Consider the following 1117729-nt stretch of genomic DNA (forward strand, 5'->3'; position numbering starts at 1 on the left):
GTTGTCCCCTGCACCTTTTCGGTGTTGTGTTTATGGACAATAAAAGCTGTTGCCCTCTCATTCGGTGATTCATTGGCTTTTCAACTCCGCTTCTGCTGAAGATACGGTTCATCGACATAGAAAGTATGACAGAACAACTGTAAAACCTATCTGACCAATAATAGGAATACACCAGCTTGAATTGGGAATTGTAACACTAGGTTGAATTGGGAGCTACATCCAAGGACCCCCCGTACAGCGAGTGTGAGGTGGGAGCCAGGCTAGTGAGCTCAGTGCAAAGCGTTTATGTGTGTTTTATTTTATTGGTACGAATACAGAAGTAAATGTGCCTCTTTGCTTACTCCTCTGTAATCCGTCCTGTTATAAAAGAACGCAGGTGCCATTTTTCGGACATATCTGTAAGAAATCGCATTATCTGTACTCCACAAAAAAAGAGAGGAACAGAAGGAACAGTCGCAATGCGCTCAATACAACCGGTACAGGGAATGTAATCGCTTTCCCGCCAAATCCACACGAAGTGGACGGGAGAAGAAGATGGGTGTGGGCCGTCAAACGTACGTGTCGCAAAATAAGCTACTCCGTCAATTCAACCTGTCTTTTTTAGGCCAATGATCCTAATTGATTGCCCTAATCAGACCGTATATCGTTCGTGATGTGTGTTCTCAATTCAGACATGAACTTCCAACTAGCTTGGACCTTGTCGCTTTGTCCCACTCAGGTAATGAGACTTCTGCATCCTTTTTGGTGTGGTTGCAACCTTGCAAAGTTATGTAAAAGGTATAAAAGAAAACACACACAAGTGCGGTGCGCAGGAAGAAAAGCTAAAAAAATTGTAATAACGCTGACAAACCTGCTTCTGCATATAGTCTCATGCCTTTTTGGCTGCTGAGGACAGAAATTAGTCGTTCGCAGTTTAAAGCGATTGAAACCGGCAAAATTACACAACCGATTCACACATTTTTGATTTGCATGACGCCCGCCACATACACTTTTGACTGGTTCCGATATCGGACGACTAGCACAAAAAGTTCGCTTTCCCACCGTTACGTGGCCACGCAAAGCGCCACCTTTAGTCTGTGCACGAGGCATCTTAGATGGGTCGTTGAGCAAGGCCTGCCTTCTGCAGAAAGAGAATGAGGTTTCTTGCGAAGCTGATTACTGGTGTGAGACGCGAAATGTGTGAATACAAGATCCAGCGGCCATCAGAAATTCAGAATCCATCCAGGAGGTCAGGGAATGGGCCCAGGATAAGCTTGGTGTCAGCCTTGCCAAGTCAACCGTTGCTGTTGTAGCAGCCGACAGGCTGTATTAGTTCTCGAAAACCGACTTCCTTCGTGGCCCTCGCTTCTTCACAGACACACGCCGTGCCAGACCGATCACGTGAACCCGCGACGCTGTAAATTTCTTCGAACTCGCGGGGTCGCCTGGCATGCGTGGTCTGCCTCTCGGACGCGGTGTAACCTGACACCCGGCTTGCGCGTCCCGAGGGGGGCAGTCTGGACTGGGGTTCCGAAGGAAGCGGACGCTAAAATAAACACGGCTCATAATGTAAAAGAAGTTGTCTTTCTTCTGTGACTCCCAATTCAATCTTACAACTGGTGACTCTCTGCACTTCGCAACAAATTGGTGACTCCGGACTTGGAACTTTTGTGCACCTTCTCTACACGCTTCTCTGCTCATCATCGTCCGCCCTGAGATTCTGGATTACGCTCCACTTCGCTTGGCTACTTCCGATTTCTACTTCGTCGTCGTCGCTCCTTCATCCGCCACACATCGCCATGCCAGGTGACACCGAACCCGCCAATGGTACCGCAGCCCAGACTCCAGCTCACGAACATCATATTCAAGCCGTGAGTTTGAAACTTCCCCAGTATTGGCCGTCTGATCCCGAACTTTGGTTCTGCCAAGTCGAAGCACAAATCCGCGCACGTGGAATTTGCCTGCAGACCACCAAATACGGACATGTAATTAGTGCTGTGCCTCCGGAGATTGCTGTAGAACCTAACCCTGACACCCGGTTTGCGCGTCCCGAGGGGGGCAGTCTGGACTGGGGTTCCGAAGGAAGCGGACGCTAAAATAAACACGGCTCATAATGTAAAAGAAGTTGTCTTTCTTCTGTGACTCCAAATTCAATCTTACAACTGGTGACCCTCTACACTTCGCAACGCTGTCATCCTATAAAGGACGCCGAGAAGTGGGTGAATTCGCGGAACTGACAGCCGTTCGCCGTCGTCCACTGCAGTTTGAAGAACTGGAAGCAGCGCTCATGCTGTGGTTTGGGAATGTACGTGCAAAGGGAGCTGTCGTCAGCGATGGTATACTCCAAGAGAAAGCCCGCTTGCTTGGTGCCATGTTAGGTAACTCGGTGGCATCGTATTGTCCAGAACTTTGCCTGTCTATTTGCGGATTAGGCTTTACAAAATCTGGTAGAGCATACCAAAATAGGCTGTAGCACGATTCCCCCGATTTCATCTCTCCCGTCCCGATTTCCCCACACGAAACAATGCGCACATTTCTCCCGCCTCCAATTCACCGGACCCTTTCCCCCTCGCCTGGGTAGAGTGACCCATAAAGGATATGATTAAAGGATGGGTTCTCACTGATGAACACTTTTTCATCTTTTATTACAGAACAGTGAACGTAAAACTGGGTCAAGTGTATGTCCCAAAAAACTGTTGAATTGCGTTGTGAAACTTAAGGTTAAACTCCCCACGGCTCAGGCATTGCTCCTGCAGCTTCCGGATCTCCTCGTCCTTCGGCTCCCATGTCTTCATCCGCTTCCGTGCTCTGCCATCCGCTGGACAGCTGTAGCTGGATAGCACCGCGATTGTAGCTTCCTCGCGGACCTACCAGGGTTCCTGACGATGTTGCTGCTCCACTGCAGTTGGCATATAGTACTATAGTGACCATCATATAGTACATATAGTGACCATCGCCATCGTTCCGTTCTTGTTGTGACGCTGAAGATTGAACCTGTACCCATGAAGTATGGCAGCGTCCTTCCTAGAGATGCGAAGCCCCGGAAAAAACGAAAAATTTGAAAAAACAAAACAAAACAGTTTTTAGTTTTTTTTTTCCTCGTCTCCGGAAAAATAGCCCAACATTTCCAGGCGACAAAATTCAAAAATGTAAATTTTCGTGCCTTTGATGCGTTCCAACCCGCCAACAGTGCCTTGGGTGCCTCTAATCCGCCAACCACCACCAACTTAGAGCTCCGTCTGGCTGCTCCAAGCGATCGCCATCGCGTTCACATAATGTCGGGAGTTCTGGTCGGAGTGGACGGGTTGTTCTAAGTACCTATGTACCTATCGCTGAGTAGACAGCAGTCTCATGCTCTGCATTTATGCCTAGAGGATGAACACTACTAAAGCTTCTAGCTCATTGTATGCTGTGGTTTGGCCGGCAATGCTTCGACTCAGCAGAAACCACATTTGTTTCGATTTTGTCAAATTTTTCGGAAAAAACCCGAAAGAAACCGTTTTTTTTTTTCGAGGGATTCAAAATTTCCGGAAATTTTGCATCTTTCCCTCTCTGGCCCTTGAAGACTTCCATGGCGAACTAAAGTGGTGGTCTTCCCGTAACCCTTTTAAACCCAAGGTTTAACCTTCCTTCATAGGATTAGACAAAAATTCTTCAGAAAAGTGCTCATGGAATTCCCAAGAAAGACAGGGTCATGGGGCCCTTGATGTGAGGTCATCAAGGGCCACCTGACCCTGTCTTTCTTGGGAATTCCATGAGCACCTTTCCGATGAATTTTTGGAGGAATCACTCACGGCTCAAGGTAGACCTCATAGAACGCAGAGTAGAGCTCAAAGGTAGAGCGCGCGAGGGAGTCGATATGGGGAAGTTGGCACGGGGGGTCTTGACACGCAGGAGAAACGGCACGGGGGAAGCGTGGGGGGGGGGGGGGAGGTGACATGCGAGCGAGGGAATCGTTCACCCCCCTCCCCCCCCAAAAAAAACAACTCTTTGTATCTTTAATCGATTGCTTTACTTGGCTTTAATAAATCATTGTTTACTGTTATGTATTTCCTTAATACTCGGTAATATGGACGATTCGCTTTATGCACGATTTTTCACGGAGACGAAGGTGTCCATAATAACGAGGCACGGCTGTATATGCTAAGAACTCTCAAGCACCGAGAAAGAAAGTCCGCCCACAATGCGTAGCGACACAGCTGTCGCTGTAGAGCTATATAGCGTTGTAGCGATTTAGATTTAGCGATAGATTTTTTTTTTTTTACAGCACGCTGCTTTCTTCTTGGAGCGCACGTCAGTACAGTGTTGAAGGAGCAAGAAGTAAGACCAGTAATGCTATTCAGCGGCATCGAAAGAAGGCAATACTTCAAAATTGTCAAGCGCAGGCAGCTGACTTCTTTTTTCAACAGAAAGAAGTAATCTTCGCACAGTAATGGCCCTGCCGAGGACAGAGGTCTCTACGTTCCCTGTGCTTGCTGTATTAACGACCCGTGCATGAGGGAATCGGTATTTTTGTGCTAGGAACGTTTTAACGACGTGAGATATTCGTTTTCGTTACAACAGCCGACGTACGCTTTTTTGTTTGTTGTTGGTGCTGTTTTTGATGCCCTACTTTTACTTTTACTCGGAGGGTATAGCATGAATCACAATCGCTATTGAAGTTCCTTACACTATTAGCTCCTTTAAGCTGATCACTTGCTTACGTACGCGCACACGTCTATACATACATATCTTCAAATCTGTGAGCTTTTATTACTATTATTGCGCGTTAGCACCGCGTTGCAACTGTGGCTATGAGCGGCGTACAGACATGGACAGATGGTGAGAGGACAGTGGGGTCAGTATGCGTCCGGTAGGATTCGAACCCACCACCTGCCAGTCTTCTGCACGACCATGGCTACCACCAACAAGCGGGCGCCTTAGCCCACTCTGCCGTGCCACTTTTTTTTTGTGCCATTTTTATTACAATAAAATCACACGAAACATGTCAACGTATACACTACTTTTGAACACAACACTTTTTTAAAACCCAGCTCGTCGTCTGGCGACTTCCGGAGTCCTCTAAGCCGTCTATGCAGTTTTCTTGGTACTTTTCTTTTTTTTTTTCGAAGTGTGTCTTCTTCTACAACCAAAGGTTTTCGGGGACAGCTGTTGTATGGTATCCGCTAGGTCCTTCCATTTCTCCTCCTCTCTGTCTGCTGATGCCTATATCTGTGAAAGCGTCCACAACAGTTTCATCTTCAGGTAATGGATGGGTGATCTGGGTTTTGCGTCACATTCGACTCGGGATGTTCGCGCTTTCCATAGAGCTTGGAGCCCTGTTACCACAGCAACGCTTTTCACTTCGGTGAATCACTCGGCCTTGCAGCAGGTAATGCTGCGAGCTAGGTAGTATGTGCTGTTAGGTGACACTTATATTACTCTCGGAACAATTATTCGAAGTGCACCGCGACATCGTGACAGTTACCGCTGAAATATATAATTATATTGCACACGAACTACGTCAGTTTAAGAAGCTCGAGCTATGAATGATAATAGTCATATTTCTTTCGACTTAGGCCTAAATAAAGTATTCACTGCCATGTTGTGAGAAAGTCATTGAGCAGCACAAGGGATTAATGTAGCAGTCTGCTCTTCCCCGTGTGCCATTCCCCGTGAAGTTGGCCCGGAACGTGCACTAACATTCCTGTCTCCCACTCCTTCCTAGTGTCCTCTCTCCATGTGTCCACGTCTGCACGCCGCTCTAGCAATAGTTGCTTCGCGGTGCTACACGCCCCCCTCCCCCCAACACACAAAAACACACACACGCAAATCCAAAAGACCAAGAGGGGGTACACAACTTTGCTGGAAGCCCCGGATGGGGTTGAGGGAGAAAAGATAAACGAAATCAGATAGTAACCCCTGGGAGAAGTCTCTTGGTAGAGAAAGTTACTATTCGCACAGCCCCAGTTTAGTGTTTATTTATTTGTCATCTCTATTGGAAAATACATACATATTTACATGCAGGTGGAGGACCCAGTAGGAAACAAAATCCCTGAAAAAAAAAAAAAAAGTATAACGTACAGTGTCCAACTAATGGTGAGCTAGAAAGCTGGAACTCAGGTCGGAAGAAACTGGAACACATTATTGTGCACCATAGTCCTACGAAACGCAAATGAATAAATAAATAAAATGGCTACTGCGCCATCTGGTAAAGACGGCGCAACTGTACGCCCAAGCGTGCAGAGTTCCTGCCAGAGGCGCGGGCAAACCACGCAACGCACTCTGACGCAACGCACAGTAGGGGGGCTAGTGTACGGCGTGACGCGATTGAACGCCAGCGAGTCACAGCTACATGAAACGGTAACGACAACAACTTTATTTGAATAATGATAAGCGATAAGTAGGGTTCCGCGTTTTCGGTTTGAAAATGAATTGAAAATGAATTGAAATTGAATCGAAAAACATCGAATACAGAGGAACATTCCACGAACCATGACAGATAAATTGCTACACAAGCCCAGCTTAAGATTCCAACATGTCAAGCAGGCTTTCCTTTATTACTCTTCTTTTCTTCGTATTTGCTATGGTTGAATAATCTGCGTGCATTGAGTGTTCCAGGGTCAATTCTGTTGTCCCGGATTGGGTGTGCTCGTCGGACTTCTGCCATTGTAGGTGCCCCACCGCGCTTGTGAACCGTTTAGGGACGTGACGTCAAGTAGAATCTCGGTCACTGGCGTTTAGTTGTTTAGTGGAGAGATTACGACAGTACATACACCTCCACTTTCCACGTACGGCGGTCGGTACAGGACCGTTCGGTACGGACATTCCGGTACACGGACCTCTCGGTACACGGACCTTTCGGTACACGGACCTCTCGGTACACGGCCATACCGCTGGAATATGGTCTTCGGCTTATTGGTTATAACAACGTGTTCTGTTCTGAATACAGATTTTTTATTCAAAATGTATGAGAGCTACAGACGTCCTGTTTTCACCTCTAACATCTCTGGGCCGGCAGACATTCTTTGCCAGCTATTGTCACCCAAATGGCATATCTGGGGCTCTTATAAACTTGTAATAAAAAATCTGTATAAAAAAAGACACCCTGTATACGGAAGCGCATTACAAGGTTTTGCACGTACGAAAACATCAGTTCGTTGTCCGTTGCGTTGTTCACTGTAAATGCAAATTACCATGACCTTTCTTTCTTTTTCTTTTTTTAACGGCTTTCAACGAAAATACGTTTGTTGAAAAGTCCGGCAACTTTTTCATTAATTTTTTTACGAACATAACATTTTTGACGACCTACATTAACAACGGTCATCTGGGATGCCTTCTGTGAAAGAGAGTAGGACAAAATAAGTCAGATAAAGATGCCCGCCTGCTACCGGGGGCACTTTTTTCCGTGAACGTTTTCTCCGGGGTCATTCTTTCCTACGCCCTTCTGGTTGCCATCTGTAAGGCACTGCGGAAAGGCTACTTTGCGATAATTGCAGCATGCAGATACAGGCTAGTTTAGGGGAACATCTATACTCCCGTCACCACATTTACTACCCTTCTTGAGCCCTTATGTGTCCTGCAGAGGGAAACCCATCAAAAGGTCAAAACACGAAAGGCCAAAAAATTAAAACGTCCAACAAACGAAGGCCCGAAAAATCAAAACACCGACCTATCTCAAGGCCGAAGAGACATTGTTCAATTTGTTCGCACAAGATTGCAACAAAATGTCCGTCCAAGCGCGTGTAAACTGTAAACACTCTTTTTGAACTCACCATATAAGGAAACTCAACCTAACCTTAGCCTTGAATTTTGACTTTCGGTTTGTTCGGGGATTCGATTTTTCGGCCTTATGGCCATCTTTCGACCATCTAAAGACATGTATCGTGCATGGGATGCTTCGAGTATTTCCCTTGGATGACATACTGAAACAACGCATTGCATGATTAATGCATAGTCTAGGTACTCGCAATTTTAGGTAATCGAAAAAAAAAAAAAAGAAACAGTCACCGTTTTATGACTAAGAAGCCGAAGACCACCTTTCAGCGGTGTGGCCGTGTACCGAAATGTTCGTGTACCGAAAGGTCCGCGTACCGAAATGTCCATGTACCGAAATGTCCTGTACCGAAAGGCCCTAGACCCACAGCGGTCTTGTCTTTCCGCGTTACCCGAGATGGGAAGAAAAAGGAAAAGGGCCTCGGACTACGTTTGCGAAAATCAAGATTTTGAGAGCGCGCAGCAATGTCTGACAATATCATCGGGAGGTATGCTTGCATTTATTACAATAAGCTTAAATGAGTTGTGCTTTCGTTGGTTTCGTGAATGCGCCATCACCTCGCTGTGGTGCAATACAGTTTCTTTTGTGTCACAAAACTGGTAATTCGCATTGGTTGTTGTTAAGGCTGCGTTAGACGCGCACAGGGGGGGGGGGGGGATATGTTTAATGTAAATTAAAAAAAAGAGAAGGGAAAGGTTAGCCACGATGTGGGCTTGCTGTTCCCTAAAGCTTTCAAGCAAACAAAATAAGATACAAGCAGCTGGGATACAGAAAATTATGAAAAAATACAGAAGAAACAGCTCCTTCACAAATCGTTACGCATAGGACGTATCAGAGAATGCCCTGGAGTTTAGATTCCCGAAGGAATCGTGTCAGCGCAGACGTGACTTCAGCGTGCTGGGTAGGGCCAAGTAGCACCGCGAGGGAAAGCTCTCGGTAGCCTAGATGAGCAAGGCTGCGGCGGATACTCGATCGGGGATCTTCGTACCGCTGGCAGGCAATGAGGATGTGTGGCACATCGGCTTCTACGTTGCACGTTGGGCAAAGAGGCGATGGGTGCTGATTCATCTTAAATAGGAGGAGAGGAGTTCGTGCCACATTCAGCCGCAGCCGATGAAGCAACGATTCCACGATGCGCGGGATGCGGCCAGGCACAGCATATGTCATTAAAGGGTCAATGGATTTAAGGAAGGCATTGGTTCGTATAGCTTCTTGCTGAAAGAGCTGTGTGCGGTTGGTTGGCAGTGAAGCGGCGGATTTTTAGCTGGCACATAGAGTGCGCAAGGGGAAATACAGTTGGTTGCTCAGTGTCATGGGCTTGCCGAGCAAGAGCGTCAGCACGATCATTGCCTGAAATTCCGACATGGCTCGGAATCCATTGGAACACCACTTCGTGTCCCAGCGATACAAGTTCAGAGTGCAGGGCGATGATCGTGGTGTAGGTGCCGCTGATGACTGCGGCAGAGTAAGAGGCCAGCGCCTCCAGAGCCACTTTACTGTCGGTGAGGATCGACCAGGCCCTGGGCGCACACGAGGAGATATGTCTCAAAGCGGCCAGTAGTGCGAATGCCTCGGCCTCAGTAGATGACATAAGAGGGAGCTTGAAGCCGTGCTCAGCTCCATCCTCTGGGATGCAGAAGGCAGCAGACGACCCAACTAGAGAAAGTGAAGCATCGGTGTATATTTGGGTTCGATGCCGGTGGTGACTGTAGATGTGGTACAAGGTCAGTTGGCAGGCCACAACTGTTGGCACAACCTTCTTTTTCCTAAGGCCTGGAATTGACGTTTGTACAGTGGGGTAGTGAAGTGTCCACATGGGTGGCGCAAAGGAGGTCCGGGCGGAGGTTGAGGTTGAGGGGATGTTGCTTCGTAAACGGCAAATAGCTTGACCGAATGCAGATGCGGGATCACGTTGCGCAATGTCACAGAGGTAATGGGCTGGATGGCGGGCAAGATAACGTGTGTACGCATGCAAGGCGACACTATCGCGAATAATAAGCAGCGATGGCTCGCGTGCCTCCGCCAAAACAGAGAAGGTTTCCGTTGTCTTTGGCACTCCCAAACAGAGACGGAGGCTTCTGGCTTGAATACTGAGCAGCTTCCGCTCGTGAGTGTTGGAGATCCCATAAAGGACACATGGCTGAAATTACATTGTAATTGCTATTCGCCGATAACTGTCGCGTAAACCATGCACACGCAAGGAAAAAAAAAACATCGAAAAACTCAGATTTCACGAAAATAAACAAACATCGAAAAACATACGCCGAATTCACCCAAAAATAAACATCGAAAACGCGGAACCCTAGCGATAAGGAAGCAGTTAATTCTTGGGTCGTTTATTCTTAGGTAAGGAAGCAATGGATAAGAATACCAATATGAACGTATACCGTAAGTTAAGGCATTGTGTTATTAGTGAGTTTTAGTATACCGTTGATAAAGTTATCGTGCCTATCGGAACCAATCGCAGTGGTGCGTGACTCAGAATCTTATCCACTGATTGGTTCCGGTTGATACGGTTCCACGCAAGTCACGCTATCAACGGTCTGCTAAAACTCTCTGTTAACGGAAAGGCACGAAGAAATACTATCCCACGCGCACCATTCTTTCGTGACAAAACTGGGGATCATAGTAATTAGGAAAACGCATACTGTATACGTGATGGAGGAAGAGAGCGTGTCCTGTGGGACCGATATTGCCGTAGCCGGGACGAATTGGTCACAACTAATTGGCGCGTGCCTCGAACGGAGCTAATGAATTCGGCCAGGGAACAAAGACTGCTTAATGTCTTCGCATGGTCGGGTTTCCGGCGTGTTTTTGCTCACGGGACCTTTCTTTCTCTGCGAGAGAGGAACCGCTGTTAAGCTGCCCTAGATGGTTGAGACACTTCGTGGACGCTGTTTTCCTTCCGCTGTAGTCCCCTAATGATGCCATTTGTGACGAAGCTCCCGTTTCATTGTGCGTTCGAAGTACAAACGACGCACAATCAAGCGAACGCAGAGGATCCTGAAACTCGAAACGCGAAGCACGATGTCCTTCCTGCCCCACCGCACTCGATCTGGCTGACCTTTCCCTCGTTCCTCTTCTTTGTTATCATTAAAAATATCCCCCCCCCCCCCCTGCACTCGATATTTATTGCAGTTCCGTGTAGCGCTTCACTGCCAATTTCTCTGGTGTTCCTATTCAGGCTAGCCGTTCTAACTGCGGTCAGAATTTTCTAAAATTAAGAATATGCCTTTTTCCAATTGCAATAATTGGCGAAATATTCTCGGTTAAGCGGGTCATTTTATGGTCGGACTACCTCCTGGAGCATTGCCTTCATTCATTTTCACTAATAAACTTTTTAATTACGAAAGATGGAAGTTCCGTCCAATGACAATAGGGTGTTTTAGGAGAACGCAAAAGTTTCACGATAACCTTCGGAAAGCGTCGTAAGCCAATCGCTTGATTCCTTTTGGAGTGGCTGACATCTAGTTGCTGATATCTGATTGGCTGACAGTGATGCGGAGTCGGAGGGCGCCTAAACGATTTCCTAAAATTCCCTCATATCTGTTCCCTTTGGTGTGCTGATGCCGTTGCCGTTTTTTCACAGAAAAGGGCCGAGCCAATATAACGCGAGGAAATGGTCCCGAAAAAACGGCAGATTTGGAAGCCATTTTTGTCGCTCCCCCAGAAAAACGCTCTTCCCTTGGCCATAAATGCCAGGAAGATTGAGTTATTGGGTTTTCTCCCTCCCACTTAAGGGCAAGGGAAGAGCGCATTTCTACCCCTATGCACTTGCACTTTCAGTACATTGAGCTGCCTGGGCTGATTTCTCACACTTGTGTGTAGCCAACGACGTAGACCTGCGATCAAAACATCAAGTACTAAGAAACTGAGCATTATCTTTCAATAACATCGAGTTTACCTTTCGACCGCATATCTGTCGCTGCCGGAGCTTTGATATTTGTTCCGGTTTTCTTCGCATTCCTACCGTGTCCTATCATCGTCTGGTGTTGTTCGCCCACTCCCACACGCGCTCCCAAGCAGCACAATGCACTGAAAGTCGAGTGCAATAGGGGTGGCCGGTATGTGTCTTATCGATGTTCCTTAGTTTCACGAGTCTGTTCAAGGCCTTCCACCTACCCGTCCACCCCTATTGCACCCGACTTTCAGTGCATTTTGCTGCTGGGGCTGTCGCTTTCTCTTCGAATGAAATTAATTCGCCGACTTCCAGGGATTAGTTGCATTCTCATCCGATGGATTGTCACCCTGCACTTCTGTGTTTGTCTTCTACTCGACAGTTGGTAAGTCATGTGTCGTAACGTTTCCTTTGTTCAGTTGCGCCATTTACTGCCTTCCACTCGGCTGCTACGAAAGCTGAACAATAACAACACTCCAATGCACGGAAGCAATCAAGCAACCGAGTTAACACCGTAAGCCAGGCTTCTGCGGGATTTCGCGCTTAAGTAACTTCGCACTTTTCGGCGTGACGTTCTTGAAACTGTTGGTGCGCCAGCTTTATTGTGTTCTGGTTAAGCCTCAGGTACTCTATAGGTGGACCTGTCGGAGTATTTATATTTGTTGGCCGTGAGACCGGCGCCACTAGCACAGTGATGAGAGCAGAGCTAGCGCCACTCAGATACAAAATGCCTGCTCGGCAACTCTTCTTCCCGCAGAACGTTACCACATTCCGACGTCGTCTACTACTGTGATATTGCGCACCGCTAATGAGAAGACGGTGGAGAGCAAAATGCAACTTTGAACCTGTTCAATAAAAAAAAAAAAAGAAATGCAATTAAGAACATCGCTTTCCTGGAAAAGCAAGGCACGGACATCTCGCATTGCTATCCCTGACTGCACACCTAGCAATCCTGATCGAGGAGCCTTGTTTAACCCAAGTGGTTTTGGCTTAGTTTCCACACTCCATTTCCCTTCTTCTCTTGCTGAGCCTCATGACGGGGACGTTGTCATGATGCCAGAAACTAGTCGCGACACCCGCACTGTTAAAACCAGTGTCGTACCCGTTACCGAAATATAGTATGGCGATACCGATGCTCGTTACGTGAGTAAAAAGTATTGCAATACCGATATCGATACTTCTTTTTTAAAGTAACGGAGCACCGCTACCGTTACTAAAAAAAGTATCGCGATACTTTGCACGGTACTTTTGTCGGAAATAGGAAGATGATGCAACATAGAAATCTCGCTTACGTGAACACCTCTTTTGTATAATAGCAAATTGGGAGAAAATGTTTTGCAGTAAAAAGACAGCATATTTATTATGTAGCTCGGACACTTTGCTTGACTCTTATCAATAGCTGGTTCTCAAAGTTTCCAATGACCAAAGAAACATATTCGAAGTTAACAATACCACAGTATACCAATCATATCAAGGGCAAAGCCGACGCACGAGTCAACATTATACGTCGTATAACGGGCTCCCGTTAGGGAATGTCGACGAGAGCCCTGCTCTCTGTATACAGGGTGTCCCACCGAAAAAGGACCAGGGGCTAAAAAAAAAAAGAAAAGAAAAAAAACTGAGTGCTGGACACAAACGGAAATAACTGTACGTGTTTGGCAGTTGTGTGGTTTTTCCAAAGATATTTTATTCATCGCCCCTTTTTAATTAATTAGCGGTAATGATTTTTCTAACTTTTTAATTAGATAAGCTACGAAGTTGTTCCAATCAGAACATCTGATCTCTTCGATCGCCTGATGCCAAAACTGTTTGCAGAACAAAAATCCGTTCGATAGATCGTTCGCAAAAAATTCGTGAAGGAACACAATTTTTTCTTTATTTTGTTCATTGCGCATCTCTAGAGACGCGTCTTTCCTTCACCGCCAATACGACAGGATGAAAGAGCACACTATCGCCTCTTACGTCCAGGAAAAATATTAAAAGAAAACAGAGAATGCAACCCAAGATAAGGGCAGTTGCGATAGTCACCCGATACATTTGTTGTTGTTTCGTTTCCGCAAGTTAAATCTCATCTACATTCGAAGATGCGCAATGAACAAAATAAAGAAAAAAAAAGGTGTTCCTTCACGATTTTTTTGCGGACGATCCATCGAACGAATTTTTGTTCTGAAAACGGGGGGGGGGGGGGGGGATATGTTTATTAAGAAAAAAAGAAAGGAAAGGTTAGCCAGGCAAAGAGCCGGCTTGCTATTCCGAAAAAAAAGGGGGAAGGGGCAAACGAAAAAGAAAAGGAAGGAAAAAGAAAAAAGGGGGATCGAAACAGAGGAAAGAAAGAAAAACAAAAAGCAACAGAAAGAAAGGAAAGAGAAAGAAAACAAGAAACAGAACGAAAGGGAAGGAAAAGAAAAGAGAAACAAAAAGAAAAGAAAGGGAAAGAAAACAAGAAACAAAAAGAAAGGAAAACGGCTTTGGTATCAGGCGACCGAAGAGATCAGATGTTCTCATTGGAACAACTTCGTAGCTTTTATAATTAAAAAAGTTAGAAAATTAATTACCGCTAATTAATTATTTTATATTTTTGGATAGACCACACAACTGCCAAACACGTACAGTTGGTTCCATTTGCGTCCAGCACTCCGTTTTTTTTATCCCCTTGTCCTTTTTCGGTGGGACACCCTGTATAGTGCACTGATACGGCAGATGCTGGCCTACCATCTACCAGTCTTACATGGGATATGCGACTCATCTGAGAAGATGCTGCAAAGCATCTTAGCCAAAAGCTTCAAGGTATGCCTAGGTGTGCCTCGTGCCGCCGCTAATGTACTAGTTATTGCAAAGGCCAGAGAACTTCCTATAGGCATTTTGCGAGCGCAAGAAACAGTGCGACACTACATCCGTCTCTGCACGTGGCATCACAGACATCCACTAGCACGCAAAGTTATGCGTCGAAACTCTCGTTTCCTCACGGCTATTGCTCCACATCATAGAGCTTTGCCAAAAGTAATCCCTCCACAATCGACCCAGCATCTCCCTTGGGCACTTATGGCACAGTCTAAAACCTGTGTAACTGTGCCCTTTGTGCACCGAAGGTCAGTTCTGCCATCCGTTGCGCTGAGACAGTACTGTCTATCCATGATGGAAAATAACCACAACAGGACAGCTATTTTCACCGATGGATCGACGACTGCAGCTGGGTCTGCGTCTGGCTTTGTTGTCCCCGAGCACAACAGGGAAGGAATGACACGTCTATCCCACAGATCATCCTCAACAACGGCAGAACTAGTCGCCATATTACTCGCCCTTCAATATGTGGTTGCATACCCGTCTGCAGCGCAATGGATCTTATATAGCGATTCAAAGGCTGGACTACAAGCAATAATATAATTCCTGCGTAATGGGTGTATGGTACCCGTAGTCCACGACATTCTGACAGTGTACATGCAATCCAGGGATGCTGGCCGTGACATCATACTTCAATGGATTCCTGGACACGGAGGCATACAGGGGAATCCAGCGGCTGATGATGTAGCGGATCTAGCACATCTGTCCTCATCAAATCATCTGGTACCGTACTCCAAAGCCGACGTGCAAGACATATTGAGGTCTCTTACACAGACTATGACAGGCAGCAATGGCTACAAGGCGACGCGAATTCCTCGTTGCTCCATCAAGTTGACCCGGATCTGAAATTTAGAGTTCCGTCCACGTCACCTCGGTCTGGATTGGATTGGATTGGAAAAAGAACGAAAAATATGGAGAGGTTAGTTCCGACCCAGTCAGAACTGGCTACTCCAAAACGCGTTTGTGGGTGAAAAAGAAAGAAAAGAAGGTTAGCTACGAAAAATAGAAGAACAAACAAACAAACAACCATAAACAGGAACCAAGAAAGGAGTAGAGTGGGTGTAGCAGGATAAAGCATAAAGGAAAACGGGAGAAAGGAAAGGGGGATACGTTGGGGGGGGGGGGGGACGCCGAGAAACACTCACTGCACCTCGGTCTATCCAGACGCTCTTGCACAGGTTCCGTCTGAACGTGTCATACGGGCGCCACTTCCTCCATAAAATTGGTAAGGCAGATTCAGCGAACTGTATACACTTTGTGCAATCGTGGAGCACACTGCGCACGTCCTCGTGCACTGTTCTAGATATGCATCTCAAAGGGCTACCATGAAATCTGCTCTCGCCCGACTGGACAACCGCATCTTCGACCTCGTAAACGAACTGGGTCCTTGGCCACCTGACAAGAGGGATGCTGTCTTGTCAGCGCTTGTGACATTTATTCAGAGGTGTGTCTATTAGGATCGTGTAATTCACTGTGCGCTACGTTAACCCTGTGATTTTGGCTTTTGGCCGATAGTTATCGCGAAAGTGGGGGTTCTCTTTTATATACTTTTTTCACCTTTGGGGGCGGGGGTCTGTTTATGGGGGTAGCCGAATTTGTCGTGCGACGAATTCAACTTCTCCCTAGTATTTTTTTTTTCCATCAACATCAACCACAGAATATGTGAGCCTGACTCTGTGCGACACGGCCTCTTAGCATTGGAATCCAGACCGCATTGTCAAGGACTTGACCTCTGTTCGTTGACCTCAACTCTTTTCTTGAGCTCAGGGTGGTCATTTCCTCCAGTGCGAGACCGTGGTATATAATTCTCGTTGCGGAGCACGTTGGCGTGTCCACAGTCTTCCCGTCGAGCTCTAGGCGGACCAGTGACAATGAATGAGAGTGAGAAATATGGTCGGTGAAGAAAGGGTGGGGCACTAAAAAAGTATCTGTATCCTCACTTCGATACCGAAAAAAGTATCGATTACTGTATCGGCGTTACGTACAACACTGGTTAAAACAGAACTTCACCACATCTGTTTTAACCGTGCAGTGTTCACGCCCCCTGCATGCACCTTTTACTAATTTAGGCTGCCAATGGGACGAATTTCGTCCCTTTGGCAGCCTAAATTAGTAATGTTGCACCAACTACCCCAACTTTGCACTTTGGTACGTTATACTTCCGGTTCGTTCCCTTGGCAGCCTAAATTAGTAATGTTGCACCAACTACCCCAACTTTGCACTTTGGTACGTTATACTTCCGGTTCGTTCCCTTGGCAGCCTAAATTAGTAATGTTACACCAGCTACCCTAACATTGCGCTTTGGTACGTTATACTTCCGGTTCGTCCCCTTGGCAGCCTAAATTAGTAATGTTACACCAGCTACCCTAACATTGCGCTTTGGTACGTTATACTTCCGGTTCGTCCCCTTGGCTGCCTAAATTAGTAATGATACACCAGCTACCCCAACATTGCGCTTTGGTACGTTATACTTCCGGTTCGTCCCCTTGGCTGCCTAAATTAGTAATGTTACACCAGCTGCCCCAACTTTGCACTTTGCATGCACCCTCATGTAGAGTCATCACATGCAGCATCGTCTGCTATCAGGGTCGTCTGCTAGAGGAACGCCATAAGCACTTCTGTTATGGCTGAAATACAACTACAATACCTTTATTAGGAGGTGATGAATGGGGAGTTTCATCGCCAGGGGGGATACTCTACGTGGCTGAAATAATAACATATATATAAATATATTTTTCGTACTCTTGGTACTAAGAGGCGCGGGTTCATTCAAAATTCATTCAGCTTTCAGAAGCTGCCAAGAACATTTCCGAGCCTCATTTAATCGATTTGGGGCATTTGGTTCCGCTGATTTACCGCAGAAACCCTACTGACTGTGGTGGGCGTGATGCTAATAGGACGTGTGGTGATTAACGATTGTGAATAGCATTGGCATAGCAAAAAAAAAAAAAAAAAGCGTTCAGTTAATTTTTTTTTCTCTGAAAAGTTTTTATTCACAACGTTCACTTAGGTGTCACAGATGAGAGAGAATCGCCAGTTACCAATTACCAGTTTGAATTACAATCACCAGTTTTAAATTTGAGCTTTATTAGCAGCTCCAATTACTCCTCACGACTCGAATTTAGCACGCGTAGCACCACGTGCATCGTCGTGCACTCGATTCCGACTGTTTTGAATCGCAATATTCTATTTCTCCCGCGCTCACTCGAAGATGAACTTCATTCAGGTATGATGATTGATTGATTAAAAGAAAGATTAAAAGAAAGAAAAGAAAATTCAGAAAATTCATTCAGGTATAGTTTACATCCTCGGGTTAATCGCAGGGAAAGCGTCTATGAACTTCCAGCGGCGTTCCTCGAAGCTGTTCACTCCCAAGAACTCAACAGTTGACGGGAAACTATGTGGTGTATATTGTTTTGTCGGTAGCGTGAAGGAGAGACGTAACTCGAGCTGTTCATTTTCAAAAGAATTTTTTCATTACGGGAAAGCAGGTTCCGCAACGACAACCGGATGGACGAGGGAAGTGGCGTCAGTGTCAGCCTAGCTCGTCTGGTGCTACGAAAACTCTCATTTGCTAGGGCATGTAAACAAATCACGCTCCTTTTATTACGTTCTCTCTCTCACTTTCTTTTTTTGTCACCGTACCCCTGGTGCCACGCTCAATTACCACCTGCATAGTACGTGCCAATTACGCGCCATGTGAGAAAGGATTTACTTTCCCGGAAGCTGTCGCTCCCATTCGCTTTCACGGGTCCTACATTACCCGCTCTGCAAGTGCGAGTCTTCCTGCCCATGCCTGCCGTTACCGCAATTTCCGGTCAATAATGAGCACGAAGCAAAAGTTGGGTTCTCTCCCAACGAGTGTGGCCAAGCCTCATCAACCTCGGATGCGCTGCACTTCTCACGAGTTGTTGATATAGCCTGTCCCCGTCGTGAGTTCCGAAAGGAGAACGCTACTATCGACTTTTATTGACGCCTAGAAGCTTCGGCGCAAAAATTCGTTGCAGTGAGTGGCCGAACAGCTTATAAACGCACATGACATAGTAAAAAGCACATAATACACAGTCCAGCTTGTTGAAACGTCGTGGAGCAAAATAAAAACGAGAGAATGAAGCACGAAGTCTGAGTAACTATTGAATACGTAAGCTTTGGGGCAGAGCCTGTCCTTCTCAGATGTCTGAAGAGTTAATTCGTTCATTATTATTTTTCTTAAAAGCACACACAACGTAAAATACAAAATCTGCAAAATGATCACTGCGCTAGCTGGAAAGCGATAGTTACACATCTTTCTTTGTCTAATCTATATTCTAATACGACGACGGAAAAAATTGGCCACGTTTATATCAGTTAATATAATTAAATGATATAAATTAATAATATTAATGTAAATTAATATAATAATAAATTAATAAGTTTTTCGAGTAACTTCCTTTTTGGGTGCGCGAACTTTCTATAGTTTATTCCGCAGGCAGTATATCTGACCTTTATCAGATATGTGCAAGGTTTCAGGTTTGAGACCTGGACAGGCCTGGATTTGTCGTGACGAGATCGCGACGTGACACGGATACAAGGGTCGTGCCGGGTATGCGAGACTAGCTGACCGCTCTGGAGCATGCAGTGCTCGTACAACGAATTATTACTACGAATTATTATGATATAATAGGGTGTACGGTGCCACGACGATGCACTTATGCGATTAAAACCAACAAACAACAACAAAAAAAATTGTCGTACCCAAACTCTGTGTAACAAAATAATAGGCACGGAAACATTGCCCATAGTGCATAGGCTATACCCCGGAGGGTTATGTGCAGGTACCGACAAGGCTGCGAACAGTGCAGAAACAACAGAAATGAGCAGTACGAAAAAAACAGAAGTGAACACCCATGTGGGAGCTTCATTTCACTTCATTTCGACCGATGGCACACCTAGCGGTAGCTGGGTGCAACTGTGAGGAGACCACATTGGAGAGACACCATTGGAAATGCAAGGAGAGCAAAGTTCTTGTAGCTATATTTTTCTTACACAGTTTCGTTACCACTTTTTTAAAAACCTGGTTTTGATAGCAAAAATGTGTCGCCACCGGTAGTTGGTCCGGTAAGCAGGCGACGTGTTACACTCGCAAGTGTAGGTATCCTTTATTTGCACCCACCCTGTACTACCAGTCTAGCTTTATTGTAGTACTATCAAGACTTAAGGCCTGTTCCGACATATAACAGCGCGGTAATGTAGCGCTACAAATCGGCGTGCGGCGCTATAATTTAGCGGAAGTTGGGTGCTCGTTTCCGGTTTCTCCCATCATGGCGCCTCCGGGGTTCGACAGCATGCGGACGAACAAGTTCGATCAACTGACTGAACGAAAAATTACCACACATTTTGGATGACATGCTCGCCGGTTCCTATGGGGGCGCCGTGTCGTGAAACGCGGGAGCAAAACAACTCCACGACTTCCGCGAGGTCATCGTTGAAGAGCCTCCTCATTGGCCAACACGAATGTAGTGCTAATATTAGCGCTGTACAAATTGACATGAGCTCAACTCCGGCAAGCGCTAATTTTTAGCGCTTTTGGAGCACTGCGAGGAGGAAAATATCGCGCTATTTTCTAGCGCTATATAGCAAATCGCTATATGTCGGAACAGACCTTTAAAGGGGCACTAAAATTTAAAAAAAATTCTCATCGGGGAATGAAAGGTTCCTGTACTTTGACACCAAGACAAAAGGAACGGAATTCATGTATTGTGTCGTTCGAAATTTATGAGCGAAAGAAACCGCAATGTACGCGTTTCCTCTTCTTCCCAAGGAGGCCGACAATGAGGAGAGGGCTCTCATTGGTTTCATCGAACACTTTGTCCAATCACCGCGAAAGATGGTTTGAGGAGATCCAGTCCGAGGCCTCTCAGCATTGCCACGCTTCTTGAGAAGGAGAGGGATAGCGTAAGTTGCACTTTGTTTCGCTCGTAAATCGCGAATGACGCTCGTTCCTTTTGGTGATTGGCGTCAGGGTAACAGCATCCTTCACCCTGCGAAGAGAAATTTCTGCACTTCAGAGCCCCTTTTTGAGTGACGCATGAGGTCCTTAGACGCTCTCGTTCCCGTCGCGTCGGCGACGCCTTACCTGGGAGTATACGATATAGGTATACTATGTATACCTTAACGCGCCAAGCTTATCATAATTTATACCTTCTAGGCGAGGTAAACTTGAAACTTTGCCGGTAATAAAATTCCAGGCAATGATCGCTCTGGTCTCCCTTCAGATCCGCGTATTGATCTTTCGCCTTTTGGGGCCAGGATCTTTCGCGGTGGAGGGAGGCGAAAGGGAGCCGGTCCTTCATATATGGAGAAGGGCCCCTAGATAACGCGGTCCGCCCCTGGGTGGGCCGTGTCTTTGAACGCGCGGCCGATGACAATATCGTCGGGGCAGTACTGCTTGCGGTGCTGTTCCGGGAAGGTCTTTTCTTAGAATGAACGCGAGATTGCTCTACGTCTGGATATCTGACGATCACTGGAGGTCTGCGCTCACTATAGCAAGCAATTACCATATGGAACTCACTATACGGCAACCACGAAGTCCTCACAAACAATAATTCAATTCAAACGGAGTTGCCAATCGAAGTCATTTCTGGAATAGTTGTCCCAACATCCATACCATCATCATTTCCTGTATTATTCTCTAACATTCATGCCACGCATCAGCTAACAGAAAGAAATAGAAAACAAAGAGTGCGTAGCCAGCGTAGGGAACGTACTATAAGGAGCGACACAATCTTTCGTAACGCCACGAACCAGACTGTCTATAACGTCCACGTACTATACTTTGTTTAACCAGGCCAAGCGATAAAAGAGCGCGACTCATGAGCTGGAATCGCGGTATTCATTTTCGGCGTGTAAACTAAAAGCGCGAAATATGCCCTGGGGGCTACGTAATTAGAAACGCATAATTTACTCACAGTCCAGGTGCTCCCTTGTTCTTGCGTAACGGTCTCGCCTGCAGCCTCCACCGCTTTCTCCCCTATCTTTGTCTGTCTAGTGCAAAGTAACAGCAGCATACTAAGAAAGAAAACCGAACCGCCGGGAGTGTTTAAAGAGGATGCATTAACCGAGACTATAGAGAGATTAAAAAGGAAAGAAGGCGTAACGGCCTAGACAAATGAAAATCACGAAGAACAAGCATGCTCTTGTCGTTCTAAACTAAACTAAACTAAACTAAACTAAACGAAGAGAAAGCACTTGGGGGTTTTTGAGGGTAGGTAGCAAAATAATGGGAAAAGAAAAGTCACCATACTTCTGAAGGCCAGACGATGCTGCTGCAGCGAAGGTCAGCTGTTACGTTTGTGCTGCCCGCTATCAAGCGGAACGCTGTCTTGTATGATCGAAACTGGGTTGCAGTTGGCACCATGTCCGCCTTACTGATCCCAAGGTTGCGGGTTCAAACACGGCCGAGGACGCCAGCAACTTGGTGGCAGGGTTGAACTTGATTGGGCAATGCCTTCCGCGAGGGACAGCGGTGGGCAAAAGTGATCCAGGGACCGACCACTGTATCCTCGCTCAGGGTCATAGGTGTCTAGCGACATAAAGCCACGAATTATTAATACTGTGCTGTTCTTATGGTGTGAACACCTTTGTTCACGCGGTCTGCATTGGTAGACCGTGTTTTGAAATGCGGCCGAAAGGTCGCGGGGGCAGTATTTCTTGCGATACTGCTTCTAGAAAGATTTTTTCCTAATATTAACATTGTGAGGAAGATCCATTGCCATCTTGAGGTGCATCACGTTCGAACTGACTTTTCTACCCTCGGTCGGGGTTGTGACACTTTCATAGATGTGGTTCATTACATTGTGGACGCGTTGTACTGCACGCCAGAATACTGAAGAAAAAATAATTCTTCTTCTTCTTCTTCTTCTATGTCTTCGTTAGCGAGATACACGCCCTCCAACACACCGCCAAACAAGGCGCCAACGTCAGAGAGTTCAGAGTTCCGTCCATAGACCTTGTATCGCCAACTGTAAGATGGGACAAGCGTTGGCTTGCCCATATCGCGCTTCAAAAATAGACCACAAAACAGCAACCGCCAGAAGCCTTCATTGTGATCGCAAGCGAGACCTGTGGTACGCAAGGGCTCATGGGAACTTCTAGTGCCTTCGAGCATTAAGAGACGGCCAGAGGCGGAGGTAGAAGAAGAATAACAACATTCCCGGTGTGCGCAGCCGCAGCGTCAGCCGAGATAAACCATAACCGAAGCAGACGACAGAGCAGTGTCCCTCAAAGTTCCCATGCTGCTTTGCGCCGCATGCTTGGTGGCGCGCGCATCTTTGTAAAATCGTCTATTCCTATTGGCGGGCGTAAGCACGTGACTCCTCGTGCGCTGCCTCACTGGCAGCGGCGTGCGCTGTGATGTCAGAGCCGCATAAGTTTCGGTATTCGCGGTGCTCGTTTTCTCCGCTTCTATTACTCTTTTCACTTTGAAACTTTCAATGCAGTTTCACATTGGTGCAAAGAACCATCTTCTACGTTTATCTGGGATAACGTAGGACGACCTGTCTCAGCCCCTTTTAAATCTATCGATCCTATAGCATAGCCTATAGCCTCTTAACAATATATTACAAAACTGGGTTGCGTTTGTTGCAGCTATCCTTTCTCGAGTTTTTACATTTTTCGAACGCCTATCTTTATTTTTAAAAAAAACGAGAGGGAGAGAGAGAAAAGTAACACCTTTTTTTGCGTAGCAGTTCAGCTCCGTTATGATGAGGAACACCGAAGTGGAGCACTGTCTACAAAGAAACATGAAATGTCGCCGCGATTGACGGACTATAAGTGCTACCTGTTTTTACCAACATAAGATATACGTTCTCCTTTCTGTTGAACTACGCCAGATATTAAGCGTAGATACAAACGCTTACGTACGTAGGACTCTTTTGCATACTACAAAGGCGTTTACTTATTAATTACTCTTTCTTATATACGTACATCTGGAGAACAACGATTAAAGCGCACGGACGTGCGACAACGGTGTTCGCGACAGCCCGTTTCACTAATAGTCCCACCAACGTCTGTTCTACGCTCGAGAAATGACGCTCGAGAAATGGGGCTGTAGGCATCCAGGATGCGCTTGCCTCAACTCCGCACTGCTTGTCTTGTGACGCTTTGCAAAATTACTTTCAGGGTACCACGGTAACCGGGGGAAAGTTTGTCACATCTGTGACGCTGGTAGTTACGTTAGTCTGTGTTTGTTCTTCGCAGGTTTGGTAATCATGTTTACCCTCTAGCGTTTACTCGAACTGTTAACGCCCGATGACGACGATGCAGTCAGAAACACGCGAGTCACCTTGTGTTTGCTCTAGAGTGAATGAAAAGGCTTTCGTAGACCGTTCTTGTCATGCGATGGGCTCTGTAGTTACCAGTTCCTTTCTGGGGCGGCCCGTGACGACAGGTCTTAGTCAAAAACCACACGGAACATGAAAAAAGGATTAAAACGTGAGCTGGTTGGTAACTCATAGTTAAAAAGATTCGGAACTGTCAGCTTTCTTTTATTCTGTGTTCGCACCGCGAAGCGACTGTGGCTATGGGCGGAGAGGGTCACTACGGCGTCCGACTTCAGCACGAACTGTGCCGACATTTGTCTGACGGAAAAGTCGGGCAATGCATCAGAGAGCAGAGCCGTTGGTAGAATTGGAACCCACCACCTTTCATTCTGGAGCGTGACCCGGGAGGTACCAGCAAAGAGCAAATGCTGGGCGAGCTCACGCCCCTGCGGAACCTGCGAGGAGGTTTTGCGATGAGCGTATACATACATTTGAAAGGACCCGCAGGATGAACCATAATCAACAGCAGTTCTAAACGTGAAAGCATAAACACTGCTTATGTATGTTCCGGCTCTCCTCCACGAGCCCGCGAAGGAGGCACTGCGGTCTACACGGAATGCATGTTACATGACTGCAGCCCCGATGATGCTGCCTCGCTAATTTTGTTCCTCGCGAGATGCAGCTGAGAATGTCCAAGACGTCCGGATGTGCCGCTGAAACTCTGGAGCGCAGCGTGGAAGATGCTGCAATACGAAAAAATAAAAATAAAATAAAAATACAAATAAATAAAAAAGCAACAGGCCTGCGCGCCGCAATTGCAGCTCGCGCTGTCACGTGACATTTTTATTTATTTATACATATACCCTCAAGGCTCAGAGGGCATTAAAGAGGGGAGTGAGCAGGACACGATGCAAGGTCAAAGCACAGTAACAATCGATAAACATGCGGACGCAACAAAATAACAATAAACGAGCAACTTTGACAAGAACATATTAGTGAGATAAACGCGACAACATTCTTTGTACCTCGTGGGCTTAAAAAAACAAACAACCAAACAAATACAAAAAAAAAAGTATCTTGCTGGAATAACTTCGGTCGGATGTTTCCCAAGGCCCTCTACAACTCTCTAATTGACACCGCGGTACTCCAACTAATATTAGAAAAGTTAGCTAACTAGACGAATCTTTTTTTTTTTTTTATAATCTTGGTGCATGTCAGCACACCCTGTAGAACAGAGCAAGTGCTGTTATGTAAAATAAAAGGAGCTAATCTCAGAGAAACAATGTCTTCTACTCATGTTTTTTCATGCAGGTGTAACTGATTGATTGATTGATTTGTAAAAGAAAAAAAATGGAGATGTTAGTCTCGAGCCACTCGGGACTGGCTACTCCAGGACGCGTTATTCAGAAAAGAAAGGGAAGCTACACAAATGTATACACTTTGAAACGGAATGGAAACGGAATGGATGAAAACATCACAAAACTTGGCACCAAAAGCCAACAGTGTAGGAGAGTCCACGTGCGAAATCTCAATGCACAAAAAACAAAGAGCGTCACAATGTGTCAAAGAGGTCCGTCGAGACGAGAGATTGCACAAGGGCGCGCATGGCATGTATGAGCTGATTTACGGGCCAGCACCCAAGAACCTTTTCGGTGCAGTATGGCACCGTATTATTATGGCACCGTTAAGTATTATCCAGGCGGGTCAGCGATGACACAAGGGTACAACGGTATGCACTGTACCTCGGGCAGTCTTGGAGTATATGATCCACGTCCTCAACTACATCACACAGACCGCAGTTGGGGGACGGGACCATGCCGAGCTTAAACAAAAGTCGTCCACTGCATGGCACGTTGAGGCGAAGCCTGTAGATGAGCGACGTGGTGGGCCGAGGAAGCGCTGACGGCATATAAAAACGGAGATCTGGGTCTACCTTGCGCAGGAACGACGTAGAAGGGACACTTCTTCGCTTGTGTTCACTGCACAGACGTCTCATAAGGGTACCAATTGCTTGCTTCGCGTCCGCTTGGGTGAAATACGTAAGGTGCGTCAGTACGCCACGTGCCACATGAGCCCGTTTCGCAAGTAGGTCGGCAACCTAATTCCCAGGGACGCCACAATGACCTGGGATCCACTGCAAGGTGATGTTATGTGTCTATGTGACAGCACACGAATACTCCCTGAGGACGTCACACACCGTTTAGCGAGGGAGCTCGAGCGCATGGTGCACTGCAGAGCTTGGAGGGCGGTTTTGGAGTCACTGTATATATGGTCCAGTGTATCGGTGGTTGACGGGACACAACGGAGGAAAGCGCCATAAGAATGGAATGCAGCTCGGCCACAGCAGCTGACGTCGGGTGCGACAGCCTTGCGCTTCTTTCAATCCACAGCTCAGGGATTACGAATGCACCGGTAGAGCCGGTCTGTGTCGATGAGCCATCAGTAAAGATTTTAATTCTGCCTTCATCGCGATGAAGCACGCTCAGACTGAGTTGGCGAAGAACAATTGTTGTAGCTTTCTGGAAGCCAAGCCAGGGACATTGACATGCACAAGTGGTGCCTGAAGGGCCCATGGTAGGACCGCGGGTAGAGTCAGTTTTTTATGCTTGGGAATGAGGCTGCGGTGAGCTAAAACAGCTTGGCAGTAGCCAGATGCTGGTTGCCGAAGAATGTCGCACTAATGAACGCCGCACTAATGTTTGACGGTAATGGCGAGCGGAGTGCCTCATGTAGTGCCCAAGTGATTGCGCCGTCCGCATGAAGACCAGCGAAGGCTCCTTGGCTTCAGCCATGACAGAGGCAGTTGGCGTTGATTTGTGGACACCAAGGCACTGTTTCATGCTCTTTGCAAGGACGATTTCCAACACTTGTTCGGACGAGGGATAAAGGTTATGCAACACTGGAAGATGGTACATCAACATCTGTCGTATGAGGGACCGGTGTAGACCAAGCAATGCCCTTGTAGAAAGTCCCCAGCGGGCACCATAGAGGTATCGCAGGACATTCAGCCGAAACTCAGCTCTACCTCTCAGACAACGAACCTCCGCTCTCCAGGACACACAGCGGTCAAGAACCACACCAAGAAACTTATGGTGTGTAACACGCCGCACGACATGCCCACTTACATGAAGCTGAAAGTTCTTCAAATGACGGCGAGTGAACGACAAAAATACAGTCTTGTCATGAGAGAGGTTCATGCCTCTGTTTTCCAGGAAAGCTGCAACAACATGAAGGGCACACTGTAAGCGGCGCTGTAGCGCTGGCCACTGCTTGCCGGATGTCCATATGCATATATCGTCAGCATAGAAGCTGATGTTGACGCCCCGTGGCAAGAGAGCTGGTAGAGCAGCCTTCACGACATTGAAGAGGAGTGGGCTGAGGAGCCCGCCCTGTGGGACACCTGCTGTTGTGCTGTGTTGAAACGTTTCACCATCCAAAGTCATCACAAAGACAGTTCTGCCACGGAGGTATTTGGCTATCCACCTGAGAGGCGTAACTGAACTCTTCAACGATAAAATCTGTAACTTCACTCAAATTTATCAACAAACTTATTTATTTATTAATTCATAATACCCTCAGGGCCGTGAGGCATTGAGAGGCAAAAATATACAGCGTAAATGCAAGCTTAACACACTGAGAGAAAGAACATGAAAACAAAACAAACTGAAATTTGCATAATACAAGACAGAATACAAGAAATACGTACAGCAATACTGAAAACATTCGGAGTACGTATTTGCAAGTCACTGTGATGGTGAAGCGAGCGGGGCATCCTTGAATGTGGACGGATCGGTAAGAACGATAATGTCGCGAGGAAGATGACTCCAATCACTTAGCGGTGCGTGGGAAGGAGGAGTCAAAAAACGAGTTTGTTTTGCAAGGATGTATATATGTAAACTTTTCGAAGATGATCGATGCGGCGAGAAATGTAGTTAGGTGACGACATGATGCGAGAACTGGGTCGTCGTGGTGATATGTTTTATGGAGAAGGAGAAGCCGAGCGATTTTCCGGCGATATGAAAGTGGAGATAAGTCGAAATACTTTTTCATATGGGTAACACTGGATGGACGACTTTATTTTGTGAGAATGAAACGGGCGGCTCGGTTTTGAACTGATTCCATCATTTTCACGAGGCAATCTGCAGCAGGATACCAGACTGACGTAGCGTCTTCAAGCTTCGGTCGAACGAGTGATCTGTAGGGATGAAGTTTTACATTAGAAGGGGCCCCATGAAAAGTGCGTCCGATGAAGCCGAGGGATGAGATGGCTAAATTACGTATGTGTGTAATGTGTGCTGTCCATCTAAGGTCGGACGATATGTATACACCAAGGGTACTTGACGTGATAGTCTCAAGGGACGCACCGCTAATCTTGTATCCAACATGGTGTGATGCTACGCGGGATCGCGTAAATCTCATATGCTTGCACTTGTTGACGTTTAATTTCATGCGTAACGTAATATACGTAATGTAATGAAACAGGGGTTACATTTACCTGGACGCTGCCCAGTGATAGGACGTAATGACATTTGTGGATGCAGGCATTTTGAGAGTGGAGCCCAATTCACAATTCCTGTTCCCGGCTTGCACCCTTTGGGCCATGGTGGGATACTGGTGGGATATTGCATGCAGTTTTCGTTTTCCTTATTGTTTCGTTTTCGTGTTCCTGCTTGCATTAAATTTATGAAACGTGAAAATTAGTGGCTTGTTTGGAGATGCCATGTTGGCTCCCGTATATCTTACCACGCCACGGATCCTTTCAAATAGGCGATTTCAGATATTGCCCTTGTCCTCCGCACGGGGCCCTTCCGTCGCCCAAGTCACGCGCAACGCGCAATGCGTCGTGGGAAATGGTTTACATTCGTGCTCGCTGCTTGTTGCTCGAAGTTGCGGGAGGTGAAGGAGATAGAAAACCGAAACCGTTTGCGCTCTTCTTCTTCTTCTCTCTGACTCATGAAAACTAAATCCCAAGGTGCAACGGGGCTTTCGCGACGCGGCGCTCTCTGGTGGGCCATCCATGCAATTTCTGAAATCGTCTGTAGGGAAGCTATATATCACAACACCACAGAACTGGGGTCACAATCGCAGCTTTTTTCTTCAATGCGTTTAACCCAACCCAAGCACAGAAGTTTGAACGAAGCATTCCGAGCTATATTATTGTTATCGGTTTTCCGTTACTTACATCGATTACCTTAATCCAAGTTTTCATGCTTATATTTTTCATTACAATACATTCATCGCGATGCTTTCTTTCACCTTTTGCAGATGTGGTCCTTACCTCTACCAGAACTTGACTCTGAGGCTACTCTGCATTGAGAAATTCGTCCACGTTACGTGAAAGAAGGTAAGACAATCGACATGCTGAATGCTAAGAATCTGAAAGACCACTTGAACAAAAGTAATTACTAGGGCATGTTTAAACAGCCACTCCAAGCAGGAACAAACATCTAGGCTCGCATGTTTTTCCAGAGTTCGCAAAAGCGCAATCAAGTGGACCAAGCCTGTAAATAAGTACGGGCATTTATAGTACCCGTTTCAAAAGATTAGTGATCCTTCGTGCAGTTTGTGTTTTCACAAAAAGAATGAGTGAAACAGCTAAAAACGAAATACGCGAGGCAAAAAGTCAAAGGGCCCTGCACGACAGAATTGAAAGAACCGTCGCCAGCTATATTTGCCGGAAAAACAATACGGACCTAGTTCATAGTCGTGGTTCATGACGCGCACGGAGAACTCTGGAGAATTAGACATGATGTCGCAGAAAGGCAGACGCTACCCTATCCATTTGTGTATCGCATTGGCTCCGTGACCAATTCCCTGTGGACACATTCCGTTTGGGTTATACGTGAAAGCGGATTGAATCGTAGCGAGAACCTATAGGAAGGGCTCTCGGATGACAAAATATAATAGTAAAACGTACAATGGTTTATGTTCCGGAAAATCGATGGAACAACCAGGGAATTACTAAAGAAGTGGAATGCTTCAAAATTTCGAGGACCGTAACGGATGCCTGCGTACGAGCAAAGGGGAATTGGAAATACGAACGGAGTAGAGGAAAAACACTAAAAAGAATGGGAGTCACGCAAGCCCAGAGAGCACTAGCACACACGGGGACGTGCGTTGCACATTGAAAGCAGAAAGTCAGCAGAGAGGTTGGGCTGGCACATGCCGATGTGTCAATGCTCTAAATACCAGTGGTGGCCAGTAGTTAACTACATGTAGTTAAACTACTTGTTAAACTACCAGATTGTAGTTAAAAAGTAGTTATCAACTACTTGCAGAAATGTAGTGGCAACTACTAGTTAAACTACTATTTTAAGTAGTTAACTACAGTAGTTAGGTTACTGAAGGCGCAAACTACTTCCGATTTTGCCGCAAGCTTTACGGCACGATTGTGCTTCCGACTTTTACCTTGAGCTACTTGTTTGATGAGAAGGGAGGTGCAGAGCAATTGTGTCGTGCATGTGTACTAAATCTTCACTTTTAATGCTTGTCTCGTGAAGCCTCATTTGCTGTGAAATAATTCTGCAACTTAGGCACAGAAAGAATCCCGTTGCAAGCTTTGTATTTGACTGTCGTAGCAGTGGCTTGAACCAAAGTTTATCATTCCGTGTGATTCATATTTAGGTGTCCAAGAACACTACAAGGGATTGGTGTTGATGGACAACGTTAAGTAGTTATAGGTGTAGTTAAACTACATTGCAGTAGCTACTCCCCTGAAAAGTAGTTGAAAAGTTGAGTTGAGTAGTTGAAACTACATTGCAGTGCAGTTTTAACTACTCCCCTGAAAAGTAGTTGAACTACTAGTTAAACTACTCCATCGCGAAGTAGTCAGTAGTTATAGTTAAACTACTGTAGAAGTAGTTAGTGGCCATCACTGCTAAATACCATCCGGGTACCTCGACGGTTGGAAATAGGGACGATGGTGTTTGTCTGGGACGTCGAGTGTACTCCATATGCGATCTTCATCTTGTTGACAGCATTGCATCCACAATAGTTCCGGTGGAATCCAGTATAGGACGCGAGACGGGTATAGTTTAAGACGTAACCCGTATGGAGAGTGTTCTGAAGCAATGAGAATAAAGCAGCTGCAACTTTGTGCATTGTGCCAGACATGTTTCCGTGCGAGAGCTTTATAGCGCCACCGTGGCGGTAAATGTTTCATCACGTGGTCCTATAAAGCTACGGACTGACCTGAAACGATGGTTGGTCCTAGAAAGTTATCGCTTTAGAAGGACGAGGTTGTAACCGGTTTTAACCTCTTTTTCGCGCGTCATTTTTACGTCGGGTAGCAACCAACTTTCCAAAAACCGCTTATCATTAAAGGTCATTTCGTTTCACAAACTGCAGAGACTTCACGCAGATTTTTACCCACGTATACGTTATGCAATGAATGTGTTAAACGTTCAGAATAATAGTAATAACTAGGACTAGGCTCAATCGAAGACGTCGAACATATTATAGTTACGTGCCCAAGATACTCTGAGTGTCGTGACAGACTTGTAGCCGCGTTAGGCCGGGTTGACAATCGACCCTTCGGAGTGCAGAAGGTGCTGGGCCCATGGCCAATGAGCACTCAACTGCCAGCTTTGCGAGCCGTTACACAGTTTTTAAGGGACACAAAGCTGTTAGATGGGCTATGACTTGTCTGTGGCGTTCGTCGCCGCTTCGCGACATCTCCAGTGGGTGATGGTGGACGTGTCTGGAATTCCTTTCCTTAGGTGATCTGGGGTAGCCGGCCCTCGTGATGAGGGCTACAATCCCCATTTTTTTCTTTCTTTCAATCAATCAATCACTAGGACTAGTGCGGTTACATGCTGCACGTGCCGCAGGGTAGGACTACGGATAATTTCGACCATCTGGGGTTCTTTAACGTTCGGAATACATGCACATTTCTAATTGCTTGACTCTATATAGCACTCTATAACTGGACACAAATTGCCAGGTTTTCTAGCTTTCCCAGAATAATAGTATGGTCCATGCTAGCGCAGCTACTGCAGTTGTAAAGCAGAAGCTAGGCTGCGCCTTTCACATTTGCTTCTTACATTGTTTCGATGATGCAACCGTTACTGTACCGCATGAGTTCATCTCCGCTCTTTCTTGCATTACCGGTCCCGGCTTCCGCCTTACAGTTCTTCTGAGCAGAAATATCAGCCTCTCGGACGACTGACGAAAGCCCAAAGCGGGCTCTCAATGTCGCGTAGTGAGTCCGAAATAGAACTTGAGCGAAAGCTATGGTGCTCATTTTTCTGAAGGTAGGAAACTGGACATCAGATCGAGAGGGATAGGGAGAACAACGGGTACTGAAATTATTTTGTTTCATGCAACAACAACACAATACAGTTCTAAACGAAGTCACCGCGTCATTCACGCGCAACAGGAAACTACACGACACAGGTTTTGACAAAGAACTCTGTTGCTAGATTCAGCTGAACACTTTTTTTTTTTTTTTCTGGTGGAAGGTTTCCAAAACGAGGTACTACAAGCACGCTGCATTTAGCATAACAAATATTTTTTGCATCCATTTCCGCCCAAAAGAAGGCACTAGTAACAACGGACGCAGCAAAAAATTGTACTCCATGGAAGAAAATATTTTCATGGTATGGGGTTTGATAAAAGTACTAGAAGTAAACATTGCATTGCATTCTTCATCGCTTAAAACATGGACTTCTTCGCTCCATAGTGATTCTAAAAGTATATTCGCCATCGGCGAAAACGAGACATATTTCTACACTGAGTCAAAGAAGGCGGGATGGCCGAATGGACCCTCTGTCAGGACTGTCCTGGCCAAAACAGGTCGTCTGGTCACCCTAGCTAAACTGCAATCATTTGGCGCCGCCGAAGCGCTTTTGAAAGTTTTGAGACAACACAGGGCCGGGTGCTCCGAGCAAAGGGACAGTTTCTGTCAAGAATTCTACTATGTATATGACATATAGGGACCATATATGTGTATCTATTTCGTTATTTTGAACAGGTAGGAAACATACATGGATTTTTGTGGATAAACTTTATGAGAAAAAACGTAAAATATTTGGAGGTTTGAGGCGTTACGTAAACGATGATTTTTACTGGGATCATCAAATGACATCACGCACGCTGTATTGCTTGCTGCCAAATTTATTAGGTATAATGGAGACAAAAGGAGTTTGATAGGCCTGCTTTTCCTTATTTAGCTACATCATCGTCAAAAGTTATCACAATATAGCGAATTTTTTAAACGTAATTTTGACGATTAAGGGACCGGTAAGTTGTCTCTTGCCTTCACTCTGCTTTATATTGAGCGTTAACAACTCAGTTGTCTTCGATCGTGACAAGTATCTTTGCTTGCACAATGGGTTTAGTGACGGCATCATACTATATGTGGCAGCTCTGTGATGCCTGCGGGTCAGAGGTAATGCCTTCACCCCAGAACGAATGCGCCAGGTTGCCTTTTAAAGCTACCAGCCTCAGATATTGGTGGTGGACACGTTCACCCGCTATTTTCGAGGCTCCAGTTTGAAACACTACTGTGGACGTCAAGAACTTATGGAACGATACCAAGTGGCTCAGCATTTGGCGTCTTTACTTGGGACGTAAAATAAATGGTATGCGCCACGATTTCAGCGCACATTAAAGAACCTTGGGGTTGGTAAAGTTATCTTTTAAAATGGATAAAATACCCCAGTGCGAAGGTAAAACAATGGGACGAGACGAACACAGGTAAAGTTAAACACAGGTTATTGGTAAAGTTAATTCGCATGCCATCTACAATGACGTCGCTCGAGATCTATAGTTGTCCGAAAATACGAAATTACCATCGTGATGAGCTCTGAGCAACCTATGCCGTTGTCCCTACCTGCTTAATAATTTAAGCACCTGCTACGGGAGAGCCTGAAAGGATACGGGACGACAAAGAGGAATCCTCGCGTCTCCTGTGCAGTGTTCCTAACCCTGGCTTGATTTGAAAGTCTTCTAACGCATTTTGATGGAAAGACTTTGGGCTTCTTCGGTAGCTACCAACTTTGTGGTGAAAGTGTGGCAGGTCTGGCCTCTTTAAGCTTCGCTTCAATAATGGTGTACAGGGGGGAACAATTAAAATTTGTTTCGTCCGCTTTCGTTTTTCTCGAGTGATTCGGATTCATCTCAGTTTTAATTGCGATACACAAATGCGTTTGTCAATCAGTTCTGCGTTCGCATTATGCTTACCTTTAGATGCTGCTGGGCTTCATCCGATGTTAGAGCAATATGCTCGCAATGACAGCGGGCCGCGCGTCATTGAATAACTGACCGTAAGGATGTACAAAAAAAAAAAGGAAGAATAACTCCGACCTGACATAACCGAGGAAAAACAATTGAATACAGACGTTTCGTATCCCATTCGGGACACATCATCGGTGCAAGGCAGAATGAGGGCCCTCATTCTAATTAAGAACTCTGTTTTATTTCTAGGGACCTGACTTACCGTTGTGCTTGTGACGGAGAATGACCCACCACATCATCATCTCATTTATATGTGTGTGTGTGAGAGTTGCTATATACAATTCATTCCCGCTTTTTTTATGCCGAAGAGCACTGGCAATAATGAACCGTCACCGCGGACGAAAAAAAACAAAACAAAACAAAACAAAAACAAACAAACCAAAACAGAAAAGAAGATGGAAGACAGAAGCGTTAAACAAAATTTATTTGTTTGTTTTTGTCTTTGTTTTTTTCGCGTGCTCTCTCGCACACTTCGCACACACCGCACTGCATCGCTGTTGACACAGATTCATCATCCTCATCAATCATAGCGGAGAATCACCCCAGGCCACAGTCATGATTTAGTAGTAGTAGTAGTAGTAGTAGTAGCTAACAACAACATAGATGAATGGATGATGATGATGATGTGGGATGTTTCCCTGCGTTGAGTGCAGGACCCTACCCCATTCCAAAAAGGTTCACATGAAAGGATGACGAGGGAAGGAAATCCCTACAGTTCGTGAAGGAGGTCGGTGGCCCTCAGAAAGGAAAGAAATGCGCCAAGTGCACGGCACTGATGTCCAGGGTTACTCCATGGGCCGAGAACTTTGCAGATGTTGAATGGCCTCTGATCCAGCATTTCAAGTTGATAGCTAGGTAACATACACTATAGACAAACTACAGCAACAACACTACGACACTAAAACAACCCAACTAATAGTTTAGCCCTGGCCAATCTTCCTTGGTGGATGACGTCCAGTGTCTGAGGTGGAAGAAGACGGAGACGTAGAAAATTTTTGCATGAATTGTCGGCAAACGGAGATTTGCCGTGTGTGGCAAAGAGTCCTTTTAAGAGGTATACTCACACGTAGGTTGCTGCTGCCGTAGAATTTTCGGTTTCAATAGCAATGGCCTCACAGAGACCTGGCAAACATCTGACGGTAGTAAATACAGGCCCGGTTTCGCTCACTCGTATCAAATGCCTTGGGAGTAGTTGGGGTCCCCAAAGGCGTAGAATAGACACTTTCGAACATGTAGCTCGCCACATATGGTAATCTGAAGCATCAACATCTTTCATTGTGACAAGTGACAGTTCAGTGAAAATAAGTTTTTGAATGAAATAGCATACCGTCTGGAATATTTATAGCCTGTGAATATGTTCTTGATTGCAGCAACTATAAAGGATGTTAAAAAAGGGTTTGCCCAAGACCTTCCCATTCCTGTGACCTGTGCGAGCACTCAAGGTTTGAGTAATACTGATCGGCTGTAAGGGACAATTATTTGTGATCATTAATGCAATCTTAAAAGAAAAAAAAAAAGAGAAAACACGACACGGGGTGAAGACATGGGGTATGCGCACTGCATCTTTCTTTCTAGCCATTGAAGCAGCGCTTGTTGAAGATTCTACATACCCACCTATTTTAGAATTTCAGAAGACAATTTCAGACTCCTCTTTTTTTTTTTTTCTCTCTCTCAGTGGCGTATGATAATGTAACACGCGAAGGAATCGCTCCCGTAAAGCGTGCTTTCGCTGCATAACTTGGTCGTACTGCAGCAAAACATAGCTTACCGTTGGCCATTTTTCGGACGATAACTTCTCGATAAACAAAGGCGATGTTGAAGAGTAAGTAAGTTGAAGTAAAATGGTACCGGTGGCCTCCACACGCATTAAAAGAACTGAAGCTCTTGGTGTCAAAGAGTCGTAAGCTACAAAAGGACGAAAATTTAGGTATTGAACTTACAACATTACGCCATTAAAAGAGATTCTTGTAAGTCGAAAATAAAGATACAAATCTCGGTTTAGTAGTGCTATCAACACGGGTTTCTAATGGCATCTCAAAAAATAAAGCGAGGGTTTGTCGAACCGTTCTGTAGCGGGTTAGTATTTTATGACCTTCGAGCCCTCAAATTTTGTTGAAAGAAAAATACCACTCGGGGGCGTTACTTTTAATCCAGGGACTTCATTTTAGCCGTACGAGGCAACTGCGCTATCGAGGACAAGATTCGTCGCTGCTGTTGCTCAAATCAAAGTTGCTGACTTACACTTCTCCATGACAACCGTTTCGAAGCAAAAATACTCAACGTAGGACGGTGAGAGGCTTACAAAAACTGCAAGTAATTGCCCGATATCGTCTTAAGCCAACATAAATCCCTCTGCTCGCCTTCTCCCTGATTCTTTCCGTTACCAGGGAGCGTCAGCCGAGCTCTAGGTGCCACGTGTTTCTACCGTGACCTTTCTCTTATGTTGAAGGCGGCATGTTTTTTTTTTTCTTACCTTCCGGCGACGTGAAATGAATGATATATACCACGGTGGCTTTGCTCCCAATGCCTCTACTTAAGGGCTCAGACTATGTTCTGCTTTTCGAAACAAATCGAATCTGCATATATTTTCTCGTGCAGAATTTGTGAGTGATTGAATGTCTCGACACATTTGATCCGCTTCTTCAAGACTTAAGACACGGCGCCGTTATAAATGTTCAGCTTTCTTTTGGAATGTCATTTTTTTTTTCTAGATTCGAAAGCTGGGAGCCTATGATGAGTGGATAGACGACTATTGGCGCGCGTGTTCTTTTACAAGTCTCGTAGCTTTAAATGCTTTGGAACTCAAAGTAAAAAAAGTAAGCAAGAGAGAGAGAGAGATCTGGCGCTTAGGGTTCTGTGAACGGCGGTCGAAGTTATGTCGGCGGGCTTCGCAGTACGTACTTGCAAATGAGTACTTGGTACGTTCTGTTTTTCATTACACGATATCAAGAAAACAGCAAAAGACACCAGAAAAACGGGCATGAACTTCGATGCGGGATGTTCTTGCCACGTTTCTCCCTTGGAGCCTGTGATGGTTAGGTAAATGCTAGCCGCTTGAAAACGTGTTCAGTTAAATTTGCTGCGACTTTCAGTCATTTTTGTCGCTCGGCTTCATCCCGCTTCGCCATCGGGTTCCGACGTTTGATTTGACGACCAACGTTTCAGTTCACATACATTTTTTTTTTCATGTCGCGCTCAGAGTCTGACCTCAAATTGCTTCACTTTGCAGGCATTGAATTGACCACGCCGTTGATTGTAAACCCGTATTTGAGCGTAATATAACTCTACAGTGTTATAGTATTCGTGGCCGTGCAATTGATGCCAGTATGAAATGAAGAAAAGCAGGAACTTTTATCGAAAACGACGGTTTTGAAAGATAAGCTTAGCGGGTCGAGGAAACGAAACTAAATATAGCTTATGCTTTAGCGATGCGCTCCGACAATTGACCACGTTGCGAACCTGAGAACTACTTGGAAAATTTCGACGGTGGGCTGAACGCTGCTGGCCGGAAGATTCATGCCAATCCAATTGCGAAACCCACGAGGAAACTATGATCCACTCCAAGCAAGGCCCCTGCATTTCCATGCAGCCTTCCCTCCTTAGCTCTTGCTATTGCCTGTTTCGCCATACTCGCCTTTTCAACTTCCTTGGCTCCCTCTACCGCTATGACGGTTAAGCTCATCTTCAAATCATCTTCCTCAAACATGTAACATGTCCGTAACAGTTGTGGAGGGAGAAGTACAGAAGAAGGAATAAGAAATAAAAGGGGGAAGAAAACGAAGGAAGAAACTTCACAATGGTACCGCGTGCAAACGCGTGGAGAGAGCAGGATCCAAATATGAATAATAATAATAAAAAACACTTCTTGTACACTCATTTCTACGTTGCATAGCTTACGGGATTGCAGATACTTCATCATATGAGAATGATGGGTACCAAGGTTGAAACCTCGTGCCATGTTAGAATCGCCTAAAGTTCCACAGCCTCCTTGGCACATACTTGTGTGCGACTTCGACTGAGCCCAAGGTTTTGGTAACGCGGTTTTGTCATCTCCAGGCCCCGGGACGACCCAACCCTCCAGTATTAGAAGTCCCCATTTGCGAGTAGTATGTACAAATTCGCTCAAAAGGAGAAGTACCTAGCACTGAACAAAAATATGTGGCATATTAATGTGCTGTGCGAAGAATTTCTAACCATAACCTTCTTCGGTTCAATTAATGTTTCTGAATTTAACCTCGAAATTTACCAACAATAGGGGTCTTCTTCCTACAAGGAGCGAGTTGCGCATGCGTAGCTTACTTGGTTCCACTAAAAACAGTTCAAATGCCGGGGTTGCACGTTCTTTAATATCAGTAGGTAACGCACCGGAAGTACAACAAAGGTTAAAAACAGATTAAAATTTGTTCCACTAGCGAGAATTTTCATTTTCAAAACTTTTATTAACGAAAATAATTTGTTGAAAACCCCCTTTTACCACTGCATCTAAAACAGCGATAAATATATTGCCTTCCTGTTTTATAGTGCGACGCAGGGAATATAAGGAGTCCTTCCCAGTGAAACTGGGAAAGGTGTGATATGGTCAGTGGGAAAGAGGGTCGGGAAGAGGGTACGAACTCATCATATGCAAGCTGATTGAAATTCGCTGCGGCTTTTCTGGTTTGTTTCTTTCTCATTCACTTTAGAGGAGTATTCGCACTAGAGTCAACCATCCGAGAGACTCCTTTTTGTGCTGCCCTGTCTTCTTCAACATAGGCGACGTTACGTTTGCCCTAAGGAACGGGAAACGAATGGACCGATATTGCTTTTGTTTCAGTAGCCGTGGTGGGGCTGTCGGCCTTATGTCATCAGCAGCCTGCTGGTTGACTAATGACTTGGTCCGTTATGTTGCAAGGACACCGGTCGCATCTGCACTCATTTTGAGCGGAGACTTGGCTCCTTATAGCATTCAATTCCAACTCTTCTCCCGCCACGGTTGTGATGTACGAGGCCAATCTGCATTACGTTCCCTTCGTACATTCATCGCGAGGCCAACGGCCGTTTTGGGCCCCAAGTCGAATATATTCACGGGGAATGTGTTTCAACTTGATCCGCAGGGGATCGTATCTGCTGTGTGTGCACTTCCAAAAATTCGGAACTTGTGTTGGGGTTAACAGTTTTACTTTTTTCTTGGGAATTGTATCTTATATATTCAGTAGCCGTCCATAAAGTACTTCGTCCATAGTTCGGAGAGCGCGTGCTTCCGTCCTCGATTTCCTCTGCATCGTGAGCTCCACTCTTTTTCTCTTCTTTGCTTAGGAACTAGACTTAAAATAATAAATTATTAAATATATAGTTAGAATATAGCTACACCTATAGTTTTAACCACAGGGCATCTCTATGTATATCTTTTGTAACTGTAATACTTGTGAAGTATAAATCATAAATGCAAAAAAAAAGAAATAAGAATATCGTCGCGGTATTGCAACACTATCACTGAAAAAAAAAAAAAAAAAGAATGCTTGCAAGTAAACAACTGGAATAAAATCGAATAATCAGCAGTGACTAACCAGTTAATTACACACACGTACGCACGCATGCGCGCGCATATGAGTGGTATACAAGGTGTTTAACGGAGAGTAAAAAGCAAAAGGGATAGTAAAGAAAAATTTTTTTAAAGATTTTTACGATGTGTCATAGCGAGCTAATCATCCAGATCGCTTTGTTCCCGATCTAGACATATTTTTAGATCCGGGGCAACAACCCTCTTAATTTTTGTTTCAGAGACGCGTGAGCACTGCTATAGCTGTAATGAGAGACCGCCTGGATGTGTTCGAGGTCGACGAAGCCAGTATGCATCCTGCGTGGTGTCTGAAACTATATCAATATTTGTATTCGAAAAGTATATATAGAGTCCGTAGGAATACTGGAGGCCATTTTTTTTCTTTTAAAAATCAATCAATCAATCAATACTGGAGGCGACAGAGCCAATGGTGCGATTCGATTCAGGAAAGGCAACGCAGTCTTTCATTCATATTCCTGGTATGTCGAGGAGGAAGTTCAATAATTATCCGTGACTTTATCGGCGTTTATTTATTTAACAATACCGCAGTCTGCTCATGAAGGCCATGTAGGAGAGGGACACAATTAGACAACAAATACGTCACTTCACGCACGGTACACAACATTCAGGTAGTGTTACGACGACGGGCATCATACATACCCTTTAAACGATTAGAAAATACAACAATTGAAGGTGCAGTGACAACGCCATCTGGCAGTGAGTTCCATTCAGATATAGAGCGTGCAAAAAGAGAAAACTTTAAAAGCATATATTCTGGCATTGGACTCCCTTAGATGTCTTGAATTGGCATTACGGAGAAGCCGTCGTTGGAATGATTAAATATATCAGTCGACGTTACTTTTTACACAATGACTTATGTATGAGTATAGCAATATTAATTGATGCATCCACCTCCTTATTTGCAAGGTATTAATCTCTGCCCGTGAGCACAGGTCACTTACATGTGTGTTTGGCCCATATCTATTAAATATAAACCTGAGTGCACGTGCTTGAACAGCTTCGATTTTCTTAATGTTCTGAGATGTGAAAAGGTCCCACACTACGTCTGCATATTCAAGCACGGACCGTACACGTGGCTTGTAGTCTTGAACATTAGTAGCCGGCGTAGCATGCTTTATACTTCTTTTTAAGTAGCACAACTTACCGAAAGCGGTGCGTGTGATATGGTCAGTGTGCAGATTCCAACGCGAGTCATTTGAAATAATAACACCAAGATACTTAAATGCCGTAACTGCAGAAAGTTCACGGTTGCCTATGTAATAATTATGACTTCGGGCTGTTTTCTTCGGACTTGTTTCGGACGTGTTATATGCATGCACGCACATTTCTGTGTATTCAGCTGAATTTGCCACGACTCGGCATTACGACACGCTGAAGCGAATGATTCAGCTTTTCCTGCTCATGCTGAATCTTAGTATCGGAATACAATATGCAGTCGCCTGCAAGCAAATCGACACTCAACAGAAAGGTCCTTACAGATATGAGTGATGAATATTAGAAGCAAAAGTGGCCCTAGTACAAAGCCTGGTGGTAGCCAAGGTGGTGCTGAAGACTGAAATCTGGTGGGTTCGGATCTTGCGTCTGTGGTTTTCCCTGGGTTTTTCGAAGACTTTACAGACGAATGTCGGCGCAGTTCCTCGTGAAGTCGGCCCAGGACGCATACTAACCCCCCAGTACCCCACTCCTTCCTGCTGTCCTCTCTCCACCGGTCCACATCTGTACGCCGCTCATATAGCCACCGTTGCTTCGCGGCGCTAACACGGAACAAAAACATAAAAATGAAAATAAAAATACAGAGCCCCGCGGCACACCAGATAGGACATCTTCGTATATAGTGAATTGTGACCACTGACTTGTACAAAAGCGTTTTCTGTTTGTGAAGTGGGCAAGAAGCCAATTAAGTAACTCTACCTATGTGGAATTACAGCTTCCAATTTATGTGTTAGCTTCACATGAGACACTTTGTCGAACGGCCTGGATAAATCGAGAAAGATTAGATCCGTGTGCCCCTGGGCGTTTATACAGATACAGAAAAATCGTGGAGAACTTCAAACAAGTTGAGTGACTGTGGATACACCTTTTCTAATCCCGTGCTGGAAAGAACTCTGAAAATTATGAGACTCGAGCCGTATCATTATACGGTTGGCAACTATGTGCTCCAACAATTTATTGCATGTGCAAAGTGTACTCTCCGGTCGATAATTTGCTATTTCAGTTGGCCCTTTTTTATGAATCGATACTACATTGGCTATTTTACACCGCTCTGGTAATTAACCTGAGGCAAGCGACATCACTTTTTTTTTTGCAATAAACCTATATTCCCCCCCCCCTCCCCTAAGGTACTGGCTACACCATTCAGGAAAACGCTTGAAGAAAGCGGAGGGGATTTATCGACACCAATAACTTTCTTATCGTCCATATTAAGAAGTAAGTTTAGAACTCCTCCTTGTATAACGACTATGCTTGGTAGAGTACCTGGTAATCGATATTCTATTACCGGGAGCGCGCCATTATCCCTAGTGAAAACAGATGCAAAATAACGATTCATTTCAGTCTCAATTTTTACAGGGTTGTGAATGATAGTACTATTACTTCGAATTCTTTCCACACTCTTCGCCTTAGGAGACAGATATCTCCGGACACGAGATGGATTATACTTTAAAAAGTATCATTTTTCTACAAATCAAATCAAATCAAATAATTTTCATCATATCAGAGTCTCATTTAAAAAACGATATTTAGTCGTCCGTACAACCCTCCTTAGCTGAGACGATAGATTTGTGGTCATCGACACCAAGCTCTTATCTTGTTTACATTTCTTGCGGAGTCTTTTTATCTTCCTTTTGGTGTGTATAATGTGTCTCTTCACACATGGACCTCACCATCGTAACACGTAACGTAATAAATTCAAACATTCATGCGCAATCTTCACAAATACTACCCGTCATGGACACGAGAAAAATCGAATACTTTAACGCGCTCTGCAGCGTTCACAGACCTGCACGACACTGTCAGCTCTAGCGTTACCAACATGTGATCAGAAATGCCTTGCGTGACTTGACAATTAACATCGTTTCTGAGCATATCGATCGATACAAGGATTACATCGAGTGATGAATATCCACCGTCGTAGAAGCGAGTATTGCCCTGCAGCACTTCCTAAATTTTTATTCGTAGATAAAAAGTAAACGACAAGCCCGCGAAATAAGGTACAGATTTATGACGATTAACCGGTTAGAAGCATGAATAATTTAATTACGAAACTTTCGTGCAGTAGACTGCACTTCTTCAGGTAACAAAATACATGGTACGCCAAGAGTTTATACATGTTCAACTCATGAAAAAAAGAGAGAGGAAGAAAGTGGGCAAGGGTTACACAAAAACCTCAGATGGCAGACGGCTTAAAATGTTTTTGTGCCCATTTTAAAATGTCTGCCATCTGAGGTTTTTGTATAACCCTTGCCCACTTTCTCCCTATCCCTTTTTTTTTTCATTAGTTGAACATGTATAAACTCTGGCTTAGACTACTGCGCGATAGTCTCGTAATTAAATTATTCATGCTTCTAACCGGTCAATCGTCAGAAATTTGTATTGCTAAAGTTTGTTATTCCATCAGTCAGTCATTATTCAGTTATGTATCTCATTCACAACTCAGTAGCCACATACGAAGTTCCACCTGGCTGCGTGATAAGAAAACTGTATTCAAACCGGCTGTGTATTCCAAACAATATTTAATTTCTTATTCCCTTAAAAGAAGGTGTTTACGAATACGTCTCGACGTGGATACGGATGCATTTTAAGCATTTTGAGCGAGGGATAACTTTCCTTCGGAAGGCTGCGACCGCAAGATGGTGCCTATGAGGAGACCTTTTCTGCGTTGCCGGTCACGTACAGCAAATTCTGCATGCCACCCAATTTTGTATTCCCAGCCACGTCTCCTTTGCTGGCCTGTAACCGACACGTACTCATTTATCATGCCTGTTTGTGATAAAAGCGTTACACACGCTTCAATTCTCAAGGCAGGACTTTGTGTCGCATGATAGTTTTTTTTTTTACTCAACTTGGTGTCGCTTCCACGTTTCACGCAACTGTTTTCTGACTATTGCGGATTGTAGTGAAGTTCGGAGCCTTTCACCGAGCGACAGAAAAAAATAAACAAAAAATAAACAAACAGAATGAAGAAGAGCGAGAAGGTTCTGGGATGTTGATGAAGTGATCAAAATCGACCGGGTTATGAGAGACATCACAATCATTCTACGTGACAAGTTTTCGTACACACCCGCGATCGGGAACCACAATGTGCAAGATGAGAAAATGACGAAAATTGAGCTATTTATTGCTTCATGATTCCCTTATGAGGTCACCACATGTTAGCAACGAAGCTATTCCCAAGTCATTATCACACTAAAATGGGCCGCGAATTCTAGCGGTAAGTGGCGTGTGTAATGCTCTGCACGACAGCTAGCAAATAAATGATTGCGTCGGTGTTATCTAAAGGCAGCAGAGACTATTGCATTGTGCGCGCTGAACCTTACTATACGGTTACATGAGAGCTGGCAAACTTCAGATTTCGCAACTACAGACTCGATGCTCTATAGTGGTGAACGGGTTCGCCCTCTGACACCAAGGCTGCAGAGTTCAAATTGGAGGCAGCTTGGTAACATGGGGCAACTCTTACTCTGGTATATCGGCGCAAGAGACGCGTGTAACCCAGCACAGGACCTTTTTTTTTTTAATGTTTAATGCTAATCCTTTTGCAAACCAGGTTAGCATTAAGGTCACAGGCGAACAACGTAGATAAGAGACTCATCCATTTGCCTCAGTTCGTATATGCCATTTTGTCTTGGCGTAACCGACAACATGTGCGGGGTGAAAGACGGGAGCACAGGACAGGTGCAACTACCAACACTTTATTTACAGAATACAAGCAACAAACCACTTCCAGACTCTCCACCTTTTTGTTTCTCGGCGTCTGAACTATAATATGGGAATTATCTCGCAGAGCAGGATGATGCCAGTCGAAAAGATCTAATTGATTTTGCTGGAGCCGCATAAGAAATGCTGGCATAATTTAAAACACCGAAAGCAAAGAAATTCGCTTGCCCGACTGTCTGGCGCATCATGGCTATAGTCGGTTGTGCGCCATAAATCATCATCATCACATTACTGGCATCATCATTTGTGCGGAAGCGACGTCGCCTTCCACATCGGTACTAGGAGATATGGATGTATTCCCGGGTTTTCCTCACACGCTGTAAGACAAATGTCTGCCCAGCACGCACATCGACCCTCCGAGCAACATGCCTTCTGCCACACCGGCAGGCAGACCGCTTGTCGATAACGCGCCACCAACGAACCATGGAAGCGACTTGTCTATGTGTGTGAACGACGGAACAGCAAGCGCTCGGACGCCCTTTGAGATGCTTGCCTGATTGTAGTCTCGCGCTCTACAGTATGCGGGTTTACATGAAGGTGGTACAAGTCGACTGGACGAGAGAAGTCGATTTCTCCTCTGCATGTAAACTGCGTATAGCGACTGAAAAGAGAAGTCGACACAGCGAAAGCAAGTGGCTAGGATGAGGTAGTTCAGATGACAGCTGCCGACTGAAACCAGTCAGGCAACTTATCCTGCAGCTTCCCCTAAGCTTCAGTCGGGTGTTCTGCTACCTTGGGAGTCTCAAACGATTGTCATGCAAACACTCGCGACCTAGATGCCTGTTTCACACGGCCGTTTTTCTCATCCGTGTTTATGACGGAGCCAAAACGGACCCATTCAAACCGGGCTCGAAGATGCCTAAAGCCTGGTTCACACTGCTGCGTTTACGGTTGCGCTTGCGTGTTACGTCTGATGACAGCGAATCATTGCAACGGAACGTCCTTCTGGAGGGAACGAAGGTACACGTAAAGCATGGTTCACACTAGTGCGTTCTGCTGCGTGCGGATGCGTGCGGGCGCCGGTTACCGTGGCAACAGATACGTGCGCGACCTCCCGCAGCAGAACGCAAGGAGTTCGCCCGAGCGACTTTTTCCGACGCACGCAGCAGCCCGCAAGCGGAGAACGGATCGCGAGGCCGCCTTCCGAGCGTGCGCTGTAGGTTTCTCTCTGCGAGACTGTTTTCAACATGGCGGCCACCGGAGTGGAAATCCCGCTCGGCACTCATTGGCTTACGGTTTGGTGGCGCACGCATTCGGACGCAGGTATGTCAACAGCGGAACGGATTGCTTACAAGGCACGCAGGCGCCCGCACGCAGCAGAACGCACTAGTGTGAACCGTGCTTTAGACTCTGTACGCAGCCGTATGCGCTGTAATGTGAACCAGCGTTTAGGCTTTCAGTTGACAAATCGGCCCCATGCAGTTACTGGCGCAAGGAAAATGAATAACAGCTAAAAGAGTTAGTTTGGAGCTAGGATATTTGATCTCGTTTTCTATCTTTTCGAATTGGATGTGCCTGTGCGAATATATCTCCACACTGAGAAATGCCGAGACGAAGCACACGAAAAAAAAAAAGGAAAAAAAAGGGGACAAACACAACGTTTATTTATTTTGTGCCCTCTTTTTTTTCCGTGTCCCTCGTCTCGGGGTTCTTGACTATGGATCAATATCACCAGCTCGCTTGCTTCCTAACTATTCCATCAGTATCGAATATATCTGTCGGAATGCGGCGCATGACGTGATGGAAGATGTCCAGAAAAATGTCATAATCAAGTATCTCGTCCGTAACACATGTGGGCTGTAGACACTTCCTATTTCGTTGCAAAAGCATTGCTGTATTTGCCCTGATCATGCGTTGAGCCTAGCGTGCGTATTCAAAGGCATTGTATCGGGTTCGCCTGATAACCTTGGTATGTAGCCCCGGCCACTTGTGCTTAAAAGAGCACCCAAGGTATATCTAAACTGGTAGCGAAAACAAGCGAAAATACCAAATCAGACTCATCGGCAAGGCCACCAGCAAGAGGCGCGAGCGATCCTGGGTGTTGACAGTAGAGGTAGGGTTGTGAACAGAAAAACTTTACAACACGGGCGTGGCTTGTGTGTGTACTAATAGGTTATTCATAATTTCAATGTAGAAAAAGCTTTCTGTTGCCCCGCTCGTGCACATATACGAGATCATCTACCACTCCAGTACATTTCCGTATCCTGCTCCTTTGCGCATGTGTCACAGTTGGGTCTGTTTATCCGTGCGTCTCTGTATCCGTACCGTGTGTCCGTGCATTCTAATACGGAGTTCGTACACTCTTTGGGTTAAATAGGAAGCGACGTTCACACCTCCGTGCTGTAAACCAAGATTAACACGAGTGAACGGATGAATACAATGATCCCATGTTGCTGGGCCCGCGAAAAAAAGATTTCTTCATGGGACGAGCGGCCATGATGGTGTGAGTGTTAGCAGGAACCAACTGTGTACCAACGATGTCGTGTTTTGTTGCAATGGACCTATAACGGCCACTTATTGAATAAATGCAAACGTCTAATCACCAGGTGTACGTATAGCTCTAGGTGAGAAATGGGCCTTATGTGAGCCTTCCTAATTTCTCTATGGTCATCACGATGCGTTCCTGTTTGGAGTTGTCAAAATCTGTGATAACTGTATGTATTTGGAATTGATATGATTCATTAAATCTGATATGCTTTATTTTTCTGTGTTCTCGTCTGGTATTGTTGACTGGGCGCGGAAAAGGGAATACAAGGCAAGCGAAGTGGGCCGGGCCAATGTAAACGTGCATGGATAATTATGCACTACTTATTATTCATACTAGTGACGTCGTCTCTGACGTCATTTATTTACAATCGTAGTAGTCCGCGCAACGGATGGATGGCGCTGACCGTCTCTATCATGGCGTCATTCTGAAGACACAGGGGCCTATGGGAGTTACGCTACCTGTTTAAATATACCTTGGAGCACCGCTCTTTCCAGTGCTGATACGCTGTCTGTGCAGTCTATCGCGATACATGGTGTCAGGAGAGCAGCGACCCGCTCCGCCGCGACATGGAAGCACTCCGGCCTCCTGATGGATTATTGCTTTCCGGGCGATAAAACCCCCGTGCCGGGGAACAAGTCAAAAGACGACACAACGCTTTTAAAGTTTTAAAGTATGCTACACCGAACAGCCCAATTTTTAACAATTTTGCTTTCCGGGAACGTCGCTGACAACTGGCGCAAGTTCAAACAAAGGCTGGAGCTGTACCTCGAGGCTACAGAAACGGATAAGCCTAGGACAGAGAAGCGGAAAGCAGCGATACTTCTGCACGTCGCAGGACCGGAGGCGGTCGAGGTGTACAACACTTTCAACCTTTCGAACGAGGAGAGGACACATTACGCGGTCCTGGTGAAGAAATTTGAACAGTACTGAACGCCAAAGTGCAACGAGACGTATGAGCGTTACATCTTCAGGTCACGGATGCAACAAGAAGGCGAGTCGTTTGAGTCGTTTTTTCGTGACATTCAGCTTAAAGCGCAGTCCTGCAACTTTTCGACGTTGGGACATTCATTCATACGTGACCAAATTGTTTACGGCGTTGCTGACAAAAATCTACGTGAAAGACTTTTGCGCGAAGAAAACTTGACGCTTGAAATCGCAGTACAATTGTGCAAAGCCTCAGAGCTGACAGAAGAGCACAGGAGAGCGTGGGACAGGCCGTTGAAGGGGGTAGAGCCAGTACTTCAACAAGAGTCGCGGAAATTTGGCCGAAGGTGCAACAAATGTAACAGACGACACGAGCAAAAAAAAGTGTCCCGCGTTCGGCAAGATATGTCGGAAATGTCAGAAAAAGAATCACTTCGCTGCGTGTTGCAATACGAAAATGTCGGACGGTGTCTGCATTGAAAAAGCCGAAGATAACGTTGATGACTACTTCGAAATTTTGGAAGTAAACGGCAGCGCTGCGCACGGCAGCGGTATGGAAGACTGGATGATAACAGCATCCGTTGCCGGCAAGGAGATAAGAATGAAGGTCTATACGGGTTCGCAGGCTCATCTTTTGCTCTTGTCACTGTTCCGGAAGATAGCAGGTAGCGCTGATACAGAACCCGCTGCAACGATTCCCCGTAACTACAGCGGAGGGACTATCGCTCACGTAGGCACGGCAAAACTACGTACCAAGATAAACGAGAAAGAAGCCGTTCTGCAATACTTCATTGTGAAGAAAACTCGTCGCGTTATCTTGGGGCTCAAAACATCCAGACAGTTTGGCCTCGTAAATGACGTGGAAATGGTGACAAGAAAATATGCGATCACCCAGTCGCGGCTGAATTCTCGAGGGTATCGGCTGCATAAAGAAAAAGTACAGAATGGACTTGAAGGAAGACTCAAACCCCGTTGTTCAAGCAGCTAGGCGAGTGCCATACATGCTGACAGATTCTCTGAACAACAACAACAACAATAAATGAAGAGGTGATGATGACATGGGATGTTTCCCCGTGGTAGCCACAGGACACTACCCCACTTCACAGTGGTTAATATGAGAGGATGAATTATGGTGAGATTGAAGCGACGACAGGTCGGAGTTCTGTTTAGAGCTCTTCGAGGAGTCCAGTGGCCTGCAGGAAAGCAAAAAGGGAGCGAAGAGCCCGGCACTGATGCGCAGGGGAGCTCCATGGGCCAAGTACTTTGGACAGGCTGAATGGTCTATGGTCGAGGAGTTCAAGTTGGCGTCGAAGTACCCGGCGTTCACACGTGTACCGCTCACAGTCCTCGATGATATGGGGGATCGTAGCTGGGGTGCGGCAAGCTAGGCACAGCGCCGTGTTACTGTAACCCAGCTTAACACGGAACACAGGGGTGAAGGCGACGTTGAGTCGTAGACGCCGCAGGAGTGTCGTAAAGCTGCGAGGGAAGCCACCTGGCATCCTAAATGATAAAGACGGGTCCACTGCATGGAGGAGCGACCATTGAGTGATGTCATGCAGCCATTGCTGGCGGGCCAAGGGTGACACCAACGCAGACAAGTAGGAGCGCCTATCCCCGTTGGAGAGGATAATGGGCACGGCTCTGGAGATACGGTGGGCCGCAGCAGCCGCCAAATCTGCCTCTTCGTTGCCCTGAATGCCGGTGTGGCCGGGGATCCACTGTAGGGTCACCCGGTGTCCCTGTTCGCCGAGAACCTTGAGTGCCGTCAGGATACCAACAACCACCGGGGCCAACGAGCCGCGGATGGCCATAGTTCCTACACATTGCAGGGCTGATTTTGAGTCAGTGTATATCACCCAGGAACGGGGAGGGTATTTGGAGACAGACTTTAGAGATAACAAGATCGATTCTCTGAAGCAAGAGCTGGAACGGATGGAATCCGCGGGGATTATAACAAAAGTGGACGAACCGTCTGACTGGGTAAGTTCGCTAGTACTTGTCAGGAAAAAGAACGGGAAATTACGTGTCTGCATGGATCCAAGGCATGTCAACGAAAGCCTCAAAAGGGAACATTTTACATTGCCACGAAGGGAATAAATTGCAGCGGAGTTAGCTGATGCAACTTTTTTCTCCAGACTGGACGCCCAGTCGGGCTTCCATGAGATTCCGCCCGATGAGAACACCTCCCGCATCTGTACATTTTGAACACCGTTCGGACGCTACCGCTATAAAAGACGGATTCGGCATCGCTTCGGCGCCCGAAGTATTTCAAAAAGCAATGGCTCAAATCTTCGATGGACTTCCCGGAGTGAGAGTTTACATTGATGACGTCCTTATCTGGGGTGCGACACGAGAAGAACACGATGTACGCTTACGGAACGCGCTAGAGGCTGCACAACACGAAGGACTGACACTGAACGCAGAAAAGTGCGTCTGTGGAGTGCAAGAAATTACGTTTTTAGGGGATAAGATCTCAAAGCATGGGTGCAAAGCAAACCTAATCCAGAAATGGTCGATGGACTCTTGCAGATGCCTCAGCCGACGACAAAAGAAGCGGTTCAACGTTTTCTCGGACTTGCCACGTACTATAGCAAATACATCCCCGGTTTGTCTACGAAAACAACTGCTCTTCGGGATCTTCTCAAGGGTGAAAGTGCGTTCGAGTGGATGCCCATTCATGACAAGGAGCGGCATTGTCTCAAGGAAACCTTGGCAGCAGCACTGGTCCTGGCATTTTATGACTCAGGGTTGGAAGCAAAGCTCTGCACAGATGCGTCGCAGTGTGGTCTGGGGCAGCACTACTCCAGATCCAGAAACACGGTAGAGAATGGCGCCCTGTGGCGTACGCTTCGCGGGTTTTGACTGATCCGGAGACTCGATATTCCCAAATCGAAAAGGAATCTTTGGGAACAGTCTATGGCTGTGAGAGGTTCCACGATTTCATGTACGGACGAAAGATAATTATTGAAACCAACCATAAGCCATTATTGGCCATCGCAAAGAAAAACATAGGAGAGATTCCACCAAGATTACAACGCTTTTTTATAAGACTCATGAGATATGACTATGAACTGAAGTATGTCCCGGGAAAAGAGTTTAGTTCCTGCAGACACATTGTCCAGGGCACCGCAGGAGAACGAACCTTCTATTTGTAACGAAGATGACATAGAAGTTCACGCAGTATCTATGTTATCGGAATTCGTGAGCAAGGACACATACCGCCGTTTAGCAGAGGAAACAGCAAAAGATTGTGTTTTATCTGAACTTTCTGATCTTTTTATCTGAACTTTCTGTTTCCAACAGATTCACAGGAGGTCATTTCAATTTTTAAAAACCTCAAGAATAGTAGTAGTTGTGATAAAGACGGGTTTCAGATCCGCCCAATTAAATTCGTTCTCGATATATTTGCTCCTGTATTAGCTTTTATTTTTATCGAAATAATTTATTCCGGAGTGTTTCCGAAGGACATGCAAATTGCAAAAGTGGTCGTGTTACATAAAGGTGGGGACCCTAATGTTCTCAATAACTATAGGCCCATATCAATCCTACCAGTATTTTCAAAGGGTTTAGAGAAATTAATCCATAGCCGTTTTTTATCATTTTGAACTAAGCTTTCCGATTCTCAGTTTGGATTTAGAAAGCAACGCTCGGCAGAACTAGCTCTTCTGTCTCAGAAAGACTATATCCTTTCCGGGTTCGAAGAAAAACTCATTACTCTCGGTCAGTTCATCGATTTCACCAAGGCTTTCGATTTACTGAATCACGGTGTTCTCTTCTTAAATCTTGAGCACTACGGTATCCGCGGTGTTCCATTAAATTTAATACGCACTTATCTTCAGCATCGCAAACAGTTTGTTGATATTCAGGGGCAGTGTTCGGGAATACACCACATCACAACCGGTGTACCACAAGGGAGCATTCTTGGGCCACTGCTTTTCATTATCTATGTGAATGACATGTTTGCCTTATCGAACCACATTAAGATAGTAGCTTATGCTGATGACACCGCCCTATTCCTGCAAGAAAAGTGTCTCACAGATTTAACAACAAAAATGAATAACTTCTTATCACCCTTCTACACGTGGTCTACAAAAAATTATTTGATAATTAACCCCCTTAAAACCAAGGCTGTTGTTTTCCACCCACTGCATAAGGCTATTTCCTGCTCCGAATCTATTGTTATCGGTACAAGCACGATATCTTTTGTCAAGGAGGTGAAGTCACTGGGCGTCTGGTTCACTGATACGATGTCGTGGGATGAACACGTCGGTTATATCACTAACAAAATATCGCGCGTGATCGGCATTTTACGCTACAATGAGCCCTACTTCACACCGTGCGCACGAACTAACTATGGATCACAGTTGGTTTCATATAATCTTCCACGACATATTAATTCCCATATCCAAAACAACATTAACATCAGCTGTCTTTCAATTCGCTCTATAAAGGCCATGTATGTTCACTAGGATAGTCATATTATTTCGTGTGTTCGCGTAGCTTTTTTTGTTTGATGCATCTTAATGCATTGTGTTCATTACCATTGTCTCACTCCGTAATTGATCCGGTTTGCTATTTGTCATTGCTTTGTTGCATCTGTCGAGTGTACAAAGGGGGGTCAGACCTCGTCAAGCTGCAGTTTTTGCAGCTTTTTGTCTGTATTCCCTCACTAAGTGTCATTGGTGAAATAAATTATTATTATTATTATAACTTAAGCAGACTCTGACAAGTAACGGAGAGGTGACAGGCCCGTACAGGCCCCATGAACTTTCTGTTGTAAACGGGATTCTCCTGAAGGGATCCCGAGTTATTATCCCGAAAGCACTTCGCAAGGAAATGCTGTTAAGCCTACATGACGGTTACCTCGGAATTAACAAGTCTTCAGCGAACGCTCGCACTCTAATGTTCTGCCCAGGCATATCGAGTGAAGTGAAAGATATGATTAGCAAGTCTGAAGTGTGTAGACGTTTTGAATGTCGACATCCAGAGGAACCACTATGTATGCGAACAACGCCAAGTCAACCGTGGTATCGTTGTATGTCTTTGTGGTCTTGTGGTCTTTGTATGTATTTGTCCCTTCTATGTTGTTCCAGCCTCAGAACCTCAGTTCTTTCATTGTGGTATCGTGTGGGTGTAGATCTTTGCCACTATGCGAGGAAGGACTATCTGGTTGCGTTGGACGCGTGTTCCAACTACCCAGAGATGGAACAATTGTGATATCAGTGCGCGTGCTGTGATCAGTGCGCTCAGTGCTAATTTTGCCCGACATGGCATACCAGTAGAAGTATATTCAGACAACGGACCGCAATTTTCTTGCCGTGAATTTAAGCGTTTCGCGAGAAACTGACTTTTATCATATTACTTCTAGTCCCATGTTTCCTAGGTTGAATGGTCTAGCAGAGAAGGGCGTACAGATCTAGTGAAGAGAATCCTAAAGAAGGCTGCCGGTGCTAATGAAAGCTTTTTCTTAGGGCTCTTGAACTATAGGTCTTCTCCCTTAGAGAATGGACGCTCCCCGAGTGAACTTTTGATGGGACGTAGGATCCGATCACGCCTTCCGGACTTCACCGCTGACGATGCAGTGCACGTGTGGAAGCGTAAGCAGAATATCCACAGGGGCACTCTGTTGCCTCCACTCTCGCAGGGGGACACTCTGCGGTTGCAGCGGTCTGGTTCCTGGGACGTAAAAGCAAGAGTACAGGACCAGTTGGCGCCAAGGTCCTACCGGGTTCTCACCGAAGACGGGAGAGAGGTACGACGGAATCGCCAGCACCTTCTTCGAACTCCAGAGGTATTCACCATTTCTACGGTAGCTCCGGACTACAGCACCGCAAACAAGACCACGGAAGCAGCAACACCTCAAGCCGAGCCAGGCCCAACATCAGAAGGTCCAGCCGAGGACAACAGCCAGGTACCACCAGTGATGGAGCCTCAATTGAGAAGATCATCGAGGCAGCGAAGGCCGCCAGATCGACTAATGTATAGTTAAAGCGTGCCGCTTAATTTTTTCTCCTTGAAGAGAGTAGTGCTTTATTGTTTATGGAATTTGAGTTTGTATTTTGATACTGTTTGACTCGTGACTGTTCTTAATACTGTTTAAATGTTGCTATGACAAAAAAAAAAAAAAAAAAAAGATGTATCGGGTTCGCCTGATAACCTTGGTATGCAGCCCCGCCCACTCGTGCTTAAAAGAGCCGAATAAAGATAAGAGCAGCGCTCTTTTCTAGTGCTGACACGCTGTCTGTGAAGTCTATCGCGATACAGGCATGTAGTGGGAAAAGCAATCGGGTGAGTAGTTTTTGTATGCATGAACGCGTAGTTCGATTATCACTAAACTTGACAAAGAAAAGAACAAACACATCGACATTCATGGCGTTACCACATAGGTTATGGGGTGGTGGTGTACATAGCAAATACACTGATGAAGATGAATGGGGAATTTTTCTTCTTTTTACTTTTTCTTTTCTTTTAAAAATCAAATCAAATCAATGGGGAAATTCGACACGTGAGTTGTGGCCCACTACCCCAATGCCAACGGGACTGCATGTGATGTAAAATCACAATGAGGTGGCGATGGGGGAGAGACGGTAGGAAGGCTGTGCAACAGCATCTGCGGAGTAAGGCCCCCCATAGATGAAGGAAGACACAGAATGTGGAGAGGCAAAGCACACAAAGGAGACCGGTGTCGTGCACAAGATACAGGAAAACCTGCAGGGCGCGGCGGTGTTGCAGGATGTCGGTCCGGGGTCCAAGGACTGTCGCCGAAGTGGACGGAGCGGCAGTGATTTGTTTAATGCGGTTTCGTGACTTTTCTCGTTGACCCCTCAAGAGGACACGGTTCGCGATCCCGCGCTTGATATCTGCTAGCACGGCACATCTGGAGCATAACATTGTATGAGAGCGACCAAGCCTGTGTTTTGAACGGTGGGGGTGAAGGCCACACCGAGACGGAGCCTCTGTATAACGGACGAAAAGCTGCGAGGCGGCCGATTGGGCAAGTGGAGATCCAATCGGGAGGGTAATCGGGATCCACTTCTCTCATGTCATGATGGGACATCTTGACACCATTGGTGGATGGGACAGGGGCTTTACCATATTGGCAAGGTAGCTTCTTGTATCCCCTTTGGAGAGGATAAATGATATTCTCGATCGGGACCCATACGCGGCTGCCGCAGCCCTGTCCTCTTCTTCAGTCCCGTGGATGCCACAATGTCCAGGAATCGACCGTAGGGATACTGGCCACTACTCGTCCGTAGACGGCTCATTTCCTGGAGGATGGCTATAACTATACCGGAGCCAGGGGTCCACGAAGACCCAATACATTGCGGGGCAGCTTTGGAGTCGCAGTATACCATCGAGCTACGGCTATGAGGGGATGGGTCATTTCTGAGGAATAGTAAGATGGCATGTAGCTCTGCAGACGTTGAGGATGTGCGATGCGATAATCGGTATTCATGCGTCACCGAGTGATCCGGAATGGTAAAAGCAGCGGATCGAGCATTGAGAACTAGCAGATACACCCGGTGAACACTGCCGTGTGCTCATGACATCTGCTCCTCATCATGTACATTATTAATTGTACCAAAACCGGGGTTGTTGTCTGATATATATATATATAGGTATATTAGTTGACTTTCCCGACCAACTCAACCCATTGTGTGCAGATATATTACTGAGATGTACTCAGTTTCACTAACATTGGGCAGAGAACAAAAACTTTAAATATTACGTTGCCTTGCGTAAATGGGCTTTCTTCTATTGTGCCGCAATGCATCAAATAACTGATAAATATACTTTACCGAACAGCTAGGAAATTGTATATAAAACACGTGGCGAGTACTTCTTAAGAACGGTGAGGGTTTCTGTGCAGATTTCCGAGACTAATTGCAATATGCACAGGATAAAGCGTTGCTTATTTAGCGAATATGGAGTTAAACTTTACTCCTCCACGACGAAGGAAACGTATTTTATTAGTAGTGTTATTATTATTTATTAGTATCTTTCGGAGGTAGACGAGAGAGAACAGGAAGACGTTATATAGGCGCTTAGCTGCGGAAGTGGTGTGTGAAAAGATCGGTATCTTGGAGGCTTGAAGCCGAATCTTTCAGACTCTTAGCACGCCCTGTTGACGAAACCTCAATAATCAAGGTTGAAGCATTATATCAATGGACAAGGCTTCGGCGTCACACTGTAAGCCACTGCGTCGCAAGCGGATTCGGATCGTGTGATCCGAATTATTAGCTGGTCCGGTCCAATAATAATAATTATCCAATAATCAAATGACCGGTCCAATAATTATTATTACTGTTCTGTTTATTAAATATGCGCATTTGTATAGCTCCTTCATGCCCATGTTGAAGTATATGCACAGAAAATGCAAGAAATTAGTATTATCGTCATCGTATATATCGTCACAGCAAATATTATGTTCGCTAGATGTGATTGAAGTTCTCAGGCTGTATGCTTGCGGATCCTCTCTTATCCTTGCTTGCGGATCCTCTCTTATCCTTGCTTGCGGATCCTTGCTTATCATCCTCGTTTTTTCTTGTCAACATCATTATCATTTCATCGCCATCTTCATCATCTGAGCTCATCGCAGTAAAATGGTATAATCACCCTTTGTTCGTAAAGCCTGACATTTGACATAGTACTGTAAACGAACTATCTGTCGCACGTGGCAAGCTATCTCGCGTAACATCATGCAATTTAGTCGAAACTTCTGGAATATACGGAAGAGTGAGTCGCGGTTAAAAAAGGCGACGACTTAGGTACTAAGTTGACGGTCCCCAGCAATTAAGGTTTTTCTAAAAGTATTTTATTCAAGCTGGCTTAAACGAACCGGGCGTCTTTTGTGTAACGTCTATTCTTCGTAAAAAAATAAATAAAAACCAACAGCACAAAAGCCATTTTTGTAGTTCAAACATTCCATGCCTCTCTGCTTACCCCCTCCCCTGCTTTAGCATAAAGTTTTAATTGCGTCTTGCGAAGTTGCTGGCGTTGAGAGCAGCTCCCTCACATGGCAATGGAGGCTTCGAACGTCCCCGACGTCCTTCCACGGCCACTATCACATATCTTCTACCTACTAATTTACTCACGGGGATCGGCGTACATTATCTCTATCGCGCAGGGAGAGCACGGGGTGACCTCTAACCGGGCTCATTAGCATGCAGACTGGAAAGTCTTGACTCGATAACCATTGCGTGCTTTCGCGATAATACAGCGTGTTAGTACGCCGTTGATAACATCACGGTGAAGTTATCGTGGGTAGCGTGCATGACTCAGCATCTTCTTTGATTGGGTGCAGTAGATACGCTACTTAACAAGCCAAGTTATCAACAGTCTACTAACACTCACTATTGAGCATGTAACCACTGCGGGGTGTTTTGGGGGGTTATAGGATAGTAAAAGCTTTCGCGGTTGCAACGCCTAAATTTAAAGTGCGTCGCGCTCTTTAAAGCAGGCGGTGTATGGCGAACGTTATCTGCATCGCTGTTAACTTCCGTAGCCTTTATCTAAGTATGCGTGTCTCGCTTAAACTGTGCCGCGTAATTATAGCACGTAACGAAAGTATGGATGCAATTAGAGGACAAAGTCTGCGCGTGTATGGTGACCACAAGGTGGAATGGTTGGAAGTCTGGTATGTGCGCGAAGTTATGGGAAGTTTATGATGCACAGTAGATTTGAGGGAGCACGACGCGGGATTGTGTACGCCGCGTATGTGTGTCGTTCGCGTTAGTAATGCTAGCGGGTTAACTCTAAACTTTAACTTGCATATCCCCCTTCTAATTGGTTAACTGAAAACGGATCAAAGAAGGTGAAGAGTCCCGTCAATGTCCAGTGCAGGCACATACAGTTGAAACATCCAACGCTAAAGCTTTCAACTTATTTAATGACACAAGCTTTCTTGTAGCAGACTTAGACTCAGAAGTATAAATACTTGGGAGTGACAATCAATAGTAGACTAACGTGGTCTGATCACATTTCTGACATCTGTGCATTAGCCCTGAAGAAATTAGGATTTATACAAAGGAAACTTAAATATGCACCGGCACAAACAAAGCTACTCGCATATAACACATTTGTTAGATCAAAACTTGTATATGCAGCAGTAGTTTGGGACCCGTATCAAAAAAGGGATATTACACTACTGGAGAGGGTACAGAGAAGAGCGATAAGATTCATTTTTGGGAAACAGAAGAACTGACTCACCTAGTAAGCTGATGCAGGTAAACAACATTCAAACACTTGAACTGCGCCGAAAAATTAGTCTGATATTATTTCTTCGTAAGGGTCTGATGGGAAATGTCGCATTAAATTTACCAAATTCTGTGAAACCGTCCTTGTTGAGAAGAACACGACACAGTCAGCGGGAACAAATGCTAGCACCAATTTTTGCAAGAACTAATGCATTTAAATATAGTTTCTTTCCTCGAACGATAGAAGATTGGAATTCATTGCCCGGAAGTGTTTTCGAGTCAGGTAATTTTATAAGTAACGTGGAGCAATTTTATTTTTGTTCTCAATAGAATGCCTTGCGGTGTGATAAAAAGTTGATTTAATAGATATAGTGTATGATCGTGTTTTGATGGGTCAATTTACTGAGCTCTGTTTAGTTGTCCATTGTTGAGTATGGTGTCAAACATATATGCCACTCCTGTTTAGGCCACATATTGGCTTACAGTATTAATAAATAAATAATAATAAATAGATAATTTCTTCAGGTGAAAGACAGCATGTATTGCATGAAACATTGCATTGCAGATGAGAGTCAGTGTTGGTGTTCTGGGCGTTGTATTGCCAACTGTAGGATGGGGCAAGCGCAATGCTTGCCCACACGACAATTCAAAAATTGTGCTGCTACCCTAACGTCGGTGTTGGAGTTCTGGGCGTTTATACACATTTCACCCGAAGTGAACGTTTCAGAGCGGTTTGACTAGCTTTATTTTTTGAACGCTCGTGGTAATATTTCTGTGCGCGGTTAAGGGCGGTGAAGTAGTCTTGCGTTTGGAAGGGGTGCTGGTGAGGCAGAGAATGTACTATGCACAATTCATGATGCAAACAAACTGGGGACTCGGCTTCATCGTTTACTCGCTGCCGTCTTACTCGCTGTGCTTCGGTGCGCTTCCCAAGGTGCGCATCTAGGAAATCCGAAAGACCTTCGTCACAACCAATCACGGTGCAGCAACATTAGCAGCAACGACGACTGCTCGCTAAAGGGCGAAACGCATTGGACGTTTTCTCAGCGTCAAAACGTCGCGCGTACGCCATGGCCTTGCACACGCGGCGAAGAAGCGACAGCGAGGCGACCACCCGAAACGCGTGGGACGCGTACGGAGCGAGTGACGCGCGCCACTGTTGCTATATTCGTCGACCACAAATATCTGTTAGAACGTGCAGATGCTCTTCTTTCCTGTGGTTCCTGCGTTCCTTCCTTCCAGATACCATTAAAATGTTCACGTAAATTTAGTGTGATGGATAATGTCCCAAACATTTATGCGAGCTGTTCATACGCCACCTTGTCTGCCGCACGACGGCCATGGTTCTGTCTACTTCTCGGAAAACGCGCCCAGACGCGCGCGAATATCTGTAGTCCACAGATTCCGGCGTACGCCCTCCGCGCGCGTTGAAAAACTGGTTTTTACGGGGTCACACGCACGCCGAGCGCCCGCGCGCCCTGAAAACGTCGGAAAAACGCTCCATGCGTTTAGCCCTTAAGAGAGCCGGGGAGATATACACAGCTTGGTTCTTCCCCTGCGTACGCCGTGCCACTGCACAGAAAGCACGCTTTACAGGAGACTGCAGCGGACGGGTAGACGGACGCTTGTTGTGTCCGATTCCACTCTTTATTTGTAGAATACCACAACATCATTTGGCGGTGTCTCTGTGTTGTCGCGTGAGATAGTAAGAGGCCGAACTCACACGAACGTTTTTGTCGGTCATGTGCTACACGATCTATTAACGGCCAGCATGCGGACCCAGTAAATCCTACGGGAATGTTCGCACATTTGTTTTCACTTCTTTTGCGGGTCGTACGTCCGTCCGGAGAAACTCAGCGCGTGACTTTTTTTTAGGAAAAAACATGCTGATGGGCTGGTTCAGACGGAGTGTAAAAAGACGCTCGTTCACACAAATGTGACAGTTCTCGCGTCCGCTTTTCACAAACGCAAAAAAAGAAGGAAAAAAAAAAGAAATAGAAACGCCACGTCCGTGTGAGTCCAGCCTTCAGCCGGATAGGAAATCACAATATGCCATACCCGCGACCTATTCTTTGGTCTCATGGTTCGTGCGCACTCCTTTCAAGAAGCGGTCCTTTTGGGAAGCCGAGATCGGCGATCTCCTTTTCATCTGTAAAGGCATATGGCGTAGCCTCGTACGAAGTGCGATACGACGACAATGCTCTCGAACGAAGGCAAGACAGTGTTCTCATTTTTCAAGTACACGAAGTCTGCGTGCAGATATTGCAGTTGCAGTACGTACTTTGAATTCATTGGTCGTATTGTTATACTGATACTGTTACTATGCCGTACGTGTAGGCTGGTTCTAATGGAAATATCTAGCGCGACATCTTTGGGTATATTTTGCGAACGAAACGCCAAAAGGAGTTCGCTCTTGTTGTGTGTCACCGAAACGAACTCCTTCCGCGAAGGTGTCCTTTTCAGCTGTAGAGAACCCCTAATGGAAAGGGGTTTAAACGTGCCCGTGTGTCGGGGGTATAAGATGCGTTGATAGCGCAACGCTGGAGGAAGGAAGTTTACAATGAATGAATCAATCAATGCGCCATTATCCGTTGATAATCAGTACTCATTTGCCCGTCTCTGAAGCTGGTGCGAAACGCTGGCGGGAGCGTGGCGCGAAGGGCGCACAGAATTCAATACGAAACGAGCCACAAAAGTCGAGAGCTGATCGAAACCACGACACACTTGGTGTTACTCCAAGTCAGCGTTTCTCAAGCCATCACTCGCTACCACGATATCTTGGCGTTACTTCCGCAATCACCCAATGCAAACGTCTCCTCTATGCCGGCAACCTTTCAAAACGAGAGGGCAGCAGGAACGAAAGAATTTCTCTGTATGGCTATCAGATAATCCTCTTTAGGCAGGTAAGTTAAGATAATGGAATTGGAGTAGATTCGAGGCAAGTCATAATGAGGGTAGGCACTTGTTCCGCCTATTAAATGTCTTCACTGATAGCAAAACCAAAATATTCGTCTCTCAAAAGCAGGCCACGTCTCTATAAAATCTAATGAGTGTCATTAGCGAAGTGCGTTCGTTTCCTTAAGATCAGCAACAAGATAAATCCATCGGCGATGAATAAAACTGTGGCCCTAATGCGTGCAGATGTCAACGAAGATTCTAAACGACGAACGAGAATGTCCCGAGACGAAGAAAAAGCGCTCTTTTATGCGAAAAGGACAAAGTTATTCCGCCTCGGCTCAATTTTCCTCGTTACCCTTGCATCGGTTGATTAAGTATCAGGTTGAAATATGCGCGAAAAGAGACACCAAATTCAAAGTAAAAAAAAAAAACACCTTTCTAAAGCCTCCAGTGTTCGCGAGGATGAAACTAAAAAACATTTTGGGCGAAATTTCATTGTCACTAATGGCTCCGAAGTGTAAACCTAAGTGTGATGCATATCGAATTGCTCGGGAATCTTAGATGCGGCAAAGGAAGCGTCGTACTTCGACTCGAATTGGCTGTGATCTTTTTTTTATTGTTTCTTTTTTAGTTGATTTCGAACGACTGGACGGTAAATTCGAGTGTGCTGTAACGATCTGCGCTTCTTTCGCGCGCTGACATTATCGGTTATTTTTAGGTCTTTGCGCGATAGTGTCTTTCATGACCTCAACGACGTAAATGACCGTTAATGATCTCTGAAGACTGTTCATTCTGTTGCAGCACTCGTGTTCCGTTGTGTTTTCCGAGTGTTCGCACAGCGAGCTTTTATTGTACGCGTAACAAATGTTTGTTCCAAAAAGGAAAGCGTAACGAACAATTTTCCGCCGTTGTGCGAGGAATGTGATGTCAGGTATACTTCGGGGAAACAGCGCGATGGGCTTACTGCGATTTCGGAACCGTTATCGCGACCGTTCTTCCCATCTACTAAGACTATTCACCTCTCGCTATTTGCTCTTCGGCTCTCCGTTTCAGTTTTACTTCCGGTTGGTCATAATCTACGTGATACCGAAACTACGGAGCTACCAGGTGGGCGGCAGAATACGTAGAACAATGGTGTGTTATAGGGCTGTTGCAGCAAAGTTTGCACAGCGTCATTTCGAGCCCAAGCGGCCACGGATCCAAACAGTGAGGAATTTCATCAGCGGGTTCTGCGTGGTGTTTCAAGCTCTATGCATCAAGGTCCAAGGAGAGCTACAAAACCCGTAGGAAATCACACAGAAAAGCGACGCACCTTGCCAAGTGCGAACAACTCGGGGACCATGTATCTGAACGTGCCACGTCGTCTGCCAAACCAGCCAGGGCTAATGGCTAAACTACCGCGCGTTGCATATTTTTTATTATATATTATATATTATACATATTATTATATATATACATATTATACATATTATTATATTGACCCTAGTGGTTGTTTTTGGGTACCATAACAAAAATAAAGTTATTATTATTATTATATTTTGGGGCGCTGACGTTGCTGTTCACTCGCCGTTACCTGGCCCACAGAAACAGGTCTATCCATCTCTATCTGTGCTTTATTGCGGTTGTAAACTGTGCGGTGATCGTAATAATTCATTGAATGTAGCCCCCCCTCTTCCTTTCCGAGGCCGTTATCTGCCATTATTTCCTTCTCACCTCATGCTGCCTTTCTGTATTTCGAATCATCCTCTTTTGTCAGGAATTACGATTTCTGTAGCGCTTAGCTCAACTTACTGCTTAGCTGTTACGAGCACAGTCACGGAGTCTGTGGTCGCCTGCTGTGTCTGTTTGGTCTCGCTGAGCACGTTTGTTCCCGGCAGCCCCTCGGTAGCGCATACTAAATGCTCACTCAGAAACTCTGTGTTCCGCTCGGGAACACACGCGTCCAGTGCAATATTGATAATTTTGCGAAGAGTGTGCGCCAAGCTTGCATACGCAGCTTTTTGCACAGAGCCGACCCACATTGTAATATGCTCAATGTGAATAAAAAAAAAACGAAAAAGAAAAAGGAAAAACCCGGACTGATTGCCTAAGCTGCTTCACATGCGCGACTACGCGGTCGAAGGCCGAACCATTGAAATCATTATCATAAACAGATGACTAGATGCTAGTATGACTTCAAAAAGTATCAGTAGCGTGCACTTGCTTTACACGTGTGGTGCTAGTAAAATACGAAACAAACACACACACACATGTTTTGCAATTTATATTTGTCGGTACTTGCCTATAGCATTTATACGCGATTCACAATTAGCTAATTTCTTGTTCTTGCTTTTGTGCAATCAAACAACAGGGTGGAGGCGAACACTCTCCTCTTATTTCGTCTCAGTCATTTGTGTGATTCTGTATACTGGAAAAAGCATTTTGGAGGCCCCTTTTGTTCGAGTGGTGTAAAACCATCTCAAACAGGGCAGAGAAGTCTGAGTAAAATGTTAGAGCAAAACATCTCAGAGGAGGAATGTACGTAAGCCGGATATACTGAAGAAGTTCTTTTTTTTTTTTTCGCGCTGAATTATTTTTCGCGTTTTTCGCGCATTCCTTCAAAGTCGCGACTTTAAGTTCCCGCGAATAACTCTGGCCATATGAGAGCGAAAATCGTGCGGCGTTCGACGCTACCGTGACCATCTTGACCCTTTTTACTCCGTCCAGCGTAGGTAGTTTAAGCAAGTCGCGGGAGGCTGTCTTATCCCATCAGGCAAGATGTAAAGAAACGAGAATTGATCACGTTTTGTTACTCCTACAAACGCATTCCACTGTATGTCTTTCCCCGCCTTCTCAAAAGCAGCTTGTATGATAGTACGACATCTCAACCGAATTCTTCGCTGCCCTGAGTGATACTAAATGGGAACTGCTAAAATGAATTAGCTGACCTGCACACGGCCAATATGGCCTCCTGCAGGGTCCCTAAAGGCCATTGTACGGGGATTTTCCTCCCGTGTCTGTGAGGAGAGGAAAGGGATCGACCTAGAATGCCGCCATCCTCGTGAACAACAGATGTCTTGGTACGTGCCAAAATATGCCCGAGTGTTGACCGCGGCACGACAGACCAGAGGAAAGCATTGCCGGAAACCTGTGTCGCGAATTTAAGTTCTCGCGAATCACTCCTCGAATCAGCTTTGTTCAAAAACGCGAAAATATTTTCCACGCGAAAAAAACAAAAAAAAAAACACTTATACAGTACCTCTCTTCAACTGTTCGCTTGTTTCAGATATACGATGTTCTCAAAAACAATGTTGTTCGAAGCAGCGAGACAGGTCCTGTGTTGCATCAAGACAATGGTGCTCTTTTCATTCCTCTTTAGTCTGAAGTGTTTTGCAGATTGCGCTGGTGTAAACACGACAAGTGAAAGCGAAATAGAGGGTTGGAGGGTTCAACAATGACGGCACTTCTATTTGCATTGCGAAGTATACCGGGTGTTTAACGAAGGTCCCCCGGCTGAATAATTCGTAAACAGGCGGCGCTACCGAAAAGCTTTCTTTTCAGTGTGCATCACTGAGACATCGGCCAAGAACTGAGTAGTGAACGACTCGTTTGCATAGGCTCATTAATTAAATAAAACTCCTAACTTGTAAATTTTACTTTGGACGCTTTCGAAACCTCTTTTAGGTATCGGGACCTTCAGCGCAAAATACCTAAAAAGGAAAAGAAAGAAAGAAGAAGGACCACCGCGTCGACACTTAGTGGTTTAGTGATGAAACCGCTACCTCTGTGTGGAACCAGGCAGATGCACGTAATTTGCAGCCAGATAGATGATTGATTGCTTGATTGATTATGTGTTTAATGGCACAAAGGCAACAAAGGCCATAGAGCGCCAAAACTATGGTGAGATAGATGAGCGCAATGGCGCATTGGTACGCTGCTCCGCGCAACGGACGTTTTCAGCATTTCTGCATGGTCGTACCATCAGTGGAGACAAGTGTCCGTAGTTTATGGGATTGGAATTTTGATCCCGTACCCGCCACAGGGCCAGCGTCGTGTCGCGCGACCCAGTGACAAAAAGCTCGTCATCAATCCAAGGCTGTTCGTCTGAGAGGCCACTTGGGGAGAACCCTCAGTGTCCCTCTCTTTGTGTTGGGGAGTGTGGAGGGGAGCCCCAGAGGTCTGGGTCTCCACCGATACTCTGAGTGGTGCCACTCCCCTGCGCACCACATCAGAGAAGGTTCCTTTCTTCTTAATTACTCGAAAATTCACTATAGCGTCGACGTGGTTTTTTGCTGGAATATTTTTCGCTCGAGGTTCCGATCGGTGAAACAGAGGTTCCGAAAAGCGTCCGAAGTGAAATTTAAATGTTAGGAATTCTATTAAATTAATGAGCGTATGCAAATGAGCCGCTCACTGCTCAGTTGTTGGCCGATGTCTCGGGGATGCTCACTGAACAAAGTTTTTGGATAGCGCCACCTGTTCACGAATTATTCAGCCGGGAGACCTTCGTGAAACACCCGGTAAAACACTACCCAATGTTAAAAGGGTTGGGACACTTTTATAGATGTGGTTCATTGCATTACGGACTCATTGTACTGCACGCCAGAATACGGAAGAACAAAGAATGATTCTTCTACGTGTGGTACTTAGCAAGATACCAGCCCTCGAACACACTCCCGAACGAAGCGTCGACGTCAGAGAGCTCAGAGTTGAGTCCATTCCTATTGGCAGCCGTTAGCACGTGACTTCTCGTGCACTGCCTCACTGGCAGCGGCGTGCGCTGTGATGTCAGAGCTGCATGAGTTTCGGTATTCGCGGTGCCCATTCTCTCCGCTTCTATTACACTTTTCGCTGTGAAACTTTCAATGCAAGTTCACATTTGTGCAAAGAGAACCGTCTTTTACGCTTATCTGGGATAACGTGGGATGACCTGTCTCATCCCCTTTAACACACCGAATAAAATTATCCTGCTTGTTGTACTGTTCTACTTTCATTTCTTATTTGGTTTGTTTTCGTTTTTGCTCACCATTATCTTCTCTCCTAATATTTCGTCCTTTTCACTCGGCTACCTCTGCCAACTTTACGGGCGTTTTAGAGCTAGTCTATTTCATTCACGTTTCGTTCCACATATATATACTTATTCCGCAAACCGCTGGAGGATATAGCGAGTGCAACAGTGAGCCCATCAGGGGAGGAAAGTAAAAGAGGCTGGCTGTTGTGGGACTAATGAAACAGTTAGAAGAGGGAAGAAAAGAAAGGTGATGAATGCTTGTAACTGTGTGACAGAATGCAACGCTTTTTATACAACATCACTTATGCATTCTGAGTTATGCTTTGCGCATAGCAGACCATCGGGAGAAGCGCGTCTGTTTTCAACTAGCAATCCCCCTGTACTTGCGACTGTGTAATATAGCACCGCACGCGAGCGTAATGAATGATTAATTGATGGAAAGTAACTGTGCCGAGGCTGAAATAAATGAAGCACTAATGACTGAGCAAGTATTTTTTCGTATATTGTGACATACTAAAAGCCTCGGTCTCTTGCCTGGACGGGACTGTTCTCTTTTAACAACAAACAACGTTGGGCTAGTTGGTAAGGATACAGCATGGTGGAAAAGCGCACAGAAGACACGGACAAAAAGGGAGACGACACCACTTGCGCTACTCACAACTCTATATTTAATCAAAAGACACAAAAACACAAAAAACACAAAAACACGCACATCGCAACGCCCCTTACGGCAGCAACAGCTTCAGTCAGGGTCATCCCAAACAGCGATAAGAGGCCTCCACCCGCTGCTATCAAGGAAGAAAATCTCCCTCTCCGATAATGTTACCGATGCCTGACTCACACACTTAACGCCCATCTTACTGATAGCATAGGCCTCTACTAATTCTCTAGTCAAGGCATTAGAGGACACCGCAACAACTACAGTGTCTTGAAACATCGGGTTGCACACACATCTACTGCAATGCAACGCAAGATGACCAGAGGGTGTGCCTCCCAAGGATGAAGCATGCTCTCTGAGCCTTATATTGACGCACCGACCCGTCTGGCCTATATAACATCGACCACATGAGAGGGGGATACTGTAGATCACACCCAGCCGACAGGACACAAAAGGCTTAACATGCTTGACATCACATATAGGCTTCCGTGCCGGAGACTTGACAATCGCCGATAACTTGCTCAGCTTAAAGGGGGCTGAAAACAGCACATTAACACCAAAACGCTCCCCAACCTTCTTTAGGTTATGAGACAGAGAGTGAACATACGGGACGACAAGGAACTTCTTGCGCCTAGACTCTCCCTCCTGGTCAGTAACAGTTTGACACTTAAACCCCCTCAGTAACTTGTCACAGACACTCTGGAGCAAAGACACTGGGTATCCGTTCTGAAGAATGCGGTCACACTGCTGAGTGTACGCCTCAGCAACCTTGTGCAAACATGACTTATTAAGAGCTGCAACCATACAAGACCTAACAATTCCTCTTTTTACGATCTTAGAGTGCCCTGATTCAAAAGGCAGCAACGCCTTTTTCGACCTTGGGGAAAAACCCCAGCACAGGTGATCCTTACTAGACCACAACCTAAGATCTAAAAACCTGAGGACCCCTTCTACAGCAACTTCGCTCGTGAACTTCAGGCCAACACCGAAGCGATGAAACACATCTGTCACCTGCCGAGCCCTATCCTCACAGACGTGCACCTCCCCCAAAGCATCAAGCGGCAAAAGCACTAAATAGTCATCCACATACCTGAAAGCCCGTTTTACCCCCACCACTGTGGGCAACACACCCGACACTTGAGAGTCAACCTCAGTTAGAAAAACGTCACTCAGTACAGGCGCAACTGAAGAGCCGATGCAAATTCCCTTCTTTTGCACATAGAAGCCTGCCCCATCCGTAACAATCGTAGACGAAAGATAGCACTTCAACAGCTCCAAGAAACCGTCAACGGTAGTGCCACAGCTGTTTTGGAACTTCACACTCCCATGTGCCTCAATGCGATCCCTGGTGATCCTGAAGAGCGGTTCATGAGGTATTGAATAATAAAGATCTTCGATGTCAATAGACATTAGGCTCACTCCTCCTTTCTCAAAGGCCCGTATACCTTCAATGACCTCACTTGAGCCACGAACCAAGAACGGGTCCGGGAGGTCGACCTCTGAGAGATGACGCTGTAAGTACCGAGATACCACCTCCTGCCAGGTGCTCCTCTCCGACACGATAGACCTCAAAGGACACCCTGGTTTATGCGTCTTGGCCGAGAAGAAAATCTCCAGAGACAACTTGGGCCGTTTTTTGATACCATTAACAAGCGCCTTAAGCTCCATTCCATCACAAAGGCCGAGCATCCTGGTGCGCATCTTTTTGATCGTCGAGGCCTGTACATCTTTAAAATTCTTCTCAAGCGCCAGAACCTTCCGGTCTTGAAAAGAGGACTCAGACATAACCACGACATAACCACGGGCGTGCTCCTTTGCGCTGCGAACCGGGGTTTCCCTGCCTGAGGTGACTGCTCTATTTGGTGGTGTGTCTCCGTCAATAGGTCATCGTAGACGGATGCTCAAGATCCTTCGCTGTGAGTTATGGCATCAATCTCGGGTGTATTCCGAATGCCTCAGGGTTATCTGTGCTGCGGAAGTGGCTCGTTCAGATAGGTCACATACAAGGTTTGCGCGGTACCGGCAGGAGGCAGTGGTTTTGACTGAGGTCTTCTGGAAGCCGACCCTTCGGTATCTTCGTTCAGCTAAGGACTCTGTTGTGAACAAGTGTCGTCAGGGCAATCGTTTGGTTGTCTTAGGAGATGTGGATGTCCCGTCCTCTGTCAGAGGTGTCCTTGAGAGGGGTCCGAAGTTCTGTGTTCCTCCGAGGGTTCAGGCTCCGGAGGCTCTCACGTGGGTGCGCTCTATTGCCAGACGGACTGAGGAGAACATTTCCGATCGGTGTGTACAGGAGGGAGTACACGCGTTGGAAAGGTCATCAACCAGTAACAGAAAAAGTGTCGACATTCAGGGAGTGACTCACTTTGTTAGAACTTCGAACTTGGCCTTACTCACATCCGACAAAGAAGGAGGATTCGTGGTTATGTCTGAGTCCTCTTTTCAAGACCGGAAGGTTCTGGCGCTTGAGAAGAATTTTAAAGATGTACAGGCCTCGACGATCAAAAAGATGCGCACCAGGATGCTCGGCCTTTGTGATGGAATGGAGCTTAAGGCGCTTGTTAATGGTATCAAAAAACGGCCCAAGTTGTCTCTGGAGATTTTCTTCTCGGCCAAGACGCATAAACCAGGGTGTCCTTTGAGGTCTATCGTGTCGGAGAGGAGCACCTGGCAGGAGGTGGTATCTCGGTACTTACAGCGTCATCTCTCAGAGGTCGACCTCCCGGACCCGTTCTTGGTTCGTGGCTCAAGTGAGGTCATTGAAGGTATACGGGCCTTTGAGAAAGGAGGAGTGAGCCTAATGTCTATTGACATCGAAGATCTTTATTATTCAATACCTCATGAACCGCTCTTCAGGATCACCAGGGATCGCATTGAGGCACATGGGAGTGTGAAGTTCCAAAACAGCTGTGGCACTACCGTTGACGGTTTCTTGGAGCTGTTGAAGTGCTATCTTTCGTCTACGATTGTTACGGATGGGGCAGGCTTCTATGTGCAAAAGAAGGGAATTTGCATCGGCTCTTCAGTTGCGCCTGTACTGAGTGACGTTTTTCTAACTGAGGTTGACTCTCAAGTGTCGGGTGTGTTGCCCACAGTGGTGGGGGTAAAACGGGCTTTCAGGTATGTGGATGACTATTTAGTGCTTTTGCCGCTTGATGCTTTGGGGGAGGTGCACGTCTGTGAGGATAGGGCTCGGCAGGTGACAGATGTGTTTCATCGCTTCGGTGTTGGCCTGAAGTTCACGAGCGAAGTTGCTGTAGAAGGGGTCCTCAGGTTTTTAGATCTTAGGTTGTGGTCTAGTAAGGATCACCTGTGCTGGGGTTTTTCCCCAAGGTCGAAAAAGGCGTTGCTGCCTTTTGAATCAGGGCACTCTAAGATCGTATAAAAAGAGGAATTGTTAGGTCTTGTATTGTTGCAGCTCTTAATAAGTCATGTTTGCACAAGGTTGCTGAGGCGTACACTCAGCAGTGTGACCGCATTCTTCAGAACGGATACCCAGTGTCTTTGCTCCAGAGTGTCTGTGACAAGTTACTGAGGGGGTTTAAGTGTCAAACTGTTACTGACCAGGAGGGAGAGTCTAGGCGCAAGAAGTTCCTTGTCGTCCCGTATGTTCACTCTCTGTCTCATAACCTAAAGAAGGTTGGGGAGCGTTTTGGTGTTAATGTGCTGTTTTCAGCCCCCTTTAAGCTGAGCAAGTTATCGGCGATTGTCAAGTCTCCGGCACGGAAGCCTATATGTGATGTCAAGCATGTTAAGCCTTTTGTGTCCTGTCGGCTGGGTGTGATCTACAGTATCCCCCTCTCATGTGGTCGATGTTATATAGGCCAGACGGGTCGGTGCGTCAATATAAGGCTCAGAGAGCATGCTTCATCCTTGGGAGGCACACCCTCTGGTCATCTTGCGTTGCATTGCAGTAGATGTGTGTGCAACCCGATGTTTCAAGACACTGTAGTTGTTGCGGTGTCCTCTAATGCCTTGACTAGAGAATTAGTAGAGGCCTATGCTATCAGTAAGATGGGCGTTAAGTGTGTGAGTCAGGCATCGGTAACATTATCGGAGAGGGAGATTTTCTTCCTTGATAGCAGCGGGTGGAGGCCTCTTATCGCTGTTTGGGATGACCCTGACTGAAGCTGTTGCTGCCGTAAGGGGCGTTGCGATGTGCGTGTTTTTGTGTTTTTTGTGTTTTTGTGTCTTTTGATTAAATATAGAGTTGTGAGTAGCGCAAGTGGTGTCGTCTCCCTTTTTGTCCGTGTCTTCTGTGCGCTTTTCCACCATGCTGTTCTCTTTTCGCATATCCTGCACCTCTCCATGTAATGTTCTCTGCTTACACTCTGACATTATATGTATAAGAAATTGGGCCTATCGAAACACACTGCATGGCACACACACACACGAGCACACCGCTAGGGAGACAACTATAAGGTTCTCGGTGAGATTCACCAGCACGTGCTATGGATTGGTTCTTTTCGTTGTTGTCGATTTCAGGCTGGGTACGCCATTACTCCCTCCCAATCAGGGTGAGGCGTTTGCAATCTACTGCCGTCGCGTCTGAAGTACTCCTCATAATAAGCGACCGCGGAGTGAATTTTTCTAGCGACGCACTTGATCCACGCTCATCTCGTCAGAAGTGAACTTTTCCTTGGGGGCCGATAATAGCTTTCAGCTTTATCAATTGCTCGTGTGATGCGCGACGGAGTGACAGATAATGAATAGGCAATTAGGGTGTTTCATCGAATTCCAATATCACATGAAAGGGGTCGAGCAATCAACTCTAACAATAGCCGGTATCTCTCTTTGGCGTGGCTTTGAGAGTTACGTTGCCTCTTCGTGAGAGAAACGATGGGAATTTTGCTGACGTTATGAATGAAAAAAGAAAAAAAAAGAAGACAAAGGAATGTCTTGGGCATCGCGCATTTTCATTACGTTAGCACTTAGAAGGGGAATAGCGCGAAAAGATGACATCAAAGGCGGAATTGCTGGAGTATGCACGAGTGCCTGGTCTTGGAACATTGGACGTTATTGCTGCGTTCGTCTTTCAGGACAGGTACAAAGCTTGCTGGGGTCTTGTACCATGGTTTCCTGCTAGGGGCTTATTTTTAGCACGAAGCCTTTTGCATGGAACAGTTACCGCTCATTACCCCTGCGAAAATCGGATCGTGAGAACATGAAAGTCCTCAACGGAAGTATGAAAGTCGAAGAACGTGGAGAGTTGAGTCAAGATCCACTCGGGTTTGTTGTTACGGAAGTATAAAACGAAGAAGAAAGCTCAAGGGGGCGTCTCATAAATGTTGGGGGTGGTGGTGGCGGTGGCGATGAAACTGCTTGTCGTAGTCGGCCGCGCTCAGGCAGGCAACTGGGAACTTCACAGGGAACTGTGCCGACATTTGTCTCATAGGGTATGAGGAAAACCCACGGAAAACACCCAGACAGCACAGCCGCCGCCCGGATTCGAACCCGTTCCTAAATGTTAATTTTAGTGAAGTACAGAATGTGCAAATGAGCTTAGCGTTCCGTCTGGAATAACTGTATTCTCTTTCTCTACATCGCGCGCTTCGGGCTTACCTCCTCGAGCCTCGTCTTCATCTAACAGCCCCCCAAAATATTTTTACGACTTACTTATATTATTGTTAGTTGATTCGTCGTTTATGATTTTTTTTCTGATGTGTCGCCACTCCCCAACCCATGTCGTAGCTGACAAACGTTATTATGAGCTCCTTTACAGTTTGTTAAGTCCAAATCACATAGCAACACCCATTGATTTCGGTCTGGGTTACTCACTTCCACGCTTGCCGCTGTTTGTCTGCCAACTTTCAAGTTTTACAAGGGAACGCACTGATGCTAGCCTAAAGCAAAGTGTGTTTGTCTTACGTTGCGACAAAAAGTAGGAAAGCGGGAAAGTGCAAAAAGTAATGAATGTTTCAAGGCGCCTTTTATATATATAGTCTGACTTATCATGTATACACGAGTCATTAGTCGCTCCGAACATGAATCGAGCAGTCTCCGCATAGTCAGCACTGCGGGTCAGACATGCTCGAGTACCTTCTTGGTACCCGAGCCTTACACGACAAGTACACCTTCGAGCACCTTCGAGTACCATTGGATGCGAATCGCAATTTTAGCGAAAATCCCACTCGCGAGTTATAGCGCGATTGAACGAAATGAGAGTTCTGTCCTGTTCCCGCAGAGTTTCGCCGCAAGGATGAAATTTGTGTTGGAGTAGAAATGCAAAAACAATGTGTTGCAGAATACACGTAAGGATTTGCTGCCACAGGCTTTGCATCGATTCGGCTGCGTCTTGGCATTCCCGCGGGAGCTTCTGGACGGTGCACAATGGAAAATTCGCTGCTGATGCACGAGCGCCGCTTTCTCGGCGAAGTTTTCCAAGTGTAGCTGGAGATGCAGCTGAGTTTGAAACGGAAATTCAGTATTCCTGAGAATTGAGACTCGAATTATTGCGTTAGGTTCCGCTGTTGTTTCTTGGGATAACAATCACGTGTACGACCTTGGAAGCTATAGTGACCTTTTGAAAGGCGCGTTACCGTAAATGAACAGAGTTTATTCGTGTTTCAGGCAGGAAGCTGTGAGTATGGCTTCTTGGGTAGGCCTAGTGACTACTGGCATGAGGATATAACAGTGGCGACGAGGGACGGGCATTGGCTTCGTGGGGCCCCGAATACATCTTGCAGCGAATTGCACAAGGTATGACATTGCATTTGCCTCCATTTGAAGTGGTCCTCGCATTTGATAACGATAAACTATGCTTTATTGCAACTTCCACGAGGCTGCTTGACAAGTGCATTGCCCCTTGATTACCCAAGGGCATTTGATTCGAGTTGAAGCGTACTTCGATGCCAATGGTTCCACGGAAGATGCGCAAAAGCGAGCGCTCTTACTGGCGGCATCGTACTCGACGACATTTGAAGTATTGTTGGGCAAATGTTCAACCTTGTGCAGTGAAAACGTTAACGTACGAAGAAGTGCTACTTCTATACTGGGACGAATATTACAGCCCCAAGCCAAATGAAACTACAAAAAGTTGGAAATCTTTTAGTAGACGGCATCAAGAGGGAGAATCTGTGAAATATGGTACAAGTGGCGCAACACTGCGGAAAACTTCAATTTCGGAGTCATGCTGGGCCGCAAGCCAAGCGGCTAAATCGTTTTCAGCATTCCGCAAAAAAAAAAAAGAAAGAAAGAAGTAGTACAGCGGTGTCTCCTTAAAAAGAGGGAGTTAAGTTTGAAAGATGCAGCCAGTCTTGGCCCCAAAATCTGCTTTCCAGAACGCGAAGGAAATTTCAAAAGATGGCAAATCGACTCAGTATACAGTCGATAACAGCGACTGTTCGTGGACCGCTACCGCACTTTATCAGCAGATAAGATTGTGAGTCACGCTCTCTGTCATTGGTTCCGGTAGACGCACGGTAAGTTAACCGCGACCTTAGAGAGTTTTGGCAAACCGGATTTTGCAGCTCCCGATCGGCAACAAATACGGTGAATGCGAACCGATCGTATCCGGGGCAACGCCGGCGCGAACACTTTTAGCAAGCTGGAGTGAAGGGATGACGCGTCTCTGAGATGCGCAATGAACAAAATAAAGAATATAATGGTTTTCCTTCCCAAATTTTTTGTGGACGACCTATCGAACGGATTTTTGTTCTGGAAACGGCATTGGTATCAGGGAACCGGAGGGACCAGATGTTCTCATTGGGACAACCTCGTAGGTTTTATAATTCAAAAGTTAATTGTCGAAAGTTAATGAAGACATTGCTTTAGGAGTTTGCTGGTGCCCTCCTAAGGAGCGCCCTTCAGCATATACTATATTGCAATTGATTTCATCACGGAAAAAGTGATATATCTATTTTTAAAAATCCTTTATACATTGTGCCGGGACACCTTGTATATTCTTCGGAAGTACACCACTGGGAGATCAGAAAGAAAGGTCTCAAACCCATATCGAGACGAAGAAGAAAAAAGTCGGGCTCCGGTCGTTCTTTCGCTTTTGAATGCCGTGTCGTCGGCGATTGTAAATCGCTTTCTAGCAGGTGCCACCGTAGCAGACGACACAGCCATAATGAAATTTACTGCCGTAAATGTCTCCGATAATGGCGGCTAGCGAGCGGAGCTCCGGCGACGGCCGGAGAGATACGGTGAGGGTGACGTCATCTGAGCATGCGCAGTTGCGTGGCCGCGCCGACGGTAATCTACCGTGCGGGAGGACGCAGTCTCTCTTATCAGCGGCTTACTAACACTCGCTAATATCACCATGATACCTACTGGAACCGATGGCAGCATGCATGACTCAGAACCTTATCCGTTGATTGGGTGCCGTAGATACGGTATCCATGATTGGGGAAGCCTGAGCTTGGGAATATGAAAGAACAACACGACGTGCCCCCCCCCCCCAAGCAGCACAATGTACTGAAAGTCGAGTGCAATAGGGGTGGACGGGTAGGTGGAAGGCCTTGAACACGCTCATGCAACTAAAGAACATTGATAAGGCACATACCGTTCACACCTATTGCACTCGACTTTCAGTACATTGTGCTCCTTGGACCAACTCAGACTTCCACAATCACCAATATGGTTCACGAGCTTCCCTGATTTTGTGCCATTTTGTGTGTAGATACGGTACTTCGGAAGTCACGTTATCAACGCTGTCTATTAGTTCCGATTCTTTTCCGTGTCAGTGGAAGGCTGTTTACCGTGATAAGATAATTTTGGGTGGTTTTGGTTATTGGTTTTGCACGCAGTTCACTTCGATATTATACGGAATTAAGAGAGAATTTTAGTGTTTCGTACGCCATCGTCTTTGCGTATAAGGGGTAGCGTTGGTGGTTCTGCGCACGCTCAAAACAAAAAAGAGAGCTTCGCACAATGCGCTGCACCATCGCGCTATCCCATACGCACGCAAAGGCGATAGCGTACGATGCACTAAAACTCACTAAAGATTGAAACAATGGGGAGCAATGTAAATGCTCCGCATGTGCTATATGGGATAATCAATCAATCAGTCGATCGGTCGGATCATTATTTATCAAGATGCGAATTTTGTGCAGTATTCAAATTTATAAAATACAAGTATTACACAGAATGCAAATATTTATACAATATCCAGCAGAATACTAATTATGCTCCAAATTTTAAAAATAATTTGGCCATAGCCAATTGATAAATTGATCAATTCGTTACCTGCAAGAGGATTCCAGGCAGCGACTTACAAGAGGGCGCGCAACGGGGCCATCTCTCCCAGCTCTCTCTGGCGTGTTGTGACGTCATATCATCTGAACAGTTTTATTGGCTGCCGAGAATCGTCTGCTACGTTGCGAGAGTAAGGGCGGCGTGCTCTGCTTCATAGACGGGACGGGCGGCGCCCAATACAACTGCAAAAAGCAAAAGGAACAGGCGTCACTATTGGGTGGATGACGTGACGTCCTGGACTGGCAGTCGAGGGAAGGAGCTTTTCTGACCCGCAAGATTGAAAGCTCTCTTGCGCACCAGGATTGCGCACTGTGTTGTCCCTGGGTTCGTAATCCTAATTTCTCCTCCTCCTGACATAGGCAAGCGAAGCCCTACAGGTTTTCCTTCTTTTTATTATTTTTATTTTTTGGAATAGCAAGCCGACCTGTGGCTGACCTTTCCTTTTTTTCTTTAATAAAACTTTATATCTCCCCTACAGGTTGCCTAGGTAGTTTTTGAGCAAAGAACGGACATTGATAACGTGTTCACGATTGATGGTGCTATTGTCCATCTAGCAAAATTAATTACTGAAGATTGTTCGAAGCAGACATTGTTAACAGATTTTTCGAAAAATAAATACACAGACAATAAATCCTACTTACGTAGGCTTTTGTTGTGCGTAGCGGTCTGTCCGGTCCGCGAACGGAGCGTTTCTCGTTAATATGACAATTCGCTTTATGACCAAACTCCGCGGGAACGGGAGTGGTCATAATAACCAGGGTTCACTGTAATGCTTTTCGAGCCCTTCCATGATCCTGTGAGACCCAATGTAACCGTGAGGCGGTTTTACATGACAAACGAGCAAACAAAATTTGTGAATTTCATATGCATCATTGCATTTTCTATAACCCAGTTCTTTGACCTAAGCGGCAGTACTTTTCTATAGATGTGAAAGACGTAACCGTCGTAACGAAGAGGAAGGAATTTCAAGGAAGGCTATCAGCGTGATCAGAAATCGCGCAGGCCACACAATTGTGCAATGATGTTTTACGAACCAAACAACGCTCATAAACTGACCCTAAGAACCCCTGCGCTTCTCTCATTTGTACGTGGAGGTCCATCTGGGATTAATAGCCCTGGATTGCCTGGGCTGAACTTTTTGAGGCAATGAATACAATTGTAGGAAATGTGCCCATGGGACAAATTTATATGTTCGTAACAGCTTTGCGACGAGGGCGTATTTGGATTTACGCTCGTTTTACTCCCAAAGTACGAATCCCGAAAAAAAATCGACCACTAAGCTAATATTATAGGCTGTCTAACTCTCGAAAGTAATTAGTTCTGCTGCATACGAAACGACTGTCCTGGTCGATGACCCAGTATTGGATTATTCTTGCGTTAATGCGGAGGTCCCACGGGCAGAGGCATTCCCCGGCGATGAAGAAAGAATTGGTTGGTGCATCTATACTCCTGCCATCCTGAGTTTTAAGGATGGCCTTAGACACCAACTGCCACTTAAAGCGCTCCGTCACAGTTAGCAAAATCTACAGGATGGAGATAGCATGCGCAGGTAACCTTCGAGGGAAAAATGGCACCCGTGAAGTAAAAGCGACGACAAATTGAAACCCCGCAGAAGCGTGACGTGGCGGTATAAGAGCAGCAGCAGTGGGAGACAAGGACGGGAAGAACTACGTCAGAACACCGACTGCCTCAACTTTCTGCGTTAGTCCACGGAAGCGCTGCTTCATCTGTCAGATCTAAGACGTACAAATATTGTGGCCAGATTCTTACGTACGACCATCGAGCGATATATACGTTACAAAGCGATTCTGCTACTTACCGTACGGCTAAAAACGAAGCAAATCGCGCACGCACGCACGCACATCATAGACTCGGCCGTTTAAGAGCCATTTCGAAAGCTTGATCGCAGTCAGCTATACAGCATCAGGGAGTGTTTTTCCAGCCAAAATAAATAGCCCCCCTCCCACTACAGTATCAGACACTGACACTAGCATTGTTCTGTAAATGTAATGCAGTCATCTATGGTGATTCTACTTGCTTCTGCGCACTACCAGGAGTAGAGTGAGTTATTTAGTTTTGGCCGCTTTATCGGGGGGGGGGGGGGTGCTTAATGATCAGGATATATTTAATAAACATTCGGATACACCAAGGTACATCGTTCACAGGGCGCTTAATGCGCCCCAGAATACGAACACCACCGTGCTTCCGAGAGCCATCCTCTCTTCGAGGTTAATAAACGTACTTGGCCCTCGGATGGGCCCTAGAACTTTATCGCTCCAGGCGCCTGGCCAGAACAGCTTAATTGACGAAGTGGCTCGATTGAAATATGTGGACACGACCTCGCGAGAGATTCTAGGACAAGTAAAAGCAGCGGATCTTTGCCTGAGCTTAGGTAATGCCGTCATAAGATAGGTCAATGTCAGACATTCGATCAATGCCGGTCGATAACCTTGGGAGTCCTCATCGGGGACAATCCGACCTTCCATCACCCGCAGGCGGCAGCACAGAAGAAGGAACGAAGGGAGAGAATGAGAATTTCATCCCAAGTTGTAAGCGGTTAAAAAGATTATGTGACAAGAAGCCAACTTGGATGACGGGCGATATAAAAAAGTTGGGAGGCATAGCGGCGGAGTTCCCATTGGCGGCTTTGTTTCGCCTTTTCACATCACGCTACTCAGAAGTGATCGAGGAGGGCGTTCGGCTTCTTGCGGTAGTTGCTGCCCTAGTCTGTAATTTAGCAAATTAGGCAACCACGCGTACTGTGGCGTCGCTAACGATGGTTGTGGAAGCGCGTGTGATAATAGCTTGGGAAATAGTGAAGAGATGAGTATAGGAGGAGGAGGCCCTTGTAAGAACGCAGTGGCCATCGTTTGATGAAAATGAAGTGCGCTTGGCGTGAAACGGGAAGGCGCAGCTATAGTAGTACGCATCAGTTCATTACGGCTTGTCTGGGCAGCAGACAGTATCCTTCAGTAGTCGAGGGTCTTGCTTCGCCTGTTATAAAATGACTCACATGCATGTGGGAATTAAAGGAGAAAAAAAAAACAGCTCGTTGCAACGTTGGAAATAAAACACTCGCTTCGATGCCGCGCTATTTCAGCTTTTGTTTAACGACTAAGGGCATGGTACCGGGGAAAGAAATTAGCAGAGATGTGCTGTAACTACTTTTTTAGTAGTTAAACTACAGTTTGACGCAGTAGTTATAGTTAAACTACTAGTGTAACTACATCAGAGCCGCACTAGTTCAAACTACTGCGCAACTACAAGGATGTAGTTGTTTAACTAGATATGTAACTACTATGATATTTTGTACGCGTTGTTATAACTACGATCGCTTAGGCGTAGAAATAGCCCGTGTGTGTGGGGGGGGAGGGATATGTTTATTAAGAAAAAAGAAAGGAAAGGTCAGCCAGACGAAGGTCGGCTTGCTATTCAAAAAATAAGGAAAATGGGGGAAGAAAAGAAAAGAGAAAGATGAAAAGGAAAAGACAACGAAGAAAAGAAAAGAAAAGGAAAGGAAGAACACAAAACTGAAACTGAAAAATCACGCACACGGTCACACAATCACAAGGCGTTGACAAGGCTCGAAGCGTGACCAGCTCCGGTGGCGCAGCGGTAACGCGTGCGCTTGGAGACTGGGAGGTCCGCGGTTCGAATCCGCGGGCCGGCTGTGCCGTCTGGGGTTTTTCCTGGGTTTCCCTCAGATGTGTAATAGGCGTATGCCGGCACAGTTCCCCTGAAGTCGGCCCATGGACGCAGCTATCGTCCCCCCGAGCGGATTCCGCTCGGTCTTCCACTTCACCCTTTCCTCTCCTCCTCTCCACCACCTTTCCCTTCCCGAGAAACATGCCGCCTAATCAGGCAGGCAGACCTCTCGGGTTCCTCCCAACGACACTCCTCCTCCTCCTCCCCCTCGAAGCGTGGAGAAAGCGTGGTGACTGTCCACTGGGTTGACTGACGAACGGGACCCAGTAAGGTAGCCAGTGTCATAGTGCCGTAGCCAAGTTTGGGTAGACGGCGACAGAGGGTGCAGAAGGTGTTGCCGGCAGTGTAGGATGCAGCGGGGAATATCACCCGCCACGCCACAGCTAGGGCAGAGGGGAGTGCTAGATTGACCTATTTTGAACAGTTGCAGCGGTGTGCGCGCGACGTTTAGACGGAGACGGTGCGAGGAGAGGAGCGATTCCTCGTGACGAGTGCAGAGACACGTATAATAAAGAAGTCCACTGTGGAGTCGATTGATTGCAGGTGACTGTTGTATGAAGCAGCCTCAGCTCCGAACGCTTGGGCCCGAGCAGCACACCGGCGGCGTATAGACATACAACAAGCAGAAACAGTAAGGGGCAGATGTACCGTAGCGTGAGTCACAACTTGTGCGGCAAGTCGTGCACTGCGCGTGAGTTACCGAATAGGCCCACATGACTGGGAATCCACTACAGAGAAAGAACGTGACCATTTGCACAGAGCCGATTGTATGCCTGGATGATCATGCTGGGCAGGTCACGTATGATGGTGGGGTAGGAAGACAGCAAAAGGAGGAGGGACGCCCTGCTGTCAGTGAGGACAACCCAGGACTTCTCAGGTGGCAGCCCAGTAATGTAAACTAGGGCTGCGAAGATGGCATACAGTTCCGTCTCAGTGGAGGACACAGGATAGGGCAACGTGTAGGCTTGTTCGTGGTCCGTATCTGTGACGTAAAAGGCTGCCCCTGATGTGTCACGTGTCACAGATGCATCTGTGAAGATTTGTCGACAGCAAGGGTAGGTGGAGTTGATATGTGCCAAGGAGAGCTGATGGGCTACTACTCGAGGAGCTTCGCGTGTTTTCGAGGAAGGTCCGGGATATGCAGGTTGAATGACGGGACGTTCAAGGGTCCACATAGCTGGCGCAAAGGACGGAGTAGATGTCGTGAGCGGGAGATAATCCCTTAGGCGGGCAATGGCAGTACCGAAGGCGGAAGCAGGGCAGCTTTCTGCAATCTGAAAAAGGGGATGGGAAGGGTGGGTCAGACAGCGGGCGTATACGTGCAGGGTGGTTGAGTCCCGTAGAGTAGGAATAGGGTGTTCTGTAGCTTCTGCGAGGACGGAGTAGGTCTCCGTTGTCCGAGGGACCCCTAGGCAGACACGGAGGCTGCGGGCTTGAAGGTTGAGAAGCTCTCGGTCTTGGGTGGGGTTGATTCCATGGAGGATAGGGAGGCTATACCGTAGCGTGCCCAAGAGAAGAGCCGTATGGACTCGGTATAGGTCACGGCAGGAGGGGCCCCAGGACGCAGGCTGGAAGCTTTGGCAACAAGTGTCGTCACGTGAGGAGACCATGTCAAGCCTCTGTCAACGGTAAAACCCAAGTAACGGCAGGTTGAGACAAATGTGATGGGCGATCCAGCGAGGGATAATGGGTACTTGTGAAATGTGAAAAGGCCATGGCTACAGTCTTGGCAGGTGAGAACGTTAGGCCTCGGTCTTCGAGATACTGACATATTGTGTCCAGAGAGCCTTGCAGACGACGTTGGATCGCATCACGACGAAGGGCAGATGTCCAAATACAAATATCGTCCGCATATACACTCTAAATCTTTTCACACCTTTAAAGGTGTAACAACTTGCATGGCGCACGCCCTTTTAGGTGTAATTTTGGTAACATCATAATGGAGCACGGTTTCGCACAAATTTTCTTTACTCGAGTGTTGTCTGTCCTCAAAAAATTCAGTCTTGTAACATCTCAACATTGTTCAACAGTATTGTAGACACTTGCGCGTGCTCGATTATCGATAGCCATGCACATATGCATTAGCTCGTACCTACGATATCCAACACATAATGAAAGCAAGATTTGCACTGACACTTGATCTTTAGTAATGTTTTCCAAATGTTGTAAAATATCATCCTGGAGATGCAGTGTTAATCATCCTGGAGATGCAAGGTTGAATGTTTATAGCGCACACGTTTAAAGGTGTGAAAAAGTTTACAGTGTAGTGTAACGTGAGTGTGGTCTGGCAGCTGTGCTGGAAGGGAGGCCATGACGATATTAAACAATAGGGGGCTGAGTACGCTACCCTGTGGGACACCTCGTTGGACGTTATGCGAAGCAGTATCCCCCTCCGTAGTGCGTACAAAAAGAGTACTGTCTGTGAGAAAGTCTCGGAGCCATGGCGGGAAGAGAACTCCTCGTTGACATCTTGGAGTGTTCGCAAAATTGCATTATGTTGCACACTGTCATACGCCCGTCAATGGCCCGTGGGTTCGTGGGGAGCGAGAAGACAGTGAGCCCCCCCACTCGGAACAATCATGGCACAGCACGCGCGTGCTGTGCTATGATTATGATATATATTTTCCGAGAGCTCCGGGTTCAGCTCTTGAGCCAAATAAAGATTATAATTATAATTATTATTATTATATATGTCATGCAATGGTACAGTCATGGCCTCCAATCTGACGACGGAGGGGGCGTAAGTTTTTTTAATGTGCTGTATGTGTCCATCGCTATGTACCCTGGTTAACACAAAAGACGTACTTTCTGCTCATGTGCCGTAGCATTTCGTACACCAACTTGACACCGAATGTCTCCATTCCGCGTCTAACCAGTGTAACTCAACCTGTTTCCCCACTACTTCGCGCTCTTGCGCCAGGCAAAGCATGCGTCTCTGTGTACCTGCGTTGAGCACTGCAGTGCATTATGCAATTCTCTCATTGAATGGCACTGTTGAGTGAGCTTTTGCTGCCTGCGTCAGATGCAGTGCTCATGTTTTGTGTATGCGTGTGATGCGCAAGATAAATATTCTCGTCGCTAATAAGCACAAAGAAAGAAGGCCGTCAAGCACACGGTAGTTTAACTAGTTAGTTTAACTACAAGTAGCTAACTACTGCACATCGCTGGAAATTAGAATACTAAATCACACCGCTTTGCACGATTGTCGACGAAAACCACGTGGTGAAGTAATTCAAGATTCATGGAAAGAAAAAAGTAAAAGAAATAAAAAAAAAGGAAGGGAGAAACTCAAAAGGAACGCGCAAAGGCTCGGAAAGTGTCTGAAGAGTCCGCCACGCGGAAAATTGTATTGCGAAAATCTGAGGGTCCCGAAATCAGGTTGAGGGCCCATGAAAAGCGGCTCAAAGTAAATACCCGAGGCAGGTAGTTTTTCTAGCGGATAACAGGGTTACAGCGATGGTAAAGGGTTATCCAGGGCTTGGCTTATCAACATGCACAGAAAGTTCCAAGTATTTTGTGTTAATCCGATGGGGCGCATTATTTGAGACTTAATTAAATGCGCGCATTCCTGCATGTCGTGAGAGGGCTAGTTTGGGATACGGTTGGGTCAAATGATGGGATATGGTTAGGATTTGGACAGGGAACCTAACACTGTATGAGACCATAATCCTATATGTTAAGTTGTATTAATTTATTAACCATGGATATATGAGCTGGGCTAGTAGTCATCGAGGTTCAGTACTAGTAAGAAGATATGTTGACGATATTCTCGTTGTACCAAACATTTCCATTGCAAAACCAGCTTAGACAGTGTCCCAGGCGTCTGTGCCAGAGTTGACCGTTACGATAGAGTATCCAGAAGACGGGCACTTGAGGTTTTTAGACGTCACGCTTGAAACGTCTGCTGGGTTATGTCGGTGGTATGCAAGGGTTGATCCGAAACCATTACTTTCTGCAGGAAGTTGCCGTCCGATAGCTGTGAAGAGAGGTTAGTAGAATCTGTGCTTTCTTTTTCTTTCAATAAATCATGTGAACATCAAGTGTCAAACTCTGTGAAACATCACTGTAACCGGTCGCACAACGCAGTGTACGATGAAGGCCTCATGATCAATAAACTGGGAAATTGTGTGAGAAGGTCTCTCTACCAAATTGGGGGCGCTGTCGAGCACTATGACGTCATTTGTTTACAAACAGCAAGTGTATATCGTGTACCAGATACCGCTATCGTGTGGAAGATCGTGTGTCGGACAAACTGCTGGGTGTGTTGTGGACTGGATGAGAGATCATTCCTGAGCTGGTGATGAATTGCGATACAACCTCGAAAATCGCCAAACACGTACTTGGGTGCCCAAATTGTGTCCCGTTATTCAGCAAAACTAAGTGTGTATATCATTTAAAGGTACTCGGGCACGTGTCATCCAGGGATGTCCTTGCGCCAGAACACTCCAAACGTGACATCAAGGAAGCGGCACACATGACTCGCATACCGGAAAGCATTAGTAACCCCTTTATTGATCTAAAACCCTCTCTTCTTAACATCCTCTCCTCTTGATGTTTCGAAAATGTGAAAAATAATAAAACTTCGTTGCTGGTTCTGAGTTAGCGTAGTTGTGTTGCGCTTCCTCCTCAAACTCAAGATATGAACCTTCTGTCTACGTCACTCCAGCTGGCTTGCCTTATTCTTCTTTGCACCATAAGCTCCCGCGTATCATCCATGTTTATTGGGTATCCACTATGCATGTTTCATTTTAACGTATTTGACGCCACACGAGTAGCGAGTTACGCAACATCACTTGTTAAGGCACTTCATAGTGACGTGTTTGAAGGCTGTTCATGTTTTAGGTGCTCGTAATAAATAGTGCGATTAATCGAAAGCATCGTAAACTACACGTGACACAGTTCGGTTTCGGTTGCCTTGTAGAAGAATAAAGAGTCAGAGGCATATTTTCGTGTGTTTTAGAAAGTGAAATTCTAGCTTCTAAAATAGGGGAGGAAAATATAGTTTGCTAAGGCATCACGAGACTTCATTTTTGGAAAGCTCAAATTAGATTTCTTTCACCGCACCTTTGGAAACAAATGGATTGCATGAGCGAGGGATTACACGCTGTATCTGCGTATTGGAGAAAGTTCGTAGCTCAAAGCAGAAGGACCTCAATTGCGCCTTTGATACACAGTCATCCACATAATTTGCAGTAGAAGTCTCCGTTCGAAATATCGGCGACCCGAAGCTTTTGCTTCAATAATAGCAGCTAGAGAAGCTAGCCTTCGCCTTTCAAAACTTGTTTTCTTTGTAATGCGGTAATGACACTTAAAAATGCAGAAGGTATCCTATAGACATTGAAATTGGAGAAGAACACGCCTATCTGTCTTTCTAATGTTCAGGCTTTCTGAGCGGTTGCATATGCGAAACGTGACACGAACTTCATAACATATACTTTTACGCAGGGGCCTCAGAAGATTTGTGTCGTTCAAATAGTAACATTCATTTCATTCAATGAGTAAAATTGTTTCGAGGAATTTTATTTGCGGGATATATCGAAAATGCAAATACGATGGCATGAACACGTTGTGTCGAACCAACAGGGCTCGGCCGCTTTGAGAATCTTTTTCACGTTACGACGCTCCGTCAACCTCCGACAACCAGGAAATGACAGCAGTTTACGGAACACGGAGTAGCCCCACTTAAAGACCCTTAGATTACTCTCATCCCTTTAAATCGAGCCTCCGGCGCCGCCTTGCTCATCTAGGCTACCGAGAGCTTTCCCTCGCGGTGCTACTTGGCCCTACCCAGCACGCTGAAGTCACGTCTGCGCTGACACGATTCCTTCGGGAATCTAAACTCCTGGGCACTCTCTGATGCGTCCTATGCGCAACGATTAGTGAAGGAGCTGTTTCTTCTGTATTTTTTTATAATTTTCTGTATCCCAGCTGTTTGTGTCTTCTTCTTTTTGCTTGAAAGCATTAGGGAATATCAAGCCCACACCGTGGCTAACCTTTCTCTTCTCTTTTTTCTTACTTTGCATTAAACATATCCCCCCCCCCCACTTTAAATTATTCGTTAAAGCTTCCAAGGACCTTAATTGGTCTGAACGGGTGAACGTGCCCGTCCGCCGCGACAGGGAGAGCATGATGACTCTCCCGTATGTCGTCAACTTTTTCTCCAGCACGTACCATACGCTACCATTGTACTTCACCGTTAAAAGCGAGAGAGGCGAGAAAGTCCTAGAGATGAAAATTGTTACCTCTCATCCTCCGTTTCTGTATTCGAATGCGAGTTCAGAAAACGGAGCAGAATCAAAAACTTCCCGAAGTAAGACAAAACGTCTCCAATCCTGCACCACACGACCCCTGCCACGGGTTGTGGCCCGGTGCTGCCCAACCAGACGGATGGCGGAGGTGGTCGGCTGACTGACCTGAGGGGAGTATCACAAGTATAGATGAGACGGGAGGTCTCGTAACTGCCTCGACAGGCAGCCTGGACCTGACTTTCTTTCGAGCCAGCAGCTCGCTTTTGTTCCAGTTTTTATATACGTGATAGTTTTGAATTCCGTTAAATGGTTATAATTATAGTTTGTTTGGTTTGTGAAGTCTGAGAGTAGCGTCAGTTATTCGTCAACAATTTATGCGATCACAGTTCTCAACAAGGGCGATGGGATTTGGAATCCAATAATGTGCGATGAGCGGCCAGGATACGTTGGTCAGGAAGGATGCTGAGGCATACATATTCTAAGTTCTAAAATGTTTCTGAACTCGTTCAGTGGAGCTGCGCATTCGTGCGTGCCTTGGAAGTAGCTTTCAATTGTTCTCTCCTTTTGCGTGCCCCTGGAAAATGGTGAAAATCGGCGAGAATATGACTAAGGGAAAGCCGGGGGAACTTCTAGAAAATTGGCTCTTCGCAGTGTCATTTGTGTGAAATTGTCGAAGGAAAGCTTTTAGCCCTCAGTTGGCGCTACCGTGTTCAAATCGAATGAGCTGATTTCATTCCATCAACAAGAAGCGTACGTTGAAGGGGTCGCAAATTGCTATGCCACAAAGTGATGGAAATTGAGGTAATTCATTAACAAATGCTCCGCACAACATATGCATTTTTGTACAAAATGGGTGGCAGAAATGGACTTTTAACAGAGAGCTTAACATGGATTTCTATGAGATTTCTGACATGTTCTTCTCGAAATTGTCTGTGTTGTAGAAGGCAACATTTCCTTGAGCTTGAGGAAGGACGAGGACAGAGACTATTTACTACTTCTACTACAGAGATTACTTACATTACTATGTTGTTGTTTGGCCTCTGCACGTTACACCTCATGCTTGCTTCATGCAGTCCCGTTCGGGTTTGTCTTCGTGTATAATGGCCTTTACAAATCGCTCGCTGGCAACGGCCTTTACAGCTCATAAACCTAAGAAGAAAAAAAAAAAGAAAAAAAAAGAAAGAAAGGCAGCAAAAGAGCAAACGCTGTGATCGGAAGGCATAAACTTTGTTCCGCTTCGCCGTTCGCCGGAGAGTGTCCATCTCCATTAATCTTAACAGCATCCTGTGTTTCAGCCATTCTCACACAGCACAATGTGAGAATAAAATGGTGTCGTCACAACTTCTTTAGGGGAGCAAATGGCTTGTCCCTTAGAACATCCCCTGAGTAAAGCTTAGAGCCTCCAGGAGGGAGTTGCACTTTACTCCATTTCCAGGGAGTAACCATGACACCAGTTACAGGTATCATGCTGACACCATGAAACAGATTTATGCCAGTGCCTGTGCAGCTGCTTTGCAACCACCTGTGAAATTTCTGACTTTGGAATATCTGTGTATCCGCTTATAAGCAACTTGTCCTCGTACATACTCGATGGGGATGGGAAAAGTTGCGCGTGAAAGAGGAAGGGAAGTGTTATGATAGTGTACAAGAGGTAGGGGGTGTGATACCGCCATCTAAGAAATTCCAGTAGTCCCACGGAACTGCTCACTAGAACGAAACATCCGAGCTTCCCTCAGTAACCTTCATTGGGATTTTAGGAAAAACCTTCCCGGAAACAGCACCTTCATTGGGAAGCACTCTCGAAGCCGTTAAACTCCGGGATAAGTATTCGACGTAATTATCGTGTCAGGATGTCACATTTCACGATGTGCTCTCTCGTAACGGTGAGAACTTCACCAACTGAGAGTCTTAATGCAAAACCATGGAATATATAACAAAAATGACGCAATATATGGACGGCTGCACTGTAGTGCACAAGTTTATAACTCGAAAGTCACCGTACGCGAAGGAGGATGATGTCACACATCACTTATGCATTAACATTTGGCCGGCAAGAGGGAGTACCGAGTGGAAATTGAGTAAATGTGGGAAGTTACTTCCCCGTTACTCCTTTTTTTTTTCTGAGAAATATGTACTTACTTAATCAGTGAATCAATGGCGTAGCCAGAAAAATAGTTCTCGAGGGGTTCTACGGGAACTTTACATGAAGGAGGAGGATTTCACCCTCGATTCCCGCTCCCAAATGCTGCAATGCACTACCAAAGGTACGACTTTTTTTTTTTTTGGGGGGGGGGGGGTTGAACCCCCTCCCCCGCTCTGGCTACGCCGCTGACGTTAATTAAATCCCAATAGACGCATTATCAGCACCCATCCAGGCGTCGGCGACATGATTGTTAATATGGTACCACGTAAAGTAACTGGAGTACATTTACATTTAAGGTGTTGTGTTGGGCACATGATGTTCTGATACAGCGCGCTAGAATGCTATTGCACGTGGGATTCATCACCATTTGGAGAGCGATTCGCGAGTCCGTGCGGATGCCAGGCCTGGGTGATTCTCTTGACCTGAACCAACCGCAACCGCAGCTGCTGCATGTAGCATTGGCAGAAGCTCAGCAGTTGTATAGCTTATTGGGAATCGCCCTGATTTTTTCCTGCCAGGCAACATTCAAGGATGGTAGATAATAGGGACCGGCCTCGGTGGCTCAGTTGGTAGCGTGTTGGCCTTCTGATCCCGAGATCGCGGGTTCGAACCCGGCCGAGGACGCCAGCAACTTGGTGGCAGGGTACAAGTTGCTTAGACACGCCGTCTTCCGCGAGGGACGTTAAATACGGGGTGCCGTGTGATGAGCTTTCATCGCACGTTAAAGAACCCTCAGGTGGGCAAAAGCAATCCACAGACCGACCGCTGTGGCGTCGCTCATGATCTCAGTTGTCTCGCGACGTAAACACCCAATTATTATTATTATTATTATAGATAATAGGAGGAGGTAGCGCTCCTGCACTCTCGGCGTCAACGGAGCCGTCGGTGAACACCAGCGTGCGTGTGTGAAAAGTGTCACTGATTAGGTTCTCAGCAGCTGCTTTGGCTTCCAGTGAGCTGGATTCTCCCTTCTTTCGTAGCCCTGGAATGTGCAAGGATACATTGGGCATTATCTCACGCCATGGAGGAGTAGCAGGTCGTGGGATACATTCGTCAGTTGGCATGCAACCTATACAGGCGACCTTAGGGACGTAGTGCGGTTGCCTTGTAGACCAGTGACAAGTTGCTTTTGTCCAGAAGTGTTGCGTTGTCTATAAGCCGGAGCCCTCTGAGCACTGCATGGATGCTGATGACGGGCTTTTCCTTCGACCCCAGTTAAGTATAGGTAACACTGGAGGAGCTGGGTAGACCAAGCGCTGTTCGTATACCAGCACGATGGAGGCGGACGGGATTCAGCCGCTGTGTTGGCGACAGGTCAACGTACGGCGTCGCATACAAAATCCGAGATAGAATAAAAAGTCTGTGTAGAGTGAGTATGGACCATGCATTACTGCCCCATGCTTTGCCACTGATTTTTCTGAGCAGATTTAGCGATTTCATCTTCCTACAATGGATCCCCTCCCACGTCGGCATTACTGGCAACGAAAAAACGGACCAACTGGCATCTGCTGCGCACCATAGCAGCAGCCCCAGTTTGCACACGCCAGGAGACAGCGACAGAAAATTTATTCTCAATGAGATAGTGCCCTGGGACCCGGAAAATCATCGACAAGATCTCTCAGTGAAATGACTTTCCCACAATACACAGACCCTGCTCCTTATGCTGTGAACAGGAAGGGCGTTCACTAAATTACAATAATACAAGATTGACTCTCTGGATAATGCAAATTGCAGACAGTGTCCGTAAACCAAAACTATCGAACACATGCGTCCTATGTTGTGGTGCGGGAAAACTTTCTTGAGCACTGCAGGAGTTGTACGCTGGGTGATGTCCTACGCCCCCACAGGCTCTTTCATTGAAAGACATTCCAAAACTTGCAGCCTACTCCGCTTTCTCCAGGAATCTGGAGAAAGCGGAATCTCCAGGAATCTGGTGGTGGTGGTGATAGGGCTTGCCGTTGTCGGCCTCACGTATGTGGGCAACGTCACGACTCACGCCCTGGGGGAATGTGCGTCCTGGGCCGACTTCTAAGGGAACTGTGCCGACATATGTCTGATTCGCCCATAAAGTTCGCCCATGGATTCGCCCATAAAGTATGAGACAGAGTTTCTTTGCTCAGACTTCTCACCAATCCTGGCAGTGACTGGCCTACATCTGAACTTCCAATCGTCATCATTCCGATCGTCATCATTCCGATCGTCATCATTTCAACATCTGTTATCATATCACATCATATCATCCTGGATACAGTCGTGAAGAGTGAAGCCAACAACGGCAAGCTGCTCTCGTCACCACCACCACCACCACCACCACCACCACCACCACGCGTAAGGTCTGTCAGCCTATTTGTATGGCGACATGCTGCCGGAGGTCGAAATGATTCGCAGCCGTACCTAGCGGCACATGCAGTGTGTCGTTGTTAGAAATAGGTCCCCATATTATCAGTCTTGAGCCTGTACCTCAGCATAAGTGACACTAAATAGCGTCAGCATTAAAATTCGTTATTTATACCCTAATACTGCCATTGAGTGAAAAACACGTGCAGCATATGGTCTTTCTTTAAATAGAATATTGGAACAACGTTTCCCAGGGCAACGAAGGAAATATGGGCTGCAGAACTACTGACAGGCGATTCCGTACAACCGTGTCGCAAGCAGTACGTGGCGAAACAGGGGTTCCTATGAAGGGCAGTAGTGCGGGACGTTCATTCGTTTGTCTTCTCCGTATCTACCCGCCCGTATGTACCTTTTCTGACCTCACAACCGCCCTAAAAACTTCAGCTGTGCGTGACACTTACTTGACATATGCCACCAAACAGAAGCAAAAAGAGGGATGTCAGCTTCCTTAAAGTTAACTCTGACGCTTGCGACACGCTCCAAAATATATACAGATACTCTCAGAAAGAGAAAGTCGATGGAACAAAACTCGGAGACATGTCTCAAGACCTATAACAGTAGAAAGCCGCAAAGCTGTTCCTCTTCCAGGGATTGCTTTCCTGTCGAAAACTCTGGATGAAAAGACACGAAGCACTGTATTCAAATAGGCTGTATCTTTCTTTCACTTTGGTAGAAGATAGACTATTGCACTTAGTTTTTTTTTAATGTAGTGTTTGCGCCGCGAAGCAACTGTGGCTATGACCGGCGTACAGACGTGGACAGAGGGAGAGAGAGGGGACAGGGGGTTAATATGCGTCCTGGGCCGACTTCAGGGGGAACTGTACCGACATTCGTGTGGAAAGTCTTCGGAAGACCTAGGGAAAACCTCAGGCAGCACAGCCGCCGGTAGGATTCGAACCCACCACCTCCCAGTCTTCAGCACGACCTTGGCTACCTACCAGCAATGAGGGCCATGCCGTTGGCGGGACATCTTACTGGAGGGCTTCAACTGTGTGGACCGTCTTTCCTCCAAGGCACTCTTTAAGGGGCCCAAACAAATGGTAATGGCTTGGAGCTAAATGTGGGCTGTGAGGGGCATTGGGCAAAACCTCCCAGTACATTTCGGCCAGGGTTGCTACCGTCAAATTGACCGTGTGAGGTCGCGCATTGTCATAAAGAAGAATGACCCTTCCGGACAACATCCCAGGCCTTTTCTTGCGGCGAATTCCGTTTCGTACGGTACCCTTTATCAACGTGGAGTAGTATACTGGACATTAGTCGTGACCCCTTGCTCCAAGAAGTCCGTATGGATGACACTCCGCATGTTTCAGAAGACAGTTCCCATGGACTTCCCGGCAGATGACTGCATCTTGCTTTTCTTCGGCAGCAGGGAAGCCTTATGTCGCCATTCCATGCTGCTTATTTTTGCCTCAGGGGTGAAATGATGCATCCAGGTTTCATCACATGCGATGACTGATTGAAAAAAATTCGTCCCCCTCGGATTGAAACCGGTTCAGCAGCTGCTCAGAGACTGCAATGCGCGCTCCCCTTCTGATCACAAGTGAGGTGTTGAGCTGAGGCGTCGTGAGGTAAGGTGTCGGGGAACCCATCTTACACAGACTTCGCGGAACAAAGTGCTCGTGAATGACTGGCTCCACACTGCTGACACTAATGTTACGCTAGGCTGCAAGGTCCTGAACTGTTACTCGCCGGTTCTCGAGGATGGCTTGCTCAAAGCCTGCGATGTCCACTGGCGTGACTGGAGTCGGACGTCAACGTGCCCATGTATGTGGTTCATTCGTCACCATATCCCGTCCTTCGCCAAAATCTGTACCGTTCGTACACTCTTTCCCTTGACATCGTTTGTTCCCCATACTGTGCCTGTTCTCCTTCTCTGTTCTCCTTCACAAGGAACTTGATTATGCATCGCTGTTCCACAGCTATACAGGCACACTGCTCGCCGCTTTGATAGCTGCCGCTGCTGCACGTGCTACGCGTGCCGCTGACCCGAGAAGGATTGCACTTCGTCCTCCGAAAGTTTTATTCAATTACTCGTACATTTGTTCACAAATTTTTCTCTAGCAAAAGTCTCGCTCAACCTTGAACGACCCCTGTAGTGGATCTTGTGGGGAATCGCTTTACCTCAACCGCAAACTACAGATCGTTTATTGTTTATTTTTACTTTTATTTAACCGTACTACGAGCCAAATCTTTGACCCAAGCAGGAGGGGCTTCACACAATAGAAAAAAAAAAGAGAGAGAGAGAGAGAGAGAGAGAGCAAAAAAGAAATTTACTGTACCACCATAGAAACGACACGCTATGCTCACAACACTAACCCACACAATAAATTATTACAGCCGCGCTAACACCTCCGACAAGACATCAGTAAGAAGTAGGAATATACCTGGATTAAAGCAATGACAACAAAATACGTTTTCCATAGGGCAATGAAATTGAATCTGTAATTGTACTTCTTGTTGCAAGAGCTTCCACATAACCTGGAATGTTTATTTTGACTTTTCCAGTAATAATGTTGTAAAGGAATGATAGCCTTGCTATTTTACGGCTTGCTTGCAAAATTGGGATATTGTCTTGTTGCATCAACTGGAACTAAGAATAGTGCCTACTATACTTTCCAAATACAAACCTATTAGCTTTCCTTTGTCCATCTTCCAGTTGAACTACTTCCAGTTCCCGACCTTGTTGCGCCAATATTCTGATAGGCATGATGTCCTATGCGTTGTTCAGTATTAGTATCAGTGTGTTGCCGCTTGTACCGGGTATTTTTTCGTTTGTTCTGCCTTCGTTGTTAATCCCAAATAAGTTCGCAAGTCTTCTATATGCTTTGTTCTGTGTGCTCTTTGTTGATCTTATCGGGAGACGTTGAATTGAGCCCTGGCCCAATGGATTCTGAAAAGTTGGACAGGCTACAAACAATGGTTGAAACCTTGTCAACTAATGTGAACAAATTCCAGCGTGAGAATTCTCTCAAATTACGAGGCAGATCTAAGGGTGTCACAAATCTTGCTACTCGCATCGAAAAGCTTGAAAATACTGTTACGGCAATTACCGAATTGAAAGCGGATATAACAAAAATTTGTGGAGAAATGAGTGGCATACAAGAAGCGTTGCCCGCCATCAGGACTGACGTTAAGAGGTGTTTCTCCAACATAGATAATTTTGAGAATGGGATGCGTCGTAATAATCTGATATTTAAGGGAATACCCGAACAACCCTTGGAAAGCTGGCAGGAGACTGAGAATATCCTCTCTAAGTTTATCAGTGAGCACCTGGGGATGCAGTTGGGCGAGGTTGAGAGAGTGCATAGATTAGGGAAAACAACACGTGATGGGAATCCTCGACCCATTATTATAACTACAAGCAAAGGGAAGCAGTTCTTAAATCCGCCCCTAAGTTCAAAACGCAGCGTCTCCAAAAGTTTGGATTAACGAAGACTTCTAAGCACACACTAGGGAGATTAGAAAAGAACTTAGAGACTTTGGCAAAAGCTTTCGTGATGTTAATAAAAAAAAGTGCGCTTAGTTTTCGACAAACTTTATGTTGATGACTCGGTATACATTTTTGATGAAGCTTTGATGAAGGTTGTGCAAGTCTGCAATAATCCGCGTATTACTAGTTAGCCTGCGATTTCTAATGATGTTTGACCGTTAAGAAACACTGTCACAGAGTTAGAAAGGGAGTTGCCTCAGGCAACTCCCTGAGGCAACTCCCTTCCTACATCTCTACCGGTTCGCTGGATTTCTACTCATCTACTGTCACAGAGTTGTCTTTCTTTGTATTGAATTTTCGAAGTTTGTTACCAGTTGAAGATGTTGTGTTGTCACTGGTAGAGTCATGTTCTGCGAATGTAATAATTGGAACAGAGACCTGGTTAAATAAACAGGTTATGAGTGATAATTTATTACTTAGTAAGGAATTTAGAGTGTACAGAAAAGATAGATCGGACAGACAGGGGGGGCGGGGGGGGGGGAGGTGTTATTGTAGCAATTCGAAATAACCTTATGTCCGAATCTGTCCTTGTTGATAGCGACCTTGAAGTAGTTTTTGCTAAGGTCAGGTTGCAACACATGTATCTTATTATCGGATCATGCTATCGCCCTCTTAACGCGGGAATAGAATTGTTTGATAAACTGGATGAGTGTTTTCACAAATTATACGGACTTTTCCGAATAACCGTGTTGTGCTCGGTAATGATTTTAATTTGCCTGATATTGATTGGCAGAATAATAGGCCTCACCCCGGATGCCGTAACTGCACGGAGTGTACATCGATGTTACATATTTGTGAGGAATTTAGCTTAACACAGGTTGTCAGTAAGTACACTCGGGGAACTGCAATTTTGAATATTTTCCTTAGAGAAAACCCGGAATTTGTTGTGTACAGCGATGTCCTTGAAGAGGTTAGTGATCACAGGGCTGTTTCCATTATCATGTCTTATACTGCCCCAAAGAAAGAGGTAGAGGTTAAATACATTTATGATTATAACAGGACAGATGTGGACGGTATGAAGAGATACATGGAACAATTTTATTTGACTTTCTTAGAGGAATGGTCTTTCCACAATGTAAACGAGAACTGGGTAAATTTTAGGGACGCTCAACTTTGCTGCTCTAATCAGTTTATACCAAAGGTCAGGATTAGGTCCTCTAATTCATGTTCATGATACACGAAGGAACTGCGAAAAATGTTGAATAAAAAGAAGAGATTGTATAGACAAGCTAAGAAAGTTGGTAGTCAACACAGGTGGACCGTCTATCGGAATGTTGCACTACAGTATAGGAATGAGCTTAAAAATGCTAGAACAAAGTAGTGTAGACCTTGGTGGTATGTTGGCCGCTAATCCTAAAACGTTTTGGTCAGTTGTGAAAAGCCTAGCGGGTGCGAGTAAGCCTGTGATCGTTGATGGCACCAATCAAGCCCTTGCAGACACAGCTGCTGCTAAGAAATTCAACAAATACTTTTCGTCGGTTTTTACTTGTGAAAATGAACCATATCTAGTTGTTGTTGCTGACACTTTGCACGAGTAGTACACTGTTGGTCCAGTCATAATTTCGATGTCGGGTGTTCTTGAGATTATTAATAATTTGCCATTATCATCATCCCCAGGTTGTGACAATATCTCTTCAAAGATTTTAAAACGTACAAGATACTTTTCAAGCAAGACTCTTGCTTTCTTGTTTCAGCAGTCTTTGGACACTTCTGTAGTTCCCAATGACTGGAAACATGCAATTGTCGTACCAGTCCCTAAGTCAGCTCATGCTTCAGCCGTTGAAAACTATAGGCCCATATCTCTTACACGTGTGTCTTGCAAAGTTCTCGAACACATTTTGTACTCTATTGTCATGAAACACTTGGTTCGATGTAATTATCTTTATAGCAATCAACATGGCTTTAGGAGTGGCTTTTCCTGCGAGACATAGCTTTTTGAATTTGTAACTGACATATATACGTCTCTTAATAATGGTAACGAAGTGGATGCGATATTTATCTACTTTAAAAAGGCATTTGATCGCGTACCTCACTGTCGTCTGATTCAAAAGCTTTATACTCTTAATCTTCACACTAGTATAATTAATTGTATAATTGCATATTTACAGAACAGGCCTCAGTGTGTTAAGTGAGGAAATTCTTTTTCGGACTCTTCTGTGGTAATATCAGGTGTACTCCAGGGGTCGGTTTTAGGGCCGTTACTATTTTTAATTTACGTAAACGACTTACCCTCTTCAATTCAGACGTGGATTAGGCTTTATGCTGATGATGTTGTTCTTTATTGGTCAGTCAGGTCTGAAGATGACCGTACGACATTGCAGTTAGATCTCATGAGAATCCAAAACTGGTGCGGTGAATGGTTAATGGAGGCGAATGTGTCAAAAACAAAGTGTATGGTCTTTCCGAGGGCAAAGAAACGAATTTTGTATGACTACCACTTAAATAGTAAAGTAACTGAAAATGTAGCTAGTTTTAAATACCTAGGTGTGCATCTTACGAACGGACCTCACTTGGAACAATCACATTACAGAAATATGTCATAAAGGTAATCAGGTATTCGGTTTCCTACGGAGATCGTTGTATTTAGCTTCACCCACAGTTAAATTGCTAGCCTATCAGACACTCGTACGCTCTAAATTAGAGTACGCGTCGCTGATATGGAGTCCCTATCAGAAGTACCTCATTGATGAGCTCGAGTCCATACAGGACAAAGCTGTGCCGTTTTATATAAAAAAATATGACAGGCAGAGTATCACAGATTTAAAAAAAAAATGCAACTCATCCCTCTCTTAGTAAATCGAAGTAAATCGAAGAAAATACGGAGACTCTGATTCATGAAACTTTTCCATCATGGGTCTCATTATTTGCAAATGGCACATCACTCCTCAAGCCGAGTTGATCATTTATGTAAACTGCAAGCAGCTTTTGGTTACACTAATTACTTTTATTACTCCCCAATGCAAACATCCATTCGTGAGTGGAATGCCCTCCCTGCGAATGTTGTAGCTTCAGCATCTCATGAACATTTTGTGAAGCAGTGCGAAATGTTGTATTTGTTATGATTTGTTTCTTAACTGTTTGCGTGCTATTTGTCTCATGTTCGTTTCTGTTACTATTTGTTCCCTCTTTTGTCTGTTAACCCCCCTCATGTAATGCCTCTTGGCATTTGAGGTATATAAATAAATAAAATAAATAAATAAATAAACAATACACCTCTTAACATATGGGTCCCATACAATGTCTGCATACTCGCGTTTAGACCTGGCGCATTTCATGCTGCAAGGTTCGTTCGTATTGGTGCATTTTTTAGCTTCCTTTTAATAAACCATACAGATATCAGAAATATATGTCGACTATGTGAGGTTGCTAGTGAGTGTCACACCTCAGTAATTATATCGTTGCACTCCATGCCCCAACATTTGCACCACCACCACCAACAACCAGACTTGTACGTATTTGGAGTATTGTATTTAAAATACTGTATTTTAAATACAATTTGCGGTATTTTGGTACTCTACTCAGTACTTTTTGTTTTGTGTATTTGTACTCTATTTAAACTACATTTTATGGTATTTTCTACTCAATACTCTAATTACATATTTTGGATCTCCCTCTCAAACTTTCTGTGTCTCGTCTTTCCATTATCTTGCTTGTTCAGTGGAAATTTCCTGAGTCCCCGTTTAGTCCCCATTTAGACATATTGCCCCGTGTGTACTAATCCCTGGCCAGTGAGGGTTCTATAACTTCTATTATGTGTGCCCTGACGCGGTGACGCCGCATTCTGACCTCGCCGAGCAGTGACCTGCTAGAAGTTTGCTTTGTTCTGGGTCACATATACTTAGTGGAGTTATGTGGTATCTCTATGTCATCTTTTTGGGACTTGTGTTTAGATGACTCCTATCACACAGCGGCGGCTGGCGTAGTCACCGGTCACTGGTCAATGCGGCAAGTCGCCGCTATGTGACATGAATCACCTAAACCCCGCGCACTACGCTAGCCGATGCCTTACTGGTTAGCGTAGTGCGCGGGGTTTAGGTGATTCATGTCACATAGCGGCGACTTGCCGCATTGACCAGTGACCGGTGACCTTTTTCCTTTAAGGATAAATAGTATCTTAATTGTGTTTCAAATACTTTTTCAAGTATTTTGTACTCTATCTTAATTACTTTAATTTTCATGTATTTATACTCTATCTTAATTACATTCTAACGTTAGTATTTATTATCTTATCTTAAATACATTTTTGAGTATCTTGTACATGTCTGCCACCAACAACAACTAGATAATCATGATGACACGCACCGCGGTGGCGTGGTGCCCTATACCATGGTGCCGTTTGCACCGCTCTACAATAGCTAAACTCGAATTCTGCAACAAGGAATGATCCGCCGGGCTCGACATTTCTCTAAAAACAATACAGTGATGAACAAAAAGCCTCACATTTTTCAAAAAAAAAGTTCAAATTGTCCTATATACCTGTTGTGAATGAAAGCAAGTCTTTATTCGTCACTCTGCATTGTTTACCCCATACCTCACTTTGGTATTGTCTTACATTAGTTATTGTTACATTCTCAGAAAAAAAAGGAGTAAAATGGGGAGTAATTGCAGCTTCTAGTCCCCTAGACTGCAATTACTCCCCATTTTCGTTCCCTAACACCAACCTTTACTCCCCAGGACTGCAAATAGCCACTGAACTTCGCAAATGGTCTTCCGAATGCAACAGTCTACCAAAATATGTGCTCTTTGTTGATTGATTGATTTACAAAAAAAAAAAAAAGGATGATGGCATAAGGCTGTATAACTCAGCCAACTTCGCAATTTTTCACCCACACAAAGTAAGACACAGTTAACGCTTCTTTCTTCGCAAATTGTGCCCTATGTATGTCGCAAGATGTTATATCACTCGATATATCACGGTTGACGGTTTGCTTCAAAGTATTTTCATGCATGCACACTAATTATGTAACTGGGACTCTTAGAACAGAGCGTGAAATGTAGTCTCCACTCTGTGACATTCATTTAATCCCGTGCATTTACTCCCGAAGGAGACTATTTTTTTGTAGCAATGCATTCAGTTCCCCAAAAGGAGTAAAACTACTCTTCTTTTTTTTTTTTCTTAGAGTGTACCTGATCAGGCGAGCGCCGGCAGTAGAAGCAAGATGCTCGCCGCGGCAATTTTCGTTGCGCGAAAACATGTGTTGTTACCCGACCGTTCTACAGCAACGAAAGTTTCAAAGTTATGGGGGACATTTTGACAGCGTTTTAAACGTGTGCCATCCAGAAAAGAATGAAGCCAGAAGTGACATTTCATGTTGTACTCAGACAATTACAACTGCAGATTCTGTCCAGCAGCTTGCTTGCCTATAAGTCATCTTATCTGCCGACTTCAGACTCGGAATTTTGAGAGCTACATCCAGTAGCGACACACGATAGAGGCATGGACGCACATCGCTCCCGTTCATATTATTTTCTTCTAACGTAAAGAAAGAAAGAACACTTTTGTCTGAAGGTACTTTTGTAACTACATCGAATATATAGCGTCCTTTTGGTGTGTAGTGCTATGAACGTGACTCGAACATGGCAGCGTCGCAAGACGGTCCTTAGTGCTCCGCGAATGGCATTTTTTATAAGGCGGAAGCCATTTTATCACATCACCATCAGAACAAGCAGGCCATTGAGGCTGAACGTCCCCTACATTTGAAATGCGAGCCACCGTAAGCTCTCCAACACATGGGAGCAGTTTGTGACATTCGGGAAGCCCTTTCCTTATCGCCCTTCTAATGAATGCACGGTGAAACGGTGTCTCGGCTGAATGCGTTGTACGTACTCTACCACGACATAAAAATGCTTTCACTAATTGAATTAAGTGCTCAAAACGCTACTAAAGCTAGCCCTTGACAATCTAGTCGTGAGCACGAAGCGGGAAAGAAGTAGCCAGAAGTAGTCAGCTTTGAGGCATTAGGGAGTTTTAGGAAAACGTAGAAGTTCCACGACAATGTTGCCGAAAACATGATAAGCCAATCGCCTGATTCCCTTGGAGTGACTGACATCACGTTGCTGATATCTGATTGACTGACAACGATACGGAGTCGGAATCGAGGAGGTCGAGGGGGGGGGGGGCGCTTACGATTTCCTAAATATCCCTATTAAAACGCAAAAACAAAAAGAAAGAATAAAATAAGACTAGAAAACATGGTTTTAAACGTCTCGCTGTTTGAACCTGCAGTGAAAGAACAGAACGCACGCAAGCTGGTGTAAATTGAGTTGGCAAACTTTCCCGGAGTGCGAGGCGATCTAGACGCAGGACAATGTTTTCAAATGACTCAGTTACAGTGTCATTGAAACGTTCCACCGTCAAAGAACGAACAACACTCTTTGCACAAATTGTGTACTCCAATATATGTGGTCTTTCTAGATCCTCTTTCTCGTTTGGATTTTTTTCCCTTTGGATCTTTTTCCTTCCATCACGTGACCCCGTTGGATGTTCTTTCCCGATGGATCTATCTTCTACAAGCAGTATTTCTACAACCAAATTAGAAGTCTATTCTTGCCGTACCTTGTTGTGTACTGGGACATCAATGGATGACACCAAGGTTAATCCACCAACAAGTGTTTCATACTTTGTAGACATTTTTCGTAATATATTTCCGCGAATCGCGCAATTTCAGAATTAAAAGCCTTGTAACTAAAAAAAAAATCTAATAATTTTTGTGCACATAAGTGTGTTGACAACTTATTGAGGGAGAGAGTCGAAGTTGTTTTTCAGAATATATTTATTACACATTCGGATGCCTCCTCAATGTCGGCCTGCGTTGAACACGCAGGTGCAATGCAGGATTGTACTGCTAGGCATTGTTTCAAACAGTGCTTGCTACCGGAAACGCAAACGAGAAATGTTAAATGCTCAAATTCCGCAGGAAATCGGAATAGAAACGGAAACAAATATTTTCGTTACCTTTGCCGAACGTAACGTAATTCCTCTTAATATGCATATAACAATATATTTCATCCCATCATGCCTATAGAACAAGCGTGGAGCGGAACCACCTTCCATCGTCATTGTTTTGTATGAATGCTGACACGTTCCATCGAATTATAGCTAACCACCACCACACCCCTCTGTAATGCTTTGCCTTGAGGGTATTGATAAATACACAAATATGCATATATTAGTGCTCTCTCATTTACATATCATCAGTCATCAGATTTATTTAATTGCGAAATACATGTAGACAATGCGAATGATTCATGCAGAGAGGTTCTAGCGGGGAGTTCACAAACTTCCCGAGATACCAAAATAATCCGATCCAATCCAATCCGGACGAAACCGCTACGCCGTAAGCGCGCACTGTTGGCTATGCTCGAGTTTGTACAGAAGTTGTGTCAAGTTGGTGCCTAAGTCTGTGCCGAGTATGAGTGGTCGGGGAAGACCACATACGCTTCTGGGTTTTCCTACTTCAAGTATGACACAGAAAGCAGGATTTGTTGCCGGAAACGGAAACGTTAAATACCCCCATTCTGCAGGAAACGAAAATATTTGCGTTACTTTTACCCGAAACCGAAACGGAAACGAAAATCCGCTGAGGTGACGGAAACGGAAACCGCTACCAAAATCGTCTGGAAACGATAACGGAAATGAAAAAATAGGGAGTTTTAGGGAATCGTGAGCGCCCTCCGATTCCGACTCCGTATCGCTATCAGTCAATCAGACATCAGCAACGTGATGTCAGCCACTCCAAAGGAATCAGGCGATTGGCTTATCATGTTTTCGGATACGTTATCGTGAAACTTCTACGTTTTCCTAACACTCCCTAATAGGGAGTTTCAGGACACCGTGATCGCCCTCCGATTCCTTCTCGGTATCGCTATCAGCCAATCGGCTGGTGCTACGCTGATAGCTTATTGGCTGATAGCGATACGGAAAAGGAATCTGAGGGCGATCACGGTTTCCTAAAACTCCCTATTTTCGATAACCAACCCTTGTTTGAAGTCGTAATAGTTCGTTTCCCTGTTCGAAAGAAAAATCCTAATGGTAGTGTTAGATAAAGACAAAGCTTGATATTATCGCCATGATCACGTGGAAAGAACGTGACAGGGCACTCCAGCAAGCGCTACAAAAATGACACACTTATTTTTTTCTATGGCAGTTGTAACGTTCCTAGCGAAATACGAAAAGCAGCTCCAAATGAGTATTCGCTGATAAATGATCCGACGCTTTTCGAAGAATGCAATTGGAGCCTCGAGCTGGCAGGTGAGAGCAATCAATCCTTGTAGAAAGAGGTCACTCTACACCAAATAACAGTAAAGAGGTTGGGCAGCACAAAAGTGATCCTCTGCTGTTAAGTTCTTTTTTTGCTCTTTCGCGCAGGCGTGGTAGTATGTCACGCGATTAATTCGTTGGCCCCGTAGGTGGCGGCATTTGTGACGTCAAGCTCGTCTTTTCATACCATTCTATTACTGTTTCGCGATATACCAGGCCATTGTATGGGCTGCCTTTAATGAGCTATGGCCGTGAACAAACGTGACGAGGGGCTTTTATTTTTAGGCTATAGACGCGCTCCATGTGTTTGTACATGACGCGTGGAGCTGGTTGCCAAGGGATAGGCTTTCATTAAAAAAAGAAAAAAACTCCACTAACGTAAAGGACGATGTACAAATAAAGATATACGCTTTCTTGCTGGATCACTTTGAAACCCAAAAAGCACGCGGGTTCTCAATTCAAATGAATACCCTAAGAACGTGAGAGAACGAATGAAGATGGGGAGGCATGTTTATTACAATAAAAGAAAGGGAACATGGGAATATGGTACTGTGTTTAGGATGAAGGCAGGCGAAGCTAAAGCACTTGTTGTTTTTCGTGTTTGTCATGCGCTGTGTGCAAAAATGGCCGCATGTTGCATTGCAGGCACAGCTGCACACGTGACGCCCTGTATCCTCGTGTCATTCCGTTTTAAGGTTGCATTTCCAATTGCCACAAGACCTGTGACCCAAAGCTGAGCCGGTTGGAGCTAACGTATTCTGAAATACTCCTCCTAGAGGTTTGGACGATATCACTGTTTATGTGTGATCGAGTCTCGGAGGGCAGAGCAACCACGAATATCCAGTATCGCGAATGCTTATATCGTCAATGTACAAGAGTATGTTTCGACCAGCTCCCGTGGCATAGTGGTTAGGATGATCGCTTTCCACGCCGAGACTGGGAGGTGACGCGGGTTCGAATCCTGTCAGCGGCTGTGCTGTCTGAGGTTTTCCCTGTGTTTTCCGAAGACTTTCCAGACGAATGTCGGCACAGTTCTCCCTGAAGTCCGTCCCAGGACGCATACTAACCCCCCCCCTGTCTCCCACTCCTTCCTGCTGTCCTCTCTGCTGTCTCCTCCTGTCCACATCTGTACGTCGCTCATAGCCACAGTTGCTTCGCGGCGCTAACACGGACCGTTTCGAACCATCACAGTTGTACATAGCTCGGTACTAGTAATAGATTATATCTGCTTTGGTAACGAATTACATAGTTGGAAACATAAGTAGCTGCTAAAATCCAATCCCGCGTGAAGAGCTATAGTCTAAGAGCTAGTCGCTTCAATCTCACCGTAATTCATCCTCTCATGTTAACCACTGTGAAGTGGGGTAGGGTCCTTTGGCTCCCACGGGGAAACATCCCATGTCATCATCACTTCCTCATTTATTGTTGTTGTTGTTGTTGTATAGTCTAGAATTAAGGTCACTTGTATTGTACGCTTTTGACCCGTGGAATGTGATTGAAATGTAAAAGTAGTTCGGTACCTCCAGCAGAGCTCGTTATCTTCTTTCCTGTCATTTTCACTAAAGAGTAGCACAGATTACTGCTTTTGTTAAGTAGCCAGTTACGGTATTTAGTCCGATTTTTTCTTTCTTTCTTTTTTGTTTGTTTTTGTAATACGTGTAAGCCTATATGAATTCAACTACAGCACACACGCAGCAGTTGGGTGGAACCGGGGGAGGGGGGGGGGGGGTTATCCGCTGCAGGAACATTCAGACGGAGGCGCTAAAGCACCGCCTCCAAGTATCTTGAATGAGAGGAAGCTCCGCTGAAAGCAGGATCTGTTCCGTAAGCCAAATAACAATAGCTCCCTTTTTATCACGTGCTTTTTTTTTGTTACACGGCTCTTTTCTTCTTCGCAGCCTCCCTGTCGATGTTACCAAAGTGAAATCGATGCTGTTAGTAGTATGTAAATATGTTTTGATTGAGCTGCCTCTTGGGCAACAGGAACTCTGAATAATTGCGGGGGAATGCACTCTGGGCTTGATACCAATGGAAGTACTATCCCAGAGAAGGAGCTAAATAAAGTGCTCCCAAGAGACAGAAGAGAAGAAGTGTCCCCCATTATAGATTGCAGTTGCACGCCTACCTCCGGCCGTGACAGCCTCATTTGATCTGCTTATATTCATACACAAAGGCATTGTCCCAGTTTTCTACCCTTACTTTTTGTATGTGTTTCGGTATCTCATTCTATTTGTGTCGCTCAAACGCGGAATATTATTTATATCCAGTTGCATTCACCGGGTTTTCGTACCATCTTCGTATATTGTGTTACTCTTCTGGAAATAAATTCTTCCCTTCTTTACAGGCTGATGATCCATGGCTCTAAAATGATAGCTGCTTTATAAGCAGATAGCATGCTGCTTTATAAACTACAAAAGCAGTATAACTTGCACAAAACGAATTGATGCAAGTAAAGTGAGGAAGAACACGTCACAATATTAATACAAAGACCGCTCGAGTTGCCGGCGCACAATTGACTTTGCCGCTATTTGTTTCCTGTCCCTTTATTTCCTCGGGAACATCTATCACTTGTCTTGCAGCATCCGAGGTCAAGAAAACCATGTTTCGTAAGAGAAAATGCCCATGATGCAGATAAATATATGCAGATTGGGTTTGGCTGCTATATTATGCAACCGATTTCGCGGTTTCTCGATTGGATATATAGCCTTGAAATATTTACGGGGTGCAGGAATCCCCCAGGGCATGGCGTGTATTAGTTCGGCATAGTCTTCGAATGAGTGGGTGCTACCCTGGTCTTTTTATATCGTGAATGCTTCTTCCTATGAATGGAATGTTTACTAACCGACGTTGCATTGGTGTATTATCTGTCAGTCAGGTGTGTTTTCTATAGAATAGTTAACCCGCATTAACGTTGACTGTGCCAATGTAATGTCACGCACCTTCTTAGGGACCGGTCTAGCGCCTAACGCAGGTTCCTGTTATTTTGTCGCATGTTCCATTCATTTAAATGATATAGCGGTCACCAGGGGATGTCACGATTGGCACTATGCGTGTCGATACCTATTTTCACTTTCGCAGGGATGCCTAACTAATTGTTATATTCCGCTTTGAGGCAAGAATACGAATCGTGGCAAGGTATCCCAAGAATAGCGAATCGCACGAGAGTGGTTCCATAAGTTTCCGGCCCGACCAACATTTAATAGTCATAGAGACGAAACAAGTGTATCACTTTTCGACATAGTCACTCTTAACTTCGATGCAGTTTTGACACCTTTCAACCAGCATCCTTATACCCTTGAAAAAATAGTCCGAAGTTTTGTCCGCAAAATGCTGAAAAACTGCCTCTTGCACCTCACTATCGTTTTGAAATCTCCGTCCTCTGAGATCCCTCTTCAAGTTTGAGAACAGGAAGTAGTCACTCGGTGCCAAGTCTAGACTGTAGGGTGGGTGGTGGATTTCTTCGAAGCCGCACTCCTTCAGTGCAGCCTAATGTATACCTTGGCAACAGAAGCCGTGTGGCTCATGCGCCAGAAAAACCTCAATCACTCATCACTCACTCAGAAGCCGTGTGGACAGGGGTATTGTCCTGGAGCAACCGGACACCTCGACTTAACCTGCCGCGCCTCTTTTCCTTGATGGCGTCTCGCAGTCGGTGCAGGAGTGAAGCATAATAAGTCGCATTCACTGTGGTGTTCCTCTCTTTGAAGTCGATGAGGAGGATTCCGTGACAATCCCAAAATATTGTTGCCATGATCTTCTTTGTGAATTGTGTGACGTTGGCTTTTTTTTGGGGTGCTTCTCCTGGTTTGCGCCATTCCATCGACTCCTTTTTCGAAAGGGGATCATAGTAGAGCACCATAGTCTCATCCCCTGTGACAATTGACTTCAATATTTCTTCTTCGTTCTCTTGACAGAGCTCCAAAAACTCTTTGGCACAGACGACGCACTGTTGCTTTTGAACTGACAAGAGAAGTCGTGGCGCCCATCTCGCACTGGCTTTTTTCATGTAAAGGCTCTCGCCGATGATGCGAAAAACGGTTGTTTTGGAAAGCCCCAGCCTTGCTGAGATTTCCCTCGCCTTCAGACGCATGTCGCTCAGCACTTCCTCCTCGACAAGAGACAAATTTTCTTGTGTCACCACTTCCACTGGACGACCATCGCGTGGATCATCTTCAATGGACTCTCGCCCCAGTCGAAACTGCTTAGCCCAGTCTTTTACCGTTGTGTACGACGGAGAGGCTTCCCTGTACACGTTGTCCAGTCGCGCTTTAATTTCTTTAGGCGAAAGTCCCTCTTTTGTCAAGAATTTTATCACAGCGCGGTACTCGTTTTTTTTTTTCATTTTAACTGAAGAGTGCACCCTGGCTGTTTGAAATGCCGCTCTCCAACCGACAAAAGCATGGAGAGGGTTGAGGGTGGTGCTCCGGCCCTCCAACAGATGGCGCCACGCGTCCTTAATCGCATTTTCAAATACGCGCGCATTTTCTACCTCGGGCCGGAAACTTATGGAACCACCCTCGTATATCGAATAGCTCATATCGAATGTCGCATATCGAATATATTGTACAGCTTTTATGGGCTGCGAAACCATTTCCGAAATCGCATCCAAATGTCACTGCGACGCCGCGTTATAAAGGTATTGCACTCCGAAGGTCACGCGCCATGCTGCGCGGGCTCGTCCGTCACTCATAACCAACACCACCTACAGACAAAGCCTGGGGCTCTATTCCGAGCTGTCGAGCACCACCGACCGTAGAGGAGTAGTGGAGTATTGGTAGGGGAGCGATTACAACAACCGGGAGCGATACCTAGTTTTGGTGTTCCCATGTCGCCTTTAATGGTAGTCCGTTTGGTTTGTTGATTGTTGTTAGACTTAGCTGCAGACTTAAGACGTCTGGGAGGCGCCGCGCTCTCAGCCAATTGCGCAGCAGGACGAGAATCATGTGGAATGCCGCTTGTTTTGGAAGCAGACGACGACGCGTTGACGATGGAGAAGAAGCAATGTATACCTAAACAGGTAGCGCAACTCCCATAGGCCCCTGTGTCTTCAGAATGACGCCATGATAGAGACGGTCAGCGCCATCCATCCGTTGCGCGGACTACTACGATTGTAAATAAATGACGTCAGAGATGACGTCAGCAGTATGAATAATAAGTAGTGCATAATTATAGCCATGGTATGTTTACATTCGCGCACTTCGTCCCTTTTTGCTCGCCCAGGCAATAATACCAGACGAGAACACAGAAAAATAAGTCATATCAGGTTTAAATAAATAAATAAATAAATAAATAAATAATTAAACATCAATTCGAAATACATACAGTCCGCAGATTTTGACAACTTCAAACAGAAGGGCATCGTGATGACCACACAGAAATTGGGAAGGTTCACTTAAGGTCCATTTGCCACCTAGAGCTATACGTACACGTAGTGATTAGACGTTTGCATTTATTCAATGAGTGGCCATTATAGGTACATTACAACAAACCATGACATCATTGGTGCATAACTGATTCCTGCTAACACTCACGCTATCATGGCCGCTCGTCCCATGATGAATTTTTTTTTCGCGGGGCCAGCAACGGGGGATGCATTGTATTCATCTGTTCACGCACGTGTTAATCTTGGTCTACAGCTCCGGGATGTGAACGTCGCTTCCTGTTTAACCCAAAGAGTGTACGAACTCCGTATTACAATGCACGGACACACGGCACGGGTAAACACGCCCACTCTGACACATGCGCAAAGGAGCAGGATACGGAAATGTACTCGGGTGGTAGATGATTTCGTATATGTGCACGAGTGGGGCAACAAAGTTTTTTTCTACATTGAAATTATGAATAACCTATTAGTACACACACAAGCCATGCCCATGTTGTAAAGTTTTTTGTTTACGATCGTATCATTATATCCCATTCAGGCCTTCCTTCCAAAACGCGCGCGTGACACCCATTACCCCATATGAACTGAAAAGCAATACGGGTCACAGTAAGAAAGATCTGACGTGGCGGAAGCGATATGGTACCATGGTACCAGCACTTCCTTAAGAACCACGACGCCGCTAGCCGGGCCTTACAAGTAAGTGAAATCATCAGACCCTTCAATGCTACGCTGGTGAATGCGCATCCACGATGATACTGCGATTCCCCGACTATTGAAATAGTATCCCAGTATGCGTAATTCAGTTTTAACAGGTATCCCGAATGGAGACGCACAGGTTAAGAAAAGATCTTCCCGGAACAGCACCGCGAGCGGTACTGCCCCGACGACCTTGTTATCGGCCGCGTGTTCAAAGACACGGCCCACCCAGGGGTGGACCGCGTTATCAAAGGGCCCTTCTCCAAATGTGAAGGACCGGCTCCCTTTCGCCTCCCTCCACCGCGAAAGATCAATAGGCGGATTTGAAGGGAGACCTGAGCACAGGAGGGAGAGAGAGTGTATTGGCATCAAATGGAAGGGAATGGAGGATCAAGAAAAGATCTTCCCGGAACAGCACCGCAAGCGGTACTGCCCCGACGACCTTGTTATCGGCCGCGCGTTCAAAGATGTATTGTCATTTGTATTGTTGACTCTATGAGATGAGCCACAGAAGATTGTGTACTCATCTTCCTAAGCTTTCCCTAACCATTTATCCCGCTTGTTACCCCATTATTCTATCTCGCCTATTTCTATCCTTGAGTCAACAACTGAGACAAGTTCTAAAACATTGCCACATTGCTATCGCACTGAAGTGCAGCATCCCATCGTATACTCTCGAGGAGTGCCAACACCACTGTGCTTCACATTTAAACCGCCCCGCATATCTTACCAATTCCCTCCCCTGGAAAGCTTTCAAATGCTCGGGAAACATAATTTCATTCATACTTACTCGCTCAAGTGGAACTTGATGATCCCGTCCACCACTCTGAAGCCTTTGCACTGCCACTGTTTGAAGAAATTTCGCTGCCCCAAACGTAACCTTTCCCTCCCAAGCCACATGCGGACATAATAGCTCACAATATTTCAAAATTTCGCCTTGCTCCAACAATCACCTCCATGAACAACCCTACACCTATTAAGCCACACTTGATAGACAATTTCGGCGGCGACCAATAGATAGAAGCTCTGCTGCTTCTTAACTACTTGCCCGATATGGATCCCCACAGCTTGTTCAAACGTAAGACTACTTAATCCAAAATATTTTTGAAGCATAACCACAGGTATGCAGGCACTTTACACTCAAAAATTGCATGTTTTACTGTTTCTGTGCGACTACAAAGCGCGCAGTTCCGTCTACTGGTCTTACCCCATAAATAGAATCTGTCTTTCACAGGTAGTACTCCATGCCCTATTCTCCACAACAGCGATTTCCTTTTACTATCCAACCAGAAGCTATTCAGTCTTTTCCATCCCTCTCGTGTTATCTGGGAAGAGGAGTTCTCAACACATTCTTTCCTCAAGTCTGTGTAGATTTCCACGACCTTGCATTGTATTGTCATCAAGCAGGAGAGCTACCTATGGAGGTATAGGCTCCTTCCGCGCGTTCAAAGGAACTGAGTAGCAAGACATAGTGTTATGATTCTTTCGATGAAGGCGTCTGTGCGTCGAGATAGTCTGTGGCAGCTAGACATACAGCGTCGATGGTGTTCGTTGTTATGCCGCAAACAAATCAGCAAAATCGACCACGGACTTGTACCGACCAACTTCGGAACCAAACGGATTTCAAGAATGGCCTGAATGGGATATGGACTTCAGGACTTTGGCCTTTCCATTTTCGGCCTTCTGATTTTCGGCCTTATGATTTTTCGGCCTTTTGCCTTTCGGCCTTCTGACAGTTCGGCGTTATGATTTTTCGGCATTTTGGCTTTCGGCCTTATGATAGTTCGGCGTTATGATTTTCGGTCTTCTGATAGGCTTCCAAAGCACCCTTCTAGGAAGACATTGCACGTGTGATGACTGACATGAGGGGATGTTGTCATTGACCCGAAGAAACACCCGGAAACGAGTGTTCTCAACTCTGAACTTATTGATCCAGTCCCGTGTAATCTGGGATAGGGGTCTTACTGTGAACTTAGGGTCAGCGTGGCCGCATACCAGGCGCTTTTGTTTGTCACCAATGGGAGATGGGCTTTCTGGAAGGAAGATTACCGATCATCAATAGGGTAGCATTCTGCTCAATGAGCGGAAGTCATCTCCATATCATCGTCATCGTGTATTTCTCTCTCTCTCTCTACGGATCATCCGCGCGTGTCGCGCTCTTGTTAGGACCAAAAGCTCCACAAAAAGTATTACGACTTCACAAGTAATATAATACATGTAATACTTCAATTTTGTGTAATATAGTACAGTTACAAATACATTTTTAGAATCAGTATTATATTACACGATACAGATACTCAAAGTATTACAGTAATAGTATTATAATACAAAGTATTACTACTGCCCAGCCCTGCTGTCCAATACATCACATTATGCCTACTGAAAGCCCCTCTGTCCCCCACTCCTTCCTGCTGTCCTCTCTCCATCTGTCTACCTCTGTACGCCACACATAGCCGCAGTCGCTTCGCGGCGCTAACAAGGACCACCACAACCACCACCAACAACAATGCCTACGGAAAGTCTCTGCTCACTATTTCGGATTTTGAGAGTTTAATTGTGATAAACGGAACGTACACCATGACCGCCATGATTTTTTTTTCTCATTCGCGTTCAGTCGTGATATCGAGTATTTTTGGATTCTAAACTCAACTGGGATTCGAAGCACGACCCGTCCAGTCCAGCAGCATAAGGAAGCCCAACTATAGGTTGCAGTGTTGTGCACAGCGGCGCTATAGTATAGTAGCGCCACCACCGTATTTGCTACTTTTTTCACTACCATTGGGAGTGGGCTAAGGCGTCCACTCGTTGGTGGTAACCAAGGTCGTGCTGTAGACTGGGAGGTGGTGGGTTCGAATCCTACCTGTGCTGTCTGAGGTTTTCAAAACCCTGGGTTTTCCGAAGACTTTCCAGACGAATGTCGGCACAGTTCCCCCGAAGTCGGCCCAGGACGCATACTAATCGCCCTGTCCGCCACTCCTTCCTGCTGTCCTCTCTCCGTCTGTCCACATCTGTACGCCGCTCATAGCCACAGTTGCTTCGCGGCGCTAACACGCAATCAAAAAAAAAAAAAATCACTACCATTGGTCGGAGCAGACATACAAAGCGTCGTGTCTTTTGGAACACAGATACAAAAGTGGCAACGAGATATCGCCGTAGTCATTGCACTCCAAACGTTTTTTTTTCTTTTCTGAATTCCGTGTGTCAGCGCGGCGAAGCAACTGTGGTTATACGAGCAGCGTACAGATGGAGAGAGGAGCAGGAAGGATTGGGGGACAGGGGGCGAGGGGGGGGTTTGTATGCGCCCTGGACTGACTTCAGGGGTGCGTACATTCGCCTGGAAAGTCTGTCGGAAAACCCAGGGAAAACCTCAGACAGCATAGCCGGTGCGGGGATTTAAACCCGCATCACCTCCCAGTCTCGATGACGTGGAAAGCGATCATCCTAGCCACTATGCCAAGGGAGTTGGTACTAGAGATGCAAAATTTCCGGAAATTTTGAATCGCTCGAAAAAAAAAAAAACGTTTATTTTCGGGGGGGTTTTTTTCCGAAAAATTTGATAAAATCGAAACAAATGTGGTTTCTGCTGAGTCGAAGCATTGCCGGCCAAACCACAGCATACAATGAGCTAGAAGCTTTCGTAGTGTTCATCCTCTAGGCATAAATGCAGAGCATGAGACTGCTGTCTACTCAGCGATAGGTAATTAGAACAACCCGTCCACTCCGACCAGAACTCCGATATTATGTGAACGCGATGGCGATCGCTTGGAGCGGCCAGACGGAGCTCTAAGTTGGTGGTTGTTGGCGGATGAGAGGCCCCTAAGGCACTGTTGGCGGGTTGGAACGCATAAAAAGCACGAAATTTACATTTTTGAATTTTGTCGCCTGGAAATTTTGGGCTATTTTTCCGGAGACGAGGAAAAAAAACGAAAAAAACTTTTTTTTCCCCCCTAGAATGTCCGTTTTTTTTTCGGGGCTTCGCATCTCTAGCTCGTACACGCAAAACGTGCCCCTTCGTGCCACAGGTGAAGCATTTCTGGCAAGGTAGGATTACGTTAGCTTACACAGGCTGACGAACGCAATCTAGTTATTTTCTCTCATCAAATACGTTGCACGGCAGATATATGAGCCACACAAAATGAAGAAATAATAATTTTATTCGGGTGTCAGTATATGCGAGTATGCTTATGAATGCACTTTGCACATCTAGCTTGGTGGCGGTACGCAAGCCATTAACGTTAATGACACTGATAGTTCACAGCCTTTCACATGCTTAGGGAAGAGTTACACGATAGTTTTTTTTTTTTTTTCTTCTTCTTCTGTAAATGCCTCACAGGGATAGACTCTTCTTGATGAACTCGTACTCCCGGAAGAACCGTAAACGTAGTTTAATCGTAGTAGTTAAACGTAATTGAGCGTACTATAATCAAACGCTTTGTAAGAGAAGCCGTCGTGTGACTGGAAGCAGGAGGCAGGCAACAACCGTACCTCCTAATTCCTGTGAGACCTAACATTTGATGCGGTATGACAACAGCATTCAAAAGGATGTATATTCTTTTTGGAGGCGTTGGCCCTGGCGAAAGCATGAGCAAACATTACCCCATTCGTTTGATCGTTTTAGCGCATGGCAGCTAGTTACTGATGACTCGATGAGTGGTCGCTTATGATGGCAGTTGTTCCACTTGACAACACGAAAAACTGCTCAATTCCTCGAGAGTAAGCAGACGGGAAAGTTGGATGTTGGGATTCGCGGATATCTCGAATAAAACACTGTTATTGTAGAAAAACATTCTGACGGAAAAATTATTAAAGGCACATATGCGATATGTGCATTAAATTGTCTTAAATGCGCATCGTCTCAAGGTCAAGCTCAATGTGAATATACCCTGGCTGTAAGGGCATACTTTACGCTGCATAAATACTGCACAGTCTTCGGACACATTCGCCAACGAGATGCCTGCGGTACTGTGTTGCCTAGAGAAGAGCATGGTAGCGGCATAGTATTTACGTTACTTTTATTTAGTAGCGGTAGCGCTTTCGCGTTACTTTTTCAGATTTGTAGTGACGCTAGCATTGCGCTGGTTTCTTTCTTTCTTTCTTTTCTTTTTTTTTGTGGAGTAGCGGTATTCCGTTACTTCGTTTTGGTAGCGGGTACAACACTGCTGGGTAGTTGCTACACACAAAACACTTAAGCACTGGTAGACACAAACATGGGTGTCAGTCAACACCCCCTGGCGTAGAAGCTTCCACAGCGTCACAGGAAACACTAGCGTGCTTAAGAAAAATTGAGGGCAAAATGGCTTCTAATTTGGCATACTTACGCAAAAAAATAAATAAATAAATAAATAATAATAATAATAATAATAATAATGGAATGGAATTTTTATTCAAAACACACACATCAAGGAAAGTCATGAAGGCCCGCCTAAGCCCGAGGGCTTGTGTAATAATAATAATAATAATAATAATAAAGACAGAAGAAAACGTGAAGGGTGGATTCCTTTGTTTTTGGATTTATTGGATCGTGATGCCATATATATGGCGTCACGATCCCTTCAGGGCATACCGCGGCAGCTCCAAAAGTCAGGACCCCCTAACAAACTGAATAAGGAAGTATCCACTCGACTCTGTTTTCTCCAGACGTGGCAGTATGATGCCCAAAGAAAAGACCAATCAGTGTTGCGCCTCCTTCTATGATGAGCGACGGGGAAAATGGAATCCGGAGCTCCCTCGTGTCAGCGGCGACGAGATGGAATAGCGACTCCACGAGAATTAGATTTTCGGGCTCACTTTGTGTGGGGCTCAAGTATCGCTGCTTCTCGTAGGACTTCTGGAACTTCCTTAAAAAATCAAATCGCAATCGTTCTAAGATGGAGCGGTGCGTATTTCCCAACGGTGTTGGCAAATTACTGAAGAACCAGAAATGAGAAAAAAATTGAATTAAGGTAGCAGACAATCAATGTTCCTTCATTCACATTTAGCCAGAGCATACAGGGTGTCCCAGAAAACGTGTCATTGAATTCTAATAAATAGACTACGCCACCTAGAATCATGCAGTCAACGGCATTTGTTCTTACTAGGTTTTTGCCACCTCCTGATGTGCTTGTCATGTAACCTAAGTTTAATTATGTAAATTTTTTGCGAAGTGAACTCGGAAATTTGCCAAGTATAAGGTCAATTTTTTACCCCACCAACATGGAGAGCGTGCCGAATTTACTCCAATTCATGATAATTGACAGGGGTATTCAGGATCTATCCCATCGGGAGAAATAGCCGAACATCATGCTTCTCGGGGCACTTGAGTATCACACGCGAGGTCTTTTTGAGCGCATTCGCTTTCAGTCCGACGAAAGGAGGTTGGAAACCCAGCCCACAGAGTGATAGTAGAAAACGTGACAGTTCCTGAAATTGGGAGAGGGAAGGTATGGTCCCAGTCGAAGCCGGACGCGTGGGCTGGGTTTCCAACCTCCTTTCGCTATTCTCCGTTTGCGGGGCAACATCATCCCATCCGCATCGGCCCGGACCTCCTATGCGCCACCCATGTGGACACTGCACTACCCCACTGTACAAACGTACATTCCGGGTCTTAGGAAAAAGAATGCTATGCCAACAGTTGTGGCCTGCCATCAGACCTTGCACCACATCCACAGTCACCACCGGCATCGAACCCATGCATGCATTGATGTTTCACACCCATATTTATAATAACACTTTTCTTAACTTATTAAAGCTCACAGCCCCCTCCTCCAGTGCTAACACACGTCACAAAGACACCTGGAAAATTCCGTTCTCAAGAACGAACTATGGTAATCAAAAACTGTCCTTTCAAGCGCCTGTAATTTTAAATAAATTCCAAATCTATGCAAAAACTTCCAACAAACAGATCCGTCAAATGTTACTTGTCTAAGTGTGTCTGATTATGTTCCACTTGCGTTGGTCATTAGTATTGATAGAATGATTTGATATGTGACACAGTGAACATTGCCTTGTGTGTGTTTATCGTTGACAACTGTCACGGTCAGAGTGGGAACCCAGAGCCTTGTCAAGCTGCTTCTTGCAGCTTTTTTCACTGGGCCTCCCACATTGTACTTGCTACAATGTAAAGTAAAGTTTCAATTCAATTCAATTCAATTCGATTTGCAGCTCTTCTGTCTTTTTCTTTTTTTGCCTTTCGGGCAGACAATTTGGAGGGGTGTTGCAAGATTTTTTGGTGTGTCTTACGGGGTGCTGGGCAAATCCCTGCGCAGACCGCCCGCACGCAACAGTCCCCGTCGTGACGATGTACGGAAATAGAGGACGCGTTGTGGGTGCCGGCGAGGACCCTTCCAAAGGGTGGCGCAACCCTTCCCGAAGGGGAGTGGAGTGGAGAGGAGGATACAGGAACCCTAGCCCCCTAGCTAAGGTTGCCTATAGGCACGCCATCTTCCGCAATGGACGTGAAGTACGCTGTGCCGTGTGCAGTGCTTTCTGCGCACCTCACAGAACGCTCAAGTGGGCAAAACTAATCCACAGACCACCGTGGTGCAAAACCACGGTCCGGTGTATTCGTAAAGCCACGGATTATCACGTATGCCTATCACGCACGTAACCCTGACCCTGTGCACATGACCCTGATGTCGCACTATTATTATTCAAAAGCCTGAAGACAGTGGCACAAGCTTGCGATTAATGCCGCGCAAAGCCGCTTCTGCTTGATGCATATTTTATGATATGATGCGCACTCCTTGGTGTGGCTCGCTGTGTGCGCGTTGCATATGTATAGCAGCGCGTGCCCTTTTCCCGCATATCCGCCCTCCTATCTGCTTGTCCATGAAAGTGCGCGGAAGAGAAAATACGACATTGACGGAAGGAACGAAAACTATACGCATTCGGGGAACATTCGTATCAGCTTGCTCGGAGTTGCTGTTCAATGTTGTTGACTATTTTGCGAAGAGCTGTTTGATGCTCATCATCTTCTCCCTTTTTTTTGTTAGTGTTAGCGCCGAATACAGACTTAGACAGATGGAGAGAGGACAGCGGGAAAGAGTGGAGGGCAGAGGGTTAGTATTTGTCTTGGGCCGACTTCAGGGGGAACTGCGCCGACACTCGCCTGGAAAGTCTGCCGGAAAACCCAGGGAAAACCCCGGACAGCACAGCCGGTGCGGGGACTCGAACCCGCGTCACCTCCCAGTCTCGATGTGGAAAGCGGTCGTGCTAACCGCGCTATGCCACAGTAGCTGGTGCTCATGTTCTGAATACGTTAATACGCAGAGGAAGTCTGAGACAGCTAGGCGCTGTTCTATAAAGACAGCTGGAGAACCGGGGGGCAGAGGGAATTAATAGTAGAGTTTTTTAATTTAGCGGGAATTAATAGTAGCGACTTTTACGTTTTGGGTTAACCTTTGAATTGTACTGTGTTACCACGTTGCTTTTCACAACGGACGTGTATGCGACTAACGGGCCTCATCTACACATAGTATAGTTCTCTTAGTTAGGCAACCACAAGTTAATGCACTTATAGTACGTACCTTTCATTTTTTGTATACTGGAACTGGAGAAGGTAAATGACATCGTTTTGTTTCTAAAGGACGGCGACCGTGCGGCATACTAGTCTGAGATTTTTCAGCAGTCATTTCGTAGACAAGTGAAATAAATATTCTATTCAGTACAAGAGATAATTACAGAAATTAGGAGTGCCCGTTACGACTGGCCTGAGGATTTGAAGGCAATTATTGAATCCCTGCGTATTTCAGACGTGATTCAATTCATTGATTCAGAGCGGGTACAAGTTTCGTATTGTTTACATCAAGGCTCTATGGAACGGCCTTTGGGTGCTCAATCAAAATCGTGTCGATGGATGGATATACCAATGGTAGAAGTGCAAGGGTGCAGGCGAGCAGGTTCATTGTAAAACATTACAGCTGGTACATTGGTACATTGTTGAGAACGTGTCGTGTTGTCTTTTTTCTGTTCCGTGTCTCAGGTTTTATCTCGTTTTAGGATGAATATACAGTCGCCCCTGATTTATTTTTCTGTCAACTGGTTCCTGGGAAATCGTTCGTAAATCGGAGGATCGACTGTATTGATAGTGGACTTTGTTTAAACTTATTCACGTGAAACCAATTGATTCCTGTACAATACTTATTGATACAATGCGGTAATTGTTCGTACGAAGTCTATGTAGCAGGGCAGTAGCAACTAAGAACTGGTGCAAGTAACTAGTTGCTTTTTAGTAACCATCAGCTGCATTGTTCGTGCCGCAACAGTCACGGTAGCTGGCGGTTACTTTTCGGGCCATGGCACTGCGTGACGCTGACGGCAATAGAGAGTTTTAGGGCGCCGTGTATGCGCTTCACGAATGTGTGAGCGAGCCGTTGGAAGCGCGATTTCGTTCGAAAGACCCACTCGCTCGGAGTCATTTCGTTATATTCGGTGAGCACGACCGATTGACAGCGGCAAACAAGACGGCGGCGGTCAGCAGTGGTGGGAGTGCATTCGCTACGAAGAAAAGGGTTACTGTCGTGGATGGTTTGGACCTCTTGCAGGAAGTTGTCGGCTGGAGCCCCTACCGCGATCTCGCCAAATGGTAAAACGTTGCGAACTCTGTAGACAAGCTGATAGGCAGCGGTTAAAGTGCGTCCTCACTGTGCCGATCCACGCACCTTAACGGCGTCCATGCGGTGTGTGAACGTACCAGTCGCCTATCTCCTAAAGCTCTTCCGAACGCGGGACATGAAAAATGGGGCTGTCAGTCAGCCAGTGGAATACACTTCGTCAATACCCAAAGCTGTTATGATTTTCGGTTTGTATTCTTTTTTTTTTCTCTCTCTTGTGTTTTTTTCCTGTGAACTTGAGCTTCAGTTTCGTTACTATCGTCAGCGTGGTGATGATTGATAATTAGGGCCAGTTCTCACTTGGCGACGCCCGACGCGGCGTCGTGAGCGGGCGGCGGAAATAGACGCGCATTTCCGGAGTCGGGAGAGGAGAGACGTCGAGCCAAAAAAAAAGTGCCATGCCGAACTTCTTTCACGACGTCGGCGAGAGCTGCCGAGAACGACAGCTGGCGACCAATTAGGTGACACAGAAAGGCCACGCCCCCTGATTTTTCGTCTACTTTGGACGACGGAAGGTCACTGTGGTGGTGGGAACATGAAAATTGTGCGCGGCTGACGGGGCGGCGGAAATGCCCTCTACTTCCGCCGCAACGCTCACGACGCCGCGTCGGGCGTCGCCAAGTGAGAACTCGCCATTAGCCTATATCGAGACCGTGCTCCCGCCGAGGCAGCTTCATGAACAAAGCGTGCGCAGGTCATCTTTGCTTTCCACGGAGTACTGTGAAAAGAATGGCGTGTTGGCCAACAGATTTTGTTGATGATTGTTGATGATGATTTGGTGATTTGTTGATGACTGTTCAAACGAAAAGCGGGACAAAACACCGTCCCCAGGCAGGCTCGTGCGACGGGACCACGACCGCAGAAGCGGGACCTGTCCCCCCTCCCTCCCCTATATCGGGACGTCTGGTCACATTACAAGTCCCCATCGCACCTATATGTACTCCCTGTCGCCCGAGATGTGTCTTAGTTCCCTACGTTTCATCTCTCAGCAATTTCTCTGGGGTGGCTCAGGGTGGCGGCGTCCTCTTGTGCCCCATCTCGCCCGAATACGTACTTAGCCGATTGAGTTATATGAATGTTCTAACCAACCCCTCTACTTGGTTGTGATTAATAGCGGCATATTTGATGTATCATTGTATCCTATTGCGGAAGAGCAATTGTGAGTATGCGGTCAGTTTGATTTATGTGCTGTGGTCAACTTCCTCCTCAATGGGCAAAAAGAAGGGGAAAAAAAAGAGGGGGAAAGAGATTCACGGCATCGACCTTTCGGGTGATCAATTCATCGCCTTCTTTATGCCATGACGACTAGTGTATCTGTCCTCTACTTTGTATTCTGTAACTTATCTCCACATTCTTGTATTTATGTCTGCCCTCTTTTCTCGCCTATCTAATTATAAACTCATAATTACGTCATCTATGTTTGGGCACTGACTGTTTGTTGCGTCCCTTTCGGCTGATTGTTTTTTTGCTTTTGTTTTTTTAACGACAGCATGAATCAGAAGGAACCAATGGCGACGTCAGAAACAAATGAGGTCATTAGCAGCCAGTTTTGGGCAGAAATGCATTAGGAAGTGCCGGCTAAAAATAAAGACGCCAGATAGTCTCGTTCGCCCGATGCGCTTGAGTGATGCTGCATTAAATACGAACACTTGTCTTCTATTTTCTACTTACTTGAACAATGCTTCAGACTCGAGGGCACCAAGCAGGAGCGAGTACGACGCAGATATTCTACAAAGTGAGCGACACTAACTCATATAACAGATGAAAGACGCTGCGCAGATCGGCTACCAACTATATAACTTTCAACTACTGTTAATTCAGAAGGCATCGTTCGGGTCAAATGCTTCGACTGCTAACTCGTTCCATTCTTTAGTGCGCTGAGGAAAGAAGTAGCACTTAAATAAGCGAGTACGAGTTTGTAAACTCAATTTGGAAGTGACTAGTGGAGCTCTCTTGACGCACTGGGGGCTTTCGGGGGAATAAGCCCCAGTTCGAGATATTAATGACATTTCTGTAATGCTCCTCCGGGCTCTTCTGAGTCGGATGGAATGTCCAGCGTAAGTGAAAATGATTTATTTGTTGAATGTTTCAGGAGAGTTTCTTTCGTCACGACGTCTGAGTAAAGGCCTGTGGCTTGTAGATAGCTCGAATGAGCGGACCGAGTCTTAGCACGTCTCCTTCTGGTCCTGAAGGGTCTAAATTATGGACTTACATGACGAAAGAGCCTAGGGGTATTATATGAGTCAGAATTAAGAAATAATGATGACGAGAATGCGGTAGTCTGCATTTGGAGAGATGAGCCCATTTGATGCGATAACCGTGCGATAATAACTCGTGCGTGTTGGCAACGCGTACGAATGACGCTGTTATCGTCATGTCTTCGATTCAAGCAATAAACCCCTCGAATACCGCTGATTTTATATTGTTATTGCAAGACTGTTTGTTACGCTCTCTGTGCGCGATGCTTGCGTTTGTTCGTTTATTTCGAAATACTTCTACTAGAGCAGTTGTGGCAGTAACATAAGGTGCACAAAAAACAAATAAATGTTGGTCTGCACAACTCCGCACAGAGCGCGTACGTCCAAATACGTGCTGCGCAAACCTAACTTATAGTGCAGTATAATAATATGGAGTAGTTATACAGGTAAAGAGAGTCAACTTGTATCTGTGGCTGCACGTATCACTGCTGCTGCAAATGCCAGATAGTCCCGGTGATCCTCGATACATAATGAGCATAAGCTGTTTTAATCCCCTCAGTGCAGTAAATATAACTTGTGCTAGTCTCTTGCGTAGATAGGATCGCCTGAAATCGCAGAATGTATATGACCAGGCCTTCCTATAGGGTGATTACCTTTATCCCAGCAAGCCATCCAGCCAAGCCAGCTAAACAAAGAAGTCTATGCATTAATAGGTTCACCCATCAATATACCACGTGTGTGCAGATAAACCTAAGCGGCACTTGCAAACATAACCCGTTGCCTGCTTATCGGACGAAATTACGACGGCGCACAGTGACGCATTTACGAGAGTTAAACCTACAGAAAAATCGTGGCAATTAAACTCACTGTAACAAAATATATCTAGCGACGAGCACTCGGGCTTCAGTACATTGGAATGGGCTACACCTATGTCAACATAGCTGTCTCAAGAAAGTCGTGTGGGAACTACTACCGATAACATCCCTAGCGATATTTGCGAACAACTATCCTGAGACGGTCGTGTTGACATCGGTACAGGCTACTGTAATGCACATAAGCCCAAGTTTTCGTCGCTAGATTTATTTTGTGACACTGAGTTTATCTACCAGGATTATTCTCTAGGTTTAGCTCGCATAAATACAGCCGTCAGAACCGGAAGTTTGTCCGATAAGTATACCCTCTAAAAACAGAACTCCACCGCATAGCACGCTATGCGCCAACCATTACCAAAAATGATAGGGTTATCGCTTCTGATTCGAAGAGATACGGGGCGTACACTACACCTTTTTGTGGCAATTTTCATATATCCAAATTGCCACAAAAAGGCGTACGCGCACCTCTCTCTTCGAATAACCCTATCATTCGTGACAATGGTTGGCGCGCAGCGTGCTACGCAGTGAAGTTCTGTTTTTAGAGTGTACTGTATAGGCAACGAGTTATGTTTGCAAATGTCACTCAGGTTTGTCTGCTCTGCGCACACCCTGTACTTGTTCAAGTATTTCGGGGCAAGTTGATGTCCAAGGAGATGGGTGGCAATTAGACTACTGCGATGAATCTCCGGACGTTACTCCGTTACTCCGGAACCTCCGTCTTGGGCAGTTTCATGCATTCGCTAAAATTGACATTGACAATCGCAAGCCGTCCTGAGGGACCTTTCCCTTTCTTTCTTTGTGTAAACATGTACCCCCTCCCCACCATCGGTATGGCGTAATGATACAGCAAGCTGTTATGAGTCCATGCCCAATAGTGATTTCTGTGCCCTAAACGTTAAGTTTGTTACGTAAAGCTCCAATAAAACAAATTTTCTTATACATCATCTATACAGGGTGTCCCAGAAAACGTGTCATTGAATTATAATAAAAACTACACCGCCTAGAATCATGCGGTCAACGGCATTTGTTCTTACTAGGTTTTTGCCCCATCCTGATTGGAATGTCGTGTAACGAAGTTTAATTATGTAAATTTTTTCCAACTGAAGTCAGAAATTTGACAAGTAAAGGACACTTGTTTTACCCCACTAATGTGAAGAGCGTGTCTAGTTTGCTCACATTAATGATCATTGACAGGGACATTCAGGGCTATCCCGTCAGGAAAAATAGCGGAACTTCATGCTCTACGGAGCTAGCGCACAACAATTTTTTCAGCGCAATCGTTTTCAGTTCGACGAAACGAGGTTGGAAACCCAGCCCACACCGGCACCGCAGAAGGAGATAACACAGGCATGGTTTATCGCGTCCGAGTTTGGCAGGGATCATGCTTTCCCTCTCCCAATTTCAGTAACTTTGAATTTTTCTGCTATCACTCTGTGGGCTGGGTTTTGAACCTCCTTTCGTCGGATTGACAGCGATTGCGCTCCAAAAATCGTAGCGCGTTATGTCCGGTGCTCTGAACATCATGCATGATGTTCGACGATTTTTTTTTCTGATGTGATAGCTCGTGAATATCACTGCCAATTATCATGAATTTGGGTGAATTCGGCACGGTCTGCATATCGGTGGGGTAAAAAAGTGACCTTTACTTGGCAAATTTTCGAGTTCAGTTCGCAAATATTTGCATAATTAAACTTACACTACAATGCATTCACATTAGGAGGTGGCAAAAATCTAGTAAGAACAAATGCCGTTCACCGCATGATCCTAGGTGGTGTAGTTTTTTTATTATAATTCAATGACACGTTTTCTGGGACACCCTGTAGACAGTAGTTGTTAATTCAGCATATGTGTTGAAGCGAAAGGATTCGAGAGGAGGGGGGGGATACGTGGGGGAAAATAGCGAAATGAGTTTTGAAAAATGATTGCCTCTGTCGTTTATCTCACAAACTGCGGTGCATGGTAAACGTGGAAGCCTACACTTGTGCAATGTAGGGTCACTTTCTGTAACTGCGATAGTTATTTTCTGTACTTCGTCTTCTCCAGGGAGGAGCGCCATCCTTGAAAGAAAAAAGAACACGAGTGCCACTTCAGTTCCACATCTTCTACTTCGTATTCCGTCTTTCAAGAGCCGCGCCTGATTTTGAAGGCCGAAAGAAGTGCTGAAGTACCTTCATTCGTTCAAACGATAACAACAGCATTCAACGTAACTTTATCTCGCCACTAACAATGCTTTTAGAAGTACGCTTCTTTTCGGGAGAAGGCGCGTGGATGCCGGCAGAAATTTGTTATAGGATCTCAAGCACGTAGAAAGAAAATGTAGAGGTTCTCTAACTTCTTATCAATAAAAAAATTCAGTTGTAGTTTAGACGTCCGCATGGTGTAGTTAGTGCGAAGTAGGCGTTTGTGGTGGCATAGGTCGAATAAGATTGTCTCGTATTATAGTGAAAGGTGAATGGACGGATACATATATGTTTGAAAAGAAAAAGAAAGAAAGAAAGAAAAAAACGAGGGATTACAAGCCTGTGGCATCTACATAGTGGTGGAGGTGGTGACTATTCCGGCTTGCCATTGTTTGCCTCACTCATGTGTGCATCGTCACGACTGTAGCCATGATATGATATCAGATGTTGATATGATGACCGGCGAAAGCTGAGATGTCGACCGGTCACTGCTATAGGATTGGTGAGACGTCTCGCGAGCCAGTATGGAAGCAAGGATGTACGTCTTCATCCAGCGTACAATTCGTGCAGTATACAAGGCATTTTCTCCCGCACCTGAGCATATGCACGGCAGTAAATCAGGACAGAGGGGCAAGGGCTAGATGGTACATAGGTGGTTCCCGGTTTCCCTCGCTCAAGTAAATCAGGATGTATGCGATAGTTTGTTTCCTGGCAGTGTCTACAGTTATCGTTATCCAGAGAAGCAATCTTGCAGTGTAACTTAATTAGTGAAAGCGCATCCTGTTCGCAGCTCCTGTACATAAAATTGTTCGCACTTACTTGCAGTCAGTTAAATGTTGATGCTTCAGTGAGTCTACAGAAAACGAGGAACATAGAGCCAAAATTTTGAGACAGTTCCACTATACTATAGCAGTTTTCAGCAAGAAAGAAAAGAAACTGTGATACCGCAAATGGTAAAAAAAAAAGAAAAAAGAAGAAGAAGAAGAGGAAAAAAAGAAGCACATTGAAACACATATGACTATACTCACCAGGACTAATTCCAGGAGGTCGCTATAGTGCGGCCATAAGGAGGTCTGCTTAACCAAGGATATATTAACAATTATTGTAATTGGAAAAATTCTCAACACCGTTAGTGTGCCACACCACGAGAGACGAGATCGTTTGCCTCATTTTTAACACATATTAGACTGCATCGCATGCCATCAAAGCTCCAGAATTGCTGTTACGTCAAACGGGTTGGGCTTGTGAAGATTGAGGATGCGATACATTTGAAAGCAACATAGCAAACATATACACGCGTTTATTACAGATTTATATACGCATTTAAAACAACATCGAAACATCCGCTTCGTTTTGTTACTGTTGTTATGTTTAGCCTGCACAATTTATCAATACAGTCACCTATCTTACTGTTGCTCTAGTGATTCGCGGTTGCAAGAGATTATCATTACTGCGGTGTGCATGGACCACGTGTGGACTAGAGACGGCCGTCACAGTGACCTCTGCGTCATTGCTTCAGCCGAACTCGTGGTGGAACAGAACAGATTGGCTAGCTGAAAAGGGTTGCCATTGTTGACAGAAGGTTAAAAAAGTAATCGATTACTCAGTAATTAATTACCAAAAATTATAATCAGATTACTTGGAAAATTACTTGCTCACAAAATTAATTGATTACGTTAAAAAATTACTGAAAAAAGTAATTGATTACTAGTAACGCGTTACGTACAACTCTGGAATTCCCATTACAGTACAAATGGGGTGCTGTAGGTAGATCGGAGATGGCCTGCCCTAATAACTTGGCCCCCACAGAGAGCAGCGTGCGCTTAATATTCATAATGACTCTTTTTTTGCCTAATGTACTTTGGGATCGCAAGAGAATCTATTGATTACTACCATGCAGTCAATTATGTGCTGTGAGAAACAAATCCATATGCATAAACTGGAACTGAATGTACATTAGTTATTCCAGAGCACACAATTAAAGTTCTGTTTAACATACGAACGAGCCATACTTATTTTGGATAATCAGTAGGTGCATTGCTTAATATTTTTATTTGAGGTAGTATGGCGCTATGACCAGAGGCTGAAAAAAGGCATTCTGGGCTTCTTTTTTCTTCTTCTTCTTTGTTTCCAACTACAAGTCTGGCTATTCACGTCTTTGTACTTCTTCGTACCGTGCGTATTCTCTCGTCTTTCATTTTATTTTCTGAATAATTTCGAGTGTACACACCCGCATGAACGAATTGGTAGAGTCAATATCTTGAAGGCATTTACTGGCTAACAGAGCGTAACGGGAACCTGGTAATGAATTTGCGCGACGCGATGAATGCTGACTGATACTTCAAAGTTCAAAGGTCATATACTTGACTTCAAAAAACTGTCTTCCTCCTTGTCGGAGAGAAGCAGCGAAACGAAATGTGTAAGAGACAAACGAGCGAACAGAACAACACGAATGCGTCTGTCAATATATGTTCTTGCAGCCTTATGCAGTAAAGCGTTTTAGCATTAAAGCATTGTTGCAAGTCGACTCGTTGTGCGTCATCCTTGTTTTTATTGTCTCGTTTTTTGTTGTAAAGTTTACATTCGAATGGGTGAGTGCTTCAAGCGAAGCGAAATGGTACGAATCGACTCTTCTTACATGAACATCATGTTCCTTCCGAGTAATAGATTAATGGCGACAACTGGAAAACCCAGCGATCGGGTGAAGGGGAGATTAAAGCAAGAACTGAGGATGGGAGCCGGCGATATTGCAAACAAGGGTTGGTCTTCTATTGGGCCAGAAGTAGTCTCTGGTTGCTTCGACATGTAAATGAATGGAGTATGTCGAGGGCTGGCGCATTGGCGGCGGTGTCTTCCTTGTATGAAGTTTATCGATCGCGATCACTTAGTAGGGAAAAATATGTTCTACAGCCTGCAGACACAAACCGGACATTTGTGCCCTAAAAATTATGAGTCATGCGCACCTGATAGCATGATAGATTGCCCGATAGCTTGAATGCATTATAGCTGAAATCAATGGACATTGAACGATGGAATGGAAATTGACTCTAATTGAAAGATCCGACTACTTTAGAAAACAGGACAAACGCCTGCACGGCGTGCGACTAACGGACTGTATAGGCGAGTGTCCCAGGATCCGCGTCACGCCAACATGTCTATAGCTGCTTTTTCGGTACAGCCAAAGCGACTGCGAAACGTGTTGGGTTAATAACACCAGCCCCACTTCACAACATATCTCGCTAACGGAGGTTTGGGCGATGTGCAAGAGGCTGCTGGACAGATACTGCTTCATTGCAGAAAATATGAACACCAAAGAAGAAAATTACGAAGCTGGTCAACCGGGTACCCTTGGTAGAATCCATAATTTATATCAATGATCCAGTGTCCACACGGCGAAAACGCAAGGGGATTCTACTAGACTTTATGAGGAAAAGTGGCCTACGAGTTCGTTTAACGACATAGAGGGAAATTTGGTACCACGGAAAGGGGGGGGGGAGGTTTGGAGGAAGCTTTAAGTAGTGCCTTCCCGTGTTCTTGAGGAAGAACAATGCTGATTTACTTCTCTCCACTAATTGTTCCCAATTTGGACATCCCTCATGCGAAAGCAAGAACGATGAAGAAGAGTCAACTGGATTACAGAGCGGGAGTAATCAGAAACCCTCCTCATTAGAGGACGGAGGCCACACGCCTTCGCAATGCCATCTATTATTTTCCTAGGCGTCCCATCGAATTCGCTCTCTCATTGATTTGGCGATCTGATTAGCGGTTGCTCTTAGTAGCCCGGTTCTATTCGTTTCGGCGGGGGAGCTATATCTCTTCCATTTAAGCTTTGTGAGAGTAAGTACATCTGACCATCGACCTTGCACTGTAGGCATGTGAAATCAAACGAAACCTGCTTTTATTGCAGTGGGTATTAGGTTGACATTGGCTGGGAGGTCCAGCAGCGACCTATACTCCGGGACAGGCCATTTCCTGCAGGTCAGCTCCGCCCACAAATCTTAAGATGTCTGCGATTGGCTTAGGCGGAGGCATAACGCCATAAGAGTTACAACGTAGCGCGCCCGCTTGCTTCGAACTGTTGCTTGTACACTGATCATGTTGCGAAAACACCCGTTAGAGACGACGTTCTTAGCGAGAGGATAGAGAGGTATAGCAAGCGAGCTGGTGGTATAGATCCATAGCTTAAAAATCCGAGACTAGGGGACAAAAAAAACGAACTGTACACGTGGCAACGAACTGTGCAACTCTCAATTGAGACCTTGTCTGTGTTGTCGTTTTTTTTTTTGTCCCCTAGACTCGGGCTTTTAAGCTATGGACGTTCTTAGACCACACTCGTGTGCGTTTAAAGCAAACGCGTTAAATATTCGCGCTAACAAAACGTGTGGATCAGCTTCCCCGTCTGCCACTTTCTCGTATGCACCACCCTCAACGCGGGGACTACATTCTGCGCTGGCGGAGATACACTTTCGTAGCTGTAGCTTTTGAGTTGTCTCTGAATACAGACGTAGGGTCTCCTATTGGATGCCTAGTCTTACAGCGATAGCGATGTCAAAGAGGATTGGCGGCGTGGGCGGTGACGATGGCAAGCGTACCAGAAACGAAATGACGTCACCGTGCCATGACGTCACAACATCACGTGGTGGTGGTGGTGGTGGTGGCGAAGATGAAAACTGCTCGCCGTGGTTGGCCACGCTGGAAGCAGGCAGCGTCACGACTAAGACGCAGAAAAAGAAAAAAAAAAGAAACCTACACTACACTATACGCGCGATATAAGCCGCGTTTCCTTTAGGAAGGCTACCAGAGCAGCAGTCCGGCGTCGTCGCTCGCCAGGCGAGTTGCCACCAAAGATGATGTCACATGTAGACATGCTGGGGTCAGTGTTGAGCTTCGTCAGTGTTGAGCCGTCTGCGTGCTTCGTTGTAGGTGGAACATTCGAGCAGGATGTGACTTATGGTTTCCGAATTTGAAGAGCACTGTCGACATAGTGGTGTCGGTGTAAGTCCGAACCGATGAAGCCAGCTGTGCGTGAAGGCGGCTCCTGTGCGGATTCAGTGAAGGACAGTGGCATTGGCTCTGCTGCAGGTGCATGACAACACAGGGGGGCGGGCGTGGGATATTGCACCATATCTCTGATGGCTGAACTGGATGACTGTACAAGGGACCTGGCGGTTTTCCGGCGGCATTCTTGCGGGATAGGAAAGGGCTTTGAGGGTAGAGAGTGAGCTGCCCTGGCAAGTTTATCATCATGTTCATTGCCTGGGAGGCCAACGTGTGCAGGAATCCATTGTAGGGTAGTGTTTATTCCTTGCTTCTGGGCAAACTCTAACGCACGTCGGGTGCTCTTCACCAGTACTGATTGATTATCAACATCCGATAACTTATGAAGTGCAGCTGAGGAATCGGTGAGTATGACCACTTGATTAAGTTTATGAAGAGACGAAGCGATGGAGGCGTGTAGGATGGCACATAGTGCAGCAGAAGTAGATGAGATGGTGTGGGAGTGAAGTCTTGGAAGTCCACTGCAGGTTGCTAGAAGGAACAAAGTAGGCGCTGGAGGCAGAGTCTTGAGATACCGAGCCGTCGGTGTAGATGAGACTGTGACAGCTGCAGTGATTAGAAATGTGGTCAAGGGCCTTGTGACGTGAGACGACTGCTGGCGCATGCTTTTTTCCTTGAATGCCCCGTATGGTGGTAACTGTGGCAGGGAAGAAATCCCTCCAGGGCGGTGAAGGCGAGTCTTCAGAGTCTTGGGGAGGTTGCAGTTTGAAATTTTTTCTGAGGTAGAACTTGCACAGTTTTCCGATGTTCGTGTTGAAGCAGCTTTTGATGTGATTTATGACAGAAGTGGCTGACTGAGTGAGCCGAAGCCTGTCGAGAACTTCATAGAGGCATCTCTCGGCGTGAATGCGTACTGGCCATTCTTCTGCTTCTAGTAAGGTTTCCTCAATGTCAGACGTCCGCGGAAGACCCAGAGCGATGCGTAGACCAGTTCGATGAAGTCGTTCTACACTCTTAGAAAAAAGGGAGTATGGGAAACTCTCTTGGGGGTGTTCACGCTCGTCACACATATAACTCCCTTTGGGGTGTTTAGGCTACTCCACTTGTAAGGGTGTTCTCTTGACTCCCTTGCTAAAGGTGTTCCCCCGACACCCTTCCTGCAGGTGTTCTCTTGACTGCCTTAACCAAGCACATTGCAGAGAACATTAGGCACTCCGTTTCCCGCTCTGTTATTAAGTGATGTTACTCCATTGGTTACTCCATTGATATTACTCCATTTTTCTTTTTATGCAGTTTTTCGTTTTATGCATCTGTGTTGTAAAGCGTTACAAAAACAAAACTGCCATCGCTCAAAAACAGGAACAGGTGCAGCGCCTCTCCGTCTTGCTCAAGAATCTAGGTAGTCCCATAGAACTACACAAGCGGGAACATCCCTCAAAAGCCGTCATTGGGATTGCAATAGTGTACGAATCAAAATTTTACAACCGGCTCCTAGAGTACCAAGGAGCGAAACTTTTTCGTAACGGTGACGGACATACGATTTATCAACTCGCAGTGCATCTGCACTTCAAGGCACTTAGCGTTACAGAACAGATATCTCTTTCTATCGGACATTGTGTTTCTTACTCGATCTGCCGCTTCCCTTGTCAATAGAGAGCATTTTCACGGACATTTTCCCTCGAATGAAACGACCGATCCGGGTGTCATTTACAATTATAACAAAAAAGACAGCATTGTCGAAGTGGCGTCTTTATGAGCACAAGGAAACAAGATGTAGGCACCAGCTTGCTTATAAAATTGCAGTACCTGTTCCCCAGTATGTAATGTTGGGTACTTTACAATTATATGAGCCACCAACGGCTTTTCTTGGTACCGCCAGGGCTTGCGAAAAGTAAATGTGCTCTGTTGGGATACAACTACTTTGGCCATGTCAGACACAGGCTTGTTTTCATTATTTGCAGGTGTCTCTCGATAATCGTAACAAATGAATAAATGTACGAGGCTGCACTGCTGTATAGTCTCGTCATAGACATTGGGGAGTGAGGCTAACACCCCTCCATGTAGGGAGTCTACGCAACACCCCGCATTAAATACGGTCACGGAAGGGTGTCGCTGCAACTCCCTCTCTGTTGGCGAGGGTGTCCGGGCATCGTCTGACTCCCTTATGACTCCCTGTTTTCTGAGAGTGTAGGCGCTGCAAGTTGATGGGAGAGGGATAAATGAAGGAAAGAGTGTAGTTCATGCGGCTTAGTATGAGCGCTTTGTATAGTGAAAGCATAGACCGAGGATGATTGCCCCAAGACTTGCCACAGAGAAGTTTTAGAACATTAAGGATCGGCTGACAGCTGCGTACCATGTGGACTACTTGGTGGGTCCATGACAGGTGAGAATCAAAGATGATGCCGAGGTAGCGTGCGTTGTTCACACGTGGAATGAAGATTCCTTCGAGGGAGAGTGCAGGAAAGCTATTTGGGATATGTTTTCCCTTGGGGGCGCAGACGAGGGCTACTGATTTTTCCGGGGAGAGACTGAGGCCTTTAGTGGCGAGGGAGCTTGAAATGTGATTTAGTGTAGCTTGAGCAGAAACCTGAACAGAGGGCTTGAGCTTGCCATGAAACAGGAGGCAGATGTCGTCTGCATAGATTAGATATTTTGCGATGTAAAGAGTGTCGGGAGCGTTGAGATGAAGGTCGGATAGTGCAATATTGAAAAGGATGGGGGAGAGAACTCCGCCTTGTGGAACTCCTAGGGTGAGAACACGTGATGAACTTACTTGCCCTTCGATTGCAACACCTATTGTACGGCTTTCGAGATATCCTTGTATGAAGGCACCGAGCCTGCCTGTGATGCCAGGTTGTTGTAGAGGGGTAGTGATTGCTTCATGTTTAACGGTGTCAATCGCTTGTTTGACGTCGAGGAACGGGACAAGAGAGATACGGTCCTTAGAAAGTGCCTGCTGTATTGCTGCGGTGAGTTGGATGAGAGCATCAGTCGCTCCCCGATGTCGGCGGTAGGTGCACATGTGGTCAGGAATCATGTGGCGTTGTTCAAGAGCCCATATAAGCCGTCGTTTTACCATACGCTCCATCACTTTACATACGCAGGAAGTGAGTGCAATGGGGCGGAAGTTCTCTAATTTTGAGGTTGGTTTACCACGTTTGGGGATGGGAATGACAGTGCCATGTTTCCATGAGTCAGGTAGGTCACCGGAAATTCAGATCGAATTGCAGAAATCCAGTAGCTGGAGAAGAGCAGGTGAGTCAAGATTCTTGAGCTTTTGGTATGTAGTGTGGTCGTTCCCGCAGGAGCGCCTGCGCTTGAGTGCATTTCCGAGTTCAGCTAAGCTGAAAAGGTCATCTTTTGGCCCACAGTGGGCAGGTGTAGCGGTCTTACTTGAAGGAGAGAATGAAACTGGCACCGAGATCGTAGAAATATAGTCGGCGAAAGTGTCAGCAAGGCCGGATAGAGTGCAGTTAGAAGCGAGAGCTAGGGCAGCCAGTGGTCGCTTGGGCGCTGGAGAACCCTCAAGTGATCGGATGATGTTCCAGATAGCAGAGGAGGATTAATGAGCAGTAAGGGAAGCAGTGAAATTATGCCATTGAGTGCGTCGGAGACGGTGGGCATGTCTTCGGAAGGCAGCAGATACTTTTTTATAGGAGTTCCAGTCATCGGAGGGGCCTGTCCGTTGCGCTCGTCTCAGAGCTCTTCTGCGAGAAGCACGTAGGGAGAGGAACTTGAGGTCCGGACGTGGTTGGGTGGAAGAGATGCTGACAGTTTTGGTTGAACGTGCAGCATCCTGAAGGATTGCTTCAATGATGTTGAGAGAGTTGCAGGCAGAGTTAGTGGCTTTTCGGAACGCGTCCCAGTTAGTGATGGAGTATGTACGTCCGGTGGTTGTGGCTGATGAAGTAGGCGAGATGAAGATGGGAAAGTGATCAGAAGACCAGGGGTCCAGATTAGTCTTCCATAGGACAGAAATGTCAGGGGACACGATTGTTACATCGATGGCGCTTCTGTAACTGGGAGCTCGGAAGAAAGTGGGGCTGCCGTCATTAAGGAGTACCAGATTGGTGGAGTTTAGCCAGTGAACAAAGCTGTTGCCATTGTGACAATCGTTGTCATTGCCCCAGAGGCTGTGTTTAGCATTAAGATCTCCGCCTATGATGATGGGACCAGGGCAGGACTGAAGAAGATTTGAGAATGTGCTGGCTGAAAAGCAGCGGTTTCCATAGCGGTAGAAAGCTATGAGAGTGACTTGTTTGCGAGAGACTTGTTTGCGAGAGACTTGTAGCTTGCAGGAAACAAATTCGGCAGCAGAGGAGCAAAGGTGGGAGAGGTCGATATGTGAATGAGTGATGTTACGGTGCACGAAGATTGAGGCGCGTGGACGCCCGTCGTGCTGATGAGTGGTGGAATGATAGGCAACGTACGGGGAAAGACGGAACTTTGCATCCACGAGACTTTCAGAGATAAGTAAGGCATCAAAGTTGTGTTTCGAAACTTCAGCACGAATATCATAGAGCTTGTAGGCCAGGCTTCGGGCGTTCCATTGAAGGAGAAGAGGTGAGTAGGCCGCACCGCTCGTTATAAGGTGAGAAGAATTAAAACTTGGCAATGAGACGATAAGGAGCAGAGGGATGAAGGCAAACGCTTGGTGTTTACTGATCATGGTTGGTAGATGGGAGGAGACTCAGTATAACTTGCTCGAAAGCCAGGACCTTCTGTACTTCGGGGATGTTTTCAGAGTTTGGCAGAGCCTTCACGACAGCTCGCAGAGCAGCGAACAGGAAGGGGATGATGTGCAGGTGTAGGGTCGGCATCCTCTTCGCGCGTCTGTGATGGGAGAGGTTTGGGTTGCGTGGATATGACTGGATGTATCCGGCTGGTTCGACTTGGGAGTGTTGAGGGCTAGTGCATACGAAGGCTTCGTATCGGCCTGAGCGGTGGAACGAGGCTTGGATGAACGTGGCGTTGGCTTTGGAGGGAGTAGAGGGGGAAAGTGCGCCCTTGTTGGTGATGTCATGCTAGGAGCCCTACTAAGGCTGCCTAATTTGACCTGCTTCTGAGAACGAGGGGGATGCTTTTCGCTGTTTATTAGTTTGGGGTTTGGAAGCGCCGAAGGCTGAACCCTGAGAGTGCCAGATATGGTAGTGGTTTTGACTGTAGCACTGGCGAGTCGGCGTGGGCAACCGGAGTAAGCGGCAGAGTGAGCGCCAGTACAGTTGGCGCATTTCGGTTCGCGGCTTGTAGTACAGTCAGCGTGGGCGTGCGGACCAGAGCACGTTCTGCAGCGAATGGGGCCACGACAGTGTTTAGATACATGTCCAAAACGCCGACAGCGAAAGCATTGCGTTACTTCGGAGTGTTCGGTAACCTTATGCGTGTAAAATCCAATGTCGACGGTATCCGGGAGCTCCACCTCTGTGGAGAAGGTCAGAATGACCCTGTCTGTGGCAGTCTTCATTGTTGTGCCATCGTCAAGACGGCGAGTCAAGTATTGACGGCGGACAGCGGTAACGCCAGCAGCGGCGAGGCAAGCGTGGATCTGGTCCTCAGAATAATGCTTGTGAACACACCCGCGATTCTGCCGACGTTCCGGGAGTACGAGGAAGGGACCGTGGCAGTGACTTGAATGCCACATATGTTAGTGACCTGAAGGAGCGATGTGCCAGCTGCATGGGATCCGACGATTACAGTCAAGCTGCCATCCCTCCCGAGGCGATGGCTTTTGATACGCTCTTGAGCTGAGACGAGAATAGCGGTGGCGAGGTCATTTGGATTGACACGGGAGAGTGACTCGTCCGGGTTGTTGGCGCAGAAGTTGATGGGAATGCCCATTATCCTGTTTTTCTTGTAGGACCCTGTCGTGAATGGGGTGTCGTCGTCGATGTTGTCATTGTTGTCATCATTATAGACAATTGTGTTGCGGTCAGGGCTGCTGTCTCGGGACGGGCAGCTTGAAGCAACAGATTGGTTGTCGTCATCATCTGTTTTCCGCTTTTTGGCACGGAGTTGCAGGGACTCACCCTTCCCGTCCAGCGAAGGATGGTTGGCGGTAGCGGCTGCCTGTTGAACGTTAACAGCGGTGAAGTCCATTGCTGGCGACCGGCGAAGCAGTGCGAGAAGGCGTCGCGGCTCCTGATCCGGGAGTAGCACTACTTGGCCTATCCAAAGGAAGGCACTAGTATCGTAAGAAACCCAGTGGCGTATCTAGAGCTACCTGCGCCCATGGCAACATGGTTAAAAGATGAAAGTCACTGAAAAGGTTAGCCAACTGTAGGGCTCTTGTGCAACATGGTTAACATGATGTCCTTGGGAATGCGTTTTCGTGTGGTCCGCACTAGGTTTCACACTACAATCTCTCTAATAGCGGGTGCTTTAGATGATTTATGAATGTGCCAGGTTGAGTGCCCGACCTGGCACATTCACACCCGACCACATAATGGCGCCCCTATTCACCTGGCGCCCATGGCACCTACCCACACCTGCCACACCCTAGATACGCCACTGAAGAAACCCCAAAAAAGAATAGGTAGGCTCAGAATAGAAGACAGGTGAAATTCTGCGACTGAACAGCAGAATCGTTGTCGTCGCCTGTGTGAACATCACGTGGCACAGTGGATGCGACCAATGATATCACACCACCTGCAGCACAGCCATATTGACCGGCGCGGTAGTCAATCGCAGAGCAAAGAGATGAAAATAAACCGTACCTGTGTGCATGGGCGTCGAGAGGTGGGGGCAGGGGGGGGGGGGGGGGTCGGCCGCTCCCTGACCAAAAACTAGGGGGTCAACGCCCCCTTCCCCCACCACTTTTCGTAAGTGCCGCGAGGCCCGCGTGCCTCTTACGATACTGGGCGATAACCCGGAAATGAGCCGACAGCTTACGTAATTCAGAGCTGCGGTTACCGCATTACCTACAACCTCTCTGGGTTATGTAGCAGTCAAATTGCACTTTTACAAGTGCAGAAAAGAAACTTATTTGTTATATGACGCCTCTGCTGCAGTGGTATTTTTTTTCTGCAACTTTCATCGAGATTACCACTACCGACTGATATTGAGAGTACGCTGTCTTAAAGAAGATGGGGCTGCAAAAGTCGTCAGAGCCAGATCTTGAAAACAAATACACGTGTGTGATTTGGATCGTGCATCCCTGGGGAACGACAAACAGAATAAGACTAATCGAGGTCCATATAGCAGCACATTGCTTTCTTCGAACGGCACCTGCCTTTTTTGTGGAAACAGTGATTCCACAATCCCTTCTGATATATGTTGATGCCATTCCATTCCTCCGATCGCTACCAGGTGTCTTTCGGCGGACGTTAAAGAACCCTCAGGTGGGCAAAGACAATCCACAGACCGACCACTGTGGCGTCGCTCATGATCAGAGTTGTCTCGCGACGTATAAAGCCACGAATTATTACTGCCATGTGTCATTCCTATTCCATTCCTAAACCGTTCCCACCACTCTATTCCAATTTGCGATGCAGACGGGGTGAGTCCGGGATAATTTCACTACAGCAATACCTATCCTGCAACCCTAGTTTCGATTCCATCTGACAGACGCGGCACCCAGCGATCGTTACGTGAGGGAGAGAATGGAGAGTTTTGGCGCCCGAAAACTGACATCATCAAGAAGACCTGGATGTGAAGAAGTCACGCCTTCGACAGATTCTTGCCTGTTTTATTCCAACTATTCATGTAGATAACTTAAAAAACCTCCAGACGAGTCGTCGGTACGATGTTTTAGCTTATGCAGCAATAATGACCATTTGCAGACGAAATCATTGCACTTTTGACGTGAACAAAAATGAAAAGTAAAGAAACACTCCACCGTTTGCTTATACTTTTATAAATTTGTCTTACCGGAATTAGTGAAACCATCATCAACAAGTATTTCAGTTTCTGCTGCGCTAATGCCAATTTGTTTTTCGCATCAAAGTAATCAAGAATGCGAGATTGTCTTCCCTATCAGCATTACAACCTGATTGCTTGGACGAGTCATTTGTAATGAGCACGTTAATGGCTCCCATTTTTGTATTTGCCACACTTCTCAATCTATGTAGAAATACATACACCGTAGTGCTCTCCTCTAAGTAGTTAGGTAGGTACCTCCGTAGGTTAGGTTAGGTTGGGTTGGGTTGGGTTGGGTTATGGCTCGCCCCCCCCGCCCCCTCCCTGCCGTGAAGGACCTCCGACGCCTCTGACTGTGTGCTTGTACCATTGTACCACCAATGTGGCAGCTACAGGTCACGCAAAGTGCGCACGCCAACTGAAGAGCAAGAGTGCTAAACACTGCCATCACTCGCAACGGTACGTGCATTGACCTAGTCCTCGGAGTTGCAGTGCCTCGACTTCCCGACATCCTTTAGTGATCATAAAGGTCTGTTCTCGCTCTTCTAATAAAGTGAGTTTGAACACAGTTATCTATATATGTGCACAACGAACAACATAACATTGCGCCCCTTTGCGCGAAGGTGATACAGCTATCGGTGTCACTTCTTCGTACATTGGGAGCGAAAAGGCGAGTTTTTAGTTCAGTCAATGGATGTAGCATGTAGGCCGTAAGTAACGTGTAGTACTGCAATAGAACAAGGGGTAAAAAGTTAACAGCGACATAGAATAGATGTTGCGGTCTATAATTTCATTATAGATCACCCTACAAAGTGTTTGTGGATATACCCACTGACCACACCAAAGAATGTCAAATGCATACCCGGCGACGCTTCTTCTTCTTATCATTATTATTACATAGATAGCATTATGCTTTTTTGAAGATTATTTCCGAGAAAAACGAAACCTTTGTTACTATTTTTTTTTTTTTTTTTGTATTGCATCGAATAAACGCAACTCTGTCGTTCCAATCGTGCTTTTTTCCAATATTCAAAAGCTTCTGTATTGATTCGCGCAAACCATCCAACGACGGTTTTAGAGCAAGCGCTCGAGTACTGCGTGTCTTTTATCGCCTAAGCCGAGAAAATGTCAACACTGTAAGAAAAAGTTCCGTAATTTTACTGCACAAGTGATTGCTAATCTGTTTGCCGGCATCTGTGCCGTAACCTATATACTGCACAGTTGCGGACTGGGTTTTCGCAGTTTAATATCCCTTTAGTGGAAGTGTCATTCTTTTCGCTTTTGGGAGCTGTGCGGTGTGCAACCCAAAGGAATTTTTTGCAATAAATAGGTTACGGCACATATGCCGGCAACAGCGTTAGCAGTCACTTGTGAGTAAAATTACGGAAGTTTTTTTTTTTTACAGTGAAGCTACTCCAGGGCAGGCAATATAAATTCAACGTGTGATGGCAGGGAGAAGAGTGGGTTCCAACTATAGGGTAACCAGAGAAAATACACACGATTTCTGGTTTAAGATTATATTGCTCTCGCACATGGAGGCTGAAGCCACATGAGTCTTCATAGCTTCAGCCGTTTTCCTTACGTGGTATACAGGGTGTCCCAGAAAACGTGTCATTGAATTATAATAAAAAAACTACGCCACCTAGAATCATGCGGTCAACAGCATTTGTTCTTATTAGGTTTTTGCCACCTCCTAATGTGAATGTCATGTACTCTAAGTTTAATTATGTAAATATTTGCGAATTGAACTCGGAAATTTGCCAAGTAAAGGTCACTTTTTTACCCCACCAATATGAAGAGCGTGCCGAATTCACTCAAATTCGTGACAATTCACAGTGATATTCACGAGCTATCCCATCGGAAAAAATAGCCCAATATCATGCTTTTCGGAGCACCGGACCATAGCGCGCGATGACTTTTTGAGCGCAATCGCTCTCAGTACGACGAAAGTAGGTTCCGAAGCCAGCCCACAGAGTGACAGTAGAAAAAGTAACAGTTCCTAAATTGGGAGAGGGAAAGCATTATCCCAGCGAAAGTCGGACGGGATAAGCCGTGCCTGTTTTATCTCACTCTGCGACGTCGGGGAGGGCTGGGTTTCCAACCTCCTTTCGTCGGACTGACAAAGATTGCGCTGAAAAATTCATCGTGCGCTATTCTGTGCGACCTCCGTAACGCATGATGTTCGGCTATTTTTTCCAATGAGATAGCTTCTGAATATCCCTGTCAATTGTCATTAATTTGACTAAATTAAACACGCTCTTCACATTGGTGGGGTAAAAAAGTGACCTTTACTAGGCAAATTTCCGACTTAAGCTCGCAAAAATTTACATAATTAAACTTACGTTACACGACATTCACACGAGGAGGTGGCGAAAACCCAGTAAGAACAAATGCCATTGACCGCATAACTCTAGGTGGTGTAGTTTTTTTTTTATTATAATTCAATGACACGTTTTCTGGGACACCCTGTAGACCATTTCACTGTCTGCAAAGAAATGGCGCGAACCGGAAGACCTACGGCGAACAAAACAGGTTAACGTGCGCTGGCGCTACCTGGCGGCGTGGAGCTGTCAAAAGTGTATTTGCAAACAATAGCTTTGTAACCGGAAGACCAACGGGACGCATATCCAGCTGTCGCGCGTCGGCGCACCCTGGCGTCGTGAAAGGGTCTATAGCAATAGACCTCTACCTGTTTGTAAGCAAATGACGTCATAATGTTCGACAGCGCCACGAGTTTGGTAGAGTTGAACTACGTTCAAAGCTATTGGCGAACAAGGTCGCGCCCGAAAGCCACGGTCTTGAGGGGATTAAGATGGTCTCTGAAAACGACGCGACCTTCGGTCCTACTTTTCTTTCAATAGGAGGCAGCGAACAATTGCCCATTCGTGGAACCCTGCCCTCCCCTTCCGATCTGTTTTGGTTTCGGTGTGTCTACCAACGTCATGATGACGTTTCTCAGGTAGAGGTTTATTGGCAAAGCTAAATTATGGAACTGGGAACTGGGCACTGGCACTGGGGCAGCGCCCACTCCGCCCAGCCTGCTGGCTGACATCAGCCCCATCTCATCATCGTCTCTCTATGTGTATGTGTGTGGGTATAACTTTCATTCTGCAGTGTCAGTGTGCTTTTAAGGGCCTCTCGAGTATTATGTGCATTTAGCAATTTTTTGGCTTCCAGCATTTTCTTAGTAGTTTCACACGCCCGATGCTCAATAGGATATTTATTTCGCTTGTCTAGGAAATGTTCACAGTATGACAATACCTGATCGATGCTACACAGTTGTTCATGTACACTTGCAAACAAAAGTTACAACATTGTACGATTCTTTCTGGCTTGATGCACTTCGTATATTCGGCAAGCACTTCTGGAGTCGCCAGCTAGGTACAGTCTCACGATTCCACAGTCGTGTGTTCCAACGGGGGCGGTCACGGTGCATGTATCCCTCTCAGGCGTCGGAAATACGTTGACGCTCAAAGAGTTTTAGGGAAGAGCCCCTCTCGTGTGGACTCCCGAGACTTCGACATCGCGAAACTGTTAGGTCCTTAATCGTCCGACATGGCGCTGAGGGCTCTTGAAGATTTTCTACATACAACTGCTACTAATGGACATTCTATGACTCGCTGAAAGCGTGCTGTGTGTGCCCCCAGCGCTGGCTTTTGAACTACATGTTGAACTCCATCATTTTAACTCTGCCATCTGTTTGTACTTTCTGTGTGTAAGCGTACTGGGGTAGCCAGTTCGGCTTCGTCGTAACGCGCGTCCCTCCCTTTGTTTTCTTTATCACGTCACCATCGCGATGCATCAAGTGGTGGCGTGGCACGAGATGCTGAGACAAGTCGTCCGTCGCTGTTATGAAAAGCTCGCCGTGATGTTCGTGGTGGTGGTGGTGGTGAAACTGCTCGCCGTGTTTGGCCACGCTTGTAGCGGGCAACGTCACGACTAACGCAGAAGGATGAGGTAGATGATTAGATGAGCAGGAGGTTAGATGAGGTTCCGGGCGGTAGTTCCCCAAGCAGCCCAATGTACTGAAAGTCGAGTGCAATAGGGGTGGACGGTACGTGTCTTATCAATGTTCTTCAGTTTCACGAGTCTGTTCAAGGCCTTCCACCTACCCGTCCACCCCTATTGCACCCGACTTTCAGTACATTGTGCTGCTTGGGTCATTACGCCGTGAAGATCTTGAGGCGGCCAAGGATGACGCAGAGCACAACACCACACACAGAGTTTCGATCAGATTAGGTAGACCGGGTGCCAACCAAAAAATCACTCCGCGGTGACGATTTTATCGCGGTGACTGCTGCCCATAGTCTGCTTCTTAAAAGACGCAAATCTTATCTTACGTCTTTGACAGGCGTAGTTCCTTGGCATCTAAGCAGCTCCTATGTTACTGGCTATGAACCGAGCCTTTTTGTCCCACACGCCGTGATGTTTTGAGTCAAGTTCAGAGGGATTTCATAAGTCCAGCTCATACCCATTTGAGACGTCGACGAACAGGGCAAGTGGCTGCATCGCATTAAAACCGGGCAGTGAAGTCGGTATGAAGCCAACTGGGAACCAGCTTTGTGCAAACTGCTGAATGTATGTCTCAAGTTGTTTGCGATGTAATTAAGTAAGCGAGCTGTTCTTGCAGGGTTTCAGCTACGGACTCTTGCGAGAACCAGCTCTACGCGTTCCTCGCCGTTCTTCATGCATTCTTCATGATGCGCTCTTCGTTGGAATTTTGTGAAAAATGCATTGTCGCTCTGTGAGGAGGTCGTTCTAGCAATTTGCTACCAGACTAAAACCTTGGAGTTGGAGTTGGACGGACTAAAAATAATACGGAGAGGTCGAACTTGTCACCTGACAAGTTCTAAACCCTAAACCTGACTAAAACCTTAGATTGTGCTGACTTTAATATATATCATAAAAGGCGATGACGAACATGTAGAGATGCAAAATTTCCGGAAATTTTGAATCGCTCGAAAATTTACATTTTTGAATTTTGTCGCCTGGAAATTTTGGGCAATTTCTCCGGAGACGAGGAAAAAAAACCCAAAAAACTTTTTTTTTTCCCCGAAATTTCCGTTTTTTTTTTCGCGGCTTCGCATCTCTACGAACATGTAGCGTGCTAAATTATCGATGCAACTAATCATTCACTGTATCCGTTTCGTATTGATAAAATTTCGTTAACGTTCCTGCAGTCGCCAGGTGTTGTCATTCATGAACACGTAAAACTTTGCCAACCTTCAGCACGTACTCTCTCTCTCTCTCTCTCTTTGTTCTTTTCTTGTTCAGATCAGAGACACCGTGCGACACGGGAGCTTGGATACTCCATGGAATTATGCATCCAATACTTCTGTACTATACTTTCGGGAACATATCGTCAGCATACGGCAGATGTTGCTTTCAGGAACAGGTAAAGTGCCAACGGTAAACATGCACGTGTATTCCATCGCGTGTGCGAGAAAGCGCAAGCTGTTGCAATCTCAGCATTCTGACGCTTTCCTGGCGTGAATTGGTGATATGCATTTCTATGCAGAACTGTCAATAGATCTAATAAGAGACAACGTGAGTCACACCTGCGGTGGCTCGTTCATTAAAGCGGCTCCTCACTGGGAGATTTTTTTCTCCAATGCTTTGTTTCCGTGCGACCGGTATGGAGATGAGAGGTTTCAAAGTCTTCCTTTCGGCATTCTTTGAGCGGTCCTCAAATCAGGAAGGAGAAGTTCGGCTCATAGGGAACGCCTACGCGGGTGGAATGCTGCGAAGAGTTGCGAGGCTAGAAAATGATAATTAGGGCCCAGGTCTTTAAGCGTTGCCCATAAATGCCATTAAGGCGACATTTTCCAGTTTGCGTGCTTTTTTTCTCGATCTCATTCCATAACTGCCTTTTTTGTAACCTAGCAAGGCCCTCTTTGTCCACCTCTTCATATAGAAATCATAAGGAGAGACTAGAAGCAAAGGCCTGAGGAGGAAAATGGGAGAGAGCAAAGGAGTTGAACGGCGGAGGGACTTTCCTCCTCAACGGCAAAGCGCGGGCTTCGCCATATTGTAGTAGCCGAAGCCGACCGGAAGTGCATGAGCGCCAGATAACTAAGCCAATCCACAAAAAACAAAAACAAAAATGGCAGCTGGCGCAGGTACGTATTCGTTTTTCTGCTTCCCGAATGTGCCTCTCCAAATATTGTACGCTGCAACGTCATGCTAGCCTTTTATGTCAGGTCTCGTATACCTGTTTCAACCGCAGGTTGTGCTAGCATGACAAATAATGTCTGTAAACACGTACGCTGCTTAATTTCTTACGGGGATGGAACGTCAATACTCAAATTTTCAGTGCGTGTTACCGATATAACTTGGTCTGTGCGAGTAGTTTAGATATTTTAAGCTACTCTGTCATATTGAAAAATGCATGAACGGTGATCTGGGTTGATATTTGACCTCCATTGAGCTCGGCGTTCTTCACTAAGCAGACACACAGACACAGGAAAATGGGAGACCTTAAAGGTGGTAGGTGCTGTCATAATTGTAGCATATTTTGAGTAAACGTAGGACGCTTGGCGCCTAAATATTAAAGGAGAATTTGCACATGTAACGAACATGACTGGTTGAACTCGTTTATTGGTCTTGTAGTGACCTCCGCCTTACTGGTTCATGAAGAGCACTTGTTTTGTCAGCTTGCTCATGATGTAGGCCTTCTGGGATTTCTGTTATCTTGCGGGACAGTTCGTGCAGCCTCAACAGCAGGAACCGCTTCATGATCACTTTCACCAGTGAGATGATATGTTCGGGCTCAGAGCTGTAATGGTCCAATAGATGTTCTTGATCTATGTAGTGGACTTTATGGTAGAGTTATGCTACATTGTTCATGACAATGTGATTTACCAAAACAGACTTCTGCTCAATTCATTTTAACTTGAAGGAATTTCACCGATGCATGTAGAGACTGTGTTTTCAAATCTGTTGCTTGCGCTTTCTCATTTTCACAATTTTTTAAATCCTAATTTCACAGGCTGTGGAATCTGCAGTCATATGCTCTGGAATGACATGAATGTGGCACCGTGCCTCGCGAACAGGTGAAAGCGCTTCATCACCTTCAGAAGAAGGTATCGCCAGTGTGTGGAGCCAAGCATTAATAGTAAAGCTTTGTACCACAGTACAACTAAACAGTTTTCAGTATTTGCTTATTCATTGTAATACCTATTTCTTTGGTGCACTTTACTGTGTGCTACAGTAAACACTTAGTAACTGCAACAGCCAGTATCCTGCACTTCTTGTTTGAGCAAAGCAGTAATTCGACTAGTGGACTGCACTCTACAACAGAGTGAATATCCCTGTGGACCATGGTGTGTTTGAGTTGACCATAAGTTTCAGCTTCCTTGCACTGGCTTTAAAACTGTAATCCACATCTCCAAGAAGCAGGCCATTACATTAAAAAGAAAGTAAGTCAGAGCCCCAAAGAATTCTTGGCGAGCTTGTGCTGTGAGGTACCATCTCTTCCCCGGGGGTGCCGAGCCCGTAAATAATTCCAATTCACATTATGCAATCTTTCTGCTGTCTTCGCTATTCCAGTGACACTCCCCTTTTCATATGTTGTCTTTTCAATGTGTATCAATTGTGTAAAAAGAAAAGAAAAAACAAGTCGTCGCACCCAAAAGTTGAACGTAAGAGTGTCGGGCATAGAAATCACAAGGAGAAATCATCCTTATGATTTCTATGGTGTCAGGGCCCCGTGTCTTTAGAGACAACAGAATGCACCTGAGGCGGTATGTTTGTTTGTGCGCTTACGAGGTTCTTCCGGGAGAGTCGAATATTTTTCGGCTGTGGCGGCAGTCCCACAAAGGAGGGACCGCCAGAATTACCATCCCCAGTGTCAAACCAGTCTTTCAATCGTTTCATTACTCCGTCGGAGTTTCCCCTAATTCCACATGTTCTAACGTTCTAGTCAAGGATGTCTGGTCAGTTGTTTCGACCGCATTGTTCCTTGTGATTCAGCGAGCCTCAAAGTCGCACTCCGCGTAATTAGCTTTAGCCGATCACCGCGGCCGGCTGTCGGCAACTCCGGAACCGTAACTCTGCTAGCTTCCCCTTGCACTGAAGGCCGCGTTTTCTTTCTAGAACAGGTGATTACAGCACGGGAAGGGCGCAGTATTACTTACCTCATGTTTAGTGCACATTTGTTTCCTCGTAAATTGATTACAGTGACAATATTCACCATTGAAACCGAGCTGCCAAGGACAGCGTGCAGAGAGCTCTGGCACATGGCAACACTGGCCGCCACAATATGGCGCATCCCTCGTTTTGACGCAGAGCCAGCGCCACCTTTGCTTCTAGCCTCACCTTATGATTTCTATGCCTCTTCACGCTTGTAATGTGTGTGTACGCACAGGAACTAAGAACGAGTGTAGTAACTATGCTCTATTTTTCCTGTGACCAGGGGCCGATCCAGACCCTCACTTGGGGGGGGGGGGGGGGGGTTCTTTGTCTACGCGCGTAGCGGGGAAGGGGGAGAGGGAAATTCAATCTATAAACTGACGTTTTGGAGGGGATCCCCCCCGGATCCACCACTGCGAGCGATGCGCTCTGCGCTGCTCGTGCAAAACGGCCTAATTTTGGCCTCTGACGAATACGGTAGAAGCGTCGTGAACCAGCTCCCATGGCATAGTGGTTAGGATGATCGCTTTCCACGCCGAGACTGGGAGGTGGCACGGGTTCGAATCCTGTCACCGGCTGTGCTGTCTGAGGTTTTCCCTGGGTTTTCCGAAGACTTTCCAGACGAATGTCGGCACAGCTCCCCCTCAAGTCGGCCCAGGACGCATACTACCCCACTCCCTGTCCCCCACTCATTCCTACTGTCCTCTCTCCATCTGTCCACGTCTGTACGGTGCTCATAGGCGCTAACACGGAATTAAAAAAAGAAGAGGCGTCGTGCAACTGTGCCATATTAGGTCCGTGCGCAATGATATTGTGGCGGTCCGTGGACGCGGACGAAGCCACAGTGCTACGGATACGCTATTATTAATTAATTTTAATATTTAATTAATTATTAATTAAATTAATTATTAATATTAATATTATTAATTAATTAATTACAAAGATATTTTCCCTTTGTATATGTACGTGCTGGCTTGCAAGGTAAGGGGGAAGTCAACGTTGCGGCGGGAGCTCCGCCTTCGTCAGGACTCAAAAATGACAAATGACACTTGGAGTCCGTCAGCAGGTCAAGTACAAGGAAGTGGTTGAGTCATATACGGTGGAGAGGTCATCGTCCGGCAGGCGGGATGGAATTCAAGGGCTGTGAACTGTTGTTCTGCAAAGAAAAGGGGAACAAACAGCAGTACACTATCTAAGCAGATAAGTTTCTTATTGTTGACAGTACACCAGGGTCCTGGCTTATGATAAATTGGAATTTGTAGATAAGGTAAGATTCGCGCTGTTCTCGGCACCGGTCGGAACTGAAGTTTGTTTGAAGAATGAAAATTGAAACATCGCTAATATTCAATTAACGATGTTTCAATTTTCCTTAAATGGGAGGTACTAGAAATATATTTATCTGTATCTATCTATATCTTTTCCCCGTCCACCTGTACCAAGTTACCCATATATATATAGGGAGAGAGACGCACTGTTAGTGCCGACCCAAGATCGTGTCACTTCCCTACGCCGGGCTGACGAGTCACAAGTAGGACGAAAGAGCTGTACTCGACTGGGAGTGCACGAGCAAATTGTAAACATATGCTCGACGTGCAGCCATAGAGCATTAGCTATTTTTCCTTTGTATATGTACTTGCTGGCTTGCACTGCGGCCTCCACAGGTGGCGCTGTCACCGTGGAACATTGACGTCTCGCCGAGACGCACTGTTAGTGCCGACCCAAGATCGTGTCACTTCCCTACGCCGGGCTGACCAGTCCCAGGTAGGACGAAACAGCTGTACTCGGCTGGGAGTGCACGATCAAATTGGAAACATATACAATAAGAATATATACGCGGTTTGTCCAAAAAGTTCGTGCAGTACATTTACAAAACTTTTATTGTACAAATTTAAGATACGTCACTGCGGTCCCCTTCAAAATATTCTCCGCTGTAGAGATGCTGCACCTTTCCCACCTCCCTTGCCATTGCTTTGAAACCTATCTTCTGTGAAGCCCTTCAGCAGAGATGTCGTTTCTTTTTTGATTGTCGTCACACCTCCCAGGTGGCGACCTCGCAGCACCATTTTGCATTTTGGGAATAGGAAAAAGTCGGTTGACGCTAATCAGGGCAGTGAGGTGGGTGCTCAAGCACGATAATGGAGTTGCGAGTCAAAAACTCACGCACAATTAGTGCACTGTGGGCGGGGGCGTTGTCGTGGTGCAGAATCCATCGCCTCCACTCCCACAATTCCGGTCGCACGCGCCGCACACGGTCTCTCAAGCGCCTCAAAACGTCCACATAGAAACTGCGTTCACAGTCTGGTCCTCAGGCGCGAATTCGTGGTGCGCAATTCCATGGCAGTCAAAGAAAACTAGAAACATGACCTTGATTTTTGATTTGCTTTTTCGTGATTTTTTGAGCCTCGGCTTATCTTCCTGTTTCCACTCACTGCTCTGGGACTTCAACTCGATGTCGTACTCGTTGATCCATGACTCGTCGCCCGTAACCACCGTATCCATGAAATCGATATTGTCCTGTGACGATCTCCAGTCCAGGCAACATTCCTTCAGTCGATACTTCGGCACAGTCTTGGCGCAAACCTTCTTCATTGCCAAATAATTCGTCAAAATCGTGTGTTAGCCGCATCCGATCCGCATCCGCAGCATACACAACAGTTTACACCCGCATCCGACCGCTGAGCAAAACGCACCATCCGCATCCGATCCGCCAAATCCGCACGTTTCGAAAGACGCGTAAAGACCGCTGGAAATATGTTCGTATGATTTCGGATGCCTCCATGCTGTCACGGAAGGACTCACAACGACAAGCAAAGCTAAACCTTTCAGTACACGCGATATGGAGAGACTTGTGGAACGCGTGGAACATTACTTCGGTGGTGCTCGCGCTTTCTTTCTTTCTTTTTTTTTTCAAACTTATTTCCTGTTGTGAAGCAAGCCATAATCGGTGACATCGTGATTTGTGCTACCGCACGAACATGCACGCGATTGAGCAAGTCTTTGATTGTAACGATAATTGAGATCAGACTGTTCTCCAATCGCATTCTTCTCTTTTTGGAGCTGCTGTTCCGTTTTGTTTTCGGTTTTGCTTATTCCGATAACAGAGTTAACTTGGCATTTATTCTGCAAGAGAAAAGAAAACGTGCATGAAGCAGCGATGCATGATTAATGATTCACAGCCCTCGCTGACCCGCGGAGCGTTCTCCTCAGTTTATGCCGCTTTATTATTATTTTTTCTTCACAAAAATAATCCTCGATGCTGCACAGATTGTAAATTTGTTTTGCGAACTTTTCACTGTTCGTGACGGGTACGCGTGTCTGGATGTCCTTACATGGCGAAGAGGGCGTCTGCTGGGTTCATCAGCGAGGCCGATTACATTAGCGTCACTTGCAGTTGACAAGCATTGGCCCTCGTTAGTTCATTTCTCTTGGCTGGAGGGGCGTGCGTTCTTTGCAGTACCTTCACTAATCTATTGATCTGCCCGAAATTTTACTTTTGTTCATCGTCGCAAACGAGCCTCATTGATTGGAAGACGCGTGGAAGGAATATATTATTTTTGTCGATGAGGGAAGATACGAGACATTGAATCAACATGTTCGAAACACAGAAACTTAAATGATGTCGAAGGGCACGGCGCCCAGAATGTGGCAAACTCGTGGCTTGCAATACGAACTGAGGAGGCTTAAGACACTATAGGCGTGTTGCGCCCAAGTTTACCCGGCGACGCTGGCGCCGACCGGGACCCAAGCGGGAGCGGAAGCAGTCTGCACAACCAGGCAACCAAGCAAGCAGCCGTCTTTCAGATTGCCAACGCACGGCAAACCACAACACAAGTCGGTAACACAGAACTGTTGCGTCGTTGGCTACCATAACAGATACCAAAACATCAAAGCTAGCGTTCAAAAAATCAAGTTTTATCGCGTCCTCCGAAAACCTTGGGGGACAGAAAGGCGGAAAGCGTTAATAGACGACTTCAGAAAATCCCAGAGTGCTTAGCGCCGCTTTGAACTGTGGGAGCTTACTAATACGAAAGAAACGGGTGACCTCCAAACTGTTTCGATTCCGCCTCTACCGGTCCGTTGTCCACGACGTGTCAAGGTGAACGAAAGCGAAACGCGAAGGATTATTCTTGTTCTCCCACTTAGTAAGCTCCCAGGATGCAATGCGTGCGCAAGGAGCACTGGGATTTTCTGCAATCGTCTATTGCGTCTGTGCACCGTAAAAACGCTGCGAAGTTTCCGCTCTGCATTCCACCTGGACACAACATAGAGTTATACACAAACAACGTGCCGTACAAATTTACTTGGATATGATAACGAAAGGAAAGTTAGGTAGCAAGCGAGCTAGTGGGGCGATCCATTACTCGAAAACTCGAGACAAGGAGGAGGACGAAAACAGACAAACAGAACACGGTCTTAAGGCGACCGTGAGACCGTGTTGTGTTTGTCTGTTATGGGCCTCTACCTTGTCTCGGGTTTTCAAGTAATGAATACTTGGATATATCACAAATTCTACTAAACAATTATTACTTGCCAATATAACGCATGCAGATTAAAGGGAAATATGAAATATGGGGTTGTTCTTACTGCTATGTTCGAGGGTCTTCGTGCAGTGTGATGTTTACTTCGAATAAAGCGATGACCTTACTTACATGTTACTTACTTACTTATGTTCTCCAGGAGACATGCCGACATGCCGCTATCAAGCTACCCCCTGGCATTTTTGTTGGAATGCCATAATAGAACACAGTGCGTGTCTCTCTCATGACCTTTGATATCAAATAGCTTCTCCGTTTGCTCTCCCGTTACTACATTGTCGAAAATGCCTTCAGAACCTCTTCACAGTCCCACTGTAGGCCCCCTCTGTTCAGACTCAAGGGCCTCAGCGAGTGGACAAACTATGCCTGGGTACGTGTGAAGGATATCACCAGTAGGTTTTCGTTTTGCAGCGGGGAGACATGTGGTTGATATACATGTACAGGCAAACATTACACAAGCAAGGAGAAATATATCAGATGCAAGCTGCTTATTACCAAGAGCAATAAAGCATTGTTTTTGAGGCACCGTACTAGGTACACGGTACAATACTGCTTGATGAAACACATAAAACAGAACAGCCAACGATCAACGATGCAGCAGAGTACAGCAGCAGCATTCAGTAGAGAAAGATCATTGGCAAATGATCAACGATGCAGCAGAGCTGACTAGCCTCATCAGCTCTAAAAATACAGTATAAAAGGTCTCCACCCGAGCTCCTGTCTAAAGGAAAGCACAATGCCCACATTATACAAGTTGGCGATACCCTTTGTCATGTCGCGCTGCGGCTTTGAGCTTGACTTGCCCCACTTGTGTGTGTGTGTTTTCGTTTTCTTTCCTTTTTTTTCGTTTACTTTCCTTTTCTTTCCTTTTTTTCGTTTTCTTCCTTTTTTTGTTTTCTTTCTTTTCGTTCCCTTTCCTTTTCTTCGTTCCTTTTTATGAAAGAAATAGCAAGTCGGTCTTTGCCTGACTAACCTTTCCTTGCTTTCTTTTTTTCTCAAGAAACATATCCCCCCCCCCCCACACACACACACTTTTGTGGCTGCCCCGTACATGTCCCCTCTTCTTCCTTGTTCAGGTAGCAGCAGACTGCTGCCACGTGCTTACATTTTCCCGCAATTCCCGCTTTACAGGTACACGACGCAACATCAACTGTTCACGGGCACTTGGACACCCGTGATGGAGAGGTACCGAAATAGAGTGAAATCAATTTTCAGTGCGGATAAAATGTGCACCCAATGTTTTTCTAATCAGGTATATCATTTTGATGTGCAGTTTACATATATTACGTAAGATCCCGTCCATCTCCTCCAACCGCCTCTCACCTCCACGCCGACTCGCCTCCAACCGGACGTTGCAAACCACGCTGTCCTTCACTTATTCCGAAATGCGCTACGCTTTAACGACGATTTGGTTACCGTCCGATGCTTCGTCGACGCCGAAAACATGTTTGACTAGTAACTGGCGCTTCGAAAGTTGTAATTCTCTCTAAAAAAAATCCTCAAGGGCCTCCAGCATTTCAAACCCACAAAGGATCCGATACATTGCTTGCTTGCGCCAGAGCGAAACCCGCGAAACCGAAACACTCTTGAGCGCGGACCAATGTTTCGATTTGCTTCCACATGCGGCGCTGTCGTCCGCTGATCGCAACGCCGCCTGGCCGAGAGCTGCAGGCCTATGCCACTATGTGGACAGATGGAGGGAGTGCCGACATTCGTCTATAAAGTCTTCGGAAAACCAGGGAAAACCTCGGACAGCACAGCTGGTGGTAGGATTTCGAACCCACCACCTCCCAGTCTTCAGCACGGTCTTGGCTACCAGCCTACCACAAACGAGCGGGACCGCCTTAACCCGCTCGGTCGTACCGCTGGTCGTTGGGATCAGTAGTCACAGCAGTTGCTTTTGCGCGATAAAAACTCCAATCATCATAATCATCATCAATAGTCACAGCATTTGTAAACGTGCGCGTCACCAGGGATTTCCCTACACCCCCCTCAGGGGGGGTGTACACCCTCCCTGCATTTTTGCAACCCCCCCCCCCCCTGAAATTTCTCCACCCAGCTCGGCCACCAACACGTTCTGGTAGTGAGTCCGGCGCAGCGAATTACATCCTGTGCTGTCAAATTTGGGCTATAGGACCACAGTCATGCAGATGATCGTACCATGCATTTGTCCAAAATCATTTGAAAGTGACTGTGCAATGCGCGTATGTACGAGCACGCAAACTCAATGTGGATCATCAAGAGCCATTTGCGCCCAACTCAACCAAGCGAAGTATTTTAAGGTTTTTCACCGTTGATTGCTAGGTGTTCGTTGACAAGATGGTAGTCTCTTATCTTCGTCGGTCGTGTGATTATGCATCTTAATGTTGAAATGCCGTTCACAATGAATCTCTGTTCTAATGTACTGTGTTCTAAAGTAATAACGTGTACTAATAAACCGGGAAAGCTGTGCAGATAGGTCACCGTTGTGCCACGATTCTTTCCGTGTCGAAGAAAAATTCCGTAAGTGGAACCTTCACCAAGCATGACCCCCCCCCCCCCCCTTGAAAGCTCGGCACCCCCCCCCCCCCCCCCCAGTAGTGAATTTCTGGGGAAATCACTGCGCGTCACCTGGGTGAAACAAACAAGATGAAGTGGGGAGGTTTTCCACTCTAGGAGTGGAACGCTACCCCATAGCTAGGGGGTCTAATATGAGTGATGACGATGATGAGAGAAACAAAGAAACGAACGCAACAACCCTAATATTCGAAACAGATGTAATAGTGTTACTTTCGGTCGCCTTCTGCATTATTCGGACACATTGAAAATACAGCGTTTTCCCATTCATTGATTGTGGTGGTTCCTGGAATGACGACGACCCCACTTTGGGCGGCAGTTCGTATAGGTATTCACTTTCGTGCATGTAGGGACGGCTTAACATCTATGTCGACTCATCCACCATGCTTATCTTTATGTCTCAACAAAATAAGTTGTCCTTTGAGTTCACACAGCAAAGTTCCTGCTTCCTCTCCTAAACCACGCCAAAGTGTTACGTTCTTCATGCCTCCCTGAAATTACGCCTCATGAAATTACGGCGAGTACGGTGTCTCTGTTTGAACTACCGCCTTGTCTTCCACAAGCGCACGGTTAATCTTGTTTTCGCCTCGATCCTCCTGATGATTTTGTCTGCCACCTAGTCCGGCAATATTACACAACCCCTTTATTCCTTGCGGACTTGCGTGTTGTGTTATCAGGTCTTAACCTTCAAATCCTGGCGTTCGTTTTTGTCTCCTAATGCTGCTGTCTGAACGAACAACAGCGTCGCGTAGCAGAACAATTTTGCTCTCCGCGTTGTATTGTCAGCACGCAATAACGCGGAAAGCAGCTAAACCAAATCTTTGGGTTTGTCCGCCGCAATATTAAGGCTTTCCAACGGGCAAGTTCCGGATCTTGAGGCTTCGTGGGATCCTGCCAAGAGAGCTTAATTTAGGTGTGTAGACCCACCAGCTACAATCATGTAATAACGTAGTAGTGTTGACGTTCAATAAATTTCCTCAACGGCATCATGTTTCATCCCATATTTCATTAGAAAATCGCCTTTCCTCCCGCAAAAGCAAGTGACTTCCTTGGCAGTCCCTTCTGCTTCGCTGCTCCCCACCAGAGCTGTGGCCTGTGCAAGTTACTCAGAAAATGCAATTAAGTTAGTTTCATGACCCTGAAAGTAACCAAGTTACAGGAAAAGTTACTTTCAGTGACATGTCATTGAGTTATACTCCTCAATTACTTCAGGTTACTCCCGTCTACAAGTGATCAGACCACACGCAAGACTTGTTCACAGGCTACTGAACGTACAATATTTATTCACAAACGTGACAATTCAGTTGCTCACACCTTGTCAGCCGAGTTGATAACGTCCGTTTGTTTTTAAGAGCAACATATTTTCAAAATTCTCATCGGAAAGACCCCCCTCCTGTGCCCTATTATTAACCCACCAACGCTAAACAGCCGTTCGACAGGTGCAGTACGATGTAAAGACGTGTTTAACCGTCGTTATCATTGGAAGGTCGTTGAGGCAACCGAAGCAGAAAAAAAGCGACAGACAGAAAATCACTGATATTTCCGAAATCTCCTGGCGTCTTTATGGTGCTCCTACTTCGTCAGAGACGCTGCTGCCAGCTGTACACATCGGAGAGACTCAGAATTCTGCGCTCCAACTCCCAGCAGAGGGCACAGGCACACAGCTTAAGAAATAGCCTCATTGCTAATGACCTACCATGACGTGTTCTCGCAGACCTGATGTGCTCTGCATGGACGTTCTCAAAAGTTTCGTCTTTGGTAAACAGAGCTTACACTTCACCTCGATGTTCTTTCCATCAAGCTTTGAACTGACGTAAAAAGAAAAAAAAAAAAGAAAAAAAAAAAGAAAAAGAAAGAAAAAAAGAGAGAAAAACTGTGCATAATACGGCCACGACAACGATGTAGCTGAGTTACCACATTCTGGTGACGATGTAGATTCCTCCATGGCATTAGACCACACCTTCGTAAACGCGTTCCTGAAATTGCGTTTGCAAACGCCTTCGGACGCGCGCGGTTACCTCCATGCACGGCTCCATGCGATCTGAGAGCCACTTGGCTTGGCATGGCAAATGAACTTCATCTCTGCAACTTCTTAGTGATGGGCGATCCTATCGAAACATTTGGTACTATCGATACTATACTATAGTTTTTCGATACTATAGCTTTTGTCTGTCGATTGTCCAACTATCGAGTGAACCGGAATTTCGATTGTATCTCCATAGTTTTTCGGACTATCGATAGTACCGTGATTGGTCCACTATTTGCGTTGGTGGTGCACTTCACGGAACTTCACCACCTCTGTGAGGGCGACAACGGCGAGCCCGCTCGCCATCACCACAACCATCAAGGAGCTTCACGTCGCTTAAGCCAAGCCAATCCAGCACACCTTCAGAATTCACGTTTCGCTCCTGCCTACAATACAAACTGTCAATACTTTATTCACTCCGAACTTAAAATTTTAACTTGCTTCTTTTGAAAACGAAACTTTCTGCGAGATTCGCGTTTCGCTCCTGTAAACTACCAATAGTTTGTTCAGTCCGAAGTTAAATTTTAGTCTTGCTCCTGCAAACTATCACGAGTTTCTTCACTCCAAATTTAAAATTTGAGCAGGTTTCCTTTGAAAACGAAACTTTCTGAATTCGCTTTCCGCCCCTGTAAATTATCCGTAGTTGATTTACTCCTGTTTCAGCGTGTTGCTTTTGAGAACGAAACCTTCTGAATTCGCGTTTCGCTCCAGCAAACTATCTATAGTTCGCTCACTACGAATTTAAAATTTTAGCTCCTTCTTTTGAGAACGAAACCTTCTGAATTCACTTTTGCCCCTGCAAACTCTCAATAGCTTGTTCACTCCCAATTTAAAATTTGAGCAGGTTTCTATTGAAAACTAAACTTTCTGATTTCGCGTTTTACTCCCGCAAGCTCTCAGCAGTTTGTTGACAACGAATTTAAAAAAAAGTTTCATTTCATTCATTCATTTCCATTTATTTTCCTTTTGCGCTACAGCACAATCGGAGGAGGTACGCCCAAAAGCAGCAAACGCTGCTTGACTAGGGCAGCACTCCCTTACATTTGGCGTTCGCAGCAGCAAGTCAAAGAATTGCATTAAAAAAGAAGACCTGATGCTAAGAGAGATATATACAGTGGTTACAACACGTTGGGGTATAGTACCCATCAACGCAACATATGACGGAAATACAGAACGAAAACCTCTTTGTAGAACTCAGAACATATCGCAAAGGCTCGCGGTAGAAGCAGAGTAAATGTTAATGTATTCGCAAGCAAGAAACGGTTGAGAACTCTCGCAATTCTGTAACTCAAAGACTGTGTTCCATAATTCGTCCTATGAAACGGAACTATAAATTGCTCTGCCTGGTAGGTCGCACAGCGGATCTGTGTAAATTACACAATAACCATGTACTGTTATTTTCGCGTACAGATCTTAGATACGATCTAACTAATACGTAATCTGATAACGAATTTATTCTTTTGATATGTAATTCCTTAAATATTGATGTAGTATGGGCAGAGAATGACACTCCCTCTATGATCCTAACAGCTCTCTGTTTATTTTACTCAGTTTATTAAAAAAAAAAAAACGTATGAGATCAAGTTTCGCTCATGCAAACTATCGTTTACTCACTCGCAATTTAGAAGTTCAAGATATTTCCATCGGACACAAAACCTTCTGAATTCTCGGTTTTCACATGCAGTTCGACGATCGTGTTTCACTCGTAATTCATCATTACCTCTCGGGGGAAAAAAGATACATGATCATTGGAAATGAAATATCGGAGTATAGACCTATACACACTGCTATAAAGTTGGCATTTCTAAGGAGGAATTAGTGGCCCGTAATTGTCACGAACTCGTATTACTATGACAGTAACAAACTAGTTCATAAAAACAAAAAGAAAAAACGACGAAACCTTATGAGCTCCAGTTTCATTCGTGCGAACTATCGTTTAGTCACTCGCAATTTAAAAGTTGAACATCTTGCCATCGGAAACGAAACCTTCTGAGTTCTCGGTTTCCGCATGCAGTCCGACGATCGTGTTTCGCTCGTAATTGATCATTTCCTCTCGGGGAAAAAAAAACATATATATGGGAACTAAAATATGAGGTTCATGAAATATGAAATATTGGAGTATACAGCTACACACGACTATAAAGTTAGCATTCCTAAGGAGGAATTAGTGGCCCTTAGTTGTCACGAACCCGTATTACTGTGACAGTAACAAACTAGTTATAATTGAATAGAATAGTTATAGTTTGACAGCGTATGCGGCTGCTCTGAATAATATTAACCATACGCATAGTGCAGAACAATTCACCGAATTTCAGCTTTGTTCAGACGTTTTTTACACCGGTGTCGGTTGAATGTGCCTTATGGCCGTCATTTTCTCCATAAAGTTGGAAGGGCCGACTCATCGAATTTGAACATGAAAGAACTGGTGTTCTGAGGCTGGAACAACATAGAAGGGACAAATACATACAAAGCCTCAATTTGCCTAAGAATTAACGATCATTAATTAATCATTAACGATCCTTGATCATCGAATTGTTCGGCTTGTGCAACGGTGGAGGATAGTGAGCATATTATAATTAGGGCCTGACTTTTTCGGGTTTTATTTTTGGCCAAATTCGGGGGGTAAATATCGGGTGATATTTTTCATTTGAAAATTCGGGTGTATTCGGGTTAAATCCCGTTACGGCATATTCTGTCGTCAGGAATTCGGGTGTATTCGGGTGATTTTTTTTTAAATAAAAATTTGTCTTAACATGGAACTAATGTTTAGCAATGTTATCAAACTGTATTTTAATGCACGCTTATGAGTGTGCCACGCGACCGGGATGTTTTCGGGTAGATTCGGGTTAAACCTGAATTTTACAGATTTCGTTCGGGGGGTAAATATCGGGCGGATACGGGTTTAACCCTAAAAAGTCAGGCCCTAATTATAATGCACTGCACTAGGTATGCATCTCAAAGAGCTACACTGAAAGCTACACTTGCTCGACTAGACAGCAGGGTCTTCGATATACTGAAGGTGTTGGGACTTTGGGCACCGAACACGAGGGATGCTGCCTTGGCGGCACTTGTGAAATTTGTTCAGAGCTGTGGGATGGATACAACCTTCAAGGATCCTCTGTGCATGATCTTGGGATAATTGTGGACTTCTAGTGAACATGTGGGTAGTGGACTTCTGTATAGAGAACATATGTAAATAGTGAATAGCGAACTTGCGAGTAGAGCACATGAGTAGTAGTTTTTGGGGGTGGGGGTGGGGTGAGAATTAATGTTAGGAGTAGCAGAACAAGTCGGCAGACGAGTTCAATTTCTCCCCTCTTTTTTTCCTTACAAACAAACAAACAATCTACCAAATCGCTTTTTCTGCGTTGTTGGTTTAAGCAGAACAATAGTTCCAGTCCGTTATTATTATTATTTTTTTTTTGAACAGCTCCTCTGTTTTATGTAATCGTTTTTTTTTTCATGCTAAAGGTGCGAAACTATTTGAAAGATACGTATCTACTGTGCAACTATATGAATAAAGGTACTTGATTAGATTGATAAATAACTGGGAGGAGTGACTTCTACATTTTTGCAGCACGCGTGTTTGGACTGTGTCCAGCTTACTATCGATAGGTGATAAAATGCTTAGAAAACAGCGAATTGGTATCATACATCCAGAAAGAAAACTCCGAGACTGGGAGAGAGAAAGAACTGACAAGATGGCGATATGTAAAAAGAAAAAATGAGTCGTGTGTTCGTGTGGTCCACTGTGTGCCCAGACTCTTGCCTTTACGTTATGGAGAGAGAAAGAAGCACGAACATACCTCTTGTTTGTGCGCGGCGTTCTTGTGTTGATGTTCGCATTGATCTATGCAGATCCCGCTAACACCCCCCCCCCCCCTAAATGTTCAGTGACATCCCCCTAACTTTTTCAGCTGTGTAACCCCTACAGGGGGTGCGGTGCCCCTGGGATTTCAGCTTTAGGCACATGTCGGTGATCATATGTTAAGCTGTAATGCCGTAACTATGATAATGACCCCCCCCCCATTTTTTCTAACACCCCTCCGTGCTTGGGATTCTGGATAAACTAGTGGATGTGCGTTCTCGCGATAGGAGGTACGCTACTTCAACGTAAATACCGTCGAGACTGAACCGGTCCGTTTCAAAACACTCACTCACTCACTCACTCACAAAGAGACGATGATGAGATGGGGCTCATGCCGGCCAGCAGGCTGGGCGCTGCCCCAGTGCTATTTGGAGATAGTGAGATATGATGATGTAGATAAGGGCTCAGGTGGATTCCTCTTGATGGCAGGAAATCCCAAATGTGACGGAGACCTTGGTGCATATGGTGGTTGATTGCATGCATTCCGTGCTGCAAGATCTCGCGCTCCCGCTGGTAGTCAGGGCAGTCCATAAGTAGGTGGTGCAGGTCAGCGCGCACATGGCATGATGCACAAAGGCCAAGGCACTGTCTCATAACTGGTGTAAATGCAACATTCAGCCGCATGCGGTGAAGAAGCGATGCGCAGTGTCACGGAAGGTGATGATGAAGTGACAGTCAAAGAGGCGGATCCGCTGCGTGGAGCACACTGTAAATTTCAGAACACCTTTTTTGGTGTGTTTGAGGTGTAATTAGGGTGTAACATTGCATATACTCCCCTATTACACCTTCTATGAAAAAAACAGTCACCAGAAGTGGTGTTAATGGGGTGTTAGTGTTTCGAAACACCCTCTTTCCAACGTGTTATCACATTTTGGTGTAAATATGGTGTAAATGAACAACATATATACTAATGAGACTTTTATTTGCGGGATATCCACAGTGGGTGAAACATGTGTTCCAGTTTGACATTTTCTTAAGAAAAGGCAATGGATGGATATGTGGCGAATAACGAGTTACCTTCTTGTGCTGTCAGTACCTAATATTTACGACATGACTTCATCATTAACTAATACCATAAAGTAAAAAATACTTGTCCTGACCAATGTTTTTGTGGACATTATGTCAGATGTCAGCCCAATACAGTGTGGTAAGGAAGTGCAGTGCATATTCGGCGAAAAAGAATTACGATAAAGGATTGGCAGAGCAAAAAGTTGTGTATTCACAGAACAGAGGAAGAGAGCATTTGCATAACGAATGCACTAACAAACACGAAACCATGAAGAACTGTATGTTAAGTGAACAAAATCTGTACTAATATCTGTATTTATTTATTCTATTTTTATTATATTTTATTTTATTTTATTTATTTATATGTATTCATCTGTATCATCCGTATCATTTATGTATCTGTATCAGTTTGGCTTACAGTGGTTGCTGGAATTAGATTGCTGGGATTCCAAAGCTCAGCCATGGCATCTTCAGACATACCTCAGACGCGTTCGCGGACTTCATTTCGCCGTGTCTCATATACGACACATGGTGCACTCCATTTACACCCTTTCCAGAAGGGTGTACAGATTCCACTGGGTGTAGAATTACACCAAAAAGGGAGTCAGTTATGATACCGTTGAAATACACCAATTTGGGTGTAAGGAATACACCTTTTCTGAGGGGTGTAACTTTTCCAAAGGGTGTTGATATACACCAAAAAGGGAGTCAGTTATGATACCGCCGAATTACACCAAAAAGGGTGTTTTGAAATTTAGTGTGCAGAGCGTAGGGTGTAATGTTACGCAGCCACTGCGATCTTGTCTTGTCTGCAGAGAGAGCACGGACGAGGGCCTGATGATCATATTTGGGCAAGATGATAGAGTGGGCTGAAAATATCTGATGCCGACCGGGCTGCCCTACGGGGTCCTCTTCATTACCGGGTACGCCGACATGACCAGATATCCAGTGTAATACGATATAGTGGCCCAGGTCCAGCAGCCCCTTCTAAGTTTCAAGCACCTCAGCAACAATGGACATGAGAGGACCGCGAATGCACATTGTTGCGAGGCATTGGAGAGCAGCCTTCGAGTCTGTGTAAAAGACCCATGGCCGAGCTGAACACCGCAGGATTTTGCGCATGGCAAAGAGCAAAGCATGCAGCTCAGCACATGTTAACAACGTCGGATGCGAGAGACGGGAGATACCAGTTATGTCTTGGGATGGAATAATATAGGCGCATGCGGAGCTGATTTTCGTGGACAAGCCTCCGTAAAAACAGGAGTAAAGCCTGCATACAGCTCGCTCATCATATCCAGTGTGAGCGCCTTGGACACACTTGCAGCGACATAATTCTTTCTCTCCAGCCCGGGAACGAATAGCGAAGCAGATGGTAGAGGGAATGTCCAAGGTGGAGTTGAACGCGCCTGGGGCCGAACTTGAAAACGTGGCAGGTCAGGCTTCAGCAGTTGAATGCAGGACCGGAACTTGTTATTCCTACGACGGGAAAGCTTCAGCAGTGAAGGGTGCCGCCGGTGATGGGCCAACTAACGAAGGTAGTGACGGCTCGTCTCATTAAAGCGCTGGATAGCAAGCGGAGTCTCTCTCGCTTCTGCCATGACCAAACAAGTATCCGCTGTTCTTGGCACGCCCAGACACACACGAAGGCGACGTGCCGGAAGACACTGAAGCTTAGACTCGGAGGATGGAGAGATCCCGTGTAATACTGGAAGGCTGTATAGGAGCGGACCACGCACCAAGGCTCGATGAATGGCCAAGAGAGATCGCGCGTCGCAGCCCCACCTAAGACCAGCAATGTGTCGCATTAGAGTGATCCCCTTGGAGAGTTTCGCCTCTAGCCCCGCTATATGTCTTCTCCACGAGAGTCGGGAGTCCAGCGTTACACCCAAGAACTTGCGTGAGGTGGAGTACTGGAGCTGCTGTCCAGACACAGAAAGACGATATGGAAGCATGTTCTTTCGCGTGAAGGCGATGACGTCTGTCTTCTCCCACGAGATATCTAAGCCTGCCGTCAACAGGTATTGGTGTATGTAGTTAAGGGTTGACTGCAGGCGTCGCTGAATGGCGGGGCGAGATTTTCCGGTAGTCCAAATGCAGATGTCGTTAGCATAAAGAGAGAAATATGCTTTCCTCCCTATGCAGTCCTTAAGGTCGGCTATAACTACGTTGAAGAGAAGCGGGCTAAACACACTTCCCTGTGCTACCCCGTAGTCTGATGGAACGGGCGCGGTGTCTCCCTCTGCTGTGTGGATAAAAAGTGTCCTACCGCGAAGGAAATCTGTGATCCAACGCATGGCCCTTAATGGCAAAGAAGCACAAGTAAGCATATAGAGCTTGAAAATGCGACTGACGGTATCATACGCTCGTTTCACATCGAGGAATACAGCCACCATTATCCTTTTGCGGGCCATTGCTTCCTGTGCTGCGGACACTAAGTCCATGATGGAATCCAGCGCTGAGCGATGCCGACGGCAACCAGACATTTCTTGAGGAAAGAAGGATTTCTTCTCGAGCCACCATTCGAGTCTGTGAAGTATCATGCGCTCCAACAGCTTCCCGACACAACTGGTTAGGCTTACCGGCCTAAATGGAATCATGATTAAAAGCGTTAAAAACCCCAGTGCCGGGGAGCTAAAACGACACACACACACACACACACATTGTTCCGTGAAGCTATGGAGATTAAGAAATCTGGTTTTAAATGAGTAAGCTCGCCGTCAGTTCATTTGTCAGACCGGGTTCAGGGGTTTCTTGGTGGTGATAAAGATCTTTCAGCTAGTGGTAGGAAGAAACAACAAGGCCTTGTTAGAACACGTGATCAGGCAGACCAGTTGGAGGAGGGACAACCTTGAGAAGAATGCGGAACTGAATCCGAGAAGATCAGGTTTAAGCGGGTTTTGAAAGTCAGTGCAATGTGTATGTCTTTTTAGCTCCTCGGCACTGGGGTTTTTAACGCTTTTAATCATGATTCCAGAAAACCGAACAGCCCAATTTTTAACCCTGTTTGGCCTAAATGGTCCCTTAAAGGTCCCTTCACAATTGTCCTCATTTAGGCGCGTTTCAAAAACTTTGGATTCTGCTATCCAAATTAAGGCTTTGCTATGCAAGCACGGCAGTTGGCTGCAGCTGATGAACATTTCTCAACAAAGGGGGTGGTATAAAAGGCAATTTATAGGATGTTTTAATGATCATGTCCAAAAAAGAAGGAACACTGCGGTAAATATGCAGGCAAAAATATTCATTGTAGGTACCTTCGCCACATAGAATTCGTTTTATCCATTTTATCCAACTAATTCAATCGCGTCAGTTAAACTCAGAAGTATGTAAAGTGAATGTAACGTTTTTCTCATAGACAGGAAGCGCTTCTCACATGTACCTCATTCTATTAGAAGATACATTCCCGACTACACCTTGATACAACGGTAATCCCCGCACAAAATCGCCAGGCAGAGAGCGAGACTAGCAGGTTCGGTAAGGAGACAGGCAAATTATCATTGCGTTACCAACTTCAATACCATTGTAGCAGGAATAGGGAATCTGGAATGAAGGGGGGGGGGGGGGAGAATGGTGGAATGGGGTAAATCTGACATGAAAAATTTACGTCAACAACGCAAACAACATTACGTTGCCTTTGCGAATTTCGTGGTTCCAGTCAAGAAATTAGATTTCTTTCAAGTAAAATTTGATATAATTACTTATAGTACATGGCAAAAGCTCTCTACGAATAAATCTCGTTGATCGCATAGCAGAGATAAAACGAAAAGGGCGTGTTGGTTGAGACATACTGGCTGTACTGAACATACCTGCTCCTCACAAAAACGCAGAAAAACGTAGTATAAAAGGTAATATATAGTGTTTTGTCTTTGTTTGTGTTTTGTATAGTGTTTTGTTTTGTCATATTATTGAACTGTTTTTCTTTACGTAACAGTAGGTCACCCATTGTAACTTTTCCACACTTATTGTCACAGGCAGCCGCAGTATTTTTTACAGGGAGACATTCTTCCTGGCCAAGGCACCTGATTTAAGCCTATCAACCCGATTTCTCGCCCGCGTTCTCTGTTTTTACAGGGATTTTGCCGAATCCACTATAGAGCATGGGTTAGTAAGAACGGATATGCTCAACTATTAGGGCGTTTTCAGTGCGAGCAGTACCATTTTGAGGGGTACACGAATCGGCGCAGCGAAACCGAAACCTTCCGCCTCTGTCCGCCTTTTCGAGTCATTTCGATAAGAGTTGCTATAAATAGCTTGACTTCAGAACTATTTAATGACTCTTACATCTACCCTAGCCTACGAAGTGCTCATTTAGACGTAATTAATCTTAAAGGTTACCGAGCCACAGGGTTCGTTTCACATCAGCGATGTCTTCCATTATTCAGCTCAATTAAAACACGCCATTTTTCCAAAACGCCGCCTCTGTATTCGTAACACCGAAGAAAAAGGCGTCAAGCTACCTTCTTTAATATTCGTAACCTCACATGTATTGGTGTAGGAGCGGAAGGTTGCAAAACATGTTTTTCTGACAACGATAGGGTATGCACAGGAGATCTCACAACAACATGTTTTATCTCCCCGCATATTTCTTTGTTATTTGCGAAGGCACTTCATGGTCGCAGACCTTCCATTTTTTAGCGTAATGTCTGCGACTTCAACACTGATCACATCATTGCCGCAAAATACGTATGATGGCTGAAGGTAGAGCTTGTTGCAACCAATGAACGAACGGAATATTGCCACAGAAATATGAAAAAAATGTACGTCATAATGGTGGGTTTGTTTTCTCCCAGTAGACTTCTAAAAATGCGAACGGAAAAGTCAGAAGTTCGTTCCCCGGATTGTATCTCATTACGACCGAAAGTCTCATTACGGCCAATAATCCTTCAATCCCCAAGTGTCTCACTACGGCCAAAATCTCAATACGACCGAAGGTAATCTCAATACGGCCAAAGATAATCTCATTACGGCCGAAGGTAATCTCATTACGGCCGAAGGTAGTCTCATTACGGACGAAGATGTCTCACCACGGCCAAAAGTCCAAATTTTATTGTAACCTGCATTGATATGCAATATTGCAGCCTGATATGGATATACACTCAACTGGGTACAAGCCTTGCAGTGTGCCCTTAGGGCCCTTTTATAATCTACAAGTAATGAAGAGACTTAGGAAGCCGTATAAGGAATAAAAACAATTGCTAGTTTTATTACTTTTAAAAAAGAAAACTAAATGGGAAGTACTAGAGATAGATTTACAGTTACTTAGTGGTCAACGTTTCGGCAGTCAGCTCTGCCTTCAACAAGACTAAACTTCAAAGTAGGAGAGGGCTTATATACATGGGAAAGGGGGAAGGGGAGAGGGGTACAGTGTACACGTGGAGCGGCGTTGGTAATGTTCCAGGAGCATTGTTGCTGGTCGTCCAGCAACGTAGTGCACGAATTAACATTCGTGCACTAATTCACAATTTCTCACTTTACAACAGAGCCGTATTTCATTTATTTATTTATGATTGTACCTCAAGTGCCCTCTCGGGGCGTTACATGAGGGGGGAACAAAGTCACACATAACCATACAAGAACATGTAAAATGTACATAAAACTTGCCGTACTGGCGGCAAGGTCAAAAACCAAACACAACAACCAGATCAGAAACCAAAGTATGTAGAAAACCTGCTACGAAATACAGCAGCGTCGGAGACTGAGACGAGAGACTGGGGAAGGCCATTCGAAGCAGCAATAGTATGGGGAAAATAAGAATACAAAAAATAAGAAGTGCGACACTTTAGGGGCATTACTTTACATGAATGATCACACCTTGCTGAGATGTAATGAGCTGGAGCAACAAACGAGGGACGGATAGAAGAGTTGTAATAGAATTTATGAAAAAGACAGAGACAAAAGAATGTTCTACGAAGCGAGAGCGGAGGCAAATGAATTGACGACTTAAGCGATGTAATGCTTGAAGGATATAGGAGTAATCAGAGAGAATAAAACGAGTTGCACGGTTTTGGACAGATTCAAGGAGATTGATAAGGCTAGTTTGGTGGGGGTCCCAGATGGCAGAGGCATATTCTAGTTTGGGTCTGACTAATGTTTTTTAAGCAAGTAATCGGACATCGGTCGGTGCCTGTTTTAGATTGCGTCGAAGATAACGGAGCTTGCGGTTAGCCTAATTCACGACATTGTGTATGTGGTCAGCCCAGGAGAGGTTAGAAAAATTAAGACACAGATATTTGTAACAGGAAGAAGAGGGAACGGGAGTGTGCCCAATGTGGTGTTGGAACGTTAAGGGTTTTTTTTAGAGCGAGAAAAGGAAGATGATGGCACTTTGCAGAATTCAGGGGATATTCGTATGATACATTTGTAATCTTAACAGTTCACCTCTTCGGCCAGGATTCCCTGGGCAGCAATGTCCTATTAGCCGTGCTTTTTTGGAATCCTTTGTGTAGCCACATAACATGACTGGAATGGAAAAATAGCTATAACTGACATCCTGGAAACATCCCCTGCAGCCTGGGAAGCTTTCAGAGGTGAGACTCTCACACTGACGGGAAGACATCACGTTCCACGTGACCTCCCGACGCCACTCGCTCAAACGTCGCCCATCTGCTCACTGCTGACGATGGCCCAATAGAGCCGAAACAGCTGTCCAGTGCTGGTGTGGCGACGTTTGGGACCTATAAACACATGTTCTCCGTGCAGCCAAAGAGCTTCGGCTACTTTTCTTCCTTTAGAAAAGTTACTGTTCTTCGAGTACAAGTTACTCGACAAAGTAATCAAATTAGTTAGTCATTCTTTTTAGAATGTACTTAGAGTAATTAATTACCGTAATTTCACGCGTATAAGCCGCACCGCAGATAAGCCGCAGGACGCGTTTTTTGGGACGTTTTGAAAATTTTCTGGCAGATAAGCCGCACCCGCAGATAAGCCGCGGGCAATACGAGACGACTGATTTGTGCGACAAAGGAGACCATAGGGAAGGCCATAAACCCTGTGGCCCATACTCCGGGATCGGCACAGTGTACAACAGAGGAGGTCAGTTCTGGAGTTCTACCAAGATCGGTGCCCTTGTCGGGTGTTTTTCGTGGACTGATGGGTCAGTGATCTTCCAGAAGACGTGAATCACTGTCACCACTTTCCTTAAAGCTGCTTGGGGGAATGCACCAGGAAGATCAATCTACTCGAATGTGGACCCGTCCCTGTTACGCACTGTTCGTGCAAAGGCAGGGCAGTGCTGTTCCAGAGACACTGTCGGCCCTTTCGTTAAAATCGGCGTATGGGGAAAATACCAGGAAAAAATAGTCATCAGATAAGCCGCACCGGTGGATAAGCCGCAGGGCGCCCGTGAGAAAAAAAAATCGCGCATAAGCCGCGGCTAATACGCGTGAAAATACGGTACTCAGAAAGTAATTAGTTACTTCATAGCTCTGCTCCCCACGCAGGTCTGCTGACGTCACGCGAGGAGGTCAGGCCGGGACTGATGGTTGGTCCTCTCAGGAGTGCTTGTAACTTTGACTGCGCAGAGGCGATGCACTCTGCAGCGAAATTAATGTGCATGATGACTGAATGAAACGGGGGTTCAGAAGCGCAAGAAGATTAGAGCGTGTTGGTTTTTTTTAAACATGTCGAAGCCACGGGATTAGCTGGGTTAGTCGTTGCCTGTGTGTTATCTAAACCAGTTGCTAGTGCAAAGCTGTTCGTGTCCGTCCTTGTCCTGTTCGCGTTGCTTCGACATGTTTCCAAACAGGGTACAGGGCACGTGAAATGTCACTGCCTTGCTCCTTTAATCGAGCACTGTTATGATATAGGCCGTCTGTCTTTTATGCGGAAGTTCTCGTCGTAGATACTTGAACAAAGGCCACTCTTTAACGTGAGAGAACTGATGTTATGAGGCTGGAACAACATGGAAAGGACAAATACATACACAGCCACTTCCATCTTTCATCGCCACTCTTTACGCTTGTTAGCATCATGATTCAAGGTTCGAAGAGCTTGATGACCTAATACCACGTCGATGTAGCGTGCTTACCGTGCCTTTTTGCGTCGATGAAGTTCCGTTCTTTGTGGTTCGGCCCCTTTAAAACGTTCATCCATGCAGCTAGGGTTGGGAATCCCGGGCCATTTTTTTCAATATGTACTGGGATTTCGGAATTCTTTCCGACAAACCCCGGGATCCCGGGACGGGATTTTCGGATTGAAATAGAACCGAGAAGACTGGCATACAAAGCCTCAAAGGACCATCTATAACGTCTCCTCGGTGCTCTGTCGATGCGTGGCAAGCAAAACATGCGGCATAGAAGAGTGATTTTCTTTGTTTTTGATGTGCTTTTTATAAAGAGAAATACAGGTGCAGCTTTATTACGTTCCGCCCGATAACAAGCTTAGCTTTATGCGGGTAGTCGTCGTCAAGCTTAGCGCCCATCCATTCATTTCATACTGCCGCCAAGGACAAAACCAAGCTATAAATTACAATTACGGAGACGACGACAACTGAATCACTATAGAGACGAAAAATTTAGGAAGCGCCTGGGAGTGAATTCCCCGGCCTGCACCATGCTGAAGAGAAGGCATTCGAAACATGAGATGGTTTGTTTTCCGAAGAAGTTCAAGAAATGTGATAAAACTTTTCACATGAGTGTGGTCATCAAACGGTTCGTAGGAGAATGTCATTAGCGCGGTTCATTCTCCGGTCATCACTGGGGGGGGGGGGGGGGGTATGTTTATTCAAAAAAGGAAGGGAGGAAAGGTTAATCAGGCGTCGGCCGACTTGCTATTCCTTTAAAAAAAAAGAATAAGAAACGGACACACACACACACACGCACACGCGCGGCATTAGAGGCCGGTCGAGAGGCCGGAGGCATGAAGAAAGCGCAAGAGGGTAGTCATAGCCGCCCCTGGGCCCTGGTTGTTCTGGACTGGGCCGGTCATCACTGGCTTGTGTGTTTAAGGAAAGGTAAAATAGCAGCGCAGAAAGCACGGCGCGTCAAGCGTGCTATCCCGTGGCTGGGAACGAATTTTTGTACACATATTCGCAGCAGAACTGAATACCCGTTCGGCTTCTACGATTGATGGAGCGATAGTCAGCAAGTATATGTGTGGACGCGTATGAGAAGTGCTCATGAAAATTGAAAAGCGCCATTTCTTTGCGAAGCAGAGGCTCTGTGCCTTTGAGTGACAACAAAAGCAAAAAGCAGACGCGCAAAGCTCGAGAACTTGCGTCACAATTCAGGGTCAACAACCGGGGCCGGCTACTGGCATGGTCATAAATATGCGTGCCCTTTATGGGCATCTTGAGATGCAGTTAAATAATTGTAGATCTTCGAAGACCAATGCTAGAAATTAAAGAACCCACAGTTGTTTCGCAGTTTTGCGTTACTACTACGCCAGGTGTGCATTCGCGGAATTTTTCTCGAGTCCCAAGATTTCTGAAAAATCCCGAAATCCCGAAAAACCGCGAAATGTAACCTCTAAAAACACGTTCGCTCCCAATGTGCGAAGAAGTGACACCGATAGCTGTACCATCTTCGCACAATGGGTCGCAATGTCTAACCATTGTTGTTCACCACACACACATAGACAACTGTTCTTCTCGCCTTCGCTTCGTGGCCTCCGCTTCGCGTCGTTTCACCTCCGGGTCTTCTCGCTTACTGCTTTCCGCGGCACGTACGGCTTCTCGTTGCGGTCCACTTTGTGTACGACGACGCTCACGAGCAGCAGCGGCGCGCTGCGCTTTCCACTCTCAAACTTCAGATGATAGATATATATCTATCTATCATCTGATCTATCTATATCTATCTATTCTATATATATCTATCATATATATATAGATATATATAGAATAGATGATTTTGCGTAACCGCCACACTGTGAGGAGCCTGGTACAATGGCGACAAGCGCACAGGGTACGGCTTATTTCCCTCTCTGTGCATTGTGATTGACTGTCGCGACGGCCAATGGCGCTGCTGCAGGGGGTGTGATGTCATGTATGTGTGATGTCATTGGTAATCCACTGTACACTCTTAAATTTTATTCACCACCTTGGGTGTAATTAAATGATGCCATAACTGATTACTTTTTTGGTGTAAATCAACACCTTAAGATGGAAGTACGCCCTCCAGGAGAGGTGCTAATTGGACACCATCTGGGCTGTAACTGAGTGGTACCCTAACTGAATCCATTTTCGGTGCAAATCAATACCCTTAAACAATGGTGTAACGTGTGCAGCTTTGATTCGATAGTGAGTGTATCATGCGTACCAACCAAAGTACTAAATACAAAACATGAAAATGTAATGCATAGTGGACAAATATTCTCCCTATATAGCAATTCCGTACCGGTGCCATATTGGATCAATATACGGTCTGGTATGCAGATAAGGAAGGAAGGAAGGAAATTTGGAACATCACATAAATTGCATAACGAACCAACCTTAGACAGGCATTTCCTTTCTAAGAGAAAACAGATACTATATACATAACGAGAGGATAGAGAGGTAGCAAGCGAGCTGGTGGTATAGATCCATAACTTAAAAACCCGAGACTAGGGGACAAAAAAACGACAAACACAGACAAGGTCAGAGACAGACCTTGTCTGTGTTTGTCGTATTTTTTTGTCCCCTAGTCTCGGGTTTTTAAGTTATTTTTTTTTTAAGTTATGGAACTATATACATTGCTGGCCTTGCGCGCGTCTGCAAATAGCCCTGCTCGCCTTCCAGTCAAAACGAAGGGTGCGGTGTCTAAGTTTAATTTGATGATATACACACACAAAAAAACAAAAACAAAAAAACCGCTGACGTCAGGAATTCCTTGGAGTATCAACTCACCATCAAGATAACGTCTGTGTTTCTTACTGGTTTTGGTATGAGGGAAAATTAAGTCTCAGCGTACACGGCATTCATATTCCAGCACAATGTTAAACATTTTCCTCAGTTACACCTTTTTCGCACCAGTAGCCACAGATACACCCTCAAGATCAGGCTCTGTAACTCTTACACCCATATGACGCCCCCGTGCAAACTTTTTTCCCAGGAAGGATGTAACATGGGTGTGCAAACGCTCAGAATTTTACAGTATACTTCGTGACGTTGTATAATAATAATAATTGGGTGTTTACGTCGCGAGACAACTGAGTCGTGACGTTGTGACGTTGTTTATTTAGTTTCTGCTACGCTCGCCGTAATCACCGTTGATTCCACAAAACCTCGGTGATACATATATTGCTGTAAAACTTTGCTTTAGCATTCGCGCTGTCTTAGCACAGTTATACCATTTCTGTTATAAACATTTCCCACACGGGCCCTAACAGCAGAGTGGAAGTTAGTCATCCTGGCTGTGTATGAGATGACAAAATTCGTGTAATTCCCGATTAGGAATGATGGCAGGGTATTCGAAATCGCTATAGGCGCTATAGGGAACACGCGTAGAAAATATTGCAATACCTGAGTAACTTACTTAGTTGCATCTACTTTAACCAAAAAGCGGTAACTAGTTACAGTTACAAGTTACTTTTGTAGAAAATTCACCAGTTACTCTAACTAGTTGCTGCAGAAACTAACTAGTTAGTTATAAGTTACTTTTGTAGAAAAGTGACCAGTTACTCTAACTAGTTGCTGCAGAAACTAACTAGTTAGTTATAAGCTACTTTTGTAGAAAAGTGACCAGTTACTCTAGCTAGTTACTGCAGAAACTAACTAGTTACAAGTTACTTGTAAGTTGTAACGTAGTTACCACCCAAGACTGGCTGCAACTCAGCTTGTACGGTCGCCGGTATACAATCGCAAAGCATTCACGATTTCAGGCGAACAAAAACGTATTCTACGTCGATATATATGGAAGTATTGTGTCTTACACTGGTCAAAGCTGCTCGCATCTTTTCACCTAAGATACCTTATTCGAGGATGTTGAAGAGGTAAGCGTAGACGCGCCGTGCACCAGAATAAACGGCTACGGAAACTTCCAACAAACTCTGCATTCTCTCAACAGTTCCCTTGGAGTAGGCTTAGAGGATTAACCGTTCGTATATGCTGTCTCTCAAATGAACTGGACGGAGTCCACGTTAAGCAGCTAAATCGCGGACACACAAGCAGACACTGCAAGAGCGAAGATTAGTGCACATGCCAACGAACATTTACTGAGTCCACGCTTCGGGAAGCAGCTTCCCTATAATAGCCGCTCAGCTGCTGAACAGCATTAATGAACGAGTGTGTGCTCAGCTGGTTCATTCCAGCGAAATCGTCCGCGTATGCCAGCACACCCTTCTAGCCAACACCACACGTCGCAAGACTTTATGCCGCAAGTCTATGCGCCCTATATATGAATTCATTATACTGTTTAGCGTTTCCAAGAACACGCCTCCCTGGCAGCACTCGATTATAGACTGTCTCTCTGGCCCGTCGTGTTCCTGCAAGATAAGCTTTTCAAACACGCAGCCACCCGACGTCACCTCAAGAAACTGGATCTGCCGCTTTTCAAGTAGGCTGAGACGTGCTATCGTCATTTCCCTCCTTTGTCTTGGATGCCTCTCGCGAATCGCGGTTCAGTTTCGCACCACTGACTCGTGTCACTGACATTTTCCTCCACGGTCGTTGAGAGCACTAGCTTTATCGAGAGCACACTTTTGAGAGGTTCTTAGTGGAAGAAAGCTTGTTTCGTTCCTCCTATACAGAGTGTCAGATCGTGGCTTATTAGTTTGGATTTAGAGGTTTATGGATTTAGTGTCGGCCGTATTGCATTTGTTGCGTGGCAAGGAAAGGAAAGGGATGGGGACAGAGCAAGAGGTGTTGCTATAAACAGGGGGCTGCGCTACGGTGTAGACGTTGGGTCGTGTTTCGGTGCCTAGTTATTGTACACAGCACTAATGGTGATAGAGATGTGCTATAGGGGAAAAGCAGACAGGAACGTGGGGTCTCCTAATGCAATAGTGTGGTAAATCGGAGTTGTAAATTGACGACACAAACATGCCGTAAAACCTGCGGGGATGGCGGAGCGCGTTGGCGTCCCGCTCATTGGTGGTAGCCGACGTCGTGTTCAAGACTGGGGGGGAGGTGGTGGGTTCGAATTCTACCGCCGGCTGTGGTGTCTGAGGTTTTCCCTCGGTTTTCCGAAGACTTTCCGGACGAAAGTCGGCCCATCACGCATACTACCCCTCCCCCCTTGTCCCCCACTCCTTCCTGGTGTCCTCTCTCCATCTGTCCACATTTATACGTCGCTCATAGCCACAGTTGCTTCGCGGCGCTAACACGAAATCGAAAAAAAAAAGAAAAATTACGCCGAAAAAAAAAAGCCCGCCGAAAGCCTGATTGGCCTACAGGTGTTTTCTTGTTTGCTCGTTTACATTGCTCTGGACTGAAAGAAATTCAGGCAGGAACAGTTACGTTACAAGTTTAAAAGTAACCTGGTTTTGCTTTTGATTGTTACTTCGTTTTCTGGAAATAATTCAGACGCGAGAATTTACGCATTTCTTGTAGCCGATGAACGACACGTTAAATAAATTACGTTTAACAAGAACTATACGGGTATATTTTCTCCTGAAACTGAGGCATTATTTAGTTTGGTAGGTATCATATTCTGCTTCAAAACACTTTTCACTAGAAGTTTTTTTTTTCGGATTTTTAAGCTCTTTTTAAAGAAAGGATTCAAAAGCTTCGAGATTCGTAAGATTCGTGGATTCGGATTCCGATTCGAAAAATTTTGGATTCGTCCCATCGCTAGTGATGAGTATTGATTTGTGGTCGCTGAAAGGGTTGGCGAGGTGAGCGGTGTCCTGAACGAGGGGGCTGTTCTGGAACACCAAGTCTATGCATGAGCCACGTCTACACTCTAAGAAAAAAAAAGGAGTAAAACGGGGGGTAATTGCAGCTTCTACTCCCCTAGTCTGCAATTACTCCCCATTTTAGTCCCCTAACCCGACATTTACTCCCCAGGGCTGCAAATTGTCACTAAACTTCGCGAATGGTCTCCTGAATGCAACAGTCTACGTAAATATGTGCCCTTGGTCAATGTGAACGACATAAGGCTGTATAACTCAGACAACGTAGCAATTTTCCAGCCACACAGAGTAAGAAACAGTTAGCGCATCTTTCTTCGCAAATTGTGCCCTAGTATGGCGCAAGATTTTATATCACTCGATATATCACCGTTAACGGTTTGCTTCAAAGTATTTTCATACATGCGCACCAATTATGTACCTGGGACTCTTACAACAGCGCGTGAAATGCGGTCTTCACTCTGTGACATTCATTTACTCCCGTGCATTTACTCCCGAAAGGGGCTATTTTTTGTGGCCATGCAATTACTCCCCCAAAGGAGTAAAAGTACTCCTTTTTTTCTTAGAGCGTAGTTATGGGTTGGCGGATGGTCGGTGCACAGCGTAAGGTCCAGTTGTTCGGACATATCACTTAGGAAAGTGGTGTTCGTGGCCAGTGAAACGTCCACGTTGAAGTCTCCGACGACGAGAAGCTTGTGCGTGCGGTAAGGCGCGAGCACATACACGATAAAGTCGCGGATACGCCCCGGCGCAGCACGAGGCGAGAAGTAGAACACAGCCACCACGAGCCCTGTGGGAGGCTGCACGGTACAGTTGACGCTGTAAAACTGACGTGCTTTGGTTTTTATCTCACTTTCCATCGATAGCGGTTGTAAGCTGGCGGGATTCTGCTCCCTACCCCCAGCGGTGAGCGCAGTGCGGATATGCGAATGCCGACGACGCCGACGCGACCTCGGGAAAAATCTCCACTATAGAGTTGACGCTGTAAAAAGAAAAATGTGCCGCAAATTGTGTGGAAGAAAGCAGGGAGTAGACGGAATATGGAGGAAAATATAGATATATTTGGACTTTCCACAGCGTGAAAAAGAAATGTAGAGATCGAACGTTGCTGTGAATCGCCTATCACACCATCATCCTGCTGCGTGCCTGTGTGTGTGTGTGTGTCGCAACTGATTTCAAGAAAAGCTGTAAGAGCAGCGTGGATGCCGTTTTTGCAGTTGAGTTGTATACGACCCGGCAGACACGCTCTCGAAGAGCGTATGCAACTACTAGACGGCTGCCTTACCTAAAATTACCTAAAAAGTAATTGTAATCAGCTCTGTAATTCAGGGCTTTCTGGCAAAAGTGGGATAGCAGAATGGAATACCGTCCTAGATGAAAGTCATTCTATATTTTTCAATAATCCTGAAGCGGTGTGGTAAAAGTGCGACTATTTCCTGCATTCGACTGTACAAATTATATGTTAATGGTGAATTTATTATACGTCACCGAACGGTGGCCTGAAGCTATACAAGTATCGTATCTGGGGTGTAGGCTACCGCCCATGGCGATGAAACTCCCCACTCATCATTTTTGCTATTCAAATGAACCGAAACAACACGCCTCAGGAGCGCAGGGAGGACAGCGCTCATTCCACGTCAGAGGGAAGAGTGCTTTGGAGCGATTGAGATGATTGGAGTAGGTGCTGATCTGCTGGCCAGACCAACCGCGCTTTGCGGCCCAGATAAGCCTCCGACGGACACGGACGGTGGATCCCGGGACACGTACACCTTCTCGGTAACACCCGCGAAGGCACGGTGGCAAGACACGCAACGTCTACCAGGGCTCTCCCTGCTACCCCTCTACCCCTAACGACCTCTGCCTGTTCCCTGCACATTCGCCGGTGGCGCTGTGTCCGTACCCGGCAGTTCCGAGCGGACTCTACGCCAGACTTGTGCGTAACGCGTTACTAGTAATTGCGTTACTTGTAATCAATTACCTTTTTGAGTAATTTTTCGAGTAATCAGTTACTTTACTGTCAAAGTAATTTTTCCAGTAATCAATTACTTTTCTGAGTAATCGATTACTCAGTAATTGATTACTTTTCCGTCATGCCCCTGGTGCCATCAGCCTTTGTTGGGCTGTTCTACTATAGCAAGCGGAGGTTATTGTAATAACGCTCTGGAATTTCAGAGTCTCTCTCCCTAATCTCTTCCTACACCAGTGTGATGGTACCTGAAGCTTTGGAGGTTTAGTGAGTCATGGGGAAGTTCCACGCAATGCTCTTCCACAATCGGGTCAACGTCTTCCCGGACGTACAGATCTCCTTGTCCTACGTGTTTTTGTTTGTCTTGTTATTTCAGCTGTTCCGCTGTTGAACCTTTTTTTTTTTTTTTTTTTTTTGCTGAGGCACACAAAGACGGTTATAATTTGCGTGAATGCAGAGTAACGACCGAAGTAACGCCTTACTTTTCTACTCGTTACTCAATTACATTTGAAGTTGAGTAATTGGTAATGGTAATCAATTACTTTTTCCACAGAAGTATCGGTAACGGTAATCAATTACATTTTTCGAGTAACGGGCACAAGTCTGACTCTACCTCATATCATCATTTCGTACATCTCATTGACCCCCTGCAGGACTTCACTATTGCCTGCCGTTGAAATAGAGCTGAAGAGTCACTCCTCCATTGTCTTCGAATGAATGTTGCACGCACACTCTCACTTCTGTATAAAATGCGCCAGACGAACTCCCCCAGTTGCACAACTTGTTGTGTGGAACCTACATTGAGCGCTACCTGTTATCCTGCAACCGGCTCCTCTCACAAAGACTCATCCTCCAACGCCACTTGCGACAACTTGGCTACCCTAAGGTCTCTGGCCACCCTGCTCGGCCCGGTCCTGCACAACCCGGGGGCGGTTATGACTACCCTCCTGAACTTTTTTCGTGCCACCGGCCTCTCGACCAGCCTCTAAGGCCCCTTTTGTGTGTGTGTGTGTTCTTTTTCTTTTTTTTTCTTAAAGGAATAGCAAGTCGGCCTACGCCTGACTAACCTTTCCTCCCTTTCTTTTTTTTTTTTCCAATAAACATATCCCCCCGTCCTCCGACGGAGAAGGTCATGCGCTCCTGAAGTGCGCGGTTTCGGCTCATTGCATAGCAAAATGATTCGGCGACGGATATTTCAGCGTACGAGCTCGTTTCATGAGTTTTTTTTAATTTTTAATAGAATGGCTTTCAAGGAGGATAGCCTCCCATTCTTCTTGCCCGAAAGCTCCTAATTATAAAGAGTTAAATAATGAATTTTAAGTGATTACCCATCTAGTAGTTGCAAGGGTCGTTCAAGGTTGACTGAGACTTTTGCTCGAGAAAAAGCAGTGAGTAAATGTAATTGAATAAAATTTTCTGACGAAGTGCAATCCTTCTTGGGTCAGCGGCACGTGCAGCAGCGGCAGCTATCAAAGCGGCGAGCAGTGTGTCTGTAGCTGTTGAACAGCGATGCATAATCAAGTTCCTTGCGGTGGAGAACGTCAAACCAGTTTATATTTTGCAACGATTACAGGCACAGTATAGGGAACAAACGATGTCGAGGGGAAGGGTGTACGAATGGTGTAGTGTAGACAGTTTGGCGAAGGACGGGACATGGTGACGAATGAACCACATGGACACGTTCGACCGACTGCAGGCGCACCAGCGAGCATCGCGGGTGTTGAGGCATCCCCCACAACAGGCTTGTAAGAGGGACATTGCAGCCCAGCGTAATATTAGTGTCGGCAGTGTGGAGCCAATCATTCACGAACACTACAGTTCTGCAAAGTCTGTGCAAGATGGGTCCCCCGACGCCTCACTTGTAATCAGAAGGGAGCGCGCATGGCAGCCTCTGAGCAGCTGCTGAACCGGTTTCAATCCGAGGGGGACGAATTTTTGAACCAATGATCACATGTGATGAGACCTGGATACATCATTTCACCCCAGAGACAAAAAGGAGCAGCATGGAATGGCGACATAAGGCTTCTCAGTTCCCCGAAAGAAAAATGCAACCGTCTGCTGGGAAGCCAATGGGAACTGTCTTGAGGAACATGCGGGGTGTCATTTATGTGGACTTCTTGGAGCAAGGGGTCATTAATGCTCAGTACTACACTACTACATGTTAATAAAGGGCACCGTGCGAAAGGCAATTCGCAAGAAGAGGCATGGGATGTTATCCGGAAGGGTCATTTTTCTTCATCACAAGGCCCGGCATCACACGTCAAGTTTAGCCGTAGCAACCCTGGCCGAAATGCGCTGGGAGATTTTGCCCCATGCCCTTTACAGCCCAGGTTTTCCCCCAAGCGATTGCCATTTGTTTGGGCCCCTTCAGGAGTACCTTGGAGGAAAGACGTTCCACACAGATGGAACCCTCTAGGAAGATGTCCTGCATTGGTTACGTCAGCAGCCCACTTCTTTCTACCCCAAAAGCGTCAAAGAGTAGTCACAGCGATGGCAGTGGTGTCTAGATGCGCACGGTGAATACTTTGAATAACTGACATAGTTTGGTGCTTCCCGGAATTTTCGATTGTATTGAAAGAAATAAAAATTTTGGTCAGCCTTGAACGACACTTGTATACATACTCTCTTCGAGAGGCCATCCGCCTCCTGGCCGTATAACTGAACTGCAAAGACGGCATCCATGCTGCTCTTAGAGCTTTTTAACAAAAAAATGTGTTTTTGATATAGGTGTGTGCGTGTGTGTGTGTGCACGCGCGCGCGCGTGTGTGTGGAGGGGGCTGATGTGGGGGGAAGGTGCGGTGAGCCTGCTTTGGAGCGGCTGGGTGCACCCAGGGGAGGGAGAAGAGGGGAAGATGAAAGAGGGAGGGGAGAGATGATGGTTGCACAGAAAAGGGAGGGGTGTGCCAACCCTCTTGCTCTGGGATTTGGGTAGTTCAAGAGAACTACCCACAACAGAAAACATGCCTTGGTATGGGTTAAGAGTTGTCAGCCTAGGAAAACCCGATGACTGCCTGCACAGCGAGTAGGAGCGAAGGAGCTGTCTTTTTGTGTACTGAGTTAAACTTAGTTTTCTGTGTCTCTGTTTTGTCGTCGTCTTCTTCTTTTTGTTGTTTGTCTTTATTTTTGGGAATAGCAAGCATCTAGTATGGCTTACCATGCCCTTTGTTTTTTTTGTGTGTGTTTCACAATTAAATATATCCCCCCCCCCCCCCCCCCCCCCGTCTTGTTCATGGACGGTGAAGGTTCATTCACAGTGATGGTTGTTCGAAGCTGCGGGTTCCGGCGTTTTGTCGATGACCGGCGCAATCCTTTCAGCGCTCTCGGCTATTGTGGGACACTGATATAAGAAAATTTTTCGTTGCGCCTTGTTGCTGCGCCCCATTATACCACCCATGACAAACACATACTCTCAAGTTGGCCACGCTGTTTACATAAATCAGCATTTAGAAGAGCGACAAGTTCTACAGTGAAGCAAGTAACAAACCATTGTGAGTTTGTATCAAATGAAGAATAAAATATACCTACTACCTTTGCGGCTCCAGAGAACGCACAGCCACGAGCCAAGGATTATCGACCGTCAGAGCCAGGGCTTCTGACACGCACAGTGATATTGTCTTTGATGATCGATAACTTGCTCCATGGCACCTCGAGCCCAACTAGACTGCAATGCTCTCATTAAGGCTTTCGCGGGACAGGCGGTGCGTGCGTTGTCCGTAAATTATTTACTCGTTAATAACTGGAAACATAGGACGCGGAAGTGTCGAGGCACTTTTTAGGCCGCTCCTCGTGTTTAAAGCGGGAACTCCATGTTTTTGGCGTGATGAGTGTGTAGGTGTGTGAAGAGAGAAAGTTTGAACACTTAGGCGAGGGAAACTTGAAGGACACGCCTCCGCAACATGCTACACAGCATAGGACACGAAGGCTTCGATTTTTTTCCCGCTAATATTCGCTATTCATCAACCGCTTCTGGATCGAAATGTCGTATATATGCGTTTCACGGTTGGTCAGTGACTATCTCAGGCGCCGTTGTTGATGATGATAAATAGTAGGAAAGAAAAGAGAGAAAAAACATGGAGGTGTACGTCCCAGGTTTTGTTGTTTTGTGCCTTGTCACTGAACATCAATCAGGATCGCGAAATTATATGTTGTAGAAAGGGTATCCGATATTCCTTGTGCACGCTGAACGAGTCAGGAAGCAAGTCCGCTTCGCTCTTGCGACGTCACGAAATTGCTTCCACGTGGCTTGCAATGGATTGACAACCGCGGCTTGGTTCGCGTTAATTTCCACCACACAGAAGGTAGCAAAAGAAAATGTGAGATTATGTTTCGTTTTTTTTTTTTTTTTTCTGGAATACCCCAGACACCATCGCATGTGAAGAAGCAAGCCGTATACCTTTCTATTTGTGTATCCGTCGTTTTCTGGGCAACTGTGCAGAGGCGCGCTCAGGCGCTCGCATTTGTTTGCCGAAAACAGACGGATGAGTTGCTGTACAAGAGTGATGGGAATTCTGGGACTTTGCTCTCTAGAGGGAGTTTAGTGGGTAACAGCGATAAGGGAGGCTCCGATCCGCCCCGAAGTTTGCTATTTCTTCTTCTTCTTCTTCCTTTTTTTTTTTTTGTAGTAAACAAGATAAAAAAAAAATAAAGAGTGTGTTGCTCTCAGCTGCTGACAGCTCCCTACTCCAGGACTGTAAAAACGAATGTCGCCACACTGCGCAGACAAACCTTACGTGTAACGTCTTGGTACCATTACCATTAAAACGAAAATATAAGCTAAAAGCAGCTTGAAGGACAGGGGCAACCAGAGGCAACGACCACGTCACAGCTCTTCCATAGGTTGCTGCCCCTAAGGAAACGGATTCTGTACTCTCCCGCGGCTAAGAATTTTACACATGGTGAATGGCCTAACGTACACCTGGCCTGGAGATGTTGACAGCTTGTATCATATTACACATAGGCACACGATCAGCTGATGTTCAATGTCCTGACACAGTCGCACTCGTTCTAGTTCAATGCCGTTTTAAGCTGTGAACAGTGCAGAACTTGTCAGATGTCATCTGGCCCAACCGTACGTTGAAACTGAATACAAGCAACTACCGTTGTAGCGGTTCGACTCTCCTCTTATCTGCCTTTCTGCCTCCTCAATACATTACTTCCATCGCTCTTAGTGGTGCCACGTTTACTGCCTGTCATCGCTACAAGAGCAACATTTTATTGTCAATTGGCTTTTCCGTGCCACAACTCGCTAGTGTTGAGAACACATTACAGCTCACCTTTCTGGACACTGAGGTCTATACGCGTTTAGAAAAGGAAGAAAGTGGAAACGCTATCCGTTGTAGGATTGGGTTGAATTAAAAAATGATTTTTCTTTTACACAAACTTCTCGCGGCTTGAACAGCTCAAATACATAAAGCTCGGGTCTCCGGGTTGTAGATTCCATCATCGACGACCCGAAGTTGGTAACATGGTACAATTTGCTGGTATGTGTGCGCACGCGGTACGATTACAACTTTTTCGGAAATGATAACACTTACGTTCGAGTAATTATTCGATACTCTCGAAAGCCCGCAGGAGAGTCGCGTGACCCACGTCGTGACCCATGTACGCCGTGGTGGTAGCGGTGTCGTACATCATAGTACTTCCGACGCCTTTAAGAAGGCGAATAAGTTGTTTCTTGCCCCATCTCTGCTTAGAAAGACGCCGTATTTCGTATGCCTTTAAGCAAGAATTTAGACTCCGGTCGTGATGGTGATGGAAGCGTAGGTGTGGTGGTGGTGTGATGTTGTAAGGAAGAGGAGTGAGGTCTGCCTGCTCAGACAAGGCGGCAAGTTTCACTCCTTTGTGAAACGGGAAGGGGAGAAGGGGGAGTAAAAGAGAAAGGATAGAGGGTCAGAAATTAAAAGAAACTAGAAACATAGAGATAAAGAAATTAGTAAGAAGGGAAGGAGAGAGAAGGGAAAGCGTTCACGACTGGACCGTTTTGCGCTCTGGCAATATCCGGGCAACTCGAACGACGCTCGTGTCATTCCTGGCGATGAAACTGATGTCAAAGCTGTGTGAAAAGGAAACTGTTGTACCAGTTACATTAGTCTGATTGATAGAGAGGATATCCTCGCGAGCGCAGCGAAGCGTTCAGCGACGTGACGTCTCGGGTGACGGCGTCTTTGGGCGTGTGCAGTGCCGTGTATGCCAAAGGGCGAGTCTGGCCAGTAGGCGGACCCTAAAAAAGAGGCTCGGCCTGTCAATCAAATTGGGCGTTTTTCATTGGCTGCTCTTTCATATGTGGGCCGCCATGACACCGAAAGTTCCCCGAAAATGGCGGCGTAGCTTGGAACGGCGAAGCGAGGATTTCGTGACAAAAAGTTTTCACAACTTACTTCAATTATATACCATAAGTGTACATTCTGTTGCGATTGTCTTGCAAATCGCCTTTAAATTATGCTCCGGCGTCGATGTTTACGTGAAAAGAATATGTTTCGTCGTCCTTGTTAGGCCTAGTAAAGACGACGATCGCGAGCAAATAGTAAGAAAAACGCAAAGGATGGCCCAAAATTTGCATTTGATGACATACTTTTATTCACATACACAGGTTTGCCCGTTCATGGTTCAACAACAACAACATATATATTGTGATGATGAAGTGGGGAGGTTTTCCACTCTAGGAGTGGAACGCTACCCCATAGCTAGAGGTCTAATATGAGTGGTGACAATGATGAGTGATGACGATGAGAGATGACGGGAATGATCGAAGTGGCGATGACGATGCATGGTTCAAACTTGTTATGTTTCATAGAAAAAATACGTATAATACCGGCAGTCTGTTCCAACAATCGGTTCTACCGGCCAATCACTTCTGCTAGCAAGCACTTCCGCTGTTCTGCGTCTTCCCGACATGCTCCTCTCCATCCAGATGGCGCCGATACAAGTGGACGCAAAATCCATTATGGTGGCACGTCGTCACGGAATATTCTGTTGAATCCAATCCAATTCAGTTTCCCGAAAATGCCGGCACCCAGTGAATACAGGTGATATATAGCTTGGATAGCCTCGGATTAATAGCGATCTGTATTTTGGCTCGCGATTGGCCTGAGAGCTCAAAATGTTGCTGGAGCTTCAGGTATAGGCAGGTCCCATTAGTGGGCCAGACTCCCCTTGGCATACACGGTACTGGGAGTGTGGAACACACGATCCCTCTGGTGGAAGAGCTTAATAACGGTGCTCTGTAGTATTTCGGGTTTTGAACAGTTGGATGCGATAGAATTCCTACATATACTTAGCACTTCATTTACATGCAGACTAGTAGGATCGTGCCATAATTGTGTGATCGATCGTGTGACGGGCAAATCATTTTCGCCGTCGTCCAGGCAGTATCCTTTGCGGTGCCGTTCCAGGGAAGATTTTTTCCCTAAAAGTCATTTTCGATCAGGACGACGATGAGGTGTACGATACCGGAAGTAGTTCAGGTGCCTTCGCGTAAAACGCTGCATGGGGACGAGGGGGGGGGGGAGTACGTTTAATGGTAAAAAGAAAAGGAACAAAGGGAGAGGTTAGCCGTACAAGAGGCTTCCTGTCTCCCCCCCCCCCCCAAAAAAAAAGACTGCTCCTGAGTCCTGCCCTAGTCGCTGTAGGCTGAATGGCTACACTATGCAATCGATACACTATCGGAAGTCGTCAATATCTTGTACAAAAGTAAAATGTCTAGGACGCAGTATTGGCCGAGAGCTGCTCAGAAGTGCACTCCAGAAGTTGTCTGTTCTTTGTTTGTTTTGTCGCTCGCACGCCGTCCAGCTCTCGAATTAACGGTTCGTCGAACAACGTGTTTTAACACTGCTCCAGTTAACAGACAAGTGTTTCGAAGTCACGTCCCTCACAACGCCAAGACGCAAAACAAACAAACAAAAAAAGTAAAGAAAATAAAAGTTGAGAAAGCATATTTGAGACACCCTGCCCTCGTCGAACATGATATTTATTGTCTATACTTCTCGCCGTTCTTTATGCTATCTGCGTCTCTCAGCTGTGACAAAGTGTCATGATCAGGCGGCTCCTTAATAGTCGGACGCAGTACTCTAGTTTACGAAGATTTAGTAAGTGTGAGGATAAGAAAAGAACTGTTCCAACAGCGCAAGGAAGCAATATTTTGCCATAGGCTATGCCAATATTTACACGTATGTGGGATGTAGCAGCCATTTGAGAACTGACGAAGCGCCACCATTATCAAGAAATACTGCTTTTCTAACCGCTGTCAACGGGTAGGAAAACGTCGTCAGCTATGTCGTGTCCGACCGCTTCACTACAGGTGATATCGGCACTGCTAGTGCTACGAGCACATGAAGTGGCTGAAGTGACTCGCTTTATTTGGCGTCTTTTTCAGATGAAAAAAAAAAAAAAAACGATCTTTCAGCTTGTCAGTGAAATTATTCGCGGTGCAGAACAATTCGCAATGAGGAACTCGAACGAAACCGTGTTTCACGAATCTTTAAACTCTTTGAAGTTTAGGAGTGGAATAAATCAGTTAACAGAAAACAATCTTTCTACACAAAACAATGTGTGCATAACAATTACGATTGTAAACAATATGCAGGGTGTTTATTTTTATCCTTTACGGAATTTTTATAGAAAAGCTATGAGGGCAGCACAGATGTCGCTTTCGCAGTTGAATTGTACGGACAGGCGGACATCCTCTGGAAGAGAGTATGTAACTACAAAATGACTAATTACCTAATATTAATTAACTCTTTAATTAGGGAATTTTGGGCCAAAGCGAGATAGCAGAACGGGAGACAATCCTCGTTGAAAGCCATTCTGTCTTTTGAAAATCCAGAAAATAGCGCGTGCCGCGTGAAATATCCATCCATGAATTTCGGTATGCAAATGAGCCGAAACTAGGGTTGCCACCAGGCCGGTATTATACCGGCACGGCCGGTTATTTGCTCGCTCTGCCGGTTGCCGGTAGGAGGGTGATACCGGCAGCCTTTTGCCGGTATTTGCGGCTCAAAACCATTCATAGGGCGGGCTTTTCCCTTCAACATTCCCCTACAGCTTGAATAAATCTGGACCACAGACCCAACTCCGCGCAGTCCCCAGTTGTTTCCTTAGTTACTCATTATTATTATTGTTGTTATTATTGTTATTGTTACACACAGGAACACGTTTCCTCCTATTGTCTTGAGCTCTCGCTCTGGTTTCCTGTGTGTGCTCTTCCACCCCTCACCCACTTCCCTTTCCCGCGAGCTTTTCCCCCTTTTCCTCTATTCCACCTCCTCTCCCTCAGCTGGTATTTTTCACTACGAAAGGTGGCAACCCTAGCCGAAACCGAATAAGCGCGCCTCAAGAGCGCCTCATCCAGAGCCTCATCTACGCCGACGGAAGCTTATCTAGGTCGGAAAGCGGTTTATCTGGTCAGCTGGCCGGAACCTATTCCAATCATCTCCATCGCTCCAAATCACGTGGCCCTCTGACGTGAAATCAGCGCTGTGCAGCCTGCGTGCCCGGTCGACGCGGTTTCGGGTTCGGCTCATTTGCGTATCGAAATTTGGGGATGGATGTTTTAACGCACGTGCGGGTTTCAGGATTTGTTAGACGTGGAATGGCTTTCAACAAGGATAATCTTTGATTCTGCTATCTCCCTTTTGCGCGAAATCCCCTAATTAAATAGTTAATGAATGAGTAATTAGTATGATGAGTAATTGGTAATTAGTCATAGTTGCATACCATCCGCCGTATGTCCGCCTGGCCGTATATCTCAATAGGCGATTTCAGATATTGCCCTTGTGCTCCGCACGGGGGCCCTCCGTCGCCCAAGTCACGCGCATCGCGCAATGCGTCGTGGGTAATGGTTTACATTCGTGCTTGCCTGCATGTTGCTCGAAGGAAGGAAGGAAAACCGAAACCGTTTGCGCTCTTCTTCTTCTGTCTGACTCATGAAAACTAAATCCCAAGGTGCAGTGGGGCATTCGCAACACGGCGCTCTCTGGCGGGCCATCAATGCAATTTCTGAAATCGTCTATTGCGAAAACGACATCTATGCTGCCCTCATATAGCTTTTTTATAAAAATTCTGTAAAGATAAAAATAAACAGCCTGTAAATTGCAGAAACGCAATGTGTCTATTGATGTGAAGTGAGTGTAAGATATGGTATGTTGGTTCCTACAACCGACGGCCAATGTCCAGTAATGTAGCTCAGTGCACTGTAGCTGCGCTGTACAGGTTGAAGGACCCCTGCAGGTGAGATCATTCAATACATGATTGTGGTTGTAATTCCATGGAAAATCAGGTTGTCTCTGCGAGAACGATCTTCGAGCTCGTTAAGGCGGGACGTTAGGACTTAATTTTGCCTGACAATATCACAAGTTGCTCAATTTGCATGATTTAGATCAGACACTATGCCATCAAGCGGATTGGCTCTCATTTCAACATGGGCAAGGCGCTTATCAACATGGAGTAGTTTGCTCGCCAAACGCTCTTGGTTCGTTTTTATTTCTTCGACAGACTTAGCTAAAGCAGTTTGAGCAAAGGATGTTGACTCACACATTGCGCGAATTTCTGCAAGTGCAGTCAGCTGAGTGCAGTAAGTAAACAGCCTATACGGACATCAAGGTTTGCCAAGAGCAATCACGCGGCCCATTGTATTTCCTGTTGACGCACACCTGGGTCTGAACAGGTTCGCGGAGTACACATCCTGATTACGTCAGACTGATTTCGTGAACGTATCAGTGTGAATCGACAAAGACGAGACATTGCCCTGAGTAAGCAGCCATCGAGAACGGCTCCATTCCTACTCTCGCTGCAGTCTTTCCCATTGAGGACACGCACAAACGCCGGAAGGGGTACCTACCTCAACGCAGCCGAAGTGCTTTCTTCCAAAGCCCTCATGAAGCGATTCCAAGAAAATAAAGTCTAGCCTTCATTCTGTTCCACTCAAGCGATCGGAAGCAATCTCGTTTGACGTAGAGGTGTCTGAGGATTCGTTTCTAGAAGTACGTTTGGTTTGGCGGAGAAAAAAAATATAAAATGGCTAACTGATTGGAAGACGTTCGTTCGCAGGGCCAGGGACCAAGACTCTTCGTCATGTCAAAAAGTCTGCTGTCCTGTCGGGCCAAGATTCTCCAAAATAGCGCTCTCTTGATACACTATGCAGTACAAAGTGTAAAGCTTTCAGTCGACCGGCTATACATGGCATCATCATTTTATTGACAAATTAGCTTCTGAAATATACACATGTGTTTCGCAAAAATTACAAACGTTTGTATATACACATCGTCTGGAGACATCCTTGAGAGGCACGGCACATCATATATTTGAGGATCGTAAAATACAATTAATAGCCAACCTCATTCTGTCGAAACCCTGTTTTAAAACAGTCCGTGCCAGGTTCCTTTTCTGAACAGTAAAAAAAAGGCCTGCAATGCCGACTGCCTAATTTGGATATTGAATACGTGGTGATGAATTACTTGGTTGAGAAAACCCTCACCAGTACAATGATGCGGACTACTTGAAATACTTAATTAACGTATAGTTCTGAGCAGTTGCTTGAAGTAGCACATAATGAAGCCTTATTTGTCTGGTACTCAATCATGTTTTTTTTTTTCTTTGTTTGAGGAGATTTATTGAATGTCTATCAACTAATTCTCAACTCGTCATTTTTTTTTCTTTTATGTATTTTAACATTGCACAGGACATGCGTTCTCACCCCCTTGAACCTTCGGTAGTTGTTGCGAAAGAATGAACCTGCGGTTCCCTCCTTCCTGTTGTACTGAAGTATTAGTTTCCGCTCACGTTTCTAGGAATGTGTAGTTAGCAAGAAAAATAATACAAAAAGAGAACAAGGAAAACAACCAAGCTGCTTGGATTTCCTGGTGAAATTTCTCTTTCCTGCCTTGTGTTGTTCTTGTTTCTTGTTTTTTCGTTATCTAGGGAACCATATGCAATGCGTTCTCAGATTTTAACGCCAGCTCCAATTCATCTAACCACCGACCGAAAGATTCATGACCACCGTGCCTGTCACCAGAACGTTATTTTTTTCCTATGACCTCTCGTATTTTGCTTCGAGTACATTTCAGTACATCCTCGTACACTTCAGGTACATCCTGTATGAGGTTCGCTGCTTTTTACGCACACTTGTGACCCATTTTCCTTTGACTGCATCAGTGTACGTGCACTACATGCAGGGGCGGATCCAGACCTTCGGTTTGGGGTGGGGGGGTGGGGCTTTGCACTGCTGTTTCTCCGGCGTAAGAGGTGATAGTCTGGAGACACTGGTTGGAAACAAGCTCCTTGAGAACTCTCTACGTTAAACTCTGAGCATACCAAGCACTTTCGTCCCCCCCCCCCCCCCCGATGACGCATAAGAAGAAGCAAAACGGCAAAGTTTTGCCTTGCCTGTTCGTAATTAAGTGCGTGGTTTGCTTTCGTAGAGCAGACTACACTTCATCTAGTACCCCCGCCCGATACTTGATGTACCGTGTCCCGTACCTGGTGAAGTGTATTGTCTCTTCTACGAAACCTCGTAACCGAATACAGTGAACCCCTCCTAAATATAGCCACCGCCGTTCTCGTGGGTTTTGGTCATTTTCATACGAACAAGAAACGCACACTCCAGATAGACCGCTACACAGAACAAAAACCTACGTAGTTATGATGATTTCGTTTCTGAAAAAGTCCGTTACCAATGTCTACTTGGGGCAGTTATCAATAATCAAGTTCTGTAAATGGACAGTAGCACAATTAATTTCGCACTCATTCTAAAACCTCTTCTGTTGCTCAAAGAATAACAGTGCAACCTGTCGTGCTTCGCTTGCCTCCTTCGCAGCGAGGTGGGAGGCTCCCCATCTGCAGCATATCGTTATCGGGAGACCTCTGCCCAGACACAATATGTCACTCTCGGAAAGCACTGTGCGACCTGGTCCTGTGGTCACTGCCCTCTTAAGCATTTCAGCGCTTTGTGAGTTCGAAAAGCGCCATGCGTAATCCCGAGGTCAACAACATCGGGAGTCATCCCAAACCTTGTCGGCCCGTGTCGCCCTCTGCCTGCGGTACGTGGTAGCCCGCTTGGGGCTAGTCTGAGGGTCAAGTGCCGCGGTCATAATAACGAGAGGATAATACATGTGTTTGACCCTACTCGTGACACAAATCTCTGTCATTGTCGGATAAGCGAATTGTCATACTAACGAGGTGGATTCACATGACGGAAAGACGGTTCCCAAGAAAAACGCTCATGAAGCGCACTTGTCAGATTAACGGGGGTCGTATTAACGAGGGTTCACTGTAAAACAAATGGAGCTTCAGTGTTTTTGGTGCTATCTGTGACTCTTCGCAGACATGTCAGGTTATCAGTATCAGCATCCGAGGTGAGTAACTCTGGGGATGCCCCATCTCATCATCGTATCTCTATTTGTGTGTGTGTGTGTGTGTGTGTGTCTGGGGATGCCACGGTATTCCGACATAGGGCGCAGACCAGTGCATTTTCATCGCGTGATACAACACTTCTCGAGAAGGGCATCACCGATATTACCTGCTCGTTATACTTTCGGGTTATAATCACGGGAGTTTAGACAACGACACCCGTGCGGAAGAATCCTGCACTTTGACGAGATATTCCGTGTGCAGTGAACTATGGTGATGTCGTGATCAACACGTGATGATACACGTGTAAACATGCAGAAATAGTCCGTCATTATGTCTTAGCTGCAATTTTGGGGCAAACAGATTGCATTTTGAGACCACAGCATGGAAATTGCGCAGTTATTTGGAATGATACCCATTGCGTACGGCTTTAGGAGGCGGCACCGGTAATGTACAGGAGAACGTTCCGGATGAGGGATGAGGTTACGAGCAAGCGGTGTTGAGCGACATAAGAAAGGCTTTCTGCTTTATGGCAGAAGATACTGCACTCCATACAGGCATGCCTTAAAAAGACACCTGTAGTAATCAATGGTGATTTACAATAAACAACGCAAAATGAGACAGAAAGAAAGAGAAAACTGAAATGGTAGTGAAAAAGAAAACGACGTAGTCAAGGCCCAGCAAGAGTCGCCTCTCAATGTTCACGCTGTAAGGCCGTGGCGGTAACTTGGCGTTCTCCATGAGCTGGCTCCTTGTGCCCTATGTGCTGTATTTCATGCCGATGAAAGTAACACCTTCGCAATGGCTAAAGCTCACTGGTGGTGTTCGCTTATTTGGTAAAGCTCTCGCGATACATAACTCAGACATGGCTCGTTCGAGTGCTTTGTGAGATCGACGCCCTTACGACAGGAGCAGGACAGTGGTTCATAGTAAGTGTATTGACGCTTTGGAGTTGAACTCGGATTTATTCGACAAACGTAGCTTGACTTACCCACAAGTTCATTAACGTAAGCACTCATAATAAAGAAGAGCGAACCATATGGAGGCAACAGTGGGAGGGATATTCCAGGAAAACTCCGGTATTCGCTGCAAATAAGTGAAGTTCAGTGGTACCAGAAGCTCTCATCCTTATATATTGCACCACCTGTAGGAGCAACACACTCAGTAGGCGTACCCCGGTTCAATACACACGCCCTCCCTTAGCTATGCCACTGATCAAAATATCACTCAAAGAATAAACCATGAAATTTTCCGTGCACTACGCCTGAGAAATGTGGCAGGAATATCGCGCCGTCTGTCCTGAGCTGTGTCCAAACGAGACCTCTTCTGTGGGCCTCGAGACGGCACTGTGCGCAGTTGGCCCAAGTGAGACAAGCGTTTGATAGGTCACGTGTAGAAAAACTGTACGATCACAAGATGCCACGCTTATGACATAGAAAATTAGTGCAGAATGAGATACCAGCTCATTACGCCTCTCGGGTAGGACTAATTTGGACAACCAATTAAAACGGAGCATATTCCGCAATATGGCTGTGGATGTGGCTCATGTTTTACCACAAATTTGGGCGAAAAGACCTTCAGCCTCGCGATATTCTTCCGCATAATACACTGAACCCGCGTTGTCGCACCCCTGCACAATAGTTTGTGTCATACTGACGTGCCGTGGATATATACAGCCTGTGCACGTTCGCGGAAACTCCAGATATAGTTCGCGAGGCGCTCAACGGTTATATAATCTTCTCACGTCATCAAGGTACTCGAGGAGGCACGCGCGTCGTTTGTCAAACAACTTCGAACATACTTCCATTCGCAATGGCCGACAGTAATGTTTATGTATAGCACAGCCGCAGCGACGATCACCTGGCTTCACCGCACACTGATACGATTGATTTTCGCACACATGAATAATACCCCGCCTTGGCAGCAGTTTTCTGCTCTTTGTGCACGTCAGACGGAAGATGCGTGAGACGATATAACACAACACAGGAAGCAAGTACTGAGTTACAGTCAGATGCAGACATACGCTTTTGTATAACCAGCTCATGAATCTCAATCATAGCTCACCAACAGTTATATCGACGGAAATACTACATAAATATGTGGCGCAAACAGATAGGTGCAAGTGAATCTTGAAGCTGGAAGCGCACATTAGGGATTTTAGACTACCGCCTTCGCATGATTCGTTTCGCTTTCATCCGTATAGCGTAACCTCATGTGCGCCGACGGAGACTTTCACTCAAAAGCGGTTGCGGACATTAACGAACGCTATACACTCTGTTACCACTGCACTGCGACATCTTGAAACAACACAGTGAAATGGTTGGAATATGAGTCCAGGTCGTTAAAAAGAGTTCTGCGTCCCCATCTGTCCTTGATTGGTCCAAGTGGATAAATTTCCTGTGTATAGTAGTCGTGGGGTGCTGGAGCACTGCGTAACTGTTCACCTCGGTGTGCCTGTGAAGCCAAAAGGAAACTGTACACAAATATATGTGCTGGTTTTCACGTACGATGGAGCGCGCGGGTGACGGAGGGGAGTTACCAACCATCACCGAGTACAGACTTTGACGCCTTCTCTGTGGGCGGAGTTGTTTCTGTGCCAGATGGTTTGAGACCTGACGCAGGCGTCGTTTCATAGCTGTGTTACTGAAGGTCATAAGCGACTTTTCTCTGTAGTGACAGCCGTCCTACCGTTATCGTCCACCGATGTCTGAAAATTGTTGTCGCTGTTAGATGTCCGATGAAAGCCGAGCATCGTGCCCACTTTGGTCCGGACGCCCATAAGCTCTCGACGAATATTTGTGTTTAGCCAACCATACATGATGGGGTTTGTAGTGGTGCTACTCATCGCCACCATGTGGCAGACGGCGAAGATGAGATAAAGCCGCTGTGGTGCGATGCCCTGGAGGTGGAAATCGGTGAGTAGGTTCATGACGTTCCAGGGTAGCCAGCTGACGGCGAACACCACGGACACGTTGAGCAGCACCATGGTGGCACGTCGGTTTCTGCGGAGCTCTCTTTGAAGACGCTCCGAGTAACCCCGCTTGTCCACGTTGGCACCAGGAGATGCCGCGCAGCTGAGGTGGGACTTGATGCGGAAATGCGTGACGACAAGGGACGTGGTCGGGATAACAAATTGGATGATAAGGATGGAGAGCGTATACAATTGTTTCGCTCCAGGCGAGGGCCACTGTTCCACGCATTTCTCGTGCATGTAGTTTACAGACAGCCCTACTTTCTGCAAATTCTGCGACAGACATATGGGCAGCGACAGAGCCAAACTGAAAACCCAGATGGCTCCCGTGTACCAGGAGACGCGCCGCCGGCCGTTCGGCGGCCGTTGCAGGTTGCACGACACGACGGACTGGTAACGGTCCACCGCGATGGCCGTCACTGTGGCTGCGGATACAAAGATCGTGGCGCCTTGGAAGCAGGGCACGAGCTTGCAGAGAAGTTGTCCCATGGGCCACGTTTTTCGGGTCAGCGAGTAGACGGTGAAGGGCATGCACATCAGGCATAGTGCTGTGTCTGAGATGCTCAGGTTGACGACGAACAGGTTCCGGTTAGTGCGGATCTTGGCGTGGGACAAGATGACACCGGAGACCAGCAGGTTGCAGAATACGCCCGAGGCGATGAGGAAAACGTAAGCGGTAATAATACCGCCTTCAGTCGAGGGATCGAACACGCGGTCGCGTCGATAGTGAAGTTCGAGGATGTCGCGCGCTTTATCCAAGCTGAAGTTGAAAGCACTGGAGTACAACGTCAAGTTGAACTCGGCCAGGGTGAGGTTCATCTTGTTCCGGCCCTAACAGGGTGTCCTAGGGAACATGCTTGTGGATGGCGGAGCTGGAACGTTGTGGTCTGTAAGAAAAAAAAAAGAAAGAGGAAAATGTATCATTAGTCGATGGACGTAAACCGGCAACGTCACGGAAACAACAGACGTACCGATCGCACTGATTTTCTGCTATATCGTTCAAGTTGTGCTTATGCTCAATGCTTGTGATGCCATGTAATGTTTGATTAACTTTACTCTATTATGCATTAAACTATAAAATCTCACTTTGCCTATAAACGCTGGTGTATGTTTCACACGCCTGACGCGCCGCTACGCAATTAACGCGTAAATTTGCGTATCTTGTGCCTATATGTAGACAATTTTATTATTAGCGGTAGCAATGTGGGGGAGGAATCCATACTGGCATATACCTATTATTGGTGCCGTGCCTCACACATTACGATTTCTGCTTTTTTTGAGAAAATAAATAAAGTGAAAAACCACGACGACGTCAGCCTGACTACACAAGACCACTTAGCCAGAGTTAGCTGGAAAAAAAAAGAAAAAAAAAAGAGATAACCCAGTAGTTGAGAGGTGGGGGGGGGGGGGAGAAAACATCCCGAACTAGTGGGAACAGTTGTCACAAACGAGGGACCAGAAAGTGTCACAAAATGTCGATCAGATGCGTTTAGGAGCTCCGTAGGAGAGCACTCGTGAAGATTATCGTGTAACTCAACAACTGGTACTGGCCAATTTTCTCATGTTCTTTGCAGGCTCAACCTCTGCGATATTTACAGCCTCAAAACACACACACGAGCAACTGCGCTTGTCCAGTTATGTGCCCATGCGTGTTATATTTCATTGTAAGTGTAGGAAAATTTATTCGACAGTACAAAAACGAACAGCATGGTCGAGCGGGTTAAAGCGTTCGTTCGTTGGTGGCAGTGATGGGCAGTACTTGAAGTATCAAGTACTCAAGTAGTACTTTAAGTACATTTCTGTGTACTTGTACTTTACTGTAAGTACACTTTAAATCGTGTACTTTGTACCGTACTTTAAGTACTTTTTTCTGAGTACTTTCCCATCAAGTACTCAAGTACCCAAACTTGGACCCCAGACAAAAAATCACAAAAGAGCGTACAAAATGCAACTTACTAAAAGCGCTAAAATAACAAGAAGAAGACGAAAACACACAGATAGTGCTATCTCTGAGTTTTCGCCTTCTTGCCGTCATTTTAACGCTTTTAGTAGGATGCAGTACCAAGAGTACCAGTCTGACATTTTACCAAAAAGGCTTTTTGTGCTTTTAAAGAGCACATTTGTTGAAGCAAATCTATTGTTGAGAGGCTTGAAATGTTGAAAAAGTGTCAACGCTTCTGTGATTATGTAAAACGAATGGAATGCAAAGACACGCACACATTATGACACTGCAACCGGCAGCATAATGACTTGGTCCATTGTAATTTCCGTTCTCCCAATGCATGGTTCTACGCTTTTTATACTGTTTCCTTCATTGGCAATTAAGAATAATTTTATATCACATTATATGCGTGATTGCATTACATGATGAACACTCTGATAGACACAAATGCTTTCATTTTTACATTTTATGTTTTTTTTTTTAATTTGGTCACATGGATTACATTGCTGCAGATCACAGTCGTATACAAATGAAGGCTTACATTGTGCTTCATCCTTTTTTACTTTCTTCATATTCTTTTTTAAACATGTTGTATTTCAAAAATCAGCAAGGAATGCCCAGAAATACATAATCTCTGTTGGCTTGTACTTTTTCCCCTTGAAATTTCCTAGCCTGTTATAGCAAAAGATTAGTACCGGAACACCACACTAGGCGGGTGATCTTGGATCAGTCAGGGTATAATACTATTTTGCATAATCACAGCACAGCTAACTGATTACTTCTCTACATGTAACTGCAAATTATGACATCTGATTAAGTTCATATTCACGGGTTAGCACTTAACCTAGGACTTTATGGCTTCAGAGGATTTGTCAAGAATATTCGCTAAAGTTTTGCCAAAAAAGCAAGACACAGATACTAAACAGTGAAATGCAAAGTGATACAAATTAAATTGAGAATGTACTTGATGAGTACTTGAAGTACTTTGCCTAGTACTTTGTACTTTACTTGAAGTACATTTGGAATTGGGTACTTTGTACTGTACTTGAAGTACTATTGACGCCAGGTACTTGGTACTTTACTTTAAGTATAATTTTGAGGTACTTTGCCCATCACTGGTTGGTGGTAACCATGGTCGTGCTGAAAACTGGAGGCGGTGGGTTCGAAACTCGAATCCTACCCACCGGCTGTCCTGTCTGGGGTTTTCACTGGGTTTTCCGGCAGACTTTCCGCTCGAATGTCAGCACAGTTCCCCTGGAAGTCGGCCCACAACGCATGCTAACCCCATATCCCCCACTTTTTCCTGATGTATGCCGCCAGCCAGATGACGTCGTGCAGATGACGTCACGCGCAGCCTTTGAGCGCCTTTGAGCCACGTGACTCGGGAAAACATGGGTATGCGTCACAGGCGTCATACTGCGGGCCGAGTCAGCCAGCAGCGTATGTTTTTACAATATACGCTCGTAATTGCATGCATAACTCACGGCACGCCCTCTTACAGTAACTCCGGTGTGGCAATATGTTTTCCCGAGTCACCTGACCGAACGTGACGTCATTGCACAAGCCTAGTTGTGCATGCTGCATAGAGGCTCCACACACAACATCTATGCCGTTATGGTTATGCTTCTACACACATACACACACAAAGATACGATGATGAGATGGAGGCTGATGCCGGCCAGCAGGCTGGGCGCTGCCCCAGTGCCACTTGTACGTAATGAGAGACGATGATGGAGATGATGAGCAGGCCTCTCCACCCTGCTTCTACATACATATATGTACATACCTATGTAATAGACGCACGGATACGTATATACAAAAATACATGTATACTTTGAAAGCGCTCCATGCGTATCTTACAGCTCAAATTAACGTTATTCAGCTATACAGGGTGTTTCACCTAAAGTGTTCGAAATTATATTTAAAAAAATCTACTTGTCCAGAAATTATATAGTTAGCGGTATTTATTTTGGCGAACTTCCGCCACGACTTAACAACTACTTCGACGAATTAATAATAATTGGGTGTTTACGTCGCGAGACAACTGAGATCATGAGCGACGCCACAGCGGTCGGTCTGTGGATTGCTTTTGCCCACCTGAGGGTTCTTTAACGACGAATTATTCCATCCTACGAAATAGATTTTTTTAAATTGAATGCCCAAATCCGCCAAATTAACGTAACGTTCTTTTTGTTTGTTTGTTTCAGGAACAGAAAGCGGATGTCTAGTTTTCCCCATTTCATGAAGTACATTCTGCATTCCCTACTAAAAATGTAATAATAAAAAAGAGAGAGAGAAAAGACTGCGAAAACCATCGTTTCGAGACGAACAAATTGTCGGCTGCGAAGCGACGAAAGAAGGACATGGACTTGCTCCTTCAAAGTTTCTTTCTGTCCTTCTCGATTCTTCTACCGATAACGACGGCAAGGTTATATATACGCCAGTTTTGGAAACAGCAGTGAGAAGGAAACGGGAAGATAGGCAGGAGACCGTTTGCTTCCGCCGCTTCTTGCATTAACTTGACGGCAGCCGCCAATTTGCGCGTGTCGAAACGGAGGTCTTGGCAATTTTTTAGAGGTATTACCATTGTATAGCAGGGAACGCATTTCGTACTGGAATGGGGGTAAATCAGTCATGCGCTTTCTGCTTTTGGCGAAAGAGAGAAAAACGTTACGTACACTTGGCGGATTTTGGAGATCAATTTAGAAAAATCAGTTATATGCTAAAGAAAGTTGATCGGAGTTGTCGTAAGTCGTGGCAAGAGTTCGGCGAAAATAGATACCGTTTACCCCATAATTTTCGGACGAGTGGATTTTTTAGGATCCGGAATAAAATTTTCAACACATTATAGGTGAAATAACCTTACGTCTAGTACATATTATGTACAGCTTGTTAGCTTCAGTCATATTGACGACTATGCAAATATGCACCCCATACAAGCAAGGAAGTGTGAAGCCACCACATGTTCACCGAGGGGGGACAGCTGACGTTGCAACTTATTCGTGAGAAGGACGCGCATGTACCTTACTAGCATAAAAATAGGAATGCTATGTTGACGTTGGACTACAGCTCCACAACGGGCAGCCCACAGCACTATGGCGTCTCATGATGTGAGTAATACAAACGTGTGGACACCGTTGATTGCATTGCACTGAGCAGTCAGATGACAACGTTTAGCTAGGTTCCAGAATGTGCGAGCAACGTGATGTTTAAAAAAGACCTGGTTGGATTCCTCTTGGCTGCCGTACGGACACGTCTCCATTGCCGTAATACCCCAGTAATGGTGACGATTACGAGCAGCCTGGATGTCCGAAGCGAATGACAACATGATGTCATGGAGTGAAATGCAAGAACACCCTTCTCTCAAGTGAAACTCCGTGTTTCAATTAGTATAATGCGCGCAAAATTAGTTCACACAGCGCTACCGTCTAGCCGAAAAACGCAATGAAAACAGAGCCGTCTTTGGCGGCAACGACCGGGATCCCCAGGAGGCAAAGATTGACGGCATCCGATGAAACTGCAGGAGGCGCGCGCATACCTATCGTGGGCATGTGGATTTGGAGCGGGTCCGATCGTAGTGTTCCGTATATACGCGGCATGATGCGCACCGCTGCATTTTTCAACACCAATTCCCTGAACTGTAGCTCACAACAGTTCTCGCGAATGTTCCACTGACAACATTTACGTTAACGTCCTTCGGACAGCGACGCCAGTCCGCTTGGCAACGCGCACTATGTTTTTCAACGGGACTGCTCCATGGCGTGGCACGCGCAGTATGGACTACAAACACCGGTGCACGAGCTGAAACGAAGTTCACTCCTTAGCGCCGAAGCACGAAAGAACCCGGTATAATTTCCATTGTAGCTCAGTAACGGAATCGAAGTTTTTAATTATGATAACAACTTTTCTTTTTAACTTTTTCTTTCTTTTTGTTTACCAACAAACGCGTTTTGGAGTAGCCAGTTCTGACTGGGTCGGGACTAACCTCTCCATATTTTTCTTTCTTTTCCAATCCAATCCAATTATGATAACAAGTACGAAACTAACATAGCGTGTGACGTAATTTCAAGTGAACTTGGTTTTTGCATTTTAGTGCCCCTTTAACACCTTCCTGGGGCGCATTGATACAACGAGGATTCGCAATGAAGTGCAAAGGGGAGTACCCTGGTTCTCGAGGCCGAAATCTGGTAGTTTCTTCCCGCCTTTATATTGGGGGAATGACAGCATGGTGCAGAAAATGGTTCCTATCTGCCTCTTCCAAAAGGAAGACAGAATGCACAAATGAATTCATACCGCAACTACATGCGGACCAGTAGAAATGTAATCGTGATGGCACAAACGACCCGTAATATGCTACGGACAAGGTATGCTCGCTTACGGTAATATAGTTCACAGGGGCCGATAGTTTCACTTTTCGTCTTCATCTCCTCCACTACCATTGTCCAGTTGGCGACCATAAGGTCACGAGTACCTTTCACCAACTATCTTAAGTAATGTAGTGCACTGAAGAAACAAGGACTTGCCCGGTGAAGAGCTCCCAATTTTGTCGTCTGGTAATTCAATACCCCCTGTTGCACCGACGCATTCCAGTCGTATAGACGTAGTTCTTCAACTGGCATCCCTCAAGAGAAAAGAAAAAGTACACAGAGCACATCAGATGATCTGCCTCTATAGAATGATTAGATTTCGAGTTCGGGTATCAGGTAGTCGTTTTGATTAACAAGAATATACCAATCATCTGCAAAAGCTTGCTATTTGAACCAGTTACTTCTTTTTTTTTTGTACTAGTACTTGAATGCCTCCACTTTCCAGAGCCCCCGTATCTTTTTTTATGGCTTCCTTCTGCAAAAACAATGTGAGGCATATAGCTCCACTACTCTGTCGTTGATTGCAGTGCGGTCGCAGAACGGTACTAAAGGGTTGGGTTTTCTGTAGCCTTTTAGGACAGAACATCGGCGATACAGCTCAGAATTCCGGCGGCTTTCTACGACATGACGCACGGTCACACGTCGGGTAAATAACTCGGGTAAATATGACGCCTCCTATTTACTCGACACAAAGGACGGTCTGACGACGAGGCACCTCAGTGAGCGTTTGTAATAGCAGTGCTGACAGTGCAAGAACGATGTACGATGAACGATTGTGCTACAATACGTGAGTGGCGCGGAGGGCTGTGTTCTACACTGCGATTAACAGTGATTGGCATGAGAGCTGTGATCGAGAAATAAAATATGTACGTCCAGGGAGTTTACGGTCCATTCAAGATCGGAAGCACTCTGCGGTGGTGGTGGTGATGGCGATGGTGACAGCTTGCCGTTGTTGACCTCACAGTCGTAGGCATGAGTGGAAGCACTCTATGAAAACGTTACGAGAAACGAAACTGTCAAATGAAAGATCAGCAACGTGACGTCAGCCAGTTCGAACGAATAAGGCGATTGGCCTATCATGTTTTCGGAACCGTTATAGTGATCCCCTTCTGATCTACTAAACCTCACCCCGTTGTGGTAATCTTAAAGTTATATCAGCTGCTGTGTGGGAGGTACTTTGGAAGTTCTCCGCGATGTCCCTGATGAGCAGATTGGCACAGTGGAAGCGTAATGTGTCAATAACCCCGAGGCCCGTGCGTGTAAACAGCGCCCTGCTAGATCACTTTTCAAAAACGAGAAATGGGGGGAAGCGCCTCTACGGAGCGGCATGGTTCAGAGCTAGTAAACCCCGCAGGGGGGGAAAAAAAAGAAAGAAAAATATTCCACGTTGGAAGAAAGAAGCGCTCCCCCCATCCACCCGAATCACCATTCATTGAGTGTTACCGCGCGCACACGTAAGTTGCCCTTTAGGGCAGAGGCGACAGGCGACTGTGTCGCCCCAGATGAGTCCTGAACCTTCAGGAACCTCTGAAATAACAGCAAAAGTCTGAAAAGGCTGACCGAAGGATACCATGGCATCTGTTTGCTTTGGGTTAGCCCAAGTATCACTTCGTGCCACACTTTCAATGTAGAGTATCTAACCCCGAAACCTCTAACTTACCCTAGAATGTAAAACAACGATCAAACACAACATATATACTATGATACTATAGATGTGAACAGTGAAATAACTGGACACGTGCGACTCTTTGGTCAATAGTTGTCCTTGTGCCATAAAAAACCAAAACAAACAAACTTAAGTAGCCTTCATTCACCACCTCCATAACCTCAACCATCACATTCTCCGTCCAGACTGTCATAGTCACGTCATAGCCTAGGTAGTCAATTCCACAGCCCTGGCCAATCTCTCTTGTGGCTAATGGCCATTTCCCATAGGAAGAAGAAGCGCATTAGGCAACGGTGATAAGCATCGTGCAATAGATGGAAGGGACAGCATCTCAATTAACGGGCAACGAGTTCATCAGCATCTGCACACAAGCAATCACCCGCTTTATACCACGGTTAGCAATGCACAGTAATTCCGTTTTCTCGCAAATCGACAAGGGCAAGTCTATTTTCCGAGCACAATATCTGACATTCCTCGAGTTCAAGGCCTTCCAAGGCGACCAACGTCTTCCGACAAGAGCGACCGAAGCTTACTACGGAACAGCTGTCCGTTATTTCGATGTCGTTTGCAGAGAATCGTCCTGTCTCGATGCAACAGCTGTCAAGTTAATCTCTGGTCGCGGTGCATTTTGCTTTCTTAGCAAGAGCTCGGTCGCGGCTAAGCTCTCAGGTTGTGCTCTCAATTCTTGCCAGAACGTGGATTCCTAATGTTCCTCCTAAATTCTAGGTTGGACAGTGATAGCAACGAAGCAAATATTTATGTCATGCTGTAGTAATGCCACGTAGTGCGAGCATTCATGTTATGGGGGGAACGTATTCAACACTTGCAAAGCAATCGTCGAGCATTCAGTAGCTAGGAAAAACAAAAAACAATAAAAAAAAAACATCTGAGTTGAAAGAAGCTGACGCATTCCTCTCGGTGTTGTGATTACTTTCTTGCAGTGTCGTGTCTGTGTTCCACGCTCGAATAAGTCCGACTTATTCCTCCGTCCAGTCACACTCGGCTTCATACAGCTTTTTACACGTTTTACAGCCTCCTGCATGATAGCGATGTCTTTTGAAGCTTCCAAAAGTGGGTGCCTTCCTATTGAATTACTGATGAGCGCCGCAAATGCGGCAACCCACTTGTAACCTGGCCCCTATACTTGGTTGAGCTCCGGTCTGCGAGACACTTTGCATTTGAAAAAGAACGTCCCAACCCGAAAAGTCCAACTCGCACAGAAGAATTCTCCGATATCTTTATCTTCTGCAGTTCGAGTAAATGCACTAGTAACCTCGTTCACTGGTACGTTACAACAGCTCAAGTTTCCGTCTAGACGACAGCAGGTAACTACACCGGGCGCTTCTCACGCTACCGCGTCTTCTTAAGTCTCGTCAGGACATTCTAGACACAAATACAGTGGTTCTTTGAAACTCTGCGAAACGCGCAACAGTTCGTTCGACTACACTTAACACCTCTTCAACGTGCAGTCTTTTTAACGCTTATAAAGGAAGCGATAGTCTACATATTTACGCATCCGTCTCCTACTTAGTCTATCTAGGTCCCCTTTATTCTTCGGAGAACGTAAAACATAATTTGCCTCATGCAACAGACTTTACTTTATCCGCGTGTAAGTCATAAGCACAAAAGAGAACATGACGCGGTTTAATTCTTTCTAATGTTCCCCCAGAACAGCTTGGACGCCCTGGCAGCGTAGAGAACAGAAACCGAGGCATGTAGGTCGAGCACACCAAATTTCGCATCGAACTGCGGTTAAAGGAGTGCGACAAATATTGAGTCGTTGCTAATGGAGCACTAAGCGAGAAAAATTCGCGCGGGGAAAGGCAAGTCCGGCTCAACATGCGAATTCCTGCCGTCTTTGCCCGAGGCAGCAATATAGGAACGACGCAGTACGAACGTTGCAGATCACTGTGGTAGCGTCAAAGAGAGATGGGCATAAAGTGGAATGAACTTATGGTAATCTCGCTCATCTGCTTCATTGGTATAGGATGCCTGAAGCGTTTCCATGATGCCGCATGAAAGAGATAGTATGGCCTGCCCACGTGTCAGCTCTCTGAGATGTTGACGACCGTTTCTGCTCCTTTCCCGGTCACGGTTTGCGAAAGAGGCGCGGCTGGGTTCTAGCCATCCTACCAGTGATCCAAATGTTTTGTATCCTTTGGCGTATACGTGACAATGTGGTCGTGAAAAAAATCAGGGACGGATGATGACAATTAGCCACAAAAGCGACCCGCGACGCACAGACGTTGCCGAAATATCGGCACCTGGTGCAAAGCTGGAAAGCCATAGCTGCCAACGTTAATCGTTATCATTACGACCAACGTCACATAAAAAAGTACCTGCGATTGGTGCACTGACAGTCTAAGCTGGCTATTTATATCCCGTATCTAAATGTGATCACCCTGTGGCGTGAGAGGAGATTCGCAGCATATTCTGACAGAATATGCGACCGCATTCATACGAGCCGGCAGCGCTCTAAAGAACCCCCCCCAGGACGAGACTTGAAAAACCTAACTCGTCCTTACTCGATAAAACCTCGACTACTCTTTTGATGTCGTGAAAGCGTTGGGGAATAGGCTTGCACTCTATCGAGGGACCGTATAGAGGAGGATCGTCAACAATTCAACACATTACAAGCCCATATGTGTTTACATAATCGCCCAGGAGTAGCTGGTCTCACGCTAAGTGAGACCAACTTTTCGGTATTTTTCCTTACTACCACCAGCGTGGTCATCATCATCCGTATGAACTTAGCAGGGAAATTCGAGGTGAATTCAACTAGTAAAGAAATAGATGCTAGCTGAGGCTGTGGGTTTATCAAACCAGAGATGCTTTAATCGTAGAAGTCACTGCAAAGGTCCGTAATGCATTTCGATCAGCTCCAAGGCCCTCGTGCCCTCCTCGGCTCCGGTTGGATGTACCGTCCTTCCCATCTTGACAACAGCGACACCACTACGTCCTACCGGGAGAACTTTGGTACGCCTCCGACGGGTCTACCAACGTAATGTCTCAAAATAGTGGGGGTCTCTCAGTTCCACGGTTAACTAACGGCTGCCATAACACCGCCCACCTGAAGATCGTTGATACGACGTCGAGTGGTCGACCAACGTACATGCTCAAAAATGTTGGCCACTGCCAGAAGTCACCTAAAGAAATTTCCAAACAATACCTACTCGTTCAGTTCAAACAGTATAGAACCCCCAAAGTGCAATACAGTTTGCACATCATAACAGCACACATTTCTGTAGATCAAAGCACATCCATATGAGAAAAATGCAATACGTTGGCGTGCACGTCACTTGACTGCCTCGCCGCTGCAAGCGGATAGTAGCCACAGAGATGTTTTGAGTTTGTTCCCTCCTCGTCGGAAAGTGCGAGATCCTCTCCTTTGCCTGCCCTGGGGACAGCGCTACGTTCTGCGTATATTCCTTATCCAGAGCCTTCCACTTTAACTTATTTCTCTTCCTATGTCCAGGTGACCTCTGCCTTGAAGTTCTCTCTACAGTCTCACTCCGCACCGCAAGCCTAACACCCGGCCCACACCTCACGACGAAACCGCTCGTCAGCAGTATCCCATGCAGTTTTGTTGAATGCACGTGATCTATCGTGCACGGTCGTTTTAGGCTCGACCGTTGAGTCTAGCATGCACCTTAACCGTATCACCTCTGGCGGAAAAACCGAACTGTCCTTATGCGAAGATGTCCGTATGCCTCTATCGCCATCTTAAGGGACTCTTTGCTTTCGTGCTCTGTTGTCGGATCCAGAATCTTTTCTGCAGTTCCCGTATGCACAAAGCCGGGCAGTTCTGAGTTTCCCACGGCTGCTTTCACGTTGTTGAAAGATACAGGAAATAGATAAAATAGATAGATAAATAAATAGAGGAAGATAGATAGTGGAATACCTCTATATTTTTCGAGATCGAGCATTGCGTAACAGCGCACAGTCCGTAATCCTGTGTTCGAAACCACGTTTTCTCGAATGTTTCCAGCGACTACTGGTAATGCTTTTCCTGCATCTACGCTATTCGCTCTTCTGCAGCTCTGACTTCAGCCGGGAATCATCAAGTCAGGCAACCCATGCCTGCTAGACTTCCCGTCAGAGTCGCATCCTGTGCTTGGGCCCTCCCTGAGAGAAACCTTTTTCGTATTTTCGCGTGTCCTGCTTGCTTTGCTTTTCCTTCTCGATTTCTAATTGGTATTAAATAGCCATCGAAGCCTGAACTCGCTCGCCCCTGCTGTCCTGTAGATCGCCTTTGATACAGGCTTCGTGTTCCTTCATGTTCTTCTTGTTGCGCTTCGTTCCCTGCGGCCACCGAAATGGCACTCCACTGTCTTCTGCAGACCCGTCACACCCAGTGACCTTGCGAATGCTGTTACCTTCAGTGCCGGGTGGGAATATTTGAAGCAGACATGACAAAGTTGATGTCGTTGGCCTATTCTGCGAGAGCCTTCAGTTCGGTCCGGGACCCGTTGGCTGTACTTCCGAGTCTTCGGCAGGACACCGCGCCTCAGCAGTTGATCATTCTCGGGCCTCCATCCATGTTCATCCTGTCGACTGCGCCAGTAAAAAAAAAAAAAAAAAAGAGAGAGATGCTAGCTGAGGCTGTGGGTTTATCAAATCAAAGATGCTTTAACTGCAGAAACCACTGCAGAGGTCCGTTGTATTGCCAACTGTAGGATGTCAGTCCGTAATGGGTTCCCAGCAGCTCCAAGCTCTGGCCCTATACCGGTGTTGGACCCAATCCCGCTCGTGCCTCGATCTTCTTGGCGGGCCTCGTGCGCTCCTCGGCTCGGTTTGGCTTGGATGTACCGTCCTTCCAATCTTGACAACTGCGACACCACTACGCAACTCAAGACGCTATTTTCTGCTTCAGTACAAAGCTATCGAACTCGATTTTATTTTCCGACGTATTTATCTCCCCCGAGCCCCGGCATAATATACCCCGAGCAAAGAACGGTAATTTTGAAATGATTCAGCGGCGGTCGTGAGGAAGCGCGCCGGCTCGTTATGGCACTAACAGTTATTCGCATTTCTTAATGAGGAGTGACGGCGATGCGATTTCCTAGGAAGAGCCCCTGGGGAGGAGTAAAGGAACGACGGATCTTGAAATCTGTGACTCGCATGCTGATGCTTCTTGAACGTCGTTTTTTAGAAAGGTAGAAAAGCCGCATGAAGCAAGGGCGTGCTTCTCAGAAAATTTACCCACTTTTGTTTTCTCTGCTAGCAGTTATGTAGCTAGTAGTTGCACACGCGGATGGCAGTCTCAGCGGCGACCATAACTGCACTGTGCAGTCTCTGCTGCACATTTTTCTGTTTGGACAGCCATAGCGTTTCAATACCCAGTCAAACGATCATATTTACAGCATTGAGTACATTGGGCGATCAGCTCCGTGCCGGAGGGCTAACAAAACCGCTTTTGTGCTCAAAAGCTGAGCTTGCTATAAAACGGTGCTCTCAAGTCGGCAACGTAACATATTGCATTCACTACCACAGTCTTGGCGCTTTACGGCCCTTGTTGCTTTTGCGCCAGAAAAATCCAATCATCATCATCATCATCACGTCGGCAACGTCTCCAGACGCAGTTGAAGCGTATCGTACGATTTGCAGCTTTTGACAGGTTTATACGTTTTTGTTTCCCGTTCCTATATTCTGTTGGTGTACACTCTCGTATTCGCTCTCCGCGTGTTGCTTCTCCTCGCTAGGTCTGGCTACAGCTGCTAATCGACGGAAGGGGTAGAGCGCAGACTAGTTGGTGCATGACAGTGACCGACAATGGACAGAGAGACAGGGAGCAAGAGACAACACGACATGTTCGTGTCTCTCGATTTCTGTCCATTCTTCCGTGCAATTACATACGAAATATTCAAAAGCCTTTTTCTCTTGGATGCTAAAGGCAGCAACTCTCGACAGGCGAAAGTTCGAAAAATCGAGGCACCTTGAGGGATGTGTTGTGCTTGTCATTTTGCGTGTTCGAGCTTCAGAATAGGTAGTTACTTTCCATCTTGTTCTACCCATCGCCTTGCCCAACCTAAGTCTTAAGACAGAAAATGGAGAAAAAGGAAGCAGGCCAGCGGGAAGCGTTTTCGTTATAATCACGTAATTAGTCGTGAGTACATGAGGTTATATTCTCTTTTTAATAGATTTCACGGCGATATATTCCGAAAAGAGCCAGCTGTTGATTGCCTTCTCCGGGGTATTTGCGTTGGCCCGCAATGACAGATCCCTCCCTTTGTTGCATGTAGAGCTCGCTTATCCTTTGTGCAGAAAACGTCGTACACATCTCGAGGAAAATCGAATTAATGATCCGTGTAATTAGGGTCAAGGCCATCTCTTCGGGACACGCTGCTACGTTAGACAAGGCAAAAAAAGACAAGGAAAAAAAGAAAAAGAAAGCGGCCAATCGGAGTCATGAGTAACAGGGAGCACGCTGCTTTCCCACTACCTGCTCTCATCTCTTGTTTGAACGGAAGACAGACGTGTTCACAAATCCTTGCTGTTGTCGCACTCCTAAGAGTTGTGGTTTTCTGTATTGACATTTTTGTTGTTGTTGTTGTTGTTGTTGTGGAAAAGTTTATTCGACACGCAAAGTAACCGATCAAACAACCAAGAACAGCAACTGTTTATATACTACATTGTATGACGCGTATAATACCGCATTGCCGCGGTGAAACACCCCATGTCCTCATCGTTATCTAGTTGTAGTTGTTGTTATGTAATACATAATCTACACACATTCTCTACATGCAAACGTACATACATACAATAAAGACAGATGCATACATAAAACCGAACGGAGAAGAAACTCAAGCTATTTTTTTTCCTAACAGCGCTCTGCTAAGACGCTTGAGTTTACCCATGTATTACGTGCAGACATTGATTTTCTTTTCCTCTAAAACATATTTTTGAGTGCCGGTTAGGTCAGGTGAGGTATGGTAGGAACTACGTATATGGAGATGATGAGCCCTACAACTTAGCAGCCGACTACTCCAAATACCTTACACGTGAAAGTAAATGAATGTCACGCAAATAATCTAATATATTTGCATCTTGTATTACCACCATTGATACAATCACGGTCCTTTGATACTCTTTAAAGAGTATCAATCAAGAGATAAAGAGTATCAAAGGACCGTGAACAACTGTGCCTGTGAACTGTGGCTATGGTCGGCAGGTTGCCACACGATGATCCATCATGGACACCATTCACCGTCACATCATGGAGAATGATGTGCTGTTGAATGATGCGCTATGATGTAAAGTGATGTTCAACAACAACCATAAGAAATATATGCGTGGCGACGTTATAGCGTGTTTCACCGCTTAAGCTGCGGTATCCTACCCCACTGCCTGTGAGGTGGTATTTGATATGACATGAAGATGGACGAATATGACGTTGAATGATGTGACGTCGAAGTCAAATGACAGATTATGATGTTGATGCGATGGGTTGTAAGGGTCGCCATAATGTGGTGATAAATGAAGTTCTAGAGAAGTGCCGACCTATGCTGTGTACAGATGTGGCCAAGTAGTACAGCGGTGTAAGAAATGGGAGAAAGGGGGGGGGGGGGGGTTCTATTTGCGGCATGCCTGTGTCTATTGCATCTGCTGTTCTTGACAACGCCAACGTTGACTATAGAACAGCACGCACACCTTCAGACGTTTATGGAATTGCCTCATGCTGTCCACCGCTCACTCACTGCCTCATGCTCACCGCTATCGTGACAACTGATGCAGGATCCCCATGGACGACGGGAAAAAGACTAACGCTTCACGTCCCGTGGTCTGTAGAATGCGTTGGGGGAGGGGAGGAGTCGACGGTGTGACGGACGTTCCGTGTACAGAGTGCGAAGTTTGAGAAGCGCGCACATCTTAACACCCCGGATGTCATGTATATGCCGTCGCCGGATGCTGCGGGCAAATTACTTGCACAGCAGGTTGTAGAGTGCATACTGCTATTTCTTCTTGCTGAGTCGTATGGTCCTTCATTAGCCTTACGGAAACGGCACTCGCAACTTCAACTTCCGTTTGTTGCTACTCGATAGTGCAAGCAAAATGCCTCAGTAGTGAATTTCTAGTCTATTCAAATTCGTGGATGTATAGGAATACACCCACGGGTAACACTTGTAAATACCTTCGGTATTTTTAAAAGAACCCTCCTCGTATCCTGCTTGCGAACAATGGAGAGGGACATATGAGGATGTCGGAAAAAGATCTTTCTGATCCATCCCAAAGAGTATAGCGTCGTCTACCACACTGTCAAGGTTAGTGCGGGTCACACAGGTACAGGCCCCCAGGTGGCTACGCGCTTGCAGTGGACGAGCGGAGCGCAAGGCTCGCCGGTTTTGTCACCTAGGAGACGCACGTGACACGCGTCGTGTGGGCGATTCTGTGGAGAAGGCGTTGAAGGCTGTGGACAAAAGATGGCGCCAGTTTTGTGAATTCGCCTTGCCATTGGCCAGCCCACCAAGGGTTTGGAGCGTAGTGCCCTGTAATGCCCTTTGTATCATTTTCCAACTCACTCTAGCTCCTCCGGTGAAACCCACTGAAAAGAAAGCCGCCCGCCAGTTTTGCAGACACATAGCCGGGAGCTCCGAGGCAGCGAAGCACGCGAGCTTTCACGATCATGTCTTACATTTAGAGCGTAGTACGCTGTCCTGTCACGCTGTCACGCTAGTCCTGTGACTGACCACCACGTGGACACCGATTTCACGGTAGCTGAGCTCAAGACTGCTTAAAGTGCCCTCCCGGACTCGGAAAAGAGCGTTTATTTTATTTAGTCCATGAAAAGAAGGTGTCTCAAGGATTCTATACGCGAAATATCAATCCTGCTTACGAACGCTGTGCATTGCTGTCAATTTTTGAAGATCTGCTGAGCCTCCACAAGTTTCGATGACGCGAGGAGCGGGTGACGTAATCAGAAGCCCACAAATTGCAATGGTGTCATGTTCTGGAGAGGGCACTCGTCTCCTAGCAACGACGCCGGCGTCCGGGGAGCGTCACGTGGTGGAGAAGTCACGTGACACTGATCGAAAGGACGATATGGCACGTGGGGCTCCGCTAACGTAGTGCAAAAAGTGAGCCTCCCGGAAGACGCGAAGGGCAACAACGTTGCCAGATGAGAGCCGGGGGGGGGGGGGGGGCTGATGTAGGGGGAAGGTGCGGTCAGCCTGCTCTGAAGTGGCGGCTTGGTGCACCCAGGGGAGGGAAAAGAGGGGAGGGTGAGAGAGATGATGGTGGCACAGGAGAGGGAGATGACGTGCTAACCCTCTTGCTCTGGGATCTGGGTAGTCCAAGGGGACTACCCACCACAGAAAACATGCGAGCTTCCCTCAGTAGTCTCCCTGTGCCACGGTAACCGCCAGGATTATTGGCGAAGTTACCCCATCGTCGGGCGCTCCGTGGGAGCCTAACATGACGTCACAGTTCTCAAAAATAAAAATTAATTTTCTTAATTTGCTTTATACACCGCGACGACGAAGCACAGATTAGGCATTGTGGCCTCGAACCTCTGCAGCAGATGCAAGGTGCCAGAGCCAGTGCCACTTCACGTTAATGCATTGCCCAGACTACGAGCCAGCAAGAGCAAGACTGAAGCAATCCCTCCAAGCCCTCGACCAAAGGCCTTTCTCCTTTTGTAAAGTGATGGGGAGATGGCCTACACTACAAAGGACCAAGAAGTTAGAGCTCTGAAGGCACTCTGCGCCTTCCTAAAAGATAGCGGCATACGCTGCCGCTTTTACACACCTTCGTTGCGTCTCTGAGACAGAATCTAAACTAAATGACATGGAGCTACAGGCGCCTGTAGTGGCAGCCACCCTGCTCCAAGACTGTTTTCTTTTTTTCTTCTTTTTTTTCCCGGTAATACTTACTTACTTACTTTGCCAGTATACATATATATGGTATAATAATGAGCGAGACCTGCTTATGCTTCACGAGGCACTCGTGCATGGGTCAACGCTATATGGTTTGCCTGTGTCGCATGGAATATCTCAGACATCGGAACACAAATTTCGGTGTGTACTAGCACGCAGCCTGTGGACGTGCTTTGGGGTACCACGCAGCGCTGAAACGCGCATGTTGAAAACGGAAGCCAGGGTGTTTCGAATTGACTTCCTTCACCGTATAGAGAATCTCGTCACTGTCAGCGGTTGATCGCTCATCACCTGCATCACTCACTTGTGCGAAAGATTCGTAAGCGGAAACACAGTCAGTTTTCTAGTGCCTTAGTCGTGCATCGCCAAACATTTCTCCATTCACAGTGGCACTATCAGACCCTGCTGTTCCCCCGTGGACGCTTCCATGGCCATCCATTTCAGCGCATACTTCTGGCCTCAACGGGATGAAAAATTACACCCCAATTCCCCTCCTCAGACAAACCACGCTGGCAGTGGTGTGCACAAGATACAGCAATCATACCGCGATGTTCACAGATGGCGCTTCCACCAGCGACGGATCATCTGTAGCCTTTGTTATACCAGCCGAGTCCATCTCACGAGGCTATTGATTATCGCACCGCACCTCGTCAATCTCTGCCGAGCATTCTGGTATTCCTGAAGACGGTACTGGAATTCAAACTACGTTCCTTGGAGGTGTACATCGACTCCAAAGCGGCACTGCAGTGTATAGAGAGCATGGGTATCCGAGGATCTTTGGACCAGTGGTTGTGGAGATCCTAAAGGTGCACAAGACACTGGAAGAGAGGGGACATCTGTTTGATCTGCTGTGGATTCCTGGCCACGTCGGAACACTAGCCTACGAAAAAGCTGATTCGGCGGCTGCAGCGGCTCAGCTCAACCGTAAAGTTGCTTTTAACATACTATCAAAAGGTGATAGTGGATCCTATCCTTCAGCCATGGTGTCAGCCCTGACCGCTCAACAGTCGCGTCAGGACATCACGCAATTTATTCCCCCACGCAGTGGACCCCAAACTGTCCTTCAGTATGCGAAGCAAACTTCCCTGTCACTTCACGTCTATTCCACGTCTCGTCCCTGCGGTGCGTTGATCCCGGCTGAACGTCGCCTTTACCCCTTTGTTTCGCTATAAGTTGGACTTCAACAACACAATGCTGTGCACAACCTACGCTGTCCCAGCCACCATTGAGCACATCCTTATGACGTGCCAACGCTACACGAGGGAATGACACAGACTTTTGCTCAACTAGAACCCACAAATCATTATATATATATATCCAAAATTCTTGGACTTTTGCGCTGTCCCGTACACCAGTGCTGGGCTCTTCGATCACTTATAGCTAGTCTAACAGCCACAAGCCGAAGGACGAACTCTCCGTTGCCTTGATACCTTCGCGGGCGTGTCAGGCTAACTCATCAAATCAAATTACAGCGCACATGCACTGGTGTAGGGTTCCGCAGCCTGACCGGGGAAACACCCCATGACATCACCATTCATAATATAACTGTTGTTGTCGTTCTTGGGACATATTTAATTCAGAGAAGTCTAAGCAGATCATGCCGTTTTGGCGACTATCGGGACATGGGATGCGAAAGTAGCTCGAATAACTAATTAATCCGTGTCGCCTTTCTCGTGCCGTGTGGCGCCACTTACAATGACGTCAGTTAGTTTTTTGGTGTTCTCTCCAGTTTGCGACAAGTGTGCTTTTTGAACTATTGAATAGAGCGATGATGTGATAATAGTTATTATGCATGTACGAAGAACTTCCTTCTCTCGCTCCAATAATATTTGATGCTGATCCTATTAGATACTCGTTTAGGGACTAACACGGAATAACCCGAGACAGGGAAAAAGGAAAGACGACACACACACACACGATCGGCAGATAGACGAGAGATTTAGAGAGACATAGATTGATTGACAGACAGGTAGATAGGTATAGATAAGTAGAAAGGTAGATAGATATAGGTAGGTAGATAGGTAGACAGAGATAGATAGACAGACAGCGAGAGTGAAGAAAGAGATCAGTTTTGGCAATGGTGTAGTGAGACGAAGTATAAGAATGCTCTGCCTCCTGTACCACCTAAAAAGTTGTCGTAAGAGAGACAGATAGACAAAGATGAGACCTAGAAAACATTTGTGTAACTAGTTTCTGAACTGTTAAAGTTTTGTTTGTTGTCCAGCCAATAGATTGCTGTTTAGGGGGGGGGTATATTTATTAGACCAAAGGGGAAAAAAAAACGGGGGAAAGGTCAGCCAAACGGGACGTCGGCTTGCTATTCAGCAAAGAAAAAAAAATATATAGATGAAGAAAAAAAAATAGAAATAAAAGAAAAGAATTAGGAAATAAAGGATAAACTAACAAGCGCTGAAACAAGTTTCAGATAGATTAAAGACAAAGATGACAACAAAAAAGATGACTAACAAACGGTGAAAGCATGATGAGATGGGTTACAGAAGATGACTTTAAAAGAAAAGCATGAGATTAATGCGTTGAGGGTGAGGGTGAGAGTGGGGCTCTGAAGAATGAGATTGCACGACTGGAGTTCACAGGCTGTTCATAAGACCTGAATCGCTCAAGAAAGTCAAAGCTGCTTTGGTCACAGACCGCTGTGTGTGATCTCGTACTGGGCCGAGCAGAGTGGCCAAAGAAAAGTCTGTGCACCGCAGCTCGAGTAGGCGTCTTCTGAGCGTGGCTCGAGGGGTGTCGAATCTGTGACAGCCGAGGAGAAAATGTTGAATATCAGTTTCAACAGCGCAAGTGGGGCATTTGGGCGACTGGAGAAGACCCATTTTACAGAGACGACGGACGCGCAAGCCGACGTCATACGTGACGTATGCATGAGAGAAGCGCAGCTTTCGTCGTCTGCTATTACGGCACGTTTGGACAAATTCCTCGAAAACGACATGGTTATTCCGAATGAAACTTTGACGGTTGTATGTGTACAGTACTCGTGAAATTAGTTTTGGCTAAGTTTCGGAATCGTCCCGGCTGTACGAGACCGTCCCTTTAAGTCGAAGTCGGTGTATAATGGACCCTACTTGAAGCGAGCAGTGGTGTGTGGCAACGAAATTCATCGTCGAGTCGATAGACCGGAGATGATCGTTCAGTCGGACAACGTCCTCTTGAAACTGCCGAGTGCCGCTGTGACGGAGTCGCTGTATCTGTAACCGACATGCTGAGGCTGAAAGTGGTAGGAGACAGTTGTTGAAGGTGACGTCCCCATGTGCCCGACGTGCTAAGGCGTCTGCGCGGGTGTTTCCGTGCAGGCCGGTGTGACTGGGTACCCATTGGAAAACACAGGCTATGACCCGAGGATAGAAGTCGGTTGCATGTTGCGACTAACATGGTGTCTAGGCCGCCGATCTAGCGTAAGTTCCAGCGTAAGTTGATTAGCAACAACGGGAGGTACAGTTTTTCTCCAGGAGACCAGGCATGTGGTCACATACAGGAGGCCTGCGAAGAGTCCACATTGGCGGGGCATATAGGAACGCACTGATGGTGTGGTGGGGAGGTACACTTTCAGGCGGTCAACAGCAATACCAACGCCAGAGTCCGGACAGTCAATATCAATGAGCCGAAGATAATGGTGGGGGTGTGCTGTGTGAGGTACCGCGCATATATCCGGAGTGTTTCCACGTCTCGCAGGACGCCGGCTGGCATTTCGCGTGCCTCTGCCAGGCCAAAGTAAATCTCTGTCGTTCTAGGAACTCCCAAACAGACGCGGAGGCTTCGGGCCTGGATATTGAGAAGCTCACGCTCTTCGGATATGCTGAGGCCGTGTAGAATAGGCAGGCTGTACCGCAATGTGCCCAGAATCAACGCTGTGTGCACGTGACGGAGGTGAACGCATGAAGTGCCCCACGACGATCCAGCAATGCAACGTAGAACATTTTCAAAACCGCTGGTCTTGGTGGCTATAGTTTTTATGCGCCGGGACCACGTCATGCCCCTGTCTAATGTCACGCCAAGGTACTTCCAATGAGGCACAAAGTCCAGCGGTGCCCCACTGACGACCAATGGATACCTTTGGAATGAGCGTCGGGTTTAGGGTTACGTAGTAATAAAATGCATTTCCAAAATACACCTGCGCGATAACCAGCTATACCGCATTCAGTAAACAAATTATAATCCCATGAAAGAACTGATGTTCTGAGGCTGGAACAACATAGAAGGGACAAATACATACATACGTAGTGTGCTCTATAGTATGAGTCGTCTAATAAATTTTCTCAAACAGAATACATACAAAGCCTCAATTTGCCTAAGAAATTAACGATGAAGCTAACAGCTGGCTAACCTTTTCAGTGACTTTAATCTTTCATCGATAATCCCACGTCGTCCAAACTGCTGGAAATAATGCCAAACGTGCCTTGACCAAATTCAATCTAGCGAACGGTAAGCTGCTTACAAAACTTACTTCTAATTGGCCCAATCCGGTTACAACCGGAACGGTGTGTATCATTGCTCGAGGTTTATAGAGATTTCAGCGGGATAACAAACGGCTTGCGACCGGCTCGTGGCCCCGACATAATGATCATGTACCGTGCAGTTATCCTCAGGGACAATACTTAGATTTTAATAATTGCCCGAGTCATGCAGTCATACCTTATGCACTGACTGTATAAGTCTTGTGTAAACGTTTACTTAAAATTCTTGCTTGTATGATATCAGTACGATACGAGTTTCTCTCTTTCTTTCTACCCTGCGTCTTTAAGGAGACACTTGGAGGCCGGTTCTAGCTGGCAATCGACCGTGATCAGAGAGCTTTTTTTTTCTTTCGTGTGAGCACCGCGAAGCAACTGTGGCTATGAGCGGCGTACAGATGTGGACAGATGGAGAGAGGACAGCAGGAAGGAGTGGGAGACAGGGGTTAGTATGCGTCCTGGGACCGACTTCAGGGGGAACAACAGAGGGGACAGGGGGCATTCGTCTGGAAAGTCCTCGGAAAACCCAGGGAAAACCTCAGAAGCACAGCAGGTGGTGGGATTCGAACCCACCACCTCCCAATCAGCACGACACCAACTAGCGGGACGCCAATCAGAGAGCTGGAGTGGCTTCTGTATGTGTTTTGTGTTTCAACAATTTAGCCTTCGCCGCTGCTGCGCCATAAAAACAGTAATCATCATCATCATCATGTTCCAACAATTAGGTTTCGCTGGATTGAAAACAGCAATCATTTGCTGTAACGTCCGGGGTGCTCAGAGGAGAACGTGTTTCAAGAATGTGCTTGAGTAGGAATATACGAGGGGCGTTAACGTCAAACCGGGACTTTTCATTTTTCGCAAAAGTAAAATGAACTTACAGGCGAGAAATTAGTTTTACTTTTGAACGTAATCTCCAGCTGGGCACTAATGCACTTGTCCCAGCGTTTCACGAGGGCTTGGATGCCAGCAGCGTAGAAATCCTTACCGACGCGTAGCAAGCATGATCGGACCTCATTCTTGACCTCGTCGTCGCAGCTGAAGTGGCGGTCCCCAAGGAACGCCTTCAGTGGCCCGAAGAGATGGAAATCGCTGGGGGCGAGGTCTGGACTGTAAGGGGGATGTGGCAGCAACTCCCAGCCAAGTTGCTGTAAGGTGCGTGTCGTGATATGCGCGGTATGCGGGCGTGCATTGTCCTGTAGGAGGAGGACTCCTTTGGTGATGAGGCCCGGCTTTCCGAAACTGGAGGTGTTCATGAATGATAGTATTCAACGTTCCCACAGAAAGGTTCGTCTATGGAGCCAGTTCGAGACATGTTATCCGTCGGTCCTTGAGGGTCAGGCGCTCCACAAGTTGGATGTTCTCAGGAACTCTGACACTGGGCTCTGAGCCGCCCCGGCCGGGATCGTCCTTCACTGATGTACGGCCGTCTCGGAACCGTTTGCACCACTCAAACGCTTCGCAGCGGCTAAGTGTATCGTGGCCATACTGAGCCTGAAGTCTTCTGTGAATTTCAGATGACTTTACGCCTTCATTCACGAGTCATCAGTGAAAGGGAAAGAGTTGTCAGGTTCACTTGAAGCTTCACGCCCATGTCCCACCTGACCACCATACGCAACAGCTGCGTCACAAAGGGGCGGGGTCAGCCGCCTTGCGCTCTCGTTCTGCATCCGTAATTAGACGGTTTCGGTGGAAAATTTGAAGGCGAATATCTTGGACTACGGGTGAGGTAGAAAAATTCTACAAAGTGGAATAGTCTTGAAACGCGACTGCCTCCAAATTTCCAATATAAACTTGCCCGCTAACTGCAATAATTAAAAGTTAATTAACAGATTTTAGATTATTACGAGTTTAAGGGCGGCAACCATCACGTCACCTTGTGTCCGCCTGGCCGCAAAACCCGCCTGCACAAGGGGCTTCCTTCTACCGCTCGTGTTCTTTTTTTTTTATCGGGAAAGCTTAATTTTGAACACCCTGTATACTTGGAAGCCTTGAAACTACCCTTTTGTACTTCCTACACACACCAACCACTTTCCTATTGCAAACTGCAACAGATTCACACTAACCCACGATATGAAAGCACACGACGGATTGCTTAACCATCAATGCATGTTCAGCATTACTTTAGGCTCTTCGACACGAATAACTTGCACTTCTCTTCGTTACAGTTTCTACCTGCGGCAAAAAAGTAATAAATGAATCAGATTTTATGTCAAAGGTGTCTGCCGTTTTAGTTAGTGAATCTGGCATTTGTGTTCTTTTAGCTAAAGCTTATTTCCCCCTCTGTACATGGGGGAATCTAGAGCATGAAATGTTAAATACTTCCCTTACTACCTGTGTCGTGGAAGAATACTTTCCATCTTATTTATTCCACGTGAATAATACAAGACCAAACGATCCTTCCTAATTCCTACAACAATAGACAGAAATGGGGCTTGGAAGTGACTTGGTTGCCGGAAATAAGTTGTGCGACTGCCTTCCATGCATTTTGTACGCGAAGCTTCGAATGACAAATCATTAGCCTGTCGAACGGAAGTGACTTTGTTTCTTGTGGCAGGAGTACTTGCCTTGTAAGTAGCTATGCAGCAGGAATCATTGAGCATCTCTGTACGTTAGTGCTGCTCATGGCTTACCATTACCTGTCGACTAAACAACAGTCGTAATGGCATTGCACTCGGCTCTCTCTTTCTCTCTGCGGTCGAATGCATGTTGTCAGTGTAGTTTGTCAGTGGAGTGGATGGAGGCACGAAACACAGTGACTCAAACCGACTTATTCGCTGCACAAAGCTGTAGGTCTACGTACGTGTCGGTCTCCTAATTTTTGTCATAGGAAAATTTAATGAGACAGGTATGAGACAGGTATGGTCACATGTTCAGGGGCTGCAGGATGACGCAACGATTATGTACAACGGTTATTTACAACATGGTGATCGATGAAATGATATGATATAGTTCACGGCGGCGTGCCCTTGATCGTAACGCAGCCACCTCGGGCTGAAAGCGACGGATGGAAGCGCCATCGACGAAGAAACCTGTCATCTCCAATAGCGAACAGTTCCCGCTGCAACTCAGTAGTGAGCAGTATGCGCGCTCTCCGCACCAAGCAAAAAATGGGCACATCTCGACGACGTTGCGCGACTGCCTTACAACGAGCCTCCCAAAGCACAACCGCGCCGCAAGCTGTGAGAAGTACACTAAGGCGGTGTGGGTGACGTTGGTTAAAGCGCACTGGGCATACTATGTTCGTGCTTCGTCGGACAAGGTTCCAAAAGACGCGAGCAATGCGGCAGGCAAACAACACGTGCATGTTTGTCTCACGTTCACTGCAGTAAGGGCACTAATTTTTACGCAGTAAAGAAGCCGTTCGGCGTTCGTGCAAAGATAAATCAAATAATCCACAGTTGAACAAAAGTGCGAAGCAGCAGAGCAGGTAACACAGTCTCTTCTGAGTATAGTTACGCAGTCAAGAAGAATGTTTTTAATAAGGTCTTCACTTTGATAATGACTTCGGTATAGATATGTGTTCCCTGCCGCGCACTTTTTCGCATGAATCGGGTGTATTCCTGCAGCTGAGGCGTCAAACTTGCGATGATGTATTCGCACGACTTATTTCCAGAGTGACAGATGTGGCGTTTATCCGACTGAATATTTGTCCCGCTGGCACCTGTTATCGATTTTCCTTTTCGTGCAAGCGCGCTTTCTTATTTGTTCGATAAATCTTTTTGAAGTTCACCAAAAAAACATATATATATATATATATATATGCGTGTGTGTGTAAAGATTCGTTTGCCTCTGCGTCAAACCTCCCAAAACAGCATTGTGAGCACCTTCAATAAAAGTTTCTAAAAGACGGACCGTTCAGCGGCGAATTCATATAGGGAGGCCACAGTCACTACTAACTCATTGTCATGTAAATAGCTCTGATACAACAATGGAATACAACAGAAACGCAACTCAACTTGTCACGGATGAATAGAAGTATGCATAAAGAAGTCGCCAAAAGGAAACTCTGGTACGAATGCGGCGCACGAAAATCCCCAAACCCCTGTTCTGTACAAGAACAGCAACAACAATCAAATGATGAATGATGATGCCGTGGGGTTGTGTTCCTTATAGGAATCGTTTTTTTTTTGTTTTTTTATTGGGTGTTAGCGCCGCGAAGCAACTGTGGCTATGAGCGGCGTACAGATGTGGACAGATGGAGAGAGGATAGCAGGAAAGAGTGGGGAACAGGGGGATTAGTATGCGTCCTGGGCCGACTTCAGGGGGAACTGTGCCGACATTCGTCTGGAAAATCTTCGGAAAACCCAGGGAAAACCTCAGACAGCACAGCCGGCGGTATTATAGGAATCGTAATGTTGGGAATCTGAATTCGCATACTTCATGGGATCGATGTGATCGTTAGATTAGATTGGAAATTGAGAAGAAAAATACGGATATGATCGGATATGGATATGGTTGCGATCATTCATGCTTGAAACTTCACACGGTTTTAGATTTTGATGTTTCAGCACCAACACAAACTTGATATTACCCAGCAGTTTTGATGGCAAACACGAGACACGTGATTCATACAACTGGGGGTGCCACATTCAGTAATTACGCGCTCGAAAGTTTTTTGGCTCGCTTTCTTCTGTACTCAAATATCGCTTGCTGGAACTGAACCCGAGTTGGTTGAGAAGCACGCCGTTTCTCTCCACCTTCGAAAGCCTTTGAAGTCAGCGGCGCCGGCATGATCACACCCTCTTTGTGCGTCGTACAACATTGTGACGGTCACCAGAATCCAGCGTAGGTCTTCTTATCGACGTTCGTCCTTTGTTTTCATATACAATCCGCGCTGGAACATTTAAAGAGCAACTGCGGACGAATTCTCGTGTCTTCAGAACCCTACCGCCATTGCCAATCCACGTATATTCCGTGTTCTCCCACAATATTGTGTCTCTGCATGATGCGGAACTATCATAATTTCCAGTTTGGAGTTTCTAGTTTAGGGTGCGCAATCTGGCACGCGTCTGGCTACGTTACTACCTCGAAGGCCAATTTCCGTCTCCACACCACAGGTGCCGGCAGTCTTCCAACGTGGGGCGGAGAGCAAAGACGCGCGCTGTTTCTAGGAGACGGACACCGGTGCTTGTGGTGACGTTATCTACTCTTGCAGAATACGAAACTATGAAGTTTTGCGGTTTCTTTAAAAAATTCCTGGAAGCACGTAAGGTTCGCATTTATGGTTTGCGCACTGAGCCTTGGAGCGAGGTTGATTCATGGTACGAAATATTTTTAGTCCTTCGTGGCAAAAAAAAACTTCGTGACAGAACTGATGTGTTTATGTTTTACGACGCGTTTTGCTGCATCATCCTCCACTCCAAAGTTCAGAATGGGGCTCCGTTCGCTATTTGGTACATTGCTGGACAAAAGTTTACGGAATGCACGATTGGTGTATTTTCCCCTCGGCGCGACACCCTGGCGGCGGGCGGTAGCGGGCGAGTTCACTTGTTCAAAGCTGTGGGCGAGTGCGCTGGTTGCGACACATCGCGGTAGTTTCGGTGTCGCTTGGATGTGCTCGCGAAGTGGTTTGGTTTGGTGTCGATACTGGTGCACTTCTCTCCCCCCTCTGAACGGAGTCGCCTTCCGCCAACACCTCCTATAAATAGCAGAAGCCCTGCTTTGACAACTGTTGCTGCTGCTATGACGTCAATGAAAGAGCGAACAAGAGGAAAGCTCACGCAGGGCTCCCTGCGTGACGTAGGACGCAGGCCTTCTGCTATCTGGGAGGTGTTTTTCCGCCCGCCATTAGGGTGTCGCGCCGAGGAGAAAATACACCGCTCGCGCGTTCCGTAAAGCTTTTGCTCAACACTGTACCTAGATATTTCTTTGCCCGTGCAGACCCGTGTAGCTCTGATTTACATGATAGACCTCGGTACACGAACAAGACACCATTTTCTCTCAGTGTCCTCCCTTTGTCTTCTGTGCTTTATTGCATTACTTTCTTGACATAGAGGAGTAATAGCGGCCTAGATAAGACGGGCAAAGCAAGTAAAATTTGCTTCAGACGCCTTTTAGTTTCCGTTCCTTACCCTAGCTTGGCAATACAGTCCGATAGGCGAACCGCCTACACTTCGTACATGCGCGAATTTGCATGCTTTGGATTTCGGTGTATTTACTAGGGTGGAGACACGCGACAGGCAGTGTCAGGGTTGACAACCGACGGTGCGCAATGCAAGCAGTGCAGGTTGGTAGAATGGAGTCCCGCAAAATAACATGTTGGTGTGCACAAGGTTTAGATTTTCTTTACTCCGAATGCAAAACAATGATTGCACAGAGGGAGCCATATGGGTGTCTATAGGAAGGGGCCTTAGATTGTAAATAGAATCTTGTGCCAAAACATAAGAACGTAAGCGCGTAAGGAACGTCGTGCATGCTGAGCATGGGAGGCATTTCTTAGGGAAGACAAAAAGTACCCGTACGGAACCGTTCGGTAAAATATTGCGCTGTCAAGGCTATAGGTTACCAAATCTGGCTTCCAAGGGCACGTGACCGCCCTCCAGCGTTCGAAGGTTATATGCGGCGATTGAAGGACCATATTTTATCGTTTTATCGCCTGAAGAGCTGGGGAGATCGGACACTTTCTGCCTACTGCGTGGTGAAAAGACGCAACGGGCGACCTTGCAGGAACGTGGTCGCTGGTAGGGGAAGCGTCTTTACATTCCAAACTTGAAGTTATTTTCTGTGTCATATAGAAACAATATTTTGCATGAATACATTGCGGGACACGTATAGCCTGCAATGGTATGTACTACAGGCATTAATTCTGAAGACAGGAACGTCAGTCCCGGGTGACACTTTAAATATTTCCTCCCTAATCAACAAAACGTGCATCATTCTCCCGAGAAATGACGGCACGATAAGACATGTGAAGGCAATTCCGCATGAAGTACCGTTCTAACATTACCATATTAGGGCACAAAATCAGGCCATATTTGCCGACGATCTGTATCGATATATGATTCGCCGAAAGGCGCACAGTGTAATTTTTTCTAAAGCATACACCACTACTGAACGCAAAAAAAAAAAAAAAGAAAAAGAAAAGCCAAGTGACAGGGAACCGTGGAAGCACGTAACACGAAACAAACGGTCAGACCCGCCGAAGACTTAAAATTTTCCATAAAACGTGACGCGCTTGCAGAAGTGAGGCCCGACAACCGGAAAAGGGGAAGTCTCCATCACCGTCTTATGTTAGAGTTTGATGGCACCGTACGTACAAAACTTTGTGATCGTAACCTCACGAACTGCCCGTGTCTCAATATTATTGTTGCATAGCTTTGTTTCATTTTGTACTCTTAAAGTGCTTTCTCTTATATCGTTAAGTTTTAGTACTGCAGTTGCTAGATCCAAGAAAACTTTGCTTCGAAGGAGGAGGAGGAGAAGAAGAAGAAAAGAATTGTTGGGCAAATTTCAGCATTTAAGGCAGACTCACTTCTTGAGAAAGACTATGGGGAATTTTCGTTCACAGAGTTCTCTCTAAACCTCGCTAAATTTCTACGCGAAACAGCTGCAGGCTTGTTCTTCTCAAGTTTATCTAGGGAATGACACATTTTCGAAGGATTGAAACGACCCACTGATTCTTGGCGGATTAAAGTTTGTCAAATTCTCGATACATGGGAGGCTACGGGAGGTGCAACAAAATCGCTTCTCCCGGCACGCACGGTCGCGATATATGGGCCAAAATGATGTCATTCCCTACAGTAACAGTCTAGGAATTGATTGCAATCAACAAATTCGACAAGCTTGCTGTTTTTTCAAATCCGGCCTGCGTATGAAATTAATAGTTTTGTCGTTTGCTGGCATGATCTGCACGATGGCACCGATTACATCACTACCTTAGAGCGCGGGGGAAAGCAAACCAAAGAAAACTATTTTCCGACCGTGCCGCCATCCCTCGCCGGAAGCGAACGTAACTAGATCGCATGAGCCCGCCTTAAAGTGAGTCAACCCGCATGTCACTTCTTGGGACACTCCGACACCTGCCTTCTTTCATCGACCACGATGTCGCAATTGTGAGCCTCAAATCTTGCGTTTGAACGAGACAGGCGGAACAGAAACCTACAGCTATATGACGGGTATAGGAATGAAGAATACCCTTCGCCTAGTGTGGCTTCCTAGACCATTCAGAATAAAGAGTCATCAAGATCGTTTTTCATTTCGCACCATTCACTGCTATCTTGCGAGCTTTTGACAGACGACAAAGCGGAATAGTTTAACGATCTCATCTTAAACGGAAATCAATAGAGCACCACAAAAGCTAGAAAAAAAAAAAGAAACATCGACACGTTAGAAGACGTGAAAAGAGGGAATCCCAGGACTTTATCGAAAGTTTCAAATCCTGAATTGCGTCTCACGAACAGGAAGGAGTACTTTTCCGAGGCACTTTAGGCAACAAAATGAAAGTTAATGCAGGATAGGCTGGCATATCTCGTCTGACAACCTTTCCGAGCACGAAGCGATCTGATTTAAGAAGTTAGTCGTTGGTAGAGTGTTATGCATTGTCGGTAAGAGGGCATACGTAGTGTTATTTAGTGATTCTATAGGGACAAGGACAATCTCTGCCCCTTAGCGCAGTCTGCTACAAGAGAATCGCTTGAAGCGAAAATTTGTTGATTTTTGAATTTAATGCAAACACTTCAATGCGCTCTACATAGAAAAAAAAGTGCCTCGTGAATAGCTTTTTCCTTTTTACGATGAAACAAGGTGTTCTGATTGATTTTTCGTTTTGGGGATTTGCTTCGAATGGAACCCTTGTGTGGACAGGTAGACTATCCAAATTACTTCGGGACTGTGGAGCAGGTGCAGTTCTCACGCACGCTCCCACTGAAAATCACACACTACATTTCGTCGTCGTCGTTGTTGTGCAGACGTCACCATCGTGACCGAAGAGAAAAGCCCCGCGTGGTGGGCGAGGTTTCAATTTCAATTTTGCGTTTTGTTCCCAGGTGAATCCACTTGAGATTTGTAAAATAACTAGCACGGCAAGCACATATTTGCAAACACCAATGATTGTTGATTGGTTTTGCTCACTTTTGAGCCCGTACTATGAGCGGAGTTCGGCTTAAATCATGCTTTAGTCAATCTATCCTTCGACTAACCTCTGTTACTTACGTTCCTAGCCTTTCTTGCTGAAGGCAAAATTCAATACCGTGCTATCCGAAACCAAACTCGAAGTTTTTCATGTGCTCCTTGACTTTGTTTTTTTTTTGTGTGTGCCCTTGAAGTCACATAGGAGAGAGCAGATTGCCCGCGTACCCTCCATAAACCCGAACCAGACTTACTATGCAGAAGGTAATCAGAAGAAATGTAATCGAGTGGGTTCGTCCATACATTCGTGCAACGCACGGAAAGACAAATATTGCCAGTCGATAGCGAGTACCATTTCCCACTGCTGGAGAATAATTTCCGGTCTAATAGGAAGAGCTCTCTCTCCGTCCTCTGGAGTGTGTGCCATATACTTGTATGGCGCGAAGGTGGCAAAGAAAGTAGCATGAAAATATGTTTCTTGCACAATTTTCACGTCATTTCCGTACGTTAGTGTAGCAATAAAGGGCCAACTTTTCCGCGAGAGGCTACCCTCCTCCAAACGAGTATGCCTGAAGGAAAGGGATTTTTTTTCAGTATAGGGAACGGCAACTGTAATGGTAATGGTAACGATGCGTGACCGGAATTGGAGCTGGTAACGCTAACCAAAATGGGGACGCATGCCACGTTTCTCCATTACCGGAAACGCAAATGGAAACGAGACTGATCGGCTGGTAGTGGTTTCGAGTGATGGCTATCGTAGCAGCATTAGCAGGAAGAGAGGCCGATGTTGGCTGACCTTGCCCCCGTTTTTTTTTTTTTTTTTTTTTCCTTTTCGAAGATGTAAGAGAAATCGAAATACGAGCACAACTTCGTCTTCGTTGGTCTCGTGCAAACATCCTTTTCTTAAAATTGGTTTTAAAAAAACAAGAAAACACAAAGAAAATAATCGTAAACGTTACAGCTACTGCACCGTTATGCAGTGACATGAGCGATCTTTCTTTTTTTTTTTTTTTTTTTGAAGACTTTATGCCATGTACAGTCGACCCGCGTTTATCCGGATGGCTTCGTTTCCTGTGAAAATGTCCGGATAGCGGGGGAACCGGATAAGTGAAACACGACAATCCAGAGTGATCGTAAAAGGACATCTTTATTGACCATTACACAGAAAACTATCCATTATCATCTGTTTCATTCTAATACACGCATCGAGTTCTTGCAAACCTTTGCGAATGGCATTAACTTGCGAAATATTGTTCTGTTGCTCGAAAAATAATAGCGCTGTTCTCAGTGCCGCCTGCGCATTTTCTACCGTGACAGCTGGTGCATACAGGCTTTCATCATCAGATTCTTCTTGAACACTATCGGAAGCGACGACACTGACGATGTCGTCCTCTATGATTGCAGCAGAGGGGTCCTCGTTGCGGACCTTCTCAGTCTGAAATGTCCAGACTGCTCAGTGGATTACTTTTGTGTAAGGTGCAAAGTCGGAAAGGGAGGAAATTCTTCCTAGCAACACCGTCTTTGTGTCAGTAAAAAAAAAAAGGGGCCACGACCAGGGTTCTTGACCTCGACTGACTAGGTGTGGGCGAAATGTCATTCCCGGACAATGACCGGATAATTGAAGCCGATTGTTAGGTATTAGTCACTTCTGTTCCCTGGAATTCTCGTCCGAGTCCGGAAGCTGAAGTCCGGATAAACGAGGGCGAAATACATGGGGAGAAATCCGTCCCCATGCTTTTTTGTCCGGATAGCGCAGGATACGGATAAATGAAGTCCGGATAAACGCGGGTCGACTGTAATACATTGTCCGATTGACATAATGGGAAATACAACGTGGGATCTTTAGGATGCCTTCATCGTCCTCCCGTCCTAGTGTGCTTCACTTTTGACGCAAACACACGCAAAACACGTCTACACAACTGACCCCACGACATAGGATGAAGCGGTGCCACTTTTTCCTGTGTACTTTGCATGGCAGTTCGCTGTGTAGCGTTCGTCAGTAGTACATGGGAGTGAGCTGGAGTGATTGACGGCGCCCACGTGCAGTTTCTGTGCTGAGAATATCAGCAGCGCACTATACAGCATGAAGACGGGGACAGGTCTTCTTTCAAATTCCGGAAGATTTACCGACGGTGAATTACTTGAGGGCGGTATCGAATTGGGGTAATTGGTACATACTTGAATGATTGGTCAGCAAAACACAGACAAAGACAGAAAGGTAACTACTTGTGTGGGGTATACACGTTAATGCACTGTGAAGCATCACCTAGGCAAAATGATGTGTGCTGACAGAACTGAGAGTGGTGTTTAATCGCAGCTCCATATGAGCCCTTTCATTAACGATAACAATACCGGAGACGAAATTGAGAGGCTGGTGACCGAAAATTAACCGCCAGCGATGGGCGCATAAAAACTACGGCATTTAAACGTGTTGGACCAAATAAGTGAGCCATTTCCTTTTCTTTTTCTTTTTAGAGATCCAACTGGAGTCCTGTTCCTGTCGAAACTCAAGGGTTGTTTCCAAACTTAAATTGAACGTAAGCGCGAGGCTCTTCATTGTGGACGACTAGAAGTCGGGATATTTATTATTCAGCAACAATGCATCGAAAGGCGCCAAAAACCTGCAAAAATACTCCGATGTCCGCAGGCTCCCGATAAGCCAGTCATCTGACCCGTCGAAAATCCCATTATTTATCCCGGCTTCGTGCTTGTTCTGTGCTCCGGGCAACGTTCCTACTTTCCAACGACGTAGTGTCATTTCTAGAACTCCCATGAGTCTTGAGACGATGGGTGCCCGCTCGACGTGCATGCAGCTTGAGAATGGTCACTCTCCGGCCGTTCCTATGGAAACGGCCACGCCTCGTCGGTCCCACTAACGTCTGCAGACAAATGGAAATTGCACCGTGTGCTCCTGTTGCGTTAATAAAGGCTCGGCAGCAGCACTAATGTGACGGACTGTAACTGAAAATTTTAGGTGGGCAGTGAAGTACATACATGAAAAGCCAACATGTATGTATGAGGCGTTATACGTCAACGTAGGACAACAATTCGCAGACGGGTGCGTGTATACTGTGGAACGGTCGGTTAAAAATGCAATGGGCCGCAACGAAAAACCCTCGAGGAATGGGGGGTGGACGTGAAACATTAAATGGTCGCCTCATTTTTCTAAGGTTTCGTGTATCTGTCTCAACTGGATGCAGATCGGGCATGTCATTCTGTTCTGAACGTGTATGGAGAGTCCCAATATCATCGCATTCCTTTCCGGGATATGTTCCACACTCTGTCCGCTTTCCTCTTGGCTTCCCCCTGTCGCAGGACCTCAGTCTTTCACAACTTTTCGTCCTTCCTATGCGATACAGGCCCGGTTTCACCAACGCTGGTTAACTTTGAACCGAGATTAAGGGTTGCTAAAACTTGAAGTTAACACTTAATTCTTTTTTGCAAATCTTAGTTGGTGACGTGATGAATGTTTCAGTGGCAGTAATTCCCGTTGAACTAGAGTTAAGCGTTAAGTTCAAGTTAAGGGACCGCTAATCTTGGTTTAAATTTTAACAGGCGTTGGTGAAACCGGGCCTTAGAGACGTATGGGTATTAAAGCGACAGTTTCACAGGTCCGACAGCCGTACAAGTCCGTCCGTTTTATAGAGCCACGTGACACTACATGATCGACAGACTTGCGGTCCACGCAAGTTGTGTTACCACCACAGTAACAATAAAAAACAAAGATATCACCGAAACGTTAAAAAGCTCTTCACTAAAACCTTGCTATCCCTTCAAAAAAGAGTTTCGCCGAAAATTCCGCCGCCGATACAAAGCCAATAAATACCGGATAGGTAATAAATAGGTAAGCTAGACGAGGAACGGAACCCGAAGATCACTGAAGCGAGTCCTTTTTTTGTTTTTCTTGACTGTTTCTCATTTTCCCGTCTGGTGTTCCGTACCTCGTTATTATGTTCATTGAGTAGCCTACGCCTTTTCCCTCTTCGCTAATAAGTAGGTTGCCTGACGCTGGCTCTCGGAGTACCGTGTCTGCCGCACGCAATCAAGTGATAAGATTCTGAGTCAGGAACGCCGTCATTCGTTCTTCTAGGCACGGTAGCTTCCCGATGGCGTTATCAACGGCCTACTAACACTCTCTATTGACAGCTGTTAACTGAATCAAAGCAGCCCAGGCAGCACAATGTACTGAAATTCGAGTGCAATAGGGGTGGACGGGTAGGTGGGGAAGGCCTTGAACAGACTCTTGGAACTAAAGAACATTGATTAGACACATACCGCGCACCCCTATTGCGCTCGACTTTCAGTACACTGTGCTGCTTGGGAGAGGGAGGGAGATAAGAAAAATACCCAGGCTTACGTCCGCTCTGCTGCGGCCAGTTGCCGAAGAACTATTCTTGTTAAAACGAAACAGACGGCGAATCACGCTTCCGAGACCTGTCATTCAGAGAGCGCACCAGGTTTAAAAGTGCGGATTGTCGGTGGCCTGCTCGCTCCCACGTACGCCATTGTGTCCCGAGATCCATCGTAGAGCAACAGTTTGCTCTTTTACTGCAGCTGAACGGAACGCCACGATGATGTCGGTCTCTATTGCCACTAGGCTCGTTGTTGTGACAGCTTCCAGTGCGGTGGGATCAGATTTGGGGCCGGAGCAGATAACCCACGGCAAAGGCGTTGCTCTTATAGTGTCGGTTGGTGTGCGTCTTCCTTCGCGCAGAGATCCCCCTCCCCTTTGAGCTGTGTGTGACTACATGCCATCACCTGAATGCCATGCCTGAACAGTACCATCACCACCATACTGTAATGTACATTCCTGGAACGCTGTGGAGACAGTTAATCTTCGCTTTTCCTCTGCCTATTTTCCTTTTCACGCTTAACTGCCATGATTTCACACGCAGACATTTTTTTTTTTCCTACGGCCACTAACAGATGCATACTTCCACAGATCGATATACAGAAACCCACAGTCTAGATAAATCTCACACCGATTAACTAGCACCGCGTAACCAATTTGAAGAAGTAATTACGCGCCGAACTGAATGATTACTAGTCTGTGTACGGGCAGTAATGGTGATGGTGGTAGTGGAATAACCCATTTACTTCGCATAATCTTATTCGCTGGCAGTCACGGTTTCCGTCATGCTGTTAGTGTATCGATTGCCAAGCGGGCAGGAGTAATAACGCTACCCTAACGTCAAATAATGCAAAAAGACGCGTCATCGATCGCACTTAGGAAGACGCAGAAACGCAAAACGGAAGCACTCGTTCGCTCTTGCAACTTTTCGCGCGCCCATCTTCAATCGGTGGCACCCGCCGGACTATCGACGCCCGCTTACAGAATTCATCAACACTACCACGGGCGGTTTTACAGTTTGCAGATAACCGATGTTCATCGTAACGTTGTGAAATATATCCTGTTTTTACTGAACTCCGGAAGCGCAGATAAGAGTAATGGCGGTAATTCCCTCGGTCATATAAAGTTGTCAGGGGACCCAGACGAAATCGTACACGCTGAAAGTACAAAGGAGTAACGAACCCGGACATTTTTCGCTGTTTTTGGCCGACTGAGTTTACACACAGAAAGAAGAAAGAGAAAAGGAAGGAGAACGAGAATTGCTATTGCTCGTACAAGATTCCACGTTTCTGCCTAATGTTCCTTTCGGAAAAAAAAGAAAAGAAAAAGAAAACACATCACTTTGGCTAAGCTTCTGTGAAGCACCGGCACGCATGAGAAACGCCGATAAATGTAATAAACCGTCAAAGCAAACCAAAATTGGTCTTAGGCATACACGTGGCAGTGAAAGAAACCCCGAAATGCAATTTCTATAAATCCAATATGTACACGTATGCACAGTACCTCTTGAAAAGGAGCGACACGACTCTAAGCAACCACTTTCATAACAAGTTCGCCGACCCATTCAGGCTGCCTCCACTCATGTTTCTGTCAAGTGTCGTGTGACGAATTCAATCTCTTCCTTTTTCTTTTTTTTTTGCCAACATCAACAGCGGGTCCCAAGTATGCAGTGGCAGGCTATAAGTTCGTTAAGTGTAGAGAAGTTGATGCGTCGAGATAAGTAATCGGAACGTGCCCATATTGGACAGCGTTGCGCATGGTGCTCCCTACTGTCCAATAGACGCGTTCTGATTGTTTTTCTCGCCGCATCAAGTTATGTCTAAACTGAACGAACTTAGCCTCAAAGGTCACTTCCAACACGTGATTCGTTCGGCGACATTAGAGTGCGGTAGATAAAAGCTGCGCTCGTGTAGCGCTGAAGCTATTTGCAATGCTAAGTGGGGGACAGGGGGGTTAGTGTGTGGCCCTGTAGCCGACTTCAGGGAGACTGTGCCGACATTCGTCTGCCGGAAAACCCGGGGGAAACCTCCGACAGCACAGCCGGTGGTAGAACCCGCCACTTCCCAGTCTTCGGCACGGCCTTGGCTACTACCACCAACCAGCGGATGCCATAACGCTGGTTTGAGCATCTTAGAATGCGGACATTGAAATCCGAAAGGATGATGTTGACCTTCTCTTCCTGCAGTCTCAATGGCAACGTGACATCACCACCCACTCTCTGCTTTATTCCGTTGACCCCACCATTGTCCCTTACTCTCCCCCACCGAATGCCGCGTTCCTTTACCACAGTCTTCCACTGCACGAGACTTAATGTGGCTTTTACACCGGCTTTCAAACACCTCCTCGGTGTCGGCGCGTCCAGCCTCTGTTCCACGTGTGGTGTGCGCGATGACCTCCATCACGTCCTCCTGGTCTGCGGACAGTATACGATCGCGAGCGCGCCCTCATGTAAACTGCTCTCCAGCGCGTCGATCAACGCCAGTTCGACTTAGCCAAAAATCTCGGGCCATGGTCGGACCCCTCACATCTGATGCAAGGCCTACGAGCTGTTGCTGAGTTCCTCTCCAGCGCTAGACTAATGGACGAACTCTAATAGGACACCTTTCCATCATCATCACTTTCTCATCTCTTCCACAAGCGCAATCGGGCAGTGTACCGCCATAACGGCGGAGAATGACCCACCACATCATCATCCCATTTATGTGTGTGTGTGTTCTCATCCTGCATAATGTGCTAAATGACGTCATCAATTGCCCCGGGTCCGGAAGCTAACACAAGGGAAACCCTTAGCCACAACTTTGACCATGTACTTGAGCAAGATAGAAGATTGGCCTGACAATTTGACATTGACAATTTGACAATGTGTTTGGTTTGCATCCCGGTGCCGGCTGTGCTGTCTGGAGTTTTTCCTCAGACGCTGCCAGACATATGTCGGCACAGTTCCCTTAGAAGTCTGCCCAGGACGCACATTCCCCCAGGGCGTTAGTCGTGATGTTGCCCACCTCTGTGAGGCCGACAACGGCAAGCCCTTTCAGAAGCACCACCACCGATAATGCGCTTGGCACGAGCTCGAAAATAACGAATTTTACGATTGCTGCACGTGCTTAAAAGCAGATGCAAAGCTACACTAAAAGGATTTGCTAACGGTTAGGCTCGTTGCACAATTTCTATGCAAACGGGCCATGGCCTTCTAGCGACCGCTGTTTTTCTGCTGTCCTTATTATTCTAATCGTCAGTTGTCCTTGTTTTATCCCAATTCCAAGTGTGCGTTCTCTCATACAGTTTGTATGCAGACTGTCAAATGACAAATTTCCTCATTTCATCATTGCTTCATTTATTTGTTGTTATTGTATGCAGGCAGTTTAAAACTCTGTAGTATCTCGAGACACTGACATTGATATTTTCTCCAGTCGTAGTGTCTTTCCTCAAACTATTTTTCGTGTGTCCCCTCTTATGCTGTCTTAGTCTGACTTGTGTTTTGCAACATATACCTGTTGTGTCCGTACATGAAGGTTGTGATTTCTATTGTCGTTGCTGTAGTGTGTCGAAATGGGTGCTCTACATTTTAGGTACATGCTGTGAGTAAGCACTTCGCAGATATAATAGCTTGGATGAACGAATGAGCGTGGGCAACGTGGGCACCACTAAGCGAGCCACTCGAGCCCGCGATCGTTAAGTTGGCGGCGTCATTTTGAAAAGCGTGCAGCGGCCTGTGAATTACACTCTAATGACACGCAAAGCCATAGCGCATCGATCTCTTCATGCTGGCACACCGAGGTGGGCAACATTATCCGCAGACCGACCACAGTGGCGTTACCTATAATCACAGTTGTCTCGCGATGTAAACCCCCGAATTATGATCCTCATGCTGACACTTTCCTGGGGTATCTACCTGATATCCAGGGAAGCACCGCAAGGAGCGCAGTGTCTGTGCACATATATCGGGTAGGCATGAGATTCCGACAGTATTAGCCCACGTCGCTGGTATGAGAAGGTGCCCGAATGGACAGCAGTGTCATGCACACTTTCCACACAACAAGAGATCCTCCTAGCATCCTCTGTGCATGGTCTTGGGGTAATTGTGAATAGTGTTTAATTGTGGACTTCTAGTGAACATGTGGATAGTGGACTTCTGAATAGTGAATAGCGAACTTGCGAGTAGAGCACCTGAGAAATAGTTTTTGGGGGCGGGGTGGGGTGAGAATTTTTGTTAGGAGTAGCAGAACAAGTCGGGAGACGAGTTCAATTTCTCCTTTTTTTTTCTTCTTACAAACAAACAAACAAACAAACAAACAACAAGAGATGTTGAAATGAAGGAAGATACGATGTCTCCCCAGCAAAAACTGCCTAACGCATTTCCGTGGCTAAAGAAAATGTTTAGAGACGCGTACTGCATACGGGAGTGTACAGTGCTGGACAAAAGTTTACGGAACATCCTTCCGGCGAATTCCTTCCTCAGAGTGACGCGCCAGCAGCGAGTGGTCCCGTGCGTACTTGCAAACAGGTGACTGGGTAACCTATATAGGCATATGTCTGTAAGTCCGCACGGTCCTATACGCTGTGCAAGTGCTCTGCGCATGAGAGGAGGCAGTGAGAGGGAAGAGGGAGGGCGCCGCCTTAGCCAATGGGGCTTCCCGAGTGGAGTAACCGGGAGAGGAGATATGCGCAGAACGCTCGGTTACTTGCAGAGCGTATTCGCTGCGTGGCGTGTGGGCCGGAGGGTGTTCCGTAAACTTTTGGCCAGCACTGTACAAGTGGGGAGTACAGGAACTCAATCAAAACGAAGGCGGCTTTTCGTTCGCTCTTGATTTCTCCCACATTTCCCTTTGTTTTCTTTTTAAATTCCGTGTAAGCGCCACGAAGCAACTCTGGCTATGAGCGGCGTACAGACGTGGACAGATGGAGAGAGGACAGCAGGAAGGAGTGGGGGACAGGGGGGTTAGCGTGCGTCTTGGGCCGACTTCAAGGGGAACTGTGCCGACATTCGTCTGGAAAGTCTTCGGGAAAACCCAGGGAAAACCTGAGACAGCACAGCCGGTGACAGGATTCGAACCCGTGTCACCTCCCAGTCTCGGCGCGGAAAGCGATCATCTTAACCACCGTGCCACGGGAGCTGGTTTCTTTGTTTTTAATCCCATCTTTCCACTGCGCTCCTTCCCAATGTTATATATTGTACGTGCATCTTTAGCACATCCCCTTCTGGGAGATGTTCGTGTGAGGTACTTGTCGTATCACTTAGAAATTTCCCTTTCTTGTGTCTCGGATGCAAAGACCGGAAAGCGTTCACGATAACGGTTTCGAAAGTGTGCTTGGTCGCGTTCACGATAACGGTTTCGAAAGTGTGCTTGGTCGCTCGTCTTCGTAGAGTGCTTAGGATGTGCTAAAACTCGGTAGCATCTTCCGCTGAAAAAAAAAAAAAAAAGTTTCGCACAGAGCGCAGTATAAGCAAAGCCATGCTGGAAGACATCAGAATGCAGCTTTAAGTGAAAAATCTTTCCCATACGGTTTCTCTCTTAAGCGATGCTGTCTTATCCCATCCCGAATATTGATGGACGTGCTGAGCATTCCGCTGGGCTGATTGCCGCGATTACTGGGCTAATATTCGCGTGTGGACGAGGCTCTAGCCTATACGCTCAAATCCGGGACTTTAAAACTTGCGCCTGGTAATCATCAGAGAGAGAGAGAGAGAGCGAAAAAAAAAAGAATACGCGTTTAGGGGACCCCCCTCCCTCCCCACATTTAACGCCTAAGGCGAGCGTGCTTCGAATATACTTACACAGCGAAACGGCTTGAGATCCGTTCCCGACTTTCTGTTACCGAAAAATAAATAAAGAAAGAAAGCAAGAGAAATGGTTTGAGCGCTCGATTGCAAGAGCAAGCGAATATTCTCTTTCTTCTAAGTGCGAACCCTTATTAGCTATTCGAGCTTTTTTTGAAATAGCATCGTCTCCCCGGAGCGCCGTGCAGAAAGCCATCTTTCGTTCAAATCTTCCGTACCCGTGCACTTTATGTAGGCGCCAATTTGAGTCTGTGTGTGTGTTTTTCTTTTCCGGCGGTCGCGGTGGCACCAGAGACAGTTAGCCAGAAGTGCGACACCCTCACGAAAGGAAGCAAAAGTGAGAAATATGAGGGGGGGGGGGGGTTAATTTTCCGCGGGATCACGCTTGGGGCATTTGAGGGATTGTGTTACAAAATAAATTCCATTTCCCCAGGGATACGGCGTCATATGAGCTTGCTTCCTTACGACTGGATATTACCGACAATATCGTATTGGCCTCGATAGGGGACAGTGGCGTTATTATGATTATACGTTTTCTCTCTGTCCGTTTTGAGAAGAGTCTATGGTGCTCCTACATTTACCGTAATGAGGGAGGATCGAGCGCGCTGGTAAGAAAAAGCAACGCGATTGATTGATCATTATTGGCTGTCTGGCTTACCTTTCCTTTCTGCTTGCCTTTTTATTTTGGAATAAACATATCCCCCCCCCCCTCCTATTATTCCTGTGGTTCCTGTGAAACACAATACAGTCGGACCTCGTTTTATGAACCCTCGATATACGAATTCCCTCAACTTACGAACGGCTCCACAGGGAACCAAACTTTTTCCGTGTATTTTGACCTCGTTTTACGAACCCTCGATATCCGAACTATGAACGGATTATTAGGGAACGGACCCAAAGTAGCCAAGCCATTCTGACCTCGATATACGAACGGAGTTATGAACGTACAGAGGACAGGCCAATGGACCGAAGGATAATGAAAGTTCCTCAGTACATGCTGTCAAGGTCCAGCATACAATGTCCCAACGCCACCACGTTCCACAAACATGATTCACCATTTCCAGAAAGTATAATTCCGGCGTTTACAGCCGAACGGTTGTGAGTTTGGACCAGGTCTCCGAGATGGAAACATCTTGCCGTTCCAAGAGAAGGCGTTCAGTCCTGACAGCCGGGGACAATGGTGATATTTGCCGTTGGAAGCAGTCTCATCCGCGCGCGATACGGTACTTTGAGGACCGGGTGGATGAGTCAAGTGTCAGACTTCTGTCATCTCTTCTAAACAGGATAGACCAGAAAGTATGGTGCAAAGCACAATCACGCAGTATTTTCAAAAATAAAACTTATTCAAATCAATTTCCCGCGGTTTGGTGAGGTATTTGTGCACTGCACACCTCGGACCTCGATTTACGAATACCTCGATTTACGAACGATTTTCTGAGAAACGAAGGGTGTTCGTAAAGCGAGGTTTGACTGTATATTGTATCGATAGAAACGTTCCATTTGTGCGCGGTATGTCTGAAAGGCAGGGAAGCCGAAAACTAAAACTGTAGTTTTAGCATAACCATCTTCTGGATACGCATCCGGGTCACCATAATAAACGGTAAAATGTGCGGCTGAATAAAGTGACTCTTATGGTGTTACGCATAGAAAATATAACTAGTAACACGGACCTGAACAACTACGGGAAACACCTTGATAACAAATTCGTTGTTGCACCTTCTCACCACCCTGCGAAGCCTGCACCCTAAGCGTAGCCGGCCCACTGCAGAGTTGGGCCAACGTACCTCTCCATATTTTCTTTGCTATAAACCAAACAACCCGCACATTTATGGTAACACCATGTCCATCCGTGCACGGTCCTCGCTGACAGCGGTTAACGTGTCCTTGCAGGGATCTCAAGACAACGGGTTCGAACTGGGCCACGTGGGAACTTTGGGGCACTACGAAAGCGCTTGGCGAAGCCTTCAATACAAAAGTCAGGAACCACAAAGGAAGATAAAATTGACTAAGCGAATACTGAAAACGTCAGCCTTATAGTTCTACAGTCTTCTGTGCTTAACAATCGTACGGGGAGCTCATACATGACCACACATCGCGGGTGTGTTATTGTTTTCAGAGAAGTCCCCAGGGGTCGGAATTTATTTCTAACATGACGAACCAGCGCAAGTAATAATAAAAAGAAGAAAAAAAAACATGAACGAAGAAGTAGACATGCCAAGCGCTAGACTGCCAACGGAAAATTTATTGATTTTAATTGATTGAATGAATATTTATTGACTAACGAGAAGCCAATGCGCCGTTGCCTACCACAAGAAAACGCCTTATAGGACGCTCTGACCCGGTGGAAGTTGGGCAGTACTCGTTGCTCTATACCGACTGAGGACGGAAGCGGTGCCAGGTGGTCAGTCCAACGAAATGACAGTTTTTCTATTGTTATATTGCAGAAGGTTTCAGAGTCGAGAGCCTTGTGCCGTCCATCACGGCTTGGCAAGTACCGTACCACTAGCAAGTACCACTGGCAAGCGAAGCCGCTTTGCCAACGTGGATGAACTGGAGTTCGTTCTATCGCATCCAGTGATGGGCAGTACTTCAAGTACCAAGTACTCAAGAAGTACTTGAAGAACATTTCTGAGCACACAAGTACATTTCATCGCCATCCCCATATCCCCATATCATCGTCATCATGTATCTCTCTCTCTCTCTCTCTAAGTACATTTCTAAGTGGGTACTGTAATTTAAGCACTTTTGCCCGGTACTTTCTTGCTCTGGGAAGCGCGGCAGCCTTTTCTGAATATTTTTCTTGTTCGCGATCCCTGTGATTGTATTGCTTTGTCACACTGTTCCTTTCAGGTGTCAGGTTCAGTCCTTAGGCTGTCTTTGACTGAAGTTATGTCTTCTTCGTGTACATAAGACCTGGAGATTAGCATCCTTCCCACCAGACAAATAGATAATTTGCACGTGCACGGCAGAGTGTCGCGCGGCTATTAATGCAGTTAATTCTCTCTGTTTCAATTTATATTTAGCCGTGCTTCATAAAAAGCACTGGCTATAAACATACCACTCAGAACATAATTGCTTTCTCGCTCTTTGTGACCATCGAACAGTAAAATAACAACGACAATGTACTTGACGAGTACTTTAAAGTACTTTTCGTGGTACTTTGTACTTTACTTTAAGTACATTTGTAATATGGTACTTCGTACTGTACGTGAAGTATACCAATAACTTCATGTACTTGTGTTGTGTTTTTTTCTAGGCGTATCAGATCATTAGTAATCACTGTAATTTTTACGGGGACCGCATTACAGGCGTGCCTAGCGGACCCGCTTATAATTTGTAATGTATAGAATGTTTAAATAAAGCACTTATCTATCTATCTATCTACTTGGTACTTTTCTTTAAGTACAGTTTTGATGTTCTTTGCCCATCAGTGATCGTAGCCTATCTACCTTACCGTCCTTACATACCTGCTTACGTCTTTTAGCTTTCTGCGATATAGTCGAACTTTGTGGAAGATGCCGTGTTATAGATGACGAGCAACCCAAAAGCCGAAAATGAACATGTCAGCAGAAAGCATCACCGCTTTACCAAAAACAAATAGAAAACACACACACACACACACACAAAACCATGATAGTTGTGCTGTCAAAGCTGTGCTCTTTAGGTTAGGCTTGAGCTATGGTTCAGCGCTATCTATGTCGAGCCTTCGAGGATGTCCTATACAAGTACATTCTCCTGTTCTTTTTCTTCTGCACAATGCATTTTCTTTTTACGTTCCAGAGGATGTCCGGCAAATGCACCAGCATTTTATGCCAGCACATAGACTTGATGCTGTTGGTTATGGATTTGGAGAGTCGATACGCGCGACTGGAAATGACGCACAGTTGCTAGCACATATCGTCGTCGATTTTTCTATCTTTTTTTTTTTTTTTTCGCGAACAGCAGAGCTCGCTTATAGCTCTTCTGTTCCGTGAAGGGAAGGCATAAAAAAGAAGAAATAACCGAAAAGGCTGTAGGGATTAGGTGACAATGCCCAGTCCTGGGCTATTTCAAGACACGCTACTCTTTCTGACTTGCACGTACGCCATTGCCTGGGCTCGCCATCACTGCGCGAGCCCGGAGCGTATACATGAAGCAGTTTTTTGTGTTATACAGCCAGTAAATGCGGCAAATCCACCTTCAGGAGACGCCGTCCTCGTAAGCTGCTTTTGAAAGGGGACTTTCCCGGTACCAAAGAAAACCAGGAAGAAAAGGAACGTGAATCCGAAGAAAACAGAGTGGAAACGGTGCATGCACCGCCAGGATAACACGCTGCAGGAGTTCTCTTTCCCAGTTTACTACGGACCGGGAACGTTATAGGTGCTGAGTTCTTACGACATACAGGAATGAAGCGTGCAACGAACCCAGGAGACATGGATTGTGGGCTGATATAAAAATATCGTAAACACAGCTTCATTCACAAGCTCTAATTTAGCCAACCTGCCCAGCCACATGGGTTGAGTGCGTTCGTTATGTGTCTCGCGTAAAACTGGCAGTAATAGCCTTTCGGGCGAACAGTCGATACGGCGAACACTTCGTCAGGTGTTGTTTGCACCGTTTGATGTTTCCTGTTGTTTGCATTTCAGCCAGATCACATTCGTAGATCACGTTTTTCGGGTTAAGCCAGTTCGGTCACAGAAGTGGGAGGTGGGAAATCGAAAGTAACTTATGTATGGCATAGCTTATGAACGTCACGGTCAACGTACTGTGTACTGCTAGTTAATCGCATCGTAAAGCCACGTCGTTGAAAACGCCGAAGGATTGAACGGATGGGCATACAAAAGGTGGAGGATGTTTATTGTTATTGTATGTTAAGGTAGGGATATGTTTATGGAGAAGAGAGAAAAGAAATGAAAGGTTAGTCATGCACAGGCCGACTTGCTATTCCCTTAAGGAAAAAGGAAATAGCAATTAGATGCTGGTTGAGAGGCCAGAGACAAAAGCAGAGGCGTAGCTGACGCGTACGGCTATCTGACGTGCTTGTGTAGGGTTTCTCAGTTCCACCGCACGTATACGACGCAAAACGTCCTACATTACATTCACCTTTATCTGTGTCTCAGCCCGCACATATTTCACCAAGTAACTTTACCATCTTATTTGTAGCTATATCAGCCAGCTTTTTCGCTAGGCCTAGGAGGATCTGTCACCTAGGGAAACATCCCACTACATCACCATTACTTATCTTTTTGTTGTTGTTGTTGTTGTTCTGATCTAAGGACGAAAATTTCTGGTTGTAAGTAAGAACGAATTGTTCTGGTTCTCTAGAGGCTCTTCTAAAATTTATTTGTCTTTCGTTCGATATTTTCCGAACCTGATTTTCCCTCAGATCAATATCACCTGTGTGGTTCCCCCGGGCGCGGGCCTTTTTGGTCTCCACATAGAGAACGACAAATTGGTTAAAGCGCATTTCCTTCTATATAGTAAACCAGCATTCTCGAGAGAGCGAGTTTTTTGGCATTACACTTTTGGCGTCTTCGCGCATCCTCGTACGCATTAAGTATTACTCATTAAATGTGTAAAAAACCTATCCCACGTGCAGAGTACCTTTGTACACAAGCTATTTTCACAGGACGGTCAACGAGTTATTTCCGATTTTCGAAATTTTTGTCGTGTGGCATAGGCATTTTGTGGCTTTAATCTCATCAATTCCTCTACTTCATTCAGTTTAGACTCATGTTTCCAGCACCGTTATAATTCATGTTGCATAGGCCTTGATGAGTGCCAAGATCCAAAGAGAGAGAGAGAGAGAAATGTGTAGTTCACACCCACCACATATCCCACGTCAAACTCGATTTCCCCTTTACCGGCTCCAGCTGGGCGCCCTCTTTCGTGGCGCCCAGGCCATAGTCATGATTTAGTTGTTGTTGTTGTTCTTTCGTGGCGCACTTCTGCACAATCTTAGAACAATTCCACCAACGAACAACTGCAAATCTGTCTCTGTTGAAGACACAAAACGTCTTATAAGTACGTGCACTGCATATCAAACAAGTTCCCGACATTTCCTTCAAGCCTTGCTGGATAGGATAACAGCTCGTTTGACACCTCTAGTGCCTTGTCCGCTAGCTTACGCAACACCATATGCCTCTAGCGAGGAGCATAAACTTGTTCAACTGCTGTGAAGAAGGAGCTGCACATGATTTCCTATTCGTGGCTTCCGCTTTCCTTTGTTGTACTTTTTGTCCATATTTTTCTTAACTTCCTCGACTGTAAACCCCCACTGAATAATCGACATTCCAACGCGTTTTTCTTTCGCTTTTTTTTACCGGAAAGGCAGAGAGTGAAGAGATTACAATCTCAATTTAAACCCTAAGAAGCGCTTTGATCTCTGGTGCAAGCGTATGACGAGGCCAAACGAAGGCGATGACAAGAGTAGTTTCAACATTGATTCTGTGATGATTAATTCGACAGAAGAAGTAAGTACCTCAGCCAAAGAAGGCAAACGAACTCTGCAATCATATTGCTCATTACCGAGCGATCGGCTTCAACGTTCCGAATCCGTCGGATATAACACACCGGGGGGCATCTTCTGGAACGCATATTGCATATAGTAAGGTCTCCGCTCAACCACCTGCGTACTTCAAATTGTCTCGAAGAAGGCCATTACGCACATAAATCCCAGAAGGGGTTGTCTGTCCCTGCCCCCCCCCCCCAATTTGACGCTCATAAAGAGACACCTCTCTGTGCTACTAAATTTGCCAGAGCTGCTTGTCTTTCTTCTTCTTTGCTTCCTATGTTCCAATAATGACTAATATTGACAAAACTCCTTTTTGTGAGGTTCTCTTCCAGTAATATGATCTCAAGTGCGTTCTTCGCATTGCGAATTGCGTATAGGAAACGTCGCCGCGAAGGAGCTCTGAAAGGTATCGCAATTTTGCCATTTTCCATGAAATTTTGTTGTTTTTTTTACCTAAAACGAGACATATACGCTGTTGTCCTATATCATCTTACAAGGGAGTCACGGGTGCTGACGTGGCGACGTTTTGTATGAGCTTGCACAATGTAAATTAGGCTGGCTATAAGGATTAGCATAGACTGACCTATCTGTTAATTATAATTCAATACTGTATTCATAGCAGGATCCATGCATCTGCGCTAAGTATTGATTTGCTTTCAACGGAAATAGTATTGAGTTGCTAAGAATGCTGGTTGTAATTTCAAGATAAAAAGCAAAGCAAGAAAACCTTCAGGCTTCCATTGTAGACTGGAAACACGCCCTTCTGTGCAATAGAGTACAGTGTGTAAAATGGGTAAACTCACAAGTTGCCGAGGTTATATCCGCTGTGCCACAACACACTGTTTTAGGCCCCCATATTGCTCTTCATAGACAGTAATGATCTCCCCGAAGGCATTCATTCCAGAATTAGAATTTTCGCGGATGACGCTGTGTTGTGCAAAGAAATTAGTGAATTTGATGACAGTTTAATCTTGCTTCCGGATCTAGGTACCGTAGCAGCACGGTGTCGTAAATGGCAAATGGATATAAACACGGATAAAAGTAAAATTATGACAATATCTAAAATTGACTGCGTTTAGTTAGTGAATATGACCTGGTATGTAACTGTATCGATGAGTATTTTATTATGTATATTTAGGGGGTATCACATAGTCTAAGCTAAGTATAAGCTAAGCATAGTCTAAGCATAGTCTAGGCTAAGGCTAGTCATGATCAATTTCGTGTTTGTTTACCTTTTTGTTTGTTTGTTTTCTCTTTTTTGTTTGTATTTCTTTTTCCTTTCTTTCCTGGGAATAGCATGCCGCCGTAGGGAAGGTTCCCTCCTATGTTTTTATATAATAAACATATCCCTCCCCCACCCATAAAGATACGCAAATTCTTGACCTAGTAAAACGGAGACTGTACATGGCATCACCTTAAGTCTAACAAATTGCGTAGGAAACGCTTATGCGGCCGGAATTAAAATATTCGTCCATAGCCTGGAGCTCACATCAGAAGTAATTAATTGAAAAAATGGAGGCCGTTCAGAAGAAATCTGTCCTTTTATCTGTAATGTTCATTATATTAAAACTAGTACCACTGCTTTAAAAGAACATAGTGGTATCGCACTTCCCCAGAATAGACGTCTAGTTGTACGCTTATCGCTTCCGCATAAACAGTTTCACACAGGTTCTCCATATTTAGAGCCAGCACATTTTGTATCTAGTCGTGTCGATTATGTACTGAAGTGTCAACTGACATTTGGCACAAACGGTTATTTTTTTAAACTCACTTTGCAGCGTTTAAACAAGATAGTTGAATGCATTTCCATTACATATTGCTTGTATAACTGATATTGATTACTTTGTTACTTTATGCGAACATGAGTTCAGCTCCCCTCTGCCCCTCTGGTGCAGAGCTGCAGAGGGGCAGAGCCCCTCTGGTGCAACAGCTTTTTGTAACAGCTTATTTTGTAACAGCTCTGGTGTAACAGCTTTTTAGTCGTTTCAGAGGAAATAAGTGAACTGAAATGAAAATTGGTGCATGCAAAAATAAATATTTACCTCAAAACTATGCCTTAGAAAGGCATTTACATGAAGATTCCATCATCAAAGTATACGGCAGGAAATACGATCATGAGCTTATGTTGCACTCATTCTCATTTGAAAGTTATATCTGACTGTTTCGTAAAGCGGACGTCTCAGCAAACAAAGGTCAGGCGAAAGGAAAGCATGTGAACGAAATGTGCGAGTCCACATTTCGAAAACTTTTACGCTCAAAAAGAAGGCACTAACGAGAGCGTGATTAACGTGGCCCATTTGTTTTTGGTCCTTCAAACCTTCAATATCGACTGCGGGGAGGGGATTGCGTGTGGTTGGGACACCTAGAACCATAAGGCAGCCAGAGAGCTGTTATTTACGACTTTGGCGACGAGTAATGTAGGAATGATTTCCACGGTAGTGACGGCGTAGAGACAGCAGATGGAATGAAATGGGATTTGAACTAGCGGCGGCTGATGATGGACGGTGGTGTTCGAACGACGCATGATTATATAGTCCTAACATAATTTCAGAGCACTTGCTCAGACTATACAGGAACGAAAAAAAAAAAAAACTGACACTTCTGTTTGAAATCTGCATACGAGCTGGTACGCTTACGAAAAGTCGTCTCAGTGTTTTTATCGCTTTTGCTGACCGTACTTGATTGGAAGTTTCCACATTTTCCAATATGGCACAAGTACCATGTACACACCTGTAAAGCGTGCTTTTCCTGCACCTACGCGAAGTAGTGCAGTGAAGCGCGCTCAACGACCTACACGGAGTGTTGTAGTAGCTGTGTTGTTGGTAGCTGTTCTTTCGTTGTTGTATGACGTGGTAACAACAATAATAATCATCACCATAATGGACTAGCTCTCGCGTGTGTCTCATTCGCCGGACAATCAACCAGCGTTGGCCGCGTAATATGTGGGTTCCTCACGTATTATGTCACGCGTGACTCTGTGGAGCCCGTCCGTACTGAAGACGTGCCCACCTTCAGAGATGCCGAAGCAAATTATTTCTTATTTATACGTTTCTTGCGCTTGCAGTTCATTGTAAAGTGTAGCTTTGTATGGAAAGGATAAACTAGGGCACGGAACGCCTCGCGGGTGTTTATGCAACAGCGTCTCGTTCGAGGAAATAGGCTTCGTGGCTTATAAGTCCTAGCTAACAGCGGAAACATGTACACAAGGAAAGTCAAGTTCAAGATGGCTGTGGTGGTCAAGCTCAAGCTCGTCAAATAATGACACTGAATGACAACAATGACACTGAAACAATGACACGCTTCATAAACTAGCTGATGAAGCTTGTCTACTGAACTTGGAAAGCTTGAGTAATTGCTTGAGTGTTCTAAGTCCTAGCTAAGTAAAAGACGTACTCGTTAAGCTTTGTAGCGACGCATTCGATGTCAGCCATGCCCCGTCCAACAGAATGGTGACAGATCACGCTATCTGAGAGGGCGCAGAGAAACAAGGCGTTCGCTGAAGGTCGTCTGTTTATCGACAGCTGTGTTGATTGAGCTCTACGGCGTTCTCGCTAAGGACGGGCCACAGTGACGAGCCAGGGCAATTCCAACGATGCAAAGGCGAAGGTCGACTCACACAACGTATGATCAATATACAATCAGAGATAGGACGCCGAGCAAAAACATGATATGTGTGTCTTCCGCAAAGGGAGGTACGGACCCGTGTCTATAAATCGCGTCGTAACCAGGGGACGCTAGATGACGCCTGCCTTTGGGGACAGCACGTTGTTCGGGGTAGGCTGTGGAATTACGTTTGGATTGGCTGGGCGAAGATTTGTTGTCTCGCGATTGGTAACATGCAGGGAAGTTGCCTTTAGGAAGCGAGGACTGCTTACTCAAGCTTTTCGGAGAGGTCTCGTAGATGCTTAAGAGCCTTGTGAGTTTATGTCCGCTGTCTGCTCTTCTTTTCCGTGTTGGTGCTAAGTATGATTTTATCCGTCCCATATGATTGACATATAGCACCCGTTTATCCGTTGCTTTCTCGTGCATGTAGCGTGGTTCTCGCAGGGGGAGAATTTACTACCGTGGCGCTAAGGAGGCAAGAGCCGCAGATGCTGTTTTTATTAGAGCGCTGAAAAGAGGTTGACTATAGGTTAACTCTGATCAATCTTCAGGGGCGCGCCGAGACAGGACACGCGCATACATACAATAATAGGAGACACATACAAGATATAATTAATAGAAGAAAGGCAAACTTAATTCTGTGGATTGACAGGAGGCCCTGTCTTAATCAAGTTGACTTGCAGCTATGCGCCGACCGCTTCAAAGACAGTGACTGAGATAGTAAAAATCGTCAATGAAATTTCTTAAATAGAATTTCAAGGAATCATTGCATAAAGGAAGCAAAGAACCGATAGGGACTGTTAGGGCATACCCTTTAAAACAGTCCCAACAAAGAATGCATACCATTTCAAGCTTGAAACTTTCATACAACTTACATTTGAAGTATGCGTATTCATCATTATAGATAAAAATACGCTAACATGGTCTACTACCAATTGTTTTATGAAGCCGCAAGCATTTCTGCTTTAGCAGTGGTGATGGTGATATGGCATATGTGTGTTTTCACTTCCTGTGACTGCCATAGATTTTTTTTTTTTTTGAATAGTGCCCAGATGTACAATGTTTCAGGGAAGCAGACACGGCTTTCGCCTGTCAACGAATACCTTAGAGACAAGAGAGATGTGATAGGGGTCCTTTTTGCTGATGAACAATCCTGTGGTGGCACTAATGACAAGTTGAAGGAGAGCTTGTTGAATATATAAAAAAAAAAAGAAAGAAAAGGAAAAGAAGCAAAATTAACGTAGTAGATAGATAGGTTGTTTATTATCATTGGCGTGGTCAGTAAGAGTCTTCAATGCCCACTTTACTTATGAGTTGTGTTTTTGTATTTGTTTATTGTTTGGGTAATTTTTATACGTGTATTTGCTTTGTTGTTGTTGTTTTCGAGTACGGTATCGAGTACCGTATCGAGAACAAGCATGAAAGTGATAATTACACAACAGTAATGCAGCCAGACGCGTGAGGTACGAAAGGCCTCATTCGCAAGTTTGTCTCTGAAGCGTACGAATAAAATAGTCACTAACACTCGCACACACACATACATAGGATGATGATGTAATGCACGGATTATTACCGGAAACCGAAACGAGAAACGGTTTCTACCTGAATTCCATCAGACACGAAAACGGAAACAGAAACAAAAATATTTTCGTTGGCATTGCCAGAAACCGAAACAAAAACGGAATTCAAGGGACAGTAACCATAACGAAAACCTGTTTTCAGAACCCAGTTATTCCTGTACGGGCAAACAGCAAACCCACCAATTTCTTCTTTTTCTTTTTTTTTTTTCTACATTTGGTGTTTACAGCGTATTGCAGCCAATTAGAACTAAACGCATGACAAGTGTGAGTGTTGGCGACCGTGATGCAGGAGCAAACGTCTCAGAAGCCAGCCAGCAATTCAGATACGGCTGTGAAGGCGCACTCCGGACTAGACAGTCCAACCCAATCTAATCCGTGTCTATCAAGTCGTATATTCATGACCGTCGGCGTCGGGCGCGCCTGTTTTGTCGTGTTAGATCCAGTATCTAACACTGAATTGAATGCTCAAGGAAGGCCATCGTCTTCCTTGTCTATTCGTACTTTAAGTAGGGCACAGAAAGTAATGCTGTGAATTCCGCGTTTCCTACATTAGAAGAGCCTTTTTTTAAAAACGGAAACGGAACCCGAAACAGAAATAGCTGAGAAACGAAAACAGAAACAGAATATCTACTTCAGGAACGGAAACGGAAACCGATACCAAAGTTTGATCAGAAACGGAAACGGAGACAATAAGCGGAGATCTTCGAGCGCCAGAAACAAAAACGGAAACATTATTATTCTCGATAACAATCCCTCATGTAGTGGGCCATTCAAACGCAGAAAGTCGCACAGCGTGCGAAATATAACAGTTTAATGAAAACGTAACCTCTTTTTGTATAATGAATTCCATATTTTAACCCATTTTAATGAATGCTTTCACCAGTCTCTTCATTCATATTCCACATTTCGCGCTCTTATTCCCCCGTGGCCATTCCTTTCCGTCCACTTAACTGTAGGAGTAAAGTAGTTCCGCGTTGGGAGCTTGAATCATTTTTGGTTCCACCGGGACTCTGAACAATTATTTGCGCATTGAGGTGCAAATGCCTTATGTTTAACACTCACACATTCATATCAACACAATCGAGCGAGATCGATAAGTGTCGCACTTGAGGAAGCCCTGTGCTGTCTGGGGTTTTTCCTGGGTTTTCCTCAGACGCTTTCAGACATATGTCGGCACAGTTCCCTTAGAAGTCGGCCCAGGACGCACATTCCCCCAGGGCGTGAGTCGTGACGTTGCCCACATACGTGAGGCCGACAACGGCAAGCCCTATCACCACCACCACCACCACCACCGTCTTGCGTTGTGTTAGAGGCTGAATATTACATTTTAATTGACAACTGGGCATTTGCATGTACATTTGGTGAATTGGTATCATTCATACTTACGCCAATGCGTCGGAGTGATTGGACAAAGGAATAGTGTGTAAAATAAACGAAAGCACTAAACAACGCACTAATATTTATGTACCACACATAATGAGGCTGCCTTAACGAAGCTTCAATCCAAGTGAACATTTATCCGGTTCCACATATACAGACATATTAACGAACAGACATATATACGAACATATTTAAAAAGAATAATATATATATATACGCTACAAAATGGAAGTTCGAACGACCAGGATGTTGTATATAGATAGGGGGAAAAAGACACCAGAGACTGAAGTAGGGAGTGGGGGAAAGTTATTTATTAAGCTGGCAATGCCAGCTTAATAATAACTTTCCCCCATTCCCTACTTCAGTATCTGGTGTCTTTTTCCCCCTATATATATATATATATATATATATATATATATATATATATATATATATATATATCACTTGTTCCGAGATGAAATCAATTGCAATATAGCATATGCTGAAGGGCACTCCTTAAGAGGGCTTTAGCAAACTCCTAAGGTAATGTTTTAATTAACTTTGAATAATTAAATTTTTAATTATAAAAGCCACGAAGTTGTCCCAATGAGAGCATCTGGTCCCTTCGGTCACCTGATTCCGGAGCCGTTTTCAGAACAACAATCCGCTCGATAGATCGTCCGCTAAAAATTCGTGAAACAGCCCATTTTTTCTTTATTTTGTTCATTGCGCATCTTCGGAGACGCGTCTTTCCTTCACCCCCAATGTGAGAGGGTGAACTCGTATATAAACTCGTATAAAACTCCTATATATTTTTTAAAAATATGTTCGTATTTAGCTGGGACACCCTGTATAGTTCTTGCCAGTACACTGAAAATTATAGAGTTCAGCTTGAAGCGAATGCGTGCCGGCTCTATGGGACTCGAACCTAAATACTCGGCACATGGGTAATTTCGTGGTCAACTCAAATTTTATGGACAAACCGAATGTTGCTCCTTGATAAGTTTTCTTCTCTTATAGGACAATAACCCTTTGTTTCTATCATATTGTTTTTCGTACCGTTCTTCCTCCTTTCTTTTGTCAGTCTCTGGAACTTGAAATTCGCAAAGTGTGGTATGAGCCTTAAAGGGACTGTCGCATCCGGAACAGTGTGTACGAGGCCGATACGGTAATGTTCAGCATGATTTCACAGTCACAGTCATCTTCCGAGGTCGTCTGCTTCCTCGACCTCGGCGAATACGTCGACTTTCGCTTACCAGTGTGAGTGCTAACGTGACCATGTTCCGTGGAACACGGTATTACGATCCTGGCTGTGCAAACGCGTACGACGCTAAGCAGAAACAGCATTTCACGAGCCGATCTCAGACTTCTCCGCGACCAGCAGGCGCTATCCCTCCCGCCCGGCGGTCGGACGCCAAGGTCTCTCTGCCGCTCCCTCATTGGCCTTGCCCGCGCCAAAGGGCGCCCACTGATTGGCCTTGTCTAAGTGACGTTTACAGAGAGGAAATTCCGGAATGCTTTCAGCATCCGTCGTCTGCACTTGTTAATTAATTAATTAATTAATTCGCGTCGGATTTTTGGCGTTATTGTCGGTCATGAACGAAGAGTAAAATGGCACTGTAGTTTCGGAATCGACCGCGACGAATGCGACAGTCCCTTTAAAACCACGCAAATACCGTAATTTCACGCGTAGAACGCACCGCAGATAAGCCGCAGGACCCGTTTTTAGGAACATTTTATTTTTCCGGCAGATAAGCGGCGGGCAATACGACACGACTGATTTGTGCGGTAAACCAGTGGTGCAGATATAAAATCAATCAATTAAAACGGATATCACTTATTCGACCCTTCCTGCGGGTCTTCCGACAAAGGAGACCGTAGAGAAGGCCATAAACCTTGTGGTCCACATTCCAATATTCCATATCATGTGGTCGGCATGGTGTACAACAAAGGAGCTCAGTTCTAGTGTTCTACTAAGATCGGGTTCTGCCCTTGTTGCGTGTTTTTTACTGGATCGATGGGTCAGTGGTCTTCCAGAAGACATGAATCACTGTCACCCCTTTCTTTAAAGCCGCATGGGGTAAGGTACAGTGCTGGACAAAAGTTTACGCAACGCGCGAGCAGTGTATTTTCTCCTCCGTGCGACACCCTAGCGGCGAGCGGAAGCGGGCCAGTTCACTCGTTCAGAGGGATGGGCGAGTGCGCTGGTTGCGACACACTGAGGTAGTTTCCGAATCAGTTGAATGTGCCGGCGAAGTGTTTTGGATTGGTGTCACTACCGGTGCACTCCTTTCCTCCCTCTGAACGAATGAACGAGCCCGCTTCCGGCCGCCGCCAGGGTGTCGCACCTAGGAGAAAATACATCGCTCGCGCGTTCCGTAAACTTTTGTCCAGCACTGTACCAGGAAGGTCAGTCTACTCGAATGTGAGCGCGCCCCTGTTATGCATTGTTCGTGCATCGGCAGGGCGGTGCTGTTCCGGAGACACTGTCGACCCTTTCGTTAAAACCTGGGTATGGGGAAAATACCCCAGAAAAATAGTCATCAGATAAGCAGCACCGGAAACAAACACAAAGAAAAACAAAAAATTGCGCAAAAAAAACCGCGAAAGAAAAACAAAAAAATTGCGCATAAGCCGCTGCTAATACGCGTGAAATTACGGTACCTACATATTTTGTGATAAAAGCGAGTAATGCAGTCGTGTGCTGGCCGTATGAGTTGACAGCTGTCAGTGTTACACTGAGTTCGTGCCGCGGCGTCTCTGACTCATGTCAACGAAATTTGCCCTCCAGTACTTTTGTTCTGTACGACGTACATTTTCTTCGTCTGAGTACACCAGAGTTGGAATTCGTGTAAAAGATGAGTAGGTTCCCTAGTTGACCACAATACACCTACGCAGGAGGGTGTCTCCAGCAGGCCTTCACCAGTACTTAACAGTAAAATTCTATTCCATTGCCTGCCTCCAATAACATACAGCACACTTTAATTTGGACTTCGAGGAAATTTATGAGATACGAAAAAAAAATATATCATTTCGAGGAGTCAAGAAAATTGAGGTTGTTACAGCACATGCTTAAACACTTGTAGCTAATAGGTAATAACGCAAAAACAAGGTAGTTTTTTTTCCCCTCGCCCAACTAGTTGTATACGACCAATTCCGCAAAATATAGTTCGTTATGCAAACACAGCGCAATGCAAGAAGCATATAGTTTACAGCCTTTCGGTTACTGTTCATGTTGTCGTTGAGCAAGAGATCGAAGAGGCATGGTCTGTTAATTAATGAAGTTTTTGTGAGTTCATTGGATGAGACGAAGAACCAGTCCGAAACCAAGAATCGGATCCAATCAATTCTGTTGGTTCGGAATCTTGTCGCTGTTCGACGTTGGTGCTGACAGAAGTAGAATGACACCTGTTGATACTATCGAGGAGGAGACGCCGAAAAACGAGAACGTCACAAGTATATTACTGACGAATTTTACTAAATCCTAGACTATTGCTTCTTTCCCCCTCAGTCTCAGGGTTCTAAGTACGGATATCATGTACAGATCCCGACAAATGTTTACGAAACACCGGTGTGGCTTATATATTCATCGGGGCGACACCCTTCCAGCAAACGGGAGCGCATAGACTAACAGACAGGTGACAAGATGGCGCATATGCAGGCAAGCTGGCGGAAGAAATCCATTATGTAAAAGCCTGAGTCTGGGCACACAGAGTGAGTCCTTTTCCTCCTTTTCCCATGCTGTGTTCACTATATGTACTTGGTGCTCTGTTGATTAGTAAACTTTGCTGGTTTGAGTCGTGTGTTCGTGTCGTCCCTCTGTGTGCCCAGATTCAAGCTTTTACATAATGGAACAGACAGGTGATTGGGTGTTCCATGCACCGTTCATTAAGAGTGTCCACTCCCGTTCGCTGCTATAGGGTGTCACTCCGATCGAAAAATACGTCGCTCTGGTGTTCCGTAAACTTGTGTCGGAAGCTGTACTAGTAGCTCGCCTAGATTGGATTAGATTGGATATGAAAGAAAAATATGGAGAGGTTAGTCCCGACCCAGTCAGGACCAGCTACTCCAAAACGCGTTTGTGGGTGGAACAATAGAGCTGGAAAAAGGAGAAAAAACAACAACAACAAACAGGTCAAGCCTGCTTCCTCGCCGTTCTCTCTGTTCACTATATGTCTGTTTCTGCTAGTGACAAACAAGAACAACTCAAAGCTTACTAGAAGAACAGCGTGGCGAAGAGAGCAGTATTGCCCATAGAAATAACCAGAAATTAGCCTCGCCCTGACCACGTTTTAAGGCACCTCAAAATTGAGCCACCCCCTAGCTGTCGCCCACTCCTTCCTGCTGTCCTCTCTCCACCTGTCCACCTCTGTACGCCGCTCATGGGCACAGTTGCTTCGCAGCGCTAACACGGAATTAAATTGAGCCATTCAAAGTAAAGGAGAGAGCGCGTATTCCCATAATCAAGGTTACAGAGAAGATAGGAACAACTGTAAAGTTTATCTCTGTACACCCTGTATACTGAAGTACGTTAGTTAAAGTTACTATGTCCAAAAATAAATTGCGTGATGTTGCGCGCTGCATCCCTTGTAGATTAGAGATGCGTTGACATAGTTTGTGCATGTCATATCAAGGATACGCGTGTTCGTCGACGTTATCATTGATTTCGTTTCGTTGTACCTTCACCGGGGAATCCAAGAAAAAACGTAGACGCTCTTGAAATTAGCTTTTGCATCGGAAAACGATGAAATATCGATCATGGTTTTCCCAAGTTCAAAAATATGCAAATTGCCCGATAATATTATGTGCACTGAACGCGAAATCCATGTATGCAGGTGACTGCTTGGTAGTGACAGGAGGTTGTGTGCGTTATGTAAAAGCCATCTTCAGGAATGACTGCCGTACAGACTGGAATCAGCCCCGTACAAACATCAGTGCATGCACGAAATGCATAATGTATTGCATGCCCTCTCTGATATGTTGGCATGCGAATGGCACACGCACAAAAGTCAGGTGGTATGGAGAGAGGTTGTGAATCCCTTCTATAGCTGTAGCCTGAGATTTTCCTCAGAACGACGCTATAGTGAATGAACTGTGATGATGCTGTTGGTGATGATGATTCGTGTTTTATTAGCGCAGCGGTACCTGAGAATACATTATTTCGTTGACGAATTCGTATGGAAGACCCCACTGTAGTGTGAATGTGCCTCACGAACAGTTGATATAATACGAAGTTGTATATTAGAGAGTTTTAGTGTACCGTATGCTATCCCCTTTGCGTACGTAAGGAATAGCGTTCGTGGTTCTGCGCACGCGCGAACCGTAAAGAGGGCTTTGCGCAGAAGCGCTACGCTATCCTTTACGTACGCAAAGGTGTTAATATACGATGCACTAATACTCACTATTGACTCCACCGCGATATGCGTATCACTCTAAGAAAAAAAGGAGTACTTTTACTCCTTTTGGGGACTAAATGCATTGCCACAAAAAATAGTCCCTTTCGGGAGTAAATGCACGGGAGTAAATGAATGTCACAGAGTGGAGACTGCATTTCACGCGCTGTTGTAAGAGTCCCAGGTATATAATTCGTGTGCATGCATGAAAATACTGTGAAGCAAACCGTCAACCGTGATATATCGAGTTATATAAAATCTTGCGCCGTGCATAGGGCACAATTTGCGAAGAAAGATATGCCGTTTCTTACTCTGTGTGGCTGGAAAATTGCTACATTAGCTGAGTTATATACAGCCTTATGCCATCAAATTGACCAAGGGCACATATTTGCGTGGACTGTTGCATTCGGGAGATCGTTCGCGAAGTTCAGTGACAATTTGCAGTCCTGGGGAGTAAATGGTCGGGACTAAATGTCGGGTTAGGGGAGTAAAATAGGGAGTAATTGCAATCTAGGGGAGTAGAAGCTGCAATTACTCCCCGTTCTACCCCTTTTTTTCTTAGAGTGTAGGGCGTTGGGGCTACGTTCGATCTACAGATTCGATCTACATATTCGATTACAAAAGAAGAGCTTTAGTGGATTTGCGCGATGCTCTGTATTGCAAAAAGACTGTATCTGCTTTATATTGTTCTTTCGCCTCAGTAATCTATTTATTTTATAGAGACCCTTAGATAATCCTAAGCTCCCTCCGATTCATCACTGTCACTGTGTCACTGTCAGCCAATCAGAGCGCAGCCCGCTGCCTCGAGTATCTGAGTCAGTCTGATATGTTTTATGGGCCAACGACTCCCTAAGCGTGAACGGGAGCCCCTTGCCGAATCCGCCTCGTAAAATCAAGATGGTGACCGACGACTCACGAGGCTCGACAACTGTTTCGGGAACCTCACGAGTTACATGTAAGCCCCTGACGGTGGACGATGATTTATTCCTCATTTGTGAAGTACTTGCTAGGCGAAAGAAATAGATCAAGAGATGACACCGTAGCTACACAAATCAAATAAGCGGACGGAACGTCACAATTCCTCCCATCGCTCACAGGTGCCGCCAGGTCGACGGGCACTCCGTATCCGTAGACGTATAGGGAGCCGCAGCCGGCGTGCCCTTACGGTCCTCTAAAACGCCCCTCGTGCCTTTACGCCGCGAGACCATTGTGATCATGAGTGACGCCACAGTGGTCGGTCTGTAAATTAATTTTGTCCACCTGGGGGTTTTATAACGTGTTAAACCCTGTCACCAAGTTCCTGGCGCCTTCGACCGGGTTCGTATCCGCAACCATACCTGGGTAGTAATGTCATTACTGTAATGAAGTTACAGTAATGCATTACTTTTGACATTATGTAATTGGTGATGTAATTTAATTACATTTGGCCAGTAATTTTAATGACATTACGCACTATACGTTTTACAAGAGAATCGAGTGTTCAGTTTAACGGTTTGTGGGTATTGGATAATCATTGTTTGCGGGCCCCATCCTCCGGATTTTCTGTATCCCAGCTGTTTTCTTCTGTTTGCTTGAAAGCATTAGGGAATAGCAAGCCCACACCGTGGCTAACCTTTCCCTTCTCTTTTTCTTACTTTGCATTAAATATATCCCCCCCCCCCCTCCGGACAGTCTTCCTGTTGCCGTGATACATTGTGTCGTCTTCGTCTCTACATTGTGGAACGATACGTCATACGTCGCACCCTGACATGTAGAACAGACAAATAGAAGTGTGTGATTAAGCTCGCGGTAATGACTTTACTCTACTTTACATGTCATTGCGTTTTCGTAGTGGTTGTAATGTAACTTCATTACATTCTAACTGGGGTAATGAGTAATGTAATTTAATTACATTTTACAAGTAATTTACCCAGTTATGCCCGCAACCTTGATATCCGTGGACAATGGAACAACAACAAATGACGACGATGAGATGGGGTATCGGGTGGGCGCCACTGACCTACAAACTTCCCTATTTTTGCTTCTTCAGCTCGCTGCATAGAGGAATATCAGCACACGTAGTCATAGAGAAAACCGAGGTGGACGCCGCGTTTGGAATGCTGACAATGAAGTTCATGTCTGGCACATACTTCGGAACACGCAACAGCAACGAATACGAGCGCGAAAAATGTTCCCCCCGTTAGCATTTGGTGAGGCAGGCAAAAGGGATCACATGTTCGATACATATCCGACTACGCAAGGTGCTCTTTCTCTCTTTTTTCCGGGGGCTGTTATTGAAGGGTGTGAGCGTGAAGGCAGGCAGTAAGCATCGCCGTCAACGAATGTTTGCTAGAGTGAATGTTTGTTCAGCCCGTCCTACTCTCGCGCTAACAGACATGACGGAGCAACAGCATAACAATCGTATAACTAATTCCAACTAGTGTATTAGTGTGTATTAATATTAGTATTAGTACTCGTAGTGTGCTCTATAGCATGAGTCGTCTAATAAATTTTCTCAAACAAATGCCGGTTCATTTTGCTTCATTCCTGCCATCTATATGGGACGATTTAACGCAATTCCACATCTGTAAAGGTTCGTTTTTTCAATCAGTATATCTCTCTCTTTGTAAACGAACTGAATTCCGCTCAAAGGTTATACATTGCTGCGCTAGGGATAAGTAGCATGTAGATGGATCCTATTCCTCATTATGGACCTTCTGTTAAAGATGAGCCTTCGTACAATAGTTCCTCGATAACAATCGTATTCCGTTTCGCAAATTGATTGGCAATAGAGTGCGGATCCAATTCGTTAGTGCGGCTAGTGGATGGTAGAAAGCGTTCTCGAAGGTGGAGGAGAAAAAAAAAAAAAAGACATTACACAAATGGGTGTCACTGACATGTCGCATTGCTTGTTTCCTTAATCGTGTCGCCTGTTTTTTCTTTTCTGTTTTTCTTTTTTTTTTTTCTGCGATCGCCCTTAATGTTTATGCTACTTGCTCATTAAACGAGTCACGATAACGTAAGCTCATCTTCCTTAGCTTTTCCCTGGGTCACTGAAGTTAATATTAATCCTTCCTTGATTGATTGATTTTTAAAAGAAAAAAATGGAGATGTTAGTCTCGAGCCACTCGGGACTGGCTAGTCCAGGACGCGTTATTATGAAAAGAAAGGGAAGCTACACAAAACTCGACGCTTTGAAACGGAATGGAAACAGAATAAAGGAGAACATCACCACCTAGCTTGGCACCAAAAGCGAAATCTCAATGCACAAAACAAGGAGCGTCACAATGTGTCGGAGAGGTCCGTCGAGACGAGAAATTGCACAAGGGCGCGCATGGCAGGTATGAGCTGATTTGCTGGCCAGCACCCAAGAACCTTTTCGGTGGAGTATGGCCGATTATCCAGGCGGGACAGGGACGACACAGGGGTACAACGGTGTCCACTGTACCTCGGGCAGTCTTGGAGTATAGGATCCACGTCCTCAACTACATCACACAGACCGCAGTTGGGGGACGGGACCATACATGCCGAGCTTAAACAGCTTAATTCTTTCTTAGTGTGAGGACCTTAATACGGTTTACGCGCGAACATGAGTCGATGGATAGATTGGTTGATGGATAGATGGATGGATCGATGGATGGATCCATCGATCAATCGAATGAATGAAGGAACTTCCCTTCTCCGCCTCTTTCATTTCAGAGCCTTCATTTGGTCCACTTGAGACATGTGTCCAGTGACCAGCATTTATGTGTAGGTAACCTTAAACGTGCATACCTCAGTGCGGAATAAAGATATTGCGGTCGGTAAAAACAGTCTGATTGCGTGTTAACTTTGCACTTATTTGCAGTGTTGACGGTGTTGCGCTCAAGTATCGACAGTGTGTTCGAAGTGGACGTGCAGGAGTTCTATTGTCAAGTACGATTTATTAAATAGACGTGTACTCGTTGAGACACACATTGGGCTATTAGTGCTCACCCAAAGCTCGTGTTAAACAGGATGCGACTCATTCATCTGTGTTTTAGTGGGTTCGAGAGTGCAATGCACTTTATCGTCGAACGCAGCGACCGGACAATGGCTCCCTGTCGCAACATGTTTGGGCGTTTATGACGACGAACGATCGCTGTGGCTTATAGCCTGGAGTTAGAATTAGACCATTAACGTACAACTAACGCCTGTTTACAGTTCAATCGTCTGTTTGCACCGAGCACATCTGCCATTGTCGAGCGGTTCGCGTGGAATACGGAGTAAAGAAACGAAAGTGTTTCGAAAGTGACGTTCTGAGGTGCGCTTAGTTATAGTACAGGTTACGACTGCAAGGTATGAAGCCGTCTAAAAGCCGCATAGCAACGAATCAACAAGGAGCCTGATTGATAATCGCTCGTCAGCCGTTCATGGTTGTAGTGTCAATGTATGCAGGAATTATTTCATTGTATTTGCAACACTCCTGTGAACTCTAATGCGAGACCTTATTTAGCTGCATTACTGCTGGAACAACAACAACAACAATAAATGAAGGAGAAGTGATGAGTTCGAACAAATATAACCCTGATTGGATTACTATCAATTTCTCTCTGTCGCAATTTTTTTTTTTTCTGGGAAAGGGCTAAAAATCCTATACCAAGATCCTCTCGTTATCCTCGAAATTTAAATTGGTGACCCCGTTGCAGAGTCATCGCACCGCCACGTGGCCCACCCACGTTTGAACTACATTGGTATTGTCGGTCAAGGATTTCAAAATGTCGCGTCGTCCATTTGACGAAACGGTATAAACACTTCCACAAGAACCGCTTCCGGGATTTGAAACGTTGGTGAAATTCTAAGACTCACCCGAAAGAAAGGCGCAGGCCAGATTTATGAATGGGTGTGTATTGGGTTCACTTGGCCGCTCGGTCTGCCGGCCTGCAGCTTTACTTTGGAGGAAGTTTGTAAAACGATGCTCTGGCGCCACGGAAGAAGACTATATAATTTATGTGCTGCACTGGCTTTGAAATGTGTCATACTGCACTTTTTATTTTTATTTATTGATGTTTTTCTTTCTCTCTTTCTTTTTCTTTTTTTTTTTTTTTTTTTTGCGTAGTAAGGTGGAAGAATGTTTGCGAATGTTCGAAAAGGGGGACTTCCAAGTCTATTCCTTCGTCCGTAGCGTCAATTTATCCGGAAGACGGGTGAAGTTTGGCATTTTCCTCTTCTTCTATTGCCCCTCTGAAACAGTCTAACAGAAACGCATTCCTAGAGCAGTTCTCATTGCTCTTCTCTTAATGATGAGCGACGAGAAACCGCATCTCGCCGAGCCATTTCGCTCTGCGGTTGGAGCACGGGAGTTTGACAGCTGATCATTTGCTGTCTTGTCGTCTTTGTTCGTAGCTTTCTTGTGGCTACTGTCATTACTGCTCAAAACATGTTTGGGTCCTGAGCATGCGCAGTGACGAAGCCTTCTTTTTTTGGGGCCTCTAAAGCGATGCTCTATACACTTCTCTAAGCATGCCTAATAATAATAATAATGTTATTTTTGTTTGCGTGCCCAAAAACAAACAATAGCAATAGGGTCTTCTTAGACCTAGTGGCTCTTAATGTGGACCTTTTGTGGACCATAAGTGAACCTTTCTGAATGAGTTGTTCGTGCAGATGAAAGTGTCTTAGGGAATACAGCATGTGCTGCTGGTCAATTTTTGCATTAGTTTCGATTGGTGGCGTCTTTAGAGGAGCTGATATTGCCTTTGCTGTTATCACACTGCCTTATCGCCGCTGTGGCGCGTGTGCCAATTTCGTGGCATTGATTGGATTGATGTATTTTACGACGACCTTCCTTTTTTTCTTTTTCTCCGGCATGTTAGTGATTTCTCCTGAGTATGACGGGGGGGTCACGCTCTATTGTTGATTACCATGATTTAGACATGACTCTCCGGGCTGGTCATGGCGTTTTCTAAACGTGGAAACTTGTCGGCATAAAGGTTCATCAGACTATTATTTAGATATTATTATCTGTATCTATCATATTCGGTGACCAACGACATTATGTGCGCAGCAACAATATTTCTTCATTGGCGTATTACAGTAGCATTACCGCGCTGTAATTAATAAATTAGTTATATGATACGAAATTTTAGAATATTGCATTTTGTTGGTCGGTTTGAACGTGGATTCTGAAGTGTGGTATTTTCCCCCGTAACCTATCCGCCTATCGCCATCTCTGTCACACATTAAGGAAACACCACTATCTTAAATTCTAATACCAAACTCTCTTTTACACTACGTAAAGAGAAGTACCCGTCTCTGCGCTGTTTTTACGTAGTTATGTACCAACTTGCCAAAATCTCCGCCTGAACTCAGTCTCTTTTAAAGGTAGGAGCTTCCGTGCATACGGGTATTTGAATGTGATCATTTTTTTTTTCTAGTGCCGCATTCTGTCTCAGAAGCAGGTACCTATTCAATAACTATTCTCCGCGTACTTTACTCTGCAACTGCGTGTTCTCCAATTTACGCACAGGCTTCATGAGGCGCGACAACCGATAAAGACAGCACAGAGCAGACCTCCATCATAACTACATCTCAAACCTCCCCTTAGATTGCAGCTTCGCGCGCATGAGAGTGGAAAATAACATAGCTCTCGTACTAAAAACGATGTTTTCCCCCTATAGAGTTTGGCACTAGTTTATCCGGAAGGACTCTGTGCTTATCGCTTAGCCGGGAGAAGTGCCTTGCAGCTTTCTTCTTGCGTTTGCGCTCGAGCTCCAACATCGTTTTTCCTTTAACCGTGGTTCTGCCTACATGGCTATAAAGCCAGCATGAAGCTTTGCCTGCCTGTGTGTTTGCTCCCTCTTTGTGTTTGCGTTGTGCTCGTGGAGACACAGTGCTTGAGCTACCACTCTCGCGAGAAATGACGACTTTCAAGTTCCGTAAAGCTTTTCGCGAGTTAGTATAATCAAAGGCTGTTTTTATTATCGTTCGCAAAGTCAAGAAGGAGCGCATTTGCACCGGCAGGTTAAAGCAGTAGAGATCTAAGAAGGCAACATCTCGAGGAACCGTATTTTGCCATTAATATACAGTAAACAAGCTTAGGCGTCTTACGTTTTATCTGCGCGCTGTGATGTTAGCCGAAATGATGCCCACGGGACCCCGATGAGGCTCGGTCTGGTGGCAAATGCTGCAACTACGGACGGAGCAGGTGTTTGTTCCAGGTTGGAGAGGCTTTGTGTCCACCCTGAAAAAGACATTACCCATTAGTTTCCTTTGATGTAATCTCCGGATTGCTTGAGATAAACGTTGTGGGGGACGTGGTTCTTGGTAATTATGGTGAATACGGAATTATTTTCAGTTTGTATTATGCCGTGACTGCTACAAATATTGCTGCATTGTTCTGCAGCTATCTGGACGCTAATTCTCCACTTTATAGAAGAGAAGGGCGATTTTGTTGTTCGCGATAACGGGTCTATCTATGCTAAGATAGCATAAAAAGACCCGTTAGCTTTGCTAACCAATAGTCTTCGAGTCAAGAATTGGCTAACTGATAGGATTTCAAACTGACGCTAACCAGCGACTCCTAGGGCACGTTCCTCGCCAGTTCTTAGCTTCGCAAGCACGCATTCGCTCCGCCCTCGTCAGCATATGCCAGAGGTTGTCCAGTCGCCATGGTGCAAGTAAAAAAAAAAAAAGAGAAAAATACATTGCTTTGTGGTGGTGGTGGTGGCGACGAAGAACCGGCTTGCCGTTCTTGGCCTCACGTATGAACGTTGGCCTCACGTTCCGTGAAAGAGCCTTTCGGTTGTAGGACATCATCCACCGTACAGTTCTTGCAATGGCCAAGGTATTTCTCCCGTACCGCAGCATATGCACAGCAGTGCAGTAGTATGTGCTCGACAGTTTCAATTTGCTGACTATGTACTGCTGTGCTAAGCATGCGGTTTGCGTTGTCTAGAGAGCCAATCTTGAATAATTGTGATTTAGTGAAAGCGCTTCTTGTTCGCAACCTGAAGAACAGAGTTTGTGTACTGCGGGAAAGTCCTTTCTGCGGGAGATCAAGGCGATCATTTTCCAGGATGTCCCGGATCTCAGGGTGCTGCATAAGGGTGCTCAGGGTGCTGCATCAATGCAGGGTGCTGCATTGATGACCAATTTTCTGTCGCTGTCTCCCGGGGTTGGCAAACTAGGGCTAGTGCTGTGGTGTGCAGCAGATGCCAGTTGGTCCGCTTTTTCGTTGCCACTAATGCCGACGTGGGAGGTGATCCACTGCAGGGAGATGTCTCCACCGATTGTCTTGTGTTGGGCACATGACGTTCTGATACACCGGGCTAGAATGCTATTGCACGTGGGGTTCGTCACCATTTGCAGAGCGCTACGCGAGTCCGTGAGGATGACAGCCTTGGTGATTCCCTTGACCTGTACCGCAGCTGCTGCATATAATGTTTCCAGAAGCTCAGCTGTCATAGAGCATATTGTGTATATCGAACTGATTTTCCTCGCCATGCCACATTTAATGATGGTACAGTGAACCCTCGTTAATATGACCCCCGATAATCTGACATTCGCGCTTTACGACAATACTCCTGGGGAACAATGCAGCGAAACCTCTGTAAAACACCCCCGTTAATATGACAATTCCGCATTATGACCAAAATTTTTGGGAACGACCATGGTCGTAATAACGAGGGTTCACTGTATATAACAGGAGGAAGTAGCGCTCCTACACTCTGCGTCAACAGAGCCGTCTGTGAACACCAGAGTGTGAGCGTGAAAAATGTCACTAATTAGGACCTCAGCAGCTGCCTTGGCTTCCAGTGAGCTGGATTCGCCCTTCTTTCTTAGCCCTGGAATGTGCAACGAGATATTGGGCATTACTTCACGCCATGGAGTAGCAGGTCGTGGGATACATTCGTCGTGCGACCTTGCCAGGCGGCCTAGGGCCGTGGTGAGGTTGCCTTGAAGACCGGGGAGGACTTGTTTCTTTCCCATTAGTGTGGCGTTGCCTATATGAACTGTAGCCCTCTGAGTTTTGAATGGATGCTGACAGGCTTTGCCTTTGACTCCAGATAGGTAATGCTGGAGAAGCTGGGTAGACCAAGCGCTGTTCGTATACCGGCTCAATGGAGACGCTCGAGGTTCAGCCATTGTGTTGGCGACAGGTCAACGTACGACGTCGCATACAGAATCCGAGATAGAAAAAGACCTCTGTGCAGAGTGAGCATGGATCGTGCATTACAGCCCCGTGCTTTGCCACTGATTCGTCTGAGCAAATTTAGCGATTTCTTCCCTTTAGCAATGGTTTCGTTCACTTGCTTCGTCCAGCGTAATAGAGCTGTCAATAGTGACACCAAGGTATTTGCATGCTTTACATCTTGGCACAGGGATGTTATTGATGCTTAGACGTGGGAAGTCCCTACCAACGTGTTGATGCAGACAAGACCCTGGGACTTTTCTCGTGATATCTCCAGCCCTTTCTCCGACAAGGTGTTGTTGATGGCGTTTAGTGCTACGTCGGCTGAGTCGCGAATCTTCTCCTTGTTCGTTCCTGCTATGCGGAGACCGATATCATTGGCGTATATGGTCAGTTGTGGCGCATATGGTGTAGGGCGCATTTGTTTGTGGATCCCAGCCATGATTAAGTTGAACAGCCTGGGGGACAGTACACTGCCCTGCTTTGCTTTGCTTTGCTTTGTACATTGCTTTGTACATTGCTTTGTGGTGGTGGTGGTGGTGGTGGTGGTGGTGGTGACGAACCGGCTTGCCGTTGTTGGCCTCACGTATGTGGGCTGCGTCACGACTGTAGCCAAGATGAGGTGATATGGTGTGATAACAGATGAAGGAATGATGTCGGCCGAAGTTTAAGATTTAGGGCTGTCATTGCTTTGTAATAGCTCAATCGCCGCCGCCGCAGTCAACTGCCGTGCTGCACGAGAACGCGGTGAGAATAAAGCATTGTTTTCTATATTACCGTCCTTTTCCTACATATCTCTTTCTCGATCTCTAAAGATTCATGAAAATGTTGTATGGAAGATCAGATACAGGTTTGGAGTCCAGACTGATGTTCAAGTCGAGGCATTTGTCAGGATATGGCACGATACGTAGCCTATTTGGATTGTGTACTGCCTGCAGTCGATCACGGCCGCACCATTCACATTGGCAACCATTCTCGGCCCTTGGTCTAACCAGATCGACCATCGCCAAGCTCTTGAGTATTTCAAGATTTTTCTCCGGGACACTGGCCTCCTCTCTACCCTATGATCTGCCTGCGTACCTGTGTGCTGTGTGTGTGTGTGTGTTTTCTTTTGTGTGTGCTGTGGTTTTGCCTACGGTTCTGTTGTATTACTGACTCCACTGACTATCGACCTTATTTAGCATCGTTCATCACCTCATCATCAGGACATATCTCATCCTGCCCCATTATGCCTTGGAGTAGTGGGTCGCACCTTACGTGGCGAATTACCCCATTCATTATCACTAATTTATTTGTTGTTGTTGTTGGATTGTGTACAAGTTTAGTATTAACACGGAATTTACAAAACTAACACTATCAATTAAAAATATTTTTGTCACGATGCTCTGTTTATTCCTTTTTCCCCACACGGTAGCGAAGGCATCCTATGAGTATGGTATATGCGCAATGAGCCGTTGTCAGCGACGCCTTGCTGCACATAAAGATGTATGTATTTCTAACGTGGAAGTCGAACATCGAACTCATTTTCGTCCTTCAGTCTCCACTTCCAGCGGCAACAATCATAGGCGGACGGTCCTTTTAGCTCCCACGTCGCAACGCGCACGACGTGGCGAAGCTATATGAAATAGCGAGGCATCTGTCCCAAGGTTTGCAGGGCTATAATGTCAACTCTCCCTTGGTACACAGGGCTGGGCTCTGAGATGGTCAAAGTTGACGCAAAGGAAATAATGCTCGGGGGCGGGGGGGGGGGGGGGGGGGTAGCGTGCCTCCTGGGTCGACTTCGCAAGAAACTGCGTCTAAATTTGTTCTCACCATCCGAGAAAAGCCCAGGAGAAACACCCAGACATCAGAGCCGTAATTCATAGCCTGGTCACCTCCCAGGTGAGTACTTCAAGCTGTCATCTTAACCACTCACCGCTGGTATGATATGATTGTACCCGTATGGTTGTGGCGCGAAAGAAGCTTTTAAATCAACAAATGAAACAGTTCATTCCTCTCACCACAATTCTTACTCTCGTCCATCGGAGTATAAAATAAAGAGTACGAATACCTTAATAACGGACAACACATACAGACTTACGTACACATACATATTTACGAATGATAACTCACAATAATGACATACACGGGCAAAAATCATTCATAACGATCGGCACCGACGTCGCCCTTCATTAGTACAGTGGAAATCCTGGGCCTTTCTGGGACAACAACGCGGATAGTCAACTCTCCTAACGAACCATACCTCGCATACCCGTCTCCACCAATGCATCATTAAGATTTCGATCGTGGACGTGTGTTGTACTTGCCGGCGGCGATTTGATTTGCACCACCTCCTCCTCCTTTGTCTATTGACTAAAGAGCGGGACCCATAATTAAATTCCGCAGTATTACCACTGTCTCGTCTGCCGTTAGCTTAAGCTGCTGGGCAAGTTCCTTGCGGCAATTTCTGTGCAGGTGCGTTGGACCTTAGCCGCAGTTACAAACGTACTGCAGTTGAACACGTGGCCGCCGGTTTTGTGTTCAACTGAGCTACAGCTATGGAAGGACGCACTGCATGTATGTGCTTGTTATACAGTTGGCGTACCTAAAATGCACCCCGAGTCCTTACAGTACAAGTAACGTTCTGGGAAACGTGGCTTTACATTCCTTTTATACGGAGTTTCATGCCATTTTCTACAATAGAGTTGAGAGAGAACATGAAGGGAGTTGACTAATACCTAAGGGGAGGATGCCTTTTCGGAGAATGTTCAGGACACGGCTCTGGTTCAGGCCTAGGACACCATGTGAAAAGGTTTTATTATTATTATTATTATTATTATTATTATTTACGAATATTTACTAATTATGGTAAGGGTTTGCGGCGCTACTATGTTCCTAATATATTTAATACTTTGCCTACTGATTCGTTGGATTTGATGTCAATTCGAGCTGTTAAGAGTGTTCTGGATGCGTTGCTAGGGTCATAAATTAAGGGTGTTGTTATTGTTAAGGTATTGCTATACTGTTATTGTTGTTAGTTAGTTTCCCGCTTGATTGCCGGGTCCTGCTCACAAACCGTTATGGTTTAGGTGGACCTTATGACATGTACAAACGATTTCACAGATGATAATAAAACTTCCAATTATTATTATTATTATTATTTATTATTATTAAACTAACATAATATGCAATACATACATGTGTTCCGATGCCATCAAGCGTGTCGATGTACTGAAGGAGGGGGGGGGGGTTGCTTTCGACTCCCAGTTGCGTTTTCATGATCATGTCTCTTACGTACGCTCTTCAGCTCTCACAATTCTTGGCTTGCTTACATATACATGCAAAATCTTTTCCACACACTCTGTATTTCTTCACTTGTATCGTTCCTTAATTTTACCGCGACTGGAATACGCGTCTCCAGTGTGGAACTCTCTTTCCTGCACTGACTCGTCACGGATTGAATTTGTCCAGAAGAAATTTCTACACATTGTACATAGCGTATTTTTAAGAAAAAGCCCTCACATTTGAATGTATGTCTATAGAGAGATAATGTCATTTCTTACATCCAACCACTCTCAACGCGACGCCGTTTTTATGATATTATGCTCTGTTATAAGATTTTACATGGTTTTCTCGATACACCATCTTTATTACATCACCTTCATATCGCCGTACCTGTCAACGTAACCCGACACACGAATATATTGTACTTATCCCACCATATGCCTGCAAATCCGATCGTATTCAACAAATGACAAACGCAATTCACCCCTCTGTTGATATCTTTAACTCCCATTCAAACGTTTTTAAAACTCTCCTCTTGCATTCACCCAGTAACACGTGAAGTTGTACAGTGTTTTTTTTTTCCTTTTAGTGCTATGTACTGTATATCTCTAAGTCTGTACTGTATGTATCAGTGTGAATATCTTCCTGTAACGTTCCTCTTCCTGAATATGTTATGTTTCGCCTAATCTGTTGTATGTATATATATATATGTGTGTGACAGATACTCATTGAACGATGCGACAGCACCAGAGGACACGTGTTTCGCCGTGTTTGCGGCTCGTCGGCCCTGGGTAGCTGCGCATCGTTCGGGATTGGCAAACCAGGGGTCACTCAGCGAGCGAAGTGACCCCTGGTTTGCCAATCCCGAACGATGCGCAGCTACCCAGGGCCGACGAGCCGCAAACACGGCGAAACACGTGTCCTCTGGTGCTGTCGCATCGTTCAATGAGTATCTGTTTCTCTACGTGCAGGCATAGAAGCCATTTTAATCTCTAAGTTTGAATTTCAAACAAGTCTAGCATCATTTACTTATTTTTTTAATGGCTTTCCCCCCCTCTTTATATATATGTGTGTATATATTTGTAAATACTGTATTGTCTGCGTGCGCCAACACCAAGGCTTCGGCTGTTCTTGGGCACATTCATAAAGTATTATTATAGTATTAATAATAATAATAATAATTATTATTATTATTATTCGCTGGACTATGAAATCCGATGAACTTTCCGAATCCCCCTCGGTCAATAACAGGACGTTCATCTAAGAACATGCAAAAGTTCTACGTTGACTATGGCTATGAATATCAAAAGTGTTCTCGCAAAGCTCGGCTGTGACTAGTTACCTGGAATTGCTTATGAGCTATGGCGTTAGTCAACTGGTGAAACTCCCAACAAGATATGGAGATGATAACTCTGCCACCATTATTGATCACGGTACAACTAATCTGCACGAAAGTTTGGTTATTTGACGCATCATAGTTACAGGAATTACGGATCGTGAAATGGTGTTTACCTCATATGGTTCACTATTGATGAATTAGCGTAAAAACAAAACTCCGTGTACGAAGTACTCGGTGGAATACTGGAAAGCATCGGCTAGACCATAATAATTCCGATGATTCATTTGACACCGCATTTCACGAATTTATTTCAGAATTTGGTACATGATTATAGTTGTCTCGTGATGTAAAGGTGATGTAGGGAAATGTTGCATGGACTATCCCCATTATGTTCTTTGAAGTATGTGCATTTCAATGCTTTGTTGCTCATTTATTAGGCTATCAGTAAAAGTCAGTTCCATGCTAATTACACTTAATTACTATACCATCCCACATAGTTTCAGGAATAATGAACTTTGTGCCAAATTACCCACACTTCAAAAAAAAAAAAAAAAGACGAAGCAGGAGGAGGAACACTGGTTGTATTGGTTTGTTTGTTTGCTTGGTTGGTTGTGGTGTTTGTTCTGTTCTCCGTGGGACGAAGAATAAGAAGAATTTTACGAAGTGAAAAAGTCGGATGGCAACCAGAACGCATGTAATTCTGGCACCAGGCCCCTGTAATTCTCAACGAATGGTAACATAATTTGCTGAGGCTGAATGAACCATTCAGACGAGCGCAGCATTTAAAATAAAAATATGCAATCGTCGAAAAAGCCAGGCGGCGACAGGACAGCTCCGCGGGCATCGTCTTTCCGGCGAATTACCAGGGGGCCTCAATCGACTACCGTGACATGCACTCGATGTCCTCACCTTGTCTCCTATATACATTTTGTTCCGTCTCTCTCACATACGTACAACACAGTTCATGTTCTTAGACACCCTTGAGTTCGTCCGCATCTGTGTCTCAGCCTCGGAATAGTTAACTTCCATTGGGGGGGGGGGGGGCAGCATTTAAGCCTTACCAACGCAGAGACAATGATTTGAAAGTCGCCTGTATGTCGACGAGAGCGTGATGTCGGCGTGTGTGTCATTGGTAGCACACCTGACCCGCAATCACAAAGAGTCCTCGAGTCCTCACTCGTCATCGAGTCCCGCCACCGGCACTATATAGCTGACTTTTTGGTCGACTGCCATGTTTCTAGCGCATGCTTTCAGTCATATGTGCTTATTGGTATTTTCGTTACTATTATCAACGCACTACAAACTTCCAGCTCTCGCATATTGATGTATTGTATGCCTTGAAGAGACCACATGCGCACACATACGCACCTTGCAGTTCTGCTTTAAAAGAAAAGTAAAGTAATAAGTAGCTTTATGTAAACAACGAAAGAACCAGCCACCTAACCTGACGAACTTCTACATTAATCTCCTGGATTGTTGGAGTCGTCCGATTGGGTCTTACACCTTACGCCGACTACGATCAGCAATTGGCGGTAGGAATATCAGCGGTGTACCCAGGGGCGGCGGAGCGTTTTGAGTTTGAATCCAGGGGTGGCGGGGAGGAGAAGCCCTTAGTTGGTGCCTCCCCCCCCCCTCCAATACCCCAGCCCAGATGTACACTCTAAGAAAAAAATGTGTCAGCATTTTCTACCCATCTCGGTAGCGCTGTATTGCGCCCACATTTCTAGTCACACCAACTTTACCTTTTGGGTAAAACTGCAGAGTAGAAACAAACTAACCAGCTCCCGTGGCATAGTGGTTAGGATGATCGCTTTCCACGCCGAGACTGGGAGATGACACGGGCTCGAATTCTGTCACCGGCTGTGCTGTCTGAGGTTTTCCCTGGGTTTTTCCGAAGACTTTCGAGACGAATACATATTGGCACAGCCCCCCCTGAAGTCGGCCCAGGACGCACACTAACCCCCTGTCCACCACTCTTTCCTGCTGTCCTCTCTCTATCTGTCCACGTCTGTACGCCGCTCATAGCCACAGTTGCTTCGCGGCGCTAACACGGAACTAAAAAAAAAACAGTAACAAACTACAAAGTAGAAACTGCGGTTCTACCAGCTTGGGTAGAAAATTCTACCTCTTTTTTCTCTTAGATGAAACGTGAGAGATAGGAGCAGAGGGAAAGGGACGCCGTCGCTTATACCCGCGGAGGAGAAGGCGCGCGTGAATTCGCCCGAAATAGTAGAAGTACTGTCGTTCTACCAGCTTGGGTGAAAAATTCTACCGTTTTCTTTTTTTTTTTTTTCTCAAAGTGTACTGCGTTATCTGTGGTTAGAAATTCTTGGCGTGACAAGAGGAGGAGCATCCTTCAATCTCTTGCTGGCTTTGGCATACATGTGAGCACACACGCACTCACACGAAGAAAAGACACACAAGTGAACTAGACTCACTAAATAAGCTTCGCTTCAGAGTATCGACACTGAGGTGCAAGGCAGAGCCGTTTATAGGGAGAGTTTGGCCATTAGGAGGAGCCTAACTTGAAGCGCGTCATGCGACGTCACTGCTGAGCCACCTCCCTCGCCGTGCTCTATTGTTGTCCCGTTATCAGCCGGTCGCCGACGCCATATTGATGCTGATCGTTGTTTACGATGCTAGGAGGGAAGACACGTGCGTACATTGTCCTTCGAAAGCCCTTCGTTCTTGAACTCTTTCAGTTTGGCAACAAAACCCCCCTTATCAAAGGCGGCTGTGGGTCATAAGCCGGTTATTCCTGTTGATTGCATTCATTGCGAGAACAAAGCTGACAGACAACATCAATATGGCGCGCATCAGATGGCTGATAAGCGGATTCTGCTTGGATTCAGGCTTTTTGGGCGGCGCAACGACGACTTTGACGTCAAAATAGGCTCCACCCACGAGGCGGCAAAAGATCAGAGAATGGCCAAACTCTCCCTATAAATGGCTCTGCGCCCGAAATAGTAGAAGTACTGTCGTTCTACCAGCTTGGGTGAAAAATTCTACCGTTTTGTTTCTCAAAGTGTACTGCGTTATCTGTGGTTAGAAATTCTTGGCGTGACAAGAGGAGGAACATCATTTAATCTCTTGCTGGCTTTGGCATACATGTGAGCACACACGCACTCACACGAAGAAAAGACACACAAGTGAACTAGAGTCACTAAATAAGCTTCGCTTCAGAGTATCGACACTGAGGTGCAAGGGAGAGCAGGAGCGCCATCTTGTTTCCGCACCACACTGCTGGTATCATCCCCATTTGAGGATCAAAGACGGCTAGCATAATACTCCCTGTGGGATAGAGAAGGGTGTATGATTGTTGTTGCGCGATAATCCGTGTGTTGTCAACCAGAGCGTCCCGAGGATGTCAAGGTGAGCTCAAGGCCGTCAACTGCTGCTTGCAAACGAAAGGAACATTTCACCCGCGCACGATAGATGGCATCGTGCGCGAACGTGCGCAGTACGCGTGCGCGTGGGTAGCGTGCGCGGAAACAAGATGGCGCACGCTCGCTCTTGGGACTCAGTGTCGATACTCTGAAGCGTAGCTAATTTAGTGACTCTAAAGTGAACGATCCGGCGCGCATTGTATATACTTCACGGCCGTTTCTCTGATGCCAGACGCTGCGTCTACGCGCCAGACTAAGGCTACTAAGGCAGACTACTAAGGCAGACTAAGACTACGCGCCACGCACTTCATGCGACGCGCGAATATGGACGCGCAGCTCCCTGACGCTAGGAGGTATAGCGTCATTCGAAACGCAACGGAAACCGAAACGCAAAGAAAAGTGCGGCTGTTGCGCACGAATACTTCTTCAGTTCGACTACGGATTTCACAAGGTGCATGATCACAGGATTGTTTGCCCCTGAGATATTTTGAATTAGCCCCTGGGTAGCCCACTTGAGCTCTTATCCAACTGGTGGTAATGATGACTTTGCGTCCCTCCCCCCTAGGAATATCAGGGGGACAATGTACCCTTGTCCCGCCCCCCTTTCCGCCCGGCCCCTGGGGGAGTACCCATGTCGTAGCTGCTCCACGCCCAACGGTATCAATTTTGCAACAACTGCAAAATGGGCTAATGAATCAGAAAAGTTATTTGAAGAGGTTAGCCACTACAGAGTGAAGTTATCTGCCTCACCAGTGAAGACACCTGTTCAGATGATTTTGTTGCACATGTTAAAGAATTAAATAAATATAAACTTAGGTAATTAAATAAATAAATGTTGCAGTCGTTCGCGCAGACACTTGGTGTGCATTTCCCATTTCCGTAAAACTTGCGTAACGCACACTTTGACTAACAGACGCTGAAAAGTAATATTGCGACTCTGGAACGTATTTCTGCGTTATGCTACGTTGAATACACCAAATCATCATTGTGCACAACAAAGCGACAGGAGTATTTGCATTTTTACGGTCACCTGGCGGACTTGCAGTGCGTAAAGACTCCCTAAGGCGAAAAACGTTACTCAAATTCACGCACGAAACTATTATGCAGGCAGACAGGTCCCCTAACGGGTCGCTTATTTTGCGAACGAATATATCCCGCAGGCATTTTGCAGATATCACACGTTTCTGCTCTTTTGATAATTAGAGCGAAACATTAATTACTTCGCGCACTCGACTTTGAAATGAACTGCTAAGGGTTACTCGGTTCAACCCTAATTAGGCCACCACAGAGAGCCGACAGCGCACTGTTTGTGACCAATCCAAGGTTCTTTCTCAGAGTTCTTCCGTTTGTCGGGAAAACATGCGGATTTTGATTTGAGTCATGGGGAAAACCGATGATTTTGCGTTTCGAAACAAAAACTCACAAACTTTGTTTTGGGGTTGCTGAAAGACTGGATTTTTTTTTCTCCTTCCTGACAAAAATAGCGCCACAAGCGCATTAAACCTCAGACCATTCCTACATTATACACCTGTAGCATCCAACACAAGCGGAGCCAGTCTTGACATTATCACCCCCTCCCCCCAATCCCATAGCCATCTCATGTATACATACAGGGTGTCTTTTTTTTAGGCGATACAGATTTTTCATTAAAAAAAACTATAAGGGCTATAGACATGCTGTTTTCACTTCTATCATCTCTGGCCCGGCGGACGTTCTTGGTCATATGTTGCTCAACCGTCAAATCACTAATTACCTAAAATCGTAAATTAACTTTTAATTATAAAAAATACGAAGTTGTCCCAATGAGAACATCTGTTCCTTTGGTGACCTGATATCGTAGCCGTTTTCAGAACAAAAGTCCGTTCGGTAGATCGTCCGCAAAAAATTCGTGAAGGAACACAATTTTTTTTTATTTTGTTTATTGCGCATCTTTGAAGACCCGTCTTTCCTTCACCTCCAATATGAGAGGGGAAAGGGCACGCTGTCGCCTCTTGCGTCCGCGAAAAAGATTAACAGAAAATGCAACACAAGATAAGGGCAGTTCCGATAGCGTCGCCCGATACATGTGTTTTTGTTTTCGCAAGTTAAAGCTCATCTTCGACGCATGAGGCGGCACTGTGGCGGCATCTTCGACGGATGAGGCTCCTTCACCATCTCATTGGAGGTGAAGGAAAGACGCGTCTCGGATGATGCGCAATGAAGAAAAAAAAAAAGAAAAAATTGTGTTCCTTCACGAATTTTTTGCGGACGATCTACCGAACGGATTTTTGTTCTGAAAACGGCTACAATATCAGGTCACCGAAAGGAACAGATGTTCTCATTGGGACAACTTCGTAGCTTTTATAATTAAAAATTAATGGGCGATTTTCAGGTAATTAGTGATTTGACGGTTGAGCAACATATGGCCAAGAACGTCCGCCGGCCCAGAGATTATAGAAGTGAAAACGGCATGTCTATAGCCCTTATAGTTTTTTATGAAAAATCTGTATCGCCTAAAAAAAAGACACCCTGTATATGTGTGGTGTGTGTGTGTGTGGTAGATCGAGTTGGCGACATTTTTTGTGCTGCGTGGGGCTGTGTCATTTTACGGTACTGAGACACGTAATAAGAAACATGAACAGGATGCATGACGTGTGCCTTTTCTTCAACTATGTGGCCTCCCGTGGATGACGACGACGATGTGACCTTGCTGCCACGTGCTACTGGACTGCCTCGTCAGTTCTATCGGCAACATTAGCCAGTGCCTCCTCTATTACTCAATGCCTGTCCATTTGCAGATGTGCCGAGCCGCTTCCCTTTCCCATGGAGGGCACATAGAGGGCGCCACTTCCCTATTACCCTTGTCGTCTGCTATGCGCTCTTGTCTGATTTCGATAAGCGCGGTTTCGAACGTTTCGAAGAATGCGGTACTGGTACTGCCTTCTGCCATTTTTTTCTTCTGGGACCAAGAAAAAGGGGCAAGGGGTATCGTTTCACAAGGTGCCTGCGGATCTCGCGTTACGAAAGGAGTGGTAGAAAGTGATAGCGAGGAAAGATTGGGAGCCGAACACTACTTCCAACTGTTCCGTTGTGTGCAGCAAGCACTTCCTTGCGAGTGATTACAAAGAAAACATCAAAACGCGAACATGTGCGGCAAGTGACGTCAGCGCGCGTCAGACCTGGGTGTAGGGTAGTGGCGCCGCCAAACGAGAGAACGTGAACTAATACGCATGCGCAGTATAACGGCACCTCTGACCGAATGGAGAGGCATTGAGTAATAGAGGAGGCGCTGCTTTAGCGCATGTTCTGGAACCAATCGGCTTTGAAGCACGAATTATCGTTATATTTAAAGCTCGCAGGCTCCAAAGTTGCTTTCGTATAGGCTCGCGCTAGAGCTTGTGGCGAATCACGGGGCGAGTTGGTGCATTTGACGCACGTTATGGAATACTGACAAGTTGAACACACGACCTACTCTATACTAGAGACCTGGACAACTGGCAATCGCCTATGGGAGAGCCAGGTCATGGGATAGTTACGGCAGTGGCCACTGCAAGCGCCACATAGCATTATTGGGGAGAGGGAATGACGCAGTCACCCTTGCCACCGTCTTTCTTGCTACCAAGGTGTTGCTAAGCACGCGCTATTCTCTCTCTCATTGCTTCGTCGTCGTTGTCAACAGAGCCCACCATGCATCGCCGCGGTTTCGGCAAGTCACGTGGTAACGAATAGTGCGAACTAGTGCCAAATCCCATAGCCAGGCGGCGATCGCCATAACTACTACCCCAGCGCTGGGAGCATTGCGGATGTCCAGGTCTCTAGTATAGTAGCAGGTCGTGGTTGAAGATCGGGCGGACTCGAGTATAGAGGAATATATAGGGTATATAGGGATGTATATAGGGCATATAGGGAGGTGTATATAAGGCATATGCAACTTGGCATTCGGAGACTTGTGTTGCGTTCGTCCATCTATGTTTAATACACATGTTTAGAAAAGCAAGCGTGTATTGTCATCAAGCAAGATAACGACCTATGGAGGTAGCCGTATTGCCAACTGTAGGATGGGACAAACGAAAGCTTGCCCACATCACATTTCAAAAATAGTACTGCTCTCGCCCTAAAAACGAAGAGCAGGATCAACTAGTGCTAGGCAGGCAGTCCCGCGGAACTGCAAATGCCAAATATCCCTCTGAAGCCTTCATTGGGATCGCAATACACATGTTTAGAAAAGCAAGCGTGTATTGTCATCAAGCAAGATAACTACCTATGGGGGTAGCAAGCGCCATCTATATATGTATTGGCATCATCGTGGAAGACCAGCCAAGCGCCATCTGTGTCACGCAAGGGCTCATGGGAACTTCTAGCACCTCAGAGCATCACGAGACGGCCAGAGGCGGAGGTAGAACAAGAACAACAACATTCCCGGTGTGCGCAGAAGCAGCGTCAGCCTGGATAAACCATAACCCAAGCAGACGACAGAGCAGTGTCCCTCAAAGTTCTCCTGCTGCTTTGCGCCGCGCGCTTTGTGGCGCGCGCATCTTTTTAAAATCGTGTATTGCCTCATCCGCTACAACGTTACAGGATACATGAAGCCTGAAAATACGCAATTAGACCATTCAAGCCACATTTTATTGCAAGAAACGTCGGTTTAACGCTTCAATTGCCGTTCGCGTGGATAGTGGCGACAGAGCGAGATCACTATCTAGGCGTGCGACCTTTGTTATGTCGAATATTCGGTCTTTCAGCGCGGAATTCGCATATTTTACAGCAGAAAACTGGGAATACCTGTTCATAATGAATACTTTGAGTACGGAAGACGACGAAATACAGTGTGACTTTCTGTGGAAAGGCACAGTAACTTCGAACGTGTTGAATAATTGGCGAAACATTGATTGGTTCGTGCGCTCGACTTTGAAGTCCACTGCTAAGAATTACTCGGTTCAACAGACGGACGCACATTCCCCCAGGGCGTGAGTCGTGACGTTGCCCACATACGTGAGGTCGACAACGGCAAGCCCTATCACCACCACCACCACCACCTCGGTTCAACGTTAATTAGCTTTAGTTAGAGTTAATTGAAAGTGGCCTTTCCTCCTCTGATATGCGGTTTCATTGCGAACAGCCGTTGTGCACCTCCGCTGCAATTTTTCTGCATTGTTTTCTTTCTTTTTTTTTTTTCTTCCTATATTGTGCGCGCGTGAGAATGCATGTCATGCAAGTTACCAGACGCGTAATGTAATTATGCTGAATGTGATAGTGGACATTCTCTTCGATGGACAATTTGAATCGTGGATGAGCTTTCGTTTACTTGATATTCGGTTAGCGTTGTGCAGTGTTAGCTCCACACTCTAAATCTTTTCACACCTTTAAAGGTGTAATAACGTGCATGGCGCACGCCTTCTTAGGTGTAATTTTGGTAACATCATAATGGAGCACGGCTTCCCACAAATTTTCTTTACTCGAGTGTTGTCTGTCCTCCAAAAATTCAGTCTTGCCACAAATCAACATTGTTCAACAGTATTGTAGACACTTGCGCGTGCTCGATTATCGATAGCGATGCATATATGCATTAGCTCGTACCTGCGATATCCAAGACATAATGAAAGCAAAATTTGCACTGACACTTGATCTTTAGTAATGCTTTCCAAATTTTGTAAAATATCATCCTGGAGATGCAATGTTACGCAACCAGGTTGAATGTTCATAGCGCACACCTTTAAAGGTGTGAAAAAGTTTACAGTGCATAACAACAGGGGCGGATTATCAAAATTCATTAAGAAGGGACTTACAGTTATCGGGACGCTAATGTGTGGACTCGTCAAGATTAAAGACCACAAACTAACCTGACATTTTGAGGACGAACAGTTAAACGAAGAAATATCCCTCGTTGTGCCTATAGTGAAGGCCGAACTGTTCTCTACTGCCTCGACTGCTGCGTAACTACTGCTCAACTCGCGCGGTGCCTCTACCAATAGAAGTAACGTAAACCGTATCAACGCGGTCCCGCCGAGCAAGCTTCTTCGGTGTAACTTGAACGAAGGTGTTCGGTAGTACTCACCCTTGCTAGTTCCACTTGGGCAGTGATTATGCGATAATTTGTTTTCTATTGTCTCTTTCTCGCACTTCTATCGTTAATGTTAAATGTTCCAAATGTTCCCTATTAGCTTTTCCTCTACCTACGCAGTCGGCCAGTCGCCGCGAGCAGCGCGGATGCTACGATCAGGTTAGAGAAGCATGATCAATCAATAGAGAACTCCCGAATCAATGCAGGTGTTCATAAGTTACTTCTTCAGTCGAGCTGCATCAGTGACGGAGCAACTGTTAGCTATTTCGCCTTCAGTCACATTAATCGGAGAGGTCTTCAGAAAGATAAACGTGATGGCCATGCAGTATAGGCGACAACAGAACCTTAGCAAGCGTTCTTGATGACGTTCACGGCACCACAGGTGGTTTCTTCCACGTATTTTAAGGAAATAATTCTTTTCGCTACTTTGAATATGAAGTACAAATCGAACGCCGTTGTTTCATTAGATTCTAGCTAGCTGATATTCACGACTACATCACCGGTGCTGCTGAAACAAAACCCTGATCAGAAAAGTAGAAGGCAAGAGAGCTGCTGTAACTACTATCCCCATCAGTTACGACGCACCTGCGTGTGTGATATCTCATTGTGTTGCCAACTGTAGGATGGGACAAGCGAAAATTTGCGAAAACTCATTTGCGTGTGTCATGTGTGTGCGCGAGTGTGTATGCCTCCTCTTTTTCATTGTCATCCCACTCATCTACTAACCCACGTGCACTGAGGTATGGTACCGCAATTCTTGCGGTGATGTGATGTGATGTGATGTGAATAAAGAAAAAAATGGGGATGTTAGTTTCGACGAAGTCAAACTGGCTACCCCAGTACACTTAATACAGAAAGTTCAAACCGATGATGAGATGATGAAAACACAAAGGGATGATGCCCAGAGACGAACAGAGATGATAATGGAGTTCAACATGTAGGTCAAAAGTTCAAGAGCTGCGCCCAAGTGAGAGTAAAGTGGCGGAATCGCCGGGGGCACACAGGACACATCACACATTCACCGTGTCATAGGATGTCCATAAGCCCGGTTGCATGCAAAAAGTCTTCAAGTGCCCTTAGCGCCTTGTCGGACGAAGGAGGACCTAACAGTTTCGTGAATTCAGAATTCTTGCGGTGAATTACCTCATTCCATCATCATTCATGTAGTAGTTGTTGTTATAACTTTCTTTTGGCTAACATATCGCACTTCGTCTTCCACACCGCAACTTAACAGTATTTCCTCAACGCAGTACAATCGTCTGTCCTCCTCGAATAATACCTTAAGACATTTGCGCTGTTGCAAGCAAGTGCACGTTCTGGGTTATGTGACCCAATGACCCGCGAAAGAGCGAACGATGTATTCCTGCGCACTTTGGCGCAGATGTCGACCCTGTTGACCGCGTACTCAAATGCCATCTATCTCCGGGGAGCACAGTCTGGCGCCCTTTGTAAATCAATCCGTTTCCCTCGCTTCCGCTGGTCACGTGCGGCTCAACCGGAAGGATTCGATAAACGCGAACCTTCCCTCCGAAGGCACCCAACAGAGGACAAAAAGCTGAGGAAACAGGGCGAATAAGTTACGCCGCCTGTCATCGGTGAACGTATTGGCCGTCGCTCCCCATTCTACCGGCAGTTTCTCATTTGCTTGTATGTATAGCTGTTTCGTCGGCACGGCCTAATTTGGCAAGTTGGGACACCAGCTGCTGGAAAACCTGAATCTATTGTTTGGGTTGAACTTGCTCGGAAAGAAGGAACTGTGCTTGGAACAGCGACACTTTGTGCCACCAGGCTAAGTGTGATGGGTGTCTCCGAGTCGCATACTTCACGTTGTGAAGCGGCTGCTATATGCTCGACGAAACAAGTACAAAAACAAGATATGTCGTGACAAGTGTGGAATAAAGAGTAAATCCAAGATCAGTTCCTTTGAGTCTGAGGAAAACACTAGACAGCGACACACACAGAACTCACAAGCAACCATCCAGCATAAAGAATTACTCGAAAAGTTGTCAGCGTGTGCACGTGCTATATGAAGCTGTATTTGTGGTCGACCCTCGGTCACAGGATTAGGCCAGTGCAAATGTCAAGCCATAATAGAATCAAAATTTAATGCCAACGGTCGGTTTCAATTACACGCCAAGGCCAGGAGCACATAAGATTGGCATGACAAGCATAACGAACACGAATATTTCCAACGAAATGAGAACTTCCTAGGCAACACAACAGGGTCGGCTTTCAATGAGTTCGAAGGTGGTCACAACGGCGGAGGAGGTCCCTCAAAGGGGTCGTGATACCATGCCAGCATATAGTACTACGTTCCAAAGTGTTGAGGAAGAGTGTTGAGGAAGAGTTGAGTGTGTCGTAGTGGTGCGAGACATAGAAACCCTTGAACACCAGCGGCCGTGCTGCCTGAGGTTTGCCGAAGACTTTCCAGACGAATGTCGGCACAGTTCCCCCTGAAGTCGGCCCAGGACGCATACTAACCCCCCCCCCCCTGTCCCGTACTTCTTCCTGCAATCCTCTCTCCATCTGTCCACATCTGTACGCCGCTCATAGCCACAGTTACTTCGCGGCGTTACCACGAAATAATCATAGTAATAAAAAGACAGCCTCGAACAAACTTCCGCGTCAAGGTCTGACGTCAGGGGGGGCCTCTATCATTCCCATTGGTCTCTCCGAAAGCACGTGACCTCGCGCTCGCGTCCGCTTCACTGGTAGAGATGCCTGCAGCGACGTCGGAGCCGGATGAGTTTCGGTATCCGCGGTGCCGAACTTTCTAGGCGTCTATACCTGTAAAACTTGGAATGCAAGTTCACGTCGGTACAAATAATTCGTTCATTTACATTTCATTTACATTTATGCAGCATAACTTGGGGTGAAGTGTTATACAATATTGGTGAATTTTTGTGAATATGACAATTAAAAATGCACTGGCTGCACCGATTTGGCGAGCTTCATGCTTGAGACAGCAGAAAGTATAGGAACGGTTAGCGATAAAAGCATGTTTTATCAAATTGCTGGTATACGCGGATATAAATTGCATCATAGTAAAGTACGGTAACTCCAGACATTATAAGAAATCGCTTTATAGAGGATTTAAAGCTTACGTTCTGGTTATCTCTTGTTCGTTTATTGCCTTACAATCAAGCAATAAGACGGAACATTTCGAAACCGGCCATCATGTCTTCCCTTTAAGCTAAGCCAACGTATGAGATATGCCCTGTACAGGCAAAAAGCCTAACGAGTGCTGCCGAAGCATAATTTATCGCTTTGTGTTACTAGAATTATAAATGGTTCCACCAAACTTCGTTCTTATATAGGTATGTGTGGATATTTGTGACCTTTCACTCTCCGCAACTGATCTTCCAGAAGCTTCAATTACGTTGCTTCCCATAAATGCATGTCCGATGTGTCCTTGACATTATGATTGACTATGGACTACTTAGTCCTAACTGTTATGCTCATAGAGGGTCTGATACAGCAGGCTCATAAAAAATGTATTATCGTAAATCATTCTGAATTTATTAGCGAAAGCGAATACGTTATTGCTTAAGCGGTATATAATTATAACTCGCAGTGCCTGTTTGAGCAAAAATCAGAGGTCGGTCGCTATGATCGCAAAATAATGGTGCATGAATGATGTGCTCTAGAGGAAGGAATCAGATCAGTGAGCAGAATTTCGGTTTTGAGGACTTTATTAACGAGGAAAAAATGTGATGTTGACGGGCTGGAATTGTTCCGTACTGGGAGAACATGGCGTTCCAGTGGGATTGATGCCAGCATCAATACCACGGTATGCTGTGTCGCCCTGCCCTACAGGGGAGGGTTGTATAGGAATACCTTTGCGATATGTCTCGGCCATAAAGTCCTAATTGGCACGATCAAAACAAGATTACTACCAGTGCAAGTTGCCTGAATTCCAATGGATCTGATGTCACGTTAGCCTCCTGTAAGCGTGTATGGAGTATACGGTCACCCCCAAGCTATGGCCAGAGTTGTGCCTAACTCGTTACAAGTAACTCGTTACTTGGTAACGGTTACTTTTCTTGGTAACGAAGTAACGATTCAGTTACTTTTTAAAAAATGGTAATAGTAACGGAATCAGTTACAAAAATTGGTAGCTGGTTACTGACGTTACTCGTTCCTTTTCTTGAGCACGGGGGAGCACATCTCGTCACTCCATGTGGCGCAATGCGTGCAGATTTGACCTGCGTGACGTGTGACTCAAAGTATTATTGCAGTCCCTCACTGGATGTGTTGTTGTCCTTTCTCTTATTTCCGTAATCTCCGACCATCACTCCTTCCCAAGAATGACCACCAATTGTGCTATGGCTAGAAAAAACGCATTTCGGCTTCTAGCCTTTTCTGGTCTTTGCTAAGCTTCAGAGCACTCTAAATTATGACGCAGCCCCTCGTCTGTTTTGGGGAACCGTTGGTGATCGGTGGCACGAAAACCAGTGTTTTTTCTTGTGTTTTCGTAATCTCCGGTCCCCCCCCCCCCCCCCCCACTTCGGAAACAAGGGAGAAGGTCCAGGCAAACTGATATAGATTCATGGTAACGGGCCGAGAGACACGGGACACGAAGGACGGACGACAAATTTCGAGTATCAGCGTCTTTTCAAGTGCAATTCCTCATTAATAAAGAGTTGAAGGCACGTGACGGCATGTTTGTTGGTTCCTTTAACTATGCTGCGGTAACGTAAAAGTAACTCGTTATCTGTGAGTAACGAGAACTCGTTACTTTTGTAAGTTGGTAACGAGTAACGTATTTAGTTACTTTTTTCTGAGGTAACGGGTAACGGTATTTAGTTACTTTTTTTCGGTAACGGGCACAAGTCTGGCTATGGCACACACACACACACACCACGCGACTGCTTGCTGGACAGAAGCCTCGATTCGGTCATGTCGAGTTCCTCCTGTCTTATAATGAGTGCAGCAACCCTGTGGCACTAACTATTTTTCTATCTGTTGTCAATATAAGAGGACATTCTAAGATATAATAAACGCCTTTCCGTTAACACATCTCGTCTAAGAACCTGTCTATACTAATTCATGCCGAGAGATCCAAAGGTCCCCTCATTCTCCGGTCATTTGGCCTTTCCACGAGCGGGCGACAGGCTATACTTCAGCGTCCGTTTCAAACGTCGTCTAAGTAGAGGTGGTCCATTTAGTCCATCTTCCAGAAAACAGTACGAGCAGCACTTCATGCCACGTCGCTCGTACCTGTCGCAGTATCTCTGCATCACTTCTACAGCCTTTGTGCACGGGGTGGCCACAAGGCAGCTCAATCGACACCTCGAGTATGGTGGCTGGTAAAGCCACAAGAGAACCAACTTTGGAGTTCGTAACGAACGACGTATGCAATAACAAAAGATAACTTGAAATCGCGACTCCTCGCACATCCTTAAATTATTTGATTGATATGCAATCTACGCACGTTTATTCGAGCTTCATTTATCTGTCTCTCTCTATCCCCCACCACCCAGAAGGAAATCAGGGATTACGACTCTACTCCCTGCAATTCGCGTCCATTTATCTGAGCTCGCATCCGGAAGAAAAATTTGAGACGCTGGTGTGGGAAATATCCAATAAAGCCGCGTCACTAGATATGGAAGAAGAATATGCTCGACGTACAATATTTTTCAGCCGAAGTGAAAAAGAATACGAATCAGCATGGTACGGAAGGTATGGTGAGCTCACCATAAATAGAGCATCAGTTTGATAGAAAGGGAAGTCCCTTTATTAACATTTCAGACGTCTAAGAGTGTTCCAACGCGATACTTTGGCTGGACATGGGTCAAAATGGGACATGGGTCACTGCGTGGGTCCAAAATGGGAAGGTCTACATCCGCTGAAGTGAAACGGCCACCCAGCAGTGTGTATGTACGGCCCCGATGGCGTTAACAAAATATGGACGTGGGAGGGCGTCCGGCTCCTTCTTCATTGCTGGTACGTGTGCGGCCTTCCTTGAACGTCCGTATCCATTCCAACACACTTCTTCGCGTCTCCATTCTTTTCTTTTACAAATCAAATCACTTCTTCGTGGCAAAGCACGTTCTGCATACTGCGCACAGTCTTCGATAAATATCGGCACCAGAAACACCCTTGGACCATAAAAAACGAACCACTGCATACTGCTCTCCTTTCACGCAAATCACAAGTGGGGCTGCATTTATTTCTCGTATTCGAAAAACGCTGATGAGACACTGCGGCCAACAGGTGCATTAATATAGCCCTCCCTGGTAGCTCAGTCGTTAACGTGTTGGCTTGCTGAGCTCAAGATTGCGGATTCAAACCCGACCAAGGACGATAGCAATGTGTGGGAGGTAAACGTTGCTTACAGCACCATGTGTCGGAGGTTTCCGGCGCACGTCAAAATAATTCCAGGTGGTAGAAATTGTCCGCAGTCCTACTCTGTGGCACGTGCAACATGCCGCATTGCTATAGGCAGACAAACCTTAAGTGAAACATCACGCACCATTATTATAAGCAGTTCTAATATATCCGGACTGAAGCTAAATTTTTACTCACCGTCGTGCAACTATATTTTCGCTAACACGCACGCACGCACGCACAGATGTACATGTCATGTGCATATGCCTGTCATCCATGCATGCATGACACACGGAACGAGGATGCATGCTGTGGAAGTTTGTTAGTCAACTGTTTCGCTCTCATCTGTGTGGTTTCTGTTGCATTTTTGGAAATAAGCGCATTTTCGTTGGCGCTATAGAAGGAGCAAGGTTGCAACTAGTGATGTCACAAACCTGGCAAGGTTCGAGTTCGCAAAAGTTCGAAACTTTCGAACTTTTCTCAGAAAAAATCGCGAAAGTTCGCAAAAGTTCGACTTCACTGCGCATGCGCTGGCGTGACCTGCCCGGAAATGTAAACAGTCCAACGTACGCCACTCAAGGCTCAATTAGGCGGACGTAGTTCCGTAGACGGGCTTATGGCTTTTTTAAACAAACGGAAACAAACATCAAATAACAGATGATTTTACCAGAAAGATAGGAAAATTACGGATGAAATCAAACAAAAATCAACGTTGTATGACGTACCAAACGTATACAAATTAAATCGTGTCGCTAGTTTCTTCAAGGCAATCCGCCATCTTGGCTGAGGACCTTCTGACCTAACCCGAGGCATAGTCTCGAGGCCCGCAGCGCCTATAGCACGTGCCTGTGGGGGGCGGCGCCGCCCCCAATCTGTACAACGTAACCTGGACTAACCTCACTAAAGTGAGGTGACTTATCCCATTTCAACGGCCCTACCTTTCGCAAGGTGGCAAGTTTCGATTCCGTTAGACTTAGCACTCCTGTGTTCCTCCTGCGCTAGAAGAGCATCAGATGCGGTTCTTCAAGTGCATATAAAAAAACTTCTAGACCACACATTCTTGTAATTCTTGTTTTTCATACTCGCTATATAGTCTACTCTCACTTCAGTACGTTATTTCGCTTTTGAACACTGCAGCTAATTAGAAAAAGCCATAAGCCCGTCTCCGGAACTACACCCGTAAACAGACAGTCGGTAAGAAAAACAAAGCAAGCAAGGACAAAGGCGCAAAACTGAGGGTGAACCGCATGGCACGAAAAGCTGTCCGAAAACTGGCCGAACCGCAATCGGGACCGAACTTTTTTCTGTGCATCACCGCATGCTACCGAAATGCACCCCGAATTTCGGCCGAAGAGTTCTGGCCTTGGGGAACATCGCCTTTCAACCATCCAGGTCAATGAGATAATCGACAACAGAGAGAGGGCGCAGACAAGCTGGTTCATGATGACAAGGATGCAACCCGAGACAGGGAAATAAACAACAGACAACAATTTTCTCAGACACAGCAATAAAATTTAATAGCAAAACCGTCATTATATACACAACAACCTCCGGAGAGGGGGTATGGGCACAAAGGAGGGCTTGCTGACGCAATGTCCACGTGCAGCTATCTCTAAAGATTCCCTGAGTAACCTCCGCCACAAGTTCCTTTCTTTACACAAAACTTCGGTTACTAAACTACGGAGGTTACTCAGGGAATCTATGGAGATAGCTGCACGTGGACATTGCGTCAGCAAGCCCTCCTTTGTGCCTATACCCCCTCTCCGGAGGTTGTTGTGTATATAATGACGGTTTTGCTATTAAATTTTATTGCTGTGTCTGAGAAAATTGTTGTCTGTTGTTTATTTCCCTGTCTCGGGTTGCATCCTTGTCAATGAGATAATCCCTGTATTCATAGGCGTAGTATCCATTGCTACGTCATCGTTGCTATGGTTCTCCTTCCGGATGGATAGCCATTGGATGCTTCTACTTTTTCGGTTGGCGTCACTTCCCATTTCGGAGGAGAAATCTGGCTTTGCCAGATCGGGCCGAATTCGGCACGGAATTCTGTTCTCCGAAAAAAGTTCGATCCCGAATTCGGTTCGGAAAGAATTCGGACGCTTTTCGGGCCATGCGGTTCACGCTTTAGCAGTTAAATCTTAAATGTACAAACTACGTTTACCACGAAGCCAGAACACTGGTGGGCTCTGGTCTGGGGACCACTTTCGTCGCTTACCTGTCATCCAAGGCCCCACGAAAAAAATCAGCTAAATTCAGCTGCGCACTCTTGCGAACCTTTACGAAACTGACAAGAAATTCTAAGGTTCGTCGAACCTTGCGAACCACGAGGTTCGCAGTGGAACCGCGGGTTCGCAAAAAGTTCGTGACATCACTAATTGCAACACTTGTTTAGTTCAATTTAACGGAATAAGCGGTACGTATCACTTGTGTGTAAGCAAGCTTATTCTGGCATACACTGGAAAAAGAAAGAGACAATAGGACCGTTATTGTTCAGTTCTAAGCGAATACGGTGCTGTTGATAAGTTCTTCAACGCGCCCTTCTGGTTTGGACAGGGTTCCCTCTGAGACTATATCCACGTTCGATTCCAGTATAACCCTAGTTGTCATAGTAAATATATTCTAGAGTGATATTAAACGGTAGGAGCAACTTATTTATTTACACATGGTAACAAGACTTTCGTGCACGAGACTGCACTTCTTCAGGTTACAAAAATATGAACATGGTACAGGAACATATATACGGTTGACGAAGGAGTTTTCGTATGAGAGGGTAACAAGGTGATGGAAAGGATGTAAATACAGGAAAAAATGAAAAGGACATAAATACAAACGAAGGGGTATCAGAATTCAGAAGCGCATGGAGCACTTTTGCCAACTGAATGGCAGCAGAACTTGAAAGGAACGGTGACCTACTAAGCGAACAGTAGACGACGGCCCGATGAGCCGGTTTCTGCCAAGGATAGGTATTTAGTCTGAAAGGAAGTGATGCCACCCGACGGAACCGTGTGCGCCAATGAAAACACGCTTCACAGGAAATGCCACAAGCACGTGACAAAGTCACCTGTGGCCATGCCTGTGAACACTTTTTTTCTCTCTCTCTCTTTCGGGCTTTGCCCTATTCGCCCTCCTCCTAGAAGGACACGCAGATGGCCCGTCGCGCGGACTTCGACGTGGATATACTTATATCGGAGGTTTCAAGGAGACCACCCCTTTGGAACGTCAACCTTGTTCCGTATAAGGACATCAACTTAAAATATGTCCTTTGGAAGGAGGTGGCAAGGTGTGTGCAAGGCGAACGTGACTAAATGAAACATCAAAATATTATTTGTGGCACATGGCAAATCGGAAATGTGTGAGGAGATAACGGTAACAAAAATCCAGTCTGATATTTCTTTAGTGAGCATTGCTAGAAACACTCATAAGCCAACATTCTCTTCGTATCTCAAAATTTCTTGTAAACACCTGATTTCTAGATGTTATTAGCACTGTACTTTTTCAAGAACCGCTAAAATATCATTTATGTTACTAAACAATGCGTACAACAGTTTACTACAATAAGCATTGCCACATCGCGCGCAACAAGCGGTGGTAAACGCTAGGCCGATTCCAGGAATTAAGGATAAAAAGGGAGGGTTATGGCGGATAAGGATAAAAAAGGGGGTTATATATTCTCTTCAGAGCGAATAAAATATTCGTCCGTTCATTGCAACCTCTTCTTCAATGAAGTTTGGCCCTGAACGAACAATCTCTGCGCTCAAAGCGTGCTCACATAGCAGCTTATTAGTGTTCCCACTGGACTGTCTCAGATTCTCTGCATTCATATTATGACGAGGTTTTCAATTTCCGCACGGGCTGTCTAGCGTAAAGAGGGGTTCGTTTGCACGTGGAAAAAAATGCGTTGCTCCTTGATGAGAGGTGCGGGGATTCCACTTTGTCGACTTCACAAATTACACTATTCGTCAGCTCTCTAATACTTTCCCGCATCTTTTACTTTTCAGACTGCGTTATTTGTTAGGAAAAGGCTGTGAATATGGGAATTGATGAGAGGATTGTCGTTGAATTGGATTGGAATTGGAATGGAATCCTTGAATAGGAAGTGGACTTATGCAGACAATTGAACGTCGGGTTCCGGATTCTTTGGCAACGCTCATCAGTGAGGATGGGAACAGTTCTAGCTCTTTTAAACTCAGTGGGATTGTTGATTGTGGCAGGAGATGAAGGTAAGGTGTCGAATTCGGAAGTAGCTACTGAATGATTTGGAAAAGCACAAGGCACGAAATCTAGGGCAGATGAAAAGGATGTTGAATACGATTGAATACAGGTAAGTCGGCGATGAGGAGAAAGTTAGTCTAGGTTTACGAAATGATTTCGTGCACAATATTGTCTGTGAAGTAGAGACATCCGTGCTAGTTTTTGGCGAACTTGCGAAGCAGGCTGAGACGCTTGTAAGCCTACAGTAATTAGAGGTCATAGTGAAGCACAAGTAGCAATGGGCAGGACGAGACGGCTACAACACAACTGCTAACTCCCAACTGGGGGATTTATTAACAGACTCTGGAATATATACGCACATGTTGCTAAACAAATGACGAATGTCGGCACAGTTCCCCCTGAAGTCGGCCCAGGACGCATACTAACCCCCCTGTCCCCTACTCCTTCGCGCTGTCCTCTCTCCATCTGTCCACGTCTGTACGCCGCTCAAAGCAACAGTTGCTTCGCGGCGCTAACACAGAATAAAAAAGAAAACAAAGAAAGCCAAACAAGTGACAATTTAGCCAGTAGGATCACGGGCAAGAAAAAAATGTTATATGTTCCCCTTCTCCTCATTTAATTTCACAGCTGTAGTACCCCCCTGTGCGTCCCCTTTGAGGTAACGTATCTCGGACGGAAGCAAATCCAGAGACTGACTACTTACACATGCACAGTCCCGAATTGTTTAATGAGATAATCTTTAAGAGTTTCTAAAACCACTTGTTGTTTAAACGCAAGCCTTCACCTCTGTGCTGTGGAAATTCGGGGAGCATCCACAGTACCTACAACGTATTGCAAAGTTTCGTGAGGGCGTCGTATTTCGAACAGAAAGGGCGTGTTCCCTGAATCGTTCATTCAGGCATCTGCCGGTCTGCCCCACATACGCCTTCCGCGCGTTAACGGAATGTTTTACACCACCCTTTTTCTATACAGGGCACGTATTTGTTTCGATATTTTGACTTGGAAGGCCCCCGGCTTCTTTTTCACTGTTGATCTTGGCACAAAGTGAGACTAATTTCACCGGTGCCATCATCACCGCCATGACGTCTTGTGAGCCATTCCAGAGTCTGTTAATAAATCCGTCAGTTGAGACTAGAGTTAGCAGTTGTGTTGTAGCTGCCGCGTCCATGTTCTTGGCTGCTTGTGCTTCATTATGGCTAGAATAGAATTGATGTAGAGAAAGAAAGAAATTGAAACGTAGGTGGCACTGGTGCGACCAGCTGTTTCAGGACGCTTGACGTGTGAAAGCACTGAATGATTTAAAAGACTATATCAGCACGCATGTCCTTGCGGTAGTTTGCCAGTGCAAGCGCAGGTTCCTGATGCTGCTTTGGCCAGCTCCCCAGAACCTTCTCAACACTAAAAGGTGGGTTGTCAGGTTTCGCGACGGCGTTCTTCTGCGTTCGCCGACTAGAGTCGAAGCGTCGGCAGGTGACCAGCACGTGCCCCGTATTCTCCACAGTTCCCCAAGTTGAACAGTTCGGCAATTCCAGGACACCTATCTTATGAAGGAATGCCGCTGCGAACGGGACGTTGAGTCGCAGGCGATGGATGACGGTCTCTAACGACCCTTGGCGTCTTCGATGGGGGGAAGTACGAGCAGTTGGGGTCGATTCGCGCGAGGAACGAGTGATTTATGGCGTCGCCTGTCCGCATGGTTTTAGAGAGGCGATTACGTAAGGAGGCGAGCAAGTACTTTACATCAGATTACGTGAAGTAGATTTTATGAGTAGTTCTTTTATGGTGAGCAATTCGAGCAGCCTGGTCCGCCTTCTTATTTCCACTGATACCGCAGTGCCCGGCATCCAATGGATGATGTTGTGACCCTGTTTCGGCAGAGTTGTATGCTATGGCTCTGCTATTGCACTAAGGCTATCAGATACCAACTACCCCATTTCAACGCAGTAGTGCAGTAATTAGAGGATATGAACCTCATGGCCCTATTCTGAATGAATGTGAGTTACTTAATACTCGATTTTGCCGTGACGTTTTCTACTTTACTGCGAAAGAAGGTTACATTAGCGATCCGTTTAACTTTGGGCGTATAGTTGTCTTCGAATTATGTTTCAAATAGCCTAGGACTGTATTAGCTTCAGTGCTTAAGTTTTGAACGTGAGTTTTGCAATTCAAATCGTGCGTAAGGTAAACCACGAGACATTTGAACTGAGAACCGGAACTAAGGAGAGTGTTGCCTATCTTGGGAGAGTAAGGATAACGTGTCCGGCTGCGGGAAAAGGGAACGCATTGCTTTCGACATTCTTGTCTGAAATCGAAAATGCCAATTATCCTCTCCCAAGGGGATGCAAGGTACCTTGCCGATATGGTGAAGCCTCTGTCCCATCTATAACGGTGTTCAGATGTCCCACATCAAGGACCTTCGTGAGAGAAGTGAATCTCGATTCATCCTCTAACCTGCGTAATCGACTGCCCCGCAACTTTTCGTCCGTTATACACAGGCTCTGCCTCGGTGTGGCCTTCACCCCACTGTCTTTAAACAGAAGCTTGGTCGCCCCGACACCGTGCTATGCTCAAGGTGTGCCGTGCCGGCACATATCAAGGCCCATGATCTCAGACTGTGTCCTTTTCAGGAATCAATGAGAAACGCTACGTAACCGCATGAAGCACATCACTGCCACTCCGTTCACATTCCCAACAGCTCTCGGTCCCTGGACCAACATCCTGCAACACCGGCATGCTCTGCAGATTTGCCTGGATATCTAGAAAGACACCGGTCTTCTTTATGTCATTTAGTGCGCCTCTCCACAGTCTGTGCCACTCGTGCCTTCCTTCATTTGCGGGGACCTTTACGTGCATCATCGAAGATGCTGATGTATCGTTACTACTAGCTCTCATCCATCGTCACCTTATTTCTATGTAATATCCGGCACAGTCCCATCGTTAATTGGGGTGTAGAGGCCACAACTCAAGTGGCGAATTTCCCCATTCATCATCATCATTATATTTGTTGTTGTTTAGTCTGAAATCAGCAAGTCGCAGTTTATTCTGTCTGGAATCTCCAGATGTTGCTAGATTGTTTCTTCTAACTAGTAGACTCGTATACGGCAGACTGCCGACCCTCAAACACCATAATTGCACGACTCTTTCAGGGGCGGACAATCCAATACGGGCTGCTGTGCTTTTTGAATGAAGAATTCAGACAAGTGCGTCTCAAGCAGTACAAGCAATTCGAAATGTGCAGTGTGATCATCCACGTTTCGCACCAGGCTTTTGCCAAGGTCGTACTGGACGGTTGCTCTATCGGTGTGTGTGCGTGCGTGTGTGTGCGTGTGCGCGCGCACACACTCACACAGTTCTGCAGATGACTCGGTCATCTGTGTCCAAAGCTGAAGACGGGGTCCCATAGTGAATGCGGCAAAGAGTTTAGTCTCAGCGAGCTGCGTCGGTAGCGTGTTCGCCTTCTGATCCCGAGATCGCGGGTTCGAACCCGGCCGAGGACGCCAGCAACTTGGTGGCAGGGTACAAGTTGCTTGACACGCCGTCTTCCGCGAGAGACGTTAAATACGGGGTGCCATGTGATGAGCTTTCATCGCACGGTAAAGAACCCTCAGGTGGGCAAAAGCAATCCACAGACCGACCGCTGTGGCGTCGCTCATGATCTCAGTTGTCTCGCGACGTAAAACCCCCAATTATTATTATCAGCGAGCTGCCATACCCGTGTACTGCCACAATTTGGGCAAGCACACTTCGAATGCAACGCGATTATAACAGTTCTACGGTACCTTGACCGTATATTACGGGAAGCTTCCAGGTGCTTCCTCCTTCCAGATTCCTCGGCAATAAGTAACAGCCATGGGCATAATGGAAACGGGCGTATGGGAAGCCTGCTAGGGAGCGGTGTGAAGAAACATTTCTACTAAACAGAGCTTCATCACAACAATGATGAAGTGCAGGGTTTGAATCGTACTCGGTTGATGCAAAATTTGAATCGTCTGAATCCCGTGGCGGGGATCACTGCGAATGAAATGCAACCACTTGGAACGTGAATAACGTCCTGGCGTCGGCACACATTGGCAACCCCCCCCCCCCCTCCGAGTTATTTGAATTGCATTGTTCGCTGGCCGTTGGTGTCGTATGCATAAATTACGCGTATGGAGGCATATATGTGATGGAGCTCCCTTCGGCTAATTCTGGTAACTTAATCGATTGTTAGATTGCATTGTGGGGGAGTCCTACGTTTCCCTAAAGCACACACACTTTGATTGTGAAGAAGAAGTAATAACGCTAAACCTTAAGTGGTGCATACATTTGAAAATTTCCAATCTGATATTGTCATCAAGTGGAATCCTAAATATTTGAACCAATTACGCAAACGCAAAAAAAACAAACAAAAAAACAAGCAAAAACTGTCACAAAAAGTCACGCCGTGTACTTGAATAGTTCATCCCAGGCAAAAGTTGTCGTCGCCTTCTATGTTCACTTCAGCGTCATCGCTTTGCAACTGAGGGAGTAGCAGACGCGCACACTTCATACACTCTTCTCGGAGGTTGTGAAAAGCAGTAGATAGGGAACAAGTTATACAGTACGTCATTTAAATGAAGGACGCACTTGACATCTGTAGTTTGCGTGGACGACTCCGTCAGATAATAGCAGCGAACGAAAAAAAAAAAGAAAAGAAAACATTTGAGCGATGAACGTCCTAATGCCGTACCAGGATGCATTGCGGGTTCACGAGAAACTGTCTTAGAAGTACTGGAAATTTAACCACCACCACTATGACAGTTGGGACATCAGTGTGCAACTGTAGTAGTTGCACCACTATTGGTCCCTTGCGTATAGTGCAACAGAAAAGACGCCGCTACGGCCACTGCAATAGACTGTGCCGTCCAAACTGCTCTGCGGATGTTCCACAGTCGCAAATCAGCCGGTGTGTAGAGAAAATTTCCTCCCTTCCCTGTGGGCTAATATAGACAGAAGCACTGAAGTGAGATTAAAGACGAAAACATTCGCTCGAGAACTCCCTTGGCAAACTGGCTGGAAGAGCCCAGACGGAAACTCAAAACGAGCCGCCCCAGATGTCATTCCCGTTGTTTGGCATGACGAAAGAAGACAGCGAGCGGTGTATCTGTTTTGTGGGAACACACAGACACAGACATTGGAAGGACGAGAATCATATTGCTCTAGCGTTTGGCAGAATGATTGTATAGGTGAAATGCCTTCGTTGGAGGGGGGGGGGGGGGGGGCGCTCACAGTCAAGTCACGTGTTCGACGCTACAACGACACTAAACCGGTGACTAAACCGGTGACTCTGTGTCGTGAGTGTCACTCTCGGAAGAAGCCTCAATTATTAAGAGGACCCTCATGAGCAGCCTGTGCGTATCCTAGCTCCTAGCTGCTATAGTTTATTTTGACTGTAATTTGTGTTTCCGTTGGAGTACAGAGTATCTCTTAGTCCTGTCGACCCGGACGTGATTGCGCGATTACTAGTGCTCTGTTTGCATCATTTTGATATACTTTGGGTACTGAACTTAGTTTCACGCACGACCACCATACTGCTGTCCAATGAACAACACACATCATCGGGGTACACAGAGATTCTGTTTAACATACTAGTGCTTCGCTTCGAGTAACGAAAAGACCTTTCAACAGCCGTCGGTTCCAGAATGGTCACAAAGCGAGCGAACCCCCCGTGCTAGCTGGTGGCGAGAAAAACCCACGCGCACCACAATAAAATTTTAGACCCGACCGACGTTGCATGAGGCGCACATTGCGAGAACAGAATTACAATAAATGTGAGGCTTCCGGGTAGGCTCTTCTATACAGAGAAATGGAAACATCTTCCATGACGGATGCTTTTTATTGCTGTTGTCTGTATCTACGTATATACCCCATGTATAAAATATGAAAATGGGACTTCGGGTTTCGTAACGCGATATACATGAATAGAAAACTGAGTCTTAGAGTTAAGTTCACGTTAAGTTCACGCTAAGTTTATTGTTCACTGAATACAATAAAAATAAAAGCGAACATTAACATAGTCTTCAGGACCCCTCCGTGAACTTAGCTCAGACTCAATTTTGTATTCATTTATATCGCGTTATGGAACCCGAAGTCCCATTTTCATGTTTTATGCATGCGCTATATACGTAGATACAGACAACAGATATAAAAAGCATCCGTCATGGAATATGTTTCTATTTCTCTATATTAGAAGAGCCTACCCGGAAGCCTCGCATTTATTGTAATTCTGTTCTCGCAAAGTGCGCGTCGTGCAACGTCGGTCGTGTCTAAAATTTTATCGTGCGACGCACATCTCTGTCCTCCTTTCCATTTTTCGTGCATTTTCTTTCAGCAAGCTGTCTATTTTAAACCCGTACCGCTGTCCTGTCGCTAGGGGCGACTTTCTGGCGTTCCTCGCAGGACGTGAGAACAAATTATTTCCCCGCGAACATTGGGGAGTTTCGCTAGCGAACCTCTCATATGAGACCGTTACTGCTGTCCTCAAAGCACACGGCAATTGCGGAGATAATATGAGCTCAGAAGAATGAAAAAAAAAAAAGAAAAACGAAAAGAAAGTCGACAGTTATAATCGAAGAATTAAATACGAGAGACGAAAATGAAATCGGAAGGCATTCAGTTGTAGGCAGACTTGTGCGTAACGCGTTACTAGTAATTGCGTTACTTGTAATCTGAAGTGTATCCGAGTGGGTTACAGCAACATAACACATTTAATACTGATCAATAAGGCTACATGTCGAGTACGAGCGAGTGGCTCCGATGCTCGAAGGAAACCGACTGCCAAGCGAGGTGAGAGTCCATCCCGACAGCGGAGTTGCACTCTGACCCGATGTTATGGGCGCCCCGAATGTGGGCCTCTCCGTGTGGAATGTACCATTGGGATGGGTGCCGAGACTATCGTCTTTTAAACCGCATGTCTGGCACACAGCACTCCTCCCCCTTTAGTATGTCACCGGTTGTCCGTAGCGTAGTGGTGACCTCCTGCATCGTCCTGATCTTCTATGTGGACGAACTGGAGTCAGGAGGCTTGGGTTGTGAATTTCCACGTCAGACATCCAGGTGTCATCTTCTGTGGCGATCCGCGACGCAGGTCGTCGGCGCAGTTGGTCGGCGTGACGCGTCATGTCTCCGACCGCCGTTTTCACAACAGCCATCCGGGATCCTTTTTGGTTCTGTACCACTCCCGGAATCCATTTTTGTCCTCGCCCGTAATTTCGAGCGAACACGTGCGTCCCTGGCCGAAGCACACCTGTTTCCGAACTTGATTCTTTTTCTGGGCTTGGTCGTGCCCGGTCAGGTTTTGAGATAGCTTCTTTGTGCAGTTCTTGGACGCTGATGAGGTCCAATCTTGACCTGATGTTGTACCCAAGTAGCATTTCCGAGGGCGATTTACCGGACACAGTGTTTGGTGATCGACGGTATGAATGCAACCAGCGGTCCACATTTGTGCGCAAATCCCCAGTCTTGATTTTCTTCAACGCATCCTTCACCGTGCGTACCGCCCTCTCTGCTAGTCCGTTTGACTGCGGGTGGTATGGGGCTGTACGAATATGTCGTATCCCATTAGCTTTAACAAAATCCTGGAATGGTTTTCCTGTGAATGGCGTGCCATTGTCTGACACTACGCAGTGTGGAATTCCAAAACGTGCGAATACACTGCGAAGTTCCCTCACCGTTTGCTCAGACGAAGCATTCTTAACCGGAATTGCCTCAATCCAACGTGAGAAGCTGTCCACTACGATGAGTAGCATCATTCCCTCGACTGGCCCGGCATAATCAATATGCACGCGTGACCATCTTATAATTGTCGATGGCCAGGACAGAGGTTCCTTTGCTGGTGGCATTGGCTGGGCCTGTTGACATTCCAAGCAGTGCCGTGCCGTGTTTTCGATGTCCCCATCTATTCCGGGCCACCAGAATAGTGATCTTGCTACTGCTTTCATTGTCGCCATTCCAGAGTGTGTAGAGTGGAGTTCCAGTAGCATCGCCTGGCGTGCTTTTGCTGGGATGATTATCCTCCTTCCCCACATAATCAGACCGTGGTCCGTCGAGAGCTCATCTCTTCGAGACCAATACGGTTGCAATGCCTTGTCTTGCAGCTGATGTGGCCATCCCCGCTGTATGGCATCCCTGAGTGCTGACAAGGTAGCATCTTGACTTGTCAAGTCGGCTAGCTGCTTTGCTGACAGTGGCCCCTCCTCCAGGATTTGGATAGAACATACTGCTTCTGAATTTGCGAGTTCTTCCTCAGTTTGTTCCACATCACAGACTTCGTTCAGCGTAACCTTGAAATCGCCGCATATCCTTACTGTGCCATATTTCTTCATGACGGGCACAATAGGTGTCGCCCATTCGGAATGGGTCACCGGTGTGAGCACTCCCGCTTCACACAGCCGATCAAGTTCCGGAGACACTTTGTCGCGTATTACGTACGGAAGAGATCTTGCTTTGCAGAACTTGGGCGTTATGCCTTGCTTCAAATGTAGATGAGCAGGTGGACCTACCATGAGACCGATGCCTGGCTCAAACAGGGATTTGAATTCCTGCTTCAGATTGGTCACCTTGCCTTCGCTGTTAACGGCATTCACGTTGACGGTAAGCAGATCCAGCGCTGCAATTACATCACGACCACATAGGCTTGGGCCCTCACGGTCAACGACGTAAAGCGAAGCTGTTGCCGTCCGGAGTCCGTAAGTGACTTCCATTTTCAGAACGCCTAGCACTGGTAGCTGACCCATGTAGCATGATAACTTGCGTTGGCATGGCAATAACGTTGGCCAGGAGGCTTGATGTTTCCTGTACGTGCTAGCAGGTATCAACGTAACAGACGAACCTGTGTCAACTTCCATGTCGACCGGGATGCCCATCCAACGAGTGGTGATTATCCACGGACGCGGCGTTGCCTGGGTATCGACACTATGGATTCCATGCAGGTTAAGGCTTGCCTCTGAGGTCGCCCCTTCTGTTGAAATAGCATTCGTCCGACCATGTGCTTGTGGTCTTGGTTGTTGTGAGTCTGACAAGCACATCTTTGCAAGGTGTCCGTTCTTTTTACAGCGGTGGCACTCAGTAGTCTCAAATGGGCATGCTGGTGCTCCGTGATCGCTTCTTCCGCAACGTATGCACTTAAATTTCTGACTTGCCTGTCTTGGTGGGGTTCCTTTAGGCTCTTGACCAAGCGGACGTTGTCGACCCTTTCGGTTGATGATCCGGTTCACTGAGTTGTCCGGAGGCTGACTCAGTTCCATGGCATTCTTGGTTGCCATTTCTACGGCGCACGCAAGTGTAGTAGCTTTCTCCAGGGTCAACTCCCGCTCAGCAAGCAATCGCTTTTGTATGCCAATGTCCCCGACACCACATACCAGCCTGTCCCGTATCATCGTATCCAGAGTGGTTCCGAATTCGCAGAACTCAGATAGTTTTCTCAATTCAGCGATAAATGTAGATACAGTTTCGTTCTCGTGCTGGACACGAGAGTTGAAACGGAAACGTTCCACAATTTCAGACGGCTTCGGGGCGAAGTGACTGCTGAGTGTTGCCACTAGTTCCACGAAGGTCTTTGTGCTCGGCTTGGCCGGGGCCAGGAGACTCCGAAGTAGCCCGTAGGTTTTCGGTCCCACAACCGAGAGAAAAATACCGGTCCGCTGATTCCCGTCTGTAATCTTGTTTCCGACGAAGTACTGTTCTAACCTTTCAACGTAGTGACTCCATGGTTCCACGTCTGCGTCGAAGGCTGGGGCGGTTCCGAAAGTAGCCATCTTGCTTCCTCGCTCCGGAGAACAAAGGGAAATGCAGTGTCGTCGGATGAGATGTTTTCAGACGTGCGGTGACTGACGTGTCGTCGTGTACTGCCGCTGCGTCACCAGTATCCCATCCTCGTCGCCAGTTGAAGTGTATCCGAGTGGGTTACAGCAACATAACACATTTAATACTGATCAATAAGGCTACATGTCGAGTACGAGCGAGTGGCTCCGATGCTCGAAGGAAACCGACTGCCAAGCGAGGTGAGAGTCCATCCCGACAGCGGAGTTGCACTCTGACCCGATGTTATGGGCGCCCCGAATGTGGGCCTCTCCGTGTGGAATGTACCATTGGGATGGGTGCCGAGACTATCGTCTTTTAAACCGCATGTCTGGCACACAGCATAATCAATTACTTTTTTGAGTAATTTTCGAGTAATCAGTTACTTTAAAGTCAAAGTAATTTTTCGAGTAATCAATTACTTTTCTGAGTAATCGATTACTCGGTAATTGATTACTTTCCCGGCAGAGACTAACTCATATTTTAGATGTTCTGCCCCAAGTCAAGATCTTCGTGCCATCAGCCTTTGTTCTGGAATTTCAGGGTCTCTCCCCCTAATCTGTTCCTACACCAGTGTGGTGGTACCTTTGTGGTAACTTTGGAGGTTTAGTGAGTCATGGGGAAGTTCCACGCATGATCTTCCACAATCGGGTCAACGTCTTCCCGGGTGATAACTACAGTAGACGTACATATTTTTGGGTTATTTCAGCTGTTCCACTGTTGAACTTTTCTTTTCTGAGGCACAATGCAGAGTAACGACCGGAGTAACGCGTTACTTTTCTACTCGTTACTCAATTACATTTAAAGTCCTGTAATTGGTAAGGATAATCAATTACTTTTTCCGTACAAGTAACGGTAACGGTAATCAATTACTTTTTTTCGAGTAACGGGCACAAGTCTGGTTGTAGCGAAACCTGAGTAAAGACGAACAGCTGCTACGGGCGTCGCGTAGCTCAACGTGCGCGAAGTCGGCAAGGGCGAGAGCCGGTGAGGCAGTTACGGCCGCGGCTCACGTGGAATAATAATTGGGAGCAGATTTACACGTATAGGGTGACTCCGCTCACAATTGTGTGCCTACATGTTGCACGTCTACCGCAGCGTAGGACTGCGGATAATTTGGACTACACCTGGGGATCCTTCTGACGTGCGCCGAAACTGTCCGACACGCGGAGCTGGAACGCAGACTTGTACAAGATACTGCGCAAAAGTATTTAAAATAAGATACTAAATACTCTACGTAAAAAGTATTTAAAATAGATTACAAAATACTCAAAACTGAAAGTAATTTGAGTAGAGTACTAAATACTCTAAGAAGTATTTAAGATACTCTTTAAAGCACTTTAGTATTAGCTGTAAGTGAAACGCGTATTCTGAACGTGGGCAAATGAAAGTAATAAACTTCATCAGCCATGCTGAAGCATACCTTTCATTTGCAACGCCTTGGTGTCAATGTTTGGTGAACTTTGATGAACCCAAGTAAACTTTGTTGATATGTTCTGAACCAATTCGTAATCCGTCCTGTATGTCCGTTCGGGTCTTTCAACCTGTGGCACGTGTTTATTGGTTTGGTGACCAAGGAAATAAATGCTGGGATTCACTTGTACCTTATCCCCTGGTGATTCACCTGGCAATATGAATAGGAACGGCTTTCTGACGAAGTTGGCTATTGACAAGCAAGGTGGGACCAACCTATTGTACAAGAGGATATGACACATTTGCGAATTCCCGAAAAAAGAAAGAAGAAAAGGGGTTAAATTCCAGTGAGCTGAAAATCTCGGCACGGCGGGAAGTGTGCTGGATAGGGCTTGACGAGGAAGGAAAGTATTTTGAATACTGAGTAGCAAATACCGAAAAAAGTATTCTAAATACATTAAAAATACTTGTCACAAAAAGTATTGAGTAAAGTACCAAAATACCGGAAAAAGTATTTAAAATACTGTATTTTGAGTACGTACTCAAGATACGTACAAGTCTGGCTGGAAGCAATCTTTACCTCCTCCGCGTTATTGCCACAGTCCTCGGCCTTCACGTACAACTGCGTGCCTATATACGTGCGATGTGGTATATACGGTCTGTAAATTGACTCAGGTAAGTAAGGGTGTCTCAAAACGGCAAGAAAAAAATCTGGGAAATGATAGCAAAAAAAAAAAAAAATCCCCTGTCGTAGCAATTTTAATTCTTTATATTCTTTTTTTTTTGTCCTTTCTTCTAGCAAGCCGACACCCTGTCTGGCTGACCTTTCCCTCGTTCCTCTTCTTTCTTATCATTAAACATATCCCCCCCCCCCCCCCATTGATGTGTTCGGAGCTATATTAGATTAGAAATTTTGAGAGGAAAAGAAGTCTTTCAAGTGCATTAAGAGACTCTGCTTCTATTTAAAAATATCTGAAAAAGATAGCAAGAAGTGAGATATAAATATATATATATATAAAAGACGGAAAGGGGACGGACGAGGTCACCTTTAGTGGATATATCTTTTTGGTGAGATGTGAGGTCTCAGCATTTTCGTGAGAGTAGGCTTCTTTTTCTTAACTGAATGAAATATTATAGAAAGTATCATAGGCTCGCTACCGTTCCGTTCGGACACAAAAGAGGCAATCATAAATGGGTTCCTCACATAGAACGAAAGGAGAAGTGCTTCAATGTTATTGAAAAGACTTAGCGGCGAAGAATCTGTGTTCAACTCACAGTGCTTCGTGCTCCGAAGATAGAAAGACAAAGCGAGACGTGACAGAATATCTGATCATGGGTGATGGTGATGTGATAAAAAAAAAAAAAACCAGAAAAACAAAAAACACTACTACTCAGGTGCCCTGCTCGCAAGTTCGCCATTCACATGTTCGCTATTCAGAAGTCCACCATTCGCATGTTCACTACATCCCACATCCCACCACATCATTATTACTTATTTGTTGTTGTTGTTGTTCTTAGTAGTCCACTATTCACAAGTATCCCAAGATCATGCACAGAGAACCCTAGAAGGTTGTATCCATCCCAATCTCTGAACAAATTTCACAAGTGCCTCCAAGGCAGCATCCCTCGTGTTCGGTGCCCAAAATCCCATCACCTTCACTATACCGAAGGCTCTGTTGTCTAGTCGAGCGAATGTAACTTTCAGTGTAGGTCTTTGAGATTCATGCCTAGTGCAGTGCATTACAATATGCTCACACTGTTCTTTGGAATTCGATTATTAGGTTCTGTGCACTGTTGGTGTGTGATACTGTGATTGGTGCCGCTGGACCGTTTCTTTGTTATTGCTATACGGTAGTTTTCTGCAAAGCAGTCATCTTGCTTGACGTCACCCGATCGTCATTACAGCAATTTGAGGGCGTCATGCCCGCGCCCAGTGAAAGGCACCACAACCAATACGGCAGTGTTGGGGCGTCATCGCCGCGCCCAGTGATATGCGCCGCAACCAATACGGCAGTTGCTATCTTGCCTGACGTCATCCGGACGCCATGACAGCAGTGTGGGGGTGTCATGGCCGCGCCGAGTGATATGCACCTCGATCAAGACGGGGGGGGGGGGGGGCGTCATAGACACACCCACTGATATGCGCCGCAACCAATACGGCAGTTTCTTCGAGAGGAGGTATCTTGCCTGACGTCACCCGGTCGCCATTACGGCAGTGTTGGGGCGTCATGGCCGCACCCGGTGATATAGCGCCGAAACCAACGCATTGCGCTGTCGTTGATGTTGCTCTCGTGTTATCGCTTTGTATATCATGCATGCATGTATCTTGGGTAGAATAATAAAAAAGAGATGAAATAAAATGGAATGAAGTATAATTGTGGCCCCGCGACTATTTCTTGGTAGGTGCGTCTGTTACGACACGTTTCTGTTCATTCTACTTCTTTTTTATGTTCTTTTTTTTTTTTTTTTGCAGAACTGGTCGGGTGCCGAATTCAATTTTTCCATATTCTTTAGATGTACTTATCAACTTTGTCTACAAATGAAAATGCACGTTCCTTATTCTATGTTTGAACGTACGTTCATGCGTGTGCAGTCAGCTGGGGTGTGGGGGGATATGTTTATGGGGACAAAAGGGAGGAAAGGTCAGTCAGGAGTAGGCCGACTTGCTAGTCCTTCAAGAAAAAACAAAAGAAAGAAAGAAAAGAAAATACACACACAAAAGGGGCCCTAGAGGCTGGTCGAGAGGCAAGTGGCACGAAGGAAGCTCAAGAGGCTATAGTCGTAACCGCCCCCCTGGTTGTGTAGGACCGGGCCGAGCAGGATGGTCAAAGTGGGAACTGTTGTGACTCCACATCGCTAAAATGGTCATCCAAGCTACAGAACAGTCCCTCTTCGCCATATTGGGCATCCCGAGCTACCAGGGCGGACATTTTCCCTCCGACCAGCGGATTTCTTCCACTCTCTGAAGAAAAGGGAAAACGAGGACAGCTTCCCGGAATCCCTCATGGCCACCAACCCCTTTCCCACGGCGCATCGGCTATTTAAGCGGGCAACTGTAGCCCATTTGTTGTCTTCGTCTGTACATTATGTAAATATACACGTCGTCTCTCTCGTCAACCGGCCTCTGCCTCGATTTGCTTACCGTGTGGGGATCTGGCCACCTACCTCCTCAGCGGCTCGCAACAACTGGATGGCAGCGACGGGATCGTCTACAGTGATCGACTGGCTATCAGCAGCGGAACGGAGTCCATGGTTTTCGGAACGCATGTGGTGAGTTATTTGCTTATGTTGCCTTTTGGACCAGGATTAGATTTGCGCGTCAATCATTTCTATTCTGGGGAGTCCCTCTGAGAATATTAGTCGGGTTAGATCTGATATATCAGAGGTGTGTGCGGGCAACATCACCAACAGGCATCATGGATCTAGCGCAATTCCTTCGGACAGATCTGCTTCGAGTATGTAAGGAATTTGGGTTGAACGTAAACAGTACGACAAAAAAAAGCACTGGTCATCGAGGCCATTGTAGGGGCCGACCTAGGAGACGATGATGTGATGGAGACCCTCCAGCAAATAACGGAAGAAAGAGAGCGTGAAAAAGCAGACAGAAATCACGAGAAAGAGCTGGAGAAGTTACGGTTAGAGGCAGAACTTAGTCGACAGCCAGGAAGTCAGTCCCAAAACGTGCAATCGACTCCCAGAACCGAGAACATAGACATGTCGAGGTTCCTTCAGCCATTCAAGATAGGGCAGGACATCGGTCTATTTCTAGTAAATTTCGAACGTGCGTGCGAAAGGGAGAACTATGCGAGGGATTCGTGGCCGGCTAGACTAATGACGGTTCTACCATGTGAGGCGGCCGATAACATAGCGCGCCTCTCCGCGGAAGATGCGAAGTGTTATGATAAAGTCAAACAGAGCCTGTTAAAGAGGTTTCGTCTATCAGCTGAGGCATTTCGTCTAAGGTTCCGTGACGGAGAAGGCAGAAACGTGAGCAGTTACGCTGAGAGGGGGTACGACATTAAAGCGAATCTCAGGGAATGGATGAAAGGCGCGGAAGCATTTGGGAATCCGGAAAGGATACTGGAAGTTATTGCGCTCGAGCAATTCTTCAACGAGCTACCCGACCAGGTGCGAAATTGGGTACGAGAAAAATCCGGTGTTGTCACCATAGAAGCCGCCGCTGATTTCGCAGACGAGTATATCGCTTTGAGAGGCATGGACCTAAAAGAAGGGAAAATGCCAGGGAGACAGAGGAAGCACTTTTCAGCGAACGCTCCAAAAAGGGAACCACGAAATAATGCCGCAGACGCGTCCGGGAAGGATAATCCCGTAAACGAGGACAGTAAGCGTAGGGAAGGGCGCGACGAAAGGCAGAAAACGAAAGCGTTCGAAAAGAAACGACCCATTGTCTGTCACCGTTGCAAAGAAGAGGGTCACATCGCCGCAGGCTGTAGGAAACCGCGCGTTGCCCTAGCTTACGAGAGTGACAGCAATGACGAGGAGGATGAACTAATGAAGCCGTACCTTTACGAACTGCACATAAACGGTCGTCCTTGTACGGTGTTGCGCGACAGTGGAGCTAGCCTTGATCTTGTACACCCGTCCTTCGTTTCCCCCGAACACTACGTGTCAAAATGCGTCTGGATAAGACAGGTTATGGAGGAGCGAAGTGTGTGCCTACCGGTAGCGGAAGTTTGTATACAGGGTCCTTTTGGGGAATTCCGTACGGAGGCAGCAGTGTCCGATAAGCTGCCTGAGAGGTATCTCTACCTGCTATCGAATCGTACAGCTCATTTGATGCGAAAGGCGGGTATCAAAATTGATCAGGAGGGAGTATTCGCCGTAACGAGGGCAAAAGCTCGCGAGCTAAGAATGAGAGAAGCCGAAAAGACTGAAGGGGATCAGAATATCCAGGGAAGCGATGATCAGGTACCGAGCGAGAACGGTGTGGACTCGGATGACCCCGACGTTAATCAGGTTGGCGAGTACCTCGCGCCGGCAAATGGAGCGCTGAAAAGTCTAACTAAGGTCAGCAAGGATGAAGTAATCAGACTCCAAAAGGAAGACGTGACGCTAGCAAAAATCCGCGATGCGCACAAAGAGGGAATCGCGAATAAAAATGTGAAGGTCGTGGTACAGGATGGCCTACTTTACCGGCACTATGAAGACCGGAAGGGAACAGTAACTGATCAGCTGGTTGTACCGCAGAGTTTGCGCGCCGATATCCTCCAAATGTGTCACAGTAACTCGTGGGCCGGACACCTGGGTGTACGTAAGACAAAACAACGTCTCCTTCAGGAATGGTATTGGCCAGGCTGCTTTAAAGACGTGGAAATGTACGTGAGGGCATGTGACACATGTCAGAGAGTGGGCAAACCTAATGAGCGTTGTAAAGCACCACTTACATTGGTGCCTATCATCTCCGAACCTTTCCGCCGGTTGGTTATTGATGTTGTCGGGCCTCTTCCTGCATCTCGATCGGGTTTCAGGTACATCCTAACGATGATATGCCCTGCAACTAAATTCCCCGAGGCAGTACCACTGAAGGAACAGTGTTCTTCCGAGATCGTTGACGGTCTCTTATCGGTTTTTGCGCGTATCGGGTTTCCAAGCGAAATTCAGTGCGATAACGGGTCAGTATTTACGAGCGCGCTGACAGCCACCTTTTTGGAGAAATGCGGAATCCGAGTTATCCACAGTTCGTTACACCACCCTCAAAGCAACAGCGTTGAGAGGTGGCACTCGGTGTTAAAGCGCGTCCTCCGAGCACTTACTCACGAGTACAAAACGGACTGGGAGTCGAGTCTACCTGGGGCCATGTTTGCTTTGCGTTCCGTTCCGCATGAGACGACAGGTTTCAGCCCCGCGGAACTGGTATACGGGCGTGAACTACGTTCACCCATGAGACTGGTTAGGGAACACTGGGAAGGCAAGAGTGGCGACCGGACTGTTGTGGAGTACGTCTTGGACCTTCTGCAGAGATTGCAAGATACCAGGGAGATCGCGGAAGCGAATATGCGAGAATCTCAGGAACGCGCTAAGACCTACTACGATAGGAACGCCCGCCCGAGAACCTATAAAGAGGGAGATAAAGTACTGGTCCTCCGACCCACGCGGGCTAATAAACTTCAGGTACACTGGGATGGTCCCTTTAAAGTTCTGCGAAAACTGTCCGACACCACTTATATGGTAGAATTTCGGGGCAGAAAGAAAGAGGTCCGAACGTACCACACAAACCTAATGAAACCGTACATTGAATCTACCCATGTCGTAAGTGTTGCCTTGAACATGCCGGAGGAACAGCCGGCCGAAATTCTCGAATGGGGCGAAATCACTTCTCTCGTGCCTAACACGGAAGAAATTGTGAAAACTGTAGTGGCAGAGGGAAGTCTGAACGACTCTCAAGTAGACGACTTACGGGAACTGATCAGTGAGTTCGGGGAACTATTCTCTGACAAACCGGGGAAGACGCACCTAATCTGTCATGATATCGAGCTTACAACCGACGTGCCAGTACGTTCTAGGCCCTATCGAATATCTCCGCGACAAGAAGCAATAATGAAAAGAGAAATTCAACGTATGCTGGATTTGAATGTCATTGAAGAAGCTGAGAGCGACTATGCGAGTCCCATGATCATTGTCGAGGCTCCGGGGAAAGAGCCACGCCCGTGCATCGACTACCGTAAACTGAATGCGGTTACGACAACCCAGGTATACCCGATTCCAAATCTGGAAGAACGTGTGGAAAGGGTGAGCAAAGCACAATTTATTTCCACATTGGACCTTGTCAGGGGTTACTGGCAAGTGCCAATGTCGGAAAGGGCAAAAAGATACGCGGCTTTTACGACACCGGTGGGGACTTTTCGGCCATTAATGTTAAGCTTCGGCTTGAAAAATGCGCCCTTCTGTTTCTCACGTTTGATGGACCAGGTACTACGAGGGGCGGAGAAATACGCGCTACCATATCTTGATGATGTGGCCATTTTTTCCAACTCCTGGTCCGAGCATGTGAAACAACTCCGCGACATTTTCACAAGGCTAAAGCACGCGGGTTTGACCTTAAAAGCAACAAAGTGTCATCTTGGGCAGGCTGAGGTCCTGTATTTGGGTCACAGAGTAGGGCAAGGCTTCCGCAGACCAGCCGAGTTGAAAGTGTCAGCCATCGCAGATTTCCCTAGGCCACAGAATAAAACAGAACTCAGAGCGTTCTTGGGTCTGACGGGTTATTATAGAAGCTACATCAGACAGTACTCGGAATTAGCTAGTCCGCTGACCGACGCGCTCCGAAAAACAGCACCCACTAAGATAAAGTGGAACCCAGAAATGGAGAACGCATTCTGTAGCTTAAAGAAAGCGTTATCGGAACCGCCTGTCCTTCGAGCTCCCGACTATGCTAAGCCCTTCATTGTTCAATGCGACGCGAGCAACAGAGGGATGGGGGTCGTTTTGTGCCAGGAAGACGAGAACAAACAGGAGCACCCGATTTTGTACGCCAGCCGAAAACTTTCGCTGAGGGAAGAAGCTTACAGCGCTTCGGAAAAGGAATGCGCCTGTTTAGTGTGGGCCACCCAAAAACTCGCCTGTTATCTCTATGGTGCAAAATTTATCCTGGTAACCGACCATTGCCCCCTCACATGGTTGAATCAGATGTCGGGCAAGAACGGCCGATTACTTCGCTGGAGTCTCTCGCTTCAACAGCACGATTTCGTTGTACGTTATAAAAGTGGCAAAAAGCATGCCAACGCAGACTGTCTCAGTCGCTGCTAAGTGATTTTGGTGGAAAGGAACCTTGACAATCTACCGTTCAGGATATTTATCGTGTCTGAGTACACGTGGGCAATCGATTGACTCCTGTTCTTTGTATATAACTCTCAAAGAAAGAAAGAAAGTGTTTTTTGTGTTGTACTGGTTAGTGCAAAAAGGGGAAAAAAAAAGCATATTTGCTTATTGTACCGGGTCTGAATGGGTCGTGCCACATTCAGTGATGATATAGGGGTGTTGTCCGTTGGCAAAAGTTGGGGAACCAAAATTTGGCTAGGGTACCTCTTTATGTGTACATAATCCTGGCTGACTGGTGACATGAGCGAGTGACTCTAAGCTGTGCGACGGATCTGTGGATTTTTGTTCTGTTTGTTGTTTTGCCTGTCGTGACTGTTATTGCTCGAAGCGGTCCAGCACCCACGCAAGAGAAAAGGCGATGCCTGCCGTAAACCCCTTGGGGAAGAGGAGCTGCCCAATGAGATTGACCAATGTCCAAAGAGGGAGAGGATCTACCCTATGTCTGGAGCCTTCACCTTGGCACAGTTCGGCTGTAGAGATATTGGGACTCTTCTGCGTCAGTCGAAAACCTGCCCGTCGTCATCTGGCTCGGAAAAACCAACCTCGTCCAACTACCAGCGTTGGGCTGCTTCTCGTCCGAGGTCAACCCGGGGCGGCGACGAGCTGTTGTGACTCCACATCGCTAAAATGGTCATCCAAGCTACAGAACAGTCCCTCTTCGCCATATTGGGCATCCCGAGCTACCAGGGCGGACATTTTCCCTCCGACCAGCGGATTTCTTCCACTCTCTGAAGAAAAGGGAAAACGAGGACAGCTTCCCGGAATCCCTCATGGCCACCAACCCCTTTCCCACGGCGCATCGGCTATTTAAGCGGGCAACTGTAGCCCATTTGTTGTCTTCGTCTGTACATTATGTAAATATACACGTCGTCTCTCTCGTCAACCGGCCTCTGCCTCGATTTGCTTACCGTGTGGGGATCTGGCCACCTACCTCCTCAGCGGCTCGCAACAGAACTCATCATCCAATGTATGTGTGTGTGTGTCTTCGTTGCCTGTGTGGTTCCCGCTGAGGGGCTTCCTGTTCATTAACGATACAGCTGCACGGTTAATTAGCTCTGCAGATGGGGCCTACAACGGAATATTCTCGTAGTCTGGTGTACGCTCCACCCCGAAGGGTACTTTAAAGGGACCATGAAACGACTTTCGAGAATTCCGGGTACTCTGCAGGAAACCGTTCTCATGATCCCTCACCATCATACACACATCGACTTTTAACCGTATTCAGTACAACGGGGGCGCAGTTATCAGACAAAAATAGCAGGGCGTGACCGCTGGATATATGCCTTCGAAGTGGGCCTACGTCATCGGCATCCGATCCTCTCAGCCAACTGTGAACGACGAGGACCCCGTGGGTGCATGGTTTCGGTTTGGACAACAACGACGTCGTGTATCTGCCGTCGAAATCACTTGAAATATGGCGAAAGGCAAATTATCAGCAATGGAGGAAGAGATTATGCGACACACACAGCGTTTATGGATCGTAAAATGCCATCGCCGAAGGTATGTTCTGACGAAGAAGTTCAAAGAGGAAAACGTGCTCCGGTAAACATGCTGACAGTCAACGGCTATATTACATTTCTCGTAGGATCCTGTATCAACGGTTAGTTATAATCTTGTCTCGAGTCAAATTAAAAGATATTTCATGACGAAGTATGCAAGCTTGGTTGAAAATATTGCAGTTTGCTCGCAACAGCCCGTCCGCGAATCGGCAACATGTTCTGTGTATCATATGTCACGGCCAGTTCGCCTCGGAGGCCGGCCGTAGCAGCTGCCGTTCACGCCCGTGGTAAATGTAGAATATTTTTGCTATAAGGATTTTCAACTTCATATTTCACAGAGTGAATGCTTTAGTACAGGGGAACAAATTAAAAATGATCATGGGCTTGTCAAATATCCTTTCATGGTCCCTTTAACTAAACATGGTGGCAGTCAAGGGAAAAGCCCCGTTGGTCAGGAGCCGCGAGACCTGGCCCGCGGATTTCCCCTTAGTTTACTCGGATCCGATCTGTGGGCATTCCATTTCAATAATACGGTGTTGTTGGTAGTGCATATTAGTACCCTAGCAAAAAATCTCAGAGCTTCCGGCACACCGTGTTGCGGTATCGCAACGACAAAACGTTGCCCTGAAAATATTCTTGTCAGCGGCTGGTTCGATCGGCGCTGTGTACAACTTGTGGTGTCCCGGCAGCAATCCGACACATTTTAGAAGACTGCAGCCAGTACCTATGCGAGCGACGGGCCTTTAAATGTCAACTTGAAATGCTCGATCAGAGGCCATTCAACATCTGCAAAGTTCTCGGCCCATGGAGTAACCCTGGACATCAGTGCCATGTACTTGGCGCTTTGCTTTCCTTTCTGAGGGCCACCGGCCTCCTTCACGAACTGTAGGGATTTCCTTCCCTCGTCATCCTCTCATATGAACCTCTTTGGAATGGGGTAGGGTCCTGCACTCAACGCAGGGAAACATCCCACATCATCATCATCCATTCATCTATGTTGTTGTTGTTGTTGTTGGGTCGCACTATGATCACCGCGCAATGAGCATGAGAGTCCAAGACACGAACGTGTACCAACAATATTGTGATTGATTTGGAATTCCCTGCGATAGATGGTAGCATTTGATGCCCCGTGTATAACCAACAGGACTGTCACTCCAGTCTCTGCATTTAAGCAACAACAACAACAATTATATTTCGACGGTGAAGTGGGGAGATACATTTAAGCTACACAAGCTAGAACTAATTAAATTAAATTAATTATAATTAAAAACTGGCAAGGGGTAATCATATAGCCACGGAGGCACAGTTCAGGCGAACAATCCCATGGACTGCACCTTTTACGAGTATTTGACATGCTACTGCGTGAGATACATACGGCGTACTGCCGCCATAGAATATATCTTGGCTGTAGTGAACCACGCTTTTGCGTTCTTTTGTAATCTCTTGTGGAAGGAATAGGCAGTTTTTGTCGTCCTATGAGCCCGCTACTGGGCCTTCAAGTGGACGCTATCTGGCCCAGTGCATCCATGCGCCATCGAATGTGTACTGTTGTTCAGAATACACGCCATACTGTTAGAAGGGCATGCGTTCCCTTACTATCAATAAGCTACGTGTTTCCCCAAGGAACGTTCTTACGGTTTGTTCATGATAACCTGGAATACTGCAGGGTAGTTTCATTTATAATCGAATGATGCCCGCCGGTCACATTTTTTATTTCTGTCGAAAAAAATGTATGTTATCGCACCCACAAAGAGATGCAAAAGGTGCCTGACCGCAGGTCTCTGCTATATTTTCTTCTCTGTCCACGGCGCTTCGAAGCAACCGGCGTGATTTCGTGGCTTGAATTTTTTCCAACTTTGTGACCTTGTATCTCTTGAACGAGATGTCCCATTTGAACGAAATTTTTTTTTTTGCTGAGAGAGTGGATGGTGCACGTTCCACCGTGGGCTATTAAATTTATCTGGTCAAGAGAAAAGTATACGAAAAAAAATACCGAAAACGCAACAGAGAACCGTTTTACCACACGTTTGGAAGGTCATGGCCGCGGCGCTGGATCTTCGACTGTGATGTTCTTTGCATGAGCAGAAAGATCATTCTTTGCTCTTTCGTTTGACGTCAAACACATTGATTTATCTTCAGCCATTATCCCGTAACAACGCCGTGAACACGGAACGGTAGGGGAAAATTCTCATTTTCGCGCCAGTTTTTTCCCAAAAAGGACACCTTGAAATTTTCCAATATTTCGTACTAACATAGCTGAGACATAGCTCTTCCACGATGTGCAATAAAATGTTTGCTTATTTTGGTCCCAGAGCGCGCGCAATTTTTTTTTCGCACCCCTATTGGGCAGCGCTCGCACGGGTCAGACAGACGTACAAAGAGTGGACTTCTACCCCACCCCCTGATTCTTTTTTTTTTTTTTTTACTTTCGGTGAGGGTGCCGTCATGCCGAAGGCCGATTATAGTAATATGCACAGATCACTGTGATGTCCGCAGACAAGCAAAAGTTCGTTGCTTATGCTTTCCCACCCGGTTAATCCCTGTGGAGTTGTTGAAATACTGCAAGACTGTTGCCTGTTACGTGCTTGAAGGAAATCGGGCATGGGAACATGGCATTTGTAAATACTGCGGCTTTGCTGAACCGAAGCGCGAGAAGTCTATTCTCTTGTAATTTTGTTTTGTTATTTGCTGGTTTCTTCTACTTGTGAACAAAGACGGAATTTGAAACACTCAGGTGATATGCCACGATGCCGACAGATCGCCCAAGGACTGGTTGCCTTGTCTTCCTGGGAATGATAGGACATGTCCGGTCCCTTATTTCTTCAAGGTGAACTCCTTTTAGAAATATTATTTGAATGGGTGAGAAAGTCGGGGCGCTGCGTGGGAAAAGATGGTCTTTAGGCGTCTACGGGGTTCCCGCCGCCGTCCACATTTTAAGACAAGGGCCTTGCTTTCCTCGATGCTACGTTTGGATTTCGTTTTGTCGTCGGCGTAGCATGTACTTCTGCGCACCCCATGGCCAGCCATAGCCACACCAGAAGTCGACTACACTGCATGGACTACACTCAACGACAAAAAAAAAAGTACCCTGGAACAAGAACTTCAGGCAGGTATCGTTGCTAGGATCAGGGCTTTTGAATACCATCTTGAGCACCTCGGAGGCAGTCCATGTCCACGACACCGACGAAATATGTGTGAACTGCTGCAACACGTTTCGACTGCAGGTTGCTGAGGCAGGGCCTTCACGTGAACAAGATCCTCTGGCTTCAAGCCCTGATGACGCTGACTTCACTGACCCCACCGAAATTGTGCAGACTGTGAACAGGAGCATATCAGAGCAAGATATTGGTGTGAGCCCACTGAGGCATCCGTAGTAGACAAAGTAGAAGAAACAGAAGTAGAAGAAACCAGCAAATAACAAAACAAAATTACAAGAGAATAGACGTCTCGCGCTTCGGTTCGGCAAAGCCGCAGTATTTACAAATGTCATGTTCCCATTCCTTCCATGTCATGTTCCATTCCAGTCCGATTTCCTTCAAGCACGTAACCTTGAAGGGATTAACCGGGTGGGAAAGCCTAAGCAACCAACTTTTGCTTGTCTGCGGACGTCACAGTGATCTGTGCATATTACTATAGTCGGCCTTCGACATGACGGCACCCTCACTGAAAGCAAAAAAAAAAGATCAGGGGGTGGGGTGGAAGTCCACTCTTTGTACGTCTGTCTGACCCCTGCGAGCGCTGCCCAATAGGAGTGCGAAAAAAAATTTGCGCGCCCTCTGGGACCAAAATAAGCAAACATTTTATTGCATATGGTGAAAGAGCTATGTCTCAGCTATGTTAGTACGAAATATTGGAAAATTTCAAGATGTCCTTTTTAGGTAAAAACCGCCTCAAAAATGAGAATTTTCCCCTACCCTTTTGTGTTCACGGCATTGTTACGGAATAATGGCTGGAGCTAAAGCAATGTGTTTGACGTCAAACGAAAGAGCAAAGAATGATCTTTCTGCTCATGCAAAGAACATCACAGTCGGAGATCCCGCGCCGCGGCCATGACCTTCCAAACGTGCGGTAAAACGGTTCTCTGTTGCGTTTTCGGGATTTTTTTCGTATACTTTTCTCTTGACCATATAAACTTAATAGCCCACGGTGGAATGTGCACCATCCACTCTCTCAGCAAAAAAAAAAAAAAAAAATTCGTTCAAATGGGACATCTCGTTCAAGAGATACAAGGTCACAAAGTTGGAAAAAATTTAAGCTGCGAAATCACGCCGGTTGCTTCGAAGCGCCGTGGACGGAGAAGAAAATATAGCAGAGACCTGCGGTCAGACACCTTTTGCATCTCTTTGTGGGTGGGATAACGTATATTTTTTTCGAGAGAAATAAAAAATGTGACCGGCGGGCATCATTCGATTATAGATGAAACTACCCTGCACATTACTTTAGTGCCGCGCACAAGAGACACAGAGATCCGTTCGCAAACCCGATTATGACCTCCCTTGGTGGAGTTCCCGGAACGCTCCCCGGTGATTTATTGTTGTTGATTTATTGTTTACGATGTTGCCTTCTTTATCTCGATAGCCAATCGCAGAGTCACGTGTCTCGCCTCAAGCTGCATACATATTCTATCAGCATCAGCAAGGCGCTTGTGCCTGCGCATAAATGCTGTCTATTGCCTTATCTGCGTTTGTTTGACATTCGTCAGTTAATCCGGTCATACCAGGAATAAATGCGAGGTGCTCTTTTATAGCATATATCTGCGTCAGGATGTCAGCCTAAATCCTCTTTGCTTTCCGTGTGACTTGAGGCTGAATCTATATAGCTAAAGGCTTTTGCGATTGCAATTTGGTTTTGACTTGTTGGAATGGATACTTCGACATGCTGTGTCTTAGTCATGCATGTCATGCGTTTTTATTTGTTTGTGTTACCTTAGCTGCCCTTGGGGGCATTTCATATCAAGCTGGGCTTGTATTGCCACACTCGATGACACCGCCGCAGTATTTTTGGTCGAACTGCACATTCAAACACTTATGGTGAACTTCTCGACCTGATGCGCCAACTAAACACTGATTCCCCCGAAGTCTTTATGCTCTTGAGTTGTTTGACAGCAATACGCTTTCTGCCAAATAATTTGTATTGCCAACTGTAAGATGGGACGTGCTTGCCCACATCACGCTTAAAAAAATAGTATACTGCCCTCGCCCTAAAAATGAAGAGCAAGCATGCACAACTTTGTTTCGGCCTTGTTGGGCCATCATCAGCAGTGCGCAGGCAGGCTTTTATGCTTGATGCTTGCTTAATGTGTAATGCTTTTATTTCACTTGTAAGTCTTCCACTTCTTGGTAGCTGTTCAACAAGCCCTTCGAACGGTTCTTCCTTGGATATGCGAGCGTGTAGTACAACAACTATGGCGGGCCAGCATCATCTTCAGTACTATTGCCACAAGTGCCAGTGCTAAACCGGAATGCCCATTAATTTTAGACTTCGCTTCCACCGATTTGAACCTTGAGAAGCCTCTAGAATACCCTTGAAAACTAGTCACTAACCAACCGGGCTACGTGCACTCCCATTTCCCAGGGAGTCACTTGCTATCACCAATGTGGTGCTATAGGCCTACTCCTTAACGATGCCCTGTTCCACGCCCACAAGATTCACCAGAACAGGGTTCGCCGTTCCTAGTGTCCGCTCATCACGCTATACCAGAATCCACAGATTACTTCTTCTTGTGCAGCGGACTCAGTTAAAGCGCTTATCAACGAAAGTATTACTTTTAGTCAGGGCGTGACGTTGACAAGCGGTGATTGTGAGCGACGCTATATGGTGGTACATCTGAGGATTACTTTTGACATTGGGATTTATCTAAGCGTAGAATGTTTTCTGTCATTTGGGCTGACCAATCCTGAGGGGGGTGGGATGACATGTTTATATTATGTGGAGGCAAATCATGAGTTCGGGCTACTTTGAGCTATTAGTGTCAGTGAATGTACATCGATGTGGCGTTCCAACCCGTCGACTCCCACCGGTCTCCCATATATCTCCGGTCATGGATCCGTCACCTTTTGTAACGACCTCCAATTACCTCTCCTAGAGTAGATCGCCTCACCCTTTCACGTCACTCGCCAAGCTCCATATCTGTAAGAAGAAAACAAGGCGAAGAAGGCGCTCTCACGAACCTACATAAACAAGATGAGACGTGCTTACTCCCTGAGTTCATTTCTACGTTTTCGAATCCAATTTTGCCAGTCTATAATGAAGCCTACTTAGAGAAAATGATGCTCTGTGTTTGGCGACGACTACAAGCCTAAAAGCTTTTCAAGAGCTTTTCTCTGCCGTTTCATCCTGAATGGCACACCGGGAATGGTGTGCGCGTGCTTGCCATGACGATTGCGCAAGTGAAAGCTTCCGGTTCTTTTCATGGACCGTTTATAAAATCGTTCCAATGCTTTCAAAATAAGTCCAACAAGGGATCAAAAAGCAAAAATTTTCAAATTGCTTCCTCGTTGCGTCGCCCTGGGATATATGAAGAGTGCATGGTATTTCAGTGATGAAAACTCAGGGCCGTGTTTTATATAGCGTCAGTAATTTTGAGATGAAAGTAGTGATGCAGCCATTGGGAGACCTAACAACGACAGAATCAGAAGCACCTTATATAGATATATATATATATATATATAGATATATTTTAACAAGGGGGGGGGGACCTATTTATTTTCACAGGAACGGTCAGCCAGAATGGACGGCTTGCTATTCCTTATTAAATGATTCGTTAGTGTGTAGTCCCGCGGTAGTTAAAAGTAAGGCGATGGGGGGTCAGAGGTCTTCCGCCGTCGCACACACGATGTCACAGGCAGTTGAGGAGACCGGTATCACGCAGGTAGTGGAGAAGGGCCGCGTTTAGGCCACTGCTCCGTGTGCCAAATAGTGTTGCGAGAGAGATGGAGTACCCGAGGCTGGCTAGGAGAGACTCTAGGGGGTTCTGTGATAGGCCATGCGGCATGCCACTAGGTGCTTACAGCATTTTCTCTCAATTTCCCTGTAAGGGTCGCCAGCGAGAAGCGGCGCGAAGCATGTGTGCAGAGTTGTCTCCCCACGCGTGGGAAGGGGGAAGTTGGAGTTCCAAGAACGCCAAGGCGTCGCGGTAGACACCAGAGGCCCAAGCGCCAGGCCCCCACTGGCAATAAATCTGTAGAATGACCCAGAAGTTTGCACTGCTGGAAGTTACGAAGTGCACAGCCTGACAGCCAAGACCGTTGGCACTAAATAACCAGCAGTGGGCGGACATTTGGGAGGTCCTGGTACAGTTGAGATTTGAAATTAGGCCAATTAGAAGTTGGATGGGTGAGGGCCAGAACAGTTTGATTGGTGAAGTTGCCAACGGGGGCACGGATCAAGATGTCACCTCTCAAGGGCCTTCACGGCCAGAAAACTCAATCTGAATCTGGGCTCCGATGCGGAAGGCACGCTCGGAAACATTACACCGCGAGCCCACCAAATTCCCTGTCTTATATGGTTACCAAATGTCAAACGTGTAAATAGCCATATGTAAATAAACCCTTCGCATACATCACGAAAGGGTTTTCAGTCGTCGGGGCTCCGGGAGTGGAGACAAGGAACAGGATCGGTGTGAAAACCTCGGACCTACGAAAGAGGCCATCCGCCATCGTCACGGCGCGGCCTTCGAGTTATCCGTTACTTTCCCCTCAAAACATTTTGGTGAAATAAACTAATAAAGGGTTTGATTGATTGATATTTATCGCTACGCATACATCTTTGTTTGTTCATCGTAACATAATTTTATAAAGAAAGTGTTAGATAATCACTGCAGCCATTTGGCGCATGCGATTATTGCTACTGGGGTGAAGCCATTATTGTTTATTGAACGTAGAACTTGTTAACGATACCCAATCGTGACGGCTGGTAGCTGCTGACTACAGGATGCAGTTTGAGTGACACTCGTACGGCATGTGCTCCTTCTCTCACAAACCTTATCGTCACCGAGGTAATTACATGTAACTAACGTCAATTAAAAGGAATTGAGAGTGGTTAAGGAAAGTAAACGTAATTAAGGGAATTAAGGGAAACTCAAGATTACCTCAGGTAACCTGCAGTTATCTTCCATAATTAAAGGGTAATTAAGTGGTAATTGAAAGTAATGGAGTCTAATTAAAGGTTAATTAAATGGGCCTACATATATAGTGATGGAAAATGTCGAACCGGAAGTCAAGTATAGACAGGAGGTGGACAACCGGAAGTGGAGAACCGGAAGCAAAGTATCCCAAGTAAATTTAGTTGTATGCATTGTATGAATGAATAAAATAAAATAAAAAATTGATTGATTGATTGAAAAAGTATAGGCGGGAAGTGGACAACCGAAAGTCGGGTTTTGACCGGAAGTAGGTACCTGGAAGTCAAGTATGGATCGGAAAAGGCGCTTAATGGCTAACGCATTTCTCTCGCATTTACCGCTAAATTGGCACTGAATTTTCTGAGAGGCACTTTATCCCATCAAGACAAATGCTGAAGCTGCGTTGGTGATGATGTTGCCTGCTGACATGGCAGCATTCCGTTCGGGTGGGAGATCGTGCGTCCTGGGCCGACTTCATATTGAGGTATGCCGACATTTGTTTACTTCATGACATGAAGACGCGCGTGTTTTTCGTTGAAATTCACGCGCTTTGTCCCCATAGGAGCGACGCTCTGAAGGAACAATAGCTCTAGTCCAGAAGGTATTGCCCACGGAAAAGGTAAAACAGGATTGAAGTAAACGGGTTCTCTTTCATCCCATCAATGTTGAGAATCTCAGCCCTACTTGCGAACTCACAAATTCTCAAATGCCTCAGGTCTTACTTCTCATACCGTAAACAATTTGTCTTCGTCGACGGCTGTTACTGTGACCTTGTTGTTGTGTTTTCGGGTGTCTCCCAGGGTTCAGTGTTAGCGCCCTTTCGTTCCTGATATTTATTAATGGCGTTGCCGACTGTTGCACAGGGAAAATAAAGGTGAGACTCTATGCTAACGACATGGTTATTTACAACTCCATCCACAACTCCCAAGATCAAACGCTACTGAACTTGTGTCTTTAAGATATCCATTTGTGGTGTGAAAAATGGCAAATGCGCATGAATCCAAACAAAACTCGCCATGTCCTATATTACTCGTAAAAAGTCTAATTAAGGCTCTTAGTATAGAAACTATAGCAGATAAGTTCCTAAATAACCGATTACCGTTAAATTACCGTTTCTTTTCTTTCCTTTCGTGCCTATATGGAAAGTCCGGAATTTGTGATAACCTGACAACGCGATACCTCCTCTGGCACGAGGAAGAAACATAACACAAAAACCTTTAAACAGCCATCGTGCTCAACGAACTGCTTTAAATATTCCTCTTTTTTCTTTCGTACTGTGTGTCACAGTGAAAGAAAAAAGAAGAAAGAAAACACCCTTGCAGTGCTGTAAACGCATTAAGGGCAACCTTCACGGGGCGAATCTACAGCGAAAAAGCTGCGAACCTCGTTTATCATCGGACGCCCTGCGCGAGGCGTCAAAAGTGCGAGCGTCCGCCGGTGATGTGCCCGTGCCAGATATTTTCGCCCAGCGTCCGCGATTCCCGAAGCGTCAACTGCGGATGGACACGAGGTCGGCCAGTGCTTCTTCCGCAACGAATCATCCGTGCTTGTGAAATCTGCGCTCTTCAGCCATACTTCAGCTACGCTGCCTCGTCGTCTGCACGTGGTTGTCCGCTCTCGTGAGCCGTCGTCGTCGTCGTCGTCGTGTTCTTGTTATGGGGTGCTGTCGTTTGCTTGCTCCTCTCGCCACTGCACCGTTAGAAAGCCAGGGATTATCTGCCATGAGGCATGTTTCCCTTTCGCAATATTGAATATTCCTTTCGGTACATTACTGGGCACACTTTTTTAGACAGTTGCTGGATTTAGTTGCAAAATTTGATATATGAAGTGCAGTTTTTCGAGCGAGTGATTTCACTAAGCTCTCACTTTCTACCCTGGCAACAGTGGCATCAGTGCATGACTTTCCGACGCTGCCCGCTGGTGCCGGCGAACAACTGGCGGCGGAACGCGCGTGGCAGTCTGCCCCGCGAACTTCGTTGCAAAAAATTCGCTCGATGGAGGTTGGCCTTTACCTGTTGTAGAGTTTGTGATAATGACCGTTCATTAGACGATATGTTGTCGTTGTTCCGGGATGTACCAGAATCTCGTAAACATTGATTGATTGATTGAAAAAAGAAGTGGCAATGTTAGTACCAAAACACTCGGGACTCGCTACTCCAGGCGGCGTTAATTAAAACTATATCTGAAAGGAGGGCGAGGGAGAGAGAAGAAAAGCCAGAAATCTATACGCGTTGTGAAGCAGGCCCAGACGCAAGCAAACATGAAAAAATAAAACAGACAAATAGAGCGTCACAGTGTCAAAGAGATCCGTCGAGACGAGGTGCATGGCGCACAACAGCACGCATTGCAGGCATGAGTGGATTTCCAGGCCAGCACCCAAAAAACTTTTCGGCGAATATCCAGGTGTGCCAGCCACGACACAAGGGTGCGACGGTGTGCACTGTACTTCGGGCAGTCTTTGAGGACGTGCTCCATGTCTTCAACGGCACCGCACAGAACGCAGTTGGGGGAGGAAGCACCCGCTATACGCGTACATGGCACGTTGAGCCGTTACCTGTTGATGAGCGATGTGATGGGTCGAGAAAGCGCTGATGGCATATAGAAACGGAGATCTGGATCCACCTAGCGCAGGTACGACTGAGCCCTTCTTCGCCAGTGCTTACTGCACAGACGTCTCGTTAGCGTACAGATTGCTCTCGTGGCGTCCGCTTGGGTAAAATATGTAGTGTGCGTCGGTACACTTCGTGCCACATGAGCCCGTCTCGCAACTAGGTCGGCAGCTTCATTCCGGTTTGAAGTGTGTCCTAAGTGACCTGGTATCCACTACAAGTTGACGGCAGAGGAATACTCCCTGAGGACGCCACACACCAGTGGAGCGAGAGAGCTCGATCCAATGGTACAGTGCAGAGCTTAAAAGGCCGGATTTGGAGTCATTGTAGATTGTCCTGTGTATCGGGGCTGATGGGACACAATGAAGGAAAGCACCATATGGATGACGTGTAGTTCGGCCGCGGCCACCGACGTCGGGTGCGATAGCGATGTGATGTGATAAAGAAAAAAATGGGGATGTGAGTTTCGACGAAGTCGAACTGGCTACCCCAGTACACTTACACAAACAGATGATGAGATTATGAAAAAAAAAACAGAGATGATGTCCAGAGAAGAACAGAGATGATAATGGAGCTCAACATATAATTCAAAAGTTCAAAAGTTTCGACCAAGTGAGAGTAAAATATCGGAATCGCTGGGGGCACACACAGGACACATTACACATTCAGCGTGTCATAGGATGTCCATAAGCCCGGTTGCATGCAGAAAATCTTCAAGTGCCCTTAGCGCCTTGTCGGACGACGGAGGACCTAACAGCTTCGTGATGTCGAAGGCTCGGGAGTCCACACGACAGAGGCTTGTCTATAATGCCCTTCGAGCATCAACGTACTTCTGACACCTGAAAAGGATGTGTTCGGCATCCTCTACAACGCCACACACGCTTTCCAAGTTTGAAGAGGAGACTTGCGCTGTACGGTACATTCAGCCGTAGCCTATGTATGACAGTCGTCGTTTGTCGCGTGGAGGAATGTGGAACTCGAAAGGGTAACTTTGGGTCGACCTTGTACAGAAGCGAATCCCGAGCCGATCCTGTTAACCAGGAGGTGATGCACATTTGTTGCTTGAGCTCGTTCAGCATTCGCCCCGCGTCGCCCTTGGTGAAATAAATGGGCATCATTTGGACGCGCCTGAGTTGAAGAGCCCTGCGTGCAGCGGCATCCACAGCCTCGTTGCCTGCAATACCACAGTGACTAGGGATCCACCGCATTTGGATGTCATGTGTTGGTTGCACGTTGTCAACCATGTACGAGTACATAGTTTCGTTTCTTCTCTTCTTCTTTATAATCTGCCTAAATAAAAGCGAACTGCAGGGGCCGTTTTTTTAGTTCCTGCGAGCCGACGAAGTTGTTGTGTTGTCAGCTCCTTGCACGCGTCTTCGTTCACCTGCGACAATTCCATGTCCCCGGATCAACATCATGACCTTTTAAAACTGCCGCATGGTATGCGTGCAAGACATCTTGCGCTGCTGACGCCAGCGATCCCGTAGTAAACATGGTAGCTAGAGTCTGTAACGCACATTTTGAGTCGCTATAGATGGTCCAGCGAGCAATTGAAGATTGCGAGTTGATGAAACTTAGTGCCAAGAGGACTCCATAAGGTTCAGCGGCCGACGCAGAGGTGACGTGAGACAGCCGCACCGCTCTTTCGATATTCGCCTCCGGGATAACAAACGCACACGAGGAGCCGGATGATGTCGTAGAGGCATCCGTGAAAATCTGCATTCTGTCTGCGGAGCTGTTTAGTAACTCAACACTGAACTGACGAAGAACATGCGTTGGTATATCCTTCTTTCCCGGGAGTCCAGGAACATTAATTCTTACGTCAGGTTCTTACGTCAGGAGGCTGTAGGACCCATGTTGGGATATCCGGTAATGCAGGTGGCTTGTGCTTCGGGATAAGACCACTTTGTGTCTGAATAGCTTGGGTAAAAGAAGAGTGGTGACGACTGATAATGGCTCGAAGCTGAGGATGGCGATGCGGCGACGCGCGCGTTGCCAACCGCACATAGTGGCGGGACGTTTCTTGCATCCTGAGAGCTGATACAGGTGGTTCCCGTGCTTCTGCCATGCTAAAGCGTTTGACGTCGCTCGAGGAGGGCCAAGACAGCGGGTGCGATAGCCTTGCACTTCCTTCAATTGACAGCTCAGGAATTATATTCACAGGGGCGGAAGGCTGAGTTGATGAACCGTCGGTAAAGATTTTAATACTCCCTTGAGTGCAATGAAGCATGGTCTGACTGAGTTACCGAAGAGCAATCGTCGTAGCTGTTATTTTTTTTTTTCGAAGTTAAGCGTTGTCTTTTTTCGTTTACTATTCAATCAATCAATAGAAGCTAAGCCAGGGACATCGACATGCACAGGGGGTGCCTGGAGGGCCCATTGTGGGACTATGGGTGGAGTCAGTCGCTTATGCTTCGGAATAAGGCTGTGATAAGCTAAAACAGCTTGGCAGTATAGGTGAATGCTTGTCACCGAAGAATGTCGCACACTAATGTGTGGCGGTAATGGCGAGTGGGGAGTCTCATGTAGTCCCCAGGATATTGTGCCGTCCGCGTGAAGTCTAGCGGCAGCTCCTTCACATTGATTTATATGATGTCCACTCCTGCAACCGCCTAATAGGCTAGTAGTATGAATAAATAAATGAATCCCAATGAAATCCTTACGATAAAGCTTTGGAGTCTCCCTATTTAATCCTTTTTGCGGTTTCTCCGTTTATAATTCCGATCCGTCTCTTTGTCTGTCCTTCTCTAACGCAGCCAAAGGCGAAACGCGGTTCATCGCAGCATGTGTCCTGGCGAGAGTCAAAACCGTTGTTCTCGCCTCTGGTCTTTCACCAACGAAATTCGTGAAACTGGTAAGAACCTGGTAGAAGGGTAGAACATCCAGCGAACCGGTAGAGAAATGTTAAGGACCTGGGGCTCGATGCTGAACTGGACAAACCGTTCGTTCTCGTTATTTTTCTAATGGCGTCTTCGACTGACAGCCACCGATCGCTCTATAGAATGCTCTGGAGTGCGCGCTTTATCACCGATTGGTCAAAACGGAGCCCTCTGACGCAACAGCTTCGACCACTGCTTCTTTCTTCCACCTTCTTTCTTCCTCCAGCTCGGAGCTCTCCGGCTTAGAGCATCGATACCGCCAGTTGAAGATGCCATAAGTTGGCGCGTTACAAGCGTTACGTGGCGGCACGTGAAAAGCGTTTCGGTAGGCCGACATTTCAGATAAGCCTCACGATTGGCCATCGGATGGGACATGGTGACAAATCACACACAAGCGGCGCATTTACCAGCTCGCGTGGCTGAGTTGTTAGCATGCTGGCCATGTCGCGTCGAGACTGCGAGGTACCCGAATCCCGGTGTCGGCTATGCTGTCTGGGGTTTTTCCTGGGTTTTCACCAGACGCTGTCAGACATATGTCGGTACAGCTCCATTAGAGGTCGGCGCAGGACGCGCATTTTCCCCATAGCGTTAGTCCGTTGGCAGACAACGGTGAGCTCTTTCATTAGCACCACCACCACCTCCACCACCGCGTTTACCACCACCACCACCTCCACCACCGCGTTTACCGTGCAGTGGAGTGGAGTGGAGTACCGTTGATATTGAGCGGTCTGCCTTCCCATAACGGCGGCCAGCTGCTAATAAAAAGAAAAAATCGACGAAGAAGTAGAAAGCGCGAACACGGCTGTGGCTGTCTGGGTGTTTTCCCAGGGTTTTCGTCCGACTTTTTTAAAGTAGCACAGAAGTCATTTTTAACACCCTACTTTCTTCCTCTAAAACTGTCATGTAGGCCAGTAAGATGCACCATCAGAAGTTATTCGTACCACAGAGTCATAATTATGGCAGAAATTGAATTTAAATTACGCCGCCGCAAAAAGCGACCGTGCGCAACGGCGGTGGAAAGCAGAACCAGTATGTGATCTGCCTGGGACCTCGCGCTGACGCTCGCTGATTGGTCCACAGAAATGTTGTCGGATACTCAGCTGTCGTTTGCTACTCGGCTGTTCGGGGTTCTGAAAAAGCATTGCTCCTGGCTCGGTGATGATTCGGCCGCTCCATCTATGCCCAATTCTCCGGGAGAACTGGCTTACGGCGGCAAAGGGACAGGGCGCTGACCCCCACTGACCAGCGAACCAGAACGAGTTGCCCCTGTACCGTCATCGGTGACGTGGCATCATACTTCTTCTCCTCGTTATTCCCTGAGTGGGGAGTTAAGGGTGAACGCGCGCAGCCATGTTCGTGTGTCAGAACCTTTCGCGCTATTAGGTACAATGACACACATACTTTAATCAGACGTCTTAATCTGAATTTTTTTTTTCGATGGCCCTCTGTACTCCTTTAAGACCAATGGCAGAGCAGTTCCCTGTGAAGTCGGCCCAGGACGCACGATCCCCCCCCCCTCCCGAGCTACATGCCGCTCAGAAATAGCACGCCACCACCGATATGGAACAACGTAAAGTTGGCCGTCTAGCCCCTGGTGTACCGTAAGCGGCGTTTCTTGCTGAAAAACGTATACTCGACAAGGCAAAGCACTTGGCACCTTGAAGAGGTTCAGAATTCTACCTGGTGCCCCCCCCCCCCCCCTCCCCCAGTTACCCTGCTCGTTGTCGTTCACGTTGTGTGATCGCCTGTTTAAGCGGCAGTTAGGGCAACGAAACTTGGGAGCACAATTCTATTGGCATTGCTGTAGATGAGACTGCGATCAAGCGTGTGGGAGCCGTTAGTGAATTTGCATAATTTTTCCATTTCCCGACCTCGTTTTCAGCGTTTTATGTTAACGTAATACAGCAGTAGGAGTAGTTTTCTCTACTTTTTTCCTTCCATTTTCTAGAACCCGACTGGCGCCATCGAGGGCGGGGTATAGCGTATGCGGCCCCGTGTGTGCGAGCTGGGCTCCTTTTGTTGTTTTTAGCTGTAAATCTAGTTTGTAAATGTGCGAAACTTTATCGCGCAAAAGTCTGAATGTTGTATTTCTTTGCACAACAGCAAAGAGAAATGTTGATGTTGGCTCTCAGTCATTGAGGACTTTCTGCTTCACGATTGTGAGAAGAATATACAAAATAAACATACTTTTAGAAATAGAACCGCACTTCATGAAAAAACGCGGACAAGAACAAAGCACACACCACAGGCTCCAACTGACAACTTCGTTTTACTACGTTCGAACAAACACTGGTTTAGAAATCCGGTGGAAAGAGTGACATACTGAAAGAGGGGGAAGGGGAGCGCACCAAACGGGTCCCGCTAGCAGTGTCGTACCCGTTACCGAAATATGGTATCGCGATACCGATACTCGTTACTTGAGTAAAAAGTATCGAAATACCGATATCGATACTTCTTTTTTTAAAGTAATGGAGTACCGCTACCGTTACTAAAAAAAGTAACGCGATACTTTTGTTCAAATACGAAAATGATGCAATATAGAAATATCGCTTACGTGAACAGTTTTGCACTAAAAAAGACAGCATATTTCATATGTAGCTCGGACACGTTATTCTTGACTTTTATCAATATAGCTGATTCTCGAAATCGTCTTCCGCCAACCTTGCAGGCCGTGGTCTCTCCGGCAGCTGCCAGAGGCCAGTGTGACAATTACGTTAATGTCAGGCCCATACATTACACATACGGTGGAGTCCAATGACCAAGGAATCCTATCCGACGTTAACAATGCCCCAGTATATGTGAGCGTGACTCAGTGCGACACGGCAGCTTAGCTGTGGAATCCGCAGAGCGCACTGTCAAAGACTTGACCTCTGTTCGTTGACCTCAACTCTTTTGTTGAACACAGCGTGGTTATTTCCTGCAGTTTCAAAGAAAAACAGTGAACACGTGTTTGGTATAATTCCATAATTCCGGTTACGGAGCACGTAGGCGTTTCCACAGGCTTCTTGTGGAGGGCTAGGCGGACCATTGACAATGAATAAGAGTGAGAAGTATGGTCGGCGAAGAAAGGGTAGGGCACTAAAAAGTATCGGTAATGATACAGAGATCGCGTTACGATAAAATTTTAACGGAAATACTTTTTCGATACCGATTTAAAAAAAGTATCGCGATACGCACTCCGATACCGAAAAAGTATCGGTTACTGTAACGGCGTTACTTGTAACGGCGATAAGTACAACACTGCCCGCTAGCGAAGATTGTTCTTCGGGGTAATCATGTTCTCTTTGAGTCAAAGCTATTGATGAACTTACCTTCGCCGGCTTTTGCTATTAAAAAAGCTTCACAAATCTCAACAACGAGAATTGGCCGAGGCAGACCAGTTTGAAATCTTCATTAATCTCCCTTTCTGTTTGCGTTCTATATCGCACTTTGATGATAATGTCCGTGAACCTCGGCATGCACCCACAGCGGAGCACGTGTACACCATACCACACCAGAGTGGAATTTCATAAATGATGTTATGTTGATTGATTGATTGATTGATTGATTTGTAAAAGTAAATATGATGACGATGATGTTACGCTTGCAAATGACAAACTAGTTTTTGTGCTCTTTCTTACATGAATGCTTTTGTTTTCCATTTATAATTGGGATTAAGGAAGACAGTTTTGCCAACGATCTAAAGACAACTGATACTGTGACTGGTTGACTTCTTTGAGGCGACAGGCCTAAAGGACTCATTATGACCCCAGCAGCGCCCTCGGACATTCCCATCATCATGATCACGTTCAGCATCGCCATCGCCACTTCGATCATTCCCGTCATCTCTCATCGTCATTACTCATCATTGTCATCACTCATATTAGACCCCTAGCTATGGGGTAGCGTCCGACTCCTAGAGTGGAAAACCTCCCCACTTCATCATCACAATATATATGTTGTTGTTGTTGGTACTGCGAATTTTCCTGCCGTTCTTTTTCTTTTTTTATGTGATAGTACGTACTATGGATGTATGGTACACAGAGGGACGTCCTTGTCTCTCATGTCATCCGTCCATTCTGATTCCTTTAACCTCCTTTTGTACTCTGTGCATGCAGGAAAGAAACTGTTAAGCGCCGGGGAAATCCAGCCGCTGTTAACCGCAATGCTTGAAAGCAAGACTGTCCTGTGCTTGGTGTTCTTGAGCGTTCTTTTGCTCCTTTATTCCAACAATATGTACCAATTAGTCCATACAGCCACTCTCGTCGAACTTAATTAAAGGACAACGGAAGCTAAATTTGTCAGTTGCAAGAAAGGGTCCGAACAAGGTGTAAATCTTACGTAGAACTTACGTAGAACACTTATCTGCCACTAGTATTTTGCGAGTACGGTGTAAGAATGGGCATATGTTTGACGATTACGAGACCGATGCCCCCCCGCCCGACACGATAGCAAACTCAGCCCGCAGCTGTCGCCAAGCATTGCGGGAAAATCTGAGGAGCGCGTGACGTCAAATATTCCTCGAGCTCCATGGGCGGCTGCCAGGTGAACGGGATAAACACGGAGAATTCCGGACAACGCCTCAAGATGTTCGATTCGGAGATCTCGTAGAAGTCTCAAGGCGATATCTCCGATGAGAGATGGGTTCGTACCTGTGTTTCTTCTATTTTTTTTCCCCGCAGCGGGAACGAGACGTACGCCGAAATGCCAAGTGGAGGTAAAGATTTGTGTCTTCCGTTTCCGTGAAAATGGAGGAGCGACCGCTCCTTCTTTTTGAGCCGGATTTACTTCGTTGACAAGCCGAGGCTAATGAGCATGTCCGGATGTGTTTTGAACCATTCGTCAACAAAATGTGCCGTACACAGCTTGTCCTGTTTCGCCTGTCACCAAGTAGGCATAGACGGATTCGCGGCGAGAAGAAGTTTCCCGTCTTTCGGAAACAATTGAAATATGACAGTCATCGAAAAAGTAAGACATCGGCGGAATTTGAACTACACATCTCTCGATTGCCAGTCGAGCGCCAATGGCTAATGCAGCGACGGAAACGACGACAGACTAGTACAGCGTGGTGGTTGTGAAACATACTCTGGCCGAATGCGAGGTGAGACAGCCAACAATGTGAGCAGCAAGACTCTCACCCAACCCTAGAGAGGGTGAGATGAGGTCACCTTCGGAAGGATTTGGGGGCCAGCCTCGGTAGGGTTGTCTTTGTAATAAACGTCAGTTGATGTTTGACGCTGTGTTTGCGCTGTCTGTCCGTGTATCGTTCGCCCAAGAAACACTCTGTCCTCGCGTTGCCGAAAGGAAGCCGGCAACATGCTGTAGCGCAGCCAGGAAACACTTGACTAGCGTGTACAATTTTTCTTGCCGCGAAAATCAACCCCCGATCGCAAAACAACCGCAAAATGAACGTCAGCAACTCCAACAGCAGGAACAATATGCGTCACTTCCGTGGTCTGCTACGGAGGCGCTGCGACGACCGCCAGGGGCTCGGAGCGCTCCGCGGCCGAATTTTATAGCGCGATTATGGCGGCATTTTAACGAATATGCGTAAATCTCAGTCGAATTCCGCATTAGTTTTCGGTACACTCCGCAATGTGAGGTAAGCAGCTTTGCAGCTTATTTTCGCTTCCGTCGTCCTTTAATGAAGTTAAAGTACGAGATAAATGTACCACCTCCGGTATACGTAAGGTAACACCTCCGGATCAATGTACCACCGGTTCTTTAAACCGATGTGAACCTCACTGAAACCTGATTGTGAACCTGCATTGAAAGTTTCACAAGTTTCAATGGGCTCTGCGAATACCGAAACACACGCGGCTCTGACATCACAGCCTTCGCCGCTGCCAGTGGGGCAGCGCACGCGAAGCCACGTGCTTACGGCTGTCCGTACTCTGGCGTGCAATACAATGCGTCCATGATACAAATAAATAACAGCTATCAAAGTGTCCCAACCCCTAACAGCGCACTATAACAGGCAACATAATGCCACGCGTGTGGGTGAGGGGCGAAAGTGAAGCAACGTAGGACCAGCTCCCGTGACGTAGTGGTTAGGATGATCGCTTTCCACGCCGAGACTGGGAGGTGACACGGGTTCGAATCCTATCACCGGCTGTGCTGTACGAGGTTTTCCCCGGGTTTCCGAAGACTTTCCAGACGAATGTCGGCACAGTTCCCCCTGAAGTGGGCCCAGGACGCATACTAACCCCCTTGTCCCCCACTCCTTCCTGCTGTCCTCTCTCCATCTGTCCAAGTCTGTACGCCGCTCGTAGCCACAGTTGCTTCGCGGCGCTAACACGGAACAAAAAAAAAACACACACACCTCAATCTATTTTCTTCCCACGTCTTCTGCTCTTCTGGTTGAAAACAATGGACCCATAGCCGAAACCATAGCTGACAACAGCCGTAGCCTGCTGCAACGCTGCTATACACCATTTTCCCGTTCCTGGATTGCTTACGTCAATGAGTGAGGCTACGCTTCTCGGCACCAGAAATGTAGGAAAGGACCCAGGAACGATAACCAATAGCTTTAGTGCTGGATGACTGCACTGCACTCAACAAGCGCAAGAATCTTCTTCCTCTTCTTCAAAACATTTGGCATGGAATGACACGGGACACGGTTTGCTCCAGGGTCATATTGCATACATCAAACGGACACTTACACTTTGTACAGGGAGAGGCAGCAGGAATAGGCCTCGAAGTCTAAGATGGATACTCAAAAAGTGAATACACGAAGTATGCTGGAACGAAAGACAGAAACGAAACCGCAGCGCTCCTCACGTGCGTTTGTTTTCAGCCAGTAGCAGACGACATTCGAGAGGGCGCCACATCTCAGGAAAATGGTCCAATTCCTTCTTGGGCGTTCTCCGCAGAGATCAGCACCATATCGAGAGAGACGCGGAACATGGAATCTGAACTTATAAAGGGCGTGCAAACTTTCATGCCCAGCGGATAAAATCTCTTTATAGTATGCTCCGCACAATATTTGTACGACACCTTATTCGTAGATGCACTCAACTTCTCGCACGCCTCTAGCTTTTGCACTGACCTCGACATTCAACCGAAGTTTCCCGGAGTAGATTGGAGATCATTAGAGGGCTCTGAATTTGCGCTGTCTTAAGAACGCTCGTTATAAGTTCCGTTCTAACTCGAATGCGTTACGTTGGAAGACCGCTTAAATTCATCGAACCTGGCAGGTGTGCGTGCAACGCTCACCCTTCCGATACCGCGATGAAAGTGCCATATCGAGTATGCATTTCGGGTATGCAACGGAGTTGAGAAATTGTCTGCAGCCTAAAGGTTTACGTCATACATACGAAATGCATCATACATTAGTGCTAGTTGCAATTCCTGTACATAGTCTTACTCATCCCGGTTTTGTGTTCTCGTTGGCACCCTTGTGTGCATGTTAGTACCACGCCATATTAAATTTTCCTCAAACACATTAATGTCCATTACATGCTTCATATACATTCGTACATCATGCATCGTCTTCGCATGGCATCATCAATTTAGCTAGTGTCTTGATGTGCACTGCATCAGTACACACCATTTATGTTGAAGCTCACGATGCTGCGTCAGTCATGTAGCTGTTATTCGTTGTGACTATGGGATGCAAAAGTCAAGTTCAAGTCAAAATCAATTGTCTACGTCATTTCGTTTACCTGTAACAGATGCATGAAGTACATTAGTAGTGGTGGTGGTGGTGATGGTGAAAGGGATCGCCGTTGTCGGCCTCACAGAGGTGGGCAACGTCACGGCTGACGCCCTGGGGGAATGTGTGTCCTGGGCCGACTTCTAAGGGAACTGTGCCGAAATATATCTGAAAGCATCTGAAGAGAACCCCGGAAAACCCCTGACAGTGCAGCCGGCACCGGGATTCGAACCTGGGCACCTTGCAGTCTTGACATGACATGGCCAGCACGCTAACTCTTACAGCGCTAATGTAGACATAAGCAGTTTTTGCGCATAACCTATCGTCGTGACTGTCGTTACGAGCTAACTAGTGGCGGGAAATTAAAGAAGATGGGCACGTGACACATTGCGCGTGACGTATACCACGCCATTCACGTATCGCGCGAAGAGCGCCGTGCACATACTTTATCACGTGCCCTTCTCGACGAGTGCCCCCCACCGTTAGCTCATAACGCGTGCAAGCGATTAAGCTCCCTGATTGGGTGTCTAAGCGATTATTGTATATGTCAACCACCTATACCGGCGAGGCCTTTCACCATCACCACCATCACCACCACCAACCACCTATACCCATCAACTCTGGCAGTGACTGCCCTAGACCTTAACTTTCGGCCGTCATCATTCCTTCATCTGTTATCACATCATCTCATGTCATTCTGGCTACAGTTGTGACGCAGCCCACATTCGTGAGGCCAACAACGGCAAGCCGGTTTTTCGTCACCACCACCACCACCACCACCCAACCACCTCTAAGCTGTTGGCTGAGATTTCAGCACACGCTAAAGAGCATATGTCAGCTGAAGTTCCTTCATTCATCACTATGGGAGCGTGAAGGCATTATAAATTTGCTCACAGCGCACTTGCTCTGACGAGCCCCAAAGTGAAAGTAGCGAGTGAAAGTAAAATAATTGATACGTAGCCCAGTAAGCTGCGCATACTCTCAAGGTTCTCTTTCTTCCTTTCCTACTCGCGTTGCCCACGGTTACGGATTTTCGTCAGGAAAGCGACCTCGCATTTCCCCATTCGTCGACGTTGTAGGCCATTGTTGGCATCTTCCCTGACACTTGATCATGACAGTTCTCGATTAGAATACCGTATGTGTGTCGGGGAGGGATGGAAAAGGAATGACAGGATTGGAGAGAGGGCTTTGCTTTGGGCATCACTTCCTCTCCTCCGTGTCCTCTTCCTGGTTGGACTCGCGCAGTAGAAAAGCAAGCTTTTGTGAAGCGGCGGTCTTGCGAATGTTTCACTCCGCCACATGATAACTGACCCCTTGGTCTGGGAAGACGCGTAACAGAGCAAACCTAGGCTTTTGTTTAGTTTAGGCTTAGACCTAGTTTAGGCTTTGCTGGCGAGTGATGGAAACAGATTGCTGGTGCTCAAAACAAGCCACAAATTTAGAAGCTGATTACGCTACATTGTTACCAATTATGTGTCTTATGACTTCTGTTTCTGTTTTCTCTTCATGTATCGATAAAAGAGTTTTAGTTGTAGCGTACGCAAGGAAATAGCGTGTTCACACTGCGTAAGCGCTAAGCAGAAAGCATACGCCAATGTGGATCTTGCACCCGGTACTTCCTGGCGTTTGTAAAGCAGCAACAGCACCCCGAATCTCTCGTGCATGCGCGAAACGCCCTCCTTCGCCTTCACGATGGACACGTGATGAGCGCCGCCATGCGCGTCACTGTGTGAGGTGAGTGGTAGGGACCACAGAGGTGGCATCCAATGTATTGCTCCGTAGACGAAATCGTTCTGGGCGAGCGCAATGCATCCTGGACAGGTCCTTGTCGCACGTTACAGCGAACGTCAAGGCACACGTGACTTTAAAGATGGCGGCGCCCGTGATCGGCGGCCAAACCGTTTGTAAACAATGCGGTTGTCGTTTCTGCGCGACGTTTTGGATGTCTTTCGATCACGGTAATTCTTTTTATCCGATAATCTCGCACTAAAACGTGCAGTTTCACACATAAGGCCTCCTACTGTTGACGACTTCCAAAGATGTGATGACGACCGCACGTTAAGACTCACTGAGACGATGCGATGTACTTGAAGTAAAGAGAAATGGGCTACCATGTTGCGGAAGAAGCACCGCATAGTTTACGCTGGCAAAATACGTTCATCTCTTGGCGTTATGACGACGGAAATATGTCGGTAAGCGGCAAAACGACATGTAAACAAAGTCACATGACCTCAAAATGACGTTTCCTATGACGTGCGACCAGGACAAGATGGCAGTTTTGCCAAAAGCACCCGCTTGAGGGTAGTTACAACAATGGCGGGATTGTATCACCCCTGTGGGTAGGGACGCTTCTAATTGGACCTGGGATCACATGATGGAGGTGAGCAACATCGCGTTGTTGCTTTTAAGTTTTGAGAGAGGTCAGCCAATATTTGGCTTGCTACTCTTCACAAAAAAAAAAGAGAGAAAAGTTCACCCGGACCAAAAGAAAAAAATATTCACGCACACTCACACACAAGAAAATCACAGTCCGTATCACTGAATGCTAGAATGTCTCATCAAGAAAAAAACAGTATATCCGTGTGTTTTTCATTCCATATTTTCTTGCAGGCATCAGATATGAGACGTAAAAGTTATGTTTTTGTCATCTAAGTAACACAGCCGTAGGGAGTGCTGTAGCACTAGAGTTTACGGAATGCGCGGTAAGCTTGCTGACTACATTCTCAGAGTAACCGATATTCCGCCCAGCTTTTTGAAGCGTATAACGACGTATTGCCTCGTGTTTTCGAAACAGAGGCTGTAAATTCCTTTACGGAGTAGCGGCTAAGCGTATCTCAGTGCTACCCCGTTTCTCCAGACGCCTTACATCTTCTCAGCCCATCTAATCTTCGTCCTAGAAGACATTACTTCTAAAGTGACTTACATTATATGCAGAGCCATTACGGGAAAGTACAACCATTTGGAGCCTGTGGCTTAGCGCATGGGCCTCGTTGTCAGGCGCTATCATAGATAGATGGTTATACCCCTAATAGAATATGATGGCCTCAAGTTGGAAATGTCTTCTACCGTGAGTTTATGTGTAACGACCTCTATGCATCTCAAAATTGTGTAACAGACTCTAGTCCTTCCTGCACAGGGTCTCCTGCTACTGCGCTTACTGTGTTCCTTACATACAAAATACGAGATGAAAAAAGACCGAAGTCACTGCTTTCCCAGATGGCCTTCGGTTGGTTACAGGATTATCTTGCTTTGTTTGCAATTGCCTTCCATGCAAGGGGAGGGGGGGGGGTGCAAACTTCGCGCCAGGGTGTCATACACACGAATAACACACCACAACATATTTCCGTGAAAATAGTTTGTTTCTTGTGAAAGCTTTCTTCTTCGCCATCCTCTATTCCGGACATGGAAGCTGCGAAGAGAGAGAATAGAAGAAAAGCGCCGAGAGAACAATGAGGGAAAGCAAGGATCTGTATGGTGCGATAACCCTTCCCAGCAACCTTGTTCAGAAGCCGCCTTGGCAGACATGACCACCACGTCTGCAGTGCCTGCAATGTCTCCGGCACTTAATTAGCGGAGTTCGGTAAAAGCACATAGGCGTTCCGAACAAAAGATTATAAGCGTCTAATCCAATCCAAGTTGTGTTTTCGATGCTGATACAGGGCTGCCCTACACCGGCCATTATCGTAACCACCATCAAGCAGTCGTTTGTACCGAAACCTTGCACTGGTTACACATCCCTTTGACGTTATCTGACTTTGTTTATATTCTGTTTCGGCGCTTGCTGACATCCTTGCCAGCACAAAAACGATTAGGTGAGTGTATTTGCTCGTGCAAATTATACGGCGCTTCCCAATCTGACCTGGCGGCCAAAGTCTTGTTGGCCAGAGGCTCGAGGGCACATTTGCAGACTTACTGGTTTAGTCACAAGAAAACTGGGAATAAATAAATACTGAAGGCTAAGGACGTTGCAAAACGACACACCAACACAGCAATCGCGTTGTTCACAAACGGTTTGGCCGCTAGTCATCAGCGCCGCCATTTTTATGGTCACGTGCAGGCGTTATGTTGCTGTTTGCACTAATGTGGTGGCCTGTCCAGAAAACACTGCGTTCGCTTGGCACGATATAATCTATGGCTAGGTGTATATAGGGCGCGCGGGCCCTCTCCATGCGGTATCCATGTGCAAAGCATTTGCTGTGGAAAGTGAGACCAGCTTTGGGCGGGTCTTGCAGAAGCCAGTTATACTATTATGTGTAGCACATTATCCGCTGCTACGGTTCAGTTGCTGTGATGTCACTCTTCGCTACATTGGTTTCTAGGATATACAAGAGTTCTATGATTCCGAATTGCGTCACTGCCCCATTTCAGAAAGGTGCCGGAGAAGACAAGGCGTAAATAGAGGCAACATTTCCGCCAGTCTTTAGGACACTGCACACCATTTACTTATCCTTGTACGATTTTTTTCTCGAATGAGTCAGAAGTATCAATATTGTCGTGGCTGATTCAACAGCTTGATTATTTACTTGCTACCTAGATCATGGCACGTAACATCTGCGAAGTGACGTTAATAGAAATTAGACCACTATGAGCACACTATGAGTTTCCAGGAGGGCGTGGTGCTTTCACCGTTATATTAGCCTGGGTTCTCTCAACGTGGTGTTCACATTATGGAGCGCGTTTCCGTTAACGAGTTTTCTCCCCAGGGGGTGCCGATCGCTCTGGGATATCGCGTGTTGATGGCCGTAAGGACAGCGGAGGACGAAATAAAGAGGTGCAGGAGAACCGTTGCTGGGATACTCTGGCTACGCAGTACATAACACTTAACGTCATCACTACATGATGTTCCTTTCCCACAGCCCTCAGCGTGCTGGAAATGTCCCTTATAGAGTTTACGTAAGCCGTGCATGTCGTAAAATGCATTGTCGTTGCAGACGTTTCCGCTTTCCCATATCGCTGATGCTGATACTGATGGTAATTTTGTGTTAGATCCTTATCCTTATCCATATATATCCATATATATGTATATTAGATCCTTATCCATAGAGCGATTAGATCCTTTCCCTTTTCTATTCGCTTTTCTATTTTGCAGTCTAACGTCAAACCTTCATGTCTGCAGTACCTTTGCTTGTATGCACAGCGCCCGTTGTGCTTTGTGGAAAATAGTTAAAGCCTCTCGTTGTGACAACCCACGGACCCCACGGATATCAGGGGTTAACTTGATTATGTACGTTATGACGACTACTACAAGCTTTCTCTTGGTACCGTATGATGGAAAGATTCGGAAGCGAACGACGTTCGAACCTAACTTTGAAACCCCGTCAACTCAACAGTCGAAGGGATGTTGCGGTTCAGGTGTGTGCATTGTTAGAAAGTAGGAAACCTGTACCTATGGAGGAGGGCCGCTTTACACGATATACTGTTTCGGGTTGTACTGTTGAAGTTCACGATGTATTCCACGAAAGATATCCTGTAACTGACGGGTTAACATCAATGTTTGTTTATCGTTTCGTCTCGACAATGTTCCAGGAACGTGCACACGTTCTCGGGGGGGGGGGGGGGGGGGAGGTATAGGATGCTCTCGGGAGCATACGTTAATCCGAACTAATGACCGTTACGGACATCTTCAATTTTTCAAGAGCGTTTGATACATTAGGTCTTTTTAAACTAGAAAGGTACTCCACTCATTAGCTATAGGTTGTTACCTCGGGCCTTTTAAGTTCCATAAACGAATCTGGCAAAACGTGTGCAATGCAAGGTACCCTATACTAGTACGGTCCGAGTTTCAAATGCCCACAAGCTTCACGACTGGGAACGTACACATTGCAAACACATCATGAGTTTGTCCTTTCTCTCTGTTCCAGCCTCAGGACATCAATTCCCATCGTGTTCGACAGATGCCACTTGCGTCGCCCCGTCGTTCGAATCTCTGTGTAAGTGAGAAAACATGTAAGAGTGGAAGGGGGAATGAGTGAGTGAGTGGATGTGGCTTGTCCCTTCAAATGACGCACCCTTGGAAGTCATTGGGGAGGCGTGTTAGCTTAGCTCAATTGGTATAGAGCCTGGACCGGTAATCCTGAACATGAGTCCCGGAGCCCTGCAGCTGACTACCTTTCCAGTGACTTCCTTCTTTCATCGTTAACACATCATAGTCACCGGCGATTTCACAACACTTCACGACGGCCCCTTGCGGTTTCCGTGCATGAAATAAGCCTTACCTTTTGTAAGAACAATATTTCCCACAAACTGCGTTACATTCATTTAATGGACCCGAGCAAAAGAGTCGACTCTTGGCGGGCAAAAACGCCGCGGCGCGACTAGTGACGTCTTGCCCGTGGTCATGGCTTTCGTTCTAGAAATCGAGGACTCAACAGAAGAAGCGCTCGAGAGTTGATTCCCAGCCACTCTCCTCACGATGAGGGTTGCTGGTGTTGATGACGTACGATGACCCTCATACGTAACGAGTCCGACTCGCGGGTCACGTGAGTACAATAAAGGAACGAAACCCTAAGTACCAGCGGTATGGCCGAGCGGGTTAAAGCGCCTCGTTCGTTGGTGTTCCAATGTCGTGCTGAAGACTGGGAGGTAGTGGGTTCGAATCCTACCACCGGCTGTGCTGTCTGTGGTTTCCCCTGGGTTTTCCGAAGTCTTTCCAGACCAATGTCGCCACAGTTCCCCTTGAAGTCGGCCCAGGACACATACTAGCCCCCTGTCCCCCACTCCTTCCTGCTGTCCTCTCTCCATCTGTCCACATCTGTACGCCGCTCATGGCCACAGTTGCTTCGCGGCGCTAACACGGAACAAAACACACACACACACACCTCAATCTATTTTCTTCCAGATGTTCAAAATATAAAGCAAGAACCCTTGAGACCTTGTTGATTTTGAGACTTTCGTCCAAAGGGAAAGATATACCCAGCGTGTTCGAAGCAGTGCTTGAATCGGTGACTCATGCTTCTTGTCTTTTCATCCTGAGTTTTCGACAGAAAAGCATATAGTAGAAGAACAACTTTGCGGCTTTCTATTGAAGAGGTCTTGCGACATATCTCCGAGTTTTGTTCTCTTTCTGAGGGTATCCCTATATATTGTGGAGCGTGTCGCAAGAGTCAGAGTTTAAAAAAAACTTTAAGGAAGCTGACATCCGTCTTTTTGCTTCTGTTTGGTGGCATACGTCAAGTGAGTCTGTCACGCACAGCTGAAATGTTTAGGGCGGTTGTGAGGTCAGAAAAGGTTCATATGGGGGTAGATACGGAGAAGGCAAACGAATGTACGTCCCCCACTGGTGCCCTTCATAGGAACCCCTGTTTTGCCAAAGACGAGGTCACGTACTATGAGGAATTTGTGGTAGGCGGCACTCATTTATGCAGACCACCGAGGAACTCTGTATATCGTCCTAATATTGACAGCATCGACGTGATACTGTGTCGACTTAAAGTAGCACAGAAGTCATTTTTAACACCCAGTTTTCTTCCTATAAAACTGTTAAATAGGCCAGTAAGATGTGCATGCGAAGTAATTTACACCACTGAGTCATAATTATCGCAGAAATTGAATTTAAAATACGCCGCAAAAAGCGACCGTGCGCAACGGTGGTGAAGAGCAGCACCAGCCTGTGATCTGCCTGGAACCTCGCGCTGACGCTATAAGGAGAACGCTCGCTGATTGGCCTAGAGAAATGTTGTCTGCTACTCCGCTGTCGTCTGCTACTCGGCTGTTCGGAGTTCTGATAAAGCCTTTCCCCTTGCTCGGTAATGCTTCGGCCGCTCCTTCTATCCCCAATTCTCCGGGAGAACTGGCAAAACAGGTTTTTAGCGGCAAAGGGACAAGGCGCTGACCCCCACTGACCAGCGAACCAGAATGAGCCTCCTTATACCGTCATCGGTGACGTAGCATCATACCTCCTCATCCTCGTTTTAGCTGGAGTGGCGAGTTAAGGGTGAACGCGCGGAGCTATGTTTATGTGAGTTTTTTTTCTGGGAAACAAATTGCGCACATCAAAACCTTTCGCGCTATTCGGTATAATGACACACACACTTTCATCAGATGTCTTAATCTGAATTTTTTTTTTTTTTTTATGGCCCTCTGTACTCCTTTAATATGCTCCATAATGATGCATTGGTCTTTAACCAGGGTAAAAGTTCTAGTCACGGCGACACCGTGCAACCGTGGTGAGGCCTAACGCAGAAGCTCAAACCTAGATACGGTGGATACGACGCCATTTCAAGTTCGCGTCAGCAGCCAACACTCGTGTAGTGAGAAGCTCTACATTATGAAAGTCACAGCAACTAAGCAGCTTGCCTCTTAACGGAACGTGCGCTTCCCCTCCCCCTTTGTCTCTGCTCTCTCTTCTATTGATATATGTATTATTTTCATGCTTGTCAACATGCATTTTCAGAATAGGCCCCTTACTAGACTTGTGAAAAACTGTTAAACAACGGGGGGGGGGGGGGGGGATTGTTGTCATCTGTCTTCGTGCCAACATACGCAGCAGTGTTGCCCTATATAAACCATTTTTAAGGGTGACAATGTACTGCGGTGGCAAGAGATAAATCTTACACCGTGTTTCGCGCACCTCCGTATCGGGAGGATCTACGCGGACAACACACAAATGTCGTCTGCTGTGTCACCTGCTCGGAAAGCGTCTGACAGGTTGCATATATAAACAGCCGCGGTTTAGCTTACGTTTCCACCAGATGAAATCAATGCATATTCCTAATGGAAAGAGAACCCACGCTTTCTTGTCGACTTTAGTATCATTGGACATGTTTGGAAACGCTGCTGTAGGAGCAGAAGCAGCTCATCATTGCACATCCTCCATTATGTACACTTAAGCGCAAAGAGAACGCGATCTCAGTCGCCTTTTATATCGATCCATTCAGATCTGTGAACTGATTCTCTGCACGGATAAGGCATCTCCGTACCACTCGTGCAGTCCAACTTGCGTTGTTTGCCTCGTAGCCGAGCGTGCTTTCTATCCGTCTTATTCCACTGATAAGAGCAAGAAATGGTCTGCATGTCCCGTTCGCCGATGGCGAGCTATTTCTAGTGGTGTACGCCATCTATATTATAGTGTTCAATTCCGCGAGTGGTAGTTCATATTTTTGAAGTGAACGGTGCGTGGTGTTGCGCGCAGGAAACGGAAAGGTATCAAGCTGAGCGATCAAGAATCACGCGTGCTATTTGTACTGTACACTCTTAACTCGGTACCCTTTATTGTAACTTTTAGCAATGTGTAACCTTTATATAGACGTAGATTTCCAAATATCGTAGAGGTTACACGTCTGATACCTCTATTTAGAGGTTAAACACAACTTGTAACGCGACACTGGAGGAGCAGTAGAGGTTAATTCAGTGTTCAACGGAAATCCAATCGTCGTAACTTATAAATGTACCCTTTATGGGAACGTTGTAACTTCTAAACGAATTCCGCGTTTGAATTTCCTTCGCTTGTTTTTCTTGTTTCTTTGCAAGGTAACCTGTATAAAAGGTACTGCTCAAAAGTCACAGTGTTCTCGTTGAAGCAGCACATTCAATCATTCAATACGAGAGCGTCGGATCAGTGTGCGTTACGTTATTGTGTCTCTGCGTCTGTACGAACTGCGGATCGTGTTCAGAATTGTGAAGAATGCACAAGGGTCAAGTGACGGAACTTTGTCAGGGTATTTCTGGTATGTTCACTACAAAGTTTACGTGGTTACGTTTTTGCTGGACAGTCTAGGAACACTAATCACAGCACAGTCTGTCTCTCTAACACGGTTCAACGGTTCAACACAGTGTGGACGTGTGTGTCTTACGTCCGTTATTTGCTTAGTCCTTTGTCATCCTTGTGTTTTACTTCTTCGTGTGCTTCTGATTAACCATAGCCGCGTCGCTGATGTGTCATTCTGACATATCAGAAAGGAATAGAAATGTTTTCGGCGTACTGGAGAGGAAGTTGCAACAGCGTGGGACTGCAAAGAGTATAGCTCCTTGAAACTGAATGTCGTTCACCACAGCTGAACTGTTGGTATTGTGACGTCCTCGTGCTCTTGCCTCAGCTGTAGTTCCACGTTTGCCAATTAAATAAGACATGTGCTCCAGTTGTAATTATTTCTTTCTTTCATTTGTTGTGCATGTGAATCTGTACATGTAGTGATCACTCACTTTTGGCCACTGGATGCCCTTAGATGAATTACGTATATTATAGCTATATGTTCCGAATAACGGTATGCGTTCTGCACTGATGAGAGCTCATTTTGATCACCATTTGTTGTGTAGCGTCTGTGAAGAGGCGAGCGTCTTAGAGACAGCCATGCTTGGCGAAACTGTAACTTTTACGTCGGTGGCGGTTAGGAGACAGTAACCTCTATTTATAGGTGATCTGTGTAACGTTTATAGAGGGTATTGCCCATAGGTTACAAGGGAACTTCTGAAATAGAGGGTAAAAATTTTGAAATTTTTACCCTTTACTAGAAGGTAACAGGTCTAGAGTGTATTCCGAACATAGCTGGGCGTCCTCACTCATGAGGACCCTCATGAAGACACCTCACCCTCACCTCACGACGATGAGGTGAGGGTGAGTGAGGCCAGACAACGCTGAACGTGCCTCACGAGGACAGTCGTGAGGCATTGTCCTTCATGAGGCCCACAGTGAGGGCCCTTATGAGGCCCGTCGTCGTGAGGCCATCAATACATGAGAGTACAAGGTATTCCGTGAGGAGCCTCACGGATGAGGCCGTGAGGCCCTTCGTGAGGAACCTCATGGACGAGGCTGTGAGGCCTTTCGTGAGGAACCTCACGGATGAGGCTGTGAGGCCTTTCGTGAGGGTGAGGATGAGTGAGGCCGCAGGAAAATGCCCCCTTATGATTCCGAACCTGCTGTACTGCCATCCTCGTAAGTAATTTATTTGACCTTTCGTTGACATTTCTTTTCGGTTGATAGAAAAGCGCGTGTCTATCTGGCCGACATTTATCAATACTAAAAAGGCCAGTAGCGATATTCGCCGTAACTAGCGATAACATAGGAAGGCATCTGGTAACATTTCATTTCATGGTAGTTGAGCTGCGATAAGAAATTCTATAAACCGTGGAGGTTTTTAAAGCAACATGATGAGAAGAAGCAACATGATGCTACGTCGCTTACCTGGAATTAGAAAATCTAACAATTTAGATGTAGGGCCGAGGCACAGTAGCCACGATTGAGGGACAACGGTCGGCGATCTTCCTACTGCGACAGTTTTATTGCGGTTGGTTTTAGACGTAAGCTTTTGTAAGGGTTTGTGTCCAAAATCGTGGTCAAACCCCTTTCTGGCTAAACGGTTCAACTGAACAGTTCGGCCAACATTGCTACGGTTCCAACTATACAACTGATCTCACGTTTGCAGAAACTTCCACTGATTTCTCTTGCAAGCGTCAGTGTCTGCAAATCACCGTACGTGTGCTATCAGCATCTTGCAGATCACGAAAAAACTTTATTTTTTTTCGGAAGAGAAAGGAAAGAGAGAGAAACAAAAATATATCTCTCCAGCGTTTGTTTGAGTGCTTTCCCACTTTCAACAGTCCTCAACATTGGAAGTCCCATCAACTGTCTGCCACAGTCAACATCCCTCCACTACAAACGATTCTAATGCACATCCCATTCAGCTGCTTTTGTCGGTAGGCAGCGGACAAAGACATTACGGCAGAAAGCGCGGTCTGCAGCACTCTACTTTCATTTGCCTAAATTGCCATCTACGTCCAGACAGCGGGTCGCAGGAAGCCATAACGATCCATTCAACTGAAGATGAACGATCCTGAAAATTGTCTGTGGCCACATAGAGCGTAGAAGCATCTTACGATGGAAGCGGGTGTGCTACGTCTATCGCTCTACCAGACTGCCAAATAAACTCGACCTTGCGACCGCTTTCCGTCGATGAACAACAAAGGACACAGCGATGGGATAATGCCGAGACAACTCGCTAGGTTAGGTCGTGCTGTAATGGGTGACAAGCAAATAATGCTGTCAATGTAGAAACGAATGTTTAATGTTTACAAGCACTAGAAGCGCGCTAGATTCATCCCTACTGTTCACGCCTACACCGAATACCTTAGTTGCCACCGAGTACCTATGACCTTAGTTGTCCGTGCGCCATAAAAACCTGAATAATCATCACCGAATACCGAATACGTATTTGTTCCTTTTTATGCTTTGATTCTGTGTGAGCACTGCAAAGCAGCTGGAATATCACCGCCGTACCGACGTCGACAGATGAATGAGATGAATACAGAAGAGAGACAGAGAGTGAAGGAGATGAAGGAGTGGAGGAACCAGGGGATTGTTATGCGCCCTGGGCCGACTTCAGGAGGATTTGTTGCTACATCCGCGTGGGAAGTCTTCCGGAAAACCCAGTGGATACTTCATACGACAGAATGGGAGATGTATTTCGATCTCGTCGCTTCCATCTAGCAGGACCTTGGAGTACACGTAAGGAGCGAGTAGGCTATATTGTATCTACGAGGTCACGCTGCAGATCAATAGAGAGTTTGAGTACATCGTACGCAAAAGCGATAACATACGAAAAACTCTCTAATACCTATTTGCGGTCATGTATTGCAGTAGCTACCAAAGTAGTTTGATCAAGAATGTCAGCAGACTGATAAAGTGTGATCGCATTCTATTATGAGCGACACAACGATGACCACAGCAGTAGGAGGCAAGCGTGCTGGTGATTTCGTGGAACAGGCAACATTGCCTTAAGTCCGAGGAAGGTAACGGGTAAGGAAGGAGACACGAACGAAGTTGACGCGGAGACGACACAGAGACTCGCGCTGAGTCTCCGTGTCAACTTCGTTCGTGTCCGTCACGCACATATAACTGTCATAACACATAGAAACCAAAGGGGCACTTGCGGCATGGCCGACTGGATAAAGGCGTCCGCGCGTTGGTTGTAGGTCAAGGTCGTGCTGAAAACTGGGAGGTGCTGGGTTCGAATCCTCTGTTCGGTTTTCTTGCAGACTTTCCAGACGAATGTCGACAAATTCCACCTGAAGTCGGCCCAGGAAGCATTCCAACCTCCTTGCCCCCCCCCCCCCCCCCCCCTCATTCCTGCCGTCCTGTGTCCACGCGCCGTACGCCCACGTCTCTTTGCGCCGCTCATAGCCCCAGCTGCTTCGCGGCGCTATCACAGAACAAAAAAAAAAAAAAGGTGCCGAAAAGGGGCATGTCAACAACTGAGCCGCCTTGATAAATACGGTAGCCCTTAGCGTGTTGAATTGAAGTGAATTTTTATTTTCACGAGACCATAAGTGTCAGCAGGTACATATACGTATAAGACAGAGGATCCCGTGGGAAAATGATCCCTTTTGAAGGGTCCTGTCTGGTGTCAATTAAACAAAATAGTAATGCAGGGAATTGGACCTTTTTCTCCTTCGTCAGCGCGCATGCGCGGACGCTTGTCCTCATCTCCCGCCTCCCACGTGTTTCCTATCACACCAAATTTGTTTACACCTATGTTAGTGTAAGATGGGTGTATTTTGCAATATACACCCAAATCACACTCATATTGCACCCCTTCGAGGCTGATCCTCTCACAGATGAGTGTGAATTGGGTACACATTTAGGCACATCAGGCGATAGTGTGCTCTTTCACCGTCTCACATTGGGGGGTAAAGGAAAGACGCGCCTCAAAAGATGCGCAATGAACAAAATAAAGAAAAAATGGTGTTCCTTCGCGAATTTTTTGCGGACGATCTATCGAACGGATTTTTGCTTATGAAAATGGCTCCGGTATCAGGTGACCCAAGGGACCAGATGTTCTCATTGGGACAACTTCGTAGCTTTTATAATGAAAAAGTTAATTATTGAAAGTTAATTAAGACATTGCCTTAGGAGTTTGCTAATGCCCTCCTAAGGAGTGCCCTTCAGCATACGCTATATTGCAATTGACTTCATCTCGGAAAAAGTGATATATATATATATATATATATTTTTTTTTAAAGATATGTTCGCATTTAGCTGGGACACGTACCCTGTATATAGTATATGTTTTCTCTTAGAAAGGAAATGCCTTTCTAAGTGAGCTTTTGATTCGTCATCCCATTTATGTGATGTTTCAAATCCATCTCTAAATTTAAAGTAGCACAGAAGTCATTTTTAACACCCAGTTTTCTTCCTATAAAACGAGTTAAGGGTGAACGCGCGGAGCTATGTTTATGCGATTTTTTTTGTGGGAAACAAATTGCACACATCAAAACCTTTCGCGCTATTCGGTATAATGACACACACACTTTCATCAGATGTCTTAATCTGAAATTTTTTTGGATGGCCCTCTGTGCTCCTTTAAGCGCGTATATCCTTATCTGTATATCAGACCGTATACTGGTCGAATACGGCACCAGTTCGGAATTGCTATATTAGGAGAACACAATGCATTACATGTTCATGTTATGCATTTACTTTGGCTGATATGCATGATAGACACTCACTATGGAAACAAAGCTGCACATGTTACTCCATTGCTTAAGAGTGTTAATTGACACCAAAAATTGGATCAGTTAGGGTATCGTCCAATTACCAGTGTAGACCAACAAGCCGCACACCCGCTAAGTAGATGTTACACCCTTTCAGAGGTTATGTGCGGGGAGCCGAATAATCATGCACGGATTTGCCGGCAGCATTTTGTACCCGGTAGGTCACGGTTATTTTTGTAGCATAATACGATAATGCAACTCTTATATGCGGAATGCTCCTTGGTAAATATCGAATGAATCTTCACCTTTCTGGATACCATAGGACCTCGATCCATATTGGGAAAGGGCTCATTATTTCATTCCCCGCATCACCACCAGCAATGGGGTAGAGTATCGCCCCCTGGCGATGAAACCCCCCATCCATCATCTCGAAATAAAGTTGTTGTCGCTGTTGAATCTTCACGTGCCCCGAACGACGACAAGATTCGCCAGGACTATACGTGCACGTGCAGAGGTTGCTTGGAAGCCCTCAGAAGGCTCCGTTTTTTTTGCCTTTTTTGTGGGTGTGTGTTTTAAATGGAGCAGAGGGTACACTGATGCAAATGAATTTGTTACCCTGCTACGCATGTATAATATGCACCGATTTCGCCGGATTCTTTCCAATTAAACGAGGCCGTCACTGTGTAGGAGCCTTTCTTCATTGATGGAAGACATATTGCACGTACTAGACATATTGGGGACTCATCTGATATCCCATTATATAATGTCAGACACTGGAAGGGGGGGGGGGGGGGGTTCGATGAAGAAATTTTTTTTAGGGATGTCGAGGCAATATAGGTGTGGGTGAGACGTTATTGACTGACGACACAGTGGAAAACTAATAATTGAAGGCAGCTGCTGTGTCAGAAGTAATTCCAGTAATGAAAGATGCATATTGGATTGGACTGGAAGAATAATGGATTCCAGTATGTAGCGTTGTTGTACTTTTTTTTTTTTTCGATTTTAACGTTGGCAGAAGACTTATTTAGGAGCTTCTAGGATCTATCGGCGTCTGAACAGTTATAAATTCCGTTCCAATCAACTTCTCTCTCAGCTTTTCTTCTAGCCTCTCCCCCTTACGATTTCTATGGTGACATTGATATGTGACCATAGATATCATATTTATTTTATCACACCGTCGTTCCAGAGGAGCCACAAAAAGGACATGTTCCTTAGATCAAAACCTTCTATATTTCATCTATTTATTTACTTATTTTTTACCTACTTATTTTTTACGAGTGCGCGAGCTCTTTAAGTCTCGATTCTGTATATTCCGCGTCTTTCGCTGACCCCGTACGTGCAAAGCCAAGGGTCAAAAGGAGAAACACAACATAAATTATACAGAGCACTTGGCTTCATATGCGATGAAAATTTAGTTTTGAGTTATGTCATGGAAAGCGTCACCTCCTTGAGGCCACCGCAAATGAATGCAGTTCAACGGTAATAAAGTGCAACATTTGTCACTCCAAGGATGCCACCGCTGTTCTTACAGAAATTTTCCGCTTCACACTACATGCGTGGAGTTACATGGCCAGACGCGCGGAAAAATAACGACCCCGTGCGCCGGTGTCTGTGCATGTGTATAGTTCCATCTTTGCGCCTCTCAGATATATGAAGTGCGTACATTGAAACGGCGGTATATTCCTATGGGAATTCCTCTCATGCGTGGATGAAGTCATTCCTTCGTATTCAAACTGAGCAGTTTTCGAAGCGGTTGTCACCGCGTTACATCGTATTGTATAAACCGGCTTTTCCCAATATTAACGTAAGTTTGAAGGCAGCATGCCGCGCGCAGGTTATTTCGGGCGTGTCCTGCTGTTCGAATGTCTCTGAGGCGTGAAGTATATAAACGTGTCTCTAATGGGAACACAATAAGTCCACGGAATGAAGCACTCTTTGGAATAAAACTTTAATATTCACAAACTCTCGTTCAAAACCTGCACTTCATCAGACTGGATTGTGTATTTTTTTCCTTCATCGCCCAAGTGTCCTTAATGGTACACAAACGATGTGCTTGTCGATTACATCTGGCAAGTTTTTCTGAAGGAGTATATAAATTGCTGGAAAGGGGAATTTGAGGAATAGAAAACGCTCTCGAACCCCCAAGCTCTTTAAAGAAACGCGCTTCTTGTTCCCAAGAAACAAAGGTTGGGGCCTGCGTTTTCGTCTGTTTGAGATGAAGCCTTCGCACCCCTGGCTGTGTCTCCACTACGGTTTCTTGTCCACAACAGTGATGTATAATGTGGTGACCAGTGAACTGAGTGGGAGCTGATAATGCAGCGAAATGGCCGTAAGCTTTTTCCTCCCCAACGGTGTCACGGTGATAATGGCTTGTGAAGCTCGCCTAATTACTCCACCTGGCTGATTAGCTAATGACCAAAGTAGAGTTATAAGAATGGCTCTCGCAGAACACAAAAAAACTAGTTGACCGAAACGTAGCTCTGGACGTCAAGGGCAACATATCCTCTCTCGCAATGGTGCGTCATCCAAACGTTTCTAAGCACTTTGTGCAGGTAATGCACGCTATGATATGCATAAAAAGGAAAGAAAGGGGCTCAAAATACAAAAGATTCGCTCCTAAGCGCATCCCGAGTGCTCTATGGGGTTCACTAGACTCTAGGGTTCATCGGAGGCTGCCTTCGAGCACTAACCGGTCGACGTGATCCATAATACACGTATAACGTGATCTATAACAAACCCATAATAATATTTTATAATATTTTCTTCACGCAGAGCCGTGTATCCTGGAATATATTGCCACTGCAAGCGTTTGCAACCTACAACACCAATGCTCGAACGAAGTAATGCTTGCGACATACTTGTCTGAAATCGACAACTCGCAGTTTATCCCGTTTGAAATCGCACTGGTGTTGCAAGATTGTTTCTTCCGACTACTAGACTCGTACGCCGTACTGCCCACCCTCAAACACGATGATGGTACAGCTCCTTCAGGATCGGACAAGCCAATACGGGCTGCTCTCTGAATGGATGTTTCAGACAAGTGTGTCGTAAGCGCTACGTTTCGCCGTAGGTGTTTGCGGTTAGAGTGACGTATGGTTTCAGGGTCGCCGTCAGGGAATTTTCTTCAATACCTTGTACATAGCAGCATTGCTAATGCTTCGAGTATTCAAACATGCATCGTCTAAACATGGTGATGTTGCTTCAGCTCTCCTTGCTATCGTGCATTAGCCAATACGCTGAACACTGAAGACGCAATAGCCGCAAATACGTCCCCCTCATAGTCACACATAGTCACACATAGTCCCCCCGCGCGTCCGACGCATATGCGCCAACGCTTCACCAATGCGTGGATGCCGCGGGGGACAACGAAAAATCTTTGGTCTGACTCCGCTGCCAGGCATACACCACCGATCTGCCAAGATTTCTGAGCTCAAAATTGGGGGCCCTGGTGCAATCCATCGTGTGTATCGAACTTCATTCCGCCGAGAGCCCCTTTGAGGGGCCCTAACAGATGAAAATCGCTCGCTGCGACCTGCGCTTCACTAGAGGCGCCACTAGCTCTTGTGCTACAGCGCCACTCGCGGAAAGCGCGCGCATAGTCATGCTGTAAAGTGACGAGGCGAGTGTGTTGTGCTTGCGCTTAGGTATGGCTGAAATCTTCTATGCTGATTTTTTTTGGCTTGCATGAGTTGACACACTAATAATAATTGGGAAATTTACACGTAAGGGGGTGTCTGCAGCATGGCTAGCTCAAGGGCGGATCCAGACCCTCGGTTTGGGGGGGGGGTTTCTTTGTCGGAGCGCGTAGTGGGGGGGGGGAATCCAATGCATAAACTGACGTTTTGGGGGGCGATCACCCAACTACTCCCCCCCCCCCCCCCGGATCCGCCACTGGGCTAGCTACATGCTGCACGTGTAGCCCACGACCATCTCTATAATACGCGTTCGCCTATGGGACTTCCGTCCGCGCCTCGAGGAGCGGAAGTGCCGTATTTACGCGCGGAGCGCCCGCCAGGGGCGCCACTTGCGGGACCCAGAAGAGCGTTTGTTGTAGCTCAGCTGTGTGCAACATGAGTGGCCCTTGTGGTTAATTCTTCGTGCGTACATGTTTGTGTATTGTCGCAGGTTCTCTGTTCATGTAGAGCTAAGAGTTCTGAAACTAAATACTCAGAAATAGGCTGTGCTCTGAAGCGTAGGTGGCATGTAAAACTGTGAAACTCGCGCACTATGTGCCGTACATCGTACACATAAACTTGGCAGCAGCACCTTGTGTGTTGGACCAGTTATCATGCGTTTATGATTCGCGCCGTCTTCCTGGACGTAAAGAAAGCGTACGATAGCGTTTTTCATAGCGCCATCATCGCGACACTGCAAGAAAGTGGTATCGGAGGCGCTCCCCTTCTTTGGATCCAGGACTTCCTGAGCGACCGCTTTTTGTTTGTTCGGACCACTGAGGGGGACACTGACCCCCACCCTGTTAGCCGAGGCGTTCCTCAAGGAAGTGTGCTCAGCCCCCTGCTCTTCAATGTCATCATGGCCTCGCTTCCTGCCCTGCTGCCCCACCACACGCGCCTCACGCTATATGCCGACGACATCTGCTTATGGACATCTGCCGCTCGCCGCGACACCATTCAGCATCGACTGCAGGGAGGCTTAAATATTATCGTCGCGTTTCTCGCCGACCGCGGTCTCTCCGTTTCACCCAGCAAGACTGTGGCCATGGTGTTCACTCGTCGATCATTCACGAGGTTCCCGCTCGACATTGAAGGTTCACCACTGCCATTTGTCCCGTACTGCAAGTACCTGGGCGTAGTACTCGACCGTGACCTTTCCTGGTCTCGCCACATTAAGGCTCTTACAACCAAGATCAACAGTTACGTGGCGGTTCTTCGTTGCCTCGCTGGTTTGCGATGGGGCCCATCCTTCTCTGACCTCCGCCGTGTCCACCAATCCCTCGTGCTGGGTTCTCTCCGGTATAGCCTTCCCATCCTGCACGGTATCAGCCGAAGCAGAAATCGAGATCCGCTCTTTAGCCAAGCCAGGAGCCTCCGCGTCTGCTTGGGAGTCCCTTCGACCACCGAGACATACTCTGTCCTAGCCGAGGCACGTGAACCGTCGATCGATGTCCTGCGGGACGGGGCAACCCTCAGTGTTCTCGCACGGTACCTTACGCGGCACCCTCTCCACTACCTTCGCCACGTCGACGAAGACTGCCCAGCCTCTGACTTCGGTCGTGCTCTCGGTCGCCTCAAAGGGTCCGTCCCTGCACAGTTCTCCCTGCCCTTGCACGCCCCTGCGATGTGGACGCTTGCAAGACCCGAGACCTGTGCCACTATTCCCGGCCTCCAGAGGAAGAACGATGTGCCTGTGACAGTAGCCCGCCAGCTCGCGCTCGAGCATCTCAGTTCGGCCTATCCTCTGAGCCGCGCCATCTATACTGATGGATCGGTAGCGAATGAGTCATCTGCAGCGGCCTACTACGTCTCGCAGGAAAACCGTGACCTCGCCCTCCGACTTCCCTACACAGTGTCCTCCACGGATGCGGAGCTGCTCGGACTGCTGGCCGCACTGCGGTATATCGCTGAATCTGTGCCTGATGCGTGGGTCGTCCTCACAGACAGCAAGGCGTCTTTGGCGCTCCTGTCCACATACCACCCGAGTATCGTGAGCGATCTGCGTACCATGGTACTTCAGGAGTACGCCCAACTCTCCTCGGTCGGCCACCGTATCTGCCTTCAGTGGGTACCCGGGCATACAGGGCTACACGGCAACACATGTGCTGACGCGGCTGCGAGACGCGCCGCGCTTGATGCGGCCACGCCAGTGCCCCTACTACCGCTCCCGGTGTCTGCGTGCCGCCTGCTTATACGGCGTCTCTGCGGCGACGGCACCCGCCAGTTTCTTGTAGACGCTATCCGACCTAATGCGTTCCTGCAGTCCATCGACCCCTCACTGGAGTTTGTCATCGGCTGCCGCTGTACCCGCGAGGAGGAGACCCTTCTACATCGTCTCCGGCTGAACGTTGCCCTCACCCGTTCACTCCTGTTCAAAATGGGCCGCGTCTCATCTCCCACTTGCCCCTGCTGCGGTGTAGAAGACGACATTTCTCATCAGCTCCTCCACTGTCAGCGTCACCACCATCATCGGGCCGTGCTCTGGCAACATCTCTCAGAGCTTGGGTACACGGACGGACGGACCGACGTTTCCCTCGCAACACTCCTTGGCCCTGTGCAGCGAGCTAACCAGTGGAGAGTCACAAAAGCGGTGCTCCGCTTTCTGCGTAACACGGGTCTCCTGGGCTCCCTGTGAGCCCTGTGTTTCTCTCTCGGCCCAGTGGGCAGTCACCACAGCGCTCCTCCTTCGAACCTTGTCACGCCTTGTGATTGTGTGACTGTGTGTGTGACTTTTCAGTTTTAGTTTTGTGTTTTAGTTTGGTTTTTCTTTTCCTTTTCTTTCCTTCTTTTTCTTTCTCCTTTTCCTTTTCTTTTCTTCTTTTTCTTTCTTCTTTTCCTTTCCTTTTCTTCTTTTTCTTTCTTCTTTTCATTTCTTCTCCTTTCCTTTTCCTTTGCTTTCTTCTTCTCCTTTTCTCCTTTCTTCCCCTTTTCTTTTCTTATTTTTCTTTTCGTCCCCTTTTCTTTCCTTCCCCTTCCCTTGCCTTTTTTGTTTGGAATAGCAAGCCGACCCTCGTCTGGCTGACCTTTCCTTTCTTTTTCTTAATAAACATATCCCCCCCCCCCCCCCGTTTATGATTGTCAGACGCAAGCGCGTTCAGTCTTTACGTTTCACGTGAGAGGCGTTCCGTGTTAACATACAGGGCAGTTACAGAGAATGGGTGAATGCGACCGTAAGTTCGCAAAGTAAGTTCGCAAAGTAAGTAAGTTCGCGTTTGTTCCTGGCAAAGAGATGACTGACACCTGTTACGACGTCCAACAGAATTTGTTGTATAAGCAAGCACTTCAGTTTTAAATCAGCAGGTGCTTGTTTTGTTTTCCTACTTATTGGTCCCTTTTTATTTTACTTTTACACTTTTTTTTCTTCTTTTGCGATTTGCCATTACAATGCTCTGCTAACCTTTATTATGCTGTTCGGATAGAAGCCACTCTGAGAATTTTTCTTGGTGGTGGCTTTTCTACGACGCTACCTTTTGGTGCCTTTTTTGCGTTCGTTTTGCCCTCCTGGGAGATGCAAGGCTGTGTAAACTTCGTGATCACTAAACGTAGGTACCGTAGCCACGGTGCCACGTCCGAGAATTTTGCGCTTTGCGCCGATGCTAAAGTCTTCGGGCTTGAAATGCCGATAACACGCAGAGTTCGAGCTAGCATGCAGGCGAAAAACGATTTTAGATGGAGAGTTTTTCGCTGTTGTTGCAGACAATGGTCGCGGCTGATTACTTTGTTGTACGAAGCATCTTCATCAAATTTAATGCAAGCCTTTGCTCATCGGCACCAGTGAAGATGCTGTTCTCCTCTGCGAATCTGATTGTACGGCCGAACACAAGAATTCTAAGTGATGCAGTCAAAAACTTCTAATATTAAAATTACCGTGATAATCTAACAAATAAATGCTATTTTTCCTTGCTGACTTGTTGTTATGTTCATCGTTATTTCTGTAATTCTAGATGACATCTTCATCACAGTATTTATGGTACTAGTTACGGCATTTAAATACTGTATATTTTATATCTAAATACTCCTATCGAAAAGTATTTATGAAGAGTATTTAAACACCCCTTTCAACAAAGTATTTTGTATTTATATTTAAATACTCAAAAAGTGCATTTATGTCCACCCCTGGTCGGAGGCCACGGTTCATTATTCGTTTTTTTTTTTTTTTTTTTTTTTTTCAGTGAGAGATGCGTAAAAGGTACTCAGCTGTATTAGATAAAACTATTTATGGTACACGCTGCCATCCAAAAAGTGCACCCTGTCCACATGCACAATGCACAATCCCAATTCGCAATGACGTTACTTGTGTCAGGACGCCGCGATATATTTCGAGCCACTTCTCCAGTAAGACAGCATTTGAGCGGAACTCGTGGAATGAAATACTTGTGTTCGACACTGCTTTCTTCGGCTTGCAAAGCGGGACGGTGCAGTACACCATCACGTCTGCACCATGCACAAACCATGCACTGGAGACAAACACTGTCCACCGCGTGAAAAATAACAAAAACCAAACGCGAATGACGGCAGCAAGGGTATCCGCATAGCATGCGTCGTCTGCCGAGGTCCCGTATTCAGCGCCACAAACGCGCGGTGGCCGCTTGGCGAAACTACATCAGTGGCGCTGGGGCTAGGTGCGAGTGTGATGGTCGTGTATTATAGAGATGGTTGTGGTGTAGCCAGGTATAGGGCTGCGGACAATTGTGAGCACCTAGGGTGCTCAGCAAAAGCCTACACGCTACTACATGAGCTACCGAGACCGGCAATGCACGAAATGGAAAAATCCATATCATGCAGTGCACATTGGGCATCTGTCATACTAACAACTCCTATTCCGTACACTAAAATACTAAACAAAAATATCGTTTAGCACAGGGCTAAGCAAATTCATCGGCGCAGAACACATGTGGGATATGTCGCCCATGTGGGGCACAAGTGTGACCCGAATTCGAGTACAGTGAACCCTGGTTATTATGACCATGGCCGTTCCCGAAAACTTTGGTCGTAATGAGGAATTGTCATATTAACGGGGGGATTTGCAGAGGTTTCACTGCATTGTTCCCCCGGAGTATGGTCGTAAAGAGTGTATGTCAGATTATCGGGGGTCATATTAACGAGGGTTCACTGTATTCCATATATTTCCGTGTATTTACGTATTTTTATCTATATAAGTATTATTACTTGTGATATATATGGCACGCCAGGTCCATGATATCACTAAATTGAGGCGCCCCAGAAGGGTGGCATAACTAACACGGCGTTCATTGACGGCGGATGATCATTGACCACATGTCTGCACGTGTCCCCGGAAATCCTCGTCACTGAGAATTACATCGCCTTTTTTGCACATGCTTCGGGAAGCCAGAGTTCACAACGATTTAGAAATATGTAGCCCAGCCATCGCACGTGTTCGAAATCTATTGTAACATGCCTCCTGTCGTTCGACGCCTCCTGTCAGCCGTGTCCACGTCGTGACGTGCTTGGCAGTATGGGCCTGTTGCTCTGGACGAGGTGGCGCGAGTGAGCAGCAACGTCGTCAGCGCTCCAAATTATGCAACACGCGGTAGCTTAGCAGACGACGCGGCACTTTCAAATACACGGTCTCGAGTGGTTCGAACATTTCAAGAAGCACCGCCTTTCTTTTTCCCACCGCTTTTCAAAACCCGCTGATGAAACTACCTACTGTTGGGATCCGTGGCCGCTTGGGCGCGAAATAGCGCTGTGCAAACTTCACTGCAACAGCCCTATGCATCAGGGGAGGCCGTGGATATGTAAAAAGGGCTGTTTGCAAAATCGCTCGTCTTGTCACCGACACACTGGATACGACTGTTCTCTTCGTTGGTACCAACTTTTCACTTGGCTGCAACGCGCGTTTAAAAGTTTGTACTCTCCTCACCGTGAAATAAAATGTGCCGCTCACTGTAAATTTCTATGCGTAGATGAACTTATTCGGCGTGGATATCGTCGCGTATCCGTTGTTTGTTGTGCAGCAATAGTTGCCTCCCGACGACCATCGATTAGGATTTTCCTTTTCCATGGCAGAACATACGAAGAATTCGACAAACAGAGAATATGATAGCTAACGATCCATCGAAACAGAAGAGAGCTATCGCCGCCGCGACATTAGCTATATGCGCGCTCCCGCCTCAGCGTGGTGCTCGCGTTGTTCCAAACCTGCGCAGCTCGCCTACATCCGCTGTCCTACGTGTCCTGTGCGTGCGGGTGCGGGGGTGGGGGGGGGGGGGGGTGCATTGTAGTGCTGCTGCCCATGCAGCACAATGTGTGGAAAGTCGAGTGCAATAGGGGTGGACGGTAGGTGTGTTCCCAATGTTCTTTTTTCACGAGTCTGTTCAAGGCCTTCCGGCCTGATCGACTCTCTCCAAGACCCCGTCAGCGTCGTCAGCGGAAGTCATCCCCATATTATCGTTATCATGTATCTCTCTTCCCCCCCCCCCTCGACTTTCAGTACATTGTGCTGCTTGCGTCGCAGCACACAGTAGCTTGGCAAACCACGAGGCTTTGACCTGATTGCAGGCTCCAAGCGGTTCTGAAAGCTGGCACAGTGTGACATTGTTCAGAGTGAGTCCCTTTGCCATTAATCCGCCGCAGCGCAGCCGACGTCCCGTTCGGCTGACCTTTCCCCGTTTTTTTTTCCCCTTTTCGTCTAATAAACATATCCCCCCCCCCTTTCGCTACTTTTTTTTTGTTTTCATACTGAACATATACCCCCTTTGCCAGTAATGTTCTACTGTTGGGCCTCTATGGTCCCAGAAGACCGTGAGCACGAGCTTGCCCACCGTTGGGGCTGCCAGGAACTTCTTTGGTCTTGATGACGTGCTGTGCCGGCACTCCTTGCTTGCTCGCTTGGTATGAAGCTGCGCCGAAGGAAATAATCTCCCTGGGCTTCATGGCGTCGCAGTAGCGTCTCGCAAGCATCCAAACACCGTTAAGGTCAGGGGTAACCAATGTTCAGCTCTTCAGCCACTTCATCGATGGTGACACGCCGGTTTCCGTGTAGTAGAGCCCTGCACCATTCGCGGATGGAAGCGGATAGCCACAACATACTTGCGAATTTGCATGAAAATTTAGCACTTTCTCTGGTGTGCGGATCGGATGCAGATGACTCGAGATCCGATGTGGATCGGACGCAGATGACTCGAGATCCGATGTGGATCGGATGCGGATGCGAAGTTTAGCGGATCGGTAGCGGATCGGATACGGTATACCGCGTGCTGTAATTTTTCCACCAGCAATTTATTTGTATTGCGCGCCGACAGCGAGCGCATGCTCGTGTTCACCCTTGACCATGCACGGCCAAGACGGGAGAGGAGGCATTCTGGCGTCTCGAACCGCACGAGCACCGGCCAGGTAGCGTTTCACGCGTTCCAGAAGTCTCTCCATATCGCGTTTCGTCAAATGTTTACTTTTGCTTGTCGTGGTGTGCCCTTCCGTGACAGCATGGAGGCATCCGAAATTCTTCCCCCGACATCACCCCCCCCCCCCCTCCCCCGGCATCCGAAATTATACCAACATGCTTCCGGCGGTCTTTACGCGTCCTTCGAAACGTGCGGATTTTGCGGATCGGATGCAGTTGGTGTGTTTTGCTCAGCGGATCGGATGCGGATGTAAACTGTTGTGTATGCTGCGGTGCTGATCGGATGCGGATAACGTGTGCGCGGATACGGGTCGGATGCGGATGCCAGAAATCTCATCCGCGCCGGGCACTACAGTGTACGGCGAGCCGTTCTATTCCTAGTCCGGCGTCGTCGGAGTGATCGCCCGACCTGAGCGATGATGTGCGTCAGTCAAACTTGACACTCCGCTTTGGATTCTGCGATGAATATCCGCGAGGTTTTCGCCCTCTGCTCCGAAAAAACAGGATCACCGAACGCTGCTCCTCCCTGGTGCATTCTAACAAGTGGGTGACCATATTGAATGTGTTGTGACGATGTGGCTTCTCCAATCAAACGGACGAGCAGGCGTGCACATCTCCCACTAGTGCCGCGCCAAAAGATATTTGCAGCGCAGCGGTCTATCGCCGGAATTAATTTTTCTTATGGCTAAATTGCGGTTACGTTTTGACTCTGTCTCGTATAAACACCACCACCATTTGATGATGATGATTTGGGATGGTTTCCCTGCGTTGAGTGCAGGATCATACCCCATTCCAAAAAGGTTCACATGAAAGGATGAAGAGGGAAGGAAATCAAAAGAAACCCCTATACAGTTCTTGAAGGAGGCCGGTGGCCCTGAGAAAGGAAAGAAAAACGCGAAGTGCGCGGCACTGATGTGCAGGGTTACTCCATGGGCCGAGAACTTTGCAGATGTTGAATGGCCCCTGATCCAGCAGTCTCGTATAAAAGTACCCAGGCAAAATGTGCGTTTTACGCGTTTAACTTTCTGCTTCCTTCTTCTTTTCCTCTTTAGCCAGCAGTCGGCACTGAACAGATAAGCCGTGGCTGCTGCGGAAAACCCCTGGAGCGTACCCGTCGAGAGGTTAACGCAATGATTGCGGTGCTCCGATAAGATAATTAAAAGGCAAGGCTCGACAGTTGGGTGGCTGAACAGGTTGTGGTTCGTTTCATTAGTGTGGCTAGAGATCGGAGAAGAAAGGTAATGCAGGAAAAGTGGAGCATTTGGTTGCTATATCGACGGCGTGCGTTGCGCAAGGTTTCATTGTATTGTTTTGGAGCTTGCTAACATTGTCCGGACGTTGTGCGGTAGGATTGTTCACAGTAACCTTTCTACGGTACTGGCCATACCTGGGTAAATTACTTCTAAAATGTAATTAAATTACATCACTCATTACTCCAGTTAGAATTAAATTAAATTACATTACTCATGATTGCGATTGAAATGTAATGAAATTACATTACAATTACTGTGAAAAAGTAATGACATTACAAAGTCATTACTGCGAGTTAATCGTCACGATATTGAGGATGTGGAAACTCATTGTCAGACAACACTACGCTGTGGAAACAAGGCATATTTTATTCTGTGCCGATTGCGATCGTCACCGTTCACAGTGGGCATTGGAATTCTTTACAAGAATTGGAATTCCAGCACAGAACACACAGTCGATGCTTTTGTAAAAAGTAACGAGTAATGTCATAAAAATTACTGCCCAAATGTAATTAAATTACACTACAAATTACATAATGTCAAAAGTAATGCATTACATTACACATTACCAGAAAAAGTAATTCATTACTGTAATTTCATTACAGTAATGACATTACTACCCAGGTATGGTACTGGCCAGCCTTCCCCACGGCCTTTGTGAAGTGGGACTCCAAAAGTTATCAAAATTGCATATTCACTAGGCAGAGACACGCACACACATACGTTGGATGATGATGATGAGGTGGCACTATAGGCAGAGTTGATCATAATTGTCTGGCGAAGTAAAGCCACGAATGTCATTATAATTTTGTAGAAAGATTACTTCATTGTTGAGAGAGAGAAAAGGCACGCAAGGGAAACAATGTATACAATATTTTAGAAAATGAATTTACCATGTAACATTGTATGTATCACAAGGGGACGGTTCAGAGGGATATTATTGATTTTCTATTCAGACACCGAGGTAGAGCTTCATCGACTTTCGCCATGTTTTCTGACTTTGTCGAGTTTGAGTTTGAATATATATATAAAAAAAAAACGACTTTGTTTTCTGACATGGTCTTTTGGGTGGTAGGGCAGGTTATAGCCAAGGTGGTGACCGTAACGATCCCATGCACTGGTGTAGCATTACAGCAGGTCTCGTTAAACCTGACGAAGCATGGAACACCGTTATGTTCAACCATGAAATGATTAATTAATTGAAATAACTGAAAGACCAACACGATATTTTAAGACTACGACTGAAATACGCTGACCTCATTCCTTTCTTTCTTTCTTTGACGGAGCGCAGTTGCCTCGCGACGTAATGCCCCGAATTATTATTTCTTTCACGGAGGTAAATAAAGACATTTTATGTCTCTATTTGCTGACTGCGTTGTATTTCTTCAACCATAAGCGACTCAACTAAAAAAAAAAGAAGACGAAGGAAAGAAAGATTGACCTGCAACCGAATCATGCGTGTCCAAGCCATCGTAGCAAACTAGCACTGCACTTTGCTACAAAGGATCCATACCAACTTGCCCGGTTCACCACCGTCGTTTGTAAGCGTTTTGCCCCTAATCGTTATCGGAACACCTTCCGATGTACTAAAACACGGGGAGGTTTAGTGTATCTCCAAGCAGCACGATGTACTGAAAGTCAAGTGCAATAAGGGTGGACGGTATGTGTCTTATCGATGTTCCTTAGTTTCACCGAGTCTGTTCAAGGCCTTCCACCTATCCGTCCACCCATACTGCACCCGACTTTCAGTACATTATGCTGCTTGGGTTGGAATGTGTTTGCGGGGAGGGGGGGGGGTCGAAGTAGCTTGCCGTTGCGGGCCTCACTGAAGTCGGCTTCGTCACAACAAAATAATAAATAATAATAATAATAATAATAATAATAATAAAAGAAAGGGTGAGGAGAAGAGAGTTGACGATTTCAGAATCACGCATAGGCAGGATGAACGATACTGATGGGACGCCGGAGGGGTGCACTAGAATGTGTTCATGATAACAGTTCCGCAGACATGATAAGCCAATCACCCTCTTCCTTTGGAGCGAGTGACATCGCATTGCTAAGCTTGGATTTGATAACCTCTTTTATCGTATCGTTTTCGTATAATTCTTCCGACACACTAAAACTCGCTAATACAGAGTTTTAGCACACGGTTGATAACGTGGCTTGCGTCGAACCGTATCAACCGGAACCAATCAGTGGATAAGATTCTGAGTCACGCACAACTGCGATTTGTTCCGATAGGCACGATAACCTTATCAGCAGTATACTAAAACTCACTATTAATAGTGCGTTTTAGTATAACGTACGCTGTCGCCTTTGCGTACGCGCGAGACACAAGACGAACTTTGCGTATTCCGCAGACCCACCAAGCTCTCCTTTACGTGCGCAACGGCGACAGCGTACCGTATACTAAAACTGACAGTTAATTGGGAATGTATGTACAAGTTGTTGTGAAAACCTAAGCTTCCACTCAGAAAAAGAATGACTGGCAGCACTGCTAGCAAGACCAGCTTTTAATCGACTCCGTCGAACCCGTAACAGCTCCATGTGTCGTGTGTCTATAGTTGCTGTGTCCCGTTGTTTCTTTTTTCTTGATTTCCTTTTTCTTTTTTTCTTTCTCTGTGGCAACTTGCCGCCCGTCTCGGCAGGCAGACCGCCCTCTCTTATTTTTTTTTTGTTTCTTTAACGATAACCCCTCCCCCCCGTCAAACATCGAAATACAGAAAAAAACAAAACAAGAAATCGAACAGTAAGCAAGCGCACACAGAGACGAAGGATGTCACGTCGTTTTCCTCATCAACTCCTAGTCCACAAACCAAATAAAACCACAACCCACGTCAGATGAATTCGCCCACACTTGTGTGGCTACGTGGTGGTGGTGGTGGTGGTGGTGATAGGGCTTGCCGTTGTCGGCCTCACGTATGTGGGCAACGTCACGACTCACGCCCTGGGGGAATGTGCGTCCTGGGCCGACTTCTAAGGGAACTGTGCCGGTGAATGCTACAAGGCTACATGGTGGACGTGCTGCAGAGTAGGACTGCCAATAAGCTCGACCACCTGAGGTTGTTTAAACATGCGCTGGCGATCTCCGTAAATAGTGAGTTTTTGTGTATCGTACGCTATCGCCTTTGCGTATATACGTACGGGATAGCGTGGTGGTTCTACGCAATGCGCGAAGCTCTCTTTATGTTTTGCGCGTGCGCAGAACCACCACGCTACCCCTTACCTACGCAAAGGCTACAGCGTACGTTATACTAAAACTCACTGTTATCTCACATCGAAGATTTTGGGGAAGGCAAGAGCCAACATTTTTGCAGTCCCAATTTCCGTCTTCCCTTCTTAAGTACGTTTTAGTCGAGGGATTCACGTGTTGCGTGATCCGTAGGCCGCTTCAAATGAGGCTATTACGCTTTTCTGCTACGGCGACCAAATTTCCTCGAGCGAAAAGAGCCGTCAAGTGTCCTTCATTAAATGATGACGCAGTAAAGTAAGTATAATCCATGAAACGTCTGGCAAAGTGCCTTCACGAGCCCGCCTTATGTGCAGGTTGGAAGAGCTAAGAACATCTATAGTACTTGCACCAAAGTTATGCATAGGTTAATGATTCCTTTGACTTTTTCTGAAAGGCCTCCTCCAATTTCTGTTTATTTCTGTAGTGCTCGGCGTGCTGAAAGTCAGAGGAAAAAGGAGTTGGCATCCTGAAAGAGGTTGATAAGGGGGAAGCTCGTAATAGCGCTTCGCTTTGAAAAAGAAATTTAAAATTTGTCCACGGTTGTTTAATGGGCAAGCTCTTTCGCAGCGTAAAATGGAAAAGGAAGTCCGTGCTAATTAAAAATCAGGCTTTCTAACGGCATTCTTGCATTGGGGAAACTGGCGAATAGTGCGGAGAGTGATGTGACAAATATTCAAATAATTTGAATTGAGGAAAACTAATCAAGTATTATATATCGGCGACGCAAGAATCTCCCAAACCCATGCATAACCTCCCCTCTTTGAAAGTTTCCAAGAAAATTTGTGTAGACCCATATGCCTCAAAAACGAAACGAAACGAAAAATCGGAAAAAAAAAGGGCCAAGTGATGCTGATAATGATGGGAACAAGACAAAAATGGGACGTAAGTCGCTAACTGGCAGTGAACTGTTTGCTCCTTCGTCCTTGGCAATGTTTCTCACTACTTTTTTTTTTTTTTTGTTATACGTATTTCGCCACTCTTGTACTGATGTAAAACGAAGTCCTCCCGGAACGCAACCGGAAAACACATAGGGAGAGAACGGAAATAATGCTTCCGGTACTGCTGGTCCCTACATGTATAGAGGACCGTCCCTAACCAAACAAATATGATATTAAACACAAACTATACAATATAGTTAGTATAAAACGTCTCGTTCAAGGAGCATGTCGCCTGACGTTATCGTTAGTTTTTATTTTTATTTTGTATTTTTTTTTTTTTTTTTACCAAGCGCGAACGAGGAGTACGTGGGATCTTTAAGTCTCGATTCTGTCTCTTCCGCGTCTTTCTCTGACCCTGTACATGTGAAGTGAAGGGCTACAAAAGCAAAAACACAACATATAAATTCTACGAGAGCCGAATCTTCAAGGGCCGACTCGGTCCACTTGGTTTCATCTTCTAGAAACTTTTTAGTTTTGAGTTCCTCCGTGGAAAGGATCGCCGCCTTGAGCCACCGCGAATGATGATAAAGTGCGGCGTTTGTCACTGCAAGGAAGTCGCTGCTATTCTTACAGAAAAGTCTTTCCGCTTCAGACGACATGCGCGGCGTTACAAGGCCAGACGCGCGTAAAATAACGACTCCGTGCTACGGCATCTGTACGTGTAGAGTTGCCGGTCCCTACCAAACGGACGACCTCGGTTTGGTACGTGCTGCGCTTGTCAAAGAATCCGTATAATAGCGACTCCCACTGCTGCGCGCGTCTCTTAGAAATATACATATACGAGTAGATGCAAGATCTTCGAGTTATTTGCGATTTGCTTCATATAAACCTAACCCAACCTAACCTAACCTGACCCGACCCGACACAACACATAACCTATAACCTACAGCTAAAGGACTCATTATGGCACCGACAGCGCCCTCGGACATTCCCACCATCACGATCAGGATCGCCATCGCCACTCCGATCATCATCCTCATCAACCATATTAGATCCCCCATAGCAATGGGGTAGCGTTCCACTCCTAGAGTGGAAAAACTCCCCACTTCATCGGCAAAATATAACTGTTGTCCTTCATATAAAACACCAAGAGACGCAGCAACCGGCATCGAAAGAACGGTTTGAGCATTGTGGCAAACTCGTAAATGAACAAGGCACCTAATGATTATCATCCCGGCAGTTAATACATTTAGTCGCACTCTTCGTACGCTATACTGTATGCCCCCATGTGATATGAAGCTTCGTAATGCAGCTTGCTCAGGGTACGGGGTCATTACATCAACGAGCTGTTACATCCATCGCGTCGTTACTTCCATCGATGGACGTAATGGCACGATGGATGTATACAGCTCGTTGGGTGTAATAGCGCGGTATGGATGTAACGACGCGTTGGATGTAATGACACTTTGGATGTAACGACACGATGGACGTGACGGCCAAAAAGTCTGGGTCGCCATGGGGGCGATGGGAGGTAAGAATGTCGACGGGAGGAGAAGCCCGGATTAGGAATAGCAGGAGTGAACCCGTGACCTGTCTATGTTCAAGACGACTACAACCCGCAGGCGATTGCTGTGTGTGTTTCTTTTCTTTCTTTCTTTTTCGTGTTCTTTTTATGGAAAGAATAGCAAGTCGGCCTATGTGCCTGACTAACCTTTCCCCGCTTCTTTTTCTAATGGCACGTTGGATGTAGCGGCACTGAATCCTTGCTCAGTACGCTCCGCCACAAGCAACACGGTATCCGTATTCATGGCACGAACAAGCAATCTGTGCGCAAATTCTGATCGGAGAAATGTCATCTCAGCCGTGTTTCCATCTCAAAAAAAAAAAAAGAAAAGAAAGAAAGAAGAAGAAGAACTCCTTTCGCTCTCTATATAAAGAGGTTGACTGGCAGACTTCGTGCGAAAGGGAACAACTGGAGGAGGAGGAGGAGTGTCGTTGGGAGGAACCGAGAGGTCTGCCTGCCTGATTAGGCGTCATGTTTCTCGGGAAGGGAAAGGTGGTGGAGAGGAAAGGGTGAAGTGGAAGACCGAGCGAAATCCGCTCGGGGGGAGGATAGCTGTGTCCATGGGCCGACTTCAGGGGAACTGTGCCGGCATACGCCTATTACACATCTGAGGGAAACCCAGGAAAAACCCCAGACGGCACAGCCGGCCCGCTGATTCGAACCGCGGACCTCCCAGTCTCCAAGCGCACGCGTTACCGCTGCGCCACCGCTTGTAACATGCGGCATTTGCTTTCATTTTCTCTTTTTGCGCCCAAATGTTACGCATAATATATCATTTCCCTCCTAATGGTGAACGATGTTGGAAAACTCTGTGCTAAGACCTCCATGATCCTTTTTCTTGGCAAAATGATTGATTGATTAATTGATTGATTGATTTAAAAAAAATATGGAGATGTTAGTCTCGAGCCACTCGGGACTGGCTACTCAAGGATGCGTTATTAAGAAAAGAAAGGGAAACTACACAAAACTCTACGCTTTGAAACGGAACGGAAGCGGAATAAATGAGAACATCACCACCAAGCTTGGCACCAAAAGCGAAATCTCAATGCACAAAAACAAAGAGCGTCACAATGAATTTAACGATATCTGATAGTTTGTTGTTTTCGCAGCTCGTCATTTTATAATTTTGTTTTTATTTTGTGATGAATATAATCGTGTACGTGGCAAAGAAGAATTTCCCTGAAGTTTTGCATCGAAGGGGAAGTGCAGGTCGTATCACCTTTTCTGACTCCAACTGTGTCGAGAACACTTCAACCATTTCTCAGAATAATGCTGCACTGCATCTACGAAGCGACATCTTTGATATTACTCGAACAGCATACCGAGGAAGAACGGTAGAAGTTCCAGCAAACCGATAAGGAAATGTTATGGGAAAAGTCACGGTGTCGCGAACGGAGACTATTCTTCCTCGCAGTCTCTATTCGAAATGTCGTCGGCTCTCGCCCTCAGGTTTTTCCCTTAAAGTGGAACAAAAATTTCAAAAAAAATTCAAAAATTTGTCTCCGCGATATGAAAGATTCTGTCATCGTGACAATAATATCAAAAGAAACGAAATTTACCCGTTGCGCCGTTTGTAATTAAAATGTGAATAAAGGTGACAATTTGAAGGAGGTCCTCTTTACTTGCTCCGAATCGGCGCAAAATGTCACAGGTACGTCTCCCCCAGCGCATCCAATTGTCAGAGGAAATATATTGCGAGAAATGCCTCTTCCCGCATTTCTTTGTCCAATGAACGCGGTACGAAGGGAGCTCCGACCACGACCTACTAGATTATAGCGACCATGTCATATGGACCCCTTCCAAGCGCCGCATTTGGGGCTAGCATTTTGCTAGCGATGGCGCTAATCATCGGCCCGGTTATTGCTTCCTCAATTTCTACGGTACTTTTACTTTAGCTTACCTTAGCGTTTTTGTACAAGCGGTGGATATCCCACGAGAGATGCTCCTTTCTAAAGTCGATTATCATCATCATCTTACTCGTTCTCATACGAGCTGTTGCTGTCGTCTGCTACGGTAGTCGTACGTCCGCTACTGCTTGTTGAAAATTCAAATTTCCATTGCCCAGTCATGATCTACATCTCTCGGGCCGATGAGTAGCGCCCCTAGCGGATCGTGCGGACGGGCTCCTCATAGGGGCTGTCGATTATTATGACATGGTCGCTATAATCTAGTAGGTCGTGTCTCCGACGTGGCTGTGACGCGTAGGGATACACCTCATCGGGACGCATATTATACGCATATGCCGTAGCAGCGGAAGCTTTCGCTAATACCGGCATACGAGGCAACAGGAACAGAAGCAGCGCATCAACGTGATCAAGCACACAAATCATAACCACGCTCGAAAAGCGAAACTTTACGAAACGGGGGGGGGGGGGGGGGGTCGAGGTAGCTTGCCGTTGTTGGCCGCACTCAAGTGGGCATCGTCACGACTATAGCCAAAAAAAAAAAAATGAAAAGAAAGTGGGAGAGGGGAGTTGAGGACTTCAAAGTGATGTAGAGGCAGGATGACCGGTACTGATGGGACGGAAGCACACTGTAGGTGAGAGGTGCACTAGGAGTGGTCTCTCCGCTAGGCCCGTTTCCTGAAGAAAGCGCACGAGGCCGCGAGATTTTGAAAGTCGTTCCGCACAAGGACCTTCGGGGAAGCGGACGAAACGGAGGCTACACAGTCACCGCGAGAAGCCCAACTGCGAGCGGAGTAGTATATGGATCAGATTGCAGATGAGATGCAGAAGCAAGAGATGTGCTGGGACGGTTAGAATTAGTTAGCGCCGTTATATGATTATGAAGTCCATCTCTTGTATTGTACGTTCCATAGTGCTATTCCAGACACAAAATGCAGTTTCTAGTGAAACTATGCTTCAAAAAAACAAAAAAAAACAAAAAAAAACATACGTTGGCTTCGTTGGCAAATGGGACATTTACGACGTATCCATTCCTCAAGTTGACGTGAAACTCCTCATTACAGACATTTCACAATCAGCGCGTATCGCGAAATATCGCGCACTTGTTATTCTTCCTGCGTTGCATTGCGAGTGTATTCCAAATAATGTGTCTGGGGTACAGAATATACCTGATTCCAGTAGCATATGAGACCCACAAACACAACCCGTTTTAGAACCCCTATATGTAACGACCTATAGGGTGTCCCAGAAAACGTGTCATTGAATTATAGTAAAAAAAAAAAATAAATACGCACCTAGAATCATGCAGTCAACAGCATTTGTTCTTACTAGGTTTCTGCCACCTCCTGATATGATTGTCCCTGTGTGGGCTGAGCATAACATACAACCTCCTTTCGTCGACACACACACACACACACATAGAGATACGATGATGAGATGGGGCTCATTCCTTTCGTCGAGCTGACAAGGAAGGCTCGCAAAGACTGGTCCAGCGGTATGCTCTGGGCGCAAAAGGGCGCGAAAAGCATGATGGTTGGATTGGATTGGATTGGAAAAGAAAGAAAAATATGGAGAGGTTAGTCCCGACCCAGTCAGAACTGGCTACTCCAAAACGCGTTTGTTGGTAAACAAAAAGAAAGAAAAAGGTCACCTACGAAAAATAGGACAAACAAACAAACAACCAAGCAGGATAAAGGATAAAGGAAGACGGGGTAAAGGAAAGGGGGAGACGTTCGACGCCGAGAATCACTCACTGCACAATGTCAGATGTAGTGCGAACACAATGTCACCGAAGTTTTCACAGAGTGTCCAGCAAGTCCCAAGCGGTAATAAAGTCCACAAGAGCGCGCAATGCCGGCACCTGGTGTTGGGTGGGCCAGCAGGCAGCTGCCTAGAACCTTCCCAACGGAGAAAGGGCGATTGTCGAGGCGGGCTAGTGCCGCCTCAAGGGAAAGACGAGCCTCTCTGTATCGAGGGCAGGCTTCTATAACATGCTCTGTGTCCTCCAATACCCCGCACTCGGAACAATTCGGTGTGGAAACCTTCCCAAGTTTAAAGAGGAGGCGCCCGGTATATGGCACATTGAGACGTAGCCGGTGAATGATGGAGGTAACGGCCCGGGGGAGCGCTGGGGGCATTAAAAACTGCAGGTTGGACATTTTGTCCGATGGGATAGCTCCTCAATATCCGAGTCAATTATGATGAACTTGAGTAAAATCGGCACCCGCTTCGCATGGGTGGGGTAAAAAAGCGACCCGTGTTTGGCAAATTTTCGAGTTCGTTTCGTAAAAATTAACATAATTAAACTCGTTAAATGGCATTCACATCACGAGGTGGAAAAAACCTGGTAAAAACAAATGCCGTTTACCGCATGATTGGGTTAGTTCTTTTATTATTATTCAATGACACGTTTTCTGGGACACCCTGTATGTTGAGGTCTTGTTGTTGTTTTCGTACTTCAAGCTTTTTAATGTTGGTCAGATGATTGCCCAAATCGTGCCCAATCGCCCCTTCAAACGTAGCTTTATTTTCCGGCCGTAGCTCAAACGTAGCTATATGTTATTTGTGGACGCGAAATGCTCGAAAATGAGGCTTGTGCAGTGACGTCATGTTTGGTCACGTGACATTGGAAAACATATTGCCGTACCGGAGTTACAGTAGGAGGGCATGCCGTGAATTGTTGCGGTATGCATGCAATTACGAGAGAAAATAGCAAAAACACATGCTGCTGACTCATTCGGCCCGCAGTAAGACGCCTGTGACGCATCCCCATGTTTTCCCATGCCACGTGGTTCCAAGGCGTGCAAGGGCTGCGCGTGACGTCACGTGCACAAGCGAGAAGGTAACTGGTGTGAATGATGGTGCTGCGAACCACCACCATGGTACCCTACTTTTTGGTGTCTGTACACGCATGCGTAAACACCTACCAACTTATCACGGCTCGTTAGCTAAGCAAGCGCACGGTTATCACGACGTAGAAACGTGTGTTCATTATCTGGCAAGGTCACATCCCAACCATGCAGCAGCGGCACCTTCAGGAAAACCTGCACTTGCAAGCAGCTTGACATGCGCTATAACTGTACGGTCTCTTGGAGCTAAGTAATATGTGGCTGCAAACGATGGTTTTCGTCGCATAGGTAAGCCAACATGACGGTATTTATGCTTCCGTTATGCTGGAGCTTTGCTCCTTGAGACTACAGTGAAGGTGTCGGAAGACAAGATGTTATTTTGGATTTCTCCTCTTTTTCCCCCCTCCTACAAACAAACAAACGTACCTTGCATGCATGAGTGTTCTAGTCTTCGAGTACATCTAGAATCCAACGCTCAGAGTGTAAATGTTTCTATAGTACAGGTGACTGTAGTTTAATAGAAAAGTCAGCACCTAAGACCTGTTGGTTGCCCGCACTAATGCGTGTATACGGCGGCGGTTGAGCCGAAAGTCGGCCGACGGTACACTCAGAATCTCTGTTACTGTTCAGCGTAGTGGGGAGAAAATGGGTAATGCGTTAAATTTTTTCACTAAAATTGTTCACTAAAATTTCAACCGTCGATTCCGATTCCGTCGACACGGCGAGCAATCTGTATTTTATCTGCAATCATCATCTGTATTTTATGTGCAATCTGGGTTAAATTTATGGAGGTGCAGCGACATTATTTGCGGAAACATGCAACCTGATGTCCTCACCGGTCATTACGTAAGTTGTTACGAGTTGCGGACGCCTCAAAATGAGCCACTTTCAATAATGCGGCATTATAAAACAAACCATCGTTCGTGGGCGCCCATACTGATCCTTGCTTGCAGAATAACATTCGATGTATTACCGCCCACGAACAACAGTGTCGTCTTTAACCAACCGAATGCCGTACAGACTAGAGCGTATATATTTCGTTTCTCCGTTTCCTTTTTTCCCCTTCACTCCACGAGCGCGAATCAAAAATGGGAGTCATGTCGCGAATTAGGTTAAAAGACTTACGTTGCACGGCTGGCTTTTTCTGTTCAGCAGACTGTAACCACGCAGATGCATCAAATCACTTGACTGTGGAATCCGGTTAAACCTGGCGCGTGTGTAGCCGTTCTGTCGTTCTCGAATCCAGACGTCCTGTATGGGTGCCTGCGAGAGAAGAACCGTTTTACAAATAAATTTCTTTCACTACACCTGCGAATAATATCTTCAATGTCTACCGATACTGCAGCATGGTTCACATTTAAACATGTCGTCTGTATTTATTGTTTCACGGCTGTCATTCTTCAGTGTTTAGTATTTGACTTTGACAATGCAGTATCGTTTCTGTTTTCAATAATAATGTGTGACTCGCAAACCCCTGTTTCCACGACCGCATTTAACAAGTTCGCAAACGTCGGTATAGCTTTCGTAATCACCGGAAACTGCACAGATACTTTTGTTGAAATATTTCCGCTTAAAGCTTTTAGTCATAATAAACTAACCGACAACGTCTTGAAATAATATAGAATATTCAGGATGGATTATATACGTATTACAGACCATCGTGTAGGTATTGAAGAGCTTTTTAAATCCTATTTTTGATTTTGCTCTTTTGTCCTACCATTGTCGGTTCAAAGGTGCAATATTTTTTAGTCGCTCATTCTCATTGCATGTTCAGCAGATGAAGATAGTAATAAAGGCAATAAAATAAGGGGAACGCCTTTAAGAAGGAGTACAACCTCTCCGTATTATTTTTAGTCCGTCCAACTCCAATGAGTACAGGGCACTTAATTAGGGTACCACCCATCTTGATATTGAACGAGCTCTCTCAAGTCTCAACTAACGGAGCGGTTTTTCGAAATATACATATCAAGCGTACTCATCTACGAATAGGCTATTTTCCTTTTTTTTCCCCACAAAACCGCTACATTTATGTAGGAAAACACGAACGAACGAACACCAATGGAACCGCGCAGCATTTTTTCTGTGCCATATATGTCAAACATGAGGAGGAGGAGGGGGGGGATATATGTTTAATATTTTAATATGAAAACAAAAAAGAAGAAAAAGAGGGAAAGGTCAGCCTGCGCTAATGCGGCTCGCTATTCCCAGCTAACAAAAAAGAAATAGAAATAAAGGAAAAGAAGAAAGAAAGGAAACATGAGGCCTGTTTGCAGAACGCGGCGTCTTTTCGCGGAACGCAATAAAACCGTCCTGCCATGTTCGACTAGAAGAAATCGAGATATAATGTATGGTAGATGAACTACAGCCTCACGATTCCCGCGCGTTCATCACGTATACCCGAGCCATTGTTCAAGGTTGTGCAGTAGCTGGGTCAAAATAAATCCGTACGAGTATGATATCCGTTGTTATTGCGCCATTAAATATCCAAATAATCATTCAATCAATCAAAATAGAAATGTTGCGGAGAACTGCGCCGTTGACGAAGTTATACAGGTGTACCAAGCATGCGCGTCGGCAGTGTGTGGTAAGTATATGAAAAAGTTGGCATGTTACGAATTTCGTTTTTTACGAAGTTTTCGAACGTGAAAAGTGATGGTTCTCTTTGTTGGTATCGTTGGCTTTTCCAGCTGTTTTCCGAATTCCACCTGCCCCTCACTCCTTCCTGGTGTCCTCTCTCCATCTGTCCTCATCTGTACGCCGCTCATAGCCACAGTTGTTTCGCGGCGCTAACGCCGAATACAAAAAAAAAAAGAAAATCCGAATTCTTCCTGCCTGATTCGTTTACGTTTACCGTTTTCTTTCCATTCTCAAGGTACAGTGAGTACTACAACTTCGAATAAATGTAAAACATACGTGGCACTGAATTTCGAATAGCGAAATCAATTCGTATCATACTCATTATCATAAATATCATGCCATTATCATAAATATCATGCCATTATCATAATGATTAACAATCATTATCATAAAATAGTTTGTGTGTTTTTTTTTTTTTATTGCGTAAGAGCGATACAAATAAGTGCAACACAATTCAGGAAGACGTAAGGAAAATGAGGAAAAAGGTAAAGAAAAATGTGGGAGGCCGGACATTCACCCGCGCAATAACGAGATTTCATCTCCGGGGATTTCACTGCATGGTTAAGCTTAACAATAGTATATTCATGAACTTCATTCGATACGCGAAAAGGAGAATGAAAGGACGTGCAGGGAAGGGGTAGAAAATAAAAGAAGATAAATAAAAACCATAACCAGCAGCAATTTTTAGAGCATTTCACCTCCAAAAGTTCGGAGGTTAGATTAAATTGTACGCATATAAAAGAATTACGGTGCCATTGATCCGGTCCCCTGCTATTCCACCACTATTCAACTCAAAGAAGAATGGCAGCTTTTTGAGGCTTTAACAAAACTAAACCAAATTCTCTGGATCCCTTCAATATTTCGTGTTGTAATCTTGTTCTGAGCTCTTCCATCGAATTTCGCCGTAAAAAGAAGACACAAAACGAGCCTGGCGTACCCATGGAGGCACGGTTTCATAACGTTGCAAGGTCAATGTCTTGTTTAATGCGACTATATATGGGAAAGGTATTAAGAGGATCTCATATTGCGCGTGGGGGTGAATGATGACACTTTTTAGATGCGGGTTGGTGTCGTGTTCTGAGCTGGATGAAGCTCGTGAAGTGAGGTGCAAAGCAAGTATTGGAACATAAAATCGTCTAGCTTACGGTAGAGGATGAGGTGGAATGGCACTAAGTTGTATCAGCTCGCAATCTTCAGTTGCTGGCTGGATCATCTATAGCGACTCAAAATGTGCCTTACAGATTCTATAGCTACCATGTTTACTACGGGATCTCTGGCGTTAGCAGCGCAAGATGTCTTGCACGCATGCCATGCGGCAGTTTTGAAAGGTCATGACATCCAAATGCAGTGGATCCCTAGTCACTGCGGCATTGCAGGCAGCGAGGCTGTGGACGCTGCTTCACGCCGGGCTCTTCAACTCAGGTGCGTCCAAACGATGCCCATTTATTTCACCAAGGGCGATGCGGGGCGAATGCTGAACGAGCTCAAGCAACAAATGTGCAGCACCTCCTGGACTAACAGGATCGGCTCGGGATTCGCTTCTGTACAAGGTCGACCCAGAGTTACGCTTTCGAGTACCACCTTCCTTCACGCCACAAACGACGACTGTCCTACGTACAGGGTGTTCACGCTAAGTGTGAACAGATTTTTAATATATATATAACATTTTTTCCAAGATGAAATCAATTGCAATATAGCATATGCTGAAGGGCACTCCCTAGGAGGGCATTAGCAAAGTCCAAAGGCAATGTCTCAATTAACTTTCATTAATTAACTTTTTAATGATAAAAGCTACAAAGTTGTCCCAATGAGAACATCTGTTCCTTTCGGTCACCTGATATCGTAGCCGTTTTCAGAACAAAAATCCGTTCGATAGATCGCCCGCAAAAAATTCGTGAAGGAACGCCATTTTTTTTCTTTATTTTGTTCATTGCGCTTCGTAGAAGACGCGTCTTTCCTTCACCCCCAATGTGAGAGGAAGAAAGAGCACACTATCGCCTCTCGCGTCCTGGAAAAAGATTAAAAGGAAACAGAAGATGAAACCCAAGATAAGGCCAGTTCCGATAGAGTCACCCGATACATTTGTTTTTGTTTTGTTTCCGCAAGTTAAAGCTCATCTTCGACGCATGAGGCGGCCCTGTACTCCTTTCCCCTCTCACGTTGTGGATGAAGCAAATACGCGTCTGCGAAAATGCGCAATGAACAAAATAGAGGAAAAAATGGCGTTCCTTCACTAATTTTTTGCGGGCGATCTATCGAACGGATTTTTGTTCTGAAAACGGCTACGATATCAGGTGACCGAAAGGAACAGATGTTCTCATTGGGACAACTTTGTCGCTTTTATAATTAACAAGTTAATTAATGAAAGTTAATTAAGACATTGCCTTTGGACTTTGCTAATGCCCTGCTAGGGAGTGCCCTTCAGCATATGCTATATTGCAATTGATTTCATCTTGGAAAAAGTGTTATATATATTTTTTAAAAATATGTTCACAGTTAGCGTGGACACCCTGTATCTAGGCTGCGGCTCAATGTACTGTACAGAGCACGTCTCCTCTTCAAACTTGGAAAGCGAGACTCTCCGAACTGTAGTGAGTGTGGCGTTGTAGAGGATGTAGAACACATCCTTCTCAGGTGTCAGAAATACGTTGATGTTCGAAGGGCATTAGAGACGAGCCTCTCTCGTGTGGACTCCCGAGCCTTCGACATCGCGAAACTGTTAGGTTGCGTTGTCCGACAAGGCGCTGAGGGCACTTGAAGACTTTCTGCATACAACCGGGCTTATGGACATTCTAGGACACACTGAATGTGTGACGTGTACTGTATGTGCCCCCAGCGATTCTGACATTTTACTCTCACTTGGTCGAAACTTTCGAACTACATGTTGAACTCCATTATCATCTCTGCTCTTCTCTGGACATCATCTCTTTGTTTTTTCATCATCTCATCATCTGTTTGTACTTTCTGTGTGTAAGTGTACTGGGGTAGCCAGTTCGACTTTGTCGAAACTCACATTCCCATTTTTTTTTTCTTAATCACATCACATCAGATCAGAGATCAATACGAAGGTACAACTGCGGAACAGCTGTTGGTCGTCGCACTCAGATACGTGAATTGAGCTGAATAAGCACACTCAACAATGTACTCAAAGCCTGAGTGCATGGCCATGGATGCGGACGTGAAGGATGACTAATGGATGTGATAAAGCGAAAAGAGAAGATACTGGAGAATGCGGAGAATTATCGCAGCATTTCTTCAAACGAATGTCCTCAAACCGATTGGCTATGTCTCGCCAAACTGGCATACCTGTTGTTCCATCTTCAATAAACCGAAAACCAACCAAGCAATCTGCATTATACTATACATTCCATCGAAAAGCCCAGTCAAATGTCTACTTGTTTCCTCCCGAAGAAAGGCCACGTAAGATGCTTTTCAGCCCTCTGAAAGATCAGAATAGAATGTTTGGGCATTGCGTAAATACCGCGCACGGCGAAACTGAACCCCGGGAGCCTTTTACAAGGCAACGCAAGCACTTGCACGCCCCAATGCCAACGCTCCGAGGCTAAAAACCACTCCTAGACCGAACAAGAAATTGTAAATCCCCTCGTGTTATTGCTTCCACTGCTTCTTGTGCGGAGGCTGATGTACGACTTTGTACTTCATCTGTAGGATGTAACCGCGCGGAAACTACACAGTACTCGGTGTGACCGTAGAACAGAGGTCCCTGCTGGCTCGGATGTGTTGCACGTATCCACATTTCACATGTGTATGAACTGAACCGAAAGGTTTTATGCCTGATCCGTGAACCGGTCGTATGAGATGGCGGCGACTCCTTTCGTGATCGCAGAAGCAAATTTCATGAAATTTCATGGAATTTCATGGATTTCATGGACATGGAACTTGACCTCGACGGACAATTGCCCGTACTGCAATTGTGTCGAGACGAACCACCACGTGCTTTTTGACTGTCGGATTGCAAGAATTTTTTGGCAATTGGCTCGGCGGCATACGAACATCATATGCCCAGTGCCCTTACATCGTCGACAGTCCTGCCACCGGATTAGCGCACTTTTAACGGCTTGCGGGGCACAGGTTCTGTGGGCAACGGGCTGCAAAGCTGTGGCACAGCGTCTGCGCAACATCCCTGTTTTCCTATTGGTGCGGAAATTGAGAGTTAGCGTAATCGCCATCCTGCAGCAAGACCTCTTCGCGCTGGGAGGGAAGGCCTCCTGCGTCGATGGCGTGATCTCCCTTCCATTGTCATTCAGGATGCGTATGTTAGCATCGTTTGGTGCACCTCCATAAACGTATAAGGCCCATCTCATATGTACATAGCCACAGTGACGAATATGGTCATCATGTGTATATAGTCACAGTTGTGTAGTCATATGTACAGTCCCATAGTCATGCAACCATATATACATTGTATCTTGTGCATTATAACTAATTCCAACTAGTGTATTAGTATTAGTACTCGTAGTGTGCTCTATAGAATGAGTCGTCTAATAAATTTTCTCAAACAATTTCGAGAGTGTGTGAGTGAGTGAAAAAGAAAAAAATGGAGAAAATTGGCACCACCAACGCGGAAGCCGGCTACTCCATACCACGTAGACAACTCAGAAAACCTATACAAACCACTTGCGCTCTACTACTTAAATGTTATTGCGCTTAGGCGTGAGCAAAACTTATAACTCTGATATCCAGTGCGCAACTGTGCGCCGAAAAGTGTATTTATTAGCCTATAGGTGGCGTGCATATGACGTCACACCATAGCTTTACCCGTGCTTTTTTCCTCTTTCTGGTGAACCGGCGCACCCTGCCTATACGCGTGCTTCTTTTCACTCTTTCTGGTGATCCAGCTTACGCAAATGCACCCCACCTATAATAAACCGGAACGAACATGGCACGTTTCTGCAGCGCTGTCTGCGCGATTATAAAGCCGCATGTAGTACTAACTTTCTGGTGGTAGAATCCGTTTAGCACCACGAAATACTTCACATGCATTTAGTTCAGAATGCTCGGAACAAGCTGTTTGACGTAAAATGAATAGGTAACTAAATGTACGTAACACTATGTTGTACGTATACACTTATTGTGCGTGTTTCATTTGGATGTACTCTGCAGCATGCTATACGTTGTAGTACAGCTTGGGACAAAAGTCTACGGAACGCCGGTTTGTAACATTTCTCCATTGGAGCGAAACACCATCAGCAAACAGGAGTGGACATGCATAACATATGCATACCATGCATATCCATAGAGATGGATAGAATATAGCTGGTCACCCGTTTCTTATTCGATCTCTTCCTGACATCTTGCAGGAGGCCGATTGGATGAAGAAACACGCCTGCGCCGTGTTCCGTAAACATTTGTCATAAGCTGTACGTGTTGTCTCGCAGAAGTTCTGCACACTTTGCGTTTCAGCGGTCTCAATCCCGCTTTGACTTGCGCATCTGAAAAGTTTGGATCAGCCTAACGAGCTTGACTGCTTGACGAAATTGCTTGTCAGTTGGACGAGAAGCCCCACAGAATCTACATCTCGAACTTTTAGATTGGAAGTTCATGCCAAAACACTGTGCTAACGGCAAACTGCCATGCCATCAATACTTAATGGGGTAGCGTTGGGTAACGAAAACTGTTCCTTGCAGGGGAACGTTAATTGGGGCGATGTACATGTCCTTAACTGCGGGCCACGCACTGCAGTTCTGTCGGGCAACATTCCGAGTAACAAGAAAAAAAAAAAAGGGGGGGGGGGGGTAATGTCGATATAGGCTTGCCGTTGCCGGCCACATGGAAGTGCGCGTCGTCACGACTATAGCCAAAAAGGAGCAGAGAGAGAAGAGCAGTTCTCAGCTATCTGTACTGCGCCACGCAGTAGTACTAACCTATAATATAATTTGGAGTTTACGTCGCGAGACAACTGGGATCAGTACTAACCCCCCTAGCTCCTCCTGTAAAGAAACCAATCTTGCTTCGTATGGCTGGAAGTGATATTATATGGCATGGGAGCAGGAACTAGGCTTTGCGCCTTGTCCTCAGTAATTTGTCTTTATTGTTTGGTTGAATTTTATATGGTTGAAGGTTCTATCGCCAGGTTGAATTATAAATAACTATAATAATATAATTATAATAACTAATATTATATACATTATATAACTATATATAACTTGTATTATAATTATAATAACTATATTAACTTATAAATCTGTGACCGGGAGCAGATAGCATTCCATTATTTATTTATTTTTTTTTGCACGTTATGTGAAGCAGCCTGCGTACTCAACGGGTCGATTACTTATTTTCCGCAATGTTTTATTTTTATTTCTTACTTTATCTGCGTGTTGCTTCAACATGGGTACGATAAGAATTACTCAGACTGTCCTTCGAAATGTAAACACCAAGAACACCGGTGAGAATACAAACAGGTATTTTTTATACATATGATCAATCGTTCTTACCTGCTGTAACTAAAATATCCTACATTCCAGATAGCATCGTAGTGCTGTTCAAGTAAGACTCATTTTTCGATCTGCAAACAAATGCTGTTTCAGATTTCCTAAGATTGGTAAGCAAATGCTGAGATGGAAGGTGTAAGCAGACAACCCCGGAGCGACACATATGTACGCAAGGGAGGCTACCTTAACAAGAAGTATAACCCGTCGACAAATATTTATTGAACATATTGGGCATACAAACGGAAATATAAGACGCTCTTTTTCCACGAGCCCCAGGTTATGTCCCCGTCCTGTATTGCACGTGTGACAGGCGCTCACGTATTTGATGTCTGGGTGGCTGCGCTTGCATAATATCAGGGGACCAGTGCCTTTGTATCGATATCATCGGTCGTGCAAGACAGAGAATATCCAGTTCGTAAATAGCATGAGAGAGAGAGAGAAAACAGAAAAGGTGTCCAATATTTAGAATAAACATCCTTCTTGTCGTACTCTACGTTACAGGGTGTGACTGAGCTCTAAATAAATATTTAGAAAGACAGTGTTTTGTTCATTCGTCTCATGCGCCAGAAAAACATCACTCACTCACTCACTCACTCACTCACTCACTCACTCACTTGTTCATTCGTGAGGATAATGTAATACGTTAAAAATGACTAACCACAATACCTGCCCAACATACTAAATATATAAAAAATACATTGATCTGATGGCACGTACATACTAAATAAGCCACTAACTATCAATAATAACGCACTAACTAACAATCGGGTTAAAGTAATGTGTGTAGAGTTAAAATAGTGTGTGTTGGCCTTCGCGCGCCTACACTGCGTTATGCGGGGCATCGACTTATAATATGAAAGTGGCAAGGTCTAAGCGCCATGTGATTCACGTGATACTTCGCCAAGTAGGATATAGTATATGTAGCGTATGAGGTACATGAGGCCGTTTCGATATGAGTCAAGACTCAGTGTACTAATGGACATTTATGTTGTCGACGGCGTGGAAATAGGTGCTTGCCCCAGAAAAGGCAAAAATGAAGCCGTCACAACGTATTCGATTAACCCTTTCTTTACCGCGCCCATAGAGCATCGATCGCGGATGATCTATGGTTTGCGAGCAGGGCTACTCGGCCTCCAAAGCACGTATGGACAAGTGCAAGACATATAATACATAGACATTTTGGGGTACTATAAACCCTAGAGAATGAGTTTCGTGTTCACTTTTAGCTTTTCCTCGTGGTGGTGGTGGTGGTGGTGAGGGAGGAAAGGTTAGTCAGGCGTAGCCCGACTTGCTATTCCTTCAATAAAAAGAAAAGAAAGAGGAGAAACTAGCTCTGCGCCAAGGAGACAGTGTGGAGATTTTATCTTGGTCGTGGCGTCGCGTTCCCGCGGTGACAACATAGATGAATGGATGATGATGATGGTGTGGGATGTTTCCCTGCGTTGAGTGCAGGACCCTACCCCATTCCAAAAAGGTTCACATGAAAGGATGATGAGGGAAAGAAAACAGCTCTTGAAGGAGGCCGGTGGCCCTCAGAAAGGAAAGAAAAGCGCAAAGTGCACCGCACTGGTGTGCAGGGTTACTCCATGGGCCGAGAACTTTGCAGATGTTGAATGGCCTCTGATTCAGCAGTTCAAGTTGACGCGCGCATACGTACTGGCTACAGTCTTCTATAATGTGTCGGATTGTTGCCGGGAAACCACAGTTGTGCTTGCCGGTACTTCAATAAAAACAACTTGAGATCCGGTAGCTTCGTACGCAGACCACACGCATTCCACAAAACGGGAGGCGGGGCCTATTTTGTAGCCATTATGCACATGCATAACGGCTCTGTCTGTCTGTCTGTCTGTCTGTCTGTCTGTCTGTATCGTCACGTGAATGAGATTGTCGTGACACTATTTGGCCTTGTTGCTCTCGTGCATTAAAGCACCAAGACACCACCAAACTAAGTCATAAGCTAAGTGTGCGCTGCTCGAGACTTGACAGAAGGTGCTGTCCGCGGTTCAGCTCGGATGGAATTATACATCGTAGAACAGTCGTCGTATGCAGGTCTCGTCTTGGCAGATCGTTTATTGGTACCGAAGCTGCCAGCTGGAAGCAATTCGTCCTTCAAGTTGTCCATATGTACCGATTGAGGGATTTTCTCTTGTACACTCGTAGGAGAAAAAAAAGAGTAAATGAAGGAGCAACTGCAGCTTTTAGACCCCCAGATTGCAATTACTCGTCATTTTGATCCCGTGACCCTGAAGTTTACCCTCCAGCACCGTAAATACTCCCTAAACTTTACATAAACTGCCATTTAGTCTCTAAAGGGACTAATGGTTCTGGCAATGCATCTAGTTCCCAAAAGAGCTAAAATGACTGTGTTTCTTTGAAGCGCCACACGTATGGAGTCGAGCCGTTTTTGGACGTCTAGAAAGAATACCTAGCCCACAAGTGGGACCTTGTGGCTACCAAGCGCTCAGTAGACTGTAATTTGTAGCAACTCAAGCTTGAGGAAAGCATGTGCTGAATACCGCTCGACCATCAGCCCTCCGGGAGGACACGAGTCCCTTGAAGCGATGAACGACGTAAACGAAGTTTTAGGCGACGACGCGCAACCCTCTCGGGAATCCACGCCATCCGATGTGCAGTCTGGGACTAGAAGCGACGTCCACCTCCCTTGGGGACAAACTGTTTGGTTCTTTCTGCGCAAATTGAGAATAAGAAAGCAGCCAAACCCAGAGCTAACCGCACCCGTGAGCCCAGCACATCCTTCATCATCGTCCACACGAAGTAGATCAAGTAGACGAAGTATCAATTACAGCTACATCGCCGTAGGGAGGCTCAGGAGAACGGCAGGGGTCATTCTTTTTCGTTAAAGATTGCTGGTACACAATGAATCAATGCATCAATGAGATGCAGTGCCTCGAAAACCTATCGGCACTCAATTGGCAGAATGGCGACAGGCGAGAAAAGCGCTTGGCGACGCTAGAAATAAGCTTGATAGTTGCTTCATTATGTGGACGTCTCTTACTCAGCTATCTTCTTTCTGCTGAGGTTTACAACGATATCATGTGTTCACCAGCAAATTATAGCGCACAACTGGTGGTTTTGCTCAAAAGCTGCAGGGTGTATACAATCGCCCCAATGGTGTATTCCTTCGCCACATATTCGCAAGAGCACCCTTCTTTTTCTTTTTTGAACTGCCAGCTCAGCTTTCGCACGGTGTAATGGACCTTTTTCACTACTACTTATGCGCATGCGCAGTGACCGTGGGTGCGCCTGACACGGTTATCTCCGTATTCAACAGACGGCGCTGGATGGGGCAGACGGGAGCGGGGAACAGTGGGGACATCGCGCGAACTCGTCGGCTCCACTTCAAGATCCGTTTTGGCATGGGTTTTGGACCTTTACCCACGTGGGTTTGTTTTGGCGCGCGCCGAGAATGCTTTGCTGGAGAGATAGGATATGACGCGGATGTGAAAGAGTCGCGAGGTTCACAACTAAGACAACTTTTAAACAACGATACATCTACACATCAAAATGGCACGCACTGAAAGGAACTGAAAAAATGTAAAAGGAGAAAAAGCGCAGAAAATGCAATTAATCACCTCCCATCAGAGCCTTGAGTCCGGATAAGCTGATGCAGTTCGGTGCATTTACAAGACTACCATGTAGTTTTAGAGAAAAAAAGTATGCTTGAAAACATCACTGCTGTAGCGATGCGGCTTATTTTTTAAATGATTTTTTATTTCTTTTTCACTTTTCTTTTCGTTTTCCCACCTTTCTTAGAGCCTCTCTTATCGACGTTTACTCTACCTCATCTTTTTCATTTTTTTTTCCCGACTACATTGGACACCATTAAATGCTCAATTGATCGTCTCCACATTTTCCTAGGAGTGCGAAGCATAAAAACCGCCCAGGAGAACCCATACAAGATTGAGTGGCTGCCTCTCCTGAGCGTCTGGAGTCGATCAAACAAGAACCCGCCCTCCTTCATGAGATAAGCGTAATGACCGGTGCTTCGTGACAGCTGCGCCTTCCATTGGGGTTCCACTCCCATGCCGATGAGCGACGTTTTATTAGTGCTGATTGCCAATTAGGAAACATTACCACGAACGTGTAGCCCATGTGTCTGCTTGCTGAATGTCCCCCTCCGGTTTCTATTCGTGTGTTTACTCCCTCCACTGATGGGAGGTTCATGTGACACTACGTCCCATTTGGTTACCTCATCGATGTGGGAACGATTGATGCGCCTACGTGTTCCTGCATACTCCATTCATTACTGGAGGTGATGGGCACAGTAACTACATTTACCCGCATCGCACCGAAACCCGCGGTGTGTGCGGGTATCCCTGCTCTACCCGCTGGCGCAGTGCGGGTTCACCAGCATTTTACCCGCAACCGGCAGCGAAATTCAATTTCTATTCGCAAATGGCGAAACTGCAAACATGTACGTGTGTACCAGCACAGCGGCTCACGTGTATAGTTATCACACCAAAAACAGTAGGCCTGAGCTGATGCTATACTACAGTATCCTGACACGTAAACATTTTGTCATCTTGAAATAGAGATGAGTTTTTTCCTAATGTCGCTTTATATTCTAATATTGCATTTCACCTCTACGCCATTCACGTTGTAAGCTTCAATTTTAATTCGACGTGGGTCACTTCACATGTAGTGCCGATGTTTAGCTTTTATACGCGACCTGTTGTCAGGGATGGGCAGTATTTAAATACATTGTATTTAAAATAGTATTAATATAAATACCTGTATTTAAAATATGTATTTAAATACAGGCAAGAAAAATGTATTTATATTTATATTTAAATACCGTTTTAGGCGTATTTATATTTAAAATACGCTTAAATACACATCTCATCCTCCCGTCTTTGTGGGCTTTTCTGGAGTTCCACATTGTTAGCCTCCAGCGATGAAGGGTATTTTGGCTAGAGGCTACAGGTCACTCATCCCATGTGTTCAGGGATTTCCGTCCTTCTAGAAAACAGCACAATGTGCGAATGAGGGCACCCCAGTTGCTTCAGCCCTGGAAGCTGGGAGAGAAATGAGAATACCAATTTGGGAGAGATGTCATTCGTAACCCTCTTGCGTTACTTGATAATGCCTGGTGTCTAAACCGTTAGCGGCAATTCTACTCGGCCATTCACTGGGAACTCAGGGTAATGGCTGCAACGCACCAGACAGTTTTTGACGGGGAGTTTTTCACTGTCGTCGCTGAAGATGGATAGTCGAAGGAGGCAGGCAAGCTGGTGTATGCGATTGAACGGAAACATCTCCTTGAGTCCTTGGAGCAGTCGGGGGGACTGGTCTGGACAGACAGGATACAAGAACCACCAATGGCGACCCAAAACCAGCCAATGAACAAATTAACACTTTATTCAACATAGAGAAAGTGGAAGAAGCGATAACGAGTTCATTAGCTGGTTTTGAGCCGTCGTCGGTTCTTGTCCCGTTACCGTCCTGTCTAGACCCCCTTCGCTGCTCCTGAGACTCAAGGAGACATTTCCGTTCAATGGAAAGTCGGTCCACGCAAGATGCTGAAATAATCACACTGCATCATGGAAAAATAAGTAAACCTGTGGGCATTGTGTGCAGCAGAGATGCATCCACAGGCGGCTCCATTTATTATATAATTTAAAAGAATAATGTGCCTGGACGGCTCAAAGTATTTACAGAAGTAGTTACAGTATTTAAATACTGTCTTAATGTATTTATATTTTGTATTTAATTACTTTCATCATAAAGTATTTATAGGCAGTATTTAAATACATGAAAATATGCAGTATTTTGTATTTATATTTAAATACCCGAAAAGTGTATTTATGCCCATCCCTGCCTGTTGTACATAGGCGACTTTCTGCGTGGCACAATTCCTGCACAGATTGCTATTCCGACGCAAGGCAAATCATGTGTTCTCTTTTTAGACATTCTTGAAGGCTGCAACCCCTTAATCCTTTTCACATTCGCGTCTCGAATGACATTATTAACGAAGGCCGTGCCACGAGTCATTGTCTAATGACATTAATCGCCAGGATGTCGATGCGGCCCACTCACATGTCAGAAACTGCATGTAATATTCTGAAATATAATAATACCAAGTGGGCCTTCATGTGGAGCAGTTCTAATGTGCTTGAATAACATGGTCAGTAACGTATTTACCAACCGGTGCCCTTTCCAAAACGAGCAATATGGCGGCAACTCGAGCCTTTTTGCTAGTGTCGATGTAAATCTCTCACAACTTCAGTCTTGTTTCGTCAACATATGTTTGAGAAAGCTCTAATTTATCAAATCACACGGTGTTGTACTGTAGAAAGTGGTTTTATGCAACGATAACAACAACAACAACAATATAGCGAACCTGCGAGTAGAGCACATGAGAAGTATTTTTGGGGAGTGGGGGAGGAGGGGGGGGGGGGTGAGAATTTATGTTAGGAGTAGCAGAACAAATCGGGAGACGAGTTCAGTTTCTCCTCTCTTTTTTGTTACAAACGAACAAACAACAATAGATGATGACAATGAGGTGGGATTTTATGCAATCTAAAATCGTTGAAACCCCGAGGCTAGGGTACTGCGAAAACAAGGGTTTCAGTAATATCAATTCTAAGCACCAGCTCGCTTACTGTTTAGAAATTATAAAAATGTTGCTTTGCGCCACAATGGGAGCGAGAGTATAGGCGAATGAGTTGCGGCGGACTGAGTGCAGCAGAAAATGGCATTAAGGCGAATCGCATTAAAACTGTCCGGGTGGCACCGCACAAATGACATCACAACTTAACTCACTAAGCACTTAATGATATTCTACGTGCCCGTCTGACAGGGGTACTATAGTTGAACAAATTCGCAAGCTGTCGGCGTATCAGACTTTTTCGGCTACGTATTCATGCCCACGCAGCTGACCGTCAAGTTCACTCTAAAAGCAGAAGATGACGATAACACGCTCTGCAGCAAACATTGCGCAGAATGGTACAGTGGTGACCGAGTTATCGCTTTTGACGTGAGGAGAGAGCCGCGCGTACGCCTTTTTCGGTGACAGTTAACAACATACAACGTACATTTTTGTCATCATAACATACGCGCGTATTTGTACATCCAAACTGTCACAAAAGGCCTATACACCTCCCATTTTCAACATGTGATTGACACGGTAACAGCTATTGCAACTTGCGTTGCCTGGTGGAGTTGAATTGAAAGGAATGAGTGATTTCGACAAGCGCGTGCTCTTTCGCTTAATGTTCAGTGTCCAATTTCTAAGCTACTTAAGTGAAAGCCCCAGGTGCTGCGGTGAAAGGTCAAATGACCATGGGTTACGGTAAAAGGTTACTTTTTTATGTGTGCTTCTCGATGAACCGGCAAGAACATCAAAATTAATGAGTAAGTTAGGATGGCGAAAGGTTTTATTTAGTATGTTCGGGTAATACAAGTTTAACCGCACTATACGCGTTTACTAACCGGCGGTATATCACGCCCGCGCTCAGCTTCTGTTCATGACCCTTAGTTTCTTTCACCTTCCTTACTGACCTAATCCTTCAGGTAGGAAAGTGTTTGCAGACGGATTATGGGGTGTCGTTAATTTTCGAGCATTTAGTCCCAAGGGCGCTTACTTCGATGTTGCTGAACTTTGTTGCTCAGAAGATTGCACAGTCATCATAAAATTCAATCGAGAGCCGGAGTTAGCGTGAGGAAATTCAACGGGGAAAGGAGCAAAAAAAGAAAAAAAAAAGAAAGAAAGAAAGGGGAGCAACGCATCCGCATTTTACTTTGAACCACGTGTCGCATCAGGATCCCCAGTGAAATCGTTGGTTGCAGTACGTATATGCCGCTTACGATGCATGTTTTTGTACGTACGCGTAAGAAGTGCTGCATGATGACTCTTAGGCTGGACCCTGATTGGAACTATCTTTGAGAAACCAAACATATTCGTTAATTTGCGAATTTTAAGATGTGCATTTGAATACTAGACCCCCCTCCCCCTCCCCCAGAACGTTGACCTCCTCGCAAACACATAAGCCAGTCCCATAGTCCCTAAGGATAGGATTACTGTAGAAGTGGTTTTTTCCGCGTGGAAAATATTTTCGCGTTTTCGAGCAGAGCTGCTTTGAGGATTGATTCGCGAGAACTTAAATTCGCGACGCAGGTTTCCGGTTTCAACGCAGGTTTCACGTCACCATGGGATCGGGGAGCATTCTGCAAAATATTGGGCTAGATCTCCCCCATGAAATGACTTCCCTGAAACATACAAGCCATGTCATTCGTTGAGATTGACGGAGATAGAGAGAGAAAAATTCGGTATTGACAAAATTTTAAAACAATTATTGATAAACATTGGAGCTTGGTGATACCCATCAGGGGTCTGCTGCTCCATTTCTTGAAAGCGTTTCAATTACGCATGAATAAAATAATAGACATACAGAACAGAAGACACATGCGACAACACGCACACACAAAAGAATACATATGTACTGCTTGCCACACGGTTGTCCGAAATCAGCACCCCGTGGTTTAAACCATCTCAGATCTCCAGGTGTTGCAAGGTCATTTATTTCGAGTAAGAAGCACGTGCAGCATATGGGTCCACCTTTACATAGAATATTGGAACAACATGTTCGAGGGCAATCAAGGAAATATAGGCTGCAGCACTATACTGACATGCGATTTCAGACAACCGTATCGCGAGCAGTACATGACTTGCGATGTGAGGTACATCCCGGTGCTGATGTGATTTAATTTACATACGTGCTAGTAACGGGTGATGATACGGGAGTCTTTTAAATAGTTGCGCAATGCTGCTTGTGCGGTCGTCTGATATGCGTTTCATTTCGCCAGGATCCCATGATCTTCACGAAAGAGGGGTCGATCGTCCAGCTTATAGCGAGGATGCTCTCAAGCCTTGATCGTTCTGTAGAGTATTTTGGGCACTGCATTATTATGTGTATAGTGTGTCTCCGGTGGTGCCACATGTGGGACATTCTGTATAGGCCGATGGTCTGTAGCGATTCACAACACTATTCGCTAGCAACACGCCCAGGCGAGTTCAGTGGAGGGCTGTCTGTAAGCTTCTTGGTACGATCCGTGGGGGTGTGAAACTAAGTCGGGATCTATGAAGGAGCGTAACCCTTTTTCCAGTATGAACTATTGTTTGATGGGCAACGTATATTGAGGCAACGTATATGGGCAAAGTAAGACTGAGGGAAGACAACGACGAACAAGAAGCAACAGGTATCACCAGCTCGCTTGCATCCGACTTTTATGTTCAATACAAACCATGCTCTGTGCACTCTAAAATGTGTGCCTGCTGCAGGTTGTCGAGGAAAGAGAGGGTTCATGAAAACCAGTGGGTTCTAGACGGTGTACCTTCAAGAACGGCCTTGTTCATGGAGTACGGGCTGCAACGCGAGTCGTTTTAGGCAATACTTAGCCAGCCCTCTGGGTTTTCTCCTCTCGCTGACAAAAAGAAAGAATAACTCTGAGGTTGCTTCATAAACTTCTTGCCGACGGGTGGGCAACGGTCGATGTCACGTCAGCTCAATCATGTCCATGCCCGTCGACACATGTGGGTTTCATAAATATTTTGATGTATAAGTACGTCTTTCAAATCAGCAATAGGGTGGCATCCTGGAAATTCGAGCGACACAAAAACTGTCAATCAAACGAAGGGGCGGGGCACCCAACCGGGCCCCACGCGTTTGACAACGACGAGAAGGCCGAAAGTGGAGGAACAGGAAAACGAAGTGGCGAGAACGGTGGGCTCACGAGAAAAGGGTAGTCTGGTGCTCGGCACCGCAGTAGAAGGGTCGGAGCTGGCAACTTGGCTCACCTGCAAAATGGCGGACTCCGTCCACTTCGGAGTCGACGTGTCCACAAAGGTGTGAACGCTCAGTTGCTATGCAAGTACACTCTTAAAAATGAACTTCACCGCATAGCACGCTCCTAGCCAACCATCACCCCGAATGACAACGTTCTCGCCCTAGATTTGTTGAAAACCGGAGGAGGAGCCTATTTTGTGCCGCGCATAATGGGCACAAAATAGGCTCCTCCTCCCGTTTTCAACAAATCTAGGGCGAGAACGTTGTCATTCGGGGTGATGGTTGGCTAGGAGCGTGCTATGTGGTGAAGTTCATTTTTAAGAGTGTAGAGGCTCCGGCAACGAGCATCGCTGTCCGTTCCGCATGACGACCGTTGGCAAGCTGGGGACATGTACTTCGAGAGGACTTTCACTCGGGTACGCTTGTAGCGTATGCGATCGCATCCTGTTCCAATTCGACGGTATAGTCCAGATTTGACATTTGTGAGGTCTTTGAATGCGAGCCGCATGCCTTACTAAGTTACTTCAGTTATCATCGTCCAATGTTACACAAGAGTGCAGCTCGTTCACAGATAACGATTCTAACATTCGCTTCTAAGAGATCTGTGAAATAAATCCACACTTGTAAAGCTATGTCTGTGGTTTCAGTGTCCCGTACGAGACGTACTCACGGGAAAACCTAGCGGTAGTAGCGAGACGACCACCTACTCCGAATTTTTGTTGTTAATATTTGGAAGGCTAAGGTATGTGATGGTAATAGGGGTTTAACAAATTGGTTTGTCCGAGTAGCTATTCTGAAAAAAAAAGAGGACATGTGGGCGTGATTTTAAGGGTTAGACCTGTTACCGTTTCGTCGTTTTCAACTCAACAATAAAAGGTGTACTACTCGTGAAACACTCAAATTTTTCGACAGCGTGTGGCAGCTGCTTCCTGTGGCTGTTCATTCACAAGTGTGATGTCACGACTTATGTCTGTTTCGGAATGCGAGGCTCCAATATTCTCTGTGGGTGTTGCCCTCTTTACGATGAAACTGGGACAGCTGGCTTTCACTAATGAGTGCAACCCTTTGATACACCTATTAAGCTAGAACATGAGACGAGCTCTCACCTTCTTGTATATAAAAAAGAATACCCTTGTTGCTCCAAAACGTCATGCAACTCGCACGGCAGTTAATGGAATCTCGCATAAGAAAACTTTGTGAGAACTTGGCCATGTTCATCTGAAATTCAAAGGAGCTTCACTGAAAGGGGGCTACTTCATGAAGAACTCAAGTGATTATATAAATTTAGTTCTCAGCGCAGAACACTTAGCAGGGAAAGAGTTCGACTATGAGTATGATTTATTATTTGAGTTTACTAAACTCATGAATATGGGAAGCAACGTTATCCTCGTCTGGTGACGCAACGCGAAGCACCTTCAGAGACTTCCTTTTGTTGGTCCTAGCTCGATTGCATGGAGCCATTACTGGGATTACCGCAGGGGCGTGTGTCATGATGAATGGGTGGTAATTGGTGCTTGTGTAATGCCTCAAGTCCGGACCCTGCACTTCACTGTCCTTCAACTGCATTAGCTGAGGGAATATATGACCGCATCGCGTTTCAGTCATAGGGTATATATTATGCTGCTGGCCCGCTCCAGCAGAGAAAAATGCTGCTCTTGGGATGCATTGACGTTCGCTATAGACAGTGGGGGGATAGGAGCTTGACAGAGTGTGAACTTTCATCTGCGGTGTTTGTTAACTCTGAATAAGTTTCGTCGCGTGCCTGCAGTATCGCTGGCGTCAAAACCTATATTTACGTGCGTCATGCACGTAAATATAGGTTTTCACGCCGCTATAAGGTGGTGAAACGGGTTTGGTAATGTAGGATTTGTTTGTTGTTTCATTCTTTAAGGACTGGATTGCACATGTGGAATGACGTGTCGAAACTTGGAAGTTAAATGTTGTTAATGGGCACAATGCCCACCAAGAAACGCGTAACTTAGAATAGTTTACGTTCTATTTCAGTCCCAAAAGCATGGTCCTATGTTGCGTTGCGTCCCTGTGCGACATAGCCGCCGCCTTACCCCAATGCTTTCTTAGACTACAATCCCATCGCTTCCTAATAATTGGTGGCTTCTGCCACCATGAGCGGCGCCACAGGGCCTGAGGGTTCGCTAAAGGGACGGTCGCATCCGTTCCCGCCGATTTCGAAACTATAGTGTCACTTAATTCCTTGCGAACCACTCACCACGGTATCGAAAATCCTACGGGAAATACTGGTGCTGTTTCACTGTTACTCGACGGAATACATGACGAGAGCAGACGACGGATATTGAGGGTATGCTGGAATACCCTCTCTGGAAAAACGTCATTCTGTAACCGGCCAATGATGGAACGCCTTTGAGAAAAGGAATGCCGCGGCCGTGCGCTGGCGTCTCATAGAGTTGCTGGGCGTCTGGACGGCGCCTTTCCTCCTCTGCGCGCCGCTCTCTCACTCCTTCGCTTATGGAGTGACGTCACGCCGCCGGAGCTTTTGCAGCCGCGGAGGCAGCGCTGATCTTTTAGTTTAGTTAATATCTAAGCACTTTTGGAACAAAAAATTGCCGGGTAGACTGTTGGCCGATGCTGAACACAGTGGTATCGGTTTCATAGGTGGCTTTCCGGATGCGACCGCCCCTTTAATGTGCGCCGATGCGTGTTTGATACCCAAAACGCACTGATGCAGGATCCACATCACGCGTAATCGTGATTAGGAAGCGATTGTGATCGCCCTCAGGTACGGACAAAGCGAGTCTCGGCGACACAGACCTACAACGCAGACACTTGTCCACCGTTCGCGAACATGATTACACACTTCAAGGAGGGTTGGCGCAGGCGCAGTGGCTTCCTTTCACCCTCGCCTTCTCGCTACTCGCACTGTCGGTTCCACAGGGGTGGCATCCAATGTATTGCTCCGTAGACGAAAGCGTGCTGGGCAAACGCAATGCATCCTGGACAGGTCCTGGTCGCACGTCACAGCAAACGTCAAGACACACGTGACCTTAAAGATGGCGGCGCCCGTGATCGGCGGCCAAACCTTTTGTAAACAATGCGGTTGTTGTTTCTGGACGACGTTTTGGATGTTTTTCGATCACGGTAATTATTTTTATCCGATAATCCGGCAGTAAAACGCGCAGTTTTACATATAAAGCCTCGTATTGTTGACAGCTTCCAAAGATGTGATGACGACCGCGCGTTAAGACTTACCGAGCCGATGCGATGTACTTAAACTAAGGTGAAATGGGCTACCATGTTGCGGAAGAAGCACCGCATAGTCTACGCTGGTAAAATATGGTCATCTCTTGGTGTTATGACGGTGAAAATATGTCGGTAAGCGGCAAAACGACACGTAAACAAAGTCACATGACCTCAAAATGACGTTTTCTATGACGTGCGACCAGGACAAGATGGCAGTTTTGCCAAAAGCACCCGCTTGAGGGTAGTTACAACAATGGCGGGTTTGTGTAACCCCTGTGGTCGGTTCCGGGGCGGCAAGGTGGCGGTGATGGCAACGGCGGGCACACAGCGAACAACGTCGACAAACGCCGAAATAGACGAAAATGCATTTGTAATAATGTGAATTTCTTTGAAGTAGACATCCTGGACGAATGTTTTCTTTTAATTCGAAACTTCAGTGGGCATTGGGCAAGGCTTCCGCCAGACGGCTGCAAATGAAAACCTGGATTACGGACGTGAAGTGCGGACGGCGCAGCGTGTCCAGCGGAATTTCGCCGACCAGGATTGCAGACCGATCCAGATTGTGTGCGACAGTGCGTTTTGGCTATGAGCCAGTCTAAGCAACTTATACACGCCACTAAGCTGCTGGCGTCCTCGGCCGGGTTCGAACCCGCAACATCGGGGTGAGTATTACACCCCAAACGCACTGCCGGGCACAATGTGGACCGGCGCCCAATCGCGGTCGCGACAATCCTGTTCGATAGACCTTGCGCCGTCCACACTTGACGTTCAGGATCCAGATTTTCAATTTGACGCCACCTGGCGATAGCTAGCCACGTAACCCATTGAAGTTGTGAATTAAAAGAAAACATTGCGGTTCAAATGTTTGCCTGAATGAAATTTACATAAACTTCTACAAATGAGAGAGACCTACGTTGGTATCACACCGTACCGACCCACATAGAGATAGTACGGAACCTACAGAAGAAGAAGAATGCCTGAAGCCATGTTTGAAGTACAGCACGAACGACTAAGCGCCTCCGCCAACTCTCCATGAAGTGCGAATCCCGTTCGAGGACGAATGTCCGCGCTCTGGAGCTATTTCGCTGAGACCCGTGTTGGCCGCACGCAGGAGAGATCATGACTGCAGCCAAAGGTGGTGGTGGTGGTGGTGATAGGGCTTGCCGTTGTCGGCCTCACGTATGTGGGCAACGTCACGACTCACGCCCTGGGGGAATGTGCGTCCTGGGCCGACTTCTAAGGGAACTGTGCCGACATATGTCTGAATGCGTCTGAGGAAAACCCAGGAAAAACCCCAGACAGCACAGCCGGCACCGGGATTCGAACCCGGGTACCTCCCAGTCTCGACGTGACATGGCCAGCACGCTAACCACTGAACCACTGCAGCCAAACCACGATTGTGCGCAGTCTGGATCCTGGGCCAGTGCGAACGGGGTTAGAAGCGCTTAGGAGGATGTCGTCTTCTCCTTCGTTTTTTTTTTCCTTGCTTGACACACGTCCAATGTCTGCTCCATGGGCCGCCGTTTGAATTGCAAGGTGTATGCCAAGTTCTTCTCCATGTGCTTGCATGATTCATTCCTCATTCGGTATGCTAAACATGGAAATCTAGATGCTCTGCATCAAGATCGCACGCATACATTCGCCGGTCCCGGCGCAACTCCTTGAATCGCGAGTTGAGGAGTTTCTTCGGCGTCTGTGAATACACTTTCATGCGTGCTTATCTTCGTACTCCATTTCCTATGTGGGCGTGTGTGCGTGCGTATCCATCCAATCCTCTTACTATCGCGGCAGAAGCATGATATTTCAAATTTATTCTATAAACCTGAGTGCTGCAAGCAACAGCCGTAAGTGCGCATTGGCGTCGCGGCTGTACTCTGCATGCATTGCGTTGCGCCTTTGCGCCGTTCCTTGAGGCTTTCTGGATAGGCGGTGAATGCAGCGTTTGCGTCAAGGGACATTTATCGCCCTGGATGCGGAGGCGGGAATCATAAAATGCTGCAGTTCTTTCGACAAACTGCAGCTTTTTTATGATACCGCTGGAAGGTAGTAAAACTTCATACAAACGTCGAGAAACGTGCGAAGTTGACCAGCGTAAAAAGTGGAATGTGCCTCATCCGTGTGCAGATAACGATATATAGGTGGATCCTATCGCGAGAACAGTTTTCTACATGTGTGCTGTGCAGATCTTGCAGTTCTGTTTATATTACGAACTTTACTCTGGAGATGCGCAAGCACTCCTAATTATGCGATATCGGAACGTGGAGATACAGCGGGACGATCTGGATCTGGACGAGGTGGATTTAGATCTTTTTTTCAGCTATCATCGCCATCATTCCTGTTCCCTTTCTTTTCATGCCAGCTAGCTTTGATTGGCATCGATGTTCTGTTAACAAGAGACAGAGACTATTCTGTCCTGATTTATTAGAGAGTTGTAGTGTACCCAACTAAATACCGTGTTCACACTGCGCGCGCACGTAACGAAAAACCACTTTCGGCGCACGCAGAGTGTGCACCCACTATATTTCCTTACGCACTCAGTACTAAAACTCTATTAAAATAGCCAAAATATTTCTACACCTCGTGACTGCTGTGCTTTCGTAACGTTTTGCCCTTGAACTTGACTGAGGGCATCAACGTAAGAGATTGTGCTACTTGTCAATTATGAGGCGCTACAGAAATTTCTTCCCTCGATAAGGTTGAAATATGGACCATTTGCTTTTTGCTGAGTCTCTTTTGAGGTTATGGCTTTGAGCTTATTTGGAGCGAACACGCACCTAGCGTTTAATGAGGAGCTTTGTGTAACCGTGTTCGTCGTCCTCAGTCGAAACCAGCACCTGCGTCGTTTCTTCCACGGCTCCGTGTGTTCCTTTTTAAAGACAACTTCTCCTTGGTGCTCAAAATATACCTGCGCTGCAAAACGACAAAGTTCGTGTCGTATACACAAACTTTGTTCGTAAACGGTGTGCATCCACTGTCTTCGCTTCTACGCGTACAGCTATGAAAGCCTCATACACTACCATAGACCTGAGGGTAAATAAATAAATAAAGAAGGAGGTATAAAAGCAAAATGTGACTGCACTGTTTCTAAGCCCCTTCCGAACGATAACGCTTTCTTTTTCGGTTCATCTCACCGAGCGTTTTGTCTCTCGCTAACGCTGAGTTGGCATGAATAGCAATGTCACATTAATCGCTTCCGTCGTGTTGTCGTTTGACTATGATTTATTATGCCTTGTCTGCTGGTATATCGTTGATAAAGCGGTGAGACGGCTATCCATCAAACCCAAGGATTGGTACGCGCCAACGTTTGCGGCCCATCTGTATAACCGCCCCCAAAAGATAAAAACGTGTAAGGCCTTCGTAATGCGCACCTCGAATAACCTCGATGCAAATGAACAGAAAGCCTTTTACTCATTAGATGCTCGTTAGAGCATCATCCGGAACCAATGCGATTTTAAACGAAATTTAAGAAATGCGTTTTGGGATAACTGGCAAAGACTTTCAGCGACAGGTTGTAGAATGCTTGGAAAGTTGTGTATGACATTCTACTGATGATGTTCCGGTATTTTTGCACGTGACCTAACTGAAATTCCTACGCAGGGTGCGATACCCTTCCTTTTGAGCATTCCTGTACCGGACATCTTCTCACAAAAATAACGTAGATGCAGGCTGGCTGGTGGATGAACTCTAAAAGCCTGGGTCTTTGGCACACAGTGGGACGACGCACACCACGCGACTCAATGCACACACACACTTGAGTCTTCTGCTGTGTGTCGTCCCTCTGTGGGTCCAGACTCGGGTCTTTACATTATGGCCGACATCTTCTCTTTCAGGGCTCTCAGCGAGCAAGTGAGATGGAGTATGGCCTCTGGCGATGAGACACTCCAACTACGATCATCTCAGGTTTCTTGTTCATATTTTTTGTAACATCTCTGACGTAGGTGGACGAATGCATGAGGAGATTGGCAGAGAAGAAGCGGTTGGACTTGACAACAGACCGCGGTTCTTCCTCCTACGTACACGAACACAAGTACCGACCCTTACGCACACAAGATATTCCAGTGAACTTCAAGTTATATCGAAAGCCATTAGAGCGTGGGAACGACACAAGGTCCTGGAGTGCTTGACTCTCTTGTTAGGCGGGGGAAGACTATTTCGATCGTGAGCTATCGGATGTTCAGCCGGGCAAGAATGGACAAAGGGAAAATTTTCCCGAATTTCTGCAAGAGGCGCGGACTGTACGGTACGCTAAGTTGGAAGCGAAGTGAAAGCGACGCAGCTGATCGCAACGGAATAAAATTCATTCTGAATTCAGTGAATTCTATAGAGCTGAACTTCGTGAACGCCATTAAGCTCGCTTTCATACAGGGGTACCTCCAACACTTCTAAATGTCTGTCAGTTTAAGCCAGTTTTGTGAAAACAGCCGACGTCACAAACTCGAAGAAGCAGCTAGGCTGTTGGTCCAATATTTTAACCCCCAAATTTACGTCAGGACATGAGATATGTGGTGATGAACTGAAATGTAGATTCATGTTTCAGTAAATTGCTTTGACGGAAGCACGGCTACAGAACGTTTATGCTTTCGAAGATTCAGGAACGGCAATTTTCAAGTATACCATTTTATTTTACTTTTTATTTTTTGTTATATACACGAAAACGCAACTGTCTTCTTAGGGGTACTAATGATGTACTGTATGCCGAACTCCGTTGCATGAGTTCAGTAGTATTTCGTATATACCTTTGCACGGTTTCATAAAAAATACACCAAAGTAAGGTATTTGTGATAGCATATGCACCTCCTTGCGTTTTATTCGCGTGCTTTCTTTCTTTTTTTTTTTTTGCATTGCCATCTTTTATTTGGTGAATTACTTGTTTCCAAACAGCACCTTGGGGCTAAAAGAAACACGGAAGGAGCGTTCTAGACATGTAACGTCCATTCTGCGTTCCATTGGAAAAAGTGGTGCTCAGTAGCATTGTGGATTTCTGCTTCTGCTTCAAAACTTCATGCTCACAACGTTCCCGTTTCCATAAAAACTGCTTCCAAGCATCTTCAGCAGCGCCAGCGCCGGTGGTAGTAGATGCGCAGTACACATCGACATTCGAGTGAATTGTTAATTATTGATCGGGTGCTAATAAGCACTGAGGGTGAAATAAATAAATTAAGGTAGTCATGGGACGAGTTACCATTAAGCTGTCCTGGCGGGTTCAAAGATGTATGCCGTGTTCCGAATGCTATTAAGTTTCATTTGCACAAGCTCACGAATATCAGGTAAAATGCAAAATATGGGATTTTTATTTATTTTTTGCATTTACGAGGAGTTGTTGTGTTGGCGCGACAAACAGGAGTTCCGAGAAAGTTTAAGTGTGGAAAACGCGAGACGGTTGTAAAATAAGCTTCTCCCAAATGCAGCTGGGCCTCGCAGGAAAGCACGCTTTACAGAAGAATCTCATCGTGGGGTAAGGCGGGGCAAGATGAGACAGAAACTTGCAATATTGATATGAAATTTTTAGTTTTCGTGTCTTTAAAAAAACTAGCCATAAGCACATTCTCAGGGGTGTAGAGCTTCTGACCTGTAAATGCAGAACGGACGTAGCCGGTCTAAAATAAGCACAGAACAAGAAATTCAAAAATGCAGATATTCTCATCCTGCCCCAACCCTCGATTGCCCCAACGATTAGTGAAGGAGCTCTTTCCTCGTTTTCTTTCATAATTTTCTGTATCCCAGCTGTCTGTGTCTTCCTTTGTTTTCATGAAAGGTTTAGGGAATAGCAAGCCCACACCGTGGCTAACCTTGCCCTTCTCTTTTTTTAACTTTGCATTAAACATTTCCCCCCCTCCCACCCCCCAAACCCTCGGGGCAAGACGAGACATCGCGTCGGGCGAAATGGGACACGCCGTGGTAATGAACTATACAAATTAGTTTTTGAAATCCAAGCAGACAAAGTAGAGCCCGTAGGCCCCTACGCGAGCCCCTTGAGTCCACCGCCCGCATGATGTTCCATAAAACCACACAGTACCCGGTACAATTTTGCTCCACCGTTCTTTGCGATCAGCGCGCCGCCAATCTGATGTGACGCTGGTCGCTCGCTTTTGTGTGCGCTTCTGCTTTGCTGGAAATACCATAGGAAACAGGAAAACCTGCTGGAAAATTCTAGGCAATATTCAAAAAAGAAATACCTGAGGAATAAGCATAAAGCCAACCTAATAATAGACTTATCAGTTTCTAAATTAAATAGCATTAAATTAAAATTATATTAAATTGTCGCGTCTTGCCCCGTATGTATCATCGGATGCATTATTTTTCCTGTTCAACACCGAATAACCAAGAGTACCCACATTTTGCATATACAGTCATGTCTCGATTATCCAGACACCTCGAAAGTCGTCCCTTTTCGTCCGGATAACGAATTTCCGGATAACCGAACCAAGCAAACTTCCGGGGGAGCCTGAACAATTTGGGAGACCTCATTATATAGCTCCAGAAAAGGAAACAAGTAAAAGATCGTTACTTCAGAAATTCATGCGAAGTGAGCTGCTTGAAATTAGTAGGCATGCGTGTGACAGAATCTTGGTAACAGCCACGGGCACACGCTGCATTACCCGGCCGTTCAAAGAAGGGTAATGTCACAGAAAGTTGGTCCAGCATACATATTTTTGTCTTTTTGCAAATATCTTTGGCGTAGGCCAAAAGACGATGCTTTCCTTACAAACAAACAAACAAACAAACGAACGATGCTTTCGGACGGCTGTACGCCGAAATAAATGCTTTAAAATGAAATATTAAAAAATCCACACTTAAAATTCCACCCTTCAAAATCCATTTTCTGAAATAAACCGCTTAAAAATACACACCCTCAAAATAAATGCTGTTAAAATAAATCATGGTTAGGCTTAGCAAGGTAATGTTCCGTATATATATGATGGTTTATCGGCGACACGATGTTCTTTTCGGCGGAACATGGTATTATGATGTTTCTTACTCATGTTTGTACTGTTATCAAGTACATTTCTTCAAATAACAACCTTGGATTTCTAAATATCCAGTTTAAAAGTGATGAGGACGATGCGCGTATGAATACAGGACACAAACTCATGACCCTTGAACCAGCTGCGAGCTGAGCTGTGAACGAGGATAACAGGCAGGGGGGGGGGGGGGAAGATGGCTATGGCGGTTTTGTGGACGGATTGCGCGGCGACGGTTATTCGCACTGGGTGTTATTATGCCAGAGAGAGAGATAAAGCCGGCCAGGATACACGACCAATAAACTTCGCCAGCCGCCCAATCAGAAAACATATCCCCATCCCCTACTAAGTTGGGAACACTGGCCACGGGTCACATACAGAGAGACAACCTACTTCCGGTGTAGAGAAATCCCGGTTCACAGTTCTAGCCCTGGCTAGCCCCAAGCGCCATGAGCGCACTATTTCCACGGCGGACGTAGAGCCGTCGGCTGTCCACCAATCAGGGACGGTGGATTTTAAAAGATTTATTTCGAAGTGTTTATTCTTTAAAGTTTATTTTTCGGAGTTTATTTCGACAGCGTGGATTTTCTCATGATTTATATTGAAGAGTTTATTTTGAAAGTTTGATATTTAAGATATTTATTTTTGAACGTTTTATTTTTACATGATTTATTTCGGCGTCAGTCCTTTCGGACTGTCTGGACATCGACGTTCACATGTGGATTGCTTGCGCCCGATGGGAACGCACCTCTTCTGCTTATCGTGTGTCCACACACACCAGAAGGGTGTGACATCTGAAGAAAGGGGAGTCAAACAGTATACGGAAAACCACGGTGAGATGTGACCCTTTTCCGGAGCAGTGTGAATACAGCACATGCCAGGGACAGAGGACGTTGACACTTCGCCGGATAAGCGAATCAGAATGACCCTTGTACTGGAAGATCGTTACCCGTACTTGCTGTCCGGATACGGATAACGAATTCCGGATAACCGAGGCAAAATCCAATGTTAGCAGGCTCGTTCTCGGTGATATATAGTCCGGATAACGAGTTTTCCGGATATCCGAACTCCGGATAAGCGAGACATGACTGGGTGAATGAGTAAAGAAATAGGATGCGGACTTACATTGATAAAATAAGCCTGCGAAACGCCGATGCACAGATGACAAGAAAGAGAATTACAGAAAATCGCACTTTTTTTGCGGGTCTTTACATTCCAGACAGAAGTAACAGAATCTTTTTTTTTTCTTGAATGCAAACAGCAATCCGGACAATTCTCGCGTGCAGTAAAGCGGACATGCAGAGCCACCTATGAGTAAAGTTTCAAGCGCATGGAGCAGCGCGTCTTTGAGACAAGCGGCGTCGAGCGAAACAAGTCCCGTCTTGCCCCGTGTCTCATCTTGCCCCACTTTACCCTATACAAGCAGCAAAGAGCGTTCCAAATACGATTTGTATTAGTATTTTTATCACTACGAGTGCTTCACTCTGTCACTTGCCGCATTTAGTGGACTTGCTTTCATGCTGCATTACTGGGCCACACTTATGAGGCTCTATAGAATTCCGGATTACTGTTCTACTAGTCGGTAAGTGAGAGTACAGACACTTAAAACGAATGCTCATGGGCGGGAACCACGACAAACGATGCACTTGGTAGAATGTCAGCCTGTTTACTGTGTGAGTTGCTTAAACCGACAGACTACTTGAAGGTTTCGCGACACTCTTGATGGGCGGAACAGATGAACGCGTCGTGTCCTATACTTCCTTCCTCGTTTTCCTTCTTGATGTTTGTCACTTTTGCGAACTGTTCGTTAGCTGTTTCGTCGAATTACTGTAAATGTGAACACGAAGAGAACTCTCCAGAAGTAAGCACTAATTGCTCGCTTAATTCTCTCATTGTGTTTCTCTCAGACTGTATCACTTTGGGCGCGTTTTTCTTCGGCTTCTCAAAAAGAAAGCTCAGCGAAATCTGTACTCGTACCGAAAGGCGAAGCAAGACCCAAAAGACAACACAAAACGTCCATGCAGCATTTATTTTTATACCAGAAATAATAGAACACGTAATTTCTGCGGTACAGGCCTCTATTTTCGTATATTTGCTTTTAGTTCAATGAATAGCGATGAGGAAAATTGCGCGCAAATCAAAATCGCTTTGCTCTACTTATCATTGTTATTGCCATTGTTATTATTATATTGTTATTGCCTTTGTAAAACCGATTTTTTGTGAAAAAGAAAAAAAAAACGTCCTGACGTGTGTAAGGAGGCAAGCCAGTCTTTCCCTATAAATTAGATTAAGAGTTATTCAGACCAACAAATACGGCTGTGGTGTGTTTAACTGATCACTTCCTGTTTGCAGCTCTGTCTGCTGCATCCGAATTATATTTCTTGTGCGAGGCGAGAAATTACATGATAAGACACCACTGCTGCTGTGTCCCTCATATCGAACTTTTAGACGCTATCGAACATGTAGTGTCATCTGTTTCAGTACTGCCTTAAATAACGTTCATATTTCGTTACTGGTACTTTGTAGTGTACTTACGAGTACATGTGGCACTTTACTTGCTGCCATTTGAGCGCCACTTGTACTTCATTTGTATTGCGATGTATTTAGTTTGGATGTACTTATTAGATGTACATTGAGTTGCAAGCAGTTATTTGTTATTATTTGTTTTTTCTACGTGCGAAGAGGGTATGGAATAGAGGGCTTCACAACAGCCTTTTTGTGTGGTAAACATGTGTTCACTGGAATAACAGTACAGCTCTACACTGTTATTCCACTGAACACATATCTTTACTACAGAAAACGATAGTCGTGAAGTCATCTATTCCACACTCTCTTCGCACATAAACGTGAGGCTATTTGGCTATTTCGCTCGTGACTCGGGCGGAGCCTCTGTTTTGTTTTCTTCTTTGGTTTGGTTTGGTTTTAAGGAAAAAATACAATGGAGATTTTGGCTTCACTAATGTAAGGCCCCCAATTCCACATCACTTGCACCAGTTCCTTTGGTGGAAAACTCCTGGAACTCCTGTTTTCTTTCTACTACGCTAACCAGTGATGGCCACTAACTACTTCTACAGTAGTTTAACTATAACTACTAACTACTTCATGATGGAGTAGTTTAACTAGTAGTTCAACTACTTTTCAAGGGAGGTAGTTAAAACTACTTCTTTAACTACTGCAACGTATTTTAACTACATCTCTAACTACTTAACATTGTCCATCGACACCAATCCCATTCTATAGTGTTCTTGGACACCTAAATATGAGCCACAAGCAGCGATAAAAGTGAAGATTTAGTACACATGCACGGCACAATTGCTCTGCACCTCCGTTCTCATCAAACAATCAAGGTACCAAGGTAATCAATCATCAATCAAGGTAAAAGTCGGAAGCACAATCATGCCGTAAAGCTTGCGGCAAAATCGGAAGTAGTTGGCGCCTGCAGTAACCTAACTACTGTAGTTAACTACTTGAAATAGTAGTTTAACTAGTAGTTGCACACTACATTTCTGCAAGTAGTTGATAACTACTTTTTAACTAAAATCAGGTAGTTTAACTACATGTAGTTAACTACTGGCCATCACTGACGCTAACAGACACGTTATTAGTTCGTACTACTTTGCATGGTCTAATCCAACGCCGCCTAGACAAAACAATTCTAATTCGTTTGCGACTACACGGAACAGTGCTTCGATTTAGTCTTCTAAATTGCTGTACAACTTTGATCCTTTACGTCAAAGTACATTACAGGCATCGAAAACTGCACATCAGGAATACTAGAAAGGGGAATTGAATTATCATTGTCTGCTGCAGAAGTTCGTCGCCTCAACTTTCTTGCAGACGACAACCTTTTGCTGCGCACGTATAAATATTTGCATGCCGTGATCGCATGGGCCACTCGTGATATACTAATCACTTCAAACAATGAGCTATCTTTCCTCAACTGTCTGGTCCAGCCATCACTGCCCAGTGTCAGCATTAATTCCCAGAGACTTAAGAGGATGAACAGAGAAAGATGAAAGTGTGCTAGTAATCGTATGCACGCATGCGCAAACTCGTATTTACCAGTCTGTTAGGGAAACAGCATTTTTGAGCGCTCTAGATAAAGAGGTGCCAAGAGCCCTTGAATGCATTCGCGTGGCGAAGCACCCATTAAAACGGAAGAAAGTGATGTCGCGAAGGAAAAGACCCATTATAGTCTTCTAACAATCATTTATAGTGCATAAAAAGGCACGTGAAACGAGCGCAGTAAAGGCGCGTAAAATTTTACGGGGCAATAATTCAGCTATTATCAGGTTCGCATGACATTTCATACAGGTCCCAAGGGAGGCGTGTTATTTCGCCTGGACCGTTGGCACTGCATTTAACTGCGTACATGGGTAGCATTTTTCTAACCCTCCGAGTAATGGGTGACTAGAACAAATTTTAAACACTTCGTTTCATCGTATTTAACAGTATACGTCGGAAAGGGAAACAAAAAAAAAGAGAAACACTGTCAAGGAGCCCGCGATGAGGGAATCACACACGTAACATGAAAAACGGTTAGGAGCAACTAAGATTTATTTGAACAAGAACTTTCGTGCAAGAAACTGCTTCTTCAGGTTACACAACTAAATGCGACACAAGTATATATAACCCACTATTGAATATATATAACCCACTACTTGAATATATATAACCCACTACTTGAATTGGTCCTAAAGTATAATAACTTTGAGTTTAATGGCAGACATTTTGTCCAAGTACATGGCGCAGCGATGGGATCCCGCGTGTCACCTAACTATGCAAACCTCTTCATGGGTCAATTTGAAAAGAGGGCCCTTGAATCCTTCCCCGTACAGCCGCTCATTTTCCTGAGATACATCGACGACATTTTTGTTGTGTGGCCAGGTGACAACTCTTCCTTGTTGTCTTTCTTTGAACACTTCAACTCCTTGCATAGCACTATCCAATTTACCTGCAACCATTCCAATGTTTCGATCAATTTTCTTGATGTCACTGTCTCCATTCGGTCTGGAAAACTAATCACCGACCTTTATAAGAAACGAACCGGCAGACGTCAGTATCTTTCATTTAATAGTTATCACCCCAATGTCCAGAAAAGAAATATTCCTTTTGGGCAATTCACACGACTCAAGCGCATATGTTCCAATACCGAGGATTTCCACAGAGGCCCTCACGAAATGTCTGTGGATTTCAGGAAGCGTAACTATCCTAGCAATCTAATTGAAAATGCTTTCACTAAATCATGCTCGCTGGACAGAGAGGCACTTCTTTCCAGCCAACCTAATGAGGAACACCGAAACATTACTTTCGTGACCACCTACAACAAAGCCCTTCGTAACACGAAAACTATTCTTCAGCGCCATCTTAACATTCTACACAGTGACGAAAAATTGAAAGAACTATTTCCTTCTGCTACCATTGTTACATTCCGCAGGTCAAGGAATATCCGGAATATCCTTACTTCTTCGCGTTTTCGCCGTACTACAACACCTTGTTCGGGTCCCTGCAATGGCATACGCTGCCAAATTTGTAATCTTATTTCTACCTGTACCTCGGTCTCCAGTACCATAAACAACTACACCTTTCAAATTAAACAATCATTGCACTGTAACTCCTTTAACATTTGTTATCTAATAACATGTATGAAATGCAATGTTCAGTACATTGGTGAAACCTCCAATACCATGCGTCAGAGGTTTTACGGTCATAAATCCGACATTGTCAATAATCGCCCCACTCCCGTTGCTATACATTTTAATCTTCCCGGGCACGACGTGGATACACACCTGTCTATTGCAATTCTGGAATCTGGCTACACCACCGATTGCAAACGCAAAAATCGCGAGTCCTTCTTCATTTTTAAGTTTTCTTCTTTAAAACCACGGGGACTAAACGTTCATGGCGGTCCTCTGCAGTTGTTCAACCCATCATCCAGCTAAGCTACTTCATTCACCTTCTGTTCTTAGCATTTTTAGCTCCATTTTCCCTTCAGCCCATAAGGTCACTCGGACCTTCCCACGCAGTTCAACAAAATCTGTGTTCCCCACGTACACGGCTAGACATCCACCTGTGCCCCAGTTTTTCACCACCAAATCTTTTGAACCCCAATTCTCCGCATGTCTCATTTACCCGTACACTTTCTCTTTCCTGATTCTTATGTGACTGTTGCTCACGTGATGCATTGTATTACTGTCTGGTTGTTTTCTGTTTACTTGGTTCTGGAAACCTGTTTTATTGTATCTGTTCTCTTGGGTTATATATACTTGTGTCGCATTTAGTTGTGTAACCTGAAGAAGTGCAGTCTCTTGCACGAAAGTTATTGTTCAAATAAATCTTAGTTGCTCCTAACCGTTTTTCATGTTACGTATTTAACAGTACGTGGAGCTCGATAGAGTCCTGAAAAAAAGAAAAAAAAGAAAAAAGAACTGCGCGTTTTGGCTTTGTAGAACCTGAAATTGAAGCACTTGTGTTTCACAAGCACCGCCTGTTCTTAAAGCAACGTTGGTATCTGAAGGGGGCACGCTACTACATGCATGCATTTAGGACCACCGTGCAGGATGTACGATGGAGAGCAATCACACCGTAATGAAGTGTTAAGGAACTACGACTGAATACATTAGAAAAATACAATCCTACAGAGTCGGTGAATATGATCCTTTTTAGGTGTCTCGGCTGGACAAGTATTACGCAACATTATCTGCGAGCTTCCCTAGAACCCTCGCCTTGCACCAACCTCCTCCAAGTACACAACTCTCTTATTATGGGCACTTGACGCTACTGCTTGCCTGTTTTGAACGGTATTTCCCCCTTCAAGAACGGCAACTGCTTAACCTTCAACTTCAAACGCAACATTATCTGCGAACTTTCCCTAGAACCCTCGCCTTGCACCAACCTCCTCCAAGTACACAACTCTCTTATTATGGGCACTTGACGCTACTGCTTGCCTGTTTTGAACGGTATTTCCCCCTTCAAGAACGGCAACTGCTTAACCTTCAAGCTCGTAGCCTGCGCACTTGCTTGGGAGTCCCGAAGACCACGCAAACCTTCTCTGCTGTTGGCCAAGCGCGGGTTCCTTCCGTGCTTATCCTCCGGGACACTGTAACCCTCCAAGCTTACAGACGCTATCGCGTACGGCACCCCTGTCATCACCTTCGTTATGTTACGCAACATTGCCCTGCTTCTGCGTACGGCCAAGCTGTTCTGCGCCTACAAAGCCAAATTCCACCATCGCATACCATGGTCTGTGTGACCTTATGTCTGTGGACCGCTGTGTGGCCGCTGTGGACCTTATGTCTGCTCCCCCGTGCACACATCCGTTCCTGGTCTTCCGAAAAAGAGCCATGTCCCAGCTGTTGTGGCATGCCAACTAACGCTGCAACATCTCCACTCCCTGCACTCGAATCCAACGGAGATTACACTGACGGCTCGGTGGCATCCGATGGATCATCATCTGCTTTTCATATTCCTGAGGAGGCATACGAGCGCGGTTGGAAGCTGCTGCCCGCGCTCTCATTAACCGAAGCAGGAGCCTTTGCTATATTATCTGCTCTGCGGTACATCTCTTCGTCGACACCAAGAGCGTGGACTACTCTTTCGGGTAATAAGTCAGCCTTAGAGGCCCTGGCATCGTATTCGCCCAAAGTTATTGTCACAAAACACGGCCAACCGCTTTACGTACAGGGCGATAATTTACTTGGTTTCTGCAAATGTCTGAGATGCGAAGATTTTTTCCCAGACCCCGCGGCCAAAGCAAAGAAACAAATTCCGTTCTTATTCCGTTCTTGAGTTTAATAAATTTTCCTTTAACAAGAAACAAATAAACTGAATAACCGTGGATGGGGGGAACGACCGTCGAATCACACCCATGGTGGTCGAAGGCGAACTGGAAGACATACACAGACGCGTCCGAAGTGTCTGATTACTCTACTCGGGTTGTTTTTCCCAGACGTCCGAGACAAACTGTGGTAGCAATAAATTCGGGGATTCCGGGCATGTTGTGGCTAGCTAAACCTATGTTTGCTGTATTGTATGTTTTGTATTTTTGTCTTGTCTCGTCTGGCACCGGGGTGAGAGGCAACACATGTATCCGGAACGCGTTGTAAGGGGCGAAGTAGAGGAGACAAGTAAGTCGCTCAGTAGACTCTGTGGGGACATGTAGCTTGTTCGATTCCGTCTTACGCGGGCGGCGCAAACCGGGACTTTGGTGACTTCGGAAAGCAGGGGCGGTCAGTGTCGGTAGTTAACGGTGGTCTCACGTATCCACGAGTGACAACGACGGGTGTCGCGGCGAAGAAGTCGTCGCACTACAACGCAACAGTCAACGAGGACTTTGTGAGTGTTTGCGTGTACGTGTGTTGTCCACCAACAGAACATCGACCCAACAAGGACCCGACCCTTCCGAGCTCCAGGACCCTCAGCCGGCACCAGCTAAGACTTTGCTTCTTTGTTGCTTGTCTTACCTCTTTGTAACCGGTTGCTCAAAATGCAGAACGTATCATTTTGTAACATGCGGTATTCTATATGCATTGGTTAGTTCATTCGTTTAAAAGCCTCGCTGTTTCTCAAGTAAATACTTGTTTTGTTTAAGCTACATTGTCTTTGTGACTCCCCTCATTTCAAGGTGTCGTGTTCACACGTGCCGCAAGGTACGCATTGGCGGTCCAACTTCTTTCTTCTGTGTTCTTGCTTACGAGGTAGGGTGTGCTTTGCGGTGAATCGCACAGGTCCAAAGTACATGTCGCGGAATTAGTCCCGATATCCCCCTGTTAGAACCGCCTGGCTAACCAAACCGAGCGCCCCCACCGGACCTCGTGACCGCTTTATCAACGACATCTACACGGAGATCCTTTGCCTGCACGCGATATTGTCGTCTCTAGGCCACAGTGTGTGGTTCCAGTGGATTCCGGGCCACGTTGGTATCTCGGGGAATGCCATCGCCGATTCTGCGACCAGGTGTGCTCGTGCAGCTGGGTGTGTCACTTATGTCCTGCTTAGCCCGTCTGTCTGCCGGTTAGCCATTCGCCGACACTGCATGAATAGCTCTCGGGCCTTTTTCCAAGACGCTGTCAGGACAAGCTCTCTTCTGCGCTCCATTGACCCTACAATGACCCACACCGGTAGGCCGCTACCCCAGGGAGGAAGAGTCCTTGCTCCACAGGATTCGACTGAATGTGGTGCGGACTCCACTGCTCCTATTTTAATATGGGCCACCTTTCGTCACCCAATTGCCCCACCTGGCATGTGGAAGGAGACATCCCGCACTAGCTGCTCCACTGCTTCCGTTACCGCCAACGTCGTCTCTTCTCCTACGGTCGCGCATCGCTCGCCTCAGGATTTCGGACTTTTCCCTAGCTATACGCTGCTAGGCCCCACACACGACGTCCCGTTCGGCTGACCTTTGCCCGTTTTTTTTTCCATTTCGTCTAATAAATATACCCCCCCCCCCCCCACACACACAACACAGTCAGGTGACAAAGGCACTTGTTCAGTTCCTGCGGATCTGTGGCCTTCTTGGTGAACTGTGATCAATTTCGTGGTTGTTTTCCTTTTTCGTTTTTCTTTTTCTTTCGTTTCGTTTTTTTTCTTCTTTCTTTGCTGGGAATAGCAAGCCGCCGTAGCGCAGGCTAAGCTTTCCCCCCTTTTTTTATAATAAACATACCCCCTCCCCCTCGTTTCACGGTTGCTCGTTTCTGTTGCTGAGGTATGGTACCGCAGTTGTTGCGGTGGATCACCTCATCCCCTCGTCATTCATACAGTTGTTGTCGCTCTGGGCACTGGGGTGGAGGGCAGGTTGATATTCCTGTGTGCATCTTCGTCCATATTATCGCTAGCCAGGAACGCTTGCGTATAGGGGGCGGCATAATTTGACATTGCGACGGAACAAGTAGTGCGCTTTGCCATTTCACCGCCTGTTTTGCGACTTGACCGACCTATAATCTTTCCGCTACGGGGAACTCGTAACGTACGCGTTACGAATAAGGATTGAGAGCATTTGTTCTTTCATTGCGTGGGTGTTGCAGGAAAAAAAAAATTACATGTTATTATATAATTTACGTTTACAAACCGGCATGGCCGAGCGGGTTAAGGCGCTCCGATCGTTGGTGGTATCACCAAGGTCGTGCTGAAGACTGGAAGGTGGTGGGTTCGAACCCTACCCCCGGCTGTGCTGTCTCACGTTTTTCCTGGGTTTCCCGAAGGCTTTCCAGACGAATGTCGACACAGTACTCCCTGAAGTCGGCCCAGGGTGCATACTAATCCCCCTATCCCCCACTTCTTCCTGCTGTCCCCTGTCCATCTGTCCACATCGGTACGCCGCTCGCAGCCACAGTTGCTTCGCGGCGTTAATTAACACGGACTTTAAAAAAAACATACATTTATAACCTATAGCGTATTGTGTTAATGGTATCGCGTAATCATTCCATATTCCATGCGAAATTGTCACAAGGAGAGTGATAATTGTGTGGCTAGACATACTAGCGCGCAATTTATGGTGGCGCTGTCATCTATTGCGTCCATCACGTAGATGCGTAGCATCGCACTTCAAAATAATGATTAGTGGCTGCGGTAGAAGAGCTGGAGATCACTCGGATACTCTATGTATAGTGTCATAGAAACCAGCGTTCTACTTACAGTGCGTTAACAAATAAACTTGTATTGTTCGTTCTCAGCTGGCAGTTGCACTTCCTACCTCTCTGCTCCTTGTGCCATAAAAAACCAAAACAAACAAACCGCTCTGCTAAGGCGTACAACAGCTTAAAGTATGCGGAAGCCCGCTCCAAAGTAGTAACATATGTATCTACGCAATAGTTTAAGCATTAAAACGCAATTGCTACAAGGAGGGCGTGAAAATTTGATGTAGGGCGCGCTGGTATAATTAGGGTCACTAATGTATCGAATGTTTTCGGGGATATCGGACGTTCCACGCTAAAATGGGCAATCTGAATGCACTAGAGCTCATTTAGGTCACCAGTGCGTTTCAGAAGACCCCACTCATTAGGAGGCTGAATTTATACGAGCACTGACACGGTGTTTCGTCTCTAATAGTACGCGCAATCTATTCATCATACGTATTTCAACTCTCCATTCATCCGCAAACCATCCATTGTTCCACGCTCAGTTCCTCAATTCACTTCCATTGGGAACCGTGTGATGCCTCAATGATCTGGTTTCCAAATGCGTCTCTTTAGGTGGCACTACATGCCACGGACACCCAGCTGAGTAGACATCTTATTCGGTGATGACTTAATGAAATTTTAGAGAGGTATTACACTCCGTTCGCACTGTCACATACTCGTACACAATCTGGATCGTCACTCGGTCTTGGTCGCAACTACCGAGGAGGAGGAGGAGGAGTGTCGTTGGGAGGAACCCGAGAGGTCTGCCTGCCTGATTAGGCGGCATGTTTCTCGGGAAGGGAAAGGTGGTGGAGAGGAGGAGAGGAAAGGGTGAAGTGGAAGACCGAGCGGAATCCGCTCGGGGGGAGGATAGCTGCGTCCATGGACCGACTTCAGGGGAACTGTGCCGGCATACACCTATTACACATCTGAGGGAAACCCAGGAAAAACCCCAGACGGCACAGCCGGCCCGCGGATTCGAACCGCGGACCTCCCAGTCTCCAAGCGCACGCGTTACCGCTGCGCCACCGGAGCTGGTCGCAACTACCGGGTTCAACATACTTACGCTTTCCGCATTTGACATTCATATGGCATGTGCGGCCCCGACAGGGTGAGGGAGAAAGGAAGCCACGTACGGCGCCTGCACCAATCCTTGAAGTGTGTAATCCCGTTCACGAAGAGGACAAATGTCCGCCGTGTTAATCTAGGTCGCGGAGGCACACTTTGTCCGCACGTAAGGATGATCACGATTGCAGCCTCATCACAAGAGACAGTAACTTACAGTAGCACGGCTACTTCGTCTTGGATGATGGCATTTGCGAGTCGTTCTTTCTCTTCGCTTCAAACTGTTTCAAAACAAGGTTTAAGGCTTTGAGTGACCTCTTTGTATAAGTTGTCCAACGTCGCGACATATCGATCGCTTTCGCTCGTTTTTTTCTTCATCTTTGCGCAGCATCACAACTGCCCACGTCCAGAAAGTGCTACGGGGAGTACGCTACGATGATGTAATATCCAATTGGGTAACGAAGCGAACGTGCTTCTCTTTCAGACAACGCCGTGTGGCCAATAACGGCGAGCCTATCCTGCCATCACCCCCCCCCCCCCCCCTCAGACAACGATGGGGAAGTAAAGCTACTTCGCTGTAGGCTGCGATGCTGCTGCCATACTATCTCTCAGCGTTCACGTTTTTGAGTTTGAAGATTTTTTTTTCTCTCTACTTAAAAAGAAGGGGGGGGGGGGGGTGAAGGCACTAAACAGTAACGTTCGAAAATGTACTGTTCTCACGACCTGGCCCTTCCCTCATTCACTCTGTAAAAGAACAAAGAAACAAATAAATCACAATTCAGGATGCCGTAGGATTCAGGATGCACTCCATAAAACGGTGCTAGAGGTCAAACGGAAACAAAATGCCGGGTCCAACTAGCCCTTTTGCCTGCCTCAGTATCGATACTCTGAAGTGTAGCTTATTTAGTAATTCTAGTGGATTTGAACAACAGATCAGCTCCCACTCTAATAATTTCCATCGCTCCGGAGCACGTGTCCCTCTGACGAGGAATAAGCGCTGTCCTCTCTGCGCTCCGGATGCGCACGGCATCGGCTCACGTGCATTCCAAAATTTGGCGATGGATATTTGCATGCACGTGCTCGTTACAGGTTATTAAAAAAAATACGATGGCTTTCAAGCAAGGTTTTACATGAAATCCCCTTATTAAAGAGTTAGTTGAAGAGACTTAGGTACTATTTAGTCAGATGGTATTTACATACTCTCTTCGAGAGAATGCCCGCCTGGCCGTATAATTCTCTTGAAAACGGGGGGGGGGGGGTCTATTTGTTTTGACAGGAAAAGTCAGCCAGAAAGGACGTATCTATGCTGCTCTCGCAGCTTTTTACAAAAAAAAAAAAATCTGTACCGAATACAAAAAGCACCTGTATAATGAGCTACTTATCGGATTTATCCTCCGGCTTTGGCCGTGGCCTCGCTCTAAATGTCAATTTCATTATTTTGTGCTACCACCACCATCATCATCAATAAGTGATATATGCGAGATAGATATGTGTGGCATATCGCAGAGAAAAGTAGACAGTTTAATGACAGTTTAATTACAGTAGACGCTACATATGTATGCGGAAAATACGGATGTTCACGTAAATTGCCGGATAATCACGGTCGAAGATAAATTAGATAATCTCGTCAAATAAACAATAAGCAAACATATAAACAAGACCCGCAGACAGGAGGACGCAGTCATCCGATAGGAATTTTATCCCTTTCCTTTTCCTCATTTTCTCCTTTGCTTTTTACATCATCTCGAATCTTCGGTTCGTGTGCCGATAAATTACGTTTTCACTTTGCAGTATTCAAATTGAACGAGGAACGCACTTGGGATTTTAATATTTGCATAGAGATTGCTCTTTGATACTTCCATCAACGTAGATTACATCGACTTGCAAGGAGGATGTTTCTGTGTCTGAATTTAGAATTAGGATTACAGACTAATCTTGGATCTACATCTACTATCCATAATAAAACGTATTTGTCTTCTGCGTACAAAATGAAGCCTTAATTGTAAGAGCCTCGTTTGAACTTATTTGTGCCAGGCAGCGAGCTAAAGGTGTGTCCTCATTATGCCGATTGGCTTTCCCCGCTGTGCTTTCGTCTATGGCTCAGTGGGCCCATCGGCCTTGCCGACCACTTAAAAAGAAGACGCACCTTAACATTAAGTCAGGGCTAGGATTGCCACCAGGCCGGTATTATACCGGCACGGCCGGTTATTTGGGCGCTCTGCCGGTTGCCGGTAGGAAGGTGATACCGGCAGCCTTTTGCCGGTATTTGTGGCTCAAGACCTTTCATAAGGGCTTTTACGGGATTTTCCCTTCAACGTTCCACTACAGCTTGAATAAATCTGGAACACAGATCCAGCTCCGCAGTCACCAGTCGTTTTCTTAGTTATTCATTATTATTTTCCCTTTCCACGAGCCTTTCCTCCTTTCCCTCTATTCCACCTCCTCTCCCTCAGCCGGTATTTTTCACTACGAAAGGTGGCAACCCTAGTCAGGGCCCATATAAAGGCATTTATAGCTATACCTTTCCTGTATCTTCAATCATTATTTCGGCAAGGATTACTACAACATTTAGTGAGCCAATTGCTAACTACTAACGTCATTAAACTGCATTCCTTAGGCACGCCTATCGTTATCCGGATACGTTATGCAGAAATTACCCACGTGGACGGCTGCTTTGGGAGAAGCCGGAAGGATGTTCCTCTGTTCGTAATTGATACAATTACTTATTTATATACAGTCCATGACGGACTTACCAGTCGGATTAGTTAGTTAATCTTACCAGTCGGATCTCTTATCGCGGCTGTCTCCCTTCGTTTCAGCATAGGCATTCTAAATAAGTTACATGAAGCAGTAAAGTATATAAGGGAATTAACGTTGTTGCACGAGAGATTAACGCAGATATCCGGCTTCCGATACCCGGTCGGTAATAGGTGACCGGTACTTCCTAAGAATCACGGGAAAAGGGTTGACTTCCATGTCTACACTAGCAGACGACGCACGCTACGGGTGCTGGACTGGATGTAAATATGGAATTCTATATTCAAATTTCGAGTCGAAGGAATGTCTCTTACAAAGTAGAGTATATTCGGCAGCTGTAACCGTAAGCCCGAAAACGCCACAGGAGACTGTATGAATGCTGCTTCATGCGATGATCCGGATGCACATCACAAATGCTGCATATACGGTGCATTGCATACAGCTGTGCATATTGTATACGGCTCGATTATGTAACAATTCGGCTTCGGATACATATCTATTTGCTATATCTATTCAATGTAATAAATTTTCTTTATATACAATTGCTTTGTATTCGCTCCGGTTTTAAAATGACTAGTCCCACAGCTATAGCTGCAAATATGTGTTCATTAAATACCACTGTGATGAACAACAACAATGTAGCGGCCTCCGCCGACGATGAAGAAGCGCGTGCTCCCGCCCACGCTCTCCACCCGGAGTTCATTCCATCCGCGGCCACCGTCCAATAAACATCTGCATCCCGCTACGCTCCTGGTCTATCTCTCTTAGCCGCGCTCACAAACTGGTGACCCGACTCTGGGTGACCCGAAACTGGGACCAAGACTCGCTCTCCGCGTGAATTACATCACTTGGCCTTCATAGCCAAATTCACCACGGACGTACGCCACATCACCGGCCCCGACAACGTCGTCGCCGACGGCCTCTCTCGCTCACCGATAGTCGCGCTTACGCAAGCGTTCCCTCCTGCGCCCGACTATACTGCTTTGGCGAACGCACAAGCCTCGGACACCGATTTACAAGCTCTTCAACAGTCGCCGCAGCCACTCAACCTCCAGCGCATTCCCTACCTCGACACACCGCGCGGGCTACTCTGCGACATGACAACGGGAACGCCGAGGCCCCTCGTCCTTCTCGCTTTCCGCCGACGTCTCTTCGACACCTTCCACGGACTCCACCATCCCGGTATCAAGGCCACACAGCGGCTTGTCGCCGCCCGCTTCGTTTGGCCTTCTATGAACCGGGACGTCCGTCAATGGGCCCGAACATGTCTGGCTTGTGAGCGCACGAAGGTGCAGCGGCACACAGTATCTCCAACACTGCCGTTTCCAACACCCGACGCCCGTTTCCGACATATCCACCTGGACCTAGTGGGACCTCTGCCCACGTCGTCCGGCCACTCCTACCTACTCACAATCGTGGATCGTTTCACGCGCTGGCCGGAGGCAATACCCATCCAGGACATGACTGCCAGCACTGTCGTCCGCGCCTTTCTGCGCAGTTGGGTGGCCCGTTTTGGTGCTCCAGCTGTCATTATTACGGACCGAGGGCGACAGTTTACTTCGCGACTTTTTGCTGATGTCTGCCGTTTTCTGGGAGCTCGCCACCATCAAACCACGGCCTACCATCCCTGCGCCAATGGCATCGTAGAGCGCCTCCACCGAACCCTCAAGGGCGCCCTCCGAGCCAATCCTTCTGACCAGTGGGTAGAGCGATTGCCCCTCATCATGCTGGGCATACGGTCCGCCACCCGGTCTGACTTCCCACTCTCCCCTGCCGACCTGGTCTTCGGTGCCCCACTGCGTCTGCCCGTGCAATTCTTCGATGCAGCCTGCCTCCAGCAGCCGGCCCCCGATCCTCTCAACTTCGCCATCCGTTTGCAGGCTTATTGCGTGGACTTACGGCCGCCTCCCACCCGCCCTTCGTCTCGACAAGTTTTTGTCCACCTTCAACTAGCCACAGCGACTCATGTTTTCTTGCGCCATGACGCCACGCGTAAGCCGCTGCAGCCCCCTTACGACGGCCCCTTCCTCGTCCACTCCCCGTCAGGGCAAGACGTTAACCATCCGCCTGCCCAACCGTCTGGAGGTTGTTTCAGTCGACCGTGTCAAGCCCGCTTTCCTCTTTCCTGACGACTCGAACGACCCTCCGTCGCCGCATTCGCACTGCCTGAGCGCGCCTCCTCCTCGTTCTCCTGCCCGCCGCGTCAGCTGGGCGTCTGGTCCACCATCGGTCCGCACTGTTCCGCGGCGACCTCTGGTTCAGCGGGGGGCCCCTTGTAGCGGCCTCCGCCGACGATGAAGAAGCGCGTGCTCCCGCCCGCGCTCTCCACCCGGAGTTCATTCCATCCGCGGCCACCGTCCAATAAACATCTGCATTCCGCTACGCTCCTGGCCTATCTCTCTTAGCCGCGCTCACAACAACAAATAAGTAATGATGATGTAGTGGGATGTTTCGCCGCTGAGGCAGCACCCTATCCCATTGCTTGAGGGGGAGAAGATGATGAATGACGATGAAAATGTTCAGAGTTCACGCAGGAGCCCTGTTGCTGCCAAGAAGGTGGTGAGGGCTTGAAGAGCTCGTAGCTGATGCGCAGGATTGACCGAATGCCCAAGCAGTTGAAAGGGCAAGTGAGGGTTGTCCCAGTGGCTTCAAGTTGGCGCTGGAGGACGCGTCGCTCAGTGAAATACTTCTGACAGCCGATGAGAATGTGCTGGACAGTGCTTGGAGTATAGGGACTGCTAGAGGAGAGGAGCTTCTGCCTTGGGGGATGTACTCTTGCCGTCCATAAGCGTTGAACGTCACATACAATAGACATGTAACGAGGATGACTTGGGGTGTGAACAGTGGACGAACATCGGTCGTGGTCATTTACGCAAGTTGCCTATAGACGGTTTTCTTTTGAAATTTCGGTATGCGTGTAAGAGCTTTATAGTTTGAGGAAGATGGGAAGTGGTTGGAAGAACAGAGCACTGCACCGATGATGAAACTGGATATTGCAACGAAAAAATTTGGGAATGGCCTTAAGCAATACTCGGCTTATGAGTCCGCATTCTGGGATATGTACGTGCAAATGAAACATTACTTATTTACTTTGTGGTAGAGTCAATCAGACACCATAAGCAGCAGCATACGAAATACTCGTGGATAACCCTTGCCCAATTAATGTGCCGCTTTCTAAAGCTACTGGGTGACATTTTGCTACTTGAAACCTAGCTCGTAGTTTGGCTCCGGAACTAAGCTTTCGAAAGTAACTTTTTGTCGACTTGAGACACATCCGATTCTAAACTGCCGCATTCAGCATGCGTACTTATAGAAACAAATAAATTGTTATTCAACAAGAATATTTGTAATTTTGAATATTTGCAAACTTGGAATACAGTAGCGACTATATTGATTGTGTGAACTACACACGTTAGCGAATCTCTTTATTCGCTGAGCCTTTGGTTGCCTACCATAAAACGTGATTGGTTTCCGGAAAGTTCTCATAGTTGCAGAGATTCCCTCCATCATTTTCCTTCTCCGTGCTGCAGCCGGCAACAACGAATGTTTTAGAAACTTACTCACTAGCAATCAGTTACATGAACAGATCAACGGTGTAACTTCAGCGTTCTAAAAACGTGGGTTCGAGATTCAATATGGATATCAGGACCCATGCCTAGGGCGACGAAACATTATTCGAATGTAGTCCACAAAAAACTATATTGTAAACTATATGTATGTAGATGTACGTATCTACATTTAAGTCACTCAGTGCTCTCACGCACCAAGGGTCATGGAACCGCTGATAGCACCTGCGCGATCTATACGCTTTTTTTTTTTTTTTACTTTCACGCCGCTTTAATCCGACCCGTTTAATGTATTTATGACACCGCAGAAACACAGCACCGCATCTATCTAAATATGTGCTACCATTTTTCAACCGCAAGCTGTCAACGAATTACACATAGCCTCGCGCCCCAGCATTGGCAATAATGAAAGCACGTACTCGACACACCAATATGTTATGCATAGAAGTCGCGCTGTGCTGGAGGCAGCGTTGGGCCCACGTATAGCTGCCACAGAATTAGACCATGACCAGCAGAAGTGTTCTTTCCGACCGACCCTCCCCTAGGAATATACGCCGCAAGGTAGCTAGGTATTCTCACCGGGTTTGTGTGTTCCGACTACCGGTAGCGCCTAGATAACACACTCTGTTCATTACACCCGCCGAATGTAGCCAGCATATACAATGTTCTGGTGCGAAGGAAGTGAAAAATTATATTATCATGCGTGGTGTGCGTATAGCTTTCGAACTTAGTAATTAAGGGCGCATTCAATCGTGCGTGGGAGAAGAGCAATCTCATAAACAACAACGAAAAATAAAAGATGTAGCGCAGGGAAAAAACAAAAAGAATGGAGCGATTACGTGCGTGCTTTACACGAACAGCGCTGATGTCACGCATTCGAATGGAGTGTGAACTTCCCTCCTGTTTTTCTGCACCGGTTTGTTCACGTTTAGTTGGGCAATTTGCTCTGTTAGCACTAACATGCCATTCTGCCCACTATCCCCGCCGAATGAATGCACGGCACGTCTATTAAAGCATGACGTATTCATCGTAGCCCATGCCAGCTTTGCCGTCGGAATACGATGGCCTCGTTGAATCGCGTCGCGACTGCGAAAATGATGCGGCCATCTTGCTGCAGCAATCAGTCATCGCAGTTTCAGTAAAGAAGCATAATAAAAGTGCAGCAATGATTAGGATGCTTTTGTATTGCCTTAATTCCACGGCCATATACTTTCTGGGGCAGATAGACCCCGTGATATGTGTGACGGATCACATCCAACACGATCGTCAGCCTGTTTTCTACTTGAGTGATGGCCTTAGCTTGTGGAGCGGCACCTAAAGCAAAATTGGTTGGAAAAACACACGGACATAGCGCAAATGCGTTGCACTTTCGTTATGAGATGTCTAAGCAGAAAATCATACTGAATAAAAGAGGTTGCATATGACACAAACTAGAGGGAGAGCGTATTGTGTGCGCTGTCTGCATGCAAAACACGATCTGGATCAGCAGGGCGGCGCCGCCGAGTGCTTCCCTCAGGGAATTGATGGGCACCTTGCATGTGCATAGGTTCTTGCAGCATGCAGGTTCTTTGCAGCTCATGACGCTGGATGTCCCTGGAGCTTTGCGAGTGAATCTTATCTTTCAGATGTCCTGTCCCAGTTTATGTCCTGTCAGATACGGCCCAGATCCGGACTTAAAACAAAAATGAAGAGTGTCTGAATATGCACTAAAACCTACTGACGAAAATTTAATAACGTCTCACGAACCTAAATACTGGAATGTATTGAAACGCTGACTAAACTGAATAGAGGGGTGTGTTTATTAAAAAGAAAATTAGGAAAGAGAAAGGTTAGACGCACGCACGCACACATATTCAGGGTGTTTCACCTAACGTGTCATAAAATTATATTTCAAAATCTACATGTCTGAACGTGACGGGATCAACGCTATTTATCTCGGAGGAGATTTTGCCATTATTTCTGAGCACCTTTATCCAATTTAATTCCCGAGAGATTGAATTTTTCCAATTGAACTCTGAAAATTGCCAAGTCAACCTCACGTTTTTTTTCTCTCTCTCCTTTTTTTTTCTCTCTTCCTTTTTCTTTTTTTTAAGGAACAGAAAGCGCATGCAGAATTTACCCCATTCTAGCGCAACTAGCGCGTTCGCTACTAGAATGATAATACTAGCCGTAAAAACAATTGCGGCGCGCAGATTGCCGCGCTTAGGCCTTCGAAAGAAGCGATGCGAGGAGGTCATGTACCTGCCTTTTCCCTTTTCCAAACAACTTCTGATAAGTTATCTTAAAAAGAGATCAGGAAACACGAAGGGGCGGCTGACCGTTTTCCTTCCGCCGCATCTTGCATATATTATCTTGAAACAGAACAGAGCTTGGCCGCCAATTTCCGCTCTTCGAATGGACGGTTTTCGCATTTTCTTCATCTATTGCTTTTGTAGCAGTGAATATATTTTGTACTCAAACGGGTTAAACCCTGCATGCGCTTTCTGTTTCTGTAAAAAAAAAAAGAAAAAAAAAAAAAGAAATCTGAGATCGATTTGGCAAATTTGAGATTTGAACCAGGAAAATTCAATTTCTCGCGAATTAAATTTGATGAAAGTGCTCAGAAGTAATGGCAAAATCTCCCCTGAGATAACTAGCGTTGATTCCATGATGTTCAGACAAGTAGATGTTTTAGTAGAATTTTATGACAGGTTAGGTGAAACACCCCCTACAAAGAGACGATGATGAGGTAGGGCTGATGCCGGCCAGCAGGCTGGGCGCTGCCCGAGTGTCAATTGTAGGGAGAATTAAAGGTGATGATGGAGATGGTAGTTCAGGCGATCAAAGCACGGTGGAGAGGCCGGTTGATGACAAACTCCCAAAAGTGACGGAGTCGTCGATGCATATGAGCTGGAATGGACCAGAGCCGCATCACCTTGCCGAAGGTAAAAGGGGCGGCGGTCGACTGCATGCCCTCCCATCTCGCACTGCAAGATCTCACGTTCGCGCTGGTAGACTGGACAGTCCATAAGTAGGTGGTGTAGGTCAGCGCGCATATTGCATGTGGTACCAAGGTCCGACGGCGCACTGAGAACGGCGCTGCCTCACAACTAGGCTAAACGCAACGTTCAACCGCATGCGGTGGTGTCGCGGAAGGCCATGAGGAAGCTACAGTTAGAGAGACTGATCTATACTAGAGTTGCGCCTAACTCGTTACAAGTAATTCGTTACTTGGTAACGGTTACCTTTTTTGGGAACGAAGTAACGATTCAGTTACTTTTTAAAATATGGTAATAGTAACGGAATCAGTTACAAAAATCGGTAACCCGTTACTGACGTTACTCGTTCCTTTTCTTCAGCGCGGTGGAGCACATTTCGGCAATCCGTGTGGCGCAATGTGTGCTGAGATCTGACCTGCGTTTTCCCACGACCACGTGTGACTCAAAGTATTATTGCAATCCCTCGCTGATTGTGTTGTTGTCTTTTCTCTTGTTTCCGTAATCTCTGACCATCACTCCTTCCCAAGAATGGGCACCAATTGTGCAATGGCTACAAAAAACGCGTTTCGCCTTCTAGTCTTTTCTTGTATTTGCTAAGCTTCTGAGCGCCCTAAATTATGACGCAGCCCCTCGTCTGTTTTTGGGAACCGTTGGTGATCGGTGGCGCGAAAACCGGTGTCTTTTCTTGTGTTTTCATAGTCTCCGATCACCCCCAATTCGGAAAGAAGGGAGGGTCCAGGCAAGCTGATATAGACTCATTGTAAGGGGCCGACAAACACGAAGGACGGACAACAAATTACCAGACTCAGCAAAAGGTTTATTACAATGACCCATACTCAAGACGCGACGCAGAGTGGCAACAAGACAAAACGAAGGGTCACTAATCACGTTGCCACCTGTGGCGGCGTGTTTGTTGGCTCCTTTAACTATGCGGCGATAACGTAAAAGTAACTCGTTACCTGTGAGTAACGAGAACTCGTTACTTTTGTATGTCGGTAACGAGTAACGTATTTAGTTACTTTTTTCTGAAGTAACGGGTAACGGTATTTAGTTCCTTTTTTTTCTTTCTTTTTTTTGGTAACGGGCACAAGTCTGATCTATACGGCGTGGAGCAGAGAGTAGGATGTCATATGCAGCCAGTTAGATCTCGTCTTGTCTGCAGAGATAGCACGGAGAAGGGTTCGACGGTCGCCTTCCGGCAAGATGATGGAGTGGGCTGATCAGAGAGTCGAACAGAAACGTTTATCGGTTCGGTTCGGGTTTAGGTTCGATGATAACGGTTCAGTTCCGGTTCAACTCCGGAAGGCAACTTAATGGTTCGAACCGGTTTTCTTTTTTTTTTTTTTTTTTTCAAACGGTTGGGTTCACAGGAGGGAATGAATCATAACAGGTTTTAAAGCACATTTCCGTTTGTGTGGTACAGTGCTTGAAGTGGACAGGAAGGCGTTAACGGTCGTTCAAGATTTTGGCAGATTTTGCGCGATATGAAACACAACATCATGGCTACGACAGGTGCATAACCATGAATTACCGGTTTGGGTTGACTGTCGCAGCACGTAGCTCATGTCGCGGTGGTTAACTAACCCGGCAGGAATATAACAGTCAACCGAGCCTGCCACATTAGCCTAAGTCAGTTAAGTCATTGAGATTATTGATTACCAGTCAGTAGTCGCGAATACTTGGTATGCTTGGTATTCTCTTTTCGTTCTGGCCTGCATGAGGGTGGCTGCATGAGGGTGGCCTTTACTTTGTAAGGGGGCTCATGGAAGCTCACGTGCGCTATGTGTCAGCGATCAATTATGCAGTTAGGGTGGACACCCTGTATAGCTGAGGCAATATGTCATTTCATGAACGCTACCCATTGGTCCCTAATCCTTGTATACTCATGTGTATATCTTACACATTAGTAGTCACAACAGTTTTAGGTCACTATCTTTTTGTGACCTTCTCTTTGTTGTTTTAATTTTGCGACTCCAGAAAATCCATAGCATTCCTGCAGGGCACGACTTTTTCAAACAGGAAGACTAAGAAGTTAATAAAAAAAGAAAAAAGAAAAGGACGACAAAAGTAGTTTTTATGTTCAGGAACAACGTGCAAAGTTTCGCTCTTAGTTTCGCATGAACCGTTATTTGAACCGGGTACCGGTATTTTTTTAATGGTTCAGTTCCGGTTTAGCTCCAAGATGGCGTCGACTGTTTCGGTTCGGTTCGGTTCAGTTCCGGTCCGGTTCGGCCAAAAATAACGGTTAATAACGGTTTTCGGTTCGGGTTCGGTTCGACTCTCTGGGGCTGATGTAATCTTGTGAGTGGTGACCCCGTGAAGCAGCCGGGTCTGCCTGTTCATTGCGGGGTATGCTCACATGATGGGGTACCCACTGTGACATGATACGCAATGGACACTTTTTCAAACCCTCAGTGCTAATGGATATTCCTCGAAAGCAGACGGAATGCATAGCTTCAATGGAGGGCGGCGAATTCGCAGGTTAAGTCAACGTTAAGAGTAGGCGTCCCGCAATTCTGGGAATGCATCACGCCGACAATGGACACTAGAGGTCCGTGGATGCCCATTGTTGCCAGACACTGAATGGCAACCTTAGTGTCTGTGTAGAAGACCCATGGTCGAACCGAACACTGCTCAACATTGCGCATCCCAAAAAGCAAAGCATGCAGCTCAGCACACGTTGATCGAAGACATCGGATGCGAGAAATGGGAACTGCCAGTTATGACTTCGGAGGGAAGGGTCCTGCGCTCAACGCAGGGAAGCATCCCACATCATCATCATCATCATCATCATCCATTCATCTATGTTGTTGTTATTTGATATAATGACAGCTTTGTTGATGTTGTTGTTATTATGATATTATTACAGTGAACCCTCATTATTATGACCATGATCGTTCCCGAAAATTTTGGTCATAATGCGGAATTGTCATATTAACGGGGGGATTCTCAGAGGTTTCACTAAATTGTTCCCCAGGAGTATGGTCGTAAAGCGCGTATGTCAGATTATCGGGGGTCATATTAACGAGGGTTCACTGTATATCCATTCATCTATGTTATTCGGAGGGAATAACATAGGCGCATGCGGAGCTTGTTTTGGTGCATGAGCCGTCCGTAAAAACAGGAGTGAAGTCCACGTACTGGTCACGCGTCATACCCAAAGTGAGCACTTTGGACACACCTGCGCAGCAACGTCGCACTTTCGCTTCAAGCCGGGAACGAAAAGCGAAATGGATGGATAGAGCGAATGTCCAAGGTGGAGTTGAACGTGCTTGTGGCTCAACCTGAAAAGGCAGCAGGTGGGGCTTCAGCTGCTGAATGCAGGACCCCAACTTGTTATGTTGTTGGGCCGGCTTGCTATTCGTAAGATGTAGAACGTGTGAAGGGCTACCAACAGTAAATAACAGCATCGTTTCTGCTGAATGCTTTTGATCGCTGGGATTGACATCTGATATCTCAACTGGTATTATTGGTCAATTATACCGAAGTACAATATATCACGTTGCATAGACCCGCCGAGGTCAAACACCCCATGACATTCATCATCGTTCATAATATAATTGTTCTTGTTATTTGTTGTTGTTGTATACTTGGACGGCATACACCAGAATTTAATTCTCACTAGGATATATAAGACGCTGCAGTGACTGGTCAGTGGTGGGGGTGAAAGGGTTCGCCGTTGTCGGCCTCACAGTGGTGGGCAACGTCACGACAGACGGGGAATGTGCGTCCTGGGCCGACTTCTAAGGGAACTGTGCCGACATATGTCTCAAAACGTCTGACTGAAACGTATGACTGAGGAAAACCCAGTCAGTGGGTTAATTTTGCCCACCAAATATTCAGCCCACAAAACATGGTAGTTCGTGTTCAGCGTCCCATGCAGAAGACGAGGAGGTGTCTAAGCTACTTGTTCCAATAGCTCGTGACATTCGAACCCGCAACGTTTGGATCAGAAAGTGGACACGTTCCCAAGTAACTCGTCATTGCAGATACCGACCCTTATTGATCCTTTATGATAGAGCTCCACTCATCGATCGCATTATTACGGGTTTAAAGCACAGGAGAGCAGTGAGGAGCTAACAGGTCGGCAAGGTTAACCAATGGACTCTTGAATGAGTATTTAAGGGGGGGAAACAGACTAGTTTAGATAAAAGTTCGCATTTACTGACGGTGACCTTTAACACATGAAACACCGACACACACATTTACTAAACTACTCACGGATGATCAAATTGACTTGAACCATGGTTGTCCGGCAGCTTGAAATGCTGGATTACCAATTTCACGATGATTTGAGTGGCCTAAAGTAAACTCTCCAGTTCTCTCAGTAAAACTCCAGTAGTTCTGCTCCCGTGAGGCTCACCTGGAGGGGGATATATGTAAAGTTAAAATACGCGGAGATGGTGGTCGCTTATCTGGCGTCTGGTTCTCTTGCGTTAGGGAATGGAAAATACGACAGGCTGCAGTTTGTAAGAAGCATGACAGGCGCTATATCGTAGGAGGGTTAGCTTAGGAGCTCGTTAATCTCCGCTAATCTCTGCCAGGACTGGGAATGCTTCAGCGAACGTGCAAGCAGACGTGCCGCTGCAGATTCTACGGCGAATATTGGCCGGTAGGTATGTGCATTATTTAAAGGACGCGATTGAAGATGTTCGAATTAAGCTGGTGGACTTTACACGCAGTCGTCGTGCTACTGCAACTTTCAACGCATTTTTGAGAATTCTTGAAAAAAAAAAATTCAACGCATGCGTAAAATTTTACCGTGAAGGGATAGTCCACTCTCCAAGCATCGATTCCTTGATTTCTGTTGCAGACGATATTGTATTTCGAAACTGGTGGTTGGTAAAATAACTGGTATTTCGAAACTTTATCGGGTCCGTCCATTAGTTCCCAGCAGCTGGAGTGGTATGGTTTATTGTAGGCATCTGAAAGCAACGAGATCAACGCGAGTAGGCTTTCTGTCGAAGAATGACGCACGCGTGACGTCAGTCTGACAACAATGTGACGACGAGAGGGCGTTCCCGTTTTCCTGGCAGAGACGCGACTTTCTATGGCTAGCCCTGAAGCTGCGTCACGAGAGGTCACGCGAGCTGATGCTCCTCCCCCGCAGGTACCCGGCCGCACTGTCTGCCAGTGCCCACAGGAAAATACTGGAATCTCGGAAAATACATCGATTTCGAAGGAAAGGGATTGACGAGGAGTATAGTTCATTGTCTATTGCACACACTCAGCACGTTTTTCCCAGTTTCGCTAGGGAGCGAACTATCCCTTTAAATATAAATCTACTCCCTAATATTATTATTCGAGATTTCCACCTCGTCCCCTATTTCTTGAGTTGCTACACACACGCCGGATTATAGCTGAATCTTTTGGTCAATGGCCGTCTTCTTGTTATTTTTTTCCCGCCTATCTTGCCACTTTAACCCTTTTTCGATGACAAAGGCGTTTAGCGAAGTTCTACTGCTGTATAGAAACACATATTTCTGCCTTAGTTCCTTAACGAGCCAGTCTGGTCCACAGAAAGTTCACTTTCAAGCAATGTCTCTTCAATCAGTCAACGAACCAATCAAGCCTTTGTTGTTATCTGAGGTGCCTAGCCTATTAAGAGCATGTAGCCTACAAATAGTGCACCAGCGACAATGTATAAATACAATACACAACAATAACAGGCGGGATTCACAAATACAGGTTAGACTAACGAAACATTTCGCATATCAGTTGAGTGAAGTCGTAACGTTCAGTGTAGATATCAAGAGCAGCTATCTATCACTAATATAGACTCGCTCACCTTAGGTGTTAATCTGCTCTCAATATTATGGACCTCTCTGGAACAGTGGGAACGAGAAAAGCGTATTATCATTAGCAGGTTTCCCGTCATCGGTGTGTTAAACCTACATAATAAAATAAAACTAACTATAGGTCTAAAGTGCACAATATGCGCGGTTGTACAGCACAAGTCGGACTAACGTGCAACGCGCGAGACCTCTGAAGTGATTAGCTCACTTGGGGACGAGATATCAAGTCAGTCGTGGAAACCGTTATCTGTTTGTTGGAGGAGGTCGTACAGTTGAGGGCGCGGTTCTCGTTTTGGTTCTAGAGCGAAGAGAGTTCTCCCATACGTGTGTATGCCCCCCCCCCCCCCCCAACAAATAGTGGACGGTCCCATCGGCTTCATATCTCGTCCCCACACCTCGCGCGTTGCACGCAAGTCTGATTTGTGCTGCATGAGGGTCCTGTGTAAGGTCTCTTTGCAGAAGGTAGTTCTAAATGGTCCCCTTCGTGAAAAACTCTGAACGACCTTATTGAAATTAAAGATGTCCCATCCCTTCGTTTTTCAACGGCACTTCCTGTTGGCGTCGCAGGTGCTGCATCACCAAAATCGTTGCGCCATCTCAAACAACTGAAGAGCACAACTCCCTAAACATGAACAAATGCTAAAACTACTGCCTGCTGTTTGCTGTCTGATGACCCTGACAGGTACAGGGCGCTCCGAAAGAGGTAGGACGATGAAAGCAATAATAAAGATGCTCTGCAACGGAGAGAGTCCCTCCTCCCCCACCCCAAATTTTTCATGCAAGAAATGTTGACGGTTACCACTTTTAGCCATAAGGCCCTCGTGTTCTCGTGGGTTTCGTTATCTTGTACAGGGATTACTCCCGGGGGTGTAGTACTGAGGATCTTAGTTGAGCTTCAGAAACGAGCTAAGAAAGTTCCGGGGTTGCCTCATATGCGTGCTTCCCCTGAGTTCGCACGGACACCTTCAGAAACGTGCCGGTACAGTTCCCTGTTAAGATATACGATCCTCCCGAGTGGTAGGCAAACAGAGGTCCTATCCCCGTCGCACTATAAGGGTAGAATGTACAGAAGTAGCCAACAAAAAAGTCAGTATGTACCATCTGTGTTATGTAAGTGGATTTATGAAAAGCGCTCACTCGTTATTCTCAATTTCTTTGTCCGGCGACGAACAAAAGTGAGACAGGGAAACAATCATAAAATAGAGGCAAGCTGACGTGGAAAAGAGGCTAAAGAAAATATGCACCTACGTTACAATTTACCGCAAACTATGCATTACCACCATATTTAATCACTTTCTTTTTTTTTGTTCCTAGCGCTATGATTAGAGCTTGGACCCCATAATGAGACGAAGTTACAAAAAAAAAAAAAAAAAAAAAAAGACTGGCGCTGTCCTGCAACGGACATTTAGGAAAGGCACAACGCAGGAAAAGATAAGGCGGGCTTCCGAATCCGGGCCTCGGTGCCAGAGGTGGGGAAATTACTTTTATTTTGTAATGCATTACCATTACTCATTACTTGCATAACAAACTAATGCATTACATTACTCATTACTTTTTGGATATTAGTAATGCATTAGTAATGTCATTACTTTAACAAAGTAATGGCATTACTGTGGCATTACATTTACGTTTTAGGGTATAAGCCTCAAAGATGCTATGAATAAGTTTTTCCCTTGCTTTTTTTGCTATAGGCAATAGCCACCCGAGTATCCCCAAATTGGTGCCAGTAAATCCCCGCAGAAGCAAGTCTGATAGGCAAAAACTATAGATAAGATTTATTGCAGATGCCTTTTCTAGCATTATGGAGCTGGCGGATGAAGCCCAGCCTACAGAAAAACTGGCAGAAAAACTACCTCTGACAGCACAAGAGAAACTAACACGGTACCATACCAAACCAGTGAATCACTACAGCAAATGTTACGTGATACTTTCATAGAGGCTATGTTTCTATTTCGCTAATTAGCCTTTACTCCAAATGCACACAGGAGAAAATCGGTGATATCATCATGTAGACACTTGTGACACACGCCGCCAACTGTTGAACCCTTGCAGAATTCCCCAGGCTGCGCCTTTCCCTTTCCTTGTTGCCCTGTGCTCATTGTTAAAGGCGGGTTGAAGAAAACCTGGATGTTCCCAATCTTCACGTGGCTCAATGAACATTCGACAAAAGTAATGAGTAATGCCACCCTGCATTACTCAGTCGAAATGTAATGCATTACCGTTACTCATTACTTGCTGGCAAAATGTAATTCATTACCATTACTCATTACTCAAAAGTAATGCATTACTCCCCACCTCTGCTCGGTGCACGGTAGCTCTTTTTGTCAAACGCGTCGTTTCGCATACCTGTCCCATCTACCTTGTTGTATAGCCAACCAATCGCTCGCGGTTCTCTTTACCTTTTGCACAGTAATGCGAGTGCTGACTTTGATCTTGCGCATGAGCACATAACACGTGGACGCTATCGTTCATCACTGTCTATTGTGTGCGCAAGCGGCAGCACAATCTCGATATTTACACGCTCCGCAGGAACGCCGCCGTCCTTCCCAGGTTTAGACCGCTTTTACCACTAACGTTTTCTTCGTCCGTTTGCCTCAAAATAGAACATAAGGACAATCGAGCCCCGTAGGTTCCAATATGGCCGCTTTGGCTCCGTAAAAAACACGAACGAGAAAAACGTTAGTGTGAAAGCGGCCTATAACCGGCAATCGCTGGAATCAGAGCTTCGTCGAATCCTCGTCCGATTGGACGTCATATAGCGGACATTATTGCTGCTATGACGACATGGTTATGCAGTCGACGAAGCACGCGTGCATCCTTGAGTTTCCGACAGTTCTACCCTTTCAAGTTTTCGTCCTCGTGATATCAGGTTGTTTTAGGGATTGAACTATAGAGTCACATTGGAAGCTGTTGTGTAATGCACAAATTATTGGGTGAAACGTTTTGATGAATAGGTGCTCTGTGGTGACTTTTCGTGCTGTCTGTTTTCAGACTGTGCCTGTGGTATAGAGGTGATCCCCCGCCATGAAAGAGGTGTTCCCACGGCTTTATATGTCACAAGGGATGGCGTGCTGCCCAAGGGCTGTTGAGGGAGGGCATGGGCCCCCCTCAACTTTACGCCAATTTACAATCCACAATTACTTTCATTGATGATGTTTTATACACGCAAAGTGATGGCGTTTTTATTGGTTCTTCAATTTCCCCTGTATATCAGATACCTACTTGAATATACATACATGATGCATCGGCTGTTGTCGATGATATTATCATTGTGTCCCGTAACCGTCCATTATTTGCAAGCCTGGAACTGTTAATGAAGTCTTCTGCTCCACAGCCCATTCTCATCATAGAACATCCAACTTACGGAATTCTTCAGTTTTTTAGAGATAACTTTGCATAACAACGACAACACCAGCTACATAATAATGATGACATGGTGTGCTTCACAACGGCGGTGCTGTACCCTACCCCACTGCACGGGGAACAGTACGTGAAGAAGATAGAGGAGAAAGAATAATTGCTAAAACACGCGTGCACACTAAAGCGTCTGAAGCAACCTGGTGGACGGCAAGAAGTCCATGAACAGGTGAAGTACCCGACGATAGAGCCTAGAGTCTTCATAGTGTCCAATGAGTGCAGATAAATTGAATGGCCTCTTGCTGATACGAGCCACACACACACACACACACACACACACACACACACACACACACACACACACACACACACACACACACACACACACACACACATACATACATACATTGGACGGTGATGGGGTGGGCGATTCGCCGCCGCTGAGGCGGTGCACTACCCTATTTCGCGTTGGGAGAGGATGAAGGGATGATGATGGGTGCTTTCAAAGAGCCGTCGCCTGACCGTTGGAGCACAAGTACTCCGCCAGAAGACGAAGGCCCTGCGTCTGGTGGGCAGCGTTCGACCACGGACCGAGGATCTTCGCTAGGTTGAACGGCCGCTTGTCGATACGTTGCATAGAGACTTCCATTAGTGCACGCTCGTGGTGGTATTGCCCACAAGCCAGGATGACGTGGCTGAGGTCGCCGTGTACTCCACAAGTGGGGCAGACGGAAAACGAGGTGGAGCCGAGCCAGCTTATCACGCAGTGTCCGGTTTTCCGTACCGTGGAGTCCACATTCCACGAGCACAGTGTCCGCCACAACACAGCAGGTGAAACAGGCTTGTGTCATAGATAATGCGTTATAAGATACAGATAAAAATGTGGTTGTAAATTCGTTGGTGCAGGATGCTCTGAAGAAGACCTGTATTCATTTTATCTCCGATGCCTTGTCTAAGCAAGTACAAAGACTATAGTAAACGCGGGTTATTTTAATTTTAATTGTGTTAATTTTCAAAAATAATTGTGAGCAAATTGGTTTTCCAGTTCAATCTCTTGCCATTCCGATGTTTCGGTTGACTCTAAACGTAATGTTGCGGTACCGTTTTTTCATAGTGTCTCATAACCTAAAGGCTATTTCCAATATGTGTGGCGTCAGACTTCTGTTTAGAAATGGGTTTCGCTTAGATAGGCTGACTCTGTTTTCCAAATCTCTGGTGAGGCACGGACGAACTCATAATTCTCTGAAATTTGTTCCGTGTGCTAGGAATGTGCATCAACAACAACAACAACAGATAAATTAATGACGATGAATGGGGAAATTCGCCACACACAGAGCACACAGGTAAGCAGGACCATCATAAGGTACAGAGGAGACCGGTGTCCCAGAAAAAAATCTGGAAGCCCTCAAGAGCTTTGCGATGGTCGATCTGGAACTGTTAATGAAGTCTTCTGCTCCATAGCCCATTCTCATCATAGAACATCTCAACTTGAGATGTTACAAATCGAGGTTTAAATGATGTTCGATCAATCGATGTTGAAATGAAAGATTGGGCCAACATAGAAAAAAATTCTGATTCGACCTTAGCAGTGGTGTAAGAGTTTTCATAAATTGTGAGCCCCTTTGGAGTGAAACAGCCGTCATTGACAAACAATAGTCAACAAGAAAACGATTGTTTAGGAAGGCATTGGCTATTCAGTCCGTTAGACATTATATTGTGAGGATGGTAGTGCACCCGTCCTTAAAATATTTTTTGAAACAGCCGAGATTGTCCTTGTTTTCCCGAATTCTAGTGCACTGCCTTTTGAGGAAATTCGAGAAAATTTCTCAGTGCCGTGCTTACTAGTTTTGGCAGTACGCTACAAACGAGCAGCATTGAGAACAGCAGCGTGTGCCCGAAGCGCTGCCGAAGCTATACTGAGGACACCACTGCGGAACCTCCTCAACGTTCGTGCAAATGGGCCGTGGTCTTCAAGCTGACCGATGACTGCAGATCGTACACCGCCGGTGTTGTTGTCTGTAACATGTACTGAGCTGCATGCTTTATCCTTTGCCATGCACAAGATTCTGCAGTGTTCGGTTCGACCATGGGTCTTCTACACAGACTCAAAGGCTGCACTCCAATGCCTCACAACAATGGGCATTCGCGGTCCTCTAGTGTCTATTGTTGCTGACGTGCTTGAATCCTACAAGGAGCTGCTGGACCTGGGCCACTACGTAGTATTACAGTGGGTACCTGGTCATGTGGGCATACCCGGCAATGAAGAGGCCGCCCAGGCTGCCCTACGAGGTAATCGGATACCTTCAGCCCACTCTATATCATCTTGCCCAAAGGTGACCGTCGGGCCCTTTTCCGTGCTATCTCTGCAGACAAGGCGAGATCACAGTGGCTGCATGACATGACACCCTACTGTCTGCTCCACGCAGTGGATCCGTCTCTCCCTCTGTCGCTTCCTCATCGCCTTCCGCGACACTACGCATCTCTTCTTCACCATATGCGGCTGAATGTTGCATTTACTCCAGTTATGAAGCAGCGCCTTGGCCGTGCGCCATCGGACCTTTGTGCATCATGCCATGTGCGCGCTGACCTGCACCACCTGCTTATGGACTGCCCTAACTAGCAGCGGGAGCGCGACAGCTTGCAGCTCCAGTAGCAGCTGGTCGCTCCCGTGCGACCTACGTTTGCATTTTTTTTTTCTATTTCATGCAGCACGGAATGCATGCAATAGACCACCACCCCTTTACCATACGCAAGGTGCTGGGCCCATGGTCCTTCACCAAGATTTCCGTCATCTGTGGGATTTCCTGTCATCAACATGCCTCTCCACCCTGCTTTGATCACCTGAATCCTCATCTGTATCATCTCTCACCATCTACAAACGGCACTGGGGCAGCGCCCAGCCTGCTGGCCGGCATTAGCCCCATCTCATCATCGTGTCTTTATGTGGGTGTGGGTGTGTGTCTGAAGCATTTCTACACAACACTTGATCAGATTTTATCACTTTTGATTTGTTTTATTCCGTGTTCGCGCCGCGAAGCAACTGTGGCTAAGATGCTATCACTGCACGGGCGCATTATGACCTCCGATGTTGTTGAGCCAAAACACGTCAAACATCTGAGGCATTTCCTAGGTTGTTTGTCACTTATCTATAGAATCACGCTAAAACTAATCCTAATAGGGGAGCTCTACCACGACCTGCTATCCACAGCTCATATATAGCCCCAACTGTTTCGGGATTGTAACACCCCAATAAAGGAAACCACGTTGCAGAATGTTCGGCCGTTCACCTATTCCTTGCACTGCTCCGCAGCCAAAGACGAGGCGGGAATGACATAAACGAAAGAAGAGACGTGATAGTAGTTGTCTTGCGAACGTCATGCTTATCTCTTTCGTGAGCTGTATTTCATAACAAAGTGTGTGTTCATTCGAGCGTCGCAGAGGAAATGTGAGGTTGAGCAGGCTCGATGATCCGTGATATCGCAACGCGTCCACCTCTTTCTGCTACCCACAAGAAGCTTCTCCCAACCTCCTCATTATTGATCTGAGAAGGAGGCACAGGAACTGATGCACGCTACTGCAATACTGAATGGCTTATTCACGATGGGATGGGCTGAAAGTCACCTGACGCCACACGCTCCGTACTCAGCCTGCAATAGCAGGGGTGCCACTAAGCACGGACAGTTACAGGAAAGTGTCCTACGTGTTAGATATAGAAAGGAATTTCATAATATCCATGTTAACGAGCTCGTTCTCTACCCCCATTGTTAGGTCACGAGTGCCTTAGGGGCTTGAATAACTCCCAACGAAGAAACTTTGCCGAAGAAAGGAGCATTTACAGCTCTCTAAGGAATTGCCATCTCAATATGCCGCGACCGCAAACCCGGAGATCGTTATACGTCTAGCATCTGGTTGCGACGTTACTGGAGAGCCCTTTCACATAGGTCATCATAAGAACGTTGACGTCACAACGCTTTGGTTCCCGACAAACGGCAGCACATGTTGTGGATACTTGTGAAATGTTGTTCGGGACAAAAATATCTCCGCTCCAAGCAGTTTCGTCGCCCATACGCAGCCGAGTAAGTGCGGTCCGACTTTGAAATAACTCTTAAAATCCACCATTGTTTTCCATAGTGGTTCACAATGATCATCGAGTGCAGCACAAACAATGTTGCCAGTAAGTAACATTTCCTTCAGTGTGAGGAGAAGACATGGGGACAAGAGACACGAAGGGACGAACGTGCTTTGTCATGCTCAACAGCTCAAGGAAATGTTATCTCCAGGTTTATTACACAGGCTAGATTATAAGTGGCATTCATTTTCGCTGTCTAACAGATGTGGTGTAGCCGGGATCCACGTAGATGGAGCCAGTTTATTCGTATTATTTTTATTTATGGCACCGTTAGTGAGTTTCTAGGTCATCAGGTTCCTACCTATAGAGTTTTCGTTTTTGAGGGTATACTTTGCTTTGTGCCGACTATTGCTTTGAATGATGCCTTTGAAGCACTGTCTTTTCCCCTTTCTTTTGCCTCTAGCATTCCCTTCGTATTGAAACCACCCAGGGACGCGGGTTTTTTCATGCTCAAAATGAAATAGTTATGCTTTTTGTCGCAAGGGGTGCCTTTCTTTAAATGGATCCATTACGAGGAATGTTTGCTGTCGTCCTGTATAGAGTTCATCAGGAAATGCAGCGAACGGTTTCTTTGCTTCTTTGCTGTTCAGAATATTTTATTAACATAATTATCTAATTACGCAAGTAACTGCCCAGATTACACTTTGCTTTTAACTAACACAATACGACGATCCCATAAATAGTTACTCCACACCAGCCGAAAAAGAAAAGCCTGAAATATTGCCGTCTCATCGGTGTGTAATGCGCGTGTAAGGTATGTAATGTGTTGTGTGTAATCGGTGCGTAATAACGTCATACGTAGATTTTGCATGCGTCTGCGTTGACCCTGACAGAAGACCATAAGACAAGCAAACACGTTACTTTCCACGTTATGTTGTTAGTCATCTTTTTTTTTTGTCACCTTTGTCTTTAATCTACCTCATCCTTCTTCCATCATTTGTTAGTTTATCCTTTAGTTCCTAATTCCTATTCTTTTCATTTATTTCTTATTTCTTAATTTTATTTATTTATTTATTTCTGGAATAGCAAGCCGACGTCCCGTTTGGCTGACCTATCCTCCCATTTTTTTCTTTCCTTTTTGTCTGATAAATATATCCCCCCCCCCCGCCAAAAAGTCTCATGGAGTTCACAGATATCGTAAAGAAACCAGCATCCTTGTCGAGATCAACTACCGAGTCGTTTATCCTATAAATACACTGCGAGTAGGTATGGTCAGCTTCTAGGTGACTATGCATACCAGTCATGAAGTAGGTAAATTACTTTTGGAAATCGATCGGTGACTACATCAATGGTAGAAAAGTGCCGTATGACACTCCTTTGAGCCTTGTCCGAGACCGAACCTGATTCTCGCCAGCTTTACGGGGCGGCGAACTCTCTCTTCTCTCTATCCACGTTGTCCTACCTGTTCACAGTCAGAGCAAAGGAGACAACGCCGAGATGTTCGAATGTTTTTTGATGAGTGTTCAAGCAACAGGAACTTTCGTTTCTTCCGTTGCTGCGCAGAAGTGTATATCGATCCAGGAACTAGGTATGCATCGTTGGATCATACCACTTCTCTTTGTGTTCATAATATTTTATTAACATAATTATCTAATTACACAAGTAACTGCCCAGATTACATTTTGGTTTTCTTTGTGTGTACGAGTTAATTAGTCTGATACGAAACAACCACCCCCTCGTTGATAAGTAATTGTTCTTGAAATAGCGTGGAGAATATGCGTACGTAAGGTGTTTTAATCACTCATTTTTCGCTGTGAATATTTCATCGCACTTTTTATGCACTGAGTTTTCCAATCTATGTATCGGCAAAGCGTGTAAGTTAGTTTTAAGTGCTGGGTGAACTGGAATATACTGTCAGTGAATGGTGTCAACGCGATGTCGCTAAAGAATGGCACACTGTGACGTGAGATACCCATAAGCCGGGCACAAGCCTCCGTTATACAGGATGTCCCAGAAAACGTGTCATTGAATTATAATAAAAACTACGCCGCCTAGAATCATGCGGGCAACGGCCAAGAAACACACAAACTGGCCAAGTCCTCATCTCCAAACTGCACTGAGTGCGATGTTGTCGAGGACACAGAGCACATCCTCCTCATGTGCTCCAGGTATGCCCAAAGTCGCAAGACACTAGAAATAAGTCTGGCTCGCCTGGACGCCCGGCAATTTGACCTTGTAAAGCTCCTGGGTCCTCCGTCATTCAATCATCAAGCGGCTGCATGGAAAGCGCTCCTACGTTTCCTCGCAGAAACTCATCTGATTGACATTTTGTGAGTCCCTTTCTGGTCCCTCGTTTGTGACAAGTGTCCCCACTAGTTCGGGATGTTTGTCTCCCGGCCCCCACATCCGGATTTTCTCCTTCGTTTTATTTATTTCAATTAACTGCGACTAAGTGGACTGGGGTAGCCAGTCTGACTTCGTCGTGACTTAAATCCCCATTTTCTTTTTCTTTTTCTATCACATCACATCACACATGCGGGCAACGGCATTTGTTCTTACTAGGTTTTTTGCCATCTCCTTATGAGATTGCCATGTAACGTAAGTTTTATTATGTAAATTTTCGTGAGCTGAACTCTGGAATTTGCCAAGTCATGGTCACTTTTACCCCACCAATGTGAAGAGCGTGCCGAATTTACTCAAATTCATGATAATTGACAGGGATATTGAGGGGCTATACCGTTGGAAAAAATTGGCGAAAATCATGCTTTACGGAGCACCGAGAGCATAGCGGCACCATCACCACCACCACCACCACCAGACGGCACAGCCACCGAACTTTGCACTGAACGTATCATCGCCATGTGTCGTGTGTCTAGTAGCTGTGTCCCGTTCTTGCCTTTTTTCTCTGTGGCAACTTGCCGCCCGTCTCGGCAGGCAGACCGCCCTCTCTTTCTTATTTTTTTATTTCCTTAGATAAACGATACCCCCCCCCCCCCCTCCCCGAGCATAGCGCGCGACGAATTTTTCAGCGCAGTCGTTGTCAGTCCTCCCAAGCAGCACAATGTACTGAAAGTCGAGTGCAATAGGGGTGGACGGTATGTGTCTTATCAATGTTCCTGAGTTTCAAGGGTCTGTTCAAGGTCTTCCACCTACCCGTCCACCCCTAGTGCACTCGACTTTCAGTACATTGTGCTGCTTGGGCTACGGAAGGAGTTTTGGAAACCCAGCCCACACCGGGATAGTAGAAAGAGATAACACAGGCACGGCTTATCGCATCCCGCTTCCGCTGGGATCATGCCTTCCCTCTTCCAGTTTGAAAAACTGTCACTTTTTCTACTATCCCTCGGTGGGCTGGGTTAGCAGGTTGGGTGGGCAGATTCATTATCATTAACTTATTTGTTGTTGTTGGGTTAGCAGCCTCCTTTCGTCGGACTGGCAATGATTGACCTCAAAAATCGTCGTGCGCTATGCCCTGGGTGATCGGAAAAGCATGTGATTTCTTTTTAATAGCAAGCCGGCTCTTTGCTTGGCTAACCTTTCCTTCTTTGTTTTTTCTTAGCAAGCATATACTCCCCCATGATGTTCGACTATTTTTTTCCGATGGGGTAGCTCCTCAATATCACCGTCAAATATCACATCTGAGTAAATTCGGCACGCTGTTGACAATGGTGAGGTAAAAAAAACTGACCATGACTTGGCAAATTTCCGAGTTCAGTTCGCAAAAATTTACATAATAAAACTTACCTTAGATGACATTCACATCAGGAGGTGGCAAAAACCTAGCATGAACAAATGCCGTTTACAGCATGATACTAGGTGGCGTAGTTTTTTTTTATTAAAATTCAATAACACGTGTTCTGGGACACCCTGTATAGCGAACTTTCGGGTTCTGTTCTTCTGCCTTTGTATCAGTGGCTTCTGTGGTTTGTGCTTCTGAAGATTTGAAGGAGCAGCCTCATGCAATTACCTACCAAGATGGAAACTTCACTGCAAAACCTCATCACAAGTCGTCCATGCGCGTTATATTATTCATCCTTTCATCCATCGAATTGAGTCACTAAAAAGCCGTCGTGATGAGAACGTTTCGCTGCGTAACAACTCGAATTTCAACTCTGCTATGTTTCAACATTCTGCAAAAACGAATGTTTTGATAAATCCCAAGCACACAAAAAGATTTGCCTTCTATAAGTTTTTCGCACGTCTATCTTTCTAATTTCTTTTACCATTTGAGTGCCAGCGTGGAATTCTAGATGTGGTTTATATAGATGGGGTAATTTATGGCTGTCAGATTCGCTGCTAACACTTCAGTCCGGAGCGCCCAGCGTGGAACTCAAGTAATAGAGAGAATAATAAGCAATAACGTAAGGCAACCGAAAATGAATGAAATAAAACAGTCGCGAAATGTATTTCATGTTCTTCATAAGTAATATATTAGGAGCTATATTACAGAATCGTGTTTGCGATCGCACCAGGTCATTCCAGCAAACTTAGTAACTGGTATTAATTTGTGTGCGGTGAATGACCCACCGCTCTCTCTCTCTCTTTCTCTCTCTCTCTCTCTCTCTGCAAACTGTGGGTGCTCTACTTCAACAATCGATCGCACTGCTCGAGAACTGCCCCTTATTTGTGACGACAATTTCAGTTCTTAGATAGAACGCCGCTTACAACCGCCGAACGATTACGGGTTGCAGCTGCAAACGTAGCTGCGTTGCACCTGCTACGGCCAAGCCGTCGGGCACCTCCCTGAAGTAAATCATGTAATTCATCTGATGGCCTCTTCGTCAACCGCGAGCCGTTTAACTGATACGAATGATTATTCGATTTCAAGACATACGCATTTAAACACGTTTTACACATTTTTTTTTTTTTGTCTGACACACATTTTTTGTTGTTGTGTACACATTTTTTTGTTGTGATTTATACACATTTAGATTCAAAGCTTTCTCGCGCGCCAGGATTGCGCGCTACGCGCAAGCTTTTTGTGCGAATATGTATCACAGGGCTCAGAATCTTAATTTCTACTTCTCCCGTCATATTTTATTCCGGTCATTTCCATGCTCCTTTAAGTTTTCCTTTCTGTTAACATTATTTCATTATTATTATGCACAATCTGAGGAGTTCTTCCAAGTTAGTACCTTTTACAGAAGCACAGGCACACCGATTTCTCGGCGCCGTACTGGTATCCAAATAGAAATCGGAGGGTACTACCACTACGAGGTTGGCGTTATCTGTCAGCACCGTCGCGGTCGTCTTCAGGTTATAACTTAATACAATCAGTATAAAAAAAACTTTATTGCTCACTGATATGCGACAATTCTTAAATTCATTCCCAAAAATCAGGATTAAGGTTGATAGATTACGTTTAATTTTTAAACTTTTCAAACTTACAAGGAGTCGTATGCAGTGGATTAACACAAAAGAAACGCTATTATTGCATTAAGTGAAAGGGATTAGTCTTTTCACACTGAAGCACCGAAAGACTGTCGCCGATGCAACGAAACACCGAGGGAAGCCGCAACACCTTCTCAAAGAGTCTGAGGGTGAAGACGAGGGTAGGAAGTGAACGACTTTCATCTTGGCCTTGGAGGGTGCGTCCTAGAAGAGACTGATCAGAAAAGTGGGCACCGTGGCGCGGGAGGGGGGGGGGGAGGGAGCTGTGGCGCGACTATTACGTGGTCGGTGAGAGAGTGTTATGCGGTGGTAGCGTGATGCATGTGACGCGTCGTTCTCAATGCTGGCGACTTTTCGCAAATGAATAAAGTGTTCGACTTACGACCAGAAGGCCAAGTGTATATTGTCATCAAGTAAGATAACTACCTATGGAGATAGTCCCCAGAAGGCCAAGTGCTGTAGGGACGCCTTCTAATCCTTCGTAATCCTGTAGCAAACGTGAAGGTGACACCTTCACTCTTCGCGTGACATATTCGCTGCTTGAACTTGTCTGTGTCAATTGCTTAAACAAGAATGTTCACCGCAGTGACGTTCTGGAGCGGAGCACCAGCGTGGCCCCAATGAAAGCGGAACACGAATGGAATGGTTATGAGAAGAAAAATATGCACACAGTGGTTCCACAACTGTGGATCCGTGTAACTCCATGACGTTTAAAGCTGAGTTATTAGGCTTTAGTTACTCTTGTGCCATAAAGCCCCAAAGCACCAAACCCGGAACTTAAAGCTGAGTGCTCCAAATTGAGATGTGAACAAGAAAAATGAAACAAACGCGAACGAAGGAGTGGAGTTACTGTCGCGCGAGTGTGCGAAAATAAAAAGTGTGGAAGAGAAAATACCGGGTGACGTGATGAGCTACAGTGTTCTCCCCTGAGGTCTCTGAGCTCTGGAGCTTGGTGTCCGCCTCAATGTCCTTGAAATATTGTACTAGTGCGCGAAACGCTCGCTGCTTGAATTGTGGATCCCACAACCCCAAGAGAAACACGAAACACAACGAAGCCTAGCGAAACACGTTCGGATCAGAATGGATAGTAAGCGTGCATTATTGAACGGATGGAGGGGTATCTAACGGCCTACATAGACCTCGAAATAGATAATGTTGCTCTGGCAGCTGCAATGGGAGCGACTGGCCATCAAGGATGAGAAAATGCAATGTTTTTTTTTTTCGTTCTTTGCGCTCCAGTACCTGCTTTAAATCATATATAATATATATACATATATATGTAAATAAATATATAATCAATATGGGACCGTCGTGGGACGTTGCACGGTCTGTCAATAGACAGCATGGCAGTTTCCCAACACCTTCACTACGGCAGACGGCTCTTCGCAGTGCCTGCCTCTCCGCCATCGTGAGCAGTTGACAGGGAAGGTAGCCACTCGCGGTCTGCACTCTCCTGTGGATTTGCTATCTCAGGCTTAATGCCATAATAATTCAAAGTGTACTAAAATACTAATTTAAAAAACCACGTTCTATAAAAGCTCCCGAGTCGTCGGTTTGAAGAAAACTACAATTTTTTAAGTTCTTTCTTGACAGGCATCTCTCTTTGTATGCAAATTTATTTGTGTCCACGCCATACACATTTTGATATAAGGATAATTTAGACAAAACATACGTGCAGTTCGCAAGTGCTGACGGTACCGTAAAGCTGGCTTCACCTAACACTCACAGGCGTAAGAAGGTGAACCGACTTCAAGATTGGCGGCGCCTACCAAAAGAACGCCAATCGAACAGCTGATCTCTCTCAACGTTGCCCACCTACGTGAGGCCGATAACGGCAAGCCCTTTCACCACACACCACCTCTCTCAACACTTCAAAAGAAGAAGAAGAAGGCACTTGCGCCACTACGATCCAAGGTACTTATTGACAGCTTCCTACTGCTTTCACTCTGTGCTGTAGACGTAGATTTGATATTTTGGGGGGGGGGGGGAATTAAATTCGCTCTTTTTTCAAGAAGCTTCGGCATGGTGCCGCCGTTTTTGAATTCGGAAGCGTAAACTCCAGAGTCGAAAATTTGCTATAATGTGAATACGAAACCTCCTACAAAAACGAAACTTTGTGTTGCGATAAAGCGTGACATTTGGAATACCTTGCATACAAAATCAACAACGCGATTTTTTTCGACTGTACCATGTATTCCACCCTTAACCAGGGTTTTCCCATCAGAGCCTGTATCTCCGAGCCGGACCGGATGATTCGTTTATCTTATCTGTTACACATTAATTTCCCGGAGGGTTAAACGCTGCAGTCGACGTATACAGCGCTATAGTATTACACACTGCATGCACTGTGGAAGTGATTACGATCGAGCTGCTGTTTTGCGAGGGAATCGCTTTATAAACGACACTCATAAACAGTCAGCACACGTAATTATCTGTCAGCGGATGCATTTAATGGAATTTCTTCCGCTCGTTTAGGCACGGTAGTTGCACGGGGCACCGAGCAAGGAAAGTTTAAAGGTGTCTCGTCTCGCAGAATGACTGGAATCGTGATGAGAATTATAAAATACGTCCACAGTGAGTTAGTGGATGAGGCCTACGTAAAGTTTACGGGTTTGAAGTGGTGCACGTGTCGATGGACTTGTGGAATGTATGCATGTACGTAAACCTATATACAGGGAGTTTTTTTTTTTTTTTAATCAGACCAGATTTGTTTATAAAAATGCTATTAGAGCAACGTGAAGTACGTTTTCGTAGGTGTGTTATAGGCAAACCTCCTGTAGGACAACGTATGCGACTACTGGACGACTAATTTGCTAAAATTTATGAATTAACTTATTAGATATTTTCTGTGAAATGCCATATAGCATTATTGAAATCCACCGTCCTTATCAGACACCATATGAAGTGAACGTACATAAATTGTCAAATTTAGCTATGAGGCAAATGAGGCAAAACTAGGCCGACGGCAAAACTAGGCTCCCGGAGGCTCCACTCTAAACATCTGGCTTCAGCTGAACCGCCCATGGAGGCCTTCGCAAACAAGGGCAGACGAGTCACCAAGCAAGGTGAAATAGCCACTAATGCACGAGAGTTCTACGCTAACATGTTTGAGAATGGACTCACGGCAGGTGATTCCTTTTGTGGGGAAAAGCCAGGCAAAGGCAGAGAGCTTAGCTGCGAAGAGGTACAGCAGGGAAAAATGGGAAATCGCCGGGACCCGACGGGTTTCCGGCAGAATTTTACAAACGATATTGGAGCATCCTAGGCCCCTCTTTGGTGAAGGTGCTTAATGGTGCAGTTCAGAAAGGTACATTTTTAGAAACGTTGCTAGAAGGAACGGTCACTCTGCTGTGCAAGGATCAGCAGCGTAAGGAGGAGTTGGGCGCCTGGAGACCTATAACGTTGTTAAATTTAGGCTATAAAATATTAGCAAGCAGTCGTGGGCCGAATACAAGGAAATATGGAAGAGTGGGTGTCACTATCACAGGATGCTGCAGTTGAAGGTCGAAGAATCTAAAGGAAAATATTGGAGCTAATATATGTTATAGAATGGACAAGCAGAAGGGGAATAAGAAGTATTCTCATGACCTTAGACCAAGAAAAGGCATTTGACCGGCTTAAACACGCATATTTAAGAGAAACATTAGAAGGAATTGGGACGGAAAATCTAATAATAAACACAATAGCAGTCATGTATGAAAACGCCAAGAGTAGGCTACTCATCAATGGACACTTGAGAAGGAGCTTTCAGGTCAAAAGAGGAGTAAGGCAAGGTTGCCCTCTTTCTCCACTGTGTGTGTGTTAGCCTTTGATGGGTTATTACGAGAGCTGAACCAGTCTGAGGCAGTGAAAGGGGTTGGATTACCTGGGGCAGTACAGTGTATAACCATAGTGGCCTACGCAGATGATTTCACTATGGTAGTTCAAGGCGAATAGGAAGTTGAGAAAGCTCTGGAAGTAATGGAAGGATATTGGACAATGGGCGGGGCGAAAATAAATAGAGACAAATCAAAATTGGTATATTTAGGTGGGAAGAAGCCGAGGAAAGATCTGGGTCTGAGCATTGTGGAAGAGACCAAAATCCTCGGCGTCAGGTTTAATAAGGACGGGGTTTCACGCAACAATTGGATGCAGTTAGAAAAATACTTGGAAAAATTGGAGGAAGACTATGTTGAACCGGGAACGCCACTTACAGCTCGAGGGCAGATTGTCAAAAGAATTATGACACCGAGATGTGCGTACCTGTTTTCTGTCGCTTACCCTTCCCCTGAAATATGCCGTAGAATTTTGAGAAACTCTGCTTTCAGTTTATATGGGATGGAAAAACGCAATGGGTAGCGCATGAAGCTGCCTATTGAAGTTGGGGGCATTCAGATTGCTGATCAGAAACAATTGTCACAAGCACATGCTTTACATGGAATATATAGGATGTTGGATGGCAAGGACATCGGACAGCAGGTAGCAAAATTTTGGCTGGGAATAAACATAAGACATTTTCGCCAACACGGGATAGATCACAGGAGTCCAGTGTCGGAATGGCAGCCAGCAATTTATGAAGCAGGGAAGCACACATTACTGCAATTGAAAACGTTAGACAAGAGCTAAGACTACAGCGGAAGCTGAGTCGCAGAATTATACAGAGATCTGAGGGAGAAAGAAATAGAGAAATATCCATCTACAATAACAGCGGAAGGTTGGAAAAGAATACATAGTTACTGGTTAGAAGGCAAAAGAAAATCATTCTTGGGAAAGTGGCGCATGAGGTCATACGAGTGAGGGACAAGTTTTATCTGTGGGGGAAAAGCCGCAGAAGGGACTGCGAGCTTTGCGGTCAAATAGAAACGGTGAGGCACGCCGTCTTCGCGTGTAAGGTACCGGCGTACCTGTGGTCCTGTTTCAAGAAATATTTTGGATTAAGTAACTTGTTGTATTGTTGACTCTATGAGATGAGCCACAGAAGCTTGTGTACTCATCTTCCTAAGCTTTCCCTAACCATTTATCCCGCTTGTTACCCCACTTGTTATTAACTATTATTGGATTAAGTAAATTACCCCACTTGTTATTAACTATTGTTGGATTAAGTAACTTAACGTTTGAAGAAGCTGTGGGAATACATGTTGGGAAAGTAACCAAAAGACAACAGACATTTTACATGTTAGTAGCAGTCGAAATCGCATATCAAGTTTGCTGGTGACTGCGCTGGGGTAAAGAACGAATGAGAAATATAGTCAGTTGGCTTGGGAGGGAGCGGCTGAGGTCAGGAGCAAGAAACTTCGCGAAACAGTGGCAGTGTAAAGGGTTCAGGGTAGTGGAGGGTATTATTAAATGTAAATTGCCAGATTAGTTAAATGAATTTAGAATATACTAACGGCCGCAACACAGGGAGGGGATCTATCGGAAATTTGGGGTGAGTTAATTGTAAAGCACAGGAGTGTTGGCGCCCTTCTGAAGCACGATACAGCGTTACACTGAAGTGCAAAAGCAATGGGGCAGAGTTTTAGAACTGGCCTCAGTTGTTGACTTGGTTGGGGAAAATAAAGCAAATCAGTAAATTAAAGATATAGGGAGTGGTAGGCTGAAACGATAAGGAAGATGGGCTCACTAATTTTGTGACTCATCTAATCAGTCAACAATACAACAACGACCATTCTAAAAGTTTCTTATGGCGGAGTCAGCACGTTGCAGGGTGTTTGTTGTAGTCGAGGTGATAATATCCCTGCTAGTATACCACAACAAGCTATCATGCCTACCTTCCATTATGCCTGCTCAGTCCGAATTTACTGTACTCTAACATTCACTGTATTGGTTGGTTTGAAAAAGCAAAATATGGAGAGGTTGGCTCAACTCTACAGCGGCTCAACTCTCTACGCTATACGGCTACTTCATCACCAGGTTTCTAAAACGATGTTTGTTCCACACGGGTCCTAAGGAAGGAAATCACGTCATCATGTCGATGTGCGGCTGGCCAGCCACCGAGTACTTTCGTGATGTCAAGAGGACTGTTGTCGTGTCTGTTCAATGCATTTCGCAGCACTTCACGACTTGCTGAGAGTCACTCGCAGCTGAGTAGTATTTTGCTCAGCGTGCTTTGGCACACTGCATTGGATGCAGTCTGTTGAGGGTGCTATCCCGATACAGTGTAGGAACGCGTGGTCGAGGGGAGCGTTTAGCCGGGATCGGTGGGGATATGATTCCAGTGGTCTGGGCTTCTTTAATGGAAGACTTCGGAACAAAATGGATTTCAAGCTTGCGGTATTCCCGCAATTATTTACACGAACTGAACACAGTTGTGAAATGTCTCACTTGAAAACGAAGGAGGAATCATAAAAAACGACTTTCGAAATTTGAAAAAGTCTGGCTCCCACCGAACGTCGATGGAAGTAGTACTTGTTCCTTTCTCTGGTCGGCCAACGTCACCGTGCATTAGTCATACCAGTCCTGCGCTGTTTTCTGACTCTCAGGGAAGCAGATGACCGTTGTTTCGTTCTATCTGTGTCTGAGTGATCTGATTTCCAATCTTCGTCCATTCCGGGAATGTAACGCAGCGCCTACGACCGGCGTGGTGTATACTACTTGTCCGCGCCATGCAGGGTGACGTAACGCGTTGGCCTTCGGAAGGGAAAGTTTTTGAGACTCCTCTCCACATTCCTGTTTCGGTTTGATTGCTCGTTTATTTGAGGCATAATTCATCACTCGAGAAAGAAACAAAGTTGATGGCAGGTATACTGTGGAAGTTATGCACCAACGACGATGTGCAGCAATTTTTTCACCGATAGTTCCGAAGTATCCCTTTAAAGGTATTCGATATAGGTGGGAGTCTATCCTCTGGAGCAGTGACGTCGATTCATTCACTTAATGTTTGTCATTATGTAGGGTAACGGCATGAAAATCATCTTCGCGTGGCAGTCTCCTACGTACGGTTGGCAACGTTTAAATTGTATTTTTACCTTGAAGAAAGGCAGGAGACAATCATGACCAAGCAAAACGGCGCCTGTTGTTGCGTCTGGTCTTCGTTCAATTGTTGGGCTGTTTCCCTATTACATTCTGTTATTATTTATATATATATATTGGGTACGACGTCAGTCGTACGCTCGCATGTGTGATATCAAATATTGCTTCTCCATGTTTGTTTTCTATGTCTATTTTGTATCGACATGCATGTGGAAAATTTGACACGATGGCACCGTGATCCCCCAGGCTTCATTAGGTATAGATTTAGACATGTTTTATTATTAGTAGTAGTATCCGTATCTTGTTCAGAAATTCATGCTATACGTTCACTTCAAATAAATGGGGAATTTTTATACGCGCCTGAAAAGTTTCTTCATAGCTGCCAGGAAAAGTCCGTACTTTGGCGGGCCGTCTAAATTCAGCCGGGAATCTATCATCCGCGTGCATATACCAAGAATAGGCGCTGGAGGGATTACAAGGCTTCTTTACAGCATTCCAATCTATTTGGCTGTTTTCGCGCAGATAAGTGTTTTCAGAGAAAGTAGAATTTACGAGCGCGCAACCCATGCGGATGAGTCGAATCCCCAAAATCCTCGGGATGTAAAAACGTTGCGAATCTCAGCATTTCGGGATTCGAGATATCCGAAGTCATCCTGACTAATGTACTGTTTTCACGCCCCTCGCGAGAGATTTAAAGTTGGATTTATACCACGTTTCGAAAAAGCGAGCGGTGTCTGGCAAATAGGGCTTCGTATCTCTTCATCTCTTTCCTGCACCCACTTATCCTTACTGTCCAATCTCTTTCCCGAGTGGACAGAGAACCGCAGGCTAATTAGACGCGCCATCCAAAGGGGGCGTCGTGCTGCTTTGAAGCCCCCTCGCTCACTGGCTCCTATTGAGAAAGTCTCGCCGACATATCTATAATGCACGAGGGTACTTCGCTTCATTGCACGTACCGAGAAAAATAAAATGGTTGAATATGTTCTGTTCACATAATTACATCCGCACTTTACTAGCTTCGTAATTAGTGCTCAATTGAGCGAACGTGCCGAATTCATGTCCAACAGGACATGAACAACGAATACGTCCAGCAGGACATTCTATCGCGTACAAGAACGACCCAGAGAGAATGCACAATAACGCCCTTTCTTCTTTGTTGTTGTTTGAAATTACATGTTTAAGTGCCCTTGAGTGCCAGAATGCTCTTGAGTGGCAGACCCGTACAACAATGATTAGTAGGAGGCCGTCGAAGTTGCCATGCCTCTCAGCAGTTAAGCCGACATTATGTTGTGCGAAGGCCTCGATAGAGCATTGAACAGCCACGCCTATACCTTTCGCGCCAGGAAGCCGACAAGGGCTCAGAGGGCCTAATTCGAGTGGCTTCTCTTATAAAGCTGCCTTTATACTCATAGTAAAGGCCTGTTCCGACATATAGCGATTTGATATATAGCGCTACAAAATAGGGCGATATTTTCCTCCTCGTAGTGCTCGGAAACGCTAAAAATTAGTGCTTGCCGGAGTTGAGCTTCAGTCAACTTTTTCAGCGCTAATATTAGCACTACATTCGTGTTGGCCAATGAGGAGGCCCTTCAGTGGTGACGTCGCGAAAGTCGTGGAGCTGTTTTGCTTCCGCATTTCACGGCATGGCGACCGCATTGGAACCGGCGAGTGTGTCATCCCAAATGCCTGATAATTTTTCTGATTGTCCTTCTTGATAAGGTGTTCAGTCAGTTGATCGAATTTTTCCGTCGCTGTCGAACTCTGGAGGCGTCATGCTGGGAGAGACCGGAAACGATAACTTCCACTAAATTATAGCGCTTGCGCCGCTTTGCAAGTGTGAACCGTCCGATAACAGTGAGCGCTGTTTTTGCGTGCTGTTTTGTAGCTCTGTATTAGCGCGCAGCTATATGTCGGAACAGGCCTTAAGCATGCGCCATTGGGAGTGTGTCCGAGCGATTTACGTGTCAAGTCAGACGCACAAAGTACTATGCCTAGACATATGTCCCCATGTTACTGATACTAATATAATAATACCTATCCTCTTTGTGAAGAAGAATGCAGGCAGGTGCCTTGCTGTTAGCGCACATATCTCACAGATAATAGATACTGCAACAACACATATTGCATCCAGTTCAATAAAAAACAATAGAAAATCGGGTAATGAGCATGGGAACATATATTGCGCACAACGGACGACAAATACACAACGGAAAAGCATCAGAGACAAGAGCCAACCGACCAGCAGTGAGGCAGCCCTAGGTAACAGCAAGTTACAGATGAACGAACGAGAAAGCCAGAGTTCAAATGCTTCAAAATATATGCGTCGTATTTTTCACCTAATGTCTCCAGAATCGCATGGAAGAATTGCTTTTCCCGGACCGTGACGCTCCTCACTGGCGCGCTGCCGCTGCTGAGAACACCTCACATACATAGATGTTTGCAAGAACTGCACGGAGTAAACGTAGGCTGCTTCCGTTATACCGCTGGAAAGTTCGAAATCCCGCCGACTATCTATACCTATTCAACAAACTTTGTACCGAAAACCTTCGCAGAATAATTCTGAATTTCGCCGGTGGATTGATCGTCACTCACAGTGATCGATGAGACGCACATGCAGCCAATCAGTTATATAAACGCGACAAGAGTATAGGGTCGACCTCTAATGAGAAAAGGGTCGAGGATTGGGTTAGTTGGTAATGAGACATCTGAACTGAGAGCGCAAGATACACGGACAAAGAACGGAGAGACAGACAGGACGGGCGCTAGCTTCCAACTAAGTTTATTGAAGAAAATGAGTAAGAAAGCATAAACCCCCTCACAGCACACGTGTCACATTCTGGACGCACCGGTTCTGAGCACACCGGTTCTGAGGAAGATCAGTTCCCTTTCGGTTAGAGATACAGAAGGTGTGCTAACGCATACATCTTGATGGTTATTTATCTTTTCTGCTTCTATTATTTCCCTCACTACCACCTATCTACCACTCACTTGTGGAAAATGTTATATAGGCCAAACAGGGCGATGTATCAATGATCGCTTGCGCGAACACCGGAACCATGTGAACAACAAGAAAAAAGAGGGGTGGTTTGCTTATCATTGTAACACTCATGGACGTGAACCCATCTATCGAGATTGCCATATCATCGCAAGAAACAAGACTAACAAGGGAAATAATAGAAGCAGAAAAGATAAATAACCATCAAGATGTATGCGTTAGCACACCTTCTGTATCTCTAACCGAAAAGGAACTGATCTTCCTCAGAACCGGTGTGCTCAGAACCGGTGCGCCCAGAATGTGACACGTGTGCTGTGATGGGGTTTATGCCTTCTTACTCATTTTCTTCAATAAACTTAGTTGGAAGTTAGCACCCGTCCTGTCTGTTTCTCCGTTCTTTGTCCGTGTATCTTGCGCTCTCAGTTCAGATGTCTAATGAGATCTCTGATGATGAGATGATGATGATGAGATGAGATGTCTGATGAGAAATCCCGCTCATGATCTGAGTTGTCTCGCGACGTAAAGCCCCAATTATTATTATTATTATTATTATTATTATTATTATTATTATTATTATTATTATTATTATTATTATTATTATTATTATTATTATTATTATTATTATTATTATTATTATTATTATTATTATTATTATTATTATTATTATTATTATTATTATTATTATTATTATTATTATTATTATTATTATTATTATTATTATTATTATTATTATTATTATCTAATGAGAAATCATAGGGCATTATTACGTGCTCGGTTCTCTCAGTGTATCGCTGATAGTCCAGGCATCTCACTACGGAAGGCTCTTCAACGAGAATGATGTGGCTTACTTTCTTGGAAACGGTTCTTGGCCATCCCTTTAACGAATCGTTCCGGCTTATGATCAAGCAGTTCTCCCTCCCTCCGGTCTTCCCTTCAAATACGCGTACGCGGCGGAGGGGGACAAAAGTGAGCCTGCTCATCCTTTTAGGGTGAGAGCACCTTTCTGAACACGGCCTGCCTTAGACCGTGTCTTGGAATACGGCATGACGGTTGCGGAGCAGCAGTGCTAGTAGTATTGGTCCGCGAAAAAATTTCCGAAAAGCAGTTCCTAAATCAAGCCGTTTCTATGAGAGGAGATTTCGGGGCCAAATTTCAGTACGAAGGCACCCAGTTTGATACGCAGATCATTTGCCTGCACGCCAAGCTGCCGTCCCTAGACAACACTGTGTGGCTCCAGTGGGTTCCGGGCCACATTGGTATCTTGGGGAATACCCTCGCAGATTCTGCGGCCAGGCGGTCCCGTGCAGCTGAGTCTGTCACTTCCGTTCCACCAGCTCCCGCGGCATAGTAGTTAGGATGATAGCTTTCCACGCCGTGACTGCGGGAGGTGACACGGGTTCGAATCCTGTCACCGCTTGTACTGTCTGAGGTTTTCCATGGGTTTTCCAAAGACTGTCCAGACGAATGTCGGCACAGTTCCTCCTGAAATCGGCCCGGGACGCATACTAACCCCCCTCCCCCCTGTCCTCCACTCCTTCCTGCTGTCCTCTCTCCATCTGTCCTTGCTCCACAGGCTTCGACTGAACGTGGCGCGGACTGCACTGCTCCGTGGGCCGCCTTTCATCACCGAACTCCCCGCCTGTGTCATGTTGAGGGGACATTCCACACCTTCTGCTCCACTGCACGCGCCCGTTACCGCCAACACCGTCTTCTCCTGCGGTCGCGCATCGCTCGCCTCAGGATATCACACTTTTCCCTAGCCACGCTGCTACCCCACACAGCGTAGTAAGGGGACCAAGGCGGTTCCTGCGGGTCAGTGGCCTTCTAGGTGAACTGTTTCTTCTTATTCGTTTCTTTCTTTTCTTTTCTTCTTCTTTTGGGGAGGGGGGGGGGGGTGTGGATAGCAAGCCGCCGTAAGCCCGTAACGCAGGTTAATCTTCCCCTAGAGTAGCTTGATGGGCTTGTTGGTACACGACTCAGAGAACAAGGAGCAGTCAAAAACAGGGACAACGACACAAGAAGACACACAAACAGAGGCTCCTGTTCTTCTTGTGTCTTCTTCTCTGTGTCTTCTTGTGTCGTTGTCCCTGTTTTTGACTGCTCCTTGTTCTCTGAGTCATGTACCAACAAGCCCATCAAGCTACTCTAGTCAATATTATTTCTAGTTACTTGGGGAGCCTCTGTTTGTGTGTCTTCTTGAGTCGTTGTCCCTGTTTTTGACTAATCTTCCCCTCCCTTTTTTTTTCGTAATACATAAACATAAACATACGCCCCCCCCCCCCCCCGCCCCCACACATATGCTACACATTATGTAGGCTTCAGTGTGTACGTCACGCCATAGCTAAATGTCTCACATGTCGCTGTGAGGAGAAATGGTCGATTACGAACCGCACAGGATGTACGAAGGGGTACGATCACAGTGGAAATGAAAATTAGGCCAACCACGTCTTGCAACAAGCACATATTCCTACATGGAGTTTTCCAAATGCTGCGCAAAACAGCTCGCCTATTTTTTGTTCGGTTTCTCTTCTTTCTTTCCTTTTTTTTTTTTTTTGTAGCGTGTATAGCCTTGCAACCAAGTAACACAAGACCACAGCACAACTAGAAGTGTACTGTAGGGAACACGGTTGTCTATAATCAGCACTCCGTGGTTTTGTCGCATCTCAAATCTCCAGGAGCTGCGAGACTATTTCTTTCGAGTGATAAACCCGTGTTGCACATAGTCAACCTTCAAAAACAATATTGAAACACCATCACTTTCAAGCGCGACCGAGGCAATATGGGAAAATACTGACGGGCGATATTAGCTAACCGTGTCCCCAACAGCAGGCCAATACAACGCCCCGTTTGTGCACCGAAACTGCTCAGTGAAGGGGAGTTTTATCGGCAGAAATAAAGAAGAAAAAGGAAATACAAAGGTGGAAAGGTCAGCCGGGCAGCACGCCGGCTTGCTATTTGCAAAAAAGAAAAAAAATAATGAAGGGGAAAGCCCTGTCACACCTTAGTTTCAAATGAAGTTGATAGTTGAACAACGCGCTTAACAAAAGCATGAGCGAACAGCTTTCACGCTCGTCAGGTCACACTTGAGGCTCATGTGGAGAAGGCGTTGTTGAAGTACGTCTACATGCGGTTATCCTATAGAACATTAAGAACCCCTCCTCATAAACCATCCCTGGCATGCTCGAATATCGCACCCTTCGCGTCTACGGAAGAAGAAGAAGTTTGCGTAGGGAAAGGAGGGACGACAGGACGACTCCTTTCCCGTCTCTGCCATCCCAGTTCGTCGTCTTATTCGTCGGACCCTTGGACTTTCCACCTTCGTCACATTTGCGTACACAAAGCTTTCATCGCTTCATAAAGTTCTTCATCCGAAGTAATAGCTCCACCAGTTAGCTAGGGATGTACCCAGTCGTTAAACTTGGTAGGAGGAGTATCCGTGGATAGAATGCAATATGTTGTTTGCTTCTGTACATTTTTTTAAAAATCGAAGATGTTGCATTTTGGTCTGAGATGAAGCACATCCATCACGAAGCAAGGTCATGCGATATATCTCAATGGGTGTCATCCGCGCCGCTCGATACGGACTAAAACGAAATGTCTAGAGTAGCACGCAGATCATGTGCCCATCTAATCTCGGCTTGGTTGTAACGCTGCCAACATGAGTGCGTGGGATCAACAACGGCGCACCGCCGTAATCACCACCACCATCAGATCATGTGCTCGATCGCTTTGGGCCGTCTAGGCCGCTCTCCAACAGCAAATATCCAGTGTTTTGACGTTGACACGCATAATCAAAACTTCCATTACGGAGCTCGAGGACAACAACAACAAAAATTATATTCTGACGATGAAGTGGGGAGGTTTTCCACTCTAGGAACGGAACACTCGGGGACAAACGCAAAGCAAAGTAGGCTATGTCACGCTACACTGGTCATGCAAACAGAAACAAGCCAGGCGATGGACAAAATATTTTTCAAACTCGCTCATGAAACAACTTTGCACGTATTATCAAAAAGCAGCCACGTCCATGCGTCAACATCAGGCACTTTACTCCTGATAGAAGTGCGATACTAGCGCGAGTGCTAAAACCGCAAACATTTGCCGCTATCAAAACAAAAAAGCACCCTCAATAGGGAATATGCGCCAGATTTCCGGCCTAGATATTCTCAGCTGAGTCAACGCCTCTATATGCAAGATGCCCAGCACAGTAATTCCTTGTTGTTGTTTTTTTTTTTCTCAATAAACATATCCCCCCCCCCCAGCACCGTCGCCCTTTTGATACTGGGTGCTTGGCCTGCACACCAAAGTCGGAGTGCACTGCAGGCTCTAGTGACCTAGTAACCTAGTGAGTGGTGAGTGAGAATGACTGTTGCTGTGACAGCCTTGTCTGTGTTGTGACTGTTTCTGAAACAATTTCGGCGATGTTTGTGACTGTTAATGTGACAGCCTTGTCTGTGTTGTGACTGTCTGGTTGAAACTGTACCTGAAACAATTTTGGCGGTGTTTTGTGACTGTTTTCATAGGAGGTTGCTTTCTCCCTCGGGGTCTTTGTTTCCAGGCTTGTTTGTTTCCTCTTTTCTTTTTTGTTTCTTTTCTACTCCTTCCCCTTTCCCCTTCATCATTTTTCGTTATATTTTTCTTTTGTGTTATTTCAAGTGTATACGTGCACCTGTAGTGTCTTTAAGTGAGAACGTGCCATGGAGTTGCTGGACTCCATGTATGCGGAGCCAATTTTCTCATTTTTCTTTTTATAATCAATCGATTAATCATGCCCCGAAATTTTGAAAGCAGCTGTCTGTTGCTGGTGGGTCTATTAGATCGCCTTCTGTGAGCACTTCTTTCGCGGCTTGCAAACTTGCTCGTTTCTCAGTACCCGACTGGCGGCTGGGTGGGCGGACTAATTGATTGGATACCGTTTCAAGGATCTCTACGCCAACCCTATCGTGATCAGACGTTGCCTAATCTAATGGAAGGTAACAGGCAAGAAAATCAACATGTTGACGAGGTTCAGGGTATCTTATGTGCTTCGGTCATTGCTGTCCCTCGCAGCATAACGTAGCTGATGCGCGAATGTGTATGGACACGAATGGCCTCGGATGGAATATGTGCGAGTGGATGAACCACTCTGGTGCTGAGAGAGAGAGAGCTGTTGGACGGGTTCATCCTGCTTCCAAGGAACTGAACCTGAACACTGATAAGACAATGGTACGCACCTGAACCTTCAACGTATATACTCTTGCTTGACGCATTTTACGTTTGACAACATGTAAGTGCTCTCACGTGAAGCAGTAATGAACGCAACGTATGCATCCAGTATCTCCACAAAGGCACGTACGGTAGTATCACGGTCTGATGGCCCTGCTGGGACCGTATGCAGAGTTGATGAAACCAAGAAGTGAGGACACCTTCTATTGCGTATCTCGGTGAGTGAACGTGTGAGTACCGACGCATGCGCGGAATTTCGTTCATCGTTGTAGCGATTCGTTGGAAGTGGTGCTAATGGGATTGCGAGTAGTAATTAATGATCCAGCGTTGATGAGTGTGTTGGAAGTGCAGGCCGGTGTCATAGCATTGATTAATGACTTCACTGGCTCGAGCGTCCACGGTTGATTGTGAAAACGAAAACGGGCCGTTAGTCTCGAGTTCGGGACTGCCTGCCCTAGAACTCGGTACTCATACTCCAGATCACAATTAAAGAGAGGGAGAGAGAAGAAATTACAACGCGCTCCTCGCGGTTAGTTGGTTTTAAAAGAATATGGAGATGCTTGCCCAGCTTTACACATTGGGCCGGCTACTCCAGCACGCTTAGGGTGGTCTCGCTACCAAGGATTCTAAAACTATGTCCCTTCCACAAAACTCCTAAGCAGGGAGATCACAGACTGAAATACGCACATGTCGTTATGCAGCTGGCCAGTCACCGAGTGCTTTCTTGCGGTCAAGAGGTCCTCGCGCGGTCTTGACTGACCAACAGCATCTGCAGAATGCCGTTACGTTGGCATGGTGCAACATCGATCTGGTACGCTTCATCCCATCCAGTGGACTCGATGCCTCGCCGTTAACCAGATGGTTCTGATAGTAAAGGGAGGCCCTAATAGATATTGAAAGGGTATTCCTATTGACGTGCGAATGTATGCTGAGTTAAATACGATAACAAATTCGCAATACTGTACGCATGTTTACATATACATACAAGGTGACGCACCTAACGCGATGCCTGCTTACCCGACAAATATCCGATAGCGCACGACGACGCATGTATCGATCACGATCAGGATCGATATCGCCACTCCGATTATCATCGTCATCACTCATATTAGACCCCCTAGCTATGGTGAACTACCATTCACCATACCCTAGCTATGGGGTAGCGTTCCACTGCTAGAGTGATAAACCTCCTCACTTCATCGTCAAATTATAATTGTCGTTGTTGTTGTATGCGATCAAGGCCAACAAAATAATCGTGGTAACCACACTCTGTCCAACACAAAATACAGCCACGCAAACTTTGCGCTTCGTGCATTTCGAATAGGCTATACCGATGTCAGCATGGCGGTGCCTGGAGAGCTGTGTGCGAGTACCGCTAGAGGCGCTAATGGTACAGAAATAAGTTGGAAGGGGTTAAAAGCTGGACTGTTGGGTGCCTCATTTTAAAATGGATACAAACCACAGTGCAGGGTAACAGGAAGGACGACGCAAACACAGCACTGTGTTCTGTGTTTGTGCCGTCCTTCCTAAGTGTTACCCTGGACTGTTTTCTTTTTATCAATTTTAAGACAGAAATAAGCAACGTTGAGACTTCATTTCGGTTTCTGCACCGGGGGCACACCTAGCGGTACGTGGAAGCAACTGTGAGGAGACCATCATGCCCCATTCGAATTACACGGACGTCAAAGTTTGCGTGGCTGCATATTTTGTTGCGCAGAGTTTGGTTGCCACGATTTTTTGTCGCTTTTTGATCGCATAACGCTGTCCTCATGCGCCACCGGAAGTTCATCCGATAGGCAGGGGCAATGTGTTGTAAGTGCAAACGTGGGTATAGTTTATCTGCACATACCCTGTACGTGCTTCGCAAACCTATTGTTTACACGCACTGAAAGGAAAACCAACGGTCTTTTGCGAGAGCCCGTGCGTTTATTGCGAAACAGGGCCAGGAAACAGTTGCGCGCGACAGTGCTTTGGCAGGAAAGAACAAACAAGGGAACAGATTGCCTCCGTTTTGCGCGTTGAATGCACACTATATCATTTTCAGCTTTACAAGGGTGCCTACAGCCGTAGAAACTGCGGCAGGCGCTCAGGAGGATTTAGCAAAATAGGAAAGAGCGTTACGCCAACCGAACTCGACTCAATATGTCGTCCTGAAATCCCCGTCCCTAATCCAGCCTTTCCGATCCGCGCAAGGCAAACTTTCCATATGAAAACGACCGCCAACACAATGCTAACACCTCACCATATTGATAATGTAATTTGGGCTGTACTTTGTAGGACTGTCTGCTGTTCTGACTCTCCTGCATCATTGAACGCGATGGTGGATTCCAGTAAAGTGTCTTTGTTCCATGAATTTTACATGACAGGGTTGACAAAAGACATCGATGCAATGTGGATTGTATCTTTTATCATGTGCGACCTTCATGTGCAGGGGTGGGCGGTAATACAATTTTTTCGTATTATAATACGACTATTTTTTGAAAATGTGTATAATAATACATAATACACTGTATTACATTATGGTAATCAAAAAATACATAACTTTTTGTCCAGGACGTACACAACGTTTATTTCGTAATTTACAGCACCTGTTGTATGAAACAATAGATGCATTACTGACTATTTGGCTTTAATAATAATATTTTCTAAAAAATTCAATCCGAGTGCTCTCCTGTATGGTATAAGCAAAGAACATTACCAGGTGGCAATCATAAGGTCGAAACTCATAAGGTAGAATTATCAGAAGGCCGAAAAATCAAAACACCGAACAATGAGAAGGCCGAACAATCAGAAGGCCGAAAAGTCAGAAAACCGAATTATCCAAAGACCGAAAAATAAGGAACCCAAGATACGAAAACTGCTATTCCAACTGCGATAAAATATTAGCGCTACAAATTAAGTAGGACATATTTGTTGTGAATAAACACAACAAATAAATTATTTAACCGAACTTCGCGTTAATAACGTACTTTCGATCACTTAGGGGGAAAACAGGAAAAGGAAGTAAGGGTTTAGTAAGTAAGAGTTTAGGAAGTAAGGGTTCGATTAAGGGAAAGGTTGACATATGAACCACTGTGTTATTGTATATGTTTATTGTACACAATGGCAATAAGTTAAAATGAAAAATTATGGGCTATCCGATGACATTTCCCATTCTCATCCCATTTCCAACAACGGCTACAACCTAGGCCGTTCCTGAAACCAGTTCCCTATCATCAGCTCTGACTCAAAGCCGCACCTAATTGTTCGGCCTTTCGATAAGTAGGGTGAGTAACCCGAGTGAATGACATGGGACAAGTGAATGACCATTCTGGAAGAAATGATATATGTGCTCCTCCTGTGTCAGGGGACAAGTGTGGTCATTATACGGTTCTCGAAATAGAACGGTACAAAAAGTTGCGGGCGAAGCGAAAAAAAAAAAAGAAAAAAGAAAAGAAAGAAAACTACAGATCTTGTCATAGGAGATCCCATGTAGGGGCAAATTAACTATTAACTGGGCTTAAGTTTACTTCCGTTTTCTTTCCCTGCCCGTTTATTATACCATTTTACCTCCCTCCTGCGTAGACTCCGCCTCAACGTGGCTTTCACCCCACAATTCAAGTGCATGATCAGTGCGTGATCCGCAGTCCTACCCTGCGGTACGTGCAACGTATCGCCACACTGCGCAGACAAACCTTACGTGTAAGGGGGGAGGGGAATAAACATATACCCCCGTTACGTGTAACATCACGGAACCATGATTTTATGATCACATGCTGCGACACGAGACTGTTCCACCTGCGGTGTCGTGGCGAACACCCAGCACATTCTTATGGAATGTGCACTCTACTGCCCGCAAAGGCGGATAGTGTGTGATGAGCTTGCCCGTATCAGCAAGAGACGTTTCAGTTTAGCTGCACTCATTGGCCCCTATGAAGATCCTTTGCTCCATCGTCGGGTTCTTCACCTGTTCATGGACTTCCTGTCGTCCACTGGATTGCTCCAGACGCCCTCTACTTCTTTCTTGTATTTTCATCCTTCCTTCATATAATGTTCCACGTGCAATGGGGTAGGGTACCGCACCACCGCGGTGAAACACCCCAACTCATCGTCATCATCTATTGTTGTTGTTGTTAAGTTTATTCTGTTTGTTTGTTTGTAAGGAAAAAAAAGCGGAGAAATTGAACTCGTCTCCCGAATGTGGATGTGAACATGTGCATAGTGAATAGCGAACTTGCGAGTAGAGCTCATGAGAAGTATTTTTGAGGGAGGGGGGGGGGGTGAGAATTTATGTTAGGAGTAGAAGAACAAGTTTATTCTGTAGGGCAAACCGTTCAGATGGTTGCTTGTTCAAATCACGTTCGGGTCCCCAGATGCAGAGAAACACCGTCTCCTCTACAATTCATTCAGTCGGTGATACAAGTCATTCAGTGGCATTCACCCACTAGGCACTTTCTTTTTGTAGTAAACATGTTGTAGATCTTTTCTTCTTTTTTTTTTTTTTTTTAGCCAGTCTCTTTGCGAGCACCAAATGCCGTGCATTCCAATGATTAGATTTCTAATACAAGAGCCCCGAAACTTTTTCATAATCTTATGAAACTAACAATCCCGTTCAGTGGGCATTCACTGTGGTGTTCACGCTAGGTCTTCTCTCTCTTTAGCCTTTCCATTTCCGGCCTTCTGATTTTCGGCCTTTTCGGCCTTCTGACAGTTCGGCGTTATGATTTTTCGGTCTTTTCTCTTTTGGCCTTATGATAGTTCGGCGTTATGATTTTTCGGCCTTTTGGCATTCGGCCTTCTGATAGTTCGGCGTTATGATTTTTCGGCCTTTTGAAGTCCCTCTTGGGAAGGGGTAGCGTGCAGTGCCTCGGGTTTGGGAGCATGCATGTGTCCGTAAAATATATCCATCCACGGTATATGCGATTTGCTAATGTGTCAGGATGCGCATTTCTTTTCCCTGTACTTCATTTTTTGCCAACTTTTACTCTTCCTAATGGTGGGAGTTGATGAATTATAACTCAGCTCTCCTTCAAAGGTAATGAAGAAGCACCGCCACCCTAGCTGCCTGATGCAGTCCCGCTCAATATTTCATGCACAGTGGTGTTTGTATACGATGTAGGGAATGCGGATATCGCCACCTCCAATGAGTTACCAGAAAGGAGAGCGGTTAAATATTTACGTGCAGTGAGGGATAGCGCTGTTCATCCGAGAAAGTCCGAGAGATCAATACACTGTGGATTAGGTGCAAGACGTCACAACGGCTTCATCAATATTATTGTGTAGAAATGTCATAGTCGTGCACAGATAGATAATCCACCGACAAGGACAACGATATTCCGGGATAGCAACGGTTCGCTAAGAAATATATTAACTTCGCAAAAAAAAAAAATAATAATGCTTTTTCAACTGTCGGCGAAGTTGTCTAAGGGTTCCGAGCTTGCGGGCTCGGAGTATGATGTTGAATAAAAAGTGAGAGACACTAAAGACAACTCGAAGAGTTTTACTGGTCCATGTGTTTTATGTCATTACCAGAGCTGCCTAACAAAGCCCTGATACTTGAGTTACCCGTGAGACGAAGAAGAGGAGCGTGCAGTCCACCCCTCCGTCAACAAACAGGTACATTGATTGATAAATTGCTGTTAAATCATTTTTGTTAGTGGCTAGTGATATGTAGCCAGTAGCGGAGATCGCTCCACCAGATGAAATCTCGCTATTCAGAGCTGGTCCTATACCAGCTGCTGGTTAACCTGTACGCGTAGACCAACTTCCCAAGTAATCTAATCTAATCTAGGTAAGTAATCTAAGAACAGGAACCAGTGACGGACGTCCCGATTTTCGGACTTAACTAAGCGGGCAACTTGCTGAGTATTTCACGCATCACAATAACACTTGTAGGAATTTTTCTATCGCAAGATGACTCACTTTACGAAAGGCCTCCGAGGAGTGCTCTCGAGCATGCACAATGAAGACTGACTTTGATCTCGTTGTGTTGACACCGGCTTGCTTTGTTGATCCAGGGGCCCCAATCTGCACAAAGGAGAAAAACTCGTTTCACATTGATGCGTGTGTATACTGCGACATGGATCAACGATGCCCATGTACATATTTTTTTAAGAGAGATTCGTTTTAAAAATTCGAGAGGTAGCGAGCTTCGTATTATAAATAACCATCACAGGGAAAATGGCGACCTGCTATCGAAAATCGTGTTTGAGGCGTTTTTAGCGAAATACATGGCTCCACGATAACTTTTGTTTGGGTTTTATTTTTTTCTTCGATGGGAACACGCGCTATAGAAGACGTCAAGAAGGTGTCGCTCTGGAAGCTTCTCTTCATCTTTGTATTTATGGCGGCTTTTATTGAAGGTGAATTGTTAACCCGTTTGCATATATTGGTTTATAATCTATATTAACACCTACTGCGCAACAGCGGATACCAGGCCTTCGAGTACATACTTTATCATTGGAGAACAAAATAGACGATTACACTCATCCTGTAAATGCAGCCTTTCTTGTAATTGTAACATTAAAGGCGGAGAACCAGAACGTAAATATTCGTTATTAACAAAACGGATTGCCCTTATCTGTACCGCTTCTATTTCGATCACTGCGGTGATTGCTTCCGGTAACTGCACGACTGAATAATCAGTAATGGAAAGCTCCAACGCTTTAGAAGCAAATGGTTCTGTCGTTGAATGATCGCCTTGAGTGGAACCGTAAAACGTGCGTCAACCACACACACACACACACATAACGAGACGGTGATGAGATGGGGCTGATACCCACCACCAGGTTGGGAGCTGCCCCGAGTGCTAATTGTAGAGAATGAGCGATGATAATGATGATGGAGATGGCAGTTTAGGTGATCAAAGCGTCATCAATCCTAAAGCAGGTCACCAAGGAACGTGAAGCGCAGATGCTCACACTTTTTAACGGGGAGCGAAGAATGGCTCACCGGATGTTGCTCACCAATCTAGAGCTGATACCGGACATTTGCTCATCCCGTTCTATTTTACCACCTGCGCCATTATGAGCCCACTCTGACAGTTTCATAATTTATTTTGATAGTTTCGACTGTATGAAACAGTGAATGCTAATAAGCGTTGTATTTTTCAAATCACAACAACAACAACAACAACAGCAACAGATATATTCTGATGATGAAGTGGGGAGGTTTTCCACTCTAGGAGTGCAACACGCTGCCCCATAGCAAATCACAATTTTATTTTCGAACCTTTTATAAAGGAATGCATCGTGCGACAGCTGCTAAAAAAAACAGCTTCGATACGTCTTTCCTTGGTGGTGGCTTGTGGGAATGACAGCCTTAGATTCTGTCAATTGTTTTGGCCCTTTATAGGCCTTGGCCACAGCTTGCTTTTTTTTGTTGTTGTTTGGAGGTATTTCACGCAAAATTTTTAGTCTGCATTGTGTGGTACTGATTTTCCAAGAAAAGAGGAAGTAACGGGGGTGGATAAAAAAAACGTTCCGGTGCTCGTTACCCGTACAGGGAATACTAGATGGTAGAACACCACCTCACATACACAAAGCAGGACCGCTCCCTGGGATATGAAATACAATGAGACCCATCGGAGGTTCACCTACCCAGCAAATTTCCATTACTGGCAGGATTACGCGAATGAGACATCCGACAGAATATACGGATAACCTTCCCAGCGTCTCACCATATACTAGCTCTTGATGCATACTATCGAGGGAAAAAAATCGCAGCTCCAAGCGAAACAACCACAGTCATATGCCACAAACAACCGCCTGCGCGCCCACTGCATTTTGCGAAGTCAGGGTTAAAACCTGTCGCTGGACTAGTTTACTTAGCACTAAGCCCGATATTACCCTCACAGCATTTTCTAAAAGCAGCACTGACAGACATTATTTTCATACGGTTTTGCACTTGTCGGGCACACGAAATTTTCACTTAGTATAAGTAGTAAAGTCGCTAAATGCGTCGCCAAATTTGGGCAAAAAGTCGCCCAAAGTCGCGAAGTCTAAAATAGGCGCGTAATTATACACACAGGCACAAAAAAAAAAAAACTGTCGTTGGTAGCTTTAACGAATTATCTATCTTTCCAACAGTCTGATTAATTGGGACACCGTACTCTCTGATTCCGTACAATGTTCTACACAATCGTGCCACCAGCACCAGCTGTTAGGAGAAAATGTATTATGAACGTAATGCACAAGCTGTACTCAACACACACTAATTCGATGGCAGCACAAGCTAAACAGTTTTGCGTTATTATTGGCGCGCACCACAAAAAGTACGTGGAGAAATCTCGTGCTCTAATTGCACTGCACTTTGCAGTTGCACTGACTTTGGAACCTCATAGTAAGGCGAGTAACGTGAAGCTATAAAACCTATTTTGATTGATTGACGACCATGATATAGGAAAAAAAATACTTATTTGTGCATCGAGTATTGAATGCAGAAACCTACACTGACGGCTTTCAAAGACAACAAAAAAGAAAAAGAAAAGGGGACATTAGATTAGATGAGAGAAGAAGAAAGGAAGGATATGAATTCAACCAGTATCAAATGGGGGATTGTAAACACGCAATAATTAAAGAGTCATGTGACAGCAAGGACTAAAAGCTCATTCCCACAGGCTCCTTCACGCCTTCGTATCTGTGTATATATGGATACGTAACACAAATACATTCGATATTTGAAAAAAAGAAAAAAAAAAAGAAAACCTGCAGTCTTGTAGCATGTGGAATTTGGTGCAGACCCAGGTATCGATTGTAATGCCCGCTTGTAAGGACTACAAGCGGAGATGCACACCGGAAAACACTCTCTTGGTCACTTTGACTATGGTCATCCCACTCACGTTCACTCCATTGTTCAGCGAAATGAAGCTCATGTTTACGTGTGTTCTTCTTCTTGGCACAGCTAATCCCCAGCAGGCTACCGTCCATAACATTTCTTTCTGAACAGAATCGGTGTCTCTGACATTGTCTTCTCAGTGCCACTGTGACTCCTCGTGCTGCACAAACCTTTCTCAGGCGATGTCCCGCGAGAGTGGGAAAAGAAAGCAAAAAACTCTCGGAAGTTTGGGAAACAGCACGAAGAAATCGAACACAAGACTAAATCAAGGGCAGCTGGGAAAAAAAGGGGATCTCGAACAATGAATGAGTCTCGGTGAAAGCAGCATCGCCACGACCTTCATTAGCGTCACTGTATGTCGCCGGTTTCATTGGCCTCGCGAGCAGCGATCGCGCCCGCTAAAAAAGAAAACGTCACCCGAAAAACTAATTTAGGACGGCATTGTCGGGCCTCCAGGCGCAATCTTTGGCCGCGCACCAGGGTTGTTGCGGACCGCGGGAATAAAGCGAGCGCGGGCTCTCGGACGAAGAAAGAAACAGTAACATAGAAAACAGCAAGATGGGCGAAAACTTGGATGGGTGGTCGTCAAGGCGTGCGCAGCTCAGCAGTCCGAAAGAGAAACTGATGATTTAGATTGGAAAGAGGTACAACAGCTGAATACCATCTAGCAACCTGGGAGGTCTTGTAAAGAATGATTGTGTTGCGACGACGACAATGGACAAGACGAGATGGACGGTATATACTGTCTTTGCGTATAACTGGTAGATGGCGTCTGTGGATGGATTATGGACACGCAAAGGGAGGGCTACGAAGGTATCGCTCGCAGGCGCATTCTATAAGTGAAGTGAAACTGCATGTGACGTGACTGGGTTGGTTATAGGTTGAAAGAAGAAAAATAGCGGCACGTTGGCCGAACTCTACGCATGTGATGCGAGTACAAATGGAGACCAAGCCCCCCCCCCCCCCTCCCCCTAGATACATTTGTCTACATTTGTCTGCAGCTGACGTGAATATAAAGGGCACAAATTTATCTATCTAGCGAGCTTGATAGACTGATATATTGATGGCTACATTAAGAATCCATTGTGCTGAACGCCAAAGTCATGCGGTAAAATTATTTTTACTAAAACCGGCAGGTGAATCTATTACACCCTGTGTGCGTTTGTAGCATTTAATGTCTTATGCCGTGCTTCACCCAAATGTGTAGAAGACTTACGCAAAACCACGACGGCTTGATTGATACCTGAAGTGTTTTGTTAGCATTATTTCGTTCTTGGTGCTTCGTAATTTAACGTGGCCAACATATCCACGATGCGGGGGCGAAGACAGGAGGACGAACAAATAAACGTACAACACAGGACTTGTCCTGTGTTGTTTGTTTGTCGTTCTGTTGTACGTTTGTTTGTTCGTCCTTGTCTTCATCCCAAAATCATGAATATGTTGCCCATGTCAAATTTTCTCCAGCTCGCTTGCCTAATTCTTTTATGCTCAACATCATTCGTTGTTCAATTCTGTAAAATTTAAAGCTACCCTCTGGGTGAGGTGTAAGCCTAGTCCGATGCTGCGGTAATAAGACGTTACTCATCGCGGCCTTTTTATTGTCTCACATAGTAGAGGAGTGTATAAAACAGTGACGGCTACAACCACTCTTCCTGCTACCCTAACTTCTACCAAGAAAACTCCTGTCCTCAGACCATGTACGTAGCAGGACATACAAGGACTCTAACAGTTTCTGAACTAACCCAATACGCAACATGATCCCCACAGTCCCGAGTAAGGACCTTCAAAAAATGTCGCCAGCAAACTGTTCCGAGGAAAAAGACGAAACCCAGCGACAGCGGTACCACATAGAGCTAGAGTGGAAAGTGCCACAAGCCGAGCTCCACCTAGTGGTTCCAGAATTTACGCTTGCTTATAAACACACTGCAAAACATCTAGAGTACTTGTGCTCCACCGGTCTGGCGACGGCTCTTTGAAAGCCCCCATCATCACCATCCCTTCAGCCTCTCCCAAAGCGAAATAGGGCAGTGTACCGCCTCAGCGGCGGTGAATCGCCCACCCCCATTACCATCCAATGAATGCATGTGTGTGTGTGTGCAAAACATCTCACAAACGTGGAACCAGCCTCAGCTAATAAAGCTTCGTGTATTGACCGTGTAGCCATACGGCTTCAGGGGCAATGGGCTAAGATACCTCTGTACGAAGCAAGGTTAGAACAACACGTGACAACGCTGCTTCGGCGATAAAATGAGGACATGTATTTTTGTGCCTTGTGCACGGATGTGACGAATGAAACGACCGCTCCTGAGCAATGGACCGAGTATACGATGAAGAGAAGTTGGATGAAATGGCTGGAATTTAGTCTTATTAGTAGTCCGATCAGGGGAATGGCGGGCGAGCACCGGCGAATAGAATGCGCATTGCACGCGTGCTCTTCTCTTTATTGTCCCAGAGCACAGGCTGTGTTTCACTGAGACAGCGCTGATGGTATTTACTTTGGAATGCGGGAGAAAAGGGCAAAAGAAAGATGCTTTCCGTGTCTTCCTTTTCACCCAACAAATATTTCATTACACCTGCTGAATCCTGTTTGGGTGCTCATGAAAACAATTATTCGAGATGTATTCATATTTATTTATTTATTTATTTATTTATTTTACCCCAAGGGCCCTTACGGGCATTACATGGGGGGGGGGGGGGAAACAGTTAGTTGCAGTACACAGACAACAGGAAAAGAATTACAGTATAGATACAGCTACAATTGAGAAATCAATACAGTATATAAGATATAAATAAAATGCAGAACATTTACATGATGAAAGTGAAGATAAAAATAGAAAGAGGAAAAAGAGGACATAATACAAAAGAGTTAGTACACCAATAAACAACCCGAACATACTTAATACATAATAAATAATACATAATAAATTTGCAAGTAATCTAACAGAGAAAAAAAAATGAACACACGCTCGGCCTCCTGCAAAAAAAATCGAACTCCTATAACGCTTTCTTTCTGGTTTAAAGGTGAATTTTGATGTGATGATGTTAAGTGAAACATGACATGCCGGTGATGTAGAAATGTTCGCACCTTACGGATACGACAACGTCTTCATGGATCGATGTATCCACCGAGGCGGTGGCATTGCTATGTTAACTGTAAACGAATTACAGTGTGAATTGGTAGAAGAGTTTTCTGTTGTCACCCATAATTACAAGGTACTAACTTGTGTTTGTCATAGGTTGCCACAATGGTGAACTGAATATAGTTTCTTCCTGTTTCTTGAGAGCTTTTGAACTTTGTGACGGTACATAAGTTTCCCCTTGCCTTAGGTGGCGGCTTCATTCTAAATGTGCTTGAGCTTTTTAAGAACCATCGAAGTTTTTATGTGTTGCTTGATTGTTACGGTATTAGGAATCAGGTGCGACAATCAGCAAGAGTAACAAGCTCAACCGAGTCTATGCTTGATTTATTTATAACTCACTTCAACGAAACTGGCGTTTCCTCTTGGATATTCGAAACTGATACTATTAGTGGTGGTGACTACATATTCTGGTACGCAATCTGGCAAGCAAACCACCTTCAAAGAAAGGAAAGACAAAGTATGTACCCAGCAGTGTTCGTAATTGCACTGAAAGCAACCTGAACAGATTTCGCATGGCCTTGGTAAATGTAGAATGCAACTGTGTACTTAATGAATGCGGCGTGAATCCCGCGTATGAGAAGTTTCTCTGTATCCTCAAAAGAGTCTATTGTGAGTTCTTTCCTTATAGACAATTAAAGCGACCAAAGAATCACTTATCGAAAGCCTTGGATGACGAAATAATTAATGAACATACGATGTAAGTACAAAATGTACAGGGCTATCCTGAAAAGTAGAAGTTCGAATGATCTAAAAAATTACAGGAAATTGCGTAGCAACACAACCGAGAAAATAAAGGATTCCAAGAGTAATTACTATACGAATCTCTTTGACAATCTTAACAGACCCGATGAATTGTGGAAGAAAATTAATAGCGTATTACATCCTTAACGTTTTATAAATCATGTCAGTGTTTGTCATCCTTGTCTCCGACGAAAGGTTTGACGGATGACTTTACCTTCTCACATCTTCGCATGCGGCTACTTAGGGACGTCTACTGCTTCTGTAATGCTCCCGGTTTGTGGCCACATGCATCGACCAATATCGAATACAAGCAGCATGCTGTTCTTTCGCGACTCTCTCTCTTTTCTTTTTTTTAGTATTTATCGTTGCGCAACGACGATGCAATTCAATGATCAATGCAGCGGATTGGTTGCGCAGTCCGAAAATGTTCAAGTTTGTATTTTAGGATAAATTTGGGCGTCAATTAATGGTTTGTGTCTTCACAAAAGAATAATTCATTGCGCCTCCTCCTTTACTGCTCCTTTACTGCTCCTGCGTAGCGAGAGACTCTAAGCCGTCTTGATAGATATTGGAGAGTTTTAGTTGTAGCGTACGCAAGAAATAGTAGTAAGTTTTAGTATATCGTACGCTGTCGCCTTTGCGTACGTAAGGAATAGCGTGGTGGTCCTGCGCAACGCGCAAAGCTCTGTTTATGTATTGCGCGTGCGCAGAACCACCGACGCTATCCTTTACGTACGCAAAAGCGACCCAGCGTACGATACACTAAAACCCACTAGTGTATTCACGTTGCGCACGCGCTAAACGCCAAGCCACTTTCGGCGCATGCAGTGTGTGCGCCCGCTGCTTCCTCGTACGAACGCAGTACTAGAAACCTCTAAGTACTGTTTCCGACGGACGCGCGTGTAATACCCCTGTCCCACGGGCAGTCTTCAATGATCATTGAAACCAAACGTCATTGAAAATGCGTGTAGTGCACCTTGCGTGTAACGTGTCAACCTGTCGGGGAACACTGAATCCAATACTCTTTGGGAAGTTGACACGTCACACGCTTGGTGTCACTACACGCATTTTCAATGGTCATTGGTTTCAATATTTCATTGAAGACGGCCCGTGTGACAGGGGTATTAGTCCCCTGCTGCTTTGATTATGTCGCCAGATTCGTCGCCGGTCGCGGATTTTGTCGCCGGTCAATTTTTTTTCTTGTTCTTTTTATTTTCATTTTTTTTTTAGGTGGGGTGGGTGGGAGGGGGAGGCTCTTGACCTCTCCACAAATGTACCCTTAGTTCTGGCTTTGTCTACTGGGTTTTCACACAGGGGGTAGACAGTTCACAAGCGTACAGGGGCTAGACAGTTAACCTTCGTCGTAACTCACATCCCCATTTTGTTTTTTATCACATCACCAACATCACCAACCTCATCCGTGAAGTGTTCCTCGAAATCTCTTTGTTTCTTCTAAGTACTTTCGTTTGTTCAGTGTCATCGCGGAAGCTACCCCTAAGACTTAGAAACATTAGAAATACGCAGTTTCTCCTTACTATAATTACTTACAACATGTATGAAGCATGCAAGGAATTGTACTTATCTGGATGTAAAGTCAATCTTTTATACGCTATTCCTAGTTCTATCTCGAGCAATGATACCCGTGTAAAACGTGTCAAAGACACAGCGTGTTCCAGTGTCTGATATGTATGAAACTATATAGAGTACCTTTCAATTATCGTGACACATTACAGTTTTGATAAGCAGACTTTAAGTCTAAATAAGGAACAGCGCTTAATACGTTAGCCGTTTTCGAAAAAGCCTAGCACTGTGAACCTTAAGCAGAAGTCGGGAGAGGACAACAGCAACAAATAAATCGTGACTATGACATAGGGTGATTCACCGCTGGAGAGGGGTACACTACGGTCACTACCCCATTACACGCGAAACATTAGATGTGAGATATAATAATGAAGTTAGAGTTATTTACAAGCACAACAATTGAGCTGTCCTCCACTGGCTGCGCTACGCCGCAAAAACGAAGAAGAAGAAAAAAACACACATGAAAGAAGCACCAATGGTCATTGAGATATAGAGTATGACTCTACAGCGTCTGGAGCAAACCGAGACAAGAGGAACTCCAAGAACATCAGAAGACATCGACGGTTTTGCACGTGGCTCTGACATGGGCCAAGAATTGCAGCCAGGTTGAATGTCTGACTGCCAGCAGCACTCAACTGAGCACAGAGCTGCGGCCTCTCCGTTTCGCAGATGTCACATTCCGTTACGACGTGCTCAATGTTCGCTACGATGCCACATTTGGAACATGGGCTGCTGTCACAGTATCCGATCCGGTACTCCTATCCGGAGTGAAGGCTACATGAGACGAAGCCCGTACAAGACGGACGTAAAATAGCGTGGTAAGCGGTCTGGAACTGAGAAAGACAAATTCGGATCCACCGAATACATGAGAGACCTGTCAGTGATGTCCCGGTCCCACTGCTGGCGAGTTAGTGTGGCTGGATGAGTACAGTCAGAAGTTATATCTCCTGTCTCCTTTCGACGACACTGTCGACGCTCTGTCGGCCTCTTCGCTTCCGCTCAAACCGCAGTTACCCGGAACACACAGCAGGGAAATATGATGACCGTGGTCGCTTAGACGGTGAACTTGATGGAGGATATCAGTGACGGCTGGGGCAGGAGAGGACATATTCTGTGCTACAACGTGATATATCACAATGACTATTTTCGCCGAGCGCAATTTTGTGCAACAACAGTAGCGAACACATGAAGCAGTTTTTAGCAGTTTGACATTCTTGTAACGATAGTTTCCACGCAGAACATCTACGTTGTTATTGTAGATGGGTAGAAATCCAGCGAACCGGTAGAGATGTAGGAAGGGAGTTGCCTCAGGACAGAAGTCGCCGACATTTCGAACAGAGACTGTTCTTCTTCTGGGGCCCAGAAGAAGAACAGTCTCTGTTCGAAATATCGGCCGCTTCTCTCCTGAGGCAACTCCCTTCCTACGTTGTTATTGTATTAGTTAAAAGCAAAGTGTAATCTGAGCAGTTACTTGTGTAATTAGATAATTATGTTAATAAAATATTCTGAACAACACATAAAGTGACGACAAGTCATTAAGTTGACCACTTAATGTCAACATATGCATGCACTGGTAATAGTAATAAACCTCAGTATAACAACCAGTCCTCTAATATCTGTCGCATTAATTAAACGTCCGGACGAGTGGATGTCTGACTTGAGGCACCTTTTTTTTGCCGTTGGTATATGACTGGTAAAAGAAAAAGCGCATAACGTAATTCGCTTAACGTAATGGTGAACCGATTTTCTTCTCTTTCCCTTCTTTTCTTTTTCTTCTTTTCTTTTTACGAACGACATAAGCGCATTCTGCGGGCGGCTATCTTCATTAGTCTGCAACTTTCCCCGGACTTGCTATGTACACGTACAACGTGCGACATACGTCGTCTGCACCGTAGGACTTCCACATTACGTGCCACAGAATGCAAAGCACAAAAATCCCATTGATCCCGCTTCGCACTTTAAATATCGCTTAAAAAGCCCCATGTATAATGGACGCGTGCGATCATTGACGTTTTAGCAACCTCCTAAGACACGCAAATAAATAACATATTTTAAAATAGGAGTTTGATGTATTCATCTTGCACAGGAAGATTTCTTCCGGTGCGTCACACCGTGAAAGTGAAAACATTGTTCTTGGACCGTTCGACACCAGTAAACTCGAGTTTAACGACCGCCTTCTTGGCATCGATGTGCATTCAGGGCTGAATAACGTTCACCAGCCCTGCTTTTTAAACCTTCGTTTTGTCGACCTCCCTTGATGTATCGATAAACAATAGGATGGTATTCCGCTTGAAAAGTATATTTTCTCTGATGACGTTTCTGCATGATTGATTTATTGTTTGTGCCTGACAAAAAGTGTTCGGGCTTTCCTTAGTTCATAAGCTGCACGCGGAAATTTGATGGCTGTCCTGACAGCTTCTGATTGGATCGAAATCGAGGATATTAAATTGTAACGACGGGATAATGCGGGGAGGGGGGGAGGCATGAAAAGCCTGTTGCGTTTGCATGAGTGGAGCGACAGACAAGAGCGTGCTTCAAAACACTGCATTTAAAAAAGCAATCTTCTCGCCGAAGTGGACTTTGTGTCTTCATTGTCTGAAAGAGAAGTTGTTTTTTCACAAGAGATTGTTTATTATTGTTGTTTTACTAAGAAAGCTGCGCTTCCACGCATATACGTAGTTGCTTCGACGACAACGACGACTTCGTTCTCGACAACGTTTATTTGTCCGATAAATTATCGGGGGCTGCGTTCAAAGTGAGCCATTTCCTATGCGATGTTAGCGGTCCGAACTCTACGCTGCACATATGAAGCGTTTCGCTTCGGTGGTAACGAAAACAGGCAAGGCATTTTCAATTTCGCTAGACGTACCATATATCATATGTCCCAATTCCGAAGTCTTTTGTTTCTTCATTCTTATGCAGCCTTTTTCAGACCAGTCTCGCCGATCTTGTTGCAGGGTTATCAAAACAATTTCACATCTGGCCAATCCTCGGTCTGCAATTTTGGCAGAGAAATAATGTACGGCGGACGTAGAAGAATAAGAGAGGTGCTTCCAGAGCATACAACGTGGACGGAAAAGTAAAGAAGTCTCATATACAAGCTCCACTAACAACTGTGCTTTACTTTTCATGCAGACACCTTTATGTAACATTTACGTGGAAAGAGGAACAAAAGCAACATAGCACAAACCAAGCAGGGCTATGCATGTCGTGTTGTTTTGCTAGTCCATATCCCCGTTTTTGTTGGGTTATGCATGTTTTATTGATAGTTTGGATTTTTTAGATTTTTGATATTTTGTTGGACTTGCATTGTTCAACGTTGGCTGCATAACGCCTTTGAACGCTATACTTCAAGTTTGGCGTGCCGCGCTAAGTGTAAAGTAAGGTTTGTATAGTTTTCCCTTTCATCTTTTTCTTCCACCCTCCTTTCCCTTCATTTATTTTGTATATAACGCGTCCTGGAGAAGCTAGTCCAAGTAGCTTGGGACTAACATCTCCGGGTTTTTTTCTTTTTTCTTTTGCGAATCAATCAATCACTTCCAAGTGTTGTTGTAAAATGCGCTGATGCCGTTTGCTCGGGGATGGGTTAGTGTGCGTCCTGGGTCGACTTCAGGGGGAACTGTTCCGAGATTCGTCCGGAAAGTCTTCGGGAAAATCCAGGGAAAACCTCAGACAGCGCAGTCAGTGGTAGGGTTCGAACCCAGCACCTCCCCGTCTTCAGCACGACCTTGGCTACCATCAACGAGCGGGCGCATTTACCAGCTCGGCCATGCCGCTGTGTCGTCCACCGCCAGACAGATTCAATATAGTTTTTTTTTTTTCTAATCGAATCTAATCTAGATTAAATGTAGCGTGCCGTGTGCTGATGTTTCAGTGCGCGCTGAAGAACTCGCAGTTGGACCAGATTTGATTTGATTTGTAAAAGAAAAATATTGAGATGTTAGTCCCGAGCCACTCGGGACTGGCTACTCTAGGGCGCGTTATTCAGAAAAGAAGAAAGCGAAACTACACAAATCTATACACTTTGAAACGGAATGGATGAAAACATCACCACAAAAGCTGACACCAAAAGCAACAGTGTAGGAGAGTTCACGTGTGAAATCTCAATGCACAAAAAACAAAGAGGGTGACAGAGTGTCGAAGAGGTCCGTCGGGACGAGGAATTGCACAAGGCCGCGTACGTAGGGCTGGTATGAGCTGATTTCCCCGCCAGCACCCAAGAACCTTTTCGGTGGAGTATGGCCGATTAACCAGGCGGGCCAGCGATGACACAGTGGTACAACGGTGTGCACTGAACCTCGGGCAGTCTTGGAGTATATGATCCACGTCTTCAACTACATCACACAGACCGCAGCTGGGAGACGAAACCTTGCCGAGCTTAAACAAGAGTCGGCCACTGTATGGCACGTTCACGCGGAGCCTGTAGATGAGCGACGTGATGGGTCGAGGAAGCGCTGACGGCATTTAAAGACGGAGATCTGGGTCTACCTTGCGCAGGAACGACGTTGAAGGGACACTTCTTCGGCATTGTTCAGTGCACAGATGTCTCATAAGGGTACCAATTGCTTGCTTCGCGTCCGCTTGGGCACGTCTCGCAAGTAGGTCGGCACCTTCATTCCCACGCCACAGTGACCTGGGATCCACTGCAAGGTGATGTTATGTCCCTGTGTGACAGCAGACGAATACTCCCTGAGGACATCACACACCAGTGGAGCGAGGGAGCTCGAGCACATGATGCAGTGCAGAGCTTGAAGGGCGGTTTTGGAGTCACTGTATATGGTCCAGTGAATCGGGGGTTGACGGGACACAATGAAAGAAAGCGCCATAAGAATGGAATGCAGCTCGGCCACAGGAGCCGACGTCGGGTGCGACAGCCTTGCGCTTCTTTCAATCGACAGCTCAGGAATTACGAATGCACAGGCAGAGCAGGTCTGTGTCGATGAGCCGTCAGTAAAGAGTTTAATTCTGCCTTCATCGTGATGAAGCATGCTCAGACTGAGTTGGCGAAGAACAGGGGGGGGGTGTCGAGGTAGCTCTCCGTTGTTGGCCGCACTCAAGTGGGCATCGTCACGACTATAGCCAAAAAAAAAAAAAAGGAAACGAAGGTGGGAGAAAGGGGAGTTGAGGACTTCAAAGTGATGTAGAAGCAGGATGACCGGTACTGATGGGACGGAAGCACACTGTAGGTGAGAGGTGCACTAGAGTGGTCTCTCCGCTAGGCCCGTTGCTTGGAGAAAGCGCACGAGGCCGCGAGTTTTTGAAAGTCGTTCCGCACAAGAACCTTCGGGGAAGAGGACGTCCGTCAGTATACCAGGCCTGGCGTGGGGAAGATGGGTTTCCCGCATGGCATGGTATGCACGGCATTCTGTCAGGATATGCGCAATTGTCTCCGGATGATTACAGTGTCCGCAACTGGAATCCTCCCTGGAGCCGATCTTGCACAGTTGAGAGTTCGTGAACGCAGATCTTGTGCGTAATCGATGGAGCATTGTCTGCATACCACGGGGAAGATCCTTCGTGGGGAGAGAGGGTCGGTGATTCTGCATGATGTCCTGTATGCCAGGGTGACGCACCTCAACTAGCTGTTTGACGACCAAGAGCCTGTCAGTGTCGGCCGGGACTGCTAAGGATGGGCTGCAGCTGTTGTGTGCTGAGGAAGCTAGCTGGTCCGCTCGTTCGTTGCCTCTGATGCCGACATGAGATGGGATCCATTGGAGCGTAAGCTCACCTCCGGTTAGCCTATGCTGGGCACACGATCTCCTTATACATCGGGCCAGAATGCTACCACACATGGGGTTTATCACGTTGTTGAGGGCACTTTTGGAGTCCGTAAGCAAGACGGCCTTAGGTATTCCGGTGACTTGAACCGCAGCGGCTGCGTGTAGCAAGGCCAGGAGTTCGGCCGTCGTAGATGAGATTGGGTAGCGAACTGATTTCCCTTGCCAGGCCTTGTTTATTGACGGGATGTAGTACGCACTGGTAGCACTTTTGGAACGGTGGTCAATGGAGCCATCCGTGAACACCAGAGTATGTGTGTGATAAACGTCGCTGATCAGGTTCTCAGCCGCCATCCTGGCCACTAGGGGGCTGGACTCGCTCTTCTTCCGTAGACCCGGGATGTGAAGCGTTGTTGCGGGCACGAACTCCCGCCACGGCGGCGTAGGTGGACTAGCTGGGAGCCGAGGAAGAGCGCCCCTGTTGGCTAGAGAGCTGGTGGCACTAGCCAGGCGTCCTAGGGATGTGTGTGTCCTCTGTTCGAGGTCGGTGAAGAGGGAATGCTTGCTGATGGATGTTGATGCATCATCCAGAAACTGGAGTCCTTTGAGCTCAGAGTGGACACTAACAGGCTTTTCCTTAGCTTCCAGGTACGTTTGGGTGACGCTAGAGAACGTTGGGAGACCAAGCGCAGTTCTTATGCCAGCGCGATGAAGGCGCTCAAGGGCCTGCCATTGTGTAGGCGCGAGGTCTACGTATGGCGCCACGTAGAGAATGCGTGACAAGATCAGGGCTTTGTGAAGGGTGAGCAATGACCGCGCATTGCAGCCCCATGACTTACCGCTGATTCTGCGTAGCAGGTTGAGCGTTTTCTTCCCCTTGCAAATAGTCTCGTTTACTTGCTTAGACCAGCGTAATGTGCTATCGATGGTGACACCAAGATATTTACATGACGCGCATCTTGGGATGGGAGTGTAGTTAATGCTGAGGCTTGGGATGTCTTTGCTCACGTACTTTCCACGGGGAATGCAGACCATGCATTTTGACTTCTCTGGTGATGCTTCCAGCCCTCTCGCAAGCAGCGCTGCATTGAGCCCGTTCAAGGCAATATCAGCTGTGTCACGAACTTTCTCCTTGTCCGTTCCCACAATGCGGAGGCAGATGTCGTCCGCGTAGATGGTGAGGTGAAGGGCATACGGTGTAGGGCGAATTCCTCGGTGAATCCCTGCCATGATTAGGTTGAATAGTATAGGTGATAGAACACTGCCTTGTGGGACTCCTCGCTCAAACTTCTTCACAGAGCTGATACACCCGCGGACGGAGACGTCAAACGTTCTGTTGGACAGAAAGTCACATAGGTATCCTAGAAGGCGGCCAGTGACTCGAGCTGCTTCGAGCGCAGCGAAACATGCCGAGTGCGTTACCGAGTCGTATGCCTTCTTCACGTCAATGAAGAAAGCGAGAGCAAACTCATTGGACTCTCTCGCTTGCTTCAGGCTAGTAGCCACTTCAGCGATTGCGTCAGACGCGCTCCAGCCCTTCCGGAATGCCGTAATGTGGCGAAGAACAATTGTTGTAGCTGATTTGTTCGAAGCCAATAAGCCAGGGTAATTGACATGCACAGGTGGTGCCTGAAGGGCCCATGGTAGGACTGCAGGTAGAGTCAGTTTTCTTTATGCTTGGGAATGTGGCTGTGGTGAGCTGAAACAGTTTGGTAGTAGCTGGATGCTGGTCGCCGAAGAATGTCGCGCATTAATAATGTGTGACGGTAATGGCGAGTGGAGAGCCTCATGTAGTTCGCAAGAGATTGTACCGTCCGCATGAAGACCAGCGAAAGCTCCTTGGCTTCACCCATGACAGGGGCAGTTGGCGTTGATTTGTGGACACCAAGGCGCTTTTTCATGCTCTTGATTGATTTGTAAAAGAAAAAAAATGGAGATGTTAAGCTCGAGCCACTCGGGACTGGCTACTCCAGGACGCGTTATTCAGAAAAGAAAGGGAAACTACACAAATCTATACACTTTAAAACGGAATGGAAACGGAAAGGATGAAAACATCACCACAACACTTGGCACCAAAAGCAACAGTGTAGGAGAGTCCACGTGCGAAATCTCAATGCACAAAAAACAAAGGCTCATGCTCTTTGCAAGGACGGTTTTCAACACTTGTTCGGACGAGGGACAAAGGTTATGCAACACTGGAAGATGATACATCAACATCTGTCGTATGAGGGACCGGTGTAGACCAAGCAATGCCCTTGTAGATAGTCCCCAGCAGACACCACAAAGGTATCGCAGGACATTCAGCCGAGACTCAGCTAGCTGTACCTCTCAGACAACGAACCTCCGCTCTCCAGGACAGACAGCGATCAAGAACCACATCAAGAAACTTATGGTGCGTAACACGTCGCACGACTTGCCCACTTATATGAAGCTGAAAGTTCTTCAAATGACGGCGAGTGAACGGCAGAAATAGTCTTCTCATGAGAGAGGTCCATGCCTCTGTTTTCCAGGAAAGCGACAACAACATCAAGGGCACACTGCAAGCGGCGCCGTAGCGCTGGCCACTGCTTGCCGGATGACCATATGCATATATCATCAGCATACAAGCTGATGCTGACGCCTCGTGGCAAGAGTTGTGGTAGAGCAGCCATAACGACATTGAAGAGGAGTGGGCTGAGGATCCCGCCCAGTGGGCCAGCTTAATCTATTGATCTCCATACATTTTTTAAAATCAATCAATCTACTCACCTAGCAGGTGGCGTCGCCGAAAATCGTGCTTGCATCGTATTGTAAGCCTCCCCGTGTTTCCGGTTCGACGGAAGTAATACCCGTATTCAGAGAGTTCGTTGTATTTTGATTGTGGCTCCCCTCTTCCAACAGTGTAAGCAAGAATGAACAGTGAAAGAAAATGGTCTGCATTGGCTCTACGGGTTACGCAATCGCATTTTGTCCTTTGAAAAGGGCAGTACGTGTCAGCACGGGGATGTGTACATAAGGGTTTGCTCTTGATGGCAAACAGCCCGAAGGCAGTCACGGTACACTCGAGATGAGTTTACTTTCAGTCATACTTTTTTGACGCTCGCCTCAGGCGAGTGTCTTCGACCGCAGCGAGAATGTACGTCCTGAAGACTTGAAAACAAAAAAACTTCACCCTTCATTTCTTCATGCTCTGTATTTTTCTGCACCAGATCTAGTTTAATGCTACTCCTAATTTAACAGGGTATCCATTGAACCATGACCGAGGGCAGAAAAGCACGAGTGAAAGGAACTCAATGGGTATTTTGCCTCATAAATAGCCGGCAACGGAATACACGATGGTATGTTACCATTCGGGCCATCATGAAAGCAATTAGGTAATACCTAAGCAACTTTATTGATTTGATTTGATTTGATTTCTAAAATAAAAAAAATCGACATGTTAGTCCCGAGCCACCCGGGACTGGCTACTCCAGGACGCGTTATTCAAAAAAGAAGGAAGGGAAACTACACTTTATTTATTCTACTATTTTTGACCATCTGCACCACGTAATTTTTCCCGACTGTTCAACTCGCTTGCTGATACCAAATGCTTCAAGTGACAACTTTTGGTTAACAGTACATAGATAGATGAGGGGAAACTTTTACGCGTTATGCATACGAGATAAAGTGTAGGGAGACAAGAAGGCAGCAAGACTTCAAACCGACGAGATAAGGACATTTCGCTGTGCGAGCCGTTCGCCGAGTGTTCGCATCCCGACCTTCGATATGTAGAGCGTGAAAATCTGGCACGAATGCTAGAACGGAGCTTGGAGGGAGCACAGAGGATGGCCTCCGCTACGGCGTGTTCCGCTAATGTGTCCGCTATTTCGTGTAGGAAGATACCAGTAGTCCAAGCTTAAGCAACCTGCTAAGAAGCATGACCTTGGAGTCCGAATGTGCGATTTTATGAGGAGCCAGAAAGATTGCTGAAAGCTCTGCTGTTTTTTTTTTTTTTTAGGAAGACATCGCAGGTCAAGAGAAGGGACGACATTTCGACTCCCGCCTTCGTGTCTTTCCATTTCGCCTAACCCTTTTTTACCCTGAACTGTACGGAATCCCATTTCGCCGAATGTATGTGAAGGTAGGCACGGTTCGTTGGCACACTGCCAGCAATACTTGTGACACATTTCTCTTTCTCATTGTACTCCCCAGCTGCTTTTTTAGCAACACATTCAGCCGTGTATTTATGGCTATGTATACGTGAAGTCAACGGAACAAGCCGTCACACTAAGGCACATATGTGTTTTAGGTGCTGTAGGGGACACGGTTGTGTAAAATCAACACTCCGTGGTTTATCGCGTCTCAAATATCCACGTGCTGCAAGACTATTTCTTTCGAGTAATAAACACGTGCAGCACGTGGTCCACCTTCAAATACACTATTGGCACAACACTTTCAAACGCAACCGAGGTAATATGGGACGGCGAAGTACTCGCAGGCGATTTTAGCTAACCGTGTCCCCCAACAGTACATATTATGCCACAAAAAACAGGAGAAGAAATGGAGGATAAAATGATTATAAGCTACGTACCGTAATTTCACTCGTATAAGCCGCACCGCAGATAAGCCGCAGGACGCGTTTTCAGGAACGTTTTGAAAATTTTCTGGCAGATAAGCCGCACTGGCAGATAAGCCGCGGGCAATACGAGCTGACGACTGATTTGTGCGACAAAGGAGACCATAGAGAAGGTCATAAACCCTGTGGTCCATACTCCGTGGTCGGCATAGTGTACCATTATCGTTTTTTATGGATTGATGGGTCAGTGGTCTTCCAGAAGACGGGAATCACTGTCACCACTTTCGTTAAAGCTGCTTGGGGGAATGCACCAGGAAGATCAATCTACTCGAATGTGGACCCGTCCCTGTTACGCACTGTTCGTGCATCGGCAGGGCAATGCTATTCCAGAGACACTGTCGGCCCTTTCGTTAAAACCGGCATATGGGGAAAATGTCAGGACAAAATAGTCATCAGATAAGCCGCACCGGTGGATAAGCCGGAGAGCGCCCATGAGAAAAAAAATCGCGCATAAGCCGCGGCTTGTACGCGTGAAATTACGGTATAAAGATTAGTCAAGATGCGGGCATACGAAGCACTCTCCTTGATTGCGTTCCAAGGGGCCGCCGAGTGCTGGTGTGGCGACGTTTGGGACTTATAAACACGTGTTCAACGTGCAGCCAAAGAGCTTCTGCTACTTTTCTTCCCTTAATACTTCACTTTCCTTAATGCTTCACTGGCTTTGCACTGGGCTTTCAGAGGTGAGTCTCACACCCTGACGAGAGGACATCACGTTCCACGTGACCTTCTGACGCCACTCGCTCAAACGTCGCCCACCTACGCATTGCTGATGATGGCCCAATAAGGCCGAAACAGCTGTCCAATGCTGGTGTGGCGACGTTTGGGACTTAAACACATATGCATATACGTATATAGGTTAAAGAGGTTAATATATGAGACGGCTGCGAAGTTGAATAAAAGTAAAATAATGAGACGTCGACGACAGATTACAGGAAAGTTAACAAAAACTAATTTATTTAATGGGTAATTTAACACATAGATTATAATATGCTATGAATCTGTCGTCGGGACTGTTCGTGACGTCAGACGCGCTTGAGGCGGATGCGGCGGGACGTCACGAACAGTCCCGTCGCTTTAAAATGGACAGACGCTGGGCGTCCCCTTCATTCCTGAAGCAGGCGGAGTTTCCGCCGAAACGTCGATTTTGTATTAGCTACATTTTATCCCTATTTTGTATAATAATAAATATTAGTTTTAACGTATTCCTATTCGTTTCCGTCTTAAGGCTCGTTGATTTATTCATCTATTCGTATGTATATATATATATATATATATATATATATATATATATATATATATATGCGTGGCCGTCTGATTCTTCCAATGGACCTTTTTCAGAGCGGAAAAGCGCCTCTAGCGGGAGGAGTCGGAAACACGGTTGGTGGCTCGCGCGCCGCGCGCTGTCTGTACATTTGGTCGAACTACGTGTAATTGGAGACGTCTGATCGAACTCCGCTTGGCCGAAAGTCTTTTGACCGTAAGCCGGTTGATCGACACCGTTTACTTCAAATACTTTTGTTTGAAGAGAATTCAAAGGGAGTTCAGTGTGTTGTCCGCACCTCTTTTTCTGTAACTTTTGACGGTACTCTCTCTGAATGTACGGAGCAGGCAACCCGTGTCCTCTGCTTTCTTTCTTTGTTTTTTTTTTCCTTTGCTCTTTCAGTTGAACAGGGGAGATCACGGGTTATTTGCATATCTTTGTCATTAACGAACAGCACAGTTGAATAGAACAGTGCGGAAAAATCCGGCGGACCAGTAGGACACATCTTGAAGAAAATGGCCTCATGTTGAGCACAGGCGATAATCTGTGCTTCTTCTGGGCACCTTCTCATTACTGGCTGCATATTTAAAGGGAACGATCTGGAATGGGATAGCCATGCATATATGCGCGAAAGCCACTCGAAGTCTGTGGATGCTAAGAGCGAAATTTCGCCATGGTACAACGAAAGATATTGTACAGGCATACAAAACCTTCGTTCAACCTTGTTTAGGGTATGCATCTGCACTGTGGGTCCCTACACATGCACGCTATCAAAAAAAAAAAAAAAAAAGAAGAGAGTGAAAAGTTCTGCTCTCCGGCTTATATTGTCTAGGTTTCGAAGGACTTCTTCGGTAATATGTACGTTGGAACAACCAAAATTTAGATTCACTGGAACATAGGCACAAAGTAAATAAACCAAAACTCTTCTTTCTCCTATACAATGGTCAGCTAAATATAAACATTAATAATACATTGCTAAAGTTTGTCCATATTGGAGGCGAATAAATCATCCAAAAATGTCATAGATTTTTGATTGTCATAGGTATTTGATTTATTTATAAAAATGTTTATTATTTGACATCCAAAGTGTTGGGGATTAGGGGTGAAAAACATATATGACATGTTTAGTCACTATGCGTTAGAGCAGAAAAACCTATCAAGTTGTCGAACAGGCTAGGGTGAACAACCCTGTCTCTTGGACCACTTTTTGGACGTTAAATAAGTGGGTTAGCATGAGAAATGTGTTTGTGGGCAGGCGGATTACATATGGCGCATGTTCCTTAAGATAACGGCAAAGAAACGTGGAACGAGGTCCATGAACGCCTAGCATACTTTTACAAGGCAGGCAGGGTGTGTGCCATTTCAGCGGTACAAGAATGGCTTTTATATGGTTAACGAGCAAAAAGATCCCATGAAGCTGAAGATACGAAGGCTGAAAATAGGCAGTTAAGAACTACATGCACTTGTACAGCCAACGGCAGCGCATCGTCGAGGTATTTTTCGCACGGAATATGCGAACCAAGGGCGCGCGGCCATGCTATTCTGACCACCGAGAGCCACCAAAGATGATGGCGGCGGCACGGCGCAGCTCGCGCATGCGTAGCACGTCCACCTGAAAAAGGTCCATTCAATTGCCATAGATTGCCAATGAGCGTGTGTGTTGCACAGTGACGAATAACAAGAACGAAGCGACTCTTCTGACCCTGGACAATTACTATAAACTATCCTGAATATTTAAAAAACTGCTGCATGGCGCTACCTATATTTTGAAATGACCTTGGGAATGCCCTTTCAGTGCTGCAAAGATATGTGTTTTTAAATACTACATTAGCATAAAATGGAAAACGTATGTGTGCTAATGATTTGATGTATTAGTAGCTGCAGGTGCAATTCAGTATCCAGTCTGTTGCGGAACCAATCCCTCTTTTTATCGTAAACATTCATCCATACATCCATCCGTTCATAAATCACCGAAAACGTTTTAATCGATAATAGGTAGGTTTAGGAAATCGTATATGCGCGCTTCGATTTCGACTCCGTATCGCTGCCAGTCAATCAGATATCAGCAACGTGATATCAGCCACTCCAAAGGAATCAGGCGATTGGCTTATCACGTTTTCGGAAACGTTATCGTGAAACTTCTACGTTTTCCTAAAACTCCCTAATAATCGAATCGTTTCACGTTATGTGATATCGCACACGCCTTGATTTGGAAAATGTAAAGGACCCTTGTTTAGGATAACGTAAGGTGTCGACTGGTAGTCATTACTTGCAGACATCAGTTACTAACGGCGCAGGTCCGGTAAGTAACGCCATCTAGATGGCAGTCCCGGTTCGCCTATTTCGACTGCGCGACAGTTGACCTTTCGCCTAACGCCACACACCCATCCCACCTCTTTAATAGGAAAACTTGGATTAGGCGAAATGTCTCTTACGGTCTTCACCCTGGTGGCTTTCACCCCGCAGTTCAGACACAGACTAGGGGGGGGGATATGTTTAATAGAGTGAAAGAAAAAGGAAAAAAGATAAAAAGGAAATGTCAGCCACGCTATTTGCCAGCTTGCTATTCCAAAAAGAAACTGAAAATAAACAAAAAGAAAGAAGAAGAAAGAAAAGAAAGGAAAAAAAGAAAGAAAAACAGTGCAGTACAGGCACGAAAGAAAGTCCCAAGAAAGTCCAGTCAGAGGGCAGACGCAAGGCCCGAGTCTTTCAAGAAGCGGAGCAGGGCTGTGGTGAAGGCCCACTGAGTAGGCCGAGGGACGATGACCAAGGAGGGCGGCCATGGACATTGTGTTGCAGCCAAGCCGCATTAGACGGCGACGGTGGGCTTGCCGTTGGGGAATGTGCTGCTGGCAGTGCAGAAGACAATGAGGAATGTCGGCCACCTCGCCACAGCTGGAACACAAGGGGGAGCTGGATTGGTCCATTTTGTAAAGAAGCAATGGGGTGCGGGCAACGTTGAGACGGAGGTGGTGCAGCAGTGATTCCTCCTGACGACTGCAGCGACACGCAATGAAAAAGGCAACCGAGGGGTCGATGGACTGCACGTGACTGTTGTAGGCGGCGGCCTGAGATCTAAATGCTTGGGTACGGGCTGCACACCGGCGGCAAATAGCTAAATGGCAAGCCGAAAGTGTAAGTGGTGAACGTGCAGTGGCAGGAGTAGCAGCTGCGGCAGCTCGTCTTGCAGCCGCGTCTGCGCGTGTGTTACCGGTTAGGCCCACATGCCCGGGCACCCATTGAAGGGACAAAGCATGACCATTGGCACGGAGTCTGTTGTACATCTGAATGATCATGCTGGGTATATCCTGTATGAGGTTGAGGCGGGGCGACATCAAGCGGAGGAGGGACGCCTTGCTGTTGGTGAGGACGACCCATTTCGCAGGTGGAAAGTCAGTAATGTATTCCAGGGCGGTAAGAATGGCGAACAGTTCAGCCTCGGTGGACGACATGGGGTAGGGCAGTTTGTAGGCCTGTTCATGGTCTGTATCGGTAACGTAAAAGGCTGCGCCCGATGCGTCAGGCATTACGGAGGCGTCGGTGAAGATTTGTCGGCAATGGGGATTAGTAGAGGTGAGGTGGGCCAAAGCGAGTTGTTGGGCTACCACAGGGCTGATTGCCGGTTTTCGGGGAAGGTCTGGTATAATGGCGTGAATGCGAGGCCGTTTTAAGGTCCACATTGCTGGCACAAAGGTAGTGGCAGGTGTCGAGGACGGGAGATAGTCTCGTGAGCGGGCAACTGCATTGGCAAAAGCGGATGCAGGGCAGCTCACAGCAATGCGGCGAAGGGGATGAGAGGGTCGCGTCAGACAGCGGGCGTAGACGCGGAGGGTGGCTGAGTCCCGCAGAATGGGTATAGGCTGCTCCCGAGCTTCGGCGAGTACGGAATATGTCTCCGTTGTTCGAGGGACTCCAAGACAAACACGGAGACTGCGGGCTTGGAGGTTCAGGAGCTCCCGCTCTCGGGTGCAGCTGAGGGCATGAAGGACCGGGAGGCTGTATCGCAGTGCGCCCAAAACAAGAGCCGTATGAACCCGGTGGAGGTCCTGGCAGCACGGGCCCCAGGACGCACATGCGATTCGTTTGAGGACATTGACCTGGCTGGAGGCTTTCGTAACAAGCGTCTTCACGTGAGATGACCATGTGAGGCCTTGGTCAATTGTGAAGCCCAGGTAACGGCAGGTTTTGACAAGGGTTAGAGGCGAACCTTCGATGAAGAGTGGATATTTGTGGAACGATCTCCGTGAAAAGGCCATGGCGACAGTCTTTGCGGGTGAGATGGCTAGGCCACGGTCGGCAAGATAGTGGGCGATTGTGTCCAAGGAGCGTTGTAGACGACGTTGGATCGCATCACGACGAAGAGCAGAGGTCCAAATACAAATGCCATCTGCATAGATTGTGATATGGGTGTGGCTAGGCAGCTGTGCAGGGAGGGAGACCATAATGATGTTGAACAAGAAGGGGATGAGTACGCTTCCCTGCGAGACGCCTCGGTGAACGGGATACAATGCGGTATCTCCGTCAGCAGTGCGGACAAAGAGGGAACGGCCTGCGAGGATGTCTCGGATCCATGATAGGGAGCATACTCCTACGTTAGCGTCCTGGAGAGCCGTAAGGATTGCATTATGTTGGACACTATCATAGGCTTTCTTGATATCCAGGAAAACAGCAGCGGTCAGGAAGCCGTCCGCGCGAGCCTGCTGCGTCGCACTGACCAGAGCAATGACACTATCGACTGACGAACGGCCTGAGCGAAAGCCCATCATTGTTTCCGGGAAGAAACGATCACTCTCAAGGTGCCAGATGAGACGGGTGAAAATCATTCGTTCCAGAGCTTTACCCACGCAGCTGGTAAGGGCTATTGGGCGGAAAGAGTCGAGGTGATGTGGCGACTGGCCGGGTTTGAGCAAGGGGACAACCATCGCCAATTTCCATTCCTCGGGGATTCGCCCCTGCTGCCAACTGTCATTGAAGAGGCGTAAGGGATGCTGCCTCCCCACAAGCGGAAGATGCTGGAGCGCCTTGTACGAGACCTGGTCCGCACCTGGGGGGTGTGTTGGGGCGATGGACATACGGCAGAGTCTAACTCCTCGAGGGTAAAAGGAAAGTCCAGGGCTGTGTTGCTGGTGGATGGCATCGGAGTAGTAGCAGTTTGAGTTGAAGCAGACAAGGTGGTGAGGCGGGCACAAAAGTCCTCTGCAATGTGAATTTCGGTGCGCAATGTGGCCAGAGACCAGGAGCGGGACGGGTGACGTTGCGCTACAGGTGTCGAAAGGCCCTTAAGCACACTCCAAATCCGAGACAGAGGTGTGTGCGGGGCGATAGGGACGATGCAAAGCTACGCCAACGGTCCCGTGTGAGTTTCTGGAGGCGTCGCTGAACAGCCTTCTGAATCCACACACAGACTAGGGTATGCTTCAACCAGCTCGTGTTCCAACTGCGGCATAGTGGCAAGCAATTCAACACTTCCTCATCGACTGCCCTCTATACAGTTCGGAGAGAGCAGTGCTCCAGTCCCAACTGACCCATATAAACAACAAGCCGCTCAGCCGTGCCGCAATCTTGGGTCCTTGTTCTAACCCTGTGCAGCACCGTCAATGCATGCGCTCATTCTATCTGTTCTTGACGCCTACTATCCTGCTTGAACTCCTCTGAGCTCAAAGCTTTTGCCATGAATGCTGAGATGTGATCTTCACAGCACTACATCTCCGGTGGCCGACCGGATGAACTACTATCCCCATCAGTTACGACGCACCCGCGTGTGTGATATCTAATTTGCGTGTGTCATGTGTGCGTGCGAGTGTGTATGCCTAATCTTTTTCATCGTCATCCCACTCATATATTAACCCACATGCACTGAGGTATTGTACCGCAATTGTTGCGGTGAATCACTTCATCCCATCGTCATTCATGTTGTTGTTGTTGTTGTTTTGACCCCATTTATCTAAGCCTGTCTCTACCGTACACGAATTATGTACGGTATTCCCTTAGTTACTTATTTCGAACTCACTGGAATACTCTTCCACTTGAACTGCGGAAAATCAACAGCTTCAGAATATTCTGCAGTATACGCGCCCCCATGTAATGATGATTCTCTTCTCTCTTTCAATCATCATCATCATCATCATTCTCTTAATAATTAGTACACTATTTGCTCCGGGCTACGCAGTCAGTAAACAGGAATACTTCCCGCGAACGGATACATTTTAAATGAAATGATGAAATATTATACGGGGAAGGGGAGGATGCCTCTGTAAGCGTATACAACCTGTAGGTTTTTGCGTTCATCAATCTCTGGCGAATCTACTTTCATTCCCCGGTCGGGTCGTCGGGTTAATGGTGAGCAAGTGAGCAGCGATGAAGCTGTCAGGCACTCCATAATGAAGTACCACCTGCTGCGGAATTTCCACGCCGTTGCGGTAGAATATGGCAGCGACTGCCGCACTTTCCCAGCCCGTACCCATAGTGGTTGGCTGGGGACGCTTATCTGAAATGGCGTCGCCTCACACTTTTCTAGTGGGCAGAATAATATTTTCGTTACTTACTTCATTTACCTGATTTTCAAATCAGAAATGCTAGAGATTAAACCAGATTATTTGCACTAATACCTGACTCAATATGAACCCGAGGGACAAAACCGACCACAGTCTTCTCCTCTTCTTCTTTTTAAGTGTTAAGAGAGAGGTTAGCCAATATTTGGCTTGCTACTCTTTAAAAAAAATTCACAAAATTTCTTATCAAGGTAACACTGCGGTAGTTTTCTCGAGCATCCCAACATTCTTTTTCATGGAGATTGTGGAGCTTGTATCCTTCTCTTCATCAAACTGGGTGAACTAAAGCTCACAAGTGTTAAAGGAACCTCACATGATGCATGCTCAGAATGATAATTAAAAATAATAATAATAATCATCATAATTAAAATAATAATTATTATTACATATATATAACTATTATTATTAACGTGCCCAAGAACAGCCAAAGCCTTGGTATATTGGCGCACGTAGACGATACAGGTAAGGACTTACTCGTCGTTACTTAAGGATACACGTCGAGACTGGGAGGTACCCGGGTTCGAATCCCGGTGCCGGCTGTGCTATCTGGGGTTTTTCCTGGGTTTTCCTCAGACGCTTTCAGACATATGTCGGCACAGTTCCCTTAGAAGTCGGCCCAGGACGCACATTCCCCCAGGGCGTCAGTCGTGACGTTGCCCACATACGTGAGGCCGACAACGGCAAGCCCTATCACCATCACCACCACCACCACTATACACATTATGCAGGAAAAAAAAAACATATCTAGGAACATATTCAGGAACAGGAATATAACAGGAAAAATACTCATATTGATACATACAGTACAGACATACACTACACGGCGCTAAAAAGAAAGAAGGAGGAAAAACAGTCCAACTTCGCGTGCTGCTGAGTGAACGCAAGCATCGACGTTACATTTGATGGCTTTCATCTGTTCTATTACGTTATCGAACCTTTCGGACGCGAGGGCAGAAATACTCCTTGTACGTCTCTGCACGCCCTTAATTTGCGCGTATTGACTTTATCTGACGCAACGACGACCCCAACACATGCAAGGTTGGAACGGTCGCGGTAAACCCTGACATCAAACGGCTAAGCAGTAAGCACTGGCGCATCTCAAAGCAATAATGCAACCCTTGCATCCGACGTACGCCACGGCACATCTCTTACCACATGGCTGCGCTATGCATATCGCGTCGCGCACGATACTCCGGGGTAAAGGCTAGGCGGCTTCAGGGTTCGTGCTCACCAATAACGTACCGCGGAAGATATCATTAATGCAAGACGGCGGAATGCTTTCGAACAAAATCTTTGGTGCACGATATCTGTGAGAGCGGGATATAATATAGCGGTATTGCTTATGCGCAAGCACACGTGTATAGCGGTATAGGTTGCCTGTTTGTGTGACTCGCGTCACCCTTTTCCCGTCGTTCAGACGCAGTATTGTGACATAGTGCGATGCTATACAGGGTGTTTCTTTTTTAGCTGCAATAAATTTTCATAAAAAGGGGAGTTGCCTTACGACGCTTTCACTTTTGTCATTGGATTCGTCGACGGGGCTGCTACTAGGAAACCGTATTTTTTCTCAATCAAGGAATTAATTCACTGATATTTTAATCGATTTTTTAATTATTGACTTTAGGGAGCACATTGTAATTGTGATATTAAAGCCTAACTTCCACATGATGCGCTCGAACCACTGATGAAGCGCAAAATAATCACAGAGCGCGCTACGGACCGAAGTATTTTACTTCCGTCATCCGCTGTGCACAGCAAGTAATCTGCAAAGGAGCGACATTGACGTCGATATTTCCGCCCTCACTTAACGTCACAGAAAGACGTCACACGCAATTTAGGCAAACCCTTTACGCGGTATGTTTTACGAGCTTTGTTTTCTTGTTTTATTTTTTGCTTGCAAGGTACTTTGTGCATCACTGCTACATATCAGCGCTTATCGCACCGGGGAAGGGCAGAGCTCTGCCCAGCAGAATGAGAGGAGTGATACGGCGAGCGACTCCGAAGACATGAAGGAAGAAAAGAAAGCGGAAAAGAAATATAAAACAAAGATCGTGGAACATACCGCGATAAGGGTTCCCCACATCGCGTATGACGTTTTTCTAAGGGCCAGTTCTCACTTGGCGACGGCCGACGCGGCGTCGTGAGCGGGCGGCGGAAATAGACGCGCATTTCCGGATCCGGGAGAGGAGAGAAGTCGAGCCAAAAAAACTGCCATGCTGAACTTCTGTCGCGACGTCGACGAGAGCTGCCGAGAACGACAGCTGGCGACCAATAAGGTGAAACGGAAAGGCCACGCCCCCTGATTTTTCGTCTGCTTTGGACGACGGAAGGTCACCGTGGTGGGAACATGAAAACCGTGCGCGCAGACGGGGCGGCGGAATTGCACCTGTACTTCCGCCGCCCGCTCACGACACCGCGTCGGGCGTCGCATAGTGAGAACTAGAGAGAAGTGAGGGCGGAGATATCAACGTCGCTTACGCTCTTTTGTTGATCACTTGCGGTTTACAGTAGGCGACAGCGGTCAAATACTTAGGTCCGTAGCGCGCGCTGTGATTACTTTTGTGCTTCATCAGTGCCTGGAGCGCATCATGTGTACACCAGGCGTTAATATCGCAATTGCGATGTGCTCCCTAAAGTCAATAATTAAATAGTTTATTAAAATATATCCGTTAATTAGTCCTCTAATTGAGAAAAAATACGGTTTCCTAGTAGCAGCCCCCTCGAGTAATCCTATGAAAAGAGTAAAAGCGTCCTAAGGCAACTCCCCTTTTTATGAAAATTTGTTGTATTGTTGACTGATTAGATGAAAATTTGTTGCAGATAAAAAGAACCACCCTGTATATTCAGTAGCACGATGTGGATGTGCGCAGTGCTGGTACCGCATTGATTGCTATGCGTTTACGTGCGCACGAGAGGCTTACGTAATGAGCCACACACTTAAGAAAGACGGTGGCTGTGGTGGTGGTGGTGAAAGTGTTCGCCGTTGTCGGCCTCACAGAAGTGGGTGGGTGGTTTCTTAAGAAAGAACTTCACCACACAGCACGTTCCCAGCCAACCATCACCCCGAGTGACATGGTTCTTTTCCCCTGATTTGCTGAAAACGGGGGGCGTACGCCATTCTTGTGGCATTATATTGTTCATAATTGCCACAAAAATGGCGTGCGCCCCCCGTTTTCATCAAATCAGGGGGAGAACGTTGTCATTCGGGAGCTCCGTTTAGGCGAGATCTGCACCGTCAATTGCTACCTCGACTTCCATACCGTCAATCTCAGCTTTTCTTGATAGCGTTCTTAACGTAATACATGACGTGATACATACATCGTGTGTGGATGAAGCGCCTACTCCCGGTGGCGTAGGATTTGTGTCCCCCAATGGAATGCCATTCGGCCTCGGCGTGAGCGGTGCGCTCCCACATTAAAGCAACAATATATATATCAGGGGGAAAAAAATTAGCAGGAGCTCTTTGGCTGCACGTATAGCATATGTTTGTAAGTCAAACGTCGCCATGTCAGTACTGGACAGCTGTTTCGGTCTTCTTGGGCCTCATCAGCAGTACGCAGGCAGGCAACGTTTGAGTGGATGGCGTCAGAAGGTCACGTGGCACGTGATGCCTCCTGTCAGGGTGGGTTTCTAGAGGTGTCTACAGAGGTGTCAGAGGTGTCTTTCAGAGGTGTCAGAGGTTGTCAGGGGTATATATATATATATATATAGATTAGAAGCTTAGGAGGGCGGTTGACCACGAGAATGAAATAAGCAGGAAAAATCAGAAGACGACAAAGAGCTTACAGGAAAACACAAAGGGGAGTTTATTAAGACATATAGGGATAGGGGTCGACGTTTCGGCAGTCAGCGCTGCCTTCGACGGGACTGGGGTTTGGTGACAAGAACAAGCTTTATATATGGGAGAGGGTTATGTACAAGGGAAAGAGAGCAGCGCATGCGCTTTTGTCATGACTAACATAGGTTGGTGACTAAGTGAAAGGGGAATGACCGGGTCTGTGCAGCAGGACCTTGAGGAAATACCCATGAGCCTGAAAAAGAGACAAAAGAGTGTATGTATTGTGCTGGATTAGGAATGCAGGTTGCGAATAGTAGAAAGGATTCCTGGATCTTCGTTTATCTGACACTGAAATTTATGAATGAGATAAGACTCGCGCTGTTCCCTGAGCCGCTGGGAAAGAAAGCCTGACTGCAGGATGAAAATAGATATATTGGTAATTGAGTGTCCTGGTTTACTGAAATGGCGCGACACTGGCAGATTAGGTTTCTTCGCGACGTCAGATTTGTGGTTATTGAATCGGGTTCTAAATGAAGTAGCTGTCTGTCCGATATATTGGGCGTTGCATTCATTACATTGAAGAAGATAGACAACATTGGAAGAATTACAGTTAAAGTCGCCATTAATGTTGACCCGATAATTTGAATTGGTACTATCTGCAGAGTTAGCGGCTTGCATTGATTTACAAATTTGGCATCTAGTTGCATTACAAGGGTGGCAACCAATGTTATTTTCTGGAAGTTTGTTAATTTTGGCATTTACTAGTCTGTCTTGGATGTTCCGCGCCCGGCGATAACTTACGCGCGGTGGCTGTGAGAATATTTCCTTCATCCGATCAGATTGTGAAAGAATTGTGTAGTGGCGGTTGAGTATCCGGCTAATGTTAGGAACGCTGCCATTGAATGTGACAGTGAGATTTACTGCAGAATTACCATTGGCTCGAGGAGATCTTTGGAGCAATTGTTGGCGATCTGTGGATCTTGCTCTGGCTATAGCGTCTTTAACTAGTTTGTCCGGGTATTCACGATCAATGAAGGTTTGTTCTAGTCGTTGGAGATGGTTGTCTAGTTCGGCATCGTTAGTGCATATTCTGCGGTAGCGCAATGCCTGACTATAAGGTATGGCTAATTTAGTATGCCTCGGATGGCAACTGCGGAACGATAAGTATTGCTGAGCATCTGTAGGCTTCCGGTATAAGTTGGTTGAGATGCCTCCGTCTTGTAACTTGACTTCCACATCCAAGAAGGTAACAGTGGAGGCGGAGTAGTGGGAGGTAAATTGAATGTTAGGGTGAATTTGGTTGAACCGGTTGATGAACGTGAGAAGGTCGCTTTCAGAATGAGGCCATATGATAAAAATATCATCTAAAAATCTCTTGTACACAAGTGGTTTCAACACGGAACATTCGAGAAATGTTTCCTCCAGGGATGCCATGAAGATATTTGCATAGTTGGGGGCCATTCTCGTGCCCATAGCTGTCCCGTTAACTTGCAGATAGTGCTTGTTATCAAATTCAAAGTTATTGGAGGTCAAAATAAGTGTTAGCAGTTCGGTGAGGACAGTAGGATCATACGGCTGGTCAGGTTGATTTTTGTATGCTGAAACGGCCGCTGCTATACCATCTGCGTGGGGAATATTAGTGTAAAGGGACGTGACGTCTAACGTTGCCAAGAGACAGCTTGAGGGAACGGTTACTTGCGATACAGTTTGAAGGAAATGGTTGGTGTCTTTGACGTAGGAAGGTAATTTAGGGGGGATAGATTTGAGAACGTGATCGACGAAGGACGATATATTTTCTGTAGCGGTACCGTTACTGGACACAATTGGTCTTCCGGGATTGCCTGGTTTATGTATCTTAGGGAGCATGTAAAATCGGCCTGGTTTAGGGTCTTTAGGAAGTAAGTATTCGTAGAGCGCATCGCCAATTTTCTTAGTGGTCTTTAACCGTTTTAGTGTTTTACATATATCTGCGGCAATTTCATTAGTGGGGTCGGATTCGAGAGGTTTGTAAAAGTCTGCACAATTAAGTTGACGGAGTCCTTCCGCCACATAAGCTTGCTTATCCATTACGACTATGGCACCTCCTTTATCAGCCTGTTTGATGATGATACCTTCGTTGCTTTCTAGCGCGGACAAGCTTTGCTGTTCTGCTTTCGTAAGATTGTGCCGGAATTTCCGATTGTTTGAGCTTGCATAAGTACTGAGAATATCTTTCTGAACAGCTTTGATATACATATCAAGACTTTTATCTCGGTTCGGGTTGGGAGTAAAATCGGATTTTATACGGAAAGGATTTAGATTTGATTGCGGTTTGTCGTAGAAGTATTCCGTAAGGCGTAGTCGCCGCGCAAAGTTGTCAAGATCCAGATGTAGCTGATATTCATCGATTTTACTGTTATTCTGAAAGCGACCTTCTCACGTTCATCAACCGGTTCAACCAAATTCACCCTAACATTCAATTTACCTCCCACTACTCCGCCTCCACTGTTACCTTCTTGGATGTGGAAGTCAAGTTACAAGACGGAGGCATCTCAACCAACTTATACCGGAAGCCTACAGATGCTCAGCAATACTTATCGTTCCGCAGTTGCCATCCGAGGCATACTAAATTAGCCATACCTTATAGTCAGGCATTGCGCTACCGCAGAATATGCACTAACGATGCCGAACTAGACAACCATCTCCAACGACTAGAACAAACCTTCATTGATCGTGAATACCCGGACAAACTAGTTAAAGACGCTATAGCCAGAGCAAGATCCACAGATCGCCAACAATTGCTCCAAAGATCTCCTCGAGCCAATGGTAATTCTGCAGTAAATCTCACTGTCACATTCAATGGCAGCGTTCCTAACATTAGCCGGATACTCAACCGCCACTACACAATTCTTTCACAATCTGATCGGATGAAGGAAATATTCTCACAGCCACCGCGCGTAAGTTATCGCCGGGCGCGGAACATCCAAGACAGACTAGTAAATGCCAAAATTAACAAACTTCCAGAAAATAACATTGGTTGCCACCCTTGTAATGCAACTAGATGCCAAATTTGTAAATCAATGCAAGCCGCTAACTCTGCAGATAGTACCAATTCAAATTATCGGGTCAACATTAATGGCGACTTTAACTGTAATTCTTCCAATGTTGTCTATCTTCTTCAATGTAATGAATGCAACGCCCAATATATCGGACAGACAGCTACTTCATTTAGAACCCGATTCAATAACCACAAATCTGACGTCGCGAAGAAACCTAATCTGCCAGTGTCGCGCCATTTCAGTAAACCAGGACACTCAATTACCAATATATCTATTTTCATCCTGCAGTCAGGCTTTCTTTCCCAGCGGCTCAGGGAACAGCGCGAGTCTTATCTCATTCATAAATTTCAGTGTCAGATAAACGAAGATCCAGGAATCCTTTCTACTATTCGCAACCTGCATTCCTAATCCAGCACAATACATACACTCTTTTGTCTCTTTTTCAGGCTCATGGGTATTTCCTCAAGGTCCTGCTGCACAGACCCGGTCATTCCCCTTTCACTTAGTCACCAACCTATGTTAGTCATGACAAAAGCGCATGCGCTGCTCTCTTTCCCTTGTACATAACCCTCTCCCATATATAAAGCTTGTTCTTGTCACCAAACCCCAGTCCCGTCGAAGGCAGCGCTGACTGCCGAAACGTCGACCCCTATCCCTATATGTCTTAATAAACTCCCCTTTGTGTTTTCCTGTAAGCTCTTTGTCGTCTTCTGATTTTTCCTGCTTATATATATATATATATATATATGAAAGCGGACGAAATAACGCTTGTTTTTTTAATATGAAAGTATAACAAAGTAAATATGGAAGTATAACAATCCCAAATGATACTGTATTGAGCGTTGCACGTCCCGCACCCGCACAGTGTACGGCGCTGCAACCACCTCTTTTCTTGGGTTGGTTTGGCAGCGCTATGTACATCGCGACGTAGCGGATGGATTCCTCCGAACCACGACCTACTATACATTGTAGTACTTATTTGTTATTGCAGGAATAATTTTGGCGCCACCGAAAACACAAACCCGGAAAAAATATTCAACGTTACTGCCTTCACTTGTGGCACGTGCACCTGTTGTCTCCCGTCCCGTTCCGCTCGTTTTGCCCCATCCGAACTAGCCGCGCAAAAAGTATTGCCCCTCCTTCCCCAGTAGAACGCGCTTGACCCGGTTCTGCCAACGGAACAACATTTGCAGCTTCCCGCAGAACAAGGCTTGACTCAAGCTTTCAGTAGTTTCAGGATGTACAGCTCCCGTCAACCTCAATAATAACACCGGAAAAAATTCGGTCTCATTTCCGAGCCTGATAACAGCCGCCCTGGGGGCACTTGGCGAATGTTAAGTAAACAAAATCCTTGCGTTAAACTAACTGAATAATTTTGTTCAATTAAGATTTCCTCATGGCCCCAAGCGGGGGGGGGGGGGGGATATGTTTAGTGAAAAAAAAGGAAGGGAGGAAAGGTTAGTCAGGTGTAGGCAGACTTGCTATTCCTTCAAGAAAAAAGAAAATAAAAAAAAACACACACACGCAAGGGTATCTGTAATCGGGTTAAAAATTATTTGCCACCTTCTGACTCAATATGAAGCTCCGTTCTGTGTTTAATTAAAACCAATTATTCGAATTGAAACTGACGTCGAAAAAAAAACCGTTTGAAAATTGCCCCCAAGCTGAAGCACATGACCCGCACGTGACCACGAATGTGCGCTAGCAGTTTGATTGGCCACATTCACATAGCGCTGTGTCCTTGTGCAGAGAACACCATGCCTTTGCTGTTCTTTTAAGTGATTATGCGAGAGGAAGTGCTCAAGAAGAGGCGTTAACAACGCAATACGCCATTGCAGTCCGCATAGCGATTGGTGTATTATAGCCCTTCCAAACTCTTCAAACGTCACTATGACATCATGGCTGACCAGCAACGAAGGTATGTTTATTATCGTTATTATTTTGAAATAAATGTTCTCTCCTACGCTGGTTTTGACACGCTTCCGTTAACCATAAAATCTGTAAACTCCGAGGCACTGCGTGATTCTCTTTCTATTTGCGACAGTTTTCTTTTATCCGCTCTATCTGACCGAAGTAATGCACAGACAGTGCTATCTAGCAATTGCTAGTTGTCAGTTGGGAGTCCTCGATTCCTAGTGCGTATTACTCTGGTGTTTCGCTGTCGTCGCGCCGGCGTTGTTTATAAAGCACGTGTATCACACTGCTGTCCTGTCATATGCCAGCTAAGGGCCCCAACACGGTCTGCAACAGCACGCAGCTTTCACATAGAATACTGCAGTGTGGTGAATCTGCGTGATCATGAGCGCTGCAGCCTCAGGGTTGTTTGATACGGCTCACAGCTCGAATATGAAAAGGGAATATGTATTTACATACTTTGCATTCCATTTCCGTGCTGCAAGTAATATGTGAAAGGGTAGTATGAAGACGGCTCGATGCATGCACGCTGAATTTAATGAAGACTGTACTTGAACAACGTTTCGTCAGTCTCGCACGAGCCCTTTCAATTTCTCATCCCAATTTCTACAACGTCTCAAAGCACTCGCTGCGCAAAGTCCCAATTGATTAGCTATGGAATTTGCAAAAGGGGGTCGTGCGTTCCAGCGCGCAACGACGGGATGATGGATGAAATAAACGGCCTAAATTTTGGGAAGCAGTCAGGAAACACGTTTAGTTGCTCGTATGAGAATGAATAAATGTGCGTATGTTTTATACATTCATTGCGAGAATTTTGTGTATGAAAATTTTGGAATGGAATATGTGATTGATTGATTGATTGATTTGTAAAAGAAAAAATGGAGGTGTTAGTCTCGAGCCACTCGGGACTGGCTACTCCAGGACGCGTTATTCAGAAAAGCAAGGGAACCTACACAAATTTATACACTTTAAAACGGAATGGAAACGGAATGGATGAAAACATCACCACAAAACTTGGCACCAAAAGCAACAGTGTAGGAGAGTCCACGTGCGAAATCTCAATGCACCAAAAACAACGAGCGTCACAATGTGTCAAAGAGGTCCGTCGAGACGAGAAGTTGCACAAGGGCGCACATGGCAGGTATGAGCTGATTTGCGGGACAGCACACAAGAACCTTTTCGGTAGAGTATGGCCGATTATCCAGGCGGGTCAGCGATGACACAAGGGTACAACGGTGTGCACTGTACCTTGGTACACTGTAGTCTTGGAATATGTGATCCACGTCCTCAACTACATCACACAGACCGCAGTTGGGGGACGGGGCCATGCCGAGCTTAAACAAAAGTCGTCCACTGTATGGCACGTTGAGGCGAAGCCTGTAGATGAGCGACGTGATGGGTCGAGGAAGCGCTGACTGCATATAAAAACGGTGATCTGGGTCTACCTTGCGCAGGAACGACGTAGAAGGGACACTTCTTCGCCAGTGTTCACTGCACAGACGTCTCATAAGGGTACCAATTGCTTGCTTCGCGTCCGCTTGGGTGAAATACGTAAGGTGCGTCGGTACACCACGTGCCACATGAGCCCGTCCCGCAAGTAGGTCGGCAGCGTCATTCCCAGGGACGCCACAATGACCTGGTATCCACTGCAAGGTGATGTTATGTGTCTGTGTGACAGCACACGAATAATCCCTGAGGATGTCACACACCAGTGGAGCGAGGGAGCTCGAGCCCATGGTGCACTGCAGAGCTTGGAGGGCGGTTTTGGAGTCACTGTATATGGTCCAGTGCATTGGTGGTTGACGGGACACAATGAAGGAAAACGCCATAAGAATGGAATGCAGCTCGGCCACAGCAGCTGACGTCGGGTGCGACAGCCTTGCGCTTCTTTCAATCGACAGCTCAGGGATTACGAATGCACAGGCAGAGCCGGTCTGTGTCGATGAGCCGTCAGTAAAGATTTTAATTCTGCCTTCATCGCGATGAAGCATGCTCAGACTGAGTTGGCGAAGAACAATTGTTGTAGCTGAATTTTTCGGAGCCAAGCCAGGGACATTGACATGCACAGGTGGTGCCTGAAGGGCCCATGGTGGGACCGCGGGTAGAGTTAGTCTTTTATGCTTGGGAATGAGGCTGCGGTGAGCTAAAACAGCTTGGCAGTAGCCGGATGCTGGTCGCCGAAGAATGTCTCACACTAATGTGTGACGGTAATGGCGAGTGGAGAGCCTCATGTAGTGTCCAAGAGATTGTGCCGTCCGCGTGAAGACCAGCGAAGGCTCCTTGGCTTCAGCCATGACAGGGGCAGTTGGCGTTGATTTGTGGACACCAAGGCACTGTTTCATGCTCTTTGCAAGGACGGTTTCCAACACTTGTTCGGACGAGGGACAAAGGTTATGCAACACTGGAAGATGGTACATCAACATCTGTCGTATGAGGGACCGGTGTAGACCAAGCAATGTCCTTGTAGAAAGTCCCCAGCGGGCACAACAGAGGTATCGCAGGACATTCAGCCGAGGCTCAGCTCTACCTCTCAGACAACGAACCCCCGCTCTCCAGGACAGACAGCGGTCAAGAACCACACCAAGAAACTTATGGTGTGTAACACGCCGCACGACATGCTCTCTTATATGAAGCTGAAAGTTCTTCAAATGACGGGGAGTGAACGGCAAAAATACAGTCTTCTCATGAGAGAGGTCCATGCCTCTGTTTTTCGGGAAAGCAGCAACAACATCAAGGGCACACTGTAAGCGGCGCTATAGCGCTGGCCACTGCTTGCCGGATGTCCATATGCATATATCGTCAGCATACAAGCTGATGTTGACGCCCCGTGGCAAGAGAGCTGGTAGAGCAGCCATCACGACATTGAAGAGGAGTGGGCTGAGGACCCGGCCCTGTGGGACACCTGCTGTTGTGCTGTGTATGAATGGAATATGTACTTTGAAGTTGAAGTGCGAGTTACGCGAGCTGTTTTGCGAGCTGTTTTGGTTGCTTTCCATTTGCCTTAAGACAAATGTCGGAACAGTTGCCTATGAAGTCGGCCCATGACGCGCGACCCACCCCCCCACCCCACCGCGGCAGCCGTGACGTTGCATGGCTGAGCGTGGCCAACTACGGCAAGCTGTTCCACCACCGCCGTTAGCTCCCGTGTGCAGAGCATTAAATACTTGCGGATTTCACATTTCACGTTTAATCATTTGCTCCTACGTTCCAAATACTACCGGTGGTCGACCAGTCGACGAAGCAATTAAAATTAAGATGCATAAGCGGAAAGAGGAATGCTGATGCCATTGTTTGCAGAATTGCGCTCGCTCTGTTGCTTGTCTTCATAATGTTAAATGAATTCACGTAAGAAAGGTGAAATTATTTTACAAAACCAGAACAAAACATTCAAAAAAAGCAAGGCACAACATGGGACATGGGACACTACGGGACGGTTTCTGTTCCGCCACACTGCTAACGTCACCAGAAGACCGACGACCACGGTGGAGCTCATGCCTCCTGTACAAGACGCGCACAAATAATTCGTACCATTAGAAAAAGCAGCAGATAGCCAAAATATAAAATCCTTTTGAACACCATTCAGTGGTTGTGTTGTGATAAAAAAAGGTTCTTTAGGAGGCTGCTTGTGTACAGTACTTTTCATGTGAAAGGTGTACAGGATGACACTCAAAATTGAGGCGGGTTCCGCTTAAAGTCATTGATATCTACTGTTACTACACCTTCGCATCCGGCTGAAAAATAAGGCAATCAGCAGCACGGACGCGAACAAAGAATACGCGCGTGTGGTGGATCCACTACCATCGTCACACATCCCTCCTTGATTCTGTGTAACCTAAGTTAATGCTTTTTTCAAGTGGGTTGTGACACTTCTTCGTGAGTCTATCCGCATTTGGACCAGCGGGAAATCTCATCGAGCCATTCAGCGACGCCTGGAGACAACCCTGAACGCCACACATCAATACCTGTTGATGGCCGGCCTATATATCTCGTGGGAGAATACCGACGTTCTCGCCTTCACGCGAAAGAACATGCTGCCGTATCGTCTCTCTGTGGCTGGCAGACAGCTTCAGTATTCGACCTTCTGCTAATTCCTGGGCGTTACACTGGGCGCTCGCCTCTCGTGGAGAAGTCACATTGCCGGTCTCCAAGAGAAACTCGCCAGGGGATCGCTGTCGTTCGACATATTGCCGGGCTTCGGTGGGGGTGCGACACATGCTCTCCCTTTGCCATTCATCGCGCCCTTGTGCGCAGTCCACTCTCCGGTACAGTGTGCCAGTGTTACACGGCATATCGCCATCATCTGAGTGCAAGCTTCAGTGTCTTCTAGCACGTAACCTCCGTGTGTGTCTGGGTGTGCAAAGGCGGGCGGACATATGTTTCGTCATGGCAGAAGCGGCACCGACACCGCTTGTAATGAGACGTGCCGTCACTTTCTTCGTTTGTTAACCCATCATCGGCGGCACCCCTTATTGCTGAAGCTTTCCCGCCGCAGGAGTAACAAGTTCCGTGAGCGGCTTCAGCTGCATTCAGCAGCTGAAGCCGCACCTGCCGCCTTTTCAGGTTGAGTCACAAGCACGTTCAACTCCACCTTGGAGCCTCACTCTACCACACATTTCGTGTCTCGTTCCCGGCCCGAAGAGACAGTGCGATGTTGCTGAAGGTTTGTCTAAAGCGCTCATCTTGGGTATGATGAGTGACCACTACGCTGATTGCACTCCTGTTTTTAAGGACGGCTCCTCCACCAAAACTGGCTCCGCATGTGACTATGTTATTCCCTCCGAAGACTGGCAGTTACCGTCTCTCGCATCCGACGTCTTCGACGTGTGCTGAGCTGCATGCTTTGCTTTTTGCGATGCCCAAGATTAAACAGTGTTCGGTTTGGCCATGAATCTTTTACACAGACTCTTAGACTGCCCTCCAGTGTCTTGCAACAATGAGCATCCGTGGGCCCCGAGTGTGCATTGCTGCTGACGTGCTGAAAGCTTACAAGAAGCTGTTGCCCATGGCGTAGTGTTGCAGTAGGTTCCCGGTCATGTTGGCATACCCTGTAATGAAGTGGCAGACCAGGCTGCTCTATGGTGTCACAATCTTACATCAGCCCACTCCATCATATTGCCCAAGGGCGACCGTCGGGCCCTTCCCCGTGTCATCTCGGCAGAGAAGACGAGAGCTCAGTGAATGCCCGAAATGACATGTTACTCGCTGCTCCACGCCGTGGATCTGGCCTTCTCACTGTCGCTTCCTCTTGGCCTTCCGCGACACTATGCATGCATTTTCCGTATCAAAAACGCATGCGTTTCACAGGTGCTATATGACAACCGCATCCTCACTGGATCCGTACCGTGCCCGCAACGGAGAGAAGTTGTAGTGTGTACCAGGCATTAGAACCCGGTGCGTATGATGACACGAGTTTCACGAAAGAAAAAAAAAATGCTCGTGCTTCACCATAGAGCATACCATGCATTTTGAAACTTCCGTATCAATGACTTTTATGAATAACGAAACTTAATTTTGGCCCTCCTTCCGAATTAATGGCAGCTTCCGGAAACGCACGATACTTGATTGAGGCCAGAAACTGCCTCGTTTCGTACCTTCCCTTCTATATTTATGCGTGAGTCTCGAGCCCTGCTATCCCAGGTGCTTGCGTCGCTCCCGATAAAACGACGCCAGGTGATTGATGAGTTAATATAACGCGAGAAAACGAAAAGAAAACTAAGAAAATCGCCTTACCCGTTCCTTCATGCTTCAGCCAGAATACGCGGACCGGTTAATGTCATTCAGGCTTAATTTGGTGCGTGTTTTATTTTCGTTTGCTTTGGATACAAGAGGTATTTTGTTATACGCCTTTACCGAACCTTACATAAATAAATATTTGTGTCCCGAACAGATGACCCGGTCGATTTTCCATCGCATAAACATCAGTGATGGACAGCAGTCCGTGTAGTTAAACTACTTTACTTTAAACTCTTTGCGGAATGTAGTTAGAAACTACTACTAGAATTGATTTTTCTTTTAGTCAACTACAGTAGTTAACTACACGCCTGTAAAAAATAAACCAGGATCGTGGATATGATGTGGACAACAATGAGCTCATAATGGCAGGGAATTACATAACTCTGAGAGCAAAGTGCCGGCGCAATCACAGGCAATTATCCGAACGACAAGAACGCTTTGGGAGCATTAGTTGGGGCATGTCTTACGTCAGAGTACGGTGCTGGCGGTGCAGACATTCGTAATGACGTATTTTTTCTTTTTTTGGTTATTCTGTGTTAGCGCCGCGAAGCAACCGTGGCTTGAGCGGCGTACAGCCGTGGACAAATGGAGAGGGATGGAGCAGGAAGGTGTGGGGGACAGGAAGAGGAGTAATGACGTTTCATACGAAAATGCTACGGTGAAGCCCGACGGGAGAGACTTCGTCGCGTACCGTACTTGTTGTGCAGTATCCGGAAATGTGAAGAACTCAATCAACTTCTTCAAGCACCGCAAATTTTCGTGAGGTCTAGTTCATTTCACTAGTGGCACGTCGGGTCACCACCATGTATATAGAGGAGGTGGCATCCCTATACATGAGTCCTTATCGGCGATGGTCCCGGAGGGCCGGATTAACTTGTTTTTTTTTTGTCTGATTAGATGAGCTACGAAATAAAGTGTCATCCCATCTTCCTGACCCGCGGCCTCACTCCAGGGCTGTGCCGATAGAACTCACTGGGCTGTGCCATGGCGCGTGGTGCGTCGTCTTCATTCACACTGTGTTTGCCCCCAGTATTGTACCCGTTAGCGAAATATGGTATCGCGATACCGAGACTCATTACTTGAGTAAAAAGTATCGAAATACCGATATCGATACTTCCTTTTTAAAGTAACGGAGTACCGCTACCGTTATTAAAAAAAGGAACGCGATACTTTGCGCGATACGTTTGTTTGAAATACGAAGATGATGCAACATAGACATATCGCTTACGTGAACAGTTTTGCATTGCAGTTTGCATTGCAGTTTTGCATTGCAGTTTTGCAAAGTATCGAGTACCTTAACGGCGTTACTTGTAACGGCGATACGTACAACACTGGTTTGCCCTTCAGTTTTAGCACTGCTCATAGGTCTCTCTCATACACGCTCGGCTTTCAAGCATGAGTGACCGTTTTGGCAGCATCTTGAATAATGAAGGATATCGAATAGCTATAAAGTGTTCCTTCTCCAGTTCAAACTTCCGTGTGCCGCTTCCGAAGCCGCAGCTTATTTACGCACTGTTTCGTTTCTCTGCCGCTTCGCGGCGTCTGCTGTCAATACGAACAGTGCTTATTATTCTGGATAATCCGGCTGTTTATTTGTGATCTGTTTATTACTCCATACTCCGTATTTCGTATCGTCAAAACCAGAATGATGTCTTCTAATGAGAGTATTAGGAACTCCGAAGGGATATTATTCGTTCGTTATTTACCATTACTGGTCGGCTCACTCACCAAGCGGTAAAAAGCTGGAAATTGTTCAACGCCCCCTGTAGATCCGGCCTCGCATTCCCTCGCGTCTTAGGAATGACTCGCGCTTGAGAAATCTTTTGCCGTTTTTTTAGTTCATTCTGTATTTCTTCCTTCCGTTCTCTTTTTTCATCTAATTCGGGTGCGCAACATACTCGGTTTAACACACACAAAAACAGAAGGAAACCACTCGAGGAAAGCACATAGCTGTAATGCTCGGCAATCCCAGGGTATAGTGGCGTTTAAGCTAGGTTCTAAGCTAGGCATAGGGCGGGGAAAAAAAAAAGAAAAATGAAGGAGACGGTTCAAGGAAGAAACTTTAGATATCCCCAACAAAAAGAAAACGAAGACGTGAGCGGACTCGTGAGTCTTGAATCAGATCGTCTAAGCTGTGGCAGGGCAGGAGACAATGTTATGCGACGCTTGCAAAAGCATAGTCGTGATCTTTTGATGGCTCAACGGCGGGCTCGGGAGAAGGAGAAAACAAAGCAACTGTAATGCGTGATGTCTGTAAAACGTGTTAAAAAACGGAGTAGGTTTCAAATGACACGACTAATTTCTGTCCTCGTGCAGAGTCGCGCGCAAGCAACGAAATACATACGACCAGTCATGTGCCGCGGTATCAGGGCACGGTGCAGCAGGTAGGCAGGCGGACGTCTCGTCTACCCGTTATTACCCGTGACTTGTGCTGAGCAGTGGTCGTTCATTTACCATCTAAACCAGTGCAAGAAGGGAAAGAGCAGGTCGGCACAGTTTCCCCTGGAGCCTTCTCAGGACGTATGCAAACCCCACCACCCCTGTCCCCCACTCATTCCTACTGTCCTCTCTCCATCTGCCCACGTCTGTAAGTCGCTCATAGCCATAGGTGCTTCGCGGCGCAAACACGGAATTTTAAAAACAAGATAGAGCACGCTGGTTTAGGCTTGACATGACGGGGACGCAGGAGGACAAGGACAGACAACGCCGTCATGTCCTCCTGCGTTCCCATCATGTTAAATCGAAACCAAGCTCGGCCACAGCAGACGACGACGTGAAATCAGACGTCGTCTGACTCACCAACCCTTTTATAGGGTGGCAAGTAGTTCGCTGCGCCTGCTATCTACGAAACTCACCAGGACCGAGCTGAGGCTGGCTGTAATTGAGTGAGGCTGGCGGCGTTAACGGTTGTAGCTCAGAAATTGCACTCGTCCTCGTTAATTTATGGCAAAATGGCGCATTCATCATCTCGCAATAAAGTTGTTGTTGTGAGTTATGAGAAAATGAAATCCCTTCGGTTTACCAACAGGTAGACGAATGCAGGCGTCTCCTTCTACCGAGTGAGATCGTCGCAAGGTAACATAAGAGCGATTTTTTTTTTCTTAATCTCATTTGAGCTGTTTAGATAATTAAGCACGTAAATATATGAAGGGTGAAAGGACGCCCCTTTTATGCCATGCTTTGGATCGGCATAGTGCCTATGTATGTATTTTTGTACTAACTGACGAGGAACAACGGCAAAACATTGCAGGATGTATAACCCAGTCGGCCGCCACAAGTGTGCTTTTTTTAGGCTCGCTGAGTGGGCATCGTACTCCCCGAAGGTTTGCAAAACCGCGTCACTTTACTATAGCGTACGGTGTAGTTGCAAGCACTTCTGTATACGACACACTGGTTGTATTTACTTCCAAAGAAGTTATACGAGTGTGCTGACGAAGCACTTCCACCTCTCCAGTCATTCGTTTATAGATGTTTAAGAGGTGCCTCCCTGATTCAACGCAGCAAAAGTGAGACTGTATACAGGACTATACAAACAGAACAAAGAAAACGCTTTTACAAAACACAGTGCGCAAAACGAACAACAGTTTGCCAGTGCCTCTGCTGATGTGTCAGTTGATTATCGCGTTTTCGACATCTTCCCCAGAATAAGCGTATACAATAACGTACAATTCAATCGGTATTCGTAAACAGTGGACTCAAACTGTTGTTGAGTCAACCATTAGGCTCAATATATAGGCTCATAAAATTGGCGACTTGTTGCTAAATGTTTGGTATTTTGTCACCCCTATCACTCACATTCATTTCACGCTATAATTATAATTTCTCTTTGTGTTTCATCACGCGCTTGTTGTGCACACTTGTACATACGTTACGACCACTGCTCGATTGATTGCAAAGAATAGAGAGATCTTCATTATTTGCATTCAATATGAACACCATATTTCGCTCTCTTCCCAGGTGCCTGCTAATTCAGCAATTTGAACCCCCATCTCATTATTTATCATCATATATTCAATGTGACTGCGCTTTGTCTATTATGCAATAAGCCTAGTAACCACAGATGTTGCCATGATGTTGGGATCCATATGCCGTAAAGGCTAATAACACTGCGTGTTTCAGAGCACAACCATATATGTCGTAGAGTTGCTTACGACGTCAAGTTAATCAAGGTACCGGATGTACCCGTACTTTCGACGACACCCCGGCTTCGGTGGCTCAGATGACAACGTTGTTTCTCATTGATCGCAAGTTTGCGGGTATAATCCGTCCGAGGGCGTCAGTACCTATAGGCACCACGGTACAATTTCCTTCGGCACGTTCTCCACCTCGAGGGACTTTATGTGCGGCGGGCTGCTCTTTCATTTAAAGACCATTTGAGTGGGCAGAAATAAGCCACAGGAACCGCACACCGTAACATCGCTGACGATCACAGTCGTCTGGTGACATAAGCCCACGAACTGCATGTCGTTAACGAAACTGCTCACAGGCTCAGTAATGCCTGTGGTGACCTTTGGGTATTCGGTCAGTAAAAATAGGTGCTGCAGACACAAGTAACCCCCAGCGTCCCTAGCCCTATAGGGAAGCAAGCTGTCCTTAATAAGCGGTCCATAGCTTATGAGAGAGAGAGAAATACATGATGACGATGATATGGGGATGAGCTAATTTTTGGACTTCGGTAAACAAGTGCACAGTTGAAAATGCACGTCTTTCCTTTCTCGATTCCGTGTGTAGTGTTTTGATTTTGGCGTGCGGCTTAGGCCATGAAAGTACACCTGTTGATGCGAAACGTGTGGCCGAGGGCTTTGCATCTACTTTCTTATACTTCTGCGGTGAGCGTGATGTTTGTGCTGATGCGCCCTGTACCCTTATTTTCTCCTTACTATTATTTCTTTCTGTCTTTTTTGTTTAACTTCAAGCTCGCTGTTTTCCGAGCCATGTTAGCAGAGCAATTGACGTTTGGTGCGTACTTGTAGTCGCATCAATCGCATGGGGCGCACGTTTCATCCTTCCTACTCGACGGGCCCTGCCTTCTATTTAACTTCCCTCTCTCTTGGAACTTGTATTCGACCCGATGCCATCACGTCAGAGTGTGGCACATTTTCTTCTGTATATGTTGGTGCACTTAAGGAAGGGGTGTCACCTTGATTGGGTGCTTCTTTGACCCAGTTCTTCTAGTCTTTATTCGTTTCCTCCTGTTTGTTCGACTACCCCAAATAATTGAATGCCTGGGTATAGGTTTGGGCTTGTCGAGCGTTCCGCTATTTATTCCTCCAATCAGCCGCACCCTTAGACCGGCTAGATTGCGTTGACACTGGTGTGAAGGTTGTTTGCCTAATTTATCATCGCACTTTTTTGTGGTAAGCGGTTCTGCAGTTATTTGCGTTCGTGTGACTAGTCTCGCAAGCTTAACCTTTGGTGTTCCACTTCAGATTTTGTTCCAGGTATGAAACTACCACATTCTCTTCCATGTATTTTACGGCTGTTATCTAGCTCTACACAGTTTAAAGAGCAATGACTCACCTTCCTGGGAAGTTCCTTCTATGAACGCCCTTTACTTGAACATAAATAGGTTGGGTTCATGCTTTCAGTAGCTTCTGAGGTCTGTGCACCACAAGCTATTTTTTTCTGAGTTGACGCATCTGTGTCTGATATCGGTATACATGTCTCGTACGTGTTCGTGCGTTGTAAGTGTTTACGGTTTGTAAATAAATCAAATCGAAATGTGGTGCCAGCCTTGTGGAGAAGTACCATGCAAGCGAGCTGGTGGAATGAACGTGTAGGTAACATTTCCTTCTCAGAAGGGGCACACTCAATTGAGATCGTCCCTTCTTGTCTTTTCCTCATACTCGAGCAAATGTTGCCAACAAGGACTCGTTTCATCACGTGCTTGTTGTGCACACTTGTGCACACGTTACGACTACTGGTCGACTGATTGAAAACTATAACATATAGACTACTAATCTTTATCGTTTGCACAAGTTTCATTAACCGACGCTGTTGTGCCAAGCACCATTTAAGTGAGTGTGTGGAATGCTCGGCGCACTTACAACATTCCTGTGAAACGACCGAGCGTTCCTTTCGACCGAACAAGAAAATGCATCGTCCGTTTTTCATTCCGTTCTCTTCTTTTTCTCTCTTTTTTTTTTTCTTCTCCTACCGCTTTGGCCCCCTTTCTAAAACAAATGGAGTTTGAATACTAGCGCACTCTTGCGAAGAAGATAATTTATTGTCCTATTACTGCCCCGACGGATATATATTTCTTGCCGAGAAGAACTACTGGTAGAGAACTAAGCATAAAAGTTCCACATCACTTCAGTCAGAAATACCTTCTACTCGATGCTGAAAGGAAAAAGAAAAAGAAAAAAAAAGTAGGAAAGAGATGAGAGCGCCCGGATGGCCGTCTTGCGTTCATATCGTGGCTCCGATAACTCGAAAATGGAATTTTGCGCCTACATCTGCACAACTTTCATTGCAAACTTGCGGACGAGAAGAGGAATTGTGGGGGGCGCGCTATCTGTAATGCTACTATTCAAACTGAGAATGCGCACGCTATAATTGAATTTGGTCTCTTTCTGTTTCTCTAGGCTTTGTCGGTATTACATCTAGCTGCCCACACAGGATTTGAAACACACTGAGCCGAGTTTCGTTCGAGCTGTCAGTTTCCCACTGTATCGCTGCTTTTCTGGTGTAGGTAACAAACAAAAAAAAAAGAAGAAGAAGAAGAAAAGGAAAAAGAAAAGCGAACTACAGATGCACACATCCACAAAGAAGAAGCGACGTTTTACTCCTTGATATTTGCAAACCGCGTGAAAAGATACGTCCAATTTTCAGAGAAACGCAAGAGCCATTAATTACGTTGAGTGAGGGAGCTGCCGTTTCTTCGTGGGCTTCTTTCTTTACAGCTTCGCCGCTAATCTCGACGGATTATTTACTGCTCCACATAATGGGCTTGGTTTGTCGGCTGGTTCGCGATAGAAAGAGAGGAAACAGAAAGGAACACTGAGAAGAGATTGATGGAGTGATTTATAGGGGCGTAATTTTATTACGGTGGCAGTGCAACGTTGGAAGGAGCAACAGTGAAGGTGCGTAAATGCACCCTCTAACTGCCTCTGTACCCTTTTTGCTATGTTGTTGATGTCTTCATGGCTGTTACTAAGGCTTGTTATGCGATGTATTCTGTCAGTACTTTTAGGAAAATGACCCGATACGAACCAGCCGACATGGCGTAGAGCCGTCAACTTGCCTGGTCCGATGCTTATCTGCCGATTATTTTTATTCATCACCCCTTAAGCTCGGAAACGTCAAAATATCAGTTCAAAGATAAGTGTGGACGTGGTTCGCATTCACCTGAAACAGTACAGAAACGCAGCGAAGGTTTAGTAACAGCGTCAGTTCATTTCTCGCGTGCTGGACTGCGGGAAGTAGTAGCCTGCCCCTTTTTCACCACTGCGTCTACCGTACAGGAGCGTCTTACCGTACTGGTTTGGATTGGATTAGATTCAAACGAAAATTATTATGGAGATTGCGGTACCACGAAAGTGGAGTGGCTACTCCAGAACGGTCGCAGTAGTTTCAATGACGTATGTCGTATCAAGGTCGCAATGTTTCAAATGCGACGTGGAGCGTGTGCGCGGTTACTTCTATCTTTGCTCAAAACACTATTCCGCTTCTACGGCCACGTGTAGAGCCGTGCTGCGAACTATTATTCACCAGTATCAGCCCCCTGTAAAGCGTACTCTGCCGCACCAGGACTCTGTATGTGGGGAAGCGCATTTTACATTTCACAGCGCGAAAGCTAGTACCGTAAATAAATGTATAGAGGGCTTCAATGTGACTGTTTCTGAGTGTTGTTTGATTTTCGAGGACCTGTTATCTTTCAGGAATGTTTTTTTTATTATACTTAATTATATATTTTTTATACTTTCAGGAATATTGAAACGAATAACCGCATATTCGATTCGAATTCCAAAACGAATATCGAATTCCATATCTGAATTATAAACAAAGCGACGTATCTTCCAAACCAAATATATTCCAATAGTTCGGGAGCTGCACTCCTAAGCTCAAAAACGCAAGAAGAGAGGGCAGAAAATAGTGATTGGTGCTTCGTACGAAGCTCCGTACGCTGTATATCCGTATATACAGGGTGTCCCGGCTAAGTGTATACAGATTTTTTAAAAATATATATAACACTTTTTCCAAGATGAAATCAATTGCAATATAGCATATGCTGAAGGGCACTCCCTAGGAGGGCATTAGCAAAGTCCAAAGGCAATGTCTTAGTTAACTTTCATTAATTAACTTTTTAATTATAAAAGCTACAAAGTTGTCCCAATGAGAACATCCGTTCCTTTCGGTCACCTGATATCGTAGCCGTTTCCAGAATAAAAATCCGTTCGATAGATCGCCCACAAAAAATTCGTGAAGGAACGCCATTTTTTCTTTATTTTGTTCATTGCGCTTCTTAGAAGACGCGTTTTTCCTTCATCCCCAATGTGAGAGAGAGAAAGAGCACACTATCGCCTCTCGCGTCCTGGAAAACGATTAAAAGGAAACAGAACATGCAACCCAAGATAAGGCCAGTTCCGATAGAGTCACCCGATACATTTGTTTTTGTTTTGTTTCCGCAAGTCAAAGCTCATCTTCGACGCATGCGGCGGCACTGTGCTCCTTCCCCCTCTCACGTTGAGATGAAGGAAATACGCGTCTGCGAAGATGCGCAATGAACAAAATTAAGAACAAAATGCCGTTCCTTCACTAATTTTTTGCGGGCGATCTATGAAACGGATTTTTGTTCTGAAAACGGCTACGATATCAGGTGACCGAAAGGAACAGATGTTCTCATTGGGACAACTTTGTAGCTTTTATAATTAACAAGTTAATTAATGAAAGTTAATTAAGACATTGCCTTTGGACTTTGCTAATGCCCTCCTAGGGAGTGCCCTTCAGCATATGCTATATTGCAATTGATTTCATCTTGCAAAAAGTGTTGTATATATTTAAAAAAAATCTATATACACTTAGCTGGGACACCCTGTATATGTGATGTAATGTGTTTGGTACGGTTATATGACTATTGACTTCGTACTGTCTTCGGTTACGTAAGTATTCGCTTAGTACTCGCATCGATTTTGAAGTTACCGTTAGCTAACTTAAAATCACCTTCCACCAAAATTGCCTCCAAATTATGATATCATTCAGGACACCAGCCTTTTTCACCATCTTTCTACTATGGAAGCAGGACCCTCCCACCCGAAGCAAAGGTGGACACTTCCCGGCACCTCGACCCGTCTATAGGAGGCATCGTCTGTTTCAGGCGTTACATGTCTTACAGACGAGGCAATATTTCATCAAAATAGGTACACAAACTCAACAATACTCTCGCGTATGTGCAGAAAAAAAAAGATGAGGATCATACATACCCCCTACATAGAGAGAAAGTTGTTGTGCTGTGCTCTTTGTTCTTTAGACGTGATATCGGTCCTATAAGTATGTACTTCTATTCGACGATATATTCGGACACATTCAATAGAGATGAAGCGGCAAAGAAGCAATATAGTTATCAGAACTATCTGATCCCCAAAGGGTAACTCTTTGGCCTCTATGGATTATTAAAACAGCCTGATGTAAAATGTAGCTCTGAATATAGGCCAATTCGCGTTGTGGTTCCTTTCTTCAGGATGTGTCGCATATCCTCACAGCAGTCGCTCATAACTTTTTTTTTCTCCAACAATTTTAAACACTGGTTTGATTACCGCTATTCAACAGCGAACAGCTCAGTCGTAAAAATCGTCGCTTTTTGTCCCTGACAAAGAAACATGGACGTTCCAATGGCGTGCGGGGTTAGAGAAGTGAGCCAAAGTTTGCGTTGTATAAATGATCGCCTTAGAGAACGCATTGCTAATATAAGGAGGAAATTGTAACGCACTTACAAGATTGTAACAATTGCTTCGCCATCCTAGACAAAAGGCCTGAGGGACACAACAGAGATCTGTGCTCCTCGAACTGTACAAGTAGAGCATGTCTCATGTACACTGTACTACACTGTTCCCGGTTCCTTCCTTTCCCGGTCTCTTCCCCGTTGATCATATATCTCAGGGTTTTCAAGTATGGCTATTTAATACGTTTATAAATAAACTAAAAGACAAATCAACGAGACATTAACGAGATAGACGTACGTGTAATGCAAGCTCGAGGGAAATGTTTGTTGTCATCTACAAAACAACGGAAATAATTTTTGTTCACTACAGTTACACTGCCTGATGTCACTGGGTTTCTGGAGGGGTTTACTGAGGGAACGGACGGGGGGGGGGGGGGGGCTTTAGGGACTGAAGCAGTCTGTATGCCTGGATTAGCAGAAGGTTGCTCGGGGAAGGGATAAAAGGGGGAGTGGGGAAAGAGAAGGGACAGCAATAGGCGTCGCACTCTTACGACGCGCCCAGAAAGGGGAGGCAGGTAGACTTCTGCCATTACCATGGTACCACCTCCGTCCAGGACATTCTCATTACACGCACAACAACAACAACAGCTTTATTTTGTGGTTATGATTGGCGAGTTTCATCGCCCGGGGGCGATGCTCTACCCCATACACGCATAAAATTTGGCATGAACATTTTCGTAGCCAATATATAAAGAAGTAACGCCAACAGTAATAAAATATTTGGAGCATCTTCGAAGACAATAATTGTTCTGTTCTCTTCTTTGCCGTCTCGACTTCAAACTATAAGACGGACACAAAAGCCAAACTGGCAAAGACTTCATTTTAGTTTCTGTACGTGCTTGCTTTTAACCTAATGCAATGCGCTAACGTCGTTACCTGCCTGCGCATTGTTTAGAAAGAAGCGCAAGTGTACACGTGCCCTTTCTCCATTGAAGGGCTGTATGCGTAAGAACAGGGTTTAAAAGGACGCGTGCACGGACCCCTTTCGGCGCATCGTAGGTATGCTGTACTGTTGTTTACTTTCCAAACCGCCTTCCGTCTTACGCTACCGTTCACTACAGCCCTCTGATATTTGTCTGTGGGTGCCATGAATAATGCATAGCGCAAGCCTTCCACCTTTCGTAGATAGTTGTGTTTTTGGAGTGTGTTTTTCAACGTTGTGTTTCGGAGCGGCGCTTGCAAACAGGAACCGCCGTATGTTTTTCGATCTAGCGAAGTTTCGTAGTGGCTTCGTGTTAAATCGCAATGTACTTGAGAAGCTAATACTTATGCGGATGATGTAGGTGAAGTCGTAGAACACAGTGCTCGTCTATTCAGCGTAAGCAAGTGAATTTGTAGTTCATGGACAACCTTAAACGACCGTGTGCGAGGCAACAACTTCCCATGAATCTTTTTATAGGATAATTTATTACGAGATATCGCAGACATTGACTACACTAACTGCAGTAGTGAATACAACGAACTAGCGGACAATACAGTGTTTTTTTTTCTTTTTACTTGTTTTTTTTTTCTAGCTGCATCAAACTTCCAAAATAAGAATCGCATTATGACACTGAATTCTGGCATTAGCGTACCCGACTCGGCGACCATGAGGAATAAGGTTGCTTGTGCGGTGAGGTGACTAACTAGCAGTGATCTTTTAATTAACTCTTTTAAGTAGCTGCTTTCGGGGAAATGTGGAATAGCAGAACTGTATAGGCAGTCATTATTTGATGCGACTCTTTTACTTTAAAATCCACACGAACGCCATGAAATACTTCATTAGGGTATTGGATATTCAGATACTCGCAACGGGATGATTTAGTGTCTAAGCGATTGAGTAACGTCGCGAAGGCCTTTCGAGCAAGATGCGAGCCGAGCCAGCACACAGTGTCGTTTCTACCGTGGAGTTCCCTGTCCTTCTACGTATATTTCAGGTTGGCACCCGCCCGTTTGCATTCGACCCGCACCACCGCAAGACAGCGGCCTCATTTATGCAGACTTGTACGTAACGGGTAATTGCGTTACTAGTAATCAATTACTTTTTTGAGTAATTTGTAATGTAATCGATTACTTTTGGGGCCCAGTAATTTTTTGAGTAACTCCATTACAATTTTCAGTAATCAATTACCAAGTAATCGATTACTTGGAAACTAAAGAATCCAACTGCCCTCTGCAAGTTCGGTGCAAGGCAGCTGTCTTATCTCTAGGACTTTTCCCGCAACAATTACTTACCCGAGGACCCCGAGGTCAATTGCCACAGTGTTCCGCACGTGTAGTGTATTTTTGAGTCCACCGTCCTCTCCTCATTCATGTGTACTATCTATCTGTAACCCGGCCTGTATGCAGTAAGTTGGACTGAAGGTTGTACCTTGAACCTGATGAGTCATTTGTGGGAGTTCCAGTTGGGACTCTTTTCTGCTTTTGCAATTCTGCTACATGCTGACTTCGTTTTTGCTCAGTTTCCTTTTTTTTGTGGATATCTTTTTTTCTATATCTTTTTCCTATCTTTATTTTATATCGTTTTCTCAAATATCGAAAGTAATTGGCAAAGTAACGCGTTACTTTTCAAGGCGTTACTTCATTACTTTTTCCGGCAAGTAATTTGTAACGGTAAAAAATTACTTTTTCGTACAAGGTGACGGTAATAGTAATCAATTACTTTTTTTTAGTAACGTGTACAAGTCTGCCTTTATGTCCTTTGGAGCGCCTCTCGTGTCTTCCTTGATTTACGGGGACCTTTACGTATCACCGAAGATGCTGATGCAGCTTTAGTACCATCTCTGATCCATCGTCACCTTATTGTCATTTTATATCTCATACAGTCCCGTCGGTATTGAGGTAGTGGGGCCACAACTCAGCTGGCGAATTTCCCCATTCATATAATATTCATTCTATTTGTGGTTGTTGACCTGCTCCATTTCTTCCTGTCTTCGCATAACAGTTGGCATAAACATTGATTTAGGGAGAGATTGTCCTAGCTATTTTCCTCTGAAACTCGATTCATATTTCAAACATCCCGTTCCGTGTCTTCTCTGTCAAATATTTCGGCACATTAGATGAAACACGCGCCGTTTCTGCAATTGGCTGCAACACTGCACTCTCTCTGTCCCGTCTGCAAAGTGTGCCTCGGGGACCTGAATTGTAAATTCCGTCTACAAGCTGTCGCTCGCTTGGTAACGAATGGCGCAAGTTAAGCGACTACGGTCAAGCCTTACCCATTTATAACCTCTCTTCGTTCCTGCCAAGTGCTCGGCGCACACTTGAAGCAAGCGCCTGAGCCTGATATATCACCTTTCCATTCCACTATCGCGACTCTGAGATGGCACAAATACGAACCACGACGGAACAGAAGTCAAGATCATTTCGTTCTTCCCGAAGGGCGACGATGTATGTTATCGATAGGGCTCAGTTGTCGAAGATGGAAATATCCACATTTTCGGCGCCTTCCGCGGAATGCGATATTGATCTTTGATCTTCTTATTGATATTTTTTGTCTATCCATGTTTCACGATGTAAGTCCTGATCTTAAAGGATTTTGAAGGCTTTATAAATATTGGTTGCGATTCACGCTGAATAAGACCCATCTGTCATCGTTTCTTCGTTGATGTTGATGTTGACGTTGGCGAAGAAATAAATAAAAGGGTTTCTTGGTCATGCCTGGCAGCGTCTATCAGATGCAAGTTTTACAGGATATAAAGAGTAATAGTTATGAAAGAAGCACTGGATGCCGCAAAAATGTTGATCCAATTTTTTGCGTCGTATGTATTCGCATGTGATGCGACGTGATAGAGGAGGAAACAAATGGGGACGTAAGTCATGCTTTGTGTTCGCCCCTTTCCTCTTATGTTGTTCCTCTGTTTCTTATTTTGAGAAAAAATAAAGCGAAAGAATTCAAACTGAGATATTGACTGAAGCTGCATAAATATTTATCTAATCTGAAACGGTTCTGGGGGTTACGCCGGCTGCATTATAACAAGTTCGCGTACAATGTTTCCCTATCATTGCAACAATGCAATCATGTCGCTTTATCTATTTAAAAGAGCTCATTTCCTCGTCTTCGTCAATCTTGGCGTCAGGAACGGACTCAATGTACTATATGCAAATTGTGCCAGCTCCCAATCCACACTCCCAATTTTGTTCTCCTTGTCGTCCTTCTGTTCTGGATGCGCAATTTTCTTTAACCCCCTGGTATTCGGATGTAATTTTGGCTGCGCAATTCTGTAGCGAGAATATTTCTAATTCCAAAGCTGCTTTCCTAATCGATGACTGATATTTGAGATTTTTGATAACTTCACGTTCGACAGGGACGGTATATCTCTCAATATAGGAGAATGAGGCTCGGCTTATGGGATTTTGGTGAATATTTTTGTTATTAAAACGCAAAGTAATCTAGTGTTACGCAAATGGCGCTTAGAACGAAATGGAAAGTAAGTACTCAATATTAAACTTATCTTCATACGCGTTCTCAAAGCTACTGACCTGCCAACAGATGGAAGGAACTTGCTGACTGATAGCCACAAACTCGAAAAGATGATGCGGGCATAACCGTCGTCGAAGGACCTCGTGTACTGCCCCCTACTCAAAGGTGTACACAAACGAGTCCCAGGAAATGGAAAGCGGCAGCGGCCTAAACAAACGCGTTCCGTCGGTCGAGCGTAACGGACACATGACCGCCCTGTGAGTGCATGCTTTAGTGCTGTCTCGAAACGTTCCGAGGACTGGAAATAACCTGTGCAAGTGATGTTTGCACGTGCGAATCCAGCCAAGTACCATACCTTCCTCACTCACCCTGCCCGCCATCACTTACTTCGTCAAGCGAAATCGTGTCCACAGCTTCTACCTTTCGATGCAACTATGGAATGTGTTTACCGAACGTCTCTCAAAAAGAAAATCTGCTGAGAGGCTCGTGCTCATACGCGACAGACATGGGCTTAGAATTGGTCCGTTAAGATTAGGCACGGACTCTTCACTGAGAGCATGCAGGGTCTTCGGTGATGCTTTCTTTTATAGGGAACGGAGGAAGTTAGGTTGTTGTGAATGGTGAGGTGCAACTCTGTCCATCCTCAGAATGTACAAGGTGCTAAAAGTTAATTCATGGTTGTAATAACAACAACGACAACAACAAGTGCACTGATGATGATGAATGGGGAAATTCGCCACCTGGGTGTTGGCCCACGACCCCAGTGCCGACGGGACTGATTGCAATAACAGTTGTGGTGACCCAGTTTGGGGGACACGTGGGGAATAGTCCCGTGACCTCAACCCCCCAGGCGATCCCTGGACATAGGGATTTTCCACTGGCCAGTCTGGCCACGTGGACCGATTTGGCGCTTCGGAAGTAGGTCAGTGGAAGGTGTCGCGGGAGGGGACCCCGGGGAGGAAGGGGTCACTTGTGCCTGGGACACAGAGGAGATCGGACACCGCAAGAATAAAGGCTGCAATGTGAGTTATCCCAAACCTGTGTCGGAGTCATTCTTGGTTGGCGATAGGGAACGTACCGGTTACGTAGACCACACCCCGGTGGGGAAGGCTACTTGCAGGAGCAAATCCCACACAGTAACCTCTCCCGCACACAGAAACATATTTCCTGTGTGCCGTTCGACACACCTGTTTGTGATTCACAAAACGATCTAAAGCGGTGCCAACTTTAAATGTGGAGAATTAGTAAAATGACATCTATAAGTTGGTGTGTCAGTTTAAGTACGCGCACACAACGTCCCCATATAGTCCATGCACACGCCTGTCTCCCAGAGAGTACGAAATTGGGACAGAGAGTCTGTGTAGCAAAAATAAGCGTACCAAAATAAAAATCCTAGATGTAGAGCGCATTCCTTTTTGTTCTCGTTTTTGTTTCCCTTCTACAACATTCAACACTTTGGGCGATTTCGTGAGGGGTACTTAGGACTGCGATCATGGCCACAGAGAACGTGACATGAACAAGGGCGCAAATGTGCTTTTCTTCGTCCTCTCTCATTCTCCGTAGCGCTGTTTTAATCGTGGTTCCTTTTTCCTACAGAGAACGCCCTTTCAATTTTGCTTTCGTCGTCGACTTGTCCTCGAGGATGCCTGAAGAGCACAATATAAAGTATTTTACCAACGGAGATTTACTGCGGTAATAAATAGCGTGCCTTGATCTCCGTCTCTGTCTCCGTTGAAATTCGAATCGAGGTTTCGATCTGAGCGAACAGGGCTTCACCATGGGGGCACGACGCTGGGGAAGAGGTGCAAATGTGGCGACAGCCATTTACCTTCCAACACGAATGCTGGTAGACATGTTGTGGAATGTTCTTCGCGAAGGAGGCATAGCACGGTAGATGGTTTACTGACGAATATCTGTACACCGAATGCGTCTGGGATATCTCAACACGCGCACGCTGCGTGATACCTAGGGTTTGTGGTTTTCGGCATTTGCCGAAAAACATCCCCGTATAGTTTTTCCTTCTTTTTTTTTTTCAAATTCGGAATATTCCAAAAAAAAATCCGAACATGCAGTACCATGTCAGCTGCCATTCTTTGAATAGGAAAGAGAAATCCCCGTTGGAATGCCCCACTTGTGGACCGTAGGTCGAGCCTGGCATTAGAGAGTTTCAGTGCATTGTACGATATCGCCGTTGCGTACGTAAAGGATAGCATTGATGGTCCCACGCATGCACAAAGCGCAGACAGAGCCTCGCGCAGTGCTCAGAACCTATTCCTTACGTACTCCACTGCTCCTCTTTAAGATGGGCCACCTCTCGTCACCCAACTGCCCCATCTGTCATGTTGAAGGAGACATCCCGCACTTGCTGCTCCACTGCACCCGTTACCACCAACATAGTCTTCTCCTACGGTCGCGCATCGCTCGCCTGACGGTTTCGGACTTCGGTCTCTAGCTACGCTGCTCGGCCCCACACAATATAGTCAGGTGACAAAGGCACTTGTTCAGTTTCTGCGGACCTGTGGCCTTCTGTGTTTGTTTGTTTTCCTCTGTGTTTGTTTGTTTTCCTTTTTGTTCGTTTGTTTGTTTTTCTTTTCGTTGTTCTTTATTTTTCCCGTTTCCTTTCTGGGAGCAAGCCGCCATAGCGGTGGCTAACCTTTCCCACCTATTTTTTTTTATATAATAAACATATTCCCCTCCCCCCTTACGTACGCTCATGCGATAGCCAACTGTTGTGACTGATAACTTATTATCAGGGCACGTGCTATCATGTTTACAAATTACCTCCGGTGACCTCCGCTAGGTGCGGGTCCTGACCGAGCTGTAATGCGTTCCTTCTGTGAACGATTAAGTTCATTTACGTTCTGGGCTCGAATGGACTCGGAGGTTCCTTCTCCATGATCCCGACACTACAGTGGCAGTAACGTCTACAACATTGACACCTCGACATTGACTTCGCAAAGATGCCAAGGTTTTCGGAGTTCAATCCTCAAGACGAAAACATCGACGACTACTTCGAACACTTCGAAGTATATGTCACAGTCAACGAAGTCAAGGATGAAAACAATGGACCAGTATTACTCAACTTCGTCGGGAAGCATTCCTACCAAGTGCTGAAAAACTTGGTCTACACCGCACTGAGCGCTTCAAAAACTTACAATGACTTGAAGGCAGCTCTCATACCGCACTTCGCCCCTAAGCGCCTTCGGATAGCGGAAAGATTCAACTTCTACTCCAGACAGTAGAAAGAGGGAGAATCGCTTGCAGAGTACGCCATTGTTCTCAAGAAGCTCGCGCAAACTTGCGCCTTCGATACGTTCCTAGACCAGGCGTTACGCGACCGTCTGGTTGCTGGGTGCCGCAATGCGGAAATTCGAGTATCCCTCCTGCGCAGAGAAGATGAATGCTTCCAAGAAGTCTACAAAGCAGCATTGGCCAAGGAGTTAACCATCCTGAAGACACAAGAGCTCCAGTCAACCTCAGCTTCGGCGATAAACGTGAACAGACTACAGCCCCAGCCTGCAACGAAGAAGCGATGGCCAAGTGCAAGAGTGACGCCCTGCACCAGATGCGGAGGAACGAGCCACCTGTATAAGGACTGTCACTTTGCCAATCAAAACTGTCTTAAGTATGGGAAACGGGGACATATTCAGCGAATGTGTCGTTCAACCAAAGGCAAGAAACGTAAGAAACCTTTGGGCTTTCTGCTTAGAAATGTGTATAGCACTGCTTCACAAACAGGCAACATTGAGTTAGCTTTAGAAGGAAAACCTGTTACCATGGAAGTCGATACCGGTTCCGCGGTAACTTTAATGCCAGAACGTAGTTTCGCGGAGACATTGCCTGGTGCAAACTGTTGCCGAACGGTCGTAAAATGAAGTACGTACACGGGTCAGGCTGTTCCCATTAAAGGAGTGGCGAGCGTCGAAGTCGAGTAGAACTCTGAAAGACGTATGTACGCTGCCTTAGGCAGGGATGGGATAAGTGAGCTAAAGATAATCCCTCCCCCCTGCCGTTGAAGTATATCTCCGGTAGTGATAAAGCAGTAGAGCAGCTCATCCAGGAATTATCAACGGTCTCTGGGAACACGCATGTGATAAAAGGGTTCAAAGCTAAAATTCTACTGAAGGACAATGCACAGCCAATCTTTTGTAAGCATCGGATTGTACCCTACGCCTTCAAAGATAAAGTCGAGGTTGAGCTTCAGAACATGGTGAAGGATGATATTCTTGTACAGGTTGGGACAAAAGTTTACGGAACACGCGAGCGGCGTATTTTTTCGTCGGTACGACACCCTAGCGGCTGGCGGAAGCGGGTGAGTTCACTGCTTCGGAGGGGTGCAAGCGTGCGATGCCAGAGACACAGCGGTAGTTCCGGTATCGCCTGGTTGTTTGGGAAGTGGAAGCTACCGCTGTGTGTCGCTAACAGCGTACCCTTCCACCTCTCCGAAACAGTGAACTCACCCGCTTCCTGCAGCCGCTAGGGTGTCGCACCGAAGAAAAAGTACGCCGCTCGCGTGTTCCGTAAACTTTTCTCCCAACCTGTACCTGTAAAAACAGGTGGGCCACACCCCTCGTGATAGCGCCCAAAACTGGGGGAGGTGTTCGTATATGCGGCGCGATTAGTGTCTGTAAAACCTAGTGTTGTCAGAGCACTATCCATTGCCGCTGATAGACGAAATTTTTGTTCCGTTAAAAGACTGTTGTGCTTTCACTGTGCTGGACCTTAAGTCGGCATATCTACAGTTGTCTTTGGATGTCAATTCACGCTCACTTTTAACAGTGAACACACATTTGGGACTTTACCAATTCACCAGGCTGCCGTATGGTGTGAGTAGTGCACCCGCCATTTTTCAAGGTGTCATGGATGAAGTCCTGAAGAATTTAGATAAGGTTGCTTGCTATCTTGATGTACTGATAGGCGGTAACACATTTGAGGAATCCCAAGCAGCACAATGTACTGAAAGTCGAGTGCAATAGGGGTGGTCGGGTTGGTAGAACGACCTTGAACAGACTCGTGAAACTAAAGAACATTGATAAGACACATACCGTCCACCCCTATTGCACTCGACTTTCAGTACATTGTGCTGCTTGGGATGTTACGCACGGGTCAAGGAAGTGTTATCTAGGTTTGCTATGCATAACATAACCGTAAACTTTGCAAAATGCCATTTTTTTGTGCCTAGAGTGAAGTATCTCGGGTATGAGTTGAGCGAAAATGGTGTTGAACCATGTCACGAAAAGGTTCAAGCCGTAAAAGACGCGCCAGTGCCCAAAAAATCTAACGCAGTTGGAAGGCTTTTCTGGGACTGGTGAATTTTTATGCTCTTTTCCTGTCAAACCTATCCACGGTACTTGAGCCCTTACACAATCTTCTACATAAAAACAAAAGATGGCAGTGGTCAAGCGAGTGCCAAACGAGTTTCCAGGAAGTGAAAGAACTATTGTGCAGCTCCCACGTTCTAATGCCCTACGATCCTCGCAGGCCCATCCAGCTAACTTGTGACGCTTCTAACTTCGGAGTAGGATCAGTACTTTCGCAAGAGGACAACGGACTGTACCGACCAGTGGCTTTTGCGTCGAAAAGTTTGACGGCAGCCGAAATGAACTATTCACAGCTTGAAAAAGAAGCACTTGCAATAGTGTTTGGTGTAAAGTTTCACAAATATATATTCGTTCGGAAATTTACACTGTAAACCGATCACCACCCTTTGACGACCATCCTGGGACCTAAACATCATGCTAATGCAGTAGCTGCTGCACGAGTGCAAAGGTGGCGCCTTATCTTGGCAGAATACGACGTACATACAAGGTATATCTAAACTGGTAGCGAAAACAAGAGAAAATACCAAATCAGACCCATCGGCAAGGCTACCATCATGAGGCGCGAGCGATCCTGGGTGTTGGTAGTAGAGGTACGATCGTAAACAAAAAAACTTTACAACAAGGACATGTCTTGTGTGTGTACTAATAGGTTATTCATAATTTCAATGTAGAAAAAACTTTGTTGCCCTACTCGTGCACATATACGAAATCATCTACCACCCGAGTACATTTCCGTATCCTGCTCCTTTGCGCATGTGTCAGTGGGCGTGTTTATCCGTGTATCTCTGTATCCGTGCCGTGTGTCCGTGCATTGCAATACAGAGTTCGTAGACTTTTTGGGTTAAACAGGAAGCGACGTTCACATCTCGGAGCTGTAAATCAAGATTAACACGTGTGAACAGATGAATACAATGCATCTCCTGTTAAGGGCCCCGCGAAAAAAAAGTTCGTCATGGGACGAGCGGCCATCACAGCGTGAGTGTTAGCAGGAACATTGGCAGGAATCTGCTGTGCACCAACGATGTGATGTTTTGTTGCAATGGGCCCATAATGGCCACTCACTGAATAAATGCAAACCTCTAATCAATACGTGTACGTATAGCTCTAGGTGAGAAATGGACCTTAAGGGGACCTTCCTAATTTTTGTGGTCATCACGATGCCCCTCTGCTTGGAGTTGTCAAAATCTGTGATAACTGTGTATGTCGAATTGATAAGTTTCATTAAACCTAACATGATTTATTTTTCTGTGTTTTCGTCTGGTATTGTTGCCTGGGTGCCGAAAAGGGAATACAACGTAAACGAAGTGCGCGAATGTAAACGTGTCATGTCTAATTATGCACTACTTATTATTCATACTGATAACGTCATCTCTGAAGCCATTTATTTACAATCGTAGTAGTCCGCGCAACGGATGGATGGCGCTGACCGTCTCTATCATAGCGTCATTCTGAAGACACAGGCGCCTATGGGAGTTGCGCTACCTGTTTAGATATATCTTGGTACATATTCAGTACCGGAAGGGCACAGATATCGGCAATGCTGATGCCTTATCACGGCTTCCGCTTGCGATAACACAGGGTGAAGAAAGCACACTTCACTACTTTTCGCCTGTTGATAAATCGCCAATCACGAGTCTGGAAGTTAGAAAAGAAACAGGAAAAGATAAGCACCTTCTAAAAGTGATTTGAGTACACACGCAGGGGTTGACCGAAGAACGTAGAGGACGACGCTTTACGACCATTTTGGCTCAGTAAAGACGCGTTGTCAACTGATTTTGACTGCTTAACCTGGGGAACGCGGGTGGTTATTCCCAGGACACTCCAAGGGAAAGTGATGACATTGTTGCATAAAGGTCATCCGGGAGTATCTAGGATGAAGGCGCTAGCCAGAGAGCATGTGTGGTGGCCTGGCTTGGATTCAATGATAGAGCAGATAGTCAGGTGCTGTGATATATGCCAAATGACACGAAAGAGCACACAACGGGCACCGGTACAGCCACGGTCGACGTCGACGAGAGTCTTTGAGCGAGTCCACTTAGATTTCTGCACCAAGGACGGAACCAACATCTTGGTTTTGGTTGATGATTATTCCAAGTGGCTTGAAGCTGTGGGCTATGACTTCTACTACCACCGCCAGCACCATCGACAAGCTGCAAATGGTCTTCGCGCCGGTACGGGTTGCCAGAAACTCGTTACAGACAACGGACCTCAGCTTACCAGTGACGACTTCGAAGACTTCATGAGCGCTCATGGAATTCGCCATGTTACTACTCCACCTTACCATGCCGCATCTAATGGGTCGACTGAGAGAGCCGTCCAGACAGTAAAGAAAGACCTCGTGAATAAAGTCTAGGAGGAAGCACCCGAAAGGCGTTCCGTGCAGCAGCGATTACCAAACTTTCTTTGTCGATACTTTTCAACGCCACAGACTGTTACAAGGAAGCCACCGGCCCTACTGTTCTTGGGAAGGCTACCACGGACGCAATTATCACTGCTCAAGCAAGGGGTTGCAGAAAGGCAAGAACGTAACCGTAAGATTGCGGATGTTCGGCAAAGAGAAAACAAGAGAAGAGGGCCATCGAAGTCATTCGAAAACGATTGCTAGGTGTGGGTGCGGAATGTTCGAGGAGAACCCTCGAATTTAACTGGGCAAAAGGCATCGTCATTGAAAGAAAGACTTCTACAACATATTTGGTGCGCGTGGGGACTGAAATTCGATACGTCCATGTTGATCACTTGCGGATTAGGTACGACTCTAATCTCTTAGAGGTGCAGCCGTGTGTAGCTCGTCCGGATTCAGAGACCGAATTGTGTGTGACCGAATTTCTGAATTGAGTGAATCTGCCTACGATACCGCAGACGAAGCAACTGAGGTACTGATTCCGCGTCGCAGTACGCGGATCAGGAAGCCACCTGACAGGTTCTGTCCATGAGTTCGATTTTCTTGTCGTGTAGCCCAGTTACGGCTTGGATCAGAAATGTTTGTCATCGATGAATTTTGAAAAGGTATTTTTAGTTGGAGCACAATCGTTGTGATGACTGGTTCTGATGAACGAAATTGTTTTATTCCTAAAGCAGAACAACTGTGCTAAGAGGGAGAACATGCTGTGACTGATAACTTATTATCAGGGAACGTGCTATCATGTTTACAAATTACCTCCGTTAGGTGCGGGTCCTGACCGAGCTGTAATGCGTTCCTTCTGTGAACAATAAAGTTGATTTTCGTTCTGGGCTCGAATGGACTAGGAGGTTCCTTCTTGATCCCGACACTACACCAACATTGCACTAAGACTCACTATTATCTTCTGACAGTGCACTTGTTTGGTTTTGCTTCAGCACTTACAGAAGGATGACCTGGTTGTGAGGTCTGTTATCGCCATTCCCAAACGATTCCAAAAGCCGATCGCCGATTCCCTAGCCTTCTAGTTCAGAGTTGTGCCTAACTCGTTACAAGTAACTCGTTACAAGTAACTCGTTACAAGTAACTCGTTACAAGTAACTCGTTACAAGTAACTCGTTTCATTTATTTCATTTATTAACTCGTTACTTGGTAACGGTTACTTTTTTGGTAACGAAGTAACGATTCAGTTACTTTTTAAAACATAGTAATAGTAACGGAATCAGTTACAAAAATTGGTAACTCGTTACTGACGTTACTCGTTCCTTTTCTTCAGCGCGGGGGAGCACCTTTCGGCACTCCGTGTGGCGCAATGCGTGCAGACAAGGTGTGACGCAAAGTATTAGTGCAGTCCCACGCTGGATATGCTGTTTACGTGCTGCGTGTATCAGCTTCTTGTGAAGTGCAATTTCTCATTAATAATGAGTTGAAGGTAAGTGACGGCATGTTTGTTGGCTCCTTTAACTATGCTGCGGTAACGTAAAAGTAACTCGTTACCTGTGAGTAACGAGAACTCGTTACTTTTGTATGTTGGTAACGAGGAACGTATTTACTTTTTTCTGAAGTAACGGGTAACGGTATCTAGTTCCTATTTTTTGGTAACGGGCACAAGTCTGTTCGTTCGACTTTGTACTCTTCGGGCTACACCCCTCTAATAACGACTTACTCATCCTTGTTTCCGTTTCTGAGGCTCGTTAACACACGGTCAAGCCAGCAAGCCCTTAGTCTGGAATTGAATAAATGCCCGCATTCGGGCATTTATTTTCGGGGCGGAATATAACTGCCGAAAGAATCCGATTTTTATAAAACATAAATGCCGATAAACACCCCCCGAATTCTCTTGAAAGAAAATGCCGAAAACCACAAACCCTAGTGATAGCGTATTCGTTCTAGCAGAGCAAGAGGGCGATCATGACGCATACATGACCTGAGTAAAATTACGTAGCTGGCCACGATTACCATAGTGGAACAAACGCGATGTTTTTGTTTTACTAGACGAAGTCATATTTATTCGTATTTTTATTATTTCATTATTTATTCGCACTGGGATCGTAAAACAAAATAAATGCGCAGAATGCTAATTTATAGATTCCCTTTTGCTACAGAAGTCTCGTATTAATTGACCCGGCGTCCAAGAAAGATCCATCGGAAGTTTTCGTATGCAAAGAGAGATGCTCACCTTGCATATCTCTAACGGATCTTTGCAATGCGAACGTGACTAGTTTGTTTCAATCTCCTCTCGCTTCTTCTTTTTTATTTATCTCTCTCTCGCTCTTTTCCGTTTTCGCGCAAACACGACTGGGCTATCTCGGGCCGCGACGCATTACTGGAAAAAGGATTCCATAACCGAGTAACCAGGGTATCTTGACTTGTTGCAGGAGTATCCTTAATCCAGTTAAGCGAGGCGATGACGGAAGATACCAAGGTGCATGGCTTTTCTCACTTTCCTGGAGGAAAGGGGCAATTTGTTTTAACGCAACGCGCTGTTATCTCGAGATACACTTTTCGGTGGTAACAGCATTTTCTCGACATCGTATCTCTATGTGTGTGTGTGTGTCGACAGAACAAAAAATCGCTCAGGGTTCAGCGATTTTCCGCTCCACTCACGAAGAAGCACACACCGACTGGTTTCGCCGACGTCTATGGTGAACAGATCTTGGCGGCGAATGAAGGAAGCGGCGCATCCGGCTTCTCCAATCGGGTGACTGACCGGACGTGGTCGCAGGCACAGCTGCGCGTCGTCAGCGAGCTAAAAAGTCTCCGTAGAAAACGATGTCATATGAGAACGTCTCAATATTTCCAGTAACCGTTTACTACGTTATGGGCCCCAAAACCAAAAGGAAAATCATCGAAACGATCAGATCGTTTTGGGAGCCGTTTTCCATTTCCTGCTGCACCTGGCCCACGTGAACGCAACTGCCGATGGTGGTGGTGGTGGTGAAACCGGCTTGCCGTTGTTATGTTTAATAGAAAGAAAAGCGGAAAGAGGAAACGTCAGCCAGGCTGATGCCGGCATGCTATTCCACACACATACAAAAAAAAGCTCAAAATAAATATTAAAAAAGAAAGAGAGGAAAAGAAAAAGTCAGTGGAAAAGTAGACGGCGACGGAGGGTTTGCCGTCGGGGAAGCTGCTGCTGGCAGTGCAGAAGATAATGAGGAATATCGGCCACCTCGCCACAAGGGGGAACTGGATTGGCCCATTTTGTATAGCAGCAACGGAGTGCTGGCAACGTTGAGACGGAGACGGTGCAGAAGTGATTCCTCGCGGCGACTGCACTGACACTCAATGAGGAAGGCAACCGAGTGGTCGATGGACTGCATGTGACTGTCGTATGAGACAGCTTCAGATCTGAACGCTTGGCACGGGCAACACATCGGCGACGAATAGACAGACGACAAGCCGAAACTGTAAGGGGCAGACGTGCAGTGGCAGGGGTGGCAGCTGCGTCAGCGCGCGTGTTACCGGTCAGGTTCGCTTGACCGGGCACTCAACAGAGAGACAAATCATGACCATTGGCGCGGAGCCTGTTCTACGTCTGTATGATCAGGCTGGGTATATCTATCATGTATGAGGTTGGAGCGGGGCGACATCAAGAGGAGAAAGGACGCCTTGCTGTAGGTCAGGACGACCCATTTCCCAGGTGGCAAGTCAGTAATGTATTCCAGGGCGGTCAGGATGCGGAAGAGTTCAGCCTCGGTGGACGACATGGCATAGGGCAGTTTGCAGGCCTGTTCATGGTCTGTATCGGTGACGTAAAAGTCTGCGCCCGATGGGTCAAGCGTTACGGAAGCATCGGTGAAGATTTGTCGGCAGTATGGATGACTAGATGTGAGGTGGGTCAAAGCGATTTTTTGGACCACCACTGGGCTGATTGCCTGTTTCCGGGAAGCCGTTGTTGGCCTGACTCATGTGGGCAGCGTCAAACGCAACTGCCGACGAAAGCAACGAACATACGTGATGGGCCAGTCGCTGCCGCTGTACACTCTAAGAAAAAAAATGATTAAAACGGGGAGTAATTGCAGCTTCTACTCCCCTAGTCTGCAATTACTCCCCATTTTAGTCCCCTAACCCGACGTTTAGTCCCGACATTTACTCCCCAGGACTGCAAATTGTCACTGAACTTCGTGAATGGCCTCCTGAATGCAACAGTCTACGTAAATATGTGCCTTTGGTCAATTGGAGGCACACTATTTTTTGTGGCAATGCATTTAGCCCCCAAACGGAGTAAAAGTATTCATTTTTTCTTAGAGTGTATCGGTACACTGCCCCACTTCTTGTGGAGGGGGACAGGAACTTCTCAACAATGTAGAGGCCCCGCATGTGTTGTGTTGAATTTGACCATGGCCCGAGAATTTTTACACACAAACAAAACAAATAAACAAACAAAGGAAACATAGCATGAAACTATAGGATACTAAAGGTTAAGTTGGGCACGCTATCAGGTGTTAATCCGAGGAGAGCCGCGGTGTCCACCCACCCACCGACAAAAACTGTAGGAATTCACAAACTCTTCCGGGTAGGATGTAGCTGGTGGATCTAATTTGTTACGGTAGAAGCAGCTAATGTTCCGCAATTTCTGCATTCGTATTGAATGTTCTTTAAACTGTGCCCCGTTAACTGTGTTGGTTTAAACTGTGTTACCGTTATATGGTTTCCGCTCCGTCTCTGCGTTGCGCTACGTTCCAGTGTGCGAAACTGCAGAGGACATACGAGAATGAGATAATGACCGCTCTTATTGTCCTCGGACTTAAGGGAGACCCGCATACGAGGTTTTCTCGACGCAAGAACGCCGAGCGCTCGGCATTTTTACGTTCAGCTCCACAAACAATAGCCGTCGAGCGGGGATGCCGACATCTGAGGTGAACAGATCTGAGCAGCAAGCGCAGGAAGCGACGTGTCCTTCTTGACCAATGGCGTGCCTGGCCGGAAACGACCGTCTGCACAGCCGCTCAGCTGTGCGGGCATGGGCGGTGTGGTGGCGAAGTACGCCCAAGCGGAAGACAGAATGGAGTGGACCAGGTAGAATTGACTGCAAATGAAAAAAAAAAAAAAAACTGGGACACGGGAGCGACAAAACGCATACCATCCCACTTGCTAGCCATTGTTCGATTGTCGTTTCCCTCTGGCCTACCAGACATTGTATTTATACAAAGATATATCACGTTTTTCAAGTGACATCTGTCGCGCATGCTATTCCAGCCTATGATAGCTCGCACTCAAGACGAGAAATGCCGCCAGGGACCGCGGGTACAAGCTCTGCGCCGGCTCATAGGCTGCGCCGAGAAAATGCCGTTTGCGGGTGGCCTCGACGTTTCGCCGAAAGGGACTGACATAACGACCTCAAAGCTCGGCGTATCTGCGTCGAGAAAACGTTGTACGCGGTTCCCGCTATAGGCGGGCCTGCTGTTGTAACAGAATTGACTGACAATAATAAGTGACTCACTCACTCACCGACTTGTTAATCTCTGTATTCGTTTCTGTGACGCACTTTTCTACTCCTACGTCGAACTTGGCCAGAATTAGGACGGAGAGAAGAGCGCCTAGTGTATGGAAGCTATCTCCGGAGCACGTGATCGTATGTCACCTTATCTGTTGCGTTGACGGCTATCGCAGACGGATTTTATCGGAGGCATGTTTCCCTTGGGATTTTACAATCAATCAATTAATTATATCAATTTATAACTATTACCAATATGCATTCGACACCAAGAACGCTACTGTCCGACGGTATTGTCCGCCTGACTGGAAATGACAATACCCCAGTCATAATATCAACAGTATCGATGCCACTTCGAGTCATTATATGACATAGTACTTAACCTGCCTCTAGCCCATAGAAATGACACATTAGTGTCATTAATTCCACAAAACCATTAGCAACGGCATGAGCAACCAACCTCTCCGAGTAATTTTAACTTTACATATTCCCACGGTCCCACCACAACGCATTAGAGAGTTTTAGTCAGGGAAACGAGAAACGGTAACTACCGAAATTCAACAGGAAACGAAATTGGAAACGGAAACAAAGTTGTTTTAGTTTCCACTACCAGAAGCGGAAACGAAATTCAAAAGTGGTAACGCTAACGGAAACCAAATTCGCAGGACGTTTCCCTCAGTGTTTTCGCGTTAATATGAAAATTATATATATCCGCACTATTCTTCCAGTCATCATTCATTCATTCGTTTATTTTCGAGACTTTCTTTCGTGTTGAGCCCACTGCGCAGCAAGATGGACGCAAAAGTTTTGGATGACGTGTTATTTTTGCGCACGAGCGGAGACTTTTGAAACTTAAAGGCATGTATTTCCGCAACCTAGAGAGGCATCTACTTGCGGTGTATAAGATTCGTGGCGAACTTTGCATTAAAGTCTTTAGTGTTTGTGCTTGGTGTGGCTGTCCTTTTGCATCTATTATGTAACTAGAATACCTGACATGAAAAAGCAACAACCAGACAGTACGAGTTCCGGATGAGAAACAGAAACCAGTACCGAAATTACCTCAAAAACGGAAACGAAATTCTTAAAAGAAAACGGAAACCGAAACCCCTACCGAAAATCGTCCGGAAACGGAAACTGAAACGAAAAGCCGAGTTTTTCAGTTACCGGAAACGGAAACAATATTTTCGGTAACCAACCCAGGTTTTAGTACATCGTACGCAAAGGCGCTAGCGTACGTAACAGATAGCGTTGGTGATTCTGCGAACTGCGCGAAGCTCTGTCTGTTATGTGCGTGCTCAGGACCATCAACGCTATCCCTTACGTGCGCAAAGGCGATAGCGTACCATGTACTAAAACTCTTTATTATCAAAAAGGGACAGTAGCGAGAAAACAAGTCTAATGGCTCACCTTCTGTGCTGGTTATCGGAATAAAATGCCACCGTGACCCGGCAAGTGAGTGCCTTCTGAGACAGTCTAACGTTATTTTTTCGTCGAATTTTTCACAGTATACTCTCTAAACTAGTAACACGGTTTTTAGCTTGCTGCTCTTGTAATGGAAACCACACCTCTTTGTTTGTTTGTTTGTTTGTTTGTTTAGATATCACTTTCGATGTAATTCTGCCTGTACTTTTGTATTATTTCAAGCACATAGCAAATTACGTGCCTTGTAAGAGGGGTGTTCAGGTCAAACCGGGACTTTTCATTTTTCGCAAAAGTAAAATGAACTTACAGGCGAAATCAGGTTTATTTTTCAACGTAATCTCCAGCTGCACTAATGCACTTGTCCCAGCGTTTCACGAGGGCTTGGATGCCAGCAGCGTAGAAATCCTTACCGGCACGTAGCAGCCATGATCGGACTGCATTCTTGACCTCGTCGTCGTAGCTGAAGTGGGGGCCCCCAAGGAACGCCTTCAGTGGCCTGAAGAGATGAAAATCGCTGGGGGCGAGGTCTGGACTGTAAGGGGGATGTGGCAGCAACTCCCAGCCAAGTTCCTGTAAGGTGCGTGTCGTGAGATGCGCGGTATGCAAGCGTGCATTGTCCTGTAGGAGGAGGACTCCTTTGGTGATGAGGCCGGGCCGCTTTTGCTTCAGCGCCTTATGCACATCCCCGAGAACTTAGCAGTAATATGCACTATTGATGGTGGTACCACTGGGCAGAAAATCAACATGAACAACGCCAGCTTTGTCCCAGAAAACCGTGGCCATGACCTTACCCCAGACGGGGTGCTTCGGGCTTCTTGGGAGCTGGCGAGCCCGGATGCTTCTACTGTTTTGATGCGCATTTAGACTCAGGAGTGAAATGGCACACCAATGTTTCATCGCACGTGATGATCCGATCAAGGAACGGCTGTCCTTCAGTCGAAACGGTAACTTAGCTCTTGGGAGATTTCCAGTCTTCTCTGCCGGTCAAACACGGAGACCTGCCTCGGGACCCAACGGGCACTAACTTTCTGAACCTGGAGGTGTTCATGAATGATAGTGTTCAACGTTCCCAGAAAAAGGTCTGTCTTTCGAACCAGTTCGAGAAATGTTCTCCGTCGGTCCTTGAGGATCAGGCGCTCCACAAGTTGGATGTTCTCAGGAACTCTGACACTGGGCTCAAGCCTCAAGCCGCCCCGGCCGGGATCGTCCTGCACTAATGTACAGCCGTCTCGGAACCGTTTGCACCACTCAAAATGCTTTGCTGCGGATAAGTGTATCGCGGCCATACTGAGCCTGAAGTCTTCTGTGAATTTCAGATGATATTACGCCTTTATTCACGAGAAACTTCATGACAATTCGCTGTTCCATGTGCGCGCTTACCTCGTTGTCGGCCATCTTGTCCAGCACGTGTCTTCTGTTTTGCACAAACTTTGGACCACCACGTGGTGAACGCGGAGGCCTGTCGCGTGTGAAAATGACGAAAAAGAAGTAGCGCGAGCCATTTGTACACTGAGGAGACAGAAAGTCCCGGTTTGACTTGAACACCCCTCGTACTCTGCCTCTGATACGTTTTTTCTCTCGTATTACCTAGTTTATCATTAGGTAGAAACTCAGTGTTCCGCTTATAGTGCTTCTCTGGTCGAAAACCTGGAAATGACTTTCGGCGACTGTCGAAACACAATACAAAGAAACAGTATCCTTCCCTGCTTTCATACCCGATTGTTCAACGGGAAGCGAGATGTCAAAACCGTTTCTATTCAAGAGAGACAGAAGCCATAGCAGCCATTTTATTGCTACTTCGTTGTCAGTTCAAGAAAGCGGTGTCGATGTTGTTGTTGTTGCTTTCGGCAATAACAAACCCTCGGGTTACAAACGTTCAGTATAATGGGTGTGTAGAAATGTCGTGTCCTTTGTCAAGCTACATGCAACTGTGCACTTCGCCTGCGATTCTAAGAATTCTTTGCCCCACAGCGCTAGAAAACAGCTGTTTTTCCCTCCTCACACTGCTATGAACCGCTGGAAAACAGTGTTTGTGTCGATCCTGTCAAATGTTACAGCGCTAATTTCTAGCACTGGTTTCTGATGGCCCCACCAAGAGACCGCTTTACCTATGACGAAGCGGGAGCACGTGGGATTGCTTCGCTTCCTGGTGTTGTGGTGTTGTGTTGGTGTCGTGGTGAATTGAACATGGCGTCGAAATTCCTGTTTGCTCAGGTAATTGAGCTTGTGAGTCCTCATAGGTTACGGGAATTAAGAATTAGCAAAGGCGAAACTGCGCTGCGTCACATCGCCAATGAGGTTCCGCGAAACTTGAGCTGCCGAGCGCTGTGCGTTCTGCTTTGAAAGTGAGAACAAGAAGGTCGACAACAGCTCCCAACGCTGCTTTCTAGAGCTCTGAAGCAAAACGCGGTATGTGAGAACATGCCCTAAGTTGCGGGAGTGTTCCTTGCAGTTTACGAGTTGATTGCAGTAGTAACAAGTTCATGTGGGCCATGAAATATATCACTCGGTTTATTGCTCGAATGTGTACTATCACGTGAAGGGATAAAATACACGCAGGTCAATGGTCCCGCCAGGAAAATTCTGTAGTGAAACACAGAGATGCGAACTGTTGTTGCCCTTGCAAAGACGACAATAAGGTAAAAGCAACGTCTAGGCACACAGCCGTCGTCCTTTCTCTTCCTTTTTTTTTTGTTGTTTATCAACATTAAACATATCTCTCTCCCCCTACCCCCCACACCCCACCCCCACCCATACCCCCACTCCCGTCGTAACTTTTGTTCGAAACTTTTTATCGAAGACAGACCTTTCAATCAGTATTTTTTTAGCTTAATATGCGTGACAGGAGATTAAGATAACAGACGGGAAGTGTTCTCTTCATTCCTTGTCTAACTTGTTGACATAAAAGGCAGTGTTTCTTGTAAGTCATTTGGTGTGTCCGTCGCTGCACCTACACGGTGGCCGAAATTCGGTTGCTTCAGAGTTTTCTGCTATTACGAGGTCCGGGTAACGTTCGCACTCACACATTCATTTCGTGTACGTTTTACTTCGCGAATAAATTGTCATCCTTGTTTTTGCACCTAAAACATATTAGCTTTTGCTCCATCCACCTCTCCGCCTCTGTTCCACCTGCGGTGTCGTGGCGACCGCCCAGCACATTCTTATGGAATATTCACTCTACTGCCCGCAAAGGCGGATATTGTGTGATGAGCTTGCCCGTATCAGCAAGAGGCCGCTCACATTAGCTGCACTCATTGGCCCCCTATGAAGATCCTGTGCTACATCGTCGGGTTCTTCACCTGTTCATAGACTTCCTGTCGTCCACTGGATTGCTCCAGACGCTTTAGTTCTTTTTTGTGTTTTCATCCTTCCTTCATCATCCTCACATAATGTTCCACGTGCAATGGGGTAGGGTACCGCACCACCGCGGTGAAACACCCCCCTCTCATCGTCATCATTTATTGCTGATTGATTGATTGATTATTTAAAAGAAAACCAGGGAGAAATTGAAATCATTTATTGCTGTTGTTGTTCCATCCATTTGCTTTCTGTCTCACTCATATAGGGGTGTCATAGGGGTGTCGCAGCAGCTGCGGTGAAACACCCACTGGCGTAGCTAGAGGGGGGTTTAGTGGGTTCAACCCCCTCACCCCTGAAATCGTACCTTTGGTAGTGCATTTGGAAGAGAAAACGAGGGGGAAATCCCCCTCCCTCGTGTAAAGTCCCCCTAAAACCCCTCCCGAAAGATTTTTCTGGCTACGCCGCTGGAAACACCTCGTGTCATCATCACCTTGTATTTGTTGTCTTTATTGTGGTTTTGACGCGTGCGAATAGTGTGCTCTTTCTGTCGCGCAGCTTCATTTTCTTGATGCAGCAGTCGCTGCGCACAGAATAAGCTTCAAGTTCGCAAACAGCAAGAACGTCTCCGAGGGATCGTTAAATATGACACTAGGCGGGCAAAAGCAGTTCAACTGTAAAGCGTGCTTTGCCGACATAACTATGCAGCACTGCAGGGAACGCATCTTGCTATGCACACAGCTGACGTTTGTCATGTGTTTTCTGCGCTCTTTTCGGCCGTTTTAAACGAGGATAGCGGCCAAGGCGAACGTTATTACTGTGCGCGCATCTCCTCGATTGTTCTGCCGCATACATTTAAATTACTATCTATTTTTGTATGCTGCACGCGCAATTTCCTGCAATTTCGGACCAAATAATATGTGCAAAAAGATGGCATTGATAATACAAACCAAAAATACAAACCAAACATTGCACTCCAGCTCTCGACCTTGAAAAATGGTAAGAGCAATTTTTTTTAAATTTCGCGTTAGCGCCGCGAAGCAACTGTGGCTATGAGCGGTGTACAGATGTGGGCAGATTGAGAGAGGACAGCAAGCAGACAGGGGGTTTAGTATGCGTCCTGGGCTGACTTCAGGGGGAACTGCACCGACATTCGTCTGGAAAGCCTTCGGGAAAAGCCAGGGAAAACCTCAGGCAGGTAGAACCAGCCGGTGGTAGGATTCGAACCCACCACCTCTCAGTCTACAGCACTAACTTGGCTACCGCCAACGATGGGGACGCCTTAACCCGCTCGGCCATGCCGCCGGTGAAGAGCAAATCATCAGGAGAAATAAAAGCGAAACTAGATCACGCGCGCGCTAACTGAAACTAGAGATAATAAATAGTTGAAAGTAAGAAACTTGTAGTTTACGTACATACGTAGCTAATGGCAGGACCGGCTCGCCGTTGTTGGCCACACAGAAATGGACGTCGTCACGACTATAGCAAAAAAAAAAAAAAGACGGATGGAGAATAGATGATGAAGGGTGGAGATGCGTAGAGGGTGCATGAGTTCGTCGGGGAGAGCAAAGTGTTAGATGGGTCGTTGAGCAAGACCTGCCTTCTGCAGAAAGAGAATAAGGTTTCTTGCTTTAGCGGATCGTTCGGCAGAAGAACCGCCGGGGTAGAGTATGTCCGCTAGCGTGCCCGAGCTGAAGCGAGGGAGATGAAATGAGGGGGGGGGGGAAGTAATGGCAGGATAGGCTCGCCGTTGTTGGCCACACAGAAGTGGGCGTCGTCACGGCTATAGCCAAAAAAAAAAGAGAAAGAACGCAAAGCAAAAAAAACACAAAGGAAGAACGGACGGATGGGAGGATAGAGGAGATGAAATGAACTTCACCACGTGGCACGCTCCTAGCCAACCATCATCCCGAATGACAACGTTCTCGCCCCTGATTTGTCGAAAACGGGAGACGGAGCCGGTTTTCTAGCCGTACATAATGTATATATAATAGGCTCCGCCTCCCGTTATCCATGGGCGAGAACGTTGACATTCGGGATGATGGTTGGCTAGGAGCGTGCTATATGTGGTGAAGATACGGACCTATGGGATTCATCCATGCAAAAGGTGTCACAGCCAACAAGTTAAAATCGCCATTTGGAGCCGACACAGGCTGCGGGCTAGCTTGGTAGAGTTCATAGCCCCTTTCAACACAACCGGACGGGACGAGGCCTCGTCCCGTTCCGCTCCCGTCCTCGTCCCGTCCGGTGCTGTTTTTATGCACCGGTGCCTTGTGCTTCCTCCTGAGGCCCAAGGATATGCTTTCCACTTCGAGTCTTCACCAGTTCGCTCGCGCACTTATATTTTGGTCATCATTAGAGATGTTTGCGGTTGGGTTTTAATTCGTGCATGCCATCGCACAACTCACATGCACGAATAGCTGCTATGCGAAAAACCACAGTGTACGTATTAGCGTACAGTCACCGTCAGCAAACTCATCAGGAGCTTCGAGATGTGTTCTGCTCGCTCTCGAATTGCGCTATTCGGCGAAACCCTCGTTTCGCCGCAATCTCGTTTATTAGATTGCGAATACAACTTTGCACAGTGCTGTACCACCAATAACAGGCCAAACCAAGAAAATAATCTGCTTAAAAAATCTAGAATGATTAGAGTGCATAATTAGAACCTAGCTCATCGACCTTTCCTCTTGACACCCAGGATCTGACAACTCCCTCCAGCGGCAGCTACGTCGCCTTAGAAAAGCTACCTCTCTTCTTTAAGCCTCACCCCATTGAGCGATACGCGCTCAATAAACCCTTATTTTGTCATTTCGTGGGGGCCGTCACCTCTTGTCCGTCAGCCGTTTTAACTAATTTTACTTGGTCGCTCTATTTTATTATTCTTTTTACTCCTTGCTTCCCGTTACGTTCTCTTTTATCTGTACACTCGATACGCAAGCTTTCGGTGTCCAGTCGTCATGATCGATTGCGGACGCAGCTACCGTGCCCTCTGGCCAGAGGGAAAAAGAAAGGTATATAGCGCATCAGCAACATCACCGGATACGGCACAAAATGATGGAGTATGATACATGTGGCAGCCGCTATACACGCGAGACTGTCCGAGAAGGGGCCGATGCGGGTATCCTCGTAACGAAGCACGTAACCGCATTAGGTTACCCCTTTCCTGTACACGTGTAGGAAGGCATTGTGGTACTGCTCTTGGTCGATGCGGGTAATATGATTAAGCTCCCGTGTCCTCAACCACATGTTGATGAATGGACACCGAAGCAGTTTGTCGACGGAGTTAAGTGCTGCCGTAGGAAAGGACCACTGGATACTAAGTTTTTTTTCTTTTCTTTTCTTTGTTTACGGCAACGACAGTGCAGCAAGAAATGAGTGTTCTATGAGCAATAGGACACGTCATTAAGTACAGTCTCGAAATTGCTTTCATTTCGTTAAAAAAAAAAAACTGTCGTCAATACTCAATTAACTCTGACGTTCTGTACTCTCATTTCTGTAAGAGGTCACGCTTCATGCGATGCGCGATTTTTATTTTACTATTATTACCATGGCCCATGTACCTCGTCAGGCCTATAGGCCTTTTGTACATGAACCAAATTTCTGTAGCGCAGAAATTGAAACCAGCAATAAATTTAAATTATTATTATTATTATTATTATTATTATTATTATTATTATTATTATTATTATTATTATTATTATTATTATTATTATTATTATTATTATTATTATTATTATTATTATTATTATTATTATTATTATTATTATTATTATTATTATTATTATTATTATTATTATTATTATTTTGTCATTGAACTCACTGCATTACCCTGACCTGACCGACTTGCCCTGCATAGGCAATCTCCTCAAATAAGGATCACCTTACTCGACTGTACCTTGCTTTTTATTGTCGGTTTACTTTTATTTATTTACTCATAATGCGAAGTGTCTATTGACAGCCGCAGCATACAAGGGGGGGGGGGGGGTTACAGGATTCAAATAATACATGAAAGACAGACTAGGACAGTACATAATATTACACTGTGATTTCAGCACAAGGATATGGTAGGACATGAAAGGAAACTTAATAAAGCAACTGAATACAATGTATCCGAAAGTACTGCAGCATACAAAATACTATGCTGCACATAAGTGCTCCTCTACTCCTCCATTTTACGATATACCTATCTACCCTATATTTCTGAGGCAAAATTTGTACAAATAATTAAAGACGGCGGGAGATTGTCCCTGTCAGTGCTTAGAGAGACCGTTTATGAGATGGTGTAGGAATTGCAAGCGGTGAACCTTCCTGCGGACGTGCAGTTTTTCAACATTTGCCATATCATAAAGAGGTGCGACTGAAGGCGGTACGAATTTAAAATAAGCCTAAGCGCCGTTCTCTTGTACGCTTATACGCAGTACGGACGAAGACGCTGAAGAGTAGTAAAAATGGGAAGTGGACAGTCATTGCAGAATATACGGGCATCACATTTGAACAGTTGGCAAGAAAGATTTGAGCAATAACGTTAATAAAATAGCACCATAGAAATAAAGGTAAAAACCCTCGAAACAGCGCGGTGTGTTCCTATTGGTTCTGTTCCGTAATAAAACAACGCACTTTTCTTTCCTGTATTCCTAAGGTAATACAAAGACGACTAAATAACCAATCAGAGAAATACGGCAATTTGCAATTAAAGGTTCCTTTAGCACGTTAACTAGTGTGCGCGTTCGAAATTGCTGCAGGGCAGGTTTACTTTCCAACCCTTAATCTATACCGACGAAGAGAACAGTATACGGTGCTGTGTCTGAGACTGTGTTTTGTCGTCCCTTTTTCATATCCCGTGTCTCGGGAGTTTCGATCACTAGAATGTTTCACCACCTAGCCAGCGCCCTCACCCTTATACATTTCCCCTTCGCCTCTGAACAAAAAAAAATCAATCTAATTTGAAGACTGTGTGGAAAAATGGAGTACTGTTACCCGCATTACGGGAGTGAAGGTCTGTGACCTCGACGACCCACTCACATTACCAACACGTGCATTCAAGTTGAAAGCTTTGGTTCATGAGGTCCAGACTGAAAGCAGAACCGTCTAATGCCACCATGAAGCCGTGATCTTCGTTATCCTTGTGCCAGAAAACTCCAATCTCCCAACCATAAAGCCTGAATGTATGCGTAGAAGGCGCTGTGCCATTTCAGAACACATGAACGGCGGGGCTATATACCATTAGAAACGCGAATGTTTGCCTTGCTTCGGGCTGGAAGCACATACGAGTAGCAATTATGAGTGGCAGCTTGAAATAGGGGAGTGGCAATTATGTGTATAAAAGAGATGAGAATGCTAATAAGGGGCACAGGAGTAAAAAAAAAAGACGTGTCGTGAGAAATGGGAGACGAATATTGCGAAATAAATGAGAAGAGAGAGATGTGGATACTCAGACTCGACTGCACGGAAGAGATTTTGCCGAATTCCGCTTATGGCTGTAACTAGGGTTGCCACCAGGCCGGTATTATACCGGCAGGGCCGGTTATTTGCTCGCTCTGCCGGTTGCCGGTAGGAAGGTGATACCGGCAGCCTTTTGTGGCGGTATTTGTGGCTCAACACCTTTCATGGGGGTTTTTACGGGCTTTTCCTTTCAACATTCCACTACAGCTTGAATAAATCTGGATCACAGACCCAACTCCGTAGTCACCTGTCGTTTTCTTAGTTATTCATTATTATTATTATCATTGTTGTCTTGAGCGAGTACGCTCCTTCTTCCTTTCTCTCTCTCGGTATACTCTCCACCCCTCACCCACTTTCTCTTTCCCGCGAACATTTCCTTCTTTCCCTCTATTCTACCTCCTCTCCCGCAGCCGGTATTTTGCACCCCAAAAGGTGGCAACCCTACCTGTAACATGTGACGTATGAGGGAAAGGCTTCCACTTCATTGCGCAGTATTCGCATGAACGCTCTAGAATACCGCACACTGAATTATTTCAGGGTGAAGACAGAAAAGTACGCGATAATGCCAGAGGGGGGCGACAGTACACTCTTTTAAAAAAAGGGGTGTGTTGTAACTCCTTTTTCGAAAGTCCACCCTTGCCACTGTGTCACTCCCACTGTAGTGTACAATTACTCCCCATTACACTCTAAGTGGTGAGGAGACTCCTTAACGAGGGTAACAGAGAGTAATTGGACACTGCAAAAGGAGTGAGATATGTGGCAAGGGTGTACTCTCCAAAAAGGATTTACAACACACTTGTTTAAGGAGTGTATAAGAAAAGGCGAATATTATTTGTTTCCTCATCGAATATATTCGTTAATTTCGGCATGCCGGAAAGAAACTCACCTTCAGTTGATACCCGTCAAGTGTGAAGTCAAAGCAAGAGAACTACCTATAGAAGTGGCATAGGGGCATGGCGTCCGCCGACAAAAGAAAATGTCTATTAAGATGAGCAAACTGAAACTGGCAAAGGACGACCGTGTATTTGCATTTTTGACTAATTGGGCGAGTCACGAAAAGGTGAGCCCATTCGCTAACCAAATTGCCTCTATTTTCCGCAACAAATTCAACAGAGGACTACAGTGATGATGATGATGATGATGATGATGATGAGAGAGAAAAGAAAAACTAGGTACGCAATTTGCGACAAAGTCTAGCTGGCTACTCCGGTACACCTACACAGAGTTGGTAAAACAAATGCACACACGAAAAAGAGAAAAGGGATGGGATGGGATTTTTACGGAGTGCAGAAGACATCAGTCCCAACGCAAGACATTGCGGGCCGCACTAACTCGTCTGGACAACAGAGCTTTCTCCATAGAGAAGGTCTTGGGGACGGGGGACGCCAACCAGAGAGGCGCCGCCGCATTCAAGGCTCTGGTAGGCTTTATCACAAGTTGCTCTCTTGATGCTCAGTACTAATTCACCTGTACGTGACGCCCTGGTTCCTGTGTGGCGCGATCCTCTGACGGTCATGTGCCCGTGAACAGTGCGCCGTACAGCCTAGCCTAGTCATCTCTCTTTCCTTGTTGTTGTTGCTGTTGTTTTTTGTATAGCTTTTTCTCGGAGTAGCAGAACTTGTCAGGTGACAAGTTCAACCTCTCCGTATTATTTTTAGTCCGTCCAACTCCAACTCCAGAAAAGGGATGTAGCGACTAGCAGGGTGAGGCCCAGTTGAGCCGATGGGAAACATTTGTCGTGTCCTCACATGCACTTAAGTCACAAAATGTCTATAAGCTGGGTTCCCTCAAGGAAACGTTAGAGTGCTTTGAAAGCAGCCGCATAATTATGGACCCAGAATTTTCGCGATGTCAAAGGGTCGGGTGTTCAGACGGGCCAAACTCCTTTCTAGGACCCTGCAACACAAGAGACGAAGTTTGTCGGGGGTAGGACGGATGTACTCGGAAGCGTTAACTCAGGGTCAGACCTGTACGGCAGCGAAGACCGAGCAGATCCTGTCAGCGAAGAGGCTTTGCACATTTGTTGACTGAGTTCGCTAATCATCCTCTTTGCGTCGCCTTTAGTGAGGTAAGTGGGCCTTAGTTGGACGTGACTGTGTTGGAATGACTGAGGGCAGTTCTAACCCTCTGCCTCATTGCTTTTGCACTTATGGTAGCACCGCACCATGTGCTTCAGAAGTCTGCCAACATTCTCTGTTGTTCTTCTTGTTGTTTGTGTGTGTGTGTGCGCGCACGCGCGCGCTACGCAATTGCTTCTCGTTTCACGCACCGTCTGTTAGCAAATCCTACCCGGTCTAAACCAACGCATCCACAGAAAACCGAGTACGACGTCGGTGCCTCTCGTGCTCCCTGGAGTAACTCACGCTGTTACAACGGCAGACGGTCTGCGGGGTGGCTTAAATATTCTATTGCATTAGAGCACTCGCTCGTTCGTGTGTTGTGGACTATCTAGTTTTCAAGGGCGAAGCCACGAACATCAAAATAGCCATTCTGATGAGCGAGTGAACTCGGGGGATTCTGAGGCGAGTCGGCACGCTCAGATGGACGCGGCAGGCCCATAAAAGCAACAATAATAGCTTCAACCCTCTTGCACACGCGACTCGTGGCTATTCTTCGCGTCTATTCAGAATAATACGAAGGCAGAACATTTTGTTTTAAATGAGTTTTCTTTTCTTTTTTTTTTTAATCAAAGAGAGCTCGAAATTTTCGAATTCTTATTCAGTCGTTAAAAAAAAACGGCTGATGTCTCGTGGTCGATCTTGTGTTTTTGCATCACTCTGTCCTTAGCATCTCATAGAGGCTACGTGAGCTACTACGCGTGCAGGCGTGCTTGTGTCTGGCTCTCCGTGTGGCCAAATGGGGCCGGGGGGGTTTCGGTGGCTAATGTCGCTGGTTGTGATTACGTCACGTTCGAGCGAGTAGCGCTCAAGCTTTGTTCAGTCTTCATGACGTTGAGCAAGTTCGTATGCCATGGGACCGACGCGGTCTCAGGTTGCCATAAAAAGCACGTTAGTGGCGGGCCATTATTTATCATCTACGTTAGCAACTGAGTTAAGGCCAGACTTGTACGTATCTTGAGTATGTGCTCAAAATACAGTATTTTAAATACTTTTTCCGGTATTTTGGTACTCTACTCAATACTTATTGCGACAAATATTTTTAATGTATTTAAAATACTTTTTTCGATGTTTGCTACTCAGTACTCAAAATACTTTCCTTCCTCGTCAAGCCATATCCAGCACGGTTCCCGCCGTGCCGAGGTTTTCAGCTCACTGGAATGTAACCCCCTTTTTCTTTTTTTTTTTCGGGAATTCGCGAATCTGTCATTTATCCTCTTGTACAATATAGGCTGATCCCAAGCCTGGCCTTGCTTGTCAATAGCCAACTTCGTCCGAAAACCGTTCCTATTCATATTGCCAGGTGAATCACCAGGGGATTAGGTACAAGATAATCCCGGCATTTATTTCCTTGGTCATCAAAGCAATAAACACGTGCCAGAGGTTGAAAGACCCGAACCGACATACAGGAGGGATTACGAAGTTTGGGTCAGAACATATCAACAAACTTTACTTGGGTTCACCAAAGTTCACCAAGCATTACTTGACACGAAGACGTTGCAAATGAAAGATATGCATGGCTGATGAAGTTTATTCCTTTCATTTGTAAGGCCACGTTCAGAATACGCGTTTCACTTACTGCTAATACTAAAGTACTTTAAAGAGTATCTTAAATACTTCTTAGAGTATTTAGTACTCTACTCAAATTACTTTCAGTTTTGAGTATTTTGTACTCTATTTTAAATACGTTTTCCGTAGAGTATTTAGTATCTTATTTTAAATACTTTTGCGCAGTATTTTGTACAAGTCTGGTTAAGGCTAGGGTTGTCAATCGGGATATCCCGAATCCCGAAGTCCCGGGATTCCTTCCGGAAAATCCCGGGACTTCGTGAGAGCAAATATGTCAGGAAAATCAAACAGCATCAGGCACAGCCTCGCTCCTTCGTAAGGAAATGGCACTTTTTATGACTGGAGATGGCAGAGTACCGCTGCCTATACACGTGCGTACAGATATTTGCTGACTGTCGTTTCTTCTAGCGCAGAAGCTGAACGGACCTTCAGTTCGGCATCCAGTATTTGCACAAAAGTTCCCTCCGAACTGGGGGACACCACCCTCCACGCTGTGTGCTTTCTCAGGTCGCGTTTTAATCATTGTGCAATGTGATACCCCTGTCAGACGGGCTCACTTACGGCCTTAACGGTTATGGTCTTAAGTCCATACGGTCATTAAACTCTTCCCAGACTGTCAGTCATATAAGTGTACGAAGTTGGGGTAGTTGGTATCTTGACCTTGTGTTGTTTCTTGCTGCATTCAACAATATGTCAGTCATACGGCCTTTGCGACAAAACTGAGATGTAAGGGCAATGGAGCTTCCGCAAGACAATTTACGGCGTTCCCCCGAAACTGTCGAAGTCTCATTACCAAACGCCATGAACAAGATGGCGCAGATTTCCTTCAATTCGAAATAAAATGTTTTTACGAGACGTAATGTTCTGCGACCTTTTTCGTGCTCAACGTCTTGAGTTCTTCTGGTGAATATTTGCCCCCCCCCCCCCCTGCGCTGATGTCGTACAAGAAACTATGCACATCGACACATCTAATCAGGCATAGACCAGGGAGTACTCTCAGTTTACTCGTCAACGTTCAACGCGTTGCGGGTAGCGGGTCGGGTGCGGGTGAGCTTTTGTGAAAAAAAAAAAAAAATATGCGGGCGGACGCGGGTCTCAGTTCGTAACGGGAAGCGGATTGCATGTCGGGTGCGGATTTGAACCTGCGGGTACGAGTCGGATGCGGGACAGATAACTATGACCTGGGAGCACCATCCGAACTCGTTACAATCCCGAAATCCCGTCCCGGGATCCTGGGATTGACAGCAAAAAATCCCGAAATCCCGGGACTGCAAAAATGGCTCGGGATTTACAACCCTAGTTCAGGACGTGGGCAAGTTGGTACGTCTTGAACGGGGGAAAAAACAGCGCGAAAAAACTGGACAGAGAGAAGAGACACGCTCGTTGTGTATACGTGTTTCTTCTGTCTGTCCAGTTTTTTCGTGCTGTTTTTCCCCGTTCGTAGAAGTTAACAGCTACAGAAATAAAAGCTTCCCTAAAGTCTTGACCTGTAACACAGACTAAATAGAACAGCACCGTATATAGCGAGCGACTCTTCCATCGATTCAGCGCACAGCTAACGTGCAAACCAAATATCGCTCCCAATATCACCCCGACCCATAGCTACAGAGGACTCGGTAAGGCAAAGGGACTGTAAATGAAGTCCATAAGCAAGAATAGGAATCCATAGCATCTTTCCCCTTGAGCCAAGTCAAACTTGGGAGGAATATTTCTCCTAGGTACGTATAGTTGCCCAGGGCTGCGTAAGTTGATTTGCACTGTTCAGGAGACTAAGTAAGTGATGTTCGTGCGAACTATGAGAATGAGAATTGTAAATAGAGGCTGCCGAGTTATTGCGAGGGCAATAATAGACAACACAACAGTGCAGCTTTCTGACAGATAACGCTCGCCAACTGCACATCACTACATAGTCTGCTGTGGAGTTGATATCAACTTAGGCATGTCCTGGGAACCTACGTGCAACGTTTTCGGAAGAAATATTCGTGCTAGATGTGACTTCGCTCAAGACGAAAAGTTTTCTGGTTCTGTTCACGGGTCTCTGAGGCTGCCACGAATAAATAATCAACGGATAAGTCAGTAAGAATCATCGAATTGTTTTGTCTTGAGGAAAGCCGAGCCTCCTCAGCAGCGTCGGCACCCGTAATAACTTTCCCTATATAGTATTGGCTCGGATCTTCCTTATATTTCCAGCATATTTATTACTTTTACTGTAGCTACTGTCTGCGGCACGTCATTCTGAACTTCTGCCACCTGTGGACCTCCACCAACCTTCGTTTTTCGGCGCGTATTTACCCTTTCACTGTTTACAAACGGAAGGCACAACCGGAAGTTGTCTAGGGTTCCCAGCATCAACGGCTACATGTGGCGCCACGCCGTGTCACTCATTTCAGTTAAACCCTTTCACTGTTTACAAGTAGTGTAAGAGCTTACTCAAATGAGTAACGGGGCGTAACGCTATACAGGGTGTCCGGTGTGAAAGTGTCATTAAATTTCTAAAAATAGGTTTAACTTCAAAAAATTATGAAACTACTTGGAATACACACACACATACTTTTGCCACAGATTCAGGCCGTTTGCATTCGCGTCACACGTTAACTAAGCTAATTTTGCTAATTGAACTCGAAAATTAGCCAAGCAAAGGTAACGTTTTTCTTGATGAATCCGCAAGCCAATGGCCATAGCACACTATATTCCAACCGAAATCACAGGTTTTTTTCAGAAGATTTGTACAAAAATTTGACATGCCCCCGCTACACCGCTCACTCACCCACTAGGGAGTCAGTGCATCTCCTGCATTGCTACGTGCTGGACGCATTTGTCTGTTGTGGAAAGTGGCGCCAAATCCTGCACGTTGTTGCACATTAGCTACCACCAGACTTGTACACGTTACTAAAAAAAAGTAATTGATTACCGTTACCGTTACCTTGTACGAAAAAGTAATTTTTTACCGTTACAAATTACTTGCCGGAAAAAGTAATGAAGTAACGCCTTGAAAAGTAACGCGTTACTTTGCCAATTACTTTCGATATCTGAGAAAACGATATAAAAAAGAGATAGAAGAAAATATATAAGAAAAAAGATATCCACAAAAAAAAAGGAAACTGAGCAAAAACGAAGCGAAACGAAGCAGAATTTATTTCATAAGAGCAGTGTTCAACTTTAGTACACATGAATGGGGAGAGGACAGTGGACTCAAAAATACACTACACGTGCGGAACACTGTGGCAATTGACCTCGGGGTCCTCGGGTAGGTAATTGTTGCGGGAAAAGTCCTAGATTTAAGACAGCTGCCGTGCACCGAACTTGTAGAGGGCAGTTGGTTTTGTCTTCTCGCGGCGGTGAATCATCCCATATATGTGTGTGTGCGTCGTCCCGAACAATGTGGATTCTTTAGTTTCCAAGTAATCGATTACTTCGTAATTGATTACTGAAATTGTAATTGAATTACTCAAAAAATTACTGGGCCCCAAAAGTAATCGATTACGTTACAAATTACTCAAAAAAGTAATTGATTACTAGTAACGCAATTCCCCGTTACCCGTTACGTACAAGTCTGGCTACCACTGACTAGTTCTTTTTTTTTTTGTATCTTTTTTATAACAAAGCGCGCTTCCTTCCAGACCTGTATGTATCTACGTGTAGATATGTCAATTCACTTTACTATACCTCTCTTTGCTTTGCTGGTATAAGAAAGTTCATTATGTATACGAGATAAATGGTGTTTATGGTGTACTGCCGTTCAAGGCGGGCGAGAAAAATTTTGGGCCCAGGGGATGACTCATCCGGATGAGTCCTGCCTGGGCCCCCTCCTCACGTCTCTTGCGTCTCTTGCGTCTCCAGCCATGTCTCCAGCCATCGGGCCTTTTGGTCGGGCGGGCCCCTGGAGAGGCACTGGCCCAGGGGCTCTATCCCTGGCTGCCCCCCCCCACCCCCCTGTCGCCGGCCCTGCTGCTGTCGCCCTTTATGTGTACCATGCATATCACGCCTTTGTGTAGTAAGTCTCGCGTAGTGATTCTTTCTGTAATCTTTCTGAACTCTCATCTCTCAATTTAGGTTTAAGTGATGTACGTGTCACAATTTTTGCAGCAATGAGGTGGTTTCTTTCTTCTTCTTTTTTTTTTTTTTTTATTGCACGTGAGCAGTACTATAACTGAAGAGCAGGTATTCATACTGATGCAGGACGACACTTACTAGCTCCCTCGTTGCCAAACTATAGTTTAGTCTGCGTATAGGCTTAGAGGAAGTTCATAAGTTTGCGATTACTCTTGCGCTGCATGGATTAGCCTTGCTGTGCAGTGAAATCGCTTGCAGCGCTGACTGGCGATAATCTCACTTGGAGCCCAGCGTTTTATTAGCCCGAGCATTTCCCCTGCGTGAATCGTAAGGATAAAAAGAAACGAAGATGCAGGCTTCTTCCTGAAGCTTACGTAGTCAAATTGCCTCATAAATTTAACGCGCCCGTCTCCGTGCGGTTTGCTCATATCGTAAGCAAGGATGGAATGTGCGCGTTATATCTTTCAAATCTTTAGTGAGTTTTAATTCCCCCAAGCAGCTTTAACGAAAGTGGTAACACTGATTTGCGTCTTCTGGAAGACCACTGACCCATCAGTCCACGAAAAATGCCCAAAAAGGTCACAATCTGATCTTGGTAGAACTCTAGAACTGACCTCATTTGTTGTGCCGATCCCGGAGTATGGTCTACAGGGTTTATGGCCTTCACAGTGGTCTCCTTTGTCGCACAAATCAGTCGTCTCGTATTGCGGCTTATACGCCTGAAATTACGGTAATTTTACATTTCTGAGCGCAATAGCGGATGGAATCATGCACAAAGGGTCCATTTCATGCATCTTACAGCTGTTTCTGCGTCTACATCAGTCTCATTCCTTGGGTTACAGGTGGTTGTACGGGAAATGCAAAAAGAAATATAGCCGGGATCTGCATCGTTCTGATTCGCTTCCACGGATCCGAGGAATGAGCGTGCAACAACTTGCTCTCTTTCGAAAGATTTCGGGTCAGGAAATGATCCTGTCCCGAAAAGACGAAGGTCTTGAATAGGGTGCCTGAATAGTAGGGAGCTAGTATTGAGAGTCCTGAATAGGTATTTGCTGATTAAGTGCCTGGTCTTTCATTCGTGTAGTCGTACAAAGAAATGCGTCTCTTCTGTCGTTGTTCGTAGTGAGAAGGATGAGAAATATCGCCTATACACAGGTAGAACGAGTTTGGCAGGAAAAATAACGATGCACAATTGTGCAATGTCATGGGGACACAGCCATATGGTCATTCGGGTCATTTGCTTTCTTCCGGTTCCGTTCTTCCCTGCACTCTAAGATCAATATGTATAATTTGGGCAATAGATGCACTGCCACAACCGTTAGTCCCTTTCGGGACTAAATGACGTAGACTATTAGGAATTTTGGGACTAATGGACCATTTCCATATTCGCGTAGCCCCTAGCGACGGTATGTCGAACGTCCTTGTCCCCCCAGTAATCGTGGCGACGCTGATGCGGACAGGCACGTTGCGTGGGAGAATTAACTAGTTACAGTAACTAGTTACAAAAAAATTAACTATTGACTGTAACTAGTTACTGGTACAGGAAATGTAACTTTTAACTATAACTAGGTAGTCTTCGGGGTAACTAGTTACTGCTTCTCGAAATCGCAGGTTTTCTATTTCTGAGCCACCTCGCATCACACTTCATTTGTTTTCTCCTTTCTTTTTTCTCTTTTTCACGACCTTTTGACCGCCTCTGCGGTTATGCTGTAGTTCCTTACTCTCAAAACAATAAGGACTGACATCTTTGAAGAATATAAACGTGGCACAGCCTAGGCCGCCTTGAGTTTCTACACGCGAAAGAAACAACGAAAATCAGGACGGGACAAAGAAGAACTGTACAGGAGGCCGAGGTGTTCGAGATGTGGAAAGAAGGCAGCCGCAGCACCCTAGCTGCCCTGAATGATTTCCCAAATATATGAAGAAGATTCGTTAAATATTCGTCAGGCATTTGTCTGATTCCTGGTCAACCCTGCAGTGGCAACACGACATTCCAACTAGGTCCTCTTTAGGAAGTGTAGACCCAACGCTGTCGGTATACCGGCTGCCTGCAAAGCTTCCTCGTCCTCTGAAGTCGCTCATCCACAGGCTACGTCTGAATGTGGCCTTCACTCCGTCCTATCGATACCAGCTAGGCTGTGAGGCTAGCCCCTATGTGCAACGAGTGTGGTGTACTTGACAACGTTGAGCACATACCCCTCCGCTGCCGGACCTATACCAACGACAGGCGTGCACTACAGTCACAGCTTGCCACCCTTGGCTGCCGCCCCTTCAACTTGTCGACCATCCTCGGCCCTTGGGACACCGCGGCCGACTCCAGGGCGGCCTTACGTCATGTGGTTGACTTCTTTGAGGCGACAGTCCTAAAGGACTCACTATGACCCCAGCAGCGCCCTCGGACACTCCCACCACCACGATCACGTCCAGCATCGTCATCGCCACTTCGATCATTCCCGTCATCTCTCATCGTCATCACTGATCATTGTCACCACTCATATTAGACCCCTAGCTATGGGGTAGCGTTCCACTCCTAGAGTGGAAAACCTCCCCACTTCATCATTACAATATATATGTTGTTGTTGTTCGTTAAATATAACACTGGCATTCCCTCCAGCACCCCAGTTGAGCGGCTTTTCAGCGTGGGCCGGGATATTTTCGCAATTAAGAGAGGCAAACTCAGTGATGTGAACTTTGAGCAGCAGCTGCTCCTTAAGTGCAATATGTACAGATAATGTGTGTAATAAAAGTAACTCTGCGATACAAGTTGATACGTCATCTTCATTACTAAATTTTCTTAAAGTAACTGCAATTTGTAGCTGTAACTGTAACTAAACTAGTTACTATTTTCGCGATGTAGCTGTAGCTATAACTTAACTACTTTTTGGCTCGGGTAATTGTAACTATAACTAGTTACTTTTCAAAGTAACTCTTCCCAAGACTGGATATACTAAGAAGATTTCAATAATGTGGAAACAGTGAAGCGCCAGAGATTACGGGAACAAACCGTCGTCAAGTCCCGGCCTCAAAAGTCCACGTAACCTTGATGCTGATGATCTCCCCCCAACTAACATGGCGGCAGCCTGCAGGTGGTTGCGCATGCGCATACGCCGTAGTCGGAAAAGGTCCATATGTTAATTCGGGTCAAATGGTCGGACTACATGTTTGCAGTGCTGGTAGTAAATTTTAGTTGAGGGGACTAGGGTGGGCAGTAATTGCAGTTTAAAGGACTACAAGCTGTGAATACTCCCGAATCTACACCTTATTTCATGGGGTGTGGGCGGATCATTGCCATTAGAAACTATTACGTAACTTACGTAATCTTGATCGGAAATGTTGTACATAACGTCTTTTTTTTTACACGTGTTGTGTAAGACTCTTCATACTTTTATATGTTGGTGTCTGAGTTCGTTACAACCAGAGTTGTACGTAACGCGTTACTAGTAATTGCGTTACTAGTAATCAATTACTTTTTCAGTAATTTTTTAACGTAATCAATTAATTTTGTGAGCAAGTAATTTTCCAAGTAATCTGATTACAATTTTCAGTAATCAATTACTGAGTAATCGATTACTTTTTTAACCTTCTGTCAACGATGGCAACCATTTTCAGCAAGCCAATCTGTTCTTCTGTTCCACACGAGTTCGACTGAAGCAATGACGCAGAAGTCACTGTGACGACCGTCTCTAGTCCACACGTGTTCCATGCACACCACAGTAATATGAGAATTCCTTAAAACCGCGACCTACTGGAGCAACAGTAAAATAGGTGACTGTATTGATAAATTGTGCGGGTTGAACATAACAATATAGTAACAAAACGAAGCGGATGTTTCGATGTTGTTTTAAATGTGTATATAAATCTGTAATAAACCCGTGTATGTGTTTTGTATGTTGCTCTCAAATGTATTTGTGAATTTCACTTATCATGTATGTTGGTGTCTCATTAGAATTTGCAACAAGAGTTGCATGTTTGCACACTGCAGGCTTGTTGGCTTTGCTATGGCCCACAATTTAAAAATAACGGGAAAAGTAACGCGTTACATTTTTAATCTGTAACGTATTACATTTTTGATGAAGTAATTTGTAACGGTAAAGAATTACTTTTCGCGCAGTAGTAACAGTAATTGTAATCAATTACTTTTTTCGAGTAACGTGTACAACTCTGGTTACAACAAAATGGCACGGAACTGGGCACTCGGAAATGTGAAGAGCGCGTACGAGCTTTCCCGGAAGAAATGCGACACAATTGGAGGCCGAATAGCGGCTATAAGGGCGTAGTTTGTACGTCCTTTAGCAATGCCGGTATGTATTACCCTATATGTCCTTTACAAGTTACATCTTGCAACACTGCCGCTCCGCATTCTATCCAGTGGGGCCGCAATATGTCCGAAACATTCTGTAGTACTCATCTCCGGCATGTCGTTTTCAAACGACGCCCGAATCACCGATGACCGGGATCTATATATATATGATCCCAACACTTTATAAATCTCCTCTGGGAACGTTACTCAAGTTATTTTCCCTCCCTCGGACAATCCACTTTTTATGGAATTCAATAAAGAAACCAGAAGTCCATGCGCTGCAGGAAATTGAATTCGGCTTCCTGCAGTACACCATGAATGAGAGCGTCGGGGGCTTTGATTTTTCCCCTTTGCGATTGAAAAAGATGGCTGAGACGTTAGGGATAAACCTGTCAGACGCCCAAAGTGGAACACATAGTCGAAACTATTGCTGTCGGCAAGATGGCAGGCTTGGATTCCCAGTTGTCAGGGTGTATTATCCAATGAAAATCACAATTTGGTTCGTACTCACTTGCATGTGAACGCTTCCTACGTGGCTACGAAATGTCGCTTTTGGCGGCATTTCGAAAAATCACTTCGCGCAGTAACGTTAACGCACTGCCTTTATTCTGTTTTTTTTTTTGTTTTTTTTTATTGCGGCAACTTCTCACTGGTTTTTCCTTTAACTCTCTGACTAAAAGAACTCAGCTACAATAATCTGCACCTAATCTACCAATCTCCTAAATAAACAACTACGATTAACTCAACCAAATGCCAATAAATGACACAATGGGACAAAATGAGTAAGCAAGCTAAGACAGTCTACGACTCGCGCTAGACTTTGTCTGCCGCATCAGAGACATACTAGCCACGACGCTAGCATACTAATTGGTACGCGCTATCGCTAACACATTTCTCTTGTGATGCTCATGAGGTGAGGGCGAGTAGCGTTACCGGCTTTGTTCTCTATGCAGAATGAGTTACAACCGCCAGAAGCACGCTGCGATAATGTCGCTTGCAGACTTGTACGTATTTGGAGTATTGTATTTAAAATACTGTATTTTAAATACAATTTGCGGTATTTTGGTACTCTACTCAATACTTTTTGTTTTGTGTATTTATACCCTATTTAAAATACATTTTCTGGTATTTTGTACTCAATACTCTAATTACATATTTTGGATCTCCCTCTCAAACTTTCTGTGTCTCGTCTTTCCATTATCTTGCTTGTTCAGTGGAAATTTCCTGAGTCCCTCGGACATGACCCGGACATTGGCCCTTCTTGGAAGTCCCCATTTAGAGATCTTGCCCCGTGTGTACTAATCCTTGGCCAGTGAGGGTTCTATTCTTTGTGCCTTGACGCGGTTACGCCGAATTCTGACCTCACCGTGCAGGGACTTGCTAGAAGTTTGCTTTGTTCTGGGTCACATACTTAGTGGAGTTATGTGGTACCTTTTTGTCATCTTTTTAGGACTTGTGTTTAGATGACTCCTATCAGACAGCGGCGGCTGGCGTAGTGCGCGAGGTTTACGTGATTCATGTCACATAGCGGCGACTTGCCGCATTGACCAGTGACCCGTGACTTTTTGCGTTCAATGATAAATAGTATCTTAATTGTATTTCAAATACTTTTCGAAGTATTTTGTACTCTATCTTAATTACTTTGGTTTTCATGTATTTATACTCTATCTTAATTACTTTGGTTTTCATGTATTTATACTCTATCTTAATTACATTCTAACGTTAGTATTTATTATCTTATCTTAAATACATTTTTGAGTATCTTGTACATGTCTGCGCTTAGGTTACTTGCCTCCTCTATACCTCAGTGCACATCACATTTGTCTATATACCAGAAGTGGACTACGTTAATCGAGGCCCATAACCGAAGAGTGAATACCCAGTCGCATTCACAATTGGTGTTTGGTGAAAACGAACGAAACTATACGGCTGGTTCCGGTAACTTAAAGGATAACAAATGCTGCTGTGAGATTGCTTGTGCCACTCTATATTCGTTGGACTCGGGTCATATGAAGGATTGCTCGCCGTCACATTAAAAAGAAAGATTGGAAGAAATCACATAGGCAGTAACGCTTCTCATAGAAATTGGTTTAACCAACAACATTCCGGTTATTTTCTCTCCTATACTGTCTATAGCGTTGATTGTAAGTTATTTTCTTTCTTTTCCATCGAAGTAGTTGCTGTTTCATTCACTAGAAAGGCATTTAATTATTTCAGTGGTCGATATCTAAACGGAGGAGCGTGTAGATGAGGTAGAGCCTCTGATAGAGCTTGCTGACACGTTCTCCTCCGCAAGCATAAATATTGTTTAAACGCGAGCATTCGAAAAGCGTTTCCAACAAGAATAGTTCGACAATATTGAAGATCAATACTCGAATCACTTCGGGTGTCGAATGCAGTATTATCCTATCGGATCGACTCGTCACGCAAATTTTTGTAGATTTTCCTTTTTCTTTTTTATTATTGCATTTTTATTTTATTATCATTGGTTATCGCAGAATATTTTTATTTATTTATTTGTTTATGGTAGTACCTCAACCTCAAGGCGCCCCATTGGGGCATTACATGGAGGGGGTAAGCGAAGATAGAAGTTTACACAAGTAGAAAATAAATAACACGGAAATATTAAATACACAGGAAATTGGCTAGTTCTCGCTTGAATACAATGAAATCGTTAATTATGACAATTTTCTGAGGAAGGCAGTTCCACTCGTTGGATGTGTACGGGAAAAATGAACGAGAAAATTGGTCAGTGTTGCATAGAAAACGCTCAACTTTAAAGGAGCATGGAAAGGAAATTTGAATGGCTGAAAACCGTTTTTAATTTGTCAAGCAGTGTGTAAAAATCATTCTCGTAAAATATTGCGGCTGAACAATGTTTTGTTACAGCGCAATTCGATTTATAAAATCGCTTCCTTGGCGGGAGGCTCGCGCGCTCCAGCCACAAGCCACTCCCCATTGACTATGACGTTAAATGTGCTCTCATTCGCTGCTGAAAATTCGTCTGCTTCGGACACGGCATGCTCCTTGTTGACAGCGGTTCATTATGTTCTGTTGGTTTGAGGCATAAAACAGAGGTGCAAACGAACAATAAAACATTACGCTCATAATGGTAACGCGATCGTGTGTCTTATAGTCATTGTTTTTGTTTATTATACCCGTCTCCAACTAACGAAAAGTGTCAGCGTCTCCATGAGGCGATACGCAGGGTGGCGGTTCGTGCTGTTCGCGAAGCGACGCAACATGACGCGACTTACCTCGTATTCGTTCCTGGCAAACAAGACAAACAAAGTGCGTTCTTTCTGTTTGCAACTTATTGAACGAGTTCAACGATCGCAACTTCCACTCGCACTGCACCTGCACTGCACCTGCACGTCCCCATTCCCTTTTGGAGGAGTGCTGGCTTCAATCCACACGCGAGTTCCCGATTTCGTTGCATTGCGTGTTTTCACTGTGCAACCGAAAAGAATCGACTGGCGGCAGACTGATCAGACGACCAATGTTTCCGACGCCATGTTCTGTAAAAAAAAAAAAGAAAAGAAAAAGAAATGTAGCCGTTTCTAATGCGCATGCGTCTCTCGGCAGAACAACGCGCGCGAAAGGAGCCCGCCGTCACCTTGACAATTGTCGGTGTCAGATCGCAGCCGAGGTCACTTGCGAGCCCTGGGAGTGGACGCAACGTACAACGTCGCATCATGACGGAGGTGCCCGTCATTTCTCACGTGTCTTCCGCGGGAGTAGGAGAGAGCTCTCCGCACTCGTGAGAATCAATCGACTGCTGCGTGCGATATTTTTCTGCTACGCTCATATTTCTTGCGTGAAAACGTTATTTAGTGATTGATGTGAAAATTTGATTGTGACAGTGGACGAAGAAAACACGCAAAGACCTTGAAAGACAAAATAATGGCTACTTCGTCTGAATATGCGTTCGTCAGTTGGCTGAGATTCTTATTTCAATGTCGCTGTTGCCAAATCGGTAGAGTACTATCACCAGAACAAAAAAAAAAAAAAGCCAGCTCCTGTGGCATAGTGGTTAGTGTGGCCGCTTTCCACGCCGAGACTGGGAGGTGACGCGGTTTCTAATCTCCTGTGCTGTCTGGAGTTACAGACGAATATCGGCACAGTTCCCCTTGAAGTCGGCCCAGGACGCAAACTAACCCCTCTTTCCCCCACTCCTTTCTGCTATCCTCTCTCCATCTGTCCACGTCTGTACGCCGCTCATAGCCGCGGTTGCTTCGCAGCGCTAACACGGATTTTTTTTTTTTTTTAAAGAAGAGTGCTATCATATGGGTTGTTTGAAATGTTCGGCTCGTATCATTGCGTGATGAAAAGACTGCTGTTAATGTTATGGAATCACATTCAGGGATGACTGATTTGTACCCGGCTACTCCTTTCTTTCTTCATTTGCCTCGAAGAGGACAGCTAGCAGCCCTGGAGACGCAGAATGCTCACCGAAAAAGCGCTTCAATCAACTTTGATAGGTTTTTCTTCCTTCGGCCTCGTAAATTCCTAATCTTGATCGAATTGGTGCGAACACTCTGGTCCTGCCACACAGACGACGACGGTGACGATGTGGTCAATCAAGCACGCGGCCAACCATCTTCGTTAAAACATCCCTTTGGGCTTGTTGGTGATAGACTTCCATAACGTAAAAGCGCTAAAACCAGGACGAACACAGACACACACAACCATCTTCAGTTCGGCTTGTAGGATGTCGCACCCAGGAGAAAATACACCGCTCGCGTGTTCCGTAAACTTTTGTCGGGACCTGAACCAGACCGGGACCGGGACCGGGACCTGTACCTGTTGCAGCCGGCGGCCACGCGGGGCGTTCTACCATCGCTGTTTCTGGCCTCCAGAACGTTCTACCTTTACACAAAAGAAACGACAAAATCCTACCCTTGTATCTTGTATGAATTTGCAGCATACTCGCCGCCAAACTTTACGCTTGATTCAACACCATTCATTGCTTACCTACCCCGCGATAGTCTAATAGTGCCGCCTTAGTGATGTCGTATTCATTATAACCTATGTCTTCTGCTTGGTGCTGCTATACCTATTTGGGCGGCGATGGGACGTCACAAGATACTGAAACCCAAGCCAAAACCTTTCTCTCCGAGCGGCCAGCGGAGCCAATCGCGACCCGCAATTTCGATAAGTGCGACTGCTTTAAAATGGTAATGCGTTGCTAGCGAGTTCGCTCTCCACATTCTGCAACTTCTTCTGTAGTACAACTAAAAAGTATACAGAAAACACTCGTTATAGAGAAGGCACTCGCGGTACAGCTTTATCGGAACAATGCTTCTGGAGGCCGAAAGAATACTTAGAGCTGCTTAGCATGCAGAGATTGAGGACAGTATATGAACTATCTTGTGCTGGGCTCCCTGCCTTCTGGGTCGAGACATTGAGTCTATTGAACTGCAAGATAGATGAAATGGCTAAACTTTAAAGAAATTTTCAGTAGACGTGTGTGCCGAATGCACGTATTTTGAAGTATGTTGAATCCCTCGTGTATATGTATGGTATTTTGAGAGAGTGTGCCCCAGTTCTCAGTGTAATGTAACATAACGTGTACTGACATGATTCAAGGACATGCAAATAACGAGTGCCTCCCCCGCCCCCAACCTCGGCTAAAGTACAGCTCACTAGTAGCTCCCCAGTACGGAATTCTCCTTGTTAAACTATTCGAAGAAAACCTGTCTCGTGCAAGCCACATCCTATTCACCCATTAAAACAGCTAAGCCTGCGCGTACAGAACAAATCACATTGCCTAGGTGGAAGTTCTCCCTCCCTCCCACCATTACGAAACCCCGGCGAGCATTTGCGATTATCCTATTTATCCTGGCAAGCATGTTTACGCAGTGCAAAAGCCCAGATTGAAGCTCTTAGCAGCGCTAATAAACACCATGGCCGACCCAATTGGCCACACTTCACGCCGATGTGCATAAGGGATTTATCTCATTAGCGTTGTCCGATATTAAAAAGTTCTTGGTCTGCAAAGCTCATTATCCAGATGCAACATCCCGTTTAATTATCACGTAAGACTTTGCACTGCGCAAGCATTTTAAGCAAGTTAATTTAGTTACAATGTGAAATACTTGCACACGTAAAATGAGTCAATCCATAATTTACCCCACTATTAGACTGGCAGCTTTGACAAATGCACAGCACAATGCAGGAAAATACTCGAGATTTCCGGCGTTCTGCGCGTTTTTATAGATATTTCGTTTCGTATTAGACATTTCGTTTATTTGCTCTCTTTTTTCTCTCTCTCATTTAGAGAGGGGATGTGACAAAAAAAAAAAAAAGTTACGTAACCAAGTCCAAATTATCCAGAAATAAGCTATACAGTTTTCTCGACATCTCGTGCGATGTCGTCGTTATCTCAACACTGAAAATACTTTTTTGTTTTCGCTATTGATCGGACATATTATAACGGCTTTTGTTTCAACTTCTGCATAAAGTTCGGTTCAACTGTGCATTTCTCTTTGCATTTCTAGAGTGTGTGTTTCTAATTTCACTTCTTCTCCTCCTTCGCGGTCTGATCGTAACGTCAAACTTAGCTTCTCACAAGAGGCATCTTTCACTTAGCGGTGCTCAGGCTCACCTGATGTGGAGTGTCGTCTGCTAGAGGAAGCAACACAAGCGCCCTCTTTTCGTAGTGACTTTCCAACTCTTGCTATAGGTTACACATAGCAAGAATATGGGAATAACTTTCGAAACTATGAATGCTAAGGATATTACGTTCGCTTCATTAAGTTTTGTGCAGTCGTCGCAAATATTTTGGAGCTTCTTTATGTCGGCCACTTACGTATGGATCTACGCAGCAGTGCTTTGCGGCTTTGCCACGAGCTAATCATCAATAACGCCCTCTACCTCTTGGCGTGGTCGACACGAGTGGAAATCACGAAATGCTAACGATAATGATGAGAACGGCGGCTGATGTAAAAGCGTGCCTTACAGGTGGGCAATATTTCATTCAAATTCATTGCTTTCAATCTATGTTTGAAATGCAGCGCAGTACATTAAAACCACTACCGCTGCGTTGTGATTTATTAATGAGACTGGAGTACTGTTTGTTAAGTTCACACCCTGATGTATGTAGACTATAAACGATTCTCGACGGCTTCGTATTTCGAGCGTTCCTGGATTCGATTGAATAACTCTGCTAACATATCTCTCCATCTCTCTCATTTTTCTTTCCGTACATCGATCCTTTACCTCCAACGAACAATGTAGTTCGGTTTGAACAAGGGTGCAAGGCAGCAGAACATAGCAGAGCCCTCGTTTTAGTCGTGTGTTTCTCTTTTTTTTTTTCTTTTTTCCTTTAGTAGATTTCGAGTAGCTTGTCCGCGGTGAGCGTCATATTTTTTCTCCTACCATCATCATCGTCGTCATCAAGGGCGCCAGAAAATTTTGAACTTATCGCATCCGTACTTTTTGAAGGAACTCAACGTGCCAAATAAGAAGCCGTGTCGGTTGCTGCGAATAATGATAGTAATTGGACGTAGAAATGATATACAGCCTTTTTTTTATGTGCATGTCTCGCATTGTTCGTTCGGTAGAAGGTGCGGCTACACGTTTGTGCAGTTCGGGATGTAGCACGTCAGCATGTAGACAACAACATGAACAATAAATGGAGAGGTGATGATGTCAACATGTAGAGCTAGACAGCAAACAAAGGGAAACTAGAAGGTCGTATATTAAGGTGTTTCGCGGTCAACAGTAATTGTCTTCCTCCTCGTCCCAGACAAAATAAACGGCTTACTGTTTTTACGACAGTGCTCGAGTGCATTGGCACAGTGGACAGGGAGCGACAGGATCAAGGGGATTAATGTCGCATGGCCGGCGAGGTTCGGGTTGGCTCGATTGGAGACTGGTGGTATAAATAGTATTTCGATGAAACACTGTTTGACGATGTAGGAGGCGCAATTGGAAGGTCGGAAATGTCACGTTGATAAGATGGGTGATAGGTCATAGTGAGTGGGTTGCAAGATCCCACAACATCAACAATCAGGAATGACAGAATACACCCAACTCTGCATTGCATGAGACACAAATTTCAAGGCCTGAGAGGTACTCTTGGACAGAGTGTGCAGCAACGCGGATGACCTCGACAACGGACTGGGTTTTCATGATCCTGCGTCAGCCTTCACTGGTTTTCTTCCTGAGCACCAGGACGGGTAATACTGGTAGTAATACAACGGCAAGCGACCTTCGTTATCCTTAAGCCAGTTAACTTCAAATCAAATCAACTCTTGTATAATGAATGAGGGACGTGTACGTATTCAATCCAAGCACAGTCATTCTCCCAGGGCACTGCCGCCAGGGTCCAGTGGATCTGAGTACTTATCTGATAGCCATAGTGCAATAGCAGAGCCGTAGCATACAACTCTGCCGAAACAAAGGGTCACAACATCATCCAGTGGATGCCAGGGCACTGCGGTATCAGTGGAAATACCACTGCGGTATCAGTGGACCAGGCTGCTCGAATTGCTCACCATAAAAGAACTACTCATAAAATCTACTTCACGCAATCCGATGCAAAGTATACCTGCTGGCCTCCTTACATAATCGCCTCTCTAAAACCATGTGGACAGGCGACGTCATGAATCACTCGTTCCTCGCGCGAATCGACCCCAAATGCACCTACTGCCTCCCATCGAAGATGCCATAAGTCCGTTAGAGTCCGTCATCCATCGCCTGCGACTCAACGTCCCGTTCGCAGCAGCATTCCTTCATAAGATACGTGTCGTTGGATCTCCGAACTCTTCAACTTGCGGAACTGTGGAGAACACGGAGCACCTGCTGGTCACCTGCCGACGCTTCGACTCTAGTCGGCGAACACTGAAGAACGCCCTCGCGAAACTTGACGACCGACCTTTTAGTGTTGAGAAGGTACTGAGGAGATGGCCAAGGTAGCACCAGCAACCTGCGCTGTGTGCACTGACGACCTACCTCAAGGACATACGTGCTGAAATAATCTTTTAAATCATTCAATGATCCCACACGTCAAGCGTCCTGGACCAGCTGGTCGCACCAGTGCGACCTCCGTTTCCATTTTTTTCTATTCTATTCTATTCTATTCTATTCCCTGTACGGTATTAACCAAAGTCGCCTAGATACAAAAGGCTGCTCATCTAAAATCTAACTATAGTACTCAAAATGGCACCTGAGTTAGATTGCCAGTTGACTTTCACAAAAACATTACTCCATATTTAATATTAACCTGGGTGATACCTTCTTGGAGCTGCGTTTCAGGTGTAGCCCGTACCTGTCCTCCTCCTCTTTTCCTTGCATATCCGTTTGCATATAATATGTTTCACACCCCTTGTGAAAACGATTAACCATGTGTGATTAACGATAACTCTTCGAAATGATAACATGCTGCTAAATGGATTATTTTTCGATACATCACTAAAAGCAATTGCGAGAAATAAGCTCCTATCAATTACAAATTATTAACAAATTACAATTCGAAAAACAGTTACGAGTTATCACGTGTAGGATAATGACCGCTCAAGGGGTGTCTCATTACAAGCATTGAAAAACTCCTGTGCTGCTTGCTTTACAACAACCATCAACCTAACAGGTATACACGTTCAAGGCTCGAAAACCCACCACTGACAGCGCTTTGCCACGCCACAGCCTGCCTGCTACGTTATCGGTGCAACGCGCTTCTTGCATCGTATTTTATTTTAAACAAACGGTAATCGATACAGCTTGAAAAGAATGTGCCGGTTTCTGAAGAAAAGCACATATTTACAACAACCATGCGTGCGAAACCCTCCAGGCCGACGACCTGATTTTCCATAGGAAAGGGGAAAATACACACCTAAAATGAGCCAGCTATACGCTTTTGCAATTATTCTTCGTGACAAACGCTCCAGCAGGATCTCCGAAATTGTACTGAGCGGAAACAAAGATCGGCAAACCATTACGCACATCCGACAGAACGTGCATGATGCCCGCAACAGCTGTTGCAATGAACCAGCCTTTTCTCGTGATGTTTGTTTATTCTTTCACTCTGCAGCCTCCTTTCGACGCACTCCATGCATTTCACATCCGCCGTAAACTAAATACGGAATGTGATCTTCCACGGGCAGGAATTTATTTACCTTTCGCATCTTTTTCTGTTTTGAAGTGCAATCTTGTGGTGGTGGTTACCCGAACAAGATTAGTTATCTTGCGCTATGGGTGCTCGTTATTTGCTGTCGCTATTCAAACGAGAATTCCGCGCGAAGCAACTGTGAGAGTAGCGCCGTGAAGACTCATAGCCACAGTCATAGCCACAGTCATAGCCACAGTCATAGCCACAGTCATAGCCACAGCGGACTCAAATGAGAAGCGCGAAATAAGCAAGTACCGAATTCTTGTTTACTATTTCTAGTGTCTCTCATGAAAGATCCATTGAAGAACCAAACTGTAAAGGACCATTTCAGTACCCCAAGAACACACTGACCTCCCTAGGCTATCTCAGGGATGCCACTCAGGGATAAGAATGGTATCCCTAGGACATCCCCAAATGGTCCTCAGTTTGTCAGAAGAGTGTTAGAATGAGACTCCGCGTATCATCCTGAGAACTTTCCCGGCAAATCCCCCAAGGACATTGCTAGTATATGGTAGCGCGTTATAGACAGAAATGATCGTGAGACACGAAGATGCATCTCCTATGTATAGTACGAGCTCGCACATTTTGTTTTCAAAGAAACCAGCACTAAGAACTTCTTATACCGCATTCTTTTATATCTTGCAACGGTTAATACGAATCTATATATGGTAACCGTGTCGGAAGTTGCGTACTTTAACCATGCAATGCTGTGGAACACGTGAAATACCTGGTCCGAAACCTCGTACTGAAACAGATTTATCGACTGTTCGCCATCGGTTCCTCCGAATAACGCCTTGTTCTGCCGCATTGCTTGCCGCAAAATATCCCCTACATGCGGGAGCTGCATGCAGGGGATACTGTTCATAACCGTTGTTCCCCAAACTTGAGTTTCACTCGTAAAGTTTTATATCTCTCGAGTCATCTCGCGTCCTCCGGAGACATTAAGTAACTACGCATAATAGTTGAAAACCGGGACAAAGAATACAGTAAAAGAGGCCGAAAGGCAAAACAACTAAAACTGTTGCCATATAGGAAACACAAAAATACAGAGTACTCAAGTTGCAAGCCTTCCCGCGTGGGAGTCTTGGAAACGGCACGTCAGTTCATTCTTGAAGAAAATCTGGAGGTTGTCTCATTTTACGGGCGGTTTCTCATTCGCTCCGTTTGTACACGTACAGTGTATGTGTACTACACATGGATGCAGAGCTATAACGTGAAAGAGAAACCGAAACTGCAGGATATTTATAGGTACGTATACAGATTTTTCACTGACGACAATTGGGAAATGTTAAGGCTCCTTCATCTGTCAGTGACGTGTTCTTTATATAGTTCACTTGTCATAACATGGCGACGTGTTTTTACACGCTTCTACACGCGCACAAACGAAATCTCTCCTGAATGTCACAGACAACTGTAGTCTGTTCTAGAATCGTACTGCAGGATTTTGGTAGCTCTTTGTCGCTATATATACAGTTGACTCCAAGTCACAATATATGTTACTTCCTTTAAGATATTTTAGTTTTAATTCGGTACAATATGTTCATTTGAATTCTGTAATACCCTCCAGCACCCTACAACCGGTTTGGTGCTATTGCGCGAACCCGTTTCGCTCCTAACTGTAATTTTTCTCTCCATATATCCATGTTACCACGCAACTACGCTTCTCATCGTTTCTTTCCCAAAGCAGTCATATTAACCCGTACCGAATATATTATTTCGACGGACATTAATTGCACCTTAATTACGCACAATTAATTAACACTTAGGATCGCCAAACATCGTTTAAGCGATTCAGACCAGTGCTCTTCATGTATCTTTGAGTAGTATGCTTCTTAGAGCGAAATGCTTCTTTCATAACAATCTCGGGTGCGTTTTTTATGCTATTGCACTCTAAGAAAAAAGGGTGTGAAAAGGTGGTAACTTCTATAACTACCACCTAACTCAACCTAGCGTCTGATACAGGGTGTAGAAGGGCGGTAACCTTTCCTTGTTACCGCCTCTTTGCAGGTGCAGTACAAAATGTGTGTAAGAGCTGTTATTACAGCCACAGAAGCCATGCACTTTAAGGGAGTGTTGCTTTCCCACCATTGGCAGTGCAGTGGACATTCAGCACATTGTCTATAACGAAGATGACTGCAACTAAAATTTGCTTTTGGGATTTGCGCTAATCTGTTGTGTAGACTGCAACCAAGTAGTAGGTAGAACTTTGCAACCTTTTAGACACAACATATGCGACAACTTATTACATCCGAAAAGGTGTAACTGCCATGGGCGTTCCCAGGATTTTTTCCAAGGTGTGTGTGTGTGGGGGGGGGGGGGGGGCAAAGCGCTTCCAGAGGTGGGGGGGGGACACGAGCGCAAACCCCCACCCCATTTTCTGGAGGCGGACGTTGCGCACTGTGTGGGTGTTCAGAGGTTCCTATTATCACATCTGAGAACAATCATTACGACCTATAACTAAAGAGCGCGCTATTTTCACAAGCGACCTTGGAGTGTGCCCCCCCTTTCCCCCCTCTCGCCGATGGTAACTGCTGCGGAAGCCTATCAAAAGGCCGAAAATCATAACGCCGAACTATCATAAGGCCGAAAGTCAAAAGGCCGAAAAATCAGAACGCCGAACTATCATAAGGCCGAAAGCCAAAAGGCCGAAAAATCATAACGCCGAAGTGTCAGAAGGCCGAAAACCAAAAGGCCGAAGATCAGAACACCGAACCGAACACCGAAATAAAACGGCCAAAGAAACAGAAGACCTAGTGTAAGCATCCCTGTGAATGACCACTGAAAGGGAATTGCTCTTTTCATTAAAAAAAAAAAGAAAACAATAAACTGTAACCTGGTATTGCCAACCTAATCTAGCAATAATTATAACATGCTTACTACAAAAAGAAAGTGGGTGGTATGTGAATGCCAGTGAATGACTTGTATCACCCACTGAACGAATTGTAGCATGCAATTGTAGCTTTTTGCATGCAACCGGGCTTATGGACATCCTATGACACGGTGAATGTGTGATGTGTCCTGTGTGTGCCCCCGGTGATTCCGCCACTTTACTCTAACTTGGGCGCAGCTCTTGAACTTTTGACCTACATGTTGAACTCCATTATCATCTCTGTTCGTCTCTGGACATCATCCTTTTGCGTTTTCATCATCTCATCATCGGATTGAACTTTCTGTATTAAGTGTACTGGGGTAGCCAGTTTGACTTCGTCGAAACTCACATCCCCATTTTTTTTTATTCACATCACATCACATCACATCACATGAATTGTAGAGGAGATGGTGTTTCTCTACATTTGGTAACCCGAACCTCATTGCCACCGTGTACAATAAACACACAATGACACAGTGGTTCATATCTCTACTTTTCCTTTTTGTTTTCCCCTAAGTTATCGAAAGTACTTTATTAATGCGATGCTCGGTGAAACGATTTATTTACTGTATTAATTCCCAACAAGTTTATTCCATTTCACCTAGAGCTAATTTTTTTTATATTGCAGTTGGAATACCAGTTCTCGCATCCTTGGTTGTTCACTTGTCGGCGTTTCGATAATTCGGTATTGTGACCTTTCGGCCTTGTGATTTTTCGGTGTTTTGATTTTTCGGCCTTCTGATTTTCGGCCTTATGATTGCCACCCAACTGCTGCACCCTTTTTTCTAAGAGTGTAGGTCGTTAAATGATGCACCAAAGCATCAAAGATGCCTGGTGTATTTTCTTTCTTTTTCACCTCAAAAGAGGCAGGTATCTGAAGCTGTTGCGCAGGCGCAGTTCCTTACCACGTCCATTATTTTTGTGTTCTTGTATCATGCTCAGAGAAATAACCAAGAAAGACGTTCTACCATAACGCACTCTGAGAGCAATTTTTCTACTGCGTTCCGTTTATCATCGTACAGCTTGCTGGGAGGCCTTGAGCTGACCTGCATCACCTGTTATCATCGGGCAAATATATATAAGTGGTGTGGCGAGAGGGAACGTTGCGCCTATACGACCAGTTTCACACTAACGTTTTTCTCGTCCGTGCTTTTCACGGAGCCAGAAGGGATCCAATGGAACCCACGGAGTTCGATTGCCCTTAGGTTCTCTTTTCGAAGCAAACGGACGACAAAAACGTTAGAGTGAAAAAGGGCCTGCCGTTATTATCCTCACGGTTTAATGTTTCAAAAACAACGCGAAAAAATGCCGCCGCCTCAAGCGGCACGACTTCGTCACCCGCTTCTGGGTACCACTGTCAGTATCTTCGCAAGTTAAATTTGTGAATGCGCCTTCAGAGACAAGCATTACGTGAGCCCAACTAAATAAACGTGCGTTATATGTATGGGGGGTACATGGGGGGGGGGGGGGGCGACATACCACTTCTGTGATCGCTATCGATGTTACGGAATATGTATCCAGATTTTCGACATACCTGGTGAAGATCATCTCCATGTACGAACTATAGCTCATGTGCGAACTACATCCACGGCCTTCTACGACATGAGGCCTTGGACGAAGACGAAGCTAGCTGGAGCTTAAAAGGTCTATGAAACTTTTTTTCTCGTTTTTGTTGATAGAAGAATTGTTTCCGAACAGCCTTGTGCGTTCAAACCCAACGTAAAGAGGCATGGCGAAAAACGGCGAGCGCGATACTCACAGACAAGTCCGTTTTTCGCCATGTCTAAGCAACTAGCCCCGTTCTCCAGCTTGAACGTAAAGAAGCACCCAGGACCATGCGTGTAGTAGTCAAGCAAGGAAAGGAGGAACACGAGAGGAAGGAGAAACGTGGAGGAGAGCTCCAGAGGGCGATTTCAACCGCGTGTGGTTAAAAAAAAATAGCGCACTTTGATTGGGAAAAATTTCTCATCAACGAGTTTCTCGACAGAAATAACCGTTTTCAGCGACACATTTATGGGGCGTTCGGAAAATCTCATTGTCCCTTCAAGTCTTGCGCCTCAAATCTCGCTTTTAAAACTCCCGCTGCTCAAGCCAGGTTAGTCCACCGAAAAAACGTAATCTACATTTACGTTCACAAGTCGAATTTAAAATTTGCGCTGAGAAAGAGAGAAAGCGGTTACGTCATTCATCGTGATGGTTCGCGGCAGCGAGCCTAGAGCATGACGATATCCTCATCTTAAACCTAATCAGACGATGCAATATATCTGCCGGCCAAAGTCGATCCTATATCATTGATGTTGACGACGGATTATATGGTGCAGTTCTTGTTTGTGGGAGCCGTGCGGTCTGCCGACTGTCGTAGATACTTCCTTAACTGCGGACATTGCTAAGCAATCAGCAAAGGACGAAACGATTGTGCACTGCAACTGTGTCAGAGGCATGTTGATTGCCCACGTGCGAGTGGATATGTTCTCGGTAAGCTGAGCCTCAGTTCCCCAATTCGAATCTATTTTACGGCTTCTAGATTACTTTACAGCCGCCTCAGATTAAACGTACCCGATCCCACGCGGTCATTGGCACCGAAGGTCGTCGTCGCATATGGGGAAGCGAAAGAGGCGTTAACGATGGTCCGTTTGAACCCTTACACGCCATTTTTGGTCGTTTATGCCAGCCCCCTGTATGTATATTCTTCAGTATGAAATATTGACAGCAAGAAGGAGACGTTGCAAGACATGCTTTATGCGAAAAAACGAATGCACGCGCCCCGAAGATGATGATGATGATGACGATGGTGATGATTCTGTCTAACAGTTTTTTTTATTTTTCAAGATTCCCGACAACCTGAAAGCAACATTTAATGTCTTCGAACTTTGGAGATGTTTTTCTTTTTTTTTTTCTTTTGTTATGCACGAGATCTTTCACCTAACGTGTCCTAACAAAAACGCAGCCTTGTAACCTATGAGGTACCGTAAAGCCGTGGAGGTCGTAAATAATCTCAGAAGCCTCGGTACTCTTACGTCACAATTTTCGTCCCAATGCCACTCAGTTATTATTATTATTTTTTTTACAAAATAACAATTTCAAATTACGGGTAACACTGTGTCGAAGCGGTCACGAACTGCGCATTGCACGTCAAGCGCTGCGGTAAAACCTCATTGCGTGTGGACAACACTGGGTCTCGAAAGAAAGGAGTTGACTACGTGTCGGCTACGTAGCCATTAGGAACTGCAAGTCAGTCGGGAACATAGATCACTGTTGCTTGCCGAATTTGAGATTACTTGCCACCAGACGTCGCCCCGAGCCGTTTGAGTAAATTAAAAATATTAAGTGTTCTCTGTTACATTTGTAACTTGCCGTCAACATAAACTGCCTGTCTGCTGGTTCCCTGCATAGCCGGGCGTAGAGCAAGTCTGACTAAGCACGTGTCTTTACTGTGTTCTCGTTGGATTGTTGTCTTGACTTAGCAGCGCATGCGCACCAAGTTCTGTTGCAAAGGGTGTCGTGAAACGTCAGTTGTAAGTCCAGCGGTTGTTCTATCAACTTATTTTCGTTGTGTTCACATCCCTTTGCTGGTTCCATCTCTCAATTCTGTATGTTTGATTCGATTTCTGAATCGAGTATACGGAATTCTGTATTCGAATCGAATCGATGTTTCTTCCAACAGAATATATCCGAATCGTTCCAAAAACTGCACAAGAGGGGGCATAAAACAAAGTGAGCGACAGTCTGTATACATGACGGCTACATGACTATTCGCTTCGGGTTTGAAATAATTCCCTTTATTGACTTCATTGATCATTGCCTTCTGTTTCCTAGGTAAGCTATGCGCTGCTGTTACACAACAAGTCTTCCAATCCTGCCAAGCAGATTTTGTGTGTTACATACTGCGTCAGATGTATGTTGGAAAGCAAAGTGCGGCCACCACAGCAAGTGTGCGCTGGGCTCGATGGAGCACGTTGGCACGTGATGCGTGGGAAAAGAAATACAGAATGGCAATACCGAGATATCGAAGAAAATATTTTCGATGTTGAGCGTACTGTAAAAATTATTTTTGAGGTAGATTGCAAATTAACAGCAGATTTTTTTTTTCAATTCAATTCAATTTTATTACCGTCATACGATGAGGATGCTCGACAGAAAGCAGCAAGGTTCAGAAAAAAAAGTTATTTGTCAGATAACAAAATAGTAATAAAAGTAATGGAAACACATAATCTTGAGTGTGGTGCTCAAGATGTGTGCAACACTGCATATACGCTATCGTTACGCTATATGTCTTACGCTATACGCTTATACGTCTTACGCTATACGCTTATACGTCTTACGCTTACGTTATATGTCTTACGCTATACGCTTATACGCTATACGCCCTTTAAATGGTATTTTACATGAGCTAAACTAATGATGACGGGAAGCGGAGGCGTCACCCGTTGCGCTTCTGTGATTAGTGTCGGTGGTAGTAATCCTACATCCGGTAACTATAGTTAGGTGTATATATAGTGTGCTGTTTTATAAACGACTGCACTTCAGTTAAATTGAAGGTCCTACGGACTTTCGCAAGTTACTCCATGTGGTAGTAGTGTCTGTATGTTGAAGCGCAAGACCGCGTGGTAACTCCTCGGCAGCGTGTGAGCCATAGTCGTTATGTTTTTCATGAGCAGAGCGCGTCATATACGTCGTACGTTATATATTGAACCCGGACCCGAACAATATTTATTGTCAGGCTAAAGTTAGAAGCGCCGAAGCAGGGGACAGCACTTTCTTTAGCTTTAGCTGAAATGCTAACTTGGCTGCAGATGGTGCTCATTTTCCTTCGTGCGTGAGCTCAAGAAAGCATTACTTCGAACGAGCGCCTTTCTTCTTGGGCGGTTTCGGATCTAAATACGGGAGTGCATCCTGATGGTGCAGAAAGAACCAGACCGTTAACTAAAGTGTCCGATAGTGAAAGATCAATCGTGAGTTTATAGTATAGTACGTAAGGTGTACAACACAAAGCGTTCAGGAAAATGAGTAATGTTATTCAGGTTACTTCGTAAAGTTTGTGCACTTAAGCGTGTATCGATATTTTTTACTATTCAAACTGACCAGCACCTGCCTTCTCTGCGTGGTGACGGCCACCTTTCACCTCAACCAAGTGTTTCCTTTTAGGGTTTTGTATTTCCAACCCGGCACGAACCGTCCATCCTGAAGCTATTCAAAACCCCTTCCGGGTCGTTTATTTGCGCAGTCTTGGTCCTGACTGCTAAGCGAGCATCAGGTTGTTCAATAATGATTGATCGAGCGCAAATACAGGGCCCCGGTACAGAAAAATTACGCGAGAAATAGAAGCACAGCATTGATTAATCGATATGCCCACCGACTCTTTTCACTCTGATATCTAACGAAGATAGAGTTTCTCTTCAAGTCGTATTTCTTGTCGCTTGCGCGTCATGCACTCTTTATTCTTGTTTCCCATTTACCTATAGTTGCAAATTAGGGGGACATCCATTGTGAGTCCGACAAGCTCTCAAAGTGCAAATATTTTGCCTGTGAGCTATTCAATGTACCCAGAGTTGTGCCTAACTCGTTACAAGTAACTCGTTACTTGGTAACGGTTACTTTTTTTGGTAACGAAGTAACGATTCAGTTACTTTTTAAAAAATAGTAATAGTAACGGAATCAGTTACAAAAATTGCTAACTCGTTACTGACGTTACTCGTTCCTTTTCTTCTGCGCGGGGGAGCACCTTTCGGCACTCCGTGTGGCGCAATGCGTGCAGACCAGGTGTGACGCAAAGTATTAGTGCAGTCCCTCGGTGGATATGTTGTTGACGTGCTAAATCTCTTAAAAGAAGGCCCTTGTCTTTTCTCTTGTTTCCTTAATCTCCGACCATCACTCCTTCCCAAGAATGGGCACCAATTCTGCTATGGCTACAAAAAACGCGTTTCGACTTCTAGCCTTTTCTTGTCTTTGCTAAGCTTCTCAGCACCCTAAATTATGACGCAGCCCCTCGTCTGTTTTTGGGAACCATTGGTGATCGGTGGCACGAAAACCGGTGTCTTTTCTCGTGTTTTCATAACCTCCGATCACCCCCACTTCGGCTGCAGATGCCTTCACACGAAAGAGAACGAAGATCACCGATGTAAATTTCGAGTATCAGCTTCTTGTGAAGTGCAATTTCTCATTAATAATGAGCTGAAGGCAAGTGACGGCATGTTTGTTGGCTCCTTTAACTATGCGGCGGTAACGTAAAAGTAACTCGTTACCTGTGAGTAACGAGAACTCGTTACTTTTGTATGGTGGTAACGAGGAACGTATTTAGTTACTTTTTTCTGAAGTAACGGGTAACGGTATTTAGTTCCTATTTTTTGGTAACGGGCACAAGTCTGAATGTACCTATTTAGACACGGAATGACAGCGAACCAAACCAACGAGATAGTGATCAGCTGGTATCACGCGCATGTTGCTTGAGAGCAGGGACACCGTGCTAATATTCATTCTTCGCTTGTACTTCGATCATTAAACATCTTCACCATAGTTATACGTCTCTCTGGCTCTTCCTCTACAAGTGTACTTAAAATGTCTTCAGAACAAGCTCTTTGGAAGGCCCGATGCAGGGACACCATACAGTCCAGGCAGTGGTGCTCCGTGATGATGTTGGTCGACTGTGTTGGAAGTGAGGTGAAACAGTTCCTCGAAAGACAGTTGCTGATGACGGGTGAGACAGCATTTTCGTCTGCGTGGACTTGTGTCAACATAGTCGAGGTTGCTAACTCCCGGGTGAAACTGTTAACAACCCTCTAGCAAGAACGGCATAACTTCAGTGCTTGCAAACGTGCACCGAGAAAGGGAACGGAACACAAGGGGAAAGGTTGTTTTGAAGGCATAGGCATGCCACCCTCGTGTACATAGTCGGCGATTGATTTTCATGTGTGACACTTAAGTAATCACTGTGAATAAAACATTTTCAGAAAAAAAATGTCTTCATGTGTGACACTTAAGTAATCACTGTGAATAAAACCTTTTCAGAAAAAAAATGTCATCAGTTGGCGATACAGCGCATTTGTTCCGTGCACCACTACAGCCGGCATGAGCACGCTACCGTATTTTTCCGACTCATAACTGCTGTTGAAGTGGGATTATGTTCTGATTTAAGTTCAAGTAATTGCATTAGTCTTGAAACTTATAGGACAAGATTTTAAAAAATACTCAGACGCCTAGTCTGGAGAGAAGTGCAAGAGATTTCGCTTCTATTTCCGGAATAAACTAAGGAAACTCAGATTAAACACGAGCTCAGCGTCGAGAGTGTGAGAGTCCTTGCAGAAGTACAGGATGGGCTGTGCTTTGCATTCTTCTAATTAGAGGGTTAGATTTCGCGAGGTTCGCAATAAATCTGAGCAAAGATGTAAGAGAATGCACTGGACCCTCGGAAATAATCCCAAGTACACGACTTTAATTGACTTGGGATTTATCTACTTAGTGCTCTTGTCGTAGGGCTTCGGGGCAGCCGCATTGATGTACTTAAAAAAAGTTCAGCTCTTGAACCTTTCTGGCATTTTGATCGCTTCTCCTAGCATGAGATTACCATCTCCTTCGGGAGTCGCTACCTAGGATTACTGACGGGCCTACAGACAAAAAAAAAAAAAAAAGGAAAAGCCCCAAGCTGCACAGCCCTAAATTTTAGTCCAGGGCTATAAAGGAGCCACAAACTCCGTGAATCACACACCTACACACACAAAAAGCAGCAGGGTCTGATAGTAATTTCATAAACATCGAGATATTCAGCAAGGTACCGAAAGCCGAATAGACTCTTTCCCATAATGATGGTAATTGATTTACAATTAAATTTTCTCCAAGATGAATGGAAACGAAAAATGCACTGTTGTAAGCCAAAGAAAACCTGTTAGTGCATATATCGAAAATTCTGCTGGAGTCTTGAAGATCTCTTCCTTTCTTTTTTCTTTTTTAGTTTGAGCAAAGTGAGCAATTTTGAGCAAAGAGTAACCTTTCCTTTGACGTCCACTTGTACTGCTACAAACTCGATTTAGATTGGGAATTAATAAAAATTTGGTTAGAGCGTACGAATTTCGTACGAAGCAATATTAGAACAATCTCATTCACACCTTCACGTAGCACTTGTGAAATTTGTGCAGAGCTGTGGGATAGATACATCCTTCTAGGCTTCTCTGTGCATGATCTTGGAATAATTGTGAATAGTGCACTTACAGTGAACATGTGAAAAATGTACTTCTGAATAGCAAACTTGTGAATAGCGAACTTGCGAGCAGATCACTTGAGAAGTAGTGCAGTAATAGTTTTTCTTCTTTTTTTGTGTGTCACGGTGGGAGGAGGGGAGAATTTATGTTGGGAGTAGGAGACCACGTCGGGAGACGTGTTCAATTTCTCGTATCATTTTTCTTACAAGCAAAACAAACAAACAAAGAAACCTTCACGCAAGAGCTAATGTTGAGTTTGGAGTATTCATAAATTTATAAATCATGATATTGCATGCCGTTCCTACCATCGCATCTATACCTGGTTACTAATAACATCATCATGGATCAATAGCTACTCCCTCGAGATATAATGTGTCAATATAGTCGCTGTACGCGCTGGGTCAGCAACATGGTCTTTATAGTACCTCCTAAGTGTCTCGCTGCAGTTCGTTATCGCCATTCCTCCTCATGGGTCGATAAATGAGTGTTTCTTGCTCACAGGTCATGCGGAGACGCAGAAAGCAAACCGGCTATCGATTTTCTGAAGTGAAAGTGACAGGTTTTCAACGTAGCTGCGTTTCCCAATCTGCGCCATGAAAGCATGCTTTATATACAGGGTGTTTCCTTTTTAGCTGCAACAAATTTTCATGAAAAGGTGAGTTGCCTTAGGACGCTTTTACTTTCGCCATTCGATTACTCGACGGGGCTTCTACTAGGAAGCCGTATTTATTCTCAATTAGGGGACTAATTAACAGATATTTCAATCCACTTTTTAGTTCCTGACTTTAAGGAGCACATTGCAATTGTAATATTAAAGCCTGATCTTCACATGATGCGCTCGAACCACTGATGAAGCACGAAAGTAATCGCAGCGAGCGCCACAGACGGTCAGACCTAATTATTTCAGCTCCGCCGTCTGTTGCGTACCTCAAGTGGTCGGCAAAAGAGCGCCGGCGACGTCGATATCTCCGCCCTCACTTAGCGTCACAGAAAAACGTAATGTTTCACGATCTTTTTGTGTTTTCTTTTTCTTTTTTTTTTTTTTTTGCTTGCAAAGAGCTTTGCGCATCACCACTATACATATCAGCGCTTATCGTACCGGGGAAGGGCAAGAGCTGTGTCCGGCAGGATGAAATGACTGATACGGCAAGCGACTGCGAACACATGAAGGAACGAAAGGAAGGAAAAAGAAAAACAAAACAAAGACCGTGAAACATACCGCGATAAGGATTTACCAACATCGCGTATGACGATATTCTGTGACGTTAAAGGTACTGTAAAGCAGTAGACAAGCATGATATGCCGGTGATGTGACTAGAGACTTTGTTGCTTCTAAATACCATATGCGGAACCATACCACCGACAGCTCGCTATAAATATTTTTAATTTGCCATGAAAGATGCGGCGTAGTGGAGCGGTGCGACGCCTGGTGTCAAACAACCCCCTGTACAGCGGGCAACACTGAAAATTGGTATTACACACTATGACATCGGAACTTCGTTATTTTAGTAACCATATTATTAGTTTTCCTGTTTACCTATGCATTCTGAAACCCCTGTTAACAGTTTAACCTGTTAACCCCTGTTTTTGCGAAGTAACCCAATGCTGGCCGATGTTCGATGGGGGGCTCTCCCTACTTCTCCGCTGCGCCTGCGCGCTCCTTTTGTTCGCGGCCTCTTTGGAACGAACAAACTCTCTCTGTGAACGTCTGTGAACAAACAAGTCCCGACGCTGTCTGGCTTCTTGAACGTCTGACACATTTTTTTTCAACGGCTCAGCATTTCATTTCAGTTCGCTTATCCGTTTATCCTCAGATGTGGATCGTTGTGTGGGTTGCAGGGGCGGATTTTATGGTGGATTGTGGTGGATTGTTATCTCGGGCCCAGTGTTATACGCATGCAATGTGGTTGCCGTCGTATGTGTCAGAAGTACGGATTCATTTCGAATACCTAGTACAGTGTTGCCCGTAATCTTTAATTGTAATTTTCTAATTAACTGCACCGTCGATTGGAATGAAACTTGCACAGTTTTGTCCTGGTGGCTTGGACTATCGAATAGCCACACTAAATGACATTTGATCGGTGCTGCTTTGGGCGGAGATATCGACGTCCCCGTGGCTCTTTTGGCGATCACTTTCTGTTTCCAGCGGACGGCCGACGAGGTGAAATACTTGGGTCTATAGCACGCGCTGAGATTACTTTAGTGCTTCATCAGTGGTTCGAGCGGATCATGTGGTGATCAGGCTTTAATATTGCAACTGCAATGTGCTCCCTAAAGTCAATAATTAAAAAGTTGATTAAAATATATCCGTTAATTAGTCCCATGATTGAGCAAAAAATTGGTTTCCTAGTAGCAGCCCCGTCGAGTAATCCGATGACAAAAGTAAAACCGCCCTAAGGCAACTCCCCTTTTTATGAAAATTTGTTGCAGATAAAAGGAAACACCCTGTATATGGTGGACATAAGGATGAAAAGAGTGAATGCATCTCTGAAAAGACAGCACGCTGTGTTCTCTGATATATTTATGTAACATGATACGGAGAACACTGGAACACAGCGTAGTATGTTTATTGCATTATGTCAGTCGTGCAGCATTTCCTAACGCAAAGTGACTCTTCTGAGGCTGGAACACACAAATAGACAACACTTGACCGGCAATTAAAAGGTGCGTCGTTCAAATCTCGCCGCTGTCTGGCTTTTTCGACGACTACCATATTTCTACTGACTGACATTTCATCAACACCGATTAACATTTGAACCGAGATCAGCGGTCCCTCAACTTGAATTTAACGCTGAACTCTGCTTTATTAAAGGGAGTTATTGTCACGGAAACATTCATCACGTCACCAACTAACGTTTGTAAAAAAGAATTCAGTGTTAACTTCAAGTTTTAGCCACCCTTGATCTCGGTGTAAAGTTAACCAGCGTTGGTGAAACCCGGGGCCAGCGCGATCTCGTGCTGTCGGCACCTGGACAGTGGCTCCCTTGATCTGCCATGGTAGGTGAGCATGAGCGATGAGCGAAAAACACACAAACACGACGGCTTAACCGGCTCAACGGCTGTGTCATGGTTGTGTGTTTTTCGCCCATCACTCAGGCTCGCGTATCGTGGAGTTTGTCCATCAGCTAGCTAGCATCTACGCCATCTTATGTCGAAATCTTAGGTTTCCTACGTGTCTCTTAACTCCAGAGACTGGATTACGCAGTGGCTCGTGTTCCAGCAACCCAGTGCCGGCGTCAACTTTTCGCCTCCGGGAAGACGAGGGGGGGGACAAATTTGCGCCCCCCCCCCCTGTATTCTTGGTTTGTCTTTCTCTCTTCTTTCGTCCTAAAGCGGCTTCTCCCTTCCCGAAAGGTGTCTTTACGGCGTCGCCTTATAAGGTCACGCGTACAGTTATCGACCTTGAGCCTGGAAACGTTCAGTTTAGTCTTCTGATGTCGCACCTTTCCGCCAAGGTGGCTCTACACTACATATACAGTGTGTCCCAGCTAACTGCGAACAGATTTTAAAAAAATACATATATCATTTTTTTCGAGATGAAATCAATTGCAGTATAGCATATGCCGAAGGGCACTCCTTAGGAGCACACCAGCAAACTCCTAAGTCAATGTCCTAACTAAGTTGTTTGTTATAAAAGCTACGAAGCCGTTTTCAGAATAACGATCCGTTCGGTAGATCATCTAGCAGAGTTTTAGAACTAGCCTCAGTTGTTGACTTGGTTGGGGAAAATAAAGCAAATCAGTAAATTAAGGATATAGGGAGTGGTAGGCTAAAAGATAAGGAAGATGGGCTCACTAATTTTGTGACTCATATAATCAGTCAACAATACAAGATCATCTAGCTGGCTGGTCTTCCACGATGATGCCAATACATATATATATAGATCATCTAGCACGTACATCAATCCCAGACCTGCCGTGAGCTCGTCTTTGGGTGTTGGCGTTGCGATGGTTGTAGACTAGTGCGTTTGTTGCGTTGGGGGGAGCCAGCCGGTGTGGCTGGTCTTCCACGATGATGCCAATACATATATAGATCATCCGCAAAAAAATCGTGAAGGAACACCTTTTTTTCTTCTTTATTGTTCATTGCGCATCTCCAGAGACGCGTCTTCCCTTCACTCTCAATGTGAGAGGGCGAAGGAGCGCAGTGCCTCCTCATTCGTCGAAGATGAGCTTTAACTCCAGGAAGCAAAGCAAAAACAAATTATTGGGTGATGCTATCGGAACTGCCCTTATCTTGGGTTGCATTTTCTGTTTTCTTTTAATCTTTTTCCATGACGCAAGAGGCGATACTGTGCTCTTTCGCCCTCTCACATTGGGTGTGAAGGAAAGACGCGTCTCCGAAGATGCGCAATGAACAAAAAAAAAAGAACAAGAAAGAAAGAAAGGTGTTCCTTCACGAATTTTTTGCGGACGATCTATCGAACGGATTTTTGTTCTGAAAACGGCAGCGGTATCAAGGGACCGAAGGGACCAGATGTTCTCATTGGGACAACGTCGTAGCTTTTATAATTAAAAAGTTAATTATTTAAAGTTAATTAGGACATCGCCTTAGGAGTTTGCTGGTGCCCTCCTAACGAGTGCCCTTCAGTATATGCTATATTGCAATTGATTTCATCTCGGAAAAGTTAGACATATATATATTTTTTTATCTGTTCGCATTTAGCTGGGACACCCTGTATACCATCGGCAGTCTTGACTCCACCAAGGTATAGATAGAGTTCATACCATCAATCGCGCTATCAATGCCCCTGCCACTTCCACGGTCCTTCCACGGTCCTTCGTCCTTCCATAGTCTATACGGAATCTATTACGCTATGTCAATACAACACGATGAATACCCTACTACACGAAAGAGCGAGGTAACGCACCACAAGGTAAGCGTCCCGCAGGTAATACTGTTCTGTGCTTGTATATAGAGTGCATTATGTTGGTTCATCCAATGCATAAATCGGTTTGGATATGCTAGGTCACGATCCCCCACGTTGTGAATACCCTGCCTAAATGCCGCCTGCCTTGTGGCTTGGACTAAACAATCAAGTGATTCATTGAGCGTGCACGAATATCAGATGTCTGCGCGCGTAATTGCGTATACTGGAAGCTCGCCGTGCATATACCCTCGTTTAACTGTGGTGTGGATTGTGTTTTCGAAGTAGATTGGGTGGACGATCCTTGTGCATTAGAGCAGCAGTTGTTATACCAAGTTCCCGCTATCCGTACCGCCGTTTTGAGCACCTTTACGGGCTTTACGGGCTTATAATCCACACCGCTTCGCGTCGCGTGGCGTCGCGTGGCACAATTCTGAATGCAAAAGAAGTGTGTTATATGTCGCGTGTGTTTGCTCAAGGTAGGTCGGCTACAACGTGTCACTGTTTGGCAAATGTGCAACGCATTCGCTGTATTTAAAAAGAAGATGCTTGTGGCGGCAGTCAGTAAATTGGGGAATTATGCTCTACTAGAGCGGCTTATATCTCCCTGTGGAGGAAAAAGAGTCTATATACCGCAGAAGCATGTCGACAAATGTAGGGCATTAACGACATCTGGCGCAAAGCTTGCGCCATGCACGTTGTCAAGCGGCGCTTAATCCTTGACATAGACTGAAACGCAACAAGAGATTGTATCCTACAAAGCCGAGAAACACGTTCTAGACTCCCATCAAAGGCTAGGGATTGGGGTATCTTCTTTATAACTCAAACGTCGCATTACCAGCATTGGGCAGCTGTTTTGGGCCTATTAGAGAATGTCTGATCACACATTGGGACCTCATCGGCAGTGCGTAGCTAAGTAACGTTTCAGGAAGCTGCGTCAGAGGGACACGTGGAACCTGTTGTCCTCCCGTCAGGATACCTCATCAACTACGTCAGTGCGAAGCCAGTAAAGTATGTACGAAAGAAACCTGCAGGGCGGGAGGACATCACGTTCCATATGTGACTTTCTGACGCGGTTCCTTCAAACGTTGTTTACCTACGCACTGCGGATGAGGTCCCAATACATGAGTAAATATTTCATAATACAGCTCAAACAGCGGTCCAGTGCAGGTAACGTTAGTTAAGTTAGTCCCTCCCCCCGTTCCTGCAATCTACTAATTTTCGTCAAGACTACCTAGGGCAATTTTCTGTTGAGACTGTTTCGTGCAGGTCTTCAAGTTATAGAATTATACAGGTTTTCTTTTCTTTTTTTTTAATCTGCAGATTTTTGGGCAGATGCAGATTTGCAGAGATCTGGTAGATTTTTTGTAAAAAAGCTACGAGAGCAACATAGATACCGTTGTTGCAGGTCGGTTATACTTATACGGGCAAAAGGACATACTGCCGAAGAGAATATGTAATTACTACACCACGTACCTAAAACTCATTAATGAACTCTTCTATAAGCGGGGCTTTCGGGCAAAAGTGAGGCAGCAGGCAATTCTAGTTGCAAGTCATTGTATTTTTTTTAAAAAACCTCAAACGAACACGTAATATCCATCTGGCTGAAACGGACACCGCGCGGATCAGGAGCCCAGGGAGGACAGCGCTCACCCCACGGCAAACGAACACGTGCTTTGGAGCAACGGAGATGATTGGAGCAGGTGCTGATCTGCTGGCCAGATGAAACCGCTTTGCGGCTCTGCTAAGCCTTCGACGGGGAAGGTCATGCGCTCCTGAGGAGCGCGGTTTCGGTTTCGGTTCATTTGCGTAGCAAAATTAGGCAGTGGGCTTTATGATTATACTTGGAGAGTTTTATTGCCATTCGGCAATGGACACTTCAGTGTGCTTTAGGATTTTTTAAAAGAAATATATATATATATATATATATAACGGCTTTTGACGAGGACTGTCCCCCATTCTGCTATCTCACTTGTGCAAAGGCCCCTAATTAAAGAGTTAATGAATGAATTCTGTGTCATCAGTCATCTAGTATAGTTACGTGCTCTCTTCAAGAAGATGTCCGACTGGCCGTGTAACTCACCTGCAGAAAGATGTCTATGCTGCTCTCATAGCTTTTTTTGTTAAATCTGGTGCAGCTAAAAAAAAGACACCTTGCGGGATTGGATGCGCCTCTCGCGGGACCTCGGGATGGGGGGAGGGGGCTATATACCATGCCGGTCTTCCTGGAGCCACCTCAGATTTTATTTATTTATTTATTTATTTATTTATTTATTATAACCGCAAGGTCCGTTGGGCATTACAGAGGGGAGTGGAAAAAGAGAAAAAGCAAATACAAAACAGTAATAAATAACAGTGAACAACGGTCAGTAAATCGAGATACTCAATTAAAATGTAACAGATTCATAATACAAGAGCTAGTGAGTTGGGAGAGTTTACATAATACGTGAGCTAGTGAGTTTCTAGTTATACTGGCGCAGAAGTCGCGCCTTTTTACAAGCTACCTTGTTCCCACTGTAACTTCTAGCCCTAACTCGTCATGCGTAAGATATGATGTGTGAAGATCATGTGACGAGGCAATATCGTCGTCACACAGCCCACCTTCATGTGGAGTGGCTTGCAATCGAAACGCAGTTGTCACCCTAATTTGTTTCTGTCTTTTCTTTTTCTTTTTTTTTCAGCGATATACACATTAGTTATACACATTATTATGAGACAGGATGTGCGCATGCTGGGATCAGGAACACAATAACGTTCACAGCTATTTTTCTTTGTTTCCGAGGAATTACGTCTACTGCCTTAATACAGGCGCATTCAGCTTCACATCCTGCAAGACTCTCTCTTCCCTTCTCTTTTTTTCACTTTGCATTAAACATATCCCCCCCCCCCTTGCAAGACATACTGCGTAGGAAATTAACTATAAAAGGACACTATATAGGCAATGCGTATCGCGCGACATCTTTTCAGTCTGGTGGATATGCTAAACAGTTGCTTTGTAGGACATAGTGGATTCTACCGCGCATAAAAACAGGGTAAAGCTGTGCCTTCCACTGGTTACACATAGAGAAGGATGTTATCCGTATGTTTGTTCGCGTCTGTACTGGAAATGTGCACTGCTTGCGCGTTCATGATTCCTGATATGCATACTGCAACGCAACTGGCCCATCGTTTTCCCTTATTCTGTGCAAACAACTTTCCTCAGACGACACAGAGCTTTTTGCAAGAGGTCACTCCTTTCTTGCCTAAAAGCGTCGTATGGCATCATTTTTCATGCAACAACAACAAGATTACGTTACAAAAAAAAACGTTAGTAGTGCTTTCAGGGCACAGCGTTGAAGGGTGGATTTGACCATGGACCGAGCAATTTTGTCATAGTGAAAGGGCAAGAGTTTAGTTGAGTTAGAACCACTAAGTGTGGTCCTGAAATGTTGACAGCGCGCGCAATGGAGAAGGATGTTCATAACTTAAAAACCCGAGAGTGGGAGACAAAAAACGACAACACAGATGTTGACCTTGTCTGTGTTGTCGTTTTTTGTCCCCCAGTTTCGGGTTTTTAAGTTATGGATCTATAACGCCATCTCGCTTGCTACCAATCTATTCTCTGGAGAACGATGTGTTCTGGTTCTGGGTTTTCCAGATCACCGCAGTGACGACATACAATTCTCGCGCAACTATACGTGTTGCAAGATATACTTCGTAATCAACGAGAAGCCAGCCATATATGTCGAGTGGGACAAATGACGCGAGCCATGAAAAAAATCGAGGCAAGATGCGAACACTGTTATTCTTTACAAAGAAAACAAATATAAAATTAAAGATGTATATAAAAATTATTTATACGTTGTATAGTATAGTATAAAATATAGAAGACTGTTTCTGTGTTGCCTCCAGTTTGAATGGAAATTACAACAACAGCAACAACTATACGTGAATCACGCTGGGATGAGATGATTCACCGCAACAATTGCGGTACCATACCTCAGTTCTTCTTCTTCTTCGTCTAACTGGATGGTGTCTGGAGCTATGTGGTCTCCCTGGTGGGCACCTGCAGCTCCATTTCTTTTAAGCTTCAGCGTAGTGTGAAGACATGTCTTGAACGTGCGACGCTCTACCCATGAGCGTCACTGTATCCTTCATTCTCTCGTTTTCACATCAGCATGAGAACGGCTTAATAGTGGTTGACGATATCGCTGTCTTTTAAAAATGCGCAGAGGGCTTTCATTACTTTCACTTGTTGGTGTTTGCAGCGCCAGTAACCAAATAGTTTGCAGAAGCTGAAAGGTCGAGAGTCAATGTTATCGAGCACAGCCTGAAGTCGTTCTCTGTGAGTCTCGTAAGATGGACACTACATGATTATGTGAAGTGTGTCTTCCGGAGTGTTGCATGTGCGGCATAACGAAGTTGATATGAGTTTCATTCTGTAGAGTGTTGTCCGTGAATAAAGTTGACCTAGGCGGATTCTGTGGATGACTGTTTGCAGAAGTCTCTCCAGGCTTCTTGGGACGATAGCTGTCAAATTGGGATCGATGAAAGAGAGATAATCAGTAGGTCGGAGGGCTGACTTCCATAGTTCTCTGGATTTTTGGGTCGTCGTTTTCCTTAGATAGGCTTTTGAATCAGCTTTCGAGAAAGGTATGGCGGAGAAAAGTGGGGCGGTATGACGTGATGTCTGTCGACGGTTTGTTCGGTTTAAGTATAGGGACTACTTGAGCAACCTTCCATTCCTTAGGGACAAGCCCTGTTTGCCATATACCGTTGAAGATATCCAAGAGCTGTTTGGTGGCTGTGGGACCGAGGTTGGAAAGGGAATTGTAGGTGATTTTGTCAGGTCCAGGACGGTTTTCTTCTTAGAGACTTTGTCCAGCGCTTGCAGTAACTCTGATATCGTGAGATCTGTGTCAAGCTCGGATGGTATGGGGATATGGTATGGTATGCTATGGAGATGTAGTGCTTTGAAGATGACATCTCCGTATTCATGGCAAAAGCTCTGAGGTCAGAGGAGCTGGGATGAATATTACCCTTAGACTGAACGTGCGAATTATTCCAGCTAAACTATGCCATCGCCCGTTTCATTTCCTTGAGCTGCGATGCAACCGGAGAGCAGCCGGTCGCTCTTACCGCTTTTCCAATTCTTTAAAATTGCGCAACACCCTGTATCGAAACTACCATCTGTTGCGGTTAAACTGAGGGGAGTGTTGAGTTTAGGCGCAGTTTTCTGGTTGGACGGCTGAGTTAAATATTTATTGGTCTCATTGCAATCTACTTTCGGCTTGGATAAGTATTTTATGACGCGTTTGCGCTTCCCATGTGCTCTTGCGTGACTGGCTCCCACAAGCCTGTGTATTACTGCTCATGCAGTAAAACCATCGTCATTTACTGTGCTGCTGGGCTGATGGGCCAAATGAGTAATCAAAAAGCCAAGGAGTAATCCAAACACTGCCAGCCGTCAGCAGGGTAATTATGTTATTGACCAGAGCACATTTTCATGGTGGGGGCACACTGTGGTCAAAACTATTCGGCAGGCCGTCTGCTGTGGCTTCTGTAGTAGCATTGCCCAAATCTTTTAATCAATCGATCGATTAGTCATGTTGCAGCAGGTGAACTAATGCGAACTGCAATAAGATATGTAGGATTAGTACTATCGGGTTTTAACATCAACTTTAAACTTGTTTATTTTGTTCAAAAGTTCATTTTCTGTGCAGGTCGAGAAAATATCGGAGAAACGACAAGTATAAAACTGTCATATTGTAAACAAAAAACCTTATTGCAACAAGATTTAGTCACCCTGATAAAGGTATTTTACGATTGGTTCGTCATTCCGCACAGAAGTCGCTACCGTTCGCCAAAGGAAAGGAAAGCCGTCTACTCCAAAATTCTTTTATAGCCTCTGTGAACGTTGGCCAGCTATCAAGAAATATGTTCTCGACGTTCGAACAGTAACACCAGTATTTCGAGTTGTGTAATGTAAGGAAACCTAAACCCTCTGAGACCTGGAACATGTTCTGCAGCTCCACTGACTGCCTTTCCTTTCTCCATGATTCGCGTTTGACGTTTTAGTATCTCTGCGTTACTTGTGCGGTCGATATTTGGACATCATTGTTGCTCTTGCGCAAAAGCAAACATGTCAGTAAGCACAATGCATGGTGCGTGGGCTTTGCTCGGACGTAAACAGGCTGGCTTTGAAAAGAAACAGCTTCTAGCTTTCTCAGTGTGTGACGCAGCTATCGGACACCTGTGCACGGTACATTTTATATACCTGAAAGTGTTTGATTGCAATGTTTTTGTTTTGTTTCCTATGTCACCCCTAATTACTGTCAGTATGCGCAGCCCATAACGTAACTTCACTCTTTCATTATCTTCTCGTTTATCTTATTTGTTAGAACCAACCTTTACATGTCATGGTGGATCTGAAACCGCAAAATGTATTTCCAGGGATACAACGAACACTTGGGGTAGTGTTTGCATTTATAGACATTGAGAAATGATTAAAGAAATTTGATATATCTAAGAAGACGCACTGTGCCTTAAAGGGTAAGGGGCATGGAGTAGACGGATCCACATTTGTTGCACCTCTATATTTTTCATAGCATACCACCCATCCATCAGGTTTTTCACAACCTGGAAGAGAGGTATTTCTCGTCTCGTGAGCTTCGCCGAATATTGGATCACCATCATCCGACGGATGCTTGGACTTTTTGGCCTCGGCACATCGTTTGCAGCTACATGGTCAAGAATCCCGCGTCTTCGACACCGTAAACACAGATGGTGGTGACGACAACCAGCTTCTTTAAAAACAGGGTGGTGACGAAGACCGGCTTGCCGTTGTTGGCCTCACTTATGTGGGCAGTGTCACGACTGTAGCCAGGATGAGATAAGATGATGTGACAACGGCACAACAACAACTTTATCAGGAGATGATGAATGGGGAGTTTCATCGCCAGGGGCGATACTCTACCACATTGCTGGTGGTGATGCGGGGAATGAAAAAATGGGCCCCTTCACAATAAGGGGCTTCGTCACCATACATAATTTTGTCGCGGCTGGTCGCGGTGAAGCACAAAAGGACGCCCCTTTCACTCCCATATCCACCCATGAATTACGTCCTGTTGGGTCTTGTGATCAAGACGACGCAGACCGTCAACTTTGATAACGACAGCGTGAACTGATAAGAATTCGCGGGTCCTCACTGGAGCCCTGCACGGGCACGGGCCCCCGACCCGGCCCGGGCCCGACCCGGGCTTGTTATTGGCTGTGTGCTCCGGGCCGGGCCGAGCCCGGGCCGACAAAATACGCTAGCACCGCGGGCCGGGCCCGGGCCGTTAAAATGCGCCACCACCGCGGTCCGGACCGGCAAATATGTTTCCGAGAGTCAAGCCCGGCCGGGCACGCAGCTAATTCCACACAATGGAGATGCATTAGTTCATATCATCATGCGCTTGCGTCATTCCTGTGCATATTTTGCAAAGACAAGCAAGGGATACTGCATTAGGCATATGATTCGACCCTCTAGAACATTCTGAAAGCCACTTTACATTGCTCGTCACTCTTCACAATCACTTGGCAAAGCTTGGTGAGAGGGGTATGGACTGGGAGAAGGAGTTTGTCGACAGCATCCTCTACCTCCGCAAGATCTTGACAGTGTAACGATAACGCCCATGCCCGCGTACGTTCTGGATTTAATTTGGTCTGGTGCGGTTATGGTGTTAAACCGCCATCACTTATATGTTTGTCTTCTCTCCTTATAAATTTACTGATAAATTTGTTTGATAATCGCCAGAAACGCGTACGTCGCGGCTGGAAATACTATGCCGGGATCTACTCGCCGGGTCACCGGGCCGGGCCGGGCCGGGTCGGGCCGCATAAAAATATGAAGGTCCGGGCCCGGGTCGGGCCGGGACTTTTTACGATGCGCCTGGGCCGGGTCGGGCCCGGAAAAGTCAGCCGGTGCAGGGCTCTAGTCCTCACACGCTTCCAAGCAGGGTGCGCTGGTGGTGCATGGGAAGGGGATATAAGGTTGCGGCTTGACAATGCAGGGGTTCTTTTTCCTTGATATTGGTGGTTGCGGGCTGGGCTGTATTTCGGAAGGACTGACGGTATGGAATAAACCTTTGTTGTTGTTGTTGTTCGAACCTTTTGCTTGCTGTGTCTTCCTCGGCTACGGAGCGGACGGACTGACGCCCCGAGGTTGTGGAAACACGGGTTTCCACAGTCCTTACACCAATGAATTACCCGAATGAATTACATCCTTTTGCGCTTCGCCGCGACCAGCTGCGGCAAAAATACGTAAACCGAAATCAATTAATTACTGCAACAAATGACCCGCTTCGATGGCAGATTTTTCTCTAAGAGGTGTCCACTGAAGGTCCCAAAAGGGGAAGTACCCACTTCAATGTCGACGGCGCCCTGCTTTAGAAGTTTCGTTTTTTCACGAAACTCATTTGAATTTTTATTTAAATAATGAGGGCCTCCCACTCATCCACACGGTGCGCAGCTTGTAGGTGGTATCGGACAGATACTCTTGTAAAAAAGTAAATATATAGTAAAGTACTATATAAGTACAAGTAAGTAAATATACTTGTAAAAAAGAAAGTTCTTCGATTGGTGCAGCCATTCGCGAATTATTTAGCCTGAGGATTTAACTGAAACACCCTGTATAAAAGGAGGAAGTAGCACCAGAGTGTGTGCGTGAGAAGTTACTAGGACAAGATATTGGGCATTATCTTACGCCATGGAGTAGCAAGTCGTGGGATACATTCGTCATACGTAAGGGGGCATTTGGCGTGCGACCTAGCCAGGCGGCCTTGGGACGTGGTGAGGTTGCCTTGAAGACCGGTGAGGAGTTCCTTCTTGCCTGGAAGTATTACGTTGTCTATGAACTGGAGCCCTCTGAGGTTGGATGCTGACGGGCTTTTCGTTTGACTCCCGTTTGGTATAAATAATGCTGGAGGAGCTGGGAAGACCAAGCGTTGTTCGTACACAGGCCCGATGGAGACGATCGAGATTCAGCCATTGTGTTGGTGACAGGTCAACGTACGGCGTCGCATACAGAATCCGAGATCGAATAAAAACTCTGTGTAGAGTGAGCATGGATCGGGCATTACAGCCCCATGCTTGGCCACTGATACGTCTAAGAAAATTTAGCGATTTCTTCCCTTTAGCAATGGTTTCGTTCACCTGCTTCGTTCAGCGCAAGGCGCTGTCAATAGTGACACCAAGGTATTTACATGCTTTACATCTTCGAACAGGGATGTTATCGATGCTTAAACGTGAAAAGTCCCTACCAACGCGTATGGTATCCCTGGGGGCATGCATACAAGACATTGGGACTTTTCTGGTGATACCTCTAACCCTCTCGCCAATAGGGCCTCGTTGATGGTACGTCGGCTAAATCGCCAATCTTCTCCTTGTTCGTTCCTGCTAAAAACAGAACTTCACCACATAGCACGCCCTTCGCCAATCGCCACCTCGAATGACATCGTTCTGCCCCCTGATTGGTTAGAAACGGGAGACGTACGCCTTTTTTTGAACACTTATGCAGTTCAAAAAAAAAAAAAAAGGCGTACGCCCCGCGCTTTCGACAAATCGTGAGTGATAAAGGTATCATTCTGTGCAATAGTTGGCCTTCACCGTGCTATGTGGTGAAGCTGTTTTTAGAGTGGAGTCACCTGGGTCGCTTTTACGTCCCCGATTCTCTTCGGCCGCATGTCACAGGATGCAGAACTGTTGCTACAGGGCAGATCGGCGCCCACGTGAGCGACCACGACGCAGTAGTCTGGTGCCTGGATCTGTCCCAGTTTCAAGGGGATCATGACGCCCGCAGGCGATTGGACACGTCTCTACTTCACAATGACGGGGTGGTTACCGACGTCAAAGCAAAGATTCAAGAGTACCTTTCGGATCGCACACCAACTGCTGCAGAGTGGGCAACATTCAAAGGGTGGGTGCGAAGGCGGTTTGTGTCGTGGGGACGTCAGCGTACTCATGAACGGACCCTTTTTAAGCGATTAGCTGCCAAAATACGCATTTTCAAAAGAGGGGAGCCATTGACGGCACTCATGAAAGAGTATCTAGCGCCGCAACAAGAACGCTACCGGGTGCTCCTGCAATCTTGGAATCCTGCAATCCTGGAAGTGCTCGTCGCAACTACATCAGAGCCCTATCACTGACAGGTCCCGGCGTAGTACTCACTATCTTTGCTCCGCTCGCACTATACTGTCGATCGTTCGCTCAGTAGCTTTTCGAAGGCCTGATGGTAGCTTTACTGTAGAGCTTAATGAGCTGCTAAATGGATGCGAAGAGTTCTTCCGCTCCTTGTATACAAGTGCGCCTGTCAGGCCTGAACCCGTTACCTTTCTAGACGGTCTCTCATATACGTATGAGCGCATTTCGTATGGGTGTGTCTGAGTGAGTGTCGTCATAATTTTTAATAAAATTTCCTACAACAAAGACCAGTTCTCTCTTGTCAGAGCCGAAACAGGAGCTTGTAGCATCTCCGAATATGCCGGTGTTTCGAACCCCTGTTTATGGTGGTGGTTGTTGCTGTTTACAAACTTTTACGCTATATTCCTTTTCCAAACCAGGAATTGATTGGTTGGTCGCAACTTTCAATTGAGGCTCTGCGTGCAATACACCGGCATTGGTGGATTGGGATAAGTCGACTTATCCCCTTTTTAGTATTTTTGTTGCAATGACATATACATACCAGTATGTACCTGCCAAAGAAAATTTAGGACCGTATTACAATTTACAAACCTGCTACAGGAGGGTAAGAAACGGGAAATGCACGTGTTTCAGTGGAATCGGCAGTCAGATCAGGCCCCTTTTCTACACACTTATACAAATGGTGTAGCTTAAATTTTGCTAAGACGCGTAAATGACCTTTGACTTCCACTCGGGGGGAACACGTTCTTCCTACCTCACCTGACCTTGTCAGCAGTGCTATCGAGCGTTGTAATCGAGAAAAAAAAACGTCCGCACTAAGCTAATAGGTCATGTTATGCTGGTCATCTAGGACATTATTTTCAAGATCTTGCTCGATTAGCTGCACTATGAGCCCGATCCAGGTTGCTCACTACCACAGAGGTGACTTCACCCTACCTGGCATCACCATGGCTCAGCCATCAATGTCCGACTCGTGAAAACTGTTTTTTTTTTTTGTTTTTTTTTTTTCTGTGCGATAACCCTGTGCAATGTTGCATTGAAAAAGGGGATATATCACGCTCCTGCATTTTGTTCCATTTCTGCCAAGTCGCACACCCAAAAACGATGCTAACAGGACATGGATGTATAGAGTAGACACATATATATATATATGTTACACATTTTGCATTTGCGTTATTCGAGGAAACCCAGCTGCAATTACTTTACCAAATATTCACTCTAGATTTTCAGGGTTTGGAATTTTTTCGACTTATTTTTTCGACGCTTTCAACAGAGAACGTAATCGCAGCAACCGCGCAGCATCGACATCCCTGGGAAGCGAGCTCCGAATAGCCATTTCCGGTCTCGGCGACTGATGTCAGCTGAAACTCTTAATCCCTATATCCCTGTAACCCGGTACATTGTTGTAAGACCCCCGTCGAAGAGAGCAATATAGCTGCGACATTACGGCAATGGCAGGATGTCCGCTTCAAATAGGAAATTTTAAACCGAGTCTGGCATTGTGTAACCAGCTAATGCCCTTTTGTAAAGCTTTGAAGTTTCACCGTTTAATCGAAGGTCTGTACCTTTTATAGCAAGCACTGAAATAACTTTTAAAAATTGGGAAATTATAAATGGGGGGGGGGGCTGCGTTTATTTAAAAAAAGAAAATGAGAAAAAGGAAAGGTTAGCCAGGCAAAGGAGGCGGCTTCCTATTCCTTCAAAACAATAAAAGAACTGGGAAATGGAATAAAAGAGAAAACCGTCGAAAAAGTAAACTCCATCGTTATGGATGGCAGCCACTCCGTAGCGCTTGAAGCTGCATGCTAAAGTAAAGAAGTAAACATAATATAAAACTGCAGTAAAAAAGAGATGATATATGTGACACTGACTCTGATCTGCCGGTATCGAAAACAAAAAAGGTCAACGTACATGAAGAAAAAGAACCTAAACGGGGGGGGGGGGGCAAAGCGTCAAGATACCTTACCAAGAGACCATTATACACGTGAGCGGGGCTGGACGAGGGGCCCAGCACCTTGCCGAGGGTAAAAGGGCGGCGGTCGACTGCATGCATCCCGTGCTACAAGATATCGGGTTCCCGCTGGTAGCAAGTCGCTTTTAATCGGTGTTTCCAGAGCAGAGCCCCGATCTTAAACTCTGACAAAGCAAGCGTGATCGTTATATTTGAAGTCGCGCGCTCCAAAGCCGTTCAGGTAGGCTCACGCAAGAGCTCATGGCGAATCACGGACGAAGTGATGCGTTTAACGCGCACTGTGGTTATAACGACAAGTTGAAGACCGGGCTCCAGGGAGGCTACGCACGCAGGTCGTCGAGATCACTCGATGCATCAACAAAAGCAAGCGGAACGCGTCTATTGGACAGCGCGGACCACGGTGCCCCCGCAGCCCAATAAGCGCCTTCCGCTTACTTTTCTCGACGCAAGTTATCTGGAGAATCGCCGAGCCCCCCAGCACATGATGACAGATCTTGGAGTACAGGAAGACAATGGGACCGCCATCTTAAGCAGCTAACGGAAACAGAATTGTTGCGTACGAGGCTCCTTTGGGTTGCATATTTGAGCTTCAACGAGCTCATACAATGCTCCTTTGCTATACATAGTACTCTCTCTTTTCTTTTATATATATATATATATATATATATATATACATTTACTCTTAAAGAAAATGCTCTCCCAAACATCGCTGCACAAATCAATCGTTGTTCAACGTTCCTTTAATATCACAGTTGTAAACATTTGTCGACCCAACAAGAATGTTTCAGATGCACACTCTTCAACAATTTTAAGAAACCACGTGAGTGTATACTATCCTATCCTATCTATCGGTACAGTCACCTCCAACAACAACAACATAGATGAATGGATGATGATGATGATGTGGGATGTTTCCCTGCGTTGAGTGCAGGACCCTACCCCATTCCAAAAAGGTTCACATGAAAGGATGACGAGGGAAGGAAATTCCTACAGTTCGTGAAGGAGGCCGGTGGCCCTCAGAAAGGAAAGAAAAGCGCCAAGTGCACGGCACTGATGTCCAGGGTTACTCCATGGGCCGAGAACTTTGCAGATGTTGAATGGCCTCTGATCCAGCATTTCAAGTTGACATTTAAAGGCCCGTCGCTCGCGTACGTACTGGCTGCAGTCTTCGAGAATGTGTCGGATTGTTGCCGGGAAACCACAAGTTGTACACAGCGCCGTGTTGCTGTGGGCCCAGCCTACACCGGAGTGCAGGGGTGAATGCGACGCTAAGTCGTAAACGACGCACGAGAGACGTAAAGAGGCGAGGGAAACCGCCTGGCATTTCAAATAAAAGCGTTGGGTCAACAGCATACAGAAGCGACCACCACCTCCACATCACGTACGTCTGGGCAAAAATAGCGAAAACAGTTTTGCAGAAGCGCGCGGGTACAGGTTTAACAGGGCCGCCGCCTGCCTTCGCAGTGAGCTTGATTTTTTTATTATTATTATTCCGTGTTAGCGCAGCGAAGCAACTGTGGCTACGAGCGGTGTACAGACGTGGACAGATGGATTGAAGACAGCAGAAAGAAGTGGCGGTTAGTATGCGTCCTCGGCCGACTTCAGGGGGGAACTGTGCCGACATTCGTCCGGAAAGTCTTCGGAAAACCCAGGGAAACTCTCAGACAGCACAGCCGGTGCCAGGGTTGGAACCCGTGTCACCTCCCAGTCTCGGCTTGGCTTGATAATTGTATCCTGCTTCTGTTGAACTGCTTTATCGAACATTTCAAACTGAAGTTTATGAAATGTGACGTCCTCGCTTCAACTTACCATGTGTAAAGTGCAGGACACGGTTAGAGTATCGTGTTCAGTTGTCTCCTTGTGGCGTAGTGGGGGGTGAGGCACAGACGCGTGAGCTCCGAAAAGGGGAGCCACGTTGCATATTCACCCTTTTCACCAAATTTTAGCTACCGTATAGTGTTCACTAAACTTGTAGCGCTCATTTTACAGCACTCATTAGTGTTCGTTCCAGTAATTTGAAGTTGCAAATCCATAGACGTCGAGGGATAAAATTACTGATACAAACGGTGCTCTTTGGCACGATGCAGTTTTGAGGAAAATTGAGCAGAATAATGCGGCAACGCGAAAACGAGACTTACGAGCAGACTAGTACAGTAACTTGAATAGATTACTTAAGTTGCGTATCTTAAATACTTTTGAGAGTAACTCGGTATATCTTGCAAGTACTTTCAATGGTCAGTATTTAATAACGTGACTTAAATACTGTCTTCAATAACTTCTACTCATTTCCCAAGTTACCCTTGTTTCCCTTGGGAAGAGGTATAGCGTGCAGTGCTTCCTCAAGTTGGGTGCACGCATGAGGCGATGTGTTCTCCCGAAGGGTATGCGGGTAAACCATTGAGACACCTGTCCCACCGGATCGGAGAGAGAGCACGCAAGATATTAATAACTCCTTATGGGATTAAAGCAAGGATAAGGAGATAGACGACAGTAAATTCTGTCGTTTCTGTATAGAGCTTTCGTTCACATCTTTAGAGCAACTGTTCAATATTGAGGGTAATGTTTTTTTTTTTTTTTTTAAACGGGGCAGGCTATCGGATAGTAATTTTGAAAAGCGATTCTTCCTGCGATCTTGAACTTCACGCCATCCCCATATCATCGTCATCATGTATCTCTCCCTCTCTCTCAACTTCACACGCTCTTCGTATTTCGTTGATAGCGAATTCCAACTGTGACGTCAAAAAACTTAATACTCTGTCTCAAAGACTTTTCAAGATGGAGTTTACACGCTTACTACAATTCCACACACTTCTTTCGTGCGAAGCAACCTCACAGTCTCTGTGCATCTTTCATCTCTGCACAGAAGCATCACCTGCCTAAAAATGCCCCAGTGATGCCAACGTCCTACTATAGACGGGGGGCGTCGAGGGTCAGACGGTCTGCCTGTCTAGATTGGCGGCACGTTGCTCTGGGAAGGGATAAAAGGGGAACGGGGAACGGGGAAGGCTCACACGTCTGGTTCTATAGTTTTCTGCACTGCAGCCGTCCGTGAGGGTCCACTGCCTTCGGGAAGTTACGTAGGCACTGTACGGATCTGCGGCAGTGGAGGTTGCCACGAGGACGGACGATCTCCTCAATCTGGAGCTCTGATGTTCCAGGGTGCTGCACTGCTTTCTGGAGTTCCCGTCTGGCGTCGGATGTAGCCAGGCAGACCGTTATAATGTGTTCCTCCGTTTCTGGTTCACCGCATTGGCGACAATGTGGACTAGAAGTGCCGAGCTTGAAAGTGTGGGCGCAGGCGGTGTAGGTCCTGCGGGATCGGATGCGAAGCAGGAGGGAAACCTCGGCCTTGGAGAGGCCATCTCGTTGCACAGGGTGGGGGGTCTCCGGTTCACTTATCACGATGTGGCCTCCACGCATGTCTTTTGATTTCTCCGGAGCAGGCGAAACTACTTGAACGAGGCTGGACTTTCGGTTCGATTTTTGTAGCTGTTTTGGCCAGCTCATCAGCTTCGTCATTCAGCTTCGGCATTCCCGGAAATTCTCTTATGGGAGGGCATCCACTGCAGCGATATCGCGGTACCGCGGGTTTTAAGTCTTGTCAGCTGGTGCCGGGCGTCTCCTGCGAAATAGCACGTCTCGGAGTGGCGATCGATGCGTGAGATAGCGCCTCGTGAATCCGTGATTATACAACGATATTCGGCAACTTGGCGGTATCTGCAGCCCTAAGTGCTTCAGTTATTGCCATCAGTTCTGCGTCGGTAGAGGTTAGCTCTCCTTCCAAGCTTTCTACCCACTCTAGCTTCAATGGTGGTATGCAGTACGCGATCCCTTGTAGGGCAACGCCAGTACACTTCTCCCCACACGCAACAGGAACATGCACAAACATTGCCGAGAAGCTCGCTAAACAATGCATGTCGTCTGCAAATGACCGGTGACCGATTGCTATATACGGTGCATGACTGTCATCTGCCACAGTCGTTCGCAGACTAACACCGCAAAAGACGCTCCTCTGTGTTACACAGGACGATGCTGCCTCGTGAAAAGTTATAGCGCTCAAAACAATGCACCAAAAGCCCTTGTCTCCCTTTAGTGTTATGAAAACGAGCATGACCGAAGCCAGCCAAAAATCCAGCCAAAGCCGTTAGCCAACTTTTTTGTAAGCCCCATTAGCTACAGGACGGGACTCTAAGCCAAGCGAAGACAATATCAGGCTCAACGGTCTTCGTCAAAGTTGTTAGCATTCCTGCCAGTACCGCGAGTCGATACTGAAGCCTCAACTTGACGACCTTGCTTAGAACGCTTGCCTATTATAAGTTTATAACTGTCATAATGTGGAAAGCTGCAATTATACTGCAATCCATTGCGTTCACGGAATTGTTGCTGGTCGTTAGTGGTGTTTACTATTTCGTGCTCAGTAATTCACCGCCGTTAATGCTAACGCACAGTGACGTCATAAGGTGTTCTTTGGACAGCAATATGACTCGAAGCTGAAGACAACGCTGGAACGTTACTATAATTATTATCGTTTTCAACACAACAAGGCACTGTCGCTCCTCTCTGTCAGCAATTTGTTATACAGGAACTTCTGTAGTTCATGACCGCGGCTTCTCATTAAATCTCGCGGCAAAATTTATAGCGTCATTTTTCGTAACATGCCATTCTCGGACATTTAGGGTAGCGATTATAGCGGAGTGTATATACGCATGTGACTGACTGCACCGTGAAACTGACGGCGTGCCACGCTTATGCGAAGGATTTCGTCAGCTCGTTCAGTGAAAGATGAGACGCTGGATGTCGAAGTCAAGAAGGTTACTGTGAGCGTGTTCCTTCAGTAGGCCCTTGTACATCGAAGACAGTGGAAATTATATGTGCATTTCTGAAGAGGTGCACAGCATGCATGCGGTTCGCGGTAGTCGTGGCTACACTCTAAATAATTTTACACCTTAAAGGGTGTAAAAGAACATGTGCATGGCGCACACCTTTTAAGGTGTAACGGAACACCATTAAGAAATCAAGGGTGTAATTGTATGGAAGGGTGTAATGTAACCTGCAGACCATAGCAGAGGCAGCTGGAAATTATTATAGCTTCACTGCGAAAATATAGTGTTTCTAGTTTTTACAGAAGGCACATGCTTGGTAGTTTGAAGTGTCATTGTGGCTATCTTGGCATCACTCTTCGATCACAGCCATGCAAAATATTCTTTAAAAAGTCAAGAATATACTTTTCTCACACTGAACTTTTAATACTTTCCAGGTATACTACTCAGCTGTACCCTGTGTGAAGCAAAAATAGGACATTGCAGACACATGTTGCACAGCACACACATGTTATAGGTGATTGATGTGGGTGTATGCGGGCATCATACATATCAGACACAATCACAAGAACTGAATAGTTATGCTTTTATTAGGTTGCCATTATGCCATGCAGCATACATATCCTACATTACGTAGGCATGAAGGTATTCAAACGTATCACTTAATACAGCTTTATCACATAGTAGTAATTTTATATCTTCCAGTCATCTAACCTTGAGGGGTTAGATGACAGTGTACCAAATGCTGAGTAACTGTGCATTTGGTCTTTATATCACAACTTGTATCACAAGCTTAAGTTCTGAGTACCACAAGCACTCCAACACTGCACAGGAACAGGAATACATTTAGCCTGTGTAATGGAGCCTGTCCCACCTCCAAATACACCCTCTGTTGCACCCTAATCACACCCTCCTGACAATATCTCATAAAAGGGTGTAATTCACCATAGTTACACCCTCGAAAATTTTCAAGCCAAGATTATAGGGTTTAAAATAGGTGTAATACATGAGATACACCAATTTTACACCTTTAAAGGTGTGAAAATATTTAGAGTGATACATATTTCTGCGCGGTGCAGCGCAACGAGAAGGATCTAGCATAAAAGCGTCGAGTATAGAGGGCGCTACGGTCTTCGCTCAATTGTGGAAATTTGAAAGCCGTTACGCCACTCTCAGGAGCCGTGTCAAAATCGCAGCCACCTTGGTTATGACCAGGCAGCCTATCCAGCCTACCAAGACCGTATAGCCGTGGCGCGGCTATCTTTCCTTATTAGTTGTTGTCAGCGATACCTCAGCTTACCAACAAGAAAAATGTTTAGCCACGAAAACAACGTCATCCTCGTCGTCCGTGCTGGTCGATGAGAAGCCTAGGCAGACGTGGCGGTCACGCTGCTTACGTTAATCCAGTTAGCTCGGTCTATTAACCAACCGTGAGTATATTGAGAGGCTTTGATAGCGTTCGTCCGTGGACGTCATCTCTCTAATGGTGTCATCACTCTCATCGCACGGTATCGCGCTCAAAGTGAATTTGTTTTCATTGGGTCGTCTCCTGTTCGTTATGTCGATTCACGCGGTGCTACAACAATACGAGTGTATAGCGCTTGTTGTTGGTTGTGGTCTTGTTTCAGAACTATATCTCGCGCAATGGGAAGGAAGGCCCTGCAGCAAGGCTCGCACGTGAAGGCGAGGCGTTAATAAAATATATCGTTCGTTCTTGGAAAGGTGAAACAAATTCGGCAAGTGACGTGGTTCTATTTTCTCGTTTTCTAGTCGCTTCTAGCATGTTCATTAGGCAAAACGCGTGGTACCGCTCTGGCCAGGCACAATTTTGCACTTTGTAAGGGTAATGGACCTTTTCCACATTCGCGTCGCCCCTGGCGGCGGAATGTCGAACGTCGTGTCGTGTCTTTCCCCCCAATAATGGTGACGGTTTACCAACTGGCACGTACGTTGCGTGGGAAAGTAGCAAGAAAAGACTGGAAGAAGAATGCAGAAAGAGTGAAAGCGCATTGAAATCATTACCAGACCCCAAACGTCCGCGTAACCTTGAAACCGATTATCTCCCCACAATGAACATGACAGTCGCCCGCAGGTGGGTCCATGGCGATGTTTTCCACTCAAAGATGGCGGACTCAAGGGCTGGGCATGCGCATACGCGTTGTCGGAAATGACTCTCGCTCATATTGCGTTTAATCAGTCAGATCTCGTATGCTGTGCGCCTTCGTTATATGTACGAGTATTTCCCGCTAAAAACATTCATTCATTGCCTCTCATTTGTTAATAGCCGCAATTTGCATCGCCCTGTATCGTTGATCTTGTGTGTTGGTATGTTATGTGTGTGTTGTGCTTGTTGTATAGTACCCGCGTGAAATCCGTTTAGTAAATCTCTCCCACACACAATAAGGGATACTAAGGAATATCGTAACTAGCTAGGCGGTACGGATCCCCAAGTATGGTACAAAATAAAAAAATAAAATACGTGTTTCCGAAGTTTCCATTGCTTCTCTCTCTCTCTCTCTCTCTCTCTTTCTTTTTTTTTTTTTTTTTTTTTTTTTTTCTTCCACGCATTTGGTAATGTATTACCTCCATCGCGTGCGGATTCGGACAAAACTTCTCCTAATGATTTGCATGGGCACTTCGTTTCATCCTTATGATAGCCCTTCGTGCTAAATATGCACCTGCCGTAAATAGTAACGCTATTTTTTATTTTATGAAAATTTTTAAACGGGATATAACTGGAAGCAATTTATTGACGCGCTGTGAAGTCATAGCGGAAAACCAGGGACAATTCTTAGGGGACCCAGGAGCAACGCTTAAACGATGCGCAGGAATGGCGTACCGTGTTTTCCAATGTATAACGCGCGCCCCTAAAAACGGGCCGTATTTGAAAAATGCTCGATGTATAACGAGCACCGGTGGATAGCGCGCACCGAAATGTGGCTACAAGCTTCTATACTGCCACCGGTACACGCAATAAACCGAAGCGGTGTATCATATATGCATATGCTATATTTGAAACACATTTAGTCAAATCCGTTAAACTCTGATGCAACAGCGTCGCTGTGAATCTCCTCTCTGCTTTCCGTTTCGCGTCCTTTCTCAATCACGCCATTCTTCTGAAATGAATTCAAGGTTATTGACTTCTGAATAGCATCCTTAAGCAGCATCATTAACCTTTTATGAAGTCCAGTGTTCTTTAGCCGGTTTTTCAACTGACTGTAAGAGATGTGGGAGAAAGCCACAGCACACTCTGGAAGAGGCTAGACCTGTACGTCACACTGTACGTCACCGACCTGAAAAGGAACGCTGCAGGAAAAAAAATCGCTGGCGATTTAGCGGTAAATGCGAGAGAAACGCGTTAGCATTAACCGCCTTTTCCGGTCCATTCTTGACTTCCGGGTATCCACTTCCTGTTTAAACCCAACTTCCGGTTGTTCACTTCCAGTCTAAACTTGACTTCCGGTTGTCCACATCCCGTCTATACTTGAGTTCCGGTATTCATTTCCGGCCCAACTCGACCTCCGGTTCTCCACTTCCGGTCTAACCTGACTTCCGGTTGTCCACCTCCAGTCAATGCTTGATTCCTAGTTGCACACTTTTAATTACTATGTGTAAGTCCGTTTAATTAACCTTTAATTAGCCTCAATTACTTTCAATTGCCCTATAATACTTTAATTACCTTAGGTAACCTCAGGTTACACGAGGTAACCTTGAATTCCGTCAATTACCTTTAATTACGTTTACTTCATTACTCTTAATTTCCTTTAATTGACGTTAATTACCTTTAATTACATTTAATTACCTCCGGTATAACCTGCGCTTACCTTCGGTATTCTTTAATTTCATTTAATCTTCCTCTTAATTACATATACCTTACATTCATTAGCTTTAAACACAACTTTCTTGCTTTAATTGCCTCTAATTACCTCCAATTACCCTTACCTCTTACTCTAATTACCTTCGACTACTTCAATTTCAAATTATTTGCCTTCATTTACATTTACCCTCTTATATCCCCTTTGCATGTCCACCTATACCGCTGTCTCGGTGAGGCTTCACCATCTCACACATGGACACACACACACACACACACACACACACACACATACATACAGCTTTTTCCATTTTGACACTCCTAATGCTAACGCGTTAAAATATTTCCGTGTATAACGCGCAGGACCTCTTCAGAACGCTTTTTTACTGCATAACGCGCGCGTTATACACCGGAAAATACGGTATATGTGGCGCAGTTTTCGATCATCTGTCTATTAACTGGACATACATATAGTGGCACGCATTTACCACAAAGTATTATCCCGATATTGCGACGCTCCTGTAAAGGGTACTCCGCCGCACTGGCGTAAGGCACGCGGAGAAGCAAGCGTTAAAGATAATTCGTAGCTTTGCGTCGCTAGACAATTATATGTTCGTATTTTGCCCACAGTTTTGCACACTTGAGCGTTCTTTAACGTGAGCTGAAATCTGAGGATGATGTCTAAGCACTTTGTACTTTTGTCATCAAATTATTGGCGAACCCGCGACCTTATGGTGAGTAGGCGAATGCAGGCTAAGGTTAATTTATGTCGCCCGTACTGTACTTGGAGGATGTGATGTGAATGTTGAGTAGGAACAAAATCGAGTGGGTGACCCATAAGCATATAAAGTCATCGTGCGCGGTCTCAGCGCCTTGAAAGTCGGTGTTTTCGGGGGAAAAGATCGATGGGTTTGCTCTTCCGAAATAAACCCTGATATCGATTAATCATGATGGGTGATCATATGATATCTTCACCCGATGCATCCCGGATATTCCCTGTGCCCACTTCTTCCTGTCCACTCCACTTGCTTCATGAAGTCCAGTAGAAACCTCTACACCTCTGACTTGGTAGTATAACACGCGTCATCCTTTCTGTTTCCCGCTGGCCCGTCTCTTTCGCGCTTAGTTATTATTATGAATTCCACTAATCTCGCCCAACTTTCATTTTTCCCTCTGTACATTACGACGTGTTGACGCTGGTCCGGTGGGATACATTAGTGATTCCAGCGATGGTGCTGGGTGGCTCGAGTCTTTCATTTTTCCCTTGTATGTCTTCTGCTCTTTATTTCCTGCACTGCAGCAACGTATGTTCCACCGTTTCTCTCGCCTCGCCAGAACTGCATAACGCTTTTTTACTTCTGCCTGTGGCGTAGATGACTTGTTTCGTCTTCGCGCCTCTAGTTCTCTAGTTTGGACCGAGGCCTCTTCTTGGGTGAAGCCCCTCTTGATGCAGAGGGCTGGAGCCGTTTCCTTTGGGCGTTCCTACGTCGGAGTGAAAGCACCATGAGCGGCTAGAGATGCAAAATTTCCGGAAATTTTGAATCGCTCGAAAAAAAAAAAAAAAAACGTTTTATTTGGTTTCTTTGTTTCCGCCGAAAATTTTGAAAACATTGAAACAAACGTGGTTACTGCTGAGTCGAAGCATTGCCGGCCAAACCACAGCATACAATGAGGTAGAAGCTTTAGTAGTGTTCATCCTCTGGGCATAAATGCAGAGCAGAGCATCCCATGAGACTGCTGTCTACTCAGCGATGGGTAACTAGAACAACCCGTCCACTCCGACTAGAACTCCGACATTATGTGAACGCGATGGTGATCGCTTGGAGCGGCCAGATGGAGCTCTAAGTTGGTGGTTGTTGGCGGATTCGAGGCACCTAAGGCACTGTTGGCGGGTTGGAACGCATCAAAGGCACGAAAATTTACATTTTTGTCGCTTGGAAATTTTGGGCTATCTTTCCGGAGACGAGGAAAAAAAATGTTTTTGTTTTTCCAAAATTTCTGTTTTTTTTTTTTTTTCGGGGCTTCGCATCTCCAACTATACATGATGCCCATGCGCGTTACTTGGAATGGCATGCAGTGTAGGTTGAAATTTCCTGTCTTGCTTGGCCAATGCGTCTGATCTCTCAGTTCCAGGTATGACCCTTCCAGGCATCCAATGGAGAGTTATGGTATTTCCTTTTAGATCTTTTAAAATTTTGAGAATTTCTATCGCTAATGGATGCTCTTCGTATAGAAGTGGGATACCGTCTGGGGGGCGGCTTTTGAACCGGATACAATTGAACCTCTGTATGCAATAAGGGGATAAGTCGACTTATCCTCTTTTTACTATTTTTGTTGCAGTGACATCTACATACCAGTATGCATCTGCCAAGGAAAACTTAGGACCTTATTGCGATTTGTTGGCCCGCTACAGCATGGTAAAAAACGGGAAATGCATATGTGTCAATGGGACGGACAATCAGATCAGGCCCCTTTTCTCATTTTGGGATTTTTCGACTTATCCCCTTATTGCATACAGAGGTTCAATTACAACAGACCCTGCTCGGGAAGCATATTTTGCAAAGTTGCAAGCAAAGTTGCCTTCGAAGCTGTGCACACGCGATCTCCGTGATCTCATGCAGTCGTCCTTTCGCTGGAGACCGGCCTCGGTGGCTCAGTCGGTAGCGTGTTCGCCTTCTGATCCCGAGATCGCAGGTTCGAACCCGGCCGAGGACGCCAGCAACTTGATGGCAGGGTACAAGTTGCTTAGACACGCCATCTTCCGCAAGGGACGTTAAATACGGGGTGCCGTGTGGTGAGCTTTCATCGCACGTTAAAGAACCCTCAGGTGGGCAAAAGCAATCCACAGACCGAGCGCTGTGGCGTCGCTCATGATCTCGGTTGTCTCGCGACGTAAAACCTCAATTGTATTATTATTATTACTTTCGCTGGAAAGTTGATTATTGAATGGCGGAGTCTTCCGCCAGACTTTACCGGTCGTGGAAAGAGGAGGAGGAAGAGAAGACGCCGTCGGTGCCTGTTTCAATCCGTCGGACGTCTGGATAAATTCTACTCAGAAGTAGACAAAGGATGGTCAGTAGGGGAGCAATTACAGCTTCTATTCCCCTAGATTGCAATTACTCCTTATTTTAGTCCCCTGACCTCTGATATTTACTCCCCAGTCTTGAAATAATCCGTAAACTTCGCATAAACGTCCACGCATTTAGTCCGGACTAGTAGTTGTGGCATCTACTTTTCAAAAGGACTAAAATTACTCAAGTGTAGGTGAAAGATGGGACGTTCTTCGTCATGTGACATATGCAGTGCCTATGTTGTCAAGCAAGCACTTGTCTTTTTAGTCAGTCCCTATATAAGTAACTCTCTCTCAGCAACGGTGAGACACACAGTGCAGGTGACATACGCGTTGTGTCAGACGTCGCGCGAGGGAGATTTCGGCAAAATTGCAGGTTTGGTCTTCTCCATCCCTGTTGACACGTCCGACGAAAAGTGATGGTCTACCCGCGAGCGAGTCTTTGTTCTCGACGCAGCGAAAACCAGAAAAAAGCGTCAAACAATGCGAAATCAAACGCTATCAAGAACAAGAACGGTATCTGCGCACGCAGATCAATAAAGTCGCGGCGAACGCAGTCTCTTTTAAAAGCAGCAACACTGCAAGAAAGGGGGGAGGGAGACAAAAGCACAATGTTGGTATACAGTTAGTAGCGTAAGCCGTTAATACGATGGGATGGATTCTAACGTTCACGGTTGCAGTAATGGACGCGGCCACACAAGCCGAGACGGAGTGGCTATAGACCAGACTTGTACGTATCTTGAGTACGTACTCAAAATACAGTATTTTAAATACTTTTTCCGGTATTTTGGTAGTTTACTCAATACTTTTTGTGACAAGTATTTTTAATGTATTTAAAATACTTTTCGGTATTTGCTACTCAGTACTCAAAATACTTTCCTTCCTCGACAAGCCATATCCAGCACGCTTCCCGCCGTGCCGAGATTTTCAGCTCACTGGGAATTTAACCCACTTTTCTTCTTTCTTTTTTGGGGAATTCGCGAATCTGTCATATCCTCTTGTACAATATGCTGGTCCCACCTTGCTTGTCAATAGCCAACTTCGTCAGAAAACCGTTCCTATTCATATTGCCAGGTGTATCACCAGGGGATTAGGTACAAGAGAATCCCAGCATTTATTTCCTTGGTCACCAAACCAATAAACACGTGTCACAGGTTGAAAGACCCGAACGGACATACAGGACGGATTACGAATTGGTTCAGAACATATCAACAAAGTTTACTTGAGTTCATCAAAGTTCACCAAACATTGACACCAAGACGTTGCAAATGAAATATATGCTTCAGCATGGCTGATGAAGTTTATTCCTTTCATTTGTCCACGTTCAGAATACGCGTTTCACTTACAGCTAATACTAAAGTGCTTTAAAGAGTATCTTAAATACTTCTTAGAGTATTTAGTACTCTACTCAAATTACTTTCAGTTTTGAGTATTTTGTAATCTATTTTAAATACTTTTTACGTCGAGTATTTAGTATCTTATTCTAAATACTTTTGCGCAGTATTTTGTACAAGTCTGCTATAGACCGAGCGGCTGTCAGCTCCATAACGCTAACAGCAGGACATGAATTCGGAGAAGTCGTGGGCATGTCATGGCCAGCGACAAAATCAAGAACATTATGTGAGCAATGAAGACATGACTGGGATAAGGGAAAAGATAAGGTGGCACAAAGTTCCTTAGTCACGAGCAACTTTCTTCTCGTTTCTTTGACCAAAAGCTTCAGCTCTTCGGTTCCAGATCTGAACGGGTCCTTCTCTCAAGCTTTTTGCCAGTGTTTTTAAATTCCTGTTCGCACTCAAAGCGTACAAATACCCTGCCTGTGCACAGCGTTTCAATTTACATCGCCGCAAGCGTTAAAAAAAGAAAGTATATATACGACCAAGATTACCCGTCTCCCTATGAGCACAATATAGTCGAAGCAATGTGTACGTACCGCGTGGATTAAAGCTCTAGGAACTCCGAGCATCAGATATCCAAAGTCACAATTTCTTTTTACATTAAACCGAACTCGGTTGGTTTTTTAGAGGGTCCAAACGGCTCTTTCAAGACTGCTTTCGACAAATGCGCCTTTTTTCGTCCTCGTTACAGTGTTCAAACCTCCCCTCGAAAAGTTTTCTAACGACCTAGGTAGGCTATCGTGACAAGCGTGCTCCCAAAAAAGGATAGGGCAAAAGAAGAAAAGGAAGCGCGTAGGTCTTCATTCCCTGTGGCTGACGATAAAGGGGGGGGGGGGGGATAGCTGCCGCTTGCCTTTCGGCATTTTTTTTTTCGGGTTTTCCTTAGACGCATTACGACAAATATCGGCACAGTTCCCTGTGAAGTTGGATCAGGCAACGCCTCCTAGATACAGATGGCCCCCGCTGATTGCCCCCTCTCCCTCCTTCGATTAAGAGTCAGAATTCGACTGCCTATACTGCGATTCACCATTCTGCGAATTCAAGAACCCGCAAACGATTGCAGCCCACGTACCTGGAACCTGCAGCCCGAAATATTTAGACACAAAGTGCAAGACGCTTTCCAGGAAATCAGTTTCGAGAAAGATTGAGACCATTTTGCGCTTTATTTCCAAGTTTTAATTCTCATTTAGTACGCGGGGACGTTCAATCACAACTCGCAGGCGACGGTGGCTCGTCTTCATGGACACGACCGCTGAAAGCACGTTCGTGATTGGCTACGGCCGTTGAAAACACATTCCTCATTGGCTGACTCTTAATAGACCTTTTGAGAAAAGCCAGCGCCACCTGTGGCGCCCGGGGTATCATGGGAAGTTGGAGCGACAGTTTTCTGTTTGCTGCTGCCGGCGCATGCGCAGACGCTCTGGTTGCATCTCTCTGTGAAAGTGATTGTTCGATTGCGTTTTGTTTTAGAACTTGCCGGTTGTAACGGACGCGGAAGAGGTAGCGAGTGTTCTCAAGAGCAAACCATGTGCTCTTTGCATGGCTTAAACACTCGAAGGAGGCCAAAAGTACGCGACATTCATTGCTCACAAAGTAAAAGCATCGCTAAATATCCCACGTGGTCTCTCAGGAAAAAGCAGACGACAGAGCAGTGTCTCTCAAACATCCCAAGACGCCTTGCGCCGCTCACTTGGGGGGTGCGGGCGCTTTTTTCGAAAGGTCTATTGTTGGCAGACTACGGCCAGCAGTTCCACCACGGCCACCGCCAACTTTCACCATTGTTGTGGACGACGAATCAATCGAACTGTCAACAATCAACCATAGACGACTATGCAACGTACGTATGGTGCGGCGCAGTTTGATCTCTGATATCCTTGCGCCAGAAAATCCCAAATCACCCGAAACCATTGTTCGAATGCGTCCAACCGAAGCGAACTGAAACTGATAAGGACGCGACAAGCAGTCATCATCACACCGCCGACCACACGATTTCGGTTGGTCGACATTATACATAGGCTGTAGCACCGTGTTTACTGTAACTGTAGCCCGTCCTGTAATAAACGGCTCAAATAAGATGCGCCTGAATGCTCTTGTGTGCTTATCGGATCAACAACGCTATTCGTCGTCCGCTATCTCAGCGCAGAGTGTTAGGTCGTCTCATCTTTTGTTGGCTACCCTGGTAGCAGCGGCATCTATAAGCATACTGCGCGGCAGGGGGTAACAACAGTGACAGCTTGCCTGCTCATTTGCTAGTTAACATTTCTCCAGATATTGTACCCATGTGAGTACTATTTGGACACGTGCAATGTGCGGTTGGAAATGTTGAATAAGGTAGTGGTCCTTCTTCCACATGCAGCGAGTGCCGTGCAGCCAGCGCATCCCTACTGATATCCCTACTGCCCTCACAGTCCCGTTTATTACTTGTTTTCTTATACGTATTCTTGAATAACAGGACTTTGAACTCTCTCTGAACTCTATCTTATTCACATCATTGTGCCATTAACATTTCATGATGATTACTACTCGGGATGACTCGTAACTAGTCTTATTGGGAGTTCCCAACTAATACGATATGAACAACCTGCACAGGAGATCAAAAAATGTCAAGATATACGTCAGACTCTTAAAAGGCCGTACCATTCGACACCAAGGGTCGTGTGCGATTGCATGATAGCTTCGTCATGCAACGCGAACTTGCAGCAACAAGCACAACAAATAAAGTTGTTTTTGTTCTTGTTTATATGATTTATCGGGACACAGTTCATTTACGTAAGAGAAACAAGAATTGAAACAGGCTCTAGCCTGCCTGATGTAAGGCATTTAAACGCGAGATTCGTAATGTGAAAGTCGCGAGTCTCTTATACGAAACGTGTATTGTGTTTGCTCACACAGTTGCTCCAAATTTTAAGAGCAGCAGCGTTACGTATATACGGGAGAACAATAGTTAATCGTTTCACATTCAGGGTCGGTGCATCCAAGGAGAAATCGGGCAAGAGGATTGAACAGAGGGCGCTGCTCGTCCCAAAAATGTGCGTACGAGGAGATAACGGAAGCCTAGGCAGCTGCTTACTTCAACCTGATTTCAATACCATCTAGTGGGCTCCGTCGTACAGACAATAGGCAGTAATTTACCGCTATTATGTACACTGGAGAAGCCATTCCGATGATCAATTATCGTACGTTGGTCACGTGATTTTCCCTCCGCTTTGTCCTCATATTTCCCTCGTTCTTTACCAGCCCCAAACCGATACAAGGCCTTCCTTGCGACTGAGTACCCCGCGGAAGCATATTTCTAAAACGCGCACCTTTGGTCCTAAGCAAATTCAAGATCAGTCAGCGAAGACATGAGCACATCAGAAGTATTTCTTTGTTCTTTGAAAAATCAATCAATCGATCAAGAAGTATTTTCGGGGAGTGGAGGAAGGGGGTGGTGAGAATTTATGTTAGGAGTACCAGAACAAGTCGGGAAACGAGTTCAATTTCTCCTCTCTTTTTTTTTTTTTTCGTTACAAACAAACAAACGCTTCGCGAAAACAACGTTGCCCCCTATGAGAGGTTTTTTGTATTAATATTCTCTATGTATATCTGCCGGGTGTTCCTTTTTTTCTTTCTTTTTACGATTACTAGATCGTATACAATCGAGTAGTAATCGTAATTACAAGTGCCTTGTGAACGCAAATTTCACCGAGCATAGACTTCACCTAGCGACGCATTTTCGGCTGTCAGTAGCTAATTGTACAGAAGAGAGAGAGAGAAATACATGATGACGATGATATGGGGATGACTTCCGCTCATTGTACAGAAATCTTGTGGAAAAACACGTGATTTTGATTGGAATAGTGTGTTACGGTCATAGGCTTCCGAATTCAGGAAGGAAAATGCTGACTTTGTGCAGTTAATTAATTAGCTTAATTAATACGTGACACGAATGCAAACGGCCTCAATCTGTGGCAAAAGTTCGTATGAGTATATTCCAAGTACTTTCATCATTTCTTGAAGCAAAACCTATTTTTCGGAATTTAGTGACATCCTCTCGTGGAACATCCTGTATACAGGGCGTTCCACGAGAAGATGTCACTACACAACTGCACTTAGGACAACACGAAGAAGGATTGAAGTTGCGCATGATTCTTGTACAGTGTAGTACTCTATACCTATAGAAGTTACGTCTTGTCTTGATTTAAGTTGAAAATGGCCGAAGTATCGCAGTTCAAAAGAAAAATTGCTCAATATGTAACACTTCCATTGGTAGACCTCAGGGTAGGCCTGCCGGTTTCGGACGGTTACGGACGCTGCTCGGCCCCACACAATATAGTCAGGTGACAAAGGAACTTGCTCAGTTTCTACGGTCCTGTGGCCTTCTGGGTGAACTGTGACCAGCTTTGTGTTTGTTTTCCTCTTTGTTCTTTTGTTTTTCTTTTTGTTTATTTGTTTTTCCTTTGTTTATTTGTTTTCCTATGTTTGTTTGTTTCCCCTTCTTCTTTGTTTTTCTTTTTGTTTGCCTTTATTATTTTTTCCTTCCTGGGAATAGCAAGCCGCCATAGCGGTGGCTAACCCTTCCCTCTTAATTTTTTTATATAATAAACATATCCCCCCCCCCTCAGGGATGGGCATAAATACACTTTTCGGGTATTTAAATATAAATACAAAATACTACACGTTTTCATGTATTTAAATACTGCCTATAAATACTTTATGATAAAAGTAATTAAATCCAAAATATAAATACATTAAGAGACAGTAGTTAAATACCGTAACTACTTCCGTAAATACTTTGAGCCGTCCAGGCACATTATTATTTTAAATTAGTGTATAAATAGAGCCACCTGTGGATGCATGTCTGCTGCACACAGTGCCTACATATTTCTTTGTTTTTCCGTGATGCAGTGTGATGATTCCAGCATCTTGCGTGGACCGACTTTCCATTGAATGAAACGTCCCCTTGAGTCTCAGGATCTGCGAGAGGGGTACTAGACAGGACGGACACGGGACAAGAACCGATGACGACTCAAAACCAGCTAATGAACTCTCTATCGCTTCTTCCACTTTTTCTATGTTAAATGAAGTGGTCATTTGTGGTTTTGAGTCGTCGTTGTCGGTTCTTGTCCCCTGTCTGTCCAGTCCATTCCCCCACACGCTGCTCGTCGGACTTAGAGATGTTTCCGTACAGTCGTATACACCAGTTTGCTTGCCTCCTCTACTTATGTTCATCGACTTTCCATCTTCAGCGAAAACACTGAAAACCTCCCTGTCAAAAGCTGTCTGGTGCGCTGCAGCCATTGTCCTGATTTCCAAGTAGAATTGCAGCTAAAGGTGCATTTTAGGGGTTCCCTTTAGACACCAGGCTTTGTCGAATGACACAAGAGGGTCACGAATCACATTTTTTCCAAATTGCGGGATGAGTGACCTCTAACCAAGATGCCCCTCATCGCTGAAGGCTAACAATGTGGAACTCGAGGGAAGCCCACAAATACGGGAGGATGGGATATGTGTATTTAAGTGTATTCGAAATATAAATACGCCTAAAACGGTATTTAAGTATAAATACATTTTTCTTGCCTGTATTTAAATGTGTATTTTAAATACACGTATTTGTATTTTAAATACAGTGTATTATTTAAATACTGCCCATCCCTGGTAGGCCTTTATTTAATTATCCATTTGCCTAATGTATAGGACATGCTGGACTGTATAGGACATACAGGATGTTGCTGCTACGCTCCAGTGCACTCTGACCATATTTCACGAAGCGACAGAGTAAGAGAAAAGCACAGAACAGTTGGAAAGAGAGAAGTTGGATCGATACACTGACTCTTTACATTCCTCGTCCAACATACGTTCCCACACCGCTTCCGTACTTCCATCAAACTGAACCCTTCAATTTCAGTGACCACCTTGGTCTGTTTGTTCAGCGGGCTACTCTATCGACAGTGGACTATAAAACACTAAACGCTCTTCGCGGTCGCATTACCGAAGTGAGGCTTCCATTTCCCACTGCCTGAGTTCACATTATCATAGGGAGCGGCACTTCTGTTCGTGAGAGTGGCCTCTTTCTACACTTTTTTTTTAATTCCGTGTTATCGCCGCGAAGTAACTGTGGCTATGGGCGGCGTACCGATGTGGACAGATGGAGAGAGGACAGCAAGAAGGAGTGGGGGACAGAAGGGATACTATGCGTCCTGTGCCGACTTCCGCCTACGCCACGCGAGCTCTTTCTACACTCGCGCGTGAATCTGTCGCGCGCACCCGCGGGTGGGCCTCGTTACTGACATGGTACGCAAACAATTGGGTCGTATAGTTAAAGTTGTGAGGCTGTGCAAGATTGCTCGTTCAGACACAATGGCGAGGCCGGCCTTTGAGGCGAGACACCGTTCACCACTCATTTTTCAGCGTCCTCTTGTTATCCTTTCAGCGCACACGCTGTATGTTGCCTGTCATGTCATTCCGATCGGTCCTCCACAAGGCTGCACACAATGGACCATATTCACCAGCTCGCTTCCTCGCGCGCATACGTGAGGGGAACGAAAATTGTTTGGTCCTTTCAGAGATTCATCTTCTATTAAATTTGCTGAGTTGCACCGTAGTGCGATTTCTCCTTCGTCGTCGTGCGCCGCCGTTTGCGCACGCTATCTTATTGTATACTATTGAGGTACGTGGGTCTGATTGAAAATGGAGGAAGAAATTTGGGTTAATACATTTCATCGTGCACGCCTCCTCTTTTACAAGTGCCTCTACCGTCTTCACCTCATTTTCTCACCAAAAAATGAGTCCCTTGTGGTTTCTTCCGGTGAATACAACGCATTCCACCTGTCATGTGCAGCATTCGATTATCGTTTCAAAAGAGCCACTTCACCACACGACCGTTGGTGTCTGAGTAATTCTATTGCATGGATGCGTATCCCACAGTGGATAAGTTATACAAAGGTGCAGGCGCTTTTGTTATGTCTTCTATTTTAGAAGGTTCATTGGTTTTCTTCTGTATGTGCGTGGCCCACATTTCTTTGATTGTTTGGTCGCATACCAGTGCGACCTACGTTTCCATTTTTTTCTTTCTATTTCTATCCTATTCTATTCTGTTTGCTGCATTTGTATGTTACTTTCGCCTTGATGTTTGTCAATTATTTTTACTCCTTGTTCATTATTCTCGTTTATTACTTGTGGTGATTAATTGCGCTACTATTTATTACTCGTTTTCGAATATTGATCCATGGCTACTCACCTAGAAATCCGGCCACGGTTTATTTCACCACACACATTTGTTAGAAATTGGCATTTCCTTATATGTGGCATCGCCCTTGAGACAAATATGTGCACTACTACCGATAGAATAGCACATAGGCAGGCAAGCTGGTGGCCACGATCCACGAATGAGCTCGTATATGAGCTCCAGCAAAAGCACAGATTCTTTCACGTGTGATTTCTAGCAGAAATTCAGATATCAATTAATCAACTCCCCTGCGTACTCGTCTGTGGGAAGAAATATAGACACTTCTCAAGCGGTTTCTGCGTCTTCATTCGCAGAATTCGCGGTCACCCTCCCGTCGGCACGCTCCACCGCTATACCGAACTGCTTTGCGGGAAGCGACCTTACAGGACAGGAATACAATAAGAAATTGTGTTTACGCCAATTAACACCAAAACTGAATAAAAATTTGAAGATGTCATCGTCTAAGAAGTAAGAACAACATGTAAAGAACCCCTGGAAACAAGAATGGCAGTAGCAGAATGTACATCTAGTGCACCCAGGTCAAATGAATTTTAATGCATCGCGCCTATGGGGATTTCCTCGATTTTTGCACATGGCCCATTTTTGGACTATGATTTTTCGACAAAGAAAGTAAAATTTTTGAAATGTCATCGCCTATTTTGAATCTGTACATCCTCCAGGCCACATATCAACCACCGCACGGTGTGTGAGTGTTAACCCTGATGCACCCTGGGCCTTTAAAGATGCGTCCCAGACAAGAATCTGTTCTTAGGCGTCCCGCGCACTAAGTTCTAGTATTATCGTAATACGCATGCGTCTACACTCGGAAAGAGTTCGAAAGGCGAAGGGCTATTCCTTCCGGATATCCAAAGGGCACACCCGGGGTGCAACAGGGGAACGAGACCCGGGTCCGATACTCCGGGATATTTATATCAAGTTATCAATCAAAGTTGATCAAAATGTCACTTTGGCGTCAGGGACGACCGCCTGGACGAGGATTCGAGCAAACGCGCCGACCGTGGGTGCAACAGGGGAACGAGACCCGGGTCCGATACTCTGGGATATTAATTAATAATATACAGACTAAATAATTAGATGATGACATCTCTGATATCAATTTTATATCAAGTGTTATTATCAATCAAAGTTGATCAAAATGTCATTTTGGCGTCTGAGACGGCCGTCTGGACGAAGATTTGAGCAAACGCGCCGACCGTGGGTGCAACAGGGGAACGAGACCCGGGTCCGATAATCTGGGATATTAATTAATAATATACAGACTAAATAATTAGATGATGACATCTCTGATATCAATTTTATATCAAGTGTTATTATCAATCAAAGTTGATCAAAATGTCATTTTGGCGTCTGGGACGGCCGTCTGGACGAAGATTTGAGCAAACGCGCCGACCGTGGGTGCAACAGGGGAACGAGACCCGGGTCCGATACTCTGGGATATTAATTAATAATATACAGTCTAAATAACTAGATGATGACATCTCTGATATCAATTTTATATCAAGAGTTATGATCAATCAAAGTTGATCAAAATGTCATTTTGGCGTCTGAGACGGCCGTCTGGACGAAGATTTGAGCAAACGCGCCGACCGTGGGTGCAACAGGGGAACGAGACCCGGGTCCGATACTCTGGGATATTAATTAATAATATACAATCTAAATAACTAGATGATGACATCTCTGATATCAATTTTATATCAAGTGTTATTATCAATCAAAGTTGATCAAAATGTCATTTTGGCGTCTGAGACGGCCGTCTGGACGAAGATTTGAGCAAACGCGCCGACCCTGGGTGCAACAGGGGAACGAGACCCGGGTCCGATACTCTGGGATATTAATTAATAATATGCAGTCTAAATAATTAGATGATGACATCTCTGATATCAATTTTATATCAAGAGTTATGATCAATCAAAGTTGATCAAAATGTCATTTTGGCGTCTGAGACGGCCGTCTGGACGAAGATTTGAGCAAACGCGCCGACCGTGGGTGCAACAGGGGAACGAGACCCGGGTCCGATACTCTGGGATATTAATTAATAATATACAGTCTAAATAATTAGATGATGACATCTCTGATATCAATTTTATATCAAGAGTTATGATCAATCAAAGTTGATCAAAATGTCATTTTGGCGTCTGAGACGGCCGTCTGGACGAAGATTTGAGCAAACGCGCCGACCGTGGGTGCAACAGGGGAACGAGACCCGGGTCCGATACTCTGGGATATTAATTAATAATATACAGTCTAAATAATTAGATGATGACATCTCTGATATCAATTTTATATCAAGTGTTATGATCAATCAAAGTTGATCAAAATGTCATTTTGGCGTCTGAGACGGCCGTCTGGACGAAGATTTGAGCAAACGCGCCGACCCTGGGTGCAACAGGGGAACGAGACCCGGGTCCGATACTCTGGGATATTAATTAATAATATACAGTCTAAATAATTAGATGATGACATCTCTGATATCAATTTTATATCAAGTGTTATGATCAATCAAAGTTGATCAAAATGTCATTTTGGCGTCTGAGACGGCCGTCTGGACGAAGATTTGAGCAAACGCGCCGACCCTGGGTGCAACAGGGGAACGAGACCCGGGTCCGATACTCTGGGATATTAATTAATAATATACAGTCTAAATAATTAGATGATGACATCTCTGATATCAATTTTATATCAAGAGTTATGATCAATCAAAGTTGATCAAAATGTCATTTTGGCGTCTGAGACGGCCGTCTGGACGAAGATTTGAGCAAACGCGCCGACCGTGGGTGCAACAGGGGAACGAGACCCGGGTCCGATACTCTGGGATATTAATTAATAATATACAGACTAAATAATTTGATGATGACATCTCTGATATCAATTTTATATCAAGTGTTATTATCAATCAAAGTTGATCAAAATGTCATTTCGGCGTCTGGGACGGCCGTCTGGACGAAGATTTGAGCAAACGCGCCGACCGTGGGTGCAACAGGGGAACGAGACCCGGGTCGGATACTCTGGGATATTAATTAATAATATACAGTCTAAATAATTAGATGATGACATCTCTGATATCAATTTTATATCAAGTGTTATTATCAATCAAAGTTGATCAAAATGTCATTTTGGCGTCTGAGACGGCCGTCTGGACGAAGATTTGAGCAAACGCGCCGACCCTGGGTGCAACAGGGGAACGAGACCCGGGTCCGATACTCTGGAATATTAATTAATAATATACAGACTAAATGATTAGATCATGACATCTCTGATATCAATTTTATATCAAGTGTTATGATCAATCAAAGTTGATCAAAATGTCATTTTGGCGTCTGAGACGGCCGTCTGGACGAAGATTTGAGCAAACGCGCCGACCCTGGGTGCAACAGGGGAACGAGACCCGGGTCCGATACTCTGGGATATTAATTAATAATATACAGACTAAATAATTTGATGATGACATCTCTTATATCAATTTTATATCAAGTGTTATTATCAATCAAAGTTGATCAAAATGTCATTTTGGCGTCTGAGACGGCCGTTTGGACGAAGATTTGAGCAAACGCGCCGACCCTGGGTGCAACAGGGGAACGAGACCCGGGTCCGATAATCTGCGATATTAATTAATAATATACAGACTAAATAATTTGATGATGACATCTCTGATATCACTTTTATATCAAGTGTTATTATCAATTCAATCAAAGTTGATCAAAATGTCATTTTGGCGTCTGAGACGCCCGTCTGGACGAAGATTTGAGCAAACGCGCTGACAGTGGGTGCAACAGGGGAACGAGACCCGGGTCCTATAATCTGGGATATTAATTAATAATATACAGACTAAGTAATTATATTAGCTAAGACCGGACATTTGCTCATCCGTTCGATTTTACCCTGACAGTTTCATAATTTATTTTCATCCTTTCCATTGAGTCATCGTATAACGAATAATAAATTGTTATATTCCTCAAATCATTTTTTTTTCGAACTTTTTAGAAGCAATACATCGTCCAACAGCTGCTAAAAGACCAGCTTCAGTCTTCCTGCGATGGGGGTAATGGTAATTATTGGGTGATAACTTATAACAGACAATAATGACTCCATTGACTCAAGTTTGTGATAATCTTAGATGCTGTCAGTCATTGTAGCCCTATATATCCACAACTCGCTTTTCTTTGTTGTTTGGAGGTATTGAACCAAAATTGCTTAGTCGGCATAGTGCACAATCCTTCTAGTGCTCGCTATCTGTACAGAAGAACACCACATCACATCAGCACCGCTCCCTGAGGTATGAAGTACAAAATACCTTTCCAAGGTTCACCGACCAGGAATATACGGATAATCTTCCTAGCATCTCACCATATATACTATGTAGCTGTTGAAGCATTAAAAAAAGAAAGAAAGAAAGAAAAAAGAAAAGCAGAGTTCACGGCACGAAACGACCACGCTTATTCTTATACTGCGCTATGTTTATACACTTTTACACTTGTCAGTCACGCGAAATTTTCACTAGTTAAATCAGTCTGCTTCGCAACTATTAAAGATATCTTTTGAGGTGAATGAACGACCAATAAATGCCCTGCGCTCCTGCTCAGCTTTTATTGATATATCCCATTACCAGTTGAGTCCTATCGTGCTTGTGCACGTGTTTGAATTATTTTACTTGTAAGGAGCTTGAGTCATGCGCGTGGTTGAAAACATGATGATCCCCCAAGCCACAACAAAGTGTGTACTCCTGCAACAAACATTCCATACTGTGCTACAAACCAAACACGACACATAACGATTTCGAACAATTCAGGGAAAAGAGGTACCGACGCCCCGGCTGGCCGTGCCCTTCGGTCTCTCTTGGCCATTTCTCCTTGTTTACGACACTTGCGAAAACAACAGGAACGCAAAAAGCTTGGTGAGCATTTTTACGCCTTGAGCGTTTGGTCGGTGAGACTACCACATTGATAATTGTACCACATTTGTAGCGTGATTGAACGTTATCTGACAGGTATTTGAGATGTCATAAATTAATATAGTTGTCTGTACATTTTACACTGACGTGCGAATCTTTGAAAACCGTGGTTAATTTCGTTGTTCTACTCTGGAAGAGTGATTGAGGTTCTAGTACAAAGGCATGGCTCCTTCAATTTTACAGAATATAATAGGGAAAGTCGCAACGTGCCACTGGCATGGTGGTTGTCACTGGTGGCATGTGACGATACATTTTGTATTTACAGCATTTTAAATATACCTCAATGACGTGGTTGACCCCGCTCACTTCTGGAATTCATTCACCCTGATTTTAATGTTCTTTGTGTTTTAATGTTTCTTCTTTGCGGTAGCGAAGTATAAGTAAATTAGACGCAACAATGTTTTATATGTGAAAGGCACAAGGCGCAGACAATTGTAGTTTACACATGCTGTATGGGATTTATGTGCTTTTCACAAGTCATTGCAAATGCATGGCTATACCTCAGAACTATAAATAATATGGGCATAATTTGATGGTTGAATTTTCCTGTGACGTACACTACCTAAAAATTTCTACAGGCCTTCCACGTGACAGAGGTTGTAGCCCAGTTCCCTGTCCCAACTCCCATGAAGGGAGAACAGGATGCACGGACAATGCCATTCTTAGGTTGAACGCGACAATGGAGGAATGTCTGACTCGCCGGGAGAAGCAATGCGACGAGTGAATTGGGGTCGGTTGAAATGAGCCGGTTGTTTCTTGCCAAAGAACCGGGACGCAGAAGTTGAAATAAGGGAATTGTGCACCCCGCTGGACAGTTTGCTCTGGAACCACAAAAAGGAAGCAGCAACCTTCTCCCCAAATACACAAAGCAAAGGCATCCCAGTGGAATTTTTAGTTTGGTTTTCTGCAGTACAAGCTAGAAATAACAAGTGCGATGCAACAAAGACGTGAAATGTAGTGTTTCCGTGTTTTCAAGTTCCTGGCCTGATACGGGCCTGAAACGTTAAGAGTCATATGCACGTACGAAAGCGTGATGTGATGTGATGTGATGTGAATAAAGTAAAAATGGGAATGTTAGTTTCGACGAAGTCAACGTACGAAAGCCGTGATGGGCGTCTGCACTTGTTGTATTGTATGCTATTCTCAGAGTTGCACGCGTTACTCTAAAAACGTAACTGTTACTATAACTCTAGTGGCAGAAGTGATTTTTACTATGTTTGCACAGTACGTTCTCCTGGGACAATAGTTTATTATTACTGGGTCTAGGACATTTCGGTGCACGGACGTTTTGGTGCAAAGCGTTACAGCGGCGGGGGCTGGAGATCACTGCAACGTCGGTTCCGGGAAAAATGGTCCCAGGAATGGCTGCCACGATGTCGACATATCGTAATAAAACAAAGGGAAGAGGGCGGCTTGGCATAAAATGTAGTGCTGTAAAGGAGTTTGGTTTACATAGAGAAGAACGTGCTTTTTGGTTTACTATTATAGGTTTAATACCTATTCTGCATGTGATCGTGGTCTGTCGTGGCTTTTAAACTTTTGGGGCATTTTCTTTTTTAATATTTTGCGCCCCATGTTGTAGTCGCTGCTGTACAGATATTCATTTTTCTTTCCTTTTTCCAAGAGTAGATGAAGAATTTCTTTGTCATTTTGTAGTATTATCTCGAAGTGGGTATATTCAAGGTACTGATAACTCAACTCAACTCATTTTATTGCAACAAACAATATCAATTATGATATTATACAATTTTAATTCAATTTGTTGAGGACTTGTCGGTTAGCGCTTTGGTGTAAGCATTTGGTTAGACGTTATTTCCCTTGTATTCCAAAAAGCTTACCAAGTTACCATGTCGCGTTCCCGTGTTCTGGTGTCGATAAAAACTCTGCACCTTCCCGCTGCCCTTCAAGTTTCCATAAATGGAACAAAAGTTTTAAAGCATGGAATAAGCCATTTTATCATATTATGGCCATCCCCGGAGTGATTCATTGTGATGAATTATGTTAAAAATAATGCGGTCCGCAGTAAACGAAACACTATACAAAAAAAAATTGACTTGAGCGACAAAAGTAACACGTTTAATGTACTCCGACTTGCACTACGCATAGGTTCAGTCAGTCAGCTTTTGCTCTCGAATTACGAAAACAAAAGATTGAGGTGAAACCACAGAAGCAGTATACAGGGTGTATGCTCTAAAGTGTCCAGAAATCATATTTAAAGCGAGCGATAAAAGAAAACCAAGTGGTACTTTTCTGTTACTTGTGTAAGCAACAGGTACTGCTTTCTCAAGTAGCTAAAAAATGGAGCTCGTTTCTCTTTTATCGTTCGCTTTAAATAAAATTTCTGGACACGTGAGAGCAAGCACCCTGTATAATTGTCAATCACGTAATTTATTATTTGAAATTATTTTATTATTTTAGGACACCGCAATAATTTTATGGCTAGCGAGTCTAACAGCTTTTGGAGGGGCACCACGGTAATTCTATGTCGTTGTTTAGGCCTTGAAAATACGCGGCCATCACCGAGGAAAAAGTATGTAGAAATACAATGGGAATAACATCTAATCAAATGCTTCCACTCAAGATCTAACAAATGGAATTCAAATTGCATAGTATCCGTACCTTGAGGATACCCTTTTCGAGATAATACTCACTACAAAATGACAAAGCAATTCTTCATCTACTCTTGAAAAAATAAGCAAAAAATAAATATCTGTACAGCACCGACCAGAACGTGGGGTGTAGAATATTAAGAAAGAAAATTCCCCAAATGTTTAAAAGCCACCAGAGACCACAAACACATGCAGATCAGGTCTTAAATTTATAATACACAAAAAATACGTAAAGCACGTTCTTCTCTATGTAAACCAAACTCCTTGACAACACTACTTTTGATGCCAAGCCGCCCTCTTCCCTTTATTTTGTTACGATATGTCGACATTGTGACAGCCATTCCCGAGACCGTTTTTCCGGGACACGTCAGCAACGTTATGCACCGAAATGTCCGGATCCGATGATGATGATGATTATTATTATATTATTATCATTATTATTAGGTATACTGTTGCCACCAAACACGACACATAATTTTTGAAAACAGGACGCACGTAAAAATCCTGTTGAGCATTGGTCGCCCTAAGCATTCGGACGGTGCCCAAATGTCCGGTGAGCAAATGTCCTGGATCCCGCTGGGTGTAGAAAAAAAAGGTCGGTGGTTGCGTGGGCGAAAAATAAAATAAAAACGGTCCCGCAGGCTCCTGCACGCTCAAAAATGCGAATCCAGGGCATTTGCTCACAGTACGAAAGCTCAAAGCAGACAAATGCTCACCAAGTCTTTTGCCCGCTGTTTTCTCAAGTTATGTGTCGCGTTCAGTGACACAGTACAACAGAAAAATGTTTCTTTCAGGAGAACACACTTCGTTGCGGCTGGTGAGGGAGGGCGGCTAGAGAGGAACATCAAATTTCAACGTCATGTTTTTAACCACACGCATGACTGAAGCATACATGTGCACAAGCATGGAAGCGTGGTAGGACTCCCGTACTAGTGGGTTATGTCGGTAGAGGCGAAGCATTAGTGTAATAATCTAGTGTATTTATCGGCCTTTCACTTACTCCTAAAGATATATTTAATAGTTGCGACATCCTCTTGGAACTCTTTATTTTTCGGTCTTGTTATAATCCGCCCTTCGACTTTTCGACATAAACTCATTAAAAACAAATGTGTCTCCGAACTTTAACAAATCGGGAGAACAAATGGTAGCACCACCTGGTCAGTTGTGATGTGTTTCATGAGCCGTGCGAAACCATGCGCTTGTACTTTTGGGCGCGCAGGAGCCTGCGGGATAATTTTTTTCTTTCACATCCACAACTACATTTTGTCCTACTCCCGTTAGTCCGTACACCAAAATGTCCGTACACCGAGACGTCCTGCACCGTGGGGCGCGGACAATTGCTCACACACACACACAAAAAAAAGACTGCTGAGGCCGGACAATTGCTCACCACAGAACCGTTGAAGCCGGACAATTACTCACCGGGCCTCTCACCACACTTATATTGTGATTTGATTTCGCGTTTATGGCGCTTGACTTTTTAATGTTAGATACACTTCATTTTTAGCTGTCTAAGTTGCTTCAAATAGCTAGGAAATCCACCAGTGAAGACGGGGAGGCGAGAGGTCGTTCAGGCGAGAGATGCAGGCACGCTTGAAGAGTCTTTGTCAGGACCTGCGTCCATGGGGCGTTCTTATCGGATTTTTTTCATGGGGGGGGGGGGGCAGCCCTGTGCTTCCAGCGGGCGGGGGGGCAAAGCATGCAACCACCTTACCGCATTCCGTGGCGCGGACTGATTATGATAATATTATGACATCTGAGAACAAAAATCGTGACATATAAGTGCGGTGAAAGAGGCGGTTAGCAACTATCCGGCTTCAGCAGTTTTTTGGTGACCAATTGTCCGGTGAGCAATTGTCCTGGATCCCTGCACCGTAATGTCAAACACAATAATGGACAATGCTGTTGAAATTGTCAATCCGATAGTCTGAGACGGCCCCGTAGACGACTGAAAAAGCAAAGGAGGGGACGACACATACACACACGAAGCTCGTTCATTGGTATCGAAGAAGTGAGCCCAGTACGAGAAATGTACCTCTGCAGGAAGAAACAGTGACCTGCTACATTTCAGAGAATAGCGTTTTTGAGTACATGTCTGTGGTTTCACGACGGCCTCTGTTTCGGTTTTCTTTCTGTCCTCAGTGACGCACTAAAGAAGACGACATGCTACGCTGACACATTGTATTTGTCCTTGTATTATTGATGACTTCGATCAAAAGTGAACTGTTTTCACCTTTTGCATAGATTGAAATCTTGCGAATACACCTACTGCGCAGTAACTGATACTGCACTTTATAATTGGAGATTTAAAAAAAAAAACAGATGATTATATTTTTCGTGTAATGACAAAATTTCTTCTAACTGTAACATTTGTTAGGAGCACAGCTAACAATACGGAATACACGCAGATATCGAAATTTCCCCGTATACTGTAGGGCGATCAAGACAAGAAACCTGGTACCGAAACCAGAACTTTACTCTGAAACGAGCTTGTTTGTTTCTTTTTTTCCTTCTAAAACATAACTCGCTAGGCTGTGACATATTCTCATTTTCTCATGACGATGCTCACTAAACCATAGCGGGCAGTAAAGGTAATGCGGTTCTTTTTTTTTCTCTTTTTTTTTTTTGTATTCACGGACATCGATATACCGCGTAGGCGCGCACGGGACCCTTCTCTTTTCTCCCATAGCAGCTCGGACTTTGTTTTTTACACACCATGCGCTATCACTCAACAAAGTTCGTGAAATTTCTGTTTGGCAGTCCGAGAGAAACCTCGCAGACGATTTTGTCAAACGCGACTCCTTTGCAGGGGGAAAACGACTGGCAAAATCTAAAAACACACGACGGGGCCAAGCTCTACTGGTTTTCACAGCTTTGTTGGTGTACTTGAAGATCTAGGCCAGAAGAGCACATTGTACTCCGTTGTGCGTATGGCAGCGGGATTACCGACGGGGTATCGAAGAGCACAAGGGAAAGGATAGGAAGAAAGGGGGAAAAGAACATGAGGGAGAGTTGAAGGTAGATACGCCACGTGGTGCCACTTTCGTGAACTAAATCGGGGTGTCCGCCAATTCTGCTCATGCCTTAACGTTTACTATATTATGTTTGATATTTACCTGTACCCTTTCAACCTCTCGTCAACTCATTTGTTATTTATTACAGATTGTATATCTATTACTCTTCTAGTAATCGTTGTTTTTCGTGACTCTTTTTTTTTTGTAGTAATTTTTTGTAGTAATCACGCAGTTTATACTTGCCCCCAAAAGTGGCGTACGTCCCCCACCCCACCCCCATACCTCCGAGTCCCTCGTTTTCAGCAAACCAGGGTAAAGAACGATCGCACTCGAGATGATGGTTGGCTAGGAACGTGCTATGCGGTGAAGCTCATTTTTAAGCCGGCGAGCCCTTTCACCAACACCACCATCATCATCATTTTAATCCCTTTCATAAGCGCCACCACCTCATTTTTCAGAGTGTATACTTCACCTCACCTCAGGGTGAGAGAACAGTGTGGTGACTTGGGTGACACGCTGCACGGCACGTGATGAGTGAGTGAGTGAGTGAAAAAAAAAATTGAGAAAATTGGCATCACCAACGTGGAAGCCGGCTACCCCTTACCACGTAGACAACTCAGAGAGCATACCAATATAGTCACACAAAGACAGAACAGTGAAAAAAAAATATTAAAAAATAAAAAAGAACAGTAATGGAAACAAAGGCACGAAAGTGAAAACTTATCGTCGGCACCAATATCATACAGGAACGGCGCGTGATGAAGTTGATGAATCTGCATACGTTAGGCGAGGGTTGACAGGTATAATTATGGAACGTAGTCCAGAGTCGCCCGCTTCATACGTACTCCAACTCTTTCGTTCCTGCAACTACAGGTTACGGCTAGAATAAAATGCCCAGATTCGTCATCATTCTCTTATACGAGAACATGTTACGTGCTTACTTCGGTGCAGTCGCTTCTGCGCGGCATGCAATCTGTCAGCAGTGAAGCGCACAGCGCATGGAGTCGCTGTCATTGATATTCGTTATCTCGCCGCGTCATGCGCAAACGCTCCAGTAATTACCCTAAACGTGGTGTCCGTTTTCGCGCACGATAAATGGAGGTAAACAATAGAGGTGTTTCTGCGCATGAGCGCGGGAGTATTTGCCGCAGATGTCAAGGATAAACAGACGAGAACCATACGCAGTCTAGTTCGGAACCTACCAGCGGCATGGTCGAGTGGGTTAAGGCGTCTCACTCGTGTGTGTCATGCTAACTGGAAGGTGGTGGGTTCAAATCCTACCACCAGCTGTGCTGTCTGAGGTTTTCCCTGGGTTTTCCGAAGACTTTCCAGACGAATGTCGGCACAGTTCCCCCTGAAGTCGGCCCAGGACGCACACTAACCCCCCTGTCCCCCACTCCTTCCTGCTGTCCTCTCTCCATCTGTCCTCATCTGTACGCCGCTCGTAGCCACAGTTGCTTCGCGGCGCTAACACGAAAGTAAGACAAAAAGTTCGGAATCTGTTGGCGTGTAAGAGGGTAACTCGACCACCTGCTCCACTTCCAAACAACAGAAGCTTTTAAACAGAAACTGACACAGTGACTGGCAGTTACCCAGTTGCATGGCTCCCTACAAACATTCGCGAACGTTTGTTTGTAACTTTGCGAGAGAGTTATTTCACCGCGTGTTCCAAACATGCATGCTCTGCTGAGTTTCGCCGTTGTTACCGAGTTGTTGCCGAGTTACGTAAGTACTGCCTGAATTCTTTATGAATGAATTCTCTTCTCTGAATTCAGAGACGACTGTTCATGTCTGAACAGCCTCGCGTGTGTTTCTCAAGCCGTGTCTCTGTCTCACCGTGCGGAAACTTTGCGTCTCGCCGTCATTCCTTTGATTCATCCTGTGTGCACAGCATCGCTGTGTTTCGACGTGCTGTTTTTGAACGGTGCGACGTAACTTTCGTCATAACCTCGCTTTAAAACCACCGCGAAATGTATCACATTTAGAGTACAAGAAAATGTACGCTACAAAAGTACTATCGACCATTTCACTTCACTACGTTTCTGACATACGTCTCTGCACGGCGGTCCAGCCGAATAACTGGCATTGTGCGTTAGGCATGCTGTTCCAGGAGTTCCCAGGCAACCGGCCTCCTCCAAGAACTGTAAACTTCCGACCTGCGGTCTCCTTTGTGGTTTCTTTTAATTCATCCTCTCGGATTAAACTCTTTGAACTGGGATACGGTCCTGCGACCACTGCGGGGAAGCATCCCATGTCACCATCACTATTGATGTCATTCATTTATTGTTGTTCTACCCTTGCGCAATACACACGTTTGCTAATATATACTTTCATGTAACCGGCAACCTTACTTATGGGTTTGTTCAGCATTGTGCAATGAAGTGGTAATTGTAGGTTAACCAGCTTGACTCTAGGCATAATGCACCGTGCAATGAGGCTAGTGCGTATGACGTCACGCGCGACCTTTGAGGGCCTCAGAGCCACGTGACTAGGGAAAACATGGGGATGCGTCACAGGGGTCGTCCTGTGGGTCGAACGAGGCAACAGGGTGTGCTTTTACAATATCCCCTGGTAATTGCACGCATACCGGAACAAGTAACGGCATGCGCTCTTACTGTGACTATGTTTTCCCCAGTCACGTAACGTCACTGCACAAGCCTAAACGACGTATACAGCCATGGTCGAGGCACGGAGGCCGGAACTCATTTGGCATGACTCACCTTTGATCTCCTGTGTACAGTAGAGGGGTTCTATATGGGGACTTTACACGGAGGAGGAGGATTTCGCACTCATTTCCCTCTCCCAAATGCATTATCAAAGGTACGGTCTCGAAGGGCTGACCCCCCCCCCCCCCCCTCCTCGCCTACGCCACTGCCTGCGTACAGACTTGTACGTATCTTGAGTACGTACTCAAAATACAGTATTTTAAATACTTCTTCCGGTATTTTGGTACTTTACTCAACACTTTTTGTAACAAGTATTTTTAATGTATTTAAAATACTTTTTTCGGTATTTGCTACTCAGTACTCAAAATACTTTCCTTCCTCGACAAGCCATATCCAGCACGCTTCCCGCCGTGCCGAGATTTTCAGCTCACTGGAATTTAACCCCCTTTTCTTCTTTCTTTTTTCGGGAATTCGCGAATCTGTCATATCCTCTTGTACAATATGCTGGTCCCACCTTGCTTGTCAATAGCCAACTTCGTCAGAAAACCGTTCCTATTCATATTGCCAGGTGTATCACAAGGGGATTAGGTACAAGAGAATCCCAGCATTTATTTCCTTGGTCACCAAACCAATAAACACGTGCCACAGGTTGAAAGACCCGAACGGACATACAGGACGGATTACGAATTGGTTCAGAACATATCAACAAAGTTTACTTGAGTTCATCAAAGTTCACCAAACATTGACACCGAGACGTTGCAAATGAAAGATATGCTTCAACATGGCTGATGAAGTTTATTCGTTTCATTTGTCCACGTTCAGAATACGCGTTTCACTTACAGCTAATACTAAAGTGCTTTAAAGAGTATCTTAAATACTTCTTAGAGTATTTAGTACTCTACTCAAATTACTTTCAGTTTTGAGTATTTTGTAATCTATTTTAAATACTTTTTACGTCGAGTATTTAGTATCTTATTCTAAATACTTTTGCGCAGTATTTTCTACAAGTCTGCCTGCGTATAACGAACCCTGTACAACAAAACCTCGCGTCGCTCACTGTTTTGGTCCAAGTAAACTCTCTCCCAAGCCACAGTGCAGTAATATGCGCTGAATGGAATCTTTAGATGCCTCAGAGAAGCGCGCAAATGTGGTTCTACGTAGAGACGGAAAGGTTTTGCGCGTTCCACCATTCAGTGTTGTTCAGAGCAAGCGGGAGGAAATGAAGTTGGAGGAAGGGCGTGGAGGAGGTTGGCGATAATTCCGAAATCGATGCTGTCACTTCGGCAGCAGATATCTGAAACAATGGATCCCGAGCCGTCTGCACTTGGCAGCGTTTTCCTTTCAAGACGACACCGTTATTCCGCGCCCCGTCTCTCCCGCGTTCTCCAATGAAGAATCTATGTTTGCATGGAGCGCAGCGGTATGGAAAAACGATTGACCCGCGGCTGGGACGAACCGGACCAACATTTTTCACGGAGCATCTTTTTGCGTGCTCGGTGGCCGACAGGGAAAACGCCCCAGTTTGCTTTGGGGCCCCATGATGATTCCGATATGAGGATTCAGTATGTTTTTTCTCTCTACCTATACTCTACATTCACGTTAGGGTTTCGATAGAAAGTAACTGTTCTCAGGCTGAAACACAAACACATGCACACAACAGAAGCTAACAATGGAGAGATGCGTGATTCGACTTTTTTTTCTTTTACAAATCAGTCAATCAATCGGTTCCCGCCGCTGTCTGGCTTTTTCGACGACTGCCATATTTGATTTGTTCGTAATAGCATTTGTTCGTGACCGTGATATCCACGCATACTTTGTTTGGAACATGTTTGAGTAGTGATATGGCACGCGAACATGGTCATGCAATGAAAAAATGGCGAGGAAGCAAGCGAGCTGGTGAAGATGATGCATGATGAGAATGCATCATGCATGATCATGCATTCAATACGACGTCGACTGGAATGTGTCGACGGACGTGGGTGTAGCGGCTAAATGTGGAATTTGAGCGATTTTATAGTTCGAAATAATTGGCTATTTGTTCAGTCAGCGCGCAAGCAGAGTAAGATAACAAGTGAATTCACGCATAAGCCATATTACTATGCACGTGTTCAACCTATATAGGAACGGCACAAAGAAAATTTAGTTCGTCAACCCTATAACAGAGAAATTCTACTACAGCGCCACCAGGTGCCACCCATAGGGCTGCTAAAGTTTTAGTGTCGGAGTATAGTGTCATGTCGTGTGTCATAAAGTGTAGTGTCGGAATGTCATGCGTAGGGTGGAGCTTAAACGTGTTGTTCTTAAGCTGCGCCGATCGGCATAGTAAGGACGCACCTTTAGGTTGAACACGATTATAACCCCCGAGGAGGGCGAGCCATCATGTCCTCATTACAAGCACCGTAGTAAATGTAGGTGCGCCTAGTGACGACAAATAAACGACGCTAAAATATAAGGTGACACAAAACCTAACACGCCTGAATAAGGCCTTTAACAATGCACTCACAGTTCGCACTCTCGGGCCTCTACTGTTTAATATGTTTACTAATGATCTTGAGTATTGACACTTAAAATATGTTTGCAAAAATACTCCAAAAGCCGGGAGACGACATAACTGGACGAAACCCGACTTAACGTAACGGTAATAATTCCTAATTAATAATAATTAATAATTAATGAATATTAATAATTATAATATTAATAATTAATAATACCTAATATGTTTGTTCATGCTATTGCTGCCACTGAGAATAGTCTAAGCGGTCGGCCGGCAACGTTGTGACTGGGGTCTTCAATAAACACCACTCACGAGTGTGTGTGTGTGTGGGGGGGGGGGGGGGGGCTGTGTCCCGAGTCTTTTCCTAATTACTCACCATCCAGTCAGATGCTAGACTGGCGAACGGGCGCCAAATCCCTACGATACGTAACAATACGCACGGCTCTGAGGATACGGAGTGATAGGGAGAGGAGGAGCAGGAAAGGAGCGCAAGAGCGTCGCGAGCGTCTTGAAAGAAATATAGGAGGCATTGGCGACACACAAAAGCCTTGTCGTCAGAAACTGAACCTCATAACAACCGGATTGCAGACGAGAGACAAGGAGAAGGGTTAGGATTAGGAATAACCGGAATCAGACAAGGACACTGCATACTCGCAGCTGGAGTTTTAATGGGAAAGGCAAGAATAAATACAGTGGGGTCTCTGCATGCTCGACGAAGCCCTAGGTCTTTCTAATCGTTTTTGGTAAAACGCACTCGCCTGTTGTCGCCGCGTGGTGGCATACGAATTGCTGCGGTGTAATGTTGGTTTCTCCGAAGATCAACGAAGACGAAATACAAAGTATCCTGTGTTAAACATTCCACCATTCTACAGTATGCTGATGACTTCAAAATAATGGAAAACATGACCTCGCCTTCCGATTGCTTACTGCTTCAGGAAGATGTTTGCAGAGTTATTTCTTGGTGTACTTCTAATTTCCTCAAAATCAACACGTCAAAAAAGTAAAGTTATCTCATTCACGCGCAAGCCTCGAGTAATCCGATTTCAGTACTTTTCTGATGGCGAAATAGCCCGAGTCGACACCACTCGTGATCTCGGTGTTGTGTTTGGTGCGAAGCTTCAATTTCATGAGCATGTGAAAGCAATTCGTTCTGCTTCTCTGCGTAGGCTTGCTTTGCTCACTTACAGCAGTAAAATGTTTTCTTCTCACACGGCATTTCTTACTCTCTATAAAGCTTCCGTCCTTCCCCGACTTGAATATGCGTCAGTAGTATGGAATGCTTTATGTGCAACGAATATAAAACGCCTTGAAGCCGTGCAAAAGAGGGCACTTCATATTATTCATACACGCGTGACCAACAGTCTGTGACAGGAACTTGATTTGAGCCGCCGTGGGAACGTTTCGTGTGAGCGACGTTTTCTGCGTATTTGTATGCCCGAACTAATGTCAGTGAGCATGTTTTAGGGCCACAGTTAGGACTCAAGTTGATCGTGTACAGTGCGGACGTATACACGGAGTACCACTATATGGTAAGCATACTGGCCTATACGTCACTGGTATGTCTACACATATTCTGAGTGTCCCACACTCACAAGCACTAATTTTTGCGCATCTGCGAGTGGTGGAGGGGAAATCGGGACGTCGGGTATGATGGGGCGCTTGACGACATGTTGCTCCTGTGAATATTGTTTGGTCAACCGACTTCGTAGGGCACCTCACGTATATAACGCCACCATATAAGCCATATAAGCCACCAAGGTCGCCATAGTGTAAAAACGAGAGGTTAAAATAGGATCAGAGGTTGAACTGGAAGCGCTTTACGAGGTTCACTTACGAAGAAGCGTCATGGACTAGGTCAGGCTTCAGACCTGCTAGCATTAATAAATATCATATAACGAATTCTCGAGCAGAAAGTACAGGCGGTGGAGTTTGCAACCTGACTTTTCGTGACCCTCCCTGTGAAGTTCACGCCATGTCTGTTATGCAGAGTGCTGTGTAGAACGCTGTGCGTTGAAGGGCGTACGGCCGGACAGTTATCTGTGTTAATAGGACGCATTAAATTAACATAACTTAAAACTAGTTTCATTCCTGTCGGTGATGAGGACGCCCGTATACTAGTTGTAACTCCGCATTTTATAGAAAAGAAAAGAATGCATGAGGTAAAAGTTGTAACCTGGTTGCATGATGCCAGGTTTTATTTGCGACCCAGACCGCTGGTGTGCATAAGCTATTATCAGCCGAGTTATTTATTTCCGCTGGACAAATTGTCAGACTTAGGAACATTTTTCAAGGCCTTTCAACTCTTTTACTATCAATGTTCCACACCTGAAGCCTCACGGGTCTCAGCAATGCAGTTTCAGATTTTCTATCATCGCAGCTGCCGGCTTCGCGCGAAGGCACACGATCGGCTAAAGGAAGCTACAGCAGCGAGACAGGAGCCCGCATCTAGAACACAGTGCTTTCACGTTTTTCACCTTCACAAGCTTATCTCTTGGCGGCAACCAGCAGGCTATTTTCGCCTTATCATGCTGGAAGCTGAAAAATCAGCACGCCGGATGAGCGGCGATTGGCAGCGGCAGTGTTAAATTTTTGTGGATAACTTAAGTGGCGAATTTCCCCATTCATTATCATTAACTTATTTGTTGTTGTTGTGACCGAAGTCTGGGGCTTTCTACTTGAAGTAATAAAAGACATTTTCCTCACTTTGTAGATTTCTCTCAGCCTAATTAGATCAAATGTACCGAATAATGGAGTGCAATGATGCACACTACTGATTTAGGTGGCAGACACTTCTTAGATGCAAAAATGTTCCAAAAGACGGGGGAAGACCATATTAAGAAAAACACACAAATACACCGACTTAACACAACAAATCAACAATTTACTGCAGACGTTTCGTCTCCCATTCGGGAGGCATCATCAGATGATGTGACTACCTTGAATGTGACTACATCATCACACTGATGATGCCTCCCGAGTGGGAGACGAAACGTCTGCAGTAAATTGTTGATTTGTTGTGTTAAGTCGGTGTATTTGTGTGTTTTTCTTAATTTGACACTTCTTAGCTAACACGTTACAAGCTTCAAATGTTTATCTTGTCAACTGTCCTGCTGTTTTCGTTTCAACTTGACAGTATCACGTACAACGGCGTGTTTCGACATCGAAACACTCGCTACACTTGTTGTTACGCTCGATAAGTCACCGAAGACTTCCAACACCGTCAACTTAGACACTGTCCCTCAGTGACCGTCGCGGTACAGGGAGCACATTGTTCATGCTTGAAGTTGTTCAAGTAACGCAGATATTTTCGCATGCTCGCGGACGCCATGGTATCACTGACCCTGAGGGGCGAGCAACAGAAACCGACCGATAAGTAATGAATAACTACCGATCCGCACCTTGGGCATGTCTCTCTCGACAAATGCAGTTGTACCCGTAAAACTATTTATTTGTGTATTCCGTGTATCCAGCATTGCCCGCAGCGTATGGTTGACCACCAACAACAGCCTTTTCTTGGACAATAGTCCACAGTAAGATCCACTTTAACTGACCATTCGGCCATATTATGTCAGAATAACGCCACGCAAGCAGCTTCCATAGATTCCGGCAGTCCTTTCGCACACGTACGCAGTTGTCAAAATCAGGTTGCGATGTCTACTGCTGTAGCCTGTATCTCCTTCGTGACACGCGCTGTAAAAAAGTTCTCCAAGATTTCAAGTCTACATATCCTACTGTACCTGTCGTCCAAACAATTTCCACCTACCATCGGAACTGTCGGATCACGTTACTCGCGTTATGAAAAAGTTCTCCCGGATTCTGGGACTACATGACTTAAGGTACCTGCCGTCCAGACCATTTTCCTGTAGACGCAAAACTGTCGGTTCCCTAGCGGTCACCTTTTTCCCATAGAGATCAATGTGTTAGCGATAGCCATTGGGGAACCAAGTCGAATGGTGCTATCACCATCAAATTTTGTGAAGGTAGTCACTATGAACCTTTCACTTCATATCCAGGAGAACTTTGCCGTCCTACGTACGCGAAGAGAATTATAGGCCACATTGTCTGCCGAATACATGTATTTCTATGGGGTCTGTGCTTCAATCTTCCCCTGATGCCCAGGTGAATGTGGTGAAGTGTGCTTTACGTTTTGCACAGATTGTTGGGAATGTTTCTTGCGGAATGTCCTTGCATTTTTATCTTATGACTATGGCAATGAATATGACTTATTATTGTTATTATCATCATTATTATTATCATTATCATTATTTTTATTATTATATCCCGTGAGCATAAGACATTGCAGTCTTATGCTCCACTCTAGTAACATCAGGCTCAGAATAAAAACAACAAGCTTCGCCAGCGAAATATAATGGAGCCCTTAACACCCTTATTGACCACGAAAGCACGGATCGCTCAAAAAATTACCCAGAAGAAACTGTGGAGAGCGTAATCCTCTTTGCTTTCTTCCAGTGTCAAAAAGAAATCGCTCGTCCCAACCACTTCACATTTGTCAACTTACTTTTAGATTCCCGGCGTTTTCTTTTTCTTTTTTTACTCCATAATTCCTTTAGTTTCGGCGCTTTGCAATTCTCCGCTCCAAAATACTTGGCTGGAGGTTTAGCGGTTGGCCATGTTCACACTTGCCAGCGTCCATGATCCGAATGATTTAGTTGTCAGATATTCGGCCTTGCTTTACCTTGTCCGAGGCGAAGGTGCCTCTTCTTGCACAGTCTGAACCAGATGCCGCCCGAGATAAATGGTTGTAATATTTTAGACATAGTATTTTGATTGGCCTCTTTTATTTGTCCATGTCGCTGATGGCCCTTTCGATCTCTGTGAGTGATGTCCGGAAAGGATTAGCGTGTGCTTCTTTGCCTTTCTGATTTGATTTCATTTGTAAAAGAAAAAAATGGAGATGTTAGTCCTGAGCCACCCGGGGCTGGCTATTCCAGGACGCGTTATTCAGAAAAGAAGAAACGGAAACTACACAAATCTATACACTTTGAAATGCGTGCCACATAAGCCCGTCTCGCAAGTAGGTCGGAAACTTCATTCCCAGGGACACCACAGTGACCTGGGATCCACTGCAAGGTGATGTTATATCCCTGTGTGACAGCAGACGAATACTCCTTGAGGACGTCACACACCAGTGGAGCGAGCGAGCTCGAGCCAGTGGTGCAATGCAGAGCTTGGAGGGCGGATTTGGAGTCATTGTATATGGTCCAGTGAATCGGAGGTTGACGGGACACAATGAACGTAGCTCGGCCCCAGCCGCCGACGTCGGGTGCGACAGCCTTGCACTTCTTTGAATTGACAGCTCAGGAATTACGAATGCACAGGCAGAGCCGGTCTGCGTCGATAAGCCGTAAGTAAAGATTTTAATTCTGCCTTCATCGCGATGAAGCAGGCTCAGACTGAGTTGCCGAAGAACAATTGTCGTAACTGATTTTTTTAAAGCCAAGCCAGGGATATTGACATCCACAGGTGGTGCCTGAAGAGCCCATGGTGGGACTGCGGGTAGAGTCAGTTTTTTATGCTTGAGAATGGGGCTGTGATGAGCTAAAACAGCTTTGCAGTAGCCGGATGCTGGTCGCCGAAGAATGTCGCACACTAATGTGTGGCGGTAATGGCGAGTGGAGAGCCTCATGTAGTGCCGAAGAGATTGTGCCGTCCGCATGAAGACCAGCGAAGGGTCCTTGGCTTCAGTCATGACAGGGGCAGTTGGCGTTGATTTGTGGACGCCAAGACACTTTTTCATGCTCTTTGCAAGGACAGTTTCGAACACTCGTTCGGACGAGGGACAAAGGTTATGCAACACTGGAAGACGATACATCAACATCTGTCATATGAGAGACCGGTGACCAAGCAATGCCCTTGTAGAAAGTCCCCAGCGGGTACTACAGAGGTATTATAGGACACTCCGCCGAGACTCAGCTCTGCCTCTCAGACAACGAACCTCCGCACCACCTCCGCACCAAGAAACTTGTGGTGCGTAACACGCCGCACAACATGGTCATTTATATGAAGCTGAAAGTTCTTCAAATGACGGCGAGTGAACGGCAAAAATACAGTCTTCTCATGAGAGAGGTCTATGCCTGTGTTTTCCAGGAAAGCGGCAACAACATCAAGAGCACACTGCAGGCGGCGCTGTAGCGCTGGCCACTGCTTGCCAGATGTCCATATGCATATATCATCAGCATACAAGTTGATGTTGACGCCCCGTGGCAGGAGAGATGGTCGAGCAGCCATAACTCCTTTCTGTCTGCTTCAAACCACATACGTTTTCTGTTGCCGGAAAAAGGACACCATGTCCCAGAAGATATCGTTCTAAATCTCGATGTAGTATCAAAAAGACAGCTTTATGGGGCAAACCACCATGTAGTTTTTCTAAGGCCACTTGACAAAACGTATATCACCAACGATGACTCTCTGTAAAACTACACCATTTTAAACGCGCTTGGCAGAATGCCAAATGTTGCATCATAAGTGGGCATTCCGACGTATTATACTCTATCCGCTTGTGACGTTTTCACAACATTTTTATCACAAAGCTGCGTAATTTCGAGGTAATATCGGCATTAAACCCTTGGCATAATAGCGCTACCTGCCATTCGGTATAGGAAACGGCAACCCAAGCACGCACGCCAGAGATTTACCGTTGCAGTACAAATTTCTCTGGTGCTGCATGCGGCATACTTGTCTGAAATCTTCAGTCAGCGGTTCAACAGCCCGAATTGGTTTTGTCTCCCTAGAACAGGGGGGGGGGGGGGGGGGGGGGCTATATGTTTATTAAGAAAACAAGAAAGGAAAGGCTAGCCAGCCAAAGAGCCGGCTTGCTATTCCGAAAAAAATGGAAAGAAACGGGGGAAAACGAAAACGAAGGAGGAAGAGAAAAGGCTCGAAAAGGGCCCGTAACGCGATATACCAATAGTGTGTTAGAAGGTGGGCCCTATGCCACACGATTCTATTCTGCGTGAGCAGTAATGTTGCAACACGTGGAGGTTTCAGATAGGACAGAGCGTCGAGCTGTCGATTCCAGACCAAGTATGTCGCAAGCATCGTGGCACATGATGCCAATTGATGCCCTACAGCTGAGATTCAGGTCTTACGAACAGCCTGTGAACTCAGTCGTGCAATCTCATTCTTCTGTGCCCCACTCTCACCCTCCACGCATTAACCTCATGCTTTCCTTTTAAAGTCAGCTTCTGTGATCCATCTCATCATTCTTTCACCGTTTGTTAGTCATCTTTTGTTTTGTCATCTTTGTCTTTAATCTACCTCATCCTTCTTTCATTATTTGTTAGTTTGTCCGATATTTCCTAATTCCTTTTCTTTTTATTTATTTCTTATTTCTTAATTTTATTTATTTATTTATTTATTATTCCTTCCTATTTCTTTCTTTCTTTAATTCTTTTCTTTTCTTTTTCTTGATTTCTTATTTCTTAATTTTATTTATTTATTTATTTTTGGAATAGCAAGCCGACGTCTCGTTTGGCTGACCTTTCCCCCGCTTTTTTTTCCTTTTCGTCTAATGAATATATCCCCCCCCCCTACAGCTGGCTAACCTCTTCAGTGACTTCCTCCTTTCATCAGTACATCGTGTTTGTTCCAAGAACATTTGAATGTCGGAGCCGTGTGCCGACGAAGTTCAGGCAAATAACTCCTGGACGGTGAAACATTAATCCGCACCGCGTCCCCAGTCGTTCATGCTGAGATGGCATCGCGCTTGACGTCACCTCTCAAGTAACGAGGTTACTCGTGATTGTCCGACGAGCTCACCATCCATTTCGTTCTCGAAGACACTCGAGACCCGAATCACTAAGAATCCTCTCCAGAATGCGATCTGTAGATCGTGGCCAACTTAAGACTGATACAACTTAAACTGATACGTATCCACCAGCTCTTTCTCTAGGACGTAAAATCGCTTTAGCTCTACACCGTTGGATGGGAGTGTCTCGGTTCCCAGATCGCATTTGCATTTAACCGGACATCTTCCACCAGCCGTAACTCCCTCCCCCACTAAACTCCTCTCCTTGTTCCGTTATAGAGCTCCTTCCAGAGCTCTATATAGAGCTCCTTCCAGAGCATTACTGTCAATAATGCTAGCGAGCGGTCTTTTTTTCTTTCTTTCTTTTTTTTTTCTTTTTTGTTCTTTTTTTTACTTTTTCCTATGAATTCAGCGTACGAGTGGGAAACGTCGGCGGTTTTACTAGTCCTTTGTGCCCAAGTGTTTTCTGTTGTATATGTTCCATTACCCTGATCGTGGTTTCACTTTATTTATTACTTTCTTGACTTCTGTTCAGTGTAGTGTAACTAGAGACACTGCATGTCTTTCATCGCTGAGGTGACGAGGTATGTAAACGACTCCCATAGAGCTTCTGACACCTGAAGTCGGCAAGGAGAGAAATGGCGAGCGTATGGAACAAACACGGCTACAGCAGCTTTCTAAGATTCATATATCAGTTGTCTTACGATTGCTGGTAGAATACCCAAACTCAATTCTGAGATAAGGTATCGGCTGCTACTTTCTATCGATGATTAGGGATGAAATCGGGCATGATTTATAACGTGTTCCTCTCTTCACAGAAATGCGTTAAGCTCGTTTCTATATTCTATATCGATCAAGTAATACAAAAAATACAACAACAAGTGTTCGGCTTATGGCCTAAGTTCGAAGCTTGCCTCTTGCATACCTTGTTTGGCCCTCTGGTGAAGATGATGCTGACGAATGTACATTTCGAGCAGATTGAGTGAGCTACGAAGAGGATAAGCACGTTCAGTATAGGGAAATTGGTTACCAGTACGCTTTCGCGTTCCCCCCTCATGTATTATGCGCTCGATTACAATAGGCATTCAGTGTTGTGAGGCATAGTGTGGCGAGGTAATGAAACGCGAACCTCGAGATTAATGTTTGCATAGGGTAAAAAGGATTAGCCCCGGGCGAAACCACTGCCACTTGCAATTGATTGGATTTGCTTTACGACTGCTTCGCTCGGCGGTGTGTGCACGTCAGTCAGTTGGGCGAAGCCCGGGAAAAAGGATCCCCTGATTCAGGCACCTTTCTTGAGCAAGGCAAGCGAAGAAAGGAACCTGATTGCACGCTGTGCTTTTTGCTATTCCTGGCAGCAAGTTCAACGTATAAATGACGCCATAGCTTGGGGCGTTTTATTGTGTGTCTGTGTGTGCCGGCTTCATTAGCACTACGAAGTGCTCAACTTTCGAGTGAATTGCGGTGTACAAGTATTTTCAGCTATTCTTATTAATTTTTGGAGCATGCGCGCGAGCTCGTATGTGTGTGCGCATACGTGTGTTCAAAAAACTGCTGAATCGAATCATGATCAGGGGCATAAATCCTTACCACAATTTTAATTTGCTTTTTCTGTCCTCTCTTTCAGTATTTTTTTCCCCGTCTTCTGTTGTTTCTTTTCTGTTGAGCAGAAACAATGCAACGTTAACAACAATTCACACACACACAAAAAAAAGGAACTACAGCGGAATCTTTGCTTTATAGTAGCTGCAATGTACAGCTCTGTACAAAAATTTGCGGAACATGGTACTGGCGTATTTCTTCGTCGGAACGGCCACCTAGGGTGCTTTGCTTTGCTGCTAGGATGTCGCACCAATGGAGAATAGCGACAACCCGGTGTTCCGCAAAGTTAGTTCCGTAGACGAGAAGTTAAGGAACTAGTAATATTAGAAGTAACGATTCAGTTACTTTTTAAGAAATGGTAATAGTAACGGAATCAGTTACAAAAATTGGTAACTCGTTACTGACGTTACTCGTTCCTTTTCTTCAGCGCGGGGGAGCACATTTCGGCACTCCGTGTGGCCCAATGCGTGGACCTGCGTGACCCACGACCACGTGTGACTCAAAGTATTATTGCAGTCCCTCGCTAGATGCGTTGTTGACGTGCTGAATCATCTTAAACGAAGGCCCTTGTCTGTTCTCTTGTTTCCGTAATCTCCGACCATCACTCCTTCCCAAGAATGAGCACCAACTGCGCTATGGCTACAAAAAACGCGTTTCGACTTCTAGCCTTTTCTTGTCTTTGGTAAGCTTCTGAACGCCCTAAATTATGACGCAGCCCCTCGTCTGTTCTTGGGAACCGTTGGTGATCGGTAGCACGAAAACCGGTGTCTTTTCTTGTGTTTTCATAGCCTCCGATCACCCCTACTTCGGCAGCAGATGTCTTCACACGAAAGAGAACGAAGATCACTTATGTAAATTTCGAGTATCAGCTTCTTGTGAAGTGCGATTTCTCATTAATAATGAGTTGAAGGCAAGTGACGGCATGTTTGTTGGCTCCATTAACTATGCGGCGGTAACGTAAAAGTAACTCGTTACCTGTGAGTAACGAGAACTCGTTACTTTTGTATGTTGGTAACGAGTGACGTATTTAGTTACTTTTTTCTGAAGTAACGGGTAACGTTATTTAGTTCCTATTTTTTGGTAACGGGCACAAGTCTGCTGAGACTTTCCCGAGATCGCGTCGGCGTCGTCGGCACTCGCATGTCCGCACAAAACTCTTATCGCATGTGCGCTGGGAGTAAGGGGGAGAATCGGCCAGTTAGCAAGCGCTATCGATGGAAAGTGAGATAAATCCGGTGATACCACCGATAGCGGTTTTGAAACCGGTGCGGCTGTCCTCCTTACCCCACACCGGCGAGCCTCGCGCCACGCCGCACCGGAAAGCATCCTCGGCTTTATCGTTTATACAGGGTGTCCCAGAAAACGTGTCATTGAATTATAATAAAAAAAACTGCGCCACCTATAATCATGCGGCCAAAGGCATTTGTTCTTACTAGGTTTTTGCCACCTACTGATGTGAAGGTCGTGTAACCAAAGTTTAATTATGTAAATTTTTGCGAGCTGAACTCGAAAATTTGCCAAGTAAATGTCACTTTTTTGCCCCACTAATGTGAAGAGGGTGTCTAATTTATTCAAATTAATGATAATTGGCAGGGATATTCAGGGGCTATCCTATCAGAAAAAAATAGTCGAACATCATGCTCTACGGAGCTAGCTAGCAGCTAGCATTTGTCGCGGAGCGCGCGACAAATTTTTCAGCGCAATCCTTGTCAGTCCGACGAAAGGTGGTTGGAAAACCCAGCCCACACCTGCAACGCAGAAAGAGATAACACAGGTATGGCTTATCGCGTCCGACTTTTGCTGGGATCGCACTTGCCTCTCCCAATTTCAGGAACTGTCACTTTTTCTACTATCGCTCTGTGGGCTGGGTTTGGAATCTCCTTTCGTCGGACTGAGAGCGATAGCGCACAAAAAGTCGTCGCGTGTTATGGTTCGGTGCTACGAAAAGCATGATGTTCGGCTATTTTTTCCGATGGTATAGCTCGCGAATATCACTGTCAATTATCATGAACTTGAGTGAATTCGGCACGCTCTTCATATTGGTGGGATAAAAAAGTGACCTTTACGTGGCAAATTTCCGAGTTCAGTTCGCAAACATTTACATAATTAAACTTACGATACATGACATTCACATCAGGAGTTGGCAAAAACCTAGTAAGAACAAATGCCGTTGACCGCGTGATTCTAAATGGCATAGTTTTTTTTTTATTATAATTGAATTGCACCTTTTCTGGGGCACCCTGTATACTCGCGCCTTACCGCACGCACAATCTTCTCGTCGTCGGAGACTTCAACGTGGACGTTTCACTGGCCAAGAACATCACTTTCCTAAGTGATATGTCCGAACAGCTGGACCTTACGCTGTGCACCGACATCCGCCAACCCACAACTAGACGTAGCTCACGCATAGACTCGGTGTTCCAGAACAGCCCCCTCGTTCAGGACACCACTCACCTCGCCAACCATTTCAGCGACCACAAATCAATACTCATCACGCTTAAATAAATTTTTCTACACACTTTCATCCGGCCTCATTTCACCACACGCAGAGCTGATGCGAAATTTCGCGTTGCGCGAGTCGTCAACCGTCTTGTTATTCTTTTTTTTTTTTTTCATCAGCATTTACCGCTTTGTCTATGCCTCTTCTGTTTCCTAGAGTCACTAGAGTCTTAGTGACTCCCTACTATTTCCAACAGACTCCCCCTCCGAGACTTTCAGCCTAACAAGGGCGGGGAAAACTCTGCCAGAAACGCAGTGGGGCACACTGCGACAAAGCTGCATCCGAGGAATTTAATGGCTGATCCCGGATAAAGCACTCAGAGTACAGGCTCCAATATGAAAGCTCCACATACCAAGACAATCTTCTGCTCGTTATTGCTCAGCGTGCAATAAGTTAAACGAGTTTCCGGTGAGTAGATATAAATGATAGAGGATAAGTTGTAAATCTTCGTTTTGGGAGGAAGTTTTTCGTGATGCGTCTTCGGTGAAAGACACTGCGCTGTCACGGCTCAATTTTCAGTGCCTAATGGACTTTGTGGAAAGGAGTGCAGACATTTTCACCTGCAGTGGGGACACTCCCCGGGTTTCTCGTTCAGCGTGCCATTAAACTGGATGTAAGGTAACCGAAATAAATAAAACAGACGAGCACTGTCATCGTGATGGCACGACTCGTTTGCTTTGTTTTGGTTAGACTGTTCTCGCGAGGTAGCTTTGTGGAACCATACAACATCTTAGCCAATCACCAGTCGCGAATTAACGAGCAACAGTCATCCTTAAGAAACATAACGTCAGGGGTTCCGCTGGCGGGTAGTATTCTGGGGCCTGCGCTGCTGCATACTATATAAATGGTATAACAAAGTTTAGTGAACCTGAACGTTTTATATTACGCATATTATGTGCACTGGGAGTGCACATTGATACCATGTTCGCTTTGCTGATGTTACTTTATCGCCTGTCCATCGGTCCTCGCTCATGCTTTAATTGAAGCAAACATGCGGCCAATGTTTCGTTGTGATTCATTGTGCGCTACGTAAACTGGTGATTTGGCCTCTGGCCGATAGTTATCGCGAAAGCGGTGTTTTTTTTTTTTTTCTATTTTTGCCCCTTATTATTTATTTAATTTTTTTCTCGGGGGGGGGGGGGGGGTACATACGCGCAATATATGCATTGCACAGTCACTTTCAAATGATTTTGGACAAATGCATGGTACGATCATCTGCGTGACTGTGGTCCTACAGCCCAAGTTTGACAGCACAGGATGCAATTCGCTGCGCCAGACTCACACCAGAACGTGTTGGTGGCCGAGCTGGGTGGAGACACCTGAGAAATTTCAGGGGGGTGTTGCAAAAATACAGGGAGGGTGTACACCCCCCCCCCCCCCTGAGGAGGGTGTAGGGAAATCCTTGGAGAGCAGTTAAGGGGCGCGGTAGTCGTGGAAGGAGGACGAGAGAAAGCGTGGGGTCTATATCAGAGAGAAGGGAGTGAGGGGGGGGGGGGGGGGGTATGTTTAACGAAAAATCAAAAACAAAGGGAAAGGTGTGCAGGTTGCATCCATACAGGTGGCCATTTTTTCATCCTATTCCCTACGTCGACGCCATCGTGGTCATTTTTACATTGCTGTCGTGGTCTGTTAGGATGTTGTTTTCATAGGTGTCCATTAAGCAGCAAAGTGAGCCCTGTGTCGTCGTTCTCCCACAGCACACGTCTACGTAATTTTATGAAACCTGTCACCACAATTGCGCGGGTGAATCTGAGTCTTTCGGCATGCTGTGTTCCGCACGAAAAGGGGATAAGTCAGGTTCTCGATGTTCGTTTGTTAATTCCTTACAAGGTTGCACACTCCGAAAATTATTCTGTTGAAGATTACTAAATCGCTTTTTTTTCTTTTTTTTTTTTGTAATTGCACGCATTTTAAATTGGGATCATAAGAAGGATCGTACGCCTATTTGCGCGCTTTCGAAGTAACAAGGGCTGTTATGGAATTACACATTCCCTGCTCTGTTGTTCATTGTATTTCTCGGAGGTTAGCGGAACTCTAACTATGTAGTTGCGGATTACGCGACATTGGTGACCGTTCCACAACTACGAGGGGAGTTCAAGTCAAACCGGGACTGTTCATTTTTCGCAAAAGTAAAATGAACTTACAGGCGAGAAATTAGTTTTATTTTTCCACGTAAAATCCACCTGCACTAATGCACTTGTCCCAGCGTTTCACGAGGGCTTGGACACCAGTAGCGTAGAAATCCTTACCGGCGCGTATAGCGGCCATAGTCGGACCGCATTCTTGACCTCGTCGTCGCAGCTGGGCCCCCAAGGAACGCCTTGAGTTGCCCGAAGAGATGGAAATCGCTTGGGGCGAGGTCTGGACTGTAAGGGGCATGTGGCAGCAACTCCCAGCCAAGTTCCTGTAAGGTGCGTGTCGTGAGGTGTGCGGTATGCCGGCGTGCATTGTCCTGTAGGAGGAGGACTCCTTTGGTGATGAGGCCCGGTCGATTTTGCTTCAGCGTCTTATGCACACCCCTGAGAATATGGCAGTAATATGCACTATTGATCGCACTATATGCACTATTGATATCGAGACATGTTATCCGTCGGTTCTCGAGGATCAGGGGCTCCACAAGTTGGATGTTCTCAGGAACTCTCTGAGCCACCCCGGCCGGGGTCGTCCTGCACTGATGTACGGCCGTCTCGGAACCGTTTGCACCACTCAAACGCTTTGTTGCGGCTAAGTGTATCGTGGCCATACTGAGCCTGAAGTCTTCTGTGAATTTCAGGTGACTTTAAGCCTTCATTCATGAGAAACATCATGGCAATTCGCTGTTCGATGTGCGCGCTCACCTCGTTGTCGGCCATCTTGTCCAGCACGTGTCTTCTGTTTTGCACAAACTTTGGACCACCACATGGTGAACGCGAAGGCCTGTCGCGTGTGAAAATGACCAAAAAGAAGTAGCGCGAGTCATTTGTACACTCAGGAGGCAGAAAGTCCCGGTTTGACTTGAACACCCCTCGTACTTTCGCCGTTGCACAACTTTCCGATTTTAACCTGTGCTCTTTGACATTGTGGAACACGTGAAATGATCTTAACAGTATATAGTCTTATCAAATGTTTCATTATCCAAAGCACAGCTACTTATATGCATAGTCACAGATGTAATTTATTCGGAAATAGGAACTCTGTCCCTTCATTTTTTTCTTTCTTTTTTTTTTTTTTCATTTTACCCTTGTTTTTTATATGAGTAAGGTTCTTATCCCAGGGATTTTAGTTCCAAGAAAGCTTAACTTGATTGTTATTTCGATTAGCTTTTCGTTAATGAACTTTCTTAATTAAAGATTGTCGTCTAGATACGGTACCTCGATCGTGTTTGTCCACGGCTGCGAAATCTCAAATGTCGAGCTAAGACCATCGTGCGAGCATTAGCTTTAGACGACTCTCTGCACGCTCTCTCAGTTACACCCGCGCCAGCCAATGAAATGCAATGTTATCTCTGAGTTGATGTTGATGTTGGCGAAAAAACGTAAAAGGGAGAGAATATGTGAGTTATTGGCTGTCTGCTGTGTGTTCGCTGCACTATACGTTGATCACAGATACAGGAGAGTTTACTCGCCCTCTGTTCTGTTTCCTTTCTTTCTTTCTTTTTATGGAGAGATCGATTATCGTACGTTGGAGCACATACAGTCAGCAGGTGTTCACCTTTCAATGTGTAATAAAGAGAATAGGGCTGTACGAATATTCGGATTTTTCAAATACTTAAGCGAATAAATGTGCATTCGATTCGAATTCCGTACCGAATATGGAATGCTGTATTCAAATTTCAAACTGAAGCAATATCTCTTCCAATCTGAATATATTCGAATAGTTCTGAAGCTGCACTCATAAGCCAAAAAACGTCACTATAGAGAGGTGATAAAACAAAGTCAATGCTGCTACATACAAAGATCCCTATGCATATGCCGCCGTTGGTTCGGTATGTGTGCTTACTAAAAAGTGCGCTATCCGGAACATCGTGGGCACTGATGCTTACTGGGCATACCTAGCGCCATATTTCGACAATAAACTGCCATCTATTTTGGTTTTTCTATGACCAATAGGTGTCGACTTAACGGTGAATTGAACGCGTGTTCAATTTGTTCGTCGTATTCGTGACAAACTGGCAATGAACGGGTTCCAAGAACAGCGAGTATGTGTTAAAATTAGCTTCAAATATTGTAAGAATTTAACAGAGACATTTCAGTTGCTTCGCCCGGCAATGGGGTACTGCATAACGGAATGCCTCCTCGACCAAAGAAAGGGCGGGTCATTCGGAGAAATATCGAGGTGATGTTGGTTGTAATTTTTATTGAAAAGGCGTTGTCCATCATTAATTTGTACCACGTGGTCAATGGCCAACATATAGCTGAACCAGAATATTTCAGCGCGTGGGAGGGATGCTGTGAGCAGGACGACGTGAAAGAAGGTGTGGAAAGACCAGACATGGCCCTTGCATCACGACAACGCGCCGGCTCTCGGGTCACTCCTCATCAGCAATTCGGTAAAACATCTCACGTCCCTTGTGTCCCCCCCCCCCCCCGCCAGCCTATTCCCCGGACTTAGCCCCAGCAGACGTTTTCTTGTTTCCCAAACTGAAGACCCGATTGAAAGTACGACGTTCGCAGAGAAAATTCAGGAAAATGACACAAGGGAACTGCGCGCTGTGGCAGAAAGTGCATTCCAAGAAGCACTGCAGCAATGGGAGAACCGTTGGGAACAGTATTGTCAGTAGAAGGGACTACGTTGATGCAAAGCCAGCAATAGAGGCTTCATACCGAAAGTTCAGTTCGGTTTCGCTTATGTAATTATTGAACATGATAACTGATGTTCTGAGGCTGAGTGACTTTCATCTTTCATGTAATTATTGAATTCGTATTTGCTTCGGTTACATAACTATTCGCTTCGGTTTTAAAAGTTACCATTCGTGCAGCCCTAATTATTTGCCTTCAAAGGTGCAGCATTAGCCTGGTCGTAGGCAAACGGTCCCTTGATCTCGCACCTCAAAAATGCATTGGCTCCTGCTGTTCCTGTTAATCCTAAAGACCCACGTTCCCGTGTGCCAACTTGGGGATACGCGGCTCCATCAGTAGTGTCGTCTCTGACCTCCTGCAAATTTACAAGAAGGCGGCAGCTGCAGGGCACACTGTTGCATTGCAGTGGATCCCCGGACATGTCGGCATCAGCGGTAATGACGAAATAGACAGAACTGCGTTGAGCGCCCATAAGCACACAGCTCTTTTCCCGATAATGTCGTCTTCGGGCGACCGTAGATACCTCGGTTCGACCCTCACCGGCCCCAAGATGCAGGCCCAATGGCAACACGACGTAGCCCACTCTCTTCTCTTTGTTGTATAGACCCCACGCTTTCTCTTAAACTTCATCCGCGACTATCGCACCCTTTTACAGCACTCTTCGGAGTCTTCCACCGCATGAGGCTGAACGTTGACTTTACGCCTGCCTTCAAACACCTTCTCAGCTCAACCTCGCCTTCCCTCTGCCCCACCTGTGGAGTGCACGGCGACCTCCATCACATCATCCTGGCTTGTGGGCAGCATGACCACGAGCGTACGCTAATGAAAATTGGTCTACAACGTACTGACCAACGGCCGTTCGACCTCGCCAAGAATCTCGGACCGTGGTCGAACACAATACCCACTAGATGGAAGGCCTTCGTGTTCTAGCGGAGTTCTTGTGCTACTGAGACAGATCTTTATGAGTACTGTGGCGGCCCGCGGACGACGACGACGACGCGCCTCTGCTGCCGCGCGCCACCGCGCCTGCCATCCAGTTCAGTCCTGACCGGCAATGATAGAATGTCGCAGCGGGCAGATGTACGTGGCCTCACGTTAGGACATGCCAGCAGATCTGGCTGGCAGGCGCAGTGGCGCGTCGTCGTCGTTCACGGGCCGCCACAGTACACTTTCCATCATCATCATCCCCTCATTCGTTCCCCGAAAAGCAATGGGGCAGTGTACCGCCACAACGGCTGTGAATCGCCCACCTCATCAGCATCATCATCTAACGTATTTCTGTGTGTGTGTGTGTGTGTGTGTGTGTGTGTGCTCAGCATGAGCCTACAGTTGCCAAAGTTGTTTTTCTTCTGTTCTTATGGAGCCCTGGAAGTATGCGCGACAATTGGACGAGGGCGGGACGGCCGAATACCAGACCCAGACAGCCGAGAAGACCCCAGCGATATAACTGATGATCCCACTGAAATTTGCACCCAGTACATGTCCGATTATGAGAATCACCCTGAACAGGATCAGACCATCGGGGATCATTTCACCCAACCGGCATGTGCACAAGGCATAATCCTGTAAGTCCATGCACCAAGGTAGATCCTTCTGGAGGGTGAACCCAAATGAGATTGCGAAAAATATACGATCTGCTGCCCGCCCAGAAACCTGTAATGAACCACCGTGTAAATGAGGACGGCTCCATGTGTACCTTCGTCAAAATGGAAGGTGCAGCGTCAAATCTGCACCATCACAAACTATCCCTTCAGACTGTAGTAGGTAGTAGAGTGTAGTAGGTAGTAGGTAGACTGTAGGTAGTTCCACCTAAGCGTCGTACGTCAAGAAACAGAGGAAATTTAACTTGCCGCCTGCGTAAACAAACGAAGATCTCGCGTCTATTTGGGATATAAGGGCGCCATACACCGGCCCGTCGACAAGAGCGGTATGTTTCTAACGAAGATGGCTTGAGTAGGTACATTTCCATGAGGTGTACAATATGTTTCACTCCAACCAGAAGCTACTCCCAGACGTTCACCTGCGGTTCGCAGTCCATAAGGTATACGAGTGCATTGAACGTCCGTTGCAATGTTTTTGCCGCCAAAGATTTGGTCATCTGATCGCGTAACTTTCACTAGCCCCAGCGGTGCAAAATTTCCTCCGGTCCGTAACAGTTTGAAATGATGCACGACCCAGCGCCGACCAAAATGTGCCAACAGGGAAGACGCCATGTCATTTTTCATTTCCAATGTCTTCATAAGCGCTGTAAAAAAAAGGAAAGGTTAGCCATTCAAGATGCCAGATGGCTTGTAGAGATGGATGTACCACACCGATCAGAGACAAAGCGTATAGTTATTAATTTATTTCATTTTCACACTCCTCAATGTCTTTTTCCGTGTAACGATTGTACATAATGCTAGGATATCGCAGAGCGTGGAGGATAATAGTTTCATGTGGCCTTAGTTCTTAGTCCACGTTCGCGTTCTTTACACGTGTTTACATCTGCAATAAGGCACTTTCAATGGTCTTTAATGTGGTTCGGCGTACTATTCATAATCCGGTTCCGATGGATCATAAGGTATCGGTGGCGTTTCAAGCAGCGACTTTGTAGTTATGATAGTGTGATTTATTGTCATCCTCGGGCTGTTTTCTTTTACTGCATAGACTCTTGGGAACATTCCAGTAGGGTCTTGGAGGACAGTTACCGCTAGTCGGCTGAACCGCAGCCATGCATGTCTGCAGTGCGCGCCTGTCTTATTATGCGCGTGTGTACTCCACCCATTGCGTCGCTCATGATCTCAGTTGTCTCGCGACGTAAACCCCCAATTATTATTATTATTACTCCACCCATTCCATTATCATCTCACTCGCATAATTGTCAATGCATGAAATGGGGTAGTGTACCGCAGTTCCTGCAGTGAAACACCTCATGACGTCATCGTCATGTATCTGATGTTGACCAAAAATGTATTCCGTGACCAAGGAGCATATCTACTCACCCGCATCAAAAAAAAAAAAAAGAAAGCGCTTCTTTTTTTTTTCTTTTTTTTTTTTTTTTTTGTTTTTAGTCGTGTGTTCGAGTAACATTTATTTCCTCTTTTCCTCTGGGAGATGAAAGGAGGAAATTATATCCCTCAATTTCTAAGTTAGGATCAGCACCGTTTAAACTATAGATTATATCCCGTCTGAAAACGTGAGGTGATAATTGGGGCATGGTAATCAGTTTAGAGAAAAACAGTGTTCCTGTGTGTTATAGCTAATATGCAACATTTAAAGTTGATGTATAAAATGGAGATCACAATTCTTTCCCAAGTACGTGACTATACAGAAGGTGTAACCATAACAGTTAACCAAAACGGTGAAAACACGCAGACAGCTCATGCTCGTTGGTTCGCCGAAAGCTAGGTGTCCCTAGAAGGCGCCTAAAGAATACGAAGCAGACTTACAACCAATGCCATATGAAACTATTATCCTCCGCGCTCTGCAGTATCCTAGCATTATGTATAATCGTTACACGGAAAAGGGCATTGAGACGTGTGAAAATGAAAAATTAATAACTATACGCTTTGTCTGTGATCGGTGTGATACATCCAGCTAACCTTTCCCTCTTTTTACTGCACCATTAAGCACTCCGCCGCCCCCCATCTCTACGATACATAAAGCCAATCATCCGATGTGACAGCAGTGTCGCAGACAAGCAAGGCTAAGGTTCCTGTAATCTCTCGGTTTTAACAAAACTAGGTATATTAGCCGCTCTAATTACACGTGTGAACTAAGTTTGACGACATCCAGACACTGTCATAGATATTTATCACCGCCCATATTTGCTCGTACACTGGCCAATTCAGATATCCATTCTTTCCTCGAACCACTGAACAACGAGAGAGAGAAAAAGGTGCATGATGACGATGATATGGGGAACTGAACAACGAAACAGGTTCGTTACTAATTAATAACCTATCCGGACAGCGTCTTTCTGTGTGTGTGTGTTATGCATGAGTGTCGCTCGCTTTGTAGAACATCTATGTCTGTATGCGCTGCTGCTTGGGTCCCTAGGGCCTGCAGTAGTGTTGAAATCAATATAAATATTCGCGTTCGTCTAATGAAGCCCTACGGGCGTTCCGTACGGGCACCTGTAGGTGGGTGATGAAGGCCGCGCATCAGTATCCAACAGTGACCCATTTTTACGTCATGCACTATTATGCGTTCACAACAGACAACTGGGAGGGGCAATATGCGCTTATTCCAAGAAAATTAGCAAAGGTCAGTCAAACGCAAGGTGAACTTGATATTCTACTGGGAAAACAAATCGAAAAACGAAGAATTAAAGTGTGCAAAGAATATGCATGAAAGACGTCTCAAAACTGTTGCTTATACTGCTGTCAGTGTGAGCGGGGCACCCTGTTCAAGCCCTTTGCTCTGCCCCAGCAAGTCCTGCTCGTAACACTTGGCATTACAAACGGAATTTCTCTCTCTCCCACAGCTATGAAACAGCCTGGTTGGCTAATCGCAGATAAATGACGAAGAAATACGATATAATCACATCAAGTAGAGAACGAGCTGGACCCACGTAGAACCGGTAAAATTTTGTCCCGTACGAGTTTCTATCGGTCACATTGCACCCAACTACGTAGCAGTTGCCGTTGTTTGCTATCTAGCTGTTTCTACTACAAGCGGAATGCAAAGAAACCGTAGACGACAAAGTGTATACAACGGAGATCCGCGCTCCTACCGTTGACGACGAGCGTTCCGGAAGGTGGCGCTTCATACGTGGGCGAAACGCGTTGGCTCCGTCCCTGCACGACATCACAGATAATTATTCGGGGAACATCGCCCTTCTCTTCGTATATGTCTCAAGCTCGAACAGCGCTGCTGACACATAGCTCGAATCCCACTTTCGACACATTTGAATCTCGCTAGTCATTTGTAACACGTCCAGAACCAACAACTACGCAATTGTTTCGAAAAGAAAATGAGTGACTCAGATTCCTATTGATACCCCGCCGTCGTCAGGGCGGATTGTCGATGAGATTTTCGCTGTCAGTCGCCAGGGCCGTGGAACAGTGATCAGTAACAGTGTGAATTGTACGCGACGCAATGGGACGCGATATGAGCTGTCTCCTGCCCATTGCTCAGGCACCTTCATTATAGAGCATTAGCTTGCAGGGAGCGTTCCCTTGATTTGAGAATCTGACATCCATTCGTTCTGCTGCACGTATATCCTTTCAGCGCCGCTCGACCCCTTGGGAATTGCAGACAGGAAACCGGGAATGCCTCTCACTTCGAGCGTGCAGATCATCTTTAGATCTTGGTTGGCTGAACAGATGCGGTTCAAGCCACGCAGAGCATGCGCATAATATGCAATCATGTATTTCTGTTCAGATTATCTCACAAATTTTTTTTTTTTTTTTACATCTATCTATCTGTCAGATGGATGCACATCTAACGGGTTCGGTATACCGTCGCCAAATAAGCAAACATATAATGCGAGTATACGGAGACCCTTGGGGACTTTTCGCTCTTCGGATTCTTTTTTATATACTGACGTGGCGTCAGAAACAGACGTTGGCAACAGTGGAGAACAGTCGTGCTACATCTCATATTTGTGTATTTGTGCGTGCCTAGCGTGAGAATAACCCATCAATCCACCTAGCATATAGCACACTGGCGATCGAACCCGATCCAATCTGTTTCTGTCTCACGGAGACCACTTTCGTGTTCTGCCGCATTGCATTTAGATATCTCTGTTTGACTAAGGCACATCGATAACCCGAAATAATAATCAAATAAAATATTTTGCAGTTCGTGTCATCCTGCCTCACTGGAAGTGTTATGTTCGTGTCGAAATGGGGTTAATGAACATTAGAAGACCTGTGTACACTGGCGTGCGGTTTATAAGTTGGATGCGTCATTCTTTTAGAAAACACCGCCTACTGAAAAGGACGTGTATATTACATGAATACACGGCTGTAAGTCAATTGCTCATTTGCTCCTCTCCTCTCGTATAACATTTGGACATTGCCGAGGTCGCTTCCCTTTTCACTTCATTCCTCCTCGCATTGATTTCGCTCTGCACTCTAAGAAAAAGGAGTAATTTTACTCCTTTTGGGGACTAAATGCGTTGCCACAAAAAATAGTCCCTTTCGGGAGTAAATGCGCGGGAGTAAATGAATGTCACAGAGTGGAGACTGCATTTCACGCTCTGTTGTAACAGTTCCAGGTACGTAATTCGCGTGCGTGCATGAAAATACTTTGAATGAAACCGTCAACCGTGATATATCGAGTGATATGGTAATCTTGCGACATACATAGGGCACAATTTGCGAAGGAAGAAGCGCTAACTATTTCTTACTCTGTGTGGGTGGAAAATTTCTAAGTTGGCTGAGTTATACAGCCTTATGCCATCAAATTCACGAATAGCACATATTTACGCAGACTGTTGCATTCGGAAGACCATTCGCGAAGTTCAGTAACAATTTGCAGTCTAGGGGAGTAAAAGCTTCAATTACTCCCTATTCACTCCTTTTTTTTTTTTTTTTCTTAGAGTGTAGTGTCTTTCTCAGGTCTATGACATCTACATCTGGAGTCTGGGCCGTGCCAAGCCGTTTGGCTTTTTTGCCCTGATTTCCCCACACCTTGAGTGCATAATAAAGTTTATCTATCTGTCTATCTTCCCAACGAAAAGATAACGGGCTTAACAACCGCTATCGTTGCCTCTCATTCAGCAGCTAGTCTCGAGCTAAACCTGGCAGGCAGCCCGCTTCCTGCTATGAGGCGACATTGAGTCCGCAGCCTATAGGTTGTATCGAAGAGGAGCCTTTCTCGTGGTCTGCCTCGGTACACCGCTTTTCCTTTCATCAAACCTGTCAACTTCATTACAGCACAACGGTTGCCATACATTATCGCGCTTCCGTTTTCTTTCCTCGCCGTCTTCGTTGCGGGCATAAACGGAAATGGCGTTGGCATTTCCCCCATTTCCCCGTTGCTCCCGATGTTGACACCGGCCTCCGCGGAAAGACTACTTAGCGTCTGTAGCACTATGAAGTCAACAATAAGAGGACTCGCTGTTGGGCACGCTGGTGACTAGACATGAAGATAAAAACAAAGCGCGAAAAGACACTACGGAAGAAGAGAAGACGGGACCAGCGCTGACAACGAACAGTTTAATGACACATAAAAACCAGAGCACCAACCGCAGTGCGCAGGCGCACAGCCGCCAAACCAGTCCCCCCACTTCGGCCCATGAGCGCACAAGCTCACCCAGACAGTGACACAGAAGTTTTGCTCACACACCGACTGCCTCTATCCCCGATAAAAAACGCTTCAGATAGCTCCCGCGCACCCTTATCTCTGCTCCTAGCTAGCACGACAATCTGACAAAATAGCGGAGTGCACTTACATTTGGTAACGCGCGTAGGCAAATGACGCGTGTCCGCACTAGACAAAGACCTTTCACGCTCTCTGGCCCTGTCATTAACACACCGGCCGGTCTGGCCAATGTATACCCTATCGCATGTAAGCGGGATATCGTAAACCAACCCCACAGCACAGTTGACGTACTGGTGCTCATGCCTCTTGCCCCAGGAGGCTTTAGGCTTACTACGATTCACTTTCGAACGAAGGCCCGAGAGCTTGCAAGGTGCAGAAAACACCATAGGCACACCGTACCTATTAGCCACTCTTTTCAAATTGTGCGATACTGTGTGCACGTACGGAACAACCATACATCTAGTAGAACCCCTCACAACTTCCCCCCTAGGTTTGCGCACTTTGCCCTTTACCTTTTGGAGAAGGGCTTCGGCGATACTCGCCAACACCCGTGTGGGAAAGCCAGCAGCACTCAACCTATCAACCTGGGCCGCGAAGCTCTCCAACATAACGTGCTCATAAGACTTCTTTAAAGCAGATTCCAAGCAGAGCAAAGCAATAGCGCGCTTCACAATCTTAGACTGGGCAGAGTTAAAAGGCAACAGGTCCTTCTTTGCCCTCGGGTGATAGGCCCAACACAAAAGATATCACCCGAGGGCATAGAAGGACCTGTTGCCTTTTAACTCTGCCCAGTCTAAGACTGTGAAGCGCGCGCGCTCTCGCTATTGCTTTGCTCTGCTTGGAATCTGCTTTAAAGAAGTCTTGTGAGCACGTGATGTTGGAGAGCCCTTCTCCAAAAGGCCAAGGTGCGCAAACCTAGGGGGAAGTTGTGAGGGATTCTACTAGATGTATGCTTGTTCCGTACGTGCACAGAGTATCGCACAATTTGAAAAGAGTGGCTAATAGGTACGGTGTGCCTATGGTGTTTTCGGCACCGTGCAAGCTCTCGTGCCTTCGTTCGAAAGTGAATCGTAGTAAGCTTAAAGTCTCCTGTGGCAAGAGGCATGAGCACCAGTACGTCAACTGTGCTGTGGGGGTGGTTTATGAGATCCCGCTTACATGCGATAGGGTATACATTGGCCAGACCGGCCGGTGTGTGTTAATGACAGCTATCTGAAGCGTTTTTTATCGGGGATAGAAGCAGTCGGTGTGTGAGCAAAACTTCTGTGTCACTATTATCGGGGGAGAGGCGGATGTTGTCGAGGCGGCAGCGATTGTGTCTGGGTGAGCTTGTGCGCTCATGGGCCGAAGTGCATGGGGTGACTGGTTTGACGACTGTGCGCTTGCGCACTGCGGTTGGTGCTCTGGTTTTTATGTGTCATTAAACTGTTCGTTGGAGTCAGCGCTGGTCCCGTCTTCTCTTCTTCCGTAGTGTCTTTTCGCGCTTTGTTTTTATCTTAGTGTAGTATAGTTTTTAATACTTGATGACATCCAACGCTGTAAATATGGGTAAGATGTGTTCAGAAGACAGTGTAAAGTCGTTCTCGCAGACACACGAAAGTCCCTAGTCTCGTTTCTTTCTTTCTTTCTCTCTCTCTCTCTCTCTTCTCTTTATTATTTATTTTTATGGCTCTATGCCAGCAGCCAGTTTGCCTTTTTAACAATTCTTTCATTATCCTGACGTTTACGCTGGCAAGGCTGTCTATACCGCTTCACGGCATGGACTGCGAGATACCCACATTGGACTGATGTCCGAGCTCTGGACCTAAATTCCTGGAACGGTATATGTATATAGTATGATAGCGGACCTCGCGTGCAGGGTTGCGATGAGAGGATCCAAAGAGCGTACATGTGCGCTGTCTGCTATGTTTTGTGTAGCATCTGGCTTCTACCGGGGGTTTTATTTTTTATTTTTTTTAATTTTGTGACAGGTCCGTATATGTGGTAAGGAGTCGCCTCTTCACGCCCGAAACCGTTGAAAGGCGGATACAGTTACTGCAGTCGTTTCATTAGTATAAGGCGACTCTATCGCTGCTATTATGTAGAGGAGTACGTACATTAAGGAAAACGAACAACAGCACTAACTAGCCTGGCGGTAGTTTCTTTCCACCACACGGCAGCGTCATACCATACGCACTGTAATAAAACGACGCCGACAAGTTGATAAGAGCCAGCCAGGTCGATGAAGGAGGGTGAGAATGCTCCTTTCTAACGCCAGCTAATTAAAACGCAAGGAATGCGTTTTTTTTTTATCTGTTTTTCACGTACTTGCGCTTCGCTGATAACGATCAGATATATCGAAAGCCCCAAGAGGTCATTGGGATGGATTACCTGAGACAAAAGGGGAAGATGAAATTTTCGGTTGCAATACTTCTATGGCGTCTGCTCCGGGCAACGGACGTTAATCACGAAAATGATTAGGCTGCAACGAACAATGGCGGAGACCCTGGACGTGCCCTTATTACTAGTCGATGGTGTAACCAGCCATATACTGATCGCTCGTGCCGGAAAAATGAGGAAGACTGAGGAGGAGAAGAAGACGACACGTGATAGTGGAGCCGATGGCGCGATCCCATAGGTACTATACAAAAGTCGTCGTTGGTGCAGCCGTGATGAAGGAGAATCAATAACCAGTTGACTTATGTCAGTTCACACACACACACAAATGGGATGATGATGTGGTGGGTCATTCTCCGCCGTTATGGTGGTACGTATATACACAGCCCCATTGTCAGTTCACAGATTATAGCTATAGGGCCCAGAATTTTAGGCATTTGCCTATAAATGCCTATAAACGCCTACATGCGGCATGTTGGAGGTTGCCTGCCTTTTTATCTGACTCTATTGAATTATAGCCTTTTTGAAGTTTGTAGGTGCCGTGAGAGCCTTTTTTGTAGAGGTGCGAGTGCGCCTCTCAGACTCATGCTGAGTGCAGCATTTTACTTTTCGTTTCTGCGTGTGTGCGCCCTTCGCGCGCTCTCTCTCTCTCTCTCTCTCTCTCTCTTTCTTTCTTTTGTTGCGTTTTTTTTTTTTTTTTTTTCAGTGGTTGCGTTTGGATTTGCTAGAAGGGGTGCACGTGTATTTGATCAAAAGATTTGCCCGTTCTTGGCCTTTCGAGATCTTCGAGGCGGATAACTAAAAAGTAGTATTCAATATGGAGTGGTTCTAGACCGCGCCTCAGCATTCGTGAACAAAAAGTCAAGCATGTGCGTGGTACCGTAGCATGTTTTCTTGGATGGAGCATTCTCACGCACCAATAAAGCCAAGGAGTGTACCAGATTAACGAAACTATTTTTGTATTTTATTGCATATTTCGCTGCGTTTGAGGGTCTAATTGCCATCTTTTTTAGTGCCTAAATTTCCGTGTCCTGCTTATAGCGCAGCATTTCTTAATGTCTAATGATAATAGTCTCATTTGTATGCCTCTTCTTCTGGTTTTACGAATATCTCCATATTTCTCTTGGCTACCATCATCATCAACCAAATTCGCAGGCCAAAGAGACTACAATCATCACGTCGCATGAACACATTAAGCTACATGCACATCCCTTTAATGACCCACATACTCCCCCCCCCCTAAACGGGGCCTCGCAGACAGGCTGCCAACACGAAAGACCACGCTACGTTCCGTCATGTAATGACTATACACCTGGTAGAGGACTAATCTATAGCTGCATACATGGACGGAGGCCCCTCAAACGAGATGCGGGAGATTTCATCAATTCCGCTCATCCTGTATGAGCATTCGTAATAAACACGAATACCGGTGCCTCATTTCGCGGACCACTTATCGCGTAAAGGCGCAGCATGTAAGGTGCTCTAAAATTGTAGTTACGCGCGGACTGTTAGCAGCAAAGTCTTGCGGGAATACACACTCTTTAAATTCACGACAACATAGTCACTGGGTACCTCTTGCCCAGTGAGCTTATATTTTTAGTTTAAGTACATACTCAACATCTGTCTTGGCGCATTATGGCCTAAGCTGCCCTTGCCCAAACTCCGAATCATCATCATCATCATCGTCATCATCATCATCATCATCAGCTCAGTGAGCTTAATTATAAAACGTGAACAACACATGAGGAGATCACTCGCTGTTCGCTTTACGCGCTGTGCGTCCTCAGAAAAGGGTAACTGCTGTCACAGTTCGACACACTGAATAGGACACCTCTCCATCATCATCACTTTCTCATTCCTCCCACAAGCGCAATGGGGCAGTGTACCGCCATAACGGCGGAGAATGACCCACTACATCATCATCCCATTTATGTGTGTGTGTGTGTCCACACACTGAGTTGCCGCACAAGTTGCAAAGGCAGTTCAATCATTGCTGTGTCGCTGTTGTTCTAGGTTTTCTTTTAATTGAAATCAATTTTAGACATGGAGAATCTTGATGTAAGTTTGTGGGATCTCTTTATTAGGCCGTTCATCACAAAACAGCGGGGCCGCGTTTATCTGTTACTCATGCTATACCGACGGGAAGAAAATAAAGGAGTATTCTCGAAAGAGCCCCCCCAAAAAACAAAAACGAACAGACAATTTTTTGACAACGACGGACACTTACAACGTTTTGGTATCAGAACGTTTCTATATAGTAGGAAGAAAACTGGTGGCAGTGGTGTTTCAGTACAGCTCTTAGCATGGCGGTACATATGTGCAATGCCGCGCGTCAAAGCACGCATTTCTGAAAATAGTTCGAGTTCGTTCAGCTGAGCACTTGGATCATTTTTTCTTGGTTCTTGTTCCCCTCATCATCACCATCATGTTGTAGTTGCTATAGCCCTTCAATTCGCCTTAATTCTGCAAGAGCTGTTCCTACCCCATGTGTGCCTCATTCACGGCCCTATATACCAGCCACGCGAAACGGTCGCATTCTTTAGCGACGGATTCGATGCAGAGTTCCGTGGTAACCGCAATCCTTTGCCGGTAGCAAACATCACGTCCGCTTTCACAACTGCTCGCCGTGCTTTTGGTACTAATCCCACACGCGCGTAGTATAAAATCTGTGGTAAATCCGGAAGGCCTGTGTGGTCTCATTTCTCATCGTCTCCTACGTCCCACTGTGTCTCCCACGCGCTAAGTATATAGCGTCATCTTCCATGTGGCAGTGTAGAAAGACCCGCAAGAATGCTGACAAATCAACGTTCCTGTTAAAGGAGGACTTCGCAGCCAAATGGATTTCAAGCTTGCGGTAGATTCCCACAATCATTTACAGGATCTGAACAGAGTTGTGAAATATCTCACTTGAAAACGAATGTGGAATCATAAAAATGACTTTTGAAATTTGAAAAAGTCTGGCTCCCACCGAGCATCGATGGAAGTGTACTTGTTTCTCTCTTTCTCTGGTCGGCCAACGTCACCGTACATTAGTCCTATCATTCCTGCGCTGTTTCCTGACCCTCAGGAAAGCAGGTGACCGCTGTTTCTTTCAATCTGTGTCTGTGTAACCCGATCCTGAATTTTCGTCCATTGTTTTGTTTTGGGAATGTAACATAGCGGCTACGACCGGCGTGGTATATATATACTACTTGCTCGCTCCATGCAAGGGGGATTTATTGGCAGAAAAAAATCAGAAAGAAAGAATGGGGAAAGGTCAGCCATGCAGCACGCCGGCTTGCTATTCCTTAAAAAAAAGTAAACGAAAGGAAAAATATAAACAAGAGAAAAGTTAAATTTAAAGCAAAAAGTTAAACAAACAAAAAAGTTAAAACAAAAAGATAAATAAATGAAAACAAGAAAAATTGAAAAAGACACTCTGCTCACAGGGAGCCCAGGAGGCCAGTGTCACGCAGGAAGCGGAGCACCGCTTTTGTGACTCTCCACTGGTTAGCTCGCTGCACAGGGCCAAGGAGTGTTGCGAGAGAAACGTCTGTCCGTCCGTCCGTCCGTGCACCCAAGCTCTGAGAGGTGTTGCCAGAGCACGGCCCGCTGATGGTGGTGACGCTGACAGTGCAGGAGCTGATGAGAAATATCGTCTTCTACGGCGCAGCAGGGGTAAGTGGGAGATGAGACGCGGCCCATTTTGAACAGGAGTGAACGGGTGAGGGCAACGTTCAGCCGAAGACGATGTAGAAGGGACGATTCCATGCCACTACATCCAACGTGCCATTACATCCAACGCGCCGTTACATCCAAAAACGAGCCGTTACGTCCAACATGCTGTTATATCAATTGTGCCGTTACATCCAACGAGACGTTACATCCATTTTTGGCCACTACATCCACGGGTCATTACATCCAACGAGCCATTACATCCACGGACACAGAACACTCGGTCAATGTTCTCGTCGGTGCCCTGTGCTTGTTACGCAGCGCCTTCCATCGACCATCTCAAACGCGGCTCATTCCAACATCGCTGTTCTGTACTTTTTGTCGCACCTACGTCAGTGACCTGCAAGTGTTGAGGTCGTTAATTCCTTAGTACCGGATCGGTGGCTCAGTCGGTAGCGTGTTCGCCTTCTGATCCCGAGATCGCGGGTTCGAACCCGGCCGAGGACGCCAGCAACTTGGTGGCAGGGTACAAGTTGCTCAGACACGCCGTCTTCCGCGAGGGACGTTAAATACGGGGTGCCGTGTGATGAGCTTTCATCGCACGTTAAAGAACCCTCAGGTGGGCAAAAGCAATCCACAGACCGACCGCTGTGGCGTCGCTCATGATCTCAGTTGGCCACTACATGATCTCAGTTGTCTCGCGACGTAAACTTATTAATTATTAACTCCTTAGCTTAGGAGGAGAGCCTATGGGCACCGTGCGCTAGAGTTTTCTATCGACGGCAGCGGCCCCTCGAGGGGAAACGTGGCGTAATGCCCTGGTACCAGCCAGCAGCGTCTAGCAGTGCTGTGCTAGTTTCGCCGTTCGAGAAGAGCGATTTGAAGCTGCCTGCATAGAAAGTCAAAGGAGAAGACAAAATGGAAACTAATTCTATGTGGGAATCTGCCACGACAACCAAGTTACTGTGAAAGAGAGGCAACTTGCCGTAAAGTTTTCGTCCTTCTCGCTGTATCGTCCCGCCGATCACGTCTTTGAGAGAGCGCTTTCACGGCAATTCACCCAACGTGCCGCTCAAATCCGTTGTTTCAAACTTAGAACTCATTCCTTGCATTTAGTATATTTGTCAATGACCAGTTGAGCATCACGATGCGGACTTATAGCACAGCAACTGACGTGAAAAAGTTGCCAATGAACATCGTGGAGCTTGGCTAAAATTAGTGTCTGCCATATGTCGTACAGTATTTATCTCTTTTACTCGGACCCTAATTTTGCGGCGTGTCGGCGAAGACTGGATTTGGACAAGCGGTGAATCACCCCAGGCCATAGTCATGATTTAGTTGTTGTTGTTGTTGTTGGATTTGGACCTCGTCTTCCTTCAATATAAAGCTTGCATGCGAACACAGGGAGTTATTTGTCCTCCCCGAGCTGCGTTTCGCAAGCCGTCATCATTTTATGTAGGTGCATTCTGTCCCTATGATCTTATTATCGTTGCCAAATCTTGTGATCTCGGTTTACAAGTGGTTCTTTGCTCCTTCCTATTCGTCCGCGCACACACACGCAAACACACACAAAAGTAATCATGCGTTTGTCGAACAGCAACCTCACTGTTTCTTCTTAATTATTGTCATTTTTTATTTTTTAGCATAGTTTATGTTTTGTGTTTCTTTTGCGTGATATTTCTGGCTGCTTCTATGTTGCAATTTGCGACAATGTGTCTGATGCGCTATGTTCACCTATACTAAGGCTGCTGTGGTCGTTGTTTAGCACTAATAAAACATTATTATCATTACATATCCAGTTTCAAACAAAAACACGCCTTATTTATATCCTGAAACAATCTTGATTGACTGATTGATTTTTATTACTATGACTTTGCATCAAATGCAGGCACAAAGGGCTAAAAGGGAATCCCCCGACTTGAGCGATGCAAGATTGGGAATAATTTCACTAAGGAACTTATCCTGACAGTGCATCATCACGTTAACGGATTATGCATAAGAAAGAAACGAGAACGTTTTTTTCCGCTATCTTCGTAATGTATATTCCAATTTGTTGTTGACTGTATTATTGTGAATTCTTCAGTGCGAGATTTCCGTCCTCATAGCGCAGGTACTGGACGTAGCTAGTCTCTGATGTGTAGTCTATAATTGGTAGTCCCTTGCGGATGAATATGCACTTAACTTCACGTAAATACGGGCCGCGAATACTACACGCTTGTCTGCGCTACACACTGCGTCACACATTGTGCATAGACACACAATGTTCCACGTGCAAAAGGCTTTCCCATCGCATACATTTTACGTGACAAACCACTTCCACACAAGTAGTCTCACGGGTTAATGAGTCCAAAGCCCCAAAGCCGATATATAAAATTCGGGAAAACACCCGTACGCACCAAAGCTACATACGCGAAGGCGCCGATACGGCGTCAGTACCAGACCGTTACGCGCGAAATCGCCACGGGTGGCGCTGTCGATCAAGCGACCGCAGCGTCCTCTTGCTAGTGCACGGTGCCCTAATAGGTGAGTGCTCCCCATGCGAATGTCGCTGTTCCGCGCTTTATTGCCAATGACCTCATTCACCTATGAGATAGCGACATAGCGTCCTGTGTGTGAATCACGTGGTGTGAATACCAGATATGGTTGGGAAGGTGCACACACCTGGTCACCTGAATCCGGGAAAAACCACGGGTTGACCCAGAAACGGGTTATTGTTGCTGCCTGGACGATTCGACGGAGAAGAATTCCTCCGATTCACAGACTCCACCCCGGGCAGCGAAATGATTCTGTTGTGCGGAGATAGCGACTTGGAAGCGCTTTTGTCGGCCGAGTAAGTGTTTTGGGACGGAAACTTTAAGTTGTCATAATAATACGAACCTGTGAACATCCGCACAGTCCGCAGCGTCCGCGCCACGGAAGGAGGTGAGGTGGTTGCATGCTTTGCCCCCCCCCCCCCCCCCCCATGGACGCAGGTCCTGACAAAGACGCTTCAGGCGTGCCTGCAAGTGGATGACCTCTCGCCTCACCGTCCTCACTGGTGGATTTCGTAGATCTATTTGAAGCAACTTAGACAGAAGTAACAACAAAAATATAAAACACTGAAGCTATCCTTTAATGGTTACAAGCTTTCATGCAGTGGTTTATACTTCTGTTGTTACTTCAAGTGGACCTTGACCCAACTTCTACATCCTTCAACTTAGACAGCTAAAAATGAAGTTCATCTAACATAAAAAAGTCAAGTGACATAAACGCGAAATAAAATCACAATATAAGTGTGGTGAGAGACGCGGTGAGTAATTGTCCGGCTTCAACGGTTCTGTGGTGAGCAATTGTCCGGCCTCAGCGTTTTTTTTTTCTTTTTTTTTGTGAGCAATTATCCGGTGAGCAATTGTCCGTCTAGCAACTGTCCAGTTGTCCGTCTAGCAATTGTCCGCGCCTCAGTCAACTTAGCGCTTGATCAGAGCTCACGTCGTGACGGGCCATCTTGTGCTTGTAAAAGCTTTATTGTGTGTGTGTGTGTTTCTTTTCTTTTTCTTTTTTGAGACTGTCTGCGGTTAGTTTGTACTGGATCACGTTTCAAGTTCGTTCGGGAAAGAATGAGGTGGAAATGAAAGCCACAAGTTTTCGCATCGAATTTGGATGCAAAAGTCCGCGCGTCATGCCAGCGAGAACGGGAGAAAAGAAAGGATGGGCGGAACTAGTACTATTAGCCAGGTACCGCAACGCATGCACTATGCATTGTGGATGAATGTACATCACCACTGACCAGCAACCGCCTGCGGGTTGTAGTCGTCTTGAATACAGGCAGGTCACCGGTTCACTCCTGCTATTCCTAATCCGGGCTTCTCCTCCCATCGACCTTCTTACCTCCCATCGCCCCCATGGCGAACCAGATGTTTTGGCCGTTACGTCCATCGAGTCGTTACATCCATCGTGTCGTTACATCCATCATGCTGTTACATCCATACCGTGCTATTACATCCAACGAGCTGTTACATCCATCGTGCCATTCCGTCCATCGATGGATGTAACAGCTCGTTGGATGTAATAGCCCCGTACCAGAAGGGACTCCTCCTCGCGTGTACAGCGGCAGCCGATGACATGCAGGGTGACGTAACGCGTTGGCCTTCGGAGGGGAAAGTTTCTGCGTCTCCTGTCCACGTTCCTGTTTCGGTTCGATTGCTCCCTTATTTGAGGCATCATTCGTCGCATGAGAAAGAAACAATGTTGATGACAGGTATCCCGTGGATGTTATGCACCAACTGCGATGTGCAACAATTTTTTCATCGATCGTTCCTAAGTATATCTTTAAAGAAACGCAAGAAGAAGAAAAAAAGCGCACGTGCGCACGAGCTCTGACCCCCTCTCTTCTTCAATCTGTTGATGTTGACCAAAAAATTATAGAGAGAGATTGAATTCGTCACACAACAAATTCGGCTACTCCCATAAACAGACCCCCTGCCCCCCACCCGTTACCCCAAGGGGAAAAAATAGAAAAGAGAAACCCGCCATAACTATCGGCACGGCTATCGGCCAAAGGCCAAATCATGGGTTAACGTAGCGCACAATGAATCACACGGTCCTAATAGACTGACCCCTTTTTACTTTTCTTTTTTGTCTTCCCCTTTCTTTTCTTCTTTTCATTTTCTTTTCGTCCCCTTTTCTCCTTTTCTTTTCTTCTTTTCCCTTTCTTTTGTTCCCCAATTTTCCTCTTTTTTCTTGGAATAGCAAGCCGACCTCCATCTTGCTGACCTTTCCTTTCTTTTTTCTTAATAAACGTATTCCTCGCCCCCCCCCCCCCCCCCCCCAACGCACAGCTCTGAATAAATGTCACAAGCGCTGACAAGGCAGCATCACTCTTGTCAAGTGACCAAGGACCAAGGGCACTTTTGCGAGGTCAAAGTTCTGGTTGTCCAGTCGGTCGAGAGCAGATTTCATGGTAGCCCTTTGAGGTGTGTATCTAGATTCTAGAACAGTGCAGTAGAACGTGCTCAGTATCCTCCACGGTTGCACAAAGCGTACAGTTCACTGAATCAGCCTTCCCGATTTTATGGAGGAGTAGACCTATCCCTGTTTACAAACAAATGAGGTCAGATGGTACAACAGCGCCAACTTGGTAGACTGGAACTACTATAGCAAAAAATCAATTAGTCACAGGAAAGCCACGCTTAAATGTGGCTTCTCATATTCTAAGATTTATTTGGTAATTATTTACATATTATTAGTTGTGTGGCCTTGTTCTGCTGCATTCTACCGGTAGCCCTATTTTTCCGGTAGCCCTTTCTAAGGATAGCTATATGGCCTAGATGGCTATAGATGGCCTCATATGTACCGAATGCTCAAAACCTCCAAACGCCCATATGCACCGAAAAAAAGTTGGTGGTTTTGAGCGTTTGGTGGAAATGACCAGGAAGGGAGAAGGTGCTCATAAGCACCGAAAGTCCAGAACATCCGAATGCTCATATGCACCGAAAGGCGGGAGACCACAAGGGCCGGTTCTTGCTCTCCCGCATTTAGAACAAGGTCATAGGGTGAGAAAGGTGTAATGAATGGCGACTACCAAGGCCGCTTAATGTGTCAGCTTGAAGTTTATGTAACAGCTTGGTCCCCTGTTTGGGAAAAGCGCCTTCTCGTTTATGGATTTCAATTTGGGCTTTATTTTCATAGACATGGAGGCAGCCTAGGACGAAAGACTTGATTCTAGCTCGAAAGGCACTCTCCGAAAGGAATTGTACGCTTCCAGGGCTGTAGCAGCAAACAACGTGGCCTCCTCCGAACATGTGTCCGGGCTCACTTACAATGCAGAAGCTACGATATTTCTGTTATCGTAGGTCTTATATTACGCATGCATAGGCCTACAGTGAACATTTACGCAAAACCCTTCTTTCGAGCCTTGTTCTTCGCAAGTTGGTTAATCAATGCGTCATAGTCTAGAGATATGATAATCTTGCTTTCGGTTGACTACGAACGCAGAAGGCCTGACATCTCTCATGGTTGAGCGCAGGATATTCTTATCGATCAGTTTCGTTGTGCTGAAGCTTCTTTCAGCATCAGCGACAGTAACTGGTGTGGTCAGAAAATAGAAGCCTGACCCAAATGCAAGGATTCTGATATATCTCTTGGTGGCTTTCTTGTACGTGTACGTTAAAAATTGTTTGGCGTCTCTTTGTTTGGCGCCCTCTCTTTTTCTCAGTGACACAAAACGATATTCCATTATGAGTTCGTTGGCATCAATGTCTACCATTTTTACTTAAAAAGTTTTGCTGCGACTCTCCAGTTCAAGTTCTGATTCACACAACTCCAAGCTCTTAGCGTTTTACAGAAATCCAAACAACGTTTTACCACTCCACGAGTTGGAACAGAAGATATGACCTAATCAGTGAAGAAAGAACTGCGATTTGAATTTTCGTTCTGCAGAAAGACGACTCTTACTTTTTTTTTTGTCACTTTTAGGAGAAGGTAGCAGACATTGCACTTGATAGGACTTGATTGGCTATGATCCGGTTCATCAGGTGTCCACAACAACGCTCCTGTATTTTTGGGCGCACGGAACCGCGCGGGGCCATTTTTTTCCGCTACGCAACCAGGGACCAGTTTTTTTTTTTCCGGACTATTTTTTTCCGCAACTCCATCCAGCATGCTCTACACATTCTCGCTCCTATAGTTGTTCAATCTTCGGTCTGGAAGATGACTGGCTTGGTTCTTTGGATGATTGGTTTTCAACTCATTTCTGTTTGCCCACCGTTTTAGGCATTCAAGATCAACGTTACTTCCTCTTATAAGTAGAACTCGGAAATTTACGCGCTAAAACTACGAAAACAGACAGGTACTTAGGCCCTCAAAAACACCTAAATAGGCAAGAACATGCAAAAACAGACACGTTGTAACACATGTCAAAACTACTTCTAATGTGCGCTTCACGACACAGACTTTGTACTGTCTGTAGCGAATGCTACAGAACCATTCGATGACGCTGTGCAGCGTCAAGCCTCCTTCCTGTACCGCTAGTTCAAGCTCACTGGGTGTTGTCGTTGATCCTCTTTAATGTTACTACTCGTTTTCTCTTATGTTTACTCGTTTACTTTAGCATATATGTAGCTTTAGCCGCTATGGAGTAGACGGCGTTCCATGTTCATTATATTATCCGTCCATCGGTCACATTGATCACTCATGATCACAGTTGTCTCGCGACGTAAGTCCACCAATTAGGAACATGTGCATGACACTAGAAGAGTGACGGCGGGCGTGTTTGTCACGTTCAAACACCCGTTGACTCACGATAACCCCATTCAAGCCCCACACATTCAGCCAAATTCAAACTTCATAAACATCCAGACTGACACATTAAGCGGCCTTGGTAGTCGCCATTCATTCCACCTTTCTCACCCTATGACCTTGTTCGAAATGCGGGAGAAGAAGACCCGACCTTTGTGGTTTCCCGCCTTTCGGTACATATGAGCATTCGGATGTTCTGAACGTTTGGTGCTTATGAGCAGCTTCTCCCCTCCTGCTCATTTCCACCAAACGCTCAAAACCACCAACTTTTTTTCGGTGCATGTGGGCGTTTGGAGGTTTTGAGCGTTTGGAGGTTATGAGCATTTGGTGCTTATGAGCTACTGCCTGCAACTCTTGGGATGAAGCCTTCTTTTCTGTCCGTGGTGGACTGGGAACGCGAATGAAGACACGAAAGCGACGAAAAACGTGACCTTATTTGTGTTTGCCACTAATACAAGGAAGCCACCCGTGACCTTCATGAAGGAATACAGCTTTGTGAAACGGCGGTGTTCTACCAACGTCATGATTACGTCACGGTGACGTTTCTTCGGTAGAGGTCTACTGGCGCCCGTATGGCACGTTCAGACGGAACCTATGTAAGAGCGTCTGGAGAGACCAAGGGAACGTGGACGGAACTCTAAATTTCAGATCCGAGCCAACTAGATGGATGAACGAGGAGATCCCATCGCCTTGTAGCCATTGCTGTCTAGTCATGGTCTGTGTAAGAGGCCTCAATATGTCTTGAACACCAGCTTTGGCGTACGGCGCTAGATGTTTTGATGAGGACAGATGTGCTAGATCAGCTACTTCATCAATCCGTAACAATTCCTATACCTTATGGATTACCAAGCACATGTTCACCATAACCCGGTAGCTTCCATCATCGGCAAGCAACAGTAATAGGTAAGAAACAGTGTGAGCTATAGACTCATTCAATCACTCTTCGCGCTGAAAACAATGCATCTCGGCGTCCAGCCGGTCCCACATATGTTAGAGAACGATTAATGCTGCGAGGCTGATTCCCACTGCTACGTTTATGGTTCCGCTTGCGTGTTACGTCCGCTGACAGCGAATTGCAATGGAACGTCCTTCAGGATGGAACGAAGGTACACGTAAGACGCTGTAATGTGAATCAGCCTTATATACTGCTTACAGCGTCTTGCGTGTGCCTGCGTTCCAACCGGAACGATGTTCCATTGCAATTCGCTGTCAGCGGACGTAACACGCAAGCGGCACCATAAACGCAGCAGTGTGAACTAGAGCCCTGTCGGATGAGGTTTTTGGCATCCGCATCCGATCCGCATCCGCAGCATACACAACAGTTTACATCCGCATCCGAACCGCTGTGCAAAACGCATCATCCGCATCCGATCCGCAAAATCCGCACGTTTCCAAGGACGCGTAAAGACCGCCGGAAGCATGTTGGCATAATTTCGGATGCCTCCATGCTGTCACGGAAGGACTCACGACGACAAGCAAAGGTAAACCTTTCAACAAACGCGATATCGAGAGACGTCTGGAATGTGTGGAACGCTACTTCGCCGGTGCTTGCGTGGTTCGTGACGCCAGAATGCCTCCTCTCCCGTCTTGGCCGTGCAGGGCCAAAGGTGAACCCGAGCATGCGCTCACTGTCGGCGCGCAGTACAAATAAATTGCTGATGGAAAAATTACAGCACGCGGTATATCCGCATCCGATCCGCTACCGATCTGCTGCTTTCGCAGCCGCATCCGAACCGCATCCGAACCGCATCCGAACTCGAGCCATCCGCATCCGATCCGCACACCGCAGATAGTGCTAAATTTTCATCCGAACCCACAAGTATCTTGCGGATACCGCAGATATCCGCTTCCATCCGCGGATGGTGCAGGGCTCTAGTGTGAACCAGCCTTTAGAACGTTCGGAAACTGATTCTACCTTTGCGTTCACGGACTGGAACAACAGACTAACCGGAAATGCGCATGCATGCGCAAGGTTTTTTTCTCGCTCAATGAGCGGAAGTCACCCTCATATCATCGTCATCATGTATCTCTCTCTCTCTCTTCTTTCTCGCAAAATTTTATGCCCAATAATGTTTCCGTTACGGTGCATATCTGCATTTCGAGGGCAAAAATTTACTGTCTGGACTGGATTCGAGGAAGCTCAAACCAATTCCACTAGGGCATTAGCGAGTACGACAACCGTATGTTGATTGAGGGCATAAACGCAAAAGCAACCACAAACCTTCACGCAACTGTGACGTCTTTGTGTTTCGTACTCAAATGGCATCGCTGCGATAAAGGGAAAGACCGTTCAGAACTTGCCTCCCCCCCCCCCCTCCCCTCCGCCTCCCTGCACCTCATCAACATACAACGCCTCCTAGCGCAATCTGAAAAATGGGTGCTTTTGCTTTTATGTCATCGTTCATTCATTCATTGTTGTTGGCATGTGCGAAAATCTTGCTCATACGTTTGGGGAGTACATTCTTTTGACGTGACGTTCAGTAACGTGACGTTTTAGTGACGTTCCTGGGGGAAGTAACGCGAAGATGCTCTGGCCTGGAGTGTCTTGAGCGGGTTTTCGTAGGTCGGAGGGTGTTCACCATTCCATTAGGCTCCGAGTAATGTGATGAGTCAATCGAGTTATTCTTTCCAAGTGGCACACTGGCACTGCCGAGCTTCAATTTGACGGCTCCCTTTGTGGTGTCGTTTCCGTAAGTGCTTCCGATCAACTAAAACACGCTTTCGTTCAGCAAGTTCGGAATCAGGCAGCTAAAAAAATTGCCTTAAATTCTTCTCGCAATGTCAACCGGGGTTTTGGGCGAAAGTTGAGGCTTCAAGAGGAACGACTGTTTGAAACGTCGGGGTAAATAAAGCGCACAGTCTTTCTCGGCGTCTTCCTAACAGCTGCACCAAGAAATTTCCTGGTAGTATAGAACTTCGACATAACGAAAGTGGCTCTCTATACAAGTTCGAGTTCTAACCGTCGCATAGGATCAGATGTTACGTAAACCTACATACCACGGGGCATATATTCGTGGGCACAGCGTCCGCTGTGTGAACAACAAAACTGGTTCCAGCAACAGAAACGCCTTCACAGTGATATGTCCGTGCGCAAATGAAGTAACTTCTTTCGAAACGGCGATTGTGGTTGCTCTGTGAAAAAAAAAAAAAAACTTCCACGTGGAATCCCAAAGTGTAATGTATGTGGCAGACTTGTGCCCGTTACTCCAAAAAAGTAATTGATTACCGTTACCGTTACTCTTCTAGCTAAAGTAATTGATTACCGTTATCGTTACTCTTCTAGCTAAAGTAATTGATTACCGTTACAAATTGCTCGACTCAAAATGTAATTGAGTAACGAGTATAAAAGTAACGCGTTACTCGGGCCGTTACTTTGAATTCATGCAAAAATTTCCGCCCCTGTGTGCTTCGAAAAAAAAGAAAAACCTCAACTCCCACGTGATTGGGACAGCTAAAATAGCGCGAAAGACTCGCGCGTGAGAAGTAGCAATAATATTTTTCCGCTTACTACAGTAGAATAGCCCAACAAAGACACAGGAAAGTTGTCACAGAGTATTGTTATTTTGAGTCAGACTCTAGTTCAAGAGTAATTGATTACTCGGTAATTGACTACTCAAAATTGTAATCGAATTACTTGAAAAATTACTTGTTCAAAAATGTAATTGATTACTCGAAAAATTACTCAAAAAGTAATTGATTACAAGTAACGCAATTACTTGTAACGCGTTACGTACAAGTCTGTTAATAATGTCTAATGATAAGACGAAACATTCTATAGAAAAATATCGCTACAACCTTCTACACAGGGCCTTACGCTGGTACGCTCATTCTGTACTGCAGAGGAAGTAGCTATTAAAAGGCCCTCCTTGGCCTTTACGGTGGAAAAGCCCAACAGCGTTCAAATAGAGTGGTAGTGTGTCGTTGGATACTTTCATTGGATTGCAACCGATTCGTTCAATGATTTCATTGGTTCGTTGATCGTTGTACAATTGATTTACAATTTCTGACCAGCGTGTCGTAAGCACCGCACGCATTCCCATTATGTGGCTGCTCTTCTCGTGCGCTCTTTCACCACGTCCGCTGCTTCACTTCGTTTTCGCGGTCCCAAATAGTATTAGCCGCAACCAGTATTATTGTATTGTCTAACGACACGCATACTCGCATGCGTACTTATCTGTCTGCACGTACGAGGAATATTATGCCGAAGATCCTCGCAGAAAACGAGAAGACGATATTAAACTAGGGGGGGTTATCGCGCTACTCCGAAACGGGTTGTATGCAGCGTTATATCGCCACGAGGGTATTCTCGCGCTGGACACGGAAGATCTAGAGCCTATTGGCAGAAGAAACATGTATAGGCACCCAGGAAACGCATGCGAGATACGATTTCGTATATAGCATTGTTGTGCACTGTCGGAGTTCTTGTCACGAACTATTCCATGTACTAAACGTTTAGGTTGAGTCAGTTGGTCTCAACTTTTAAACGCATCACGTCACAGTCATTAACAGTATAGGTGTGCAGCCAGGGATGCCGTCTAATTCGCGCGCACGATAGTGTCGTCTGCTACGCCCAGGAACGGAGCAGTCGACTCTGTTTCTGGGTCTCGTCTGAGTGCAGAACAGAAGCTTTCCGAGAGTAATTTTCCTGAGTAGAGCTTCCCTTCACGATAATGTTTCGCAGCACATTGCTTGTGTGAATACACGCAGCACACAGATATCGACTCAAAACGTCTGCCACCTAATCAAATTGCTGTTAATGCGAAAAGGCACGCAACAAGCGTTCTGAACGTGTACTTTCCTGTTTCAAGTGCACCTCCGCAACACAGCGTCCCATCTGATCTCGTGAGAGACTCAAGAGCTCCGCTCCAAATTGCCAGTAATTGTTAGATTCGCAACGGTTTGCAATCATGTACGGCGCGGTTCCTGATCAGCGGCTCTATATCCTCGAGTGATAACAGGCAGTTTTAGCACACCGTTGGTAAAGTTATCGTGCCTATCGGAGCCAATCGCAGTCGCGTGTGACTCAGAACCTTATCCACTGATTGGTTCCGGTTGATACGGTTCGACGCAAGCGACGCTATCAACGCTTTGCTAAAACTCTCTAACCACATCGAGGTGATGGGCAAGAGTTCAACTACATCTAGTTGAACTAGTACCTGAATAGAATATTTATTTCACTTGTCTACGAAATGTCCAAAATATCACAAAGCCTGACTGCTGAAAAATCTCAGACTAGTATGCCGCACGGTCGCCGTCCTTTAAAAACAAAACGATGTCATTTACCTTCTCTAGTTCCAGTATACAAAAAAAATGCAAGGTACGTACTATAAGTGCATTAACTTGTGGTTGCCTAACTAAGAGAAGTACACTATGTATAGATGAGCCCCGTTAGTCGTACACGTCCGTTGTGAAGAGCAACGTGGCGGCAGGAACACTGTCGCCAAAAAATCCTGCTCACCCAACAAAAACAGTCTGTGTTCTAAGTAGTCTGTCACCAGTTGAGTCACCATGGAGAGTCTAGGGTGCATCAGGCGGTTTCTTCTATTCTGAGCTACGGCTGTGCAGCGAAATTTCCAAAGCGTAAACGCTGTCATTATCATAATTAGCTGTTCGAACCTTGTCCTCATCTGTTGCATAGGCCGATACCGAATGGAAAAACGGCGACACACGAGTGTCCACAGAGTCTTTGCTGTGACACACTCTCGTAGCTCCTAAACTACCGTTTGCTTGTTAGCGGTGCCGTGCCCAGACTATCGCAACCGCTATGTTTTCCTGCATTGTATATTGAGTTACGGCATTCTCCTGTCTAGTGATATCGCATCTAATCCTGCTGTTTCCTGGTTGCTGTTGCTGTGTTCGGGGGATATTGAGCAAAATCCCGGCCCACCTAAGACTAAAACACAAGAAGATGTTCTTGCTGCATTAATGCTATTACAGGAAGGACATGACAATCTTCTTCGTGAATTTCATAAAACGCAGGAAAGCCAAAGATCCGCCGAGGTTCCTCTCCGGTCTCTTACGGATAAAGTAGTTGGTATTGAGAATGAGTTAGCTAAACTTCGTGATCTGTCCAGTGATATGACCACTGCCAAGTCCTCAGTATCAGCTCTATCTACCACTGTTACTAGCGTGTCCTCCCGCCTTGCGAACTTAGAGGATAGATCACGTCGGAACAACCCTGTGTGTTCTACTGGTTTAACGATTCTCAAACCGAGACATGGGCGCAATCTGAAAGGCTTGTAACTTCTGCCTGTTCAACCCACTTGAACATAGACATTGCACCGAACGAAATTGAACGGGCCCATCGTCTCGGGAAACATGTACCTGGAAAGAACCGTCCCATTATTGTTAAGTTTCTTTCGACCAAGGTTAAAGATCTGGTTATCTCCAAAAGCTCAGCCTTCGGTTCAACGGATCTGTCCGTTTCCCTGGATTACCCGCCTGCCACCCGTCACGCAAGGTGGAAGCTTATCGAACACGGACGTTCTCTTGGGCTCACCTTTAAACTTCGCTTCGATAAGTTATTTGTTGGCGATGAATGTTTTGTCTATGATCACGCTTCTGATCATGTGCAAGAGATACGAGCACAATAGATAGCTTCACCATCTGCAAAGGGCTGTCAGAGCACTCCACCCCGACAGATGTCAGTTATCTTTTCGAATATTCGAAGTATTCTTAATAAACAAGACGACTTATCAAGTCTTATCCATGACTGCTCTTCTGATCTTATCGTTCTAACAGAAACGTGGTTAACACCAGATATAAACAATATCGAAATATCTTCACTGTATCCAGCTTTTAATATATATCGCTGTGACAGAGCTGAACGTCGTGATGGAGGCGTTCTCATCGGTATCAAAAGCGATGTACAGTGTGCACCGGTTGACATTTTGTCCCTTGGAAACCCCCACCCTTGGAAACGTGCTGTGTCATGTTATCATTTGCGTATATCAAACTCCTTGTTGTCGTTTTCTACAGGCCACCTGACTTTGTTGGTTTTCTGCCACTATTTCTTGATGTATTGTCCTCGCTAATAACTCGTTTTCCTATTGCTAAAACCTGTATTTTTGGTGACTTTAACTATCCAGGTATAGATTGGTCAGTCCCGTCTGGTAAATCTGTAGAGGAATCTGACTTTGTGGATATTTGTCTCAACTTCGATCTTTCGCAGTTAATACGGGAACCAACTCGTGTTGCTTGTTCATCGTCATCTACCCTCGATCTAATACTTGTTAATGACCTATCTATTTTTGGTTCTGTTTCATTTCCAACCTCACTTAGCGACCACAAAACTATACATGTCCCGCTGCGACTACCCCGTCCAGTTAAAGAGCCGGTGCGTAAGACAATTAAACTATATGACCATGTGATTTTTTGACAATTAACAATGAACTGTACTCCTACCTCCCATTTTCCATGTGTTCTTTCGATGAACGTTCCGTGGAGGAAAATTGGCAGCTTTTTCGCAACAAGTTTACCGAACTGATTGATGCACACGTCCCATCCGTTACGATACGCTCCGCCTCCAGGGAACCTTGGTACTGTAATCGCCTTGAAAAGCTTAAAAGTAAGAAACAACGTTTATTTCGTCGGGCCAAACGCACTGGTTCTAGTCTGGCATACTTAAAGTATAGGGAATGCTCGTGTCAATATATTAGGGCTCTCCGCAAGGCCAGACATGATTTTTACAACTCTGAAGTCCCAGCTATGCTTTCAACAAACCCTCGCAAATTTTGGCGAGTTATTAATCCCCCTCGTGTTGAACCCATTAGCCTAACTGATGCCGATGGCTCAAGGATAAATGATGCCGATTGCGCTTGCATCTTCAATGAACTTTTCCTACTGTTTTTACGAAGGATAGTATACCCATCGTCACAAATGTAGCCACTCCTAATAGTAGTTTCACAGCTATGGAGAAAATTGTGATCTCACAGGCCGGGATAATCAAGATAATTGACGGCCTAAAGTTATCCTCCTCAGCTGGACCCGATTCCATCAACACTAAAATGCTTAAGAATACCAGGGTAGTCACATCGTTATACTTGTGTGCCATTTTTACGCAATCACTTCATTACGCATATGTACCTCATGACTGGCGACAGGGGAAGGCTATTCCCATTTTTAAACAGGGCGACAAGTCGTCTCCCTTAAATTACCGTCCTATCTCCTTAACAAGCACATGCTGTAAAATTCTTGAACATGTCATCTACTCGGCTATCTCCTCTCATCTTGAAAATAATAATTTTTTCTTCAAACACCAGCACGGTTTCCGCAAGGGTCCATCGTGTGAAACACAGCTGTCTTTGTTCAGCTCGGACATACATTCTAATATGAACCGCGGTATACAAACAGACGCCATCTTCCTAGATTTTAAGAAAGCGTCTGACTCTGTTTCACACTGTGGCCTTATCCATAAACTGTCATTACTTAATCTTCACCCGAATGTTGTCCATTGGATCAAGTGCTACCTTTCCGATCGAACACAGGCCACACTTGTAAACAACTCCCTTTCTTCCTTTGTCCCTGTTTCTTCTGGTGTTCCGCAAGGCTCTGTTCTTGGACCTCTTCTGTTTCTTATCTTCATTAACGATCTTCCAGATTCTTTAACATCCTCTGTCAGACTCTTTGCAGATGACTGTGTTGTTTACAGACCCATCCACACTCATTCCGACCATTTGGCCCTTCAGCAAGGCCTTGACTCAGTACTTGCATGGTGTTCATCATGGCTTCTTCCCCTGAATTCTGCAAAGTGCCATCATCTTCCTTTTTTCTCGCTCTAAAAAACCCTTAATGTTCCAATACCACATTGGACACACTCCCGTTCCCTCTTCTTCCTGTTACAAATATCTGGGTCTTAATTTTTCAACTAACCTCTCCTGGGCTGACCACATACACAACGTCGTGAATGATGCTAACCGCAAGCTCGGTTATCTTCGACGCAATCTAAAACAGGCACCGACCGATGTCCGATTACTTGCTTACAAAACATTAGTCAGACCCAAACTAGAACATGCCTCTGCCATCCGGGACCCCCACCAAACTAGCCTTATCAATCTCCTTGAATCTGTCCAAAACCGCGCAACTCGTTTTATTCTCTCTGATTACTCCTATCCTTCAAGCATTACATCGCTTAAGTCGCCAATTTGCCTCCGCTCTCGCTTCGTAGAACATTCTTTTGTCTCTGTCTTTTTCATAAATTCTATTACAACTCTTCTATCAGTCTCTCCTTTGTTGCTCCAGCTCATTACATCTGAGCCGGGTGTGATCATTCATGTAAAGTAGTGCCCATAACGTGTCGCACTTCTTATTTTTTGTATTCTTATTTTCCCCATACTATTGGTGCTTGGAATGACCTTCCCCAGTCTCTCGTCTCAGTCCCTGACGCTGCTGTATTTCGTAGCAGGTTGTCTACATACTTTGGTTTCTGATCTGGTTGTTGTGTTCGGTTTTTGACCTTGCCGCCAGTATACCGCAAGTTTTATGTACATTTTGCATGTTCTTGTATGTTTATGTGTGACTTTGTCCCCCCTCATGTAACGCCCCGCGAGGGCACTTGAGGTACAATCATAAATAAAAATAAATAAATAAATATGGAAATTTGAACTACCTAACGGAAAATAATGCGTAGTTAGACTACTTCTTTCGTGGTTCACTACAGTAGGCGTTTAAATTACGAAACTCCGGCTTTGTTTTTCTATACGCAGTGGGCGAAGACTGGAGAAGACTAAGCGACCATGACCAATTGCTCGATACACGAAGGAAAAAGGGAGCGTACCAGACAGGGAAGCAGTAGCTCCTCAGGAAACGCTGAGGATGCAAATACAAATGCGAAATTAGCAACGCGCTGTACTCTACACATGCATAATTTATGGACCAGTCCGCTGAATCTGAACGAAACACATTCAGAGGGAGGAGAAACCATTCATTGGTCGTACCCAGAGAACTATATATGAATGGGAAGAATATTCATCATGCCTGAGGTAGGAAGACAAGATACAGATGCTTCTGTTAAACACCAGTAAAAGGCGGCAATACTGGTCCCAACGAGATGTTACCATTGGGTCCGTGCAATGTTTGACCACTTGCAGCCGATAATTCTTCTTTTTGCATGAGTATTTGAATGAGCCTGCGAACTGCCTTCATAAGTAGTTCTCCTACTTGATGACAATACACACTTGAACGAGCATGCGTTGTCAGTGCAGAGAGAGAGAGAGAAAAAAAAAGTGCTGAATGTATTAATAATGAGACGAACTGTCTGTGAATGCTTTCTATTTATTGGTTTTCGTTTCTGCCGAATAATAAAGAGGGTGGAGACGTTTCTCGTTTCTGTGTGAGGGTTCTAGGCAGGACAACCGTATACTCAAGGATGAACTCGGCTATAGCCAACTGTATGCTAGAAACTTTTTCTCACGTGCACGAACGTAGGACTTTTCTAAGCTAATTGAGCGTATGTGTGGCACACACCCATTTATGATCAATCTGTGATATCCAGATGAAGCATAGTGTTCGAGCAAAACATTTCTATTATGAAACTCCCTTCCGAATTCGACCGTTGAAATTTTACCGAGAAGAGACGTTTTCATTGCGATCATTCATGAAAAATCTCCTCAGTGTTGATGCTCACCTGGCAACTTTTACAGCATTCTGATATCACATCTAGAGTATAAATTGTCGCAGGGCTGCTGATTTGAAACTTCTTTACCGTATATAGTTACAGGTGTAGTTTACTCATTTTCCTAAAACCTCGTTAGGTGGTAGGTTGAAGCACTTTTTAATGAAGTACTCGTAAGTAGCTGTTGTAGTCAGCCTACCTTTAAAGCAGTTGTAGTAGTGCCCATCACATTGGCATGTTTTTATAAGGGCCTTTCTTGTATGCTTGTTATTTGCAACATTTACATTAACCGCGAAGGTAGCAGCAAAAAAAAAAAGAAAATACCCAGAAATTCGTGGGGAGTGGCAGACGGCACCTCTTTCTAGAATTGCAAGTAATGTTTGTTTTCGTGGCAGCCGTGAATGGTAACTTTACATAATATGGGCAGTGCACACGAGAATTTCAAGTACTCTGACTTCAACCAGGTGGTCGCAGCTCAGAACCTCAGACGTCGCGAAAGCAATACGAAAGCAATGTGTAACTCCCGTCACTCCCCCTTTGCTTTCCTTCCCCTTCCCCTTGCCTTTTTTTGTTTGGAATAGCAAGCCGACCTTCGTCTGGCTGACCTTTCCTTTCTTTTTCTTAATAAACATATCCCCCCCCCCGTCACACAAATAATACATGCTAAGAGCCTCGCTAAAAGTGAGGATTGCCGTGCTAGTAGTTACTTCCACCGACACCTTGAGTTGTGAAATAACTTCTGTCGCTCTGGCGGCATGCCGTATCGAGGTAAATCTCCACCGACGTATAGCACCGAACATCTTTTCACCACAGTGATGGATGACACAAGGTTTTTACGAAACTTTCACCTTGTGGTGCTAAAACATACCCATTGGCAGCTGTATCGGAATCTTACCACCACACACATTCGAAGCTAAAGTCTGAATTTTTTTCGGAAACAGGCGCATCCCCTGCGTTGCCGTGCATTTCGTCCAAGTGTCACCTGATCGCGTATAGTCCAGGATATACGACCTAAGACAAGCAGTTTCCTTTGGACAGTCGTGTTCAATTCCATCAGCACTATTAAACTGGCTAGCTCGCAAAGTAACGCACATTTCTGCCGCTCAACAAACACGCGAAAGTGTCGCGCCGAATCAAACATCGCAAATATGACCACTTCACGCGAATAATAGCAAACATTCATGAACTTCGAACTCGATAGGAGCCGTTCACGACACACTGGCACTTCAAAGGAACAAATGTTTCTCGCCAGAGATAACAGCGTGCACGTCGAAGTACGGGTACGGGTTATACACACCGGTACCTGCACTGCATGCACGGTGTTATAAAAAAGCTTAAACTCACCGAAGCAGTAGCTGTCAAGCATGCACGAGTAGCACAAGCAGAAAAGATCCTCAAAAGTACGGGCGATGGCACAACAGTCTCCACTGGCAGCAAGCGCACCGCGTGTCAAAGCTCCTGCACACTGAAGGCGGCTGAGATGCGACCGTGCCGCTACGCTCCAAAGGAACGGTATGAACAGACCAGACCGCGGCTCAATCCTACCCGGGGTTGAGCGCACGCGCAATGTCGACGGAGGCGAAACTTGTGACGAGGCCCGTGTCTCTGATTATTGGGACTCTTTCTCGCTAGGGATTTTGGAAGAATGATTCTGCAGGTCCCGTTCTGTTGGCTCTTATATTCTTCTCTCCCGCTTCTATTGCACTCTCTGTTGGGACGTTTTGGAGTGGTGTGTATAGTCGCGGGAGGGAACGCGTGGGAGAACCTGTTAATTGTGAGGTGCGCGATGATTTTTTTTTCGTGTTAGCGCCGCGAAGCAACAGTGGCTATGAGCGGCGTACAGACGTGGACAGATGGAGAGAGAACAGCAGGAAGGAGTGGGGGACAGGGGGGTTAGTGTGCGTCCTGGGCCGACTTCAGGGGAAACTGTGCCGACATTCGTCTGGAAAGTCTTCGGAAAACCCAGGGAAAACCTCAGACAGCACAGCCGGTGACAGGATTCGAACCCGTGTCACCTCCCAGTCTCGGCGTGGAAAGCGATCATTTTAACCACTATGCCACGGGAGCTGGTGAGGTGCGCGATGAACATGGGTGCATGTTTTGGGGTGTCGTTCGCGGTGAGACCTTGCTTTTTTCTGGTAAATGAGCTTTAAGGTATACGTGACGTGTGCCATATTCGGGAACGCAAAATGGGGTGGATGGGACTCTTCGGTCCAGTTTTGCAGTTCCACTTTAGAGCGTGTGATTAACGTGTCTGCTACATTATCCTTCAAGACAAGACTTGTAGACAGTACTCGTAGTGTGCTCTATAGCAGTGTTTCCCAAAGTGTGGTCCGCGGACCCCTGGGGGTCCGCGAGAGTGTCCGTGGTGGTCCGCGACCGTCTCTCACATTTCAGTGAGGATTTTCGTCCCCACAAACGCTCGCTCGTATACATGCTGCCCGATTTTTAAACACCCAGAACTTCCAAAATTGCTATAAGCATGCTTCAACGGCTAGCTTCTAATTTCTGATAGAAAAGTTCTGCAATGCACGTTTGTCCGCGTCATACACGTACAAACAAGAAGAAGAAACCAGTCCGGAATCGTTTCTGAAGCTGTATCGAAAGCACGCAGCAGCTGACGAGGTTGCTGGTTATGCACTGGCTAGCATGGGAAATACAGTGCGTCATGTCGTTTTGGTTCGAGTTCGAACTGACTGAGAGTGTTCCTGTGTTTAGCACATTTTATATTTGGCAGCCTCCGGACCTCTTGCAGCGATGGTGGCACTACAGATGATACCTCTGTTTGGTATTATCAATCTTGAGCGTTGACAAGCAGTGCACCATCGAAGAAAAAGTACGGAATGGCGTACTAGTGTGTTCCAACTGCAATGCAGAGTGTACACAGCGCGTATCCCGGTATATTTGTGTGTGTGGGGGGGGGGGGGGGGCGTGAATTAGTTCTCATCGCTTCCGGGGGTCCGTCACCGCCAAAAGTTTGGGAAACGCTGCTCTATAGTATGAGTCGTCTAATAAATTTTCTCAAACAGACAAGACTTGTCAGCTGGAAACATTTTGTTGGGAGACATCAATCGTAAGACATGTAAGACACACACAAAAAAGACACAATGTCAGACACAAATAAATTTAAGACACAATGCAAATTTGAATCTCTAATAAAAGCCGGAAAGCAGCCGAAGCGAGTACTAAAAAAAACTGTATAGAATATATCGTTGAGTCTGATTATAGAAGAAAAAAAAAACGGAAGATATTGAATTCGTCACCTGACGAATTCTGCATGTATCATCTTTTCTAGACGCTGCATTGGTTGGCCAGCTACCGTATGCAGCGCCGTTTCACGTTTGGACCCTGATTTTGCACCATAGCTGAAATGGAGCACTGGGCTCTGAGGTGTTCCACATTATGTTCAAATAAAAACATACCTTATTTTGTATAACCACAAGAAATACGTTTTTATACTGGACACAGGGAGCCCACGGACTGCGCACATCTTACACCGCTACACTGGAGGAACGCAGCGACGCTGCCTTTGGGGTCCATTTTTATTGCATGTACGAGTTGAAGGGCGACAAATGCATATTTTGTGCCCTATCCTAGAAAAGAGCGGAAAAAGTGCAAAAAGAGAATACGTATTCGAAATCTTTGTCATAGTATGCTTGCGTTTCACGTGAGCTACTTCTGCACGGCGGCTGTGCTGTCTGAGGTTTTCCCCTGGGTTTTCCGAATACTTTTCAGACGAATGTCGGCACAGTTCTCCCTGAAGTCGGCCCAGGACGCATACTAACACCCCCTGTCCCCCACTCCTTCCTGCTGTCCTCTCTCCGTCTGTCCACATCTGTACACCGCTCATAGCCACAGTTGCTTCGCGACTCTAACACGCAATAAAAAAAAAACTTCTGCGCGGGGAACTTGATGCTCAAATATTAAATAGCTGCATCGTTTTCGTGGGGCCCCACATCCTAATCAAAATTTGGAAATATGGCAGTTCAAATTGATTGATTCAGGATGTTTATGCCTTTCCGATTTATTTTTTAACGAGTGCTAAGGAAAGCGGATGACTACAGCTGTTAATACAGTCGTTGATGAAACTCTGCCCCGGGAGTTCGACTGGCGCCTTCTTTGGTCCGGCTCGTTGCCCCTTGTTCTACAGCAGGGGTGCCGAATTCATTCGTGTCCGCGGGCCATGCATGCCACGGCTTTGGGGTAACCTGTTTCTGATATAGATGGCACAACACAGAACTTAAAATGACATCAAACGTATGTATTTGGGTTACTTAGGGTTGCTCAGTCACAGTGACAGCAATCCTTTTTATTTGCTGTGTCATGAGAAAACTTGGCACATCTTGTTGTTAACTATTGCGTTCAACATCGTGTGAAAGTCATTGCGCGATTGCAATCTTAAGGACTGCGTTGAGGTTTGCGTTTGTTGTGAGAGCAACTTAGAACAACAACAAACATCTACGGCAAAAAAAGGTACTGCAGGGCACCGTGGCAACGAATGAGAGTCTATCGAGGAGGATGCATCGTGCGTCAACTATATCTCTTGGACAGCTGTAGTGTGCTTCTGGCTTCCCGGACCTCTGCGCGATATTATATGGTGTTTTGCTTGGGGCATTCAGCAAACTCGGGACCGCCTCCGCTCGTAGAACATTACTACATCTGAGACTTGCCCCTACTGTACACAGCGGGCCGAGACCAATCAGCATGTTCTATTCAACTGCCAGATTGCACGCATACTCTAGAACTTGTCCAGACGATCCACATTCATCTGTTGTCCGGTGCAATTTGGTCAACGTCATCCACATCGCCTGAGTGTGCTGCGGACAGCCTGTGGCGCAGTCGTGGTGTGGTCGGCTCGTTGTCGAGCGGTAGCCCAGCGCCGACGTACAACTCCTGTATTTCTCTTGGTGCGCAACGCGCTTGTCCTATGCACGAATGTGTTGCAGCGTGAGTGAACAGGAGTACCTTCGCTTGGTGAACAGGAGGTACCCTTGGTGAACAGGAGTACGTTCGCAAGTGGCGGTCCCACCCTTCCCTCCTTGTGCGCGACGGGTATATGTAGCCCGGCGGGTGCGCCTCCGTGAACATCCTCTTTCATTTCCATATGTTGATACTTCGGTGAATACCCTCTTTCATATGTTGATACTTCGGTGAATACCCTCTTTCATTTCGATATGTTGATACTTCGGTGACTGTAAATATATGTAAATTGCGTGTGCTAGTTGTAGATAGTGTATAGGTAGCTGGGTTTTATGCGCGCATCTATAGAGAATCTGTGGAGACTGTGTTACCCGCGTACAGTGTAGTATACAGTCAACCCTCGATTTATGAACACCCTCGTTTCCCCGAAAAATCGTTCATAAATCGAAAGATTCATAAATCGAAAATTCCGTTCAGTGAGTACTATCGAGCAAATGGAACAGTATTTCCGAGTTGGGATTGTGTTTATAATGCAATATATTGTGTAATTTTGCTTTCGACCATGCCTTCTGCTGTGTCGATCTCAAATCTGTGTTAATCTCCGGGTGACAGCGGACATCTTATTCATCAATTGAGGTCAGGAACACTTGTGGAAAACCCCTTTGTTGTTCGGATTTCGAGGGGTTAAGAACCGAGGGTACGTGCAATACCTGGAAAACGTTTTGTCTGTTCAGGCGTCATTCAAAAGACCACGAATAATCCCTATGAAGGTTTTTTTTTTTTGCCTCGGAAGGATCCGTTCGTAAATTGAGGGCAAAAACGCTGGGCAACTCCTAGTTGGTTCCCAGAAATTCCATTCATTATTCGAATATCGAGGTTCATAAAACGAGGGAAAAATGCACGTAAAAAGTTTGGTTCCTCGTGCTAGTGTTCATAAAACGAGGTAATTCATAAATCGAAGGTTCATAAATCGAGGGTTGACTGTATAACTGTTGAGTTTCTTAGTTGCTTGTTGCTTGATAAGTTCCTTTGTGTATTCAATATATTTTCCTATAACACAACAAATAAATCCTGATTCTAACATGGAGGTGATTCACCACTGGAGAGCAGTATATACACTACTCCATTACACACGAAACATTAGATGTGAGATATGAGAATAAAGTTAAAGTTAGCAACTTAGACTTATTCGGGTTCTTCACAGAAAATGCTTGCTCGCAGACGTATGTTGACACAGTTGTCTCGCGAGGTAAAGCCACGAATTATTATTATTAGACGAATGTTGTACTGAGCATGGCTAGGTTTGTCTGCGACAACATACGTATATCTTCAGATACTTTCGCCGTATTCTCGCTCCATCATCAAGGATCCCTAGAGCCAAGTGTGCGTCAAGTGTGCCTCTCTTCTAGCTTCAATCATGCAACTATCTCCGCTGTACAATCTGACTGTCTTCTCTTAGTCGAACGATGTACCCTAGAAACTCAAAAACAGTATTGCTGCAGTCGTCTGCTTCGTTTGAAGCTCACCCTGACAGACTCAAAGTCTACTAGAAAGCCTACCCCAGGAACGGGAAGGGTAGGCACTGAGATACAGTGCGCTTCGAGAATTGGAGAGGGTCCCTCAAAGCGCAGTAGGATCTACGGATTCCCGAAGGCGAAGGGAAAATACAGCGGAAACAAAGGAGCACCTTCAAGCTGCAGTATAGCCTCTGGGGATCCCGGAGGGCGGAGGGAGACTAGGGCGGAAAGGTAGAGGCACCTTGAAGTTCCACTTTGCTCTAGGCATTCCCGGTGGCGAAAGGTCAGCGTAAAGGAAAGGGCACCTTGAAGTTGCACCAGACTCTAGGGATCCCCGACGGAGAGTATGGCGGAAACGAAGCTTGAAGTTGCACTATAGGCTTTACGGATCCTCGAATGCGGATGAAGAATATGGCGGAAGGTGAGGGCACCTTGAAGCTGCTCTATGTCCTGTCGCGAGGGAGCATACGACAGAAAGGAAGGGCACGTTGATGTTACACGAGGCTGTAGGTATCCCCGAGGGCGGAAGGAGAATTCGACGGTTATTTGCTCCACCTGACGGTCCTTTAATGTGCGCCGAAAGCACGCACACCGTTTGTAAAGTCCATTTAACGTCCCTCGCGGAAGTCGGCGGGTCTATCCAACTTGTACCATGCCACCAAGTTGCCGTCGTTCTCGGCCGGGATTAAACCCGCAACCTTGGTATCAGCAGGGCGGACACGAATCCAACTGATCCGCCGTGGCAGGTGCTCCTGGGATTTCTTTCATTCCCTGGCTTCCCGGTGTTTACACATGTCCATCTCAGAATGTGTGTCGCGAATAAGTAATTAAAATCCCACTACGAAGTAAAATAATGATCTTTATTTTACTTCGTATTTTAAATCATCCTTACTCATGAGGTATCCCCGAGGGCGGAAGGGGAATTCAACGGAAAAGGAAATGCACCTTGGAGGTGCACTAGGCTCTATGGACACCTGAGGGAGAACACGGCGGAAGGGGAGAGCACATTGAAGTTGCACTATGCTCTAAGGATCCCCGATGGCGGAGGGGCAGTACGTCGCCCTGCGTAAAGAAGGTAACTACTGGTTCATGTGTGGAGCTAGTTGTAGGTTGTAGGTCCGTGGACAGAGGACTCAGTACACAAAATATAAGTGCCGTCAGTGAACATTACGTGCTTCCACGAATTTTCCGCAGAAGCTTCAAAACTTCAAAGATTCGAACTCAAAACAAACAAACAAAACTTAGTCTGTGGTGGCATCTTAAAGGAACAGTCGCATGCGTTCCAGTCGATTTCGAAACTATAATGTCTTCCTATTCGTGGTTGACCACTTCCCTCGGTATCTAATATCTCATGCGAAAACGCGGCCCAGTTTGACTGTTATACGATAGAATACATGACAAGAGCAGTCGCCGGATGTTGAGAATATTCCGGAATTCCTTCTCTGGAAAACAGAGAACGCGTCACTTCCTAAAAGCCAATGAGAGCGCGACCTTGAGGAAAGGAATGCCGCGGCCATGCGGCCGTCTCACAGAGTGCGGGTCGTCTGGAGGGCGCCTTTCTCTCTGGGTTCCGCCCTCTCACTCCCAGGTATCGGAACCTTTATCTTTTTTGGTTCGGTTCGTGTTCAGGTTCAGGCGTACTGGTTCGGTTCGGGTTCAGGTCCGCAGCAGTGCAAAATATGGGTTCGAACCGGTTCAGGAAAGGGAATTTTGAGCAGATTTTCATGGGATAAAAGCAAGCACGTCCTTACCATTCTCAAACAACGCAAATGTACTTTTGTTGTTGTTGCCGACACTGCAGCGGTTCCCAGTAACACCGCGTATTGCAGATCTACATTTCAGGCGCAACGTTACGGTACTATACTGTGCCCTCTATGTTCACCATCGTATACACCCTGCTACATCCCGCTTAGGGACTCAGTTATTTTCACAGCTCAAAATGAAAACTTGGGGCTGCTGGACGACACAAATCGTACAAGGAAGCCTACAACTGTCAAAAGGACGACCTCAAAACTAACGCAAATACCTTGCGCACTTTGGTTCGAGTGTTGTTTTGTTCAGATTCGGTTTCGAATTTGTTTGGCAACGCGGCTCAATCTGCTGTGTAAATCGTAGTTCCCATTTCTCAGAACGCACATTACGTCTGAACCGTTTCGCGAACCCGTAACTGCCTAATTTTATTTCGGTTCACTGTTTACAGTGAACCGGATTGCGAGCGTTACAATCACCGGGCGGATCAGCAGGTCTTGCTTCAATCGTGCACGACGCCATTAAGACTTACGACGCGTGTGTAGTGCAAGGACACGACATCATCCTTCAGTGGATCCCTGGTCATTCCTGCGCATACCTGGGAATGACGCGGCGGATGGAGCGGCTTCCCGGGCACATCAGTCCGGTCCGGTTCTTAAGCTGTATTTTGCTCCCTCTGACACCCGCTTAATGTTGTCTACTTTGACGAAGAGACTAAGCAGAGACCTGTGGCACAGTGATTCTGGAAGGCCGCCACTGACCAATATAGACCCAGACTTTTCGTTCGTGGTCCCAGCCTCGCTTCCTCGGTCCATGGAGACCCTAATCCACCGGTTTCGTCTGAAGGTCCCATACAGCCGTAGCTTTCTACACATGATCGGGAAAGCAGCCTCCCCAAACTGCTCCGTGTGCGGTGTTGTAGAAGATGTAGAGCACATTTTGATGTCCTGCGTACGATACACTGAAGCTCGTCGCCTTCTACAGTCGGAGCTGGCAGCAGTGGACGGCCGTCCGCTCAGCGTTTCAAAAGTACTTGGGCCCTGGAATCACAGTGTCAGACACCGGGCGTTCTCCGCCATAGTGAAATTTTTCCGGGACATTGATGCAAAGAACAAGTTTTGAGCCTATGTGTGTTTTGTGGCTGTTCGACTGTTTGCGCGTTCTGTGACATCTCAGTGTGTGTGTACTTCCTTTCTGTCGGAATCACCACCACTAATCATCATCAGCATCAGCATCATCATCGCCATCCACCTGCTCACCTTCATTGGCATCATCATTCAAGGAGTTTTCCACGAAAGTAACTGGTGCAAGTGATGTGGAGTTGCGGGCCTCACATTAGTGAGGCCGAAATCTCCATTTTATTTTTTCCTTAAAACCAACCAACCAGCTTATTTCGGTTCAGTTCCGTTCGGCGAAAAATACGGGTTTATAGCGGTTTCCGGTTCGGGTTCAGTTTCGGTACCGATCCCGGCTCACTCCTCCGCTTAGGAAGTGACGTCACGCCGCCGGAGCCTCTGCAGCTACGGAAGCCGCGCTGATCTTTCGAATTCGTTTATATGCCGAACATAGTGGTATCGTTTTCATATATGGGTATCCGGCTGCGACCGTCCCTTTAAAGCACATATACGCTCTGCAAGTAACCGAGCGTTCTGCGCATCTCCTCTCCCTGTTACTCCACTCGGAAAGCCCCATTGGCTACGGTGGCGCCCTTCCTCTTCCGTCTCACTACCTCCTCTTATGCGTAAGATACGCAATAGACCTCTCCCTGTTTGTAAACAAATGACGTCATAGTGTTCGACAGCGCCACCGGTTTGGTAGAGTTGAACTATGCTCCTCCAAGCTATATATGGGGCCAACAAGGTCGCGCCCGAAAGCCACGGTCTTGAGGGTATTACGGTGGTCTCTGAAAGGGACGCGACCTTCGGTCCTACTTTTTTTTTTTTTTTTTTCATTCGTGGAACCCAGCTCTCCCCTTCCGATCTGTTTCGGTTTTGGTCTGTCTACCAACGTCATGATGACGTTTGTCGGGTAGAGGTTTATTGCACAGCGTATTCAGACAAACACGTTGCGAAATTTCTGATCCAACTTGACGGGCAGAATACAGGCTGATATAATCTGGTCATTGTAAGCCACCCGCTCCAGGAACAAGGAATTCTCAATGATTCCGGGAAGGATACCAAACGCTCCGGGGCCTGCTTGCACGAACGTCGAGGAAATTTCTCAGTGTCGTCCTCAGTAGTTTTGCAAGAACAGTACGAAAAAGTATAGCTTTGAGGATAGTAATATCTGCCCGAAGAACTGCCAGAGCTAGTGAAGGCACCAGTGAGGGATTTCGCCAACGTTCGAGCGAGCTGGCCAAGACGACCGCGAATAAACTTCTCGTGTTTTTATAAGCGGTGAATACATTAGAGTGTGCGTACGACTCTCGTAATTTGCTAACCAAACACCGAAGTCGCACACGTCTTCGAGTTGCTAAAACAAACACAAAGCCGTGTACCTCTTTTCGCGAAGTCATTTCAGGGCTTTTTTACATTTCGGCCAAAGACTACAGCGTGGAATTGCCACCCAGCCCACTCGAGGGATTAGTTCGAGAGGTAAATTGTAACTAGTTTCCCCCAAGGGGGACAGAGGAGAGCGCTGACAGTTCGCGAGGCAGACGAACGCAACAACGCGTGGAGCAAATTTGCCAGAAAACAGCCTTGTTTTTGTACAGAGTCAGGAAGACGGGAAAATTTCTGCTGGGCGTACTCCTTTAGGAGAAACTGAAAGCCTTTTGTGTGTGCTTCTGCGCAATAACGAAGACGGACACTGCTTCGCTTTCATGTGAAAGGAGTAACGTCTCTTTAAGACTGACGAAAACATATATATCGACTGAAACGAATCTACGTGGGCGCTTATTTGTTTTTTGTTTTGCTTGCACGTTCTACACGTTTTCTTTCTGCACACTTCAGAAGGCTAAACAAATAACGTGTGAAAAGAAAAGAGATTTTGCCTGGTGCTATCCATAGGGCTGTGTTGCGGTCCCATGAAGCCTTTCGTAACGCCACCTGGCGTCGCAAAACTTCTTCTGTAAAGAAGACATTAATTGGAAGTTACAAAAGTCTAAGCTTAAAATGGAACGTGGAGGAAGGAAGGAGAGGAGAGAGACAGCTTTCACTCTTTTTGCAAGTCCATTCCAAATTTCCATTCCGAAAAGTCTCTCCTGGGCGCACAAAAATTACGAGACAATTTACGAGAGCTGTTGGGAGCCTAATTTGTTTGTCATGAAAGGGTCATTGTGCTTGAGATCGTGTTGTGTTGGTCTTGCTTCTTCCCTGTCTGGGGTTACGTTGCTCTCCTATGGTAGTCTACTTTGCGGTAAACGCGATCAGAAATAGGAACGCAAGGAGTGTTGTCATTGTTCTCGGTCGCTCGAACACTGTGGTTGTTTTCCTCTTGTCGACTGTCTTGAATGGCGCTTTTCCTTTTCGTCGTCTGCCCCTTTCGGCACCAGCCGACGTAGCTGTAGCAGGAATACTAACCCGCCGACTCCAGACTTTTCGCAATAGTACGACCATCACTAATGTGATAGATTGTATGTAAGTATGGCTGTTGATGTGTGTTACATAACGCTTTCCGGCAGGATGTCCACCTGGCCGCTTAAACTACCTGTGAAAGCCACATCTAGGTATAGCTGTCATAGTTTTATTATAAAAACTCTGTAAGGGACAAAATTCGGTAGCGATTTAGCGGTAAATGCGAGAAATGTGTTAGCATTAAACGCCTTTTCCGGTGCATACTTGTCAGACTTGTGCGTAACGCGTTACTAGTAATTGCGTTACTTGTAATCAATTACGTTTTTGAGTAATTTTTCGAGTAATCAGTTACTTTACTGTCGAAGTAATTTTTCGAGTAATCAATTACTTTTCTGAGTAATCGATTACTAAGTAATTGATTACTTTTCCGGCAGAGATTAGCTTATCTTTCAGATGTTCTGCCCCAAGTCAAGCCCTGGTGCCATCAGCCTTTGTTGGGCTGTTCTACTATAGCAAGCGGAGGTCAATGTAATAACGCTCAGGAATTTCAGGGTCTCTCTCCCTAATCTCTCCCTACACCAGTGTGATGGTACCTGAAGCTTTGGAGGTTTAGCGAGTCATGGGGAAGTTCCACGCAAAGCTCTTCCACAATCGGGTCAACGTCTTCCCGGGCGTACAGATCTCCTTGTCCTACGTGTTTTTGTTTGTCTTGTTGTTTCAGCTGTTCCACTGTTGAACTTTTTTTTTTTTCTGAGGCACACAAAGATGGTTATAATTTGCGTGAATGCAGAGTAACGACCGAAGTAACGCGTTACTTTTCTACTCGTTACTCAATTACATTTGAAGTCGAGTAATTGGTAATTGTAATCAATTACTTTTTCCACAGAAGTAATGGTAACGGTAATCAATTACATTTTTCGAGTAACGGGCACAAGTCTGATACTTGTCTTCCAGGTATCCACTTCCGGTCTAAACCCAACTTCCGGTTGTCCACTTCCCGTCTATACTGACTTCCGATATTCATTTCCGGTCCAACTCGACTTCCGGTTGTCCACCTCGGGTCTATACTTAACTTCCGGCTCGACACTTTCAATTACTATGTGCAAGTTCGTTTAATTATCCTTTAACCTTATATCCCCTTAATATCCTTTGAAATACCCTGCTTTACTTGCTTTAACTACTCTCAATTCCCCTTTAATTGACGTTAATTACCTTTAATTACATTTAATTACCTCCGGTAACGCGCGGTTACCTTCGGTAATCTTTTTTTTTTATTTAATCTTTCTGTTACATATATCTTACATTCAATACCTTTAAACTCAACTTTCTTGCTTTAATTGCCTTTAATTACCTCTAATTACCTTCAATTACTCTTAGCTCCTATTCTTAATTACCTTCGACAACTTCAATTTCAAATCATTTACCTCCATTTCCATTTATCCCCTTTACATGTCCTCTTATACCTCTGTCTCAGTGAGACCGGCCTCGGTGGTAAGTCGGTAGCGTGTTCGCCTTCTGATCCCGAGATCGCGGGTTCGAACCCGGCCGAGGACGCCAGCAACTTGGTGGCAGGTTTCAAGTTGCTTAAAAACACGCTGTCTTCCGCGAGGGACGTTAAATACGAGGTTCCTGCGTGGTGAGCTTTCATCGCACGTTAAAGAACCCTCAGGTGGGCAAAAGCAATCCAGCACAGACCGCCCGCTGTCGCTCATGATCTCAGTTGTCTCGCGACGTAAACCCCCAATTATTATTGTTACTCTGTCTCAGTGAGGCTTCACCATGTCACACACACACATACATACATACAGCTCTCTCCATTTTGGCACTCCTAATCCTAACGCATTAAAAAATTCGCCCTGCATAACGCAGTCGTCTGCAAAGAGCCTAATATTTGAGTCAGTCGAAAATATAATTTTATGAATGCAATTAAGAAAAAAAGGGTTCAAAGCTGATCCTTGTACGACACGCGACACTCAGAAGACACGGTGTATTCCTTTAACAACATATACCCGCTGAACCCTGTCGCTTAAGTCTATCGTAAAACGTTATTGTCGATACCATCATAAATGAGTCCTTGTAGTGCCCGATGATGCTATTGATAATCTCACTCTTCTCCTCAAGCTTCTGTCAACTTCATCTGAAACCTGCGAAGTAATTCCAGCATCAGTGCTTCTATTACTGGATATAACATTGTGCCATATGTCTCTCTCTAATGGCATTTTAAGCGCGTACGCCAATTGAGCCTGGTGTCTACGACCTTCCTTTTGATGCCCTCAGTGATGATAGTCTTGGAACTTTTCTAGATTATCTTGGCACTCAGTTTTTATTTCCATACATTTTCTGGAAGGTTCCGCAATGTTCTGCTGGCAACTGCACTTTCTGCATTACCGTCCTTCCGTGAAGCTGTTATGGACATTGGCTTTGAAATGTATCCAGAAATATTGTTTCCGCTGAACGAAGCTAGTTGTAGGTCCGGTGATGTCACATTATATTTAACGTGGAAGGCTGATCTTTTGAGTTATCACTATAGGATTCCACGTTTTCGGCATTTATTCTTGGGGGATTCGGCGGCTGTTTTTCTGCATCTATGTGTTTTGTCAAACTCGGATATTTTCGGCATTTTAAAACGTTTGCGTCAAAAATAGATGGCGAAAAATCGGCAGCTATAGTGGCCAGGAAGAAGGCCACTAGGGAGGAAGAGCAGCTTGGTAGGAGAGGAGGACATTGACAACACAAAGAATTTCCTTTCCTTTGTTGGAGAGTGTTATTTTAACCCTCCGGACCCACTGATCAAAGTGTTACAGAGGTTTCTATTAACTAGAGGCTAGCAGCTCCGCAGGGCGGTATGCACCGCATTCCTCCTGGAAACGAGCTGAAGGAAAAACGAAAATATGATGCCCCGGAGGAAGAAAAGAGCCATCGAGTACCGGCATTTTCGGCATGTAGCACCATGTGCTAGAGTGTAATTCGGAGCTTTTCGGAACATGCCGAATTTCCAAAAATATTTTTCGGCAAATGTCGAAAACTCGGAACTCTATCGGAAATAGTAATCACTTATAATAGTTGTTATTCTTGGTGTCCAACTAATTCATATTGTATTTTGCTCGAGTATCTAATCATGTTTTCTATCTCACTTTTTGGTTACTTCATAATAATATTTTTTGTTCTGCGGTTCAACGCTCATGATAATAATAATAATTGGGTGTTTACGTTGCGAGACAACTGAGATCATGAGCGACGCCACAGCGGTCGGTCAGTGGATTGGTTTTGCCCACCTGAGGGTTGAAAGCTCATTACACGGCACCCCGTATTTAACGTCCCTCGCGGAAGACGGCGTGTCTAAGCAACTTGTACCCTGCCATCAAGTTGCTGGCGTCCTCGGCCGGGTTCGATCCCGCGATCTCGGGATCAGAAGGCGAACACGCTACCGACTGAGCCACCGAGGCCGGTCAACGCTCATGAGTATAGCTGGACTTTCTTCTGCTCGGTCATATCATCGCTCTAAATGACTGCTCCGTGTCTTTGTTCCTTAATATTGACCTTCGATGAGGTGTACGTAAAACTCTTCTCCTGCAAAGTAGTGCTCATAGCGAAGTACACGGTACGTTAGGTGGAGCGCCATCAAAGCAGTAGGGTGTGTCGTTACGCCGGCACTGCACAGCACCCACCGAGCAGGCTTTGAATGTTTCGTGGACTTTATGACTCGGCGTATCCAGGCGATTCTGGCAGAAACAAGGTCTGCAATGGCACCTAGGTATTAGATTACTGTGCATATTAAAGCAGCCACCGAGTGTACATTTCATACGTTTTTTTTTTCTTTCTTTTTTATCCTGCATTTAGGAACGTGCAGAGTTCCTTATAATACATACACGCAATTCATGTGTCGTGAAAAAATGGCTAGGAAGCAAGCGAGCTGGTGAAGATGATGCATAATGTAAAAACCCCGAGTTGAAAAAATGGCTAGGAAGCACGGAAGCATGAGACTTCGTGTTGTGCCTGTCCCTTCGTGTTCCCTAGTCTCGGAGTTTTTACATTATGCATCATGTGTCGTGTTACCTCTGGTGCAGAGAATCCTTCAGCGCCACGATAGCCAGCCTCTAACTGTATTTTTTATAAATAACTAAGACTAAGGAATTCGGCGTATTTTCAAGGTCTTATGCTCCATGCACTGCTGCTGACCTTTCCGAAATAAAAGTATATCCCCCCCACTGTTGCTATAGCAACGATGTTATACAGGGTGTTTATTTTTAGCCCGCAGAATTTTTATTAAAAAAAAAGCCACGAAAGCAGATGTCGTTTTTGCAAATGAGTTATACGGCCAGGCGGACGTCCTCTCGAAGAAATTATGCAACTATAAGATGACTAATTACCTAAAATTCATTAATTAACTCTGTAATTACGGGATTTCGGGCAAAAGCGAGAGCGCAGAATGAGAGGCTGTCCTCGTTGAAAGCCATCCCACGTCTAACAAATCCTCAAACACGCACGTGCCTTAAAATATCCATCCCCGAATTTTGATATGCAAATGAGCCGAAACCGAAACCGTGGCGATCGGGAACGCAGGGAGCACATCGCTCATTTTGATTTCACGTCAGAGGGCCACGTGATTTGGAGCGATGGAGATGATTGGAGTAGCTGCTGATCTGCTGGCCAGATAAGCCCCCGTCGGCGTAGATTCCCCGAAGCGTTCTTGAGGCGCGCTTGTTCGGTTTCGGCTCATTTGCGTACCGAGATTCAGCGATGGATATTTCACGGCGCGCGCTCTTTTCAAGGTTTTTAAAAGATGGAATCACGACCTACTCTATATACTAGAGACCTGGACAACTGGCGATCGCCTATGGGAGAGCTGGATCACGGGATAGTTACGGTAGTGGCCACTGCAAGCGCCACATAGCATTATTGGGGAGAGGGTATGACACTATCACTCTTGCCACCGTCTTTCGTGCTACGCAGGCTGTTGCTAAGCGCGCGCTATTCTCTCTCTTGCTGTTTCGTCGTCGTCAACACAGCCCACCATGCATTGCCGCGGTTTCGGCAAGTCACGTGGTAACGAATAGTGCGAGCTAGCGCCAAATCCCACAGCCAAGCGGCGATTGTCAGAACTACTACCCCGGTGCTGGGAGCTTTGCGGATGGCCAGATCTCTTGGGGTGCAACTTGCCGCCATCACCGAGCAGGCAGACCGCACTCCTTTCCCCCCCATACGTCACTCCCCCCCCCCCCCCCCCCCAGATCACTAGTATAGTAGTAGGTCGTGGATAGAATGGCTTTCGACGAGGATTGTCTCCCGTTCTGCTATCTCGCTTTGGCCCAAAACTCCCGAATTAAAGAGTTCATTCATCTATTTTAGGTAATTATAGTCATCTTGTAGTTGCATACTTCCTTCGAGAGGATGCCCGCCTGGCCGTATAACTCAACTGCGAAAACGACATCTGCGTTGCTATCATAGCTTTAAAAAAATAAAATAAAAATCTGTAAAGGATAAAAATAAACACTCTGTATTTTCGGCAAAACGCGAACCCTTCTTGCGAAACCTATATATAACACGTGAAGAGAATTGCCTTCAATCTCCTTCATACTTCCCTATACCGGTTCGCTGGATTTCTACCCGTCTACTCTATATAATACAGGACCTTGCATTCCACCACTTTTCGAAGGGAAACGTTTCATCTTAGTTGGAAGTATCATTGAAAGTTTACTAACGGAAGGTTCCTCCCCTCCATCTATCATCCCTGCACCAGCCCCCTTTCTGTTCTCATAAAGTTCTTGTTGTCTGAGGCACACAGATTTACATCCGCTACAACGATTTATCTCTGCTATTAATCGAGCGTTGTTCCTTCTCCCTCTGTGCTCTGTGAACATGATAATAACTTAACTATACGTCTGCCCATGCTTCCACATTTTACAAATATACAATAAACTACATCCGAACTACAAACTCCGAGTTCTTGTTCAGGATTTATGTTATGCTATTGACCGTTCCATTGTGTATGGCCCGTACAAGTCAGGCTAACGATGGTCTTTTCTGAACATAACATCTGCCTCAAATGCAACCTCCTTTAACGGAACGCCGGTCTGTCTGTAGTTCTAGCTGGCCTGGAAATCATTCCTGGCTGCCTCATCTTTCTCGCTTTATGAAGGGTGTTCTTCTTGTTCATTCGTTATAAACTTTTTACAAGAAAGCTATGAGAGCGGCACAGATGCCTTTTTTTTTTTTTTTGTGCAGGCGGATTATACGACCAGTCGTACATTTTATAGAAAAAGAGTATGTAACTGCTACATGACTAATTACTATAAAGGTTTCTCGTTTTCGGCGACTATATTTCCCGAGGTATTACAACGTCCGGCGTAGACAGGCCACAAACAGAGGTTATGCTATTATCTCATGACGTTAAAGTCAATTCAAACTTGTTATGTGGTTTCCGCTCATTTTTACCGCGTTTCTGGAGGTCTCAAAAATTATGATTGAAGAACCCTACTGTGATATGATATGATGTGATGTGATGCGATAAAGAAACAAAATGGGGTGTGAGTCTGACTGGCTACTCAAGAACGCCTACACCACGGTGAGGACAGGTGTAGTACAAGCAGTGAATGATTTAAAGTGATGGAGTGCAACATGTGGTTCAAAATCCTGCTAATTACCTGATTCTTTTTTTTTTATTAGACGCAGATGTGAGACAACAGAATTTGAGCCGCTCATTATTTAAAACACCTTATATTTTCAAAAATCTGGAAACGACCACGTACTTTGATGTATTCATCGCCAAATTTTGCTACGCAAATGAGCCGAAACGGAAATCAAGCACATAAGAAGCGCGGGAGGGACACCACCTTCGGTGGCTTATCTGTGCCGTAAAGCGGTTTATCTGGCCAACAGATCAGTGCCTACTCCAATCACCCACGTCGCTCCAAAGCACGTGGTCCTGCGCCGTGAAATATGTGTTGTTCTCCCCGCGCTTGAAACAGGCAAATATTTGGTGATGAATAGGGCCCTAGAGTTCATGCAAAATGCATATATTTTTAGAATGCATTCTAACAACCAGCTCCGGTGGCGCAGCGGTAACACGAGCGCTTGGAGACTGGGAGGTCCGCGGTTCGAATCCGCGGGCAGGCTGTGCCGTCTGGGGTTTTTCCTGGGTTTCCCTCAGATGTGTAATAGGCGTATGCCGGCACAGTTCCCCTGAAGTCGGCCCATGGACGCAGCTATCCTCCCCCCGAGCGGATTCCGCTCGGTCTTCCACTTCACCCTTTCCTCTCCTCCTCTCCACCACATTTCCCTTCCCGAGAAACATGCCGCCTAATCAGGCAGGCAGACCTCTCGGGTTCCTCCCAACGACAGTCCTCCTCCTCCCCCCCTCCTCCCCCCTCCTCCTCCTCGTTCTAACAGATATCCTAACGTTCCTCCACTCATTACCAATCACAATATATCTAAATCTACAATGTTCCGTGTGTCATATAATTGCATATTTCGGCATATTTCTTCCTGGTGGTCATATAAATTACCGTTGCATATTATGCTATATTTTTCTAACGTTTGCCGTCCCCCCTTTCTCTCTCTCTCTCTCTCTCTCTCTCTCTCTGCCACTGCTCACGTTATTTCATGAGAGAGGTCATAGGCACTATAGGTCATGGGACTTGTTCCAGCTGCACATCTAAGCTACTGCGCTGCTTTTAGGCTGCTTCGTGCGACGCCATCTGGATTCGGCCATAGAATCACCCAGAAGGAACTTCTCAAACAAGAACGCGTAACAACTAGTCAGCGAGTAGGAATAAATAGTAACATAGATGCCGCAAGCATACGTGTGTCCCAACATCTTATGGTCGAGTGGCCTGTCGTGCTAATTTCTAATTTCATCCCTCTTGCTGAAAAGCTGGAGCCTAGAAACGTGTCTCTTAGAGATGCTCGAAGTTGTGCTTGATAAAAATAAGGGAATCAAAACACAGTGTGTCGCAGCTAACTGCGAACAGATTCTTTAAATATATATATATATATCACTTTTTTCGAGATGAAATCAGTTGCAATAAAGCATTACAGCAGACGGTTTGCGTCTTTCATGAACCCTCCCGCCGGCTTACATCGTCAAGTCGCAGCCTGCTAACTTTAACTGCGTCTGGGAGCGAGATTTTCGCTCAAGTTTACACTTAAAATTTGCTTTGCAGTATGAAAACGCGACATTTCTTGGCTTCATGACTTGTAATATGTGCCACACCAGTCATCTGGCACCAACGCTTGTGCAATGTCCCTGTAAAGAAATTCATGACACGTGTAACGTCACGGCACAATTATTATTATTATTTCAAATTCATGACGCATCAGCTCATATGTAAAGCCAAGTCAAGCCAACATTGTGAGTGTCATGTGGCTTCCCGAAGCTGCCGTACTGGAGCGTTCGTGTTCAAGGTAGCCCGAGCGCTGACTTGATAGGTTCACCACACGTGTCAAATCGAGCTCGCTGCGTAAGAACGCTTCAAGCCGAGCAGGGTTTCTAAATGGCGGCATCTGCAAGTCAAGTCGAGATCAAGTCATATCTACGAATTCGGGGGATTCACAAAGTGAAACGAGGGATGCCGCATACGACCTCGTTCAATATGAGATGAAGGACCCAGACCGTCTCACTGGCTGAATAGACATCGGTTGGGGGGGGGGGGTATTCCCAGGGAGGCCTATGTGGCTGGGAACCCACTGGAGCCAGACGGTACGACCGGAGGCGAGAACGGAGTTGTATGACGAGATAGTCTTTCATTGCGTGGAGGTCGTTGATCGTCTGGGATCCATGTGAGCTGATAACCTCTAACGCTGCCTTACTATCCGTAAAGGTGGACCAGTTTCCCTGTGGCGAGATGGAGATGTGCTCATGCGCCGCTACACGGCAAAGAGTTCAGCCTCCGTGGATGATGTCTCGTTTGCAAGTTTAAATGTACTGTAAAGCAGCAATGATCAAATGTCATTTAGTGTGGCTATTCGATAGTCCAAGTCACTAGGACAAAAACTGCGCAAGTTTCATTCCAATCGACGGTGCAATTAATTAGAAAATTACAATTAAAGATTACGGGCAACACTGTACTAGGTATTCGAAATGAATCCGTACTCCTGACACATACGACAGCAACCACATTCCATGCGTATAACACTGGGCCCGACATAACAATCCACCACAATCTACCATAAAATCCGCCCCTGCAATCCACACAACGATCCGCATCTGAGGATAAACTGATAAGCGAACTGAAAGGAAATGCTGAGCCGTTGAAAAAAATGTGTCAGACGTTCAAGAAGCCAGACAGCGTCGGGACTTGTTTGTTCACCGAGGTTCACAGAGAGAGTTGTTCGTTCGAAAGAAGCCGCGAACAGAAGGAGCGCGCCAGCGCAGCAGAGAAGTAGGGAGAGCCTCCATCGAACAGCGGCCAGTGCTGGGTTACTTCGCAAAAAACACTGTTAACAGGTGTTTCAGAATGCATAGGTAAACAGGAAAACTAATAATATGGTTACTAAAATAACGAAGTGCCGATGTAATTGTATGTAATACCAATTTTCAGTGTTGCCCGCTGTACAGGGGGTTGTTTGACACCAGGCGTCGCACCGCTCCACTACGCCGCATCTTTCATGGCAAATTAAAAATATTTATAGCACGTGACTTATAGCGAGCTGTCGGTGGTATGGTTCCGCATATGGTATTTAGAAGCAACAAAGTCTCTAGTCACATCACCGGCATATCATGCTTGTCTACTGTTTTACAGTACCTTTAAAGGTGCGCTCGATGTCCTCGTGGGGCACATAAAATGCTGCGCTCGCTCTGTCAGGTACGACCGACCCGCCGGTGTAAACAGCTAGCCGCTGGTCATGTAGCGTGGAGAGGTGCTCCAGGGCAAGCCGACGTGCGACAACGGAAGGCGTGTCATTCTTTCGCCCAAGGCCGGGGATAGTGGAGCACACGAAGGGCCGGTCGAGGGCCCACAAAGGAGGGGCAAAGGACACGGTACAAGAAGGCTGGGGCACAACCACCCGCAGGCGGTCGACAGCGCCACCAAAGGCAGAGTCGGGGCAGTCACTTCCTATGAGTCGGAGATAGTGGAAGGGGTGCCGCGTTAGGATCCGCGTGTAGACTCGAAGGGTCCCCCTGTCATACAGGATGTTTGCAGGTGGTTCACGTGCCTCCGCAAGGGCTGAGTATGTTTCGGTCGTCTTAGGCAAGCCCAGACACACTCGAAGGCTGCGGGCCTGGATATTGAGGAGCTCACGCTCGCCAGTTCTACTCAGGCCGTGCAACACCGGCAGACTGTAGCGCAGCAGGCATAACACGAGGGAGTTGTGTACTCGGCGCAAGTCGTCACAAGACGGACCCCACGACAGTCCAGAGACCCGTCGCAGGACGTTCGCAAAGTTGGACGTCTTGGCCGAGAGAGCCTTGATGTGGTGGGACCATGAGAGACGTTTGTCAATGATTACGCCGAGATATTTGCAGTGCGGCACGAATTGGAGAGGGGTTCCAGAGACATGAAGAGGGTAGCGGGTGAATGACCGCCCGGTAAACGCCATACCGACTGTCTTGCTCGGGGAGACACGTACTCCCCTGTCGGCCAGGCGCCGCGATGGACAGGGAGCGGGGCTGTGTCACCTTGCGTGGTGCGCACAAATAGAGTCCGATCCGACAGGAAGTCGCGGATCCACGCCGTCATGCGGGCCCCGACACCCGACTCTTGCAGCGTTGCGACAACCGTGCTGTGGAGGACGCTGTCATAGGCTTTCATGACGTCCAGGAAAACAGCGGCTGTGAGTTGGCCTTCAGACTGTGCTTGTTGAACGCTAGACACGACATCAACCACGTTGTCGATGGACGATATTCCCTGCCGAAAGCCCGCCATGGCTTCGGGGAAGTACCTCGTGGTTTCAAGGTACCAGCTCAACCGTGCGTGAATCATGCGCTCCGTGATCTTCGCCACACGGCTAGTACATCAGTAGTAGGACATCGGTTGGGATAGATGCTATTACAGCCGGGCTGTGCTGTCTAGGGCTCGTGTACTGGAGAAACTGTCCTTCATTTTCTTATTGTTAACTTGTTCGCGAAAGGAGACTTCTTGGATTCTACAAGGCATGTGACCGGTTCTCGGTGGGTCGTCCAAGGAGTGTCTAAAACAGTAAAACAGCGGCCATGAAACGCGTTATGTGTGTGGCCTACTGTGGGGCATGAGAGCTCCCGTACAGACCCGGCCAAGCTCTGGACTCCACTGCGCCTCTCAGCTAAGACATTACTTACATCTTTTGTCGAACGATTCGACGTAATTAATTTAGAGATGATTCTGTGTCATTCTGTGACTCACGAAAATTTTGCAACTATATAGTTGTAGCTTCATCTGCTGCTTGATCGTAACGCTTCCATTTGGTAATATTCGCCATTAGCGCGTGAGTAAGAGTTGCTTTAGTTTTTCTTGTTGAGGTTCAGACGTTCGCTTAGCCACGGGCTTCTCGAGCCGTAAGTTCACCAGTTGAAGTACACTGGATCGGTACTCTGATATGTTTCCGCATGCGACACCTTCACGGAAGCCATTTTGAATAATTCAGTCTACGTGCACTTGTTTAGCCGACGCCAGCGCAACCATTTTCAGGACTTATTCCAAAACTCCAATTTAAAAATATACGGGAAACAGCTCCGCTGTTTTCTGAAGTGTTTGTCTGGAGTGGAAAATCTGAGGCCATGTTTTTTAGAGCTCTTCGTCTTGTATAATCCGAGGCTCACTAACTGCAGTGGAATCCTAAGAGGGAAACAATGAATTTTCGCGATTGTTTAATGCCTACCCCTAGTAACACATATTGTTGCCACAACGTTGCTGCAACGTTGCGAATGTTGTAAATAGTGGAGCAATGTTTTACAATATTCAACAATATTGTGGCAACGTTGCTAGATGTTGGTCAACATTTTTCGTCACATGTCATCATGTCGTCACAACGTCACACTAAAACGTTTACCGAATATTGCTGCCAGGAACATTGCAGCAATGTTGGAACAATGTTAAAAACAAGTTGTCCTTATGTGGCAGTATCATTGCAGCAACGTTGCAAAGCTAATTTAAACATTGTGGCAATGTCGGAGAAATGTTCGCATGTAACGTTACTAGGATGTGGCTTCAAAAGGACATTAGCCACGTTTTGACAACGTTTGGGGGCAACATTGCAACAATGTTCCGACAACATTTTGTGTTGCTAGGGACGTATCAAGCGCGTGGAGCCGAAGGCACCGTGGGCGCGGCACCCTATTCTTTTTCTTTTTTTAAGTGCACGGGTAGGCATCTTCTAACTGCCGACATTTCATTTGGATAATGCTGAATGGGGTGTTCTCATCGTGATAGGTGATACGCTGGCCCGTTGCTGCACGGTACTTTCTGGCAGCCTCGTGTCGAGACTGTGAGGTACCCGGGTGCCGGCTGTGCTGTCTGGGGTTTTTCCTGGGTTTTCCTCAGACGCTTTCAGACATATGTCGGCACAGTTCCCCTAGAAGTTGGCCCAGGACGCACATTTTCCCAGGGCGTCAGTCGTGACGTTGCCCACATACGTGAGGCCGACAACGGCAAGCCCTTTCACCATCACCACCACCACCTGGCAGCCTCGTTTTTTTCCAATCCGATTGCGCGTAAGCCCCGTTTTGCACAACGCCAGCCGAATCCTGTTTCAGTCGCAGACTCTCGCTAGCCGAACCTTATAGCAGAACTTAAGCCAGGTTGCGACAACAAACCCATTCTCGAGTATGTGCTTGCCACTTGTGACGACGTACGTGAAAGGCGCTAATAACGTACAGACAGAGGCGGTCTCGTAGCAATTTTCCAACTCGGGGAAACTATTTTCTCTGAGACAGGGAAAGTCATCTAGAGACGTCGACTAAGCTGGCAATCTTCTTATACATCAAAGATCGCTTAATCGAGTATAACGAGAGACGGCTCTATCGTGAAAGCAATTCAGTTGGGGGATGATAAAGGATGCACTCGCTCTTGCCAATGAAATAAAACGGAAGGATGCCACCTGTGATTAGATTCTCTTGAGAACGGCACTTTCTCTCTCCTTTCGGTGTGCTGGAAATGAAATCACGGCTGTAACCGAGTTCCAATTGCGGGACGAATCCAAAACCCGAAGTTGAATGTCCAATGAACGCCTGGCGCGAGCAAAAAAAAAAAAACATTCGTTCATGATACAAAACAAACGTTGCACTCCAGATCTCGACCTTCAAAAATGCTGTGCGCTAAATAATAATAATAATAATAAAGATCTCTCACACACAAGTAAACCGCGCACTCTTAAAACAGGTGGTGGTGGTGGTGGTGGTGGTGGTGGTGGTGGTGAAAGGGTTCGCCGTTGTCGGCCTCACAGAGGTGGGCAACGTCACAACTGACGCTCTGAGGGAATGTGCACATCCTGGGCCGACGTCTAAGGGAAATCGGCCGGTCGGCCGGAAGTCTTAAAACAGAACTTCACCGCATAGCACGCGCCTAGCCAGCCGTCATCTCGGATGATATCATTATCTGCCCTGATTTGTTGAAAACGGAAGGCGCCCAAGCAGCACAATGTACTGAAAGTCGAGTGCAATAGGGGTGGACGGATAGGTGGAAGTCCTTGAACAGACTCGTGAAACTAAAGAACTTTGATAAGACACATACCGTCCACCCCTATTGCACTTGACTTTCAGTACATTGTGCTGCTTGGGCGTACGCCTTGTTTGTGACAATTATGAACTGCGTAAGTGTCACAAAAAGGCGTACGCCCCCCCCCCTCCCCCGTTTTCGACAAACCAGGGGAAAGAACGATGTCATTCGAGGCGATGGGTGGCTAAGAGCGTGCTATGCGGTGAAGTTCATTTCTAAGGGCGTACACTAATTCTCGTTGACTGATACGGAAACCTCACCGTTGCTGCATATTCTGGAACTGGTCAAGCAGTTTAGTACTTGCTGGAGCATGCTTCAGTGTTGTTCTCAAAGTGTTTAACTAAAGGAGGATTTCTTAATGATGTGTTCCATGTGAGTATATCCACGCTTAACCTGCTATCTACAAAAAACTCCCAGATATTTATATTCATTAACCTGCCATGTTAACTTGTCCTCAATGACGTGGAAAACTGCAAGTGTTTCGTTCTCGCAACACAGATATAGAGACAGATCGTCATTTAGCTCGGTAGCTGATTGTTTGGTAAATTTATCTATTGGGGGGGGGGGGGGGTATATGTTTATTGAGAAAAAAAAGGGAAGGAAAAGTTAGCCAGGCAAAGAGCCGGCTTGCTATTCCAAAAAAGAAAAAGAGGCAAAAGGAAAGAAAGAATTGAAGAAAAGAGACACTAGAACAACGTCACATGCAGTTCACGAGTCCTGGGACTCGGAGAAAACCTAGGTGAGCGGTAGTGTCAGCCCACTGGTTGGGGTGCAAGAAAGGGCCAAGGAGAGCGGCAAACGAAAAGTCGTTACAGCCAATCTGGAGCAGACGGCAAGGAAGGGTGTTCCTATGGTGAAGGTGCTGCTGACAATGTAGGAGCTGGTGTGGGATATCAGTTTCTGCACCACAGACATTGCAGTTTGGTGAATTTAGCCGACCCAGAGAAGTGAGGGTGTACGAACAACATTGAGTCGTAGGCGGTGGAGAAGGGATTCTTCTTTACGACTGCGGTGGCAAGTGATGACAAACTTCATCAATGGGTCGATAGATCGTAGGAATGGGTTGTAAGTCGTATAGTTTCGGCCCGGAACTGCCGAGCACATATGGCGCACCAACAACGGATATGTTGACGGCATGTGGAGGCTGTAAGCGGCAGAGGTGCCAGGGCCGAAGTGACATCAGACCCAGCGCGTCTGGCTACTGCGTCTGCTCGGGTGTTTCCATGCAGGCCTATGTGGCCAGGGACTCATTGAAACGTGATGTTGTAACCAGTGGTTAAAAGTTTATTGAATTTCTGAAGTGTCATGGGTGTGCAAATCGCTTATTATGCTGCGGCGAGATGATGACAATATATCTAATGATGCCTTGCTGTCGGTAAGAATGACCCACGTTACCGAACAGTTACCTGGATACCGAACCAGGATACCGAACAGTTCGGCTTCTGTCGAGGACACTGCAAGGGGAGTTTAAAACCCTGCCCCAGGTCTTCATCCCGGATGTAGAAAGCCACGCTCGAACTATCATGTGTTACTGAGCCATCAGTGTATAGTATATGGCGACTTAGTTGGTGTGTTGAGACGCGATGCTCTAGTGTGAACTGGTGGGCCACGACTGTGGGGACGTCTTTCTTTCGTTGGATACCAGGGTAGAGTAAATACGGGGTGTTTCAAGAGTCCACGTCGCCGGTGCATAGTATGGCGTAGACGTGGGAGATGGAGTGCTCCTTTTCAGACGAGCAATGGCACTGCCAAAAGCAGACTCCGGGGAGTCCTCATCAATGCGACAAAGATAGTGGAGCGGGTGCCGTGTAATGTAGCGTGTATAAGCGCGAAGGGTATCACCGTCCCGCAGAATGTGAACAGGCTTCTATCGCGCCTGTCCCAAGACAAAGTATGTCTTCGTTGTCCTGGGGACTCCCAAACAGACGCGGAGACTACCGGCATGGATGTTTAGTAGTTCCTGTTCTTGGGTTCGACTGAGAGCATGCAGAATGGGCAAGCTATACCGCAATGTCCCCAACACCAGGGCCTGATGGACACGATAGAGGTCAGAGCATGATGGGCCCCAGGATGCACAAGCAATACTCCTGAGTACATTTACCAAACAGTTTGCCTTGGTAGCAAGCAGCTTCACATGGTGGGACCACGTCCGACCACGGTCAATTCTAATACCCAGGTATCGACAGGTCGTGACAAAGGTCAGGGGTGAGCCATCAATGAAAAGCGGGTACTTATGGAATGATCTTTGTGAGAATGCCATGGCTACCGTCTTGCTAGGCGAGACAACCAAGCCGCGATCATGGAGCTATCTTGAAATTATGTTTAATGAACCTTGTAGTCGGTGTTGGATCGTGTCACGCCGAACGGCCCAAGTCCAGATACAGATGTCGCCAGCATATATTGTAATGTGAGTGTGATTAGGAAGCTGCGCAGGAAGAAAAGCCATAATGAGATTGAATAAGAGGGGACTGAGGATGCTCCCTTGTGGGACACCACAAACACGCGGAACGTCGCAGTATCCCTGTCAGCGGTGCGCACAAACAGGGAGCGGTCAGCCAAAAAATCCCTGACACGATCGTGCTGAAGCCACCACCTGCCAGTCTTCCAGACAATATATTGTCTGCGGTTGCCCTTGGTTTACCGGTAGATTTTCCAGACGAATGTCGGTAAGTTCCCCCTGAAGTCGGCCCAGGTCGCACACTAAGCCCCCCGCCTCCTTCGTGATGTCCGCTTTCTATCGTCCACGTCTTGTACGCCGCTTATAGCCACAGTTGCCTCGCGGTGCTAACACAAAATTTAAAAAAAAAAACTCTGAACGACAGACCTTTGCATAACTTCTTCACGAAACTTGTACGACAGATGATGTGCATGGTTCGATTCCCGCCGCGATATCGCTTCTTCGACGACTGCCATGAAAGATGAATTTGTCCCTTCTATGTTGTTCCAGCCTCAGAACATCAGTTCTCTCATGACTGCCATACTTCAACATTTCTTGTTCTTAGGCACCTTGTGACTTCTGTTGTGTTCCTGCCTCAGAACAGTTGCTGTAGTACTGGTATTTGCTGTCGAGGGTGTGTAGACTTTTGTCAACGTTTAGAAAGCACCTGCGATCAATAGAGCTCTACCTGTTTGTAAACAAATGACGTCATAGTCACCGAAAGCCACCTGTTTAGGGGATTACGAAGTTACGATGGTCTCTGAAAGGGACGCGCGCGACCTTTGGTCCTACTTTTCTTTCAATAGGAGGCAGCGAACAATGGACCATTTCCATATTCGCGTCGCCCCTGGCCACGGAATGTCGAACCCCACAGGTGACGCGCTTTTCGGACTTTCGGACTGGCACGTTGCGTGGGAAAGTAGCAAGAGAAGATTGGAAGACGAATGCGGAAAGAGTGAAAGCGCCTTGTACTCGTTACCAGACCTCAAACGTCCGCGTAACCTTGAAACCGATTATCTCCCCACAATGAACATGACAGTCTCCCGCAGGTGGGTCCATAGCGATGTTTTCCACTCAAAGATGGCGGACTCAAGGGCTGGGCGTGCGCATACGCGTTGTCGGTTGTCGGAATGCTCTCCCCTTCCGATCTGTTTCGGTTTCGGTCTGTCTACCAACGTCATGACGACATTTGTCGGGTAGAGGTTTATTACCAGCGCAGAATTTCCGATTTCGCTGTGGCTGACGTCATGCGGTAAACAGAAGTGTTTTCATTACGAAATATTTCTTGGAAACCTGTACGACGCACTGCGGTTTATGATGTTGTGTGAGAAGCAATGAATTGATATTATTAGTTACAGCACCAGAAAAAGTCAATAAAGAAGTCGTGCACCAAATGCTGCGTCCTTCGCCATCTCCAATTACGATCTCCACTCTACTCTCCCCTAGCCAGTTACCCCATACACGTCGACCGGCTCCAGAGAGAAACCTTATCGAAACGCACTAAGGCTTCATTTGATACTTTTGCTGGCAGCCAGTTATGATGAGTTACTAAATATAAGTGACACTGGCCCCGAGAATCCCTTTATTCCCTCGTGAAAAAGAAAGAAAACAGAGTGGTATAACGACAGCAACAACACTTTATTTTAGTGATGATGGAAACCCGGGTGTGTCATCGCAGCAGCTAGGCGATAGGCGTTATTCTACCCCGTTGCTAGCAGTGATGATGTATGATGTCGCCCGCAGCAAGGACCGCCGACTATATTGTCCAGAAAGCTAGAGCAGTGGTCGACAAAAAAGAGAGGGCGCAGACAAGCTGGTGCATACCGAAGGCTGGAACCGGAGACACGGAGACTACAAAATTTCTCTTGCGTCGTATTTTGTCGTCTCCGTGTCTCCGGTTCGGTTAGGGCGGCGCGTTGGTGAGCGGGATTTCACCGGTTCACCGGGGCCCAAGCAGTTTTTTTTTTTTTTGTAAGTTAGAGGGCGAGAGTCTAGTTAATTTAAAGGGGAACCAAAAAATTCGGCGAAATCAAGACATTTTTCGTCATTAGACTCGTTTAGCTCCGCACTAATAAAAAAAAATTGATTGGAGGTTGGAGCTCGTCGATAGTGCGGTGATTGTATCGACATCGTCGACACGGTCATCCATCCCAGTACCAGTCTAATCCAATAGTCAGTCAACGCGAGCCAACTAAAGCCAACGAGTGACGAATGTGCGCGTATTTGAGTTTATGCGTCTCACTCTATGTTTCTTTATTATGGCCTGGATAAGTTCAAGTGTTTTACAAGTCTGTTTGCTTGCTTCGAGAAACAACCATTCGACAGCAGCGATCTAATTTCTGTGCACCTTGGTCGTTTTAACGCTGTATCCGTCTCTGGTGATTGTCTTCATTTACTTCTTCCTCTTCCTCTTTTCTCGATCGAACAAGATCATTTGGTAATGATGTAATTCAGAAAATTGGAGCACTTGCATAACATATAGAAGGAATATTTCAATGCCACAGATCTTTGTGCCTTTGAGGAGTCATAGTAGTAAGTGCACAATTAAGTTTGAAGCTCCCACGGGTCTTATTTCTCTAGCTTGTATAAATTCATGCGAACTTTACTGCACATCGTTTCCCATTTAACTCCACTTCTCTGTTTCAGCGACAGGAACAGCGTATCTTCATGGATTTCGTGATGTTCATGAGCAGGAGCATGTGCTGGGTCCCAAGGAAGAGGTATCGAAAGCTGTTCTTGGCACCAGACCTGTTTGCATTATAACGAAATCTGGTGACCTTCTCTTCTGGAATGATGTGGGATGCCAGCCTGATAGGATATCAACAGAAGGCCCTGTTGAAGATGTCGCCCTTGGAAATGAAGATGCCATAATACTACAGCGAGGTAAACAAAAACTGTCTCATAAGGGCATATTGACATGTGTACAATGAGTCCCGTCCTTATCTTTTGTAGACGGCACCATGGGCAGGCTCCTTCATTCAACATTGAATGTGCAACCCATTAGTCTGTTCCACAAGGTAGCAGCAGTTGCTTGTGGCATGGCTCATAACTTGGCACTGACTTATGAGGGTGTTGTGTTTACATGGGGATGCTCAAAGTAAGAATTTGCATTACACATTGTAATATTTCATGTAGGGCCAAAGCAAAATATTTATTGTTTAATGGCGTCTCTGTTGGATAACAGACATATTTTGTACTTCCTTATTTTGAAACTGTAGCACTGTAGCATAGCTTTGGGTAAAAATTTTGTAATTCAATTACCTTAAAATTTCGAGCCCTCGCTCATACTTAATATTCTAGCTGTGGGCGGTACTGCAGGTCTTCAACTCTGTACGTTGTGTTTTGTGTAACCATCCATGATGTTCGATTTGAATGTCTTCCACATCTGCCGTATTTGCTTAACCTTGTGTTGTCAGACTATCATACATTCAGCAGTCTCAAGGATGATCTTGGGGGCCTGATGTTTGGTTCCAACGAAGATGTCAAGCAAGCGATGCATGAATGGCTACACACCTGATCCAAAAGCTTCTCTGCTGCAGTGCAGGTACTTCCCAAATGATGGGGCACCTGCATTGAAAAGTGGGGGAATACATAGAGAAATGTTACAATGAATTTCTCAGAATATTCATTTTCATTGTCCGTCAATACATTATTTAAGGTTACCTATTGGACAACACTCATAGAATTTGAATCTCATTAGAATTCTCTCAGGGAAAGAGCTAGGTGGAATAAGTAAGTTAGGGAACCTGTGGCAAGGGGTAGCTGCCCATTCGAGTACATTTGATACATGTGTCGCTGATTTGATGTGATTTGATACTTACTGCCAGCCATGGAGAACTTGGTCATGGGACACTGGATTCTGAAGGAGCCCCAAAAGTTGTAGAAGCTCTTGAGGGGATTTATATCAGGAAAATTGCTGCTGGAGGATGGCATTCCGCAGCTCTCAGTGGTTAGTTATTGCCTGTTTTCTCTCTCTCCACAAACACGCACGTCGGTCTGATATACATGTATTTTCTGCTGTATGGGGCACTTAACTGCAGCGCACTAATACATGCAGGAACGTGTGAGTGACGGATCATCTAACCACGAAATGTGATGTATTTCATTATCAACTGCCTCTTTGTTTTTAAAATAATATATCGAATTTGGACGACTCCACTTTTGTAGTATACCTCAGTTTCCCTTTTACCTCCCAGGATCCCTGTGCACCGGGTAATCAAGCTTTTTGTTCAGGTGAATTTGAGATATCCTTTCAGGTTTTCTTGAGGCCCCCTCATCACTAGACCTGTTGAAAGTCTGCAAGCAGTGACGGCCAAAAAACGATACCCCTTTCCCCAATCTTCCATCCCCTTTACCCTTGAAATGGAAACCCAATAGGACTATAGTTCCAGGGACATCGGAAGGGGGGGCAGGGGGGGTGCGACTGGCCAGGAGAGATGCCCCCCTAAGTTTTGGCTCTGGGGGCTTTGCCCCCACTTTTGCTTTGAGGGCCCTGCCACCCCCTCTTTCATCAGCAAGTGTCATCAGAGACAAATTCGCTTTAAGCTCTGTACCACAGAGAGAAAATGAACACCCGTTTAAAAAGTAGAAGACGAAATTCGCCAAATAGGTACTTCCCCCCCGCAATTGTCCTGCGTGATACTGTATGTACGGACCTGCTGCGCGAAGAGCAGCAGGTACATTCAGTAGCCTTGCCATTCAGTAGCCTTGCCATTCAGTAGCCTGGCCATTCAGTAGCCTTGCCATTCAGTAGCCTTGCCATTCAGTAGCCTAAGCCATTCAATAGCCTTGCTTAGACAGTACAGGAAAAAGCAGATTTGCACTCCAGCAAAGGGCGTCTGTGGCTAGCAAGGGAAACTCTTACCCTGCGGCGAGGGGTCTTTAAGCAGTTCGTTGGTGCATTTGATGATTTGATGACTCATGTGGCATATCCGCTGTCTTCGCCTGAGCCATGGCTGGAACACTCGACAGAGCCTTTTTTAGTGCAGCAACAATGACACCCTTTCCAACAAAACCATTGCGCTTTTGACGAGAACAAAAAGAAACAATAAAGGAACACGCCATCGCACGCTTATATCTTACCGCACTTAATAAAACAAATATTTCAGTTTGTTCTGCACTAACGCCAATTTCTTTTTCGGCTCATGGTAACCAAGAGCGCGAGGTGACCTTCCCCCATCTCGGTTACAGCCTCCACCATCATCGGATTGCATGGACGAGTCATTTCTAATAGGAGCATCGATGACTCCCATTTTTGTATTTGCCGCACTTCTCCGCTGAGTCGCACTTCTCCGCTGCCGCATACCGCTGAGTCGCAACGTAGTGCGCCTGCATGCTTCAAACTGTTGCTTGTACCCTGATCAAGTGATCATGTTACAAAAGAACTCGCTGGAGACGACACACTTGGAGCACATCTGCGGGTTTTTAAAGCGAACGAACCTGTCAAATATTTGCATTTACGCAATATGTGAATCTGCTTCCTCGTCTGTCCGGTGTCTGCCGTCTTCTCACGTGCCCCCACTCTGAATGTGCAGACTACCTTTATCTGCTGGCGGAGAGATATACCTCTGTGACTGTGGCTCTCATGTTTTCTTAGAGTATAGTTCCTGTATATCGGGGGGTGCCGAAGTGGCGGATGCGGCCCACCTGTGGTTGCCGTGCGAAAGATACAAAAATTAAATAAATCAGTAAATAATTTGGCCCCAAGCTTCATGAACTGTTTTGACGATCACCATTGGGCTCTGTACTTGTGCAGTTTATCTTGCGCTAATTAGTGATAGAAAACTGTTGCCACTGACCTATAACAGCCAATGGCTTTCTAACTAACAGACGAGTGGGGCGGGTTGGCACATGACAACAGCGAACAACTGTCTAAACCTGTCCTTGTGTCTGATTTTTACTTGATTAATGTTACTAGTACATTCCTACCAAAATTCCTGAGCAAACCCTACATGGCCGATATGTGATATTGGTGCCTTCAGTGTTACCAGAAACAGACTGGTGCAGTCGCAGGCTTGGTGATCTCCCGAGTGAATTCGAGCAAAGATTGTTCGAGTGCAGGAGAATTGAAACTGAGCTTTTTGGCTCTCCATTTTCCGCGGTTGTTGACAATGTTCCTGATGATTAACAAATGGAACTGATTGACTTGCAGTGCGACGCATCGATAAGATCAAGTTCGCTGAAATTAGCGTGGCTTCGTTTTATTCCTATGTTGGACGAAAGTATCTCAAGATACGTATGTTGTTGCAGACAAAGCTGTCTACGTTCTGTACAACATACGCCTAATAATAATAATTTGCAGCTTTATGTCGCGAGACAACTGTGACAACATACTTTCTCCGAGCAGGCGTTTTCTGCGATGAAACTGAATAAGTCGAAGTGACGCTCACAACTATAACAAACAAACACCAAACATTGCAATTGCACAATCACACTTTCACGCGATGTTGACGCAATAGTTAAAAACAAGAGGTGCCAAGTTTCCTCATGACAGCTTAGGCATGCAGTACGTGTAGAAGGTCCCTCGAAGGTGTCCAGGCAATATTCCAATGTGTGAGATAATATGTTGATGTATATGAGACATGCTGATGATACTCAGAACTTTCTTTGTAGCTGTGTTACGTCGTGTATGCCAAAAAATACAGTATACTACTCATGACAGTATACTAGTATTGTGTAATGTTTGTTTTCCTCTATTTTCAGACTGCGATGATCTGTACCTCTGGGGATGGAACGAAAGCGGGCAACTAGGCATACTTCGCCCTTCAGGCAGCTGTCCACACAAAGACAGTGTTACCATGGCGCCGTTGCCTTTGTTGTTCACTGCGTTGGGCGATGTTTCGTTCCAGTCAGTAGAGTGTGGGTCCAGACATACAGCAGCCTTAACAAGTATGGACTATAAAATTCTTGTGATTTCAAGTCTACTAAATCAAGAATGACGTTCTGAATTTCTAACCACCATTGCGTTCTTCGGATTTTATTATTGCATTATTTGGCAAAGGTCCATATAAAAATCAAAGCCACTATAAGCTCACCTCCGTCAGCCCCTAAAATTGTATGAAACGAAACCCCAAAGTATTACTATAGATGCCAGCACTACTTCTGCAACAAGTAGCACTTCTTCTTTGGCTTTTCAATTGGAGTTGGTTTGTACTTGTGTCCTGCATTTTTGATAAGTTAACTGGGCATTTTAGTGATCTTACAAAATGGCTCGCATCTCTTCCAGAATGTGGATCTGCTTATGCCTGGGGCAGCAACTCTTACGGCCAGCTAAGCATCGATAAGGACATCGAAAGTTCTCATGACCCACATAAAATTAAACTACCAGAGAAACACAAAGCAGTTGGATTGTGTTGCAAGTTTTGGGGAACCGTTGTGGAGTGTAAGGAGAGTGACGAGGGTTTGTAGCAGTTGTTGTGCCCCGAGTTTCTTGCTTGATTTTTGTTGCCAATACTATGTCGCATTATTGTTTCCCATTTTATATTACACATCATTTGCTATGTAATACTTGAAAAGTCTTGCCAGTTGTGTAAGCTGTGGGAAAATAGTTTTGACTGATAGAAATGGGGTCAGGCTTCATGCATCATGGCTAATGCAGTAGCCTTTTAATGCAGATGTACCTGACGCGGCCTTGGGTGAGATAGGACGCCGTTAAATGAGACATTACGAGGTCTAGCAGAGCTAATGTTGCTTGTGGGCTCGTGCCTGGGATGTCGTTGCGGGAGTGTTTGAATGAATGCTTGTTTATTCACATTGCGCTCTATTGATGTGCTTTAGAGGTTGTGTAAAGGTTGAATCTTTTTTTTTTTTTTTTCTCAAATGGTTTCTTTGGTATTTTTGCGCATCTCCTTTTGTTGCATCCAATGTGTTGTGTTCAATACCAGATAAAACCACCTGGGAGACCTTGGAATCCCCATAGGTTTCGATTGAGCACTACACAGATGCGTGTTGAGAGGAATGAGACAAAGCTACAAATAAATGCCTGTCCAGATAGAGATTTTCATTTCCATTTTCATCCTCATTGACAAATGCATTTGTATCTGCACCCACTAACCTCCCTTGGGATATTAGGATGGTTCTCTGAATTTAGTGCCTTACCCTGTAGTGGGGTATTTGCACCATCAACTTATGGCCTCAGCATAACGAAGTGACGAGTCAGAAAACAACAGAATGGAGATGTTCTTTAGTAGTAGGAGGCATGGTAGATGGGGTAATCACGACGTGACCTGAACATGTTTCTCAAGGAAACGTCATTGTCTTCAGGCTGAGAACTGGACAGTACGTAACTGATAACCAAAACATAAGCCCTTGAAATTCTTTGTTTTACATAACTTGAGTGTAGCAAAAAATGTGCTATGGCTATTAATCTTCTTTAGGGCCATTTGAAGCCACTCCAAGTCTCGCAAAATGAAAAGTTCCAGATTCATTAGCTACCAGCTGCAAGGCTTAACACTTTAGCCCAATGTTCATAGAGTAGTTGAGTTTCACAACTCCCCATAGCCAATGGTTCAATGTCGCGGCACAGGAACTAACGGCGCTGCGGTCAGATCTTTCCCCATGTCCTGCACGTCGTCTGCTAGAGCTATGGAAAACAATGCTGTGTCGTACATCTATCTGCACCTAATTCAGACTTGTGCGTAATGCCTTACTAGTAATTGCGTTACTTGTAATCAGTTACTTTTTTCAGTAATTTTTTGAGTAATCAATTACTTTTCCGGTAGAGGTTAACTCATCTTTCAGATGTTCTGCCCCAAGTCAAGACCCTCGTGCAGTCAGCCTTTTTTGGGCCGTTCTACTATACCAAGCGGAGGTCATTGTAGTAAGGTTGTGGAATTTCAGGGTCTCTCTCCCTAATCTCTTACTACACCAGTGTGGTGGTACCATTGTGGTAGCTTTGGAGGTGTAGTGAGTCATGGGAAGATCCAGGCAATGCTCTTCCACAATCAGGTCAACGTCTTCCCGGGCGATAAATACAGTAGGCTTACAGATCTACTTGTCCTGCGCGTTCTTGTTCGTGTTATTTCAGCTGTTCCGCTGTTGAACGATTTCTTTCTTTCTTCCCCCACCTCTGAGGCACACAAAGATGGGTATAATTTGCGTGAATGCAGAGTAACGCGTTACTTTTGCGTCACTCAATTACATTTGGGGTCCAGTAATTGGTAACGGTAATCAATTACTTTTTCCGTACAAGTAACGGTAACTGTAATCAATCACTTTTTTCGAGGAACGGGCACGAGTCTGACCTAATTATTCGCCTGTCACAGCATATCAATTCGGGTATAGCGAGAATATTTTGAGAAATCAAAGGTGCTTCAGTTGGGGTAGCAATGTGACATGAAATCTGTTCATATTGCTCTGCCGTGTATTTTCATATGTCCAAGTTGTGTTTTAATTCCATAACTACACTACGTATACTTATTTGCAACATCGGCTACGCATATCAAACATAATTTGAACATCCAACGCTAGCCTTACTGAGCTTACGAAATTAATCTCATTCATTAATAAAAATTTGCCGGTGGTTTGAATTAGAAAGCTGTAGAACAAAGTACGGAGGTTTCCATTTTTGCTTTAGCCCGTCTTCCATCAGTCAGTTCTCAGAAGAAAAAAAAAACTGAACACATTTTCTATTAAATTTGTCATCTAAGATCGTAAAGCTGCTTAACTATTTTGTATGCATGTGTATAGAAAAAGTACCTGCTAGAAAGTCATTTCAGAGTGCATGTAGACCTGTTCCTCATTCTGTTGGCGTGTGAAGTGCCAGTTACAAATCGATTACAGTGAACCCTCGTTAATATGACCCACGATAATCTGACATACGCGCTTTACGACCATATTCCTGGGGAACAATGCAATGAAACCTCTGCAAATCCCCCCGTTAATATGACAGTTCCGCATAATGACAAAAATTTTCGGGAACGACCATGGTCATAATAACGAGGGCTCACTGTACGTTCATTCACCAACGATGTTTCACAAGAGATAAACTGATGTTCTGAGGCTGGAACAACATAGAAGGGACAGATACAAACAAAGCCTCAAATTGCCTAAGAAATCAACGATGAAAGATGAAAGTCATCTTTCATCTTTCATCGATGTTTCACATGTCACTTGTTACCAAGGGCCTTTCACACTTTATTTGTCTATGCTGCGACAAGCACTTAGAGAGGATATGTATTATTTCGTTGCAAAGAATTGCTGGTTTCTTCTTTTCTATAATCAGTTGTACTTCGTGTAACAGCAGTCAGGTTTAATGGCAAACCATTTAACCTGTCCAAATATTTGTACACGTGTAGGTTCCTCCAGATTCCCTAAGCTTGTCAAAATCTCTGCACTAGGTAATTATTTACCCTCAATTTTGACGACTTTCATCGGCACCACCATCACATTTCACTACACTTAAGATATTTTTATTCTTGCAACAGATGCCACTTGAGCTGATCTCGTCACATGCCCATGCTCATTAGTTATTTGGCACCCTTTATAACTGCTATCCATATTTTCTGGAGATTTTGTTTACAAACCTTAATCTCTGCCGAGATTATGGCGGGTTTAAAAAAAAAAGGCCTCTCTTTTCGCACAGGGGCTGTCTCGGAATAGGGTCTGTCAAAAGGTAGAGTTGCCAAGTTTGTCTTTGCCTCTGCCATTACAGCATACTGTAAAATGATACTTCAAGTATCATTAGTTGTTTTCCACCAAAATGATGACCTTGTGAAAGCACAGGAACTGTTTGTACCTTTTTGAAACAACCTCCTTCGCTTTGTGACTCGCGTTTCTTTAGCACACTGGGCCCAAAGCCCTACCAATGAAAGAAAGGTACCACAAAACAGACACCATGGAAAGCGAACCTCTTTAATCTGCCTGTCATGAATACAGATTTTGTAATAAGACAAGAATTTCATGACTGTGAAATCGGTGCTGAACTTATACAACCTGACATCCATGACAACTAAAATCCTGCAAGTGGCGTCTCAACGGAAATCATAGTTTAACAAAATAACCTTCAAAATCAACTGGAATGTAATAGAGGGTGTATGTACATATATATATGTGGTGCGCACACACACACGCACATATATGTATACGCACCTTGCAATTTGTTTGGAAACATCAATAATGTACAACACATTCCGTACCAACAAAACGAAATAACAATAAACGTAAATATAAACAATCTTATAAAGAAACAAAACACAGAAAAAATACAACAGTTTAATCTGCCGCACGTTTCTCAACATCTGGCAATTCCACCTCACTGGAATGCTCATAGCACAAATCTATTTAAATCAACACACCTTCAGTCCATGTGTATGCTTATATGCATGTGTGTCTGTGTATGTATGTATATGTATGTATGTAATTATAATGTGCCATCAGCATGTAGCACATATGTCCTCAATACAACACAAGAAGCAGTCTCTCAAGAGCACCAACAAGGGGGGGGGATATCTGAACCGGGTTGCTCATCAAACAATGAATATACAATGGAACGGTGGAAAATCAAACGCACACTTAAGCACCCTCGTGTTAAAATCACCGGGATTACAATTAAGAAGGGGAAAAAAAAAAAACTGAGAGAATGCACTTGCCACAAAGTTCTAGGAGAACATGTTTTCCAGAAGAGTAGAGCAGACCAAAATCAACACTGGAGAAAAAAAAACGTGGCACACGATGAACTCCAAAAGACGAAGCATGCACAGCCAAGTGCCGTTTTTTTTTCGAACACGCACGCCACACATTAATGCACTCACACCTTTGCACAGAACATGCATCTCCAAAAATATGTACACGATTGAGAAGCTACAGCAGACACAGTCAACCGGCAATCATTGTTCACACACATAATGTACCACTTGATTGAGTGCACAACTTTACCATTTTTTTAAATGCTCAGTATATCACTTTTCAGTACATCACTCGGTACAGCCGCCACTGCAGTCAGCAAGGCCATCCTCTATTTTGGCAGTGTCCAAATGCATTAGGGTAGATGAAGATTTTAAGTCAGTTAGCCTAAGCTAGTAAAAACCCCTGATCCACAAAAGAATAATCTGGTGCTGACTTGCTCGGCCAGTACAGCTCTGCCCCGTTGCAACATATCCGAAATCAAGTACATCCAAGCATCTTTCTCAAGTTTTTCCAGAACTCTGGACAACGCGGACTGCATGGCACAATGGTCGACATCTTATCGGCTTTCAGAGGTAGAACATTAGCTCTTGTACAGCAACATGCTGCTCGTGAGCCGAAAAGTCAATATAGCATTGCAAGTTCTCTTGAACAACACGTGTTCACCTTTGACGACGACAGGGCACTACTGTCCTGTAGTCCTCTGTGATGCACACACACCCAATTTGGAGTCTGGTAATTTCAATACGCATGATTCATGAGATAGTGGAATGCCAGGTCTTTAGGTACACATTTCGAATTCGTGCTCCCACAAAAGGTAAAATATGGCACAGCAACATATGACAGTCTGTGGTGTGTTCATACGTATTCTATTTTAGTTCTGACTGCGATTATAAAATGGTGGGCTTTCTGAGCACCAAAATAAATTTTCAATGCCAGACCACCTCAACTTGCTGGCAAAAATGCGTGTGCATAGTACCAACACCACCCCTTACAAAAATTGCAAATAGAAACATAATCCACGGTACAACTAAAGAGAAGGTTGGTGTAATTACTAGCATCCAGGATATAGCACAAATTATATACATAAATATGTTGTTGCACAAAAATTGCACAATACCCAAACAAGCAACAGCCATAAGCACTGCAACAACAGTACAATTCCCAGATATTAAATTCAGAACCATAAACGACACTTCCGTCGTCTAAGCATCGTCTGTTTACGCGTCTTGCCCATCGCTCAGGCTTGCCTATCATGGAATTCCTTCGTCTAAATAAATTGAACTTAAAAAAATAGAATACATAAAAGATAAAACACATCAGAAAATCACTCACTAAATACGCTAAACAATTACTGAAAAACAGCTCTGCTTATCAAACATCATGACAGTTGATACGTTTCGCTAAACTTTCGAAACTCTTAACCAATCAAAACAACGACTGCAAACACAAGCACACGCATACAAATATGCATTCAAAGCTTTACGGGTGGTGTTGGTACCATAGCATTCTCTGGATTTGTAGCATGAAGCAAGAAATTGTCAATCAGCATAACAGAAAATATCTGATTGGATATATGACTTTTATCTATGCTACGACATTGTATATTCTATTATATCAAATTTTTGTTATATATCTTGTAATATGAAAATATTTCAGTTCTCTCTCCTAAAAATACCTCGATCCAGGCATTTGCTAAAATTTTTTACTATGTAACAAAAGGAAGCATTTCTAACCAGTCTATGGAAGTACACTTCAGTGTGATACTTCATAATCTTTGTATGTATCTCAGAATTTAAATATAATCTATCTCAACGAGACAAGTCTATACTTCAAATATTCATTTGTGCTGATGTGAGAATTCGTAAATGCTGTCACAGAGTGGGCTTATACGACACTTGGTGAACAAAGTATGTACTGACACTGCACTGAGAGTGCAAAATGACACAGATGAAGTGAACCTGCAAGACGATTGTATCCGGCACCCAATACACTACAAAACATACAATGTCAGTAGCAATTTGTGCACATTCTTGAACGACATGTGCTGGTACATCCCTGGTCTGACGTAGCTATATTATATTTGTATTTCCAGTACTGTATGGCAGTTCTTCTTAAATTACTCGCTGTTGGCTTTGGCCCTGCCACGAAATGCTATGACGCAGCTGCATTTGAGAATCACTGCCATAATGTATACAGCCTATGTACTATGAATCAGAAGCCATTATGTTGCCAATAAAATTCCTAAATGGCTACAGTATGTATCTGGGAATATGGGGAAAAAGCATAAGCACAACATCACTTGTTAGCTATTGCAAATCTATGAAGGACTAGAAACTACCATATTGTGCAACTGTCCAAATGACTCCAATCTGCAACAAATTACCTAAAGCATAAATGAAATCTGGGGTTATGGCTAGCAGAATCCCATTCATTGCGATTAAAAACATGTGCACCAGGCAGCTCAACTGGTGTGGAGATGAGCAGAGGACATAGCCTTATGACTGGTTAAACACAGGTGACAAGCAATCGCAGTTTTTCTAAATGAAGCTCTCCCTCACCAGCTGGCCTGACAGATGTGTTAAAAGTATACCACAATGTGAATTTAAGACAAACTTACAAGTAAATGAGTTTAGAATTAACAGGAATCTCCATTAGTGATCTCAATGAAGATATCGTGGTATAACATAAATATGTGACTCTGCACTTGGTATTAACAGCCTGTGCTGCACTGCAAAGCTCTGTTACACCTAAAGATACCATAAAACATCACCAGGGTATTACAAAATGAGATGCACCACTCTAAGTACATGAAGATTTCGAAGGTCGCAAATTGGGTGGCCCCAGAAAGATTGTCACTCTGACTTTGAAGGGCGTTATAAACCCTACAATTACCAGATTTATAGAGCTTGTTGCAAGTGTACGAAATTAAGAAACCACCTAACTGCTCACTCTAATCTAACAACGTTCAGAAAAGTTGGCTTTCTGGCACTTTTGAAACAACAAATTCTTTTGTTCTGAGAAGTTATGCTGACTGTCGAACTACATGGTGGAGTATAACCCTTTACCCTGATTGGCAGACTGCAAAAAGCTATACAAAATTCTAAAGCAATTGTTCGAAGTTTTCTATGAACCACTACTTTTCAATGGGGTCAAGCACGTTATAACCACTTAAGTGTGTACAAAAATGCACCAGTAATATGAAATACATAGGCCACACTGCTAGTGAAATATGCACTGGACAGAGCACATGAAGAGCTATGGCTTAAGTGTGAGCAAATCATTTTCAGGATGTTTTCCTCGAGAATGAATATTCCAAGAAAATAAACTACTCAAAAGCTATCTCAGTGCTAATGATGACTTCCATATTCGTAGTAATCGTAGATATCCCCCTTGATGTTCAGAAAAAGCATGTGAAAAAGACTGCCTCCATTTTAGAACATCCAGTTTAGTTTTTAACTACATATTTACCCCAGAGTAATAAAAAAAAATAGAGCTTTGAGAGGCACTTTGTGGTGCTATGTGCTACAGAACCTAGTATGTGCCAAAATGCAATCTCTCTCTCTCTCTTTTTCTTTAATATGCTAGTACATAGGATTATCAAAAGTATGTGTCCACTAATTTTCATTAATCCAAAGGCATGGGCAGCGATGCCGCATCTTAGGAAACGTACGCGTTAAATGCAGTTGCGTGAAAATGCCTCACGACAATGTTAAAAGTCAGAAAGGTTGGACGTAAAAAAAAAAAAAAAGCTCTACCCTCGGTGCATCTTGTAAGCACAGCTTATTCCGTCTTGTCGTCATTATCTCCTGATTTCATCACTAGAGGATACAAATCCAAAGCTCTCCACACAATGAAATGGCAGCAAAGCACTTTGGAATTGGATGGTGTACACTCAAAGCGAGAAAGAACAGCAGTACAGATGAGTATAGAAAGAAAACTGCCTGTCACTCGCACCTGCCAAAAATGATTACAGCCAGAACACCTTACACGTCAGTTCATGAAGACGCTCTCAGAGAAAACGCGAAAGTTGCGTGAGATCCAGAAAAGACATCAACGCACACATCACAGTCATTAAAAAAAAAAGAAAAACGAACTGCACCATTTTTTTTTCTGCAACACCACATACAGATAGTCTGAACAAAAATACTGATATGTGTATATATTATATAATCATATATATTTTACTCTCTCATAAAATTTCTGTCCCCCATTTCTAAAGAGCATTGCTGGTCTGGACGCAACCAAGGCAAAGAGAAAAAAAAAACTGAGGAACGAAATGGTTCCTTCCCCCCATTTTACAAAATGTACAAGAACGCACGCATGCACTCTGGCTCCCCAAACTCTCCGATTCGATATGATTCTCCATTGTAAACGTACATCACAGAATAGACTAGCTTTCTTATAATATTATAATAAAAAACCTTCCTTCTCCGTCAGGTATAATATATATATATATATATATATGTATATATATATGTATAAAGGCACCCTGTGCAGATGTCCTAGACGACTGCTCTCAACACAGGAGAATAGGGAGGGGAGTCTGCCTGAGGCCGGCGCCGTCGAGGAATTGGGGGGAGGGGGGGGGGGACGTGTAAAGCACTTGGTTGTCCATTCACAGCTTCTTCTAGACGCCGGAAGAGATGTCAATTTTTCACCAATGCGGGCGGCTCCCCAGCCTTGGCTCCGTCAGACGGCGTGCTTCGTTCGAGGGTCGACTTGATGAGGGCCTCTAAGATACCGGCGCCCCCGCCACTCTCCGCGGCTTTCTTTTCGGCTTCGCACGTGGTCGTCTGCAGCTTTCGCATCACCTGCGACGCGAAAAACCCGCCGCCCAGTTTCGAGAGGTCCATCGATAAGAAAGGTAGCGCCTGCCACGGCGGGCAAGTCCCGTCGGCCGTCTTCGCTCCATTCTGGAGCGCCGCCACCTTGGCCGACTCGTCCGCGGGCAGCCCGTCCAGCTTGAAGTGGTGATAGCCCTTGGCCGCGCTCGCGGCCGCCGTGCCGCGCTTTTTTGGCCGCAGCAAGTGTCGCTCCTTCACTTTGTACTCCAGAGTCGAGTGCGGCACGCCGAAGTAGGTGCCGGCCCGATGCACGCTCATTTCGCCCCTCTGCACAGCGCGCACTGCCTGGAGGAGATTGTCTCGATCGTAGTTCCGGTAACGGCCTCGTTTCGGTCGTGTCCTCTTCTCCGACTGTTGGTCCGGCTTGGCAGGTGTGGTCGTCTGTTGCGGCGAAGAAGAGGCAGCATTCCCGTTGGCCTGGGGCGGCGTCTTCTCGGAGGAATTGCTGCTGCTGTTGCTGCTGGTCGTGGTGGTGGCTGCGGTGGTCGTACTGTTTGCGCCGCTTCCGACGCGCTGGTTGATGCTGCGCGCGATGAGCTCCTTCAGAGACAGTGTGACACCGCTCCTGCCGGCGTCGCTCGAGTTTGCCGGGGTGGTGGCGGCGCCGAGAGCGCTGCAGTTGCCGGAGGCAGGTTTGTAGGACGGAATTTTCAGTATCACATTGTTTGAACTCTCCGCCGCCTGGGTGACGGGTGACGCCTGCTGTTCCCGCTGTCGGCTGCACTCCTGCTCGAGCCTCTCTCCAGCCAGCAGTTTTATCAGGTCGGACATGACGGGGAGCTTCACGTCTGGAGGTGGAGTGTTGTTGGGCAACACGCAGCTGTCCTTGTTGGGATTCAGTGCCAGCTGCTGGATACTAGAAAGAAACTGTAGAGAGAAGAAGCCGTGTGAGCAAGTCTGCCGAGCCCCCGACATGTTAAGGTCGTGGAACCTCCAGTTTTCAAGGTTCTAACAAACAGACAAAAGGATGACTAAGGCCCCGGGTTTTCCGCAAAATATCGCGGAATCCCTTATTTTTAGGGGTGTGCGGATATTGGAGTTCTCGAACTTGAATCAAATAGCAATCACTCGAAGTATTTCATTCGCGAACGTTCGCGAATCGAATACTCAGTATTCAGGTTTCCGAATATCCGACTATTCGCAGAATATGAACGACACAATGATGAAAGAAGGAAGTCACTGAAAAGGTTAGCCAGCTGTAGGACAGGTCCTACAGCTGGCTAACCTTTTCAGCGACTTCCTTCTTTCATCATTAATTTCTTAGGCACTTGAGGCTCTGTATGTATTTGTCCTTTCTGTGTGTTCCAGCTTCAGAACATCAATTCCCATCATGAACGTCACCCGCCCGAAAATTAGCCTCACCTGACGCTTCCCTGCATGATGTGAAGCCTGCTTTACAAAATCGTCCATGCTGCAGGACCAACACAGACAGATCGTAGTTTAGCTTAAGATAAAGTTAGCCCAAGTTTATTTATGCATACTGCGCCTCAGGAGGGGGCGGCGTCCCTCCCGTGTGCAGTTTAGCGGTGGCAGTTGGGGATTTTGATTGGAGGGTTGGGAGTTTGCCTAGACTCTTAAATAATGCCTGCAGCCCAGAAACAAAAACGGTGTCCTAAAGCTGTAACTTCCGCAGGGTATTTATTGTAAGCTCCTTCCTATAAAGTTCCTATAAACTCCGTAGATGTCGAAACATCTTTCAGCAGGTACAAAATCATTGCAGACGGCATTCTTTGTCGGAGAACACAAGATATCATGCATCTAATGCTGAGCCCCAACAGTGCTTTGAATCTGTAATTTTATAAAATATTTTTTCTTACCACATTATCCAAGAAAATAAAGCGTTTCCCATTTCAAGCAGCCGTCGACTGCTTGCCGCGGAAAATCGCGGAATTTACGAGTCGGTGCCGCAGAATTTTAAATTCGCCGCAGCAGAAAACCGGGGGCCTTAAGGATGACGTACAAGATATGCATCATAGGATACCTTCCATTTTCACTCTACAGTAGGTCCACCTACTGATCCCAAGGTTATAGCTTCGGCCGTGGACACCAGCAGCTTAGTGGCAGGCACAAGTCGCTTAGACAAGCTGTCTTTCGCGAGGCACATTAAATACTGTGTGCTGAGCGTTAAGCTCACATTAAAGAAACCTCAGGTGGGTAAAATTAATTCACAGACCACTGTGGCGTCGCTCATGATCATACCTCACGAATTAACAGTCATCCCTTGACTTATGAACGGTTAAAGGGGTTGTGAAACCATTTCCAAACTTTCCAAGAAATAACATTGTAAATATATTGATTTATCTCTGCTAAACATGCACATCAAAATGCTGTTTTCGCGATCCCGCATTATGAAGCCTTTGCACTCTGAAGGTCGAGCACTGGGCGAGCTCCTCCGTCACTCTCAGCTCTTCACCTCCTCGGCAGTTTTCGGAGTGGAGAGAGGAAGTGCATACTTTTCCGTCTCCATGACAATGCAGGTCATTGTAAAGGGACCCGCCACTGGCGAATGGCCTTCGGTATGGTGCTAGGGTTGCCACCAGGCCGGTATTATACCGGCACGGCCAGTTATTTGCTCTCTCTGCCGGTTGTCGGTAGGAAGGTGATACCGGCAGCTTTTTGCCGGTATTTGTGGCTCAACACCTTTCATATGGGCTTTTACGGGGTTTTCCTTTCAACATTCCACTGCAGCTTGAATAAATCTGGAGTACAGATCCAACTCCGTAGTCACCAGTCGGTTTCTTAGTTATTCATTATTATTATCATTGTTGTCTTGAGCCAGTACGCTCGTTCTTTCTCTCTCTCTCTGTATACTGTCCACCCCTCACTTACTTTCCCTTTCCCGCGAACATTTCCTCCTTTCCCTCTATTCCACCTCCTCTCCCTCAGCCGGTATTTTTCACTACGAAAGGTGGCAACCCTATATGGTGCCCTTCGGGTACTTCGGGCAAGCATGCACAGCTAAAACGTAACTTCCCGTCTGCCTACCCACGCCTCTCAGTGCTGTAGTGCTGTTCGGCAAAATGTACCTCGCAGTTTGTACCTCGCAAAATGTAAATCGCAGTTTTAAAAACCAAACAGTTAAAAAACCATTTAAACAAGGAACGTGGGACCTTGAGTGTCGAATCCATGGACTACAACGTATGAAACGGGGCTATTTGTTTAGTGGGTTTCATGTGGTTTCTCAACCCCTTCAACCCTTTTAAAGTGCCACTACAGACTAAATTTCGTGTCTTCAGAATCCCACCAAAGTTATGTTACTGAAATCGTCTTGTCTCACTTTACATTCCTGCAAAATATTTTGGCTCTACGTGACGCGAAAAGCTACAGAAAATTAATTTTTATTTTTGAGAACTGCGACGTCATGTTCTCTCATCATCATCATCTCATGTTCTCTGTGGCTCTCATCTGGCAACGCTGTTGCCCTTCGTGTCTTCCGGGAGGCTCACTTTTTTGCACTCCGTTAGCGGAGCCCCACGCGACATATCCTCCGACCGCTCCGACCCTCGAGAAAACACAGAGGAGGGGGAAGACGTCTCTCCCATTTTCCCCTCTTTCGATCAGCGTCACGTGACTTCTCCACCACGTGACCCTCCCCAGACGCCGGCGTCGTTGCTAGGAGACGAGTGCCCTCTCCAGAACGTGACATCATTGCAATTTGTGGGCTTACGATAACGTCACCCACTCCTCGCATCATCGAAACTTGTGGAAGGGTCAGCAGATCTTCAAAAATTGAAAGAAATGCACAGCATTCGTAAACAGGATTGAAATTTTGCGTACAGAATCCTCGAGGCACCTTCTTTTCATGGACTAAATAAACTAAATAAATAAATATAATAAACGCTGTTTTCCGAGTACGGAGTGGCACTTTAACGTTCCTGGAAAAATAGTTCACAAATTGAGATTCATAAATCAAAATCTGGAACAAAGAAGAGGATGTGTTTTGTCCCAGAAGACACCGGGACAGAATTCATAAATCGAGGGTTCATAAACTGAGGGCTGACTGTATTATCATTACATTACAGTAGGGCAAAGCCAGCATTATAGTAAACACCAACGTGGGAAAAGCGCTGCGACATCCTGTAGCTACTAGGGCATAATACACGCTTAATCTGAAATAAAATCCATCTATATATTGCAAGAGGAAGAATTAATAAACCATGTGCAGCTATAAGCGCCTTCGCCACAGAAGATGCATCACTGCAGCAAGCAGCACTATTCATGTGACTGCTTCAAAATTAATGTGAATTTTATTGGAAGAAACAATACTAATCGTGTGTTTACCCTGCATATGGTCAAATTCAGTCACTCCCCATTTATCTGAATACCTTGAGCCCACCTTGAATCTTGCATTCTATTGTCCAGACAATTCCAGAATGTCCAGAATTTCTGGATAAGTGCATTACGTGCCAGAAAATACTGTAAGACTGTACGATAATATACGATACTATAGAAAAGACTGTACGCGCATGTACATGGCCCTTGCCCCACCCCCCCCCAATTACTTTTGCTCTATTTCTGTACCTTCTCTAGTTCATAATCACGTTTGTATTATATTTAGAGAGCCTGAAGTTTTAGGGTTTAACCTGATTTTTCCCCGAATTTGCACCCCGAATTCAAGGTTTCCTCTTTAGGTGAAACCCAATTTTTACACGGCAAATTGCCCTCACCGAGATGTCTGTATGAATGCACACGAACTTGTTCAGCAGCAAGTGCAGTTACATCACCGTTTGTACCAAACCAGTACAGTTAGTTTGAGCAACTGAGCCAGATTTCTCCCTGAATTTGGCATACTGAAAGTTTTTCCCACCCGAATTCCCATGAATTCAGGGCACGTTTATTTACCCCCCCGAATTCAGAGAAAAATATTTCCCGAAAACTTCAGGCTCTAATTATATTCAAGCAGAACAGTGAGTACCACTGGGAGTACTACAAGTACTAAAATTGTCTACCTGTGCAAAGAGAGGTGCAAGAGACTTGTTGTATTCCAGGCTACTCAGCAACTGGAATGTGCTCATGGCGTCCGAGTTACTAGAGGCGCCTCCCAGTTCGGTTGTTGTTGGATCTTTGTCGACCAGCTTCCCCTGATTCTTCTGCGTTATCGTCGACTTGAGCAGCTGTCGTAGTGACTCACTGGCCGAGGGAGTGCCAGCTTTGGAATTGCAGCTTCCGTCTACAATTCCATTGGAGAAGGCCACACTATCTTTCGAAGGACTGGAGACGGTCGCTACTTTGCGTCCTGCACGTCGCTCCAGAGCAAGCTTGTACACCTTGTTACGCAATGTCGATCGGGGTATGCCATAAATGACTGCCGCTCGCCGAGTGCCCAGCTTTCCACTCTGGATGTCTCGCAGGGCTGCTTGTAGTTCTTCTTCCGTGTAGGACCGCTTGCAGTTCAGAGGATCACCTCTGCGCTTTCTGCGCGGGAAAGAAATGCGCTCGGTGAGCCACCCGCCATAAATGGCAGTCATTACTGCCACAGAAAAAAACGGAAGCTTTTTCGAGAGCATTTAATGTTTTGGGGTATTTTCGGAGATACCTCTCTCGGTAGTCAGCCACATATATCGTGCACGTACGAAGCGACTTATTTTTGTGCTCTACTGCTCAACCCAAGGGCAGAAAGTTGGGCTAGTTGGTGGGATAGCATACTGCAATAGTTTGGGACACGAAAGACAAGGACTGAAGGTGTTTGTTTGTTTGTTTGTGTGTTTGTGTGTGTGTGTGTGTGCGTGTGTGTACCTTCAGTCCTTGTGTTTCGCGTCCCAAAATATTGCGGTATGCTCAATGCAAGGAGTCGTGACAAAAAATGGTGTCAGCTTGGCATGAGAGACTATGCAGCCTCCACACTTTTCCATGGTAAGTAAGTAAGCTGTACGTAAGCCATCGCTCAGCTTGAAAAAGGCACGGTGCTTGGTGAGGAATGGAGCAGACCAGAATGTGTAATACCCCTGTCATGGGCAGTCTTCAATGATCATTGAAACCAATGACCATTGAAAATGCGTGTAGTAACACCAAGCGTGTGACGTGTCAACTTCCTAAAGAGTATTGGATTCAATGTTCCCCGGCAGGTTGACACGTTACACGCAAGGTGGCGCTACACGCATTTTCAATGACGATTGGTTTCAATGATCATTGAAGACTGCCCGTGTGACAGGGGTATTATACAGTACTTACATTTTTAGCTAGGGTAGATGCGTGATGACGGTATTTAACGGAATAACAGCTGCATAGTCGATGCTCAAAGTACACTAAAGCAAAAGCTTGGCCTAGCTGGCTAAGATGTAGCGCAATATACTGTCACAAACACTGAACCGTACGCAGTACACATACCCAATTTTGCAAGGGAGATTCGGAACCTTCAGCAAAGGGTCGACTCCATCGAGAATTTCGTCTATTTCTGGAGGGTGGTGCTTATGAGAATGAAGACTGAGGTCCAAGGGCTGGTCGTTGGATGCTGATGGAGATGTTGGTTCCACGTATGCATCCGCTCCTTGGCAAGCGTTTGAAGACACTGGAATGTTGCAATATCATTACACACAAGGCAACTTGCAACATAAGTGTGTACTTTTCTTGACCACAGTGTGGTCAAAAGCATCGAGTTCTAGGTATAATAGCTTTCATTCGAAGGGATGAGACAAGGTGCAGATGCAGAATTTTCATGATTAGACAAAGAAAACTTTTTAATTGAACAAGTAGATAAACATGCATGATGATGTACAAGAAAAATCTTGAGTGTTGCTGTGAACTGACAAGCTTGGAGCAGCAGAGTGCTAAGCCACAAAACGATGAAAACAAAGCTACTCAATATTTCATATTCCACAAAATGTTTGTACCATTTTGGCAGAAAAACAATTCCTGTAGAACAACTGGCGACAGAAATTTAGTCTTTATACAGTGCTTAACATATGGAGCCTTATGAGATTCTTGCAGATAAAAAAATGTTAAGATTATTCTGATGCGGTTTAGCACATTGTAGCCCAAGGAGGTTTGATTCGCAGAATGTCTGAATAAGGATTCGCAATGTTCTAAAAAGGCTACCTACTTTTGCAGTTTTTAATGCATTATGTGTCTTGAACAGATATTTGTACACAAACTAGACATTTATGGCGTACTAGTATCTCCATACATGTATTCACAATCAGTCTAAAACAACATTACACGCCTAACTAAATAATGACACGGAAAAATGTAGGCAGACGCTGTACACAGTAGTGTGTCTTTGACAGTCCACGCACAGCATATGGAATAAATTTGACAAGAACCAACACAGAAATAACTTCACCGTTTGTTAGTTCTCACCTAAGGCAAACAGGAAGGGTAACAGTCATAACATGTTTATTTTGGAAGTGTACACACATGTGTGAGATTACAAACAGCTAGTCATCATAAAGTATGTTAGTTGGCACTCTCATCGTAAAATGCATCTTTCACAATCCCAAGTCTCTCAAAGATTATCTTTCAAAGCCCATATAGGTATGCCCGTCCATTGGTAAGTCAACAAACATGCATGGTGCTCCAAAAGACTACGGTTGTGAAATATTGCTGTTACAAAGAGAATACCGAAAGCCATCTGTTTGGATCATACACAAAGAGAAAGAATCTACCAGACAAAAGATCTGACAGGAGTACCCAACAGGACGGCTGTAAAGTTATTTGACTGAGAAATGGTCAAAATATATAAAACACAGATGGGAGGGATGCCCAGGAGGGATGACTTTGATATTGATACAGACTGCAGAAGGTCACAGCCTCCAACACATCTTAAAAGACGTGTTCTGAGGTTTGCAATCAAGTCCACCATTGTTGTTGGACTAAGTTTCAGATCCCTGAGATGGCAAGGAGTTAATAACCAAATGAACAGTGTACCAGCTGCAATCAATATGGACAATAGCTGATTATTAAGGCAGTTAAATGGTTGAGTATCAAGCAGAGATGTCTTTCCCTGTTGGTATTCCCACATAAATCCCACAAAAAAATTGACTGCGCTGTACATTTGCTTATGTACTAAGTTTGACAGTCTATATCTCGGTCATTTCACTTCGACGGTTCTTGGTACTTGTTTTTTAATTGTGAAGGTATATCCTCACCCTTTTGGTTTGTGATTGTCTCTCTTAGAGCATTTTTTTATGAAACTACAGATAAGTAAAATGTGCGTTTTTTTCCCAAATACGAGTTCAGTCGTTGAACCAACAGCTTAAAATATCAACGAAGGATTTGGTGTGGATCGTATTGTTATGCGTGATGAAAGTGGGTTCTTTTCAACAATCCCAAGCATTCAGCACAGTGGTTGGATAAAGATGTAGCTCCGAAACACAGTCCGAAACCAAATACACAAAAGTATTCACGAAAAGAAGCTAATGGTGTTTGCTTGCTGGCCCAGCTCTGGTATATCTGCTACAGCTTCACGAAACCTGGTCAATCGATTACAGTGGATGTCTACTGCAAACATTTGGACGAATGATGAGGGTGCTTGCGATTAAGCAGCCGAGATTGGTCAGCAGAAAGAGCTGTTGAAAAAGCCTGTCGCGATTTTTATCATAACTCTCTTCTCCAGGCTTTGTCGCTGCTTGCATAAGCAAGCTACCGTTGAGTAAACAAGCTACCGTTGAGATGACAAAAGTGTGTTGATAGTTTAGGTGCATAGTTTAATTGTACTGCTTCTTGTTTGAGATATAATAAACCAAGCTTTTGATTCGCAAATCAGACATTTCATATATACATCCACCCAGATTGCAAAAGATGGGGTATTTTCATAATTCTGAGGAAACTTCTTTGCTGTCTTTGTGCGATTTTACAGTTTTTTCGCTACTGTGACACACACTGGAGTATGGCTAACGAAAAATCACGCAGCAGGGTAATGGGAATGATCCATTACTCTGCTCATAGCATGTATCTTGCTTCCATTCTTTTGGAGAACTTGAGCAAACTAAAACACCACTGCGAAGCTCCTGGTATATTTCTAAACATGCTTGTTGTTGCATAATGTACAAAACCCCCGAGACTAGGGAACACGAAGGGACAGACACAAACACGAAGTCTGAGACTTCGTGTTTGTGTCTGTCCCTTCGTGTTCACTAGTCTCGGGGGGGGTTTTACATTATGCGTCATCTTCACCAGCTCGCTTGCTTCCTAGCCATTTTTTCATTGTCACGCTTGTTGTGACCAAAGGAAGGTCAATTGTGTTCCAATAGAAAAATACGCACTTTGGTCTGTAGTGGTGAGCGTGGCTGACCACTACGTCTGACGTGTGTGCAGAACTGTACTACAGGCTGTTCTGTCAAGTAGTGTTTAGTCACAGCCAAGCTGCATACAGTTTGTACATTCAGAACTGTTATGGAGTTCAAAATGCTTTAGGGTGGCACATAATTCAACTGCACCTTGCCTATTCTAGGACTGTTGCATATGGTGCAAAAGAACGTCATATCGTGTAACACAGATCTCCACTGGAAAGGCAAGTAAGCAGATCTGAGGATGCCCAATTTCAGCACAGCAAAATGAATAGACACATTTCAAATGTGGTTCGTAGCCCCTCTATGCAGACTCCAATGTTGCTCAGAATGCTGCCCACAAGTTGAAGCCAACACAGAGAGACTTGGCACAAATAGTTCCTTACTAGACATAATGTCATTGGAGCAATTTTCTTGCTAACAGAGATGGCATAGCTGTTTCTTAATGCCAATGCAACATTGTCCCTACTAAAAAGACTAGTAGTACACACAGGCAAAAAATGGTAAGCCACAAGTGCCACAGATCCTATCACTGCAATCAGTGTATCATGTCGAAGCTGAGGCCAAACACTTAACTAGACTCACCCAAGCTGTGGAAACTATATGGGGTAGTTTGCAAACTTTGTGATGCGGATATATACCACCTATAATTGTGCCGTTTTTCATTTTCACATCTTTCTATCACATTCTAACTGCACATATTTGCAAAAGGTGGCGTAAAATTGCCCAAAATCAGAACAGCGCAAATATTTCTGTATAATAAACGAAGCGGTCCACACGACCCAACATAGCTATGGCAACACTGTAGCTACAAGGTACAGCAACAAAACTCCTGCGACTGCGGCCACGAAACATATCGAGTGCCTGCCGCTGGATGCCACTACTCGACACTCCTAATCTATCATTCACTATAAGAGAACACAAGCTCGAACTGTTCATCAGTACCAATGGGTTAGTAAAAGTATGAACAACACTCAACATGATATCATGCATCAATCTTGGAAAAGGGTCAGAGTAACATTCCATGCTTCATTCTATTAGTGCCACTGAAGTGGAAGGACACAACTGTTAGGAATGGAGACAGGAAGCTTCGACAACTGCATGCGCCATCGACGAATCTGTAACAGTGACAGAGATGTACTAGTGGCATGCCTCCCAAAAAATATGTGAAATAATTCATAGAGGGGACCTTAGAACACCATTTCGCTGCGCATTCATCGAGTGAAAGTGAAGGAGTGTGCACTACAATAATGACACACTGCAGAATAATGTACAACTGCCAGTTTGTACCGCGTTTGACTTGTTACGAACGTCAATTTCAGCAACGTCTGCCGAAATTTGTCTGCTTCAGACAGCGCTGCCAAGGACATAGCATTAATAGAGCCTGAAGTTTTAGGGTTTTACCCGATTCTTCCCCGAATTTGCACCCCGAAGTGAAGGTTGCCTCTTTAGGGTGAAACCCGATTTTTACCCGGCAAATTGCCCTCTCTGGGATGTCTGTAGGAATGCACCAACTTACTTGTTTGGCAGAAAAATGCAGTTACATCACAGTTTGTACCAGACCGCTGCAGTTAGTTTGAATAACTGAGCCCGATTTCTCCCCGATTTTCGGGTAATCAAAGTTTTTTCACCCGAATTCGCATGAATTTAGAGCACATGTTTATTTACCCGATTTTTACCCACCGAATTTAGAAAAAAATATTTCCCGAAAACTTCAGGCTCTAAGCATTAACCATTACTCTTAACAGCAAAGACCATTTTTCTGAGCTTATCCTTACTTCGAGGACTCTATCGGTAGCTCCTACAGTTAAACTCGTGCACAAAATTTGTCAGTTGTCACATCATGCAGTGTGCATCCAAGAACCACCTATGCCATTAACCAACCTTTGAGCTTATTAACAGAGGAAAGGGATCTCTCAACTCACCTTGAAGCGTTGTAGAGTAGCAAACTGTCTTCTCTTCTCAGCAAATAAACCTTGAGATACATAACTAACTGTGGCATGAAGAACCCAACACGAATAATCACAGGGTAGGTGACCGAAATTAAAAGTGAAATTAAATGCAACGGTGAGGTCGAGCTCATGTCTCAACAGAACCACCCAACATCTTCAAATGAATTTGTTAGGTGGCATGGCTGTGTAACAATGACCCCACAGAATGACCTCAAGGAAAGTGCAAGTACCTGATCCGTTGCCGTGGTCGGAACCCGTCGACTGTTCATCGATGTCCATCCTAAAACTTTTAAAGCTACTATATCCTTCAGGTAGAAAGCCACTTGCTGGATCCTGCAGAAATTACGGAAGCAGTACAGTGAGGTGAGAAGTTTGAAATATTTTTTCTGCTAGTGTGTGATGTCCCATGATACCAAGCACAGCCCAGTTTTGTCTTCACTGAGCATCCGGTGTGCACCCGACGAAGTACTTCCGTTGTTCTTTTAGTTTTGTGAGCTGTTATGCAAGACATCTTCGTCTATGTCACCTATCAGACATCCATGTCACATCTTGCTATAAAGATGTTCTGGTAGGACATGTTTCAATCACTAAAAGCAGTGCTAAGTGAAAGGTATTCCCCCACCCCCTCTTAGGTGAGTCTCGATAAAAAAATCTCTCTTCGTTCACATTATTCACACTGCAGCAAAAGCTAGAACACAGAGAGATCACAAAAGGAAGAGAGCAAAAACACTTGCAGCACCTTCTCGTTTCGTAGACTATGCTGCATGCGGCCTCCTTTTGAGGACACTGCATGTCACAGAACGTCACATTCTTCCGGGGCTACCACAAACAGTGCTGGAAAGCAGGTGCAGGTTTGCAGGTGCACAAAAAAACCTGCATCTACTTCCCAGCGCTTTGTGCATGTTTACGCGATGTCGCGTTACGCAAGCAACGTTGTTCGTGTCGCAGAACTGCAGAGTAGAACTTGCACTTGACTAAAATCTTTGACTGGGATCCACAGACCCCCATTCTAAGCATCTACCATTGTAAGAAAATGCGTTCAGGGCTCCCGTTTGGCAGAGTAGAACACGATAAGATGTGTCAGACAGATTTGTGGTGAACCGTGTCTGCCAAACGTGAACTCTGGTAGCAAAAGCAAATGAGAAAGACACGCACTATTGCATGCAAGGTAGGGCTGGAACTGGCACTTTTGTTTCATCGAGAGACTACTGCGCAGAAATTACGATGTCACATATGTGCAACTAGTGCAAAACTTACACAACAAAATCAACGTGCCTGACCCACCGACATACAAAAGGGGGCACCTGGGGTGTGGCTACCAGATGCCCCCCAAAGTATACACTAGACTTCCAGTCTTAAATTCAGTATTTTGTGCAAGAATGGTGCCCCACAACCTCTTACTGTAGAAAAGCTACATTTTCAAGAGAGGGGGGGGGGGGGGGGGGGAAGAGGGGATTGCCTGTGCCAGTAGTGACAGAAACAATGGGTCCCCTTATCCATGCTGACACATTCACTTTTTGCAAACTATGTGGGGTACATTAGCAAAGATTGGACTGGAATGTATCAACCTTCCAGAGCACAGAACAGTGGTCAACTTACATAAGGTAGCATTTTTTTGGAATTACAAAAATAGCACACTTCATCTGGCTCCCAGTCTGTCACTTCTAATTCTTGTTCGATGGCTAGAAAATAAAGAGGTAATGTCAACCGCCTGTGCAGGCAATAACAATAAATATGAGGTACAACAGCGAGCTTCGTACCACTTTCTAGTTCTGTTAACTTCTTCCATTTTTTTGGCCCCACCAATTCCTCTGCAACCCGTTCCAGACCTGAAATGGGGGAGAGTCAGTACAGTGCAATATTTGTGCAATATTTGTGAGTTTGTACAATATTTCAGCAGCAACCACAAAAGGTACTGTATGCACTGCAGCAATGCAGTGTTATGTGTCCAGGAACAACCAGTTACCTATACACCATGTCCCAATACCGTTTTTATCCCCACTAAGGACAGTATCGTAATGTGGTACAAACTCTGCAAAACAAGAATATTGCCATTCAAAGTACAACACATAAACAAGTATTGTACATGTGTGCAATATGCTTTTGCCTTCAATTAACATAGCATAAGATGATGTGCACATCTTCAAATGGCTAGGGTATACAAGTATAACATAAGAACATCATGTAAGCAAATACCAGAAAATACTTATAAAACAATCAATCAATCAATCAGTAACAGCGATGAATAACAGCTACCAGCCTAATTCAGTCTACCAGCCAAGCTCTGTCACTCTCTACTGCAGCTATCACTGCAGCTATTGAAGAAAAATCCGATTGGATAATTTCTTATGTGGCAACACAGTCCCAAATGTGCAGTAGTGTATGGAGAAAACAAATAACAGCAAGCAGCGATGACCGATGATGTACATGCTAGAGTGCCAACATGATAATGCAGTGCTTTTATGGGCTTTAAAATATTACCCGTGCGCAAGCACGCAAGTGCTTTTTCTCTCTCGCCCTCTGCACGCGAGCACATCAGCTGAAGTCCACAGTGCTCCAAAAGATCGCTATTTTTTCTATGACTAAAAAAAGCGTAGCGTTCGCTGAATTACTCACGACTTCCCGCGTGACAAAATCATGGCCACGGGCCATACACAGGAAGGGGAAATTTGATACTGAAAATTACTTTTCCGGCGAAAGCTCAAATTTCCGCGATGGTACTCAGACAAAATACCTGTACCCCTGTGCAATGTCTAAAACACAATATCAGATCATCGCAGAATTCCAAAGGCCAATCAAGTTCACTGTACAGAGAGCAACTAATAAGAGAACGAAGAAACCACAACGCAGGTCCCAGACGCACACCCAATTTTACTCTCGTTGTCGTTGGTGCATCACGAAACGCTTCGGATCGGGCACACAAGGAGACTACTTGTTGAATCAAAACTTCATGCCGCGCGAACCACCTGCTGACACGCTTCAAACATCTAACCAGACTATCCATAATCGAAATATTTTGATAGGGACGAGAACTTTACCACCGATCTAATTTAAACAGTTCCTAGGCGAAGTGAAAGATGATCCGTCGAGAAACCTACAAAAAAGACACGATCCGGTTCATCAGATATCATCGGCACAACTGTCTCTTCAAGTCTTTGAAGACAGCCTAACAATGTTAACTTCGATGACTCAAATTTGTTTGAATGGATCAGTGGAGAAGTGAGAAAAACTAACCCTAGCAACATCGCGCAAAGCGAGGTCCCACAGGCCAACAGCCGAAATTTCGGTGACCTACAAAATCAGCGCTTCCTCGTCTGGCAAAGATCTACATGGTACACAGACAATTTTGACGCACACACATGGACTGGTAACTACTTCATGTACTCACCAACAACAAATAGTACATCCCGGCTCCATCTCTGAAATTCCTTTCGAAAGACGCGTCGCTCTTGCGAGCAACGGGCCAGGGAGCACTCCGCCATGTTTCGTCTTCACCCTTGCCCTGACGTCACGACTGCCGGAAGAACGGAACCTTAGGGAACGTCACGTCCGCTATGTTCAAAAAAGTATAACGAAAGCACCAAACCAGCAAAAGCAAATAAAAAAGAAAGAAGCGCGATGAAATCGTCCAGGTAAGCAAAAAAGAAAGAGTGCGCAGCTTGGAAGGGCGGCTGCGGCAGCCTGTTTTTGGACAATCGAAACTGCCTTTGAGCGCTGTGCTACGCTTGCAGCTTGCGGGCGTGCGGAGGCAAAAAAAAAAAATGATGTCGAAACGGCACACGCCGAAATATTGTTACCGTCATCGCGCGCGCGCCAAAGTAAAATGGGCAATGATTCGGTGATGCTGTTGACAAGTGAACAAATACATCAGCCGATCGTAATACCGCAAGTGAGAGTCGTGTGCAATAATAAGTGACAGCAACAGGTTAGGTTCCTTTAGGCGAGAGGGGTTATATTAGCTGCCGTTTCGCTTCGGAGGTCTGTCTTCGAAAGTATGGGTTGGATATTGTGTGTTTTAATAATAAATACAAAATGCGAAAAATTTGTTTGCAGCATCTTTTGCTCTATCTCTTTTTTCTTTCTTTCTTCTTTTTTCGTGGAGGATTGGAAACACGTAGAAAGATAATCCGCACAAACCTCATAAAGCATAACGTTGACAAAGTTGCGCTTCCTAAAAGTGACCCTGGCGCAACAAAAAGCAAAGAATACGATCGCAAAGAAAAGAATGCAATTGTTTCGAATCGCTGCAAAGAAAATACAAGCGGAAGGAAATGCCACATTATGTCTCCATTGCATTCTGTTTAATCTTTTTTGTCCTTTCTTTACCATGTTTTGCAGATTGGCCAAAATCTCGAACCTGGTCATGATTCCTATTCAATCGTATATCACCTTCACTTCTCACGATCCACGAACATGCTTAAACTAAATCTGAATTCCTGAGGGTGTTGCTGACTGTGTCAAGACGCGAGTGAGACATCCAAGTATCAGATAAACAACTGTCTGGCTGAGAAAAAAAAGTATTTTTGTTACATAAAGCCTCCATAGTTCCTGCAATTTGGGCAACGGGCCAACGCGCTTTTATCGTGCACTTCGTGCCAATAAGTCATCAGGCAGAGGCATATCGTCTACGCGCATGTGCTGCTGAATTGCAACAGAATTGGTTGCTGCAGAAGTATCACCGTGGTCGCCGCGCACACGGCACTGAAAATACACTAGAGTTACACACTACGGTTTCACAGTACTCTGGGAAGTGGCATTTTATTTTGTAGGTGTTTTCGATGGCGGCTATACATATCGCAAGGAGCACTATATACATGCTAATTACTAAGCTTGAGGGAATGTTACGAATTGAGTACTGGATCTGGAAGAGTACATTGAAGTGCAAATGACACGCAGACACAAAGTGTGCAAATATTATATTATAATGCAGCGGTATTTATATTGAGTTGTGCTTTATTTCGTGGTTGCTGTACGTGCAAAAATAAAATACATTCTAACTGTGTTGTAAAGTACCTGTATACACAGTGTAGCTTCTAAATAGCTGTCTAAGTTTTTGTTGACCTCTACACGGACACACATAAAGATACGATGATGAGATGGGGCTGATGGTGGGCCTCTGAAAAGACACTTGTCGAGCGGTTCTTATTAACTTGTTAATCGTATCTCAAGTGTCCCACCGATCTGAGGTGCCAAATGGAACACGTAACGGACGGTTGCGGGTTTGAATCCAGTCGATGATGTAACCAATTTAACTTGTTAATGGCAATTTGGCAACAACAAAAAAATCCTGTTAAGCTCATCAAGATTAATTCCCACACCGATCGCTGCATGCCGGCAGTTCTCTGGCAACGTGACACCTCGAATCATAAATTGGTCAATTGAACCTGGGGATAAGTCGACTTAACCCCTTTTCAGTATTTATGCTGCAACGGCATCTTGCTCATTTTTAGCAGCGCAATTCGCGGTTTGTGACTGCTCGTCTACATACATACGACTTCATCCTACCCAACATCGCCACTGTTGTGCCATCAGGGTCTCACTCGTAAAAAGTGTTCTCTTCGCCAAAGCCCTGTACACGCAGCGTTATATTGAGACAGAGGATAAGTCACTGTCCCGGATTTTGTTTCTTTTCCGCCAAGTCGCATACCCTAAAACGATGCTAACAGGAGATGCATGAAGAGAAACATGCGTGCATATATGCTACACATTTTTCATTGGCGTTATTCGAGGAATACCAGCTGCGATCGCCTTGCAAAATGTTCACTTGAAGTTCAATTTATTTCTAAAACTTGTCAGACTGATTTAATTTGATCGATTAGTTGACCACTTAATTACAATTACCTTTACTTCGGGAGCTGAAAAGTTGAATCATTACTTCCTTTCTTTATTTTATTTTTCATTTTTAGAACACAAACATCAGCCATCTTAATAGAATTATGTTTTCTGAGGTGTAAAAGAAACAAGGCTGCTTTTGACTGAACGGCTTGTTGAAGAGTTTTTGCACACGAGTAGTGTTGGAACTTGGAACCCCATTACACTGTGCTCTTTGTAAAACTACAGACAATAAAAGCGATATAATCTCCAGTGCATAAGGCTCTTGCAATTGACAGGCACTGTTTGCGTACAAGGTGGCAACACATCCCTCAATCTGGGGTGAAACGGGGACAAACAGGACGGCACTCAAAATACTTTACTGCCTGTGTAGTTTTGTGCATGTATTAGCTGTACCCTTGCACACGAGATGCTTTATGGTTAGTAATGCGAGGATAAGTTGATATTTTCCACGACAACAAATGCCAGGACTACTTGTGGTACTATACATAGTGCGCATTTGCAATGCGCACACAGCACGCTTCCCTAGACACCAGTGCAGAAAGGTGCACCGCTCCAAAATGTGGCGCAGACGCAACATGTGCCGGCAAACTGGGAGACGTCCTTGTGCAGAGCGACAACACACAACGACGCAAAAATAAAATTGGGGCCTTTTGCGCGTTGCACCTGTTAAAATCGTTGGCCGCCTTCTGCATTAACAGTCAACAGCCAGCCATGGCGGGCTGGAGTGTTGCGCGTGTGCAGTCCAATATGGCGGCGCATTTGAAACGCAGACGGCACACAGAGCAGACGACACACGCAAGGTCCACGCGGCCGGGCTTCGAAACGAAACCAACGGACCACTATGCGTGTCAAGGCTGCTGTGGTCGCGGAAAGAAACGGTTGCTACTGCAGCCATTTGCATTACCTTCCAATGGTGACATCTCTTCCCGCATAAGTAGGCTTCCCTGGTTGCGGATTTACAGTTCGAAAAAAGTGAAAAAAAGAACAGCTCGACGATAAAGTATTTTATTTTTTATTTCTGCTCTAAGCAAAATAAACGAAAGTGGTAACGGGGAGAGATTTCTTAGGCTGCTCAGTGTGTTAAATGGCATTCCCGATTCGTCCTGGTACACAAAAAACGATTCAGAAGTGCTTCAAAACAACAACTCTATTTTAATGATGATGATTGAAGAGTTTCATCGTCAGGCGATACTCTACTCTTCTCTATGTATATAAGCTTCAAGATAAGCATAGCCTAGTTCAAAAACAGAAGCGCGAGGCTTTTGGTGACGGGGTACATGTGAACATGATCAGCGATTGGAGCATGGACAGAAGGCGGGTGTGACGCTTACTAAATAGTAGTTGCCGATTCGTGGTGGTGGTGGTGGTGGTGGTGATGTTGAAAGGGCTTGCCGTTGTCGGCCTCACGTATGTGGGCAACGTCACGACTGACGCCCTGGGGAAATGTGCGTCCTGGGCCGACTTCTAGGGGCCGATTCGTGGAATTTCTAGTTTCGTGATAGGACGCGCACGAATCTGTGTGCTGTCCGCCCGATACAAATGGATCAGCCACCAACATCATCATCATCATCATCATCATCATAGAGTCGGTCGTTTGAAAACTCCATCTACCGTGCTTTATGGGTACAGCAAAAAAATAATAATAATTGGGACCAAAATATATACGTATATGTTTTTTTAGCAGGTTTGTGACTGAGTATTTAGTAGTTCGAAGTACTTCGAATGACAGGTAATCAAGGACACGCTGCACGCTCGATAATGCAAACGAAATGCGTACGGTATCGAAACAGACTGAGCAAAAAAGAATGGAAACGCTCAAGATAAGCCCGATATGTTTCTCGGTACTCGACTATGTCAGCCGTTATGATATACGCCCTTCTAAAAACGGACAAAGGAAATTCCCGTTCACGTTCGGGCGCCTGGCCCACACATCTCTTGCATAAAGTGTGTCGGCCACGTCATTGTTCAGGGCTATATTCGCCGCGAAACCGAAACTTGTCTTCATGGGCGTCCGCTATTTTCTATACTTTATATATATATATATATACGGTAAACCGCCGTTGCTATACTTTCAGGCTAACTGTACTGATAATATTTATTGGGGGTGTAGGAAAACAGAAACGATTTGGATTGGTAAATATAATGGTGAAAATAGTGCAAAAAAGGTGAAAAAAAAAAGGTGAAAATATTGCCGTTAGCTGTTGTAACACTGCGGTGTATCGCTTAGCTGCAAATAGAACAGGTAAAATACGTTGACTGGATTCCTGTGGTCACAACGGTGCTCACGACAATACCCCGTACATTGTAGAATGCTGAGCATGGTAGCAAGTAATAAATATTGTCTATCAAAGGTACTTTACGAAGTTCCCCAAATGTGTGGGCTTTGCCGGGTACCTGGGTACGTGAAATATGATAGAGTACATTATCTTAAAAGTACGTAAGATATATACGTGTAAAAGTGGGTCAGTAAATCGGACTCGAATCCATTAAGACCTTTATTTTTGGCAATCCAAAACCAAAGTGTAATTTACTTACATTAGCTGGGCGAAGCTTTCGCGTCGTACAGGCTTTGGAGGGCTATAGATATGGACGCTAATGCGACAAATCAGGCGTCCTTGTTTTTAGCGAGATAATGTGTTCCCTAAAGTCAAATTGGTTGACTTGGAGCCTGAGCACATGCATAGATAGCCACATAACGACCTTTTAGCTTGGGTTGCAGCTGGGTTGGGTTGCAGCAGTTTGGGTTGGGGCCGAGCTTTACACTGGATGCTGATTTAGCCATGCCTCGAAAATATGTTTTCATTCCTCATTTTTATCATATGAGGAAGGTGTTAGCACACCATTTGGCATTATGTGATGCAACAGCGGCTATCCTTTTCCATTGGTGTAAAAAGATTTTTATTTTAACGTATACGCCTTTTTTTTTCTGTAATTTTGTCAGGTTCAAAAGCACACCGTACTTCCCGCCCTCACCTACCTCTCCTCCCGCAGCTGTACTATCCAAACATACCTGGGTAAATTATATCTAAAATGTAATTAAATTACATTACGCATTACTCCAGTTAGAATTTAATTAAATTACATTACTCATTACTGCAATTGAAATGTAATGAAATTACATTACAATTACTACGAAAAAGTAATGACATTACTAAGTCATTACCGCGAGCTTAATCACACTCTTCTATTTGTCCCTCCTACATGTCCGCGTGCCACGTATGAGGTATCGTTCCACACTGTAGAGACGAAGATGACACAATGTATCACGGCAACAGGAAAGACTGTCCGGAGGATGGGGCCCGCAAACAATGATTATCCAATGACACAAACCGTTAAACTGAACACTCGATTCTTTTGTAAAAAGTAATGAGTAATGTCATTAAAATTACTGCCCAAATGTAATTAAATTACATTACAAATTACATAATGTCAAAGTAATGCATTACATTACAAATTACTAGAAAAAGTAATTCATTACTGTAATTTCATTACGGTAATGACATTACTACCCAGGTATGTATCCAAACCTCCCCCTGTCTACAGATAAACCGCGAGCACACTCTCTCTCTCTCTCTCTCTTACGTGATATTCATTAGCGAGAAGGAAGAGCAACATTACGACTCTTAGTCTGCGGCGCATGTTGGCTTTGGAGATGGAATATTAAGCATCTTAACGTGTGCGCTGTGATGGAAATCTGCCTCTTCTTCCAGGCCTTTTCTTCCTTATTTCCCTTTCTTCTTCTTCTTTTTTTTTTTTTTACTTTACAGGTGTTTTACAGTGACACAGTGTTCTGCTCTCTTTCTTAGCTGTTATATAGTTTTCTCCTCCTGATTTGCAGTGATAATTCAAAGTCACCTGATCGCTCCGCAGTATAGTTGATATTAGGTATGCGCCAACCGAGTCCGCGAATCCGCGAATCCACGAATCCTCGAATCCTATAGGCAGGGATTCGAGATTCGCGAATCCGAATCCCAGTGCCTGAAAACGACGAATCGAATCTTTCGAATCCACCAACCACGTTTGTTTGTTTCTTTTTCAAATTGGCGTCATCCGGAGTACGCCGAAAACATGAGAGAACGGAGAGCCCTGGACCGGCAATCCAGAAGATGTAGGTTCGACGCCTACAGCTGGCTAACCTTTTCAGTGATTTTCATCTTTCGCCGAAAACCTCATTGGCCGAGAGGTGTTTTCTTGTTTGTTTGTTTACATTGCTTTCCATTGCAAAAACGTACCAATGTGGTTACTCCTTTACACCAAACTTCTAAACCATACAATAAAAAAAAAGAAAGAAAAAACAGACTGTTAAATATGCAGGCAGAAATTTTGCTCGAGACAACTGCTAGTTCTCCTGCAACTATGAACTTTTTTTTTCATTTCGTGTTAGCGCCGCGAAGCGAACTGTGACTATCAGCGTCGTACAGATGTCGACAGATGGAGAGAGGACAGCAGGAAGGAGTGAGGGACAAGGGGGTTAGTATGCGTCCTGGGCCGACTTCAGGGGGAACTGTGCCGACATTCGTCTGGAAAGTCTTCGGAAAACCCGGGGAAAACCTCAGACAGCACAGCCGGCGGTAGGATTCGAACCCACCGCCTCCCAGTCGTCAACACGACCTACTATGAACACGGCAAAAGCTCAAGCAAAAACTCAAGACTGAAGCAAAGCATTCCGTTTCGTGTTACCAGGATATAAATTAAAATGGATCGATACATTTCTCTTATTTAATGGATCGATATTTAAAAAAAGCATTAGCACAAAACCCTGCCGTTCTAACACAGTGAGCAATGGCAGCTACCGGGTACACCTATCACACTGGATGCGGACAATTTGACTCCACAGATAAGAGCCAAGCCGCCGACTGAATGAAAGCCTTTTATCGCTCAAGCTCGGACGCATCGATAACGAACGATCCCCGAGCTGGCCTTTCCACTATAACCTCTTTCGCCGGCACTCCAAATTGCGCCACACATTTCAAGGTGTTAAGTGGGTGTAATTCGAGATGCAACTACATTTTTTTACACCTGTCGCCTAAGTTCTCAGCAAGAGCATCATTTCAAAATGCTCTGAAAATGAAAAAGAAGGCGTACAAAGTTGTAATGTGTACTCCGTTGCGAGTAGCCCTATCGAAGAGCAGCAGTTGTGTGAGCCGACCTTTACAATAATCGTCTATTATTATTATTATTATTATTTAATAATACACACATACCTACGCCTACGTTCAACGACTAGAGGGAATTGGGTATGATCCATATGATCCATGGTGAAGGAAGCCTGAGCGCAGGTCATGAAGAAGACACAGACACACATCAGCTGAAACCATCAAGTACCTTTTACTGCAAACGCATAGGAATGAAGGCGATATTTAAGAACATTCGAAATAATAGTGAGTTTTAGTATATCGTATCGTAGCTATCGCCTTTGCGTACGCAAGGGACAGCGTTGGTGGTTCTGCGCACGCGCAAGACATAAACAGAGCTTCGCGCACTGCGCAGAGCCACGCCATCCCTTACGTACGCAAAGGCGACAGCGTACGATATACTAAACTCACTATCGTTGCGCGTTGTGCTCCGCTACCTAGAGTTCCGCGGATGAAAGTTGCTTTTCTGCTAGGAAACAGAGCATCAGTTCTCATGGCGCATAATTCTGGTCACAGTAATATATTTCCATTATTCCTGAAACCGTTTTTAGTTTCTTATGCTGCGTCTGGTAGAAAAACCTGGCATTGAGCTATGCTCTAAGAAAAGAAACTTGCGGTTAGCGCACAAAAGCATTTGCATCCCTTATCAAGGAATATTCTTCTGGATTACCGGTCCAGGGCAATCCAGAAGAACATCCCTTGATAAGGGATGCAAATGCTTTTGTGCATTTGTGCATTTTTTGTGCATTTTTGCGCATTTTTTTCTTCTTTCAATCATCATCATCATCAAGGGATATTCTTCACTGTCTCAGCAGACACCCCCCGTGACCTGCACGTTATCAAGAACATATTCCTCTGAGTATATGTCGTCTATTTCTGGTGTTAGCGTACTACGAGAAAATTTAAGTTGCCATGGACGTATCCATTTTGTTCCCAGTAATATCCGTGTGGTGTTTATCCGGTATCTGATTCTTAACAGCTAGTCCTTCGTGATGCACTACTTGCAAACTACAGACAAATTTGATTTTAACGACTTTTCTGGCTATCAACTTTTCATCATAAATAATTGGTAATGCGAAGAGTGTTCATAGGGTGAAGCGGTTCCCTCACCGTCCAAAAAGTCGACTCCTTATTCAGGGGCCTATTCAGGGGCCCACCGCCCAAGATCCCTTCCCTTTCCTTGGGTGCCCCACAAAATATAATCGCCGTATTTCGCTGTGGAGCATGTACGAACTTCTTCCTGAACATTATGTTCACATCGCGCGCGAGCTGAAAGTGATATAAAGATCGTGACTAGCGAAGGCTATGACAGGGTGCGAAGCGCATATATAGTATGTCACGATTGCTGACGGACATATAATTATGGTATGGATACCAATTCGGGTATCGCTTCCCAATTGAGCAGCGTTGTCAAGGAGTTCGCAGCTATTTTAAGTTTTATTTTCTTATGCTCATATGATTTCTATAGTGTATTGTGGTAAGAACTGCGGGAACGATTGGGGAACAGTTTTTGGTCTCTTAATTTAAAGTGACGTACTCTTACATGAATATATATATAAGGGAGAAAGTTAAATACAGCTATTTACGCGTGAGTGGTTTTCGTTCGTACTCCTCCGCAATTTCCTATACTTGTGATGAGAGTGCATTCTCACGTTAATAAAGCGACAATATTCAATGAACCGAAGGAGCTCTTGAAAAGCTCGTGTAAACGAGTGCGGCTAAGTGGTCTGGGGGTCTAGTCTGACTTTGTCGCAATTTAAATCCCCCCTTTTTTTTTCTTTTTCTATCACATCACATCACATCGCGTAAACGAACGAAATGCGGTGTGAAACGACGTCAAAAAAAAAAAAAAGAAAGAAAAGCGAGAGAGAAATGACAGTTGGCAAAACACGGCGTTTTTGCGACGCAGTACAACTGACATAAATTTGTAGGTTATGTGGGTAACATGGGTAACACCATCATTATCACTGTACGTATATGTGTGGAATGGAACTGTAACAATGCAAGCACTCCCAATGAAGCACTCCATGGTGCATAGCTAACGAAGGTGCAGTGCAAAGAGACAACGAAACCATTATCTCGGAGAAAAGCAAGCCTAATGGTCATTCAGGTTTCCTTTCCCATCTTTGTGTTGCACTAAAGGCCATGCGAAGATGAAAAAAAAAATCCGGAAGACGGCAAGGTTTTCGTTTCTCACCGTCTTGTTTTTCTCGGAGTGGCTTCTGCTTGGCAATGAGAGACTCGCTGTTCAAGAAGAATTTGTCGGGCATTCACAAATTATTATTATTAAGTATTGAATTGGTTCGTATTGGTTAATTTAATTTGTGCGCATTTTACGGGAAGACACGGGGTTTTTCACAGTGGTTGTTCAGGGCATTCAGAACCACGTTAAGTGAGTCAAATACCGTACAGCCTGTAGACGTAGGTGCGTTCCATCTTTTGATGAACAGAGTATGAGCTCAATGATGCTGCACTCTCGTAAAATGAGCCACTGAGGCACACGCCACAGCAAATACGAAAAATGCCGCCACAGAGAACGTATCAAGTTTGAGTAACTGTATCACCATAATTTCTCGTAATATATTCGTTCTTTATGAACCATTTACTTTGAAGCCATCAGATTATTCAAAAGAAATACGAAAAATCTAAAAGGGCGAACAAGAAAAGAGCCCGCTATTTTTGTAATGGAACGTGGATGAATAATATTCCAACCAGAGGGAAGAAATTTGAGTAAACTTTCAAAATCCCGCGCGAGACCTTCCCATAGAACAATAGCTATGCGTTTTCCTCTCGCGTTACAGTATATATAGAGAGAACCCCTAAGTACCCCTCATTGCCTGTATACGTACCCTGCCGTGATACGAGCCAGTATTCTGCCTCGCAGCCGTTTGTCTGTGCGTTCAACGCAGTGAAACCACGGGTCAGAACAAAAGCGCCCGCAAACCGAAACTCCTTATTGAATTGGGCGTTCGGGGGGGTTACGACATCTGGAAAAATCGGAATAATAATGAAGCACCCCTAAGGGTGCAAGGAACCGGTTCCCGTCATCGTGTCGAAACGAGGCCGTAGGAAGCCTCCTATGGCACCACTGACACTGTTTCGTTTATTTCGCACCTATATTTCACTTTCTATTTGTGATATTAAAAAAAAAAAAAAAGAAGAAGAGAAAGAAAGTGGGGTCTGCCCGGGCCTGTTCATAGGCGTCCGATGTATGCACGGTCTCTGTACAATGTACACTAGCTAGAAGGAGCACGTGCACGGTATAGGTTCGTCTACGTGTCACAAAATATTTTTCTTTATATGACACTGAAAGGTTAAAGAAACAAAGTGCTTATATAGTGCTCCTCTGAGGCCAACTTCGGGAACACAGGCGCGCCATGTTGGAACACGCAGAAGTGGCCTTCCCGAGCTCCTCCAACCCTAATCACTCGCTAGAAATTTTCTACGTTTTCATTTTCTCTCTTTTTCTTTCTCTTTCTTCTTTTTTTTCTTCTTCTTCTTCTTAATGCTATATCGAGAAGTCTCTATTCCTGAAGAATAATTGCAGTTTGTGCCTCCCTTTATGACTTGCTACCATCTTCCTGGAATGTAATGGAGGAGAGGTCAGCCTTGATGGCGGACAACAGTCCCGCAACATCACCCGCCACTCTGTATGTGCGTGTGTGTGTGTGTGTTTACCTTGTCCCATATTGCTTCGACGAAGTCGCCTCCACGCGGCGATAAAGTCGTAGAAATATTGATTAGAAGTCGTAGAAATATTAGAACTGGATTAGTATCCTTATCAAACTTGTAGCAAGAAGCTCACTTTAAGTCTACGTGTACGATTCACAACAAACAGTCCTGGCGACTGTTCGCTATCTGAAGCTGTGAACAGAATAACATAACGTCCCAATCACGATTCTACGAGCACTCCTTGTAAATCCCATATAAACAGTTCCAAGTATTCATTCTTTTCCTGCTACTACCAGCAGACGAGAGGAATGGATTATCATGCACAATTTTTTTTTTTTTTTCATTGCATAGATTCTTAGATAGTACTAACGCTTTTTCAGCGATAGATTGGGGGCATGGTTTCTGTAGGCGTTTATGAAGTATATGAGGTAAATTACTACGGTTTGTAAGGGTTTGTTCTGCTCTATTACATACACTTCGTTTTTACTGTTATGCTGCAAATTAAATATAACAGACGATGTCCAGTCCTGTAATGACCCGAATGATTTCGGGTACAAGGAGGAGCGTATACGTTAAGATTGTAATAAAACAGACGACGTCACAATCTAATGGGCAGGGATTAGTTTCAATGTTATGCCTGTCTCTCCTCCTACACTTTGCTGAAATACGTACCTTGCTTTTTTGTTTGTTCTGTGCATACCTGGGTAAATTACTTCTAAAATGTCATTAAATTACATTACTCATTACTCCAGTTAGAATTTAATTAAATTACATTACTCATTACTGTAATTGAAATGTAATGAAATTACATTACAATTACTTCGAAAAAGTAATGACATTACTAAGTCATTACTGCGAGCTTAATCACACTCTTCTATTTGTCTCTTCTACATGTCTCTTCTACATGAAGAGACGAAGACGACGGCAACAGGAAGACTGCCCGGAGGATGGGGCCCGCAAACAATGATTCTCCAATGCCACAAACCGTTAACCTGAACGCTCGATTCGTTTGTAAAAAGGTAATGAGTAATGTCATTAAAATTACTGCCCAAATGTAATTAAATTACATTACAAATTACAAGAAAAAGAAATTCATTACTATAATTTCATTACAGTAATGACATTACTACCCAGGTATGGTTCTGTGTCTGTATGGTCATACAACCAAGGAGAAGTTGATCCACAGTAACTTCGAGACACCGTGAAGTCTTTCCTGTCACTACGTCCAACGTATCGATCATTCATACGGTGTCGTGTCATCCAACGTGCCGTTGCGTCCATCGATGGATGTAATGACTCGTCGGATATAGTGGCCCGGTATCGGTACTCAGTGACCATGAATTGAGTCGCTGCCATCCGCCCGACCTCAACATTCCGCCTTTTTCAGTTTTCACTGCGAAGCTTAATCCATTAGCATATCTCGTCGCATACCAATTCCCACCATTATCTTTGATCTTCAAATAGCCCCCTTTTAAGTCCACGTGCATTTCATGAAACCAAAATAGCGCTGCTGCCAACTTGAATAAGTGGTTACGAGGACGTTGGAATACAGACCACACACGAGACCACCTTTGGGCCGTCTAGATATGCTGAAATACGGTAGCGCTGAACTGTGTTAATCTTTACTTGATGCACGGCTCCGGGCAATTGCGAGGCGTTTTTCTTTTTTTTTTTTTTACGTGCCACTTGATTCCTCTCTGTGAGACAGCAAAGGACAAGGACCGGTATCTCACAAATTGTCACACTCAGGCTCCATACAGTAGTGCATCTTCGTGACAATAGTGGAGGCCAAAGAAAAGAGTCAGCGTTCACGCCCTTATTTCGACCAGAGTGTTTGTGTGCCGAGTGATGCCTCTCTCAATGCTGTCCTCAACATGGCAAGGCACCACTTACAAGACCTTACAGTGTGGCTGAGTGGATACGGCATTTGTCCATTGGTGGCGGCTTCAATAACGTCACACTAAGGACAGGGAGCTGGCCGGTGAGATCGAATCTCCCCAAGTAGCACAACATCTTGGCCCATCTTGGCTTGGGTTGGACCAATATTGGCAATACTGGTCCAATATTGGTCCAATCTTGGTCCAATATTAGTCAAATATTAGTCCAATCTTGGTCCAATATAGGCCCAATATTAGTCCAACCTTGGTCCAATCTTGGTCCAATCTTGGGCCAACATTAGTCCAATAGTAGTCCAATCTTGGTTCAATATTGGGCCAAGATTTTGTGCTTGGGTCACCACCGACAGTGCTGTCTCAGGTTTTTCCTGAGCTTTCCGCCAGACTCCCAAGGCAGATGTCTGCACAGAGCTGGCCGTGAAGTCAGCCCAGCTCGCGTACTACTCCATCTTGCTGTTTCTCTTGTTCCAGCTCTCTCCCTCCCTCCATCTGTCCACGCCTGCTTCGCGATAACAATGACACTATTGTACGTAATTTTCTGGAGAGGCCTTCCAGTGGGTATTGTATCCCCGCAGAAGTACTTGCTCGTCGACGATTTTGTAAAACAACGACGAGAGAACGTTTTGTTCGTTTTAAGGATAATGGCGGTATGCTGCAAGCTGCTGAGCCAAGTTCAAGATTGAAACATGAAGGACGTTGGGCATGGACGAAGCGTAAGCTACTTTAATATCTGCTAAGCTTCCGTTTTTTCGTTTTTTTCTTCTTCGTTGCCTTACAGCCTAAAAAAAACAAAAAAAAAGAAAATACTTATTTCAGTATGTCACTGGATATTTTTTTTTTTCATAAATTTTAAAGAGTGATATTAAACGGTAGGAGCTCCTACCGTTTAATATCACTCTTTGATTTACTCACCACCGGCAACTTGACATCGCATATTTTTCTGCCTTCATATCTTCATAAATTTTGCTTCGCTTCTGTTTACGATCTTTTCTCTTCCTCGTCGCGTTTGTTTCTTCGCGTGCCTCATTTGACTCATCACATATGTACTTCTCGCTATCAAAGTCAATTCGGTATTGAGCGCGTCACGCCCAGCCAAAAAGACATATTCACTTCTAACGGACCACACGTTTCACACGAACGAAAATGCGACCATGCGATTTGCAACGAACGAACCTTGAACCACCGTAAGACTGTTATAACGATGGCGTGTTCGTCAAATAAATCTTGCAATTCTTATCCGGTGATTTGAACCTTCTTACGGGGAGGGGATAGAACGTATGCCTGTAATGAGCGTTTTTTTGCTCGAACATAAATTCTGGAATGAGCGGTCATCCCACACGCTATGTATAACCAAGAACGAATTAGTGAAGGCTGATCCGATGTGCTAAAACTGGTTCCAAAAAGGAGATTCTGCTGCATTGCACTACCAGTGCCCACTGAGCCAGTACTTTCCGTTGTGCCACATGTGGGCGACATTTGACCCCGCTCCAGTTGTTGCTCCGTGTTGTGGAGCCCAAGTCAGTAGAACACAGACGATGGCCACGCAGAAGGTTGTTTTTTTGTTGTTTTTTTCGACGGCCACTAGCGGCGCCAGCGTCGGCGGTGTGAACTAACCCTTCAAAACCCAGCCTTTTTTGGCGAGGTCGTCCGCCAATTGCGTCACAGCGTTTTTGGCATGGCGCCCTCGAAGCCCGGATGACTTCACGTGCGCTGGAATTTGTTTGTTACTTCTCTTTTTCGGACGGAATAATTGACCGGTGTGACGGGTTGTGGGTCCGGCTAGCTGTGGGAAAACCCCGCGTAACCTTCAGATTTTTGAGCGCCAGGAGGGCCCAGCTCCTCGGCGGATGGAGGAAGTGTGCGAGCGGTGTTGTCGTCGTTTCTGTAGCCGCGAAACTCCTTTTCGATGGAAATACGTGGTATTACGGAAGCTTGCACGACAGTTTTCAAGAGGGAAGGCGGATAAGTGATGTCACCTCATTGGAAAGTCCACGGTATCTTTGCGTCAAGGACGGGGATGGAGGACCGCAGTTTGGTGTCTTTAGGCAGAAAGCGAAAGATTCGGCTAAAAGTACAAAAACGGCTGTAAAATAACGGAAAGATTGTGCAATCTGCGAGTACGGCTTCGAGTACTGCTTATCCGGGTTGCTTAGAGAAAGAAGGCAGTGATTCTCGAACTCTCAAATAACAATGCGGGTTTTATGTCGCCAAACAACTGAGCGACGTCATGGTGATCGGTCCGCGAATTAGTTCTGCCCACTTGAGAGTTCTTTCACATACGCTGACATATCGCAACCCAACACACCGCGTCTGACGTCTCTCGCCGGGGGTGTTGTGCACGAGCAACCTGTATCTACGGTGCCCAACTTGTACTATGCCACTGATGTCGTTCGCGGGGTTCGAACACGCAACCTTGGAATCAATAGGCGAACAGGTTCCCAGTTGACACACATGGAGGAAATATATGGCTAACAGCATCACCCACTACTGAAGCCATGTACCTCACTTGTATCTGGTCGTTTGGTCGTACATTCGATAAGTCAATGTTGAATGTGCACTTCGAAACGAGGAATTTGTGAAAGAAAGCACGTGACGATCGCATGAAAGTATCATCCAGAAGGCGGTATTTCCTCAGCGGTTTTGCAGTGAAATGTTCTGCGTAAGCGGCACGGAAAGAACGAGATAACACGAGGTAACACAGATAATAATGCAATTCACATTAGAAAAACTTTAGTTCCTGAGTTGTGCTGTGCAAAAATCATTTCTCCCCCAGTCGCCCCACGAATACTACAGCCAACGCTACCGTTCTACCACTGTTCCGGTTTCTTCACCCCAACAGAGTTATTTAACTGGCATCGCATGTACGGTTACCACGGAGTTTCCACCAATTGATTTTCCAGCTTTTGGGTATGGGCAATGTTTGTCCGCATCTAACGCCATTTTGGGTCAAGTTTCTTTTGGTTCCAAAATTACAAAATCACGGTTACAACTCCTGCGCAAGAAGGAGCGGCGCAAGCGTTGACAAGCTGGAACGGAACAATTGTCGTTTACGTTGACCTAGAACCCCCCCTTATCGTGGTTATATCTCATATGGCCCGAGTGTGCATAAGGCCCAAGTGACCAAAACGTCCAAATGTTCATAAGACCCGAAAAAAATTGGGCCTTTTGCGCATTTGGGTCAAATGAACAGGACAGGATAAGGTGTCCAGAAGGCCCTAACGCCCAGAAGGCCCAAATGGTCATATGGCCCGAAAACCAGAAAGGAAGACTAACAGTGTATTTTTTCGACCGTATTTTTCAGTGTATAAGCGCCGTTATACATTGAAAGAAGTTCTCTGAAGAAGTCCTGCGCGTCATCTAATGTCATCATATGCGCGTCATCATCCTCCACAGGAGATCTTCAGAGAACTTTTTTTATATATAACGGAGCTTGTACACAGAAAAATGCGGTACTTTTATCAGTGCGAGTTATATGCGAGAAATATTTTTCTGTAAAATTGCTTTTCAGGTGTGACTGCGCAGGAATTCCACACTTTGCCGAGAATCGCTACGGCTTGGTATTTTGCTCGGGACTGAGATTTATTATGTTCATCAAGCAGTGCCCATTTTGGAGAATTGCACTCGGTCACTCAGTGGAATATGCTCCTTCTGCAGCGCGCATCTCACGTGAACACAAACAATGCGCTTCTTCCGCCTTGTGAAATGTAGTCTCCAAAGAGTTCAGTTACAGAATCAATTCGAAGGTGTCCGCCTATTTGATAGAGCGCCATTTGGTCGAACGGCCCCCAAAAAATGGCCCCGGAAAATTTGGTGACGGTACAAATGGTCTCGGAAAAAATTGCACCGATGGGTTAGAGCGGAAAAAACGGTCCCATGCGTAGGCGTGGTTTGCGGCGTTCAGACCCCTCCCGAAATCGTACCTTTGGTAGCGCATCTGGAAGAGAGAAACGAGGAGTAAACCCTTCTCTCCTATGCAAATTTCCTCCTGAACCCCTCCAGAAATATTTTTTTCTGGCTACGCTACTGCCGTGCCCGGCTTGGATACCTTCGCAGAAAAAGCGCTAAATATTGTGCGTCATAGCAGTATTCAAGCGAAAGTTGAAAAGCTTTTAATGCGGCAAACGAATCAGTTGTTCAATAGATATATTAGACACAGAGCTTACCAATCTGTACCGAGCGAAATATTGAACGCTGTAAGGATTCAATATTTATTTGTATTTTACTTTTTGTCACATTTATATCTTATTTGCTTGAAAATTTGTTTCTTCATTTCAGTACTTTTATTAATATTTTTAGTTCAGTTACCTTTTTCCCCTCTGTCGCATTCAGCATTTAATGAATATTGCGCATATGTGCAAAGCAAAATACAGTATCTAGGTCACTCCTAGTCTTCCCTCCTGGTTTTCGGGCCATATGACCATTCGGGCCATATGAATATTTTGGCCTTCTGGACACCTTACCCTGCCCTTCTCATTTGACCCAAATGCTCAAATGGCCCAAATTTTTTTCGGGTCTTATGAACATTTGGGCGTTCTGGTCACTTGGGCCTTATGCACACTTGGGCCATATGAGATGATACCCCTTATCGTGCCTGGCTCAAAGAGAAAATGACAATCTTACGTTTCAGAATACGATGCCTAGACCCAGTATGGAGTTACATGCGAAACGCTGAGCAGTCGGCGCAGTGCTAAGAGCCAAATATAGGTCTCTGTCATACTAATCGCACCTGCGCAGGTTGGTAAAAAAATGGCGGGTGCATGAATCACTCTAGAACACAAGGTCGCTACTCCCGTTTCAGTTGTTGCCCCGCACATATTTTTGAACTCGTGCACCAAAGACGTGCGTCACTGTGATCCGGATAGTCTCCGTTAGGATACGCAACAAATAAAAACAAATGGTACCCCTCGCCACGCAATTCCTTGAATGTGAAATCATACCCACCGTTTCTCGGTTTAAATTCGTGGGAAACACTAAGCAGAGCTTTCATGGGCAGCGCTTGTTCTAAAGCCTTCCGCGCGATGCTAGAGTTTCGGCGTGCTTTGTTGGAAAGCGTTCATAGTTGCCGGTAAATATTTTCGTCCGCATGAATAAGCACGCGCATTGGAAAGCACCACTTTTGTTTTATTGAAATCGGTTGCCCAAGGTCACCAGCAAGTTTTAGTAGATCGGGCGAACTAAAAAATACTAATAATAATAATAACGATACGATAAAGGAAGATGCCGAATCAAAGATCAGCGATCCCCATTTTTTTTCTTCTTCAATCACATCACATCACATCAGCGATGTGATGTCAGCCGTCGTGTTTTCGGAGCCGTTACCGTGAACACCAACACCTCCCGGTGACAGAGCTCCCTGTGATGCTCTACGTCACACGAAAGAAAGCTTCGATACATACAAAGGCGCGGCACGTAAAAGGACACCATAAATCACGTGTCATTGAAGAATTATTGTTGGACCCATTCGCTAGCTTGAGCCTTCATAGGACACAGTCTTACGCCAACTTCAAAGCGAGAAAATCAACGCTACGACATTACTTTAGTTTAGTTACTTTACTTTACATTAGTTACATTACTTTAGACATTAGTTTTAGCACATCGGAGGAACTCTACGAAAACGATGCGATAAAAAGGAAGTTATCAAATCCAAGCTTAGCAATGTGATGTCACCCGCTACAAAGAAACAGAGCGATTGGCTTATCATGTTTTCGGGACCGTTATCGTTAACACCTTCCGATGTACTAAAACTGGCTAATATAATATTGTTTTGTATAGGTAATAAAAGCAATCCGGCCGATATTTCCGGTAACGCAAAGTGGTTGCTAAAGCGCAGATATTGCCAATAGCGTTACGTTCCGCAGTGTGGTTTGACGACAAAGATCCAGAATGCAACACTATACGTAACATTACTCCTCGCGCGCGCGACCTCGACAGCGCGCGATACCTTTACCTTCCGAGAAGTTTTTAGTCCATAAATAAAGAAAAACAAACGAAACCTGGCCATTTCCTCCCACTTGTCATTTTCACGATATTCGTTTAAAAGGACTATGCCCCATATAAAAAGCAGATGATAGGGCCAGCAGACGACAACATCATATATGTCGGCGCAATCGCGAATGTACGTATCGTGCATCTGTCTTCGAAAATAATTCTTTTCTTTTCTTTTTCTTTTTTTTCACGTGTATTTTGGAAGTGGGAAATCGCGTTAAGTACCGGGCATATTTTCGTCCAGTGCCTCTGATAAGCCCATAACAACTCGCCATGTTTGCACGCGTTTTGAGATCTCTATGATGCGCTAGGCCAAGTCTTTGAACTAGCTTAGACTTGAACTCGGAGTGCCAGTCAACCATCGATATTAATCGCCTCCCCTTACCCTCATCTTATCTTCCAGCCACAGTCGTTACCCACAGTTTTGAGGCCAACAACGACAAGCTGCCCACCCCCATCATCATCATCATCACCACGCATTTGGGGATCACGCTTCGACATAGTATGTCGTCTGCTATCGAACTGCTATCGAACAAAGTCTTCCGCACCAAGCCTTCTCACGCCTGGAAGTATTTTTTTAGGTCCTCGTCCTACTCCAAGACTTTTTAAATTGCCCCCGTTCGCTTTCGACCTTTGCCGTTAGTAGTCGGTCTAGATTTAGGCTGTCGTACTCCGTTTCCGATGACGTACTAAATATCATATTGCTAAGAGCCAACACCTCCTAGATAGCATCAGGCCTGCGCCCCACGTGACACAGCGTCACACACGAAGGTCTGCTGTGGATGCTGCTATGACGTCAATGAAAGAGCGAACAAGAGAAAAGCTCGACAGAAAAGCTTACGCAGGTTTTCCATGAGCTAGGCAGTGCGCAGGCCTTCTACTATCTAGGAGGTGTTGTAACAGCCCGCATAACATGACGAAAAGGTCACGTGGCCTACGGTATCAAATAGGGAGTTTTAGTAGATCGGAAGGTGTTCACGATAATCTTTCCGAAAACACGATGAAATCCACACGAGCCAATCGCCTCGTGTACGCCTTTGGAAGTGGCTGACATCATGTTGCTGATCTTTGATTTTGGCAGCTTTCTTTACCGTATTGTTTTCGTAGAATGCCTTCCGATCTACTCAAACTCCCTGCAACTTCCCTCAGCCCAACCCCCGTATGTCTTACCAGATGCCGTCGCCGTCGCCGCCGCGGTCTTGAGGCCACCGAAGAAGACTCGAAGCACGTGCCAAAAAATGGGGGAATGCGACAAGCCGACCGAAAGTTCGGCCGTCCAAAAGAGTTAACCTTGAGCCAGCGTCACGAGCAAGTATCCACCCGGTTATTAATGAGTCAGCCTGCCATGGCCAGGAAGTTGTTGTCTGCTCTGCTCGCTCGCCACTATTGCGGCCAAATTATTCTTTTCGGTCAAAGGGACGAAAGAAGCGACTTTCCACCTGACAAATGTTCAGCGAGTTAACGCCCAATTTATCGAGGCGCAGCATCGAAGCTTTTCACGCTGGTTGTCACACAGTTTATATGTCCGAGGAGCGGATGATCCCCGATTTTCTTTCTTCGAGCAAGAAAATGTCGAGTGGACATGTTAATACGCCAAGGTCCAATAGAGACGGCCATTATCCAAAACGGATTAGAAGTGAACGAGGAAGGGATTAGCTGGCATGAGAAATTAGACATCGGGAGAATTTCGAAAGGATTATTTGCTGCGTGGATGAAACGCATGGATACAGCTTATCAGTGCCATTGACAGGCGGTTGATTGCGACTTCACTGTAGCATTTCAATCGCAGTGTACGTACTTTCCAAAATTAGTTTGGTTCTGTACGGTGTCGTCGATGATTTATTGAGCAAAGGCACAGTCTGAACACCTGGCATGATTCAACGCTTCGTCTGCGCGACCGTCTGTGTTTTTAACAAATCTGTGTTTTTCTGCAAGGAAGGGCATCAACTTAATATAAAATAATTTATCACTGACTGCTTCTCGAATATGTAGTCCGCTACTCGTTTAGAGCATCCTAACTTGTAATGTCTGGCATCGTGCAGTGTTTTGGTTTCTTTTTCACTAACACCAAAGGTAGATACAGCTATTTCAGTAAAGTGTACTTAAAACCATGTAAAATGACCATCCGACAAACTTACTTGCCCAATAAGTCGACATTTAAAACGTAATACAATCTTGAATACAAGATGAGCGTCTTACGACAAGCGTAGGGCCAGAAAGGCCTTCCTTATTCCCATTTATTTCTATTTTTAGCGAAGTGGCAAATTAATACTTTCAAGGAAGGAAGCAATGTTAGCAATGAGGAGGTTGTCATTATCGGTAAAAGGCAACTTGCAACGCACCAGGGAGCTCCGGCATGGCAATATTAGAGTGTGAACGTTTATAACAGGCGTGTTGTTTATCGTTGCACGTCGTTGGGGCAATGAAGTACGGCGGTGTTCTCCACTACGTCACGCAAACATGTACACCGACGTCAACGTCACCGTCATGTGAACGACCGGGTTAAATTATGTAGAGTGTGCATCGGGTAGTCGGAATCGAGTGTTCTCTGGATCGCGTCCACTGAACAGAGATGAGCTCCGTGCCATCTGACGGGATGTAACAACTTGTCGGCCACTGCTCTTGGATTTCACGGCTTGATTGCGTAAAAGCAGCGGAGAAAAATCTCCAACGGTTCAAGCGAGTCTTCATGTTTAGGATGTGCCGGATTTAATAAGCGCCTATATTCACACGATACAGTTCCTCGTCCATGTACCGTCCGTCATTCTGACACCCAGTCTGTTGGTCGGAGAAAAAAAAAAGAGAAGAAGAAAAGCACACGGGTGGTGACACGGACGAATAAAACGGTTCATTGCATTCGTTCCTTTCTCGAGAGAACAATCGGAAACGGTCATGTGTGAATACTGAATAGACACTTAACGTGCTAAACCCTTCGCAAGATTAACGAGACTTGGGCGGAGGTTTAAGGTGAATTCGGTCTTTAGTAATTTATTGCGAGTTAAGAAGAATATGTAGGTAACATTTCCTTGAGCATGAGGAGAAGACACGAAGGGACGAAGAAGAATAGCTTGCAACAAATTGCTAGGGTTTCCAATTCACCTTCAACTTCCGCCCAAGCCTCGTTTGTACTCGTATATTTCGTGACCATCTGAACAGACATTTTTTTTACAACATGCAGTTTTTTTTCCGACATAGACTTCATAAAAAAAGCTGCGAGAGCAGTGCTAATCCCATCTTCGCAGGCAGTGTATGCAACTACTGCTGGACGACTAATAAGCCGTAGCCTTAAGACCGTAGCCACGTACATGTACATGTTTCTGGGAAATGCGAGATAGCAGAATTTGTGCCGGTCATCATTCAAATCAAATTCATAATTCAAATTATTCAAATTTACCAGAATTACTTTTCGAGTGCAGAAACGACGCGACCTTCGCCTTAAGGCACCTGGTGGTACGGTGGTGCTGGTGAAAGGGGTCGCCGTTGTCGGCTTCACAGAAGTGGACAACGTCACGTCTGGGGGAATGTGCGTCCTGGGCCGACTTCTAAAGGAATCGTGCCGACATATGTCTCGCAGCGTCCGAGGAAAACCCAGGAAAAACCCCAGACAGCACAGGCACCGGGATTCGAACCCTGCTACCTCCCAGTCTCTATATGTGACATGGCCAGTCACGCTAACCACTGAGCCACGCGAGCTGGTCGCCTTATCTGGGTCAGAGAGCGGTCTATCTGGCCAATCAGCTTACTCCGATCAGCTCCAGCGCTCCAAAGCAAGCACGTGGGCCTCTCACGTGGATTGCCTGTCGCTCTTTCTGCATGCGCTCGAGTCGTGCGTAGTTCTGGTTTCGGCTCATTTGCATAGCGGCATTTGGCAATTTATATCTTCAGGCGCGTTCGCTTCTCAGAGTGTTTAATAATGACGAGGGATTTGAGTGATGACGGGCTCCAATTCTGCTATCTCGCATTTTCCAGAAAACGTGTAATATATAGAGAAAATGTATTACATGATATGTACAGTGTAAGCAGTGAATAACAGTGGGATATACAGAGAAACCAGTTCATAACATATAGAATGAATAACAATGGTAGATAAAAAGAGGCAGCGAAGAACAGTGCATACAATGAAACAGTGAAGAACATTACGTACAATGAAACAGTGAAGAACATTACGTACAATGAACCAGTGAAACTATGAGGAAGAAAACCTGTACAGTGCTAAAATCGTGAAGAGAGAGAACTAAGAAGGAAAGATAAGACCAGCATTCATTTGATGTTTTAACACTGTATGGAGGTGACTGGTAAGACGGCTCAACAGTGCGTGAAAAATATTAAGGAATTTTTTTATTCAGGAACACGTAATTAATAAGTTAATTGATTACTTTTAGCTAATTATTCGTCCAGTAGTGGGATACACTGTCCTAAATAGAGGATGTCTGCCTGGCCGCAACACCCGCCTGCCAAGATGGCATCAGCGCTGCTCTCGAATGTCTCTCGCTGTGCCGAATAAAAAGAAAAAAAAACTATATACACACCGTATATTTGTCTTGCTTATCGATCGATCTCGATTATCGATCTATACATAGCGGGTGTTCACGCTAACTATGGGCATGATTTTATAAAAGAGGGATATCTTTAATTACAATAAACGACCATATATTCTGGGTCAAGTGGGCCACCTTATGGCCGCACTAGCAACCTCCTGGGGCGTTGCCCTAATTAATTTTCATTAATGAGCTTTTTAATGATGACAAATAGAAGTTCGGCGCGATGACAGCATCGGTTCCTTTCGGCGCGCTGACGCCGTTGCAGGCTTCAGAAAAAGGGATCGAGCCAGTATAACGCGAGGAAATGAAAAAAAGAAAAAGAAATCACTAAATTAGGAGGTCATTTGTGTCGGCTCTGCCAGACGCACACTTTCTCCCTAGCCCTTGGAGAAAAGGCAGCAGCTCTTGTTCTCAAATCAAAGCTTTAGAAGGAATGCTCGTATAGCCGACATGACTTCACATGATAATAATTTTGACAACTACGGAATGAGAAAAAGAGAGAGAAATACCAGCTTTTTGCCTGGGAGAGCATTTTGCGCACATGTTAGAGAGCTTTCCGAAAAGAAAGGCGTTTGATTGGTACTGCTCGCGACGCGCTTATCTGAAATCAGCACCCCGTGCGGCACAGTTCCCTTAGAAGTCGGTCCAGGACGCACATTCCCCCAGGGCGTCAGTCGTGACGTTGCCCACATACGTGAGGCCGAAAACGGCAAGCCCTATCACCACCAGCACCACCACCACCAGCACCCCGTGGTTTATCCAATCTTAAATATCCAGGTGCTGTAAGAATACTTCTTTCGAGCAATAAACACGTGCAGCATATGGTCCTCCTTCAAACACAATATTCGCGCAACATTTTTAAGCGCAACAAAGGCAATATGAGATGCGGAACTACTGACAAGCGATTTTAGACAACCGCGTAGCGAACAGTACGTTTTGAAGCAGAAGACGTCATGTGCGATGAAAATGCGCCGTGAAACTGTGAAAGCCGTGTTCGAAGGGATTTGCAAAAGAAAAGAGAGAGAGAAAAAAAAAAAAAAAAAACACGCCGCACAGCGCACCCCTATATTGACAACCAGACATGTGGATGCACATAGGGGCGTGGGAGATGCTGCTGCTATCACTATGCGTGTAAACGTAGACAACGGGTCTGCGCCTACAAAAAAAAAAAAAAAAATGTATATTACGAAGTAGTATTGGTTCTAAGAAGTTGAGGCCACGTAGAATACCACAAGAAAACTAAAAACACCAATGTAAGAGGTGTGCAATCCAAGCCTCCGATGCTCTGTCAAGAAGAGATAAGAAGAAGAAGAAGAAAAAAAAAAACACGCGAAAGAAAAATACTTGCGCCGTAAAGTGTACTAAACAGTTATTCTTGAATACCGTCAGTTTCGATTTACCTACATGTACTCTCCGCACGCGGCAACGCTGAGCACGCGGCAAATGATACTGCTTGTGCACTGAGGAATAATGCCGGGTGTCTCTCATTTAAATGGACCGGGTCCTAAGGTGAACAAACAATACCGCACAATGCAAACGCTGCACGGCGCGATCTTTGGGACCGCAAGTGTTTCCAGCACACAGGGCAGCTGGCCAACGGGAGCCCCGGAGTTCCACGAAATTGTAACAAAGCTCTATCTTCTCGCGGGGCTTGCTCACACGTAGGGCACAGTTGGCTACTTTTAATACAATACGGCAGACAGGCGGTCGGTCGGAGAACTTTTTGTGCTTCTTTTCCTGTGACCACTTGTTCCAATTAAAAAAAATCCGTCTCCCACAATTTTCTCCTTGACGGAAGGCACGTGTTCCTATATGCTGGACATCATTTTCGCGCCAAAAGTAGACAGGACGTATTCATACCCCATGACGGATTGGGGTGCTTTGTCAGATTTTGTATTCCATTGCAGAAAATTACATAGAGATGTAGGCTCTATTACACTTAGAGCCGCATGCTGCAAACCAGTGCATCAAAGCGAGCCGGAACCGAGAACAGGAAAGAACTTTTTTTTTTGCCGGAATCGAATCGGAACCGAACCGAAAAGGCCGCCGCCATCTTGGAGCCGAACCGGAACCGAAGCGATTTAGAAATTTTCGGTTATACCGTTTCAAAACCCGTTTCAAAGCATCGAGAGTTCGAAACTGACTGTTTTTCACCTTACGTAGCTTTTGTGCCCCTACCTGTTCCAAAAGTGACCGGTTCATGCGACATTTTTTGCAACCAAAGTCTCCAATACAAGCGCAAATGCTAGACGTCCGCATCGATGGAGACAACGCCGGACAACCGCACTCCGTAGTTTCGTTTTCCTGTGGGACAAGCTTTCCAATCACAGCTTTGCGGCCAGCACGGTGGAAGGATAGGGAAGCTCATACCTGCACCGTTTGTAAAGTAAAAAGGTGATCACGTTGAAGGACATTTGCGGATACAACAGAGTTGTACTAATATAAAATTGCTGGCTATCTTTACTGTTACCCTAGGACATGCGAAGAGAAATAAAGTCTCCTGAACTTTCCTATACCGTTTATAGGGGATATACCTTGTGCAATGAACCGATTAGGAACCAGTATACAGCATCTTGAACCGGTTCGGAACCGATATATGTGTCCTCCTGGAGCTGAACCCGAACCGAACCGGAAAGAATTTCGGTTTGATGCTCTGCTGCAAACTAGTGAAAGGTAACGGAGCAAAAAGAATACTTGCGACTCTGGAGGCAAACTGAGATCCCAAAAGCCGAAGAACCAAAAAGTAAAAGTACATTGTCCGCTCCAATATCTGAAGAAAATATATAAGCGCGAAAGGTCAATTCAGGCTCAGTCGTAAAAAGCAAGGAGAATCGTGCTTGTCCAGAAAGCCACCGGAATCCTTGCTTATATTCCCTGCCGTACAGAGAGAAGCATGTTCTCTGCGTCTAGACGAGTAAAATATGCACTGTGCATATGTGCACGCTGATGTACGCCACCTAGACACAGGGGCCCTCCTCTCACTCCTTCGCCAAGTGGGCATATAAAGTCGGTTTGTCGTCTGCTTCAGTCGGTCGCTGCAGAAGATCTCAAGCATAGATCTGTTTCTGTGAGCCAGGTGGCGCGAGTGAGCAGCAACGTCTAGCAACGTCAGCGCCCCAAAATATGCTACGCGCGGTAGTTTAGCAGACGACGTGGCACTTTCAAATACATGGTCTCGAGTTGTTCGCACTTGGCAAGATGCACCGCTTTTTCTGCGGATTTCCCACAGGTTTCGTAGCTCTCCTTGACGCATACAGCTTGAAACAGCACGCAGAACCCGCTGATGAAACTCCCTACTGTTTGGATCCGCGGCCGCTTGGGCCTGAAATGGCGCTCTGCAAACTTTGCTGCCAGCTCTGTTTGCTGCAAGAGCCCTATTGGCTTTGTACTGGGAGACTGGGAGGTACCCGGGTTAGAATCCCGGTGCCGGCTGTGCTGTCTGGTGTTTTTCCTGGGTTTTCCTCAGACGCTGTCACACATATGTCGACACAGTTCCCTTAGAAGTCGGCCCAGGACGCACATTCCCACCAGAGCGTTAGTCGTGACGTTGCCCACCTCTGTGAGGCCGACAACGGCGAGCTCTTTCAACAGTACCACGGCTACCACCCACCTTCGTTTATCTAGGTGGCGTCGGCACGGAGCGCTGCATTGTCACACGTCGCCATTCACCACTCGGTTTGTGAATATTTCGGGCGACAATAACAAACAGGACAAAAAGCGAAGTTGAGAGCAAAAGGGGGTGAATGAGGTCGATCGAATCCACAAAGGTTGGCTATATTTGAATCCGCCCCTCTGTTAATCTGACCACAGCGGGTGGGAAGAACCACCTATGCATTCTCAAACACGCCTACGCGGTTCCGCATATCATTCCGACTGAGGAAAAAAGACCAGATATTTTCGAGGCTCGGACACGGAACTGGCCAAACGCGATGGCCCTCATTAAAGGAACGAGTTCTGCGCACAGCGAACATACACTATTGGCCTTGGGACACGAGCGCTCGTCTGTAAAAAAAGCCATTTTGGCCTTGCTTTCAGTTACGTTGTGGTGGCCCGGTAAAAAACGGGAAGCTTCTCCTATGCAGCGGCGCTGCGGTCTCGAACCAAGAGGAAAATGCTCAGCATGAACCACATCGACTTCGCCTGTAAGACTGAACGTAATCAAAAGCTAAACATTCGAGAACTGTCAGACGTAACGTATCCAGTTCATGAGGGCAACAGTCGAAAACGCAATGAAACGCAAAAATGATTAACGCGATGAAACAATCTTAGTGAAGTGATGTGGATTTTTTGTTTTTCAATGTCTGCGGCTAAACCAAAATTGAATTTCAAGTTACCTTTTAGCGGGGGAGGATATTCGTTTTTCCTGTAACGAAGCCTCACTTTTACGTGCATGAGCGTATCCCTCATTTTAACATTATATTTCGTACGTTCGAGTTACATTTTGTAATATTCGTGGCCTCGAAGTTTACTATATAGTTCAGGAGCAAAGCATCCACAATACTGTTAGCGACTGGTCATTGCTGCTCCTGCCTAAATCATCGTTTATTGTTGTTGTGGTTGTCTGAATTCGTGCTGTCGAATACCACATCCCCCCCCCCCCCGCTTTGTCGTTTTGTCATATTAGTATATCTTGCATTTGATCATCATTATAATAAAACCTTGCTTCCTTGTTTCCGCCGGGAGCGTGCACGGAAGCTGACTGGTTGATTCGGGCACATTTTGAACTGCGTCCTTTGGAATCCAGAAACTTCAGCTGTCTTGCTCTACCTCAGTCCTCCATGGTGAGGGAAGCAAGAAGCGCGTCTGATAACGATAGGTACGCAAATTTTTCACCGTCCGTGAAAAATTTGCAGGATTTTGTTTGAAGAATAATCTGCAAAGTTACCGAATACTAAATGCATGCGCAAAAAGCAGGAGGATCTAGGAGAATGCGGGGGGGGGGGGGGGGGGATATGTTTAATATAGTGAAAGAAAAAAAAAAGGAAATGTCGGGAAAGGAGAATGCGGGCTGGCTGATGTACACGTGAGCGTGTGATGTACACCAAGCGAGCGGGCTATTTGACAAGAAGCTGGAAATAATAAGAAAAGGTTCCCTCTGCTGTTTAACTGCACGTTGCGGAATTGTTATGGGGCGGCCCATTGACACAAGATGGAGCTGATGTCACTCGCACTGTCTTCAATATCGAAGCAAGCCACGTCCGATTCCTTGCAGAAGCATAGCTGAGCGCACTGAATTCAATGCACTAACAGCATGTTATAAGCGCAACTAACTGGGACACAGAGGAGACAAGACAACACAGCGCTAACTTTCAACAGTTTTAATGAAAAATACGTCAGGACGCAGCCTTTTATACTTCACCCCCAACCGGGAACTATATCTGCCGCCCCAGTAACAGTGTTGCTAAAATCAACGCGACGCAGTTATTCTTTGAGAGGAGGGAAAATAGCAGATCGCCGGCGTAGTCAGGCTTGCGTGGAAAGTACTATAGTGGATATGGTATTAGATCGGTGTAACCCAACCGATATGCGACTCCCTCATTCTAGACGTCACGTAGAAGATGGGGTTTTAGTCTATCATTTTGCATGCACGTACGACGAAGAACGCACTGCGCGGCTTCTTGTAATAAATAGCAGAGCGCTAGTCATTCTTTGCGCGCTACCTATTACTTGCAGTTTTTCACTTAACCCCAGCGTGGTAACCATGCTGGGCATCTGTTTCGTTAGTGGGGGGGGGGGGGGGGATATGTTTATTAGACGAAACGAAAAAAAAAAAAAAAACGGGGAAAGGTCAGCCAAACGGGACGTCGGCTTGCTATTCCAGAAATAAGAAATAATAATAAATAAATAAAAAGAAAAGATTAGAATTAAAGAAAGAAAGAAATAAACAGGAAGGAATAAGAAATAAATAAAGAAAGAAAATTAATAAATAAGAAAGAAAGAAAAAGAAGTAGGAAGAAACGAAAAAGTAACAGATGATGAAAGAAGGATGAGGTAGATTAAAGACAAAGATGACAAAAAAAGGTGACTAACAAACGGTGAAAGAATGATGAGATGAATCACAGAAGATGACTTTAAAAGAAAGCATGAGGTTAATGCGTTGAGGGTGAGAGTGGGGCACAGAAGAAGGGTGGGTTTCGTTAGTGGTCCACAAGTAACGTCTTGTGGACGGGATTCTCATCGACTCCTAAACTGGAAATGACAGATTACTGAAACATTGGTCGAAAGGACCCTAAAAGTACCCTAAAGTACCTAAAGTACCTAAAAGGACCCTAAAAGTAAGAAAGGACCCTAGGCATAGTACAACCAAATAATTGCATACGCGTCGTGCCAAAAATTAGATACCGTGCGGAAAATGGCCACAGAGAGAAATTTCTCTCCTTTTGAGTCGTTCCGCTGTGTGTCGTGGCGGTATAGAGTCGTCGGAAGAAGTACCCGTGTACCTCCTTATATACCTCCTTGTCCTGTCTCTTCATAGCCAGGTCGTCATACATCTGAGACGTAATTAATAATCATCTAAGTGAAGTAAAGTTTCTCCGCCGCTGGTCCACCAGTTTCGCTTAGCAACGGCCGTGTTTCTCTTTCCCCCCCACTGCTTCCGCGGGAGGCAGCGAGAGTGCAAGATCCCTTCGCTTCAGCGTTCTTACTGTTACTATTGCTATTGTTTCACTGTTATTGTTTTCAACGAAGCTCGATGCAGAAGGTGTATATGTAGATGCTCATATATACATAGAAGTATAATAAATATGTCTTCAGGGTCCGCTTACACGAACGTTGAGGCTGTTCCTCCTCAGTGCTGTACTCCATAGCTTTTGGTAGTGCTTTTTGCGCACGGTACTACCCTGGACGCTTCACTTTCTTTAGTAGCAAAGCTACTGAGGAATAGCCTCTGAGCAGGAATAGCACTGAGGAATAGCCTCAACGGTCGTGCAAGCGGGCCTTTGTCACCAACATTTTTTTTTAACAATCCTAACGAAAAAGATATGTCGAAAAATCTCGCGCTGTATATTTCCAGCTTACCTTAAAAAGTGAGGTGTAACCAGTAACCAGGAATTTATGACCCGAGACTACAGAGTACCTGCCCTATCCCCTCTTCAAAAAAAAAAAAAAAAAAGAAGAAGGAGAAGCAAAATTCTGGATCAGATTTTACTTGTATCGGTTTATCCATACAGGACTGGCCACGGGACAAACAGAAAGAAAGGATCGGCGCACAACGTTCTTTTTGTTGAACTTTTATGTCAATGGCCCATGGTTGCAGACTGACACTTTTCTTAACATGAGACAATTGATGTTCTGAGGCTGAAACACACATAGAAAGGACAAATACATATACGTTCCATTCCATCTTTCATCATTACTTCTCTGAAGTTTTCGTTTGCTCGTTTACAGAACCTGGCTCAGCCGTTTCTGTCCCCCGTTTTTAGGTCGAGGCGGCTCTACGAGTAAGCAATGTGCATTTTGATGATTTTGTACTAAAGAGGGTCGAAAAACAAGGACGCGATACTATCGATAAACAGGAAACTTTTGCAGGTGGAAGAGGAAAGGCGAAAACGAGGTGATTGTTCGGGGAAATTTGTTATGAAAGAGTTGTATGAGGTTAATGTCTGTGGCGAAATGCTTGATGAGCAGCGCAGAGTGTACGTAAGAAGGATGTTGAGTTTATTTAAGAGCAATAATGAAATTGTGGGGAATAATTTCCGTATTAACGTGTCTCTACTGGAAAAGTATGCCACTAGCACTAGCACCGTCCTCTTTCCATCTGTCCGCATCTGTACGGCGCTCATAGCCACAGTTGCTTCGCGGCGATAACACGGAATAAAAAAAACATAAGTAGTACGTGGTGTGTGTGTGTGTGGTCGTCACTCAAGAACTTTAAAACCGCACAGAGAAAATGTATTGCGGCTGACTCTCGTTCGGATGACCATTAATTGATACTTATTTCGGTGTTAGTAATACAACAAAACGTGTCATTGAACGTCCTAATAATAGCGAGTTTTGCTACATCGGAAGGTGTTCACTATAACAGTTCCGAAAACATGATGAGCCATCATGGTATCACATTCCTAAGCTTGAATTTGATAACTTCCTTTATCGATCGTATCGTTTTCGTAGAGTCCTTCAGATGTACTAAAACTTGCTATAATCCACGCGATGTCATCCACGTACGCATATCCTTGGTCGTACGTTGGATATTACGATATGTTAAAGAACATGTTGGATGTATGATACGGAATTAGGACATAATGAAAGTCTGACGTCTCGAGAAACGCGCGCAGTTCTCAAGGTAGCCCCCATGGTCATTCCTCTTTAAATTCCTCCAAACTCTGCGTTAAACTGAGCCATAAAAATGCATAGAAAAGCTGAAGTAAATTGCGGTATTTCTGCATTGTGGATACAGCACATAACTTTACTTTACATTACATTACATTACATTACATTACATTACATCACATTACATTACATTACATACCTTACATAACACCAAATTTAAAAAAAAGCATGAACTGGTATCCCCAAATTATCGACGGCAAAAATTGGTCGCATTGAACCTAACCATCCTATAGTGACTCACACAATATCTGTCCTCCGCACATCTTAAATAGACGCCAGCTCATATAGTCTCTGATAGCCCGTCACATGCAATCTCTTTACACATTAAAGAGGAAGTTGATCCCGTGCCCAAAGTTTCGTTGTTTGGGCATAGCTCAAAAGTCGTCTGCTTCCTTTTCGGCGCCATTTCGTTGTATCGCCCGCCGGCACACATCGGATGAAACGTTTGCACTTCCTTCCGCCTCGCCAGTTCCTCTTTCGTCGCGACAAAGTACAACAACTCCAAGGTCTGACAGCCGGACTATATAGCGTAATTTGGAGCTATCAGCTCATCGCATAGCGCTATACAATACGCTCGCCGAGTGTCCTTTGCTCCGAACGACGACGTATTTGCAGAAAATGGCTTCAGATAAACAAAATACAGAAGCCGACACTGAAGATTTTTGTTTAAGTTTAATTTGTACAAGCTTTCGCGTGGAGGTCCACGCTTCCTCAGGTACCTGAGGAAGCGTGGACCTCCACGCTTGGGTCCACGGGGTGGGTCCACGCTTCCTCAGGTACCTGAGGAAGCGTGGACCTCCACGCGAAAGCTTGTACAAATTAAACTTAAACAAAAATCTTCAGTGTCGGCTTCTGTATTTTGTTTATGTGATCTACAGGACTTGACTCCCCTCTTCGTATACGCAAAATGGCTTCAGGTGAAATTGCCTGAAAACAGAGTGGACCAGCTTTTTCGCAACGCACCTACGCAATCGGTGAATCGACGCAAACAAATACAAACAGGTTCTCTGGGCTTTGCAGCGTTGAGACGGTTGAACGTCTCAGCCGTTGTAGCACTAGACCTTTGCTGACCCGATTTCCCGCTCTCTGCATTGCGCAATCTGCTATTAACGCGACGTAGATGGCTTTTTAGGTGTTACAGATTGACAGCGACGAGTGCGCTGAGAGACTTGCATTCAGTGCCAATAGGCGTTCAGTTCTTGTTCTCGTGATAAAACGAAATCCCGATGGTCGAAACGAAACGATGTTCATTTGAGCAGCCAGCACTGGGAACTGAAAAACACCCTTATGGGTGTAAATGGCTTGTCCTATAAGTCACACCACTTTTTACACCATATGTTCTGGAACACCCTTTTGAGAGGGTGTATTCTGTGTAAAACACCCTTTGAAAGGGTGCTTTTCCTTGAAAATGCCGTCTTTTGCACCCTTTATACACGCTTTGTGTCAGGGTCTGGGTGTAAGATGGTTAAACACCCTCCTAAAAGGGTGTATAAAGGGTGCAAAAGACGGCATTTTCAAGAAAAAGCACCCTCTAAAAAGGGTGTTCCAGACCACACGGTGTAAAAAGTGGTGTGAGTTATATAGGACAAGCCATTTACACCCATAAGGGTGTTTTTCAGGTTATAGTGAATGCGTTCCTTACATGCAAACAGCGCCATACGCTACCACCTTTCCACTCAGCGAGCGAAAGACAAATTCTTGGACGACTTTGAATTATTGTACGCCATAGCTTTCTCTCGCACACTCAAAATAACAACGACACCATTGGCGACCATTGCAACGGAGCTTTTTCGTGCACCGCTTATCGGTTAATTATGTATCCTGGTTCTTATCGAGGCACAGCGTGTCTATACTTTATTTAGCCTGTGAATCAAAGGTAAGGTTCCACAAAATCATGCAGTGAGCTCTCCATGATTTCAACAAAGAAGGAACCTTCATAATTCCCACGTGTGACTCAACGTTGCGAAGGTCACGCTCCAGCAGGGTTGCGCTTCCTAGGATTCCGCTATGTTATGCAGACCAAACTTTACGAGCGCTCTACGACATGTGTTGAGCCGCCGCGGCAGTACACAAACTACAGAGCAACCGGAAGCTACGAACACATGCCAGCACGAGGCGAATTAATTTTGATTCAAAAGGATGCCGTCTGTTAACGAATAGTTTTGTGTTAATGGGAAGCTTTTAATGCGTTCTTCTTTTTTTTAAATACAGAGTTGAAGATAGGTAAGTGCTCGCAAAATTTCTAGAACTGTACGGCGAAGAAAGAGAGACAAGCCACACGTGCCAGAGCGAGCAACAGAGACAGCGAACAACGAAACACTCGGGAACCGTGAAACGCCACGTGCAGAGTTTTGTTCCTTCTTGGTTTACGCCGCTTCGAAGTCAGCGACGCGAGCTTTGTCCCGCCTGCGTTCAGCACCCGAGACCTTTCCAAGCGGGCGTCATTTACCGAGGTCTGAAGACGTGTCGAAACTAGGGTGTTGCCGCGTATATACTGTGGCTCGATATCGACCTATATCAGCTCTCACGATTTCTAGCCACAGTCTATGAAGAAAAAAGGGATACCTGAACCTAATCTCAATAAAGTGTACACTTACGATTTCTTTTCTCGTACGGTACAAGAGATGCAAAAGATGAGGAGTCTATATATTTAAGTATTTACGTATTTCTGGTGCACACTCATTGTTCAGTGAACTACAGCTCTGGAGTGCCTGAAACGGCAGTAGCTTCCCCGTTCGGCCACGATAAGGACGTACTTCAATCCAAAATTCCGCAGGAAAAAAACCCCCAAAGGGCTGAAAGGCCGTGCCATTGCGCAGTTTTCTTTTTTGGCCCGGTTCCTCCTATTATCACGTTGGCAGAAATCGCGCACTTTGACCACCCAGATACCTCGTCGAGCAAACGGCCGATTCGAGTGAGAGAGAGAAAGAGAAGTAAGAAAGAGAGAGAGAGAGAGAAAAAAAAACATAATAAACTCTCGTTGTCGAACTGCAGAAAAGAAAAGGGCCCGCTTGGCGATAAGCCGCCAGCTACGTCCCTGAGCACTGAGGTATGAAGGCCCGGCAAAGAGGAAGTCGGTTTCGTATCACCCCAGTTGGACTTTGGGCCCACCGCTTGGGCCGTGCAGCGGAAGAAAAAAAAAAGAAACAAAATAAAGGCAGGGAAAAAGAGGCGTACACTTCGTTAGGTGCATGCAGCACGCGCGCAAAGCTTGAGGCACACGAAATTTGCTCGTGGAATTGCCGTCCTGTTTATCGTGTAAGGAGATCGAGACGCTATCAAATTGCGTTATCCAGACAGCCTGCTCGATAAAAAGAAAAGAAAAGAAAAAAGAAAAGAACACGCCAGACACAAACAAGCGAGGCCGTTTGTGGATGAATTAGTGCACGAAGGGCTATCTACTTTCACCAGATTGCCTTCGCACACGTGAAACTTGCAGCCCTGCGCAACATGTCACGATTTATTGGTTAGAGCAGCGCAATCCCCGACTGTTACTGCACGAACAATTAACACGCGCCTCCTTCCTAGCTCGAGCTGTTGTCAAAGATAGCTCTATCACGGTCTACTTTTTGCCGTCTTTCGGGGGTAAAAAAAATACCACCTTTCTTTATCAAGGGAAATCTCGTAAATATGTAAAACAAGCGTTTCCTTTCCATTTCTTTTTTTTTTTTTAAGTATGTTGCGGTTCACTGGACACACTGACTTTCAAATGGTGGATGAGAACGCTCGCGAGATGAGCTTGCTCTGGAAACCACTCTTTCAAATAGACGTAATGTTTTCGGTGGCATAAAATATATATAGCTGTAGGGTTCGAAGCGAAGGTAGCGTCCTTTTAATGTCTTTTATCACCCTGAGAGCGATGAAGGAATAAAAAAAACGTATTTTCCAATGGCGAAACAGGCTGCTTTATGCATGATAGATTAGCCCGCACCACAAGTGTCATTGTTGACCCTGAGCGTGTATATAGTGTGAAAGAGATGGTTTCGAACTGGTTATACCTTCCTACTAAGGCTGGGATGATGAAACGAGCAAAATATGGTATTGATGTTACTCGAACTCGCAGCACTAATGCGTTGTGAAAAATAAATTAGGAAACCTATTCATTTATAAATGTTGCCAGCTCACTTGTTCGTAAGGCAAAGCAGGACTGGCAAGCATCATGTGTACAAATTACATAATCCGTAATGTAATGCTGTTCCCCGGGAATAACCAAAAGCATGAAAACACACTCATACACACACACACACAAAAAAAAAAGGAAAAAGAAAGAAAATCACTGTCGGCGTCACTTCCCAGCAGGGCAAACTAGGACAGAAGCTCTGAGAAAGACATTTTTAATGTTCCTGCTAATCTAATCTCGAATGTGGCGGCCATTTTGCGCCCATATTTTGTCAAACGATTTCTCGGTTTCAGCGGGGTCTCCCAATCGGAGAGAAAAAAAAAAAAAAGCTGTCTATTCTCCAACAATAACTGCGCGTCTTATTTGATCCCACCTCGATCGAGGAAACGACTTGAGGGGGTTACCCGCGAGAGGGCAAGCACCGTCCGCCATATTTGTCCGCTACCTCGCGGAATGAAATCAGCAGAACCTAATAAACTCTCAGACTTACGCCTCTGATAAGCAGCGATTGCAAGGGTGTGAGTATTGTGAGTATCGGTGCAAGAACGACACCTTTAGCAGCGTCCAAAGGGCTGTTCCTTGGCCCTTGAGATCAATGGAAAGGAGAGGAATGAAGCACGTCGGCCCAGAGAAGGGTACAGTGATAAAAAAAAGCAAAAAGCGTTACAAATACAACGGGAATGCTGTCGTGTCTCGTAGGGGAGTTAAGAAAAATTATCTCTTCACAATGGGAGGACGTGCATCGATCAGGTCCTATATTTCAGTGGCAAAAAATAAAAATAAAAATAAAAAAGAGAACATTATTAGGACACAGTATTTGCAAACCGTGGTTTTTAACGAGCAATAATTACCTTGCCAATATCTAATGTATGCAGTGCGTCGTCGTGTCCGTCCCTGTTTGTTCCCCCGCACTGGGATTTTTTACCGTCTAATGTACGCTAGATGCTAATGACACCTCTTCTACCCGAAAATGCAGTCTTTCATTTGTACATCATTGCGAGAAATTGCAGGCCTGGCTGTCCGCCATTTCGGTTAACACCCACTCGGAACTGGCTCGTACACACCGCATTTCCTGCGAAGATGTAATCTCAGAGGAGGAGGAATCGTGTTATCGTAAACGAGGCGGAACAATGGGATACACACATACATACTCATGGGATGATGCTGTGATGGGCCAATGGGACAAAGTGAGGTGTACACTCTGAAATAAGCCGTTACAGTGGTGCGGTGCAACGTAAAAATTTGTGTCTTCAAAAATATTCAGCAATATCCCGAACATAGCGTAGAAATGACTGGAGAGGGCAGATTGCTGGGGGCATCTTCTTTGGCATATTTTTGGCACATTCCTCGACACATTTGGCATTGCCTTTGGGTTCGTAAATTCGTAGTCCGTTGTGTCCCATTAAAGACACTTCCCCTCAAAAAGCACAGTTCGTTTTCGAAAATTGCACACAAAGCGTCTTAAAACCGAAACTGCAAAAGCCCTGTCGTCTTATGACGCTTAAAATCTTCATGCGCAATAATTTCAATAAAATTCGTAGCCAATTATTGGTGATTTACTTGTATAGCATGCGCTTCCTCTACGGTGATGTCATTATTGGCAGCTTCCGCTTTTGTTCTCTGAGTCATCCAAACCACAGACTCCAGGTAGAGGTTCAACAGTCTTCCTCAACAACAGGTCCGAGGCTCGGTCCTGTTTCCTGCCTGAAGGGCCCATGGTGGGTCTGCGGGTAGAGTCAGTTTTTTATGCTTGCGAATGAGGCTGTGGTGAGCTAAAACAGATTGGCAGTAGGATGCTAGTTGGATGCTAGTCGCCGAAGAATGTCGCGCACTAATGTGTGACGGTAATGGGGAATAGAGAGCCCCCATGTAGTGCCCAAGAGATTGTGCCGTCCGCATGAAGACCAGCGAAGGCTCCTTGGCTTCAGCCATGACAGGGGCAGTTGACGTTGATTTGTGGACACCAAGGCACTTTTTCATGCTCTTTGCAAGGACGGTTTCCAACACTTGTTCGGACGAGGGCCTCTTCATTGGCATCATCACTACAGGAGCTTCCCCCCAAAGTAACTGGTGCAAGTGATGTGCAGTTGCGGGCCTCACACTACTGAAGCCAAAATCTCCATATTTTTCCTTAAAATCAAATCAAATCAACACTTTCTGGTAATTTTATCGTCACTGGGTAGATGCAAATCGAAGCCTTCCTCATAAAGTCTGCGAAGCAGTTGTTCTGAGGCTTCTTAATGTCCATATTGAAGTCTCCCATGACAATCATGGGCATGTTTTGGTCTTTCAAGTTTTCTACGAAGGTGTTGCTTGCAGATTAATTGAAGATTTTGGCAAGAAGTAACCTCTTGATCTTGCCTTTAGAGGATCCCGGTGTAGTGTATACCAGCATGATGGGGATGGGAACATCCATGTATAGTCCGACGCATAGGTGGGGTAACTTCGCAAATCATCCTGGCGGTTACCACGGTACAGAGAGCATCCTAACGAAGGCTACTGAGGGATGCTCGGATGTTTCCTGTGGTGGGTAGTTCGCGACTTCCCTATTCCCAGAGCAGGAGGGACTACACGCCCCTCACTCTCCTCTACCACCACCATATTTTCCCCTTCACCCTTCCCTCTTCCCCCTCGTCTGGGTGCACCAAGCCGCCACCCACGAGCAGCCTGACCGCACCTTCCCCAAACATCATTCCCCCTCTCTGCGACGCATACGTCACGAGCTTCGTCTGCAGTGGCTAGGGCGTGTTTTACCTTGTCTACTTTGAGAATGACTATCTTGGTTGCTAAGACGGTTTCGTCATTTCTCGGGTAGGTGGCGGCACCGGCACTTCGGTTGTCTTCTCTCATGGCAAGGGAAACTCATAACAAGCCTTCCATATGTCGCCTCCTTTTTTTCCCCTTCTACTAAATATATCGCCCCCTTCCATATGTCGCGGTAGGTTGGCCCAGGCCTCCGAGAGGGCATGTGCATTGAGGCTCCAAGGTAAAGGACACCCATGTTGCCGTTCTCCCTGGCACGCTGCACCACCTTTTCGGAAATCTCGAGAGGTAGCTTTTTGGTTGTCTAGCGCGGCTCGCTTGCATGGTAGATGAAGTTGGTGCTCTTCGTCGTTTTCGCGAGACATTCTCGCCTGCTTAGCTTGTTGCATTTTATACAAACGCGCTTTGCGTTGATCCGAAGTCTCCTTCGTACGCAGTTGTCGCTGCGCCTCGACTCGCTTGAACTGGAGAAGTTCCTCCGCCGACAACTGCGTGCGCCGGCGTGGCGTCGTTGCGTCCACGGTGTGACATCTAAAAGCGCGCCCTCTCTCATTACGGTTTTGTAGCCACGCTTGAACACGTATTGGAGTTTTCGCCACCAAATCCCACGTGGTTGCCAGGTAGACCTGTCTGACCATATAGCCTCAGTCGCAGAGAACACAGCAGCGTACAAGTAACGAACAACAAACATGTTTATTTGCTTACATGCAATTCTGCCGTGCCTGAGCCGTCCAGTGTCCTGTGTCTGCTACGCGCAATGCTGCTGTTGTGAATCGGCCACTTCTTCTGCTGCGTCTTGTCTCTTCTTTTTCTCTCGATTGAGTTTTTCCACATTGCGTGGCCACGTTTGTTATTGTCCGGGAACATTTCGGCGTTATCACCGCACAGGTGATCTTCAAGCAGCAGCCAATGAGTGCAGGGCTTAAGCTGCGACATACCCTGCCTTAAGAAAACTCGGTGCTTTCGCTCATAAGCCCTATATCGCATTTAAAAGCAGCATAATGCAGCTTTCACGTGATGTGGGACATCATGTCTGGACCCGGAGTGCGTTATATGCTGCAGGGGCTGCAGGACCTGTTACCCCACAAATTTCAGTTCATCGTGCTGAGGGATGTCACCTTGTCAGCCACCGTACCTTGAGTCTGCGTACTGTCAGTGCATTCCTATGTTCTGTAGCCAGTGACCACCTCCTGTGACTCCTGAAGCAGCTGTCGTTGGACCAGCAGACCTGAGAAGCTGAGAGAATTATACGCACATTGGTGTTTCTCTCGCTAATAAAGTTGTAACAACAAAGCTACAAGCGTGAAACCAACATTTGTTTAAAGGGGTTGGGGTTCATCACATCATAACACACTGTATATATTACACACGAGAGTATTGAGGAAAAAAGACTTCTTTTCCTACGTGTCGTACTTTGCGAGATATAGACTCTTGAACACGCGTAACTCATGAAGCTCTGACATCGGAGCCGCGGCCATTCCCATTGGTAATAGTAAGCACGTGACCTATCTCGCGCATCCTCACTGGCAGAGACACCTGCCGTGACGTCAGAGCCGCATGAGTTTCCGTATTCCCGGTGCCAGTTTTCTACGCGTCTATTACACCCTTGGCTGTAAAACTTGGTATGCAGGTTCACATCGATGAAAGTAATTTCATTTTACATTTATCCGGAATAACTTGAGACGAAGTGTCGCAACCCCTTTAATACAATCGCCTTTTATGTTTTACGTGAAGACGACTAAGCTATATATCGTCTTTCCGCTTGATGAGGTGGCGAAACAGGTCACAGCTAATCAGACGAGAATGCTTTTTTTTTTTTTTTTTCTGTGTGATGTTATAGGATGGCTCATGAATATGTCCTTTCAGATGACACAACTTTCTAGGCCTGGTAAAAGGAAGATGAAGAAGAAGAAGATGAAGAAGAAAAGGAAGAGATGCCCTGGTAAAAGGAAGAAAGAAATGTGGCACATTGTCTGCAGGTATGCTTGAATTGCAGCCTACGTTTCAGCGAGACTACCAGAATGCACTGTTAAAAAATGTTGCAGTGGAATACGAGGCGGATCCAGGTGATATCTTTGCGGTTTAACCATAATTTATCCTCGAGTATAAAGTCATGGGCGCATAAACTATCCATTACATGTCTACATGCCTTTACTCACTATAGGAAGCAGACTGGTGTGGATAGCGGTGAGGCAACACAGTAGTGCACGCCGTGTCAGCATCCGTGAATTACGACATCGTCGTGCTTGTTGAGGAAGAAAGATGTCAATATCACCTGTTGCGTTTGTTGAAGTTACAAACCATGTCTTAGCCAAGCTTACGTGCAGCAGCATCCTTTTTGGGTGCTTCTTATGCTATGATGGCTGCCTGCTGGACCACTCTGCCAAGAACCTCGTCCTACTGACTTGCAAACGAGGTAAACACCGAAACTGGACGTACCATCGAAACTTTTTTCGCGCAGTTCTCCTCATGTAACACCAGGTGGCGGCACAAGGTGACGTGTTTCCGTGGGCTTTCAGTGGTTGTAAACATGCATTCATAATTAACGTTTTCCCTTCAAAGGATAATGTCGCAGACATGTAAATTTGATGCCTATTGATTCCTGAAACATTTTTACGTAGTTTCTGTTCGTGATACTTTCATACTCTCCGTACAAATTAAAAGAAACGTCTTCAAAGAGGGGCGATACCAAAGGATGTGTGTTTGTGAGGCCACCATAAAAAAAAAAAAGATTAAAACAATGCATCTTGGCTTGGTCTTTGTAATGAGACCAGTCGTGTTAAAATCTGTCTGTTGGTTGCCGAGGAAACGCATAAAATATAGTCCAAAAGAAATGTATGAGGACGGAGAGTTGGTACACCCTAAGCTGCTAATGAAGTTCAGACAGCTGCACATTTCTTACTCAAGAACCGCGGTATGGTGGCTGTGAGAGACTGAAACTATGGTACTGAAACTGCATCACCTTTGTCGTCACGAGAGCTACTGTGCGGTCAATCCGCGACAGCTGCAATGACCCTGACATCATGCCTCCCGAAACTTTGGAACCTTCAGGTAGAATACAGGGTGTTCAAAATTAAGCTTTCACTAGCACTTTATAAATAGGCGAACAAAAGAAAACTGGTGCGACTTTTTCTGTTCCGTGAGTAAGAAACAGGTGCTACATAATTAGCAGCACCTGTTTCTTACACAAGTAGCGTAAAGTTATCATCCGGTTTCCTGTCATCGCTGTGTTTGCGTAGCGCTCGTGAAAGCTTAAGTTTGAACACCCTGTATATGGGGCTGGGAGTGTTTCTTACGATGGGAAGGAGTGCGTTATGGGGAAATGCTGCGGTTCTCTCTCCGTCACTTTCTTGTCCTGCGTCCTGTGCCTTTCCTGGCCTGCGAAAAGTCGCTGCGATGAATCCTCTCATATGTGTCCGTTTATCAGTTTCACAGTCTCATCCACCAATAGCCGAAACCTTCAGGGGTCACGCAGGACGTGTAAGTGACGTTCTATGGAATTTATCCTCCGACTTTGTCCGCCACAAAACTTGACCTTGAGTTGAGTTGAGTTGATAAGAAAAAAAAAACAAAAAAAACAGAGAAATCTTGATCTTGAATTTGTTCTCCCACCCCGTTTGTTCGCAGCATATAACGGTTGCCGATTTATAAGGGGACGATGACACTTCTGGCGCCTACAGACGCAAGTGCATTGCTTATAGCTTTTGCTTTATATGTTGACAAGTTTCTGTTTTTTGAGAAGGATTATGGCGCGAACCTGTCCCGTATGCCATTGCAGATATCTCTGATGAAGCAATGTTAAGGGTCGATGTATTCGTCCTAAAGTAAAGTTCACAATAGTGATGGTAGTAATTAAATAATGGCAGTTGATGAAAATGCACCAGCACTGGGACCATTTTTATCAAATGTCATTCTTTAATCGAAGTATGCAACTAGGTATTGAGAGACCTTAAGTGGTTTGTTCGTCCTTCTGTATTTAATAGCGTCAGCTACCGCTACGCAGGTTTAGCTGAACACTCACCTCCTCTTCTATCTCGCCTCTTCTCGCTTCTCACACCGTCTACCCTTGCACGCCGCGATGTTTGCCACTCATAGCAGTCAGAGCATTCCCAATGAAGCAATATGGAACTACACGCACCCCTGCGCATGCCCTCAAACTTTGCGCACCTATAGATAAATGTTTGCACTACCAATATTGCCGAGAACGTTTTCAGCTCTAAGAAAAACATAATTGAATCTATAGTCGACTGAGTGGCCAAAGCAATCGACCATTCAGGGAGGCACTGATGAACAACGAGAAAAATACTTATGTACTTAACAAAGAAAAAAAAATTCGAAAAACCTGCAACATTTTCAACGTCCCCCTTTGATCCACTGGGTGCCATTTTCGCGTAAGTCATTTTTCGAAGTATTTCCTGTTTAATTTATATAAAATATTTTTTAGCTTATGCCGTAGGTTATTTTATTCGTGTGTGGCCACCTCACGCGCACGCGCACGACCGAGAGCAACATTAAAGTACAAACTGTGACACTTGAGTGCAAAAGAGGTGTATGGGAAACATCCTGACATTCAACGTGATGACATTACAGTGAGTGTTGCTGGAGAAATATAACTTTTACTCTTCATAACAATAATGCTGCACAGTTTACCCTGGTGATTTGGAACCCTATACGCATGACAGCACTAGCTACGTCGGTGAAAGCGTAGCGCGACCGTATAGCCTCGTCTTTCATTAATAATTGAATGGGGCTCCACAGAGCATGCACTCATGCACACGTACGCTGTATTCATGTCGCGTCGCGCATACTAAGTATACCAGCATGCACGAGAGGAGCCTGCAAATGTCAGCTGTGACACAAGGAAATATGTAACACGGTCAGTCAGTCAGCAGTCCTAACCGGTACAAGGTACAACTTTCGTATGTAACATCTCCCAGTCAGTCAATGTCTCCCGTCTAACGTCTAAAGACTAACGCCTTTCGGTTAGTGTTAAGCTGGGACGATATGATGATGCATGCTTCTGTTTAAGAAATGTGGGCACTTTCTCCTTTAGTGTAGAATATGGTGGGTGCTTTCTTTGACTGACCTATCCATCGCCTTATATGCGGCTGGTACGAAACATATAGCTTCGGTAACTTTGATATCTTAGATGAAGAAGCCTTCAGAGTTCTGCATGGGGAGTGTTGGTTCAGGGGACGAAATTTGACCTCCACTTGTCTCTTCCAGGCCTCTCCAGACTTGCCAAGGAACCTATTTCCACCATCATACACGTCTTTCGTCTCGTAAACAGTTATGGTTTCTTCAAATCGGACGCGTCTCTTTCTGCGTTTTTTCTTGGTTTTTGTCTTCCCGAAGGGATCAGTCACCTTGATGTCCGGCGGAGCACTTTTCGCTTGTTCGGACCTCGGCGGACACGTGGTCTTCTTATGCAATCCAGCTGTCTCGACTGTAAGTTGCATCTCCGTGGTCTTGATCAACAATGGCTCCTGGTGGGCAGGTGGCTTCGTTTTCTTTCCCGCAAACGTCACTTCAACAGCTGCAGACGAATCAATCTCTTCTTCTGTGACGTCCTCAATCCGTTCCCGCAACCAAGACGCGGTGACTTTTTTGTCCATTGTAACAGGCAGGTTCAACAGACCATTAGCAGTAGTTGTCAGCGCTGGTTCAGAATACCTCCTCTTCCTGTAACGTGGGTCAAGAAGACGCATGTACAGGCCGTCAGAAGTTGGTGGCACGGGAGGTAGCGGTTTAGGAGTGTCCGTCGTCACGGCACTCGGTCCATTGATATCGTTTTCTTCACAGTGAACGACCGCATTTTCTTCCAGGTTCGGCGAGGAGTCACGGACAGTGTTCCTTCGACAACACGGTGTCACCATGCAGCGAAATTTTGTTCGGATGTCCTTCCGCATAAAGAAAACGAGGAGAGGAAACAACGCCACGAATACGTACCGAAGAAGGACGATCGACATCATAGACACCGCTCCTGCGGGAAGGCTGCGAACAACCATAGCTGTCTCATTGATATAGTTACGTCGTTCTGAACTTGTATGATGTGCCGCAATCGGAGGAAGGTACAGAACTGCGTAGAGACCGATGATCGCCAGAACAAACTTGGTGGTCGTCCATTCGTTCCACAGGATAGATTCCTCAAAAAACAGCTCTGCGTACGTGACAGCCCGATTTTTGGACAGCTTTCTTTTTCCGCTGCAACGTCGGATAGAAAGGTACGTCGCACAAATCAAAATTATAGCAACTGGTACAGCATGACAGATAGTAAATACGGTCCTGTCGTATGAAAGATGGCTTGTGGCGCCACAGCCGTATGCTGCCGGATCGGGAGATGTGTGAACGATCAATAGCGGCAGGCTGATGAGCATGCCGATTAGCCAGAGAGTTACCATGACAACAGTTTGTTTCGTGACAGTCAACTGCCTTTTGAACTTGAGCGGTTTCCAGAGGGACGCGCCCCGCTCCAAACACATCGCGGCGACCCCAAAGGTCACTTCCAAGGCTACGAGTTGAACCGTAAAAGCGTTCACCGCACACGCGGAAGATCCGAACGTCCACGCCGCAGCCACTACGTAGAGCAAAGCCAAGAGCATGTTCGCGAAGCATTCAGTCAAGCACGCGATGGAGAGATGCAGAAGTAGTACGTTGAATGCATTATGTCGCAAACTGTAGGTGGCAGCAAGAGTGATGATCAGGATGCCGTTCCCAAGGAATGTCAACAAGGACAATGTTCCGATGCACACAGATGTCACCACAAGCACTGGAGGGACACGTTCGTCTGGAGTTACCAGTAAGAGCGGGTTCACAGTCGACTCTGAAGACTGCGGACCCAGCGACACAGTGATGTCGTTGCTGAACGCCTGAGTGGACATCTGGAGGAGCGCAGTGCGTCTCTATGTCACACATGACGGTCAAGCTCGGAGCTGGAGCACGACTGGCAACTCATTCGCATGCATTCCGGACCACGACCGAGAAGACCTCACGTGCTCACGAAAACGGATCGATGAGCTACCTCTCGCCAATAGCAAAGACGCTGCCAAACAGATCGACAGGTAGCCTACGTGGACATTTTGTAACAGGTAATGTACGCGTCCGGACTCGTTCCTGAACGGAGTCAACGGTTGTAGGGGCAGTGGCGAGCATTATATGATCGGTTCTTTCTTTTGGTATAGTTCTATACGTCTAGTGGTTCGACGTCAAGACCGGTAAACCTTTACAGGAATGCACAGAGAGAACGGCTCTATGACGATGAATACTTTGCGAGCAAATTTCTTGCAGATCGAGTAAAGCGGTCTTAGCCTCGCACCTATACAGAGCACCATATTCGTATTATCTTTTTTTTTTTTTTTCATTTTTCAATAGGGGCTTCTATCGATATCGCGAAGACGTTAAGCTTGCTTATTGGATGCACGTACGGCTTACGGCCAGTGATCCTTGCGTGTACCCCTTGTATTATTGACGGTTTCTTAAAATGTGGGTTGTGGAAAGGTTCTGAACGTTACAGTCGTGTTCAACCTAAGAATGGCGCCTCTGGTGCTCGATGCTATACTTTCTAGTATCTTATGTAAATAGAATTTGTTAAGTGTAACCTTAGGAGATCGCACGTAACAGATTCCTTGAAATATTTAGTCATCCTCGAATCAAATATTGAGTCGAAGAGGCATGGTTGTGATGATGTTCTTATGTTGGACATGTTCCTTGTGTGTCATCTGTCTGTTGTTGTCCCTTCTCTGTGCCTTTCCGTTCGCTGTGCGGAGGGGGGGGGGATATGTTTATTAAAGATAGAGAGAGGGGGGACTTCGTTGCTCTTCTGATTACTGCTTGCTTGCTTTTTCGTGTTCCATGTTGCTATGAAGCTCTTCAGCCAGTGTCCCTGTATACATGCTTGCGTGTACGCTTTGTATTATTCGTCGGAACTGGCAGTGTCCAGTTGAAATCGACTTCGAGTTTTTTTTGTGTGTGTTTCCTAATTGCAACGTCTCCGAGTCTTATATTTTTCTATGCTATTCGTAAAAATTTTTACTTTAACTTCTTGCATCCGTTTTCCACTTAAAGACATCGAGCTGCCGATGAAACTGGTTTTGGTCCAACTGCTGCACAACGTGGTGCCATATAGCCTCGGTTCGACCAAGATAAGTTCAGTTTAGATGCATAGATAACCTACATATACTACATACATACACACACACAAAAGTGAGAGAAATAGAGAAGGAAAGTAAGAAATGAAATGAAGTGTTTGCGAAGTCAAGTTTGGACAGACCAGAGTATCCTGATATCGCATGCGATGGACTCTTTAGGGTTGAGCTTCATTTCGCTTTAGCTGTGAAGTTTCCTCGGCATATAATATAACTATGCACTTGCTTGTGTCTTGCGTGTGGGCTTGAGAGGTGTGTGATTCTTTAATTTCACTCAACTTTAGTGAACCATGTTACACGATGCAAGCGTGTCTTGTCAATGACAACAATCCGTTGTAACACAATTCTACATATTGCATGTGGATTGAAAGCCTTTTAATTCAGAAACACCTAAGCGCCCTGAGTCAGTGGTATGATATTAGTATGATCTAGATGTGCTTGATAATATTGAACACGAAACAGAAAGAACACATAATTACTAATGGAGTTTAAGCAACGCGAACCACTGGCTCTGCTGTACCTTGTTGGGGATGCTTTGGAAGCCCGCCTCTAAATCGGTTCAAATCCCCTGAAAATCATTTGTAATAAAGACAGTGATGGGGGATGTGTTCAATAAGGCACATACTAGTTTGTCTCTGAAACATCACTGAAGACTTCTTTCTCTCGAACATGGAGAAACAGCATCAATCTTTTGGGTCACACCCTGTAGGTGTACCATCGCAGAAACTGCTCCACCCCAGCTGTGGATCTGACCAGTGACCAGTCTCGTCTTAACACCAAGCCCACATACGCAGGTCTACTCAACTCCATTCCCGTACATCAATCGGCCTTAGTAACTGTATGTACCAACTGATGTAGCAAGTGAGAGTAAGCTATGCGTAACCTCTCCGTATTTTTCTTGTGTTTCATCCAAATCAAGAAACGAACAATGTACATTATACACGCTACGGTGGCCATCGCGTTTGATGCTGAGCAAAAGTCAAGGTCACTATAGAGATCACTACAAAGGAGATTGGCAAGGGAAAGTGGGAACTTTGCTAATCCTCACTAATAAGCTCAACTAAAAGACCGTGACAGCTAATATTAGGCGCTATTACAGAACTTTCTCGCTTCAAACAGAGCATGACCAGGAAATGGGCTGCTTGGCCCCCTTAAGAGCTAATTATTTGGTGAAGTGTCCGTTCCTCTCCATTGCTCTGTCGATTATGCGGCCTGCCCCGGCGAATACATCTGTGACTGTATCTTCAACTTGATGAGTTTCCAAGGGCCGTATGGCAGCCGTACAGGATAACTGATAAACTCTTTTGTCCACAAAATGGGATCTGCCCCTGTATCGTTGGACATTCATTTGACATGTATCACTGCGACATCATAAAAAAATTAAAAAAATAAAAACGACACTTAAGAAAAAACAAAAAATCGAAACTGGCTGACACTGGTATCAAAGTCTGGATACCACACACAAAAAGTCTTGATACCAAGCAACGTTCTCGATTCTTCAGCATGGGCGTTCCCAGGTATTTTTCCACGAGGGGGGAGTGCTTCCAGGGGGGGGGGGGGGGGGACAAGCGTGCAACCCCCCCCCCCCATACTATGTCTTTTTCTGGAGGCGAACGTTGCGGACTGTGCGGGGTTCGTCTATTGTGACATCTGAGAATAACCATTACGACCTATGACTGAGGAGCGCACTATTTTCACAAGCGACCTTGGAGCTCAAGGTGGGGGGTCACGGCCCCCTCTGGTTACGCCTAGACTCTAGTTACGCCCATGTTCTCAGTGCACCGTTTATAATATAGGTTTTTATGTGCGCGGTTGATTTATTTTATTTTTGATTTGTTGATGATTGATTTTTTACTTGTTTTGCATTTGAGGCTTTCTTTCTCTTGAAAGTTTTGCAAAGTTCCCTTTGCGCCATAAAATTCACGTGATACTTAGCGAATAGAAAATCTGTTTTGGCAGCTACTTCGACAGTGTGCCAGTCATCAACAAGCTGCCACGTCACACGAAAAGAAGAGAAACAAACAGCTGTAAAAAGACGGGTAGGTAGTAAAAGACGTCAGCGTATCACATTGTCAGTTTAAACATGCGCGACGGTTTATACAAAGCATAAGTCTGTGCACATAAAATTTTTCTGCAACTGCGTAAATCTATTCCGCATTATTATCCAAAATTGTCAGCAGTCACGATCATATTACGCGACCTTCGCGCCACCTGGACACTATATTGTACAGATATTTTAGAATCCGTCGCTTGCTATCACGGCCTACAGATGGCGCGGAGATATAAGTGAATTCGAGTGAACTGGCCAGCGCACATCTGATGGCGGCGGTTTTGAAACGATGTAGACATTGTTAAATGCGTCGATCATTATAACGAGTGTGTGCACGTCTTTGATGTGCAGGTATCCTTTTTTTCATCAGGATACATGTTGTTCGCAAAGGAAAAACTTAGGCAAAAACAGGGGCAAGCACGGCTTGTGACGCTTGACAGATGTGGTTGTAACATGAACAACATGAATAAGGGTGAGGGCACAGGGTAGTCTCGCAGGGCCGTAGTCCTGGGGGTTTCAATCAGTAGAGAGGTTATAACTAAAGTCCCTGGGACTAAAGTCCCCCAATTCAGGGACTTTAGTTATAACATCATGCACGCATTGTACTGCTCGCCAAACAATTGAAAAATAATAATAATATTCTTTTATGGGCCGTACCTGACGCGGAAACCTGGAACGGACGTACAAGTCACAATCTGACGTCAGAGGAGCGAGTGCTACGGCCATTCTCATTGGTAGTCGTAAGTACGTGACCGCGCGCTCGCGCTTCCTCACAGGCGGAGACGCCTGCGCAGTAACTTCTGGATGAGTTTCGGTGTTCGCGGTGGTGATCTTATGCAAGTCTATTCCTCCCTTTGCTGTAAAACTTCAAATGCAAATTTACGTCGTTCGTCACCTTAATCAACAGGGTGAGTGATTTATGGCAGCGTATTATCTGTACCTAAGATAAGCAAATGTCCGGTGAGGCGTCCAGCCGCGAACAGCCCCATATGTCATCCACGCTTTCTTTTTCCTCAATAAACATATCCCCCCATTCCACCGTTTTGTTTTTACGTCTGTGCGTGCGTCGCAGTGTCGTGGCTTAATAAGAAGTCGAGCCTTCATGCTCGCCTCTCTTCTCTCTCTTCAAAGTGGGCAGGTTAAGTCCCCCCAAATGCACTGTCTGTGGCGTGGCAGCTGATATCCTGTATTGTCAACAGCATCTTCACCCTCCGTTGCCGTCTACTCCAGATCGGCTGTAATGACTTTTCTTTGGCCACTCTCGTTGGCCCCGTCCTGCTCCCCAACCAGTGAGCTGTCCCAGTGCCGCTCTCACCCGTTTCCTCAGAGCCTCAGGACTCATGAACCGCATGTGACTTTGTCACGTTGTTATAGCGCTGTTATGTGACTTTGTCACGTCCTTATTTTTTTCTTCTTTTCCGCCGTTGTTATAGTGTCTCTTTTTTAGAGCGCAGCTCTTAGGCGCATGTTCCTGCGTTGAGCGGCGTTGTCATCGGCAGAGCGAAAGAGGAGCGAACCGAAGGATGAAAGTACGGGAGAGCGTGAGGAGGAAAGCAACGGGGAAGCGTACGGCGAGAGTGAAGAGGGCGCGAGGAGGAAAGCGAAGAAGGAGGGCACGCTTGGGAAGCCAGAACGCACCTGGTTGCAGTTCGGTGAGCTTGGCTCCAAACTTGCGACTGGAACCGTGGCGGCCGCAAAATCGCACGTATGAAAAAGTCGTGTACTCCTATGCCAAGAGCCATCCGCAAAAGTTGGTGTACGTCGAACTTAGTCGAATACACCGGAAGCCGAAATCTCTAATGCTACAGCGAGTGAAAAAAAAAAATTGTGAAAATCGGCTTTTTCAGACGCGCGTATTTCAACGGCGCACGAAATCGGCAGCAAAGATGCGATGAGAGGAGGACATGCCCCTGCCCAGATGATAGACACAACACTGCAAAAATAAGAAAAACAACCGGAAAGGGAAAGGAAGAGACATCGCGATAATAATCTGAGGCAACATGGATCCCCGTTGGTACATGGCAGGGGCATGTCCTCCTGCCATGAAGAGCAGGGCATGAGGAGCAGGGCTGTGGTGACGGCCCACTGAGTAGGCCGAGGGACGGGACCAAGGAGGGTGGCCATGGACAATGTGCTGCAGCAGAGCTGTATTAGACGGCGACGGAGGGCTTGCCCTCGGGGAATGTGCTGCTGGCAGCGCAGAAGACAATGAGGAATGTCGGCCACCTCGCCACAGCTGGAACAGAAGGGGGAGCTGGATTGGCCCATTTTATAAAGAAGCAATGGGGTGCGGGCAACGTTGAGACGGAGGCGGTGCAGCAATGATTCCTCCTGACGACTGCAGCGACACGCAATGAAAAAGGTAAGCGATGGGTCGATGGACTGCATGTGACTGTTGTAGGCGGCGGCCTGAGATCTAAATGCCTGGGCACGGGCTGCACACCGGCGGCGAATAGCTAAGTGGCAAGCCGAATGTGTAAGTGGTGGACGTGCAGTGGCAGGAGTAGCAGCTGCGGCGGCTCGTCTTGCAGCCGCGTCTGCGCGTGTGTTACCGGTCAGGCCCACATGACCGTGCACCCATTGAAGTGACAAAGCATGACCATCGTTCAGGCTTGCCTATCATGGAAACAGAGACAAGTTATTATTCTTCGGCGAGTGGAAAGCATGAGGCAGATTTAGGCTATGGTTCATAGTTACGTTATAGCGGTGCGCTTGTAGTTACCGAATGAATCGGACTATGAATGTTGTGTACTGCATCTATTGAGTTCGAGATTGTGCTGTGATCAGTATCCCACGAAGAGGTCGCATATTCCAACTTTGGAAGGACTAGTGGTTTGAAGGACTATCCTTGAGGGACCAACTTCGTTGCGAGATGGTTATGTCTGCAACATAAGGTATACTCATGGTATGGCCAAAAAGTTTTTCTTCACGCCAAACCCCACAGCGCGTTATCCTCTTTAGCCTCACATCATAACTCATCGCAGTTGTGCTCCTACATTTGACCCATATCTGCAAACCATTACGCGCAATTTAAAATTATTTCCTCATTTTCTGAGAAGTTGAACTATTGCTATCGGATTACCCCTCGTTGCATCCGCAGGGAGACCGCTAATTTTTTATCGAGTAGTGTGCACGACCTTTCCATTCCAGTTCACAGCAACGCTTTGTGAATCACTATGTTTTGTGTGTATGTGTCAAAATATTTTATCCTCTTCTTCCCTGTCGTGGTGATTGTTGTTATTATTTTCCCTTAAGTTGGTACCTTATGTACAGCGTACGGAATAAGGAGTGTTACTAATATACGATGTACCTTATTATCCGAACCTGATACAGGCGCACCTCATAGCGGCGTTCCTTATAAGATTCCCTGTACCGTATAAAATAAAATGTACAATCTTGTAAAATTATACCTCTTAAAAAGTTTTTTAATAGGTACAACGTTACACTGTAGCTGTAATTTGTTTTTGTGCAATCTGATAAATATGTAATGAATTTTTTTTATTTTTTATTCCGTGCTAGCGCCACGAAGCAACTTTGACTATGAGCGGCATACAGATATGTGGAGAGACGGAGAGAGGACAGCAGGAAACAGTGTGGGATAGTATGCGCCCTGGGCCGACTTCGGGGAGAACTGTACCGACATTCGTCTGGAAAGCACAGCACAGCCGGTGGTAGGATTCGAACCCACTCCACCGAACCGAACCCCATCTTTATTTTTTTTCCCCCTTAGAGTGCAGATGCTTTGCATATCTACATACGACTCAATAACACGGCGTGTAATGCAGAAGAAAAGAAACGAGACAAGAACGTGCTATTGACCTTGCCTTTACACATATTATTTGCCCGTGTGCACGAGTCTGCGACAGAGTTTACCCAAGACGGGACCAAACCACCTGCAGCAACCGCGCCTTCGCCCCAGATGGTTAAAACGCGAGCAATATGCCACATGGGCAGTCTACTTGTTGTATAGGTCATGGTTCATATGCAAGACGCCGGGAATGCAGATGAGGCAAGTTTGTTTCACAAACAGATTGATGCACAAAAGCCGGCGCAGCGCATGTTAACCTTTACAGCACAGATCAGGTGATTGAGTTACAGGGGTCGAGTCTATTATTGAACTTCGGAATGTTCACGGGAAGCGAATGGTTGCTCCTTTCACTCCGTGATTCCTATATACACGCACACATTTCGCTCTATGTATTTAGCACTTTTCACTTTGCTCGTCAGTGCCCTCTTGATGCAGTTTGTCACGAATGGTTAGCCGAGGAGGTTTCGCTTCAGGCAATGCTTGGCACGTCGAGACTGGGAGGTACCCGGGTTCGAATCCCGGTGCTGGCTGTGCTGGCTGGGGTTTTTCCTGGGTTTTCCTCAGACGCTTTCAGACATATGTCGGCACAGTTCCCCTAGAAGTCGGCCCAGGACGGCCATTTCCCCAGGGCGTCAGTCGTGACGTTGCCCACATACGTGAGGCCGACAACGGCAAGCCCTTTCACCATCATCACCACCACCACCACCAATGCTTGGCAAATGACTATATAACCTATGGGGACGTAGGTCTCACTCTTCTCTCCACGTTTCCCTGACTTTGAGGAGGAACCTCGAGGAGCTACAGATCACGGAACAGTGATCGATGTCGAGGAAGGAACGACTTGCAAACTATAGCTGAAGTTTGTACTAAAAATAGTGCAAAAGAACAAGAAAAATCATATTTCGGTTTATTGCGCTCAACCTGAAGCTCAAGTTATTATTTCGTTCCCATTATTACACGATAGTGCGAGGAAACCAATAAATTTCCCTGCTACCTCCATGTCGATATACTGTCGTGACGGAAGTCGCTGGCCATTTGAGTGAGTTGGATTGATATTTGATAATGATCGATAATAAAGCAAAATTAACAGGGAGTGAGTGGGGAAGAATTACTCATTGTAACAAGAAACGACCGCGCTGGAAACATATCAGCTTCCCACGCATCCCAAGTTGCACTCTTGAGATATACTAACGGCCCGAAATACTGAGCCTTCGTTTGGCACGACCATAGTCATGTGTCGTCAGCAATGTACGACTCGTGAGTGGAAATGCTCGGTGAGATGCCACCGAGCAAACCGCTCTGCGGTCACGCTATTACCACGACGCAGCTGTGGCCGTATTGACAAGATGTACTATTAGACAAACATCTCGCTCAACCAAGAAAGACGCTGAAAGGCTGGCGTTGGCCATCACACAAGATGGGATTGTTTGTCACACAAGACAAGCGGTAGTCTCCATGAACGCTAAGTGAGACTGAGGCTTATGCGGTCAAATGCGGTTTCCTGATCGAGTGTAACTACAAGACCGGGCAACACTCTCTGCATTTGATGTCTCAAGGGATGCATCAATACAAGAGGCCTTAGTCAAAACGACATCACTTGCGTCGGGGGATAATGCTGCCGAACTAGCAGCCTGCAACCAGAAATAATTACGGGTGACCGCGTCGCCATAGCAGTGTCGGTAGCCAATGCTCTGGATACCTTTGCGCCCACAGGACCATCACCACGCCAACCAGTTTTTCCATGGGTAAAAGCTGCCCCTCATTGGTATGATCTCGTACACTATTTTCCAAAATAATGATTCCGTTTTGCTTTCTTGTCAAGAACTATTAGTCTTGTCCATTCTTCCGGTGTTATCTTCGGCAGACATTTAAAGCGCTGTATTGTCATCAAGCAGGAAAGCTACCTATGCAGCTTGGCTCGTTTACACAAACAGGAACACTTTTTTTTATTGCGTGTTAGCGCCGCGAAGCAACTGTGGCTATGAGCGGCGTACAGATGTGGACAGACGGAGAGAGGACAGCAGGAAGGAGTGGGGGACAGGGGATTAGTATGCGTCCTGGGCCGACTTCAGGGGGAACTGCCGACATTCGTCTGGAAAGTCTTCGGAAAGCCCAGGGAAAACCTCAGACAGCACAGCCGGCGGTAGGATTCGAACCCACCACCTGCGAGTCTACAGCACGACCTTGGTTACCACCAACGAGCGGACGCCTTAGCCCACTCGGCCATGCCGCTGGCAAAACAAACAGGAACACTAAAAGCGCACTATACTGAAAGGCAGGATAACAGCGCTCCTAAGGGAGATTGCTGTTTGTACGGGCCATACCATGCGAACAATCCATGATATACAGACATTGCATGCAGGCATTGCATTGCAACGTATTGGCATCGGAGCGGAAGACCAGCCGCACAGACTAGCGAGAGCGATATGATCTCTAGATTAATATGTGTGCTGGACGTCACCATGTAACTATCGAGGACGCGCGGCACAATATACGAGGCACCCTAAAATTCAAGCACACACGCAGAGCCGTAGCGACGGGGGTGCGAGAGGAGCGGCCGCCCCGGGTGCCCTCACCAGAGAGGGCGCCGAACGGCAGGCCCTCGCAGGTTAGTTGGACATTATAAAGCGGGAATGAGGAAAATTTGAATTTACGATTTCGCCAGTGCAAATAAGTGTTTTCTTTTCTTTGCTTACAGAGCTTCTGGCGGCAACGGGAGATGGGAGGGGGGCGCTTCAGATTTGTCCTGCCCCGGGCGCAAACTCACCTCACGACGGCTCTGCACATACGTACCTCTATCATCTTCAAAGAGGACCGAAGATGTCTGCCATCGCCTTGCGAATCGCACAGCTCACAGCACAGCTCTCTCTCTATTGTTGACTCTATAAGATAAGCCACAGAAGATTGTATACTCATGTTTCAAAACTTTCCCTAACCATTTGGTTGTATTGTTGACTAATTAGATGAGTCAGTCTAACTCTCTCTGTCTAGGATATATATATATGTATTGGCATCGGAGCGGAAGACCAGTCATACAGACTGGTTCCCTATAACGTTTCACACGGACTAGACTAGGACTACGTAGTGCCAACTCTAGAGCAATATGATCCCTAAAGTAATGTGTGTGCTGCAGGTCACCATGCAACGATCGAAGACTCGCGGAAAGTGGCGTACGTGACAACGGCACAATCTACATGGCCAGTGAAGCACGCATACCGAAGGACCGAAGATGTCTGCCATCGCCTTGCGAAGCGCACAGCTCCCAGCACAGCTCTCTCTCTACGAAGGGCTCGGCGAATCCCTGCTCGATTTAGAATCTCTGCTCGAATATTTAGCACTTCTGCTACAGTATGGACGCGGCCACCTTGTGTTGCAATGCAGCGAGAAATCAACACCTGGAAGTTGATCTCGACTGCCAGAAGAAGGAATTGTTTCCTATCGCGATGCGGGACGGGAGGCTGGAAGATCAATTGAATGACACTCCACCGAATCCGGGGCACGCCGAACAGAACCTCAACTCTGTGCCACAGCGTATCGTGCACAAGGCGCTGATGCAACGCGTGCTCTGCAGTCTCGTGACAAGCACAGAATGGACAGAAAGGAGTGGCAACTTCGAACCGAGACAGACGGTACCGAAGCGGTAAAACGCCGTGTGCCAGGCGCCATTGCAGGCTAGCCCGACGAGCGTCCAACCAGCCCGCGGTGACAAGACGCCAAGCAACCTGCCGGGGCACACCAAGGCCCACAGCCGTCGGAGGCATGGGGAGTAGCTCCAACAGGGACTCGTGCAGACGCTTGACAGGCCACGTAGAAATACCTTCACCAGGGTAGGACTCACGCAGGCGCCGCATGGAGGAGACATACTCTCTGATGTGGGGTGCGACAAACTCGGATCGAGGCCTACTCAGCGAAAAAGAAGCAAAAAACCTGGAAGTACTGCAACAGATAATGCGCAGGGTGGTACGGCTCCATGAGCGCATCAAAAATACCTTTAAGACGACAAGCACTTGGTCTTAACCCATAGGCCACCTACCTCCCGCTGCAGGCACATATGCGGGCATGCGACACACACTGCCACCCTAGATGAAGCGAAAAGCGGTGCGGGTCGCAGCCACCAAGATCTGATGAGGGGGAATAGGGACACTGCCGTGGTACCAGTACTTGCTAAACAAACCACGAGGTGGCGAGACGGGCCCGACACGTGATAGGGAGCACCAAACCTCTGAGATCAGCGAGAACAGGGACACTGCACTGGTGCACCCGCAGCCACGAGAACGGCGAGAACTGTTAAATGTATATCCTAGAATATACGAGCATCGTCTTTAACAGGAATGCCAAAGGGCGCCGGGCACGATGGGGTAGCATTAATGCGCGCGTTTGATACCTTGCCATAGGCATATAGAAGACGGCGGCTACAGAAGCTGGATTAAGTATTAGAGACAGGTCACCTGCGTACGCAAAAAGCGGAAGAGCTGTGGAGCCAGGTAGCTTGAGCATTGGCGTAGGAAGTGAAGTTCTAAGGGCCTCCAAAAGCGGACTAAAGACCATGGCGTAGAGAGCAGGGGACAAAGGACAACCCTGCTGCACACTGGACTTTGCCGGAAAACTGGCAGACAGACCCCCATTTAGCCCAATAGTAGCTGAAGCTCCAGTGTACAGAGTTCTGATCCTGCCAATAACCGTAACGGGAAAACCAAAAGCGTGCAGTACCTGGTACATGTACCCGTGGTGCACGCTGTCGAAAGCGTTCTCTTGGTCAAAAGAGGCCAAAAAACTGCGGGTTGAACGCGACTATGAGCCCAATAAAGGGCATCACGCAACGCAGAAGAATCGAGCTGCAGGGACCATCCGGGGACAGCGCAGGCCTGCCAAGTAGGAATGACAAGGCCCAGAACGAGAGAAATTCGCTGCAACAGCACATTAGAAGCGATCTTATAGTCCGTATTCAGTAAGCATTCCGGTCCTGCCTTCGAGACGCGTCCTTGCAGAACAGGATAATAACGCTATCTCGCATGGAAGGGCACAAGAGGCCACCCGCCAAACAGCTATTAAAAAGAATTGTCAAAGGACGGCACAATGTCGACCAGAAACATTTATAGAATTCAGCCGGAAGTCCATCAGAGCCGGGAGACTTCCCAGTGTGCAGGGCCTTGAGTGCAGCCGCGTACTCAGCTTGCGTAAAAGGGTCGGCACTGAGAGCAAAGTGCTTTGGACAAGGCAAGAAAGAGCGGGCCTCCCCAGTGGGTAGGGTCGCAAAATGTTCTCGAAAGAGCGAGCTAATGCCATCGGGCTTCACGCAGACAGACCCGTCAGCCGCCGACATCTCCTCAATGACACTTTGAGGACGGCGATAGTAACGGCCAGGGAGGAGGCGGGAACAGCATGATTCCCGTGACCGACGCTCGACTGACTGGAGCGAGACAAAACTATCCCAGGCCTGCATTTGCAAGGAGGGTATCCTCCGCAGGACTTCCTGTATGGCCTCATCATTTCCGGGGCTTCTAGACCCTGGATGGCGCAGTATAGATAGCACCTGCCAAAGATGCTGCATCAGCTGTCGACCTTCACGTGCACGTCTCGACCGCCACTGAGTTACAACCAGAAGGGATGACCCACCAATTTGTAATCGTATTGCCAACTGTAGGATGGGACAAGCGAATGCTTGCCTACATCACATTTCAAAAATTTGTAATTCGACAGTGTGTGTATTGTCATCTAGCAGGTGAACTACCTATGGAGGTAGTCCCCTTTGCACTGACACTAACTGCACGTTACAATCCCACAAGCTAGATAACAACACTCTCTAGAGGGGTTTGCTTTTCGTACTGCCCATATACCATGCGAGCAGTCCAAACACGGGAGAGTCGCTGCGGGACAGTACAGTCCTAGCAAGCTGGCTAGAACATGACTTTCCACTCACCCTGAGCGTGACGGAAAAGTCGACTACACGTCAGCCAGCGGCGAGAGCATTCCAGAAGGCCGTACGGTGCTTCTTCACGGGCGATGTGGCTACGAAGACCTGTCCTGACAGCCTGAAATATAGCTGCGTCTCAGTCTGGGCCCAGGTAGCCCAAGAGACAGCCGAGAGCTGAAACAATTGCGTTAACCTGCGCCACAGCAAAAGAGGAACGTGACAACGCCTAAAACAGTGCTCGGCCGTTTCACACATCCCGCAAGACGGGCAACCGTCAGAACGAGAAATATGAAAACGGCGCAATCGCTCGCGAAGAAGAAGAACATCGTGGGCTAGCTTCCATTGGAGACTGACGCGGCGGACCTCTAGCCAGCCCGCAGTTATTCGACGCCCAGACTGCTTCGTCGGCACCGAAGGGACTGCGGGACCGGACCGCAACTCCCTGATAGCTGTATAAAAATCGCTGACGGCCCATAACTGTATGTCAGCGTTAGGAACCTGGAGTCGTAAACTTCTTACAACATCAACACAATCACCGTATTGATGAGGCAGGACTTCGGACCTAGGCCGAAACCTAGGGCTCTCAATGCGCCACCTGGTGGCGCATCCCGGAGACTACTGCACTAATGCGCACGCTGGGTGTTCGGGAGTGTGCAATGCCTCGAAATAAACGCGCGACGGAAGTGCAAGTCACTTGTCGAGCACGACCGGCAATGCTAAGCCGCCCTGGTCACGTGTACGGTGCAAGCGGGACCTCGCGACCCACTCCACCGAACCGCACCAGAGAAAACGGAACGCGTGCCTGGTGATGGCAGTACGGATTAGTGCTGGCGGCGTGGCAACGACGCCTAGGAACCACAAGCGACTGTAGTACCGTACCAGGCCACTAGCAGGTGAGGGCGAAAAGTGATGGGCAAATCAACGAACTTAAGCTGCCGCAGGACAGCTCTGCAACCATTAAACACACGTGGCCGATTTACACTAGATATGCCACCGCAATCAAACGTCACACCAAGAATTTTGATGTCTGGTCTCACTGAAACACGGAAAGGGGCCCCGCAGGAAGGCTGGAGGTTCAAAAACAGTGCTGCACTCTTGGAACTATTCAGTCTTGCCCCTGAAGCAGCTCCGTAATTTTCAAACGCCTTCAAAACAGGCCCTAGGGAACACTCGCGAGAAAGGATCACAGAGAGGTCGTCCGCGAACGCAAAAACAGGTGGAGGGCATCCATTGGGCAGTTCCAATGTAACAGGAAGCGAGCACAGTCTCTCGAGTGGAGGGTTGATGGCGATCATGTTACATCAAAGGGGGACAACAGGCCGCCAGCGACAGAATGAAATTAATTAGACAAAGATGTATTGTCATCAAGCACGAGAGCTACCTATGGAGGTAGCCTCTTTTACACAAACTCTGTCTTACATACCAGATAACAACGCTCCAAAGGGAGATTGCTTTTTGTACGTGCCCCATACCCTGCGAACAATCCTGAAACTCCGGAAGAGTCGCTACGGGGAAGGGGGGGGGGGTCAGTACAGTCTCAATGGGCTTACTAGAACTTGATATGCCCCCTCACCTTGATCATGATCAAAGAGCCGAGTCGCTGTAAGCCAGCGACGACAGCACTCCACAGACCCAAATAATGACTGCTCACGGATGATATATGCACGCAGCCATGCTCCCAACATCTCTTTAAAGGCCAAACATATATATGTATTGGCATCATCGTGGAAGACCAGCCATATTGGCTGGCTCCCTTTAACGCAACAAACGCACTAGTCTACAACCATTGCAACGCCAACACCCAAAGACGAGCTCACGGCAGGTCTGGGATTGATGTACGTGCTAGATGCCACCTCGCAACACACCAAAACTCACGGAGAGTTGCTCGTGGGACAGCAGCACGAAGGATATTAGAAGCGGATGACATACCTACCATTGCTTTCTTCGAAGAGGGTCGCTGATGTTTGCCACCGCCTACCAAACTGGACGGCCCCAAGTACTGCTCTCTCCCTGTATAACACTCTACGGATGCCCTAACTGACCCTGTTCAGTACCTCAACGGCGGTGCGAGCACGGCCACCGTGCACAGCTATGCAGCGTGCTATCCAGACCTGGTAATTTATTTCTACCGCCAGGAGTACAAACTGGCGTCTATCGCAGACCGGAACTGGGAGCGAGCTCAGTAACTGGACCGTGCTCCACCGAATGAACGGAATGCCGTAAAGCACCTCAGCCTTGTGCCACAAAAAATCGGGGAGTAGACAGTTGCGAAAAGCGTGCTCCGACGTTTCAAAGGAAGGGCAGAAAGGGCAAAAAGACCTGGTCAAACCAAAGCGGGACAACCTGTCCCTGAGAGGTAAAACGTCGTGCGCAAGACGCCACTGCAAGCTTGCACGGCGCGCATCCAACCAGCCGGCCGTAATATGAAGCCACGCGATTGGGCGAGGCACAGCCGAGCTCGCCGTCGGAAGGAGCTCCAGAAGAGCGGCATAAAACTGCTTGACGGACCAGACAAACAAATCCTCCGACGGGAATGATGCGCGTAGGCGACGGACGTTCAAAACGTACTCTCTCAAGTGCGAGGCCACAAACTCAGAGCGCGGTCTATTCTGCACAAGCGGGCGAAACAGACGTACGTCTGGACCTAAGCAGTATTGCAGGAGATCGTGGGCGGGGTGGCCAGGGTCACTAAGGCCGTCGAAAATTGCCTTTATCCCGAGCGCAAGACACTTGATTTTTACGTGCGGAACCCGCAAACCGCCAACCTCTCTCGGCTGGTACATACGTGCACGGGATACCCACTCAGCTCCGTTGCCCCAGATGAACCGAAAGGCCGTACGAGTTGCTGCAAGGAAAACCTGACGAGGAGGAAGGCAAACTGTCCCGTGATACCAGTATTTGCTCAGGAACCACGACGCAGCCAGGCGAGCTCTACAGGTGATAGGGAGCACTAGGCCCCTTAAATCCGTGAGAACCGAGACGCTGCGCTCGTGAACACGCAACAAAGAAAGAGAAGAGACCCCAGTCCTGTTATAGTGAATACCGAGAATCCGCACCTCATTCCTAACAGGGATCCCGAATGGAGACGGACAGGAGGGAGTGACATTAATGAACAGCGCAGCGCTTTTTTCTCTGTTGATTCGCGCATTCGATACTCGACCGTATCTCTCCAAAATAACGAGAACACGACCTTTCGAGTCCTCGTTACTGAGGATTAAGGAGAGGTCGTCCGCATACGCGAAAAGAGGGAGGTTCCACGAGCCTGGCAACGGAAACATAACAGGTCGAAGGCAGGTTGCTAAGGTTTCTAGGAGAGGACTAAACACCATGGCATACAACGCCGGGGACAAAGGACAGCCTTGCCGCACACCGGTCATGATGGGGAACCTACCGGAGACGCCCCCGTTCACGCCAACCACGGCAGAGGAATCTCTGTATAGGGCCTTAATCCAGCCCACCACTGCGGGAGGAAAGCCAGCCACCTCCAGCACACGGAACATATACCCATGATGCACCCTGTCAAACGCCTTATTCTGGTCAAAAGACACCAGTACAGCGGGTTGCTGACGGCTGTGCGCCCAGTAGATGGCGTCACGCAGGGCCTGTGTGTGCAAGTTGATTGACCGTCCAGGAACAGCACAGACCTGACAGGGGGGAACTACAAGACCCAGGACTAAGGAAATTCTACGCAGAATTGCGGTCGAAACTATCTTGTAGTCCGTATTAAGTAGGGAAACAGGCCGATACGCATTCGGGTCCCGCTTCCTAGACGGGTCTTTGCATAGTAATGTTACCACACCCTCTCGCATGGACGGGCAGAGGAGGCCGTCCACCAAACAGTCATTCAATAACGCTGTCAGCGGGCCAGAGAGCGTACGCCAGAAGCACTTATAGAATTCGGCGGGGAGACCATCGGAGCCGGGAGACCTTCCAGTTCGCAGGGCCTTAACGGCGGCCGTATACTCGTCCAGAGTAAACGGATCTGCGCTAAGGACGAAGTGCTTGTGAGTCGGCAGAAAGCTTTGCGTTTCGTCATGAGCAGGCACGACTGCGCCGTACAAGGCGGCGAAGTGGTCACGAAAAATTGCCCGAACGGCTTCAGGACTAGCCTGAACAGACCCGCCAGAGGTCGTCAGCTCCGCAACAGCATTTGGAGGGCGACGAAAAAAGCGGCCAAGAAGAAGGCGCGAGCAGCAGGACTCCTGTGACCAGCGCTCAGCTGCATGCAACGCCGCAAAGTGTTCCCAGGCACGCATCTTTAGAGAGGCAAGACGTCTCAGAACGTCCTGGATAGCATCGTCGTTGCCAGGGCCCCTCGACCCCGGATGACGCAAAATTGACAGCACTTGCCGAAGGTTTTGCATTTCCTCTCGGCTCTCCCGCGCCCGCCGAGCCCGCCACTGACGAAAAAGCCTCGCGGCCCCAATTTTCGTCTCTTCCCACCACTCTTGCGAGAAGGAAGCCATAGCACACCGAGCCTCCAGCCAACTACTTACACTGCCACGAATTTCAGCGTCATTCAACAGAGAGACGTCCAGCCTCCAACAACCCGAACCACCACGGAGGTGCCGAAACCCACCAAGGAGAAGGAGGACTCCGTCATGGTCCGACAAGTCCCCGGACGGACAAACAAAACACTCCCTCCTATGCGACATCAGCCCGGGAGAAACATAGAAACGGTCTATGCGGCTGTGTGCACCACGAGTATTGCACCATGTGTGCTGGTATTGCCCATTATTCAGATGGCTGAACGTGTCGACCAGACCGAGATCATCAACTAGCCGGGCTAACTCAAGGTTTACTGGCCGATGTCTACTGCCGGAACCGTCAATACAACAGTTAAAGTCACCCGCAAGCACAATATTGCGGTTACCTAGGAAAAAGCAGTCGAGGCTGCGAAAACATTGCGCACGCTCTCCGCGCCGTGCGGGGGCGTACAAATTAATAAGCCGCACCAAACACCCCGTCATGTCCGCCTCCACCATGACCACCCGGCCGTCACTGCCACGGCCGTACCACCGGACGTTACCAACGAAAGAGGGGAGCAATATAATTGCTACTCCTGCCTGATGCGGTGACCCGTGACTAAAGAAAACCCTGACCGTATGATCCGCCTCTAACAGCCTGACTGCGCGAGCTGACAACAGGCGGGTCTCCTGCAGAAGAAGAACGTCAGCGCGAAAACTTTTTGCCCATTGCAACACCGAAAACTGCTTGGGGTTACCGCTAAACCCCCTACAATTGAACGTCACTATTCTCAGCGACATCAGGAAGAGAAGGAAGAACAGCCCCATTAGTCTACCAAGAGAGGGGACATGGAACGCACAGACCGGGCTTCGGACAACAGGGGATCCGATGCTTGTCGTTTCACACCCAGACGGCATGGCGTGTACGTTTCTGTGGTGTCGCTGCTCATACTCTCCAACGAGGAGCTACTAGGGAACCAAGGAACCTCACCACAGTCAGGGACGACTGGCGCACCGTCAGCCGTGTCCTGGACCGCAGCCTGGTCCACAACGGGCGCTGAGGAACCCTCCGCGCGATCAGCCAGTGGCGCGACGTCGGGAGAACGCTGGAGCGGCACTGTAGTCTCGCCAACAGGGCCCGAAGGAACATCAACCTGTGGCTCAGCGGCATCGACAGCAACTTCAGCTTCAGCTTTGGTTGCCGCAGCCGGAACCACGTCCGACTGTTGGGGGGAACCAAGTGGATGGTCAGACGCGTGAACATCGGTCTCACAGTCGTTAGAAACGGCCGCCACACGACTCGCCCACGTCTTCACCATACACGATTTAACAGAGTGGTCTCCACCACATCTACGACAGGGCCGGGCACAAGTGCTACGGCCCACCTCACCACATCGCTCACACGCCGGTGCCGTACACGCCTTTTTGAAGTGTCCAGACTGGCCGCACCTGAAGCACACTCGACGCATGCCAGGGTAGCGAATTATAATTCGCTTTCCCCTTATACGCAGGAAATTAGGCACCGGTGACCTCATCTCCATTATCGCACGGTGATTGCCGGTCTCAATGAAGCTGAGCTCTGGGTGCTCGTACGTCTCCCGCGTTATCTCCTTGACAGTGCCATACTGGCCCAAGGCAGAAAGGATATGCGAATCGTCCATCGCAACAGGAGCTTTCGAGATTGTTACAACGGTGAGGTTTGTCTCCAGAGAAACATAAGAAAGGCCAAACATATATGTATTGGCATCATCGTGGAAGACCAGCCACGGAAGACGGCAGGTATTGGCGCAACGTATTGGTTATCCTGATCAACAGCTACAAAAACCGACAACCGTAAATGACGTATCATTTTATCAGCGTATGATTTTGCCGGTGTCCAGTGTCAGCGCCATCTGGAGATCTGGACAACCAACTAGATGGCTTGTTTTCAGGCTTCTTTTTCCACTTCTTCTCACATGGAGCAGGCGGTGATTCTGAGCACCATTTGGTCTGGAGTGTGTGGCATAGGCTTAATTCTTTGAAGGAACTGTAAAGTGAAATACTGTATATAGCCACAATGTTTCAATGTACCATCATGTAGGACTTGGCTGCAGGGAAGGATAACGGTCGTATTTTGGTTACAGTTTCCATTTTCGTTACTGCTATATTTTCGTTTCTGTTATCCGTTTCTGGATACCGGCCTTCCGGGGGGGGCCCTTGCCCCCCCGGAACATGAACTAGGGGGGGGGCCGCCTCCCCCGGGAAGTCCCGCTAAGAGACTGACACCAACCTTTGGGGCTCGGCGCGCCCGGGTCAAAAGAGCGAAGAGGCACCAACCCCAAAAATGCATCTTGCAATTTGTAAAATATGTATCCGCCCACCATACTCATTATCACAGTAGACGGTGAGGCGAAGAAACACAGAGGATGACACAACACATAGACTGAATTTCGCCCAAAGCAATCAGATCAATGAAACGAAGCAGTCGAAAAGGTACCAGCAGCTGCGAGGTGTAACGGTAGGATCTTCGGAACGCATATCCGTTGGGAGCGGGTTCAACTCCCGCTGCTCCATTTCATTGATCATATATTGCGCGCATTTCGGGTCAAACACCGAGGATTCAATGCATTTTGTTCCCTTTGCACTCAGTTCTCAAAGGTGTAATGCCTTCAGTTGTGCACATGTTCACTGTTTACGTTCTCTCTGTTTTTTCTTTTTCTTTTGTTTTTTCTGTTGTTCCTTCCTCTTATTTCTATACCAGTTCTGCATACATCATAGGATCTCGCCGGAGTGTGTGATTCTTCAACTTTAGTTTTGTGTTGTTCATTTCTCTTTTTTCCTTCTTTTTGTTTTCTTTTGCCTTTCTTCTTTTCTTTACCTTTTTCTTCCCCTTTCTCTTTTTTGTTGGAATAACAAGCCGACATCCATCTGGCTTTCTTTTCCTTTCTTTTTTTTTTAATAAACATATCCCCCCCCCGCCCGCGGTGCGCCCTTGCCCCCCCTGGGAAAATGAAAACTCTTCGCCTCTGACCATGGCCACAGTGAAAAGAAAAAAAAGTTCACAATAAGTAACTAACAATCATAGGCTGGCATCCTATATGGTGGAGTATAGTCATGTGTTGATGTCATGGAGTTATGAGGACTGGGGCGAGGTAAGTGAGGGATGCACCCTCGAAATCCAATTTGCGCTTTCTTTCCATGCTCTCGTGTAGTATTTAGAGCATTACAGGGAATGGAGTCATCAAAATACACACACACAAAAAAAATGCAAAGTCACTCAAATGTCATGGCACAACAGGAATAGCCATTACCCGAATTCAATACCGGACGATAAATTTGTTTCCATTTCTGTTTCTGGTAATGGGGGACCGTGGTATGCGTTTCCGTTTCCGTTATCGTTACCATCTCGAATTTCGTTAATACTACCGTTTCTGTTTCCGTTACCATTACCGTTATCCTTCCGTGCTTGGCTGGTATCAAAGTTCGGTTTCAACTGTTAACGGTTGTAACGTGCGGTCTACTTCCAGTGGGTTCCTGCCCACTGCGGTATCCGCGGCAATGAAGAGGCTGACGAGGCTGCAGCAGCTGCGTATCATTCCCGATCAAGCGTGCGGATTACCCTCCCCAAAGGCGACAGGCGAACCTTCCTAAATGATGTGGTGAGGCCTCTCGCACATGCGCAATGGTCTCGAGACGTTCCATCAAGAGTTCTGATGCGTGAAGTGGACCCTGACTTTGGCTTCACCATGCCTTCTCGTGTGCCTCGCCATTTTGCGTCGCTGATACACAGGCTTCGTCTTGGGGTTGCATTCACCCCCCATTTCAAGCATCTGATCGGCCGCTCTGACTCGATGCTCTGCTCTCGTTGTGCTGTTTTGGCGGACACCAAGCATGTGCTACTCGACTGCCATCTATACACCTCCCAAAGAGCAGCTCTACAGTGTCGCCTGCAGTCGATCACGGCCGCACCACTCACATTGGCAACCATTCTCGGCCCTGGGTCTAACCAGACTGACTATCGTCAAGTTCTTGAGTATTTCAAGATTTTTCTGCGGGACACTGGTCTCCTGTCTACCCTATGATCTGCCTGCGTACCTGTGTGCTGTGTGTGTAGTATTTTTGTGTGCTGTGGTTTTGCCTACCGTTCTGATGTCATACTGACTCCACTGACTATCCCTATTTAGCATCGTTCATCACCTCATCATCAGGACACATCACATCCTGCCCCATTGTGCCTTGGGGTAGTGGGCCGCACCTCAAGTGGCGAATTTCCCCATTCATTGTCATTAACTTATTTGTTGTTGTTGTTGTTGTGCGAGTTCCGTGCCTGCGAGGCGATCTGCGCCATCTGTTGACCTTTCTCTCTTTCCGCCTCTCTGTGTCGTCTGCTCGCTGGTGTTTGCAAAACCTCGCATCCAAGTGATTTAAACGAATGACTGGTCTGCGTTCTTGTGTTCCGGAATACGCAAACCGTGCACCTTCGCACGGAACAACAACAACAGATAAATTAATGAAGATCAATGGGGAAATTCGACACCTGAGGTGCGGCCCACTACCCCAAGGCACAATGGATAGGATGAGATGCGTCCTGGTGATGAGATGATGAACGACGCTAAATAGGGGTCGATAGTCAGTGGAGTCAGTGAGACAACATCAAAAGAACGCTATGCAAGAACACAACACACACACACACAGATAAGCAGGCACATCACAGGGTAGAGAGGACGGACGGGAGGACAAAACGGAGAGGAGGACAAAAACGGACAAGCCGAAGCACTGAAAAAAGTTCTTTTTCGAACGGCTACGTTTGTGTGCGATATATGCCAGTTTTACCGAACAAGTTGACACCTGTTACGATTTTAATCAATGAAGTTTCACTGCACGGCACATTGCAAACAGCCAATAGATTTGCTTCCAACTTCTTCGAATTGAGCACAAAGTCCAAATGCCGTTGGAACACCCACTGAAAGCGAATTGTAAGTGTCGAAAATCACGCCTGAAGCGAACTGCATCATATGGCTGGTTTTCGTCCCCATATCATCGTCATCATGTATCTCTCTCTCTCTCTCGTCGTAAAAGGAGCGATTAACCGTACGAGTGCACCGCTACAGGCACACAAACACATGCAAAACCCACCCCCGCGTACCAACTTCATGATAGTCGACTAACCATCGGCGTTTTGAAAAGTTATCCGTGTCCAAACAACCAACATGATGTGATCGAGTCCCATGCGGCACACCTATCAACTTTCCCACGCCCCACAATATCACACCTATATCCCTTCTACTCGAACGAATTGACCCCCCCCCCAAGGCATCCTCTTGCTGAAAAAAAAAAGAAAAAAATCAAAACACCACCCACGCTTTATTCCTTTATGTATTTTTTTCTTAGAAAGCGACCTCCAGTGTGTGTTCTGTAAAGGAGCTTTAGACACCGACCCGCCTTCTGCCGTTTTAAATCCAGTTCTTTTCTACATGGTGTTATTCACGCCTGCTAGCTTTTGATTGGGAGCTTGCGGCGAAGAGACGAGATAAAAGCAGTTGGTTCTGAATGTATGCAAAGAAGCCGCCGTGCATGCAGTTATGTGCTTGTGTATGCAGTAGCCGCTTTGTAACCCAACGACCTGTCAGCACGAAAGTCTTTTACACGTGCGTCAGCTGCAATCTATGGACGCTTCAAAGCAAAGAAAGAGAGAGAGAGAGAGAGAAACTTGTTTTGTGTGGCACGTTACGCGCTTGTCAGCCCCTGTAATTCAATAGTGCGGTGGTAATGGGAGAGGGTGTTGCGAGGTGTTAGTTGGAATCTAGCGCGGAAAAACGTCGAGCGAATGAAAAAAAAAAAAAATTATTTCGTGTCCGCACGCGGACTTAAGTCTAGCACATCAGAGTACTCTAATATGCAAGCGAGTTGGTTGGCAACATATCCCTGAGTTTGAGGAAAAGACAGCACAAGACAGCCCGAGACAAGACTCGAGAGACAACTCGTGCGGTCTTGGACAGAACACAGAAACGTCGGACGTGTCTGTGTTCTGTCAATTTGTCTTTCTCCCAAACTGAGTGTGAGTGATTCAGTGTTTTTTTGTTTTTTTTTTTGCCAACGTTGAACCTAGACTTTTACAGCCTTCCAACGTGTTCTAAAAATGTTACACACTTTGAAGAAAAAAAAAAAGTGTCGCAAACTTTTTTTTCCTAGAGTCGAACCAGAGTTGTACGTAACGCGTTACTAGTAATTGCGTTACTTGTAATCAATTACTTTTTCAGTAATTTTTAAAGTAATCAATTAATTTTGTGAGCAAGTAATTTTTCAAGTAATCTGATTACAATTTTCGGTAATCAATTACTGAGTAATCGATTACTTTTTTAACCTTCTGTCAACAATGGCAACCCTTTTCAGCAAGCCAATCTGTTCTTCTGTTCCACCCCGAGTTCAACTGAAGCAATGACGCAGAGGTCACTGTGACGGCTGTCTCTAGTCCACACGTATTCCATGCACACCACAGTAATATGACAATCCCTTACAACCGCGACCTACTGGAGCAACAGTAATATAGGTGACTATATTGATAAATTGTGCAAGCTGAACATAACAATAGTAACAAAACGAAGCGGATGTTTCGACGCCTATGCGGGCGTCCGTGTTGTGTGCATATATATGTAAATGTGTATATAAATCTGTAATAAACGCCTGTACATGTTTTGTATGTTCAATGCAGGCTGGTTAGCTTTGGTATGGCCCACAATATAAAAGTAACGCGTTACATTTTTAATCAGTAACGTATTACATTTTGGTGCAGTAATTTGTAACGGTAAAGAATTACTTTTCGCGCAGTAGTAACGGTAATTGTAATAAATTACTTTTTTCGAGTAACGTGTACAACTCTGAGTCGAACCGAAAATGTTATCGGTTTAGGTTCGACCATAAGGGTTCAGTTCCGGTACAGCTCATGAAGGTAACTATAGCGGTTCACACTGGTGAATTCAATTCAAGTTCAATATGAGCTTTCCTCCATCGCAACGTCGCTGTACGCGAAATTAACCACGGTACGTGTATTGCGCTGCAACGTTTTTGTTGTTCTATTTAATTCTCCATGGCGGGTTGGGACAGGAGATTGCAGTGGCGTATGAATGGTTTAACGAGGACGGAGGACGAGGAACCTGCCCTCCTACCACGATCAAGATTAACTGCCAATTAGAATTTCATCCGAGGAGTTGAGAACAGGAGACGTACCATTATTTGACACTTTGCATATATTTTAATTGTAAGTGAAAAGCGTACGGCCTGTTTTAGCAGCAAACAAACAAAAACAAACACACAAACATATAACTTTGATCCTTTCAATTTCCGCTAGCACCCGTATAACAACTTTCACCTACGCTTGGTCCTGAGCGTACTAAACGGTGATGCTCTGCTTCGTCACCATCACCACCACCACCTCCACAGGGGAGTAATTGCAACTTCTAGTTCCCTAGATTGCATGCAATTACTCGGTATTTTAGTCCCCTAGCCCTGTAATTTGCTCCCTATAGGACATCAAATAGTTACTAAACTTCACAAATGGTCATCTGAATGCAACAATCTATACGTAGATATGTGGTCTTTGTGAATTTGATGAAATAACGCAATTTTTTGCCCACAGAGTAAGAAATAGTGTTTCTTTCTTGGCAAATTGTGTCTTATGCATGTCACAAGATTTTATCCTACTCGATATATCACGGTTTAATTCAAGGTACACATGATGTTGATGTTGATGAAGAAAAATAATAGTTAGAGGCTGAATTCGTCACACGACAAATTCGGCTAGGTACCCCCATAAACAGACCCCCCAAATGTGAAAAAAATATAAAATATATAAAAATATATAAAATAAAAAAGGTACACATTTTTAATGTATTTTATTTCATACACATGGATTATGTACATAATGACTGTGACGACAAAGCGTCAAGTGCAGTACACACACTGTGACATTAATTTTGCCCCATGCATTAGTCCATCAGGAAGGGACTAACGGTTGTGGCAATTCATTTAGTCCACAAAAGGACTAACGTTGCTCACGCAGAGTAAATTTAGTCCTCTGTGCATTATCCTTTGCGACACTTCTTTGTGATATGAAAGTCGTTGGCATACGCCGATCACACTCTACGTAGCATAATTTAAATTCCTCCCACAGTCGGTAATTTGGGTATAGGTGTGAACCGCTATTTGAACCGGTTAACGAAAGTTTTTAACGGTTCAGTTCCGGTTCGGCTAAAAATAACGGTTAGTAATAACGGTGTCCGGTTCAGTTTCAGGTTCGGTTCGACTCTCTGAGTTTCATACTATACGGCCATCTTTCATTCGCCGAGAACACCGATTGCAATCCGACTGCTTCCTTCGATGATTTGGTTTTCTTCGTACCAGCTCCTGTTTCTTTTCTTCTTCTTCTTCTTATTTTTTTTTGATGAACAATACCCCCCCCCCCCCCTTCCAGCAACTGCAGTTCTTTCCGGTTGCACAGCTCACAGTTCCATTTATTCTGGTCAGAGGTGTAGGAGGCAGTCCAAGCAGAAAGTGTGCTTATATATCTGTCAGCAACTCAGCATCCAACTTTTGATAAGTGACAAACCTCACGGACGCAAATGAGTGACAATATAAGTGCAAGTGCCTGAGAATATAAGTATATGACAGTGCACCATAACACTGCGATCTTGTGTAGCCGTTATAGGTACTTGAAACGCAGCCGTCAATACTTCGTAGCTCAAGTGCACTCCGTATATGACGTACTGTGTACTCTACTTCCAGTCAATGTCGTTGTATACACTTTGTACACTCCCCCCACTTTCAGTAAATATGTGTGGTAAAATTGGTGAGTGATGCAAATAAAGCTAATATAGAGAAATTGACTCCATCTACATGGATGCTGGTGTTAAAATTGGAGTAAAATAACAATGAGGCACTCCTGGATCTTAGCTATAGATGCTTAAAACACCGTTGTCGATGCACAGAACTGGATAAATCTACCTCATCCCATAATCATTCATGTAGTTGTTGTTGTTGGATAAATCTACTTCCAGTTATTATTATAATGCTTATAACTTGAAGTGTACTCGGCATTATGTAACCTGTACTTTTCCAGCAAATGTCGTGGTAGGTACTTTGTACCTTACTTTCAGTAGATATATATTAAAAAACTACACGATTTGTACTCTAGAAAGTGCTACACGCTTCAAAGATATATTCCTTGCAGGACATCGGAAATCTTTTTCGTTCTCGCTGTATTTTACAATTATGCCTGTGGAATAAAACTAGTAATTTAGGGTGTAGATTACGCTTCTTTATGATGATTTCACAAGGATCCTACTGCTAAGAAATCATGATTTCTTCTTCTTCTCATCATTCTTCATTCTTCTCAAATCAATTCAATTCAATTCTCAATTCTTCAAATCATTCTTCTTGGAGCGCTAAAGCATAGAATGTGCTCTCACATGTGAGAGCACATTCTATGCTTTAGCGCTCCAAGAAGAATGAGCGCGGATAGGATTGACAATATCCGCATCCGCACATTGTCCGTGCCATGTACGTATCCGCAACAACGCTAGTGATACCGCATCAGCATCCGTGCATTCGCGGTCATTGCATAGGAAAAAATCAGCATGACGAAAATGTTATGTTACGAACGCATACAAACAGTATATAGCCTTTTTTTAGCATACAGACTCTCTCAGGAATGTTACGTCATCTGCAGTTGTCCAATGATAGCAGTGAAAGGAACCGCAATGCAGGATTTGGCATACTTTTGGATTCACTGATGTCTCTTCCTATAGGGGACGTCGGAAGAGGCACTAATACAGACAAAATGCGGATGCGTTTATCCGCGGAAAAACCGCACCCGCGCACACCTATAAGAGTAACTGATCATCAGCGCTGTCTTGTCCCACGATATATTGTCGGCTCCGTGCCCTCTGACAGTCTCTGTGAGTACAGAGTGTGTTCTGTACGTTTCTTTTTTCTTTGTGTTCGTTATTCGAGAGAGGAGGATGAGAAAGGGGCTCAGGTGACACTGATTCTGAAAGATTCTGAAAAGAGGCGACTGTGTACCAGCCCAGGTGAGGCATTCATAGAAATGTCGGAGTGGTCAAGCCGGTGTCAAGACGCACAACACCTGTGCACGAAGGCAAAACAGCAAACACGGGAAAGGAAATGCAAAAGTGCCGCCAAACATTGCAACGATACCGATTTGCAGGACACAAGTGCAGCACCTACACCTTTTCGATAGGCGTTGTAACGAGACTCAGGAGAATCGGAAAAGGTCAAGGCTTGGAGAGGGAATTCATTTGTTTCCCAACAAGCGTAAAAATTACAACGAGTCTTTTTCTTTTTCCTTTGAGATAGCTGCTGTTGTGGCATGTGTCACACTATAACCAGGTACCAGCGTTATGTCGCCGATTCTAAGCAAGTATACGACGTAATTGATGCATAACGCGACAGATCTTACGTACTGCCCCTGCGGGTCTTTAGCGATCTGAAGTACTGCCCCTTCGAAAGTTGCATTTTCCCCTCAGTGGGCTATCGAACAGAACCCGTATCGGTGTCACACGCCCCTGCAGCGGCCCGCGGACACAGTTCAGCGCACCTGCTCGCGTCCGCCGTCACTCACTGGTGTTCTTCGACCTGGGACAATACACTGGGAGCACCTGTTCCCACAGCTCAACTCCATTCCTGCCAATTCCCTCGTGGGTTGTGTTATACTTGAGATATTTTGTCGCTCCCGCGGTGCACAACAAAGGTGTCTCATGTATATAAAGAACGTATGCTTTGGTGCAAGACGCGGCATCATGCCGAGAGGGTGCCTCGATTGGCTGAGACGACGGCCTGACGTCAGCGACGGCGGATTTCTCGCCACTCAGAGGTCCCTCCTCATTTCTTCGGGCTACGGCGCTCGGCGCGGCAGTTTCCGAACTCGGCGCGCGACTTGACCGCGCGTGCACTTTTTTGGCGTCATGTGAACCTTCAGGATCCATTGTCTGCTGTGCGACACATACACGAAGTCAATCGTTCCCGCCACCCTTCTGCGAAGTCCATCTGCAAGGTGAGTTTTCTTGACGTAGTTTGCTATTGGGTGTTGCGTTGCAAACGGATACAGTATTCGTATACGCGCACATTCATTTTGGTGGGTGATAAAGTCCTTAACATGAACCTGAATTGCTCGAGTATCTCTTCGTCCGACCATAGTCACTCTGTATCTGCGTGTTGGGTCATGGCTTGGTTATCTGAGGTGTCTATCGTTCAAACACTTCTGTGGACTACAAAATTATTAAATGAATAGAGATTTGGTAGTACGCAACGCCTGAGTGACATAAGAAGAAAAGATTACCTGGTTTTAAACCAGAACTGTTTCAGGGGAGAAGAAATCGATTAAATTTACGGAAAATTCGACAACCTTATGCTTGTTCCGCTATGTATGTTGCTCTTTTGCGTGGGGTAAGGGGTTAGTCAATGGTATGAACACAGTGCACATGTCAGCTGCTTCACGAAGATAAATATATCTCAACAGCAAATTTCCATTCCGCGTAAGGTCAGCTGATGTCACTACAAAACTGCGTGTAATAGATATGTTGTTGTTTGGTGTGTAATGATAATTTGATGCGTGACATTACTGAAATGCACGAGAACGGCCTACAAACGTGAAGCTCTGGAACACATATTTTGGTAAAATGTTTTAGCTTGTTCAAGAACATTGATCTACACGTTATTATTAGATAACTTTGATAATAGTTTCTTTGCCTTCGTTTTCAAGGCATCGTTGGGTGTTGTGCCATCCGCAAGCCGCAGATTACAAAACTCAATATTTCCCTCAGAATAACAATGCATTTTGCTACCAAGTGCTTTGGTCAAAAACTGATACGAGAAAGTTCTCTGTAAAGGACGTGCACTGGGAGATTTCGTTAACTTCCAAGACCAAAGGGCGAAACGCGTTGACGTTTGAGGAGATTTGTGCCCTTGCTGGGAGGGTGCGATGAACTGAAGTGCGGCATTCTCTCACGTCCTCCTATTTAACACCTGACCACGAATACGAGAATATGCCACTGAATCAGAGACGTCCCTCCGTTGTGTGTCTGGTTTTTAAGGAACACTAATCTCGAAAGGCAGCACCCGCAATGCACGCTTCAAACTGCATGGAACAGCGAAAGCGTGACATGCAATACATTTCTTGGGAACACGCAGGGAAACATCCCACATCATCATCATCATCATCCATTCATCTATGTTGTTGTTGTTGTTGTTGTTGGGAACACGCGGACAAGGTGCACACTGAAACGTTAATAGTATTTCTTGAAACAAGTTTATTACGACTTCAAAGGTAGACTCTGAAGTCGTAGTCTGCAATATAAGCTACATAAGCCCAGTATGTCTACATAACCTCAGAACAGAACTTCAGTGCCGAGCTTCAGGAGTACAGAACCATTGATCTTCACATGCGATATATATATGGTGTAGACAAACTGTGACATGCAATTTGTCTACACGTGAATGAGGAAGGGCATATACGTACTGCTTGCGACACGCTTATCTGAAATCAGCACCCCGTGGTTTATCCCATCTCGAATCTCTAGGTGCAAATGATGCAAGATCATTTATTTTGAGTAACAAACACGCGCAGCATATGGTCTTTCTTTAAATACAATATTGAACAACATTTCCGAGGTCAACCAATGCACTGGGTCTCCCACATTGTACTTTGTTACAATGTGAAATAAAGTTTCAATTCAATTCAACCAAGGAAATATGGGCAGCAGAATTAATGACAGGCGATTCCAGACAACAGCGTCGCAAGCAGTACATGCCAATCAGATGTCGGTAATGAAAAGCATTGCTTCAGTTAGCCAAGCTGCACAGCTGCTTGCTCTACCTCTTCGGAAGTGAAAGAGGCACATGCAAGTAGCATTAATAACACACACATAAAGATAAGATGATGAGGTGGGGCTGATGCCGGCCAGCAGGTTAGCTGCAATGCAATATATATATTCAATTGACTAAGGAACGACTCTGACGGGCGATGTTACTAGATTATTAGCGCTAACGCAAAGAAAATGAAAGTAAACCACGGTTCGAAGTTGGACAGCTGCAGGAAGAAACGAAGCATGGGATCAATGTCTGAACCCTTCTTTTTGGTCATCTACTCCGTTTTGTAATCTCTTTGGACATTTATTTGTTTGTGTTGGTCACCCTGTTGAGGAAGTTACCTTCCTCGATATTATCGATAAAGAGTAATAATAATGGGGGGGCTTTACTTCGCGAGACAACTGCGATCATGGTAGGATAGGGAGGAATAATGAAAAATAAATAAGCAACAACTAGTTTATAGTAATAATAAAATTTCGTGGTCATTCCGAAGACTGGGACATGCCGGGATTGTACCCGACTGGCTGTCTGTAACGTCTCAGGTTTTCCCTTGGTTTCCCAGCTGACTTTCTAAACAGAGGTTGACACAGTTCCTCCTGAAGTCGACCAAGGACGTCTTGTCTGCTGCTCCTTCCTGTTGTCCTCCCTCTCTGTCCCCACATCTGTAGTTGATGATGAAGATGATGTTGGTGACTGTTCCTTTTGTATCGTGCGGACAACGCAGGGATTCGTGGGAGTCCAAGCGTTACCAAACACATAGCTAAATCAAACTCCACCTCGTACCTCAAATAAAATGGTGCTTCCTATTGTGTTGGTGTATAACCTGTCAACCCTGTGCAGCGCTCGTAGCCTTATATATAGTTTGTCCGCTGTGCTAACAAGGAATTAGAAAAGATAACGAACGTGACACCACCCCAGTTTGCGGCTTTGAGTTTCGATTACGTCTGGATCTAATTCGCACGCATGTATTTCTGACGTCCTCGTCAACAGCATCTCGGATAACGTGCTGAAAACCCGTTCACCAGATCTAAACGTTCGAAAAACGTTTATTTCGCCATACATTATCTCGACGTGCGCGCATCACCACTGTCTTGTGCGACGGTATCTATCAGTTCTTGACCCGAAAAGGCCTCTTTCGGGGAACACATTGGCGGCAGCACGATGGGCACCATGAGCAAGATACTGGCCGGTCAAAGGGTGGACGGGAAGTGAGTAACTTTGCCGATAAGGAATTTCCCGTGGCGTTCAGTACTGGTTTGAAAGAAGACACCAGCGCGAAAGAGAAAGGAATGAGGAGAGTGAATTCCTGCGGTAACGCCTCGAGACGACGTGGCAAGTGCCACGTGGCATGCACGAGCATAGTGGACGTACGTGCATGGTACACGTGGTGGACCAATATGTTACGCTAAACGGCTGCTTTTCTGTACTGGCGCAAACTCCATGAGCTGGAGAGAGCTCAATCCTGGGGATGAGGGTTGGCCATGCAGAAGAGCAGTCTTTGTTCATAATGTCGGCTCTGGACCTGAGGCTCTTTCTTTAAGATCCTACACTGTAAACTCTTTCACACCTTTAAAGGTGTGCGCTATGCACATTCAACCTGGTTGCGTAACATTGCATCTCCAGGATGATATTTTACAAAATTCGTAAAGCATTACTAAAGATCAAGTGTCAGTGCAAATCTTGCTTTCATGATGTCTTGGATATCGTAGGTGCGAGCTAATGCATATATGCATCGCTACCGATAATCGAGCACGGGCAAGTGTCTACAATACTGTTGAACAATGTTGAGATGTTGCAAGACTGAATTTTTGGAGGACAGACAACACTCCAGTAAAGAAAATTTGTGCGAAACCGTGCTCCATTATGATGTTACCAAAATTACACCTAAAAAGGCGTGCGCCATGTACGTTATTACACCTTTAAAGGTGTGAAAAGATTTAGAGTGTAGAGTGTAGTCTAAATGCGCACTGTGCAACCCTTAGATGCTTTGTTTGGGAGAGAGTCAAAGAGATTATGAGCCACTCGCAACATGTTATGTTAATGAGATACGTTAAAAATACGGTAAAAAAAGAAGAAGAATGCCAGCGCGGTGTTGAGCATAATGCGTGTCCGTCCAACTTAATCGATGAGTCGCGCTTCACTTGGGATATGGAGACCTAGACCTCGGGGTCCTGGTACCTCTTACCCATGGCTGCGTGGCTCGTGATCCTGAAGTCCGAAAGACATCGCTCGAGGTGATCATAGCTGATCGCGACGTAAAGTCACGAATTCTAATTCTAATCTATAGCACACTGTACTAGGACAAGTGGCGAGCAAAGACTCGGTCCCGGTCCCCGAGCCACGCACGGCAGGCGTGTGACACTTACTCACCTACGCTTGTATTTCAGGACGTGAACGCGACATGGACTTTCTCGCCACACGGATCAAAAGCGGAATAATTATCCGTTTATTTTAAAAGCACAATTGCTAAACCGGATCTGTCGCGCATGCGAATATATTTTCCATTTCTTTTCTGCTCCGCTTCACGGCATGAGCGTCGAATTTTTCACTTCGCGCTTCCGTTCGTGTCTGTCAGGTAACGCCAACGCGAACACAGTGTTGCCTGCAGATGTATCGATATACCCACGGCTTTATAATTCACTATTACTATCCGGATGATGACAGAAGCGTTGCACCAAAAACCCTAAACCTCTTTATAGAAACCTGTAATCAGACTACGCCGACCACGATTCGATAAGAACACGTCACGCACCGAAAGCGGTGGACTCGAGAAAAGTGCGGCTCATCAAGGAGAAAACAAACTGTTTCACTCACGAAATCATAGCGAGCTATCAACGCCCTGCTGAGGTTTCCCTCCACCTTGTTTCCTTCCTAGTTGAATGCACGGTGTATACAGATCTTTATCCTGCTGACCTCCGCCCCGGAGGGATTCTCTTGCTACCCATAGCAAGATGCGTGCGGCTGATACCACAGGTTCGACGAAGGCAAATGGAGAATTCGTATCAATTAAATTCTTCGGAGGTGTTAAGTCGCAACCGTACATGGTGATGTGGCACGAAGGCCGTTTATGGTCACCTGACAGGAAGGCTGTAGCATCGTATAGGCACAGATATATTTATTGAAGGCTTCATGAGGGAATAGTTAAGTTAGCTAAAATAGGGATGGTACTTTGGCCAAGAACACAGCGACCCCATGCATAGGTGCAGCTGTCAGCAACCGTGGTTATTGTGCGATCACGTATAGTGACCGTTACGGTAAATGCACGGTGGTACACTGCTGGACAAAAGTTTACGCAACACGCTCCGGTGCATTCCTTCCTGAGAGTGACACGCTTGCAGCGAATGGTGCCGTACGGACCTGCAAACACGTGACTGGGTTACCTAGGCGCACAGGTCGGTAAGTCCGTACGGCCCTATTCGCTGTTAGCGTGTCACTCTTAGGAAGAAATGCGCCGAAACGTGTTCCGTAAACTTTTTTCCAGCACCGTACCTTGCTGGTTTGCGAAAAGCGTTGGACACATGCACTTTGCGGTCAAAAAAATGAAGAAAAGAGAGAAATGATACTCGTTATATCCAAACCACACAAGGAGGAGTCTACAGCCGAGTAATGTCTACAAGTGCTGCACGAAATGTATTTTACACATGTCCGCTGTTACTCAGAAAATACGTGCATCGAGCGTGGCATAGGGGTCCGGTATGAATAAGCAGGAGTGTTGCCGATGTTTTGAGATCGACTGACGACCCCGTGAATTACAAATTGAGTGGGGCTTTGTTGGCTCATTGCGCGACCGCCATTCACACGGAGGTCGTCTGGGAGGAAGGCATCCTCTCGACCAAAATAAGACTGCCGTGCTTGAAGCGCTCGTACGTCCGATAGCTGCTTGGTCTGCGGGTTCAGCCACAAGGGTTTTGAACTGGGTTTAGAGGCCCCGCACGGGTTATAAGCCTCAAGAGGTGCGGTCGTATGTCACGGATACGTATACTATATAAAGCGGAAGATTTGCTCTGAAAGAGCGTCATCGCGTGATAATTTAAACGTCCTTTTAAACATCACACTCGTCATCATCATCCAAACACAGTGCGTCTGTTGTAAACGTCCTTATGCGCTGGTATAGTAGCAGCGAAATTCTTTTCTTTTTCGATTTTATTTTTCGGATAGACAGGCGAGTTGGGCGAGGTGGACAGATGAGTGGAGGTGTGTGGAGGAGAGAGAGGAAGGAGTCTTTCTCCAACTTCACGTACTTCACTGACTTCACGTGACTTCATTTCACGGTACTCCAACCTCACGACGTCCGTACGGAAGGACACAGGGAGACAGACACAGGGAAAACCTCGCCACAACTACCGCAACGTCCCTCCACCTGTGCAACGCCCCTTAGCAAGGCAATACCTGCCTCCTCGACCTCCTTCGCGACATCATTATGTAAAACCACCTATACCAAAGCGATGTCCCACAAAGCATAGAGAAAAGTGGTATTGATATATCAAGATCATGACTTCCCCTAGTGCGTGCATATTAACGACAGCGCGAGCTTCGCAAGCTCCCGTTGGCTTTGTGGCGATTAAACGACGGTGCTAGAATGCATAATGGCACGATGGTAGACGATTACGCCTTGCAGCCAGTACAGCCAGCCTCGACAACAGTTACAGCCAGCCTCGACGACAGCGCAGCCCAGTGTATAATTACTGGCCGTATAAGCATTCCTCGATTAGTATGCGCGCCTGTTAGCGCGCCTTTGCTCAACCTCTGGATCAAATGAAGGCGCTCCACCAATTCATTAAGTCTGACTTCGCAGACGGTTCACAGATAACAAACAGATGAGCAATATGGGTGGTAGCGAGACATTAGAGAGATTAATGGGCGCAAGAATAATGAACGTGGCTATCGCCACAGCTATAATGCTGTACATGCTTAAGACGCGGAGCGAAGACAGCAACCCTTTCCCGCCGCTAGAACTCGTTTACACCGGAGCCCGAGTAAAAGCCACGAACTGAGAAGCAAATAGTAGTTTTACGGGCGGGACTACTGCGCCAGAACCTGATAAGATCACGAGTATAATGGGATGTAGCTCCCACATGACTCGCCTTTGAAACAATGTGCAGGTATATACGAAGCGCTATAAAAGGTCGAACTACCACCTGAAAGCAATTAACGAAAGCCCCGAAGATGCCTGAAAGCCCTGGAGATCTGAAGCGGTATGAATGAATGATCCACAGGGCGTTCATGAGCTGGCATTTTATCTTGAGATAGCTTATCACTCAAAGACCTCGTTTCGTCACCACGTATACCGTTCGGAAAAAGAAAGAAAAAAAAAGAGAATTTTAGTACATCGTACGCTGTCGCCTTTGCGTACGTAAAGGATAGCGTTGGTAGTTCTGCGCACGCCCATAGCAGATAAAGAGCTTCGCAGATAAGAGAGCGCAGAACCAGCAACGCTATCCCTTACGTACGCAAAGATGATAGCGTACGATATACTAAAACTCTCTAAAGTCACTGGATAGTGTTAACAGACCATCGATAACGTCACTGCGCAGTTATCGATGTCGGACCCAGTGACAGCGTGCATGACTCTAAAGTTAGGATCTTGTCCGTTGATTGGAAGCGGTAGATATATGGTACTTCGGAAGTCACGTTATCAACGGACTACTAACCCTAATATCAATCAGACACATCCATTAATTATTGCGTATATAAGACACGTTGATAAAATCTGCACGCTGAAAACGTATCGCGAGCAATTTGCAGACGCAAACTTCACGTGCAAGATCGAAGTCCGAGATAATCAAATATTAATTTAATAATATCGTGAATATTTTTATATCTCAATCAATCAATCAAATACCCCATATCAAGGAACAATGGCTATGTGGCTTACTGGTTCAACGACCTTCCGATGAGCAGATTAAGTAGAATCGAACCATCTGCAGCAACCGCGCGCCGTTGCACATCAGGACGACCACCAGAGTGGTGCCGTAATCTGGAAACCAGGTATTTAAGACGAAACATGGTCTTCGCCCAAAAATAGTCCGAACTTCGGCTTGCGTCGCCGATTAAGGGACTTGTTTGCAGAGGGGACGGACCAAATGACAGGTTACAAGAATACCTCTATACTTTACAAGGGGGAGGGGGAGGGGGGGGGGGGGTCGTGCCAGCCAAAATGGGATCAATATGCGGCAACACCAAACACTTGTGTGATGCAACTCGATCACGATAACAGTTAGCTGGAGCGTTGAAATACGCTGGTGTGTGTGAAATCGCGTGTTTCGGTGAAGCTTACGGCCAGGTCGTAAGTCTGGCCTGGAGAAAGATTTTCTTTTCCTTTTTTTTTTTTTTTCGTTTCTGTGAACGCATAATAACGCTTGTACTTGGAGGGACCTTAGGTGAACGAGGTCAATCATACTTAAGTATCGCCGCCGCAGCCGCCCCTCTTCAGAGTTATGGGACCATAAATCTCGAGCGAATTATACCAAACGTCGCCATCCTTTCACCGGCCGAACGAAATTACCTTTATAGTCAATAATATCTAATTTTAAATGAACCTAAAAATATTAATGAAGCCAATTTGCTCTCTTCCTGAAGATAATTACGAATAACGCTCGAAGATATGCGTTCCTGTAAGGCAGGATACACTGAGCACAGAATATACAGACATTTAGATGTTTTGCGAAACCTAAGGAATACAGATCTTGTAATTATATGTTATACATGCAATGTGTCGACAATACATTAATAAATTTTATCGGCGGCTGTACGAAGCGTTGGATTCTCTTCGAAGTTTGTTGGCAGTTGCAATTCAACAACAAATAACGGACCATTTTCATTTGAGAGGTGAATGAATGGTAAAGCAGTATTTTTCTTTGTACATTTGGATTGAAGCATTTTGCTTTTATTACCTCAAGCACCCTTTACATAGCGAGCGAAAAGTTGAAATTGCTTTCCATACAAACACACACACAAACATATTGTATACTTATACATATCAATTTAAAATAAACTATATGTACGCTTCAGCTGTGCCGTGCAACGTGCGTTTCGCATTTTCTACGAAAAATATCCATATTAGTAGTTTTGTGTCTACTATATCTTGGGGAAGAGCATTCCAATCCGAAATTGCAGATAACAATGGTGTAAAACGAAAACGGTTCGTGGAAGCCCTAGGAAGTTGAATTTGTGAAGTATGTTGAGTTGGATCGATCTATTCGTACTTACAAACGGGCAGTACTGAAGGCCGAGCTAGCCTGGTGAAATAATTTAAAGAAAAAGCAAAGCCTATCTACTTTTCTACGTAGGTGTAGGGGTGGTAAAATCCAGTCTATTTTTTTTTTTTTTTACTTCTCTGACACTAGTTTTCATAGAATAGTCCCACATCATCGTCATCATGTATCTCTCTCTCTATCTCTCTTCAAACGAGGGATGCGTATTCAAGGCGAGGCCGAATAAGTGCTTTAAATGCTATAGTTTAGCTTAAAAGCTATAGTATAGAAGTTTCACCTCACAAGAAGCTAAATAAAAATGTCGTTAAAAAAAGTTTGTCGTCAAAGTTTGACTTTGCTATGATTGAGCTTATCTCTTTTTTTTTTAAATTCCGGGTTAGCGCCACGACGCAACTGGTGCTATGAGCGGCGTACAGATGTTGACAGATGAAGAGAGGACAGCAGGAAGGATTGCGGGACAGGGGGGGGGGGGTTAGTATGCGTCCTGGGCCGACTACAGGGGGAACTGTGCCGACATTCGTCTGGAAAGTCTTCGGAAAACCCAGAGAAAACCTCAGACAGCACAGCCGATGACAGGATTCGAACCCGTGTCACCTCCCAGTCTCGGCGTGAAAAAGCGATCATCCTAACCACTATGCCACGGGAGCTGGTGTATTGAGCTTATCTGATTATTCAAAGACAGGTCACTGGAAAATTAAACTCCCTAGGTATTTACAAGAAGATACTTCATCAATGAAGTTTCCTTGTAAAGTGTAGCCGCATTGAGCAGAGTTTTTCTTTGTTGCTTTGTTGTAAATGCAACATGTCTGGTTTTCGAGATATTAATTTCCGTTTCCCAGTCTGAACACCATTCACTTATATTGTTAAGATCTGCCTGTACTGTAGTAACAAACTATCCTCGACACAGTCCACATTTCTATAGACAACGCAATCATCAGCGTATAATCTGATTTTTCAAGAAACATAATTGGAGATGCCATTTATATATATATTAAAAATAAATTTGGTCCGAGAACTGAACCTTGAGGAACGCCTGAATCAACAGCGACAGGGTGAGAAATTTTGTTGTCGAAGATAGCACACTGAGTTCGGTTTGTTAGGAATGCTCCCACCCAGTCTGCTACTTTAAGGTTAATATTGAGGTTTCTAAGTTTACATAACAAACCCTGATAGGGAACCTTATCAAAAGCCTTGCGGAATCAATAAAACAGCATCAGTTTGCGAGTGGCCAGGTGTTCGAAACGCTGGGAAGTACACGCAAAGTTCTTACGGAAGCCATGCTGACTACAAGACAAAATATTATTGCATTTCAAAAAGTCCATTATGATGGAGCAGATTATGTGTTCCAGAATTTTACATACTACTGAAGTCAAGGAAATAGGCCTCTAGTTTTGAGCTCTATTTGTAGGACCGCTCTTGTGTATTGGAATTTATATTTATTCCATATAGCTACAAATCCAGAGCAAGAAGCTGCCGGCAGCATCTTTCTGAGGAAAAAGAACAACAAGCCGCATTCGAATAATGGAAGTGCGAAAAAGCCACGGATTAAAAACCGAACAAATCTTCCGGACATCGATGGTGTGAATGTGAAACAGATGAAGAAACTTCTATTTTTTATTAGACTACAAGAAGAAAGCTGGGCACTTCGACACTAAGCAACGCTCGAAATGTAAAGCAATATCACCTTGATTGCATGACCCTATCATTACATGGTCGTTAATATAACATCAACTGGCCCTGCCCGTTGTCTCCGTACGGTTACGAAGATGAAGATCGAGGAAAACTCCATTCGCGCGCGTCTCGCTGCCACAGTCGGCGATAACAATAATCAGTTGATCATTATAGTGATGATAAATAAAAAAAAGGGGGGAAGTGACAACAAGCAGTAAGAATCACAATGTGATTGTTTCTCCAAACAAGAAGTCGCAGAGACAACGCATGCTTTCAACAACAACTCGTCGAGGGAACACGCACTGCAGAACATACTGCACTGTTCCATTCTGTCTTCAATTCAGTTTCTTAGCAGCTTAAAAGAATAAATTAACACTGTACTTTGGCCCGCCATCTAGTGTTCCAGAACCGCGAGCCCACCTGTCAACTGGAAGCTTTTGTTTATGCACGTAATCCGGGAACCATACAAGAATCCCCGAAAACATGCACACACAACTCTTTCCCCCGACTATGGCACTGCAGGACTTTGTGGACGAGCTCGTAAACGTCAAGGCGATGCACGTTGACCGTATGGCACGGCGAGGGAGCTTTGTTTCCAACTTCCACAACTTCTTAGCGGCCGCAATAAATTAGGGCTGGAAGATCCTTCTTTTCTGGTAAGAGAAAGGCATTTCGGAGCAGATAACTCTCGGCTGGCCGTCACCTTCGAGAACGGGGTGAACGAAGTGAGGGAAATGGAGGTATAGATGCATGTATTGATTGAAATGGTCAGTTGCGATGCGTTACGAAGACATGGTTTACGGGTTCTGGGAAGAGGTATCGGGAACCGAATAGCCTGGTGATCAGCTTAATTTCAAAGAGAAAACGTCAAGCAAGTTGAGGAATGGTTGCCAACCTCGTCCATGATGTATACTGACGCTTAGAATGAGGGATATCCAATACCTGAGAAACGGTACCGTGGCCGTAAGTTTATAGAGGTCTCTGCTGTGCTTATAACGTAGGAGGAACTGAGAATGCGAACTCATAACACGAGCCGATCAAATCAAGAGACCATGCTGAAGACCGCATTCCCAGAAATACAAGAACCCCCCCCCCCTTTAAAGTTGGCTTCACCCCGAGGTCACTCCTATTCTTCGTGGAACCTGACCCTCCCCGTGGACGTAGTGTATTTCAGTAAAGCTACTCATTCGGCTCGTTGGTATTTTAAATCCATGGCGTACGAGTGGAACAACGACAAAGACAAACAGTCCTTCCTCTTCGGGTCCTTATCTGTTTGTCTTTGTCGTTATTGCACTCGTACACCATGGATGTAGTGTATTTGTTTCTTGTGTGCCTTGTTGTGTGCTCACGCACGCCTCGTTTACGTTCGGCATCGCAGAAACTCCGTGGCTCTTGCAAAAAGCCCACAAAAATATGGTCCGCAGACCTAGTACATAGCATTATTTCAACGTTCAATAAAATTACAACTAGAACAAAGCGGGACCTGCATAAATCTGTATACAAACTGCTCGTCGAGAGGGGGGGGGGGGGGGAGAGACAGGGAGTACTGCGCAGGCACTATCTGATCGCTCAGAGATCTCACAAAGTGTGGGAGGAATATCCAGGAAGGGAAACATGCATGTCGAGGTTGAGTCTCTCAAATAGGCGACAGAAGAAAAACCAGGAAGGGCGTGTATATATACCACATACGTATTACAAAAAGTCGCAGACAATCGCATCTACATAAGCTTGAATTGCGCGTTATGTACACATATTACGTCCCGTTTAATTTATAGCACATTCTAGGAGCCCTCCCCTTTGCAATAGCTATTTATCACGATAGTCGTTGTACACTGGCTCCCGTTCGTCCCAACGTGCCTGCTTTGTATGTTTATCTCACCGGGCGGGCGGGGTATGCAGCGCTGCCGACGCACATAAAATGAGACCGCTTTTGTTTCATGCAAAGTTCCTAAGAAAGCCATTTGTCTTACACCCCTATAAATGCCTACGCGGACTTCTTTTTTTTCTCTCTCTCTCTCTCTCTCTCACGTGTTCTAATGTCTGACAAAAGACGACACGAACAAATAGCAGCTGTATACTGCAAGGAACGTTTTAGGAAGAGCTTCTAGTGGAAAACGTTTACATATGTCTGTTGATGCCTACTGGGTGGTATCGAAGATGATATACACGTGTTCTTGCCCTAAACCACACAACTTTCCATTTGTATCCCATCTGTAGATAATGCTTTACGCACGTATGAGGTTTATGTTATTCACGCGCTTCGTGTGAATCGACGACTGATATATCACCTTGGATATGTCGGGATTGTGTACGACGGTCGACTTAACTGGGCAGTTCAAGTGGTCGAGGCCACAAGACGCCTAGTAACAAAGTTTAATCATTTTTTGTACAGAGACAGTGTGTTTAACTAATGGCGGAAATCGCGTATTGGTATGACACGTAAAGGGACTCAAGTTTTGCAACAACAACAGATAAATTAATGATGATGAAGGAGGAAATTCGCCACATGAGGTGCGGCCCACTACCCCAAGGCACAATGAACAGGATGAGATGTGTCCTGATGATGAGATGATGAACGACGCTGGATAGGGATCGATAGTTAGTGGAGTCACAAGTTTTGCAAGATAAATGTGGAAGAAGAAGAAGAAGAAAATTTGCATCGATCAGCTATATTTCAAGTTTCAAGGGTGCTAATATACACGCAGAAATCCGCCACCGCAAACACCGAAGCACATCCAGCTGTGACACCGCAGCCTTCACAAGTGAAGCGACCGCGGGAGGGCTCACGTGCTTTCCAGAGCCAACAAGAGTGAGCGAGGTTCTCGCTTATCTGATGTCAGAGCTCGACGCCGAAGTTTGTTCAAGGGCTTGTATCTCGCCAACTACGATACGTGAAAATAATTCCTTTTTTTTTCATCAATAATCTGACGTGTGATAAAACGCTTGCCTGATGTAATGAACCACAAAAAGTGGAAAGTCCAGGGATTCGGTGAAGGAAGAGTTGAAGCAAAAGCCTTTCTAACAGAGACTGTACTGGACACCGTCCGTGTGGCCAGTGGTTGGATTTTTCCGTCAGCACAAGAGTTGACTCACAATACCCTAGAAATATTTAACCCATAATTCCCACGATTCTTTAAATACATCCAATAATGGAGACGGTGCCCAGTAGAACAGTCACAGTTCGCAATATCGTCGGTTCCCGATCTGAAGCCCTTGTTTCAATCGACAGGTAATCATCAAATGTCAGAGCTTCGTGATATTAATAGCATAGATTGAGAAGTTACCCGTCAAAAAGAACTTGTTACAAGTTAAGTTACCGTGTGCAAAATGTAACTAAGTTAATAACGAAGTTCTTCAGCCTGAAATGTAACTCGCAGTTACTGAGTTACTTAAAAAAAAGAACGTTCGAGTTACTTCCAAGTTACTTCGGACACAAAATAACATTACGCAGGTGCAGCGCGCGTGAGCGGTGGAGTTAGACCTTGAGTTGCCTGCGGAGGAGTGCAACACGCTTAGATCGCTTTCGTTTATGTCCAACAATAGACCTCTCCCTGTTTGTAAACAAATTACGTCATAGTGTTCGACAGCGCCAAAATTTGGTAGAATTGAACTACGCTCGAAGCTAGAGGTGAACAAGGTCGCCACGGTCTTGATGGGATTACTATATGGTCCCTTAAAGGGACGCGACCCTCGGTCCTACTTTTCTTTAAATGGGAGGCAGCGAACAAGTGCCCGTTCGTGGAGCGCAGCCCTCTCCTTCTAATTTGTTTCGGTTTCAGTCTGTCTACCAATGTCATGATGACGTTTCTCTGGTAGAGGCCTATTCGAACGCTTTGCATCTTACTCCCTGTGGGCGCACAATGGTTCATCTTCATTTCAATGTCAGCGGTTCTTATTCCTGAATAAAATACTGTCATTGATGGAATATCACGTTTTATGGCAAAAAATGCCATGAAGGAACAGGAGAGAAAGCAAGAAAATATGTGGACGTGAGTGAAAAACGAGTTAAAAGTAACTTGGAACTTTACTTAAGTTACTTTGGCGAAGTTACCTGAAAAAGGAACGAGTTCCTCTGAAAGTTACCACGGCGCAAAAGTACCGAGTTAAGTTACAAGTTACCAAAAAAAGGAACTTAGTTACAGTAACGAGTTACCTCGAACTCTGATTAATAGCATTCCAATTTCGAAACATTGTAATTGGAATTATTGTAATTGGAATTATTCGCAAAACATAGTTTTAATAAGAAAATAAAACAAAAACTAGCCAGCTTCGATAACCTCGGCTGCGAACTGGAAGCCCGCGCTATATATACGACTGCCTTATCATCGTGTAGTGAACCGTTTTCCTGTTACGCAAAAAGAGCTGTATAAGAAAACGAAAAAATGGCTAAGCTGTATAAGGCTTGAGACGGTTTCAACAGCAGGCGTGCCCCATCCGCCCATTTTCGCGGGACGCCGAAAGAACAGTTCGCCTTTCGCCGTTACACGCCGCAAAGGTATAGCCCGGCATTTCCGGTCCGACGATTGTGCAAAGACAACAAACATGTTCATCGAAACCTTTGGCAGGGCGGAGCCAGGGGAACACCTTTAATTACGGGCTCGTTGTAAACGATATAGCTGTCGGCTTATTTCTTGAGCCGTTTCAGTCTTTCCAGGTACAAAGGGAAGCGCTTTCTCCAAGTCTTTCACCACGTCTGTTCCACGGATCAAATGGACAATAGCAAAAGCCGGCAGGGAATACAGAGGGAAACTGCGTCACAGCGATAGTTGTCGGCTGTAGAAAGTTCTAATTGCCGTTTGAATTCCCTTTTCTTGAGGCCATTGTTTCTTGTAAACGGTGTTTCTGCTAAACGGTAAAGCGCTCGCGACCGACAATCGAGAGGTGCGTGGTTCACATCCCGCCGCTGTCTGGCTTTTTCGACGACTGCCATATTTCAATTGTTCGTGTTCTCAAGCACCTTGAGGCTTGCGTTGTGTTTGTCTGTTGTGTGTTCAACCCTCGGAACCGTTACCATCCGAAAACGTAGACCTGCCTTTACCAGGACTGAAGTGACGTGGATGTAGTCGTGGAACAGAAATAGGGTGCGTCGCGAACAAAGAAAAAAAAAAAGAAACAACAAACCGGAAAGGGTTTGCGTATTATGACAGATACGGCACTTATAGAATTTGCCAGAATTTGCCATTCTCAAAAGCGTCAAAGGCCTCGGCCATAACGCATTCCTTGCTAACCCGAACAGTATTTTCGCGTCTTCGTAGAATCTCAAAATCGAGACGGGGACCACCCGCAGATTTTCCGGCGCTGTTATAGTGCATCAGTGATGCTAACGACTCAACTAATCACCTCCCTAAACTTCGGTAATTCCGTCGGTATCCATTTAACTGCGCAACTGCCCCGTTGCAAGATGCTCGACCTGCGTAGCCCTTATGAAAATGGACTTTGCCTGTCAATTGACTTTGTTTGGACATCCTTTGGGTTGTTTGGTATTTCTTTTGACTTTGACTTTCTTTGGACCAACGCCCAAACAAAATCTATAGACCACCTTTGGCTTTTCTTTTGTTTGACTTTCTTTGGACCAACGCCCAAACAAAATCTATAGACCACCTTTGGCTTTTCTTTTGTTTGACTTTCTTTGGCCGGTTGCCCAAACAAAATCTATAGCCTACCTTTGGCTGTTTTTTGGTTTGACTTTCTTTGGCCGGCTGCCCAAACAAAATCTATAGACCACCTTTAGCTGTTTTTTGGTTTGACTTTCTTTGGCTGGTTGCCCAAATAAAATCTGCAGACCATCTTTGGCGTTTTTTTGTTTTGTTTGTTTGACTTTCTTTGGCCTGTTGCCCAAAGAAAAGTTGTTGGCTACCTTTGGCTTATTTTGGTGTAATTTTGCCTGTGCCTTTGGATTTGTTCTAAGACAATTTAGTGATACGTTTTAGATTTCCTTTAGTTTAAGTTTGTTCAGCCACTTTGGAAACCCCCTACAATGTCATTGTCTTAACTTCCCTTGAACAGCCAAAATGTTTCCTGTAACAATCTTCTACCTTGAAGTAGACCGTACAAATAAAAGGCAGGAGTTGTACACAAAAACTTGACTGAATGTGAGATAGCCGTCACTACACAAGCTTTTCCAACATGAGAACACAATACGGCATGAACGTCACCACGTAAACTATTCCAACATAAGACACCTTCCGGCATGGATTATACAGAAAAAATCCAACTGAAGAGAAGTTGACCCTCATTACGCAAGCCATTCCAAGCTAACGGCGCCATTTGACACGACTTATGCACAGAAACCTGAACAAATAGAAGCTACAGGTCTGGCTAAGAGCCGTTCCAACATGAAGATACTCCGGCATGAGTTGTGCACCGAAACCTGACTGAACGTAACCTGGGTCTCACTACTGATGCCGTTCCAACCTGAAGATACCCCAGCATGAATTGTGCACCAAAACCTGACCGAACATACGCTATGTCTCACTACTGATGCCGTTCCAACATGAAGATACCCCGGCATGAATTGTGCACCGAAAGCTGACCGAACATAAGCTATGCCTCACTACTGATGCCGTTCCAACATGAAGATACCCCAGCATGAATTGTGCACCGAAAGCTGACCGAACATAAGCTATGCCTCACTACTGATGCCGTTCCAACATGAAGATACCCCGGCATGAATTGTGCACCGAAACCTGACCGAACATAAGCTATGCCTCACTACTGATGCCGTTCCAACATGAAGATACCCCGGCATGAATTGTGCACCAAAACCTGACCGAACATAAGCTATGCCTCACTACTGATGCCGTTCCAACATGAAGATACCCCGGCATGAATTGTGCACCAAAACCTGACCGAACATAAGCTATGCCTCACTACTGATGCCGTTCCAACATGAAGGTACCCCGGCATGAATTGTGCACCGAAAGCTGACCGAACATAGGCTAGGTATCACTACTGATGCCGTTCCAACATGAAGATACCCCGGCATGAATTGTGCACCAAAACCTGACCGAACATAAGCTATGCCTCACTACTGATGCCGTTCCAACATGAAGATACCCCGGCATGAATTGTGCACCAAAACCTGACCGAACATAAGCTAGGTATCACTACTGATGCCGTTCCAACATGAAGATACCCCGGCATGAATTGTGCACCAAAACCTGACCGAACATAAGCTATGCCTCACTACTGATGCCGTTCCAACATGAAGATACCCCGGCATGAATTGTGCACCAAAACCTGACCGAACATAAGCTATGCCTCACTACTGATGCCGTTCCAACATGAAGATACCCCGGCATGAATTGTGCACCAAAACCTGACCGAACATAAGCTAGGTATCACTACTGATGCCGTTCCAACATGAAGATACCCCGGCATGAATTGTGCACCAAAACCTGACCGAACATAAGCTATGCCTCACTACTGATGCCGTTCCAACATGAAGGTACCCCGGCATGAATTGTGCACCAAAACCTGACCGAACATAAGCTATGCCTCACTACTGATGCCGTTCCAACATGAAGATACCCCGGCATGAATTGTGCACCAAAACCTGACCGAACATAAGCTATGCCTCACTACTGATGCCGTTCCAACATGAAGATACCCCGGCATGAATTGTGCACCAAAACCTGACCGAACATAAGCTATGCCTCACTACTGATGCCGTTCCAACATGAAGATACCCCGGCATGAATTGTGCACCAAAACCTGACCGAACATAAGCTATGCCTCACTACTGATGCCGTTCCAACATGAAGGTACCCCGGCATGAATTGTGCACCAAAACCTGACCGAACATAAGCTATGCCTCACTACTGATGCCGTTCCAACATGAAGGTACCCCGGCATGAATTGTGCACCGAAAGCTGACCGAACATAGGCTAGGTATCACTACTGATGCCATTCCAACATGAAGATACCCCGGCATGAATTGTGCACCAAAACTTGACCGAACATAAGCTATGCCTCACTACTGATGCCATTCCAACATGAAGATACCCCGGCATGAATTGTGCACCAAAACCTGACCGAACATAAGCTAGGTATCACTACTGATGCCGTTCCAACATGAAGATACCCCGGCATGAATTGTGCACCAAAACCTGACCGAACATAAGCTATGCCTCACTACTGATGCCGTTCCAACATGAAGATACCCCGGCATGAATTGTGCACCAAAACTTGACCGAACATAAGCTATGCCTCACTACTGATGCCGTTCCAACATGAAGATACCCCGGCATGAATTGTGCACCAAAACCTGACCGAACATAAGCTATGCCTCACTACTGATGCCGTTCCAACATGAAGATACCCCGGCATGAATTGTGCACCAAAACCTGACCGAACATAAGCTATGCCTCACTACTGATGCCGTTCCAACATGAAGATACCCCGGCATGAATTGTGCACCGAAAGCTGACCGAACATAAGCTAGGTATCACTACTGATGCCGTTCCAACATGAAGATACCCCGGCATGAATTGTGCACCAAAACCTGACCGAACATAAGCTATGCCTCACTACTGATGCCGTTCCAACATGAAGATACCCCGGCATGAATTGTGCACCAAAACTTGACCGAACATAAGCTATGCCTCACTACTGATGCCGTTCCAACATGAAGATACCCCGGCATGAATTGTGCACCAAAACCTGACCGAACATAAGCTATGCCTCACTACTGATGCCGTTCCAACATGAAGATACCCCGGCATGAATTGTGCACCAAAACCTGACCGAACATAAGCTATGCCTCACTACTGATGCCGTTCCAACATGAAGATACCCCGGCATGAATTGTGCACCGAAAGCTGACCGAACATAAGCTAGGTATCACTACTGATGCCGTTCCAACATGAAGATACCCCGGCATGAATTGTGCACCGAAACCTGACCGAACAAAAGCTATGCCTCACTACTGATGCCGTTCCAACATGAAGATACCCCGGCATGAATTGTGCACCGAAACCTGACCGAACATAAGCTATGCCTCACTACTGATGCCGTTCCAACATGAAGATACCTCGGCATGAATTGTGCACCGAAACCTGACCGAACATAAGCTATGCCTCACTACTGATGCCGTTCCAACATGAAGATACCCCGGCATGAATTGTGCACCGAAACCTGACCGAACATAAGCTATGCCTCACTACTGATGCCGTTCCAACATGAAGATACCCCGGCATGAATTGTGCATGAAAACTTGACCGAACATAAGCTATGCCTCACTACTGATGCCGTTCCAACATGAAGATACCCCGGCATGAATTGTGCACCAAAACCTGACCGAACATAAGCTATGCCTCACTACTGATGCCGTTCCAACATGAAGATACCCCGGCATGAATTGTGCACCGAAACCTGACCGAACATAAGCTATGCCTCACTACTGATGCCGTTCCAACATGAAGATACCCCGGCATGAATTGTGCACCGAAAGCTGACCGAACATAAGCTATGCCTCACTACTGATGCCGTTCCAACATGAAGATACCCTGGCATGAATTGTGCACCGAAAGCTGACCGAACATAAGCTAGGTATCACTACTGATGCCGTTCCAACATGAAGATACCCTGGCATGAATTGTGCACCGAAAGCTGACCGAACATAAGCTATGCCTCACTACTGATGCCGTTCCAACATGAAGATACCCTGGCATGAATTGTGCACCGAAAGCTGACCGAACATAAGCTAGGTATCACTACTGATGCCATTCCAACATGAAGATAGATACATATCGTCGAAATGTTCGTCATGATGATACACTCTATAGGCGCGTTCCCAAGCACGCGATTTGCGGGGCGTCGCGACAGCGACTATTTTTTTTCTGTTCCGCGCAGGCAGAAGCAACAACAGGTTTCTCACAACCGTACGGTTTGGTTGTCAACATCGCTTCAGGTTCCTCTCGCATATGAATCGTTGAACGAAAGCCGAAACATGGAAAAATTGTCGCTCTCGCAAATCGCGCGCTTGGGAACACGCCTTTAGAGTGTATCAACATGAAGAACGTTATTGCGCTGCACGGCTACGCAGCATTCAACAAATGTTGCACAAATCAAACATCAACAAAACATTTCATTAGCTGCCCGCTGCCCAATCCGACACCGCAAGTGGCCCGAAATATCGAAGTGTCTTCTTTGTTTGAATCTATTCACTGTGTTATTATCCGCTGTTTAGGCATGTGTATTATTAATAATATGATTAAACAACAGAACTGGAGTGTGCAATTTTATTCGGCGTTGTTTGCATATTTGTAGTTACAGGTTCAGGTTGCGCCGTTCCTCTCCTTTAGTCGAGGAAAACTGCTAGTGCTATCGAAGCCAATCCAAGCCGCAAGCGAAGTGTAGGGTATTGTTTGCTTTGGTCGCCGCACGTGGTTTTGAATTTAGTGTTCATGTTGTGTGGTGTCCTGTATTTCACACGTTTCATTCACACAATTTTCTATATGCGTAACTACGTGCAACATGCACATTTTGGTGAAGTGGCCAGGCGTGAATATGCTGGACGTTTATCCCGTCGACAGCCTGCAAGATATCGAATTAGGTTTAAGTATTTCGTATGTCCCGGCCGTCCCGGCAAACGCGGACATTGCTAAGGGGAAGACATTCCTCATACGGTGCAGCAAGAATGCAGAGCCCTCTGAAGCCTTCTTCGTTGCTGCGGGTAAGTCCAGCGTGTACAGAGAAATATGCTTTGTTTTTCCAAAGCGCGAGAGGCCAGACGTTTCCGCAACCAATTACACGTACGCCTCGAAGGGCGTATGGCAATTACAGTCTCCCTGTTTCTGCCCAGTATTTGTTACGCTGTCTAAATCAACCGCAGACGTGGAATGGCGTGTCATTTAGCGCTACCAATTTAGACTTGCCTACGGGTTACCTATAGTAAAAAGACATTAATCGGTTCTGCATTATTGGTCCTGTTGTAGAACCAGACTCAGAACATCAATTTCTCATGTTTGATTGCTTGTTCATTGATTTGCTGCTGCCACAAGCCTAACTACTTGATATTCCACTAGGCCTCAGGGTGCACACTGTACACATTGTGCAGAGCACAACCGGAAAATAGAGGAGCTTGAGCATGCAAATGCCCGCCATACAAAGAAAGCCAAAGAGAAGTGTGGTAAGCTGATATATATCGATTTTTTTACATATGTTGTGACAAGCATGTAGCAGGTAATTATTTTCAGTCATGACCAACATGGTGGATCAAATGGAAAATCTAATCCAGACTGCCTCCAGCCAGAACGCTGCTGCTGTTACAGCAGCTCCAATGGTAATGTTTGTCTCACCTGTGGAACTTGGATTTTCATATTTATTTGTGTTTGGTTAGTGCGGATGAGCCGTAAGAGTGTGCTTGGAAGATATATCATTTGAAGTTAACAGTTTGCAGGACAATACGTGTAATACCTCTTTTCTATGCAGCTGGACATCGGCTTAGGTGTTTGCGTGGACGCTGGTGTTCTGCACAGAATAGAGAGAAGCAGCAAAGGGGATAGGACAAGGTACGACTGCATAAGCATAGCTATCTCTCTTGCCAAATTCGCCCATTTTTCTCTTTTGCAAGCTTCATTGTTCCATTTCTTAACACGCTCTTTAATTTGCAGGCTGGCCTGTGCCCTCATTTGGGCAGTATTTTCTCCTGAGGAGATGATTGGGCGAATTTCATATGGGATACCATGCAACGCCCACTAAGGTGCTGCTCTAAAACCTGCAGTGGATGAGACACGGCGTGAAGCATTTCTGGGTAAGGACCCCTTTCTGTCTTCATTACTGCAGGTCCATTGGCTTTTGATTTGGCCAAACTCTGGCTTTGTCTACATGAAGTAGCTGGTTACTGCTAATCAGTTAATTGTACTCCTGCAGTGTCAACCTCGTGATTTGGCTTGCTGGAACCATCACATTCATGTGGCACACTTTTGCAATGCCATTGGCAGCAACAACCATGTTCTAAGAGTTGGAGCTGGACTGCCAGAAGTAGACCAAGATGGTAATCTGCACTTCTTTTGCACCATACAGATGCAAGAAAACAACAAGTCTGCGAGAGATCAAGGAGAGCGTTGTGTCCATGCTTTCGAAAATGAAATAATCACCCGTAATAAATTATGTGTATTATCAGTAACAGATGGCTTCTTTGTCGTGAATACCAGGGGTACTGGGTGCTATTTGGGGAGCCAACGAGGTAAATTTGGGCATTATGTCAAAAGAAAATCAAATTAATGGCAAATAGGTGTCAAAAGAAAGACCAATTGAAGTCATAAAAGTGTCAATTGAATGGCAATTGCAAAAGTTCAAAAGAGATTCTTTTGACAAAAGTCAAAAGGAAGTCTGTCCCAAATAACCAAATGAAGTCAAAAGAAGTTCCAAACGTTTTTCCAAATAAATTCAAAAGCAATTCTATTGAATTTCAATTGCCTCTTTTGACTTTTTTCAATTGGAATTCTAAAGCATGTCCAAAAAATTTTTTGCAAGGGAGGATACACGCATACCCTGGTAGATGCCCAGAAATGATAGGTAAATTATAAACTTGAGGCACGCACAATTAATGTTAAGGCCTTTAGTTGCATGAACGAAATTGGATTCACATACGCGTCTCATCTTTTCAGGGTCGCGTTTTCACCACTACTTCGGGAAGTAACCGTCGAACGCGGTTCTGCGGCGGCGTCGCAAAGAGAAAAAAACAAAAAAACAAAAAACAAAAAAAAGAAAAAAAAAACTGCGAGAAAAAAAGTAAAAAAAACGAATAAAAGAAACAGAAAAGTTCTGTTTCAAAACCACATCTTAACAGCGCTGTTTTGCTACCTTCATGGGTGCTGCCTTGACCGTCGCCCTGTTTTGGTGCTGCTACCCACTACGCAATTATTTAACAAGGAATAGCAAGTCGTCCTTTCTGGCTGGCTTTTCCTGTCAAAATAAATAGATCTCCCCCCCCCCTCCAACATCTGACCGGCCTCGGTGGATCAGTTGGATGGGCAAGGTACCTCAAAGTTGTAGTTAAAGTAAAGTACCAAGTATATCTGGTGTCATTAGTAATCCAAGTACAGTACAAAGTACCCCATTGCAAATGTACTTCAAGTAAAGTACAAAGTACTAGGCAAAGTACTTCGAGCACTCATCAAGTGCTAATTTAATTTGTATAACTTTGCATTTCACTGTTTGGTAGCTATGTCTTCCTTTTCTTAGCAAAACTTTAGCACATTCACAGCACAGCATTAGCACATTAACATTCTTGGCAAGTGCTATGACGCCCGTGAAAATGAACTGAATCAGATGGCATAGTTTGCAGTTACATGTGCAGGGGCAATCAGCTGTGCTGTGAATGTGCAAAATTACACACTGACTGATCTAAGATCACCCGCCTATAGTGTGGTGTTCCGAATCTTGGGGTATAAAGGGCACGGGCCAACAGATATTTTTCATTTCTTAGCATTCCTGCTTTCCGAAATACAACATATTTCAAAAAAGAACACGAAGGAAATAAAGAAAAAAAGGATGAAACACTATATCTTCGTTTTTATACGACTGCGATCTGCTGCAATGTAATTCATGTGACCAATTTAAAAACGAAAAATGAAAGCATGTGTGTATTTCGGACAGGTACTTTACTTGATCATGTAATCCATTGGCACATTGTGATATAGAATGATCGTTAATTGCCAATGAAGGAAACAATATAAAAAGCACTAGCACCATGCATTGGGAGAACTGAAATGACAAGACCAAGTTATCGTGCTGCCAGTTACAGTGTCATAATGTGTGCGTGTCTTTGCATTCCGTTCCTTGACATAAACATAAAAGCCCTATAGTTGCTTGCCAACATTTCAGGCCTCTCAACAAGAAATTTTCTTTTCAAAGATGTTATTTAAAAGCACAAAAATAATTTTTGGTACCCCTTTGGTGATTTTCGTCCATAGAGTTCAAGTTTGTGTACTTGTGTACTTGATGGGAAAGCACCAGAAAGAAAGGTACTCTCAGTACAGTTCAAAGAATACACTATTTGAAATGTACCTATAAAGCTGAAGTACTACTTGGGTGCTGGGTACTGCAAGTACTTCCCATCACTGGGCGGCGTGTCCGCCTACTGATCCCAAGGTGGCGGGTTCGATCCCGGCAGAGTACGCCAACAACTTGGTGGCAGGGTGCAAGTTGCTTGGACGCACCGTCTTCCGCGAGGAACGTTTGTTAAACACGGCGTACTGAGATTTCGGCGCATTTATAAGAACCCTCAGGTAGGCAAAATTGATCCACAGACCGACCACTGTGGCGTCGCTCATGATCATACCAGTTGTCTCGCGACGTAAAACCGTGAATTATTATTATTATTGTTCCGCCACCATATGCCCAACTGTTTCCGCATCAGGTGACGTCGGACTTCCAGTAGAGAAAGTCCGTCTGAACAACGAGCCCAAGCAGCACAATGTACTGAAAGTCGGGTGCAATAGGGGTGTGCGGGTAGGTGGAAGGCCTTGATCAGGCTCGTGAAACTAAAGAACATTGATAAGACACATACCGTCCACCCCTATTGCACTCGACTTTCGGTACATTGTGCTGTTTGGGAGGCAGGGAATCAGAAAATCCAGCAGTCGGCATCCGTTTGGAATTGAATTCGGCAGATCCGCATCAGGGCGTGGGTGGATGCCAGACGCGCAAGCACGTAAGCTCCGGTTGCACGTGGCGCCTGGATATCCTATTCTAGAACACACAGCGTCAGGTCTGCATCCGTACGAGGGCCATGAAGCTCACGCACGGCAATGGGTATTTCACGAGGGCTGATCACATTTCCTTCCCAGACAACTTACGTGGAATGAGATCAGGTGAAGACAGAACTTGATCAAAAACTGCGCGGGCGACGCTCTGTGGGGTGCTCTTGTAATAGGATCCCTATTCCTTCCCTGAGGGTGGTTCACGCCACGGTTTCAACAACGCCTCAGGAATCCCATAGCCACATTGCCAGGCGACTCGCGTGAATACGCTATAACCAAGCCTGAACGCAGAATGATATTGCAAGACGCTATGTCTGAATATAGAGGCGCTTATTAGACACAAGCAGTCCAATACTCCGCCAAGAAGAGCAGTACCACGGAGACAACACCGACCAAATGGTTGAACTCTGCAATGCTACGCATGGAAAGCGATCGTCCATTAGGCTGTTTATGTGTCAGATATGCCTTTATGACATTAATTTAGTTTCAAGATACATATTTACATGAAGACGACACAAAACGCAGGTTAGCTGGTGAACCATGGCAGAAAAGAAAACCCTGAGACACAGGAACACAGGAGGATGACACAGCAGATTCTCTATAACCTGTTGTGTCCCCCCTGTGTGTTCCTCTGTCTCGGGGTTAACGTTTCTATCAAGATCTTGACTGTTTTTTTTTTTTTTTTTTGCGGGGGGGGGGGGGGTACTTCTAAGAGGACAGTGCATCAGTTGATGGATGGGTGGGTTGTGTGAGATCCGCCACCCAACGTAGGTAGCTCGGAGTATGACAGGATGACACCTAATAGAGACATATTGCTCCCGCGAACTGGAGTTCAGTGGCATGCCCCTCTTTCACGCACCCGAGCATTGGGACAAAGGAAGACAGTAGTAAGAATAAGGCTTCGATCATACAGGCAGTTATTCTCTCGTATTCAAAACGGCGCCATCTGACACGTAGCAATTTGTCTTCGGGCGCGACTTGTGTCGTGTCTGGTAAAAGAAGATAAATCGCTAATCTAAATCTTGCTTTGTCATCGAATAAGCAGCTATAGGCTATTCGACGTTTTGGCGGCTGAAATTAGGATATGTTTCCAGTAGTATGGAATAGTTCTACGCGTGAACTGTGGGCCAGCCAAGAACTATGACAACATGCTGCGGGAATGAACACGCGATCTTGAGCTCACGCTTCTAAGTATCCCGGACCACTAATCGCTAACCCAGCTAACCTTCTCTCAGCAATTCAAGTAACTCGGGGAAAAGGTGCTGACGCCAGGAATCGAACCTGGGTCAGCACTTCTTTTCCCTGAGGTAATTGATTTCGTTAATTTCTGGGCGCTCGAGGCTTACGTATACGTGTCGCCCATATTTGTAGTAATTACACGGCCACACTGTTGACACACTGTTTAATTACACGGCCATGCGAACATCCCCTCGACGAGAGTGTGTAACTACTAGATGACCAGTTCAGTTTTTAACAATTCATGAAACGAGCTCGCCCAGAGGAAGAACAGTCTCTGTTCGAAATATATATCTAATAAGTCAACAATACAAAGTACTTCTCCTATACATGGTCACAACACAAACCTATGTCTCCTACTTGATGAGAATCTATTTTGCGTAGCATCCAACATCGCAAATCAGCATCAACAATCCAAATCATAATCCAAAGGTCGGCGCACGTGGCAGAGTTCCGCTCGTTGACAACCTAGCCAGTGGAGACACCACGAAGACTGAACGCCCATATTTATGCAAGGCATACAGCATGTTCTATTGTGGTTCTGTACAAAGCAATGAATAAAATTATCTGAACTCCTAACGTGAATAAAGGAACGTAGTGTCATCCAAATCACAAATACAAAAAGCAGAATAGCATCACATGACAAAGCGCGTCTGCGTGCTTAGGACGAGAGCCGCCGATATTTCGAACCGAGATTGCTCTTCTTTCGTTGGCATGGTGTTTAAAGGGTTAGGGAAAGGGTTAGGGTTATGGCAGGTCGACAGCTCGGTGGGTGGGAAAAACCCATCCTCCTTCTTTCGTAGAAGCCAAAAAGATTTTGAGACATACAATTGCAAATCGGTGAGACCTAGAGAGTTGGAAAGAGAGGGTTAGTTAGAAAAATATGGAGGCCTTTTAAATCGGGATGACTTACCCTGACTGTAACGACATGATGTAATCCTTCCACGTAATGGCCTGCACGAGCACCTTGTATACCGAAAGCGGGGGGGGGGGGGTTATGTTGAGATAGACTTGCCGCTGCAGGACACGTACTACTGGGCATCGTCACTGCTATAGCCAAAAAGGAAAAACGAATATGAAGGGGTGAATGAAACAGACACTCACTCTTTTGAAACAGAAGAAGAACACCCCTCTCTTCTGAAGTAACAACAACAACTTTATTACGGGATGATGGCTGGGGAGTTTCGTCGCCGGGGTGAAGTACAATCCGAATGAGGCCATTATTATTCATGATGTCCAGTGCTCATTGGAGCCACGCAGTAGTTGCGCCTCCTTCATGCTCACAACGTATTGCATTTCAATTATCACTTATTGCATCCCTACTCCACACCTATTGAATTATGAGGAGATGACACCCCATTTAGTGGCACAAAGGACGTCATAGTTATTAGACCCAGGAGAGAGTGTCCCATAAAAGCTGAGGAAGTTGTGAGGCAATGTATGGCAGTCTCTCGTTATGAGTGGTACATTGCTCACATATTATTCTAACGGCTTGCAGGTCTACATCCAACAAAGAACAGCGCAGGAGCGTGCATGGCTATCGCTCGGACAGTGGGTATGTCAACGCTCTTTCTCCTAGTCATCATCTGCATACTCCTGGCCCACATCGCAGCAGCCGAGGAATTTTTCCAGCTCCGCAACCGCCAGGACATACGACATCGTGCGCCCCGTGGGCGAAACGAAAATGTCATCACCTCTAAAGCGAAAGCCCAGGTACGCTGGTTGGTTGGTTAGTCAGGTATCTTGCTGGCAAAAACGGGGTAAGTGAGGCCGAGTCAACTGAGCTAAAAGCCATACCTATATGTACTGGAAAGCGGGTCGGCCAGCTATCGTTTTGCCCACATTCGAAAAGCAAAGCGAAAAGCAAAGGTGTCAGTTACAATAGATGCATGGCGACTGGTTAACTCATTCGTAGCACGTTGTCCAAAAAGCAGAATAAGATTTTCGAGCAGCCCATTTGGACAGAAAGGTAACGTAAATTGTAGAGGCTGAACAAACAATTGCTACAAACACTACATTTAAGCCTCACCAACGCCCAAGCAATGATATGAAAGACGGCGAGTGCCGGTGGCGGTGTGGGTTCGATGCCCGCCACCGGGTCCGCTGACTTTCGTCGGCTGCCGTTTTAGCTATTTAGCCATGCCGTTTTAGCCAAGTCACCTCTAGATTGGGAAGTACCCGGGTTCGAATCCCGGTGCCGGCTGCGCTGTCGGTGGGTTTTCCTTACGAGGCTTTCATACATATGTCCGCACAGTTCCCTTAGAAGTCGGCCCAGGATGCACATTCCCCCAGGGCGTTAGTCGTGATGTTGCCCACCTCTGTGAGGCCGACAACGGCGGACCCTTTCACCAATACCACCAACACCACCACAACCAGCTATTTGACAGAGATTTATTTGCCGAGCGGGCCTGGCTACTGCCATGCATTTTCACATAAAATATATTAATGCCAGATTTTCTTTGTTGTTGTTTGTAAGATCTCTGAGGGGTGATGGGGGTGAGGGCGTGCAGTGGGTGCTGTTGTTGGCGGTCTGTAGCAAATTCAAGATGCGCTAGCATGAGCTTGTATCCGCTTTCCGAACATATGTCCGAATAGTTGTTGATGCTCATCATGAACACAAACGGTGCCCTGCAATTGCACGCATCAATGCACAGTACAACGTCTTACACAGGTCTGCTGCCGGTCCAGATTCACCTATAGCAGAATTGCTAAGGCCTCGCGGCATGACACGGGCGATGTGCATTGTATCGAACGCACAACCTGAGACCTGTTGCAACATCGAAGAAGAGTCAGTCCACAGAACGACTGGAATGCTAAAACTTTGAAGTGGCACTTGAAGCCCCACAGCTTTGTTGTGAGAAGGCGCCGCCTTCGGTAAACATCTGAAACTTAATACACACGCTACGAGGGGAAGGATGGCATAGATGTGTGAAGTCTGCGGTTGGGCACTTATCGGGTATCGCCGTGTTGGACCCCCGTGGCTGTACACAAATCCCTTTCAGGCGAAGTGCAGCGCCTTCCGTTGAGCTTGGAGCTCTTCTTGAAGGAGACGTATTTGTGTATGCACGACATTCGATTGCGTAGGTAAAGGCTTGGAACTTCAACAAGTGGTAGCCTTCTGAGTATACATAGGTCTCGGAACAGTCATAATCGTAGGCGGGAGAGCGTAGGGTGCTCACTCACCTCCCTGAACAGGGTGGTCCTCATTTGCAACATCACTCGCTGCAGTCGAACGCCCATTTAGAAGAAAGTCAGCTAGCAGACAGCCTTCAGTGAGAGACTCACTTATATAGCAGGAGTTGAAAGCAGGTGTGCTGTGTTTTCCATTGTAGGAGAGGGAGCGACGGAGCAATGTATAACTGGTGGCGGCGCATGAGTTTGGGCGAGAACGTTGCTCTAAAAGAAAAAACATTAACAGTACAACTATACCCCGACAACACCACAAACAGTGAAGTCAATTCTTACTTTGTGTATTGTTGGCACTGCACAAGCAATGCAAAACATCCAAGAAGCATTTCGAAAAGATTCTTGGGGAACGATTTATGGCCGACGTCTAGGAATGTGAGTGACTTCTGACCACGTAACCGCGTGACTTGTATGACTGAGAGAGCGGACGTTACGTTCGAAAATATCCGACAAGGAAAACCGCGCAAAGTAGTCGCTTACAGCTACAGACAAGAACTACCAAAACTCACATAGAACATATAGCAACAGCACGCAAGCAAGCTAGCAAGCTAACTTGCGATGACGGTAGCATCTCCTCGTCCTTTCGAAACTCCTCAAACCAGCCTCGGTGTCTCAGTCGGTAGCGTGTCCGCCTTCTGATCCCGAGACCGCGGGTTCGAACCCGGCCGAGGACGCCAGCAACTTGGTGGCAGGGTACAAGTTGCTCAGACACGCCGTCTTCCGCGAGGGACGTTAAATACGGGGTGCCGTGTGGTGAGCTTTCATCGCACGTTAAAGAACCCTCAGGTGGGCAAAAGCAATCCACAGACCGACCGCTGTGGCGTCGCTCATGATCTCAGTTGTCTCGCGACGTAAACCCCCACTTATTAAAAATTATTATTAAAAACTCCTCAAATTCAAGGGGATGCGCCGGAAGATATTTCAAAACCCAAACGCGTTTTGTTCGTCGCAGACATCCCATGTTTTCCACCAGCACTTTCGGCGTAAGCAATTGAACCTCTGTATGCAATAAGGGGATAAGTCGAAAAATCTCAAACCGAGAAAAGGGTCCTAATCTGTTTGTCCGTCCCATTGACACACACGCATTTCCCGTTTCTTACTCTCCTGTAGCGGGCCAATAAATTGCAATACGGTCCTAAATTTTCTTTGGCAGGTACAGCTTGGGACAAAAGTTTACGGAACACCGGGGTGTCGCATTTCGCTGTTGGGACGACACCCTAGCAGCCAAAAGGAGCAGACACACATACTGAAAGATTAACAGAATAGCCGGTCACCTGTTTCTTGTTCGATCTCTTCCTAATATCTAACAGGGGGCCGCTCCGATGAAGAAATGTGCCAGTGCCGTGTTCCGTAAACTTTTGTCCCAAGCTGTACATACTGGTATGTAGATGTCATTTCAGCAAAAATAGTGAAAAGGGGATAAGTCGACTTATCCCCTTATTGCATACAGAGGCTCATTATTTCCGGCAGGCAAAACCATGGCCGCATACCAGCAATGCACTGGACTGGGGCCAAACGCAAAACAGTCCACGTGCGGTGCGCCTGCATTATACGGTCATCGAAGCCCATAATAGATCCACGCAAGAACCGATTGAACAGCGTTGATCTGGTGAACGTACACGTCAGACTAGCCTTGGGTGGGCTTGTTATCAGGGCGAGACGAAGTGCATTCTTGCAATTGTGTGCGTCTTCGTGCCTGCGTGGTCCATCGATAGCAGCGGTATGAAGGGCGTCTTCTACTTTTGATCGTATTAGCGTTGAAACAAAAGGCGATAGCTAAGGAATCCCCGGCACCCAACACGTCTGGGGAATGGAGCAGCTGTCACATCACACCGCACAGATGAGAGATCTTTGATGAATACGGAGTTGCAGATGGGGCAGTGACTATGGGGCATCACTCTGGGTCTAGTCGACGAACTTATCATCCGACGAACGTTATTTGTTTTGGTGGTTTGGCCATCGATTTTAGGTATTCTATCCACAGCACATGCAGTATACGTATATCAAGGATAAGGGCTTTCATGTACTTCTCTGTAGGGATGCTAAGTACAGAAAAACCAAAAGAACGCGAGATCCAGACAAGAAGAACAGAGATGTGAGCTGAAATTTTGTGTCGCATCTCTGTTGTATTTCAACGGCAAAAGTGTTAGGGCGCTTTGAGGACGTGTTGTGCTGTGTTCCTTTTTGCTCACTGTCTCAGGTTTCCTCATTTTTCTGTTGTATTTGTTCTAGATTTTGCAAAAATTGTAATGGCAGCAGGTTTACGTAACACCAACCACATGTCAACAACCCTCTTCTTTTTTTTTTTCTTTTCTTATGGTACGTGACATGAGTCTGTACGAAAAACGTGCAACAAATTCTTAGAGAGCATCGTTTTTGCGCAAAAATGTGATCTAAATGGTAATTGAATCGAAAACATTTTGCCACCTTATAGTGCGCGAGAACTGTCAACAGTACTTTCTTTCTGCAGTATGAAGTACAGTATCCGCTATTGGCTGCACTTCAGCGTAAGTCTCTAGCGTTTTCAAGCACCTGGTATCGCCTCTGCCGATGAAACAGTCCACCATCGTCATCACCAAAATAAAGTTGTTGTCGTTCAAGTAGTATCTGGTTCGCCAGACAGTCCGCATCTCTTTCTTTATACCTCTCTCAACGCGTGCCAGAACAGAACATGTACCTTCGTTTTGTTTTCTTTCAGTAAAAAGCGCGTCCCGACATTCAAACCGCTAGTGGGTCATACTACGCTGAATAGAGTGTAACGACCATGAATGGTTCAGAGGTACAAAGCTACGGTTTCAGGTGTACTAGGATTTGTAGTCTGTAGGATTGATAATCCATTCGTGGTCTATACGACAGTAGACATGGCAACGCATCTATAAATAATGACAGCGGTGAACTGGCCATAGAACTTAGAAAGTTTCGACCGGAGCTTGTGCATGGACCGTTACGACTTGGCACGCCTGCGTCGCTCGGCATGTTAAGGAACAATGTCTTCCCCTGGACACGTCTTGCACATGTCCCGTACATGGCCCCGAATTGTAGTGTTTCTGTAGCGTTTACATATTTTGTGTGACACAAAATCGTCACTGTATCAGAAGGGCCACAAAACTATGTACATTCTATCTTTATGTCAGACATTTCTTTTTTCACAGGAAGTACTGAAACGGTACGGATACCTCCAATGCGGCCGCCGAAGACACCGAGGGAACCGGAGCGGACCGGAGGACGCAAGCCGGCAACTGCCAACGTGCACTGCACAAGAACTGCGACGGGCTATTCGCAAATACCAGCGGAACTACAACATGCCCGTCACAGGAAAACTGGACTCGGCTACACTTCTTCTAATGAGCGAGTCGCGCTGCGGAAACCCAGACATCGAGGCTGGAGATAGCGCTCACAAGCACCGCACGAGAAAACGTAGGTCTCTCTGAAACATTTATCCAATGGGGCTGGCGGCTCACGACACACCATGTCGTGAAGACCCACACACACACCATCCGCAGAAGATTGCGGATGGAAATAAAGTGTACGTCTGTGGCAAATTCAAGTCACCCGGAAAAGCGAAAAAAGAAATGATAATGATAATTCATAGCTTCCCATGAATGAGACGCGTAAACCATGGTCGCAACCGAGTGACACTTTCTCCATCCTCTCTCCCACATACACGCGTACATACATACCCAAATACAAGGGTCGTTCAAGGTTGACCGAGACTTATATTACTTAAATATAATGGAAAATTCATTCGGGAAGCACCAAACTACGTCCGTTTTTCAAAGCATCAAAGTACTCACCCTGCGCGCCTAGACACCGCTGCCGTCGCTGTTGGAACCATTTCATGCCTTTGGCGTAGAAAGAAGTGGGCTGCTGTCGTAGCCACTGCAGGACATCTTTCTGGAGGACTTCATCCGTGTGGAACGTCTTGGGGCTAACTCTAGGCTGGGCATGGGGCAAAACCTCTCAGCGCATTTCGGCCAGGGCTGCTATACAGTCAAATTCGCCGTGTGAGGCTGTGCATTGTCATGAAGAAGAATGACCCTTCCGGACAACATCCCAGGTCTTTCCTTTCGAATTGGGTTTCGCACGGCACCCTTTATCAACGTAGAGTAGTTGTGGACATTAATCGTGACCCCTTGCTCCAAGAAGTCCACATGGGTGTCCCAGAAGACTGTCCCCGCATGCGTCCCCGGACGGTCACCTGATGTCCCCGCGTGTTCCAGAAGACAGTTCCCATGGACTTCCGAGTAGACGGCTGCTTCTTGGTTTTCTTTGGCGGCGGGGAAGCCTTATGTCGCCATTCCGTGCTGCTTCTTTTTGTCTCTGAGGTGAAATGATGCATCCAGGTTTCACCACATGTGATGATTGATTGCAAAAATTTGCCCCCCCCCCCCGGATTGAAACCGGTTCAGAGCTGCTCAGACACTGCCATGCGCGCTCCCTTCTGGTCACAAATGAGTAGGGCCTGACTTTTTCGGGTTTTATTTTTGGCCAAATTCGGGGGGTAAATATCGGGTGATATTTTTCATTTGAAAATTCGGGTGTATTCGGGTTAAATCCCGTTACGGCATATTCTGTCGTCAGGAATTCGGGTGTATTCGGGTGATTTTTTTTAAATAAAAATTTGTCTTAACATGGAACTAATGTTTAGCAATGTTATCAAACTTTATTTTAATGCACGCTTATGAGTGTGCCACGCGGCCCGGATGTTTTCGGGTAGATTCGGGTTAAACCCGAATTTTACAGATTTCGTTCGGGGGGTAAATATCGGGCGGATACGGGTTTAACCCTAAAAAGTCAGGCCCTACAAATGAGGTGTCGGGAAGCCCATCTTGCACAGACTTTGTGGAATAGTAAGTGCTCGTGAATGACTGTCTCCACACTGCCGACACTAATATTACGCTGGACTGCAATGTCCCGAACTGTTACTCGCCGGTTCTCGAGGATTGCCTGCTCAACGCCTGCGATGTTCACTGGCGTGACTGGAGTCGGACGACCGTGTCCATGTGGTTCATTCGTCACCATATCCCGTCCTGCGCCAAACTGTCTGCACCATTCATATACTCTTCCCCTTGACATCGTTTGTTCCCCATACCGCGGTTATCCTTCACAAGGAACTTGATTATGCATCGCTGTTCCACAGCTCCAGACGCACTGCTCGCCCTCGGTCATGTCTACAGGTTCCAAGTTAGCTGCAATCATTTCCGAGTTCTTGAATTCGCAGAACGGCGATTCGCAGTAGCAGACGAATTCTGACTTTATACGGCGCAAGAGGGAGAGGAGGCAATAAGTAGACCTTCTGTATCTAGATGACGTTGGCTCAGCGCTGTGCAGTTGCTTTTTGCTCACGGAAGGATCACTGCGGAGCTTGTCTTAAAAAGTAGCACAGAAGTCATTTTTGACACCCAGTTTTCTTCCTATAAAACTGTTAAGTAGGCCAGTAAGATGCACCATGCGAAGTAATTCACACGACAGAATCATAATTATCCCACAAATTGAATTTAAAACACGCCGCAAAAAGCGACCGTGCGCAACGGTGGTGAAGAGCAGTACCAGCCTGTGATCTGCCTGGAACCTCGCGCTGACGCTATAAGGAGAACGCTCGCTGATTGGCCTAGAGAAATGTTGTCTGCTACTCGGCTGTTCGCGGTTCTGAAAAGAGCCTTTCTCCTGGCTCGGCAAAGAGACAAGGCGCTGACCCTCACTGACAAGCGAACCAGAACGAGTTCTCCTTATAACGTCATCGGTGACGTGGCATCATACCTCCTCATCCTCGTTATAGCTGGAGTGGCGAGTTAAGGGTGAACGCGCGGAGCCTTGTTCATGTGAGTTCTTTCCTGGGAAATTAAATTGCACACATCAACACCTTTCGCGCTAGACGGTATAATGACACACACACTCTCATCAGATGTCTTAATACGATTTTTTTATGGTCCTCTGTACTCCTTTAAGAGTAACGTTAATGTGCGCGAAAGAAAAAGAAAACTAACTCAAGCTGCGTTGTTTGCGCTCCGCTCCGCCGTCACCAGAAGCCCATTTCAAAGACATCTGTTAGACACACAACGGCACAACGCTTACATGTTGTATACTGTTGCATACGTTGATTGCATACACAGATGGAACAGAAACGAAGAAGCGTTGATCGCCCTTCAGGTACGGCAGTGGCAGCAACCTTCCTAGCTTTTGGGAACTGATTCATTGCTTTCATTTATTAACACAGGGGTGGCATTCTATCTCCTAGATGAAAAATGTTCCTCTTGGAAATGCGTGGTATTTGAAAAAATCCACTTACAAACACTTTTCACCTGAGCTGTTACAGTACCGTGACATCTTCCGCAAACTACAGATACACTTTCGGCATCTTTCTTCGACTCGTGCCTGAAATTGCTTATTTCCAATATAAACCAGCATGACTACCACTTATGCAGATGGACGTCGCCGACCACAACGGCGCGGAAAGCGCGAAGTACGCGCTGCGAACAGAGAAGTCCAGGAAAAGCAGCATCTAGCGCCTACATCTCCAGCAGCTGTGGGTGAACCACCACCAACGAACGACTCTGTAGCACGGCGGCAACGCTGGCTTCGTGACTATGTTAATAGAATAGAAAGTAACGCAGTCAACAGACGTTCTGCCCTTCTGCGCGCTACTTTCCAGCAGCGACGTCGGAGCAAACGGTCAGCGACCGATGTACCAGAAAAGCAACCTTTTCTCAAGGCAAGTCAGCAAGCAGAAGGCTGAGTTCGCGTGAGGCTGAAATTCCATGTGGTCTTGGTCCGCATGTCATTTCATTGCTATGACACCGCTCTATACAACCACTTCTCTGTTTTTATCTGTACTGTTTCCTATACTTCTTTCTATTCCCCTAATAGTGCCCCTCCAGTACTCCTGTTTCGTCTTCGTCTATGAAGTAAAATAGCAGAATATATTTAATTACCCTTGCTATACTATCTAAACCGATCAACAGGATACAGTTTGCAAAATCATGGACAAGATAATTGTAGTGCAATATTCCTGACGCGGATCTTCTATTTTGCAGAACGTCGTGACATGGCGTCTGATTCGATCAGCGTACAGCAAACAACTGTCAATGAATGCGCAAAGGTCTGCTTTGGGTCTAGGGTTTCGCATGTGGAGTGAAGTCATACCGCTGATTTTCGAGGAAGATCTCCATTCAGCAATTTACGATGTGGACATAAGAATTGCATTCGGAAGAGGTGAGCAGCTATGCACATAGTTACGGCAAAGCGTGAACAACTGCAGCAGGTGCGGCAGTCAAAAGGCTCGTCGTTTGGCCCAACACCCTCATTGCGCATGATGGGAGTTCTGATCCAAAACATGGTCATTCATGTTATTCACCATCATTAGAAGCAAAGATAAAATCCGGGGTTTAATTCAAAGGGGTCGCTTGGGTAAGCGCGGTGTGCCAGCTGCAGTGTGAAAGATCGTTGGGCCATAATATATATAACCTGTCATTTGCTACACCACATTAGATCTCCTTTTATCTTCAAGCACACAATATGGAAACATATTACCTTGTGCTCATGAATCTGAGTGCTGCACTGTTGCTCCGAAACAGCTGCGAACCCTTCAGAAAGATCCTGCAGAAAAGATGGTGTCACAGCATATTTCCTCTTTCTGCACTACACTTAGTTACAATGAATGTGTTACTCACCTGATATCGTGGCAGAAATATACAGTGTAGCTTTTTTGGGGATGTTTGAAACAAAATAGTATAATAGGACCCTCACTCCTGCAGAACTACGTAATACGTGCAGCCATGACATCCCTGGTTAAGAGACTGTAAAAATTACTTTTCAGAAGTATGTAATTGAATTACAACTACATCAACATGATGGCAATTCATGTTCTGACGCTGGAACACATAGAAGGGACAACTACATGGGACAAAGGGACAACTACATGCTCATAAAAGTTAATAAATTGTGCGAAAATATTGTGTTTCCCGCATGCCAATTCACATGCACGTACAGTAATTCCAAAGTAATTACCAAGTGCATTACAAATTATGTGCAGAAGTCACAGCTGCAATTGCATATATCAAAAGTAATAAGTAACCAATTGCTGATAGTGTAATTAATTACACATTACTGGTATTTAATTAACTTATACAGGTGTGCTTGTTAATGCCTACTTTATTAAGGTTTCATCAAACCACTGCAGGAGACCACCTGAACTGCAACAACGATTTTGATGGCTATGGAGGGCAGCTGTCGCACGTAATCAAATTTGTGGAGAGCACCGACATCCACTTCGATGATGACGAATTTCTCACCCTGGGGTCGGAGCAAGGAACTAACCTGGTCAAAGTGGCTGTACACGAAGTAGGACATGCCTTGGGCCTCTACCATACACACAGAAATTATTCCATCATGTATGCCATCTACAATCGCTTCACTCCAAACAACGACTTTGAGCTTGGATGGGAAGACCGCAAGCTAGCCCAAGACATTTATGGTAAAGATATCTCTTATTTGTCAGTATTTTGATCCCTTTTCCTTTTTTCACATTATATGGGCATGATTGATGCTCATCAGTCAAGTTTTGAAACTCCATTGCGCATATCTTGAAAAAGGCGTCAGAGCGTCATACAATCGGAGAGGACTTGAAATAATTATGTAATATCTGCCTTTTGCACTGTTGTAAAGTCATATATTTGAAGTATTTTTCCTTCGTCCTTGAAATCCACGGAAGAAACTCGCGAGATCTCGGGATGATAAAATGGATATTCTTCAAATCTAGGATATATTAGAACCCCACAAAGGAGGTAGTGTTCCTTTAGTTGGGGCAAAAGGAAAGTATAAAGATACATTCGACATCCGAAAAGCTGATGGTGCTGATGGAATACAAACAGGGTGCCAGAATGAGCATCTCCCGCATTATCACGTCAAATTTGAAGATAAAACTGAAGCTACATCTGACATATTTTTCTATTTTTATTTATTTATTGCGGTCTTATATTTTTCTTACCGCGTGATATGAACACTACCTTCGAGAACTGTCCTGCAACTTTTGGGAGCCCACATTTCCTGAGAAACCAGCGGCATGACCCAGCGGGTTGCTGCATGGTCGTGCTGAAGACTGAGAGGTGTGGTGGGTTCGAATCCTACCACCGGCTGCGCTGTCTGAGGTTTTCTCTGTGTTTTCCGAAGACTTTCTAGACGAATGTCGGCACAGTTCCCCCTGAAGTCGGCCTAGGACGCATAGTAACCCCACTGTCCCCCACTCCTTCCTGCTGTCCTCTATCTGTCTGTCTGTCACATCTGTACGCCGCTTATAGCCACAGTTGCTTCGCGGCGCTAACACGGAAAGAAATTCGTGAGAAAATTTGTTTAAAAGAATGCGCGCAGCGGCGACGACCTCTCACAGCTCCTTCTGGCGTGTTGTGACGTCATATCATACGAGGACTTTTATTGTCTGCAGAGAATCGTCTGCTACGGCGCGGGAGCAAGGCTACCGGTCGACTGCTCTGCATCAGACCCGGGACGGGCGGCGCCCTATACAACCGCAAAAAGAACGAGAACCAAAAAAAATAACGCCTTTTGGCACCCATGTGCGAATAAGTGACAGCGATAGCTGTATCGTCCACGCGCAACAGTTCGCGGAGTTGCGCGAGTGCGGGCGCGCCACGTCAATGCCACCTAGATAACAAGGTCTGAGCACACTTTCGATAACGTCACGCGCGTAGACCGGCTGCCAAACATTTTCAATGAGGGGGATTTTCTCTTTTTCACTCTTTCGGTGACGTCACATCTATCTATCCCCCAACAGCCATAGTAGGGCCCCGTGCGTGACGTGAATTGAAACAGTGCATCCATGGGAATACAGCGCGAAAAAAGCGCGGGACAATAGAGAATCACAAGACACGGCGCTGCAAGATCAACACCGCGGCCAGATCAACACGCTTGAAAGAGTGCTCAGGCCTTCTGTTATCTAGGTGGCATTGGCCACGTCGGTCCAAAACCACAGCCTATCGCAGACGTTACAAACATGGCGAAACTGGTTATTCAGAATAAACTTCTCCGCAAACTATGCGTTGGCCAATGCAAACTCCGACGGACGCGCATTCGTTTCAAGTACAGCCTGTTGGTGCAAATCCATTCTTTAAAGCGCCAGGGGAACGAAGACGAAGGTCACAACAACACAGGCGCAACTTTCCGCAACGCAACGCAAGGCAACGCAACGCAAGGCGCAACGCCGCGTTTTTAAACATACACAAAAAAAGTAACTGGACGATTACGATAGCCGGTAATGCGAAATTTGAGCGCAGCTGTTGAGGTTGAGTTATACACCACTGTTTTTATTTTCCACACATAGTACTTTCTTCAGCTAGCACTCCTATCCCAGTTCTGGACGGTCATGAGCGTCCTTACACCGAGCGTGGCTCATTCGACTGCTCTCGTAGCACCGGCCTCCTTCACTTTTCTCCTCGCCCCCTCTTCGCTTTATCGGGCCGTCCTCCTTCGCTTTCCTCCTCGCGCCCTCTTCACTCTCACCGTACGCTCTCTCGCTGATTTTCTCCTCGTGCTCTCCCGTACTTTCATCCTTCGCTTCGCTCCTCGTTCGCTCTGCCGATTACAACGCCGACGCCACTCAACCTAGGAACGGGCGCCTAAGAGTTGCGCTCTAAAAAAGCTGACTCACTGTCACCCAATGCCACTGATGGTAGGCTGACACACCTGTCCTTCTGCTTTCGGACTCGTTCCTGTACTTTCCCATTGTGATAGTATCACTAAAACCGGCAACACACCGACAAATGTTGCACTGCTCCGATAAGGTGCCTGTGCCACATTTGAAGTTATACGCGTGCTCACGTAATTTAATGTTTATGCATCTGCCCGTCTGCCCGGTGCAGTGTTTTCCGCAGGCCAAAGGAATCTTGTATACAACCTGAGTGCTGCAGGGAACAAGATTGAAAGGAATCAAAGAAATTCGCTTCTAAGCACAACGTCCAGGTGGTTTTGGGGGGCGATTTTAACCAGAAGTCTATGATTCCCCTGGCGAACAGAGGTAAGAAACGTCCCGTTTGCGACGTCAAACACAAAACCAATTTTGTTCCCTGCAACACCCAGGTTGTATACAATATTCCTTTGGCCTGCGGAAACCACATTGTTGAAAGTTGCGCCTGTGTTATTGTGTCCTTCGTCTTCGTTCCCCTGGCGCTTTAGAGAATGGTCAAGTAGACACGTCTGGGGAACAAGGTAATTGGTAGAGCCCTGGACCGGCAATCCAGAAGATGTGGGTTCGATCCCTACAGCTGGCTAACCTTTTCAGTGACTTTCATCTTTCATCATCATCTTTCAACGTCTGGGGGGACCGTTTACATCTCATGGCCACGGCTTCGTGCTCGCGTATTTGTTCGTTCTCCCGCCTTCGTCTCTTGGCCTCGGCTTCGCATTCCCTAACTTTCGGATCTTCTCGGCTTGGTCTCATCGCAACCGCTTTTTGTTCCCTCACTGTTTGGGTCATGTTGTCTTCGTGCAGCCAATACCCGTTGGGTTGCTTGTCCCCCGATGTGGTACGCCGTTGGCGGGTTGCAGCCGCGCGCCGAGCCTCTGAACTCCCTATCTGCATGAGGATGGCGTACGCAATCTCCATGGCAGCCCCATAGCGTATATTGATAGCGGTACACTGATTGCGCTCGCACCCTGCACGACTGCCGCCTTTCTTTTTCTTTATCTCTTCACCGATTTGCTGCTGCGGCAACCAATGGCGCGCCCAATAAAATGCCAGAAAGCACGCCGTGACCTTGACAAAAGCTTCCTCATGCGGCTATCGCTGTAAAAAATAAGGCGCGCGCCTCACTATTGGGCGCAGGACGTGACGTTGCAGAGTAGCAGCCGAGTGAAGCAGCCTTTTTGACCCCTTGATTCAAAGCTCTGCTGAGCACCAGGATTGCGCACAACACTCGTAATTTTTGCTCGAATATACAGGGTGTGTCAAAAACAGTCATCTCTATTTCAAAGCGCTATACCCAACGCGATGCTAATGATCGTCTGCAACGAATTTCGACGCGATTGTAGAGTTTCACTTGGTTGCCAGCAATGCGTCGACATGGCAATTAAGCAACATAAAGCGTTCTGTAGTCTCCGTTTCAACAAGTGTGGACATGGGTAACACCAGACATGCTCGGTCAAGTATGGAACGACTATCATATAGGGAGTTTTCACCTATGTCACATTGTGACGTGGCAGTGACGTGGCATGCTCGTAAGCTCCTCCCACTGGTGGTCCTACTTTTCGCGCTAGCGGCATTGAAAGATGACGAACTGCGCTATTTTTCAATGCGACAACGATAGTTTTCATAAAAGAAAATGTGAGAACGACAATGACGAAGTGTCTTCGGGATAAAAGGAGGGTACGGACGCGACCGTATTTCAAAACACCATTCAAGGCTTCGTTTTCGAGCAAATGCTAGATAATCTCAGCAGCTGCGCCGAAAAAGTGACCACCACTATGGCGGCCAAACGAGTTCGTTTGACGTCATGTAAAAACACCCTATAGATGTATGCCACGCGTCGAAGAAGGGCATATTGAACGTTTGTGAAAACCATAAGTGAAACTGTCTATTGCGATGTGTAATTTTTAAATTTTTATTGCGATAAATTTTAGTGCGATTTTAAAATTTGCCGCAAGGTTCTATGTTCATGCGTGTAAAAGATAAGTCTTTTGAAATCTAGATGATTCTTTTTGATACACCCTGTATATCCCGGTGCTTGTAATTCTACCCAAGCAGCAAAATGTACTGAAAGTCAGATGCAATGGGCGTGGACGGGCAGGTGGAAGGCCTTGAACAGACTCGTGCAACTAAGGGACATCGATAAGACACATACCGTCCACCCCTATTGCACTCAACTTTCAGTACACTGTGGCGCTTGGGTAATTTCTATTCCTCCTGACATGTTCTTTTTCGACCCCTTCCATGCTCCTTTAACACATCAACATCAAATAGCAATGAGAAGAACTTAGCCCAAACAAAATAATGCGCAGGTACCTGCGAATTGCGGTTTGATACGGTGTTTGACTGGGTACGACAGCGACCCGACAGGAGTCTCATCTACAACACCTACTTCTTCCAAGGCTACCATTACTGGATGTACGAAAACCGCTTCAACAGGACTAGGTATGGTGATCCGCTGCAGATTCAACCTGAGTGGAAGGGCGTCCCAACTCACGTTGATGGTTTCGTACACGTGTGGACACACGACGACGACAAAACATATTTTTTCAAAGGTGCGTAATGAAAAAGAAAAAAAAAAACGTTATTTGTCACGCATTTCGTGCCACAATGTGCGATTTCTCCGCAGGACGCCACTACTACCTGTACAACAACACTAGCGACCAGACAGCACCCGGTTATCCACGAAACATCACAGACGACTTCCGTGCTATTGCTGGAACTGCGTTTCCAAACATCCCCAGCTACCTAGACTCGGTGTTTTTTGACAAGAGGGATGGGAATATCTACTTCTTCAAAGGAGGTCTGGTATGTATATGCGTATATCGGGCATAGATTTCGTATGTTTGCATACACAGGGTGTTTTACCTAACCTATTAAATATATACTTGCCTGAACATTATGCCACGTGTTCCCGCCTCATGTTTTTTTTTTTTGTTGTTGTTGTTGTTTTTTGCAAGAAACTGAAAGCGCATGTCGGATTCACCCAGACTACCCTCGTTGTAGAGTATCGCCCTGGCGATGAAACTCCCTAATCATCATCATAAAATAAAGTTGTTACCTAATTCCATTGCAAAACACGTTCCCTACTACAATAGTAATAGCTGAGAGAGAGAGAGAGAGAGAGAGAAAGGCGAAAACTGTCCTTTCGAGGCGCACAAATTGTCGGCCGAGCTCGGTTCGCACGGTTACCCCGGTTACCGTGCCCAAACACCCCGACCGTGCCCCGCACGGTTACCCTCGGTTACCCACCGTTTAACCCACGTTAAACGGTAAAAACGGCACGGGTGTAAAAACGGCACCTATGCTGCTGTCATAGCCTTTTCTGTAAAAATCTGTAACGCACAAATATAGACACCCTGATACACAAATGCACGTATGGGCCGCGAGAGTATATTTTGAAGGATGCTGCCTATGGAACCTTTCTTGTGAAAGAAAATGCATTTCTGCATATATTTTGTACACATAGTATACAGTCACGAGAGGTGTAGAATATCTTTCTTCTGAACCTTGTCCAAGCAAAGTGTAGGTTATATTTAGGGAGTGACTTTTTCGGGTTAAATGGCTTTCTCAGATTCGGGGGGTAAAAATCGGGCGCTATTTTTAAACCTGTAATTCGGGGACAAATCGGGCGATAATTGTGCCTTCGGGTGTTATCGGGTTTTTTTTTTGTTTCTCCTCTTGTCTATTAAGTCCTTTCCTAATCTCTCTTTTTTGTTCTTTTTTTTTGTTGCGATATTGTGACCTTCCAGCGGTAATCCCCGAAGGCATAGACAGTGTTGACACACATGGGTGTATTGCTGACACACGTGGCGACCTTTGTTCGTCATCGGTGGAAATGTCACTTGAGGATTTCAAAGCGACTGGAATTCCTGGAGAAATCGGGTTTAACCCGAATTGGTCGGAGGTCAGTTCGGGGGGGAATAACCGGACGGAATCGGGTTTAACCCGAAAAAGTCACTCCCTAGTTATATTGTGTTCTTTTCTTACCGCGCATATTTCAATCTGTACTTATTACCACGCACTTCTTCCCATAGGTCTACGCATATGACGTCACTCGTGGTCACGAAGGCTGTTGCCTGCCGGGGTACCCCAGAAAGATCGTCGAGGAATACCCAGGAGCTACACCACACAGCAAACTGCCCTACGACCTGGACGCAGTGTACTATTCGTACACAGACCAATCCATGTACTTTTTCAAAGGACCGAGATATTGGCAAAACATTGCCTACAACCCACGCGACCGCAGGATGACCAACATTATTGTTGGGCCCAAGAAGATTTCCAGCAGGTGGTATGACATCTGTGACGTGGAAGCGTGACAGAATGAGAGGACAGCAGTGACTGTGACAGTGCCTAAATGTGATGCCTGCAACAGGTACATTGTATGGTGCAAGTGAATATACTTTACCATGGTGCAAAGGACAGTTCTCTTCCTGGTAGACAAGTATGAGATGTATGCTGCTCAAAGTGACATAGAGCTAATTGTGCGCAAACACTACTGGGCTTGTATATGTATAATGTGGCTCTAGAAAAAAAAGAAAAAAAGAAAGCCTACTGGACGGGGCTTCCGTCTTACACAAATGCATTACTGACAGGACTGACTGCGCCATCTGTTGGGGCGCGTGCTTACTGTTGGGGCGAGAGGAGGGCAACATATTGCCACATTGGCAGGCAGATCGCTCGGCAATAACACGGCACCATCCACCACTACTTGAAACAACTGATTAGTCTCTTAGCTGAAGCACAACAGCAAAGTTCACTGAGGGGTGATAGTCGACCCGCATACGACGTTTTCTCGACGGAAACACGTCCAGGACCCGCCGGTTTTCCGCTCGGGCCGAAAACAATAGGCGCAAACCTGTTTCGCCTAATTTCGCCAACGTCTGGGGTGAGCAGATACTTGAGGCGAACGGCGGAAGCATGGAGGTAAGAAACTAAGGAGAAGGCTATAAGATCGGAGGGCCGTGGGACCCCTCTAGCGGTCGCTCCTGGCAATACCACACCCATCTAGTTGCCCGGTCACGTGATCCCCACATGTTTCGGCGTTATGGCGGTCTGCTCGGAAGATTGGAAGTTTAGCAAACCTCATCTTCAGCAAACGTCTTACCTTCAAGAAGTCCATTCGCAAAATACTTTGAAGGTTATGGGTTGTTCCAACATTTGCCGCGTGATAAATCACAGCAAAAGTTGAGCTAAACAAAGAGAAGCCAGGCAATGTCACGATGACGTACGTACGTCTTCTAGCGATTTGTGATCCATTGCTTCCACACTGAGATGATCTATCTTGCGTTTCAACGGGTGTGATAACTTCTAAGATGTTATGAAAGCGGAAACAAGTTATTCGGCCGCAGCTCGTCTCTGTATTGAGGTAAGATACGCCGCGGACATGGAGGACGCCATGTTTTATGACGTCTTGCCGTGACGTTTATGGGTCACGTGTGTGGGCAACTAACCACCATGCCATGCGCGGGTCACAGCACGCTCGCTTGCATTGGGAGAAGCGCTTAGGGCATCTCCTTAGTTTCTTACCTCCATGGGCGGAAGTGACGCATCGGTGCCCGCCGGAAGCAGTCGCCGGCACAGCCAACGCCACCTAGATACAGAAGGCCTGCTTATTGCCTTCTCTCCCTCCTCCGCTACGTGGGCATATAAAGTCAGAATTCGTCTGCTACCGGGATTCGCCTTTCTGCAATTCAAGAACACGCAAATGATTGCATCTAACTCAGAACCTGTAGACTTGACTCTGTAGACAAAAAGTGCAACACGCTTTCCAGAAAATCAGTCTTGAGAAAAATATGGGACCGCTTTGCGCTTTATTTTATTTTTCCATGTAGTACGCGGGGGCGTTCATTAATCGCAGACGACAGTGGATGCCCATGCGGCTGACTGTGGCTCGTCTCTATGTCGACGGCCGTTGAAAGCACGTTCGCGATTGGCTACGGCCGTTAAAAACACGATACTCATTGGCTAACTCTTAGTTGTTACGTCACAGCGACGAGTAAGCAGGCTTTCTGTATCTAGGTGGTGTTGGCACAACCAACGCCACCTAGATACAGGAGGCCTGCTTATTGCCTCCTCTCCCTCCACCGCCACGTGGACATATAAAGTCAGAATTCGTCTGCTACTGCGAATCGCCGTTCTGTAAATTCAAGAACACGCAAGTGGTTGCACCTAACTTAGAACCTGTTGACTTGACTCTGTAGACAAAAGTGCAACACGCTTTCCAGAAAATCAGTCTTAGGCAAGATATGGGACCGTTTTGGGCGTTTTTTTTTCCCCCATTTGGTAGGCGGGTACGTTTCAATCACTACTCGCAGACGACGGCGGTTCGTCTCCAAGGCTACGACTGCTGAAAGAACGTTCGTGATTGGCTACGGCCGTTGAAGACACGGTCCGGATTGGCTGACTCTTTCTGTTACGTTACGTCGACGAGTGAGCAGGCTTTCACTATCTAGGTGATGTTGGCACAGCGCACGTCCAGTGCCACCTAGAAAACAGAAGGCCTGCACACTCTTTGAGGTTACGCACCTGGCCTCACTGTCGCAGCTGGCGATAGATAGATGTGACGTCACCGAAAGAGCGAAGAGAAAAGCTCCCTCGTGGCAAATGTATGTACGTGGCAGCCAGCCATACATCTGCGTGACGTTATCGAAAGAGAGCGCAGGTGGTGTGGTGATGTAGGGGGAAGGTGCGATCAGCCTGCTGTAGTGCGCAGTTCTGTTATCTAGGTGGCATTGGCACAGCGGTGTGCTCACGCCTGTGTGGACAGACAGTGAAAGTAGCAGACGACGAAGTGGGTAACACAATTGAGGACCCAGGCAGGAGCATACCTCTTGTAGAAGGAACCGAAAAACAAAAAGTCCGTCCCAGTTACAGATTCTAGCAGCGGTTGCTTCCCTCTGTCCTTGAACGCCCTACGGCCCCACAAAATGGGATGGCTGTTTTCGCAATCTTTTTCGTGTTCATTGGCTTCTGTTACAAAATCATATGCAGTGTGTTTTATATTCTAAACGTGAAACCTTAGCCGTCCCTTACCTTTGTTCTTGCTCGTGACAAAGAACGCCGCTAGGGGCTCCAAACGCCAAGCATCGCCGAGCGAGGAACCGTCGAGAAATCGCCGTTTGCAGGTGGGCTCGGCGGTTTACCGTCGGGCTGACGTCACAATGCGCTCGTTGTGGACGTTGACCTTGTGGCGTTTGGGGAGGCGATGAACGATTCTGTGAGTCCCGTTGGAGGCCATGCACCCTTAGCTAATAGACCTCTACCGAAGAAACGTCACCGTGACGTAATCATGACGTTGGTAGACATAGCGAAACCGAAACAGCGCGGACGGAGAACATCGCAGTTTCACAAAGCCCTATCCTTCACAAAGGTCAAGGGTCGCTTCTTTGTATTAGTGGTACACACAAATGAGGTCACGTTTTTAGTCGTTTTGGTGTCTTCATTCGCGCTCCCGGTCCACCCCAGAAAGAAAGGAAGGCTCCACCCAGGGTTGGTTGCATCATCTCGAAAGTCAACTTCGTAATCCTGCGCGGAATGTCGTTTGTTATTACGACTTAGTTCGCGCTTGCTTTGTACAGAGACACCATGTGCACTTAGGGTTGCCACCAGGCCGGCCGGTTACGGCCATACCGGCACGGCCGGTTATTTGCTCGCTGTGCCGGTTGCCGGTAGGAAGGTGATACCGGCAGCCTTTTGCCGGTATTTGTGACTCAAGACCTTTCGTAGGGGCTTTTGCGGGATTTTCGCTTCGAGATTCCACTACAGCTTGAATAAATCTGGAGCACAGACCCAACTCCGCGCAGTCACCAGTTGTTTCCTTAGTTATTCATTACAGTCAAACTCCTTTATAGCGAACACCTTTTTAACAAAAATACCACTACAGCAAATTTTTTTGCGGTCCCGCTGGAGTCCTATAGGTCCAATAATGGACATCCTTTTTAACGAAAATACCTTTACTGCGAATTTGTTTTGCTGTCCCCTGGGTTTCGTTGTAAAGGAGTTTGACTGTATTATTATTATTACACACAGGAACACGTTTCCTCGTATTGTCTTGAGCTCTCTCTCTCTCTCTCTCGTTTTCTGTGTGTGCTCTTCCACCCCTCTCCCACTTCCCTTTCCCGCGATCCTTCCCCCTTTCCCTCTATTCCACCTCCTCTCCCTCAGCCGGTATTTTTCACTACGAAAGGTGGTAACCCTATATGCACTCCGAGAGAAACTAGTGCCCTTCAGACTCCTGAAGATGGAAAAGCCCAGTAGCCATCTTCAGAAAGGGCTACCGAAAAGATAGAGTTACCGGTAGAAAGGAGCAGAACAAGGCTATACGACTAATGATGCGAGGAATTGCATAAAACCCTTACAATATGAAAAACTGCATTCAAACGTAGACGGGTAGAAGAAGAGGATGAGAAGGACCGCGTGCATCGCTCGGGTTCTGTACCTTCCCCCATTTCGTTACGTAGCCGAGTTCGTTCGGTCGAAGTTGTGGTCAGAGATTACGCCCCTATCCCATTGACGAAGTGAGCACGAAATATGCCCCGTGAAACCCGTCTCGCGCTAGTTTTACCGATCGCCGTTGCCCTCGTTAGCTCGTAAGATGGGCTCGCGATTAAGCCCCCTGGCCCAGAAGAAGAACGGTCTCCGTTCGATATATCGGCGACTCTCGTCCTGAGGCAATTCCCTTCGTATCTGTTTAAACGTGGCTTTCTTGTGACTTATTTTTTGCTATAGTAGTTCCAGTCTACCAAGTTGGCGGCGCTGCTGTACCATCTGACGTCATTTGCTTGTAAACGGGGAGAGGTGTGTTGGAAGAAATGTATGTGGCAAGAGTATTTTACCCCAAACAACTTTCCTGTAAAACGTTTCACTCGAAATCGTTATATTTCCAAAGTTGTCTGTATTTTGTTGTGAGAGTAGTGCGGACAGATCCACCTAGAGAGCCTCTCATCCGCTCGCGTGACGTTGCATGACGTTCACTGTGGGGTGGTCACGTGGAGCGAAGATGACAGTCAAACAGAGGCCGCTCCTGGCCAGGCAACACCTCCTAGATAGCAGAAGGCCTGCATGAGCCTTGCGAGCTGCTTCGAGCTTTTCTATTGCTCGCTCTTTCACTGGCGTCATAGCAGCGTCAGCAGTTGTCATCAAATGCGTCTCGATGTGGCTTTTACAGCGCAGTGGCGTTACCGCTTGAGACAAATTGACTATCCCCAAAAAGCTGTCCCTGCGGTGCTGTAAAAAATCTAGAGCACATTCTTCTCCATTGCATAGGGCCTGACTTTTTAGGGTTAAACCCGTATCCGCCCGATATTTACCCCCCGAACGAAATCTGTAAAATTCGGGTTTAACCCGAATCTACCCGAAAACATCCGGGTCGCGTGGCACACTCATAAGCGTGCATTAAAATAAAGTTTGATAACATTGCTAAACATTAGTTCCATGTTAAGACAAATTGTTATTAAACAAAAAAAATCACCCGAATTCCTGACGACAGAATATGCCATTACGGAATTTAACCCGAATTTTCAGATGAAAAATATCACCCGATATTTACCCCCCGAATTTGGCCAAAAATAAAACCCGAAAAAGTCAGGCCCATACACTGCCAACTTTCCCGAACCGACCCTCGCTCCTCTCTCTCACTAAATTGCTTTGTCCCTGGCCACATCCAGCCGACCAACGCTCTGCCCTCAAAGCTCTCTTGACCTTTCTGGATACCATAGGACTTCGACCCTTATTGTGAAGGGGCTCATTATTTCATTCCCCCGCATCACCACCAGCAATGGGGTAGAGTATCGCCCCCTGGCGATGAAACTCCCCATTCATCATCTTACAATAAAGTTGTTGTTGTTGTTTCAACAGTTGTAACAGCAGACCTCCCTGTGTGACGTAGGGCACAGGCCTTCTGCTGTCTAGGAAGTATTCGGGCCAGGCGACCAGTGGGAACGCCCTTGTAACGTCACATTGTATCTCATGACATCGTGCATACGTCTCTGTGCGCGGGGGTTTCAAATTGTGGGTGGAATAATAGAGCCGGGAAAAAGAGATGAAAAACAAACATGCAAACAGACAGGAAAGAGGTAGAGTGGGTCAAGCAGAAGAAAGCACAAGGAAAAAGGTTGAAAGGAAAGGGGGAGACGTTAGTCGCCGAGAAACACTCACAGGTTCATAATGTCAGAGACCGCGCGAACACAGTGTCACAGAAGTTGTCACAAAGTGTCGAGCAGGTTCGAAGCGATGAGGAAGTCGACAAGAGCGCGCATGCCGTCACCTGGTGATGGGCAGGCCAGCAGCCGAGAACCTTCCCAACGAAGAAAGGGCACAAGGCCGGGCGATTACAACAGGGTTGGTAAGATGACACATACTCGTAGCTCTGAACTGACTGCTCAGCGTTGGCCACCAGTAGAGTGGCTTTCCGAGTTGTGCGTCTCCTGCAGTGTTGAGAAGTAACTTTGTTACAAGTAATCACTTACTCAGCAATTAACCAGTAAATGTAGTTCATAACTCTTCCTCGGAGAGCAACGTTCACGGGGATCTCAGCCGGTAACAGGTAGTGAACAAAGATGCGACCAGTTTCTCAAATTAGAGATAAACAGGAGATTCTAAAGTAACTAACTAACTAAGTTACAGTTACTTCAGAATTTCGTGGTTCTCTCTCTCTCTAATTTCAGAAACCTGTCGCATCTTTCGTTCACTATACCTGTTGCCGACTGATATTCACCATGAAAGTTGCTCTCCGAGAAAGAGTTATTGAAGTTACCGCTTAACTGCTCAGTAAGTAATTTCTTGTATGTAAGTTACTTCCCAAGACTGGCGTCCTGCCCCCCGTGCATTACCTCAAGACCTGCCAGGCGTAGCACCGCTGCAGCAACGATGGCAATGGGACAGACGACACCACTGGTCCCTCTCCCTTTGAAAGACACTGGACATAAATGCGTTACACTCAGTTGGGGTCTTCTTGATGCATCCAGCGAGTGACTGAGGAGAAACTGTGTGGTAGCACATGGACAACTGATCCTCCACTACATTTTGGCGACCGCTATACGGAATGTCAAACTCGACCAAGCCCGTGAATGAGCTCACCTGGCTTGACGCTTTTTGTTAAAAGACTGAACTTTATGCCAAGCAGGTATATTGCCGGAACTGTCCAATGTACGGCTATGCGTTCTTAAAAACGCAATGTCTGATAGAAAGGGATATCCGTTCTGTAACGCTAGGTGCCTTGAAGCTACTGTATAGATATGCAGTGCGAGTTGCTGAGGCGTATGTCCGTCACCGTCACCAAAGCGTTTCGCTCCTTTGTACCCTAGTAGCGGGTTGTAAGTTTGTGGGTCATATGTAGGGTTCCGCGTTTTCGATGTTTATTTTTGGGCGGATTCGGCGTATGTTTTTCGATGTTTATTGATCTTCGCGAAATCGGAGCTTTTCGATGTCTTTCCTTGCGTGTACATGGTTTACCCGACAGGTATCGGCGAATACCAATTACAATGTAATTTCAGTGCTGTGCACGTCTAACGCTGCTTGGTAGGAGAAATGACCTGCTGAGTATGAGAATATGTGAAGAACATGTCCAAAGGTAAGTGCCCCTAAGAAACAGCTCCTGCCTTTCACTAATTAGTCGAGTTCTAAAGTGCTGCAAGAAACGACCGGAAGGCGTTTGTTCACCTTGTTCGTTACGATGATTCTTCAGATTCGCGTGCGCCGCTATTGCACGTGCTCCGATATGCGCGCCACACCTCTTCCGCAGCCCACATTAACTGTCACATGACAATACTTGCGTACGACAACATCTTCCTTGCGTGAGAGTTAAAAATCTTGATTTTCGCAAACGTAGTCAGAGGCCCTCTTCCTTTTTCTTCCCACCTCGGGTGCCGCGGAATGACAGGACCACCGTATACATTGAAAGTGGAGGCGTATGTACTGCCGCAACCTCTCCACTAAACAACGAAAGGCCGGTGACCGAGGTTCTACTTGACGTCACTCACGCCCCTAAAAGGTTCACGAGCGCGGTGGGGCACATACAATGACAGAAGAATGAGATTCCGACCAGCGCACCCTAGTGACTCTAGCGCACCCGATCCAGGACAAAAGGATTGACCCTGGAACACTCAATGTGGTCGCAGGTCATCCAAACATAGCAAATTCCAAGAAAAGAAGAGTAATAAAGGAAAGCCTGCTTGGCATGCTGGAGGGATCCGGACAAAATGTCCCCGGACAAAACGTCCCCGGACGAAACGTCCCCGGACAAATGGTCCCCGGACGAAATGTCCCCGGACAAAACGTCCCCAGATGCCGTCCGGTTGCACAGCCGTTGGTACCTCAAATGTTTTTCATGCTATCATGTGCAGGGTTGATTGATTTAAATCAGCCAGATTTAAATCACCGATTTTAATCGCGATTTAAGTCATGAATATTAATCAAGGTTTAAATCACCTCCCTTATGTTATGAATTCGAATAGTAACATAAAACTGGAGACGCTGGGGAAGATGAGACTGAGCCTGGAAATGAACCACAGCCTGAAATACATTATACTTCAGTGACTTTTAGCACAAACAGCGTCACGTGACCCCTTCAGTGGCTCTCCGGCACACTGGCAAACAATTTGGTTACACATGGCGGGTGGTCATTCCACGAGCGTAGAACTTTTCCAGTTATTTCTTTTTCCTATTACTATTCGGTGTAATTCATAATATATAGTTTTCAAATAGATCTCCATTTGCATTAGCTAGTAACTGTTAGCCGCACTGTTAGAAGTCTAGACGCCCTTCTTTGTATGTGCTCAAAAAGTGATTTCGCTACTACGAGGTGGCACACGGAAGCCATGAGGTGAAGATCTGTCTTAGAAGACAAAAATCAACTCAGTGATTTAATCAATATTCATCATATTTAAATGAAAAAAATCTGAATAATTTGATTTTTTAATCCGCCGAACAAGAACGCAGTTGAGGACTGGCAGACGGCTGAGTGACGGCAGCTGGGGACATTTTGTCCGGGGCCTTTTCGGGGGACATTTTGTCCGGGGACGTTTCGTCCGGGGACATTTTGTCCGGGGACATTTTGTCCGGGGACATTTTGTCCGGGGATATTTTGTCCTACACCCCATGCTGGAATCTTAAGCTGGACATGTGCAGCAATTTATCTGTCATGGTTCCTGGAATGTTCCTCTGTATTCGATGTTTTTCGATTAAAACCGAATGAGGGAAAATTTACCCGGCGTATGTTTTTCGGTGTTTTTCGATTAAAACCGAAAACGCGGAACCCTAGTCATATGGTACTGATATCCCAGTGAAGGCTCCTGAGGGATGGGTAGTGCTCCGGCCTCCCTTCAAATCCGCGTAAGCGGTGGAGGGAGGCAAATGGGAGTCTGGGACTACCTGAACTATCGACATTATTACGGACGAATTTGCATAATTCGGGCAAAATGGGCTTGCCAATATAGGCAGCCCATATTGGTCCAATGGGGAGCCTGGTTGCACTTTTCATCTGGGACCAATATTGGCAGCCCATATGGGGCCGATACTGGCGAACCTGGCAGCCCACATTGGGCCAATATTGGTGCGCTGCCTGGGATATGGTCCACTTTAAAATGCTATATTGGCACAAGACTTTCAGGCGCGACGAAAGTAATATGGGCTGCGGAACTGCTGACAGGCGATTCGAGACAACCGTGTCGGGAGCAGTGCCTTGATTGGGCCTATATTGAGCTGCTGCCTGGGTAATATGGGTTATACATGGGTAGTACTGGAGCTGAATATCCGTTGCCAATATTAGGCCTTGCTTGGGCAGGGTTGCAATTGTAAAATGAGGCCAACATTGGGAGTCCGAGATAGCCTATATTTGTCCAGCCTGGGACCCACATTGGGGTGCTGCCTAGGTCAGCAGCCCATATTACTTTCGTCGCGCCTTGGAGTTTGGAGTTTTCTGGCGCAAGGATATCGAAGATCAAGCTGCGCCGTATAATGGTATGTAGGTGTATCGTAGTCACTGTGATGTCTTGTGGTTTTACTAAAATATGATATTGTGGGGTTTTCCTGCAATATTTAATAATGTATACACATACTAATGTCAGATAACAAGTCACGTCACACGTCATTGTCCGTAACATTGAACCACAGGGATGTGCTCCCTTCTAGGTATATATGGCAGACTTGTACACGTTACTAAAAAAAGTAATTGATTACCGTTACCGTTACCTTGTACGAAAAAGTAATTTTTTACCGTTACAAATTACTTGCCGGAAAAAGTAATGAAGTAACGCCTTGAAAAGTAACGCGTTACTTTGCCAATTACTTTCGATATCTGAGAAAACGATATCAAAAAAAGATAGAAAAAAAGATATCCACAAAAAAATCGTCGACATCGTTGTGATATCGACAGTATTCCGCACAAGACTGACAGGGGCTCATGGTCACAAGAGTGGCATTAGGTTATCGGGGTCGAGAGTTCTGTGAAAAATGTGTCGGGTTGAGAGTTTTGAGAGTTCTGTGAAAAGAGTCCCAACTGGAACTCCCACAAATGACTCATCAGGTTCACGGTACAACCTACAGTCCAACTTACTGCATACAGGCCGGGTTACGGATAGATAGTACACATGAATGGGGAGAGGACACTGGACTCAAAAATACACTACACGTGCGGAACACTGTGGCAATTGACCTCGGGGTCCTCGGGTAAGTAATTGTTGCGGGAAAAGTCCTAGAGATAAGACAGCTGCCTTGCACCGAACTTGCGGAGGGCAGTTGGTTTTGTCTTCTCGCCGCGGTGAATCATCCCATCTATGTGTGTGCCCGTCGTCCCGAACAATGTGGATTCTTTAGGTTCCAAGTAATCGATTACTTGGTAATTGATTACTGAAAATTGTAATTGAATTACTCAAAAAATTACTGGGCCCCAAAAGTAATCGATTACGTTACAAATTACTCAAAAAAGTAATTGATTACTAGTAACGCAATTACCCGTTACCCGTTACGTACAAGTCTGATATATGGTGGCCAATGTATAGACAAGTAGTTCTACGTGATGTATTCAAGGCAGATAGTCGAACTTAGTATATTAAGGGTACTGAGCTGCGGAACTTTGGAGAAACACCAGGCAAGGGAGTTGCCAATATTCCTCTGCTTCGCGGTTCTCCGTTCACGAAACTTCGGCGGTTCTCCTGGCGAGGGGATCACCCAGCCCTCTACCCCGAAGAGTTTCCAAGGGTGCTCCAGGCGAGGGAGTCACCAATATTCCTGTGTTCTGATGAACTTCGGAGCACACTCAGGCGAGGGCCTACGTCCCTGTTCCTGCGGGTTCAGTGTTCAGAGCGAAGTTTATCTACTGGGCGATCACTGGGTTGAAACAATGTCAGATGTATTGGAGGAGCTTGATGTACTTAAGGAAGTTTAGTACAGAGTCAAACTCCACAAGCGGTTCATCTCCTATCAGGAGCGCAGGATGAAGTGGAATGAGCATATCGTAGATCTGTTTAAAATGCTTTCGTCGTAGCCGTTCATATACAGGGCATATCAGCAAGAAATGAAGTACTGTGAGGATGTCATCGCAGAATTCGCAGCGAGGCGGGTCCTCTCTTTTAAGAAGATATGTATGGGTAAGAAAGGTGTGACCTGCACGCAGCCTGCACAAGGTCACTTCTCTTCTGCGATCCATTCTGTTAGAAACATTTGTCAATGACAATGTTGGCTTTATCATGTGCAGCTTGTTTCTGACTTGTTCATTCCAGTTTCGCTGCCAGTCACAATGCAGAGCTTTCTGCACTGCTCTTTTGAAGTCATGCAGCAGAATTCTTTGTTCCGTGATATTCCCTAAAAGTGCCTGTGCAGCCTCATGGTCTGCAAGTTCATTTCCTTTAATTCCTATGTGACTTGGAACCCACATAAATTTCACCGCATGTCCCATCATCGAAAGTGTGAGTACACTATTTTGGATATTCTTCACCAAATAATTATTTGTTTGCTTGGTGGACGTTATAGCTAAAAGTGAGCTCAAGGAGTCCGTATATATGACAGGCGATTTAACACTGTGTTCCTTTATGCTGTCTAACGCCATATTAATCGCATACAGTCAGACTTGTGCCCGTTACCGAAAAAAAGGAACTAAATACCGTTACCCGTTACTTCAGAAAAAAGTAACTAAATACGTTACTCGTTACCAACTTACAAAAGTAACGAGTTCTCGTTACTCACAGGTAACGAGTTACTTTTACGTTACCGCAGCATAGTTAAAGGAGCCAACAAACATGCCGTCACTTGCCTTCAACCCTTTATTAATGAGGAATTGCACTTCAGAAGACGCTGATACTCGAAATTTGTCGTCCGTCCTTCGTGTTCCGTGTCTCTCGGCCCGTTACCATGAATCTATCTCCGTTTGCCTGGACCTTCTTCCTTGTTTCCGAAGTGTATGCGTGTGTGTGTGTGGGGGGGGGGGGGGGGGAATCGGAGATTACGAAACCACAAGAAAAAACACTGGTTTTCGTGCCACCGATCACCAACGGTTCCCAAAAACAGACGAGGGGCTGCGTCATAATTTAGAGCGCTCTGAAGCTTAGCAAAGACCAGAAAAGGCTAGAAGTCGAAATGCGTTTTTTTCTAGCCATAGCACAATTGGTGGCCATTCTTGGGAAGGAGTGATGGTCGGAGATTATGGAAATAAGAGAAAGGACAACAACACATCCAGTGAGGGACTGCAAAAATACTTTGAGTCACACGTCACGCAGGTCAAATCTGCACGCATTGCGCCACACGGAGTGCCGAAATGTACTCCTCCGCGCTCAAGAAAAGGAACGAGTAACGTCAGTAACCAGTTACCAACTTTTGTAACTGATTCCGTTACTATTACAATTTTTTAAAAAGTAACTGAATCGTTACTTCGTTACCAAAAAAAGTAACCGTTACCAAGTAACGAGTTACTTGTAACGAGTTAGGCACAACTCTGCATACAGTTCTGCCGTAAAAATGCTGCAGAGCTTATTTAATTTCGTCAATCCCTTAAATGTACTAGCAACGAAAGCACACGCAACTCCAGTTTTGCCTTTTGCACCATCAGTATAAAATTTATCGTGCTTCCCGTAACTGTCCCTTATGGCAAGAAATTCTTGTTTGATGGCCTGCGAATTGACCGCTTTCTTATCATATTTAGTTAGTGCAAGGTTACATGAGAACCTCTTTCTCTCCCACGGAGCTGTACTGGCAACTGCTCCAAAGAGGGGGTTCTGGAAGTCCAGGAAGTTCACATGTTGGGCTTTTTGTTCCAATCTCATACTTAATGGGGGGACTACTCTTGGTTTATTTTCGAAGAGTCTTTTGTGTCGGGTTTCAGTAATGCATACATGTGCAGGATTTTCTGGTTGACTCCTTATTTTCGCAGCGTACATGAAAGAAAGGAATTGCCTTCGCCTTCTAAGGCTGCAAACGCCTGACTCTGCATAAAGACTCTCCACTGGAGTGGTACGGTATGCTCCCGTCGCCAGGCGAAGAGCTTGGTTTTGTATGGGGTCAAGAATTTTCAATGCTGATGGTCTAGCTGACCCATAAATTGCAGCTCCATAGTCAAGTATTGGACGTACAGCGGATCTGTAAATTTCCACCATTGTGTCTTTGTCCTCTCCCCATGATTTATGTGATATTATCTTCATTATATTAAGAGCTCTATTACATTTCTGTTTGATGTGTGGTATGAATGTCAGCTTCTGGTCGAAGGTAACACCAAGAAACCTGTGCTCTGTTCGTGTTGGGAGTTCACGCTTGTTTAGCTTAAGGGTCGGATTTAGGAGCATTCCCCTTTTGCGCGAAAAAACCATACATGTAGACTTCTCAGCCGAGAAACGAAAGCCATTTTCGTCCGCCCAGTTGCAAAGTTTGTTTATAGCACTCTGCAATTGTCTCTCCGCCCCGCGGAGGTTAACCGAGCTGTACGACAGTTGGACGTCATCCACATAAAGTGAAAATGGGATGTTTTGAGGTATAGCCTTAGATATAGAATTAATTTTCATTATAAAGAGCGTGACACTTAAAACACATCCCTGCGGGACTCCGTTCTCTTGAATAAAGCGTCGAGAGTATGTGGTTCCCAAGCGTATTAGGAACGTACGATCTTGAAGAAAGCTTTCGAGGAACCTGATCATACGCCCACAGATTCCGTATGACCTAAGATCTCGTAGGATTCCATATCTCCAGACAGTATCATATGCTCTCTCCAAGTCGAAGAATACTGAGATGCAATACTGGTTTCGTATGAACGCTTCCCGAATTTGTGTCTCCAGACGTACTAGGTGGTCCATTGTCGACCGACCCCCGCGGAAGCCGCATTGGTATTTATTAAAAACGCCCTTATCCTCTAATACGTACACTAAGCGGTTGTTAACAATACGTTCCATAATTTTTGCTACCGAACTGGTCAGTGCAATCGGTCTGTAACTGCTAGGTAATGACGGTTCCTTTCCAGGTTTGAGTATGGGTACGATAACTGCTTCTCTCCATCCAGAAGGTAACTTCCCTTCCCTCCATATCTGGTTGAAAAATTTTAAAAGTGTAGCCTGTGACTCAACTGAGAGGTGTTTGATCATATCAACGTGTATGGAGTCCATCCCAGGGGCTGTTTTCTTAGCAATGCACAAAGCCTGTTCAAATTCGTCAAACGTGAAATCTGTGTTATAGGGTTCAGTATCAAATGTGCTAGTGACGATACGTTTATTTTCTTCTCTGCTCTTGTATTTTAAAAAACGTGGACTGTAGTGTGACGAACTAGATATCTCTTGAAAATATTCACCCAGGGCATCTGCTTGTTCGTCTAGGTTCTTGCAAGGTACTCCATTCACATGAATCATAGGCATCGTAAAACCTCGATAACTACCTCTGATTTTCTTTAGCCTATCCCATATAACTTTAGATGGGGTGTTGCGATTAAGAGATGTAAGAAATTCGTGCCAAGATTTTCTTTTGGCTTTTCGTTGAGTGTGCCGCGCTGCAGCACGCTTCCTCTTGAAATCTATAAGATTTTCCAGCGTTGGGAACTTACGAAATGTTCCCCAAGCTTTCCTCTGTTCCTTAAATGACTTTTTACATTCATCAGTCCACCAGGGTTTAGGACGTTTAGGTAGGGAGGTTGTTGTTTTTGGAATAGTTTTTCCAGCAGCGGGTATTATTGCCTCCACAATGCTTTGATTCGCCTGGTCGACTGTCATACCAGAGGATAACGGTCCCAATAAGCATATTTTTTGGAAAGCTTCCCAATCTGCGCGGGACAGTTTCCACCTCTGCGGCCGCGTTAAAAGAGAATTACAATGTTGTACATACTTCAAGTTTGTCGGGAAATGATCGTTTCCATAAGGATGGTCATTCACTGACCATTCAAAGCGTTGAAATATCGATGCTGTGCAGAACGATACATCTAAACACGAGAAGGTATGATGTAAAGCTCCCATGTTCAGCACGCACAAAGAATGGGCATGTATTACATTTTCAATATGTTTACCACGTATGTCATATCTGTTGCTACCCCACAAGGGGTTATGTGCGTTAAGATCACCGAGAACCACAAATGGTTGTGGGAGTTGCAACAGAAGTCGCTCTAGTTCCAGGGAATCAAAGTCAAAATCTGGAGGGATGTACAAGGAGCATAGAGTAAAAACTTGATCGATGCAGATCTGCACTGCAACTGCCTCAAAACCTGTGACAAGAGGAATTTCTTTTGCTGGTAAATTTTTCTTTGTAAGTATTGCCACATCTCCAGAGGGGCGCGCTGTGTCAGTCCTCGCTTTAGAGAAAAGATTAAAGTATTTCAATGGGTTTATGTTATTTCCGGGAAGAAAAGTTTCTTGTAGGCATATAGCCACTGTATTGTACCTTTCAGTTATGGCATATACGTCATCCAAGTTGCTCCGTAAGCCTCAGCAATTCCACTGCGTAGTGGAAATACTCATTATTAGAAATGTGCCTTTCTAAAGGCAAAGTAATTTTGTTAGGCTATATTTAAAACTTTAACAACTTATTTAAGTTGTTGTCGTGCCTCTTCCTCTGCCTTTTGAACGTTTCCCTTTTGAAGCCTCTGTTCGGCCATGGAAGCTAGATGTACTCGACACTGACTTCAGCGATGCACGGTCATCTGCATCCGAAAGTTCCATGGGTTGTTGATTTCCCTCTACTGCCATCATTGACTTCCCCCCAGAAGATGGGGTGGCGACAGCCTCCGAAGAGGTTTCTTCACTGGACTCCGTTTGGCAGGCTACGGAGACTGGCTGCAGTCTCTGCGTACTCCGCCTAGTCTTTTGGGGAATGTTGGGTTGAGACTCCTGCTTAGAATGTGTCCGAGTCTCAACGCACGTCGGGGGTGGGGCCATTCCCCTTCGCACCACCTCCGCAAAGGATCCAACTCTTTGGAAATCAAGCTGTGATTTTGCCGCTTTATACGATATGTTTTGTATTGTTTTAATCTTTAGAATTTCTTTCTCCTGTTGCCATCGAGGGCATGACCTTGAAAAAACTGGGTGATCGCCTGCGCAGTTTAAGCATTTAATTGCATTAGTACAAGATTCAGGTACATGGTCTTTTCCCGCACACTTTGGGCAGATGGCTTCGCCACGACAAGTTTGGGAACCATGCCCAAAGCGCAGGCATTTAAAGCATCTCCGTGGATTTGGGATGTATGGACGTACGTATGGACGTAGAGAATGCAAACAGAACGACAGTATAATGTGTTTTGTCAGGATTTCTTTGCCTTCCCTACGGATTTTTATACGCTGTACCGCGGTGACCCCTTGCGAAGACAGACCTTCTAAGATTTCGTTTTCCGAGCTTGTAAGTAAATCATCATCTGAGATAACACCTTTCACGGTGTTGAGTACACGATGTGGGGTAACACAAACGTCCGTTCCAGCAATCTGCTTGGTGGCTTGCAACGCGTCACTTTGTTTCTCTGTCTGTACCTAAACTTGTAGATCTCCAGAAAAAAGATTTTTGGCTGAATAGCCCTTTCCTACAATCTTTTCGATGTCTTTTGCAATCACGAATGGAGATATTCTGCTCATTGGCCTCTCAGCGTCGGCTGAATGTACCACCAGAAACCTCGGGAAAGATAACTCTGATAGTGAGTATTCTGCGTGTTTCTTGTCGACCTTTAGCGTGACCTCGGTGCGACTCCTTTTCAGGGGTCGATCTTGTTTTTTGTGATTTTCAGAACCCATGAAGTGGAATAGAAATATTCGGTACTCACGTTATGCCACCCACCACCGAGCCCAACCAGGGGACGCGTTCAACGCGCCAGCATTTCGGAGAGCAGTGTACTCAGAGAGGTGAAAACGCTGCTCGAGGTTGGTCCCTGCCACTGCCAAGACTTGGAGAGGGAAAGAAAAGGGGGTATAGAAGGAAAGGAAAGAGGAGTAGGAAGGGAGGGAAGTGTAGAGGAGAAGGGGCAGTGACTGAACTGCGTAGTCCTGGTCGGACCTCCCAGGACCTCCCGACTACGAGAAGTCAGGGGCCAAAGCGGTGTGTTGCCTTCCCAAAGGGGCCCTTACGGGTCCAACGCAACCTCCGGGTTGGCTCAACCGCCAGGACTCCCATTTCCCCGGACATGGGTGAGCTACGTACAGTTCGACGTAGGGCTCTCGACTCCCACAGCGACCCAACCATAATGTGAGAGCGGGCTGCTGCGACAGGTCGGACCTGCCGGGCGATGGGGGCGCCACGTTCCCGACGCCGGGTCGTCGCGCCTTGTGTTGTGCCGATATTGCATTTGAAAGTGGACCATATTCCAGGCAGCACACCAATATTGGCCCAGTGTGGGCTGCCAGGTTCACCAACAACGGCCCCATATGAGCTGCCTATATTGGAAAGTCCATTTTGCCCGAATTGTGCCAATTCTTCCGTGATAATGCCGGTGATGAGTCCGTGTAATAAATGCATTATACGGTATAATATCCACCACTATTATTTCATTCGCCTTTCCTTTTTTTCTCGCGCACATTTAACTGATTTACATTGCGTCGCGTTACAAAGACAATAGTACATCGCCCTATGAACGAAGAACAGGTGCAACAGGTGCAACGAAGAACAGGTGCGTCTTGCTCAAGGATCCAAGTAGTCCCAGAGAACTACCCATACGAAACATCCCTCAGAAGCCGTCATTGGGATGTCAGTACTATATGACCCAAAAACTTACAATCCGCTCCTAGAGTACAAAGGAGCGAAACACTTTCGTGATGGTGACGGACATACGCCAGAGCATCTCGCTCTGCATCTGCATAACTTCAAGGCACCTGCGGTACAGAACGGCTATCCCTTTTCATCAGACATGGCATTTTTTACTTGACCTGCAGCTTCCATTGCCATTAGAGACTATGACCGCCGACATTTTCGCTCGAATGAAACGACCGATCCGAGTGTCGCGCATGCGCACTACCGGTGGTAGGACACGCGATTTCGCTGAAACGACCACACGCTCTGTGTCGCTTCGTTTTGTTCCGCAGCTACGACCGATTGGCATCGTGAAGTAAGGTGACAGCTGTTTGCATCAGCTGTATCAGCTGAGTTACAGTGCATGTTACAGTGGGAGTGCCAGATATTGACCGTTTCGAACAATGTGTATCGTCTGCGGGAAGTTGTAGGTTGTAACGACGTATTGAGTAGGGAATTTCACCCGCTCCAACGTCCAATCTTGCCGTGCTGCTTGGCATTCGGTACCAGTACCAAATACGGGTTAGTCCCATTTTCCGCATTTTCAGTCAATATTAGGAGCACATGGGCAATATGGGGCCCATGTTGCCGACATTTTCCCCATATTGGCTCAAACTTGGCTATATAGGCCCATATGGCCAAGTTTGAGTCAGTATGGAGAAAGTCATGGCAAAACGGGTCTCATAATAGGGCCTGTATCGCCAGTGCTCAGCCAATATGGCCCAATATTGTGTGCTGCCTGGTATATTATTTGTTCCACAGCTATATGTAGACCATATTGCCCAGCTGCATCCAATGTTATTTGGTCGACGGCTATATGTACACCCATATTACCAGTTTTCAGCCAATATTCATTGGTCGGTAGCTATATGAAGACTATATTTCCAAGTTTAATGGAATATTGTTTGACTGACGGTCATATGTTAATAGTATTGCCAGTTTTCAGCCAACATCCTTTGGCCGACAGTATGTAGACCACATTGTGCACTTTGAGTCAATGTTGTTTGGCCACCGGCTATATTCGGACCACATTGCCCATATAAAGCCAATATCGCCTTTTTCATGGTTATCTGGCGACCATATTTCCTCTGACCAGCGAATATTGACCGGTGGATGGCAACCTTGGACCAACATTCCCATGCAGCAACGATTATTGGAAGAATAATGGCAAACGTGGGCCTATACAGGACCGGCAGTTCCAGTGTCCCGACAATAGAGGACCAGGACAGTGTGCTGCCTTAGAATAGGTAACCTGAACGTGCAATCTCGTACAGGCGGGTGTCACTTTTGCTTACACGTTCCACGAGCCTGGTGTTGATACCGGTTTTTCTTTGTTTCCGCGAGAAAAATCTTTTCCTTGCAATCCTCGCCACAGGGAGCACAACAGCAGCGTTTTCACCCTCGCATTTAAGGGCAAGGAAGAAAGCGCTTCTCCTGGCGGAGGGACAAAAATAACCACCAGATCTGCCATTGCTTATTTCCGGGGCCATTTCCTCGATCCTTTTTCTGAAAAAGCGCGTGGGCTCCAAAAGGTGCAGATGTTGTCATTGCGCAAAAGTTCTCTCTCATAATTAAAAAGTTCATTAGTCAAAATTAATGTGGACAATGCGCAGGTTGCTTAGTGTGGCCATAAGATGGCCCGCTTCAGCAAGAATATGTCACATTTATTGTAATTGAAAGAAAGGCATATCCCTATTTTATAAAATTCTGTCCATAGTTGGCGTAGCCACCCTGTAGGTACTTACACGTAGGCAAAGAAACGCCACCTACATAGCGCCGGTACTGCAGTGCAGGGATGGGCAGTATTTAAATACATTGTAATTAAAATACTATTTAAAATATAAATACATGTATTTATATTTTGTATTTAAATACAGACTCGAAAAATGTATTTATAATTATATTTAAATACCATTTTTTGTATCTATTATTGTAAATACTTTATAAATACTCCTAAATACAGTACAAAGGGTGTTTGCTCTACCGTGTCCAGACATTTTATTCAAAGCGAGCGATAAAAGAGAAACCAGCGCTACTTTTCAGCTACTTGACTAAGAAACACGAGCTACTATAGTGAGGCAGTACCTGTTTCTTACTCAAGTAGCAGAAAAGTACCACTTGCTTTTCTTGTATTGGTTGCTTTAAATATAATTTCTGGCCACGTTACCGCAAACACCCTGTATACTGACTCATATCTTAAAGTCGCCTTGCTTCTGACCTTTCGGGAAGAAGGGCATGTTTGGAGCGCAGTTATGCCGTGTTTGCGCTAGCATGCGCATGCGACAAACCATTTTAGATGGCAAGTTTTTCACTGTTGTGGCGGACAGACGGTCGCGGCTACCCAATTACCGTGTTGTACGAAGCATCTTCGTCAAATTTAATTCAAGCATTTGTTCATCGGCACTTGTGGAGATGCTGTTCTCCTTTACGAATTTGATTGTACGGCCGAACAGAATATGCCTAAAAGACGCTGTCTTCGAGGAACTTCTAACATTAAAATCACCATATGCTATTGTTCGTTGCTGATTTGTCGTTATGATCATCGTTATTTCTGTAATTCCAGATGACATTTTCCTCACAGTATTTATGGTAGTAGTTGCGGTATTTAAATACTGTATTTATATTTTGTATTTAAATACTCATGATGAAAAGTATTTACGAAGAGTATTTAAATACCCCTTTCAACAAAGTATTTTGTATTTATATTTAAATACTCAAAAAATGTATTTATGCCCATCCCTGCTGCAGTGGTACAAGGCAATAAACAGTGTTTACTGGCTTTTCACAATGGCTTCTGAACACATTTTCAGAAGTTTGTGTGTGTGTGTGTGCATTTTTTTAAGCTTGTAATTATGCGGCATATTACTGTATTTACGAGAATAGAGGTCGACCCCTATACATGGGACCCAACGTAAGTAAAAGCAAGAATATTTAGAGCATAGATCGACAGAGAGAGAGAAAGAGTGCAACAGTACGATGGTGCACAGAGATTGGGAAGAGGACATCATAAAACAATAAAAGGTGATGTTGGCATAACCCCACTCCCATTGCTGCCACATAACTTCCTGTATTGCAGACTTCACTGCATTACACATGCAACATTACTTGGGCACTGTTCTTTTTATATTTAAAACACAGCACCTAAAAGAGGACAACACACTAAAGAAATACAGGGGGGGGGGGGGAAGTGCTGTTACGCAAAAGGAACCACAAGAACAAGCAATGTGTGTTGTCCTCTTTTCTTTTGTGTGGTATGTTCTGTAGTCATGCAAGCCCACGTACTAGCACAGTTATAACCACAGCATTATTCTTCTTAGGTTTAACTCAGAATAATGCAGCAGGTATCACTTGTACTCTGAAAGGGCATTTCCTATTTGGAAAATAAAGGTAGCTCGAGGCAATTATATGTAATTCTCTGCAGTTAGTTGGTCACATTTTAAAAGTAAAGGACAGGGATACAAATGTGGAATACCGTTGAGTGCTCAAAGGGCAATTGAAAATTATGATTGTGGCAAGCGGCACATCAATCTGCGAGGCCCCTCTGCACGGAGGCTCAAATACTGAATTAAGCTCGGATGGGGTAAAGAAATTGGAGTACAGAATTGCAAGAAACTGGCGGAAAGCAAATTTTATTCCTTCGTAATACAGTCAGTTAAAATAATTTCATTACACGATGTACTCATTTTGCTACATATTCCGATGAACTGCATATTTTGCGCAATAGCACGACTCACAATCATTAGATCACAACTTCCGACATCATATTTTGACAACTTTTCATGCGTGGAGCTAACAAAATCCTTATAACTTCTGTAAATACTTGGTGCTTCACTAGTGCTACACAGGGTTCCACTGCCTCACAAAATTATGAGACTGACTCCTACTATAGTAGAACAGTAAGCTGATATCCATATCACACATTCTTCTTTCTTTCCAGACACTACCACTCTGCAGGCACAAACCTTCAAAATCTCACCCCACGCACTTGAACTGCCTATTCAAGTCCAGTGTCATCAGGTTCTCCTGTGTCTGCTTAATATTAATCTTGCAGTCTCAGAAAAAAAAAAAAGAAAAGAGAAATGCCATCTCATGTCCTAGGATTGTATATCCTACTGTCCCATCCAATTATATCTATTTTATTAATGGTCTATTTCTCTCTTTTGTCTGTTATCAGAAATTATAGAATTTTTGTCCCTTTTTTTTGGGGGGGGGGGGGGGGGAGGGGTATGGTTTTTGAAAATCAGTGGGTAAAAAATGGGTTTTATTTCAGGAGTTATAAGGAGGGGTAAATCTGGCAATACCAGGTAGAAGAGCAGGTGGAGAATTTTTTAAAAATTACACATTTATGTGCACAAAAGATACGTTTACACTTTTGCAAGTACACTATGCTTTCAGGGTTTTTCGGGTTTTACCCTAAATGACGATGATGCAAATCCAGGGGCAAAAATAGGTTTTACTAGGTTTCGCCCTAAAGCACATGGTTCTAAATACATGTAACACAAAACACCTGTCAGAAATTTTGTCTTATCTCACCTGTGTCTGAGCAATGACTCTTGACATGGATAGGCTGTGTAAAGGCATGAGGTGATATTTCGACAGCCAAGCAATAGTGCCTGGAAGAAAAGAAAAAGGACTATGGAAATGGCTACTGGGTAACTAAGTTTGAGCCCAGTAGGAAGTAATTTTGTGTTTCTCCCATAGAATGGAAACATGTATACCTTGAATGTACCACCCTAAGGAAAAAAAACAAAAAAAACATTAGTACAAAATCGTCAGTGTTTTCCTTGACACCATTTGTGTAGCAAGAAAAGGTAAGACACCACCACAAAATATTGTAACTGACCTGAAATGCTTGATACTTATCAATAAAATTGTCAAGTCTTGCATAAGCAATACAAAATAAATGATAGCTTGTGCACGTATGGCAAACCACACACAATGTTGCTGAGTTGCAAGCACTTAGAAACTGAAGTGCTCTTAGTACAAAAGAAGTATCAGAGCAACTGTTTTGTCGACATGTAGGTAGGTTATTTTCAGTTTAAATAGCCAGCAGCAGCTTAAACAGAAAAAAGCTGATAAACATGCTCCACGGAACTTTTCTTGCTTTCTGTTTCAACTGAAAACACCAACTGTATGTGCTAATGACAATGCAAAATATGCATGTGTAAAACAGAAGTCACACTGACCATGGATCACAAGGAGCTTGGAAAAGGAAAGACTGTGCAATCCTTTTCTCTAAATAAATTAAATAAATTGTACATGGATTGTAATGGTAAATCATCCTCCAGGGGCACTGACACACTTCACTTACAGAACTTTGCTCATACCGTACATTGCTCACATACCATAAAAGAACAATTTGGTGGTGACATGCTACAACCTGCCTTTCCTTTACAATGTGCCTACGGAGGCCTTGTGCAAATGCTCAGGGGTGGGTGGAGGGCGGTGGAGCATTTTTTTGATGGTTTACATGATACATTGGCCCAAGCATTTAGCTGTTTGCAATGGAAATTTAGGCAAGCACAATTTCTCTATAACAAGCTATGAAAGACAATTTTACTCTGCATCACCCTTCTGTACTTGCAGAAAAATAAGAGCTAACAATTTTTTCTTCCATATATTTCCAATTTGAATGTGTTTTTTTGTTTTTTTCTTATAAAAAAACAAAAAGAAACACATTCGAATTTGGTACAATTCAGCAGAATTCAATCTATAATAAACATATGGAACCCTATGTGTGGCATAGCGACAAATATGTTCCTGAGAACGACGAGCTGAAATCTCTCTTCTTTCACAAACCTACATGACTTCGGTCTACCAACTGTTTTGCAGGGTCTCACTACAGGCCGATTGCTATTCTGCATAATTCATTTTGTTGGCATTCGTGTAGCATAGTATAATGCATTTGTATAGTATTCTAATAAGCATAAAAAACAATAAAAAAGCTGTAACAAAAGAAAAATACTTCGAGAATCTAAAACTAAACCACCTCGTTTTCTGATTGCAGTCTCTTACTGCACTGCATGGCCCCCAAAAAACACCCCTATGCCTTCAGACACCTAACAGAAAAATCAGCCACTGTAGCAGCCATATCATCAAGTACCAATGTAATAAGGAATAAAAATATAAAAAATTATGCTGTTTATCTGCACATAAAAAGAGAGAAAGGGAGAAAAAAGAATAGCAAAGACCTGTTACATTGTAAAAGTGTAGAATTACGGTTTCATGTTTGAAATATATTAGCGCCTCCCAATCTGAGACCTCTTTCCATCGACGTACACCTGTTATACACAGATAGCATTTATGCATGACTGATATGTTTCCCCCATATTGCCTGCAGCTAAAACCAGTTTGTAAAGTAGCAGTTCAGAAATTACTACAACAAAAGTCTAAAAATCAAACACGTCAGGACTGCAAACTGACACATTCAATGGACTGCAGCGAGAAAAACATCAAAATGCCAGTGCGCCAGAAAGACAAAAACGCCTCCGCCAATCACATTCCTGTCCCGGTATCTTGGACCCTCATTAGAACAAATTAGCACTTTACTCCTTCCATGCTGTGTAGCGGATTCAAGCAGGTGGCCATGGCAACGGCAATGCCGGCCCTGTCATACGACGCAGACCACTACCGAGCAGAAGGCACACGTTTCAATGGGAACATTTCGCACCAAACGCTAAAACTTTTCTCGCGGTACAACGCCGATAGTATCTGATCTTTAAATCGTCGGTACAGAAAGGTGACTCGACCAAAACTTCTACGGTCCAGGTTCTAGAGCATCTTTTATGCGGGAGAGCAAGGTGCTTAAGAAAATCTCTACGGGCACGTCGCTGTTCCGCTGAAGTGATTCGGAGTAGATTTGCTTCCACATGTTCATGACAGCTTCATTTCTGAAAATACGCAACCAGATAGTTAGTGTGCTACGATCACATGCACGTAGCATGTGATCCGCAGACAATCACCTGTGTTTTCCCGGAGTGTGATATAGTTTAATGATGCTCCTTAGGGTTGCCTGTATCCGTTTCTCGAACAAAAGCAAAATGGCGTTTCGGTCTTCTGCATCCTCAGGTGTGTCTTCGTGCTCCGGTGATTCCGACGGACTGGTCGCAGGTTTCTCGTTCAGGTGGGTCATCAATTTTTGAGATGTGAGGAACAATTTTAGTACCGAATACAATTTGTTCAACTTTGAATTGAAGCCCTGTAGTCCTGGAAGGGGGACGAATCAGGTGAAGTATGCATCAAAATAGGAACGAGCTTGAAATACTGTGAAGGTAGTAGAGCATACTATAAGATGCAACTAACAGACAAGGAGACTAAGTAAACTGAGTGAATGCAAAACTTTGGGTTATGGAAGTTCTGGTCTACTCTGAACATCACACAGGCATGAAGCTTGCTAATCAGAACATGTACAGAATATTCTGCGTATGTCTTTTTAAATGGGACCTATCAGTATAAATTTATTTATCTCTTTATAATACATGTTAGACCCTGATGTTTTAGGGTTAAACCCGATTTTTCCTCGAATTTGCACCCCGAATTGAGGTTCACCTATCTGGGGTTAAACCCGATTTCTACCTGCAAAACTGCACCTAGGCTAGGCACCTCGAGGCATCGACATACTAGTTTCTCACAAAATATGCGACTGCCCCTTACTTCTGGCACCCTGGATAAACGGTACAGTGAACATTTATTCTACAATAATGCCCGATTTCTCCCCGAACTCAGTTTGATGGTAATTTTTCTGCCCGAATTTGCATGAATTTTCGACATCAATTTATTGACCCGATTTCTACCCCCCGAATTTGGAAAAATATAAAACCCGAAAACTTCAGGGTCTATACATGATTGCCATAGAAGGAGGGGCAAATACAATACGTTCAACACTAGTGCACTTACAATGGAGATGGGAATTGACATAAATGGAAAAATGACCAAAGGGAAAGCAGGAATAAATAGTCAATATTTATTGTACAAAAATAGACTTGTGCAAATATTGAAATTTTCAAATACGAAACTAATGCTTCGTTCATGCTGAATTTACACACTCGTGAAGCGTTGGCACGTGTGTACAAGCTTGTAGCGACAGCCGAATGCCAGGGGCGATTATGTTGAAGAACAAAACATGTACGTATTAGTGCTTCCATTTCATGTGGAGCTATACTGCAAATTGAATTGTGTTTTTTTTATCAACATCTGTTTGCAATTACTGTTTGCTCAACCTGCTCACCCTGACTCAGTGATAGAAAAGACATTACCTGCCATCTGGAACTCAAGCATACCAGCATGTTCCAGGAGGACACGAACAAATTCTGTAACGTTTTCCATTGTCTCAAAAAGAACCTGCGCCTTGTCATAATAGTGTTCAGCTAAAGATTTAAGATGCTTTTTCCGGCTATCCTCACTGGTCTGCAAGAAAGAGGAGATTTAAAAATTTAGAGTACTCACCCACCATACTATATACGTGAAGTTAAAGATAACCTCAGGCACTCCACCTTCACATAATTCAGCGCAAATTCAGGGCAGGCCATTATCAGCAACAGCGTGCACGTTGCAGGAAAGTTGACTACAACACTGGATGACAGTAAGCAACGTCACTGAACACACAACATACTTGCAAAACTTGCAAAGAAGTGCAAGTTTGCTGTTTTCGTTAGATGACCAAAGACCAGTGGCAGATCCGGGGAGGGGGGGGGGGGGGTTGAGCAATCGCCCCCCCCCCCCCCCAAAAAAAAACGGTGGATTATACATTAGTTTTACGCGTCACCCCTCCCCAGTTATGGGCGTCGATAAAGCCAAACCCCCAAAGCGAGGGACTGGAGCCACCCCTGCCAAAGACACACTCGAAGACACTGCTGCTGTCGCCGACACCAAAGTAGCCGGGAATGCTGGCACTCCACCCCTGCTGGTTATCTGAAGCAACAAAACTTGTTTACCTGATTTCGATAAGCGTTATGATGCAGCGATGCTAAACGGTAGTAAATTGTGGCCGCGCGGTACTGGTACAGTGGCTGCCGGGCAGGAGAACATTCTGTACTGCAGAGTCCCAATGTTTTCATCATAAGCTCTACGGCCTCTTTTTCAACCTGGTAGTTTGAAAGCAAAATCAAACATGCACATGTGTATGTGATGCGTATGTGCAACAGGAAAATCTGCGAAGCAAAGTGCACAAGGGCAACACAACACACTTTAATGTCTTAAGCTAGGCCTTACTTCTTCTTGGGCGTAACTAGACAGCGGTGCAAAATCCTGCAGGAGGGTTGCCATAGTGAATAAAGTGGAGGACAATTCCCAGTGAAGAGAGTCCCAAATGTCAGGGTAGAGCTTGCGACTGTGCAGAATTCTTGCGGCCTTGCTGTAGTACTTGATTGCCTAGGTGTGATATTGTAAGTTGACAAGCATGCTGACAATTAGTAAAGCTCAGACATAATTCACGCAATAGCCACAATTTCTGAACCAAATGTGTCCCTCAAAGGGCACAGTGTACAGATTACTACAGTTTATCCTGTTTACAATGAACACCAGTGTTGCTGGAAACAATGTGGGTTTTGCTTTGTATCAACTGTATCTTCTTGTCAGAGGTCATCATATTTCAAATGCCAAGAATCAATCACGTTCGGACACTCTCACCATCTGACTTGCTGAGAACGCAGGACACAGTACATGGTGCCACTATAACTGGAGCGCAAAAATGAGTGAGGAAGTCATCAGACGAGGAATATTGTGCATTTGCCTAAAACTGACCCTGCAGTTGCTTCGTAACTTTGAAAATTTTGGCAACTACGGGTGCGAACTTCCATGGGTATAATGAAGGATTCTATGGCTGCAGCTGAATCTGATCATCGCTGTGACCGCGACTGACTGTACACTATTTTGCCAGCCTACCAATAGAGAGGGCTGCAAAATGATTGTTTCAGGGAAGCAAGAATTTGTATCGAATATAGCAGATTCCATTCTACAAGCCGCACACAAGACCCATGCGGTCACAGAGGGTTCTTCAGTCCCTTTATGTCGCTTCTGCATTTCAAGACTAACCTTATTGTAAAACATCCTTTCTTGTGCGGTGAACTCCGTTCGTGTAACGCCCTTCTCCACGGTGGCAGCTGCGTGAGCTCGCAAACGCATGAGGCGTCCATTATTTGAGCTAAGTAAGGCAATGTTTGGGATGTCATTGAGCATCTCAAAAGCCTCCACGCCTCTCTCAAGGCATTCCTGACTCTTTGCCCAAAGGTGCTCCACCTGCTCATTTGAGTATTCTGGAAAAGTTTTACGAAAAGCAGTCTTGGCCATCTAGACTAATAAATCATGCCCACATGTACAGCATTTTTCTCACCAAGCTCATTGAAGATCCTAGCAGCCTGGTTCATGTAGAACACACCAAGCTCATTGGAAATGTTTCCGAGCCGCCGTGTAAGACGCTCAAAGACGTCGCGCTTTTGGTTAGGAAGTATCTTCAATGCACTAGCGTAGCATCGTGCACTAAGAACCAGTGTTCTCTCCAGGTCTTGCGGAAATTCACCAGCAAGGCAGTATCCTAACATGTGAACACACGAAGGAGCATTAACAGGTGCACGCATATGGATTTGACAGTCTATAAGCTTACTTATATTTATCTTGTGGCTGGATATCTTTTCTAAAAGCAATAATATCCTCTCATCTTCACTGCTGACAGACTCAGAGTCTTCTAAATGCTCCTCCTTTGTAAAACCTTTTTCACCGTGCACCAACATTAGGTACACATCACCTGCCAGGCCCAGCAGGTAGACTAGAGATTCCAGACAGCACTGCTTGCCGTCCTTGACGACCAGGTACCGCAGTTGTTCTGATGAGGAGCAAATATGAGTACATATTCAATAAAAACAAGTAACACATACTCATAGCAGTTCAAACAAGCCTGAAACATTATGTGAGGTAATAACTGCACCAGTAAGTACCGTAAGTAAACCCAGTTTTTAACCTTGAGACCTTTAACCAGTGATGGCCAGTAGTTAACTACATGTAGTTAAACTACTGGTTAAACTACCTGATTATAGTTAAAAAGTAGTTATCAACCACTTGCAGAAATGTAGTGGCAACTGCTAGTAAAACTACTATTTCGAGTAGTTAACTACAGTAGTTAGGTTACTGCAGGCGCAAACTACTTCCGATTTTGCCGCAAGCTTTACGGCACGATTGTGCTTCCGACCTTTACCTTGAGCTACTTGTTTGATGAGAATGGAGGTGCAGAACAATTGTGCCGTGCATGTGTACTAACTCTTCACTTTTATCGCTGCTTGTGATTCACATTTCGGTGTCCAAGAACACTGTAGGACGGGATTCGTGTTGATGGACAACGCTAAGTAGTTATAGATGTAGTCAAAATACATTGCAGTAGTTAAAGTAGTTGTTTTAACTAACTCCCCTGAAAAGTAGTTGGACTACTAGTTAAACTACTCCATCGCAAAGTAGTTAGTAGTTATAGTTAAACTACTGTAGAAGTAGTTAGTGGCCATCACTGCCTTTAACCTTCACTCACCATGACACTGTAGCCCATACTGAATACACTTGAGAGCACGACCATATCTCTTCTCCCCACAGGACAACTCTGCCATGGCACAGTAAATTCGCACTGCTTTTTGCAGGAGAAACTGCAAACAGTGGTGCTTCCAAGATGGATCTCTGAGGTTAGTAAATGACTTGGAGACCTCCACCTTCCATGCCTCGTCTAATTTCTTCTCTTCTGGAATGCTCTCTTCTTCAATTTGAACAGGAGCGTCCGAAGTCAAGGGGGAGTACTTGAGTGGGATCGGTTCATATGGTTTAGCCATGTTGAGGTTCTCCTCCTCAAACCTTGCAGCCTCAGCTTCTGCTTTTGTGGGTGGTGATGACTCAGATGACTGTGCGTTAGTCGGGCTCTCAGACAGCACAAATGTTAAGCCCTGGAAGTGACAGGTACCAGAAAATAAAGTAAATTCCTTACGGTCGATTTAGTGTAAAACCCTCTAATTTCGCAGCTGCAAGTTTGAGAATTGGGCACATGGTACATATTTGCGGCCACCAAATTTAATGAACTCTGGCTTGCATGAATTCAAAATTTGTGGCTTGATTGGCTGACTTTGTGATAAGTCCGAGACTGCTCTGTAAAGTTTGACAAAAGCAATATTCTACCTGCTTCTGTTGCAAAGTAGTTCAAATTAGTAACCAGTAGAACCAAACATGGGAAAAAGAAATCTGAGGTCACAGCAAAGTGTTTGAAGCGCGAATTATTGCACATAATATTCGTGTGCCATTAAAATTTACTAAAATTAGGGCTTTGCGAGCATTAATGGTTTATAGTACACCTTAGAAAGCCGCTCACATTTTAAATCATCTTAAGCAAGGGCCTAAATATCTGACAATTAATGAGAACTGAATGAAACGTAACTCTCACATCAGCAAACCGTTCTCGTTTTGAAGAAAGTAATTACCTCAAGAACGTGATTCATGGCAAGCCGACACCGCTCACTCCAGTTTGAGCGAAAGGGGAACACAGATTTCTCGGCATCACTCAGACCTTCATTGCGATACCTATCTGGAACACACAGCGCATCAACTGAAACGGATGGACTTTCTGTACATTTTGCAGTGTCCTCAGGGGTATCAGAATCTTCTTCAGAGTCTCGCCAGCTACTGTCGTCACTCTGTTCACTCTCTTCTGGGCTGGCCGTCTGTACCTTTGCTGGATCCAAGTCGCTTGGCACGAACAGGTCTGACAGCAGGGAGTGGACAGACGATACAATCTGGACAGTTTTTTTTCCCTCTTAAAGTCACATCTGACTCAATGACCTCAATCACTAAAGCCAGACCAAGATTCCAAGATCTATTCCATTTCATTCAAAAGTCGCATTTGATTATATTTGTACAGGATTGAAACAGAAAAGCCAGCATATGTGCAAGTCTGAATATCAACAACAACAAAAAAAAAAAAGTTAAAGGCAAGCCCAAACCTGCAAGTGCTTGCTTGAATCCAACAGCTGCAAAGCATTCTTCAACAGACGATAAATAGTACCCTGCTTGCGCTTGCAGTCAGGGCTCTCCTTCATGTTGGCTGCCACGCGGAAGAGCAAGATAGCGACAGGCAGTGTGAAAGGATTCTGCTGCTTATCGTCCATAAGATCCGAGCACAAAACTGTCAAGTCGTACAACTTCACCACATCATCATTCTTCCCTGAAAAGAAATTCGCAGCATTAACTAAGTAGAGTGTGCACGCAGCTTTCATTATTTAGAAGCAAATTTATATGTCTGGTCACAATGAATTCTCTTGCCTTTAAACAGCCAATATGTGTGACCACTTTTTGCAGCATTTGACTTCAGAAAAGACAAGACGTTTTGAGCAACGTCCTTGACTACTTTTGGAGAGAAGTGAGAATTCTTCAGATGAGGAATCTCCTCTGTCTTGATGAGTTCGTATTTCTGGAAGACAAGCGTTAAGTTCAGAGTGGAGGATAAAATTGTGTAAGCACAATTACTGAAAACAGATCAACAAAGAGCTGTGGTAATCCCCAGAAGTCTGCTTGCCTGTACAATACCGTTCAGATGATAACACATGACAACCTCAGGTACGTTGCACATTAAATTGTCCAACCAATAATCTAAACCAGTAAGGATGTTGATAGGCTTTTGCATGTCTCTGGAATAAATATTAGCGCATAGCTAGTCACATGCGACAAACATGTTAAAAGCCCAAAATGTGTCATACCTCAACTTCAAGCTTACAGCGGGTCTTGTACCACCACCAAAGATTGGCATGTTGGAGCCTATGAGCATGCGTATGTCTTCAAAGGTCCACAGCAAGTTCCTCAGAAAGTCATGTCCAGCTTCTGGAACACGGTTCTAGAAGCCACAGGCACAGCCATAAAACAAGCGGCACAAAGTCAGCCCTATGACAAGTTCAAAGTTTGCACCGAACTACAACATGTCACGAAGGTAACAAAAAAAAAAAGAAAAAGAAAAAATGCTCTGTGGGGAGGGCTTGACAACTGCAAACAAACACACAGTACTGATCTTCATAAAAAAAAAATAAAAAAAACTAGACAATGTGAAACAGTAGAAATGTGTCATTAAAGTAGGCCCTCCTGCTTTTGCATCTAAATTTGACTACATCCTGAGGATATTACTTGGAATCAACTGTTTATTAGACCAAAATCAGGGATCAGGGCAAACAGGTAAATCAGGTAATGTCCCATTGGGTTTCTGTCCGGCAGGTTGTCTGGATGGCAGACAAAATTTGTGAAGTTCTGATAGCCTTGGGAGACGCAGGAGGCATCGCTTGTAATGATGCCGCTAAGTCAACAGCAGATGGTGCTTTAATAGGGTCTCTAAATTTATGGCAGATGTTGCTATGGTGGCACTTCTAACCCCACAGACGACAACAATATGACCACTGCCTCACTGCAAAAGAGTAATACCGTAATTTCACTCGTATTAGCCGTGGTTTATGCATGAATCTTCTTTTGCGGGCACTCAGCGGCTTATCTGATGACTATTTTTCCGGGGTGTTTTCCCCATACCCAAGTTTTAAAGGGACGGTGTCGTACCCCCTGCCCCTTTCATAAAGTGTACCATTCGATTGCCCTTTGTTGAAAATGAAATACTGCTAATTTACCCGACAAAACACGCCACAGTTATTAAATAACCGAATTAAATTGATAAAGATTGCAGAGCATGCCGCGATCTGTGTTGGCAACAATAAGAACAGCCACGTCGCCCTGCGGGAAAGTCCGTGATAGGATACAGAAATCGACTGCTTTTGCGCGCGCAGTGCATCGGCGTGAGCAGACGACTTTCAGAAGTTACTGGGCACCGCGGCAACTCTCGTACATTTTCTTTCAGTTCTCAGGTGAAAAACGCGCATTCTAAGTAGTGGCAAGCATGGTGGTTCAGAACAACTATGTTAATCTTCAAATACAAGTTAAAAGTCGCAGAACAACCCCATCCACAATCACAAATCTGAAGTCGCTGGCCATCGGCGCGCGCGGTCACATTACAGCTCTGACCAAAAATATATTACGTGCGCTTCCACTACACTCCCCGTTGTACACTGATCATGCTACGAAATGAAGTGTCGCTGACGACGTACATAGAGAAGGAGTACGTGTTTATTTAAAAACCGCATTAAATACTCGCGGAAAGAAAACACGTGACTTAGCTTCCACGTATCCGATTGTGCGCCACATTATGGGAGACCCCACAGTCAATGCTCGGACTACATTCTCCACTCGCGGAGGTATATGCCTGAGTGTCCCCATTTTGAGAGCAAAGGGGATTACTCAACCCAAGGTGCCTCTGCAAGTTACAATTACCATGACGACGACAACGACGCACCCGCAGGCCGACGTCATACGTGACGTATGCACGAGAGAAGCGCAGCTTTCGTCGTCTGCTCTTACGGCACGTTTGGACAAACTCCTCGAAAACGACTTGGTTATTCCGAATGAAACTTTGACGGTTGTATATGTACAGTACTCGTGAAACTAGTTTTGGCTAAGTTTCGGAATCACCCCGGCTGTACGCGACCGTCCCTTTAACGAAAAGGCCGACAGTGTCTCCGGAGCAGCACCGTCCTGCCAATGCACAAACAATGCAAAACATGTAGTTCAGTTCTAGTAGTTCAGTGTAGTTCTAGTTCACATTCGAGTAGATTGAGCTTCCTGGTACCTTCCTCCATGCAGCTTTAACGAAAGGGGTGACAGTGATTCATGTCTTCTGGAACGCCACAGACCCATCGACCCATGAAAAACACGCAAAACGGCACGATCCGGCACGATCCGGTCTTAGGAGAACACTAGAACTGATCTCCTTTGTTGTACGCCATGCCGACCTCGGAATGTGGACCATAAGGTTTATGGGCTTCTCTACCGTCTCCTTTGTCGGAAGACCCGCAGGAAGGGTCAAATAAGTGATATCCATTTTAATTGATTGATTTTATATCTGCACCACTGGTTTACCGCACAAATCAGTCGCGCTGTATTGCCCACGGCTCATCTGCCGGAACATTTTCAAAATGTTCCTAAAAACGGGTCCTGTGACTTATACGCGTGAAATTACGGTAAGTACTTCTGCTCTATTTTAGGTACTATACTTGCCTCAACAGCATTTTCACTTTCATGGACCATGACAGACTGCCTTGCCTCCCCACTAGAACCACCTGCTTTTGCCATGTCTGGACAAGTACTCAATTTTTGCACACTGTTTGAGTCATTCTCCACACTGAAAGTGTTAACAACGTGCACATATGTTAAACATGAATATAAACATTGTTTGGAATTCAAGGCGTTGTGACACTTTGCACACTGCCGCAAATTGGTCTGTGATGTAATCGAAGCAAATTTTTTGTTTCAGTTTCTTCTACGCCCAGCAGAGCAACATTGAAGCATTAGATTTAGCTCACCAGGTCAAGTTTGCCCAGCCACAGAACGGATTATAATCACAGCGGCCATTAACTAATCTGGCTCTGACATCATGACATCTCTACCAGTGAGGTGGCTGCGGGCGAAGTCACGTGCTTTCGAGAACCAATGGAAACGGCTGAAGCTCTGCTCTTTGACTGCCAAAGCTTTTTGAGCGAAGAGTTTGCTCAAGGGTCTGTAGCTCACAAACTATTAAGTGTAAAGGAAACATTCTTTTTTCCTCAGTATTCTGGTGTGCAGTACGACGCCTGCATGATGCAATATACACCAGATCTATCAAAGTGCCACAAACGCTTTCACTGTGACAATGTTCACACTTACCTGTAGTGTAAAAACTTTGAGAACATGTTTTTATTTTGCAGGATATCTCGGCGCTTATTCTTCCGAAGTGCTACCTTAGCCTGGAAACAAAATGCCACCATAGGAAATAACACCACAACATGTTGCTCTTCTGCTAGACTTAGAGAGTTAGGGGAATCACATACCTTTGCCTGGAGTGATGCAAGGACAGTATCATAGAAAAATTTTCTCAGCCATTCCCACTGATTCTAAAATAAAAACAAAAAAACATGATTATAGCTTACTTGTATTACCTCTCTACTTTTTGTGTTGCAGTGATCTCAAAGATTTCCTTTGGAAAAATTTGAAGGTCCTTTATTGGGTCTCATTTTTTCGTACATTTTTTGCACTTCTGGAGATTTCAAAACAATACTGGTGTGTCAAAGATAAACTAAAGATGCATTCGCACTAAGAAGAAAACACCATTGTGTTCATAGCCCACACACCACTCATGCAGATTTACATAAGTATGAGCATTCAAATAAACACATTTATGTGAAGCAGTGTTTTGCACTGTGTATTTCCTCATGTGGCAACCCTTAAAACACAAAACTGTGCCCTTAGAATTAAGGTAACTATCAATATGCTTATCAAATCATATCAGCAATTTTGGAATTGATCTGATTTGGAAGTTATCAAGTGAACCAGTTCTAAACTCTGAAGAGAGGGTTACATTGACCTGTCCCTGGATGGCTAAGTATACAGAGCGTTTTACCTAAGGTGAAAAAAAAAAAAAAAAAATTATATTGAAAAAACTAATTGTCTCAACACTGTGGGTTCGACGCTATTGATCTCGGGGGAGATTTTGCCATGACTTCTGAACACTTTTATAAAATTTAATTTGCAGGAAATTGAATTTTCCCAATTGAACTCCAAAATCTGCCAAGTCAAGGTAACATTTCTTTTTTTTACGGAAACAGGAAGCACATGCCAGATTTAACCCATTCTATTGAAAAATACATTCACTAATACAATCGTAATGGCCACAAAAACATTGCGTAAAACATCATTTGGAGATGCGCAATTTGCCGGCCGTGCTTAGATCTCTGAAAGAAGCTTTGCGAGGAGGCCATGTACCTGCCCATTCACTTTCCCTTATCCAAACCTTCTGCTGATAACGGCAGCATGGTAGCAACACAAAGTTATCTGAAAGAAGAGCGAGAAGGAAACAAGAAGGGGCGGGTGACAGCCTTTCTTCCGACGCATCTTGCATTAATTTGACAAAGAACTGAGCTCCATCGACAATTTTCGTGCCTGGAAATGATGTTTTTCGCATATTTTTTCAGCTATAACCAAAGCAGTGGAGAATGTATTTTACAACGCAGTGGGGTAAATCCGACGTCGGCTTTCTGTTTCTGTAAAAAAAAAAGAAGTGAGGTTGACTTGGCAAATTTCGGAAATCAACTGGGAAAATTCAATTTCACACAAATTAAATTTGATAAAAGCGCTCAGAAGTAATAGCAAAATCTCCCCCGAGATAGATAGCATTAACCCCATACTGTTCACACAAATATATGTTTTAAAGGAGTACAGAGGGCCATCCAAAAAAATTTCAGATTAAGACATCTGATGAAAGTGTGAGTGTCATTATACCGAATAGCGTGGAAGGTTTCGATGTGTGAAATTTGTTTCCCAGAAAAAAACTCACATAAACATAGCTCCGCGCGTTCACCCTCAACTCGCCACTCCAGCTATAACGAGGATGAGGAGGTATGATGGCACGTCACCGATGACGGCATAAGGAGACTCGTTCTGGTTTGCCAGTCAGTGGGGGTCAGCGCCTTGTCCCTTTGCCGCCGTAAACCTGTTTTGCCAGTTTTCCCGGAGAATTGGGGATAGAAGGAGCGGCCGAAGCATTACCGAGCAAGGAGAAAGGCTTTATCAGAACCCCGAACAGCCGAGTAGCAGACGACAGCGGAGTAGCAGACAACGTTTCTCTAGGCCAATCAGCGAGCGTTCTCCTTATAGCGTCAGCGCGAGGTTCCAGGCAGATCACAGGCTGGTACTGCTCTTCGCCACCGTTGCGCACGGTCGCTTTTTGCGGCGTATTTTAAATTCAATTTCCGCGATAATTATGACTCTGGGGTGTAAATTACTTCGCACAGTGCATCTTACTGGTCTACCTAACAGTTTTATAGGAAGAAAACTGGGTGTTAAAAATGACTTCTGTGCTACTTTAATACGATCCCTGCATATGCATCTTTAGCAGAGAATGCAAGTGTAGCAAGTAGTACCTGCGATTCACGAAGCAAATGCTTGTGAACGTCAAACTCATCCAGCAAGAGAGTCTTTCCCACGCGGTGCACCATCATGCTAATGTGGGCATTGCTGTAGGGCATCTTTAACAATTTCTTTATGTTCTGAAATATATAAACATAAACGTGAGAACAGAGCCTTGTATTGCCAATCAAAGCCACATGACAAAACTTACCTCCGAATCTGATATGACGTCTACTTCACCAATGTATTCTGTGAAGCTATTTGCCATATCAAAGCTGAAGCGAAAAATATAGTTCAATGTGAATCGCATGACCATGCGGTAATGCGAATAGAAGAACAAGAAGGTGAACATGATGAAATATCAACCTACAATCAACCCTCCATTGATGAACGTCTAACATTTTTTATTTATTTATTTTTACCCCAACAGCCCTTAGGGGCAACGTTCCATACATCAAGGTTTGGACTAAGGAAGGGTGAGTGTCTTCTCACAGAGGGCACTGTTCATAAACTTAGGGAATCTGTAAATCGAGGGTTGACTGTGTATTAATAATAATACTTTATATATCATCATTTAAAGGGGGCAACAAGTGTTCGGGAAAGGTGGAAGTCCATAGTGTACAGGTCCATAGCACCTGGAACTGCACAGAAAAATAGTGCACATCACAGTATGAAAAGTTACAGCTAAAACATTTAATGTGAAACGTAAACACGTCCGACAAATATAATACTTCAGGTACTGCTAAGGTTGCACAGTAGGACTAGGGCTGCCACCTTTCCCAGTGAAAAATACCGGCTGAGGGAGAGGAGGTGGTTAGAGGGAAAGGTACTGGCGAGAGAAAGTTTGGGAGGGAAGGGGTGGAGGAGCACATAAAGAGAGAGAGCACTCGCTCAAGATAATACGAAGAAACACATATGTTGCTGTATGCGGCTCGATTATTGATAGGCAAAAACGCTACAATGTATTGCATTGGAACAACCAAATTGGATTGTCACTCACTTTGAAAAATGCATTGACGCAGCCGCACCTTCTTAGCAGGCTCACGATGGTCATATACGACCTAAACTTCTAACTGGCTCACAACTACCAATAGCTTTGCACAAACACTGCTCCTGTCACATCCCAAAACAGGAATGTAATGTCTTTTGTGGAATGTAATGAATAACTAAGAAAGCGAGAAAATTTCCAAGGATCATGGTACAGTGTTTCGAGAAGGCTGTCGGGAGGATGTCAACTGGGACACAGATACGAATTGACCGGTCGGTGTGGGTACAGAATAGACCATCGGTTGTCGACCCTGTGCCCATGGCCCAATTTCCTTATCTGGTGACTGCGGAGTTTGTGTGTATGCTCTGGATTTATTCAAGCTGTAGTGGAATTTTGAAGGGAAACCACACTTATGAACAGAGAGTAGGTTATTCGCTTCTGAATAGTTAAACAGCACCCTATTTATAAAAATGTTCCTTAGCCCTGGAAACTACTGAGGGGACACAGCAGTAGGGCAATACAGATGACTTAGGAGTCCCATATGGACTCTCCTAGGATATTGGTAGTACATGTATTTTATGACTGTGGGCTGTATTCTATCAGGGTCAGCATTTTTATTGCTTTCTATGATGGCGCTATCATACTGCGTGCATCATTGGGAGAATATTAAAATACAAAAGTGAATCGTGCTGAACAAGATATGACCCTTGTGGTCAACCAGAGTAGATGTCAGGCGGCAATAACAAACAAAGGGTCCGTAAATGGTTCGGTAACGTCTTGGGGATTTTGTACACGCAAGACCCCTTTAATGAACTTTAAAGACACAAACCTTGAGAAAATAGTTGAGCTGTTGTGGGGGTAGGTCCACTTTGCCCGAAGTCCGTGCCAAGTGATATCATTTCGTAGCCAGTTCGCTGGAGGCTTATTCAGATTTGTATTACTGCTGAGCTGCAGATAGCACATGGCCGGTTCCGTGGCTGGGTACTTCAAGACTGCTGTGGACTTCACAGGAGACATGACAGTCAGGCTGCTGTCCTGTAGAATTTACAAGCATGACATCAGTCACGTTGGTTTACCGACATTTCGCCTCCCGACCATTAAGCTTCCGCACGAATTCAAGCCAAAAGTAAGTTACGGTAGAGTGAATGTTCAGAGCAATAAACTGCAGCCTGGAAACACAAGTGAAAACACATCAGCTGCTGCTGCTGCCGCCGCTTGTGGATTACTGAACTGCCTCAAGCGAAATTTCAAGGGATTTACCTGCTCATTTGCGTCAGCTGCCTCTTCTGATTTGTCAGTCTGACAATCAGTTTTGCTTTCTGCAGCTGTAGTGGCCATTGCGTCACATAAATACAGTCGTAAAGACAGTTAAAAGCGAAAACTGTGCGAATTACAAGGCACTCTGGCACCATAGATCACAGAGTGAACCTCCGTACACCTCCCGTTTTCAGTTTTTCAAGTTGATTTGTGATCACTTACAGTGTTGCCAAATTGGCCAAATGCATGCATCCCTGTGTGTCCATGAGAGCGATCTGAGCCGTATCTGAACTCGTAATACATTTTCAGATATAAATTTTCGAGTTTTAGAATAAATTGCACTTAATAACGCATAAGTATATTTTCTTTATACTAATAAAGGATGTCACATCTACATAGCGTGTCTTTAACAGCGCGCCAAGCGCTAACGTCGGTTGATGTGGTTGGCTACCAACGGCTATAGGCATGACTACAGAGAAGAATCCATGGAGCACAAAGCAAAGCCAAGGCAGTGCCAGCACCTCACGTCACGTGAAGTCTGTCTGGTTTGCACTGATGTCGCGGTGGGAATGCGAGAGAAACACGGGCCATTGAGAAGCACATTCCGTGTATTTAATACAGTTGCCGCCACACTTTTAGGCCACACCAGTTTACTTCTAGGTCTAATATTTTTAACGAATGCCGGTCAGTACACTTATTTATTTTCAGTGCACTCACTAGAATGCCCCATGAGTTATGTTTCGTGAGCGTTGGTGTTCTCCTAATGTCTCTTGCAGTCGCTGCAGAATCACCCAAGTACCTAAAAGATGACATTTTCTTCGAGATAGTGGAACCAGAAAGCCTGAAATACACGTTTAGACTTAGACCCGCACACGAATTTGGAACGTCATTCGTAAGTTCTATTGGTTATGTTGCATGTGTAATGTGTTGTAGTGTCTCACACGTGTCATATCAGTCATCACTGAAGCTGTATCACTTTTTTGTTCGGCAAATGCCGTCTGTGCAGAAGACCTCATCACACGTGACAGTACGCGTACTGTCACGTGTGAACTGTGTTGCTGTTTGCTAGGCGTCTGTTGTAAGTAGCTTTGCGCATACAGGAAACACCAAGCAGCCCTTCAGTACATAATCGTGCAGACGTGGCAGATTCACCTGTATAACACATGGACCTCACTATTTGCAGCTCAGGGATGTTCATGTGTAGTGCAGCCAGCAGCTGTGTTCTTGTGATTTGGTTGTTCAAAACATTGCCATTGCCGTTTATAGGGCAGTGAAAGGGCACAAGGCTGTACAGTTCCGTAAAAACAGTCAGCTCCAAAAGCCTATGAGGAATGTTGGCTATTCTGTAATGGTTTTACAACTGTAAAAGGGCACAGGGCTGTACAAGATATAACACTTGGGAACGGATGTAGAAGAATGCTGCTTAGTTTCTGCATGTCATTTAGAGAGCTTGTATTTCCATGGCTGGACATTCTGCAGCTGGCTTGCTCTTATGTGCAGAGATAAATCCTTCGGCAAAGGTTCAAAATTACACTGCTCTCCCATGCAGGTAGCACCACTTTCTAATGTTGGCCTTGTACTGGCAGAGCCTTTCGATGGTTGTAGCAGTCCAGTTAATAAACTTGAGCTGAGACATAATGTAGTATTGATAGAAAGAGGGTGAGTACGGTTCAGCTCTATGTTCATGCTTTTCATTAATACATTCCCTTGTTTTTTTATACTGCTTAGAGGATGTTCGTTTCTGAGTAAGTGCATCCAGGCTCATCGTGAAGGTGTGCTTGCAGTCATCATCACGGATAACAACCCCACAAATGATGACCAATACATTGACATGATGGATGACAATACCCACAGGAACTGCAGCATCCCAGCAGCATTCTTGCTAGGAAAAGATGGGTGAGCATGAATAGCAGGAATGTTTGTTCCATTATTAAAGGGATTGGAACGGTCCATATCGATGCAATGGATGTTTAACATGGTTATTATGAACCTGCAATCCAAGTTTTTACAACAGAGGCGATAATGGTCACGTAGAAAATTGAGCCCACAAATGCTGCCGCTGTGGCAGTTGGCAACTGGCCATTTCATAGCGAAGCCTCAGGCTCCACCCACACTTTTATCCAGAATCATTAGGAATAGCCGAGGCTTGTGCTTCTCTGCCCTCATTGCTTGGAGCAACAGCGTATGAAAAATTATTCATTAGTCTGGTGTTGTGGTCTAGCTACCAGCATCACAGTGTTGCAAAACAGTTCACATATTCCTTCTGCTGAGAAAACATGCATGTGGTACGTGTCATAACATGCAGTTTAAATTTTAATGGTCCTCCCACATAGCACAACAAGTCCTATGATGATTTTATTTCTTGAGTACTAACTAGCAAGCATTGTTGAATGTGAGGAACTTGCATACAAATGATATGTTAACACCTGTCACCTGTATTCTTTTCTGCTTTTCGTTCAACCGTGCTTCCTTACAGATACATGATCCGAAGAGGGCTTGAGACCCATGGCCTTAATCGAGCGATTATCAACATTCCTATTAATGTTACCGTCGTACCAGCACACAAAGTGAAGCGACCGCCATGGCTTGTATGGTAAAGTAGAAATGTGCCACTCAAAGTTGCATTTTTGCCACCCTGGAGTTTGATCTTGTTGTGATAAATTGCTTTCCATCACATGCCTCTCGTTATTCAAGCAAGTGCGCAGGCAGCATGTTATTGTCATGTGACAAGTAGACCAGCCATAGAATAAGATTGAGGAGGAAAACTGTGCATCTGCTACTGTTAGTATAATGTGGGTCTGTGTCCTATTCAATAAAGCTGAGCCGCTGTGCAGTGGATGAACATGAAGTGTCTTCATAGTAGTCCATTGTAGACGTCAAGGACAGTGTCGAATGTATTGTACTTCACCAAATTACCAAAAGATTGCGTCCACCCAGTTTAAGGATTAAGTATAGTTTTGGCCTATGTGCAGAATGTTTGGTTATTTGGATCACATTGAGGATACTCGTCTAAAATACGTATTTATTGCGTGGCTCTCTTTCTGGTTGAATCTAACAGTGTAGTGATGCGGTTGTTCGAGCTGCTCATAACTAAGCTTCAGAGTTATACTTCCCAGTTGTTGTCTGTTATGACTACTAAACTTGTGTTTAGTGGTGGGCTTGCAGGCAGCGTGGCGATTAAGGCAGTGTTCAAAGAAATGCGTCCAGTTGCTCACAAAATGCCCACATGGTCAGCTTTTCTTACAACCACAATTCACTCGTGTCTTGCAAAGAAGTGTACTTGTATACAGTATTTTTCAAAAAAAATTGCAAAGCGTAGTTTTCCAACATTCTGAAACTGCATCTCTGTACTTTAAGCAATAATATGAAAAATTCTGCAAATGATATCTAAATTTACGTATGTAGACGTCAATTTTCAGGATTGTTGCTCATGCACTGCTTTCTTAGTTCAAATGACTGATCTGCAAGCACTGCTCTATATTATATCAGGAGTCTGTACAGCAGCGACCGAAAAGGGTTAGATTTCACAAGGAGTCCGATGATGTTGCCCATGGGGGCGTGTATCCCAAGCTCAGCTTCATCATATTATAGATTAAGGGGCCTTGCTACTTCGCTGTATCGCATGGGGCACTAAAAAAAGTGCCCACCTAGCCATTGCTCATGTCTGTCTTGAACACAGGTGTGCCATAATGTGCATTTTCCGCAGTTTGTTGTACGCCTCCCACACCACTTATCTCGTATGGAGAAAATGCAGAGAGAGTGAGTGTCAGATGTCTTGCCAATTACTTAATGGTGCTAATCATCCACCTGGTACAATAACATGGAATCTATAGCATGCCAGAGGTTTCAACACGTTGCGCAAAGCATGCCTTTGTCCCTCGCTGGGCTTTCTTTACCTGTGATGAATTTTGCATCTGTCCTCTCAAACATATACTGCTGCTGCTGTTACATGCAGTGTTACTGCCAAACAAGCTGTGTACGGCGTTGCTACGTGTAAAGTATGGTAAGGCATGTGTTGTGAGCAGACTTTGTTGCAGTTTCCCCGTTGTTTGCTCATTGACTGTGTGACGCGAAGTGTGTACCAAAAAAGCCTTCTTCACAATAAATATCGGAAGTGAACAACTGTGGCTCTGCTGTTTGCGGCATGTTGTGGTTGAGTATAGGAAACATTTTATTATATACAAGTACTGGTGTACATAGAGGACTAAGCTTGAGTACCAGCACTAAGTGCAGCACTGTGCAGATGTGGGCCGAAGGAGGTGTTTCAGAATTCTTTTCCTTCGAGCAATTCTCTGTCCATCAGAAATTCGCCCATGCCAGTGTCCATGTTCTGGATCACTGTGGTCATGCGTTGGAGCTTATCAATAGAGTCTACCTGTTCTTCCAAGAATTCGTGCTCAATAAAGTCCATCATCTGAAAAAGGAAAAAAAAAAATGCGCATAAGAATGAACGGAAACCAAGCTAAATTTTCAATTGTGCCATTGCTCAAACCTGAGGATCCTTGCATTCCTTTTCAGCAACCTTGTGAGTTTCGTGCAGCTTGTTCGTAACCTTGTGCTCTAAAGCCATTGCATACTGCAGGGCATCTACTACACCCATCCATGTTGTAGTTGTTGGCATCTGTATTTGAATTAGAAGGAAGCTTTAACTGTTCGAAGCATACTGTGCATCAGAATTCACATCCACATAATGAAGAAATATTTCAGCCCTAAGTTGAACAAAGGTTTGTGTCGGGATTTTGTTTTCAGTGCGTGACGCTACGGATGCTGGTTCTTCTAGGTATTGCGGCAGTGTCTGCTGGGTTATGTGGTGCACATGTGTAAGGCACTGCGCATGTGGCACCAAGTTTCGGCACTCAAGCCCACTCTGTCTATCGCTTGCGGCTGCCTTTGTAACGTGCACCCAAGAACCAATACGAACGAAGTATGCTCGTGCACCCCTGATGTCATCGCTCGGGGGCTACAACGCACTCAAAAGTGTGTGCCTCATTGACTACGTCACGTCACCCTAGAATATAGTACGTCACATTACCATACGCTACGACAGTGTGACTCTGCGCATGAGAGAAAGAAAAGGTTGGAGATAGCACGTGACAAAGCGTCTGACCACTGAGAAAACAGCAGTAAGAGGGCATTCGCGGATGGGCCACAACATTATGGTGAAAACGACGAAGCCACGTGGACCTCACGTGTAGTTGTTGTGGTACCTTAGTTACGAGCTATCCAATGAGACCGTTCCATGTGCACAAGGGAAAAGCCCTCATGAGGGGCTGCACGAACGGCTGACCTACTTGCATAGCATATTCACCAGTATCATGGGCGCCGTCACGGGGGGCATGGGCTTGCTTCAGCAAAAACATTGCCGTTGCAACACAATCACAAATTATTATTATTTTTACAATTACAATCATGATGAATTTTTTTCTCTCTACGTTCCACAAACATTCTCCCCCCCCCCCCCCCTCCAAGTAGTAGAACTCACGTTCACATTGAAACTTGTAACTGTGCTCCCTCTCTTATTGATGTAGTTTATTATCTTCTGGGCGTGTTCCCGTTCCTCGTCGGAGTTTTCGGCGAAGAACTTGCTGAACCCTTTTCTTGCCACCTTGTTGTTACCGTAATAAGCACTCTGTGACAGGACAGGGAGCATTTGTGTTATACAACTCCCTCGAAAAAGGATTGCATCGGATAACAAGAAAAAAATTCAATCGAGCTCACTGTAAGTATATGCCACTGATACTGAATGCATGTACAACAAAGGTTGGCCCGCTTACCATCTGCATGTACACGAGGCTAGCGTGCATCTCAAGGTTGATTTGCTCCTGCAGTGCAACTTTGCATCGTTCATGCAGCAGGTATTTGTTCTGGGCCAATTGGTCACTGAGGTTATCTCCTGGATTGAAAAATACAGGTACTTTGCAGAGAATGTTACGATGAGGGTGAAATAACGTGGAGTGCGGGGAGGAAGGTCCCCGATGTATATACCCAATCTTGGATATTTGTTCAAGCACATTTTAGCGGTCCTCGGTAAACTACACAAACCGCTTTTTGTAATGCCCGTGGCTTCCACAGAAGAACACAAACAGCAGCATAATGATAAAAGCATGTTCATGTTCAGCAGCATAATTTCTTGGCCATTGCGTCAACCCAAGCAGCAAAATGTACTGAAAGTCGAGTGCAATAGGGGTGGACGGGTAGGTGGAAGGCCTTGAACAGACTCGAGAAACTAAAGAACATTGATAAGGCACATACCGTCCACCCCTATTGCACTCGACTTTCAGTACATTGTGCTGCTTAGGAAGGGTCTATGTCAACATCTGTTGTACTGTTCAGCACGTGAGATTTCTCCTCCCGGAGGAGGAGATGGCATGTACGCAGTGCGCGTGTGTAGGCTGTGGACAATGCGTAGTACAGTTTTGCACTGCACATCATGCCACCACAGTTCTTTTAGGACACGAACACACAAACGTGGACGCACACTCAAGAGAAACTGTGACAATCAATACCCAACAAGCCAACACGTGTGAGATTTAGGGTTTTTATATACTTAGTCTATAAAGGGAGTGACTTTTTTTCGGGTTAAATGCCGTTCTCAGATTCGGGGACTACAAATCGGGCGCTATTTTTAAATCTGTAATTCGGGGAGAAATCGGGCGATAATTGTGCCTCCGGGTGTTATCGAGTGTTTTTGTTTCTCCTCTTGCCTATTAAGTCTTTTCCTAATCTCTCTTTTTTGTTCTTTTGTTGTTTTTGGTTTTTTGCGAGATCGTGACCTTCCAGCGGTAATCCCCGAAGGCACAGACAGTGTTGACACACCTGGGTGTATTGCTTGGAAAGTAAGTGACCCATTCTTACATGTGGTACACGTGGCGACCTTTGTTCTGGAAACGTCACTTGAGGATTTCATAGTGACTGGAATTCGGGGAGGAATCGGGTTCAACCCGAATAGGCGAGTTCAGAAAATCCCAGTGCTCTTTGCGCACGCATTGCATCCTGGGCCCTTGCTGAGCGGGGGAATGAAGAATAATCCTTCACATATCGCTTTCGCTGACCTTGACACGTCGTGGACAATGGACCGATGGGGGAGCAATCGGAACAGTTTGGAGGCCACCCGTTTCTTTCGTATTAGTAAACTCCCACAGTTCAAAGCGACGCTAAGCACTCTGGGATTTTCTGAACTCGTCTATTGGTCGGACGTCAGTTCGGGGGGGGGGGGGGGGGGGGGTAACCGGGTTTAACCCGAAAAAGTCACTCCAGTCCCAATAGTGCGCTTCAAGGACCCCTCTCAGTAGCCTTCGCAGTGCACTGAGCACGCTTTCGCTGCGCGCCCAGAGAGCACTGTTAAGGCTATTGAGAAGCGCACCAGGGATACCCGAGGGCGGAGCGGGAATACGCTTCCGACGCAGCAGACGACGTCATATATTTCGTCGAGCTGGCAGTGCCACAGGTATAGAGCTCATTCAGCTCCTTAGCCGCACTTGAGGAAAGCCTTCGGCGTGCTGACGTAGCAGGTGGGACTTTGCACGCACGTCTTCAAAGCACATGCATGGCCCTAAGTGGACGTTTATCGCAGTCCTTCAAGAAAACGTGTGATGTGCGATAAGACGTGCCTTTCCGTCACCCTGGCCATTGCATCCCCGATACACTGAATACTCGCTGCCACGAAGTCTGTTTGTCCCCTTTTCTGCATCTTTATGATTGGTTACGGTGAATAATTTTATGAGCCCGACAAGTATGACACTTGTTCAGAAGTATTGATTTTTATTCGTTAACGCTGAGCTTGAATAAAGAGTGTTCGGCCTGTTAAACCATCCCCATAACCCTACCAGACAACACAGCAAGTTCCTTCGAACTTACGTTGTTTAGCTTCATCTCCATCAGGAAGAGAAAGCAACGGTAACTCCGATGTACATAGGATCGACGAATTTTGCATCCATAGATTATAGTTCTTGAAAAGCCCGACGCGACTTTGCCCTGCATTCGAATGTGTGCAAACGTACCGGTCGGTGCATTCGGTATAATGTTAGTTTAGAATGTAGCTGAACATCGTGTCTTGGGAGATAGTACTTAGACCACTTCCTGCGATATTTTAATGCACGTTTTCGCGTCCACGCTTAATCACGAACCACAAAGCATTTCGCGATTGCTCGCTTAGGAGTGGCGTTGAACATCTGCGTCCATGATACCCGGGCAACACTGTAATAAAGTGTCGCCAATTCATACAACCCAACGATCCGTTTGAGACACGAAAAATAGGAGGACTCGGAATGCTGTCTACAAGCATTCCTCTTGAAGACTATTCTGATGTCAACCTATACCCACACGCAAGACTAGCCGTGATCAGTGCTTCACATTATTACTGAAACGTTTGCGGTATTTAGAAACAAATCGCAGGCAGGCTTACCTGATGCCGCTAAGGAGATGAGGAGCAAGATTGACAGAAGTACCTTCATGGTGGTTAGATACGGTATATACAGGAGTTCACTTAATTGCGTTGCAGGCAGCTTAACCTCGGATCCCAAGCCGCCGTGAACTATCTCTCGGAGCTAATGGTTCTTCCGAAATGTTCAGATAAAACAGCAGCTCAAGTGTGGGGTTGTCGATTGGTGAAGAGGAAACCTTATCGCACTCGAACCCGCGGACAAAGTGCGATTAACGAAACGCTATAGCCATGACGGTTCCAGGCAGCGCTGAATGTCTGTTCGAGAAAGCCGAAGATGTTCGATATTTTTAACAATGGTGACTCCGGTGTAGTACGTTGCTGAAGGTAGAGCCGAAAGCGCGTATATTCACGACGGAAATATAGCTGCATCAAATCACCGGACAGGCACGCGTGAAATGTCGCAGTTGTCTTTCGATGGTCTGAAGCGAGGACCTGCTTCATCTCAAACAGACGTCATCTGAGTTATTTAATTCACAAGATTTAACTGTATTGAATGAGTATTACTGAGTATGCGTCACTCACTGTTTTCAGTACCGGCGATGCCATGGCAATTCCATATACTAATCAATCGGAGTATGCCTCGATTGAACCAGGGAAGCTCATCGTCTAAGCTGTGTTCTATTAGATGCGCATGGTCATATAGGTTGAAGGACGTTCACTTCATTCGTCCATATGTATCACGTGATAATTAAAAACCTTCATATTCCTGAAACAGAGGCGAATGCCATCTCCTCATGTAAAAGTTTCTGTTCAATATCGAGTTTTCGATATTCAACAACGTTAACAGAAGAATCTACTGGTGTTCAATATTTTTTGTGACCACGAGAATGGGCCCAAAACAAGCTTCAAGGAAACTGCTGAATCATTTAGGAAAATCCGTATATGACCAGAAGGACGGAACACAAAAACCACCTTTTTTTTTTTCTGAATGGAGAATTCTTGAAGTGAAACCACTTGTATCACAGTGGGCAATGACACGGGGCGATTTCCTAAGTGCGACTGTTATCGGGCACATATTTGCTGGCATAGCGGTGTAGCAGTTTCATGAAATGGCTGAGATACTCTATGCTCCTATCTGCTGGTGTGTCCGAACGAAAACGTGAGGAATCGAGCACCGCTGCAACTACAGTATATAGAGAAGGAAGATGAATAAATTGAGAAAACGTGCTTCGCTTTTCTGTGTGTATTTTTACCACTGTTACGGAAATAACGATTTCGCACAAAATGTTCAGCTGAGAAACGTTTCTGCAACGTTACACAGCAGAAGAAACTGACAGACTTGGGCGGACAATTAGGACGTGCCTGGTTGGTGTAAGGGTTGTACTTTTTGGAAACCTTGCGAATATTGTGCATTTCCAACTGAGTGGAATAGCCACTCGACAGAGACTCGGGGAAGGCACGTTGGACGGGCGACACTTGACACCTCAGGGGGTCTTCGCGACCAGATGCTCGCTGGCAATAAATCAGTAGAGTGGGCCAAAGAAGATGCACTGGCCAAAGTTGCATGGGGCACGGGATGACAGCTTGGTCCGTTACCCATAAATACCGAGTAGTGGGCGGACAATTAGGAGGAGCCTGGTTCGGTCTAAATTCAAACTAGGCCAACCATGAATTGGAGATGTTTGGACCGGGCTTCTGGGATTGGTGTTTGCTGGCGGGGGTTGTGTCTCAAATGTCACCCTTTTAAGCGGAGGACACACGAAAATCTGTGTGTGGAAGCCGCAACGATTTGATGAAGACGAGGCGAAAGCCCCGACGTGACTCCAGTCGCTATAGTATTGTATTGTATATAGTTATGCAAATAACTATGTAAATAATGCCGAGTTATTGTTCGAAAATACCGCCTGTCGGACGTCTCCTGGGAATATCTCCGATCTGTGAGCTACATCAACGGACATCATCTTCCAGCAACAACGGAAGAAACTTTACTGACTGCATCCACAGTCACGACGTCCTGGTGGCTGCATATAGAGCAAGCAATGTTGTACGAATCCTAATTGTCTTAGCTGCGAGGGCACACTACAAATTGGCGATGGATGTCTTGGGCCCAGGACTCGGGGCCAGGACGCGTATGTCACAGAGGATCAACTTGGAACAAAGGAAAAGGAAATGTTCTGTGGAGACAGACGAGAGAGAGAGAGAGAGGCAGACGGAAGAAAAAAAGAAAAAAAATTCGGCCGCGTCATGGCTTCATATAGTTCAGGTATAGATTGGGCCTTAGAAATGGTAGATACCTAAGAGATGTTAGGCGGGAGCGAGGCTATAGGTTGTCACCCCTGTTACTATGACACAACTTCGTCATAGTATGACGAAATATGCTTGATTTTCCAGCTCATCATTGCGCTGCCTTAAAAGTACTGCTAACCCTGGACAATATAGGACTTCTGGCCTAGCTGTAAAGCTGATAATTATATTTTCACCGAGTTATCATCAGCAATTAATGGGCTGGAGTGTCGCCTGTTACCACCGGCTGTGCTGTCTGAGGTTTTCCCTGGGTTTTCCGAAGACTTTCTATAGACGAATGTCGGCACAGTTCCCCCTGAAGTCGGCCCAGGACGCATACAAACCCCCTGTCCCCCGCTCCTTCCTGCTGTCCTCTCTCCATCCGTCCACACCTGTACGCCGCTCATAGCCACAGTTGCTTCGCGGCGCTAACACGGAGTAATAAAAAAACAAGTATCGCCTGTCGCGATGAAACACCCCAATCGTCATCACCGATCATCATCATTCGAATAAAGTGCCGTTGTTATGTGCGCGCGAACGGGTGAGAATGACTTCATTGAAAAACTATCAGATTCGAGTCTCCATTATCATCCCTTTGTTTTCTCATCATCTTATCATCTGTGTGTAAGCGTAGTGGGGTGGCCAGTTCGACGTCGTCCAAACTTACATCCCCTTTTTTTTCTTTATCACATTACATCAGGTCTTACTTGTACATTTTTTCTTTCTTTCTTTCGCAAACATTCATACGTTCACATATGGAGCGATATTTACCAATAATATCATTTACTACAATCTGACGCCCGTACGCGTATTCAGGCATTTCCCTACGCTAGCAAAAGCAGGCGTGTGCGAAAGCGACAATCAAAATAACAAAGCCCATTCGTGTACATCAAAACGATCAAAAAATTACTATTGGACTTGTACACTCAGTAAGTGTTTGCAGAGGCTGTGATGACATCAGTGACACCTCACTCCGTCTCGGCCAGTTAAAACTAGTTAAAAACAACAATAACTTTCTTTTGAGATGATGAACGGGGAGTTTCATTAAAACATAATTAACGTAGCGTTGCATGTACATCTAAGTGAAACACGGATATCTCCACGGCAGTGGAGTAACCAGACCTCCAAAATATAAGGGAGTCTTTGAGTCTTTGTCACTCATTGGTTTTATTGTAGATAGCCATTTGTGTTTTCCTAACTGATCTGGAGTAGCCGGCTCTCGTAATGAGTGCCTATTTCTCTTTTTTTTCTGCTTTTCTTATCAACTCAACTCAACTAAGGGGAGGGGACTCGGTACGAAAACCCGCTCCACCCCCATCCACCCCACCGCTGAACCTGGTGAACCACACCTGAACGCACGTGCCCGTGCGTACAGCGAGATGACAGATGGAAACCTGGGATACTTGAATGTTCCAAATACGATTACATATGGGGGGGGGGGGATATGTTTGATGAAAAAAAAAACTGATTGATTGATTGATTGATTTTAAAAGAAAAAAAATGGAGATGGTAGTCTCGAGCCACTCGGGACTGGCTACTCCAGGACGCGTTATTAATAAAAGAAAGGGAAACTACACTAACCTCGACGCTTTGAAACGCTTTGAAAGAATAAATGAGAACATCATCAGCGAGCTTGTCACCAAAAGCGAAGTCTCAAGGCACTAAAAACAAAGAGTGTCACAATGTGTCAAACAGGTCCGTCGAGACGAGAAATTGCACAAGGGCGCGCATGGCAGGTACGTATGAGCTGATTTGCTGGCCAGCACCCAAGAACCTTTTCGGTGGAGTATGGCCGATTATCCAGGCGAGACAGGGACGACACAAGGGTACATCGGTGTGCACTGTACCTCGGGCAGTCTTGGAGTATATGATCCACGTCCTCAACTACATCACACAGACCGCAGTTGGGGGACGGGACCATGCCGAGCTTAAACAAAAGTCGTCCACTGTATGGCACGTTGAGGCGAAGCCTGTAGATGAGCGACGTGATGGGTCGAGGAAGCGCTGACGGCATATAAAAACGGAGATCTGGGTCCACCCTGCGCAGGAACGACGTAGAAGGGACACTTCTGCGCCAGTGTTCACTGCACAGACGTCCCATGAGAGCACCAATTGCTTGCTTCGCGTCCGCTTGGGTGAAATACGTACGGTGCGTCGGTACGCCTCGTGCCACATGAGCCCGTCTCGCAAGTAGGTCGGCAGCCTCATTCCCAGGGACGCCACAATGACCTGGGATCCACTGCAAGGTGATGTTATGTGTCTGTGTGACAGCACATGAATACTCCCTGAGGACGTCACACACCAGTGGAGCGAGGGAGCTCGAGCCCAGGGTGCACTGCAGAGCTTGGAGGGCGGTTTTGGAGTCAGTGTATATGGTCCAGTGCATCGGTGGTTGACGGGACACAATGAAGGAAAGCGCCATAAGAATGGAATGCAGCTCGGCCACAGCAGCCGACGTCGGGTGCGACAGCTTAGCGCTTCGTTCAATCGACAGCTCAGGGATTACGAATGCACAGGTAGAGCCGGTCTGTGTCGATGAGCCATCAGTAAAGATTTTAATTCTGCCTTCATCGCGATGAAGCAGACTCAGAGTGAGTTGGCGAAGAACAATTGTTGTAGCCGATTTTCTGGAAGTCAAGCCAGGGACATTGACATGCACAGATGGCGCCTGAAGGGCCCATGGAGGGACTGCGGGTAGAACCAGTTTTTTATGCTTTGGAATGAGGCTGCGGTGAGCTAAAACGGCTTGGCAGTACCCGGATGCTGGTCGCCGAAGAATGTCGCGCACTAATGTGTGACGGTAGTGGCGAGTGGAGAGCCTCATGTAGTGCCCAAGAGATTGTGCCGTCCGCATAAAGATCAGCGAAGGCTCCTTTGCTTCAGCCATGACAGGGGCAGTTGACGTTGATTTGTGGACACCAAGGCACTGTTTCATGCTCTTTGCAAGGACGGTTTCCAACACTTGTTCAGACGAAGGACAAAGACTATGCAACACTGGAAGATGGTACATTAACATTTGTCGTATGAGGGACCGGTGCAGACCAAGCAATGCCCTTGTAGAAAGCCCCCAGCGGGCACCACAGAGGTATCGCAGGACACTCAGTCGAGACTCAGCTCTACCTCTCAGACAACGAACCTCCGCTCTCCAGGACAGACAGCGGTCAAGAACCACACCAAGAAACTTATGGTGTGTAACACGCCGCACGACATTCCCACCTATATGAAGCTGAAAGTTCTTCAAATGACGGCGAGTAAAAGGCAAAAAAACAGTCTTCTCATGAGAGAGGTCCATGCCTCTGTTTTCCAGGAAAGCAGCTACAACATCAAGGGCACACTGTAAGCGGCGCTGTAGCGCTGGCCACTGCTTGCCGGATGTCCATATGCATATATCGTCAGCATACAAGCTGATGTTAAAAAAAAAAACTGAAATGTCAGCCAGGCTATTGCCAGCTTGCTATTCCGTAAAAAGGAACTGAAAAATAAACGAAAAGAAAGAAAAAGAAAGGAACTGAGAATAAACAAAAGAAATAAAGGAAAGGAAAAAATGAAAGAAAGACAGGCAGGCAGTGCAGTGCAATGCAGTACAGGCACGAAAGAAAGTTCCAAGAATGTCCAGTCAGAGGGCAGACGCAAGGCCAGAGTCTTTCAAGAAGCAGAGCAGGGCTGTGGTGATGGCCCACTGAGTAGGCCGAGGGACGGGACCGAGGAGGGCGGCCATGGACAATGTGTTGCAGCCCAGCTGTATTAGACAGCGATGGATTACATATGGGCTGTTATAACTGGTGAGGCCGCGTCACGAAATTGGAATTAGTTTGAAACGCTCGTGATTTCAAGACTATTCAAGTATTATGTGATTAGATAGCCGCCAGGAAACGCAAGATCGTCAGCAATTAAGATCGTTCGCGACCAATTTTCTCCTCGAATGTGCACGATTTCCGTGGGTCGGTCCGTGGTAGGTAGGTATAGGTGGGTAGGTAGGTAGATAGGCATGCAGGTAGGTAAAGGGGGACAAGCACGAGCCCCCCCTCGTGACTACGCCACTGCTCCATGGGGGTACTTCTGTTAGAGCGCCGATACCAGCGGAGCCTCGAGCGGAACGCAGCGATTGGTTACCGCATAATCAACCACTCTGCTCATTCGAGACCCCCCTCTAAGTCTACTTACTCTGTTGCTTGCATCAGCAGAAAGAGTATCACCAAATGACTCACCTGAGTATGAAGATGAGCATCATGCCGTAGGGGCTCGTCAGCCGCTTCACAAATGGCTCGAAGCACACATTCCGAGTCGTTAAGCCCTGCTCTGTTCAGTGTCTGTTCCACACTCTTCACACCACCGTAGGGTGGTATTCGATCTTCCGCTGACGTGGTTCCTTGGACTCATCGCTCATCGCATTTCCCACCGCAGAACTGTCGAATTCAACCCTGAAAGGAAAAGACCATACCATACGTAGCCGTGACGGAACCTGCATGCATTCAGGACCTTCGTTTCGAAAGTGGGCGTCAAAGCCGAGGCTGGATATGAGATCTGATAAACGGCGTTTAACCCTCCTCAAACGCCGTTATCCGCTTGAGGGGCGACGCAAAAAAGTAGAAGGGCTATGGACGTACTCTGGTACCTCGACAGTCCAGTCAGAGCCATCGAGGCTTTGCCTAGTACACCACCGACGTTCGCGGTGGCTGGACGTGGTTTAGCGAGACATTCTGCAAAAGGGAGAGTGGTGGTCAACGAGCGGGGCGACCTATAAATGCACTGCACGCGGAAAACAAGTAGCCGGCGGGTTCTGAAATGCGACCATGCTTTCACGGAGACCCTCCCATAACCATAAGGTGTGTGATATGTACCTCGACATTGTCGTGCTTGTCATACACGCTTGCTTGACGGGCAAGGTAGAGAGCCCGGGAACGAGATAAAGGAATAAAGAAACGTCTCTCTGTTGGCGCTTGAATGATCTTTGCGTGCCCAACCTCTGCTATATACGGGAGCGGTCCTTTGACTTAGAACGACACACACGGCGACCCCACGTTCGTGAAATATGTGAAATAGTCGTTTAAGTTGCAGACTGCAACCATGAAGAAATGCACGAAAGCTCCTGAAAACACGACCCCCCGGAGTCAGTATTCTCTACAAGGATATAACAGGGCATCACTGACATGTTCACTACAATGTTTATTACATACAATGTAACGTAGTATGTCAGTATGTAACAATATATTTCATTCATTCTAAGAGTGGGCTTCGGTATTTTCAAAATTTGCGCATAAAATATTTCATATATAAGAGCCAAACAGCACTAATAAGCAGAGTGTCGAGCCGCAAAAGATACGGGTTCGGGTTCGCGTTGCTTGGATTTCGTTCCGGTTCGGCCGCGCCAAAAATCGAACCGGTTCGCAGCCCCGATCCGGTACGCGAACCGGTTCAACGCTTCCGTTTTATATCTCCCATAAAACTGCTTTTATCAGGAAACGCGGGCTCATAGCTTACTGCTGGCACAGCATTTATTCCACTAAGGGTGACGCGGGGCGAATGCAGAACGAGCTCCAAGCAGCAAATGTGCCGCACCTCCTGGCTATCCTTGTGGAGGTATGCACATCGGGATCTGCTCTGGGTTCGCTCAGTGTAGAAGGTCGATCCAGAGTTACGCTTTCGAGTACCACCTTCCTTCACGCGATAAACGATGACTGTCATACAATACAACATATAGGCGACGACTCAATGTACCGTACAGCGCATGTCTTCTCTTCAAACTGGGAAAGCGAGACTCTCCGAACAGTAGTGAGTGTGGCGTTTTAGAGGACGTAGAACACATCCCTCTCAGGTACTATGACTTATATGAATGTGTGCTGTGTATGCCTGCCTGCAGCACTTCCGACATTTTGCACTCTATTGGCCGCACTCTCCTTACTCACTGACGTTGCCCACCTTTGTGAGGCCGACAACAGCGAGCTCTTTCAGCAGTACCCACTGCACCCACCAGCACCACCATCCTCCGTACTCATGTTTCGCGTTTCTGCTTTTTTACTTTATATTATTTTTTTTTACAAAAAGATAACAAATACACTATTGTCTTATTTCTGAAATTATTTTGGCATAAGTCTTGGTTGGATTCTATGGGGGGATATATTTATTAGAGAGAGAGAGAGAGAGAGAAAAGACGAAAAGAATAAAGGCCACGCCAAACGGTATGTCGGCTTGCTATTCCGCAAAAAAAAAAGGACTAAAATAAATGAGATAAAAACTAAAATGAGAAGAAAAGAATTCGGAAATCAAGGATAAAGTAACAAAATGTGAAAGAAGGACGAGAAAAATGAGATAAAAGAAGATTCGGGTAATCTGTACGAGGGTGAGAGGTGAGGGTGTGTGTAGGATTGAGTGGGAAAAGGAATAAAGTAGAGGTAAGCAGGTTACCGTATGCAAATGAAAGCGGACCCCCTCGGTTTCGCAGGTAAGGACAGGCGAGAAAGGGGACAAAATAAGGGAGTGGAAGAATATAGGAAAGCCCATACGTGTGCGAGCGAGTTACTAAGCGGGCGCGTTAAATTTTGAGATTTAGGAACACATAGGACAACACAACGCGGAGGATAACAAAGGGAACATAACATCGTGATCACCACCTCGCCGGCGCCCTCGCTTCTCTGTCTGCCACTAAATTTCATATTCCCGTTAGACGTCAAAACGTGCTAGCCGTCTGGATGCATTACATTAATCAATTCACTATTTTACAACAGCGTGGAACGCCCGTTGCCTGCAGTTTCTGGAAGTAACTCTGTTATATATAATCACTTACTTAGCACTTAACCAGACACCGTAATCAATAACTCTTTCTCAGGGAATAACTTTCATGTTGAATACCACGGCGACAACCAATGAACAAAGGTGCAACTAATTTTAAAAAAGGAAAAGAAAAAAACAGTAACTGTAGAAAATTGCTGTCTAGTTACAGTTATTTTAGAACTCTCTGAGGGAGTTATTGATTACAGCTACTGGTCACTTGCTCAGAAAGTGATTATTTGGAACTAAGTTACTTATCAAGACTGGATGCCCGCCATTGGGGGGGGGGGGCATGAATGTGGCGGCAGGAAGCACACTATGCTTGAATATGGATTCGCCTAAGTCGCTCCCCAAAACGTGTCAGACGTCGAAGTGTTTCAACTTTGTATCAACTCCCCACTCCCTTCATCGTAAAAGGTCTTTGGAGACATCTTCGTGTCAAGTCCAACCACTCCGAAGAGTTGTTAGTATACCTGGCCGCCGTCCTCGGTGCTGTATATGAGTTCGATCCAGGACGAGGACTCCAGCAACTTGGGGTAGCGGAACAGGTTGATTAGGCACGTCGCCCTCTCGGCGAAGTCATATACAAGGCGCCCTGTGGGGCGCGCACTCAGGCGAGTAAAAAATAATCAACAAGATTGTTATTTTCAGCACTGGTTCCTATAGACGCAACACTACGATTGCGTAGACAATGTCTATCCTATACGTCCTCCAGAATGGCGCGTATTGGAGCTTAGGAAACGTCACATATATGCTGTGAATTTCCAATAATGAACTGGTACAAATTATGTGACTCAGACAATGTATAGTTCAGACCGGTACGAAGAGGAGATTGAGTATGCATATACAGCATAGGTAGGGTTCCTCGTTTTCGGGTTTTATGATTTTTCAAATTCGGGAGGAAAAAATTGGGTGCTATTTACACACGAGAATTCGCGGAGAAATCGGGCGATATCATCTCTGTTTGATATCTCACCGGGGAATTTTCGGGTGAAACGAAAGGCATATGAAACAAGCCACTGGCTGTGACACTGGGACGAGAAACAATAATCTTGACATTTCCCCTCGGAACCGGGATAGTGAATGACCGCGGTATTCAAACACGTGCCCGAGCTCAACAAAAAGCTCGTCTTTGGTTCCTGCAGGAGGGGATCATAAACGGAGGACAAATAGGCTGTCACAAATAGCTCTCTTTGCTGATATTATGATTCACTTTTCCGACGGTTTACCGAGAACGACAAGTTGAAGGACCGCAATTTCGGGTAGATATCGGGTTTTACCCGAATTCTTGAAAATTTGTTCGGGTGGGGGTGGGGGGGGGGTGGGGGAACTATCGTGAAAAATCGGGTTTAACCTGAAAACGAGGAACCCTAAGCATAGGCAACCTTTCTTACTACACGCTTAAAAATGAACTTCACCACATAGCACGCCCCTAGCCAACCAACGCCCCGAATGACAACGTTCTCGCCCTAGATTTGTTGAAAACGTGAGGAGGAGCCTATTTTGTGCCGTGCATAATGGCACAAAATAGGCTCCTCCTCCCGTTTTCAACAAATCAGGGGCGAGAACGTTGTCATTCGGGTTGATGGTTGGCTAGGAGCGTGCTATGTGGCGAAGTTCATTTTTAAGAGTGTAGGTGCGGAGAAAAGGACGAAAGCATAAGAGTGACTTAATTGGGAAGAACATTTCTCTTTATTCGACTGCTCCTCTTTAAATCGGTATTGGGTCGTTTTGATGCAGCTCAGAAGTTAACAACGCGGCATACAGCGAGCCCTTTCAGCACCACTATCACCATCAGTGCAGTTTACAAGTACTTCGTAGGAACTGTAAGCGAACTCTAATGAGCCGTACGGGATGTAAAGACGACTAAGCGAGCAGTGGATCTTTCCATTGGTGAGAGTGCCTTTGTGGGAAGTCCGACCGATGTAGAGTGGCTCGCCGGACTTCGTCACGCCGCCTTGTACCGCACCTGGAGGCAATCGACCATCAGACTCCGGTACCCAGTCGAACTGGCTTTCGCCTAGCGGTACGAGCACCTGCAAGAACATGGGGAAAGAACGGATTATAATGCGCTCTTACAATAGAACTTCACCGCATCACGCGCTCCTATAGCATCCCGAATGACACTTCCCTGACTTGTTGAAAGCGGGAGGCGTACACTCTTAAAAATGAACTTCACCGCATAGCACGCTCCTAGCCAACCATAATCTCGAAGGATATCGTTATCTACCCTGGGGGCTTAATCGCTTCATCGTTGTTACGGTCGTCACAAGCTAACGAGTGGCGGGAAATTCAAAAAGGTGGGCACGTGACACATTGCGCGTGACGTATACCACGGCCTTCACGTATCTCGCGAAGAGCGCTGTGCACGTGTTTTATCACGTGCCCACCTTTTTAAATTTCCCGCCCGCCTTTTTGAATTTCCCGCCACTCGTTAGCTTGTAACGACTGTACCGACGATGAAGCGATTAAGCCCCCAGATTTGTTGAAAACGGTATAGGCGTACGCCTTTTTTGTGACAATTATGAACCGCATAAGTGTCACAAAAAAAGGCGTACGCCTCCCGCTTTCAACAAATCAGGGCAGATAACGATATCATTCGAGATTATGGTTGGCTAGGAGCGTGCTATGCGGTGAAGTTCATTTTTAAGAGTGTACGCGTTCTTGTGACGCTTATGTAGTTCCGTTAATTGTCATAAAGAGACGCACGCACCGCGATTTCTGCAAACCTATAGGCTCCAGAAACAGAACTTTACCGCACATGATACGCTCCGCGAATGATGCAGTTATTGGTCCTGCTATATGAAGAAGAGCGCTAACACCTTCTTGTGGCAAATAAAATGTATCCAAACCTTCACAAAACGGCGTACGATAATGGTATTGTGTACCGTAGTGGGCTTGTTATAAGGTCAAGTTCTGTTTTAAGAGTGCAGGAAAGACGAATTGGTGCGACAAACGCCGTCTGTACAACATGAACACTTGGATCATCTAAATGCGCAGGAACCAATGAAAAATAACTACTATGCCAAGGCCGTGGATCGGTGTGCGTAAGCAGTCTTCGGCAAAGGCAAAGGCTATAGAGAAGTATGTGGATGCTGAACGGCAATACTAACTTGGAAGGAGTCCCGGGACACCTCCCGAGTGAGTGTTGCCGTTCAGCATCCACGTACTTCTCTACTGGAATAAGACAGTGTTTTCAAAGCTTTGTGGAGCTCGTCAGTTATCAAAGTTGTCCAATGACTCATTGGTAAAACAGATGCGAAGCACAGCCCCATTCAGGAAGGAATTGGCAGTGCTAACGTAAATTACAAAAGCGCCTCGAGCATTCCTTGATAGTCAAGCGTGCGGCATTGTACGAACTTGGAGCTGTCTCGTCTGTGACGCAGGGTAAGCGTGCAACAGAGGCCGTGTGGAAATCACAAAATGACCATAGCCGAAAAAAGAAAAGACTACTAATAAAGATGCGTTACCTGATATGCATGATGGGCATGTTCGCTTCCAGTGTGCGATACGTAGCAGACATTTTGTGAGCGTACAATCTTGCCTGGAAGAACGTCGCCGCCATGTTCAGCCCTACAAATATAGGTGTCTTCACCGGAGTCCTTTCCTCCAACTACAGCGTTGTAGGGCACATTGTCACCGGTGGTATTCACCCACCGCCACATGTTTCGGTAGTCGGTCTCTGTGTGTGAACACGAGGTGTATTACTCACACTTTAAAAACATAGAGCTTCACCGCATAGCAGCTGTGCGCCAAACATTACCAGGAATGCTAGGGTTCTCGCTTCTCATTCGACGAGATAAGGGGGCGTAGGCGTTATTGTGGTAACTACCATATATATCCAAATTGTCACAAAAAGGCGTACGCCCACCTCTCTCTTCGAACCAGAATGCGTATATCATTCGTGGCAAATGTTGGCGTACAGTGTGCTATACGATGAAGGCAAACCATTGGAACAGAATGATGCCGTTCTTACCTCTGATTTTCGGAAAGCGGTGGACGCACGCCTGTTTGTGGCACTTATGCAGTTTTCTTAATTGTGGCAAAAAGGCGTATACGCCCCACGCTTTCCACAAATCAGGAGTGGCCACGGGATCGTCCAGTGCAATGATTGGCCTACAGCGTGCCGCGCTTCGAAGTACCCGGGTTCGCTATCACTCCACATATTCTACACTCTTAAAAACGAACTTCACCGCATAGCACGCTCCTAGCCGACCATAACCTCGAATGATATTGTTATCTGCCCTGATTTGTTGAAAACGGGAGGCGTACGCCTTTTTTGTGACACTTATGCTGTTCATAATTGTCACAAAAAGGCGTACGCCTCCTGTTTTCAACCAACCAGGGCAGATAACGATATCATTCGAGATTATGGTTGGCTAGGAGCGTGCTATGCGGTGAAGTTCATTTTTAAGAGTGTAGTATTCACGGATGGCTCTATTGAAGACCGTACCAAAAGTGATACTTGTGCGTTCTACATGCCATCAGTGAACGTGGCCTGGCAAGGGAGAACATGATACTGGGACAAGATAATCTGTCCCAGATAGGCGCCTCCCGCCTGTTTTAAACAAATCATGACACAGAGGGATATCATTCGGTATGATGGTTGGTTAGGAGCGTGCTATGTGGTGAAGTTCTGTTTTAACAGTGTAGGACTGCGAAACTCCTGTCTCTCCTGCACGCAGCTGCTGCGGTCCAGGTGCGAGGGTACGCTAGGGCAGTCCTATACTCACAGACTCGAGAAGCGTCTTATGGGACGTGATGTGTGGCAATATGTTAGCGCGAAGCATCAGAAGATCCTGCGCTCATAAACAAACCGGAGGCGATATCGTCTTCCAATGGATCCCGTCCAGCGTCGGTATCGGGGGCAACGAAAGGGCGGATCAGCTAGCGTCCACGGCACACCTGGGCTGCAGCAATGGTTTATCAACTCCGGACGACATCGACAGGCAAATGGCCGTTCGTCAGCTTGTTGAACTGCGCCACCCTGGGATACGGGACACCATGTACCATCATCGCCCCCCTTCTTCACATGAAAAACCTTCCCCGAGGCATACAGACCATGCTGCATACACTGGATCTGCGTTCACCAACTCTCAGCTCTTCAAGATTGGCACTAGGAGTGACGCCTGCTGTGGTCACTGTCAACAACCAGAAACAATCGAGCACATCCTGCGAGACTGCCGCGCATACAATTCTGCGCGTGAAGCTCATCTCCCTCACTCTAGCTCGGGCACGCTAGCGGACATCCTCTACCCCGGTGGTGCTTCTGCCGAACGTTCCGCTCATGCAAGAAACCTCGTTCTCTTTCTGCAGAAGGCGGGTCTTGCTGAACGACCCCTTTAACACTTTGCTCTCCTCGACGAACTCATTCACCCTCTAGGCATCTCGACACTTCATTCTCTATTCTCTATCCGTTTCTTTTTTCTGTTTTGCTATAGTCGTGACGCCGCCCACTTCTGTTAGGCCAACAACGGCGAGGCGATCCTGCCATTACCCCCTCCCCTTCCCCCTTTTTTTTTTCCTTCTGAGGTTCCCTCAGACGCTTTCAGACATATGGCGGAGGAGGCATGCACGCAGTGCGCATGTGTAGACTGTGGACAATGCGTACGACACATCTGCACTGCACATCATGCCACCACAGTTCTTCTCGAGCACGCAAACGCAAGCGTAGGCGCATACTCAAGAGAAACGGTGGCAATCAATACCCAGGAAACCCGCACATGTGAGACTTATCACCGCATTCTCACTCCGCTCTCAGGGAACCCCAGAGACTATAAGGGCTTCGCGTACGCGCGTCAGATGACTCTTTCTTCAAGTTTGAATACGTGGTAAACTTTCTCGAATTATGACTTTGCAGAACTGGTAAAAAGAGTAAATTTTGTCCAAAAAATACTGATATTGAGTCGGAGATCATTTGTGTTGGGAAAGCCTCAACTAGCTATTATGTATACAGGATGTGAAAATGACCTAACGAAATGAACGCTAAGACACGTCCTAAATAGGGACATAAATGGAATCTCTTGGTCATAACCCTCCTCCTATTTGGGGGTTACACTAACTCTCCTCCTATCAGTACTACTCGTAATTTTGCGAGTAATCGTTTAATATCCTGAGCAAGTAATTTCTCAAGTAATCTGATTACAGGTTCGAGTAATCGGTTACAAGATTGCTTTTCGACGAACCTCTATTCATACACAAGACCAACACACAGACTCCATCACGGCCTTTCCTATCCGCTTTCCACTATCATGACAACAATAATAACAACAACAATAAACACGCTGATGATTATGAATGGGGAAATTCGCCACCTGGGTTCACCACCGCAATACCGAGGGAACTGCATGAGATGCAAAATGTCAATGATGGGACGACGGGGGAGGATAAAGAACATAAAGGAGACCGGTGTCCACTACTATGAACATCACATGGAGACATGGAATTTGTTGTTATAGGATTGCGCACATGCATTTTGAGTGCTGGGGAAAATTCCGACCGCAACCTGCCGTACGTACAGTAGGTCAAGCTTCGCACATAGTCACCTGGAACTTCCAAGTTTGAATGTAGCCCGGCCGTGAGGACCTCAAGGGTCAACACTGGGTTCGTAGTCAGTCGCAACGAGGCTCGTGCACATGACGTCACGCGCAGCCTTTGAGCCACATGACATGTGAAAACGTGGGGATGCGCGTCACAGGCGTCATACTGCGGGCCAAATGATGCTAGCGTGCGCTTTTACAATGTCGTCCCGTAAGTGCACGCGTATACCGCAACGACTCAAGGCATGCCCTAGTACTGACTTCGGTGCGGCAATATGTTCTCCAATGTCCCTCAATAGAGGAAAACCCGAATACCCGCCATCACCTCTGGGAAATACTCAGCAGTCCAAGAAACCAACTTAGACGCATAAAAATCATGCGTTCAGGTGTCTTCCCTATACAGCTGGTGAGGGGAATTTGTGCCGACGTAAGAACTGGCGACTTCGGGCATTCCATTGAAAGACAGTCGGGTTGCGATAAGGGGCTGTTGGAGGAAGTGGCGGACGATTAGCCATTCACGGGTGGACAGGGAAAAGCGCTAGGACTGCTTGCACCGAGCACAGCCGGCTGATCACCCGAAGCAGGGATTTGTTGGGTAATGGCGCGCAGGGCAGTGAACATCATAGCGATTACTGCGACAAAGATGTGATCCCTTTTCTCTGGTCGAGCCTGGGACGGCTTAGGTGATCGTGGGGGACTGCCTTGAGGCGGCAGGAAGGTACAGGCAGTAGATGCAAAGGTCTTTAACAAGTTCGGAGGACGGAGCGCCCGTTGCTCGGTGCTACCCGAGAGACGTGGGAAGTGGGCTTGTCCAGGGGAACGACTCCGCGAAGGTTAGGTTGCTGGATTTGAGTTACTATTCAAGACACATCGTCGGTGCGCAGCGACTGCGGCCTTGGCAACTCCACAAGCACGGTAGGTCGCGGTATGCTGTCCACCACAGTTGGCGCACTTCGGCTCTCGTCGGGGCAGACATTGCTTGAAATCACGGCCGGCCTGAACACACTTTACATCGATGGGACCCTCGGCAGTCCCTCGCATAATGACCGTATTTCTGACAGTTGAATCACTGGACCGAGGGATCAACATACTCCGAGAGACGATAGTAAGTGAAGCAAAGTTGTAGCCTGGCAGGGAGCGCGCGGTCTGGCTCAAAAGTGAGAAGGACACTTGACTTAACCATGACGTTGGCGGAGCCGTCGATCTCGCCAGAATAGGCCACCTCTCTCTTCCCCTCAATGATGTCGCTGGCGCGGAAGAAGCCGAGGAGCTGAGCATCTGTGTACTGGCGGGGAACACCACCTATTCTGGCCGTGGGGCGAAGGTATGATTGAGGGATGTATGGGAGAACGTCGACTCCAGCAAGTGACCGCGCGGAGGGCCACGAGGCTGGGCTACGCTACTGGGTTGAGACATGCCAAATAGGAGAACTCAGAATGCTGTCAAGCTCTTGAAGACTATTCTGATAGCAGCCTACCCACACACAAAAACAGCCGTAGTGAGTGCTTCACATTGTTACTGACAGATTGCGGTATTTAGAAGCAAATCGTATGTAGGCGAGTGACGAAATCTGGGCTTGTTGGTATGAGACCATATTGCTGCAGAGCGCTATACAGACGAGGACTTAAGAAGGAACACAACACATGCGCTAACTTCCAACACTTTCATGAAACCTGTCGTATCAGCTGCTTAAACGCTCCTGACCACCTGCCGGTCCTTTCTACTTTTACACGTGTCGAGGTACGTCAGCTCCCTATCAGATAAAGCAATGGAAGGAACACTGACACAGGCCTGACCCAAATCCTTAATTGTTTGGGCCTCTATAATATCTCTAGCTGTTCTGTCTGGATTCCTTCCGATGAATACACACTGGGTTACCACAGGTTCACACCCACACACACCCTGCAGTGTTCCGCTTGCCACCCACCCCTGCAGTTCTTGAAGTTTAGCCAATGCTCCCGTATATCCCGTATGAACCGTATGTAGGCTTACCTGATGCCGCAAAGGAGATGAGGAACAAGATTGACAGAAGTCTCTTCATGATGGCTAGATATGGTACAGGGGTTCAGTTAATTGCGTTGCAGGCAGCTTAACCTCGGGTGTCAAGCCGTCGTAAACTATCTATCGGAGCCAATGGTTCTTCAGAATTGTTCAGATAAAACAGCATCTCAAGTGTAGAGGTTGTCTAGGTTGTCTATTGGTGAAAGGGAAATCTTATCGCATATACGTATTTATAAGCATATATATCTTCCTTATCGCACTCGAACCAGTGGACAAAGTGCGAATCAGCGCTGAATGTCTGTCCAAGGAAGTCAACGATGTTCGACATTGGCGACTGTGGTGTAATACGTGAAGGCGAAGGTAGAGTCGAAAGCGCATATATTCATAGCTGCATGAAATCACCGGGCAGGCACGCGTGAGGTGTCGGCATTAACTGCGGCTAAGCCAGTCTAACTTTGCCGTGACTTAAATCCACATATTTTTTTTTTCTATCACAGCCATTACAGATGTTAATTAGCCTTCAATGGTTTGAGGTGAGGGCCTAGCTGCTTCATCTCCAAAAGACCTTATCCAGGGTGTCTAAACGAAACGTTTTTCGTTCCGGTTCTGTCATAAACGGTCCTGTACCGGTTTTAACCGGTTCCGCTTCTGGTGGGCATATTCATTCCCAGAAAAAAAAATCCATGTTGCTAAATTCCGCATACATGGTATTTAAATTTATGGTCGTCCCTCCTCTGTCCTTTTCTCGGGTTCCAAATTTTTTTTTCACCATGTACCAGCTGGCCTGCACCCTTGCCCTTTTGCCATTATGGTATTTAATATTAATCTGGTATTAATAATATTAATAAGCAGCTGTGAAATTGGTAGCTCCTGGTTCCTGTAGGTGACTGTCTGTTCAAATAGGCTTCTTCCTTTCTTGAAGCGCATGATACAGACGGACTTGTTTGTCGTGATGTCATACGTAAAGTACTTTCTTGCCGGATTGATGCGATCGCGTCCCATCCGAATGTCTGTTGCTGCTTCCTAGCCAGCAAGCACCACCGCACGAGTACGACGCAAATTGAGGAACACCTTCACTCACAAACGCGCTCGACGGCTCCGTTTTCTTTTCTTCGTTTTTTTTTTTTTTTGGGGGGGGGGGTCTGTTTGTGGGAGTAGCCGAATTTGTCGTGTGACGAATTCAACCTCTCCCTAGTATTTCCAACCTCAACATCAACATCTTTTCTTCGTGTCCTGTCCACAAAAGAGGCGCCACTTCGCACGCGCTTGCCCTCGCGGATACGGTTCATACGGTTTCAGTTTCGCGACGGTAAACCTTCGCTTTCGGCAGCCTTCGCTGCTCTCAGACAAGGGACGCGTTGCGTGACATTACCGATAGAGCAGCCGTTACGCAGCCCCCGTGGGTTGTTGTTTAGTTGAGGGGAGTTTGGGCGGATGAAATTAAAACGAACACTACGGCACATTGGTAGAGAGTCACAACCGGTCACATGTACCTCTAAATCTATGTGCGCGAACGATAAAACGTTACAAAGGGAGCCTAAGGGTAATAGTATACAGACATATATTCCACCGTAACCGCAACCGTCGTCAAGTATCCATGACATGACTTCAGAACACACGACGTCAGCTTCATTCGCCTATATTCGTAGTCCAAACCGGCGAAGTTTGTTCTTGGACCGAAAACCGTTAGATACATTTTCGGTTTCCCTCCTGAGCGAAGAAAACGTATACGGTTTCGATTCCGTTCCGGTTCGTACAAAAATAGCGTGTTTTTTTTTTCGGTTTTCGGTTTCGGTTCGCACCGACACCCTGACCTCATCTAGAGTCTTCGACTTGGTTTATATTTCAAGATTTAAGTGTATTTGATATGAGTAGTACTTTTTAAGCAGTTATGCGATGTTTTTAGTATCGGCGATGCCATGGCAATTCCATGTAATAATCAATAGGAACATACATCGATCGAACCGAGGGAGCTCTTTGTCTAAGCTGTGTAACCTGTGTTCTACCAGATGCGCATGGTCATATAGGTTGAAGGACGTTCAGTTCATTCGTCCATTTGTATCACGTGATGATAATTTAAAAACTTGTTTTTGCTGAAATAGAGGCGAATGTCATCTTCTCATGTTAAAGTGTCTGTTTAAAGCACGAAATTCTTGAAATCTCGAGCACGACGACGTGGAGGCATGATGACATAATTTTCATGAAACGCAAGCCGATGCTACTCTTTGAGGGCAGCATTCGATATTGAACAAAGTAACATAATAATATAACGGGTGTTCAATATTTCTGTATGACAACGACAATGGGCCGAAAACAAGCTTCTGAGAGCGGTTGAATCGCTTAGCAAAATCCCGTATATAGAATGGACCCCCCCCCCCCCCCAAAAAAAAAAAAAAAAAAAACATTCGGTTGGTTTGCTGTCGATAATAAATATTTATTAGATGCTACAATGTACATTGTACAGAACATAAGCGCGAAGCGCTTTTCTTATTTTCTTTTTCCAGTCTTTTAGTAGATCCGAAATAGAGAATACGGACAGGCGCTGTATATTTTCTCACAGTTGTTCGACTTCTGCATGCCAGCTTCTGCATATCTCATGTCGACTTCTGAGCAACTGGGGACCCTGGAACGAGGAGGTGTATTCACTCACCACGCACAAGGACACTCACGAAACAACAACAACAACAACAATTTTATTGTGAGATGATGAATGAATATGGTGATTACCTGATATGAATGAGTATGAACGTGATGTGAATATGTGGGATATGAATGAATGATTACGGTGAGACGACGAACGAATTGGGGAGTTTCATCGCCGGGGGAGATACTCTACCCCATTGCTGGTAGGGACGTGGGGAATGAACACCTATAACCAAATAGTTTGTATTTGAGAGCAGTACTTGTGGTAATCTGCGAACCAAACTTTCTATTGGTTCGCAGAATACCGAAAGTACTGTTCTCAAATGCACAAACTAAAAGAAAATCGTTGTGAGAAAAAAAAAAAAAACACATAGCAAGCTTGCCGGTATGAACTAGCTAGATAAAGGAAAACATTTCCTGGAATATGAAGTCTACGAACACGAAGACTCAAGAATCCCACTGAAGATTGCAGGTTGTTCTCGCGTACAGTGCCATTGGGTTGTGACAGTGTTGGTGTGGAAGCCTCCCTGCAGTACGTAGGGCAGCATGTTGGGCTCAGCTTCATGCACAATAGGATAGGGCGGCCACAAGCGGCATAACAGGTGCGCCAACATCAGGGTAACCAATCCATGAAAATCGTCAACCTTTGTTATCTTCGATTGGAAGTGGGCTACCGGCATGATCGGAAACAGTAGAAGGTGCGAATATGCGAAACATAAGTGAAAGCGTTGTTATCTTGTCTGTCAATATTAGTTGGGTTATTTCTGCTATGTCAGATTTTACGGGGGGGGGGGGATCTTCCCGGGAACAGCACTCGTATTGCGAATTGTAGGATTGGCACAAGCGCAAGCTTGCCCGCATCACGCCTCAAACAGTTCCGTACCGGGAACTCCACCGCAAGCGATCAGAGGTATATGAGAGTTACGTGAAAGCGTCTATTGTCATCAAGCAAGATAACTATCTATGGAGGTAGCCTCTTTTACACAAACTCTATCTTACATACCACATAACAACGCTCCAAAGGGATATATATATATATATATATATATATATATATATATAGGGTGAGGTAAAAGGATTATCAAACGGCCAGGAAGCCAGGAAGGCCAAAAAACGAAAAAACTTTTTTTGTCCTGACGAAGACAGTGCCACTGTCTAAACGTCGACCCCTTGCCCATTTTACTTTTTAACGTCTCCATTTGTAATAAACTAGTGTTTGTAACTTCCCTAAAATCTGTTTTTTGCAACTTATATATATATATATGTATTGACATCATGGCCAGCCAGATCCCTTGCAAATGAGATTGCAAAGGGGGGTAGTAGAAGATGAAGTTGCATGGATGTAGCATAATCGAATTAACACACTTCGTTCGGACAGATCTACTCCGTACAACCATGTAGCGACAGCATGCAAGATGGGTGGTGTGCATCTTCTTGGTCGAGTTTCAGGAGTTGGTGGGAGAAAAAGACGAAACGGCAAAGCAGAGGGCGGACTCGAAACGGGCAATACAACTTTAATACCATTGGTACAAATATAAACCGCAAAGGGAGGGGGAAAGTAGAACAATGCTGCATTGTCCTTTCCCCCTTTCAGCCTCACTTGTCTCTCTGCATTTTAGTTTGTACCTGGTGTATTAAAGTTTGATTGCTGGTTTTGTCTCGTCTCGCCTTGTTCTTCGCTGTTTGCTTATCCGTGTCGTCCTTGTTCCAAAGCTGCTACATCTAAAAGAAATGTCCTCGAGACTTACTTCAGGTGTGTAAGGAAGTACGACACAACGACAAAGTAAACAAACAAAAAAAAAAGAGGCGCAGGTTATTGACGCCAATGCAGATGCCCAACCTCATCATCACCTCTGTCTGTCTGTCTGTGTTTGAAACACGCACGCACGCAGACAGACAGACAGACAGACAGACAGACAGACAGATAAACGAAAGCAAGGGGGACGCGGAAAAGAAGAAACGAAATTTTCAACTCAAACTTTATCAGGGCAGAGAGCTGGAGAAACCGAGGTTAGTGAGAGAACTTAGACGACAGCCAGTAAGTTCATCTCGAAACATGCAGTCAATCCCTATAGAACTGAAAACGTAGATACGTGTTGGTTCCTTCAAGCGTTCAAAATACACTCTTAAAAATGAACTTTCCCGCATAGCACGCTCCTAGCCAACCATCATCTCGAATGACATCGTTATCTGCCCTGATTTGTTGAAAATGGAGGCGTACGCCTTTTTTGTGATACTTATGCTGTTCATAATTGTCACAGAAAAGGCGTACGCCTACCGTTTTCAACAAACCAGGGCAGATAACGATATCATTCGGGGTGATGGTTGGCTAGGAACGTGCTATGTGGTGAAGTTCATTTTTAAGAGTGTACGGCAAGATGTTGGTTTATTTTTTGTGCATTTTTAACGTGCGTGGGAAAGGGAAAATCACGCAAGGGATTCGAGGCTGGCTAGTCTATTACGGTTGTACTATGTATATGCATACAGGCGGGTGTCTTTTTTTTTCTTTCTTTTAGGTGCCACAGATTTTTAATTGAAAATCTATGAGAGCCCCAGATACGCCGTTTGGGCGTCTGACATACCTGGCCTGGCAGACATAACTTTCCTAGCCGGTCGCAACAGTGTCCGATGACTAATTAACTAAAATCCGATAATTAACTGATTGATTAACGAGTTTCAGGGAAAAAAAACTCAGCCTGTAGGATTGAAGACCGTCGTAGTCGAAAGCTATTCCAGTTGTCAGCGATTTCGAAATGCTTCTCTGCTTCAAGATACAAGCAGTGTTTGCTTGCTACGCAAATGAGCCGAAACCGAATAAGCGCGCCTCAAGCGCGCGTCACCTACGCCGACGGAGGCTTATCTATGCTTATCTAGGCAGGAAATCGGGCCGATCGGCACCTACTCCAATCCTCCTCCAAATCACGTGGCCTTGTGACGTAGAATGAGTGCTGTGCCCCCTGCGGGTGATTCTGCGTAAGATCAGGCAGGCTGGCCCGGCCGTGGTCTCAGATTTTGCTTGATGAACTAGTATATGTTATTTGCCAACATCTCTAGGTGACGAAGACGTTTGTTTCAAGTCTCTATGTCCATTCGTTGCCGAGGAAAAAATAATAATAGTGCACAGAGAGAGATGGAACTCGTTTTTATCGAACTTTTCGTTTCTACGAACTTTGACTGCTCTGGTGGAGACGCGACGCCCGAAAGAAATCTGTGATTTTTTTTTTCTTGTCCATGTACAGGACAGTGGACAGAGGTGTAAAAAGGTGCTCTACGAAATTCCATCTTTATATATATAGTATATATAAAAAATGGCAAACTTGGCCGGTCGTTCACTTTATTGTTGTATTCCGGACCGTTCTGGGTATAGCGTCTGTTGAAAAGTTCCTGATGACCAATATATAATCTTGTTCGTCGTGAAATATGCTTTTCGGTGATATGAATTTGATATTTGTAGGTTCAGCGTGTCTCCCACTGCAGCCGCGCAAAGATGGGAAAACTCGGAAAGTAGGTCATACATTCGAGCTGATCCACAAATCCAAAAATCCACATCTTTTATCTCTTTGGTATTTTTCTCGTGACCGTCTCAGGGCTTGTAGTTGCAGAATATGAAAAAGATGTTTCATTATTTGCGTGGTGTCCAAGTTACAGGGCTCCAAAGCGAGCCTTCCAGCCCCATCACGCACCGGAGCTGAACCTGAACCGAAATCGCTAAAACCCTTAGTTTTGACTGAACCGAACCTATTTTACCGCTCAGCGAAGCCGGAACGAAACAGAAAAGAACTTTAGGAAGATCCATTGGTAGATCCTTTGGAAATGCGTTAGCAAAAGCCTTTGGTTCGTTCTTGCGCTTCCTCCTTTCTGTTTTGCTTGTTTTCTTGGAGTTCTTGTTTTGCTTCCTCCTTTCTCTTTCGGTTGATTCTTTTCCTTTCCACCTCTTCTCTTTTACTACGTTAGCATTAGAAGGCGCATGTCAAAAGTAAAACGGCGGTGTCGATATGCTAGCACGAGAAAGAAGCGAGAAGGAAGGACGAGAACAGACGAATCAAAGAGGTTCTCATTGGAAGAAGAAGAAGAAGAAGAAGGCTATCACGGGAGCAGCGAAACAACGAAGACAGCGCGAAACGACACGCGAATTTTATCTTATCTTTAGACTTAGACTCTGACTTTAGACTCTCAGAGGATGCAGTGGATCCTAACGTGCCCCATACAAAATCAAGAGCTTCTCCTACATCACTGGAATCGAACGTCCCGGCAACCGAAAAGCCGGGAGTTGCCATCTACGCTAAGGATGGCATCAGCGTTACACCTCGAGAGATCCGCAGCAACGTTCACGAATACGGCGAGTCCTGTGACGTACGCCTTCCCACAGATCTCAACGCCGTTGCCACGTACCTCCAGCCACAGGTATTACACACAGGCAAGCGGCAACCGCTGTAAACCACACGCTGGACTGCGTTATGCTGGGGGTCGTCTTGGTAGGAGCATTCAACCAAGACGATGGGAAAGACATCCAGTTCGCCTTTGATACGCGTTCTCTGTGCATTGTCCGTTCTGCCGTCCCCGAAGGTTTCGTCTCCGCTGACCGAGTAACATGTGTGAACCACGTCTACCAAACGACGCCTCCGGGTCGTCACTTAGGGTGGCGCAAGCGTTCAAAAGAACTTTAGGAACATCCATTCGTGGATCCCTTGGATATGCGTCAGCATAGCCCTTTCGAAACGCCTTACGGGAACTCCTTAAGTTAAACGCTTGCAGGAACCCCTAAATGCAAAAAAGAGGAAGAAAAAGAAGGAACCAAAGCAAGAAACAAAGGAGAAGAGGAAACAAAAGTAGGAACCAAAGAAGAAGAATCGAAAAAAAGAGAAGAGGAGGGACCGAAAAAATGCATCGGAAAAAGAAGCAAAAGAGAAAGGAGGAAGCAAAACAAGCAATTACAGAGAACAAGCAAAACAGGAAGGAGGAAGCACAAGAACGAACTAAAGGCTTGTGCTAGCGCATTTCCAAAAGATCGACCAATGGATCTTCCATCTTCCTCTTCTTCTTGTTCTTCTTTTTTTTTTTTTTTTGTCGTTCTAGTTTCGTTCAGTGACAAAATAGGTTCCGTTAAGTCAAAAGCACGTGGTGAAAAGTAAGGGGTTTTAGCTGTTTCGGCTCCGGTTCCGATCCCTTCCGCGACATGCGTAATGTGGCTGTGAGGCTGACTTTGGAGTCCTGCAACATCGACACCACGCAACTAATGCAACATGTTTTTGCAAGAGAGAAACTGATGTTCTGAGGCTGGAACAACTTAGAAGGGCCGTCGTATGAATGTGTGTATGAGTGAGCAAAAAATAAGGGTGAAAGGAGGGTGAGTGAGAGTGAGTGGCTGGTTTGTCGTCCCTTCAGATGACGCACCCCGAAAGTCACTGGAGAGGCGTGTTAGCTTAGCCCTGGACCGGTAATCCAGAAGATGTGGGTTCGATCCCTACAGCTGGCTAACCTTTTCAGTGACTTTCATCTTTCATCGATGTTTTTGCATATTCTGCAACTACAAGACTTTAGACGGTCACGGGGAAAATATCAGATAAAAAATGTGGGTTTTTAGGCATCGGCTCGAATGCACACCAAGAGTCCATGGAAGTACACCCATTGAGTCCATGGGTGTACTTCTGTCAAGCCGCCGATATCCCAAGAGCTGCAGAGTAGAGCCTCGAACAGAACGCAGCGATTGGTTACAGAATAACCAATCACTTCGCTCATTGGAGGTCCCCTCTCGTACTCGGGCTTGCATAAGCAAAAAGAAAATGCCTCACCTGAGTATGAAGTTGAGCATCTCGCCGACCATCCCATCATGCCGAAGTGGTTCGTCAGCCGCTTCACAAATGGCTCGAAGCACACATTCCGTACCGTTAAGCCCTGCTCTGTTCAGGGCCTGTTCCACACTCTTCAGCACCATCATACGGTCTTTTTCGATCGTCCGCTTAGGTGGCTCCTTGGACTCATCGCTCATCGCATTTCCCACCGCCGAACTGTCGAATTCAACCTCGAATGGGAAAGACACACCGTACGTAGCCGTGACAGAACCTGCATTCAGGACCTTCGTTTTGAACGTGGGCGTCAAGGCGAGGCTGGATATGATATCTGGCAGAAGGCGTTTAACCCTCCTCAAACGCCGTTCTCCACTTGGAGGACGACACAGGGTGCCGCAGAAAAGTAGGAGGGCTATGGACGTACTCAGGTACCTCGAGAGTCCAGTCAGAGCCATCAAGGCTTTGCTTAGTACACCGCCGACGTTCTACCGCGGTGGCTGGACGTGGTTTAGCGAGACATTCTGCAAAAGGGAGAGTGGTGGTCAACGAGCGGGGCGACCTATAAATGCACTGCCCGCGCGAGACAAATAGCCGGCAGGTTCTGAAAAGCGACCATCCTTTCACGGAGACCGTCATATAAGGTGAGTGATGGTACCTCGACATTGTCGTGCCTGTCATACACGCCTGCTTGACGCGCAAGATGGAGAGCTTGGGAACGGAATAAAGAAATGTCTGTGTTTGCGTTATCGGTGCTTGAATGATTTTTGCGTGTCCAACATACGCGTGCTATACGTTAGTGCTTGTCGTCCCCCTTATTGTGTAACTTGATGGTCGACTGGTTAATTGGAGTTTTCGGGAGTTTTCAAGTTCAACTCATCTTTTTGTTGAAAGTCGCATACTTTCTTCTGCTATAAGAGAGCGGTTCTTTGACTTAGAACGACACACAAGGCGACCTTGTGCCGAGTCTTCCACGTAGTGCACGAATTAGTATGCCACGTTCGTGAAATATGTCAAATATTCATTTAAGTTGCAGACTGCAATCATAAAGGTATGCACGAAAGCTTCTGAAAACACGACCCCGCAGAGTGTGCATACTCAAACAGGATTTTGGTGACATGGGAGGTGCTCTATATAATGTTTATTACGTACAATGTAACAAGATATTTCATACACTCTAGAAAGTGGGCTGCAACGCGTATTTTCAAAATTTTCAAACATTGTGCATAAGATATTTCATTTAAGAACCAAAAAGCACCAGTAAGTCCTTATCACAAGGAGGTACATAACGTGGGTGTATAGAGAAAGTGTGGGCGTGATCGGTTTTTGCCTCGTATGTTTAGCTAACAATCAATAAATCATTTTTATAGGTTCGTATGAATGTACGACCTGCTCAGAAACAGGACTTAAAGCATCGTCACTATATCAAAAGTATAAACAAAAATCAGAGTGGTATCGATTATTCTACAAACGTTAGTTATACCCTCAACAATAACGTGTGCGTACAGTGTTTTATATCTTTAGCGACACAATATAGAATTACTTCATGCAAAAACGAAACATATAAAACGTGGTCGATATGGCAGGAGACCGGCCTCTCACTGTTGGCTTCCATAGAAATCATCTGGAAATATAGGATGTCGTGGAGCGTGTCATCTCTATGGATCGTATGCGCGACGTATTTCTAAGCAGTGTCTGTGTCGCTCGTGTTCTTTCTGTGTGCTGAGTGCTGCTTTGAAGTACGAGGTATTTCTCCAGGACCTCATTTTCTTCACGTCACTGTTGTCTCAGCTTGTTGACAGTGTCTGCAATTTGCGTTGTCCAGAGAACCAATATCGCATAATCGCAATTTAGTGAATGTAGCTTGTCCTGCGTGGTTTGGATGCTTCGGGGAAGTCCTTTCATTGGAAGATTCAGCTACATATAGATTGCTACATATATCACTCCCCCTGAGGAGTCTCCCCACTCCTTTCATAGCTATGAAGGGAGTGAGGAGACCCCTTAATGAGGGCAATTGAGAGTAATTGTACACTCCCGGAATGGAGTGCTATATGTGGCAAGGGTGTACTGCCCCAAAAAGGACCTACAAGACACCGTTTTTCTTTGTTTTTTTTTAAGAGTGTAGGCAGCCAGCATCACGAGTATACAGGGGGTCCCAGAAAACGTGTCATTGAATTATAATAAAAAAACTACGCCACCTAGAATCATGCGGTCAACGGCATTTGTTCTTATTAGGTTTTTGCCACCTTGTAAAGTTAATGTCATGTACCCCAAGTTTAATTATGCAAATATTTGCGAACTGAACTCAGAAATTTGCCAAGGGAAGGTCACTTTTTTGCCCCACCAATATGAAGAGCGTGCCGAATTCACTCCAATTCATGATAATTGACAGTGATATTCACGAGCTATCCCATCGGAAAAAATAGCCGAATATCATGCTTTTCGGAGCACCGGACCATAACGCGCGATGTCTTTTTGAGCGCCATCGCTCGCAGTGCGACGAAAGGAGGTTCAGAAGCCAGCCCAAAGAGTGATAGTAGAAAAAGTAGTGTTCCTAAAATTGGGAGAGGGAAAGCATTATCCCAGCGAAAATCGGACGTGATAAGCCATGCCTGCGTTATCTCTTTTTGCGATGCCGGGGTGGGCTGGGTTTGCAACCTCCTTTCGTCGGACTGACGAAGATTGCGCTGAAAAATTCATCGTGCGCTATTCTGTGCGACCTCCGTAGAGCATGATGTTCGGCTATTTTTTCCGACGGGATAGCTCCTGAATATCCCTGTCAATTATCATTAATTTGAGTAAATTAGACACGCTCTTCACATTGGTGGGGTAAAAAAGTGACATTTACTAGGCAAATTTCCGAGTTCAGTTCGCAAAAATTTACACAATTAAACTTACGTTACACGACATTCACATGAGGAGGTGGCAAAAAGCCAGTAAGAACAAATGCCGTTGACCGCATGACTCTAGGTGGTGTAGTTTTTTTATTATAATTCAATGACACGTTTTCTGGGACACCCTGTAGATGCTGATGGTGATGTGATAAAGAAGAAAAAAAATGGGGATGTGAGTTTCGACGAATTCGTACTGGCTACCCCAGTACGCTTAGACACAGAAAGTATAAACAGATGAGAGATGATGAACAGAGATGAACAGAGATGATGATGATAGCGCTAAACATGTATAGGCCAAAGGCTTCGACGACTATAGAATCAGCAGCCGCTCCACTTGTTGCGTTGTTGCCAACCAATGAGGAGACTTCGCCCACTTTTAACGATTTCATGCAATTCAAGGATCGAGCTCAATGCTTTGAAGACGACGGCTTCGTTTTTCACAAACAGAAACGTCGCAATGTACAGGCACCGCGAATCGTGAAGCCCGTCCGCGCAGGGCTATTCTATACTGTGGTCATTGTGATGTAAATAGTAGCGTAAATATTACACCCTCTATTGATTTTCGTCAGGGAGCGAAACACGCAAAACTCAGTTCCATCTTTTGCGCACAAAGTAAACCGCGGTGCAACAATGACAGGAGACGTATCCAACAGCCTATTTTAGAGTCACGACACACAGTCCCACCGTGTACCAACATTCGCCGCGGCGCGATAAGGTTCCTCACCCGATGTTTACCTCAACAGCCTCCGCAGACAAAAACTGCAACAACGCCTTTTTGAAAACGGTTCCTTGAGCACAGTGCATGAAGCGGATCTTGGGGGAGAGTGGGAGAGGGAGAGAGTGTAAAGGAGAAGAAAAACGCTTGCTTTCCACGCCTCTGAGTGTTTGCGTTATTATTCTGCAGTGCGCAACAATATTACGAGGTCATGCAAAGTCCAGCTGGACAGTGTTTCTTTCGTGATGTATTATGCAAGCCTTGGAAAAGGTCTGGGGTCGCTACGTCTAACGAGACGTTACATCCAACGCGCCGTTACAACCATCGGTGGACGTAACGGCGCATTGGATGCAACGGCTCGTTGGCTATAACGGCACGGTATGGATGTACCGACACGTTGGATGTAACCGCACCGTAGACTTGGTGATCTTTTGGATGTAAATGCTCGATGGATAAGCGGCTTCAGGACATGTCGGTCGTGTCCTAACTAATATGGCATCGATGTTGTTTTGGAATCAGCCAGTCCGTAACACATATTTCGCGGCGTATCCTCGGAATGTTTTTGTTTGTTTGTTTTCATGATGTGATGTAATGTGATAAAGAAAAAAATGGGGATGTGAGTTTCGACGACGTCGAACTGGTTACCCCAGTACTCTTACACAAACAGATGATGGGATGATGAAAAACAGAGATGATGATTTTTGTTTTCGTGAGAGTCCGTCAAATTACGCTGTTTTATGATTTGATATGTTCACAAGTAACGGACTGAGTTGCTGTCGTGAGAGAGTAAATTAGGTCAGGTTCTAAATTACGGGGTTGGTCCACAAGTTGAAATCCCCAAATCTCAAAATATTCACGAAATAATATAGTTGCGCATTAGGTAAAAAAGCTGGTGGTCGTGTGTGTCATATTCTGCTTGCCGTAGTTGGCCTCGCTGAGGGCGGACCGCTCGTCACGACCAACGCAACAGCGCGCGTCCTAGGCCGACTTCGAAGGAAACCGTACCGGCATGTGATCGTCGGGGGAAACCCAGGCAGAACCTCCTGGCAGCACGGCCGGACTAGGCATCATAAGTAAGAAAGCACCAACACGGCTTTACGACAACGAATGGCGCGAAGGCAGCGAACGATAAAAATGACAACGAAGGAGCGACAGAGATAACTTCCCGGAATGCAGACGCAGCATTGCGATTTTCTCTATTTTCAACGTGCCGTCCGTTGACAATACAAAAAAAAAAAAAAAAAAAAAACATCTGCTGTACACCTAACATTTTATTAATAAGCGCGTTGCTCCACACATGCGCATTGCTTAGAACTCAGTTGATGTTGATGTTGACGAAAAAAATAATAGGGAGAAATAGGGAACTCAGTAACATGCCTCATACCCTAACGACCTTCGTTTTGTGGTTGTACCAATATAGCAGCTGTCTATGAACCAATCAATGTCAATCCGTATTACAAGTCACTTCTTTTTATTTAGTTAGTTTTTCCCTATTCAAAGAAGTACCCGTGAGGTACCGCGTTCGCATCTAGGTTTCACACACGCGTCTATATTCAGCGACACCTGCGTTCTTTGCGCTGGCATTGGAACCACTGTCCCACACTTCCCTACGTCTGTGGATGTAATGGGGCAGTGGACGTAACAGCTCGTTGTTTATGGTTTTTCGTTGGATGTAACGGCTCGTTGTATGTACTGACTTATGGATGTATCGGTCAGAAATGGACGTAAAGTCTCGTTGGATGTAACGGTCGTTTGTATGTAACAGCAGGGTGGATGTAACGACTCATTTTTGGATGTAAGAGCACGATGGACGTAACGGCGCGTTGGATGTAGTGGCACGGAATCCTTAGAAAGGAGTAAGCTTTTCCGTTTTAGCTCAAATGATAATGTTTTGGCCGAGCACACATAGATTACTTTTAGTTTTCATGTTTTCAAATGAAGATTATTACAAGTATCGTACACAAATGCGTTGCAAGTTTTTTGCAAACAATAGTCTACACACACACATAAATGGGATGACGATTGGGTGGGTCATTCTCCGCCGTTATGGCGGTACATTGCCCCATCGCGCTTGTGGAAGGGATGAGAAAGTGATGATGATGGAAAAGTGTCTTATTAGAGTTCGTCCATTAATCCAGTGCTGGAGAGGAACTCAGTAACAACTCGTAGACTTAAACAACGAGATTTGGCCGAGGCAGACCACACTTAGGGACGACACAAACAAGTAAGCCTCATACGCCCGGAAATTAACGAATGCAACAACTCAGGGAAAAGAGGCGCTGACGCCAGGAATCGAACCTGGGTCTTCTGATTTCCGGTCAGATATGCTACCATGCTATTGTGCTGGTGTGGTGTAGTGGTAGCATATCTGACCGGAAATCAGAAGACCCAGGTTCGATTCCTGGCGTCAGCGCCTCTTTTCCCTGAGTTGTTGCATTCGTTAACTCGTGGACCTTGCATTTGATGTGAGAGGTCCGACCATGGCCCGAGAATTCTGGCTAAGTCAAACTGGCGTTGTCCGACGCGTTGGAGAGCAGTTTCCATGAGGGCGCGCTCGCGCTCGTGCTGTCCGCAGATCCAAGAGGACGTGATGGAGGTCACCGCGCACACCACACGTGGAACAGGGGCTGGACACGCCGACACAGAGTAGGTGTTTGGAAGAGGAATACTGTGGTAGAGGAACGCGGCATTCGGCGGGGGAGAGTAAGGGACAATGGTGGGGTCAACGGAGTAAAGCAGAGAGTGGGTGGTGATGTCACGTTGCCATTGAGACTGCATCGTGGGGCCAGTGAGGCTTGAGACGAGGTAACGGCGATCCCGCCGAGACAAGATGATGGGGACACGGTGGGTGTACTGGTGCGCCTGCGGCTGTTCGATCTGCGTCCTCGTTTCTGCTGATGCCCACATGACCCGGGAACCACTGGAAGACGATAGGGTGGCCCTGTGCGCTTGCTTTCTTGTGAACTTGTAAAATTTCAATGACCACAGGACTGAGGAAGCTGCGAGGTCCCATAGTTGCCACACATTGCAGCGCAGATCTGGAATCCGTAAAGACGACCCACAATAGTCTACAACAATGTTTGCAACAATAGTTTACTAAGTCTAGCTATATATTGTTCCACCCAACGCAATAGACGCTCACACGGGATGATTATTTAGCCGTTAAATTTTCTACACATACTCTTTCAAGAGTATTAGAGGTAAAGTTTCTGGGTGTGGTTATTGACGAGCATCTAAGCTGCCATAAACGTGTTCAGCATGCTGAAATGAAAATGACTTCAGGGCTATACGCTTTGGCCAAAATAAATTTTCTCCCGATCATAACCATTCTTAAGGTGTAGCTTGCCTTACTTCATTCACACCGTAGTTGTGCGGCCTCACCGACACTTCTGTGTTAAGACCGTTGCTATTAACGCAAAAAAGGAGCATTGTGCGTAGCTTTATGTATACCGCGGGGAAACATCCCATGTGTCATCATGACTTCCCCATTTATTATTATTATTGTTGTTGTTGTTGTTGTTAAGAATACCACCAGACCAATCTGTTTCGTTTGCTTTTTCTTTATTGTCCATCATGGAGATATACATGTTAGTTAAATATAAAGTTACTTCACTGGTAGTCTGGTACACAGGCTTTTTTACTCGTCTTATTTGCCTCACAATACGGCCCTGACGTATTTTGTTTCTCCTTACTCACTACGTTGTAACCCAGCATTCCCTTAGTTACTTCGGTCCAACTCACTGGAATATAAGGTTTTCATAAGTCAGCGCCATCTAGTTTAAGGCGAGCCAACTACGCTCTGGCAGCGCGCGTCCGCCATATTTTGGGCAGATGGAAGCGTTGCCCGCGCGCGGACAGTACGGCTCTGTTTGAACCGCGCGTCTGGGGTGATCTTTTGTCGTCCGCCGCCGGGGACTTGGTCTGCTTTTTCATCGAAGCATCTCTCTTTTCATGAGTTGTTCGTCCATCTGCATTTGTAATGTCAGTCTGTTGTTGCGTGCCCTTGTGCAGTCAGCTTGGCATGAGATACGCCGAAGGAAACAAGGCGTGTGCACAAACTGTTTGGCAGCTAAAGTTCACATGATACATGGCTTTCCAAATAACTATCGTCAGAAGCGTCCTGTTGCCATTCTAAATGGGCGAACTATAAATACCTCGTAGGAGAAAGCATAGAACATATAGTAGGATAGCAGGAAGCATCGGCGAAAGCATGCAACACAGTAAGGCCCCGCATTCAAAATACACGACTGGTCTTGAAATATGCATAAGAAACACAATACAGCATGCAAAAATATGGTGTACCGTATCTGAAAGTCGACAAAGCAACGTGGGTGGAAGTTTAATCCGTATATGACACGCATACTGTTCTCGCTAGCGCGGCCAGACGTGCCAGATGAACTCATATGTTCACAAAAAGGGTCCACACGTCTTTGGGAAAACCCATCTGGTATGTTTGTCAAGTTATTCCACCACTGACTTCTCGTTCGCCATCGCGCGCTCGCTTACCATACACGGCACCACATGTACGGTGTGCCCAAGATATGGCCGAATGTCGTCTGCTAGAAGGTGGCCAGACTGACTTTCGAAAAGGGTCTATAGTCTTCCACTTGAACTGTGGCAAATCAACAGCTAGTCTATATTCAAGATCAAATCTAAATACCACTATGTGCAGAATATGCTTGTTACTCCAACCAATGTCGAACAGCGTCTCTGACTCACCCTGTGGTAGTTATATTTTGTAGTTTTTTTTAATTACTGCGTAGTTTGTTTGTTTGTAACGAAAAAAAGAGAGAGGAGAAATTGAACTCGTCTCCCGACTTGTTCTGCTACTCCTAACTATTGTATTCTAACTCGAGCTATTTTGTAGTTGTATTTTGGCCTTCAGTATGATTGAGTCACACAGTGTATGTGCTTATTTTTTCATTATGCTTGTGTTGATTCACTTGTAGATTTGTCATATTCTTGCAATGTAACTCTCTTTTTTGTTTTGTTTGTTTGTCTTTCAGCTCTCACTATATATTCTTAAATGTTTTGTCATCCTCCCAAGACTATCTATTTGGTATTACCTATGCGTCTCCCTATTGAGACATGCGGCACAGGCTTGTCCTAGCAGACTCGCATTTATACTATGTTGCCCTTTTTGAATTTGACATGAATAATAATAAAAAAATATACTACAGTTGAAAAGGGCATATAATGTGACATAAATGATGCCATACCCAAGAACGTAACAATAAACGAAAAATGTCAATGAATAACGTTCATGCATCACAGGAATTCGTGACGAAGCATTCTGAACTTTTCTTTTGGTAAAACCACATTAAATAACGCGGCGCCAATAATATTGATGTTTCAACAGAAAGCAATAAAGCAAGATAAAACGATAACTTGGAGAAGATGCGTTAGCTCCGAAACAATATGCTAATTCTACTGCGATCGAACTGCATGTCCGATGCCTGCGAAGTTTCTCAAATCGCTTTTCTTTTCGCTTTCGTTTTATTATTGATTTAGCAGGCGTGGATTCCCACGCTTGCAGTTTCCACGGAATGTCTTTTAGGGTTTGAAGCGGCGTTAACAGCTCCGGCAGACCTGCACTGTGTCTTCCCAATCTGCCGAATCCTGACTCGCCGAATGCATTGAAGGCCAAAAGTGCAGTTCCAAACGTGCCGTGGCAACAGGCCGAATGACCTGTATTGAATTTGAATTTGAATTTATTCAAGATATGCGAATGTAAATTACACTGGCTATGTACAAGGGATGGCCTAAAAACAGCAAGACTGCTGCTTGACGAGGGCACACCCCCAAGAGGATACTCGGCACAACGGCAGTACAGTACATACACGCAATATACACGCAATGACAATACACAATACGATTCGTGCAATGTAACTTTGAGCAAAAATATTAATTGAAAAGAAAAAGAAGAAACCCAAGAATATACAACATGAACAACAAGTGAGTCAAAGTACAAAACGAAACCATACACTCTAAGCAGATGAAGTCAAGTGACAAACATAGATTGCAGGTCTTTCAATGAGAAGTTCTGTATGTCTAGCCCATGCAGTGTATATTTGTTAAGAAGCGACGAGATATGATAAGATACAGTTTTGGTGACCATAGGTTGTACCCGATCGAGGCACTTGTGTATGTCAATTCCTAATTCACCGAAGTACTTTGCTCCCGGCTAAGATCATCGCCCCGGGTTTTGAGATCATCGCCCCTGCGCCGGCAGTGCTGTCCGGGGTTTCCCCAATGTGTTCGGCAGAGTTCCCTATGCAGTCGGCCCAGTGCGCGCGGTACTCCCCGAGCAAGACGACGCCGCTCCGGCAGGCAGACCGCTGGGTAATAACACTCAACCAATTCGCCGATTCAGTTGTTCGTGGGATGTTCTGTTTTTCCACGTTCACCTCCCATGCAGTGCCTTCATTGCTGCGATAAGCAATATGCTTCAAGCGACTTTTTTGTATTCTAAGTGAACAAATTACAAAAGGGCGCACATATTACTCAAAGAATGGTGGCAAGGATTCATGACGAGAAACCCCCTGACCGGGGGATGTAGAAAGAACACTCATAGATAAGGTCTCAAACACAGCTCAGAACAGAAGTTCGATACAGAGAAGACCCCCTTTGTTACTCTTGCTGTGAAGAACTTCGTCACTGTATTAAACTTCTCAGCTGTATTTTCAAACTTTGATTGTGTGTGTTCTTGATACGTTCCCTATAGTCTTGGGATTGTTCGTCATGAATATTGTTACTGATGTTGTGATTGGTACACAACAGCTATTATATATATACAGTTGCACCGTTCCATAGCCGGATGGCCGCAGTGTGCCATTTGCACACGTGTCATCTCCCTACACCATTTACAGTTCACCAAGTGATTCCATGATTCACCATGAACCGTTAGCCATTCCCTCCGTACTCCGTTGACCCCACATTGTCTCTTTCTCTTCCCCGCCGAGTGCCGCGTTGCTTTACCACAGTCTTCCACTGCATGAGACTTAATGTGGCATTTACACCGGCTTTCAAACACCTCCTCGGTGTCGGCGCGTCCAGCCTCTGTTCCATGTGTGGTGTGCGCGGTGACCTCCATCACGTCCTCCTGGTCTGCGGACAGTACGATCGCGAGCGCGCCCGCATGGAAATTGCTCTCCAACGCGTCGATCAACGCCAGGTCGACTTAGCTAAAATTATCAGGCTATGGTCGGACCCCTCACATCTGATGCAAGCCCTACGAGCTGTTGCTGAGTTTCTCTCCAGCACTGGACTAATCGACGAACTCTAATAGGACACCTTTCCATCATCATCACTTTCTCATCCCTTCCACGAGCGCATTGGTGCAGTGTACCGCCATAACGGCGGAGAATGACCCACCACATCATCATCCCATTTATGTGTGTGTGTGTCCCTTCGTACCTGCAGAAGGTACAGCGTTATAGCTTTCAAAAGCCTTATTCGTGTCTATACACACTACACGGCCGCATTGCTATATCAGTCAAACTCGTTTATAGCGAACACCTTTTTAACGAAAGTACCACTACAGCAAATTTTTTTGCGGTCCCGCTGGAGCCCTATAGGTCCAGTAATGGACATCCTTTTTAACGAAAATACCTTTACTGCAATTTTTTTTTGCTGTCCCCTGAGTTTCGTTGTAAAGGAGTTTGACTGTATTCAAGAAGACCCATGGTGGCTGATGCTAGCATGTCGTCATGCTTTGGCCATGCCCTCTTGTCATTTAAATTATGTATATTCCTTCGCAGGGCTGCCTATGTATCAGACACTTTCACAGGAAATTATACCTGGTCACGATTCGACATGGTATGTTCCGCACATTGTGTACCTCTTAGCTGGACATGCTTGGTGGCTCTCGTTTCGTGCATATTTTCAATTGTAGAGAAGCACCAATGTGCCCAAGTGTCGCATACAGAAAACATACGCGATCTCATCCGATGACCAGGTACGTTTCTACGGTTTACATTCGGAACCAGGTCATGACGATGAACGCACGCACAGACCAGCGCAGATGGCTTGGTGTCTTCGTGATCATAGTGTGCTGCCGAGAATGTATTGCACAGTACGAAGCGTGGTACGAAGATGATGAGCCACACTTTCAGAGGCTCAATCGCTTCATCCCTTCCCTCGAACTGACTCTGGAGATCATGCCCGCCCTGAAAGTGGTGTTCGAACCAGGAGGACACATTGCCACGGCCTTTGGGGTTGGCTTTCCGTTCCACGTGATCATTAGAGGCGGCAATCGTAAGGGACACCTGCACACTGCCCGGGACACAGAGGATGATCGACGGTTGCTTTATCTTACCATAGAACAGGGTCTCGAGAAGTTGGGGCTCAACGGTCGAGCATGCGTTCTACGGGCTGTCTGCGAGGCCGCTCAACTGGGAATGAACGAAAACGGACTCGTGGGAGAGATGATATCCCTGCTGTTGCAGTAAGTAAATTGTGTGTTTCTTACTTGTAGTGGAGATTCAGCGCACACTGGAGGCACACCAAGAAGAAGACAGGATGGGCGCTGAAGACGTCCTCTTCTTGGTGTGCCTCTCCAGTGCACCCTGTATCTCCACTACAGGTAATATCTACCAACTAGGCCAACAAACTGGCATAATGAACTATATTTGGGCTTCTTCTGGCGCATCGATCGCGTTGTCAGGTGTTTAGGATTTTGTGTCCTTGAATGGAACAAATATACAGTCGACCCGCGTTTATCCGGACGGCTTCGTTTCCTGTGAGAATGTCCGGATAGCGGGGGAACCGGGTCGGTGAAACACGAAAATTCAGAGTGACCCTAAAAAGACATCTTTATTGATCATTACACAGAAAACTATCCATTGTCATCTGTTTCACTCTAATACACGCATTCAGTTCTTCTAAACCTTTGCGAATGGCATTGACTTGCGAAATATTGTTCGGTTGCTCGAAAAATAATAGCGCTGTTCTCAGTGCCGCCCGCGCATTTTCTACCGTCACAGCTGGTGCCTCATCCAGGCTTTCATCATCAGATTATTTTTGAACACTATCGGAAGCGACGACACTGACGATGTCGTCATCTATGATTGCAGCGCAGGGGTCCTCGTTGCGGACCTTCTCAGTCTGAAATGACCAGACTGCTGAGTGGATTACTTTTGTGTAACGTGCAAAGTCGGCAAGGGAGAAAATTCTTCCTAGCAACACTGTCTTTGTGTCAGTAAAAGTCACGACCAGGGTTCTCGACCTCACTTGACTAGGTGTGGGCCAAGTGTCATTCATGGACAATGACCGGATAACTGAAGCCGATTGTTGGGTATTAGTCACTTCTGTTCCCTGGAATTCTCGTCCGAGTCCGGAAGCTGAAGTCCGGATAAACGAGGGCGAAATACATGGGGAGAAATCCGTACCCATGTTTTTTTTTGTCCGGATAGCGCAGGATCCGGATAAATGAAGTCCGGATAAACGCGGGTCGACTGTACTATAAGAGCGTACCAGAGAGTATCCAGCTCCACGCGTTCCAGTATGTATTTTAGAGTTTCACGAAGCCACAACCACTTCATGCCTCCATCATTTTTTCCGTTCAATATATGCGTGGTTAATATATGCCAATTTTGATAATCTGCTGTAACCGGTACTGTCTCCAGTGTAAGGGAGACAGAGAGGCAGCGGAAGCCGCACTGGTGCACCCTCCATCTAGTATTTTTCACATTTGGCTAATTTCGGGAAGTGCGGGTTATATATATGCTGGAAGATAAGATAATTAGCGTCGTCTAATTACTCTCCTAATATGCGGAGAAAAACCATGATCTTTAAGAGGCGGCTGGCCCGCACCAATCCTCCAACGTGGCTATGTATAAATGTTCAACACTCTGTTTAATTAACTCCACAAAAAATATTTATTAATCCGAACTTGATGCAAGATATAGCAGTAAGTATGACAATGACAATTCGTGGCTTTGCGTCGCGAGACAACCGAGCTGTAAGTATGGCCTCGAACGTAAGCGCTTATGTCAAATTTTGAAAATATACCGAGTTTCCGTGTCGTTGCCCCTTGTGGTGTGTTCCCCGTTTTGGGGGCATCATGTCCATAGCGTCGGCGTTCACGGCTGTTGATTTACCGAGACATGGCTTCCTCTCGCAGGATGCCCGGGTCCAGTTCCAACATGAGCAGCCTTGCGGCATACCATCGAGCCAGTGAGAACGGACGGAAGAACAGCAAGTGCTACCGAAAATACGCAGCCTGCCCATTCTCCATTTTTAGTGCAGTCGATGTTGTTCATGTGTAAGAAATGGCGGCGTAGTATTTGGACGATTTTACGTCCCGCAGACAGCCATCACACGTTCGTAAGACAGAGGAAACAATGCTTGATTTCATAGGAGATTCACGGGGCATGGTTATGTGTCACATGACATATGTAAGGCAAGGTAACAAATGTAAGGCAATGCACGTAACAAAGCTAGTGCGATCAAGTTTCATAAATTGTATTCTTCCTCGAGTCGGAAATAGTTTCTGAGTATAGATAACTCGGTATTCTTTTCAGTAATCACCTCAGATGGAGTTCTGGTGTAACAGCCAAAGCTATAAAGAGGCTTCATATGTTTTTAGCAATACTATTAGACAAGCTGGTGTGCAAGCTAAAAGTGATGCTTAGTTGACCATGATTAGGCCCATTCTGGAATTTGCACGCACAGTATGGAATCCCTACGAAATTGTGAGAGAGCCCAAAATGTTGCGGCTAGACTAGTGTTTAATTGCGTGGGTTCTCAGATCACTTCATTTATAACTGATGACACTTTTAACAACGTTTTAGCGCATTATAGCCTTCGTCGCTGCTGCGCCATAAAATACCAATCATCATCAGATCAGCGTAATCAAACTAAAAACACGATCTGTCAGGAGACAGAAATTACGATTACAAATTGCTTAGATCATTTATTTCACCTATAGGATCGACTACTGTTAGAAGACTCAGCCGCATGTGTGAAGGACAGACGTCTTTAGGTATTCCTTTTTTTTTCCCTCTCTTTCCCGAAAACCATATATGTACATAGGCGAGTGGAACCGCATTGGGTCTACATAATAGTGCAATAATGCATCGCTGTACTCATTTTGTTCTTGTCATTCCTTGAGCATTTCGGTTGTTTGTTTTCGCGTTGCATTGTCTGTACCGGGATACTGTAATTTTTTAAATGCCGTGTCAGCGCAGCGTACAGTCGTGGATAGATGGAGAGAGGACAGTAGGAAGGAGTGGGAGACCGGGGGGGGGGAGGGGTCACGCATCACGTCGTCGGGGGTCACGTCAATGTCACGCATCGATCACCACTACGAGGCGTGCTATTTCGTAGGAGAGGCAGGGCACCAGTTGGCAAGACTTAAATCCCGCGGTACCGCGATATCGCTGCACTGGATGCTCTCCCATAAGAGAATTTCCGGGAATGGCCGAGCTGATGAACTGGCCAAAGCAGCTACAAAAATCCTGATAAACGAACGGGAGACGGGTCTGCACCCGCCACATTGTGCAACGAGTGGCCTAGCTGCAAGGCCGAGGTTTCCCTTGCTTCGTATCCGATCCCGCAGTGCCTATACACCTTCGCCGACACTTTCAAGTTCGGCCGCAGTTGTAGTCCAAATTGTCGCCAATGCGGTGAACCAGATACGGAGGAACACATTATAATGGTCTGCCCGGCTACCACCGACGCCAGACGGGAACTCCAGAAAGCTGTGCAGCACCGTGGAACATCAGAGCTCCAGATTGAGGAGATCGTCCATCCGCGCGGCAACCTCCAGCGCCACAAATCCGTACAGAAAGCCCTGCTTATTAGGAAAACACACAAATACACCGACTTAACACAACAAATGAACAATTTACTGCTGATGATGCCTCCCGAATGGGAGACGAAACGTCTGCAGTAAATTGTTGATTTGTTGTGTTAAGTCGGTGTATTTGTGTGTTTTTCTTAATATGTCTTCCCCCGGCTTTTGGAACATTTTTGCAGAAAGCCCTGCTGAACTTTCTAAATGCAGTGGACCCTCACAGGCAGTTGTAGTGCAGCAAACTATAGAACCAGACGTGTGAGCCTACCCCTACCCTCTTGCCCCTTCTATCCCTTCCCCGAGCAACGTACCGCCAATCTAGGCGCAGTCAGACCGCTCGAACCCCTACGCCCCCCCCCCCCCTACTTAGATCAGAAGTGTGAAATATGAACGTCTATCGTTACGCAACGTAAATGCATGTCTTTGTTCAGCGTCGACTGTTATCATGAATAGTTTGCTGTCGCTGTCTACTGTCTGTTTTACAACTGTCTATTGTTTTCGCTGTACTAAAAATTTCGGTGTTCGTTTTGTTTGAGTAGTTTCCAAAAAAGGATTCGGCAGGCTAGCTAGCTGGTGTTACTGCATTACGCTTGCGAGGAAACTTTAAAAAAATCGTTAGTACGTAATATAAGAAAGGCTGTGTTAAACTTGAGTCGGCGTGTTGCAAAAAAAAAAAAAAAAAAAAAGAAGAAGAAGAGAGAAACACGTACACTGCTGTTGCACGTATACACTCATTCTCTGGGATGCATGCATCACTCACACAAGTGTGCAGTTACAGTTAACTACCAGTGATAAATGCGTATACCATCTGATTAAAAAACGAAAGAAAAAAAGGAAGCTGCTGAAACCTTTTACATAGAACAGCTCCGTTATTACCGCATCCAGTCATGTAGATGGAGACTAGAACTCAACACGTTTTTATCTTTTCCGATCCCATACCCAACAGTTGGTGTTCGCGGAAACTGCTGAGCTACTCATTGCCTGTGAATCTCTGGTATTACGCGCTTTGATATTATCCTGATGTCATATGTGTATATGGCTCTGTGGTAATCCTCTTGGACTGGCGTTTTTACTACATTGAACAATACGTCATGCTCTTACCATAACCATACATGTTACAATAAAAGGAATATTTTTGTCACATATTGAGCTAATGCGACTTCTTTCTTGTGTTATGGTATTTGTCAAGGATCCATTTTCATTTCGGAGTCCCTCGATATTATGCTAATTTCCTGGCTTTGAAAGACGATCCCGATTCATGGGAGCGCCTGCATAGCAGTTTACCAGTTACGAGTTTTTAGTGGAGCTCTGAGGCCCCTGTAGACTGGTAGACAAATTTGGATTGGATTGGATTGGATATGAAAGAAAAATATGGAGATGTTAGTCCCGACCCAGTCAGGACTGGCTACTCCAACAACAACAATAAATGATGATGATGATGATGACGATGGCTACTCCAAAACGCGTTTGTGAGTGGAACAATGGAGCCAGAAAAAAGAGAAACAAGCAAACAGGAAAGACAAATTTCTTTCAATAAATTCCCATAGTTTTTTAGATAAATGTGCAAAACGAAACATACACGCAACCATCCGGTTCCGGTTTTGATGAGACGTAAACAGTCCGACCTTCGCGGGTGTCCGAAGAATGTGTGTCCTAAACTCCGAATAAAGGCAATCGGGGCTCTCTTGAGATTCGCTTAAGCCCTATCAACTATATACTCTTGTCTAAACGTTGCAGCTGTCATTCTTCACGTGGAAGCAACCGGAAGGCTGATGGCGATCGAAGTCATGGGAGAGAGAACGCCGTTATTTAAGAATTGGCGGATAATTTTATTGGAGCATTTTGCGTGGCGAGACTAATCATCATAGAAATAACGGAACATCAAGAACTTTAGGATCGGACTGTAGCTCTCTGCCTCGAAACAGTACGAATACAAGTTCTGCAGATGTCCCGTTGTCGCGCACGTACACGCGACCGGTAATCATGACGAAGAAAACCATGAAGGCTGTGAGTGAATGAGAGGTCCCGTGTCCCGTCACAGAAACACAAGATGAAGTGCCGATTATCGTAACAGTAGTTTACTGTAACGGTGGACACCGTATAGTACTTCATGCGCGTCTTTTCAAAGAAAGCTGCTCTTCCGACGAAAGGGCACCACCGGTGGATTTTCCCAGCACCCCCTCCCAAATCTTGCACCCCCCGCCCAGAATATCTTCCAGAACGGCCGAAAGAGCCAGAAAAGCAGCAGATATGGGCGTTACCTCCCTCCCCTCTCTACGGGACTCACACCCGCTTCATTTTATCAAAGTTGAGGTTATTTGAACAGACCGACATTTGAAGTTGGCGCGCAAGAAGGACATCTTGGTGTTACTTCTCCAGTTCCCATCAGGCGACGCCACGGCCGCGGGCGGCGTTGCGCTGTGTTCATAGCTGTCGCGTGCCGATCAGGCCATTACCACAGTAGCTCCACGTGACTTGGGCAGTTATTTTGTGTTTTGACAACCGATCATGACACCTGTTTAGACGGACACTGCCACGTGAAGACATCTGCAAAAAGATGTGGCGATCATAAACAAACCATGACCGCACGGGTTGACTGCAGGTTCGTGTTGTTACCCTGCAATGCTCGTCGAACGAACTTTTTTCGCGTTGGGCGGAGCGTGACGTTACATCATTTCGACACGTTTGCCACAGAGAAATCTAAAAATGGAAGTGCGGAAAAAAATGGAACAGCAACGCCCCTGGTGGGACTTGAACCCACAATCTTTGGCTCCGGAGGCCAACGCCTTATCCATTAGGCCACAGGAGCCTCGCGAGATTGAGGCCAGAGAACTGGTATAAAACAATAATGCCTTCTTGTATAAGGTTGTGAAATTCGTTCGAATTTTAACCACGTCATATCGATGCAACGCACCACAGATTGAAATTCCGCGTGTCAACAAATGAGGACATGATTTCCATTTCTCCCGCTGATGTACCGGAATACGCTCAAAGTGCAGTCATGACGAGCCCACTCAAAATCACATGGAAAATCCGCTTGACCTTCTTTGGCAAGAAAATCCATCCATCCACGCTCACGGGAGCTGCTTCCTCTGACGTCATAATCGATGCCACAATTACACAACAAAGAAAACCTTCGCCCCTATGGAACGACAAGTAGTTCTGAAGGAGCTAGACAGCTGAATGTACTGTGAACTAAGTTTCTATCATTCTAACGGAAGTTCGACCGAGAAGACAACAGTTGCGTCCCTCCTTTGCCAGTAACAGATACACTGACACCATAATTCGCTGAGTTACGTGAATCGTAGTCGTGAACTCTAAGCGATAACGTTTCACGTGCATGTAAGCACACAGCAGGAAGAAGACTGCCCACGTCGTCACCGTATTCGCATATCGATCATCCTGCGGAGCACAACGCATTTTCACTGGGTACGAACATTCATGACCCTGACGCCTTCCACAGATGACAACCGCGCATCGATCCAAAGTATGCACTTTCGCACGTTTTTCCCACAGAAACAAGTCGTAGAAAAACCAAGGCTTTACTCAACGGGAACGTCTCCCAGGAATTCAGGGAACGCAAGAAGTCTGCTTCGTGCCGTCGCCATTGCATTCACGACTCTTCTCACGGTGTGTCCCCAGCATAGACAGAATCTCCCTATGCTGAACTGGATCTGTACCTACGTACCTAGACCACGTTCCTTGAACGGGAGCGCTAGGTTTCAGACGATATCCCTTGCGAAATTTGACTAACATAGCAGTTTGCTGAATGCATGAGAAATGACGCTTTTTGTAAGCAGTCTGACAATTGACCTCCCAGAAAAGTGAAAGTGTCGTGGGTCTATTGTCATGTATAGTCCTTATTTAGAAGTGCCGGCAAACAGCATATGCCTTAAACTGCGGTACAACCATCCAAACAAAAATGCATGTCATTAGAACATCATTAAAACAAGCAGTAATAATAAAAGGAAAGTTCAAAACTATGAATAAAACGGGAATACAATTCGAATATCGTCTAAAAAAATGGGTCACAATCAATAGTACACGAGTTAATTACTACGTACAAGACTCGTGAATAAGTTAATACAGATGAGTCAACAATACAAAAAAGATTACATGTCTTGACATCCCTTGAAACCATCGAGTCAACCGGGTTATACTACCCAGTGACTTTAACGATGAACTAAACATAGTACTCATATGAAGCTTATTTGCCGTGCCTTCCGTTTAAATAACAATGAAAAGGACGAGCGTTTCCTTCGCGCTCATCAATACCTGCGCGTGCAAATCGAACTGACTTTTCCCTTGATCTTTTTGGTGCCTAAACAACATGTATCGTGGGAATGGAGTCATGCTGCATGTGCCGTATTAGTGTATTCTTTACTGGTTTACGAATATATAGTTATTTACTTACTGTTTTGTTATTTGGTTAATCGGTTGTGTCTTAAAGAAATTGATATTGAATGGACGTTGTGAAAAGCCTGAGCGTGGGCAAATACGCGGAGACAACACGAACACAACACAATAGCTGAGCATGTCCACAATCATTTTTGAGCCGTTGTGTCCCTCGTGTTTTTGCTCACGTTTAGGATTCTTTTTTTTTTTTTTTTCATTATGGTGTTCCTCCACCAGCTAGCTTGTCTGTATCTACGCGACGTTATCTGGACGTTAGTTGCCAACTTTTCAATAAAGGGATAATTTCTAATAGGGATTCAAGGGCCATCCGTGCGGAAGGAAAGTGCCTATGCTACGTATATGAAGTAAGGAGAACTTTCAAGAAAATGTTAGAACAAGTTCGGAAGGAAGTTATTCTAGGGACATTCCCGCCTTCAATTTTCGTCACACTAACAAAGGGGATACAGTAATGGCGTCTGACCAAATGTCTACTCCACACCAGCCCTAAAATAAAATTAGCACAATGTGCTGGAGCTCAAAAGGACCACACCACAAACAGAGACCCAACGTTTAAAACAAAACTTGTTTTTGCGTCGTGTACTTGCTTGCGCTAATCAGAGATGGCGCGAGTGAATCCATGCGGCACCGCATGCGGCTGAAAAAGTGCCGCTTCAGCTAAGATGGCGGGAAGCACAAAATGCTTCTAGAATTCTAGATGATTTAAAATTTGGTACTGGGATTCCACCCCCACCCCACAGACACACCTTTCAACCCCCAAATCATATTTCAATCCACAAAAAAAAAAAAAAAAAAGGAACGAAGAACTTACATGAACATAGCTTATGTAAAGGTAACATCTCCTTGAGCTTGAGGATCGTAAGTGTTAAGGACGTGCACAGAGAACCGGACAGGACAAGTTCTCTGTTCATGTCCTCGTCCCTCTACGATCCTCAAGCTCGAGGAGATGTTGCCTTCTTCATCGTCACACCAGCTCACTTGCCTTCTTGTGTTATGTTCATCATAGTTTGTGATTTTGTAAAGGCGGCAGTGTAAAGCTGAGGGCGGCTTGCTTGCTTTGTATGGTTGAGAAGAGGTGAGTCTACTTATATTCTTCACATCTCATCCCCCCCCCCCCCCCACGGCATTCCAGCACCCCATGAAATGAAGAACCTGGAAACAAGGCATGAGATTAGAGGAGCAATGAGGTGATATTTAAAATGGCTCTAAGCCCTGTCTCATTCGTCAAGCGGTCCATCAGGAGACACCATGCAAAATATTTTCGCTGTGCCCGGTGTATGGCCACATATACAAATCAAATTTACAAAAGCTGTCAGAAAAAGCGCAGCCGCAGGCGCAGGCACGATCCTCGCGTGACGTCAGCAGGTCCCCGTGCCTTTCTTCTCAGCTCACGTGCTGCTCAAACCCCTCTCCAGCTGCACCAGTCTACGTCACGAGTCACGTGCCAGGGAAATAGGTGACGTCACGACGTACCCTCATCCCACGACTCCCACGACGATGGACTGGTAGCCTTTAATCTCGGAGAAAAGGCAGATGTGTTTCGGAAATCAAGTCGATTCATCTATGAGCTAGAGCATAGCTAACCACAGATATGGTCCAAAGGGGGGAAGCTCATTGGAGGAAGCTCAACCGAGCTGAGTGGAAGAGCTTCATCGAACTGGTTTTCCCAGCAGACGTCCAACATACCTCCATCAGACATAGGACATCAGACGGAGGAAGGCGCACCTTGAGGCAAGCTCATTGTAGAGGATCTCGCAGGAGAAAACTTCGTGTGGGAGAAGTTCACATGGGATAAGCTCAGTGAGGAGAACAGTCCATCAGAGAAAATCTCATTGATGCACGCCCTCTAGAGAAGACCTCTCGACTAAATACCGCAGCAGAGGACCATATGCCAAGTAACAAGATATCTCTCGTGGTACTTTTGCACTGTGGCGTTCTTAATAACTGCGCTCTGTCCGTGTACCTTAACACCATGAATGTCCATAGATATATCCATATGGAATATTCGGTGTTCGAAGTCGTGTTTCTAACTCACCATGGATTGATACAGAGTTGTGCCTAACTCGTTACTTGGTAACGGTTGCTTTTTTTGGTAACGAAGTAACGATTCGGTTACTTTTTAAAATATGGTAATAGTAACGGAATCAGTTACAAAAATTGGTAACTCGTTACCGGCGTTACTCGTTCCTTTTGTTCAGCGCGGGGGAGCACATTTGGGCACTCCGTGTGGCACAATGCATGCAGATTTGACCTGCGTGACCCCCGTCCACGTGTGACTCATGGTATTTGTAGTCCCTCGCTGGATGTGTTGTTGTCTTTTCTCTTGTTTCCGTAATCTCCGACCATCACTCCTTCACAAGAATGGGCACCAACTGTGCTATGGCTACAAAAAACGCGTTTGGACTTCTAGCCTTTTCTTGTCTTTGCTAAGCTTCTGAGAGCCCTAAATTATGACGCAGCCCCTCGTCTGTTTTTGGAATCCGTTGGTGATCGGTGGCATGAAAACCGGTGTATTTTCTTCTGTTTTCATAATCTCCGATCACCCCCACTTAGGAAATAAGGGAGAAGGTCCAGGCAAGCTGATATAGAATCATGGTAAGTGGTCGAGAGACACGGAACACGAAGAACGGACGACAAATTCTCAGACTCAGCAAAAGGTTTATTACAATAACCCAGACTATATACCCAAGACGCGACACAGAGGGGGGAACAAGACAAAACGAAGGGTCATAATCACGTGTCCACGTGTGGCGATCAGCTTCTTTTGAAGTGCCATTCCTCACTAATAAAGAGTTGAAGACAAGTGACGGCATGCTTGTTGGCTCCTTTAACTATGCGGCGGTAACGTAAAAGTAACTCGTTACCTGTGAGTAACGAGAACTCGTTACTTTTCTATGTTGGTAACGAGTAACGTATTTAGTTACCTTTTTCTGAAGTAACGGGTAACGGTATTTAGTTACTTTTTTTTTTGTAACGGGCACAAGTCTGGATTGATATCATAATATCACACGCTTAGTACAGCTATAAATCGGATTATTTTTTTATTGCGTGTTAGCGCCGCGAAGCAACTGCGGCTATAATCGGCGTACAGACGTGGACAGGTGGAGAGAGGACAGCATGAAGGAGGGGGAATCCGATATGAAACGCATACTTTATAACATCTACCCCCCAAAAAAAAAAAATGAACACCATGACAAGAACCAAACGTAAAACCTTATTTTACTGTAATTCGATTCCTTTGTAGTATATCGCGAAGTAACTGCATATGACTGTCAGCGATGCACAGCAACATGCCGCCGAGTGAAAGGTAGATCGCGCGCGCGCGAGAGAGAGAGAGGTGACAAGTGGAGAGCAGCAGCAGCAAGAAGATGTCGGAGACAAAAAGGGGGATAGTATGCCTCCTGGGACGGCTTCAGGGGGAACTGTGCTGACAGGTGTCTTGCAAGGGAAACCTGGGACAGCGCATGCCGGAGGTGGGGTTCACTCCTGCTACTTTTGTATCTTTAGCGTGGCATCGGAGTCGCCACCAACGAGCCACAAAAATTACACCGCGGAGGAGAAGTTATTGCACTTGAAGTGCACCTCAAACAAACACGGGACATTCATTTATACTTGTTTCCTATTCCGGCAAGATCTGCAACTCCACGCTTCCATGCTGTAACAAACAAAGAAAGTGTTCCTGCCCGGGATTAACGTCCGCTGGCCCGCATTAAATTAAAAACCGATTTTTTGACGTCTGGCGATTACGAACAACTATCAATATCGTGTTCGCTTGGAACAAGTGGCGCAAAACAAAACAAGTACGGTGCCACAGCCGAACGAAGTACACAGTCAGCGACGCACGCCCGTTTGATGCTGAATATGCCGAAACAGCGCAATGAAACTCCGATAATGAGCCGGTAGGCCGGTGCTCGAGAAGCCCAGATCATGCTGATCCGGTTTTTTTCGGCTCCCAACTGCAGAGCACGTAGCCCCCCGGCTGTCAGCTTAAGCCTGTATCTCGAGTACTTTGCTCGCAATCGGATTTATCTACCTGCTGCAGTGCATTTCCTAGAAATAATCTTAATAGAGGTTCTGCCATTCCATTTCAGGCATGAACGAATATTTTTTTCCAGATCGCGCGCTGATAGCGTGTCAATCTTCCAATAATTACCCGACTAAGTGCTTCCCCGGAGCTACAAATCATCCATAAAGATAATGCGACCACGAGACACAGTCAGCAGCAAAGAAATAGCAAAACAGAAATGAATGTACGATTGAATAAACTAAGCCGAAGTTTACGTTGCGACTCAGTTTTCTATGCTTCAATCAGCTTTTGCGTATACGACTGCAAGCAGTGAAGTGCGGGCGTCACAGAATTCATGAACACAACTGCATGGAGAGGATAAAGAAGAAAACACAGCAGAAGATACAGTATCGCAGAAGGCAAAGTAACGCTTCTTTTCTGATTCCGTGTTAGCACAGCGTTGCAAATGGGCTCGTGAAAAGTGTGCAGGAGATGGAGAGAGGACAGCAAAAGGTAGTGGGAGATATATAGGGGGGAGGAGGGATTGCATGCGGCCTGGGACCGACTTCACGAAAAACTGGCGCAACATCCCTCTAAAAAGTCTTCTATGGTCTATGTATAAGGCCTGGACCTACGTAAGTAAGGTGTATATGGTCATATAACGGTGTGACTGCTCCGTTTGTTGCTTGTTTTCCTTTCAGCGTAGTCATGAGTGATCTTGCGGCCGTATCATCCTTATCACTGGACTTGTCTCATATGTGTTACTAAAATGGAAAGTTAACGGAACCGATCCTACAATGGCTTGCAGTAACAAGAGGTAACGTATACGCCGCTCCTACGGGATCCCCTGCGGGGAAAAGAGAGGGAGAGAGGAGGAGAGGAAAGAGAGAGAGAGAAGTTGTGTGCCTTCCAACAAATAGATGGACAGGTGACCATGGAAGTATGGAGTCTGGGCAGTTCCGGGGAATTTTGGAGCAACTTTTCTTGTTCGATTGTTTAACTACAAGCGACAACTTTGATCGGGATCGGACTAAACGCGACTTACCCGTATTAGTTTCCGACTTGCCAAATAGACTGCATGCTATCGCCGGTGTACGGCGTTCGCGTACTAAAAAAAATATATATATACATGTATATTTAATTATTATTATTAAATTGTATAATATAATGTATTAAATTATTTTTATTAATTTATTATGTCTCACGTTATTGAAATATATTTCTTACTTTAGTTTTACAACAGCGCTTTTATCCCGAACTCTATGCAAAAAGCAGAACCCCATTTTTTACTTATCGATCGCGACAGAACGAGAGACGCTGCGTTGTGTTCGTCCTTCAAAATTACTTAATCTACTACTGGGTTACGCGAGAGAAGTATCCACCCGAAATAAAACTCAACGTATCAGGAGCATCTGTTCCAGACCTTCCGCCCCCCGCTGTTTCGTCGTATTCCACCCCATCCCCTCCCCCACCTCGGCGGATAAGGGCGATGCCGTGCGAGAGAAACTATTGACGCAATAAGTTTATATTGCTTCGCGGCTACACAGCAATAATATTGTCGAAAGGAACCTTATAATGTCTAGCTTTATCAAACACATATTGGCTATATGGCGTACGATTGCCACCGATACTCATGCACCTCACGAACTTCGATGGGAGCCTTTCTGAAAGGAGCCAACATATCGTCCTGTCCGCGCGTCTGTGGTCTGCCCATTCCCACACAAAATGTCATTCCTTCGTCTTTGGACGTTGATGCGAACAAGCGATTGTGCAGTCTCCAGCACAGACCCGAGAACAGTTCAAGTGTCCAGAAACCGGCTTGAGAATCGGACGCGCAAGACACGGCCAAGCGACCGTAAGCAGCCGCCATAATCGACCGTGCAAACGTATAATTCCTATCGGCCCAGTGTCTGCAAGGACGTGTCCTGCGTTAGAAACCGCCGCTGACTCCAGCGTTGCATTACTTTTGAGACGCCGTAATAGATGCAAATTGCGGGTCACCGCGCTTCGGTGCTCCTGGATTGTCCGAGCCAAACGGCACCGCGATCGCTGGAAGACTATATCGCGCCGTAATCTTGCCAGAATCTCGACAGAGTTTATACGCAGTTCATTCGGTTCTGCGTCGTCTATATGCGGCAGGTTGCTTGGGGTACCGCCGAGAGCCCCCCCCCCCCCCCCCCCCCCCCCTGCTTGAAGTTTTATGAACGAGTCAACGGGGCAATGTAACGAAATGCCAATTTCCTGCTTGGGCGATGAGGGTGCCACGGGAAGCCGTGTCGGGAATGAAAGCGACTGCTATGCGCCATGGAAGCATCGGGAGTGGACGACATCAGATGCTATACGCGTTATACATGCATGCTGGCATCCTAACTCTGCAATGGTATCCGCAACTGGTAATATATGCTTATCAAACTCTCGGTAAGCGTGCGCGTGTCTTCGGTAAAAATGTCAACTGAGTTTGCAAAATTAGCGTTTCTTTTTGAAATGAACGTTGCAGAAAAACGAAGAGTATAGTTACAGAGGCTCCATAATGCACCACGAGAACCATCGAATAGTCAAAGTCCAGTAGATCTAGCTCAGGTACTACAGTTTTCCTGTCTGCAATGTAAAAAAAAGTTGGATAGAAAATCGGAGGTGAGCATCGCGTCGTTCATATTGCTAAATAAAGTCGGACGTCGTAAAATTGGTGTCGTGCCGATATGGCTGACATGCTACATAATTCCCGAACTGCAAATTAACGTGCGTCCGAAGCACGAATAACTCTGCAGACTACCGCGAGGAAACTCTGCAAATGAATTCAGAGATCGCTGGTGATCATTCTCAGAGGTCATTGTCTTAGCCCCAACGACCCTTGAATATTGAGCCCAATCAGCCCCAGCATTACCATGAGCCCCGTGCATCTTCCGCAGCATGAGGGTGGCGCTGTGTGAAGAGAGAAAAAGTGAAGCGAGATAGAGTAAGCTATATTGCTGTAGCTGCTGCGAAGTAGCCATAGCTATAACCCTTGAGACTGAAGAGTGAAGTCGGTTGACACAAACAGACGCGTCGACAGAGAGTTCTGTACCGTGTTTGTGTCGTTCGACTTCGCTCGGCAGTCTCAAGGATGATTAGCTCTTTCAACGAACACATGTTAAAGGGGCGGTTTGTGGTAGCGTCATTAGTGTCGTATATGTATCAGCAAATGGATGAGTGAAACAGAGCCAGCGTCTTTGCTTTACAGACTATATACAGGGTGCCAGAAAACGTGTCATTGAATTATAATAAAAAAAACTACGCCACCTAGAATCATGCGGTCAACAGCATTTATTCTTATTAGGATGAAAGATGACAACAACAACAAAGATGAAAGTCACTGTCAACATCAGTTTATCCCATATTCTTATTAGGTTTTTGCCACCTCCTAATGTGAATGTCATGTACTCCAAGTTTAATTATGTAAATATTTGCGAACTGAACTCGGAAATTTGCCAAGTAAAGGTCACTTTTTTACCCCACCAATATGAACAGCGTGCCGAATTCACTCAAATTCATGATAATTGACAGTGATATTCACGAGTTATCCCATCGGAAAAAATAACCGAATATCATGCTTTTCGGGGCACCGGACCATAACGCGCGATGACTTTTTGAGCGCAATCGCTCTCAGTGCGACGAAAGGAGGTTCCGAAGCCAGCCCCACAGAGTGATAGTAGAAAAAGTAACAGTTCCTAAAATTGGGAGAGGGAAAGCATTATCCCAGCGAAAGTCGGACGTGATAAGCCGTGCCTGTTTCTGCGATGTCGGGGAGGGCTGGGTTTCCAACCTCCTTTTGTCGGACTGACAAAGATTGCGCTGAAAAATTCATCGTGCGCTATTCTGTGCGACCTCCGCAGAGCATGATGTTCGGCTATTTTTTCCGATGGGATAGCTCCTGTATATCCCTTTCAATTATCATTAATTTAATTTAATTTTAATTTACATTGGTGGGGTAAAAAAGTGACCTTTACTAGGCAAATTTCCGACTTAAGCTCGCAAAAATTTACACAATTAAACCTACGTTACACGACATTCACATGAGGAGGTGGCAAAAACCCAGCAAGAAGAAATGCCATTGACCGCAGGACCCTAGGTGGTGTAGTTTTTTAATTATAATTCAATGACACGTTTTCTGGGACACACTGTAGATACAAATCTCGCTTGCAGGTGTCCATCGCCACCATTGCCCCGTCTAGTAGAAGCCTCGCTTCACTTAGCTTGAGACTGAGTGTACCATTTGGAAACGCGTTTCTCTATAAGACTGATGTCGCCTCTCATCGACGTGTGGGGTGACAGAGATTCATTTCGCTGGTTTGAGCTGTTGCCCGTGTAGTCTTTTTTTCTTCTTCTGTATTTGCTGCCCAAGCTCAGGCTGCCTTCATGGACAGAGCTGCTGCACGGACGTGACGTGAATCACGTCACGCTACGGTGTATTGTGGTCGTTTTCACACGAGCCGGCATGCGCTGATTTGATACTTGGGGGGGGGGGGATATATTTATTAGTCGAAAAGGAAAAAAAACGGGGAAAGGTCAGCCAAACGGGACGTCGGCTTGCTATTCCAGAAATAAGAAATAATAATAAATAAATAAAAAGAAAAGATAAGAATTAAAGAGAGAAAGAAATAGGATGGAATAAGAAAGAATTAAAGGAAGAAAATTAAGAAATAAGAAATAAAGAAAAAGAATTTGGAAATAACGAAAAACTAACAGATGATCAAAGAAGGATGAGGTAGATTAATGACAAAGATGACAAAAAAAAGGTTGACTAACAAACGGTGAAGGAATGATGAGATGAATCACAGAAGAAGAATGAGATTTCACGACTGAGTTCACAGGCTGTTCATCAGACCTGAATACTTGGATAGAATAAACAACAGATCATTTGATGCAGTGAAAGTGTTGAGGGCCCGGCCCGCCGCCCGTCGACAAACCGCGCAACGCCATCTTCTTTTAGTTCTTAAGACCCTAGACAAGGAGATCTCATTTTACGATTTTAGCGAAGTGCCGTTAACTGCTCTGGTGTAGCCGGTCCCACGTTAAGTGCGGCCTACTTCTCCATATTTTTTTCTGCTATCATCATCATCATCAGATGGAGGTAAATAAAATAAATAAATAAACAAACAAACAGAAAACAATGTTAAATGTTTCTCCACGGTGCTGGATCAAGGAAGAACCCTGGAGTCTGGTTGCATCCGCTGTCCAGGAAGTCCCTTCGACTATACAGCAATTTGACAGTTTGCTGAATACGTCTCAGTAAGCAACCACACAAACAACGTTTTGTTTTCTCATATTGCCTTTCACGAGCACTGCATGCCACAGACGCTCCGTCACTCCAGCACGCTGCGAAGTTCTGCCAAGACGGTCATCCATCACAAGTGCTCCTGCGGAGTCACTCATCCTTCACAGCTACTGAAATTCCATCTCTCATTTGCTTTCAACAACAGAGACAAACAAGCAGCTGTAGACGATGCAGATCACGCGCAGACTGTCACCTACACCTGCGTTGCAAAGATTTTTCAATAGAGGACTTATGCCCGCTTGTTCCCACTTGATGACGTGTGACGCAACGTCACTGGCCAGCGGCAGAAACAGACGCGCATGTCCGGAGGAGATGCGTCGAGTCAAAAGAAAAAAGAAATGAAAAAAAAAAAAAGAATAGTTTTCGCTTCTGTCGCTGTTGCTGCTGCGTATTTCCTCGACTTGATGACGTTTGAATCGAAAAGGCGCGTTAAAAGGTGAAGAGTAGCAGCATGCACATACCGAAAGGAGGGGAGGGGCAAGGGGGCCGTGCCCCCCCACCCGAAGCTCCAATGTATTTCGTGAAAATAGTCGCTCTTTAGTCATAGATCGTCATGATTTTTCGCACCTACTAATGATAGGAACCTCGGAACACCCGCACAGTCCGCAGAGTCCGTCTCCAGGAAAAGAGGAGGGGTTGCGCGCTTTGCCCCCCGAAGGAAGGCGGACGAGGCAACATCCCGAACAGTCACATCAACAGCACTTCCGACTTCACCCGGCGTCACACTCGTGCCGTGACGTTGAGCGTCATCAAGTTCCAGGCATGAGAAACAAACAGTACAGATATAGCCATCAATGACGTCTATGCATTCGAGGTATTTAATGAGCCTGATGATGGGTAAAAATGATGGTAGGTTACAGATATGAGAAGAAACTCGGGGCAAAAATGAACGAGCTATTTCTGTCGTCCAGCGAACAAGTACATCAGCCTATACACAAAAAACGCCCTTCAAGGAATGGGCGCCGCCATTAGTGTTGCCACCCCGTAGTAGTCACAGGAACTGTGCACGTGTGGACTGCCGGTTGCCGAGTTCCTTCATTTTCCCGTGTGTGTTTTCGTTCATTTTCGTGTCCGTTCGTATTCATTTCGTGCCGGTTCATTTTCTCCCACTCGGGGACCGGTGTAGAACAGATATCGCATCGGCCAGCACTCCGAACAACTGTGCATATCGCACGCGGAAGCCACCAGTATTCATTCCAATGGAAAGAGCGATTTTGGCAGTCCACCCCTGTTGTGTCGTCGCTGAGAACGAGGCTAAGGAGCGCACGGAGACTAGTGATTCGAGAGTAACGCGACAAGGTCTATATTTTTGTGGCGACACCTGTACTCGAGCCCTCTAAGGACACTTCTCTATCTGGGCAACTTAACACGAAATCATGAGCCGAGTCACCGGTTCTGCACACACAGCGGCCTTCTGGGCTCGCGGCGTGTGTTTTTTATTGTGTGTTAGCGCCGCGAAGTAACTGTGGCTATGAGCGGCGTACACACGTGGACACATGAAGAGAGGTACAGAAGGAAGGAGTTAGGGGACAGGGCTTAGTATGCGTCGTGGGCAGACTTCAGGGGGAACTGTGCTGACATTCGTCTGGAAAGCCTGCCGGAAAGCCCAGGGAAAACCTCAGACAGCATAGTCAGAGATAGGGTTCGAACCCACCACCTCCCAGTCTTCAGCACGACCTAGGCTATACCACCAACGGGAGGATATGCTTTTGCCCGCTCGACCATGCCGCTGGTCACGGCGTATGTGTTTGTCTCTGTACTTGCCAACTGAGGAGACCGAAAGTGTTCCATAAACGCCTATACATACTATAGTTAAACGCCCTCACCGTACGAGACTATATGGCCTCGAATCCAGCACATTTAGCGAGGTCAATAAACCGAGTCATCATTTCTTATCCACGAGGAGAGACGTTGTTGTCAAAGAAGGAGGCCGGAACCGATAGGCAAACGGCAATCGCTTTCCCTCACGGCACTTCCGTCAGGATCCCATTGAGCATCCCCGGGAGAAACACTACAAAACCTCCGATGCCAACCCAAAGACCCCCTGGCAAACTAACCTGAATCGCAAAGCTGCATGCCCTCACTCGTCAATGGCAGGCATTTCCCCATCTCCTTCATGTTACGGAATATGTACGCAGTATGCATAAGCGTAATGCCTATAAAAAAGGCATCCGTTAGAGCCAGCTTCTCTTCCCGGGCATCAAATAAAGCAAAACTTTCACTGAGCTCGGATCGTGAGAAACTAGGTTCGAGACTCTGCCCACGAAGAATCTACTCCCTCTGCGAATACTTCCGCCGTTCTTTTCTAAGGGAGGGGGGAGGGGGATTCCCCTCATATAGTGCATGCCGTATTAGCACACGGGGATGCACAGGTAGACACCCCTACCTACAAACACGGCGGGAGGGCTCTCAACAAGCGGACCCGTTAAAGACTTTCCATTTTCTTTACGAGGGGAGCAGATGGCTTTTGTTGGAAGAAAAACCTCCCCCGTATACCCCCGGAAAGTGGGGGAACGTCAACAAACATGGCTAAGAGCACCGACGCAAGGGGAGCACCGATTAAACGAGAGTAGTAGGCATACACGTTACGAATATCTGTTACGTGATTTGAGTTCTCCGGAGATGGTACACCGATCAAGGCTGATCCCACGCTGTAGGTCCTCGAAGGGTGTCTGACCTCCCCGCAAACACCGGCCGGAAGGAGGAACGGGCAAGGTGTTGGAGTTACGTGTGGAGCGCAGCTAGAGGGAAGAAGAAGAACAGAAGAAAAAAAAAATCCTGAACCCTTTTTCTCACGAGTAAGGGGAACTCCTGTCGTGACGTTCAGCGCGTACCCCGTGCGCTGTTGCGCCGTAACGCTTGGAAGATTACGTCTGGAGGTTACGGAAGGGTCACTCGGAAGGGTCGAGGGAAGTTGGGGATGGATGAGATGGAGTTTTGTGAGGGAGGGAAACAGGGAAGCAAAAATGGATCCTGAAGGGATTGTTGAACAACATGTCACAGTGCGCGAGCTCGCAAGAATGTGCAGACATACGGTGAGAGGTCGTAGAAAACCATATGAGAATAAAGGTTGTCTTGGTTAAAAATATTTTACGTGATAACGTTGATGAAAATATAATTAGACTAAGAAAAAATATGCGGAAAGGAGGGCCTTCAACTCAGTATTTCTCGGAAGGATTTCGGTGCAAGACGAAAGTAACGGGTGCATATTTTTGTACGGACACTTTGTAGCGTTGTTGGTGACATAACGTCGCAACGAAGACAATGTCCATGTCTCGGTCTACGATACGTTGCGGTAAGACATAGGCTTTCACTTTGTAGGCTGATCGTAGAATTTACAGGGAAGGATGCTCAGACGCTTTACATCACAATAGTGAGACAATTGGTCAGTCTTCCACGAAGCCCATTTATTTGTTTACTATTTATTCGCTTATTTGAGGGCAGTGGCACCGAGCGGGGCTACTGCCCTTGCCTAGAAGGTTGACACAACATACATTGAGCAACTCGTCAGAACATCATAGTCCCCATGTGTAAGTGATACGTCCGGGTCTTCTTTTCCTCTATATACTGCACTCACTATGTAAGAAAAGAAAAACGTGCATTTGTTTTCTACTAAACAGTTTCATCCCACGTTGCCTACAGACCTACATGGACCTTCTGCCATCCTAACACGAATTCCTTCAACGTGACACGTCATGCATTATACTGTGGGATATCTGGATGCCTTTTGAGAACTATAAAAGCGGAGATCTTCCTCGCCACGCGCAAAAATGCAATATCCATCTGTCGGCCCTGCAGGAAACCACATGTCAGAACTATTCATTGGATTCAGCGGAAGGACATTGAAGATTATTCTTGCAGAGGCCTACATTATAACCGGGTCTGCGGACTTGGTCACCGACACACGCGCATTCAGCCGGGTGCCGAGGAAAACCTTGATCTTAGCCCCTGTGCCCCGGAGACGTCCCTACGCGATAACTTCCCGCATAACGGGGAATGGCTGAAGAAAGAAAAGCCGCCCCATGATTCTATTCATCCCTATAGGCGTCGACGGTGTCGTAAGGTGGCTATGGTGGCGGTAGCGCAAGAATCAGGGAGGGGGTCCCCGATTTCCCGTCACTGAACACGGGAGGAGAGGTCTCCTTACATAAGGGCTTTCTTTCTTTCTTTCTTGGACTCTTCAGGGCAGCCCTGCGGATGATGCAAGTCGTTTCTTCTTGTCCAGAGTGGGTCCTGCTCATACTTCCGTTCCTTTGGTCAGAAGACATGAATAAACATCCTTTTGGTCAGTCAGTGTGAATTGCGGGGCCTCCCAAGGACTTTCGCCGTTGTCCTTTGGCTCGGACTTCCCGTGTCAATGCCCGTGGCCGTCTGGTTGCCATTGCTCGAACAAGTACAGTAGTTAGAGATTAACGCTGCCGATAATGCCACCTACCAGGGTTATTAAGTACCTGTACGAGTACCTATCGTAGCAGCAGCTGAGGCAGCGAAAAACTGAAGGACGAAAAGAACACCCTGTCTCCCACTGCTTTTCATCAACGGCGATTCTTTTATCAGTGCCTATACCCAGTTAGCGTATTGTATCAAAATAAAAATCCTTCTTGTACCTTTAACCCAGTGATTTTTCCAGTCACACGTGTAGCTTAAGTATAGATGTTAGGATACACAGGAACCAACACGAAACCAAAGTGTAATACATCTCTCAGCGTCCACATGACACGTCAAAAGGACGTTTACGGACGGACCACACGGTGTCCAAAAGACGTTGATGCGAAATGATACGAAGAATACGCGCATGTCGAAAGGATACTGACTAACTTTCAGCGTTTTTGGTTAGAACGAGCGTTCATTAACTTTGCATGAATTCGTCGTAACTATACAGAAAGGGAGGCCCAGTTCACCGTTACGCGCATGGTTATGTATTCTGCACTCTAAGAAAAAAAGGAGTACTTTTACTCCTTTTGGGGAGTAATTGCATTGCCACAAAAAATAGTCCCTTTCGGGAGTAAATGCACGGGAGTAAATGAATGTCACAGAGTGAAGACCGCATTTCACGCGCTGTTGCAAGAGTCCCAGGTACATAACTGGTGCGCATGCATGAAGATACTTTGAAACAAACCGTCAACCGTGATATATCGAGTGAAATAAAATCTTGCCCCATACTAGGGCACAATTTGCGAAGAAAGATGCGCTAACTGTTTCTTACTCTGTGTGGCTGGAAAATTGCTACGTTGTGTGAGTTATACAGCCTTATGTCGTTCAAATTGACCAAGCGCACATATTTACGTAGACTTTTGCATTCAGGAGACCATTCGCGAAGTTTAGTGACAATTTGCAGTCCTGGGGAGTAAACGTCGGGACTAAATGTTGGGTTAGGGGACTAAAATGGGGAGTAATTGCAGACTAGGGGAGTAGAAGCTGCAATTACTCCCCATTTTACTCCTTTTTTTCTTAGAGTGTGTAGCTATAGTATTACTGCATGGGCCAATCAGTTATATATATATTTTTTTTAGACCCGTAACAGATGTGGTACTTCTGAAAGAACTTAGGATAAACCGCACTGCCTTACGTTGGACCGTTTCAAGCCTAATAATATTTCACATACTGTCCGTTTCATAATACAGAATGTGGCATCCATACTGCACTAGCATAATCCATGATTGGAAAAACTAATGACTGGTAGGCAGAGAGTTCTACATGTATACGTATGTGAAAGCAGGGATCGGAACCGGCATTTTTTTTCGGTCTGGTTCGGGTTCAGGCATATTGGTTCGGTTCGGGTTTAGCTCCGCTGAACCGAAATTATCAGCTTGAACCGGTTCAGGTATATCGGTTCGGTTCGGGTTCGGCTCAGGGAGAACCCCCCCCCCCTCTCCCGCACACACGCAGACACAAAAAGATCGGTCAGCGGTCGGGACATTTACTGGGATTGGAACCGTTACTTTTTCGGTCCCGGTTTAACCGGTTCATGGGCAGTAATTTTGCTACATGAAAGCGAGCTTACGCTCACCATACACGGTTGTAAGAGAAAGGTGTGAGATAACCGTTTCAGGTAAATCAAAAAAAGGTCGGTCAGTAGTACAATTATTTCACCTCTGAACCGATTCCCGAACCGGTAACGGTATGAATTTTTTTAGGTTCAGTTCCGGTTCGATTCAGGACAAGCAAAAAAATTGTTCGGGTTCGGTTCGGGTTCGTCAGAAAATAACGTTTTTTTCTGGTTTTCGGTTCGGGTTCAGTTCCGGTTCCGATCCTTGTGTGAAAGTAATAAATAGAATAGATAATGAGGACAGAGAATGGGGGATATGAAAGGTCAGCCAGATAAAAAAGACAGATAAACGTACTACAAGCCATAAGCGAGTGCACCACGGGTGGTTGTCGATCGCGAGATGAAGTACTTGAAATTCTGAGTTTACTTTACGCAACGCCCCATTTAAATTTAGTTATCCCTACAAGCATTAATACGATGCCCGAAAGCCTATAGTGACCGCCAGCACTGCGCTCGCCAAGAGAAAGTGAGTGGCGTCCAGGTGACTTTTGTTCCACTGGAGTCTGAGCTAACTCTATTCATAAAGCAACGGAGTTACATTGAACCACTGTGTACAGGCAAAAAAAAAAAAAAATGACGTTAGATGGCACGGGGACTGTAAAACACTGATATCCAACACGAAGTTTGGATATCAGTGGCCTTGCCTTGCTGCAGGAGATTCGTGGAGCCGATGGCCTCGCATCACCGTCATGTAAAGAATACTTTGACAACTGTTTCTCCTCTTTTGCGTAAGCTCAGCTTGGATGGATAACACGTGCAGGTTCCAAACGCTATTTGGGTAAAATAGTACGTTTCCTGGTGTGAGCTTCTAATTTGATAGTTCATTTCTGGCCTTTTCGACGTCTCTACCTGAAGAACTCTTCCCTAGCAGCTTTCTTTTTTTCCTAACCTTGCCACTATTCTAGCATATTCAATCGCTTTACGTTCGCATCCGGAAACAGTACTGCTGGTAATACTTGATGTGAGAGTAGTTGGAAACGTTCATGAAACACGAAGTTACGTTTTCACCAACTTCCACTTCTCTAGGTGCCCCTAACCCAATGAAGCTTCACAGCACTGCTGCCAAGAATTAAAGTTTGAGGCTGTTTCGACACGTAGGGGCTTCTGCTCTCGTCTTAAAAATCCGGAGTAATTTTATTTTATTTCATCATTCACGACATGGGCGAGTCTAACCTCTGACTTGCACTGTCCTCAATGGGTAATATTATTTGCAAATTGCCGACGCTTTTCGTCTTAAAACTTCCGGAAGCAGACCAGAGAAATATCTTTTGTTTTGTCATCTGCAAACAAGCCCTCTCATCTTTAGTTGCACACATAGCTCCCTGTGGTGTACTGGCGGCCTGAACGTTCGTAACTACTAGAGATTTACATGGGCTGGGCCGACCATATAGCTTTCGGCATAGCTGTCGGCTGGGTCTGGGCTCTACCTCACCAGTTTCACTTTTGCTACACCCAAGAACAGAAAATGAATAAAGACAAAAAAACGATATCCACCGTCCGTTCGCTAGCCCACCATTAACAACAAGTTTATTGGGAGATGATGAATGGGGAGTTTCATAATGCGCCCCTTCACAATAAGAATCGAAGACATATGGTGTCCAAAAAGCATAGAAATCTTAAGGAGTATGCTAGAAGGAAACCTCCGAAACTGGGACGTACGGGCGAGAGGAGCGCCATATTGAATCAGCTACTGTTGCCGCGGCGCATGCAAACAAAGGAATCCAGTAAGAATACAGCAAACATAACGCCAAAAATGTTTTCGGAACAGTAACACACCGCCAGAACCCATGAAACCGTAAGATATATGAAAACACATACACACACACACACACACACCCACGAAGAAACAGACACGACACGGACGCCACATGGTGACGCGGTCTCCGCCTCAACCAGCCTTGACTACAAGCCTGGATAGGGGCGGACACTGACACAATATGTAGCCGACGGAAGCAGAGGAGCAACCGAGCAAGTGTTGCAACAGTTTTTGGAACTATGGCTGCTTTCACGCGCTGGAAATACACGACGTTTCCTCGGCTGATTCAATATGGCTGCCTCCGAGCGCATACATTGAGAGAGGGAAGAGCCCCGTTCAAGTGCTTTGCTCTCCTCCGATCCTCCTCCCCAGCTTTCCTTCTAGCCTCTCTCCATAAGATTTCTATGCCAAAAAGGTCAAAGGAGCTTTCAGGGCAGAGAGTTGGTGGGCTGGATTTGGTCAGAGACTAAGCAATTCTGAGAGGGGGGGGGGAGGGCGAGAGTCCAACTGATTAAGAGACCCGGAGAGTGCGGTTCGGGAAGGTTAACCCACTCATAGCCTCCTCTAGCTTCGAAAGCTTATTAGCGGAGTAGAAGACGGGCTGTGCACTTCGCTTTTTAAAAAAATGCTGCTTTTGAAAGGAATGGTGCCCTCATTATCCAACATGATATTTCTAAAGCCGCTTTACAGACCCTTATGACACCGGGTACACACCACCTCTCAGCTCCTGTACTGAATGACATACTAGTAGCGCACCAAAAAGCAGTGATCGCTGGCCATGACGTGATTTTCCGGTGGATACCTGGCCACTGTGGGATCACCGGACATGATGCGGCCGATCACAACGCCGGGAAAGCACATGGAAATAGTACATTCCGCAGTGTTTACTTCACGAAGGTGGACGCCAAGAGTGCCTTAAAGTCTCTGAGCCATAAGCTGTCAAAAGATCAATGGTTTTGTGGCGAGGCTGGATCTTCCCTTCTGCACCGGGTTGACCCCGAACTAGCTCTGGTCCTCCCAACATCCATGCCACGGCAGATTACGTCATTGTTTCATAGGCTCCGGCTCAATGTACCATACAGTGCAAGACTCCTGTACAGGCTTGGGAAGGCGGACTCTCCTAATTGTCCAGTCTGTGGCTCAATCGAAGACGTCGAACATATTATAGTTACGTGCCCAAGATACTCTGAGTGTCGTGACAGACTTGTAGCCGCGTTAGGCCGAGTTGACAATCGACCCTTCGGAGTGCAGAAGGTGCTGGGCCCATGGCCAATGAGCACTCAACTGCCAGCTTTGCGAGCCGTTACACAGTTTTTAAGGGACACCAAGCTGTTAGATGGGCTATGACCTGTCTGTGGCGTTCGTCGCCGCTTCGCGGCATCTCCAGTGGGTGATGGTGGATGTGTCTGGAATTCCTTTCCTTAGGTGATCTGGGGTAGCCGGCCCTCGTGATGAGGGCTACAATCCCCATTTTTTTTTCTTTCTTTCAATCAATCAATCAATCATGATATTTCTCAGAGATAATATTCCGCAACCAGAGGAAAAGCTGACTCGCAGTGGGTTTACAGACCGTCTTGCGAAGAGCAGAAACAGCAAAAGCAGATTTGGCGCTATGTGCTGTCTTCAGGCTATGTACTTCAAGTGTTGCGAACTTCACAATAATCTTTATCAGCGAATAAACAGTGTAACGTATGGACGTGTTTATGCCAGAAATGTAGTAATCAAATGAAGTCGTGGCGGTTTGTGATATCTGGTAGGTACGATTCTTTTGGAAGTTCTCAGTTTAAGCTTAAGCTTAACTGTAAGCTTAAGCTCCGTTTAAGCTCTAAGCTGTAGCGGGCTTTGACAATTCCGATGGTTGTGCGCGGGACTGGTCTTACTGTGGCCGCGCCTGGGTCCTTCATCCGTTTGCCTGCCGGGCAGAAAAATGGCGGCCCGCGTCAATCTCTGGAAACTAGTAACGGCACAGTGAAACTTCTCTTCCCTTTCTTCGGTGGTGTTGTCATACGATATGCTACATGTTCAATTGGAAATCACACGCGCTCTTTCTTTGCAAGGAGAAGCGCGAGATCAAGACACTCGTTTTCAGTATCACATTTAAAGGTACCATAAAGCAGTCGAGGTGCAACCTCATGTCTTGTGTGCCCTGAATTGTGTACGTCCTCAGGAGTAAAATGCCGCAAAATTTTCTCACATAGACGTTATAGCTCCCGAAAGAAACGCAAATTTAAATCTACTGGCAACACTGTGGCGAAGCAGACCGACGAAACGCCAACTCCGCCAAGTACGGGGGCGAAAATGTCTCATGCGCACGACTCTGGGCCAAACAGAGCAACGTACGATAGCAGCGCCACGGTGCTGAAACAAGGCCCAGGTATAGACGTTTAGCTACTGAGTACAAGATTCGGCTTTTGTTTATTTTATTTCACACAAATTACATTTTCTCAAAAGGTAGTATTTGCAAATCCCAACAGGAAAGCCATCTATCTGTTTATTGGTCTCCTTGTTTACAGGGTTGCTTGACAAATTGAGGACTTCTTCCCACCAGGCGTCGCCCCGACATTCTTGACTGTGTTTTTATTTACCAATTAAAAATACTTAGAGTAAACTCTTGCGCATATTACTTGTTGTGCTGAACCTTTGAGTCTAGCACTCTCACGCCATGCTGATTGCATAGGTTCGACCTCGACTGCTTTATAGTACCTTTAACACTGACTCCCACACTCAGCAACAAAGGACTTTTCGAGGTGTGGGTCACAACCGTCCGACAACAACGACGCGCATCGAAAGACTCTACGTGAACACCACGTTTCAGCCTATGGAAGATGTCGTGTTACTTCATTCCCAAGAAGTTGATCCCTATCCTCATCATCGTCATACACTTTCATTCGCGCGGCGTTCCTGATGCGAACGCGTAAAGGAAGTGCTTCCGTTCGGATCAACCGTGGGCAGAGAATACGGGCGAGACGAGCTTTTGATTGCGCTTCAGAAGTCACGCTCATTTGGGTCTTTTCGTACAGAGCTCCGGTCACGTGGTTCCTTGAGTGCAGTCATCAGCGGTGAATGCGCGTGGGAACAAGTTCAGAGAGGCCATTCTGCACAAATGGTGGCAAGAATTAGAAGACCCGCATTTTAGCTGCAACACCACTGCGCTGTGTGACAATATTCTCTGATTTCCTCAAGGTCAAAGCAGTCAAACTTTCTGGCCACGTATAGCTCGGCACGCCATTGAATTGTTTGGTCTTTTTCTTTTAAAGCGCTAGCTTTATAGGGCAGGCCATCGTGTAGGTTCGTCTGGGACTATACGTGACCGAAAATTTCCCGTCACTATAGTGATTTGAAGTGCATTAAACATGTTTGGCACGATGTCCACCGAAAAGCAGACACCGTTTTTTTTTATGTGTGTGTGTGTGTATGTGTGGGTGCAAGAAAATATAGGTAAAATCATTCTTTAAAGTGGGCGAAATAGAGTCAAAAATAAAAGCTATTAGCGCTAGCTCCTACAACATATATTCGCTATACTATTTTCGGTTGCCGAGTAGCAGTTCTGCTACCTTCACTATTCGTAACGGGAGCGTGTATTTCGGAATACCACACGTAAGAGGAATGTATTTCCCATGATAAATATATATATATATATATATATATAAATGCCTCCGCCATCTTAATTGCCTCGCAGACGGCACGCTTTGTTAGTCGTCTATTTCAGGTAGCGTGATCGTTTTCCCGCGGCTGCCGTTTAAAAATAAATGTCGGGAACAGTCATATCACGTTACTAAGCATGGGCTATACGCAGTACTCAACACAAATACAGAATACAGGTTGAATCTCTGTTGTCTCCACGTTGAACCGAGGGAAGCCTAAAGTTTTTCGCCTCGAGAGTGAACGTGGAAACAAGTTTGAGCTCGTAATGCCCCCAGCAGGGAGTTTCCAAGCAGCATTGACCGCAGAAATGTACGTGTAGCTTGGAAATTGGCCTTATCACTTTATCAAATAGAGGGGAAACAATATATCTAGTTGATGTGATGGTGACATAAAATGAGACCTTAAGAAATGAAATACAAGCAAGTTTTGGGGAAATTTCTAGGAATGTAGATCTGCCAAGTGTTAAAAGAATGTACGAAACAAATACTCAAAAATCGTGCGTACAGCGGGAAAACTGAAAGAAGTCACCCAGCAAATTTGCAGGAGGAACGACCAATTAGAGCAAATGCAGGAACCATGGTAGCGAGATGACACACCCCGAGCAGCACACAATGTTGGACCCATATTGGCTGGTCAATGGCGATACGGGCCCAATATGGGACCCGTTTTGCCAGGATTTCCCCCATATTATTGGCTCAAACTTGGCAATATGGGCCACATATTGCCAAGTTTGAGCCAATATAGGGAAAATCCTGGCAATATGGGCCCCATATTGCCCGTGTACACCCCATATTGACTGAAAATGCAGAAAATGGTACGTACCCGTGTTGTACAAATGCCCAAGCAGCATGGCAAGATTGGAGGTTGAAAAGTGTGGAATGCCCAATTCAATACGTCGTTACATCCAAGAAGTTCCCGCAGATGATACACATTGTTCGAAACAGTCAACATACGTGGCAATCCCACTGTAACATGCCCTGCAACTCAACAACTCAACTTTCCACTTGCTGCAAACAGTCGCCATCTTGCTTCGCGATCCCAATGCCAATCGGTCGAACCGACTGAGAGCGTGGTCGTTTGAGCGAAATCACGCGTCCTACAACTAATGCGCATGCGCGACACTCGGATCGGACGTTTCATACAGGCTAATATGTTCTTCCTGATGTCGATTTTTTCCGACCTTCTAAAGGTAAAGCTTGCAGTACTAGTTTATAAATTATTGCATAGGATCCATGAGTCATCCATAAGCACTTTACAGCTCCATATACCTCTGCACATCCACTCGGAACAGATAAATTTACTCTCTGCTCCAAGAACTAACTTTGGACAATTTACAATAGCATTTTCCGATGCTAAACTCTGGAAACCTTTAGCAAGTAGACAGGCTCCATCTGTTCACCAATTCAAACGAGAAGTAAAGCGATCCACTGTGTAACTTTTCCGAATCTGTTCCGATTTCTGTTTGTTGTTGTTATATATTTTTTCCTCACGAGGCAAATTTGAAGTGCTGTGTAATTTTCGGTTACGGGACCGGTAGCTACGCGGGTCTTCCCTGTAGTCCCAGTTATTATTTGTATATTCGAACTTTATTTTTGAACAAAACGAAATGACAAATTAAGATGAAAGGAAGCGAAGAAAGAGAAAACTAACAAACAAAGACTGCCACATACTACTTTTTGTGGCGTTAACATTGCCTTGCTGTACTTTTCAAATCAGAACAGACTTGCTACTGGATACGGACGTGTGAAAAGTCTAAAGTTATTGCTGGCAAGAAAGAAGAGAGAGAGAGAAATTAAATGAAACTGTTCCAAGGTTTGTCGAAGTCGCAGCCCTTTTCCCACACTCAAAGCTCTTTCCTTTCTTTTCTTCTTTTTTTCACAAATCTTCACAGCGACACTCTCATGTATATACGTCTCACACGGGAAAGCAGACTCGAATGCGGGTGGCGAAATTATTGTCTGCACATGATTCGTGACATTAACCTGATTGGAATATATTCAAGCCCACAGGGGTCCAATTTTTCACGAGCGACGCGCTTTAGAGAACTCCAGGTGGTCGAAATTATCCTCAGTTCTGCCCTGCAGCACTTGCAGCATGTCGCCACACAAGTATAGCCTTACTTGGCGTATAAATCTACCACGAATTATTATTTTCCATTTCTGACAAAACGCAAACATCCAGGAACGAAAATCGCAGGAGATGGAGATTATTTTCACAGGATCGATTATCAATTCTCAACAGTCTCTTCTTATGGCTCATGGCGTCATCTGCAAATGAATGAACATTCAATTTATGCATGGATGGAAGAAATGAGAGAAGGCACTCCATTCCATGGATAAACGAAGCTGAAATTGCGAGTCATACGACGTTCGTTGGTTTCTTTACTTTTTTTTTCTTACAGTTGTCTGCATATAAGTGCTTGGAGGTTAGTTTTGATATCTTTGGATAGATGTGCCAGTATAGCCTGTCCAAATGCTCCTAAAGTGGAGTGCAAGGCTCTCACATCGGCTTTCTTGGCTATAACGTGACGCTTCAAAGCTAAAGCCTGTCCCCTATTCGTAAATTTGCCGTTCGTTAAATTTGCCGATCTCAAGCTGAAACAAAGTTGCTATCATACTAGGAGATATGCCACATGGGAATATCCAAGAGCCCGAACAGCTTATGGCGAACAGAGCTTGTCCCGTCAACTCCCACGAGTATTAAACACATTTGGCTTCTTTACTAACGTCAAGGTGCCATCAAACAAACAGTTAAAATCATTGTTTTGGTAACAGCGCGGGGGTACGCGTATTGTTATGCGTTTCCTTTTGTGTTGTCATTGTTTTGTTATCAATGTTGCTGTTTAGCTTTGCTGTGTGCCACTCAATTGATTGTCGCTGCACTGTATAGGTGTCCGGGGCCTCCGCCGGCAAGCTACATTGGTAGCTTTTTGCTCCGGCTCCACCACATTGTGGAAACAATAAATAAATAAATAAACAAATCATACGTCACTTATTACCCACGCCATTCGCTCCTTGCCCACCTGTGTGACGTTGCCCACATACGTGAGGCCGACAACGGCAAGCCCTTTCACCATCATCACCACCACCACCACCACCACCACCACACCGGCAAGCTACTTCGACCCCCCCCTCCCCCCAATTCGCTCCTCTTAAATACTCTTCTTTTCTTCCGTTTTTTTATTCGTCAAAGTTTCTACAGGGAATGGCGAGCACGCATTTCGAAAACTGTCGTCACAAAATGCAGCAAAATTGCTCACGTTTAATTGAGCTTGCAGTACATAAAAACATACAAGGCCGATATACGCGCATGTGGCAGGAAACGAAAGGCAAAGCTGTTCTCCATTTCTTCGCGATTTGCTTTTTAAGAATATCTGTCAGCTGTTCTCGTTCTCTCAGTGTACATGTAGAGGGTGCGTTCGAGAAAAACCAGTCACATTTGCACACGTAACCCAATAGTGAGTTTTAGTTTTTCGTACGCCGGTCGCCTTTGCGTACGTAAATGATGCGTGGAGGTTCTGCGCAATGCACAAAGCTCCGTTTATGTCCTGCGCGTGCGCAGAACCACTAACGCTATCCCTTGCGTACGCAAAGGCGATAGCGTACGATATACTAAAACTCGCCATTGTATACTTATCGGTCGACAGGCGCATGACGACGCATGTATGAAAACTAAACATACAGAAAAATCGTGGGAATTAAACGCTGCGTAAGGAAATAAATGTAGGGACGGAACTAGAAAGGAACAGATTATATCCATATCAGCGTGGCCGTCTCCGGAGAGTTGCCTATAGTATCGCTAGAGGCGCTACCAGTGCAGTAACCGAAATGAAGTCCAACATGGATGCTCGTTTCTGTTATTTCTGTTTGTCGTGACTTAAACCCAATTTTTTTTCTTCTATCACATCACATCGCATCTGTTATTTCGGTGTCTGCAGCGTTAGCGCCCCTATATCGGCCCATCTTCCTCACTCCAGCCCTGGCACGCTAGCGGACATCCTCTACCCCGAAACCTTGTTCTCGTTCTGCAGGAGGCGGGTCTTGCTCAACGACCCCTCTTACACTTTGCTCTCCCCGACGAACTCACGCACCCTCCACGCATCTCCACCCTTCATCCTCCATCCCTTTTTTCTTCCTTTTCCTCTTTGGCTATAATCGTGACGACACCCACTTCTGTGTGGCCAACAATGGTGAGCTGATCCTGCCATTACCCCCTCCCCCCCCCCCGGTCCCTATAGCGGTACCTGTACACATGTCTCAGGGGCCCCCAATTTACAGCGCACAAGTTCAGTCCCAACATTTGTTTTGTTACGCGGAGTTTGGAGTTTCACGGTTTCACTGTAGGTTGAGCTCGCGTAGATGCATCGTCATGCGCCACCGGAAATTCGTCCCATAAACAGGCAATGAGTTATGTGCGCAAATGAAACTTAGGTTTTTCTACACACATTATATTTGGTCGATTTCACGTCAGATCAGGCAAGAAGGTCCCACCCACCTCCTATTTTGATATATTTGGAAGCTCATCATCACAACAACAACACGTCACATCACATATGGTGGTAACAGCTGGTAAAGCTAGTGATTTAGGCCGAATAGTTTTTTTGTGTGGAAAAAATCTGGCTGCGAACTTAAGTGTTTCACTGGTGCCGGCGTTGCATTTCCATATCTCCAGAATTTCAAATCATATTTTTGCTGAAGTGTTTGATTCATACGCCCTTACATATATCTCACGCATGTCTCCAATTTTCACACAGCTCCCCCCCCCCCCAATTTGGTAAATAAACATATTTATCTCTCTCGCACGGGAAACTGCTTACTTGCAGCGAGTAATCACCCACACCGAAACACGCGATTATATATATATCTGCTGTAGTTGAACTGCAATGCTTCATTGCGAGGGCAACCTTTGTCAGTGTTGCGACTTCCCCGCGTGTTATGGGCTATGTGAAATAGAACTGTAAAGAAACTGCGAACACAGTAAGCAAGAAATATTGTGCGAGGATGACGGATCGTCGCGCGTGCTATTGCAGCGTGAGTCAACTTCGATGTGCGGTACGCTGTCCCTCCGAGCCCTGCGCGCACACCGCTAGCTTTCTGATCTTTGCTGCCACGCTCCACCGGCACTTGGCTGCAGCAGCGGCGGCTCAACCTATACTGACGTCAGCTACCTCGACCGACGCCCGCTCGGTGTCGCGCGGTGCGCCCCTGGTCTCGGCGGCCGCCGGACGCCCCAGACCCCCGCCCCTTGCCACTCGACCGGAAAACATGTCTACCTCGTGGTTACCTGACCCCATCCAGACACTGTGAAGCCAGGCCAAGTATGCTGGCCCCAGCACGCCGGACCAGCCTTCAGGCGGTGAGTGAAGTTTGCGCAGCGCGTGAGGTGACACCACTCGTGGGGACACAAAGGGTGTCACGCTCGTGTCACGTGTAATGGCGATCATGCTAGCTTGGGTTGCGTGACAGTTGGTGGCATTTGCATGCAAGGAGTGAACGCACTTGCCAGTTTTGTTTGTTAGCGATGCGACCTTGAAAAGTTTCATGTTTTTTGCAGGGTTGTGGGAAGTTTACTCGAATGCAAGTTGACAGCTTTTGCATTGTGGTTAAAGGGATGTCTTTCGAAGCGTATATGCACTAGTTTTCGCGAGCATTCCCTCATTTTTTTGTGCGGCGAATGTCAGCGACATTTTATGCGAGCAGCCAAAGCATTCCGCCGTGTTGTAAGGTTAGTTCGGGCGGGAACTGTGCTGCTGTCAAAATGGTGATTTGACGGGTACTTCGTCCGTATGTACTGCATTTTATCGTAAAAACCTAGACGTGAACCAAAATCGAAAATAATGTTTGCACGGACCCGAACATCGCTTCATCCCCACGAATGTGTGAAATTCAGTGCGAAAACCGCTGTGAAATGCAGATACATTCCGCGTTCTTTTTTTTTTTTTTTCCCGCTAGACAACCACTCAAATATTCGTATAAGAGGAAGGGAAGAACATATTTCGTTGGTGATTCTAGTAGTAACGGCTAGTTGCTGCAGAGGCGACAGTTATTGTTATGCAGCCGCCATAGATGCAAAGATGCAACATGAGCCAGCCACCGGAGAAGTGGGAATTTCTCTGCTAGGCTGTCAGACTTCCGCTCCCAGTCGCACGACAGCTTAGTTCACTGTTCTTGTTCCAACGTTCTTCTTCCTCGTGCGACATTTCTCAGAGTGACAGTTTTCCCCGACATTGCATTCTGCATGTATGTCGCATTTGTCTCACACACAGAGAAAAGAAACAGAAGAAAGGTGACACAGAGGACCTACAATCGCTCGTTAATACATTTCCACATTTAGCTACATAAATGGACGTGCCTTCTATGACATTTTTCAAGTTGTAAAACCTTCCAGAGACGCTTCAAAATTTTAATAGACACTGCGACACTGCTTTATTGTAGAACTCTCTGTCACAATGGCGGCATCTGACGACGTGAATAAAGTGCAGGAGCTTCTACGAAAGTATCTTGGCTGCCCATTGCACCATGAATACGATACACAGAGCAAAGCAGACACTCCTTTTCAAGTGGCTGACACCATTGATACGGATGTTACGATAAGTCGTCAGTGACGAGGAGCAGCTTAACAAATTTCGCCGCGCTCACATAGACTCTTGTTAATAAACCGTGCTTATGCGAATGATTACAGTAGTGCAAATATATGCGAATAACTACAGTGCTCGCGGCCGCTTCACTGCATACTCATAATTAGGAAGCCTCACAAGCGTGCAGTGGTTACGATGTCAGCGCCCCATACTTTGGTCCACCTTTTAACGAAGCTATTTCAAGCGTCTTGTACAGAGCGCAACTTGAAACGGCAATATTTGCTTCATCAACGGCGTCCAGTTCCGGGAGTATACATATAAACCTGTTGCGGTGTCTGTTACTGTGGCAAATAACTGTATGAATAGGGACTGCAATGCTACGCCACACGAAGGTGTACCTCGTTGAACATGAACATAATATGCAATCGAGCCGGTGTATATTTGATGTAACATCATATACCCCCGAGCCTGCGGGGAAAATATAGATGGACTGTTTTGTGCTGTTCATTTCTGTATTCTCTCGATCTGTCTTTTCCCAAACTGAGCGATACGTTGCCAACGTCAACGTACCTCGCTGTTGGATAAAAATTCTTCCGGTAAAAAAGAGAACAAGAACGAATTATTATTGCGTGTAGGAGATTTAGCACAAATAGCTTAATAATAATAATAATAATAAGCGGGCGGGAAAGAGCGCGGTTCAGCAAAGCGTTTCATTTCCAACGGCGTTCCAGGCAGTTGCCTCGTTAAATTTGGGCTGGGACACGCGTGTCGAATTAGAGCTGGGAGCGCTTCGCTTCGCAATCCACTCTGTCAACGGGATGATCGTCAACAATTTTCACTCAGCTTCAAAAAAGTGTTCACACACAACGATTATGTATTTCACACTCCCCTGGCGACAAAGGCGGTCGAATCCACGCTGTGCTGCATCTTTACCCCTGTAACTGACCTTCTTCGTTCCGCTGTAATTACCTGGATGATTTGGTTATTCGGGCGTGACTGTATCGCTTGAGGCGATCAACTTTGTGCGAAGATTTTACAATGACCAAAGAATAATGTCGCTATGCTCGGAAGGAAGAGTTCGTAAGTTCGCATAGGTGGCTATTATGTTATCGTCTTACGGAGGGCGCAATGCCGGGTTACCGTACACAAGCGCTGCCTATGTGTGCCTATAGTTTATGTGTCGTGTGCAATGAGTACTGTTGCGTAGCTTTGAAACTGAAGCAGAATAAAGTGGTTTAAGTTGACCACTCGAAAACCTTTGGCTTCCTTCAGTGCAGGTCTTTGCTTGAAATGCATGCGTTAGAAATAACGCGGGAGGGGGTTGTGGGGTTACGAAGGTTTACTTAAAGAAAGAAAAAAAAAGGAAAGGTCAGCCAGACAGAGGTGGAGGAAAAGAGGGGAAAAAAAAAGGAAAAAGAAATAACGCAGGGTTTTGAGATACTCTTACGAGAAGAAAAAGAAGAGCTTTCGCGTATTGCGTCAGGCGTCGGGACATTGTGTCGGGATTTCGTCAGCTCGAGTTAAGCTTCGAAGCAAGCAGCTTCAACGTTAACAGGTGCATCCGACCGAGAGCGAGACAGCCAGAATCACTTCAATGTATGTCATGCATCGATGAGCATAAGCGGAGCCTATAACTATAGTAGTGCATGAAAGAGGCTTGTCTTTCGAGCGTGCGGAACTTCTCAAGACGAGCACGAAGCGAGAATCAATATAAGTTCTTTGCGTCATCGAAGCACATGTGTCGCAATAGGAGAGCCCCCCTTCACCACGTGTGCGCAGCCATCCGATTGCGTCACGAGCCAGGTACGAAATAAAGAAAAAAAGAGCCACGTGCGATCGAATATCCTCTCCGCGAGATTTTCCTGGAGACGGTTGGGGAGGCTTGATCTGGAGCGCCGACTGAAACAGACGCCAACTTGGGTTGCTGCCGGCTAGGGTACTGTTAGGGAAGTATTTTCCTTTTTCCCGGTAATCCTTCTCAGGCGCCGTCACGAGCAAGTGTGTTTTCGATTAAGAGTAGTTCCAGGTCAGCTAGAACTGCACTGTCCTTCAGCCATTATAGGTTGCCGGACAACCATCTGTTCATATTATGCCTCGTGTCACGTACAAATAAAATGCATTATTTAACTTGAAGGCAAAATAGTATCTTCCTTGCAGGTTGCCTGTCGATATGTTTAATAAGATTTAAGATAGATTTAAGAAGATTTAAGAAGGTCTTACACGCCACGCGCTATTGTTTTCATGGCACTGTGTGCCATCCTCCGCGCCCTCACCAAGCTTCGGACCGGGGCCCTCCCCCGCTTCAAATGTGCGTCCCAACTTTTAATGGTATCATTTCCTTCGGATTGAGGCGTAGGGACACGAACACAACACAAGTAGACAGGACTAGACCGGGGGGGGAGGGGGGGGATCCAGACCCTCAGCGCGTATATAGTGGTGAAGGGGAAAAAGAAAATTCAAGGTATTAATGACATTTTGGTGGCAATCCCCGTCACCTCTCGATCCGCCACTGGGCTATACACTCACACTGTAGTCAGTTGACTCTATAGTCCTGAAGCCGGATCATGCACTCGTCGTTGTCCCAAATGCATCACCTCGGCCCGTGATTTGCCACGAGCTCTTGCACGAGCCTATCAAAGAGGAGGACCTCGATATTCTCGGTTGCGAAACCCCCAGTCTCAATTTTTCTGGTCGCGAAATAAATAAATCGCTTGATTGCTTAATAAGTGTGAAATTTCCGACTTTGAAGCCACGCAATAAGTGCTGCACACCCAATAATGTCAAGTACAAACAGTATTATATGGCCATTATCGACAGTTTTCACATTTATTCATACGCACGTGTACTCGTGGCTTATATCTCCTTGATTGATTTTAAAAGAAAAAAAATGGAGAGGGTAGTCTCGAGCCACTCGGGACTGGCTACTCAAGGGCGCGTTATTAATAAAAGAAAGGGAAACTACACTAAACCCGACGCTTTGAAACGCTTTGAAATAATAAATGAGAATATCATCACCTAGCTTGGCACCAAAAGCGAAGTCTCAAGGCACTAAAAACAAAGAGCGTCACAATGTGTCTTATTTATTATGAAATATCGCTCTCTTCCGTTTGTTTGTTTGTTTGTAGCGAAAAAAAAAATAAAGAAGAGGAGAAACTGAACTCGTCCCTCTTTCGTTGTTGTTCAGAGATAGGTATAGCCAGCATGTTATGAACTGCACACATATAACACCACAAAACTGCTGAAAAGAGTAGAATTACTGAATTTCAAATTTCCCAAATTACGTCATCGGAACCGCCATTTTGAGCAAAGGTGGCTATTCCGAAGTCACGTGATGATAAAGGCTCTTACGTCATTACTGAACTCGCTGGCTACTCGAGTGGAATAAGAAAACGCGCCCGACCACATGAACTATATTTTGCCGCGTATATTAATCATCCCAGCCCCAACACTCCAGGGAAATTCCACGATGCCGTCCCACCGGCTGGCCATCCAATCAGAACGCGACTCTGTATTTTGAGCAGTTAATTTTGAATCAGGGAACACGAAGAGTTAATTTTCAGCAGTTTATTCTGCAACGTGAATTTTGATCCATTTATTTCGAGGTACACCCTACCAAAGCGAACCCTGAATATAACGATAACGATTGCCATGTGAAAGTTCAAGATCGGGGACCTGTCTATATAGCACCTCCTCAAGCTCAAGGAAATGATACCAGCCAGATCGTTACACCAGCTTTTAATGCTTTGTTCACAATTTCTAAGTTATAAAGAACGGCACCCGCCGCATACGACCGCTATGTTGTCTACATCCCAAAGTAGCTCACAGGGAACGCACGAAGAGCATTTGGCGCACATATCACAGACTGTCGTGTCAAGTCCCGCGTATCTCCACCCTCTCATTCCATTTTCGATCCGTCTGACCTTTCGAGTACCTTAGAGCGAGAGCACTCCAAACGAACAAGGAGAACTTGTCTATTCCGCCCTACGCGTATCATTACCAAAGATTTGAGTTTGCAAGTGCAAAGAAACGTTTCATCACCGCCCCTGTGTTGCAACGTTACCCTGCCGACCCTCTCACAATACACAAGTGATACAACACAATCTGTATGTCATTACACCGGAAAGGATTGTGCGCGGTACGCGCATCGGCCGTCTGCAGGGGAGGCATAACCGATTGTTCCAGACAAAGACGATTACGTCAAAGGCTATCGAAGTTTTCTTCAGGTACAGCCATTTGCGGGGGCCAGACGCCACTGTGCAGATATCTCTTTATCGTGCGCGGCGCGCGTTTGAGGCTATCGAGTGGTCGAGCGCACAGTGCTGAACTGTCTGAACGCGGCGATAAGATAGACGCGCACCCGGGGGATCCTTGAAGAGGTCCAGGTCATATTATCCCGTTTGCTCCACATCTTCGTGTAAGCGACCGGTGCGGGGGAGGTGAACCTGTTTCTAGTTCGTATGCGCCGGGTCATGTCAAGGAGCTTTTGCGTGTTTGCGTCTGTTCTTTACACTGGGGAGTGGCCGTCTCTGAACGAAGTCGAGTTGCTCACGAGGGTCAATGACGATGTTGTGTAAGAATCGGTGAAACGTATTCCTATCACGGCTAACGATTTTGCTGTCCACAAGGTGATGTCTACGGCATGAGAAGCGATTTGTTGTAATACCGACAACACATACTGCGGATGAATGAATATGAATGGACATGAAGTTTTTTTTTTTTTTTTTTTTTGCGCAGGGGCTACTTAGGACAAAACATACTGTGATGCACGATAGCTCAATCACGAATGTTGTTTTCCAGAGGCAAGTGCTATCCGCATGCTGCGGCAGTCTCTATACAGTCTACACGTGCAATGAATTAATAATAATAAAAGAAGATACAATGCAATAGTGGGCAGTGTCGCCGGTTCCACGAAAGGGGAGAAAGTGCCACCCCTTGTAGGTACAATTGGAGGGAGACGCTCCATTAGTTCCAGGGTCAGTGCAGATTCTCCCTTACCCCACTGGATATTGGACTGCACTGGACGACAAAAAACTTCCAGTCAGTGCCCCCATTGCCTGGAACGAAGTTCCTCCGAATCGCCGTTGTGACGTTACGTTTCAACTGAAAAGTTTGATAGGTTCCCTCGGCATCCTTGTCAGTCACTTCATGAACATGCCTTTGGAGTTGGACTTCCTCAATGCATCGAGGCGTCTCAGCTGAGATCTGGACTACCGTGTCTCGTCCGCAGGAGACGTGGAAATCAGGAATGGACAACGATCTCGACAAGTGTGGCGGGGCATTTGTTTTGGCTGACCATTCTCAACCTCTGAAAAGCAAGCAAGCAGGCAGGCAGACACAGTGCTCACAACTGAGTGCCGTTATTCGCTACAATGGATCTACATGGAAAAAGCATGTGTCGCGCACGTCAAAAGGACCCCAGGTGGTCGAAATTATCCACAGTCCTAGCCCGCCGCACGTGCAGATGTAACCACACAACTGTTCGCGGACTCACCTTACGTGTAAATCTACTACCAATTATTATTATTATAGGCACGTGACGTGCCCCAAAAGGATGCAGGTTGCCAACGCAGAGGTAGACTCGGGAAACCAGGAAAGCGACCGAAGACTGCACTGACCAACTTCCATACGCTGATCACAGGCCACCCGTTTCCTGATGCAAGAGTCACCATCAGACGAACAACGAATCTATTTTGAGCAGCAAAGTATGAACTATCCAAATCATAATCCAAAGGCCGGCCACGTGCTAGAGTTCTGTTCGTTGACAACCTAACCGTACTCCCATATTTCTGCGAAGTATGCAGCATGATCTATTGCGGTTTTGTACATAGCGGTAAACTATTTAAAGGGGCGCCCTATACATATATACACAGGTCGACCAAAATTCTCCAGTTATTATGCCCAATGAAAGAACGTAGCTCACGATATCCCAAAATGAAATGCTTTTGCTTCTAGCGAGCGTCTTTCACATGAAACAATTCCATTCAAAGCGCATATTCCGGGCGAGTCTCTCCTTATCCTTGGAACCGGGACACGTCACTATATTCCAGCGTATAGCAGCGCCGAATTCTAGGCGCTGGAGGTGAGGGAGATTTCGCTCTCCTAGCCAATGACGTACCCCAGTTGGACAAGCTGCAGCTAGGGTTGCCACCTTACGTAGTGAAAAATACCGGCTGAGGGAGAGGAGGTGGAATAGAGGGAAAGGAGGAAAGGCCCGCGGGAAAGGGAAGTGAGTGGTAGAAGAGCACACACAGAAAACGAGAGAGAGAGAGAGAGAGAGAGAGAGCTAAAGCAAATACGAGGAAACATATGTTCGTGTGTGTAATAATAATAATAATGAATAACTAAGGAAAGAACTGGTGACTGCGGAGTTGGGTCTATGCTCCAGATTTATTCAAGCTGTAGTGGAATGTTGAAGGGAAAACCCCGCAAAAGCCCATATGAAAAGTCTTGAGCCACAAATACCGGCAAAAGGCTGCCGGTATCACCTTGCTACCGGCAACCGGCAGAGCGAGCAAATAACCGGCCGTGCCGGTATAATACCGGCCTGGTGGCAACCCTAGCTGCAGCTCGCGAGGGAACCGATTGCGGGAACATCACGGTGACCTCGCGGAGCAATACAGCACTGAAAACGTAGTGTGCACATGAAATAGAATATTGAGGGGCTTTGGTACGGTTTGAACTGGCTATCTTGGATTGGACAAGTGGGTATATGTGTAGAGTTGACCTCGCTTCTCGATATTACAACAAAATTAATATGTATAAGCGTCCCACTTTCTAAGTGGCTGACGATGCGCGACGTCAAAATGACGTGTCGCTATTGTCGCGAGGACATCGCAGGGCGGGGCATAAGTGCGAAAGAGTGCAGTGAATATTCAGTCGATTCGAAGCCACTGTTTACCCCCCCCCCCCCCGGAAGCCTGTTAGCCTCGTTCACAGCTCAGCGCTCGGCTGGTTCAAGGGTCAAGAGTGCGCGTCCTGTATTCATACGCGCATCATCCTCGTCACTTTTATATTTGAAATCCAAAGTTGTTATTTGAAGAAATGTAATTAATAACACTACAAACATGAGTAAGAAACATCCACCGAAAAGAACATCGTGTAGCCCATAAACTATCATACGGAACATTACCTTCCTAAGCCTAACCATGATTTATTTTAACAGCGTTTATTTTGAGGCCGTGTATTTTTAAGCGATTTATTTCGGAAAATGAATTTTGAAGGGTGGAACTTTAAGCGTGGATTTTTTCGTGTTTTATTTTAAAAGACTTATTTCGGCATACAGCCGATCTCGGCCAAATAGCGCCGACAGTGACAAGAGAGTACATGTAACAAAATAGATTGGGTCAGAGCCCTCCGTGCGTTCGGGAACTTAGCTGTAATGACCCCACAAAGATGTCTCACGGCCCATGGCGTCATGACAGGTACGTCACGTGATATAAAGAACAACGAGTGGTTATTGAAAGATCGCACCCAGACTATATCCACACTGTTTCCACACCGCACCCTCTTTCTCCTCTGATACGTCATCACTAGGGTTACGGGTTTTCCGAGTTTATTGCTGGGCGTTACCGGAGGATGTTTTCGGGGTTTATTGTTGTTTCGAAAAACGGAGTTCTTCGGAGTATCTGATTTACAGCTCAGTTAATATCCGAAATTCTGGGAAAACTTTACGACGCACACACAGTTTGCGAAAACGCAGCTGTCACATTTATTGCTTCAACACTAAAGAGACACAAGCGTAGCAATACATTTCGTGTGACGCACACTGAGGTGTTCTGCAATTTGAAATGCGCCCTTTCCGTGTGCAGTGTTATGCGGCAGTACTCACATACGACAACCCCTCTGCATCGCGATCGCGGGACGATGTGAACTCCTTGATGTAGTCGCAGGGCAGCTTTCGCTTGCGTCCCATCTTGTCGTCAGCACTGCAACTAGTTGCCCTTCAAAAGACCACTCCTCGGTTCGACGCTTATTTTAGTGCTTAGGTTACGTGGATCGGGAAACAGACTGGACGAAAACCCGGGCGGTGAATCCTCAAGTGGTCGAGATGACCGCCGAAGGAAACGCTAGGTCACGGAAACCATTATTATGTTGCGGTGGGGCCGGTATCTCAGGTCAGAAAAAAACCAGGACACAAAAGGAGGCCAAGAACAATAACCCGGTTATCAGGGAAAACATCTGCCAAGCGGAGTTTTTCGGATTAATCGGAATTGCTTAAAATTTTACCGGAGTACGTTTTTCGGATTTTTTCGGATAAATCCGAAAACCTAGAACCCTAGTCATCACGTACAAACCGAGAGTCGTCTGCTGACGGTCTGCTCTACGAATTCGCCGACGGTTGCATACAAACGTTCAATTTGCAACCTGTGACGTCAAAATATAGCAAACTGCCAGAAAACAATACATCTAATAAATATTGCCTGGCTAATTTTATCGCAAAGGACGCGCCGATCTCGCATGATTTCCTCCAGATACGGCATGTGAGATGGGTTTTCCTCAAAAGGTGTGTAGTGCGCCAGCCAAGAGACAAAACGCCCGTCCGACCAGGCCGCAGCGTGCTGTGCATGCTTGAGAAGAAGGCGAGGCTTAATTGTTATGTCGCCACGGAATTCGAGAATTCTCGGCGGCCACTCGAGCCACCCCCTCACGTCACCCGTCCAGAAGTAGGCCGTCATGCCTTGAATATTGTGAGAGAGGCCTCCGGGCATTTTTGTTGAGTCTTTTTTTCCACCCTTTTCTTAATCTTAATCTAGGCCAACTGATTGCGCCCAGCTGAGCACCCACCCACCCACCCACCCACGCGGTCAGAGAACCGTCAAGACACGATATGTATAGCTTGTTCTCGTGTCTTGTCTTCCAATTTGTGTATCTTTACTGCAAGGTGTAAGAACATGTCGTATCGGGAACTTTTTGAGTATGAGTAACCATGCGCACTGCGAGTTTGATTGGGACCAGCTGCATGCATGGCCGAGCGGGTTACGGCGTCCCTCTCGTTGGTGGTAGCCGAGGCCGTGCTGAAAGCTGGGGCTGGGAGGCGGTGGGTTCGAATCGTACCACCGGCTGTGCTGTCCTCTCTCCATCTGTCCCCATCTGTTCTCATAGCCACAGCTGCTTCGCGGCGCTAACACGGAGTAAAAGAAAGTTCTTTTTGGATACGAGGGGTCTGTGTGTGTTATCGTATTTAGCTTCCAGTCTTGTTTTGGTCGTTCTTTATTTCACGCGCTTGAATGATGTGGAAAACATTTTGTCCACTATCCTATTGCGATAACTGCAAACATGTTCTTTAAACACAGCCGATGGAGGACGTCAGGTGCTCCCCCAACGGACTTTTAGTTCCTCTTGGGTTCCTGTCACTTCCACATTACCTGGCTGAACCTTCGTTATAGAAAACTTTTCTTTTAATTTCGATAGCTGCGAAGTTGAAGACGGGAGTAATAATGTGATAGAAACGCTAGGGTGGCAGTGGACGCCAGGCGGATGACGTCGAAATAAATCCCTGAAGAATAAAACATTGAAAAATAAATCATGTAAAAATCCACTTTTCGAGATAAATTTTCATGTATAAACTTTGTCAATATCCACGGTGGCAAAATCAACTCGTAGAAATACACTTCACGAAATCAACTCTTCAAAATAAATCTGTCAAAATACATCCTCTTTGATTGGTGGGCGGCCGAAGCACCCTACGTCCGCCTCGGAAAATAGTACGGAGCTGTCATTGAGAGGGCTCCCGCTTGCTAAATTCCCTATCTCGAAATTCATGGTCTAGAAACAGAGAAAACGCTTGGATTCCTTCGCAACAACAACGGCAGCAACGCATAAATTAATGATGATGAATGGGGAAATTCGCCACATGAGGTGCGGCACACTTCAGGTGCGGCTTCCCAAGATGATATGTCATGTTTAAAAATTCGATAATCACTAATTAACTGCTCAGGTTCACGACCTCTCGATGTCTGTGGAAGTCGTTTTAGCGAATGAAAGTCACATTGCGGCCGTTAGGCTTAGCAGGGCGTATACACATGGTAACAGCTTGTTGGTTAGTTCATTCGCTAAAACGGCTTTCACAGACATCGCAAACTCGTGAATATGAGCGGTTAATTAGTGACATCGGATTCACCTTGCGAAGCAATCGAGCATTTTCTTGTTTTCGAGACCGTGGATGCCGAGATCGGTCCCTTGTTATCCCTGTATTCATACGCGCGTCGTCATCTGCACTTTTAAGCTGGAACAACAACAACTTTATTTTCGGCCTTGGAGAGTGGGGAGTTTCATCGCAACAGGCGATACTCTACCCCAGTGCTTGGTGGAATGGGGGGAATAAAATAACGTGCCCCTTTACAATAACGATCGAAGTCCGATGGTGTCCAGAAATGTCAGAAGACCTTTGAGCGCAGAGCGTTGCTGGGCTGGATTGGGCCAGGGACCAAGCAATTTCGGTAGGGAGAAAGGGCGAGAGTCCAGCTGACGAAGAGACTCGGAGAGTGTGGTTCGGGAAGGTTCGTAGTGAGGGCAATGAAGAAGAATGTGCTCCAGATCCTCAAGAGCACCACAGTGGCAGCAGGTGGGAGAATCAATTTGTCTCAAGCGGTAACGCCACTGAGCTGTAAAGGCCACATCGAGGCGCATGCGGTGGATTAATGCAGCATCCTGACGAGATGTGTTTCGGGGCATGCGGAAAGCGAGCGTGGGATCAACTCTGTTCAACATAGAGGGGGCAAGAATGTCGGTTGTCCGTTGGCGGGAAGCCAGGGGTGTCACTAGACGTCGCAGAATTGAACGGCGGTCTCCTCTGAGCAGAACAATACGGGTCCGGTTCCAAGACGAGAGTGCTGCTTCTGCGGCGCTGCCTGGAATATCCGAAGCTGGATATTTCATTTTCCCCGCTCTTATTAGAAGACACAGCATTAATAACGGTAGAAATATTCATAAAACACGTTAGAGTTGTACGTTCGTCGGCACGCTCCCTCCCTAAGCCTAACTATGATTTATTTTGGCAGTGTTTATTTTGAGGGCGTGGGTTTTGCAGCGATTTATTTCAGAAGGTGGATTTTCACGAGTGTATTTTTAAGCGTGGATTTTTTAATGTAATGTAATTTTTTAATGCCTCAATGGGCCTGCTTCAACGTAACATCTCTGCTCATTGTCTCACATTATGGTCCTTCGTTGATCGAACCTGGACTTTTCAAGCCTGCACATTCTGGTTCGACAGATCCCAGAATATATGAGTGTTCTCGAATGACCAGCAACGCAATAATCCTTTCGATGGTCGATTTGATGTCCAATTGTTCGACGTTTCACTTTCAACTCAGTGTCTAATATGTCATGCGAACTTCCTCTCGAGATTTGCTGCCTTTCGCAGCTCCTGGAGTCCTTGAAAAAAAACTGGGAAAGAAGAAACTGCCGTTCACACCCAGACGGCACCAGACGGATTTGCGAAACCACGTGCTTCCTCCTTGGATTTCTACCTTCGATTTGCTGGACGGTCAATTGAAATAGGCTTCTTACAGCTGTCGAATCTGCGCGCGGCGTGGGAGCGAAATGAGAAAGACGGCCTAGTTATCGCAAAAAAAGAGCCTCATACACCTTGCGGATCTCCCGCGCTGGGAACCACAGTGGCACCCCGACGGGGAACGCGACACCTGCCGCTGCGATCCGACAAAGACGCAACGAAAAAGAAGCAGGAACAGTCGCGTTTCAGACCAAGCGGGAGAAGTTAAACAGAAAAAAATAAAAAAGAAGAAGACAGGGGATACGTTTGAAAAGTACAGGGTGTCAAGTGATAAAGTTGTTTTTTTTCTGTGCCTTCTGGCAATGTTTTGAGAACTTTTGCATCAAAACATTGACTGTGAAACCTGGAACACGTTCTTGTCGTCTGCTTTAATTTGGCTGCTGAAAATCTGGAGTAGACGTATTTTTCAGGGCAATGCAGTCCGCAAACCCATCCGGTCATGGCATCGCCCCGACATATTTCACGAACTCCTGCTAGAGGTGTAGCCCATTACTCGCTATCTGCGAACTACACCAGCAAAAACGCGGTCGGTCAACGCCGTCGGAAGCAACTGTCTCCAACTCCGGACATCCTGTATTTCAAATCCATTTCAAAAAGCAATGCGCAAACTCAAAATGCGAACAAGTTAAGAGTATTTAGAGTTGAGTATCAAATGTGCCTAAGGAAGATACACTTCAGGTGCCTGTCAACACAGATAAGTCTATTTTCCTAAGCTAACTTGTTCCAAATCTGTGCCTGTGTTCCGTGTTAAGCTGGGTTACAGTAACACGGCGCTGTGCCTAGCTTGCCGCACCCCAGCTTGAACTCCTCGACCATAGACCATTCAGCCTGTCCAAAGTACTTGGCCCATGGAGCTCCCCTGCGCATCAGTGCCGGGCTCTTCGCTCCCTTTTTGCTTTCATGCAAGCCACTGGACTCCTCGAAGAGCTCTAAACAGAACTCCGACCTGTCGTCGCCTTCAATCTCACCATAATTCATCCTCTCATATCAACCACTGTGAAGTGGGGTAGGGTCCTGTGGCTACCACGGGGAAACATCCCATGTCATCGTCACTTCTTCATTTATTGTTGTTGTTGTTCCAAATCTCAGGGATATAGTTTTCGTGTCCCTGTTCGAAGTTGGAGTTTGCTGTGAAAACTATTTCGTATGCAGCCAAAGAAAAAAGTACAAAGAAGCGAGAATCGAATGAAATCGGTCAATCTTATCAATTCGAACTTGTTCGGTGGGAAGTAGGATGCCAGAAACAAATATGCAAGCACCAGGCCCCCTTTACACTTAGCGAGCAAGCACAAGGTACAATATAAGTCCAAAATAACTAGACCGAGGATAACGAAATACATCTAGGTAATGCCATATGTATATTACTGGTATTTCCAAGGCGTAGAGCTGTTCACACTCCAGAAAAACAAATATTGTAAATTTTGAAGTCTCGAAGCTATCGGAATGCACATAACAGCGTCCCCTATCGGCAGTTTTGAGGTATCTGTTTAGGAGTGCTGGTACATTATGTAAAAAAAGACTGATAGCCGTAATCAGTTCCCAAATTTTCCAGTGATCTTTTTGATGGACATTATTGGAAATCACACTGGGTTTTAATGTACGACACACGCGTTGTTCGAAAATTTCTGCAGAAACTGGCGGTCTGTAACTATACAATATACGTCAAATATACTTCAAATAATATATTTTTGAGCAGAATCATACCGTAATCGGTACGAACTATTGTTCAAATATTACGTGTACAAAATGCGTGAAAAGGGATGAAAATGATAACTAGACTGGAAACGTAAAAATATATACGCATTAAACACACCTAACACACCGTTTATTCTAAACGATATTGTCGTCCTACAATAGCTGCACTCTGATGTTCACTAGCAGATTTTTGCCTGCATGACTTTTGATAGAGGCGAGAGCGTTTAGTGAGCACGTCCCGTCATGCTCGCTTGCAGATCAATCCGAACTTCCGAAGCAGCTTGCACAGCACGAAAGCAAGCACGGCTCTGCAGGCAAAAACGATCGAGTCCAGGGAACCCCAGGGTTTGGCAGCCGCCCACGCGCTGCAGAGCGAAACGGGCGATATCGTCCTTGACCTTGGTCTACATTGCACAGAAAGTGGCGTTCAAAGTTACCACGACAACCGGGAACCCCCGCATGTGCGTCATCATCACCCGGGCAACGGAGTCGCTTCCCTGTCGTCTGCGATGCAAAATGGGGAGCAGAAAGAAAAAAGCCTGGGTTCACCTGTCGGAAAGCATCGGGCGGGCGGACCGCTTTGCCTGGGAGCGCGTATTTGCTTTTTGTCGGAACTGATCGCACGGCGGTAAAGCGGAATGAAAACCCATAGTGTGGGCAGGTTATACGAGTTCGGTGTCCTTTGTGGCAGTCTATGTTTCAGCATGGTGAAATGAGCCGTTGATCGTTGGGGCATTTTAGGAAAAGGGGTGAATGCATACGTTCGGAGTTGGAACGTTGTAAGATGCTCTGTGTGCGGAGATCATCATCCTACGTGGAATGTGCATATAGCTACGTGCCCCGTGCAATCATGATCAAACACGTAATAATAATAATAATGAGAGAGAGAAAGAGAGAGGCACCCGAACGAACGGTTGCTGTGCGCACACTATAGCCGTGGGCGCCTGGGCGCTCCGCGCGAAAGAATGCTGGCTGCTCCATGATATTGCGGGTCGGAAGCAGCGTTTGCTCGTTTTTGTTTCGTTTTCATTTTCCTCTCTCTCTCTCTTTTTAAAATCTATCCAACTGCACGGCTTTGTTTGTCCAAAGCGGCCACTCGTTTGTTCCCGCAGCGCTCCACTGGATACGCGCAATAGCTATCGAGGTTTACGGAGACCAGCGCACACCGGAGCATCGGGCTGGATGTGAACAGGAAAGTGATTTCCTTGACTTCTGGTTGTTGGCCTCAGCAGTGACAGTCCCCGACAATGGTGCGTCTTAAGTCTCCGTTGCGAAATAAAAGGCTGTAAATATATGCTGACTCTAAAATGCACAGTCGCGCGCGGAAAACTGCCAACGGCGAACCGAGACTAACCTGGACTTACGAATGCAAACGTCCAACTTGGACTAACCTAATAATAAACTAACCAACATGCTGCACTCCGTCGTGTCCGCCCTGCTAAGCCTAACAGCTGCTATAACGTGGCTTTCGTTCGCTATACGACTTGGACAGATATCGAAAACACGTGGATTTGAGTGGTTAAATAGTGATGCGTTTTTTGAAACACGGCATACCATCATGCGAAGGAATCGAGCATTCTCCATGATTTTCCTTATTCCGAGAACGTGAATTTCGAGATCGGGGATTTCGCGACTGGGAATAATCGAGGTCCTCCCATATGCTTGCGTGGTTCGGAAGCACGTAAGAGACGAGTTTGAGCAAGTTGGAAGAAAACGTCTCCGAAATGATATATCAATCGTCGCAATCTTGGCTCCAGGGGTCCAGCCAGTGGCGTCACTAGGGGGTGCGAGGGGTGCAGTCCGCACCGGGGGACGCGACTAAAGGGGTGACGCGACGTGCAAAAACCACCGTGTTTTTTTTTTGTTTTGTTTTTTTCTGCGTGTGGTATAATGCTATTTATCGTGTACCGCATGCTGTGGAAAGGGATCCATTATTGGGGGGGGGGGGCGACGCAGAGATTTCCCACAAGTTCCGTCACCAAGGGTTCTTCCTATAGATGTGGAAATTTACAGCAACATTTTTTGTTGTTGTTGTCTTCTTCGCTCACCTCTCTTAACGTTTTTGCCTACATTATTTCCTACGAGGGGTGTTCAAGTCAAACCGGGACTTTCTGTCTCCTGAGTGTACAAATGGCTCGCAATACTTCTTTTTCGACATTTTCAAACGCCACAGGCCTCCGCGTTCACCACGTGGTGGTCCAAAGTTTGTGCAAAACAGAAGACACGTGCTAGACAAGGTGGCCGACAACGATTTGAGCGCGCACATCGGACAGCGAATTGTCATGAAGTTTCTCGCGTGAATGAAGGCGTAAAGTCATCTGAAATTCACAGAAAACTTCAGGCTCAGTATGGCCACGATACACTTAGCCGCAGCAAAGCGTTTGAGTGGCGCAAACGGTTCCGAGACGGCTGTACATCAGTGCTGGGCGATCCCGGACTGGGCTCAGAGCCCAGTGTCAGAGTTCCTGACAACATCCAACTTGTGGAGCGCCTGATCCTCAAGGACCGACGGATAACATCCCGATATCAATAGTGCATATTACTGCCAGGTTCTCGGGGATGCGCATAAGGCGCTGAAGCAAAAGCGGCCGGACCTCATCACCGAAGGAGTCCTCCTCCTACAGGACAATGCACACCCGCATACCGCGCATCTCACGACACGCACCTTACAAGAACTTGGCTGGGAGTTGCTGCCACATCCCCCTTACAGTCCCGACCTCGCCCCCAGCGATTTCCATCTCTTCGGGCCACTGAAGGCGTTCCTTGGGGGCCGCCACTTAAGCTGAGATGACGAGGTCAAGAATGCGGTCCGATCATGGCTGCTACGCGCCGGTAAGGATTTCTACGCTGCTGGCATCCAAGCCCTCGTGAAACGCTGGGACAAGTGCATTAGTGCAATTGGAGATTACGTTGAAAAATAAAACGAATTTCTAGTCTGTAAGTTCATTTTACTTTTGCGAAAAATGAAAAGTCCCGGTTTGACTTGAACGCCCCTCGTATATTCACAATTTACCTAGTCGCTTTGTTTTCGCCAACAACAACTGAGGCCAGTTCTAAAACTGCGCCCAGTGTCCTCCATCTCAGATTAGTGTCTCGTGCCAGCATCACATCACTGGGAAGACGTCAGCGTCCAGTGTGTATATTGTCATCAAGCCCCTTTGCGCCCCATTAGTCCCCTTTGCACAGACACTAACTTCACGTTGCAATATCCTACAAACTATAATAACAACACTTTGCTTTTCGTACTGGCCGTATACCAAGCGAACAACCCAAACACGGAAGAGTTGCTGTGGAGGGCAGTCCAGTATGTGTGTGTATCGTCATCAAGTAAGGAATCTTATAGCCAACTGTAGGATGGCAAGCTTTCGCTTGCCCACATCACATTTCAAAAATAGTATTGTCTATTGCGAACTGTAGGATGGGGCAAGCAAAAGCTTGCCTAGCATTGTCTTGTATTGCCATAGTAATGTGTTGTATTGTTGACTGATTAGATGAGTCAAAATTAGTGAGCCCATCTTCCTTATCGTTTTATCCTACCACTCCCTATATCCTTAATTTACTGATTTGCTTTATTTTCCCCATGCAAGTCAACAACTGTATTGTGTAACTGTAATGTGTATTGTTGTATTGCCAACTGTAGGATGGGACAAACGAAAGCTTGCCCACATCACATTACAAAAATAGTATTGTCATATGTATATAAATTATATAATAGTATAAATAGTATAGATAGTATAAATAGTATAGATAGTATAAATAGTATAAATAGTATATAAATGTGTATTGTCATCAAGCATGCGATGCAGACGTATTGCGTATCAAATGGTTATTCTTGGAAGAGCTCCCAAAATCGCAAGTATCACATTGTGATTGTCATCGTTACCTCTTGACGGTGTGTGGAATAGACAAGCACCTTTAGCGAACGCTTTCGCACGAGCCTTCACAAGACCTTCATATTTGCGAAAACGTGCAGAAAACGTTTCCGCTTTCCGTTACGAGGCCGGCGTCACTGTCTGATGTTATCGGGGCGGTGAGGGGTTTGCTTTTATTTATGCAGATATAATTTATATGTTCCTTTGGGCCCTCTGCGTGTTCTTCGTACTATTTCATTCGTCAGCAAATCTGCGTAATCCGCTTCGCTAATACAATCAGACACATGGAGGCTGCTTTCCTGCGATAGATAAATAGGTTTATCTGATAATTACTATTCTGTCTCCTACTACTATTCAGTTATATACAATACAGAATGCGGGCATCGACTTTGCGTTGACGATCTGATTTCCCCTGTTCTGAACGGCTTTGGGCCACAGACATATATTCCGCTGAGCCACACTATTTGCATGACATATTAGTCGAATAACGCCTACTGAAAAAGCGCCTGGCAACCTTGATACTTTCTGCACCGTGACTTCACGTCACTTGGGAGCGCTCGATAACATGTATTGAAGCGCGCTACGATCCTTTGTCCACCATTGTCAAGACGAAACGACAGGCACTTGGTAGCATTTCATATGGCAAGACAATAACAGAATGAATGGTTAGTTGATGGAACTGCTTCCCCTGCGATCTCGCAAAGTCGCGTTTCAAGCAGTAATGGCGGTAATTAGGTAATGGCACATGCACAGGCAGTTGCCCGTTACGTGATGCAGCAGCAGTTCCGCCGACGGCGATTCCGTCGGGGCCTCGCCCTGCCCGTCGGCATCCGTACGTTTGTTTTGGAACACTCTTCCGCCGAGAAACAATGATTCGGCCACAGGGAAGGAGTTAATGTGATGGTCGCCGAATCGGTCCAGGTTGGCCACTGCGTAATGGAACTGCTGCGGCTTGCGTGGGAAACGCCTCTAGGCGACTCCGCAGCGCGCTAGAGGTCGCCGCTGCTAATTTGAATGCACAGCTCGCACGCCATTGCGTTGTTGGTGGAGAATAGAAGGACCTTTCCCTGCTCTTCTTTTTCTAGTCGCGTCTTTTTTGTGTGTTAGTCTTGAGGTGGCGTGCTTAGATTGCTGGCAACCGAGATCTGGCAGCCACACTGTAGCGTTGTCTGAAGGGTTCCTTTGTCTATTGAGAATACTTTTCTCGGATCTGCGGCATGAGGCTTAGGCTGCATGCAGTACGGGGGGCCTGCATACACCCAGTTGCGAAATTCCCAGCTTCGAAGTTCCCGGACTCAAAATAACTAAAATTCCTGTCACCGAAAACTTCTGTACTTCCACCTGTCACCGAAAACAATTAAGTGCGACGCATCGTATTTATTTGATTTGATCGAATCAAACTTGTGTGATATTTGCATCATATTTCACCTCCCCTCCAATCAATTCAACGAGGGGTATACAATTAATTCTCACGTTTGTTCATACAGCGTGCACACGTGGCTGGGATATCCGTATTTCGTTTCCTTTTATAATACCATGAAAGGAATCGTACGTGCTTTTTTTCTCTACTAGATCTGGAGTAATTTGTCCCACGGTGAGCGGGCTCACATCTCCATTTTTTTTCTCCTACCATCATCATCATCATCATCCAGATATGAACATTTCCAACCTTTCCTGCCCAGAATGACGTCACACTGACGGTGTTCCCCTGCGGTGACGTCACACTGACTGGTGTTCAATCAGAACACGGGAATTTCGCGACTGTGGATTTTGAACTTTAAGCAAGAGAGGGGACCATGAATAGTTTTTTTTTCAACAGTTTATAAAAAGTGTATTCTAAAAAGTGGATTCCTATCAGTTTATATCAACGTACTCATGATTTCTTCCAGCTTCCAACTTCCAGACTTACCAAATGCATATACTGGGACGTTCTATGCTCTATACCTTCTCTAATTGAGCCTACACGTGCACTCCCTGGCCTATATCAACAGAAGCCGGCACACCTTACAAAGCCATCAAATACCGGCAAGACTCGCCCGTCGATTATGAACAGTAGCCAGTAATCCTCCGATCAGATCATCTCAGGAATGCGGCAACTCCTTGGAGACTTTCGCATCAACATGCAAAGAAACGCCCGCGAGAACCCGAAAGACAAACACAAAGGATACCGGCTTCCGCTAATGATACGTGTACCTAAAAAGGCGTGAAAACAAGTCCTCCGTAGCAAGTCGCCTCAGAAGCGAGTTCACCTACCCCTTTTGACGAGATCTGCCCCCGAGTATCGCCAGAAACATTTACCAATACTGCTTTCAAGCTTCAACACGTCGTTCATCAAGTCGGCTTCATTGTCTACACTGCACGCAGGCAATATCTATATCGCGGAAGCAGTGGAGTTTACCATGCGACAAGTTATCGGGGCCTATACACCACGGTGTGCCTTGCAGTGCACTTAAACACGTGTTTCGCTCCGGCACAGTGGCGAAAAACAAAAGCGGATGGCGCCTCCTTCGGCGTCTGCTTACTGGAGCAATTTATCACGGCTACTCCTTATCGCGTCCTTTGGATTAGCATGCGAGTCCTGGAGCAAGAAAGAACGATGATCGGGCACACAGTGCATGCAAGAAGCCCTGAGCTAAAACCGTTTGAGCGGAACCGTCTCCGCTGATAATCCGCGCTTCATTGACCTTCTTAAGGCTTCCTAACGAGATTCTTGGCTAGCGTTTGTAGCAGGCTTCAGTTTAGACAGCAGCTCTGCAGTGGAACAGCGTTGTTTTTCAGCGGGGATAATGCTCTAAACGGCTCAGTTGGCCGAACAGTGATATGTGCAAGAACCGTCTAATGATATGTTCTCTGGCGTTCTTGGGTTGGGTAGCTGAGGGTGTCGTTGCGGTCGAAAAGCATTAGTGTCCCAGCTCTGTTTTGGCGGATAGCTGCGGCGCTTTCGGTACGTCAAGGGTTCGTCTGGAACATATATTGTGCGCGACATTTCGTAGGGGACGCATTCTCTGGAAGCTAGTTCACAAACAAATAGAAAAAGCGATTCATGCCGACACCAGGCCTCGAACCTCGACCTCTCAGGTTTGCGGTCTAATATGCTAACGAATGCGTCACCCATGCACGGCGCTATACCTTTCAGAACCCACACTTTCAGTGTCTCCAAGTCAGCTGGACTCTCGCCCTCTCAAAGTTGTTTGGTCCATGGCGAAATCCAGCCCACTAACGCTCTGCCCTAACGGCACTTGTAAACTTTTTGGACACCGTAGGACTTCGGTTCTCACTGTGAGGCGACTCGCCAGCAATGGGGTAAAGTGCCGCCGCGGACTGACGCCGAAATAAATCGTGTAAAAATAAAACGTTCAAAAATAAATATCTTAAATGTCAAACTTTCAAAATAAACTCTTCAATATAAATCATGAGAAAATCCACGCTGTCGAAATAAACTCCGAAAAATAAACTTTGAAGAATAAACACTTCGAAATAAATCTTTTAAAATCCACCGTCCCTGATTGGTGGACAGCCGACGGCTCTACGTCCGCCGTGGAAATAGTGCGCTCATCGCGCTTGGGGCTAGCCAGGGCTAGAACTGTGAACCAAGATTTCTCTACACCGGAAGTGGGATGTTTTCTGATTGGGCGGCTGGCGAATTTTATTGGTCATGTATCCTGGCCGGCTTTATCCCCCCCCCCCCTCTCTCTCTCTCTCTCTGGCACAATAACATCCAGTGCGAATGACCGTCGCCGCGCAATCCCTCCACAACACCGCCATAGCCATCATGTTATAGATTATTGCTTTCTCTCTCTCTCTCTAGCCAGTTTATTTCCGAGCACCAAATGCTATGCCATTCCAATCATTTGATTTCTAATACAAGAGCCCCGAAACTTTTTCATAATTATGAAAAGAACAATCCCTTCAGTGGTGGGGTGCTCACCCTAGGTCTTCTGTCTCTTTGGCCTTTTTCTTTTGGGCCTTCTGATTGGCTTTCGGCTTTATGATAGTTCGGCCTTATGATAGTTCGGCGTTTTTCGGCCTTTTGATAGGCTTCCGTCCAAATTCGGAGTTTGCATTTGCATGTCCAGGTTTGTCTAAGTTCGCTGTTGGCAGTTTCCCGCGCGCGCCTGTGGATTTTATAGTCAGATAACATTTATTTACAGTAGTTTATTTTGCAACGGGGATTTCAATGAAATGGCGTTCGATAAAACGGCGTCAATGAAACGGCGTTCGACGAAACTGCGTTCGACGAAATGGGCGGACACCGAATTTCGAGATCGGGAATTTTGCAACCGGGAATATAAAGGCCTTCTCGTTGCTTTCCTCAGACACGCTGATAGAGCCAGCATCTCCATGTGTTTATTTTATTTTATTTTTATATTTCCTCAGACATTATTCTCGGAGGCAAAACTTCATTTCCAACGCGTTTTATATCACTACCTATCCATCTTCCTCCCTCTGTGATCCAACAGCCCACTAAACACTGGTAACGACCTCCTGGGTTCCTCACAACCGCATAATAAAGTTACGACAATGTCTACAACCTTGGACTTACAGCCACCTTCTTGTATTTCACGCGCCGTCATTCTACAATGCCTCCCTCACCACCACACCATCAAATTCCCACCCTTGAACGTGAATACTTCTCCTACGCCGCATACTCTGTCGACCCCTAATTCCCACCACGATTCCGACAACGCTCAAAGAACCTATCTGCCTACCTATACCTATATCGAAACCTCCGTACGCGATAGTGAGGAATAAAAAAAAGAGAAAAAGAAGAGCCCCGACATCTCCCCCGCTCTGATTCTCCCCATGCTATAGAAACGACGTCACCTGTGCATAAGAAGTCGAGTTTTTCCCACACGCTGTCGTGTAGGGATCGCTCTACGGTTACGTAAAAAGGGAGCCATTATGAACCTCCCTCCCTCGCTGGAGGTTTCAATATCGTCGTCGGCAGAAATCACTCGAGGTTGGTGGGACAGGTGTCGTCGGTCTTCCGATTCGAACATCAGGGCCGATATTCCCAGCCATTGCGTTTCGTAGGCGTTCCGCTGAATCGTGAGAAAAATTGGCAGCACGCAGTGCTTGGACATTGAGGGGCGCATGGAATCTTTACCAGCAGAGTTCCGGAAGCGCTGAGGACTCAACGCGTGCGCGAGGAGCGGCAAGGTCAGCACGTCCTTGGATGAGGTCTTTTGCATGGTAAACACTAGTCCCAACTCCCGGAACTGCTCAGGGTCTTCATCTGTGCGTGGTCTGGCTGGAGTTTTCGTTTGCGATGGGTTTATGAGGGAAGAAAGGACTAAGATCCCTGTGGCCGGATGCGGAAGCGCTGTAGTTTCGATGGCGCCCGGAAGTTTGAGCTGATATAACCGGTGCCCTTGAGGCACCGGTATAGGTGCCGGGCTTTGGGGGGGAATCGCGGAAGGTTATCTGTACGGATCTTCGATTAGTTCTCAGTCATTTCCCTTAAATAACCAGGAAGGGTTATCAACAGCCGGGGAGGTACAATAGAAGTCTCCGGAAGCACAGCAGGAGTGGGGCCATAATAATATTTTAGTGATAGGGAAAAATTATGGTATACGGGTGGGTCGGGGCCATTCTGCTCCGCCTCAATCTCTCATGGACGTTATTGCACGGATAATTTTAATATAATAACGGTTCAAGGGAGTTTGAGCAATATACTCGGCACAAAGATGAGCAATAAGCTTTCAATGGAGGAAACACAACACACATAAATGCAGGGCGTCCCAGCCAGTATAGATACCAAGACTGAAGAACCGCCGAAGCGCTCTACGCGTGTGTAACCAATTGAACGCTGTTCGCAGTCGTGTATCGTGGTCGCCAGCCTAATTAATTAATTAGACCAGACTAATTAGCTAACTTTTAAAATGTTGGTCTCGGGGACTATAAGTGTCAGTCCAGGTGTTTCCAACAAGGCCTAATAAAAGAAAGTCCTGGAAATACAAAAAAATATGATGAGCGCGCCCGCTGCACCGGGGGGGGGGGGGGGGGGGCTGTCATGTTTTATTATTATTATTTTTTTGTGGGCTTTGCTGTTAGTCGGGGCACCCTGTATATTCATATTCCACGATAAACAAGAGGGGTCGCAAATATAATATGGGAGCCGCACATCAACAACTACATGAATGACGATGGAATGAGGTGATTCACCGCAACAATTGCGGTACCATACCTCAGTGCATGTGTAATACTGTGCATACTGTGTAATGTAATCAAAAGTTGGAACTTGTGAGCAATGCAATTCTTGCTAGTCCCCCGCCATTTCCATGGACACGATTTCGATAGCGCATTTCTGGTTCTTCGCCGCCGATTTTTTAAAGCACCGTGATTATTATTCTCTACCTCGATCATAAGCATCATTCGCATGAATTAAACATTAAAGTAATTAGCGCGCTAAAAGTAATCTATTATTCACCTCGTCGTCGATCATTTCTTTCATCGTGGAAGTCGCTTACCGACATGCGCATCACTCCGCATTATCTAATATACCTTACTCAACACTACAACCTTCCGAAGCCTTAACTGCCAATCCATTAAATACAGATGTTGCAATCGATAAGGAAAACAGTCTGTGCACGCCTTTGGACGTGACCAGTACTTGACAATTAAAACCGTGGCTCATTCATTGGCCTTATCGTTGCATCTTAATTGTGCCTATACCATTCCTATATGCAGAGATCGGGAACTTGAATGGCGCGAAGTAAAAAGAAAAAATGGGTAAGTTTCGAAGCTGTACTGTCGTGGTCCAGGAAATGCTTAGATGGAGTGATGGGGAAAGGAGAACGATAAGGTCGTAGAAATTGCGCGTCACCCTTAAAGTGTGATGCATGTGACAATACCTTAGTCCCACGGTGCCTGCGACTGTACAGAACTGTACTCGAGAAGCTCATACGCTTCATACGGCCATAGTGTCGTGATGTGAACAAGGTTGCCAGCACAGGTCACCAAAGTCAACTCTAAAGAGTTATAATGCGCGCAACTAAAAATACAATAAGCGGAAAATTGCAGGAAACCATTTTGGAACACAATGCGCGTTTCTCGGAACGCTTAACACGGGACGTTTTTTTTAAAAATATATCTAAGCGTTTTGCGTTACGTGTTTACGTTTATATTTATTTATTTTATTACTGTTTCCTTGGTTATTATGCGAAAATATCCGTGCGTAAGAAATGCCACAACCCATTAGTATCCCTTGCTCGTATTGCTTGGGTTGTGTGACTTGCCGAATGAGTGACGAGGAGGAATCCGAGAAACAACTACACTGTAAACTGGAAAACACCCTCATGGGTGTAAATGGCTTGTCCTATAACTGACACCTCTTTTTACACCGTACATGGTCTGGAACACCCTTTTTCGAGGGTGTATCCCGTGTAAAACGCCCTTTGAAAGGGTGCTTTTCCTTGAAAATGCCGTCTTTTGCACCCTTTATACACCTTTTTAGGAGGGTGTTTAACGATCTTACACCCTCTTAAAAGGGTGTTTAAAGGGTGCAAAAGAGGGCATTTTCAAAGGGTGGCATTCATGGCAAATACGGTGCAAAAAGAGGAGTCAATTATAGGACAAGCGATTTACACCCATAAGGGTGTTTTTAAGTTTACAGTGTACCAATTAAAATGACGCCGTGTTACTTTCCCAGTGCACACTACATCTCACACAACGCCCACGACACTATTTCATTAACCGAATTAACTCACTCCTTTATTGTACTTCCAATGTAACCTCCTTTTACCCTTTGCCTCTGTCGCTTTGAAAACAGAAGTATATCTTCCATTCACTTCCGCGTATCCTTCCCTGCGACGCTGGGGGAGCGAAAAAAAAAAAAAAAAAAAGGCGCCCAAAAATCGACACGAGAGTCTGCGAGGGTGGGAAAAACGACGATTGCCGTCAAACAGAATGGAATCAGCCCCAGCACAACGCCTTCGCACGTCAAGGTGCGCGCCGGGTCTCCCTTTTGTCGGGGACCGTAGAAGCAGCAGGTCTATAAGCATGGGGTGTCGTTATGTAAAACGTTGCGTCACACACTCACCGGGAAAGGACGAACTTTCCCCCGGCCTCGTGGGAAGCGTGGGAGAATTTTGCTTCTCCTTGGGAAATGTTGGAGTGGGAGACACCTGGCTTATGGAAGACGCAATTTGAGGCCAAGAGGGGTTAGACGATATTGTTTCGGAAGGAGCATTGGGTGAGAGATTCGGGTTTCGGGGTAACCAATTTGATACATTGTTAAAGGTGCTGCGTGGAAGGTGTTCGGGGGAGCAGCTGGACTCGAAAAAGCATCTGCTATACAAGTAGTTGCGCGACGTCTGGTTAAGGTGTGAAATGATACTATCCAGGTGAGACGAAGCTTGTGTCATCGTAGGAGCACATCTGTGTGAATGCGTGCATTGGGTGGTAATATAGAGGAGATTGCGGGAAGCGGAGGATAATTTGAAAGGTTTATTATTACATCGCGAAGGTTCGATTCCAGGGCTAACTACTGAGAAAGAAACAGAAAGAACGACATTCTATAGTGAACTGAGGGTGTGTTCGATTCCAGGGCTAACTACAGAGAAACAAACAGAAAGAACGACATTCTATAGTGAACTGAGGGTGTGTTCTATCCAGGTAAAGGTAACAGAAACGGAACCGGTATTATACCGGAAACAGAGCAGGCAACGGTAACAGAAACTGATATTGCACACTCAGAATACCTGAAACAGAAACGGAAACAATTTACGGTAATAATTCGGGTACTGCAGACCCGCGAGTTATTACAATTCTTTACCGTATCATGTAGATGAATTTATAAAATAAACCTGTATGAAGCGAACTCAAATTAACTGAGGAAGTAAAACTAAAATGAACTATCAAACTGGAGCGTGAGTAAATATTATATAGCAAATAGAAGAAGCATAGATATTATACGATTATGGTGACTTGCAAGTCGCAAGCGTAAGTAACATTCGTGAAAACCATGTTCATATTAGCTGTTCAAAAAAACCACGTATGTATATTTTTGAATAAATGTTATCGTCTCTTATTCCCGGTTGCGAAATCCCCGATCTGGAAATTCAGGTTCTCGAAACAACGAAAATCAAGGAGAATGCTCGATTGCTTCATAAGATGGTATATGCCGTGTTTAAAAACATAGTATCGCTATTTAACTACCGAAATTCACGGGTTTTCGATGTCTGTCCAAGTCGTTTTAGCGAACGAAAGCCAAATTTTAGCGGCCGTTAGGCTTTTAGCAGGGCGGACACGACGGAACAGCACGCTTGTTAGTTTATTATTACGTTAGTCCAAGTTCGGTGTTTGCACTTCCAAGTCCAGGTTAGTGTAAGTTCGCTGTTGGCAGTTTCCCGCGCGCGACTGTGCATTTTATAGTCAAATAACGTTTATTTCCAGTAGTTTTTATTTTGAAGCGGGGATTTCGATCACTTTATTTCGAGGTATACCCATATGGTGACTTGCAAGTCGCAAGGGTAAGTAACATTCGTGAAGACCATGTTCATATTAGCTGTTCAAAGAAACTATATACGTATGTATATTTTTGAATAAATGTTATTGTCTCTTATGTGCGTGTATCCCTAAAGTCCTCAAAATAGGCTTCAGAATATATATATACGTAGAGGTGTTAAGTTTTGTTAGGGTCTCAGAGCTTACAAAAAATAAAATAAAAGGAAAACACCAAGCGGGGGTGGGGCGGTACCGAAACGGAAAGGAAAACAACAATGGAGGTAACTGAAACAGAAACAAATATGGCCAGTAACGGAGGCAGTGACGGAAACGAAAAAGATTCCGTTATCTATCCCTGGTTCCATCTATGGAAGTTCTAGAGAAAGAGGCGAGAGCCTTTTTTTTTTTTCTTCCTTTTTTTTTTTTTGTTCGCCGATGAAACATCTAATGAAACGTCGCTGCTTTTGTTTTTCTTTCAAATTTTACCAAAAGCGTACCAGATTGCTAAGGCAGTTTTAGAATGGGCCTGTTGCACTACACTCTTAAAAATGAACTTCACCGCATAGCACGCTCCTAGCCAACCATAATCTCGAATGATATCGTTATCTGCCCTGAAAACGGTAGGCGTACGCCTTTTTTGTGACAATTATGAACAACATAAGTGACACAAAAAAGGCGTACGCCTCCCGTTTTCAACAAATCAGGGCAGATAATAATATCGTTCGAAATTATGGTTGGCTAGGAGCGTGCTATGCGGCGAAGTTCATTTTTAAGAGTGTAAAGTTTCGTCTGGCGACCGCAGCGCAAACTGCCCTCCTCTATAGTGTAGAGCGCCCTTACTAGACGGTCGCGTCCGGCGTTTTCCCTGCCTTACCGCCGTACCGGGAGCATCATCTCTATTGTGGAAATCCTTGCGCCACGATTTTTCAGAGCCGCAGTATATAGGTGATACATGCCTGCGTACGGAAAGACCTCCTGCTACACGACCACAAATGGCGCTGCAAAACACGGTTCGCAGTGCCCCCAAACGTCGTGAAAGAGGTCCATGGGGTGCCTTTGGGTCGTCACTGGACATGCCCAGCACCATGCACATGGGATGACCACCGTATTTGACTTGAGAACTGAGAGACGCTTGGATTACCCTCTTGTAAAAAACTCTTTATTGAACTTCTAAAACGGACGGGGGAACAGCAATGCGCTTTAAGCGTAACACTCTTAAAAAAAGGGTGTGCTTTAACTCCTTTCCTTGCCACATATATAACACCCTTTTGGAGAGTACAATTACGCTCAAAAGGGTGTCTCCTCACTCCCTCAAGGGAGTAGCATAACACCTTCTCCCTGCCGGGGAGTAATATTACTCTCCAGTTGGGAGAAAGGTGTTATGCTACTCCCTTGAGGGAGTGAGGAAACACCCTTTTGAGCGTAATTGTACTCTCCAAAAGGGTGTTATATATGTGGCAAGGAAAGGAGTTAAAGCACACCCTTTTTTTTAAGAGTGAAACGGAAGAACGTCCGTAAACGGAACAAAACGTAACGCTAGAAAGACGAGAAAATAACCGCCGTCTACCAAACCCACCTGCCCTGTAAACCGGGCCCGTATATAACAAAATTCGTCCGCTTCATAGCTCATCAATTAGAGTTATAAGCCAAAGAACAGCGCCAGATTCACAAAGCCGACGTGTGGTCGCTCCGCTGGAAGCAATCCATCTTTGGTGACACCAATTAGCTAGCTAAACACTCCTTAAGAACAGGGTATACGTGACATCCCCTTAGGTTTCGCAATTGGTACAAGACACACGCTATCAGGCTGAGCGATTTGGAGCGGTTTTCCCGCTACCGGTTGCCGAACGTTATGCGAAGGGCAATCGGGGTGTGCGTTAAATTAAGGGCCTTATAATTAACGCGCGGAAACGCGTCCCATTAGCGATTTTCGAGTCACCTCGCACCGCCACGAAACGTGTAAAAGATATCTTCATAGTGCACACATAAAGCGTAGCAGTGTTATAAGAATATATAAGTACGAGGATATATAGAGAGAACCTCTCTAAAGAGACAGGGAGGACCTCGATATTCCCAGTCGCGAAATCCCCGATGTCGAAATTCACGTTCTCGAAATAAGGAAAATCAAGCAGAATGCTGATATTGCTTCGTAAGATGGTATATGCCGTGTTTTAAAACAACGACATCACTTTTTAACCACTCAAATTCACGTGTTTTCGATGTCTGTCCAAATCGTATACAGTCAAACTCCTTTACAACGAAACTCAGGGGACAGCAAAAAAAATTCGTAGTAAAGGTATTTTCGTTAAAAAGGTGTTCGCTATAAAGGAGTTTGACTGTAGTAGCGAACGAATGCCACACTTTAGCAGCCGTTAGGCTGAGCAGGGCGGGCACCCTTGTTCACATTTCTTAACGGAAGAACAAATAACTGCTGAAAGAGAGGTCGCAGTATATATACGGTGTTCCAAGACGATCAGCGAACCGGGCGACCATGCTTATTAGCCCAGTTACAAATAGTTCTCACGGCGTTACCCAATTTCCGTCGATCCCGTTCAGGACCGGAAGGTCGGAACCCTGAACTTCGCCTTCCGCAAAGGGAGGCTTTGCACGCAGATAGCCAAATTATCGTCTCCCCTAAACGGCGCAAGGAAATGCTGACTACGCAACTCTTGCATCATGGCCGAAACAAAAACGGAGCTGCACCCGTACCTCCTCTCACGACTCAGATGCGGCGAAAACTGCGTAAGCTTTAGGGAGAGGAAAGAAAGCGGAGTGACCGTATATAACCCGCATTGTGAAGCCCTTCTTTCGAATTCTTTTTTTTTTTTTTTTTTTTTTTTGCGATGAGGCTTGTCACGCCTGTGCAGTGACGTCACGTTTGGTCACGTGACATCGGAAACCATATTGCCGCACCGGAGTCACACTAGTATATAGGGCATGCTGCCGTGAGCTGTTGCGGCATGCGTGCTGTTACGAGAGGAAATTGTAAAAAAAACACGCGGCTGCCTCATTCGCCCCGCAGTAAGACGCCTGTGACGCGTCCCCATGTTTTCCCGAGTCACGTGGTTCCAAGGCGCTCAAAGGCTGCGCGTGACGTCATCTGCACGAGCCTCATTATTGCTTTATTCCATGTCTCACCTGTCGCGACCGAAATGCACGCGTTTCGTGCATAATTATTTGAAGTGTCTTGCCAGCGTCTCCGCTTATAAAGTTGCGACAGGACGATTTTTTTTCTCTCTCTTTGTTCATATAAATTGAAACGTTGCGAAGGTGCTCACCACCAAGATTTTCTAAAAACTACCTGGGTGTTTCCGCGCGCCTCCGACTCGGAAGCGCGCGGCAGTTCTATAAAAACAGCGCTGTTTTTGTTGAACTTCCGCATATATCGAACTGCCGTTTACATCGTCCTGTTAACTTCGTCATAACGAGGGCTTACTGTGCATATTGTATACGGTATTCGCATTATACAGGATGTCCGCCGTAACGTATGGAACAAAAATCTCAAAAGTATCCAGCTTTAGTAGATTGGAAGGTACGATAACGGTTTCGAAAACATGGTAAGCCAATCTCCTTATTCCTTCGAAGTGGATGACATCACGTCACTGATCTTTGATTGGACAGCTCCATTTTATTGTGTCGGCTTCGTAAAGTGCTTCCGGCATCACAACAGCCAATAGGGAGTTTTAGCTCCCTATTGGCTGTTGTGATGCACCTAGAAATCAGATGTTGTTGTCGTTTTTAAATGTTGAGAGAGGTCAGCCAATATTTGACTTGCTACTCTTCAAAATAAAAATAATCAAAGAAAGTTCACCCGGACCAAAAAAAGAAAAATCACAGACACACACACACACAGACACAGGGAGGTGAAGATGCGCGGAAGCACGTGTCACAGCTCCCGCAGATTTGCGGCCTTGAGGAATTGTAGCAGGTAGCCTGCCGCCTTGCGGCAATTGTCGTCTATGAACCATGCACCCAGAATCTATGCAATGGTAAGTGGCCGGCTGTCCAGTGTGGAGAGACGCTTTTCGAGGATCTTTCTCTTGTCCTCATATTGCGTGCAGTGCAGTATAGTATATGGATGTCGTCTTCGCTTGTGTGGCATTGTCTACACGTAGGGTCGTAGGTCATGTTTAGCTTATACCTGTAAGCTCTTGTGAAAGCAGTACTAAGTCGGAGTCGATGAATGAGTGCTGCGTCAGTTCGGCTCATGTATCTACAGCCTGGGTATTTATATGGACCATCGAGGGCGACAAGCCTGGGGTTTCTCCAGTGTATAGATTGTCCAGGAGCTTCTTCATCTCCACATCTGCCATTCGCTTTCCTGCCCTTTCGATGTCCACTTTGGTCAGTGGTATCTTTTCCCTGCATGTCAGGGAGTGGGCTTACCTTGCAGCCTCGTCCGCCTTTCCGTTTCCAGGGGTCTTGCAGTGGCTGGGGATCCACTGGATGGATATCTGATGTCCGTCTCGTCTGAGTTTACCGTATGTCTTGGTAATTTTGCTCCGCATGGCGTCATTGGTGGTCTCCTTTTTTGACTCTAGTGTTTGTATGGCAGATCGGGAGTCAGTAAAAAGAACCCACGTTTGCGGCCGGTGAGTCGCCATGTGCTTCAGCGCCGAGAATATCCCGTGAAGTTCCGCAGCCGTGGACGAAGTCTTGTGGCTTAGCTTGCTCTGTAAGGTCTCGGCATTACGGGGATCATAGACGGCCGAGGAAGGCCCATCCACAGACACGGAACCGTCAGTATACACGGGGGTATTGCGCTCCCCTAGCTCTGTTACCACGTCCAGCGCAAGCTGCCTAACAACTTCAGGAGGCATGTTGCTCTTTTTGGTAATGCCAGGGATAGTGGTGCATGCTGGAGGTGGCACTGTGGGATGTGTTGCTGGAGGTTTCTGACCACTGTGCCAAAGGCAGAGTTAGGTCGGGTTACATCTAAGTATGCCAGGGGATGTGCCGTGTGACGCGCTTGGTGGCGCAGGTGTACTTTGATTACCTCCTTTGTTTGGGGCACATACAGTGTAGGTTGGCTGGCTTCCTCTAGTGCAGCAGCTTGCGGAGTACTCCTTGGGACGCCGAGTATGATTTTAACCGCGCGGGCGTGAATGCATTCCAGCTTGTTTCTGTTAGTGTTGTAGAGGTTGTGGAGGACCGGGAGGCTGTACAGGATATGCGGTAGTACCAAAGACGTGTAGAGTTGCTTCAGGATCTTGGTCTGGGGCCCCCAGGGAAGTCCGGGCGATGCACGCATTGCATTTAGAAGCAGACGTACCTTTCGTCCGACAGCTTCCACCTGTTTGGACCAAGTCAGCTGCCTGTCCATGTGCACCCCCAGGAACTTGTGGTCGCGCACAATAGGAACTGGCTGGTCGTCAATCAGGATGGGAAAGTTCTCGTAAGACCGTCTGGTGAACGGGAGAAACACCGTCTTTGTTGGGGAGAGGGACAAGCTACGCTCGCGGAGATGGTCGGCGATTGTGGTCACAGCAGTTTGGAGGCGACGAGACAGCCACCAACGGTTTGTGTGAGATGTCCACACGCAGACATCATCGGCGAATATTGATATTCGTGTGTTTTCCGGCATCAGGGATGGTACTCTGTGCATCACGAAATTGAAAAGCAGCGGGCTCAGAACGCCACCTTGGGGAACCCCCTCAGTGATCGTATGTTTGCCGCTGGCTCCGTTCGGGGTATCCATGAAAATAAATCGATCGCCTAGGCAATTCTTGAGATAGCGTAGGAGGTTCCCTTTCACACCGGAATTCATCAGCTCAGAGAGGAGCGCGTGATGTAGTACCGTGTCGAACGCCTTGCTGATGTCAAGAAACACTGCTGCGGTGAACTGCGCATCGTGTTTGTTTTGCTCAACGCAGGTAACCAGATCGAGGACCGAGTCAGTAGTGCTACAGTGCTTGCGGAATCCTGTCATAAACAGTGTCATACAGGAAGTCAGATTTCAGATTGTCACTGCCGGGCACACTTGGCCGGGGGGTTAGTGGCGTTGTTACTGCCGAGTGGTCTGCCTGCCATGAGTGGATGAGAAGGGGATTAAAATTGTAATTAATTAATTAAAATATCACGCCAATTAACTTTGTCGCTAATGACATGATCCCATAAATAAATACATGACCCCAACTGCAGTGGCGTAGGCCACTATATGAATGGTTACCGGCTGTACCAGTCCTGAAATGTTTAGACTCCACCTACCCTCATAGTATCGAATAGTTTTCCCGAGTGGAAAATCTCGGTAAAATTCGAACATCTTTATGATTAGTTTGCGCCTCACACGATGTGTGAGCATTTCCAGCAAGCAGTTCCACATAAACGCAGTTGCTTGTACACGCTGCGTAGGACCTATAGTTATTATTTTGACTGTCACTCGTAGTGTACCATGTCTCTTGATGCTATATTTTCGGGTGAGTGCTCGCAATAAGCGCAATAGGTTTACCGATTTAAAAAAAAAAAGAAGGAAGACACCCCAGTGTCTTGTAACACAATGCTAATAAAAGAATAACATTACATTAGTGTCTAAATCTCGGCAACATATCGATTTTTGCAGACGACGTTAGCCTCACCGCGTAATATATACAGCGTGCACGTCCAACACCACAAAATTGAATCTATGGGCAGCTACCAACCTTAACAGTAGCTCTCTCCTTGTCAAGATGCGAGTACATAAAAAAAAGGCGTGTCTGCTTTTAAAGCATCAGACACGACAGGTTCGCTCTGATCGGTTCAGGCCCTCGCATCCTTGGCTATATACACGAGCCTTCCATGGCCTTGGCGGGGCTGCCGTGGGCCCCAAATCGCCGGTTCTAATGGCTGGCCACTGGCTAACCACCTGCCACGATCGAACTGTCAGCGTCCCCAACAAAGGCAGACATTCTAATTGCTTGGCACCCACGCCTGAGAAGGCCTTGCGTGGGACACTCACCATCTGAAGGGTTGCAGCTAGGCTCTTTAGAGCGCACGGTTTCCCTCTTGGCCGCACCAACGCACATCAGACCGCTGATGGACGATTATATCACCTTTGACACGGAGTGGGATCGAGTGGTCAAATATATGCCAGTATAGAGGCGGCATGTTTGCGAAGCTTTCACACAGGTGCGTAGCGGAAAATGGGTTATGCGTAGCTCGCGATGGGATGTGTCACGTATCTGCGGACATATCGCTATCTAACGCTTCTGCAGAGGTTTGAGAACGTAACTGAGTGACACCTACCGTAGGCTTACTCCGTTTTACGTGCAATTTTACGCCCTTTTCAGTGTAAGAGAGAGAGAGAGAGAAATACATGATGACGATGATATGGGGATGACTTCCGCTCATTGAGCGGAATGCTACCCCATTGCTATTGGGGGAAAATGAGAGGATGGTGATGAGGATGATGCTGACAGGGTTTTAGAGGGGTTTAGGGTTTTCAGTGTAAGGAACTTTAGGTAGCTCGCAAAATTGGAACCTCGAGGCTGTGACTTCCGAGCGAGCAGAGCGCTATTCTATAGCAAGTTACAAAATTAAATTGGTACTCACTTAGCCTTCGGGGAAATGCTCGTGCAGCCTTCTTGGACGTTGATAGCCTCAAATGTAAATTTATTTATGCGGTTTGCGCACGTGCTTCAAGGTCGAACACCATATGTCTGGAATTTCAACATGAAAAGGAGATTAACAAATTTTAAAAAAAGTTTAACAAATGCGGTTCGCATTAAAAACAAAATAAGAATAGTAAAGCTGACGACCAAGATTCGTGGGCCTTGTGTAAGTGTCGTTTTGTACCCCGACGCAGTCAAGCGGGAGGGCCTCGATATTCCCAGTCAAGCCTGGTATGGATGCAACCTATCAATATTTAGTTAGTTTCCTCATCACTGTTAGTGCGTCTACCCACCATTAACTCTCGCAAAACGCCCGTGTTACGCCATGCCATTTAAATACACATCGTATTATACGTGAACACCATCGTAAGCATATCTAACTCGGACTCTTTCCGTAAACAACTGGATTGTTTTTATTCGCGAGACGTCGTGTGATTTGTTTGCTTTTTTTTTTTTGTCGCCTTTACTTCATTTCTGGTTGTCTACTTTTGCACTGCGACATTGCCGCCTTGTGCCGGATGTATTCCATTCCATCCTCAGCCACTATTCAATTATTACGTTTCTTTTGTTGACTATAATGTTGTAGCCAGCGAAACAATTTTCTGTATGTATGCCCACCCCTCATGTAATGCCCTTGAGCCTTCAACAGCTGATATTCAACATCTCCTCGACTGTCACAGATTCGACACCCCTCGAGCCACGCTCAGACGGCGCCTACTCGAGCTGCGGTGCACAGGCTTTTCTCTAGCCACTCTGCTCGGCCCAGTACGACACCACACACAGCGGTCTGTGACCAAAGCTGTTTTGACTGTCTTAAGCGATTCAGTGCCCCACTCTCACCCTCAACGCATTAACCGCATGCTTTTCGTTTAAAGTCACCTTCGGTAACCCATCTCATCATTCTTTTACAGTTTGTTAGTCATCTTTTCTTTTGTCATCTTTGTCTTCAATCTGTCTCATCCTTCTTTCAGCGTTTGTTGGTCTATCCTTTACTTCCCACTTTTTTCTTTTCTTTTTTCTTTATTTTATTCTTCTTGCTTCACCTTCATTCTTCTTCTTTCATTCATTTCTTTGCTTTTTATTTAGTTTATTGTTTCTTCATCTTCATTAATTTTCTTTTTGTTGCGGAATAGCAAGCCGACGTCCCGTTTGGCTGACCTGTCCCCCGTTTTTTTCCCCTTTCGTCTAATAAATATATTCTCCCCCCCCCTCTCTCGGGCCTTTGAGGTTACGTTATCTAAATAAATAAATATTTTTAATCGCTTCTCTCCCAATAGACGATCGTTCTCTAGACTGTCCATCACCAGCAACGGAGAACTAATCCTCGTTGCGTGCAGAGCTGTGGGCGAGTCCTTTGTATCTCCGCTCTCGCTGCCGCAGCCATGCGTGTAATACCCGCGGTTCGCTTAGTATACATCTCATTGTTCGGAGCCACTCGTTGGCGCGCATCGCAAGTGTAGCTTACATTACACGCTCTGAGGAATTGACATTATACATTACGCAACGCCGTACGCTACGGGTACACGTGAGAAAGCGTGCAATTTAAAAACAAACACGTTTTATTTCGTCTACTTTTTTTTTCCGTCTCTTTTCCTGTATGTGACTAGAGAGTCTGCGAGAGACTGCGGCGGGAATCGAACCACGCATCTCTCGAATGCATTAACCAATTACGCTACGCTGACTTTCCGCCGCTGTCTGGCTTTTTCGACGACTGCGACTTTTGTTTTGTTCATGTTCTTAGGCACCTTGAGACTTGTGTTGTGTTCGTCTGTTTGTGTTTCAGCCTCAGAACAGATACTTTCCATAGGGAGGTACGCACATGTAATTCCAACTATGATTGGAATTGGCTACGCAGGAAAAGCAAAAACAAGACTAATGTTTGCTAAATATCAACCAACGTTGGCCAGTTTCAGTTCCCCTCCACCACCGAATGCGATGCCACTGCCAGCAATACGCACCATAGGGCAGAACGATCTATTCCGCGTATGGATAGCTGTGCCGATAGGCACCTTTATATCACCATACTTATCGGTACGTAGGTTCCCCACTTGAAGACAATACACCATACTTATCGTTCCGTGCAATTTGCGGAACAATGGATACTCATGTTAGCTGCGCCAAATGTTAACGTGATATTCAATATCGTAATTTTAGAATAGAACACGTCTTGCTCGATAAACCGCTTGAATGCCATGCTCTCCGACGTTCTATTCGTTAGAAATGATCAACTGCAGAGACCATGGCTGCCATGGTTTGTTAGTCATCTTTTTTTTTAAAGTCATCTTTGTCTTTAATCTATCTCATCATTCTTTCACCGTTTGTTAGTTTATCCTTTATTTCCTAATCCTTTTCTCTCATTTTTATTTACTCTATTCTTCTTTCATTTCTTTTTTTCTTTGCGGAATAGCAAGCCGACGTCCCGTTTGGCTCCCTTTTTTTTTCTTTGTTCTAATAAATGTATACCCCTCCCATGGCTGCCCATGACGATTCCACTCAAACAAGTGGGGAGCGCGTGTCCGCCATTCCAAGTTGAAATTGGCGCATCTGACTCGTTAAGATGCCAGAAGCGCGATACACTTACTTGTCGTTCGTAAATAAACGGCGCCGAGAATACACGAGAAATAAACAACGAATGATACGGGCGCAAACTTTCGCGGGCAAGTGCGTCTTACTTCTACGAGGTGGCGGGAGGAGCGTCGCAATCGTGTGAAAGAAGTTTCGGTATCGGGCGTCGAGCGCTTTTCGCGGCCTGTGTGCGATAGACTGCATTCCGACTGGGATATCGATCGTCTGCGTTCTCATTAAAGGGCCACATATTTTAACCGCACGCGAAGCAATACATACGGAATCGTTCTGCACGAAGATTACGAGAGTGATAGCGCAACATTGAGAACTTCTCTATAGGTTATTTCAATCAATTGCAACGCATTTTAACTCTTTGGGTTCTTGATTCCTGGGACTCTTTTGTGTGAGTGACTTTTTCGTAGTCGCTTGGCAGTTGGTTTGTCTCCTGAGACAAATACTGCATCTTTCTGCACTTATTTTTTATAATTGTTGCTGCATTACCATGTGTTAGAATGCAGCACGCAGCCGTAAGAACTATGGAGTAGCCGGGATCTGTAGAGCTTATATATGTCCATGTTGTTCCTTTTTCCAGTAGAATGCAATACAGTTCAATAAAACTTCGCTGCATGTGGTATCCCTTGTAGCGTATATTCTTCTACAGTACATTCCGCAACGGGGTAAAGAGGCTGAGGATGACTCTGCATTCTTCTCAGACTATCTTTATTTTTCAACTTCAATTTCAGGTCCGGCTCGACAAAGGCTCCTCCACCATTTACATTGTGCAGCAATTATAGGAATACGGGATTGGATTTTTATACTATATATTCGCAAGTAATGACTAAGCTTAACCAGATACAACAATATACAAAACAATCCTAATTCTAATAATCACGGTACGATGAAATCAAAATCAAGTGAAACAAATTAAACAAAAAATTATCATTTTTTTCTGTTCTTACCATAGGACCGTTTTGACCGTGGATTGCGTGACACAGAGACGTTGTCTTTAGCTTATTCAAAACTACCTAAGTGGAATAAAAGTCTGTATCGTCGCCTAATCATGGTTCATCCCGCTCAAAGAAAAAGATCAGCGGCGTTCTGTGCTCACTGCTACTTACTGCTAAGTTACAATATGCGATATTCAATGACGCATTGCTCCTTCACGCTTCCGAAGTGTGTCTACAAAGTATCGCTTGTGTGAACTTAAAGTTCAGTTTTAATATGTTTGTTCATTTACTTATTTATCATTTGTATTATTATCATTTCTTTAAAGTGGCCGTAGCAAAATAAATTTTCATCGCTATAATATCCACGAGGGGAAAATTGACTGTGGTAGTCTAATATCAAATACCTAATCACATCTGGATGAGCACTTTGCGGCTCAGAGAGGGGGTGCCGTACGACCTTTCACAATGTAAATGTGCTGTACCTACAAAAAAAAAAGTATATACATATATACACGTCATGCAGTGATCGATTCGGTGGGTGCGTAGGCATTGTAACTCGCCGTATTTTGCTTTGGGTTTGCGTAACGCCCATCTCGAAAAGCTAAGTGTACAACGGTACCCATCTAATCACTGCTAACGCCTGGAATTTTTTCGTTTTTTGTCGCTCACTCAATCGCAGTCATCTGGTATAGATGAATGGCAGCACGCAGACCTCCTATGTGCGCCGTGGGCATACTTCCTACGGTAGTAAATCCTGGAACATATGTGTCCTGGTGGGGACACGAAAAGTAGAGGCGTGAGTAAACATCTAAGCTTCAGGAAACGAACCCAAAGGTATCGGGCAAGAATCTTCCGATTCCAACCGCCATGCAGGAAAGAACTATGTCAGAGCAACATAATTAGAAAAGGTCACAATGAGAATATACCGCGGTTTAGGTTCGTTACTATCTCCGATTTTTTTTTTAAATTCTGTGTTAGCGCCGCGAAACAACTGTGACTATGAGCGGCGTACAGATATGGACAGATGGAAAGAGGACAGCATGAAGGAGTGGGGGACATGGGGATCTGCGAAACTGAAAGCATGAATTTGAATTGCAATCAGATTCAATGTAGGAGCTAGGGACCGAGTTCAAACTTCTCTGGCCGTTAATCACAGAGGTCAGTGTTCACGCGTTGGCATTTAGAAGTTGTTGATGATGATGATGATGATGATTCAGCTACTGTGGCGCACGGACAACTACGGCCATAGGCATTTAGCAGTAACTCTTCTTATTACGTGGAGTTGAAACCGTGAAGCATCGGTGGTTGGTCCGTGTACAGACGAAGGCAGAGGACAGCCGGAAGGAGTGACCAGCTCGCGTGGCTCAGTGGTTAGCGTGCTGGCCATGTCACGTTGAGACTGGGAGGTACCAGGGTTCGAATCCCGCGGTGCCGGCTGTGCACTCTGGGATCCTTCCTGGGTTTTCCTCAGACCCTGGCTGTCAGACATATGTCAGCACAGTTCCCTTAGAAGTCAGCCCAGGACGCACGCACATTCCCCCAGAGCGTTAGTCATGACGTTGCCTACCTCTGTGAGGCCGACAACGACGAGCTCTTACATTAGCTCCACCACCACCGGAAGGAATGGACGTTGGAGCTGCCACCAACGTCCGGCCACATACCGTTGGTTCAGAAGTGTTTGTGACACACATTCCATAATTCGGGCAATGAAGTTACAGCTTCGAAGAGCACAAAGGGACACAGACTGCTATCTGAGCGGCGACATCGTAGACTGAGCAACAAATTGACACGCAGATAGCAACAGGATCTGCTGGAGCGCTCCGTGGGAAGATGCTTGTTCACAACCGGGATGAGGTCGATCACTTGTTGAGAGGGACATTATAGCTCGTGCTGTACGATATAGATCGCTGGGAACGTTGATAAAGATGAAAGAATCGATGTCTCAAGCAATTCTGAGGTGGCGCTTTAACCTATTCGCAGGGGGGAACACATACGGACACGTTATCTTTTTATTTTCTGTCGTTCTTTAGGCAATAAGACGAGGAATAATGAATAAATGACTGGACATCCGGAACTGCATTCAGTGAAGAGACTGAGAAACCACGATTTGGGGAGTGAGAGAGCAACCTTGTTTCACTTTTTGCGGCGTTCCGCAAGTCATGCAGTGGAGGACAGCTCAATTGTTGTACTTGCACATAACTTTAACTTCATTCTCATATCTCACATCTAATGTTTCGCGTATAATGGGGTAGTGTACTGCTCTCCAATGGTGAATCACCCCAGGTCATAGTCACGATTTATTTGTTGTTGTTGTTGGTTGAACAATGCATATATGATCAAACGACAGTGCTAGAAGGAAGAAGAAGAGTTGAGTTGAGTTGAGTTGAGTTGATTAGAAAAGAAAAAAAGATGGAGAAAAGGAAGAAGAAGAAATCAGAACCGGGGAGTCTCGAGAATAGCCGAGATTGGGGCGGCTGCAGTTTCCAAGATCAGCAGTTCCAGCAGCTATCGTTTGTCGTTGCGTGGCCATGGTACGAAACGCTAGAGAGTTCTTGATATAGCGTTTAGCAAGGTGGGCAAACAGAAACGATACTAACGAATGTCAGACTGAGACGTACAGTGGAGTCGAATCCTACCACCAGCTCTGCTATCTTTTGATCCCGCGTTGGCGCCGCGAAGCAACTGTGGCTATGAGGGGTGTACAGACAGATGAAGAGAGGACAGCAGGAAGGAGTAGGGGACACGGGGGGTTAGTACGCGTCCTGGGCCAACTTAAGGGGGAACTGTGCCAACGTCTTTCTGGAAAGCCGGCTGGACAACCCAGGGGAAATCTCATACAGCACTGCCGGTGTGTAGGATGCGGAACCCACCACCTCTCGGTCAGGCTATGTTATCACATGTTCGGAATTCGGAATTCCCACAGGTTTGAAACATCCTTAACGTGCGTTCGCCTTCACTAAAAGCGACAAAACATGGCAGACAGGCGGGCCCTCCGTCGAGGGTTCTACAAGATGCACGTAAAACTATATGGAACAGTTCTTCGAGGAACCGTGCTGCCCTTTGCGCCCTGATCTCGTCTCTCGCACACCTTGCCTCCCGAGCCTTTACACTTGCAAGTTGCGTATATAGTATATAGGTTCATTCACGTGACGGCATCAAGAACAACACTCACCACGATTTATCCGAACAAAGCTATACAGCATATAGCGCTTTGTTCGCGAGCGCCATAGATCAGGAAGAAAGTTCCCAGAGGCACACATATAGTATAGACCAGCTTAAAAAGGAGGACGGCGGGGGGATTCTTGCATAAATTAGGGTCCACCCCACATATAGCCCTTTTTGCGTCTCCCTGTAAGAGCATTTACCGTGGCGCAATCCATTATTACTCGGCTGTGATGTCATTCACTTTCACTCTTCATTCACTTTGCGCGATAACTGAGCTTTTTTTTTTTTCTTTTCCTTCTGTTACCCTACTACGTGACAGCTTTCGGTGGACTTTTTTTTATTATTTTTTCTTGACAAACGAGAAGGTGCCACGGTGTACGGGAAAGGTAAGGAAGAATGAATCTAGCGGGGCTTTCTTTTCTTTGTGATGTAATCGTTATTTATGCTTCAATCTCCGCGCAGGTCCGTTCTTGTAGCGGAGCACATAGCGTTGCGCATATAAGTGTCGTCTCCGGTATACGGAAGGCTGGCAGAGACCCGATCCCTGTCCTGAACAGTGCTATTTCAGCGCAATAGACAACAGGAAGAGTCTGTATATAGCACTTCTTTCTATGTACTCTGAAGAGAGGAGGCGTTTGGGGAGAATAAGGGGCTTCTCACTCTAACACTTGTGTAGCGAGTGGATGCTGAGGTTGGTTTTAGCCGGATTAGGTATCATGCCCCAAACCATCAGTCCCTTTCTCAGGAGAGGCAGTGATCCACGCAGAGGGTGGTCTTAGCGAACAAAAAGTTCGAATTTCTGATATTTAACCAGCCATTTAACGCGTGATTTTAAGAAAGCTTTAATGTGCCTAATATGGCGGCTATGAAAAAAGAAAAGAGGACATTGAAGCCTTGAACACCTGTGGAGCAGATATAGAAGGCTGGAATATAGTGCGCGCATCAAGCCAATACAGATGGACATACTGTCCCTGACGAAAACCCGAGACTGGGAAAAAGACGAAAAACAGACGACACAACACAAAGTCTCATTGTCCCTACGTTTGCCGTATGTCTGTGTTTCCTTCGCGTTCTACACTCTAAGAAAAAAAAAAAAAAAAACAGGAGTGAAACGGGGAGTAATTGCAGCTTCTACTCCCCTAGTCTGCAATGACTCCCCATTTTAGTCCCCTAACCCAACATTTAGTCCCGACATTTACTCCCCAGGACTACAAATTGTCACTAAACTTCGCGAATGGTCTCCTGAATGCAAAAGTCTACGTAAATATGTGCCCTTGGTCAATTTGAACGACATAAGGCTGTATAACTCAGACAACGTAGCAATTTTCCAGCCACACAGAGTAAGAAACAGTTAGCGCATCTTTCTTCGCAAATTGTGCCCTAGTGTGGCGCAAGATTTTATATCACTCGATATTATCACGGTTGACGGTTTGCTTCAAAGTGTTTTCATGCATGCGCACCAATTATGTACCTTGGACTCTTACAACAGCGCGTGAAATGCGGTCTTCACTCTGTGACATTCATTTGCTCCCGTGCATTTACTCCCGAAAGGGACTATATTTTGTGGCAATGCAATTACTCCCCAAAAGGAGTAAAAGTACTCCTTTTTTTTCTTAGAGTGTACAACATCCAACCTCAATCAGGACATTCTACGTCGTAATGTCATAGGACGCGTTTCGTTTCAACATATCACTTAAGAGCTCGAGGCATTACATGCTTTGGAGCACGTTGGTGGGACATTTGTTTCATTAAACGCTATCGCCAAGAACCATGACGCTTAAAGTGCAGTTTCGTCGATATTTCATTGGTACAGATTTCATTTCAAATAACATGGGTTGTTTGTAACACAGGACTGTTTCACCTTGAGAGTTTTAGGGTCAAAATAATTTGTAATTACGGAGAAAATGATTTTCGAATTTTCTGGGCACCAGCAGTCGCAAACCCGTAAACACTGTGCACTCTAAGAAAAAAGGAGTAATTTCACTCCTTTTGGGGGTCTAAATGTACTGCCACAAAAATAGTCTCTTTCGGAAGTAAATGACGGGAGTAAATGAATGTCACAGAGTGGAGACTGCATTTCACGTTCTGTTCTAAGAGTCCCAGGTACATAATTCGTGTGCATGCATGAAAATACTCAAATCGTGAAATGAATCAAACAGTCAACCGTGATATATCGAGTGATATAAAATCTTGCGACATGCAGGGCACAATTTGCGAAGAAAGAAGCCTCTATATTTACTTAGACTGTTGTATTCGGAAGACCATTCGCGAAGTTCAGTGGCAATTTGCAATCCTGGGGAGTAAATGTCGCAGTTAGGGGACTAAAATGGGGAGTAATTGCAGTCCAGGGGACTAAAATGGGGAGTAATTGCAGTCCAGGGGACTAGAAGCTGCGATTAATCCCCATTTTAGTACTTTTTTTTTTCTTTTTCTTAGAGTATGCAGTCAAATCACGTGAGCAGGCTGCAGGGATACGGGCATGGCTACAGCCTATGAAATGTGATGCTATCCGATTCGATGTGTCTGAACGGAGAGCAACAACTACTACTACATGAATGACGATGGAGTGAACGGAGAGCAGTATTTACGCTAAAGCTTTGTTTCGGAGATCTTGCGTTCTGTAGCCATTAAAAACTGTAAGAAAGCACTGCTGAACGTCCTCTAGCGAATGCCAGGTTGCTTTTCGCTGCACGTGGAACACAACGTGCCATTATAGGGATTACGTGCCGGTATATAGGTATGCCGCTGGTGACGAATTACGATGGACCCATGCTGTTCACTGGTACATCACACAACCAAATCCTACCGACTACAGGTTTAATCAGATAAGTTCTTATTGCCAGTTACTCTATATAGGAACGGCAGAGAGCCTATTATATCCAGCCGGCTAGATCAAAAGATGTGGCCGCGGATCTGGCTGCAGCTGGTCAAACGCCGACATTGGCTCGTATTAATGGATATGACATCATAGTATCTGGGCGAAACAAGCAGCAAACGAGACAGGGACACGGACAACTATACAGTCCTTGTAGGTCCTTGAGTATGAGGAGAAGACGACACGAAGCGACGAACTCAAACCAGCCAACAATGTTCGTCCCTTCGTGTCGTCTTCTCCTCATTCTCAGGAAATGTTACCTACAAAGTTCATTACATAAGCTCGCTTGCCTCTTACTTCTTGCTGAACTACACTGTCCCTTCTCGAGTCCCTGTCTGCTGCTTTCGCCCAGTAAGATCAGTTACCTTACCGATACGAACTACCCCGCTTATACACACCTTGGTGCATAGTAGGCAAGGCAACATCGCGACTCCCGCGAGTTTCCAATTCAAGAGAGAGAGAGAGAGAGAGAAATACATGATGACGATGATATGGGGACTTGTACTGTTTCTATGAAAAAATAAGTCACGACATGCGGTGAAGAATGTGCATTTCTGATATAGTAGTGTATCATCTTCCGAAATATCAAACCATATAGCTGCAAAGCTTCGGGATACTGGCAGAGCTCCACTGTAAAATGAAAAGTGCTTCACAGTTATGGCAGTCGGACCTAGAGTTAAAATCCGGGCGTTCGAAGCAACCGATCAGTAACCCACGCACGTAGAGTGCTGGAAAAAAGTTTACGGAACACGCGCTCCGGTGCATTCCTTCCTCCAAGTGACACACTAGCAGAGAATGGTGCTGTACAGACTTGCAAACACGTGACTGAGTTACCTAGCCTGTAAGTCCGTACGGTCCCTTTCACTGCTATAGTTATCACTCCGAGGAAGGAATGCTCTAGAGCGTGTTCCGTAAACTTTTGTCCAGCACTGTACCAAGCATCATCCACGTTTCTGACAGAGGCCGTGATGCTGCTGCTGACTTGGTATAGATTCTGTAGGCAAAAGAGAAGACAAACCTAGGAACAATGGCACTCAGAAGAACGTTTTATGCTTCCTGAGTAGTACAACACTCCGAAAACTTCATTGGTTCGCAACTTTTATTCGTTTACTACAGTTACAATCGAGTCCCCTGGAATAACCAGGTTAATTAAAAGAACGCAATTTTCTTCCGTAATTTCCCACTGGAACTTCCATCCATTTCGCTCATCGAATTGGCGCATTATTGCCTCCTCAATTAAAATCCCGACATTAGAGGCCACTTTGTGAACGCACTCTCCTCTCCTGCGGGACGTACAAAAAAAAAACGCGCCCAAGTCGTCCACTGTTGGTCGTCAGTAGCGCGTGCAGGGATTCCTGCACGAGCGGGTGTACCGTCAAAGGTGGGCGATTGTCGGCCGACAACGCTATTGGCTCTGATCGGCCGCCAACCAGAAGTCGGCCCCCATCCGCCTCCGTTGGGTCCACCGCCACCCACCCTCTCGAGATGAAAAGTTGTTTGCCTGCCTCCTCCCCGCTTTCCTTCTCGCGGCCCAAGTAGGCACCCGTGACGGGGGCTGGCACTCAGTCGCAGCAGAGCGCTGCTCCCATCTCGCAGGCCCTCCGGGACCATACTAGTGCTTGTATACCTCAGCTAGTGTTGTGCCCGGACGCACGTGCGACTTGCTCGTGCTTTGCCACGTCTTGGCTATTTATGCTCTGCTACTACGATCGCTTTGCTGCTGCTGCTGCTACTGCTTGCAGGTGAGTTGCGCCTCTGGCTGCCACTGATGCTGCTGCTGCTGCTTCTTGGCGCGTTCGCTCCGTCCAGACACGGTTACCCCTGCACGTGCACGGATTGTACCAACTGCTTGCTCCCTTGAGGATACTTCATGGACCAAGGAAGCACTTGCAACCGGTATCACAGCTTGTGTCCCGCCGAATGTTCTGCACTTTGTGACTCGCGCTTGTCTTGCACGTACAACTTCACTGTGAAGGTGCAAACTGATGTACCTCACCATCACTTTGCACCTTACATGCTCGGATTGTGTTGCACTCGATGTACAGCTCGCAAATCGTTACACTCCTGCGAAGTGGAACTTGTAGCTTCCATGCACTCACCCGGCACGATGACATCGCTGAGACCCTAATGTTTACCGTATTGGACGTGACCGTATGCATGCATCGTGCTTTATTTATGGTACTACCCAACATTTAGTATCGATAGATATTCCATCTGTGACCTAGAACGATGACCTCAGTTGGGCATGTAGAACTGACATTCAAAATGTGCATGGCTTGCTATATGCAGAAATCGCACACACAGCACGTCAGAACAAGTCAAATAACTCGTGGTCACTGAGTAAATACGATTGGACGAGTTAATGTTGCCCAGGCAACCAGGCCGCATCACAGCGGCGTGCCGGTCTGCTGTATACTTATGGCACCGGCTTCACCACGTGTCAGTATCATAGACGTGCGCCTCACAACCGTCTCGTCGATACTCGTAGGGATATACCAGTGAATTAAAAGTCGACAGATTGGTGAGGCTGGCGATAGGTGTATAGTGATTATGAGTCAAGTAAGTTCGTAACTGTATGTGCACTTTGACTTGGATGAGGGGTGGGTGGAAGGGTTTAAGCTGCGAGCACCGTGGCTTCGAGCCATAGTGAAGACTATATAGCTGTCTTTGACCATGTAGACGCAGTCCTCGGCAGTCGATGTATTTTTTTAAAGAATATTTTTCATTCATGTATGATTATGCATGCTTCATAGGATATTCTTCGCGCAGCCGTGGATGCAGTGTAAACATGGAGAACTTTAGGATAGCATAACTAAGATTTGTTTGAAACGAATAGTGGAAGAATGATGGTATGCAGCTGAAGACAAGTCTTGTGGCAAAGCATTTTACCGATGTTGATCTTTGAGTCGGAGTGATAAATAAGGATACCATAACAGTGGTGGAACAGACCTGAGGCATTAATACCACTATAGCTTTTACGCTGGTCATACGGTATAGTTTGCTAGGCCCGTTACTTCTAGACTACGTGATGTATGAGGTCACTCAATGATATTCGTTGCAACAGGCAAGTGACATGCATGTTGTTTTACGAGTGTCATCCTCCGATCGCCACCTAAAGTTTCGGATTATATTGGTGTACAAGTTAGATATGACTATAGTGTGCAGTCGTGCAGGACCTACCTGCAATGCCATGCAATGGCTGCAGGACCTACCTGCATCATAATGCTTCCTCGTTCGTGAACGAATGTAAGTGCGTTGTATCATTGCTTATTGAGACATACATCGCTCTTTGTGACTATATAGTTGTAAGATTGGCTTCCAAAATAGTATTCGAGATCGTTCTCAGCTCTCAACAAAATTCCCTGCTGCACGCCCCCACGTTGAGCGAAGAAACGATTTCCCTCTTGCATAGAACAGGACACACTGTTTTGAACATTCAGGTGCAAATAATGCTACGAAACTTGCGAGCCTTTTCCGCAGACGGCTACTCCGTGCAAGTAACAATTAAGCTCAAGGTACGGTCGGAAGCACACTTCCAGTTTCGGTGGTCGCCTATAAATAGGCCCTGGGAGCCCTTGAGGTGGTAGTCAAAAGAGACATTCCAGGCCCTTCTTCCCCTTTCAGTCCTACACTCTTAGAAATGAACTTCACCGCATAGCACGCTCCTAGCCAACCATTATCTCGAATGATATCGTTATTGAATTGAATTGAATTGAATTGAAACTTTATTTTACATTGTAGCATGTACAATGTGGGAGGCCCAGTGCAAAAAGCTGCAAGAAGCAGCTTGACTTGACAGCTTATCTGCCCTGATTTGTTGAAAACGGGGGGCGTACGCCATTTCTGTGACACTTATGCTGTTCATAATTGTCACAGAAAAGGCGTACGCCCCCTGTTTTCAACAAATCAGGGCAGATAACGATATCATTCGAGATGATGGTTGGCTAAGAGCGTGCTATGCGGTGAAGTTAATTTTTAAGAGTGTAGCGATGGCTAAGCTTCGAACCCTATGACACTGCGCACGTTGCGTCCTCATGGCATGATGCACCTCTAAAAAAATCCACGATTATTATATAGGACGTGCATTTGAAGATGCACGCAAAAAAAAAAAAAAGACAGGCCAAGAGCTACACATTCAGAAGACGTGCGCACCTGTGCGATAGCGTTCGGAATGTAATGCTCCTTTTGCTGTAACGATCGGATATTTAATCCCCAACAATGATTGCCTATTGTAGGGCTCACTGCCTATATTATCTGAGCCCACACGTCGTTGAAGCGTCGCGCGTGGCTTGCATGATGACGTCTTACGTTACTACACACGGTCTGCTACCTGACGCCACTGACAACGCAAATGAGAAACTCGATCCCCACACACAGACCTCGTAATGAAGCCGAGAACAGTTGGTACACGTATTCCGCTCGTAGAGCAAGGTGCAAACGACCGCCCCCGCATCATTGGCTGCCCACGCGTGAGCTTTAGCTGTGCCGCGCACGTTGTGTGCGGTGGGCTTCAACGAGCGTCGAAGACAATAGACTCGCATCTTGAGCCTTGCACAAAACAAGAAAAAAAAAATATTGAAGTACGTACACGCGCGAGGGTGTTGTGGTGTAATCCTTTCGGAGGCGTTAAACGAGCTTCATTAGGAACCTGGTGCACCGCGGTGAGAAACGACCTAGTTTGGTGAAAAACGGTGTCCTTGTCAAGGGTTGCTTCACGCCAATATTTTTACGGCGCAAAAAAAAAAAAACTTCAACACGGGCTTCCATTGTCTCGTTGGGTAGTAAGCACGAAATCGCCTTGCACGTCCATCACGTATGCGGACCCTAACCCCCTAATTGCAGCCAGCGGGAGCATGCGACCCTGCGAGGTCAAGGTGGCGAAGACCACAGCAAAACACCACGATGAAGTGGGGAAACTGAAAAAGATGCACGCAATATACAAAAAAGGAAACTTGCCACCGACTACCGAGGACATTTGCGAAGCAAAATATGAGCAATTACGGAAGACGTGCGAGTTTGTCGCAACATAAGGTTCGTAACTGCGTGAACAGTTAGAGAATAGCGTCAGTAACGTTCGGGGCTGTACGTCGCGAGACAAAAGTGACCAGGAGCGTCAGTAGCGGCAGTTAAGGAATACTGTAGGAAACCATGCAGAGAGTGAAATTCATTCTAAATGTGCAAAAAGTCAGTGCCTTGAGACAAAAATATTCGTACTTTTTTTTTTTTCATAGCACTGTAAAGATGGAACTTCACCACATAACACGGTCCACCACTGCACAGAATGATACCGTTATCAGGTCGGATTTCAGGAGAGAGCAGAGATTACTACAACTACACTAAAGTGCCACAAAACAGCGTACCGACCCCTAGCTCCCATTCTCAACAAATCAGGAGAGAAAACGGTATCACACTGGACAATGATTGGCTAGGGAGGACCTTGTATCGCCAACTGTAGGATGGGACAAGCGTAGGGAGGACCTCGATATTCCCGGTTGCGAAATCCCCGATCTCGAAATTCACTTTCTCGAAAGGAAAATTAACGAGAATGCTCGATTGCTTCGTAAGATGGTATGCCGTGTTTAAAAACACGACATCACTATTTAACCACTCAAATTCACGGGTTCTCGATTTCTATCATCGTCGTCTTAGCGAACGAAAGCCACATTTTAGCGGCCGTTAGGCTATTTGCGGGGCGTACACGACGGAACAGCACGCTTGTTAGTTTATTATTAGGTTAGTCCAAGTTCGGTGTTTGCATTTCGTATGTCCAGGTTAGTTTAAGTTCGCTGTTGGCAGTTTCCCGCGCGCGACTGTGCATTTTATAGATGGGTAGAAATCCAGCGAACCGGTAGAATGTAGGAAGGGAGTTGCCTCAGGACAGAAGCCGCCGATATTTCGAACAGAGACTGTTCTTCTTCTGGGCACCGTCCTCGTCATTGGCATGGTATTTAAAGGGTTAGGTGTGACGTGTTTAAAGGTTCATGCGAATTGTGGGTCAACAGCCCAACAGACATTTTATAGTCAGATAACAGTTATTCACAGTAGTTTATTTTGCAACGGGGATTTCGAGCACTTTAATTCGAGGTACACTCGATTGGCCATAGGATCGTGTAGTGCGGTGAAGTATCGTCTTCCGCCGCCACTAGTACCATTTTTACAGTGTGGACCTTTTTCGGGGGGGGGGGGGGGCACCTATCCTTCATCGGTATGGGCTTCGGATACCCATACGTACACCTCTGGAAGTGATCCCATCTGTGCTGTCTAGTCAATCGCACATTCGCTTATATAGCGTGGCGCACCGCATATATGGTGGTCCCATGCATTGGCAGTGGGCGGCAAGCTTTGCTCCCATAGTCCATTCCGGACTCTACTTACGCCCCTATTGTTGGAGGGTTAATCGTACCCCATTCTCTGCAGTACTATGTCATGACCCTGTTAGGCGCGCTGTGATGTAGCAATACAGGTGCTCTCCAAATACAGCAGGTGAAATACAATCGGGCAGGCGTGCAGACCAGCATTGTTCGCCGATACCTTACCTAATATCTATGACACCCATGTACCCGGCATTGATTAACGCACGCATGGAATGGCACTGCTCATTTTTTATCCGACAGTGACAGCTGTACAGGAGATAAAGAAAAGCACACGCTATACGGTCCGAATTGTCATAGCCATTTAGCGTTTGCTGATTTAACCTCATTTACATATGCAGGAAAGAAAGTAATTTAGCAATGCAGACATCCGATCGGCAAGGATGTCGCTGTTACCGTCTTGGCCTGCATGAGGCATGGCTCTGGGGTCCGTACTAACTGATTGGGTTCCAGCCAGAACGGCGAAGCAATGCGTAGTGCCAGTCCATCTGTCAAGTTCGCGACCACATAAGGAAAACACAGGCGACTATATGGTCTTTCCACTGTAGACGACGACGACGACGGCGCCAATGACGATGATGACGACGACGACACAGAAGAAGCAAAGCTGTCTTGGTACGCCGCCGTGTTATCGTTCTCCACGTGTTCTGGAATTACGGACGCCCCAGGCATTTTCGATTACAGATCGGTGGGTTTTGCTGTAGCCAATTGAAGACGCCAACATTTGAGTATATGTAACGTTACAGGAGGCGCGGTTCACCCCTGATGGTGACCTCGTGGCCCTGTGTTTGGAATGTCTTCCCCGCGTTGGTTCTAGCATGTGTTACCACCTCTGCGCTGTTGCAACCATCTCCCGTAAACATTTTGTGCCACGTTTCGGATGTGCAGAAAGGGACAGCATATTTTAAGTGTGAAGCGAGCTCCATGTCGATATCGTAAGAGAGCACAACGAAGAGCCAATATTTCCGCAGTAGTACTTTGCAGGTCCTCGGGAAATATGCATGTCGTTCACTTGTGCATTTATAAACACGCAAAACATCGTAGATTTCGCGATTGGTATATCTCACAACGGTTGCCTTCATAAAGCTCCCAGGTACCTTCCTTCTTGTATAGAGCGAGAACGGGTTCGCTAACACACGTGCAAAATCTATCTGCTAACGAATCTGATGAAATGTATCCTGTGAGCTCTAACGGGGCAAAAGACAAAGGGTGTTCCATATGGTTGACCACACGGAATCCTTCTTCCGTTTTCGCAGAACAAGATTCCGTCATCTTACAAGCTATCTACACCGCTGCAAGTTTAGTCATTAGTTCTGGCACGCTGAGTGCATGAATACGCCTCTTGTTGCCAGACCATGAACGATTATTCGCTTTGTCCCGCTTGGCTTCCTGCACCAGGAAGGCTGCGTTTTGTGTGTCCTTGCTATTACACGCAGTGGTTTTAGCTAATAGGGAGTTTAAGCCAGTCAGGTACTAACGGCTGCGAAGACGTTTCTCGAATGCAGGCTTCCCTTTCACGTATGCGTCCCTACGACAGCGGAGGAAAATGCTGCATGTTATATGAGAAAATTATAACGCCCATTTGGGTAGGCATATGCGCCCTTCAAAGAGCTAAACAGCCTCCTTTTGTGTCTCCAGACATTGGGTTGCCGGGGAGGGGGGTGCAAAAATTTAATGCAAGTGTAACTTGATACGAATTTTATGCCGAATTTTTTATCGGCATTTTGTAACTTTAGACACTAAAGTTGCAAACCTATATCGCGCTGTGCAGTGACACGTATAAGAAATAATAGGAACACCACGCCTTGGCGCGACGCATCCCCCGATGTATGTGGAGTTTTGAGCTTTCTCTTCTTTTGGAGCGCAGGGCCCCCGATGTAGCACCGACATCTTTCATACGTACCGCTGTTCTGCTCGCTTCTTCGGACGCGTGCGAGTTAAACGAATGCGCACAATGAAATTTTGTCGAATTTCAAGCGCGCGTATCTTTTTGAGCCATCATACTTGAGCAAAGCCACAACACAGCACTTTCGTGCAGAAACGTGACGCGGCTTGCGTAACGACAGCCAGCGAAATGGCCCCTGGAACGGAAATTCCTCCCGCCGGACAGATAACCTACTCGGTCCTCCGAATGACGTTCGGCTGCGACTGGCTCTCAAAACGGAGTCCTCCCACAGCGAGGAAACCTGCTATGCACCACGCTCCCCATACCAATGTACTCTACACAGGTCCCTTATCACTCCTTCATCGATGGTACGTCTCTGAAAATCCCTGCTTTGTATACAACACGCGCTCTCCGATCGGGCTTTTTATGTATGGTGCATAAGTCGCGACGCACGACAGTCCTAGACTTTAAACCTCCAAACATTCGCGATAGCGATGCCTTATTTTACCGACTTTTCACTGCAGACAGGCCATATGAGTCGCGTAGTCTTAACACTGGTCTACGGCTATATAGGGAAGAAGCTACGGCTACTAGAGTTACATAAGGCGCCAGAAAGTTCATCTTTTGGTAGGGCTGTCGCCAAATCTACAAAATTTCATCAGTGAAAGATGCGGGAACCAACCCTGCTAACATTGAGAAAAAAAAAAGAAAAAAAGAAAGAAAGAAAGAAACACTTGGTAGTTTCGTCATCCCTTTAATAAGTGGTCTCCAATCGGGATTGAGAATTTTGTTTTCGCCCCTCCGCCACCTGTTGGATACGCACACTTTTAGGATCCTTCCATACTACGTGAGCGATCATTACCGTAAAATGTTTCGCAATCAAGCCCCGGTGAACCACCTGAACCCCATTGTGTTCCCCAGTGGGCCACCCATCATGGATTGTGCAAAGAGCAGCGTGGGGAGAACCCTCGGTTCTATTCTTTGGCCTCTTGCGTCAAGACGTCGCCAAAGACATACTTCCTTTAGCAATGTCCCACGGCTATGTCCACCAACCAGTTTCAGTAATGCGCTTATCTCTCCGCACCGCAGAACACAGAAGGCTCCACGGAGACTCTTTAAAGTAATAAATTTGGTTCCAGTACAGGGGAAGAGATGCAGGTTAATTCTGCCACTGGTATAATCGGAGACGGTGGCAATGAGACAGACGCGTTGGGAAAGATATAGCAGAAAGTCTACTCCTGATCAATGGAATAAGGAATGAAGAGAGCAATTTATTGGCACATACCATGGCGTACGCCAGAGCACGCCAGACAGTGGCGGTGAAAGTATTCACGGTGTGTACGTCAGCGACAGAAGGCGATATCCAGTGTTGTGTGATATTGAAACTACTTGGTTGCTTCTTTTCGATTGCGACCTAGAAAGTGCCCTTGCATATCTGATTGTAGCGCTGAATGTTTTCACGTTCCAAATTGTGTGTTCGCACTTTACCGTAAATTTTGGTAAGAAGCATAATGTGCGTATTTTCACTCCGCGTATCAAGCAACTTGAGTGTTCTTCAGGTCTCTTGTATTAACTAGTTGAGTGGCAAATGATATTGTCCAAGAATATTGAGCTTCGTAATTTTTTAAAGATACGGGCTTTGTTTAATAATTTTGATCTGCTGAGAAATGCGGACATTCTTCATGCTGTGAAGCCAGAAAGGACTTCGAGTTGTTCTCTTCCCTTGTTTAGTAGTGCTAGACGTTGCTTATTATACTTGAAGATCATCAAATTATTTCGTGACATACCACAGGACTTGAAAGGTCCTTGCAGCATCTTATTCATAGTAACTTATCCTGTTGCAGGTGCAGAGACATTCCCCTACTAGGAGTTTTGGCCAAGACAGCATTCTGGTGAACTAGTGGACGGCGCGTGCTCACATCAAGGAGCAGGCATATTTAGGAAACCATTGCTCCAGTCGAATGGGCTCTGGTGGCAGGGCGGTCCTCCGCTGCTGTCATTCCCTCTAGGATGGCCGACAGCAGCGACGCCACCATGACAAGCAGTCAGGAAGAAGAGAATACGACTGACGTCTCCGAGAATTCGCGCAAGAGGAAGCGGCTGAGCGCTGTCCTGGACAAGCTGGCCACCCAGGTCGAGAAACGTGGAAATTCTGACGACGATCGCAGCCTTCCCCTTGCCTCGGACAACGCCTCCCATGAAGACGATCAAGATGATGACGACGAAGACGACGATGACACCTTAAGCAGCCACAGTTCCATAAGCACAGCGGGAAAACCGTCGTCACCCGAAGACAGTTCAGAGCATAGGCGAGGCTCCCGCTCAAAGGAAGGAACAGACTCCGCGTTCAACGTACAAATTCAGCGCGGTCTCGACGACACGAACGTTAGGGTTTCTTCCAGCCACACTGTTCTTCCATCTCCTCTTCCGCATGCAAGTGGTCGAAGCAAGGCGCAAACTCCTCCAACAAAAAGACCTGCGTTCCACGAAGACCGCGTGTCGTCCTCAGCTGACAGCAAAAGTGACATTGGCGACGATGAAGAGTGCTCGCCTGCTAAGTGTCGTCGAAATGGGTTATTCACTCCTCCTACGTCAGACTCTGCCTCGGCTAGCACAGGAATAGGGAGTGGAGAACGGGAATCCCACCGCGGCATTCCGAGCCCCGAGGAACACGACAACGACGATGAAAACGCATCTTTTCTTAATGGCAGTGACGACCTGTTCGTGGCCGACCCAGCACCAAAGGTGGCATCTCCACTTCCTTTCTTAGAGTCGCAAAGTGCACGTCCTCTTACCAAACTGACGTCGAAGCACCAGTCGCACGCAGTCCCGCCTCCAACATTCCCCATTTGCAACTGCCGTCACTGTAGGCTGCTAGCGGGTCAAGCAGCCTCGGGACGATTCGCAGGGCATCCCCCACCTCTCATCATTCCTTGGGACGACATTCACCACGAGCGGAGCTTTCTGGACGGCCTAAAGCTGCTGCCTTCTTCCCCGGTTTCACCGCTCACCCCCGTGTCTCCTGTGCCCGGAGCGTTGGACCACGTTCTGCAAATGCACCTGCTACCTGACATGATCAGGAGAAGAAGCAACTCCGACTCCGACATGCATCAGTGGGAGGCAGCAACACCAGTGCCTGTGCGTCGTGGTGCTCAAGTAAACTGCCCGGAAGCTAACTTTAGGACAAACAGTGGCCGCCGGGGCAACCCGCCAAAACTATTGAGAATTTCCCAAGTGCTCAGCAAATCCGGTAGCCTCGAGTCAGATCCGTCCACTCCTCAGGACTCTCCTCTTGATCTCTCTGTAAAGTACGATTCCAGTAGCCCCCGGTTGCACAGTATGTCTCCCTTTGGCATGGACGTCGTCTCGTCTCACGACATGTTCCCCAGGATACCGCTCCTACCCTACGACAACACGGTTCTCGGTTTGCCTGGCGAAAGGAGTAAGGGCAGGACAATACCTTCGGACAAGCGAGAATCATTCCGAAAAACACCAACGTCAACAACCGATCCCCACCGTCCCGAGAAAACACCACGGAAGAGCCGATCTTCCTCCGGGTCTTCTGAACAAAACGCCAAGAACAACAAAAACCACCGTGGATACGTGTGCCCTGTTTGTGGTCAGATGTTTTCGCAGTACGACCGTCTGGCTAAACACATGGCGTCGTCACGGCACAAGACCAAGTTGCCTGTGAACGGGCAGCCTCCTAGCGGAGCCAACAGCTTACCAGCGAGCGCGGACGCTTCGTCCACCACGAAAGCCTACGTGTGTGAGGTCTGCAAGCGATCCTTCGCACGAAGTGATATGTTAACGCGGCACACGCGTTTACACACGGGTATCAAGCCTTACACTTGCAAGGTGTGCGGACAAGTGTTCAGTCGAAGTGACCATTTGAGTACACACCAAAGGACTCACACGGGTGAAAAGCCGTACAAATGTCCATTGTGTCCGTACGCTGCCTGTCGGCGGGACATGATCACGAGGCACATGCGAACGCACTCTCGTTACGACTTACCCGACAGCAGCTCCAGCCTGGAGGAAGACTCGCCAAAAAGTGTGGAGAACTCTCAGGGTCGGGACACACCAAAATTGAGTGCCTTACAGAACTCGGACTCAACCACGGGTAGTCCACCTAAAGTGAAGCTGGAAGTGGACGCCGTCACAACGCGCTGAAGGTGAGACATAATTCATATTCCGTGAGGGTGACACGTACTTATTGTATATGCTGCGGTGTGTATGTATGTGTGAATAAACCGTGAAATGGCGGGGAGTGCCATTTTGTGTACCAAAATACAATGGTGGGAAGCACTGGAATAGATTTACCCCCCCATCAATGTACTTGGTTTAACTCGTCTCTGCAGATATACAAATAATGACTTTACAGTTTGCGGTACATTCTAGCCTTTTACAATGCACCTGCTACACTGCGAGCGGCTGCCGCCTTGTTTCAAAAGTGAAAACCCACTTGCCCGAACATTAAAATTACCAATGTTGGGAGACGGGGTGGTAGTTAATTTCTCCTCTTCTCTGTTTGCTCGCATCAGGGATTTTCCCAGGGCTTTAATTTTTTTGGGGGGGATGCTGGGGAAATATAGGGGTGTGTACCACCTTACCGTCGTTCAATCAGCACTGTACTGCATACAGACAGTCGAAGACGGCAATAGACACCCTTCTGAAAGGCAGGTGCGTAATATTATGGAAAAAAAAAAAACACTCCGTAGCTGTCGGTAACCACTTAACACACGTTATGACACGTGCTGAGTCTAATATGCCAGCCAATGACGGCGACCTCATGGTGCATTCTCAACACTTTCCAGAGTGTGATCAAGCATGCAGACGTACACTTGCACAGTTCTATTTCTGTAACACACCAGTCTGTTTGTTCGTCTTTCCTCTCCTTCATTTTCTTCTCGTTTTGCCACACCGTGTCCAATACGATTTGATTCCGCAAAATACAATCCTCCGTAGACGTTAATGTTTTATCAACGGGCTTGATTGCGCAGTTTGTTGTATTTTGAAAGTGAGGTTACTGACACACTGACTAGTTCACTCTGTGAAACTCGAAAGTTCGATAAGTATGTCCGAACTATAACTTCAAAACGCAAAAGAAGGCGACGTGTGTACATAATCCTTGGACCAACCGCATGAAAGGACAGGAAGAACGAGCAAGCACATTTCGGAGAGTTAAAGGGACCATCATACCCCCAACAAGAACTTTCTGGGGGGATGTTAGGGGTGTGTGAGGGTGTGCTGGAAAATCCCTGGCTCGCATTCATCGGGTCGCGTGTACCTATAAGTGTGCCACAAAGTTTGATAGTGATACCGACGAGTCCTTGGCATGAAGGTGGTGTGGACGGAATCTTAATATTAATATCCCCTCTAACATATACAGGTGGACAGCCCAACTTGATCTGGCCTTCATGATGTCTAAAGAATCCGCGCTACTCGTCATAAAATAAAACTTGTTACGGTCCGCGAGCTTCGTGAAACGTCTGCATGCGCTTAGGGGTACACGAACGGAATGCGGTGCACTAGCAAACAGAGTTGCTCTGTCTCGACGCGGGTCACCGCAAATCTTGCAACACTCGAGGCTGGGCTAGACGCCCTCGCTGCGCGGGAGACTCGCCGCTGTTGTACGCCGCAGGTATGCAGTGTCTCAGCATGCCGCACGCGTTATAGCGTTAACCATATACAAACCTCTCCCATCATACTCTGCATTCCAACGCGAGTGAATGCAGAGCTCAGGCGTCTCCTTGGCATTACGTGTGGTAAAAATGTCGCGAAGATGTACAAATGCCGTAACTACGAGCCCCTCTTATGTAATTTAACATTTGCTGGAGTGTGATACTTGTAATGTCAATAATGCCAAAGGGAGGTCAGAGTAAAGTGGTGCCCCTATGCTTTGTTTTATTTTTGCATTATGAGAGGAGCACATATCACACCCAAGCAGGTCCTGTCTACTGCACAGCACAGCCGATAGCTTTCTTTCTTTTCTTTTTTTTTTTTTTTTTTGCACCAGGTGCCAAATTATAGGCCATCGTCTGATATGTCTGCGCTAGCAAGAATTCGTAGCAGCCCTGCTTACAAGTTCGGAGGGGTGCAATTGAATTGTACCATCGTCACGATCAGGAGTACACAACGCAAAGGTGGTGTTAAAGAAGAAAGAATAGCAGACGAGCATTTGGCGAAGCCCGAAAAAGCAAGATCCTCGGTAGCGCCAAGAATAGTTGGAGGGTAGGCGGATGCCACGGGGAACAACAATAGAGCATTATGTCAGGGACATGCCTAAGCGACGCGCGATCTGGCACGGCCAAGAAGATCCAATGCTGCGTGCCAACTAATTGAGCATTGAGCAGAAGTAAGTTGAGCAGCACCTTCAGGCCGCCACTGCGCGTTTGGGGGTGAAAGGTGCATTCCTGCGCCGCATTTTTAAATGCTAAAAAAGTGGTGTGGGCCTATACTCCTGTGGAGTGCCCGAAAACGGCAACATCACCAGTAGATCGAGGATAAGTTCACATGGCGTGCATCTACTTGTCACACTATATATGTACTTACGTCCCACAGCAAGCAGTATATATTGTCCAGGATGTCCAATCCAGAATTAGAACAGTAATAAAGAATCTGCCGATCATATCATAAACTCCGTTTCGTAATACATACTATATACGTGCTATATTCCCATTCTGCAGTGCAGCGCATCGTGCGGAAATGCGACATTTATAAGCATCATGACCATCTTGCATTCGACGATCCTGATCGACCAGCGGCATGGCCGAGCGGGTCAAAGGTGGTAGCCAAGGTCGTGCTGACGACTGGGAGGTGGTGGGTTCGAATCCTACCACTGGCTGTGCTGTCTGCCGGCAGACTTCCCAAGACGCGCATACTAACCCCCCCTATCCCTAACTCCTCCGCTCATAGCTACAGTTGCTCCGCGGCGCTAACATTCCGAATGACTAGACTAGTTTTACAAACGACTTCTACTGTAACACAGTGACAGTCGAAGCAACACGAAGCTTGCCCTACACTCTTAAAAATGAACTTCACCGCATAGCACGCTCCTAGCAAACCATCATCTCGAATGATATCGTTATCTTCCCTGATTTGTTGAAAACGGGAGGCGTACGCCTTTTTTGTGACACTTATGCTGTTCATAATTGTCACAAAAAAAGGCGTACGCCCCCCGTTTTCAACAAATCAGGGAAGATAACGATATCATTCGAGATGATGGTTGGCAAGGAGCGTGCTGTGCGGCGAAGTTCATTTCTAAGAGTGTACATTCTGATCGCTTCAACCTGGAAACAAAAGAAAAACATTGTCGAAATTTGACACCGCAGCAACAATTGTCCATCGATGTATTTATGTCATTTCACTAAACAGACCCACTCCGACGTTGCCACCCGTTTTCGATATCATGTTCGCTTGTCGACGGAGCAGCACTCCAATAAAACAATGGCAAAAGCACCCCGAGGAGGTCTGCCGCCGGTTCGTCGCTCCCCCATCAGCCCGCGAAAGACGGGAGCACACGCAGTAGCGCCAGCGAAAATTCATCGCGAAGCCGGCCACGAAATCCATCACGGGCTTCGCCAGGGCGTTCTCAACCGGCAGCTACCGCGCGCAAAACCGGTCTTCGGAACCGGAGGAGCGGTCGCAGCCACCGCCAGTTCTCACGCATAGCCTTTCCCATTGATTCAATCCTGTCCAGTTGAAAGCGAAATTCGATAGCCTTTGATTTGGCCTCGATTGCATAGACATTTCTGGCGACATTCGTTCGCAGTGTTGCTCTTCCGTCACGTCGCATCGGTGGACTGTGCCAAAGAAGTTTTCCAGGAACGAGGCGAAATACGCGTGCCTAACGGACTATCAGATGAGCCGGCTAACCGGTCCCTGCAACTTTGTGCGATTATTCACGCGTTTCAGATGTCGAGCTTCTCGCGTTGACATGGTCGCCTTCCTGGCCTAAGTTGAAAGTCTCACCAAATTTACACACGCAGAGTCACCAAGTGCGTTTATTGTTTGGACCTGGTGCGTTTATTGACTTGGATGCTTGTTCTTTTGCTTTATTCCGTGTTAGCGCAGCGAAGCAACTGTGAGCGGGGTACAGACGCGAACAGATGGAGAGGGGAGAGCAGGAAGGAATGGGACACATGAGCGTCCTGGGCCCTCTTCAGGGGGAACTGTGCCGACATCCGTGCGAGAAGTCTGCCGGAAAACCCAGGCAAAATCTCAGCCTGGATAGCTGCGGATTGAAAAACAGGCAGAAGGGTTTCTGAACTTGAATGTAGTTTGTCGCGTTTGCCGAAAGCATCGCTGTTATACTCAAAAAGTGTGGGAAAACAAGTAGCCGTTGTGCCCGTGCCTCTTCGTGCATTCTCAATGACGTCTGACCACTGTTGATGAAGGATGCATGTGTGAGGCGCGGTGCACCGAGATAATTCTGTAGGTATACTCGAAACGGGAGCAAAAAGTTTCATTATTTACATTTTGCCTGGCTATACAATGTGAGCAAGACAGACGGACCGCACAGTAGGGCTTTTTGTATAAAGCACACACACAACAAAAATGAAAAAAAAAAAAGCACGGCGGGTTAACGGCATCAACAGACGCCAACCCAAGTATATACTTAAGCGTCCGGAGTGAGATATTTAGCAAGAGTGGTGGGAAACCTAACTGCGCGGAACCTGCAGTCGAAATACCTTGGCGGAGTCGCTCGCCAGCGCGTGCTGCTTCGCGGGACATATTCTCGCCCATTACTGGGACTGTGCCAGGATGCGAGAGGGGCGAATTCGCAGGAATAGCCGCGAGCACAACACGTCCAGATGGGGAAGTAAGGCGTGGGAAAAGCAGTGGACCACTATGGGGCGCCGAACGGGCTGACCGCTCCATGGCATTCTGATTTCGCCACGGTGCTGGTACTGCGCTATTACTTAATTTCTTACAAGGGTAGTTTGATGGCATTATAGCGACGTAAGAGAGTTACTAGGCCCTTATGCCGCATCATGCTGCGGAACTAAAAACTGGACAATCACTTACTGTAGGACATGCACATGTGCAAAGTCTGATTGTCACTGCTGCTTTTGTGGTCATGGGCTTGGCTCTCCTAAAAGTTAGGTCCAAGGTTGAGCTGTCACATTGCGCCACAATATAGGCCCCCACGATCTGCAGGGATGGGATGGTGGGGAACGCCAAGGACGAAAGGGCGACGTTGGACTGTCTCCTTGAGTGTCAGTATCTTAAGAAAAAGGGAAGCCATAAGGGAAACTTGCTTGCAAGAAGAAAGAACATATGTCCAGCACATATGTCTTCTATCTTCTCTGCGCGTCATGCCCGGAGGGTGTGTTTGGCAGCTGGCATTGTTTAAACAGTCTTCCTCCATCAAGATACATTGAATATAGTTCCATGGCTGCGGGGGTTGTGGACCGTCACATCCCCCGTCGCGCCCTTGCTTAACGAAAGCACAGAAGAAGCGAAAACAATCCCTGCGGATTAAAGGCGTCCATGTTGTGGCTCAAGGTCAGAACTTAGTCTCACACCAAACTTTCGGGAGAGCCAGCCCATGACCCCATAGGCAACATACACTCTATACTTGCGTACTCGTTGTAGTAGCTGATGACTGCCCCATCTTCAGTCTCAATAGATGGTGCAGCAGAAAGCTACGAAAGCCACGTCCATATCTTATGCTATAGGTGCTAACAGCTTTCCATCCTAGAAACCTCCGCGCCAGGCCCAAAATTAAGGAGCCCGGCTCTTAGCCGCAACTCCTTCTGCTTCTAACGAAACGCAGCTTTGCAATCGTGAGCCTCGAGCATTCGTCCCGCCTCCATCGCCCGATCGTCTTGGCGGAGGACGTGAAGAAGCGCGTGCATCATTCCCGGTAATCGCGAAAAACACAGCGCCGCTTTCCGGCTCACGCTTTCAGCTGCTGCTGCTGCTGCTCTCCAGGGATGCGTGGGAACGGCGAAAACCGAAGGTGTAGGCGGGTGAAACTGGCCACTGGGCCGGACAAACTGGTTTCAGTGACCTCGTGACCCCTCGCGCACGCCTTCCTCCCCCCCCCCCCCCCCCCTCCGGACTCGTGATCCCATGTTCCGTCGGCACTCATGGCCAAAACACGCCCATTTCCAGAAGGAACTCCGGTGGCTACAACAACCAAATAACAGAGATTAGAGCTGTTCATTCTCCAGGCTGAGAGAGTCCCCTTTCTCCTGCGGTGAACTAAACGTGCCTGCTTGCAGAATAAATCTGGAAGCTAGCCTTCCGACATGGTGCCCCCGCCGAGTACATACAAAGGCGAGACGTTGTACGCCACTTTGTTTTGCGGAGAAGTCAGGTGCCGCCGCGATGGAGAAACGGCTCTTGTGTGCATACTTCGCTGACGGCGCGCTATCGGCTAACAGCACTCATTCTTCGTTTGGCGACGATTCAGTGAGCCGGTGCAGAGGGACCTCTCCCGGAAAGATCCGTGCAGGTCGGCATTTTTTGTTTGTTTGTTCGTTTCGGAGCTGTTATACACGACGGGATTAACTAGACACCCTGGCCGGAGTAGGTATGCGCAGTATATTGACATCAAACAATATACAAACAAAAAAAAAACGAATATAAAGGATATAAAACGCCTTTAAAGTGAATCTCAGAAATGAACTTCACCGAATAGCACGCTCCTAGCCAACCATCATCTCGAATGATATCGTTATCTGCCCTGATTTGTTGAAAACGAGAGGCGCACACGTTTTTTGTGACACTTATGCTGTTCATAAGTGTCACAAAAAAGGCGTACACCTCCTGTTTTCAACAAATCAGGGCCGATAACGATATCATTCGAGATGATAGTTGGCTAGGAGCGTGCTGTGCGGTGAAGTTCATTTTTAAAAGTGCAGTTCAAACATTTCAATGACAGGCTTACTGAATACCGGCCATCTCGCACGACATCACTGACGTATTATTCGCCATTGATTTCGATACAGTCTCCTCTTGTTCTTGTTTTACCACGACAAGAGAAGAGAAATGACTGCTGTAACTCGGCTTCCAAAACATCAGCTGCACTCTTTCCTTCACTGGCAAACGAGAAATGTTTCCTTCAAAATCTCCCTTCACCAAATCTTGCAAACGACATTTATTGCGATCCGATCCTGTAATGTATCGTACATTGATTTTTTTTGTGTTTTTTTTTGTTTTTGTTTTTTACTTTCCAACTCTTATCTTGCTCTCGGAAACTAGCCATATACCTTCCAGTGCACGAGATTCGTATAGAAAAACCTTACCTGAAATAGCGCCAGTTTATATATCGCCCGAGAACCATAAAACGTGACCCAGCGACAAAAGCCCGCGGGCAGCTTCTCGCGAAAAATATCGGGAGTGATTGCGTCACGTCTGCGTGTGTGTAGTGTTGTTGTTGTTGTGCGGGTAGCGTTTAGGTAGGCCTGATGAACGTCTTTACCCAACAGATACCACCTCACGAGCAGGCCAGATTGCTCCCTAATAATGCGAGGCGATTAGGGAGCACCTGGAGGACAGAACCTGTTGCACCGCGCTACGAGAAACGCTCAAGGCACGCGAAGCGGCCATTCTCTGGGCCGCAAGAGGACATTACGAGTACGAAATCGCTTGTTAGGTATACGAAATGGACAAACCATCTCGACCAACGATTGGGGTATCTCGTGCCGGTATGCGCTCGGTCGGAGAATATGCAATCCCTTTGAAGTACGCGGCGAAGTGAAACTATATGTCTGGAGTCAGATGGCTAGGTTGCCCGGTGGAAGGTGTATAGGGTATAGGTTGAAAATGAGCGTATAGCCGTTTTCGATGGACACGCACGGAACTGTACCGGAAGTCAAGTACTTTTTCTTTAATGTGTTGGTTGGGGAAGTTGTCTTGGTTAAAAGCTAGCAATGCTGTACAAGATGCGTGCGGCCTTTCCACGCTGCAAAAGTTCTAATTCGGTCGATGCACACCGTACGCCACGGGTATTACGCGAGTGAGTTTTAGTGCAACGTACGCTATCGCCTTTGCGTACGTAAGGGATAGCGTTGGTGGTCCTGCGCAAGCGCAAAGTATAAAGAGAGCGCAGTGCGCAGAACCACCACGCTATCCCTTACGTACGCAAAGGTGTTAATGTACGACGCACTAATACTCACTATTATGGCTCCTTGTGTGCACCGGAAGATAATATCTTCACAGGTAAATGTATCGTGATGATGGGGTGCTTGATGCAAACATGAGCATATGTGGCAGGTATCTGCTAAGGTTGACCATCGTAAGTCACAAACATTTTCACGAGTTGCACAAACAACTGTAAACGTAATCTCGGAATGTAGTTTGTTTTCGGTCTGTAAATGTAACAGCGACTCAGAAGACAGTGCCTCGACAGGATCAAGGCAAGCGTACACCTCCCTTACACTTGCTTGAATGGACGTACCTCAGCGTCTCATGTTTATCAATGCTACTCGGTAGGTCAGAGAATGTAAAATGGAATGGGTGTCAACAGAAGATACGTAGGTCGTCAAATTTTCGCTATGAAGTTCCCGAAATTGGGACGAAGCGGCCGTTTCGTTTTCGTACGTTGGCAGTGAACTGACATCGTATTTGATTGACACTGTGCCGCGCAACTATACTGAAACGCAAATATCACGGTCAAGGTTAAAACACACGCGGTCAAATGAACAGTCATAACACACTGTCTCTTCAAACCATTCAAACTGCTCAACCAGTGCGTGCCTGTGTGGGCGGCATTTACTTCTCTATACCGCCCACACTTCGAAACAAAGAAACATATCTTTGGGGTTTTGCAAAATGTCGTTTTCTATGTAGCAATTGCTGCTTATATTTGCGCGTCAGACAGAGATTGTTCCCAATCAGCTTTACGTTGCTGATATACAGCAGAAATGCTGAGTAGCAAAATATGCAAAGACACGTTGAGCAGGTTGGTCGGAGTCCACAGTCACAGGGAGCAAACAAAACGTGGCCAGAAAAACAGTTTGAGAAAAAGTTTGAGCTTGTGTGTGTTTGTTTGTCGTTTTTTGTTTGCTCTCTGTGTACGCAAAGGCAGCACAAATTACGGACCATGTTCAAAGATTGTATCTAAAGAAAAGCACTCATTGTAGAACAAGCGTAGAACAAGCGTAGAACAAGCGTAGAACATTGGCGGCATAAATTGTCTTGCCGTTTCCCTTTGCGTTTTCTTTCTTTCTCTATTGAACCTTTCACTGTCTTGTTGCGAATCGCTAAGCATCCACCTTCAGTAGCCCGACAATGACGAACAAGGAAGAACACCACGACAAAACGAACCGAAGATTTCATAAATATTCTTAGAGCCTGAAACCACCGTGTATACCTCACTTCATTTCCGCGTTTAAAGCTACCGCAGAGTGCATGAGGTACAAAAACAGGATTTTTGAACGGAGACCGCCCGCTGCGATTATCCTATCTCTATAGCCCTGGAGACTTAGATAAACTGATTCTGGGGCCTCATTCAATTAGCACGAGTCGCGAACTAACCCCGGAAGTCGTTGGTTGTGTGTGGCGGTTTCTTCCGAAATGTCGCCGCTCCTCGACCATAGCAGGCGTTAGTATCAACAGACTGCAAGGAGATAGGGCATGTAGGACGCACGCAAACGTCCTCTATCTCCGACGTACATCCCCCGTCGTAACTCGCAGTTCAAGGGTTTAAAACAAGGAATGACAACGGCACCTTAATCTCGACAAACCGAGCTCTTTTCGTTGCGAAATCCATCGACCCCTCCGTATTTTTTGCTGTTCCCCCCCCGCTTTTCTGTCCCCCTTTTGGTCCTTGATTCGCCCTTCTTTTTCTAAAAAAGCCGAAAGATGTCGTCTAGAAATTATCGTGTTGTCTATTGCAGTTTCGTTATTTCAGAATGGATTAGTAAACTCGTTTAACGTAGCACGTAACACAAATCTTAATCTGTTGTGACAGTTTCACGTTCGTTGATTGCTGACTACCGAGGATGCAACTGATTAATCATGATTGCACATGACACAGTGCTTGAACACGCTGGAGCTCCTCCTAAAAATATACACTATACAATATACGCCAGTCTATGTGTCTATGTGTGGTCAGCACACATGATGATGTGTGCTGACACTTCAACGCACGTTGAGCATCTATACAATCCTTTACAGAGCTTTGATAAAAAAAAAAGAAAAAGAAGAGAAACGATGAGTGCAGCACATAGATGTCGGTTTTGCAGTTGAGAGCATGTAACTACAAGATTACAATTAAGTAACTACAATTACCTCAAATTCATTAATTAACCGTCCTTAACTAGGGGATTTCAGACTAAAGCGACATATCAGAATGGAAGACAATCGTCGTTGAAAGCCATTCTATACTTCTAAAAATCCTGAAACGAGGACGCGCCATGAAATATCCATCGCTAAATTTCACTATGCAAATCAGACGAAAGCAAAACCGCGCGCCTCAGGAGCGCATGGCCTTCGCCGACGGAATCTGTACCACAAATCGGTTAATCTGCCCAGCAGATCAGCACCTACTCCAATCATCTCTATCGCTCCAAAGCACGTGGCCCTCTGACGTGGAATGAGTGCTGTCCTTCCTCCGCTCCCGATCGGGGAGGTTTCGGTTCACTTTGCATTGCGAAATTCGGCGATGGATATTTCAACGCATGTGCGCGTTTCAGGATTTTTTAAATAAACGGCATGGCTCTCAACGAGGATTGTCTCCCATTCTGCTGTCTCGCTTTGCCCGAAATCCCCTAATTAAAGAGTTCATTAATGAATTTTACGTAAGAAGTTATCTTGCTGTTACATACTCTTTTCGAGAGAGTGTCCCGCCTGGCCGTATAACTCAACAACAACAACAACAAAATTTAAAAAAATAGAGATAAAACGACATCTATGCTGCTCTCATGGCTTCTTCATAAAAGATCCGTAAAGGATATATATATATATATATATCTTGAAGAGTTGGAGTTGGATCGGACGGCTACGCAATTATAGTTGAAATAAATGGGAGACAGAAGACGAAAGTAGGGGAAGTAACAAAAAAGGGGTTTATTGAAACTTAAAAAGTCAGGGTGGATGTCTACGTTACGGCGGAAGCTCCTCCTTTTATAATTTTTAAGTTTTAATAAACCCCTTTTTTGTTACTTCCCCTACTTTCGTCTTCTGTCTCCCATTTATTTCAAGTATATATATACTAGGGAAAAAATAGCTGGAGCTCTTTGGCTGCACGTATAGCATATGTTTGTAACGTATATATATATATATATATAAACGCACTGTATATTATGCACACGAGCACCATCAGCTGATGTGCCGATTAACTGTGGTACCGTCGAACCTGCCAACATCAGTCGTTTATACGTAAACTCGCAGGACCTTTTTGCTAACAACTCAAACACCGACGTGGTATAAACCGGTAGCCGCATTTTCAGCCATTCAATGAAAGCTATTCTGCCCCACGTGCAAGGTGATCCGGCTCGCTGGACAGTCCCTTTACGTGCTCTCCGTTTTGATACCGTTCGCAGATATGCAATGACAAGGCGGCCTCTGTCCCTGTATGCAATGACCGCGAGCAAGCTCCCACCACAGCGGGTGGAATATACACGGGCGTGAACATGCAGCGATTGAGTAACGTTGCCCAAGGGCGTCCATTTCCTTGCCACGAGCTGGGGGACACCCGGAATCTCTGACGAAATCATGTTTGTTCCGAGATGTGCGTTGCCATTGTGCAGGTTTTCCTTCCATTAGCATTTCACTTTTTCCCTCGCCCATAGGACGGCTCTCACGTCGACGATAAGAGCCTGGGGATACCAAGTCGTTCCTCCATATCGCCTCCTCCGTCGCAAAGAGATTAGCCGCTAAAAAATAAAACCATACAAATCACCGTGTCAGGGCCCTTGCTGCGTTGAATCCATTACTTTGGGTGCAAAAACGGGCCCGCTGGTTCTCGGGGCACTTGGGAGTATAAAAAAAAAAAGGAGGAAAGATGATCATTATCGTGATGGCTATCTAGTCCTACCGGCTGCCGGTCCGGCACAACCGCGTCATTCACATCGAACGTTCGGCAGGCTACCTCTTTTTGGACGACCAAATCACACACAGTGATTTACCTGGATGGCCGGTGAGCCCCCCCCCCCCCCCCCCCGACGAAGTTTTCTTTTTTCTTTCTTTCTTTTTTTTCCCACGGAACGAGTAAGCGCTAAAAGAAAAATGACACGTTCTAGAGGGCGATTAATTTTTGTGTTCTTTTCTTTTTTGTACGATTAGGCCCCTCAAGAAAGTGTACCAACAGTGGTAAACTCTTTTCACCTGCACGTTCTTCAATATAACCCTATATTCTGTAGCTGAAGTCGTGGCTTGTTACGGCGGCCATAGGTTTTTATCCTGACTGATTTTCTCAACTCACAATCTAACAATTCACGTCTTCAAACACGTTTCTGCCAGAAAAGTGCAAACAAACATACAAACAAAACGTTATTTTTTTTATTTTTTTTTGTAAACAAAATACGCAGCCTTTGAAGCTCCCGAACCCCCACGGAGTAGCAGAGTTCCTTTCATCGCCCAAAAGAGAAAGCTATGCCTGGGGCAAATTTTTCGTAAAGCCTCTGGAAGCATCCAGAGGAGTGGGCGGCATATGTGTGGGCAAATAAAAATGACTATACGTAACAAAAAAATAAAAAAAATAAAAGAAGAAGAAAAGATACGAAGCCGGGCCGGCAAACTTTCTCACGTGGCTGGTTGATTGTGCGGGCAGCTCACGTAGATTGCGAGCAGGGTTCACGATGCCCTCCTCCCCAACATTTTTTTCGGCGCCCCCCCTCGCAACTATGCAGCAGATATATAGACACATAAGACACTCGGCATGATCGGTCTCTCTGGCTACTGGGCAGCAGCACCGGCACTCCCATGTTCGCCTTCACGAAGTCGATTATTAACCGTGGCTCGGCCCACCTCATCTCCCCTTCAGCGTTTCTCATTATAACGAGTTGCTTCCCACACTTTGCATGCATTCAATTCCAGACGAAAGGAAACAGCTACCAGCAGACATCGACCTAAAAAGGCCTTTTCTTTCGTGCATCGTGATTTTGCCGTGGGTCCTGACACTGTAATTAATACGGAGGAAGCAAGTAGGCAGGACGAAAGTGATCCGCTTCAAAGTGTTTGCTCCAGTTCGGTTGAATTTCCGATGGCTTTTGTTCTGGCAAGGCCCGGGAGCGGGACGGGTTTTTTCTTGTTTCTTTTGCCCGGGCTCCATCGTCGCCGGGAACTTTAACGCTCGCAGTATTACTCTGGCTGTATATAGAGTGGCGTGTGGCTTTATTCGCTATACTTTCTCATTCTGCAATGCGTGTAAATTGTAAACAAAAACGCTTTCTGTGGAAGACTGTCGTTATGGGGGCAACGCTTAATGCTTCCTGGGAAATCATCCTGTGCAGAGAACACACGATACAATAAATGGAAGTCCTCAAGCACATACTGCGGCACTGTATAGTGAGTACGGTATACGGCGACGTGCTTATTTGCGTGGAGGGCAACCAACCGTACTGCACTGTGCTATAGTCACTTGGTACAAGTACCGACGATATGTGTGCCTGTGGATCCAGTTGCCATGAAATACTGCTATCTGTTCTATACTTTACGTCTCTGCGAGATCACGTTATATTCACCGTTGAGGGGTGGTGACTCCCGCCTCGAATTACTGACGGTTGCGGGCAGACTACTCTTACCTTCAACTTTCTCCATTAACTGTTTCCCCCTTGTATCCGGCCATCCGTTATATGCGGAATTCCCAAGTGTACTAGTTGCAGCTTCATTGGAGATCAACCACACCAGCCGCTTAGGCACCTGTTGTCTCAACCTGTCTGTGGGACGGACCGCGCCTGCGGCATTCTCGATTTCGACGCGTTGCACATGTCTTCCCTTCGATTTAAATTCTATCCCAACGCTAGCAGCATCTTTCAACGGTCATCACCTGTCTCCTCTAACTTCGTAATCCGTTAAGTTCCTCGACGCATGACCAAGTATAAGAATTATCCCCGCTACATAATATCTTATAAAACCTTCGTTAGAAGACCGCACCCCACGTGCACTTAAGAAATAATGGGTCATGGCATAACAGCTGGATGGCCGTGACTCGCTGAAGTACTTTAGAATCTGAGCAATAACGGGCCAGTGACACCTATTTGTGACCTAACGGCTGCAGGGGAAGTCAGATGGCTAACCGTTCATGCCAGAACATGGCTCGATTCCATTCTTCACGACCCGCTCCTCAAGAGATAAGCATTGAACAGGAGGTCCAGGCCCATCATGGTAGCCGAACTACCCCATGTCGTTTGCGATGAATTAAATTTCAATCATGTCTGTCTACCTCATTTCACCCTCAGTATCCCTAACCACGTGAGCGCTGGGACACACTATTTGCAGACAATGTCCGCCACAAAAGACCGTGGTCTCCGTCGGCAGGCGGGTCACGCGTCGGTGTCATCCAATGACAATGCGCTTCAAATGTAGCCAACCGTGAAATGGCACACGTGATACAGGAATCACTGTCAACAGAGGAAAAAGCCCGCCCTTTCTTTGGGGAAGTGACGGCGTAATTTGGGGTCATTTTGGACCTCTGGACTCGACAACAATAGCCCCGCCACCGTACCTCGGCCTGCCACCTGTTCTAGGAACTAAGGGATAAAGCGCGCCAAAATCGTTTCGCGCCTAAACGGAAGTAATTCTCGGCGTGTCCACCGTCTATTTCGATCGGCTAACCTGGGAACTGTAAGACAGCACGTGACATAATGATCGAGAGAGGACGTGACACCTGATGTACATGAGTTACACGCACGTTGGCATTGTGTGCTGGCTTCGTACAAAACCTGAGAGGTCTCGTAGGGTCATCATTTTTCTTCGTCCACTTTAAACCAACGTTGTGTTGATCCTCGGCCCATATACCAATTGTAAAACGTTCAATGAAAATATGACTAAAATGGCCTTTACTTCACACTTGCCACTTGATCAACAGTGATTCTCCGGATTAAGTTGTGCTATGCCACGCAATGATTATGATCACGATGACGATGATGATGAGTTGTGGTTTTATGTCGCATGAACGACTACGGCCATGATGCGCCAAACAACGGTAAACAAAGGCACGCGATGGGTATTACGTGTTGTCACATCTTGTAGGCTGTTTTATATATATATGCATACTGAGGCCTCCAACTCTTCGTCCGTCCGTGCCAAGATGATGCTATCTGGAGATAGTTGTCACAAGTTGAAAGACGCGGTGAAGAAAATAGATACAATGTCCTTTGTCTGCGAAATTCAAAAACAGCTCCATTCCTTCCACCCCTGCTCGTGGCCAACAGTTGCACACAGTGATCCGTTTTCGTCATCAACACCCCACGACAAAGCCCTGCGCTCATTACCTTGCTCTGTCTCCATGACGTAGGGAACGCTCACAAACACGCGTCGTCCCGCACGAACAACACTGTTTACACGCGCAGGTGCCTCCAGAAAGGCATTGGCAAAAAGAGTGCGCATGCCACGAGCAGAGAGAACCTCTGTGCGTAGTGTTTTCTGCTTTTTCTTTTTTCGTTATCTTTCTGTGTCTCGAATTGACGGCACGGAGTCGAGTCTATTTCCAGTTGGCAGCCAGACTCTCGCATTGTGTTCGAGGGGTTCCTTTTTGAGTGCAGTCTTCCCTCGGTGCGGGGGTGAGAAAAATGATGCAGAACCTAGACGTGGTTGACATCAGAATAGGAGCCCAGCTTCGCCTCCTGGTTCTTGAAGGAGGCCCGGAAACTTTACTTGACATCTGTTTGCAAAGCCTTCTAACCCCTTCGGAGCAGGTATTCGTTCTGTGCTTATGAAGCGGAACAGATTCTGCTGATTCAGAAACTGCTGATGCCAAGCGGGGTGAAACCACATAAAGCGTGACTATCCTGCCATGCTTTCACATAAAACGGAGAGTAAAAGTAACAAGGGAGGACGAGCTGGCATATACTTCTTTAACACGCCATCAAGTTATTCGTCCTATCGTCATGGATGATTCTATGCAGTGTCTGGGGACCTTGACGACCTCACGTTGTCCCTGGAGACACAGCCGCACCTTTTCCAAAGCTTGCCCGGACACCCGCTACGAGACTGGGGACGTGTCGAAGCTCTTTTATTATACAAAGTGGGTCAAGCAGACATTCATTTACCAAGAGATCGAACACCTCACCCACATAGTCATTCTGCGAAGTCAAGCAGGCTATGCTGGCCGGAGGGCCTTCGTCGCAGAGCGGGCGTGGGCGACGTCGTCGCAGTTCGAGCACTATAGAAATGGTGGCTTTTAATAGCTGAGCCCTATGCACTCCATGTTGAGAAACTGGCGGGTGCTTCTTAATCGAAGTGGCCTCTTTGTAAGGCGCGGGCGGCGGATATTTTGGAAGCGCAGGTACAATCGCACTCTCAGAATAGTTTTCTTGCGCTTGGCTGTGTTCCAGAACCGGCATCGCATGCCTCCTGGAGCCTTTGTTCGCCTTCCCGGTGTCTGAACGTCCCCCATCATCAAACACTCAATTGATACGAGAATGTAACACGCTATGAAATAATGGAAGCCTCCATATCCATGGAAAAACTGCTCTTGTACAACGATGAAAACTGGGTAGTATCGTTCTAAACCAGACTTGTTCGATACATCGGTAAATTCATTCATTCATCATACGTTAAAAAATGTTTTCATTGGGATGCGTTCTGGAACGAATAGCGCTGATTGATGTGAACCTTTTAATTGTTGGTGTATAGCCTTTGGCACATACCCAGCAAAAGTGGACAGACCCTCATTTCCAGTGAAACCGAGTCAACAGCTTCCCTGTCAATAAAATAATTTGTGGAAACATGCCAAAAGAAAACTCGCTGTTCAACATCGCTTTCGTCCAAAAGCTCACTGATAACACAATAGCCCTGTTCCGTATTTTAGCTTCAGCCGTTCTTGTAGAGACACGCCCAACCATATTTACCACATGCCAGCATTGAATAACCATCATGGCACTCCCCTTTCTACAAGACATTTGCTCATGACATTCGGTGTGAATAATGCGCCAAATTGTATCACTTACAGTCACTTCTTCCCTCCACAGGCTATTTCGTCCAAAGAACTCAAGACGCCGTCCCCTTCTGTACAGCCCCACTGGTCAAAGGACAAGTCTAAAGAGCAAGCCATGAAGCGGCCATCATTGTTGATATCATCTGCGCCGTCGCTGGCAAGTCATTCAGTCGTCATGCAAACGGACGCAACAGCCGCTCACAAGCGCGTGTGCGCTTCCAAACCAATGGTGTGATATTTCTGTACATATAGGAGTTAAGCATAGGTTGCGTTTTATATTTGCTCATACCCGTCATAAGTCATGCGTAGGACGCGTCTTTTCGAAGGCATTTATTGCACCTTTCACACATTGCCTTTTCTTTATGTTGATTGCTCCCTTATTGTTCCCACCTCGTCCATGTTTACACGCGGCTTCAAAACTCAGGCACTCCCAATCAGTGGCCAAAGTGGCAGGATACTCAAAAGTCCCGGTTGCGGAGCCCCGTGCGCCTTGTGGATTGTTCACATCTATGTTTGTTTTCCCTGTTGTGAGAATGGCACTTTTTTCTTTCTTCCTTTGCACCTGTGGCGCAGACGGCACGTTGTTAATACGTACCACGATCTCTTAGTCGGACAAGGGTATTTCTTTATGGTTGCGCAGTTGAATGGGTTTGCATTGTTTGAATTTAGCGTGTAGACTCTGGAACATGCGGCCTTGTTTTTGTGTACAAAGGCATCCGCGCAGTGCTACCGAAACGGCCTTTGATTCTTGCATTTGTAATGTAGGTGTTTAGATTTTTGTTCAGTGCAAACTTGCTTTCTTCACGTAGTCTACCACCGTGTAAACGCAATGATATAACATCCTCCGTTGTGCGTGCCTTTCCATAGAACGTCGCTGGCCATGAACGCGCTATGGCTAAAAGAAGACTAGTGCCATTGCCCATGCCGCGGCAAAGCTGGATGCCTCAATTGTAAGGATATGACAGACCGTAGTAGGAAACATAGAAATAGGTACTGCTCTTCCCGCTTCACCATTCGCGTGAAATGCTCATCTAACGTAGTGGCTTTGCGGGTCTTTGTACAAAAATTGCGGGATTCTGAAGTACAAAGACACCTCAGAGGCAGGTGTAAAATTGTTATTGTGCGATTTCTTTTTGTTCTTCTTCCCTGTGATGCAGTTGCGAAGAGTTTGTGCTCACATTGTACAGCACAAGAGTTTGTTCTTGTTGGATTTTCGGTCTTTCTGTGTTTCGTTGTCGTATTCTAGTGCCAAATAGTTATCGTTTCATGTTCAACTACTGTCGTGTACTGTTGCGCAGTTCCTCTGTACAATAGTGTCGTGAGTTCAGGGACCGTTTGTGTGGGATTGATTCATGGTGTGCCTGAGGTCGAATCGGTAATGCCGTTCAAAGACGTCCATTTTTCACAGAGCACCACCTGACCAGCCTACGCGATCAGCCTAGTTATCAGCACCAGTAACATGGCCAGAGTATATAGGTTCGCAAGATACGAAAAGAAAAGAAGAAAAAAATATTCGTCGTGCCTGCATAAGCTCTTTAGGTGTCGCTCTCACACTACCGACGGCGTCAATTGCTCAAACTGTTACGTAGAGCTCACATCAGCCCCTGACAGCTCTATCATTCGTACCCCTCGCCCTTTCCAAACTGTTACTCCTTCCCGCGGAAGCGAAATGCAAAAACAACGGTTTGCCTAGCTCTTGCATTTGCTCAAGTTGAGTTTGTTGTCCGCGACAGTTTTCCCATCTGTCGCTCTCTGGATGAATGTGTCCACTATAGGCATTAATTACTGACTGTAGAAAAGAACCCCTTGTGATCATCTACCGCAACATTCCGAAGTTGTTGTTTTATATCGCAGTACTTTAAAGGTATATATATTTATAAGAACGAAAGTGCTTATTTATGTGTATATTTTAAACATGTCGCGTCGCCTCCTGACCTGCAGGTGTGGCCCCCACTCCCACTAGAGCAGAGGATCATATTATTGTACTACACTTCCATCTTCTGCTCACACCTTTTTCTATCATAGTTCAATATAGTACAATGTTGGATTCTAAACGGCCTTCGTATGTGTAAAGAAAGCCCAATCCCGGTGATTTCAGGCGCCATGTTGACTCATGCACCAACTTTTCCCCACCTACAGGAGGCACGTTCGTTCACATACCTTGTACGTGTGTCAGCTTTTGCTTTGTTTCGAGTGTTATAAAAGAGGACCTCTGAGTTGCTGACCATTCCTTGTCTTTCACAACGGCCTTTACACCCAAAAAAATCTTTCGCGATGGCACGACATAATGCCGTCGGAGCGGCCACAAAAGCTGCTCGGACAAAGTTTCCTTTCATTCCTGAACACGCGTATGCATCTTTTTACCAGTTTCACCGCACCTGTTCGTATCGAACTGTTTGCACTTTTCCATAGTGTTCTGAATGTATACCTGTGTTCACTAATCCTTTTTTACGCTTTTATCCACCCTTCCCAAAGTCGAGCTTCAAATATTTTGAAGCGTCTGTTAAAAAGGAAATATCTTGTTTTGTCTCAGCGATACAGAGCAGAAACGTACCTCAATACACTTCAACCATTGTGAACACGACGGAATAAAACATTTTTCCAAATCCAATCATTCTCATGCGTTTTTCTTGGCCGCACACAGGGCACTCTATGTCGTAAAAGCACGTTTCTCTCCAAGGTAGGGCACTGGAGGACAGAGCATGAGCAAAATTCGAACAAATTCCTTGGCGTGAAACATTACGGACAACTGGACAGAACATACTGGAAATATCAGACATGTCATTACAAGTGATAAAACAGGGCCCTGATCTTGAGCTCTCACATAGCGATCGCTATATTTAAAGACGGGAGTGCGAGAATGTGTAGAGCATGTTGGTTGCGACTGAACACTGTGGAGAACGCTTCCGTGTGTGTCGTCCTTGTCCCTGTGCGTATATATTTAAAGTTCGCGCGCTCCAAAGCGGCTTTGATTGGCTCGCCCAAGAGCTCGTGGCGAATCACGGGCCGAAGTGATGCATTTAGCGCGCGTTATGGGATAACGACAAGTTGAAGATCGGGCCCCAGGGGAGAATAACAAAACTAAAACCTGGGTATGTTGAAGTTATACCTCCATAGGTGGCAAGATCTCGGCGGCGAAGCAACTGCTGGCACATTTTCTCTATAGAAACATTGTTTGATAATTTTGGATAGTTATGGCTAGCTCACTGTATACGTTACTGCCAACAAATCATGATTTCGCTAATTTGTGTAGTAGTTTGAAATGTTGAGAAACAGAAATCTCAGCTCATCGCTGCAATGAACAAAACCACGTATTAACACATTCAAGTACCAATATTTACCTAGGGGCCGTCGAACCCAGACCTCAAAGTCGCCCGTCAAAAAAAGAAAAAAAGGAGAAGAAGATGACGGAAAAAACGGGTAAAAAGGAAAGAAAGAAAGGCACTTCATAGAAACAAACGCCTCCCTGACACGTCATGAATACAGTCGACATTGACCCTTCAACGGTCTGTTACCCCGCAAAGCGTAACACGATCACAATTTCCCTCCTATTTTTCCTCTGGACATACCCAGCCCAATAGTTAAGCGCAAATACGGCAGTCACTTGCGAAGGAATCGCGGCGAAGCCCACGCTTGACTGACAACCGGCGTGCACGAAGTCAGCCGTGGCGATAACCACGCATGCCTATTGCGGACAAAAGGAATTCCTTGCCGTGCGTGCATTCCGTTTTCCCCCCTCATGTCTTCGGCGGCATCCGCCTGACGCGTAAACACGCCATGGTAGAACCAGTCCTCCGCCCCCACGACGGCAAGCATCATCAGGAGGGACCGCATGTTGAGCAGGACAGCCGGCTACCAGGTAGTGCCCGTCGTGCCTCCTCACATCCGACCGTGACGCGCGGGGGCTCCCGATGGCTCCCGACGTCCGCAGATGCGACCCCGCAGAGACATCATCGGGGACTACCTAATGGCTTCCCCGGCGGCCTGTCGTGGTCCGTGCGAGGGACGCACGTTCGTGACCAGGGGGACCCGCTCGGAGGCGCTCATAAATTTCCGGCTAGAGATTCCTTTGAGAGGCCTATTTCGAGAAATACGACTTTCACAGAGACAATCTGAGAATGAATGATAACGGCGCTCGAAAAATATATATATATATATTTCCAAGAATAAGATTCCTATGGCAGGTGCTCCGACGAGCAATCCAGGGACTTTGGACTTGTGGTACGACCACGAGGCACATGCAGGAGGGGATAGCCGCGAATGAAGGGCAACCTAGGAAATGAGCCTTGGAAAAGAACTTTCGTAGTTGGATAACGACAAAATCTTAAGACATCCTTTTCACTCCCCAACGGTTTTTGTGTTGTTTTAGTTAGCGCCAGCCGTTGGACGTATCCCGTATATAGGGTGTAATATTCAGTTTCTACTGAGACGGCAACGCTCTCGTTTTTCTCTGGCAATGCCATTCTTGAGGTGAAGACAACTGTATGAGCTTGGTAGCATGTTAGCCAGAAAAATATTTCGGGGGGGGGGGGGGGGGTTGAACCACCTAAATCCCCAGTGGCTACGCCCATGCAGCTTGGCACCTGAGGGAGCACTGCGGTGTACTCTTATTTCGCGAACAATCAGTAATGGAGGCAAGAGCGCACGTAGTGACTTATCATGTTGGCTGCTGCATGTGAGTGTGGCTAACTGCATGAAATGCTGAGGAATCGCGTACCATGTCCAAATGAAAAGTAACACGTTACACCTTGTGGATGTTGGGATACAGAGGTGGAAGTTCCGTGACCGCTCGGTACCGGTCTACATATCACGAAAATGCAGTACTGAAAGCCATTCCTTGGTTTTGTAGTGACACATTCGATTTTGGCCAACTGGCTCCAACACGAAAGGTTGCTGATTTGTAAGAATGTTCGACGGTGATCCAGTAAATAATTGGAGTTGCATTCACAGACAGCATGGCTCTGTATGGAAGAGGTTTGTGTACTTGACTCTATACATCAAGGGGACCGTTTGCTGACAATCACTCGGGGAAAAGTGCAGGTACGATGCTAAGAGATGCGAAGTTTATCCTTGTACCGATCTACATATGAGTACTTATTCTTATCATAATTTGGCCCGCACAGTCCACCTCAAACACCTGATTCCGAAACAAACGACTTCTCACTGCTAAACGGTTGACTTCGATTGTTCCCCTTGATGTACTTACGCCTCGTGAATAAACTAAGTTAGCTTGTTGCTTCATGCCGGTTGCTACAGCACAGTAGTTAGATTTTCAATGGAAACGGTGCAGCTGCAGTGCTGCCGCCTTCGACCTTGTAGTCCATGATTACATGCAATCATTTCGTCCACGAGCTGACAGTCATCGACGGCTGGGTACAAGCATGTGCGGGAGGAAGAAGCGAAGGCATCATCTGGTGCAGTCTTCACTTTTGTTCCGCTGAACAGCTCTTGCAGACGACATTCGTAATCCGTTTGACGCACGCTGCTTGTCATCTTATTCGACCTCGTTTCCTTTCGGTCGCCGCCCCTCACCTGTGCATCCGACAAGACAATCGTGGCCCCTTCTTCCGCGTGTTGTTTCGCACTGAAGAAAGCGAATATGCAGGTTATTGGCTTTGCCGACGCACGCTCGCACACGTGTTTCGGCCTTTGTCCCGGTCAACAGCGGAATGACGAGTCTAAAATGTTGCCAAAATTAGTGCTTAGACATTGCATAACTAAATAAGTTTAAGGCTCGTCATTTCGCCTTTCGCAACTCACGGTATAATACATCCTGGTGTGACGTTTGTGAAGTGTGGCTATTAGTAATCATGAAGTACTTTTCAGTATAACTTGGTAATTGTTACCATCGCAAGAGAAAACTACTGTGTGCCATGCACTGGAATCTCGGCACGTGACGCACATTGGTGAACATCCCGCGCGGAAGGCCACACACGTCTGAAGGCCAAGCTGTCGCCAGTCATGCTCGAACCCAAAAACCTTTAGATGAGTGAGAGGACAAGTTCCCCACTGAGCCGCCAAGGCCGGTTTTCATAATAGTCTGTATTAAACTGAGCAGAGCAGAAACAGCAAGGTGTGGCGCGCTGCTGTGCAACAGCGAAGCTACTGGCAATATGATGGTTGGGTACATTATGTTATCACATAATTAAATTATTCGTTAAGAAAAAGATTTCAGTTTGTGCATTCCTGACCATAATTGCGGAGGGCTGGAAGGACGAATGAAATAATCTGTTCTGTGCGAAATCGAAAGATCTGTTTAACGAGGAACCTACGATAAGAAAAAAATCTAATAGCACAAAACAACACTGCATTGACGAAGCAATTCAACGTTACGCGTCTATTTTCAATTTGGAATGAGTTTCCCCACGTGTTTTCCCCACCCCTTATCTTTGATGCGAAAGTTTCTTTTTTTAACCGTGGATTTTCTCACATTCCCCGCAATGTATAGTGTAGACCTTGAGTACTGTCGGCTAAATAAACAGACGTAGGCGTTTGAGGCCTCGACTGAGAATAACAGCAGCTTCTGAGCACACAGACTCCAGATGAGATCTCGCCACCATGAATAGCAATCGGTCGGTGCTGACGTACGGACGGGTTAAAACCAAACGCAGTCAAAAATATGACGTCCGCGAGGCCTTAAACTAGAAGGGTATTTCCCAAATGACCAGAAACAGCATCGCCAATGCCGCTCGCCGACGTCCCCCCCATCGCTTGCGGCGAGTGATTACAGAAGGCTTGGAGGGAAGCCAACCAAAACCGCTGGCCACCACTTGCTTCCGCCTTTGCGTATAGTCTTCATTTATGAAGACGCCACCAGGGGGTTTGATGAGGCCACAATTCAATGACAACATGTGCATGGAGTCAAGGAGCACGTCTGGTTTTCCTAACTGCGAAGATATCTGGTATATAAACTGCTTTGTAGTGTATTCGTTACGATTGTACTTGGAGGCATCAGGCTGCCTGTATACCTGGGAAAAAGATGCCCTTGTTTTCCGAGTTAAACACTGAAAGAAATTTCATGTCATCTTGCTTGCTTTTTGGATGTTCTTGAAAGATTGCTAAAAAAAAAAAAAAGCCTCGAAACTATACTTCAGTGTAAAGCTGCAAAGGGCTTGCGAACCATGCATCAGGAAAATAAACCAGTCAGACGAACCAAGAGAGTAAAATGACAGACACGAAGAGTAAGAAAGTTAGATAGTCGTGTCCTCCGAGCAGAACACTCCCTCACCCAGCTCTCCGACCGCAGCAGCGAGGTCACCCACAAAAACTACGCTGTCAAACCTTCCACTTAGTTGATTCGGTTTTGTTTCGAGCTATAAGTACGTGCCCATTTTCTGCAAACCCTCATCGCTGCAGCAGAAGCTCCCGCGGGGGAAAACACAACTGGTGATTACGTGGCGTCGGTGCCCAACCCATGCCCGATGCCAATATACTTGGTCCACGTCATGATATCAAACCGGCGTCGCCTTCCCTCCTCCACAGGTGCATGCACCCGCACAAACCGTGGTATGCGCCTGCATTGCCCCGGAGCCAGGGAATTGGACGGACCCCGAAAAATGGCCCTCAAGGGTGGGCGGGGAGGCAGATTTACAAAGTTGGAGGTGCGCGAGAACGCCGACTTTAAACTTACAACCTCCCCCTCAGCGGAAAAACAAGAAAAGGGACGTTTAAGGCTGCGGCAAGGAGGCTCGACATGCCCTCAGCTTCCCCCTACCATTACGCGTAATGATAGGTGACCAGCGCGCGTAATGACAGTTATGGGTATTCAGGTAGCCAGCTCCCAGTGCGAGAGGGGAACTTGCTCGGCTTTCTTTTCGCTCTGTTCGCTTCTGTTCTCCTAATGGAAAAATGAAACTGCTTTGCGTAGGTAGTGGTTGACACGTTATGTCGATGTGAGGGACGGTCGCGGGGACGAAAACGGATGCGTGTTTGACATGCTTCGCGATTTGTGTATGTGTGTTACTCAGTTCCTGACTGAGGAGGGTGGATCTACGCGACGAAGAAAATGCTGCTGTCGACAACATATATATATGAGGACGTAAACCTACCGGACATTTTGGAGACCGAGTCTTCGATTTGATTGTGCACTGTGAGAACATTGCTGAATGTCTGTCAGCTCTGAAGAGCGTGGCTAATGGAAGTGGAAAACTACACGCTCCATTTTCGTCCATACCACTCGGTGGTTTAGGCCAAATATGTGGACACGACGATAAAAGAAAGCGTAAAAGTATCGAACTGCGAGCCAACTGATAGATACCATGGTATAGGCTGTCACCGACAGGTATATATGACCGAAGTCTTCGCAAAAACAGCACGGACCTTCGTCCGCTTCCATAAAAATCACTGCTATCGCACGATGCAATTTTCGTGTCTGGAGACATGTCTTGAATCCTCCTGCGTATGATTCACCAGTTTTGATTCCAAAAGTGTATTGTGACACGCTTTCGGATCTGAAGGAGAAAATACCAGGACGATATGTGACACTGTTCCTGAAATAAACGTAACACCCGAGTAGCAAATAGCGGTTGTTATAGGTGAAGTCACACAATGTTTGATCCTTATGGCGGACTCATCGTACGCAAGCGAGCGAAGCTCTCCTTAGCGTTAATCAGAGCGTGACGGAAACAAGCCCATTTTGCGTGAAAAACGCGCATCTTTTCAGTCGTCCTCGCTTTCCGGGCGATGATTGGCAGTGTGGTGGAGCCGAAAAAGCGAAAGGCCCACCAGCCCCAAATTCCGCTAATCTCCCGGAGCAGCCCGGCAACCGTGAGGAGTGGCCGTGAGATAGGTCACGGCGCCCACTCCCCTCCAGGTCCTTTTAATCAGCTACTGTCTGCCCTGTGCTGGGATAATTACGTTTCGGGAACCTGTTCCCGTGTTAGTCACCTGTCCAACCCCCTGTCGCTTCCCTCCCCGCGCAGGGTTCTCGATGCACATTTATAATGCATTAGGTATGGCTGGCCTCCCCCGTTGGCTTTACACACATTCCAACATCCTCCTCGCCCGAAATCAGCGCTACTTTTATCCGCGATCACTCGAATTACGGAACACTTACGGGCCGCTCTCACGCAGCTTTTCGTGTTAATGCTTCTTCTCTTTTTCTGAATATTGAATTTCCAATAGCTAAGGCCTTCACGAGAGTAACACATCATAACGAAACTTGATATTTAATGCCGTTGTGAGAGGCATAGCGTGCGGGATGATATGTTATGACATAATGAGATTTTGTAATAACTTCCTTCTGTGTTATTGACCATGGCGAATTCACACAGGAGAAACGGGCATGCGTACCCATGTGGGTTACTGGTAAGCAGCCATCAGTATAAAGTCTGAAGAAGTATACGTAAGTACGGATCGCAGTGAAGAACACCCTTTGGTAAGATTGAAGAGAAACAAATGAGCACCTGTCCTGTGTGTAGCGTTGCCAAGCGCCTTGTCTTACAGCTGTACCACGATCTTTTGAAGGCTACGACTGCTGTTACGGATGGACAAGTCTCGAGAAGGCGACCGTGTACTAAATGCTTCGGAAAAACAAAATCCATTGATAGATCGGGCCTAGTTTGCTGAAGGTTGACTATTTTGTTGTGTTTCTTGCACTATACTTCCTTTTCCTCATTGCCATCCATAATGACATCAACGCCGGAATGCAATTTTCTCAACCCGACCACCTAAATTTGTAGGCAGTGATAAATGAGAATAATGTATCAACATTACATAGAGTGCTGTGTTACATAATGACGGGATACAGACACATCCATCATTCGACCAGGGCTAATGAAGAAACTCGTTTCCTCGTGTCGCTAATCGTACCATTGCAGTACCGAGGACGATGGCATTGCTTTCCAGCCATCTGTTTGGAAGTCCAGTAAGACAACATCTGGTCTCTCTCTTCTTCTTTTGAAGAAAGGGAGAGGATTCGCTTTACTTTCGCGTTGACATCGCCGTACTCATCATCAACATTGCTGTCCTGAAATTAATCCGACGTGGAGTCTTACACACGCTGAGGGCAGCTAAATGATCAGGAGACGGGTTTGATAAGACGTCTACGAAGCACGCGTTGATGGTGTGCATGCGACTGAGCAGACGTAACCAATGCGCAGTGCTATGTGGCTACCAGTAGCAGCGGCTACCTCCTTTCTGCCTGGCGGGAGGCGCGTTGCAAAGAAAGCGCAATTAGGCTACTTCAACTTTGGTGGGGGTAAGCAACTATCAATCCCGAATCCCTCCCTCCCCTCCTTTTGTACACCTGCCGGGGAACGATCCGCTCTCTCTCTCTCTCCCTCTCCCCCTCACGAACCCACCCACACAGTCTTCTCCAACTGCCCCGGGGAATACCTGCTGCAAAGATATCTCAGGGTGGGTCTGGGGAACCTGTTCCCTGGCCATCTTCGTGCAAGGGACGACGCCGTCCAAGGAGCCAGGTGCTTCGCAAAAACACCTTCGGCTGTGATTTCCTCGAATTGCAATGAAAATGGTGGAGCATAGTCCAAGTGGAGGAGACATCGTGATGCAATGGTTGCTGATGCCAGAGGCTGAGAATGGCAGACAAATCGTGTTCGGCTTTACCGCGTGTGCTCGCTGTCCGATGCCGTGCACAGATTCTTCTGTCCTTCAGAGGTGCTTTGGCACTTCACTGGTATCTTTGCATGTTGGCTTGCGAAATTTCGCTATTGCTGTCTGTGGGTTGTCGGGAGGGGCACACCAGGTGGAGCTTTCGAACAGTAGCAGCTGCCTTCGATGTGATATCACTATACAGCTGCCCAAGTAGCTTGGTAAGATTCCGTGAAAGAACAGAAGAGTTCCTTGCTGCACGCGGATACAGAAATCGTGACAGAACCGTGCTCCGAAGGAGACGGATCAGTCGACAACGCGTGTCGATTGCATCTTCTGCTGGCGACTGTCTACTTCCTGAAGAATGACAGAAGTCGAAGATGGTCAATGTTATGATATTCGATTCGTTCAAAAAGAAAAGGTTTCTCCACATACGACAGAATATTGTGCTCGAGGAAGTTTGAAATTGTACAGTCGCATATCTGTTATCGATGTCCCGGGCTTAGTGACACTGGATTCCAGGCCTTCTACCCTGAAGACCTCTTCTCTGCAATATTGCACGGACATTTGACATTTTTCGTCTTTTTTACCTCTCATGGCCGACCATCCCACACGTGGTTCACAACGCGATTCACATTCGTACCGCCGGTTGATGACTCCCGCCTCTGATTATCGAGCCTTAATAAACATTATCATATTTACGGATGGCCTCTCGGTACCGCATGCACGGCACAGAGTAAGAAATTTTGCATGGCCGTCCATTTACATTAAAGAGGTTGCGCGTAATGACCAGTAGCACGTAAACATCTTCCTCCCATCATCATGGGCAGTGGCATTTGCCACGAAAATATTTCTTGTAGTCTTTTACACTTACCTACATAATGAGTATCCTACCGTAGCCCTCCAAACTTCCAGTCACACATCGCCTACGTTGTGAATGTCCCTTATCATCAACGGTGTAGGGTATTTTTACTTCTCTTAAGCGGCACGTCACACAGAGGATTTCCAGTGAAAAATTCGGTAACGTGCGTGAATGCTCGTTTCCAAAACCTCGACCTATTCGACCATACTGGTTAGAGGGCGACTAGCGAATGCATAATGGGTAAATAGTGTACAGCAGACTAATGACTGGCTGTGCCACTACCAATTTCGCCGACTGGGGAGCTCCTGTCATTTTGTTGCTTGGGGGCTAAATTGTAGGCTACCATCCGACTTCTCCGACAATTACGCTTTTACAAGCTCTGAAGACCGAGATTAAACATGCCATGAGGGTACGGTGGCGTCTCTTGTCTTTGTTGTGAGTGTTTTGCCTTCTGTGGTAAATAGTGTCTTGCTCGACCTACGGTAGCAGAGCGTCATATGCGACATTCAGCAGCATATGTGGGTAAATGATCCATCAGTGTATCAATTTCCACGCTAATTTCAAAAGTCAGTTGTCAGTGGAAAAAAAAAAAAAAAGAGAGAGAGAGATAGAGCTACAATGTCAAAAAGGGAGAGTTAGAGACGCGCTCTTTGTTTAACCGCGTGGTAAGCAGGAGGGGAACTCCTCTGCATCACCTGCATTACCCTAGCAGACACAGATAAAATCGCGTTCAATCCAATTCGCGCGCGTGACTCGTTTGTGCCTCGAATGGCATCCTTGTCGCTTCATGTTAACAGGAAACGACGAATAATGCCCAAAATATGTTGTCACTCAGACACCTGAAAGCTGGGCACCTCCATTCCTTGCCAAGACCACAACCAAGGGCCATCAATGTCCTCTTTCAGCCTGTCGCCAGGAGAGCCAAATCTATCGACCATCTCTCGACCGACCATCACGCAAGCTGCAGCCTCTTTCCCCTGACGAGACATCCTCACGACACTCGACCGATATCACGAAATGGCCATCTCTCCGTTTTACGCGTGGCGCCCCCGGTTGTAGCCTCCCCCGCGGAACACAATAATACGAGACATCCTCCCACATTCCCCAAGACAGTATCGGAGCAATCACCTGGGGGGTGGAGGGTGAAACCTGGAGACGGCGCGCGCGAAACCATACTGGCGGCGCCATTACCTCTCAAAAGCAAGGTCTATCCATTATTATGGAAAGCAGGAGGACCCATGGCCTGCGGGTCCGACGGCGCCGATGGATGGACAAGCCATCAAGAGCACTCCCTCCCACGCGTGCCGCCTTCTTGCAAGCAGGACAGCGGGGTTTTCAAGGACCTTCTGCTTACCACTAACGATCTTTGGGCTACGTGATTTGTAGCTGGTGCCCAACGGGACGAAAACAAGTACCTGCTAAAATGAGACTCTCCGCAATCACAGTGTAGGGGGATCTTTTCAGACTGCCGCCGGCACTGTCAATCTCTCAAGGTAGGGGGAGATCCTTGTTTTTCGTAGGGTCTTCTTTTTCTCGGAACTGGAGTTCGCCATTATTGCGTCTGTGCGGCCCAACGGAGAAAGAATGGCAAAATGGGCGAGGGCGGGTGGGTTTTACTAGTACCCACACTGGAACGCGAAGTTGTTTACCTATGCACCAGAGGTCTCAGTGAAGTTACGACTCTCATTTATCTTCCGTTGCGTTTCATGGAGTTGGCACAAAAAAAAAAAAAAAAAAAAAGAAAGTGGTAGAAGAGGCATCATTAGCTTGGGTAAGAGAGCCGAGCATTGTAAAGAATCACACTAGCTCCTTTGTGGACTTCTCCGTTAGTTACCTTGCCCGGTTGTCTATTACACTTAGTGGCCTACAAGGCACATTGTCATACAATGGAAGTATTGCACAATCGAGTGCCGCGTTTTCTTATTCCGATCTCTTTCGTGTTTGTTTTCATTCGATACCACGTACTCGCGAAGCAGGTGAGACTCTGTACAGGTACAGACAGGCAGACATTCAGCAGCAAAAAAATGGACACCATAGAAGCGTTAATTCCTGGTTGAGCGACATTGTCCGGATCGTCTGCCAGAAAATCAACCCTGAAACACCACATGGTCGTAGGATTCCATACACCTCTTGGTATGCGTAAGTGCGGAGAGTTTCAGCAGATCCCGATCCGCGGAGCACAAAAGGCGGACGAAAGTGCGCCCTCTCGCGTAGGGGAGAAAACGCGTGCAACGGGATATCATCAGTTGAAACGGTACATACAGGAGCTTGTCGTATCGAAAGGAAGGGGGGGGGGGGCGTTTTTTTCTATATTGTCCATACGCGAAACGGAGCAGCCACAAAAGCACATACATACACATATGAACGACTATGTTTAAGAGAGAGAGAGAGAGAAAGAACAGCGCTGAAGTGCCGCTGCACGCTGTGCACTATTTCCTGGACGACTATACAGCGCACCCTTGAGAAGAAGGCCGATCTTGCTTCTTCAAAACTGGTTAGAATTATATACGCGCTCGGGGTTGCGGTATCACTGTTGCACTGCATAATATGCAACTGCAAGAGAGCGAACTTCCTATTACATTGCATTTGTACCTTTATTGAGCTATAAATAGTTATCGACTCGTACGTATGTAGGAATTAATGGCAGCTTTCCGTTGCCGGTGACAGCGCGCAGGAAGGAGCACAGGGAGTCAGTAAAACGAATTGATTCCGTGTGTTCGGCTGGTAGTGATAATTTCCATCCATGTGATTTATTTCTTCGATGCAAGTAAAATACTGACAATGCTGACATGCAGCTTGAACCAATGAAAAGATTTAACCGAAATGTTTCGTGTATTACAGTGTATCAGGCAGGAAAGCGCGCGGTTAAATGTCCTTTTGGGTTCGGGTGGTTCGTCCCATTCAACCTTTCCAAGTAGTATTCTTGAATACTGACCAGCGAGACACTTCGCTTATGCAAAGGTATCGTAGGATCTCACAGAAAAAAAAAAAAAGTCACTATCACAGTAAAATAAGATTTCAGGCCACACCTTCTTTGCGGCAGTATACAGACGCTTGCTGATTCTGATTTTTATATTTTTGTTGACGCACACTGTTTATCAACCACGATCATTTCGGCTTAATTAACATGCTGTCGAAAGCTACTGCTCTCAGTCCACGAACAATCTCACACGTGCACACTGGTCCGCGCAATGACACGTCGCAAATCTTACATCTGTATGATGAAAGACGGAAGTCACTGAGAAGGTCAGCCAGCTGTAGGACTCGAACCCACATTTTCTGGATTACCGGTCCAGGGCTCCAGAAGATCCAGAATGTTGGTAATCCAGCAATCCAGAAGATGTGGGTTCGAGACTACAGCTGGCTAACCTTTCCAGTTACTTCCATGTTTCATCATTAATTTCTTAGGCACTTGAGGCTTTGTATGTATTTGTCCTTTCTATGTGTTCCAGCCTCAGAACATCAATTGTCTCATGTTTTCATCTTTATTATTATGCTGCCTTTTGTCTACGTAAATCCAGGGGCTTCAGGTTGAAGCGTTGTTGACAACAGAAACATTTTTTGCTGGCTGCCAATTTATGTTAATCTATATCCGTTGACATTTATCTGTTTGTGAAATTGCATCGTGGCGGAATGATTGACATGAAACACACCGATCCACCACACGGCGCTCCGAGTTTGTGGGCGATCGGATACAAATTGAGTTGTGTACGGAGGCAGCAAAAACAAATATTCGAAACTTCTCTCCCTATTCCCCCCCCCCCCAAATGCCCTCAGCGTTAATGAGCCGCCGTGTTTGTACATAATAATGTGTACACACGTGAACGGGTCGTAACTTCCGAAATGCTACTGGCACGCAAAGCCAAGTTGCGCAAACGCACACCCACCTGCGGTTGCGAATGGCATACGCTTTTTACGACCCTCTTCAGTTATAGTCACGCTCTTAATTGGCCAGCACTGCTCCAAGTATGAATACCTCGAAAGCGGACGTAGGTGGAGCCCTCCGCAGAGTAACAAACGAAAAAACAGGTGAAACTTTTTGTCTATGAAAATGAAAAAAAAAAAAAGGAAGGACCATTAGTTAACATCCTCGCGTTAAATAGTATATTGTACGCATACAGGCAAGCTGTTCGCTTTAGAGGAAGCGCATCAGAAAAAAATTGTTGGAAAAGACCGCATCGCGTGACAACGATTTGCCCTCGACGTACACGTGGCCACCAACGACGTTAAGATTTTTTTTATTGGTGTCGGTCGCCAACGAGAGACTGATTCTCCTGCTCCACGATGCATCACAGACATCAGACAAATCTAGTTCAGAAGAAAACAAAAGATAAATGTGGCCAGCTTTGATGAATCCTTGACAAAATCCTTCTATACGTAGTCTATGCACTGGACACACGAAGCCTCGTAGCACTCGTAGTCGCCTGAAATTGTCGCAGCTGTTTTGGGGAGAACCATACTCCATCATCAATTAATGAGTCTCTATTCAATGTCTGTAGTATAACCTTTCCCTTCCCTTTTTTGTTACTTTGCATTAAACATATCCCCCCCCCCCCCTCTGTAGTATAATAATAATTAGAGAGCCGTGATGTTCTTAGTGTGTTGTCTTCCTACACAAATCGTCGTTGTTCTCACTGGTGTTGCTCTGTATATAGTATACAGGACAAGGCTTGGCCATCTCCACGTAGACTGATACTGATACTGAATAAATTATTTATTGTTTCTGACTTTCACGTAACAAGTTTCTTCTCCGGTTCCCCATTAAATGGCAGAGGCGAGTCCTATAGAGGTACATCCTTAAAGCAAAGCACAAACGTGCAGAAAATACATTATGGCACCTCTGCTCTTTCTCCTGTATTTCCTGAGCGATCGACACTGGTCTCCTCTACACGCTTTGGCTGAACTCATATTGATGCTTTTATGCCTCGTGCAATGACATGTTACGTGGTCATGAAGGGGGCTCATGCTGTGGCTGTTGGGTTAGTGCTATGGATGTTACGCGGTGGACGAAACTTTGCCACACCGAGGTGGTGATAGTGATGTGATAAAGAAAAAAATGGCTTATCGCACTGAGGACTTGGACCATTATTCACTCATCACCTCATCATTTCATATCGCGTACTAATCTATGAGCCCAAGGGCAGTGAACCACAAATTAAATGGGAAGATTCCTCTTCCATTGTCACTTCATGTATTCCTTGTTGTTTTTCTTCTCACCTACCGCAAGTCTCAATGAAAATACAATGACCGAATGTAAAATAAAAGAAAAGAAAAGAATCACATCTTCTGCCGCTACCAATCAGCTGGCACGCAATATCTGTACATTTTGACAGCGCCAAAACCCCTTCGAGTAACGACGCTTCAAACATGTTCCTCACTTATCTTAACGGCCTCTAAAACGAACGTGTTGCAGGGCTGTGATACAAGACAGATCGGATTCTAAACTAAGCACGTTGGATGCGGCCGCGTGCCCTGTTTCCAGATAACTGAAAAGTATTTGCACTTCTGCTTTATACCGGGTGTTTCACGAAAATCCCCAAGCTGAATAATTGGGAAAGGCTAAAGTTATCGGATCACTTTTTTTTTTCTTTTTTGGGAACATCCTTGACACTTCGGTCATGAGCTGACCAGTAAGTGGCTCATTTGCATACGCTCATTAATTGAACAAAAATCCGCTTTTGAATTTTACTTCGGGCGCTTTCGGCACCTGTACAGTAGTGATTGGGGCATTCAGTGAAATATGTTCCAGAAAAAAAGAAAGAAAAAGGAGAGGAAAGAACGCGTCGACATTTAGTGCTTTTTCGAGTAGTATTTAATTCGTTTTGGTTTACATGTCTCTGGCGCGGAGCAACGCAGCAATGCGGTCTATCGCTCATCCCTGGTAGTCATGTAGAGAAGGAAACCCCTAAGCGTCTCTTGCGGCTCTTCCTTATCTTCCGTCAACCCCGTGTGTGAACCAGGCGGATGAACACACAATTGAGTGCCGGATAGCTGAGCGAAGTAGCGCATCGCTGGCCGCTACCCCACGCAAGAAATATGTAAACCGAAACCAATTAATCGGTCGAAAAAATCACAAAGTGTCGAAGCGTTTCTCACAGCGATAGCTGTTAGTGCCTCGTTTCCCGAGACCGCGTCGTCCGCAGCATGTGTAAAAACAATGAACGAAGTTCGATTATCTTCCTCTATGGTGTCCTACAATGTTCTAGCGCATCATAAACGGAGAGAACCAATCACAAGCCGTCACATCACCATATCAGGACCCGCTTTCTGCAAGGAGCCACTCCGCCTGTGGGGGCAAGTAACCCCGTTTTTACAGCGACAGATCTGTTCTAGTGATTCTGCTCTAGACGTCATGGAGATACCGAGCCCTGCTGACGCACAAGCTTTGCGGCGGGCACGAGAACGTGAACAGAAGCGCAGAGCTCGCGAAGACCCAGCTCGTCGTGCAGTCCAGGTCGCGAACAAGAGACTGCGACCACAGGATCCCAACGTGCGTGCCGTCGAAGCGGAGGCAAAGAGGCGTCAGAGGCAAGCGAAAGCCGAAGGAGCCACGAAGGGCTTCACTAGGCAATTCCGGAAGAACCCATTTGGTTACAGTTGCTCTGTCTGCAATCGCTTGTGGTTTAAGAATGATCTCACAGCGCTGCCGTTGACTTGCCATGCACTGCTTCGACTAGAATTTCCAACTGCCGACCTTACCACCTTCCGCTTGTGTGCATCGTGTCTTCAGTCGATCCGCAGGGGGCAACCGGCCAAGTGCCTCACTTCTCTATGCCCAACGGATACAGGTATACGGTGAAAGTGCGGGATCTCCCGCCGCTGAATAGCGTCTGAGAGACTTGTATCACCTCGCATTCCATTCATGCAAATCAGGTGCTTGATGCACACTTGATGCACCGGTCTACAAGAAGCGTTGATGTGGGAACTGCCACCAGAACAGGAGCCAACCTCAACAAAGACGCGCATTGATTTAGTGTTCCAAAACCGAGACCTCGTCACGAATATCGAACACATCACCACTCACTTTGCAGATTGCACTTTGCAGGCAGTACTCGTCACCCCTAAAGTGGTTGCGCATAAATCAGCAATAAAAGTGTCGACTACAACAGCTGTCGCTGAAATTCGCGTTGCACAACCGTAACCGTCCTGTAATTTTTATCGTTTTTTTTCTCTCCCTCTCTCTCTCTTTCTTTTTCTGGAATAGTTTTCGTTGAAGGTGCAGTCAGTTGAGCTGAAGTTTCTGTAGCGCGAGACGCACATATCGACTTAATTTTGGTAACATTCAGAACAACGTCAACCGAACCAGTTCTCCATGTACTGCTTATCTCAAAAGAGAACAGAATATATGATGCTTACGGCCGTCCATATTGTTTGAAGATTGAACACAATTTTTATATTTTCTTTTCGCTTTCTAAATGTGCCATACTGCTCGAAGCCGCATCTATTGAAATTGCTTTAGTTCGAGTTCGCAACGAACTTCCGTGTTTCTGGAAAATGACGGCGCTTGGAAAGAAAGGCCGGGCAATGTCCCTCCGGTCCGGTATATGGTGCCGACGATATACTGACGATGCTATCGGTAATGTACGGAAGCAAAAGTAATAAGTAGGCAGAAACGCAGCAGTAGGGGTTCCCTTTGGCCATTACTGCGAGGACCGTGCGCGCAAGAATCAGGAAATGCCGTGTAGTGATGTGTTGGACGAGTCTGCAGGTAACTCCCAATGGCCATTGGCGCATGCCGGGTAAAGCGCCCATTGATCTGGATCGCCGGCAAAACCCATCATGTGCTTGGCGACGTGCACGGAACGGGCAACGCACGAATCCTTCGATTCGTGATTCGAGAGGGTTCGAGCTCGTGTCCTCATAAGTGAGAAAGATGATATAGGGGATAACCGTAGACTATACTGTAACCTATCGGTATACACAGTGAGTGTCCGTCTGGGTGAGATTAGAAGCAAGCGAATGGTACGTATAGTTCTAAATGTACAACTCTTCGCAGTCTGTAGTTGATATTAGCTAAACAGATTGAAGGTGACGTAACAAAGAAAGCACGCATTAAGCTTGTTACTGTTCTCTATACCCTATAGAACCACGTCGGAAGATGTCAAGCCGTGAACTTTCTCAAGTCCCGAGATCGCCATCATAGCTGAGCATGCATTCGATAGAAATGCTGTTTTGTAAGACACCCGATAAATCAAACTCAAACTCAAGACACTCGATAAAAACTTTCTCAGGACAAATATTTTTTATTTGACTGATTTTTATTCGATAGAAATGCTGTTTTGCAAGACTCCCGACAAAAATATTTTCGGGACAATATGCTTATCCGTAACCGTTGGTATAATGCTAGGTATCAGAAATAGCCCATCATCTACAGTCACCTTCACTCAACATTTGTCTTGTGCGCTAAAATCGTCTTTTGTGTAACTGTCGAAGTATACTTCTTTTCTTTTCTTCTGACGTCAGTCGTGCGTGCGTGCGTGTGTGTGTGTGTTTGTTTGTTTCTTGGTTGAAATTTGCGGTTCAAAGCAGCATTGTCTAGAGCGTGTTTGGTCGGGTTCAGAACAAACCAATGTGGGTTGGATCCCTACAGCTGGCTAACCTTTTCAGTGACTTTCATCTTTCATCAGAATGTTTATGTTAATTCCGGATTTTAATTGTTCTAATAGTCACACCAGACTACTTTTCAGTGTAAATTCAGCGATTAATTTACTTTGTTAATGTTTATCACTCTCCTTGCGTGTTGTTACATGAATATGTAATCGGGAAACACTGTGTACGGTAAAACCAGTACCATAAAATTAAATTAGTCTATATTAAATGCAGAGTAGGCGTTAAGGAATAGAATAGAAGTAGAAAGAAAAAAATGGAAACGTACGTCTCACAGGTGGTGGTGGTGGTGGTGGTGGTTAAGGAGTTGTGACACTTCACCCTACGTTGTGCCGCGTAAATCTAAAGGGCAGTTATTTGGGTCCATGGGAACCTGCATTCCAAGTCTTACAGTAAATGAGTTAATAGGTGCGTAGAAAATCGGCCACGCGAGTACAGAAACTCACCCGTTTATGACATCACGAAACGCACGGCTGTGGGAGAGGTCACGTGCTTACGAGAACCAATAGAAATGGCCAAGTGTTCAAGGGTATGTATCTCGCTGTCTACGACACGTAGAAAACTAGTTCTGTCGTCATCGATATTCTGGCGTGTGTGAGATGGGGATGACTTTTGGAGAACGTGCGGTCTGCCTGGGAACCTGCTCTGGGCTGTCCTGGCTCGGGGATCAGGGAGCGCTGCTGGGACGGGGGGAGGGTGGCTCCTCGGTGCACCCAGGGGAGGGAAAGAGAGAAGGGTGAAAGAGGAAGGGGCAAGATGATGGTGGTACAGGAAAGGAAGCGGTGTGCAGTTCCTCTTGCTCTTGGAATGGGGTAGTCGTGAAGGACTACACGCCACAGAAAAAAACGCGAGCATCCTTCAGTAGCCTTCATTGGGATGCTTGATCCCTGTGCCACAGTAACCACCAGGATGACTGATGAAGTATAACCCCACGTACTCTGGCGTGCAGTAACGTACAACGTTGGCACGATGCAGTGAATCACATCTGTCAAGGAAGGAAAAAAGAAACCGAAGCATTTTGGCTTGCACGTAATACAGTCAAGCAGCCTTACATACTTTGCCTTACATACTTCACTGGGTTTGCACAGGGATTTCAGTTTGTGAGGTTTTTCCCACTCTGAAAGGATGGCGTGACGTCCTTCTGACGCCACCCACTCAAACGTTGCCCACCCTACTTGCGCACTGCCTGCAATGGCCCAATAAGGCTGCAACAGCTGTCCAGTACTGGAATGGCGACGTTTGATGTTGATGTTGGCGAAAAAATAATAGGACGTTTGAGTTATAAACGCGAGATATACTATCGCTCCAATAGAGTGAGGTCTATTGTTCCAGATGGGGATCCCTTGCGGTAGAAATCCATTAGGCAGCTGAGTAGTGTGCCAGAAAAAGTGTTCAACTTTCGAAAGGACAGCGAGAGAGGTGTACGCAGACGCGATGAAATACAACTGATATGCTACGAAGTAATTCATAAAATAGAAGAGCAGCGTATTTTCTGCGATGATGCAGACTAAACAGGTCACTTCATTGAAGCTATACCTCAGTGAAACGCAAGTAAAAGTGACGAGGCTACGAGGCTCGTAACATGCGTTTCAGAGCATATACCGGGTGTCTCAGTTAAATCCCCGGGCTAAATAATTCACGAACCGGTGCACCAATCGAAGAACTTTCTTTTTTACAAGTATCTGTACTATACCGCCGACAACCTGCGCACTGTGTGAATGAGTGGGAGGCGCTCATTATTTAAATGGAAATTCAAATGAGTTGCGTGAAAACACGTAACGTCTAAAGCAGGGCACCGTCGGCATTAAAATGGGTACTACCCCTTTTGGGACATTCAGTGGACACCTTTTAGAGAAAACTCTGCCAGCGAAGCGGGTCATTTGTTGCTGTGTTTAATTGGTTTCGGTTTACATATTTTTGTCGCGGCTGGTCGCGGTGAAGCGCAAAAGGACGCTCTTCCACTCCCACGTCCACCAATGAATTACGTCCATACACCAATGAATTACGTCCTGTTGCACTTCGCCGCGACCAGCCGCGACAAAAATATGTAAACAGAAACCAATTAATTATTGCAACAAATGACCCGCTTCGTTGGCAGATTTTTCTCTAAAAGGTGTCCACTGAAGGTCCCAAAAGGGGTAGTACCCATTTTAATGCCGACGGCGCCCTGCTCTAGACGTTATGCTTTTTTCACGAAACTCATTTAATTTTTATTTAAATAATAAGCGGCTCCAACTCATTCACACGGTGCGCAGGTTGTAGGCAGTATCGGACAGATACTTGCAAAAAAGAAAGTTCTTCGATTGGTGCACCGATTCGCGAATTATTTAGCCTGTGGATTTAACTGAGACACCCGGTATATGACGGTTGTACGAGTAGTGCACGTCATAATTTGGGTATCACAGTCAGGCTCTATGATGGAACTGTTTTAAGAGTCATCCAAAGCTTTGACATATTGCCATCATGTACCATGTCCAGGCAGGATGAGCGCCCAGCACTTTCAAAGCCACCCGAACCTATATATGAATCAGTTTCTTTTTTTGTGTGAATCAGTTGTGTCATTCAAACCCAGTCATGTGTTGCGCCAGCATCTCCGTGAAAACGTGTCCGCTAACTTCGTTTCCCTGCAAAGTTCGGGTTTCAACAACGCTGTACGACTTTGTTACGATTTACGATGTTCCGAAGGAAAAAAGCAGTAAAGAAAATGCAGGATTTCGTTTTACTTGTTGTCAACAACAAACATAAATACATGAAGACAATGCAACGGAGTGTCGTTTCATCGCTTAGAGGATGTAGAACACATCCTTCTCAGGTGTCAGAAGTACGTCGATGCTCGAAGGGCATTAGAGACAAGCCTCTCTCGTTTGGACTCCTGAGCCTTCGACATCACGAAACTGTTAGGTCCTCCTTCGTCCGACAAGGCGCTAAGGGCACTTGAAGACTTTTTGCATGCAACCGGGCTTATGGACATCCTATGACACGGTGAATGTGTGATGTGTCCTGTGTGGGCCCCCGGTGATTCCGCCACTTTACTCTAACTTGGGCGCAGCTCTTGCACTTTTGACCTACATGTTGAACTCCATTATCATCTCTGTTCGTCTCTGGACATCATCCTTTTGCGTTTTCATCATCTCATCATCGGATTGAACTTTCTGTATTAAGTGTACTGGGGTAGCCAGTTTGACTTCGTCGAAACTCACATCCCCATTTTTTCTTTATTCACATCACATCACATCACATCATATCATCGCTTAGCGGTACCCCATCGTACGCTTGTTGTCATCTGGACTCTGGAGCACATCTTTCGAAACTCCCGCTTTCATGAGATGTATGCGTGATTGCTAAGAACCTTCGCTTATAGGGAGCAGCACACCGCAGAGGAATCCTTGAGGTTACTATTCATGGAAGTTACAAAAGCGCGCACAGAATTAGAAGACATTTCTGTCAACGAGCACGTCTGCGCGAGTGAGGGAATGGAAATCATGTGTCGGTGCAGCAAGTTCTCAAGGGGGGAACGTGCAGTTTCCGAAGGCCGCGAGACCATTAAGCGATGTATATGTGGCTAACTCATGACAAAGACTCGATAACACACCAGAAGTACGTACGCTTCAAGGTTCTTCGACCATAGTCAGAGTCCATGGTTACCGTATAATATGTGGGACACCTGTAGGAGGGTCAGAAGCTGGATACCTGAGGTTCTTTGCCCACCCAGACCGCCACGAGTTTCTTTGAGGCTTAGGGATACGTTCTCTGTGTACCTAGCGCACTTAAACACCAGTTCAATTGATTACTTTCTGTACGTATTACGTACTTACGAAAATTCAATTGAGTGTCTTTGTGGAACTCCTCTTGCACTCTTAATCCAGGATCCTCGTGAAGAACGCTTCCTTAGGGTTGACTGATTGATTGAAAAAAAGAAAAATAGAGCGATTTGAGGTTTGTTTAAACCACCCACAAGTCGTGGGTTTTGGACCCACGGGTCGTGGGTCCAAGTCGTGTTAGCGAACGAAAGCCACATTTTAGCTTAGCAGGGCAGACACGACGTAACAGCATGTTGGTTAGTTTATTATTAGGTTATATAGTCCAAGTTCGGTGTTTGTATTCGTATGTCCAGGTTAGTCTAAGTTCGCCGTTGGCAGTTGCTCGCGCGCGACTGTGCATTTTATAGTCAGATAACATTTATTTACAGTAGTTTATTTTGCAACGGGGATTTCAATCACGTCATTTCGAGGTATAACCTTTCCAGGCCGGTGGTTGTAGTTTGTTAGATACGAATGTGCGGCCTAAGGATTTAGGTCGTATGAAGAAAAGCAAACAAACAAACAAAAAGATCTTTTCCCTTCCGGAAGGGGTTGTGCGGACATAACGATCGTCAAAACAGCGAAATGCCCGCTGAAGTAGGATTAAGCTCTGTTCTGTGTACGTACACATCAAGAAACGAGTCGGTTCTCGAGAGGCAACGAGAAATAAGAAAACAAAACCGTAAAAAGAAGTCTATTGTGTTTGTTACCCTTCTATATAGCACAGCTGTAATTTGTAGAGAAAAGAAAAAGAAAACAAGATTGCTTCTCCTGTGTGCATTACACCGGCCAAGTCGAGGCTGGTCAATACGTCTATCGCGAGCACCGCCTCCTTAGGACAGTGTTATCGAGTACCACATCACATGGGCAGAGCTCCCAAGGTGTGGCCCATCGAACAGAAAATGACTGAAAGAAAAACGGCTACCTGGGAAAGCTTTTCCGACACACCAGGCGACGGTTCACAAACTGATTTATTGCGGCGATCGCACCCGCAGGTCCTGAGAAAGGCCTCTTTTCTTTTTTTTTCGGGGGAGATAAATGATGGATTCGACCGCTACCACGCATACGCACGTCGGCCATACCAAGGTAAATGCCTTACATATAATTACCTCTTCCTATAAATTCGCCGCTTCCACAAAGTGCCACTCAAAGTTCCACTACCGTGGAAAGGAGCTAATATCTTGTATGCATACTGAATGCCTGCAAAGGTGCAAATGGGATCTCCATGATTTTCACCGTATCGAGGGAGACTTTACTACATGCGTGTCTTTTGGGAAGGTATTTTCTTTTATCGTGTGTTTTCTGACGACGATTTTTTTTTAAAATCAAGGTGCAAAAGAAGCGCGTGAGTCATCAGTCCACAATACCCAGTCTGATCAAGGTGATATGAGGCGTGAAAGGTGGGTATTCGACTATTATGCAGCCGGGGACACGCTTAAAGGAACGCTCGCACCCCGAAACCCATCTAAGAAACCGATACCACAATGTTCGGCATCGACCCACAATCTACACGGAGAATTTTTTCGACCGAAAAGTGCTTAGATATTAAATAAACGAATTTGTAAGATCAGCGCTGCTTTCGCGGCCGCAGATGCTACAGTGGCATGACGTCACTCGCTAAGGGGAGGGGTGGGAGGGCGTCGTGCAGAGGAGGAAAGGCGCCGTCCAGTCGCCCCGTAACTGAACGCGACAAAAGCGTATCGTATCGACTTATCGCACCAAGTCCTCTCTGACTGGGCCACATCGACCAATGCACTGGGATAAGTGCGACGAGGTGCGATAACTCGATACGATACGATACGATACGATACGATACGTTTCAGTCGCATTCATGTGCAGCCCGCACAGCCGCGGTATTCCTGTTGTCAAGGTCGCACCCTCATTGGCTCTTAGGCACTAACGTTTTCTCGTTTTTCCAGAGAGGGAATTCCGGAATACTCTCAACATCCAGCGTCTGCTCTTGTCACGTATTCCGTCGAATAACAGTCAAACTATATACGCCACTATTTCGCGGTTTCAGTTTTCACAATTCGCCATTTTTAATACCGTGGTCAGTGGTCCAGGAGGAAGAAAGAGACGCTACAGTTTCGAAATCGACTGGAACGGATGCGACCGCCCCTTCAACCGTAACGCGATGATGAACCATACCATAGATGAAGAAGGCCTGCTATATGCCTGGTGGTGGTGTTGAAAAGGCTCGCCGTTGTCGGCCTCACAGAAGTGGGCAACGCCACGGCTACCGCCCTTGGAGAATGTGCGTCCTGGGTCGACTTCTAAGGGAATTGTGCTGACATACGGCCTGAAATGTCGACCTATGTCCGACATATGTCTACATGGCTGGTGGTGGTGGTGGTGGTGGTGCTGCTGCTGGTCAAAGGGCTCGCCGTTGTCGGCCTCACATAGGTGGGCAACGTCACGACTGACGCCCTGGGGGAATGAGTGTCCTGGGGCGACTTCTAAGGGAAGTGTGCTGACATACGTCTGAAAGCGTCTGAGGAAAACCCAGGAAAAACCCAAACAGCACAGCCGGCACCACCACGCCTCCTCTTCCTCCACCACGTGAACGTATAGAGCCGGGATGTCGTCTGTTTCAGCCAATCGCCGCAGACACGGGGGTGACACATACCCGCCTTTGTTGTAACTACCCTCAAGCGGGCGCTTTTACCGGCACCTTGTCGTGGTCACACGTCATAGGCAACGTCATTTTGAGGTCATGTGACTTTGTTTACGTGTCGTTTTAGCGCTTGCCGACATATTCCCGTTGGCATAAAGTCAAGAGATGAACGTATTTTGCCAGCGTAAACTATGCGGTGCTTCTTCCGCGACATGGTATCCCATTTCCCCTGTTGCCATTTCTTAAACTGTATCTTAACGCGGGGTCGTCATCACATCTTTGGAAGTATAGAGCCCTCATGTACAAAACTGCGCGTTTTACTGCGATATTATCAGATAAAAATAATGACGGGGATCGAAAAACGTCGAAAACGGTACACAGAAAAAGGAAACGCGTTGTTTACAAACGGTTTGGCCGCCGATCACGGGCGCGGCCATCTTTGAGGTCACGTGTGCGGTGACGTTTGCTGTGACGTGTGACCATGACCTGTCCAGAACAGTTCGCCTAGCACGCTTTCGTCTACAGAGCAAATACATTGATTGGCACCCTTGTGGCCGCAGACGATGTAAAGCACAGACTTTCAGCGGCTACAAATGACTGTCCATGGGGCTGATGGCGGCTCATCTCCATTAGTACGACCGCCGAAGCATGATCGTGATTAGCGGGATCTGACTATGTTACGTCGTTTAAGCGAATACGCTTTGTTTTGCTCAGGGTGCTGCTGTTCCGGTGTGCATGCTGCACAGCCGGTGGCTCGCGTAAGCGCGGTGTCAAGAACGACTGTAGGTGGAGTAACCGCTCAGGCGAGCATGCCCAGTTGCTGTGGTGAGGCGCCTCCTCTGGTCGCTCTCTCGAACCCAGCGGGCGACCTGGTCGCGCGTTTGGGTTAGGTCTGACGGGAAACATATCTCGTTCAACCAAAGGACCATTGAAGAGTTTGTGATAAATAGATTCTTCACTTCTTGGAATAGGCATCTGGCGTTCAACATCCGCCTTCCTGCGTTCGCCGCAGAAACGTACGCGACAGATCAATGTTCATGAAAATTACCCCCCCCCCCCCCAGCTCTCGTCAGCTATTGTACATCAAGTTGCTCTATGGACTGCATGGATGGTGTGATAGTCCTGACCAAAAATAAAGTGTAATTAGTAGTACTGAAGTTTAGCGAAAATATACACACGCGCACTAATGCTAAAAGCTAATGCGACAGCTATAGAAAGATGTCAAAATGATGTTCCAACTAAACGCACGTGGTCGTTTTACGGTAACGTGAGGCCTTCTAGCTATTTACCTTCACCGGTAATTACGTATAAAATGCGTGGATCAAGGTGACTTTAAATGGTGTCTCGTGGAAAGGAAAATGGTGTCCGTTAATGGCTTTATGGATAAAAATTGTATGCTCTTGAAATCTAGTCAGGGACATCCTTTTACTGGTAGCGAAAGATGAACGGAGTACGAAACGTAACGGTATCGGAAATGTACTTAAACTTATGAAAAATTATGAGAGCATTAAGTGTTACCGGTTACAAAATAATTATCTCTCGCATGCATTTCCATTTTTCTTTCTTTTTTTTTCTATTAAACATATCCCCCCCTCTACGAGAGAGACAAAAGTCTGATTTTATGTTGTTAAGATTTTACTTTCGCATCATTCCACACCAGACATGTACGCGTTACCGAAAAAAAGGGACTGAATACCGTTACCGTCGAAAAATAAAGAACGAAATACGTTACCCAGCAAGCATAAAGAACGCGCTCCCGTTACTCGCAAGTAACGAGTTACATTCACGTTACACATCGCGTTACTGAAGAAGCATGAGCGGGACTGTAGGAGCGTCTCATACTTTATTCATAGTAGGCGATTTATGGACCATTACATTTCAGTAATACCTGATGTTCAAAATTGAGGTCAGAGAGTTTTGCACGTTAGCTAAAGAGGCGCTCCACGGACGCACTCGAAGGAATAGCGGTGGTCACCCTCAAGAATAGGTCGTGAAGTCGCGGGAAGTCTGCCTTCATCTTCGAGAGCGGGTAATCTTCCGGAGTTGCCAGAAAGCCAGAGAGCTCAGGGTGCCCAGCATCTTCACCACCCGGCCGTCAAAGATCACGTGCAAGTATGAAAAAGTCGTCTCCACAGGAGCTTGATGTTGTGGCTGCCTTCTCAGGTGTCTTCGCTGACGTTGGCGGGGCGTCGCAAAGTTCTCTGTGAAGCAGTTCCCTGACGATCCCTACTTTAGTTGTGTCACAGGTTACAAGCAAGAAAGGGCGTCTGCGATTGTAGCAGCGTATAACATTTCCCAAATGGAGGTAAACCAACCTTGAACAAATACGAACCAGAACGTTGGTCTTTTATTCTCTGAACGCGCTGTTATTCATGGGCAGATGTAATATGCCGTAAAGAAAAAAAAAAAAAAAACGCCCCGAAGGTCCCGTGGCCAACGACACGCACCAGCCACGTGCTCACAGGCCACGGAGCGCGGGAAAATTTTGCTGTGCCGCATCGCCTGCCATTCGTACGTTGGAGGAACGTGCAGAAAAAGTAACGGGCAACGCTACCAAATTTTTGTAACGAACTCCGTTACCGGTTACACAGTTTAAAAGTAACGAAGTCGTTACTTCGTTACCAGAAAAAGTAACGCGTTGCCAAGTAACGAGTTCCTTGTAACGCGTTACGTATACAGCTCTGTATCCACACACACACATCAAGGCTTAACTTCATGTTGCGGTGAAAAGGCTGCTGACTGAAAGCAATCCTCGATTACCGCGCTTTCCTTTAGACTGTACACCAGGAAGTCGTATATCACGTCTGCGTTTGGACCAAATGTGCCGTCGACGACTCCGCGAAGGCTAAAATAATCTGGATCACTGACACACCTCGAGCAGTATTGGCGTTGATACGCATAGCGCGCGCGTGTCTTTGCCGCAACACTGCTTCGCAGCCACTTTCCGCAGGGAGTGGATCAAGGCTTGGGCAGGAAACCGCCTTCTACAGGGGGGCCTACACGCGGTAAGCCCGCATCTGCGGCACACGCTTTTCTGCGAATAACACGGGCGCGAAATTCATTAAACCCATCTTGGTGTCGTACGCATCAATCACTAGAGCGCAAAACAGTTGCAAAGTCATCAGAGGGTTGTCTCTCGGCGTATGCAACGCCACCCATGGGAAAGTGCGCGCCATAAACAAGGTCGGCATATAGAATGAAGGCGGAATTTTTTGCGTAGTTAATCTACGGGCCTTATACAAGTGTCACTCAACGACCGAGGCAATCACACCAACGCAGGTATATAGAGGAGTGGACGACTGCCAGTACATGGTCGCCTGCAGCTCTTTGTGTAGGCGAAATATGTTGCGAGGTTGGACTTGGACTACCACTAAAGTGGTGGCTCGATTTCGATCTCAGACTTGCCAAGGACCAGTAACAAGTGCGAGTCTCACATTATACACCTTGGCATCGGAAGAATGCTGGAGTGACCCAACCTTAGCGAGAACGGTTACTTGGCGACGAGATATTCAGAGCTTTGGGGAAATGACTTGGAGCAGGACGACTACACGGGACGAGACAACACACACCGACGTCGCTGTCGTCTCGTCCCGTGTAGTCACCTCGCTCCAGGTCATGTACCTACCGGCCCCATATTTTCGGGGTCTTTGGGGAAATCTTTGCAGTGTTCGACCATACAGCGAATTTGTCCAGCGAATGAATCTCCTTCATTTTTTTTGTGTCTTTGGCAAGCACGGCTAAGATATCATAAGATATGTGGTTGTCGAAGTTGTGGTTTCCTATATGGTACATCCATTGTAGCCATATCCTCAAAGTGCGCGAGGTCTATGCCATCCACACAGTTTAGCATGGGCCTGTGTGCACAGCACAGGACTGGTGATCCGTCTTGTGCACTGAATACGACGACCTGTTCTACCAAAAACATTGCGTTGCAAATGGACAAGCACAAGCATCGACAGCTGTGTCTCTCCACTTGTTGTTAACGGCTGTCAATTAGTAGTTAATGAGGTATAATTATGGGATGTGCAATCTAGAAGTATAGCTTCGCACAGGACACTAAGGAAGCAGGTGGCAAAAACGCAGGGTGGTGCGCACGAGAAAGAAAAACCACAGTCCAGAGGCACCGGTCTTTTCTAATAACCGCACTCAAGTCATAACCGCGCCCTAGCTTAGATGACTGGCCTCTTTCAGTGGTTAAGGCACCCACGTACAGAGCGGTAAGTGATAAAATGTATAACTCTCTCACGAACTGTAGACATAGAACAGATAGTAATAACTTTTAGTAGACAGGTTGTGTTTGATGGTTTCAACTCATAACAATTACTTTCGTGGGAAACGATATGGGATAAAATGGACAAACCAGAAATCCTAAGGACGTGTGAAGTGCACCTCTGTGAATCGAGTGCTCTCAACAGCGACATATGTGTTGGATAGCTTTGCGTGCAATGACACGCGAATGCGGAGAAACTGGGCAGTACAGGCCATGTCCCTGCGCGCTTGAATTTCAATAAATCACGCGAATAGCTTACACAAGGCTAGGTACGGCTTACGCTCTCGTAAAAAAACGGCACTCGTTATTTATACGTACAGGCTGGTCCACGAACTGCGCCACAAAGCCCAACCCTCCCCAAGCGGCACAAGGCACGGAAAGTGCAAGTGCATATGGATGGACGTGCACCTGAAGGTTTGTTGGAATGAGACTCTCCACTGACAAGATACCTCATATTCTTCTTTTAAAAATCAATCAATCAATCATCATACCTCATATTCATCCGCATGCACCGGAAGCACATTGTGCTGCTTGGGGATGGTCGGACTTCGTAGTGCAGTTTGTAGCTTCCAATGCCTCCAAGCCTCCAATACTAAATATGACCAGCCACTATTTTTCGTTTTCAGTGATGGGGGGGAGGACGCTTTTTCTCAAACATTTTTCTGTAGGTTTTCGATTAGCAGCGATTTTAGAGAGTGTTCATTATCTCTGCGCCGTGGGACATCACCGTTGTCTTTCCGCATAAAACTGCATTCCACGTGGTGGAATGTGTTGTATATGTCAAGTTTTCCCAAGTCACCACCCTTCAAGTGATCAGTGTGTCAAAATACACTTGCAGCACGTCAACATTGAAGCACTAAATATTTCGAAGTATCTCCTTGCGATGTGCGTACAAACATCATGAACGGAGAAAAGACCGTCGTATACACGAACATAGATGCTGTTCCGTTCGAAATATCCCGTTAGCAGCACGAGCTGCATGTCTGCGTCTGATGTGAGCTCCTCTCGGAATGTTCTGTTTATCGCTAAGTATGGAAAAGTAAGTATGGTAACGGTAACTATGGAAATGTCAAAATGTCAACAAAAAGAAAAAAGGAAAAGTCAAAAGTGTGTTCATCCGTGCCTCACAGTGTGAGGTCCCCAGTCAAGTGATCGCCAGCAGGCAATCCAGTAATAACAGTCGCGGAGAATCAAACCGAAAGAGTATAGCGTTTTATTTTTTTTTATTTTTTTTTTTTTTCAGAACGGCTCTTATCAAAGCTTAAAGACAAAATTACGCTGCGGTTGACATTGATAGCACGTCTGCAAAAGACATAGCTCATCTTTAACAGGAAAGAAATATATAAGAATAGAGGATGCAAACGTAAGAGCACTTGGATTGCTAATCTATACGTTTTGCACTCTATGGCGTGTGCATTTATTTATTTATTTACAATACCCCAAAGGCTCTTGCGAGCATTGCATGGGGGAGTGGGGTTGTACAGATATGAACATAAGCGTAAGCAAAAACATTCGGTATAATAAATGCACTTGACAAATAAGGGTGCGAAAAGAAAGGAATCAATTGATTACTTGTGAATGGTTAAATGGTAGATGATATGAAACGTGGTGTGATCAGTGAGCTCCGCAATATTCAAGGGAAGATCATTCAAGTTAATAGTAGTCTTACAAAAAAAATGATTTAGCAAAGATGTCAGTGTGGCAGACGAAACGAGTTACCTTGTACAAATGGTCGAAGCGGGGAAAGATTGTGGAAGAATGAGTGATAGGGGAAATGCTAGGCGGAATGGTATGAATGAACTTGTGAAACAGAGACAACCTTGCAATGTATCGACGTCTTTCTAGGTTAGGGAGTTGTTTAATTACCGAGACTGAAGAATGACGTGAGTAATCACCAACGATGAAACGGGGGGGGGGAGATATATATTTATTAGACAAAAGGGAAAAAAACCCGGGAAAGGTCAGCCAAACGGGACGTCGGCTTGCTATTCCAGAAATAAGAATAATAAATAAATAAAAAGAAATAAAGAAAATTAAGAAATAAGAAAATAAAGAAAAAGAAAAAGGGAATTAGGAAATACCGAAAAACTAACAAATGATGAAAGAAGGATGAGGTAGATTAAAGACAAAGATGACAAAAAAAGATGACTAACAAACGGTGAAAGAATGATGAGATGAATTCCAGAAGATGACTTTAAAAGACAAGCATGAGGTTAATGCGTTGAGGGTGAGAGTGGGGCACAGAAGAATGAGATCGCACGAGTGAGTTCACAGGCTGTTCATCAGACCTGAATCTCTCAAGAAAGTCAGAACTGCTTTGGTCACAGACCGCTGTGTGTGATGAAACGGGCTGCTCTATTCTCGATGGCTTCAAGAGCGGAGGAGAAGTATTGTTGAGGAGGGTCCCACAAAGCTGAGGCATACTCCAGTTTTGAACGTACTAGTGATAAGTATGCTGGTTTCCTAATTTCCTGGGGTGCGAATTTCAGGTTACGTCGAACATAGCCAAGAGTCCGGTTAGCATTGCCAGCAATGAATTCAATGTGCTTGTTCCAAGTTAGGTCTTGGGAGAGATGAATGCCAAGAGTAAGAGCAATGTCGTTTAATGAGTATGGATATGGAGAAAAACGGCCGTAATTGCGACGGACAAAAGTAATAACATTACGTTTGTTAAGGTTAAGAGGCATCTGCCAGGTTAAACACCACGAGTGAACTAGTGAGAGGTCATATTGTAGAGCAACCTGATCAGAAAAGCAAGAAATCTTGCGATAGATAACACATTTAGTCCGCCCAGAAACTGGAGGAGAGAAGAACGATACAGTTTCATTGTTTTGTGAGTCCTGCAGTAATTGGTACGCAATGAAAGCACCAGGAACAAGAACGAAGACGCGGTATCTTCCATCTTAGTGGACGTCCCAAAGCCCGGCAAACAATGATATCCACAGATAACACTAGGAGCACAGAAAACGTGAGGCCTCCGGGATGACCAATACGCTGACAGGCAAACATTATCGTTTGTCTCGCTGCAAGAGTATTTTCTTTTAGGCACCTGCCATGCCGGTATAAAACAACGCCAACCGCTTATTAGGCAAGAAGATGCGGACCATCCAGAGCCGCGCAAGAGGTCGGCGGAGTGCGGAAGACTCCACCCGGCCTCTCCTTCCATCAAAAAAAGCGACCGAGGTTAATGTGGAAGCCAGAGTGCGCCTCATCACGATTTAAGTAGCAAAATTAAGAGCGAGAAGGAATAGCCGGTCCCCGCACGACATCGGAAGCGTCGCCGCACCATAAGGAAGTGCGAGGCAATCCTTTATTTGCCTGTTCTGGTCCTCTGCCCGTCAGGCACGTCCGCAGCCGGGTAATTATTTGGCCCTCGTCTCATTGTGGGGGGGACTACGTTCCACCAGGGGTTTCTTTAAGATGCGACGTTCGACCAGTCAGGGTCGGTGGAAAGCTCGCGGCGACATCGTAATGACTCTCGCTCAGACGAATATCGGCTGCGTGATCTGAAGCAGCTCGATCGTTTTTTGCGGTGTCCCACGCTCGACGAAACTTCCCCGCAGGACATAGGAAGCTAATGCGTGGCGCCTGCAGCGACGGAGCGACAAAACATATTTTCCGACTTGGTTCGGTTGCCGTCGCGGTTACTCGTATCAGCATACGTCCGTTCAAATTAGTACGCTTCGCTTAATTGCTTTGAGGCACTAGCCAAGTTGTTGGATCACTATTGGCGATTTGTGTTTTCATTCTCGGTGGCTTTACGTACGGCCACTGGCAATGTTTTCATTCCCGGAGCCTTTATGGGCTGCTCATTTGAAGGAGCGTAATTCTGAGGCAGGCAAATGATCGAGACGTCTACAGACCAATGTCGTGTTGCGTAATTAATTCACGATGGTTATGCTATACGATGTAGATTCAGTATCGTTACGTCAACAAAATTTGAGAGGGCATACTTTTTATAGTTTTCTTTATCTGTCTCGATATACGTATATTAGGAGTGAGATTGGGGGTGTCTTCAGAGCAATCAGAAACCTGTTGCCGACTCTACCTGACAAATGAAATGCGAAGAAATTTTTTTTTAAGGAATACCTTTTTCTTTAATTTATTTTACCTCGAGGTTTCGTGTATGAAATCTTAATTCTAGCTAAGTGTAGTGTCGTTCCTATATCTATATTGACAAACTCTCCAGAAGTGACGAGAGGACAAGACAACAACAACAACAACAACAATAAATGAAGAAGTGATGATGACATGGGATGTTTCCCCGTGGTAGCCACAGGACCCTATACCCAACCACTTCCCAGTGGTTAATATGAGAGGATGAATTATGGCGAGAGTGAAGCGACGACAGGTCGGAGTTCTGGTTAGAGCTCTTCGAGGAGTCCAGTGGCCTGCAGGAAAGCAAAAAGGGAGCGAAGAGCCCGGCACTGATGCGCAGGGGAGCTCAATGGGCCAAGTACTTTGGACAGGCTGAATGGTCTATGGTCGAGGAGTTCAAGTTGGCGTCGAAGTACCCGGCGTTCACACGTGTACCGCTCACAGTCCTCGAGGAGGACAAGAGAAGTGCTGCATTGTCTTGCATTCCAGCATAATGGCTACAGATGTAACATCGTGTTGTATTTTATTATGTTATTTTATCGCCGCCAGGCTATGTGTATCACCGGCGACGCTACAGCTATCTGTGTGGGTTAATTTGGCCAGGCGGAGGATGGCGTGCGCTAAAATATCCCAAGCAGCAAAATGTACTGAAAGTTGAGTGCAATAGGGGTGGACGGGTAGGGGGAAGGCCTTGAACAGACTCGTGAAACTAAAGAACATTGATAAGACACATACCGTCCACCCCTATTGCACTCGACTTTCAGTACATTGTGCTGCTTGGGATCTGGCCGTCGGGAAGATCGACTCAGTGCGGGACGAGCTGTTGCAACTGGTGACTTCGTGGTGGTTCCTGGTAAGTTACGCGTGCTCTGATGCGTCTGCTGCAGTTATTTACTGCTCTGGACCGGCGCGAAGAGCCGGTTGTTCTTCCTGAAGGTATACGGAAAATGTACACGGCAGCAGAAGAGCCACCAAAGTTCTAAGATTTTCCAGCGAGACAAGCGTGTGTATAAGATGAGATAGACATGGAGAAAGCGCAGGTGTCTCGAGTGTGTGAGGTTTTGTGCGCTGGGGAACGCACTTCGAGTGCCACGTTCTCCTACAGTGATATACGAAGGCCCCGGTTGCACCGTCACAGGAAACTGATTGCTTTCACTGGAATGCCCGCTGGGGAACAGTTCCGACAGGAGATCGTCCTATCAAATGGGGAACGGAGCGAGATTCTAATTGTCCTACCTGGCGGCGGTCCTACCTGAAACAGGTGCTGATATGTTACGAGTACTGTCGAACTTTAGCGCGCTTTCGTCTGCCGTGAGGCGTAATGTTACAGTGAGAGCAGGAGCTTGCTTTCACCACGTCGTGGCAATAACTGTTCCACACTTGCTCTGGAAATTCCGATTCCTTGCCGTCGATCAGAATCGGTGTATCCGGGCAATGCGTCGTGGCCTGCTGAGAGATTATCAGACCGTCTTCTGCGCGCTATCTGAGCAGGAGTTCCATGTGTTGACGGTCGAAGAGGCACATATCGGGTCTTTTTTCTTCGGTACAGGTGTTTAATAAAAAGCTATGAGCAGCACAGGTGCCGGTTTTGCAGGTCGGTAAAACCGCCAGGCGGACATTCTGTCGGGGGGGGGGGATATGTTTATTAAAGATAAAGAACATTCTGTCGGGTAGAGTATGCAACTACTAGACGACACATTACCTAAAATTCGGAAATTAACATTTTAATTAGAGGGTTTCGGGGAAATGTGAGAGAGAGTAGAATTGGAGTCAGTCATTATTCAAAGCCACCCCATTATTATGAAATCCTGAAACGCACAAAAAAGCGTTGAAATATTCATCACAAACGTTTGCTATGCGAATGGGCCGAAACCGAAGCCACGCGTAAAGTGGTTTATATGGCCAGCGCCTACACCAATCAGCTCCATCGCTCCAAAGCACGTGGCCCTACGACGCGGAATGAGCGTTGCTCTCCCCGCGCTCCTGATGCGCAAGGTTTCGGTTTCGGTTCATTTGTATAGTAAAGTTTTGTGATGCATATTTCGAAGTATTTGCTCGTTTCAGGATATTTAAGAATAGAGCGACTCTGAATAATGGCTGCCTCCAATTCTATGTACTATCTCATATTTCTCCGAAACCTTCTAATTAAAAAGACAGACACATTTTTTTAGACAATTAGTGATTAGTTACATCCTCCAGCCGACAAAATGTACCCCTAGCCGCATAACCAACCTGCGAAATTGGCATCTCTGCTGGCGTCATAGCTTTTTCATGAAACATGTAACGCATAAAAAACACCCTGTATATTTAATAAAAATAGATTATGTTGCTTCGAAGAATCTGTTTCACTAACTATCGTTGACATTTTAATATTGTGACATTGTGATTGTGCAAGTTTCTCTTGTCCGTATTAAGTGAATCGCATCACTACATACCGGTAGCCCGTACATACAGGGTGGTTCCGAAAAATTGGCCAAAGTTTTAAAAAAAAATAGTTCATCGCACACCTAAAAGACTGCATAGTGTTACCAGTGGTGTGAGGATACTCAAACTACTTTTTTGTTTTGTAATTAATAATTAAGTGAAATTGGTCAGTTTTTTAATTACAAGAAGTAGAGCCAAAATGTCAATGGTAAAGTTGTAGCGGGTGATACAACGACACGAAACCCGGTTGATAGCAACTTTGTACTTCTAGCGGATCCTTTTTTTTTTTTTTCCTGCTCCAAAGTCTAACTTTCCGGTTTGCAAAATTCCGACGCGGGTGGTGGTGGTGGTGGTGGTGGTGGTGGTGGTGGTGGTGGTGGTGGTGAAAGGGCTTGCCGTTCTCGGCCTCACGTATGTGGGCAACGTCACGACTGACGCCCTGGGGAGATGTGCGTCCTGGGCCGACTTCTAGGGGAACTGTGCCGACATATGTCTGAAAGCGTCTGAGGACGCGGGGCCTGTCGCAGACGCGCGAAGAGCGCCTATCACAGCGCTCTCGAGCGTCCTGTTATCGAACGAAGCCTAGTCTAGGCTCTCATTCACATTTCGGCTTGACATTGACTCCTCGCGCGTCTGCGACAGGTCCCGCTTCGGTTTTTTTTTTTTTTGCAAACCCGAAAGTTAGTCTTTGGAACCGGAAAAAAAAAGGGTCCGTTAGAGGTATAAAGTTGCAATCAACAGGCTTCGTGTCGTTGTATCGCCCGCTACAACTTTCTCATTAACATTTTGGTTCTAATCTGTATAATTAGAAACTGACTAATTAATTTCATTTAATTAATCAATTACAAAACAAAAATAGTTTGAGTATCCTCACACCACTGGTAACACCATGCAGTCCGTCTTTTTGGTGTGCGATTAACCATTTAAAAAAAAAACACTTTGGCTCATTTTTCGTGAAACACACACCCTGTATAGCAACGTTACTCCCCACGTGTTATTGATGTACTCAGAAGTAACTGGAGGTAACTAGGTAAAAAAAAAAAACATTCTGAAAAAGGTCTACATCACGAAACACTCTTTCCCTCTGCATATCTACCTCGAGGTGCAACTGTCTAAGAACCCGGATAACGTTTCCTGCTGTTCTTTTCAAACGTCCTTAATTAACGGACATACCTCCAGCGTGCTTGAGGGTGTATGGGCAATTAGGAACACACGTCTCTTCCTACTATTGCTACGATATGTGAATCACGGAACGCAGTACGCACAAGGATCGTAGACAAGAGTCCAGGAACCTACACCTGTTAGCAGTGTGTGCGTGGGGGGGGGGGGGGGGGGTCAAGGTAGCTTGCCGTTGTTGGCAGCACTCAAGTTGGCATCGTCACGACTATAGCAAAAAAAAAAAAAAAAAGTGGAAAGTGGGAGAGGGGAGTTGAGGACTTCAAAGTGATGCATAGGCAGGATGACCGATACTGATGGGACGGAGGCACACTGTAGGTGAGAGGTGAACTAGAGTTGTCATTCCGCCTTGCCCGTTTCTTGAAGAAAGCGCACGAGGCCGCGAGTTTTTGAAAGTCGTTTGGCACAAGAACCTTCGGGGAAGAACCTTCGCCCGCCACAACGCATTGTCCACTCTCAAAGCTATGAAGTTACCACAGAAACTCGACCTCGAGAGAAAGCCGAAAAGAAAAAACTTAAGCGCTCATCAAACAGTCCAGAAGTAGAGCATTGGCCATGGGATATAAAGCGAGATCCCCTGTAGCCAGCGGCGCCATCATGCAGGGCTATCCTCCTGAAACGTGTTCTGGCGAATTGTCTCCAGTGGTAGCAGGTGGTAGCCAGGTTGCGACGACTCCCCCTCCCTCCCTCTGCTGTGCTGATTCGACTGGAAGATAAGACGTCGCCAGAATATATCCCTTGCTTTATTACTTGCACGACGACAGGGAGCAAAGAAAAACAAAGGAGCCATCATATATAAATGCTGGAAGCCGCCCCCGGGGTGGTCTCAGGTGGGGTAGAGTCGTCTTCCAGTTCTCCCCGCTATCAAATGGAGCCTTCTGTATCATTACAGCTCTTCTGCAGACGGCCAGGTAGCTTAATATATGACTGAATTTCGGAACAGCTTGTTTCGCTGATACCACAGTGCAAGGTGGAAGCATCTGGAGAGGCAGACGAGACGTGCGCTCTGTTTGGCGCACTTCAAGTTATGGCACTGAAATTCAATGCGTGTCAAGCGTGGATAATGGAAGCACTTTATACGATGTAATGTGTTACCAATTGTTTTTATGTGCTCAGCATGGTTACTGTGTCATGCGAGGATTATATTTCCTGTGAAGGTTTCGATCCATTCGACAAATATCTGCGAGTCCTCGGCATTTCCTAAAGCAACCTTTGCTAAACATCCACGACTTTTTTTTTTTACATTTTTGTGTTGTGCAAACTAATGCAAATGTTTGTTTGTGTTGCGGGATGTCACACGAGATACAAAACTCCACGACCAATGCGAGTGACCACGCTATTGAAAGTTCAACAACAACAACAATAGATGATGACGATGAGATGGGGTGTTTCACCGCGGTGGTGCGGTACCCTACCCCATTGCACGTAGAACATTACACGAAGATGAAGAAGGAAGGATGAAAATACAAGAAAGAACTAAAGCGTCTGGAGCGATCCAGTGGACGACAGGAAGTCCATGAACAGGTGAAGAACCCGATGATGGAGCACAGGATCTTCCCAATGAGTGCAGCTAAATTGAGCGGCCTCTTGCTGATACGTGCAAGCTCACCACACAGTATCCGCCTTTGCGGGCAATCGAGTGCACATTCCATAAGAATGTGCTGGGTGTTCGCCACGACACCGCAGGTGGAACAGAGGCTTGCGTCACAGCATCCGATCATGCACTTGAATTGTGGGGTGAAAGCCACATTGAGGCGCAGTCTACGCAGGAGGGAGGTAAAATGTCGTAATAAACGGGCAGGGAAAGAAAACGAGAAATTTGGGTCTACCGACTAAATGAGAGATTGAGGCGTGATGTCCTGGCGCCATTGCTGCAGACCCAAGGATTGAAACCACGCAGTTAGTAGGGTCCTTCTGTCACCTCTCGACAGCCCAATGGGCACGGCTGTCGGCTATTGAAAGTTCCTTGGCAACGCTAAGGGCAGAGAAACCATATGTTCTATAACCATATGATTGAAATGCATAATTATACTGCACTCGAAGTCGGAAGCGAGCAAAGTGAAAGTAACAAAACCGTAGCACCAATACCTGTGACGTCAAATGCAGTGACTATACAGTCGGGATTTGTACAGTGACCGTTGTGTGGCGTTGGTGATGCACCGCTCCTGCGGTGTTCTTTTGTATCTTCTGCTGTGACGAAAGTGGTAACAATACGCGAGAGTTATTTGCCGATCTAATGCTCGATTGATTGATTGATAAAAAAATTGATAAGTTAGTCCCAATCTACCCGGGACTGGCTACTCCAGGCCGTGTTATTTTAGGATTCATTTTTTCTAAAACAAATGAAGGGAAAGGAGGGATCTAATGCTTACATGGATAGGTTTCGTATAGGAGGTTGAGGAACTTTCTCACATCATAGGAAACCTCGTTCGGTTGCCATTCAAATCGTGCTATTACTCCCTGTCCTCGCACGGAAGAAAATGAACAACAACAACAACAACTAAATCATGACTATGGCCTGGGGTGATTCACCGCTTGAGAGCAGTACCCTACCCCATTACACGAGAAGCATGAGATGTGAAATATGAAAATGAAGTTATGTGCAAGTCCAACTCGAACTCCCGTCGTCTGGTTGCGCAACGCTATACGTCGCACAAAAGGAAGAAGCACATGAAAGAAGCGCCAATGGTCCTTGAGATGCAGGGGTGGACCCTACAGCGTCTGGAGCAAGCCGGTAGCCAAGAGGAACTCCAAGAACATCAGAAGTCCTCGACGGTGTTGGACATGGCTCTGACATGGGCCAAGAATTGCAGCCAGGTTGAACGTCTGCCGGCTAGCACCACTCAGCTGAGCACAGAGTTGCCGCCTCTCCGTTTCGTAGAGCTTACATTCTATTAGGACGTGCTCAATGTTCGCTTCAACGCCACATTTGGAGCATAGGCAGCTGTCACAGTATCCGATTCGGCACTTGAATTGGGGAGTGAAGGCAACGTTGAGACGAAGCCTGTGCAGGAGGGACGTGAAATAGCGTGGTAAACGGTCAGGAACTGAGAAGGACATAGTGGGATCCACAGAATACATGAGAGACCTGTCAGTGATGTCCCGACTCCACTGCTGGCGAGCTAGTGGCTGAATGAGCTCATTCAGAAGTGATCTCCTGTCTCCTCTTGATAACACCGTTGGTACAACAGCCGGAGACTGTTGGGCAGCCGTTGCCGCTCCGTCGGCTTGTTCGTTTCCGCTCAAACCACAGTGACCCGGGACCCACTGCAGGGATATATGATGACCGTGATCGCTTAGAAGCTGAACCTGATGGAGGATATCAGTGACAACTGGGGCGAGCGATCCACGTATTCCCATGTTGGCTATGCATTGAAGAGCAGCCTTTGAATCTGAGTAGATGACCCAGGCCCGCGGATCGTCACAGGGCGTCTTACGTAGAAACAACAGGATAGCATATAACTCAGCCGACGTTGATGATGTGCGGTGTGAGAGACGGTATCCATGTGACACACCGTCAGTTGGAATAACAAATGCAGACGATGAACATTCATGACTGGAGGATCCGTCAGTGAAAACTGCAGTGTGGTCAGAATAGCGATTGTGCATCATATCCGCTGCAAGCTGTTTCAGAACTGATGTAGGCACTTGGTTTCGTTTGACATTAAGACCAGGAATTGACAATGCGATCGATGGTACTGGAAGCGACCACGGAGGCGTCGTGGGCACCAGTGATCTTGCAGAAAACGGGGGAACCTTAGGTTTCACTTCCATGAAACAGTTGTATGCGTTACATTGCTTCCGGCGACAAACTTTTGCTATTAGTGGATGGCGGCGGTGGTGTGCTCTGAGGCGCAAGTAATGGCGAATGGTCTCCCTCTGCCGTAAAACCTCAATAGGTATTTCGCGGGCTTCTGCTATCACCAGCAGCGTTTCCGCGGCTCTCGGGACGCCAAGACATACCCTTAAGCTCCGTGCTAGAATACACCGCAGTCGATGTTCTTGCGTCTGTGAAATTCCGTGCAAGACTGGTAGGCTATATAGCAGAGTCCCTCGGACTAGGGCTTTGTGGATGGCCAGAAGAGACTTCTCATTCATTCCCCACTTCGGCCCAGCAAAGTGGCGAATGACGGAAATCCACCGGTGTGCCTTTGTGTCCAGGTGATCGATGTGTTTCTTCCAGGACAAGTTGGAGTCTAGGATGACACCCACGAATCTATGGTGTGCTACCAGCCTAAGAGGCGTATCGCCAAGGAAGAGCTGATACCGATGCATATGCTTCCGAGTAAAAGCCATGACTGCTGTTTTCTCAGTTGATATATCCATGCCTGCCTCCGTTAGGTACCGCAAGATGTTATCCAGGGAATGCTGAAGACGGCGTAGGATTGCAGGCCTCGATTTCCCAACAGTCCAAATGCAGACGTCATCAGCATAGATAGATATATTGACTTTAGGGGCGATACAGGACTTTAGGCCTGCCATTACAAGGTTGAAAAGGATAGGACTTAAAACGCTGCCTTGTGGTACGCCCTGAGTCAAGACAACTTTCGAAGTGACTCCTTCTTTTGTGCGAACAGAGAGTGTTCTATGGCGCAAAAAATCAGCCAGCCAGAAGAACATTCTGTCGGGAACGCCTGCTTGCAACAAAAGATGCAGAACGTTGGCATGACTGACGGTGTCGTAGGCTCTCTTGACGTCCAGGAACACTGCCATGACTATTTTCTTCTGGCTCCTCGCTTGCTCGACGGTGGTGACGAGATCGAGAACAGAGTCTATGGAGCTACGATTCCGACGGAAGCCTGCCATCTCTTCGGGGAAGGTACGATGACCCTCAAGCCACCACTCCAGTCTATGCAAGACCATTCGCTCCAAGACTTTACCAAGACAACTCGTCAGGCTAACTGGACGAAAGGATGACAGGTCAGATGGGTGCTTGCCAGGCTTTAACAGCGGGACTACTACGGCATCTTTCCAAGACTGCGGCACTTCACCGCTTCTCCATGATGTATTGAAGACATGGATCACACAGGAAACACAGCCGTCGCTAAGGTTTCGGATGGCTCGATAGGAGATTCCGTCTCCACCTGGCGTCGATTGTACTCGTGACAGGCACACCGCGGCTCTGAATTCACCCAATGTGAAGTCCATATCCATCTGTTCGTTCACCACTGGTTCTCTTCGTGAGATCGCCTCCTGTATCTCGGAAGTGGAAGCGCGGAATACGTCAGTGTTTGAAGCTTGCGAATTTGCGGATATAATCTTGCAGAAGTCCAGCGCAACAGAGTTCTCGGACCGCATGAGAGACAGCGCTAGCACTCCCAAAGGATTTTTGGGCGGGAGGGTTTCTCTCAGACTCCGGGCCACGCTCCACACTCTGGCAGCGCGGGTAAAAGGCGACAGCGTTGCGCAGAATTGACGCCAGCGCTCTCTGTCAACATTCTTTAGTTCCTTCTGTACTACCCTGGCAGTATGCCGGGCTTCTATGATGTCTTGAAACAGCCCCGATCGTCTAGCCTTTCGTTCAGCTCTCCGCCTTTGCGCTCGTAGTTGGAATCCTCGCGTGGAAGAAAATGAAGCATTGTGTGTCGCATATGCCTTCACAAACAGCGGGTGATTTCAAACGCTTCCTCCAGCGTCGAATCACCATTTACAGAAGGCGCGACAAATGTTTTGAGAGCTTGTTTGGTGGCGCTGTCAAGCTACCGGACCTATAGCTACCTATGTGCACTCGTAGTTTTTGTACAAGTAAAGTTGCGTCCACATGGAACATGTAATTATGTAATCAAGTTTTGTCACCCAGTTCCCCCCTTGCAGTTCGCAAAAAAGAAAAAAGAAAGAAGAATAAGAAACCCTCTCTCCATATAAATAAAGGAGAAAACATTAGAATGAAGAGCATCATCCATTTACTAGTTGTTGTTTTGTCTTCTTTCGTTTTTTTTTTTTTTCGAGTGCTCCATGCTGTGGAGGTGTTGGACCATGCTTGACAATTATGAACATGCGTATATTCTCGCATGTTCACTTTCCTCGCAAAGCGAACACCCCTGGAGGTTGAACTGCACGTCCTTCTGCCTCAGGCCAGAAATGAAGTAGCCAAGCGGCCAGATCTACCGGTCGAGCCGAGCGTGCAATACGCCGCGGCGGTAGAGAAATGATGCCAAAGCCGGCGATTTGTAGGTTCCCTCCCACCCAGCTAGTCCGTTCTGGAAAGAAGTCGTGATCTTGGAGACTGTTATTGTTATACTGATGGTCATTGTTTCTCACGTTTGCGCCGCAACCCGGACAAAGCTCGACCGAAAAAGCTTCGCACAGGCATATACCCTGAGGGCTCCACTTCGAAGCAAGACCGCTCCGTTCATATATTCCACAGGCCTTCCGCCGATAAGTGATATCCCAAACGCGGAGAACAACGAAGAAAGTACTTTGTTCGGCGATCTGATTGCAGCAAACGTGTTTATTCAGAATCAATAAGAGCACATCCGTGATCTCCTTTCCCACGGAGGTGCTAACTATAAACTCCAGGATCTACGTTATCCTATTGTGAGTCTCGTACATGCAGTGACAGTTCACCCCTTTTTCCAGACTACATTAACGACCGAGATTAGAGCAGACAATTCGCCCTCGATAACTTTCCCAGAGTCTGAGAAAGAATGATGCAAGACCGTCACGAACACGGATCCTCCGATATCCGATGTCGCTCCCAAACCCACCACGTCGCCACACATCCCCTGCTCCCGTAGCTGGCCACATCTGAACGTCCTTCCGCTGCCTTTAATTGGAACCAGGATTTTCGCTCTCCTCAACCTCTTGCGGTCGACAAAGTAATTCATGGATGCGAGGGGGACGCTCACTTGGGAACATGTCACGTCAACTCTGCCGCCTCCAGCGCCACCGCGCAAAGTAACTACACATATATCTATGTATATGTGTCAACGTATCGTGACCGAAAAGTAAAACTGGTTACGCAGTCGAGTAACTTTCCCAGGTGGATCGAAGAAGCGCCCGTAAATGTCGTGAGAGCGGCGACAGAGCGCCTCTGGGGGGGAAGCATGGGTTCCCACAGGGCCTATTTGGCATGGCGGTCAGACGGGTGACGTCGTGTGTTGTCGCTCTGGCCTGCCTTATCCAGTCGTTTTCTTTTAAGCTTTCTATAATGGTGGTCTACCTCGTCGCCCGGATGTGATCAAGCCATCGCGTCGGCACGGTTGCGACTGGTCCGCTTTCTCCGGCTTGCTGCACGTACTTTTAATTGGGAGCCACCACAGGTGACTGGGTTGCGTAATTCGGAGGGACGCCGTGTTGCGTCGTAGAAGGCGGCAAAGTGAATTGCACTTCAATGACGTCTGATATAGCGGATATGTTTATTAAGAAAAAAAAGAAAGGAAAGGTTAGCCAGGCAGGGGGGTACACTATGCTACTGAAGGGGGAGGATGCGTGCTGTAAGTCCTTCAGCACTACGGTAGTTATCGCGTATATATACACTATATAGATTCGCATGTACACTGGGTGTTCCACGTCGCTTCACTCTAGTTTTTCAAAACCGGTGCACCTTGCGTGAATTAAACTTGCACGTGCTGCACCTGCTGCACGTTGTTGCCAGTCTCCTGTATTGCCAATAATTAACCGATTAATTTTTAATAGCAATTTCAGACAGTGGCGTAGCCGGGGGGGGGGGGGGGGGTCCAACGCCCCGAAATTGTACCTTTGGTAGTACATTCGGGGGAGGGAATTCGAAGGTGAAACTATCACCCCGATGTGAAGTTCCCTCAGAACTCCTCCCAAAATGTTTTTCTGATGGCTATACGCAACTGATTTCAGAGCCGATCGCGCCAGTTTGAAAGTTGTAGACCCCGTTCGCAAACAGCAAGCTCAGTTGTTTGCAATCAACGTACCAATCAACAAATAACGTAAAACGCAATTACGCTTTTTCTTTTTTTGTACACTCCGACAAGAGTCCGTGAAATTTCCAAACATGGCGCGATTGTCTGTAGTCCTTTTTCTTGTCAGCTGTGCAGCAGCGTGTCGCAGACCTATTCTGTCCAATGTAAGTACACATCCTATTTCTTTATTCATTCATCTAGATATACGCAAAATATGGGCACTCTTGGTCATCCGGTGTTTAACTGAAAAATTAATGCATCCGATGATATGCACGGGGCAAGACGCGACAACTTAATGGCATTCAAATTTAATGCAATTTGAAATTTGTAATTGTAATGTAAATTAGTAATTAGAAAAAATTATGTAAATGTAATTTAGAAACTGATAACTCAACTCTCAGGTGGCTTTATGCTTGTTCCTCAGAGATTCCTTTTTTTGCATATTGCCTAGGATTTCCCAGCAAATTTTTCTGTTTCCTAGGATATTTCCAGCACAGCTGAAGCGCACTCAAAAGCGAGCGACCAGCGACACACCAGACTGGCGGTGCCTTGTTTACAAAGGACGGTGGAGGGAAATTTCACCGGCTTCTGTGTGGGTTTATAGCACATCATGTGGGCGGTGGGCTCAAGGGGGCTGTGTAGGTGCTTGGATTGCAAAAAACTAATTTGTATAGTTCATTACCACGGCGTGTCTCATCTTGCCCCACGCGATGTCTCGTCTTGCCCCGAGGGTTGGGGCAACACGAGACAATCTGCATTTTTGAATTTCTGGTTCTGTGTTTATTTTAGAACCGGTTACGTCCGTTGATTTACATATCAGAAGCTCTAGACCTCTGAGATTGTGGCTATGGCTAGTTTTTTTTTTTTTTGAAAAACACGAAAAATAAAAATTCCCTATTCAATTGCAAATTTCTGTCTCATCTTGCCCCACCTTCCCCTATTTCTTTAGTTATATCTAGTTACCAATAAGTGTGCCCCGACTCGCAACTATTAACCCTCCCCCCTCAAGCTCCCTTTTTGCCCCTACATACACATGGTGATACAAACAAACAAACAAACAAACAAACAAACAAACAAACAAACAAACAAACAAACAAACAAACAACAAAAACGCCCAGAGCACCATCGCATGGAACATAGAGAAGAAAGAATTGACTGCGGCTGGTCATATGATCGAGGTGTAAGCAGCAGCAGTACTTCCAAAATGTTGCGGGGATCTATAAAATAATACATAATAATAATAATACAAAGGTATGTATATGTAAATTAGTCGTTTCAGACCTGAGCGTCGAACCGAAACGTAACCGAAACCGAAAACCGTAATTAACCGTAACAGTTTTTAGCTGGAACTGAACCGGAACTACTAGCGCCATCTTGGAGCTGAACCGGAACCGAACCGATATAAAAATTTCGGTTACCGGTTCGGGATACCGGTTCAGGCGGCACGTTGCTCGGGGAAGGGATGAAAGGGGGGTTCTGTCGGTCGAAAAACAGAAACAAATGCGTAAAAAACGTAACTAAGATATCGTGTATCATTTTTAGTGGCTACCTATAATTTTTTGTAGAATATTAGAACCTCGAACCGGTTCCCAACCGGTTTACAGCCTCTGAACCGGTTAATCTAACCAATATATGTGAACTACGGAGCTGAACCGGAATCGAACCTTTATGGCCGAACCCGCACCCGAAACAAACCGAAAAACGTTTCGGGTCGACGCTCTCTTTCAGACTCTATACCACATCCGCAATTCTATCTTCGAATACCCCGTTTGCAGCACAGCTTTAACGTCTGAAGCAACACGTTTCGTTTTCATCAACCCTTTGCACCTCATCCTGGAAACTTGTCGCTTTCGTAGTATTTCATTTCTTCTTTGCACGTCATCCCCTCGTCGTCCTCCCCTTCCCTCGTCATCCTCTCATATGAACCTCTTTGGAATGGGGTAGGGTCCTGCACTCAACGCAGGGAAACATCCCACATCATCATCATCCATTCATCTATGTTGTTGGTGTTGTTGCACGTAGTTTTTTTATTTGTCACGTGAGATACTCATCTACAATAATCTAGTTCTTGTTCTGTGTTAGCGCCGCGAAGCAACTGTGGCTATGAGCGGCGTACAGACATGGACAGACGGAGAGAGGACAGCTGGAAGGAGTGGGGTACAGGGGGGGGGGGTTAGTGTGCGTCCTGGGCCGACTTCAGAGGGACATTCAGTGTGCAGACATTCGTCTGGAAAGTCTTCGGAAAACCTCAGACAGCACAGACGGTGACGGGATTCGAACCCGTAACGTGACACCTCCGCAGTCCCGGCGTGGAAAGCGATCATCTTAACCACTATGCCACGGGAGCCTTGGGGGGGTTAGTATGCGTCCCGGGCCGACCTATAATAATCTGCAAACGATTCTGAAGCGTAACACTATTTTCGATTACCCTCTGGGGTGTATTCGATTCGTCTTGGTCCAGCAGAAACCACGTAACAGTGAAAAGAGTAAAAGAAAACTACGTTCCGTTAGGCTGTCCCACCAAGCCTTCAGCATGCCCCTAAGAGAGGTTGGCCCGTGCTAGATTAGCCGCTAAAGTGCGATATTGCGAGGAGTTTGCAAACTGCTCTCGCTGGCCGCGGCAGAGGGGGAAGCATGCGTGTTTGAACCGTTGCAACGCTCAACCTTTTACCTCTTGTGACTGCATGCTTTGTTACCTTACCTCCTGGGGCTGTGCATTGAACAACGCAAAGCGCTTCTGCACCACCACTGAGGTGCCGTACCTCCATTTGCTTTTGAGGTAAGTCAAAGAGAAGCGAGATGAAACAATGGTCCGAGAAACCCTTCGGCTGCCGGGGAGCGGCAACCCTGGGGCGTGGGGCGCAACCCCTTTCTAAGAATGAGAAGCCGCAAAGAAGACGCTTTTGTGTTTATTTTAGGGTGTAATTGATGACAAACGTGTGCGCCTGAGCATTACAGGCTTTCAACAACTTCTGCCCGTCTGGAAAGCTGTGAAAGGAACTTTAGCACAACGCCGTCTGTCACGTTTCGTGCACCACTGGGTGCTCCGAACCAACCCAAATTGAATATGGGTTTTAAATATTGATCACAACAGCGCACTGATCGAAGATTTGCGCAGAAAATGAGCGTGATTGCATGGGCAGTTACACGCAAGTTATTCTCATTTTGCTATTAGTACACTGATCGCGGCGTACACAAGAATTGTTGCGGTGAAACACCTCATCTCATCGTCATTCATGTAGTAGTAGTATTTTAGGCCCTGCCACTGAATGACAAACGCCGCTGTACCACGTGCACTTCACAAAAGATGTTAATGAAGGTCCAGGACCTCATTGCGCGAGTAGGTACGCCAATACGGCTGCATGCTCGTGTATCAGAACAATGTACTGAAAGTGCAAGTACATAGTGATGGCTGGTAGCTGTCTTACCACATAGTTCAATCCTTCAGTTCGCTACACTGGGTGAGCACTAGTCTTTACCCGACCACCCTATCTGCTGAAAATTTGAGTGCACAGGGGTGCACAAGCAGCAGAGGTTTTTTTTTCTTTTTTTTTTATGTGCAGCTCTAACGAAATGAAGCAGATCACTAATAAGATACTTGTCTACCATGCACCCATCTGCACCTGACATAGTGCTGCATGGGAACTTTCCATGACGAATGCAATTTTGTTTTTGTTTCTTTCTTCTCGTTTTTTTTATGCCATGACGCCATAGCGAAGTACCCGAAAAGCCTGAATCGAGACTGCCTGTTAGTGCACGCCGATAACGCCATTTTTGGATACCGTGTTATAACCAGAAGACAAGTAAGTAAACTGGGGAGTTCGGCCAGCACTTTGTTGTCCTTTGTCGTACCCCATTATGTAAAAGCCTGAGTCGATGGGCACACAGAGGGACGACACGAACACACACGACTCAAAGTGTTGTGTCGTGTTGTCGAGTCGTGTGTTCGTGTCGTGTGTTCGTGTGCCCTGCAGACTCAGGCTTTTACATAATAGAGTTCTTCCACCAGCTTGCCTGTACGCCATCTTGTCAGTTTGTCGAACCCATTTGTTTGGTATACATACCGCGCCATACAACGGTGCAGTGTAAACAAATCTTTGATCAAAACCTCACTCGCATCCACATTATTGATGAGCAACATTAAAAAGCGTACAAAAGAGGACGTGATAGAGCGCATGCGCATAAAGAAAGAAACAACGTATTTATTGAATGGCTTTATGCTCGGGCAACAAAAAGTGGACTGCTCCCGTAAGTAATTAAACAACCTCCAGCCATTATGCGGCACGCACCGCGGGTGGTTGTTCGTGGATCAAGAGGAACAATTTTCGATGCCCAACTGTAATCAACGGCTTATTTTTGGATGCGCCTCGGTCCAACGGCTTTGATCGATGTACTGCCCGCAGCCTAGACCAGCATTTCCGGGAGAACAGAAGCAAACCAGATTTAACGCGCAACCCTCGTTGGGCATCAATAACGCCGCCCAAGCAGTATACACATTTTCTCACCGTCCATGCAAGCCAGCCCGCCAACAGCGACGGGTCTTTGCTTTGCTCTGGTGCACATTATGGCCAGAGACAGGTTAAGCCGTCAGAACCCATCGCGTCACATAAATCACAGCTGAACCAGTTTCTCACGTAGCGCTGGTGTGTTAGACGTGTTAATGAGGTCTAAGATATTCTTGGGGCCCAAGGGCTCGCTTTAATTATGCTCGTACTATAGTTCTCCGGTAGCGGCCACACCCCTTTGCCTTTGTTGGCTCAACCGATATTCGTCTAGATGACATCCGACAGCCGTTTATGGAAAAAGGAGCATTTAAAATCCACATCAGGACGACGCAGATCGAAAAACAATAATAAGTCCGCGCTGCATCAGCCTTGAGATGTGACGGGTTGCCCACCCCAGTTACGCGCCTCTGTATGGCCACTCCTGTTTTTCACTCGATGGAGATTGCGATATTGTCGACTCCCCGGAGACTTTGGTATGCACTGCTATAGAGTGAAACAAAAAATCTCTATTATGCACCCAGGGCCAACCTTTAGGTGAGACATAATTGCCCGAGGCTGTCTCCTATCCACGGGAATCGCCAGTGGCGCTTTGTATTCATAGCAATGTAACCTCGATCAAGTTCTCACAAAACATCTCACAAAGGTAACTCATTTGTGGGGCACGAAGGAGGGAGCGTGTCGTCTGAATTCATGCAATTCTTACGCATTTCGGGATGACGCCGGCATAAATCACTGAAGAATAAAACAATGAAAAATAAATCATGTAAAAGTGCACTTTTCAATGTAAATTCTCAAGAATAAACTGTGAATATCCACGGTGGCAAAATCAACTCGTAGAAATACACTTCACGAAATCAACTCTTAAAAATAAATCCTCTGTGATTGGTGGACGATCGAAGTTCCCTATAAGACCGCCCGCTGGCCATGTCACGTCGAAACTGGGAGGTACCCGGGTTCGAATCCCGGTGCCGGCTGTGCTGTCTGGGGTTTTTCCTGGGTTTTCCTCAGACGCTTTCAGACATATGTCGGCACAGTTCCCCTAGAAGTCGGCCCAGGACGCACATTCCCCCAGGGCGTGAGTCGTGACGTTGCCCACATACGTGAGGCCGACAACGGCAAGCCCTATCACCACCACCACCACCACCACCACCGCCTCGAAAAATAGCGGTGTATACCTCGAAATAAAGTGATTGAAAGTGATTGAAATATCATTATAAAATGCACCGTCGCGCGTGGGAAACTGCCAACAGCGCGCTTAAACTAACCTGGACAGAAGAATGCAAACACCAAACTTGGACTAACCTAACAATAAACTAACCAACGTGGTGTTCGTCGTGTCTGCCCCGCTAAGCCTAACGGCCGCTAAAATGTGGCCTTCGTTCACTAAAACAACTTTACACTTGTGTAAAGTTGAAATAAAACAACACTAAGACAACGAAAACCCGTGAATTTGGGTGGTTAAATAGCGATACCGTGTTTTAAAACACGGCATACACCATCTTACGAAGCAATCGAGCATTCTCCTTGATTGTCCTTGTTTCGAGAACGGGAATTTCTAGACCGGGGATTTCGCAACCGCGGGAATACCGAGGTCCACCCAAAACGGGTACGGCTGCCGTTGGGAGGGCCGAAATTCCCTGTCCCGAAATTCACGGTCTCAAAACAGAGAAAAAGCTCTCGCTGCTTTGAAAGATTACATGCCGTGTTGAAAAATTCGATATCGCTAATTAACCGCTCAGCTTCACGAGTTTTCGATGTCTGTGAAAGTCGTTTTAGTGAATGAGAATCACATTGCGGCTTAGCAGGGCGGGCATTTCGGAACAGCATGTCGGTTAGTTCATTCGTTAAAACGACTTTCACAGACATCGCAAACTGGTGAAGCTGAGCGGTTAATTAGTGATATCGGATACACGCATATCATCTTGCGAAGCAATCGAGCTTTTTTCTTCTTTTTTTTTCGAGACCGTGGATTCCGAGACGTGCGCTTGTTATCCCTGTCGTCTATCCGCGTCGTCTTCTGCACATTTAAGCTGGATAGTTCAATTTTCCCAGCTCATATTAGAAGACACATCATTAATAACGGTACAAATATTCATAACAAGACATTCATGTCTGGCATTCCTTTCCTTAGGTGATCTGGGGTAGCCGGCCCTCGTGATGAGGGCTACAATCCCCATTTTTTTCTTTCAATCATCATCATCATCATCATCATCAATATTCATAAAAAACGTTCGAGTTATGCGTTGCACTGAAACCAACGTTGTATCGCCCTTAAATTCACACTCGGCACATTCCCTCCCTAAGCCTAACTATGATTTACTTTGGCAGTGTTTATTTGGAGGGCGTGGATTTTTCAGCCATTTAGTTCAGAAGGTGCATTTTCACGAGTGTATTTCTAAGCGTGGATTTTTTAATGATTTAATGCTTCTTCATGATGCTGTTTAAAGAAGTGGTGAACCTTTTTTGGGTACTCAATGCAACATTAAATGAAAACTAACCATCGTACCCAGGAAAATGGCAATTAACGGTGTAATTCTCTTGTTTCTCGTCTTCTCTAATTCTCTCTCTCTCCTTCTTTGTCTTTTTCTGTTGTTTCCTTCATGATCGCCCGGATAACAGGATTGATCACCTATCGCATTACAAGAGCGTAGACCACGTTTTCTTTTTCTTTCTTTTTTTTTCACTTTCACTTTTGCTTGTCCGCCTGGGACAAATACATTAAACATATTGTGCCGAGGATTTCCAGAGCAAGGCTCGATATTAAGCTGCCTATCCTTATCATAATATTAACTAATCTAACACTGAGGCAATTTTCACATGCCTCAGAAAAACACATTCCCAAGCAGCACAATGCACTGAAAGTCGAGTGCAATAGGGGTGGACGGGTAGGTGGAAGGCCTTGAAAAGACTCGTGAAACTAAAGAACATTGATAAGACACATACCGTCCTCCCCTATTGCACTCGACTTTCGGTACATTGTGCTGCTTGGGTTCGCACACTAGCGACACCGTCATGCTTTTCGAAGTGCTGTAGCGATACAATACGTATTCGTACAACGTCCACTCACTTCACTCATGGTCAGACGTTTCACACTGCTGATGTAGATCGAGTTTTTACACAAACACCCCAAGAGGGACCTCTAAGAACTTGTTACATATTCTTGCCACCAGAAGAGACAAAATCTGAGTATAAGAAAGAATACAAAAAATATATATATATATATAAAATAAATCATACTCGGGAAGAGGAAAGGACACAAAAAAAGGAGTAAATTGGAGATAACTTACAGCTTCTATCCCTTAAACTGCAATTACTCCCTGTTTTAGTCCGCTGTCCCTGAAATTTACTCCCGTGCACTGCAAATGGTCCGTGAATTCGCAAGTTCCATTCATTTAGTCCGGCAAGCGAGCTAATGGTTGTGGCAGTGCATCTAGTCCCGAAATGAACTAAAATTACTCTTTTTTTCCCCATTCGAGTGCAGACAGGGAAACTCAGAACAGGCAATCCATGTTTCAATTACAAATAACACCACATCCTCTCCGCTACGCACTGTCCACATTACCCCGGCAGGCTCACACGCCGGAACGCGTTAGTACGCAAGGCCCGCGGCCCGAGTCACGTGCTTGCATGCACGCCAAATGATACTGTCACGCCATCGAGACGCATACCTGGGCGCAAGTCGTCCGTCCCTCGGTTTCGGCCGAGCTACCACGTTTACGGAAACAGTACACACAAAGTCGCTCCTGGCGACCCCCTACTAACTCCCAAATATCTACCTCCCTGATCCTCGTTCCAAGAAAGCGGCTCAAACGGAAAGCATCGCGGCCCGAAACCTTCACCTTTGCATAACTCGGACACAGGGAAGCGTGTAAATGGCTGGCTCATTAAATACCGCGGGGCTCCAAAACAAAAGCTTAACACAATGGGCACAGCAGATGTCCCGGCGCCTCGTGGTAGCCAAGCCAAGAGGGAGGGCCGTTTGATATCATCCACAGAATGACACTGGGAGGAGGAGGTGGAGGGGGTGCCGAGAATTTCCTAAGAGGACCTTGCGTGCGCACGAGGGCAGTGAATCCTCCAGGAGCCCGGCTGGCTAGTAATCTTCCGTCGTCATCTCAATTCTGGGCAGCGCACGTTTGTGGGAACTTTTAGGTAAGGGTGGACACGGCAGCGACAGGTGGAGGGCTGGTGGCGGCAGTGGTGGTGGTGGTGGAGGAGGAGGAGGATTGGGGGGGGGGGGGGTCAAGATAATAAATGGCCATGTACACTGCGCCGCTTCTTGAGCAGTAGCTCGCCGCTTCCATCCATACTGAAGAGGCCAGCGTTGAGGACAGTGCTAATTGAAGATGCGCTCCGCTGGGTGGCTAATGAGAGTGAAACATGCACGGTTGGACTGAGCGGGGAGTCGGAACCGCGATACGCGGAAGTGGACACAAGGAACCGTGGTGTCAAAAAAGGGGGGTGACCACGGTTGACCTGCGGAAAGGGAATCGCGAGTGACGAATGGAGTTGTTCGAGTTGGCAGGACAGAAAATTGGGTGTGATGGCGCGGAGTCGGCGGGGTTTGAGAGGTCTTCTCTGTACTTGACAGTTCATGGGGTGTATCCCGTTTGAAACCATTAAAAATAATCTTTCAAACATAAACGCGTAAGTACCCACTGTTAAAAATATATCTCCCAGAATATACGCTTAAAAATAAACGCACAAAAATAATCGGCGAAATATCGCCGTTTAAATATAAACGCTAAGGAATCCACGGTTAAGAATATATCGTTAAAAATAAATCGTTTCAGAATCCCCCCAAATCCACCCTACAGTTGCTAGAGTCATGTGGTGTGGCCCAAATCAAGGTGAACTGCAAGCAAGTGGCTTAACCTAACCTCACAGGACCAAACTAGCCTAAACTATCCCAAACTAACCGAAACCAAACTAAACTTACCTAACATAACATGATATAACCCGGCGTAAATTGCAATCAGACCTCCTCCGTGCTAGATGGTGAGGGGATTTTGAAACAGTTTATTTTTATTGGTGGATTATTAAACGGTGATCTCTAAGCGGGGATAGTAAGCGGTTTATTTTAGGAGATATATTTTTAACCGTGTATTTTTTAAGCGGATTATTCTTCAATGTTTTATTCTTAAACGTTTATTCTTAATGGTGGATTTCGGGGACCCCCCAGTTCGGGTACTATCCTACTTAAAAGTATGGGCCCGAGAACTTCCTGCTGTGGCTTAGTTGACCATGCTCCACCACCTTCCGCGGACGAATTGGTTACCTCGTGTGTAACGTCTTTCAAGTAACTTTGCGAAACGTACAAGTTTACTTTTTCTTTTTGAAGCAAAGTCAAGAAACAAATGAGTGTGATGGTGGTACCGGAGTGGTACCGGCTACTGCAGAGCACATTACGCTGGAGGTGAGAACGTTAGTGAGGAAATTGATAAAGGCAGATGTGAAGGTATAGGTTATGGCTTCTGTGGAATCTCTTTTGTTTGGTCTGGTGTGCTCCGAGTTGAACTATTCTAGCGCAATGATATCCTATAGATAAAAGCTGTACAGGACAACTGGTGGAAGTGGACGTTGCCTCTTCTCTTTTCTCTCTCTCTCTCTCTTCCGATCACCAAGTCAACAGGGGGTTCATTGTGGAGGTGCTGTAAGATTGACCAGGACCTGTAAGTTTGGTTGAATGGGTCCCAGTATATTTCTAATGACTGCCTCTGCCGTGTAATACACATATCATTACCATTATTATCGCCTATGGCGAAGACAAAGCGCATTGAGGCCGGCAACGGTGAAGCTCTACAAAGTCTATAGGTTATAGGTTAAACATTGAGACTCTACTCAAGAAATTGGTGGACCTTGGTTCTGCGGACTGCCCTGTTAGCATGAAGTACAATCTCCTAAAACTGAAACGTTTGTTACCGCTCCCCTTTCTTTTCTTGGTAAGTTTTTCAACTGTGCTCGGAACCGCTTGGGTACCAATTGTCCGGAATCCCTTCCTACTTGCATTGGCTAATTACACACGGAAGATGGGAAAGCTACTTGTCGAATGTTTCGATCTAGACGCAGGAACACAATGCGCGCCTATCCACCTCTTCAGGACGCCACTGAGTTCCACAGACCACTCAACCTGTTTCGGTCGAAATATCCGTTGTTTTGATGCGTGCGTTTTTCTCGAAGCATCAAAGTTAATAACCTTAGAGACTGCAGTTGGAAACAACAGCAAGGACCCACATAATAGACGAGTTCAGAAAATCCCAGAGTGCTTAGCGCCGCTTTGAACTGTGGGAGTTTACTAATACGAAAGAAACTGGTGGCCTCCAAACTTTCCGATTTCTCCCCTACCGGTCCATTGTCCACGACGTGTCAAGGTCAGCGAAAGTGAAATGTCAAGGATTATTCTTCGTTTCCCCGCTCAGCAAACGCCCAGAATGCAATGCGTGCGCAAAGAGCACTGGGATTTTCTGAAGTCTACATAATTTGACTCGCGCTATATAGCCGAAGCAGGCAGTTCCCTCGACATCATGGCACAATGATGAAAGAAACTTTTCACGCCTAAAACTCTTTCATTCCGTGGGAAGCGAAGCCTTTAATTACCTGCCGGCGTGAATACGAACCTCAGAGTCAAATCCATTTAACCTCGACAAAGTCTCCCCTCTAGAGAGACATGTAGCCGGTTTTGAAGGGGTTGGTATCTGTGGGTCTCATAGGCCACTGGATGCAATTATATTCTATACTCAATGCCCGTTATTTCAAATACACTCGCAATGTAACGCTCGAAGAATAACAAGTGCGGCCGCGGGACTACGTTTTGGTGGGTACGTGCGTGTGTTACGACGTGTTTCTGTTCTTTCTATTTTTATATTGTATTTGTATTTTTCTTTTTTTTCTTTCTTTAACTGTTTTTTTAACTGTTATTATTATATTGTATTATTATATAATAATATTATGTTTAACTGTTACTTGTCAACTTATCAATAAGTGCGCTCTCGCGATGCGCGCTGATTGTGTGCGTGTGTAATAAGGAGTTTCAAGTCAAAATGACGCATGATACGTCGTAAGGACGAAATGTCCCACCTGCCAATGAAGATAACGTACGATTTTCTTTTTTTTTTTTTTCAAGAATCGTCTCGCCAGAAACTGTATTTTTTGTCTGTAAGAGCACTGTGGAACCTACAAGACAAGACATTGACTTCATAATCACATAACGGCGCTATTATATAAGCGTCTCAGCACTGCTCTATCTTCTGTTGCACACGCATCTGGGATCTGATCCATACTGCTCCACTGGGAGTTGGCAGGGCTTCTCGCGGTGACTGTGTCCTAAAATTTCGTTTTTCGAGCATTGGCTATAATTTGTTCTTTGATCACGTTGATGCGCCGAATCTGTTCCTGTTACCCTTGTATGGCGGTATTAGCTTCCGCTACTACAGATGCGTCCCTGCGAGGTGTATCCCTACGCGGTACATCCAAGTCGGACCTCCTCTCGTACCGCATTGATATTGGACAAAGAATGCGGGAGGGGCGCAGTTCCCATATTATGCGAGCGCTTTCCCCAGTACCACCACCAACATCCCACATTACGTTTCCTTTGACAAATGGGTGCGCTGGGGATGACGTACCCTTGACCTTTTTTCGCGCCGATTCGAAGAAAGGAAAGAGGAACCTCCAAATTCGCACCTTTATTCTCATTTTAATTACAAACAGCGCAACGAGTGAATCTCGCTCCTGTTGCATTATTGTCACGATGACGGAATCTCTCATATTGCGAAAGTTTTTGCACTTTAGTGCCCCTTTAATGGGTACCAGAAGGCCTAGAGCAATAACTTTTCCACCGGCTGTGGCCTGAAATGTAGCTAATGGCAGCCGTTGGGCATCGATGATACGCGGGAATCAATAACTGTCATCAGAAGCGAGCCTATAATTGCGCCCTTTGCAAGACTGGAAAGGCGCGAGCTTGACGGCGGGTCAGGTCAGGTGTTCTGCGGGTGGCACTGGTGCGACCAGCTGTTCCAGGACGCTTGACGTGTGAAAGCACTGAGTGATGCACGACGCGCTATTTGCTCAGTTTACTGTATACATATACGACATATGCCATTTCTATGGCATTTCAACCATATCAAACAACAGCAACTTTATTGTGAGACGACGAATGGGGAACCATATTACATTAGAAGAGACCTTCCTGTTATTTGAGTTCTTTTACTTTGGTCAAAATTATCGAGTGTTTGTTTTCCTCTTTGTGAACTTGTCCGCACGTTTTTAACGTCGACTTTGTGATAAGATTACCGCAGAGAATGCTGGGACAATCTTCCCTGACTTTTTTAAAATGCAGATTTCTTTTTTTTTTTTTTTTTGCTCCGTGGTATATTACGTAAGATTTGTCCCGTCCAGTTCCATAACAACGTCCTGTCCCTTCCCGCGGCTCTCTCCTGAAATGTCGCTCGTTTATCTACTCATCGTTATCTGGCGTAACCACAGCAAGCGACACCATGACCTAACTCTTACTACTTCGCTACAGCTCACCACAACTTCGCACTAGGATATCAAGATTGGTGGAGTCGTGTTCGTTCCGGTAAAAGCTGGAGGCTAACGTTTGAAGCTGGTCGTTATGGTGAATGTGTCTCTGGTTATGAAATTACGTCGAATTCAAGTGGTAGTTTTAGCGCAGAAAAGCTCACACCGGGGGGGTTATGTTTATTAAGAAAAAAGAAAGGAAAGGTTAGCCAGGCAAAGAGCCGGCTTGCTATTCCGAAAAAAGGAAAAAAGGGGGAAGGGGAAAACGAAAAAGAAAAGGAAGGAGAAAGAAAAAAGGGGGAATCGAAACAAAGGCTTCACTGTGCATGTTACACTAGTCGCTTCAGTGCAGCGTGCGTCGCTTTAGTCGTTTCGTTGACTTCTACACTCAACCCCCCCCCCCGGCACCACTGCGCTGCACGAAGACGTCCAGCGGAATTCGCCATGGTCATCTACCACATACCCTACCACGTACACCACGTACCCACCCAATAAACTGGTGGGTAGCAATAAAGGTCGTGCTGAAGACTGGTAGGTGGTGGGTTCGAATCCTACCACCGGCTGTGCTGTCTGAGATTTTTTCCTGGGTTTTCCGAAGACTTTTCAGACGAATGTCCGCACAGTTCCCCCTGAAGTCATATTAACCGCCCTGTCCCCCACTCCTTCCTGCTGTCCTCTGTCTATCTGTACGCTGCTCATATAGCCACAGTTGCTTCGCGGCGCTAAGACGGAATCAAAACAAAACAAAACAAAAAGAACTTCGAAACGTAAAGAGCGCTTATTAAGAGGCCCGTCCGCGTGAGTTGTCCATGTTAGCTGACACTATAGGCCCTCGAGTAAGCATCATCACCCAACCTAACTCCATCACTTTAACTCGTTCATCTGTAAGTATTTTCTGTGTGTAAGCGTCCTGGGGTAGCCAGTTCGACTTCGTCTCGACTCACATCCGCAGTTTTTTTTTTCTCTCTCTCTTGATCACATCATCATCACCATGAGCAACGACAATACGACTCGGAGAGACCACAGCAATAAGATACTCATTGAATGAGCATTCATTAATGCTCCACCATTAGGCGTCAAAAACATGTATGAGGCTCTTCTCGATGGCTTCACAATGACAGCAACTTTTGACCGTCTTTTCTTTCAGGTGCATTCGGTTTAGGAGTCAATTTACGGAAATGAGCTCAGAAACTTTACCCGATTTACGTAGGCACCATATCCCTGACCCTGAGCGTCTCTTCATCTCCACCCCAAACTCAGGGATATGCTGGCTACGTCCAGTTTACATCAGTTCGCTCGCATAATCCTTTTATTCTCTCCTCTTTAACGAGGTAGGAGTGGAAAGGTGACTGCACAGTTAACACCGACGCCGCATTTGAGATATCACAATACCAATTACCTACCCGGCCGAGTTTGCGTGAGCCCAAGCGGTTTCGTCATTAATCGCGAGTACAGTCAGCGTAATCTGCGTCTCTCTGCTCAAGTTTATCGACAGCATTTGTTGCACTTCTTAGTACGCCCTCGTTACACTGTCGTCACTAGCGCGCCGCGACCACGACCTTTTGGTTCGCTCACGGACGTGAAAACTAAACACTTGAGGCGGTTGAAGAAACCAGAGAGGGCTGTTTCGCCCTTCGCCCTGCTGCGAAGCTATAGCAATTGACGTCCTTAGGCAGACAGCAAGGACGCCTTCGCCCCCTATGGAACACTCGATGCTCTACCATCCACGCATCATCCGACAGCGTCAGATTAACGAGCTCGCTCACACCTAATCACAAGGGGCAATTGCGAAAGACCGGCAGAAGACGGAGTGGTGGCCATGCTCAGCAGCGTCCATCCTACGTAGCCCCCTGTCATCCTGGGGAGTTCAGCACGGTAGCAGGTGTGGATGGAATGCAGTCCCACGCACTCATGAGGGTGGACTTGGAAAAGCCCTCGGGCGAAGCCTGTCGGCGGGATCTGGAACCGAGGCCGCGGAGCCACTCCCCGTGACCCAAAAGGGTGCTGTCACACCGTCCCCCATCGTGCTTCGGTGATTAGTAGGCTCAATACAGATAGCTGTGGCTGCGGAATGTCATTTTCCCGGCCGCCGGCCATGTTTAGCGAGTGGAGACGTATTAATAACGTGATAAATCGGTGATCTGAAGGAAGGCTGGCAAAATTGTGCGTTTCTTGTCTTTTCATGTGGAACGCGGTGCGTCTGAAGAGGAAATCCCGTGCGCAAACGGTCTGTAGAGTGTAATTGTAGGCACGTGTTCAGTACCGCAACATCACTAGTATCTAGTTGCATCGTTGAGTTTAGCACTTGGAAACGACAGAACCCTTCGACGCTATATAGTTGCCCCATTTTCAATCTCTCGAGATAGTTTGGGGTGTTACGACACACGACGTGCATCCAAACGGTATTGTTGTTGTTCTTTTTGTTTGGTTGTTTGTTTGTTTAATCTTATATCATGCCACTAATTGCTTCGCTTTCTTGGAATGTTCGAATGCCGCAAATGCAATAGCTTGCAGACACGTTGCGATTTGTTGCGCACGTTAAATAAACTGGCCCCTAGCATCCATATGTGTTCATGTACCTCTGTGCGACGTTGCACCTATTGGCACTGCAAAGTTTGTTCCGCTTGTTGTTGTTTGTTGTTGTTGTTGCTTGTGCTTTCCTTTAATTAACAGCAGCAAGCTATATCACACTGTGCGCCGCGTGATTCCAATTTATGCCGCATCGCCACCTTCTCATTCGTTGCTGCCCAGCCAAACTGCTTGTCCGTCCTTTCCTTCTTTTTTTTTTTTTTTGCTTTATCCTCACTTCGTATTTCGGCTGAAATTAAATCGATCCGATAAGTGCGCGCTACGTGATATCCCCCACAATGCACACGTTCCCTACATATTTCCATACTTGCCCCGGGGTTGAGTCACCCATCGTCATCACGCAATCGCTGACCACCAACCATGGTAAGGCATACTGTTAAGTTCGAAATAAACACATCGTATGTCTTCAACAACATGCGAATATTTAACGAGTAAAAAAAAAGAAAAAGAAAAAAAGCAACGTGTACTCCTCTGAACAGTGCCAGCTCTTATCACATCATTAATATCCGCGCATTAACGAGCGGCGAAAATTTCATCAAAAACCTATCCTATTACACTCACGTTACATAATGAGACTCTTTGTAAGTTTGCATTGCCGGTTAGATTTTGTGTATCTTTTTGCCAATTACATTTTATAAGAAAATAACACCTGACCCATCCTCTGATTTCTGTTTACCTTCTTAATGAGAACTGCAGAGGTGACCGCACTATACCCACGCAGCTGCGCTAGCGATCCACAAATGGACGACTCCAGGCGACGTCCTAGCAGCCAAGCACGTAACCTCCCTCACTTCCAAATGCAAAAAGAACTTCACGGATAGAAGCTTCTCGCGAGCCAAGAACCCGTCGACACAGAGAAAACGAAAAGACGGTTGAGGATACCACCTGGTAAATGACTGCCTGACCCTGGATGTAACTTTCTCTGAAGACAGTGCTACAACGTTAAAGTGTCACGGCGAATTTGCTGTTTTTTTTTTTTTTTTTTTGCCCTTTCGCCCAGACACGGAGAACGTTCCTCGACGAGGGGGATGCATGGCAGGAATGCGTCTGAGAACCACGAACATTTTCTGCGAAAAACGCTCGCAAGTCATGTCAGCTGCTGTGCCGAGCCGACAAGATTAAATGCGTGACACAGCGTCAGCCATGAGGACCCGTTGTGGGAGTACAAACAGATTGGCCGGCGTGGGCGGATGGACACCAAAAAAAGCGCACACCTACGCCACATGGAATGATGCTTCTGTGCAGGAGTGCGCAGGTGGGCGTCGGAAGACGCTCTCGAAATGCAGCTGCGTGACAGCGGTAAAACGGACGTATCTAGATTCGACTGCTCTTAGTAGCGCATGGAGAGCGGCATCAGCACCGGCTAGACAGTGAAAGAAAGACGGTGTAAAAAGAAAAAAAAAATGAGAAAGGTTTAGTGGGCTGCAACATGACGTTTGTTTGCGGCGTACATCAAGTGATGCAGAAATATATTGGCTGGGAAATGTGTTGGCATTCTAACTTTGTATCAGTGCGAGCAGCGGGGTGTAATTTAGGGATCCGATTATTTGCGGCGGATGTGTCTTGACCCGGGGAAGGTTTCGAGGGAACGATATTTTGCGTTGAGGTTCTCTGTTCGGAGCCGCATCGTGTGCCAGAGCTGGGGTGATGTCTTCATCTCCGGTCTGGACATTGGAAAGGAAGGTGGCAGGTGAAAGTTAAAAGCGATGAGAAAATTGTTGTTTAACGCTGAACGCAGTCAGTCTTGCGTTGGAGATCGAAGCATAAATACACGTTGAAGTTTAATAAATTGAAACAATGCTGTAACCAAACGCAGGAAAAGGAGAGTGTTACATACCGTGACTTTCAAGAATCTTATAGCTGTGTTCTCAAGACTCAATCGGCACAGCTGCGTGCCAACAGGGATAATGGGGAATATACTTTTAACGTGGTTCACAGTTTGGAGATATCTTCTAATATAAACGCTGTCTCTTTTCAGAACACACGCGAACTAACGCATCTGGCAACAGTTTGAAAGACAACTAAATCTTGCAAGTGTGAAAATGTAAAGAACAGGTTATGGCAATGTAAGTGGTGTTATGTACATTTTCGCTCAAGATGACACGGCTGTGGTACTCACATACAGGTGTGGTATTCGAGGGCAGGAAATTTTCATTAATTAAAATTTATTAGTAACCTGAATCCTTCCATGCACCATGCTAGCCTAACTAGTTGCATAACATCTGTAAGTGCTAAGGAAAACTAAATAAACGCAACCATCGTAAGGCTGTCTTCTCGCGATGAAGAAAAACGAGGGAAATTAGCCATTGAGACAGCCCTATACTGTACGAAACGCAAAAGAAAGTGATGCGGTTGCATTCTAGTACCCGAACATTCTGGCCTGAATACGCGGTGCCTAAGGTCCTTCTATCATGCGTTTGGGAAGGGAAAGGTAATGGTAACGGAAACAGAAACGGTATATTGCCGAAATTGGGGATGGTAACGATAACGGAAACGCATACCACGGTCCTCCATTACCGGAAACAGAAACAGAAGCGAAAATTATCGTCCGGTATTAAAGTTGAGTAATGGCTATTCCTGTTGTGCGATCACATTTGAGTGACTTTTCATTTTATTTTTTTTGTATTTTGATGATTCCATTTCCTGTAATGCTACGAGAGCATGGAAAGAAAATGCAGTATTGGATCTCGAGCACAGAAATGATCTCTAGAGTGCTTCCCACGCTTACCTATTCGTCCCAGCCATCATAACTCCATGCCATCAACACATGAGACTTAGAAACCATAGACTCCACGCTCTCTACTCCACCATAACAGGAGGATGAAAGCATACCATTTTTTTACTTCTTTTTCATTTTGCCGTGGCTATACAGTGTTATTTACTACTGAGAGCGCTCCCCTATGAATCCGATATTGGATGAAGATCACGCCCATCTTGAGTAGCTGGACTCAGGCTGACTGAAGACTAAGGACATGTTCCCACTTTTTTTATCTTGCAAGCTGTGCTCACCCCAACGACGTAAAATTGCTTGTGTGGTGTGTACGCGTGACACCGAAGCAGCACTTCGGCAAAACAGGGTGGTGGCAGAGATGGAAGGGCTGTCCTCGGCAGCTCTGTAACAGCCTTTCCATTACCGGAAACAGTAACGGAAACAGTAACTAAGTAAGTAAGTAGGAATTACCTCATCCCATAATCATTCATGTAGTTGTTGTTGTTGTCCTGCTTATTTTCGTTTCGCTGGCTCACCAATACAACAGACATGCCAACCCAGAGACAGTCCAAAAGCAAGGTAATAGACCAGAGCCGCGAACTAACAGGGCAAGGGCGAGTTGGTACATGTTGACAACACAGAAAAACCCGGACCCTGCCTCGGGTTCTTCTGCGAAGGAAGTAGTTACAATACAAGTGACTAAGTTACTGTAATCAATTACTTTTTGAATAACTAGATATAGTTATTGTATGAAAGTTTCTAAAATTTCTAACTTGTACTCAAGAACCAGTTATATTTCGAATTACATTTGACTTTTTTCCACACTGTGAAGTTCTTTTCTTTCAAGTTCTTTTCTTTTGAGTTCCCAGACAGCCCATCGCACTAATTATTATGCAGCGGCCTTTATCAATCAGATGTAAATAGCCAAAGAGGAGGACAAATGCAAGTTCTATGGCGGATACGATATTGGAGGACAACAGTGATGGAGTCACAACGCATTTCATGCTGTCTTGTTGAAAAATAGGATGCCTCGAAATGTAGCTTTTCGGCATTGACGACGCGACAACTGACGGTGCCACTATCAAGCAGATATCGGCATGTAAATACACATGGGCAAGCAAAAGGCCGTCGAGGTAGAACACGACGTACATGTACAACATATACCTTGTACATTTTTTGTGAGACCCTTCCAGGCTCTTCAACACTTTCACGTCCCGGTTTGTGAACTTATTATCGAACTGGGAGCACGAGGAAGCCTTACGGAGGACACTTTCAACATGTGCGGTTGTTGGGGGGCGAATGGCGGTGATGTGAATCTGACACAATATTGCATAGTTTTCAAAGCCGAACCTACAAACGCCTTCAGGACCTTTATTGAACTTACTGATATCGCACATATACCAGTACAATGTTTTTAACTTTAGATCGGTTTTTGAAGATCAGCCACGTGTATCTCCAGCTTTCTTTTCAATTTACTGGCAATGTTTGGCGGTGCGCACGCGCCATTTTAGTGTTCATTCACGCGTAGCAGTGCTATAGGCCTAATAAGTTATCACCAGTGTTAAAGGTGCCTTGTTTCCTACGGAGCCGTTTTATTGCACGCATAAACATTGACGTCACCGGGCCTGTTCAATAAACCTATAAATAAATAAATCTAAATAAATTCAATGAATGAGTTCGATAAATAATAGTAAAATTATTTTTAGTAGTCTGTTGGCAGCAAGTTGACGTTACGTCACTTTGAGTGCGGATAACGTGAAGTAATTCTAGAGTACAGCAATTATATTTGAAGAGTAACTGCGACTGACGGTTACATTCTAGTTTGTGTAACTTTTCCCGTTACTGCATTACATTTCTTGAGTACCTCATACAGCTCTGCAATGGACGCACAGTACAATGGACGCTGTACTTGTATTGGCAGACTTACAATCACACTGAATTTTCCTCCAACAAATCACGTCCATCATGCATGAGATGGTGGCTCAATCGCCGCTTCATCCTTAGAATGAAAGGTCTCGCTCATATACAGTCGCACTCAAGTACGTACGCCAGCGCATATACTCGATGTCTGCGAAGTAGGAATATCGGAGACACTGCGAAAGCTATAACGGAGGGCCTACTTGGTCTGCTCTCGACTCCCACACCCACCGTCCCGGGACAACAGGAGAGCCCTTCATGCAAGGCCCGTACACCCAAGCACATTGGAAACATCCACTTGAGGCTTTGTATATGTTGCGAATAAGATGTGCACAGATTTCCACATACCAAAGACAATGCTTCAGGGTAGTGGGGCATTCTTACCTGCTCCCAGTGATGTGAGAAGTGGAAAATACGCCGAGTTCGTGCCACATTGTAAGCGAACGTTTTAATTCATAAAAACTGCGATACAAATATTGTGAAGAAGAGATTATGTGAATAGGCCCTCCGGATTCTTTCCAGGAGGGCAAACAGCTTCATTGGTGGAGGGGCCGGGGGGGGGGGGGGGGGCGTGCAACCACTAGACGGTACAAAATAAAGATCAGAAAACGAGAATTGAAACCTCTGATATGCAGTGGATCCGGGCAGTGCTGATTCACAGTGATGGTGACGGCATCCGATTATAGGTACAAATCATGGCGTATACGAATAAAAAGCGCGCAATTTATTTGACCTTGGAGCTCCACAGAGGAGGGGGGGGGGGCACGGCCCCCTCCCCTCTCTGAACGCCATGGATGGGTTGCAAGATAAGTGAGAGACTGATTTTTAGTCAAGCTTAGCAGAACCGCAGGCTCGTGAACCCAGGCTGTCATCAAGAAGTCGAAGGCGACGATAGCGATGATGAGGAGAACGACGATTCGGTATCATTAAACACAATCTATAAATTGATCATATTTGTTTTTAAATTTTACACCTAAAATATGCAATGACGTCAGGAACGTAAATATGTTCAGCTCAGAGGCACACAGCTATCCAATAGCTTCCTCTGAAGAGAAAGCAGACGCGTGGCAGCACTCAAACACTATAAAGCAGGAGTGTGTGCATCTCTCGTATATGTGAACTTAGGTCTGCATATTACTTTGTAAAAGAATCTCGAAATTGAAACTCTAAGGCATCAACTTGGCCAACACGAAAGTTCTACCTGAACCGCTTCCCCGAACCGGTACCCACTTCAGATGTATACTTCGGTTCAGCTCTTGAGTTCAGCAGCAAGAAAGGAAGTTTTGATTCGGTTCAGTTACGGTTCAAGAAACAATAACGGGTTGTAGCAGTCCGACTCCTGTTATCAAGTTCCGCATAACTGTAGTTGCGAACTAGTCTATATCAATGTCTACGTAATTACGAGTCTACTTAATCATTTTGCAATGTCTACAACAGTTACACGAACTTGCGGGAAAGTTGTCGTTCCTTTGTATCACCATGGATACGCAACAACAACAACAAGAGATAAACTGATGTTCTGAGGCTGGAACAACGTAGAAGGGACAGATACAAACAAAGCCTCAAATTGCCTAAGAAATCACCGATGAAAGATGAAAGTCACTGAATCCAGAAGATGTGGGTTGCTCTTTTGCTCAGTGAAGGAAAGATGACAAAGCTATACACTTGCAGTTGCTAAATCCTATTTACCTCCGAAAAATCAGATGGCATAGACGCAGGCAAGCTGGTGAAGGAGATCAATGAAGAAAACAGCATGAGTTTAGCAAACACAGCTCAGCCAACATAAAAGACGACGACGACACGGATTTCATGAAATTTCAAATGAAACCAATTCGCAGGTTTGAGCCATGTCGTCGTTTTTTTTTGTGTGTGTTTCTTACTCCTTAAAATGGCCGAGCATTTGTCACAAAAATACTACCGCAGAAAACTAGCGCAACGTGCAGAAATCACCACGTCGCAACAATCAGAATCATTGACTGCGTACAGTGGTAACAGTGCTGGCGCGGATGCACGGAAGCAGCTTTCCTCCGACAAGTAGCCACGGATCCTAACGGACTAATTAACGCGGTGATGCAATATTACGATTTCGGGTCCATGATCACGAGCTCACGCATAAAGCGATGAGTGATCGCAGCACCGGTTTTCTGGCGGGTTCCCTGCACTGGGCCGCGTTCCCGCAAGGCCACTCACTAGGGGATGATCACGATTTGTCCCTCGGGCCATGATCGGAGACAACTATACGGCGCTTCCACATATTTCAGCGGCGAAGGCGGGTCTCGCTGTATGTGTTGAATTTCTAGATATGCGATGAACGGCAGAAATGTCTTTTTGGAAAGGAGAACTCCGAATTTTAAAGTTACGCTGAATGAGGATTATTAATTATTTATTATTGTTATTTATTATTGTTATTTATTATTTATTATTATGTATTATTATGTATGTGACGTAACGACGAAGAGACCGAACTCACGCTCGTGCATGGGCAGGATTATTCATTAAACTGATATTGCTCGGGACGGATGTTCCAGTGTTCATCACATGTACAGTCAAACTCCTTTACAACGAAACTCAGGGGACAGCAAAAAAACTTCGCAGTAAAGGTAGTTTCGTTAAAAAGGATGTCCATTATTTGACCTATAGGCTCCAGTGGGACTGCAAAAAAAAATTGCTGTAGTGGTATTTTCGTTAAAAAGGTGTTCGCTATAAAGGAGTTTGACTGTATTATTATTTATCAATATTTATTATTATTATTATGTCTCATGAAATAAGCATCAGTCATTTTTCTTTGTTTAGAAATAGAGTGAGGCATGTGTTATCTCGTAATGCAGTTTAAATTTGTCTGGTTTGATTAGTTGTTATCTCTTGAATTCGATTTATCTGTCCTGGTTTTGTTTTTTTGTCTTATTGTATCGTACCTTGTAGCCTTACCTAACTCCTGACTATATAGTGCTCCACTGACATTTCGATACTTCTCAAGGAGGAACCTTTAACCGGGATTTTCCATCTGGTTCCTTCAGCTCTATGTAATTGTATGCACTGTATGAATGAATGAAATAAAAAAATGATTGAAAATGATCATCATTATTATTACGATTTATCTATTATCATCATCATCATCATGTCCTGTCGTTGCTTGGTCGGCTGTGGGGAGTAGCAGAATAACCTGTCGCGAAAAAGACGTGTCCGTATTGCTCACGTTGGTTAGCTGTTAATAAAAAACGTTACATCCGATTGGCGACTGGAAGCCATGCTGTACGAAAAGGTGACAGAGGACACGCGTAGTGAGCGGCATTTTGGCGGAACATTTTCTATCCAAGCAGCACAGTGTCCTGAAAGTTTAAGTACATGGGGGTGGCTGGTAGGTGTGTGTTATCAATGCGGTGTTTCCTTTCGCAGGGCTGCCCACTTAAAAAAACAACCTTGATCTACCCATTCACCTTTACAGACTCGCACTTTCAGTGTATACTGTGCTGCTTGAGGAGACAGTATCAGTGCAGATGTACGAGACGTGAGACCGGCGTCAAAGTTTTCCAAAATGGCGGTGGTGATGCAACCTCGACACTGCCACCATTGCACAGCATATATATATATTGATTGAACTATTCGACTTATTACGTAGGAGTATTTCAGAGATAGATTTTACAGATATTTTATAGATTATAATGTAGGAGCTTAATATTTATGTACGTAGTTAATTTCTTCGTATAACCCATCCTATACTTTCTATTCAGATAGGTATAAGGCTGCATTTTCCCGTGACGTGCTCGCTATACTGATTCCACGAAAAGAGCGGGCCCCGCCCCGCCCCGCCCCCGAATTTTTCATTTTCTGGGTTGCACTGCATTGTACAAGAAACATAACGCGTTCTCACACAAGAACAATGAGCGTACCTGACGTGTAGCGTGCGCCAGAGGCCTTGACCAGCACGCGCTAAAATGTAGATAAGAGTCGTTCAGCGAAAATATTTTGCATGGTTGGCCCTGATAGATTGCTAGTTAACTTAAGCAGCGTTCAAGCAATTCTAAATGACATCTCTCTCTCTCTCATTTTCACGCTCTCCCTATTTTTTTAAAAATGTTTTGCACCCTCTCAGAGAAACTGTGAACAGAAACTCCTATTGTGTACCCACACTACTTTCCGGTCTACCCGCCAGCGTCCAGTACTACAACAACAAACAATGTTGCAACCTAACCCCAACAAAAAATACGGTACAAATTAATATTGCTCCTTTAGGAGTGTTGAAGTATAGTTGAAGCGGCACCCGTTGATTTTTATAGACCCTCATCGTGTCAACATTGAAAAAAAAAAATCACCCGGAAAGCGCAAATTCTGATACGTAACAAGAATATCATTGCTGGCAAATTGAATTTACTATTTACCAACACCATTTGTAGGAGAGCTTTCCGTACATCTACACATTTCACACTATACAGAGGAACTTCAAAAGGGCCGCCTCAGAAAGCCAAACAAGAAGCAACAGCAACAGCAGCAAGCATGGTAGCAGACATAAAATAAAGCAACAGCCGCAACCCGTTTTTATACGTCGTCGCAGAGTGATCGATGTGCAGTACCTCGCTCAAAGAATTGACTTCACGCATACTAAACAGCGCGACACTGAACAGTAACAGACGAGAGTCATTATTAATTAGCGCAAGGCGCAAACAAGCGAAGCACGACTCGCACATAATTAAGCATGTCCCCCCCCCCCCCCCCCACATTAGCGCTAATTAAATGACCATAAAAGACACTGTTAATGCCGATCAGTCGTGTGATTTCTCGACATGGCGTGTTGCCGAAGCGTTACGGGCTAGAACAGCTTTCTTATTCGCGAAATTCGGTGCCACACAACTGAGAGAAAATGCGTGAATTATCATTTATCTACCAATTATTTCACTTCGGTTCACCTTATCTTCTAATGGCTCATCTCTCATCTGACCGTGTTATTCGTCTGGTTAAACATCAATCAAACATTCGATGCAATTTACCATTGCTATAAGATAAGTTGATAAGTAAATTAAAATAAATATAGAAAAATTGAATTCGGCAGCCGACCAATTCTGCACCTCAAAAAGAAGAGAGAAAAAAACATTTTTATAATTCCCGCCAATGCAGACTGTTTCCCAAGCAGCACAATGTACTGAAAGTCGAGTGCAATAGGGGTGGTCGGTATGTGTCTTATCAGAGTACTTCAGTTTCACGAGTGTGTTCAAGGCTTTCCACCTACCCGTCCACCCCTATTGCACTCGACTTTCAGTACATTGTGCTGCTTGGGTTACTCGGGAATCGAATCCTCGGCCTCTTACTGTGTCGAGGCGTCTCGAAGACATGGGAGCCGTGAAAGATGAAAGATTTATGAAAGCCGTATTACGAATTGTGAAAGTGAAACATAGCGCAAGGTTGGGATCGTTGGTATATGATGTTGGTACGAGATGACACACACGAACACTGGTGTTCGTCAGTCTTGTCTTGGGGTTCTCCAGTCTGGAGATTCTTATCGCATTTTAGATCAAGAAAGTGCTTTTGTTTGTTTGTTTTTATAACATGAAAGTGATAACATTTTTGTGCATGCCCTTTCAGGCTTCAGAAGTTTCTTGAGATGCATTTTTTCTCTGACTACCATGTTAGTGTTCCCGTGTTTAACGAATTCATTTCGGAAGAGTCCTGAATACCACCATTTAAAGCTAATTTATTGTAATAACTACGTTGGGCACCTACTTCAAAATAATTACGTTGCCGTCTTCATTACGAATGTAACAGTTGGAAGGGATAATAGGTTGGACGCCTTGAGATAACCTCCGGAACACTACCCGATGTTATGTTACTGGGCGTCGGATCCGCATAAGTATTTATTTCCGGACATTTATTTTGTAAGTTAAGACACAAGGGTATGTTCATTATGCACACTTTGCGGTATTATCGGCTCAGTTGTGAACGGTTCTGCCCACCAAACCAAAGGTTGCGGGTTTAAAACTGCCCGAGGACGCCACGAATGAACTACATCTACGGGACTGGACGGGGCACGCGCACCCTCCTCCTCAGGTGTCCAGCTCTCGTGCATCTGGTGGAAATCCACCACTGCGCCTTGCTTGTTGTAGTCGAACGGTGCTCGCTCAATGAGCTGCGACGAAGGCCTATAGACGAATTGTTCGCACTTAACTGAAGTAGTAATTTTGTATCGATGTCTATGGACCATCGCGGGTTGGGGCAACTTATAAGGCAATGTGCGCGGTAACTAGATAGATAGATTTTGAGAGAGAAAAGGAAACGTACTCACGTACGCGGTAACTGTACTGATCGTGTAGCGTTGGTTCATCAGAATTCTGCTACATTTACCTCGTTTGTTCTCCGTATAGGCTATAACATTCTATTACGACTTACGCAGTGCAATGTGAATATAGCTTGTGTAGCCGACTAGGCCCGCAAGTATTGGGAGTATTTATACAGGGTGTTTCAACCTAACGTGTTATTAATTCCTGTAAAAAAAAAAAAAAATACTTGTCCGAAAAATATGCAGTCGACAGTATTTATCGTCTGGGAACTTTTGCCACGACTTACGTCGGTTTTAATTAGCTTTCTTCGCGGGAAGGTTCAGTTTCAGAAATGAACTCGAAATTTGGCCGAGTGAAGGCAACGTTTCTTTATATTTTTTATTTTATTATTATTTATTTTTTTTTTTTTTGCCATAAATAGACAGCCTATGTAGGAAATATCCCAACCCATTCAAAGACACGTTTCCTGTTTCACTGGCAACAGCTAAAAAAAAAAAAAATCGAAAATCGTCGTTCTGAGACGCGCAAAGTGCCGGTCACCCTCATTTCGCAGTCATGAAGCGCCGTGGGGGGGGGGGGGGGGGGGGAGCCTTGCCCCACCCCTTCAGCTCCCCTCTCGGTGTCACACTAGCCGTTGCCGCTGATAATAGCCAAATTACTGGAGGTAAAGGGCACAGAAGCCGCCAGGCCGACGGTTTCACTCACAAATATGACACAACGGAAACATACAGGAATTGCAGAGAGAGACAAAGGAAAGACAAAGGAGAAACGTTACGCGGTGAAATAGGGATGCTATTATCAGCGGCAACGGCTACAGTGTGACACTAAGAGGGGAGCTGAAGGGGTGGGACAAGGCTCCCCCTCACCGCGCTTCATGACTGCGAAATGAGGGTGGCCGGCACCTCGCGCGTCTCAGAACGACGATTTTCGAATATTTTTTTCAGCTGTTGCCGCTGGGACAGGGAACGTACGTGTCTTTGAATGGGTTGGGGCATTTCCTATATGTGCTGACTATTTCTGAAAAAAAGAAAAAAAACTCGGCTGCCTTCACTTGGCAAAGTCTCGAGTTTAGTCCTGAAAATGAAACATCCCGCGAAAAAAAAAAGCCAATTAAAACCGACGCAAGTCGTTGCAAAAGTTCCCAAAGATAAACACAGTTGGTCGCAATTTTTTCGGACACTAGATTTTTTTACAGGAATTAAGGACACGTTAGGTGAAACACCCTGTATAATGTGTGCCGGGTGTTTCAAGTAACCGTATCAAAAAATCGAGGGGGGGTGGGGGTCGAAAACCGTCGTTTCGAGACGCGCAAACTGTTGGCCTCGCTCAGTTTTTCGTCAAGAAAAAAAAAAAGAAAGAAAAAGACGTGACTCGCTTCTTCCTGCTTCCTTCTCGCTCTTCTTTCGGATAACTCTAGTGTTGTAACGTTGCTGCCGTTACGAAGAGAAGCATCCAAAAGGAAACTGAAGCTGTAAGTTAGTGTCCTCCTCGACCTCGCTTCTTGACGGAGAACTACGGGCGGCCGCTTTCAAAACTTTTTGCTTTTTTTTCTTCTTCTTTTGATTCCGTGTTAACGCCGCGAAGCAACTGTGGCTATGAGCGGCGTACAGACGTGGAGAGATGGAGAGACGACAACAGGAAGAGGGGGAGAATTGGGGGGTTGGGTCGGCTTCAAGAGGAACTGGGCCGACATACATTTGGAAAGTCTGCCGGAAAACCCAGGGAAAACCTCAGACAGCACAGCGATGGTAGGATTCGAACCCACCTGTTAGGCGCGCAACCTCTTGCTGGTGTGTCGGCGACTTCTGTTGTCAAGTGCGCCCTATTCGCCGATATGGGAACCCTGCACCTAGAGACATTATGGGATTAAGGTACCCCTTTTGGTCACCGCCGTCGATACATAACGTAGGTGCCTCCAAAGGCATTGGGAGGGTTATAATCGTGCAAGCGGCAGAATGACGACGGACCAGGGTGGACAACAGGTATCCAAGGTTAACCCTGCGGGGCCCGTCGCTTTGAAACGCTGCGACGAAGTCGCCGCTTGTTAGGCGGCACAACTGTAATTGAACTGATGCAGTGCTCGTGTGGAGGGGTTTCACTTTCACCACACATTTTGTATATTTATACTGACGTCACTTTCGTGTGTGGTGATTGGTAGAAGAGAGGTGGCCTTTCCCTTAAGAAGGCACCCGCGCATGTTAGCGGGGTTGATTGCTGATGGTCTCGCAGCCACTTAGGCTAGCAGTTGTAACTGGAAGTTCCCTGTAATAAATGTAAGCTGTTGGTGTTCTACGTCAAGTCCCCGTGGACTCCTCCATTCGTAACGTGTCGACGTAGGGTCGGGCCCGCAAACCGTTCTTACGACTCTGCGGACCCACTTCAAGAACTCTACGAACTTATCTCCACCGCCTGCCAGTCTTCAGTACGACCTCGGCAACCACGAACGAGCTTGTTTCAGCTATTACCGTTGTAGTGGGGAATATACTTTGTAATGTAATGCGGAAAATACGACATGCGACTTCTATTTCCGGCAAGAAAACGTTACATTGACTTAGCAACCTCCATCACGCCCTCCTGGTCTGCGGACAGTAAGATCGCGAGCGCGCCCTCATGTAAAAACTGCTCTCCAACGCATCGATCAACGCCAGTTCGACTTAGCCAAAATTCTCGGGCCATGGTCGGACCCCTCACATCAGATGCAAGGCCTACGAGCTGTTGCTGAGTTCCTCTCCAGCACTGGACGAACTCTAATAGGGCACCTTTCCATCACCATCACTTTCTCATCCCTTACACAAGCGCAATGGGGCAGTGTTTTGAACGAACACACGTGCACACACACAGTTAACTGTAACTGTGTTGTAACTAACTGTTAACTGTGTGCGAACACACAAACGTGCACACACACAGAGACACACGTGTGTGCGTGTGTGTGTGTGTGCGTGCGTGCGCGCGTGCGTGTGACTTAGCAAATTTTAGAGTTCAATTCAAGAAAGTGAGCTTCTCTCAATTGAAATGAAATTTGATAAAATTACTTGTTGTACGCGGCAAAAGTTCCCTACAGATAAATGCCCTTGATCATATATTTTTCGGTAGCGTGTATTCGTGATTAAAACATTTTCACGTTGTTATTGGATATGTAACTTATTTATATCGATATATATATATATATTTATATTTACAGTTATATAATTATATTTTCCTGAATAATTTACGGGACATTTAATTACGTTGCAACGCTTACAGTGGAATGCCCCTTATTCAATCAATAGGGTCGTAGTACTGTAATGCGCATACATCACAATGGAAAATGAACTGCAGGGATTGCAAACACTGGAATAATAGTACGAATACCGCCGCAACATGCAGTTGGACTTTCCCGGTTACGAGTTCAAATAATAATAATAATATCGTAATAAGGAGTTCTCGGAAATCGTAAGCCCCCTCAGATTCTGACTCCGTACCGCTGTCAGTCAATCAGATATCAGCAACGTGATGTCAGTCACTCGATAAGCCAATCGTCTGATTCTTTTGAAGTTTTCGGAAACGTTATCGTGAAACTTCTACGTTCTCCTAAAACTCCCTAATAATCCGGGGCTTTACGTCGCGAGACAACTGTGATCATGCGAGACGCCACAGTGGACTATGGATCAATTTTGCCTACTTCAGGGTTCTTTAACGTGCACGAAATCTCGACACACGGCACACCACATTAACGTCCCTCGCGGAAGACGGCGTGTCTGAGCAACATGTACCCTTCCACCAAGTTGCCGCCGTACTCGGCCGGGTTTGAACCCGCGATCTTGGGATCAGCTGGCGCCGCCCTGGCGGACACGCCGACTGAGTTACCGAGTTCAGTTACGAGTTCAAAGCTTATTTGATATTATGATGCCATCTGCTCTGTAACGTAACACTCAAAAGGAGCAATTGTAACCCTAAAATAAAGTAACCATAATTCGCACATATAGAGTATATACGGACATGACTATCGCGAGTCGAGCTTTATGTGGAGATGCCGTGTGGTGGGGCAGTGCGAAGGGAAATATGCGGCAGATATGGCGTTAGCATTAGCTAACATCGTAGCGTATCTGCCACCTTAAACATAGAGGTACGGTTCGTGAGTTTTAGAGCTGTTTCGCCTATAGGATTCCAATTACCAATCCAATCCAATATCGAGGCCTCAGACAGAGCCTCGTCGACGGTCAATTTTTTCCGACATTGGGGTTCTAATGCTAACGCATTAAAACGAGGGGAAAAGGGAAGATGGCGGCAGGGTGTTATCCTTGCATTATTGGAAATACGAGTGGATATAATTTCACGAAAGTTACTGCTCTGAATCTGACAAGTGTAAATTTTACGCGCGATAACAGTCAGCCTCATGTGCTGAAGATGTATCCCTAAAGTAAAGCGACTAAAGCGAAGTAACTGCATGCTTGGTGACACCAAGGAGGGTCACACTACATGGACAGTACAGTAGGGTCATTGTTAGAAGAATTAAGGAGTCAGATTAACTCCCTCTGCTGACGAGTGATCGACTGTCCTTGTCAGCGGTGGCCACTGTTGCTAAATTCCAGTGTAAGACAAACTGCTAACTTTTCACGAGCCGACCTCGCGTTTTCGTAACAGCCCGGTAGGTGTGTGCAATCTCGCACTGACATCTCAAGGCTGCCTCGTAAATCACCATCAAGCGATCCCTCTCAGTTCGTTCAAATTGTACAAGATTCTCGATAAAGAAAAACAGACTGCAAAGACTTCCATGCGGAGAGTCCATTGCAGGTGGAAGGCACGATGACTGGCACGATAAAGAGAGCAGATTGCGCGGGGCAGTAGCAGCAACAGCAGCAGCGGCGGGGGCAGCCAGGGAGTGGTGCCGTCGGCCGACCCCTACTTGACCCCCAGCCCCATTGTTTCGTGGGTGCATTGTCTCGCCAGGTAGTCGAATTAATTTAATAGCTCCGCGGCACAAAAGAGTGGTTCACCGCTATGTATACGTGGAAAGAAGCAGTTTTCGGCGGCATTGTCTCTGGAAAGCCACTCCCGCAGGACGTCTCCACCTTGGCTCTTATGAGAGTCTTGCGAGCTAATCAACGACTCGGACATCATTGTCTCGGCGTACGTGCACCAAGACGTCTAAGAAGATTCATCCTTCTGGAGCGTTCAGGTGGAGGTCGGGATGACCTCCTGCGCATGATGCACCGCTTCCTTGTACATTGGCACAGGAACGTGCATTCTCTGCTGTGGTCGCGCGCCACGTTAATTGCGGGTAATTTACAGCAAGGATACACAAGTAACCTGTTCAGGAAGGTGCAGTGATGTGCGTCCTCGTGTAACCCATGGTGTCGATAGGTCTACCAATTTGCTGTAATAAAAGAGGAGGCAGAGGAAGTGCCTTACCAATAATGCAAGATTTGCACATCGATCTGGGTAATGGTTCCTAGAATTTGTACTTTCTGTCCTGCAGAGATGTCACAGAAATATAGTGCAGTTGGCGGCGCAGCCCTCGGAAACAATAGAGCACCTAAAAGTATGTTTTTATTGCATACAAACGGTGTTTAAAAATAATTATACGTTGCGACATGCTCGGCGCGAAGAAATCTAGGCTGATGTTGTCGTGAAACATGCATCGATAGTGTGCCATGTGTAACTTGTGTCACTTGCTTGTTCTTCTGTGCTGGCAAACAGTGCTAAAAGGTACTCCTGGAGTCCTGCACCAACAAATATGTGTTTCAAAATGGACCGACGTCCCAGCACCTAACAAAAACTCACAGAAAAAGAAAGGCAAGGTTTACAAATGCAATAATCTCCAGCAATAAAATAAATACAGCGGGTGAATAACAACAACATGCTCCTGCAATTCCTCGGACGTCAAGACGACCCTTGTATAGCCGCACTGTCGTCTCTCCGCGCAGCCATGCGCGACCACTGCTAAAGTCCTCTCTGACAGCAAACGTAACCTTTCACCTCGCAAAGCGATTAGCCGGAGGTAGAAGAGAATAAAGAAATCTTGAAAACGCGAGGCCCACCTCGGGAACCTCCTCTCGGTCCCATTGTTCCCAGGATTTGAAAAACAAAGAGGGCGACGCAATTATGTCCGTCGTGGGAGGAGACGACGCCAGATTTCTGCCGAAGGCACTCCGAAAGCCAGGGCCCTAAATTCGAATGCAAATCGAGGCCCAACCCTTGAACTACAATCTCATACCCCTCATTACAGCGGGCGAGGGAACATCCTCTAAGTATAGGTTCGGCTCACACTCGACGATATTTAACGACACTGCCTCCCCCTGGCGCGAGAGACAAGCGACTGCCGGTGGGAGGAGACGCGCAGCAGATGGAACAGCGCCGCCGAGCCTCACCTACCTATTTATACGTCGCGATCCGAGAGCATCGATAAAATGCCTCGTCCACTCGATTCGAGTGCAACAGGTGCCGCCGCAGTAGCTTCTATGCATGCAAAGGGTGAGCGGGCGGAAGCGCACTCTTGTTTTGCAGAGCTTTCTAAATTGGGCTGCCTCCTGTGGAATAGACACGTCACAGGAAGTTGCTTCTGTGGTTGGGTTGGGCCGTCATTTATGGGTGAACGCAGGCCTCGCATTTTTATACGGGGTCATCCGCAAAGTGATTATGTGTGGGAACGCGCAGGAGTTCAGCTGGACTTCTCTAGTCTGCGCTTAATTCCCCGAGGTAAACAAAGCATGACTTCGCTCAGCGAAAGCTTTACTTTCAATAGTATCTGTTCCAATACGTGATACTACTTTCGAAGCAAATCGCACTAAATGATTTCTTTAACTTCAGTTATTCCTTGCCTACTTTTTCCTTCTGTTATTACGAGGCGTCCCCGTCTATCCATGAGCAGGTACATACCAAAAGCTTGGGATTCGAATCTTGAAGAGGCGCACCACGGCCTCAGAGTATCCTTTGGTATACTTTCGGGTTTGCAAGTGCTTCGGCGCACTCAGCGCGCACGCCGTTTTTGACGATACCTGGTGGCCTGGTTGCGCACTACAGATCCCCGCGCTCGATTAACACAGAAAGCACTTGGCGTATTCCGGAAGGCCGCCGATAGGTACCGCGCGGTAGCAGTGGTAAAGGGAAACTGAAAAAAAGGTGCAGACATCTTGCATCTCTCAAAACATGAATATGGGCGTCCCAATCATATTCAAAGAACGTTCAAAATTGGAAAATTACAGTTTCATAGTGAGCTGACCGCGGACGCTTTGACGTCACTTCCCTATAACTAATACTGCTGTTTTATATTACCGTCTAATTTAGGAGTTTCATATTTTCTCGTTATTTTCTAGCATTACCTGGTAATTTGTATATTATTGATATTCCGATTTTTTTTTCTTTTTTTTTTCTTCAAAGTAATGACAATTCTTCGTCCGGAACCATGTGCAAGGTTTCTTGTTATCAGAACGTTGGCCACTGATGGTTACAGTGATTTTATTCTGCGCGTAGGTTAAGTGTCACATTATTACTGCTATATTCCATATAAAATGAGAGCTCGTCAGAAATAAATCTGACACGCTCAACCCTGGTAGATGAGTAGCGCATGATAACGTTAACAACTTCGTCCTTCATAGGTCTGGTCGAAATGTAATATCAATGTGCAGTAACAGCCAGAGCCAGGGCTGCAAACGACCCACAAATACGAAATGTATGGGGCCGGTTGGTGCATAGCTGTCAACGGCGACTACGAACACACGGACAAGGACAAGAAACCGAGAGATGTCGCTAAAGAATTCACAGAGCAAAGAATCCACAAAGTACGACTCCACAGAGTTATTTAACATTACCCGGAAGTTTCGACGTAAACCCGCTAGAGAGTGGTGCGTCGCTCTACAGCTATTCCGCAGCCTCGTATTACCATCTCCACAGTTCAACGACAGACGAAAATTAAGCCCTTTAAACTGTAGCGCTCTCTTTTACAAAGTGGACTTGGCCCGCTAACTGCAGTCGCCCTCTACACTTAGGGGCATTCACGCGTAGCAGACTACAAACACGGTTCACCGGCCGCAAGAGCACTGCATGGCAGTACCATCCCTGCTACACATGTGCGCGACCATAATTAGTGAGCTCACGTCAAATCCTTGGCGTAATGGCAGACGCATACTAAGACAACAGCGATAGCAGTTCTCAGCGAAGCCCGGGAGCGAAAGGCCGTGCCCTCACGCTACGCGCCACCGCCTCCGAAGAATCGCGTCCAGCGCCCCCATATTTCGGGAGCCCACAGGCAGTGTTGCACGTGCATCTCAAGCAGACCCTCCGCTACCCTGTGTGCTACAGAGCATGAAACAAGTCGCCAAAGGTGTCG

At 45.9% G+C, this 1117729-nt stretch overlaps 13 protein-coding genes, 1 long non-coding RNA gene, 2 other non-coding genes and 1 pseudogene across 24 annotated transcripts; 9 read left to right on the forward strand and 8 right to left on the reverse strand.

Moving 5' to 3' along the window:
- Window positions 1-66745: 66745 nt before the first annotated feature.
- Window positions 66746-68446, reverse strand: LOC135395309 (uncharacterized). Its single transcript, XM_064626755.1, has one exon. The coding sequence runs from the start codon at window positions 68444-68446 to the stop codon at window positions 66746-66748; it is 1701 nt and encodes a 566-aa protein (XP_064482825.1).
- Window positions 68447-68558: 112 nt separating this feature from the next.
- LOC135396161 (uncharacterized) lies at window positions 68559-70786 on the forward strand (annotated as a pseudogene).
- Window positions 70787-189070: 118284 nt separating this feature from the next.
- Window positions 189071-666538, reverse strand: LOC135396957 (neuropeptide Y receptor type 6-like). Of its 4 annotated transcripts, XM_064628224.1 has the most exons (5): window positions 666395-666538; window positions 452341-452445; window positions 363744-363881; window positions 257017-257149; window positions 189071-190916 (listed from the first exon to the last, which is right to left on the reverse strand). In XM_064628224.1, exon 5 carries the CDS (start codon window positions 190846-190848, stop codon window positions 189709-189711), a length of 1140 nt encoding a protein of 379 aa, XP_064484294.1. In that variant the 5' UTR covers window positions 190849-190916; window positions 257017-257149; window positions 363744-363881; window positions 452341-452445; window positions 666395-666538; the 3' UTR covers window positions 189071-189708. The 4 variants fall into 4 exon arrangements, with proteins under 4 accessions (XP_064484294.1, XP_064484286.1, XP_064484302.1 ...); XM_064628216.1 differs by lacking the exons at window positions 363744-363881; window positions 452341-452445; window positions 666395-666538 and adding an exon at window positions 313091-313207; XM_064628232.1 differs by lacking the exons at window positions 363744-363881; window positions 452341-452445; window positions 666395-666538 and adding an exon at window positions 313082-313207.
- On the forward strand, window positions 298452-303350 carry LOC135396973 (uncharacterized). The gene is made up of 3 exons (XM_064628644.1): window positions 298452-301649; window positions 301691-301829; window positions 303067-303350. The coding sequence occupies exons 1-3, from the start codon at window positions 298452-298454 to the stop codon at window positions 303348-303350; spliced, it is 3621 nt and encodes a 1206-aa protein (XP_064484714.1).
- Window positions 362870-389332, forward strand: LOC135396979 (uncharacterized). Its single transcript, XR_010423568.1, has 3 exons — window positions 362870-362906; window positions 388330-388387; window positions 388563-389332. It is a non-coding gene; the product is annotated as an uncharacterized LOC135396979 (long non-coding RNA).
- On the forward strand, window positions 514925-515317 carry LOC135400333 (uncharacterized protein K02A2.6-like). Its single transcript, XM_064632421.1, has one exon. The coding sequence runs from the start codon at window positions 514925-514927 to the stop codon at window positions 515315-515317; it is 393 nt and encodes a 130-aa protein (XP_064488491.1).
- A 28468-nt stretch (window positions 666539-695006) lies between the features above and the next one.
- LOC135377460 (uncharacterized) lies at window positions 695007-696995 on the forward strand. Of its 2 annotated transcripts, none has more exons than XM_064609868.1 (4): window positions 695007-695197; window positions 695466-695702; window positions 695772-695916; window positions 696647-696995. In XM_064609868.1, exons 1-4 carry the CDS (start codon window positions 695065-695067, stop codon window positions 696771-696773), a joined length of 642 nt encoding a protein of 213 aa, XP_064465938.1. In that variant the 5' UTR covers window positions 695007-695064; the 3' UTR covers window positions 696774-696995. The 2 variants fall into 2 exon arrangements, with proteins under 2 accessions (XP_064465938.1, XP_064465939.1); XM_064609869.1 differs by lacking the exon at window positions 695007-695197 and adding an exon at window positions 695229-695351.
- A 6659-nt stretch (window positions 696996-703654) lies between these two features.
- On the reverse strand, window positions 703655-744243 carry LOC135377461 (mushroom body large-type Kenyon cell-specific protein 1-like). Of its 2 annotated transcripts, none has more exons than XM_064609871.1 (8): window positions 744157-744243; window positions 723853-723996; window positions 722225-722293; window positions 722064-722146; window positions 720695-720797; window positions 715616-715796; window positions 714238-714703; window positions 703655-710155 (listed from the first exon to the last, which is right to left on the reverse strand). In XM_064609871.1, exons 2-8 carry the CDS (start codon window positions 723944-723946, stop codon window positions 709091-709093), a joined length of 2061 nt encoding a protein of 686 aa, XP_064465941.1. In that variant the 5' UTR covers window positions 723947-723996; window positions 744157-744243; the 3' UTR covers window positions 703655-709090. The 2 variants fall into 2 exon arrangements, with proteins under 2 accessions (XP_064465941.1, XP_064465940.1); XM_064609870.1 differs by having other exon boundaries at window positions 723853-723978; window positions 744157-744240.
- A 53761-nt stretch (window positions 744244-798004) lies between these two features.
- LOC135396991 (matrix metalloproteinase-21-like) lies at window positions 798005-843285 on the forward strand. Its single transcript, XM_064628279.1, has 9 exons — window positions 798005-798167; window positions 826312-826526; window positions 831152-831416; window positions 834425-834711; window positions 835034-835211; window positions 836179-836472; window positions 841005-841247; window positions 841322-841500; window positions 842730-843285. The coding sequence occupies exons 2-9, from the start codon at window positions 826347-826349 to the stop codon at window positions 843012-843014; spliced, it is 1911 nt and encodes a 636-aa protein (XP_064484349.1). The 5' UTR covers window positions 798005-798167; window positions 826312-826346; the 3' UTR covers window positions 843015-843285.
- A 21781-nt stretch (window positions 843286-865066) lies between these two features.
- On the reverse strand, window positions 865067-882331 carry LOC135377462 (erythroid differentiation-related factor 1-like). Its single transcript, XM_064609872.1, has 21 exons — window positions 882092-882331; window positions 881661-881866; window positions 880055-880118; window positions 879858-879983; window positions 877770-877832; window positions 877606-877685; window positions 876961-877084; window positions 874575-874708; window positions 874394-874505; window positions 874141-874288; window positions 873822-874042; window positions 873303-873614; window positions 872372-872774; window positions 871460-871678; window positions 871190-871390; window positions 870892-871112; window positions 870070-870228; window positions 869793-869942; window positions 869115-869265; window positions 867822-868065; window positions 865067-867749 (listed from the first exon to the last, which is right to left on the reverse strand). Exons 1-21 carry the CDS (start codon window positions 882167-882169, stop codon window positions 867617-867619), a joined length of 3549 nt encoding a protein of 1182 aa, XP_064465942.1. The 5' UTR covers window positions 882170-882331; the 3' UTR covers window positions 865067-867616.
- A 217-nt stretch (window positions 882332-882548) lies between these two features.
- Window positions 882549-884930, forward strand: LOC135377464 (protease-associated domain-containing protein 1-like). The gene is made up of 5 exons (XM_064609873.1): window positions 882549-882772; window positions 882865-882980; window positions 883638-883747; window positions 883817-883984; window positions 884565-884930. Exons 1-5 carry the CDS (start codon window positions 882574-882576, stop codon window positions 884683-884685), a joined length of 714 nt encoding a protein of 237 aa, XP_064465943.1. The 5' UTR covers window positions 882549-882573; the 3' UTR covers window positions 884686-884930.
- A 1311-nt stretch (window positions 884931-886241) lies between these two features.
- On the reverse strand, window positions 886242-890665 carry LOC135377465 (soma ferritin-like). The gene is made up of 5 exons (XM_064609874.1): window positions 890493-890665; window positions 887863-887981; window positions 887571-887717; window positions 886581-886709; window positions 886242-886502 (listed from the first exon to the last, which is right to left on the reverse strand). Exons 1-5 carry the CDS (start codon window positions 890539-890541, stop codon window positions 886353-886355), a joined length of 594 nt encoding a protein of 197 aa, XP_064465944.1. The 5' UTR covers window positions 890542-890665; the 3' UTR covers window positions 886242-886352.
- A 10526-nt stretch (window positions 890666-901191) lies between these two features.
- On the reverse strand, window positions 901192-908242 carry LOC135397001 (uncharacterized). The gene is made up of 3 exons (XM_064628289.1): window positions 908054-908242; window positions 902993-903204; window positions 901192-901558 (listed from the first exon to the last, which is right to left on the reverse strand). The coding sequence occupies exons 1-3, from the start codon at window positions 908100-908102 to the stop codon at window positions 901271-901273; spliced, it is 549 nt and encodes a 182-aa protein (XP_064484359.1). The 5' UTR covers window positions 908103-908242; the 3' UTR covers window positions 901192-901270.
- Window positions 908243-916493: 8251 nt separating this feature from the next.
- On the reverse strand, window positions 916494-916949 carry LOC135365711 (uncharacterized). Its single transcript, XM_064598740.1, has one exon. It carries the CDS (start codon window positions 916947-916949, stop codon window positions 916494-916496), a length of 456 nt encoding a protein of 151 aa, XP_064454810.1.
- A 5493-nt stretch (window positions 916950-922442) lies between these two features.
- Window positions 922443-922513, forward strand: Trnas-gga (transfer RNA serine (anticodon GGA)). The gene has a single exon. It is a non-coding gene; the product is annotated as a tRNA-Ser (tRNA).
- A 12120-nt stretch (window positions 922514-934633) lies between these two features.
- Window positions 934634-934706, reverse strand: Trnar-ccg (transfer RNA arginine (anticodon CCG)). Its single transcript has one exon. It is a non-coding gene; the product is annotated as a tRNA-Arg (tRNA).
- Window positions 934707-962239: 27533 nt separating this feature from the next.
- Window positions 962240-1038851, forward strand: LOC135377466 (uncharacterized). Of its 4 annotated transcripts, none has more exons than XM_064609875.1 (3): window positions 962240-962435; window positions 1017422-1019752; window positions 1036670-1038851. In XM_064609875.1, the coding sequence occupies exon 2, from the start codon at window positions 1017588-1017590 to the stop codon at window positions 1019748-1019750; it is 2163 nt and encodes a 720-aa protein (XP_064465945.1). In that variant the 5' UTR covers window positions 962240-962435; window positions 1017422-1017587; the 3' UTR covers window positions 1019751-1019752; window positions 1036670-1038851. The 4 variants fall into 4 exon arrangements, with proteins under 4 accessions (XP_064465945.1, XP_064465949.1, XP_064465948.1 ...); XM_064609879.1 differs by lacking the exon at window positions 962240-962435 and adding an exon at window positions 1008921-1009063; XM_064609878.1 differs by lacking the exon at window positions 962240-962435 and adding an exon at window positions 1014087-1014307.
- The last annotated feature ends 78878 nt before the right edge of the window (window positions 1038852-1117729 follow it).

Source organism: Ornithodoros turicata, chromosome 1 (assembly GCF_037126465.1).
Source record: "Ornithodoros turicata isolate Travis chromosome 1, ASM3712646v1, whole genome shotgun sequence".
NCBI lineage: Eukaryota > Metazoa > Arthropoda > Arachnida > Ixodida > Argasidae > Ornithodoros > Ornithodoros turicata.

What these genes read in the sequence shown, in the direction of transcription:
- LOC135396973 (XM_064628644.1), top strand. Translation starts at nt 298,452, where the DNA reads ATGGAGACCCTCCAGCAAATAACGGAAGAAAGAGAGCGTGAAAAAGCA. An exon ending in TGGAAGAACGTGTGGAAAGG is followed by an intron (nt 301,650 to 301,690) that starts GTGAGCAAAGCA and finishes GGACCTTGTCAG; the next exon opens with GGGTTACTGGCAAGTGCCAA. An exon ending in TCTCACGTTTGATGGACCAG is followed by an intron (nt 301,830 to 303,066) that starts GTACTACGAGGG and finishes TATTGCTCGAAG; the next exon opens with CGGTCCAGCACCCACGCAAG.
- LOC135396991 (XM_064628279.1), top strand. Translation starts at nt 826,347, where the DNA reads ATGGCTATCGCTCGGACAGTGGGTATGTCAACGCTCTTTCTCCTAGTC. An exon ending in CAAGCACCGCACGAGAAAAC is followed by an intron (nt 831,417 to 834,424) that starts GTAGGTCTCTCT and finishes CCACTTATGCAG; the next exon opens with ATGGACGTCGCCGACCACAA. An exon ending in GCTAGCCCAAGACATTTATG is followed by an intron (nt 836,473 to 841,004) that starts GTAAAGATATCT and finishes AATAATGCGCAG; the next exon opens with GTACCTGCGAATTGCGGTTT.
- LOC135377466 (XM_064609875.1), top strand. Translation starts at nt 1,017,588, where the DNA reads ATGGCCGACAGCAGCGACGCCACCATGACAAGCAGTCAGGAAGAAGAG.
- LOC135396957 (XM_064628224.1), bottom strand. Translation starts at nt 190,848, where the DNA reads ATGAACCTCACCCTGGCCGAGTTCAACTTGACGTTGTACTCCAGTGCT.
- LOC135377464 (XM_064609873.1), top strand. Translation starts at nt 882,574, where the DNA reads ATGGAGCACAAAGCAAAGCCAAGGCAGTGCCAGCACCTCACGTCACGT. An exon ending in AATATTTTTAACGAATGCCG is followed by an intron (nt 882,773 to 882,864) that starts GTCAGTACACTT and finishes TGTCTCTTGCAG; the next exon opens with TCGCTGCAGAATCACCCAAG. An exon ending in GTAGTATTGATAGAAAGAGG is followed by an intron (nt 883,748 to 883,816) that starts GTGAGTACGGTT and finishes TATACTGCTTAG; the next exon opens with AGGATGTTCGTTTCTGAGTA.
- LOC135397001 (XM_064628289.1), bottom strand. Translation starts at nt 908,102, where the DNA reads ATGAAGAGACTTCTGTCAATCTTGTTCCTCATCTCCTTTGCGGCATCA. An exon ending in CATCTCCTTTGCGGCATCAG is followed by an intron (nt 903,205 to 908,053) that starts GTAAGCCTACAT and finishes GTTCACACACAG; the next exon opens with AGACCGACTACCGAAACATG. An exon ending in ATGCCCATCATGCATATCAG is followed by an intron (nt 901,559 to 902,992) that starts GTAACGCATCTT and finishes ATGTTCTTGCAG; the next exon opens with GTGCTCGTACCGCTAGGCGA.
- LOC135377465 (XM_064609874.1), bottom strand. Translation starts at nt 890,541, where the DNA reads ATGAAGGTACTTCTGTCAATCTTGCTCCTCATCTCCTTAGCGGCATCA. An exon ending in GCCTCGTGTACATGCAGATG is followed by an intron (nt 887,718 to 887,862) that starts GTAAGCGGGCCA and finishes GTCCTGTCACAG; the next exon opens with AGTGCTTATTACGGTAACAA. An exon ending in TTACAAGTTTCAATGTGAAC is followed by an intron (nt 886,710 to 887,570) that starts GTGAGTTCTACT and finishes ATTCAAATACAG; the next exon opens with ATGCCAACAACTACAACATG.
- LOC135365711 (XM_064598740.1), bottom strand. Translation starts at nt 916,949, where the DNA reads ATGGCTCTGACTGGACTCTCGAGGTACCTGAGTACGTCCATAGCCCTC.
- LOC135400333 (XM_064632421.1), top strand. Translation starts at nt 514,925, where the DNA reads ATGACACGAAAGAGCACACAACGGGCACCGGTACAGCCACGGTCGACG.
- LOC135395309 (XM_064626755.1), bottom strand. Translation starts at nt 68,446, where the DNA reads ATGTCTGAGTCCTCTTTTCAAGACCGGAAGGTTCTGGCGCTTGAGAAG.
- LOC135377461 (XM_064609871.1), bottom strand. Translation starts at nt 723,946, where the DNA reads ATGGCGGAGTGCTCCCTGGCCCGTTGCTCGCAAGAGCGACGCGTCTTT. An exon ending in CGACCACGGCAACGGATCAG is followed by an intron (nt 715,797 to 720,694) that starts GTACTTGCACTT and finishes GCAACATTCCAG; the next exon opens with TGTCTTCAAACGCTTGCCAA. An exon ending in TTGCACCTCTCTTTGCACAG is followed by an intron (nt 710,156 to 714,237) that starts GTAGACAATTTT and finishes TTCTCTCTACAG; the next exon opens with TTTCTTTCTAGTATCCAGCA.
- LOC135377462 (XM_064609872.1), bottom strand. Translation starts at nt 882,169, where the DNA reads ATGGCCACTACAGCTGCAGAAAGCAAAACTGATTGTCAGACTGACAAA. An exon ending in GCTTGAGTTCCAGATGGCAG is followed by an intron (nt 868,066 to 869,114) that starts GTAATGTCTTTT and finishes TCCCCCTTCCAG; the next exon opens with GACTACAGGGCTTCAATTCA. An exon ending in CACACTCCGGGAAAACACAG is followed by an intron (nt 867,750 to 867,821) that starts GTGATTGTCTGC and finishes GCGTATTTTCAG; the next exon opens with AAATGAAGCTGTCATGAACA.
- LOC135377460 (XM_064609868.1), top strand. Translation starts at nt 695,065, where the DNA reads ATGTTTCTTTATTATGGCCTGGATAAGTTCAAGTGTTTTACAAGTCTG. An exon ending in TAACGCTGTATCCGTCTCTG is followed by an intron (nt 695,198 to 695,465) that starts GTGATTGTCTTC and finishes TCTCTGTTTCAG; the next exon opens with CGACAGGAACAGCGTATCTT. An exon ending in TTTACATGGGGATGCTCAAA is followed by an intron (nt 695,917 to 696,646) that starts GTAAGAATTTGC and finishes ACTTACTGCCAG; the next exon opens with CCATGGAGAACTTGGTCATG.